Genomic DNA, 920255 nt, shown 5'->3' with positions numbered 1-920255 from the left:
ATGCTTGCTGTAGCCAAAATTATATTTGCTCTATTCAAATGCACCTGCAGTGGATAGAGGATTTGGCTACTTCAGGTATTTACAAAAATAATATGATATGTAATTACTAACTGCTTTTACAAATTAAAACTATGTCTGACAATTGTAAAAGGATAACTTTTTACAAAAGGTGTATCTATGCAAGGCTGTTTTAAGACCTTTGTAGGCCCTAGGCACACGTGCCTCGTAGGCCCCCCGACGGAAATAACTAATTTGATTTTAAGCTATTAATTTAAGCACATTAATTGCGAAGTTTTGTGGCCCCTAGTTTTGCCACTCTGAGCAAAATGTCAAATAAAAATTGTTCAAAATTGAAACCTGCATTTAATGCATTCCCTTTTGCTAATATTGTAACCATATTCCTTAAAAGCTTAGAAAATTTTAAATCTTGTCGCAGAATTAAATTTACAATGGATATATGTAATAATATAATAGTAATTTGTACCTTAGATAAATATATTTAATTTAAGAAGATATGAATTTTGATTTTATTGTTTGCTTTTCAAATTTTCGGATAAATTTTATTTTAGTTCACAAAATTTTTCGTAGGCCCTGAAAGTTTCGTAGGCCCTAGGCACTGTGCCTATTGTGCCTAATGGGTAATACAGCCCTGTATCTATGCCCAAACCTCCTGGGTAAGCATACACTTACTTCTGTACTCCTGTACACTTTAAGGAAAATCCCCAGCACAATGGCATCAGTAGAGTCAACAGATACAATAATTAAATGGTTCAGGAAATACCATTTTCTAACCATTAAATAATTGCACACTCTTCCCATATGAAATGGGCATAATATTTTATATAAAAATATGGCTAAGTATGTATTCCTCTTGCAATCACAGACAGCATTTCTAATGTGCTAGAGTGCTTAGGACTACCAGAACAACTCCATAAGAAAGGGTTAATCTCACAGCAAGTTATCACAATATTGCAATGCTATTATATTACAAAACTAGCCCAGTGCAATGTAAGGGCAACGGGGCAACTCACATGAATAGACTGGAGGATAGAGTTCTTTCTGTATTGCTGAAAGCAGACTTGTAAAGTGCTGCTGTCTCATCAGGTCATATTAGCAAAAGCGGCAAATTCAGTGGCTGAGGACAGAAGTGAGTGTAGACAACAGGTAACGTTTTTCTCTATTTGTACAATGCCAGGAAAAACATGGTTGCTCTGCTTAGAAATGGCCAGGCAAAGATAAAACACTACTGGCTTGAAAAGTTCAGTAAAATTGTCCCAAAGGACTAGAAAGCTGTCCTGGCCAAGATAAATGGGTACTGCTGCAACCAGCAGATGGCCTGATATAGCCTGTCCAAGCCAAACCCCATCTAGCCAGCCTCACACTGTTTCTACCTCTTTCCTGAATCTAAACACAGTACGCAAGTTTTGGACTAGAAAACCTGCATGCAATCAGTTTACAATTCATTTTCTGCAAAATCATATAGTTTGAATGCTCCCTTATTGGCTTGTGTGTTGCTTACAATCACTGCCAGTGTTGGGGTTTTTTTTCAAATGTATTTCATTTTATTTGGTTACATTGCCTGCGATGGGGAATGCTTTTTCTGGTTTTCTCTTTGTTGGTTTTGCCTAGTGCAGTCAGTGCACGCTTATAAAATGAACTCGCTGATTTAAGACAGAATTATTTTGTTCCCTGCCTGAATGTTGTCAGACACCATTTTGAGATAGGGAGTTTTGGGGATCCTGGAGAAAGTAAATAAATAAATAAATAAATAAAAAATTAAAGGGTGTGCATCAATAGGGACAGTAAATTACAAATATCTGAGTTGCCTTCTCTTTCTTCAATGGGTTTAATTTTGAATTTGGTCTGCATGACAAGTTTTATGGGGGGAAAACACAGAATAAAGTTTATGTAGATCATTTTAACAGAAAATAATGAACAAGTTAGCACTGAGAAAAGGCTTTGATATTCATGAGTTAATATAATATTGAAAATATGGAAGCAATAAGGACTTTTAACTATACAGTGCCAAATTCAGCCCTGTTGTAAGGAGGCACAACCTTTTTTCACTTCAGGGGAATTGCAAACCACTTACACAAGATCTGATTGTGGCCCTCAATACTGTATTGTTGAAGAGATTAATTTATGTTTTATTACCGCTACTAAGGTATTATAATTAGACTTGGTCAGAACCCAGAATTCTCGTTCCCTGGGAAATTCCAAAAGTTTGATTTTTTTTCCGTTCCAAATCAGAATGAAAAAAAAAAAAAAAAAAAATCAAATTTCTCACAAAATGAAATTCTGTTTTGACCTTATCACAATGTTTAGTTTTAATAAGGTCATTACCATAGATGTAAGCACCTTCCAACAGTGCATTAAGCAACGTGGCTAAAATTTGTCACATGTTTGTTCTCTCATCCTCTCCCCAGTGGGAGAAATGTGAATAGTAGAGTGTTTTGTTATGGATTTTTTTAAAATAACACACACACACATTGCTATATGTTTTTGGGGATGGCAAGGTCAAATAAATGTGCCTTGCTGTTAGGACAGAATGAAGGTGATGAGGTTTGCAATGGACTTTAGTTCCTGGAGGAGTGCGTTCTGCAGTGTTGGGACTGCCCTAGGAAACTTCCATCTCCAGCACAGATGAGCTTTACAATTATGGTAGAAAATTCCATTGTGTTAGAGGAGTGAAGTGGCCAAACGTGGTTTTCACCCCAGAGCTTTCATCAATATTTTAGATATCCTGGGCCCAGGCCATGGAGCACTTTTACAATAAGGACCAAGACCTTGAATTTTATCCAATATTCTTTGGGAAGCCAGTGTAGAGAGTGGATGACAAATGTGATGTACTCGTGGTAACCAGTGTTGCTGAGGATACTTGATGTAGCGTTCTGTACCAGATGGAGTTTCCTAAGTGTTGATGGCTTCATGGCCAGGTATAGTGCACTGCTTGCTCAAGAATGGAAGGTTTGACACTGGGCAGTAGTTGGCTAGAACTGATGTATCCGGGGAATAGAACAGAATTCTTATTACAAATATATTTTTTCTACTTTATGTCTGTGTTTTAGAAAAATAAAGATGGGCATAAAATTTTAAAAAATAAAATGATTGATGCTGGAAGCAAGAAGAAAAGCATGAAATAGCCCCAGGTTCCAATCCTGCAAGTTTCTGCATCCATCCAGAACCTCAACAGAGCTGTACAGTGTGCCCAAGCAGAGTGAATTGTAGGGCTGGAGCCTTATTTTTGTATATACAGATACTAATCTAATTTCATGTTCTGTTCTAGATAGATCCTACAGTAGATTCTACAATTATTCTCAATCATGTAAATTCAAGTCTCACTCACTTTACAGTCTCATTGGATCTGATTCTGATCTTCCCTTAACTGGTTTTATGTTCCTTCAACTTAAATGAATGTTACTCCTGATTTAGATTGGTGTGAAATCAGAATCAAGCACTACAATAAAATTACACATGTGAGAAAGGTGAGCAGTGTTTGTCCCATGTTCGGAATAATTCATAAAACAATCAAGAGGGATGATTGACATCAATATTCACGTACGGCCTAGTTCTGCTGCCTTTATTCAGGTTGTGCAGTGACTTAGGGTATGTCTATACAACAATGGCACAACTATGGTGCTGCAGCTGTGCCTTGTAGTGCCACAGTGTAGACACTTGCTAGAGTAAGAGAAGGGGTTTTTCTGTTGCTGGAGTTAATCCACCCCTCCAAGAGGCAGTAGTTAGATTTGCTTAGCTACATTTCTCGGAGATATGTGTGAATTTTACATACCCCTGAGCAATGTAGCTAGGCTGACCTAAATTTAGATGTAGATCGGCCCTTAATCTATGAGTATTCCTATTGGTTCCAGTTTTAGGACTAGTCCCAAGTGTCTACCTACAGAATAAGGTCCTGACTCGGGTCTGCATTTAAACAAGTCCCTAATTCTAAACATGGTCTCAAGTCCAAGTGACTTCAGTGAGACTTAAATTAAGTACATGCTGGTCCTGAACTGAGGCCTAACACAAGGTGGCAGAATTTGACCCATTAGATTATATGACAAATGTTAAAAGGCAATGATTACTGTGCTAAGCTCTCCTTCCTGAAACTATAGTTTTAAAACATGTTTTTTTGATCTGTTATCTTAACCCCCATGAGATGTTTAATTGTCTTATTCCAGAAAGAGAACAGTGAAAAGGGAATTTAAGGAAAGGCCCTGACTCTTAAGATTACACTGGGAACACAAAGAACCAGGCTATGCCATTTTAAAAAGTCCGGAGTTTAGAATTGCTTGTATGAATCTGAAACCTTTAATTAAAGTATTAAATCTACTCATTCTTAAAGCCGCTTCCATCTCAATTGCAATCCAAACAAATCTGCCCCCAGGCTTAGCATAGTAAAGAGGTTTCGGACCAACAAACTAAGTTTACGTCAAACTGGCCAGAGTTACTTTGTCTCAGGTGCTAAAGTTAATGTGTGCCTCAGGCAGATGAAGAGCATTAGCCCATACAGCAATGAAAAGTCAAAGTACATGTGATAAATTACCATGTATGAAAATCCAGTGCAAGCCAAAACCTATACATTGTGGAAAAAAGAGCAATAATTATCATGCAATCAATGCCTAAAGAGAATTCTCATTGAAGCTAATGACGAAATGTGCTTAATCATCAATTACACAATATGGCTGTATATTAATTTATATTATATTATTTAATATCTTGATATTACATCTGTGCGTGCACATATTGCCCAATTATTGTAATACATACACACACACATACATTATCAAATAGTTCTTTTTTCAAATCTTTCTCTTGTGATTTTTTTCTCCCTTAGATTCATAAAACTACTATTTTTGATAAAGGTTTGGCAGAGACTGCACAGATGATCAAGTTAACTGGATGAAATTGTCAGTAATTATGGATACTAAAACAACTGAAGTGGTAAAAAGAAAAAGGAACTTGGTTTAGCAGGCCAAGAGGCAGGCAGTCAAATTCTATATACATTAATGCCCCTTTATACTGCTTTGAAGGGACCTAACAGTGTTGGAAAGTGGCCTTCATGTAAATGAGCATAAGGTTCATGATATGTAATTATTATAGCAAATTTCATAACATTCTAGATACATTGTATTGAGCTTTCATAAAGCACCTTAATTTGCATAAGCAATGCAGATGTGGGCTTTATATATCAGGCTCTGTGTACCTGGATTCAGCAGCATCCTGGTGTGGCAAGCTGGAAGTTTTGTGGCAGCTTCATTTAAATTTTAGAAATTGAGGTTTTAATGAATTAAATGAGAAAATGAAATAGTACAGTCATCACAGATGCACCAGTGTTATTGATTTGGATATTAAATCCAGCCTATTTTACAGTATCATACATTTTCAATTTTTAATTATGTCAAATTGAAAATGCAGAACTACATCATAGAAGTTGTTGGGGGAAATTGAGGATTATGACCCCCTGTAGGTGGGCAGATGTAGTATGACACATGGTTTAAGATTGTGGAATGAACACATTAGTTGGATGCATCTGTTAAATGATCAGCAGTGAAGTAGTTAATGTTGACATTTAAATTGTCATCTTTAGGTTTCAGTTTTAACAGTATATAGGAGATGTATTTTTAAAACATGTTGACTAACATGTTTTAACTAAAACCAATGTAGACAAGGCAAATTGTATTTTAACATGTGTTGACTGGTCAATGTGAACAATAGGCTTGCTCTCAGGCTTCACCTCAACAAGTTAATGTGTTAAAATACAATTATGAAATTGCAGAACTACTAACTATGATGTGTAACCTATAGCGGAAATCAGCCTGTGTGCCAGATTACTGGAGGGTAGCTAATGTAATGGTAATTTTAAAAAAAAGTTTCCAGGGGGGATCCTGGCAATTATAGGCCGGTAAGCCTAACTTTAGTAGCAAGCAAATTGGTTGAAACTATACTAAAGAACAGAATGATCAGACACACAGATAAACACAGTATGTTGGGGAAGAGTCAACATGGCTTTTGTAAAGGGAAATCATGACTCACCAATCTATTAGAATTCTGTGAGGGAATCAACAAGCATGTGGACAAGGATGACCCAGTCAATATACTGGATTTGGACTTTCAGGAGGCCTTTGACAAGGTCTCTCACCAAAGGCTCATAAGCAAAGCAAGGAGTCATGGAATAAGAGGGAAGGTCATCTCATGGATCAGCAACTGGTTAAAAGATAGGAAACAAAGGGTAGGAATAAATGGTCAATTTTCACAATGGATAGAGGTAAATGGAGGGGTTTCCATGAGGATCTGCACTGGGACTGATGAGGTCCAACATATTCCTGGTGAGGTTGCAAAATTTGCAGATGATACAAAATTACTTAAGATATTAAGTCCAAAACTAACTGTGAAGAGTTACAAAGAGATCTCCCTAGCCTGAGTGAGTGGGCAACAAAGTGGCAGATGAAATTTACTGTTGATAAGTGCAAGGTTATGCATATTGGAAGAAATAATCCCAGCTATATATACAAAATGATGAGGTCTAAATTAGCTGTTTCCACTCAAGAAAAAGGTCTTGGAGTTATCATGGATAGTTCTCTGAAAACATCTGCTCAATGTGCAGTCAAAAAAGATAACCAAATGTTGGGAACCATAGGAAAAGGATAGATAACAAAACAGCAAATAATGCCATTACATAAAATCCATGGTCTGCCCACACTTTGAATACTGCATGTAGTTCTGGTTACCCCATCTCTAAAAAGGTATATTAGAATTGAAAAAGGTGCAGAGAAGGGCAGAGATTAGGTATATAGAATAATGTCTATGCAAGAAGAGATTAATAAAACTTGGACTGTACATATTAGAAATCAGATGACTAAGGGGGAATATGATAGAGGCCTATAACATTATGAACGGTGTGGAGAAAGTGAACACACACAAAACACAATAACTAGGTGGTCACGATGAAATTAACAGGCAACAGGTATAAAACAAACAAAAGGCAGTACTGCACACAATGAACAATCAACCTGTGAAACTCATTTTCAATATCCTGGGGGATATTGTGTAGGCCAAAAGTATTACTGTGTTCAAAAAAGAATTAGATAAGTTCACGGAGGATAGATCCATCAATGGCTATTAGCCAAGATGGTCAGGGACGCGACTCCTGGTGTCCCTACATCTCCACCTACCAGAAGCGAAAGTATCTGGCACTGGCTGCTGTCAGAGACAGGGTACTGGGTTAGAAGGACCATTGGTCTGATTCACTATGGCCATTTTTATGTTCTTAATTTGCTCTGTCTACACTAGGGTTTTAATCTGTTTGTTAAAAATGTGCTAACTAACATTCTTTAAAAACAAAACACACATTTTATCCTACTGTAGACAGGCCTCTACAGATTAATGGCACAGTTCACAATTCTCGGAGCTGCCCACAGATTCGGATAGACAACAATTCATCAATTTACACTCATTTCTTCACAGTCATAAGGGCTTGAACAATATTTTTTTTAAATGGAAACTTGTCATCTGAACACAGTTTTTGTGAAAAATCTGCAGCTGAAAAATTGCAGTACCAATTAATACATGAGTCCCTGTCTATACATTAATCATCAGGGATGTACTTCACTGATTATCTGCTACTGTTAAAAGACAATAGGATCAATTCTGCTTTGAGGTGTAACCCATAATGGAAGTATTTAATGGCAATATTTGGCAGAATGTTTTTAAAGAAGACTTGTATAAGGGTTTTGTGCTATGTTTGTAACAGACTCTGACATATTGTAACATATTACACTAGAATATTCACATTTAAAGCCACATGACACATCAAAAATGCAAACATGAATTGCTTGTCTCATCCAGTCAGGGTTGCAGCACATTGACAGGGTACAGGAAGTTTTCACTGCCCACTGTTCAGTGCAGTGGATAAAGAAGCTTAGTACTTCAGTATTCAAGGTAGTCACTCCAATACTTCTCATTAGCATTAAATTCACATGAAAACCTATATTTATTTTGCATCACTGAGTTTCTCTTAGGCTGCGCGGCAATTAACAAGTGCATATTTCCATTGATGTGGGACCGCTCATGTGCTTAAAGTTAAGCATGTGCTTAAGTACTTTGCTGAATTGGAACCAGAGTACTCAGCGCCTTACAGGATTAAGCATATGTAAATAAACAAAAACAGAATTTCTAGCATATCAACAAAAATTAGCTTTCACAAAGAAACCACAGGGATAACAATATTTAAACATTCAGCAAGTATATCATTACATTACCTTTAAAATAGAAAACCTCCTATATCTATGGCAGATGTCTTCACAGTCCTTTGTTTCAAATTTCTACAAGAGTTTTGCTTCTCTTCTGTTTTTAATATATTCAAATAACTTGATAGATCTTGTGCTTCACATCACAGCCACAGGTTCCTCAATGTGGGCCAATCTCATCGCCTTCACTCACGTGAGTAAGCCTTACACAAGTAGTCCCGCTGAAGTCATGGGTGAGAGCCTCATTCTAACCCCAGCCCCTTTACATCGGATAAAAGGACAGGAGCCATCTAAAGGAGCTCTAAAAGACATGGATCTGGACAGTAACTGTGCCAGACAGCTATAAGACTGCCTTTTGAGGATCCCTCCTTGCAAACTGTGGCATAAGGGGCATGCTGGATGCAGCAGGGGCATGTCAACTGAGGCAGCAAATAATGCTGCAGATAAGTAGTAGGGGATAGGCTACTGTAACTTATACCCACTCTAAATTATGTCTGGGGCCAAAGACCAACTTGGAACTAGGGGAGACACAAAGGGGGCTTAAAGCCACAATAGGCCTCTGTCTCCCTGGACTGCCAGTTCTGTGTTGTATTTCCAAGAGGTGCAGCACAGACTTGCAACCAATGTGCACGAGTAAGGGTTGCTAGCATAAATGAGGGCTACTCACGTGTGTAAGGGTAGCAGAATCAGGTAGCTGGCTAAATACAACAAGGAACTGCACCAGTGTGAGGATTCACCCCCGAAGAGAGTAAACTGCATTTGCACCATAGACAATCCAAAGCAAACTTCTGGGAGTGAAGGCCAGCTTTAATCTGTGGCTGTGGCTCCTGCAGAACCTGCAAGCAGGGGCTGCCTGGGGATATGCAGAATTAATGCATCCTCTTGGAGTTCTGTCACATTTCCTTTCGTGCCCATAGTCTGGGAGCTCTGCTGCTGGATTGGACCCACTGGGAGAAACAGACGTAACTTGATGCTAAATGGAACCCAGCATATTTTGCTCTCAACAAACTTTCTCTCCATCTGAGCCTCTTTACCTTTGGTCAGAGTGGCAGAAAACATCTTCATGGAGACCAGAATCAGCATCCTATATAGTGTGAGGGCCCTGTACAATAAAAAGTTGAATTCCCCGAGGAAAGTATAGTATTAATTTTTTAAAATTTTCACTTAATTTGTCATTAAAAATGTTTATCCCTTGCTTTTCCCATTAATTCTTGTCCTAGTAGCTAGCAGGTAGATTAATTATTAAGATATACTTGTTCAGGAAGTATAGTATAATCATGGGAAAGTAAAATAGCTTAACATAGCTACTCATGGCACAATCCTGCATTCTCTGGGCACACAGAACACCCTTTGATGCACTCTACTAGCAGACAGCTTTCAAGGTTGACAGTTCAAAACTGGGATTTGGTACAGCCTAAAATCCCGTGCGGAGGAGTACACACAATTGATGGTCACACTGCTGCTACACTTTCCTGAAAAAGTTGGGACTTAAGGTCCTGTGCAGTCCTTAAAGGGATACAGCACTGAGAAATGTAACTGTTTCTGGGACCATGAATGAATTGAGCAGCAGGCTTAGAGGTGTGTGAAAATAGAAAACAAAGCTAGCAAACAAATTTCATTTGCTACTGCCTGTTTGTGTTTATGGTAACCATCTTCTATTTATTCACAATCCAGGTAAAATCTAGTCAAGCATAGAGAGTTAATGCATTTACTGTACCCTCTAGAGCTAAGACTAAAATGTATGGGCTCAAATTCAGTAGGTCCATTTACAGATCAAAGTGTTTGGGGGGTGGGGGTGTTTGTTTTTTTAAAGAAAAGAAATTCCCTGTTTTTCAGTGAAGTGTACTATAGACTTTCTTAAAGGATAAGAATTCTGGGGCAAAACCAAATATATTCCTTGGAATTCATCTTCCAACTCTTCCATTTCTGTAAATTAATCTGTAAATTAAACCTGACACACGTGGTTTGCAGCTGAAATAAAATGTATCTTTGTGAGCCAGAGGTCAGTAAACACCCTCCAAACTCAGTCCAAAGCATTTCGTGAGGAGGAACAGTAAAAGCAAATCATGCCTGGCTGTTTTTGTGAGGAGGACAATTGTTTGCTTAGAGAGACTTCCAAGCTCCCTGGGTTCAAACCACAGTTCCAGAGTTAAATGTTTAGCACGTCAGCCACTAATCCAGCAGCTATTACTTAGCATGCCAAATGGTGTATCACATTTAGCTTCCGAAAAAGAAGCATTTTGATTATACTATGTCCTAATAGCTGCTATTATACAAAACCAGTGCACTGCTCTAGATAGAGAGTGTGTAGTTTTGGTATTTTGTAATCTCAATGTTAATACAATTGGGCCAGATTCACCAGTACGCACTGCCTCAAATCAATCATAAAGCTGTTTTAACTGGCTTCTTGATTCCCCCTATATTAAGGGACTTCTTGGGTAGCGCACCCACCCTATGCCTGAGTGAAAGGAAGTGTGATTGGGCTATCTCTATATCCAGCTGTTCCCTACATGGGCAGCTAGCAAAAGAGAGAACAGCCCTCAGATTGCTCGGATTTTCTCTGAGCAGCGAACCAGCTCCTGCACAACCCCGGCTAAGGGAAACATCAAGGTGTCCTAAACCCACCTTTGCCATCCCCCTGATCATGCCCCCAATGAAGCTTGGCTGGGCTGGAGGATCTGGCTCATTGGCTTCAGATGTAGTGAGCTGCTGAATCTCAGCAAACTATGTATCGTTTGGCAATCCTGAAGGTCTCCAAGAAATAACTCTGCAACTAAGAATACTTCTGGGCTTCAATGAGAATCTGGCCTGAGCAAAGAAGGCAGCGACAGGATCAGGTCTCTAACCCCGGGGGGCGTCAAAGGCGGGATGGGTAAGGACTGCTGTCGTCTTTTGTACCGCGCTAAGCTCTCTCCAGTAGGAGCCTGACAAACAGATAGCAAAGCAATGCCGCACGAAGATAGGCGGAGGGAAAACCGTCGGTTGCTTATATACAACAGCATATACGTTTTCACAGAAATCAGCAATTACACTGTTCACCCCCCTGCTGACAGAATTCTTCCCTGAACAGGCAACTTTACTTAAAGGGGTTACAACTTCACCGCATAGGTTAGACTGATCTGTATGTACAAATATACTTTTCGCCTTACCTCCCTCAAAAATGATGCACAAACAACTAGACTGCAGTGTATAAATAGACAAACATAGGCTTTCCGAGATATCTGACATAACTATAGAAGTGGAATCTCCTATTCCAGGTTTGCTGAGAGTTTTCAGGGGGGCTGTAAATGTTACTCTGTAAATTGCCCCCCAATGAAAATACCCCCACTCGGTCCATATAGCTGGATCCAGACCCCTGTAATCCTGCAGTAGAAGAAAAGGCGGCTTGAGTGATATAATTTGTTTCCCAGCTCTGAGGTCAGAGTGTCTGCAGTCTATCTCAGGGGGAGTTCTTTGGCTCTGTCAACACGTATTGTCTAGCGGCCGCTAGCACGGAACTTGTTTGTGGGACTCATGTCAATTTCACTTTACTCCTGACTGCAGATAGAAAGAATGCGTTCAATTATAAACCAATTATAAGGTGTTTTGCTTTATGCACTTGCTTTGATTTCAGCACATCACGTAGCATACAAACCAAGCATTTATCTGGCCTATGGCTATGTCCCCAAAACCCCTTTCTATCTCCGGCCTTTTACTATTTTAAACTAGGTGTTGTTTATTTGTTCTTCCTAATAAAAAGCGGTTTACTTTAACCAATATGTTCCAGAACCTTTTTATATTTTATATTTTAATGTATCTCTATTTATCCGTTTGCGGCAAGAAAGTTAGCAACAGGAGTTTGTTGAGCTACAAATTTGTCTCGCCACTTTATTCCACAAATTAGTAATTTATTTACCGTATTCACCAGCATTTTGTAAGTAAGCAACTAAAATGAAACGGACCGCAAACAAATAACTTCACTTAGTGTTACAGCCAAATGTTACTGTTTTGAAATGCTATGAAACAATATTTTGAAACATTGTTTTTCATTCTGTCCAGCTGTAAAATAAACTCACAGAAATTAGGTCTGAAATACTGTTTTTAATGGACAGTTTTAGAAATAGCAATACAGGTAAAAATACAAGGATTATGTCTGCTCTATTTTAATGGTCAGTCTCCGAAACAGCAATATTTCTCATATGCAGCATTAGCAACCGCTACATTAAATAAATAGGTTATTTACACCACTGCAATTCGACATTGGTCAAATGTTACAGTTAAGTCTCTCTCAGTCTAGACCTGTTTTAGAGTGGATTCTCTTTTAAGACATCTATCTGACTAGAAGAAGCCTTACAGATAACTCTTGCATATTTTAACTCCTCTTTTATGGAACACACAATCCAATATAGTCTTAAACTCATAGGCTTAGTAATACTGTTTTATGTTGCTTTGAAAACCAAAACATTTTCCAGCATTCTGTCTTTCAGCAAGTGAATCCAAGTTACATCAGTCATTTCTCCAGCTTTTTCTTTTACCAGACCTATATTTTTATCATATGCAACGGGTGGGGGTGGAGTCTTAAAACTCATTTAAACAGATTATGTAATTCATAATATTGTTTGTTCTTTAAAGTCAAGGACCTTCAAAGAACGATCTAAAACAAAATGCACCAGGCAATGCGAAGCTAAGTGTTAGCCAAACCCATCTTGATTCCTCTCAAATTTTTAATAAAAAGTACAAACTTAACCTGAACTTTTGCCCAAACACTCCCCTCTCACTAATTAGAGCCATTGCTCTGAGCCAACTTTATGTAATTGACAAGCAACAAAGTGATTTAGAAGTTTGAACCTTGGTAGCTAAAATCTGCAGATGTCTGATTTAGCTTTTTAGTTGTTAAAGCTTCTTATATGACATTAAATATAACTTCAGTTAGCACTAAAATGTACTTAGAAAAGGGAAATGAGAACATGAGTTTTTAGAGCAGTAATTATAATTCTCTTTTAATAAATCTCACGCAAGTACTATTCCACGTCAGAAGCGTTGCAGCGGCCGGCGTGCCTAGGAGAAAAGTTTGTTGGCGTTAGTTTTTGATAAAACTATTCCGAATGGTAAACTAATACACATTCCTGCAAGCTTCCCTGGCTCAGATAACTCCCTTAGATTGATTTCATTTTAATACTGAGAAATAACGCTTTTTTCTCCTAACAGGCAAGTACATTACAAATTCTGTCCCTCTAAATAAATGACTCACAGTAGAAAGCGTGATATAAGATCTCGGACCGAACTTTGGAAGTCTCTATAGTTGGGGAGAACAGGGATTGTCCTCTAGATTTCATCCCCCCACCTTCCCCCCCCAAAAAAGGAAGAAGAAAAAAATCGTTGAAGAGGTTAGCATTCAGGAAACTAGTAATTAAAGGGCTCCTCAGCGGGGATCCGGATTAATTTTGGACGCTCGATTAAATCTGAAATTCTTCATATAAATTATTGTCAGCTCCATGGGCTGACACAAAAGTGATCTTTTGTGTTTGAAAAAATAAAGAGTTTTTATTTACAAACGGCCCTGAAGATTGAGGATTGGACGCTCAACACGCGAACCTGCTGATAGTACCACAGAGTGAAAACAGGGGAAGGATTTTACGCCCTGTAAACACCAAAATAAGGACTGCGTGCTCTGCTCACAGCTGGGTTTATTTCAACAGTATAATAAGCACCGCTTTTGCCTCAGTGAATCAAGCTCTATTTGAAGTTAACCAGTCACTCAAAACGCGTTTTAAATGACACCAAATGACAAGTTCAGCTTTTGAAATCTCTTTGTATATTGAAGCCTTCATTTAGTCCCCAAACCTCTGCCATGTAGAAAGACAAGACTCACTTTTAGCCTGCTGAAATCCTAGCTGGGTCCAATTCTTTCAATGCTAATGTTTTAAAGGGCGGTTCGTTGTAAACCAGTGCATAGCCTTCAGTATATTTGTGGGTTATTACAGCAGAGGGCATGAACAACAAGCAGAATGAAGAAAAACACATTTGTACTAAAATAATAAAAAAAAAAAAACATTTTTATAATGTAAGTTGAGTCTCTTTCTTCCACTTTGGCATCCCTGGAGCAATCGGTTATCGTCCTGAAATATTACTTTGTCAAGCCCGGTATTAAGAGATACTCGATTTACTTAACACATATCCTTCCTTTACATCTTCATACACATTGTAGTAGGAGGTTGTACTTTTGCCTTGCTGCAGGAGAACTCTACACCGCTGTAACCATCTTCCTAATGCTTGCAGCCATGGTAAACAATTTAGCAGGTAGACTCGCAATAGATCAGGAATGGCTTCTTGGCTCTGTGCTTCTTAAAGTCCACCGGCGTCTTGAGAGAGATTTAAGTGAAATCGGATTTAAAAAAAATAAAAATAAAAGAAAGCACACGTTGAATGAAGATAGTATAGTCAGAGGGCCGGATCCTCAGCTGGTAAAAACTGGTTGAGACTCTGTCCCAGTTCAGATGCTCTTACAGGTCATTTTTACGTTTTACAAGCCAATTTTATGGCCGGTTCCCTGAATAAAGGCCCAGCCTGAAGCAAAACCCCTCCTTAGTAAAGACTGAATTAGATATCGTGTTTCCAATAGCAGCATTAAGGTGACTTTTTTCTCCCTTTTGATGGCCTTAAACTCCGTTTTGTCTTTTCGAAAAATCGGTTTAAACTCAGGTATTTAGCGCCTCGATTCCGAATGACCTTCCTACCAGACCTGAAAGTCTTTTCCAGTCTTTATTCGCATGAACGTTTGTTTGATACCTGGCTGCATCCCAGGACAGCGCACTGCATTCCACTGCATTCCCCATCCATCCTATCTGATCGGGAGCCTTTATCTCCTCAACGGGTTTCAGAACAAATGTTCACTTCGATGACAGATGCGAGACTCCCAAGATCAGTATCGGGCAATAATACGGTTTACCTGACATTGTACCAAAGCCCTGTGTTAAATTCCCAATACGAATTCTTTGTAGCCATTACATTAGGTTTAGAAAGCACCCATTTGTTTCAACCGAACTCTTGTCATGCTGTTAATGTTTGGAGAAGAATAAAATGGGATACAATACATAAATTGTGTCCAATATCTCAATCATGCCAATCTGACGGGAACTTCTTTTTGGTATTGCCAACATTGGCATTCGGGTCTTGGTGCCGCCCAAACTAAAGAGCACACACAGTGTGTGCAGAGCTATGACAACCGAAGCAGAAAGACCTGGAAGAACACAAAAAGCCTCACTGTAATCTGTAGAGAAAAGTCATTTTAATGTAACAGTATTGGATGGCGGAAATGTTACAATTCCACAGCACGTGAGAAAAGAAGAAAATAGTTTTGCATCAAGTTAGAATTAAAAATGAATGGAGATCTTTTTTGTAACCCAGATTGCATAGACCAGCAACACATGACTCCGGAATGTCAAGTCTGTGAGGCTCTCACAATAGACGGTTTGCTTTACCCTAACAGCTGTACACAACCATTATATACCATATCTATATTACAAAAATATTCCTATCTGGGGTGTTAGTGCATTGTGTCAAGGTCAGTTGTCTAGATCTGTCTGCATAGTATCAATAGTGTAATCAAACTGCGGCTGGAAGCCTGGCTCGGAGGATGCCTCAACCTGAAATAGACATTTAATCGTGTGTGTGTGTTTTAAGGCACAACAATACAACGTCCAAAGTTAACAGAAACTATTTGGAGTGCCATCGTGTATACACAAAACTTCTAGGAACAGAACATGGCTTCTGGGATTTACAGCGAAGTGGTTTCACCGTCAGTCTAAACTTCCGTCCCTTCTCTGCTGTAGATCAGGCTGCTGACGCTGAAGGTGTTCACGAGGGGGGTGCCGACCCCGCTCTGCGGACTGCTCGCATAGTAGTTCATTCGGGACTCGGCCTGGGGACTCAGTTCAGCCGCCGGGGCCGCGCCGCCGTCGGAAGTGGGGCAGGAGCTCAGGGCAGGCACGTTCTGCCTGGCGTGTGAACATTCCCCCTCCAGCCCTCCGGAGAGCGGCCGCGCCACGCCGTGGCTCCCATTGACAAGGGCGTGCATGGTGGAGGCAAATCTGGAGAAACTGGGGCTCCTTTCCAGCGCCGGCGTGGGGGAGGCCTTGGGCCCGCTGCCCGAACCCGGGGAGTGCTGCAGTCCGGGGCAGCCCAAGCCCAGAAGGCTGGAGGAGTCTGGAGACCTCAAAGCACCGCCGCTCTTGTTTTCCGCTTTGCCAGGCCCTCCCTGGGAGCTGGACCCGGGAGCGTCCGATCTTCTCTTCCTCTTCCTTCGAAAATTGCCGTTGTCAAACATTTTCTCGCAGTTCGGGTCTAGGGTCCAGTAATTGCCTTTTCCTACGAATAAACGAACAGCACATCACATGGGCTGGGGGGGGGGGGAACGCTAGGGCTCTGGCACACCGGTAACTACATGGCTGGTGGTTTAACAGGGCGGGAGCACGCGGGAGACTTTCCTGCACGCTTAGCTCACGCTCCAGGTTTGTGTTATCATCCCGGATGCAGCGGCCGGTTCCCTTTCCCAGGGCTAGAGCTCGCTTTGCAATGCTTAGCGGTGGGGAAACAAGACACCCGAGCTGCCCAAGACAAAGCCGGTGTTTGCTTTTACAGTGAACACGCTAATGCTAGACAGGCCCCAAGTTTAGCATCCGAAACAGGCTCCGAACATTATCACCACAGCTCTGTACTTACCCGACAGTGGTCATTTTATGTCAAGCCTGGCTAAATAATACCAGTATTTTACACTGGGCCCGGGAGCGGATCAGTTGCAAATGCCAGCGTGGTGTGACTTTCCTCCCTTCACCACACGGTCAGTGTATGCAACGTGCTCCCACTTAGGAGAAGAACAGGGGTTTTCGTTACCTGGATCGTCTTCGTCTCTGGGGACTTTCTTAAAGCAGTCGTTGAGGGACAGGTTGTGCCTGATGGAGTTCTGCCAGCCAGCCTTGCTCTTCTTGTAGAAAGGGAAGTTTTCGGCCACGTACTGGTAAATTTGACTCAGGGTCAACTTCTTCTCCGGGGCGTTTTGGATGGCCATGGCTATCAGAGCCGAGTACGAGTAAGGGGGCCTCACCATTTTAAAAAACTCCTGCTGGCTGGAGAGGGACAACCAGCTGAGATCTGCTCCTCCAAAGCCTGATGCCGGGGCCAGGAACTGTCTCTGGCTGCTCCCATAACCCGAGGGGATGAAGGAAGTCCCATTAGTCCCAGAGAGGTAAGGCGACGAATTGATGGCAGGTCCATTGATCCAGAGGTAGGGGTTCGCTGTTGGGGGGCTGTATTCGCTCAGCCCATAGCCGGCTGGATGGGCTGATGGCCTCTGTGGGTGGTGATGGTGGTGCAGGTTCTGCTGGTACATGCTTAGGTTATCACAGTACACCGCCATGTCCAGGAAGTCCTGTGCATTGGGATGCTGGAGCGGGGCCGACTGTGGATTTGCGGGCTGCTGCCCAAAAGAGCTCATAATCCCCTGTGAGCCGCGGAGTTTAACGGGCTGGAGCACAGATCATCAGCACTGGGGTGTCTCGGGCGACTGAGCTCCCAGGCGCTACGGAAAGGCATTTAAATAATGGCCTGGGGTAGACTCAGGCTGCAGGCGACCTCAAACCAGAGAGCAAGTAGCAGAAACAGGCTGGAGCAGGGGGCAGCGCCGCCCATTCGCCGCTCCACCTCTACACAACCAAGGGGCTGCCCCACCCACCCTGCGTCCAGCCCCCCCGCACCCTCTGAGCAACCCACGTACTACCCCAGGAACCGCAGCGCTCCCCCTGCACCCCCAGAGACCACCCCGCCGCCCGCACCGCCCCCTCCACAACTTCTCTATCCCCCCTACACAACCCATACACCACACACAACCCGTCCTCTGCACCATCCCCTTCACAACCTCTGTCCCCCCCCGCACAACCCATACACCACACAGCACCCGTCCTCTGCACCATCCCCTTCACAACCTCTCTCCCCCCCCGCACAACCCATACACCACACAGCACCCGTCCTCTGCACCATCCCCTTCACAACCTCTGTCCCCCCCCCCCGCACAACCTATACACCACACAGCACCCGTCCTCTGCACCATCCCCTTCACAACCTCTCTGTCCCCCCCCGCACAACCCATACACCACACACAACCCGTCCTCTGCACCATCCCCTTCACAACCTCTGTCCCCCCCCCGCACAACCTATACACCACACAGCACCCGTCCTCTGCACCATCCCCTTCACAACCTCTGTCCCCCCTCACAACCTCTCCACACCCCCGCTCCCTGCACAACCCATGCATCACCCATCCTCTGCACAACCCCATCCCACACTCTCTGACCAACCCACATCTTACCCTATCCAGTGCACAGCTTCCTCCTGCACCCCACGTGCCACCCCACCCCCGCAACACCCCTCCACAACCCATCCTGCACCCTCTGCACGACCCAGATATGACCCCACTCTCTGCACTACTCCCCCCCCAAAGAGTTCCCGGAATTGAGCACCCCACTTACCCCCCTGCAGAACCCCCGTCATCCCACTCCCCCCCCCGTACACCGCTTCGCCTCATCCCTCGTGCAGCCCCCTCCTAACCACCCTGTTCACAACCCCCACCCGCCGTCACCCACCCTCTACACAACGTAACACAACCCCCGGTGCACCGCCCTCCGCTCCGCACAGCTCGCCCCCCCGTGCCACCCAGCTGCCCGCAGGCATTACCGCACCGCCTCTTGTAACAGCCCCTCTGCACAGCCCGCCGCCAGCCAGCGCAGGGCCTGCACGACACCCACACGCGCGCGCACACTGGGCAGATGCCCCCCCCCCCCCCCCCACCACCCGCCCGGCAGGACGCTCACCCCAGCGGCTAGCTCCGCAGCACTCGCGCTCCGAAGGGATGCAGCCCATCTGCCTCTCCCGCCCCAGAGCCGGCCGGAGACCCAGCCTGGGAAGCAACGCGCAAGGAGCCAGAGGCGTGCGTGTCTACACAGAGCGCTTCCCCTTCAGAGGGCGGCTCAGTCACAGCCGGGCCGTGGGATGGCCGAGAGGAGCCGGGTTTGCAGGAAGGGGATGGGGGATTTCCCGTCGGTGTCACCCGCTTCGCGCACGGGCCGTTTGTATCTCCGAAATCCCGGCTCGCTCCTCAGGCGAGAGCTGCCCCTTCTCTCCCAGCAACAAACGCTAAGAAGCTGGCAGCGCGAGTTATAATCTCCCCGTTTAGTTCAGGGCTGAGGAGAGGAGATCAGCGCTGCTGCACGCAATCTGTGCCTTTCCTTCCTGTTTGCCTCCTCCCCATCAAAATCAAAACAGCCGGACTCTGTTTCCCTGCACGCAGGGGGCTGTTTCCATTGCTATTCCACCCCTGCCTTATTGCCTGAAAGAGCTGCTAAAGTAGTCTCAATACCACCTAACTATGTGGATTTAAGCCAAAAGAGATTGAAATTTCCACATATTTCCTAATAACCTTTTCTAAACAAAGTCGGAAGGACAGTGCCAGCCCCCTGTGCTTTGCAGGCAAGCAGAGGAGAAACAACATTTTAAAGGAAATACTGGCAGGTGCAGTATAGCTCCAAGGACAGATTTGCAAAGTCGGACACACAACTTGTGTATACACCTCTCTTCCAAGAATGCAAACTGACCACCTGTACAGGTGCCCACATGCATGGGAGATCAGGGGAGGGAGGCTGCAAGCTAGAGACCCGTGTGCCACAGTTGGTTTGATCCTACTCTCCTTGTGCACCCAAACTTCCCATCGCACCAAATCCTGAGGGCGACTCAAACACATGAGTCCTGCAGACAGGAACTTTGTGGCAGCTCTGAAGATTATCAGGTGGTAGGGGGCATGAAGAGACTACTTGTTATAAAGGACCACAAGGGGACTGAGCTGATGCACATGAGTTTTCCACATTTGCTTCCGCTGCTCCTAACCTAACGTGCACAGACCTAGGAGATACCACAGCCCTACATCTTCCTGGTGCAACCTGCAGAGGGGAGATACAAGGGCCTAGCAGTGGAAGGGCTCAGCCAGAGCCCCTGCCTCCACAAAACTGAAAAACCTCTGCCCTTGTTTGCTTTGGAGGGTCTTTGGCTTGAAGGTTCCCTTTCCTAGCTAATACCCTGCTAGCATAGGTGGTGGCTCTCTGGCAGATTGATAGTGGAGACCTCAGCCAAAGACGGTGAAGGGATCATGTGGCTCCCTCAGCTCTGTTTTGGAGTTGTGCTAGCAGGTTATTAGCTAGGAAAGGGAACTTTCAAGCCAGAGTGGCACCACTTTTTAGGCAGGGACATCAAGAGGGCTCTTGCTTCCCTGCTGTCACTCCCCAGTGACCCCTGTGGGTGAGGGAGGGCAGACTCTTGGCCTCCACTGTTGAGGAAGGGGGTGGTAATGAATAGTCAGGGAGCAACGCTGAGGGCCCTGGGTGGCAGGGGATATATGTTCCAGTGACACATGGGAGTTTTGGGTGTGAATGGTGTGCAGGAATGGTTCTCTAGAGATTTCAGCCTAAATTTTCAAAACTTGCTTCCTATAATGTGGGCACAATGAAAGGTGAGCCCATTTAGAAACCTGGCTGCCTGATTACATCCTCAAACCAGGCTGTTAGGTTTCTAAATGGGAGCAAATGTGTATATATTTAATTGTGGGTGCTAAACTTTACCTACCGTATTGGAGGCTGGGTTGGTGCTTTGTTAAAGATCAGGAGCTTCCTCTGAAAATAACCAGCGTACTGTGCCCGTCTCCCATATGAATCATTGACACTGGAACCATTGAATGTTTGCTATGACAACATTTGATTTCCAGCAAACAAATAAATTTGCAAGAAATTACATATATTCTCTTCCACCCCTCCCAATAGAATTTATTGACATTTGGAATTGAAACCTACCATTTATGAAATATTCAGTAACATATATGAACTCATGGCCCTTTACACCATGAGCAGCGTGGAGCTCTTTCCATATGCTAGTCATTGTCATATCCAGTTCCCCGTTTGCACATCTGTCTGGGGAAAAGCTGTGGGAAACATGACCTAATGCTCACCAGCCAAACGTATAGTCTAAATTCAACTTATTGTTAGCCCTCCATAGCCAACTTTAAATACTAAACAGACCAAGTACCATGTCATTTAGTGAGCTGGGCCCTGAGATGAGTTATGCTTTCTGCTACCAATAGATTTGGTTTCAAAAGAATAAAACATATTTCTTCTTTTGGTATCATTAGCTGTGCATGTCAGTGAAATGAAATGCATGTCTTACAGTTTGTTTTTTGGCTATGGCAAGCCCCCCAAAGTGGTATGTCACAACAAAAAAGCATCTGTATGTGACACACCTTTCACTTCACTAACATACATACATGCCACAAAATGCAAAAACTTCCTCTTATGATTTGGACAAACATTTTTATTCTGTTGTGTTTTCTCCCATCTGATGTTCTAGAACAGTGAAAAGAAAACTATCCATCCACAAAACAGTCATCCTTGATATAAGTTATTTCAGAATTTGATGACAAATGGATTTTCAGGTTCATTTCTATGACTATCCTGGCTGTGGAAATGGCTTATCCTTTGAAATTTTAGAGTGTTGTCCTTAGAAAAATGGGAATAGTTGCTTCTTAAATAACATGGAACATAAGAAGACATGAGATGCCAAATTGGGGTTAGGAGCTAAAGTACTTCATAGGGTGTCTCAATTCAATAAAATGTGTTGGAGTTCTAATGTGTGCAATGAATCAGAGAATATAGATGTGATATTATATACAGCTCACATGAATCTCTGAATTTTGCAGCCTGATGCTGAAGCCAGAGCTACTCTTTCCAATGTTGTTTGTAATTTGCACTTCATAAATGGATACAAATCCAGAGTTTTAGATGAATAGTGGTTTAAGAACACAGAAATTCTCATATTAGATCTGAGCACTAGTCCATCTAGTCTAGTATCCTGTGTCTGATAGTGGCTAGTACCAGATGCTACAGAGATATAAGAAACCTTTAGGGGAGTCATTTTTTCCTAGTGGAAGATAGGAAGTGGATGGTTTATGATCTGAAGGATGAGGGTTTATATTCATCATATATTTTTATTCTATCTAATGAAAATGTGGATGTTCTCCATGAGAAATCATATATTTACCCCCAAATGTTCCCTGGCCCATTAAACTATGCCACATTCTGAAGAATTCATTTACACAGAAATCCACAGCAGTCAATTGCTGTCACATGTATGATCAGCTGAAATTATGCTGTCACTTCTGAAAGATGGGGTGGCTCACAAGGCAAAATTTAGTTGTGTTTTTTGTGGCTGAAATGTGCGCCGTGTGCTGCCTTACTCCTGCTGCATCCTAGAGACCCAAGGATTTTACTTCTCTCAGTCTCTGGAGGGCAATTCACCAGGAGCCACCTCATGACCCACTTCTGGGTTATGCCTCACAAGTTTTCACTGAGGGGCCCTCCACCCTGAAACTTGCTTCCTTATCTTGGTTTAATAGAATAACCCAATTCTGTTGAACTTCAAGGTACTCTGCAAGGTCCATCTGTTTTCCTAAGTTCTTGAGAAAGTGTTATGGTTTAGGAGACTATTAGGGGTGAGACTTGATGGGGTTTTGTGATGGATAGTGTGAGGGGTGAAGACAGGCTGACTGTGTTGGTTCTTTTATTGTAAAATTATTTCACTGGAGGGGGACCTCGAGTACATGGACAGACACATTTTAAAACTATAAATGAATTAATTCATGTCAGTGAGAGAATGAGTGGACACAACGCGATATATGCCCATACATTTTTTGTCACATTTTAAAATCAATTGTATTCACATCACAAATGTAACCAGAGCTATATCCTTCCCACTTCAGAGGAGTTATTCCAGAGAGCAAATAGGCTCCAAATGTTATACTGTTAAATTATAAAGTATTTAGTAAGTATTTCATTACCTTGTGCTCATCATTGGGCTAGAGATAACTAAACCTGAACAGTTGTCTTTTTCTAGGTAGCAATGAATCTGTTGATAGATTATAATAATTCTTTTGAAAGATTGGGTGTTTTATTTTGTGTTATAAAACATAGATGCGTGTCAACTAAAAATGCAAGGGATAGAAACTATAATTTCCAGATGTGATCCTGGGTACATGTGGGATATCATCAGACCTAGAGGCAGATGAGCCACTAAAATGCAGGGAGAGAGGGTTGCTGCCACCTGGTGAAGTTCTGACTCATAGCATATTTTCAAAGCCAGACCCAATTAGCATAGAGAGGCATTGAACACACTATAGATTTTCAAGCATATATTCCTTGTGGGAAAAGATGTGAAATCCAAGTTTGCAGTGCTGTTGTTGTTTAGCATTTCTTTTAACATACTGCAGTGCAGTTAGAATAACTCATACTCCCCATCCAGTAGCAAAAAGCAGGTAATTTAAGCAATTTAATTTAGGAAGGGAATTTGTGCTGTTTGGGTGGCATGCCTTTTGCTACTGGGCATGTCCACCTCTCACTGCGTGTGATTCAGAGGCAGCCAGGCAATATCAGACAAGCACTGCTGAGAGTTGATCTGGACACAGCCACAATGAGGCTATTGAGGATAAACACAGGGATGGATTTTTAGCAGCAGGCCACAATTTTCTTAAACTTAATATAGGGGAGTGGGGCTACCCGGCCTGTCACACAAATTCCCACATACCAGCCATTTTAAGTAGCTCCAGTGCAGTGGTTATAGGGTTCCCATCATATAACCCATAACTAGGGGCAGAATCTCTTCAGCCTGTTTCTGGGACTCAACTCCCTTCTCTGAGTCCCACAAGGGGGACAGAAGGTACTTAAAAGGGGAGGGGTTGGGACCTTGGATCATGAAGGCCACAAAGTCTTTCCCTATCCCATGAATATAAGGCCCATTAGCAAAATGCAAGGTCTTTCACCTCTGGGAATCATTCCTTTTAATTGGACTGAAAACCAGACATGAGTTGTGACAAACTAACATTCTTATGAAGTACAACCTTAACTATGCCTCCAGGATGCTGCGAGGAAGGTGAAAAACTCTCAGGGCCAATGCCAATTTGTTCCCTACAAGAGGAAAAATTCCTTCCTGACCCTAGAACAGATGGTCAGTCAGACCCACAGTATCCACAAAACACAGCTCTGAAGCTCCCAGTACAGGGTGGTGGGTGGAGCTCCTGAAATAGAGCAAATAAAAGATCTGCATGGCTTGGGCTAGGGTTTAAATAAATGACAAAGTGGGAAAGAAGGACCAATCAGCTCCTTGCGCCGACTTGTTAGCCAATGAGTTGCTAGAGCCTCTAGAGGAGGAGGGGCCACATGTATTCTCCCCTCTCCCCCGCAACGTATTCTCCTGTCCCTCGTTCAGTGGCTGTCCCCATCCCCATCAATACTATCAAGTTTCACACCCACTGAGGCAGCAAGGCAGCATTGCCAACCACCCACCACATGCAGAAAAGGGGAGTACAGTGGAAGTGGAATGGTATGAAGTAAGTGATATGGGCAGCCCCTTTTGGCACCTAGAGTGGCTGGATTCATGTGGGCACTGTGAGCTGTCAATGTAGCCAGGGAATAGTTTCATGCATCTAGCTGCTATCAAGTGTGTTGTTCCCATACTGCTCTGGAATGAGAGTGCAGCAAAGATGGCAACTACTCAAGGAGCAAATGGGGACCAAGACCAATAATAGGGTACTGGGAAATGGGTCTGGACAGCACTGGGCACTGCCTCCCCACTGCCTTCCTATGATGGGAAGTATTGTATGGCCATGCTGCAAACTGGAATATGGGACTTTCTGCTGAAGTTACGTCAGGTCAAAGCCTGAAGTAATTTTTCTGGCCCAGAGGCTCCGCGGCACACCCCCCTCCCCATCATGATATCGACTGCAGAGCAGAGTGTTTGGACATGCCTATTCTGTGCTTCAGAATTAGTCTCCTTTTCCTGCCTGTGTAGCCAAGAACTCTTTCTTCTGCTTGGGAAGCATGGGAGGGCTCTGCACCTGTGTGACAAATGTGGAGTTGCAGCTACTCTTATCTCTTTGGAAAACAGAAGCATTGTAGATTTGCTTTGCCTCGGATGATGTGCAGGTGCTACAATCCTGATCTCTGAACTGAATTGCACCTTTAACATTAAGGAGACAATAAAATCTATTGCGCAGTTGTGAGGTTCAATTAGATAATGTTTAAGTATTATTATCTACATGAAAACCAAAAGACAAGGCTACTGCCATAAACTTTGGGAGATGCAAGTTTCAGAACTTAGACCAAAATGTTCACTAGTGATGGTCTATCTGTGTGAAGGATAAACTGAAAATGAAGGGCAAGAAAAAACATAAAAACCATATTTGTCTGCCAAGTTAAGGGAGACATTAAGTGCTGTCGTATTTGTTTTTGTGACAAACAAGTCTTGGCTGGTTGCCTTTTTTCTTATAACTGAGAATTTGATAAACCCACCTGCTAAGCAAAAGCCTTTAAGATATTTTTACAATGTACAAATTTGCAAATCTCCATAGAACTCATTAAAGTCTCTTTCCTAGCAAGACTGATTCTCAAAGACATAGAAATACTTAATAGTAATTTTTACATGCACACACACACCACTCCCCCAAATCTCAAATCTGAGGCTTTGTCTATACTAGCACTTATGCCAGCAAAACCCTTTTTTACTCAGGGGTGTGAAAAAATATACACCTGAGCGACATAAGTTTTGCCAGCATAAGTGCTTGTGTGGACAGCGTTATGTTGGCAGGAGATGTTCTCTTGCTGACATAGCTACCACCACTCGTGTAGGTAGTTTTATTATGTCGGCAGCAGAGCTCTCTCTCGTCGACAGAATGTGGCTACAGAAGTGCTCTCACAGTGGCATAGCTGTACCAATACAGCTGTGCTGCTGTAAGTTTTACGTGTAGACTAGCCCTTAGTCCCTTAGATTTGACAAATGGCAGGGAGTGTTTGGATGTGAATCCCTGAATCGGAATCCATTGTTTTGATTCAGGGTTATTTTTTCCTTCTGGTTCAGAGGAGGCTATTTCTTATGAGGTCTTAACCAAAGGTGATGGAAATCACACAATATCAGCAGATCTTTAATTCTAGTATTTGGAGCCCAAATCTCTAGGGAACAGCTCACATTTCAGCTTTGTCAACTCTGACTATCAAACTCACCCCTAGACCTTTAATCCAAGCCATATGCCTTATTCTAAATGTAATTAAACTTTGTTTCCTTGGCTTATCTCTACTTTTCTATATAGTTTCTAACCTGCCAGAAAAATACTTAATGTTACCATTATGGAACTTGGCTCATTCTTCCTCTTTCATGTTTTCTTATAGGAAGCACCAAGTCCAGGGTTCACAAACTGAAAAAAATGTGTTAATAATATGATCACAGAACAATAATCATATACTGGCTGTTGTAATTTTGGCAGCTGTGTGCTCAGAGTGGTTAAATGTCATGGTGAGGCAGCAGCATAGTTTCTGACTTTCTCTACATCATGTGTTTAGTGATCAAATGTCAGATAGCTGATAGAGATGTGCATATGCACAAGTAAACCCATACCTAAGAAGTGGCAAATCGTGCAAGTATAGTTTTACAATAGTAGTTAGTTTGCCATTGAAACGTTACTATTTCACTGCACGTGCTGAAATATGAATGCATGCAGATCCCAATGTTTCTAAATCCAGTTCAAGTAATGTGCATGTGTGTCCCTCCCACTTAAAAGAATTTTTGTTTTCTTAATTGTGTGACTGTAATGCCATCTAGTGGAAATTGTACCAGCTGAAAATAGCCTAGTTCAATAGTTAGAATCACACAATTTCCAGCATTACTTAACATACAGGAACAGTTAAGACCCAATTATATACATGTGGTGTATCACTGACAGGGAGAGTTATAGGATAGAAACAATATATGTCATGCAACTTTTGCCAAATGATACCGTGTATTCCTACCTGACATAGTGTTACCAAGCTTAACATGTGTAAATGTGATGAAACAGAACTTTGTACCATATAGCAGGAAAACAGAATACATCTCCAATTATGTTACAGATTTGGTCCTGGAGAGTGGAGTTCAGGATCAGGTGTCTGATGATAGACTATTAAAACCTACTTTTGTCTCCCTCTCCCTAAAAATTACATTGCTTTATTTTATGGGAGCTTATGTTTGGAGATGAGCTTCTTCAGTGCTTTCAATATTTTTCCGTTTCCTAGAACATGTCTGTGCTTTAAGGAGCTGTATTAGTAGAGTTCACATACATGACAGGCTTTGGGCAAGGTGGTCTGTAACTATTTTCTTCTATATGTCATAAACGATTACAAAGCATATACACGAAACAAAAACAACAGCAAAGACCCACCACCAAAACCCAACATAGAAGAAGCTACCTGTAGTGCTCCCTCGCTCTCAAGTGGGGAGGGAGGCTGTTCCTCCTCCTCCTCACTGCATCAGGCAGCAGCACTCAGGCTCGGGTCCTGCTGGCGGGGCTGAGCAGTCTACAGCTTGTAGCCTCCTGTCAGGAGCAAACAACCATTAACAGTATGGAGCTCTAGAGCCATTGGGTGGGGCAGATCAGTAAGCAAACTTTAGTCCAGAGTCCCCTGGCTAGGGCTGCCGCCAATCAAGAGTCTAGGGCTCTGGCCCTCTAGGCAGGGCACAAGCAGTCTTTAGCCTAAGTCTCTGGGCTAAGGCAGACAGCAAAGACATAGTCTATATGAGAGGCTCTGGCCCTCTGAGCGGGGCAGGGCAGAGTGAGCTTTAGCCTAGGCCTCCTGACTAAGACAGCCAGCAAACAGTCTCGGGCTCTGGCCCTCTGGACTGGGCAGAGCAAGTTTTAGCCTAAGCCTTCTCGCTAAGGCAGCCCGCAAACAAACAGTCTGGGGGCCTAGGGTTGCCAACTTTGTAATATTTAAAAACCAGATACTCCAGCAGTCCTATCTGGGGCTCACAATCTCCTGGCTGTGGCAAGCCACAAGCAACACACAGGCCTTCTGGCAAAGGGATGAGTAGGCTGCCACCCCAGGGTGGGATTGGCAGTAGGGGATAGGAAGACCCAGGCCCACCCTACTCCCCCAGGTCCCAGCCCAGGGCTCTAACAGTGGCAAATGGCTCGACCACTGGGTCAGTGGGAATCTTTCTGAAACACGCCGACTTGTGCTCTGCTAACAAAACCGGACTAAAGTCTGGTTTCCCTGGGCTACTTCCTACCACAGTCTGGGCAGGGGATTCTGTAGTCCAAATGTCCCCTGTCTCCTCCAGATACACTGCGGAAGTCCAGCAACTCCTTTCCAGGGTCGGTCTCCTTCAGGGCAGGGTACTGCACAGTGCAGATTCCACTCCAGAGTTCAGCAGCAGGCTGGAGACATCTGTCTCTTTCCCTGGCTCCCACTCAACTGAGCTGCAGGTCAGGCCCTCTCTTTATACTTCCTGCTCTGGCCCAGTACTTCCAGCAAGGGGGGTGGGGTGAGTTTGGCTCCACCCACCATGGGGGAGTGTAGTCGTCCCTCGCTCTCAAGTCCGGAGGGAGGCCACTCTGCCTCACTACATTACAATTAGAGAAGCCTAAATGGAAGCTTGAGCTCGTCAGTCTTTAGGGCAGTGTTTCTCAATTTCTTTCCCCGCACGGAACCCTTGCGCGCCCATGCCATACCCTCGGAACCCTTGCGCGCCCATGCCATACCGTCCGCCGAAAAGTCAAGGAAATCTTCCTCTTTTCGGCGGCACGGTGTTTGCTTGATTCGGCAGCACCAGATTTTTTTTACATTCGGCGGCGCAGTACAGCTTCTTCGTGGAATCCTTCCGCTCAGCCCGCGAAACCCTAGGGTTCCGCAGAACACCATTTGAGAACCACTGCTTTAGGGTATTAGGTAAGGTACATTTATTTTGTTAATCATTTGGATTAATTTGTTTTGTATTTAATTTTGTTTCCTGACTAGTGATGCATTATGGGAAGCAGCCATATCAGTAGAACTGTGGTTTTGTGCTATTTGATGCATATAAGCAATATATTTAATTTTTTTTATGTTAAAGTGCCCAGATGTCATGTTGATTGCATTTCAGGTGAATAAACAGATAACCATATAGAATAATCTGTCTGAACCATTTCTAATGCATTAAATCATAGATAGATGGGCCTTGAAAGGCTATTTGTGTCTTCCACATATAACTTGCATTTTGTGTGTGTCGTTCTCTCTTCCAGGCAAGCCAGCAGTATCAAAGATAAAGATGTCAGAGCTACCTCATTAGGGTAACAATATCAAATAAACATGTGGGAGGCAGGAAGGCAGCCTCCTGGATACTCACTGCTACTTACAGCATTTACACACAACAAATGGAAAATTCAGCATTAATATCCAAAGTGAGCTGAATGTTTTTAAGCACAGGCTAGCACAGATTCAGTAGGGGTCCTACAGCAATAGGTTCTGCCAAGTTCTGAATTCAGAATACTGTGTTCAAAAATCAGCAAGAGAAAAGAAACTAATTCCAAAATATTCCAGACTACAGGACAAACATATCACAGCCCGACAATATTAAACCTCCACATTTTTTCAAAGTTTCATAGCATTGTTATTCTGACATAATTATAGTTCTAGTCTTTCCGGGTGAAAGCCACTATCCTCACATACTTCATCTATATAGTTTATGCTATGGGAGATGTGGTTCATGAAAATCTCAGGCTTCTTTGGCAAGGAGGAAGCGAAAACTGCTTGTCATACACCAACCAGATTGCAGGATAGTATCATTTGGTTAAGGACAAGTGTACTCATGGCCTTAAGTTAAAGGCCTTGCTAATACAGCAGTCTTGTTTAAAGACAACCAGTTTGTCAGCCATAGAGTCATGAAGAATGCGCTGAAGTCTCTAGCTGTTTGGTTCTCCTCTCATCCCAGTCTAGTTATTATCTTCTCTCCCAGTTCAAATTATTGAGCTGGTTTCTCCTCTCACATCAGTTTTACAACAGTGCAACTCTGTGACTTCAGTGATGTTGGCAGTAAGTGACAGGAGAGTCAGGACTTTTACATTTATTTCTTTTACTATCTCAATGCAAAGGTCATCCTCTAGTGAAACAGAGGCTCTTATATCATTCATCTTCCTGCTGATAGCAGGCTAGAGGAAAGAAGGCGGAGCCAGAATGCACCTATGCCCCTTTAATTCCCGGCTTCTTGGTGTAAATTAGAGCAGCCCTCTAAATCATGGCAGGGGGGCCTCAAGCATGGACACAGCAACCTCAGGATCAAGGTAGTGCAACTTGTGCTGTACCATGCCAAGATTTGGTCCACTGAGTCAGAAAAATATTTCTACCCTCGACCATCTTATTCCTAGATATTCTATTCTTCAAACGAAGTAACTTACAAATTTCTCCCCTCATTCCACCTTCTTAAACTCTCCGGTGGTGCACGTGTCTCGAAGAAATTCTCTTGGGAGTTTTTTGCTAAGTCATTGAAGAGATGACCACAAAGCTCTCAACAGACTCAGCAGCTAAAGAATACAGAACAGCATAAACAAAACTGGGAGGCAGGGGAGGGAGGAAGGAAAGGGAGCAGCAGTAACTCTCGTAACAAGAAGATCTAAAACTGGAACCTGTCCATCTTCCAGTGTCTGTAGAGAGCCGTGTTAAAGATACAGAACTCAGCTAATTACAATATTATAATTAGCTGGGTGGCCTAACAGCCACAAAGGGAGCATTCAATGCATGGCGTCTGCTGCAGTAGCAGCAGATGCGTCTCCAAGGGATACATCATGCTTTGCACCTGAAAAGTGGATCAACAACCAGATGTTTCACATTTCAGCCAAGTACATTTAAAAAACACAGGACCTTATTGTTTCGTCAGCCTTTAGGGTATATTCTCAACTTGCTGCACAAGGCTTTTACCACACAGCTCTCACTAATGTTAACGGGAACTGTTCAGAATGACTCTTTCACATCAGTTACAAATATATGCCTTAGAGGTTTACAGGTGAAATGATATTTTAGCCCAATTTCTAGGAAACATTTTGCTAGTGTTGCTAGTGTTCAAATGGAATATATGCGAGAGAGATAAAAGAGAAAGACACAATGGTTAATTTGAATTAACCACTCAACTTTTTTCACAAATTCATATGAAATAAGTGTTGCTTAGCTGAATGATATTGATTTGAGATTTCTTCAGTAAATACACTTTTTTCACCAAAATAAAATTCTTATTTTAAATAAAGTTACAGAAAATAAAATAAAGACACATAATAGAAAATAACAAAAACTGAATGAATTTTAACTGGAAATGTTCAAAGTTATCAAAAAGTAACCATCGAATTCAACTAATGTTATGCATAGTAATCCAAATATTATTACACAGTGGCTGTTTTACTTAGTGCTATTCTATTATTTTAGAAAGACAACTTTTGACTCACCATAGTTGCTAATACAGGTCTTTTAAAGATCAAATCAAGATGGGACAGTTAGTACTTATGACTGTCTATGGTAATTAACTAACTTATCACTAAATATAGAAATTCAAATAATTTGAACAGTTCAAATTCACTCATTCCCTTAATCCCCACTCATTTCAATGGAAATTGAGAGTGCTCTGCCACTCACAGAAATCTTATTTTGTTAGTTAAATATAAATTCAACTTAAAATGATTTTCCTAAAGTGTTAAAAACAAAAAAAATCATGGTCAAGTTCCAATATGCATAGACTCACCTGGATCAAATATATTCTAACCATCAAATATAAACTGAATTTTTTAAACTGCTTTTTACATTTTTCTTACTTAACCGCAGATTTTTGTATTTACACTTTTTCTACTAATGTAACCAAATTCTCAAGTAAAGGTAAACGTTTTAGGATTCAAACTCTTCAGGCCTTGATCTGCTCTGATTTTACACCCTGCAAGTTATCCCACTGATTTCAAGGACTAGAACTCACAGCACATGCAGTTAAGCATGTTTGTAAATCTTTTCGGGGTCAGAGCCATATAGAGAAACTCTCTGTTCTTTCAAAGAAGCTAATAATGAAGACAAATTATTATATTTTGCAATATTTAGTCTATTTCTATACACTGTACTCTATTCATTTTAGTATCTGACTTTGATGGTATAAACACTCTCTTCCCAGCCAGAAGTGTCAAAAAATGGTTTTGAAATTTGTATATGACTTTTTGTGTGCAATCATTTGTGCCCCAACATAATACAATTTGTATACAAACCACTCAGATATCATATCATATTTGACATGAAAATATCATTTGCATGGGGAAATGATACCATTTATCTGTACATGTGAAATTGCTTGCATATTTAAATGAAGATTCTTGAAGCCTACGTCAAAATTTGGCTGCTAATATTTGAATCAACTGATCAGTTTTCTTGCTTGTGTGTATATCAAGAACATTTTTGATAGAGATTTTTTTTCCCATTTAAAAATTTTAAAATCTCCAAAGCAGTCATGGAATGGATGATTTTCCCCTAAAATAACCTATGGCTTTTAGACTATTTAAACTAAGACAAACAGAAAAGAAAAGCACTCTTCTGCCCCTTGCTTGAAAAATCTACTAATAATTTAAAAACAGAAGGCATGATTATGCCACCCTCTGTGCATGGACCTCAGTCCTTTCTTGTGAAAGGGAACTCTGAAGTTTCCCCTGCTTCCCCTCCTTTCCCCATACTTTATAGAGAGTGCTCTGGAGATGTGTATTGGGTGAGAAGTTGGGCAGAGGGTGACCCCGGGATGGAGTTTGTAGGGCTGATGCAAAGTAGCCATAATGGATTGGAGAATGGGTCCACTGTTTTAAACATTGTATTATAACTATTTCAGTTAATATCTTTTATTAACTATAAATTGAAGTGTTGACAGTACCCATTTTATTACACCCTGGTAAGAACTAAGACAGATCATGTCAGATATAAAGGCTGGGTCAAGGTTGTAGAACTGAGTGGTTACAATAATTATTCACAGTGGGTCTGACTGTACTTTGCACACAGACATGTTAGGGATGGTGTAGAGTTGCAGGCGGGGGAGGGAGGGCAAAGGCAAGATGAAGGCTCAGCCCCACCCTGTTCCTTCCTGCCCCTTTGGGGGTGCTGCTCACCCCTGAGAGTTCATAGAGGGAGCAGTCCTTGTGTGGAGCATGTAAGGTGCAGGCATGGTGCACAAAGCTCTTGGTGCACCTACATAAAGGTCAGTCAAAATCTGGCCTATCATTACTATAAAACCTGTATCCATGGTTATTTTTTTGATCAGTTCATCCCACTTGGTCCATCTTTCCTCAATTAGTTAAACTGTTAATCTGCCTCAGGCAGTAATTTGTTCCGTTTTTCTTAATCCTTCCATTTTTGTCATGCACATTTCTATAGTAGGCATTTATTTTTGCAATCACAGCACTGACATACATTTATTAGCTGCAGGATTTGAAACAGGCATCTGTTTAACTTCAATAAATCATAACATGTCCCTAAAACAATAATAAATAGGAATTTGGGAGATAAAGTATTTCTCCATTACACTATCCTAATTAACCATAATTAACATCAAGTTAATATGAAGAAAGCGATAGATTTGTTTTCTGGTTTTACCAAAACTTGTCTATTCCAAGGCTTCCTAATTAGATAAAGTTTAATTATGAGGAGCCAACAAATGAAAAAACTCAGTAAAATGAATCACATTATTTCAACACATATAAGTGATTAAAGTTTCTTTATGATGCAATAATTGTAGTTAGATCTTCTGGTCTAAGGACAGTCCCTTGCAGTTCATCAGGTCCCAACATTAAATCAAGACTGCCCAGAGTCAACAGACTCAAAGATTGTTTTACAAGGTTAAATAACGAGGGAATAATTTGCGTAAGAGCAAAATATGTGTTCAGCCAAGTATCTGTGACAGACTGCTAGAAGGTGCCATAATTCTCAGACACTAGAGTGTCATCAAAGGAGGAAATGAGAAGAAAAATAATCCCTCTAGTGAAGTGGAGAGCTTTTGGAAAAGCTTACTTGGATAATGCTGCTTCAGGGCAAAGAAAGAGAGCAAATGAATTGACACCTCTCTGCCTCAAGGGAGCAGGTGAAACAATTTACTGAGCACTTTACTAAACCAGTTGGAGACTCACATGAACAGCAAAGGACATCTTTCACAAAGGGATGCAGCTATAGTGATGCAGATAGTGTCTCCAGCAAAATGTAACTCTATCTTCCATATGCCACTATAATTGTGGAAATGTTAGGTCTTGAGACTGAGAGGTTTTTAATACTTTGCACAGTTCAAACATACAGCCTTTCAATGTTGCTATTACCCAGTGATTGGGTATGGATTTGTGTCACTTCTTGGGCTACAAGAGGCACCACTTTTCAACTACTAATCACACGGAGAGGCTAGAAATCCAGAATTTTCATTAAGATGAAGGTGACAGAGATGCATAATTCTTTCTGTTCATAGCACTGCTTGCCTTAAGGGATTTTATTTCTCTTCCTTAAATAAGATCTTATTTTAAACCTGTGAAATTTATCTGATAATCTTATACCTAAGGCCAGTAGATCTTGGATTTAGCTGCAAGAACAATGAATTAGTTACAATATAGAAAAATAACTCCATAGTATGCATTAGGGACAACAATGCCTGTAGCAACAAACATATTGAACCTCACATAAAAATGCCTATTCACATAAATTAGTATTGTTAATGCTTCAGTAAGTAACATTCTGATTTCTAAATGTTAAGGGTTTAATTTTTGCTCAAGAAAACCAAGACATAAATGTTTCATTTTAAAAAGTGTGGGTGTAATATTTTTTTACGGTGTTCCTGATGTTTATCAAAGACTTTCATATAAATGATTCTTTATGTATTTATTCATATAAACAGAATTATTATATGAAAACACATGCGCACGCGTTCACATACACACATGCAAATACACAAGAGTGTTGTTTTGCTCATTCTATTTGGTAACTAGCCGGTGTTATTTTGTTTAACAAATTCCCAACAGCAACACTAAGAAATAGAGTTAGTCAAAATTCATAAGTCTTTCTTGAAGTCTTCCCTGTTTGGAGTCAGCAATTTTGGATTTCATCGAAAACTCATAATTGTACATCAGGCTGTCGTGCAAATTGGTCTTTCTGAGGTCTGCTAATATCTGGTCTATGTACCAAATCTTTGGTCTCCCCCTTGGTTATCTTCCATCCACAATCATTGCAAGAGCCATCCTACCAATATAACTCTCCAGTCTACACTGGAAGTGCACATACTAACATAGGCTAGCCTCCCTCAGCTTGTCTTCCACTGGAGCAACCCTCATTAGGCCCCTTAGAAGCTCATTTTGTTTCCTGTCATGCAGTGTCCAACCATTTGACCATCTCAGCATCTTCATTTCGGTGGGTGGTAGAAAACATACTGATTTATTTACTTTTGGCTGGCCAAGTCTCTACTCTGTACATTAAAATCGGTCATATTACAGTTTTATATACTCTACCTTTTAATTAATCACAGGAAACTGGAGTCAGCTCCAAATATTTGAACTTTAGTATGATGCATTACTCAGGAAGAGACTATCATCAACAATCATTGAGCTTAGCTATTTAAATTCTTTCACTCTTTCTAAGCTCTCTGCCTGTAATATCCTTGATGGTGAGTCTTCCTCCCTCAGTTATCATAGCCTCAGTCTAAACAGCACTCATGCTAAGCCCCACCTGCTCAAAACTATGTTGCCACTGTCCAGTGTTGGCTTGCAGGGTATCACAGTCTCCTGCACATATCACTAAGTCAGAATTCACAAATGACAACCGTTTTCATTGACATTTTGAATTTTGACAAAAAAGGGGACACCATTTTTGTGAAAATTCTCACGAAAATAACATCTCATTTTTCAGCTGGCTCTAGTAAGAAGCTGTAACATATTGTTCCACAGCCAAGCACATGTTGGTTACCTGAGGACTGAGCTAGAAGGCACTTGTCAGGGCACTAGATATATCAAAATTAGGAAATAAAGGAATAAAATTTGATAAACTAAACCACTGTGTCTTTTTTGTCCATTTCTTCCATTCTGTTCCTCTCTATTTTTATTTTTGCCCCGTATCAAATGTATTCTATCTTCTTTCCCTAAGTAAAATATTTTTTTTATTAAATATTTTATGTAGACAGAATGGCCTTTTCTTTGAATTTTTATTTTCTTCTTTTCTCTTCCTTCCAGCTCTACTTTGTGCGAGGGTGCGGGAGTGAGTTTTGGCCTGCTACAGATTGTCCCAGTATCAGGGGAGTGCACAGATAGCTGAAGGTCACTTAAACACCTGCATCTTACTTTGAACGGTACTTAGAACTCTTCAGCCATGACTTACAATATATAGAGCGTGTAGGAAAGTGAGAGAAAAATGCATGATACAAAGGGTGTACTGGCACCAGTTGGGATAAACATATTATTCACGCGTGGGAAAGACACAAGAGAGTTATGTAGGTCATCCCAGTCTCATGCCAATGCCATCTTTATGCCACATCACACCATTATGTATTCTAAGCATGCTATATTTTACAGAAAATCCTTTTAAAAAATACTTTAAAATGTTACTGGTACTATTTTTCATATCCTTCCATCTATAAATCCAGGCAGCTTTGGTACCATGACCTCAAAGGGAGAGCCAAATTATAATTAATACCTTTAAGAAATGTCTATAATTACCTAAAATAACTTTTCTAGACATAATGTCTCAGTTTGAGGTCCTGTATCTCCTGATTAACCAGAGCTAGAAACAACCCACAGGATATTCAAATATAGTTAAGATATAGTGAATACCATATAAATACCGTAATGTTTTATATAGTAGAGTTTTAGAATATCAGTGAACTAATATGAAAAGATCCCCATTCATATATGACAGTGCTCATATATATTTAACACTGATATACTATCACACAGATGAACACGGGAGTTCTGGTTTTCTAATTCTATAATACTTCTCTTTCTAGCCCTGATGGGTCAATAGATTATGAATCTTAAGCCTGTAGCTGATGTGACAGATTGCCTATACAAGTCTGTTTCAAATTGTGACTTCCACTTGACATCATAACTGCCATTTTGGAGAATGTGACTTACATTTTGAGTATGTAACTGCCTTGAAGTGTAAAAGACAGGCCAAAGGCAGTTTACTTTAATGCCTGACACCTCCCTGAAAATTTAATATAAGTCATCAACTGTGATTGTCTTTGAGTCAAAGGGATCCACTCCTAGAACAATGGCTTTACTGCAGTGAGTAGCCAGGCTGAAGGAAACTGATTTTCCCAGTTTGGGTCCCAGGACGGTTAGCACTTCCCAGTTGATCACCCAACTGAAGTATTGAAACTGATTAGCTGGGAGACAGAAACCTTGTTAAGGGCAGGATCTAGTCCTCTCTCTCTCTCACACACACACAAGATGGCTGACCATCGCCTGACAACAAGAAGCAGAGGGGTCAATCCACCTGACACACTGACTGACCTAGCATTGTCAAGTAGCGGAGAGAGTATATACGTTTTTGTTGATTTTCCTCTCTCACTCTCACATAGGAGCTGGAATTATAGGTGCTGCCACATCCCCTGACTCGAAGTGGCTTGCATCATATACAGCGTTTACAGTCTGGTTCAATGACTCTCAGCACCCACACTACACAAACTATTCCAGCACCTCTGCTCTCTCATATGCAGATGTCAGAGCTTGATATCCAGGTTCTGTAACCAGAGGACAGCCTCTGTATGATGGAAGGCTAGATGTAAGAGAGCACCCTCCATGTATCAGATTGGTCACTCTTCCACCACATAAGTTATTAGCTACAACACTGCCCCACAGTCATAGCAGTGAGAGGAAACCAGACCAAACCAGTATATGGTTGTGGGAGAAAGTAGCCTGTTGAGCCTGGTTCAGAATCTATGATCAAGTGGGCAAGAAGAAGCAATGGACTTCTGAATTTACTTAGTGTGTTAGACTTTCTTTCCCATAAAAATAACCATACTGGATCAGACTAATGGTCCATTTAGCCCAGTATCCTGTCTTTGACAGTGGCCAGTGCCAGATGGTTCAGAGGGAATGAACGGAACGGTGCAATTTGAAGTGATCCATCTGCTCTTGTCCAGTCCCAGCTTCTGGCAGTTGAGGTTTAGGGACATCAGGAGCATGGGCTTGCATCCCTGACCATCTTGCCTAATAGCCACTGATGGAGCTATTCTCCATGAACTTACCTTTATCTTTACTGAATCCAGTTATACTTTTGGCTTTCACAACACCCCATGGCAACAAGTTCCACAAGTTGACTGCACTGCGTGAAGTAAAACTTCCTTTTGTTTTTTTTAAACCTGATGGCATCGGGAGCTATAGCACATCACAAATTGAATATGAGCCAACAAAGTGATGCAGATGCAAAAAAGGCTAATATTTTGGTGTGTGTTAACAGGTCTGTTGTATATAAGACATGAGAGGCAATTGTTCTGCTCTGCTTGGTATTGGTGAGGTCTCAGGTTTGAGTATTGAGTTCAATTCTGGGTGCTACACTTTAGGATAGATGTGGAAAAACTGGAGATTTTCTCATCTGGACTAACAAATTATGAAAGGTAAAACCTGGCCTATGAGGAAAAGTTAAAAAGAACTGTGGCATGTTTAGTCTTGAGAAAAGAAGACTAAAAAGAGGGGGGGAGGAGCCTGATAAAAGTCTTCAAATATGTTAAGGCTGTTAGAAAGAGGATGGCAATTAATTGTTCTCCATGTCCACTGAAGGTAGGACAAATAGAAATGGGCTTAATCTGTAGCAAGATTTAGGTTAGATAGTAGAAGAAACTTTCTAACTGTAAGGATAGTTAAGCTCTGGAATAGGCTTCCAAGGAAGGCTGTGGAAACACTGTCACTAGAGGTTAAGAACAGGTTAGACTAGATGAACACCTGTCAAAGATAGTCTAGGTACACTTGGTCCTTTCTCAGTGTGTGGAGGCTGAACTGAATGACCTCTCAAAGCCCCTTCCAGCCCTACAAAACTATGAACCTAAGTGAGGGTCTTTTTCAAATATAGAGTGATAAAGGTTGCTCCATAGTTATATAGGCGAAACCGGCCAAGTGGCCCATGACTTTTAATCTTGACAGCCCATGTACATTTAGTTCCCTGCCCAGGAACTGTAATCACTTACTCTATATTATTGCACATAAGAATACAGATTTTCGACCATGTTCTGGGCGGCAGCTAAGGAATACCTGTCATGGCTTACAAGGGAAGGGGAGAACTGCTAAGGTTGCATTAAAGCTCATGGGACCTAGATGGCTCCAACTATTTAAGGGAGCCCAGGCCATGCCCCTTGCACAGAAAGGAGGATGGCAAAAAAACAACAGCAGCTATACACCAAGTCAGTATGTTCCCATGCTGAAGGAATCAGTGGCTGAGGAAGTTGCTTAAGGGCAGCTTTCTGAAGATGGAGTGGCCTCAATGTACCAAAAGATCTGGAGCATTGAATACTGTGGTGTAAAATGCAAGCTGCTATGGTTAAAGTGATGGAATTTACTTTGCACTGTGAAAAATGCTAGAAAGTATGATTTCCCTGCAAGGCCTGGAGGGAGGGTTTGCAGAAACCTACAGGGACTCAAGGAAATCTGTGATAGGACCTGCAGGAATGAGTTGCGCATTTAACTAAAAATTGCAACTAAAGGGAGATAATGAAAATGTATGTTCAACAGAGATGGTTTTCAAGTGCTGGCTCTTTTAGAATAGAATGGGACAAAAATTTTTGACAGAAGTTGTCTGTCCAAAAATCTGATTTGTCATGTTCTGTGGGAACATGAATTTTCCACTGAAAGTCTCAATGGAAGCAAGGTAGGCAGGCAGGCAGGAAACCTGATGGCTGGCCCTGTCAGCCGGCTGATAAGTGGATAGGTAGACTGCCCAGCCCCCCCTCTCCACCTGGTGGTCTAACTGGCTCGTGGGCTGTCTACCTTCCCGGGCACACAGCTAGCTGGTTCCCCAGGATCAGAACAAAACAAAATGTCAACAGCCTGAAGTTTTCTGCAAAATAGGAATTCCCTTTTTCTGGCCAGTTCCATTTTAGAAGTTCACAGAAATGCAAGCCCATCTTAATCCAAACACATCAAGCCAGGTTCTCTGGTCTGTTTATGCTGATCTGGTGATACAGAGCCAGATTAACTGGCCAGTGGAGGATTCTTCTTGCATAGGAGAATCTTCCCGTGACGTAGGGCCATGCTAGTGACTTCTGTGCCATCACCCTTCCTAGCTCCCAGTGTAGAGGGCATGTCCATCCAACCCATTAGCTATAAAGTAATCTTTCAGACTTCCTAGAGGTCCTTGGGCAAGCCAATAAGGCTCTTTGTGCCTCAGTTCCCCAGATGTAAAAATGGGCATGATAATACTTTCCTGCCTCACAGAAATGTTGTGAGGCTAAATACCAATAGAGATTGTGAAGCACGTGAGATCCATTGATGAAATAGCACTATATAAGGGCTCGGTATTATCATTTGATGAATAATCTGCATAAAAAAACTGCAGTATCTCAACATGCACAGCATTATTATTATTTCACCCTCTTCTAGTTATTGCTGCTACATTCTGCCTCTGTCTAAAAGGTTGGTTGGTAAGTGGGATTTCCCTTCTTAGGGAACAGATTTCACTACCTTGCAACTTACATAGTTATTTATACCTGAGCAAAGGGAAAGTCGAGTTCCGATATGGTACCATTTTGAACCTGCTTTGCACAAGTGTAAGTGGCTACACAAGGTACAAGGCAATGGAGAATGAGGGTATGTCTACACTGCAATTAGACACCCGTGGCTGGTCCATGCCAGCCAACTGGGATCATGGGGCTTGGGTTAAGGAGCTGTTTAATTTCAGTATAAACTTCGGGCTCAGGCTGCAGCCCAAGCTTTGGGACCTTCACGCTTTGCAGGATCCTAGAGCTTGGGCTCTAACCCAAGCCTGAACATCTACACCACAAATAAACAGCCTCTTAGCCCGAGCCCCATGAGTGCAAGCCAGCTAGCATGGGCCAGCTGTGGGTTTTTAATTGCAGTGTAAACATACCCTGAGGCACCTGAAGTTGAAAAGTGCTGAAGGGTGTTTTAAGAGGTAAGACATTCATCCTTGGCATGGCAACCCAGCGCTTACAGTTTCCAGGAGAAGGAAGGGCAAGATGGGCATTCCTATGACTTTACAATCTCTAGCTGATTTTAAAGATCCCCTTGAACTGTGTGAAACCAGGTGTAAATTAGAGCAGTTCTGAAGCTGCTCTGACTCGCACCAGGGACCAGATGGGCTCCTGGCTGGCATCAAGGGAATGTGGCATAAAGCCGTCTTTACCCCACTCCCTAGTCCTGTGCCAAGTGCAGCTTAACTGAATAGGAGAGTTTGGGCAAGAATGTAGAAACTATTATACTAAGCAGCGGATATTCTAGCAGGTGTAACTGATAAGCTACAAGGGGGCAATGGTACCACTACTGTACATAGCTTTAACATTTTAAAAAAAATAAAATCCTATTTAGAAAAATGATCTGATATAATTTAAAGCCTACAGTCAATATTTTGCATTTACACTGCTATAGACTTCTCTGCCAGATACTGGTCTTAGAAACTGCACTGTACTAGGATGAACACAGCAATATATTGTTCAGACTAATGTCTTGTCCTTCAACTGTTCATTTCACTAAGTATTTTGTAACTTCCAGTTTCCCTATAAAGGGAATAAAAAAAATCTAAATTATTTCCAACTTTGTCTCTCGGCATCTCATTAGATATTTCAGTACTAAACAATATAATCCAATTTAAGATGGCACTTTAATTTGATGCCTTTTGTAATTTGCAATTCCTTCTAAAATTCCAGTGATACAAAATCAACTTGAAATTGGCTTCATTTTGTTCAATTAGCACATGCATTCGCTGTGGGGTAAAAAAGAGTAGATCCATATAGTAGCGTATTTTAGAATTATTCCTTTTAAATAGTTGGTAACAAACAAGAAGATTGATTGTGCATTGAGGCAAAAGAGTCAAGGATGTTACTGCCCAGAGAAATGTTTTTACATGAGGCAGAATACTTTCTGCATACTACAAAAAGCCCTGGTTTTTGTTCTCTAGTTCCTCAAAGACCTTTTGTTTTAGGAGGGCACCGCTTCATTTTCCTCCTGGGGACAAAGTTAAATTATTTCTACCAACTCTATACTCCTAGTACATGTAAAAGAAAATTGTTATGCTGCATCACCGAATCATATTTTCCTTGTAGGGAAGCTGACAGAAACAAGTGTTGGGCACCTAACACAGAAGCAGAGCAGGACTGTGATTCAGGATATCTAAGTTCTGTTCCTGGTTCTGCCACACACTTGCTATGTGACCTTTTGCAAGTCTTAGGATCTGATTCAAAGTCCAGTCTTAGACTCCTATTGACTTTAATAGGCTTTGGATCAGGCCCTTAACCTCTTTATGCTTCAGTTTTCCCATCTGTAAAATGATGGTGGTACAAGGTAAAATGATATCTAGTTATTTAATTGGCCTAATTGTTGTTTTAAAGTCATGTCAAGGTCTTGAATGGAAAGTGCTATTGAAGTTCATTGTGTTGTTGTAATTATTGTCTCATATATTATAATATTAAGCATAAACAGACATTTCTTTGGGGGAACAAAGCTTGGAACTCAAAGGAACTTTAAACCTATTATAGTATTTTCTTCAGCCTTCATTTTGAGGGAAAAGTCTCTTACACCAATTTTTCTCATCATTTCAGCTATCTCAACATTTGAACCCTGTAGAGTTCCACTTTACGTCACATGTTTTTGCACCCAGACTAACAAAAGTTAGAGATGTAAAAAACAGTTTATTTTAATTTTTGCTTTTCAGTATTCTATTCCTCACCTCCTCCCAAAAGGAAAAAAAATTAAGGCTCATGAATAAGCTTTGATTCACAACTCTAGAGAATAAAGTTATCTATGTAGCCAGAGAACAGGCAGAGCAGTGTAAACTTTCAGAATATAAAATAACATTCAGTGTAAATATAAAATATTTCACATGCAATCTTCTTCTCATAACATAATATATTTTAACCAACAAAAGATAGAGGGCCAAATTCATCATTTGTGTAACTTCACAGAATGTTCCAGTGTGTTGCAATGACATGAAATCATTGAAATCATGAAATGACATGAAACCACATGAATCTGTCAGTTACAGCATAGTTGATGTACATAACAAAACTGTTTACAGCTAATATTAATAAATTCTGCTAATATTAACTGGAAAATTTGAGGTACTATTTATTATATAGTGGCAACAGGAAAGATGGATGTGAAGGAGATAGAATCATAGGGTTAGAAGGGACTGCAAGGGTGATCTAGGCTAACCCCTGCCAAGATTCAGGATTTGTTGTGTGTAAAGCAGCCAAGATTTACTTCTCTGTTATCAGAGGCATTATCGAGTTCTTTTTCTAACCAATGACCAAAGCAGATTAAAAACAGCCAAGCCACTGGTGTTAAACAGGGTTGCAAGTTTGTCACCATATTGGTAGAAAACCTAATTTAATACTAACATTCCTGACGAGGGCTAGGAAAGCAGCTTCCATTATGCTCTGTGTATTGGCTGACTTTATTTCCAGTAAAAGTCATCCAACAGCCTGTAATTATACTGAATATCTTCCTGGAACCTTACTTCCATAAATGGTGCCATCTTTTGAGTTATAGATCATCAGTGCGCCTTGCTCTGAGTATTACACTAATATATCATTAGAGCAACAGCTTGCTTTACTGATGGATTAGTATAATGCAGTCTGAGAGCTACAACTCACTTGGATAATATACGATGCTCTCACTCTGATGTATAAGTATAATACAGTACATCAAAAGGAGCCACTCTGCTGATATATCTCTTAGAAAGTGGAGCAACCCAAGGAACAACAGGCGCAGGAGTTTATGATAGCATGTTTCTTAGCAACAAATGTTTGGAACCATATCAAAATATAATTTACATCTCTGTCAAGAGACCCTAATATGATGAAACTTGATATAAATAGGAAATTTAGTAGTTGTAACTGAACTATGAGTTTAGATAACCTGCCCCGAAGGAAGTGTGACCTAGAAAACAAAATTCAGAGGCAATTTCAGAGCCAGTTAGTAAGTGCCTCGAGTTTTACTTTTCAGATGTTTCATTCTTTTTAGCTTGCAGTGTGAACTAAGGCTAAAGTCATAGTGAATAGGAGCTCATCGGGCCCTATTTAAAAGATGAACTAATGTTCTCTGTCTTCTCTTGTGTTTCTATCTAGGATCCAAATACAGGTATGGTTGGGGCCCAGCTCTAGAGTAGGAAGGTGTTGACTGAAGACTCACGTCACCAGAAAGAGGAATGGGTCTTGGAGAGCCATGGCAGGGTAAACTGGAGTTTTCCCATTTCAAAGTGGGTAGGTGGGTGGCGGGCAGAGGGGGCAATGAAGCCGAGCATAGTGGATATTTGTATATAGCTGCATTTTCTGTGGTTTTTAGTTCCTCTAAAGTCTTCATTACTTTTTTTTTTCTCCAGCATCTCAGAAATTGTTTTCCTGCAGCTACTGGAGGTTGAGGCTGCCATATGGCAGACTAGAGTTTCTACAAGAGTTTAGCAATATAGGCCTTGTAAATGTGAAAACTGTTTAACAATGTAAAATTCCCTAATGGCTTAAAACCCTACCTGTATCTTTCACTGGAGTGGAGGAAAAGTGGCCAGCATTTGTTCTGGTTTTGCAAATTGCTTAATTGTTTGTTTAAGGTTTATAGTAAAGTTTAGTTTAGTTTTACTACATTGTGTCTAGACCTTTATTCACTGTATGTTCCAAAGAGCTAAGACCAGCTTAGTGATGCCTTTGCTCCTCTTGGACGCAAAAAGATGCAAAAGAAATTGGAATAGGGGTTAAGAAGGGCAGAGGCAACAGGCCAGGAAGCCACCAAGCACTCTTGAACCCATTTTCAAAAAAATTTGTGCTGTGTCCAAACACCGACAATACATTCTGGGAACAAAATGGTGCTAATTGAAACTTTTAAAAATAATTTTTTTAGAAGTGGTTTGGGATTTTGGGAATGGTTTTTTCTGTAGTGTGGGAAGAATTCCAGTGTGAACACGGTCAAGCCATGTTTAACCCCTGTAGAGAAACTTCTACATTTTTACCTGTCTGGCTCTACGTATGTTGAGCAGCCAAACCATGGCACAAATCTACTCCTCCCATCCACACATGGTGAACTCTCAGACTTATTGTTCTACTGTGTAACTCCAGCATACAAATTTATAACTAGCAACAAATTTTTTTGTAATGTCATCCTGGATGTACTCACGGTTTTGTCATTTTTCAAAATGAGAAAGTGTGTTTTTGCACGTATACACATTGTCAAAGATGGCGAAAAGGATTTTCCTCAAAATTTTCAGTAAAAACCTTATAAACTAAAAACAAAGACAAAATACAAAAACCACCTTTGGGCAGAGCACATATCATTTCGGGCTCAAAGGAGAATTGTTTCTGAAAGTTATGGCTGAGCAAAAATGTGTCTAGATAAAACCATTTTACAACTTTAGCTCCAGTGCTTGCTATCAAGATACTGCCCATATTACAAGGCCCCCCTTACCTCCTTTATGGTCCACTTCCTCCTTGTTACTCCAACAAAATGAAAACACCATTTTAAAAAGTCTCTTTCAAAAGCTGTTTCTGATCCAGAACAAAATGACAGAAACCCCTTCCCCCAGTAAATTAAGCAATGATCACCATCTATTTTTGATTTTTTGTTCTCCAGAAGTCCACTGAACCTCTCCATGGTCTTCCTGCTGTCCTCATAAATGCCAATACTGTATGCTGTTCATCACATGGATGACATTCAAATTGACTGGTTGATGGGAAAGTGAATAAGATTTACTGAGTTAAATGTGTGTAGAAATATACGTGTTATGCATATTCTACTCTCATCTGTTCTGTTCAGGTTATTGTGTTGCACTGATCATTGTGTCATCTGAATTCATTACTGAAGTAGAGCATTCAGTGTCATGATTAGCATCTATCATGTGTGGGTCTTTCTCCTTTCTGCTCCCGGAGTTAAAATTATGTGAGAATTTCCTCCCCAAAATATTTATTTATAGTACAGTATGCATGTGTATGTGATTATCTCTCACACCCACACCCAGTACTGGAAACCCAGCCTCCTCTCATGACACAGTACTATAATTTGTTTATATTTGGAACCCTCCTGTATAGTGCATATAGGGCACATTTCAGGCAGATCTCAGCATGAGAATCCACTCCTCAGTGGCAGAATGTAAAGTGTGACTGTCTGCAGCTGTATAGCTTTCTATAATCTCTGCTGAGCCTCATTAGTGACACTCAAGTTTACAAATCTGATGAGGGTAGTCAGCCAATATTTTCACTGAAGGGCTCTAAAGGCTGTGAGCTAAATAGGAAACCACCCCTATACTTAAAATGTAAGTCCTCTACAAATGGGAATGGTTTTGTCTCTGAAATATTCTGAGCCGTGACAAATGAATACTCAGTTACATTACCTTTCCTTCACAGACCAGCACTGCAATCCCTGCTGAAGGCGCTCAGTGGCCCCTCCCACAAGTTTGGCTGTTCGATCTCTGTCCTCCTGTGTGATTACCTTGGCATTAATGCTTGCTGCCCTTTTGTTTATCTGGCTCCTCTGGTTCATGCCTTTTGCTGCCAGTCACCCTCCCGTTTGGCTGGTTGTGTTTGCTGCTACTCCTTGCTTGGCTAGCTGTAATTCCTGCAGCAGGGCTGCTCTTCTGCTTGGTTGGCTCTGGTGCCTGAGGCTGCCACTTAAATTAAATTCTGCTCTCAATGCTGCAACTCATGCAGAGTATTGACTCTAGTGCTGAGGTTGATTGCTGTTAGTCTAAGTATTTAAGATAACCTTAATCCCTTATCCTGTCCCAGATCCCTGTAACTGGGAGAGCAAGAAGGAGCTGTTGTTGCTGTTTGCTGCCTGTGGCAAGAAGAAACCGCAACACCCTGAACTAAAAGACCTGCCCTTCTCACCTCCAGGGTTACAGGTGAGAGGGAGCAGATGCGCTTGGCTGCCTGAGGTGAGAAGACAATTTCAGACACTTGGGAGTGTTGTGGATTATCTGCTTTAAAAATAATTATGCAATGTATGATGTAGCTGTCAACTTGTAGGCTAGTGTATTTGCAGCGGAGGAGGTCAGGCCCTGTACCAACACATAGTTAAGAAGCAATCCATGTCCCAAAGAATTTACAGTCTAAATAGACAAGGGAAATTTGAGAAGGGAAACAGAGAAGTGGCTTGCCAACATCACTGGCAAAGATGGGAATGGAAGTATCCAGTCTAAGGATCACATTACCATTCTTTTTTTCAATTACATTCTATAGGTCTTTTAACAAGGAAAATTTTACACAAACGTTTGGTTAATATAATTTGCAGGGCAAAATCTTTGCACTTTGGAAAACATGGAATTTCAGAGGGGAAGTGTGCAAAGAGCTTTCCTTCTTCTTGACTTCTGCTCCTACATAGATGGTCTTGTACTGTTTACTTGTTAGCAATATGCCACGGCAATGGAAACCTGGAGGATGAAGGTAGAACTGGGCAGGAAGCTGTTTTCCCACCCTGCTAAAATGTTTGAGGTTTCAATTTTTTTCCTGTTCCACTTTGGATAAAACCTGGCTAGAATAACCAGGTGTTAGGGCACTCACCCAGGATGGTGAAAGTTATAAGTTCAAGTTCCTGCTCTGAATCAGGCAGAGCAGGGACCTGAAGTGTGTCAGAGCAGGCTAATGGAGCCTGGATTTCACACATCTAGGTGAGCACCCATACCACCTGGCTATGCTAGGGTTTGTTTGTTGCTCTCATTTTGATCAGAAATTCCATCCGAGCCAAGAGACTAGAAACCTTTTCTGATGAAGTTTCATCAAAACTGATACATTCTGGTGAAAAGTCAATTTTGATGAACTGACATTTTCCAATGCAACATGTTTTGTCAAAAAGTTTCCAACAGACTCTTGATTAAGGGGGTTAAATCATGTAATCCCAGGATTGCGGTTTGTCAATTTTGTCCCTGTTATGGTTGTATAGATAGCTTTTTAACAGTGATTAGAACTTAGTTTATACACTGTAACTATTCTACATAATAAATCTTACTATGTAGCTAATAAAAACAACTGGGATATGTATTTTGGCTAAAAGACGTTGGGAGTTTATTAAAGTTATAAATTATGGATTTGACTAATGCAAGATAATAAGACTGAGCTGTATTGTGTATGCATTAGAGTAATTGTTCTCCTATTTTCCCTAATATTCTGTAGTTATTAGAAATTTTGTTCTCTATTAATCTTCTTTGACCTTCTTCTGCAGCTTCTCATTGCTATAAAAATGAATAACTTGCAGAGAACTCTAGTGCAACCACCAGTCTGTCAGTGTAGCAGCAAGTTAAGTTACAAATTACAATCAATAAAGCAAACATAACAGTGAGAACATAATGATCCCCTCTTCTCTTCTTAGTAGGAAAAAACCCTCAAGCTAAAAGAAAGTGAACTCTTCCAGAGAAAAATCAACATAGAAAAATTACATTTATGCCAGCGTTAATACTTGAAGTGTGAGTGCTTAAAGCAGAGTAAGGAATTTCAAGTCAAAATGATTTTAATAATAATAACTTACTATTTTACAGCACCTTTTGTGGAAAGGATCCAAAAAAACCCTTTAGGGATGATGGGCTAATTTCAGCCCAGCTTCCTCAGGCATAGACACTTTTGGAGGCACCAAGCACAGGAAAATCTAACAAGGAAGAATTTTCAGCAGCAGAAAGTGTATGTCTGATGGTGGTCAGGGAGACACAGGAACTAGTGCAGTCAAAAGAGGGGGAGGAGCTGCGCAGGAAGGAGGGCCTACAAGAGGGGTCTGCATTGACATGGCACATCTCATCACTTTAGCAATCAGCCCTGTGCCAACCAAAGAATGTTCCCAGCCATCTAACCAATACCTAGCTCATCACCCTCGCCTACACTCCATCCAGTGGTATTCCAGGAAAAAAGCCTGGAAAAACTGGCCTTGCTGCATACCCTGAAGGTGGTAAGGCCATCAGAGCTGGCAGACCCAGATGGCTTAAGAGAACAATCTACACAACAACATCCTCTCAATTCCCTCCCTCACCTGAACCACTGACCCATGTGACGTCTTTGCTGGATTATGAACTCTTTGTGTTTGCAACTTAAAGCCACTACATTACTTCCACAGCATTCCGTACTGATTTATGAAAAGATATAGCTATGGTGGGTTCAGACAGGGGCACCAGCTCCAGCTGTGTTGTGCTGGTCAGGCAATACAAAGAAGTTGGAAAGCTGTCCTAAAGGGGCAGAAGAGGGATCCAGGGGAATCCTCAGGTGGTACAAAGTCTATGTAGTTGACTATCCCCATCCCAACTTGGAGTAGGATGAGTTGACAGAAAACAGCCCTTTGCCAACTATAGGAATCCTCAATTATAGAAAACTGTTAGCTTTTTTCAATTATGTAAGGGATGGTTTTGTCCTCAACTAGCCAAGGACCAGAAAGATGGTTTAGCGTCACCATTGAGCCCAGTATATTGTTTTAAAGATGGCTTATTCTCAGCAAGGAATGGAAATATTCAGCACATTGCAAGGTCTGAACATCTTCTCTTTCTGCAAATATTATGGTTAAACATACAGAATTGCATCTTAAAAATGCAGTTGCTTTCACGATGGGTCATTCAGCAGGGTTTGAAATCAGGACATCAGCACCAAAGCATGCACCACTAGCCCTTAAGCTAAAAGAGTAATTCCATTTAAGTGGCAGAGATTGCCTCCCATCTTCTATGTATACTAATCGCTAGATGGGGGAGGATAGGACAAATAATTTACAAGTGTATTTCATAAACACAGCTGGTAGTAGTGCTTATTACCACGAGTGGTCCTGGTGATATCTGTGAGTAGTAATGTTATTTTCCCTAAAGGAGTGACAGTGTTGATTTAGAGGATTTAGCTCTGTTAATAAACTTTCAAGCACACAGTCAGCTCTACAATATTTCTCCACACTATAGTAGAGTAGACAATTGTGAGATATGGATAATGATTTTTCAAAAGTGTACCTAGCAAAATCCTGACTAATGGCTTTTTGGAAAACCCTACAAAAATATGATATTAGATGGTATTCACTACCAAACCCTGCAGCACTAAGATATAGTATAGTAGTCTCATATGATAATGGAGCTCCATCACTCTTGCTGTTTTAGTTATGACTGTGTAGAGTATAAATTTAAATACATAGGGGTTTATAACTTGCCCATATAAATCACATCACTGTTAACCTTGGACTATAGTCTGAGTCTAGAAGTGATTTTATTTTCTTCACAAAATGTATTTCTTATCTCTGACTTTAAAAAAAAAATCTTAGCAGAATAACAAAGGGAAACTGTTGTAGGTTCAGAGTCGATCATTTTATTCTGCTTGTCTAAACAAAAGTGAAATACATTTTTACGGGCAATTGACAGCAAGGCAAACTAGGCACATATGGTATTTAAATAAATAAATAGGTAAATTTTTAAATTTTAAAAACAGGCAACTGTGCATGCAAAGTAACTTTTAAAATGTTACTGCTCAATTCTCATTTTATATGCAGTCTGTAGCTGTATTTGAGTGGCTCTGTATCATGTCAGTGAGCTTACATTTACAAATAACTACAGTGCTGCAAATTCAGTCATATGAGGATTCTTCCAGTGTGGGTGAATCCTCCAGTGCCTTATGGCTACATCCTTTTTCCCTCTGAGCTTCTAGCACCATGGTATGGCCAGTGTACCCCTGCATCAGGGGGATACACAGCTGTTAGAGCAATTCCTGGGGGCCACTGGCAGCTGGTGTACAATTTATTCTGGGGACCAAACCAGCAGTTGGGGACCGCCTGGATTTGGGGAAAGAAAAATTGGTTTAGTACCACCTTTGTGCTTTCCACTTGCCCAGGTCTTGAGCAGAGCACAGCAAAGCTGGACAAGAGAATCTAGCCCAGTTATGTTTGCCATAAACAGACAATGTACTTTCTACAACAACATTGCATTCAGTACAGCATTAGCCTGAACATAATTCAGAATAGTCATAATCTTTACAGTGTGAATGGTCAGCAAGAGCTCATATGCTATAAAACTATTTTGGGGGAAGTACGGTACATGAGTGGGGGCCACACTGAATTCAGCATCCTGACTAAGCTCTCAATATTTATTGTCCACAGTCCATATTACTGTTCACACTGAAAATGATGCATTCATAATATATGCTTATCAGCAGGCAGCTAAAAAGAGCATTTCCAGGTGTGTGAAATAGCAGCTTTTAAGTGCTATTAGAACTATTTTACCTGGAAGTAGAATAAACCATCTCCACTTCCTTCTCTTTAATGCGCTCTGCATGAATGCCAAGAAGAAATATGTCACACAAAGACAGAAACATGGGGGCTATAAAGAATGGAGGCTCTCTGAGGGAGGGTGAAGCATTCTTGCTCCACAATTTGTACTGCAGTTCAAGGAACAAGAAATGGGTCACCTTACACTGAGGCATTTTTAGGACTCCATAATTTCATGTCGAGCTAGCACAAGACTCTTTAGCGCAGGCGTTTCTGTAAATATGAAATAGGGAGACAATTCACAGTGGGTCAATTCCACAATTCCACTTGTGCTGTGTGTGGAACTTTAGTGCTAACACCAATAGTCTGTGCTATAAAACAAGAGCTGCTGCCTGCAGGCCAGCTAAAGATTTTTTAATAAGTTTAACACCCTCTGTGCAACTTTATTTATCTGGATGTGTCTTGTGATGTTCCCGCATTTAAATTCAGCACATTTTAAATACTGTTGAAACAGCTTTCTCTTTTATTGTAGGAAGGAGTGAAATGGGGGACCAGGCACTGGTGAGCAAATGACAATGAAATCAAACATGCTTCTGAACCTGGCATTGCACTATTTATTACTTGATTTTTGTATTGTTTGGAACAATTCATGTTTGCCTGGTCATTTTAACTACCCTATCTTGTGTTCTTGTATCATGGAATATACTGTCTGGAACCCATGGGCCTACTCACAGAGTAAAGGACGACTCAGTAACAGTGACAGAATCAGGCCCATCCTTTTAATGCTAAGATAAAGTTTTCAAAACTGCATGCTATGTATAAACAGTAGACCCTTTAAGAAAAGCAGAATTTTGTAAGTACGGCAGTTCATCAAAGCAACTACACCACACTGTAAATAGCAGAAGCCTGATGAATGCATAAGGCCAAAAGGTTGTATAATCTGCTAATGCAAAATGACAATAAAGAAATCATTAGGAATGAAAGTCAGTGGAATAATTTCGCGGACTGCCGTACAGTGAGGCTTTATGATTTGATGAACAGCTGTAGGTGTTCTGATTGCCTAGGGATATTTTGGGAAAACGCTCCAGGGCAAATAAGCTCTTTTGAAACAAACTTTCCATTATAATGCCTTCTGACCAAAGAATCAGGGCTGATTTTATCAGCTACTAACAGGAGTGAGCCAACCTTGTAGAAGTTTTTTGAAATTAACGTGAGAGACGGAAGGCTTTCAAGAACTGATCTTGGCTCTCTGGATGAGACACAAGAAGCTTGGCACCAACTTCAAAGAAAGAGATAGGTGGCAAACTAACCACTGAATCCCCTTGGCTGCAACCATGGGGCCTGAGTCTCTACTGCCTGACACCTTGTGACATCATTTATATCTGTGCATCGAGTGCATCATGTGTGTAAAGCAGCGGTTCCCAAACTGTGGTACGCCACTGCCCAATGGTACACATCCGCCTGCTGCTGGGGGGATGGCCAGGAGCCGCTCCAGTATTGGCCCCGTCCCCAAGCAGCATGGTGGCTCAGCCAATCTGCCCTTCTCCTCCCCGGACACAAACTGGCTGGCCAGGAGCCACTCCAGCGCCAGCCCCGCCCCCAAGAAATGCAGCAGTCGCTCTCCCTCCTAACCCCGCCCCTACAGGCAGGTGGTACTACAGGTGGTGGTACGCAATGTGGTCGAGTTTGGAACTGCTGGTGTAAAGTGCTACCAACTCAGAATGATATAATTAACATCCACTTTGCACATGTGCAAAGCACACAGGTGCACACCTGGTGCAATGCACTGGAGAATCAGGTCCAAGGACTCTAAAATAAGGTTGTACGCAGATTATAATGGGTGGGGCAAATACACTGCCCTGCTCCACTCCATTTTTGCTGCTCTGGGGTGGTGCAAACTATCTATATCTCCCAATTGCCATAGAGCTAGCATACTTGGCTCCTATGCCACCTACTCCTTCAACCTAGTACAGAGGACATAGGGAGGGCATGCCCATAGAATTGGGCATTGATATTGCAGCCCTCAGGGAGATGAGGCTTTCAGAAATTGGATCAACTAGATGAAGTACATTACCACTTCGACTGGTTTGGGAAACCTGACAATGGACCAAGGATACATGGTGCTGGATTCACTGTCAAGAAGTCTGTCCACAGCACATGCACCCCTCTGGTACCTAAATGAGAGAATCTTGTGGCTGGATGTGAACATGAACTTGGGAACCCAGACTCTTCTGTCCATCTACAGACCAACACATGATTATTCCAAATAGCAAAAAGATGAGTTTGAATTGAGGATGGATGTCAGCTTGTTTACCATCAGACGATTCCAGAACAGAAGGCATGTCACCCAGCTTATTTGTTTGCAAATGACACTGCATTTATCTCTAATTCACCCAATGAATTGCAGGTCATGATGAACAAGTTCTCTGATGCATGTGCCAAGTTTGGCATGGTAATCAATATCAAGAAAACAGCTGTCATGTCACAAGGTACCAACATTTTACCTAAAATCTATATCAGTAATGAAGCTCTGGATAATGTGGCTCGCTTCTGCTATCTGGGCTCAATTCTTACTACCTCACTTAAACTTGATAAGGAACTTAATGCTAGAATTGACAAAGCTTCTGTCACTTTTGGCAAATTTACCTCATGTGTTTGGAACAAGTTGATAACCTTGAACACAAAGGTGTCCCTCTATCAGGCTTGTGTCCTTAATACCCTCCTTTATAGTTGTGAAAGCTGGGTTACGTACTCCAAGCAGAAGCAGAGACTGAACAGTTTCCACCTCTGCTGTCTTAGAACAATCCTTGGAGTTACTTGGGACCAATGGATCACCAATAATGAGATCCTACAGAGAACCAGCCTACAGCCGATGCAGACTATGCTGGATGTTCGCAGGCTTTGCTGGTTGAGGCACATGGAGTGCATACCTCAAGATCATCTGCCAAAGGGTGCGCTCAATGGCCAACTTAAGAACCGCCCGCAATGCAGCTCTGATACAGTGACAATGTCAAGCAAAGTCTCAAGAAATTCAGCATTCCCACTGACAACTGGGAAAATCCTGCCCACAATTGCTCAATTTGGAGAATCTGGGTTATGGCTGATGCAGTCACCGCAGAGAGCCATCAGAGAGCCTAGGCTGATGCCCACAGCTGAGCCAGGAAGTAGAATATGCTTCAACCTCCATCTGGCGAGTGGAACTGTCAACTTTTTCCACTGTGGGAAAATTTACCGCTTGTGCATTGGGCTTTTTTCGATAAGCACCACTGATGGACTGACCTTGTCATCTGTCAAGATGTTGGACGGCCAATAAGACCATAGGATATGATGCTTCAGCTACCTCCAATGGGCAGAGAGTCATCTGGGAACCATTGCAGGGTATATACATTAGAGCAGCCCGGCCACAAACTGCTCTAAACCTAAACAAAGGCTGGGGTGCAGCTGAGTCCTCCTCTTTGCTGCACTGAGTAGTTCTCAGAGAATTTACCCCAGAAAGACAAGAGCTTTTGGGGATGGAAAATGGCACTTGAGAGATCTCTAAATGTGCTCTGAGAGGTTGTGGGATCTGCTTGATGGGAAAGAGAGATCCTATCACATGGTCTGGCTTATGTATTGCTTCTGAATTCTTCCCTTTTTTGTTTGAAACGAGCTCTTCTTGGCACAGTGCTCAATGAGACATCATTTAAAGGGAACAAGGACCTTTCCATTCTTGCTGGAGCTTAAGGAGTACCCTCAACCCCACTTTTTCTGTGGACTACAAACTATCTTACTCTTCAATAAATTCAACCCTGAATTAGTGCAGGCTGTTTTAAACAGCTCAGTTCAATTTAAGTGGCTGTCAGACCACAGGCTTCTATACTCGAGGATATGTGAAACCACATTTTGTTTCCAGTTTCATTTGGCATTTCCAGTTTCCTGGGGAGAAATTCAAACAATATCCTGCCACAGCTCTGTCAATATTGTACTTGTTTATTAGCATCCCCCCCACACACACATACATACAAACACCTTTTTTTTTAATGTTATATTTTGGGGCAATTTATTGTAACAGCATTGAAAAAATAGCCAAATTTTTTAAAAAATCAGAGCTAGGACTAAGTGTACCAAGTGATTTAGTCATAATCTTAGGAGCATTATGTTTGAGAGTTATGGAAATTTTATGTCTATATATGTGATATACTACATTTTGAAATAGTCTAAGATGCTGCTAATGTACTTCTTTAGAACCCACACAGTCTTATGTACACCTCGGGGAAGAAAAACAGAACATTTATCTGTCCATTTACTTCAGCATTTATAATGCGCTCATCACTGTGTAATTCTTAAGCAGGAACAAAGCTATGAAAATACAAGGCTGGTTTTTTTGAAACAGAGTATTATCAGTATGCCAGAATATAAGAAGAAGCAAAAGCAATGTTCCCAAGAGATGTGTGATAAGAGTTTTGTGTTCGTAATGTATGCATCCCTTGGTGTTTGTGCACCTGTTACACATTTAGGTACTTTTTTACAATGATAGTCAAATATCTATGCCTAGAAGATGAAGAACAAACATTTTCCAAACTGCTACCTAACTTGACCTTGCCAAGTGTGCACATACCCCTATCATGCATGCCAACTCCAGATTTAAACATGCAAATGTGCACTTGCACATGTAACTGCCTGTCTGAGAGTGCCATTATGTACAAAGAAATACATTTCTCAGTTACTCATTTTCATGCTTATATTTGGATTTGCTTGTATGAAAACTTCTCATGCACAATCTGGGAAGCCATTTTAGGAAAACTGCCCCCAATATGTTAAAAAGGGTTTGTAAAATGTCCAAATGAGGACAGTGAGGTGATAAAATGAAGCAGAATAGCAAGCCTTTTACAAAACGTATATTGATTGTGAGCCCTCTGGCATATATTATGAAGCCTACCTTCCCTCCTCCTTTTCACTTATCAATAGTCACACCCAAACTAATGAAAACTCTGTCTCTGTTGTACTATATGCTGAATTAATTCATATATAGCCAAATACATTACCTTGGGGTTGCTGCAGGAGGGAATCCCCATCTTCTGAGCAACCTAAATTCTTTGGCTACATACACAGAATCTCTACAGGAGCAGTACCTGTTAAAGTTAGTTCTTTAAGCAACCCTTCTTTATATTCCTCAATCTCAGCTTTCTCACAGAGAAAGACATTCTTATTCACATGATATTCTAATAGAATAAAATGAGTTTTACTAATGCCACCATCTGTTCAAAGCTCTCTTAGACAGAAGAATTGAATAAAGCACAAGATGTATATTGAATAGCATGGCTTTACTGTCCTGATATAAAACATTAGTGAACTTGCCTCTTTTGTAGGCATGATGATGCTACAGGAAATGCCACTGATGAGTAAGCAATTCACTTTATTTCTGCTGTCTATGATACTGACTGAAAGTGCTTGCTCTCAAAGACTGTTAGAGGTAGATTCTAAAAACTACCACCACCACCACCACACCAGAGTGCACTGAAGAAAAATGATGTCTCAGAAAGATCTGATAAGGGAACAGGAATAGTCTTGCAATCAATTACTTATCACACAGTTATATAAGATAAGTGGATATTTTCTCATTAAAAAAATGCCTCAGTACCCACATTATACAGTGGTCCATTGTACATCTGTCTTATAGGCATTCTGGGAAAAATTCCCATAAGGCATTAGTAGCCTCTCAGTCACTGTTTAAAAGCAGAGATGAAACACTAGCGTGTGTGAGCAAACACATGTGGAATTCAAAGCTATAATTTAATCTGGTATCTTGTTAAGATTACACACAGTTTTTTTAAACACAAATATACAAGTAAATAAATTATTTTGCCTGAATTTACTCCTGCCAGTGTAAACAAGACTGCAAGGCCTTCATAGTGGCAAATCTGCCCAGAATGGAGTCATAGAGACCCTCTGCTCACTCAGGAGACAGTAATAGACTCTTGTTTTCTATGAGGACCTGCCACTAGTGGCGGACATGACAAATTTAGCCAGCATGTTATATACTCCCATCCTAGGGGAAGCTTATCCTAAGCATCAGAGTCCTAAAGCAGTTCAAATTACCATGTGGGTCACCACTTGTAATGGTTCATAGCAGGAGTCATCAGTGGGGATTGAACCTGGGACCTCCAACCAAATATGCATAGGGTAGAGGCCCAAAGGAGTAATTCTGTTATTTGGTAGCAGTTATCAAATGCACATAGTCTGTTGAGGACCGTGGTGCCAACCAGATTGACTAATGTTGATGGCCTCATACTAGGCATTGTAGAGTGAAGTTCCCAGATCTGGCTCACTCCTGCAAATCCATGAATCTCTGGGGCGACCCCACAGACAGCATCAAGTAGGATTACAGTGTGCACCCCTTCGTGCCTTAATGGAGAATTTGCGAACATGGTGTACTGGGTTGTTTTTGTCCATCATAGCGACATAGCTGAAGAGCATATGATGCCATTTTTTAATAGTGAGTGATTGAAGGAAGACCAGATCTTTGCAAGATCATAGTGTTTCACACAAAGTCAGACCACTTTTTGTTCAGGATTTGGCACTGCCTGTAAGAGAATCCAGGTTTCTGACCCATATAGCTGTACAGGCAGTACTCAGGTTTGATAGATCCTGAACTTTGTCTAAGCACAGAGATGTTTGCGTCCAGAGGTGCATGCAGAAGGCAACAAGACCTATTCAAAGGATGTCAAGTTTGCTGTGATCATTTGCATTCTGCTTGCAACCCAGGTAGATGAACTCACCAATGCTTTGCAGGATGCTTGAGAATGCTAACCTGCATTGGGGATTCTGGTAGCCTAGCTCCAAGGTTCTGGACTTTGGTCTTTTGCCCATGAGACATTCAATCCCATAGTGCAAGCAGCATCTTGAAAACCTTGAAGGGCAGGGCTGAAATTCTCTTGCTCCTCCACAAGACAAGTAATGTTGTCAGCATAGTCTTGGTCAGTGAACATTTGTTGACCAACCTTGATTCTGACATGTGGAGTGGCAAGTCCTAATATCCAGTTGGTGGCTTGACAGAATAGTGAGAGTACAACCCTGCAACACACCTCAGGTTGTGAAGAAATGCAATGAAAGCCATGAACCAAGGAGCACGCTCACACTGGTACCCGTGGTGAAGACCACATGCCAAAGTTAGCAGAACATTTTGGATGCCAGCTCCTTTCAGTCTGAACCAGAGTGCTGACCTATTGCCCAGATCAAAAGCCACTTTGATGACAATATACTCTATATGAAACAGGCAGTTAAATTCTCAATGCAGCTCAGCCAGAAGGTAAGGATAGCATCCATAGTCGTCTGCCCACCAGTGAAACGTGGTTGCTCTGGATGAAGACATCCATTACAGAGCACTGCATCCTATCAAGCAGAACATGAATGAAGACCTTTCCTAGGACCCATAGCCATGAGATTAGCCTGTGTTGCTTCCACACTCAGTACGAGATCCTTTACCCTTGTACAGGGATGCTATGACACAGTCTTTCCATTCTGCTGGTACTCTGCCTGAGGCCAACACTTTTAAGAACAGTTGAGGCAAGCCTATGCTCATTGGTTTGAAGACACCTTTGAGAAGCTCAGGTGGAATGCCAGCAGATCCAACAGCACATCCATTCCATAACTTTCAGGTGGACTTTCATGTTTCCTTGAGTGTGGATCAGTGTTCGTCCCTGGGTCTGCAGTCATATGGTTTGCCTAGTCACTTAACTCTGGACAGTCATCAACAGGTGCATGGTTCAGCATGCTTTCATAATGTGTTTTCTATCTGTCCAGGACTTTGTCTGCTGAATAACGGGAAGAACCATTTGCTTTTATGATAGGAATTTTAGAAGATAGTTTATGATGCCGGGTAAGCATGCGATAGCTCTGTAGGCAGGATGCAGATTGCTGTGCTTCAGGTTGGCTTCTGTTTCATTGGCTAGGGAATTGATGTAGACCTCACGATCACATTTTGTCCATACCTAGAAAATGCATTTCAACTGTTTTCATTCTTGGACAATGCTTGATATATTATTAGTGAAAAAGCAGAAGCAAGCAAAGGTCTCTTTAGGAAGCCAAAGCTTCTTGGGTGACTATCTGAAGCTGATTGTTTCAGCAGCAGCATGATATAGTACTACATGTACCACTCCAGACACACTGTGTTATCGAAGAGGGTTCTGAAATTATGTACGTGATCTTCAATGGCCTATGTGCATTTCACGGCTTCAACAGGATTCTCGGAAAGATGCTGGATATTGTACTGATGATGGATATCTGGCTTGTGAGCAGTTGCAAGATGCAGTGAGAGCTGATCAACATCTAGTTTATGGTTTGAGTTTGCAGGTGCTTCTGTGTTACCGAAGACCCATTCAAATTTCACTATGGGGCAATTTCTGATGAGGATGTGGTCAGTTTTTTTCATGGCACATTCATTGTTTGAAATCCAGGTCCAGTGATGGCTACTGCAGCATCCAAACTAGGAGTTCAAGACAGATGAGCCCTCAGCAGTGCACAATGTCAGAAGCTGAGTGGTATTGTCATTCGGAGAGGCCAAACCAAAGGGGACTATCAGGGTTTCATACCCAGTATGGTCACGGCATTAAAGTCTCCAAGCACTAGCAGTGTGTCACATGGTGGAGTTGACTGGATTTTTGCAGTTAGGTGGTGGTATGTGTCCTTTTCCACAGGCGATATATCTTCTGTTGATGGTGTTGAAGCTGAGCATAAAGCAAGCATGGGGATTAAGGTCTGTGCCACAAGTGGCCTAATAACAAGTGCCACACCTTGAGTACACTATGGCCCATCAAAGTGGGGGAAGGTTGCTTCTTCTACATTGACTTGATTGCTTTGTGGCAGGTGGGCCTCTGTGATGCCAGCAATCATGAACCTATAGCAGGTGAGTTTTTTTGACAGAGGCTGTCTTGTACCCCATACTATTCAGTGTTAACACATCCCATGTAGCGACACGGAACATGCATCTGAGGTCTGATTTGGACTTCTGGGGAGTTAGGGTCATCAGGATTGCGCCTTCACTGTTTAGACTGTACCTGTCACATGCCTGAGAAAAATGCCCTTCCTCCTGGAGTTGGTAAGAACTGGGGCTTTCACCCTTGTGCTTTTATCACAGTCTGTCTTGGCTGGTTGCCCCTTCATTTTGCTCTTCCTCCCTAGGACTGGGGAGACAGAGAGTTTGTGTTTGGGGACAAACCATCCCCATTCCCAGAACTCTTCTGCCAGATGCCATTGGTTCCTGATGGCATGGATGACTGTTTCGAAGATATAGCTCCTCCGGCTACCTGTGCGGTTTGATGCATGTTTAATCCATAGTCATAACTCATTCACCTTCGCCACCGTTGGGGAATTTGACCCTCATCTGCTGGAGCCATCATTGGCCTTTGCTTGTCACCTTGAGCAGAGGCCCTTGTTGGGTGTTACTGACCAGAGCCAGGCAGATCCCAGGCTTATATGGGCAAGGACGACCACACCGTGAAGTAGAGCATCTAACATTGCTACGACCAGCCACTGATAACAGTAGTATGCTATTATTCTATGTATATACAAGCCACCAGAGGAGGACAGGACAAAGTTTGCCAGCACTTTGTAGATGTATTTTGTAGGTGCCTCTTTGACCATTATATTCAGTTAGTTTATATACACATACTGAGAAGACTAAATATTAAAAATATAACACATCTGGAGAAACAGAATTAAGTCTTATTTAATCAAATGGCACTACTGCCTTTCTAGCTATTAGGACCATTGCTTTGTCTTCAGGTCAAATGACAATTAGGTGTTTCAAAGGGCAGAAAACTTACATTATTCAACATGATTACAGTGAGAAAAATGCCTGAGGACTGAAACAGATAGGACTAAACACTGATTTTCTTTTTAACATTTCTTCAATAAAATTATTATAAATTAATTGGAGATAAGCAAGTTTCCCTTAATTTGAAAACCGGGGCCTGATCCAATGTCCATTAAGGCTCCTGTTAACTTACTTGGTCTTGGGAGCAGGCCAAAAATGTGAGCAAGTACCCTTACAGCTGATTAAAAATAGCTTTTCCAATTATTCCTAACAAATTTACACTTGTTAGAACATCATAATAGACATACTGGGTCAGACCAAAGGTCCAGCCCAGTATCCTGTTTCTGACAACTCCTGGTTTGGACCCTGCATCACTGGACCTGAATTTCAAACAATGAATGTGCCATGAAAGAAACAGACCATATCCTCATCAGAAATTGCTCCATAGTGACATTTCAACAGGTCTTCGGCAGCAGAGAAGTACCAGCAAACTCACTATTCACCCGTTTTTCCAGATCATTTATGAAGCTGCTGAACAGCACAGGTCCCAGTACATCCTTAGATAACATATTCCTGTCAATATGGGGGTAGTTGAAATCCCTCATTATTATATGGTTTTCTGTTTTTGTAGACTTTCTTATGTCCCTGAGAATTTCACAATCATGGTCACCATCCTGGTCAGTAGTATATTGATACTGCTATACACTTATTGTTGAAGCATGTAATTTCTATCCATAGAAATTCTATAGGACACGTTAACCTGTTTATGAATACAGTAATGAATTATTTTTGCTGCTATCAGGTCCCATCCTGCTAGGTGTTGTATGAACACATCGGTAGACATGGTCCTGGCCCCAAAGATCTAATTTGAAACAAGACAAAAGTGAGTATAACAAACAACAGGAAGATGAAGGTGATGGTAATAAGACAAAGTGATTTACATCTCTGCATTATGCTCAAAACACCATACTTTCATGGTATGAAAGTAATGAAATAAATAAATGGAATAACATTTTCATTGAAGGCACATCCTTATCTGTGTAATTTGTTTCCAGCCCTATGAATGTCTGTATGTGCTTAGTTTTCAAGGCTCCCTATTCATACTCCTCCTCATTGTTAGTATCCAACAATGACAACATTTTTGCGCTGAAGTTCCCCAAGAAAGAAAGATACCGTAGGACTTGATTCTGCGGTCACTTTGCAGGGAGAAAATAATTCACACTAATGTTAATAGGACTTCTGACCGCATAGGAACATTAGAATGGCCACATTGGGTCAAACCAATGGTCCATCTAGCTCAGTATCTTGTCTTCCAACAGTGGCTAATGCCAGGTACTTCAGAAGGAATGAATGGAACAGGCAATGGTCACATGCTCTATCCCATGACATCCACTCCCAGCTTCTGGCAATCATAAGATAGGGACACCCAGAACACAAGGATTGCATTCCTGAGCGTCTTGGCTAATAGCCATTGATGGACCTCCATGAACTTCAGTTCTTTTTTGAAACCCGTTATAGTTTTGGCCTTCATAACATCCCCTGCAACCAGTTCCACAGGTTGATTGTGAAGAATTACTTCCTTTTGTTTGTTTTAAACCTATTGCTTTATTAATTTCATTGGGTGACCCCTGCTTCTTGTGTTATGTGAAGAGGAAAATAACACTCCCTTATGCACTTTCTCCACACCAGTCAGTTGTATAGACCTCTATCATATCCCCTCTTAGTTGTCTCTTTTCCAATCTGAATAGTCCCAGGCTTTGTCATCTGTCCTCATATGGGAGTTGTTCCAAACCCTTAATAATTTTTGTTGCCCTCCTCTGTACCTTTTCCATTTCTAATATATCTTTTTTGAGATGGGGTGACCAGAACTGCACACAGTATTCAAGGTGTGGGCATATCATGGATTTATATAGTGCCATTATGACAATATCTGTCTTATCTATCCCTTTCCTACTGGTTCCTAACATTCTGTTAGGAACTGCAACACTGCACCCATAATATCACCATAGAACTTGCATGCATTCATAAAGGTCTACACAGTCCCTGCACACCCCATTGTGGCACTGCAGCAAATAGATTTGCTTTAACAGCCAAGGGTAAAAAGAAGCCAATACACATTAACAAAACAGCATGTTCCCTTTTAACAAGGCTTCAGGAGAGGAATAACTAAAAACAATTCATAAGGTCCTCAACTTCAGACTCTAGTTCAGCACTCCCAAGCTTTAAGTCTACAACACCAAATTTATGGGTGTGGTGTGGTGTGGTGTGATCTCCTGCAGTGTGAGAGAAACCACCACCTACAGCAAACTGCTGTTCCCACGTGCAATTGCCTCTTCCTGTTTATATAGCCAAGCTGTCAGGTGCGGCAGGGCCTTCTTGATTACACAGCAGGCTGTCCCAGCTCTAGACTCCAGCCTGTCCTTTAAAAGGATAGTACACTCTTTCACAGTGTTGTATTCAATAGAAATTCATCTGTTTGGACTATGTTAATACGCTAATGCATATAATAGCTTTTATTGATAATTTTTGAGCCACATTCCAGATGCTCTAGCCCAGGTGAACAAGTGAAGAAAATATGGCATAAAAATGTCTTTGCTCATTGTGCACTTTTGTAGGGGGCAGCTAGGTTTTTGCTGCTTGTTCTTTCTGGGGGGACAGTGCTTTGGCAAGAGGTCGAGATAGCTCTGCTCAGCACCAGCCAAGATACAGTACAGCTTATGTGTCTGGTTCAGGTGACCTCCCTGACATTTCACCACATAGTTAAATAGCTCTGCACACAAGTACACAGCTTTTAATTCAGAACAATACTTAGAAGTCAGTGTTATTTTCTACTACACATGCTAGCTGGTGCCTTTTCAATTATTCAGAACATTCATATTTTACAACCAATTTTTTCATATTATTAAAACTCCGGGATTTTAAACACTACATTCAAAGTTTCAACTGTTGTTGAATGATCCCTCTACAGAAAAAATAAGAGGGAGAACAGTATCCTTCTCATCCTTTCATAGAGTGCTCCCCAGTAAAATGGCAATGGTTACCAACCAAAGCTACCAGCGATACTCCAATAGTTTCCTATTCTAAGAAGAGGGGAAATCTGCCATATCTCAGATTCCACTCTGTGTGTATGACATCACTGTTGGTGAATGTTGACTTTTTAATGGTATCCACTGTACCTTAAAATCAGTGGAAGGGATTTTTGCTCAAGGTTTGAAAAAAACAATACAAAAAAACCACCAACAAATCCACACATTCCACAAATCACCTTTGGGCAAAAACCAAATTTTCAGCTCTAAATGTTTTGGAAAGTTATCCATGTGCATATGAGCTATTTTGTAGCCTTAATTATAGTGCTTGTTGCTGGCTACTGCTATAATTACAGGTACATTTTGAATTGCAATAGCAATTCAGAATTCAAATTATTGTAATATTTTATAAATAAATCAGTGCATGTCTCTTTCACCTGACATGTTTGTGTGTTTTTCCACTCTCTTCTGCGATTACCTACAGCCATGACCAAATATAATATTGTAGTCAAGATTTATTAACAGCAAATGTAGTGGGGAAGAACGGGAGGTGAAAGCATAGCTGAACTTGGCCTTAAACAATTTCTCTGTTATTTGCAACTTCAATAAATAGGATTATGTGAATCAATTTATTTATTAAAAAAGCAATTGAAAACTTTGTGTTATGAAGCACTAGAAATTTGTTAAATTATTTATTATGTTAAAATAGTAATTAATGGCAGTGTGTTTAAAATTGAATTGGTTACTGAGATTATCAGTTGAATTATGTGATGCATCATATGATGTAAAGCTTTCTCTTTTAATTAAAAACATCAAAAAAAAGTCTAAATCTATTTAGAAACAAGAGTAGAAGTTAATGAAAGATTTGTTATAAAATATTGCATCATGTTATCACTCACATCTTTAAAGGAAACTGAAACTGTTTAATTTCTTTCCTTCTTGTTTAAATTTAGTTAACGAAGACTGAAACTGCTGTCTAGAATTTTTTTTAATGGATAATTGAGCAACTTAAATTTCTGGTAATAAATTAGAGCCTTAGTTGGCATATTGAAGACTCTTAAGAATAACCGAGAATAACCGAGAGGAAAGATCAAATATCCATCATGGTAATGTCAGAATTGCACAACACTCTGTTTCCTAGGGTGGGCTTAGGACTCGTTAGAGTTCCTCGATTTGGGAAGTCACAGAGGTGACCATCATCTCAGTTTTTATGGTTTTGGACAGTTGTGTAGTTTTCAACTGGAGTACTATGTAGTTTATGCTCCACACAATCCGTGGCGCCAAGTGGTTTCTGCACTCGCGCTTACTTCCTTAGGCTGCAGAACCAGAGGGCCCTGGCCTGACCACTTTTAAGCAGTGGTCCTGTACTAAATCCATACAGACAGAGAGGGCAGCCAAGCCAAATTTCAGTGATTGGCAGTGCAATCAAGCACCTGGAGTCACAACACCGCTCAAGTTTGATTTGGCTGCCCCTCTGTTCATACAGAGAGGTGATCAGGACAAATGGTGTTGTGACCAGGCTAATGTACTGTGTGGGTAAGAAAGAGGGGAAATTCCTCAGCTGGGGGAAAACCAGAGTTCCTGAAAGAGGAGGGGGAAAACAAATGGGGACCAAAACAGGGTCACTGCTGGGGGGGCAGAATTCCCTCCCCCCAATTAATACCTGAACTGGCGCAACTGCATACAATCCACTCTCCCGTTTGTTCTTTCTTCCGCTCTTGACTTTGTGCCTCTTTTCACGTTTCTCCCTATGGCCCCAACTCGAAAGCACATGCATACCTGAACTCAGTGGGGCTACTCACAGGCTTCCCTTCCCATGTGCAGAGAAGATCTTCTGAGAGGCCTGCGTAAGAATTGCCCAAAAGGATGCCACATTCACAGTGCATGTGATGTATAACCCCAATCAGTTCATCTCCCGCACACTCATCTATCACCCATTCTTGCCCTCTTCACCACTAACTTCTGTTCTCCTTGCAGACAGTCTTTCATTCCTGCTGCCTCCCCTACTGCATACATACTTCTCCAATCCCTCACCAATCATCCATCCCTCCATTCAACCCACTGATGCTCTTCTCCTGGCTCCCTTCCTACCCAGTGTTGTGTGTGTGGGATGTGAGGAGGAGGCAGTTAATTACTTCACTTCCCTCCTCCTTTAGGCCCAGAGAAATGGAAGGTGATTAGAGATGTTACTAAGGGGTCACCATAATTCCTCCTCCCTGTGTTCCAGATGAGGGGGAGCCACCACTGGCCATGATTAGCAATTTACCCTCCCCCTCCACAAACCCCACAGGAGACGGCATTGGCAGTTGCCTTGGGGAAGTGTTCCACTCTGAAAAATAAGATCAGAGTAAAATATTTTTTTCTTAATCTCAGTGCAGTATGCTACTCATCATCATCATCATTATTATTACTATTTATTATTTGTATTACCATAGCATCAGCAACCTCAAATAAAATTGTAGAGCCAGTGTGCCAGATGCTGTACAAACACATAGTGAAAGAAAGTCCCTGCCCCAAAGAGCTTGCAGTCTAAATAGACAAGACAGACAAAGGGCAGAAGGGGAAAAAGAGGCACAGAAGAACTTGCCTACCTCACAGAGGATTAATTGTTTTAAGGATTAATACATTAAAGACTGCGGGGTGCTCAGATACTGCAGTAATGGGGGACATATAAGTAACACAGACAGAGAGCTAGAAGTGAAGTGACGTGCCCAAAGTCACAGAACAGATCAACAACAGAGCCAAGAATATAACCTATGTCTTCCATCCACTGGACCACACAGCTGTTTATTTAGTAGTATAGCACTGTCACCTTCCAAATAAGAGATCTATACAAGGCAGCTCCTCAAGCGTCCCAGGCCGTGTAGCACATAATTCACTACGAGTCAATAATAATACCTAGCTCCGATATAGCATTTTTCATCAGTAAATCTCAAAACACTTTACAAATAACTGCAAAATGTCAGTGCCTCACCCATGATACTTTCTGTGTAGCTCATGTTTGACCACCTGTGAATTCCTTCAGATGAGATACTAATTTTTCCCATTTCACATGAGATGCTGTAAGATGCCATTGTTCTTACAAATAAGATGCTCACGTGGAATAATTTCTGGAATGTCAACATATCAGGGGCAGCTCTCCAATTTTCTAAGGGTTAATCTTTTTGCAAAACTAAGGTCAATTACAGAAAAATTTTTTAAAGGACTTTTTAATCACATCTCTCTGTCATCAAGTGACAACTTTGGCTCAGGTTGTCAACCAGCCACTTCCATCTTTCACAGTTGCAGTAGATTTGTAAAGCTTCCACTCTCTTTCGGATACCAGTCCATCTGATACTATTTCCAAAATAACCGACTCTCTTTCTTCATCTTCCTGGTTTGCCTGTGATCTTACCTGACAGTATGAGTGCTGTTCTAGAGTCACTCTGCAATCAGCGAGTAATGTGTCTGCAGATAGATTTTATTCTTTTACCTAGGGTCTCCAGTAACTGTACTTTTTTAAAATTCATCCTTCTCAGCACCTCATCCTTCATAGCTACTTGTAGTCACATACTGATGAAAAATCATGGAGTAAATATCATTCTGACTCATCCAGTAACTGATCATTTTATACATTTTCTAAATCATTTATAACATTAGGCTAAATATTACTAATATTAGGATATTGGCAAACAATCTGTCAACTTGCAATGCTAATTAGCACACCACCAACACAAACCCTTATGCAATAGGACACACTTGGATATATTTGCAGCAATCCAATAATTTCTGTGTGTTGTTATTAAATTGTCATAATTTCATTTTAGAGTCACTTGCAAATGTAATACTAGTATAGTGCATATGCACTTTCTCTCATCAAAGCACACATATAATTCACATTTCCATCTGTCTGGGGCACTTTCTAAAAACATTTTTTAAACACAGAAAGTTGAGTACATTTACATTGAAAAAAATAATTTCGGCATACAGTTTAACTGGCTATCTGTGCTTAGAATTCACAGAATGAAAACAATACTATGTTCTAGAAATTTCATTTGTGTACTTTTCTGGGAGACATTAGGGAAATATCACTTTGAGCAATAAAAACCTTTAAGATTTTCAAATGGTTAATGCTGTGCAATAAACAATAACGTATCACAAATGAAATAACTTCAAAGGATCCATAGAAGCACTGCTTTATTACCTTTGAAATTATGAAAAAATAATGAATGCATATTGAAACCATTACTCACCATTAATGGGATCTTAAGACGTGGCAATTTATTACTTTCGTAATGTACTCTAGTTATAAGATTCTAAGTGTCAAACCGATAAAGACGATAAATAATTTGAATGAATATCTGTAGTACAATAGCAGCTGTTGGTTTTTCCTCATACACAATAAATGCAAATCTCAGCTTTCAGCAGGAATACTGCAGGACCTAGATAATTCATACACAAAAACCATGTTTAAGTAACTTTAAGTTTGTGATGCAAATCATCAAAAGCAAGCAGCATTTTGAATAGATATTGTAGCAAATATGACAAATGTCATCATCATGCACTGATATGGTATGCTGATAATTACTAATTTTAATTAATAGGATTCTAAGTTGGGCTTTGACAATAAGATGGTATGCATGCAATATCAATTATTTCCTTATTAGTTCTAGTTCTTGAAGCCCATTAAATACCAGTTTCCAAGGTCAAACTACCTTCTTTTGACCATCATCCCTTTTCACCTTTTGGTATCATTCGACAGTTCCGAAAAACGTGGCTTTTCACAAAAGTTCATAATCATATTCTGCAGAGTTATACACTGAATGAAAGAATCCTTCCCTTACCTAAAGGGGCATGGCCAATACCCTATGGCAAAAAAAGAAGAAGAGGTGTCAGTGTTAATTTTGAATTCCACTTTGTCTGCTGGTGTCACAACAGTGTTAATGCTATGTAAACATAATTCTGCAGGCTAATTTGTTTGATGGCAATCTTTTGAAGATGAAAAATAATCCCCTAGAAGCAAGAGTTGGCAGAGTGATCCAACATGTACAACAGTATAACCTCAATTATACAATTATCTGAAAAACTATCATCCGAGCCAAGTTCATGCCCACCAATGTACACTCACTATATTAAAAATCACGCCGTTATCCAAAACTTTGATCATATAAACTTATTTAATGTCTCCCAAGATGTTTGTATAATGAAGGTTATTATACTGTATACATTTGCTGATTTTTCTTTAAAAGGGCCCAGTGGTGAACTCTTTACTCCTTCTGATGAGCAGTTATTTTGCTGAGTAGCTCTATGACTCCAGTGAGACTAACGGCACACTAATGGGATCAACGTGTTCACGATCTGGCAATAAGTGTATATTAGAAAAGGCCAAGCGTCCACATTGTAAAGAACACCCTCAAAATTTTTGTTAATCAGCACTAGTGCTGGGTAATCTTGGGAAATGATTTTTGCAATGATTCAACATTCACAAAAATTAAATGGCTCATGGAACAAAGTGAGTTCCTCCAGAATAGAGCTTGACGTACAAAAACAGAACTGTGAAGGAAAGCTAGCACTGCCACTGCCTAAACTATACCTGCTTGGCGTATACATATTTCCAGCCCCTTTCTTAAGCACTCCAACTCACTAAATATATGATATTACTGTAAAATACATATAGGGTGAAGTTTAGTTTTGGTGTAACTGGGCAAACCCCAATAAATTAGTGTGCTTGCTTCCATCAGGGTTGAATATAGCCTACAAAGAGAATTTTAAAAGCAAGAATATTTATCTGATACAGATTATTTAAGAGCTATTCTAGCTATGCAGCATATTTTTTAACATTGTAAAATAGAAGATAGTACCCCTGTAGCCTATTATAATAACCTGTAAAAGTATAATTACTTTTCAGGGGTTATATTGTAAATCTGTACTTTCTGATTTTTATGGTATGATCTGTATTAAGATTTACTCAGTCACCCTTTCTATCATGTCAAAATTCCTCCTACAATATGACATAACAGCTACAATGTGGTCTACAAGGACAAACGCTACAATGAAGATGTGTGTGTGTGGTACATCGTTAAGGAAGCTTGTGTAACCCAGGTGTCTAATAGGGAGATATCTCTTTAAGATCACTATTGGGCAGGGTGTTGTGTCTGGGTCGTTGGTCCTAGGCAGGTGCACAACTCAGAAGTTTCTGGAATTGAGTGTGGTAGTTTTGGGTATGCTCAATAGGTTCCCAGTAGCTGGACACAGATTCCATGCGGGAAGCTGCTTTACAAAAGGCCCTGTGCCATGGGTGAGGTGGGAGAAGCTGAGCCAGAGGAGTGGAAAGCAAGCTGTTTCCCCCCTAACTCTGAAGCATTTTGCAGCAGGTTAGTGCTATTGTTAACCCTCCAGCAGGGAAGCCCTGGCACTGTTAATTATAGAAAGGGGAAATTGGGAGGGAAAATGAATGTTTTTTATTTTAATTGTATATTTGGAATGTTGTTTGATTTTAGCCAAACTGTTTTAGTTAAATTGGCTCAACTAGTATGATTCACCAACTTTTCTCTTATTTGAATGTGACGATGGGGGAAATGTCATTTATATTTTGCTATTCTCGGTTTGTATCTTTTTGTACTGCGGTTTTTTAAATCTATATACTTAACTGCTGTTGGTTAATTGGTTAGCTGTCTAGCTAACTACCTGATTTCAGCAGAGGAGGAGGAAGAGTCTGAATGGATTCCAGCTGAAGATTTCTAAAAGCAAGTGGTGGGAAGATGTTGTAGTGCTTTGACTCAGCAAACTATAGATTTTGCTGATCTAAGACTGTAACTGAGATGCCGGAGAACTCAACCTAAGCTTTTGGGAACTCTGAGCTATTTCTCATTGTGTTTCTCTGGGGACTGAACTGTTTAGATTTAATTTGTTTTCTTTATTTCTGTTTATGTATAATTGTGAAGATAATGGATGTGGCTTATAAAGTAGCCATGTTATATAGTACAAAATAAGTTATTATTATTATTAATTTTTTCTTTATCATAAGATTTTATAAAGTTGGTTCTTAATTGTTAAGTTCATTCCTTTTGGGCTTGAATGTGGGAAGGCTGAAAGAAATAAATTTACTCTTTGAGGGATTGCAAGATAGAAAGTTCCAGAATGACCCTGAGAGTCTGAAATCTGCAAAGGAAATGATTTCCATTTGGCTCTAGCAGTTTAAATATATTACACTATCATAACCCTGATAAACCAAGTGCTAAGTTATAGAAACACAGAGATCATCCCTGCTATATCTTGGGCAGTTTAAGCCAAATCATGGCCCACAATTCACCACTCTGGTAATATAAATGGGCAGTAAATCTGCCCTAACTGGGCAGCTGAGGCATCCGTGGTTGATATGCGACTTGCATAACTGGCCCTACACCACTGCCTTGCAACACCTGGCTTTGGGGCCATGAAAGAAGTATTGTGGGGGTGAGAGAAGAGGGTAAGAGTGTGGCAAAACTGCTGTGTTTTGGCATTCCCTGGCTGGCAAGATGTTGTTACCTGCTTGGCCACCCTGAGATTGTTCTACCTTATGCCAGGGGCTGAAAGTCCCTCAGGATTGGTTAGGAAGGGGGAATAAGATTAGCTCAGAGTCACCTTTGTCTGCCTCTTATCCGCAGGATTCTGAACCAGTGCAGCTTAGCTGGACCCAAGGATTGGGACCTAAACTGAAACCATGTCCTCAAAAGTGTTTATTATAGAGCAAAGACCACGTTTGCATCCCCCTTCCTAAGCTGCACTGTGTTCTCTTCAGTCAGAGTCAAAGACATGGGCCACTAGCTCTACCTTGGATTTCAAAAATCTCCTTTTATAAAAGTAACTCTTCTCCAGTTGTGAATATCAAAGCATCTGACTTTTTTTTTTTTAATAATTTTAAAAAAATATTTCAATAACCTAAACAGTCAATGGTATTTTTCATAGTTGGTAATTAAGTTAAATCTCAGCTGAGAGTCAGCATGCCAGGTTTCAGCTTCAAGTGAATATAAATGGCTGAGTTATAAAGCCCTAAAATAGGAATTCAAAATACAATCACTGACACAACCTTCATTTGGGCCCCTACAGTATTATAAAAGACATTTAGCAAACAACAAGGTAGTTAATGATGCAGTGAGCATTTTCATACAGCACTCAGAGACAATTCACCACACATAATTAGAGCATTACTAGAGACATCAGCTGTCTAGCACGCCTGAAAAACAAATGTCACCTGCTTCAAAATATGGAAGTGATTGTAATTGGCTTATGTGCAAAGCTTTAAAAATTATAGGAGGAAAAGAATACAAAAATACTATGCTAATGACATGGTTCACATCTTATTGCTTTGAAACATCACAGAAATTTGGAAGAGAAGCCTATTTTTCAATGTCATTCATTGTCCTTTATAATAAAATGAAGGTACAAATGTTTTGTCCATCAGACAGTGAGTAAGTACTATGAAGTATATAATGTACTGGCTAATTTCATTGCAATGATTGAATAGGTGTGAGGAATACAGAATAAGTTCCTAAATTAGTATGTGTATCCTGTTTGGAATAGAATGCCAGACCTGTTCATCTGGTTGATACTATGTCACCCTGTACTGGTGGATGACCAAGTACATGAACCTCACACTGCTATAGTTAACTGAGTTATAGAAGCCAGAATTGGAAAAGCCATATCAGGTCATATTCATTTTCCTGGCATATACTCAAATTGCAAATTTCCAGTAAAATTTCTTATACTGATTTTAAGCCAATATAAACCTCTGACATTTGTACAATTATATAGAGGACCGGCACAAATTTATTAAAGTGCTATGCTCAGCATAACATTATTTTCACATATTTTTAAACATTCACACAAGTGACAAGAACACAGTGAGCCAGACTTGCATTAGTCATCTGGAACCAATGGTATTTCACATTCAGATGATAAAACAGCCAAAGAATAATGAGCAACTCCGATACAAATATACCTGTATATATTTCCTTAAATCACCCTGATGGCTAAATTGTGCCTTTAAGCCATATCCTCCACAGGGGATGGTATAGAGAAGTGCACTCCTCAGCAAGAACTCCTAGAAACATTGTGCTTGAGGTATGTGGTACTCTGCCACTGCTACACCCTCTGGAAAGGAGGAACTGTAATGCTCCAAGTGAGGCTGGCACCTTTTTCAAGAGACTGTACCTTCCACAATAGGAACCAGTCTGACAAAGCCCTTGCCCTTCCTGAGCACAAGGTAAGTGATTATACCTGTGCAGGAGCTTATGGCTTTGTTCAGCCTCATACCCGTGCAAGGAAGATGCAATTATACCTAGAAATGAGACTGTAGGACATTCATAACTTTACCCTCCTCATAGACTGTTTACTTATACTCAATTTCTTCATGAGCCTGACCTCAGAAATTATTTATTTGTTCAATTATATTGTTCTTTTACTCCATGAGAGGCAATGAACCCTCCTGAGGAGAATTAGTGAGCCCTTGGGACTCTCCACTCCTGTGTCAAGGAACTAACCCATTGACAATTAGGATCCAGACATCCCTAAGGGGAGAACAGGGACCTGAATCCCAAAGAATAAGCAACTAAATAAACTGGTGATATACAACATTATTGCATATAAAATATATTGAGTAAGGTCTTTTATGAAAATGTGTAATGTTCTGAACTTGATGGTCATTATGGGATATGCATATATACTGTGGTTATGAATCTGTGTATTAGTGTATATAGAATACTATGTCCATGACCTGTACTACAATTTAAAATACACCTCACACCAAGAAAGGGCTCCTTCCAAGTCAGGTGTTTACACAAACCAGATGCAAGTAACGATCCATGGTACAGCCCAGGAAGAGAAAAATGATAGACCATTACAGTTAATTGGAAGACATTGAGACACCCCAGCTACCAAGTCAAGAAGGAGCTTCCCCCACCCTGAGTAACCCTGAATCACCATATGTGTGAAAGAGCAAGCGATAAAACAACCCTGCAAACCCTTAAAAGAGAAGGGGTTAAGAGTGAAAGCTATCCAGAGCAGAGAAACAATCTCAAGGGTGGGGGCAGTCTGTGAACACCCATAAGGTGTAGGGAGCCCACAGAGCCGGCTCGGTGCCTGGGAGTATCAGCCACCGGCTCACGCCCAGGAGTCCCCTCACTGCTCCTGGGTCCACTGCCACCCACAGAGGCTCAGAGCTGGGGGACTTCTGCTGGCAGCAATTCAGAGCTGGAAGCCCTCTGCAGTGATTGAAAGCTGCCTCCTTTCAAGAGCTCTGGACCCTCGCCGCCTGTGACGGCTAAGAGCTCCCAGGTCTCTGCAGCCCCCAGAAGCTGACAGATTCATCCCCACTGCCCCAGGGCACAGGGCAGAAGCTGAAGAGCATAATTTCATGGAGGTCTCTCAAAGTCATGGAATCCATGAGTTCCATGACCTCTGTGACAGACTTGCAGCCTTAATTATGATACTAGTTGGTCTGGAGGGAAAAGCAAAATTTGAGGGGAAACCAGGATTTGCTGTTTGTTTGGGGTAATTTCCTGTGTAAAACTTCTTAACCTCTCATATATATATATATATATAAATAAAACACCTTTCAGGAGCTCATCCAAAGCCTACTGAAGTCTGTTAGTCTTTTCATTGACTTCAATGGCCTTTTGATTAGGCCCTAAATTCTGTTTGTATGTTTGCAGTTTTTCTGTGTGTAAATCTGAGCAGACTCACTCGTTTAGAAAGTTTGTTCATCCAATTACTTTCCTTTCTCCCAGCTCAACAAGGCCATTGAAGCCAAAAGTCCTGGGGTCTATCTCCTATACCCCATGAAGAGATTCTGTAACCAATCTGTGGCTATAAAGAACAGAAGCTAAATTTACTGGGTATATCACACGTGTGGCACTAGGGATAGAACACAGGAACATGAAAGGGCCAGATCCCTAGCTCACATAGAATGGTGTAGTTCCATTGACTTCAAAGGAGTTCTGCCATTATACAGGGTTTGGCATTGGATCCAGAAACATTGATTTTGTAGTAGTACCACTTCAGCTAAAGGAGAATCTCGGGACTTGGATTAATTACAGTAGCATATTTTCTAAAACAAGATTGGACCAATAGAGTTAGAGTTCTTTGTGAAGGACATCATGAAAAATAATCTTTGGATGTGATAGATTTTACTTTATTTTTCTGATCTTTCCTTAGCAAAAAGGTGCAAAGGGAAATATTATACCCCACAAGACATTTTTAGCAACATGTGAAACAACTAATTGTATTAAAGGAGGCTATCCTTTTCATTTACAAATACCTTGAAATACCTACAAATACCTTTTTCTAACTATTGACAAATTCCTTGCCTCTTTTTTTAAAACTTAACTAGTTTTTTCAGCAAAAACCCAGTTTGCTATGTAGTTAACCACTGATAGTCTTGCTTAAAGTTTCTTATAAATCAATAAACATGTCATCTTAGTTATATTTTTGCATGAGTAACCTTCACAAAAGCTTCATAACTGTAATATATGTAAACATTTTAAAAATAAACTGGTTCATCTTTTATTCCATTATTTCATTTATCAAAGGGGAATAGGAACTATGAGTTTATTTGCATCAGCACATCAAACAACACATCCCAATCAAAAGTAAGAAATCTGATATACATTAGAGTAACAGGTTTTCTTGAGTGCACTAAGGTGCTGAATGAGAAGTGATGCTACTGAAAGACAGCATGTGAGAGAGACAAATAAGAAAATAAATAATGCTTTACTCAGTACAATTTTCATTTTTGTAAGATGATGCTTCTAAATCTTACCTTCCAGTATCTGTTTGCATTTCACCCAATGTAAACATATCATTCTCTCCATAAAATGAAAAACACACAATCACTCTGTATGATTGGATTGAAAGGAAGTCAAAGAGTTCTGTAAGCAAAGGTGCATATCATACATGGAAAATATTGTGCAAACTGTATTGTCTTTAAAGGGCCTGAGCCAAAGCTCACTAAAGTCAATGGAAGGACTCTCTTTGACTTCAGTGGGCTTTGGTTCAGGCCCCACGAGCACAGTGGATACTTAATGGCAAGATCCATAGCTGTAGTCAGTGATTGCTCAGTGCATCTGGAAGGGGTTGGAGAAGGTGTAGAGATAGCTAGTCTACCAGCACAAGAAGAGCAGCCTTTAGTCTATTCTAACAAGTGCTGGCTGCCTACCAGCCCAAGGGGCTGTGTTACTGCTGCTGGGAAACACTGGAGTACGAGGATGTGTGAACACTTCTTCTTCCCCTAGTCACAACACTTGCTCTTGCCATAGGAGGTTAAGGGTGGAACAGGAACTGCTATGGAACAGGAACTGCTAAACCACCTAAAGTTCCCTGAAACACAGGAGTTTCCCCTTCCTTTGGCCTGTTAGACCAGTTTTAGGGCAGATCTGCAGCTGTGGAGTGCCACAGACCAGCTCTAACGGAAGATCTGGCCAGTTTTATCCAGCCAGCTACTTTTCTACAGAGATTGCAATCAATCCCATAAATACATTGCTTCTTCTATCAGGCTGCATTATAATTATAACTGAAATTAGTATTACAATGTAGCTCATAATAAATTATCAGATAATACTGAGTTTTAAAATTTGTTACTCAAGCTGTAGTTTAGAATATTGCAAAAAATTATAAGTACTCTGTGACACTTCAGCAGTTACCCTATAACTCCAAACAATCTGACCCCTAGCATCAACCAAAATAAAGCAATTTAATATAGCAATATACATATGCACACCATGCATACATATCCATATATATGAGCTAGTCACACACACACACATTTTCAATTTAGTTTTGAACCATTTAATATCCTCCATTAGAGTTAAACTGACTAATTTAATTCAAATATTCCATTACATTTTTGTTGATAAGAAAGTCTCTAATTGAATAATAAATTCAGGATCTCAAATGGCCACTAGTACCACAGAAATAGGCAGAATTCTAACTGCTTTTTTTAAATGTAAATTTCTTCACAAACACTTGAAACTTTAGCTTATGCTAAGTGTAATTTTGTAGATGAGACTCTGAACTGGATCACTGAAGCTAAAGCCATATGTACCATAACTGATGTGTAAGAGACAGACCCTGAAAATAGCTATGCACATCAATAACTATTTATGTGAGCAGTCATAATGAAGTAAATTGGGCTATTTACATGAGTAAATTACTCGTGAATAAGTGTTCACAGGGCTGGGTCCTAATTATGTGTAAAATATAATGCTATATAAATGTTAAGTATTATTATATTTCTGGAGATCAAAAATATCAGACTGTTGTACCAATGTCCAAATGTCGGAACCTGAATAAAGGACACAATAAAACCTTCAGTACCTGCAACTTCAAATGATGTGAGATTTTTCTAACAAAATTAATCTTGAACCTAATCATGAAAGTGAGATACCAGACGTGTGTGGTATTGAGGTAAATGTGAACTGAAATAATCAGGGACAGTTAGTCCTTATTAATAATATAAATGGTGTGATAGAAATAGCATTTAATCAAACAAATTATATTGTAGACTGTGAAGGCCAAATCACTCACATTTTAATATATATACATATGTGAAATTACAAAGATCATTCTATATATAGATAAGATATATATACAAATCTATGTATAAAATCTTTACATTTTGCTTTTCAATAAAAATGTACATCATCTTTCTTCTTCCATTGCTTGTGCCATGTTATTACCTTTCCATTTGTAGAGCATGCTTTTATGGCTCTCTCCTTTGCTCCATTACCAATTACTCTTCAGTGATGGTTTTCTGTAGTAGCTCAGTGCACCAGCTCTGCAGCAATTCTTTTCCACTGTCCTCACAAACTCTTAACATGGTCAGGAATGCTAGAGAATATTAATCATAAAGTTCAATATGTTACATATTTGAAATGTCTAGCTTTCTGCCTCCCTTTGTAGTACCTTACTTCTTGAGGAGCCTTACTGAAATGAATGGGATTGTTCAAAGAAGTTGGCAGAATGTGGACCTAAATACTTTTAAAACCCATTAACATGAGACCTTGTATATCCTAAGTTTCAGCCCAAAGCAAAAATTTTACAGCTGAGTTAAACCTATGGATTTTTAATGGGAATGTTGAACAGCAACACTTTGCTGTAATGGTTATGAAGAACAGAACATGCTAAGAGTTTGTAAGGTCAGTGGAAAAAAAGATAATTTTCTCATGTTGTAAGCTACTGTGCCTGACGTCACCTTATGACAAATCAGGTACCAAGGAGGTCCAGTTTGGGCAAACTGCTCTTTAGGGAAGGAAGTATTTTAGGATTTCTTAATGAGATATTGGATCATTAGAGAAATATTAGGTTCCAAGGAACAACAGGAACAATTAATTTAATCTCATATCATAGTACAAGAGAAGGTTTCAGCACATGCTTATTTGTGTGGAATAATAGATCAAGAGAAGCCCAAAGCAGCATTTGTGGGCTGCTGCTTTGAAAGTAAGAAGCTTGCAGAGTAGTTGGGATCATTTAATAATTTATCACTATCTCTTGCTAAAACCAATAAAATGAATTATTTTAATCCTTGGTAATGTAAAAGTGTCTAATTGAGTTGGTGTTAAGAGGAAAAAATTGGCAGAAACCTGGTAGCCTGCAGTGGGGAAAAAAAGCACAGTTTGACCATTTTTCTCTAGGTAAAAATTCCCTTATTTGAAGAATTTGATTAATTTTGCTTTTTCACAGATATCTTCTCTAGTAGGTAATTAGTATGATACTATATATACCTTTTGAGTCTAATTAAAGTAACTCCATTACTTTTAGTGGAGTTACTCTTGATTTACACCAGTGCAAAGGTTTGATCCAATGTCCACTGAACTCTGTTGAAGTTTTTCTATTGACCACAATGGACATTAGATTAGGCCTAATTAACTTTCATCCAAGGAGTTTAAAGTAGTTCTCAAATATTAAGAACAAAATCTTCTCTCCAATATAATATACAGCTCCCAACAATTTGTTCATGGATATCAAAGGAAAAAATTTGGTCCTAACTAAGCCTCCAATGCCCAGGAGGTGGAGGTGGAGAATAATGTAAATAAATACTATACCCATGTTAAGGACTGGTAAATAGAGTCTGAGAGGTTATTTTCCCATAATTGCACAACCAGCCATTGACCCCTGAGTGTTCTGATTCCTATGCACTTGCTCCAAACATTAGATGTACTTTCCTTTACAAGCAAGACACCAAATTATTATAATCACTCATCTCAATGGTATTGACTTTTACTCTCAATGGGTCATATCCAAAGGAGCGTTTCCATTGACTTCAGAGGCTTTGGATCAGGCCCTACATAACTAATAAATGACATTGCAATTTATTGACTTGCTTCCCTCCTAAACAGTTTGGGCTAGATTGTATTTTGCACATGATGGCAGATGGGAATAAAGCAGTTCTGCTAGAAACTTATTTTTTTCTGTTTGCTTAAATGAGTAATGGTATAAGTGGTTTAAAATACGAATCATATGAAATGTAAGCAGGAGTCAAATTGAGAGGGGAGGGAAATGCATTTTCTTATTGAAATGTATAAAGACATTAGCTTAATATATATTCCCGCACAGTAAAGTCATTAACTTTGAGGTAAGTATGATAGACCTGCTATCTCACCAATGCAAACTGTATAAAACATGGAAATCAGCAGTTAAGTCATTCAACACCTCAGCTACACTCCACTATATTGATACATACCAATGTCTAAATGTGAATGTTGTAGCGGAGTAGAGAAGTGGAGTTGGGAGCAGGGATGTGGGTGATGGAAGTATAATGAGGGTTATAATGAGGAAGTTATAATGAGGGTGCTATGGGGCAGGATGTATGGCAACATGTGGGGGAATGAGCCTGAGCAGTGTTGTGGTGGCATGGGAGAAATCTGCATGCATTTGAGGGATGTGGAAGTAAGGCACAGCTGGGTTGACTGTGGGCAACATGGGGAAAGGTGGAATGTTAGCGGGTAGTGGCTGGGGAAAAGTGGAGTGATACTGGGCTCCCCCAATCAGGCCATCCATGCAGCAGGGCTCTCCATTGCCCCAGGAACAACTGTGTTTAATTTTAAAAGTTCAAACAGCCTATGTCTGAGATGTGATCAGAATGTCTGTGTGTATGTGAGAAAGAGGGTAGGAGGGAGTGAAGTCTGAAATTGGTAGGCTCTGTGGTTGATTAGTTAGAGGAACCAAAAGGAATGTGAAGAAAACAGGGCAAACTTTCAAAATGGGGAGCATTTTCAAATGTTTCTACTGGCATGTCAGTAAAGATTACTCTGAAAATGTACATAGAAAATTAAATTTTCCTCTGATGATTTGATGTGCCCCTGGAAGCTAATTTCAGCATTTAAAGTATGAAACTGACAGTTTTTAGACCTGGTTTAAGTGGGAATCTTAACACAATGTTAACTATAGAGTTGCTACCAATGTCTCTTTAATAAGTAGTGGACAATAACAGGGTGGACTCATCAGATGTTCAGTTGAATTCTCTGACAAGGGAAAGTGACTCTTATAAAGAAGTAATCTATTTATCCATTGTGTCTTTGGATGCTTCTTATTATATTTTTGAAGGTCCTATGGTATGGTGAAGTGGAGAGGGAAAGGCAGTAAAGGGAAAGCTCCTTTGAACTCATCAATGGTAGTACATTCCTAAAAGATGCCCTACCAAATGCGTTTTCTGGCTTCTCAGCTACAGCATCTGAGAGCAGTGGGATTGACAGCAGTGATCTTTTGCAACCAGCTCAGATCTCATGCAATAAGTAAAGGTGGATTAAATGAGGTTTCTATTGTAAATTAAAGGTAGACTTCCCTGGATAAATGTTGTAAATCAGTTAAAACATATTGTTCAATATGGAAGATGCAATTTTTCTTTATATTTTAAAAGTGGACAATTTACATGACTCATTTAATAAACTAAAATCTCCTGTGGAATTCAGTGGGAATACTATAGCATCTCTGGGTAAGACTCTAGAAAGGTGCAGTGGGAAATGCAATTGTAGGTAGTAACTTAGAAATTATAAGAGAGAACAGATAAATTGAAGAAGAAAAATTAAAATCTGGATGTTAAAAAAATGCAATTTCCTAGGGACAACACCCATCCCACCAAATTATAGAGAAAATATCTGAAGTATGGGAATTCACACAAGGACATTTTCCTCCTATGGTAAAGACACGCTTTTTCGAGCAGCAACTTGGTGCAGTTACTGGGGCACTAGATTGGGACTCCAGAGAGTTGAGTTTTATTCCCAGGTCTACCACTGAGCTTGAGCAAATCACTTCTTTCTCTGTGCCTCTGTTTCCCTTCTTACACTTTGTCATGTCTATTTAGATTGCAAGCTATTCAAGGCAAACTGTCTTTTACTTAGTGTTTGTACAGTGGCTAGCACAATGGGTTCTGGAACTGGGTTGGGGTTACTCAGTGCTACCATAATGCACAATAAACAACTTCTTGCCAGATAAATTGAAAATAGAAAAACCTGTAGATCTGAGCAAAAGGAGAGTATATTCTGAGAATGGGCTGGTGAACTCTCTGATAGCTTTTGTTTTCTCTTTTGGTAGAGAAATATTTGGTTGGTGCAAAAATAAATTGTTTTCATGGTGAAAATAGTTATGTTCCCCAGATTTCATGGAATTAATGACAGTGATTTCTGCCGTATGCTGTGCAATGAGAGTGCATAACAAGTCATACAGTACAGTCATATTTATGTAGTGAACGAAAGAGGAAAGGTGCATGTGAAGACTCTCAAGGAGGAAGAGTAACTTTTTGAGACTCTGGAACCTCTTGAATCAGCAGAAACTAATCTCCTGAAAGGCATCTCATCCATTCCCAAAAGATACTCCAGGTGATTTAAAAAAAAAACCCTATGGTCAATAATATTAAATCCTGCTGAGAGATCTGATGAAACCAGCATGGATATTGTCTGAATTCATTGCCAGAAGGAGATTAGCAATAATATTGTTCATTATGGTTGCCAGACTAAATCATACCTAAAACCCGACTGGTGGGGATTGAGGACACATAAGCAGGACCCCTTCCATTCCACTATTCCTTCCTCAGCCACAGGATGTGTCACAGAACCCTGCCTTGGTTGCAGAGTTGTGCTTCAGAATCTCAACTTTCATTTTTTGAAAAAATTATGTTTTTATTCCTCATGAAGATAACTTTCAATTGAATTGCTGTCTTCCTGAGTCTGCAGACAGATTGAAACAATTGCTCTGAGAAGTGTCAGTAACAATCCATTGAGGTGAATGGAGCAAACATTGAAAGCTCAATATCACAATTCAAACACTGATGGTGAACTTTGTCGCTACTGATCATATTAGCAGAATAATAAAGAGATGGCTAATAGCATTTATTACACTATCCCAAACTGCCTCCCATGATTCCCCTGGTTCCAAAAAGCCACAAAGGTATCCAACTCTGGTCCCAAAACATCCAGCTGTTAATGCCATCCCACCTTACAACATTTATGATGCAATGACAACAGAAAAAAATCTGTGCCACACTAAAAACATAACCAATTAAATTTACTATATCAAAAAATGACACAGCACCACTGTAGTGGTTATACTATTATATTCACAGGTATATTTAATATTTACAAACCCTGAAGCTGCTCTGAGTTGCACCAGGGACTGATTTCGCTTCAGCGTCTGGTGGAGGTGGGAGATTGTAGAAATTGCATAGGATCACCTTTGTCCCCTTTTGCGAGTGCAGCTCAGCTGGCCTCCACGCTCTAGCCCAGAGATGTTCTTTAACAATGAAGCATGTAACATAAAATGCACCCATTACATTTTTTCATGTTCTTTTGTTTTGAAAAGTAACAAATGAATGCAAATGTACAGTGCCATATAGTCTGAAAAGATATTTGTTTAATGAAAAATATCACTTTCAGCTGAGTTGTGGTTTTAAAAAATTTCCCTGGTTGTACTCCCTTCTGTGTGAAATTCAAAGCCATTTGTTAACCAGCTGGTGGCAGTGTTTTCATTAGAAAAAGAAAAAAGATACTACATTCATTTTCCTCAAAATTCACTTTATCAGATATTAAAGTGGAAGCATCTTAGTTGCTAGGTTTTTTTCATGGAAATTCTAAGGACATCCTTATGAAAAATAAAAGTACTCAGTCATGAGGCACCTTCTGCTTTTAATACTTATTTAATGTGAGGAAAGAAAAGACATGGCTTTATTTCTTTTCAAGCTGGGGTGTTGTTTATGCAGACTGAATGCTGCTTTATTGTAAGGATCCTTTCTTTTCCTATGTAAATTAGTTTAGATTTTGAACAGAGATGTTAAGAACAAGATAAAAGCATACAGATATAATATTGTTTTCCATCCAGTCCTGTGTATTGTGTTTTGAGAGAGAGAGAGGGCTTCTTAAAAGGGAGAGCATTGCAACATTCTCTTCCCTTCACCATACCATTAACAGTAGCATGTTCCCATCACCCTCCAGTCTTTTAATTTAAATACAAGCAGATTCATAGCAATAGTTGGAGGGCAAGCCTCAGCTATATTTATGCCATATACTAAGAAGCTATAAAATTACTCATACACAAAATACAGACATTTCTATCTGGAAATGGCATCCAAATGCCAGTGTCAAAGACTCATGAGACTTTGAGGTCAGAAGGGACTATTATGATCATATAGTCTGACCTCCAGCATAATGCAAGCCACAGAATATCCCACTCACCCATTCCTGTGATAGATCCCTAACTTATGACTGAGTTATTGAAGTCCTCAAATAATGGTTTAAAGGCTTCAGGATACAGAGAATCCACCAGCAAGTGACCTGTGCCCAATGTTGCAGAGGAAGGCAAAATCTGCCATGGGGGAAAATTCCTTCCTGACACCAAATATGGAGATCAGCTAAACCCTGAGCATGTGGGCAACACTCACCATCCAAACACCCCAAAAGAATTCTCTGTAGAAACTCAAAACCCACCCCATTTAACATCCCATCACAAGCCATTGGATATATCTACCGCTAGTAATCAAAGATCAGTTAATTGCCAAATTAGGCTGTCCCATCATACCATCCCTTCCATGAACTTATCAAGCTTAGTCTTGAAGCCAGTTAGGCTTTTTGCCCCCACTGCTCCCCTTGGAAGGCTGTTGCAGAAGTTCACTCCTCTGATGGTTAGAAATCTTAGTTTAGTTTCAAGTCTAAACTTCCTGATGGTCAGTTTATATCCATTAGTTCTTGTGTCCACAATGGTGCTGAACTTAAATAATTCCTTTCCCTCCCTGGTGTTTATCCCTCTGATGTATTTATAGAGAGCAATCATATCTCCCCTCAGCCTTCTTTTGGTTAGGCTAAATAAGTCACACTCTTTGAGTCTCCTCTCATAAGGCAGGTTTTCCATTCTTCTGATCATCCTAGTAGCTCTTCTCTGTTCCAATTTGAATTCTCTTTCTTAAACATGGGAGACCAGAATTGCACACAGTATTCCAGATGAAGTCTCACTAGCGCCTTGTATAATGGTACTAACACCTCCCTATCTCTACTGGAAATACCTTGTCTGATGCATCCTAGGACCGCATTAACTTTTTTCACAGCCACATCACATTGGCAGCTCATAGTCATTCTGTGATCAACCAATACGCCCAGGTCCTTCTTCTCCTCTGTCACGTCCAACTGATGCGTCCCCAGTTTATAGCAAACATTTTTGTTATTAGTCCCTAAATCCATGACCTTGCACTTTCCACTATTAAATTTCATCCTATTTCTATTACTCCAATTTACAAGGTCATTCAGTTCTTGTATAATATCCCAGTCCTTCTCTGTATCAGCAATACCGCCCAACTTTGTGTCATCCGCAAACTTTATTAGCACATTCCCACTTTTTGTGCCAAGATCAATAATAAAAAGGTTAAATAGAATTGGCCCAAGATTGATCCCTGAGGAACTACACTACTAACCTCCCTCCAGCCTGACAGTTCACCTTTCAGTATGACCTATTGTAGTCTCCTCTTTAACCAGTTCCTTATCCACTGTTCAATTTTCATAGGAATCCCCATCTTTTCCAATTTAACTAATAATTCCCCATGTGGAACCATATCAAATGCCTTACTGAAATCTAGGTAAATTAGATCCACTGCATTCCCTTTATCTAAGAAATCTGTTATCTTCTTAAAGAAGGTCAGGTTGGTCTGGCACGATCTACCTTTTGTAAAACCATGTTCTATTTTGTCCCAATTACCGTTAACCTCAATTTCTTTAACTACTTTCTCTTTCAATTTTTTTTCCAAGATCTTGCATACTACTGAGATCAGACTAACAGGCCTGTAGTTACCTGAATCACCTTTTTTCCCTTTCTAATAATAGGAACTATCTTAGCAATTCTCCAGTCATACGGTACAACCCCTGAGTTTACAGATTCATTAAAAATCCTGCTCTAAGGTACAAATAATATCAAGATAGTCATGCCATATTTATTGACTTTCCATCCTGGAATTATACCACACTCCTGATGACAACCACCAGAAATACTAAGTGATAAGATATGCTGGCCTCTCTATTTGAGAAAAACATCATACTCCTACTGTGAAGTACCAAATATATGATAGCCATGCCATCTGCACTTTCTCCATCTGGTAACAGCACCCTTTGCCTACACAAATCTACCCAACATTGATGTCTATGTATGTCAGACACACATACCTCTATGTCTGGGAACATCACCACATCATAACTCAGAAATAAAAAGTCATATGCACCATCAATATTAAATTGTGTTCAGTGACTTGGGCTTTGATACTTAAATACTTAAACACATATGTGTGTACATAAATTTGCTTCAGCCACACTCGTTTCCCTTTTGTGTTTTCTTTCTATGTATATTCCTATAATCCAGCTGGATGAGCATAAATGTTCAAAGATGCACGTAGGACCATTTGTTGAAACCAAATTTCAAATTCACCATAAAAGTATTTCTATGTGGATTCTGTGGCCATGAATCCAATCAGGGAACCAAAACTACATCATGTGAATTATCTGATCAATTACAACTAACCAACACAGCTTCAAATTTGCAGAGAGCTGTGTGTCAATTAATCAACAAAGGTTTAAAAAATTGCAAATAATTGGCAGAATACCTTTGAATAAACAAATGCATTTGATGTAATGGTGATCTGCATGCAAATATTCAGTGAGCAGAAAATAAGATTAAATTTGTTGCATTTATTTTTCATTGTGAATTATTCACTCCTCTTTATTAATTTCAGTGATGATAAAGCTCCTTGTCTTCTCTATGACTGTAACACTGATTGTATATATATATAGTCTTGCTACATCATAGCGATGGAGCAGATCCAGTACATCTTTTGGCTTTTACAGTAGATATGTCTCGCTTAATCCATACACTTTAACCATCTGCAACAGTATATACAAGGTGTTCTATTCAGTGCCTACTTTTTCACCTCAATTGCAAACAAAAGTCCACAATTTCACACCTGCTTTTTCACTCCTGAAGCATCTATTATAAGAGGAATACAAATAAATATATGAGCTGACACCAATATAATGGTGAATTTAAACTATCATTAACAGTTACTTTTACTTTCTTTAACTGAAGACTTTCTGAACTCCACTGTGTATGAGTGGATCTCCACTTTTATTAAAGTTAGAGATGGTGTCATTGCATAGGGATTTGAAGTGAGGCATTCCTTAAGGATGAGTCCTACCATGTAGTTCATCATAAACATGAGAGTACTTTGTGATATCATTGCTACATGTTATCAGTGTGCAGATGACACAATGATGCATTTTTTGCTCCTCCTGCAGGTTCAGTCTCTACTCTAGCAAAATATGTCGATGATATTGCCAGCTTGATGCATACGCAGTCCTGGGAAGAAGAAGAGTCATGTAGATGGGTAGACAGCATAATCATGAGAAGATTCTCTCTTCTTTCACATCCTTGTTTCTGGAGAGTGCTCATCCAAACACCGTAAGTCAACTTTGCCATCATTCTGACTTCTATGGAAAACAGAGTGCTGGATTCAAGACTGTTTCATCCCATGGTGACCTCTAAACAGCATAAAGCCCAGTTACTGTAAGTCCCTATTAGAAAAGCTTTTCCATCTCATGCAGTTTGTTCAGAATGCAGCAGCACATTCAGTCTCAGAGCTATCCTGATCATATTGCTCTTGCCCTACCTTCTGGCTATAGTGTCAGCTTGACTTTTCACTGCCACATTTGACTTTCAAACCCCTTTGATCGTGCAGGACCTACCTATGTTGAAGTCCTCCTCAATGAATCTCAGACTAAAGGGTGCTCAGACCCACATACTGCTTAAGAATCCCACCATCACATCTTAAATGGGACTTAGGATATGGCCTACTACCCATTTAGGTGAGATTTTAAAAAAGTGCTTTGGAGAGTTAGAAGCACAACTCTCATTGGCTTTCAATGGGACTTATGCGCTGAACTCCCTTAGGTGCTTTTAAAATCCTACCCTTCAGTCCAAAGTGTAAAACTTTCTCCCTTACTCAGTTTCTCTCCGCTTTTAAAAATGTGTTTCAATACTATTTTATCCCAAAGATGCATTTTAGGCATATGACTATTGGGCCCCTATTTATCACCTTTCATGTCCTTTCACTGCCTTTCTGCCCCTTTTTTCCAGCCCCCTTTAACTGGCATTATTTATTGACTTTACAGGGCAGTCTTTTATTCTGCTGCTTTTTCAGATGTATTTTAAATTGTCTTTATTATGATATGAAGCACCCTGAGCACTTTGCTAGGCTGGGGAAAAGGAGCAAGATGCTTTCTAAATAAAATTATGCTATTATTTTTTTTTTATATAAAACCCACCACAATTGTGCAAGTATATTCACTCAAATATCACATTTGCATGAGTTTTGCATACTTAGAAGGGCATACAATTTAAAAAAAATGTAAAACATGTTCACTATTCACATTTGAATAGCCAACTCTAAAGGCTGTGTGATTTCTTAGCAGAAAATGGAGTAAGTTCATGCAATGCCGTTTTTTTCCTGATGTTGCAGGATATTAAGCTAGAGGTGGCTAAAGGTGACAGCTATGATTTTTATGATGAATTTTTTCCAAAACCCACTTCAAGAAATGTTTTCAAATCTCAGGGAGAAAAAAAAAGTCACAGACTAAAAGTGAACAAAGTTGTTTCAGAATGTGTAGAAAATGTATGTCTGAGTCAGAGACTAAAAATGTCTGAGAGTCATAAAACCATAAACCATTCATAATGCCATTCCAGCATTCAAAGGGGTAATATTCATATATCAAGGCTGAGTTGCTATTAGCTTCCAAGTTTTTTAGGATGGCATTCATCTTTATGTCAAAAATAATTATGGAATACTAACCTGCATCAACTTCAACCTTACTCAATGGCCTTCATAATTTAAAGCGGTAAACTCCTGTTCATGAAAAGAAAGAAAGAATAAAATATTTGAGCAATATAGGTTTCTAGTGTCTGGTAAAACTTTTAGGTGTGTAAGTATTCAGTAGAAAACAGGTTACAGAACATAGACATTGTTCAGGGCTCCCACTTCAGCCTTTTCTCTTGCCTTTGTTTTCGCCTCTATAAACCTTCTCTCTCTCCCCACCACGTTCCAGACATGTGTCCCTTTCCATTAGTATTTGCATTACTGTAGCACCTAGGTGTCCCAGCTGAGTTCAGTGCACCATTGTGTTAGGCTCCATGCAAACTCAGGTTATGTCTACACTTGCACACTTCCCAGGGTACTTGTCCATGTACTGCTAGCACATGTACCCCACGCCTGCCGAGTATCTACATATGCCAAGCAGGGAACAGATACATGCTGTGCACAGGCACTTGCCCACATCCAAACCACCCCTTTTCAGTATGTGAGGGTAGAGCTACCGTTTCAGGGGCAGAATCCAGGAGACACTCTGTGTGTTGCTGGTAATGTATGCTGTACAGTACTGTATGCTGTTGGTACTGTATGCTGCCTTCATGCATTTCACAATGGCAGCTCCTACTTATCTGTCCCTTCTGCCAAACTGCATGGGAGACATGGAGCAGGTCCAGGAAGAAGAGGTGCTGTTCTTGCTCCTGCTTGCTGGACAGGTGTTCGTGCAGTACCAGATACTGCATGGAATCAGTCCAGAGAGATTTCAGATGAGGAAGACAGCAGACCCAGAGAGGGAATGAAAATACACTTTGGTCCCAGGGAACAGATGTGGTGAGTGTCAGGATTAAGATGCTATGCCCATGGGTGGACTGCTGCTTCTGGTTCCAGAGGACCAGCATGGTGTAGTGGGACCACATCCTCTTGGAACGGTGGCTGCAGAACTTCAGAATGAGCAAGCAGACCTTCACTGACTTGCACAAGGAGCTTGCACCAGCCCTCCAGCACCTGACCACTCAATTTTAGAAACCCAGACGAGTCCAGAAATGGGTGGCTATTGCCCTCTGGAAACTGGCAATGCCTAACATTACCGGTCAGTTACTAACAGTTAGGGGTTAGGTAGTCATCAGTCGGGACAGTGCAGTGGTGTACAGATTTGCTGGGCTATCAATACCCATTACCCAAGTCCCTAAAATTATTGTGGTTTTTTCAGGGGATGGCATTTCTGAACTGTGTGGGGGGCCTCAATGGAACATACTTACCCATACTTTGCCCATCTAAAGGGGCCAGTGGCTATGTAAACTGAAAAGATTACTATTCACTGGTTCTCCAATGCGTAGTGACCACAGGCATCAGTTCACAAATGTAGAACACATGGGAATGGTTCATGATGCCAGTATGCTTAGGAGGTCCCAGTTACACCACAGGGTGGGGGGAGGGGAGAAGAAAGACTTCATTCCCCCAAAATGACATGATGATGTATGGTGTTTCTGAGCCAACATTGATTTTGGTGGACTCCCTGCACACCTGCTCCTACCAGGACTCATGAAGCCATACCCTAACATCACTGACCGAAGGAAAAAGGGAATTCAGCTATAGACTGAGTAGCTGCATTATGGTGATGGAGTGTGTCTTTGGGCCCATTGAAAGCCCATTGGTGATCCCTCCGTGTGGATACCAACGTGGCCAATGCAGTTTGGATTATTGTGGCCTACTGTGCTTTGTACAATGTATGCGATGTGGAGCAGGAATATTTGCACAGTGAGTCAGCACAGGCCAGATCTGATTTTCAAAGCCTGTGCAGTGTGCAGGTACACACAGCTTCTGGTTCCCAGCAGGACAGAGAAATCCCTGATGCTGTTTGCTCATACATCATGAACCAATGGGCAGCCAGTAGTAGTCTTGGCACTGTGTCAAGAGACACTACTGTGATGCTATGGTGTTGCTGGAAAAGCTCAATGACCATTGTCACACACTTCTGTTGTGAGATACCTCAGTAGGTTTTGATCCCCTGCAGCCAACATTAATGTGCTAACTGAAAGCAGACTATTGGGGGAGGGCCCTCCAGGTTAAGACTTTTGGCCGTGGTTTTTTGCTGAGGACAGTTTTAACAGACTTTAAGGGCATAACTGAGCAAAGTTTTTGTTAAATATTGCCTGCTCGCTTTGGGGGTTGCTTTATAGAGAGCACTTAAGTACCATATTGTTAAAGTACTTTTAAAACATTCTGTAAAATCTAGGGAGGGAATTTACACATTCCTGACACAATGTATTCTAACACTGTTTCTTCGCATGCTTACCAGGTGCTATGCATGATTACTCTCCTGGTTTTCAGTGATGTCTGTTTAGTGGAGCTGGGGAAAGAGGGATCATAAATGCACTGCAAGGTATCAGATATCTTCAGTGTTAGTTTATCTTTGTTTCCTTTATCTGTATTGTCAGTGAAGTCATTAACAAAGCCATAAAGATGTTTCATTTAACTTCTGTTTTTCATTCTGGTGCTTGGACAGCAATAGTTATTTCACAGCTTTTAGTTCATTGTAATGAGTCCTGCTTTTTATTGTTCTTGTTTTAACATTAGGAAACTTGTGGATGGGAGTGCAGAAGGAAGCCTGCGAAGGGCAGAATTCACCACCTTGCTTTAGCACCACACATTACAAAAAATCACAGTCATGTGCTGTGAATCCCGCTGTCCGATCCCTAACATGTGAGAAAGACCACATTGATCATACCCGGAAAGTAGGGTCCACACACAAGTGAAGTGAACAGTAACTGTTATTTACATACATCCAGTGAACACAGAGCTAGAAAAGTTTGTAACAATTGAACCAAAAAAAGTCAAATTCACTCAGAAATGGGCAAACGTTAATGTCTTTTAACACATCTCCTTGCCCTTTCCTTCTCCCTTGGCCTGAAAAGGGGGAAATGGCTGGGGAAATATTTTTATGGAGGGGACAAATGGGTCATCTCCTGTATGGTGCTTAGGGGCAGACAAGACTACAGGAACAAGGTTAGGCTCATCGTTCCCCTTCTGAATGCTGTGGGGTTTCCTCTATCAGGGGTTTCAGGAGCATGTGGAGGATGTTGTGCCAGGCATCCAGCATGCTCCTACCTGTCAGAAGTGATGGTGGGATTCATCGCAGCAGACTGGCAGGCAGCTGGAAGAGGAGGAAAATGTGGTGCTGTTTGTTCCTGGAGAGAAGCAGCAGCTACAACAGCAGGTGGTGTCTGGAAGTGTTCCACCACCAGTTGGACCAGGGACTGCATGATCCCATTCCGTCTGTGCTTGCTCCCATTCCCTTTGTGAACACTCCCACTGCTCTGCTGTCTCTCAATTTGCAGGAAAGCCTCATGCTTCCTAAGAGCCCAATCCAACCTTTTCCTAAGAAACCGGAACTGCTTCTGACTTCTTCTATCTCTGCAATGAGCAGGACTTCCAGGGTCCTTCTGCATCTTACTGTGTTATCTCTGCAGTGCCACTCCTGCCCTACCACTGGAAATGTTTTCCTTTCTGCATCAGACTGTCCTACTAAGTCAAAGACAAGGGTAACATTCCATTTAATCTTTCCTTGAAGGTACTGAAATCTGCCCACATAATACAACCATGCTGCTGAAGGCCACAATATTAATACTTTTTAGAATCCCAGCTGTTACAGCTTCCTTCCTTCAGATTACTTTAACAGCCCATAAAGGAGTGGAGGTTAAAAATGGTAAGATACCTGAATTACTTTTATTAAAATAGTGTAATGGTTACAGTTCATGGATGGGGTTGGGTTCAATGTCTTCAGGGGTAATGTTACCAAGTCACCTTTCTGTTCTTTAAAGGCTGGTCACCTCTTGGAGAACATAGCAGAAAGGAAAAGAAGTGGCTTTTCCAATCCTGCATATTGCTGAGTGGAGGGGTTTGGTGAGCTATGAAGTTGAACCAAACATATTTGCCCTGTCATTAAACCTGAAGAACCAGCACGGATTTCTGCTACACAAAAACTTTGCAGAATGATACTGACAGGACAGGGCGGCAATTCAAGAGGAAATTGATTGTATTCTGAGGCAGATGGAATTCCCATGAAAGAGGAGCAAAGAACCACAGAAAATGTCCGCCCACCAGTTAATCCTCCTGTATCACCAGAAGGTCCAGCCCCTCTGTCCAGCGAACAGCAGTGAAGGAGACATGGAAACAGAGTGTGATTCCAGAACTATAGTTTCTTCCCTGAAATTTTGATTTAACACTGCAAGCCGGTCATCTCCCCCCTGCTATGGAACATGGCATTGTGTTTGTGCAACCACCAGAGCCGACTGTAGCCTGATATTTTAATGGTTAATTGTGTTGGTTGCCAATTGATACTGATTTAATGAGCTGGGGGTAATAGGGATCTAGTCCCAGAATCAGACACAATAGAATTAAAACTAACAAGTTCAATATCTTGTAGGGAACCCTAAAGTGTATGGCAAAGACACTCACACGAAGGGCAAAGCAAAGCCTTAGCCATTTTTATTAACACAATCAGAAAAGACAAGAAAGCCCCAAACCACAGAAACAAATGGTAGTAATACAGAACTGGGGATATCTTTGTTATCCTTCTTTGCATATGCTTATATACTCTCTCCCTTCCTTGGGAATCTGGTGGTAAGAGGCTAGAACCAGCACTGTCCCTGGCAATCCAAATGAGTCTGATAGTTTAGACCCCAATGCCCGAAGGTCGGTGGTAGATAATGATAACGAAGAGCTGAAGGGTCAGCAATGGAAAACTTGCCACACTGGTTACATAGTGGCTTGGTCTATTAAAGGAACCTTCATTACTATTCATTCAGAAGCCCAGTCTCCCATGCCCATATCTAACTTCCTCACTCTCATAATATTGGGGTGCCTTTAGCCTATACAGTAACATATTAATGCCTTTTAGCTCATTACCATATACATCCACTACTGCAAAAGCAAGTTTGTGGCTAAACATCTACCAGCAATTTTATCCTAAAACATCCAAGCCGAGTATCAGTTTAATATTTCTGCCAATGCCTAGTCTCTCATATACCAACTCTTCTCTTAAGCAAGCTATTCTGAGTTCCCCAAAATCGAGGAAAGCTGTTGGGCCATTTTATCTTATACTAACCTGGTTAAGCCAATGCCTTACAGGATACAGGCCTGTAGGTTCCTTGCGTTACTGCTAAGTAAAATAAAAGGCTAAGATAGCTCTATGGGCTAAGGATGCTTCACCCACCCCTACTTGTCCTGGCTCCTGCAGACTGGCTGAATAAGGAGAGGACAGACACCAGAGACTGGGAACAGAACAAACCATTTGAAATGATCACAGTGAGAATGAAACACTCTGACTTTCCTCAGACAACCAAACAGTTCCCTTCTGATTCCTGTATCTAGCAGGCCTGCACACAAGCCACCAAACACCCCCAGCTGCCTTCTGCACAGCTCCCATTCATAAGGGGCAGGAAAGCTGGGAGGGGAATGGGATGGTGTTAGGTGTTTGCACAAAGTGTCATGAAACTGTTCTTTCCCAGCCCAGGCCTTTTAAAAACTGCTCCCTCTCTCTATTTTCCCCCTGTTCTATCCAGCCCAGGGACTAGCACTGTCAGTGCTGGCCAAGAAACACACAGTCACAGTGGCTGCTCATTAATAACCTGTTTTAACTTCTGCTAAATGCTTTACAGCATTTAATGGGATATCAATAAAATCCTCGATTTACAGCTGTGTGTTCCTCTGGGATCATGTCAGGGGCAGAGTGGTGTTGGCTAGGCTGAGACATGTAGCACCAGAGCAAGAGGAGATATTATCAGGGAGGGTGGTGATCCATAGTAAAACTTACCAGCATTGGATTCTGGTTCCTGCATTGGCTCTGTGTCATCAGGGAGGCTTCCTCAACCAGACTGGTGGGGTAGAGATGGAGAATCACATGCTCTGCTTCCTCTGCGTCTCCCAGGGCTTCCTCCAGGATTTCCTCAAAGGTCCCTGCTGCCTCCTTGCCTTCCCCCCCCCATTAGCATCCCATTTTATAATGAGGCCAGGAGGGTTGAGGAGGGGGTTGTGAGTCACTTCAAGCTCTGTATGTGCAGTCCTGGAGAGCACCCAGTTCAGTTCATCGCAGCATGGACATGTGTTAAGTCCCCTCCTGGAGCAATTGTTGGAGTCCTTCACCCTCCCGTACAGAAGCAAGAGGTGTTCCTGGGACAGCGTCTGAAGAATGCCCATCTCCTCCAAATCTCCTGATCCAGGTGAATGTTCCTGCCGATTTGGGTGAAGTCATGGAGGACAGTGTACTCTGACCACACAACAATCAGCACCCACATGTGCTCCAGAGATCAGGAGGCTACTCTCAGACCATGATCCATGACCACTTGTTCTGATCAATAGATTTCAGTAGAACACTGTTCTGAAGTGCTTGGTGCAGTTTACTATAACTGCTTGAAAGAGGGTGGTGGAGGTCATGGACCTTTATATCTTTGGGTAAAGATCAGGCAGTAAAGAGATCAATGCACTGTGGGAATTGCTTGGGAGGACTATTGAAACCAGTGACCTGGTACATGCCCTTTGCCCATGTCCACACTTCACTATAGAATGGGTATGGACCATGTCACAGCCGAGCCATGTACATAGCCATACTGGTCCTGAGTGCTAGCTTTCACACATGAGACTGTCCTTCAGGAATGTGCAACAGAACTTCAGATGTGGACAGAAGGGGGCTTATGGCACAACAATGCACATATAATTATGTACAGTTGCAAGAGTAGACGCACCTTCTCACTAAAAGACAGGCCCTACTCTGAATAGCCTACAACTAAATAGGCAAATGAAGGGTAATCACCATTTTACAGATGAGAAACTGAGGCATAGAGCTACTAAGTGATTTGCCAAAGGTCCCAGAGGAAGCTTGTGATAGAACTGAGAATTAAACTTGGACTTCTTGAGTCCTAGCACCATGCCCTAACCACAAGACCATACTTTCAGGGAACCTATATCACATTAATGAATGTTGACTGTGTTTTAGGTGTGGAATCTCATTTGATCAAGAGACTCAGATGGCTCTAAGTGTTTCACTCTGCCCTGTAATTTGTTTTACTATCACTGTCATTTTAGTAAAAGTAAGCCAAATTTATTGGAGTCCTTAGAGGTGAAGCTCTTTCTACCCGTGCTGCACTTGGCTTAGTGTTTTTTCAGAATATGCCCTAAGAACTGCAACATTTCTTCTTTATTTCAGAAGTATAGTGCCTTTGATGCTCTCTGCTATTACATCTATCATGCAGGAAAAGTGACCCAATTTCTTTTTTTACATTATCCTATTTGCATAGAATAGATTTGGAGTTTGAGTCATGCTTTACAGCACTGATTTTATGCCAGTGCAACTCCATGGCATGAAACTGATGTCACAGAGCACAAAATCAGGCCCTTTGTCTCCAGCATATTACTTAATTTGTTGTACATGTTGGGTGAGAGTCACTTTTTAATTGTTTTGTTAAACTAGATTGTTTTTGGAAGGTCAGGGATTTTAAATGCTGCTCTCAGGAAAACAGCTTTCTAAACATTCTAACATAGGGGTTCTCCTACGCACATATTTGCCTTTAGTAGTTTTGCTTACCTTAGTCACACACACACAAGCATTTATCTGTAGGCGCCATTGCAACTGTCCACTTTTGTTTTTAATGAGGCATCAAGTAAAATATAAAATTACACAGGGGTCACCATTAAAAAGTTAGCATATACCAAGTTCCTGAAACATTATTCTCATAAATGTTGGCAAACTTTATATATATAAAATCATTCCGAGTAATATCTATTCACACACAAAATCCGCATATCAGTGAAATAAATATTTTCCTAGTAGCATTTAATCATGTCAAGTGTAATAGTCCTCAATCATACAGCACTACATGTACTACACATTGCAGTAGCTATAAATGCACTATGGGATTACTGGCAAGATATTCAAACCATGAAGAAACGAGTCAAAGTTAGGGTATATCTGAGCAAAATATTCAGGTAGGTAAACACTAATAAAAAACCTGTTTTCCTTTTATGGGGTCTATTCCCATATGGCTGTCGTCCATTGATCTATACTGAGTGGTGGAAAGTGATACAGTATTTGAAGAATGAGCTGTGCGGAGAGAGATAACTTGTACTGTGTTATACACTTGATTTAATTGTGACAACCTAGTGGAGATAAATGCAGGTCACTTCATAACTAAAGTACATAAACAACACTGTAATTACTGATCAGGAGGAGTGATTTGCAGAGTTTGAATACTGATATATACAGACTGACATACTACGCTGCATGCAAAAGAGCAAATACAAGAGATTCCTAAATGTAGCTGAGAAATATGCATCCTGCAGTACTTCCACATGGTTCTTTTCTCAGATCTGAATAATGCACTGCGCAATGATCTGACAATAGCACACCATACAGCATCCTGAGCAAAAAGCCACAGCATTGCAGCAGAGGTTAGAGAGAGAGAGAGAAAGAGTGTGTTACAAAAATAGAGACCCTGGGTGGAATTTTAAAAAGTGCCTAAATGACTTGGGAACATAAACTCCATTGTCTTTCAAAGAGAATTGTGCTGTGAAGCCACTTACATCTACAGTGGAATAAAAGACCCATGGTACTCGGGCTACAGAGCTAAAAATCGCTTTGTAGATGTTTGGGCTCATGCTGGAGCCCAGGCTCTGGAACCTGTGCTCTCACCAGGTCCCAGTCGCAGTCCAAATGTCTACATAGCAATCTTAATGCCCTGCAGCCCGAACCCTGCAAGCCTGAGCTCACCTGGGCCAGCTACACGTTTAATTGCTTTGTAGAGGTACCCTTAGGCACAGATGGTAAAAAACACACCAAAAAAATCAGTTACATCTGTATTTGCATTCATGGACAGTGTGCATTTATCAAGTATCACCAGGCATACGTAAACTGTTCAGAAATAAATACAGTAATTCATCTCAACTGACATAGTATCAACCAAACAAGCTCCCGCAAATTAAAAAAAAAAATCATCCCCCATTTAACTGCAGTCATTGGCATCCTGACTAGAAAGACAGGCCTGAGTAGCACAAAGGGAACAGAACAAGGCAAAGAATCTGCTCGTAATAAAGGAAAACTCTTCTCTGGTTGACTAGCTGAAATTTGCTTATCCCATAAGCATTTCCATAGACCAATTCAATTACACTGTTTCTGTCCACATGAGTCAGCTACACTTATGTTCACTTGTTTAAGGTTGCTGATAGTAACCAAAAGTCTTTTCTTGCCGCAATTAGAGTTCTGTGTTCAACAAACAGGATGTGACCCTAATTGTACTATATTATCACTCCAAGCCAATTTTCCCATGTTGTCTGCGGTAGATATTAGACTGTCTATTGTGCACCAAATACAATAAAGGAGCATGACGCTGTCACATAACCACAGGTGACCAAAGCTTATGAGAGCACATAAATAGTACTTTATGTACAGATTCTGTTCTTCATTTGCACTCTGTTTTATTAGTGACCCTAAGCAGATCAGCAGTGTCTACACAGTTCTGTGATTGAGTGAAGGAGTTGGGGGTGCAAGTTGTGTTCTCACCTATCCTCCTGCTTGAGAGAAATGGCCCAAGCAGGGATGAATGAATGGCTTATGCAGATGGTGTTGAGAGGAGGGCTTTGGTTTTTCTGCAACATGGGCTGCTGCTCCGGGAAGGAGGTCTGCTGGAAAGCGATAGGGTCTGTCTGACCAAGAAGAGGACGAGCACTGTCTCACCAACCTAATGAGGGGGGATTTATACTATATTCACAGGAGCCGGTGAAAAAAGCCCACAGCTAAGCATAAAAAAGGTGACATTAACTCTTTGGGGGAAACTTGGAATATTACAACAGGGTCATAGAAACAACAAGGAGGAAAAGAGTGGGCGAATCAACTCCAAGCCACTACAGTCCCACATGACATTCTCATAAGCAAATTAGGGATGTGGTCTAGATGAAATTACTATAAGGTGTCTTCACAATTACTTGAAAGACCTTACACAAAACATGGTTATCAATAGTTCACCGTCAAACTGGGAGGGCCTGTCTAGTGGGGTCCCACATGCTTCAGTCCTGGGTCTGGTACTATTCAATATTTTTATTAATAATTTAGATAATGGAGTGGAGAGTATGCTTATAAAATTTGCAGATGACACCAAGGTGAGTAGGGTTGCAAGCACTCTGGAGGACAGGCTTAGAATTCAAAATGACTTTGATAGATTAGAGACCTGGTCTGAAATCAATGAGATGAAACTGAATAAAGACAAGTGCAAAATATTTCACTTAGGAAGGAAAAATCAGATGCACACATACAAAAAGAAAAATAACTGGATAGGCAGTAGTACTGCTGAAAAGGCTCCAGAGATAATAGTGGACCATAACTGAATGACAGTCAACAATGTCATTCAGTTGCAAAAAAGGCTACTATCTTACTTGGGTGTATTAACAGGAGTGTCATATATAATACACAGCAGGTAACTGTCCCACTCTGCTCAGCACTGGTGAAACCTCAGGTAGAGTACTTTGTCCAGTTCTCAGTGTCACATTTTAGGATAGATGTGAACAAAGTAGAGATAGTCCAGAGGAGACCAACAAAAATGATAAACTGACCTATGAGGAAAGGTTAAAAAAACTGGGCATCTTTAGTCTTGAAAAAAAACCTGAGCGGGACGTGATAACAGTCTTCAAATATGTTAAGGATTGTTATACAGAGGATGGTGATCATTGTTTTCCAAGTCCACTGGAGATAGGACAAAAAGTAATGAGGTTAATCTGCAGCAAGGGAGAGTTAGAAAGTTTTCTTTAATAACTAACCCCATTACCAGAAAGTTTTAAGCACAGGTTAGACAAATACCCATGAGGGATGATCTAGATTTACTTGGTCCTTCCTCAGTGCAGGGGGGAGGGAGTTGGTGACTTCTTGACGTTCCTTTGAGCCCTACATTTCTGTGCCTTTATCATAAAACTATAGCACCTCTAATTCTGCTGTACATCTTGAGGATGGACAACATGGTGTCAGTCACAATCCAATATTGTTCTGCAGACATTGGGCATAACATGTTATGATAGCCCACAGTTGGCACATCTTTTGATGACAAAAGATGAAATCCAGTCAATAATGAGCAATTAGATAGCTTGTCTCTTTGATTGACATGCTGGTTCTTTGTGTTGTAATGAATTCCAGCCAGTGCCAATTGCTGTCTAATTGTGTGAATGACTTAACACCCTAACTGACATGCCATGATGTCTAGCACAACAATAATTTTACCACATTTTGAATGTGAAAATGAATTTAAAACTGTGAAACATGAAATGGAAGTGGCATTTTGCAGGGTACACTTTGCTAGGCATCACTGAGCAATAAAAATATGCTTGTGACTGCAGTGCTCCTATCATCCAGGAAGTTAACAAGCTTTACATTGCCAGCAGAAAGGAATAATTTGCAGACCTGGCTAAAACCAAAAAGCAAAAAGAACAGCATACTGAAATACATCACTTGTCAGAACACTGGGGACCTGGAAAACAGACTTAACCAGAAAGGTCCTCACAGAGCAGCTAGTTCCAGTGGGGTGACTATTTCATCATGACCTTCAGCCTACAGAAAAATTATTTTAGGCAAAGGATACTTATTTGTGTTTAGAAATGTAGGGAGTATCCATACAAAGTTTCATATACCTTCAAACTGAGAATACTTGACAATTTGGAATTGGATCCCATTACACTGATGATGTGCCTATAATTTACCCATACTTGGCAATGTTGCCATAAATGTCACTCTTTTCCCCTCATTTTATTTATACATTAATACATTTAAGAATTTCATAAACTGAAAGATGAATGTACACTATTGGATCATATAAATCAACATAGAAATAAGCCACTCCAAGGTTTACAGGGTATACTATTGGCACATGACTCAGATGATTGAAAGTGAACCTTCAAGCAATCAACCGTATCGATGGATTATGAAAGCTCTGATTCAGGAAAGCATTTCTATTCAGAATTGCATTTAAGCACACACTTAGGTCCTATTGAAGTTAGTGAGACTTAAGCATGCATGCAAGGGGATCCCTGTAAATCTTGTGCACCCCCGTGTGCCCTCTTCCAGTTGGCACCCAGGGATTCCTGGGTCACAGACACTCCAGTGTTGTAAGAAGGCAAATACTAGTGAGAAAGCAGAATTTTCATTTTTTTTTCAGTGTATTATATTCTCTCTGTCAGCAAAATTATATTCTCAGTTTATTCATCTTCACTTAAACACACCGTCTTATAATAGGACAATAACCAGTCCTGTTTTGGAAAAATAATGCAATGCCTGACTTGTAAGGTATTAGACAAACTCTAAATATAGTGAAGTATTTTGTCAGACCAATAAAAAGTGCACCTTTGAAACTTTTTTCTTCTTTCTCAACACCATTTAAATGTGTAAGTGCACAACTCAGCAATGCTGCTTCATATAAACCCTTCACTATTAGAAATATTTTTCATGGTGAATCTTTTAAGTGCTAGAATGCACAGTAAATTAAATTTTGATTTTCTTTATAATGCAGACTCTTAGCTTCTTTCTGCACGATGGTTTTTGTCTGTATTTTATTATGCTAATGACAACAACTAATATACTCTCTCACATCTGTCTTGTTCTTTCCTGAGGTCAAAATGATATTTAGAGCTAAAAGTGGAGAGACTTTTCTTTGTTATACTTACAGTATTTTATTGCACTAAAAATTAGCCATCTATATGCACATAACAAGGTACCTGGCCCATTAAATGAAACTGGGCTCAGCTCTCCTGTTCCAGTCTAGGAGCTCCTAGTCAGTCCAATAAAGGGGATGGGCCACACCTTGGGGCTGTAAGAGGCCTAGTGACTGGGCAAGTCAGAGCAGACTGAGTCACTCAGGAGAAAGGCAGGAAATGAGAGCTGCTAGAAGCAGAAGGCGGCTCCTGGGAGAAGGTTGAAGGGAGGAGAGCAGCAAGAAGGGTTTGCTGGCTGGCATCCCCGAACCAGAGAAACAGGGTCACAGGGCTGAAGTGGGCTGAAGGCAGGAAGAGCAACCTCCAGGAGAGATGGCTGCTCATGGCTCTAAGCTGCAGCACCAGAGCTAAGGGCCAGAGACGGCTGAAGGAAGGGGGAGGAGCAGAGGGTCTTACTTACTGATGTCTCCTTGCTGGAGAGTTGGATCCCAAGGAACAGAGAGAAGGCCATGGGGAGGGAGAGATGCTCCCCTGGCAAGAATGCTTCCAACAGAGGGGATATAAGAGTTCCCACTTGGAGGAGTAGGGTTGCACTCCAGCCAGAAGGGCTGGGGTTGCTGTCCTGGTAGAGAAACACCGGTGTAGCAAAAGGTGACTCCAGGGTATGGTGAGAATAAAGCTGGGTTTTAAGACCATATGCACTGAGGGTGATATGGACTGTTTTTGGGCTTTTATTATTGACTATCTGCATTATTTTTTGTTAATAAGCTATGTTAATAAACTAAAAGATAAGCTGGCATAGAGTTGCTGGAGACCCAAGAGAGACTCTGGGGTGAGGGACTACTTGCAGGGCTGCCCTGAGGCCTTGAGGGAGCACCTGGGAGGAGGCCACTCCTTTACAATGCAAATAGCAGCAAATTAGGAAGTTTAAACAGGAAAAACCCTCACTTCTTTAATATATGCTTGCTAATCATAAAACTCCGTATCAGCAGGTCATTACACTAACTAATTTTCAGTCCTGCAGGTAAATAATGTGCCATTACATCAGGTTATCTAATTGCCTTTATGCCAATAAAGTGTGAAGAAAACAATGTTAATTCCATCAACAGTCATCTGGCAGATTTCACTTGTTCATGTTTTATTGGATTTATTCTTTTCATTCTAGACTGATCTCTCCAGAAAAACATCAGACCCATACTCTTCTACTCCACCTGTCAGAAAAACCCTCAGTCCCAGCAGGGCCTGCGGAGCATCATGTAAAGTAGGTGGGGGGGAGGGGCACAGATCCTCCACCCCAATTCCTGAGCCTCTTCTTCCCCTCTCAGGTGTCCCACTATCAGCAGTCTGATCCCCTTGGCCCATGAACTCCTATACCCACCCTCTTCCAGGAGCCTTGGCCCTACTGTCCTCTCCCAGAAGCTCCTGCCTTGCCCGCCCCACTCCTTACCTTACTCCATCCCTCTTCCCAGCCAGTCTGCAGCGCTGAGCGGAGCTGCTGCAGTTTCAGCAGTCAGCAGGTGATGATGCAGCACACTGTGCAAGCGGAGAAGGACTCTGCTGCTGGCTGTAGCACGTGCCTGGCCACGATGTGCGTGGTTGCTCGATACAAGATTGCTGCACAAGTGGCTGCATATGTGTGCAGCAAGACCTCTGACAGACACCACTCTTGACTGGCAACTGATGAGAGTAGAAAAATTGGCCAGACTGGTCAAAACACCGCCAAGCAGCAATCCTATTTCCCACATACCTGTTGGAAAGTGGGCAGGCCAAGGCTGGGTGGCCTCATCCCTGTTCCATGGTCTGCCAGTTTCAGATTTTCACCTCACCCCTCTGAAAAAAACCCATAAATCCCAGGCTCTTACACCCTGCCCATCCAAAGAACCCATCTATCCCAGATGCTTCCAGCCCACTTGTCAGAAAAATTCATCAATGACAGCCTCTTCCCTTCTCCCTCCATAACCCCATCAATTCCATTATTTATTCCCTCACATATTTGCTTACATTTGTCCCGTCTATTTCACTAATCCTTTCACCTCCACCACAGACTCCACCAAGCTTTCTCCATCCCTCCACCTTCTGGAAGCTTCCCTACTTATCTACCTTATCTAGCAGCTGTTCCTCACAGCAGCAGTGGTGGCAGGCTGGTGGGCAACCTTGAGCCTCTACTGGCAGTGGTGGTGGAAGTTGAGTTGTCCTGTGGCCCCTGGCTTTGTGGTGGCTGGTCACATATGTAGCAGGAACCTCCAGTGTAGACAGGTTGGGAAATGGGCCTCCTTTGGTTCTTGAGGTGGATAGATCTCATCCTATGGTCTTCTCTAGCTGGTGAAGAAGGGGAAAGGTCTCACCTGGGAGTAGTGGATGGAGAATACAGGTGAAACCATGATGTCAGCACTTAAACTCTGGGCTGGGGCTCAGGAGGTAGACCTCAGCTGAGAGCAAGATGACTGTGGTGGGCTTAGTCTTAGTCTTGTCTCCTCTCCAATGCCTTCTCACATGCTATTGGAGCAACCAGATGGTGGGATTCAGGGACTACATTTTGTGTTTCCTTCATTCCTTCCTATCTACAGCTCAGCAGCTGCCTGAGCAGCAGCCATCTCTGTTCCATCCACAAAGAGGGCTGAAAATAGTACCAAGCAGACCTGGCAGTAGTATTTTGGGGCAAGCCTTTGAAACACTTCTCCTCACAAACATAACCTTTCCCTGTTCACCATGATCACATGACTGTGTACAAGGCCAGCTTACACATTTTGGGGGTAGTTAGTAAGAAGAGGCCTTGGGATACACGGCAAATCTAACTGCCTCCTGCATTCAAAGGATGTGTGTCTGGAGGCAGGGAAATGAGGGGAATGGGGAATCTCTTTGTGCCCCTCTCACCCGCAAACCTCCTGCTGTATAAATAGAACCCAGCTGCTTGTTCTTTTCAAGCGTAGTGATCTGTTATATCGCCTTCCATCAACATGTGTTTCCAGGGCGAACCTCCCAAGGAAAAGCACTAGCAACATTTCTGTTTTAAATGAGGCTCTTGAAGGAGAATCTCAGCCTTCAAGCACACACAAGAGTTTGGGCTTGAAAGGTGGTCTTATGTTTATGGGACACCTGAGAATGGCTTTTCTTGTCCTCCTGGAAAAGTCTTGGACATGGCAGTAGCCCAGACCTGCAGTAGTTAGTGAGGTCATGATGAAATCTTTGACATACCATGATGTTGATATAGTGTCTACACAACAGCCCCTCTGCGAATGCACAGGCTGGCTTCCATGTATCATAGTTGCCCGAGAAACCACATATTAATCCAGAATTACTGAGTTACTTTAAAAGACAAGGTGGGTAAGGTAATAGTTATTGGACCAACTTTGTACATTCCTCTTATGTGCTGTGGCTCATATGCACTTATATATAGTGTGTGATTATCTATGATTTTTTTTGTTATTAGCTGAAATGGATTTTTGTTTGCAAATCTAACCTATGAAATTTACTAGCTTTTTGGGGCCAGCACCATCATTTACTATCTATTTATACAGCTCCTAGCACAACAGGCCCAAATGTGATTGTGAACTTAAAGTACTACTGTAATAAAAATGTTAAATAATAATAATAATAATTACACAATAGGAGTGCTTCCACAGGCCATATTCTATGGGCACATTTGCAGGTTGAGATTTACAAGAATTTTAAAATATGGCTGTTTATCTGCCCAAAAATCATTTTGGAACAAAATAAATTAAGTATCCCTTATAGGACAGGGATCCTTTATACACTATTTAAAGAGAGTAAATTTGAACCGATAGTCTCTTTTTAAAACAGTGGATTATAGCACCCAGTAAAGATAAAAGAATAATAATATTTATTTAAAGGCTTTTCAGATCCATCACCACAGAGTCTGAATGTCTTAATAAATGTATCCTCTCCACACCTCAAGATGGAGGTCAACATTACTGCCCCAATTTTATGGTGTGTAAACAAGCACATAAAGAAATTTAGTGATACTGTTTGTCCAGGGTGATACTAGATGTCTGTAGCAGAGCTGGGAATAGAACTCACATTCTGTGAACCCCAGTGGGTGCTTTAACTTGGAAGAAAACTGTCCCTTCTCTTGCTTAGCACTTATGTATTGCTTTTCATCTTCAAAGTACTGTAAAAATCAATTAATCCTGATACTGCAAATGTGAGATTGCTGGATAAACATAATTACCTGTTTTACAGATGGATAAACTGAGCAGAAGTGAAGGGATTTATCTGAGGTTTGTTAGGGGGTAGGTACCCCCCCCCCCATCCTCCGTTGGAGGGTTGGATTATCTAGGGGTGTAAGACAGTATGGCCCACTGGCCAGAGTCAATATGTGGCCCTTCTGGGTCAGGGTAGCATGGCCTAGTGGCCTGAGTCTGTAGTGTCACCTGATTCTGGGGGACAGTTGGCCCATTGGGGGAGTGGGGTGTGTGGCACTCAAGGTAGGGAGGCTCAGGCACTCCCTGCTCTTCTGAGGCCCAACCCAGGGACCTAATGGTGGCTGGGGTATTTACCACCAAGTCAGCGGGGATCCTCCTGCAAAACATTGACTCTTCCCGCAGATCCGGACTAGCCCCCTTTCCCGGGCTGCTTCCTACCTAGTCTCCTCCGGTGGTGGTTCGCCAGCTGGTTGGGCCTCTGGGTCCTTCAGTGTTTCCAGCCTTTGGGTGGGCAGTGGCAGGCTCCAGGATTCCTCCTGGGTTCACTGGGTCTCCAATTCTCCCGTTCCCCAGCTGTGCTGGTTCCATGGCAGGAGCCACCACCAGGGCTCCTTCCTCCTTGGCGGTCAGTCCTGAATGGGCTGGGCTGCTCCCTTTTGTACTGAGGCAGGAGTTGGAGCATGCCCAGCATGGTCTAAGGGGCAGGACTTCCTCCACACATAATGCAAGGTCAACTCCCTTGTGTCTAGTGCGGGGTAGGTCCACCCCATCACAAGGCTACAGAAAGAGTCACTGTTAGCTGCGATTGAACCCAGACATTCCTGGCTCCCTGTATTGTGCTCCAATCTCTAGATCACATCTATCTCTCTAACTTCGGTTGTCCTTCAGTCTCATTTTTGCAAGAATAGCTAATAAACAGTGCAAGTGAATGAAATGTTTTTTTTTCACAGAGTAATGAAAAAATATCAATAGCAACCTAATTTGTTGTTATAGTTTAATAATGCTATAGGCCAAAATCTCTGCATCCCTCCATATGCATATTTATGCATTGAAAATGTAGCCCTATATAGCATGTTTTCAGGATGAGAAAACTTGATGGATCGCTTGATGATTACCTGTTCTATTCTGAAGCACCTGGCATTGGCCACTGTCAGAAGATAGGATATTGGGCTAGATGGACCATTGGTCTGACCCAGAATGGCCGTTCTTATGTTCTTTATCAAGTAGACTATGACTGTATTGGCAAATGGAGCAAACATTAACATGCTTAGCAATATCATCACTACAGTCTTACATCATTATTTTCTCACAGAGGTCACTATGGTTACTCTCTGTTCCTTAAAAAAAACCAAACATAACTTTAAAGCATAGAAAGGATTTTAGCATTCACATTAAAGACTGTATCAGCAATGAGAGGTTTGAGTGTGCAGTGAATGCAAGATCAGATGACAGATGGCAGAGCCACTTGTGTAATTCAGTTGGATACCCTGCATTTTTCAGGCCTTATATTGCTCAGGCTTTATATGGTCATTTAGGTGAATATTGAGCAGAATGTAACTCAAAAGTGATTTAGGCACTTTAGAGCCTCAGTCCCATTGACTTTCAATGAGACATGGTCTCCTAAATGCCTAAGGCTTGGTCTACAATGACTGGCAAATTCGGTGGCAGTCAATGAGAGAGACACAAGCTACATAGAGTAGCTTGCATATCTCCCGTCAACTTCCTAACTTCCACTTACCACGGCATCTTCACTTCACTGTGCTGACAGGAAATGCACTCCCATCAGCACAGTGTTACTCTTTTTCCGGGGTTGGATTTATTAAATCAACTTCTGGATCGACAGAGCAGGTCTTCACTTCCACTCAATTGATCCCAAAGAATTGATCTGACGGTTGCAAATTTGCCACCATCAGTGAAGACATACCCTAAGTTACTTTTTAAAGGGGACTTAGTCACCTAAGGCACTTAGGTCTTCTGATTAGACTTGAACGGACTAGATTTTTATGGTTACATGTTGGTAAACGTCAATTTCACCACATACACAAAAAACAATGACAAAATATTTCTATCGATAATCATTTAAATTTACAGATTGGCAAAGTAAGAAAAATGCTGCTTGAGAACTTGTAGTTTAAGGATATGTGTTTTGTATATTTTGATGTGATGATAATGTGTGTGATAATGGTTATAAAGTTTTAACTTTTTGAATCACAAAGTCTACTAACATTAAATAATTGTCTAACCCAGCTGTTCTCAACCAGGGGTGCATAGACCCTTGGGGGGCTGTGAACCGGTTTCAGGGAGAGGCGGTGCCCTGCAGTTGAAGCCTGGCGCCCCGAGTCCTAGGACCCCCGCAGGGCTGACACGGGGAATAGAGGCACAGAGAGTCCTGACCATCAGCGCTCCACCTGGGACTAAAGCACTGAGCTGCGGCTCCCAGGTGGGGCTGAAGCTGGGAGCGGAGCTGGAGGGCTGAAGCCCAGAGCCCTAGAAACCCTAAGGTCCCTCCCCCCACCCAGAACCCTGAGCCTCCCCGCCCCACAGCTGAAGCCCCGAGCTTCATTCAGTGGCTGAAGTCCGAAGCCCTGAGCCTCCCCCCCACCCACTGCCTACAGCTGAAGCCTTGAGCTCCACAGGGCTAAAGCCCCAAGCCCGAGCGCCGTTTCCCCCCCCCCCCCCCCCCGTCCCACACACACACACACACACACACACACACACACACACACACAGAGTGGCTGAACAGAGGAGCCCCAAGCCCACTCCCCCTTTCCCCACACTGGGCCCTGGAGTTTTTGTAGTACTCAGTGGGCTCAGAAAGAAAAAGGTTGAGAACCCTGGTCTAACCCAGCCCGATAACTTCATACAACTGTGAAAATGTAAATTGAAAAAAAAAAATATTAAAACCCATAATTTTGCTCAATGGTGAAAATTTAAATTGGGAAAAAAGCTTAAAAATAAACAGGAATATTAGCCGTTGAAATTATTTTTAAAAAATTATCAAATTTTGCCAAGCCTACTTGTAACGCTGAGTAGGGCCACATCTCTAAAAAATCTGTGCATGTATCAAGGGTAGGAGATTGGGACACAACAGCGCTCCAGCTATTCTCTGCTGATATAGGATAAGTCTACACAGCAAAGAAAACCCGTGGCTGGCCTGTGACAGCCAACTCAGGCTCGCAGGGCTCAGGTTGTGGGGCTGTTTCTTTGCTCTGTAGACTTCCAGGTTCAGGCTGGAGCCCAAGCTCTGGGACCCTCTCACCTGGCAGGGTTTTCTTTGCTGTGTAGACATACCCCTAATGGCCTCTTGGAGATATCACCAGACAGCATATTTTAGAGAAGTCCCATAGCTGTTCTAAAGTACGCTGGGGCCAATATAGAAGTGTCCCCAGAATCAGGGAGCAGCAACCAGTTCCTTTGAAACCCCTCTACTCAGTTGCACCCAGCTGGCAATGAGCACAGCTCAGCTGAGCACCCACCCAATATTTTCTTAACATGAAAACAATGATTAATGACAACGTTCCTTTTGTGACACTTCAGACAAATAAACACTATTCCTACTTTAATAGCACCATTTCATTCTTTATAACGTTCGAAATGACAGCTGTGAAATGATCCATATATTGATTTATTAATAGATTTTTGAGAATTCAAAATGCATCTGAACAAATACACTCTGCTACATTTTTAAGCCAACATTCAGAGTTTGTTACATCACTTTTTGGAGGAGATGGCCACAAGGTAAAATTCACACAAATAATGTAACTCAGCAGATGACCTTTCCAGCTGACAAAATCTACAATATTTTGAGATCAAACAACTACCCAGTTACTTTACAGCAAAGAAAAATAGAAAATGGACCATTGTTCATGACAGCACAACCATAACTGCAGAATGTAGGCAAGCCCTACATTTGGCAGATATCATCAGATGTTTGTTGCCTACATTAATTGATTAATTGAAGCAAAGGGAAGTGCACTGCTCCATTGACTTTGAATGATTTCCCAGGATACTCCTGAAAACGAAATGACATTTCAAGAAATTACTTCCTGTTGAAGTCATTTTAAATAACTATATTAAAAATAAATTAGTTTAAACGTAGGACCTTATTCTCTTTTTCACTAATGGCCCTTTACGTCTCTACAGCAGTGTAAAGATGCCTTACATTACATTTTAACCTCCTCTTCATATTACCAGAGTGGTGTAAAAAGGTCTTCATGTAAAGGAGAATCAGGCCAATAAAGTGCAGCTCTTCCCTGCATTAACCAAAAGGGTATTTTTTAGACCAGAGATGAGCATATGTAGGAAATGCTGCTGCCATCCTAAAGATTGGTTGCACGTGTACATGCATTCAAAGCACAGTACTATTTTTGTGTTAATCAAGAGCAATCTGATTAAATCTGTGCTTTTACAAACAGGGATGATTAACCAGCTGAAAACACATTTATATCAATACAAAACTTTATGATATTGTTACTTTGAAAACAGTGCCTATTCTGAACAATTTCATCAGCTTCGTTTGGCTTGCGCTATTTGAAATAAACATTTGTTTACATTATGAACATGCTGATACATTTGTCTCTTTTGATATTGTCACAGAAAAGCATTGCAAATTATTTTAAGCTTGCAGTTAAATGTTAAATGCTAAAATTGTGGATACTTTCCTGAGCAGTTATTTATGACTTTGATCTTTGAAAGGAAGTTTTTTTAATTCCTGATCCAACTCCATTGCGAAAAGACCTTTTAATGAAAGACTTCTCCAGGAAAGGCTTTGGAAAAGTCACTTCTTCACTCCTGTCCACCTTGGCTAAGCAGCTATTCAGCAGAATGAGACAGTAATCAGATTTCCTGGACAGCTGGTAATTCAAATAAAAAGGATTATTGCTCTGAAGATTTAAAAAAAAAATATCACAGATGAGAAAAGCCAAAAGTATGTGTTTGCACATTTGCTGGGACTTGCCCCCTGCAAAACCAAAAGACAAAAAATAATTTACCCTTAAAATGGCAAGGATTAATTATTATTTGCTTTGAATTAAAAGTATCCAAAGTCAGATGTTTTTGTAGTCTTACTGAAAGTCCAAATGCCGTTTTTACATGTATAGAATTCTGATAGTTCTACAATTATATTTACGATCCAAAATGTTATTTTCAATGTAGTACTAATCATGTTGTCTGTTGTGGCAGGCGACAGTCACTTTCCTCTAGAGTACAGTACACATTTGCCATTATAAAATAAGGTTTTTCTATTAATAATATAACAGCAATTTCACTATAATTTATGTGAAATCTATTTAGTTTATAAGATAAATAGCAGCAAAAATGGAAGTATCTGTGATACACAGCAACTTTTTGGGTTTCTCTTTCTCTGTGACAGTTACAGTCATGACTATGTTTCTTAATAATGATAAAACTATTTTTGATTATTTGTAGGTGGGATGGAATTTATGTAGTGTGGAATCTCTCTCTCATGCGCGCACACACACACAGAGCTTTACTATATCTTACATTATAAAACTTAAAAATGTATAAAATACACACAAAATAAACCATGATTTGCCATATTTTCTATCCTCTCATACAGTCGTTATGTAAAGTCTTTCATCCTATTACAATAGCAGTCAGTATATTGACTGGGGTATATATTGTACAATATACATACCATATATGTCTATGTTTACATATCATCATATGTTTGAGAAATCACTAAATACAAAGCCATGGGGTGAAAATCTCCACTGAAGTCAGTGGCAAAACTCCAACAGAGTATTAGTACTGATCTGATACTTATTTATAATAATACTATCTATTACTTAATAAAATTCTCATTAATAGTTCTTTAAACACTTTACAAAAGGTGGGTATTATTATTATGATTTGCTTAAGGTCACCCAGTGAGTCCGAGGTAAATTCCCAGTAACACACCCTATCCACTGCATTGTACGATCTCTTTGATTATGGCTTTTTATAAATGGAAACTCTCCATTTTTATAAAAAAATAAAATCTTCAAGCAGCATAAAGCAAGCAAATTCCATCTTGAGATTCTAGAGACATCATAGCAACCCATACAAGGATTTTTATGAATGAACAATGTCATCATTCTGTTAACCTTGTTTAAAGTAAAAGGCACTGAGTATATATTAAACAATAAAAATGCATTTGACATACTGTATCATTGCCATAATGAGAGCTGAAATGCCATATGACTAGTCAAATAGCTCAAAATAGGTCTAAACTATGTATGATCAGAGATGAAACAGTATTAAACAGTTACACAAATAAAACACACAAACAATAATCAGAAGATTGATTGATAAAGGTTAATAGGAACTTCATATCAATATAAAAAAACCTGCCACACAAGTAGATACTATTTGTACTGGAGATAGATTTCATTAATGAAAATCTGGTGATATAAAATACATACCCTGAAAGAAAGAAAAAAGAAATCTCAGCCAAGACCCCAATAAATAATTTTCCAGCTACAAAGAAACACAGAAAAAAGGAGCAAAGTACTCTAAATAAAACTACAGCCTAACATAGAAATTGAACACTGAACTACTTGAATTACCATTCAGAACAAGACATCTCATTCAGAACATGTTTGCATAATCTTTCATGGGCACTTCGTACAGAGTCTAATATTCTATTACAGTAATTTCCTCCATCCCAAACATCAAATATTGGTATATGTTACCTGTAAAATATCCTATTTACTTCCACTTTACAGAACTTCATTAAATACATATAGATACATAAAACAGAGAAAATACTACTATTCATTCTATAGGCTGATGGTTTTCCCCATAGGTTTCTTTTTGATAAGACAGCCACATTACAGTTTAGGAGTTATCCTTCAGCATACACCTATTAACAATGCCTAAAATTTACAGAACTTTACAAATAACTAATAACAAAGATGTGAAGTAAATAAGTGTTGTTATATCTCTATTACAGATGGGGAGGCTAATATAGGGAGATAAAATAGAGAAGGCGTCATTGTCAGAGCTCAGGGCTTCCCATTCTCAGTCCCATGAACCACTTCATAAGCAGCATCTCCTGCCTTGCAATTAAATGCGCAAAAGCATGAAGACTTCATGCCTGATAGATTCTTTTAGAGAATCCCATTTACCTTGCTACATTCGATAGTCATATTTATTCTAACCTTTAACATAAAAACAAGTTTGACCACATTGTGTTTAAAAATAATCCAACTAAATGTAACTAAAATATCTATTTAAAATAAATGAAGAAGATGATATTCAAGGATTATAGCTTACCGTAGAAGGGCCAGTTGGGTAACATTCCCACATGTGCATTGTTGAGATCCAAATAATTAAAAGGAAGTTTAACCTAAACAGATTGCAAGGAAAAACTCAAATGAATTTGATTTTTTTTAAATGAAAGCTTAATATATACATACCTATACACCAATACAAGCTTTCCAAAGATATAATACGAAGTGCAATATCTTTACCTGATCATTTTTTCTTTCAGCAGTTATGTGCAATTATGCAGTTTCATTGCCAAATTTCTCACGTTTCCTATCAGTTCTTTCTTAGATGACCATTTTATACCAAGAGTTCAGGAGTGAAAATGTCATCAAATCCTATTTCAATGTGACTGACTGGTCCTTGGTTGGCCTTTTATTCTTTTTAAATGGGAAAATGGCAAGAGCTCACACTCAGCTGCCATTATAAAACTACCAATTGACTTCATTAAAAGTGTTGCCATTAAAATGTCCTTCAAGAGAGTTTACTTCCAGTCTGTATTATCATGGCACAAATGGTAAAAGGTCTCACGATTCCACAAAAAATGTATTTTAACAAGAGTTTCGTCAATTACTGTATGCTATGTTAACCCTCTAACATGTGTTACGTACAGCTAGTGTTTTGCGAAAAGTAGGCAGAAGGTATTTTCAGTTGCCAGTTCCTCAGAGCAGATTATAATTCACGGGGATCAGGGACAATAAATATTTCCAAGGACTTTTTTTGTCTTAAGCAAAAATCTGTTTAACTTCTGCCATGAATTTGTTTTATATGGTTCATTGCCCTATTCGTCGTTTATTACCAGACTAAGGGGACAAACAATATTTATAAGACTCCTGAAATGAACTGACTTTCTTCCAGCCAATGGCCCTATTCACAGTTAGAAAAGCCACACATCACAGCATGGAAGTCCCACCATTTTTGTAGGCTTTACTATGAATATTGTTTTGGCTTCATCTGTACTGAGTTTTTAATGATGTTCAAACTTGCAGTTAATACAATTCCCGCTAAAATGCCTTGATTGTTCAGTGTGAAAAGGTCCAAATGGAACTAGATTAATATTCAGAAACCATGGGCCTAATCTAGGTTCATGTAACTGATGTGCAGACAGATGCTAGTGTCTGTGTCAATATACCATTTAATTTACTCTTTATTTGGACTTCTTGGAATCATCTGAACTTTAATTTCTTCTCTTGCAGACACTATCTTACTCAACCCCAGCTTCATTAATGAAATCACTCCATAAGGCTGTGCATGCAGTATCTGCGAGTGTTACTGTTTGTTTATAGATGGGAAGTTCCTATTAACTTTAATCTATCAATCAAACCTTTATCTAGCCTTAGTAGAACATGGTTTCTGCAATTTAGTGCGCCGCTATTTTGCTCTATTTTAGTTTGCTCCATGTTTATTGGGAAAGATTGAACCTTATAAAATCTGAGAATTCACAGACCTCTCTGGATTTTTTGGGTTTCTACTTTGAGAGCTTTTGTTTTCTGTAATTAAAATCTGTTTTCTTTTTCTGTTGATTTTTTATCATAAGCAATATTTTTTGGTAAAAGAAAGACATATATATAAAAAACAACCTCTCCCCCACGTAAGTACCCTATATTTGGTTTACACAGTGTACAGCAACAATGAAAATAATTTAGGCCAGATTCTTTGAATGATGCAAAGGGAACAGAGGAAACTCATAGAAAACCATGAAGAGATGCCATCTGAAATAAAAGTTCTCAGACTTACATCCAGTCATGGGATGGGAATCCAGAAGATTCATGGAATCCAGGAGATTCCCTACATGGGACTCCAGGAGCAGACAAGGACACATAATTTGCAAACATCCTTGAAAGCTGAGCACAGCCTTTCAAAAGAAGCATCAAATAAAATCTCTGCTAAACCACAGATTTCTCTCTTCTTTTATCCAAATAGAATTTCATCCATTTTGCCTTTCTCGGTGCACGTAAAGGAGCATGAATAATTCACAGGGAACAATTTAGTTGATAAATGTCATAATAGAGCTTAAAGCAATTTACAAAGAAGATAAGTGTCATTATTGCCAGTTTTACAGTTGGAGAAACTGAGGCACAAAGAAGTGAAGTGAAGTGAAGTGACTTACCCAGTATCATCCTGCTAGCCAGTGGAGTTAGATGCCTTGGCACTTTTGAAAATCCCTCTAAGATCCCTATCTGCATCTTCAGATGCTTAAATGCTTTTAAAAATTTGGCCCATGGTGTTATTTTGTCTCCCTCATTGGGTTAGTATAATCCCTAAAGTTAGGTTTCTGGTGCAAATATTCATGTTTACAAATTTAAAATGTGATTGCTGTGCATATTCCTAAAATTCACTTCAAATATGCTGGTTTCACTGGAATATGCAGAGAAAGAAAACATGAAAGGTGAGTAAAAGATGACAAAGAGAATTCAATTTTTTCATTACAATGCTACATGTAAGGATTTTTCCTCTTAGGTATTCATTCGGTTTAGGCCAGCCAAGCACCAATGGCACTGCAGCCCAAAAATGCTGCAAGATTCCCTTTTACGTCTTCTCATGAACTAAAAAAGTGATTGGAGAGGGTGGCTGAATGAGACCCTGTGGAGAGACTTTGGGGCAAATGAGCAGTTCAGAATTATGGTAAGATTGAACCAACCCTACATCCTTTGGAGCTAGACACATGCAATGTCATGAAGTTTACAGCCGAGGCCCTTTCAGACAAGGCCTGAAAATTTGCAATGACATTAAACATCCTGAGCATTTTTCATAAAAGCAGGAGTTTGCCCAGTGTTCTTGACTGAACATTTTCCCTCCCTTCACTGCCATGCACTGTAGTACTCCTAATTACCCTCCTGGCTGCTGCCCTCCAAGGCAAAGGTTGCTACCATCCAGTAGTCTAAAGATATATGTTTGTAATTGCTGGTCATAGAATACATACCATCCTGCTTTGTAAAGTACTTTGGGACTCTTCAGGACCAAAGGGGCGATAGAAATATAAGATTAAATTATCCCGATTTAAAGAAAGAAGCAAGCCCCTTAGTTATAAAAATTGTTATGAGAGCATGACTGTTTACATATTCAGAATGTACAGTCTTATTCCTGGAGAAAACATTTTAATTGAACATCAAGTTCCGACAGGTACAGCATGTCCAACTCCAATAGATAACCAGGTTAGCTAGATGTTTCTGTTACAGTCAAAATCAGTTTGAGTTAGGTTCTGCTTGAGTGAAACATAGCATCAGTTTTCATCTTATCCAACTGGTTAGCCCAACTTCAGTGCACATTAACCTTAACAGCCTATTGTGTGGGGAGATAAAAGGGAAGAATGATCTTGTGATTAAAGTGCAAGACATCTGGGTTCAATGCACAGCTCTGCCACAGACTCCACCTGTGATCTTGGGCAAATCACTCAACTTCTCTGTGACAAAGTTCCCTCTTTGGAAATATGTGGGTCCCTGGCTACCATCTTTCCCGCCTGACCAGGATCCAACACTCCCACCTCTAATCTCCCCATCCAGAAGCTTTCCTAAATATAGCCCCACTATTTTCAGGTTCCATGGAAAAGGAATCTCGGGACCCCTAAAGTCTGCCTAGTCAGATGCCTGAGACATGAACAGTCTGTGGGGACCAGACAAGGAGTCTCCCTCAGTGATATATCCCACAGCAGCCAACTTCAGAGCCAGCTACATATAGCTGGGATTGCCCATACACATGAACTGAGGTTGGAGAGAGACAGCCTTCTGGGGCATGAGAGGAAAGAAGCTGACTGCAGGGCATCTGCTTCCAGCAACAGGAAGAGCTGCAGCTCCTCAGTTGCTCTTTGAAGGCAGAAGACAAGGTGCACAGAGAACCCAGGGCTCAATGGTTCTAAGAAGGGTCACAGAACCACTGAGGAGGAAGGAATCAGTGGGCTTGGGAAATAGGGGTGGCTTATGAAGGGGGCAGGGACACCATTTGATTAGACAGGGATCTGGAAGTCTTTAGATGACGTTTTAAAACAGGAGTGGGGGGAATCTGTGAAAAGAAGGGGCCAAAACCAAGGGAATGGATGGCAATGGTATAAGTTCTCACTCTACCTATGGTATCACCATAGTATCTGAGTGCCTCACAATTTCTAACCTATTTCTCCTCACAGCCCCTCTGTGAGGTAGCGCAGTGCTGTTATTCCAGTTGTACAGATGGGGCACTGAGACACAGAGAGATGAAGGGCCAGATTTTCAAAAGTGCTTAGAAGGTTAGATGCTTCATAAATCCACTAGATGCCTAGCTACATCTTTGGGTGCCTAAAAACCTTTGAAACTCTGTTCCTAAGGCAGTAGAAGCCAGGTCTCTCAGGGCTAGCTCCCTGTACACTGGACCAGCCTCTCTCTCTGCTGCATGCTGCAAAAAAAGAGGACTCTGGTAGATGGGAGCAAAACCAGGAAGGCCAGTTCTCTGGGACTTCAGCAAACAGCCCTGGGTGGTTGGAAAGGAGCAAGTCATTTTTAAGTCAGGTGAAACATGGGCATACACAAGACAAATCAGACTCCTGAAAGAGGTGTAGTAGTCTGAAAGGGTTGAGAGCCACTGCCTTAAGTGACTTGACACAAGGTGTCAGAACATGTTAGTATTAGAGATGAGTGGGTCTAATATTTATTTAATTTTCTTTCTTTATATAGGAATTAGATATAGTGCTTCTGTCAACTAATGTCTAAGTTATTATCTGCAAAAAAACTAGAGTTTTCAGGTACCTGGACTCATGGTTAAAGTTGCCTCCCCCCCAAAAAAATCTGAAATGACACCCCTGGAAGGGGGCTCCACAGATAGTTGCCTATTTGGCATTGAGCAGTGCTGCCTAGGACTATCAATTCCTCCCCAGCACTCAGTCTTCTGACTTCACCTACTATGTGTATTTCTGCATGTGAATACATGAAATTTGTTACTGTTACTCTCACTGTTTTCTTTGTCACTCAAAGCAAAATGGCCAAATAGGGCTGCTAAAGAGCTTCCATGCAATGGATGTGAGAAGGGAAAGAGTTTTGAAATTTCATGATTCACAAAAATTCCAGGACACAAAATTCAGCACCCCTCCACCTGCAAAATCAATCAAACAAACAAAATTTGCTTTTGAAAACCAGCACTATCTGGCCTCAAACCAGAAAGGACTGAAGTTAAGAGTCTGAGGGTTAACATGTCTCATGCTCATGATAAATGTTCACACTCAGACACCAAATCTTTCTTTCCTTGCCTTAGTTATTTATTTTTAGCTCTTCTACCAGGTTTCTGAAATGTTTTCAAGTCTGACGCATTTTATTAGTCTTTTTATTTTTCTGTATATATTTCCACAACTTTTTTTCTACTTTGTGCTCCTTAACTGAGCTCATTTAAACTTTATAGCTCTTATTAGGTTTTTATTCATGAACAAATAAAGTTTCAATTGCCGTGTGTTTATCTAGTGGATGCCTCTACCATCAGATACTAAAAAATATACCAACCTCTCTGCTAGAATTATTTAAGCTAATTGTGCCTAAAAGATATATGTTTGTAATTGCTGGTTACAAAACTCATAACTAGCATCAATAAATAAATAAAATCCTGATGCCAAACCTAATAGAAATGTTATTCATCCAGGTATTCTTAAAACATCTGAGAAATGTATTAACTATTAAAAGGTCAGACGTTCAAATGTTAAATTATTTAAATTCTCATGGGTACAGATGGGGGACAGCTGAAAGAAAAACAAACACTTTTCTTACCCAGCCATCCTCTCTCAAGTCTTCACTTGTTTCTATACAAACAGATCTCTGCATGAGCCTTTAAGGTTCTAAAATGTGTGGATACATTTTTACATATCCATTATCTGACCAGAACCAAGGTTGAAAGTTCTAAATGCATTGAGAAAACCTGGTCATGTGATATTTCTGACTCTGGCTGGAAGTAGGAGAAAGCACACAAGAAAGCCTTCTCTGGTGAGAATTCAAGAGTAAGGGCCTACGTCTGAAAGGGGCTGAGTAGAGGCAGTTGAAAACCAACAAATCATTTTCACTCAAAATTTCATTTCAAAGGCTGTTTTTTCTTGTTAATATATTTTTTTTTAAATCGACCATCTGACCGGTCACAACTCCAATTGTGGGTTCTCAGCCCCTCTCAGCATCCATCCACTTTTGCAGATTCCAAGGGCCAGATTCAAGTTTTAGTTATGCCAGGACAAGTTACTGAGAAGTTGTTACTTCTAATTTATGCCAGTGTCACTGAAACCTGTATCTGGCCCAAGGAGCTTGTACAGCTCTGATTCAGCACAGAAACTTTTGTTTGCTGATCTAAATAGAACTCCTACTCAAACTTTGAGGCTTGTTCTTAGCTATCTGTGTATTTTTTGTGTTCTGAATATGTAGGTGCAATTCATCACATTATCAATCTGTGCACGTTCAAAATCTTCCCATTTAAGTTTTACATTAGCACTCAGTTTTAACTGTACAATAGCTGATGCATATTCCTGTTTATGTCTGACCAACCTTAGGATATTACAACACACTGCTAGTATTTTACCATATTGTCAACATAATGTCAGATTTCACTTATCCACTCTTTATAGTTTGTAAATTCTATAGTGAAAAAAACCCTGTAATCCAGGTCTGGGAATGAAAACAAGAAGTAAACATATACATATATAAATGTTCAGGCCCACTGACTCCTGATCAGTAAATCTAATCCTGCCCTTGAGAAAAGCAAGAGGATGTTATAGCATTATTGATTTTGTCAATATACTCCAGTGAATATGGGCTCTCTAATGGAAGGAGACTGAGAGCAAAATTTTCAAAGTGCATAAATGATTTTGGCTTTAGGCTACTAAGTGCTTTGATTTCAATGGGAGGTTGATGCCGATACACTTTTGAAAATCTAAAAACATAATATTTCAAAATCTGACCATAAATCACTTTAGAAAATGGGAATTTGGTTCCTAAGTCACTTAGGCACTTTTGAAAATATTATTTATTATTTCAGGTCTGAAAGGTGTAAACCCACTTACCTTAAGTCATGTTAATGGGACATTGATACATGCTGGGAATTTTTGTTTTATTAATTATGAATATCATTACTTGTGTTGCAGTAGCATCTAAAGGCCTCAATTGAGATCAGGACCTCATTGTGCCAGGTGCTATACAAACAGAGTAAAGGACAGTTCTTGCCCTAAAGACCTTACAGTCTTGAGAACTGGACTTTGATGATCTGTTGTAACACTGTCTCAAGGTTGCACCAATTATAAACTAAGATTATTTTAGTTATTGGCAACTGGTGGAAAATCTGGTAAAGGATGCCAAGTTTTTTTCTGTGGACTGGAAAGTTTTAAAAAATCAGGATTACTTTGAGGCAGACAGTTCAACCTGGCACTGAATGTGAACCTGTCTTTTCCTGGCACTGAATGTGATCATATCTCTTTTCCTCTCCTCTTTATTTTATTGCTTTCAGTTATGCTTTCAAGTGGCTTGTTAACTGTCTGCATAACTTCATGCCTCAATTCCTCAGGTGTTACAACTTTCCCTAGATGATTCTGGACTTGGAGTACATGAGCTTCTCTGATGTTGCCTTCACTGCTCTCTGACCTTGGGAACAGGCCAAGCAGACTACTGGACTTCACCTTCCAATACAGCCTGACCTGAGATGGACAAAGGAACTCCACTCATCAAATAAGAGAATCATATTATATGCCTAAAACAACAGCAGCAAAAACCTCACCCTTCCCTATGTAATTGTAAAAGATGCATTCTTTTCTGTTCCTTTGACTTTTATGTTTGTTTGTCTGGACCCGATCTGGGACAATAGATTTAACAAAACTTGTAAGTAAACCTATTAATTTTATTATAACTCAGTTAATATCCCCCCCCCCCCACCACCACACATACACATCATGCTGATAAATCAAAGAGTTAAAACTGGTTTTGTAACTTGCATGCCAATATTTTTAATACAAAGGTTTTGAACATCCTGTGCCATTGCTGAGGAATAAAGCTAGAAACTGTCAAAAGAATCTACTTAGCACTATCTATATGGTCCACTAAACACCTACTAGATCAATAAACCATGACAATTTGGTGGAAAAGGGGTAAACAATGTTTTCCCCCTCAAGGATGGAATTCTTTTGCTCCTTGCTGTAAAATGACAACTTCTTCTTTGGTGAGAACTATCTTGAAACTTTGCTTGTGAGCACACATTTTTTCTTACTTGCTTTCAGGAATTTGGTAATCAGGAAACTGAAGAGACACAAGATTGTTTCTTTAAGATCATATCATGGTCCAAAATGGAAACTAATCAAACTATCTATTGCAGGCTGTAATTCTGATACTGATTCAGTAATAATGGAAATCTCAGGAAGATACATAGATAGTAGAAAAACAGAATTCAGAGGGCAATAATGGTTTATTCCTCTCGTCTGAGATTACTGAAGATTTGCTCAGCTCTCACTATTAGCAGAGCCTGTCAAGTGAGCTGGACAGATAATAGGGCAGGTCTTGGCCAGAGTGGTGCGAAGAGGCTAGAAGATTGCTATAATCAGACTATTGAGGATTCCCTCGCTATGGGGAGGCCACCATATTTGAACATCACCCTCCTCTCCCCAGACCTTTTAGCACAGGGCAGGTTTAGGGGTATGTGAAGTTGCAGGGCCAGAGCACACCGTGATCCAGCAACCTTTGGCCAGTGAGGGGCCTATTACAAATAGGGGCAAGCCTTATAGCTGCTGTAATTTGTCCTGGGGGGAGAGAGCTGAATCAGCCCCAGGACTGGGGTGGGGGAGCAGGTGATGCAAATCTTAAAACTGCTAAGGATTAATCTCAATGAATACAAAAGCATAGAGAGAAATTAATGTTAGAAGAAATAGTACACATGATATAATGGAATTATATGACTCAAAATCAAATCCAGACAGACCTGTGGAGCTGTATTTAAAAAAAAAAAAAAAGCAAATCTTACACTTCGAGAGAATGCTTCTTTTTTCCCCTAGCTTGTCCTGTTCTCCTTCATCATTTGGCTGGGCAGCAAGACAAAGACTCAGCGTCTCAGAGTTAAGTGTCATTGCCCCTCCATATCCTAGAGTCTAATCATCATAACTTTTACTTTGATCTTCCCTCACACAGGTATTTATACAGAGGTACTATGGGAGGAGGATATGCCAGTTCCACATTCAGAATCATATTTACTGATTTGGATAAATGGTTTTTGCAGTCCTGGTTCTGCTGGAATCCTTTTTTAACTTAAAAAGTTCTCTGGAAGCTGTAGCCACACAATTATTGTCTCCTATTTCACATGCATATCTGTCCCTGCCTTCAGAGTTTAGGTCTGCAGTTGGAAGAAATCCTATTTGGTATACTAATTAACCTACTTCCAAATGTTTATTGTCCCTCATCTAAGATGTTATACTGAAACCATCTCTTTAAAAATACATGATTCTTATTTTTCAGTAATTCCACTATAACATTATTTCCAGTTTATATCAAATAAGCATTATTGACAGGTAAAAGCTGATTTGCTACAAGCCCCTAACGGCAGATTTAACATACAAAATGCACAAAAAGAAGAAAACAAGGTGAGGGGGAATAAACCTCTGGTATTAAAGAAGCAGTATTTGCTAGTCCTTCCTCCCACTTCACAGTTGTTTTGTGTGTGTGTTTGTTTTGAGTGGACAGATTTATAGTAGCCAGGAAGTGTGTATCTGTAGTAAACAAGCAAAAACAAATGGTGTTAGGATGCATACGGAATGGGATAGATAACAATATGGAAAAAATAATAAGGACATTATTTATTCAATGACATGGCCTCCTTTTTAATACTTTATACAACACTAGTCACTCCAGTCTCAAAAAGGGCACAATTTAGAATCTCACCCAGAGTGCTTAAGTGGCTTGCTCAAGGTCTCATAGCAAGTCAATTGCTGGAAGCAGAATCAAGGATTTCTGGCTTCCATGCTATTTCCAAAACGCATCTGTGTGATCAGACTTGTGCAGGTGCATGTCATTCTGTCACAGTAAGGTGACTGAAAGCCATAATCTGTTCAACAATGCCAGAAATAGAAATTAGCTGTAAAAATCACATTTTGTGGATCCTGTCCAAAGGGTGTCCTCAGCAGCATCGGAGTCACAATCCTGTATTTTTAAAGTTTAAGTCATAATCTATAATTATATTCTTGTTTTCCCATTATAGTTTAAGCATACAGGAATAGCGTGTGCTCATATAGTGCATGTTTCCTCATGCAGCTTTGACAATCCACATCACTTCTGTTTTGCTATAGCTCTGGGCAGAGACTGCCAATTATGCCAAACTGTGCAGTGGTTTTGAGCATGATTCTGTGAGGTGCTGAATGTCATCATCATCTATTGACTTCAATACTTAGTACTTCACAACATCAGGCCCTTTCTGAACTGCACAAATGTCCACTGGGCCCTCTGCTGAAACCACAAAGTGCATATTTGTATCCTACTGGGAATGACAAGAATAACCCACTTTATGTAAGACATGGGTGGGAAAAAAATCATATTTATAAATAATCTTGAATTTTTAATTGAGACCTAAGCAAATCTCCCAAAAAAGAATTTACATGGTGCCTAATGAAAAGAGTTAAAGATTGTTGAAGACAAATTATTTTGCATGCAAAACACCAAATGTGCAAATAATTTGAGAGCTTGTATTTAGAAAAATACAGCAGACAATAACTGCACAACAAATTTAGGAGAAGAGTTAGCAACCGCTCCCTGGCAGTAATTAGCATATTTCTTATGCATATTTGCACACACCAACATAAATTATGCTTTCAGAAACTTCTCAGATAAGTAGCAACTTCCTTTAGAATCTAAGAAAAGATGTCGGCATCAAGCCAAAGACACCTGTCAAAGATTAAACCTAATTTCAGATAGAAGAGCTACCTCAACTGAGAAAGTATGATAAACATTTAGTTTCTGATGGAGCAGCAAGGATGAGTCCATGCAAGGAAGAGAAAATGCAGCATAGCAAAAGCATCAATCAGTGTTGTAGGTAGTGGCCGGGACAAAAGGAAACTGAAAAAACATTGATATGACTTAAGAAGAAGAGATCCCACTTTTAAGAAACTAACAGAAGAAAATATGCTTGATCTACTGGAGAGTAGCTCAGTTTAAGGAAAGCTTTACCCTAGCCAGAATCAAGATTTTTTATGAACACAGTCACATGTGTATTGAACTAAACCATGTTCTCAGTTGTCCTGTTGCAAAAATGGACTAATTTCTTTGACTTCAACAGATTTATACCAAGGTAGCAGAACAGAACTAGGCTGATTATGTATAATATACACATATACCGTATGAGTGATTCAGCTGTAACTTCATCATCACTGTCTATCCCTATCCATTGTTATGCAGAGTAAATATGTTTCAGTTTCTTAACATACGGTCACATTTCAGCTTGTCCAGGCTTTTATGAGGAAGTAGGAGGATATAAAAGAAGACCAGCAGCTCTCTTAATCCCCACACCCAAACAGCTCTGCAGGACAGGAGTAGATGGCAGCAGCATGGGTTTTACATGTCAGTCAATGTGAAGACTAGAATTTTGACCTCTCCAATGTGTGGCTTATCTCCATGGCTGCTGGGAGAGTGAGGGAAGCTGGATTTTATGACAGATGGTTACAGTCTGCAGCCTCAGATAGTGGCTGTTATTCCTATTTGCTACTCTGACACCATATGGCCACAAGAGCAGGTACTCAGCCCATTTCTTTTGCTTCACATTTGACTTTTGAATGATGGATGTCAAAACCAAGAACTATGATCTATAGCAGATGTGTCCTTACACTGTATTCCTTGTCACAGGAGAGGCATTGCTGTCTCCTGGCCTTACTCCCCAATGGTTGCTCAGCTGTAGTAACAACCAACCCACTACTCATCTGTGCGTGAGGAATTGTTTTTCCTAGTGGGACATAGTTTCTTCTCTGGGTGCTGGTTCTCACTCTTGCTTTTTGGAGGACTCTTAGCCTTCTTGTTCTAATGCTTAAGTGACTTCCACTATGGCCCTCCCTTTACCCAGAAGCCTCCAGTTCAGTCTGCTTCTTTACAGCCACTTACTACAGCTTATCCACAGACCAAACCACTGCTGTGAGACCAGGTGCAATTTTCCAGTAGGGTTTCTAAAACTTCTCTAGAGCCCTGTCCCAGCATCCTATTCCTTCAGTGACACACTGAGGGAGTGTGCCAAGTAAATAATCAGTGAGTGGGAATCAATGACTGGGTGACTTTTGGGGGGTGAAGGTTGTAGTGGTGATTATTTTTCTAAGGCATACATTAAATCTTCTGACTAAAGAATCGTCAGATCCAAGGAAGCTCACCTAGCATAAAGCTACCAAACTCAATTTGCTCTACTCTATAAGGTACTCAGATACCATAGCGTTCGATAACATAGTAAGGGAAAGGAAAAGAAAGATGGGAAACAGGCCAATCATTGTGATATCCAGGTAGTCAACCACCATGTTGGGAAACAACCAGTCCAACAGAAATCAAGAGATTTTGGCCACTGGGAGGGTTAGTTAGGGTATATCTGCACTACAGCGACTGCAGCTGTGTTGCTGTATCGCCATAATGTAGATGCTTCCTACATTGACAAAAAGAGTTTTTCCATTGATGTAGGTAATCACCTCTCTGAGAAGTGGTAGTTAGGTTGATGGAAGAATTTCAACCTACACTGGGGGTGATGTCAAACTAACTACAGAGTTTAGGTGCAAAATTTTTCACAGCCCTGAGTGATATAGCTAGGCCAATCTAATTTTTAAGTGTTGACCAGACCTTAGAGCCAGTACTTTGAGCAGTAAGCAAGAGGGAAAAGCCAAGACGTTCACACTGAATGTCCCTGACTTTATAACCAGGAAGGGATGAGATACTGGCAGTTTGGCAGATTTTTAATTACAGCAGAGTATCCCTGAAAGTGAAATGCAGATCAACAGGCCCATCAACTGGAAGTCCCCTCAATGTCCTAGGCAGAGCTGTCTAATATTAGGGGCAATTATGCAGACAATCGCCAGCTAAGCAGTATGTTATCTGTATCTTGATGCCCATACTCCTTGCAAAATGATTAAACAGAAATGATTTAAACCACAAGTAAGTGGAGGTTCACAGCCTCCTAAATTTGTTTATTTGGGATGCAGTGGAATTCATCCCTCCTGCAGATTAGAGATTGAGTGGGGATTAATGGAGGCTGGTCACCTGACAGTCCAGATTCCCCATACAAGAGGCAGACCTGCCTGCATAAGTGACTGGCCATGTGGATTATAGCAACCGGAGCACCATTTGTGAGTGGGGAGTGGATTTGGGCAAGCCCTTTCTCCAAAACTCAGCTTGCAAAGACTATTTTCCATTATGCCTAGCCAATATGTTCCTTTAATTACTATTTTTTTCCTTTCTACTGTGTCCAAAGCAGCTACTCTCACACACTACAACCTCCTCTAAGGGACCATCCAAGCCATCAAAAATCTTTTGACTAGAAATTGGTCTTAGCATGAATGTCTTACTAAACTACAGAAAACCTTGGGGATGTTTTAAAGTGGGCACTGAACACTCAAGCAAGTTTCACAGTGTGTATACTTGAATAATTTTAAATTATCACAGGTAAAAAAAGATAAAATCAAACCATTATTCTGCCTTACTACAGCAGTCAGGAGACAGAAAGCCCATAAGTAGGACGGAGAGGGCGAGCGCCGGTAGCTCAATACCTACACAGCTCTAGTCATCAGTTATCAGATGGTACCCTTTGTTAAGTTGATGACTGACAGCAAGGAGCTTTACTACTACTGCAAATGTCAGCCCCAGATCATTATTTGATGACTATCATTGCTGGAATAAAGGTCCTCATGTAGAATAAAGCTAATGTTGCTGTCGTACAATTCAGTGCCCAGCCTGACATGTCTTTTGTTTGAATGTAAGCTATTGAACCTGAATTTTACCCCCAATAAAATGGCTCATCCAAGAATATCACATACCAAGGGACATCAGAGATTTCAGTTTTCTCACTTAAAACCTGGCTAAGCTGAATGGATGCTATCATGCAGCCCTCCACAGTTAATAATGCTAATTTAACACACTGACATGAATATGTCCTTAGCATATTTCCTCTGGGCCTGTTATTATTTTGTCACATTAGTATTTAATCTACTTGTTTTATTTAATTTGTGTCTTTTTGGTCTTCTGAATTCCCATTTTAACTTTAAAATCCCCAAGTTTTTGTCAGCTCCGCACCGATGTCTCAGTCCCTATTAATCTGTCTGAGGACTAGATAGAACTCATTTTAGAGTCTATTAATGCCACTCCTTAATCAGTAATAAGGATTACCAATAGTAAGAAAAAGAAATTTTCCCTGTGGGCAGATTATTTTATAGCTGCTGTGGCAGAGAGCTTTATCCACCTCAGTGGGTCCAGCACTTCCCTCTAGTGGAGAGCCGGGTATACCTTCATCTCTCAGAATTTTCCCCCTCTAGAAGCTGGTGAGGGTAACACTGTTCTCCAAAGTGGCCATTCCCCTCTGGTCTCCAGTCCCATCTCTGGGCCTGCTAGGCCTTCGCCTCTTCACTGAGGTTTGGACACTCCAGTGAATGGCTGAGGGTATCTCTCAGTCTCTGGTAGCCCCTCCAGGTGTGGCAGCGCCGAGTCAAACAGGCCGTTCAGTCACCCCTCTGGCAGGGTTTTTTCCCTCAGGTCTCAGTGCCTGGAAAGGGCCTCAAGCACTGTTTGGGCAGAGTTTCTCCCCCAGCCTCTGTACCTATGCAGTTCTCTCCATCTGTACCCTCCCAGTCCTTGCCAGCATCTGCACCACACAGATCTCCAGCAGCTCGCCTCACTCCCACAACTCCTATCACCCACACCTGTCTGGCTGGAGGACAGGTTTTTAACAGACTCCAGACAGGTCCTCAATTGGTCCCAGGTGCCCTAATTAACCAGGAGTGACCCCTGTTCAGCTATCAAGGGAAGAGGGACCTCCTGATCCTGGGGCTGATATACCTGCCTTCCACCACTCTCCTTTAGCCGTCTAGCCTGATCTTGTCACGCTGCCTACAGCAGGGTTTCCTTTTATGTTCCACAGGGACAGCTGGTACTGATCATTGCTGATGACAGGAGAGTCACAGACCATTGCTCTGAACAAATATGGTGTGCCTATGTTCCTTGATCATGAGAAGCAGACACTACAAAGAATCAAAGTTAGGTGGACCCCCTTCTTGGTTAGGAGGATCCCCATCTCTTTCCAGCAGTTCTCCTTCCCAGAACACCACGGTGCAGGAAGCTGAAGTCCTCCCATTGACATAATCCGTGCAGTCATGCATTCATCTCCAGGAAGCTTGTGTCCCTGCCTGGGGTCTTACCTTCAGCTGGGAAGATGGACGAGAACACAACCTGCACCCCAAAACTCCTTCACCCTCGCTCTCAGAGCCCTGTAGTCACTGATGTTATGCTTAGGGTCCTATCCGTTAGTATCATTAGTGCCCAAATGGATAAGCAGCATAGGGTAGTGGTCAGAGGGATGGATGAGCCTCAGCAAGCTTTTCATAACATCTTGGATGCAGGCAGCAGGCCTGTATTATACTTCCCAGGACATCATGTCAGGTTGGTGGATGGCTGCCTCTGTCTCCCTCAGAAGGGAGCTCCTGACCATCAGCACTCTATGTCTCCTCCTTTTTGATGTGGTGGCTGTGAGCCTCCTAGCCAGAGTGGCCTTGATGCCAAGAAAGCTAATGGAATATTGGGCTGCATTGGCAGCAGATCGAGGGAAGTGATTATTCCCCTCTATTTGGCACTTATACTTACCTGACAAGGTTTTTAAGGCCCGGCTTGATAAAACGCTGGCTGGGATGGTTTAGTTGGGATTGGTCCTGCTTTGTGCAGGGGGTTAGACTAGACGACCTCCTGAGGTCCCTTCCAACCCTAATCTTCTATAATTCTATGATCCTCCTCAGAGGTCGAGGTCTGCTTCTCACACCTCCTGCTGCCAGAACAGCATATCAGTTCTTGACCTTAATGGATAGAGGACCTGGGTGGGGACTGGAATACTGTCTACTGTCCAAAGTGACCAGCAGCCAGTCTCCTTCCTCCAAAGCAGCCAGTTCTCCTCCTTCCTCTGGTGCCACTGTAGTCATCAGGCTAACAACCTCCATGTGCACCCTGCCAATGAAGTCCATGCACTACTGGAGACTACACAGATGAGCCACCTCCTCCTGCAGCTCCCTTACCTGCTTCCTGAGGAACTCCACCATCACAGACCTCTCACACTGGGTGGTTTGCTTTGCCTGGCTTTCTTTAGAAGGGACGTGCAAGCTGCATCCACAGCAAGTCAAGACCAGGACTTGGTTAGAAAATTCCGGGAGCAGGATGCCATTCCACCCAGGGCCCCCATAGGTGCAGGCAGATGAAGAGCAATGCACCATTTTCCTTTTTCTCCCATTATGGGTTCGTCCTTGTATAGCACCTGAAAGTTAAGGGGGACCTGGGGTGGAGAGTAGGGAGAGGAGAGACTTGTCTCCCTGCCTTCCTCTGCTGGGAAACTCAGATGGCTAACTCCCTTAACCTCCCAGCACACGAAACACAGCAAAACAACCCAGAGACCCATTGAACTTCATGGCAAGTTCCCAGGACAGAAAAATGCTCCTTTTTGCCCCCCAAAATTAATCCATGGCAATAAGAAAGAAGTACCCTAGAGATATGCCCAGATGGCTAACTCCCTTAGTCTCACCAGCCATGTATCATACTTCTTATGTAGTATTATTAAAATTTATAATGAGAACTGGATAATAATTGGGTAACCTGTCTATCTGTGGATATGGTGCATTAAGTTGGTTACATGCACGTTGATCAGTTTCATTTGGTTTACAGATGCTGCCCTCCACTTCTAATGTCCTCTTAGTTGCATTAGCAGCATAGCCTAATGGGGACATAGCCTTTATCTTTTGGTGTTTGGATAATTCCTTTGAACCTCAGCAATTCTGTATCCTTCATTCACTGCACTTCACCCATAAAATCACCCCAACCTCTGAGGGGAAAGTTCCCAGCCAGCTCACCAGATTTGATCCCTTAAAGTCAATAGAAATGGTAAAGCACTCTTTGCTGTTTATACACTGTACCAGCTAGAAGGAATATGGGCAAAGACGAGCTCTTGGACCCTGTTATGTATTATGTATAAGATATTACTGTTGCCTAGGAAACCACTCCCTTTGTATACATGGGATCAGTAAAATATATATTTATCTTTAGATATGAGTTTATCACCTTGCCTATATGCTGCATTGGGAGAAAATCCTGACATTGGATAAAACTTAGATTGCAAACTGCAAAAATCGATTAACTCTTTTGTGGTGTTAGATGCATTTCCTAATGTTAAATGTGTACAAACCATTCAGTGTCCAATATCAACAAATCTCATCTTCTATTATAAAGGTGGGCCCTTCACATTCCAGGTTTAACTAGTGCTAGAAAGCAAAACAGTTCTTAAACCATCTGGTGTATTATTAGCAGTTCAGGGAGCTCTGTTTCAGGTGAGACAGATAATCTATAATCATAGGGAGACAGGGCTATTTGAGGATTAGGATAATTTATTTAGCTTGGCTGGTTGTGAATGAAGATTGGAATATTGTATGTTGGAGATTCTTTTTTTTTTTAAAAAGGAACTACACAAGTCACTTTTAATATCAGCCAAGTTACCATCAGGATCTTATTAAAAACAAAAGAAAAAAGAAAAATTAGAAACCACCACTGAACAGTCAGCTCTTTGTCTACATATCGTTTCCCATAACAACAAGCACAAGAGCATTTGTGCCTAACTGAAAGTTTAGATCTCTGCAGCATGATCAGCTTGTTCACTTCTCCTGAGTCTTTCCATGGTGTCAGAATTCAATATTCATGGCATCACACACATATCCCCATACCAATTCTAGAATGAAGGACCTCTAAATAGTCTAGAGATAAGAGCGGAAGCAGAGAATAATACTGGTCAGATACAAATATATGACAGTAAGCAACGAGAAGTAAGGAAATAAAGTTAGACAGGGTTTTATTAAAAATACAATGAGCCAAATTCTGCCCTTGCACATGTTTGTTCACATTCTGTTGGCTTCAGTGAGGCTTGCACAAGCTCATCTACGGGTGCACGTCAGCTCTGGGTTTTGTGTCTAAATGCAATGACAATATGAGAGGTGGTTTGCAGAAAAAAAGGGAAGGAAATAAAACAGTACGGTGATGGGAAGCTCTTTATATCTCTGGAGTTATTTTAAATAATCCAGTACAATCCTACTGCCTTCTTACTCAAATTACTAGCCAACACTGTGTTGTCAAATTTTCTCTGAGTGTTGTATTAATTTCAATGGACTAAATGGGCCACAAGAGTCAAATATGTTAACATGACCCTGTCACTCTCCAACATAAAATAGTGCTAAATAAAGCTTGGGGTTTTGTATACATACTTCAGCTCGCTTAGTACCCATGGCAGAAACCATTATAAATCTTTTAAACCTTTTATTAAAGATACAGAAAAGAAAGGGGGGGAAGGGTTAAGACATATGAAATGAAAAGTATTAAGTATGACTTTCATTTTAATGACTTCCCTTCTTCCATTTCCCTCTAGATGGAAAGAGCTTTTATAAGGAATCCTCCCTACCCCATTTGACAGTCTTTTAGCTGGTATTAAAGATGGTAATAACTGTCCTTCGGAGGTGGGGGAGGGGAAAAAAGAAGTTAGTTGAGATGGGCTGGAGCAGTTTTTGTTGCTGTTAAAGTCTGATCCCATTTTCTAGAAAACAAAATAAAACACACACAAGAGAGAAGAGAAAAGAACAGCAAAGATAGAAAATGCATCTTCTGTCTCTGAGGTTGGCCATCATATGCAACCTCACTGCTGGAGGAACATAGGAACAGCACACAGTCTTATCCCCCACTTTGAGACCTGGCAAACTTGTATCAGCATCGGGCATTGCTTTTATCTGCCTCTCTGATTACAGGCTTACAGCAGTGTTGTAAAATATACAGTCTTGGCTGACTAAGTCAAAATCTTATTAGACAGGAGGAAAAATGACAGGGCTAGGAAAGTGAAGAACCCAGGTGGGAGGTTGGGATTTAGCCAAAGCAGGTAAAGGTGGTGATGTCACCCGGGTCCCACTCTCTGACCCAGTCTGGTCAGTATGACGAAAGCCTAACAGTGTTACAGTAGATCTCAGGGTCCTAGAGGATGGTGAGGATAGCAGCCATGATTGTAAAGTTCACTCCTCTCCTTTCTTTGAGTGAGTAATTTTTGTGTTCAATTTCCTCCTAATTTTCCCCTCAGAATATTTTTAAGGACCCCAAAAAGGAAGAGATGCGTGGAATCGCCTATCCTCTCATTATTTTGTCCACCAATTAGGCCTAATTTTTGACACACCAATTCTGATAAATTGATTTTCAGTCCCACACTTCTCTTCTCAATCTGTCTCCCTTTTGCATCTTTTCCCATCAACATTTATTATTATAAGTTGTTCATGACATTTTATGAACTTTCACTCACTTCTTACAGCTGAGCTCACAATTCAGGTAAATTGTAGGCCCAAATATTACAACAGTGTGATACAGGGCTCTTAAGCTGAAATACACCCTTATATCATCTATAATCTAGATCACAAGCGAAGAACCAAAGATACATTTCCTACAGAAATACCAAAACTTAGTGACAGACACTAAATTCCAGTTTGTACTTGAAGATCCCAACGTATTGCCAGAAACTGTCTTTTTCTCTAGAAGATCCAGCTCCTTCAACCAAGAATTTAAGTCAGGGTAGAAGGCATTAGTGGGAGTAAAAACCATATTACCAGGTCTTTCCAGAGTTCTGATTCCAATGGACAGGACTGATCTACTAGTACAGGCCATCAAAGAATCTATGATATCCTTAGCTCAGAATACTTGGCACCTTATAAGCAGCTTAACTGTAGGATAAACGCATACATATACCTCAGAGTTGTAAACCAGCATTCCGGAGTGCTCCACTAGCACATTTTTTTCTGTTGTAAACAGGGCTGAATATCAGTGTTAAAGGAATGACTGGAATCATGCTGTTAGCATACATAGAAAATAGAGGATAAAGTGCATATATAGCTAACTTTGATTTTTTTTTTTTTTTTTTTTAATTTGGTAAATGCTCCAGGGTTTCACCAATAAAATCTACTGCTGCCTCTGGTATACAAACTATTTCAGATGTGGGTGAAGTATATTATTAAAATTATGCATACCCTTTTATTATGTCATTCACTGCAGTGTGAATTTCTACAGTTTATTATGCTCAGACTACACATAAACATAATTACCTTATACCAGGCTATAAATTCCACCATTTGGAGAACATAATTAGTTTTCATCATATGTTTAGTATATTTTTGCATGTACAACTCAAATGTGTATCAATTCTTCTTTGTGAAAGTATTATAAACAACTGGAGACAAGGTCTTCCATTTCTAATGCTGACCTTTTATTGATAAAGTTTAAATAAAGAAATTTCATTCAATAAGAAAAGCATCTATATACTTTGAAGAATGTAGAATTAGAATATTGCTGATGTGTTATTTTTCCTAGGTCACAGTAGGCCAAATTCAGAACTGGGTAAATGGAATTCAATGGCAGTTGTGCCTATTGATGCTACTGTTAAATTTGGTCCTATAACTCTCATCATGTGAATTCTTTAGTCCTTTTTAAATGTAGCCTCTCAAAAGGGGCAGTAAGACTATTTCCTAAAGCACTGGGCACTGTTCATTGACTCAGGTTTTTAATATTTTATCTGATTTTTACTCTGGTTTGATTTAATTGTGGTTTTAATTATTCTGAGGTTCAGGCACGATGCTTAGAAATTCATCACCAGATTAGCCACTTTAAGAATAACATGTTGAGGTCTGATATTAGCATGAGACATGATGTTGCACTGACCAAGCACTTGCACATTGTCCCAATCACAGTCAGGCTAGCTCTTCAGGATAAAAATAAATACAATTAAATTACATTTTCAATTTTATGTTTCTGGTTTTAACACTAATTTCTGGTAAGTTTAGGGCTCATGAAAGGTGCCAGACAGACAGACCAATCAGCAGAGACAAATGAAGTTGCCACAACCTCCATCACCTGCCTCAAACTTGACTTGAAAGGATGGCCTCTTGGGATGGGTAGGGTAATTCAATCTCCATGCTCAGGCAAATCTTTGGCCTTCCAGTAGAGACTGCCAATAAGCCTGTCAAACTGGTGTTTAGTGAGGTGGCATTTTTGTGATGTGGACTCCTCTCCTGTAGGTCAGCAAACCTATTTCATATAGGCTATGAAAGAGCCACTATCAGTGTGGGCTGACTTCAAACTAGCTAACTAGAGGTGAATGAATCAATATCCAATTATCAGTTCCTGGAAACATCCAGTCCCTCTCTGATAAATTTGTTTTAAATAGGAAAAAAATGCCAAGACATTACCAGGAGACAAGATTGCCATCATTGCTCTTTAGCAGGCTTTTATATATTGTTTTATATTTTACATTGTTTTACCTCATTTTAATGATTTCTAACCAGCCTACTGCTATTGTTCACAGTCAAAATAGCTGGAGTGGGTGGAAGAAACAGAAGAGGAACTACAGTATTTCCAATGCTTTTTTAAAATATTGCAATATCACTGTGACAGCTCTACCTGAGCTCTGGCAGACTAACTCCTACCTTGCTCCCCTTCATGCAAAGGGTGAGGTAGTCTGCAGGGCTCAGGAGTTCAGAGTTAAATCAGGAATCTCCATGATAACATCTCCATGATACAGAAGAGAGTTTGAGTGCTTCTCTAAGGAGGCAGAAAACCACATCCATTAGTTTGAAGGGCTAGATTATTGAAGTCAGAGCTGGGCCTTTTTCCTTTTGATTTCTATTTATGTGAAACCCTTCTTGTGTTTAAACCAGTGAATAAAATCCCTCGGAGGCAATTTTCTTGGCAAGAGACCCTTTTCTTGCTGTTGGATTGCGTGAGCCACTCTACTGCTTCCCAGTCATTCTTTTTTCAAAACTTCTTATTTACAGTCTTAACGCAGCATAAGATTTGTATACCAGTGATTACCTACATAGATGGAATGAACTATAATATAAGTAGTAGTTAGAGAGGTAACCCATGCCATTCTTTATGTATTTTTACCTTCACCGTCATTGCTGCCATTACGGGCTCAGAATCACGGTTAGTTTCTAGATGGAATTAAAAGTGTTGATTTTGACCATCAGCGCTCTAAATGGTTATCTCAGTCCACTTCTCCCCTTGTTCAACATTACTACGGCTGTGATCAGCAGAGATGCTTAGGCTGGAGCCTCCTCACTATGGAAGAGAGCAAGTTGCCAGCATGAGTTCTTCATGACGACACAGACTCTGGAATGCACTTTGCTTGTAGGTCTGCCAGAGCTCTGATAAAATCCACAATCCATGAAACACTAGATTTATGTACAATTTCATTTCTTCTGCTCTGTACGTTGTGGAAAAACCAGAACAGTTTTTCAGTCTCTTACAGTAAAACATTCCGGACAACACATGCTTGTGGTTTAACCATTCACTCCCTAAAGGAGTGAATAAATTCCATAGCTAGTAGGCCATTCTGTGTTTACGTGAAATGCCAAATGTCATGGAGGTTTGCAGCTAATGGTGGGTTCAGGGAGTGGAGCTGTGGGCTGCTACCATACAGCTTTCCATGGAAGGAAAACTATTGCCCATTTCCATTGTGGCACCAACAGGAATTAGCCCTGGAGCACCACAGAGCTTTATTGCTGTCTGTAGGCATTTCTCTGTCCATTCACACACAAGACTAGAAAAAACTGTAAAGACAACAAGACAGTGATTACAGTTTCTTATCTGAACCTTTCTAATATTAATTGAGGAAGTTCTGAGACATGTAGTATAACAATGGTGCAAATGATGGATGCAATAAAAAATTGTGTGTCAGAGGCATTATCAGGAATAGTTAATGTCTTGCTCTTGTTCCAGTTAATGACCAAGACATTTTAGGAAATTAGAAAGAGCTGAGACACAGAGGCCATGAAACTGCACTGAGATGAAAATGATGCGGCAGAGAAATCATAAACATCCAGTGCCAAAACTTAAAAAGCGTGACATTAGCAGGCAGCAGGAATAAAAGTGGAACATTAGCCCATTGACTGGAGACACTTAGTGGACGACGCTGTGGAACACAGAAATGACAGGTTTTCTGTGTTTTGTGTTGAAGGCTTATCAACATTTTATTATCAAGTATTTATATTTCAGCAGTGCCTCTGGATCCCAGTCATGGATTGGGGCCCCCTTACACTAGGCTCTATACAAATACATAATAAGGAAAACGTTTCAAAAGCTGTTCACAAGCTACATTTGTCTCTCCTGCATATTTCTTGTTTGTAGGACTTTCCTTGTTAGTGAAACTCAAGAAAAAGCATTTCAAGATGCTGCCTTGCACATTTAAACTTAATTCCAGGATAGCTACGATCAGTTCATTGTCGGGGTTGTGATATCAAAAGAAATTCAGCAACTATCGTTATTTATTGTTGTTTGTATTACCCTACTGCACAGAGGGCCCCCAACAAAAGTGGGGCTCCACGGTATTATGTGCTGTACAAACAAAGGAAGGCATGGTCCCAGGTCCAATAGAGCTTACAACAAACAGACAAAGGCTGAGAGGTTCAACATACAAACAAATTGATTGAGGGGATGAATTGGACACAGTTTGTTAGTTCCATTTATTTGACGCTAAATATCTGTTGAAAGTAAGTGAATGAACAGGAGCAGAAGAATGGGAGAGAGACAGACGGTTAATGGGGTTGATGGAAGGATTGAAAGGAGCACAGAGGTCAGGAAAAAAGTGGTACTGACAGTGGAGTGACTGTGAAGGTGAGGAGTGGGAGGAGTTTGCAGCAAAACCCCAGTCAGTAGTCAGGAATTCAAAATATAAAAAGCTGTCATGTTGCTATCACTCATGCTGACAGCCTATGAAGGCTTGAGAGGACGTGTGCTCCAGCTGGGTTACGCTGACCCACTGCTTCTGCACCTAGTTGTTGGTGAAGGAATCCCAACTATTCCCAAAGACACAGGAGTTCCATCCTGGAAGCGCCTATTCTGCTTCTGTTGGCCTGTGAGGCTGGAAAAAGGGAAGTTCTGGTGCCTCTGCTAGAGGACATCTCCAAGGATTGCTATACTGATCAGAACTGCAGTTAGAAATGTTACTCTTTAAAATAAGAATAACCAACAAGTAAACATTACAGATGCCCCTACCTATGACATACTTATCACCAGAATGAATTCAAGGTGCATCAGGGGTAGAGTATATTGCAAAGCCCATCTTTGTGAGCAAACTTTCCACAGTTACAATGTCCAAAGTGCCACTGGACTACATAAATGAAGACAAGAAGGGAGAAAAATAAAATATCCCTGTAAGGAACAGTTGGGTGAAATCTAGGAGCTCTCGGAAAACTGAGATCCTCTGTGGAAAAAAATGCAGGTCTTATTTTTTTATTTACTGTTTGTCAAATATATTTCAGTGATGGGTGCTTTCTAAGTGACTAACATAGTAAATCCTTTAGGAGTGGAGTGAGGATATGTTTCTGCAGATTACACATTACAATAGTGCAGATAAAGCCAATAATTCAAAACTGCCTGTTTATTTTGTATAAATACATGGATCTGTGTCATAGTCCCATGTCCTGTACAGGTTTCTGCCCCCAAACTTAGTCCAAGGGCTCCCTCACTCTTATTTTAACTCTAGTAGTTTCTCCTTCCATTTGGGGTGCTCCTCCTTCTTTACTGCCAGAATAGGTTTGTGCTGTTGGAGCAACTTTGCCATACCACTCTCACAGGCTCCTCTTTTCCCTCTTGGAAAAAAAATTGTTATACCTCCCCACCGTCAGCAAGGTAACATTCAGCTTCAAGACCATCAGAAATGGATATGTTGAAAAGCTTCAGTTCCTTCATTTGGAGCTCTCTCTCCCCCTCCTTTTCCTATTCAACCAGCTGCTCAGTGATAACAGGCACCATCATAGCATCTTATCTCAGCATGTCACAAGTGCGTTCCTGTTAAGTACTTCATGGATTACTGAAAGGACAGATGGTCTAAATATGAACCTCCACAACAAGTTCAGCCCTGAAAGAGATGTTATGGGTTTCTTTAGCTTGGGCACTATATTGTGCTACTGTCACACCACAGGACTAGGAATTCAAATAGAACCTTTTAAATATATGTGTTTAGACAGAGTAAACACATATCTTCTCATATGAACTATTTTCTTTTTTTTTTTTTTTTAATAGAGATTTCCATTGCACTCATCACCTGAATGCAATGAACATAACCAATACCGTGAATAATACCAGGATCAGAAAGGCAGGTAAGGCAATTTAAAAGTAACACCTCTCTTCAATCAAATCAGATTAATGTCAAGGTGTCAAATGGAGCAGAATTTAGAGGACAATGCCAATCACTATGAAAAACAACAGTTAAAATACATGCATAAACATCCTTATATAACAGAAAAATTTACATAATCCATAAGCGTGTAAAATACACAGGTTTTCAGATGCGAAGTGTAGTGATATTACAGAGGTATTTGTTGCGATATTGTTGCACATTGATACTGTAAATTCTATCTATCTAAGGTACTTATATGGTCTCCATCACTGTAGCTGAGTGCCTCATAATCTTTAATGTATTTATCCACAATCTTTAATTATTTATCCACACAACATTCATGGGAAGTAGGGAAGTACTATTATCTTCATATTACTGTTTGTTTGACACAAGTTTTATTCTTGGTGTTGTTTTAGAAAGGGCGCGTCTGATGTCATCCTTCACATCAAGCCAGTTTCAAGATTTCATCTTTATTGGAGAATCCACTCTCGCATTCATAGGTAGTGGGAAATGGCAGAAGGACTTTCAGGGCCATTTCAGTCACCAGTGGGTATTCACTTGCAACTGAGTACCAGAACTGGTTTGGAGGCAGCTGTGTGAATTTTGCTTTCACTTCATTGTCATTGATCATGTCGATAAATTGTTCCTGTGTGTGAATATCCTCAGCAGGTAACTGCCCTGCCATCACACTAAAAGGGTTCTTCACCAAGGAATGAAGTGCTTCTGGTAGCGCTGGGAAGTAGTGTGAGAACTCTTCATGAAGGGCTCTCAGATGTTCACTGATAGCTGCCTTGAGAGAACTATCAATGTTGACTTCCTCCTCCTCCCTGAATGAGGAGAGTGTCAGAAAAATCTGTCTGTCTGTGTCCAACTTCCTGCAACACAGATCCAACTTCATCTGGAAGGCGCTGATTTTATTAGTCAGATCTATTAATGTTAAACGTTTTCCCTGAAGTGACAGATTGAGGTCATTAAGGCTATCAAAGATATCAACTAGGTATGCCAAGCCATTTCTTATCATAGAACTTTTTGTTCAGCTCTTGTTTCTTCTTTCACAGGAAAAAATCCGCCATCTCTTCACGAGGTATAAAAACACATTTTAATGCACATCCCCTAGAAAACCATTGGACTTGAGTGTGGAAAAGCAGAACTTTGTATTCACCACCCATTTAGTTGAAGAGCTCTCAAAAGAGATGACTATTCAGAGCATGCATTTTAATGCAGTTCACTGCTCATGTAATAACATACATCACAGCATTCAGGCACATTGGCAATGTCTTTACAACTAGGACTTGATGATAGATTCCACAATGAGTAACAATCACATTAGGTGTCATGCACTTTACCTTTTGCTGAAAGCCAGACCATGCACCTGGTATGACTGGAGCACCGTCGGTACAGATACCACAAAGATTTTTCCACTCAATTCCATTGCTTTCAAAAAAGGCATTCACCTTATTGAAAATGGCCTGTGCTGTTGTGGTTGTTTCAAGTTGTTTACAGAATAAGAACTCATCCTTGACATCCCCGGCATTAACATACCATACACACGCTATCAATTGTGCGCAGTTAGTAACATCAGTAGTTTCATCAAATTGCAGGCTGAACACACTGAAAGCAGAATGTTTAATTTCGTGCACAACTTGTTTTTGGATATCTTCAGACCTCTCACATAGTTTGTGTTTCACAGTATCATTCGACATGGAGAGGGTATTAAGTTTTTTGGCAGTATCATTGCCAAGCATAAGCAACACAATATCTTTGCACGCTGGCAGAATATGCTCCTTACCTATCATATGCGGCATTTTGGTGCGGGTGATTCGTAGTGACACAGCATAAGAGGCCTCCATAGCTGAGGACATTTGCTGTCAGAAACTTCCATCTGCATCAAGCCTGGCTTTCTTTGTTGTTTCTTATCTGTGTTTGAAAAAATCCACATTTTGATTTTTATGCTCAGGATGTTTATTTTCAGGATGTCTCAGCAGTTTGCATGGTTTCATCAATTCAGCAGACAAAACTTCGCAGCAAATGACACTTTGCAGTTTTTCAATACCAGAGGTAACGATGTTGGTAAAACCATGTTTTATGTAAGACTCCAGATACTTTTGGCTTTTAGCTGTTTTAACAGTAGAAGTGGTCATTATTTTCAGGAGAAAGTATGTGCCTATGTCTCTGACTGTTAAATAATAAAGTACTTCTTCAAATCAAGCCTTCTAATGTTGTAATGTTGTCTCAATCCCAGGGCTAGCCATAGGAAAAATGGCACCCTGGGCAAACTTTTATTGGCACAGTTTCTTTGATGGAGGAGCAGGGCTGGCGGTGGAGCAGATTTGGTGGTGAAGCAGGACTGGAAGGGCTTAGGCTGTGTGCATGGACAGACTCATGGCTCACAAACCTGTCCCAGGCCAGGGTCAGGGCTCACAGCTCCCCTGGTGGCAGGGCTGGAGCTGACAACCCCAAGCCCAGCCAGGTCAGGTTCACAGCCCCACACCTGGCCTGGCTACTAGCTCAGTCATAGTCCCCCAGGTGGCAGGGCTTGGATCTGCTCAGAGCTCCAAGCCGGGTGGGGGTGCTTGCTGGTCTGGGCTGCAGAAACTGATGCTGGTCACAAACTGTGGTGGTAACAGTTTTTGCAACTACACCAGCAGGGGCTGCTCACAGCCCCACACCCAACCAGGGTCAGGGCTCTCACATCCCTGCGTGCGGCTGGGATCCGGGCTGCTGACAATCCACTGCCTGTCCAGGGTTGAGGATCTCAGAGCCCCACATCCCGTTCGGCCAGAAGCGCACTGTAGTAAAAAGTGAGAGCCTGAGATATGAGGCCTACCAGGTGTGAGGCCTGAGCTAACGTAATGGTCAAGTCCTGCTGTTTAAAGCTAGAAGAAGTCAGGCTGTGAATGCTCGCAGGCCTGGGGTTGTCAGCTCCAGCCCCGCCACCAGAGGAGCCGTGAGCCCTGACCCTAGCCAGGGACAGGTTTAAACTATAGATGTTATATTCCTTTAGCTGCATGGTTCCTTATATTCCTTTAAACTTATATAGTTTAAACTTATATAGTTTAAAGGAATATAACTTATATAGATATATAATAATAAGGCTTAATTATTTTAGGGCTTATATATTATAGCCTATATAGTATAATTATATAGTTATATAACTATAACTTATATATCTAAGTTTATAGTTATATATAAGGAACTATATAACTTATATAGTTTAAAGGATTATAACAAACTATATATTATATGTTTTGTGCTTTTTTGCAGATTAAGAGTGAAAGATAAGTGGAAAAGGTAAGCATAATGGACTCGTTTCAATTAAGCGATATAAGTATTTTAAACATAGAATCATAGGGCTGGAAGGGACCTTGAGAGGTCATCTAGTCCAGTCCCATGCACTCATGACAAGACTTAGTAATATCTAGACCATCCCTGACAGGTGTTTGTCTAACCTGCTCTTAAACATCTCCAATGATGGAGATTTCACAACCTCCTTAGGCAATTTATTCCAGTGATTAACCACCCTGACAGTTAGGAAGTTTTTCCTAATGTCCAATCGAAACCTTCCTTGCTGCAGTTTAAGCCCATTGCTTCTTGTCCTGTCCTTAGAGGTTAAGAAGAACAATTTTTCTCCCTCCTCCTTGTAACAACCTTTTATGTACTTGAAAGCTGTTATCATGTCCCCTCTCAGTCTTCTCTTCTCTGGGCTAAACAAACCCAGTTCTTTCAGTCTTGCCTCAGGGGTCATGTTTTCTAGATCTTTAATCATTTTTGTCGCTCTTCTCTGGACTTTCTCCAATTTGTCCACATCTTTCCTGAAATGTGGCGCCCAGAAATGCACACAATACTCCAGCTGAGGCCTAATCAGCACGGAGTAGAGCGGAAGAATTACTACTCATGTCTTACTTACAACACTCCTGTTAATACATCCCAGAATGATGTTAGCTTTTTTTGCAACAGCATTACACTGTTGACTCATATTTAGCTTGTGGTCCGCTATGACCCGAGATCCCTTCCCGCAGTACTTCTTCCCAGGCAGTCATTTCCCATTGTGTACGTGTGCAACTGATTGTTCCTTCCTAAGTGGAGTACTTTGCATTTGTCCTTATTGAATTTCATCCTATTTACCTCAGACCAATTCTCCAATTTGTCCAGATCATTCTGAATTATAATCCTATCCTCCAAAGCACTTGCAACCCCTCCCAGCTTGGTATTGTCTGCAAACTTAATAAGTGTATTCTCTATGCCATTATCTAAATCATTGATGAAAATATTGAACAGAACCGGACCCAGAACTGATCCCTGTGGAACCCCACTCATTATGTCCTTCCAGCATGACTGTGAACCACTGATAACTACTCTCTGGGAATGGTTTTCCAACCAGTTTTGCACCCACCTTATAGTAGCTCCATCTAGGTTGTATTTCCCTAGTTTGTTTAAGAGATGGTCATGCGGGACAGTATCAAAAGCCTTAATACAGTCAAGATATACCATATTTACTGCTTCCCCTCTATCCACAAGGCTTGTTACCCTGTCAAAGAAAGCTATCTGCACCTTTTATATTAATCAATGTGGCATAGAATCAACTGAGAAGATCTGTGCAGATCTTACCCCATGAGACAACTAAATGCACAGAAGCAATTCACATGGGGAATAGGAAATAAAATCACCATCTGGTGGAATGACAAAAAACAACCTCCATATGGAAATTGGAGCAAGTGGGAAAGAAACCTATTTGGGTACTGGACCCAAAAATTGGAAGACCCAGCGTTCCCCCACTTGTGAGATTTCTTTTTATTAACCCCTTGACTAACCAGTCGATTCTGGCCATATTAGATACGGACTATCAACAGGAGGGGGAAAGCGCTGCAAAATAGCCCAAATTAGAGGCAAGAAAGTGAGCACAATGAATGGTATGCTGCTGGGGAAAAAAAGAGGTGATTGTTTGATTTTTAATTTTAGGATATAATGCCAGCCTGAATCTAGATGTGGGGGTCGCTTGAGTGCAGTGGTGATGATCCAAGAGGTAAAAAGATTGTCAGATACCAAGAAGCTAAATCAGGCACACCTCGTGGCAAGAAGCCTGTGAACAAAAGTTTCAAGCCACCCTATTGCACTGCAGGAAGTCAAACTCATCTGGAAAACACTGTTTTAAAATTAGTATGTCAAACAAAAGGAAAACAATAAATGGGGCATATTATTAGGGTATCACCTTTCTCCATAAAAATGCCCTGGGAATAGACTGTTGCAAAAATGAGCCCAGCAGGACAAGCCATCAGTCAAAAAATTAATACGGCCCGACAAAAAATTTTAAGAAATTACCTAACTAAAGGCACAGAGGGGGAAATATGCTTGTTGTTGGAAGATGGATGATGTTGTTAATTGTGAGCAAGTCATTGTCCTTGTGGTATTTCTAGTACCAATTTCAGTGAAACACCCAAAATTGAGGTACCCATTGAAAACAACTCTACACCACAAGAAAATACATCAGACAACCCATGAGTTTTATTAACCACTCGACAAGTAATGGAACATCACATAATTACATTAGTAGAAGAAAATTTAGCCCTACCCTGTAATGTTCATCCACCCCCCCACTCCCTCCCCCACCCCAAAAAAAACCCCGGGAGGTATGGATTGATTGGCTTAAAACAGGTGGTACCATAATCAGCTATATTAAAAAAAACTGTTAAGACATATAAAGGATGGCTAAATAGAGTCACCTTTATTAATTTGGATAATAGATGGTGTGCCTCCATTTACATAAAGAACATCCAACTGAAAGATAAGAGTACATACACAGAAACTTGAACAATGTCCCCGGATATCAAAAAATGCATATATCATGTGCAGGTGAGTGAGAAAGCCTGCCCAACTCCAACATCAGCTCTACCACCAATTGCTCACTTCACTACTGATACTGCCCCACCAGGGGAATGCCCAGATCCACAGCCTTGGCCTGCATCAAGGATTTTTCTGCACCCTACCACAGAATACATGGTAAGAAACGTTGAATGAATATATGTAGCACCTAAATTAAATATTGCTAGTATGGCCATGCCAAAACAATGCCCCCAACAATATAAAGATTGATTTAATTTGAAAATTGAAATGCAATTGCAATTTTGGAAAGGTTCGCAAAATCCTTTATTGAAGCAGCAAAAAAAAAAAAAAAAGAAAAGGAAGAGTGATTGCAAAAACCATATTGGAAGACTCAGGTCTTGGTATGTCCATATGCAACTCAGCAAATATTAAGAATCTTAACTTAAAAATTAATAGCATTTTTAATGGAATAGGAAAAGCAGTAAAAACGTGAGGAGATATTAGTAGCCTACTGCTAGATCAACATGCCATCACCATTGATAATATGCACCTAATTGCCCAAGGTTTTAACCATCTTAATGCTACTATTCTTTCAATTATTAACAGCATGGGAAAAAATGATGCCCCATTGGCAGTTCCCTGTGTGTCCTATGAAAATCAAGTGCTTAAAATAGTCAAACAAAGTTTACTGCAATTGAAATTGCAAGATTGGTCACAATTGTTAAGTCGCACAGCCATTTTAAAACAAATACAGGAGCAGGGGATAAGCCACATCAATCTAATATTTCTACAATTTGCCAATTTTAATAAAGGGCCAATGCTGGATCATGATGACAGCAAAAACCTTCACATCATGATAGCCATCCCAAGATGGATACAGGCTCCAGTCAAGGTGTATTATGCCAACAGTATGGAAACTCTAATAAATAATACCTATATACAACATTACCCCACTGTACGACTGGTGACTGAGACTGGCTTAAAAATTAACCAGGCTTGATGTACAAAACACAGTGGATGGTGGCTGTGTGAATGTTATGCTATAGTCGATACCAACAATACAAAAAAGAGCAGGGCTCAACTGGTACAAAAGGAATTGGTCAATGAGGTGGTACAATACACGATGTGGTATGTGCCGTAGGGTACTCTAACTTTACCATGCATACCTCTGCCCTGGAATCAATACAGAATTTTGTGTGAAAATAACCAGCACAGTCCAAATTGGAACTCATGCTTTTTGGCCCACTAGTAGTGTGAATACCATCGCTGAAATATTTGCCCCTCCTTGGGATATACAAAATCTCCTGATTAAAATGTTTCCCCCAATAAAGCATCTGCAACTAGACGTACATGATTTGGTAGCAAGAAATAAAAAAGAGCTGATACCCATAGCTAATTTCATTCAGCAACAGATGGAGATAAAAAGTGTACAAAGGAAAATAAAAGCACCTTGGTGGGCAATCCCAGAGGATGTTATCCTACACCCAAGAGTCAGAACCCTCAGTGCAGTGTTGATGATAATACAATACTTAACAATAATTGCTCTATTGGAAATGTGTTGATACATGTGCTATCAAACCCAAAAGGCAAAAGTCCAATACCTGGTTGGAAAAGAATGAAATTAGCTATTAAAACTGCCATTATTATGAATAATCAAAGATTTATTAAGATTTTGTATCTGTTTATGCCCATCTTGAGAAAAATGGTTACTAAACACATAGAAATGTGCTTTGGGTTTGATTATGGCTTATAGGAAAGGTTTACAGATATAAACATGCATATATTTATCTATACACACACACACACATATATATTTGTATGTCATATATTACTAATTACTATCAGATATGATTTACCAATCAAGTTTACATACATTATATTCATACACTATACCTAATGTCATATTTACATATCATGCTTACTATAAGCATATGCTTATAAGCATATTATATTAAAACATTATATCCAAAGTTTATATTATATGTGTAGTTCATATATCAAAAGAAATACATTTGTCCATAAGAATAAAAAAAGTACCAGCACAACAGCAATGCCACTTATTGTCCTGATAAAAGCTCATAGGATCATTTTCAAAGAATAACTCTAAACCCCACTTCTCAATTATAGTCTCAGACCTAACATTCCCAGGCCCACCTTAAGGACTAACAATAATTGGCACATACAACCTGTTCATCAGTCATACAAGAACATGTGCAAACTACGGTGCAGATGGAGCATAAATGTGTGGATGGTAATAAACGGTGGCCATATGGCAGTATTTAGCCCACTGGGTCACCTTAAGTCCACACATTATGCTTTTCCGGGATGTTGAGTAAACATCCTCCCCATTAAAAAGACAAAAAGTGGGGGAATGCAGTAGAACGTGAGAGCCTGAGACACGAGGCCTAGTATAACAGGCCAGATATGAGGCCTGAGCTAAAGTAATGGTCAAGTCCTGCTGTTCAAAATTAGCAGAAGTCAGGCTGTGAATGCCTGCAGACTCACAGTAACTGACTGATACACCTGTGCTAAAGAAGCACTAGATTCAGAACACTCATGCAAGCACATTCCAAAAAGGTACCAGCACATCCCAATTCCCCCAAAATAATGAGGGCTTACTGACCCCTCAGAATGACAATATGATGAATAGAGATGTTTTCGCTGAACCATCCAGTACAAAGTAAAAGGTGGTATCTTACCATGTCAGAGGGTGGCAACTACAGAGGGGCAGTATACAACTTGTTTGTATCAGTGTATAAAGGAGGGTCCCAAAGGGCATGTCTTTGTCTGACTGAGTGAGGAACAGAAAGTCCTGCTGTTTACTGAGCCAGTACCATTGTCAGGGACATACATGTATTAAGTGTACTTTTAGCATGTATAAGACGCTTTTTACCATGCTCGTTTGGCCTGGTGCTTTCATTGTTGAAAGGGATCTGTGATCTTATTGGATAATCCTTTCGTGGTTTGGTGGCTCGGTTATCTGCGCAAGCTGGGACAGCATACACACTGGGAGAACACACATGCAGCCAACCAGTGACAACACTGACGCCCCCCCACAACTGGGCATCGCACCCCCAGTTTGAGACTGGGCTAGACTGTGGTGGAATCTCGAATAGGTCCAGGCTTGTGGCATGGCTGAACTCCCCCAGAGCATCTTCCGCCGCCTCCTCTTTGTTCACAGCAAGCACCTCTGTCTCAGGGCTCCTCCGAGGTATCCATGGTGGTTTGCAGGGTGCTGGTGGGGTCACCAACAAGTATGCCATGCAGTTCATTGTAAAAGCAGCAGGTCTGCAGCTCAGAACAGAACAATTGTTAGCTTCCCTGGCCTTTTGGTATGACTGCCACAGTTCCTTTACATGGCATTGCTGCTGATCCCAGCTGTACCCCTATGCCTGTCTTCTCCATGCAAACTTTTCATAGATGTCCACATTTCTAAGGCTGGTCCACAGCCTCTTCTTCCCACAGGTGCAGGAAATCCAATATCGCCTGTCTACACCAGGCAGGTCCGTGTCTAGTGCATGGAGCCAGCATGGTCAGTTGAGCAGGTGCACATAACAAAGGAGAGATGCTAGGTGTTCTTGCCAAGGTGGACAAACATATTTAAAAAATATTCTGAGGGTTTTAAATAGGAAAGGGGAATGGCTTCCGGTTTCCATGACCCTAGGCAATGGAGTTTACAATTGTCACCAGAATGGTCACTGTCGCATGGAATGGGGCTTTGTGGGGCAGTTGCTGGAGGACTGTTAGGGTCGACTCAGATCAGGCAAGCTCTACACTCGCACTGCATTGACCTCAGTAAGTCAACACTTGAGAGAGATGGTTTTACTGTATCCACCATAATAGGGCACTTTTGCCTGCTGGAGACAAATTTGGACACATGCACAAATAGGTCAACACAAGGCAAATTATATCACCCTAATTTTGTAGTGTAGCCCAGGCCTTAGCAAATGGTTGATTCAATATACACTGAGTGTGCTGATTTGGGGAGCATGTCTGTGCAGCTCATGAATTCTGTCTGATGCCATGAAGTTGTTTTTATGAAATTGCTGTTTAAAAAGGACTGGAGGAAGATTCTCAGAGTTGCACAAGAAGCTGCGGACAGAAGAGAGCAAGAGATAGCCATGTTTTTGTAGTGAGGGTGTCAGAGCAGATTAACTGCAGGACCAACCAAGGCCAAAGCAAGCTGACCTGGAGAGAGAGGCTCTGTGGTTCTGAAGACAAGCCATGCACAGCTGGAGAAGGATCCTGGAAGCCCCAGAAGACTCTAACCTAAGAATGTTCCAGAGTTATGAGGAAACTGAGGCAGAGCAATACATGCAGAGTTTATTATTTTTGTCAAGATCTGTGCATTTCTCATTTTACTAAGTAAAGAGCAATGGTGTTTTAGAATTCTGAGCAAAGCCCATGTGTGTGTTGTCTTGCCTAGCACATGCCCTTGAAGAAGTAAACGGTAAACCCAGAGCACCCACAAGGGTGGAGTTCTGGGAAAGGAGGTGAAGAAGATATGGGGGTAGGGAGGCTGAGGAGTCAGCAGGTGAACTGCAGTGTTACAGTTGTCAGAAGGGGTGCTAGACAGACAGGATCTGCACCTGAGGGTGTGCCAGGAGACAAAGGGCAAAGCCTGGATTCTGTTCAGACTCTGGAGGCTAAAGTACACAGGGATTCAGTATGTTGATCCTCTCACAGCAGTCTGGTGAGTGTCCAAAGGGGAGAGCTTGACTAGATCTTTGACACTGGGGCATTCAGTGATACAACAAATCCATAAAATCAACTAGAATTTGTATGTTCTACATCAGGGAAATTTGTCAAATTGTCACAGAGAGGTTTTTGCCCAGAAATCAGTTTTGGGTTTATTTTACTTCAGTTTTCTTCATTTGTATTTCATGTAATTAGCTTTAAACTCTGCTTTCACTGCACTTTGTATTTATTAATGCCATATGGGCCACTTATCGGTGAGATCTGAACCTGTGGTATAGCACTTGATTCACACTTTATATTTATTGTTCCTCTGATCTGGATACATGGCAAGTTTCACTTAGTCCTCTACATAGAAAAATAACATCTGTTTTATATAATGAATCAGCTCTTTATCAGTTTTCAAGTTCCAAGCTGCATCCCCCAAGCTCATTCCTTACGCAAGATCCTGTCATGGGGAATAGTCTATCAAGTCTTTCTGAAAATCAAAATAAATGATTATGTATGCAGTGTCATTATCAATGTCTTAAACCCTCTTAAGAAATTCAAGGACATTAATTAGGTTCTCTATGCTGATCATGCCCTCTTGGATTATTAGTATACATGAACTATTCTCATTTTGCTTTCAGTGTACTTTGCATTGTTTTCAATGGCACAGCCTTGCAAGCTGCTGGCCCTGTATATTCTTGGCATAATTTAGCACACAATTTTGAACACAGTTAGTAAATATGCATGTGTAATCTCTCATTTATATACTGAATAAATAACATCTGCATACTTTCCCAGAGTAAAACAATTCTGAAGCATTGAAATCGAAGGGAATTTTGACATAGACCTTAAAGGGAGAAAGATCTGGCCCCAAATAAACATATACTTACCTGCGAGTAAAGGTGAAAGGAAGGATGGTCTAGTGGTTAGCTTGGGACTCTGGAGACCTGGTTTCAACTTGATGCTCTGCTCCTGTGTGATCTTGGGCCAGACACTTAGGGGATGTCTACGTAGCAATAAAACACCCACAGCTGGCCTGTTGAAGGGGAAGGGACCTTGGGTAAGTGTGTGCATGTACTTTCCTTTCCAATATTTAAATTTAAAGATGGTGCCTCATCCAGCCACAGATTAACATTTGACACCAATTAACACAGGAATCAACTTTTCATTGTTTTACTCATACGAGAAGAGATAGCAATACAACAAACAGAGGCAGAGTTGGCATCTGCTTTTCATTTCTCTGTAGGATTAGGTAAGGAGGATGGGTGAGCCCTGCGGCTTCAGAATGCCAGTAGCAGCTGAGCACTCTGTGCATCTGTTACCCGCAGGAATGAGATATCAGCTAAAATCACCACTGTGTATGGAAATAGTGCCAATATTCAGTGCTATTACCAAATAGGGACCAACGTTTTATTGTTTCATGCAACTGAAATTCCTTTCCCCACTTTGCTCCTGCCCCGGGCAGGTCATACTCACCATGGCTGGGGCTGGAGAGTAGCACTGTGCAGAGGCAGTCAAAAGCTAAAGTATTAACAAGCATACCTTATTAAAAGTTTGTATGGGAATAATGGAAGGGGTTTTTTAAATGTATCTTTCCCTTTGTGTTGTGACTGTAAATTCAATGCTACATCTTCCAGCTTCCATTCTGCCCTTGATGGGTACATCTTCACCGCCTTCAGACCACTTGACCCAGATGAGGCAGAGAAAGAAGAGAACTGGAGATCCTGCAAGATCCTATAAGCCAGTGCTGCTCAGACAGTGAACAAAGGCCCTGGAGGGCCAGTACTGCAGACAGCTTGCCGAAGGAAAGAACAAACAGGAGAAAGGCGCAGAGGACCCAGGAGGAAAATGAGTGGGAGATGCACCAGGACATAAAGGTTCTTCTCACGCTGCAAACCCAAATGCTGCAGACCCTGGTTGACCTACAAGTCCAAAAATCGTCACCCTTTGCAATTCTTAAAAAACTTTCTGGAAGCAACTCCCTATAGCTCCTAGCACACCATATGGCATCAAGGGTCATATCTTTAAACCTACCACTCACGCTGGAGGACAGCAAGGAAAACCACAGCTTCACATACATTGACTTGGGAGAAACACAGATGGTGTATGTGTAGCCACAATCGACTACATTTGTGCACTGAAATGAACAGAAATGTTAGCTGCCTTTCCAATTTCAAAGTCCTGCTCCATTAATTTATGTTTCAAGTTTCTATTGTATTGCCTGTTTTTTAGTTTTTTGCCACTCAATAAATTTCTGGTTTTAGGAGAATAAAATTAACTATATTAACAGCAAAGAAAATCTGTATTTATATGCATTGAAGCCTACATAATTTATATTTACTTATTGATTTTATGCAGCAAATCACACCATTAAGAGAAGCTGGTAGAGGATGCTCTTCTAGTCATGGGAATGTAAAGTATCTGTTTTATCTGAAGCAATAGGGAAAATGTGTTCAGACATAATTGTCTCTTGGATGATAGACTAAGCAACCATGCAGTAATAACAAGGTCAACTGATTCAGGCATATACAGCTCATTCATGATGATCTGTCCAACAATGAGCAGCACAAAGCATAATTATTTGGAGCATTATTAGGGCTTAGAACAGGATGTTGGCCAATTTACAATAATCCAAAGATGGGCTCTGCAAAGTGAAAGCAACTGTATATAGGTCTGGCTGAGGCAAAAGAGGAAGATGTCTTCCTGAAGTTACCTTTTTGCACCATTTCATCCCACCCATTCTTGAAGAGGATCACTGGCTAGGTGAATGGTATAAGGTAGAAAGATTTGGTTTGATGGAACACTGGTCCATCTTCCATAGGGAAAGGGAGTTGTACAGTTTGAAAGGCTCCATTTCAGTAGAAGGGGAACCAACCATATAAGGGACAGTCTGGTTAGACTAGTCAAGAGGGCATTAAACTAATAACGAAAGGGGAGTATGAAAAGAGAGAACAAATGAGCACTCATTTAGGACAAAATCAAGATGCTGAGAACCAAAGTAACCAAGAAACCAAAGGCATGAAGAAACCAGCATACCAACTTTAGGGGCCTGGGTAACAAACAAGAAGAATTAAAATTGCTCATTTATGAGCATTAATTCAACCTACTTGGTATTACTAAAACTTGGTGGTAAGCTTCACATGGTTGGAATGTTAAACTCACAGTTTCTGACCTATTTAGGAATAGCATTACCTGATTCTGAGTCACTGACAACTCAGAAGCAAATTATTTTGAATTCTTATGAGTCAATGTTCTAAAAGATGAGAGGGTAGTAGCTGCAGATCAGCAATCACACTACAGAATAAGGCAACCAGCTCTTTAAGTAGCTATCTATAACATATAAGGAAAAAAAGCTGAGTTATTATGGGGGACTTCAATCTGAGTGATGTATGCAAGAAAGACTTGTGCTACAAGAAGTACATTGTCCTTGGAATTTCTAAAATATATAATTTCCTAACTCAAAAAGTGTTGCATCCGACATGAGAGAATTCTATATTAGTCCTCATCTTGACAGATAGAGAAGTATCGCAGAAATAAAAATTGGTGGTAGACTATGCAGAAGAGGTCATGACTTGATTATATTTGTTATGTTCAAATAGAACAAAGTCCAAACCAGTAATATCATATATATACATGCACACAGAGGCCAGTTTCACAAAGCTGAAAACAATTATGAGTCAGATCAGTTAGATGGAAAAAATATGAATGATAATTGAGAACCACTTAAGAACATTTTATTAGAGGCCCAAAAAGCAACAATAAAAAAGAAGGCAACACTGAATAAAAAATACCAAACCTGGTTTAGAGGGGAAGTGAAGGTAGATACAGTAGAACCTGAAAGATACGAACACCAGAGTTACGAACTGACCAGTCAGCCAAACACCCTGTGAATCCGGAAGTAAGCAGCAGAAGAAGGGGAAAAAAACCCAAAAAACACCCTCCCCCTTCCACCCCCGCAGTACTATACAGTGCCTGGATTGCATCTTAAAGGTACAATAGGCACTCCTGGGTTTTCTGTCCCCAACTCTACTCTCCATGTGAGGGGCAGGTTTCTTTCCCTCCCATCCCCAGGGGAGGGACAAGCTTGCAAGCTCAGGTGGCAGCCTGAGCTGCTGGTGTTGCAGCCAAAGCCTGGCCTGGAGCGGGAGCTGGAATCAGAGCTGCTGTCCGCAAGCTGCGCTCTGGAGAAATTTTAAAGGGCCACAGCCTGTGCCCTGATGCAGCCCAAGCTTTGCCTGCCGCTGTGCTCTGGGGTCCTGCCAGCACCTCTGGCAGTGCAAAAGGAAGGGGAGGGAAAGGTGCTGGCAGTGGGCTGGTGACCGCAGAGTACCATTAAAGGTTTTTTCAAGTCTACATAATTTTCCTGCATAAGAACTACAGGATAAAAAAAAGTATCCAAACTTAGTTTAAATGTCGTTATAAAGACTAGTGCCAGCACATTTTGATGTAGCATTTTTTTAGTGTTATTTGAATGGACATTTAAATCAGTGAGCTTTTGTGTTGCCTTTTTTTCATGCATAACAAACAGTAAAAAAAAGAAGCAAAAGAAATTACTTAAAATTGAAATATAGTTAAATGTAAGCTACCATACTAAAAAATAAGGGGAAAATGTAAGATAAAAGATTTGACACGATAAGGAATCTGCATCTGTGCTTGTTTCATTTACATTAATATGGTAAAAAGCAGCATTTTTCTTCTTCATAGTAAGTTTCAAAGCTGTATTAAGTCAATTTTCAATTTTAAAATTTTGAAAGAACTACCGTAATGTTTTGTTCAGAGTTACGAACATTTCAGAGTTACAAACAGCCTCCATTCCCAAGATGTTCATATCTTTGAGGTTCTACTGTATAAAAAAATAATAATATACCACCACTGTATATAATAAAAAGAAGAAAGGGGAAGTTGATAATATTTAATATATGTCAGAAACTAGCAATTATAGAAAATTGATAAGAGAAGCAAAAGAACTCAAGTCGAAATCTATGGTTAGCATTGTTTAAGGAATTATTTTAATTAGATTAGGAATAAAAGTAATTCTAACAATGGTACTGGTCCATTACTAAATAGAAATGGTAGAATTGTCAATAATAATGAAGAAAAGGTAGAAGTATTCAATAAATATTTCTGGTTTTTATCTGGAATGAGGTTAGATAATATAGTCATATCATATTCTGATAAAGAAATACTTTCCATTCCAACAGTAACTAAGGAGATTGTTAAAGAGGAGCTACTAAAGCTACACATTTTACCATCAGCATGTCCAGGTAACTTGTATCAAATAGTTTAAAAAAAAAAAAAAAAGACCAACTTGCTCATTGGACAATTAATGTTTATTTTCAATAAGTTTTGGAATATTGACTAAAGATCAGAGGACTAGAAGAAAGCTAATGTTGTGCCAATATTTTAAAAGGGTAAATGGGACAACCTAGGTCATTATAAACTTGTCAGTCTGACATAGATCCTGGCCAAAATATTGAAACAGCTGATACAGGGCTCAATTAATAAAAATTAAAGGAGGTTAATATTATTAATGCCAATCAAAATGGGTTTGGGGAAAACATATCATGCCTAACTTGATTTTTTATGAGATTACAAATTGGTTTGATAAACAGTAATAGTGTTGATGTAATAGACTTTCGTAAGGCACTTGACTACAACACAACATATTGATTAAGGAACCAAAATCAACATAGCATTAAATGGATTAAAAACTGGCTAACTGACAGGTCTCAAAAATGCAACTGCAAAAGGAGAATCATCATTAAGTGACTATATTTCTAGTGGGGGTCCCACAGGGATTGGTTCTTTGCCCTATGGAATTTGACATTTTTATCAATGATCTGGAAGAAAACATAGAATTATCAATGATAAAGTTTGCAGATGGTAGAAAGATTGGGGGAGTGGTAAATGATGAAGAGGACAGGTGACAGATAGAGTGGTCTGACTCGCTTGATAAGCTGGGTGCAGACAAACAGTATGTGTTTCAATATGGCCAAGTGCAAAGTTATGCATCTAAGAACAAAGAATGTAGGCCATATTTACAGAATGGGGAACTCTATTTTGGGAAGCTGTGACTGTGAAAAAGACTTGGGAGTCATGGTGTGTAATCCGCTGAATATGAGCTCCAAGTGTGACACTGTGGCCAAAAGGGCAAATCTGATCCTTGTGTGTATAAGTAGGGGAATATCAAGTAGGAGTAAGGAGGTTATATTAACTCTGTATATGTCACTGATGTGATCACTACTAGAATACTGTGTCTGGTTCTGGTGTCCATAATTCAAGAAGGATGTTGATGAATTGAAGAGGGTTCAAACAAGAGCCACAAGAATGATTAAAGGATTGGAAAACATGCTTTTTAGAGAAAGCCTTAAGAAGCACAATCTTTTTATCTTAACAAAGAGAAGGTTAAGAGGCGACTTGATCACAGTCTATAAGTTCCTACATGGAGAATGGAAATTTGAACATAGAGGGATCATCTGTCTAGAAGACAAAGGTATAACAAAGATCCAATGACTGGAAGGTAAAACTAGACAAATCCAGACTGGAAATTAATGAGCAATTTTTTAACAGTGAGGGTAATTAACCATTTGAACACTTACCAAGGGTTGTGCTGGATTCTCCATCCTTGGCAATTTTAAAATCAAGATTGGATAATTTCTAAAACGATATGCTCTAGGTTCAAAAGACAAATTAATTCAGTTGTGGCCTATGTCGTGTGTTATACAGGAGGTCAGACTAGATGATCACAATGGTTCCTTCTGGCCAGACAATCTATGAATCTTCATTAAAAGAAATACCCCCAAGTACTGGGTAGCTGAAAATATAGTGTTTAAGAAGAATTTCTAACCAGAGGTACATGATCCAACCACAAGAATGTCATGGCAACAAATTTATGTACATAATAGGTACATGAGCTCCATCCACAGATATCTAACCACAAGAGGACCATGGTAACGAATTAATGTATATGATAGTTGAGATCATTGCTCTACTTACCTATAGGAGAAGAACACTCCAACATTAGTAAGGTGAGAAAATACAAATAAGGAAAAGGGGAAAATCCCCTACTGAATATGCATCAAACACAGTGTTGTCAGCATATCATATTATAAAAGTTACACCCCAGCCTTGGGGCAGTAGGAAAAAGAAATGTAGTCCTTGGGAGGTGTTAGAATGATGGCCACTGGTGATGAAGGGGAAGGTGATGAGGAAGATGGTGGCTAACATTTCAGGATGTTCTACAAGGGATGGTGTGAGTATATGGATATATATTCTATAATATCTCTACCTACCTTATTGAGTTGGAATGTTTGTGACTGTGCTAAATGTACTAATAAAATATTTGTAATTATAGAAGAGTTCCTATAGTGTGAATGTTGTAACTGTGCACATCTGAGGCTATGTCTACAGTGATGGTGGCAAATTCACCGTTGTTGGATCAATTTATCTGGTTCAAATGAGTGGCAGTGAAGACACGCTCAATTGATCCGGAAGTCAATCTATTAAAACCACCTCCAGAAAAAACGTAGCATTGCATTGATGAGTACGCATTTCCCATTGGCACAGCGTAGTGGGGACGGTGCATAGAACACAAGTTAGGAAGTCTAAGTAAGTTACACAAGCTACTCTACGTAGTTTGTGTAACTCGCATTGACTGACGCCGAATTGGCCGGTCAGTGTAGACCAGGCCAGAGTTCCCAACTATATAATAATTTGAATAATACTTGGCCTGATCTTGGGACAAGAACCTGTCAGCCCTCAAAGTGAGCTCTCAAACTGGGGATTCTTAAGCAATCAATATAATCTATAGATCAGGCTACACCTCTGTACAAAAATAGTGACATTTTCAAAAGTGCACAGCATTGGCCTATCTCTGCTCCCATTAAACTCAAAGATAAAACACACTTTCACTTCATTGGGAGCAGTTAATACAGTGTTAAGTGCTTTTGAAAATGCCATCCAAAGAGTTCTTGGAAAAGCACAAATTCAACAAGATTCATATTAGCTTTATGTAAAGTGGTCATTTTTATTCTGCTTTTTTATCTATATGACATAATTTTAAAAGACATTAAAACAGTGTCTTCAAATTTCATTCAACTTTTCTATATTAAGTCTATTTTGCATTAATAATATATTGTAATGGCATACATTTTTGGGGAGGGGGGGGTTCAGGCAGATGTATGTACCTGTTTTAAACTGCTTGCTTGTTTAATAGAAAAGAAAAATAACCATATGTGTATATTACCTCAGTTATATGTATATAGATTTTTTTTGAAAGTTATAACATCACCTTTTTGCTCCTTTACTTTTCTTCTGAAACTCAGTCTCTTTCTCATATACTACGCTGGTAACACCAGATATGTAAGACTTCTAACAAGAGCACAGACCTGAAAGAACTAAATTCTGTCTCAAGCCTTAGATTGAACAGCACTTACCTAATGGTCCCATTGAAATCAATAGAACTACTTGTATAAGAGCTATTCAGCATGAGCCAGGATTGCAGAAGGGGGCCTAAAACAGATTAGGCGTTATAGGTTTGCGTTTCCTTACTTTAATTCATTTGTTGCAACCTTAACACTTTCACTCTAGATTTTTAGAAAAAAACTATCTGCATATTAGTTGTCAAATTACACAGATTTGACATTTTTCAATCATCCTCAGAATTTGTGACTAAACTCCAACCTGAAATTGGAATATGCTCAGGTTCTATTTCTAATGCCTTGTCTACACTAGGAAAACTCTGTGTCCAGACAGCTCTGTGCCATCACCATTGAGCCTACTTCCGTCTTTTCCTAAGAGGATGACAGAGTTTGTGCTATGGAAACTGGACTTGTGGGTGGTCCCGTCGGCATATGCCCAGGACACCTGGCACGGGTGGAGGATTGTCAAGCCATCTATTTGACTCCTTTGCCCAGGTCAGCTGGGTCAAGAGCTCTGGCCTGGTGGTCAGGGATGTGTGGAAGGCGAGCTCCCTCCTACCCACATGCCATGCCATCCAGTGGAGCACAGGTCCACTGCACTCTCGGCATGTATCTTTCCTCCACCAATCCCTGTCCAATGGAGAATTGGGCCCAAATTGGGCCCAAAGTGTCTGTCCGGTTGCAGAGGTGGATGTTTTGTTTTGTTTTTTTAAACCAGGACCTCCTCGGGACCTGGAAGCTAGTTTCAGCGATGATGTTCATAGCAGCTGCCAAGGGGAAGGACCTCCTAGCAGAACCCCTGCTATACAATCCACACCTTAGTGTGCCCATGCTGGTCCCCTTTGGTGCACTAGAAGCTGGTACCACCAGACTCAGAGTCCTCCTGGACTACCATCAGATGGACTGGCTGGCCCCTGCAGTGCTCGGCCAGCGCAAGGAGCTGCCCACCCTGTGCATCCCCTGTTGTGTACTCCAGGAGATGAGGGCAGGCTTGCCTTCTCTTTCTCTCACTTTCCTCACGCGGATCCTGTGGGAGGGTGATCCCTGCCCACTCCTCGCCCCTCCCCAGAACTCTTCATCCAGCACCCACCCTGTGAGACTCCCCAGCCATCCCCGACACACCACCTGAGCCAATTAAATGACATCCAGCTAGTCTGCCTCTGAACCGTGCTCAGAGAACATCTGTACATGCTCGTGCTTCATGCCATACTCTTTGCTGCCCTTGTGTCCCACCCTGACACCAAGTGGTGGGACCTGTTGCCACCTGAGGAGGGTGATGACCCACAGTGGGTTAGTCTGTATGCCGCTTTGGTTCCACAGCCTGCCAGGCATATTAGTTGGAGGCTCCTCCATGAAGGTGTGACCACGGGCATGCAACTGGCATGTTTCACGATGTCACCTGACACCTGTCCCTTTTGCAGTGAGAGAGAGAGAGCCTGGCACACATGTATATATGGTGTGCCAGGTTGCAGCCCCTCTTCAGGCGTGGCTGCTTTTCTCTCTGCACCGCTTCATTTATGAGCACCTCATCCATGGTTCCACAAACCTCCATGTCTACCTCTTCCAGGAAGCTAGACAGGGGGTACTCTGTGACTGTGAGGCCTGTTTCCATTCCTTTGTTTGATCATGTCTCTGGGAAGTGTTCCTCACGCTGGTGTCCACTAACTCTGAGGGGCAGTGGGCAAAGGCCAGGGGTTCTCTGCTCAATGTCCACCTCTGGCTGATTTTCAACCTTTGATTTCACTCCTGTATCTGTTTTTTAATTTGTTGTCCAACTTACTCAGTTGCAGCCTGGACCTAGTGGTTGCTCCACCTTAGCTAAGAGGACAGCCTAGACTGCATGTCCCAGGCTCGCAAATTGTACTAGGAAAACTCTGACCCATAATTCACCACTGCTGCAACTCCTCCAGTGGTAACAATGATGGAAGGTATGGTGAGGAGACCGTGCCTACAGCTTCTAACATGGCTACCACTGGTGGAGCTGTGCCAGTGGAAAGTTATGGGGCCCTATTTTGCCACCAGACAAGCAACCTGATTGGCAGGTTGACCAGTGGAAACTCCTAAAATGGATAATTAACATTTTAAGATATTCATAGAAACAATTGAGTATAGCAGTGTTCATACAGATAAGTCGGGATCTTCTCACTTGTAATTTTATTTAAATACAAATGTAATTAACAGGTTTTTCCATTTAATTTAATTTGTTTTATTATTAATTTTAATTCATTTCAGCTTGATGACCATAAAGAAACAGAAAAACGTAAAGCCATTCTAGTAGGTAATGCTGAGCTGCATTGCAAGAAAATTACAAGAGAGTGCAAAGACGCATACTACTTAGTTTTTCGTCCTATACTCTCATCTGAAGGGGATTTTCATTGTTGAGAGGATTTGTAACAAATTTATGAATAATTTTAACCTCTCACAGTTAAAGTGAGAACATCTTTTGGTGCAAGTGCTTGAAAAATTTGTTCAGAGAATAAAGAGAACACCCCAAAACAGTTCCTATGAGGCCAAATGTACTACTCTGACCTTCATGAGAACAATAAGCTTTTTAAAAGCATTTAGAAGTCATCTTAATGGGTCATCCAGTAAAATAAGGTACCGTGATGTTATTCATGCCTATTGACCTATGAAAGTGGAAAAAAAATGACGTGATCAAATTAAAAAAAAAAAAAAAACCGAAGTGGAAAAATTCTGTGGGTGGATTGTTTAAAAAAACCAACAAACTTTATTCTCCAACTTAGAGTAAAAGTTAATTTTAACCATTATAAATCTTGATTTAGTTATATTTTGTAACTGGAAAAACCCACCTCTGACATTCAGAGGGTAAAAACACATCAATTACAAGCTGCTAAAAGAAAATCTATCAGTGCACTGCAAGCTGATTACATGGCACCCTGGGGCATTATGACTGTCACAGAATTTCAAAACAAGATGTGAGAATCTAGGACAGTCTGTTGGTCACCATATCTTTTTAGTTATACTCTCTGGCTTTTAATTCTACATTAATTAATCTAAATTAAACATTTCTATTACCAACTCGAACACTATTGCTAAAATGGTCTACAATTCCTAATACAGCACATAAGCTTTGACTTGGTTTGGGAATGAAATAGAAAAGTAATAGCACCATATATTGTTAGAGACAGGACTGACACAGCCTCTGAATGTAAAGGGTGGATGTGTGATTGTGTAGCTACACTCATTGTAAAATCAGCACAATGCATAGGTTCATACAATACTCACAGTCTTTCAAGATGCTGATTCAACAGATATTGGCATATTTAGTAAAATAATCCAATATTTAAATACAAAATGTACAGGTTGTACATATTAGATGAAGTTTAGTGAAATGGTACCACAACCTTCAACAGAATCATTTTTGTTAATGAATGGAATGCCTGCATAATGCATTCAAGCAAGACGAAGATGTACTTTTCGTAGTGGTGCCATGACTGCAGCTAAAGCAGCTAGTAAAGTGCCCGTTAAAGGGTTATAAGCAGCACTTTAAGAATTTTTTCAAAGTCTACTGTGCACAATGAACTTTCTATGTCAGCAGAAATTCAGCTAATCCTATAGATTTCAAAAGGTAATTGATGTCTTTTTAACCTAGAACTGTCAGATTGTATAGAGAATAATGGCACCTGACAAGTCTAAAGTTAAAAGAGAAATTGTAAAATTGATCCACTTCAAGTTCTGAATTTTTACATTAAGTTGGCATTATGCTTGTATTGGAATATTATAACACAAATATTTGTCTTTAAAGGTGGAAGTTACAGTATAGAGGAGTGTTGTCTGGTGCTCAGATCAGGAACGGTGTGTCCAGTCTCCTGTATTTTTCCTACAACACTGCCAGAATGGCTGATTCCCAATTTTATTAGCAGCTGCAATGTTGCTGATAAGAGTTTGATGCGTTGGGAAGCATTTGGTCATCTACAATGATAAAAATCTAATCCATTTAAAAGAAAACCCTTTTAAATCTAAAATACATTTACCTTTTGCAGGCTTGTTGCTGTGACTGTGAGCCTCTGATCCCATGCAGAGAGGCAGAAAGGAGACCTATATGCAGAATTTGAGGCGGTATGATGAAGAGAGACAAGAAAAGGCACAGAAAAAAACTCAGTGAATTTGTACAGAATCTAGAGACCATGTCAAGATGAAAGATTTGGATGCCCATGTTATGGAAACTGAAAATGTCTCTTTCAATTATATTATTAATTCTGCCTGCAATGATACATAACGTGCTCCGTCATAGGGTAAATGATACATAACATTCTCTGTCATAGGGTAGATAATCTTGAGAGCAAAGCCAGGATGAGGAACCTGAGCAACGAAGGAGCACTAGAGTAGTAAATCAGGGAATATTGAAAGATTTTTTGGCAGTCTACACTAAACTCTTCCAACCCTATAATTCCCCATTGTTGCAGTTGTGCTGCTGGCAACAATGGGAGTTCTAGGGTAGGCAAGGCACGAGCAGACAGGAGTGTTTTAGCCACTGTGTTGTACATATCTGCTCTGAGCAGAGCTAGATCAAATGGCAGTTCAAAAAGAGGTTAAAATGCCGATGATGATGCCTTATTTCCACCAACATTTCCACCATCAGCTGAACTGCATGCGTGGTAGTGATAGTGGTATGTTTTAGGGAACAAATGCTAGCACACATGGGGCTTCAAAAAACAGTTGGCTGAGATGATTAATTCAGTTAGGGGGCTTTAAAGAGCTATTATGGTCAATTTATGGTACAGAACTACCGCCAACTGAGGTTTCATCCACTACATTCTTGACATCTGTTTTCATCAGATTATCCTTTTGTTGTGAAAAATCTAAGCCAACATTTTAAAAAATGAGTACCTGAAGTTAGGCTCCTAAACTCACATTTAAGTACCTAAATAAGAGGCCTGATTTTCCAAAAGTGCTGAATATCCAGCAGCTCCCATTAACATAAAGTGTATGAATGTGTCCTTCATACATATAATGCTCAGACTTCCCGATTTGTTGGAAATCCATTCGCTTTACTTAAAATGAAATATTTAAGAAAATTATATATCAAAAAAAGAACAAACTGAGCTAATTAAAGCATAATGTGAGAATAATGGGTAAAATCCTAGCTCCACGGTCAATGGCAAACTCTCATTGGCTTCAATGAGGTAAGGATTTCACACAGTGATTCTGAGGTCCAGCTGTGCTTTGCTATATCCAGCAGGATTGAAAGTGGGATTCGAGGGCCAAATGTATGTATTTGCTCTTTGGATCAAACTGGATTATGTGATATCCTGGGACCTACACAACTACAATAGCACTGTATACAACAATGGATTATGTGATGTCAGGTGTGAAAGTTTAAGTGTTAAAAGCTGGATGTACTTGCAATAGAGAAATCAGAAAATAAATAAATATTATCTGTATTCCATCCGTCTTTCAGTACGAAAATATTTGGACTTAATCAAGTAGCCCTTAGTCATATGACTATTCTCATCAAAGACAATGGGACCTCTCATGTTTGAAAGATTTCAATATCATGCCCTTTATTTTCTCTGTTAGGAGAAACAGAGAGGTATAGTGCTACTGGATTCTTTATGGTCACGGTAGGTGTACTGTAGCTGCAGCTGTCTGTTTAGCTTCCATCTGGATAACTTCATTTATACAATATACAAAGAATACCAGTACATCAATCAATCAGGAATATTATTCCATCGCACAGATAAACACACAAAAATCAATTCTCCTCAAAGTGATTTCAGAAACCCTTAAAAATTAGTATAATTTTCCCTTTTATACACAGAGCCATGTTTTTAGTAATTTTCTCCTATAATTTAAACCTCAAACATTGATCTCATTATTTATTGCATGTTTGCTTGTTGTTTACTGATTATACAAACCTTAACAGAGAGTAAGCTCAAGATCAGTACATTGAATAAAACACATTTACTGAATAGAAGACTAACAGCAAGTATTCCAGGCCTCTGGTATGGCCTGGAAGTGAGAAATACTTTAAAGAAAAAACATATTTCTTAAAGAGTTTCTATATTTTGTGAAATAACAGTTACCCTTTAAAAAAAAAAAAAAAAAAAAAAAGAGAAGAGAAGGTTGCCAAGAGGCCCACAAGAGAACAATGAAAGATGTTACCTGATTTTTCAGGTTCTGAGAACCCAGAAGATCCACTGATTTCAATAGGACCTCCTGGTTGATCAGTGCTTTTGAAAATCAGGCCCTGTTTAGATGCCTAAATAAAGATTTAGGAGCCTAAAAAGCAACCAGAAAGTCTACTGGAAACACTAGTAGCATGCAGGAGCATATCTCCTGGGAACTCAAATGATGGTTTCCTTAACACTTTCCCTTAATGAGATCTTTCTTTTATTACTAAAGTATTTCCTGATTAGACCTTCTATAACCCTAGAGGTTTGGGTTTTGTTTTGTTTTGTTTCATTTCATATATATGTAATTGTTGTCTTTAAAAAGTCAACTTTTACTTTTGAGGTACCGCAGTGGCAATATTTTGAGGTACCGCAGTGGCAATTTGATACTTTGGTATCAAATATATTATTGTGAGGTACCTGCATTTAAATACCCACTTTTTAATGGTGACCACTATATAAAGCTAGTATGTGTGAACTCAAATCACTTATCATCTGGGATCTGCTACAGTCAAAATGGCAGTCATCTGAACCATCAAGGTATTCCTAAAGGTGAAATCTTGGCCCTATTCAGTCAATGGTAAAACTCCCATGGACTTCAATAAGACCAGGATTTCACGCTCAAAAAACCCCCCAAAAAACAACCCCACCCCCCACCCCCACCCCCCAAAAAAAAAAACCCCACAGAGAATTGCTTTCTATTTCTGGGGAAATATTGAAACTTCTAGAAAGAAATATTCTTTTAAGAGATGGTGGCTCCTTTCATAGTGTGCAAGATTCAGGCATCTGAAAAAAAAAAAGAAAAGAAAACAAACAGAGGAGCTCTTAAGTACTGCATGACACATGAAAATTTACCAAAATGGCAAAGTCCCTTCTCTTTTAAAATGCACTGCATTGATATATTATTCATCTTGTAGCAATTTTCTGACCTGTGTTCATAATAATACATCCAAATGTCTGAATTATCACAGTGTGCTAATTAAATGATTCAGGTAGGGTAAGCATGCACTTTTTTCAGCTCATTTAAAAAAAAGAGAGAAGGACTTTGAGAGGATATACAGCAAAATTAAAAAAAAAAACCCACCGTAACCTGAGATTATATAACAGATGTGATTTCCCTACCGGAAAATAGTTCACGTGGTCAGCAGACATGGCTACAGTAATTCCCAGTTTGGGTTGTGGGTTTTTTTTTGTTTTTTTGTTTTGCTACCCACTATTACTTAACAACTACCTGTTTGGAATATATGGATGTCACAATATGTTACTGGGAGTTGCAGAATGCTCTCATAATTTTCCAGGAACCAGAATGCTAGCATGTGTTCTATTTTGTTCTTAGCCAGTTCTGCTCTTGCCTAAAGGTGCCTTCATCTGCTCCATCGTTTTCTTTTACAATGGAAGAGAGAAATCCAGGAGACATTTATTTTATAGCTCAAATACAGGTCAATTATCTAGAAATAGGTGAATGCTTGACTTTCCTCTCAGTTTTTCTTATTAAACAGCTAAAATACAGTGGATTTATTAGTTTTACAATAGTCAAGTTGTCTGAAGCAATATTTTCCATTTTCACAGCATAATTATTAATGAATGATTAATAGTTAATATATTTACTATAGGTTTTACTATGCTTTTTAAATCAAAAGCCCATGCAACATAAAGCTCAACGAAATAGAGACAAAAAAGTGATTTTGGGGGGTTAAATAATGAGTTTCTCCCCTCTAGAAATGTAATTTAGACCAGGATGGAAATAAATTTGGCAGCCCACAGAACCACCAAATAATTCCCCACAGAACCACCAAATAATTCCCCAGGTCTGTGTTTGAAGGTTTGTCATCACATTGGGGAGCAAAGATTAATGGCCCAAATATGGCAATTTTTTGGGACAATCATGGAAATGAATATTAGTGTCACTTTGTATTTGATCCTGAAATTAATGAAAATCTGAATGTAGAATCATAGAAGATTAAGGTTGGAAGGGACCTCAGGAGGTCATCTAGTACAACCCCCTGCTCAAAGCAGGACCAACCCCAACTAAATCTTCCCAGGGCTTTGTCAAGCTGGGCCTTAAAAACATCTAAAGGTGGGGATTCCACCACCTCCCTACGTAACCCATTCCAGTGCTTCACCACCCTCCTAGTGAAATTTATTTTCCTAATAGCCAACCTAGACCTCCCCCACTGCAACTTGAGACCATTGCTCCTTGTTCTGTCATCTGCCACCACTGAGAACAGCCTAGCTCCTTCCTCTTTGGCACCCCCCTTCAGGTAGTCGAAGGCTGCTATCAAATCCCCCTTTTCTCTTCTCTTCTGCAAACTAAATAAGCCCAGTTCCCTCAGCCTCTGATCATAAGTCATGTGTCCCAGCCCCCTAATCATATTCATTGCCCTCCACTGGACTCTCTCCAATTTGTCCACATCCTTTCTGTAGCGGGGGGCCCAAAACTAGACACAATATTCCAAATGTGGCCTCACTAGTGCTGAATAGAGGGGAATAATCACTTCCCTCGATTTGCTGGCAATGCTCCTACTAATGCAGTCCAATATGCCATTAGCCCTCTTGGCAATAGGGCACACTGTTGACTCATATCCTGTTTCTTGTCCTCTGTAACCCTCAGGTCCTTTTCTGCAGAATTGCTGCTTAGCCAGTCAGTCCCTAGTCTATAGCAGTGCATGGGATTCTTCCATCCTAAGTGGAGGACTCTGCACTTGTCCTTGTTGAACCTCATCAGATTTCTTTTGGCCCAATCTCCAATTTGTCTAGGTCACTATGTATCCTATACCTACCCTCCAGCATATCCACCACTCCTCCCCAGCTTAGTACCATCTGCAACCTTGCTGAGGGTGCAATCCACCCCATCCTCCAGATTAATGAAGATGTTGAACAAAACCAGCCCCACAACCGACCCCTGGGACACTCCGCTGATACTGGCTGCCAACTAGACATCGAGCCATTGATCACTATCTGTTGAGCCTGATGATCTAGCCAGCTTTCTAGCCACCTTATATATATTCATCCAACCCATACCTCTTTAACTTGCTGGCAAGAATACTGTGTGAGACTGTATCAAAAACTATGCTAAAGTCAAGGTATATCACATCAACCACTTTCCCAACATCCACAGAGCCAGTCACCTCATCAGAGAAGGTAATCAGATTGGTCAGGCATGACTTGCCCTTGATGAATCGAGGCTGACTGTTCCTGATCATCTTCCACTCCTCCACGTGCTTCAAACTGGATATCTGGAAGACCTGCTCCATGATTTTTTTGGGGACTGAGGGGAGACTGTCCAGTCTGTAACTCCCCGCATCGCCCTTTCCTTTTTTAAAGATGGGCACTATATTTGCCTTTTTCCAATCGTCCAGGACCTCCCCCAATCACCACAAGCTTTCAAAGATAATGGCCAGTGTAATCAAATTGTAATTAAAAAGCCAAGTTCTTACTCCTGCTGAAGAACTGTGTGAAACAAGATCCCTACTCCCCAAAAACCTTAAAAGGTGGGGCATTAGACTACCATCAGGTTCTCTGTGTTACCAGTGGCTTCACTGTCCATATATACTAATTGCTTAGTAAGGTGTAAGAAACCCACAGCAGCCCATGGGCTGCAGGGCAGGGAAGTTTAGCTAATGTTCAAACTGCACCTGATGTTCTGGTGTTTATTACCTGTCCTTTGTCTGTTTGTAACTGAGTTAGCTTTGATTTCCAGATAGATCTGAGTGCTAACTCCATAGATGTTGCGTGAGAATTGTACTCAGCAGCCTCCAGGAAGCCCATGGATAGATGAATCCCATAATTCCTGCAACTGGATCCTGAAGAAACATTAAGTTGCTTTTGGGTACCAGGTAGGATTCAAAGAGACCCTTTTTAAAAGAAATGGGATGGATATAGGAAGGCCCATTAGGCCTCTCTTGAGCAGGGGGATTAGGCCTCTCTTGAGTAGGGGGATTGGGTTTCTTTTTAAAACAGAAGCCATAGCATTTGTTTTTATTGTTGTCAAACAAGGAAGGTGGGAAACTTCGGAAGCTGAGGCGAGGGAGATGGGTTGTCAGTCACTAGATGAGATGTTCATAGGGATTTGGTAATTTCCTTTGTCCCCCTGAGGATCTTTGTTGCTAGAAGAGGGGCTAATCCTCTAGTATCTGTTCCCTGGTGATCCCTTCTCTTAACAGAGACTAATGGCATGTCACATGTGGAACTTGAAGGAGGCCTGTGAACATCCTGTGAGCATCTAGGGATGGTGCAAAGATACACACTTTAAAAAGAAAGAAAGAAAGAAAAAGGCCTACTTGTAATTTTGGGACTTCATGCATCTTTTTGCCAGCAAGGATGTTTAAGAATGAAATGTTACTCTTGGGAAAATGTGAATTTATTTGCCTATACATTAATGGAAGCATTGGTCGCCAGGCACAGACCTGGGGGCAAAGCCTACTCCGCCTGCTTCCCACCAAAAAGCTGTGGACACAGTGGAATCTGTGCAATTCTGCTCTGTAAAAGGGTAGGATAAATGGAACACATAGACATAGGTTTTTTAAGGAAGCAAGGCAGTCCAAGAGGGTGAAACTATGCAGTTGCTGTGCAAGAATGGCTCATTAGAAGTTAAAATACTGAGCCTTGGAGTAAATGTTTAGTCTAAATACACTGCAGAAAATTGTATAAGGTTGCTTACTTGTTCGTTCTATTGCTCACAATTTTAGAAATATTTATCAATATCCCCCATTCAGAATGAGGACTTACCGTTACACCATAAACCAGACACAGAGGGAAGCTAGGATGTTGTCAGTTGCAATGTAATTTGTCCTCTAGTGGATTTTTTTTAAATAAAAAAAAACACTATGCAGTTTGGGGTGGTAGCCAGTCTGGTGCTGAATGGATCCCTAAGACTTAACAGTAGTTCAGAATGCTGTATATCAGACCTTGTAAAATATTCTAGGGTAATAAGCTAAAAGCTTGCAATAGCATTACTACACGCTGTAATGTTTTAGACCATTCTCTGTAGACTATTACACTATTTTAATTAAAAGGGAGGATAATGGTTTATTGGCAGAGCTCTGATTGAAAGCATGCATAAAGCCAGCACATCATCTATCTTAGATATTTATATGGCTTCCATCACCACAGTATCAGAGCAACTCACAATCAGTAAATGCTTTAATCTTCATAACACCACTACAAGGTAAGGAACTTCTTTTATCCACATTTTACAGATGAAGAACTGAGGCACGGAGAGGCTAAGTGAAGTGCTTAGCTCACACAGGAAGTCTGAGGGAGAGCAGTGAATTGAACCTGAGTCTCTGAAGTTCCAGGCTAGTATCCTCACCATTGGACCATCCTTTCTCCCCACAGGCCAATGCTTTTAAATCCTCAGTTTCAGAAGCAAAAAATTCACCCAGCAATATATTTTTACAGCATTCCCCAGATAAAGTAAAGTGAGATATGCTAGATTAATGGAGATGCTGTACGGCTTTAAAAGGTTTAAATAACATTTGAATGTTGTACTGTAATTTGGTACTTACAGTGCCTTCAACAAGGTACTATACCTACGCAGATTGGAGAGAGGGGGAGGAAGAGAGGCAGAAAAGTATTTTCAATGCGACCCTTTTTTTTTTTAATGGAGGAACTCCCACACAAGATTTTGTGGTCACTGGTCACTTCCAATTATGTTGCACCATCAGCTTATGTTTGTTGTCAGCCAGAAACAAAGAACAATGGAGAAAAATAAATTTGAAGCAGAGAAATTGTTTCTTCAGTACTACAATAGCCTACAGAAAAATAAAACATTTTTGCTGAAGTTACATAATTATATGTTAGACAACTCTGTCAGAATCTCAGTGGAAGCATGGCAGTGCTGCTTTATTCCCATTAAAGATCAGTGCCCTCCTGTCAATTACTTGCCAACCTGAGGTCACACTACTCTGGGGATATACCTTTCCTATACTAAAATGGAGCCATATTTGTACTGTAGAATATTATTTTCAAGAAACTATGACTAGTAATGCAGGAGATAAAATCATTTTATCTTAATTAACTGAACACATATATAACATCAAGATGCACACTGGTTAGAAAGACTGCTATTTTTGCATCACAAAGTCATTCTGCATCTCTGTTTGACATTATCATCTTTGGTAATTCTGATCACTATAAATACAATTTCAAAGCACAAGAAACTCAATGGAAACCAATTTAAAATATTTCTGCAGCGTTCTAATTTTTAGATGAGAGAGTAAAAGGCAAAATCATGCCATCAAGCTTATAATTAGATGATTTTTGGGAGGTCCACCCACTGAGCAGTGGATCCTGGGTATAGATTGCTTTTGGTCTAACAACAAGAGTTACCCTCAAAGTTTATATGCGGATCCAAACATATCCAGAATTCTAAAGTGATTTGTTTTTACCCCTTATAGGGGTGTCAGCCATGAATTCTCCATTTGGATCAGGACTTACTTTGCCTGAGGTTTTGCTTTGAGCCCATATTTATGTCATAAAATGTTCAACACCAGCAGGGGGAAATCCTGTATCAGGGAAAAGATAGGCTTTTCAAAGGCACCTGAACCTCTGACCTTTCTGGTAAGGTTCCAAACCATAAACTGCTGGCAGGTGAGAAGAAGAAATGGATTAAAGTTACAGCAAAGCAGTGGTAGCACATTCTGTAACCAAAAATTGGCACAGTTTTTGGTGGATGAGCCTGGAGGTGTGTGGCTGGGAAACTTTTCATTCCCAAAATATAGCTGCAAGAATTATAGTGGGATGAGCCATTCTGTGATATTGTGGGACTCTGTTCAAAGGAAGATGTGCAAAGCCCCATCCTCAACAAACCTATTATATATCCTTCTACACAGGGCTGCCAAAAGTCTGCTGGTACGTGTGTGTGTGTATTTTTATATAAAATCCAGTAAACATGCAAAGCAGACAAGAGATGCAGAGATAGGAGAACTGGAAGGAAAATATCTCTGATATGGTATCTTACTTGCCTGACACACGCGCCACAGAAATGGACAAAGAGTCTGAGGAGGGAGAAGTGGCTACGAAGCACTGAGAGAGCAGGAAGTCTATTGGCAAATGTACTACTGGCTGTGTACAGGACCCTGTGCAACCACATAGAAATTATGTCACGGTGGTTTATCCCTTTGGTCAATGTACTTTTCTCTACTGTGCTCTTTACACAACATATGCAATATGCAATGGCTTATGCTGGGAACCACTGGGGCACAGCAGAATCCACATAACCCCATTTACTTACTACAGACAGCATGCAAGGCCTAGCTACATATACACACCACTGCTTTGGCAGGGTTCTGGTGACTTCTGAAACATAGATGACAGTGAGGCTCCATGGCTCCAAAACGATTCAAAGAGATACTGCCCAATTCCTGTACACTACATCCTTCTGGGGTTCATATGGAAAAAACAAAGTTTCTTGCTATCCCCTTTATTTATAAGTTTCTCCTTAGTGATTTTGAGATCCTCTTCCTGCAGGGGAAAATGTGGGCACCCTGTATGATGCCAACAGGCCCCAGAGAGTAAAAATTGCTTATCTTTCCCGCTCTAACAAATGTTTCCAATGGCATGTATGTATGTTATACAGAAGGAGTGTGCATGAGACCGACTTCCTGTTTTCTTTACCTTATTGGTACAGCCTTCTGGCAATCCCTCCATTCCTGCCAGTCTTTCCTTCTCCAAGTGCCTCTCCCTGCCCCCAACCTTGCACAGTACAGACACAAATCATTCCTTCCCTCCAGCCTTCCCCTAGTTAAATGGTTGGTTTACCTTAAAGAAGCTATAGCAGTTCCTCTCTTCAGTTTTGATCCCCAAAGGGCCTGGATTTATGAAGCAGACAGTCACACACTGTTATTAGGAATGGCTTAGACAGAGGCCAGCCCAGCTGCAGCTAATTCAATGAGTTTTAGGTGTGGTAATTAGCAGCTAACTGGAATAACTACACAACAAAACAAATGTTCTCTTTAGGGCTCACTGCTGCTTAGAGAGCTTCAGAGAGGAAGGTCAGGCTAAAGAAAGGCTCCAGAATAACGTCAGGCACAGGTGCTAGGGATGGAATGTTATATAAAGAACCTGAAGTAGAAAATCCCTCCATTTTGTTATTAAACACTTCATTTGTTTTACTCAAAACTGACATTTTACTGAAAAGTGCCTCAGTCACTTTTATGTGAATCCTGCCTTTCCCTCAGACCAGCAAATTTAAGGCTACCAAAGTTAGTGGGCTTTTCTTGTGGCCACTTTGTGAAGGACTGTATCGACACCTTACAGTCATTTTGCTTGCGTGCACATCAAGTTGACAGCCATCTTGTTCACTATACTACTATGGCAAAATAAGTGAAAGAGGTACTAGAAATAAATATTCTGACTACAGGGTGCGTGGAGGAAGTTGAGCATCTACCTGACAAAGAAACAAGACTAAGGAAGGAGGAAAGAGAAAAGTTAAGAGACATATACCCATGTCCAGCGGTGCTTGACATATACCCATTTCAGCAGCCCTGAAGCAGGCAAAACTCTTGCTGACTTCAAGCACTGCAGGACTAGGCATTTTAATTGCATTTTAAAAAATTACTGTTTTAGAATGAAAATATATTTGTGTATTGAAGGGGGTTCAAATTCTAGTTTCTTGGCCTTTGAAAAAGGTCAAAGACAGGCTGGAAGAACCCTAAAATTCACTTTGCAAGCAGGTGTATACATAATATAGAATAAGAAAATATTAACATTTTGCAAGTCACCCATTGTGTGACATATAAAAGGAAATAATACTGTTTGGCATCAGTCTTGACTAAGCTGCATTCATTAACTTTTAAGATAGACTTGTAATTTGTACTACTTTTTTAAGTCCCCTTGTAATTTGCTCTATGGTTTTCCTACTTTATATATGAACAATAATGTTTTCTTTAAAATAAAGCCAAAATAAAAATAATAGACATTCTCTTGCAGACCATGACATCAATGGCAATTATGTCTGATTAAGTCTTGAGTAAAGACTGCACAATTTGCCCTATGTTTTCTATAATTAATAAGCAGAATGATTTCTTTTTTAAAAAATGGAAAGTAAATCATTTTGTAAAACTATTTCTAACATATCACAGCAGGAACAAAATAAGCTTTTATAGCAAATGTTCTATTTCCTAATGTTACCAAAGTTTAGAAAAGCAATCACATCCCCTACAGCAAAAGTGTTACATTTGTACCAGGAAAAATAATAATGTAATGTAGGTATTGTGTGTGTAAGAGCTATTGATATAAACTTACCACTGGCTTTGCAGTTTCATTATGGTGAAGAGATTGTTATATAGTTTAATGGATATATTTACACTGAGTAAACTTTAAGAATATGAGGCTGCATTCGGCCCTTAGTTATACTCGCAAACACTGACTTCGATGGCTTTTGTACTGTAACTGAGGAAAGACTTTATAGCCCACAGGCTTCATTCTTTTCTTGTTTTTACAGTTGACAGTTAGAAAGCTTGTGAGATCGAGCCTAGATTTGCCATTAACTAAAGCAGAACTTCTAAAATTTTTATATTTTGAAAAGAAATGGTCTATTTTAGAATATGGATTCTACTCTTAAACTCCGTCTTCTCTCTGCCCCCTTTTTTGTTTGTTTTTAAAGAACAATACTCTGCACAGCAACCAAGGCAGAAAGGACAGAAGTATAACCAGTTTTTCAAAGACAGTCAACTTTTCACCATTCATTTCCAGAATCCCCACAGAAAAGGTATTGCAAGAATAAAGATTTTTTTCCTCTCTAGTGTTACTTTTTTTTTTGATACAGGGTTCAAAAGTGGATTGGCTCTTTTGCCTCGTTAATATTTTTGCTAACATACTTGACCCTATGTGTTGATTAGGCATCCTTGAGTGAGTAAGGATTTGAGTTGTAGGAAGACCCAAATGAAAGCACTCAACAATCCTCCACAAATCCTCTCATCTCTGTAAAGATGATGAAGTTATTTCTGAAAAGCACAAATCTGATCTTTGGATCACTTATTTACATTTTTCAAGTTATTTCCTCTTAAGATGGATTCATCAATATAATACTGAAAGGAAGAGAAACTGTAACAAACACACAATTGGGTACTACCACTCAGTAATAAATGCATGACAAGAAGGCAATGAAGAAGTATTCTAAGACCTTTACGAAAAACAAAAATCAACGTGGTTAGAGATACACTTCAAGACAGGCTGCTTTTTAAATGCCAGTCTGTAGAATATAGCTACTTGTTTTTTCCCAAAAATATTTATAATTTGATTTTAATTTCTTGATTCTATGATTGATTTTTTGTGGATTTTCCCCCATCGTTTTTGAGCACTTGCAATCAAAAATCAAGGGAATATATATACAATTTTCTAAGACACATTAATTACAGCTTAAATGAACCGTCCATATTCTGCAATGATGTCTTTCCTCTGTACAAGTGCACATTCCTCAAATCAGTGTTCATAATGTTAATTTAACTGTTAATAAGCATTTTAAAATAGTATAAATTAAAATAGTATAATTTATGCCATATATGGAAGTGATGATTTTTACCTTAGAAATGGTTTCAGTTATAAAGTAGTTTTTGATTTATTGCAGCATGCATGTCATACTGCTTTGTAATGATTTTTGGATATCCATTAATTTCCATGGGTTGTTTTATTTTTTTATGGTTTTGCCTATGTATTTTTTAGTTGGCATATATTTCACTGTTCAGTTTACTCAGCTCTACACCATTTAGATTTTGATCTGTCATTGTTTGCAGGAATGATGGAGAAGGAAAACTCAAATTGTGATTATAGTTCTGAGTAAATATAAGAATAGTCACAAGAAAATAAGTCTCTCTGGAATCCATGTAAAACTGGAAAAAATTAATAAATACTGCAGACAGGCCAAGCATATTGATCAAGAGAAATGAGCTCCGAAAATCAACCTTGTAGTAATTCTCCTCCTTCCTATAAGAAAAATAAATTCACTTCAGTTCTTGCCTACCTTCTCTTTGAGGAGAAGGTCACTTGAATAATGATGATACCCCCTATTCATGAAAATTGGCAAAAGACCACAACTTTTTAACTATAGTAAAGTAAGCAAATTAACTATGGCATTTCCTCAAGCATCTGGTAAATAAGCCTTGCAGGCTAGAAATGTCAAAGAAATCCACATGCCCATTCCCAATCATGTAACTGTGACTGTAGTCTACAGCCCAAAGCTTTCTTACACATGACCCACTTTATTTATGCCATAAAGAAAATGGGTGGCAGGAAGCTCGATGGTCCTGGTAAAGAAGACCATTTATTTACCTATAGCTGGAATCTGGAGATTCCCTTTACGCTAATCTATCACCTGGATTTGGTATAAAAAGAATTATCCATGGTAATTACTGTATATTTTCATTGCTTTTTGAGCACTAAACATTCTCTGTGTTGTACAAACATATCAGGGGCTTTGGGGCCTGAATCTGATTTTATCTACACTGGTGCAAATCATGAGTAACTTCACTGAAATCCATGGGATTACATTAGACTCATAAAGCAAGTGTATGAGAGAAAAGAATCTGGAGATGGTCCCTATTTCTAGGATTTTTAATTTTGTCCAGCCACACACAGAACAGTTGAGACACATACAATACACTGGGTGACTATACAGCTTAACGTAGCAAAGGCAGCATAGCAATTCTGGTGCCCTGCAGAAGTTGCATTGTGAAACCTTTCATGGTTAAATGTACTTTACACAGGGGATTGTAAGGAGTCATTTGGCAAATGAGAAGATGCCATGCACATGAAATATATGCAGAGAATAACTGAAGGTTCACATGGTGTTTAGTACTCTGACAATGAGAAGGAGAAATATGAAGTGCCAGAATATGGGGCAAATGCAATAAAGTCAGACAAAGCCAGAGGTATTTGTTAGTCACAATTACTCAACACAATAGTAGAATCTCCATTTGTTTAGAACATGCACCACCATTCATGGTGACTCACTTAAAAACTGAGGCTTTTTGGGCTTCACTGTAGTTTAGATATCAACTCTTCCAAAAAGCATGTTTATTCTGGTAATGGGAAAGAAGAAACTGGGAGTTCCCAAGAACAGGAGGCTGGCAGAATGAATCCAACATTTTCTGAAACTATGCAAAAGACAATTGCTAGTGCGAGGACTTTGGAATATAGTTGTAGAAATGATTTTATGTGGTCAGATTATGTATTTTGTAGTGATTTTGAATGTTGCTTGAATATTTGTTTATTTCATTTGTAGTGTTTGCATTTTTATTAACAGATGTTTTATGTAAGTAAGTATAGGAATGAGAAAGCACTCAGGGATTTATGAGCAGTGTGTGTTGGTGCATCGAGAAATCTGCCTGAAGCCCCGCAATGGGAAGGACACAGCCTACAGGAAACTCCATTAAAAAAATCTTAGCATGCAAATAATAAAAAAAGTTATACTGTAAGAAAGAAAAGCATCATCGCTGATTGTATACCACCACCACATCATGGCCAGGATACACCTCCTTCCCCAGTTCTCCAGAAAAACATAATGGGTGTATTCATCCTGAAATCAACCCCTTCTCGAATCATCTCCCACACAATAATTTGGGATATAGGGGTTTAGAGGTGACCCCTGACAATGTGCTTAGACTACAACATCCATATAGGGCAGCATAAGTCAATAAAGGACTGGAAGCAACTTGGCAAAACAAAAAATTTGATGTAGTCCCTGGCCATGCTGGGTCCCACAGGGTGATCTCAGAATGACTGGATCCTCAGGAATCCATCAGTTCATCCATGTCCTTCAAAACCCACTCTGACTAAAGCTGAGGCCAGTTCTTTAATTCCTCTTCTTTCATTAATCCAGGAGTTAAATACTATAGTACATGCATGCTAGAATATGAAGAAAGTTATATTTTCATTTCAGGAATTGGAAAAGAAATAATCTCCACAAAAAGCATTTCCCTTTCGGATGGACAAATCTCATTTACAGTAATTATTCAAGTCTGCAGTATATTCATGAGGAGTTTTTACAAAACCAGGAAAGAATTAAAACCACTATCAATGGTATTACTGCAGAATAGCTACTGTATTACTACAGCTAGTTCCCATTTACTAAGAGGTTATTTTTTTCTCCAAACCACACTCTTCTGTATCACCAGAAAAAATGGCAATTGTAAGCCTGAAATTAAGTTTAAATCCATGAAAAATACAAAACTGGAATGAAAGGAAATTGAAATGTCAGAGCAACTGGACCTCGCAGCTATAATGTACTGTATTCATGCTGAAAGCTGAAGATAAAGAAAAAAAACATCGTAAAATAGGCTTTTCAACACACATTCACATCTAGCAAGCTTTCTCTTTATGTATGTTCTGTATGGAGTACAATTTGTAGCACCTATCAGCAGAATATGGTCTGGATATAAATTGAAAAATGCCTTATTTTTCTAATGCTATATATACATGACCAGACAGTATCTTGCCCTAGCACAAAGCTGGCCAGCAGCACAGGGGCAAGAAAGTTGCACCTGCCAAAATGATGGGTTTGCCCTACAACAAAGACATTTAAATTTACATTCTCCACTCTCCCAGTGGACTGGGGATGGGATGGAGCCTCCTAAGAAAAACAAGGTTACTTACCAGTAACTGATGTTCTTCGAGATGTGCAGGGCTGCTGTGGAATAAATTTTTCTCCCAAACAAATCCAGCTTTTTGTTGTCTTTGTTCTTGGGAGGGGACCCTGGCTGACCTTGCCTGTCCCGCTGGTTGGCTGCGTCTACCACCAGGGTTCCCGGGGCCAGGTGAGTAAACAAATACTCAAATCCTTTGGCCGGGACATAATACTTTTTCTCGGCCACCTTTGAAGTAGGGGCAACTGAGGAAGGAGTTTGCCACAGGGGCTTTACAATTTTGAGGGCCCTATCGTGGACTGGTAAGGCCACTTTTGCTGGGGCAGCCGCCGCCAGCACATTGTAAAGGGTATCATCAGCCTCCTCTAACTCTTTCACCTACAGCCCCAAGTTAGACATCACCCTCTTGAGCAGCTCCTGGTGCGCCCTGAAATCCTCCAGTGGCGCCATGTGGTCCTGGGAGACTGCCTCGTCCAGTGAGGAGGAAGAGGACTGCCAAGGTGCGTCCTGCAGGTGCTCCCCCACCTGATGAAGGGATGCACCGGTAGAGGGTCCCTCCATGGGGTCCGACTCCTCGTCCGAGGAGTGGTGTCTATGGGCCTTCTCCTGTGCCGGAGGCATGGACTGAACCCCCGATGACAGGATGGATTGGGGCCCCGGCCCCATCTGGATGCCCATGGGGCCCAATAAGGCCATTGTGGCAGCCATTGACCCTGGGGCTGACTGTGCCACTGGCTGTGATGCCTACTGGGGGCGTTGGCTGACTTGATGACTGTCCCCCTGTGTGACCCCTAGCCACTGGACCAGCGGTGCCGTGCCCATCCTCGGTCCGGGTGCCATGCCTGGGACCGTCCTCTCAACACCTCCAACCTGGAGGATGATGAGGACCGCCTGTTTCGCTGCGAGCGGTGCCGGCAAGCAGAGGTGCGCTCCGAAGAGCTCGAGGTACCGGAGCGTCGTCTCGGTACCGATGACTTGCAGTGACGCTTGCTCTTTGGTGACCGAGTCTGGCACCACTCTGAACTCTGCAGTGCCGAGCCGGACTCTGACGACCAGGTTCTGCATCGGGGACTGCGTGGTTCAGGGTCCTCTGAGGGCGACCAGGTTCTGCGCCGCCTCAGTGCAGGCGAACTCCTCAGTGCCGGGGATCTGGAGCAGAAGCTGCACTTATCTTGCACTTATCTTTTCTGTGCTCTTCTCCCAGGCACTTATCGTGGGGGGTCGCTGAGTAGGAAGGCCTTCCCACAGGAGGCACACAGCTTAAATCCAGGTGACCGGGGCATAGCTCGGCCGCTCTAAGTCCCACAGGGACTTCTTATCTAACTACACTCAAGAACACAACAACTACTTAAAACTAACTAAACTACTTAGAACAACAAACAGTTCAAAGAAGGGGAATAGAACTTGCAGAGAGCAAGGCTAGTTCCAGCAACCGTCATGGGCAGAAAGAAGGAACTGACGGAACGTAGGGCCGGCAGTGCCTAATATACCGCAGCATGTGAGCAGGACTCCAGGGGGCACCCAAGCTGGCCCTACAGGATCCGCTAAGGGGAAAAAAGTTCCAGGAACCATGCACGGTGGCATGCACTCACCGATAGTGGAATGGACATGAGCAATCATTCGAAGAAAAACTATCCCCTTCAGAGCTACTCCAGGAGGATCCTACTCCCAAACTGATCCATAAAATATGTGGTTTACATGTGTAACATCTTTCATGTAATTTAAAGGTGTAGAACAGAATATGGATTAAATTATCAGAGTTGTATATCAAATGGCACGCTAAAAATGGGTAAACTATAAGAAAAGAAAATTAATCTAATAGCTACATAATTAGGGGAAACAGGGAATTTTACACGAGAATAAAAACCAGCCCAAAATACAAAATCAGGGCAGAGGGATTTTTCACAGTGCCATGAACAAAGGTCAGGTGCAGTGTTTGTAACACAGGAGGAAAGACACTAGCACCAAGGAAAATTTGGGAAAAAGTGACTGCCTCTTACTTCATATTAATAAATTGAATGAATTTTTGGTGCTGTATAAGAGGTTAACAATAATAACATGAAATGCTGCAGAACACACAGATAATACAGTAGATGAAAAAAACCCCAAACAATTAAGTCCCATGATCTCTTCTTGGAATATATTTTTTTGTTTTGTTTTGTTTAATAACACCTAACACTCTGGTGTCTACGCACCACAGCCCTTGAACCATAAAAGCATGACTCCCAGAATACCATGTTTATTAAATCTTGTCCAAGTAGATTTAAATACTGAACAAATTGTAATCTTTATAAAAAAACCTTTATTTATAGTTATTTGATCTGATTGCATCAAACACTTATATTAAGAATGACTAAGGTAACCATGGGAACTTTGGTTAAAAATAGATGATCCTGAATATTCATCATAATGGATAGCTTCCTTCAAAAACTGCATCGAATTTCTTGGGCAGTACAATTCCAAACAAGGCCATTAAGTTCTTAGGCAATATATTTAATATGAAGCAAAATATGATGGCATCTTCTTTAACCTGATACTGAAATAGGTTAAAATGGAAATATACCAATGAAACTTGCACCCAACCTAGATTTTGGTTTCAATCCTGTTACTATTGAAGGCAATGAAAGTTTAATCAATACCTTTAATGGACCTTTAGGTTTCTCACTATCATCATCTACTGCAAGCTCCTCCTTTGGTCTGTCTACAGTCAACACAGACATGCTGTGCACTTACATTATATATTATGAAGAATATTTCATGTGTTAATACAGCACAGTTTTTTAAAACTTTTTTTTATTATTCTTATACATAGCATTTGTGTATAATGTACAATCATCAGAGGTATTTTCTGTAGTACTAACTCAACCATAAAAAAAATGGTTATTATGGTTGAAAATTGGCTTGGAGGATCTCTTTGGAAACAAATTTGATTAAAAAAAAATCTTTCTGGCCTATAGATTCTAAACCCAGAAGGGACCACTGTGATTATCTAGTCTGACCGCCCGCATAATATATGCCATAAAATTTCCCCCAAATAATTCCTAAAACATATATTTAATCTTGATTAAAAAATTGTCAGTGATGGAAAATCCACCATGACCCTTGGTAGATTGTTCCAACAATTAATAACCCTCACTGTTAAAAATGTATGCCTTATTTCCGGTCTGAATTTGTCTAGCTTCAATTTCCAGCCATTGGATCGTGTTATACCTTTCTCTGCTAGATTGAAATATTCTTTCCCCATATAGGTGCGTATATATGATCAAGTCACCCATTACCCTTCTCTTTGTTAAGCTAAATAGATTGAGCTCCTTGAGTTTATTAATATAAGTCAGGTTTTCAAATCCTTTAGTCATTCCCATGGCTCTTCTCAGAATCCTCTCCAATTTATCAACATCCTTCTTGAATTGTGGAAACCAGAACTGAACCCAGTATTCCATCAGCAGTACCACCAGTGTCAACTGCAGAGATAAAAGACCCTCTCTACTCCTACTTGAGATTCCCGTTTGTGTGTGTATGGTTTGTATTGTACCTTTTGGCCACAATAGTGCACTGGGAGCTCATGTTCAGCTGATTATCCAACCCTTCAGTAAAAAAGCTTTTTCAAAGTCACTACTTTTTTAACTTGAAGGGAGCAGTCTCTGCTGGTATTGCTCAACCAGCCAACATCCAAACTCTCAGGCACAACAACTGGGGGTCTGGGTTCAATGGGACTGAAATATAAATATGAAAACTGCCCTTGATATCTTAAGGTAAATGACAAAGAAATAAATAGCTTAAATTTCCTTGCTATAGAGGAAATCCTTGATAAGTTCACTAACTAGAGATTGCTAGCTGTTCATTCAACTTTATGATGGTCATTCTTTGGTTGCCTAGGTTTTGGACTCCTACATGCACATTTCTTTACTTTTGCAGATTTGTGTAACAAATCAATGATCATATTATGACGCTTTTTATTGAATATACAAAAAATCTTGGAGGACGCAATATGTCTGTTGGTTTCAATAGTTGTCATTGGCTTATATGCACATAAGGGTTGAAATATTGGGTCCATGGAAGAACTAAATAACTTCGTTTTAGACATGGATGTTTTAATCTTTATAGTTTAAGAGACAGCAGTCAAACTGCATGAGTGATGCAAATGTTGTGATAAACCATCTCCTGAGAATATTGTTCTGCACTTATAAATATAGGGAGCCAGCTTAGTGTATCATTAGCTTTTATGTATGAACTGACTGTAGCTCACAGAAACAATGCTGGGGAAGCACAGCCAGTCAGGAAAGGTGAACAGATCATGTTGAGATCCTGATAGATGGAACTGGCCCAGAGCAGTAACCATCTGAACTCAGTGACCAGTAGAGACACCCTTTGCCAAGTCTGGTCTGGGAAGCCAAGACACTGTCACCTGTCCCAATAGTTTCAGGATCATCTTGGTTTTATCAGGGTGAGCCTGTACCCTACAAAGAGAGTTTGAACGATGCGCACAGGTCCTGAAATCAATTCTGGGGCCTGCAAGATGTCGTTCTCTTCTTGATACTACAAAATGGTGTGATTTTTTTTTTTATGCTATAGTATCCTCACATTGCATTTGGATGTTCAGATGCAACACCACCAAGAGTTTATCCTGCTGGAAAAATGGCGATCCTACAAGCACGGTTAATGGATAAGACAGTTGTTGCTGGATTAGTTGCTGGGCTTGGTGAAATGTGGTTTTGCCAGCAACAGCTGTGATGAGGGGAGGGATTCTTAGTGCTGGGTTTTGTAGACGTTACTAGAAACTGTTGGGTAATAAACACAGTGAGCAATCTGGGCCTGGAAGTGAATCAAAAAGCTGATTTTCAGGCTTCATCTGAAAAATCTGTCTGCAAAACTGTGTGTACAAATATATGTACATGTGCAAGTGTTGGAATTTGCACTGCAAGATTCATGTGTGACTGCAAATTTTACTTGTCCTAAACAGTCTTGCAGGACCCAGTTCTAACACAGAATTTTCAAAGGGCAAGTGCAAATGTTTCTCCCTGCAAAAAGCACTCATGTGTGTGCATGCAATTTCATGTGTGCACAAGCAGAGACTCTGTTAAGGCCCAGATAAAAATTTGGCCCTCTGAGGCCAGTTCTTAACTGAAATGAAGTGGAATTAAAATTACTAGAAAAACTACCTCACACAATGAAATATAGGAAACTTGAGCACAGTTACTTAAAACAAGAGCAGTGACACACAAAAAAAAAATCTTAAATTCAAAACTCTCCTTCTGCAAACCACACTGCCATTGAAATTCTTCATTATCCACAAAAATACTTTTCTGATTGATTTGTAGCCTGGAATCGTTTTCTGCTTCAATCCCTTGAATCAAAGGTCATATTAATAAAAAAAAGTGAACTGGAATTTGAGAACAGCTCGTAACTTGCAAATAAGAAGTTGAGTTCTATGGAGAAGTTATGGTCAGGTGGCTGATATAAAACTTCTTACTCTCTTGTGATAGAAAGTATTTGGTTGTGATCCAAAGCTACATGGTGCTTAAGGGCAAAATAATTAGCATATTTATCTGACCAGTCGAGCTGTTAGAGTGACAAGGACTACCTGTATTTTAATGAAGTTGTTGCTTTATTGCTCCAGAAGTTATTTCTCTGCCTTTTATTTTTATCTGGTTGGCACCAAGTAATCATTAAAACTCCACCTAAAACTAAGCTATTTTATGTGCTGTTTATACAACAATGCGATTAATATTGAAATAGGCTGTCAATCCCGATGCAGACTGCATATAAAAGATGCACCCTCATAGTGTCGATATTCTTATTTATTTCAACACTACATATATGCATCATGAACAAGTTATGTAACTACTATAAAATAATAGGGTAAGGAATGTAGGATTTATCAGAGGCAGTTTCAAATGATTCTTGTTATAAATCTGTTTCAGAAAATTAAAAGTAGAGACATTTAATAAAGCAGCTCCTGAAATTAATTACACTTCTGTAAAAAAGATGAAAAAATATACAAAGTAAATATATTTATTTTCTTAGACAAACTTTTTTTAAAATAATCCTTTATTTTTAGAGTCAGTGATGTATTTAAAACAATCTACTATATGATTATAAAAACTGTAGATAATAAAAAACATAGTGTAAGGGCAATAAAAATACCGAGGAATAAAAGGTTAGTTTCCTTTTCTTTTCCCTTATCATTGTTCAATATTTTCAGATGTCAATTTTTTGGGGGGGAAAAAGTTAACTATTTATACGCTTTCAGCAGTTAAAACTAAAAACATGTAAGGAATCATTTGCAGATACATTAATTGTTATTACATGAAAAGTAGACAGCAAAAAATAAAGAACCATCATATATACAAACTTCTGTACAGAATGATGACACAGGGACAAAAAAGATAACATTCAATTTATCCTAATCCACCTAAAATATTACACATTAAAAAAAGCTCTTCCCATTTTTATATTCAATCATTCAGTTCTAGAACCACATCAGGTCCCATATTTGTATAATTGGTTTCTTTTCCTATAAATTAGTGCCTGTTCAGTAGCTAAAAAGTTATCGTAATTTAAAATTGTATCAGATAGGAGGAGCAGCCAACCACTAATGAAGTTTTAAAAAAGCACACCAGAAACCAGCTTATTTATAACACCGAAAAATGTAAAAACTACTTTACTGGAATAATCAGGTTTCTGAATGTTTGATGCACTGAACACGTTTGTTATTTGAAGCTATTATAATGCAGATTCTTAGTACTGTTATTAGGCCCAATCCAATGCCTACTGAAATCAATGAGAGTATTCTCGTTGACTTCCACAGATGTTGGGATCAGGCCCATGGTGCCCAACTGTCCTTTTTACACACCAGTATCCATTTATATTTTCTGCTAAGTAGTTCAGTATGACAAAGCAACATTTTCTGGAATAGGGTATAGTATATTGTTAGCTGACAAATGCCCCCTTGTTTTGAAAATAGGTCGCAGGTTCCTCCCAAGCAAGGGGAGACCATTATCCTGTGACAGCTTTAATCCTGTGGCATGATCTGTTTTGAAACCTGATTTACTGTTACAAATGAGTTCCTTTCAGAGTTAGAATCATTGCACTAAATGTTAAACACTGCAGGCCTGAATGAGGTAACCATCATATACCTTAAAATATTTAGGGAAATGAAATATTACAGCTTTATCTTTGGAGAAATACTTTCGTTTTCACTGGACAATCCCAGAGTCAACAGATGTTTGCTTTCGAGTAGTCTTTGGAGGGGGAGGCGGTGGAGTTTTGCTGGGTAATGGAGGTGGCAGGTGCTGGAAAAAATGAATTTTGAATAGAACACGTTACTGATGAACTGATTTTGAGCTGGTTGTTCAGGTATGATTTTATATACTACGTCGACAGATAGAGGAGTGAATCTTTATCTGTTTCATTCCTGAAAACTTCCTCTCAAAATTTGTTTGAAACAGCTTTGTTTCTGGATATTCATTTACAATCTAATTTTACTGCTGTCAATGACAAATTTCTCAAGAGTTTTTAACTATCTCAATATTTCAGAAAAATTCTACCAAAAGAACTTGTAACATTTTATATCCCTATACTTTGTATCATATTGACTATCAGCCTACACTAATCAGTCTTGCCCCTAAACACTACATGGTTTAAAAAGCTTTATTTCTCATCTCTTTTTTTGTTTTCATATTTTATAGTTTTAGAAAAGGCATCATGCTAAAAAAGAAAAAGCAATAGATTAAATAGATTATAAATAGCTTTCACCTTACCATCAGATATTTGGTAATCTTCAGCATTACTCAAAATAGGTAGATGAAAAACATTACAAAAATTATCCCCCTACATTATAGGAAATCATACAACAAGGTAACAGGGCTGTCATTTGCTTCACAGGTGAAGGGAAGGGCAAATAAATACAAGCAAGTATTCCAATTGGTCATGCAGGTCAAATGATTTATTTTCATAAAATTCAAGCTATAGGTATGATGACAAAAATCCATAGTGCTGAAAAAATACAAGGACATTGAAGGCTTATTCATACACTGTTTTCAGGCTGGATTTCAACAGCATTTTGGCTGTTGAAATCATTGCAGCTTTTCCATCACTGCATTGGAAGTTATACTGCAGTGTTACACCTATTAAGTATTGCTTTTTAGTTCATAATATCCTTCCCCTGCTGGTGAAGATAAAACCCACCTTTGTTTTTTGGTTTCTCAGCAATTTCATATTCCTTTTGCCATTTACACTCATTTTATATGCCCCTCCCCCCTTTTTCTTAACCCATTCTTGTTATACTTTATTAGATTGCTATCAGACACACTTCCAAACAAAAGGTTATAAAAATATTAGCCACATACTATTACTTTAAATTACAATACAAACTGTGAGTTTGCCAAGTTTCCTGATCACTGCCATGGGAACAATTCAAGAGTTTGAAATAGCTTAGCCTTTTATTGCACATACTTATACTGTACCTGGAATCTTGATTTTGGTGTTTCATTTCTACTTCACACTGCACCGTTTACAGATTGTTTTCCTTACTAGAATTCATTGTAAATAACATCTTGTTTTTATTGGCATCTTGGAAGGCAGAACATTATTTCTAAATCATAGTTACACATTCGTGCTTTTATGGGAACATCATGGATAGACCATGTGAAATTACATCATTGGAAAGGAAGCCCAATGTTGTGACACAAAAACCTAGTGGTTCTGGATGACTCCCTGACATTTCACACAATTCCCTCCATTCATTTGGGGCAGCATTAGTTCTATGCTTGATATGTTTGCTCATATTGAAACATTCCATTTACTTACTGAGAGCCAGCAGAAATGTCAGAGAGTAGAGGAAAAGTATTAAAATACCTTTGAGGTAATTTAAGGCCTATTTCATGGCTACATTTTAAGACAGCAGCAAACAGTTAAACACAGGGCTTGAAGTACTTAGGAGGCATCTATTAGCCATAGGCAGATACAAAAGATAAAGGAGGGTCTACATACTGGCTGAGACCCAGAAACAATGAATGGCCTGGTGCGAAATCCAGCTCCCTACACAAGCTAGGAAGGATGTTGGATTGTGGCTGGCACACTGTTCTTGGATCTGAACTCAAGAGAAATGTCTTTCATATCAGTCTCTGCCTGGTAGGTGTCAAATTTGAAGCCTCCTCATCTCTTTCTGGCTGCTGGAGGAGAGGACTTCTCTCTCTCTCTCTTTCAGCTATTTAGTGGTGGGGATGATGATGACGTGTTCATTGCTGTAGTCCTACCCAAGCCTCCTAGCTGCAGCAAAAGGGTTGGATGGCATTTCTCCCCATACATACTCTTATATGAAAAGAACTACAGACTCTTGGAGGCAGGTGGCCTCTGCTACTCTCCCTCTTCCACAATGTCTATCTTTGGGTCCTTATCCAACCATCTGCAGAGTGAATATGACGTGTTTCTTGTCAGCTTTGCTGTTGCCTACAGAGTTCTGATAGCAACTGTGAAATTGATCATAACTGATAATTTTAATCTGCTGCTGGATGGGAAAGCTACGAACAGCAGCAAACAAAAAGTGGAGTTGTGTCTGCAGATTAGGAAAGATAACACTGCATGAGTTCCTATTTGTAAGGTTATATCTGCAGTCATAAAGGTTAGAAATTTCAGATTTTTTCTTACAGAGATTGATAGTTTAGGCTCCACACTTACCATATAAAGGTGCCTACTCAATAGTGATGAGTCTATTCTTCCAAGACCTGATTAAGTATATCCCGCAATGAGGAATTTCATATCCACAGTCTAATTAAAATTTACAATATGTCATTTCAGGGAATAGCCAGATTACTATGTAAAGCTTTTATTCAATAAATGGCATTGCTGCATTAGTTACATGATGAATAAAAATAATGCTCAGATAAACATTGAAAATGGATGTTGCTCTGTCTCACAAACTATGTGCAATTTGCTCCTGATTTACAATGAAATTCAGTTCTCGGTGACTTTTGTATCAGAAGATCAAATCGACATACTATTTAATTTGAAAAATAGATAGGTAAAATTAGAATTTTATTTTGGTTAAATGTGAAACTATTTTTTTTAAATTGGGATTTTTTTTAATGTTATGCTAGTAATTTTCAATTTCCATCATCTGATGATCTGAAGCTTTAAATTTATTCATTCATATCTGGCCAAAATTTTTGAATGTGGGTTTCTAAAGTTAGGCTCCTGAATCCATACCTACACACGTGAATAAAAGTGGTTTTATTATTAGAAGGATTTAGCATTCCCAAATTCCATTGGGATCTGCAGATCTCAGCACTTTTGAAAAACAGGGCAAGTCTATTTAAGTATTTAAATACGGATTTATGAACCTGACTTTAGGCATCGAATTTTGAAAATTTTGGCCCATTACTCTACAGATATGAAGTGAACACTTAATAGCTCAGACCAGATACAGAAGCTGCAGATCATGAGTAAAACATTAAAAATAAATAAATAAATCCAAACCAAAAGATTTTAGTTTCCTACTAACAAAATAAACTGTATATCCTTTCTGAAAATCTTTACGGAACATCACAAAAAAGTGACTTAATATTCCTTAGTATATTTTCCTCACAGGCATTTTAACTTCATATTTATCATTAAGCAAAACTACTTTAACTTTATTGATCACATAACTTAAAAAGAGCCATTTTGAATTATATTCACTTTAAACTGGCAGTAATTGGCAATTTAACAGATCAAAGGCTTTAATCAAACCAATGGGTTTTTTGTATTATCATCACTCATAGAAATCAAATGATCAATTATCATAAAATAGATCTGAAGACCTAATAGAGAAGAGCATACACTGAAAACACAGTGAGGATGGGCTAAGTATATTAGTCATAAACAACAAGCATATTATGTGAGTGCTCCCATTCTGCAAGTAAATTAGGCAGAAAAGAAATAACAGAGATAGGTGGATAATTAATATAATTAAATTTACAAATTCCATTATAACTTGGGCTAAATTTAGCACTCCTTCATTTATATAAGTTACCACTGAATATATTAATAGAACATTTAATGATAGCCAAGCAGCACTATTGAGAAATCAGCCAGACAAAGCTTAACAGCCAATGTGAATTGGTACAAAACCAAATTTGACCATCATTCCATGAGCTTACCAGCCTTTTCTTCTATTCAGCTACAATATGAATGATGGCATTCATACTCAATATCAAATTGGGAAAATGATCAATAAACTCACAAAATTGATATCACCGGTACTCAAAACAGTTCCATTTAGAACATTTCTGAAATACAAAATTAAATTTCCCTTTCATTTACATTTAATTAAAGGTGCTCTACAGAGTTCACGTTTATGTTTCAGTAGTAATATAGTGGGTTCTTCAATTCTTGGAGATTGCTTTTCTTTCTGAAATAAAAGACAGAGTCTACCAGTGCACATTAGAACCTATTTTAGGCAGATTCCCTGACTGACGTGTACCTCAGGGGAAATGGGAACCTTATAAAAAGGCACATCTGCAAAATACAAGCATTTTGTCCTTTCCATTTCAAATATTAAATTGCTTCCATTTGTTTGGTTTTCTCCTTTACAAAAAGAAGTAATCAAATTTAAAATCTCTCCTTTTCACCTCACTCTCTTGTAGAAATGGGACACAGAACAGTGTACACACAGAAAATAAGAATTAAAAAGACAAAAAATATTTTCTTTCTTAATCTATAGAAAGAAAAATATGATGGATGAAGGGTCTTTGTCATTCAGAAAGCAGCGTACAACACACAAACAAACTGAGTTCTACAATGAAACCCCATGGCACCATAAAAGAGACGAGTTCCTGTACTCTTATTTTATTGGAGTTGAATAGCAAGATCTATGGTTAGCTTCTAAGATCTAATCAGGATACTTCACTTTTCAGAATTAACTGATTTAACTTGGTAAACCATAAATTATGTGAATGAAAAGTAATCAGGCCATAAGCTACGTGGTGTTGTGCAACCATTTTCCAGCACTCTTGTCTAAATTTCATTCTCTTCTTTTACTATTATTTTTACAGTGATATGATGGGGTGTCTGCCTCACACTGGTACTTAAGGAGTTAAAAGCAGCCCTCAGGAGACTGCGTGGGACACCGCCAATAGGAGAGGGGCTGGGAGGAACAGCCAATCAAGGCCCAGCAGGCCCATATAAAAGGAGCAGCAGGGCACAGCACAGCATCCACTGCCTGGAGCTCAAGGAGGGAAGGCTATCTCTCTCACAGGTTGAGAGGCCTGCAGCACCTGAGACAGAGCTATTGTTGGCAGGGACTATTGGGTGGATGGCAGAAGCTAGAGGAGCTCCTGGCTGGCTGCTGAGAGTGGGTAGTAGCAGGCCCAGAGGACACGTGAAGACGGTGCAAGGGCTGGGGGAACACGCCCATGGAGATAATAGCAGGGAGAGGAATTTGAGGAGCAGCAGGATGCACATGGTTTCTGGGCCGGGACCTGGAGTAGTGGGTGGGCCCGGGTCACTCCCCACTAGGGAAGAGGCAGAACAAGTTGCTACAGGCACCGAGGAAGTGGCGGACAAAATGCTACAGTAGCCACTAGGGAAAATGGCTGGACTCCTGAGGAACCAAATCTCCCCCGGAAGTGGGGAACATAGACTGGTGGCTCGGCTGGAGGGCTGAGTCACAAAGAGGATGCTGCAGCTCCTGACAGCTGCAAGAAGGGCTACAGGCGCAGACCGTGGACACGGGCGTTGGCCTGGAGCTAATCCTCAGATGACCAGCAGGAGGCGCCGGTCCAATGGTGAGTGACATGAACCCGTCACAAGTGGAACTAAGTCATGCAATCTATAAATAGTAGCATGTTTGTTATTTATCTATAGGGACAAATGACTCATGGCAAAAATTCTTAAGGGTACATAATAAAAATGTGACAATGTGCTAAATCTTCAGTTGGTATAAGTTTATATAGCTCCATTGATTTCAGCTGAGCTACACCAATTTATACCAGTTGAATATTTGGCTGAATGTTTGTAAGTCTGTTATGTTTAAAATACTGTATAGTGCCAATTTTGCCAGTGATGGTAGTACTTATGGCCAGTGATGGTAGTCATTCATAAGATTATTTTGTCTCAACTAGGTAAAAACACACAAAAATGGTTACTTACCTACACAGTTATTGTTCTTTGAGATGCATTATACACATATACACTCCACTGCAGGTGTACGTGCCCCAAGGCACTCAACTTGGACACTTTTGCCAGCATTTGCCTTCATTACCCTCGTGTATTGAGCCTCATGTGCTGCTTCCCTCTCTGTTCCTTCATGCCACCAAAAGCTAACACTCGAAGTAGTGGGGAAGGTGGGGTGGTCATAGAAAGTGCATAATACATCTTGAAGGACAATAGTTACTATACAGATCATTTTTTTCCCTTTGAGTGATTGTGCACATATACATTCCACCAGCAGTTTCCTAAGAGGTGGTGGAACTTTGAATTATTTTGATTCAACACTGAGATTGCAACATGGACTTGATGAAGTTGGCATTATCTTGGAAAACTTGAGTGACAGTATAGTGTCCGCAAAACATATGTACAGATATCCACATTGCTATTTTGCAAATGTCCAATTTAGGAATGTTGCTCAAAAAGGTGGTGAGGGGGAGTGAGCCCTGGTAGAATGAGCCATTATCTTTGGTGAAGGAGAGACCTTAGCAAGATTGTAGCAAAGCTTGAGGAAGTCTGAAATCCAAGTTGAAATATGCTGGGCTGGTTGTCATTTGATCCTTTCCGCATATGTTACAGAGTCTGGGAGAGGATCTGAAAGAGTTTGTGTGGTCCAAATAAAATGCCAAAGCCCTGTGAGCATCCAAGGATTGAGGCTTTTCTTTAGCCTTCGCAGAATGAGGTTTTGGAAAGAATACTGGGAGGGTGAACAGTCTCATTGATGTGCAATGCTGATACCACTTTAGGCATACATTTAGGGCATGCCCTAAAACAGACCTTGTCTTTGAGAAAAAGTTAGCAATGCCTCTTGTCACAAATTGCTTGAAGCTCTGAGACTCTCCTCATGGAGACAATCACTATTAACAATTCTGTTTTAACTGACAACAGCAGCAAAGGTGTCGTCATCAAAGTTTTAAAAGGGAGACCAATCAAGGAGGACAGTACTAAATTCAGGTCCCATGAAGGTAACGGATTGGACACAGGAAGGCACATGTTAAAAAGTCCCTTTAAAAATCTGGAAATCAAGGGATGCAAAAAGATAGAAAACACATCTAATGAAGGGTGTACTGCAGAAAGGATGCTAGGTGGACTCTCACTTAACTGACAGAGAGACCAGAGGATTTCACATGCAGTGGGTAATCAAGTACATGTCTAATCTCTGTATAATCTGGAGATAAATGGTGAGATTCCACCCAGACCGAAAACATTTTCCATTTTACTATGTATGTGGCTTTAGAGGAATCCTTTCTGCTGTTCACCAAAATGGGCTGGACATCACAGGAGCAGAGTGTCTCTTCATTGCTCAGACAGGAATGTGAGGTTTGTGTCTATGAAATGGAGAGACTATGGGTTGGAATGTAGAGACATGCCTTGGTCTTCAGACAGGAAATCCTTGACCAAGGGTAAAATAATGGGTAGCCTAATGGAGAATTGATTTAGGTCCATGAACCAATACTGTCTTCGCCAGGCAGTGTTACAAAGAGTAAGCCTGTCTTCCCCTCTTTTAGCTTTCTGAATGAATGAAATGGACTGGGGGGAATACATACAGCAGATTTCTTGATCATGAAAGGAGAAAGACATTTGTCATGGAACCCAGGCTGTGACCTGATCTGGAGCAGAATCTCTTAAATTTGTCAATCAGGTTGGTTGCAAAGAGGTCTGTTATCAGGTATTCCCATAGTTGGAAGATCGGGTGCAGAATGTTTTTTCTTATTGACTACTCAGATGGTCTATGAAGTTCCTACTGAAGAAATCCACTGTAGTGTTCCTCACTCCTGGAAGGTAAAAGGCTTTTTGGTGAGATATTGTTTTTTATACAAAAGCTTCACAAATGGATCACTTCCTGGCACAACTGATATGACTTGCACCTCTCTGTCTGTTCAGTTAAAACATAGCTATAGTATTGTCTGTAAGAACTTGAACCACTCGATCCCGGATGGTGGATCTCAGGCCCGATGAATAACTCAAAGCTCTAGCACATTTATATAGAGTGAAATCTCCTGAGGAGTCCAAAGTGCTTAAGCCTGAAGTTGACCCAGATAAGCCTCCAATCTTTGGTGGACATGCCTGTTACAAGAGTCATAATTGGTTCCAGCAGAAAAGGAACCCTCTTGCACGTGTTCAGAAGATCCAACCACCAATCCAGGGATTGAAGCACTCATGGAAGTATGCAAATCAGCATATCCAGAGAATGCCTGCTTGGAAGATATACTGAGGTGAAACCTAGCGTGCTGTCATATATAAATGGATGAGGCTGGTATAGGAGAAAGTGACCTCCTCTTAGACTGAGATTCTGATGCAGGTCTAGATGCTCTTGGCACAGTCCAAGATGCCCAGTAAGACCCAGGAAGGTAGTCTAACCTTTGTACTGCCCATGGGGGTGGGTACCATACTGGAGCTGCTTTGTAAGGATACTATTTTTGCTCTATGGTCAGAGTGTCCATGGTCAGTATGATGTGTATAGAGACCTGAAAGACCTTGGAGGAAACATAGGTCTGTTGTGGTCAGAGTCTGTAGAGAAGATGATGTAACTCTCTTCAGTGAATGGAAGAGCAGTTTCAATTGGTGTTAGTGGAGGTTCAGGCACTGTCAATACTTGGTGGTATCCTAAGATGAGAGCAGGTGAGGTGGTTGGAAGGCAGAAGACTGGAGCTGCTGTTGAGGACTGCATGGAAGATGCAGGAAAACCAAGTGTGCAATGGTAGTAAATGACGTTAATGTTGCCAATGCAGTCAAGGCTAATGTAGTCAGCGCCAGACGATGTAGGATAAGAATCTTGCAGAGAGAAATACAGAAGGTCCTTCACTGCAAGGAAGCCTGTGGTACAGATGGCACTGAAATTGGAGGCAAGCATTACTTTGCCATACACAAGGAATGAGCACGTGAGACAGATAATATTTCACTTTCCCCTAGTTCTTTTCAAAGGCCAGATGAAACAAATAGACCCTGTGGCATGCCCTGAAAGTCAGCTATTCTGAGCTATTTCAGGTCAATGGCAGAGGTACATTCCATAATTGCAGGGCTATTATGAAGATTGGGCTGCTGGCAGCCCATTCTGTTGAGGGGGATGTAGCATCAGGGCCTCTGCAGTGTATCACACAGAGAAAGAGAATCGTTCACGTAGGCTAGTGCAGGCCAGCTAGGGCTTTACAGATTAAAATGAACTCCCTAGGGTCAGATATTCAGCTGATGTAAATTGTCATAGCTTTATTGACTTCAATGGAGCTATCACAACCTATATCAACTGAGGATATGCCCCTGATACTTAATTATGCTTCCAGCTGAATCTCACCTGGTTTTCTACAGGTAAATGAGAACATCACACAATGAAACCTTCTTATAGTTGTTTTCTTTCATGTACAGACTTTAACATAAGAGGAGTTAGATAATCTGCAATGCAACATATGCACTGTAATTCATTAAAAAAAATCTCTGGACTACTTCACTGTAAACAGATTTTCACTATATTCAATTAAGATATAAACAGATTCCACTCTGAATGTTACTGATGCACCAGAATCTCAAAAAGTCAAAATAAATGTTACTATCATCATTAACTAAGTTTATTCTCGTTCTTTTATTATATGCCACTTCCTTCTTTGCCACACACTTTGTCAAGTTTTGTATCTGCTGCTGGATTGATGGAAATCTTCTCATCAAAATTATTATCCTGTGAATACTAAGTGTTACAGCCAATATTTATGAATGTAAATACTCCTTTGTCTTTTTTCTTTGAGTTTCCTTTTTGACAGTGCATGCTAAGTAGGCCGTTGATTTTGTATGCGAAGATGTACATGAACCTGTGAAGAAGCACAAAAGCCTACAGGAATGTCTTGATGTAGTAATAATCCTTGCAAGAGTCCTAGGATTCTTTTTCATGTTCATGTATATTATTAAGAATTTTTTGAAGAACAAATCACACAATGCAAGAATGAGTATGTGTGTGTGTGTGTGTATGGATATAATAGTTAACATTTTAAAAATGACAATGAACAAGATAACAATCAAAACATTATAGTTAGAAGATTATTGGGATAAAAAGCCTTAAGTAAGGTAGGTTAACAATGGATTCCAAATAATCTAAACATAAAATAATGAAAATCTCAAGCATCACAAATCATTATTGGTAGCAGTTAGACCCAAAGTACTCAGAACTATATGACTATTTCTTGATACATTTGTCAATGTACCATTTTCTGTTCACTGAAGCTTTTTCATATCTGACTTCAAGGCAAACAGTATTGAGCCATGTATTCAATTCTAACACAGTGAGATCTTTTCCATTCTATGATATCATTTTAAAGGCAATTGAGATAAGATTATATAGAGAACTTTTTAATGGTTTTTTCCTTATTGTTAAGGATAGATAATTTAAAACTAGTCAGTTTACTAGACAGATAATCAAGAATGTTAGTTATTTCATTTATGAAATACTATAGCCTGTAACCGTACATTGTGGGGGTTCAGTCTGAACAGTTATAAGAGCATACCTGATTGATCTTTTTCATGCCCACCACCAGTTTTCATATTTTGCTTTTGATAATCTCACTGGGGTCCAAGTACAAAGTGAAATAAATGCAATGATTGCTATAAAATTGTAAGCCTTTCTTAAATTATACAAAATATAATCCCTTCAATTTTGTGTCAGATCTGTTTTCAGATCTACCTTGCAGACTTTGTCACTACTCATTCACTCAGATTCTCTGCTCTTGAAGAGTTTATGAAGTGTAGATGAAGAGCCAAACACTCAAAAGTTGTCTCATAAAATTTCAGAAGTTTATTATCTAAGGATTTAGAATTTATTTTTGATTAACTTTTAAAGGTGTTCAAATCCTGAGCTCCCTCAGAAACTGGACATTTTATCATCTTAGACTAAAAGAGAGAAAATATTCTGGAGGACAGTAAAAAATGTGTAAAAACCTCACAAACTCCCAATGAAGCATGGTATTATTAGTCCCATTTTAAAAATGAAGAAACTGAGGCACAAAAGTTAAGTGAGTTGTCCAAGATCACTCAGCAAGTCAGTGGCAAAGCCTGAGAACAGAACCTGTATCTTCTGACTCTCAGACCTATGCTTTAGCTATTATGGCATGTTTCTTTCCTGTTTCTGAGTTCTTGAATAAATTCCCTCGCAGTTGTCTACAGAATTGATGATTATATTAAATTAGCCTGGCAGTTGAGGCACAAGACAAGAATTTATGGAATCTGGGTTCTATTTCCAGAATTACCACAGACTTCCTGCACGACCTTTGGCAAGTCACTCAGGGCCTAATTTTCAGAACTGCTGAGTATTTACAACTCCAGCTGCTCTGAAAAATGTGGCCTCTACTGTCTCTGCAAATCATATTCTTCACCTATAAAAATGGGGAAATTTCAACCTAATTTTTCTTCCAAACTTGATCAAGTTTCTGTTGACATTTTTTAAATACAAATTATTTGAAGGATACATTTCAGAATAATTTTGTTAATTCAGACAAATTTGTGCATATCTCTGATATGCAACTGAAAAATTATCATTGCACAGGGAAACATCCTGCATATGACTGTATAACTTTATTCTAAAAAGTTACACATTTCAAAGCCCAATTGATAGTCTTCTCCAAAAGTGCTGAGGATTTTTTTTTAAATCAAATTATTTTTAATAGCTGCACAATAGTCTAATGGCTTTAGGGAAATAAGAAAGTTGAAAAAGTATCTACCCCTGCCTGAATCTGAAAAAATTTGTTCACAATGAGAAATGTTTCAGGAATCTGCTCCTTTCAGGGGCAACGGTTTGCCTGTAGGAAATGACATAGAACTCAAAAATGTAAAGGTGTCAGATACATACTTTATTTCCTCTACTGAAATAGAATTGGAAGAGTAAAACTAATTTGTTGCTAAGACTATATCCTGTGACTTTTAAGTTCCCTTGTCAATATAGCTAGCGGTATTTTGCTTTATATTTAGTTTTCTCCTCCAGAATTAATCTAACTTTACTTATAAGTCTTTTAGAATGAGCCACCACATTCCTTCATGCCCTGATTAAGACACTATTCTGTAGCAGTAGAAATCATTTGGATCTGCTTAAATATCCACTGTCAGCATTATCTAGAACTTCAGGTTCTTGGCTAATATAATGTTGCAAATAAGACCTCAGAAAATCATTTGTACCTCTGAGACTTACCCTTTGATGCACAGTGGGAGGTGTTGTAGGGCTAATCAATTCTTGATTTTCCATGAGATTTCCATAATCTGCCATGCTACCTTTGAGAGGCAGAGGAGGAGGAATGTCTGGCATCTCCAAACTAGACATTCCATTCAGCTCCAGATCTGTAAAAATGAACATTTCTTTAAGTCTCTGGATCATTCAAATCAATCTTAAGATGCAGAGTGTTCCTTCAGGCATTAATACTATGATAGAGATAGTGCCCATGCATCCATTTGCTCACTCTTCATTTCATAGACTGTATAATTATTTGCTGTTCATGGAATAATGGCTTTTAAATTAAAAAAAAAGAAACTGCTAGAATCATGAAAGTAAGGGTCTTTGTGTCAGGGTAGGTCAACTTTTAGGTGTATAGTCTGTATCGACACTGACAGGGTCTCTCTGTTCAATAAAAAAGGAAATTGTACAACATTGTCACTTGTCTCAGATTTCACTTGCTGATATTCACAGATCACTTAAAACAAATAAATTTTTCTCATCTGTAACCTCTGCATCTATGCCTTGTACAGAATTGAAAATGTGATGTAGTTGTCCAAGGTGTACAGAGAATATAACAAAGGAAAACTTTATTTATTTTTCTACTTTTAGAAAATTAGACTTTTAAAAATTAAATGCATTAAAGAAATCCATAATGAATCAAAATTCTTTATTGAAAAGTTCCAAAATCCAGAGCACCATAATTATATTAAACAAAGAGTCGGTTGTTTAAATAACTAACATTATAAACCAAGAGAATGTACAACAGATTTTTTTTAAAATTTATTCTGAGAGTAAGGAACAATCATTAACAGGGTGAAATTTACCCCAGTGAAGAAGACCAGAACTAGGTCTATGCACTACTTAACTTCCATTTAAGCCTTGTTTTGAAGGGCTAAGTGGTGTATAGGTCTTGTATTGGTCCTCCTCACAAGGGTAAATTTCACCCCAAGAAACATATTCAGCCATTCTTCCACAGGCAAATCTTCCACTGGTTTAAGTGAGAACTTTGACAGAGAAAAGAGGGCTGATAAGGCCCTTATTATAATATGTCATTTTGTTTGTAAATTGGGGAAACGGTTTTCACTTAGAGGCTGACATTTCTTTTTACATTTTTTGAGTAGGTGGAGGATTTGTTTTCACTGATTCTTTTTTAATGCAGAATATCTGGCAATATCTTATATATCTTTTATGGTTTTCCCATCTGACATACCTTACTATTTTCTTCACTAGTACAACTTTAGCACCAAGACAGTTGTATTGATTTATCACTGAAATCTCTTTGTCATTTCATCTCTATTTAGTCCATTCAGACTACATCAGCTAAAAGAATATTCCTCATCCATCACTTTCAAATTCTTCCAATGGCCTCTTCAACTCTGCCTCAACTTGAAACTTGTCATCTCCTTCAAGGACCTGAGGAATTCTATGGCTGCCTGCTTCACTGTTCTCATTTCTGACTACTTCTTCCTCAATGAATCCTGCCTCACTTCTCCCATTATTTCCTTTTCTCTCATTCTCATCCTTCCTTTCATTCTGTTCCCTACACTTGGAACTCCCTCCTGCATTCTAAAGTAACAGGTGCCCACCATCTCTTCTTACAAACCCCTCAAAAACCCTCACTTCTTCTACAAAGCCCACACATACGTAAATACATCATCAGAATATAGCATTACCCACTCATTACAAAAAAAAAAATAAAACAATGCTACAAACAGGCTTCTCAGTTTGCCCAAGGTGGTTGGTCTTGTGTGTCTATTTAGAGATTAAAGCTCTGGATGGGAAAGATTGTCTCTTCATGTTAAAAACCAAGTACCATAACATTTGTGCTCCCCCATGTGTCTTCTTAACAACAACAGTTAATACAATAAAATAGTAATAAATTAAATAAAATGATACTTCCACAGTGATGTAACGGAACATTTGGCAGAAGCAAGATTTCTGTGTGTATGCAGTTTTGGTAAGTGTCTGTTTTTTCTTTGGTTGATGTTCTTCTATATTTAACTTGCCAGCAAAATTGACATGTTATTTTTTGGTTTGACCTTAACTGTAGTTTTTGAGAGGAACATTTAAAAGCCTTCACATTTCTTCATGTCATTCCAAAGAGAGTTAAATAGTATTTTATTATGTCTAAATAAACATCTTAAAGTGGGAGATTTATGCCTCTTTATTAGAGAAATATAAGCATACTGAACATTTCCATTGCATATATTAAATGTATAGTAGTACATATTAAATACGTATATGCTATTGTGGATAAACTACTAAAAGCTACCAAGAAGATGAAGGGTCAAAATTTTGATGTCAGAATGGTGAAATTCCAGTGACTACAAGAGAACGCAACCATTGTAACTGAGAGCAGAATTTTACTGGTAAAATGTAAATGTACACAACTGGAATTCCTGAATTAGGGAGGCAAAACTAACATATTCACACAATTAAGGTTTAAGAAACACTTTGCTTAATGAAGCACACACATATTTTTACTTAGATTAACATAATAATAGCATTGGTTTATAATTTCAGTGCTGTCATAGAAGAGCTAAATCTTAAAGGTAAGCAAACCTATCAAATTTTCAATTAAATACCAAATGTACTTTGATTAGAAAATGAAACTTTTGAGTAAATAGAGCACACTGTAGGAAGGCGCTGTGGCCTCCCCCGGAGACAGAGCCCAAGGGAGGGCGCGAGCAGCCTGAATGGACCCAATCAGGCCCAGCAGCTAGGTCTGCCCAGCAACAAGGGAACCGGGCCGCGATAGGACCGCCCGGCCGGGCCAATCAGCAGCAGTGGGGTGGAGCCTCCACAGGAAGGGGCGGTATAAAAGCCCGGCCCCAGAGCTCAGTCAGGGAGAGACTGCTGCTGGAGACAGATGTGCTGCCCTGCCGGCAGAGGCCGGAGCAGAGCTGCCGACCAACCCTGGCCCCGGAGATTGGGGAGGGCCTTCCCGAAGCTGGACCAGGCAACCCGGCCAGAGGGACTGGGCCGAGACCCCGGAGCAACCCAGGTGGAGGATACCCCCCGAGGCCGGACAGGACCTGGAGGAGCTGCCGGCTGCCGAGCTCTGAGTTGGGAACAGACCTGGAGGAGCTGCTGGAAGCCGAGCCCCTCCCTGCGCCAAATGACCTACAGGAGCTGCCCCTCGAAGAGGAGCTCCCTGCGGATGAGGCGGGACTGACGGACCAACCCCAGACGGAATACCCCCATGATACTGAGGTCACAGGTACTGGGGCCAGCGGGGAGAAAATAGCCCAGGGACAGCCATAGCTTGTGGCTGAGTCTGAGGCCTAGTCAGTGTGTTGCAGCGGGAGCCCCGCTGACACAGTGGCAACCGCTTTTGTCACTGCTAGGGCCCTGGGCTGGGACGCAGTGGAGATGGGTGAGCCTGCGTCCCCCTCCCCTCTCCTCTTTCCTAGCCACCCCGAAGAGAGCTCCTGCTCCTTTCTGCTCCAGAAAGCAAACCCACTACTGACTATTTGCCCGCTCGCCCTGCCTGAGGACCAGAGCGCTAAACTGCTTGCTCACCCTGCCTAAGGGTTAGACCAATTGACTGCTTGCTCCCTGAAAGCGAACTGTTTCCCCTGGTATAGGAAGGCGCTGTGGCCTCCCCCGGAGACAGAGCCTGAGGGAGGACCCCAGCAACCGGGCCACTGAGGGCAACCGGTGACAACACATATAACCCTAAGAAAAATAGATGCCTTTGATGTTTACATTTTTAGTAGCTAAATTGTATTTCAAATTCCTAATTCATTTAATTTTTATTTCTGGTCAAAGGCATTTATATAGGAATTTTTGGTAAAACATATTAGTGTATTTGCTAAGAGTACGAGAAGACTGGGCTCTCTTTCTGTAGTGTCAAATCTACTTCCCCATACTCAGCCTGTGAATCTCAGATAGGCACTGGGGAGATCCATGAGGAAGGTAGAAAATGAATCTTTTTCCCAGATAAAGGAGTGGCAGAGGACATGACCTGTGGAGGCTATTTCATTCTAATGGCTGGAATAGCCTTGATAATTCCTAGTGGCCTCCAACCATGGCAGGACCTGCATAATAGTCAATTTTCTTCCAGCCACATCCCTGCTCCTCTTTCCAAACAACTCTGTCTCCCTAGCTTTCCCAAAGCCTGGACCCAGCAGTTCCATTGCCAGATAGCATTGCACATTTACAGAGAAGGAGCAGGATACATCCCAAAGTGAAGAGACTGACTTTAATATATACAGTATTTGTTACACATTCAATTTTTCATTTAAAATCAATGTTCAAATTTAGCCATGGATCAAGTCCAGCACTTCACTTAGCAGACCATTAACATACTATAAAATAAGTATCTGGCCTGAATGGCCAGTCACAAGTATGTCCAAAAGTCACCTTACTGCAGCAAAATGTTATTTAAACAAAACCACATAATTTTGCCGCTATGATTTGGGGAGGATCTCTTTGCCCCACTATTGCATGTCTATTTGTGATATCTTGAAGACAACGCACCCCATACCAACCTCCTTTTGGCACCCAAAAGCCTGAATTCATCTTGATTTCTGAACATTTAAGTGTAGATAAGTCTAATAATTTCTTTTTGCTAAGATTGTGCAGGGCATTTATCAGAGATGACAATCATCCAGTGTTATCTGTATATCCCTTAACTTTATTGACTATATGCCATTGGAAACAATTCTCAACTGGCAGGGATCAACTACATGACTTAAGTCTTTTTCATCTTTACCTTCTTTGATTCCGTGGAGCAGATTATCAAATTGTACTTTCCATCCTCCTAGACAGTCAAGAACAAGCACTATTCTTCTTGCTCAATATAAGATTAACTCTTTTTAGCCATCTTGCTTCACAGAAATTATCTATTATCCTGGAATTCTTTAAAAATGTTAGAGCTATAATTCTTTGAATGATTAAGGTCAAGGCTCTGTGTACTCTGTAGCAAGCTGGACCTAAATTATGCAGCAAGGTCCTAGAGTCTGCAGCACTCTGGCAGAAAAATTCTCAAAATTATGTGATAGCTTCAGATAAATTTTTAAAATGAAGATTTTTTTATTATATAAAAATGAATAATACAATTAGCACAGTTGCCCCTGTGATATTTACTTCAGATTATGTAATGTTCTTTCCATATTTTCAGTTTTCAATATGCTAGATTCATTTTTGGATTTCAGAGTTGAAAATTAATGGGGCACTTTATACCTATCAGAATTATTGTTTCAGGCTATCTGGAAACTCAGAAAGGCAACACTCCAAATATTTACACTTGGTTTACCTTTTTGAGGTTCTTTCCAACCTGGAAGTCTAGAAACAATTTAAAAATACAAAACAAACAAGCCTCCCTTTCCCCCGCAAGAACTAAGATTCTATACCACACTTCTGCTACACAGAGTGAATTCTGTTGCTACAGTTATGTGGAATAAAGAAGTCCCTGATTATGATTTATAAATTTACTACATGTCAACGTTCTTTCCAATAAGTTTGGCTTATCTAAAAATAAAGTACTTTGAAATATCAAAGGAAATAAATAAAGCAAACATGAACTTGCCAGATCTGTAATTCTTGCTAATTGTTTTAAAAGTTATGCATATGCATAAAAAATGACTTACTAGTTCAGTGCCCAGTGATACTTTTAGCTAAGTGTCAACAACTGGAAACTTTGCAAGGCAATGTGGGGAAGCCAGTTTTGTATTCAAAATGGGTGTTATACTCCATTCAATTATACAAAAGGAGTTCTTGAAAGTTGAAGCCAATGTATCAAAGTTTACAGAAGAATTCACTGACAAATGCAGGGAAAAGACAAGTTATTCTCTGGCTTGCATCTACTGCACACCAAAGAAAAGTCCATCTCAGGTACTAACTACAGTAGCTGGAGACTATTCCTTCAAACTTTGTACCCTACAGCAGCCAGCACAGCATGAATCTTTGGGCACTTATAAAACAACATTTTTTAGAAAAGGAGCAAGGAACTTATTTCTTGAAGCATTTTTTCTTGTTTTAGTAAAAATCAAAAATAGTTTTTTCACTTGACAAACACAAAAGGTGTGCCACAGCATAGGCCTAAGGAGTAAATTCCTCTTATAGCATGTATCAGCCAGCTACATTTTATGGTTAATGGCAGTAAGACTCACAGAGAGAACTCAGAGCATGCTGGTGAGAACTTTGGGAACAGATGTTGATGAAATATTTTATTGTAACACTTATAAATTGCCGCGTGTGTGTGTGTGGGGGGGGAGGGGGGAGGTTGTTGGTTTTAAAAAAAGTGGTATTTTTCCTGTGTATATAGAGGTAGGAGAAGAGAAGATGGTATTAAATGAAAGTAACAAACTCCAGTCACTAAACTTTTTACATCAAATTTCTAAAGAAATGTGACAAATACAGTCACAAGAGATAATTAGTTAATAATATTCCTATTAATTTAAATTAATTCTTATATTGAAACATGTATAAAAAGCTTAAACACGACCAAGTGATCAGGTCACAGAAATCACTGTCTGTAATAATATAGCATGCACAACCTTATCTCTGTTAACTCCCCAAAATGCATTTATGCCCCATGATATGAATGCACACATTGGATTATCCTCTTGTTGATCTGATCTAAGTGGTTCAGTTGATCCCAAAATATTTCAGAGTAAAGGAGCTGTAATGTAATTCACTCTACACAAAATATTTTAGGAAAACAAAGTTTCATTAAAAAAACTTACTGGACTGTAAACTAAAAGAAAGTTTGGTCCTTGGAGTGATCGGAGGTGGTGTTGACTGAGAAGCTGGAGGTGATGGAGAGACAGAAAAACGTCTTTCACTTGCAATGACATTGATAACTTGGCTCTTTGGTCTTTGTGGTCTCAGTGGACTGATCTGCATTAGGATAAAAATTTAATGATATCACCATAACGTGTCACATAGCATGAGCAGAAACACACACATTATTACAGCACAGCAGGTTACATTGTAAAGAAAAGTGCTTCTTATTGAGCTGTTGACCTTATGATATGCAAGACATTTTCTTAGATCTAGAATATATTATTGCAATGATAAGATACATGTTTTAAATTTAATGAGTATTGTATTGAGCAATATCATAGACTTCCCTTTTCCTGCACAGGTTTTTGTGAACTACAGCATGTAGTCTGGCGATTTTTAATTTTTTGTTCAGTGTTGTGGAATTATTCCTCCTCTTTTGTGACTATAGTCTGATATTCAGCAACTTCAATCATAATAAAATCTGTTATAAACTAAAGAACACTTAAATCAAAAGTCTGGGATGCGGAATAGGTTGTTACACATGTTGCTTTTTCCTCACTCCAGCAGTTACACATGTATTGTTTTATTTGATGTAGACTTATAAAATAAAATTACAGTAAAAAAAAAAGTAGCTGGTAGTCCTCGATACGAGCAGCAAATGTCCTGAGACAGCCTAGTTGTCATCACAAAACATAGTTAAGCTCAGTTTCTTGAAAATAAATTTGTCTTTGAAAATGTTTTTCTATCCATCCACTATCTTAGATGTTAAATTAGTCCTTTTTCGCAAAAACCCTCAAAACCACTCAAAGTTGAATGCATCCAGGGTGTTCAGATATGCACAGTGCCCCCAGACTGATACAGTGGCATACCACCTTCAATTCCATATTCTACAAATCTCTCCTTAAAACCGATGTCTTCCAGGACATAGGGATCCTCCGAGATCTTTTCCATTCAGCTTATCCAGAACACCTTGTACAGTTCTGGAAGAATACTTCATTCAGTTCTCTGGGATCCAAAACACTCAGACTCCAGATTGCATCACTCAGGTTTCCTTTGTTTGGCATACAGCAACTAAGCTGAGTTGAAACAACGAGAGTCCTGTAGCACCTTAAATACTAACAAACTTCTGTGGGCTGCAACCCACTTTGTCAGATGCATGAAATGGAAATCACAGCTAGGAGGTGTGTGTGTGTGTGTGTGTGTGTGTGTGTATATATATATATATATATATATATATATACACACACACATCCAAGGGTAAGAAACAACAATGGGGAGGGCAAGTGCTAACAAAGTCAATTCGGTTAGAGTACAACAAGAACACTAACTCAGGAATCTATCCCTGCAACAAACCCTGTTGCCAACTCTGCCCGCGCATCGCCTCTAGTGACATCATCACAGGTCCTAACCACATCAGCCACACTATCAGGAGCTCATTCACCTGCACATCTACTAATGTAATATATGTCATCATGTGCCAGCAATGACCCTCTGCCATGTACATTGGCCAAATCGGACTGTCACTACGCAAAAGAATAAATGGACACAAATCAGACATAAAAAATGGTAACATCCATAAACTAGTAGGAGAGCACTTCAATCTCCCAAGACACTCTGTAGCTGACTTGAAAGTTGCCATACTTCTACAAAAAACTTCAAAAACAGACTTCAGCGAGAAACTGCAGAGCTGGAACTCATATGCAAACTTGACACAATCAAACTGGGTCTGAATAGGGACCTGGAATGGTTATCTCATTACAAGTAGTAATTGCACTGTTCACACATTCTCACCTTCTAATCAACTGTTGTGAATGGGCCTCATCTACTCTAACTGAATTGACTTTGTTAGCACTTGCCCTCCCCATTGTTGTTTCTTACCATTGGATGTGTATGTGCGTGTGTGTACACACACACACACACACACACACACACACACACACACACACACACACACACACACACACACACACACACACACACACACACACACACACTCTCTTCCTATCTGTGATTTCCATTTCATGCATCTGACGAAGTGGGTTGTAGCCCACGAAAACTTATGCCCGCAAAAATTTGTTAGTCTTTAAGGTGCTACAGGATTCATTGTTTTTGCTGTATACGGACTAACACAGCTAACCCTCTGGAACTAAGCTGAGTTGATTACACTGAAACGTAAGGGTGTGGATACAGGGTAAATCACAGCATGAAAGTTACACAGAAACCCTCTCACTTTACATACATTTACACATCTCATTGCATTTGCTATACATTACATCACACATTTTTGGATCGGCTTGGTTACTTTGCAGGAAACAATCCCTATGCAGCATGCTCTGTCTATGGATTGTTCACATTTGACATATTCCTTACCTCATCTCTACATTCCTAATTTATCTTGTCCATTGTTATTCTCATTCATAGTAAATGGTTCCCTGCGTGCTCTCCCTATTACCTTGCTGAGACATCCTGTCTTTTTCAACCTCGTGATCTATCTTTCAAGAAATGAGGCCTCCCTACAGGTGTTAATTACCTGTGAGGCCAAGCACCAGCAGCACACAACTATCTTGTTCTTAGACTCATAGACTTTAAGGTCAGAAAGGACCATCGTTATCATTTAGTCTGACCTCCTGCACATTCCAGGCCACAGAACCTCACTCCTGTAATAAACCCCTAATCTCTGACTGAGTTACTGAAGTCCTCAAACCACGGTTTAAAGACTTGCCAATAATCTCACCATATCTCCATTATCTGAACTGTTGTCTCAAGCTTTATCTTGGTCTTTTTTGTCTGTCTATCTAAGAATAGCAATCTCATATATGAGTAATGTTATTCTTTTGAGCTCTTAGCTCATGTCTAGGTGAGAAAGTCACACAGAAGTAATTAAAGGTGTGACCTTAAATGGATTTAGTTAAAACAGTGGCACCATTTTGTTGACACTCTTATTTCACTATAACAGTGGCCTACTTTTCATTATGGCCTACTTATCCTCTTTCTCTGACTGGAACTTGATGGTGGCCACAACCTTCTTTTCCATGGTTTCAGACATGTCTGAGGAGGAAAACCTTTCCTGCTTCTCTGGTTCAAGTTTATCATGATCCAAAGCCAAGCTTCCCTTCTTTGAGGGTTGATGAAATTCATGGAAGGAAATGGGAATCTTGATCATGTTTATGCTATTCACCCATATAACTCTTCCAAACTATAGTTGGAAAGGAAGGGGAGGACAACATCCTTGAAACAGCCCAGTTCTTCCTCTTGACAAGAATAATTCCTAAGAGAGAGCTTCCTTGCCAAATTACAACTTCAGAACCAGGGATGAGGCCTTGAAACTTCTCCCTCCCAACCTTGTAGAGGTATCTCTGGATGATGTGGAGGGGAAGAAGAGATCCCAGACTCTGGGCTCTTTCCTCTGACACTGCGAGGGTCCAGAGGGCTCGGAGCAATGGTGGCAGAGCTTCCTTTCTGTGGCTCGTGAAAGGGTCTACTCATACAGACAAAGAATAATAATGGGGAGGTACTCAGATACTACAATAATGAGAGCCATTTAAGTATCTAACACATCTAGAGAGCCCCTCTTGGTCTTTAGTTTTCTCTAGTTGTCCTGCTCATCCTGACAAGTGATGGAGAGAATAATTTTGCCCCTAGGAGAGAGTGGGGAGAAGCTTTTTCCTTGCTGATATCCCAAAATCAGTTTTTTTAAAGGTGTGACTGCAGCCCTTCTTGTACCTCTGGAGACAGAGAAACTGGTACAAGGACAGGAGGGGTGAGAGTCAAGCACTGGAGCCTCCTGGACAAGTCTGGACTGCCTCAAATATTTCTGAGTAGAGAGATGCAGTCCAATTGGTTCAGTGTGGAGGACAGATTAGGATTCAGAAAGAATGACTAAGGCAGATAAATTTTAGTGATGGCTATATTTGGCTATTTGCAAATATCACCCAGTGTATATAGTGGCTCAGCTCATTCTACAGCAGGCTTTCCTGAACTGCCAAATATAACTGGAAAATATGATTTGACAAAGGAGAAACCATAAGTTCTTGCAAAATAACTGACCTTTTCTTTTAAGACAGAGCAGGTTATTGTCATTTTAAATGAAAACTGATTTCCCTTCCATCAGTGTAAGGAAAGCAAATAAGTTGAAGTTAAGACCACCCTTTTAGAAGATGGACAGGTATATTCAATTAGCTAAATGGAGATCTGCTATCTGAAGATAGAAAATTCTGTTTAGAAGGATCTTAATATGAATAATTTAGTTGTCAAGAGTCCTAAATGGCAAGATCAACATGTATCTGTACCACTGTGCAGCTAAGTGAAGAGTACTACTGTTTTGCTCAGGCTGTGTTACTTTGAGTGACTTTTGTATATTTCTCTGCAAAGATAAGCCAAAACCTAGACCACTTAGCTCAAATCATGTACCCTAAATAAATGTTTAAATGCCCGTGTTCTTATGAAAGACTACACCATATATGACATTTTCTTTCCCTCTTCCTATATTGACATAACTTTTTTATTCTTCTCATCTCTTTCCCTTTCTAATCTTTTTTCTCTCAATAATTGCTAGCATTCTAAGTTTCTCTTTTACCTATTGTGTTAGGAAGGAGTTTTATATTAGGTCCATAAACTCTTTACTTGATGTTGTGTGCTTTTGTTTATGTTTGGATAATTGAAAGGTCCCAAAAGAGCTGCACTGCCTGCTCTATAATCCTCTTTCAGTTTTCTGTCACAATCTCTTCAATGAAATATTCCTAATCAGCCAGAAAACAGCCAGCTCCTTTCTTCAGTTTACTCCAGTTGTTACCTTTAATTTTGAGCACTAATGTTTCTGCCCTGTCCATTGTTTTTATTCTCAGGAGATGGTGGAACATGGAGTAAAGGCCTGAAGCTAAAAAGGAAAAATGTAAGCAAGACACTATATAGAAGGGGGAAAAATGGGAGTTACTTTCCAGGATTAACTCTTTGTTTTCTGAATTTGCTGCCTCCACAGACACAGCAGGAGTTGCGTGCCTGGCCTCAAAATATTTTTGAATAGTAGTGGGCATTAGGCCTGGTCTACATCAGAGAATTAAGTCAGCTTAACTACGTCACTCAGAAGTATGAAAAATCCACATCCCTCAGTGGCACAGTTAAACTCACCTAACCCCCAGTGGTGCAGCTGTGCTGCTGTAGCATTTTAAGTGTAGACAAGACCTTAGAAGGCATACACAATCACTCTGAGATTGAGAAATTTGGAGTGAATCTAAGTACCACCTTATCTTTGTGGAAAATGATAAGTCAGGTTGGCCTTAAAGCACTGTATCTCTGAAACCGTCCTGGAATGAGATGATGGTTACTAAGGGTATGTCTACACTGTGGGCATTGCATTGGGCTCCATGGATTGATGCAACAGGATTGATTGAGCAGCAGTGGAGACCCACACAATCGATCCTTGAGTGTTCTCCAGCCGATGCAGTAAATCCCCTCCTCCCCCTGGAGAAGAGTAATGCTGCGTCAACCGGAGGGCATTTCCTCTCAACACAGCACAGTGGACATACCATGGTAAGGGGACATTAGTAAGTCAATGGGAGATACGCAAGCTACATAGTGAAACTTGTGCATCTCCTGTCGATGCCACTGGAAGTGTGGACCAGGCCTAAGAATGAAACCTTCTATGAGAGTTAATACAGGGTTTTTTTATGGGATCAAAGCACCCTTCCAGAAGTTTGGTTAACACTAAATTCAAGTTCCAAGGACCAGTAGGGTCTCAGGTGGACGGCATCAGTTTCTAAGATCTTTTAAAATGCAAACATCGTGAGCCTTTTCTCAGGGACCTGGCAGATAGAAAAAGCAGATAAGTGAAAGTTAGTAGTTGCAAGAGAGAACTGTGATTTCAGAGTCAAGAGAAAATCCAACATAACTGGAATCAGACAAGAAACAAGGTCAGGATTTCTGTCTCTACCAAAAACTTTTTCAAGTTTCATTTGGAAGCATAACACCTCCAGTTTCCAGGCGAGGTTATCTGCTGGAACGAGAGTTCTTGACTTGGGGAAGAGATTCATAGATTAGAGGCCAGAAGAGATCATTGTGATGGTTTAGTCTGACCTCTTGTATAACACAGGCATGCCAGATGAGTCCCCTGAATTAATTTCTGTTTGATAAAGCATATCTTATAGAAAAACATCCAATCTTGATTTAAAAATTTCCAATGACAGTGTATCCTGATCTGTGAAAAGGGCCAGAAGCTATGAGAATGAGGACTGCAATACCCAAACCAGTAAAAGTAAAATCAACCTGGATCAGCCCTCTCCAATATTCAACAGCGCTCTGGGGATGAGAGGACATAAAAGAAAGACATAAAACATCCATTTCCCTCATTGTTAACTTAATAAATTTGCGAACTGCTGTTTATTCCATCTTTGTGTCTGACTATCATTCACCTGTGTGTGCACATCAAGCTTATCTATCTCTTTCAGGCATTTCTAAGGTCCCCATCATTGAAGCATCTGTTTCCAAACCTCATTCAGACTTACCTTTCCCCTTTCAACTTTTCCTTTTCTCTTCTTGGCAAGATGCGTGGTGCCTGAGCCATTGCTGTAGCTAATGCAGAGCAACCATTTACACACTAGGAGGGTAGACTCTGCCTCTCCAGCTGCCAACACAGTTCCTCACATGTAGATGTGACTACATACACCCTCTGAGCTATAACGGTGTGTGTCCCCGGAGTTCACTCAACGTACGGACCAGCAGATTGTGAATGCTGGTGAATTCTATCTACAAAATATGTCAGTTATGTGTTGACACACATATTATCCTAAGAGCTGAGACCAGGCCATCAATGTTTGATAGAGTGTCTGCCATTGTGAACTGAACTCTTAAATCATGCATAAAAAATGAAAAAAAGATATTCCAAAATTTGCAGCCGTCCCTTAACCCATGATATTGTCAGAAAACAGCAAGTAAAATGAGTAAATTGCTATTATATACTGACAAATATTATTTATCTAAACAATTATACCATGTTCACCACTGAGCATCTCCATGACTCTATGATAAAGACCTTTAGTAAAAACTAGTTTAAAAATGAAAACATGCACTCTAAGGATTCCAAATTGATATTAATAGCAACAGTCAAGATGGATTGCTGATCCCAACAGCTAAGATATGTCCGTACAACAGTGATCTACTGAGATATGTAAAATGTAGTGCTTAGATTCAGTCAAAATATGACTGCTAGAAGGGCCTAAAAGCCACACAGTTTGCACTGTGCCAAACAGATGAGGCACATCGGAAATTTATGCAAAATGTGTCTTCCAATTGAGAAGAGGCTAGCAAAACTCCCCCTGCTAGTTCTGGCAGATGGAATCTCCCTTTTAACAAAGGTAAGGCTTGACCCAAAACTAACTGAAGTCAATGGAAAAACTCAAACTTCAAAAGTCTTTGTGTCAATCCCATGGAGAGCACAACTCTGATTTGAGTTTTTGCTGAGGTCTGTTCAGGGTGCACATATCAAAACTCCAGCCATCAAACAGGGATGCTGCTAACTGGGAAGTTTGCTCTAGTAGTCATGACACAAACACAGTGAAGAGACCATTACGTGTATTTCTTGAGGACAAAGTTTTAAGCCAATAACAACAAAAGATGCCTCTCCTGAGCTTCCAAGGCTATGGTTAAAAGTACATGCAATTACTGCTCTAGCTACACATGAATTAACTTCGAATTTAAAAAATAAAACTTCAGTATTTACATAAACCGGTGCTGTGGGCCTGGTAAATTGGAATATGTGCCAAGAAGGGTGGGATTTAAAGAAGATATACATTATAATGTATATCTTTACATACAGCCACCAGTGGAACTGATGCAAATTTATGTATGTTTCTGCTGAAAAAGGCTTTTCAAGAATACCTAATTGACATATATAAAATGACTGCACAATATCTCCACCAACTACTATCTTGTAGAAGTTAGCTGAAACCACATGGAAGAACCATTGGAATCTCACGTGAGCAGCAACTAAAAGAATCCATGCAATGAATGGATTTTCTTTAGTTATATCAACTATTGTATTTTTCAAAAGGCCATATATAAAAATCTTACAGGAAGTCTATACCAAATACTATCACATTTATAGATCACACCCTCATTCACTCTACATCTACAGCCTGCCTCATTCACTGCAAAACTTAGTAATTCACAAATGATCATAGTGCAAATTAATGAAGTTCTACTTCATGAATATGTGTATGTCACATGTATATACACAGGCAGTACCTGTACATTATTCTGTTCCTTTTCTTTAGTAAAATATCTACTTTTGGTACACTAATGAATGTTTTAAATAGTATGGAATTTTTTCTCAGTTATTTTAAGTCTAAAAACAAAATGAACTCTAAAAAAGACCTTTCTGTAGTGTAAAAATGTCAGAGTCATTGCCCACAATTAAATAAAGCTCTGTCTGTTAACATTACCGTTTCTGAAAGGATCACTGCTTCAGACTGTTGCAGAGAAATATCGGTAGATTTAAACTCTTTATCAAATATCTCTTGGTGCTTGCTGTTCCTTTTTTCCTTCTTCTTTTCCTTCTTATCTTTATCTAGGTCATCCTTGTCCAATTTATCTTGAGACCTAGAATGCATCTTTTTTGGCAGAAGGGGTTCAAGTACAAACCTGAAGGAAAAAGAGATTTATTTAGACCAATGAAATATTACTGTCAAAATGACAAATTTTAATTTTCCAAGTTCCCAACAACAGTATAATTTTAGTCCAGAGATAATCCGTTAACCAACTAAGGCTCATTATACAATGACAAGGGAAAGATGGTAATAAAAAAGTGTAATTGTCTCATGCTAAAATTTAATGCAGAACTGTTAATGGACCAGTACTATGTACCTTTCAGTTCTGAGGTAAATTTATTGTTAGATGGTTACACATACTGATGAGCACACTCTCTGTGTTTACATATCATCACATTTATAGATCACACACTCATTCACTCTACATCTACAGCCTGCCTCATTCACTGCAAAACTTAGTAATTCACAAATGATCATAGTGCAAATTAATGAAGTTCTACTTCATAAATATGTGTATGTCACACGTGCACACACAGGCAGTACCTGTACATACACTTTACAGGTTCATATACATGAATATATACATAATATTTATACTGAGTATACATGTACACAAAAAAGTACATTAAAAGAATTACGGTTGCATAGTCAAGCACTGAAAAATTAGGAAATACCAGAACTGATGTTGCCGCCGCAACCTTAATTCAGTGCCCTTGTGTGTATGCATCATTATAGAATCTCGAATTACAGAATCACATACTATTTTTTCCACAGGACTCCAGTGCAACAGATTCAGAACTCACTGGTTCCCTGACAGCTCACCTTAAACCTGAAATGCCTGCTCTCAGTTCAGGTGCCCAAACGTGGACCCAGCACAACCCACAGCAACCCAGAGCTGCTGCAATTGCAGGGAAATTCCTGCTTTGCCCTAGGCTACAGCATGCCCAGTACAGATGGAATCTTTGGGTAATTTAGCTGCGGCCATCTACTACAGAGGCGTAAAATTTTTCAAAGGCTTATAACTTGCCCAATTTGGGATGGGTGGATTTTCATAGGCACAGCCAAAGAGTCACCCCCTTGCCAAATTACAAGTCTCTGCTCCAAAGCATAGTTTAGAGATTTTCAAAGGTCTTCAGAATTTTTCTAACATAGGCAAAATGTATTCTTCCTTAGCCTCGTTCTCAGAAATGGCTGAACTGTTTCAGCTGAAATCTTCCAAAGAAAATTCAGCCTGAGGCAGACATCTGGCATGGAAAATTCAACCTAAATGGGTTAAAGGTTGGCAAAGTTAAAAGCAACTGAAAACAGGATTTATAATGGGAAGCGTCAGGCACCCTTAATAATAGACGGTGCTACCAGCCCCAGGTATAACCACAATGCATAATACGTACATATGTAATTAGATATGTATGTATATGTTATATGTATGATGTATATCTATAGATCGTGATGTATGTGCATACACTCTACTACGAGGATAAGAGAGACATTCCAAGCTTCTGATGCTATAAAAAAAGATCTAAGGATGACAAGTTAGTGAAAGTCTTTAGGTTAGGTTTTTTATTGCCAATAACCAAGGGCAAGGTTGATTTCTGAATAGTAGATGAATGTTCATAACTGGAATGGTACAAACCTCAGGCATTCGCAAAACAGACATGTACATTGAGTATGTGAATATATGCAAGGCTGGTACCCTACTATCATAACCTCTCTCTGCAAACATACAATTTTTACCCTTCACGGTTGACTATTTTTTGCTCCAACTGCACAGCACAAGCCTTTAGGGATTTAATGAACTTTTTAAGTGAACTTTTAAAAGAAAATAATAAACAGTCCATGTTTTTTAATATGATTATTTAATATGCCAAGCAAAACTTTAAAGAATATTTTAATAACTTTTTTCTGTTTTGAGTCCATGTGTTAAATTTCCAGGAAATTAAAGATTGAAACAAACTATGACTCCTTTAGGGCTAGTTTTTTGTCTATAGTGTGCAGTGTAAAAGGTAAATTTTTCTACAAAACTAGTTTACAAAAAGAAAATATTCAGACTAAAAACTATTTTTATATGCGTTTTATCTGATGAAGAGAACACAATCTAGATTAAACTTTACACTAAAGAACTTATAAAAACTAATCTAAAATTATCACATGGCAGAAAGACCATCTATGTGATACATTGCAATACACAAAGTCAATTTGTGTATAAAAAAGAAGCTTTCTTCAGAAGGAAGAAAAGTATATACTGTGCTATAATGCCTGCATCAGTAGGCTCTGATCCTGCATTAGGATTTACTAGTGTGAACCTCCCACTGACCTTGTGAAATCCCACAGATGTCAACTGAGATTCAAAGGCTCAGGATTGTGTACTAGAGGTTTCCAGTGTAGGATCAGGGCTTATAGTTGCATAAAATATATAGTATATGTATATATTTCAACATGGTCACAAAGAAATATGCAGCAAGTATCACAGTCAGGATTATTCATATTTACTACATTATAGTATTTCCAAAGAATGGAAACTCAGAATACTAACATATGATAATATGTATTTATAAATCAGTTACTGCCCATTATTAAATATCTAATGTATTTTATACCAAAAAGTCTATATTGCACATAACACACAAGGAATTTATGCTAGTAATATTCATTTGCATCACTGACAATAGACTCCCCTTATCTTCCTAAGAGCCTAATTCCAAAATTACTGAGTCTTTTAAATTAATTTTAGGGTTTTGCTGTTTTGTTTTTACATTCATCTTTCAAGTACATTTTGGCAATCCTGAAATCAGAGCTACTGCCTTCACTGTTAAGATGTAACTTCTATCAGCAATGGTGTGAATTTTCAAATTGATGTTTTAAATCTAAACTAACGCTATAATGAAACTTCTGTTATATGTTAACCCATCAGAACTCATATATCTGACTTCTTACAAGAAAGGAAACAAAAGATTCCTACCAGCTTCCCTCATTCCTCAGCAGCCCGCCTGGCAGTCTGCAGGGGAGCCTGGGCTTCCAGGCTCCAAGCTCCTTGGCAGAACCGGCTCCCAGCCAGACTACCAGTTTGACTGCCCCTGAGCCAGGGCTTTCAGGACTGAGCTGCCCAGCTCCCCATCTGGTGGGTTGCTAGATCTCTGGGCAGCTGGTGGAGCACTGGGAACATTTTGAAAAGATTGACATGAAATGTTGCTTTTTCTAAATGAAATTTTGGTATTCCTGTTCTGTCGGAAATTTTGAAATTTCATATATATTTTTTTTTTTTTACCACGAGGACATTTTTTATTTTTTAAATTTCAGATCTTCCTACAGAATAGATTTGTCACTTTCTAGTCAGCCCATCTTAGAACTTAAGTTTATTCATCAGACATCTGACAAAAGACATTCAAATCAGCACCTTGTAGAAGTGGGCCCTTACTAATTAACCTTATAACCAGGAACTAATGCACAGAAGGATGAAATGACTCGCCCTAGGTTACAAAGCAGGGTAATGTCAGAGCATGAATAGAACATAGGTCTTCTAGCCTTTGTGTTCTAACCCAGGAGTGATTACAACCATTTAGACAATGATTTAATTGTTTCTCTTCTGGGCACATTATTAGTAATATTGCAATAGAAACCAGAGGCCATTTCTAGAATCAGGGCACCATTTGTGCTGGGAGCTGTACTGGTATATCAGGCTCTGGTCTGAGTTGCTCATGATCTAAGAAACATAAAACCAGAAAGAGCTAGGGAAAAAATAAATTATAAGGAAGATTGTCAAGGCAGCATATTTTATTACTTTCATATTTTTTATACTTCTTTCTCCATGTATTCTAACAAGTGAAGAAACATATAAAGGGTAGGGGGCATAGAAAAAATCAACAGACCAAAAAGTGAAAGCAAGTTACTCTGAATCAGCTGGTGATCACAAAAAGCACTCACAGAGAAAAACCATGACACTCTTCCCCTGCAGGAACGATTGATGTTTATTTCCGTCTCTAGATTTCAGGACTATAGTTTGTCAGAATAATTTTTGACAGCACATGCCCTTTTTTGCAAAATCAAAATTTTCTGAGATAAAAATTATGTGGAAAAATGTTGGTTTTCTATTGGGAACATTGAATGGTGATTGCTCAACTGCAAATAGAAAGTAAAACTGACAAGAGCCTTCAGGAAGGCAGCCAGCAAGCCAAAAAATTCTGTTTTGGTTCTCCCAAAATGGAATATTTCTGGAAATCCCTTCCTGGGAAAAATGTCATGCTTTTGACTTTACACCCCAATTCAGGACAATTGCCGCCCCCTCCCCCCCCCCCCAAAAAAAACAAAAACAAAAACAAAAAAACAAAAAAACCAACAAACAAACAAACAAACCAGGACATTTTCCACAGGAAGGGATTTCAATTTTCTGGCCAGCTCTATTAATTTCTTTAGGTCTCCACTATCTAACTTGTTTAGTCAAACACTTTCTCCACCAATATTAATCTAATGTAACCTATTTCTCTATGACTCTATTTATGATTTAGATACAGAACAGTTTATAGTGTAGATGCTTCTTAAAGAAAAATACTTCTGCAAAACAAGCATTGGTTAGTGTTTGTACATTAAAGCATTCTTTGGGAATCTCACTTATCAATGGGAAACATGTTAAATACTTAATAAAAAAGCATTTTATAGCTAATGTCTTAAAGTACAAGTCTGAGGATATATCTACACTGCTGGGGCTGCAGAGGAATCCATTGAGTAGGCTGTGGAGACAGTGGGCTGTGGAGACCCGCTCAATCGATCCCAGAAGTGCTATCCGCTCAACACCATTAATCCATCTCTCCACCCAAAAAGGATTAAGGCTGTAGTGACCAGAGGGCGTCTCCCATCGATGCAGCACAGTGGAGATGTTGAGGTACAACAACATAAGTAAGTCGATGGGAGATACGTTGACTGCTGGCAGCAGTGTAGACCAGGCCTGAATGTCTATTTCTTATTTTCTTTCAGGATGCTATCAAACCTGACTACTTCATATATTAATATATAATTCCTTAACCATTGACAAAAACACATCTAATTCCCTGAAACCACTCAAATGGAAAAACTTTGCTCCAACCTCAGTCAGATTCAATTACTTTAGAGTTAGACATACATACAATGTCCTGGAGGATGCAGTGCATTGCACCCTGAACAACTTTGCAGACGACACTAAATTGGGGGGAGTGCTAGATACACTGGAGCGTAGGAATAGGATACAGAGTGACCTAGACAAATTGGAGAATTGGACCATAAAAGAATCTGATGAGATTCAACAAGGACAAGTGCAGAGTCCTGCATTTAGGACGAAAGAATCCCAGGCACTGCTATAAGTCCCAACATTTACATGTATCAATATTGATACCTATAAACAATTTAGAAACCCAAAATAACAAAGTTTGGTGTAGACCTTACAGGAAACCATCCACTGCAACCCACTTTCACCTTCTTAGATGACTGGCAATTTCATTGTTTGAGAGAAGAGTGTCTTTTCAGGCATGTTTTTATAATTATATATTGATTTTGTGTCTGATCAGTGCTGTATTTCATGTCCAAAATACTGTTCCATTAAAAAGCATTTTTCTAAAATAGTGACTTCTGAAAAGACCTGTTTTTTCCCATGTCAAAGAATCTTCAAACATTTTGATCTCCAAGCCATGTGTAGAATGGTTTACAGTAGCATGGTCTCCTGAAAGTCAAACTTGTGGGGCTCAATTCACTGGTGGAGTTATGGGCTTAATTGCAGCTCTCACACAGGTAGAGATCCCACTCCCATTGAAGTCAATAGGAATCTTTTAATGGATTGTAATGAAAAGCTTTAACATCAGTGCCACCTTTGTCACTTTGATTAAATTACATTGATGTGGGTGGTGATGGAATATTCCTCAGTCTCTGTTTGGAGAAGTTATGCTAGTTTTACTACTTAGCATGAAGTGATTTCTCCTGAGATTGCAGCCCCAATAAAACCATTTTCAGTTGTACTCCCCATGGAGGTGGGTAACAGCTCACTTTGTGTTTACTTGAAGTTGGCAGGGTACCTATACTGAATAGCCTTTTGGGAGTGTAATGAGCAACTTCCCAAAATAACTCTATTTCCCTTTTATTACAGGTCAGAACCTGTATTAACTATGTAATTACACAGATAAGCATCTTTCTAGACCTTGCAGTTTACCCACATAAGCATTTAACAGCTGAATGTGGTAAGGAAATGGCACCAAAATGCAGAGAGAAATCCACAAGAGGTTTGCAGTTAAACTCTGAGAGTTTCACCCACCACCCATACAGATACTTGAAATAAATGACCAGGCACTATCATGACGTGATACAGAGACCCATTTGTGGTTCACTCTTCTGTGTCAACAACTCTTTTCAGGCCTGATGTACTCACAACACCTAGCACACAGTTGCCATAATCTGTATCTAAAATGTGTCATGTAAGACATCACTGGAGAACTAATAACTCACTGATCATTAATATTCTTTCATGATGTATGTACCGGGTGTGTACAAAGAATTACAGGTATGTGCTGCAATTATGTTCCTAAAATGTGTTTGGCAAGCAATCCACAAGCCCAATCTGCCCTAGACAAAGGAATGTGTATTTGCTTGTTGTCAGGCAGAGACAATGAAAGTACATTTACATAATAGGTAAACAAAGCCATCAACCTTCAAGTGTGGGAGATAGGCTCTTGTGTGGGTATGAACCTCAAATGATAAGTAATTGAATCAACTGATTACATACAATATTACTGTATAAAAAGGGTGTCAAATAAAGTCTTATATGAAAGGTAAAGACACACTGATGACTAATATCACTGTGAAATGCATGTGTTAACACTGTATGAGGAATTATGAAGGCTCACTAATATTATGCTTTGAAGTCTGTGACCAACAAAGGGAGAAACAGGCTTTGTCCTAGACAGGAAGGAAGGCAGCTATCTACCCTTCTCCAATGAAGTTAAGCAAGGTCTGACCAAAAACCATGGAGGCCCTATTTATATCCGAATCAGCTGGGGGATGGGAAGTCTACAGGCAGGGAGGAACAGCATGAGATCATCCTGAGTCTAAGAACAAAACAATGAATTTGGGGAGAAATAAGGAGAGAGAAGAAGCCAACATGCCATCCATCACTGCATGGACACAAGTTGCCGGAGCTCTTAGGTTGAGAAAGATGGATCATTCAGTCAAGGAGGTTGAAGTCTCTGAGAACTTAACATACATTAGAAATCTGCTTAGGCAAAGATCTTTCACCGAGGAAAACAAGGGAAACAAGCACTTGTGACTTCTGTGGAAGGTCTTAACTGAGAGAATGTCCATCATGGCTGGAAGGAAGAAAGATTGGTAAGAAATCTACCTTAAACCAAGGCTGTAGCTTGTTTAGTTAAGTCTTAGCCACTAGACAGTGTATTTTGCTTATACTTGCTTGTAACCATTTTGTATTTATCCCTTGTACTTGAACTCACTTAAAACCTCTCTCTTTTGTTAATAAACTTGTTTTACTTTTAATCTAAACCAACCCAGTGTTGTGTTTGCGTTGAAATGAGTGTTAACTTCCGTTAAGGCACCAAGATGTTGTGCTTTTGTCTCTTTAAAGAAGCAACGGGCTTTATTAATTCTCAGTGTTCCAGGAGAGGGCTAGACACTTTAGGACAGATGGTTTGGGGGAAATTAGGGTCTGGGGTCACCCTGCATCTACTAACTAAGGCTGATTGAGACCAGGGTATGGCTGTTGTGTTGTAGGCAAGCTGTTGTGGGCAGAGTGCTGAACCAGGGTTGCATCGCAGACAGACACTCAGTGTGTTCTTGTATGCTGACTAGGAGTGTCCAGCTACAGTGCAGAGCATTTTAAGGCACTCAGGCTTACAGGACAAGTGGTGACACAAACTCTAACTCTCACTCACTCTCACTCAACCCAGAACCTGACAGATGGATAACTTGGCAAAGGTGAGACAAAGGGCTTTGTGCATACTAAGTTGTAGGTATGGTCAAACTTCCAAGACACTATGAGCCTGAGCAAAGCCCATTTAAATAAATTGAAAACCTCCCATTAATTTCAATGAGCCTTTGATCAGACGCTATCTCACGGTGATCTTCAAAACTAAGTTTTTTCTGGTGATGATGTGTAGTCAGTATGTTGGTGTGATATTTATCACAACTCCCTTGCTGCTGTGTTAGCTGAACTGCAAAGTGACCCTGTTAGTTTCACTTTTCTGTTCAGGTTCAATTGAGTTCATACATACAGCTGGCATCCGGAAAAGGGGAGGGACTAACCTAAATGGTTATAAAAGAAAACTGACTGACTGTGATTCTTCGTAACAGTTCCATATGTAAAAAGCTTGCACAAGGAAGATAACTTGCATTATAGAGCTTTCTTCTGCACTGCACAACCTATCTATAAAGCGGGACTATAAAAGAAATGGACTGGATATGGAGCACAAAGGAAATATGATTCCAGTGAAATAATCCCAGTCAAATTGTCCTCAATATGCGCTTCACACACACACACACAATATGTGCTTCGCACACACACAAATGGTACATAGAATGGCAGAGCTAGAGTAGAGGTGCAAAATGGAAAAAGTTGAAGGAGAAAAGGCAAAAATAGAAAGGTTTGAGGTGGGAGAGATAAGAGACAGATATGCAGAAATGGAAAAAGTAAAATGAGGAGTGAGAAACAAAGAGAATGACACTCTTTTATGATGGCAGCGCACAGACAGTTTCCCCACCAGCCTTGGATGGATATACAATTTTCTTAAGTAATTTTCTGCAGATGAAGTGCAATCCTGCCACAAAGCTTCATTTTTTGGCAGCAAAAGTGAGAAAGAATGATTGAAAAATCAGCTAAATCCTGCCTAACCCAATCTGCACCTGCTCACCACCCCAAGGATTACTGAATATGATTATATGGAAGGACCTCTCTAAATGCTTAATAAAAAAACCACTTTGGAATAAATACATTCTTAATCCTCTCAAAGGGATACATTTACCTTAGGCTTTTAACAGGATCCTAAAACCTGCATTGTATTTATCTTGGTAAAATGATGTAAAAATCAATTAATGTACCTTGAAATCAGCATTGAGAAAAACAAGGTTCTTTTATGAAACGATGGTATTTGTTAAAAAATTATGCTTTTCTTTTCAATGAGAGTCAGTTTTAGAAAGACCTAAGTCTCACTGCTGAGGAGGGAGGGAAAGAATCAGCTAAAATGCCAAATTTTTAATAAGACCCATGTCTCCCCACATAGAGACCTGAAAGTGCTTTCAGTACAGAAATAATTTGCTCAAGAGACATTTATTTGAGTTTTATTTGTTCAAATTGGTAACTTTATAAAACAAAGAATTAAGATAACACATGCACTATAATATACATTTGTAATTAAAGAGATTTTTAGGTGCTGACAGCTTCTCACAACCCACTAAGGATTTGCATGCTGAAACTTTTTCCACAGTTACAAGCCCATAATTGCTATACCTTACTTACCCATCAGAGCCAGGTCTTGAAGGCGTGCTGTCCGATGAGACAGAAGATACCGATGCAACAGATAAGGGTCTTGAAGATGAAGGCATTGTGAATGATCTGACCATAGACCGTGGCCGACTGCCTCGTCTATCATCCAAACTTGAGGGCTACAACAACGAAAAATATGATCTTACTTCTTTTAGAAGACAACCTGAAATTTGTGAGTCATGATCATGTAATGCTGAATGGTTAAATGATTCTTTTTGACCTAGACTTTTATGCTATTTCAGTTACAAACCATCTATAATCACAAATAGAGATACTATTACTAAATTAGATATATAAAGAAAAAAAGCCAACACTTAGGCCCTGATTCAGGAAAGTACTTAAGAATGTGCTTAATTGTAAGCACATGTATGGCTTTGCAAAGCAGGGGACTACAACTCCCAAGAGCTCCTCCCCTCCCCTCCCCCCCCCGCACTTCCTTTTCTTCTGGCCAGGTAAGGGGAAAGGCCCTGAACCAGGAAATGGCTGGGCTGTGTTTGGGAGCAGTAGCGCAAGGAAGCTGAAAACGGGAACAGTATGGAGAGCCATTTGTGGAACAGGCTGTCACTGCCAGCAATTACAGTTGGGTGCAGGTTTGTGTTGGATCTATGGGGGAGCAGCAGCAGCTGGGCAGGGAGCCATTGCAGAGGAGCCCCAATGATAGACACTAGCTGAGCCTGGCTTGGAAACCTGCAAGGTCCTATTTGCTTTGAGCAGAGACTGGACTGCAGAGGGCAACCCAGGCACTGCTAGGCCTGAAGAGCCCTGATTCTCAATTGGTCTGCCCCCTAGGGACTCGAACATTTACCATTATCACACACTTGGAACTGTGACTATTAAACCTCCCTACCTAGGGTATTTGCAACCTTTCCCTCTCCTGCCAGTCTACTGAAATACCCTTTCCTTTAGCCATGTGTCAAGTGGTTACTGGGACTCACCAGGACTAGCAGCACCTACAAGGCCTAGCTGCTGAAGCACCTAAAATGTCCTCCAAGTTGTGCTGCACATGGCATGCTACTGGCACCCTACCGATTTGGTGTACTCCCACGCTGAGCAATAGCAATAATTGTACACATGGTGAAATCCAATTGACTTCAAAGAGACTTAAACATGTACTTAATAAATCTGATCTTTACTAAGGAAACTTATTACCAAATAGCACTTGCACTAAGAAAACAAAAACATATATATACACAACTATTAGGCTTTCTCTCATATATCCGTGCATATATCTGTATATAAATGGCTTTCAGGGTATTTAAAATGAGCCAAAGTTTAAAAAAACCTCTAATATGGTATTGCTGTTAACAGAGCCGCTTTCACAGAGTGACATCTAGTTTGAGAAGAAAATATTTAAAAGTTGTTTTCTATGCAGATGCTCTTTTACAGTTCTGAATATTTACACAAGCTTTGTTAGTCATTAATAACTGATATATGCATAAAATAATTGAAAACTTTCAGACAAAAATAAGAATCTCATGCTGTTTAATCACAGGTAGATTTTCCACACTGTCAACTACTGGTAAGTTGGCATTGTACAAGAAAGACAGAAGTGATAAAATGCCATCAATTCTTAGTAGCGGATCAGAGTGACACTGGCAAGATAACACCAACTGGGTCTGACTTTCCAGTCATCTCTTTGATAGTGTTAATGTATATGACTGAAGTGAGTGACACATAAGTATAGTTAATGTCAATATCTCATTTCTCCTTGGGAATAAATTACTATTTAGAGGCACAGTGCATCAAACATAACAAACAGGGATTTAAGGACCATATATGGAACAATATTTACAAGGATACTATCAAGGCCGGTAAATTTCAGATAGGATTTCTCTCTTCTCTAAATATGTCATCATTATCTTTCTATATCAACAATATAGGAAGATCAGAAAATGAGTTTCTGAAGTCAGGGCTGTCACAGTCAAATTTATTGGCCTATTCTGCTCCCCTTCTCCTGCTGGGGATTCCCCTGGTGCACTGGCTCTAATGCCACCCATCTGACAGACCCCCAGAATAGGAAGTTTAGTTGGGGCAGAGAGCTGGTGTAGCTAGCATGTGCTGTGTTCTTGCTATCTTCAGCTGACATCTGTTCTCTTGGGGACTGTTTCCACCTGGCCCTGGAGGCTCTAAACTACATTGTTCAAAGAACAGAGAGCTAAAACCAGATCTCCGTTGTCCCATCCTGATTTGCCCAATGGAAACCTGGCACAGCAAAGATTCTGACCTAGTGTGTTCAAAATACACAATCTAAACACCTGTGTGATCCCTAGCAGTAACAGAGAAATTCAGGGCCAGATCCTGATCCCAATTACACAAGTGTCAATCTGGAGTAGCACCATCACTGGACATACAGGGCTGTAAATCCGTAGTAACTGTGATCAGAATTTGTTCTACTGAATCTTGGCTATAATATATTTAGGTTACATATTCCATGAATTACAGGGTTTTGTCTTTTTTCATACAAGGGATACAATGTCAGGCTGCTCTTCCTAGTAGTGGAATCAATCCTAGAATTAAGCTTAATAGACTTCTTCGCAAAATTTTTGTATTTGTGTTTCAATTGCTATTCACTAAAGGACTAGAATATGGCTAGCTCTTCCATGGGTGTGTAGTGCGGTGGAAGTAATGAACCACATCTTTCCTGGTCTTGGGCTGCCTCTGGTAAGGGCTACTCAAAATCTCAGACCTGTTGGGAGCTCTTGTCTGATTAATCTTACCTTACAGATCCATAGAAAGTTCAAGAATGGCACAGAGGGGGCCCTCTTTATTCTGTAATTGTGGAATTTACATTCACATTTGCAGAATCGTGCTCCAAAAAATTCGTGCTTCAGAATTTTTATTTTTAAATAATTATGTCCCTAGCCCTTATGGTTGCAGAGATAACTTTCAAAACATGAACAAAATGTAAACTACTGCAGTGACTTCTGCCTGATACAGTAGACTGCAGACTACTGCAGACTGCCTGATACAGTAACTCTGAAGGGCATGAATTGCCCCCAATTATCCCAACTGGCATTTTTTCAGGATGCCACAGAAGTTAATGTTTCTGCCATGAAATTCACCATTTTGCTGCAGCCAGGCATTCCACATTTTGTTCTGTCTCCTTGCCCTGCTGGGATCTGTCTGCTGCTATGTTTTGCTCATCAGCTTTCCTTTAAGGGGAAGTCAGCTGGATTACCATGCATGTTCCCTACAGTATTCCATGAAGCTAGGCAGGAAGACAGAGTTGGAGTATGGATTGCAGCCAGGCAACAGGGGAACCAGAAGCGCACACTGGCAAGATGGGCTGCCTGCAGAATAATGTAGTAGTTAATGTTTCTTTAACTGGTGATTTTCTTTATTTTTAATGCTCTTATTAATTACTTTGTATGGGAGATTTTCTGAAAGTGTCAGTTACTATGTGTTGTTGAATCTCTCTTGCATAAAATTATTCTTAAAAATTTTTGGGAATATTTACTGTTTTAAGCAATTTCTGATATATGCTTTCTTGGAGACAAATCATATTTTGCTACAAGGTCACATCTTATCAAAATGGTAAGTAGATTCTCCCTTAATTTCATTTTTCATGAGGTATTTGTGAGGTTACTACATCTTGAACTCTAGTTAGCCATTTGGGACCAAGATGAACAATGCATATCAATATAAAAAAATAGACAAAATCTGAGTTTATTCACTGAAGCTGTATGGCATAGATTCACTTATCTTTCTGATAAATACTGAGCACATTCATATATTTGTTTTGTTTTTCTTTAACAGTAACAAGGGGAAAGGAGTGTAAAGTGGATGTAAGTTTCATTTAAGTCTTTCTTTCTCATTACAAATCTAACCAAGATCCATGGCAAGGTTAAAGAATACTTATAACATTGATGGACGTTTTAATTCTGAGTGCCAATGTTACTGACATGCAAAGCATAAGAGTTAGAACAGAAGCCTTCGACATACTTTCAGAACACAAATCCCAGCACAATCAGTCCTAAGGTTTTCTCTAACACTTGTATGTTACTGAATATTTAAAATTTATAACATTTATAAATATGTGCCCGCTTTGCATAGTCTCCAAGTGCATTACAGCTTTTAAAATATATTCTCAATTAAGAACCTCCCCACCACTAAGCAGCAACACTCAGTCTTAAACAAAAACAAAACCTCTCTACTAACTAACCCGCCTTTTACAAGGTTCAAAGTGTAAAGGGACTTTCAAAATTCCTGGTTACATCTTGAAGCTGAGGCAGAAGTGGTGGCCAAAAATTATTTGTTCATGTTGGGAGAGTGTAAATTACAGTACTGAGGACCATCCACTGAGAACAATCTATCCTGGTCTCCTGAAATATAGATTGGAGTTATAGAATCAGGAGATTTACAGGTAAGGTCAAGGATGCAGTTTGTACTTAAGAGCAGCAAGTCATTGTAGAGAATCTGCCTTATCATTGTAGAGAATCTGACTTATTGAAAAAGCAATTAAAATAGCATTAGAACTGGAGTTCTAAGTTTGCAAGAGATACTCTGTGATACTCATTGACATGAACCTCTGACTTCAAAGGACGAATGCTTCAAAGAGAACAGAACCTCCTAGAGATTGTAACCTATATAAAAGATCCTTAAAAACTGAACACTCTGAGGGACTATCTTGATTTCCAATGGACAGACCCAAGTATTTTAGGACAAGTCTCTTATGCTGAGGAGTCAAGTTAATAAGAAACGTTCAAAAATCCTTAGGGCATTTGGCTACTTCTCCTAGGCAGTAGCTGGGCTCCATGCTCTAAGCTACAATTACCAGTCCAGAAGTAAATAAAGCAATAGACCTGTTCATCTAGTGTAGTTACAAACAGAAAGATACCTCTTGAAGCCACTGACATACAACTATGCTTCAGAAAACAACCTTCTGGATGGGCAAAAAAACTGGAAACCAGAAAGATACTATCTTTTAATCTCAGGTGAGATACTCATCCGATGTGCAACACAAAGCAAGTCACTACACTTTTGTGTGGCTACCCACCTAGAAAATTTTAGGGACGTTAAGAGAAACGAACCTCGGCCTAAAAATTAGTTTAAGTCCACCACGATCACAACACCAAAACAAAATGAAAAACCATGTACTCCCTTAAAATTCTTAATCAGCTCTCTATTAAAATGCTTTTTTCTATATATTAATTTCATCATTGAAATGTAAATTACAATTAGAGAAATATAAAGTACTATATCTTTTACAGCAGTTCTAAAGAGAGATACTTTTTCAAATGTTAGGTTTGGAGAAAACTTACAATTGTTCTGATGCCATATTGCTTTTCCACTTTTTCTTTAAGCTGCTTAAAACAGGCCTCCATTCGCTCATGAAATGGCCTGAGTGCTTCAGTTACTTTATCTCCATGAATTCGGATACCCTCTGCCAGGAATGGAATCTGAAGAATATAATTAGATGACAATGAATGCTCTGGTTTTCTCTCATGAAAGGGAGTAGGGCAAGGCGGACTCTGCATATACTGTAAGGCTTCTAAGAGGAATGTGAGATTTTATGGAATAATAATAGCAACTAAAGCAGAACATGGTGATTTTTTGTACTATATATGATTTCATTTTCACTCTATGTTGTCCATAGTTATTTAAAATTAATGTATGCATAATTCTGCCCAGTGATCATGAGGTACAAGTACATTTATCAGGTTGAACAAATACCCCTTTTCTTTATGGTTAACCCCCCCACAAACACACTGTACTTTAAAGCTAGACCAGTGATACTCAGTGGTTCAGGAGCCACATTAGCAATCAACATTACTCAAAAGAGCTACAGTAGTGTGAATTCATTGTTTCATTTATTATAGTACTATATATTCATATTTAAACAGTATGATAGGGGAAATATTTATTATATATTATTCTTACAGCAAAATGACTGACCAAGTATTATTATTTTATCAACTACAATTGGTTAACAATATATTAAAAGCATCCTGATTGGTTAATAACTCAGATTGGTTAATAATTAAATCACACACTGTTTTAATATTATGTGCTGCAAAGAGCTGCAGGAGATCCATTAAAAAGCTACTTGCAGCTTGCCAGAGCCTGAGCATCACTGAGCTAGACTATTAACATCAGCCCCACCAGATTTCATGAGAATAAACAGCAGAGAAAAACAATCCTCACATCTCTTTCTGTTTAACAAATGCTATTCATGAAACCCTGTGTTATAATGAAAAAATCTTCTTAGATATTGTACACAACATATTTGTTAAGAAAACATACAGCCTACATACCCAAAACTACAATATTTTTTAATCATAAATTGGTTTTCAGTTATTTTTAGTAGCGAGTGAGGTTGAGGGTGGGATGGTGAGAATAAATTAATTCTCTTATAACTGAAAATAATAATTTATCCGCAAGGCTGCTGTCACAAAATATCCATGCCAACACAAGGTTATATAATTAGTTCATAGTGTGGAGGTGTAGCTGACCTTTTAAAATGTTTTAAAAGAGACATTTTCATTCCCACAGCTACACAGACCTACTATCACATTCTTCTTTCTCATGTTTAAGAAAAACATTTCCTTTTCCAGATGAGCTCCAGCCTACACAATGTGCTGGTTCTGAGTTAGATATTCTTTGCAGCAATCAAGCTAAGAGGTTTCTCCTTAATAATTCATAATAAAACTGTAATACTGATTAAAAACAGATTTTTCTAACATGACTGATCAGCAATCTAAATGAGCAGATTTATTAGTGAGGAGGATAAAAAGTACACAATTAAATTACATGTGAACAAATTTAAGAAATCTTATCAAGATGAATCCATGAATAAAATGCATTTTATGCCATTTAACAGCACACAGCTGTTGCTTCTCTTGGCACTCTTCACAGAAATTTACAATATTTCTACTCTATCCACTTTTGTTTATAATCCATATGGATTTGTACTCAGTAGCAAAAATTAAACATTAGAATGGTCCTGTTCCTGATTTTCTGTCTACACAATAAATTAATTTCAGTTTCCATAGAGCAAAGTTCTGACCCCTCTTGTGTGCTGGAGTAAGGAGTGCAATGGCTCATTTGTGTTGCCTAGCTATAAGGGAATGAGAAGGCTTAGGCAAGATATAGTTAGGTTTATAAATATATTTTTGCAGCAAGGTTACTGTTGTCTGCAGTGCATATGCTGGTTGGGAGAGAGTTATAGCAATAGTCTGTTCCATTGACATGTATTGAAGGGTTGTCAAGGAGCACTTAACGCAAGAGATAGACACTCTTTTTTTAAAAGAAATGAATGTACATATAAAACAAAATAAATGAGATAAATTAATGAGAGCACTGACCAATCCTGAGAACAATCAGGCTGGCACAAAAAGGGGTATACAGTACCTCTGCAGCAGCAATGCAGACAGGGAGAGGGGAAGAGACCTTTGGCACCAGTAGGACTATCCTCTTATGCTGAAATCTCCAATATGGAGAAACCAGCCTCGGAGACCTGCTGCAAGCCCCACAAAATTGAGGAAGCTCACCAGGCCCTCCCTGGTGCCATCTCCTGGGGCCTGAAGAACAGAGTTTGTTCCTTCCTCCTTTGGGAATTGGGCAGGATCAGCTGCAACTCCCGAGGGGGAGCATCCCATTTCCTCTCCTAGATCCATTTCCATGGCTGCAGAGTCAGGCTTAGCACACAGATTCAGCTGGCTCTGTGCAGCAGAACTCAGTAGGGCTAAACTCTCCCCTGTTATGACAGAGGTGTTAACGAAATGCATGTTATGAATTCTTGATTTAAATATGAGATATGAAGCTCTGCACAAAAAGTTAAACAGAGGCTTGGCCCAAGGGACCTCATTAGGACTGGCTACAGCAACAGCGGCTGGATGGTCATTAAGAAGGTTGTATGGATTTTAAGCACTCTCTTTAGTCATGATGGAGACTAGCAGATGAACTGGCTCTAGTGGACACTGGATATAGTTAAATCCATGTGAGGTTCCTTGATGTTCAAGAGTAGCTGCACAAGGAAGATTAGCACCCAAGCCTATCTGAACTAGTTCAGGCTTAGTTTCGAGAACATGAGCACCCTGCATCCAAAGATTAATGACATTGGATTAAAGGGTTTGCTAAGCAAAAATTGCAGGGCACAGACAGGAGAGAGGACCAGATACGCTTGAGAGCAAGGAAACAAGGAAGATAGAGCTGCTTCTTAGATGAACAGGGCTGAATTTAAGACCTGGATAGTGTCTTAGTTTGGGTTTCTGAAAGTGGAATTACCTTTGTACAGTTTTGACCACGTCTGTTCAGCACTTGTGCATACATTAATTACACTAGAAAATATCTTCAGTCGATGTCATCAATTTCTCTTCCAATGGGAAAATGACCTACTACAGTGCCACAAATCCTCCACTGTAAGGACCATCTTTCCTCCCTTGCCCAAAAGAAGACAGGTAAGTCTGGTTAGCAGTGGTGTAGAATTTTGATAAGGAGTGTGTGTGTGTGTGTAAGCGCACGTGTAAGTAAGCCAAGGGGGCAGGGGTTAATTTAATTTTATGTTGTTGCCAAGTTATTTGACCTTGGAGTAATGATCAGTTTATTTATTTATTGGTATATTTTAAAAGATGGTGAATGGTGGTCAGAGCTTTATATGAGTGGTCTTATTGTAATGTAATAAATGAAAAAATAAGTGCATATCTGAACTTTAAAGAACGGATTGGGTGGGGGGGGGGAGGGGCAGGGGGAAGAAACAAAAACAAAAAAAACAAAAAACCCCACAACATATGTAGATAGTATTTATGCCATAATATATTTTTCCTAATCCTCTATTTTTAAAAGATTATCAAGGCTCTAGCTGCCATAGCAGTGCTGGAACAATTTTATAGTGGGGGTGCTGATGATGGAAACCATGTTTTTGGTACTTGTTATTACATCAAGCCAGGGGCTGCAGCAACACACCCAGCACCCCTAGTTCCAGCACCACTGGTGTTATTGCTTCTTAATATCATTCCATGATGTACTAAGATAGGGATTCTGGGTTTTGGTTTAAACTGAAAGCTACCAATAAAACCACACAAATTCTATTTAAAAAAAAAAAAAAGTTATTTAGCACCTATGAAATAGGAAATTTTACATGAAAGGGATTATTTTTTAGTTTTTCATGTTGTATATTCTAATTCACTTTCACCAGCATGAGAAGGGGCACAGGAATAATTCTATATGCTGTGTGCTAGTCTTGGCCCTGGTCTACACTTACTTACCTGGAAATTCAGCGGCAGTCAACGGAACTTACTCAAGCTACACAGAATAGCCTGCGTAACTCCTGTCAACTGTTGTGCTTCCCTTCTGCGCGCCGTCTTCACTACACTGCACCAACGGGAACTGCGTTTCCATCGACGCAGCGCTATGCCACTTGAGGAGGTGGTTTATGAGCATCGACTTCCTGGTCGATTGAGCAGGTCTACACTGACCGCTCAATCAATCCAGAAAGATGGATCTGAAGGCAGCGACTTTGCCGCCATCAGTATAGACATAACCTCAGGGTGCTTTATGTGTAATGGCTAGAAGTTGAGTTGAGACTATCACACTGAAAGGAACTTCATTTCTGGCATGTGCTGATGAAACAGCCTATTTCAGATCAAAATGATACAGTCAAATAAAACTACAGGATCTGATCTTTCTAAGAACTGAAAAGCACAAAATTAGACAAAAATAAACACTTAAAATGAATACAATAGATATAAAAACTAGGCTGTTAACGGTGGAGCAGTGCAGTCATTTCCCATCAGAGAAATACCATGACATTTCATAGCATTTTCATTAATTTAAAACAATGTTCAAACCTTCCACCCCAAGTTTGGATGTTTTTGAATTTTGTTGTGACTGTTTTACATGGTATTAAATTAGGGTAGTAGCTTGAAGTACACATTAACTGAAGGCACCAGACTAAATGGAAGCACTGAAAAATGAAGTTTTTTCATCCAGAATTCAAGTAAAGCGTGGGATGTAACACTGAATTTTCCCACACATTGCTCCATCTCTCTACTTCCACCGTGTTCTGTAGGGGCCTCTCCAGAGAGTAGTGCCAGTCTGCATGCCAATTGGAGGCTGAGCCTGGTCTGGTCTCTCTCTCTCTCTCAGCAAAGATTCAACTAAAGAGTGTCAATTGAAGATTATTACTAATTACTTGTTTCCAGTGGTGCCCATGCATACAATTTACTGCATAAGTTTATTACCTTACTGCCAACACTTATATCTTAAAATAAGAATATACAATGAAAAAAATCTTATCTTATTCAAAATACACGTTTTATTTTTCACTATCCAAATAGAAAGCACCAGCCCTACTCTGAAGAGCTTGTATTCCAGAAGACAAATGAGACAAAGGGAAGATGAAGGTGTGCAACAATACAAATAAAATGGTCAAGGAGGTAATTGGCAATATTCAATACCATAATGTTTTAATAACACAATGATCTATATCAAGATATCAAATCTCTAAGCACCTATAATACACTCAGTTGAGATACAGAAACCTATTTATGAGGAACTGGACTGAGACTGCCAATTTACTGTGTTTCATATTAGCTAACAGATACTGACTGCTGAGCTGGTGGTGAAGTCAAAACCAGTGATTTAGTGGCAAAAGGCTCTATAACTGTTTCTCTCTCCCAGTCTCTTGAACCATCCTGTTCCTTATGTGAAATAGTGGTTTAAAGTTTTCTTTAACCTGCCACCTTTACTATGACATTATGCTATTTGAAAAAGTTTTCAGAAATTTTTTAGTATCGTGAACACTCTAATTTTATATCAGTTTCAAAATTATTCCTTTTGCTTTTTGATTTGTATTACTTGTTGGTGACAGGTTCAGAAAAAATATTTGTTTGTATTAATCTCTTGTCTTTAAAGTTGCTTCGCTTCTATCACACTTGGACGTGGGTTGCAGCCCACAAAAGCTTATGCCTACAGAAATTAAATGTGTTAGTCTTTAAAGTGCTACAGGACTCCCGTTTTTGCTTTTTACAGACTAACACGGCTACCCCTCTGGAACTTTTCAGTGATAAGAAAGTTGTGTGTATTTTTAAACACATTGACAAAACAAAACTTGCAGAATTTCAATATGCATTTTCCAATGTGTGTTCTTATTTTAATGTATATGTGTTGCCAGCAAGATGATCCTCCTTTGGGGTAAAGTGTGTTCATGAGCACCAATAAAATTCATTTTTAATATGGTCATTAGGGGCAATGACAGTGCTGACATGAAGTTGCTCTCTTGGGATCAAATTATTTTCCTCTCTAGAACCTGCAGCCCCTAAAATCCAATCTGCTGTAAAACCTTACTAGGGAAAAAAATCAATAGAACTTTTGCAGACCAAACTAGTGTTTGTTCAGCAATAGTTTTACGGCCTTCCGAGGATTTTTGAATTTTATATCTCTGGTTTCTAAAATATCTAAAATTGAATCCTCTAAAAAATTTAATTATTCCATTTATAATAAAGACAGAATTGAATATAAAACACTATAATATACTTTTTTCAGGGTGAAAACATAACTAGTCACATCTGTGAATTTATCATAAAATTATTCTGAGGCCAATGAAGTATAGTCTTACAACAAAGCTAGAATTTGTTTTCCTGTTTTTCCTGAGATGTATTCTTTAGTAGTCATAAATGCAGCTCTTCACAGAGGTATTATGTTTAAGGCATGGGACTTGGAGATCTGGGTCCTATTTCTGGTTTACTACAGATATCTGTGTGACCACTTAAGTTATTTAAAGTATGTTTCTGCTATGAATAGTGATTTTAAAAATGGCATTGTGAAGTTCCACCATATATATATCACAATATATCATGTATTATGTGCGTGTGTATTTTCCAATTTCGAAAGGTGTCCTGGGAATGAGGAAAAAACTCCACAGAAATCCTTGCCTCATTTACTAAGCATTTTGTGTAAACATGACTTTAATTGACTGTCTATCTTTCATACACAGTATACAGTACTACAAAATGCTACATACGTACATCTATGGTTGCAGAAGATATTGTATGCTATATATTATTTGAAGAAATAGTAAGTGATCATGTAAATAGACTACATTATAATGCATTTGCACAAGGGGACAGACTTATGGTTGAACATGTAACTTAGGCATTTAAATTCTGAGTGCTTAAACTGTAAAGCCTTAATACTCTTTTAACTTAATTTTTAATGGAATTCTTTATTAAATTAGCACTATATAGGGAAAAATTAGAACTAAATTTACTAGAGAATTGGCTAACACTATTATAAAATTATTAAAATCATTTGAAATATAAAATGTATTTTTATCTTTAAACTGGTAACAGGAGAGACTCTGTAATAAAAAAAAATGGGTTAATAAGGTTAGTCACTTGTGCGATTACCAAATGACAAACTATTTCTGATTTGAAAAGATGAACTTCAGCTCATGTTCTAAGACAGTCTTAAATGCCACAGGAATGTATACACTAGGGTAAATGGTTTGATGCCTGAATTGTGTCAAAAGTGACAGCAGGCTGCCTTTGTATGCCACTTGGCCCAGGCACAATTTGAATTAGACAGTTTTACCTGCCATGCTATCAGGTCCTTTAGTTTTTCTATCTTTTCATGATCTTCTGGATGCTCATGGATGTATTTTTCAGTAAAAAAAGCCTAATGAAGACAGAAAAGTATCAGTTATTTCAGTTGTTTCTCTTTCTCCGTGCCACAGAATTCCTTTATAAATATCATCCCTTTACAATATACTCGAGACATGGAAATTTTAGCTTTCCAAACCTGACCTATAGTGCATGTATTAACACATGCATGCATGCACACATATACCAGACGCTTGATCAGATGTCATAACCAAACAGATATAGAAATATAGAACATAGCTAATTTTGAACATACCTTTTCATAGTTTGTGAACCCTCCCATGACTGCAGGATCCACAATGCCATTAAGTAGCATAGAGAGAGGGTTAATAGGTAAGTCTGAATCATTTAAATGCTGTTGAACCATATTGTTGATCTTATCATTTGTTAACTGCATGGTTTCTATTGCATTTTCTAGTGGACTGATTTCAACCTAAAAGAATAGCACAAAAATAAGTTTTAGTTACTGGTCCAATGGTCACATAGTAGGCCACATTTGAATAGTTTGCTCCCCACCAAATCATCCCAGTGACAAACAATAGATTTTAGAGTGAAAGAGGAATTTTAGTCAATAGCTGCAGGAAGGCGCAGTTTCTACTAGGCAAGATATATAATGTTGATACTGCAGTAACTGATATGATATAAACAGATAAAAGGTTTACTGTTTTTCACTATTATAGCATAATTACTGCACAGGCCAAAGTTCTCAGAAAGATCAAGCAAGTCTAAAAAGTTGGAATTGCTTTGACAGTGCCCATGTGAGTGTCTAGTGAGATACTGAGGAAAATTATGCACATGAAGACTTATGGACAAGCAACTCTTACAGGGGACACAAGAGTGATCCAGTTAAAATAATGGTAACAGTAAAGCCAGCATCTTGGACTGGATTGCCTGGTGGCCTTTGATGATGCATTCTTCAGAAATTCAAATGTCAAAAAGGGAGAAAGTACTTCTGCCTGGCTTTTGAAGTAACTGTTTTGGTAGCCTCTCAGAAAGTTGTATTAAATATGTTGTATAAAAGGCATTTGTACCATCACATTTCTCAGCACTGTCTTCATCCTAGTTTGGATAATTAAACCAAAAATAATGCTTTCTTCTGGGGTCTAAAGTTACTGCATTGTTTAAAGTAGAGGGTCCTCAAATTCTTTAATAAGGTGAATCGGTTCTTAATAGATAGATTGCATGTGTGCCCCTCCCTCCCATCATATGGACCACTTTCCATCATTTGTGATCAGATAACATCCTTCTGGCAACTAAAACAGTTGCTTATGCCTAAAAGTAATATCTGGGAAATATTTAAAATATAGCTAAAATACATATAAATGTGATTTAACACTGTGCATGAGGAGAGCAAGATCTCTACAGACCACCAGCAGGTCCTCTAAATACCCCAAGTGATACCCACCATGATTTGGAAATCTCTCTATGGAAGAGTGTTAACGATCTAGCCTATTTATCCAAAAAATGTTGTGTAGGAATGGAAAATGGGGGGTTAATTGGGGCCTGTTAGGAAAATGCAAGTGTGTACTTGATTACACTCCAATTTACATAAACTTTACATAAATGAAGCACTTCAAGCTAGCTATCAGTTGCTTAACACGCTTCTAAGAGCCACTTATAATCACATTTCTTTAGTTGTCACTCTTACACCTGCTATCTGATTAAATCAAGTCTGTTCTAATTATCATTTTAAAAAGTGCATTTTGAGCATTATTTTAGAATTCAAGGTTTCATGACAAATGACTCTGATTGTCTGTTAACTAAGTTTGTGCACACAAACTTTTAAAATGAATATTGAACTTGTAAACCTGTGTATTCAAACCAGAAACCTGATTTTAAAAGATATGCTCATCTATTCATTATGGAGAAACACCAGTATCTGATCTGTCAGTCCAATTAGAATTTAAGAGCTCAAATTTAAAATATTCAATACCCACCACAACCTGCTTGCAAACAATCTACTGACCAAGAAGTATTAGTAAAAGTGAAGCAAATCATATCAAACAACAAATTAAAGGAAACCATAAGTTTCAATTAGTTATTCACTAAAAGAAAAAAATGCATTTATTAAATTATTTGATCCTCTCTAGTCAATGATTTGATGTGGCATCAGCCCTTTATTTAAAAATCTTATAAAATGGTCTTGTAGCTCTATCAACAACCTATCCTATGTTCAGAGATAGCTTCATTCATTGTGTTCTGTAACGTATCCAGAGTATTTATATCAGGAACTAAAAATGTTGTGTTATAGAGGTGCAAGATTTGCAACTATACTGCTATAGAGTTTTACCTGATACGAATGTTTATCAACAGCTAATAAGTGCCTTTATAGTAAATATATGTTACGTATTAGGTCAAAAATCATCCTTTTGTTCTCCTCCAACACTGTTACTTTTGTTTTTGTTTCCTTCTTTCAGCTATGTGAGTAATATAATCCTTGCTTACAAAAGGGTTATGGAAAAAGCTCCATTAGACAGATGTATATGCACATTTCTATCGGATGAATAGCAGTAAAGGTGCACAGGTACAAAGTGGATTAAGTGGCCTGTCAGACTGTGTTCTTAACTCAGAAGGTGAAGGCGTTTTCATCAGATGTTCCAGTTTTTACAGAAAACAATTCTTGAATAGGGAAGGAAAATGATAGCATAATCTATCAGGATTATGTTGAAAATACAAAATTCATAAAAAACTTCCAAATGGTTTATTCAGTTACCTAACGTTGTCAAACATCACATTCGTATTCTGTTACTATAGATACCATAGTCATTTTCTGCATTACTTTTGTTCATCTAAATACAACTGTCCAACAGAATCTCAATGGAGCAATAAAATGGTTTTAATTAATGATATGCAAATTGTCCTTTCCCTTTAAAAAAAAAAAAAAAAAGTCTCACAAGCAAGATTTTAAAACTGCAGCAAGTAACAGTGTTTTCACTGCGACTTAAAAATGACAGCCATGTAAGAGTAATTTAGTATGTAAGGTATTTTATGGATATATTTTATGTAAACAGTTTCATTATGAACTAGAAAAAGGGAGGTAAACATCTGTTAAAATTCTTGGTGACTTTTTAAGGCATATTTTAGCTAACTTTAACAAATAAAGAGAAATCAAACAATTTAATCAATAATGATATTTACAGAAGAAATTTAGTCAGCAAAAGTAATTTTAATTTACATCTTTCCCTTAGATAAATTACAGTTAAAATATCCAATTCCTGATTCTAAAAAGCAATACTTTTGTGGTCTTTACAAATTAGTGCTCTTATACACAGTCTTGGCAGCATTTTTTTTTTCATAATTTCGACATAATATTTTATTTTTAAAGTTCTTATCAATTAACATTTTCATAACTGTGCAAAATCATTTGCTTTAAGCATTTTTCAATTTTTAGTTATTTAAATTTTCACAGTTGTGAGAAATTATGGGGAGGTCAGATGACAGGAGGGGCCAGACAATATTTAACGGCAATAGATGTTGAGATTCAGAAAGATAAAGCTTCATAACGGTTAAATCACAAATTGTCAACTTCACAGAAATAAAATTTCAAAATAAATATCCTTAAATTAAACTCGAATAAGTTCTCAAGTAGCATTTTTCTTACTTTGCCTATCTGTACATTATTATTATAGCTGGAAGTACTTTTTAGCTAATTTGTGTGCTTACGGTGAAATTGACACTTATTAACAAAAATCTAATCCTTCCAAACCTACTTATATAGCAGTGAACTTAAATACCTGCTTAAAGTTAAGCACGAGTAGTCCCTTTGATTTTAATGTGGCTACTCCTGTGCTTAAAGTTAAGAAGTGCTAAGGAATTTTGCTGAATTGGGGTCTAGAGTTTTATATGATACACCATTCACATTTTTGTAACAGTGATGGAAGAATACCACTTTTGCTATCAGAGCAATCATCTTAGTCAATAAACAACAATAACAGGTCACACATGGTTCCACTGATTAGGTTTTGAGGGTAAGCAGAGTTATATACACTGCATATATTCAGTAACCAGAAAAAAAAAGTTCTGATTAGGTAGTCTCAGTAAATTCATCCTGAATTATCCTTACCATGAAAATTGATTTGACTTCAAACCATCTTAAAATTCCTGGTAATTTATATGCTGTCACATAGATGGTTCTCTCAATCCACATATTCTGCAAATATAACATAAAAAAGGTTAGAAGTAACATGTTAGCAGATTGATAGCCTTTATCCAGACCAAAAATTTACAATTTTATTATCAGAAAGAAGAACTGCAGCAATATAGAAATAACAAAGCTAAAAAAAAAAAAATGTAAATGGAATCTGTATGTGTATTTCAGGGGTATGTCTGTGGCTAGATTGGTCTCAATATGCTAGCTAATGTGCTATTTAACAGTCAAACATTGTTCTTTTAACTAAAATGTAACACCTAAAAGCTCCACCTGCTTCTGCTGAAGTCATTTTCCAACTAATCTGTTTATGATGTGAAAAGCACATTAAACAAAGTGGGATGACAGACTTCAGGAACAAATGTATCTATGGAAATCCACAAGCATAGAAACCCCACTCCATTCTCTGAGTGGACTATTTTAAATACATCTTAAAACAAATTTCCTGGGTGTAATTTTTAGGGTTCTCACATTAGTGCCCTAAAAAGTGCCCTTACAGACTGTATCTTTTATTTAAAAAAAAAAAAAAATCTTAGTGAGGTTAAGGGCAAGGAGAAGCAGCTTAATTTTAAAATTTCCTTATCTTCAACTTTAAATTATTGCTTTAATTATTGCTCGTTTATATTTGTAAATGTTAAAATCATGATGAAAATGTTTCTTTACAAATTTTGTTTTATTTGGCCCTGCTGCCCCATTTTAAATGTGGGAATATATTGGCATGGCTGTCTTTTATTAGGCCCTATCTCACTCAGGAGCCTAAATCCCAAAGAAAGTCAACAGGACATAAGGGCTAGATTTTTAAAGGTATTTAGGTGCCTACTGGGATTTTCAAAAGCACACAGGTGCCCAGAGTTAGGCAGCGAGGTGCTTTTCAAAAATCGCATTAGGTGCCTACATGCCTTAAAAATCTGGCCCTCAACTCCTAAGTGTTTTAGTTATTTTAACTTTTTCTAATATGAAATCAAGATGCATTGAACACTGGTAGCACTTTATCTTGCCAAAATATCTTTGTTGGTTTTTGCACCAGCATCATCCCTTGATGAAGGGAGCGTTTTCTTCCATCTCATCGAGGATCACTTTGATTAGCAATTAAGTCTACTTTGAGCAGCAGAACAGCCAGTTGTGGCAAAGGGGTTGTCAAGTGAATCAGGATAGGCTGGCATGGTAGGGGGAAACCCTGAGTGAGTATCCTCTACCTACAGTGACAGTGTGGAGTTCTGCAACAGACCAACCCCTCATAGAACAGCAGATTACGATTGATAGCCTGTATGGTGGTGTAAAATTGCCGCTCTCTACTAAGAGCAAATGGTGAAATGGACAATGAAACTGGGGAGGCTATTCACAATTCTCTGCTCTAATGCAATTCCTGTCTATTCAAAAGGCACAAAGAGCCTGCTATTCCAAAGAAAATTGAGATCTACAACTGAAAAATGATATACAAGTACAAAATACTGTTATCATTACAACTCTTACTATGCCATGAATATGTTGGGGGTGGGGAGGTAGGGAAAAAGTGCTTGATTTTGTGGCTTGTTGTAACCAATTTAGTGGACATAGGCTGTAATAAGAGAAAGAGCTTCACTGACCATATGGGGAATCATGTGTCTTTGTAAAATATTTATTGCTGCAGCAAAGCCAGGTTTTAAAAGATGTCTGGCTGGCATCCTTAAGGTAAGACAGCTTTCAGTGAAGGATGGTTACATTTTAAGGCCAGAGAGTTTTGTATTTCTCCTGCAAAGTGGTCAAATACTCAACAAACTAAAGACAACTTTGTTCATTTTTCTTAGTGCTAGAAAACAGAATTCATGATACATGTAGTTTTTATTGCACTCATAGTAAATTCAGTCCCATTTTAATGCACAATTACAAAAATCAATCAATCAACACCAACTAATCAAAACATAACTGTCACGCATTCACAAAAAAGAAAAAAAATTACCGCAAATTCGTTATCTGGGTTTTTCTCTCCTTTTCGGACAGGCCGTGAATACTCAAATCGTTGGACTTCATTTACCCTATAGAAACTGAATTAAAAAAAAACTAAACAGATTGCAAAACTACAAACGTATTTTCTATTGCAGCATGTTTAATGGTTAGAACATTTAATTAAAATACTGCTGAACCTTCTGTTAACAAAGAAGATGATTCATAGTCTACCCCATGGCTCTGAGTCTGCAAATGTGTATGGATGCTGTGTAGTTGTAGCCTTGTCGGTCCCAGGATATTAGAGACACAAGGTGGGTGAGATAATATCTTTTATTGGACCAACTTCTGCTGGTAAGAGAGAGAAGCTTTTTAGCCACACAAAGTTCTTCTTCAGGTCTGGGAAAGGAACTCCCAACATCATAGCAAAATGCAAGGTAGAATAGATTGTTTAGAATAAGTAGTTAGAGCATATTGTAAGGGACCATTCAAGGTAGCATGGTTTGTTAACATTTCTGCAGTCATAGGACAAAAAGAGGGGATTAGTGGGTTACAGACTGCTGTAATAAATCATAAATCCATAAAGAATTACTCTGCTAGACACCAAAAATCATAGACTGAACAGAGACATTGGATTTATGGCTTATTGCAACAATCTGTAACTCGCTAACCCCCTCTTTTTGTCCTACAACTGCAGAGGCGTGCCGCTGTTTTTAGTAACTACAAGAGGTCACTACTCGGGGGCTAACAGTGGTCTGCAAAGATTAAGTACCAGGTCCCGGTAAATTTACCAATATAGGCTGAAGGCCCACAAGTAGCCAGGTGAAAAGGGACATTCAGAATGATATAGCTTAAAACACATACTTTGCTTTTCTCCTTTCAGCTCCTGTCATGTGTCTGTGAATATAATGGTCGCTTGGTTCCTGCTTGCCTACAGTATCACATCATTCACTGTGCTGTGATGTCACAACTAACACAGATGTCTGCTTAGCCATGGAGCCGTCCCAAAGGAGTGACATAACTAACTTTTATTATTATTTATTTATTGTTTTACAGTAATACCTAGCAGATCCAGTTATGGATCAGGACTCCATTGTGATACGTGCTTGGGCTAACCTCCTCAAGTGTGTCTGTCTTTGTTATCTTCGGTGGCTGCTTATAGAAACATTTTAAAAATCAAACACACACTAACAACAAAGAATAATTACAATTTATAAGGGTTTATGTTAATTTAAGTGTTCTATGCAAGTCATTCACCCAGACTGGTAAGAAGGTAGAAATAACCAAAAACTCACCTTACAATTTGCTCTGATACCGGCTTGTGAAATTTGGGTGGTAAATCAAGTTTTGGCTTTACAGTAAAACACTGAATATCTGAATTGACAGGTTAAGAATTGAAAAGAGGCAGAAATTAAATTATGCAGGAGAGGTGGTTCAACTGAGAAATGTCTTTCTTTAAGAATTTTCTATCAAAATTGGCATAAAGACAGTAATAGATCAATAAAAAACATAAAAAGTGTCATGAACTACTGTGCAGTCTTAGCAACAATAACAAATTCTCAGTCTGATTAGATTACATGAGCCTAGGCATATAGTAATTTCCAAGGATACACTGGCCAGGGGAGTTTTTAATATCATCGCCTGGTGGAGATGTTGTCTTCATTTTTTCGGCATTTGGAAATTGGGTTAATAACCTTGCTTCAAAGTCTTCACGACGTTCATATTCCTTCCCCCGGTAAATGAACACTTTGTTCTGGAAACAGATTAAGCAATGAAATTCATATTCACAGTAATTTCACTATAAAATAATACCTAGTGCTCTGAAAGTGTATCTGAAAGCTTCTTCTAATGCTGCTGCTAATGGTAGAAGAAGTTACACACCATCTGCAGTAACATTGTTTCTTCGAGATGTGTCCCTGTGGGTGCTCCACTGTAGGTGTGTCTGCATCCCTGCGCTGCTGATTGGAGAACTTTGGTAGCACTGTCTGTTGTGCCCGCATATGCGCTGTCTCTCCTTGTGCTGCATGAGACTAGCCAGTGCGCATGGCCTCACCGTCTTCAATTCCTTCTCTACTGTAGAGTCATAACAAGAACTCCGAAGTAGAGGGGAGGAGGGCGGTGAGTGGAGCACCCATAGGGACATACATCTCAAAGAAACATCGTTACTGCACAGAATGAGTAACTTCTTCTTCAAGTAATGTCCATATGGGTGCTCCATTGTAGGTGACTACCAAGCCTTACCCTTTTAGGAAGGCTGGGACTTCAAAGTCGGATTAGTCACCGCTGATAGAACTATGGAACCGAAGATGGCATCAGAGTCTGAGTCCCCAGTAATTGTGTAGTGTTTCGCGAAGGTATGGACTGATGCCCACGTCACCGCTCTACAGATCTCTGAAACAGGGACGTCTTTAAAGAAGGCGACAGATGAGGAGATTGATCTCGTGGAATGCATACGTATCGGGTCCAGAGGGGTCATATTAGTGGACCTGGTAGCACTGTTCAATGCGAGACGAACTTGGACAGCCTTTGGGCTGATATAGCTGAGCCCTTAGATGTTTCTGCAATGGAAAGGAATATCCTAGGGGACTTCCTGAAGGGTTTTGTCCTATCAAGGTAGAATGCCAGAGCTCTTCTGACATCTAGCATATGCAAAATAGCCTCCATATTGTCTCAGTGAGGCTTAGGATAAAAGGCTGGAAGGGATGAAGGGATGAACCTGGGATGAGGCCTAAGTGTGACCTTATCTGGGAAGAATATTGTATATGGGGGATGTGCCATTAGGGCTGCTATTTCCCCAATTCTCCTACCTGAGGTAATTGCAATTAAGAAAACTGCTTTCTTCAATTGATGTGACAGTGAACAGGTGGCCATAGGCTTGAAAGGGGGCCTCATGAGCCCTTTCAGCACCAGACTGAAGTCCCACGAAGGGGTAGAAAGGCAAGGTTGTGGGAAGAGGTTTGTTATTCCCTTTGGAACCTCTTAGTGGTCAGGTGTGATAGGACTGAGTGCCCTTCTACAGGTTCATGAAAAGCTGTAATGGCTGCTGGGTGAAATTTGAGGGAACCCAGAGATAACCCAATTTCTTAAGAGTCAGGATATAGTCCAGAATATGAGGGAGAGATGCTGAGACTGGAGAAATTTGCTTGGATGAGCACTAAACCTGCAACCTGGATCATTTCTGCAGGTAAGTACGGCGAGTGGAGGGTTTTCTGCTGTGTAATAGGACCTCCTGTGCTCTTTTGAGCATGATGATTTTAAATGTTGGAACCACATAAAAGCCAAGTCTTTAGGCGGAGGATCCCCATAATGGTGCATCTCTTGTCCTGAGAGAGAAGATACGGCATGGGAGGATTGGCGGGCACATTGTGAGCTATATCAGAAAAGGATACCAGGTTTGTTTCAGCCATGTGGGAGCAATGAAGATTACATGGGCTCTGTCCCTTTTTATCTTTAATAGGATCTTTAGTAGGAAAGGAAATGGAGGAAAGGCATAGAGAAAGTCCTTGTCCCAGGGAAGGAGAAGAGCATCACCCAGGGACTGCAGGCCTATCCCTGCTCTGGAGCAGCACTGCTTGCACTTCCTGTTCAGGTGAGCGGCAAACAGGTCTGTGGATGTTGTTTCCCAACATGTGAACACATCATAAAGTATTTTCGGGAGCATCCTCCATTTGTGGTCATCTGGCAATTTGCAGCTTAGACTGTCCACTACCTAGTTCTGCAAGCCTGGGAGGTAAGCTGCAGATACAGTGATATTGTGAATGAGACGCCAGTTCCAAAGCTTCATCGCTTCCAAGCACAGGAGGCTCCCCCTTGCCGATTGATATAGTACATGTAAGCTATGTTTGTCCATAAGGATCTTTTCGCGAGACCCTGTTATGTGCAGTAGGAAATGATCACAGGCATTCCTGACCGCTCTCAACTCAAGGAGATTGATATGCAGGTATATCTCTGAAGGATACCATTTTCCTTGTATTTTCAGGTCATTTAGATGTGCAAGGGATGCGTCTGTAGCGAGGATTGCCACAGGCGGCATCTGGAGAAAAGCAGTCCCTTGACTGGGTTCCTTCAGGAGTTCAGGGAATCTTTAACCCTGGAGGGCAGAGACAATGATTTTCGCAGAATGTCTCTGTTCGGCTGGTATACTGAGCCAAACTATATCTGCAAGCATCACATATGAAGCCTGGCATGTGGGATCACCGCAGTGCTGCCTGCCATATGCCCCAGAATTTGGAGGCAAACTCTGGCTGACACTTGCAGGTTGCATTGAGCCATGTCCATAGATACCAAAGACGTCCTGAGGAAGGAAGGCTTTGACCTGAAGAGCATCCAGGTTGGCCCCTACCAACTCCAGATATTGGACTGGTATAATGGTCGACTTCTGGTAACAATCATATAATGTCCTCAGTGGCTTGATGAGCCTCCTGTATAGACAGACAATGAGGAGGCAGTTGTCCAGGTAGGGATAGATCATAATCCCTCAAGAGCACAGGTGAGCCGCTATTACCAAGAGGACTTCGGAGAACACTCTTGGGCTGAAGACAGTTCAAAGGGCAGGACTGTGTATTGATAATGACTGTTCCCTAAGGTGAACCTTAGGAAGCATCTGTGATCCAGTAATATTGCAATGTAGAAATAGGCATCCTGTAGGTCAAGGGCCAAAAACCAATCTCCTTGTTCCAATGAGGGAATGATTATCAACAGGTATCAATGTTGAATTTCTGAGCTTTGATAAACTTCTTGAGAGCTCTGATCTAGGATGGGTCTCCAACCTCCTTTTCTTTTCAGTGTTAGGAAATATCAAGAGTAGAACACTTTGCCTCGCAGTTGTTGAGGTGCTGGTACTATGGCTCCTAACTGCAGGATACAGTCTACCTCCTGCTGTAGCAGGCTGTCGTGAGAAGGGTCCCTGAAGAGGGATAGGGAAGGGTGTTGTGGAGCAGGTAGGGAGGAAAAGTGGATGGAATAACCAAGGTTGATGATTTCCAGGACCCATTTGTCTGTGGTTATGCACTCTCAGGCACTGCAGAATGCTGCAGGGGCCAAATGGGGTAGTTGGGAGTGGTCTTGCAGTGCCTTGACCTGCTCACCAAAAGTGTTTCTGAGTGGCTGGTTAGGTGAAGGGCTTGGTCCCAGAGGGCTTGCATCTAGAGAATTTATCTGAGGCATGAATTTGGACGAGTATGGTCTCTGATGGTATTGACCACTAAATCATCCCTTTTATCCCAGATTATAGATACTCAAAGAACTGAGAATTGCCCTGGACTCTTTCAGCGAATGGAGGGAAGCATCAGTTTTCTCTCTAAAGAGACTCACACTTTCAAAGGGAAGGTCTTCAACTGTGGTCTGCACCTTCTTCGGGAATCCTGAGAGGTGGAGCCATGACACTCGCCTCATCTCCACAGCCGTGGAGATGGTACTGGCCGTTGTATCAGCTGCATCAAGGAACAACTGTAAGGCTGTCTTTGCCACCAACTATCCCTCTTGGATGATAGCCTTGAAAGTGTCCTGAGAGGCTTCTGGCAATTTCTCAATAAAGTCATTGAGTCTATTATAATTGGTTTAGTCATACTTGGCTAGTAACACCTGGTAGTTGGCAATTTGAAATTGCAGGGAGGCTGACAAGTATGCCTGCTTGCTGAAAAGATCTAGGTGCTTCCAGTCCCTGTTGTATGGCGTGCTTCTACAGCAGTGTTGCTGACCTTATGAGTTGACCACATTCACCACGATGGAGCTGGGTGGTGGGTGGTAAAGAGGAACTCAGAGTTCTTAGTGGGGACATAATATTTTTTGTCTGCCTGCTTGCAGGTCAGAGCTACCGAAGCCAGAGTTTGCCATGCCGCCTTGGCTGGGTCCAGGATGGTCTGATTAATTGACAGGGCAATTGTGGCGATAGTTGAGGCATGCAGAATATCTATCAGCTTGTGGTGGATGTCTTTTACCTCCTCCAGGGGTATATGGAGAGTATCACCTATCCTCTTTGGTAATTCTTGGAATTGCCTGAAGTCATCCACCAGAGATGGTGGTGACAGCATAACTGCCTCCTTAGGGGACAAGGAAGATGTGGTCTTAGGTATGGTTTCTTCCTCTGCTTTCCCTTCTTGCTCCTCCATGTCTTGGATTGAGACTCACAATGATGCGGCCCAGGGAGCATATCTGGAGGGATCCTGGGTCACACTTGGTGCTCCCAAGGCTGGTTGCTAGTGTGCTGCCCATGGATCCCAATATGGCCATTGTGGTTGCACAGGGTCTTCTGGAGGTGCCTAAGGGTGACCATACCAGGTGTTGGCAGTGCTATCTAGCAATACATTCCCAGAGCCTGATGGTAATAGATCCCGTGTGGAGCCTGGGAAGAATACATGGAAGCCTCATCTTGCTCCCTATCTGACCCTCGCTTGATAGTGGTGGGGAAGGATATGGCCGAGGGGAATTGTCCATTGAGTCGCTTCAGCATGGTTCCGGAGCTCCAATACCGAGGTGCAGAATAAGGGTCACCTAAGATCATCTGATCTTCAGATTGTTGGAAGTCTGTTGGTACCATGACCAATGTCAGCAGAGGTGCTGGTGATAGGGACCTGGCCCATGCCGACCTCTCCAGTGCCGAATGGGCTGGTGTTGTTGGCAGTAGTGTTTAGTATACTGGGAGCATCTTAGGGCGTTTGCCCTTGTCCTTGTGTACCATGGCTTCAGTGCCCATGCCCAAGGGACTGTGGGCTTTTCAGCGGTACTGGACAGTCAGCAGGAGGCCTGGGGATCAGATTGTCTCGATGCTGAGGACACTGAGCGAGATGAAGATTGCTTTTGGTTATCACTGGGCTCGCTAAGAGGGCTCCTGTCTCTTTTCCTCGATTTAGGAGAGTAGTCCCGACCGTCTTTTCAAACTGCTATCCCTCAACATAGAAGGTTGCGGGGAAGACTCACACCTGACTGAGGGCTGACTCCATAAAGATGATCTTCTGGCAAAGCTTTCTGTCTTTATGGGATCTCTTGCTTTGGGAGGAAGCCCTTGCTTTGGTTGTGACCCTCGCCCAGACAACAAATGCACTGAGTGTGCTTGTCTGAGACTGGGATTGCCTCTCTGAAAGAGTGACATTTCTTGAAGCCCTGAGAGCTGGGCATACCCTTATCCAGGAGGTCCTCCCCCTTGCTAGGGGGCCAATGTACAACAAAGTCTTTTCTTTTCTTTTCTTTTCTTTTCTTTTCTTTTCTTTTCTTAGGCACAGTCAAATAAAAGATAAGATAAGATAAGCAAACTGGAGGTTTGCAAAGTAAAAGATTTACAATTGAAAGGGAACATAACAAAACACTAATGGACTGTTAAATGCTCCATCTCTAGCCAGGGGTGGTTGAGAATGAACTGAGGATGGTTAGCCCAGGTGAGCTGGCTAGCCTTGTGACCCAGCACAAGGAGAGACAGCGCATGTGTGGGCACAATGGACACTGCTATCAAAGTTCTCCAATTAGCAGCACAGGGACGCAGACCCATCTACAGTGGAGACCCATAGGGACACTACGCGAAGTAGATATATAAAACATTTAGTTTACAACTGAACGACATAAAACAGTTTACAAGTATTATGGTCCCATTTTAGCAAAGCACTGAAGCATGTGCTTAAATTAATCCATATTCATTAAAGCCATTAAATACATATTGAACTTTAAGCACAGCCTCAAATCCCATTGAAATTAATGAGACTTTAGTATGTGCTTAAATAAGGGCCTATGTCAAATAATTAAGGCCCTGATTCAGTAAAGCTCTTGAGCACATCTTAACTTTAAGTGCATAAACCACCTTCCTGAATATCTGAAAAAATACTGACCCCAGTTATTCTCCCCATTGATTTCACAAATTCTCTTTTGAAGATAATGGTGTTTGCATGGTATATCAGAGCAGAATTTAGGTATGTCTAAACATTTACAAAAACAATTCTTGATGAAATGAGTATACAAGGAATATAAGAGATTCCTGCTACATCTGGCAGGACAGTTTCCATATAGTCTGTAGTTATAAAATGATATTTTATTGCATCATTTCTCAACTCTAGTGCATAGCACTTCATATACATCCAAAGACGATCCTATATATCTAATTTAGCTTTTCTAAAAGGATGGAGATATTGTGGATATCATTTTAGTTCTCTCAAACAGGTTTCTATTAATATTTTACAGTTATCTAAAAATAACAGATTCTATATTATTATTTTAATGCCAGGTCATTCCTACTTATTGCTTTGTGTCACTGACCATAACGACAATTAAGATAATTTAATTTTAATTGAGTTAGGCATTCAACAAATACACAGTTCTAAAGGTCAGTATATTGTATAATAAGAAGCACATAAGTTTAGAGCGCAAAAGCGATCAAGACACATTAAAATTAATTTTGATATGAAAGTAACTCTCTAATCTGCAAATGTTTTATCTTATTATTATTCATCTCAGAAGTAAGACTTGTTGAAAAATTATAGACAGCTTAATAGAAAAACAAGGATTTGTGGAGCATAATGCTAATAATTTCTATAACAGTCAATTAAGTTTGGTTCTGCAGTGCTGCCCCTTGAAATTGACAACAGCTGAAAAATATTTATCTCTATTTGAGAATATATATATGAAGATAGATACATTAAAAGTGATTCATTCATATAACTCAAAGAAAAAAATGAAATACAGGAAAGATCTTGTACTTAGAACCTTTTCTGTCAACGATACACTTAATAGCCAAACATTACAGATTTTATTGCTAATATATATATACATATATATATACATATATATATATGACAAACTGATCCTTGACAAACAATTTGTGAAGCATAATAAATATGTTGCTGCATTAACACAAAATTATTCGGTTGTGAAGAAAAAGATCAGTTCAATATCAGTAAACCTGGTTAACTCTCTAGTCTTACTTTCCATTATATTCTTTTTAATATACAGATAGCACAATGCTTCAACTGTAAAATTTCATGCAGTGCTCTCTGCACATTTCCTGAATGCAAATTTATCAGAGGCTGGAAGATGTAAGCCCACTGCTGCTCCACTCAAATACTCAAGTTAGCTTGCTGCCTCTCTTGTGATCCCGGTATAATCATTTCCAGAGTTGTATTTAGCAGCTCTAAATCGTTGACCGATATTTGTCCATAATGGGAAATGTACACTCTTTTGTACATTAGTGTACATCATGTGGCATGTTTCATAGTAAGTCACAAATACAATACTCTCTGTGAAGTTACCAGGGACTTCATGATATCTTCCGTTTTCTAGTTTTGAAGATTACTGTTACTTGCACCATTCCCTGTGTTTTGTTCTTCAGGAATTTTATAAAATGTTTATTCAATTATTTTCTTGGGAAGCAGTCAAGTTTTAGGATTGCAGATCAGCTGTCGTCTCACAAGAACAGAATAATCAAAACTAGCATTTGAAACTACATAGACAAAGCACTAGAAAATATATGGTAAAGACAAATCCTTTGTTTACTAGGTGTAAAGATTGTATGTCCAAGTGAGAGCTTTTCATTTTCATATAACAATTAGAATAGAAAAAAATCTGCCTTTTATAATCCCCAATTAGCTAAGTATCATATTCCAATACAATAATTACAATGCAGCTACTTTCTGTGCCTAAATCTTCTACAAATTGTTTGTTAAGAGTATCTTTAGTCTGCAAATAAACTATGACAAATTTTAAGTACCACAGTATCACAATCAAAAAGGACTTGTTATATCATTTTAAACTTTAACTAAAGTTCAGACAAAAATGATTTATTAAACTTATCTGCCCTTCACAACCTTCTAATGTTATACTAGTGAAAATTTGTTCTCTGACTATCATTATTTGCACTCTATATTAAAGGAATAATCAAAAGCAAGACAATCATTTAGATTTAAAACATACTATTTCACATGTTCATTTCCCATTATATGAAAACTTAAGATTTATAAAATACTGGATGTGCTGTAAAGAATAGCTCCTTTTACTACAATTCTGCTAAATCATAAGTGAAAAGAAAATTATGACATCTGTTCTGTATAACTACAAAAAGATTCCTATTTACAAATCCTCTTAAGCATGAAAAGAGAATCTTTTCAAACCAAGTGATCTACCTGTAACTCATGAAATATATATATATATATATATATTTACCCGTAGAAATGTAGGGAATCCTTGGCCATAATATCCAACAGCAAAGTAATCTGGTTTAGGTCTTATTACTTTCACAATGTTTTCATAGAACTGTGCTTGCTTCTTCTGTAAAGTAAACAGTAACATCATTTAACTTTAAAGTTTCCTTCTAGATTTCAACTGGAGATGAGAATCCAATGCAAGAGTTTTTCTGTTAAAATCATTCTCTGTTAAGTCTTTTTTCTTTATTCATTTTTTTTACCAGTTAGCTGCTGATATCTGAAAATACCAAACTATTTATCCTCCATATTCTTTCTGGTTTTGGTGAACTTTCATGTTAATGGATACAGGACATGGACAGAATAAATACATATTTCCCCAAAGGAATTTTCCAAAACACCTGAATTCTGACTTGCAACAACCCTATTGGCCTACCATCTGCAAATTTCTTGAGTAGACATGACCAAAGGTGCTAAATTCCATATTGGATTTGATTATATAGATCAAAGGCTTGAAAGTTGAATCCGTGAAATACTTGCTGCTGAAACTAGCTGATCTTATGGTACTGGCTCAGCTCCTTTTTTCCAGCTGTTAAATTGTATTAAAATATCCTAAAATTTGAAATCTAGAGATCCAGCAGACAACTTGCAGCTGATTCACTGATTCAAATGATTTTGTACTTTTGGAGATGAAAATTGTATGTAATTAGTATTCTTGTTAAAGTTATATGCATGTTTCTTTTTATGAACAACTTTTACCTATGAATACTTATAAATACTGAACTATTATTTAAAAGTTATTCTCTGGTTTTATCTGTATGATCCAAGTTAAAGATTGACTGTAATTAGCCATCCAAGGGATGACAGAATGTGTATACAGAATCATAGAAATATAGGGCTGGGACAGACCTCGATAGGTCATCTAGTCCCTCCTCCTGTGCTGAGACAGGACCAAGTATGTCTAGACTATCCCTGACAATCTAACCTACTTTTAAAAACCTTCAGTGATGGGGATTCCACTTCCTCTGTTTGAAGTCTGTTCCAGTGGTTAATTATCCTTATAGTTAGACCGTTTTTTCTAATATGTAATGTGAACCATCCTTACTGCATATTAAGCCCATTTCTTCTTTTCCTACCTTTGATTGACATGAAGAACAATTGATCACCATCCTTGTTATAAGACTGTTATCAGTTCCCCCATAGACATCTTTTCTCAAGACTAAACATTCCTAGTTTTCTTAACTGAAGCCTCAGTACTGAGTAAAGCAGAACAACTGTCTCTCATGTCTTAGATTGAGACTCCTGTCAATACATCACAGAACAATATTAACTTTTTTTGCAACTGCATCAAATTGTTATTTCATATTCAATTTGTGATCCACTATAACCCCAAATCCTTTTCTGCAGTACTACTGCTTAGCCAGTTATTCCCCATTTTGTATTTGGGCATTTGTTTTTTCTCCTTTCTCAGTGTAGTCCTTTGCATTTGTCTTTAATAAAAAAGATGAAATTCAATAAAGACCAGGCAAAGCACTATGCTTAGAAAGGAAAACATCAAATATATTCATGCATTCATATAAATAACCTAGTTTTTTATTAAAAGCAGATTATTTAAATAGATGTATTTTGCTTATGCTACACGAACAGGCATGAATCACCAGTGACATTTCAGAATTTTTAATACAAATCCAGGTTGTCTCCAGACTCCCGCTGACTTACACTCACAAGTTGTGATGTGAGTGGTATCTGGCTGGAGAGAAATTGATCAGAAAAAGAAAGAAATCTTACTCAAATGAACCCGAAGTTGAACAACATTTATCCATTATATTAACAGTGACTCCCTCAGTGAGGAATATTTGTCAACAACAACAACAAAAAACATAAAAGTATGAGCAACCATGGAAAAGGAGTGATGATTAAGGAAAAGAGCTTGAAGACCAACCTTATCCATCAAAGAATTATCATTCAGATTTACGATAAATGGTCTCTTCTCTAAGTAAACAAGATCACTCTACAACTAGATTCCTTCCATACAAAAGGGCAGGATTATGTCTCAAGGAAAAAAGGTAGGAGCTCTTTCCAAAGTTGCATCCAAAGAAGCACAGTTATCTATTAATTGTATTACAGTATCATCAAGGGCTGAGGCTGGGGCCCACTATTACATGCACTCTACAAAAACAGAGTGAAAGTCCTTGCTTACATCTGAAAGAAAAGAAAACGGACAAAGAAAAGGGAAACAACAGCACAGAGAGGTGAAATGATTTGTCCAAGGTCAAGGCCAGTCACATAGTAGGTCAATGGCATTGCTGGGAATACAACTCCTGAATACCAGTCTACTGCTCTACCTACTGGACCATTCCACAGCCTGTATTTAGTAAAAATGTGTGTCCTGTAGGTAGCTTTGCAGAACTTTTCTAGAGGGGCACTTCATCCCTTAGCCCAATAGGTGATGTTGCCTTTCTGGAATGGACTTCATACCCTAATGGGTTGCTTCCGAGCTTTATGAGCATTCCTGACTCACATTCTGATCCTCTTAGATAAAACTTTTTATGGACTTTATGCCCTTTGAACAAACTCTCAAACTCACAATGTTGTATGCAGTTTATGCAGAATTTCATGCCCCTTTTAACGTCTAGCGGTATTGCAACACCTCTCGGTTTTGATGGCGATAAAAGGACAGAGAAAGAAGTAGTCTCTCAATTCTGATAGAAATCAGCTAAGTGTTTATGGAACAGTTTGGAGGAAAATTCTTATGAAAAACTAAGGAAGGTCTGTTATGGTATAGCTACCACCAGAAAAAAGTGACTGAAGGTAATTTCTTTGAGATTGTGCACTAAGAAAGGAAGGTGAAACTGGATTTTAAGAGGAATTTATTACTGCCAGACTGCTTCATATTGGAGTATTAACCTCTCTTATACCGATCTTGGCCCAGTGACATTGGGCAAAGGACAGGCTCCTGACAAAGGAGGCAGGGAATCAGGGCAGGAAGAACTCTTTTTTTCCTATGGTTTGCTGAAAAGATGTGCAGAGATCCATGCTGGGGAGCTCCTAGTTGTTTAAATGATTGGATGAAGGGAGCTCATTTCTTTTCTGCTTAGTAAGAAGAATTACCTTGCTTGTGAGACAGGCCATTGTTAGGGCAATGATGTTTTCTCTGCACAAAGAATGACTCAGAGAGAAACCTAGAACTTCTGGTTGATGGCTCACTGTGATGGGATGTTTACTCCCACAAGTCCTGCATAGGTTAATATGGGCCAGAAGGGGCCAATTAACTTTACATGCTACCTCTGGAGGGAATACAGGCTTGATAAGGTCTAATTGCAGATGAAGCCCAGCTGTGGGGCGAGCTGGGATAGCATATAAGGAAATGACAGCAGGAAGAGGCTGATGAGAATTGCTGTGAGCTTAGTAGACAAAATGATATGGATGGCCACAGACTTCCTCATACTATCAGGGTCAAAAAATGGGTAAAGGAGATATGCACACAAAAAAAAATTTTTAGTTGTGGGAAGTCAAATTACGGTTGGACAGTTATTCCCTCATTGGTGGACTTGGAATTGCATGAAAAAGCCAAGGGAAGGAAAAAAACACATTTTGACAAATTAAATTTCTGAATTTATTTATGAAAAGTGGCCCCAGCTTTGCCAAGTCTATACAAACAGATTAAAAGACGACAGCAGAGGTTGAGTGGGAAAAGCCTTCTGTATTCCTAGCCTTGGAATCAAGAAATCTAAATGGTTATTGAATTATGTGACTGTTCTGATGACTGAACTAATGGGGAAATTGTTGGCACTAACCTGTATAAAAGATGTGCGACTTGCTGCTGCTGTAATTTTATCTGATTCCTTATCAGGCTTATGACAATTAAAACAGGGACTTCAGAAAGCAGAAAAGACAAGTGAAATAATGTTCCTAACTACAGAACTAATGCAAACAAGTATCTGAGTAACAACAGTATGAAATCTGGCACATATCGGAATACCTGGAAAGGCGATGGCTGATAAAGCAGCAAACCAACCTCTACAAAATGAGAAGGTGGATATTAAGATATCCTTAAATAGACAAGAATTAAAAAGTCACAAAGGAGCTTTCGAAGAAATGGCAAGAACTATGGACTAAGGAAACAAAACGACAAAGGTTTCATGATGTGCATGCCCAAAAATCAAAGATAATACTGTACTCCACAATTATAATAAGATGAAGTAGTCTTTTTTAAAATGTTAACAGGTTATTTATGCCCTAAATGATAAGTTAAACTTATTAAAAAGACAAAGATGGGCTGTGTAACGTGTGCTAAACCAAAGAAACTGCTGATTGTGTTTTATGGCATTGTGGGTAATATTCTATGGAAAGAAAGTTTTATTATGAAAAATTGAATATGCTTGGAATCAAAGATTTTTCACTAAAGAGGCTAGTAAGAATGTCATGGAAATGGAATAGTGCAAAAAAGTCTTGCTTCATTTCCTTAAGTATACCAGACTGAGTCAAATAAGTGTTTTAAAAAAAACCCAAAACACGTCTAAAAATGAATGAAGAAAGTGACAATCATAGCCCGGTCTGATAAGTCTGCAGTGCCAAAAAACAAAGAAAAAAGAAGAGGCTGCAGGGAGGAGGTCTGCAGTCACTCCCTAGAGGGAAAGGGAGTTGGCTAAGGACAAGGCGGAGATCCAAGGGGAGAGTAAGCCATGGGGTCTTGCCCTGGACTAGGGAATTTGAGAAGAGGCCAACAACCGTGAACCACAGAGAGTGGAGGAAGCTCCTGTGGTAAACCCAGAGATAGGTAAGGAGGTAGAGAGGTGGGGTAGGAAGGAGGGGTAGGGACTGAGACTGAGGACATCTAGATTTCTAGTCATAGGAACCCTGCTGTGAAACCCAGAGTAACGGGTGGTCCCAGGTCCCCCTACCAGCCACAGGGTAAGTGGCAGAGGACCTGGACACTTTGAACAGAAAACCACCTAAAACAGTTTTCTAGTGAGCTTTGTTACCCCAGAAGACAGGACTGTATAGTGACCTGGCAAGAGGGTCGAGTCATGAAGACAGAGAACCCCAAGTCCCAAAGAGAGAGGTATAACAGAGCAAGTAACCAATGGAAGGGGTTGCCAGACAGGGTGAGAGCTAATTCCCAGACCTAGCCACCAGGAAGGACACCTGCAGTGAATGGAACCCCTTCACATTCACATAGACAACTGCTGCTCATCTGTCAGACTAGACTAGAACTGATTTGCTGCTAGAACCTGTTCTGCACATCATAAATGTAAGTAGTAAGTAAGTGTCCTTCATATGACTCTTGAGTCTAGAAGATTTAGATAGAGCTTTATCACTTTACATTACTATTTTCTTGGAGCCATCCTACCATCTCCACATGTATCTCCCAAACAAAAGGACTCAGATGTGTAGTTAGAACAGTTAAATGGACAACAGAGAGACAAGTTCTCTTAACCATTGTTGAGTTGTGGGATCACCATATGAGAGAAAATCATTTGTGGAATGATTACAAAAAGTTATATATCCCAGGGACTACTTATCAGTTGGGCCAAGCTCTGTTCTTGATTAGATATGATGCACAGAAGGAACATCTGAAGGATCTGAATCCAGAAGCAGGCCAACATATAACCTCAAGGCAAGCAACAAGGCCAAGAAACTGCATTACCCAGGAAGAGAATGTAACATCTGGACTGTTGATTTTACGTTGACCAGTCTCTTCATGGATACAACATATTCCTGAGGTCTGTGCATAAATGGATTTCCTGATGGATGAGATTCAAAAAAGGAATCCCTGAACTTTTGTTGGGATTCACTATGAGGTCAGGAATTCAGATCATGGCTACAGTCTGGAACACTTAATTATATCTCCTGCAGTTATGGTCCTCAGATCAGCCAGTTTTCAGGAGAGGAAATTACTGTGATCCTCTGTTTCTGTAATGGGCTGCTATTACAAATAAGAATTTTCTTAAAAGACCTGGCTTGATGAGAAGCTGAACTGGAAAGTGAATATTGGTGATCCTAAAGCAGAATTTAGGTACTGCTGGTGCTCAGGAAAAATCAACATACACCCCAAGAACAATAGTGATTCATAACTTTTTGTGATGGATCAACGCCTGCCTTCTCTTATCCAATATCGTTTCAAACCATGCCTTACAGTGCATAGTAATAATTAAAATGCTTGGTATTATATAGTCAGTTTTCAAAGTAAAACAACACTAAGTGACTTTTTGAAGGCTAAATAGTAGGTCAGTGACAGAGATGATAAGAACTCAATTTCCAGTACTATACTCTGTTCAGTACACCTCATTGCTACTAACTACCTACAAGATCCACAATTATCAGTGAAGTTATTATACAGATGCCCTTTGAAATAATTATCTTTACATAGAATTATTTCAAAAAATTTAAACTATCAAAATCTGATCTCTCTCTATCTTCAATTTTTAATTGCTCCAGGAATGATAGGAAATTTTGATGCATCTTGCTAAGATACATCCATCTTTCTTTTTAAAATCCCACATTTCATTTTCACCACAAGCAAACTGTAATCAGAATATCTTCCTTCCAACATAAAAACCAAACAATTTTCACTTAAGTCACTTCCAAAGATGGTCATTTAATTAATCTGCCAGCCAACATCTACCCCAAGAGGTCAAGTAAGTTATTCCTCCCATTGAGTTAACATAACCCAGGTAAGCAGAGTTTTCAATATTATTTAAAAAACTTAAAAAGTGAAATTTTAGAAAAACTGGTTTATAATGTCTGTGTTAATTTAAACTGAATGGAAAAGAAACCTACCAGCAGTTCACTGAGTTGTTCATAATCAAACATTTCATTTTCATACTGTTCTGCAAGTTCTTTGCCCAAGGCAATGGCCTCTTCCCACATCTGTTTAAAAAAAAGTAATTGAATTATATACCTTAGTCAAACAATGAAATTGGATTAAAATAAATTGTAACAAAATATAGCAAAATACATTCTGATATGCCTGAAAAGCACTGTGCATAAAATGTGACAAAACAAATATTTGTGGCAGCTTCTTTCAAGTACCTATCTTTTTATTTACTGACTATTAAGTAAAAATAAACACTCTTTTTACTAGTCAGGCCTGCTACCCAATGTGGGACCAACTCTTATTGTCTAATTGAAAATCCTAAAATTCAGGGTTTCTGATAGATTCTGGTGACTGTTTATAATCTACAAATCTATAGTAGGTAAAGCAGACTACACCTGAGATATACGTCTCTTGATTTGTACAAATATTCATTATATTTCTATTGTCTCTTTTTTGTCTCCTTCAAGCATGAGAATCAAGAGCCATCTGAACTGACACAAAATAATTTAACAATCACTAGCCCTATCCTTCAGCTACTCAGAATACAGAGAATCTTAAAGAGAAATAGCAAGAACGTTTTTAAATATGTATTTTCATTTTTATTAATGTTCACGTAAAGAGTCATGTTTAAATTACCATAACAGGACACCCAAGATCAAGCCTTACAATCTGTCTTTACTGCTGAAACTTGGCTGGCTCTTCACTTAATAAAATATGAATATCAGAATGAGTTAGATGCCAATTCGTTCCATATTACCCTTTATCTTAAATTTGAAAATCATAGTTATGCCCCACACCGAGCTACCTAATCTTCTTCTCGATACAGTGCCACTCCCCTCCTTGCCTTGCTGAAAGACAGACACATAGCTACTGCTTCAAAGAGCAGCAGCATAAAAAAGGGGTAAAAGGGAAGGGGCGAGCGCTTGTTTCCCTGTCATACCCCTAAGACATCTGCCTTGCAGAGAAAGAGTTAAGCAACATGGGTTTCCTAACAATGTCGAGAGCTGGCTGCTAAGAAGGCATAACAAGAAAGAGCACTCCTGGGGATATCTGCATGCAGTGAAACCAATTCATGTGTCTCTCCTACATGGACACCTACTCACTTCTACTCGCAACTCTACTAGTGCTGACTGAATCTTGTCAGCTCCTCCCCCTTCTCTCAGCACCGTTCTGAGGAAGAAATCTGTTTCTTCTTCCCTACATGACAGCAGCAGTGGAAAGGGCTGAGGGACAGAAGAAAAAGCTTATTCATCCAACAGGCTTCATCTTTCTTCTTGTTGGCAGCTCAGACCAGGAGGGGAGGAGAAGCAGGTGGTTCTGATGGGAAGTGGGAGGTTTCAGTGGGCTATAGTTTTCATGGAACAAAGCCAATGGCCAGGTCTAACTGAGCAGTTTTGCAAAACATAAACATTCAAAAGTGAGCCAAGCCTCCCCAAAAATCACGAGATTGAATTAAAAATAATAAATGCCAGGTACATTTTGTTTGCCTAAATTTTTCTACATATTATCCCAGAAGTTGTTGAGGCCGAAATGACAGACACATGATCGAGTGGTATGGGCACCATCTTGGGAGCCAGTTGGCTCAGGCAGCCCATACAATTCTACCAAAGTTATTTGACAAACACTCTCTGCATGCACATGGCCATCCAAATCCATCCCTCCTCTTCCCACAAATAAAATCTATTGCTTCTCACTTCCTGGCATGCACATGTAAATAAATAAATAAATCCCTTTCCTCATCTCTCCCCAACCACCGTTCTTGGTCTTCTCCCCTCACCACAAAAAACAATTCCTTTGTTCCCTCCCCCACCCCCAAAACAAACCCATCCCCTCTTCTCTCCACCATGCTCTTTTATCTATGTGGGGCTTGGAAATTCGGAGTAAGCAGGCTGGCTGCATGATAAAGAAGACGGCTTCCAAGCTGGTAAGCCAGGTAGCTGGGAATTTGAGTCAACTGGATGACCCAGCCTGGCAGGTCTTATCCTTGTACAAAGCCCTGGAGTAAGTACTTCTCAACCCCCTTGCTTGTCATCCACCCAGCCACATTCCAGAGCCACTCTAGCAGGTGGGAGGGCGGAGGGGAGCAAGAGAGGTGAGGAAAGGAAAGAGGGAGCCTGAAGTTGGAGAGAAAAGTTGCTGTGGGTTGTGGGGGAAGGGGTAGAGTATGTCTACAGTAACAAAGAGAAACCATAGTTGGCTGCAGGGTAAAGAGATTGGGGATTAGTTGCAGAGGGAAAGGATACAATGGACTTGGAGTCCCAAAGAGAAGGTACTGTCACATTTGGAGAGGTGGAATGGATGAAAGAATGACCCAGAATCCTCAAAAACTACCACTGGATGTGGGGGGGACAAGGAATCTGAAGCCTTGAAAAGCAGGTGCTGTTGCTGGATGGTGTGGAGTAGGGAACGAAGGGTCTTGTGCTCCAGAGACAGACTCTGGACATCTAGGAAGGAGCAGGGCATGAGTCATACTGGAATGCTTTGGCACGCCATTCTGGCACTTTTTTTTGGAGAGCTGAAATGATGCTCTGGCACTGTTTGGGGGAGCCAAAAGGCTGTTCTAGTACTTCCCGCTCTATTACTTAAAAGTGAGTGCCAATATTACTTTTTTTTTTGGGCCCCAGACACTGGGAAGGAGTGGACTAACATTATTATGTGGAACAGAGACTGTCTCACCAATCTAATGTCTGCTGTCCAGCTGTCTAGTCTGGGACTAATGGGAGCCAAGAATTCATGAGGTCTAAAATTTGGACATTCAGTTCTCTCTGTAATTTTAGGAGAAATTGCTTAACCCCCTTGTCAAAGTTTCTGCCTCTGCAAAATGGGGTTCACAACATACTTACCTACTGCACAAGGATGGAATGAATATTAGTTAGTTAATGTTTGTAAAGTGCTTTGAAGATGGAGAGTGCAATATACTCCTTGTGCCCGCTCCTTGAAGTCTGTGTCCGGTTCCAATCACCCCATCTCAAAAAGGATACAGTGGAACTGGAAAAAGTTCAGACGAGGGCAAAAAAAGTGCTCAAGGGAATAGAATGGCTTCCCTATGAGGAGAGACTAAAAGATACTGCTGTTCAGCTTAGAAAAGAGACAAGTAAGGGAGATAAGACATAGCTGCATAGAATCATGAATGATGTAGAAAAAGTGAATAGAGAAGTATTATTTACACATCATGCAATATAAAAACCAGGAGTCACCCAATGAAATTAATAGGCTGCAGGTTTAATACAAACAAGAGGAAGTACTGTTTCACACAATGCACAATCAACCTGTAGAATTCATTGCCAAAGTATGTTGTGATAGACAAACGTATAACTGGGTTAAAAATAACTGGACATGTTCATGATGGTTCATTAACCACCAAGGTGGTTAAGGACTCAACCCCATGCTTGGAGTGACTATAAACCTTGGACTATCAGAAGCCAGGAGTGGAAGATGGATCACTCCATAATTTGCCTGTTCTGTACACTGCTTCTGAAGCTCTAACTACTACTGTCAGTTCCTGGGATAAAACTCAGTAGGATTGGAGACAAATCATTCTCAGCAGAGGATCTTTGCCTATAGAATTTGCTTTTTCTCTGGCAGCTCATCAGAACTAGAGTCTGGTGGCTTTTTGGGTACAGAGAGAGGCCTATTTAACGAACCAGGATTTTGGAAAAATAATGAAATAGCAATTATGAAGTGATCCCACAGATGGATGTCCCTATTAACATCAGACAGCAGCAGTATATTTGATGTTAGAGAATACTTTTCATTATAAATGCTTGATTTTAAGGATTTGATGCACCTAGATGTGACTACAATTGACAACTTATATAAAATAAATAAAAATATGTAAAATAAATGTTTTCAAACATTAATCAGTAGAGATAGACAGATTTCAACAACAACTCCAAGGTTACTAAAGTTAGTTCTTTGCACTAATCCTGCAATCCTATACATTTTATACTGAAAAATAAGAAAGGAAAGAATGACATTATCAAGAAATAAGCAACTGCATTTTTCATTCAATAATGAAGATTTATAAAAAGCTCAAGATTTAGTTTGGCAAATTATTCCCGGTGTAAAACAGGGTAGCTAACCAATGTCTCCTCCACAGTATATTACCATTTTATTCACGATACTAGATTTATTATCATTACTCTTTGTATTATTGTAATGCCTAGAAGCCTATCAAGATCAAGTCCTCACTGTACGAGGCACTTTATTGTATAAAAGCTGCACAGAAGAAGGGGTGTTGATATCACAGCAACACACAGACAAATGGAGACATCAGTTAATGGAAGTAATTAATATTTCATACACTATTTCAAGTCAATGTGAGGCATCAAGGTCTAGTGGGCAAGGCGCTGGGCTAGACATCAGGTGACTTAGATTCTATTCCTGGCTCTGCCACTGAGTCAAGTGTGACTCTGATCAATTTACACCTCCTTGTGCCTTTGTTTTCCTTCCCACCATATGTCTGTTGAGACTGTAAACTTCTCAGGGCAGGGACTCCTTCTCTTACTATATTTGTGCAGTGTTTAGCACAACGAGGCCACAATCTCAGTTGGGGCCCACAGATGCCACTGTAATACAAATCATAATAATACTCTTATTAATAATAAATTATTGTTACAGCATGGAGAGTTTAAAACTTGATTCTCAAAATTGATACAATATAGATTTAGTTTATCTATAACAGAGACTCTCCTTTGTATCTGCAGTCAAACAATTGCAGCTTTCTTCCATTCTGTTGAAGAACGATTGCCGTAACTACAATTGTACCTGAACAGAAAAAAAAAATCTCAGGGTCAACCTCATTTTCTGACTTGAAATGCTAAAATTACTTTAATTGCATCCTTAACTCCCTCTCTTCCAGACTGGAGAGGTGTTAATGGGTCACTTCACCTTGAATGGTCCCTTGAAATACGTTAACTATTTATACTAAACAATCTGTTCCACCCTGTACATTTCCCAGCCCTGAAGAAGAGCTCTGGGTAAACTTGAGAGTTTGTCTCTCAATCCAAGAGAAGTTAGTCCAATAAAAGATATTATCTCACCCACCTTGTCTCTCTAATTGTTTTTCTGTCATACTAAAAATAAGTTTTACTTGTTTTCTAGTTAAAACCGTGTAACTGTGGGATGAAATTCTTTTCACTTCCCGCCTATGTCTACACTGGTACCTTTCTGTGAAAGAACTTTGACTGAAAGGAAAGGACTTGCTGCGCGTCACTGGGACGTTCTGATAAACTAGGGATGTAAAAGGTTAAGGGTTTAAATGGTGATCAGCCATTTAAATGTTTTAAACAGCTGATTAGCATTTAAACTGGGGGGAAAGGGAGTGGGGGGAGGCACGGGTTCCAGCAAGAGGGAACCACCCACAGCTGGGCTCAGCTCCCGCAAGGGAGAGCAGCAGGGCAGCTCTTGCTCCTGGGAAAGTGCGGAGCCCAGCGGTGCAGATGGGGAGGGAGCTGCAGCTGGGCTTGGCAGTGAGGAGCCAAGCACAGCTCCCCCACCCCCAGTGTTTAACGTTTAATAGGTCTATTTTTTAGAATGTTTAAACGGATTCTTAATTAAACTAATTTTTACATCCCTACTATAAACCTCACTATACTCCCACATGCTCAACTTAGACCTGATGAGGAAAGCCAATTGTCATATGGTGAGGGGGTTGGAAGAGGCATTTGCCACAGGAATCAATCTGTGTGTTGCCGAGTGCCCTCAATTCCCATGACCCCCAGTCTGTTAACCATGTGCCTTTGCTTCCTCAACAAGGACTGGGTAACCTACCATCCTGGCAGGGGGAAAAAATTGAAGCATAAAAATAATCCTTACAATTTTTCTAACATTGTGAGGGTTTTAGATATCCATCTTCAAGTAAAGTGTGCATCTAAAATCCCCTGCAAACTCTGAAAAAAATTCCCTTGTGTTTACTATAGCTAATGTACTTTGGGTGAGGGCAGTGTGGCTGTGGCAAGGATTCTGATAACCGAAATCTATAAATATTCTTGAAGGTCAATAATGCACAATCTACTGCCTCACAGACTTCTTACATTGGAACTTTTCCCAGCTTTGCCTAGGACATGGCATGTCTTTTAGAGAAATGAGCTGTAATGGGAAAGGGAGCCAGTATATAGTACTTGTTTGATGTATGATTCCTTAATGCAAGAAACAATTGATCTGGATAGTGTACAAGTGAAAATAGGTTGTGATTTTGTAGGGAAAACGCCTCTCTTCTGAAAGATGAGAAAGAAGTGTCCTGAATTCCATTGTGTGGGATACACTGGACTCTGACTGCATCCTTTTATGGGAAAGCCTCTGAGAATCTGAAAGGATATTCTTTTTATGGAATAGCCTATAATTTAATTTTAAAGTTCACGTGAAATAGTCACAGCCTGAAAAGACCTATGGGGTCTGGTTTCATATACTTTAAAAGGTTCTTTAGCAGTAGAAAGGATATCAGTTATGATGTTATTTAACTTCTGGCTTAGTTAATGATAAGTACAAATATAATTTTCCAGGATAGGAATATTAGTTCACAATACTGCTAAATCTTAGGAGAGTCCTAAAGACTGTACCTAAGTTCCAGAAGCTATTATTAAACTATTAAAAGAGCTTACCTATTTAATGCAATGATAAAAGTACATTCTTTGTCAATTCTTAACACTGGATTTAATGTGTGTCAGAAACTTTGATGGGAAGGTGTCTGGAAACCCTCTAATAATACCTAACTGGATTCATTTTAGAAGAAGTCCAGCAGAGGGGTCTCACTCTATAATCCTCCTCCTCAATCTTTAAAGATAGTCAGTCATCCCTTTTCCTCCTCTGCAGGTTTTTCTCCCTCGGCTTTAGTGGTTCAGATGCTCTAGTTTTCCTTCTACCTCTCTACCCAGCATTTCCTCTTCATCCTCTCTTTAGTTATCCGTTGGTGTCCACTAGGTTCTGTCCTTAGTCCTATCCTCTTCTACCCTCTTCTTAGGAAAATTCATCTGCTCATGCCCTATCAATGACCAATCTTTGTAAAGTTGTGATTTAGCAAATTATGTAAAGGACAATTTATTATATTATTGTAAAGAAACATTTAATACATGCTACTTCAGTAAAGTACATAAAGACTCTGCTTCATTCAGTGATTAGAGATTATCTGCAACTCCTTTTAGTCAACTGCAAATTAATATAGCTCTCTTATGAATGGTTATCTTGAACACTATATATCTGTCTGTCTACCAAAACTATCTTTGTGCAGATTTGGATTGCTGACTGCTCTTCTGATGTCTCCTCCTGAATTATCTTTCAACTATGACAACCTCAAAAGAGTGAAAACTGAACTTCTCAACTTTCCTTGAAAAGCTTTCTGCTTTCTCTTCCTTCTCCATAGCCTTAGACTATTCCAGACTCTTGCTAAATATTATTGTTTCCTCCTCTTCATCATCTCTAAAGTTCTTCTATCTGGTCTCCAGGCATCTCATCTCATCTCATTCCATCCCCTCAGTTTCTTCAAAAAGCTACTGCTAAAATTCTTCTTCTCCTCTAGCTACTTTGACCATTTAAATCTCCTATTTGAATTTGTTCAATACTTTCCTCTTAGCTTTTGCATCACATCATTAAATCTCTCCCTAAATGTATATAGTTCCTCTCACTTCTTCTTGATGCCTTCCCCCCATGCCTTTGTCCACATAAACCTCCCTTCTGAGCACCCTTAGAACAGGTGGCAAAATTCTCCTGTTGCCCACCCCATTAGCAGTTGCTGAAACCTGGCAGGGACCTGAAAGTTAATTACTGCTGGCTGGAGCAGATGTGGCTCATTAGACATCACACTATATGTAAGTAATAGCTTTTTGGCACAGGATTATAGGGGTCTGGGAAAGCCAGATGATATGGGAAGTAACAATCTAGTCTTGAAGAAATGAAAAATAATGGGGGATGAGGCAGCGAAAGAAGGATGTATGCATCTAGTTATTGTTCACAGTAAGCACATCTTTCCCTCTTGCTTATGGTAGGAAGAGTATAAAACATTTAGTGGGGCAAACAATAGTAGGATCCCTCATTTTCTTGAATATATTCTCATAGGCTGAAATTCATCCCATGTAAAGGCCTAGGCACCACTTAATCCCCATTGAAAAGCCTTAAGTGTGACTTAAGAAGTGCATAGGCCTTGCACTGGCCCTCTGCACAGGTATAAATTTCACAGAGAAAGAATATCACATGAGCTGCAACAGACATTTGAGCTTTTTGCCATAACAAGGCACATTCAGTATATAATACCACTTATGCTTTAATTATTGTGAACCCAGCAAAAGCATGATTTTTTTATCAAATCAATCAGCAATTTATTTATTTATTTATTTATTGCTCACTTCTGTGGCCAACATTTTTAATTCATTAAATAGTTGTGAAAAAATGTTTATTGGTTTGTATATCCTGGTATCCAGCTGTAACCTAAAACATGTTAAAGAATTTGTACATTTTACTAAAAAGGAATAAGAACAGGCATACAACTACTTCTGTTGAAAACAGTTCCAGAGACCACATACATTGGTTTATAAAATATATTATTATTGCCAGTGCCTCTAGCCTGTTACTTGGCTTCAGTGGTTCTTTTACATTGACTAACATCAACTTCTCCACATGGACTAAGTTTTCCTTTTATTATCATCATTCTATTTTCTACTCTCGTCATGCTACACAGCAGCCTACATTTTCAGTAAAGTCCTTGGATTAAGGGCTTTATGGAAAATTACAAGACCTTAGCCAAACATTGTAAATCCAGACAATTCAGGCCAGATTCAATGGATAGGTCAGACTGCAATGATAAAACTAAACACAAGGCCATTTGGGGGAAAAGCAAAAGATGATAGCAAAAAGTACAAAGCAGGAGAAGGGTAATTATCTAGGAGAGAAAGAAAAAGATATGAAGGCTCCTAGGAAACCTGGAGGAAATGGCATTTTATTTTGGAAAGACCGGAGATTAGAAGAGTAATGGAATGGTTAAGAAAAATCCAATTTAGAAAGAAGAGACAGGGAACAAAATACTATATTTGTTTAGGATAAAAGGTAATCATGCTAAAAAATAAAGGAGAACATCAACCATGCAGAAAAAGGACAATGTTCACAAGCCAGAAGGTCAAATACAAGAAAAAAGCAAATATATTGGGGAATTTAAAAATTAAATTAAAAAATGTTAATCTTGTCTCAAACTACAAAAACAAAGACATTCAGAGTTAAGGCTGACATGCTGTGCCTAAATACTATAGTCAATTTAGTATTTTGTGCAATCCTCCACTATAATAAGAGAATATTTAATTCTGAATTCCTCTGGCACTTGATCCATCTTTGAAGATCTAAAAGCAGTACATTCTCAGCTGAGGGGAACCTTGGCTTTGGAATTTGCCTTACCCATTAGTTCAAGATTGCATGAGTGTACTGACCTTCAGGGCACACTGATATTGTTCACCTCTCCAAAAATAAGTGGAAGGGGCTAAATGTGGGCTGTTAAGCAGTTCTTAAACAAGCAGACATTTACTTCCCTCTCTCACTTCGGAATTGTACAGTATAGTATGTACAAATTATGTGTGGTTACTCAATTCAACAGTGTTCTCTCAAGCTTTAGATGCCTCACTGTTTAATGCCGCACAGGATGAACGTTTGTAAACAGCAGGTATTTTTGCCTGCTGTTCATAAACAGCTCATTAGTTCCAAAAGTAGCAGAAATGGGCAAGTACTACTTTAAAGTAGCTTGATAGTAAGGCTGTTTTCACATGTAGCTGAAGAGAAAGCACATTATTGGTTTAATTTAAGGTTAAAATCCAGTGGCCTGATTCTCAGAAGTACAGCTCCCATTGAGTCTGGGCGAATTGCAGGTGTTCAGTTACTGAGGAAATTAGGCCATTGAAAACAAAAGACGTGTAATTTATTTAGGAACAAGGCTGAAACAATAACATGCAATTAAAAAACCCTTCCTACTTGCTGCTCAAATAAAATGTATACTGCAAAGAAAATTTAAATATATTTTTGGGTCATGTTTTGTATTAAGGTTCAATTTACTAATGATTTATAAACGGTTAATAAATATTTAATAGCAGTTACAAGCATGTTACAGTCATGACTACTATGCCTTATGGATGGTTATATTCATCCTACTGGTCTATTTGGCCCTATTACAATCTAGAACATTCATCTTTTATTAGGCTATCTATTATCATTTATCACCTATTTATAAAGGTAACATTAATATCAAGTGACTACATTTCACTTTTTCAATGCATAGATTATTATAGAGTTTCATCCAAACCAACATGAAGCTATTACAAAACATGATTGAGTAGTGCTGAGATGGATGGACAACAATTCATTCTTCTAAAAATTGACACAAAAAAACCCCCAAAACATTTCTATGTAACAAACTGTAACAACACAGACATATGTACCTGGAACATTCTGATGAGGAGTCTGCCATCTCTATTATATATACTTTTAAACATTTTGGGCCAGAAAAGCCCAACCAGTGGTGTGCCACCACCTGTGCCTCCCCTCCACTAATCAAAATTCCCTTCCACTAATCAAAATTCATTCTGGGTAAAGTAGCAATTCCAATGAAATATACCCTTCTGACCTCTCCCTTCTCTACCTGTTTAAGATACCAACTTGATATGCATCCATCCTTCTAGGTAATTATTTTGATTGTTACAAAGGGGAGAAAAATCCCAAAATATCTAACAGATTTAATTAGCCACAATTGGCAAGGAATCCCCTTGGAATGAGATGCTTCACTTCTCACCCCCAGCAGTCTATACACAATTATTTTCCTTTTCCCTATTTACCCTCAACACAGCATCTATAGAAGTACCATTGATTTTTTTTTAAGTATTATTATCTTTAAGTGCTAGCTGGCAGATTGTTTACATAAAACATTCTAAATTACAATTTATAACAAGTTTAAAACTCCTTGAAGGTCACTTGATGCAAGTTTACTACCTGACATTCATTTAGAGAGAGAGAAGCAGTGCAACATGATTCTCTCTTTCTTTCTTTCTTTTTTTTTTTTTTACCTTGCCCTTGTCAAAGTAATGAATAATTTCTTGATACAGCTGATCTTTAAGTTGTCCTTGAGTAGTTGCCTGGTATCCATCTCGCTGAGTAAGATGTGCTGCACATGCCTCTTCTGACCACTAAACCAGATATGAAGAGTGAAAAAAATGAAGGCAATAAAAGGTGATGTAACATATCAATGACATTGGGCTAATGCAAACATTCATTCTTGGTTTATTTTTAAAAGTACCATCAGGGCTGACCCAACATCTAAAAGATTCTACATCAATTATGATGCTGTATTTTGATTCCCAGAACAGTGGAGTTACTTACCTAAACTACAATAATTACAGGATGGCTTACGTATCTCAATATCAGTTAAAGGGACAGACAGTTCTTTGAAGAAGTTTCCTTTTCTCCTTGATAGAAAAGATTAGAGTGGCCTGGCACTGTTGATCAACACAGTTGGCTGAATAAATAGCCATTATTAGTAGGTTTGCACTGAGAGCAAGCCAGCAACCCTGAGTTATGTCAATATGAGTGAGCAGGACTGTATACACAGAAGGTAAAGAGCTAAAATGACTGAGGAAAGGACTGGAGAAAAAGGAAAATCAGCAAATAAAAATATAAAGGTTGTCTGAATTTGGGCAGTCTAGCTTTTTGTAACTTGCTAAACAATTTGACTCCATGATCACCTTCGTTAAGGTTAAGAGGGTTTTTATCCCCAGTTGCTGGCTCAGTGAATAACAGATTGTCTCACACTTTGATATTGCCAACCCTAGGCATCATACTTCCCATAGAACCAAAAAACAGTGCCAACTACCAGAGATGCGACGATATCCCTGCACGACACACAACCTGAAATGTCCTGTTACTAACACTGTCTTTAAATGTATTTAATTTATATACAGATGTGTTTTCAATAAGCACTTTTGGAGGTCTCAAATATCCATTTGGAAGGTAGTGAGGGGGGAATAAGCTGAAACTTCAAGTAGATTAGAAAAATAAAATGAGTTTCTGCAAGGACAACAATTCATAGATTCATTCACAGAAGTTAAGGCCAGAAGGGCCTGGTCATCTAGTCTGGCAATCTGCATATTATGAAATTTCACCCAGTTACTCCTGTACTGAGTTAAATAACTTGTGCTTGACTAAAGCATATGTTCCAGAAAGACATCGAGTCTTGATTGGAAAGCATCAACAGATGGAGAATCCCGACTTCTCTTGGTAATTTGTTCCAGTGTTTAATCACCCCTACTGTTAAAAATGTGTGCCTTATTTCTAATATGAATTTGTCTGGGTTCAGCTTTCAGCCATTGCTTCTTGTTATGCCTTCCTGTGCTAGATTAAAAAGCCCTTTGATACTAGTATTTTCTCCCCATGAAGGTACTTATGTTCTATAATTAAGTCACCTCTCAACCTTCTTTTTGATAAACTAAACAGATTTAGCTATTTAAGTGTGTCACTGTAAGGCATTTCCCACAATCTTTGAATAGTTTTTGTGGCTTTTTTCTGCACCATCTCCAATTTTTAAACATCCTTTTTAAAATGCGGACACCAGAAATGTATGCAATATTCCAGCATCAATCTCTCTAATGTTGTATACAAAGATAAAATCACTTTCCTTCGCTACTCACTACTTCCCTGTTTATACATCCAAGAATTGCATTTTGCACTGGGAATTCATGCTGTGTTGCTTGTCTACTATGACCTTTAAAGACCTTTCTGGGTCACTGCTTTTCAGGACCCAGTCCCCACCATTCTGTAGGTCTGGCCCACAGTGCTTGTTCCCAGATTTATAATTTTGCATTTGGCTGTATTTAAACACATTTTGTTTGAATGGCCTAGATTACCAAGCAATCTGGATCACTCTGTATGACAATCTTTTTGTCTGGGCTAGAACAACTTTAGTATATGCTGAATAGAATGAGTTTAATCAGAAACAAGTTGCATCTGGAAGGAAGAATAAATATGCTTCTAAAGACCCAGTGATAATTTCAATTTTCAAGTTTGCACTGCTCGACTACAAGTCACATTTCTATAAGTAGCCACTTTTTTTTCGTATGCAAAAACCATATTGCTAACTATAAAAATTCTAAAGGAGTCTAAAATGCGGTTACATTTTTCCATACACAAAGAGTAACCATGTACTATTAGTCTGAATAACTTAATTTAGACCAAGAGAAAATAACAATAAAAAACAAAAGTAAAGTTTCCATGACACAGAGAGAGAGAGAGAGAGAGAGAGAGAGTCTGTCTCTCTCTCCCTCCTATATATAGCCTGAAGTATATAGAATTAAAGGTGAAATTTTCAAAAGCTCTCAGAGCTGACCTAAATCTCATCCCATTAAAACTGATTTCTGTTTTACCATTGAATTCAATCTGATGACATTTATGCCAGTGCTGAGTGCCATTGAAAATCTCATCCTCAAGTCCAGTGGGGAAAAAAAGAGAGGCTTTGAAGTTTAAAGTTACATGCTCCACAGTAATGAAGAGACACTACATGAACTGAAAAACCAGTAAATGAACTTTAGAAATTTTGACATAATCCAACCATTCACTGAAGGATTTAGGAGAAAACATTTTTCAGGGGCAGATTATCCCATAATGCCTATTGCAGGGTTTCTTGCATCTTCTTCTGAAGCACCTGGTATTAACTACTATTAGAGACAGGATAGCAGACTAGACAGACCAGTACTTTCATCAAGTTCAGCATTTCCTACAGAAACTAAACTAGACTGTATACTTTTTAGTATATGAAAATCACAACAGATCTGATTTATTTGCAAGCCAAAGCAAATGCTACTTTTATTTTTACCATTTTGTATTGTCTTATATTGCATAAGTAGAGAACTGATTTTGTATTGGATATTTCATTTCAAGTAATTAACAGCAGTAAATTAAAATACTCACCTGGTATCTGAAAATATTTTATAAGAGAAAATAAAAATATTATAAGTGTAGTTTATTGAAATAGTTTTTAAACTAGAAAATAAGGCCACATAAAAACATATTGATTAAAAAATTACCAAATCTAATGAATAAAAAGACAAAGTGAAATTACATTGCACTCTCAACTCCATCATCTTCCTGGAAGATGCAGCACTTCAGTAGAGGGGAATGTTTTATCTGGTCTATCAGATTTGGTTGTGGTACATATGATCAAGCAAGTTATGACAATCTAGACATCATTTAATAACTCCAGTAAGAAAATATTATCCAGACTGTCAATCCCATTTAATTTCCCTAATGGGAATAACAGAGTACCTTGTGTTCACAAAATCACCTAGTTATTCATTCAAATTTGTAATCAAAGGCCTCTGGAAAATTCAGTATGACTGAATGTGTCAGAGTCATCTTCTCAAATCTTTATCTTCATAAGTTATGTCTCTGTGCAGTTTATTTCATTATGAAAGCAATAATTTACAAAAAAAAACTGCTTTTAATAAAAACCTTTTAGCAATAGTTTTATCCTTAAGTGCCAGCTGAATATCATTGACATTTTTGTTTTTACATAATCACCAGTCAAGTTTAAAATAAAGACAAGAATATACCTTCGAAAATGTCTTTGCATAGTTCCACAAATGTGTTCTGAGCTGCACTCAATCTTACAATTAATATTTTCATACAATTTATTTTCAATACCGAGGTAAAAATATGAAGGCACCCAGGGTAGCCTTAAAAGTGTTTCATTCAACACTTTAAATTGAGTCTTTCTAAATGTGTGTTTATTTATTCTAAACATTTTTCTCTGTGTTCCCTAGATTAAATCAAAGACTGCTAAAACTACTTTGCTGCATAGTTTCAACTAAAAATCCTTAAAAAAAATCAGTTGCTGTTAAAAGGGCTGAATCCTAACTCTATCTTTGATATATCCTCTAACTGGTAAGTTTTTGTCCTTTGGCAAATAGCTGTTCACATGGGGTTTTTTTTTTAGTGCTTTCTATTACAGGATACTGCCCTATAAAATACAAAATTGTAAAAATCTTTAATTTATATGTCTGTTAAAGCTCTAAGTACAAATACTGAGCTACATATTTATATCTCTATATATACATAAATATATTTACATTAATGCACAGACTCTAAATTGATGAATTATTGCTATCACAACAATGAACTATTATGATGACAAATTACAAAAATGAAACTATTTTGTGGTCACAATTTGTCTGCTTTGAGAGTGCAAATTTGGGTTTTGCAAATAAAGTGCATATACAAATTTTGCATGCAAAACATAAGTATTAACCTTGCAAAATGTGACCTTTAGTTACTGTCTCTATCAGTTAATTCCTTGTGAAATTCAGAGTTATCACATGGAAGTTCCCATAGCTATTTTGATACCCAGTTCTGGAAGCTGTGATTTCACTATAAATACCTATTTTACCATAAACATTGTTTTCTATCTGTTACCTATACAGAAACCTCATTCGAAAAAAATTTCAGGGCTGGGCAAAATATTTTGCATGAAAACTTTTCTCATTGTGGAAAAAGGGCCTTTGTTCAAAACGGAAACTTTTCAGGAAAAAGTCAAAATGATTGAATTTTTCAATTTTTTGTGAAATTTTCCATTATATTTTTTACTAAAAATTTCACCAAATTTTTATTGAAATGTTTTTCAAAATTGTTGTGTAAAAATTTAGTTTACCAATAACTGTGCTTTCTTAGAGTTTTCAGTAAGCAAAGCATTATGGAAATGATTGCAGTACAAAATATCATGGAAGATTTAAGAGAAAATGGGTAATTTCAAACTCTGCAAAATGGAAATAACTTTGAAATTTCAAATTTTTTCACCAAATCATTTCCCTATTTTGTACATGCTTTAATTATCATAATAAAATTAAGTTTATAGAAGTGTGTGGTACAGTCTGTGCATGAACACCAGCTCACTTATGCAGGTCTCACACACTAAGGGCCAAATTCTGCTCTCAGTAAGCATATGAAATTCCCACTAAAGTCAATGGGAATAATGATCAAATGAGTGAAGATCTTGACACCTGCCCACACTGAAGCACACCCGCTATGCAAACTCAAGCCCCAAATTGAATTCTTTCTGCTACCTTTCCTTCTCCCATTCTTTGAGCTCTCCTTCATGCTATTCCTTTTATCCTTCCAGTGACACAGGACCTAACTCTGCAAAGACCTGTGCCTGTGCTCCATTTTATGATCTGTGGGTAGCCCCACTGACTCCATATACATGAAATTAAGTACAGATTAGGGCCATAAAGAGAAAAACAAAGGTTTAAAAAATCTGACTATTTCCAGTGTGCAGTTCAGTTTTCTACTTCTCCCTCCCTCTCTCTTAATGCTAAAATTAAAATTCATTGTCACTTATTAACATGGGTGGAGTAATAAAGTAAAAGCGTGATTTTAAAATGACATGCGTACTGCTGAAGTGCAACTGGAATCTTCCTAGATGACAATTCAGGGAATAAGAGAAACTGTTAATATGTGCAGCAATATTTATGATGTAATGATGTAAATAAGCCTCTAGTTTCAGATAACAATATGTATAAAGTGAAGCTTGTAAGTGACATTATATTATGGCTTTATTACACTGTCAATCAAAGCTATAAAAAGTTAGGTATTATTACCAGGTTATATAAAAATCTGTATGTTTTATTAAGATATATGTTATATAATTAACTTTATTTATACTACTGGTCTATTTATTTACCTGCTCAAGACATTCCTTAAAGTACAGTGGTACCATTATATGAATTTAGATGCAGTCGGTACATCATACCATTGAATTGTCATAGATACTCTTTTAAAAAGACATGATCTTGGAAGGAGGACTACTGTTAATTTTTCCCCAATGATCCTGAAGCAAAGGACTAAGTTTAAGATCCTGCATAACAGTGTGTTGAGCTCCCACTATGCTGACCAATTTATTACTTTAGCACATCTTTCTGTGGAGAGCTGATTTGCAAGAACACATGCTTAGATTCATCCAAAGGTTACTAGCATTCTTACACATTTACCTGATCGTTAGCTTTTTTACTGATAGATTATGCTATTTTTACTCTTGATTTTATTGCACTTTTTCCACTAATATTTTAGATCATCATCAGTAAGTCATATTGCTCTTCTATGAAACTGAGAGAAGAACATGAACTCAATTTTTCCTTCACTAGGCTATGTACTAATAGGGCGACCAGATAGCAAGTGTGAAAAATCAGGACGGAGTGAGGGGTATATATAAGAAAAGGCCCCGAATATTGGGACTGTCCCTAAAAAATCAGGACATCTGGTCACCCTATGTACTAAGTTTACAATAATATCTAATTGTGGAACATATGGTAAGTCACAGCACAACTGAATTACTTCTTTTTCTATTTTGAATAAGTCAATAATAATTTGTAAATGTGGATGTCCTAAAGCTCATATGAAAAAGTAAATACAAAGCTACATAGTTATCTGCAACAACAAGATCTTCAAAATACTAAATATACTTCAAGTACTCTACCTTAAGAAGCTTTGCATGCAGAAGTAATGTATAGGCAGCTTCAGTGTAGTTATCACACTCTTTGTGCAGGTCACATAGTTTATACAAATACCTACGGTAATAAAAGAGAGTCAGTTCTTAAAATGTCACAAAATAATTTGTGTTGAAGACTACAACAGCAAAATTCTGTGTTCAAACAGTAAAACATATCTGGGATTTTTTAAAAGCTCATATTTCACTACTTCAGATATACTTTCAGGATACGGTATGCCAAGAAAATCAACATCATCAACAACAAAATATACTGGTATGTTGTAGAAGGTTAAAGCTTTAGTAGCTATAAAACTGTAACTTCTTTTGATGTCCTGTTTTTTGGAGATGAGCAAAACCAAAGATAAGTAAAGGGTTTGATATAAAAGTGCAATTTTCTTTAAAGAGTGACACTAGCAACTTACAGTCCTCACTTCATGTTCTCAAACCATTCCTGTTACATAAAAATTTCAGACAGAATGATATGAAAATAAATACAAGTGACTAATTATTGAATAAAGAACAATAACTTTGCACTTCCATAATGCATTTCTTTCAAAGATCTGAAAATGCCTTGCAAATGTTAATAAATTTAACCTCACATCACACCTGTGTGGTAGGTATTATCATCCTAACCTTACAGACAGGGAAACAGACTCAAGGGAATAAATCAATGGGCCCAATGTCATTCATGATGTCTGTGGCAGAGTCAGCAAAAACAAAGGTATTCTCACTTCTAGTCTTTTTCTTTAACCTCAAGACCTGTGTAAAAAGAATTCTGGGTTTTTGTTTTTGGTAGTGATTAAAAAAAATAGATTAATCATGTACTTGAAAAATCAATGAAAATACAAAGCTTCAATGTCCACATTAAACCGACCCAACAGTTTCTGTTTACAGAAAGAGGGTCTGATCCTGTTCCCATTGACTTCAATGGGAGCTGGATTGGCCTCATAAAGATGTTGTATCAGACGTATACATGAATAATACTCTTGAATGCCCTTTCATAGTCAGCAGTCAATCCTTCTGTTGCAAGACACAAATTTAAATTTAAATTTAAATTTAAAAAAAAAAAAGGCAGGTACACTGACAAGAATTATGTTACTCTTTCTCCCAAGATGAGAATAAATGGCTGAGAATGAATGCATGAAGGATATGCAAATACTCATAGCACAGCAATGAGGGAATCTGTTTCTTCATTTTATCACAACAGTACAGTAGATGGAGTATCTTAAATTGATGTAAAAGCATGGGAGTAGCAAAACAAAGTTCACTATAAACTGCAATCAGAAGCCTTCTTGCAGTGTTACCATTACCAATGTTAAGTAATAAAGAAAATATATATATGGGTTTCTGAAAGTTTTAAGCTTAAAATAAGCATTTGGCATGTATTTGGCATATTAACGGTCTTTATTCCAACAGATTTTTTAAGTCCTCAGAAAATAAAATTAAATTAGTTCCTTGCTTGTCTTTTGCCTTAATTCTCTTCTGTATGTCATAATAGTACTTAAATGTTTGAATAATGAAAGTGAAGATGATGGAGTAGGGTTAAAAAAGCTTATAAGACTAATTACTGATGCCTATTGTTCCCTGTAAACTCAATCTGCTTAAACCTCACTACAGGCATGTGCCTCTCATTACTGTCATTTTTCTCCAAGTCATTTTCTCCAATCACAATAAAGTAAGTTGGGCAAAATATGTCAAAGGGCATGCTTACACACCTGATGTACATTTCTTCTCTTTCAATTTCTTTGTAGAAATTCTGAAATACAAAATTACAATTCTGTTTTAAATATCTTGGTCAGGTAGATAGAATATGCACTAAATTAAAAATTCATAACTGCATAACATCAGCCTCTATAACTGCACCATGAAATTTGCCTTTGGTAGTGGAGCATGTAAGTTATTTAACTATAAAATCTAAACCCAGGATGATGTTTCATTGTGTAGCGTTTTAGGGTTTACGGTGCACGTTACAATACACCACTGGTGAGGATGAACTCTCTGCAGAAAGCAGAGTGCATTTCAGCTGGAAGGGCTTGAGTGGCTATCCTGGTAAAAAGACAGGAGAGAATTGAAGAAGAGCCTATTTGTGGTGGAAGATGCCGGAGCGCAGTATGTGCTATGTTGATGGATTAGAGGATGTGGGCAGTGCTTCATTCATAAAGAAAGAAGTGCCGGGGATCAAGCAATATTTTACTTTCATAACTGATGCAGCAAGCCCAGAGATGCTGGGGCTATGAATTGACAAGTTTAGAGGTGCAGGGGCTCAGCCCTGTCAAGCCCTGGCACAAATTAAGCACTTGGATATGGGTTTTTTAAGGACTATCACACTAGGTGTGAGAAATGGACTTTAATTGGGACTTTCATTGTGAATTATTTGTGGAAAGAAAGCATGCATGGAATTGCTGGAGCCTCTGAAGGAGAGAAATGGTGGCAGGTGTACCTCTTCGGTTGCAGCCTGCCAACAGAGAGTACTCCACGTGGGGCTGCCCTATGACACCAACTTAATTTAAAGTTTACATCTTTAAAAGCTAAAATATATCAAAGAAAAGAGAACAGATATAAATTATCAGTCACTATTTAAATACATATATATTGCACTCATAAAAAGAAACACTGAAAAAGCCAGATGATCGCTAATGTCTGCATAAATCCAACACAGAAAAGCTGTGTTTGAAGAAAGCCTGAGACCTATTGGAAACTCCATGGTTTACAGGATGGATGAGTTATTGAATGACATTTTTCAGTTTCCATTTTCATGGATGTGTATCCCACATCTTTTGCTTTGAATTCTATATTCAAATAACCTCCCACAATCGAAAAGTCAACTGAACCTTGTGTCTTTTGCCCTTTTTGGGTTCAAAACTATATGAAATTGCTGAGCTGCCAGGGAGAATCACGTGAAACCACTAAACCCAGCTGCCGCCAGCTGCTCTACTCTTTATCCTTTCATGAAGCTCAGAAAGTACCAAAATATTACATAATTGGTATATATGAGGTGGTTCCTAGCTCTAGTCAGTACAAACTAAATTCATCCCTGTTCAAAGGGCAAGTGCAAGACCTACGTCTCTTTTAAGCCCTACTTTGAGGTTTTAAGAAGGAATTAAATGGAGAATTGATGTTTGGCTGGCCCTCTGCACAGGGATGAATTTCGCTCTAGGCACACTGAGAAGGATAAAAAGATTATGTTAAACCCAAAGGCTGAATATATCTTTAAAATGAAACTATATCATTAAATATGATTTAAAATCTATGAGCCAAGTACTGCCCTGAGATGTTTTCAGGCATCTCCCAATGACTTCAATGGGAGTTTGTGTGTGTGAATATCTGTGGGCAATTTGGCTCAATGACAATAAATCCCCCACAAAATTTACCATATGCAAATATTTGAAATATTGCGATAACATCCAGTATGACAAAAATTCAGCAACAGAAGACACTATTACAAAATTTTTCTCTACATAAATGAAGAAAAGGAGATTAACTGAAAGAAAAGATGTGTTTAGAGAGACACACTGTATTAGATTGCCATATAGCTGATATCACAAGTTTTACTAAGAAGGATTCTCAGAGTTGACATTAAAGGAAAAACAACAAGCATATAAAAACAACAAGATTATAAAGAAGGGAAGGAAAAATAAATCTCTCTTTCCTACTAAACTTTTCCAGTTTTATAAATTACTATAACTTGCTTTATATCTTCTTAAAAGCACGCACAAATACTTCTTTATTTTTTTTTGTCAGTTACCAACAGGCAGACTCTTGTCACTCTAATTCTACTCAGAAGGGTATGCTGCCTCTTCTACAAGCAATCTAAGGCTATGTTTACACTGGTGGAGGCAAATTCGCTGCCGCCAGATCGATCTTTCATGATCGATTGAGCAGTCAGTGAGACCCACTCAACTGATGAGGGGGTCGACTGAATAAGTCTACCCCCTCAACTAGCGTAGCGCAATGTGAACAGCGCGCAGAAGGGAAGCTGAGCAGTTGACGTCAGTTATGTAAACTACTCTGCGTAGTTTGCGTAACACCTGTCGACTGCCGCCGAATTTCCGGGTAAGTGTGAACAAGCCCTAAGTGTCATTCCTTAGATCACTGGTCAGTGGCAACTTCAAGAGTTCTCTCCTCCTCAGATTACAAAGTGTTCAGTCTCTGCTGTATAGACACTAGAAAAGCAAACTCTAATGCAAATTCTCATTTCTAAATTGACAGATCCATATGCTGTGCCATTCAGTCACACGGGTATGACAAGTGGGCCAAGTAATCCACCATCTGTGCAGTCTCCCTCACACAACCAATGAAATTGTTACATGCAAATCAGCTGCAGAATAAGGCTGATTGTAAAGGATGATTGGTTGAGTTATCTCTGATATCACAATGGCCTAGGACTCTTGGCATAGCATAGCCATGCCTTTCTGTAGCTGTACCCACTTGGGTGTATTTCAGAAAGTCAAAATGGCTGATAACTTAAAAACTAGGTTGTATCAGACCATGAAACCCAGTGATGATTGAACCCAGTGATATTCTGAACCAAAAGAGCTCTCAACCATTCTTGTAGCTTTTTCTATCACTTTACACTGACAACAGATATTTTAGGTTTCAGAGCAACACACAGGTGACAGTCCTGGTATCTGATTATACAAATGATGGTTTGCTATACAGATGGTACTGACAGGAGCTGAGGATGACCACAATACTCCCTTCCTAAATTTTCCCTTAAAAATAATAAAAAATTAGATGTGATGAGCCTTACTTCTAACAGCTAGGTGAAAATCATAAGACCTTTCATTTAGAACAAACAGAAGCTTGCTGTTAAAATTAAAAATTCAGTACCCATTCTAAATTTAGCCAACTCATTTCTTCTCACTCACCAGTACATTGACAGTGCAGCTCATGCGATTTTCTTTGTTTTCATCATGCATTATAGTTCTGTAATCCAGCAGTCTCTCCATCAGACGGACAACAAGTTTGACAAAAGTTTCTCCACTTTTGGCAAGATATTTGTGTTTTCTGCAGTGCTCCAAGAGACTGAAAAATAATTACACACTTCTTGTTAATTGCACTCGGGAAGAGGAACTAGACTAAGGTGCAATTTTAAATATTTTGCACCATTAACAGATTTTAATTATTTCTGGAGTACAAAGTTAATTGTAGTCCAAATATATTCTAACATAAATTCCTCTGCTAATCAACACTTACATTTTGTCAAATAACACTTTGTACTGTTCATCTCCTCTGCCTCCTTCCACTTCATGATCCAGTTTAGTGATGATCTCATTTTCAAACTATAATAAACAGAGCGAGCATAAATAACCAGTATGGCAAATATTTCATTTTATTACTGTACCATTCATGGCTCATAGATTGGTTGGATATCTCTATGAGATGTTTAACCATTGTTTTTAAGCCTGATTGATTTTGAGTCTGCAATCTCTGATATTAGAATATCCATTATGATCTACTATCCTATAAGGTTTTTTCATTTGAGAAAACCATTGGTCATGTTGTCAAATTAAGCTTAAATATATGCATTAGGAAAATCTAAATAAGGTGGCTGATGACAGGAATGGAGGAGGGGGGAAAGAGCATTCAAAGCGGGACACACAATGTCCCCTGAAATAATTATAATATCAACAAGTACAAGTGTTTTGAAAGCCCTGTTTACTGATAAAACACCTAAGGCTGTTTAACCAATTGGATCACCCAACTGGATTAACATGCTAACATCTCTTTTTAGACTAGAGATATTGGCTCATACTGTAACATACTTAACAGATAGTTTCAATGTCACTCCAGAAGGAAAGAGTTCTTTTGAACGGGTTAAGATTAATATTTGCATGTAATAAGAGTACACACTCAGAGATGTATTAAATATTTTAATAGTGGATTGGCTAGTTCCATGGATTTTTAATGTAGTACAGAGCCTTTTGCCTCTAGTTGCCATGCCATTTTGAATCTGGTCCAGGTTGGTAATAACCTGAAGTTGTTTCCTTAGGATTGGCGACTGGCAGCCTACCATACATGGAATGAGTGATGTGGTCTTATAATACCGTGTGTGCACAATATCCACATCACAAACATATATTCTATATAGTATCAATTGGCAGATGGGCAAAAAACAGCAGGGGCCAGAACTGAATGGGCCAATGACACTCAACTACCCTATCACAGCTGGAGGTAGTCCCATTAGGTCAGAGTGGGAGCACATTGGTAGAGCAGTGTCTTGAAACTTTCATTGCCATTTGCCCATGCTGTATCTATTCTGTGAATAAATGAAAGACTTCATTCTCCAAGACGCTCCATCCAATACCTTTCACAAGAACCAAAAGGTACTCAAATGTTTGAAATGTAAAGAGATGTATTTTCTCCTTACACTTTGCATCTCTTTAATAGACGAGTACACAATAATATATTTGGATGAAAAAGAATTACTTGTCTTCAGCCTGCAATTCTTAGTCTCACTTAAACTATCCATTCATCAATAACTTAATTCTCAATTAAACCATGGCTCACTTATGTCACTCTTGCATCGTACAGAGGCCTTAAAATGGGACTCAATTACATTTGCATCTACTGTAAGCCCTGTTTATACTGCCAGAGCAGGGTAAGGGGGCCTTAACGTAACTGAGAATTCAGTCCTAAGACTCTACTACCGCAATGACACATATATTACAAATAAGTAAGCAAACACAGAAGCCTCTACCACAAGAGACAAGAAAAATGAGACAGAAACAAGTATAACTTTAAACAAGTATTAAACAGAGACCATTTGCAAAAGATTTAGATGAAATCTAAATCTCTGGACAAATTTTCCTCATTAAATGTCCTAGACCCAAAACATAATGAATCTGCCATGAAGGGAAACTGCTTCCTGTTCCCATATATAGTAATCAGGATAACTTTTTGCATAAGGACAAAGATCAACTTACATCTACAGGAATCATTCAGTAATTAAATAATTGCAACACGCACATGATCTGTGAGAGACCAATATGGGAGGGATCAAATGATGTCAGCGCTTACCAGGGAAAAACTACAGGAAGAGATGGTGAGAAGAAGCATCCTTTAATGGGCAAAAAAGTGGATGTGTGTGGCTGCCTCCCATTAGCAGCCTTTCATGGCCCCTCACACACCTGAAACAGCTTTTTTCCAAAAGTTTATAAACAGGGCCAAATATAGGCAACTTTTTCAGGAACAGTAAAAGACACATCCCTGACTCCAAGGCAACCCCTCAGCCAAATATCAAACCCATGTGCCAAAGCATGTAGCTCTAGTGCTTCTCAATACAATGGTTGTAGGATTTATTTTTTAAAAACATGGGAAAAATGACATATGTTTCCCAATCTCGTTCTTTGAATCATTTTTGCTGAAGCTTTAAAAATGAAACAAACAAAAAACAGCTTGAGGTAGACACCCAGATCTGGAAAACTTCAGTCTAAATGGTTAAAGTTTGGTAAAATTATAAGCAACTGAAAACTGGGGTTTATAATGAGATGTGTCCGGCAACCTTAACTATAGATGGCTCTAGCAGTGCCACCTATAAATATACAATGTATACAGTAATAAAAATAATCTGAGTACCTAAGATATTCTGCATATTAAACCATTTTAAATGCTCTGTTTGGCCAGATAGTACAAAATGAAAAGCCCATGAAAACCAATTAAAACACAAGTTGAAGACAATTTTCAATTTCCCTTTCTGTGCCCCAGCTGAAACAAGGTGACTCTTGTATTGAAAATACATTCACTGTATTATTTCTGGAACAATATATTGAATGTATTATTCCAGAAATGAAATGAAAATGAGAGAAGAAAGGATAATGCAATCCAACACTTCTAAAAAGGAAATACAAACTATGAAGCCCAACTCTGTAATAGGACAAGTCCAGTAATATTTTAAAGTACTACAATCTTAAATCAGTAAAACAGAAGTCACTAAGCTCATGTTGTCTAATGAGGCACAAAAAATGAATGGTCTTTCACCACCTATCTGAAGAAATGACACTTGCTGCCAGTACCAGCCCTCTGAGTGCTTTACCTATTTGTTTGAGATTACTCATATGAAGAGGAGGATTACACTTGACATACAGGATCTCAGACGTTTTGTTGACATCAAGATTACTCAAATCACATTACACCTAAATGCAAATTCCTATAAGTTCTTGCTCCTTCTGTAGATCCTAACATCACAGTCGGGGTATCCAGTTGCAGTGGCACATCCCTCAGATGCTCACTCTAGGTTGACTGAGTGGCCTGAACAATGCTGATGTATGCTAGGGTTACGGTAGTGGTGAAAAGGAATGATTGTGGAAGGGCTGGTTTCCTTGATCCTTGCTGTGGAGCTTGGAAGGAAATTAGTTGTAAGAAATTTAGATCTAAATTGGTTTAGATCAAATAGCAGGTACATGCTGAGAGTACATTATTTAATATTAGTTTCAGGGTCTTTTCCTAAAAGAATAAGGGTGTCAATGGTAGCCCTATTTGCTTGATGTTGATAAATTCAAGGCTTATAAAACTGTTGCCATCCATGATTTGATTAAGGATGATATCCTGGCATTGCCTATACTAATTGTTCAGGGAGACTGCTTCTGATGTTAATCAAGTGTTTCTTGCAGTGAAAATTTTTCACATTATTTTGCATTAAAATTGCTCAGATTCAGACTGAGCAATCTACCTCTAGAGTGGTGGAATTTATCTTAAGGGAGCAAGTGCTGAGTCTGTGGTGTTTAAGTTTCAGTTCATGATACTCATGGGGGTTGTATCTGGTGATTTGGGGAATGTACTTATTATGACCTATGATTTAGATCCATATCCTTTCCCTGGTTGGTGAAAGCCAGCAGGGTAGTGTTGGGACCACTACTAGAAGTTATTGTTAACTCTTTCTTGGAGATGGTCAAGACATCAACTTCATTTTAAAATGGTTGCTAGATCTGATTCAAGAAACCATCCTTTGTCCACATATTTGTTGGTCCCCTCTAAGAATTCTAATAGATTGGTGAGTCATGAATTTCCAAACCATCTATCGAATTATCTCCCTGTTTAGTCTACCATTTTTGGAAAATACAACTGTGACATCTGAAGGGAAAATATGCCCACAATATTTGGCATCCTCAAACCTTTTTAACCATATGAATAAATCTGTTTTCTGGCCTGAGAACAGTATGGAGAGCCTAAACAGGTAGCACTGGTTAATGACTTCCTTTTGCCAAAGAATGAAGATCAGATGGTGAAGATAGGGTTTTTTTTTTTAGTACTGTCAAGTTGCCTTAAATATCATTAACTTTGTGAATTCATATTTGCCAAATGAATATCTCAGTTAGCTGCAACTAGGAAATAAGCTCAAATAAAGAGACAAACAAGGGTTCACATTAATTTTGTACTAAGGTTAACATCAACCTTAATGAGAACTCCTAATGGCTCCAGCCCCTTCCTTCACTATACCCTTACAACATCCATCTTCACAGATGGACTTAGGACCAATCACTTACCACAAGGTGATTTTGGTGTTCAGTGACCTTTACTATTTTACCCCATTTCCTGAGGTCTTTGTATGGGCCAATCAGCTGTCCTTCAAAGAAATCAGAACTCAGGGGAGTGTTAAATGCCACTGATACCTTTATCCCTAGAATGCCCCTTAAGGTGAGTTGCAGGACAAAGTCCTAGAGCCTTTTGGGAAGAGGGTTGAGTTTGTGGTGTTGGTGACAGGGGGAGCGTGTAGTCACCCATATCACCGTAGCACTGTAAGATCTTGGACAAGCCATAAACTTGTTGTGCCTCTCTTTGTTCATGTATAGATGAGTATATTAAAACTTACATAGTGGACCAGAGGTGACATCAGGGTTCAGTAATCGATTATGGTTTTAAAATATTTTAGATGCTCAAATCAAAGGTGGAATGCACTCTTTAGAGATAAGTTTTAAGTCTGAAGTTCATTGGCAGACAAACAACCACAGACAACTGTATATAAAAATGCCAGTGTTGCTGCCTCATTGATATTGCAATTTATTGTCAACTTTTAGAATTGAATGAGTCTTCCCTCTTCCCTTCTAGTCCCTACCCAATTACCCTTCTTCAAAACAGAACACTAGCTAGAGATGCTTTATTTGCATCAGTAATTTTGTGTTAGCAATCACATGTATTATGCATTAATTTATTATACAGTCCTCACATAAGGGGAGAAGCAATTCTTGATTTAGTCTTAAGTGGAGCACAGGATCTGGTCCAAGAAGTGAATATTGCTGAACTGCACAGTAATAGCTACCATAATAAAATGAAATTTAACATGCTTTGGGTGGTAATACCAAAGAAACCAACCACAATAGGATTCAACTTCAGAAAGTGGAACTACAAAAAAATGAGGAAGCTAGTTGAATAGAAATTACAAGGAAATGCCTGCAAGTTGCATGGAAACTTTTTTAAAAACACCGTAATAGAGGCTCAAATTAAATGTATACCCCAAATAAAAAAAAATAGTAAGAGGACCAAAAATATGCCACCATGGCTAAACAACAAAGAAAAAGAGGTGGTTAGAGGCAAAAAGACATTTTTAAAAAACTGGAAGTCAAATCCTACTGAGGAAAATAGAAAGAAGCATAAACTCTGGCAAGTCAAGTGTAAAAATATAATTAGGAAGAACAAAAAAGAATTTGAAGAACAACTAGCAAAAGACTGAAAAATTAAGTGCAATTTTTTTTAAGTTCCTCAGAAGCAGGAAGCCTGCAAAACAACCAGTGGGGCCACTAGACGATCAAGGTGCTAAAGGAGCAATCAAGGAAGATGAGGCTATTGTGGAGAAGCTAAATGAATTATTTGCATTGGTCTTCACTGCAGAGGATCTGAGGGAGATTCCCATTCCTAAGCAATTCTTGTTAGGTGACAAATCTGAGGAATTGATCCAGATTGAGGTGTTATTTTGGAACAAAATGAAAAATTAAACAGAAATAAGTCAGCAAGACCAGATGGCATTTACCCAACAGTTCTTAAGGAATTCAGATATGAAACTGATAATCTACTAACTGTGGTATGTAACCTATCACTTAAATCAGCCTTTGTACCAAATGACTGGAGGATTGCTAATGCGATGGCAGTTTTTAAAGAAAACGTCAGGCAATCCTGGCAATTACAGGCTAGTATTCCTAACTTCAGTACAAGGCAAATTGGTTGAAACTACAGTAAAGAACAGAATTAGTAGACACACAATTGAACACAACTGGTTGAGGAAGAGTCAACATGGATTTTGTAAAGGGAAATCATGACTCACCAATCTATTAGAATTCTTTGAGACGATCAACAAATATGTGGACAAGGATGATAGTGTACTTAGACTTTCAGAAAGCCTTTGGCAAGGTCCCTCACCAAAGGCTCTTAAGCAAAGTAAGCAATCATGGGATAAGAGGGAAAATCCCTCACAGATCAGTAACTGGTTAAGAGAGAGGAAACAAAGGATAGGAATAAATGGTCAGTTTTCACAATGGAGAGAGGTAAATAGTAGCATCCTCCAGAGATCTGTATTGGGACCAGTGCTGGTCAACATATTCATGAATGATCTGGAAAAAGAGATAAACAGTGAGGTGCCAAAGTTTGCAGACAATACAAAATTATTCAAGATAGTTAAGTCCAAAGCAAACTGTGAAGAGTTACAAAGGGATCTCCCAAAGTAGGTGGCTGGGCAATAAAATGGCAGATGAAATTCAATAAATGCAAAATAATGCATATTGGAAAACGTAATCCCAACTATGCAGACAAAATGATCGTGTCTAAATTAGCTGTACCACTCAAGAAAGAGATATTGGAGTCACTGTGGATAGCTCTCTCAAAACATCCACTTCATGTGCAGCAACAGTCAAAAAAGCTAACAGAATGTTGGGAATCATTAGGAAAGGGACAGACGATAAGACAGTAAATATCATAATGCCACTATATAAATCCATGGTACACCCAAATCACAAAAATGATTAAGGGTATGGAACAGCTTCCATATGAGGAGAAATTTAAAAAACTGGGACTGTTCAGCTTGGAAAAGAGATGACCAAGGGTGGATATGAGAGAGGCCTGTAAAATCATAAATGGTTTGGAGACAGTGAATAAGGAAGTGTTATTTACTCCTTCACTTAACACAAGAACCAGGAGTCCACCCAATGAAATTAATAAGCAGAAGGTTTAAAACAAACAAAAGGAAGTACTTCTTCACACAATGCACAGTCAATCTTTGGAACTCATTGCCAAGGGTTGTTGTGAAGACCAAAAGTATATCTGGGTTCAAAAAAGATAAGGTCATGGATAATAGGTCAATCCATAGTTATCAGCCAAGATGGTCAGGAATGCAACCCCATGCTCTGGGTGTCCCTAAGCCTCTGACTGCCAGATGCTGGGATAACGGGGGATGGATCACTTGATGATTGCACTGTTTTGTTCATTCCCTTTGAAGCATCTGCCATTGGCCACCATCTAAAGACAGTTTACTGGGTTGGATGAATCATTGGTTTGACCCAATATGGCCATTCTTATGTTCTTATGTGATATGTCTGCCTATCTGTTGGGTTATAGCTACCTCATGTCAAATGGGCTTCCAATTTCCATGGATATGAGACAGACGTGCTGTGGGATTCTTTTCTTAGACCGTTATTTTTTCAGTATTTATATGCGTCTCCTAGCTTTAATATCATAACATACCTGTTAGAACTTTCATGCTTACACCAATGACAGTCAGCTACTTGATATTATGGTGAACCTTCCTATTTCTTTTGTTCAAAATTAAAGTGCAGAAATGGATGTCTAATTTCCTCATACTTAGCATTTTGGGGTATTTTTGTGGGGACAGCGAAGACATTGTCTCGTTTTATTTTACAGATAAGGCTCGCTCCTTTGATATTATTTCACAAGAACTATGACAACTATTTGAAAAAAACAGGCAATAGTTATTTTTGACTAATTCCTTATATATCTGTTAATGATTCATTTTTCTCGTAGTGAATATGTTAATTCTACGTACTAGGTCTGTTGAACATTAAAATTATCTTTTATTCTATTATAATCCCAAATTTGGATTTTAATAAGGGTCATTTGAATCAGTGTGGATTAAAGATGAATCTTATCCAAACACCAAATCTCAGGAATGCTGAAATCCTGACCCAAACTATGCAGTTAGTATCTCTTTGGAGTTGTGATAAAAGGAGAACCTCATTCAGTCCTTCATCCAAAACAACACAGTAATTGCCAAAAGTTCTGTTAATTTTTTTTTTTAAACCGATGGTGGTGGTAATATTTGGATTTGACTCTGTTCTTCCTGTCTCGAGCCAGGAGAAGAAGCATAGAGTCCAAATACTACTAAGAAAGGCTATTTTGCAGTATTTGGGCCAGCTTGGGAATTAAAGAGCCTGTTTGACTGAAATTTCCAAGTAATTTTTGTAGATTTTTTGCAGGTTCCATTCCTGCTGCCTTTAATCACATGATTCAGGGCTGAATGATAGGCCCTATAGTTTAAACAAACATTTACATTTGGGTGACATTCTGTTCTGACTTGGACCCAAACTATGAATCTTTTATCTTATGCGCAGAGACATCACTGTAATACCCTGTTTTTTGGATCTGACTAAAGTTATGTGGGTGCTCAGGATGGAATAAAATTCTGCTACCAAGTTGCTACCTGTACCATAGAGTCTTGTCCCTATATTTTTCGTATTTTGAAAACTTTACACTAATTTCTTATATTGATCATCAAATCACTCTTTAACCTCTTAACATTATCAAACTGTCCAAGTTAATTAAATGAAATGGTGCTTTTTATATACATTTGTGGTTTATTGATGTGGAACCCAGCAGTGAATCTAAGTTTAATATTTTGCTTATGACTCTGTGAAATGCCTTGAGATGTGGCTTCATGAAAGGTGCTATACAAATTTACTGCTGCATTTGTACAACTATGTTTCCTTAGCTAGGAAGATCAGACTGTTAAATTGAAATTCAGATAGCTTACTAACTAATAAAAGTAAATAGAAATCAAATCAGATTTTACATAGCAAGGCTCCTTGTGTGTTTTAATTGATTATTTTGTACACTATACATTAGATAATTTATATATTTTTAAAATGGAAAGAGGATATAGCATTACTGTAACACTATTATTTCCACGTCAAACTTTTAACATGATCACAGGAATTGGAAAATTAATCATCATTAGCAACAGATGAAGCACAAAAGGTTAAGAATACTGGTTCAGCTAAGTAAGTACCCAAGAATGCTACTTGCTGAAGTCTGGTTTGGAAATCTCACATGATCAAGCTTTTTCTAGAGAAATCTCCATAGTGTAAATCTAAATGGAAAGTCCACGTTTGTCAATACATTATGTTTGCTTCTGGTCTGGCCCACATCAAGCAGCACAGAAAGGTGCAAAGATTGATAAAAACCAAAAAAATTAAATTGAACTAATGCCTCAAAAAAGTTTCCTGTTTTGTTCAGTTCATGTTTTGGATGAAGCTACAAGTCTGTTTTTATTTTAATCCAGACTAGTTCACCTAACATTAATTATACTATTAATTACATTAATTATACATTAATTATACATAAGTATACTATTTTAACCCTTAGAAACTAGCTAGCTCTCTGATGAAAAAATTCTAAGAATTGGTTCTTTTCTTAGTTGTTTGCAGGTCCCTCTGAGGTGTTTATATGCAATTTCACAGAAGATTTCTAGCAGCAGGTCTGGATGTGATTCCTGTCTTGCACATGGTACCTGCCTACCTCACCCCTGATGGAAACCCTCACTGATCTTCAGAATTCACTCCCAAGTGTTCCTTCTCCCACCTCTCATTACCCTATTCCCAATATGACTCTTATTCTCAACTTGTGAGAGATCTGACAGGAGTTAGAGTAGGCAAGGGTTCTCAAACCTTTTTTGCTGGGACCCCCTTTGAAACTATTTCAGACTGTGATGACCCCCCAACAAAAGTGATGACCCCCTCCCATGCCATGCCATCCTTACTGGCATGCACAGAAGCTGATAACTCGTAACCGCCCCCATAATAACCTCGTGACCCCCAAGGGATCACGACTCCCAGTTTGAGAACCCATGGAGTAGGCAGATCAAGTAGACAAGCAGAAATGATGTGACGGGGAAAACAATGGGATGGGCACAGGGAATGAGAGCTAAAGCTTTGTGTGTGTAAAGAGGGTCAAGAAAATTAATGGGAAGTGGGTTCAAGGGAGGTGAGAGCGGGAGGAATGAGATAGTGCAGAGAAGCTTGTAGACCAGTGGTGCCTAAACTTTTCATGGTATGGACCATCTTTTAGTAAGATGGTCATCTCATGAACCACCTCCTGTCCTGCTGCTGCTTCATGACCCATCAGCACTATGTGACTGGGATTGGGACTCTCATAGTCAAAGTGATTCTTATTACTATCTTCCTCTGGCTCCGACATTCCCTCTGGTCTTGGGTGTGTGGAATGCGTTGATGGACGGGAGGCAGGGAAGGAAGCAGAGGAGAAAAGGAGGTAGCGTCTTCTACGGGGAAGCCTCGTGGACGCTAGTGGCAGTTTTATGCTCCTTGTTTTGTGGTGTGTCCTAGCTCGAGTTGCACTCAAAAGATGAGAGAGAGGAAATGGGCAGCATCAGTCGTCCGCCCAGATCTCCACATATCACAATTTGGGAACTTATAACTTTGTTCATTAAACACAGAGAGCAAATTTACTGACCTCCTGTCCTTTCTCAGGGCTGCAAGTACAGTAACGGTAAATACAGTCATGCTGTCTAAGACTGTTTTCACCAGATAAGAACAACAGATACTGAAATAAAAGTAGATTTGCTGAGGGTTGCCTGTTAATAATATAGGTCACATGTTCTAGCATTACAGTTCTGTGAAAAATCTATATTCCTCCCACACATTATAGGTTTACACGTCTGCTGGGGAAGTGGAGCCAATTTAAACCCTTGTTGATGTGACGAATAAGGTTAGATAATTGGATTTCTGGCAGATTAGTTAAACAGCAGCCAACCATTCAATTCTAGGTTCTCTTTGCAAGCAAAGCAGGACAATGATGACTGGCAGTTGCAAGTATATAATATAATGCAGCACACACATACTAAAATATAGTATGAAAGCTTACATAGGTACTGGTAATATTTTTTGAAGAAAGCGTGACTACCCTTCTCACAATGCATAAATCTGTGTGTGTTATTTGGCACAGGCACTTACCATAAATGGTTAACAGCAAACCAGCAATGGCCTGCATGGCAAGACAGGGAACCCTCGGTCTGCGCAGCATGAGAAAAGCATCAGAAAGCTACATCTGGCTCCCTGGTTCTCCAGGGCAGGGTCAGCCCCAACAAAACCTGAAGCTGCAGCAAGGCAGCTTGAAGTTACACCACTGGCTTAAGGCCCTGAATGCACTCTGCACTAGTGGAGGATTGCCAAAGCAGTGCTGTGCTCTGCATCATCCCGGCAGTTTGGTGGAGGGGAACCGAAGCAAATGATCTGGCTGCCGTGCAGCTGTACTACTGAGATCTTTGCCTCAGAGGAATTCTCTACTGGGCATTTACAATTGGATTTCAGCCCCTTTGGGGTGAACTCTAATTAGAGGACCCACCCATTGAGTTGGATGCTGAAAATAAAATAATATTTGTGGTGGGGTATAAGGTGCCACACATATATGGAGAGTTGAAGTTAAACAGGGGTATTTTAAAACACATTCTCACTGATAAACAATGGGGTTATGTCACTTATATGTGAAACAATGAACGGACAGATCGGATATTCTCAGTTTGATATAAATATGCATTTCAAATGTATTGTACAAGGTGTTTAGTGCTTCTGCGTATGTTATACTAATGTTGTATTCATAATGAAGCAAGCTGTTGTGACGTGAGGATATAAATATGTGGAAGATTTCTATCTAAAATCCAAAGCATCTATTTAAACATGAAGCATACGACTTCTCAAAAAAGGAAGAAAGTTTGTTAAATATTTAAACTGTTCATCTATTAAAACAACCAGACTATTCTATGCAAAGAAATATAGGGCCATCAATTAAACAGTAATATCATCTTTATATAGTTCATTATCCATATAATTGCTCAAATAAAAAACCGACAAGTAACGGAAGTAAGCATCTGACTTGAGAATATTTAAAAGGTATCCCACTGAGCATTCAGGTTTTTGTTTTGTTTTCTTACTCTATCACTGCAAAGTTACATAAAATGTTAACATACTACATTGTACTTTACTTATTACTGCAATAACATCAGAGATAAATATAAAACCTGACTATGCGGTAGCTGAACTGAATCAAAATACTGTTCAAAAGATCCTCATTCATTGCAACACAACTGAAAATTAATAGAGCTAGTCACGTTTTGTATCTTTAACTCATTCCTTGTAGACATTGATTTCTTTTGGCTAAAGATATGTTAGAAGCTTATTATGATTGCTAACTTATGAAAAAAAAGTCCTATACAGAATTAGATTAGTTCCCATCCAAGAAACACAAACCTCAATTTAAATGAAAAAAAAAAAAAACAATCATCAGGCTTCAGAACTAGAGCTTACTAATGGATTTTTTGGTTTGCTGGCAATATTAATAAATCAGATGGAACCAAAAATGCATTAAAAATTTTTTTTGGTAAATCAGAAAGTTGAAAAAAATAACATCAGGTCGAATAAAATGTTTTCAAAATGGAACATTTGGTTACGATTATGAGTACTTTTAAAAACATTTTAAAATTAAAAACAACAACAAATCAAGGAAATTTCGAAACTAAAGTTGTTTCAAGTAAAAAATTAAAACATTTCATTTAAAAAACTGAATGTTCAGATTTTTTTCAGGGTTTTTTTTTTAGTCCCCCCGACCTCCCAATTGAAACAATTTGGCAAAATCAACACAAATTCATTAAATGTTTCAGTGTCACCATAGCTGCATGTAGCCGGGAGGGGTGGTCCCCCTCTGAGGAGGACCCAGAGAGGAAGCCAGACCCACCCTGGCTGACAGAGGCCTGCCCCAGGGAAACACCGGACCGGAAGCAAGGGGGCGGGTCTAGGCCTTTAAAGGCCCCCGTGGCCCCACCTGACCGGAAGCAGGGGAGCGGAGCTAGGCCTGTAAGAGCCAGGCCGGCGAGCTCAGTTGGCGGGAGGCGGCTGAAGGGGAAGGACGCGTCTCCTCCGGAGCTCCTAGCCAAGGCCGGGCCGGGGAGCCGGGCTGAGAGGGAGTGGCTGGCCTGAAACCCAGCCTGGGGATCGACCGAGGCCTCCCCCAGGTACCCTACGGCCTGGGAGTTGGAGGGACCGCCAGAGACCCCCTCGGCCTGGGAGCTGGAAGAAGGCCCGTCGGGGCTCCCCGCAGACTACGAGCTGGAGGAGAACCCCCCAGAGACACCCGGGGCTTGGGAGCCAGAACCAGACCTGCCAGAGCAGTGCCGAGCCTGGGACCCTGAGGATCTACCGGCTCTGCCCGAGGTGTGGGGACCGCAGGACCTGGAGGAGCTACCCCCCGAAGACGAGCCCATGGAGCTACCCGAGCTGCCGCCCGTGGACAACGAGGGCCTAGCAGGTCTACCCCACCTCAGCGACCCAGAGGAGGCAGGTACCGGGGGTTTCGGGGAGGAAGGAGCCCAGGGATAGCCGTTCCGTTGGTGGCTGAGTCAGGGACAACCCGGGCGGCGTGTTGCGGCCGGAGCCCCGCCGACCCAGTGGCCAACGCCGTTGCCACTGCCAGGGCCCTGGGCTGGGACGCAGTGGAGACGGGCGGGCCTGCGTCCCCCTCCCCTCTTCCCTATCCTCCGTGAGGAAGCCTTCCCCGCCGTGCCGTTCCCGAGAGCGGCTTGCTGCCTTGCCAGCCCTGCTTGAGGACCTGGCCATAAACTGCTGCCTCGCCAGCCCTGCCTGAGGGCCTGGCTTTAGACTGTTTGCCTCGCCAGCCTTGCCTGAGGGCCTGGCTTTAGACTGTTTGCCTCGCCAGCCCTGCCTGAGGGCCTGGCTTTAGACTGCGTGCCTCGCCAGCCCTGCCTGAGGGCCTGGCTTCGGACTGCTGCCTGGCCAGCCCTGCCTGAGGGCCTGGCCATAGACTCTTTGCTTTGCCGGCCCGACCTGAGGGCCTGGTGCATAAACTGCTTGCCCTGAAAAGGGCACAAGACTGCTCCCGGTGGGAGGTAGCCGGGAGGGGTGGTCCCCCTCTGCGGAGGACCCAGAGAGGAAAAACCCGGACGCTGCTCCCCGGTTCCAAGAGCACGTCCACACTGCATTTTTAACCCAAAAAAGTTTTGGCCAAATTTTTTTGACCATTTCCATTTGGAACACATTGTAAAATTCATATCCCCAGCTTGCATAAATTGGCATACCTCCACTGACTTCCATGCAGCTATGCTGATTTACACCAGATGAGGATCTGGGCAATATGATTCTGAGTTGTTTTGCTTAATATTTAAAGTACTGCTAATCTTCACATTTTCTCATATAAAAACCCTACTTTAGTCTCAAAGATACTTGCTTCTAACACACACTCATGTATTTATTCTTTAAGATACAGGTTCAAATATATCAAAGGTGCAAAGAGAGTGATGTCAAAATATTTTTTGCTATTAGTTCACTAATCTCTCAAACACTGCAGATGGCAGGCCAAGATTTCACATAGTTGCAGAAAGATTTCCACCTCTGTCCCAAAAGATAAAATTTCATGATGCTATTTACAGTATTCATATATAGTATATATGACATTATTTTGATGTCAAAATCTTGGTAAAGAACATCATAATTATGAGAGAGATTAAAACACTACATTACACAGTTAATTTTTCGCTTCCTATTTTCTTTCCTACTATGCTCAGAATTCTTCTAGTCTAATTTAACTCAGAACACAGCCTCTTTTTTTGAGTGATAGTGAAGAATTAAAATATCAGCCTCTGTATTCCATTTGTAGCACACAGAAAGGTTTCACTTGCTCTGTGCAAAACAAGCTTCAACAAAAAATGCTACAGCCACTTAAAGTTATAAAAATAAACTTATCTGTAATTGCACCTAATGGATGTTAAAAAAAAATTAGTGTTTGTAACCAGGTCACAATTGTGCTTACTCACTGTGATGCTTCCCAAGGGTATCCAAAGCCACTATCACTGGCCCTTAGTTGTCCATAATGCTGTGGATCAATTCCCTGACTTTATCAGCCTCTGGCAATACAAGCACCACCTTCTTGGCCTCACTATCTTTGTACAGCTTAGTGACAGGCACACACCAACTCCTGAGTACTCATAGACTTTAAAATCAGAAGGGACCATCGTGATCACCTAATCTGACCTCCTGCACGTGGCAGGTCACAGAACCTCACCCATCCATTCCTGTAATAGATCCCTAGTCTCTGACTGAGTTACAGAAGTCCTCAAATCAAGGTTTAATGACTTCAAGTGACAGAGAATCCACTATTTACACTAGTTTAAACTTGCAAGTGATCCGTGCCCCATGCTGTAGAGAAGGTGAAAAAAACCCAGAGTCTCTGCCAATCTGCCCTGGGGAAAATTCCTTGTTGAACTCAACCATCCCTCTGGAGTGCTCAGACCATGGTCCACTGAACAGTCACAGAACTCTCATATTCCCTGCTTCTCAAAGAATACAACACACCAAATTACTGGATTCAACTCTAGATCATCACTCTGCTTGACATGCAGTACTTAGATACATTTATAGTGAAAATACAAACATGTTTATAATCAAAGAACAGAGATTCAAATGATAGCAAATAAAAATACTGGAAACAAATAGTTATATGCAATGTAAAATCATAATGCACTTTCTAAAGCCTAAACTTAACTCACAAGACATTAATCTGTCTCCTCAAGGTTAGCTCATTCCAAAGTCCTTTTCCCAGAGTTTTCAACCAAAATGTTTTCCTCCTTTCATAAGATCAAATCCACTAGCTTGTCCTCCCAGAGTGAAGGATGCCAGGTGTAACTCCTTACCCAGTTATGCCCCTGTAATTCATTGTCTTTACTCAGACAGGATAATCCCTATTGTTTTTGTTTTTTCCTGAAATCCATTCATTATCTTGAACTTAATATGCCAATAGACTTCCATTGTCAGATACACAATACACTATCATCAACCAGGGGGCTAAGTGTCTCCTACCTTATGTCTGGAGAAGTGTGTCTCAATACACACTACTTCTGAGTGATTTGCCTTTAATTACGATGTCTTAAGAACATAGTTTTCAGTATACACACACAACTCCTTATACATTATCTCCACATATATTATGTAATGGCCACAATGACCAGTGTGACACATTCTTCCTTAGAAACCTTACATGACCCCTTCTGGTGAACCTAAAGGATCATTGTATCCCGATGTATCTCTGTGCCCTCTACCAATGGGCATCCACAGGTCCTTGGGTTACACTCGCAAACCTAAAATATTTGTAGCTAAACAATACTTACCATCTGGAAGCTTCTAGTAGAATGAAACTCACACTGCATCATGTCAAAGAATATTGGGATTGTAGCTTTTCGAAGCTCAGTTTCAGGAATCAGTGTCATTTCTAACATAGGTCCAACCATTTCTGGGATGAATTTGATCTTATGTTGACCTTTGGGGGGAAACATACTTCAGAATTAATAAACAGCCAACAACAGTGCGACAAGATTACTTTTTAAAAATGCTATATAGCAATAAAGCTTTGAATATCATGAGCAAAAAAATGCATTTTTCAATTTTGGGCTCAATTCCTTAATTGCAATACAGGTCCTAAGTTAAGTCACAAACCCTCAGAAAGATAAATGAATTCTTTTTTTAAGGCTGAGAGTAAAACTATTAAAGAAATGTTCAGAGAGACCTAAACCAGAGCTCGCTATACTTCCATAAACCAAACAAATTTATACACATCCACATTACATATTAAGTACTCGAATTACATCATTCAAATAAGAGGAAATAGAAGTAAAAAGCATACCAGTTATCTTAAATGTTTTAAAATTCCATACCTTTCCCAGTTTTACAAAATGTGAGATTTTATCAAAATGTCATTATGACTGCATAATTACAGCCTCAAGATATGAAACTACATCTAAGCCAGGTCTAGAGTATGCCTTCCTTCTTCCATAGTTGATTTGACTGGCTAATTTTATTTTACATTTTTCTTCCCAAATGGAAACTGTGCCTTTCTGACTTCTTCCCCCTCACAGATTCAGAAAGGAAGTAAGTTCTTAACAGCAACTCAAATACTTAACAATTATATAATTTAATTAAAAAATCTAGTTACTGTAAGCAGCATTGGCTAGAACTGGACATTATCTATTCAATGAATTATCTATTCTATAATATTAAAGATGAAAGGATGGATATTGTGCACAGTAAATGAAGTGCAAGGCAGATTTTGGAGCACTGGACAGGCGAATATGTAGACGTCTTAGAAATAAGGTTGTATCAACAGATTTCCTGGTCTGACTCTGGAAAAAAAATCACTTAACTTCTTTGGGCCGTAGTTTCCGCATCTCTGAATTGTGGTAAATAATGATTACCTTCTTTTGAGGAGTGTTGTGATGCTTAATCTCTTAAAATTTGTAAAGTGCTGTAGATCCCTGTATGGAAGATGCTATGGAGGCCCAGTGTATTATAATACTGTACAATGTATGGAACAGTAACAAAATTAGTATAGCCTATTGATTTTTAAATTAAATTTAAAATCCGTATGCAAGAAAAATGCACAGAACAGCATGAATTCACATATATCTGAAATTTCACACACACAATTATGGAGCAGCATGTAACACAATGTATTCATTAGCATGCTTGTCCTCATCAGATTACTGTAGCAATAACTGAGATAGTATTCAGATTCATTAACAATTTTAGTTGTGCTTGCAATTAACATTAACATAAGATCATTTAATAGTAGAGGTGATCAAGAAGAAAGTCCTTTACTAACAAAATAGCAACATAATAATCATTTTATTTTTTCAACAAACAACAAAAATTTAAGTTGCTTTATTTGCTTTCTTGGCTGAGAATGTAATTTGAAAGCAGCAATGGCAGAACTTTAGATATACCTGGAGGATGAAAGGGTATCACTACGTTAGCATGGAGTTACTAAAAACAAATGATGCCAAACCATCTTGATTTCCTTCTTTGACAGGATAACTGCTTTAGTGGATAGGGGGAATGTGGTGGACGTAATATACCTGGATTTCAGCAAGGCTTTTGACACAGTCCCATATGACACTCTCATAAGTAAGTCGGAGAAATGCAGGCTCAGTAGATGACGCAAAGCTAGGGGGGTTGCAAAAACTTTGGAGGACAGAGCCAAAATTCAAAGGGATCTTGATAAATTGGAGAAGTGGGCTATAGACAACAAAATGAAATTCAACAAAGACAAATGCAAGATGCTACACTTAGGAAAGACCAACAAAATGCATAAATACAGAACGAGGATAACTGGTTTGGTGGCAGCACTGCTGAGAAGGATCTGGGGCTTGTGGTGGATCACAACCTCAACATGAGTCAATAATGCAATGCTGTTGTAAAAAAAAGGAAATGCAATTTGGGATTGCATTAACAGAGACATAGCATGCAAATCACAGGTAGTGCCTCTCTACTCAGTACTAGCTTGGCCTCAGATGAAGTACTGTGTCCAGTTTTGGTCATCACTGTATAGAAAGGGTATAGAGAAATTGGAAAGGATCCAGAGACAAACAACAAAGATGATCAAAGGGATGGAATGCAAGCCATATGAGTAAAGCCTGAAAGAACTGGGTATGTTAAATTTGGAAAAGAGGAGATTAAGGGGGGACATGATAGCGGTCTTCAAATACTTGAAAAAGCTGCCATAAAAAAGATGGAGAAAAATTGTTCTCTCACAGATGGCAGGATGAGAGGCAATGGGTTCAAACTACAGCATAGCAGATTTAGATTAAATCTCAGGAAAAACTTCCTAACTGTAAGTACAGCAGGACAATGGAACAGACTGCCCATGGAAGTTGTGCAAGTTCCTTCACTGGAAGTTTTCAAAAAGAGGCTGGAAAGCTATCTGTCTTGAATGGTTTAGACACAACAAATCCTGCATCTTGGCAAGGGATTAGAGTAGATGACCCTTGCAGTCCCTTCTAACCCTATGATTCTGTGATAGACCTAACATCTTATCAGCATGTTTGCAGGAGACCGGTTATTGTTTGACGACATATGACTCGGCCAATGCTGAATGTTTTCAAGGAGCATGCAACTAACAGCTGTAAAGCATTCTTTTCTTTTCTTTGTATGTTATTACCTTCAGTCTCTCAGGTGACAGTTTTCTTGTATTATGCCTGAAAAGTGTCAGAGCCAATATTTCAGAGAACAAATGATAGTGACACAAAGTTATTCATCAGGGGCAACATCAATGTCATGAAGTTCTCCACCTGTCACAATGAGTTTTTCATCGTTCCAAGCTTATGGATGGATAGTAAAGAATAACTAGTATCTTCTGAGGTCTAGATGTGAAAAATAGCAAATTTAAAAAATAATGTATTTTAAATCTTTGATTACTCTTCCTTTTCTGTAACAGAATATATTGGTCTTGCCAAATAAAAAGTTACAGAACATCTCAGCTGCGTGACAAAGAGCTACATATCTTGAATATGCAGCTTTGAATCCAATCCTATGAGCAGCTGAACACCGCATACAAAGTGCAGACATTTAAGGGAGCTGCAGGCACTCTCCAGACTTGCTCCACGCCTCATACATTCACTTCCTTTACAGGTATCAGAAGAATCTAAGAACAGTGCTGCTGCCAGTATTCATTCCTTTTGTTATTCAGAGTGTATTATACTCACAGCAATCCTCTCTCACAGGTAATAATCAACAGAGTTTTTAAATCAATGAGGACAGGGGTGTTTTTCAGCAAATGAAATACAAGAGAAGAAAATGAAATACATGGGGGGAAAGGAGAGTCAGAGTGATTAGCAAAATATTAAAATTATTTGTATATTACACTGCAAATAAGCCCACATCTGCTATTTGAATCCAATTTAGCTCTTCCCTTCATCTGCAGGGTATGTAGGTGGCTCCCACCAGAATTTACACACTCTGCTGCATGGAAAAACAAGTAAAATAATCTGTAAAACTGTGGAGTCAGCACTCTCTCTGTTTTGGACGCTAAGCATATTGCCTCACGAATCAGATCTATTGTACCCATCTGAGATTTAATACACAAAGTACATTCTTAAATATAGGGGAACTGGAAAGGACTACAAAAAAAATCAGCACAGAGCAAATGATCATTATCCCAAATCTACATTTCACACAGAAAAATGGACATTTTGGCTTGTCCAGTAAGATGTGAACAAACAGTTCAAATAAAGCAGGAAGCCTCTCACTAGCACCCTTCTAGCCATAACTAAAATTATATACTATATATTTCAGTACATCAGTGAGGTGCAAAAATACACCATGTGTATTTGCCATGACAACATGATCCAATACAATGTTGTGTCACAATATAAAATGGTACAGACAAAATACACAAGGAAATCTTATTCTGGGACCCAACATCATCTGCTCCAGCTGTCTGTCACACACAAAGCATATCCTTAGATAAACAAGGGAACAATGAATTCACAGGGGTTTTTTTTTCCTGGAGCTCCTATGCACAGATTCAAAATGTAACAGATTTGGAAGAAAATGTACGACTCTGTCTTTGGCAAGGTAGTATATAATGTGCAGCAGCTTTACAACTATAGGTGAAACAGCATTTGTTGTTAAACAGCATGTAAATTCTTGATTTATTTTGGCCTCTACCTTGCTATAGTGTACACTGCAACTTGTAGAGTGCTTTCAGCACAATGCCTTATGATAGATAATAAATTAATATTACCAAAAATAAGAAATGGAAGGTATTAGATAATTATGTGTTTTTTTCTCATCTCCCCCACTTACCCCACATTTTAATTTGGGTCACAAAATCATTGAATAATATTCTAGCAATTTCATACCTCACTTGGGGTCAGATCTGAGCATGTATGACTAATTCAGAAAATGGTAAATATAATTACTTCTATTTGTGTTAGACTCAAAGTTCAGGTCTATTTTTGACCTTGATTTACCCTCCAACAAGATTAACATTTCTGTCAAGATACCTTTCCTGACATCAAGACTGGTGAACTGCTGGACCCATATGTGACTAGCTCACTGATAGGGAATGCAGAAATAGCAGTAATTTTGCTATATCCTGGGGAGTTTCACATTTGAAAAGTAGCCCTGGTTAATTCAGATATCAAGGTTAAAAATATTTTCATTATTTTTTTCCCCTCCATCAGCTTTATTGAGAGTGGATCAAGGTTTAGTTTTCAAATAATTACAATTTCTTAAACATTTAACTACTCGACCCTGAAAACTGCATCACCCATGAATCAGCATCCAAGTCTACCTATGTTTCAAATATGCTTTATTGTATCCTTTCTTCCAACTCTTTGTGTGTCACTTGTCTTCCTACACGATAGAGACAGAGGTCATGTCTTCCTGTTCATTTGGATAACACTGTACGACCCCTCTGTGATTTTCACCTTTGGGCACTATTGGATAGTAAATAGTAATAAATAATATATTTCAACTGTTATGTTGTAATGTGATTTCATTTACCAGGTCAAGAGGCAGAAAGAAACATTAGATACACTGCAAAAATTTGAAAAAGGGGACATTTAAAAAACCTTTACATCTCAAAAAGCACTTAATGTATTCAAAAATGTTGAGAAAAAAAGACCTTCTAATTGTCAGTAAGATTGAGCTCTAAGAAAAACTCTGAAAGCTTAACACTTTTACAAAAATACCAGGGGTTCAATTTCAGCCTTAAAAATGGAATACTGAAATAAATGATATCAACCTTAATAATGGAGAGGTCATAAGAAGACAAACACATCAGAGTCAGAGCCCTGGGCATGCAGATTCAGCATACTGTAAGGCATCTGTCACTTGAGCCAAAGGAACATATTTGCCAGCACTAGAAAAAGCACTTATATTCTTTCAAAGTAGCAACTACATAATAGAATGCAACGCCTGCAACCTCAAAGGCAGTGTGGCTTTCTCTGGTCAAGTGGGAAAGGGTTGTGGATCTTTTAAGGGCTCCCTTCTCCTTCAGGTTGGAATCAAGGACTGGCCAGAAGGGCTCATACAAGCCATTGGCCCCTTGCAGATAAGACGGAGGAGCCCTCTCTCATATCCGCAGCAGCACGACCAACCTTCTACCCAGGGAATCAGAGTTAAACCAGGCTTTTTTGGTTTCCTGTAAGGATTGCTCTACTTGCCTTTTTTGGGACAAGGAGGGGGGGAAAAAGGCCTGATATTCTTTGCCTTCCCCACAACAGCTCCAGGACATGGCTGAGTAGGTCAGGAGGTTCAGGTCAAGTTGTCACAACTTGGCAGGTGATAGGTATCCACTGCAGATACTCATTCCACAGGGGGACAATCCAAGATAAACTGGAGCTGGAAATGAATTTAGGGAAAGACAAGAAGCTGGGAAACCTAGTGTCTGGTACAGTGAGGAGACAACCTCCTTTTCCAGCCACTTAACCCTTACACAAGGGGACGATGCTGAGAGTTTGGACGAATGAGGAAGGAGTGATGACCTGTATGAGTTATTGCTGGATACTTCCCTAATGAGTTAAGTTAATGAAGTTGTGGCCTAATTAAACAGCACCTCTCACATCTTGCCATTTTTTGTGTGTGTCTGGAACAATTTGCTCACACGTACATATGGTGCTTATTCCTGCTCCTACTAAAATCAATGGCAAAACCACTCATTAATGGGAACAAAAGAGTGACCATAACTACCACTGAAATCAGTGGGGCTTGGATTGGGCTCAAAGCTACCCACAACAAAATACTGTTAACAACCTTGATTAATTTCAACCTATGTTTTTCATATATGAACAGCACATGGATTTTCAACAAGAGTTTGAAATGTAGCTTTTGTTTTATGTTTTTTGTTTCTCTAATTTCTTTACTACATCAAACCTTTTGCATAAACCCCCACCTTTTAAGTTAAGGTGATATTACCTCAAGAGCCTCAATGATCAAAGCTGTCACTATCACACAGGAAGAGAGGTTCTCTCTCAGGTAGTCAGGACCCAAATAGTATATAATTAAATTTTCTGTGTGGAGTTCTGTTTTATATAGGCTCTTAAACAACCAAACAAGCTTCAAAAAAGATTATACTCCTAGACAGACTATTACAAACATTTGAATTGTGTGCAAAGTTACACATTGCTGCTTTCCAATACAAGAGTTTTCAAATGTTTTGCCATCTGTGAATTGGCATGGTAATGCACATATTACTGTGATCACTACAATAGTAATATATGGTGAAGAGGTCAATATTTCTGGTATTCTTTAAGTAATTTCAGCCATCCAAATAAGTCTTTTGCCTTTGCCTTGTATCACTTCACCGAGGAACATAAAGTGTGGCAAAGTTGCTTTGCATCTGCTCTGGGCTACAGAGTTCCAAAACACCTGATATGAAGCCTTAATTATAACATTTGAAGTCATAAAATGACAAGATAAAATAGGAAATTTCCAAACTCAATCTTGTCCTTTATTTTGTATATAAAAAGTCACAGCTACTTGGTTTCATCATATTTTTTTGCACAATGACAGAGTAACATCATAAAAATTACACGCTCAAGAACATGCAGGAATTATAACTTTTCACTTTTGATTTTGACTGAGCCATATGCAGCAGTGATTTCACCATTCAGTGTAATAAACACTGCCAGATATAAAAGTGTCAAAATAATAATAGGAATCTATTTATTACTAATGGTAATTCAGTATTCTTAATCTATAATCTGAAATACATGCAACTGATGCAGAGCCAGGGAATAAGCATTATCAGCACACTTTTTCTACTAGTAATAAAAGAAAGTGAGAAGAGGGAAGATATCTCTTCAATGGAGGGTGCAAAGTCCTATTTGAAATGGGATCAATTTTCTTACCTTATAATTAACTTTCTCCTCCCCCTTTCGTTGGAGGGGAAAAACACCTGTTTACCAAGTCCCCTAACATGTGAAACTCTGGAATAAATTAATAATAATACTATGCTCATCTACAGTACGTAGCAGCTAAGGATCAAGCACATTGTAAACATAGAGCCTCACAACACCTCTGTGAGGCAGGTAAGTATTATAATACCCATTTTACAGGGGGCTAAACTGAGACACAATGCAACTGGGTGACATGCCAAAGGTTACCCAGAGTCAGTGACAGGAGTAGATACCAAGAGTCACTATTCATAGTCCCACTATCTTTATTTAAAAGGTAGGAGAGAAATGAGTCACACAGCTATTGGCCTGCACTAATTTGAACATTTTAAAGGGGCTGTACATGGTTGGTGCAAACATATACATCAAGGGGAACATTTCATTCTGTTTTGAAATAACAATCTGGTGAATGGAGAATCTGGGTGCCCATAGGCTATATACAGTGAATGATGTGTGTGTATACAGATGCAGATTTTATCTTTTACTTTTGTAAATTCCTGGGGGGCTGCAAAGGTTTAAATATTGTCTCAGCAATGGATGCTGTAGAAATTAGTAAAATAAATAATAGATAAATAAATAGCCTTAACATTGAAACCCTGAAAGAAAATTTCATGATAACTGACAGAGAGGGCTCCAGAACTGAGCTTTGGTGACCTGACATAAGGGCAAGTAATATTGATTTTGCTATCTGTCTGTCAAGTCATATATTATTGTGTAGTCTGCTTTATTCTGGTCTCCAGCCACAAATTCACTAAAGACACCTTTAATAAAAAAGAGATTTCAGCCACTCTCATAAAGACCTCTTTTTCCATCACTACATAGCCCTGCAACAGAGCTAGTGGGAACACTTCCTCCCTGTCACATAAATATGCACTCTTTCTCTCTTTTATATATATATATATATAGTTTCAGCAAAAATGATTTAGCTATTTCTGAGAATGAAGTTAGTGAAAAATAGGTGTATTTTGCTCATTAAAAATAATCTAATAATTCTCTGAACAGCTCTAGTGCCTCCAAAATTTGGGCCAGGAACTTGTAATTTGGCAGGTGGAGAGTCCTAGATATCACTTCAATCTCCCAGGACATTCTGTAGCTGACTTGAAAGTTGCCATACTTCAACAAAAAAACTTTAAAAACAGACTTCAAGGAGAAACTGCAGAGCTGGAACTCGTATGCAAACTTGACACAATCAGACTTGGTCTGAATAGGGACTTGGAATGGTTATCTCATTACAAGAAGTAATTGTCACTGTTCACAGGTTCTCACCTTCTACTCAACGCTTGTGAATAGGCCTCATCTACCCTAAGTGAATTGACTTTGTTAGCACTTGCCCTCCCCCTTGTTGTTTCTTACCCTTTGTGTGTGTGTGCGCGTGTGTGTGCGTGCGTGCATATACACCTCCTACCTGTGGTTTCCACTTCATGCATCTGATAAAGTGGGTTGCAGCGCATGAAAGCTTATCCCTGCAGAAATTTGTTAGTCTTTAAGGCGCTGCAGGACTCTTGTTGTTTTTGCTGTATACAGACTAACACGGCTACCCCCCTTGGAACTAGGTATCACTGTGACTCCGCTGCTGTTCCTGTGAAATTCCATCCAGATATGGCTAAAGTATACCCACAGAATATTGCCATTTGCACATACATAGAAGAACTTGTAAAATGTGCCTTAATTTTCTGAAAATTCCAAATGTGTTGCACAAGCTCTCAGGCCCTGCTGATTCTCCTATATCATTCCGAAGCAGATACACAGAAAAAATGGTTACTGACCTGTTCTGTAACTACTTTTTTTTGAGATATGTTGCACATATCCATTCCACTTAATGTGAGTGTGTGCGCAGTGCACCAGAGTTGGAGATTTTTCCCTTATTGGTATCTACTGGGGCAGAGCATGTACCCTCCGCTGTCTCATACTGTTGCTCAACAGTATTAAAGGTGGAGCCGCCTCAACCACCCTCAGTTTCTTCTTACCAGAGAGACTCTGATATTGAAGGAAAGGAAGGTGGTTCATGGGTCGTTTTCATTACACGTCCATTCCATTTCAAGTAACTTGCAAGCAGTTCAAGCTGGAGGTGGGACTGGAGTCTTCTTGAACAATGTCTGAAGGACTATTTGTTCAAATTTGGCATCTTTTCAGGAATGCTGAGAAATGGCACAAGGAGTTAAAAAGGTATGTACCGATGACCAAGTTGCAGCCATACAAATGTTTGATATAGGCACTTGAGCTAGATAAGTTGCAGAAGTTGCTTGAGATCTGGTGGGGCATGCTAGCACTCTGCTTGGTGGGGTTACATAGGCAGTGTCACAGCACATACGTATACAGGAGGAAATCCATGACAAAATCCTCTGAATAAAGACTGGAAGGCCCTTCATCCTGTCTGCAACTGCCATGAACAATTGAGAAAAGGACCAAAACAAGGCCTGGCCAAGTAAAAGGCTAACAACCTTCTGACATCTAAAGTATGGAGTCTCTCTTCATCCTTATGAGAATGTGGCTTAGAAAAGAAAGAAAGTAGGTAAGTATATCACTTGACTGAGGTGGCAGTCCAACACTACTTTAGTAAAAAAATTTGGGTATGGGCATAAGTAAACTTTGTTCTTATAAAAGACTGTGTAGGGAGAGTCAGCTACCAAAGCTTGTAACTCCCCTACCCTTCTTGCAAAGGTAATCATTACCAAAAATGCCACTTTCATGGTTAGATGAAATAAAGAGCAGATAGCCACTGATTCAAAGGACGGACCCATCAACCTTGATAACACGAGATTTATATTCCAGGGAGGAACAGAATCTACCATTTGGGGACATAATTTGTCCAGACCCATTAAGGAGCGGATCTCGACTACCTTAAATTCTATCTGGTTCTTGGACCAACCTCTCATCAACAAGCTGTCCAGCTATGGAAATACTTATACTCCTGTTTTTCTTAGGAACACAGCCACCACCCACTAGGCATTTTGTAAATACTCACAAGGCCATGGATAGGCCAAATCGCAGGACTGTAAATTGATAATGGAAGTTGTTGAGCAGAAATTTTAGGAATCTCCTCTGGCTTTGATGGCAAGCCACACAGAAATACGCATTCCTCAAGTTGAGGGCAATGTTACTGGGAAGCAGGAAGGGGATAATAGAGGCTAGGAAGACCATACAAAACCTTATATATTTGTTCAGTTCTTGGTAGGTCTGGAATGGGTTTTAGACCTTTCTTTGCCTTTGAGATCAGGAAATAAAGTGAAAAAAATCCCTTTCTTTGGTGGAGGGCAGGAAACTCCTCTCTAGCTCCCAAATAGAGAACCGACTGCATCTCCAGGAGGAGAACAGCTTCATGAGTTAGGTCTGAGGAGGGATGGGGAAGGAGAAAGAGGTGGGAGAGACTGAAGTAAAAGGAAGTGTGTCCCCCAGTTCTACAGTGCTTAGAACCCATTGATCTGTAATAAAACAGGTCCAAGCACAGAGGAAGTGGGATAATCTGATGGAAAACATAGGGGTAGGAGAAACGGGTGTGATGTAAACTGCCCTCAACCAGGCTGTCAGACCATCTGCTTGGCATTACCGAGCTGCCTAGAAACATTGGCAGAAGAAAAGTGAGGAGGTAGAGGTCTCCTCCTATGATTCTTTCCAGTCTTCTTAGATTGGTCAGAATGTCTAGGCATGAATGATTGATATCACTGGTATTTATAAGGGCAGATTTGGGTTTTTTTTAGGCAGAAACATAAATCCCCAAAGACTTAGCATTTGAGTCCTTTAGACTGTGCAGTTTCTTGTCAGCCTGCTGAGATAAAAGGGCTGGACATTCAAAGGAGAGATCATGTATAGTCTGCTAGACCTCATGAGGAAGACACAATGATTGAAGCCCTTGAACACTTACACATCATTACTGCAGATGCCATTGCTGAATCAGTCCATTCAACACCACTTGAAGAGAGGTCTTAACAGGCTTGCCATCCTCCAATACAGTCCGAAACTCTTGCCTGGCACTCTCTGGCAATTTGTCCATGAATATAAGGATACTGTCCCAGAGGGAGAAATCATATCTGCGGAGCAAGGCTTGCTGATTTGAGATACGAAATTGCAGGCTAGTAGTAGAATAAATCTTTCTACTGAAAAAGTTGAGTCTTTTGTCTCTTTCGCCATTTGGGTAGAAGAAGATTGTCCCTGCCATTTCCTTTCATTCACTGCAGAGACAACCAAGGAGTCTAGGAAGGAATAGATATAGAAATATTTATATCCACAAGAAAGAACCATGGTATCTCCGTTCAGTCCTCTTGGTTGTCAGTGGCAGTGATGATGGCATCTGCCACAATATTCTTGTGGTCTCCAATAACAGCATCATTTCTAGGCAGAGCCACACAAGAGGGTCCCACTGACCCCAGTATGTCCACCAGTTTATGAAAGCTGTCTTGCACTACCTCCACCTGGATATCCACAGAGGAAGCAACCCTCTTTAGCGGGACTTGTTAGGCCCTACAGTCATCCTAAAGAGAGGAGGACACCATAGACATCACTGCCTCATACGGTGAGATGGAGTCTCTTGTATTTTCTCTGCAGGAGGCTTTGGCAGGCAAGGATGGTCAGGTTGAGAACCGACGTTGGTATGGGGAGTAGCCTAATTATTCTCTACATGAGAGCTATCCTGATGTCTGTTCAGGGATCTGGAAGGAGCTGGAACTGGGGAGGATCTGATAGTGGGAGGAAACCCTCATGGGTTCCAGTACAGCCACTGGTAGGATATGGGGCCCAACCTCTACCGGCCTACAAATCTGGGTCCTTGAACCACTGTGGGACCTCTGCTCGGTACCATGAACTTAGTCCTCTTGATGAAGGTGAATGAAGCCATCTATTCCAAGTGCAAAGAGCATAGGAGCCTACTTCCAACTCTGGGAAAGAGCCTGAGTTGCCAGATCAGGAAGGTGTGGTACCACATAGTGCCAAGGACTGGCAGTGTTTCTCTGGAAATGTAGATACCAGGCACAGCATGCTGGGCTTGCCTCTAGATGTCACTGGACAGTCTGAAGTCAGCCCTGATACTGGGGGTTGGATACCGCTACTCATGGAGAAACCCAATGAAGACTGTGGATTCATCAACAACTCTGGTATTGTGGATATTGACAGGTTGTCCAAAAGATGCTGATGTTGCATCAAAAGGGTTGATACCATAGAGGGGGTTGGCCTGAACCATACATGCACCAGTGCCAGAGTCAACAACCCTGTGCAAGATGAAGTCAATACCAGGGAACATCTCTTCTCTGCCTTTATCTCTATCCCACCTTCCAGCCTGCTTGCTGGCAGATGGAACTGGGGACCTTGATTTCCTGGTGGAGGTTGGTTTCTTCAAAGCATTTTTATCTATGCCTTTTCCTCAGTACTCGGTAAGAGAAGCGGTGCTGACTCTCCACAATGTCTGTATGGGCACTTCTGACTGAGGTAGAAGCTCTTGGCACCCGTCCTGAGTGGGATGGTTCTGATGGTGGACTGAAGGCTGCCTTCATGAGGAGGTAACACAATTTCACCTCTCCGTTCTTAAATTGGACACCTGTCCCAGAACATGATCCTCACCAAGGCACTTCAGACACCTGGAGTGAGGGTCACTCACCAGCATTGATTTCTTGTCGTGGGTGCAAGACTTAAAGCTCAGAAACTGAGGCATGCCCTGGTAGTCAGTACCCAAATACACAGGAAACAACGTTCTAAGTAACACTAAATATTTTAAATAAATGAAACATATTGAAAAGTTCTATTAACCATGATGAGCACACCATAACTATATACAAAAAATCTGAAAGGAAGAACACTTGAGAAGCAAGTCAATACAATCCAACACCCAATCATGAGTGGCAAGAAGGAACTGAGGCTGGTTGGGGCAGCTCCACCCTTTATAACATCATGCAATAGCATGAGGCAGTGGAGGACACATGAAACACCACCTTGCTGAGTTGTCCATCACAGCCATGCAGAACTGAACTGCCACCTTCAAGCAGAATTGTTGGTAGTCAGCCTTCATTCTGTCCCTTCTGTATGTGATTTATGATACAGTTTCCAATGACAGGATCATATACACAAATGAAGATTAAAAAAAAAAATTGAACGGTTGCCATTAACAGAATACCAACCATCCTGTGGGAGGTGAGAGTACTGTGGAAAAAATACTAAGTCTTTTATTACATGATTACAATCTTAATTAAGCTTGCCTGGGGAACTTTAATTCTGGCATTAATTGAATTCTGAGTGCTTGATTTTGTAACCATTCTTTTAGGAAGGTTTTTTTAAAATGCTAAATAGTTTTTATGAATATATACACAAAATGAGTGATCAAAAGAAGAAATGCTCTGGCTACTCACCTAAGTTATACCACATGTCTCTGATCTCAAAACCAATTTGCCTCCTCATGTCACCATACCTAAAAAGGAACACACTTCTTTATAAATGGCAGTAGGCAAAATGAATTCAATATGACAACTTGAGTAGCATTTAAAAATTCTACTTGAACTTTTAGGAAAAGTCCCTAAAGTTCCAAAATAGCAATTTATACTAATAATACAATATAGCACCATTCATTTAGTATTCTAAAATGCTTTACAAACATTTATTAATTAAGCCTCACAGAACCCTGTTAGATAATAAACCCATTTTTACAGATGGATAAAATATATAGTGGTTAATGACTTGTCCAAGACACGGAGAAGATGCATGGAGCCAGAAGCTCTGGCTCCCAGGCCTGTGTTCTAATCTCTACACTACTAGCTCTCTCTTGAAGGAAATATATTGCAATTTCTAGAAAAGAGAGCACACAAATAAGTCCCCTGTGGGAATCTCTCTTTGCCATATCTGCATATTACATAACTGTCGTTTGGGAACATGGGGGTGGTTGTGTAGATTAATGAGAGTATTTTCTGTTTTTCAGTCTCTAATGGTGGATGAAAGCATACTGCACAGCTTTACTGCCTAAGGGATATTTTATTTTTATACATATTCTTAGCATATATAGATTGTCCTAGAAAATGAAATGAGAAATACCTCACAACATCTTTTACACTGAAGTCACCGCACAAAGCCACAATGAAAAAGGATTTTTGGATTAGAAGTTTATGCAGTGATATCCCAAAACAGAGCCGATGGCACTAATGCTTCACATCCAAGCTCAATATTCACTTCTTAGCAAACTATCCTGGAGCCTCTCTACAGTAATGCAGATTGGGGCCTAATCTAGCTCCCAGAAATCAATGTAAAGCTTCCCACTGGCTTCATTTGGTGCTGGATCAGGCCCTTAGTGAGTTCCTAGAATATATTTGCCTGATGGAGTATACATTTAAAAAAAAAATCATTGCTTCTCTCATATTAGTAAAATTACAACATTTGGTAATTGCAAAGGGTCTCCCTGACATTTGTGTAGATTAAAGAGATTCTACTGTATTTTTAAAATGTCTGCTGCTATTTAACACTCACATAAAATCCCAGCTAAGTAGAAGTGATATTTGTTTCACAAGTAAATAAAATCTTATGCTTCAAGACCCAGGACTTTACTGGTTGCTGAGCAATTTCCTTTCTCACTTTATTGCCTAGAAAAATCTAATTCTATTAAAATTATAATTTGTAAAACCATTATCACAGAGTTTTAGAAGTCTGCAAATTTTAATAACTAGTCTTGTCCAAGACCTGCTCTGTTTACCTTTATTATCAGAGATGAAGAATATCTCTTACATTTCCTCCATAATGCCGTTTATAGAACAGTTTTAGGCACAGATTGGTGAAAAAAAAAAAACCCTCAAAGTTCTCACCTTATATGGGTAGTGAACAATTTCATTCAGAATGTCTTCCTCTGAGATTAAAATATAAGGCATTTCCAGTCTGACCACATCCCAAATTCTCCCTGCTCTTTGTTCCTTAGATCTCCTACTGCCTCATGGATGTATACAAGAGGTGTGCATGTCTAGATGCATGTGCACACATGCGCATGTGCGCGCACACAGTTAAATCTGTGTATGTATGAAACATTATATACATACACTATTTATCATGCAAGTATTACCTCTACATACATGATGCATATATACCTTACACATGTGTGTATATATACACATTTATATTATAAATATATACATATACATACATTATACACACACACACACAATGTATAATTAAATACATAAATAAGTAAAGACAGAGAAAGACAAATGTATAATGTGGAGGTAATATCCATATGATAACTTGGAAAGGCACATGAAATTGCCTGGGTATGTGAGAAGTAAACATAATTTTCCATAGGTCTATGACCACATTATCTACCAACTAATCCTACTGCCTGGGACTTATTCTAACATTTAACCTCCACTCTCCCAAATAGCTTCAAACACATAAATTAAAAATAAAAATAATAGATAAATAAATATCCTCAGCCTGCCAGAGAAGCATTTCCTTCTCCCTCCCAAAGTTACCCTTGCCTGAGGCTTGGGATGTGTAATATTCAGTCCTATACCAGTAATTACCGTTCTATACATAAAAATGTCATGATTTTAAAGCCTCTTATCTTACAGCCCTGCGGGGACAGACACAGAAAGGCACCCAGCTTCCTCAGTGAGGTCTAGCATTCCCATCTAGCTCTGGAAGGGTATGAGATTAAGGATTTTAAGGCTGTAACATTTTCAGGTGTTTTAAAAAAAACTAAAAAACTTTCAAGTACATTTTAGCGGGTTTTATAGCCCTGTATAGTTGGACTCCAGGTTAATAACCTAGTTTTCCTAGTACACGGATATGACAAAAAGTCCCAATAAAAACAAATTTAAACTCTTCAAGTTTGCAACAGTAAAATAGCTGTAACATATGTGGCAGATAGAGAATACATGATTAGTGTTATGTGAAGATTTTTATTAACATGAGTTTGAGGTGATCCATATAACTAAACTGTGACTCCACCTCTAATGAGTAATATCAGCATCCCAAACTCATGTCCATAAAATACCAACCCATCATGTATCCTTTCTCTGTAGTGCATGTGTGTATACACACACACGGCTCAGATTTCAAAGCTATCACATGGGGAATCTGGATGTCCAATGTGTCCAAATCCCTTAGGAACCTTTGAAAAACTCAGCCTATACAAACATTTTAACTATCCAGATTTATTCAGACTGCAGTAAGGCAATTCTTGAGGCATGGTTTTCTAAGTGTAATAATCATGCTTCTTGGAATAATTAATGCTGAAATGGTGCTGGTGGCAGAGAGAGCACACCCCAGGAAGTTACAGAACCCCCTCTATTGTGATATGCTTGCCTATGCAACAATAGTCAGTCTCATTGTGTTCTTTGCATGGTTTGTGAACTCTCTGGGTTTTGAGTGTTTTGGGGTGAGGGGAGGGATTGATTGGTCTCCAGAGGAGACAGGAGATGGCCATGACTATAGGGCTGGGTTCACACTAAAAGACTTCTGCCTGCACTGCTATGCTGGTCAGGAGCTGTGCTGACAGAAATCCCTAGTGCAGACACAGCTACAATGGCAAAGCTTAGATTGTTTAGCTTGTGGGGGGTGATGTTTTACTATGCCAACAGAAAGCACAGCTGATATATTTTGCCAGTATAGCTTTGTCCACACTAGGATCACTATTTAGGTATAGTATAGTCATATTCCTATACTGGTAAAGCACTTCTAGTGTAGACATGTCTTTAGTGACTGCAGTCATATTTTTCCAGGAACTCTTTTACCCTGTTTGGGATTGGGATAAAGCTCACTGAGGCTGGTGGGTGTAACAGCTGCCTTCCATTCAGGCTAAATGAGGGAACAATTAAATACCCCTTTGTTTAGAGACAGCTGAAACAACAGGAGCCACCAGCCTAAACAAAGGCCACATGTAAGGTTGTTTAGGAATCTGAACTATGTATGCAGAAGAATTTCATTATAGGCTACATGTAAAATTAGGTATGGGGGATTAATTTGATTGCATCTGTGTGTCTGTGTGAGAGAAGAGGTGGAAACACTACTGAAGCAGATGGAGAAGGAGCCCCACCCTGACACAGCCAGAGTGATTTTTGGGTAGAGCGCTGGTAGAAAAAGCCTTGAATCTGTGAGTAAAACTATCTTCTGCTGACTAATTCCTATTGTGTTCAGGAAAACAGGACTTTGTTCATTCTTTGTAAATAAACACAAATACCTGACTCCATTGTCAATTTCTCCTCCTAACCAAACAATCTGCAAGACCCTGAAATGTGACTAACAACATGGGTCAAAAAGGAGGAACTCCTATATGGTAGGTGTCCTTTACGCGAACTGCCATGTTTCTTGCCATAGACAATTCTGAAGGTGTCAATCCCTTCTTACTCAAAAATAAACCAAAATGTCCATCTCTGTTTTTCTATAATCTGCCGATCTAATAAAATAAATTGTAAGTGCCCTTCTGGCATCAAAGCAATGTATTTATTTTGCTATGTGAATGTATAATCTTGATGTGAAAGCAGCAGAATAGTTTCCAGGATACTTATGATACCCTGTATTTATTTCAGGTACAAAGTCACGAGCGGTCTTGAGAAGAACTTTCTCTCATTGCATTTGTAAATATTCCGCTTTCATCAAGAAGGCCTGAAGTTCAGATGTACGTCCGTCAGAACACACAGTGATTACAAACGATGTTTTAACGGTCAAGTGAAGAAAAGATTCCAGAGCAAGTGTATTGAACATCATGATGGGGTGAATTGGAACTTGAATGGCAATGTCAAGGATAAGGGCTCACGCAGAGAGAGAGAGAGAGATGCATCCTGGAAGTGAATGCATGGCTGCATGAATGGTGTTGCCAGGATGGCTTCAGCTTCCTTGACCCCGGGATGCTGTTCTGGGAAAAAAGGACTGCTGAGTGGAGATTTGGTCCACTATTGAAGAAGCGGAAGAGTATCTTTGGATATAGATTGGCTAACCTAGTATGGTAGTCTTTAAATTAGGTTTGACGGGGGCAGGAGACAAAAGCCTACAAGTAAGTAAAAAACACGGAGACCTGAGTGATGGGTTGGAATCTGGGTGAAGCATGGGTAATTATAGCAGGGACAAAGGAGAGACAAGAGGGAACATAGAGGGGAAATCAAATCAGAATCTTAGATGTCTGTATACTAATGGAAGAAGTATAAGGAATAAACAGGAAGAACTAGGAATACAAATGAATAATCACAACTGTGACACAATTGGCACCACAGAATTTTGGTGGGATAATACACAACTGGAATATTGGTATAGAAGGATACAACTTGCTTAGGAAGGACAGGCAGGGGAAAAAGGGAGTAGGTGTTGCCTTCCATATTGAAGATGTATATACAGTACTTGCACTGAGGTTCAGATGGAAAAAGGAGACAGACTTGTTGAAAGTCGCTGGGTAAGGATAAAAGGGTTAAAAAAAACAAGGGTGATGTTATGACGGGTCAACTGCAGACCACCTAACCAGGAAGAATAGGTGGATGAGGCTTTTTTCAGACAACTAACAAAATTATCCAAAGCATAGGACTTGGTGGTGATGGGGACTTCAACTACCCAGACATCTGTTGCAAAAATAATACAGCAGGGCACAAATTATCCAACATTGGAGACAATTTTTTTATTTCAGAAGGTGGAGAAAGCAACTAGGGGAAGGCTGTTCTAGATTTTATTTTGACAAATAGGGAGGAACTGGTTGAGCATTTCAAGGTGGAAGGCAGCTTGGGTGAAAGTGATCATGAAATTATAAGAATTCATGATTCTAAGGAATGGTAGGAGGGAGAAGAGCAGAATAAAGACAATGGATTTAAAGAGGGCAGACTTTAGCCAATTGAGGGACCTGGTAGCTAAGATTCCATGGGAGGCAAGTCTAAGGGGAAAAGCTGTTTGAGAGAGTTGTCAGTTTTTCAAAGAGACATAGTTAAGGGTATAGGAGCAAACTATCTCGCTGCATGAGAAAGACAGAAAGCATGGCAAGAGGCCACCCGGGGTTAACCAGGAGATCCTTAGTGATATGAAACTCAAATAGGAGTACTACAAAAAGTGGAAACTAGATCAAATTACAAAGGATGAATATAAAAAAAAATCAAGCAGGCAGGGATAAAAGTAGGGATAAAATTAGAAAGGCCAAGGCACAAAATGAGATTCAACTAGCTAGAGACATAAAGGCAACAAGAAAACAGTCGACAAATACCTTAAAAGCAAGAGGAAGACCAAGGTAGGCCCATTACTCAATGAGGGGTGAAAGACAATAACAGAAAATGGTGGAAGTGCTAAATGCCTTTTTTACTTCAGTTTTCACCAAAAAGGTTAGTAGCTATCGGACATCTAACATAATGAATGTCAGTGTAAATGGAGTAGGATCTGAGGCTAAAATAGGGAAAGAACAGATTAAAAATTACTTAAACAAGTTAGATGTCTTCAAGTTGCCAGGGCCTGATGAAATACATCCTAGAATATGAAGAAGTTGACTGAAGAGATAGCTGAGCTGTTAGTGATTATCTTCGAAATCTCATGGGGAGGACTGGAGGAGGGCAAATATAGTGCCAGTCTATAAAAAGGGGAATAAAGACAACCTGGAGAATTACACACCAGTCATCTTAACTTCAATACCTGAAAAGATAATGGAGCAAATAATCAAACAATCAATTTGCAAACACCTAGACGATAATAAGGTGATAAACAACAGTCAACATGGCTTTGTGAAGAACAAATCATGTCAAACCAAACTAACAGCTTTCTTTGACAGAGTATCAAGCTTTGTGGATGGGGGGGAAGTGGTAGACGTGGTATATTCTGACTTCAGTAAGGCTTTTGATGCTATTTTGCATGACCTTCTTATAAACACACTAGAGAAATACAACCTAGCTGGAGCTTCTATAAGGTGAGTGCATAACTGGTCGGAAAGCCATTCCAATAGAGTAGTTATCAGTGGTTCACAATCAAGTTGGAAGGGCATATTGAGTGGAGTCCCACAAGGATCAGTCCTGAGTCCATTTCTGATCAATATTTAGATAATGGCATGGAGAGTACACTTATAAAGTTTGCTGACAATACCAATCTGTGAGGGTTGCAAGTGCTTTGGGGGATGGGATTAAAATTCAAAATGATAAACTGGACAAATGGTCTGAAGTAAACAGAATAGAATTCATTAAGGAGAAATTCAAAGTACTCCACTTAGGAAGGAATAATCAGTTGAACACATATAAAATGAGAAATGACTGCCTAGGTGGAAATACTGCAGAAAGGGATCTGGGGATTGTACTGTATCACAAGCTACATTTGAATCAACAGTGTAACACTGTTGCAAAAAAAACCAAAAAACCAACAACTGTAGGATGTAACAGCATTCTGGGATGTGTCAGCAGCAGTGTTGTAAGCAAGACTGAAATGTGATGTGGGTAATTACAGGCCTGTTAGTTTGACCTTAGTAATATGTAAAGTCTTGGAAAAAATTTTGAAAAATAAAGTAGTTAAGGACATTGAGGTTAATGGTAATTGGACAAAATACAACATGGTTTTAGAAAAGGTAGATCATGCCAGACCAACCTGATCTCCTTCTTTGAGAAGGTAACAGATTTCTTAGACTAAGGAAATGCAGTGGATCTAATTTACCTAGATTTCAGTACGGCAGTTGATAAGGTTCCACATGGGGAATTATTAGTTAAATTGGAAAAGATGAGGATTCCTATGAAAACTGAACAGTGGATAAGGAACTGGTTAAAGGGGAGTCTACAACGAGTGATACTGAAAGGTGAACTGTCAGGCTGGAGGGAGGTTACTAGTGGAGTTCCTCAGGGATCGGTCTTGGGACTGATCTTATTTAACCTTTTTATTACTGATCTTGGCACAAAAAGTGGGAGTGTGCTAATAAAGTTTGCAGATGACACAAAGTTGGGAGGTATTGCTAATACAGAGAAGGACCAGGATATCATACAAGAAGATGCAGATGACCTTGTAAACTGGAATAATAGAAATAGATTAAATTTAATAGGGGAAAGTGCAAGGTCATGCATTTAGAGACTAAAAAAATTGTTTTGTTATAAACTAGGGACGCATCAGTTGGAAGTGACAGAGGAGCAGAAGGACATGGGCGTATTACTTGATCACAGGATGATTATGAGCCGCCAATGTGATGCGACCGTGAAAAAAGCTAACCCAATCCTAGGATGCATCAGGCGAGGTATTTTCAGCAGAGACAGAGAGGTGTTAGTACTGTTATACAAAGCGCTGGTGAGACCTCATCTGGAATACTGTGTGCAGTTCTGGTCTCCCATGTTTAAGAAAGATGAATTCAAACTGGAACAGGTGCAGAGAAGGGCTACTAGGATGATCCGAGGAATGGAAAACCTGTCTTATGAGAGGAGACTGAAAGGGCTTGGCTTGTTTGGCCTAAACAAAAGAAGGCTGAGGGGAGATATGATTGCTCTGTATAAATACATCAGAGGGAGAGGAATTATTTAAGTTCAGCACCAAGGTGGATATAAGAACTAATGGATAAAAACTGGCCATCAGGAAGTTTAGACTTGAAATTAGATGAAGGTTTCTAATCAACAGAGGAGTGAAGTTCTGGAACAGCCTTCTAAGGGGAGCAGTTGGGGCAAAAAGCCTAGCTGGCTTCAAGACTGAGCTTGATAAGTTCATGGAAGGGATGGTATGATGGGACAGCTTAATTTGGCAATTAACTGATCTTTGATTACTAGTGGTAAATATGCCAAATGGCCTGAGATGTGAAGTTAGAGGGGGTGGGTTCTGAGTTACTAAAGAGGATTCTTTCCTGGCGTCTGGCTGGTGAATGTTGCCCACATGCTCAGGGTTTTGCTGATCGTCATATTTGGGGTCGGGAAGGAACTTTCCCCCAGGGTAGATTGGTATAGGCCCTAGGGGTTTTTGCCTTCCTCTTCAGCATGGGGCATGGGTCACTTGCTAGTGGATTCTCTGTACCTTGAAGTCTTTAAACCTTTATTTGAGAACTTCAATAATTCAGTCACAGGTTAAAGTCTATTACAGGAGTGGAGGGGGTGAGGTTCTGTGGCCTGTATTGTGCAGGAGATCAGACAACATGATCATAATGGTCCCTTCTGAGCTGAAAGTCTATGAGTCTAAGACACAAGAAGTAATTCTTCTGCTCTACTCTGTGCTGATATGGCCTCAACTGGAGTATTGTGTCCCATTCTGAGCGTCACATTTCACGAGAAGATGTGGATAAATTGGAGGGCAACAAAAATGATTAAAGGTCAAGAAAACATGACCTATGAGGACAGATTGAAAAAACTGGGTTTATTTAGTCTGGAGAAGAGGGAGAGGGGACATAACAGTTTTCAAGTACGTCAAAGGTTGTTCCAAGGAGGAGGGAGGAAATTATTCTCCTTAACCTCTGAGGATAGGACAAGCAGCAATGGGCTTAAATTGCAGCAAAGGAAGTTTAGGCTGGACATTAGGAAAAATTTCCTAACTGTCAGGATAGTTGAGCTCTGGAACAAAATGCCTAAGGAGGTTGTAGAATCTCCATCATTGGAGATTTGTAAGAACAGTTTAGACAAACACCCTTTAGGAATTGTCTAGTTATTATGTAGTCCTACTTTGAGTACAGGAGACTGGACTAGATGACCTATTGAGGTCCCTTACAGTCTTACACTTCTATGATTCTGTGATTTAGTTGCCAAGGAGGAGGAGGAGATCTTCCCTTTGTTTAAAATAAGGATTTAGTCTTAAAAACTGGAGCACATTTAATCCTAATGATGAACCTTACCTGTTACCTCTCATACCACTTCTGATGGCCACCTGGTTGTAGCCTAAAAGGGCTCTGAGATTTAGGCCATGACATGATTTCTTGGTCATTTTGTGGGTGGGGGCTGGTGCTGAGTGAGAGACTGTAGAGAGGAGGGCTGTAGAGGGAGGTGTTTCTCTCTCCTTCCCTCAACAGCAAGTCATTCAACTCTGGGCAGCACTGCTTTCAGAGGCTGTGAAGCTGGCTCCACAAGTCCTAGCAACAAAGGTTTCCTTGCCTCAGTTGAGTGCTGTGTGGACCAGAGGACGGAGAATTAGGAAAGGGGAGAACTCTAGTTTGGCTGTGTTGGGGTGGAACAGGCGGAAAGGTGGCAGAAGGTAGAGGGGGCATAGGGTGAATTACTCCTTCCTTCCCCCTCCCAGGTCTTTCACTGGGTACTATCAACCCAGGGATTTTTGCGGGGACTTTACCTCTCCTCACCTAGAGGATCCAACCCACAAGGAGGCTTTTCACAAACCAATTAAAGAAATGCCCCACAGGTTGAGTAGCACTACACTGAGCTATGCTGCCTCTCACCACAACCCTGACATAATGCACTTCTATTCTGTCAGGCAAAATTAACAGTGATACCAAAGACTGCATAAGCACAAGTGTGCTGAATGCAGTGTTTTGATTGAAAATTTAAATATTTATTAATTTATTAAAAATATTTTTACTTTGAAAGAATCCACACAGATTGTTTAAAACCACTAAGTTGATTTTTATTGTCTCTAGCTTATTCACTCATTGAAGGGCACATTATGCTGGAACTTAATGAATTAGTGGCAGAAATAAATACAGTGTGCAAATCCTCTGTGCTCCCAAATCTTTATGTCTTTTCCTTCTGACAGGTTTATTTGCTGTGAAATTTAGAACTTAATCCAGACAGTTCAAATTCCCTGTCCAGAAGAAGGCAATGTAATCCCTTTTAACCAGGAAACCATACAAGTCTGCAGCTATGCAACAAAAACATTCTTCAGGGATATCTCAGTGACACTGACTGTAGTGAGGAAGGTTCACTGTAAAAGGCCTTTAGGAATTAGGCAATAAAGAATACAAGTGAAACGAGATTAGAATAAGCACAAATCTAAAGAGGCTTTAAAAAACTCTACTTTTAGAATATGTTCAGACTTCTGAAAGTCTTGACTATGAACAGATTGCAGCATAAGCCCTTTTAGATCTTGATTCAACGGTAGGGACATATACTATATTTGATTCATAGTTTTAATACCAACATTTCATTACATCATGATTACATCTCAATTTGTATGGATTTATCTAAGGAATTAAACAAAAATTTATAGGCCCTCAAATTCTTGCCCACAATTCTATATTAGGAACCAGACTTACTTGTTAAGTATTTTGGCTCTTTTAGCACTTGAAAAATTCTCCAGTTGTAAAGATTCTTGTGTAAGAAAAGCAACAGCCAGGTGGAAGTAGTTGTTCCAAAGCTGAAAATCATAGAGATGACATGAATAATTACTATTAAATCTCTGAAATGTTCTTCTGCATACCTATAAAACATCTTAAAAGTACGTAATTTATGTACATAAATACTAATAGAAAAAACAATGAAGACATCCTCTTCCTGAAGAGCTCTTAGTCCATCTCCATACTGTGTATACTTATAATGAAACAAAATCTACACAAAATCATAGGTATTTTGATGATTCAAACACAATGAGACATGAATGTATGTGTATGTATATCCCCCAATCTCATATATGAGACAGAATGTGTATATGACAGAGAGAGAGTTAAATCTACTGAATGCCTATTAAAGCCTGCGGAAGGACAGATAGGGCTGGCTGCTCATTGTACAATTATCTTTGGAAATACTTATAGGAACATAAGTTTAAAAAACCTCCTCGGTCATCGAGTCCAGTCCCCTGCTGTCATAGGCAATCCCATCATATCATCCTGTTCATAAATGTATCAAACTCCATCTTAAAACTAATTAGGTTGTTTGCCCCCACTGCTATTGGAAGGCTGTTCCAGAACCTCACTCCTCTAATGGTTAGAAAGCTTCTTCTAATTTACAGCCTAAATTTATTCATGGTCAGTTTATACCAATTTGCTCTTGTGCTAACATTTTCCTTTATCTTAAATAGTTCTTCTCTCTCTCTGGTGTCCCCCCTGCTCCCGATGTATTTATAAAGAGTGATCATATCTCCTGTCAGCCTTTGTTTTGCTAGGCTAAACAAGCCAAGCTCTTTTAGTCTCCTGTCTTAAAATAAGTCCTCCAGTCACTTGTTTATCCTAATAGCCTTCTCTGCCACTGTTCCGGTTTGAAGTAATCTTTCTTGAACTTGGGTGACCAGAGCTGTACACAGTATTCCAGGTGAGGTCTTATCAGTGCCTTGTAAAATGGCATTAACACTCCTCTATCTCTACTGGAAATATCCTGCCTCATACGTCCTAGGATCACATTTGCTTTCTTCATGGCTGCATCACATTGGTAGCTCATAGTTCACTCAGGATCAACTAATACACCCAGGTTTTCTCCCCTTCTCTTTTCTCCGCTTCTCCCCTTCATCTAACTGATAGCAACTCATAGCAACTTCATCCAACTCATAGCAGAAATTCTTGTTAGTCCATAAATGCATGAACTTGCATTTTGTATTATTACATTTCATCCCATTTCTGCTACTCCAGTACTTTAAGTTACACAGTTCTTCCTGTACAATATTCCAATCCTTCCTAGTATTGATGATGCCTCCAAACTTCATGTCATCAGCAAGTTTCATTAGCACACTCCTATTTTCTGTGTCAAGGTCATTACTGAAATTATTAAATATAATCAGTCCAAGACTGATCCTTGAGGAACTCCACTAGTAACTATCAACGGAAGTTTCCTATAATGAATCTCAACAAATCACAAAACTGTAATAATGATAAGTCTCCAGCCCACATTCCATTGTGTGCAGCTGCCACAGAATTTGTTTTCAGAGAAGCAGTGCCAGTGCTCGCGACCATTGATATACTATCCACTGCAGACCTCAAAGCATTTCCTGAAGCATTCTGCATACTTTCAGGGCTCTATAAATAAATAAAAGTGCGTGCATTTATCTGATTAAAAACTAAATTTATATGCAAATTAGGTACAACCATCAAGCTTTTGGGAAGTTGCCAACAGGTCTCCCAGTGCTGTAAAGGTTGTGCAAGATCAGGGTGTTTATTTTTGCAGTGGCACACAGACCATACAGCTTACTTATTGGAAACATACAATTTTCAATACTCTATAAAATATTTAATAGATTTTAAAAAATCTACTACAATAAAGAAATCTCTAGGTGACACACACAAAATCAATTAGTAAAAGAGATACCAGACTAAATTGTTTCCTAAACCAGAGCAACACTCAGAGCAAGAGAGAGCAGGAAAGGAATATGATTATGGGTCACCAATTCTCTGGGCTAGCCCCAGATTCAACATGATATACAGCAGCTTCCAGGATGCTCTAAATGGTGCCACTGGCACAGGGTATTTAATAGGTCCTATGCTAGTGGAGAATAGGCATAGTGGAGGATAGGCAACTCTGCTCTGTCATACCCTCTACCTGCCTTCCCCTCACCAGGAAAGGTAAAATCCTGTAGGTGCAGGACCCAGCTGTGGCACGTCTGTGCCAGCAGGGAGTTCTCCTCCAACACAAAGGGCTGCACACTGGTGACCAGATTATGGCCCTTTTGCATTGTAGCTATAAAGAGAATGTGGACCACATTATTCAGGCTTTGTTGACTCATCTGTGGAAATAATGGTTCCAAACTGAGAAACCCCAGCAATGAGTCTTCAAACATTTAAATCTGGCCATGTTAGGGGATTTCAACAGTCAAGACATAACAATAGCAGAGAAGCAGTCTTTAAGGTAGCCAGGCCCCAAATCGGTGCAGAGTTCTACAGACCAATAATTATACACTGAATTGTACCTGGAAATGCAGTTGAAAAGAGTGCACTAGCTCCTTGTGTAGATACTCTTACTGTGCACTCCAAGTTCCTTTGTACGCATTAGCTTAATACACTTTGGAAATGTACTAAGCTAAACCACCTGAGGGCACCGTTAGTGCACAGTGAGAGTGTCCACAAAGGGAGTTACTGCTGAATAGCTAGTGCACTTTAAATTCACAACCTAGTTTATTGAGCACTAACTTCCCTGCGTGTCTTCATCCAAGACTCTCAGGAAGACACTTGTAAAGCTGAGAGATTGTACTGTCCGAGTCTGATGAAAAGATAACTTAGAGCTGAGCATCTGCAGCATATTGATGGAAGACCAAACCAAACTACCTCACCATCTCTCCTTGTAACCTCACAGCAGCAGGAGGGATGAATGAACAGAATCCTGCAGTATCTCTCAGAGGAGAACTCTTGGAGAAGAGTTGGATCATCTCAGAGAAAGCAATGCAGACATCCATATGCCACTCCATCTATCCCTACACGGGCTCACAATCAAAACAATACCTTGTGGTGAACAGTCATAGGCAGATAAGAGATTTAAAATAATCAGTACGGACATTTGTCTTTTGTTCCTTACCCGGAGATCATTTACTAACCGGACCAAGGCTGTCTAGAAGTCACAGTCATGCATAAAATAGATTGAAATAGGTCCAAGAAATCTGAGATCACCAGATAATACCAGAGCTACTGCACCACAACATTCTGAATAATAGCTTGTTTACATGACAAAGTTGCACTGATTTAACATCAGGTGTGATTTTATACTAATTTAATTAAACCGGTGCAAAATAGTGTGTGGACACTTATTTTGATCTGGGTAGTTTCTCTTAAACTGATTCCTAAACAATTTAAAATGAACTGAAATAAGGTTGGTTTAAACCAAAACAGGGGCATTCACACAGCCTTTTACATCAGTTTAACTAAATTGGTTTAAAAATTGTATCTTAAGTCAAATAGGTGCAACTTTCTCATCTAGGCAAGGCTTAACTTTCCATCAAAAAGGAAGGTGAGAGTAGAGCTGTAATGAGGAAGATTATCAGTATCAAGATATGGCTTCATGGCCCTAATAATCACTTCTTTGCGATATACTGGAACCTTGCCCTCAGAATTTATTGACCTGCTTTCTCTAACAACAGATCCAGTGTTTTCAGTACCTGAAAGGTGCATGGCTTCAATGAGTAGATTTCACTTGATGTTCTTTAAGTGGCTCTAGAAATTCAGTAGCTGAGATTGACAAACTCCATGTTGCAGTTGTGCCTTCTCTCACACCCCACACACGCAGAACTGCCAACCGCAGAAGCAGCGAATTTGGCCCATATATGATGAGTATTATCCACAAAAAAGGTAGAGAATTGCACTTTGAATTCAAGTGGAGATAACCTAGATTCATGTGTTTACAACCCAGAACTGTTCCACTGACAGACGTCGTAAATCCTAGGTTGGAGAAGAGGGAATTTTCCTTTGCCTACATTATGACAGTGGCATAAGATTACAATGTAATAAATCAGAATAAAAGTGTGATTTCCACTATGGGCATTTTAGTCTCCCTCCTTTCACCTTTCATCTGCTGCAATGCCAGCTGTGAATTATCTCACTGCAACTAAACTACCAAAATTAACCAAAGGAAAATGAATGTCACAAATGGCAGACCAAGGCATTTCCAACGTTGTATAGTATTTTTCCTGTTACTCAAAATAAGAAACAATCTTTCAGTTGCACTTCTTGATTAATAAATTAGAATGATATAAAATCAATGTGGCACATATTACATGGATTAAAAATTGGTTAAATTTTATATCCCAAAATGAAATTATAAATGGAGAATCATCTTCAGGTGGCTATATTTCTAGTCGGGTCTGACAGAGATCAATTCTTGGCCCTATGCTATTTTGTGTTTTTATTAATGACCTGGAATAAAACATATAAATATCACTGACAAAGTCTGCAGATGACACAAAAATTGGGGGAGTTGTAAACAATGACAAGGACAGGCCATTGATATAGAGTGATCTGGATCACTCAGGAAGCTGGGCTCAAGCAAACAATGTGTATTTTAATATGGTCAAATGTAAAGTTATAAATCTAGGATCAAGAAGGTAAGCCATCCCTACAGCATGGGGGACCTACCCTGGGAAGCAGTGACTCTAAAACAGACTTGGGGATCATGATAAATAATCAGCTGAACACTAGCTCCTAGTGCAAGACTGCAGCCAAAAAGGGCTAATGCATGCCTTGGATATATAAAAGGATAATATCAAGTAGGCGTTGTAAGGTTATATACCACCTATGTATTTGGCACTGGGGCAACCACTAATGGAATACTGTGTCTTGTTCTGGTGTCATAATTCAAGAAGGATGTTGATACATTGGAAATGGTTCAAAGAAGAACCATGAGAACAATTAAAGGATTGGAAAACGTGTCTTTTAATGATTGAGGTCTTTTGAGTCTATCTGTTTATTTTAACAGAGAAGGTTACATTGTGACACAGTTTATAAGTACTGAACCTTCATGGGGAACAATTTGATAATGGACTCTTCAGTCTAGCAGACAAAAGTACATGATTTACTTGCAGGAAGTTGAAGCTAGCCAAATCCAGATTGGAAATAAAAAGCAAAATTTTTAGTGATGGTAATTAACCATGGGAACGACTTGCCACAAATTGTGGTGGATTTTCCATCACTGGCAATGTTTAAATCAAAATGGGCTGTTTTTCTAAAAAGATATGCTCCAGTTCAAACACAAATTAATTCAATGAAGTCCTATGGCCAGTGTTGTACAGGAGGTCAGACTAGAGATCACAATGGTCCCTTTTTGCCTTAGTCAATGAATTTTTTAATTATGTCTCATGCCATTTCAAAATCAGACATTGTTTCCACAAATACACACCTAACATGGCAAGGAAGATGCAGCATGCCAAATTCAAAGGGGCACCTAAATCTGAAAGTTTGCAGCCTTCAGATGACATTTCTGGAGACCACGTAGAAGACCTCTAAATCATGATATAGCCCAGGGTTCGGCAACCTGCGGCACACAAGCAAAAAGTAGCATGCATGCTGACTTTGAGTGCCACGCAGCACCCTGGCCGGAGCTGCCCTACTCCATGCTTGCCACGGACACTGCTGCCGGCACTGGGAGAGGGGCAGAGGGGAAAATTGGGCACGGCCCTTTGTTAAGGTTGCCAAGCCTGATATAGCCTGAAATCCATAGCCTACAATGCTTCTATCCTTAATTGAGGAATGCAACTACATCCCCAGTTTTTGAGCCCCTTGCCCATGCTCCTCACACTGATCTGAGAGTTTGACTCATTAAAAATTTTTTATAATCTTCTCAAAAACTAAATTATTTTTAAATGTGATCTCATAGCAAGGATCCTGTTGTAGTTTAGCTTTAAGATGGGCCTGAGTTGCAAAGTTTGCACCTGGATGTAAACATTCTCAAACAGGGCTGATGGTTATGGTATAGGCATTATAGGCTTGTTCCTAACTCCCCAGCTCCTGGAATCATGGGATTAGATCAAAATTACAGTTTTTATTTTGAAAGTAAGTTTCTTGCCATCATGGTTGGGAAGAAAAGCTTGAAATTTGTGTACAGAGTGTAACTGATGCAGACATGTCTACCTGAGTCTGCAGACAACTTCAAACAATGGCTCCAAAATAGGAAACTACTCCACTTCAATGGAGTGTTAACTCCAAGACTGACTGTTCTGGGTTACCCTGCCAACACTACACCATCAGAGAATTCTGTGCATGGCAGGGATAGAGGGAGTGCAATGGCTCCGTCCCAGCTGCCCAAGCAGATACACCTCAGTTGCTGGGGTAAGTACCAGCTGCCACTCCTCCGTCTCCAAGGGTGAGAGAGGAATCCTGCAGCCACCTCTGCTTGTTTTGAGGGGAGAGGGATCTCTTTTGTTCCCACTCCTAGAGCCCTGAAATGCCTTAATCTGGCTCTGTTCTCAAAGATCACGTCCAGGCTTTGGGTTCAGCCTGGTTCCTGAGAGAGGGGGACAGGCCATGAAATTTGGATCTGGATGCCAGTGTCTTCAAAGTACAGGGTGTTTGGGCTGTATCTCTAATTTAGCATGTCATAGAACACGTTGTATAAATTCAGTGTTCACACTCCAAGGAAGAGACGCATAACAACAGATAAATATATAGAAACTTGGTTTTTTACCTGAAATTTATTAAAACATTCTCATTAGTACCAAATATACAGTTTATATCATCTCTTACCTGCAACTCAAAGTTGGCTTGGTCAAGAAATTTTTTGTTTAGCATATCTGCATACTGATTAATTGCTCGCAGGAAGACTCTGAAAGATCAAGAGAAAATCACATAATTACACACTTATACTTTGGCACCTTTGTAAGTTTGGCATCCCAATTAGCTACAAATCTGAGGCTGACTGGAAAGAGAAAGCTGTAGCAGTTATTTGAAAAGCAGTGTGATCTCACCACTGTTAAGCATACAGAATAATATGCAGATGTTCTCAAAATCAAACAACTAAATCAGCATATGCAGAACTAAAGAAACAGAAGAAATGTTTTGGCTAAAATCACTTCTCTTTAAAATACCACAAGATAATCAAATAATAATTAAAAATTCATTTCATTAACAAAAAGTGCAAATTAATTAATTTTTAACGTCACCGTGTCTTACTGTTATATATTTACCATTAAACTGTATCTTAACTATTAGTTCAGACACGACATATTTTAAACTAACAATCAACTATTCACCAATTTATTTATGGCACAGTGGCCCAAAGTACATATCTGAAGCTTTAGAAAAATGTTTCATCTAGTCATATGCTCTGCTCTGCTTTTAAAAAGATAAACTAGGATCCTGCCACAGTTTACTAGTTTTCTAAAACAAGAAACTTCTCAAATACTAGTAGGTGTTGTTTTGAGAAGCTTTAAAAATAAAAGGTGTTTAATTAGGATAAGTAGGTCTCTACATATTCATGGTGTCAAACAATAAAACATTTATTCTTTAGCCTCCTGGTCTCTGCTTTTGAGACAAGCATTATATTCCAGCTGAAAATTGCTTAATTGATGCTATTAGACTGTCAACAAAAGCCTGGGTAAAGGAATACGTCCTTGGAGCACACTACATACTGTAGGTTTGTTTTATTACTTTTCAAAGCATGTGCAATAATAAAGACCAGACACAATGCCTCCTTCTAATGGCCTCTCTCTTTTTGCACAATAGCAATCTGTAAAGGAGAATCCACATTAGAATACAGACAATAAACTTAATTACTCTTTCTATATTTCAGCATCAAGCAACAGAAAATGTAAGAAACTAAAGTTAGGGACACATGACATATTGACAGCTAGAAATTATTTTCACAGGAACTAAGAGTCTTATCAACACCTGAACAATATGAAAGACCCCCATCTTTGTCACATCTCTCTCAGAATTAAGGAAAACAAACCTCCAGTTGCATGTACACAGCAGAATAGGAAATGAGTTTCTATGTAGACTACCTGCTTGGATTTACTTACTTTTTTAAGACATTCTGATACCTTTATGATAAGCACAGTAGAAATTCCTATACATGACAGACAGACCAGATACCTGCTGTAACCTTGTCACTTAGAAATTAAAGAACATTTATGAAGGAGCAAGGGAAAGAGTCTTATTATGGAGTCAATTATGCCTAAAAACTAGAAAGATAGTCCATTGGCCTATTAATCTTTAGCAGCAGAATAAAAGTACAAAATTACTTTAATGTTTTTTTTAATCTTACACTAAACTCTTCTCCACTTTTCATATGTATACATTTTGAAGTATGACCCTAGCACTTCTCAAAAAACACACAAATATATATATGTGCATCCCCAACATGCACACATGCACTAGAACGTTTGCAAAAACATGTATGTCTGCATTAGTTACCTTTGTCAATATGCATTTTGGGAACAATTAATTTAATGGATTTTACAAATAGGATGAATTTAGGGTAGACTGAAAATAAAACTGGAGACACGTGTAATATATATTTAGATCTTACAGCAATTCAGTTAATCTACTGTGATATATATAAAGACTGATTATCTTTCCTTACATTTCCTTTCCTTTCCAGTTTTAATATAAGAAGAATTATGCCTATAATTTAATTATATTGCCTCAAGATATCACAATAATGGATTCAATCTGCTCCACCTAATTAAGCTTTGGAAGAATTTCAGGACTTTACAGACAAATATTTTCTTAAAAATGTAAGGTTCATATTTCATTCTGTGCTGTTTCTAGTATATAATAATGAATAATGAGCAAATTGACTACTGAAAAGCAACAAATAGCTTTTAATATTTTTATATATAGTATACTTGACAATATAAACTCTAAATCAGAAAGTTGCAAATTCTGTATTATTGCTTATGTGTTGGAGCTGTAACGATAACAAACATTGTTTACAAAATATATATTTATGAGTAAACTGCCAAATGAATTAGGTGATGAGAAAGATAAAGGCCTCGATCCTACAGGTTACAATGTGCAAATAAACCCAAGTGCTCATGCAGAGCCTCACTGAATTCAATGTAATTTGTAGGATCAGGGGCCCAAAAGGACAGCATAATAAACGTTGCAAACAAGTCTGTTTGTAAAGCACATTCATACACATAAATTACTTCCTACTGTTCATTCTTATCAGAGTAAGCATTCACCTATGGTGTCAGAACTATTTAACATTAATCAGTAATCCTACTGAAAAAAAAAGTTTTTCTGTTTGGAAGGTGCAACATGTGTTGATGCTGACTTTTTGGTAAAACAGTTTTTATTATAAGTTATAATTCACACTTTAGTTCCCAATAGATGTTAAACCAAAAAAAAATTGAAAGGAAAACACGTCAGAGGAAAAGCTTTTGTACAGCTGTGTTTTAAGTTGCAAAGAAATGTTAAAACATCTTTGCTACATAAATCAATGGTCTGGACATTATCAAAGTGACGTACATCATCATCAGCTATATGTATCCAAGCTCCAGAATTCAGATCTGGATTGTGATTAATACAGTGTACCGGGGAAGGGTGCAGTGAGGTTGAGTTTGTATCTTGGAATTTAGTTCTATCCATTACAGAAGCAAGACCACTTGTGTGATCTCAATACGGAGTATTTGGATCTGGATTCTTTATTCAGGCTTGTCTCTAATGATAATGTTACAAAAACAACTAAGGCCCAAAATTCTACTCTCTAGTGTCAAAGACATCCTTGTGATACCTAGGAGTTCAAGCTTTGCTCTTAACTCTGAACTTGCTATTATTTCTAATTTGTATAGAGCTCAAAATGCATCAGGTATTTTACACAGAAAAATATGGCCACGTCGTTCCTGGGCATGTGACGATGCGCAGACAAAGATGGGAACAATACAGGCAAGGGAAGGGGAAGGCAGTGTGACTCATCAGCGAAATGCGGACACACTTCTGTAGTTCCATAACACAGGGTAAAACTATCCTGAAAGAAGCATGTTTGAGGAAGGACTAGAAGAAGAGGGAGGTGGCATGGCAGAGCGGATAATGGGGGAATATCATAGAAGTAGGCCAGAAGAAGTGAGTGAAGAGAGGACACAAAGGGGGAGTTCATCAGATGGCTTGATCAAAAAGAAGGGTCATGGATAGAAACAGGTCTACGTGTGTGTGGGGTGAAGTGGCAAAGTAGTATAGCAGCTTAAACTTTTGGTGGTAGCTGATGGGAAGCTAATGAAAGGACAAAAGGAGAACAAGGTAAGAACTTGAATATTTCCTTGCTTTTGTGGCTTTGACTCTTACCTTCAGAATGTGAAAGGATTTTTTTTTTTGACTCTTTAAGAAAACAGCAACAAAACCATTAACCCTGCCTCTCCATCATCACTACAGACACGTTAAATCAATGCTCTGTAATCTCTAACTGAAATTAATGCAAACCACCCCTCTCTGACTTTCCTCACTCTCATTCCTTTCTCATTTCAGCTGATCCAAAGCATGTACCAAAAAGCATTCTTTATGACATACTCTGAGCAACTTTCTAGCCCCTCTAAAGTCAACTAGAGTTTTTCCATTGGTTTTAATGGACCAGGACTGCAACCCATGTCTCCACAATTCCTCATTCTCGTCATTGGCTCCAACTTTTCTCCTGCATGACATTCAAGCTTCTCCTGATTACAAATAATAGAATGGATTTATCTCAAACTTTTCAGAAATAAACCAACCTTTGGACTGAGATAAAAACATGGAAACTTAAAAAAAGCAACTTGGAAGCAAATGAAAATAGTGGCTCTGATTGAAGTCAAGTTGCAACCTTAATCATATTGTTTGCTATAGCCTATCTCTCAGATACCGCTCTTTGCTTTTATGTAAAATTGTAAATGAGCCTGCTTTTGTTTGTGGACAGACGTTTTTGTACACAAACACAAAAATGGCTGGCAGTAAATGAAAAAGTTTTAAGCTAAAAATAGGAAACAATGCAAAAAGTAATCTTAAGGTAGTAAATTTAAAATAAGAAACATAAAATGTGAAAGTTAAGGTTCCCACTGTACATAAGTATGTATCTGAATCAAATGTGAGTATTCACAGACCTTATACATATAAAATCATCTTGGACAAACTACAAGCCAATTGAGACCCAGTCTACACTCACCTCCGAGATTCGGCGGCAGTCGATGGGAGTTATGCAAGCTACGCAAAAAACTTGCGTAACTCCCGTTGACTTCTCTGCTTCTCTTCTGCACACCATCTTCACTGCACTGCGCCGATGGGAACCGGTTCCCGTCGACACAGTGCTACACCACTTGTGAAGGTGGTCTTAGTACGTCGATTTCTGGATTGACTGAGCAGGTCTTCATTGACTGCTCAGTTGATCCAGAGAAATCAATCTGACGGCGGCGAATTTGCCGCCGTCAGTGTAGCCATAGCCTGTGAGAGAAGGAGGGAGGGAGTAAGAAAGAGAAGTGAATTTAGACCTGGTCTACCCACAGAGTTACACCAGTGTAATTTGTAATCAATTTAGTTAATCGGTGCAACTTTGTGTTTAGACACACTTAAGTCTACTTAAACTTAGTTTATATTGGTCTAGGTCTCCCTAGGTGCAACCAGTTGTAAAATGATAACTGTATCCACACCAGGATCTGTGCAATTAAACTGGAACATGTTGTGTGTAAAGCAAGCACATAATTTAGGCCTACTGCCCTTGTATCTGGAATTATGTTTCGTGTCCCATCCCCTGACCTGAAGTATTGACCAGTTGAAAACTGATTGATCTTCTTGCGATCGTGTCTCAATTGGATTGTTTTAGCCTTTGATCCTGTTCTCATCTTCACTCCTTTCTCCTCAGCCTCCTCATTTATTTATTTATTTAAGAAATTGCCATTTTTTGCTATCCCAACACCCTTTTTGGAAGAAGGATTTCTTTGCCTGTTGTAACTGGCATTTATTAGCTTCATGGGTCAGATGCTTCAGGGGTCAGACAAAGCCCAGAGATATTGGGATGGCTGCCATGGAGCTGCAAAAGAGAGCTGCTGCAGCAATTATTTAAGGACTAGAGCTATTTGGAAGACAACAATTCTATTTCAAGACAACTTTCAAGATTTCAAAATTTGTTTTTGTTCCACATTGGAACAAAACCAAAACTTTTAGAGCATTGGAATTATGGAATTATGTCAAAATATCTGTTTTTTGGATCACAAATGGAGCTTTTCAATCCAATATTTTTTGTGTAGGGTGGGTGGGAGGGGGGCGAAATGATGAGAAAAAGAGAGAGAGAGACATTTAGATCAGAGTTCATTCCAGATTACGCTGAATCTGGCAGAACAGAAACTTGAACCTGGGTCTCTCACATCCCAATTCAATGGAGTTGAAACAGGTATGCGGGAGTAATAAAATGAAGTTTTCAGTGTATAATTTTAAATAAATAAAAATACACTGCATGTATATAATACCTTCTATTCAAGCATATCAAAGTTGTGGTTTTTTTGTTGTTGTTGTTAACAACATTGGGTATCACCCCCATTATACAGAAGGGGAAACTGAAGTGCCTGGAGGTCTTCATTGACATAACTTTTAAATTATTCAGACCCCACCAGAAACCTTCTAACTTTATGTTGTTTTTTATCCATTTATTATATAGTAAAATCTCCTCTTGACATGTATCAGTGAATAAAACCCCGGGGTGAAAATCTGGCTCCTGTGAAGTTGGTGGGAGAGGAGTTTTATAATTTTTGCGTATCTTAAAACTTCAAACAACCACCAAAATAAAGGGAATGAAGACCTGGGTAAAAAGGATCAAACCAGTGTCTGTGGAAACCACAAAGCTACACACTTTTCCACAACAGAGTTTATCCTGGAAATAATGACAGAACTTTTACTGCAGCATGGCTGAAGAATGATGTTGTCAGATATTTAACATAAAACTATTCCAGAATACAGTACTGCATTATGAAAAGCAATATCTGCATTGCAATAAAAGTAACATCCTCCCTGAATAATTATGAGTTAATTGAAGAAAGGGGACGTTAGAAAGGGGAATAATCAGAAACCAATTGAACTACTATAGCCTCCTGGCACAATTAAGGTTACTAAAATGACATTTGTTACAATCAAGCCTACGGCACTTTCTAGCATATCTGTTACCGAATGTTTGGTGCCAATAAAACATAAAAATGTTGATGATACATTATCTGATAAAAGGAGGTAAACATCCAACTTTGATGTAAAAATACTAAAACAAAAGATACATTTTGTTTCTTATTAAACTGTTTGGGGTAGAGGATAGTTGAATTCTGTCAAATATATCCAGGTGTATTTTAGCTGAATGTAAAAAATGAATTTGCTTCAGTCATACTCACATATATGTTTAATTTTTCACAAATATTCATCAATGCGTGTGTTACTTGCATGAATGCTCACAGAAAGTGAAAGGGTTCACACCAGAAATGGTCTATTGCATAGGGAGGAATCATATTTGGTACAGCAGGCTCACAGGGGGCCTGATTCACCACTGCATTACTCCTGTTTTACCCAGGCGTAAATCAATTTTACTATAGAATTACATAAATACAGGTAATAAAATTGGACTGATACAGTGGTAAAGTAGGACTGGGTTCTACAAAACCCCTCATGACAGCCTTCGTAGAGAGGCAATTAAATAAGCCAGGCAAGGATCTGACCACAAACTTCACAGCTGGGATCATGAATGCACATGCAATTACTTTGTGTGAATGTGATGTGGAAAATTAACTTGCAACTTCGCACCAAGTCAGTGCTTTTCACAATATCCTAATTCTTCTAGAACTGATGTCTCAGGTAGAGTCTGTGTGAGCTAGAAAGGAAAAAGTTTATAGTTTTCTAAAATAACCCCTAATCCCACTTATGTGTTCTCTTTTCCATGGACTGCTATGGCTCCTGGAGAGCTTTAAAGTTTCACTAGTTTCTTCAAGACCTCCTGATTTTAAGAGTTACACTGATCCAATCAGGAATCAGAAACAATACAAATAAATATTTGATTTATGTGACCCATTTCAACTAACCAACACAAATTGAATTTCAAATATTGAGCTCTGAATACATACAACTAACTGTTGGAAATCAATCTGCTATTAAAAAGAAAAAGATCTTGCAGTCACCGTGGATAATTTTCTGAAAACTTCTGCTGTCAAAAAGGCAAACCATATGTGAGGAACTATTAGTAAAGGGATAAAAAATAGGACAGAAAATATCATGATGCCGCTATACAAATCCATGATGTCCCCCATACCTTGAATATTGTATCCAGTTGTAGTCACCCCACCTCAGAAATGATATAGTGGAACTAGAAAAGGTTCAGAGAAGGACAATAAATTTGTTTAAAGGTATAGAATACCTTCCATACAAGGACAGACTAAAAAGATTAGGATTCTAAGATTAGGGATTTTAGAAAAGAGATGAAGCAAGGGATATGATAGAGGTCTATAAAATCATGAATGTTGTGGATCAAGTGAATAGAGAAGTGTTATTTACCCTTTCACACAATACAAAAACCAGGGGTCACATGATTAAATTAACTGGCACCAGATTTAATACAAACAAGAGGAAGCACTTTTTCCACACAACTAACCTGTGGAACTCATTGCTAGGGATGTTGTGATGGGCAAAAGCACAATTGGGCTAAAAAAAAGAACTGAATAAATTCATGGCAGATAGGTCCCATCAATGGCTGGTAGCCAAGATGGTCAGGGATGCAAGCCTAAATTTTTGACTATCAGAAGCTGTGAGTGGAAGATGGGGTGGATCACTCCATAATTGCCCTGTTCTCCTTGAAGTTCAGATAGGGGCTTGTCAGGGACAGAATACTGGGGAAGATGAACCACGGTCTGACGCAGTATGACTGCTCTTATGTTCTTATGTAGTTATTCATCATTTATTGTGTCCAAAGTGTGTTAGGTGGTTTACAGACATAAACTAAGAAAGGTCCCTGCCCCAAAGAACTTAAAAATTAATTTGTAATTTGACCCATATGGGAAGGTCCTTGCACCCTCACATAGTTCCATTGACCCCACATGTATCAGAATACAAAATCTAGGCTTAAAAGACAAAAATATAGATGAAGAATGGGTAAAAGAATAAAACTTACAAACAAAGTGAACGGAGGTTTGGGACACAATTCATCTCTGTGTGTGGTTTTTGGTTTTTTTTTTAAAGTAATGTCATCCTTCTCTTCCTCCATTCTCTCTTACATTCATTCAGCATGCCCTGACTTGCTTAGTCACCCAGCTTTTAAAATGTCTTTGTGCTTTCCCTTCCCTTCACTCAGTCCCCTTTATCTCCACAGGGGTTTGTACAAGTGTAGAAGGAAAGAGCGTAAGTCACATAATGCCTTAAGAGTGTAAAGCATCGAATTCAGAGAGCAACACTCCTCCCCCCCAAAAAAATCCAACAAGTAACTGTGAAGAAAAAATGTGAGGAAATCATAATCTTCATGCAGACATTTCATAAAAAGGCCACAGCTAATTCATAGAGGTTATTCACTGCAGATTATTTAGTTAGATATAGTTTGGGATTCATAATTAAATTGGAAAGCAGTATTTCCGGCATTAAAACAATTCAAGCTGCAAATAAATCTCCCTCAATAAATGCATTACCCCAAATGACAACACATCTTCTAGAGAGAAAAAAAGAGTGATAGATTCTATCACCATAGAACAATTATCCAAATAACCATGCATGGACTCAGCCTTTTTATTACTTGGGTCTACTTAAGAATTTTGCAAATGAGAGGGAGTTTAAAGTCAGGTTACAAAAAGCACTTTTCTGATTGTCACCAATTAATTTAGACAGAAGGATAGTGAATGCTTTATTTCAACTGAGCAGCCTTTCAGTACATTATCAACTTTTGGATGTTGAGCTTTGGCTTGTTTGGATGTCAGATAATTCAATGTATAGATGAGAGTCAGACACCTCCTATCTTGGTACATGGGAGATGAAACTAGAGCAAAATAAATAAGGTTGACCAGAACCTCATTAAAGGATAACATACTCTTTTCCTTCAAAGGTACAATCATTTATAAATACAAGTAAAACTGTTATTTATGATCTCAATAATTTCTCTCTTTTCAGTAAGCTCGAAATTCTAAAAATCAATAAAGTGTGAATAATTAATTGGCTTTATGAACCAAACTTAATTTTAAACAACTTTTTACTTCACATATAAAAAGCTCTATTAAAACCCATATTTCAATATACTGCTGTATAATGGTTTTATTCATGGCAATGTACGCAGTACATTGATTCTCTGATTACCTCACCATCAACTTAGACAGAATTTGTAGAGATCTGATGTTGTGTTTTTCTAAGTCAATCATACATTCACCAAAGAAAGTCAGATTAAAAAATGTATTAAATATCCAATGTATTAACAGTATCCAAATTTTATGATAAAAAGTTGCTCATGGATATCTTTATTGTCATAGGTTGGAGAATGGGAAACCATGGGAAGTGGGGAACCACATTGCGCTCTCTCTGCTGTTCTGGAAGCAACAAGTGAGGCTTGCGTCAGCCCTCAGCGCTCCCCAAAGTCAGACAGACTGGAGCCAGGGCACCACCATGCCTATCACTGTCCTATCTCCCCCACCACCTGAATAACAGCAGCAGAGGAGATAGAAACTTTCAATTCAGAAATTGGCTGTGGGTCTATGGAGCTGAGCTATGGAAAATGGGAAAATTCATACATAACTCTTCTGTTTAAAACTTTACACTCAGGAAGAGAATGCTTTGACTCTCAAGCTTTCCCCACATAGGCCTGATCCAAAGCCCAATGAAGTCAATGGAAAGCCTGTCATTAACTTAAATGAGCTTCAGATAAGGCCTTCAGCACTGACAGATTTCCAGACTGCAAGGTTCCTGCAGCTTCACGTGAAAAGCTTAGCATGTCGGACAGAAGAAGTTGGAGTACGAGTTAAAGGTAGGTGCAAAGAATTTTAAATGGGTGAGGTTCTGTGGACTGCAAAATGCCGCCAGCCACCCCTCAGAGCCTCCTGTGCCCCTCATGTGTTGTGAAGGGCTGGCCCCAGGCCGGGGGATGAGATGGCCCCGTCAAAGCTGGTGCCAGACTGCGGGGCTGGAGCGGGAGAGGCAGGCGCTAGGCAGTGGGTAAGTGCAGGAGTGGGGGGAGGGAGGCCACCCCACACAGGAGGAGGTAAGCAGCGTGTTCCCGCCCTGCAGGTACAGAACCCCCCTCCCCAGGGCAGCTGGGTGGCAGCGTCGTCTTGTGGGAGCCAAGCACCCCTCCTGCCCTGCACAGGAGGGGGGTGTGTGAGGCCAGGGAGGGGAATCCAAATGCAGGCTTGGCCCTCAGGTGCCAAATACCCTAAAACACATTACACTGTTTTAAAAATCATGAAATTTTAAATAAATTTTGGGTCTTTATGTTTGCCTTCTCTTTTTTCAAGCTTTTTCTCCACAACCATGAGGGCTAGAAACTTACTTAAATACAAACAAACAAAAACCAAACAAACAGATTCTCACCTAATCTCATGTGTACAGGAGCTGAAGCTTGAAGTGAAACACCAAATATCACAAGAGTTGGCAACATGCAGGGGTCCTCACAACAAATTTTTTTACTGGCCTCGGAGTGCAGCCAGCAACTCATGCTAGTGGCTTCTCTGACAATTTTTCCTAAAATACTTAATTTACTTCAGGAAAAGCAAATTAATATGCACATGAACATGTCCAAATGATTGTAATTTATTTATATAGGGTTTGTTTGGTTTTTTTGCAGACTCAGTAATACAAATAATGTACAGTTATATTTTGGTGCCTCTGGCCCCTGTTGCCTCCCCTGGACCACCTCTCCGGGCTCCCCACTGCCCTGAGCTCCCTTACGTGGCATTGCGCTCCACTCCTTGCCTGTTGTCCACAGCACCCAATAAGGCTGGCCCTGTTGAAGTCCTGCGCCCTGGCCTGAAACCCAGAGCCCAAGGCTGAAAGGAGGTGGGGACAAGGGGGGGAGTGAAGGCTGCTGCTGGATCATCTGGCTGAACTAGGGGTGGGGGTCTGAAGTCCAACCCTGGAGTCCTGCAGCTAAACCAGGAGAGGTGTTGAGGGTTGAAGCCTCTCCCTGGAGCACAGAGGGGCCACTGCTTTGCCGGTTTTAAAAACATTTAAATAGTTAAGTCCCAGTCAGGTTGTCTTTTAAAAATTCCAATTTAACACTTAATTAGATCATGTTTCTCTTTTAATGCCCTTGTCCTAGCTTCCTGATTGAGGGTGAGGGCTCTGGAGGTCCCTTTCTGATGATTTCTGGATGCTCAAAAAAAATTAAAAGAAAGAAGTCCCATCTTGACAAAGCCCTGGCTGGAATGATTTATTTGGGGTTGGTCCTGTTTTGAGCAGGGGGTTGCACTAGATGACCTCCTGAGGTCCCTTCCAACCCTTATCTTCTATGATTCTATTAGGTCTGACATCTGCATTTTTACTCTTTCTGAAAGCATATGAGGAAAATACAAAACCTTGTTTTCTCTTCAAATTTTTAACTAACGTGCAACCACAGGCTGTGATCTGATATTCTAAATTTTACCCCTGATATAAATTCTGACAGAGTTATAAAAGCTTGGAAATAGGGTTATAATGAAAACACTTACAGACCTTTACAGAGTTGTTAGCCAAGGCTATGATATTAGGAAACTGGGATCACTTTAAGGTGATACTGTAGGTTGGCTTTTCAACAATTTTTCAACAAATTCATATTCTACAAAACAAAGCTAAGCTTGTTGGATTTCAGAGTAATTGTTTGTATTAAGGCAGTTGGCAAAATCCTAAAATAGATCCTGTATTTAAATACAAATATGTCTTTTATTGTAGCTACCATGCACTGCTCAATAAGCTTGTTCTGTATTTAGGTAACCCTAAGAATAATAAATAAGCAATTTTCCTTAGCATGCATTATTCTAGGATAAACTGTATAAGGCCTGTGCTCAGATATACGTACTTCTGCACCGTACCTCGGTCATATTTAGATCTTTTAATATTTTTCTCCAAAAATCATCTTTCTATATTTAACCTTTTTGTCACAAAGTAGTAGTGGAGCACTCTGTGACTGCTACTCCAACTACAAACTTGAGTCACTTCACCAACTCTTAGGCTTCTACTGCCTCAGAGACTGATGGCTGGCTGGGAGCCACTGGCCTCTCACCCCAGCCCTCAAAGAGCAGTAGTGTACTACTGCAGAGATTGTCAATATTGCTTTCACTAGTAAACAACTGTGGTAGGGGTACAGGTATACTGTACAATCCACTCAATGTTAAGCAGCAGTCAAAAAAACTAACAGAATGTTGGGAATCATTAGGAAAGAGATAGATAAGACAGAAAATATCATATTGCCTCTATATAAATCCATGGTTTGCCGGCATCCTGAATATTGCATTCAGATCTGGTCACCTCACCTCAAAAAAGATATATTGGAATTGGAAAAGGTACAGAAAAGGGCAAGAAAAATGATTAGGGGTATGGAACAGCTTCCATATGAGGAGAGATTAATAAGACCAGGATTTTTTTAGCTTGGAAAAGAGATGACTAAGGGAAAATATGATAGAGGTCTATAAAATCATGACTGGTGTGGAGAATGTAAATAAGTGTTATTTACTCCCTCTCATAACACAAGAACAAGGGACCAAATGAAATTAATAGGCAGCAGATTTAAAATGAACAAAAGGAAGTATCTCTTCACACAACGCACAGTCAACCTGTGGAACTCTTTGCCAGAGAATGTTGTGAAGGCCAAGACTATAACAGGGTTAAAAAAAGAACGAGATAAGTTCACAGAGGATAGGTCCATCAATGGCTATTAGCCAGGATGGGCAGGGATGCCAAACCATGCTCTGAAGTGTCCCTAGCCTCTGTTTGCCAGAAGCTGGAAATGAGTGACAGGAAATGGATCACTTGATGATTACCTGTTCTGTTCATTCCCTCTGAAGCGTCTGGCATCGGCCACTGTCGGAAGACAGGATATATTGGTCTGCCCCAGTATGGCTGTTCTTATGTTATGCTCTTATGAAGTGCAAAGTGTAAGGCTGAGAGTGGAGGTAGCCCAGGAGATTCCCACTGTATATCACACATTTTATGTGTGGGGGTGTGTTTGTGACAGGAAAATGTTAAAATAGTTGGCACCTTGAATGATCTCTTGTTGGTTCTTATTTTGTTCTTTGATTTGACTTGGGGCTTGTCTACATTTCAAAATTAAGTTGACTTAAGTTAAGTTGACATACAGCCACCACAGAAATTAAAGTGGTGGCTCATGTCCACACTTGCTCCTTCTGTCAGTGGTGCACATCCTCACCAGGAGCATTGTGGGACACAGACAGCTGGAACTAGGCACAGTAGCCCTGCGGCAGACAGCCTCATCTGTAGGCATGTGGCTCATAACTGGCCTCCCCTCCTGTCAGATGGCACAGGGCTCAATTTCACAGCTGAGAGCCTACCAGCAGTGAAATTGACATTCTTGTCAGTTTCACAGCTGCTATTATTTCACATTTTGGTTTGGGCGCTGGCTGTCAGTCCAGGCGGGACTCACAGCTGGAGCCTCTCCCCGCAATCCGTCCCCACCCTAGGACTGACAGTCCCATGTGGAGTTCACAGCTGGAGCAGGAGCGTTAGCTAGAGGGGGGAGCTCCCTCTCATGGATGTGGAGTTATTATTTTGGTGTAGCAGGCCATTTACTTCAGTGGAAGCAGCACAGTAGTGTAGACACTGACATAATTAGGTTGATGTAAGCTGCCTTATGTCAACTTAACTCTGTAGCGTAGACCAAGCCTTGACTTTAGACAGAAAAACGCAGCAATCTGTTGACAGTTTGTGATTACGCTGTACCCAATGTTTTATAGAAAGACAGAGTTATAAAAAAGTTATAAAAAAGAAAAGTATAAGGTGGTGCTCTGACACACAACACAAAAATCCCACTACCAGTCCCTTCTGTCTCTTCTATTTGATTAATATTTTATTACTTGTTAGTAAAATTTATCACCACAAAATTGCCAAAAGTAGTGGAATTCAGTTCAGCTGTCTTATATTTCATTGCAACAGAGTAAAATATAGAAAAAGTTGAGTACAATGTGATCTATATCAAAATGCAAAAGTCTACTATATATTTAGGTAGCTGTATCTCAAGAAGATAAGAGTTGCTGGAATTGTGTTCTATCATACATGTTAGAAATCACTACCATTCCAAAGGCTGAATTATTAAAGTACAATTCAGCTAGTTATTGCACCATTAAAATCAGTAAGTCAAAAGATGCTTTCTACTAGTGCACTGCTTTGGGAGGAAATATGAAGCTCTAAAAAGAGACATAACTGAAAAAAATGAAGGAATCCATGCACACTGCGGGAATATGGACTGTAAGCAAATTTATCAACAACGCATAAGAGTTCTAACTAAGAACTTGGCAAAAAATGTTCAAATTTGTGGCAGTACCTTACAGACTGTACCCAAGGAATCCCTCACTTTTCTGCCGACAGCACAGTATTTTGTAACTTTGAAATTTCTAATGATACGTAGACTTGAATACATGTAAAGTTAACTTAAGATAATTATTGATAAAATAATAACACATTCAATTAAATCAATTCTCCATCTCCCAAATTATTTGATATTTCCATCAATGTTACCATCAATTGTTAAGGAATTGCTGATGACTGAATAAAACATGTAATGCAACTAGAAAAAATCATTTTTTATTCTTTCAGGCATCCAAATACCTTGTCAAATGTCTGTCATAAAGTGCTAATAAGGTGCAACAGAATAATCTGCAGATGATGGAGGCATCAAAAGGTCAGTTTAACACCTCTTCAGTGTTATTAGGTATAAATTAGGTATGCCTCAGCAGCAATTTAATTCCCTGGAAAGGTCTCTTTCTCCCTCTGTTACCAAGAAAGTAAAACTAATCATGATGCCTGATAGGCAAAAAGTTTCACAGTGAAAGCTAGCTAAAAAGAATTTGTTTCTCGGCCCCAGATCTTTGATGCAAACAGCGGAGAAATGAAGACAGACAGTTTACCAAAAACACAGGGGAAGAGAACTACCTACCCATCACCCATACTCTCCTATACGAGGCATTTAGATGGTTCCAGCCCAGGTGTCCAGGGCGCCTATCTGACAACCCATAATGTGGCGTAGGCTCTCCTCAGCGTACCACACAGGACTCAGGCTGGGAGAGGGGTCAGAGGATGCACAAGGGTGGGGACCTCGGCCCACAAGATCTCATCATATCCCACGAGCCCAAGGCCCACCAGCAAAACCCCAGGTCTTTGACCACTGGGTACCATTCATATTTCTAACCATACTAGAAACAAGCCACAGAGGGCACCCGTGATTAGCTTGATTGCACCCCACTCAACCACGCGGGCAGATATTGCAACTCCGGCCCCATTCATTCCTTCACATGCCATAGCCACACGTCAGTGCCTCCGTCTGACAAATGCAGACTATCATCCCTGAAAAATTCAGGCCAATTGTGACAGACAGACAGACACACACACAGAAATCCCCAAAAGTGGTATAAAAATCCAACCCCACAATGTAATAGAAGAGAATGATACAATTGTTCAGCTGTTCTGCTTTGTTGGCCTGAGAATGCTTGTGCTTTAAATGGATCACCTATGCTGGTAAAGTGAAAAACCTTACTGAAGCTTTAGGTAAGCTTGTTTTGATCCAAACCATGGCTGGTTGTCATATTTTAACATGAGACATTACATTTTTAAACAACACTGGTGTGTGTAGAGGAAGGGCAGGTGGGAAGGGACATGGGGGAGAAAGAAATACTGGTTAGCACGCAGAGAGCATTGGTTGCACATAGTTTAACTTGAACTGTTAACTGTTGGCCAACACCAGACACTGCTGTTATGTATTGGTGCTAGCCTGTAGCAAAGATGAGCTATGTTTCTTGGTAAAAATAAGTACCATCTTGTATTGCCACATCCCTTCTGAAAAACACTGAGCCCCAAAAGTGTGTGCACACTACTGGCCTATCAATGCTGTGGATTATTCATCAGACTCTTTGGGCAATTATCAACGTGTGGAGGTGGATTTATCAGTAACACATGCAGGGAAGTCAGCATCGAGCCAAACGTGAGAGAACATAAGAATGGCCATGCTGCAATAGACCAATGGTCCATCTAGCCCAGTATCCTGTCTTTCAGAAGTGTTATGTCTAAGCCAGATGCCTTAGAGGCAGTGAACAGAACAATGCAATTTATCAAGTGATCCATCCCCTGTTGTCCAGTTTCAGCTTCTGGCAATCAGAAGTTTAAAGACATCCAGAGCATGGGGTTGTGTCCCTGACTATCTCGACTAAGTCATTGATGGACCTATCCTTCAGGAACTTATCTAGTTCTTTTTTGAACCCAGTTATACTTTTGGCCCTCACAACATCCCCTGGCAACAAGTTCCATAGATTGACTGCGTGTTGTGTGAAGAAGTACTTCCTTATATTTGTTTGAAACCTGCTGCCTATTATTTTCATTGGATGACACCTGGTTCTTGTGTTATGTCAAGGAGTAAATAACACTTCCTTATCCACTTTCTCCATGCCATTCATGATTTTTATACACCTCCATCATATCTCCCTTCAGTTATCTCTTTTCCAAGCTCAACATTCCCAGTCTTTTTAATCTGTCGTCATATGAAAGCTGTTCCATATCCCTAATCATTTTTGTTGTCCTCCTCTGTATTTTTTCCAATTCAAATATAACTTTTTTGAGAAGGAACAATCAGAACTGCATGCAGTATTTAAGATGTATCATTGTTCTATATAATGACATTATGATATTTTCTGTCTTATTATCTATTCTTTTTGTCACACAGACAGATTGGTCAACTAATGTATGATTCTTAACAACTTAGCTAGAAGGCATTGGAATGGTGAACAGGGCAGTTCCTTGAAGATAATTATCAAAGCCATGTTAAGTAGACTAGAATCTTTAATATGTTTACCTATATTGTTAGAGACTCAAGAGTAGGTACTAATTCAGTGGTTCTCAACCAATTTACCATTGTGGGCCACATATGCAGCTCTCTGTGTGTTATGTGGGACGCATCCACACAATATATATACTAATCGTGTGGCCTTAAGAATGTCACATGGGCCGCAGCTGTGTGCTGATTGGGCTGCAAATAGCCTGCAGGCTGAGAACCATTGTACTTGTATTTGTCTGTGTTTACCTATATCTTGTTAGAAGTTTAACTGTGATCTAATTAGCTTGTAGATGCTAAAATTCTGTTCCTGTCTCATAATCACAGAATCGACAGGTCATCTAGTCCAGTCCCCTGCACTTATGGTAGGACTAAGTATGGGCCACATCCACATAATATATATAATACCTGTAGGGACCTGAAGGTATCACATAGGCCGTAGCTGTGTGCTGACTGAGCCACAAGCAGCCCACAGGCTGAGAAACAATGATCTAGATAATCCTTGACAGGTGTTTGTCTAACCTGCTCTTAAAAATCTCTAATGATGGAGATTCCACAATCTTCCTATGCAATTTAATCCAGTGCTTAACTATTCTGACAGTCGAGAAGTTTTTCCTAATGTCCAAGCTAAATCTTCCTTCCAGCAATTTAAGCCCATTGCTTCTTGTCCTATCCTTAAGTTAAGGAGAACAATTTTTCTCCCTCCTTATAGCAACCTTTTATGTACTTGAAAACTGTTTTCATGTCCTCTCTTCAGTCTTCTCTTCTCCAGGCTAAACAAACCCAATTTTTTGAAACTTCCCTCATATTGAGACCTGATCAGGGTGGAGTAGAGCAGAAGAATTACTTCTCATGTCTTGCTTACAACACTCCTGCTAGTACATCCCAGAATGATGTTTGCAGGGTTTTTTTGCAACACTGTTACGCTGTTGACTCATATTTAGCTTGTGATCCACTATGACCCCTAGATCCCTTTCCGCAATACTTCCTAGGCAGTCATTTCTAGGCACACATTTTGTATGTGTGCAACTGATTGTTCCTTACTAAGTGGAGTACTTTGCATTTGTCCTTATTGAACTTCATCCTATTTACTTCAGACCATAGCTCCAGTTTGTGCTGATCTCTTTAAATTTTAATCCTATCCTCCTAACCACTTGCAACCCCTCCGAACTTGGTATCACCTGCAAACTTTATAAGTGTATTCTCTATGCCTTATCTAAATCATTTATGAAGATATTGAACTGAACCAGATGCAGAACTGACCCCTGAGGGACCCAACTTGATATGTCCTTCCAGTTTGACTGTGAACCACTGATAACTACTCTCTGGGAACGGTTTTCCAATCAGTTAAACACCCACCTTATATTAGCTCCATCTAGGTTGTATTTCTCTGGTTTATTTATTAGATGGTCATGTGAGACAATATCAAAAGCCTTACTAAAGTCAAAATATACCACATCTACCGCTTCCCCCAATCCACAAGGTTTACTACCCTGTCAAAGAAAGCTATTAGGTTGGTTTGAAATGACTTGTTCTTGACAAATTCATGCTGACTATTACTTATCACCTTATTATACTCTAGGGGTTTGGAAATTGATTGCTTAATTATTTGCTCCATTATCTTTTTGGGTACTGAAGTTAACCCTGACTGGTCTGTAATTTCCCAGATTGTCTTTATTCCTCTTTTTATAGTTTGGCACTATATTTGCCCATTTCCAATCCTCTGGAATCTATCCTATCTTCCCTGATTTTTTGAAGATAATCGCTAATGGCTCCTCAGTTAGCTCCTTGAGTATTCTAAGATGCATTTCATCAGACCCTGGTGACTTGAAGACATCTAACCTGTCTAAATAATTTTTAACTTGATCTTTCCCTATTTTAGCCACTGATCCCACCTCATTTTTACTGACATTTGCTATGTTAGATGTACAATCGCTACTAACCATTTTGGTGAAAACTGAAACAAAAGAGTCATTCAGCATTTCTGCTATTTCCAGATTTTCTGTTATTGGTTTCTCTCCCCCATTGAGTAATGGGCATACACTGTGCTTGGTCTTCCTCTTGCTTCTACTGTGTTTGTAGGATGTTTTCTTGTTATCCTTTATGTCTCTAACTAGCTTACCCTTGTTTTGTGCCTTGGCCTTTCTAATTTTGTCCTATTGTGTTATTTGTCTACATTCATCCTTTGTAATTTTACCTACTTTCCACTTTTTGCAGGACTATTTTTTAAGTTTCAGATAATTGAATATCTCCTGCTTAAATATGGTTAATAATGCTTCCTTACTATGTTCTATTGATTCAGAGATCAAAAAGGGATATTATCATTTAGATGGGACTTGTAATGTAATAATATTGTCCTCATTTTTCTTTGAAACTTGTAACTCCACATAGTAAACTACCTGTGAACTGTTGGAATGGCTATTGCTTAATGTACTGACTGAGGAAGGACCCACTGAAGATCAAACTGTTGGCTCGCTTTCATCAAAACCCCTGTGGTGGAATTACCTGCCAGCACCCAGCTTGCTTCAGCTATAAGAGAAGCATTGGGCCTGACCCTTTTTATCTCAGAACCACTTAAACTTTGATAGGGAAAGTCCAGCCTGCATATAACAGGTCCTGGTGCAGGCCATTATCCACTTTGAAAGACGCTGCAAGGAAACCAGTAGACCCTTCATCTGGAATGCAACCACCAGGAAGAGCTGTGTAGAGGGCTTAGTCCTGTCGATGTAAAAGGCCAGGGCTCTCCTCACATCGAGAGAGTGCAGACGCCTCTCCTCACTGGAGTTGTGCGGTTTGGGGCAAAAAGCAGGCAGGAAAATCTCCTGATTCAGGTATAAATGGGAGACCACGTTAGGCAAAAAAGCCGAGTGCAGGCCTAGCTGGACCTTGTCCTTGTAAAACACCATGTAAAGTGGCTCTGATGTTAATGCCCTGTTCTCCGACACTCACCTGGCGGACGTGATAGCAAGCACGAAGGCGACCTTCCAGGACAGTTACATAACGGAGCATGAGGCAATAGGTTCAAAGAGCAGTCCGGTGAGTCTGGAAAGGACCAAGTTCAAGTCCCACTGAGGAGAAGGCTTCCTTATCGATGAGAAAAGCCTTTCCAGACCTTAGTAGCATCCTGAACCAATGCTGTCTGGGCCACATTTGTGCCATAAGGATGACCTGTGCCTTATGTCTCTTCACCTTCAGGAGGACTTTGTGGATCAAAGATATCGGCAGGAAGGCATACAGGAGTCCCTCTGACCAAGAGAGGAGAAAAGCGTCAGTGATGGAATCTGCACTTGATGGGAACAAAAGCGACGGTACTTCCTGTTGGCCAAGAGGTCCACTCGGGGATTGCTCCACCTTTGGAAGATGCCACCTCCAGATAGAGGGACTACTCATGGTGAGAGCAAAAGAACCTGCTGAGACAGTCCACCAAACAGTTGCTGACCTCTGAGGAAGTGAACGGCTATTGGGTGAATATTGTGGCTGATGCAAAAGTCCCAGAAGTGCATGGCCTCTATGCATAGGGCAGGAGATCTAGCCCCCCCTTGTCTGTTGATATAATACATGGAGGCTGTATTGTCCATGAGAATCTGCACCATCTTGATGGCAAGATGTGGTAGAAAAACTGCACCAAGTAGATGAATTTTCCTGAGTTCATTGATATTGATATGTAACCCCAGTTCCCCTGAGGCCCACGTTCCCTGTGTCTTCGGGGAACCAATGTGAGCTCCCCATCCGAGGTTCGAGTCATCAGACACCAGAGTTACCGATAGATGAGGTGCTTCATAGGGCATTCCTGAGAGGATGTGACCAGGATTTGACCACCATACCAGGGAGGTAAGTATTTTTGGAGGGATAGTAAGTGTCCTGTCCAGGTGGTGCCTGACCGGAGAATAGACTGATGCCAACCATATCTGGAGGGGTCTGAGGTGCAGCCTGGCCTGGGGAACCATGTAGGTATAGGCCGCCATGTGGCCCAGGAGGATGAGACACACCCTCGCTGTTGTGAGGGGATGAGCCAAAATGCAGATAATAATCTCTGTCATTATCTGGAATCTTTCCCCTGGAAGGAATGCTGTGGCCCTGGATGAATCCAGCATTGCTCCGATAAATTCTATTCTTTGAACAGGGACTAATGCTGATTTCTGTCTGTTTATTAGGAGGCCCAGCACCTGACCAATACTTCAGGTGATTGAGATGCTGGCCTGGACCTGAAACCTTGACCTGCCCCTGATGAGCCAATCGTCCAGGTACTGGAACACCTACACTCCTCTCCTCCTGAGGCAGGCCACTACCACTGACATGAACTTGGTGAAAACTCTTGACGCAATCAAGAGGCTAAAGGGGAGCACCACAAACTGGTAGTGGCAGTCTACCACCATAAATCTCAGGAACCATCTGTGACCAGGGAAGATCGCAATGTGAAAGTAGACGTCTTTTAAATCGAGAATGGCATACCAGTCGCCTGGATTCAGAGAGGGAATGATGGTGAGTAGGGAGACCATGTGAAATTTTAGCTTTCCAAGATACTTGTTCAGGCGCCTTTAGTCCAGAATAGGCCTTAGCCTTCCCTTTGCCTTTGGGATCAAGAAGTAATGGGAGTAAAATTCTTGACCCTGCAGGTCTCTGGGAACCTCTTCCACTACACCCAACTGCAGGAGTGCTCGCACCTCCTGTTCAAGGACTTGCTCGAGAGAGGAGTCCCTGAAGAGGGAGAGGGAGGGAGGGAAGGAAGGTGGGAAGGTGGGAGTGAGGCAAACTGGAGTGTATAACCAATAGCCCCCGTGCTGAACAACCATCTGTCCGATGTTATGGCAGCCCAGGCTGGGAGGAAATGGGCTAAACAAAAAGAAAACAAAAGGGGGGTTGGATCCCTGGAAAGAACAGATAGGTTGCTCTTGGGCACACCTTCAAAAGACCTTCTTTCCGCCCCAGTTCTGGTGGCTAGAGACCGGTCAAGGGCCAGCAGATGACAAACGGCCCTGGTGCCTCTTGTAAGCCTTGTTTTTCCTCGTATAGGAGTCTCTGCGGGGGTAGTCCCCAGATCACTGTTCATGCTGGGGCTTAAAATGCTTCCTAGAGGAAGACGGTGTACTGAGGCCGAGGGACTGCAAAGTAGCCCTGAAGTCCTTAATGCCATGCAGTTGAGCATCTGTCTGCTCGGCAAAGAGGGCCATACCATCAAAGGGGAATTCCTGGATAGATTGTTGGACCTCTGACAGATTGGAGCCATGACACCCGCCTCATTGATATCGCCAAGGCCATCGTCCTGGCTGCAGAGTCCGCCGCATAGAGCTGCTTGTGGAAATGCCCCGACCACCGATCTCCCCTCTTCTAAGATGGCCTCGAACTTCTGTTTGGAGGAGGGGGACAATGAGTCTACAAACTTGTCCAGCGACTGCCAGATATTAAAATGGTATCTACCTAGCAGCACCTGTTGGTTCACCACTCGTAGCTGCAGGCTGGTTGTGGAATAAATTTTTCGACAGAACAAGTCGAGTCTCTTGGCATCTTTATGTTTAGGGGTCGAGCTGACTTTCTCCTGTCTGTCCCTTTCATTGGCAGCTGTGACCACCAGGGATCCCGGCATGAGGTGGGCATGAAGGTATTCACACCCCTTTGCTGGAACATATTTCCTCTCTGCCCTCCTTGATTTGGGGGGCAGGGAGGTTGGGGTTTGCCACAGGACTTGGCCAGCTTAACAACCCCCTCATGGACTGGGAGGGCCACTCTACCAATGTTCCAAACAGCTCATCAACTGGCTTATCCAGGTCTTCTGACTTGAGGCCCAAGTTGGAGGTGACCCTTTTCAATAAGTCCTGGTGCACCATGAAATCATCCATGGGCACCACAGATGAGGGTCCCGCAACCTCTTTATCCAGTGACCATGAGGAAGAGGCTGGTACCTGAGCTGGGGAAGGGACCTCTGTTCTGTGTGGGGTGGAACCCCTGGGGCTCGAGGCATGCAAACCCTCATGGTCTGAGTCCAAGTCCAAGTGCGGCGCTGCACTCTGAGGGATGGAGGACTAGGGCACCGAGGTTCCTCGCATGGAACTGGCCTGCGGCATCCCAGAGGGAAACTCCCACCGGTACGGCCACGCTCCAGGCCACTGGCCTTGTGGCCATGCTGCGATTGGTAGTACTGTGGGGAAACTGGGCACCGGAGCAGGGGCTTGTCTAGTCTGGACAACTTCATCCCTGTTCAAGGATGAGGTACTGATATCCGATGGCCATGGTGGTGCCATCTCCGAATACCTTGCGGTCCTGTGCAAGACACGTTGTTGATGTGCCAGCATTGGAGAGCGGCATGAGAAGCCCGAACGCTAGGTGTGATGGGACTGGCTCTTGTTCTTGGGCTTCCTGTGAGGACTAGGTGAGCAAGGTCGCGATGCCAGGGAAACGCTCCATGAGTCTGGTGTCCTGCATCACTCTGCTCCACAGTGGTGCTCCGCTCAATGCCAGTCCTCTGGAGAACGGCGGTGGGAGCCCGATCTGGCAGTATCCTGACCCAGACAGCATGGCCTGGACTCTGGGGACCACATGTGCACCAGTGAGCAATGCCTTCATGATGGGGATTGATGAGCAGATCTGTCCCTCGATGAAGTACCCCGAGGCGTCGGTGCCAGATCTTGGTTCTGTGCTCTGTCATCCCTCGGTGTCTGTGGTACCAGCAGCACCAGGAGGTCCTTCATAGCTTGGAAGGCCTCTGGAGTCGACAGCACCACTAAACAATGAGGGCCTCTACCACTATCTGGAGTCAGTGGAGGGCCTGATGCTGGGATTGACGCTTGCTGAGGCGAGGGACCTTTCTGAGGTGGGAAGGGTTGGAGGCCTGATGCAGGTCTCGCCAGGTCCCCCTTAGCCTTCTCCACAGGAGAGCGTTTCCATTCCGTGTGGATCTTCCTGGGCCTCTTCTTTGGAACCAGAGAAGGAGATCGGTGCCAGGAGGATGAAGCGGGCACCGGAGGGGCACTGTGCGCTGAGGCCATCGTGCTTGGTGCCAAGTCCAGCACTCCGAGACCTGTCTAAGAGCCAACTCCATCAGAATGGCCCTGAGACGGATATTCCGGTCCTTAGTCAGCGGGCAGAAATTTTTACAGATCTTATACCTCTCATTGACATGGGCTTCTCCCAGACACTTTGCACAACTTTGATGAGGGTCACTCCTCGGCATAGTCTTCTTACACGAAGCGCAGGGGTTAAACCTCAGGGAACGGGGCATGATCCAACTCTGTAACTAACTACTAATAAACTAGAACTAACTGTAACCGAACAAGTAACTATATACACTAAAACAATGAATGAACCAATAGGGAGACGAGAGGAACTTGTGAAGGCAAGAACGTTCCAGCACCATCATTGGCTGCAAGAAGGAACTGAGAGGGAGGGGGAGCCAGTAACACCTATATGTGGGTGCATTTGCATGCCACTGCAGGGGGCGCTAGAGCTGGCTTGTACAAGTACCACTAAGGGAAAAAGTTTTCCGGCACCGGTGCATGTGGCAAGCATGCACACCTAAATTGGGAATGGACATAGAGCAAGCACTTGAAGAAGAATATTAATTGATCTGGTAGGCAATGTGTCTGGCCCCTTGGGATTGGTAGAACTTTAATTACGGTGAATAAGTTTTTCAATAACCCTTCAATATATTAGACTTGGCTGTCTGGAAAGGAGCCAAAAGCTGGATTGCTTAAAAGGGACTGTATTTTGGCTTCTTGATAACCAGTGTGATATTACAGAAGCTGTTTTGTTATTGACTTGGCAAACTGAATTATAGAATAAACCACAGGTTTTGGATTGTCTACCCTATTCCTTGCAGTTTTTCCTGAATAAGCACTCTCATTGTGGCCCCTCCAGGCACTATGGTCGTACCTTTCATAATAGTTCCTAACATTCTGTTAGCTTTTTTGACTGTTGATGTACATTGAGCATATGTTTTCAGAGAATTATCCACAATAATGTCAAGATCTCTTTCTTGAGTGGTGACAGCTAATTTAAACCCCATATTATTTATATATTATATATATATATAGTTGGAATTATGTTTTCCAATGTGCATTACTTTATATTTATCAATACTGAAATTCATTTGCCATTTTGTTGCCTAGTCACCCAGTTTTGTGAGAACCCTTTGTAACTCTTCACAGTCAGTTTTGGATTTAACTCCCTTGAGTAATTTAGCGTCATATGCGAACTTCGCCACCTCATTATTTACCCCTTTCCCCAATCATTTATGAATATGTTGATGTGGGTGGGTAAAGGAAAGGAACTCTTTTGTGGGACAGAAGCAGTTCTGGTAACATTAGGGAGAAAGAAGAGATTAAGCAGAGGAAACTGTGAAGCTGCCAAGAGCTCAGTGTGCCTTTGAGTGTGGGGGTGATGTAAGGTAGAAAGAGAGGGCTGAGGTACTCATTTTGGGTCTTTTTTCTTTAAGTAAAATCACTCCTAATGTATTTTTCTTTTAAAAATGAGTTTGCAAGGAGCATAAAAGCGAAGCAATTGCTAATATTCCAATTTAAAGAACGTTTTAAAAAAAGATCTTGTTTTATTATCATATTAATAAAAACATAAGGCTGATAAACTGAATTTGTGCAATAATCACTTAAAATACTTCAACACTGAGAAAACAGAATGAAATTGTATGTCATAGAATCATAGAATCATAGAATTTTAGAGTTGGAAGGGACCTCAGGAGGTCATCTAGTCCAACCCCCTGATCAAAGCAGGACTAACCTCAGCTGTATCATCCCAACCAGGGCTTTGTCAAGCCTCAGCTTAAAAACCTCTAAGGATGGAGATTCCACCACCTCCCTAGGTAATCTATTCCAGTGCTTCACCACCCTCCTAGTAAAAAACTTTTTCCTAATGTCACTGAAATTTGTTTTATTTAGCTTAGCAAGGCTAAATTGTATTCCGGAAAAAATGATCGGTCCTATAGTTATAGGAAAGTGTAGTGGAATTGGTTAAATGAATTTGCTATTCCAGAGACCATTCCATATTTAAATGGAATTCCCAAAGGGTTAGAAATGTTTCTGAGGCTTTAGAAAGAACATCTTCCCTATTAAAAATGGTGCATTCTTAAATTAGCTAACCCAAGGTAAAATCCTACTGAAGACGAAGCAGTCTATAGTTTTAATCTGTGTTAGCTGATTGAGATAAAAACCATGGGGGAGCTTAGCATTTATCTTGACCTGTTAACTCATGTGAAAACTACAAACTGCCTTATCTTCACCAAGATTTTACCTTGTGTTAGTTACCATATATTAGCTAACTTGAAAAATTAACACGCCTTTGTTCCAAGTGAAGGCAAGCTCTTCGGGATGATGTAGTATATTTTGAAAGGGAAATCATTGGTGGGGAAATTTAGATGTCACTAAATTAGAGTTGTGAAAATTGATTATGGGTATGGTCACATCTGATTTTCATTTGCTAAAGAGGTTTAAATTAATTTTCTAAGCATATATATTGGAAGATATTAAACTCCATTCTCGTTCCAGATTTTAACTGTCATATCTGTAAACGCATACAGCACATAAGAACTGTTCTACAAAAGAAAAAAGTGCATGCAAAAAAAGATTTATCGCCAAAGCTTTCTAATCTCTCTCCAGAGCCTTCTGAAGTGGAAAGCTACAAAGTGTTAGCAGGTAACACAGTGATTTTCTACTGTGGATTGTGAGTTTCTTTGTTAAAGTTGAGAAAATACTGTCTCCAAATGGGTAGGATGGGCTATTTCTTTAAGCAAGTTAATTGGATTGAGATAGCTTTATATGAAATTTTACTGCTCAATTCAGTAGCATGAAACCTGGCACTGTAAGATCTCTCACGCATATGCAGCACTTTTAATTTCTCCCCCTTTTTGTTGAAGGAAGCTTTTGCTGCCATCAAAATATGATATAAATGGATAAAACAAACATTTTTCAAGTATTGGAAATTCCCTTGCGTTTGCAATATAGATATGATTTCAAGAAGCTATTTCTTGCAACACCTTGAGCTTTATAATTGTGCTCCAGGTGGCTGAGCTTGCAAGACTGTTTTAAATGGTTGTAATGGCTGACTGCAATCTCTTGGACAAGTCTTTACTTAGGTCCTGCTGAACCAGAGCCATCTACAATGTTTCCTGTTAAATGTAGATGTGTAGGATTGGGACTTCAAAAATCCCACAATACACTGGCATAGAAGATGAAAGACATACTAAGAGGAAGTGCCAAAAATGTTGTCTCAGAAACAGTGCTGCTCCATGAAGGTTCTAACCCACTGCAAGGACAAATGAGACAATCAATCATTTCATGCAATCAGTGGTACTGGAGCAGCGCATTTGCTTAGGATGACATTCACCCTGGGAAAAGGGCCTGCACAGAGAGTATGCACCACTGAAGTCTCACTTGAGCCCTTTGTGACCTGAATTTCACCCTTGGTCACTACATCTAGACAGTTGGTTTATAATGCCAAGTTACACTGTAGGTAGCTTTATATGAATATCTGTACTGATTTTATGAACCCATGATATAAACCTTTATGTAATCTCCATATGTCTGAACCATCTGGTATCAGGAAGGGGAAAAAAATCATGTTGCTTATTTAGATTATTCCACAAGGGATGTTCCAACCCTAAGAGCCAGACAGTGGAAAGGACAAAGCAAACCAGTTACTTAAACTACAGTAAAACCATCCCATGGTTTGCCAGGTTCAAATGCTTACTAAAAACTGGAGTAGAAAACTTGCCAATCAGGAAAAGAGATTTTCTCTAGCATAACAAAGGACAGTATCATCGATCCAGAAAAGAGATAAGCTTGCCTATCCAAGGAGACTCTTGCTGAACCTTGGTGAGACTCAGACGGTCTGGCTACAGTGCATCTGGGAACGAGCTTCCCAGCATTGGTTGATAGACTTATGTTAGCAGGACTTGCACTACTGTGCTAAAAAGAGCCATGTAGACATTGATTTGACATGGCAGCTCAGGTCTGGAGTTCAGGCATTCAAACTGGGGAGGTGAAGATGAGGCAACATCTACGCAGCTATTTTTAGCGCACTAGAGCGAGTCTGTAGACCTTGTCTGAGAGGCTCATTCCCAGATCGGGTGTAGACATACTCAATGAAACCAGGAGGGATCACTGAAAAGGAGGCAATTTTTACAACCCAAGGGGACAAGAGATGAGTTTTTGTAGTTGCTCAAGGTACAATTATATTTCTAAGAAAGTTTCTAACTCACTTACAGATATTCTTCACTAATCAGTCTGTGATGTGTTTTGGGTTTGTTTTTTCTTATACCTTTTATTTTATTATATTCTCACCAATTTCCTCATGTTAAACTGTTTTTAATTTATAATGTACTAAATTTGGATTTTGGTGTTTGCTAATGGGGATTATTGGGAACATTCCCAAAGAAAAGACACTCACTTTGGAAAGCAAAACCTGAATAATGAAATCTGTTTGAGCCTTTAGTTAAAAAGCCTGTCTATAGCAGGGATAAGCATTCCCAAAAGTGTTACAAGTGTTGACTATGCTTAGTTGGTGTAAAGACCTAAAGACCAGAAGGAGGGAAGACTTAGTTATAGAATTCTATAAAGCAAACTGAATGACATCTCCCTTCAATGAGCAATCACACATAATTAGCCAGATGAGAACCAAAATAATATAAATCTTGTTGCTCCTAGACAACTGTATCATGAATTCATAAGCAATCCAAACAACAATTTGTTTCATTCAACCACTGCATCAGGACTTATGTCAGAGGATAGAATTCTGACTATAGTGGCCAGTAGCTTTGTCTTTGAACGTTCCAAGCTTGTAGCAATTAGAAGCACCTATCGTAGGAGGTTCAAAACTGGAGAAAGACAGATACATCATGTGAGGATCAAAAACTGTTCTGAAGCAGCTGGATTTTTCCTGACTCAGTAATTATGCTCCTGTTACAACCCTCCTCGAGTGCCAGGACCAGTACACCAGAAGTAATTTGAACAGTTTACAGCAACTAACAATAGGAGCCTTTTGGTGAACAGTGAGATCCTGGCACTGCAGAGTAATTTATGAAGGGTAGTGAAAACACTTCTCTGGGAAAGGATATTTATGCTCATATAAGACAGGACTTGCCAGCATTCCCAAACTCATCTGCATTGGAGGTTATGGAAACTCAGATGAAAATAAGAGGCTATAGGAAGCATCACAGTGCAACACCAGACTTTGACCAAGGTTTTATGTAAGCTAGATGATACAACACATAATTGGTTAACATTTCAAATAACTTCAGTTTTCATGTTTTTAAATATGCCCCATACAATGCTGCATTGAATGCCATAATGAGTTTTGGGATGCTAAAACTGAATACATGTATTGTTTTAGCTTCCCTGACTTTGTCCCTATCTAAAGTGGAAAACAATGCTTTTAAGAACAAAACATTTTTAAACGTCTTTGATACTTGCATTATTTTTACAACAACTCTCAACAGTGCTATCTTTACAAAAATCTCAACTTGAAGATAAACATTTCTTCACACTTTTAGGATCTTTTTCTATGTTCTAACTTTATTTTTAAAAAGTATCAAACATGTTGTTATTTAGGTCAGTTAATTTAAATTTTACCTAGGGGGAAATAGTCAAATTTTAAAAAATCTACTTACCTTAATACTTAATCTGCTACATTGCAACTGTGACGCTAACAACAGAAATATACCTATACATTTCTTATGCTCCATACATAATAAATTAGGTGACAATGAGCCTAACAGTTTATGAAGTGATTCAGTGAATAGTAAGTATTAAACAGCAATGGTGCCACTCAAATATTACTGCTGTAATTGGTGTATACTTACATTAATACAGTATTTCTTCAGATTTGTGTGTGATCATAAACAAATCATAATATTCTGATTAAACAAAAATGTAAGTACTTCAGACTCCCTCAAATGCCACAAAAAGAGAAAACAGGCTTCTATAGAGGCCTCATGTAATAACAGCTTTGAAAGTGTTTAGGATTCATTGAACCTGTCCTTAAATAATTCATTACTTCAGAAGGGCTGAGCACTGACAATTGAGGCCACAAACTTCTCTGTCACAGAGTCCAGTTCCACCTGACAAAGACCTACTTCCACCTCCCATATATCCAGTGTGGAATTAATATGCCACATATCTGCAACACGTCATCAGGAACAAGTAGCATCCCACTGTAGGGTTTCAACACTTATTAACAAGATGGGTCAACAGAAGATTCTTGCCACTAATGCTAGTCAGAAAATATATTTTTCCCTCCATGGAAAATTTCAATTATATCTCCCATGATGCGTCCTGGTTTCCTGTCTTGGTGATGGGATACAGTGCACCTTGTGTAGTGCAGCTGGAATGCCCTGCTCACAGAGTAGAATGGGGACAAGAAGCAACTCCCAAGAGGCACAAGGTGGTATATCAAAAATCAAAACACTTCAGTTTTCACACAAAAACCAAAAAATCTGGTGGTGTGGGTGCTCAGTTTTTTGATAAAAAACAAAAATATCCACAGTAAAAAAATAATTTAGTTGAAAATCCATTGAAAAACAGTTCTGAGGGAAAAATTTTAACCAGGCCTACTAGGCACCTTGAAAAAGGATATTTTGATAGCTTATTATAAGTCCAGATATTTTTTATTAGACAGTTTTTGACTCTGTTTAGAAAAGGAGGGCAGGACTGACCAGGCCTATAAGTTCATGCTCTGATTCGGATCATGTATTAATAAGAACTCCTACATGCACATGCAGAGTTCCCTTGATATCAGTGGGATTCATGCCAGCACACTGTTTGCAGGATTGTGGTCTCATAAAACTGATGAAAATTATGAAAAAATCCATCACCCAATTCTTACTGCATACTAAAATGTATCTATACACGTGTGAGTTTGAACTATTCACTGGATTTCATAGAATGTTTGCAGATTCTTTAAAGAAAGAGTAAGGATACATATTAAATGGACTAAAGTAATAGCATCCGTGACAACCAGGGGAAAGAAACATGACATAGTACATGAAAAGTAAGATATGTACAATCTTTAGCATAATATATCATTAAGGTTAAGATTTTGTCATGGTTATTTTTAGTAAAAGTCAGGGACAGGTCACAGGCAATAAACAAAAATTCATGGAAGTCATGATCTTTTACTAAAAATAACTGTGGCAAAATGCGGCTGATGGGAACAACTGAAGCCTGAGCCCCATTGCAGGGGGAGGGGAGTCCACATCATCCCGCTGCCCATGGCCCCCGCTGGCTGACAGCTCTTGCCCCGTCGCCCTGGGCCTGAAGCAGAAAATGTCACAGAGGTCTCTGAAAGTCACGGAATCCATGACTTCCATGACATAAAGTTATCCTTATATATTATACATAGAAACAATACATACAACATTTTTACAAGTCTGAGAGTGATGTACAGGCAGCTGCATGCCACCTACATCCCTAAAGTATCAAATGAAAATGTACTTCTAGGGGCATATATATATATGTATGAAAAAAAAACCCAAACCCTCAATCACTAGAAATTCCAAATATCCGCATAGCATAATACTGACTATTTCCGTAACAATGTCCAAGTTCTGCAGAGAGTACTTTTTCCATTCCATTCAAAATATTAAGCAACAACTGAGTACAAAGTCAATTTATTGCGCTGAATTATTTTTCCATAGCACAGAAGAGTAATTTAATTGCACAAAACAGAACAAAAAACCTGAGTCCAAATCAAGCCTAACCTTATCTCCTCTGTAATACAGTAGCATGAATGCAATAAGCATTCAAATAGCAATGCAGAACTTTGTTGTTAATTTGTACACAAGTACTTTGTTATTAATTCGTATGCAATGTGGTGAGTAAGTCTCTTAAATTAATCAAAAAAGGAACATTATTCTGTGACAAGTTATTACTGGGAGATCATTTAGTTGTATAAATAAATGTGTTAATTTCTAATTTGTTTTCGGTTGCGGTAAATATAGCAGAGTGTTCATGTTCTGAAAAAGGTTGCATTGCATTACACACAGTTGACAGGACTTCAGTTTGCTTAATTTAGCATTACTTATTTGGACTCACAACTCATTCAGGAGAGTGTAACCTCTTTCGTTGACACATAATCTTTGAATCTGGCCAGCTGAATCTAAGTGTAAAAAGTCTAAGGGCCAGGTTGAGCTTGGCCCTTTCCTAGGGGACCTGGTGGTTAGGAGGCATTCATCTATGGCTTGCATAAGGGCCAGCTACAATTAATTGAATTATCTGTTTTCAGTGCCTTGTAGGTCTGCTCCCTCTCTGTGCTTTGGGAAGCACAGGGACATCAAGGGTTGCAGGAAGGTGTGGAAAAGAGATATGGCCAGATCAAACCTACAAAAAGGAATGTGCAGCCAGGATATCCTTCTCGCATACCAGGTACCTTAAGGAAGATGTGTGTGTCCTTGAGGCACAAACACCCTTTTTGAATTTTCCCCAGACAGTGCAGAGCTGCATTATTCCAATCCAGAGTTGCACCTTAAAGGCACAGATGAATCTAAATTAGTATACAAGGGCAGATGAGATCAGTGTAGCCAGAAGTGGAAGAACATAAACAAAGTTAAAGAAGGCCACCCCTACTTTGACATATATATTCTTTCAGGTCTTCTTCATGTAAATTACATTAATGTCCCTCCCTTAGACTTACTACTGATGTGTGAAGGAGAGTCTATAAGACTAAGGGAGTCTAAGTTACACCATCAAAGAAATGACAATATGATTGGTAAATTCACTTTCAGATGTCTTACTATTTTTTCCCTCTAATAATATCAATGGGTTGGTTATGAGAGACAAGATCACAGTATGTATACAGTATATGTCTGCTATAGCTACGCATATAAATAGAAAAATCTTTGAGAATTATTATTTGTGTTTTCTTGATTCCTATTTGCTTGCTTCAGTTGTTTGTAAAGAAAAATTTTATATCAGAAAATATTTAGAAAAACATTTGTTAACATTAACTAGTCTACATTCTAAAGAATAGTAATTTACATATTTTTCCCTTTGCATTGGAAGGATACTATAAATAGACATCACTGCTATGATAACCTCAAGACATTTGGGAGTTTCATGTCATAAATGGTCTTGTCAGCCAAATAAAACTGAAAAACCAGGTGTTTGCAGAAATCATTTTAGTTATAAGCAAAGTTTCCCAATATAAATATTAGGTCCCAAACCTGAGCAGGCACATGAATTTGTTCTAGTATATCACAATTCAGGATCTAGGCTTAAGTGAGTGATTTGCAGCAGTGGAAATAGTATGCTGCATTTCTTTGCAATAAAACCTTGTATCAGATAGCTCATTTGCACACCAGGGACCCAGCTGAGAATCAAATGACTTTCCATCTTAAAGAGACCTGAGCTTTACTCTATACAAGTCAAAAGTCTGGCTTCACTACTTGATAAAGACAATCTGCTCTTAGGTGAAGATCACAGAAACAGAAATCTGACAAACAACCAGCTGTATATGAAATACGATGATGAACAATGGAACGAGAAAATGTTTAAACATTTTATCCTTTGTTTAGTAATAGAGAACACATGATAATCTCCATTTACCAACAGTTAATTGAAAAATCTAATTTTTGGTACTGTCACTAACAACAACACAAGTCTGTTTTTTCCAGTATTTGAAGAAGTCCTGCCTTCAAAACATGGGGATCTGTTTGAATAATTGAACAAAGTTCTCTCGCCATGTTTTTTCACCCTCAGTTGAACTCAGTGTTTCCTCCTTTCATTTCAATAGGGGTTTATGGGTATTTAATAATAAATTTATTGTACAATAGACTGCTCAAATCTGGAGGGTCAAGGCAGGATGTACAAATATAGAATACAACACCTGCCTTCCAGGTGGTTCCTAATCATTTTTGAATTTAGGTCTGGTGAAAAATGCCAAAATGACAATGCTAGCAATATCCCCCATCTACAGAACAAGCACCGACTACATTATCTTGCCAACATACCTGAACTTCAAACTAGAGGGAAATTTTAAAAAATTGTTCTTTACCCCTGGATTCTGTCCCTTAAGTTAGGAGTGAATATCATTGGCAGGGCAATGTGGGCTGCACCTGAGCTGGACCTGTTTTGTAGAAGGGGAATCTCTCTAGGACTGTCATTTTGGCACTTTCACCAGCCATAAATTCAAAAGCTATCAGAGATCCTGGAAGGCAGCTGCTATTCTGTACTTGGCTCATCAGCTAAGGTTGCCAACACTCATGCCACTTGTTTTTAAAGGCGGATACTGGATGGTAACCCTAGATGCTATTAGCAATTACATTTTTTGACTTGAGACATCTCCTTACATTGCATTCAAGGACGTCTCTGTTTTCATTAGAAGCTGTAGTGGTAAAAAGAAAAGAGCAGAACTGAGGAAAGAAACGGATGGGAGAAAGGGGAGCCAGGAAGAAAGGAGAATGGAAAGAGTGCTTCTCTCCCCCCATCCCTTTTTATTTTATTTTTTAATTAAAAAGTTTCAAAATACCCTTTTTTCAAGGAATCTGTGGCCATGGTCCCAATATATTAAGTTGGCCTTTCCACATATAGTCTAAACACAAGTTAGTATGTCAAGGTAAACCCTAGCTCCCTCATCTCACCCCATATATTTACATTGTCCTGCTAATGTGTAAAAAACCCTACAAACTGTCTTTACTTTGTGTTATTACCAGGTCAGAGCACACCTTTTTTCCTGTGAAGACACACCCTCTAAGGACAAGGCACTTCTGCTGACAGTAGTATTGACTCAGAATTGTTAAACACAGTTTGATTGGCTCCAAATAACCTTCAGAAGCTGTTGGGAAAGTGGTCAACAATTCACACTTTTGTTGCACATTAGAACTATCTGCAAAGCATAATATATAAATGTTGATGCTAGTGCAATAATAGTAAATAGGTGTGTGTAAACATTATTTAATAAAATAATAGAATTCTTTTAAATAAAAAAATATTGATCGATATGCTACCAAATAATTGCTGCTTCTAAATATTGTTTTTTTTAAGAAACAAAGTTAGTGTCTACCTTTCTTCCTTAAAAAGTTGTTTTAGGAGCACACATGAATGCAATCTACTGGAATAAAAATATACACTTGAGAGAAAAACCCACATGATGAGATATCCTAAATAGAACACGACAGCTTGAGAGCTATCCCTTTCCTTGCCAACTACTCCTCCAAAACACAGTATTCGTAACAGGGAAAGAGTCAGATAAAGAATGACATTTATTGAAACATGGTAAATGATGTGTTTGTTTTTTCTAGATTCTAAATGTGTGAAGCAATCACACATCACAGAGTTCCATCTCTCTTGAATACATAATTTTATATAATCTCTGTATACTAGTCTACATCTACAGTATCTCTATAAGAAACCTAATCAAAACAATAAAACAAGCTTTAAAGCTAAAAAGATTGACTTGTATAGACGAACGGAGATGCTTGACCTATATTATTTTATTTCAAATTAATTTTCTGCCATCCTGCTATCATAGTTCTTATTTTCCCCTGCTCTGAATAAGATCTAATAGGTGATAAATCAGTTTCTAGTTTTGGGCATTAGGAGATTGTAGTGATATGTTCTGCTAACCCACTGGAGTTTATATCATTCTGTTTCACAACAACTGGGGCATTAAATAGTCTTAAATCAAAAGGCTGTCCTTTTTTCTGCTCTGTGGCCACTCCTGTGGCTTTGAAAATCCAATATGAGAAATCATTCTTTATGGCAAACCTCTGTAGCTCCAAGCAAAGCAATTTAGAGAACATTTTTACTAGAACGGTTTCTACATACTGCTTCTATTACAAATTACTTTGCTTTGACAACAGTTACAAAATATGCAGTTTAAGTAATACAAATGGGTTATCAAATTACCATGATGAAAACGGATAGAAAAGTTGTTTTCTATCAACAAATCCATTATAAACTAGCAACATAACAGGAGTATTTACTCAGCATCTATTCATTCCTGCTAATTTGGCACAATGTTATTAGAGCTGAAGCTTTAAATGCAATTCACTCAAATCTTTCAGTGTAATTTGCTAATGCAGTACATGTTGCCTTATCTATCTTTTTCCATTAAAAAGGTGGAACAAACATCCTTGCTAACATCAAAAATCATTATTCAACTCTGATCAACTTATTTATGTTCCAGTTATAATTATTACTAATAAAAGTCTGAATAAACTTGACATTTAAAATATTTTGGCACATTTTGCACTCTCTAAACACCATGTTCTAAAAGCTCTAAGCCGTTAAAATGCTATTAGTTAATATTAAGTTCATTTGCTCTTAAGAGTCCCTATAAACCTATAAATTTGACATAATTATAACATTTTCAAACAAATTATAACTAATTTTCATAACTAACTGACAAGGTTTTAAAACTGAGCTGAATAAAACTAGGTTTCAGATTAAAACTCAAGTACTCCACTACATGAAAGCCTCCCCCCTCCCCCTTATAACCTTGAATAATTTCTCCAGTTACTCAGTGAAGATAAAATGTATCCTCTTTCAACTACAGGTATGGCCTGTTATTCATATGCATCACCACTATACAGGGAACTGGCACTGATTAGGGAAGAAGACAAGAAACCTGAATTCTATTCTGGACTATCACTAACTCACTATTTGAACATAAGGAAATTACTTCACCTCCCTGAGCTCAGTTTACCCATTTGTAAAAGGGCATAATGCCACCCATCTTCCTAAAGTGCTTTGAGATCCATGGATGAAAGACTAAATAAAAAGTGTTGTTGTTACTATTATTATTGCATAGGCATGTTCTTTTAAAGCCTAATTTCTATAATACAAAAAGAGAATAAAACTATGGACTTTTTAATAAAGGCAGCATTTTAGCAACAGATCAGTTGCACCCATTGGTAATACCAATTATCAACAAAGAGCAACTTTCCTACCATAAGCAATGCTCAAGTGTTCACATGAGACATTTGAATATGTTTTGTAACTTATAATTTAGCAGATAAACATATTATATTATTACTACTTAATGTATCTGAGAATAATTTTACTATATCAGGCAAATTATGCAAATATTACATTATACTTTCTATAGAGAAGTTATTTTATTCCTTTTCATGAAAACAAATAAAGGGGACTAAATGTAGCTATATCAAGCTAAACTAGAAGCCAAAGAAATTACAGAATCAAATAAATGGAAATTAAGGTTGATCCTCTATCTTTAGGTCAACAGTTTTGTGTTTTGGTGAATGAAGATGGAAAGTACATTTTAACTTTGAATTTATTGGATTCTAATTTTTTGATGTTTATGAATATATTATTTTCGATTATAAACACTATACAACACAAACACAATTTTACCTATGTTAAGGCCACTGGCATATTTTTCTATTTAGTTTTAGATTTACACAAAGCATAATAAAATATGTGCTACGTATTACTCCCAGCATGAAAGTGACAGGTTGTGGAAATCTGATCTTTGCTGCTGCTGCTTCTCTTGCCCTCTCTCTCTCTCTTTTCTAAATGCAAACAAAAGGACCTGATTCTCATTTACACAAAGGCCAATTCACACTATTCTCACAGTGTAAAGAGACCTGACAGTGAGTACAAACCTTGAGTAGTGTAAAGTGACCTTTCTGTAAACAAAAATCAGGACCAACAGAATTTTCTGAAAATTAAAATTTAACAACTGTGATGTTGCAATTTAACTTAGCGTGATTTATTGAGACTATATAATACACCAAAAAGCAATCTGGTTTTGTGGAGATTTGAACAAGATTGCAGTTTTGTACATTACAAAATTCTGTGCTGTTGTCTAACTACACAAACAATGTGAAGTGATTACAAACATGTTAATAAAAATTTTCCAGTCATCCTACAGTATAGGTCCCCTCCAAGTATTCCAGAATAGTGGTTCTCAACCAGGGGTACATGTAACCCTGGGGGTATGCAGAGATCTTCCAGGGGATACATCAGCTCATTTAGATATTTGCCTAGTTTTACAAGAAGTTACATAAAAAGAACTAGTGAAGTCAATACAAACTAAAATTTCATACAGACAATGACTTGTTTATACTGGTCTATATACTATACACTGAAATAGAAGTACAATATTTATATTCCAATTGATTTATTTTATAATTATACAGTAAAAATGAGAAAGGAAGCAATTTTTCAGTGACAGTGTGCTGTGACACTTTTGTATTTTTATGTCTGATTGTATAAGCAATTAGTTTTGAAGTGAGGTGAAACTTGCGGGTACGCAAAACAAATCAGAGACCTGAAAGGGATACAGTAGTCTGGGAAGGTTAAGAGCCACTGTTCTAGAATACCACCCATTTGATGTATAGTATATGCTATTATACCAACCCTTGTCCCAAAAGGCCACTGTCCCTTCAATTTACACACATTATTTTGAAGCACATCTGCTGCCTTCAGCACTTCCAGAAATGAACTGCATTTCATTCGGAAAAGCAGTCTGTCTTTTCTATGTAAAATACTCTATTGCCCACATACACCTTCACCATTCAATTTCAATTAACTTTTTAAAAATTGGTGCCTTGAAATATACAAATATTGTTCTTTCTACTGAACCTCTCATTTGTTTATTATGTATTCAAACCCCAATATGCCAATATAGACTTAGACCCTGATCTTGAAAAACACTTATACCCCTTATGCGGAACTTAGTTCACTATGACACATTCCGGGACGCAAAGTTGTGAGGCACTTCATCGCTACCTGCCCTTGAGACTTGTCTGTGCCTGTGCCTGCTGTGGATCAACTCTCTAAAACTACCAGCCTTTAGCAACACATACACAGCCCTCCAAGCCTTTGCAGGCTTCACTCTTTCTTCACGCTATCGAGTCCTCTGAGCATCCCTCTGGAGTGCCCAGACCCTGCTCTACTGAGAACTCTCAAAACTTTCCAATTTGCCACTCCCAAAGGAATAGCACAACCCAACGTGCATGATTCAACTCAGGATCACCACTTTAATTAACACACAGCACTTAACATATATAAGTGAAAACAAGAATAAGTTTATCATCACAGAACAGAGATTCACGTCATAGTGGGAATATTGGAAACAAATGGTTGCATATAAAACAAAATCATAACATGTTTTCTAAAGCCTAAACTTAACTAACATGGCGTTCCCCTATCTTCTACAAGATTGCTTACCCCAAGTCCTTTCCCCAGTATTTTCAATCGGTTTGACTGAGATTCCATCTCATAAGATCAAACCTGCTGGCTTGTCATCACCAACTGCTGTTTCATTTCTTCCTGTAAATTTTCTCTCTTTAAAGATTTCATAATCCTTCATTAGTATTCAGCTTGGACTGTCAAGGGATGTCCATTGAGAACCATACAAACACTTAATTTAAACAGACAGATGGATAAACATTTCTTGCCTGAAAGAAATGTTGCTTTTCACCTTTCTGGTGACCAGTCCCTAGTACAGATCTTAAGAATGTAACTTTCAATATATAACTCTTTACACAACATTCATCCAATGTTTATGATGACAGTTGTGACCCAGGCTTTCATTAAATACCTTAAATGACATTATTTTGGTGAACCCAGGGGATCCCTACCCCTGTGCCCTCTGCCAGTGGGCATTCAGAGGTTCTTGGGTCATGCACACCAAAGAGAATAGTCTCACTGGCTTCAGGTGGGAACCACATGTAGTTAATTTAACACATTCTGAGTAGTCCCATTGTTTTACATGTTACATCATTATACTTCAGGGAGGGCAACTCAGAATGCCTTAAATTAAACAGTTGTACAAAACTGTATAAAAGTTGTACATAAATTGCTTCATTAAGGTTGCTCCCTACCTTTGAAGTATTACTTTGGCAGCTCTCCTTTCAGAAGTTGTATATAATTCATACAAAATTAGTTATAAAAGAGGAGAAATGTTTACACTAACAAAGTTGTGCATAGTATGGGGAAACAAACAGATTAATCAGAGGTCGATTCTCTCTCTCTCTCTCTCTCTCTCTCTCTCTCTCTCTCTCTCTCTCTCTCTCTCTCTCTCTCTTTTTTTTTTTTTAAATATCCCATCCATATATTCTCTAAATCTGCATAGAATAAAATCAACGCTAATTGATATTTTCTGTAGTACACTAAAAAGCTTTAAGACCACAAAACTTCAAAAACTCTATGCTGCAACCTCTCTGATTTGGAGCAAGACTTCTACCACTTCAAGTCTGGCCCTCTTCTGTCCCAAACGATCAGTCACGGGCTATCTGAATACCAATGTGAGGACGAACTAAAGAAAAAGGACACTTATGAGCCACTGTGTCAATAGTCAAGGATAGCAGAGCATTGATATCCCACCAAAACTTTCAGAAACTTCATTTTTTTTCTTCAGGGTAGAGATATGCAAAAATGCCTATGCACAGTAATTGTGCCCTTTAGAAAGCATAGCCCTTAATTCTCTCTCCTGGTTGTGGGTTTTGTTTTTTTAAATACATGAACTATCTTAGATAAAGTATAAATAAGCATACCTATGTGCAATATTATTTTCCTTTAAATCATTGGCTAACACTTTCTATGACTCTTCATACAGTTTAACAATGCTCAGCTTTTAGGCAGATCATCAACCTTTACATTTCCTGGTCCTAGACAGCAATCTTAGCAGCCCGACAATTTATGTTCCAGTGAAAAAAGGAAATGCTTAAGGGAACTGCTTTTTAGGTTGACAATGGTCAAAGCAATTGCTTAGTGCAGTCAAGGAGAACTGAAGGATACTACAATATATTTGGAAACCAAGGGAAACTCATATTAATTGAATTACAAAATGTACCATCTAAAATTTTTTGTCATTTTAGTAAACATGAGTTAATGAGTACTAACATTTACAAAGCAATGGACCCTAGATACAGATTAGAGTCCCTAACAAATTAAAATTTGACTTTGAAGCAAGCAACCAAGAGATTAAAAAAAATGGATTGATTAATTTTTAACTCCTGACATTAGATTTCTGTATTTTACAATTCCAGGAAAATCAGTGCGCACCTTATTGATATTAATGTGAATACACACAAGACTAAGAATATGTATAACTAGTAACATGCTCATGAATTCTACAATGAATATAGTGCTTTGAACTGTTAAACAAAAATTAGACCACAATACACATTGGGTCAAAATCCTGCTTTTACTGAAGTCAATTTTGCCTTTATCTACAGAGAGTGCAGGATCAGGCCTAAAGTGTTATATTCAAATTCATTCTTGTGTAATTGTTAAAACATTAAACTACAGCTAGGGGGCACATCAATTAAATGCTTGGAGGGATTTTTTCCTGATATTTCTTTTTCTTTATGCCATGACCCCAAAATGTCGCAATGGCTGATTCTATACAGAGGTTACAGAAATTCATCAATAGTTTGGTGCTGGGTGAAGTTTATGCAATTTGCTTTTACAAGCCACTGAACTAGACTGTAGTTTCAGATGCTGTGCAGCATAATTAAGAGAGTGGCTTGCAGCACTCCATTAAACATATATTTTTGTACACAAATTTTAGACAACATATTTTCTGCTACAGATGTGAATTTCAATGCAAAGGTTTTTTCATATTAAAGCCTAAAGTTTTCAATTAATGCACTGTATTTACTAAAACAACGAAATAAAATAATGTAAGGTCTGGCCTCCAGATGGTGCTTGTGTATGAGTATTAATAAAATGAAATACAAAAACCTGTTTTAAAGGCTTTTGATCTTTGTTCTTTACCCACCCTACAGTGCTTAGGTATGCTGAAGGGTCTCCAAAGAGTATGATATTGCATGCTGCATGTGCAACAATACCTACCTTCACAAACAGAGTGAGTTACTATATGGACAAAGCAAGATTATTCATTGTCCCAGACAATGCAGGAAGCAAGACAAGACACCAATACTTTGGTTTAACTAGGCTACAACTTTATTAAGGAAGGCACTTGAGAAAATCCAGCAATAACTCATCTAGTACAAGTCATCCTTCCTTTGTAATCTGTACCCCTTGGAGGAGAGCCCCCACCCCACATTACACCTGGTGGAGAGCTATTGATATCCCCATCCCGCATCAACCACCCCTCAAATGACGCTTAAGGGGGTGTGGAAAAGGGGGTTGCCTCCTCAGTGTAATAGACATTAGGAGCCCCAAACCCATTCCCCATCTTCTTTAGGAGAGATCTTATCCTAATCAGCTTCCAACTCCAGTCTGGCAGGGAACTGAACCCTACTGAACATCTATTTCCACTGGGCCCTTTCCAAGTTGCAAATTTTGCAACCTAGCTTACCCACTGGGCCCCTGAGAGGAAGGGAAAAAATACTCACCTCTCCCAAGCTAATCAGTGAGGAAACATTCCTTCTCAGCCTCCAAAGGTGATTAGCACAATGCCCATAGCTAGGCCCTTCTCAAGGGGCAGTGGGAAGCTTGTCTTCTCAGCTCACAATGGTGCCCTCAGCAGGGGGAAGTGCTTATAAGTCCTCCCCTTCTGTCCAACCAATCAGCCACGGAGTCCGCCTCGAGGAGGGATGGGGTGGGGCTACAATCATTAAAGGGGCCATCTCCCTCTGCTTCCTCTCCCAGAACGTCAGTGGTACTTTAACAAGCTTTGTTGTTTAACTCTTCCTTTAACTTTTTTTGCCAGTATTACATGAGAGAAAAATAAGACCGACTGGTTAAATTCCTGTCATGGGCAGCTCTACTTATTGCTTGAGCACCTCCTTCTGACCAGGTCTGGGAATTAGCTCTGACAGGTCAACTCCCCTTCCTGAAGTTGCATTCCATCAGTCTCTCAGTCTTGCTCTCTCAGGACTCAATTGCTCACACTTCGTGACTTGACCCTCCAGCCAGGTCACTGTGGTTTTCCCCTTTCAGGGAAATAGTGTGTAAATAAGTCTCTCTGGACCCATTATCCCAGGCACTCTTCTCTTTCACTGCCCTTTTAATGATGCAACTTCTCCAGTGGCTGATAGGGGAATGCAGGCCTGCCCTCTACATTGGGTTCCAGCCCAGGGACCCTACAAGCAGTCAAAGTCTGTACAATCCTAAATCTTACTGCTGTATTTCTGGGCTATTTCCTACCTTATCTTTTCTCACCCTTAGTGTGACTGTAGCCCCTCTTTCTGCAGCCCCCTTCTATTCTCAGCTACTGGGCTTTATACAAGCCCCTCTGTTCCTGTCTAGCTGAGGGCCATCTATAAATCCTTGCTCACTGGTTCCTCCTTCAAGTGCAGCCTAGGCAGTTAATTGGCCCACCTTGCCAGCTTAACCCCTTCAGACTTCATTTGGGGTGGACACCCCAACACAATACCATATGCCACATTTTGCTTCCATGCATCTGTGTTTTAATTCATGTCATGGTGAGGCTTGCATGTTTCCAAGTGTATCCAAGAGCAGAGTGCCATAGTGCTTTTTGAGGCAATTTGATCCTAAAACTCTTTACTCTACTGGAAACAGACCTTCATGAATTACTTTGCAGGAAGTTAGATTTACCTAAACTCCATTTCAGGAACATCGTGTCTAAATAATCTTTTCTTAAAGAAAAATCAGTAATTTCAAACTGCTCGGTGTAATCAAATCTTTTTAATGTTTACATTTCATCATCTTAAAAAAACAGAAGAAGAGTAGGGTATAAAAATGTAGCCTTACAATAAATAAAATACTTAGGTTGGTTATGATTGCCAAGATATTGCTATATCATATTCAATAAAGTTTTGTGTGGGAGATGTCTCTCACAACTCCATTATCAGTTGGTGAACACCACCATCATAAATACATAGATTTTAAAGCCAGAAGGGACCATTATAATCTAGTCTTGCATAGTCCTATACTGTATATCATGACCTGGTTCTGTACCCTACAATATTCTGTACACTCTGCCTATACTCTGTATGGACTCATAATTGTGTAGCGTACATAGTATGAATACTTCAAACTGTTTGCTTTTTTTGACAAACCTTTTACAATATCTATATTAAAGAAAGACAACCATTATATTTCACCTGTTCTAGTAAAGCATATCACATTAATAAGGTGAGCTCATCAACTATTCCTTTGTCAGCAAGGGAGATAAGTACAGATAAAATTTATGTCAGAACAGGAGGACCATCTTAGCAAAAATATATAAATAAGATAGGATTACATATTTTACATGAGAGAGAACAGCATGCTCTATCCCAAAACTGCAAGCATAGCACTCTGAACTTTAGCCTGGATTTGATTTAGAATTTGTAAAGGAAAAGTTGAGTGGTTGATGGAAGAGCTAGGGTGAAATCCTTGCCCTGCTGAAGTCAATAGGAGTTTTGCCATTGACTTCAATGGGGAAAGGTTTTCAACCCTAATACTGAGAGTAAACAAATTAAACAAAACCGCAGGGTCCATAAGACATGAAGACAATTTACTGTGGCAGTCTAATCAGAAAACAGTGGAACTCAAACAAGCAAATGTGTTTTATTCCTCTTGATTCATGATTCCATGGATTCTGTCCAGTTTATAGTTCTGCTTTGTGTGGATGATAGTCACAGATCTTTCAGCATATACTCTAACTTCTTTTTAACAGATATATATGAGACACAGAGGCCAACTGGTGCTAACTGGCAAAGGTTTCACTGTTCTTTACAAGCAACTCCTGTCTCAGATCTGACAAACTCACTACACCTAATATACTGCTTTCATGGTATTTATCCATAAAAGATGGTATGTGATGCTTCTGCTGAAATCTTGTAACTTATCGATGCTCATACTCACTGCGAGATGTGTGTACAGGTAATATTTAAGGAGTAATGTAACTATATGGAAAATTATGACCTTATGCTCTTGGCATGAAAGTGAGTCACAAAGGGATAATATGATTCGCTGATGGCCAATTCAAGTGGGAAGGATTGTCACCCCTCTCTGGTTAGTCAATTATATAATGTATTGCTCAACAGTCTACCAGACAAAAAGAAAACCCAGAAAAGTCAATAGAAAACCCTGGAAGACAAACTATAAACACTGGAACCACTTGGCAGTGAAGAGGAATGATAGAACAGTGAGAAGATTTCACTATCTGTGAATAAACACAACAGAGTGATTCAGTATATCACAGAGAAAGACACTCTGGATCCATTCCCTGAAGAGGCACCTTGATGAGCAGAACTGCTTCATGAAAGACTCACTACACAGACCTAGTGAGCACTGCAAAAGACCAAACTTCAGAATAAGAATCCACTTTACTAGACAGGAAAGGTAACTATTAATAAGTGTAGGCCCTAGTTCGTATATAATCATTTTATTTTATACATAAACATTTGTTTCCATCACTCTCACTTATTTCTATTTGAATCTCAATTCTTCCTTAAATACATTTCCTTTTGTTTTCCTGTAATAAACCGCAAGCGGTGTATGTGATACTAGAGTGGTGGTCTAAGAGAAAACTGAGGTACACTGCTCCTTTAGGAACAAAGAATCTGGGATTTTAGTGAGTATCTGGTGGTCAGGGGCTGGATATCTGAGGGAACTCTCTGGGTGTTGGGGTGCATTTGTTGTTAAGCTGAAGGACAAAGGCAGTGCTAGCATAGCCCAAAGGAGAGTACTTGAGTTGTGTTAGGGAGCTAACCCCCAGCTGGTACAGACAGGACTCCCTTGTGCTGGTAGCAGATGACAACAAGGTGACCAACAGCCCTGGGTGTCCCAAGAAGCATCACAATAAGAACTTCTGTTCTCTTAGAGATTCACATTGTTTTCCTGCTCACTGAGATCAGGATCTGAGACGCAAGTGCTGAATATCAGTTACATCTGTAACTCTTTGCATTATATTGTTCAAGGCATGTAAAAGATTCAGTCTTTCCTCATTAGCCACATGCATTCCATGTGATATAAAGGCAATACTTACGTTTCTGTGACACATTCTAAACTCTGTATTTTTCTGAGGGCTGGATATAGAAGGATTTGGTGGAAATGTGTTACTGGTGGCATTTTAGTTTTCTGCTACAGACGTTTCTGTCCCTATTTGGTTAATGCCTGTTTCAACAAGGCACTAAAAGTCTCCTGAGAGGGGCTGAGTGCTCTCAACTCCCACTGATTTCATTGAATTAAGGGTGCAGCACCTTGTAGGATCTCAACCTAGTGTCCAATGTGTATAACCAACAGTCCTGCTTTTTCTCCTCTAGCAGTTCATATTAACAGCTATGAATTTGCATAGTTGGAATTTCATTTTCCAGTTTTAATATATATTGTATAAGCTGGATAAGTTAATCATACATGCTGGTACAAATCCGTCATGGATACATCCTCATTTCACACTGCCCATTGTCTTGGCATGGACCAATAATAGAGGATGTCACAAAAATTCAGATCTAATTTAAAATTCAACAATACTTAGACAAGGAGATATGATTTGTGTTTATCACCCATATGCATGTGTAATCATACAAATAAGTATGTAACAGTGCCTTTGTAAATAAGGGTACTTCAAAATTCAGAATCACCTCTGTGAATTGCCAGTTACCAATTTTCTTTGCTTCACACCCTGAGCACTGTTCTTTCCATCACTCATTTTCATCGTGTGATTCCTTTACGTTTTCATATTCTATATCTGTTTCTCATCTGTTTATAAACACAGACCTATTTACAAGCTGTGTTTTGTTTCACTTCAGCACAGAATGGGAAATATTTGAGCTTTTCATCCTCTTAAATCTATCTAGTAAATAAGTTATATTACTGGAAAAAGGCAAATGGTTCTTTTAACAAAGAACTAATCTGAAATCCTGTCTTATACTGAAATCAAGTCTTTTTAAGATAAGAGATACCATGTTCTTGCTCCACCAAAAAGTGAACAAGACTTCATTTTCTCCCCCCATGGGCCTCATTCTCAATCCTAAAACTCTCCCTCTTCCAATTTGCTAACTATTCTCCTACCCAACAGTGTCTTAGCTGCTGTCATCTAGCAAAGCAACTCCAGGCGCTTATTGCCCCACATTTGAAGATCCATTGCTACCTCACCTCTGCCAGGAAAAGATCCACTGAACAAGATGTTAAATGAATTATTACAGAAATAGTAGGAAAAGCAGAAGACTGAGTTGTCAAAACCAAGTAAGGATAAGACTTAACTAACATGGGCTGTTATCAAGAGTGTCAAGGGCAGAGATCAAGGATGATGAAGCCTGAATAGAAGCCTTAAGAAAATGTCATTAGAAACCTTGGTGAAAATACTTTCACTGGAATGAAAAGGGTGCAAAAACAACTAGAGGGGATCCAGGATAGAGTTAGAGGATACAAACTTGAGACAACAGTTGTGAACAGTACATTCAGTAAGGTTAGAGGTGAAAGGAAGATGGGAAATAGGGTGGGAGCTGAAGCAGCAAATAGAATCAAAGGTGGATTTTACGAGTGTGGGAGAAGACCAGAGCATGCTTTCATTTTGAGGGGACTGGTCCGGAAAGCATGACTACCATCCCTCCACTAAGGCTTTGCCTACACTACCACTTTTGTCAGTATAACTTATGTCGCTCAGGGGTGTTCAAAAACACCCCTGAGCGACATAAGTTACACCAACAGAAGTGCTGGTGTGGACAGCAGGACAGCTTCTCCCACCGACATAGCTACCGCTGCTCGTTGAGGGTGGTTTAATTATGTCAATGGCAGAGCTCTCTCCCATCAGCATAGGGCAACTACATGAGAGATCTTACAGCGGTACTGCTGTGCTGCTGCTAAGCTCTCTAATGTAGACATGGCCTAAGGATTCTGCAAAATGAATCTGACCATTTTGAGAAATGGCATTTCATTTTTTACCTCCTTGCTACTATCTTAAATTCCTCTATAACATACTAGGGCTCTCTTTAGCATAGAGAAATCAGGCAGAGAGCCATGCAAGATGGGAGAGATTCATGCTCACTCAATTTCCCTGGCCTTGTTATGAAAAAGCCCAACTGAAGCTTCTGTGGTTGAGCTGAGTAGAAAAGTCTAATTTGCAACCCATGAAGACACATTAAATTAGTGATGAGAACAAGAGCTTTCATTTAAACTAGAACCCAACTGTTTGCTTTCTCATCATTCTGAACACAACAAAAACAAGTAATGGGAGAAAAATCATCAATAAATTTTGGTCTGCACATGCAGAGGTGTCAAATCAGTAATAGCCAAATCCAGTCCAGGTGTGAGCATATGAAACATTGATTTTAATAGATTTACATCTGCTTAACCCAGCACTGAATTTGGCAGGGAACAGGAGGCAATAATCCCTCATTATACAGCTCAGATGAGATCGCACCTGAAGGATGGCATTCAGTTCTGAGCACTGCTGTAACAAAGATATGGAAAAAAACTGGAAAAAAAAATCCTGTGGAATAGTCTCCTAACCAAAGTGGTGGAAGCCACAGGTTTATTTAAACTAAATTAAGCAAACACTAGAAAAATGTCTGGTATGGAGATGAGTGTTTTGCTGGTAGGAGGATGACGTGAACGTCCAAGCATGTCTTTCCCATCACTAATTCCTTTGATTCCATATGAGAAAGTATATATACAGTAGCAGAGGTGAAAGAGTATCTATCTGTTGTGCATCACCAATGTGCTGGGTGCTGTACAAAGCAAAAAGGACAAATGAGCCCCACAGAGCTTACATTCCAAAATACAGAGGCAATACACTGGATGAGCAGATGGAGGTCAAATCTCAAAATGATAAGATTTTTGCTCCCCCTAAGAAACACTTTGGTTTTTTTTTGGAGGAATATCACTGCAGGGGTTTGTGGAAGATTATGCTGTACAGAGTGATTTGATTGAAGAGTGAGAATATGTCTGACAGGCAAGGAGGAACGATGTCAAACATTTTTTTGAGTTTCGATATGCAGCACTTTTTTCCTCTTTTGTTTTTGTTTAAATGTAATTCTGCCTTCCTGGTGCTGCCTGTGGCTGACAAACTACAAGGTAACCAACACAGGGCATGTGGGAAAAGCCATGACAAGAGGGTTACTTGTAAGTGTGACAGAGTAAAGCACTTCTTTCATATGTGTCCATGTGAAGAATATTTATTAGCAATTTGTTGTTTCTCTGTGTAAGATAAACATCCAACAATGCTTGTCTTTTGGTTTTGTCATCTTTGTAAACAAAGTGTCTGGACATCATTCACTACCTTTCTTTATACCTCATCATATTTCCAATTAACATTATCAATACTTTTTGTATGCTTAACACATTGTGGACACTACTGGGAATACAAATAATAAAATAATAATAATACTTGTGATCACTGGAACATGATGTGGGGAGGGAGTAGGTGTACTGCTGATAAGATACCTGACTGACTGTAGGGATGCTCTTAGTCTGACAGGACATAAATAATACCAGCAGAAAATAAAAACAATTTCTGTGTGCTACTACCAGACCCGCCTGCTGCTACCACAGAGGTATCCTGGAATGACCTCAATGAGAACAGGATTGCCTGTCATGTGAGACAGCAGGTGAAGTAGTTTAGCTGTAGGGATAATGTAGGAAGTCTTTTAATACTTACAAAAAAAGTAACAAAGAGACAGAGACACACAACCAGGAGGGAATGGAGACAAAGAGGGCAGATAAGTGAAAGGAAGGGAGTGTGGGTAGGATTGTTATAGCTTCCCACATTTCATCTTGTGAGCACTACTCCATCTAATCTACATTTAATTCATCTTTGCAAGTGAAGAGTCTGATAGGCATTCATCACTATGCAGAACACCATCTGGTGGACTAAATTCTGAATGTTTTTGAGAATACGTTAACTCGCAGCATGATGCAATGCATACTAATGTACAAGCATTAGCAAGAAACTTTTCATTGCCATATATATACACATTCTCTTGTAACTATAACTGTACCTTGAACACAAGTCTTTCAACAGAATTAAATTGGTTAGTAGTTTAAGCTTTTTTAAAAAGTACTTTTCAGCAATGTTAAGGATTTGATCAGAACCCAGAAGAGAAAGAAACTAATTTAAAGTAAAATATCTGGACTGACAGGTATGCAACCGCACAGAGCCCCTTGATAGTAACTTGGGCATCGAGCTCAAGCCACTGCCTGTGCTATCCCGGCTGCACTGCTATTTTCAGGGTGCTATGCATGCAGATGCATAGAGTACATGTACACTGGAGCAGGAAAGTGTGACTCCCAGCTTGTGTAGATATACGCTATGCATTTAAGTATTGCAGTCTCAGAACATGAGGTGTTTCCCAAGTGTACGGCAAATAACATTGAAGTACAAAGTCATTATTTAAGGAAGAACTGTGAGCCCAGATTTTCAGTTTGACTTTCTATTCTATTCTATGTTGTTTCTTACCTCACCCTCCTCATTGTAGAGTGTGAGCACCTACTTTGGATTGTCACTGCTCTTATTGGCTTAAAGAAGTACCTCAATTTAGGGTAACTGCATTAAGTCTAAGAGGCAACATGTGAGACCCTCCCTATCATCAGCTTCCCTGAGATCGCAGGATCCTAAAATCAGAAGTGAAGGCTTCACCCTTCCAAAGTAGATGATCTAAAACTTTTTGGGGCAGCAGAGAAACAAAGCTGATGCCTGCCAGCCTTGATAAGACGCTTTAGATCCAGGGTACTCACAATGAATGTTTTGGGGGCCTGAGAGTAGAAGCCACAGAGTGGAGCCTGAAGCCCTGTGGCCAGAGCGCAAAGCCTCGTCACTCTACAGCCAAAGCCCGGGGTCAGAACCCAAAGCCTTGCAGCCCTGGGAAGGTGGGTCGGAAACTCACCAGCCACCTGCTCCTCTGGTATTGTATCCCATGTGTCTCCAGAGGCAGCGCAAAGTGCAGACACCTGCTGGCAGCCCCAGCAACTACCATCAAGGCAGCACATCCAGGAGCAACAAAGAGGGGAGGGTCAGCTGCTTTCTCCCCCGACCCTCAATCATTGCCCAGCAGGCTGTCATGGCTGCAAGAAAAGCTGCTGCTGAACACTTTTGAGAAACGCTGCTTTAGAGCACTGTTTTCCCATCTTTTAGAGCAATCACTTATTGAATTGCATTTCAATAGGTTACTGAAATTTTGAACAATCAAAACACAACACCCACAGAGGCTGGATTGTAATGCTGCCCCAGAGCTCAAAGTCTGGGATTTTGAAAAGATGCCAAGTGCAGATAGACAAATGGGGATGGGGTAGGATCAGACAAGGTAACAGTAAAGATGTTTGCATAGGCTATTAGTCTCAGCGGTCAGAGTAGCGGTCACTAGCTTAATCACTGCCAGATGTTTGCGATCTGTTGGTAGAACAGAAGAGGTAGCCTTCATACAGGGATTTAAAAGTGGATATGGTGTTGGCTTTGTAAATTTTGATGAGGTGTTCTTCCCATGTATAAAGCATGAAATGAGAGAAAGTGCAAAGGTGTTTTTAGCAAAAGTGGATAAGTGGATGATCAAAGCCAGTGTTACTAGCAGAGTGAAGAAGAGGGTCTTTATATTATGGATGCTTATCCTCTGATGCATATATCGTTACTATTTGTACAAGAACCTGGAGCCCTAGACTGAGACTTTACTACACAAATATTTGCACAGATAATTAAGTTATATCAGAAAGGAAAACAATGGCATTTTATCATGGTGCATATAAATATTAAAAATTATCCACAGATAATTGATATTGGGGTCCAATACTGCCCTCAGGTGTTTATATGCAACTCCCATCATACTTCACTGAGAGCTGTATGAAAGTATATGGGGGTATTAGATGGCTCCTTATGAATATCTGTCAACCTTAAAAATGATAACACAAATAAGTTGCTATAATTTTGATAAGAGCCTTTTAAAACATCTGTTCCAATAGTTACCTGACAGGATGGAATTATCTAGCTATTGGGTTATTAAAATGATCTCTTTACTATCCATAATGGCTGATTTGGAGCTATTAAAAGTGCTCATGTAACACTGCAAATATCAACTTCTAAAAATGTCAATGTTGACAGCAATTTAAATGTTACTTTTAAAAACATGATTTAGGACAAAATAACGGAACGGATGATACGGGACTTGATTAATAAAGATTAAAGATCAGGTAAAATCATTCATACCAATCAACATGTGTTTCTGGAAAATGTCTTTTCAAACTAACTTGATATCATTTTTTGATAAGATTACAAGTTGGGTTGAAAAAGGTAATAGTGTTGATGTAATATACTTAGACTTCTGTAAGGCATTTGACTTGGTACTGCATGACATCTTGATTAATACACTTAGAATGATACAAAATCAACATGGCACTCATTAAATGGATTCAAAACTGGTTAAATGATAAGTCTCAAAATGGAATTATAAATGGAGAATTGTCAAAGGCTTGTGTTTCTAAGGGGGTCCCGCAGGGATCATTCTTTGGTCCTATGCTATTTAGCATTTTTATTAATAACTTGGCAAAAAATCTCAAAGAGCCACCAGAATAATTAAAGGATTGGACTGGAAAACATGTTTTATAGTGAAAGGCTTAGGAGCTCAACCTATTTATTAGCTTATCAAAGAGAAAGTTATGGGGTGACTTGATCATAGTTAATATGTAACTATATGAGAAACAGAAATTTCATAATGGGGACTCTTCAGCCTAGCATACAAAAATATAAGATCCAGTGTCTGGAAGTTGAAGCTAGACAAATTCAGACTAGAAATAAGGCACATTTTTAACTGTGAGAGTAATTATCCATTAGACCAACTTACCAAGAGTTCTGATGGAATCTCCATTTCTGGAAATTTTTAAAATCAAGAATGTATGTTTTTCTAAAAGATATGTTGTAGTTCAAGCACAGCTATTGGAACAGGAATTAATACGGAGAAGTCCTACAGTCTACGTTATGCAGGAAGTCAGACTAATGAATCACAAAGGTCCCTTCTGGCCTTAAAATCTATGAATCTATTATATCAGGATCTACCTAGTTTCTGATTTTTTACGTTTGTTAATTACTATTAATTGTTAATTGTTTGTTAATTGTAACAATTAATTGTTAATTAATTGTTTGTTAATTGTAAACAATTGTTAATTGTTTGTTAATTACTATTCTGGCAATACTTTCTGATGTTTAAAACTTTATGAGTATGCTTTGCAGAATACTTGCAGTACACTACAGTTAAAATGGCAAGGACTGAACCCTGGCTTTAATACCCCAACAAGGGGCTTTCTTTTCACTTTGTGCATAAAGAATACTCTTCCCCATAAACCAAAAAAGTGCTACATATTTATAAAATTGACAGCCATTTAAAAACCAAACACGGCCCAGAAAAGGAACTCTGGCATTAAGCTAAAACCTGGCATAGATATCAGGGAGATGGTTTTCACATTTACTAGACTAATCTCATAGCCCAAGATCCAGTCTGAGCGGGAACATCTACACTGCTATTTTTAGCTCCAACGTGTGAGCCCAAGTCAGCTGACCCAGGCTCTGAGACTTGCTACTGTGGGGAGATAATGGGGGGAGGAAGCAGTGTAGATGTACCCTTTAGCCACACAGTTCATTTCCAAAGGGTTCTGGTATCTCCTCACTCAAAAAAGACAAAACAAACCCCAGAACTATAGAAAATGGCTACACCTAATGCAATATTAGGTATAGTTTAAAAAAAAAAAAAAAACAAAAAAAAAAAAAACCACACTGGCACAAACATTAGTACGTTTTATCAAAATCCCCTTAAATTGATAAAATGAAGAACCAAATGACATTATTGTTACTGCTGATTATGCAACTAACTATTCATGTACAAACAGAAACTTTTCCCTGTCCCTTCTATATAATCAGCCTCTTCCTGCCAGATTCACTCTGTAACGTTGTTCTCCAGTGTTTATGATATCAAAATCACTTCAACAGAAATGAAGAGGGATTTGTAATGAGCTAGCCAGTTCACATAAGGTTAAAAAATATTCTGTCAAAACCCTTTTGTTTTTATTTTCATTCCTGTGACCCTCTATGCTCCTTAAATTGGCAATTGCCACTGGAAGCAGAAGGAAATATAAATGAAAAATGTTATTCTTATGGTTTTTCTAACCTAGTAGGAATCAAATAGTATAGAAAACTGCATGAGAAAGTTTATTTTTATGAGATTTCCAGGCTGATTTCTAGGCCAAATAGCTTCAGATAAGTTTTTCTGACACTAGATTGTGATATAATTAAATGAACAGTGGCAATTAAGAAGAGGCTGGTTGAATAAGTGAAAGCTGCTATTAACACAAAAGTATCTTAATAATCAGTTCTGATAAGAAAGGAAATACCTACATAAGGGTGCAACAGATTATGGATAACATGAAATATTTTATAGTTTGACTGAGCTTTTAAGTGAACAACTGACCTATAAAGTCTCCAAAATATCACAGCTTCACCCCCAACTGTATTTAGTTAGATCTTTCTGGACATTAAACCAACAGATAGTGGCTCAAAACTTGGTTCTTCAATTATAAGGACTGTTTTCAGCACAATACACTTAGGCCAGGTCTACACTACCACTGACTTCGGTGTAATTAACATAACTCTGGGGTGTGAATAAGCCACCCCCTGACTGACATAAGTTACACTGACCAAAGCACTGGTGTGGACAGCACTATGTTGGTGAGAGAGCTTCTGCCACCGACATAGCCACTGCCTCTCGTGAAGATGGATTTATTATGCCGATAGGAGAGCTTCACAGATGCGCTACAGCGGCACAGCTGCACTGATGTAGCACTTCTAGTGCAGACTAGCCCTATATCTCAGTTTAGTATGCCACAGCCCTACTCTAGGTCTCCCTGTTGGTACTCACCAGGTCATTGCGTTTGGATCCCACATGTGTTTAAGTTTTCCTGGGTCTGAACTGCCTTCAGCTCTGGATTTCTAGGCACACTCTAAGGGTGCAGATTTTCTTTCTAGTAATCCCTTCTGAGAGCTGAGACTTTGTAGTCCAACTGCCTAGATCATGAGAATAGTGCCGGCTCCCCTCCCCAGAGCTACAACCTTCTGAGTACTCTTATTTACAGTTTGCCTCTTCCGAGACACATGATAGTTGAAATAAACAGACCCAGGCTTTTCAAAAGGTATTTCTAAAACAATTATTGTGTACTTTAAATAGTACAAGAGATATAAATAGATCTGAGTAAAACAATAAAAATCTATTCACCATTCACTCTTCCCTACCCTTCACTCTTGAGCATTTTTTTGGGATTTGGTCAGAGTCCTCTAGGGTGTCCAGAATCCCACTGCAGAAGCTCCTGGATTCTCCTCCAAATTATGGAACATCTCTCTCTCCTGCAGCCAGCTTCTTTCAGCCTTGGCTGGTCCTGTAGTGAAAAATATTCCCATTTTCTTCCAAAGCTTGTACCGCTGTTCCTCTCTGCTGCTCCAAGCTTCCTTTGTCTGGTCCACTGTATCTGTGTTTTAAAAAATCTGTACCAACACTTCACCTCTACATTCCCTCTCCTGGGAGAAATTCCATTTCTTCAAACCCTAGTCCTCTGCCGAGAAGTTGGAGAATACTGGTTTTATCTAGGATGCAGATATTCCTTTGTTCTGTCTGAACAAGATCTATTCTGGTGCTGATAGTCTTTAAAGACTAACCCATTCATAGACAGATGCCTTGGCTCCACCTGCGGTACCTTAGCACAAGGAGTGTGAGGTAAAAATACATTAAAAATAGCCATTGGAAATAAGGACATTTCATAAAATCAAACTGGAATTCATAAGTTACACTCAGGGTATGTCTACACTTAAAATGCTGCAGCTGCATCGCTGTAGTGCTTCAGTGTAGACACTACGTAGGCCAATCGGAGGGCTTCTCCTGTCAGGATAATCCACCTCCCTGAGAGGTGGTAGCTAAACCAATGGAAGAATTCTTTCAATGACCTTGCACAGGTCTATACCAGGGATTAGGTCAGCATAGCAACATCTCTCAGGGTATGGATTTTTCACACCCCGGAGAGACATTGCTATACTGAAGTAAATTTCTAATGAAGCCCAGATCATAGATTCCCCAAATTGTCACAATGTTGTATTGATATTTCAACAGAAACTTTTAAGGGACCATAACTCAGTCCTAGACTGTTGTATAACACTTCTTTAAGTGTTAATCAGCTGCCAGGTTTCACCCAATACCTGGTTAAAATAATCGCATTTTGTTGTTTGTAAAACCCTGCTCCAGGATACAATAAAAACAAGATGAAATTGTTATGGGAGCAATGCCAGTCCTAAAGGCCACATTCTAGACAAGAAATGCAACATTCAGTAACCTGAGATTCTGTCTGCTAACCGGATATATTTCTGAGGTCTAAACATATGCAACCAGCCGCACTGATTTAATGTGGGAAGGATAAACCTCAACAAGAGTATTCTGACTTTTCTTTTCTCCCCAACTACTTAAGGCATAAAAAAGGTTTTAAACCTCCTGACTTTTAGTGCGAGCCTCAGGAAAACCATTTCTTTCACTTCTGTGGTGCTGATTCTTTTGCATTACCATGCAAAAAGGATGATGATATTTTAAAAATATTTCCCAATCATTTTCATTACCTGATCAGCAAAAAGTAATTAATATGGTGGTCTGTCAAAAGTATAGCCTTGGAGGATTAAGGTCACCAATTTGCCCCTGGAACACAGAGTCATAGGAATATGAACTGAAATAATTATATTTCCTATAGTGCTCACATGGACATAAGGAAAATGAGAAGAACTATCTTTTCTTTTTCATGCCCATGTTAAGGCTGGGTCGTGGGCAGCCATACCTAGTGGTCAGAGCCAGAGTCCACAGTCAGGAGTTGAAAGTGACCTTGGCCAGGATATCAGAAGATCAGAAGCAGAAGGCGAATTGGAGACCAGAACCACAATTTGGTAACCAGAGTTTGGCTGAATTAAGATATCAGAGGGCTAGCAGCAGAAGACAAACTGGGGATCATAACTATAAGTCAGAGGTCAGAAGCCAAGCCAGGTCAGGATGCCAGGAAGTCAAGCCAGGGGAGCAGGAGCAGGAACCACCAGGCATGCAATCCAGAGCAGGGTGGATCCCAGTTGTTCACACAGCTTTCTGTTCTTGTAGCTGGTTTAAGTAGGGCCAGGGGGCCAACTGGCTGCTCTTGGACTCCACCAATAGGACATCAGGGGTGGAGTTGCAAATTGGGGCTGGGCTTCATGGGTACTGGGTCAGCAGTTGTCAGCAGACTGCCAAGTGGAGGGTTGAAGTATGGCTGCTCTTGTGGACCAAGGGGGCTTGAGGTCCATACGTCATGACAGACCAAGCTTCACATATTCATCTTCATTCGCCAATGTACAACTTTCCTTCAAAGAAAAACCGAACCTTAGGGGAAGTGCAAAGGTTTTTTCTTTGACTTCACTGCTGCTGGTTTTGTGTTTTTTTGGAGAGGGAAGGCTATCTTATGGTGTTCCATCACAGAGCAGAACCCAGATATACAAAACTCTCTTTTATTAGAAGTCTTTCATTCAAGCATCTTATATGAGTCCTTCCAGCATAGCAATACTTTCCTCTTATCTGAAATACAGCAATACCTAATCTAGAAGCTTTTTTCAAGCAGAGAGATACAAATACAATGCACAAACGACATTTTGCAGAATCAGTAGGTAAAATGTTTCCTCAAATCAGTGAATAGCCTAAAACACTATTTTTCTCTCTTTTTAATGTATGAAGATACAAGAAAGGGATATGAATAAAGAGGTACTAAAGCCCTTGATGGCCAAAGAACCTACTGTCCAGTTTCAAAAGTGATTACGGTAATCTTAAATATTTCTCTCAGCCTGTAATTTGCAATGAAGTCTGAACTACCTTTTATATAGTACACTGCAGAATTTCTGGTATTTATGAATGTGAAAAAGTGTAGTCAGATTCTTTTACATAGTGAAAAATAGGAGAGATGAATAAGGCTAAGTTTGCAAAAGGAAAAAAGCAGAATATCTGTCATCCACTAGGTATATTTTTTATAAACTTAAGTAAGAACAGTATTTTAAATTAAATTGCCACAGAAAAAAAATCACTATTTTGAATAAAATACAATATCCTCTGTTCAAAAATAGCTATTACATGATATAACGGCTTTTTATGGTAATAAAAAGGAATACTGCTAAAGTATTCTTTTTAATTTAACACCTCTGACTTGTTTAATTACCTACTTCACACTCTTGCTTTTATAAGAAACAAATATCCACACATTCTTGTTCCTAACACATACTGCGTCAAAGAGAAAAATAATGAAACTTAGTATTTTGATGTATGATGCTATCCACATTTCATTGGACTGCTTAAAATAAAGAGCCTGATCCTGCAAGTCTTACTCTCCCAAGTAGCTCAAAGGGAAAAGTTACCCGAGTACAGATTGCAGGATGGGGCACCAAAATTGTAATCATTACATTAAACAACATATTTGTGGGGGCGAGATATTTTCCCTCCCAATCATTTTGTTTTACAATGTCCCAGGGCACATTTATAACCTCAACTTTTGTGTAACATGCATATTTTCTGAAACAAGTTTTAAGCAAAACATTTTCATATCAATATTTATTTGGAGCTAAATTTTGGTATGTAGCTAGTCTGTGGGCGCTGTTGAGTTGTACATCCCTAGGTGATCTCTGACTGTGCCTCAGGGTGCACAGTACATCCTGGCACTCCACACAGTGCAGGGGCAGCGCACATGGTACAGGGTGCTATCCCCTCTCTGCGCTCTACCAGCTAGGTGAACTGGTGAGGAAAGGACTGGGCCAAGTTCTTGGTTTTATTCAATCCCTTTTTGGGCGATTCACATTCCAAGAAGTGCATAGAGGGACCAGTTCGTGCTCTCCCGCAAGCACTGGGATTTCAATTGCCTTCGGCCTTTGTGTGAGGAGGGCAATAGCCCCTTTTGTCCTTCCAAATCTGCTGGGTCAAGGACAATCTGGTCATGAAACACTTCTTATAGAATCAGTCTCAAAGGTGTGCATACTAAGAATGTTAAGCTAGTTACCCCTGTAACTCGTTCAAACTTTACCTACTACATACATTTACGTTTGCTACCTTTTACTTCTGGGATCTTAGACCACCCTGCATCCCACAATTATTTCATCTGCAGGCACATAAGAATTAAGAGTAAGAAGAGTTGAAATATAAATCAAGAAGGGAATATACTTACTTAGAGCAACAACTATCATTTGGAGCTTCCCAGTATTTTGATCATGAATTCCTTTCTACACTTGGCTTTTAAAGGAAAATACAGAAGTTCAAGTGGGAGATGTGAGATTGCTAGGGATAGTTGTTTCTGGTTCAATTGATGCAGAAGTCCAGGGCTTTGTCTTTGTTAAATGTTTTTTTCATTCCTTGTCCATAATTATTCTATGTATAGTTTTGAACTGCTACATAAAACACTGTCCATGAAAATTAAGTTTGTTTCCATGCTATGGCTTCTGGCACAAACCCATAACAGTAGGAAATTAACAGTTAAGTGCCACAAGAGAAGAGATCTCCATACACACAACTGCTCCAGTACTGCCAACCCCTAGCATTCAAAAATCATGAGTTAGGTCCCCCAAAATCATAAGATTTTAAAAAGTTATAAATATGGAGAATTTTTCTTTCACTTCTCGTTTCTGATCTTTTAAGGAGAGCTCAGGTCACATTTTTTCCACAATGACAAGGGCTAGAAACTTACTTTTTTTAAATGAAAGCTGAGATTCATTCACACATAATCACATAACTCTTTAAAATACCAGATATTGAGATTTGTGAAAAAATCACAAGAGTTGGCAACAATATCACCATCACCTCTTTAGTCACCACACAATATGCCTTAGTCAGTTACAGCGTGTTCAACTGCAAACTCACAATCTTAACTACCATCACATTTTGTGTTCCTTATACCCACAAACACCAACTTTCTTTGCATTAATATTTTCACATGTTCTCCTGTGAAATATGTGTAGTAGAGAGAGGAGGGAGCCACAGCCACACATATGGGGCAATAAGCTATGAAAATCCAGAGCTGAACAAGAAACGGTCTGACTACATTTGCCTACTTGGAAGGAGGAAAGATTCTCTTTTCTTTCTGCAACTTGAGAGCAAAGTTTTGCAATGTTTTGCTAAAGCATCATATGGATGAAGAGCACAAGAACAGCCTCAGGGACTTCCAACACCTCCTCAAATGGCAGCAGGCAGAGGGTGAAGAGTGCAGATGGAGCCCCAGAGACTCCCCTGTGGTGTCCTTCCCAACTGCAAAAACACAGTGACATCAGGTCATTCAGTCTTTGTTTGAACAAAGGATATGCTGAGTGGGCTCTGAGAGACTCCCATCTATGTGGTGCAGTCGTCCACAAGGAAGAGGAGCTATTGGAGAACTAAGGGTTTTTAGTTTGTGTTTTAAGGAAACTAACACTGCTAGGAAGAGGGGTCATTGGAGATTATTTAAACAGAATTAGGGGGAAAAGAGGCAATGAGTTCAGGATCATTTTGAGGGAGGGCGGGGGGCGAGAAGGTGAGGCCAGGGAAATGTGCTAGGGAGCATGTGCTAGGTTACACAGAGAGTATCTGAAACTAAAATTTACAAGTGTTGAAAGTGGACCTATCCAATTTTGCACATAGCTAGTTTATGTTACTACTTGACTTTTTAACTATTACCTTTGTTTTTTCCACACAGCAAGATTATCTGCTCTTCAGGCAAGGATTTGTTTGTACAGTACTTAGCACAATGAGGCCAATTCTATCTGGATCTTTTGGGCACTCCCATAATATAACAATAATTGTATGGCAATACACAACTCTAACTTTGGCTTCTCCTGACTTCTAAGTGCTTAATCTAATCTTACTGTTTTAAAAAGAATGGAGTATGTGTACATTTAAAATCGCTTTATTTATTAGTGATGGACTAAGTGGACTAAAACTTAAGTGGCAGCAGACTGAGAGCATAAAAACGTCCTAAATATGAAAGAAGTGTTCATGTTCATTTGTAATTACTTAAAGTGCTTTCTAAATAAGAGCTAGAGCTCACAAAACAGTACGTACAGTAAACAGTGAACTCTTGGGTATATTCCAGCAAGGACACAAGAAAGGCAGCAAGTTTGAAAAGGGTATTCTGGAGATCCATGGATCTGACGATGAAAAGTGGGAGCAAGAAAGTAAAAGAAAGACATGTTAAAATACTCACTGGAGAAGAGTTCTGTGTAAAGTACTATAAGCATAATTTATTTTTCTGATTAAATTTCTGAGATTGGTCTTGTACATGTTACATATATTCATCTTTCATTATTACCACTTACTCTGACATTGAGTATAGTATAAACAGACAAGCACGCATAATGCTAATTTGGGAATCCTTCAAAACTTTAGACAGTAATCTCTGCAAGCACAGTCTGCCAATTCTTGTGAAGGTTGTGCTATTAGTCAGTTTCATTTGCTGGCAGCATGGTAGGGAGCTCTCTGTTGTTCAGTGTAATACACTGTTTCACCATTTCAGCAGCTGCTGAAAGCGAGCGAAAGCCTTCAGGATAGTCTTAGGGAATGTGGTGGTCCAGGCAGAGCAATTGGCCTGGCACAAAAATTGGATATGAGGAGCCAAGCAAAGTGAAATTAAGCAATAAGACATAACAGGGTATATGTCACAGCAGGATATCACTACACCCCGGGTGCATTATGGAGCATAAGTACCTTCAGCTGCCAGAGATATGTCAGCATCATATGGATGACATATGCCCTGAAATGTCTTAATGAAATGAAAAATGAAATATCCACATTTTGCTTCATCTCAAATACATATGCTGTTAAAAAATGTGCATTCACATTTTTACAGTTTGGGATCTCTATACACAGCTAGGAAGCTTAAGACTTTCATTTAAGAAGGAATGGTAAACCAGACTCTCAAACACACCCAACATTTTGTTTTAATAAAATTGAAATCAGATACAGCTAACTCAGTAGATGGATTTTCACTCACACTTACAGCTAGTCAGATCACAGAAAGTGAGACCTGAGCTTCAAGATCCTCTGCAGCTGATAGGGTATTCTGATGTGTAACATTCAAAGCAAATATTAGGGCTGTAGAATCTAATTCTGAAAGAGAAAGTTACTGACCTTGTGCGGTAACAATGGTTTTTTGAGATGTGTCCCCCTATGGGTGCTCCACTGCAGGTGCACTTGCATCCCTGTGCTGCCGATCGGAGAACTTTGTTGGTAGCATGGTGGGCTATTCTAGATGTTCAGGAGGCGTGATATCTATACATCTCCCACAGGTCCCAGTAAGGCCATTGGGATGGAAGGAAGGGTCCCTGTGGCTGTCTGTACCAGGGTGATTGAGGGCCTGGTGTACGGTATGGCTGTGGAGGCCCAGAATAGTAATGGCATCATAAGGTGCCTGGAAGGAGCGAAGAGACAACCTCCTCCTGCTCACTATCCAACTCTCCGCTGGAGAATGGAGGTGTATGGTATGGTGCCAGTGGAGACTCTCGAGCTCGAGGTAAAATCGGTACTAGAGTCCTGGTACCGAATAGAGGAGACTCAGGTACCTGAGATACTATGAGGTCTTTTGATATCTGAACTCCTGGGGTGCCGTGGAAGTTGGTACCGGTGGTGGCTGCAAGTGCCGAGACGATGTCACCGATGTGGTCAGTGATATAGGCCGGGCTAAACACTCCAATGTTGTTTGGCATACCATTGGCAGTACAGAAGCTGTTGCCCGCACCGAAGGAGTCCACACCAAAAACATGGTCTCTGTCTTTATCTCTCCCAGTCAGTACCATTGTTTTGGGTCTTTAGGCCCCATCAGGTCTTCAGGGATATCAATGCGTTCTGTTCGAGCTTTGGGTACTGCTTTTGAACGGTTTTGGTGCTGTCGGTACCAATGACACCAGATGTGCCAGGGATCTTTTCTGGCTGGTTCGGGTCCTGCTCCTGCTCCAGGGACTCACAGCTCTCCTTTTTGAAGCCTTATGTGAGTGTCTCATGGCTTCAGGTTCACTGTCTTTGGATGTAGAGGGCTGTGCTGTAGAATCCTATCTTCTGGGTGAAACTTGACAAGGTCTTAAGGAGGTTGAAGAGAGGCCTCCATTAAAAGGAATTTTAGTCTGAACTCTATGTCCTTCCAAGATCATGACTTCAGCTGCTGACAAAAACCACATTTCTGGGGAATGTGGTTTTCCCCGAAGCAACAGACACAATAGGAATGTCCGTCTGTTACAGGAAAGGCCTTTTACAGGAGAGGCACCTCTTAAACCCGATGAAACGAGCATATCTCAGTCTGTGTAGTCCCCGGAGAAAGGGGAAGTGGTAAATAAAGTTCTTTTTATTTTTTTAGGGAAAAAAAAAAAAAAAAAACAAAGGAAACTCTAAGCTAACAAATAAAAGAAAGATTAATAGCTAGTTAAGTTCGAACAACGGGGTTAATCATCTGATGAACAGACAGCTAATAGCTCCATCTGTAGCCAGGGGCAGTTGAGAAGGAACGGGAGGAGATTCACATGTGTAACACTGGTTAGCCTCAGGGCAGAGCATGAGGGAGGATAGCGCTTGTGCAGGTCGAGCAGAGACTGCTACCAAAATTCTCCGATCAGCAGCGCAGGGATGCAAGCACACCTACAATGGATCACCCGTAGGCACACTACTCAAAGAATCAGGAAACAGAAGGAGTTTTGAGAGTTAGAGAACTTAAAGTTGAAAGGGAATCTTCCACTATAGTATCCATTTTTACTTAAATATGATATGCTAAGGGCATATCATGTATTGAAGAAGGTGAATAGCCGTGCAAACTGTTAGCACTGCAGCTAACCCGGCAGTGAAGTCACAAGAACTACCACGTGAATTAAGAAAGGAGGGGGTTGCATGGGCAGTTCACCGACTAAATAATACTATAATGTTATAAATCTCTTTACAATTGTCATGCTTCATTGGATGCATTTAGTATTAAAATGTCTTGAAGAGATTAGATCTTCCATCACTCTTGGAGGAGGATAACCAGCTAATGAACAATGATATTTCCAGCTTCAACTCTGAGAGTGCCCTTGTTAGTTAATGCTTTGCAAGACAGCAAAAACATCAGCCTGTGTGGATTAGAAATACAATATGATTTTATTTTTTCCCTATTATTTACTTGCTTTCAAATATTTTGGAAAGTTTTATAAAGGATAACAAGTTTTATCCTTTTTATCCTATTGCTACTAGAAAAAAGGAGGCATGCTTCTCAATGTCGAATATTCTTTTTAAATTCTGATTTTAAAATAATATCCAATTTAATTGTCAATTAAAAGTAATCTCATGTCATACAATAGGTTGAAATAGCTAAAAACAATACATCCACTTTCAGAAAGATTTAATTACTAATGAATGGTGAAACTATGCATATTAGTCTAAGGATAATGCTCTACACTGATATTTTTGAGGCATTCGTTAGATTTCTGAGACCTTGCTTCCTACATCAGGTGGAAGTCAGTGGGCCCAACCCCTGCCATTGAAAAAAAAAGCTTTCCAAAATAGACCGTGGCACCCAGTACTGTACAATAGTAATTATATTTGATAACTGCAAGTCTTACAAAATTAGTTACCATCTTTAGGTTTACCCACTGAAAACAATGAATCAAGAAACAAAATTAAATGATCAGGATTATTCAGTAAAGCAATAGTACTTTTTTTTTAATCTCTGTACTGGCAAACTCAACTTCACTGATTCAAGAGATCATTGTAGAACTTCTGTAGCAAATCAGAGATTTAGGAAATAGATAAGATAGAAAACAGAATCATTACACCTAATGGTTTGCTAGTGTGCCAAGAAAAAAATTGACCCTAAATACTCACATACAATCTCCTTATCAATATGATCTCAATGTCAAGCACAAAACAGCTCTAATCCAGAGTAGTTCAGATAAAATAACCCTCTGTGTGAGATCTGCTGTTTCTCCCTTACTGCGGAAATACATCTAACAGAAAAGAGCATTCTGTCAAAGTATTGGTACAGACTACAGAGTAAGAAAAATAATTGTATTTAAAACATAACTGGTATGTTTAATTTAATTTATGTTCTAATTAATTTGACAGGTACAGCATTAAGTAAAAAACTCTTAAAAATATCTTCAGCAAAAGACCTTTATTGAAAAGGTTAAAGCACTATACAACTAGCTTCAAAGGACAACAGAACCCTTCTATTTACAGAAATGTAGCTCTGTGATACATTAATGTAGCTTACCAATATCCACTCATGCTTTGTATTATAAGTGAAGATTAAGATCCTACGTGTCTAAATCGTTATTGAAAAATGGCTCCCAACTCATTTTCACGCTTCTGAAAAATATACCTTGATCTATACATTACAAATAATTTTGCTGTATATGGAAAAATATTTAATATTCAGGAAAAATATGGAATGGCTAACATCGATATGTACTGTCTCATTCTCAACTCAAAATGATCCCATTCCTCTCAGTATGCACACTCTCTTATCAGGGCAGCCTTAGTAAAGGGGTAGGAGTAGTTGTAAATAAATATAACAAGACAGGATTACCGATATCACTTTCTTCTAGCCAAAGTTACGGTCCCGACTCAAAACAAAACAAAATATATAACTTAGTCTAATACATTATTGCACATAACAATTGTCTATATATCACAATATCTTGTTTGGAAATGTCAAAGCATTAATATTTCACATAAACAAGTAGACTAAATGTTGTAAATGAATTGTACCCCAAATATCTATTTAAGCTTTCATGTTGTCTTTGCGTCCAGCTATCTCTTTGAACAGTGCATTACCAAAAGTTTTTTGGTAAGGTGGCTCCTAATTTTGAAGTTTCTTCTTTTTATTAAATAAAGAAATAAATAAATCGGACTGACTTGTCAGTTTGTTGCCTCTGAATTTCTGGCAATCTCCTTTCCAAAAATGTCTAAACCCTCTGCATGAATTTCCACTACTCTGACAGCTACTGATCCATCAATAGCTAGTTCATGACTCAGACAGTCTTTCCTGATTCTTCCTGTAGGATTACGTGATACGATAGCTGAGATCTAGAAACCTAACTGAAACAGACAATGCAGATCTAATATGAGATTTAGAACTGAATTTTACACTGAAAACCAATTTAATAACCTAAATTCGAATTTGCAATGATTTTATAATTCCAAAAGGTTGTTTACATTAATTCATAGAAAATCATATGTTTTCAATACATTGAGGAGCACATTTTAACAATAGAGTAAATATTTAATCATTTTAAAAGACATTTTAATTTGGCTTTCGGTTGTCAACAGGCATAATTCACTAAAGAAATTTAAGTGAGTACTATACTATAAGCTTTAAGGTTAAGATCAGTTTGTTTTGTTCAGAATGAGACATTGTGTAGCAAAGTTTCCACAATGATGACAGATACACACACAGTAGACATTGCTCTCATATTACATTACAGTTTGACAGATGCTGATATGACAACCATATAGTAACACAGACCGTTTATTTCACTGACAGTTTCAAACAACCAAAGTAAAGCAATATGTACAAACTATGCTTGCTACTACCAAGTACCAGAGAGCAAAATTAATTTCTGAAATATGTTCTTTTGTTGAGGGAGCTACTTACTGTACACTATTGTTTAACTGTATTTTTCAAGGGTATTTCTTTCCCTTGTTTGATTTCTTTTAGATGAGGGAGAGGGGAAGAAGATAGAAGGAACATAGGACAAAGTGCAGACTGCACTGGAGACCTTAACAATGACCTTGGGGATAATTTATTTTTTCAGCTTTGTAGAAAGGTGAGTGAGTGAGTGAGTGAGTGAGTGTAAAATATAGAGGACACTTGATTTTATTTCTCATACTTAATTCTGTTGTTAAGATGTTCTTCATTTGTATCAGTAGGTTGAATGTTCCTCAAGATGAACAGACAGCCCTCAAGTTCAAGAGCAAGAGTGTTTTATGTTTAGCACACTCTTCTCTCTTTCTTTTAGGTTTGTGAGGTTTTTTGTTTTTTTAAATAGAAACAAAAAGCTCATGAAAGTACTGGACAGTCAGCAATGGAAAAATGAACAACTCCATTTATCTGCAGAACAGATTCAGCACTGACAGTAGCAGGGAAAATTTCTGCACATCGTCACACCAATGTGATCTCACCTACAGGAACCATGTGTATGCATGAGAGACTTCATTCTTTCTGATCCATTCTTATCTTTTGTCTCAGTAGGTAAAACTGCCAACAGGGATACAACTGATTCCAGCTCTGTGGTGGTTTTCATGATGTGGACATTTGCCCACGAGAAGTAGGACTTACATCACCAAACTTATTTTACATGGGCAACTAAACCTCCATGACTATTAGGTGTGGACCAAATTCTTAGTAGGGAATAACACATCACAAGATCTGCCATCACAAGTGGGTGCCACCGATGCTAACAGGAAGTCTAAAGATTAAATGAGTATGGAGATTGAACTACCCTTTCATCTACAGAAATGGTCCTCTCAGGTCAGGGTTGTGACTTGTGTGTAGAAACACGTGGGGAAACTGGCACTAGAAATGACAATACAGCACCTGTTTTGTGGAAAATGGACTTCGGTGTCTAGGGCTATCAACTGTGGATTTATCACAAGCACTGCAGATTAGATCAATAGCTTCTGACTTTTGGAATGAAAAATTCAAGTTCATATCTGTCCCAGAACACAAGTGACTTTGGTGATCAAGGAACAAAAGAAAGTTTAATAGGCAGCAGGTTTAAAACAAACAAAAGGAAGCACTTCTTCACACAATGCATGGTTAACCTGGAATTTATTGCCAGGGGATGTTGCAACGCCAAAATTAAAACTGGGTTAAAAAAATAATTAGGTAAATTCATGAAAGATAGGTTCATCAATGGCTACTAGCCAAGAATGGTCAGGGATGCAACCCCATGCTCTGGGTGTCCCTAGCCTCGACTGGGAGAGGAAGCTCCCAGAAGCTGGGAGTGGATGACAGGGGATGGATCACTAGACAATTGCCCTGTTCTGTAGAGCCCTGCGCGGATACAATTACGTGGATCCACATCTGAGCCGCATCCGCAGAAATAAACTTTTACCCAACCTGCAATCTGCCCTCCCTCTTTTAGATTTAACTGCATCTGTACATCAGCAGTTTTGGAGTCAGCAGTCCCCAATTAGCTGTTGAGCCCCTGCCATCCCAAACAGCTGATGAGCCTCACCTGCCTGCCTAACAACTGATCTACTCCACTCTCAATCTGCCTAACAGCATCAGCTGTTGAGCCCTGCCAGGTGCCTAACAGCTAATCATCTGCTAAGTGGGTGGGAGGGGCTGATCAGCTGTTCCTGCTGAGCCCCTGGCTGGCAGCTGCTCCAAACTTGCCCCAGAAGCTATGGTGGTCCCGACCTCCGTGACCATCTGATCTGCACAAGAAATGGTCCGCGGATTTCTGCATCTTCAACTGGGGATGCGGATATCCGTAGATTGTAGGACTTTACTGTTCTGTTCATTTCCTCTGAAGCGCCTGGCATTGGTGACTGTTGGAATACAGGACACTGGGCTAGAGAGACCAATGGACTAACTTAGCATAGCCATTCTTATGTCTTCATCTCCTAGTCCTCATTTCTGAACATCACAAGAAAGCCACCCAACAATTTGGCACTATTCATTATAACTGGCCGTCTATCTCAGGAGTCTCAAGTTTGAAAAAGCAATAGTGCTGCAGGTCAGCACTGAAATTCACTGACAGAGTACTGGAAGGAAGCTACTACTACAATTGCTCTATAACTAGCGCTATGCCTACACTTCGGCTCAGACCAGTCATATTAGAGCCTCTCTTGCATGACTACTAAATTCTATCAAAACATCCACATACACAAACCGTACAATAAATGTAACTTAAAAGCATCTAGAGTATCTTAAATAACATAATTCCAAATCAGCTTCTGATAACAATGACAGAATTCTAAGAAATGGTTTTTTTAAAGTTATTTTGGTTCAACTTTATTTTCTAAGCAATTTAAAGAGGAACACATTTAGTAATAAGTGTTCAGTGGCAAGTACAGAACTATCTGTCATATAAAGCAAGTTTGTTACTCAGGAACTACCTCAGTGAAAAGCTGATTAATGTAAATTTAACTAGATAGAATATTAACTCAGTACAAGATTAAGGAACAGTGTTGAACTGGAAGATACCTAATAAAAGTATTATGAAGACATATACTTAAGGGAAAAAAATGGTAAGGCCCTGATCCCACACAGATTTATGTATTTGCTTAACACACATAGAGAGAGCACCACTGACTTGAATGGGACTTCTCAAAGTGCATAAAAATAAGTTTCGCTGAACTGGGGTCTAAATGGTTTAAAGACCCTGCAGTCTTCTGATATCTGCAACCATTCCATCTCAAACCATGATTATATCAGACACAAAAGCTAGGAACGATCACCTCTGGTAACTACTTGGATGAGACCCCTTCAAGGAAAACAAAAGGTTCTATTGTAGTATTCTTCGTAGTCAACAACCAACTTTGCTTTAAGCATGCTGTAGAAAAGCACCATGCTTTTGGGTGTTTTGCCTTTTGGCTAAACAAAGTCTTGGCAACTTGGTCATTAGAAATCCCACACAGAGGAGTAAAATGTTTACTCTGGTGTCCTTACCTTCTAAATGGGTAGCATTTCATTACAGACAGTGTGTCATTACTGGCAAACTTTGCAGATGACACAAAGATTGGGGGAATATTAAACAATGAAGATGACAGATCTGGGTTGCTTGGTAAACTGGGCTCAAGCAAATAATATGCATTTTAATACAGTCAGATGTAAACTTGTACCTCTTAGAAACAAAGAATATAGGCCTTACTTACAGGATGGGGGAACACTATCCTGGGAAGCTGGGACTCTGAAAAAGATCTGGGGTCATGGTAATCAACTGAACATTAGCACCCAGTGCAATGCTGTAGCCAAAAGGGCTAAAGTGATCCTTGGATGTATCACCAGCAGAATGTCAAGAAGGAGGAAGAAGGCTATATTACCTGCATACTTGGCACTGGTGTGACCACTATTGGAATACTGTGTCCCAATCTGGTGTCCATAATTCAAGAAGAATGAAGAGGATTCAGAGAAAATCCACAAGAATGACAAAGGATTGTAAAACATGCCTTATACTGATAAACTCTAGGAGCTTAACTAAACAAAGACAATGTTAAGGGGCTATTTGATCAGTCTGTAAGGATCTACATGGGGAACAAAATTTTGATAACAGGCTCTTCAATTTATCAGACAGAGGTGTATCAAGACCCAACGGCTGGAAGTTAAAGCTAGATAAATTCAGACTAGAAATAAGTAAACTTTATTCTTCTAGTGATTGTTGATAGATTCAACACTTGGTGTCTAGCAAGCAATATCCTGATCTTGAAGATGGGTACGACTCTTCCTACTGGAATAATGACTGGAGTACAACTCTGCCAAAGCTTTCATCTGACCTATAGGCCTACCCCAATGAATACATGACTTGTGAATGTGTGGGCTGAACCCGACCTTGCTGCCCTACAAATCTCAGTCAGGGATATCAGGGATATTATTCAAAGTGTCTGTGGAGGTTGACTGAGCTTGAGTTGAATGGGATCTAACGTCCAAGTGAATCTTCTTCGGAAGAATATAACAAGTATGTATGCAGTCCGAAATGCACTTGATAGGTTTTGTAAGGATATTGGCTGTCCTCTTATCCATTCTGCAAAGACCATGAATAGCCTCAAAGAGGTTCTAACCAAAAAAAGGCAATGACCTACCCATCTCTAGAGTGTGATTTGGGACACAGAGATTGTGGCCAAGTGCACCTTGATGGAGCTGAAAACAGGTGGAACATTCAATGAATACTTTCCTCTACTTGCTGAGGGGTGTGGCCCTACAGAAGCCAGGTTATCTAGTTAAGGGGATATTTGGACATCCCAGCAGCAAAGGTATGCAGCCACTACCACAATGCATCTTGTGAAAACTCTTGGAGTAGATAAAACGCCAAAGGGTAGAACTGTAAACTGGAAGTGCTCCCCTCCTATTATACACCTTAGAAATTTTCTGCAGGCAGGATGAAATGGCCATGTATAACTATGTATCCTTTAAGATAAGGGCAGCATACCAATCTCCTGGACTTAACAAGGGACAATAGTTATCAGGGAGACCATCCAGAATCGTAACTTTTTTATGTCTTTTTTTAGGTTCTGAAGGTCCCAAAGGAGCCTGAGACCTCCTTTTGCATTGGGTATTCGGAAGTATCAGGAGTATAACCACCTGCCCCAATACTTGATGGGACACTTCTATGGCTCCCAAAGAACATAGAGTCTGTACTTCTTGTCTCAGAACCAATTTGTGAGATGAGTTCCTGAAAAAGGACAGAGAAGGTAGATGGGAAGAACAGGAATTGGAGGGTATATCCTTATTTCACCCTGCTTCACTTCCATTTAACGGAAATGACAGATTGTCAAGCACTTAGGAAATGTGACAACCTGCTCCTAAAGGAGGAGAGAGAAGGAGTCTGTAAGACCTGGTATAATCATTATGCTGTCCTCGATGGGGGAGTCAAATGGGCTGTTTATAAGCAGGCCGCTGCCTGGATATGGAGGCTGGGGAAGTGGAAGAGGGAGGACTTCCCCTCTGTGCTTCCACTTGTACTGATCCAGCTGTCTAGGTAAACTATGTTGTTGCCTTGGTGGAAACTGAGAACGAAACTTTGGGCCTTGTGTAGACAGACCCAGAGGTTACAACACTGCCCTAAAGTCTTTTAATGTATGCGGTGTCTCATGTTTTCAAGGAAAAGAAATCACAATCTTAGAAGGACTTTGGAGTTGGCGGGAATCCCCAAAGATTTGGTTACTGTCTTTGCCATGGCTCTAGCAGCTGAGTCTGCTGAACCCAAGGAAGTCTTGTACAGCAGACCGTGTGACCATATGACTTTCTACTACAAGAGACTGAAACTCAGCCTTGGAGTCCTCAGGCAGTTTGTTAAGAGATTTTGACATGGGGTCCCAATTTAAATAGGCATAATGAGTCAATAGAGCCTGTTAATTTGCTATGCATAGTTGTAATCCCGCACTTGAATAAATTTTTCTACCAAAGACGTCCAATTGTCTCACATCCTTTCATTTACTGCTGCCACTACTAAGAAGCCTGGTGTGGAATGTTGATAAAATTGCTCATGCCCACTATACTTTGAAGTCAAAGGTGGAGGGGAAGACTCAGGCACACCAGAGGGCTGGGGTCAGAGAGCTGCTTCCATAAAGATGATTTTCTGGTGGAGCTCTCTGTCCTTGTGGGATCCTGGTCGGAGCTGCTGGCAGAGGGAACACTGTTGCTGGATGTGGCACTTGCCAAGGCAGCGGATGCACTGGGAGTGCTTGTCCACGATCAGGATTGCTTAGCTGCAAGTGCGACAGTTCTTGAAGCCCGGAGAGCCCCTTGTCCAGGGGGATCTCCTCACAATTGGGGTCACATAGGAACAAAGTCTTTTCTTTTTTCAGGCATGGCCAAATAAAGAGTCAGAAGAAAGCTAGGTTTCTAAAAGCTAAAATGTAACAAATGAAAGGGAACGTTAATGATCCGCTAACGGACACCCAAAGGCTCCCTCTCTAGCTAGGGGTGGTTGAAAAGAAACTGAGGATGGTTAGCCCACGCACTGGATAGCCTCGTGGCACAGCCTGAGGAGAGACAGTGCCTGTGTGGGCCCAATGGACACTGATACCAAAGTTCTCTGATCAGCAGCGCAGGGACACAAACACACCTACACTGGAGCACTCATAGGGACACTACTTGAAGAAGAACTGTATGTCAGAAAAACCCACCTTCCTAAAAAAGTAACTTTTTTGCTACTATATTTTCAAATTGCAACACATAGACAGAAAAAACATCAAAACAAAACAAAACAAAACTCCAAACAAACATTAACAAGCCATTTCGCCCTGCCTCTTGGGAAATTTGGGTTCAATTCTAGTACAAGTATTTCATTCTCCGGGGTGGCAGAATCCTGGGAAAGCATCACACTCATCATTGTCAAGTTTGGGGAAAGAAGCATATCACAATCTCTTAATAGTAACCTCTGCATGACTAGTAAGTGGGGTGATAGGCTATAAATAGAACCCTTTCTAGTGCTATCTCAATCCTTCTTCAAATGATGGTGAACAGAGTAAAGCAGAGAAAAGTAGAGGGAGGAAGGAGATATTTTCAAGGTTTCAGCAAGGGCTGTGGGATAACATATGCTGTGAAGGCTCCCATAAGCAATCTCTGCATATTATAAATCTGCAGTAAAATCCTCAGAGTTGCTGGGGTTTATGAACAGGGGACCAAATTTAAGATCTCAACCAAATATCCAGGTCTACATTAGGTCCACATTATCAATTAATTATTCAAAACAGAGTGTTTTTGAGTCACAGCAGAACAAAAGTGTTTGATCATAGCCACTAAACATAAAATTCAAGGATGGCTGAATTCATTTTAATCCAAATTATAAACCATAATAAAATTTATTCCTAAGAGGAGATATATGCCAACGTTCCAGTTACAGTGTATTTTTATGGCAAAAGTATAAACCCCATCTTATGGGTCAATAGTGTAAAAACTGACAACTTTATAGCCATGAGAACCAACAGTAAGCACAAAATATTTCTACAGGCAACCTGGAAACAAGATTTTTTTTAAAAAACTTGCATCAAAGTGAACAAAAAAAAATATGTGGGAAACATTTACTAAAATGGCAAATGTAAAATGTTCCACTAAAGCCTGTTCAATAATAATTCAATAATAAAAACCAAAGAAGCAATGACAAAGCAAAAAACATGATTTGAAAGATTCACTTCATTATCAAGCTGATGGTGACAGTTTTTAAATACCTGCCCTTTCAATTAGAATGTAGGAAAACGCAACATCAAAACACTCATGGCTCATCCCCACACAATAGCCCCATTGATTTCTGAAATATGTAGTGTACAAACACATTTATCCTGATTGGAACACGATTGGAAATTCAGTTAACTAATAATATTAAAAATGTTGGTTTAATTTTCCTCCTCCATGATCTGTTTTAAAATTGTTTTTCTACGCTTTTTAAAATGGCACCCTCCCTCGATTTGTGGTGGACCTGAAGAGCAATGCTTTACTGCTTCTGTTTCAATAACAGGTCTACTGCAATCTCTAGAGCCAATTTTTCAAATAATTATTTGCATCACAGAAAAAAAAATCTGTCTGCTGCACTGTGTGTGTGACTGTTTCTAAGCAACACTGTTGTTTCAGATCAAACAAGAAATAGTCATCTCAGTAAAGGTTCAACGCTTTTTCTCTGTACTTACTTATTCTGCATCATGTTCATTATAACCCAGTCGAAGGGATAGACATTCTTCCCAATGAGATTCTTGAACATGATGAATGTTTCCATCAGAAAGTCCTAAAATAAGAGGGAAAACATTTGAAAAAGGCCACTCTTTCATATAAAAAACGATACCATGTGGCTGATGAAAACTCATTTGATTACTGACTAAATTCAAAAAGGTATCTCTTGCTTTGTAGAACAAAAAAAAATTCCTACTGTTAAGGTAAACTGTATATTAATTCTGTGATAGTTGTATTATTTAGCCATTTCAGAAGATATCTGTAACAAGAATGGGTTTTTTCTTTTAAACTAAATAGTTATATATTGTAATCAACCAATTAATTATATAATTCCGTGAAAGAGAACAAATGACAAAATTAATGACATTAAAATTTTTTGCTGAAGAGGGTTCCAGTTCTCTTTAATAAATATGTGGTTAAGGATAAGCATGAAGTCTTACAAAATGGACTTCATAGTACATACAACATAACACACCAGTGAGAGAAGAATACCTGTTTTGAATAAAAATGTTAAAAGAAATTATTTGTATATGTAAAAAGGGGGAGGAGGAAGGTTTTTGGTTCCAAATAGGGTCCAATTACACAAAAGTATTCACTGGTGATGGATTCTCCAGAGTAGACTTTTAAAGGTTATGCTCTGGTTAAAATTGGAATTACTGTAATTCAGGGAAGTTCTAGGGCCTGTGTTATGTGGGATATCAGACTAGATGACTACAACAGTCCCTTCTGGCCTTATAAGCTATGAGTAGAGTTCTCCTTAAAGAGACACAAATTGGTTCTGCAAAAGAAAAACTGGTTCCACACAAAATAAGCTTGGTGGCATAAGCCAGTTGATTTTTATATAGACATGAACAAACAACTCCTTGGGGCAAGAAACCCATGCGATTTACATGTGCTGTGAAGCACCTAGCACAATTTGGGGTGCTGTAAAATAATAATGCTTATTAATATGTAACACTTTACAGAGCATGATAATCTCAGAAAAATGCAGAGGCAGAGAGAGATTATGCAACAGCTCCTCATTCCACTAAATGTACCATCTAGTCCTGCTGAACTTTTTATCCTTTATACAATTGTCTCAATTATTCTAATCCAAGGCTATTTCTTGTGCTGGAGTTTACATGGAACCTTGTTCAACACCATCTCTTCAAAATGTCAGATTTCTCCAACATAGGAAAAAATGGCATCCGTTTGTCTTTCCATCCAAGACAATGTTCTCCCATTCATCTGTCCGTCCATGGACTTAATGGAACTCCATCTTTGTTTGATTTAATCTTTCTCGCTCATTATCCTTTTAAAAATTTTAACATTGGTATGAGTCCTGGTGTTGCATATATCCCTGGGAATGTGTTATTGCTTTCCCTAGAACTCTAGAAGAGGTGCACGTTTCCAGGATATACAGCTCTCCCTGGCTAACATTAGGAATACTGCCATTGGTCAGCCTGGGAATTTCTCACCTCCAAGAACCCAAGGATCTGTACCCTTAGCATCTGTGCACTGTGGTGAGAGTGAGAGAAAAGATGATTGGTTTACAATGTCTAGTGCAGCATTCTGCAGCAACCAAAAGAGGAAATAGTTCACATTTTTTATCTGATGAATCATAATTAGGTGCAGCAGCTATACAGCCAAAGAGGCCCACCAAACATCAGATGCCACAGAATATATATTTTACAAAAAGACCATTAGGTCAGTAAAACACTCTCCATAGCACATCAGTGAAAGAAGACCTTCTGAAATTAAAAGAATTGACTTCCCAGTCTTTCGAAGTTTGCAACTGCTAGTAGTTAATATGAGATGCTACCATTGCGTAAAGCAAATTTCATTCCAAGCAAATACTTCACTAGCTCAGTCCTCAGTTTAGTGATCAAACTGCCTACTTCATAACTAGTTTTTATGTATTAGTTACATTTTGAATGATCATATTGCATATTTTGCTGACTGGAATCATGCAGTATTTCTTTCATCACACTACACATTTTTACTACATGAAATGGTTGATTTCCTTGTTGATCCTGCTTCCTAGCTTAATAACTGAGACATTAATGGGAGCTGTACTCATGTGAATGACGACAAATTTGGACCCATAGAGTTTATCTTTTTGAATATTTTATTAACGCAGATATATACTTTCCTGGTTTTTTTTATAGCAGATTGCATTTTGTACTTGATTAGTTCTGCTGGATGCTCCAGTTGTTGAGTTTTTGCACACTTTGCTGATCAAGTTGCATGTTGTGGCAGATGAATATTCATGCATTTTGCTGATTGACTTGCATACTTTACTGACCATGAAGGTGGTGTAATGTCTGATTTGTGCTAATTTGCTGATTCAGCCACACATTTAATCTATTGACATTTACACTTTAATAATCCCATTTTCACAGAGGTACTTTAATCATCAGCATGTACAGTTTATTGAACAGAATTTATACCCACTGAAGTTTACTTATTCATTATATATTTATATCAGTGCTCTCTTGGCAGTTTAGATTTTATCCTTTCTATATGAAAAGTAGATGGTTTTGTACCAGTATGGCTTGTATTATGAGCAAAAATCTGGATTTTTAATAATCAGTTTAATAATACAGAATCAAATTGTAGGAGCAAGCCATGCAATTATTTCTTTGTTATAGCACAGCCTCTGCCCACCTGGGAAGCCTACTTGATATTTCGCTGGGGGCAAGAAAGGTCTGAAGCCCTTATGGCTGCTTCACCAGTGAGCTTCACCTTGGTGACAAGAGGGGCCAACCAGCTGAGCTCCCAGACAGATGGGTCCCATTTGTAATCCTTCTATTTTTTTAACTAATGGAAAGACAGAGGGCAATGGACAATGTGTGGACAGACCAAATAGGACTCACAAACAGATCAGGGTGAGGAAAGAGGATGGAGAGCAATTTAGTTCTCCATCCTTAAAACATAGTGTTTAGCTATGATTGGCATGAAAAAATGAAGCAGGCAATTCTCCCTGGTTCCGCTGACTATCCAGCCACCCCAATATTCAAGGAGCTCCGGGACAGTGGATTATTTATAGGATTTCAGAGTGAGAGTTTCTGACCACAGAGAGAATAAAAGAGATAGGAGAGGAAAGAGAACTTCATTGCCTGCCTGCTGTGTAATGGCCTCTTTCACTGCCTCACCAAACTACTCATTTTTCATTAGCACCAGAATTAAAGAAGGGAGCTGGGACTGCACTACTGTATTCTCCCTTCTTCCCAATAAGCCTGACCGTCTGCCTTGTAGTTGGGTGCAGAATGGAGAAAAGAATGCTTCTTCCCCCCATTCAGACCTCCAAACATCACACACCATGTTTCACAAACTCTACTGTTCACATAGCTGTGATTTTCCAGGGGTTCTCCAATTAATCCCCAGGCTTAGTATAATAATTTAAAGCTATCTACAGAGCACATAAAAAGCACTCAATATAAAGAGGATTTTAGGGACAAGCAACTCCCTTCTCCAGCATTCCCCTATGATAAGTGGATCCCCACCTCCCAGTGACATATATTGGAAGCCAGGACTCCCCAGGGAATGACTATAGAAAGCAGATGGCAGTGGGCTTCACACCAGCCCATTAACGGGGACAGAGGCACTTGAAGAATAAGCAGATATGTTAGAGCTTTCCCAAGACGGGATGTTTTCATATAGCCTGCAAGTTTAAAAAAAAAAAAGTAAAATCTTCAAACTACTGTGGCTTTTTTGAAGTAGCAAGCAAAGTGGTGATCAAAGAAAGCCAAACAGCAATTGCTTTAAACCATAAAACAGCTGAGAGAGTAATCTCTCACACTCCCAATAGTGCCGGTTCAAAAATCAGACATCAAATGAAATACTTAAATCACTTAGTAAACAATTAAACTTCCTAGAATGGACCCATCAATCTTACCTTGTGTTCTCCAGACAACAGAATCTACATGGATCTTCACAAAATTTAATAGTTACCCAAAAAATGGTGGAAAGCAGCTAGCAACACCAGAAATGCCTCCCAACCCCTTCAACCATAGTCCCCAAATAGAGACAGCAATGGGGGAAAGTGGAGGCACACCCAAAGGACACAAAGCAGGAGAGACAGGTTGAGGGGTTTCAAGGAGGAAGAAGTGAATGACCATGACAAAGGCAGCACATATGGTAGGTCAAGAACCATGAGCATGAGGAAGTGCTCTTGTAAGTTGGCCAAGAAGTGGACTTCAGTGAAAAGAGGTTGTGGGTAGTGGACTTGGTGGAAAATGTAACTACTGATTACATGTATTTGTATAACAGCAAGCAGGATTCAGCTTCTGCCTTCTCTTATTTAAGAGACAGCTGAAACAAGCACCCCAAACCAGTGGATTCAATGTTTGTAAATAAAGGTGGTGGTGTTTTTTTAAGTAATATTCTAAACACAATGTAGACTGTTATTTTAATTTGTATCAATTTTATTTTGAATGCTACACTGGAGTAGAGAACTCCACAAATGAACTATAATCTCTGCAAATACAAAAAGAGACGTTACAGTCTTTGTTGATGTCTTTCAAGTCACTCTTCCACATACTTAGTCTACTAAGAAAGGCCCTGATTCTCTAAGACTTTTTCAGGAATGAAGCAGCTCATTGTTAGTAGAGTGACCTGAATGAATTTTAGGTAGCATTAGAGACTCATTGAGGTAAGTATCTCCGCTTAGATTGCCCGCTGGGCACAGTAAAGTCATAGAGATGCTTCCGAATTTTATGTTGAATAGATCCGAACAGCACCAACCCATAATGCAGAAGGGTATACGACAAAACTTGCTATGACTTAGGGCTTGTCTACACTTAAAACTCTGCAGTGGCATAGCTGCACCAGTGAAGACATTACTTATACTGACAGGAGTGGCTTGCTCATCTGTGTAGGTCAGTGATCCCTAAACTGTGGGCACGCCCCCCCCAGGGGGGTGCGGAGGAACATTTGGGGGGATATGGCGGGACCCAGGCCAGACCCCATGGGGGGTTGGGAGGGAGCACCAACCAGCCCCACTCTGCCCCCAGCTCCGCTCCAGCCTCACCCCTGACCTCAGCCCCGGACCCAGCCACAGCTCCTGGCCCCAGTCCTGGCTCTGCCCACTCCCAGCCACAACTCCCGACCATGGCTCCAGCCCCTGACCCCTGCTCCAGCAAGATGCAAACAGATTCCATTATGGGTAAAGAGGGATCCGAAAGAAAAAGTTGGGGACCTCTGGTGTAGGTAATCCATCTCACCGAGAGGCAGTTGCTAGATTGACGGGAGAATTCTCCTGTTCAACCCAGTGCTGGTCAACACCGGCGTTAGATGGCTAGAGCTGCGTCTCTCAAGGGTGGGGATTTTTTACACCCTCAGAGACATAGCTATACCAAAGTAAATTCGTAGTGTAGACCAGGCCTTAATGTGTTACTTCTCCATGAGCTCAAGGATCTGTTTTTGAAAGTTCTTCTGCTTATTATTTTGGCAGAAAGATTCTGAGATCCTTCTTCTTGGCGTAAGTGCTTATAAAATAGTCTGCATGTGAGCTGGGAGTTAACTGAATGAAGAGACTTTCAATGAATCTGCATGTCAAAACTATACAGCCTCTTCTCAAACAAGGTCACAACAACATAGTTGTTTACTTAACATTTGTATACAGCCCCATAAGGGTGCATTGTGTTATTATCTAACCAATATATTCTTATATTAAACTATATTTGTATATATTTCTGGCTACACAGAATTGTGTGTCTGTGTGTATTTATTTTAAGTGCAAAATTTTCGTATGTTGTAGTTGTATCAAATACCATACACTGTGGTGGCATGAAGTATGTCAGGCTCTGGTTCCAGGAAGTCAGGCCCGGTGGTTAGAGTAATGGTCACAGCTGGATGCAGGGTCAGGACAGGGCTCAGGGCAATGCTGAGACTGGGGTCCAAGGACAGGCCATGGGTTAGAACCAAGGTCAGAGTCCGTAGACAAGCCAAATCGGTATCATTGTCAGAGTCCAGATGTAGGCCAAGGTTTGAATCCAGGAGGCAGACACAAGGTTGGAGCAGGTCAGTAACAGGGCTGGAGCAAGGTCAGAGTAGGGCATGGACAAGACCGGAACAAAACGCAGGCAAGGCTGAGGCAGGTACAGGAACTGGATCAAGAGCAGGCTGTAAGCCTAGGGTGTCCGTAAGACGGCAAGGCAGCAAGAGAGTTCCTGGTCAGGCAGTATTGTTGCACAGACTAACCTGCAGCTGTGGCAGGGTCAGTGAGATGCCTGTGCCTGGAGGTCATCTGACCCAGGCACTGCTCAGGGACAGGCTGCTGCAGCATGCCAGAGGGCTGAATCACTCAAGCTCCTGTTGGAGAGATGAGTCAGTGCGCCTACTGAGTTCCTGAGGAATGGGCGTGCGCAAGCTTGCCCACATCTAAAGGCCCCTCCCCTAGCCTTTAGGGGAGGAATCACTGGACCCAGGACTCAACTGAATTTGGAGGGCAACAAATGAGAGAACAAGGATGGGAGTGAGGGTCAAAATCAGGGAGCCAGAGGGGGACACAGAGCAGACAACTCTGGACAGCACCCACTGCTCCTCAAAGGCATCCAGGGAGCCAGTGGATGTGGCCCAGAAGAACTTGGATGGAGACATGACATCAGGGAGGAGCAGAAATAAACCGCACAGTCATACAGCAACTCTCTCTCCAGCTTCCTCCTCATGGTATGGTGGACAGTCAACGTTGGCCAGCAGCAGGAGGAGGTTGACAAGGAGGTCTCACGACTTTGTGGGGCCACAGATGGGATGTGCATAGTGCAGGAGGTGCGGGGAAAAGTGCAGGCAGAATCTAATGAGATGTTTCAGGAGGAGCCGGAAACGTGGCTGCAACCTGGCACACTCGAGGTAGATGTATGCATGCGTCTCCCTCAAGCCGCAGAAGGGGTCCGTGTCAGGGAGGGGATTGAACTGTGCCATGTATTCATCTGTGCTTACGGCTCCAAGGAGCCGCCAACCAATATCCCTGGCGGGCTGTGGGACCAAGGTGGAATATATACTGGCCCATCGAGGCTGAGTAAGTGCAGCCAAATGAGCAGCTCTTGAGTGGCTGAGGATTTGCTTCACAAGGTGACATTTCCTTTCCTCTCTTGTATGGTCCTCCCACTCATTCCCCTACTCATCTGGCTTTCTTTCCCCATCAAGCCCCTTTTCATGCCCTCCCTCCCCTTTCTTCTTCTAGCTTTAGCTTCCCTCTCTTTTGCCCCCTTTTCACATCCCATGCTCCTTCCTCTCTCCCTGCTTCTTCCATCTGTCTGCTTTTAGCTGGGCTATAGCTGGGTTTCAAAGGCGAAGCTGCTGCAGGCCATACCACACTCAGTGGTTTGGCTGTTATAGGGGTATAAAGAACAAATAGCTAGGCGCATACTACCTACAAACAGCTGAGCAGAGCAGGATTGACAGCAAAAGCAGCTTCTCTTTTGAAGCCTTGCCATAAGCTAGCAAAGGGAAGGCAGTGTTGGTTGGGGGTAAAGGGAAAGGAACGGATGTAGATGGATTAACAGATTTTAAATATACATACCTCACACATACATAATATGTTTGCTTGATACACTTTAACATAATGCACTTAATGTTGAAAAATGTATATGATACTAACAATAGAAAATCAGCATTTTTAAACTTTCTCTAGGGCATCCAGAATTTTACATAAATAATTATATAGTCTCTCGTTGTATCATGTCAAGTGAACACCTTACAATGGAACTCCTGGCTTTAGTAGATTAATATTTAATACATTTTTTTAAATTGTCTATAATAAAGCAAAGTATAAGGTCAATCACATACTCCAGGCTGTGTATCAGTCAGCCAAAATATGCACAACTTGACTAGGTAAAGGAAATGTATCCTTTGCCCTTGTTTACCTAGCAATGCATGACCTCCTAGAATCACTAGCCAATGCGCTTGGCCTACTGATGGCACTTTAAATCACTAAGATGTCCTGGGTGAAATAAAAGGATATTATGAAAATAGCCTTTCTCATATCTAAATACTAACATAGAACCTTCTGCTAGCCTGAAAAAAATGATGACATTCCACCTCATTTAGACTAACTACTGACAGCTACTATTTTCAAAGTTGTATAAAATGAAAATATTCCTATCCTAATACATCCCCTTCATACAGATTCCTAAACTAAGATGAATGACCTCTACCATCTTAGGCCTACAGCAGAGAAGAAACTCGATAGAACCTATTTTACCCATCTGTTTAGTAGAAAGCATGAAGAACATTTGAGATCTGACATCATCTGGAACTAAAATTTCATTTTCGAATAGTCTTCCATTGTCACAAGCTCTGCCACATGTTGCATAGACCCTAGGGCAATCTATATCTACAGTGTATTGAAAGCGTCTTTGTGAGTCAGATCAACTATACTCTAGAACAGACAAACATGCATTTTACAAATCCAAGATGTAAGACAATCCTAAAGAAATGTCAATTGGTTCTGATGCCTTCTGTGAATTTACAATCGCAATAGTTTGAGACATACTGTGGAACAGGCAAAATGAGTTCCAAAATGATTCAATCAGCATTATAAACTATGGACTGAGTGGAATAATATGCAAAGACAAGACTGAATGGCAATAATGGATGATGTTAACTAATTATACAAGGAACTCCCTGAACAAGCAAAGTGTGATAACCTCAGATTGAGGCTGTTTCAAAGTGCAAGAACTTTGAACCACACAGCAGTAGTGTGGGACTAATGAGTAGAGAGAAGCTTGTACCAGAGAGTTAAGTTCATGAATTCTGGATGATGATGCATTAGCCACTTTTATAAAGAGCAGATGATTCAAGATACCACATAGCAAATCTGGCATCACTATACATTCCTAAATCAGAATAATATAGTTTGTTATGGTCAAATCTTCAGTGCCTACAGGGCAGACCTAAACCAATGTAGGGCCTCTGCTCAACACCCTGAAAAGCTTCAATGAACAAAAAAAGCTTCAGTGCAAAGAGCAAACCAAACTGTCTAAAATCCAAAGTGCCATATATTAAAAAAAACCCTCATGATAACAGAAAATATTCAGTATAAAACAAAACTAGTTTTTCCTTTTTTTGAAGAAGCAATAAAAATTGTAATATAGATGCCATGGTATAATAAGTGTAACAGTTCTTAAATTACAGATTTACAAATCACTGTGATGAACTAAACTGAAACTATGGTCTGAAATCAACAAGATGAAATCCAATAAAGGTAAGTACAAAGTAAATCACGTAGGAAGAAAAAAATCAAATGCACAACTACAAAACGGGGAATAACTGGCTAGGTGGTAGCACTGCTGAAAAAGATATGGGGGCTATAATAGATCACAAAATGAATTCAAATCAACAATGTGATGCAGTTGGAAAAAAGGCTAACATTATTCTGGGTTCTATTAACAGGAGTGTCATATGTAAAACATGGGGCATAACAGTTTTCCTCTATTCGGCATTGGTGAGACCTCAGCTGGAGCACTGTGTCCAATTCTGGGTGCCACACCCGAGGAAAGATGTGGATAAACTGGAGAGAGTTCAGAGAGCAATAAACATGCAAAAGGTATAGTCAACCTGACATGAGGAAACGTTAAAAAATGTACATGTTTAGCCCTGAGAAAAGAAGACAGAGAGGGGACCTGATAACAGTCTTCAGATACATTAAGGGCTGTTATGAAGAGTACAGGGATCAATTGTTCTCTTTGTCCACTGAAGCAGCAAAGGAGATTTCGGTTATATATTAGGGAAAAACTTTCTAACTTTAAGGATAGTTAAGCCCTACCTTTCTATGATTCTATGATGTGAAGATCTTACTAATGCTGAAGAAGAAAATGACATGGTACAGTATATGGCTAACTATCTTTGGGGAGTTCTTCCTCAGAAAAAGTTAAAATTAATAGAGCTGTAAATATACTCCACTAGTGCCCCACATATGATTGGGAAGTGTGAATCAATACTTAGTTCTTATCTTTTGAAAATGCACACATTCCTCAGCATCAAGTTAACCTTTCTTCTAGTTACATTCCTGTTTTGGGCTTAGGAGCTAGGGCTACTGATCTGTACATACTCTCTACGTATGTTTGGTCACCAGATTTTCAGGAGGCAGGTGAAAGTGCTGCTAAATACCACTGTATTTTGTATTGCCCAGGTGATATGAGAAATCAAATACTGAGCACAATACAGTCTATGACTGGATGATGCCATATGCAAATGAGTCTGTCATGATTCTATGTAGTATTTACTTCATAGTTATTCAAATTAGATGACCCCAAATCTCTAAGAATAATGGGGTATGAGAGACATCCCGAGAGGGGAGAATAGTCCGTTACCACAGCAACTGTGAATTTCTCTGTCAAGAATGTTGCCTCTCCATGTTCACGATTTGGGGTGTGCCCCAGCTCTGAAGAGCTTCCAGCACATTCTAGAAAGTCATGTCCACTAGGGCCACACAAACACCTTCTCATGACACTCAAAGTTCAAAGTTGACATTGTAAAAGTGCTGTGTAGCCTCAATCATCTCAGCCTCTTACAGTAAGCAGAGTTCAGGAGCACTCCTATGAAAGACATCCTTTGGGGAGGTCTAAGAATGGACCTTTTCTTTCCTAGCTCATCTTTTCATAGATTTCAAGGCCAGAAGGGATGACTATGATCATTTAACTCCGACCTTTTGCATAACACAGGCCATAAAATTTCACCCGGTATTTCCAGCATGAAGCTGGGTTGGGGGTAGAATACATATTTTAGAAAGATATCTGATTTTAATTTAAAGACTTCAAAGATGGAGACTTAATCATAGCCTGAGGTAAGATGTTCCAATGGTAATTCACCTTCACTTAAAAAGTTACACGTTATATCTTGTCTGAATTTGTCTAGCTTTAACATCCAGCTATAGGCTGTGTACAAGGCTATTTAATCTAACACACAGAGTGATAACAATCAGAAATTATCTCTGTCTGTAGAAATTTATGGACTGTGACCAAGTCACTTCTTCATCTTTTGTGATCCCCAAACTCCCAAGGGTGAGCTCAAGGACCCTGGTAGAAAGGCTGCCAAAGCCTTGGGTTGAAAAGTTCTTCTTAGACCTCAGGGCAGAACTCTACAAGCCTTCACCAAAAGGGTACATGGCTCAGCGGCACATCTATATGCTCCAGTAGTTGCACTGAAGGTCTTATGCTAACCACATAGGGAGGAAAGGAACCAGGAACATAGGAAAGGCAAAACAACCCTCAGCACTGTTGATGCCACGGTAGGCAATTCTCCTTATATGAAATCTAAGCCTTCATTTCAATATTCATTATTATATGATGTATCTTAAAATGATAGTGTTGTAAAAGAATAAATGATTTCTCAGAGTTAAGCCAATATAAATACTTTTTGAATAAGAATAGCAACTTAACTTCTCCCTCTTACTAACAAGCAATATGAATGCTTTCCCTTGAACAAAAAATAAATAATTTAAATAAAATACTACTAGCCATGTCAAAAAGGAAAAGTACTGATTTATTATTACATGTTGCATACTGTAAGTTCATACTAGTATTTTCAACTGGTAACTCTATTAAATACTGTGGACGTTAAAATACTAACCAGTTTTTTCATTGTCATTACTATGCCATTAATTTGCTTTTTTCTCTTTTCACCAGATGAATTACAATCCATTACCATTACATATCCAGTCATATAATTTATGTTCTAATGTTAATTTAACATATAATTATTTAGCATTAACATATTACACATTTAACATTTGTTACCATATTATCATATATATTACTCCCTATTAGCACAAATTATCATGTACAGATCAACAGTTATATTACAACATTTCTTAAGTAGTAACATTTTTGTTCAAAAAATGTTTTTTTTCCAAAAAGAGTGTCTCAAAACTGTTGACAGCAACATTTGTATTAGGATGTTTGCTAGTTTATAGGAAATTCTGGAAAGCTATAAAAGTGGGAGAAAAACAATCCACAGGTTCCAGTAAAGCCACTGTGGTGGGATATAAGGGAAAGGGGCAGGACGCCAAGGTTATCCTAGCCGGGTGTGCTTCCTGCAAGCTGTGTCCCCTTAGTGTGAACCTCAAAAGAAAGAGTTGGAAGGTAGATGAACCTTGTACAGACACCTCCAAGTCAGATAATGCATCATCCCATGTATCCATGGCGGGCGAGGATGGCAGTACCCATGACCAAGTTGGAACCAGGCTACAGAAACAGTTCTGTGTTTGCATTGATACAAAGGTTAGAAAGGGCAGGAGGAGAAGATAGTACTGGAAAATGTTGTATTGGTAACAGCTGGAAAGATTTTTCAATACCCTCAAAGAGTCTGTGAAGAGACCGTGTTGGTTTCAGAAGATCTGTCACAGTTGAATATGTGGACAGACGGAGGGTAAATAGGCTCTGAGAGATGAGTCAGGACCAGTGGAGATTATCTCTCACTAACTCTCAGCATCAGTGATTTGGGCTTTTCAAGGATTCATAGGTCTTTTGTAGATAAGAACCTAGAAGATATGGGAGACTATGCATGGGGCTCCTTAGCTGTCAGAATGTCAGGTGCTACTGAAGTCTGTTCTAAAGTGCAATCGGTGTGCCTTTCTCTTCTAGTTATGGAAGACGGGTACCAATGTGGATTTCAGCGTGGCTCTGGATTTTGGAAACACTAAGTCTAGTGCCGGTGCCACTCTATAAAGCTTTTCAGTATGCAACATGGTCCTCTTACCCAGTATCATGATTTCAATACCAGAGGGAGTGGGAACCTCAACAGTACGTGTCCTGCATTGGGACGTGAGGTCTCCTGAGACTTAGATCAAGAAGGAGACCTTTCTTCTCCTGTTCTGGAGAAGGGAGTCTTTTCTTCTTAGAGGGTCTTGGAAGCACCATGGAGCCCTCATAGTCTCTGCTTACCACTGAAGCGTAAGTGTTCAGTGAATCTGATTTCAGCAGGTGGTTTGGACCCCGTTGGTCTCAAGGAGTACTCCATAAGCAGGAATTTAAGTCTGCCCTCCCTCAATTTTTTGGATCTGCTTTTAAATCTTGAACAGAGCTCACATTTGGTGTGGATGTGAGTCTCTCCCAGGCAGCAGAGGCAGCTTGAATGTTTATAGCTGTAAGTATAAAAATCTGTGGCAGATCTGACAGGGTTTGAAGCCCACGGCTTCCCAAGGCCTGGGAAAACATAAAAGCCCCACTTGGCAAGCAAGGGGAAGGGGGAAACCCGCTTTTCCAAAAGCAATAACAGTGCTAAGTAACAGAAAAAACAAAGAAAATAACTAATGAGAGAAAATAAGTGAGATGTAGCAAGCGACATAGCTGACTAATGGACATCATGACACCCCATCTCAAGCTGCAGATGGCTGTGAAGGAACTGGAGTGGCGATGGGTCCACCTGTCTGTATATACCCTATCACAGCATGAGGGTGCCTAGACACTGCTGACATAAATATCCAATCAAGAGCACACAGGCGAGCACACATCCTGACATGGATCACCCAGAGGGACAATACTTGAAGAAGAATCAGGCAGATGTAACTATAGAGTAGTATGTTGTTATGCTGAGCTATTTCTTTTACTCCCTCTATTTTTCTTTTTTCAAAAATAAAAATTTAAAGCACACTAAAATGAGTTATACAGCAGTGGAGATGAGTGCATTGTTATATCAAGAAAAGCACCAATATTGTTCCCGTCAAGCTTCAATAAAAGTTCAGGCAAGAATATTAAATTACACAATGCTGAGGTTGCCACGAATCAAGAAACTTGTTTTTTCTTTTAGTATCTAACTCACTACTGTGAATAAAAAGACAAGGTGGGTGAGGTGATATCTTTTTTTGGCCCAATGTCTGTCGGTGAGAAAGACAAGCTTTCAAGCCAAACAGAGCTGCTCTTCAGGTCTGGGAAAGGTAGGGTGACCAGATGTCCCCGTTTTATAGGGATAGTCTAATATTTGGGGCTGTGTCTTATATAGGCACCTATTGCCTCTCACCCCCATCCTGATTTTTCACACTTACTATCTGGTCACCCTAGGGAAAGGTATTCCCAGCACCACCACAAAATGTAAGGTGGAGCAGATAGTTTAGCATAAGTAGTTAGCATAAACTGTAAGGGATCATTCAAGGTAGGGTGACCCGTTAACATCTCTGAAGTCACTGCATATAGTAAATAAAGGCAGTTCTGTAGATTAAAGTATATCTTAGAACTGCTTAAAATGCTCTAACATGGGAGTCCACAGCTCCTAGGTAAGAATTTGTAATACAACAGTTGATCAGATCTCAGCTTATCTGCTGCTTGATGGATCTCAGCCAACAAGTTTGGTTGCTACTTTGCATCATTCTCTCGCCATATGGCAATGATAGTTCCAGGTCATTAGAGAATTATCTGCTTAGCTATAAATTACTTTCTGATATGCTCTTTCTAATTAAGTTGTATCATAGTTGGAGTTAAAAAATGATTACAAAAAAATTGATGAGCTTCACAATCATTATTGTTGATTGTTAATTGATTGCATCTTTAAACTTAAAATGTTCTGAAGAAAGCTTAAAAATGGCAGTTCTATAAATAAAATTAAACAAAGTCAAGATAGAGATAAAGTTGGGATATTTAGGGGATAAAACTATTTATAAAGAGGAGTAACAGATTCACTCAGTAAGGAAACTTCCTTTATAAAATGGATCATGGAATACCTTAGATTGTCTTTGTGTTACCCTAAATCCAATATTTTAGAAGCATGTTCATCAGATTTCAACATTGCTTGAGATCAATTACTTCATCAATTGGTATAATAATAGTAAAGTTGCACATGCTGTTTCTGGATTCAGAAGATGACAAAGCAAGGATGCATCATTGATCCTTTTCTGTGTCAAGTCATATGAATCAAATACCATTTTTTCAAATTTGTAACTGCATTTATCAAATACTAACAGACACAGAAACTAAGACAAATACGACAAAGGGTAAAGGTGCCAAAATTAAACTTACCACAACATCTGACCTCATCTTTCCGAAAGTCTTGATTAAATGAGCATAGTGATAGTCTTCCATTTGCCTTAAAATGGCTGTCATGCTTGCAACGAAGTTCCCCTATTAATAATATTGAAATAATATTATTGATGATGATAATGGTTTAATAGAGGGAGCTAAACAGTACCTGATACCAAAATGTGTCACTGGGCTCCAACAATTTCTTTTGGTATGTCAATAAAATAGACTAGTCAAAGTAAAACTTTATCATTAACATATCATTAATGGAAATCCAAGGATCCATGCATAGTCTGGTGCTAGTCAATAGGCACTTCAGACATACCTAATATATAAGTGCATGAAAATGTAAAGCTTTAATTTATTTGTTTCGGTACTTTATCAGGCATTTCAGTCCTGATTTTGGACTATATTTTGATATAAAAACTATTCGGCACTCTAAACCTTTTCTGCATTACCAGATCTAACAAACACATTACCAGCTCTGGTATCCACAAGTCAGAACAGTATGCAATGAAGACATCTCTTTAAGAATGACCATATTAATTAATGAAAAAAGCACTGTATTATAATCAATCAAAAATATCCTCTAATACAATATATCTCTAAACCCATGAAAAAGGTTTTGCAAGTGTCACTTTTTTTAAAAATGCCAGTGTTTAAATTTTTATGCACTGAAAAGTTATAATAGTGACTCCAAACTACTTTCTGCTAAGAAAAAGCCCTAATGGTACTAGAAAATCTAAGGTATCATCAACAGTTCTACTTGTTTAGTATACTTATTCTAATATCTCCTGTTAAAAATATGTTAAGCGGACTGGTCATGATAAAATAGAACATAAACCTTTGGAGTGATTCTTAATGAATCAACAAATAGGTCTAATTTTTAAAAAATTCTCAAAATTCAAAGGAAAGATAGAGAATAAATAGGTAATGTTCTTTGATTTCCATAGACCCTTAACCACATTTCATATTAAAATGTTTTTTTTTTGCTAGTTTCAAGATTATTCTATTTCATGTATAGTGTGATATAAATTCAATTTGAGTGGTAATAGAACACGAGAAATTATTTTTTGATTAAACTCTATTTCTTTCTAAGCATGATTTTGATTAATTCTTGCCATTTAAGGCCTTCACTGCTTGCCACTTAAATCTGCATTGCTACACAGAGCTCAAGTAACTGAGTTCAAATCTCAGGCCATATAAGAGGTTTGGCTTGTGTATCTATGTAGTTGTTGGTCCACCACACAAACACACTGTCCCCAAACTTCTGAACACATGCAACGGGCCGATTCCTTGCATCACATTTCTCATACCCTTCCTTCGGGGCAGCAGACCTGATACTTGTTCTGCAGATTAGCAGGCTTTGTCTATGGAGGAAGGAATGACTTTTTCCTTATTAATTTTCCTATACTACACAAATATAGATTAGATATATTACGAGATGTAAAAGAAAAGGGAACAGCCAGCTGACTGGATGTTTTGCTATGCCACAGAACTCTCCTTGTTTTTGCTGTATACAGACTAACACGGCTACCCCTCTGGAACTACGTCAAAGACCTTTACAGTTACTCTCTCTTACTGGTAGCAAGAGATGGGGATATAAAATAATGTTAGTTGAAAGGAAATTTACAGGGGACCCTCTCATGGGAAACAGGAAAGGAAAAATATTAATTGTCAAGAGAGACTGTGTAATATGTACATAAAGAAAGACACTGAAAAAGGGTTTGATATGTAGAGACCAAATCCAATAAATATTTGGTTCATTTCCCTGAAGGGTCCAATATAATAATGTGGTGATTCTGTGCCATAGAGGCCAAAGTTTGTTTGTTTTTAACTGGCCAGTTAGGGCTAGATTCAAGATAACATTAGGTCTTAATCTCCTCCACAAATGCCTGGTTCATATATATTCAGGAGAGGTGAAGAAAAGAAAGGAGATTAGATATATTTTCCCACATGTATCTTCTGTACTTGACCATTTAAATAATTGATCTTTTAAAAATCCTCAAAGTTAAGTATATATATAATTTCTCTACTGATTGAGGACCTTAATTGTTAATTCATCAGTACACATCTGACCTTTGCTTTTTTCTTTAAACATAGCATATTTTCTGTACCTGGTTAATACTTTGTTCACATAGGTATGCTAATCTCATTCTGTTTGTTTAGCAATTTAAATTATTATGAACCATGGCAACAACTGAGAGGTGAATTTTGTACCAAGAGAACAGATAAACTAACTTTGTATTGGAATGGAAGACTAACTTGGGAAAACAGTCAAACCTTATGGATTTAAACATGCACTTTTCAGATGCATCAACATTTAGAAATGAAGTTCACCTTAAATTAATTTATATTTGATGTATATTGGTGGCCTTTTCCCCATTAAAAAGCTAATTATTGAAGATTAATGTTTGTAAACATGAGCCTTCTCCTGCATATTCCAATACCTCTAGCTTTTGCCAAGAGATCATAATCCTCTCTTTGTAACTGCATAATGTTTGTCTGTGGGAATTACTACGATCATGCTGATAAGCAAGAAAAGAAGATGAGTCATTGGAGAGAAAGATAACTACATAAAAATATCATTAATTAACATGGCAAGAGTTAGAAAAGACACATGAAAGGTTAATACATTATACTTAAATGTTGTGTTTCCATATGAACTATAAAAGCTTTTCCTTTTTGTAAACTAATGTTTATTAGAGAAAAAAATACAGGAACAAACACACTACATATGAAATTAGCATAATACAAGGTAAAGAATGAAATATATCAAACAGTACAGGTCAGCAATGATCCATAAGAATAGGGTATAGTCCTTTATCCAACTAAGTACAATTTAAACAGTAATACAGATAAATCCATGGAAATAATGTCTCCTCAAGGAATTAAAGTAACTCATACATGGTACACAAAAACAACATACAAATAAACAATATACTCAAAATGAAAAGAACAAAAGCCATACAAAATAATTTTAAAACACAAAACCTCAAAGTCAAAAAGAGGAGATGGGATGCCTGTTAACAGCTGAAAATGTTAGCTACATTTTCCACAAGGAGAGGAACTAGGGTTCCCAACCCTCCAGGATTGTCCTGGAGTCTCCAGGAATAAAGATTATGTCATGTGAAGAAGGCTCCAGGAATATGTTCAACTAAAACTGGCATTCCTAAGAGGAACACAGAGCCCTTTAGCCATCCAAAAATCTGTTCATCCATAACCAACTTGTATAAGGCAAAAACCAGATGCAACATAAAATGAGTATAAGTAACAGTAAACAAAACATCTGAATGACACTGGTTGTGTCATGCCATCTGACCAATATGTGTTTCTATCACACTACTTCCTCCTGAATGCAGGATCAAAGAGGGACAGAGGTCATCTTTATTCTAATTCTAAGGGAGTAGGGGTTTCGGGGGCTGGAGGCAGAAAGGGGCTTTTCCACTATTTAATCTTAAATTCATCAGCGCCATCTTAAAATATATATAAAGAAGAAAAACATACAAACGTTAAAAATACTCTATAAAGCTTCAGCCATTTCTATTTACTTCGAAACTTAAGGAGCATGTGTGTTCCAACTATATTTGACCATGATATTTTAATTTAAATGATCATCCCTATAAAATTCTTCAGACTGAAAAGACATATTTTATCTTTTCATATGTCTTTACATTTAGTAATGTTAAGATTTTCTTCCATTTGCAGCTAGCACCATGTGCCCTTAATTACAAAGCTGACTAAAATTATAATTTTATAAAAGAGACACAAGGTGGCTGAGATAATATCTTATATTGGACTAAATTCTGATCCCCCAACCTTGTCTCTCTAATATCCTGGAACCAACACAACAGCTACAACAATACTGCAAACGTAATTTTATAATAGTTAAGCCTATTTCATATAGCCTATTATCTATATAGCAATAGCAAGTAATATTAAACACTTATCTTGAGTTGATTTTTTAATGTTTAGTTGGATTCAGAAAATACTGTCATCTCATATTGCAGATCACTCCAGGCATTACAAAGAAAAAATCTAATTTTCTAAAAAAATCAATTTCAATTTTATTGTAGGAGTAATTGCAGACCTACATTTATGTAACAAGTACAGGACAGGGCAACATATGGGACTTATTGTTGCCCTTTGCAATTATTAGCTATTCATTCGGTGTCAAGGTGTACATTGCAAGCCCTTCACATGCTTTCATATTTACAAAGCAGGAAACCAAACACTATAAACGAACTACTCACAAGTGATTAATATAATCATTGCGTAAAATATAAAGCAAAGTACACTTACTGTATTTTGTATCACTTTTTAACGTAATTATTTTTTTCCCCACAAAATTAGCAGCCACCAGAGCTGCTATCTTAATCCTTTTCTCCTATCAATAAAGTAGGTACAGTGAGGCAAGAGAGCTTATGATTCCCAAAACAGTATTTTGTAATGTGCTATATCTGCAACCACATCTTAATATAAGCAAGAGTAATTCACTCTTAATAAGCTCTCAGTGGCAAAGGATCAATAACTCAGCCTATTTTAAAAAAAATATTGTTGACTTCTGTTGATAAAGGATTCTGTCATTACTTGGACTACATATTTTATTTGAGAGTGATTTTCTTCATCTTCTTTTTTAAGAATGCAATTCCAGTATCTAAATTCACAACTTGTTAAAATTTCTATTTTTTTTTTTTAAATGAGAAAAGGTAGAAATTGTGTATGGACAATGAATCATCAGAATGTAGTAAATATTACATTTTTTAAGGACTCAATAGTCAAACTATTGTTCAAAGGGTAAATTCCATTTTCATTCAAAAAAATTTCCCTTCACCAATGTCACTAGAAGATTGCAAGACAAAAGCCAATTTCCCAAGGGTCAACCAAGAATTTTCTTTGCCTTGAGTATCAGGAAAAACATATAAAGTAGTAAACAAATAGATCATTATGTATATTGCACCTGTAAACTGGTCTCTAACATGAAGTTTATCCATTAGTCTGAAACAGCTACCAAATCAGCTACTAAATTGGGTCCTACCCAAAGAGAGAGAAGCAGCATATTTTTAAAAAATTCTTTCTTGTGCCAAGATACTCTGCTTTAAATAGTGTCTAGCAGTTTCCAGAGAAAACTCAAGGTGGAATCATTAAACTTTTTATCTGCACTGAGAAAACTTACTTGAAAGAAATGGAACAGAATGAAGGGATGCTCCATTATTATTATTACTTGTATTACAGTAGTGATGGAAGGCCCTAATTAGGATCAGTTTTAAAAACACATCTGATTTTCCTTAGACTCTCTCAAAAATTTACCACTGGATTTAAACCACTCTGATAAATTAATCTGTAAATTATCATCTGGACAGAAATCTATAAACAAATGAAAACATAAGACTAGAATTAAAGGGCCATTTCAGTTTTAATTATAGCGCTGTTATGATGACACTATTTTGTAACTGATGCCATTATTTACATCTGTGAAAAATGAATGAGAAGTGGATACGCGATGCTACTAAACAATAAATCCATATATTGGAAAGCAATGTCCCTGGTTTTCAAAAGGGAGTAGTGAAACTGTCTCTGTCAGTTTTAGATATCTTAATTGAGACACCTGAAAGGGGCCTGATTTTCACATACTGGAAATCCCCTTTAAAGTTCAGTGTCCAAGTATCACATTCAGCACCCAATAATTGCTAGTCATCTTTGAAAACCTTGGCCAGTATATAAACCTGAATTAAAAGACAAGTAGTCTATTCAATGTAATGCTGACAAATAAGTTTACATATTTTACTTAAGCGAGCAAAATGACAATCCAATATGGTATAAAGCAGAGGATCTCCAGCATTTTGCATTCTTGTGGACTACTTTCTAAGAAAAAGAATCTTTCATCTTCCCCCCTGAAATCCTTCTCCTGCTTGGCCTCTAAATGTTTCATTTTGCAGGTTCCCAGGAAGGGGTTCAGTAACCACTGTTTGAGAACCACTGGTACAAAGTATGTGCTAAAACAAACACAAAGAAACAGCATGCTGTTTTTGCAAGGCAAAATGCCATTTTTTGGTGAGCATACAATATTCTGGTTAATCTAATAAACACATATTTATCACTAATTCATGGTAAAAATACATTAGTGTGGATTTCAAGTCATAACAGATTCCTGCAATCATCAATCAAAATATGTTGCAAAAATTAAGACAAAATTACAAAACATGCCACAAAGCAGGCACAGAAATCATTCTGTATTCACATAATTCAGGTCCCTAGAAGCATAAAAACTCATTTCTGCTAACAGGCTTTTCATAGCATTTGAGAGAACATTATGCTCAAGTACTCTCCACTGGTCAGCATGCAGTAGATTAGAATCAATGCTATTATTTTGTCATATCAGTGTCTGTGCAGCATTTAAAATGATTTTGACAGAACTTCCCCAAGCTTCTAGTAGCAAGACATCAATCCTTATTATACTATAAAGGGGAACAGAGGTAAAAACTACATATATGCTTTCAATATTAAAACATAGATAGCTATTCCCACAATATAAAATCTGAGAGTAAATTCAATAGCATCTTCAGAAGTGAAAGTATTTTAGTGAAATGGTGGCAGAATTTAAGAACAAAAGGTTAATATTTGTCATATTTTTACTGGTTATATGCTGCTCTCATAGTCCTAGGACCCAATCCTGCCATTCTGAATAAAAACAAATCGAACCAATAAAACATTTGAGTTTATCTCTATGAAATAAAGGTAGCAGCATTTATAACAATTTAAATGACAAATGTTTTGTTTTTCTGTAGCTGCAGACATAATTAGAAGATTGCTTCTTCCCCTCACGTGATTACCCATCCAGATCCAATAATGCTAAGTGTTCCAACAAAGTTTGACTTTATGTATTGTTCTCCTTTACAATTTCTCTGGACAATATATGCCTTCTTTCTTTTGTATATTAACCTGAAGCAGATGTCTCACCATTGGTTCTGATGAAACAACCCTGTCTGCCTCAACTAGAAAAAACATATGAAGCAGTCAGGTTTCTGAAGATTGGCGGTGAAGGAATTTATAGATGAGTAATTCATTCAGTGATAAATACACTACATTTTTCAAAGATGACTCACAAATCCACATTTTGTCTGTGAGTACTGGATCTCTGAACCAGTGGAAACATGTTTAGAAAGAAAGCTGCTTGTGTACCCGTCTTCTTACATCTAGTCCTATGCTCTGACCAGTAGACATCACTGCAACATTTTACGAAACCAAGTCAGCTGATTTTTTAAAAAAGATATATAGATATATATAACAGATTATATAACAAATTAATGAAGTCCTAAATATATTTCATTTCCGTATGTTGTGTTATAGAAGAATGAAAGTATATTTTTGGTTTTGGTATATTTCTAGGTAGAGTAGTGACATTTATACAAATGTTAATGTAAGCAATTTGTTCAAACAAAGTTAAAAGGGAAGGTATACTTCTAAAGTGGACCTTTGTGGGGAACTATACACTGTGGCTCTTATCAGGCAGACTAGCAGTGCCACTCTGGGAAGATCTCCCTAACTGTATAAAAGAATAAAAAATGATCACAGTAAGCTGCATTTATGGTAAACTGAAGCATCACTTAGTAAACAAGAGAACTTACATGGATTCAAACCAAAGAAAAATGGTTGCAAAGACACATCACATTAATATTTCTCAGTTTCCTTATCTGTATTGTGTGGATAATGACACTTACCCGCTTTTGTAGAGTGTTTTGAGATCCACAAATAAAAACTGCTGGATAGTACAGTACTATTATTAGGAAAAAAAATTGAACCCATCATACTTGGGAAGGATTTTAATTACCCGTGTGTATTCTCTTTTAAGGAGTGCCTGGACCAACATGTTTTCAAACTAGTCTACATGAAAACATGGCATTCTTATTACTATTATTAGAACTGCTATAATTACGTTATGTCTTAATGTTATTCACAGAGTCATAGTGTATAAGGCCAGAACAGATCATTGTGGTCCTCTAGACTGACCTCCCATTTAGCACAGATCATTGGACTTCCCTTAATTCCTGCTTGAACCACAGCAGATCTTTAAAAAAAATTACAACCCTGATTTAAAACTGGCCAGTAGTGGGAAGTCCATCACAACCTTTGGCAAACTGTTCCAATGGTTAATTACCCTCACTGTTAAAAATTTGCCCCCTTAGTTCCGGTCTGAACGGGTATGCCTACACGGCAGCTGAGAGCGCGCCTCCCAATCTGACAGACACACACACACTAGCTCTGTCTGAGCTAGCATGCAAAACTAGTTTGGACAGCAGCTCGGGCTAGCCACCCAATCCCTAGTCTGTACTCAGGAGGTTAGCCCGAACCACTGCCCATTCCACAGCATCCACACTGCTATTTTTAGCATGAGTCTGTCTATCCAGACCCTCGCCCAAACTGCAGTGTAGCCATACCCAATTTATCCAGCTTCAACTTCCAGCCATTAGATCTTAATACACCTTTGTCTGCAAGACTGAAGAGCTCATAATTAAACTTTTGGGCCCCATATGTATTCTTACAGACTCTGATCAAGTCAACCCTTAACCTTCTCTGGATTAAACTAAAGAGATCGAGCTTTGGGTGACTATCGCTATACAGCATGTTTTCCAATCCTTTAAATCATTCTCAAGGCTCTTCTCTGAACCCTTTCCAATTTATCAGCATCCTTCTTGAATTGTGGACACCAGAATGGGGACACAGTATTTCAGTATTGGTCACAGCACTGCCAAATATAGAGGTAGTATAACCTTACTCCTACCCAAGATTCCCCTATTTATACATCCAGTGATTGCATTAGCCCGTTTGGCCATAGCTTTGAACTGGAAGCTTATCTTCAGATGATTATCCACCACGACCCCCACAAAGTCATTTTCAGTCTCACTGCTTCCCAGGATAGAGACTCCCACCCTGTAAGTATGCGCTACCTTGTTTGTTCCTAAATATATGACTTTACATTTGGCCTTCGTAAAAAGCATATCCTTTGCTTAAACCCAGCTTGCCAGGTGATTCAGATCACTGTTTCTATATGAGTGACCTGTCCTCTTTTTTATTTACCACTCTCCTAATCTCTGTCTCATCTGCAAACTGTATCAGTAATAATCATAGAATCACACAATATTAGAGTTGGAAGGGACCTCAGGAGGTCATCTAGTCCAATCCCCTGCTCAAAGCAGGACTAACCTCAACTAAATCATCCCAGCGAGGGCTTTGTCAAGCCACAGTTTAAAAACCTCTAAAGATGGAGATTCCACCACCTCCCTAGGTAACCCATTCCAGTGCTTCACCACCCTCCTAGTGAAAAACCTTTTCCTAATATCCAACCCAGACCTCCCCTACTGCAACTTGAGACCATTGCTCCTTGTTCTGTCATCTACTACTGTTGAGAACAGCCTAGCGCCATCCTCCCTAGAACCCCCTTCCTGGTAGTTAAAGGCTGCTATCAAATCCCCCCTCATTCTTCTCTTTTGCAGACTAAACAAGCCTAGTTTCCTCAGCCTCTCCTCAGAAGTCTTGTGCTTCAGCCCCCTAATCATTTTTGTTGCCCCCCGCTGGACTCTCTCCAGTTTCTCCACATCCTTTTTGTAGTGGGGGGCCTAAAACTGGACACAATACTCCAAATGCGGCCTCACCAATGCCGAATAGAGGGAAATAATCACTTCCCTCGAGCTGCTGGCAATGCTCCTACTAATGCAGCCCAATATGCTATTAGCCTTCTTGGCAATCAGGGCACACTGCTGACTCATATCCAGCTTCTTATCTACTCTAACCCCCAGGTCCTTTTCTGCAGAACTGCTGCTTAGCTCATCGGTCCCCAGTCTGTAGCTGTGCATGGGATTCTTCCGTTCTAAGTGGAGGACTCTGCACTTGTCCTTATTGAACCTCATTAGATTTCTTTTGGCCCAATCCTCCAATTTGTCTAGGTCACTCTGTATCCTATCCCTACCTTCCAGGGTATCTATCATTCCCCCTAGCTAAGTGTCATCTGCAAATTTGCTGAGGGTATAATCTACCCCATCCTCCAGATTATGAATTGATAATTAATTGATAATCAACAATGTTATGTATTCCAGGTTATTGATAAAAATGTGAAATAGCACAGGGCCAAGAATCAATCCTTGTGAGACTCCACTAGAAATAAAATGTCTCTCTACGATTTCCATTTACAGTTACATTTTGAGCCCAATTAGTTAGGCAGCTTTTAATCCATTGTGTGTACAATATTAGTTTTGTATTGTTCTATTTTCTTAATCAAAATGTCATGTGGTACAGAGTCAAATGCCTTATAGAAGTCTAAGTATATTACATCAACATTATTACCTTTATCCACTAAACTTGTATTCTCATCAAAAAAGATACAAGTTAGTTTGACAGGATCTGTTTTTCATAAACCCATGTTGATGGGCATTAATTATATTACTCTGCTTTAATTTTTTATATTATTATTAATTGAGGCCTGTAACAGCCGTTCTGCTATTTTGCCAGGGATCAATGTCAAAGGTGTTTAATGCAACTCTTGTTGAAATACATTCCTAACCAACTTTATTTCTGCTTTATTGCTAGCAGACCCAGAGTAAAGCATCATTAATTTGTTATGACTTCACAGGTGTTCTATTCATGGATGAACCAGCTAAGTGTTAGCTGCCCATACAGCTTGAGCAATTGCAACACCTACCTTGCAAGATTTCAAGGTTTGTGATGTAATTGTCACAATTACCAACTATACCAAGTTTACTTGCATGGGGTTAGGCATATCCAAGACAAGAAAGGGCTGCTTATAGTATTTCAGGGTCATTATGATGTCAGAATAATGTTCAATTTCTGTATAATGTTATTAGTTGAAAGAACTGTTTTACAGAAGTAATTTATCATGGCAAAACAATACCCAGATGTAAATGTGGGTGCAGGAATCAAAATGTGACCCGTTTTGGAGGGGCATGTTCTGTACTCCAACCGCAGACCCAAGGCCAAAGGAGCTTGTTCTCCCCACTGCAGGCCCTGGGACTGGAGGAGCTCGCTCTCCGCCCATGGCCCCACTGGGGATCCTGTGCTCCTCCCTCGTACTCATCCACACTGCGGGGAACCCAGTGCTCCTACCACCACCAGGGACCTTGTGCTCCCCCTCGACTCACCTCTTCCTTGCCTGCCCCATCCCCAGAGGCTCTGCTTTCTGCCCCACTACTATTGGTTAAGGATTGTCACTCTGTATGACTGCTGCTGACTGATGGACACAGAGAAGGGGGCGGAGTGGGTGAGCTCCAGAAAAGAGCAGATCTGGCTGCTCCAGCACTGCAGCTAAGAGCTCTGTCTGGGGTTGGATGCGAGAAGACCTCCAGTACAAAACTCAGTGGTGGGAGGTGCTCCTCTGCCCTCCCTAAATGGCCCCCCCGCCCCAGGGGCTGGAGAAGCTCGCTCTCCCCGATCCGGCCCCGGGGGCCAGAGGAACTCTGTGTCCCTGCCAATAGTTGAGGGGGGGCGTGCCCCTCCTTCCCCCCCTTTATGCATGCCCCTATTCAGATATTTTAATTGCTAATGTACTGATAATCAGAATAAAAACACATAGTTACCAAAAGAAACTGCAACTTCTACTACATTTCACAATGAAGTATAAGACTTTATCATTCAGAGGTCATTTCTGCTGGCAAGAACCAAAATCTATGACCACTTTCCACCTCATTTCCCTGACAGTCTGCTCCCACTTTGTCTGTCTGGGAAAAGAGAACCTGACAGATTTCAATCTCTCCCCAACAAGTCAAATAAAGGTAAGGATACTCAACCTGCTCCACCCTCCCTCACTTGCCTACTGTTCTAAAAGATCTGTGACTGGCTCCGATCCCTCCCCTTTACCCACGGAGATCACCTTTCCACAGTACAACCTTCAGGCACACTTTTGACTACAAGCAATAAACCTTATGTTCCCTTCTAAGAGACTGAGAATTATTTTGAATTGACATAAGTCTCTGATTTGAGTATAATATGACCATTTTTCTATCTTCTTTCAACAGTTTGTTGTCTATTAACCCTGCATCTTGAGGTAAGTATATTTAGTGAACTTTGTACTGGTTCCAGAAACTAAAGAATGAACATTTACTGCTTTAACTCCAGTGAAGGCATGCTCAATATAAAGCATGGAACTTCTATGGTCAGATAGATGCCAAAATCTTGAAGTGTCACACTGGGAAAAAGGTGTTTTCAGTGAGTGCTGGGAAGTGCACTGTTAGTTGTGTGAAAGACAAAGGACACAACATATATTTTTAAATCTAACGTTTCATATATATGATACCTGACAATATTCAAGTGAAGAAACAGTTTATGGTATTTACATAAACTGGTAAATGATTCTCATTTTAACAATGTGGCTAATTTTTATTTATTTATTTATTGATTTATAAATCGTTGTCCAGCGATGGATAGATGCATGATGTTAATAGAATTACAAAGTATGTGTCTTCAGAACCATTCTACACAGATAAGAGGATTGTGCACAATGCAAAGCACGTGAGAAACAAATACAGTGAGGTTTTGTCTACACTAGGAAGTTTTGTCTACAGTAGCTTTTTTGGTGATTAAAAAAGTGCTATAATTACAGCGCTCGAACCTGTCCACACAGCACCCATTTTGTCGCAAAAACATGTCCACATTTGGTGCTGAAGTATCGACAGTGAGAGCACTGCATCGTGGGCAGCTATTCCACTTTGCAACTTGGCAGCTTCTGCTGCTAGGAATTCTGGGATGGGGGAGAAGAGTGCGGAGCAGCATGGGCACTGGCTCAATGTCTCATGGTTCATTGCATTTCCATGCCATCATTCATTGCGTTGCTGGCAGGGACTTGCGCCATTTTTTCAATGTTGTTTACTGTGCACCTGCTATTTCTATCTGAAAAGATGGATCCCGCTCTGCTCTCCACTGTTGCTTTCAGCGTCCTGAACACATCACGGCTTATCATGCAGTACATCATGAGGTCTGAATCAGAAAAGGAATCCAAGGAGCCTGACCTGCTGAGTGACATGCAGAGAGCCGCCGCTTCTGGGTGCATGAGACAAGCACTGAGTTGTGGGATCACATCGTTCTGCAGGTCTGGGATGACAAGCAGTGGCTAAAGAACTTTTGAATGCACAAAGCTGCCTTCATGGAACTCTATGCGGAGCTGGCCCCTGCCCTGTGGCGCAAGGACACCAGAATGAGAGCTGTCCTCTTGGTGGAGAAATGAGTGGCTATTGCTGTGTGGAAGCTGGCAACTCCAGACTGCTATTGGTCAGTCACTAATCAGGTTGGAGTTGGCAAGTCCACCGTTGGAGCTGTGTTATCGCAAGAGTGCAGGGCCATTAATTGCATTCTGTTGTGAAGGACTGTCACTCTGGGCAATGTGTGTGAAATAGTGGATGGATTCGCAGCAATGAGATTCCCTAACTGTGGTGGGGCAATAGATGGCACACATATCCCAATTTTGGCACTGGAACATCTTGTGACAGAGTACGTCGATAGGAAGGAGTACTTCTCTATGGTACTGCAAGCGCTTGTGGATCACCATGGGCATTTCACTGATATCAATGCGGGTTGGTCAGGAAAGGTGCATGATGCTCGTATCTTCAGGAAAACTGGCCTGTACCGGAAGCTACAAGCAGGTACTTCCCCCCCCGATAAGAAGATTACAATAGGGGATGTTGAGATGCCCATAGCAATCCTGGGAGATCCAGCCTACCCACTAATGCCATGGCTCATGAAGCATTACACAGGCAACAGACAGCAGGAAGGAGTGCTTCAATAACAGGCTGAGCAAGTACCAAATGACTGTTGAATGTGCATTTGGCAGGCTAAAGGCACGCTGGAGATGCCTTTATGGCAGACTGGACTTAAATGAGGACAATATACCTGTGGCTTTAGCCACCTGCTGTGTGCTTCATAATTTATGTGAAGCTAAGGATGAAAAGTTTGTCTCTGGGTGAACCACAGAGGCGGATTGCCTTGCATCTGAATATGAGCAGCCAGATGGCAGGGGTATTAGAGGGGCACAATGGGGGGGCCATATGTATAAGGGAGGCATTGAGAGCCCATTTTGACAATGAGAACCCATCAGGTGTTTTTTGAAACTGCGCTGTGACATTCTATGACCGCTATATAGCTGTACATGTGTGTCAGTGATATGTGCACCTATCATGTTTAAAACAAAGAAAGAGTGCTTCTTGTTTTGAGAGCTTACTTTTAAACACAAAACATCGTACAATACAAACAAATCCTAGAGGGGAGAAAGTAGTGGGGGCAGTGTCAGCTATGATAGTTGCATGTAAGTCCAGCTATTGTTCTCATAGCTACCTGAGGGGATGGAATGGAGGGAGTAGTGAGATGGCCCGTGATTTTGGTAGGAATGTGTAGGGGGAGTTGGTGGAGTGCAGGGAAAGAAGTTCTGTTGCGGCTGAAGGGGAGACCGAGCTTGCATGAACTGTATCTACAATGACACTATGGTCTTTAGAAGCTCTGTCTGCTACTCCACGGCCTTGATCATGCACTCGTGCCCAGCTAAAATTCCCTCCTGATTTTCCTTCCATTCCTGTCTGTCCATCTTCTGAGATTCTGACATCGATTGTCTCCATGCCCTTTTCTCTCTTTTGGATGCCTCAGAGGACAAGAGGAGTTCCTGGAACATCTCCTCTTTGCTTCTCTGTGGTCGCTTCCTTATCAGTCATAGGCAGTTCGCTGGCGTAAGGGCCTTGGCTGCAAAGGTCATATCTGTGTAAGAACATGAAACAATGAACAAAACCATTATTGTGAATGCCCTAACAGTACATTGTGAATCAACACGAATCACTGTGAATCACACCTTATTCTCATTGTCCCTCTGTACAGAGTACAGCTCCTTGATCAGCCTGAGACTGGTGAGTTGTGGGGAGGGGCAGACCATCCAAGTAGGTCAAGGTTCTGGGTGGGTGCTCACTTGGGGCATAAATGCAGGTACACAGGGAAAACAAACTTCAAATTGTGCCACCATTCTCCACAGGCAGGAGCCATAGAAGCAGATATCTCGCTCCTTAGAGTCAGCAAGGATGCTAGGATGCATCTCCTCCACGCAAGTAGCTTCAAGCCAGGTCCCTATGCTTCACGACTGTTCATTCCTTTGGTCCCTGCTCAAGTGATTGCCAATTGGCGTGGGAAAGTGACCTATAACAGGGGCAGAAACACAGCTGCTCTGCCCAGGAATCTGAGGCAGAGAATCGGAGAGTTCCTATATGAAAGTTTCCTAGAGGTCAAACTGGAGGATACCCACAAAATCTCAGCATTAACATGCTTCTCAGCCACACTGACTAGATGCACAAGGGAATGGGAATGCATATGCAAACACAGCTACTCCTGTGCATTTCTATCCCTTCAACTACCTGTATGTTTTAGCCAAGCTAATGATCCCCATGCCTCTAGTAAACAAGCAGCATCAGCTTACAAACACTTACCAGAGCTCCCCTGTCCTGCACCCTGAGCGCCTGAGCTGAAGTGCTGGGGCTGGCTGTAGCCTTCTGTGGTCAAGAACAGCTCCTGACTCCCAACCTCAGCAGCTGAACTGTTCCCCGGCTCCAGGTCATCCTCCACATCCTTGTCAATAACCTCTTTGTTGGGGTTCAGTCCAGTATCCAGTGGCTCCGGGGCTGCGGAGGTGTCTATCGTCTACTGTCTCAGTGGGGTCGCCACTGTGCATGGATTCCAGCTCTTTGTAGAAGCAGCAGCTCATTGGCTCCATACCAGAGTGATGGTTTGCCTTCCTGGCCTTGTGGTAGCTCTGCCTCAGCTCCTTGATTTTAGCTCGGCACTGCAGCGTGTCCCACTCATAGCCCTTCTCTGCCATTGTACGAGAAATCTGACCATAAGTATCAAAGTTCCTTCGGCTAGAGCGGAGCTGGGAATGCATGGCAGACACCCCCAAATGCTGATCAGGTCCAGCAGTTCCAGTGTGCTCCAAGCAGGAGAGCATTTGCTGTGTGGAGCCACCATGGTCAGCTGGGAAGATGAGATGCAAGCTCTTCACGCCAACCAAGCAGGAAATGGAATAACAATATCAGAACTTCCTGCGACATTCCAGGGGGAGGGGCATGTGGCTGCAGAGCAGTGGAGTGCAAATGGATGTCCAGAGTGATCAGGATTGGCACTGTAGGACATTTCCGCAGGCTGTTTACCGTGACAAAAACATACAGTGGTGTCTACACTGCCACTTTGTCGCTAAAACATTGTTGCAAAAAGCTCTACACCTCTCGTGGAGGTGGTTTTATTTTGGTCAACAAAACAGGGCAGTTTTGTCAACCAAAGCGTCATTGCAATATGTACACCAGGATTATTTTGTCAACAAAACTCTCTAGCGTAGACCAGGGCCCAGTTAGATCTTCAGCTGCTGTAAACCAGCATAGGTCTACTGAAGCACCTTTACACCACTGAGATTCTGGCCTATTATATATAATTTACGGATTGAATAAATATTTATTTTGAAATCTGATTTAACACATTCGAGTTAGAAGCTGATTAGTATTTATATTAGTATGAATACATTATAAAGGAGCAGTAAACAATACAACTGATCCATTTACTGATTCTTTTAGGGATAGATGCCACCTTGCCCATATGGACACACACAATCCTAAATGCAGAGGAACCTCTTGTTCTGTACTAGGAGGGGAAGACAGGCCATAGTGGGCCAGTCTCACAGTACGGAGGGGTTGTTGTGAAGGCAGACTGCTTAGGAGACAGGGGATCAGTCATTATATGGATCTAAAAGCCTGAAACACATGCCTTGGAAAGTAGATGCACAGCAGCTCCAGCTGCTACTGCAGCCTCATTGGTTATAGTATTGGGAGTACAATAACTGCAATTCTTCTCCATGCCCAGTTGCTGGAACAGAGAAAATAATTCCCCAAACCCTTTTTGAAAATCCATTAACCTGGTTTTTGCTTATGGGATGAATAGTAGCTGGGTTGCTCCATTTGGCCCTTATGAATTGCACAATACAGCACTCATCTTAAATTATATTACAAAACCGAGTCCCAGTAGTGAGTAGCGATTAAACAGGAGTCACCATAGTTGAACATTTTAACCTAAAGTCGCATAAATCCTTGAAAATAGAGGGTAGACAAACAAAGCTGCCCCAAATTTTATTGCAGGATTTAAAACAAGGAACTATAACAAAGATTATATCCAGACTACAAAACATACATATAAAAATGAATGAGTTATACATAAAAATATAGTGTTAGGTACTTGCAAAAGATAAAGCATTTTTTACAAGCAATGTCCTCTAGGAATACTAGTACTCTTCTTATGATTAACAACTTATTTATTTTACTTTAAATACAAATTAAAAATAGTAATGACAGTTATGTTTCTGGCACTGAAAAATGTTTTCAGACAAGAGGTGGGTAAAAAATATTGACTATAGTAAAAGTGATATTATTTTCACAATTCTAATCATTTCATCAGTAAGTCCTAATCCTCTAAGATATAAAATATGATTACTCATAAGGGTTGGCACATTCCACTCTTCTAACACTTAAGATATGTAACACTACAGCACTGCACCATGTAGTTTAACAGCATGGACTTCTATTGTACAAATTACAAATGATACCAAAAAAAGTAATAAATGCTGATATGAAAACTCTTTTACTGATGGCACATACATTAAACTAAAATGGTCTGTTTGCAAACATAATGGTTATAATAGTGCTTTCTCATAAAACAAACGAGTCTGTATAATGTTTAAAATAATTTTGTTTGTATCTTACATTATATCGAATAGTTCCATTATAATAATTTTCCTCACAGAAACCTGAACAATTGTTTTTGAAGATGACAATATATCTTTTCCCAAACAGCTACAGTTCATCATTTTGGGCCTAATTCTGCATGGTTCTGAGTGCTCCTAGAGCGGTGATGGGTGCTCTCAATTTAGAGTGGAAGACCCTAAGCAAGAGTTCAGCACCTTGCAGATTCTGAATTTTTCACTGTAATGAAAAATAGTTTTTTCTTTTAATTGCTAAAAAATCTGCAAATTAATTTGGTTCCAAACCATTTCACTTTTCGCTATCATTTACAAGAAATGGATGACTTTACATTTAAATATGTACAAATAAAAATGTTATGCATGTTGTCAAGTAAAAATTAATCAACTGCACAAAATTTCAGATTGAGAAATGTTTGTGTTTTTACTCTAAGGCAGGACCATAAAGGAGAAGAGGCCTGTTTTCAATCAGAAATTACCTTAGTTTTGCACGAAAACAGAAAAAAAAAAAAAGCCAAAAAGCAATGGAAGAATGATAATAATGAATATAAATCAGAAACTCAGAATTGCAGAAAATTGATAATGCAGGCAAAAGTACACAAAGAGAAATCCTATGTCCCTAACTCTGCTGGCTATAGGAATTTTTAAGTATATGAGGAAGAAAAATAATCTTGACAATGTTATTGGTTCATTACCAGATAGAGATGGTAGAATTGTCAATAACAATGCAGAAAGGACAGAAATGTTAAATATCTATTTTTGTTCCATATTTGGGGGAAAACTAGATGATGTTGTCACATCATACGATAATGAAACCCTTTCAATTCCAACAATAATTCAGGAGGATATTAAACAGCAGCTAGTAAAGCCTGACACTTTTAAATTAGCAGATCCACATAATTTGCACCCAAAAGTTTTCAAAGAACTGGCCAAAGAGCTCGCTAGACCATTAATGTTGATTTTCAATAACTCTTGGAACACTACAGAGGTTCCAGAAGACTGGAAGAAAGCTACTGTTGTGCCAATATTTAAAAGGAGTTAACAGGATGACCTGGGTAATTATAAGTCTGGCAGCTTGATGTCGATCTTGGGCAAAATAATGGAACAGCTGATATGGGACTCAATATAGAATTAAAGATGGGTAATATAATTAATGCCAAGCAGTATGGGAAAATAAATCCTATCAAACTAAATTATTCCATTCAATGCAATATGGAACAAAAACCATTTTAAAACCTCAAAATGGAATTGTCATTCTTTGGACAGCTCTAATACTAATTTAGGCCCAAGGTTAGCGAAGTACTGAAGCATGTGCTCAAGTTCCATTGAGTGCCAATAAGATTTAAGCCTGTGCTTAACTGCTTTGCTGAATCATGGCCCTAGCCCTGAGATTAGCCCAGACCAGAGCCTGAAATCTGAAGATAGACTTTTTATTTTAGCATTAAAATAGCAGTCTCTCTAAAGTTAAATGTTAGAGGCCAAACACTCAGCATAGCTGAATGTAAATTCATTACATCTGAGGAGAGTGAGGGCAGGGGAAGGGAAGTTGGCTCTAAGTCACCTTTGTGTTCCCCTGATTTGGGGCTGTCTGGGGGACTTGTTTGAACCTTGGTGTAATTCAGAGTAGCCCAAGGACATGCAGAGTGCTCTGTCACACCATTTCCTGCTCCTTACACAGGTGAAGCAGAGAGGAAGAGCAGTAAACAGAGGTAAACAGAAGACTTTGGTTTTGGGTACAAAGAAATAAGCAGGGTAGGGAGTGAGAAAGAGTCAGAGTGGTCTGAATATTGGACTTGGACCCAGGAACTTCTAAATTCTAAACCTATAACACAACCTTTGTGGATCTGGCCCAGTCCCTTATCCTCTTTGCCTCAGAGCCCCCATTGCTAAATATGGATGATAATACCTACCACCTCACATTATGAGGATTAATTAATTATAATTGAGCATGTATCTGAAATGCTTTGAACATGAAAGTCACAATGTAACTCAATTTTAGCATTCAATCTTTAAATTAAATTTATGGAAAATAAATTAGAACTTTCTCTAAAGCAAATAACGTACATAGAGCATATAGAACCCTCTGAGCAACTACAGAGAATTTACGACGATACTGAAAAATCATCTAAATGGAACAAAATATGCAATGCAGCTGGGGGACAGACACATACATAAATACTACAGTCAAGTGTCCTCTCATTACACTGCTTTCCACTAATACATGTACTGGATATTCTTAGTGTGTCTTTAAGATACCTGCTAAAAATGCAACTTTATGGCTGGCACATCATCCGAGATTTTAACGAGTAAGAGAGTCTGTTTGAATCAAATGACGTGGTGGGATTTGTTTTTAACTCTCTCTCTGTCACATCCACTGAGATGCTGGTAAATTTGCCACTGGCTCTGAGAACAGAAGTCTAGATTTAGCAGTAATTTTGCATCTTGGGTGCCTCTGAGTATAAGATTTGTTGCATGCATTATTATGACAAAAGAGAAACAGAAACAAAAAATGAAAAAAAGAGAAACAAGATAAGAGCTCAGAGGCAGATCTTTCCCCTTCAGTAAGGCAGCTTTTTTTCAGGGATGTAAGTGTCAGAGTAAAGCCAGAGAGTACAGTATCATAGTAATTCCCCTATATTCTGAATTAACTACACTATACTATTGCTTTTTTGGTATTTGAAGCTAAAGTCAATCTGAGGTTTCAAGCTTATTTCAAACTTGCTGTAAATTTTCAAAAAAGATACTTTTACTGCACTAATGGACTGTCAAACTATGTACACAAACCTTGCATCATGATTAAGTAATGACAATTAATGGCTATAAACAAGATAGGGAAAGTGAAACTTCTGTGGTCTAGTCCGACACTACAAAAGTCTACCTGTGCCTGAATACACTTGGGAACCACAGTATTAGCTGACATAATCCTCAACACAGTTCAGTCATCAGTGTAGATTAGGGTTGAACATTGTGTCAATTAACTGTGATTAAACTCCTCTGAAACCAGATAAAAAAATTTGCCTAGATCTAAAATTTTCAGTATACCACAAACACCAAGATAAAATTACTTATTTTAGACAAAACTAGGAAGTTTTGATGGGTGACAACTGTAATAGAGCTACAGTAGCTACAATATTGGTGATGGCCTTCACGTGTTATAAGTATTTTTCTGTAGTAACCATATTATGTTCTAACATGCTGCAGTAAGATATCACCATGGTAAGTCATAGGGATGCTATGTTTCTTTTAAATGAACCACATTTTCAGATGAACATGTAGATCCTACTAAATGAAGACCAAGTAATTATCTTTGGAAATTTTTACTTTTCAGTGAAGTGCTGTCCAAATGGTAGTTGATCAGATGAACAACTATTAAGGCTACGTCTACACTGCTGGGACTGCGTTGGGCTCTACGGATCGATGCAGTGGGATCAATTGAGCGGGCACTGGAGACCTGGAAGTGCTCTCCAGCCAACGCAGTAAATCCACACCCCGCCCTGAAAAGAGTAATGCTGCATCAACCGGAGGGTGTTTCTTGTTGACGCAGCACAGTGGAAATGCTGCAGTAAGGGAACGTTAGTAAGTTGATGGGAGATACACAAGTTTCAGTACGTAGCTTGCATATCTCCCATCAACGCCATCGGCAGTGTAGACCAGGCCTAAGGCATATGAAAACTGTATCCTCCAAATGTTTTAGCCTACCTGGACCGCCAAATATTATTACATGTACACCTTTCAAAAGCAATATTGCCATTATTTCAGAATTTCTCTTCTGGCAGATAAGGAAATATGCGAAGGAGGATTAAATATCTGACATATTGTGAGTAGGCCAGTTAGTGACAGAAGTATGGCCAGTGGGTGCACAGGCCACAAAACCCATGAATGGGGATGAAGGTGCAAGTGTTCCCTGCCCTAATTTTAATGTGGCAGGTGAAAGAAGCATGGGATTACACACCTTCAGGGCATGCTGTTAGCACTATCTTTTTACATAGGCTTAACGGGAGAAAGTTCTTTTTCATTGTAGGCAGAGGTTCAGTTTTGTTGGGGTTGTTACAACTTGGATTGCTATTTCAAAATTCTGTCAAAGGTTCCTACAGTACATGGAGAGGAGCTATTTCATATATTTGTATGATATCAAAATCAAAACAAACAATACCTGGGAATCCCACTATAGATAATCAATATTTTTTTCAAATTTATGTGTAAGAAAATTAATCCAATACAAAATTCACTTTGTTCATTTATTTTGACTTGTCTATTTTAGTTTTAATTTTTTGTGATATTTCACAATATATTAGTAAATGAAGTTTATTTATACAGAGCTGCAGGTGATCATGGTACTTTAGAGACTGACAGCATTACAGATCTGTATCTCAAGGAGTTTAAGGTCCTAATTAGATTTTCCATAACAAAGGATGGCAAAAAGACAGATCAGAAGAGAGAGGAATATAAGCTTCTAGTAGATTCCAGCAGAGGATCTGAGAGGAGAGCAGCATTCATGTGGCAGCTCCTGTTCTCTTCCTAGAGGACTGACCAGCAGCTTCCTTAGCACCATACTCTTTCCTCTCCCTTGTGGCCATTACACTCAGATGTTCGTCAGGGCATATATAAAACTAATGGTTGGAGGAGCCTAATATTAGTAATAACACTTCTCTAGCCATTTTCATCTGCACTTACAAAGTATTTTACAAACATCAGTGGATAAGCATAATCTCCATTTCAGCAATAGAGAAACAGCAGCACAGAGAAGGAAAGTGACTTGCTCAAGGTCACATAGTAAATCAGTCATAGAGTTGGGATCAGAACCCACATCTCCAGTCTGGTGCCCCATGTGCTACAGCATGCTGACTGCTTTGAGTGGACCAGTGTAACCTGACAACAAAAAACTGGATATAGATCCTATGAACATTGATGGCAGTAAGAGGAGCAGAGATATCACCAAGAACTCATTGGCTATCTGAGCGGAATTTTGAGCTGGCAAGTAATGATATTTATTTTTGCATTTTGGCACAAGGTGTTAATTTTTATATATTGAATCTGCAGCCTGGTTTACTTTCCAAAAAACAAGGTTACTTACCAGTAACTGATGTTCTTCAAGATGTGTTGCTCATGTCCATTCCACTATAGGTGTGTGCACACCTCCGTGCATGGCTACCGGAACTTTTTTCCCCTTAGCAGATCCCGTAGGGCCAGCTCTGGTGTCCTCTGGAGTCCCGCGCGCATGCTGCGGTATGTGAGGCACTGCCAGTCCTACCCCCCCAGTCCCTTCTTTCCGCCAACTCCAGCGGTGGGGACAGGGGGTGGGCTGTGGAATGGACATGAGCAACACATCTCGAAGAACATCAGTTACTGGTAAATAACCTTGTTTTCTTCTTCGAGTGATTGCTCATGTCCATTCCACTATAGGTGACTAACAAGCAGTACCCTGGAGGTGGGCCGGAGTTAGCGGTGAGCTGCTTGTAGCCCAGCTCTGCTGAAGTCCATTTCCTCCTGCGCCTTGGACAAAGGCATGGTGGGAAGCGAAGGTCTGTACCACCAGTCTGGCAGCTGCTTTGCAGATGCCCTGCCCTAGCACTTCCGCTAAGAAGGATGTAGATGGAGCTTGAGCCCTGTTAGGTGAGCTGTGGTGGCGCCCGGAAGCAGCACCTTCACCTGCTCGTAGCCGAACACGATACAAGGAGTTATTCATAAGGAAATGTGCCGGCGAAGACCAGTGAACCTATCATCTGGTCGGATGTTGTCAAGAAGAGCTGCATCGCTCTCCGTAACGGCCTCGTACATCTGATGTAGAAGCCAGGGTCCCACTCATGTTTTAACAAGTGCTGCCTTCTCCTCTCCTCCAAGCCGTGTGGTTCGGGGAACCTGGGGAGAATATATGATTGGTCCAATGAGTCCAGGCAACCACCTTGGTCTGGGGGGGGCCAGTGAGGTCTCACTGAACCTTATCTTATAGACTACAGTATGAGGAAAGAGCTCTGGGGTCAGAGATCTGATCCTGGAGACCTTCCATGTTGGGGTAAACACCCCCAGGAAGGCCACCACGTCAAGATCCCAGGGAAGCCCGTGTTGCGGGCTTACGGATAAAGCCTCCCACCCCCTTCAGGGGCCGAACTGCCATCCGACGGGAGGGCTGAAATCCCCCCTCAAGTGGCTGATGGAAGGCTGATATGGCTGCTAGGTGGTCCTTCAGGGAGGCCACAGTCAGTCCTCGGAGCTTTAGCTGTGGCAGGTGTTTCCTGGCTTGCCTACACTGGCGAGAGACCAGGCCGAGTATCTCAGGACTGCTCCCAGCAGGCAACAGCCACTTCCACTTAACCTGGTACCAGGCCTGCATGGAGGGTTTTCCTGCTACCCATTGGTACACACTGGGCTTGTTCTGAGTGGCTCGCTCATTGCCTCTCGGCCACCGATCTATCATTCCCCGAGATGTCGGGGCTCCAGGTCTGGGCACCACAGGTGACTGTGACCATGGGAGCTGGAATCGCACTGGCTTGGAGGCTCCCGAGGCGAGCGATCGAGAAATCTAGCAGCATGGGCGTGGCCAGCCGGAACAATAGGGATGGCATCTGATTAGCCCTTCCTAGTTGAGCAGGACTGTATGCAGGAGGGGAGGGCGGGAGAGCGAATATAAAGGTCTCTGATCACTATGGGCGAATGGCATTGGCGAGCGCCCTTGCCCCTTGACCATGGAGGGAGGAGCACCATGGACACTTTGTGCTGCAGGCCGAGACAGCCTGATTCCCTTTGGGGAAACCCCCCTCCTGACGGTCACAGATGCCCTTAGTAGGCGTAGCGACTCCTCGTGGTGGGGAAGAGTGACCCCTTGACGTGGTCCGCCTCGCTGTTCCTCACCTCTGAGAGGTGATCATTGCCAGGTCCCAAGGACAGATAGATTCCCTGATGAATGGGCTCCCGCCACTGTCGGTGTAGTAAGTGGTCGCTACACTGACTGACAGCACCTGTTCCTCCCTGCTTTCAATAAAGCGGAGGGACCTTCCGCAAGCCCTGCGGTGTGCCGACGCTTGTCCTTCTCATCGGTGTGCCGACGCTTGTCCTTCTTTGGCCAGATGTCTTGTAAGCCACGGTGAGCGCTGATACGGCCTGTACTCTTTGATCGAGGTGGCCGCTATCAGGGTAACTGAAGGAGCCTGTTCCTTGAACGGAATGCCCCTTCACACATACCAAGGAGTCGTTCATCACACTCAGGAGGCTCGGGCTTGCTGCTGTCGGGTTATTACTATTATTTTTGGTGGGGGAGGAAGAGAGGGGATCGTAGCCCCTTGGTATATGAGCTGCCTGCTCAGACTGTATCCTGGGGCCATGACTGAAGCGGCCTACGTGTCGGGCTAGCTATCCTCACCGCATAGGTGCAGGCCACCCTGTGCCCTATCCGCTGTCGGCAACCTTTGACTGTTGTTATAGGGCATTTGTGCATGTGGCCCATCCTGAGGGACTCTGACCCTCAGCATGGCTGGGGCAAGAAGGTCCGGTCTAGGAAGCAACCGGTCACACCCATGCATTCCATAGGCTGCATCTGAGTTAACGTGAGCTTTGTGCATTTACCAGCAGGACCCTGCCAGTCACAAGATGCCTGACTGGCTCACCCTGCTCCGAGCTTGGGACTAGGCCTGTCTGGGCGGACCAAACCCATCAAGCGCGCAGCTACCCCTGCCAGGCCTTCAGTAAACATCATCGGCCACATAACAGACCACAGGGTAAGTCGTAAAGCATTAGAGGGGGTCACCCTTACGAAGTGGGGGAACCTTGAGGATGTGCGTCCCTGACATCCGGGGTGACATACAGGGCTCCTGTTCCCACTACTGGAGCTGGGGGGACCATGCAAGACTTAAGCCCCTTGTTTGGTATTTGTGCGATGACACAGAACTGTCACCATCCTCAAATCCCCCTTCCTTTTTTTTTTTTTTTGGGGGGGGGGAGGAGAGGGAACAAGAAGTACCACCTGGAGGGGGACCTCTTCCGCCATCACCTGCGGGATCTCTCCCGCTGCTTCTGGCTGAGGCAGCCTCGACCTCCTGTCCTAGCTCACCAAGCCATCTCAGGGGCCCAGTGGGCCGAATTCTGGCTCACCCAAGCCTAAAGGAGGGCACAGGCTAGGGCGCTGCCCTTACATTCACCAGCAGGAGGGCCTTTCCGACTGCCTCGTAGCCAAGAGGACCTTTACTAAGGAACTAAGAAGCCAGTCAGGGTGGGTGGTATTTCATAGATCCCTTGCCCGTAGGTCACAAGACGGCTGTGGCTGGCACCTCCACTGCTGCTGTCCCTGAAGACCTGCCTGACACCTGAAGGTCTGTGGCGCATAGTGGCCCAGGGAACGGAGCATGGTCTAGGAGTCCCTGAAACCATGCAGCTCTGCCTCTATGCGAAGAGAAGGCTGACCAGTCCATGGAAGAGCCCCTGATGGCCTTCTGGACCTTTTCGGGATAGCCCGGGATTGCGGCCACTAACCTCCGGGCATGCCGATGGTGGAGGGAATGGCTCTGCCCACCGAATAGGCAGCAACTGAGGGTGGCAGGAGCACTGCTCTAGTTCCTGTGGTACCCTGCTCCGCAATGGCCTAAAGGCTCAGTGTCTGCTGCCGGGCAGAGCCTTGACAAAGTGACTCACTGAGTGGGGCTTACATTCCACTTGCTAGTAGTGCTATTGAATAAAGTTTTCCCAAACAAGTCTGGCTTGCAGTCGCCTTGTTGTCTGGAGTAGAGCCCATCTGCCCCGTCTATCCCTGGGGCTGGCGGCAACCACCACCAGGAACCTGGGGTGGGGTGGTGAACAATATTCAAACCCCCTGGCTGGGCGTAATACTTTTCACGGCTCATTTAGGCATCGGGGTATGGAGTGGGGGAGGGTGTTGCCACAAGACCCTCACTATGTTGGGTGCCCCTCTGTAGGCCAGGGCAGCTAGCACTCTGTGGAACCCCTTGGTAACATATTTAAGGTTGTCTGATGCCCCTTTTGCTCCTTCGCCTCCAGCCCCCAGGGGGAGGCCACCTCCTGAGCAGCTCCCAGTGTGCCCTAGAAACAACCAGGGCTCGGGAGCATGCTTCATCTCGCGGGCGGGGGGTGGGGGGAAGCCTGCAGGCCACAGCCCCTCTCCCTACCAACAGGCGGTCCCCACAGAAGTTGCTGCCCATGGGGCGAAGTCGTCATCTGAGGGCGTATGGTTTCCTTGTATTTGAGGCACTGAGTGCATTCCTGAGGGGTTGACAGACTGTGGTCCCGTCTACCCTCGGGAAACCCCTTAGGCCTCCATACAGCCATTAGGGTGACCATTGCCTTTGAGGCCATCTGCCTGGGGTTCCAACACCTTCGTTGATGGTTATTCCCCCAGGTATTGCATCCCCAAAAGGACACTGAGGCACCGTTGACAGACCACTGCTGGGGCTGCCCAAAGTCTCTTACTGTGTGGTGCTGTTGCTCCAGAGAGCGACCCCTCGGCGACGACCACCTCGACTACCAGGTTCCTCGTGGGTGCCGCAGCTGGAGCAGGGGTACAGACCACGCTCTGGCGAGCTGGGGTGATGCGGTATCATCCCTGCACCGAAGACTTTTTTGTCCTCTGCATGCGTTTCAGCACTGAGTCAAGCTCCAACAACCAGCTCTGCCCGGCCTCGTGGCAAGGCGAACTCCTCAGTGCCAAGTCTGTCTCCGGCCACTGGGCTTGGCGCAGCCTCGGTACGGGGACGAAACCTCGGTGCTAAGGCTGTCTCCAGCATCTGGGCTTGCCTCGGTGCAAGGCGAACTCCTCAGTGCCGGTTTCGTCTCCAGCATCCGAGTTGGCACAGCCCCCGTACGGGTGGGGGGGGGAGGGGGGGGCGGCGCCAAACCTCGGTGCCGAGGCTGTCTCCGGCATCCAGGGTTTGCCTCAGTGCGGGGTCGAACTCCTCGGTGCCGAATCCGTCTCCGGCATCCAGGGTTGCCTTGGTTTGGGGGGCGAACTCCTCGGTGCCGAGCCTGTCTCCAGCTACCGGGTTCTGCACCGCCCAGTGAACACCTCGGTGCTGAATCCGTCTCTGGCATCCGGATTCTGCACCGCCCCGGCTCCTCGGTACAGAGACTGTCTCCGGTGACCCGGATCAGCGTCGCATACTTGTTGGCAAACTCTTCGGTGCCAGAGCGGTGGGATGGACCTCACCAGGCGCCGGTGGGTCAAGACCAGTGTAGGGCGGGTGACTTCGCTCTCTGCCTCGATGCAGGTCGGTCCGGCGACCACAACCTGGGATGACTTCTAGGGGAGCGATCCTGCTCTACCTTAGGAAACCGGTCTGCAAGAGATCTTCTTCCCCGTACTGGGGATCTCCTGAGCCATTCGGGGGTCCCAACACGGGCTTCCCCTTAACACCAGCCCCTTCTCTCTCGTGGAGGTATGGGCGGCGATGTCGTATTCAAGGCCAACAAGGCTCTTGCCGCCCTTCGGCCACCAAAGCCAGTAAGTGCCAAGGGGCTCCCCCATTCCTCGAGTCAGGGGAGGCTCCCTGGCTGGAGATGCTGGCTCTGGCAGCAGGTCTACGTGATCTGACCTCGGTGTGGATCAGTGCTCCACCCCGTCTGCTCCAACAGTGCAGGGGAATCCGAGTGCTTCCATCTCCACGCTGCCGTGTCGGGTTGGTGCCGACGGTGCTCTCTGTACCGGCAGCGCGCTGGATACCGCAGTGAAGCGGTTGGCTCGGAGCTGACTCGGGGTTCCGTGAGCCAGGCTTTCATGCAGATTTTCCCAGAGTCTGAAAGCCTTATCGATCTGTTCTCTTACTTACGAAGAGTTCCCCCCACACACACACGCTTTAGGCAGTGGGGGTCAGTTAGCGGGAAAGCCTTCCCGCCAGAGCACATGGCTTGAAGCCATGACACCAGAGCATATCCGCTCCCGGTAAAAAAAAACTCAGCTAGATTATCTTCAAATGTCTAACTACCCCTACAGCAGTTACTAATCTAACTAACTAATTAACACCAAAAAACCTAGTTTAAAGTTTAAACACGGGGAATAAAGTGCTTGCAATGGAAGTGCAGGCAGTTCCAGTAACCGCCACAGGCGGAAAGAAGGAACTGAGGGGGCGTAGGGCCAGCAGTGCCTCATATACCGCAGCATGCGCGAGGCACTCCAGGGAGCACCAGAGCCGGCCCTACGAGATCTGCTAAGGGGAAAAATGTTCTGGTAGCCGTGCACAGAGGGGTGCACACACCTATAGCGGAATGGACATGAAGAAGAAGAAGAAGAAAGAGAAGCATGTGACTGAATTTGGGGACAAAGTAGAGCTTGCAAATATTACAGAAAAATGTCTGTGGAATTTCCATTTGGACAATTAACACCAAGGTGTTCCTGCTTAAGTGTTTTCCATAGGACAGTGCTGAAACTATTTACATTTTATTTTATTTTAAACAACTCTCTGTCTATTGTTACCTCCTAAGGACACAGGACCAAATAATTCAGCCCTGATTTAACTAAATGGAAAATGTCTAGAGAGTAGCAATTTACTGAATGAGTTCATTGCAGTTAAAACGAAGATGGATTTGGCCCAATGATTTATTTGTGGTGACATTTGGTGGTTTCTGCAAGAATGATATACTCCTTTCCTAGAACGGTATCAATTACATTTGAATTTTATTTCTTATTAAACATAGGATGACTCAGAATACTAATGGGGATTACTTCAGACAGCCTATTACCGAACAATGCATAGTTACAGGAAGAACTTCAAAAGCTCACAGTGCATTTCAATGAAAAGAATATGAGATAAATCTACAGTAATAAATATGGACAAAAATAGCTGAACATTTATACACTTGAAAATAACTTCATTAAACCTTCTCCAAGTAGGTTAAGAAATCAGATGATCAAATATTTCAATATACTATTTCCTAACACAAACTCTTCAAGGTGAAGTAATTTATTTTAAAGTTTCCATATTCCAGACTAAAAAGAGCAGTTAGTGTAATTGGACTTGGCAGAAGAAAGGTGTGGCTCAAATAAAAGAGGCAATACTCCCCATAGGGCATAGAGAGAGAGAGAGAGAGAGTCATATCATTTAGTGGTAAACTGGGAATTTTTGCTGAATTTGAACCATTTGAATTTGCTCCATTCCATGGCAGCTCTGAAATAGTGCCTTAGCAAGCAAAGCCTGAGGGCTTGTCTAGATGGCACAACAAAACATATTAGAGGGGTGTGATTTGTAGAATGCTCTAACGTGCAGCACTTTAACTGCCCCATGTAGATCCTGCTGGCATTAACTTGATACGTTTTAATTTGTGCCAGCAGGATCTACATGGGGCAGTTAGAGTACTCCACGTTAGAGCTCTATAAATCACACCCACACCCCTGTGCACTTTGCTGGTGCCATGTAGACAAGACCTGAGCAACATAAACTTCACAACAAATGTGACAATAGCAACATACATTTGCACTGTTGCTGCTCTACAAGGTTAAGGGAGAATGGTTTGGCTTAGTTAGGAGGAGGAAATGGGAAGTAATGACTCAAGCAGCATGATCCCATAATAACCTGCTATCATTTATTCTGTAAATGGACAAATAGGATATTGCAGAAAAATGTTCATGGTTTCATCACACCCTCTTCATGGCCTACAAGGCAAGACCACAGAGCAAGTGGGGACCAAGTGATAGTACAGCGTGGTAGAAAACCTGTGTTGTCTGGTAAGCAGGCAGGGGAGGGGTAAGAAACATGCAAATGTTTACAGATTTACAGAATCTAGCCATGTGTTTCTCGTGGCTCTCTGGTCTCAATGACACTGGTAGGCCACACCTCCAATCTCCAATCCACCTTCTTATGCCTGGCCTGGACAAAGGGATGACTATGTTTTGTACACATATTTTCTCCTGCTGCAAAAAGCAAGCTTAGTATTATTACTGTTGCTATTCAACATTATTTTAAGGAGCCTGCCCCTTGCAGTAGGAGCCTTTGTGATTTATTTTATGTAACTTCTCTGTGTTAAGAAACAGGCTCTTTATATTGTATATGCAGTTTTTTCACATTCATTTATTTCCCCATATCTTCCTGTTTAACGTAATGATAGTAGGACACATCCAATAAAATGTATAAAAGATTTTATGTTTTTAAATTACCGATATAACTTTGGGGTATGTTCTGTGCCCATCAATGCAGAGGCATTATTAAAGTAATTCTGTTAGTCTCAAATCCAGTAAAACAATTGTTTGTACAAAACCATCTTAGGTCTCTCATCAGGTAGTCCTGCCTCCAGGTAAGAGAAAGGAATTAGGTTTGTAGGCTCCACTACTTATTGTCTTAGGGAGCCTGACTCACCAGAGTGGGTAGAAGCAATCATTCACATGGTGGGGTTTTTGTAATATTTCTAACATTAAAATTTATTCCCTAGCCATATTTTTTTGGAAAGAAAAGAAAGAAAGAAAAGCAAAACACCCTAATATCCCATTTGTCTAGGATGAGTTTTCATACAGGAGTATATTTGCGGCTCTCTCTGGTGGCCAGTCACACATTTATTTAATCTAATTTTCATGGTAACCCACATATTTGCCCATATGAAACCTTCTCACCAGATGGGAAGATGACAAAAAAGATGAGGGCAGATAAAAATTCATTTTGTGCACCAGATTTTCAACTTTTGTACATTTCATAGTTCAGCTGAAGATAATGGAGCTATGATAATTTACACCAGCTGAGAGTCTATTTCTCCCAGGATATGTGGAATGAAAGAACTGGTGGACAAGGGATAGAGACTTCTATTCTTGGACTCGTGTTACTTATAAGCTCAGATTTTTCTTCTCAAATAGACCCATGAGATTTCATTGAAAATATGGGACGGATTCTCCTCTCTCTCTCAAACCTGTATAACTCCACTGGATTTCAACAGAGTTACTCCCAGTTCACAAATATGTACGTGTGAGGTGAATAAGGCCCAGTGTTTTTAGCTATTAAGCCCCTGGAGGAAAGACTAAAAGTAAAAACTGATGCATTTGCACCAAAGAATAACTAAAAATGAAGACAGATTAGATGGTCTAGAGAGAAAAAAACAACCCTAAAACTGTGAATAAAAGCACTCAACTTGTAAATGCTGAAATGGAAAGTTTAAAGAATATCTCTGGGGCTTTAAATGTAAGAAAATACTTTCTCTGCTGCAAAATGGAGACATTGGAAAACAATACTTAAAGTCCAAATGGTGAAGGACCAGAATGAAAGGGTTTCACTACTGCAATATGTATAATGTTAGAAGCAAGGAGACATATTCTATTTTCAAATGCATGTACACAGTTCACACTGAAGTCTGTCAGATCTCCACATGCGTCCAAGGGCAAAACTGAACCTTGGTTTGGAACATTTGGCTCTCAATTAACAGTAGAAAATGAATTCCTCATTACCATAGAAATCTCCAAAGCAAGCATAGAAAGAATTAAGGACAAATTCCACACACTTACACATTTTTATCCCTCAGACTCATGTGAAAGGACTGTTAAAAAAAAAAAAAAAATCTTTCATTGTTGCCTTAGCAGAGAAAGAGGGTGTGGTGCGTTCATTTTGAAAATCAAAAGAAAAAATAATCGAGAAAAATAAATGGCATGTAGTGTCACCAGATCTATCCCTCGCGAGTATGGGCATGTAGAGAAGCCTTGTTATTCTCAAATCTCTCTGTTCTCAAATCACAGCAGATGTGTTTATTTTATAGCTAGCCAAACCCTGGGTTATTTAGAAAACCTTCAATTATTTTATTGTTTAGATAATGCTAAGAATATACTTGAAACAAATTCACTAGCCTCTCTAAGGAAAGCCACCCAGAAAATCAAATATGTGTAAAAAGGTATTTGTGTTACTGTTTCTTTGGCCAGATTTTTAATCATATATTTGAATTTGATGGATTATGCAATTGGACCAAAAAATATAGAAGGCTAGAGGAAACAGAATTTGTTTATTTTCTCAGGCAGTTGGATATTGTATTTAAGAGTAGATTTTTTAAAATTTGATATAATTAAAATAAACCTCCTTCTCTTCCTTTAAGTCCCTCCTGAAAAAACACTTCAAGATGACCTATAAACCCTTTTCTATGAACTCAATTTCTTCTAGGTATGAACATTTGCATTATCAACAGCTACATTTGCATTATCAAGAGTTAACAAGATGCAGGTCTAATAATAATACCTAGCTCTTATACAGTGCTTTTCATCAGTAGATCTCAAAAACTGTCAGCATCATCATCTCCATTTTACAGATGGGGAAACCGAGGCACAGAGTGGGGACGTGCCTTACCTATGGTCACCTGGCAGAACTTGTGTCCTGAGTCCCAGTTTAGCTCCTTATCCACTAGGCCACATCATATCTTTGCTTTCTGCATCCTAAAAATATTAAAGTGACCCATTCTCAGGGTACAATATTCTGGAAAAATAGCCATGCAATAATAATACCATGGACAAACAAAATTGCCAATATACTTGATTCCTATACAAAACTATGCAGATGTACAGAATATGGCACTTCAAGAATGAAGAGTAAGGAAAGCAAAAATCCACAGCAAAATACTAGTAGTCCCCTATGAAAAAAGGTAAGGAAACATTTTAAACACACTCTTAAGAGAATTACAAAAATCTCTGCTGATTTTAATAACCTCTCATTTAGTTTGAAAATATTTCCCCTTATTAACCAGCTATACTCCAACCTCTAAGTAGTCTCCTGGTGGAGGGAATATGTTGGTGGGATAGCTGGGGGGAAAGGGGTGTGCTAGAATGCTGATTCCCTAGTTGTAGAACGTCCCAAGCAGCTGCCAGCTACCAAAACTCAGCCCTGAAGCTGCTCTAAATTGCGTCCTGATCCAAAGTGGTACTACAGCTAGTCCCAGGATGAGAGGACCATAAAGCCACCTTCCCCTTCCATCCCCCTCCCATCAATGCCCCACAGACCCTGAGAGAAGAACAAATTGCCCAGACACAAAGATCAGGAATACAGGAAAATTAAATATCATCCTTAAAATTACAAATTGTCCTTCACATTAATAGCCAAAATAAAGCAGTCAATCACTACCTATTGGTATTTACAGCAGACTAAGAGTTTGAGCAGGTAAATTTAAAAAAAGACTTTCTTGAAATAATACCTCAGAAAACACTACGTAGGTGAAGATATACAATTCTTTTCAGTACTAGGGAAACAAATAAACCTACCAGTCTTCATTATCTTTCCCTTGATAAGTACTTGTCAGGTATATGGACAATTTCTGCACAGAGACAGCCCAAATATTACCACCATGCCATTAACTTGTCAGCGGGAATTAATACTTTTACAGTTCAAGCAAACTGATAAATATGTACAAATAAAAGCAAAAAAGTCATTGCATCCACCTGAATTATTCAAACATTTTCAGTTCCCTATTAAATGGGAAAATTAATGTGCACAATTACTCTCTTTCTTTCCCATCATTGCTAGTGCAGCTTTTCTAGCCAACAACACTCACCCCATGATTTTTGCCGGACACATCTAGTAATAAGTGTTTTGTACCAGATTCAATTATTCTCAATTTTAAAAAATATATACTTAGAGATCAGATCACAAATTCTCTGCTAATGGGTTAGGACCCAATTGCCCAGAAGCAATATAAAGGCAGGGGTTAAATGGGAGAAACCTATGTGTGGTTCTCATCACAAAGATTAAGATAATTGTTCTGCCAGAGGGAGGCACCGGGACTTGTCACAAGCTGAGAGAACTCTAAGAGAGGAGCCAGGCATTTTTATACGAAAGTCTCTGTCTCCACAGCAGCTCTGTCTCTGCTCCTGACTGAATGGTTCCAATCGCCACTGCTACTCTCAGAAGGGTAGCAGTAATGTAATGCCTCCTATTCCCGTAGTACATTTCCCGTAAATTGTCTCTGGGCATGTGTTTAGCCTCATGCACAGTTGACTGGGAGAGTGGGGGGAAATGAAGAACACTGCTATAGAAACCCCTCTTCTAAGCAGGAAGTGACAATTAATGTGGGGATGGTTCCTGCCCATGCATTGATCATGGGGACACAATCAAGCCCGTTTTTTAATTTGCTATTTTAAAGTGTATTTTTGCACCTATGGAAGACAACGAATTGACACAAATACAGTCTTTAAGAACAAATCCTCAGTTTATCTTCAGAGCAGGTACAGCAAGTTTGCTGTACAGCAAGTTTCCCTATACTTCCCAAATTATGTGCATAATCTTGTTTTAAAGGAAACATTTTTAGGGGAAAAGACCAGTTTTCCTCCCATTGTCTATTGGACCCATCAGCTAGGGTACTTAGTGACAATTATGTGGTAACTTCTGTGAAGTCACAGCTCTCTACTAAGTATTGGACTAAGTCCATCACCACCTTTCCTGTAAACCATCAAGCAGCTATTCAATTATAAATTCCATTCACTACTCATCTGAGTTACATTTAAAAAAACATCTCGATGAAAAATTCTCATCTCACAAATGTTAACTGCCTTAAACCGAATCAAATATGTGCACTGAAAATACTGTTTCTCAGTAGGTCCATCAGTGGTCCTTACCAAATTGATAAGATGTTTTGTGTATAAAACTCTTTACATTTATTGATTTTTTTTAAAGTAACTGCAGAACACAGTTACAATAAACACCATACCTCATGATTTAACTGGTATGAAATAACAAAATAAAGCATCATAACAAATACTGTATGTTTGTGACACCAGAAAAATTGCAAATATTCTACTCCTTCCCACAGAACACTTAAATAGATCAGAAATAAAAATCCAGTGTTCTGTCTAGTATTTTCTTTTATTAAGATCTTAACTAATAAGATATTCTCTCAAGGAAGTAAAACAATGCAAAGAAAACTCTAAACATATGGCTCCAATTATATTAAAAATAATACCACATCACTTTGGGTTTCAATAATTAAAGTGAATGTTATAAATATGTTGAATAGTTAGGCTGTTCCCTACCCAGTGACCCAAGCATGGGGACTCCGTACTCTACTTGGGAAGCTGAGAGTGCCAAAGGCCAAGAGCTTTCAAGTACAGTGCAATTCTCAAGTCTTAGAAGTGAATCTGAACATAGCTGCTCATGACCAGGTATTGTGACAGCTAATTCAAATAGTGAAAGTGAAACGTCTGTCTTAGAATAAATAATAATTATCCCATAGCACAGACATACATCAAGATAACATTAGGGGTGGACAGAGATAAACACATATCCTCGAAGCATTAAAAGACAATTATATAACTTTATAAACAAGTCAAAAAGCACATCCCTTCTGAGAGCAATTCAGTACAATGTTATATACATCATGGTCAGTGCTGAATCCATATCTGCAATCTTTTAGGGTGCATGATTTTTATGCACATCCTGGAATTAACAGAACACAGAGTTATACCAAGCTATCACTAAATCCTTTCCATACCCATCTTCCATTATATTCAGCTGTGGCAATCAGAGTATCCTTGGACGAATTAGGGAACTTATGAGTATGGGCTTGATCCACTGATTACATAAGGCTCCTTAATTTTAAGTCTCTCAACCATAACTAGAAATTTGGAGATATATTTTAATTTATTTTAAGGGACTAGTTATTGGTCTGCACAGTGTTGTATAAATATAATAAAAATAAATAAGATATGTTAGTAATATGATACTAAAGTAAACATTATTTCTCGTCAACATTACTAGAAGTAGACATGTCTTTTTACCATATTAAAAATATTACTGGTTCCCGACAAATGCACAGCAGAAAAAGCTTCCAAAGGCTGAATGACATGCAGCGGTAGTCATTAACAAGGCAGGATTTGGCCACATAAATATATTATATATGTTATAATATATATTATATGTTATATATTTCCTATGTTATATATTGGGAAAAGCTGGTTACTACTGTGTTGTAGCTGCTAGAAAATGTTGCCTGTAATGACAACTTCTGTACTGGTCTCCCAGCTTCACTTGATTACTCATTATAGTATCTACAGAAATCCTAGAGGGTTCTTGCCAAAGGGCTTCAAGTAATACAGAAAAACAGCACTCTGAATTCTCAGTAGGTCCAATCTTAATCCCAGTATGTAGCAGCATCCACAACTCCCTCCCCACTGACACCCAGTAAAATACTGTATTGATTTTAAGTTCACAATGTTTGCTAAGGTCCACGCTATCTTTCTGACCACATCACCTTTATTTCTCATCCCGTTCATGAAAATAAACTAGTGTCAGTTTTTCAGGCTTCTTCACCACAATACTGACTGAAGCCTCTGTGATTTCAATCATTTGCTAATATGCTGTACAAATGAAGAATCTGCTGACAATATTTAAAACGCTGAATCGCTCCCTGTTTAAAAATTGAAAGAAACCAAAGTGTGATGATACTCTTAATAATTTTTATAAAGTATCCTGGAGATCATTTCTAAAAGACATTTTTCTTTTGTACTGTATTTTAAGCAATAAATAGGCTCAGATTAATAATGGCTACAATACGCTTACCTGGGACATAATGGCCATTCATAATGTCCCTGTGTTATTTAGTTATATTTACTGTTAGATTGTTGTCCTCTGGGACTTGGCTTATTTTAATATTTTGTGCTTTATAACTTCCAGATGGTTTTTTTGCAGTAGAAAAAAAACTGTTATATTGTATCATTTGAGAAATAATAAGCATTTGCGTGCATAACACATAGCAAGAATGGGCAGATTTAAGGCTGTGTGTTTAACCATGGGTTTAGTATTTGGTGTTCTGTGAATGCATAACTTCACAAGATTTTGGTTTTGGTATATTTTATATCTATATATGAACTGTTTTTCCTCTTCAGTATTGTGGAGGTACCAAAAATTCTTCACCTAGAGCACTGGAACGCCAAAGCCTTACCCTGATATTTTCTTATGCATCAGGCTGACGTTATCATAGTGATGAGGATAATGATAGGAACATTTTGCATAGCAGATAAATATTTTTATGCACGCACACACGCACGCACGCACACACACACAGAGCATTTCTCAAAGACGATTATATCTCATGTCAATGGCATAGCATAGCGTTTCTCAATTAAATTTCCCCGCGGAACCTAAATTACACTCATACTCGATACCCTCCGCCGAAAAATCCGGGACATCTTCCCTTTTTCGGCGGCGCAGAGAACAGCTGCTCTCGGCGGAGCAATGTCACTTTCTTGCGGAACCCCAACAGTGTTGAGAAACACTGGCATAGCAGAACCACCAACAGTGACTAGCTCAAAACAGTTAAAATCTCGAGAGCTTACACTACCGTTTTCCTAAGTCGGCTCTGTTGTTTTACTCAGTACATTTCTCACAGTGAAGCACTGTTTAAGTCTGATTCATTGATCCAAAATTATTTGAATTCTATGTTACACACACCTTTTCGAAAAGCCATAAAAATATAAAAGTTTGTTTCTGAAAAGTAAAATTATCTCAGAAGGGATTGGATGGTATAGAGCAGTTCAAATCTAGAGAAGTCCAAATTTAATGCAAGTTTGATAATTGCTTCAAGGGTCCTTCTGGACATATGTACTTGCCACAAAACACCATGAGTCAGCAGAATTTTGTACAGCAGGAAATCTCTACTCAGAGTGAATGAGAACGACATGCTAGAGTATGGTACATTTGAGTGGCCCATCTACACTCAGATTCATTCTACTAAGACACGCTGTCAACAGTGTGGTCAGCCCTCACAGTCAAAAACTCTTAAATTTCACCAGATATAGTCTACTGTTTCTCAGTTTTCTTTGTAACTACAGTCCAACCAATCTCACTTCTCAAATAAAAGACAGCTATTCTACCCAGATTCCTTATTTGATAGAAAGAGTACATCATGAAGCATGTGGCCCTATCATTTAAAATGTAACTAAAGTAGTTATAATGTTTTCAAAATCAGACAATCAACATTTCTACATTTTATGTTAACAATAATATTTACTATTTTTTCAAACCTGGATACCTAAGGTTAGGCTCCTAAATAGAACAGTCCTGATTTTAAAGGTGCTGACAACCTGCACATTCCACTGACTTGGGTAAAAGGTGGGGTTTTCTCAGCACTTCAGAAAAGCAGGCCAATTCCATTTATGTGCCAACATGTGATTTCGGAATATAACCTCAGGTACTCAGGTCTGATAATTTTGGCTAATTATGTTTAATTGTGATTTTTTTTTTTTTTTTACCTTGTTGAAAATCAGTACATTGACCGAAATAAGTTTATAAATGTGATTGACCTTCTGCCATTTATTTTGTTTACTTTTACTGTTTCACTCATCTCACACAACTACATATTGTATTCATCTCAAACTGTCGAATTCACTTCACTTTTATTTGTTTTTCCTTTCAGGATCTTATTTATTAGCACCAGGCTGCTGGGTGGGCTTCCACCATTCTATGGGAATATGTAAAAATATAAAAATCCACTGTTCCTATATAATATTCAAAATGAAACCATCTAAATAATCCACATATTTTATTAAATAAAACCTAAATTGGGACTGTGAAGAGTGTATGAACTGCTTTATAAAGTTCAATAATTCTCTTCTTAAACAGAAAACTCACAGCAATTTATCTCTCCAATGAAATCAATGTTTTATGATTATATGGTGCCCTGCCAAAGGATAAAGTGAAAATATTCATATTACTAACAAACAAACAAAATATGAAAAGTTACCAATAGCTTAAAATGCTAAGATGGCAATGGGAACTCATTCCAAATGGTACATGAATCACAAAGTACTTGTCTAAGTGCAGTCAGAACCATGATCAGAGATTTTCTTACAAGACACTATTTCTTCCTTTATCCTTCCAATAGCTTGAGATATATTCCTATGATTCTAGAGGATGATGAAACAGACCAGACAAAAGAAAAGATCAACAAAGTTCACATACCAGCACTTTAAAGAGTAAGTTTCATTATACTTACAGCTTTCCAAGATACCTTAATAAACTATGTTTTACACTTGCTAGTACTGGACAAATCAAACAAGTTGATTTATTATTCAGATGGGCACAAAAGATTTCTAAAATGCAAAGAGGAGATCTATAAAGGCACAAATCATCAGTATTGAGGACAAGCTAAACTACCTTTCAAATATGAACAAAATGCAGGCATTCAGGGTATCATATATCATGGACCCACAGACCCTCATTTATTTTCTAACCATAGAGACTGCCTGATAATTTAACTGGTTCTGTATCTCACATTTGTTGAGAATGTCTTTATTAAATAAGTGTTTATTCAATCTGTATACAGAATAGAAGATTCTTTCAGGATCTCAGCCATTTGAAATTGAAACGAATACATCTGTGCATAAACATTTTCAATCAACAGGATTATTTCCTTCACAACCATACTTGCACATTTAAAATGATTTTTTTGCATCATTGGTGTCACATAGAAACGTGGTTTGGATTCCTAATGGGATAGTAATTCAGCTGAACACAATCAGTTTCAGGTGGTAGAATTTGTTGTTTTATTGTTCTTTCAATGATCTGTGCAAAGTAAAATTAACGTCAAGAACCAAATTCTACTCAGTTATATCAGTATAAATACAGAATAACTACTGGAGTTAATGGAGTTACTCCATGTTTACACTGATGTAATAGCAGAATTTGGTCCTAAAATACTGATAGTCTTAACTCAGCTATTTAATTCATATATTTTACTGAACATTTTATTTATTATAGTTTTCCATTTGCATACTTTAATCTTCAACTCTTAACAGTAAGACATAGGTTAAATCAGTCTTAATCCCTGATCCTGCAAATAAGATGTGCAGTGCAGATTTCAATTAAGCCACTGCAACTCTATGCAGATGTAAAGATCTACACCAGGGCATCCACTTCAGGAATGGGAGCTTAGTGACTATAGCTCCAGCTCAGTAAAAGACAAGTGTTTATTTTGAAGTATATCAATTTTATCCTCACAACATCCCTGTGAGGTAAGGGAGTGCTATTATCCCCATTTTAGAGATGGGGAACTGAAGCATGGAGAAAGTAAATGATTTGCCCACGGTCAAAAAGGAAGTTGTGGTGTATCAGAGAACTGAACCCAGGTCTCCCAAATTCCAGACCAGCACCCTCACCTCTAGACCATCCTTCCTCTTTATAGAAGTAAACAGGACTATCCGTTTTTTATATAAAGAATGTGCTTAACTACCTTGCAGAATCAGGGCTGATACAGAGGCAAGCCATGTTTAGATTCACCTTAGCTAAGCCAAACACATAATGACAAAGTACAAGAATTGCACACGTAACAATTCTCCTTCTTGATCCCAACTATAGGTAAATTAAGCGGATTCAGAATGGAAAGCTAAGCAACTATTGTAGTGCAGAAACTAAAGTAATGACCTATTTAATTTCAGTGAAGATTCAGCAATATGAAAATAATTGCTTTTAGCAGAACATCTAATGATGGTGTTGGTCCCAAATGATTACATAAATGAACAGCTCACAGTTCACATCTGCATGTTTAAAATGAAACAAAACTCACTCTTTTTTCAACTAAATAAGGAGCAGCTATGATTCTGATATCAAATCAGGCTAGTCCTAAACAATTATATAGTCACAATAATCTAGATTGCACATCTAATGTTAGTAATTAAATTTGCTTAATAAAAATTACTTAAATTGTATCAAATGGCAAGCATAAAATTTCCAAGACCAGAGAAAGAAGCACTAAGTTGTATTTAACTTGTTAGAAATAAAGGATAAATCCTCTGCACATTGTTGTCACTTGGTATGTTTCAACTTAATTGAGATATAAATTGGAACACAAGACTAGCAATTTCAATCATAAAACACAAGGCAAGTATGACAAATGTTTAAGGCATAAAACATGACAAGAACAAGTATTTGACAAACTGAACAAATAAAGACTTGTGAAATTAATTTTGGGTGTCTCCACAATTTGCATTATGAGGAGAGCTTGATATACACTTCATAACATTTTTTGACAAAATTTGACAGATTTCCCCCCCTTACGAACTGTTCAGGAACTTTGATTTATATCAACTTGAAATTTTGTTTGCAGTGTAATTTTGAACAGACTTTGAATTATGCAGGAACTATGTTTACACTATGCATTTGCTATTTATTATGACCACTCTGTGACTGATCACCATAGTCACAAGGTATTTTTTTGATTGGATGAATATGTAATGTAATCAAATTGCTGAAAATTTGATTCTCTCAGAGAGGAGGTGGGACCATTTTTGGAATTATAAATAGCTAGGCTATGAGGATTAAGGAATTAGAGCATAATAAACCTTTTCCCTTCGGGGCCACTTGAGTTAGGTCTTGCCTCATATATAACACCCCCAAAAGTCTGCGTATTGTAACATGATTGGTTGGATTAGGTAAGAGATAATTTTCTCTTAACACAGTCATAATGTAATGCATTGTATTACAAAATTGCATGTTGGATGTGTGAGCATGGTTCCAGCTTTGAAGGGTACAGCCAGATCATGTTCCAAGGCTCTAGTCAGGGTTCAGGCCCAGCAATTATAGTTGCAAAGTGTGCAGATATCTACTCTTGTCAGTCTCATTTAGTTCTGTTAGTACCAGAAACGTGAAAACATTTTATGATTTTGCAATACAATCCCCATCATATTGTGTCACTTTTAACCACTATACCCAATCCTAAATACAGCAACATTTAATAGATCTCCAAAGTGCATTTACTCAGTTAAATGGTTTTAAATTTTCTATAACCTATCACCACTATTCATTACAGTCATTGTCACAAGCACAATAATAATTAACATAAGTTAGTGGGTTGCTCCAGATAGCTACCTTGCAGATCTCAGAAACTGGCATGTTCCTAATTCAGGCAGAAAAGGATGCCTGTACCCTGGTGGAGTGCGCCTCCATGTTCAGAGTGAGAGGTTTGCTAGCCATTTGATAGAAGATGGAAATACACTATGTGATCTCCTTAAAGATTCTCTGCAATGAGACAAGTTGACCAGTTGATGAGCTGGATATAGCCACAAAGATGCAGGAAAATGGTCTAAAAGACTTGGTGCTGTTGATGCAATAGAGCAAAGCTCTGGGGGTGTCTAAACTATGCAGCTTTTTTTCTCCTGATGTTAAATGTGGTTTTGGGCAGAAAACAGATAAGATTTATGTGGAATTCCAAGGCTATCTTAGAATGAACTTGGAATGTGATCTGAGATCTACCTTGTTCCTAAGGACAGACATGTAAGACAGTCTGGGCATAAAGGCTTTGAGTGCACCTACTCTCTGTGCTGATGTAATGGACACAAAGAAGACTGTCTTGATGGAAAAGTGCTGCATTGAAGATTCTGCCAGTGATTCAAAGGGAGGCTCCAGGAGACTTTTCTTTAGAAAGACAACATTGAGGCCCCACATGGGAGTCTGGCCTCTGACTGGAGGGCAAGTATGAAGGAGGCCCTTGAAGAATTTGGAAAATGCAAACCGTTAAGACCAAGTACAACTCTACTGGAGCATGAAACACAGATATCAGGCAGACCTTAACACAATTAAATGTTAGCACTATATGTTTCAGGAACAGCTTATAGTCCAAGTTCTATAGGACCTGCACAGGGTCCATAGTATTTTGAATTGTCTATATGTAGAATCTTTTCCATTTCAGTCAGTAAGTTTTTCTGGTGGAAAGTTTCCTGCTTTATATGAGAATTTCCTGAACCTTTAGGAAGCAGTCTCTGTCTGTGATGCATAGCCAGCCGACATCCAAATCTTCAGGTGCAATGACTGTGGGTCTGAGTGCAGTAGCTGACATTGGTTCTGAGGTATTATATTTAGGCAAGTCCCAGCATATATGGGAGGACATCTATATGTCTGTAACAAGTCTGACATCCAAAACTGTTTTGGGCTATTATAATCATTGAAGTCATATCCCATCTCATCTTGGATATTATTCCGTGGATTAGGGGAAATCAATGGGAAAGCATACTGGAGCATGAAAGAGAAAGGCATTTGACAGGGAGCCCTAGCTCACACCTCTGCTGGCACAGACATTCAAACACTTCAGGTTGTCGTCTGTGACAAACAAGTCTATGACAGGAATCCCCCACTGATGGAATAGTCTAGAAGATGGTGTTTCAGCCTCATGGCTCGTGACTTGCATGTTCTAGTGTAGAAGGACAAGCATACCAAGCATCTGTTCAGAATATACAATTCTCCAAGGCCAAAGAGACACCTTTGCCGATCCTCCAGGGGATTGCAGGATGGACAGGCCTAACTCCCGCCATGATAAAGAGCCCTGTACAGGGCATCGGTGGGGGAGGGAGAGGGAGGAGTGTATGGGGAGGATCTGACTAACAGATTTCAGTCCAGATGCATTGGATCAGTTCATGGTGGTTGAATATAATAGATTAGAAGTTGTTCTGAAGATTTTGGAACATTTTGAAGAAGTTTGCTGAGCAAAAACCTAGTAGGTTGGACACTTGCAAGGTTTTGTCTTGCTGCCACAGGTGGTAAGAGGGAAACTAAGGAGGATCACAGCTGCCCCACTCTTTGTGCTCTAGTATAGGAGCTCAAGGAGACACAGGATGCCTGCATGGTCCCAAAGGGCAATGCTGTTCAAAAAAACCTGTGGCCTTGGGCACAAGGCACGTGTTCAATTACAGTAGGATCCACTGTAATTCAAAGAACACATACTCAAAGAACAAGGAAAAATCGCACACAAAAAGTTTTGTTAACATGGAGTTAAAGTTCCAGGCAATCATCGCCCTGTGCCCCTCATTACATTCCAGAACATGAGTTTAATTTCAAAAAAACAAATGGCCAAATCAGGAAATGTGGATTTGAGATTTTCTTCCATGAACGTTAGCATTACAGATAAAACATAACACAAACATTAGAAAATCAGGAGATGGGGAGTTAAGGTGACATAGCCCTCCCAACAAAACCACCTTAACTCAGCCCTAGTAGGGATGCCAAGAACAACTGGGAACATCATGGGACCTTTCACATCTCTAACAAAAGCTGCTTTTTCTCTGTGTACCCAAACTCTAAATCAGAACCAGAGCTGTGTGAATAATTAATTTTTTGTTTTAGTGGCTGAACTGAATTTTTTTTTTTAAATTTATTTCAAGTGAAAGTTTGTTTGATCTGAAGTTAAACGTTTTGTTTACATGTTTTTAAACCTCTTAAAATATTAATTGCAGTAAAATTCTAAACAAAAAATGGATTTCAAATAAAAAATCATAACTTTTTGTTTCTAAAATGTCAAAACATAACCTTTTTTCTGATTTTGGGAGGGTGGGGTAATTTCCAACTGAAATACTTCAGCAAATTCGAACAGTGAACCTAAATCAGGCAAAAAAACCCAAACAAACCATTTTTGCACAAAAAAATTTGCCTACCTCTAATGAAGACTAATATTCATACACAATGCCTAAACATGCTCTGCAGATATATGAAAAAAAAAGCTAAGGGAAGGGTATGGCCCTGTGATTTTCCTATGACATTCCTCAGGGCAGAATCATGGTTGTGTGCTTATTTCATAGATAGGACAAAGTAACAGTGAAACTATCTGCTTTCCAAGTTATTATCAGAACTATTTGTATTTCTCTCTCTCTCTCAAATGTCAGGGGGTTTTTTTGTTTTTGGTTGTTCTTTGTTTGTTTGTTTGTTTTTCTGTTTTGTTTTGTTTTTTGCATTAATGAGTACATAACAGTTGTACTCATTAATGTCTTTCAAAGTACAAAATATTTGTAAATGGGATGATGGGAGTGACCATATTTTTATTTTAACATGTATTTTGCAGCAATGAGGACTGAACTCTGTTGTCATTTACTTGTCTTGTCACACTCATGTAAAGGGAGGTTAAAATGATCCTATTTTTACTTAGTAGCATTTTATACCCACTTTGCACTGGTGTTAATGACTGCACAATGTGCAGCGCAACAGAGAATCTGGTCCATGATCTATAGGGGGAAATCTCTTCTTATTCCCATGAACTTCTGCAGAAAAGGGCAGTTGCTCCACAGACTAGGGCCATATGAATAATACTTCTTAAGGGTAACCAGCATGGGGGGGGGGGAACAGCCACTAAATATGATTGAGAAGAAGACAAGGATGCTGTTCCAACTATTATTTCTGTCAGAGTTCTACAATTTAATCTGTGGGCTTTAGGTTATATGGCAATAATATTTTCCTTCAGCACCAAATATTACATTTCTGTGATGCTGTTTGTGCAGTTCACATCTTATATATGTGAAGAGGGATTTGGTGCAGCTGCTGCTGTCACAAAGTTCTATAATTTAATTCATGGGCCTTAACTTATATATAAAGATTTGGTCATCATATTATGTAATGTTGCCAATGTCTGTGTGTAGAGCATAGCTGGGCACAACTTTGTTTTGGTAAACACAATGAGGAGAGATCCTGGTAGGGAAACAGACTGCCATCACTGAAAATGAAAAATTAAGAAGACATTTCCGGACAGTGGAAATTCTTCCCATCCATTTCTTTGGAAATAACACTGAAAAACCCTGTCAGACTAAGCTTTCTTAGTGTTGCCATCTCTTAACAATGTCATAAGGCACTAAATATGATAAGGTGCAACAACATTTCCAGCCACTATGCCTGTACAACAGAAGTACATGCACCCGATCAGGAGGGAATTTTCTGCTAGGGCTTTTCCAGCACAATTCAGCCTGTCAAGATGTTTCTCCACCTTAACCAGGGGTCCATTTACATTTAGCTTTTAAGGATCAATAGTTTGATGGTGTTTAATTATTTTTGGTGCAGCAAAAAGCTTGAAGGAAGGTCAGGGAATGAGCCAGTAATATCAAGAGATGAGACACTACGATGTCAGGAGGGTGAAGGGGGATTCCTGCAGACAGGCTCCAGTTGTGGGACAATAGGCTAATTAGCAAATATCACATTATGGAGAAGGTGTATCCTAAAACAGGAGACTATATAGGAGAAAGTGCTTAAAGTGTGCTGCACCAAAACAAGCCACAGATTCAGGAAATACCATTTCTAAAAAGCAAGACAGGATATGGAGGGGTGCACATTTTTAGGATCACCAGGGAAATCTACCTCTCATTGGCTGTTTCCCCCCCCCCATTTGCCTACCTCTTGGAGAAGAGTAGCCAATCAGGGCTGCTGCAAGAAAGAGGCAAAGCTCTTCCCCAGGCCCCCATACACCATTCTCATAAGAGGGGAGAGGAGAGGAGGGGAGGGGGTAAAAGGAGCCCAGCATCTCAGGACAGCCTCACTCCCCCTTCCCTCCTGTGAGTAAGGGGTTGGTTCCTCTGTTTATTTCCCTGCCACCCTTCAACACTCAACCTGGGAAGGGGCATAGGGGACTCCGCTGCAACTGCCGCCTCAGCTCGGGAGAGGAAGGTGAAGAGCCCAGGACATGCAATGGGGGCTGGAGGAGGCAGAACAGGTGAGTGGGCAGAAATGATCAGTCTGAAGGGAGCAGAATTAATTCTTGGCAAGGGTAGGCAGATGTAGGGATGATGAATTGCCATCGCTCCTTCCCCTCCACATTTTCAGATCACTTTAAACATAGTTGTTAAATACTGGAAAACTCAGCCAGGCTGGGGATCCCAGGAGCCAACTCTCAGATCAGATACCTTCTCAAGAGTTCTGTCCTGCCTGCCAGACAGATTTAGTTCAACATCAGTAAATGACAATGGCTGGGGCACATCCACCCACAAAATCTCTGTCCTCTTCTCTGAAATACTGTTGGGACCCCAGGGGAGAGGAGGTGACAGAGGATGGAAATTCTAGGAAAAGCAACACAAGATGGGGTTCTGCACATTGTTTTGTCAAACTACTTCAGTTTCAACCTAGACCCATGCTCCTTAGGGATCAGAACTACATGAAAACATTTGTGTTTATTCTACATTCTGAACATCCATGCCCAACTAATAGCTTTGAGACAAACACTGCAATGAATTCCCAAATGCACCTACATCACCTATTCTGTAGTACATACAGGAAAAAGAAAGGGAGAAGGGCTGTGATTTGATCCTAGACTAATTCAGTAATTTCTCAATAGGTTCCAGATATCGCTGCAATCCTTGCTAATAAATTATACTGAACAAAAATGGATATCACTGTATTCACATGCTTTAACAAAAACTGGTTAAATAGATACCAATAATTATAGATGAATTTAAAGCATCTAAATAAAAATAATACATAATTGCAAATTGTGCACCATTTTCACTGTATTTTTTCACTAATTTAAAATATCAAAATATCCAAGCCACAGTTTTGTTTGTTTGTTTTAATTTCATCTCTCTGGACTTTTAAATTTGCCATGTTTGTTTGGTCCCTAGAAGTTTTACAAGGTTGTTGATCTTTGGTTATATTTCCTTTGTATATTTTATTGTTTTCATTGCTTGTACACCCAGAACCCCGGGTTTCTATTATATGTGATACCAGGGTTCCCAGAGTTTTTCTTTCTGAAGCCCCACAACCTGCTATAAAAACTCCAGGGCCCAGTGGGGAGAGGGAGGGTGTGGGGTCCAGCCACAGACTGGGGTCTTCTGCATCAGCTCAGGACTTCGGCCACAAGGGGAAAGTCTCAGGGCGGCAAGGGACTTCCGTTCTGCAGGGCTTGGGGTTTCAGCCCCGGGGACAGGGGGCTCCGGACTTCTGCCCCATGGGGCAGGAGGGCTCCGGGCTTTAGCCCTGCGGGGCGAGGCTCCAGCCAGCAGAGGCGGAAGCTCTAGACGTGCAGGGCAAGGGGGTCAGGGCTTTAGCCCTGGGACGTAATGGAGCTCAGGGCTTCTGCCCCGCGGGGTGGGGACGCTTGGGCCTCGGGGCTTTAGACCCACAGGGCAAAGCGGCTCAGGGCTTCTGTCCTCGGGTCTCCGTGGCTTGGTGCTTCAGCCGCAGGGCACCGGCACTTGGGGGCCCTGCTTCGCAGACCCCTTGAAACCAGCTCGCGGCCCCCCTCCCCCCGCTTGAGCACCGCTGTGTTACGCTGCACCCGTGCACGCACCCGCACGGAACCAGACCGCTGCTAATGCTACTCTGCGCACGAGGACAGGCTCAGGGCCAGGGCCCGGGCCGCCTTGCAGGAGGCGCTCCGAGTTTAGACGCAGGCAAAGCAATCCAGCAAACGCACAGAAAATGCCTAAAGAGTTGAAGACATTCTTCCTCCGCTAGCCCGTTTCCCCCTGCCGCGCACCACCGCGGCTCCTCCCCCGCCTCTCTCCCTGGACCCCGCACAGCAGAAAGCATTAGTTTAAGATTTGCATGTTCAACTCAACAAGTTCCTGGTCACAGCCCGGCCGCATCAGAGCGAGCGAAGACGAGACCTCTCCCTAGTGGAGAACTAGCGCCAGCTGCCGCTCGCTGCCTCCTTCCCACCGCCTGCCTGCCTGCCTGCGAGACACACACACGGAGCTCTGCCGCGCAGCGCACCGCACCGCACGCCCAGCTCTCCACCGCTCACGCATTTCCAAAAGTAGCAGGGAATCCACATTCATCAAAGCATCTGCCTGCAAGACGGGAGCAGTACAGAGATCGCTTCAGCCTGGCCAGATCCGGAACCCCGACTGGAAACGGCGGCTGCCGAAAGGGCTCCCCACCACCCCCTCTCTTTCCTCCCCCCTCTGTTGGATGCGAGATCTCAGCGAAGACAATTGCAGTAAATGAGGACATTTCAGGCGTGCGTGGCTGCTGCTGCTGCCGCCGCCGCCGCCGCCTCTAGCGAAAGCTCTCTTGGTCACAGCTGAATAAATGTCTCAGTGTGATAGCTGAAAGGGTGGCGGTGATCAAGTCTCCGGAAAGCAAAAGAAAATTTCCAGCTGGTATATCTTGCAGCAGCTGCTCTACACCAGTGGATCGTTTTCACTGCACGCTTGCAGAAGTGAACGGAGAGAAATGCATCACAAAGGAATTGCACAGACTTTTAGTTATTTTTAAGGCAGCGTAAGGTAAGCTTTCCACTGCAATTAGACATGTTAGTGTGAACTGTAATGCTACCCACAGATCTGGAGGGATCCCAGACGGCTGCTTTGCCTCCTCAGGATTCATGCAAATAGTGGGTTGCCAGGTTTTCATAATTAAAACTTCATAGTGAAAAGTGTAAAAGCCGCTGAGCCTAAATGTTTGGGGAGGGTCTGTTATGCAATAGGATCTGGCTGCCTGGGAATAGGTATTGCGTCCTATAACTTTCATGCCAGATAAGGGGAGAAAAGGGTTGAGGAAATGTCACTATGCATGTCCCAATCCTTTCTTTGTTCTAGAAACATACCACAGCTTCATCGAATAAAATATCTTGCCAGGGGATTAGTAGTTAAAGAATTTTCAGAAGATGCACAAGGTGCGTCAGCCCTACAGGATTGATTACAACTACCACGGTTTATTAACTTTTCTATTATAAAGCCCAAATATAGTCTCACCAAAGAGATTGTAATTATACCTACCTATAAAAACATGGTAATGAGATGATCACCAAGCAGTCATCCTTCCCAGTAACTTGCTGTAAAGTACTGGGGGCAGGGGAACATACACCTTGCTCGGGCTTTGAAGCTGCTGGCATTTTGTGAACTATAACTAGCGTTGGAAAACTGGCTCTCACCATTTAATATTCCAACCCCCCACTGCTTAACACATTTAAATTGGAGATGGCATGAAAATGCAGTAGACAAACGGTATACATCAAGCACCAAAGTCAAAGAGGTAGCCTCGGACCTTGCCTCTTGTTGCTTTATGCTGAGGGTTTCCGTCTTGCGTCTGTATCACTCAAATAAAAATCCTCTCCTTGTGACCTCAGCGTCTCTATTTAATATAATGCCATAGAGAGCTCCAATAATAAAGGGGAAACTAGGATTGCGATTATTTTGGATTTGGGGGGGGGGAGAGAGAACCATTAAAAAATAGGGCATCGTTGCATTCTGGAAAGCAAGAAACATTCTCAGTTTGTGTCAATATCTCTCCCAAGAGGTCTGTCCCAGTGGAACTGCGGCTCCTCTCTCTGCCAGAGGAGCCAGAATAGGCAGTGAAGCAGTTTAATTCGACCTTGTATGTCTAAACAGCTTAAATTCTGCGTAAGCATCATCCAGAGAAATTTAACTCATTAGGCTCTGTGATCTGGAAGTTTGGCAAGACCCCGTTTTAAATCTCCACAATTGTATTATTTTACTCCAGAACACTGGAGAACAGCAACAAAAGAGACAACAGTAAAGGATCACAGTGTGAATTGGAGATTTATTTCCTCTAAGTGTTTCATTGTGGTTACCTTTCAGATTTACAATCAGTGTCAGGGATGCTGTGCCTATGAAGGTTAAAAACTAGATGCTGGGTGCTACCCACTAAATCACATGATGTGACCATTCTAATTTGTACTGTACACATTAAAATTAATTTAACATTAATTTCAAACCACAAAAATACGTTTGTAAAAATTCTCAAGCATGGAGAATCATAAGCCTTATTTTTACTCTTAGTGTTTATACATATTATATTCCACTAATCTGCTAATGTTTCACTTTCTTCACTACAACAATATTATTCTTTGGCCAGATGGGTAATTTTGAAATTAAAAGTTGGCGTTTATTTTAGTACATCTTTTAAAAATATTTGCAAGCAGCTCAAATAATGGAAATGTTGTCATCTGAATTTTAACTAGATATTACTAATTTAGCGTTTAGAGCTTTACTCCCTATATAGATGTTTTTTACTCATGCTGGTTCTAGTAAAAGTATATTATGAACATTTCCAATGCAACTATTCACATTGAAAACTTTAAATATAATTGGTAGATACATTTATAATGTGCTTCTGCATTTAAAGCATATTTACTCATCTAACGAAGTTAGGACTGCTGAAAGCTTACAGTACAGAAAAGTATTTTTATTTTAGTAAGGACATCATTATGTCATTGATTAAAAAAAATCTGTTCCTAAAGGCCTGTTATCACTGCTTTTTCATTTTAACACAAACAACAAAATAATTCTAACTTTCAATAAAACAGGACTCACTTCTCTCCCCCCCCAACACACAGCAGAGTAACCAAGTGAGCAACAAGCCACCTAATAGAGAAAGTATTAGTTACTAATCTATGGGAATAACATTTAAACTGTCCAACAATTGACATCCAATGTGCAGGTCTGCTCATTAAGCTAACAGGCAAGTACCTCACATGATCATTTTGTGGTCTACAGTTTAACTATTGCAGAGGTAGTATTGACAGAGGTACCTTTCATATCAGAATAATATAAGATCTAACAAATTTGGAGAAAAAGTGATTAATTCTCCATGAACATGGCCAACAGAACCAAGAGACCCTGCACAAGTGACTAATCACAAAGCATATGTACCCCTCTGAACACGCACCATAGAGGACGGAATTCTATTGGTCACCAAAACACATTGTCACATCACTTGGAAATCCACACTCAGCAAAAGACTGTATGCATTTTATGTTCAGACACCAGTAATTTTTTGTACAAAAGGTATTCTTAGAATAAGATAAGAGCAAAGTTACACAATATCATAAAACAGCAACGCTTATAGTGCCACTGTTGTGACCATTGTGGTAATGAAAGTCAATGAAATCTATTAGCTTGCCAAAAATCTATGCTAAAACATAAGCAGAGCCCTGCAAAGCAATTGAGCTGTGAAATCTCAAAGCAATTCCTCGATAGGGACCAGTTAGCTTGGGTAATCTTACAAATTGTACATACCTGAGGCAAATCACAGTAAATCTAAAAAATTTTAGAATATAAAAACGCCCCAGACAAGACTTCCTTAGTTATTTGTTAAGACTGTGTTATTTATTTCAAGCCTTCTGATAACCACAATTTAGTTAACCACGTGAAATCCCATTGAGACACTACACAAAAACATGGATGCAACAAACCTGTTTTACAGCACACAAGTCCTTCACATTTTATTGCATCCAACTTTCAAATTTAGTAATTTGGTTTAGAGAATGAGATCACAAGCATATTTTTAGAGCAAAATCCTGAATTGGTGAATTAAATGGGAGTTGAAGGTGTTAATCTCTCAGGAACTGGTCCTTCAGCTTTGTTGTAATTGGATAAATACAGGACGACATGCACACAATGCTAGCTATTTTGTGAAGTTTTTAGATTTGTTATTCGTTACAAAATATGATCACGTGCATTTTTTTATTTTAGTGAAACATCTCTACTTTGAAGTCAATTTACTGCACATTTTACTACATTTAGAAAGAGAACAGAATCAAGTGATCCCTTAATGCTTTCAACAGTGCACAGCACAAAGTCATTGGGAACACTGGCTTAAAATCAGCTACTTTTCAGTTATGTATATGAGCACAAATCTCACAAGCAAAGATAGCGGATTGTAAAAAATATTATGAAGACCTAAAAGCTCATTTTGATGTCCTTCCTTGGGCATACTTTTCTCTTTGACCTGAAGGGAGATACTGGGCCTGATTTTGCGCTCATACCAGTTTTATAGCCAGGCCCACAGATTTCAATGCAATTAGTCCTCATTTATACTCAGTGTAAGTTAAAGGCAAGTAGGGATCATTTCATCAGCGATGGACACAACCAAAACTCCAGGTCTAAATATTCCCACGTTCTGGGAAATTTAGGTCCAAGATCCAAACTTTGTGGCTTGGGTCCCTTTCTAGTTATAATATAGATTTTGTTGTGATTGTTAAGAGCAGAGGGAGTGGGAGAAGAGCATGTATTCTCATTGGGAAATACTAAACTATAAAATACAACACCGATTCCTAACTTTAAGTTATAGTATATGCCAATTCCCAACTCCAATGGCATCCTACATCAATTGGTCTCCAAACCCACCCCAAACAAGACAATAGCACTGTATGAAATGTCTCATCAATGCTGTGACTATATATGCAGGTACAGTGTGCTATTTAAGGATTCGATCCTGGAAATACTTGTTAACATGAGTACTCCCGTTAAACTTACTGCAATGAGTAAAGGATTACAAACCAGACCCTAATGTGCTCTCTCTGAAATAATATGGTCATTAATTTTGAATGTATTTAATTGCTTGGTTAAATACAGAGATAGGTTAATAATGAAGTTTCTATTGAAAAAATGTTAGACTCTTTAATCATTTACTCATAACTTTAAGTGCATTAGACCAAGGCTGTATTTGGTAAAATAAATAGCTTATGAAATGGCTAAAAAATAAACATCAACCAAAAATATTCACCCATCCTTTTCTACTTCATGTCCAGGAGAACTGCCATTCCAGTCAGACATCAGAAAACATTCTAAGTAAGGGCTACAGTACTCTCAGACAAATAATTCCTTAAATTTTTCTGCACAAACATTACCAAAATCAGTTTACTGCTCCATATTTCACTCTCTAAAATGAGACCTTCATGAAGCAATCTGAAGATCTGCCCTTACACAGTGGACCCAACAAAATGTCTAATAAGGTGACTCTCTCACCTGATAAGAAACAGTCCACATAACCTTTGTAGTGTCAAGATAAAACTCCTTCTTGGAGCTTGACATTATTTACAAAACAACATAAAGACCAGTCCAAGCCTTGTCCACAAGCTTGGTTCTCTCTAAGGTTTCTACCTCAAATCCTAAGTTTATTCTCTGTCAAATCCATGATTCCCCTTGTCAGGGGAGTACTTGCTCTAAAGTCTACTTCCTTCCCTTTTATTCCCTTCCATCTGGATAGCCTTTTCTTGAAGTTTGATTTGCTGGTAGGTGTTACAGGGTGGGGACAGCTTCAGTCCATCAGTCCCTTCTGCCATGGTCCACCCCATCACAAGATGCCTTTTCTGTCTCTAATTGCCCATGTTCTTTAACTTTTTTTTAAACCAGTTTTTCTTTAATTTTATATATTATTTGCATTACGGTAGCACCAATCCTACCTCTGTTTTTTATATCAATGTCCAGATCCGTAAAATGGGGATAGTTACATGTACCTCCCTTTGTAAAGTTTTTTGAGATCTACTGATGAAAAGAGGTAGGTTTTATTATTATTACTGTTGTTTGGAAGGGGAAAAAAAGGGGAGGAGGAGGCTGATTTTTTTTTTTTTCTTCATAATCAGTATAGTGTCCTTATAAATATCCGTGGTCCAGCTACAAAACCAGATCCTAAAAACTGATTTTAAAAAGGTAGCCTAAGGGAGCTACTTCCATGGTCTGAAAGATGAGGGGGAAAAGATGTCAAAAAAGAAAAGATGTAGTTGTATATGAGCTGTCCAAATTTCATGGTTATTTTTTTGCCTCCCTGTCTTCCCATATTTATGATAATTGGTAAGTGTACCAATTTGAAGAACTCTTATAAAAAGACATGCATCATTGAATAAGTGGTTAACATCATGCATAGAAGACTGTTTGTTTTGTACTTTCTCCTCCTCTCCTTTTCATTTTATTCTAACTTTCAGGAAGTGAACAGAGCTTATAAATCACTAGCGAAAAAAAGATGACCAAAGATTCCAAACAGACATTGCTTAGATATATGACAGTTAAAGCTTTAAGCAAGCACAGAAAATAAAATGCTACTTTTCCAATATGTGTATATAAAAATTAATATTCAAACATTAACACCACCTTATTTTAGTGTCTGAAAACTTCAAAGTATCTCTCAAGCATCTTTCACTCTGATGACAAACTGAATATTATTTTAAATAAGAACAAACTTATTCATTTTTGAAAAAAGATAGAAACTGTTACAAAGGTAATGACATTTCAGAGGTTCCACTTTACAAACAGGCACTTCTGATGTTAAAAGTCTTTGACAGCGAGCTTAAAAATCAAAACAACTAATCAGTAGTTCAATCATGTGAGACGTCTGCCTTGAAACAAATCCTAATTGTATAATTTAGGAAAGAAGTAAAACCTTTTGCTATTCTGAAAAAAAGCTGTACTTTTGCTAACCAAATAGAAAAAGACAGGTCCTTGTGAAAACCCTAGAATTTCAGATCCAAATTTTGTGATTGACACCTAACTGTAAAATAGGTTGCACCAAAACCCTGGATATCAACCAACCCTGACTTTCGAGAAGTCTCAATCTGGATCTAAGCTTTGCCATTCAGCACTCTCTCTAAAAATTTGCATCATCATCTAGACCAAACCATGTATTTAAACAAAAAAGCATACTCTAGAAATAATTCTGTAGACTGTATGACTTAATATATCTTTTCTATTTCTAACTCCTCCAAGATAGAGGATGCAGAAGCCAACCAGGCACTCCACATTAGAGAGATTAGATATTAACATGGTCCAAGCATAGATTCATGTCTATTTAGCCATTAAATAGAAATGAGTTTATTTTACTTAATTCCATGAAAATCACATAAGATAGTTCTTAATACCACTAGTTCCCTGTCTCACTGAGAACCATGGTAATGTAAGAATGAAAACAGAATTCCCCCTGAATCTCTTTCTAACATGGTTTGGCTAGACAGCATTGGAAGGGCCAAATAATGTTAAGAAAAAATATTTGGGATTAGATTCTTAGCTAGCCTTGAGTGTTTAAAAAACAAAACAAAACAAAAAAACACTATCATGGTTTGGCTCATTCTATAATGGCTGGATTATTAATATTTATACTAGTCACCGCCAGAAGGATTGGAGCGCCGTTATGCTAGCCATGATACAAACACATTTGAAGACATAAACCAAAATTTTTAGAGGTATTTAGACATTGCTCTGCTCTTTTGAAAATGGGATTTAGCCATCTAAGTCACTTAAGCCTTGCAACACTACGTGAAACAGTGCTTAAATACCTTTAAAAATCTGGGCATGAGCTCTAGCCAAATAGCTAAACAATCTAAGGAGACAAATTACATGAAAGGCATGGGTTGTGTGTGGGGGAGTATGTGAGAGAGAGAGATAGAGAAGCAGTCAAATAAACAGAATATCTACATTTACAATTTTTGTTTCTGCAAACAAATCAATTGCCAACTAGCCCAGTGTGATCTTCATTGGTTATTTTCTTCCCTACAACCCACCACATGTGAGTGAAGAGATTATGTGCAGAAGAAGGTAGTGATCTTATGAATCAGTTCAAGAAATTTTCTGTGCATAAAGGTCATAATCAAATGAAGTACAAAGATGTTTCTGTGAGAAGCTGACAAATGGACAGACAAGACTCGAATCACTGGCATCAAAATGCATAAATCAGTTGATCAGAAGGAACTATGCTTAAACTCAATATGGTTAACACACACTGCTCCATTTTGAGTGTAGACGAGGGCTACTTCCCTGAAAACTTTACATATAAAAAGTTAACTACACAACTCAGTGACAGAAATGTGTTCAAGACTTCAGTCATATTCCAAGATTCATATCTACCAGTGCTGTTTAAATACAAAAAGTCACATTAAAAATGACACAAACTGTCTAATTAATGTGTGATCTTGAGGCTTAAGGCTTTATTTAGGCCATTCCTATTAATGCATATGGGAGTTCTCAGCTAAAATCCTACACAGCTATATAAGCAGAGCACATAATTCAAGGTGACAAAAGGAGGGAATTCTGAGTTCTAAGGACCTTTAGTTAATTTTAATACATTTTTGTTCATCCAAATCAAACATATCCTATCTTAATACAACCACTAGTTCATTCATTTCAACATCCTATTTGAAATCGTCTTCCATGTCCATAAAACCTGCAAGCAATTCCTACTCTCTCTCTATTCACCTCTGCACTTTATCTGCCAGTTTATCTCTGCCCTCTTCTTTGACTCCCCACACAATTCTTCCCAATGTTGGTGCGAGAGCTTCTCCCTGAAAATCATGACAGCTGGAACATCTTTCTGTAGCTGTGTCCCCCATTAACTGCCCATTTTATTTCAAATTTGATACAATATCATTTCCCCTTACCTGTGAGTCATGCTCTTCCTTTGCAATTATTTACCTGAAAAGCATCTCAAGAAACAGCTTTTATCAAAGATACTTCACAACATAAAGATGTCCTGTAATATTTTACTGTATTGCAATACACTTTGGTATAACAGATAGAAAGTATTTTCTCTACTGATTTTGTTCTTTTCCATTTAGCTAACATTGATTTTTGTACTGTCTCTCTAGTGTATTGTAGAAGCCAAACGATTTTGCTTACTTCTCTTTTTCTTGCAGTAGCATCACTAAGCAAGAATATGCACAGGATTTACAATACTTTTCGTTAGTTAACGGTTACTGCAGAGCCAGCACAGGAAGCACTTGAGGACAAAAACTGCTTACATACATACTTTTTTTTTTTTTTTTTTTAAATGGGGGCAGGGGTATTGCTTTCCTTTTATTTTCTGGTGACTGATAGAGTTTGGGGTGCAGACAGAGATATCTACAATCCTGAAGTCATTCATCAAATAATATTCTATTAAGGACATGTTAGATGTGGGGTCTAAATTACTGGACTACATTCTTTACCACTACATCTACCCATTCTTATCTCATCACCTTGTGTCTGTTACTACAAATGGCATTTGACCAGCATCATATCGTACAATACATAGTGCTAATCATGATCCAAAAAGAAAGAGGCAATGATATTTAGATGCCTTAATTTTGACACTGACCTCAGGACAGTCATCAATGCCTTTGTCACCTCCTAGCTGTAGTGGGCTCTAAATGAAGGCTACCCTTGAAGAACAGTTTGAAGTTTCAGTAGAATGAGATGATCTGTTTGTTTAATGGAACAGGTTGGCCTTAGTAAGTTATACATGTGCTCAGTGTACTGCAAGGGCTTCCCATCAACTCCAACGTGAAACTCAAGGTTTTGGTTTTAATCTATGTGGGTTTGGATCTGGCTATCTTACTGATTCTCCACCTACAATAGCTAAGATCAAACATAAGCTAAGCCATTCTTGCTGATAGACTCAAGATGTACACACAAGGTCCCCATCTCGCTCTTTCTAGCCGTTTGTCAGATCTGGAGTCAATTGGCCTTTAGCACTTGGTGCAGACTCAGCTTTACCAACAAGCTTTTGCTAAGAGTGATGTTTTCATGATGTATATCAATATTGAGGATTAGTACTGTTGCCTACTGTGAACAATTTTAAATTCATATTAAAAATATAATTTACAGGAGAGGAACTGACATAACTCAATGTTTAAAGTTTACTATTTGAATGTTTTAATAAGTAATCAAATAATAAAAATAAAAACCATTCCAGTTACTGTACATTCAAATTTGAGGCTCTTCCGACCTATCACAATGTAAGTGGAGCCATTTGAGTTTCTAATGGCAACAATATGTTAATTAGTATTTTTGTAATATGAGTATTAGATATCACCTTGACAGACTGAATAGCTACACAGATTACACTGCAGAAAATGTTGGTAAAATTTTACTGATAATTTCCATATCATCAATAAGTTGTATTGCACAGTAGAAAAATAAGCACAATATTTATTATTTTTTCCCACCAGTACATCCCAGCAATGTTTGACAGTATAATGATTCCATGAATAATATAAATTGACATGGAGATTCCTTTGACGTATTTGTTCCAATGTCTAGTAAATAGTTATTAATTTGGACCTCAGGAGTCTATTCACCTCTTGATGCAAATGCCTAACTTCTAATATTGATCACACAACCATTAAGGGAAAATAAACCCTACTATTCAGAATTTGATCAAGATAAATAGGATTATATTTAGTCTTGGGCATATAATGCAGTATAGAGGATGCAATAAAGAAGAAATATCATGAAAGACTGTGTGCAGTATGCATATTATCCCTTTTTCAACATTACAGAAGATAAATTGTAACAAAGTGTTTATTCGGGGGAATATTTTAAGGAATATTTGCAAACATATTTTTTCAGTACACTGCTGTTGTTGCTCTATCAAAGTACGCATATCTCATGAATTTTGTTTTTGTACATTCATTCTAGAGCTAATCTTAACTATCTACAAAAACATGGTTTAATAAAAACAAGAGACACTTACAGTAAGAACACGTTCCTTTTTGTACATGATGCAATTATTGTACATGATTTGCTACTCTACCTAGAAGAAGAGAAGTCAACCAGAAACCACAGCCTCTTATGTTATTCAGGAGGAAACCTTCTCATTTTTAAGGCAATGAAGTTGTCACAGGTTATCAGAGTAACTATGGTCCAGACCCTGAACACATGAAATTTAGTGATTTTACTAATAACTGTCACAATAGTTCTGAACCTACAGTAGTTTAGGGTATATTCAAAACAATACACACTGCAGTTATTGTTCACAGTAGGAGAGTAGCAACTTTGAAAATAAAAAATCACCAGAGGCTCACAGTGGCATTCCTCTGATTTCTTGCAGTAGAACACACATATCAAGAGAGGAGAGGTACATGACTAGAGCAGTTTGCATTTACATTGGTGAAAAGTGAGATGCATAAAAGAATAATAATAAGGAATAACTTTGATAAAAGATGAATAAAGAAGCCCACCAGTTAGAGGAAAATAGGAGTCTAAAATCAAATGCATGAAGTCTCCAGAACAGAGTTCTTTAAAAATTTAATTTGGCAGTTACTATCATTGTTAGCTCCATTATTCCACGTGACAACTATAATAAAAAGTTAAGAGATTGGTGTATAAAATTGACACTACTTTCAACTCTGTATAACATCATCTGAATGTACTCCTTTTCCTAATACTACCAGTTTGTGCTTTTTAAGCACTTGATTATGATTGGAAATCTAACTATAGCAGTGCACTTGCATTTTAAAACTCAATGAAAAATACGTATTACACGGGAAAAGGTTCCGCAAATAATTGGCAAAGATAATTAAAGTTGGCAAGGAAAATTCTCCAGAACAGTTTTGCTTGCATACCAATAATTCTCAATTCTGTATTCAGGAGATGTGTCTCCTGATTTTTAAAGTTTTTTTTATAGTAATACAGACAGTTAACTAACAATTAAGTCCCTTTATCAGTACTGAAAAAAATTCAGTATTTTTTTAGCAATGTAAGCAAAAATTCAAGGGACAATTACATTATACAGCATTTTAATAAGTGTAGTAGCCATGTAATATTTAGGACTAAGAGATCCTGGCTACCATCTTGGACTTGTTCGTAGGAAGTAAATCCATGTGATTGCTTTAGAATATTTGTTTCAACTGCAAAAATCTATTGTGCACTACATGTAATTCTTGTAAATACAAGAATACTCCTGGAGGAGGAGACAGGACACATGAGTATTCATACATTGTGAAGTAAAATGTGCTTTTCTCATTTAACCATGTGATGTTATTTAGATGTATCAAAGACCACACAGGAAATTTCTTGCTAAAGGTATACCTATGGTATATTTAGTCTGAAGACATTCCATATCGCTGACTCCATCTTTGCTTTCATGTTGTGAAAGCAAGTCTTGTGCACACTGGTGAAGTTCACCTTAGGCTATTAAATATAATCAGAAACCCTGTGTATGTGCATATAACCTTACATTTGTTATTCATTTAGTCTTTCAATTGTGTGTGAAAATATGCCATCTATGAATTTACCTCTTAAGCTGTTACAGAAATACAAAATGAAGATAAAATATCTTTAATTAAACATACTTTTGGTAAGTAAGCTTTATTTTATATAAACATTTGTACAGTGCAAAGCCTATACATCAATTTTAAATTAGAGTTTGATGTTACTTCCAGACTACAGGTCTGTTTTTTCTCTCCATTAACAAATCAATAGTTTATAAAACTGCAGTTATGTTATTTATGTTGTAACATCAGTGGTTGACCTCACTGAGCTTTGGATTAAGACCCTGATCCTGAAAAGACATACATATGTTTAAGTCACATATTGACTTTAATGGGACTCATCAGCATGCATATATCTTTGCAGGACTGGGGCTCGAATCATATTATATAGGCCCCTTTGCTAGATTTATAAATGCTAATGCTGAAAACTGGATGGTGGGAAATTTGGATTGTTATCACAGATGAAGAATTGTAGGGGACAGAAGTATCTTGTTTAATAAAATATGCCACAGAACACCTGAAACAATGAAAAAGTTAACAGCATCTGTGACTTTCCATGAAGACTCTGTCTTACTGACTCAAGGCTTTTTTTGACATCACATTTTGATCACAGTTTGATAGACTATTTCGCTATTCAGACAGAAAGTGAAGTCTTTGAGTCATAATCAACCTTAAAGAAAAAACAACAACAAAAGAAAAAACAAAAAATCAAGGATTAGAATTTAGCATCTAGAAAAATAAACTCTGCGATCCCTTAAATATTTAACTTGGCAAATCATATTGTTCAATCAGTTATTCTCTTTAAATGTTGTAGCTACAGCAGAAGAAACTATCATGCAATATCTAGTATTGAGATCTGCTAACAGTGAACTTCTGTGGTATTTATGCATATTGCTGAACTCCATCTCACTAGTTTTGTAAGTTTCTGGAGAGGGCTCAGTTCACTCCAGGTGGCACAGTCACTCGTTTTATATAATTCAATGTGTACGTCACCTTTTGGCTCGTATCCCAAAAAACTCTACAGAGTTAAGTAATGGCAGAAGAGTTACAGAGAAACAACATGGGCAAGTTATATTACAGTTTCCCACACTCAGTGGGCTTGTCCAGGGGCCCAGAGTTAGGTACATAAACTGGCAAGGGACCTTCCTTCAGTGGGAGTTCCTACTCCCACTGAAATCAATGTGAGTTTTGGCACTAACTTCTGTGGGAGCAGAGCAGGCCTATGGGCCTCCATACCCTCAGTTCTCCCTCCCACAGGGAAGTCTTCTGTAACGAAAGTTTTCTGCAAAATTGCTTATTCAGGTTTCCAAGTACAGGTGAACTGTTTACCCCCAACTTTCCATTTGGTTTTAGTCTGAATAGTAGTGGCTGGCTAAGTAGAGCATATATTTCCAGTCCCTTGGTGAAAACAGTTCATGTACAAAAAAAAAGTACAGTTTAAACCTTTAACAGTTTTACTATGTATCAACTGTTTTATTGGGCATTTTGTAATCAGAAATGCAGGTGCAATTCTCACTGAAGACAACAGAAGCTAAATAAGGCTAAGGATTTAAAGTTATCCTTTTTGGTTGTAATCACCCTTAATCACAGATATCTAGAAAAATATTAGTTCAAGCTACTACTGGAAATAAAAGTCTCTCTAGCTAAATTAGTCAAGCTAATGCAATTGGGAAAGAGAGAGAGCCATTTCTGAAGTATCAGTTTACTGGCTATTAAAGCAACGCTTACAATTAATTGCATCACAGAATATACCACATCATTTATTTTATCCCGATTCTGTAGAATATTATCAGATTCCTGGATACATCTGTATCAAGGACAATATTAATTCTATTGCTTACCTTATTCCAAAATATCCTAATGTTCTAACATTCCTAAAGAATATGGGACAAAGCAGTGGCTCAGTTTCCAGTTGTGTACTAACAAAACCTCATGCCAATTCTTTTGAATCTATCAGGTGCTAGCAGATTAATGCTAAATAGCAAAGTTAATGAAAATCTCTGTATTCTAGTCACTTCAGTTACTAGTAACTATTCTAACAACATTTCATTATAAGACTTTCAGGGCTGAACTCTAAACACTGAGTTTTGTTTGTATTTGGTTTTAATTGTTTTTATCCAGGATGCCAGTGCCCAAAAATGTGGCCTTCTTTAAGGCATTAATCACTCAGTGTTTGACATCTTAATAAATGCAGCATATTCCACAACTGATTAAGTTTCGTAGTTGAGTTTTTATCAAGTGGTGCAGCGGGTTATAGAATTGAAAACCCACAGACAAACGAGTTATTTCATAAATGTATTCACTTAAATTTCCTGTTAGGGTCATTGGTTTAACAGACTGCCAGGGAAAACTGGCTTCCCATAATTTTGCACATCTCAATAACTGGCTTCCTGACAGGTTTCAAAATGTAATCATAAATGGGGAATCATCATCAAGCAATTGTGTTTCTAGTGGAGTCCCACAGGGATAAGTCCTTAGTCCTACATTATTTAACAGTTTTAATCAATGACTGGAAGAAAACAAAAAATTTGCGGAGGACACAGACTGGGGGAGTGGTAAATAATTAAGACGACAGGTTACTGATACAGAGCAATCAGGATCACTTGGTAGTAAACTGGATGCAAACAAACACTATATGTTTCAATACAACCAGACGTAAAGTCGTATCTACGAATAAAGCAGCACGGGGAAGCAGTAACACTGAAAAGCACTTGGGGGTCATGGAAGATTACCAGTTGAACATAAGCTTCCAGTGAGACTAGAAGGGCTAATGTAGTACTTGGATAGATAAACAGGGGATTCTCAAATAGGACTCTAGGGAGGTTTTAATATCTTCCTGTTTGGCTCTGGTGTGACCACTACTGTAATGCTACGTCCAGTTTTGGTTTTCCCAGTTCAAAAATGATGTTGATAAATTGGAGGGGAGTCAGAGAAGAGTCATGAGAATGATTAAAAGGATTGGAAAACATGCTTTATAGCAATAGACTCAAGGTCTCAATCTGTTTGTTTTAACAAAGAGAAAAGTTAAGGGGTGACTTGATAGCAGTTTATAAATTCCTAAATGGGGAATAAAAATTTGATATTGGGCTCTTCAATCTAGAAGACAAAGGGGATGACAAGATCCAATGGCTGGAAGTTGAAGCTAGACAAATTCAAACTGGAAATAAGGCATACATTTTTAACAGTGAAGGTAATAAACTACTGGAATAATTTACCAAGTATTGTGCTGGATTCTCAATCATTGGCAATTTTTAAATCAAGATGGGATGTGTTTCTAAAAAAATATGCTCTAGTTCAAACCGGAATTAACTCAAGAAAGTTCTACGGCCTGTGTAATACAGGTGGTCAGAGTGGATGATCACAGTAGTCCCTTCGGGTCTTACAATCTAAGAATAAACGATAGGAGGATAAAAGTGTAATTGATTGTACTACCCTATGTTTTTTACTTATTTCAGTTAAGTCTATTCAGGTTTCTCTGTTCTCTCTAAGCTGGCTGTTCTCCATATTGTATTTACCAAGTATTACATAACTTCACTACCAGCATTCTGAAAATCCATCTTTATCTTTAATTTTTATTTTTGATAGCTATGAAACAGATGGTATTCAGTATACAGAACCATGTAACAGAAATAGGCACAAAGCAGTTATAGATAAATACTAATTAAAATAAAACTGAAAATAGCAAGTATAGTATACTTATATTTTTGTCCCATAACAAATATGGCTGACATTTTTGGATTTTCTTTACTGCTACAAGACTTTCTGATAGTCATGTGTGGCTCATTAATAAACTATTTGCCCATCACAGACAGCTGTCTTGTGAACAAGCTGAGTCCCTACCTTGTCCTCAGTAGAATGCCCAGGGTAAAATAAATGGGAGTTTTTCCCATTGACTTGAGTGATGTAAGATTTCACCCAGAATCCCTGCATTAGACACATAGACTTTAAGGCCAGAAGGGACCATCAGGATCATCAGTCTAGCCTCCTGCACATTGCAATAGACCTATAACTTCTTGCTGAGTTACTGAAGTTCTCAAATCATGATGTAAAGACTTCAAGTTATAGAGAATCCACCATTTACACTGGTTTAAACCTGCAAGTGATCCATGCCCCATGCTGCAGAGGAAGGCGAAAACCCCACAGGGTCCCTGCCAATCTGACCTGTGGAAAAATTCCTTCCTGACCCCAAATATGGCAATCAGGAAGATCCTGAGCATGTGGGCAAGACCCAGCAGCCAGACACCTGGGAAAAAATTCTCTGTAGTAACTCAGAGCCCTAGCTCTCCTAACTCACACCTTTCCCAGGGTTTGGCTTTACTGATCACTCAGAAACAACAATGCATAGAACTCATCTAGGTTTCTTCTCTAGGCTTGGCTGCCCCTAGAGACCTCTTCCTGGACTTACTGCACTTTAGTTCCTTGTTATCGCTGCACAGAGAGCTACTGGCATCTTCTTACATTCAGGGTTGAGTTAAGAAGCTGCACCTTCCACAATGAATCAGCAGAATTTCAGCAGCTTTATGCAGTGTATTAACATCTTTTAAAATGATGTGTAAATGGATGAGCCTCTTATTTTAATTGTATTACAAGGCCTCATTATTTTAATATTGAGTCTGAAAAGTACATGGGCAGTAAAAGCTTTTGTGATCATTTGAATGCTTTAATTCTGCTTCTCTGTCTCCCTCCCCCTCCCCCCAAACATTCAGTTTGAACATTTTCCTTGCAGGCTCACAGAAAATTTCCATCTACTGTAGCTCTACTTCACCCACAGCCACCGGATGAAATGGTGATAAACATAGATTAGACTAGACAGAATATGCTTTGGCTTCTAGAAAGTCTTACTTCAGGTGTTTGCAAGTGATTGATTAGATCTACAGGATTTAGGGACACAGTTCATTACAATTAATGGCAGCTGTGCATGAGATTTTCAGAAGCAGCTAAGTGGTTAAGAGGCACAAGTTCTTGAATTTCAATAAGATTTGTGCCTCCTAAACCACTTTGCTTTTTTTGAAAATTCCATCCTATATCTAAATATCCTCAGTGACCATGAAAATGTCAACCATACAATGATATTGAAATCCAACGAATGTTCCAGTATTGCACCTAGCTCACTGAACTGTTAAATTTTGCTGTTTCTAGGTGCCAGGCTTTGTCTCCACAGAGAGAGAGAGAGAGAGATGGTATGATTTAACACATCTAAACAACAAATGAAGTGTGATTGTAGCCCACGTAGACACACCTGCACTAGTTTTAATTTAGATAACGTGGATAACAACTGTAGTGAAAACACAGTGGCACTAATTTCAGCATGGGCTAGCTGCTCCAGTACAAGCTCACTGGGGCCTCCTGGTACGGACTCTGGTGCTAGCCCACTCTGAGGTCCATGCTACCACATCTTCACTGCTATTATTACCTGGGCTAGCTAGATTAAAGCTATCACAGATATGCCCACCTGAGCTGCAATCATACCTTCATGTGCGGTGGAGATATATCCTTAGAGAGGAGGAGGAGGAGTCAGTATTCTGCCCTGTTCATAGGGTAGCTGACAAACATGACTTTAAAAGTGGTGAGCGGTGAAGAGTAGCAATCCAACAACTAACACAAGTAAAAAAAGGCTTTAAAAAGGCATATGCCCTGAAAAAGCAAGTTTCTGCATCTTCAATATGTTGCTTGAATTCTAGCAGTTAGTTGAGAAAACACTAAATATTATAGATGACAAAAAGACAATTTCAAGTTAAGGCTGAAATTGCCAGTTAAGGCTTACATTTCCTTCTGTTGCCTTGGCTCTGCAAGAGTTTGAAATCAGTGTTAAACTGTGTACTACATAATGCCTCTTTGTAAGCGTGATAGACCCATGTCTCCCAAGGAACTCTGCATTACACAAGTCATGTAATACTGCTGTATGTGCTCATACTAGCCAGTTACACTTGCTCGAGTAACTCCTCAGAAAGAGCAAGGTTTCCATCATTTTGAAACTATAAAAGCTTGACATTCAATTGAGATTACTTGCTCAAATATGACTTTTTAAATAAAAATGTCTTGAAAATTTAAAATTAGCGATCAGGATCATTCAGTGCTACCGTTTGGGGATGATTTTACACACAGATAGAATTTTGTGCCTCTCAACTCTTTTGATAGCCTCACACTTTTTTCCCTAATGGGATGAAAGACTTTTAAAGAATGGCTTTCAACGAGCACACTTGAAAGTTTCTGCAGCTGATTGTACTATAACTCTTCCCCCTCCCCCTGGACCCAGAGATTGTCAGTACTTGAATAATAGACCTCTGAAGGACACCTAGATAATGTGGTTTTGGCGATTCAGTAAGTCTCAGCATGGCTAAGAAGTTTGTGCAGTAGGAGGTGATGATACTGTTAAAGATAACGACTTTCAAATGTGGTGTAAAAATAAGATCCTAACCATTCCTGGCTATTAAAGATCCCCTATGATTTTTGCTAAGGTAGAGCTCTTGCTGGTTGCTGTGTTAAGCAGTTGGCATGTTTCATCCTTGAGGTGCTTACATTTCAATAGCAGATGAAGTCATTACTGTGAATCATCACAGTTTAATTGTTTTAAGTGCTTTGGGATCCTTTGGGATAAGAGGTTGTATTATAGAGGCACACTAATGCGTTCATATTAAGATTAGGTCCTATTTTGAACTTAATACAAAACCTTAATTATTCACCTCTTACTTTCTCCATAAAGAAAAGACAAACACAATTTGCGTATTTGCAAATATTGGTGACATTGGAATTAAGGAATTTTGTTAAACTGTCAGATTTGTGTATTGTGTGTACTGTGGTTCTTTGTCTGACAAAAGATGAAGAAAGCTCCTCGTGAAGACATAGTCCGCCATGATAAGTGGAAATGTGTGTTGTGGCCATTAGGGTACAGTTAAGAGATGTGCCATAACTTGGCATTCTTTTGGTATCAAGGGTTCGCTTTGAAGGATATCACACTTATTAACATTTTTTCTCTATGGAATATAAATATAAGATACTACTATTCTTTGATTACTATACAAATTTTTAGCTTGATTCTTTTCTTTACATTTTATCCCAATTATCATATATATTTATATTTGAAAGGGTTTCATAATGCTGAATTAGTGCCATCATAATCCTGTAATAATAACATTTCTAGTAGTTTGAGCAGGGGGATGGGGATAGGGATAAGGACTCCTCAATGCTATTCCAGCCTGCCAGATGGACTCTTGCGTTCTCTTCTCAACTTTGTCATTGGTTTGCTTTGTGACCTTGGGGAAGTCACTACCTCTGTTTCCCCATCTGTAAAATGGGAATAATAATATTTATCCTCCTAGGAGTATAAGGAGTATGATGTTTGTAAAGCATGTTGAGATCTACAAATAAAAGAGATAAGAAGAAATCTTTCCAAGGCAAGACTGATATGCAGGATTATGACTTCATTGCAGAATCAAGCAAAATGATTGTGAAGAACTGAAATCTCATTCAAGTATAAATCCTTAAAAATGACAGGGATTACAATGAAAAAGGATTAGCCATGTAAACAGCTTTTAAAAAAAAAAAAAAAGAAAAGTGTGCAAGTCTTGCTGCAATACCTAGACAAAAAATTGTACTTTTTATGAAACCTAAAAAACTTCAGTTCATTTATCATAACAGTTTCTGACTGAATGCGGGGAGGACTGATAAAAGGGACACACCATAAATGTAGGCCACTATAACTGGCTGGTTGGTATAAATATACACAATTCCATTGACTTCAATTGACTCTGCCAATTTATGGCAATAGAGAGTTTGATCCAAATATACTTTCTTACTTCAAAAATCATGTAAACTTTTTCATGCGCATAAAACTGCTGTGAAGCAGCATAATAAACTAAAGTGTTACCCTAGTGGCATTCAGAGTGTGGAATAATCAGCCACATGTATCTTCTTAGCTACATTTAATAATTCAGCACAGGATGAAAACTGATGCTCAAAACAGAGCTCCATATTTTACTATTTCTTTAAATAAGGCAGAATTCCTCTGTTTTAATTGCCAGATATTTTAAATAGTAATATGCTTACTGTACAAAAAAGTTGCTACAGAAAAGATATTTTTTCAAAATGGTGATAACTGGTTTTCTGTCTTTAAGCCTAAACAAGTTCAGATGAATCCACTGACACAGAGGAAGTAACAAGAATACCTCTACCATAGTCATTGTATTTGCTTGCAATAAACTACCAATATGTTTTTAAAATCTGGATGTCTTCTCAAGCAGAGCAACATGTTCCAAATGTTTAATCTGTAGATATGATCTAACATACAAACAAAACCTATTAAGCTTTATACCCACTACACAATTACTAATCCTTTTAAATGTTCTGATCTTAGATACATTCATACACTTCTACCCTTGAACTACAAAAGCTGGATTTTATAGCCAGGGGATTTAAAGACAATTGTTCTCTAAATCTAATCAGAAATTAATTATGCAATGCTCAGAAAATTAGTAAAGCCAAAAATGAATTCACGTATAATAATGGGAGAACTAAGCAGCATTCATAGAACCTTAAAATTCCATGTCTCTGGCAAGAAAGGAGTGTCTTTCACAGAAACTCAGTGCAGTTCATTGGCGGTCACCCTGCCCATAAGTGTTTTCAACTCTTGGATTGTAAGAAATGATTATTATAATGAAACATTCAACAGAGAAGTACGTAATTCTCCCCAAAGTAATAATTTATAGCACAAAGGAAGTAAAACTTTTCAAGCTACCATGAGCATCGAGCTTTTCCCCACACAGCCTGTTTTTCACTAACACAGAAGGGGACTACTTAAAAATACAGAGGATATTTTCTAGAGGTTTATAATGTGTGAATTAAGGAAATATTTCTGATTTAATAAAAGACTTCTTAAACTGTTTTTAAATACAGGCATCATGGTGAGTAAGGAACCCAGCACATGCTTACTCACAAGCTCTGAAAGTGAAGTTGAGCCAGCAGCTTCGCTTGCTTTGGAGATGAAATATGCATTGGATCCCAACCGACAGATTAAGAAAAGAAACAAAGCCCTTCAGGTGAGATTTAAAGATATCTGCGAGGCCCAGAATGAACAAAGGGACAAACAACTATCTACAGTACAGCATGCAGACAAAAGAGAAGCAAAGCCCATCTCTTATAAAGCAGCTTATCGTAAGTATATGACGGTGCCTGCACGAAGGTCAATACCTAACGTTACTAAGAGCACAGGTGTTCAGACCTCACCAGATCTTAAAAAGTGTTACCAGACGTTTCCTTTGGACCGTAAAAAAGGAAACCTTATTAAAAGTGTCTCAGCTGTTGACACCTTTAAGAGTCAAAACAATGGATTTTTCATAGATATTAAGGATAAAGACAGTAAAAACTCAGAGGAGACTGCTCAATGTAGCAAGGTCAGTGACCTAAAGGCAGCAGAGTTTATTTCCCATATTCATGAACGCATAAATGCTGTAGATCAGCCTCCTAGAGACAACTGTTCAGAGGCATGTAAAAGTACTGATTTGCACAGCTGTACTAAAGAACCTCCTTCTCTTCAAAACTCAGCAGACTCTACTTCAGAAGAGCCTGATTACCAGCTGCATGAAAACACAAAACTTGATACAGGGCCACTGGGTAATGAGGAATCTAATCAGTCAGCACATGGGAAAGTGTTTAAGACGGAAGTAGCTACAATTTATTTACCTGCATCCAGTTCACATGCCACACAGCCTGACCTGCAAAACTCTGCAGCAGAGACTGAATGGTCACTATGCCCAGCAATGCATGAGGAAAAAAAGAGAACTGTGCATCTTAATGGTCTACAATACCAATCAGTAAATGCTCAGGCCTGCTCAACACAGGCACAGTGCCAATCAGCTGAATGTAATGAACAAACCCTTCAGATAAATGTTTCACCTATGGAAGAAAACCAGCCTTGTCAGACAGCAGTTGCTGTGAGTGAAGAATGCCAACAAATTGTGCCTCACACAGAAGTGGTAGACTTGAAAGCACAGCTTCAGATGATGGAGAATTTGATCAGCTCAAGTCAGGAAACCATAAAAGTGCTGTTGGGTGTCATTCAGGAGTTAGAAAAAGGAGAAGCTCATAGAGAAGGGTAAGTATAAACCAAACTATTTTTAAAAGCTTTCTTAATATGTACTGTCATTTAATTTGATAATTTAATCTACACAAGCAGCATATATTTTAAGTAAATTCCAGTACTGAACCAATGTCATATTTCTCACATATACTAATTTTTTTGCTTTAGAAATACGACCGAGATTTAACTATACAGCCATCTTCAAAACATAGCTCTTATTTATTTCTGTTCCTTAGGTTAAATAATTACAGTTGATTCATCTTTCTTCCTGTATGTATTTTTGTGAAGGAACTGAATCTGTTAGTCTGATTATTAGTGTCCGAAATGACATTGGCGTTATTTCACTGTTTTCTAATATGCACATAACAAAATATCTTTTGGAATATGCAATATTATCCAGTGTGCTTTTTATATCGACAATTTTTATGAACAATAAATCTCTCCATGGCATTAAAATTAGAAGAAAAGCCTCATTCTATAATAATTTATCTTTTAAGATTAAGGGATATTAATACAGCTGTGAATATAATCTCAAAAACTGCATGATCAGAATCTTGATTGTTTCATTTTTTAAACTTCAGAGTTTTGTACTTTATTTGTGTTACTTCCAATATTGAATATAAATGGAATATTTGAACAGCAAGTCTGCTACTCAGTGCAGATACTGTCCAAAATATGCAAAACTTTTCATCACAGCCAAGAGGAAAAGTATTTTGTAACTATTTGTTTTCTTCCATAAACTTACAAATTTTCTATAACTATTACTTCCACATGTGGTGCATGTGATAGTTATTTAACCAGATACAGATAATTTAGTCTTTATCTGATAATTGCAACCCTTGATGTCTCGAGTACATTATCTTAATTTGCTAGTATTTACTGAATGGCTTCACTTCAGAAGAAACACTTTTCTAAAGAGCTTGCATATTTTTTAAACCCTTCTATAACATACAAGGTTTTAAATTTAACAAAAACAAACTCAGTCTTCCCCTCTCAAATAAACATTAGTCCTTTTCATCATGTTTGAAGTAGACTATATTTGTCTTCATCACCAAAGCAATAGATTTAAGAGATACATTGTAAATAAGAAGTTTTAATTTGTTTATTATTAAAGCTCTAGAGAATGTTTTGTCAATCCTCAAATCTCTAAATATAATGCTTATAAATAATTTAAATGTGTCAGCCAGTTTTCTCAACACATGACCTTCTTTGTTTTAATTTGAGTTTAGAGAAGGTTATAATATATTCAGGATAGTTTGATAGCATTTGGTCCTTCAGATTAAGGATCTACTCTCTCCAGCAACAGCATGGATTAGCTGAAAAAATGAACTCAAAGGTACCGTTTAAATAAAAGGGCAAAAAACATTTTTCTCCTTTGATAGTTGTCACTACTCATATAAACAGCAGATAATCTGAGGTATGTGACTTGCCGCATGCTAAATCACAATATCCAGAAAACTACTTCATCTCTTTAATGTGTCTGGTCATCTGAACATTAAGAACCCAGGGAGGAAAAAACAAAAACAGGTAATAACTATTAATGGTCTCTTCATCCCATAGAATCATATGCAGATACAATCACTTTATCCCCTTTGTTCTCAAAACTTAAATCTCTTGAAATAAGAGAGACCACTGCTTGTTTTTAAGGGCTCTCTCATAGATGGATTCATTCAATGTACCCAGTGTTAGGACTGTACCCAGTCCGATAGCACTGATTAATCTCTTCCCCAAAACCACAACTCCTACTTGAATCATTTAATGATCCCCCTTATAAAGTTCTTCAGCACAACAAAGTCTTTATCCTATACATTTCCCCCAATCTATAGCAGTGAAAGTCTACCTATAAAATAATTCCCAAATCTAACAATATTAGCACTGAGACACAGAAGATGGATGAGGTAATATATTTTGTTGAACCAACTTCTGTTGGTGAAAGAGACAAACTTCTGAGCTACTCAGAGCTCTGCAGTAAAGCATTCCCCATAGTATCCAACTGCTATCACTGGACACTCACAGAAGTTACCAGGTTTTCTGTCCTCCAAGGGAACAATATACACACAGCTTCACTGAAATATCTCAGGATCAGCTCCTTTATAACATCACAGCCCTGAGATATAGTTATAGTGAAAACAATAAGTTTAGTCTTGAAAATAGAGATTTAAGAGATACTGAGTAAGGATAATGGAAACATACTTTGTTTTATATGTAACCATTCATAACACACTTCTTAAGAGTCAAAATGTAACTTTAACAGACTAAAATCCTTGTCTAAAGTAGTTTCTCAACTAAAGCAATCTCCCAGCAGCCACCTGTCATGAATACAAAAAGTGCTGTCCATTTTGCTCCCTCAGTGATGAATAAAGATGTCCTTTTGCCTTCTTATATTCCCAAAGTTCATTGTTTTGTCTCCAGAGTCAAGTTATCCTCTGTGATATAGTCTCCAGTGTCTTCCCATCCCAGTTTACTCCATAGCAAATTTAGCTTTCATTGTGTGGGTTTACAGTGCTTAATTTACATAGGCAACAGCAAGACAGGTGAATCAATTTCCTTTGACTCAAAGCCTGTTTGTCATCCCTACCTTGATTTAGACATCTATTTAGGACATATACACAACTTCAATATCATCTGTATACACATCACACAATAATTATGAAGATCAATGTGGTCCTGGCTTCATTTAAGATCCCATTCCTAATAGAGAACTACTATGTCAGCAATGTGTTGGGTACTGAGAATTTTTCAGGCTTGTCAAGGGCAACTGTTGCAGAACAGTAAGTCTGCCAGTTAGTATTGAGGGGTTCTTAGAGTCACAATCGCTACCTACTTAGAAATGGTGGGTGTAGTGCAGGAACTGGATACGCCAACGCTGTGCCAGTCTACTTTCCCCTATGCCAAGAGAATTCTCGGAATGCCAGATCTGACTACTTGCCAGACTTTGCATCTACTGAGCAACACAAAGAGACCAAAATACATAAGAATTTGACCCTATACATGAAGTAATAAGTCCATGCGCCATTGATTAGATTCCATAAGATTGGCTGGAAGAGCATTCTGTTCTCTTAAAAAATGTCTACCTCATGAAGACTAACTGTATCTTAATCACTGCCCCAAAACAGACAACTCTTGAATAAATAAGTTGTTAATCCCTTGCATTCTTTGAGAAATTCTCCTCCATAACTTGTTCATTTCTGCAACATCTTTTTTCTACAGTAACTAGAAATGCACAAATTTACTCATACTGCCCATCAGTCCTTTTTTTTTTTTTTTTTTTTTTTTTTAACAGGGCTAGAAAACTGACTTTTATTTAATATCTTTTGTGGCAAGCAGCCGGCTCCCCTCTAGTGGATCTCATGCTTGTACTGTTTGTAATGGGCCATGTCGTCTCCAGTCACCCTGTCTTCCCCAAGGAGGGGGTAGGGACCTGGGCCCACCCACTCCTCCGGGTTCCAGCCCAAGGGCCCTATGAGAAGCAGCTATGTGCTGCTGGCACCGTGTTTCCAACTGCACACTCTTCCTCTGGGCTAATTTTCCCCCCTCCTTCAGTCCTTCTGGCTTCTTGAGCCGGGTACTTTCCTCCTGGCTGCTCCTCCACAGAACTCTGCACTCCAGTCTGCTCCTCTGCACAACTCAGCACTCCTATATACAACACAGCACGGCACAGCACTCCTACTCCTCCAGCTTGCACCCTGACTGTTTGGAGCAGAGGGTTTTTATAATTGGCCTCAGCTGCTCCTAATTGCCCCCTAATGGCTCTTAGCTAGTCAGCAGGGAACAGAGCCCTGAGCATTCTGGAACTCACATATCTCCGGTCCACCACTCTGCTACTGCCCTCTGCCCTCGCTATATCACACTTGTTATGAACAAATCCTGTCCTTGGTCACTTGGTTGCATGAAAACAAAAAATATTCCTTTAGTTCTAAGCCTATCATAGCAGACTCCTTGGCATTTCTTCTGCCAAAATGTCAATACTACTCAGCATTTCTACCACTTTACATTTTTTTCATTCACTCTATAATGTACAGTAAATATAGCTAACAAAAATAATTTATAATCAGTGGATAAGCACAAACAATTTAATATTTGGTAGAAAAGAAAGTTTAATATTTGATCAGACTTTCTTCCCTTCAAGAAAGTCAAGGCTCTGAAGTGCTGTGGTAGTGCCAGGGGATTAGTGCTCAGTGGAGTCATTTTCACTAATATGTTGTAGGTCTTGAACTGCTACTACATACCACTCATCACTAAATGTGTCCCTGCCAGCAACAGTTCTATCAATATCTCCTAGTATCATCACCCTCTGTTTGACAAGCAACTCTGTTTACTTTTCGAGATGGTCATTTCTACATTCTCTCTACTCATATTTGTTCGTATAGTAACATACAGTACTTGACTGCAATGAAAATGCATTCTGAACAAGTGCTGAAAGGAGAGCAGCTGTAATACTTGACAGCAAGTAGAGGGCTCTGTTCGGCTTTCTGGCTTACATGCAGAAATCGTACATTGGTCACAGTTCCTCCCCCAATCCTGACATTTAGAGAAATAAAATCTGATGTCTCTTTTGCCTCTGGACTGGGTTCCAGTCCCTGTATGCTTTTCACAGAACATTAAAATTGGGCCATGAAGAAATACTATTGGCCATACTGGAAGTCTGAGGTTTTATTTAAAAAAAAAAATATTGAAGGAAGTTTTAACGTATTAAATGTCTGAATGTTTTGTAGGATTTTCCAAGGGAAACCAAATTTGGTATGTCTAACCTGGGATCAAAGTTCAAAGAGGGATTTATTTAATAAAAAAAAAAAATACTTTGGAGGGTTTTTTTTGTGTGTGAGACATTGTAGGCAGCCTATAGAAAATAAAAGCTTACATTGCACAAGGGACACATCTGTAAAGTATCTATTGCATAATCGCTATTTACTACTTGGTTAGCAATTCATTTCAACAGAAAAAAGTTTGTAATTTTCTTTGTAGTATGGCAAATCAATACAAAAGTGATACAGGAAAAACTGGTAAATAATTGTGGAAAAAGACATTTTCAGTATGTATTTATTTAGGTCATGAAAAAATGATGGGTGGACACTGAGCTAAAACTTAGGTGTAGTCTTGCAGTGTAGGTTAAAGCAGACAATATATTAGATATTGTATAATCTATCAAAACTAAAGATACAAAATACAGCTTTAAAACAAAAACACACAACTTCCTGCTGGCAATCGAGGGCAGATATTTGGAATACCTCCCAGTAAGCTGTTATAATCATTTAGTCGGGTATTTCTCCTCATTTAAATGCAATGGGTACACACTTCTTGAGCCAAATTCTCTATTTCATCTATGCAACCTTATTTATGCCAGTGGGATTGCACAGGAGTGCTACTGAAAGCAGAATTTGAACCACTGTTTTAAAAATTGGTTAACTGCAGCATTGTACATGGAATGTACATTGAACAGGCACTGCTTGAGCATTAGGAGGATTGCAACATACTTAAGTGATTTGTTAAATTATGGAAAGTCAGCGCCCAGTCCTTTGAAACCTCCAAATATGGCTAATGGCTATAAACTAATCCCTTTGTACTATACGGCAAAGTAGACAAATTCTGTAGAAAGGATCTCTGATGTATGTGTCAGAGTATATTGGATTATATGGCAATATCAATTAAAAATCTTCCAGGGTAAAATTTTCAGAAGATTCCAAGCAGTTTAAGAGCCTAAGTCCCATTGACTAACAAGCTGTGACTGGACAACAGGGGATGAATCATTTGATAAATTGCCCTGTTGTGTTAATTTCCTCTGAAGCATCTGGCATCAGCCACTCTTGAAGACCATTGGTTTGACTTAGTAGGGTCATACTTATGTTCTTAAGTCACTTAACTATTGAAAATTTGTTGCCCTTGGTATCTTTTGAGTTTTTCGATGAACTTATATATTCTCACTAAGATGCATTTTAACTATTATTTGTACTGTAAAAGATGTGAAGCAGCTACTAGGCTAACTTCAGCAGTTAGGAACTCGTAGAGCTGACTGAGTCTTAAAGTTTAAAATTCAGCACTCACACTTCATTCAAATGAATAGGGGGTGCTCAGATTTGTTATTGCTATTGTTTGGAATAGTATTTTCATGTATGACTGGAAGACAGCATAGAGAGAGTGTATATGAGAGAGACAGCAGGGGGCAAGAGGCAAGTCTCATACAGTTAAGAGCTGTTTATAGTAGCAGCCTCTTCCAGTCCTCTCAAATACTGCAGCTAATGTTGATGCTGGTTGCCTCTACTCCCCACATCTTTTCCAAGACAGTCAGTCTTCACTCTTGGAAATTTCTAAGAATCACAAAAGCTATACAAGTTAGAAGCAAAGTGTTTCCTTCTTACACCCAAATGGAAAAGTAAAAATCAAGGAGCCCATATAAATACACTCTTAGAAAGAAGTTCTAGTGGGAATAGGGTGCTAACAATGGCATTTTCTCATTTTGGAAGGAGCTGGTTCTGCCTACGTCCTGCTCTTCTCTTTTAAGGTTAGTTATAGCCCAATAGCAGTAACGGGAAATTCAATAAAATGATAGTAGTTGAAACTTAGGCCATGGAGGAAGTCAGTATGCCGGGTGGAAAAATCTCATGAGCAGAAGGCAGCTGCATATTTACAGATTTCTGCAACAAAGATTTTTATGATAGCTAGAAACAGATAAATCATATGACCATTTGTAGATCACATAATTGCGTCATACATTATACATTGAATGTATGTAAATCTTAGTTTCTCTGGCAACAATCCTTTGGAAGACAAGAAGACTGTGATTGTACTTTGCTTTCTGCTCTGTAATCTCTGTATTTTTGGTTTGTTTGCTGATGAATTAGTGATTTACTGATATTATTCATCTAAATTTTCACCTCCTTATCCAAACTAGCACTGCCATATTGCAGTGGTTGCATTGTTTATAGATTATTCCTGAGTGCAGATGTATTAAGATGGCTTGGAAACTGGTGAGTCACCCTTCTGAATCAAAGACAGCAAATTTCCTTGGATATGTCTTCCTGGTCCAGGCAGACATAATTCCACCCAAATTAGAGCTTTATTGAGGCTTGCTCGGAGTGGCCCAGTTGCCTGCCACTTCCTTGAACACTCACACTGTCCTTTTCACTGTCACCACATTTGCCCATCAAACGTTTCTCTTGTCTTCTAGTAGCAGCAGCAGTTGTATTTTAATTTTCTAGGTTATCTTGGGAAAAAAACAGCATCTCCGCCTTTAATCCTTTCACTCATCACACAAACACCCTCTTTTTGAAACATCCAACATCTGAATTCATTGAACTCTGATCTGAAATTTAACAGTCAGTGTCTGAACTGTCAGACTGCTTCTCCCACTCCATGAAGCAGTAGTATTTATTGGTACAAACACTGTATGCTTTCTTGCGTGGGATCACATTCTTACATGAGACACTTCCCCAACTTCACTTCACCGTAGCACTTCTGTGGCTAATACTTTTTGTGGGTGTGGAAATGAGAAGGAAGCAAGAAGGTCCACTGCTTTCTCTCCTCTCTGTGTTACCATGTTTTCCTCGCATTGGCTCTACAGTGTCATCAATAGCCCTCATGCTACTGCCTCTAGCCAGAGCGTGGCATCCAGGTCCTATGAACATAACTGTTCATAGAGGTGGCTTTTTGTAAATGCTAGGTTACAGCATAGCTACCATCCCTTCCCCTTACACTCCCTCCATAAAAAAAACTGAGTGACCATAGAGCACATGTGCTGCACACTGGTGAATGGGCAGGCTTAGGATACACTACATGCTTGGAATACAGAACTTGTGACCTTCCTTGTACTGGTTGTGCTGGCATAGAGACACCTGTTCCAGTGTACCCTGCTTCTAGGTGAAAATACAGGGTCAGGCATCTTCTGCCAATGCAGCTTCATAATTCTCGACAGGAGGGATCAGTGGGCTCCAAACTGAAGGTCTTGCTATTAAACTCAAGATTGGACAACAACAGATCCAGCACCATTCAAGCTTTTAATCAGACTCCCTTCCATTTTTGGCCTATATCACCAAAACATGATTAGATATCTCAGCCAGACCTGTGAGAACACAGCTAGCTCCAGATGATTATCCTGTGTTCAGAGTAGCGGCCTATTTTTTCATCCAACTTCAAATACAAGTAAGGTATTACCCATCTATGGGGAGCAGAGGGCAGAGATTTCTTTCTGAAGGACCTGTAGCAATGAACTGGTTTCCGCCAGATGTGAACTGAACTTAAGTCTTGTGACTTTCAGAACATCATGCAAAACTTGTATTTTCTGGGTAGGTGTTTTCATAGCAATTGGATGTGATCATTCTACTCCTCTTGGAGTAGAGTTTTAGATCAAATGTCTAGAGCGTGGATGAAAAGAGAGGACATCCCTTCTCAGTTCATACGTATTCCCTGTACTCATGAATACCTATTCAGAGAACCCAGATATTATGACAATTAGGATTATAGATGCACAATAATAGGCCTGCCAATTATCTAATCAGAAAAAATCAAAAGGCAACCCGAAAAAAAAAAGAATGAATAAAGAATGAGGTGGCCATTAAATGAGGTTAGACCATAGAAAATTGCCCCCCAAAAAAGCAAACTTTAGCAACATCTAACTTACAGAAAATACAAGGATGAGAAAACATTCAGTAACTGAGTGAGTTTCAGAATCTTAATACTTACCCTTTTTCCTCAAAACATGACATTATGAACAATTAATATCCCAGAAAACACATCTCATTTTACTAATTCACTCTTAACTTGGCTGCACATACTGTACAAGCACAACTGGAATATCTTCTGTCAAAATGGGCATTTAATTGGAATCAAACTTTCTATCTACTCTGCCAGATGAGCCAACATTTGAGGCATTCAGAGGAGATACTCATTTACTTCTAGCTGCTATTTCATGTAACTGATTTTAAAGACAACTTGAAGTCTCATCATATTTTACCTTCAGCAGAAACTCTGTGTGTCTGAGAGAAGTGTCCTTCAGCATGAAGAGACTTTGACGCTGGGAGGAGAATAGTGGTATGAAAGTCACTGTGATCTAGGCTCTCTGCTATTCATGACAAAGAACATCTCCAGGGTGTTGGTCCCCAAAAGTCTCCACTTTCCTTTGTAGTGCTATAAAATGTTAACTAACCTTCCGGATAAATCCATTCATATTAGTTGCTATAGGTGCTTTTCCAGATGTCAGGTTGACTCTCCACTCCTCACACAGCCCTCCAAATTATGTACCTGCAAGGACAGCTTTTCTACTAATCAATCATTTACAAAGGATACTATTTAGGCAGTAAATTATCAGTTTTCACTTTAAACTATTAGAGTAATCCTATAATAAATGCATTTTGACTGTCAGTGGTGAAAGAAGCCAGAGAGACAAGGCAGTGAGCCAGATATCTATCCAAACATGCTAAAATGAGAGACACAAAACTTAAAAGGTATCCACATTTGAACTGGTATTGTGCTCTAAGAAATTAATCAACCTATCCTATAGGATAACCAGGACAGTTGTGACTGAGCACCTACCAAAACTATGAAGTACACAAAAATACATTCATCTCTTTCATTCTGATCAGAAAAAAATGGACTTCAAGAGTGTGGGCTGTTGTTGTGCAAAGGCTAGACTGAAGAAGTCAGTTTTGCTTTGAAACTGCTGAAATTCACGATCACACTGATTCTGGAGCAAGTTCCAGATTTGAGAGTCAGTCAGCAACAAAACTCCACAAGAGTCTTACTTTTGAGGTTGGCCATTGCAGTGGACCATAGCTGTTGTAGGGGGTCACTGAGTGAAGTGGTTCTCAAGTAAACTCCATCTAGTTTTATGGAGAGTTTTCAAGATGAAGACCAAAATCTTTTACTTTGACCTGATGTTCAGTGGAGATCCTAATGAGTGTATAAGCACAGTTGTGATATGATCTCAGTGGTCTGTGTTGCTGAGTAGACAGGCTGCTGTGGTCTGAACCAACCATTAATTTCAGCAGTTTAATATCTAAGTTCAAAGAATCAATCCTAAATGTATGGAACACTATGCAATCTATTTCTCTGGTGTAGATGGAAATAGTGTGCCTTAGACACACTAGTGTACTTAGACAGCTGTGACTAAATCTGGATATCCAGAAGCAACAAGGAGTTGAGTTAGACACAAAGTGTTTGCACTGTTTTAACAATCTGAGGGCAGACACCCTGTGTGTGGAATCATTAATGTTCTGGATATATCTGTCTCTCCCGCATCCTGCTCCCCTCCCCCCACCGTCACCACCACATGAACCTGTCTTTCCAAGATTCAATTTTAAAACAAGCTGCTCTTCATCTAGTTGCTGATCTCAGTCAGGCACTTTGTTAGGTGGGAAATGGTGCTATTTGTATTTGATATGAAGGTGCTTAAAAGCTGGGCATCATTTTGAATTGCTGGAATAATCAATATTGTTTTACAATCTCCATTAGTAGCTTCTCAATGGATTTTTGTAGGACTCCACAGATAAGAACTGTAGAGGCAGAGGAGCTGATGCCTATGGTCAACTGTATCAAAACTGGAAGAGCAGTCCAACAACATAAGTATAGATATACAGATCTTGTCCATAACGAAGACTAGATCATTGCTCACTGCCATCAGCACTACCTCTGTTCCTGAAAACTGATTGGGAGAGGTCCAGGATATTAGAACATTCAAGCAAGATGGAGGCAACCCTAGGGGAGCTTCCTATTTCTAGGCAGACTACTAAAGAGTTTACAAACCAGGTGCTAGTTAATGAGAACAGTTCCCTCGAGCAATGATTCAAGTGCTGGTTGAATTATAGGATACTTCAGAATGGTAGATTTTCCTTCTCAAGAGAGTTGACAACAGTCTCATAAACCAAGAGTATGAGACCCCTTTTTAGATGAAAGAGAATCAAGGGGGTCAGGGATCAGAGTTATAGGTGGTGGCTAAGTTTTCTGCAGCGCCTCTTGTTGCATGAATAAGCTAAGTTGATAGCACCTTATTGGATGGATGGATGGATGTCTGTTGGTTCCTGGCATTCTGAAAGGATATTTTGGATGCAAGTAATCTTCCACAAAGGGTAGGCTAATAATTCTTGAGAAATGCCGGGTTCTAGAATTGGAGATATAACAAGACAATTCACATTCCAGAATAGTTCACAGCATGGCATGATTCAGCAGCTGCTTTGGTGGAAGAGATGCCATCATTCACCACCACTACCAGATCACAGGCTCCAGCCCAAGGAATTATGGCGAGACTATCTGTATCTGCTTGTGCTTTCTACCAAGATGCTCAGTTTTCTTCCTCCCACTCTACCTGTCACAAGTCACCAGAGAACCAGAGGTGCAATACAGGAAGATACCACAAACTCCGCCACAAATTACATTCACACAAATGGGAAAACAAAATGATTAAGACCTGCGAAGAGGTATTCAAGTTCAGCATATCTGCACACACTAACAAAAAGTTCTGCCCTTTGGGTTGGTGTGGATTTTTTTAAAAATTGTTTTATTTTCCCCATATATTTTTGCCCTTAACTACAGGTACTATACATTTAGGAAGTTGCAGGTTACTCTTCCTATTATATCTCCTTTATTTCATGCTACTTTGAATATTTAAGATTTGAAACTAGTTCTTTTTGCATAGTGACTACTGGATCATTCAGTACTTTATTGTAAGCCAACATGTGATTATGTATGAATCTCTCTCACACAGAAAAGGAGTAGTTGAATGAAGTTTCAGTATAAAGTACATCTATCTTAAAATAGTATACAGGTGGTTGACAATTTCATTTTTCTTTTAGGCTTTTTTTTTTCTTGACAGTTGTAAGAAAATCTTAAAGAAAATAAGTATTTAAAAAAGTTATACTTACTGATAATGTACTGAAAGTGGAACCATCTCAGCCATCCAGAGTCCAAGGTTTTTTATAGTTACTGACCCATAAATGTACAGTTAGTCCTCAGTTATGAAAGTCACTACAGTCTGATTGGTTGAGAGATTTTAATTTGCATAATAACTGTACGGTTATAAATCCCGGTACTCTGACTTGCTAAGGGTTATCAGCCACAATGCAGAGAGCTGAATAATCACTGTACAGTTGAGAAACAATTCAACTGGGGTCATAAGTGATGGGGAGTTATGATGGCAATAGCCCATAAGGGCAGATTTTCATAATGCTTGTAACAAACACGTGACCCCCACTAATCCCAAATATTACATACACAAAATAAATTCATTTAAAAATTAAATTAGGTGAGGCTTTGCTTGGGGGGGGCGAGGGGGGGGGGTAAGAGGAAACAGGAAGAAGGACAACGCAAACATTCCTAAGTGGCAAGGAGCAGTAGTGTGGAGACGAGGAGATTAAAATTAAAGAACAGGTTAGTTGGGGGGGATGGGCTTCAGGGTCAGAGGTTGGTTGGGAGCATATGTAATGATGAGGTTCAGTGACAAATCATAGGAGAGAGAGATTTATGACAATCTGAGTGCAGGGTCTGAAAAGACAGAGCTTATTTTAGTGTAACAGCTTTGAGTGTATTCCCCAATAATATGATTATAATCACTTTACCCTAGAATTTATTAGTGCAGGATACAGTTATTACATTATGTTACCGTAAAAAAAGTATGCTTCAGCTACAATTTAAATATTAATTAAAATACCTAGCACTTTTATTACCTTCCTTGGTTTAATTGACGGGAAAATCAAGGCACAGACAAGTAAAGTGATTTGCTGAACATCATATGGTTCTTGACATATGGATTCTATGAATCTTCAGCCAGGGATACAACTCAAGACTCCTGATTCCAAGTTCTGGTTTCTAACCACTAGCTATGTTGCCTTTTTTAAAAAGATGCCATGTGGGAATTAAAATAAAGTTTAACTTCCTGACTAATCTCAGAGTAAAATACAAAATATAGTTACAATGGGGAAAAAATACACCTGAAATTCTTGTCTTGGGTTTATTTATTATACAAACACAAACCTCAATAAGGGGATTAGTCAATCAGTTGCAGTTGTCAAAATGAAGATTAAAATGAACTATTAAAACTATTGTCCTGGGAACAGTTTGAAAAAGCTCATTATTGAGCCACCAGGTAATTCATTATTTTTTGGACTACTCTACATCATGAGCCAAATAAATAATTTCAATCTTAAAATCAACATAGCATAAAGTTTAATATGAAGGCCCCAGTAAGTAGGAGTACAAATTCTGGTGAATTATCATCATTCCTAAATTGTTTTTGGAATAGTATGGTATTTCTGCATTTTTCATTTGAAACATCAAATGCATTCTGTTAAAAAAACAACTTAATCCTTTTAATGTGTTCCTTTTAACATCATGTTGCTATTACTGTTGATCAAAACAACTGTACAGAATTTGCTACAGTGACTACTCCAGGATTCCCTCCCTCCCCCTCCGCCTGTTAGTGCCTGCAAATGAAAATTGCCATAGTGCCATATGTCAAGGGGCAGCCCCTGATCCTGCCTACAGTGCAGTAACACACTTGGTCAGGCTGCAGACTGCCTCCCACCCTCATTGCACCTTCCGGCCATCACTTTTCCCATGAAGTTGCCTTACTCAGGGATCAGTTAATCCAAGCGTGGGCTCTCTCCCACTTAGTGATCAGAGACTAGCAAAAACCATCCCTAAACTCCTTTGGTCTTTAAGGATGTCAATAACTATCATAAAAGGAAAGGAATAATGTTGGGTCATCTTCAAGCCAGCCAAGGTCAGAAGTACTATGGCTTTGTCTACTTTACAGTTTGTATCAAAGGTACTGAACTAGAATTATTAGCTTAATGCAAACTAAAGAGAGTCATGGCATCTACACATAGACCTCACAAATGTGCTCATTGAATTTGCTGTTATACTCAATATCTACAATAGCTCTACACTTGAATTATGTTGGTCGAAATTATTTCTGGGCATGCATTACATTGCACAGATGTTGATATTAATTGTGACAGCCAAATTTGTGAAATGTTGATGCATCAGCCCAAAGTTCTGATGGTGGCCTCTGGCCAGATGGAAACCATCTGTGATGTGTTCTTAGCAGCGATTATAGATCTAGGTTCATCAAATACTTCATGAATCAGTATGATGAAGATGTTAGTTACCATGGAAGCACCCCACCACTAGAAGCCAAGTGACTGTGCCTGGCAACATATATTGGGAGGGAGCTACTAGTTGGATTGACCCATTGACACTAGCTAAATAAGGCTATTCTGGGGTCTCTGCCTGGCATTGTGGGACAATATTAAAGGATTAGCTTCCATTGATTGTTGTAATACATCCACGTTGACATGAACACAGCAGAACTCAACACCCTTTAGCCTCACTTGGAGTCAACCCTAGGCTGATTGGTCCAAATTCTACCTTGACCTACATATGATAGAAAGAGTATTGTGTTTGAACACAGGTATTTAAGAGTCATGCTCGAGGTTAACCACCAATCTTGACCATGAACCAAAACTTTAATCTACACAAGAATGCACCTTTCCTCAGGGCACACTTAAGAGTCACATGATCAGATGGACCTAGCACATACTGCAGACTAATCATCTACAAACATTTTATCCAGAGGGGAAAAAAAATTAACATTGTAAAGCAGGAAAACAATTTCAAATTTATAGCCAGGTGAACACCTTGAACACCAAAGTCTCAAGGGAATTTTTAGAATGAAATGTAGAACATGACAAAATGGTTAACAATATGTTCTCAGTTATCACTGTACTACCAAAGCAATGCACATTAGTGCTTGGGAATGAAAACCCTGTGCTTGTACTTATGCATATAATGGAAGCATGGCACCATTAAGGCTATGACTTCACAAGACTCATTTGTCAGTATAATATTATTAGTTAGGGTATGATTTTTGATATTTTTATACCAGCAAAAAGCCGTAGCACAGACGCAGTTATTCCAGCTAAAAAAAAAAAAAAAAAAAAAAAAAAAAAAAGTGCTTTGTAGGAACTGGTATAAACGACACCACCAAAAGCAAATTTTTGTCAGTAGCAGCTGTGTCTAAACTAGAGGGATTTGCCAGTATCGCTATACTAGTAATCTGACAAATTTACATATTTAATTTTCCTCCAGCAGGGAGAGTGGAGCAAGTAACTTAAATCATATGCTGAGCTAAAATACAGTGTTAGCTGCTTAATGCTTTTCCAGTAGCAAGAAAATGCATGAACTTGGTAAGTTACTAGCAGGATTTCCATTTTAAGACCCCGAGCCTATAAAGACTTATTCATGTGCTTAGCTTAACTATATGCATTGTGTGTAGTCCGCTATGAGTGGAACAAGCCACAGTGTGGAAATGCAAGCACGTATTTAAGCCTTTGCAGGATCAGAGCCTAAATTCTTACTATGTATTTGTACAGTAAGTCGAAGCTCTACAAACGTCAATATTGAGGAGCAGCCAAAATTATCATTAAAAAAAGATTTGAAAGTCCCATTATCTTCCTCATAATCAAATTTAACTAGTTTTTGTTCTTAAATTTTTACATTTTAACTTTTAGAAAAATAATTCTCTATTTATCCTCCTCCAGGCGGTTATGTTTAGTTCATCACTCGATGTATTACATCAATACTGCCTAAAGAGAACAATCACTGCACTAATGTGATGTATCTTTGCAGCATAGTCCCACCTATGAAAATCATGCCACCAAGTAAGGATCAATATGGAGGATTCCCTATTTCGTAATCTCTTCACATAAAAAAAAAAAAAAGATATAAAAAATAGGAAGGCTATTTGAACTTTAACAGATTTTTACATGTACACAAGGATGCACAGAACAGGACTCCTCCACATACCATCCAAACAGCTTCTGAAGATATTAGAGCAGTGGTTCTTAACCTTTCCAAACTACTGTACCCCTGAAGCCTGAGTCCCACCCCCACGGGGCTGAGGCATGTAACTTAGTTTCATGGCGCCCCTGTGGCTCCAGGCAATTGCCTTTCTTGCCACCCCTAATACCAGCTCTGCACTTGCGACCCCTCTAAAACCCCAGGTTAAGAAACACTGTATTAGAGAGAGAATCTGGATTTCAGTTTCTTCGCTCCATGATCTCCCAGTCAAATTAATCTAGCAAATGACAACTCAAATGCAAGAAAGATTCTGTTACACATTATGGCTAAGCTTTTCAAAGAAGCCTAAAGCAGTTGGGTGCTCAGCTTCAAATGAATTTCAGTGGGATTTGGAGCTTAACTTCCTCAGGTTCCTTTAAAAAAAAAAAAAAAAAAAAAAAAAAAATCACAGCCTGTTATTTGTCACTACCCTACAAGTCACAAAGATGTCTGTCCATGTCAACCCATATATTATTATTAATATTAGTGTTTATTATTTGTATCATATTAGTGCCTAGATGCTGTAGTTAAGATCAAGGCTCCATTGTGCTAGGTGCTGTACAAATATTTTGACACAGTTGCTGCCCACAAGAAACATACAGATTAGACAAAAGATGGGAGCAGAAACAGACAGAGAGGCCAAGTGACTTGCCCAAAGCCAAAGAGGAAGTCAGACAGAGCTGGGAACAGAACCCATTTCTCAACTCCCAGTCCAAGTCACCATCTACTTGATCATGCTACATACGAGTCTGACCAACCCCCAAAACACCGTCCACATCTGTGAGAACAGTAAAATAATATAAATACTAGGAATATACAGCTCTTAATCTATTAACTCTTCATGGCAAGAACTGTGCATTCCTTTATAAGAGTACCATCCTTACCACATTTGGGCTGCTGCTGTAATATCAAACAAATTATATACACACAATGGTCTCCTAGAACTGTGGTTCTCAATCAGGTGTACACATACCCTGAGGGTAAGCAGATGTCTTCCAGGGGGTACATCAACTCATCTAAATATTTGCCTAGTTTAAAAATAGGCTACATAAAAAGCACTAGCGAAGTCAGTAAAAACCAAAATTTCATACAATGACTAGTTTATACTGTTCTACATATTATACACTGAAATGTAAGTACAATATTTATATTCCAATTGATTTATTTTATATGGTAAAATGAGAAAGTAAGCAATTTTTCAGTAATAGTGTCTTGTGACACTTGTATTTTTATGTCTGATTTTTTGTAAGCAAGTAGTTTTTAAGTGAGGTGAAACTTGGGGTACGAAAGACAAATCAAACTCCTGAAAGGGGTACAGCAGTCTGGAAAGGTTAAGAACCACTATCCTAGAATAGATGCTGATAAGCACATCCATTGTAGAACATGTCTGAGTCAGTACTGTATGCTTTCATATTTACCTCACTACTGTTTATATATATCATTTACTAAAACTCAAATAATTACTTTGCTGATGGCTTGTTAAGGAAAACCGTCAAGTAGCAGAGATCGTCCAATTATCCAGAAGATAATTTAAACACATTCATCTTCCCTTCAGCGTACACATGGCAAACAATTTTTATTTCCAGCATTGTCAATCAAATTTTGGGTTGTTTAAATGCTTAGACTCATTTTAGCATTAGACTACATTTTCCCACTGTAGTACATTACCCCGGCTCTAATAATTATTGAAGAATGGATATTACTAGGTTTATAACCTGGACTCTTGTGGGTTTGGGCCTTGGTATCTCAAGCCGCATTCTCCCCCCCCCCCCCCCCCCCATCATTAAAATAATAATAAAAAAGAAGCTGAATTTAACATTTTCCCCCTCACACTGAAAGTACAGTCATTTATATTCTTGCCCAGTGCACCTAAAACATGTTCATAAGCTTCTATTTCCATGTATGTTTGGGTAGGAAGAAAAGGTCATCTTTTAACAGCTCTATTTCTTAACAGGTTTGTATTTTAGAAGGACCTCACTGCATATGATTTTACAAGGAAATTGTCAGTTAAGCACAACATCATCTTTACTGGCCTGAAGGAGAATATCAACGAGATGAATTCCATGCAATTTTCTATTAAGTAGATGATTATATGGAAATGAGAAAGTGTGATCTCAGTGCCTCAAGGTGAACAAGATAGATATCCTTGACAGACGGAGTTTAACTTAGAAGAATAATTGAACTTACATTGTATCAGCCATTCCAGAATACTGTTTTAGCCACAGAGCTAACCAACTACCTCAGAAATACCTCGGTCACTCCAATTTAAGAAAAAGCATGTGAATTTTAGCATCATGCTGTAGTTATGGATCAAATGGCACTTGCATCCTAAGTCTGTGTTTATTTTTCATAGTTTACTGAAAATAAACTATTTTTAATTTAACAGTTCGAACTTGTCACATGGTCCTCATTAAAGAACATTGCTTTGCTAAGTCGGGGGGTAAAACTGGCTGTTAAATAAAGTTAGTTACAAAGAAAATCGACTGTGCATGTACCCTTTTCCTTTTACATTTGAGTGCACAGAGTGTAATTACATTCATAGATTCCAAGGCCAGAACAGACCAGTGATTATCTAGGCTGACCTCCGGTATAACACAAGCCATAGAACTTCTCCTAAAATTATTCCTAGAGCATCTTTTAGAAAAGCATCCAATCTTGATTTAAAAAATAGTCCATGATGGAGAATCCACCACAACCTTGGGAAGTTGTTCCAATGGTTTAATTACTCTCATTGTTATAAATGTACACCTTATATCCCATCTGACTTTGTCTAGATTCAGCTTCCAGCTATTGGATCATGTTATACCTCTCTCTGTGTGACTGAAGAGCCCAATATTAAATGTGTTCCCCATGTAAGCACTTAAAGGATACATCTAAAAAGCAAAGAAAAACCCGCAGTTGGCCCATACCAGCCGACTCAGGCTCAAAGGGCTTGGGCTGCAGGGCTGTTTCACTGCAGTATAGACTTCCGGGCTCAGGGTCTTGGAGCCCAGACTCTCGGATCCTGAGGGGTGGGAGGGTCCCCAGAGCTTGGGTTCCAGCCTGAGCCCAGAAGTCTATACAGCAATGAAACAGCCCAGGCCCTGTAAGCCCAAGTCGACTGGTACGGGCCAACCACAGGTTTTTCTTTGCTATGTAGACATACCCATAGACTGTAATCAAGTCACCCCTTAACTTTCTCTTTGTTAAACTAAATAGAATAAGCTCCCTGAGTCTGTCATTATAAGGCACGTTTTCCAATACTTTAATCATTCTCTTGGCTCTTCTCTGAACCATCTTTAAATTATCAACTTCTTTCTTGAATTGCGGACTCCAGAATGGACACCATATTCCAGCAGCAGTGGCACCAGCATCAAATACAGGGGTAACATAACCTCTCTACTCCTACTTGATAGTCCTGTCTACACATCCGAGGATCATATTACCCCTTTTGGTCACAGTGTCACACTGGAAATTCATGTTCAGCTGATTATCCACCACAACCCCCAAATCTTTTTCAGAGTCACTGCTTCCCAGGATAGAGTCCCTCATCTTGTAAGTACCATCTTTGTTCCTAGATGTATACATGTACATTTAACCATATACAAATGCATGTTGTTTGCTTGAGCCCAGTTTACCAAGCAATCCAGATTACTCTGTATCAGCTCCCTGTCTTCACTATTTACTGATTCCCCAATTTTTATGTCATCTGCAAATTTAATCAGTGATTATTATGTTTTTCTTACCAGATCATTAATAAAAATATTAAATTGCGTAGGGCCAAGAATCTATTCCTGTAAGACCCCACTAGACACACACACTCAATGATTCCCGGTCTACAGTTAGATTTTGAGACCTTGGCCAGAATTTAATCCTGACTACCTCTTGGGGACAGACTGGCTGAAGATCAGTCCCCTTTCTACTGAGGGTGGGGATGGGGGGAGACTATCTTGATCACTTTAATGAGTAGATATTCAAATACTAAAAATGTATTTGGATGTTTAATCCCATATGACTTCTCCTTGAAGTGCTTCAAAGTTTTATTCCAAAAAATTTCTTTGAATGTGTTATTAGAATTCACATTAATATTGCATACTTGTCCTTCGGGTTCTAAACTAAAGGGCAGAAACTACATTTATACTGCTCCATTACTTTCCTTCAACACAAGCACCAACCCTCTACATGATCCTTTTCCTTCTCCCCCAAACAAAACCCTCCTGCCTTCCCATGGTCCCTGCTGAGTGCTGAAAACCACTGTTTCCTGTCCTCCTCCTCTCAGCCAGCAGACCCCCTCTTCCATGTTTCTAGTAAGGTGGTGTAACGCCATCACCATCACCACCCTAGAGTTGATTAGAAAAGTTAAACCAAAACAAAATTCATGAAAAATGGAATGGAATGAATCTCTTGGGCATTTTTGTTTGTGTAGCCAGGGTTAGGGGCAGTTAGAAAATGGTTTAACAACAGTCTGTATCAATTCCTTGTATGTGGCTGCCAGCCTCAGAAACAGGTCAGAAACCAAGAGCAGGGGAAAGTGGAGCATCTCAGGAGAGCGGAGGCAAAAAAGAAAAGGGAGACCAGTCCAGATGCACTGTAGGCAGGTGACCTCATCCCCGCTGCTTTTATAGTAGTACATAGAAACCTTTCCTCCTTCTGCTTTAAGGAACCCTTTAAGGAAGAGGCCAGTCCCTAAACCAATCTCTGGAAATTAGCTAGTGCCCTAAGGAATTCTACAATTAAATAAACATAAATGAGCCTTTTACCAGAAAACCCAGGAAATTAAATGCAAAGCTATACAAAAATAAGAGTGAGATTTTAATTGCTCAAGTGTGCCGATTAATTCAAAGTTATATTTGCCACAGTAACTAAGTCACCACCATTGTGCATATGTACTGAGTATGGAGTTAGCTTTATTTTCTCAACATTGTAGCATGTGCAGTTTCTTAAGATCGCAGAAGCATGGAGAAAATGCTCATGAGATTTTAACCTGGATCTGTAGTGACACTACCTATAGTTTGCTGTGGGGGTTGAGAGTCTTGAATATGGGCTAGAGACAGAGAGAGAATATTGTCTGCCAAATATGGTATTGGAAACAGCTGAATTTTGGAAAGCAAATAATCTAAATATATAGCAGTTCATTAAGGGCTCTCCCCTGTAGAAATACTGTAGAGCATAAAAAGCCACAGAACTGATCTAATTGTCCTTCAGCCGTAGTAAGTAAAAATGCATCCAAAACATGGAACTAATTTTTGGCCAGGTATTTGGCAGCTTGGAGCAGATTTCTATCACAGATTACTCTCCCCCATCTTCCCTGCCTTTTTTCCTGTAGCAAATTCTTAATCACTAGGCCAGAAACAATGCATGCTGTCTCTATGAACATTATTCTTTGATTTTTGCTGTTAATCCATAATCCAACACTAAGTGCAAATAGCTGAAGTTTAAGATAGACAGATGCTTTGGTTGTCCCGGTTTTGAATTATGTTCTCAAGTTGCACACAGATGAGAGCACTTATTCTTTAGGTAATATATTACAGTGGTAGTTTGTGTATTCAGAATGTGGAATAACCATCAAATTAGTGAGCATGTCCAACCAAAATCTGTTCAAATATTAGCTTTTTATTGTAAATGATCAATCTTCCGTTTAAATCCATATACAGACAACAATGCCACATGCCTTCTGAACTAGATAACAACAGCTGGCACTTATATGCTGTAGTCTTTATGCCCTTTATTGATTCATCAGTACCTATTTTTAAATGTCACAGAGAGGAGAGAGCTAATGTCCATTTTGAGACTATATACTGAATGTCTCTTGTGTAGGGCCATGAATTCTTCAAGGGTCATTAAGAGTTGTGAATTCCTTAAGTAACATTTATTCTTCATATCAGAATTAGGTCTTTAGAGTAGCTTGAGTGATATAACTACAGGTGAGTATTTAATAATCTATGGATTTGCTCTTTATTAAAGCTCTAATTTAAGAAAACCAAAAGTTATTTCTATAGTTATGGGGAGGTTTGGGGTTTTTTTGGGGGGGAGGGGTGTTTTTATATTGTCTGTCAGGGAAGTAGAGGGAAGGAGGTGTCTATCCACAATGGGTGCAATTAGAACACTGGAGGGTGCAGAGAGGTTATACAAGAGCAAAGCTTGACACTAAAATAATTTAATACATGGAGGGCACAAGTCTAACTGCAGACCTTGAAATGACAGCATTCTTTTAAATTCTAAGTGTTTCAGATGATTACCTACAAGAAATAAACTCTTCAATTCACTGACTAAATATTTTTCCATTTAATGTAACCAGATAGAAATTTTGCAGGTAAACAGCCTGTGTATTACATTGTGATTTTCTCAAGTTAGGTTTACTGCATCAGTAATTAATGGTTTCTTTTTGTAAAAGTTTTATAGTATGAATTCCATATCAACTAATATTTTATCATTCCTAATACTACTGGGTAAAGGGCACAAAGTAGATTATTCCGGTGATAGAAAACTAAGATAAAGAAGATTTGAAAAGCAACCACAAATCAACTGGCAGTTTGACCTATCAAACAAAATATTTTTTAATATTTTATTTCACTTTCTATATATAAACATATGTAGAATCTTTCCCAAATTTTTTATGTAGCACAATATACACAAATAGGCACTGAATAAAAACTTTCCCCCCATTTTAAAATCCATTATGTACATAAGAAATTTCCCATAAAGCAGAAGGCAATTATAATACACAAACAAAAACTAACACTCACACAGATATTCTACTTTTTCCATAAATTTGACAGATCCTCCCCTAATATGCTTGCCTTCTGGCACTAAAGGACATTCAGAGATGTCTCCCATGCATTTCACAACATTATGAGATGGAAGGTAGACAGTACAAGGGAGTAAGGGAAGTATTATGAAAGCTACTTCTTGCTGGTTTTTAAGATCATCACTGTAACAAACTTTCAGTAACCTTATCCCCTTTCAGGCAAAATTTCCAAAGAAAATGCTACCATCAAAAGAGTACAAATTGATATTTTACACAATTAGTATGAGATTATACATGCAATGCTTGCTAATAAAACCTCTGTGGTTTACTGAAATTTCTAAGGCGGCTGTACAGGAAAGTAGTAAAACCACCATTGCTATGTCTTGTAAGGAGGCATTTTGACTTCGCATTTTGGTGCACAAAAAAGTAATCTAAAACTGGCATTTACATAAATTGGTTTGCTCAGAGTTTTCTATAGAAATGTTCACAGAAGATTAGCTGAACTGAATCCTTACATTTCCTCCCTTAATAATTAAATAAAGTTTCTTCATAATTTCCAAACTTCCCGTATCTTCATGTTGCAAACTTCAAAAGTTGAAGAACACTAATTTTGGACAGTGTATTTCCTATGGACAGTTAGATTTTATAATCAACATTAAAATGGAAAACAACAGAACTTTTGGTTTAAGGAACAGCAATGATAGAGGACAAAAAAGGATAAAACAACCACTTGTAATGATGTCATGTTCTTATCTTTGTAGGCTTTCATATCGGACTGGTCAAGACACAGCTAATTGTGACACATGCAGGAACAGTGCATGTATTATCTATAGGTAGGTTAAAAATTCTAATATTCCCACTTTTTATTGAGTGAAAGTAATGATTTTATCCACCAATGCAAGATCAAATGTTCGTCAATATTATAAATTGGTATTTCAACAAGAAAAAAGGAAAAATAAAAGACCACAAAATTAATCTTCATTTGCTATAAAATTCAATGAATAAAGTATTTTTAATATTAAAACTAAAATACAGGACATGAATATAGTCCATGAACTAAGCAGGTTCTTTTCACCTCTGCTTTGCAAGTTTAGCTGGCTGTTTTAAGGAACACGCTATGACCTGGAGGGTTTTAGCATAATCTTGCAGCTTTCATCATCAAAGCACTACTCTTGTTCAGGAAAAATACCCAAAAGTCCTAGAGAAGACCCTGAATGTAGTGGAACAGGTACAATTCCACTGCACCTGAGGAGAAAGCAGGAGGGGTTACTGGCACCTGTGTGCCACACAGCTAATCTTCATTGGAGGCTTCTCTGGAGCTGGGATAGAAGGAGTTGTGGCAGCAGAGAGAATGGGGATCTGGCCATTGGATATGCACATACCTACATTAGTGACCATTACCCCTCTGGAGTAGGAAGAGGAACCTAGAGCAGTGGCTGTGGAGCAGCTCTGCATACCTAACCCACACCTCCCACCTCATTTAGACAGGCTGTAGACTGCTGTGCAGCTATATCCTACCTACAAAATACTTCAGATCTTAAAATCAAACCAGTACAAAAAGAGAGAGGAGTTCCACTACTCTCAAATCTCAGCCTAAGCATCACCCAAATTAAAAAAACAAACAAAAACTTTACCTAGTAGCAATCACTTGAAATCACTGCATAAAATCCATTAAATCCACATTGCAATGCATGTTTTATGTAAAGTTTTTCAGAAAAAAAACTTCATTTCTAGTGGTTGCCACTTCAAATTGACTTCTAAGATGAATAATTCTACATTTAATGCATCATTTATGAACCCTTTATGTAAGTGTTAAGATCATTCTTAACCATCATAAGATTCATCATTTATTTCTCAGGTTTATGATTTACAAGTAAAACTGCATTAATAATGGGTCCCTCTGATGTCAAACTGTATCAGATATTAATATTGGTGGGTTTCATTTTAATATTGCTGAGGATATATAGCATTTTTTGTACTCTGTGATGCAGCAAAATATTTCAGACTAGCTTTTCATAGCAATCATGCATTAGGATCGGGGAAGTAGTATTGGACAGACCATATAGCACAGATCATAATCAGATAGACATGAACAACAAAGAGTGTTTAAGTGGAAAAATGACACTTCTTCACCAAGCCTTCTGTACTATAGATCAAATACACAGAAATCCAGACTAAAGCCTATGGGACAAATCTTGCTTGCCTAACTTGAATAGCACCACTAACTTCAAGAGGATGAACCACTGCCTTCTGCATACACATGTGCATGGATAACAATAGTACTGCTCACATTCTTCAAGTTAAGCATTGGGTTGTTTTCAAGATCACAGCCAAGGTTAAAAAAAGTGAGCAGGATTTTGAAGCATCAGTGCAACTGATGGACAGTGACAAATTAGGCTATGAAATTAAAGGTTCTGGTAAAGAAATCTGTTAACATGAGGTGAGAGTTCTGCTATAGCAAAGAAGTTTCCAAGTTTATTGTAACACTGGATTCTTTAATCACTAGAGAGAAATCAGAGTGTGCACAAGTTGTAAACATTCATTTCATAATACCTCAAAGATAAGTCTTATGATGCTAAATGTTAAATTGTGGAAGACAGTCTGGAATTACTGCATACATAACTCAGTTTCTGCAGACTATCATATCTCTTTGCTGAATGGTTTAAAGTCAGTCTACTCTATAATGAAGCACTCCAACAATCAATAAGAGTGACAGGGCAGTGTCATGACTTTTATAAGGTGTTTTGTTTAATACTGACAACCTAGTTATAGTCATCCCACTATAGTGAAGGCTATAAAAAACCACTGGATGTCTTCATGTATTGCAAGTAAAATGAAAAACAGTATGTCTCAGAATTAAATAATCCTATCAAGAACTCCTTTTCCTTCTCCTGTCCAGGAGATACTTATGAAAATTACTTCAGGGATTCGGAGAACACAGTTCACATGAAAATGTGCAACAAGCCTATTAATTATGAGCTAGCTTTTACACCCCGTACTCAGCCATGCAGAGAAATAAGGACTCGCACTCCCCACTGCTTTACGTAGTCCTGCTCTGACTGTCATCTAAGCACAGGGGGAGTAGCCGGAGTTATTTACCCAATGCTCTCTCCCTGCAAACAACTGATTGGAGAGTTGGCAAAGAACCAGAGTCCCCAACTCCACCTCCCCTGCTCAGCAGCTACCTTTGACCAGGCACATGGAGACTACAGGGTGGTGAGGATGCTGCTTTATGAAGTCGGGTAACGCAAATTATGTCCCTCCTTTCAGCAAAGGGGGAAGAAGAGGAAGAAGTATAGCTAATTCAACCACAATTTGCTGTCAGCTCATCTCTGGAGGCTAGCAGCTATGCACAACCCCTTTCCCAAAGCAGATTGCAAAACTACAATCTAGCCTTAAATGATTAAGAGCTCTGATTTTGTTTTACCTGTTACAAAAATAAGAAAATTAAAAAAAAAAACCAAACAGATACAAGATTTATTTCCAGTAGACAGTTCCAGCCACTTAGTACTTTAGCTTCATGTGCATCTAAGAACCAGAATGTAGACAAGGAAGGTGAAATTTCTGCATCACATACATAATACTGTAGTGGAGTATAATAGTAATAGTATATAGCACACAATAGTCTTGTGTACTAGAATTAACAATTAAGCCTCCAACCCTCCAAGAAAGGTTGTATATGAGGCATCTCAGATACAAGAAATAGGGGACATTAAGATCTTTATGGAGCAAGAGTCTGAAGAATGAAATTGCAGGTTAATTACCCTGTAAATAGAGTCCACATATAAGAGCCTGTCCAGATGCCAACAATTTCAGTGGGAGCTGGATCAGGACTAGATTGCAAATTCATCATTCTACATTGCACAATCTATTGTAAGCCTCCTATGTGTCTGCTGTACAATATACTATAATAGTTATACCATTGAAGTTACCTAAGTCACACAGACCCTGCCTTTCACTTTCCACACATTAGATTTATAATTTATATGAAATTATTATAGAAATTTACTTTAAAATGGTTCATTATATGTGATTCTATAACTCCATCTAATATGGCTTGATGATTCTCATTTTAAGACCCTGTTGTTGCTTATAACTTTGCCTAATTTCAATCATTTGGGCTGAAATTTTCAATGATGGGCAGCTGTCTGAGATTAAAAGTTTCAGCAAAAATGCTTCACCTATTTCAGAGAACAAAATTAGGGGAAAATATGCTGGCTGTGTAAGAAGAAAGGAAGGAGTAGACTAAGATCAAATGAGTACCCCAGAGGAAAAGAAGGGGAAAATGGAGTGGTTAGGCAAGGACTTGTATCCACCGAGGGGACTGAGAAACAGGGACTTAGACAAAGAGTTGGTGGGGGAAGAAAAGACAGATATAGACAGGCTACCAGGGAAAGGGAAATAAGGTGTCAGGCTTGGGTTGAGAGAAAAAGGGGCAGGAGAGTCTGTGACCATTAGAGAACATGCCACCATCCAGACAATGGAATGGAAACCAATATTCCTGAGTCTCACCATCCCTCTGTCAGCAAATATCTGTGAAATCCATTAGCAAAAAGCGTTTTGTCCCCCTCTAGAGCTGGTCCACAGAAACAATGAAAGCCTACTACTGCTATCAGTTACTCAGTTCAGTCTGTGCAGTGGATCTAAATTTTCCAACTCTGCTTATGAACCTCATAGTTGGCAATATGATTCCAGATAATGAGTGTGGTGTTCTAAATCTAGAAAATTATACCCAAAAAAAGTACATTAAAAGAACAGTAAGGTTGCACACCAGCTAAAGTCAGACACTCTGAAGTTAGGAAATGCTAGAATTAATGATGTCTATGTAACATTAATTTGCCCCCTTCAATGTCTGCATTACTACTGTATAGTCTTTAATTACATGATCATCTAATTTTTTTCCCCACAGGACTCTTGCCTCATTCAGTGAACAGGATGTTCTGGGGATGGGTTATGTAGTGAAGGAGGCTGTTGTCTGTAGGACATCTATCTCATTTGTTATAGAAGTTGGAATTTTAGTGACTGAAGAAGGGGACTGCAGTAAGAAAAAGCTTAAGGCAGTTGATTGGACAACTAGATTATATATTTCTGCCTCTGCCACAGAGTTACTGTGTGTTGCTGGAACAAAACTGGCCAAATATTTCACAGGTGGTTACTTATTGAGTGTTCCTCATTTTCTTGGTGCTTGACTTGAGCCCCTGGGATCCAATTTGTAGAGGTGCTGAGCATTCACAGCTCCAACTGAAGTTAATGAAATCTGTGCTTTCAACATATAAACTGCTATAAAATGCTAAGTACTCTGAAAAATCAGGCCCTAGGTGTCTCAAATTGGGCTCCCAAAATTCATGTACACTTTTGACCAAAACTTTTCTGTTCCTCCATCTGTAAAAGGGGGATAAAAGTCCCTCATTTTACAAGGTGTTTTGAAAATAAATTCTTTAATATTTCTGAAACATTCAGATGCTATCTTGATAAGTGCCATAAAAAAGCCAATGAAGAAATTAATAATTCAGTCTTCAGAGTAGAATTTGCATAGTGTGCAGTAAGTAAAGGATGGGACTATATATTGAATAATGAGGATAAAACAAAATATTAAAAAGCTGCTCATGCAGTGAATACCATCCATCCTGTGTACTGAAAGAAAAAAATAGTATATGATCTCATAAGTAAAGACAGCCTCATAATGCATACGCACAAGGGAGACAAATTACAGTTACACAGAGAACCTTGAATCTGGCAGTTCCCAAATTTAGAGTACTTGACTTAGCAACCTATATGTTCTTTTAACATAGTTTGTGTGTAATATAAGAGCATGTTCAAGTTTAAACAGGTTAATAGTAGAAAATGTGTAAGTTTCTCAATTAAGTGCTCCCCTTTTTATTTTTAAACTGGTTTAAGTGAAGCAGAACAGCAGTTTTACAGCAATGAGTTTATTGCCCTGCTGTCTATCCAACTGCATTCAGTAATGTCAAGTGCAGCATAACTGAGACACTAAAACGTAGAAATGATTAATGTAATTAACTCTTTTTTCCTCAAGATGACATTTTTAAAATATTAATGTGATCTAGCACAATAGCTGAAGTCTAATTAAAGACCATCATGGCATGGAAGAAAATTAAAAATTATTCAGTACTTTAAGATTTTATCTTTTTGTTGGATGTGTAGATTTTTATGTCAAAATATACTGAGTATTTTAGCAAACATTTTAAGTATGCATTACTAATATGATATTTGTCAATATAATATTCGTCAATATGCAGTTTACATTTTCCACAGGGATTGCTATATCTTTTGTAACTTTTTAGATTTTTTTTCACACTGATAAGAGTGAATTGCTAATGTTGAAGAGGAAAAAGGAAAAGATGAAAAAACTTAATTTTAAGTAATTTCCACTCTTCTTTTAAATAAATGAATAACTGATAAATCATATGGAGAAAGGCTCTACTGTGTATAGAAAAATTAAGCACTTTTTGTAGGAGAGATTTATTTGATTTTTTCCTTTTGATTAAAGGTAGCAGCAGTTTTTCAAAATTCTAACTTTATAAATAATGCGAAATTAGACCAAATTTTTATAGCGAAGTTTACCTAACAACACTTATGCAGTCTTTTGTATATACATGTTTTTATTATAAGCATTAGCTTGGTAACACAGGCCCTATCCTTCTAATATTCTCTATGCCAAACTCCAGTGAAATTCAATTATATAATAATGAGAGAGAAACAGAGGTCTCTGTTTCTTCAAAAATACCACACAAAATAGACAACACAAACAGGTTTTCACTGGGTACTCAGACTAATGTATGTTCAAGCACATACATTCCATTAAGTTACGACAAAGAAAATGGGAGGTCCCAAAATGTAAATCTCTCTAGAAATTGGTACGGCAGTAACACACATTTAAGATCAGAATCTTTTTCCTGAAACCCCAATTATTTTTGCCATTAAACATTTGACAGGGATTAAAACCACTGACAAAGTACTGTCTACTTTCTCTCATTTCACAAGATAAGCACATTTACCCACGTCTCCCTTTTTATAGCATGTCAATTCTTTGCTATTTTAATACAAGTGAAAAATGATCTAGTTAGACCTGGACAGAGTAGGTAGATTTCTTGTGTAAATATCCTAAAAGGTTCTGCCAGTGCAGCACCACGGTTCTGTCACTACACTTCTCATGAGTCATTTGTGCTAAATCATACATAGGTTGTGTGATGCAGACTACTAGCCTACAGTAGAGGTTAGCCTGCAGTCAAACCTCTACTACTTTATGCTTTAAGTTCAAAGTCAACCTTCTATTAAACTGATAGTTCAATCAACATTATCCTTCAAGAATCAATATGAAGCCCTTATTATATAGCAATAGACTATACTTTAGTCAATATAAAAATATTCAGCATACTATGGAATAACACTAAGTTCTAGACCACACAGAACATAACAAAAGTAGTCAAAAATCCCAATTTTAAGTAGTAAAATAAACTTAACAATTCAAATGTTCATTTTGCTCTATTCAACTGTACAAATACAGAAAATCTATTCCATTAGGATATGATCACAAAATATGAGATCACAAATACATACTTTTAGAACTGGCTCTCTTACAATTGGAGGTACACCACTGAATTAGATTATAAAAACAAGAAAAAAAAGTAAATAGTGCACAATCAAAACTTAAACACTGAAGTTTAATGAAATCTTATTCCTAAGGGAAGTAACAGTACTGGCCTGCAGAAACTGTGCCAATTCAATCATGTCCGGTGCCCACTCGGAATAAAATCTTCACAGCCTGTATCATTCTGTGATTATCTCTTAATGGAAGTACCCTTTCCATTCCTGCTTAAATTACTATCATTTGTGAATTTAAATTCTTTAACAACATGAATAAGTGTGGGGCAACTAAGCCTTTTGTTTAATATTTTGTGCATTACTCTTGGACATTTACCATGAATTATATCCAATTGAGAACATCATAAAGAATTCACAATAGATTTCACGTTCGTCAGAAAGATCAGAAGTACCCTCTAGCCCATTCAAGGTTATTTTAGCTTCTGGAAAGATTCTTTTATTAACCGATTACTAGTCAATTTCTGCAGAGAAAAAACTTATTAAACCAGACTCTAAAACTGTAGATACTGATAAATATTACTGAAAGCCACATCAACCAATAATTCAAACATTTTCTACTCCTGTGAAATGTTTGAATTGTATTTGCTATTTTCAATAATTTTTTCCATTATATTATAGTTCTTCTAATGTTGAGTTCTGACAACTGAATTAAAAATAGATTATTCAAGTCTATGAAATTTAATCTTCTCAATACAACAGCAGCAAATGAAACAAGTTCATAGGTTAAAAATCACACTTGTCAGATAGAAAGCTAATTAGATAGCAGAAAATTTTCCACAGAACTAGCTTTCCCTTACCTATGAATGTCAGAAGTCTGTAAAAAAGTCTATTAATTTAAAGTCAATATGGAATAGAGAAAGTAAGAAAAGTAGATAAAAGACTGAAAACTACCAGTACATGTGCATAACCAACCTAACACATCATATGAAATATAAACATACTTGTGCTTTCTCAACAATAGTTATATTCAATTTAAAATTGTGTGATTTTAAAATTTAGATATAAATCTATTAGCATACATTTTCAAAAGTAATTAGTGACTTTGACCCCAAAGCTTCAAAGAACTTACACGAGTGGTCCCATTGAGTCCAATTAATTGAAATATGTATTATTGGTAAATTAGAAATGGGGTGGGGTGGAGATGGGGTGTAATGGTATTTCAGATATTCTTCTCTTCCTGTTCCAATGGGACTGCTTGTGCACATCAAGTTAAGCTACTGGGTAAGCACTTGCAGGACCAGGCCTTAATGTGTACTCATGTCACATATTACATAGTAAAAAAAGTAAACATATAAAAAGCATTACTTTAGGCCTTAAGTGTATTAGGAATTGACTGTAACTAGGTCACATGAGGTAATCTCAATAAATGTTTCAGAAACTGCAAATATACCTACTGTTCCACTGCACGCACCTGTGTGTACACACACATATCCCTATTTTTACTTTGCCAAGTATATATTTTTTTAAATTCATAGGACTGATTAAAAAGATAAATAGTACCGGCTACTAGACAGAGTTAAGAACAGAAAGATTCTCAAAACAGCATTGTTAATGCAGCACACTAAAAGTCCTGACTCTCCTAGTCTTGCCCCACTCTTACACCAATTACAGCAGAAAGAGCCAATTTGTGTAGTGATTTTATTAAATGTGTAGGAGACCGCCAAACTCCTTAATATACACGTCTCCTAGCCTCATTCTCCGAACTATCAAACACTTTTACTTGTAAATAGTTAGAAAAGGCACACAAATACAAATATTTGAAATCCGATGCCAATTATTGGAATAATCCATCAGTTCTCTAGTTCTTCACATCAGGGGGATGCTTGAGGTTTGTTTTTTTTATTTAGCCAAATAGATGAAATTAAGAGCTAATCATTCTAATTATTCAACTCCAGACTTAAGCAAACAAAAGCAAAAAATTTTTGATAAATGTTGACCATTGTGGCTAAGTATTCTATAGTTTCCAGATCAGTGCATAATCATTGCTATCCTATATGGTAAATTAAAGCAGGGAGAGGAAAGCATCCCTATTCAGGAGAGTGGTTAAACACACTTGCTTAAAATTAAGCACATAAGTGCTATTTTGAACTGGAACTAGAGCAAATAACAATGCTTCTTTTGGACAATTTATGTCTATGTCTTTAACATTTAGTTTTGAGGTTCTCTCTCTCTCTCACACACACACACACACACACACACACGATAAACGTAAGTATTTTAGAAAGTATTTTGGGAATATTCTATTGAACATCACAATACAAATTTATGTTCTAATTTACGGAAGAGTTGAGCACCTTCAGCTCCCTCTGAAAGGTAGTCCATTTCATATTTACTTCTAGTGATGAAGTCAGTAGCAAAGCCCCATATTCTCTTGGAGGTATGAACCAAAATGAGACATAGCCAGAACAATGGAAAAACTGCTTTAAAATGATATGAGAAAGCAGGTTTCAAATGTCTCTCAATCCGGCTATTGGAACATTCAATATATTGTTAAGGTTACTGAAGTTCAGTAACTTGTTACACAAGTCACCTCTGCTGTGTAGTTCTGATCTGAAAAGGAACCATTTGAAAATGGCACTTTCTTACTCAACAGACCGGCTCCCTTTACACACAGTCACATCCATTCACTCGAATAAGTACATTTTTGCTCCTCTTACCTGTTAGTCCTGCAGAGCCAGCATAGCTATGGAAGAGTGAGCTGCATTTTAATTCTTCTTGTGCATTAGCAGAAGAATCCCAATTACAGAGCCACTTACACCTGTGCAACCCCACTGACAGCAGTGGGATGCCCCCGTTATAACTGAATGCCTTAAAACTTTTATCATCACTGAAACAATATGCTTGAACAAATATGCTTGATTTTCTGATCCTAAATTTGCAGGATTAATAGTTATAATACTTTTTTAATTTTTTGGTAAACTGAGCACATTTCATGTGCAGGCTATTGAGAAAGAAACATGGAAATTAATACTTAAAAATAAATTATTTATTTCAACTTTTTATAGCACCCATCCTCTGCTCTAGACACCCTTATAGTAATTATAATGAATATCAAAATACATAATAATATACTCTCACAATGCCATAATAATTGCCCTTAATAATAAGCACATATCTAGCTTCTCCCCATCTTTATCATGACCAGAGGCTAACAAATCTGAGTTCTGGGGCACCCAGGAAGGGACAAGATCCAGAACAGAGAAATCCTCAGGAAAATATCTACCCTTCCACCTCCAATCTGAAAGAGCCATCACCCAAAGCCATCCTCTAGGACTTCTAACAAATTACGCATGATATTACCATGCTTTCCTCCAGCACACTGCATCAGAATGCTACCTCACAGGCAGTATCACAGAGACCCGAGGCATCTGTTGGCATAGCATCTTTAATAAATCAGAATGTTAATGAGGGCTTTACAAAACCGTTGTAATATTATTATTTGGTTTTTAGACATGATTTCTGAATTGTTATCTCAAACAACTAACATGTCTCTGTTACTATTTTATTTCTTAGAGGAATGTGTAGTAATTATGTAAGATTCTTCGGTAAGGAGTAAATCCATCAGAACTTTTCAGTTTGCTGTTATATCTCCTCCCACATACCATATGATTGAAACTAAGTGTTTATGACTCAGCAGATTCTATGCTCAAAACCATGCACACTACTAACAGAATAATTTTAAAGCTTGCTCTGTTTCCAGAATTTTAAAATATATTCCACTCAAGGAAAAAAGAACAGAATTCTACTTTAATCATCTAAAACATTACAGTTTTCAGTAGTTGATCCTGCAATGTTTGGGGTTATTACTGTTGATACTTTTTTGTTGTTTTAATAAAGGATTGCTGTGTATGTTATCTTAAAAACCATAGTCAAATTAGTAAAAGGAAACAAAAGGAGAAAAAATTATTACTAAAAAAAGACACAGCTATGCTTTAGGAAACACACTGGTTTCATGTTACTGCAGATCTGGGTTAAAATGAGTTTGTACACTCATCCACAGTTTCTTTTAAAAGTTAAAGACTCTTATTATGTTGCTGGAACTCCCATCAGAAACAAGATAAGAATCCTACTTGATAAGGGTGAAGAGAAAGGAGAGGAAGGGGGATCAGGAAAGAGGGAAACTAGTTTGAAATGGGGTGGTAAATGAAAGGCTAGAATGAAGGCATTCCCTAGAGTAACCTTGCTGGGGAGTCGCAAATAATGATGCTATCCCTGCTGATTGTTCATTGGAATTTTGGTATAAATATGTAGCTCTACATCTGATATTAAAGATAAATGTTATGGGTTAAAGGGAATGCTGCCTTATATTTCTTTGTATTTAACATTTGTATGTAGTTCTATAGGCATAGAACATATTGCTTATATTGGGTAGCATTTTACAGAGACGGACAAGCTCCTTGCTTAAAGAGTTTATAATCTAAATTAGATACGACATGATACGGGGGAAAATACGTCAAAGAAGAGGGAGGATAGCTAGTCTATATAAAATACTATTATGAGAGATGCATGCTTTCACAAAGCATACATTATATTGTGCCAATTACAAACAAACACAAGTACAAGAACATTGTTGGGCTTGCAAAGTGAAGCGCTCAAATGCCAGAATTTCCTAACTTTTGAGACCTTGACTTTTAAACTTAAGTGTCTTTTTAATATTTTGAGGGGGCAGAGGGACTGTATGAAGTTGTCATAATATAATGCAAATCATGAAAGCAAAAACCTCTCATAATGCCAATGGAACCTTTATTTGGCCCCCTGAGCAGATGCATTATGAGACAGTCTTTAATTGCATGATCACATACTGTTTTTTCCATAGAACTTTTGGCTCATTCAGTGCACTGGATGGATGATGATTCATTTCTTATCTTCGTCAGTCAGTGTGTGGCCCCGATCTCTTCTTTACCACAGACAGTATTTATTAATTTCCTCATGGTCTTTTCTTCTGCACTTATCACTATAAAATCTGAGTGCTTCACAACAATTTATTTTCACAACACACCTGTGAGATGAGTGGGTATTATCCCCATTTTAAAGATAGGGAAAAGTATCTACTAATTTTGGATGCCCATTTTGAGAAGTCTAGAACCTGATTTTTCAGAGTACCTAGCATTATACAGCCCTGTATATAGAATCATAGAAATGTAGAGCTGGAAGGGACCCTCAAGCATGAAGGCATAACCAAGTATGCCATCCTGGACAGATGTTTGTCCAACCTGTCCTTAAAAACCTCCAATGATGAGGATTCCACAGCCTCCATTAGGAGCCTATTCCAGAGCTCAACTTCCCTTGTAGTTAGAAAGATTTTCCTAATATATAACCTAAATCTCTCTTTCTGCAGATTAAGCGATTACGTCTTGTCCTACCTTCACTGGACTTTCTTAAAGTATAGTGCCCAGAACTGGACTCAGTTGTCTAGCTGGGGCCTCACCAGTGCCAAGTAGAGTAGGACAATTACCTTCCAAGTCCTACATACGAGACTCCTGTTAATACACGCCAGATCTTAGCCTTTATAGCAGCGACATCATGCTATTGACTCAGTCAATTTGTGATCCACTATAACAAGATTCTTTTCTGCTGTACTGTTACCTAGCAGTTATTCCTCATTTTGCAGTTGTTCATTTGATTCTTTTCTGAAGTGTAGTACTTTGCACTTGTCTATACTGAATTCCATCTTGTTGATTTTAGACCAGATCTCCAAGCTGTCACATATTTTGAATTCTATTCCTGTCCTCCAACACGCTTGCAACCCCTCTCTGCTTGTTGTCTTCCGCTAATTTTATAAGCACACTCTCCTTTCCTTTAGCCAAGTCATAAATGAAAATATTGAATAGTATTGGACCAGGATTGAACCATGCAGGCTCCCATTAGATACAGCTCCCCCAAATTTGACAGCAAACCACTGAGAACTGCTCTTTGAGCATGGTCTTTCAACCAGTTATGCACACACTTAATGGTAATTTCATCTAGACTTTACTCTCCGAGTTTGCGTATGAGACTGTCATGTGGGACTGTGTCAAAAGCCTTATTAAAAATCTAGCATATCACGTCTACTCCTTCCCCTATTCACTAGGCCAGTAACCCTGGCAAAGAAGGAAATTAGTTTGGTTTGGCATTTGTTCTTGACAAATCCATGCTGCCTATTACTTATAATCCTCTTTTCCTCTGCATGCTTACAAATTGATTTCTTAATAATTTGTCCCAATATCTTTCCAGGTATCAACTTTAGGCTGAGTGGTCTATAATTTCTCATAAAATATCCTCATTTTTCCTGTTAAAACAGAGATGCAGGGGTTCTACACAGAACAGCCTTCTTCACTATGCAGCCTTAGTTAACTCACAGAGCAGGTCCATCCTGTGTACTTAATGAGGCAGGTGTCCTGTGGGAATAAAATGAGCATGTGCTCTTGTAAATTAGACTTGTCTCAATGCATATGCACAAGGGAGGGGCAGCGTTCATTCAGGGATTTCCTGTTTGAGTATGCAACTTGAATTAGTCCTAACACAAGGATGGGGTGCATACATAATTTACTAGGTTTTTAAAAATGAAACTGAAAAATCAGAAATGCCATCATGTCACATCATATTGACACCCACATGGGTCATTCAACAGGGTTGGAACCTTTACATCCAACACAGAGACCTCTGCCATTTGAGCTAAAAGAGCAACTGACAGCAGTTAACAACTTTTCATCCCATGTAGACCAGCACTAGAAGGGGATGAGACACACTGCCAAAGGGTTTCACAAATATTTGCTGCCAGATGAATGGCAAGACTCAAAAATCATGAGTGCCATTCTGGACTAGAGAGAGGAGTGTGCTCTGCCTTTCCTCTCCTCCCCTCTTGCTCAACCGCTTCTACTCATCCCCCTTCAACTCATTACCAAGTCCCAAACCTGTGGCCAGCCATTCCCAATCACCTTCCCACTCCCTTGCCTGGTCATTTTCAGTTTCCCCCCTCCCAGCACCTCATCCAACCTGTTTCTCTTCCTTCTCCATCCCCCAAACTCCATCCGCCTACCCCCCTGCCTTTATTCCTGTCCCCAGTGTTTTCCACTCCTACTCTGCTTGCTCAGCCAGTCCCAACCTCACCCCTCAGCTCCCAGTCCCAACCTTCTCAACCAGTTAGGACTAGCTTCCTCCCACCCAAATTCCCAGCCTCAGGCTCCCGCTCTACTCCCCCATCAACCCACAGTCCCAGTAATGTACCCCCATCTAGGCCCCTGTCCCAGTCTATGCTCCCTGCTCTAGCTTGTCTCCTCTGCATTGGAAATATCCAGTTTCCCCTTCCATGCTGCCTGGGCATCAGCAGAGGGGAGCACTGAGAGCACAGGAGAGACGGGCTCCTTGCCCTTAGTTCCGGTGCCTATCCCCAACACCAGTACAACCTGCACCAGTACAGAGCTTTAATTTAAGGCAAAGTGCTGTCCAGCCCCAGGCTGAATCATGTTTACTGAAAATGGAATGTTCTGCGTTTTTACCTATGTAGCTCCAACAAGTCTCTACTGGGAGTGTGCAGTTCTTAAAGACTAATAATTTGGCCACATTTGGGTGGCTTTTCACAGGGATGACAAAAGCCACTCCCCCTTACCCATAAAATGTCAAGTTCCCAGAAACAGCTGAACTATTTTGGTTGAAATTTACACACACATACAAATTTGGCCAAAGGTAGGCACTGATGTGGGAAATTTCAGCCCATCTAGTTAAAAACTGTCAAACATATAAGCAGCTGTATGTAGTGTCGGGCAGTGTTACCAGCCCCATCTATAATATTTAGCATTTCTCTGGCTCCTGGTGAGATTTGTTATTTATTAATTTGAGGCTGGTCTAATAAAACTTATTCTACTACCCTTTCACATGTACAGTAATACTTCACTCAAAACCATTCATGCCAATGGTAAAACTCATGAGTAAAGATGATGTAGCCAATACTTTTATTAAGCTTGTGTGGGTCATTGTGGAAGAATATGAAAGTGAATGAGACTGTGGCTGACAGGATCCTGGATATTTAAAGCACAGAGGTCAGCATGGGAGAAAATGGGAAGGATACAAACAGGCATGAAGGGAAACAAGATTATCAGTGTGTAGGGTTCAAACAGAAGAGTGGCAAGCAGTAAGAGGTAACATCCAAGCATGTTCAAAGATGTGCAGTTCCCTGAAGACAAGGACGAGGCATTTCAATTTGATATTGACGAAGATGAGGAAATGAAGGGACTTAGAGGAGTAATGACATGGTCAGAACAGCTGGAGATGAATTTGGCAATGGTATTTTGGATACTCTAGAGGGGCGCAATGTGGGAATTAGGTAGATCAGGAAGAAGGTTGAAGTAATCTGGGTAAGAGGTAAGTGTTTGGAAATAGGGATAAGGAGGAGGGATACATTTGGATATACTGTAGAGTTAGAAACGACAATTTTTTAGCAATAACCTATATGTACTAAAGCCAACCAAGCCCAGAGGTTTGAAAGGCAAAGCAGGACAAAACTACAAAGAATGGTGTGGTCAATTACATTGAACATGGTGAACAGGTCACGAAAAATGAAGATTAAGAAAAAGTTGTTGGACTTGGCCAGATACAGATTGTAAGTGCAGGCTCAGTGGAGTGAAAAAGGGCAAGTCAGGCAGAAAAGTGATGGACAGAGTTAGCAGCAAGGAAGTCAAGGTAAATGGTACGAGACAAACAAAAACAATGTATTTCTGTTCCTGTTTATAAGTTTCCCAATTTTTTATTTATTTTTGGAAGGAGTACTTGTGTATACAGCCAAACATTTAGAGGTCGGTTGTAAACAGAGCTTACATTTTAGCTGGCCTTCTTTTAAATAAACACTGAAATGTCCGTATCAGCAGCACGATGCTAGTAACAGCTGAGCAAAATGTAAGGACAAAGCAGCATATACTGTAAGTAAACCTCAGTATTTAGACCAGCTCCCATTAGTTGAATGTAAATGTTAGTTATTAGACTAATTCAGAAATATTCAGTTAAAATACTTGTATAAATTAATTCATGCTCATGGCTTTCAAATTCTCATTTTCAATCTCCTAAGAAAACCATACCAGTTATACCATCACCAAAATATATATTATATGAAACGACAGCTGGTCATGTGCATGCATGTGCGAGACACAGAGAGAATATAGATATACACATGACAACTACATTGTATTGCATATGTTATCACTGCGGAAACCAAAACAAATAGGTATTAAGTCATTAATTTACCATCAAACAAGCTATTTGCATGGAATGTAACAGGAATATAAGAAAATTCCCAATTTAAATGTATTTATCTTCTGAGCCAACAAGCCATTCACCTGTAAAACCTATACAGTTATAAAAGGTGACAGGATATACGTGTTAGTATTCTCTCATTATCTTCAAAGTAACACATTGTTATTTTGATGGCAACTGATAAAAACAGCCTGAGATGCAATACAGATGGTTTTATGCAGCACAGAATAACAATCGTTTCTAAACCAAAATATGCTTTTCCTCACAGGAATTAAAATTGCATAAGCTTTTCTCTTGCAGTCAGTAAACATTTTGTAATAAAATTGATTATAAAAATTTGTTTAACAGGTTATAAATGATTTTAGCACTTATCTTTGAAGTCTAAAATAGACCTTAATTTAAAATAGCTTACATTTGTTAACAAACAGAACATAACATGTTGGGCTAAGTGAAAATTAACGTTTTCCCCCAGTAGTTATAGCTGAACTGCATGTTATACATATATTCAGGTAAACAAGCTAATGCTATAACACTGCAAGCCAAATTCTGCCAAGGTTTGCACCCCACTGTAATGAACAGATCGGTAAAGTAAAATCTGTCCTTTTCTATGTAAGATATTAATTGCCATGCTGATTTTTCCAGTTTTATTTTTGGAAATATACATACAGCATGCACACTCACTCTAATGGTATCCCAACCTTTTAACCAAACAGCAGCTTTCTTGCTAGCTTTCTTTTGCTAACAGTGCATCTAAACTGGAAATAAGAATTTGTCATCCACATAGTCTTGTCATTTGGTTAACAAGAAACTGGATTAGATTACTCTGTAATTACATGGATTCTATAGTGAGATTGATTGCTTAATAACAAGATACCTAATGTAGCTGCTTAATAGAAATGCAATATTCACAATATCAAATATGCACTATAACATACAAAATTATAATCTTCAATCAGTCTGGGATAATTTAAATGGCATCCACCAACATAGAAAAAACTTAGAACTTTAAACATGTCTTTCATGCTATTAAAAGTGGATATTGAATATTAATCTAAGTGTCTCCATTCTCAGAGGTGTATTTACCTCTCTCTTATCCTGGCAATCAGAAAGGCCATCCAAAGATTTCAAACTGACAGGAATGTCCATACTTATATTGAAGCTTAGAATGCATTTAAGAAATTAGGCCCTACTCTTGCATTTCTGATCCACATAAATGGATCCACATACTGGTGTAGAGCCCCACTGACTTCACAGGCACTTCCTGCAGGTGGCTTCTTCTCAGCTCTAACACCAGTTTCTCTTAGTCAACTTACTTAACCTCTCTGGCTTTCATTCCCCATCTGTAAATTGCAGATAACATTTAGCTACCTCACAGGATTGTAACGAGAAACACTCAATATTTGCAAAGTGCTACATAGATGCTAACATACACCAAGAACTTCCAGTGGCTGGGGGGCATAATGGTTCTCAAACACCCATCTTATCTGGAAAATTTTCTCTTGAAACTCTTTCAAATGTAATGTGAGGCATGGACCCCTACATAAGCAACAAGGCTTCACTTCTGCATCATGAGATTGGAAAAGGAGGAATCAAAGATCTCCCTTTTAGCATACATAGCATAGCATACATCTAATCAGTTAATTTGATGATGGCTTAAAGAATTTCCCCACATCAAAATCATTAAGATTAACCTAGTACATGGAGTTGGTTACACTGGAAATATGCCTAAAAAATTGCTTCACAGGCTCACCTTAAAAATGCTAAGCCTAGCTGACCCCAGGTGTCAGGAAAAAAAAAGCCCACAAACACCTAGAAAATGAAGGGAAAACACACATTTATGCAGTATTAAAGTTGCACATTTAAGCACTGAAAAGCCAGGAAACACCAAAAGTTAAGCTTAAACGGGCAGCCTTATCTCTGCCCCTTGAGCATATGCATTATGATGCACAGTTTTTTTCACATACTGTTAATCAAATATTAACAGTAGCTGCTAATGGAGCCAGGTGACTTGTCCCAGGCAGTCAGTTAGCCCCTTGCTATACGCTATTCCTCCGAGCCTAACTCTGCCCTATCTCCAATCCACCTTTCAATATCTTGCTCTGCTCCGTAACACACACGGTGTGGTGAGAAGACCCACTGTCCACTTTCTTCACATCCAGCCACACTAGATGCATTGAAACCTCATCATTTCAACTTCATTCAGAGCTTTTGTGGTCCTTATTTGGCTTGGATTACTGTGCTGTATTTCTATTTTTATTCACCCTTTTGCTGCCACTTGAGATTGCATCTCTTTGTTTTTAAAAACTACATTGTTTTGAAATGTATTTTAGTGCTGTATGTTGATTTTAGGGCTATAAATTCTTCTGCATCTTTTTTCTTAACTGCAGGGCAGCCAGCCAGGTTTTCCACCCCACAAACTGCTTACAATTTAGAATGCATGTTTTATGAGTTTAAGTATACTTTCATGTGATAGTTTTAGATTGTTTAGTATTAGTTTTTTTTATCCATTATTTTTTATTATAATCTGGAGCGATCACAAATTACATCCTAAAGAAACAACTTCTCTTTCTTAAGATAAAAATTTGGATCTAAAACAGTTGTGTCTTGTAATCAAAATAAAGATTCAGGCATATTTTTGACTTAGAACGGTTAAGTGTAATTTAGATTATGCTGCCAGAAATATAGCCAAATTCAGAGGCAATTAGTGTATGCTAGGGAGCTTGAGTATCAAGGAGCTTTAAGTCAGTGTAATGTGCATATAGGTAACATGAAGATGGCATAAATTTAATTAAGGAGGATTGACATGACCTAACAGCCTCCTGTTAGTAGTTTTTCCTGCTATGTTCCTGTCTTCCAGTCCTGGGTCAGATTCAGAAGTGATGTACAAAGGGGAGCAGCACAATAACTCTTCTTCAATACAGATACAGATCCAGACCCATAGAGGTCTTTACAGAGTCCAAGTAGGACGGTGCTACCGTGATGGTGAGGGATTTTGCAAACTGAGGATGATCTGCGGCATAGCAATATACAATGGACTCATCTCTGAGTGTGGCCAGAATTCATAGTTTTCCTTTGTAGTACAAGGATTTTTTTTTCTTTCATATTCACATTTGTTGGAGGGGTTACACAGAGATCTACTTTAACATTTCTTTTTTTTTATATACTTTTAATACCTAAGCACTTGAATATCTGTGTTATCTTAACTGAAATACTTATATCATAATAATTTAGCAGTTGATTTTTTGTGTGTGTGTTTATTTTTTTAGTGTGGAGTTGGATTTTAAACAACAGGAAGACAAACTACAGCCGGTTCTGAGAAAACTTCATCCTATTGAGGAAACTCAGGTTGCACCTTTGCCTTATTCTCAGGAGAATTACTCCTCAACTCCCAAACAAAAATCCAAAACTGAATCAAAAAAGCATGGAAGATGGAAACTCTGGTTTCTTTAAGTCCATTAGCTATGGAGTTTAAGGCCTTCTTTGAAACATATTTGGAATTCAATTAATCAACTAAAAAGGGATCTTGGTAAATTGATCAGTTATCAGCCACTGTTACTCTGGTTATTATGGGCAGCATTCAGTTCTCACCATATGTACCAAAAAGGCCTTTGTACCTATAAACTAATGTTCATGAGCAAGGCTTTAAATCATACCTTGCCAACTTTTATTTGCAGTTCACCAGTGTGGGATGTAAAATCAGAATTGAAATTTGTACAAAGATGACAAGTAAAACTATTTTCCCATCCACCCCCAGATCGGCAAGTGTCACATTTCAACATGGTAAATGGCATCCTGTACACAGCTAAAATCACTATTTTCAAGCAATTTATGTTTTATTTTAAACATTAATGAGAAAAAAAAGCAAGCCTTATGTTTGCAAAGATCTTTAATTTTACATTTAATTTTGCAAATAAGTGGGGGTCATGAGGAGTGCAATTTTTAGCACATAATATCCTGGAGAAAGCACAATTTTTCATATGGTCCAAGACCATAAATAACCTCCATGATATTACTATATATGTATATTTGCCTTCATGTGCTGTAGAGTTAAACCAAGTTATTATATCTCAGCATCATACTGACACCTCTAATTTAGTGTCATCTTTATCACCAGACTTATGACATGTTTACTGCTCATTTCCAAAGGACGAGCAGCCAGAAACCACCCGAAGTCAGGACATGCCTTTAATCACTAAAAGTTGACAGGGTCAAAACTATGGGACACTAAGCTTGCTTAGATCTCATTTTTATCTTTTGGTACCCAAAGGCCAAAATATTATGTTCTGGCACAGAATTTGAAAAAAATCAGATGGTATTATTATTAAAATGATATTGTTGGCAGTTGCCACAATTTAAAACTTTTTTGTAATTCAGTCTTCAGAAAAATTGTACACTATTGTAGAGGGTGCTAGAAATTTCATAGTATGCATTAGGCTTTATTACAAGAGTTCAGAAGGACCTGCAACTTTAATATTTATTTATTTAGCTGAGCTTCTAAGATCAACTTCCAGACCAACATAATATCATTTGTATTAAAATAATATATTAACTGTACTAACCAATCACACTTGGGGGAAAAACTATGACTCAATTTTCTTCTTAGATTTTTAAAAACAATAACACTTTCAATCCACTGTCAGTTATACACTGCAATCTTTCTCCTTTGCGTATTTAGCACTGTCATTAAAAAATCCTAATCTAGGTGATGGTCTGGAAAACTCTTGTAATGATAGGGATTGCAAATCCTGTTTCCTTTTTCTTTTATAGTTAAATAATTTGAGTAGCGTACAGTCATGTGATAGAAACTGGGATACAAGGTACTGGTTCTGCAATTTCATATCCCAAGGCACCATTAAGATGTGAATTTTTTAGTCTTTAGATGCAGCAAAAAGGTGGAAGAAATGAATCCCTAACAGAAGAGTCTGGACCTACAAAATAAACCTGGAGGTTTTTATGTTCAACGCTTTTGCCCTTTTACCTCAACAGCAAATCTGTTTTTACGTACTATTAGTTCTACAAGGATCCTGAAGCAAGCAATTTGGTCTTTGTCTTCAAAGTAATTAGAATGTTAATGTGAGTACATACAGTATATGTGAAAATTGTTTATGTCCACTTCAAAACTATTTCAAATGGATGCTTTAATGAAAAACTCACCTTTGTAGTAAATGTCAAGAGGGCTACAAATCCATGTACATAAGTTAACAATATTCTAAAATATTTTTGTGAGAGATAAAGGATGAGAAAAGGTGTGCCATGAAGGAAGTGCAATTGTTTCATGTGGAAAAAAATTTGTTTCATGTATTTTATACTGTTTTTAATTAAAGTTATAAAAAACTGTTTACAAGATATCCCATCTTGTTTTAAAAATCCCAACTATTTCAGAGCATTAAAAATATATACATTATATTTATTTATTTATTTTTCCTAGACAGGATGAAGTCTCAAATATGGGCATGAGTAGAAAAATAAACACATTCAATATTTTAAAACTATACTTAGTGCTATACTTCAAAGTATGCTGTCACACAAAGAAAATATCATGCATGTCAAGTATTTTTTTAAAAACATTAAGTCGAATATCTCACAACCGGGATTCTTTACAGATGGTTATTGTAATAAGACAGATTTCCTAAAAATCCATTCTAAATATTCTTCTGAGCAGGGACTCTGATGCAAAATTCTATATGTTTTTATGCTCGGTTATTGAGTCATACCCAAAACTAGTATTATATAGGCAGTCAGAATGAAAAAGAACGATTCTTTGGTGAAATATTTAAGAGCTAAAAATGAAAGTTATCACTGAGCATTCTCTAGATGTCCAGGCTATTTTCTTAACCAAGTTGCAGATTTTTAATTTTTTACATTTTTTTTAAAAAAAGAAAAAGCTAACAATACATAGTCTTGCTCAAAAATACATATTGTGTTATACCGTACCATACTATGTAATTTGTAATAAAATGTTTTTGCAAGTGTGTTAAACGCATCATATTGTATTACATCTAGGATCACTCAGGCTCGATTTAGATTTTGAGGCAACTATTTAATTTTTTAAAATGTTTAGTTACATATGGTATGTGACTAACATAGAACTATTTCCATTCTAATGTGATACATGTTATAAAAAACAGGAGCAACATTATAACAAAGGAAGCACCACCACTATTAGTGTGGCATATATGTAATTTTGCTGCTTAAATTCATTGGCAATATCATGCATTCTCAGACACTAAATTTACTATATGCATTGCTCCCATAACATGCTTTAATTACTTTCTAATCAATAAATGCTGCAGTAATTTTGCATTACTTACTGTTTTCATACTACATGGACAACGTTTTCTAAGTCTGCACAATTCCCATTAAGCAACAGTGACATTTCTTGGGTTTGAAATTATTATTAGGAAACAATTCGTGTAAGTGCCACTTGTTTTCTTAAAATTAAATCACTGTAAAATACTTTATAATCAGGGTAAAAATCATGATTAAAACTGGAAAAAAAACCACCATAAGTATAAGTGTTTGGTTTGTCTTGCTTCAGATAAGATGCTGTACAATGAACAAACAAAATAACTGGCTATGCATTCTTCAATTTCACTCAATGTTTTAATAGTACATTACATTTAAAAAAACGTAATAGATTAATTTTTCATAAGCATTTTCAAACCAAGCTGTTAAAATTGCATTAGTCTAATAGCATCTGTAATAGCACACAGTACGTACTACTATTTGTATTGATGGCTATGATTGCCACCAATGATATAATGGCAGTATGTTTACAGCTCTGCTATACCAGGATGAAGCAGAAGGTCTGAAACATTTCTTAGCATTATTTCAGTATCTGTAAAGTACAACTGTAGCTGCTGGAAATATGCTGCCAATTTATTTAACTGAATGCAGTCTGTTGAGGGAAAAATTGGTATATTATATATATATATATTCCATGCTCATTTGCTCCATTCATGATGATATTCATACTTCAATGCACAAAAAGCTGGATAGTAGTGAGGGAACAAAGTCGTAATAGTCATTCAATACCATTCTTAATTTTTGCAGTAATAGCTTGCAACAAGTAATTTGAAATGTGTGTATGAGGGAAAAAATTTACATTGTGCCACAAATAAATACTATTTTTTAATTTATAGTAACCAGTGAAGAAAATAACACTGCAAACATCCTGCCCAAGACTTTGTCACTCACTGTAAAACCATGATTCATAGAGTTTAAGACCAGAAAGGACCATTAGATCATCTAGTCTGATTCTCCTGTATAACACAGGCCACTGAATTTCATTCAGTTATCCCAGTACTGAGCCCAATAACTTGCGTTTCATTGAAGCACATCTTCCAGAAAGGACTCAGTCGTGATTTGAAGACTTGGATAATCCACCACTTCCCTTGGTAGTTTGTTCAGGTGGTTAATTGCTCTCACTGTTAAAAGTCGGTACTTATTTGTAATTTGAATTTGTCTGGCTTTAACTTCCAGCCATTAGTTCTTGTTATGGCTTTCTCCTCTAGATTAAAAAAGCCCTTTAATGTCTGATATTTTCTCCCCAGGAAGAGACTTCTATCCATAATCAAATCACCTCTTGATCTTCTTTTTGGTAAACAGTTTGAGCGCCTCAAGTCTTTCATTGCAAGGCATTTTTTCCAGTCCTCACATAATTTGTATGGCTCTTTTATAGTACCCTGTCCAATTTTTCCATATCACTTTTAAAATGTAGATGCCAGAACTGGGTGGAGTATTCCAGTGCTGGTCTCACAAGTGCCATATACAAAATTAAAATCACCTCCCTACTCTTATTCTCTGTTTATACATTCAAGGATCAGATTAGTTCTATTTGTCACAGCATCATGCTGAGAGCTGTGTTCAATTGTTTTTCAAGTGATACCCATACATTTTTTCCCCCAAAATCCTGGTTTCCAGGACAGAGTCTCCCATTCTGTAGAAATGGCCTGCATTGTTGCTAGATGTATGAGCTTGCATTTGATGGTATTAAAATATATTTTGTTTGAATAGGCCCAGGTTATCAAGAGATTCAGACTGCTCTGTATGACTACTTTCTGATCAGTATTTACCACTCCAACAATTTTTCTGTCATTGGCAAAATTTATCAGAAATTATTTTAAATTACTTCCTCAAATATTATAAGCAATGATCCAAAATAGCCAGAATTGGTTGACCTTTAGCAAATACTGAAAAGTCTATCTATTTATTTTCATAGCTGTGGTTGTGGGGGATACATATTGAGTTTGCATTTGGGAGTCAAGTGGGTTTTTGTGATTTATTTTGGACTTAACATTCTGTCTGGTCAGTTTTGATTATTTGGCTCAGGATTATTTGGCTCAGGTACACTGAGTTCTATGGAGTGTTATAACACTTATTAATAATGCCTAGAAAAGTGCATCAGAATTTCTAAAATGTGTTTATAGGGCCCTCAAAATAATTTCCATTTATCAGTTTTTTTAAAGCAACCCTTTTTTTCAGCAACTATGAAGTTTAAAGGTCCTGGTTCTTTCAAAGCAAAATCTTGCTGCAACTGCATGCATGATGCTTTTATTGGGCCTTCCATAATAAGATGAAATAAATAAATAATCTAGTATGGACAGAGTGGCCATAGGTAGCAGAACAAAAAAAAAAAAAAAAAAAAAAAAGCAAACGAGAGAAGACTGGAAGAATACAGACTTGAGAAGACAGACACTGGAGACTGGATGCTAGTCTACAGAGGCCATTGTTATCTTACAAACATCCTGGTCCATATCATATATCTAGTAATTACTCATGATTATCTTCACCTCTGGGTATTGAGAAGATAAACTGATACAAATTGTTATTACTTTTACCAACACTGCAAGTAACATGTCCACGTCAATGTACGCATATTTAGCAAATACCTTTTTTAAAAATATTGTGTCAAAAGATTTAAAACTTCAAGGGCAAAATATCCAAAAACCATCAGTATCAAAATGGTGAAAATAAATTCCCTTCCTGTAAATTATAAACCATATAGACTCAGAATTTATGCACATCTTTAAGTATATATAATGTCACAATTCTCAATGAAGAGAGCTGATTAAGTGAACAGGCTGCATTTAAATCCAAGCTAATAGAGCTCATGCTAACATATTCTTCTGAATGTTAAACAGCATGTCAGATTCTTATAAATCATCTGGGCAAGAATAAAATATAGTGCTATCATTAATAATGACTTGACCAGAAATAACTATTCTAAACCTGATCATCATCTATTGCTTCCAAGTTCTGTTTGCTTTTCCTTTCTTTTTTTTTCCTTTTTCTTTTTTTCTTTCATTTTTCCCCTTTTAAGAGGTTTTTGTCTTTAAGAATGAAAACTGTTTCTATCTAATAGATCATATTTATGTTCCTAACCTTAAATAACGGAGTATTCAAAAATAAACTAAATAGATTCTAAGTACACAAGCAGGATCTTTTGTGTGTGGTAATCCTTTCAGTCCATTCAAATACTAGGAGAAGAAGAGTGCCTCATATCATTCAATGAGTTACTAACTAGGTAATTTAAGTTCTTTAAAGGCATTAGTCAGAAGGCTTGCAATGGAGGCAACAGATGGCCTTGAAGAATATGGAGAATCCTCTGAATTCCCTAGAGCCCAAACTCTGTCTCAGTAGCTAAGAGTGGTGATGGAAGGCTGACATTCTCATGACATCATTGCCTGTTCACTGGCAAGGAACCACTTTGCCTTTATTAGTGTCCTCTAGCTAGTGAGCTTCGTTTTCTGACTAGTAGGTGTCTGAAGTTTTTCAAACCCTGGTGAAGGCTGAAAAAAACACTAAAGAGAAAACTAAATGATCAAAACAGATTTAGGTTTTATAATAAAAACACATTTAGGATAAAAATGGTAAAAACCATCATTGAAGGGAGGTTTTTGGGCATCCTGAGTAGTCCAGGTTTTCAGGAACCTTTGCAAATTTTAAATTTAACAAACAAGAAAATTAAAATGTGACCTCTAAAATGTGTTGCTGTGCTCATGTGGATTGTCAGTTTGTGACATATAGTATGTGACAGTGTGTCATGTCAGACATAAGTATCTGGGCCCATTGTGTACAACAGAATAATTTATTGTCTATACTTTTGTTGAATTAATTTAACAATTGTCATCAGATGATAAAGATTTGAAACCACATCCATAAGTTATAAGCCAGAGAAAATAAATCTTTTTGAATAATCACAAATTCTCAAAAAAGCTGAAAGCAAGACTTAGTATTAAATTATTTATAGTTTCTTAACTAGACTCTTGAATTATATATCCTCTTGAAACAGTGAATATTTTGCATGCTATATTACCGCTTATCTACTGATTTCATGTCCTACTGATGCTCTTTGTCCTGTGGTGAGAAAATATACTATTTAAAAAAAAAACCATCATGAACATACCTTCACTCCCTCTGCTTCAAGGCAACTCCATACTACCCTGAATAGTTGAATTCTGTTAAAATCCCTCATTGATATCCAAAACTCTAAGCTCTCAGGCACAAAGAGAGAACGGAACACACGCACTTTGAGGCATATTGCACACTTGTGCACAATTCAGAACTTTGAAATGTGTGTAAAGAGTATTAAGTATGCAAATTAAATCACCAACAAAAGAACACTGTGCTGGATATTTATACATAAAAAGCATCCATTTCAGTGTATCTCAAAATACCAAATAAAAATCCCATTGATCTTAAAACCAAATTATGAAAAGAACATGGAAGGTTTTTTGATTAACTTTGTCATATTAGGTACCTAGTTCTGGCTTTGGGCCCAACCCTATAAGCCCTTGTTCAGACACTCAGTTCCACCTCATTCATTGGGGATACTCAAGCAAGACCACTCACGATTGAATATTTCCAGAATCAAGATATAAATGTGTATCATAATGAAAATATTGCTTTCTTTTAAAGCATCACAAATCTTCCAATATTTTTGCATCAAATACTTCTTATGCAAATTCCATATTATTACCAGTGCAATACATTTTAAATAAGAGGTGAAATATATAGTCATTTTTTCAAGGTGAAAAATTATTTAGATTCAATTACTGTAACACCTGTATAGCCATTTTTATGAAAGAAATGAATTCTATATGATCTTGAGATACATTATTTCTTTTTAAAACATGCCATCACCTAAACTATCCCTCTTTAGGTTCTTTTTCTATAAGCTGATTCTTTTTTCTTTCTATTTGTTCTACAATCTATTCTCTAATCTAAATTCTAGGTGCAACTTCCAAGACAAAAAAAATTTAATGCATAAATCTCAATCTGATGCTGATCCAAGAAGGGTAAGGTTATGCATACTAAATATTGGTTGCACTTCAATCTTATACTTTATTGACATCACAAAAGTGAATCATTATTGGTTGATTACTGAGAAATGCTTTTAGAAATGCACTGAATTTTAAATAGTAAGTGCCCTCTTAAAAATTCTTGGTGCTGTCAGCATTCATTAAATAATTATAGTGTGTTCAGATGTAATGCTTTCAGGCTATGTTCATGTTCACAGTGTGCATTTTTAATACAATTGCGCTTAGTTAAAAATATATATATGCAAGAGAAACATGCAAATAGTTTTTTCCCCTTTTTAACTGCAGCAAAATGTAACTATGGGTCTACTAACTTAATGCTTCAGAATAACCTGTTCTGTTTTTGTATCATTTCAAATACAAATATACAGACATATTCACAGTTTGGCAGAGGGGAAATAAAATTATGGAAGTTTGATAAATATATCAGCTACATTTCTAAAAACAAAAATTTAACATACATAAAAAATGACAATATTTTCTCTGTATTCTACTATGTGTCTATATACTTTGTTATATAAAAATACACTCAATTCAAACCTAATGACTTTCAATTGCTTTCTCAATATTCAATTTTTCTTCCCTAAGAATTATAGCTACTTTACTTACTCTAAGATTACTCCTTGTCATCCTCTCTTTTTTGGGAGTGGAAGGGGGTACAAATTCATTAACAGATATCATGTTGGAAGTGGGAAGGCAGGTGACAAGATGATAGCTGGAGAGACAGTTAGGACTAAGAGAAAGTTTTTATCATTCTTAGGGATACAAACACCATTACAGATGAAGAAGAGTGGAGGACAGACAGTGAGAGAGGATGAGTTACAGGAGACAGTCTGAGGGGCCAGAAGTCATCAAAGTCAGAGACTGGGGTGAAGGAATAATATGGACTTAGAGGAAGGAGGAGAGAGTTAATTCAGAATGTTGGAAATTTTGATTTTTTTTTTAAATGATATAATCCAGTACAGAGAAAGAATAGGTAACAGAAGAAGTTTTAAGAAGAGTTAAAGGCAGAAAAGCATCTGTGCTCACTGGTAGGAAACATTTCATGATCTCTCTTTCTAGTTTGCCACCAAAATAATTATTCCAGAATGGTACAGAACTTTAAATGAATAATGTTCACCCAAAATGAAAGCTTTTACACAAATTAAATGCATTGTGTGCATATAGTGACAAACCTTTAAAGATTTTTTAAAAGTTAAAGGCCCATATCTTCAGCTGATGCAAACTACCACAGCTCCATTGAAGCCAAACATCTGATGCAGAATATTTAAATGGTTCAATAAACAAAATATTTAAAAATGTAACTAACTTTGTTAACTATAATGGAGAGCCAAACTCAAGAGTTATGCTCTTCTAATATCAAGTTATGTCAGTGCATTTTTAAATATACAGCCTTGGAATAACCATATTATTTCTCAGGATTTGCATAAGCACATATCAAAGTCTTTGTTTTAATGTGAAAGTTGTAATTGTGAAGGCCCTATTCCGCAATCCTTAATTATTTAACTCAATATGGCTGAGTCTAATGAACAATGAACAATCATAATATGAGTAAATGTTGGCAGAATCAAGCGTCCACTCTGATTTTACATGTCAGCAACACAAGCTTGTTTCTTTTACACAACATTTTGAGGTAGTTAAAATCTTGTAACTGCAAAAAATAAAATTAGTTTTGGTTAAACATACCCAATTAAATTTGCTTCATCATTTGGTCACTGACAATTTAAAAAAGAACTCTTTCCTCCTACTGTAAGCCACAGATAAATTATAAAGCAAAACTTTACAGTTTACTGAACACACAAGAGAGTTACAGGAGGTTTTGATTGCTTTTTACCACAGGGGAATTAAATCCTATATTGTGCGTGGTGCAAAAAGTTGTGATAAGAATACTTTTAAGTTTACATCAAGAAACACTTACAATGAGCTCCGAATCACGTCCCATGGAAATGACTGTTCTATTTACTGTCCTCAATAGCTTTTCCATGATTATCTGAACATGTCGCTGTGTTGGTCCCTGGAGAGAAAGGATAATCTAGTGGGAACTATCACCAAAAGACAATACAACTTAAAAATTGATGCTTGTTATTAAATCCATCTATCCTGTTGAAACCAAATTAATTATAACTCCTCACAACTACTGCTCAACAAGATGGAAAACAGTCTTTGTTAAAAGCAAAGACTGCACAAAGAAAACAGAAGACTTTTTATTTATTACTGCCTGCTACTGAAAGTTAATTAAATAATTATAGTTATTTAAATAAAAAGCAAATCCTTGAGGGGAAAAAAAAAGCAATGTTATTGACATTTAGTTAGTTCATGATTTAGTTTTCCAAAGACATTTTTTCACCATTTAAAATCAAATATCTCTGACCAAGGTAAAGCTGGCATATTTAATAACAGTGTATCAGATAAATTCAACACCTTAATTAAGGCATTTCAATCTGATTCTCAGTTGTTTCAAGTATATTCTGGTCTTAGAGGTGATCTAGTAGACTTTTTTTTTAAAGCATCAAAAGTGTGATGTTGACTCTGAATGCCCTTTGTGAACAAACTAGGATGGTATTTCCCAACTTTGTAAGGGGAGGAAGTCCCACAAAGATTGGGGTAGGAAAGCATCATAACAACATAGGGAAGTAAAAATGAAGGAACTTACTTCTCCTATCTCGCACAAGGTAAACGTGCTCCTTAAAAGTTACTTGCCTTCCTTTACCTTAATGCAACTGTCCTTAGGGACTACACCCTATGGTTCTCAACATTTCATATGTTTTGCCAGACAATTCTCTGAATATGTTGCGCTGCAGACTACTGCTGGACAGCTGTGAAAACTTTCTAGTGAAAAGTAACCCAAGAATCACAAAGTTGCATTTAACTTCCAGAGGCTCCCATTGGCATATTTGAAAAAATATCCCTCATGTGCATCACCTGTATGCGCAGCTACTGTTCTGTAGTGCTCAAGCTCCCTGCTGGTGACAAGCTGTGACTTTCCTACTGTGTCCCATCTTACCTCCAGGGGCTGCTTCCTTTCCTCACAGCTCCTCCATCTCCTTTTTCTACCTGCATACAGGCTTCAATCATCCTGGCAGCTCAGCAGCCCTCTCTCACCCAATTGGTGGTTGCCTCTCAGTAACAGAAGCCAGCTCCTACTTCTGCTCCCACCCCTCTTGCAGACCTCTCAACTGTGTTCAGCTCAGCAGGTGGTGGAGCTGAAAGCCAGTAAGTATTGCTTGCTGAGAGAGATGCAGCACGCAAAGAGTGGGGAGGGGCTGCTGTGCTGTCAGGACAGAAGCTCATTTTTTAAATCTGCTTCCTGATGCCACAGACTCTGGGACCATTGGTCAAGAAAGCAGTTACCCAGGGCAGTTTTTAAAAAGTTGGAACTGCCCAGGCCAAAGTGTAGGTAGCTATGCAGACTTACGCAGCAACCCCACCGGTCCAAAAATCTTTATTGTTGGCAAATAGCCAGAAAGGGTTATAACTCCACATTGAAAGAAGAGATATTTGTGTAGTCACTGTCTAGTCAAGAAAAAGTTGTCATCAAGGCAAATGATACACCCACAATTGAGCACAGGGCACTGCATAACAGAAAAACGGTATGCAATTTTGCCTGTGTAACTGTGGAGCACCTTTATGTTCTGAATGGATAGGACTGTTCAACTTCCCTATAATACTCATGCAGAAGGAAGCACTATCAAGTTATTTAGTTGTAACCTGAGAGTTAGCTAGAGGGGGAATGTTTTGTTTTACTGAGCGCTCTGAAGAGCAGCCTCCTCCTGCAGATAGTTTTTAAATGTCATAGATAACGTGGGAATCTCTCTGTACATTTTAAATTCCTGACGAATTATTCATTCACATCATCAAACCAGCGTTTTGGATTTTCCCATAACCTGTTGCTAAGAAAGTCATTTAAGGCTACCCTTTTACAGTGAGAGACTAGTAAGAGCCTATTTTTTCCTGCAGTGAAAATTTCTACTACAATAGTTCAAACAGCACTCTCAGTTTTTATCCAGTTTAGTTGATGAACAATCACCAAAGTTTGCATTGACACACGGCTAAAAGCTGGCCCAACAAACGAGCATCATTGTAATGAAGACGTTAAAGAGTTCATGTTCCAAGCGCATCCAACAATCCCTATCTGGCAAGAGCTGGAAGTGCTGTGGAGGAAGGATGCTCAACCCCTGTGAGTATTTATCTGACCAACAACAGGAGTGGTGTTATTGGATGAGCTCCAGAGGGAGCCATATTCCTTTTCCTCTTGGCCAAAGGAAATGTTGCCCTAAGTGAGAAACCTTGGGGTCAGAGAGAAACATGGTGAAAAAGTAAACATCAGACAACACCTCCACACAATCAATCACCACAAAAGCGGAGGAAAAGAAAGTAAAAACAGAACAAAAATAAATGACAAAAAGCTAAGTCATTGCCAGCTCTCTTTCATCATCGCTCCTCTCACTCACAAGATGTAGTATAAGTGCTAATTGGTAGAACATCAGTTACTAACCACATCTTTCCTGTAAAGGACTTCCAGGATGTTACTAAGCAGTTGGCAGCAAGCCTCTAGGTCTTCCTGCCTTTCCAAATGATACTTCAACTGATCCGTCATCATCGGCAGCAAGATCTCCCTGCAGTCTGCATATAAAGATACAATATTACTAGTATAAAATCTTACATTATTTCATTGTGTAACACGTATAATGTTGCAAACAAATCAAATATTTTAAACAAAACTTCCTGGAAGTCAGCAAACCAGACTAAATTTTGGGCAAAAGTTTAAAAAAACAAAAAAACCCACAAAAACCCAAAACTTAACAGTCATAAGCAAATGCAAAATGACCCTTTATAATGAGAAGCAGAGTACAGCTGCACAGCAAAAAAATCTCTTCAGCAGCGAGTCTCAGAGCCTAGGTCAACTGAGTCAGTTGGCTTGGGCTCTGAGACTCGCTGCTGAAGAGATTTTTTTTGCAGGGTAGACATACTATTGAACAACCTGTGGAATACTGCTTTTAATTAAATGAATAGACGAGGGATTCTGACACATTGTTGGCAGGCACTATGCAGAAATAACCATACTAATTTCCAGAGCTCATGCTAAGCATAAGCAATTGTTTTAGGGTGCCAAGCAGCTCAAGGCCCCCCCTCCCCAAATAATTATTAGCATGTGTTGTGTGAGGGAGTGGGCAAAAATATTTCCTGCTTAGGACCCCCAATGGGGTAGCACCACCCCCGCTAACTTCTCTTTGTGAAGCCTGTAGGATGCATCTATCAATACCATTACAAAAGCCCTTAAATGAGAGATAGTACATTGCCCAATCTGCAAAGCATGTGGAAAGCTAAAACTGCACCTACATCAGTTTCGAATGGGGTTGCCTGGAGCCAAGACTGATCAATACAGAAGGCAAGCAAGCTGATTTTGAGAGACAAGGAAAGACACCTAACTGATTTGTCATATTACTTCCATTTGAAATTATAAGCCTCTATACAGAGAGCTGGCTCCTTTCAAGTAGCAAAGAGGACTTGACAAAATTTCTCAGTCATCACTTCAATGGATCTCTGCCTTTCCAAGAACCAAGCTGTGAGTAAATGAACTGTGTAGTTTGTAAGTCTGGCAGATTATATAACGTGGAAGATAAAACAAGGAATCAAGCATGTCTTGGCTGCACCATCAATCAATATAAGTCACAAAAAAAAGTTTGCACAGAAGTTGATTCTGCTATTGGATCTGGCCTTAGCTTATATTCAAAGGCTTCACTGAAAAACGTTACTCATTCCCATATTTGTCCTTGTTTGGGACAGTAACATTAGTAAATTATAAGTTATATACTTGGAGATTTCCTCCCCAGACATGATAGCTTTCATAGGTAAACAAAATGGTATATGAAGTACCTTACAATCACAGTCATCACCATGAGATCTTTCTGGGACCTCTTGGTACACTCTGCCTAATAATGGGTGGAAATACTGAACAGAAACAATCTACAGTCTAAAGCAGTGGTTCCCAACCCATGGTCCATGGGTGTCTTTTGAAGTGGCCCGCCACTCCTCTCCTGTTGGCTGCAGAAGGGAGCCGCTGCCTAAGGACCCAGGTGGAGCGTGTTCTTGCGGGGCTACAAGACTGGTGCAGGCTTCTTACTGCAGCCAGCGGGGATGGGAGATCAGAGAGGAGGCAGCTGAGATCTCCTTCCATCTGGCGGCAGTGCAGTGGGGGGGCTGTTGGAGGAGACTAGTGGCCCTTCAGGATTGTAAAAATGATATCTGTGGCCCTAGAGCTAAAAAGTTTGGGAAACACTGATCAAAAGCTTATTTTCCATCAGTCAGAAAAGTAATAAATATTATCAGGAACTAAGAAAATGGAAATTCTGGGTATGATACATTCGGAAACATACACAAAAAAGGCATTTGACAGTGGTAGAAAATACAGTGTTTAGATGGTGAGTGATTTTGGTAACAACAAAAATTTCTCCTTCCAGCATTCAAGGAGCGGACCTAATATTTGTGTTGTGAGGCAAAAGTCTTTACCTTTGAACTACAAATTCACCTCTATTGATGGCATGAATCATAGCTAGAGCTGGTTGAAAAAATGTTGACAGTTTTTATCCTGTAAAAAAGAATGCCAATTTGTCAGGAATGTTTCTCAGTTACAGGATGGAACTAAACATTTTGAAAGGTTTCTGTTTCATTCTGAATTGGAATGAAAACAAATTTCAAAGCTTCAAAGTTTTCCGCAAAACTGAACTGTTTTCCAGCCAGCCCTAATTACAGGCAGTACAACCCAGATGTAGCAATCCAAAGATAATTTCAGAGAAATTGCTTTACAATCAGCACCATAATAATACAGTCTACAAAGTAGGTGATGCTTTAAATGCATCCTTTCTACAAACCTGAGTATTATTCTCAATATTTTATCATCTATATTTAATTATCAAAACGTACAGAATAGCAAAGGTTAATCTTCATTAAACTGCCTGTCACATACACCTCACAACACTGATTAATGAGCAACCTTGATAAATCTATAGTCTAACATTATTCTCCTGTTCAAAAGCCAACTCTGAAGATAGCTCATAAGTATGATACACAACGATTATAGCCAACAATAATTCGACATCTGTTCATCCCCTGCTGCACAGGTCTAATCCACAATGATTAATGTCAGGGTAATGTGCACTGAAAATAAAGTATTAATCTTTATAAGAGGATGCTCAACAGGCATTATCAGCTTATGAATATCCAAACATTTCACCACAACACTGAAATGGGAACTTTGTTAAAGCAAATTGCACGTACATTAACAAATTTGTCAGTTTAAAACATTTATTTTTATGAACACTAAGTAGTGTGTTTTTTAATATTTTGTTTGGCCACATTAAATAAATGATCCATAAAGTGATGTTAAATAACTTTGCTCCCATATTACAGCAGATGAAGATTAACACTTATGAGAATTAAACAGTAAATAAGACCTCGTGTAAATGGTGCATGCTATCTATTAAACTTTTATGGATAAGCAATTTTCTAATAGAGAAATCACTTGATTTTTCAGCTAAGAACCCCAGCACCCACATACTTCACCTGACACTTGGCTTTGTTTTACAAAAGAACTCAAGCTACAGAGCAATAGCTAAAAATAGTTATACTATAACAAAGCAGATACATTATTAGTATAAAACCAAATCTTGGAGTTTGAATTGCATATTTTATTTCATTAACAGCATTCGTAACAAAAATATAATATATTTAGAGTTTAAAGCATTCATTAGGTTACTGTTAATCCAGTGTATTCAAATACACATATATTCATATACATACACACACATTCCCTATATAAATAATGGTTATTAACCTTTCATAGCTGTTGTTCTGTGAGATGTGTTGCTCATGTCCATTCCATATTAGGTATGTGCATGCCACATGCATCAGCGCCGGAGATTTTTTCCCTCAGTGGTATCCGTAGGGCCAGCTCTTGCGCCGTCTGGGGTCAAGCACATATGCGCCGGTATAAGGGGTACCGTTGTGTGCACAAACCCAGTTTCTTCTGCTGGAACGCTGACAGAGGGGAAGGAGGGTGGGTTGGGTCATGGAATGGACATGAGCAACACATCTCAAAGAAGGTTAGTAACCATTTTTTCTTTGAGTGCTTGTTCATGTTCATTCCATGTCAGATGACACAAGCAGTTCCCTTGGAAGTGGTCTAGGAGCTCACAGACATGCCAGTTGCAACACAGCTATCCCGAAGCTGGCATCATCATGGGCCTATTGAATGATGGCATAGTGGGACACGCAGGTAAGGATTGATGACCACTTACAGACCCCTGCAGATGTCCTGGATTGGGACCTGCGCTAGGAATGCTGGTGCTGATGCCTGCACTCTTATCAAGAGAGCTGTCATGATAGCTGGAAACAGGATCTTCGCCTGCTCATAGAAAGCTCGGTTGCAGGCGGTACCCCAGGACAAGACTCTGACATGATACCGGGAGTCCTATCATCCTGTCAGCCACAGCAAGAAAAGTTGCACAGACCTGTGGAAGGGCTTAGTCCTCTCGATGTAGAACACCAGGGCTCGTCTAACATCTGAAATATGTGGCCACCTTTTTTCGTCAGTGCTGTGAGGCTTCGCAAAGATGACAGGCAGAAAAATGTCCTGACTGACATGGAACTGCAACACCACCTTTGGCAGAAAGGCCGGGTGAGGGCGCAGCTGGACCTTGTCTTTTCAGAACACTGTATAAGGGGGCTCTGAAGTCAGGGACTTGATTTCAGAGACTCTTCTGGCTGAAGTAATTGCCACAAGGAAGGCCACCTCCCATGAAAGGAGAAGCAGAGAGCAAGATGTCAGAGGCTCAAAAGGGGATTGAGGAGAGGGGGGGGTCATAAGTCTTGAAAGGACCAGATTCAGATCCCATGGAAGTATTGGGTTGCGGACCTGTGGGTAGAGCCTTTCTAAACCTTTGAGGAACCTGATGGTCATTTGGCGGGAGAAAATGGATTTGCCCTAGATTAGAGGATGGAAGGCTGAAATGGCTGTTAGGTGAACCCTGACTGATGAAAGGGCCAGATCTTGATGCTTCAGGTGCAGCAGATAGTCCAAGATGGACCATAGGGAAGACCAAGATGGAGACAGGCCCCATTCAGAAGCCCAACAGGTAAAATGCTTTCACTTAGCCAGGTAGGTAGCACTGGTGGAGGGTTTCCTACTACAGTACCCAGCAAGACTAGCTGGACCTGCTCAGACCAGGCCCGCGCTTTGTTCTTTAGCCATGCAGTAGCCATGCTGTCAGCTGCAAGGATTCTAGGTTTGGATGGAGCAGCTGCCCATTGTCTTGTGAGATCAAGTCCAGACGGGGTGGAAGCACTTGTGGGGCTGCTACGTCTAGCAGCATGCTGAACCAATGCTGGTTATCTCTGATGTGAGATTCCCTGAGGCACATTAGGCAGCTCGAATGTGAGTTGCTAACTGGCTTGGGCTTATTGTAGGTCGCACACAGTTTGAAGCTGGGGCATCAGGGCGTGCGCCATTCTGTCCCTAACTGGGACCACTGTCTACAGTTAACTAATTAACCCTAAATACTACAACTAACACTTATAACTACCAAAACTATCTACAGTGCAATAAGATCAAACGACTGGTAGAAGACTTGCAAATGCAAGAGAGTTGTTCCAGTAACCATCACAGGTGGTAAGAAGGAACTCCGAGGGTAGGGGGGAGGTGGTACCCTTTATACCAGCCCATATCCACACGACCCCAGAGGGCGTAGAGCCAGCCCTACTGCTACCACAGAGGGAAAAATCTCTAGCACCAGTGCACGTGGCATGCACACACCTAACACGGAATGAACATGGGCAAGCACTTGAAAAAGAAAATATATTTGCAATATACAGAATGACATATATGGATGACTGCAATCTTTAAAAGAGCAATCAGTAGCCTGTTTATTTTTAGTTACTAATAACAATAGGCCATTGTGCACAAAAACTGCAAAAAGAATTATGCATCACAAAACATTTATAAAAAATACTGCAGCAGAAATAATAATAAGAAGAAGAAATTATGCACATATTCAGCAGGGTATTTATTAACTAACTAAGCACATGAGCAGTCCCACTGGAGCTAATTATAATCCACACTTAATGGAGACCATATCCCAAAAGCAATCTTTCCTGAACCCCCTTCTCTTGCCCTTCAAAAAATTCCTCAACCTCTCCAGGCTCATTACCAGAAGCATGCTCCCCAGAGAACAGGACACACCAACTTAATGTGGCATCAGACCCGAACAGAACAACTGATGCAAATTCTGCAGACTTATGACCACTGCTATGATTATCAGTGCCTTCCCCCTTCAGCCCCAAAAAACATGTATTTCAAGATCTATAGACCTACACATGCTATATCACAACATCTGGTGTACTTCATCCAGTGCATAAAATGCTTCAACAACTATGTGGGTGAAACAAGACAAACGCTATGCTATTGAATGAACACACACAGAAAAATGATAAAAGAGAAAAACACCCTATCACCTGTGGGTGAACACTTTTCACAGAATGATCATTCCATATCTCACCTCTCATTCTTCAACCTCAAAGAAACCTGCACAACACTTTCAAAAGACAAGCCTAGAAACTAGCTCTGCTGAACACTAAAAACCATGCACTTAACAGAGACACTGGTTTTATGGCTCATTACAGCAATTTGTAACAAACCCTGCTGCTGACTAACCTTCCTTTGTCTTAGGACTGCAGGGATGCTAATTCCATACTTCATTTTAAGTGGTCTCTTACAACATGTATGAGCGAGCCCTTATGCTTAAGATATAAGCCCCTTATGCTTAACCATCTATCCCACCTTACATTTAGCTTGGACACTCTGGTTACTTTCCCCAGATCTGAGGAAAAGCTCAGTGAAGCTTGAAAGGTTGCCTTTCCCACCAACAGAAGTTGGTCCAACAATAGATATTTTCTCACCCACCTTGTATCTTTCAGTGGCACTACTTGCATTCTTATAGTTAGGCATGTACTCAAGTATCTAGCTGAATCAGGACTTTAACTTCTAAACAACAATATGCTTGGTACCTTACAGAATTATACTTCAAGATGGTTTACAAGGGTAAGAAAGTAGCATCCCAATTTTACAGATAAAAGCTGGGATTTTCAAAGGAATCTAATAGGAGTTGGGCATCTAATTCTCCTGAATTCTGAAGAGATTTTGGCATCTAATCCCCTTAACTTTCCTTGAAAATCTCTACCAAATTCACAGAAACGTGAACTATCTCCTTCAAGATACTGACTCCACATATCCTTATTCTCAGCCCCACACCTTATTTCTATTGACCACATTGCTTCCAATATTGGTATATCTACAAATTGCATAAACCAAAACAGAAATAAAGGAGGTGGAAGAGCATGGACCTCTAGCTCTTGAATAACTCTTGCAAATCAAACTGGAAATACTTGGATCATCTTTGTGATACAATTCCAAAGCAATAATGTTTTGTCAAAGACTCTAATAAACTTCTCTAATAACATAACTGTGACCAAATGATCTTTTCAATGCCTGTACAGTAACTGTTCTATCAAATAAGATCGAGGACGTAAGAAGGTAGAAGCAATTTAAATATGATTCTTTTGTGAGAGGAGAGAAAAGTTTGTGTATCATTTTCCAAGAGCTTTGTCCATGCCAAAGAAAGACCAAGATAATTAGTTGCCTCCTCCCCCAGGAAAATCTACTTTATCTATCAAGGCTCAGAAAAATGAGTATATAAGGAAGATATAAAGCTGCGGGACATCTAACAGATTAAAGTAGATATACAAAGTAGCCTTTGGATAGAACTCAATGACTAGGACCATCACAAATTTATAGAATTTGGTGTGGTTCTATTAGTAGGGAAATAATCCCCAGCAGAAAAAGAAAACCTTTTGTCTTCAAACAGTAGTGAATATTCATGCTCTTAAAACTAGGAAAATGATGAATACCCAAAGCAGAATCAGTCTGTACAGAGCTCTGTACTATACTTGGAAGTTTATGTAGAAAATTTAGAAGTGGTCATGGGCTTTGAAAAGTGTGCGTCTTGGAAGTCAACTGGCAATTCCCAACCAACAAAATATTCCTGCTTGATATTCCTTTGACTGACTAATTTTAAACACTGATCAACCTCACTCCTTTTTCATACATGTTCTCCATTTTGAATCACTGCAGAAACAGAACAAGCAACAAAATTAAAGTATTGTATAGGAGTTTCCCTCCAGAGCAGCAGGAATCCTGCTAAAAGTGACATATGTTCTGTAAAGGAAAGGAGTAATTTAAGACTCTTCCAGGAACAAAATTCCCTATACTGAGAATATGGCACAACAGTGGATAAAATAAGTAAACAAATTCATTGCTCAAGTATGTCCTATATCACCTGCTCTGAAGACACAGGAGCTGCAATACAAATCCAAAATCCTACTTCTGACTTGAATATACAGTATCACTATAATCACACTATAATCTGGACTACCAAAGCACATATTCATGTTTATTAAGGAATGCCATGAAGAATAAAGAACATTGGATATATGGTTTGGTATGCTTCCTCCAGCATTGTCAATAACTGATACTTCAGCTGTTTGGGAAGGAGGGGGCATTTGTGGAGAAAATATCCCAAAGTCTTCTGAAATCCAAGTCTTTCAGGTATTCTGATTTATGAAGTTAGCTGGATATACCACAAATAAAACCTGTCCTGTACTCCAGTGGCATGTACTTTGATAGAATATTTTTCAAACTGTGTAAATATTTTTGGACTTCTTGATTTTCTACACATCTTAAAGCTTTTTATGTCTTCCAATAGCCTGCACAGTCTTTGGCTAGTTAGAAAATATATTTGTATAATATGATACTAGGTTAGCACATATGCTATTAATATGAAAAATACTGTTAAAATACTGTTTAAATTAGCTTCTTGAATAAATGGGAAGGGACTGGGGGGAATTACGTTTCAGTAACAGGGACTCACCAAACGCACAAATCATTGGGGGAGACGGGGCTGGCTGTGAACAAAGCTCTTGGCTTAATTTATTTTCAAGCAAATGTTAGTGTTTGTGAAAAGTTCCCAGTACAATCATCTCTCTAGCCACAAAACTGGTAGAGAACCTAATGCCTTGGTAACCTACTTCAACTGTGACCTGGAGGACTGAATGATTGAGACTCCATTCCCATTCAGTGTTTGGCCTCATCTACTTAGAATTACAACAATAAGTTGTATTTGTAACATGGTGACCCATCTTCTACGAACTGTACTGAAACCAGAGACCCATTTCACTTATACCCTCCAAAAACTATCAAATGGTAACAGTCTCACCAAAACTGGGCTAGATTCCAACAAAAGACTTTATTGTTTATATATTAAATTTGAAAAATGCCAGCGCATTTTGGATTCTAACACATATGTGAAAACAGTCCCTGCCCCAAAGAATCTACAGTATAAGAGCAGACATGACAAGGGAAAGCTACTACATACTGGGGGTGGAAGGTAGCAGAGAAAGGGAAGGGAAATTGTAAGATAAGAATTACGAAATAAGGTCATGCAGTTACTTAGTAGTTATACACATTTTATAACCAGACATAATGTATGTGTCTAAAGCTACATGTACAGGCAGCCCAAACCATTAAAATGGTCTCCCAGGGAAGAGTGCCTTCTTACTCATGTCTCCTATTACCACATCCTCCCTCACCATCCGGTCAATCCATCACCCCGTCTTCTTCACCAGTCAATCAATCCCCTCACATTTCACGTCCTGTCCTCCATCACCATCCAAATACTTCACTCTTCACTGAAATGTCAAAGTCAATTATCTGATGAATATTTCACACCACATGATTTCTGACCATCATAAACCTCAAGGACTTTGAAATTTGCTTCTACTCCTCCCCCTCTGTCATGGGCCAAGGGGTCTGCTTTATTCCTCTTGCTATTAGACACCAACATGGGGAGGTTATCACAGATGACCAGCAATGTAACAGGAAAATGTCAGGTAACAGTTATTTCTTAGAGGCCCAGAGCATGAAGAGCTTGCTGAACTGCTCTGCTGGTGCGGTAGCTAGGGCTGTTGCTGGTGCAGCTTCTGGCTTGTTCTGGCAGCAACCTCATCTACTCTGACTATAGTGACCGAGAATTATTAAGCATTTAATATCATAGTTCCAGATGTGTAAGCAGAGAATGGCCATGCTTGAGTTCTCTTCATACAGCTCTGCTGGTACAGCAGTTTTGGCTGCTGCTGGTATAGTTGCTGACTCCCATTAACCATCCAGTCTCTCCTGATTTGTGAAGCTTGGATCACTACCTTTAACAGAGATCAGTGGTCCTAGATGGTATTATCATCACTTACTTCAGTCTGAGGGACACTCAAGTTCAATGTGAACATAAGAAGTTTTATGCATATACTATCATGCGTCCTTTTCAAAATTATTTTATTCTAAGATTATTTTGTGGGCTAATTTTTTGCCCTTTAATTTCCTTCTACGTGGTAGTATATTTTGCATTCAAGTTGTTCCATTTTGACCCTTCTTCCTGTTTCTAGACGTTTTCCTATTTCTAATATTCCTGCACTTACATGCCAGAGTCATGTTAGTATGAAAGATACATGTAATTTATTTTATTAGCCATCTGCTAAATTTGCCTCCTAATATACTCAATGGTCTGTGAACCATTGGAAGCTGTTACTCTCAGGCAGGCACTCTACATGTGAAAACATGTATACTGCTTCAGAATATTTGTGAGTGTGTGTATGCTGGGTTTAACCAATCAGTTTACTAAAAAACCTGAAAACAGGAAAAAGCAATTACTCCACACATTTAGGACACCATTTTCACAGCATAGTGCTACAGGAGTACATATAATTCACGTAACTATGGAACACCAGTATACTCGTGCAGTTTAAGGAGCAGCAACAATGGCACAGCCCTTTCAAAATGTTGAGCCTTAAAGACTAATGCACTCTGAATAGGTTCATTTTTATTTTGAAAAGTCAGTTTCCTACTCCTCTTATGAATAATTATAACAACTATTTCCCCTACAATTTTTCCCTAGCTCCTTTCCTCAATATTTTAGCAACAAAAGAAATTTTTCAGAATAACCACTAAATACCTGAGAACTATGGGTTAAGAATGGAAAGTCAGATAGTCACTGAAATACACAGTACACTTTAAAATAAAAGTGTCATAATTAAGGTTAAGATTTTGTCATGGTTATTTTTTAGTAAAAGTCATGGACAGGTCACGGGCAATACACAAAAATTCATGGAAGCCGCAACCTGTCTGTGACTTCTGCTAAAAATAATGGGGGAGGAAGAGGGCAGTGTGCTGACCAAATGCCCGACAAGGGAGGACGAGAGCCCTAGCCCCACTGCCAGAAGGAGAGGGTGCAGCAATCATGGGGAGCTGCTCTGGGTCCTCCGACAAGCGTTGTGACTCCCTGCTCCAGGGTCACCCGTGGTGGCTTTGATGTCCACCCCAGTCGTAGATGTCGTCTCTGGGTCTGCTGCCAAGGCAGGTCAGGGCTGTGGGATCCTTGGTGGAGGCTAGGAGCTGTGGGAGGCCAACGGGGCTTTGGGGTCGGCAGCTCAGAGCCGGGGGTCCCCGTTGCCCACAATGGCAGACAGCAGTGGACTCTGCTGGTGGCAGTAGCTTGGAGCTGAGACCCCTGCAGTGGTTGAGAGCCGCCCCTCCACCCCCCAGAGTTCCAGGACTCTCATCACCTGTGGTGGCTGAGAACTCCAGGATCTCTGCAGCCCCGCAAAGCTGAAGAGGATAATTTCACGGAGGTTTCTGGAAGTCACGGAATCCATGACTTCCGTGACCTCTGGGACAAAATCTTATCTTTAGTCATAATACATTTTTCTTTTCATAGGACATACACTTTTAAGGTGACTTTATTTGGGAGGGGGGGGGTTGTATGATAAATAGACTTACTCAGCATTGCAAGGTATGCAAGGCAAAAAAGCCACACACAAAAATTCCTACTACTCTATGTTCTGATCACTAAGTTCAGACTTTATTCATTTTTCAATGTGCCATCTTTACCACCAAGAAAAGTCCACAGTAGATAAAAAGGAGCACAGCCTTCTAGAAAGTTGCAAGTCCCTGTTACTTTTCTTTCCTAACTGGCTTCTTTTTATAATCATTTCATACACAAAAAGAATTATGTTTGTTAAATCTGTAATATTTTGTTGCCCAGAAAACAGATACATTAAAAAGTATACTGTCAGGTTTAATTTTCTTTAAAATCCTTGTCAGTATTAGTAAAACTCTCTTAAATAATCAAGACTGACCATATTTTTTAAATTAAAAAGTTACTTTTCTTCATTCATGCTGCGGTAGTTTCATATAAATTGGGCAGCGAAATTAGACTGCTTTTTTTTAATAGCCCATTTTACTTGATATACCAATACAAGTCTGTCTTTGCAAACACTGGGGGGGCATTTAAATCCAAAAACAATTCTTCATTGCTCAGGTATAGTTTCATAAACACAACATTTATTACTATTAAAGATTTGTAAAACTTTTAACAAAAGAACCCATCAAACCTAAACTTGGGACTCAAATCATTTAGCAGCTTCCTTTTAAGCTATACTGGTTAAATTCATTCACCCTACTTCATCACTAAAAAACCATCTAAATGAAGAGAAGAACTTTGCTTCTCTCCCCTTGGGCCATTAGAACTTTGACAAAACTGAGGAGATGATTAGGAAGGAAGGACAGGACAACAGTTAGTTGCTCACTATGTTAACTTATCTCACCAAGAAGCAACACTTTGATCTATACTACAGCATTCTAGAAAGAAAGGCAATGCCGTACTTTGAATGAACAAGTTGATAATCCATAAAATAACCACTTGAACCTGTCTTTCATTGGACCACTAACTGCAAAGTGGAATGAAAATATGGGTGCATAGTATAGTGTGAATGTATTTAATTTCGGATTTGTGAAAGGTATTAAAAGGTCCAGTTCACTCAAATTCCTTGACACAAAATTCCATTACAGAAATGCAAAAGTGACAATTTCATATTTTAAAAATTACAATCCAAGCCAATTACATTAATGCTCTTTTAAATTACAAATTACAAGTTTCCATCTTCGTTTCTCCATGATCTATCACCTGCACTAACTGTCAATTAGCATTTTCTTACATAGTCTAAATCTGCTTGTCCTTGTAGTGGAATAGTTTTAATTGGTTACAGCCTTCACTACCTTCTGCAATGAGGACAAATCTGACTGGCAGAGGTCTAGAGACAGTGAATACTGTGACCATGTAATGATTCCCAGGGCTTTGCTTACCATGCTGTGTGAAGAGGTCACTGTAAACTATTTCAATCAAACAGTACAGCTTCTGAATTGTGAGCCGGCCCATTGGAACATTTAGGATGAAATCTGTAAACAGCTTGCTATACGCAAACCGGCAATTAAGAAAAGGAATATGTTAATTTCTCAAAAGTATATGAAAATAAATGTCTACAGCTAGAAAATAAATTGACCGGTTAATTCAGTAAACATTGGGAGGAAGAGGCCAGAGGAGGACCAAATCCTTTTATACATAGAGTGAGGAATTATACAAAGGCAATTCAGTGTACAGAATTAGTTTAAATTTCTTTGACCAATATGTTTATTTCTACTCCTCATTTTCCTCCCTCACTCTACTACAGATGAACAAGGCTCTACCCATGTAACAGCATACAGTTTTTCTATTTTTCATTTCGGCTTATGTATTTCAAAGTTGACATGAGGTGTAGAGGCAATGCTCATAGACAATAAAATCATAAATATGAGTTATTGTAAATGCAAAAGCCTGCTACTCAGATAGGCGAAGAAGCATGATAGCAAGGATCCTTATCTGAACAGCTGCAATTTTCCTCAATAGGGGCAGAACTGATATTGAATTAGAAAAATGTATAGACTTTGGGAACAGAAGGGACCATTACAACCATTGGTTGATGAACTTCATAAATTCATAAGGCCCTTGAACTTGACCCAGTAGTTCCTGCATCATGCCCTATAACTTCTGGTTGAGCTAAGCATGTCTCTTAGGAAGACATCCACTCTTGATTAAAAGACTTGATGGAAAATTTACAACATCCTTTAGTGAGATAGTGCAGTGGTTGATATTTCACTTTTGGACAAATTTTTCAATACTTTTTGCTACCACACATCTTTCAAAAATGACTTAGTCTCAGAACTTTATACTTGCTGTATATCCTAGGACTCAAGGCCCTAGAAGACCTAATGGAAAAAGATATACAGAGGTATGCAGAGTAGGTAATGGAAAGTTGTACTCTAGTTTCTGGGTGAAATGAAAACTTACAGCAATAATTATGACTTTTTGTACAGAGTATTTCCAGACTGAAAGTTCGCTTTTAAATTATAGCCTTCTAATTTTCCAGCCTCCAAGCAGTTATTTTTTAAAAATTAACTCTGAATTTCCACATTTATTTTTTATCATCACTTGAGTGTTCTCCTCTTAACCCCCCTCAATAAAATGACAGAATATACAACGGAACACAATGTACAAGAGTCTGTTCAACCAAAATATCTAAACTAAATAGATTACCATAGGTTTTTTTCTTAACACATTAGATGTCCTACTCAAATCTTAGTTATCTGATTTTTTTAAAACAAATTTTCCCCTTTTCCTCTTTTGTAAAAGGGGTCCATGGAGCGATGACATAACTAGCATGCAATAAACTATAACAAAGCTATTATTATTCAAATCAGTTGAGGTACAGAGTGATGCACCAAACACATGAACTAGAAGTCTGATATCACTCACATGATTTACCATTTTTGGCATCCCATTATATGATCTTTACAAGACAGGCTTGCAAATTTGTCAAGAAAAAAAAATAACAGGCATCCCTACCACACATTTTATTTAGAAATAAAAATATTTCTGTATATGCCTCAAGATGGCTGGAGCAAAGAATTTTGATCAAAGTGCAATATCATAGATGATGATTTCTTGTCCTAGGGATTCAAGTTACCAATATAGCAATAAAAATGTATATATAATATTGTGCATTAAATGATTATACACAAATTCAAACACAAAAATGTAGATCTCGACAACAGGAAGTACACAGTACACTCACTTTATTAACATTACTTACCTAAGTTCTTTTGGGTCAAATACCAATTTCACATCATTGACAATAGTTGGCAAGTATTTAAGTGCAGCCCCCTAAAAATTAAAAACAAACCAATCAATTTAGTGTAAACAACAGTTTGACATTTACCACAATGTAAAGTTATTATGCAGAATTCACTGAAAGGAGGAGAAATTAAAAATAAGAGAGTTGTACAATATAACAAGACGGACCATTTAAACAGAAACTACTTGAATTAGAAAAGAAGCAAATTCCTTTTACCAGTATATGGTGGAATGGTTCCCCCCAGGAGAAGGAACAGATTAAGAGATTTGCCAATGCAACAATAATGAAAAAAATTAGGAAAACAATATGAAGTCCCTCAATCTTGCAGAAATCCAGAGGCATCATTAGACAACTGAACTATATCAACTGGATCACCCTTGTCTACATGCTTGTTGACATTATCTGGCTATACCTAAAGGAGATACTTAATATGGATTTAATCAGGCCGCAACTTTATTATTAGATGTTTGGGGATTTCCTGGAAGATAAAAGTGTACAGTGCAGGCAAATCCATGATCATTCAAACAACTCCTCAGGGCTTCCACCAGCCCCCCTTCATTTTCCATCCAGGTCCCCCAGCCAAACCATGGCTGGGACCTTACCATCTATCTCCCCTCGTAGGAGGGTTAAGGTGAGCTACAAGGAAAGGGGGGTTGGCTCCCTAGTGTACCAATCATAAGAACCCCAAACCTCCCCACCCCTCTCATTCCATTCCTTTAACCGGCACCTCCTTTTTAAATACTTTACCAGGCCATTTACCTCATCTCTGGATCCCTTCCCTATAGAGTACCTGCACTGAACATCCGCCTCACACTTACAAAATAAACTGCAACATATAGCCTGCCCCCTTTCCTCCTCACCATAGTAAATCCCCCCTGAAACCCACTGTGGGGAAGGCGAAAAACCTTTACTCAACCTAGGCTAATCTGGTGGTGAGGGAAAAATTCCTTCCCAGCCTTCCTAAAATGGAGCGACTAACGCAATGCCCAGAGCAGGTCCTGACCAAGCTGCCTCATCTACTGCATGGAGAAAGGGCTTCTAATGCCTAAACCTGCCACTTTTAAAGCCTTCTGAATTTATGTTCCCAGAGAATGATTCAGCATCCCCAATGTTAACCCCCCCCTTTTCCTCCCATTATCCTCAGAACCTGTCTGACCACATCAGTGTCAATAAAAATTTCTTTGTTATGACAGTTTCCACAACCCTAAAATCTGGCACTGTCTACAGCATTCTTTGACCTTATCATCAACCACCACCCTCTCACCTTTTCTTTCACAATGAAGTGATTGACGAGCAAGGCCTCTCTCTTTCTATTATCTATCACACAGTAAGGTAGGCCTCAAATCCCTGGCTACACTATGAAAATTGTTCTTCTTGTTGTAACTTCCCTTCACCCTCTAATAAAGTTCTTGCTCCCTCTTCATTTTCCCTAAACTTTGGATACTGTCAATCATTTCCACACTCCATACCACATTACTAGTAATAGATATAAATATTAAATAAATTATAAACAGTGCTTTTTTAGTTGTCAATAATTTAATTATTTTGGGGTTCTCTCCAGCTCTTCTTGAGTAACTTTCTCCCAAGATCAGCAGCCACTAATTTATTTACAATGTCACATTATCAATAATCTAAATCCAATAATTAAAATGAACATCCAACCATATTAGCATTACAATAAAAATTGTGTGTCACTGAAAAGGTAAACTGACCTTCCCTTACCCCTTTGGTCACTGAATCACTGAAAGTATTCAGCTCTCTTTCTGGCTCACAATATATTAGTTAATAAATACTCAATTTAATTAATTATATTATGGTTCAAATCCTTTTAGTGGCACCAAAATTCATAACCACTAACTCTATATAAATCTTAATTTAAAGTTATTCCTTCTTTTGTCTTTTTCCCTTGGCCACACACACAGATTAAATATAGTGTCTTGTAATATTTATGTACACATCGTAGATTACTGTGTACAAGTAACACTGGCTACCCCTCTGGAACATCTCAACATTTAAAGTGCTACAGAACTCTCGTTGGTTAGTTCCAGTATCATTGCAAAATCTAACTATATCAAAAAAATGTTTTGCACAGTTCAAATAAAAATAAACACAACTGTTAAGTCAAGTGAAACTAATCAGAAAAAAACAGAAGGTCACTGAAATATTTAGGCTCAGATTAGGCAAGTTCTGCTTTGCGTCAAACCAAGACCTTTCTTCTCACCGGACAAAGAATTTCCTCCCTCTCCCTACCTTTATCTTCATTTATCTCCTTCTAACCTGTAAGATGGATAAATAATAAATATTTACAGAAGGAACAAAAAGAGGTTAGGTGAATGCACAGTCAGGAATAGGTATCAGGTGTTCTCAGTCCCCTCTGCTGACATCATCTTTTCAAGTGCCCAAAAAGATGACACACGCCTCACAAAACAAGTGCAGACATGGATCCTTGCTCCAGAAAGTGTAAGAATTCAAATTCAACATAATGGAGCAAGTCGGGTGTCAACCAGATAAAAAAGGGTGTGAAAAAAAGGGGAAGCACATAGATGAATTTTTCAAATTAGACATCTCTAAAATAATATTCAAATTATACACACAGTATATATGAAATATTTGCATCATATAGTATCAAAAACTATTCACCCAATTAGACTGTTAGATTGACTGAAGACAATAGCTAATTTTTTGAATTTATCATCAAATAGTGAAATGTCAATCATTTCAATATGTTGTCAGTTTCCAAGGTATCAGTAGGAGTTTTCACACACACACACAAAATTATACATACACAGACTCAATATTAGTTATATTATGTTAAAAGAATCTTAGGATTGCAAAATCAAGCACTGAAAAGTTAGAAGATGCTAGACTTAAGGTTGCCTGTGGAACTTTAACTCTATCTCTTTGGGCACATACACTATGAATGAGGACTTTCGTTTTCACTTTTTACCAATTTTGACCCAAATTTCCCAGGTTTTACAGAAGTTATGATATGGTTTTTACTGATTTTCATCCTTATTTTAGAAGGGCTAGAACTTCCCAGACCCAGCTCCCCACTCTGGAAGGAAAGATGGCAACTCGATAGCTGTGGGAGGTTACCGTTGGTACCGTGGAACCCCCAATCTCCAAGTTGCCGAGCTGACCTCTCTCTTTCTGGAGCAGAGAACCAGGTTAAAAGTACTATAATGACTCAAACACTGGCATATGTACTGTTGTCAATTCCGCGCCCACCACATACACATTAAAGGTCTAGAAGGCACAACATAAAAGGCAAAATTGAAAAAATTGGGTTTGTTTAGTCTGGATAAGCGAAGACTGAGTGGGGACATGGTAACAGTCTTCAAGTACATAAAAGGTTGCTATAAAGAGAAGGGTGACATATTGTTCTCCTTATCCACTGAGGACAGACAAGAAGTAATGGGCTTTAATTGCTGCAAGGGAGATTTAGGTTACACATTAGGAAACACTTCCTAGCTGTAAGGCAGTTAAGCACTGGAACAAAATACCTAAGGAGATTATGGAATCTCTGTCACTGGAGGTTTTAATAAGAGTTTAGACAATCACCTGTCAGGCACTGTCTGTGTCAGTGAAGGGAATTGGGCAAGATGACCTAATGAGGCCCTTTGCAGTCTTAGGCCTGGTCTACACTGCAAAGGTAGGTCAACGGAATGTGGCTTCCGTTGACCACATAATGTATGCATCTTCACTGGCTGGTCAGTTCCATCAACTTAAATCGTGGGAAAATTCGACTTAATAAAACCACCTCTGCAAGTAGTGTAGTGCTGAAATCGAATTGTATGGGTCAAATGAGCAGCAGTGTAGGTGAAGCGCAGTTAAATCAATGTAATTGGCCTCCATGAATTATACCACAATGCTCTGTTGTGACCTCTATGCACATTCGCACTCTGCTGCACTGCACTCACATACACATGGAACAGCCCCTCCTCTCAAGCCCCAAGAAATTTTGAATTCCCATGTCCTGTTTTGTCAGCGTGGAGAGAGCTTGCCAGCAGAACTGATCATGGCAACTGCACACCCCAGATTGGAGTCGACCTGAGGTCTTGGATCTCATTGGTCTGTGGGGCAAAGATCTGTTCTGGCTCAGCTCCGAGCCAGCAAAAGGAATTTAGATATTTGCTAAAAGATATCACACGGCATGCTGGAAAAGGGGCACAGGAGGGACGCGTAGCAGTGCTGCGTTAAAATCAAAGAGCTGAGGCTGGCATATCAGAAAACTCGGGAGGCGAACAGTCATTCTGGCATGTCACCAAAGACATGCCGCTTTTATGAGACACTGCATGTGATTCTCGGTGGTGACCTCATCATGCAGTGTAAATATCTCAGGGGAATCCAGGATGAACGAGGCTGACTCTGTGAATGAGGAGGAGAAGGAAAACAGGGGCCAGGCGACTGGGGAATCCATTCTCCCTGAAAGCCAGGAGCTGTTTGTAATCCCGGAACAGCCCAGGCAAACACAGGACAGTGTGAGTGACTGAGATGCCAGAGAAGACATAACTGTTGAGTACGTACTGCAAATCTCATTTCTGTGGTTATCTCCCCAGTCCAGCTTCTTGTCATAATGGGGAAAAAACTGAGTGTGGTGGTGCAGATGGACTTCCTTATTGTTAGTTCACCTAAGCAAAGGGTTCACCCCAGAAAAGAATGTTTATGTGCACAGGGATGCTCCGAGAATCCTCCATGGATATCTCCAGGAAACTTTCATTTAGGTACTCTGTGATCCTTTGCAGAAGGTTTCTGGGGAGAGCAGCCTTATTTCTTCCACCACAATAGGACACTTTCCCTCCACCACTCTCTTACTAATTGTGCAGGCATCATCACGGAACACAGCATAGCAGCATACGGGCCAGGCCTGTAGCCAGATGCTTGCAGTAAATCCTCCCTTTCTGCCTCTGTTACACTCTCAGGAGACTGATATCATTCATGGTCACCTAGAGAAGATGGCGCAAATTTGCAATACCCGCTCCATACAATCGTTTTTTCCCCCCCCCTCTGCTATGGAAGGTTTTTTGGGGTACATAAACCACAAGTTCCAAGACAGCACATAGTTGTGATGGAGTCTTAGGGGTCCCGATACGTGTGCCAACATATGGTTTTGCCAGGGGAATTTCACCAGAACCCGCCACACACACCCTCTGGATTGCCTCTTCAAAAACCAATTTTTGGGAGGGTCGGGGGGGGGCGGGGGGAGGGGAAGGGAGCGCAATACTCCTGTTGGTTGGGGAACTATGGACTTACACAGCATGCACCATGGGGATTTCCCTGAAATGGATGCATCAGCCCCTTACTTACCATGGCTGCAACGGCACTACGACCCCAGCAATAAGTAGAAATTGGTATGTGGGTCTGCCATTTCCTTGGGAATATAAAGGGGAGTTATTTTTACATTGTGACATTGCTTTTCATCCCTGGGGTCAGCTAACAATAGACACCTTGTGCTTTGCTTGCCTTTCAGTGGATGGCACGGCCTTCAGCTCAGCATCTACTACTCCAGCTGACCACCTGTCACAGATTAGGAGGAGGAAAAAAAACAAAACTCGGGATAATGAACACCTCCACGGCTGCTGACACACAGCAAAGAGCCTAGAGGATTTCATTATCGGAGAAAATGAACATGGAAAACAGGAAGGCGGCCCAAGAAGTGAGCATTCAATGCAGGATGAGATGTTGCGCATAATGAGGGATCAGTCAGACATGCTGAAGCATTTGGTTGAGCTTCAAGAAGAGCAGCATCAGGATAGACTCTCTCCTCAGCCCCTGCAAAACTCTCAACACATACACACTTTCCTAGCCCCCACTCCCAAGCAATCTAGGAGGAGGATGAGCAGGGCACAGTAAGTGTGCCACTCCGTGCCAGGTGGGAGGCGAGCAGAAAGAGGCGCCAGCCTCTTTTAAGAAATGGGAATGTGTTGTGTGCTGTTTTCATAGTGAAACTTTGCTTTCTATCCCCTCACAATCCCATTACAATGCATGCAAAGTGTTGAAATAACTTCCTTTCCCTCCACTGTTAATGATCAACAATAAAAATGTATTGCTTTAAAGATCATTACTCTTTCTTTATTGAGACTGTGGGGATTACCACTGGGGGTGGGGGCTAGCACAATACTGGGGTGCTGAGGAATGGGTGGGGGATGGGAAGAGAAGACAGAACACAGATTTTTGAGAAACATTAGGTCTCACTGCAAAACTGATTTTTCAAGGCTTCCTTGAGGTGCAGCACTCCATGGTTGGCTCTCAGCGCTGCACTCCTGTCTGGCTGCTCAAAATTGGCAGCCAGCCTATCTGCCTCCATGACCCAACTCAACAGGAACTTCTCCCACTTTATCTCACAGACATTATGGAGCACATAGCATGCAGCGATAACTACTGGGATGTTTTTTTCACTAAGGTCTAGCTTAGTGAGTAAACTGCACCAGCATGTCTTTAAACATCCAAATGCACATTCCACAACCATTCTGCACTTGCTGAGCCTATTACTGAACCTATCCTTCTCACTGTCCAGGTGCCCGGCGTATGGCTTCATCAGCCAGGAGACAATGGGTTCGCAGGGTCTCCAAGGATCATTATTGGCATTTCAACATCACCATATTTATTTTTTGGTCAGGGAAGAAAGTCCCTGCTGCATCTTTTTTAACAGACCTGAGTTTCTAAAGATGCGCGTGTCATGCACCTTTCCAGACCACCCCACACTGATGTCAGTGAAATGTCCCCAGTGATTCACAAGGGCCTGCAACAACATTGAGAAGTATCCCTTTTGATTAATGTACTCTGTCGCTAGGTGGTCCGGTGCTAAGATAGGGATATGCATGCCATCTATCGCCCCCTCTCCCCCACAGTTTGGGAACGCCCCACTGAGGAAAACCCATCCACGATGTCCTGCACGTTTCCCAAAGTCACTACACTTCTTAGCAGAAATCTGTTAATGGCCCAGCAAATTTGTATTGCAGCAGTTCCCATGGTGAATTTACCAACTCCAAATTGATTCCCAACTGACCAGTAACTGTCTGGCGTTGATAGCTTCCAGAGCGATAGCCACCCACTTCTCCACTATCAGAGCCAGTCTCAAGTGAATATTCATACATTTCAGGGCTGGGGACAGTTCTGTGCAGAGTTCTAAGAAAGTGGCCTTTCGCATACAGAAGTTCTGCAGCCACTGCTCATCATCCCACACCTTCATAACGATGCGATCACACCAGTCAGTGCTTGTTTCCCGAGACCAGAAGCGACACTCCACCAATTGCAGCTGATGCATGATGGCCAGCAACAAATAGGAATTGTTTCATTCTATGGCTTGTAGTAGGGCGTCTTGAGTAACATCACAATTTTCAGTGCTATGGCCCCTGTCTCACCCTTGAAAATACTGTAAGGTAAGACGTGAAGTGTTTATGACGCTCAAAATGATAGTGCAGAGCTAAGCGGGCTCCATGCCTTTCTGGCAATGACGTGTGTGCGGCAGAGACTGGTGCGAAAAAACATTAGTCTGTTTGTTTGGGACAAGCAGGAAGAAGGAGGGAGGACGTTGCATCATGGGATAATGACAACCTTCCCAAAAGCCTTTGCTGCTAGTTGCACTGTGGGATAGCTACCCACAGTGCACTGCTTTGACTGTCGAACCAAGCATGGCTAGTGGGGACGCAATCCCCTGATGCAACAAATGTGGTGTGATTTCACTCCTGCAATGTCTAAAATTCGGTGGGTGAAAGGTCGATATAAAATAAATCGCCTTCACTCCACAGTGTAGACATACCCTTAGATTCCTATGAATCTATGATTACCAGCTTTACAAATAACTATCCAAGCTATCAGCATTCAAAACAAATAAAAGTTAGTGAATTACTTTTCATGATAAAATGGGTTGAAAATGAAAAACTGTATCCATTTACATTTCAGATCATAAGGGTTTTTATTAAAAGTTAAAACATAGGATGAGTGATATTTATGCTGATATTTACCCAGAAAACTAGAACGTTAATATTTGCAGCAATTTTCACCCATTTTTTTAATTTTTGTAATAAACACAGAAAAATTCCCAGAAAATTTTAAACAAAATAAAAACTGAAAACTAAGGGCTTTAACCATGGGACAGTCTTTAATTACATGATCCCATTTCCCCCCCCCCACAGGATCCATGTTTTATTCAGTGCACAGGATGGGCAGAGCTTCAGGAGTGAATGAGGACAGTATAGTTCACAGGGCTGTGTTCTGTAGGACTACTGCCTCATCTGTTGCAGAAGTTGGAAGGTGTATGATGAATAAACCAGTTAACTCCCGGAAGAGAAAAAATGAGCTCATAGTTAAGGCAGCTGAATGCTGCCCTGGAGAACTGGATCCTATTCCTGCCTCTGCTAGAGTTCCTACATGATGCCTGCCAAGTCACTTAACCCAAAATTCACAGGTGTGTCTTCCTCATTTTCTGAGTACCCAGCTTGAGACATCTGGGGTTGAATTTGCTGAAGCACTCACCACTCCTACTGACATCAATGAGAGCTCTGCGCTGAATAGATGAAATGCAATAAAATGCTAAATACTCTGAAAAATCAGGCCCATGGCTTATCAAATTGAGCACGCAAAATTACTTGGCACTTGACAATTTAGGTTTTGAGCTCTGTGCCTCAGTTCTCCATCTGCAAAATGGGAATAACACCACCACCAGACCTCGCAGAGGTATTGTGAAGATAAATCCACTAACATTAAGAACGAAGATACTACAAAGAGAGCACCAAACAATGAGGAAATCAATTCTTTATTAAGTGAAGGGTTTGGAGTAAATAATGTATGATGAGAATAAGAAGAAATGAACAGCTTCAGTGATTAACGCCCATCCTGTGCACTAAATGAGACAGCGGTTCTTTAACGGGGAAAAAAAAGCATATGATAACATGTGCATATGCACAAAGGGACTGAATTAAGATTGCACAGGCAACCTTAACTGTGGCACTACCTAACTGAATGCTTGAATTTGAAACCTTAATGCTTTTAACGTAGGTTTTTGCACAGGGTTTTGTGTATGTGTATAAGCACACACGCATGCACACAAACCCACATGAATGAATGTATATTTAAAGTAAAATTCAAAACAATTATTGGAGTTTTACAAGTTAATAAATTACTCTAGACTTTCACTTTAAGATTGCCACATTATCAATAATTAGGGTGAGGCAAGAACCAAGAGATCTCGGCCAAATTATTCCACAAACAATACTGTAATAGGAAAGCACATGTTATAAGCACATAGCCCTATAAGTTAGATATAGAAAAAGCCCATTAAGTCATCTAAGTTCATCGCTTTGTCAATGCAGGACTTAACTCTAAAATGCATTTTCTAGCATTTTGTCCAGTAGATTTTCAGAGCCACAATCAACAAGGGTTTCATCACCTCCACTAAGGCATTATTCCAAATCACACTACCACTAGGATTGTCGATTATGAATATCTGATTCGTCTTAGTTAGACCCTCACATACATACTAAATAATTGTTCTCCCTTTTTAGTTTTTACACCATTCAAACATTTATAGAAGTGCACCTAAGAAAACAATACAGTTAGTTTTAAATCTTACTTACTAAGTCAATTGTGATAGCCCCTGATTTCCCTCCATTTTGCCAGTATATTTCTAGCAATGTAGTAACCAGGAAGAAACATAATATTTCAGATGCAGATGTATCACAAAGGGTATGTCTTCACTGATGGCAGCAAATTCGCCACCGTCAGATCGATCTATCCAGATCGACTGATCGGCTAGTGAAGACCCACTCAATCGATCCGGAAGTCAACTTGTTAAAACCACCCCCTCAAGTGGCGCAGTGAAGATGCCGTGCACAATGGAAGTTAAGAAGTCGACAAAAGTTACGTAAGCTACTCTGCATAGCTTGCATAACTCCTGTTGCCTGCCGCCGAATGTTAAGGTAAATTAGACCAGGCCAAAGCCATTCAGAAAAGGAGCATCATCTCCCTTTGTCCTGGGGGTTCTTACTATTTATATGAAAAAATAGTTAGATTACTAAATAACTTTATCTCCTTTAAAAAATAAAAAAGGGAAAAAGCATCAGGTCCCTGCATCAGGGCCTCATTTTGAGAAATGCTGAGCACCTGCAGCTCCCATTTTAGTCAACGGCAGTTGCAATTTCTCACAATCAAATCAGAATAGATCATAAATCACTAGGCAGAAAAGTCCTCATATTTATTTATGATCACAACATTTCCAATGCCAAGTGTCATGATGTCACAGATAAATTAGACTACTAATACTCAATCCAAATCTTTAAACAAAAAAGGGAAAAAATATTTGGTTTGTTATCCAATATCAATCAAATATTGTAATTGTCTTTGTAGCTAGAAATAGGACTACTGATGATGATTAATATATACTATTTTAGGGTAAAGTTCAGGGTACATTATTCAGTATAATTATTTTAATTAAATCCATTAGCATATCTTTATATAAGATTAGAAAAGCTATCAGTAATACAAAATAAGCCTTTCTTGAATAATGTATGAAGCAATTATTAATTTACATATTTCTTAAGAAAACGCATATTAAACTGATTTCAGTTAGATGGCTGAACTGGAAATACACACAATTGAGAAAAACAACTTCAAGCAGGAGATGTTTCTTTCTCCAAATAGTTAAGAGTCATCCACTAAGGTTGTTAGTTTTGTGGTCTTGGCAACAGGACTAAACATGACAATACATATCCAATTTAGGAATGCCTTTTGGTCTCCCTCCACCTCCACTCAAGACATACTGGCTTTGGTGTCTGCTCATGGTACATCTGGCATCCAAATACCGGTGCCCATGACAAGGTAAAAAAAAAAAAAATTCCTTAAGCCTAGATTGTGAAAAAGGCCACCATCTGTGCTATTAATGGTCTGATCCACATCCCCATCAGCCAATAAAAAGAAACCTACTGACTAACCGGGTTTAAAGTCAGACCACAAGTGAATAGTGTTGTGGCATGGAATCCTGAAAGTAAAGAAATAAGTATTATGATATAGGAGTTTGGCAATGTTTTCATTTTATTAATAACCAAAGTTTCTACATATTGGAGAGGACGTTTGTATGCTTTTGAGAGGCTGTAATATAAGTGGGACAAGACAGAAACAAGGCAGAAGTTTTTCCAAAATAATGAGTAGTTTAGCTGGCCATGCAGGTGGGTAGGCCACTTCTTCCTAAAACTCAGTGATCTCAAGGGGACTTGTGGTCATCTCCATCATCTTCCAGGTCATGATGGGGTTCCAGCATCTTCAGGGGTGTGGCAAAAGTGGTCCTGTCCTTAAGGAATCTTCCCGCAAGGGGTGGGGCAGAAACACTCTGCCCACTCCACAGGACAGAAAGGTGTGCCAACTCCTGAAGGAACTCACTTTTTCCTGCTAGCTGATTTTCTCCCAAGCCAGATGCAAAGATGCTTCATAACTCCTAGTGTGGGAACCATGGAATGCCAGAGATGCCTGGAAACTGCATGCTAAGAATTCAAAATGTTATCTTTCCTGGAGGGCAATTAGCAAGGAACTCTGGGCTGAGGTTTTCTGAGAGGAACAGAACATGAACCCCACCCTGTTTTCCAAGAGGCTTTGTATCTTTTGTGAAACTTTCACAAAGCATATGCTGCTTTAAAGATTTCAATCAAATCCCTCCTTGGCCTTTAAGTTTTGATGGAAGAAGTGATTCAGAGTCTCAGGGGGGAGAGAAAGGTAGAAAGACTTCAGATTAGGAGTGCTCTAACACAATCCTATTTGATCCCTGAACTTCACCATCTCACACTGCAAAGAGCCTCCCACAAGCTATCTAGGTCTGTGAAATGGGGAAAGTATTTTGTTGCAGTGGGGGAAAAAGAAATCATTCTAGATAAAAGAACAGGCAAATCCACTCTGATACACAGGTAAAGCCATGTACCTTTACTTCTCATAGCAGGTTGTCTGATGTGCTAATGAAGAAAGTGAGAAGAACAGTGTCACACGTAGCCCTGAGAAAAGCTCCCTTCACAGGACATTCCCCAGGCTGCTCAGTTGCATCCCAATCCACTGTACATAAGTGCTTGAAGATTCCCTTGATCAGAGTAGGATCCAGCACTGTATCTTTCCTTGGCCTCTCCAGAACATTTGCAGGGCACACACTGTCAGTCTGTTATCCCTTCACAGAAATGAGACCATATGGCCCAGATGCCAAGGCCCCTGGACCTGTGGTGACCCCTCATGCTCCTCAGAAGCATAAGTAAACCCTCCCCAAAACTCTTCTGGGGCATGTGATACTGAAAGCAAACCAACAGACAGACCTTGCACAGAATTCTAAACCAAATTACTCTTTACTTAGACAGCACAAGAAATACACAGATCTGTACAAAATACTGTCTTAGATTCCTCACCACTCTGGAGAGTTCTCTGGGGTGGCTAGGATCCTTCTACTGCAGCTCATGGATTCTTCTCCTAATCATGGAGTCTCTCTTCCTCTCTAGGTCAGCTAGCTTCCTTCTTTCTCAGCGGGTCCTGCAGTTAAACAGGACACCCCACCACCACTATGAAAGCACACCAGTTTCTTCTTTTCTCTTGCATGAAGCATCCTGTGCGTCTCTGAGATTCTCTTGAATTTATATGTCCAACCACTAACACCTTTGTTCTGCTGCCAGGGATTTTACACTCTCCAAAACTGAGCACTCTGCAGAGAAGTTGGAGAAAACTGGTTGTTCTAACTTCAGCCAACCATTGTCCCAAGGTGTTTCAATTCAACAGGTGATCATTAAGGCTTAACAATTGACTATTTTCCCTGGTCCAGTAAGTATGTGACACAGCTCCTGTGATCAAACAGATTCCACATACAGAGGCATTCCATGATTCCAAAATTTCATATCAACCAGAATTTACAAGATGTACATAGACAGATTTCCCAAATCATCACAGACAGGTTTAAAAATATGATGATGTCTTAATATATCTAACTCAGTTTTAGAACACAATTACAAGGTTACTTTGTTATACATTTTTTGCATATGCCTGGACTTACATAACGTCACACTCATTTTTCACTAGGGGAAGGGGAAAAAATTCAGTCTCAATGTCCCTTTGGGCCTAATACATCTTGTTTATGGCTAGTTAGGGCTTTCTTATCTTGTGGTCCACCAATTACTCAAACCAGAATGGCTCCAAAGTTCCTTTCTGGTTCATAAATTTACATATCATGGAACTTCTAGGCTCTCAGGCAGAGGTTGATTAGTGGTCAAGTAACAATCTACATAACATAAAAATCTCTCATCTAAGAAAAAGAGAAGTTCTTTCTGCGCGTGCGCGCGGGGGGGGGGGGGGGGGGGAGAGGAGGAAGAGAAACGTAGGTGGCATCAGAATACTTGATTATTCCAAATAGCGCTATTTCCACTAAAAGAAATAGCTTAAAGCAACTATTGACAGGAATACAGAAAAAATATATACAAAACCCCCTTCACAGAAAACTGGGCAAACTGAAAGTTCAGCCAGGGACCAGCAATACTGACCTGACCACATACCGGGTGACCCAAGATCATCCTTGTAACATTGCATCAAAGCAGTAATCTTAAAAAGAGTATATAATGAGCATCAACTTGCTGCCTGGCAGATTTTGAAAACTTGCTTCAGGGCAGTGAAGCTACTATCAATGTTACAGCTTTAATTAAACAGACTTTAATTTGTTCCATGGAAAACCAATGAGAAATACATAGGAACAACCATTTCAATGACTCTGTTATTGAATACTGGCACTGTTATTGTCTTAACATCAGAAGAAGCAAAAAAGATTTAATGAGTTTTCTCCAGGTGTTTTATCCCTTACTGACAAAAATCAAAGACCATATGTGGAAACACAGGCTTGGAAATTAAATAACTAAAGGAGAATGAGACTGATTTCAGATCACATAATTGAAAAATTCCAAAGTCATCTTTTACTTCACCTTTTTGAAGTACTAGAAGACTCCACTCTTTATATAAACCTAACAGGAACAGATCAATCACTAGTATTTAATTCTCATAAATTCTACAATGCAAAGGAGTGTCATTTTGGTGCATATACTACATGCACAGAAAATACACAAAAGAGAACACCATTCTCAATTCCCAGGCTGCCAGTATGAAGCTAGTGCCAGATGGCTATGACAGATAGTTTATCTTAAACATTTATGGAGTATTTATCACTGCAGTGTTTATACAGCAAAGTAATATTAAGAATTGCATAAAGATAGCCCAAAAGAGAGTCTGCTCTTGCCAATCCCACATTCAACCACTTAAAAGTGTTTTCTTCCCCACTTCTTCCTCCCATCTCTTCTCTCTCTACTGAGTTTCCCAACTGCCCTCTCACATAATGCATAGAAAGGTTCACTTTGCCTTCATCTCCGGTTTTCCCAGTTGTTGTCTGGAATCCACCTAACTCCAAAGAGCCTTACAAATAAGTAGCAGTTGGTTCATCACAGACTCAAAAAAGTCAAAGGCACACTGGAAAAAAATAATATCAGAACATAGGACTGAAAGGGACCACCTGGATCACCAAAATCCATTCACCTGCTATCACAGGAAATCTCACCACTCCTATTAGAAGGCTATTCCAGAACCTCACTCCACAGATGTTTAGATATCTTTTAATTTCAGTAATTTAATTTAAAGTACAAATGTATTTATGGACAGTTTATACCCATCTGTTCTTGTGTCAACATTGTCCTTTTGTTTAAATAGTTTTTCTCCCTCTCTGATGTATTTAGAGAGAGCAACCCTACCCCATCACAGCTTTTGTTTTGCTAGGCTAAATAAGCCAAACATTTTTAGCTTCCTCAGATAAAATAAGTTCTCCTTTCCCCTGATCACCCTAGTAGTCCTCCTCTGCATTTGTTCCAGTTTGAACTGGAGGACAGTGTCTCATATTTCCACAGTGGTAAGTGATGAGGCTCCAAATGTTACTTCACACAGTTCTAACCAAAACCTAGAAGTGGCTGCCCACTACATAGTGAAATATTTTCACTGTAATTTCTGTCAAATTTATCTCATATGATGCTTTCAAATCAATTGGGGGAAAAAGTAAACTCACTTTTCAGCCCAGTAATCTGAAAGTTCAAAAGGAAAGCACTTCCGAGCATGACTAAACTGTAAAATGAGTTTTAAATAACTTTTTATTGACAAATGACATTTAGAATTAATTTCAAGTATATCTAAGAATATATTCATGTTAGAAATACTTATCGTCAGAAATTTCAGACTGCTGAGCTGTAGAGTTCCCTTGCCTTTCGGCCAATTTATGATCAATTACTTCAACTACCTGCCCCCAGTAGCAATGCATGGCTGCAAATGAGTGTAGAAATGGTCCTAACAGTAGAAAACCAGGAGAAATCAAGAGAGAACAGTATTGAGAAAAAGGACAATTAATTTGAAAAGCTATAAACTTTAATGCAGAGTGCAAATCAAATAAAATGCACAAGAAACTAATCTTAGAATAAAATCAATTCATACACTCCTCTGAAATGCAAATGCACAATTTTGTTTTACATTGAACTATACACTCTGAAATACATTCATGACTATTAAAATATTATGTCTGATACAAAAATGGAACAAACCATTTAAAAAAAGTATTTAACACTAGTATTAAGGTTAGGGTTCTAAAAAACAATTGTCAGTTTCATCACCTGAACTAGAGCCGGGTAAATACCTCAAACCATTTCTACTAATAAAAATACATTTGTTCAAATAAAATATTGAATCTGCTTTCATTGTGTTCATGTCATTTTTGTGTTTACTTTCCATAAATAATCGAATGAACAAGTTTATCTGCAGGAACATTCATGGAAAGGGAGAATTTTGAGCAAATTATTTAGAAAGTGAGTTTTAAATTCAAACAACAGCTTCAGCAGCAGAAATCTGATCCTTAGAATATGCTCATCTTAAAGAACATGACCCATTTGTACAGCCCACACCCTAAGGGTATGTCTACACTGACGGCGGCAAAGTCACCACTCTCAGATCAACCTTTCTGGATCGATTGAGCAGTCAGTGAAGACCTGCTCAATTGATCCAGAAGTCGATGCTGTAAAACCACCCCCTCAAGTGGCATAGCACTGTGTCGTCAGGAACGCGGTTCCTGTCAGCGCAGTGCAGTGAAGATGCCATGCAGAAGGGAAGTACAGCAATCAAGGGGAGTTACGCAAGCTACTCTTGCGTAGCTGCGTAACTCCCGTCGACTGCCGTCGAATCACCAGATAAGTGTAGACCAGGATTGAGTTAAAGAAATGTTTATAACAGGAGTATTTGCATTTTGTATTAACAGGAGTGTTTTATGTAAGATACGGGAGGTATCTGTCCTGGTATACTCAGCACTGCTGAAGCCTCAGATGGAAGTACTATGGCCAGTTATGGGCGCCATGCTTTAGGGAAGAGGTAGACGAACTGGACAGAGTCCAGAAGAGAGCAGGAAAAGTGGTAAAACATTTAGAAAACCTGACCTATGATGAAAGATTAAAAAAACTGGGCATGTTTAGTTCCAGGAAAAGAAGGCTGAAGAGGAGGAAAGGACAGTTACTCACCTTGTAACTGTTGTTCTTCGAGATGTGTTGCTCATGTCCATTTCATTCTAGGTGCATACACGCCTCTGTGCACGGTACCGGAATTTTTTTCCCTTTAGCAGTATCCATAGGGCTGACTTCGGTGCCCTGTGGAGTCCCACGCACATGCCATGGTATATGAGGCAGAACCGGCCTTACACCCCTTCACTTCCTTCTTGCCATCAACTCCCACAGTGGGCACAGGGGGGCAGGTCATGGAATAGACATGGGCAACACATCTCGAAGAACAACAGTTACAAGGTGAGTAACCGTCTTTTCTTCTTTGCGTGCTTGCTCATGTCAATTCCATTTTAGGTGACTCACAAGCAGTATCTTGGCAGTGGGTTCAAAGTTCACAGATGAGCTGTTCGCAGCACCGCTCTGCCTAAGCTGGCTTCATCCTACATCCGCTGAACAATGGCATAGTAGGATGTAAAGGTGTGACCTGATGACCATGTCGCAGTTTTACATATGTCTTGAATGGGCACTTGAGCCAAGAACGCTGCAGAAGAGGCCTGTGCCCTGGTCAAATGGGCTGTGATGCTGGGAGAGGAGATTATGCCAATGCGGCAACTCGGGGGGGGAGGGGGCGGTGGCAACAGACAGCTCCAGTAGCATTGTGAACCAATGTTGCCGAGGCCACACAGGCTCTATGAGGATGACATTTGCCTTTTTGATTTTTAGCAAGACCCTGTGAATCAGCGGAATGGGTGGAAAGGCGTACATCAGCAGCCTTGACCATGGAAGGAGAAAAGCATCTGATAGCGCTCCTTCGTCGAGCCTGTGAATGGAGGAGAACTGATGGCACTTCTTGTTGAACTTGCAGGCAAAGAGGTCCACTTGAGGAAACCCCCACTTCCGGAAGATCACGTCAGCTACCGATGAGTCGAGAGACCACTCGTGGCGAGGTAAGAAGGTCCTGCTGAGTAGTCTGCTTTGGCGTTCTTGATACCTGGGAAATGTGCAGCCACGAGGTGAATATCTTGGCCTATTGCCAGATCCCACAGACACACTGCCCCCTGACACAGGTCTGGGAAGTGGGGGCCACCCTGTCAGGACCTGAACTACCTTGCCTCTCAAGAAGGGAAGGAGCACCCCGCATGCCAAGCGAATTGCCTTGAGCTTCCTGATATTTATGTGGAATCCATGGTCCTCCTTGGACCAGGTCCCTTGGGTACTGTGACTGGAGCTGATATGTGCCCCCCACCCCAGGTCCAAATCATCCGATACCAGGGTAACCAAGAGAACTAGATCCACAAAGGGCATCCCTTCCGTCACCGACTGGGAATCTAGCCACCAACTCAGGGAGGCTAGGACTTAAGGGAGCAACATGACTACCCTGTCCAAGGAGTGTCTGCTTGGGGTGTACGCAGAGGCCAGCCATAGCTGGAGCAGCCTAAGTCTCAGACGTGAATGACGCACCAAGTAAGTGCACCCCGCCATATGGCCTAGTAACTGCAGGCAGGATCGTGCCGTCGTAGGGAGACAGGCGCGTAGGCTTGTGATAAGGTTCAACATGGCCTCAAACCGAGCTTGCAGCAAGAAGGCCATTGCCCGCGCAAATTCAGGATAGCCCCAATGAATTCTATCCCATGCACTGGTGTTAACAGAGTTTTGTTCATTTATCAGCAGGCCCAGGCAGTGACAGGTGGCCCGAACTAAGTCGAGAGTGTTCTGGACCTGAGTCTGACCCCCTGATCAGCCAATCGTCCAAAGACGGGTAAATCTGCACACCTTGACACCTGAGATATGTGGTCACAGCCGCCCACGCATTTTGTAAATACCCTTGGGGCGGAAGACAGGCCAAAGGGAAGGGCCGTAAACTGGTAGTGGGAACGACCCACCACGCACCGGAGGAAATGCCTGTGGCCAGGGAATATTGCAATATGGAAATATGCGTCCTTCAGGTCGAGGGTGGCATACCAGTCTCCTGGATCCAAAGAGGGGATAATGGAGGCTAGGGAGACCATGCGGAACTTCAGCCTTCTGATGTACATGTTCAGCCCCTGCAGGTCCAGAATGGGCCTGAGGCCCCCTTTCACCTTGGGAATGAGGAAGTAACGGGAATAGAAACCTCTTCCTCTCATGTACCATGGAATTTCCTCCATGGCCCCCACTGCGAGAAGACTCTCCACTTCCTGCACGAGGAGTTGCTTGTGAGAGGAATCCCTGAAGAGGGACGGGGTGTGTGGGGGGCGGGGAAATAAAATTTCAGGGTACAACCTGCTGCAGTGGTTCCAAGGACCCAATGATCTGATATTATTTGGACCCATGCCAGGAGGAAGGGGGCAAGGCCGTTCAGGAATCTTGGGGAAGTAGGATCCTGGCGCAAGACCGGAAGGCCATCCTCGGGTGCACCATCAAAATGATTGGTGCTGCTCCCTAGAGCATCAGGAAGGGCCCAGCTGGTTGGCTGAGGAGGAAGACGGGGCCGGTCGATGCCACCTAAATCTCCTGTCTCTGTCCCTCCTTCTGTAGGTCCCGAAGTGCTGGGCCTGGAACCTCAGCTGCTGTTGCTGGAGATGGAACTGCCTCCTAGGGGCTTGAGCCTGTAAAAGTCCAACAAGCGCAAAATGGCCCTGGAGTCCTTCAACCCATGGAGCTTGGTGTCAGTCTGGTCCAAGAAGAGTGCGCTTCCATTGAATGGAAAGTCCTGGATGGACTGCTGCACTTCCTGGGACAGACTGGATGATTGTAACCACAAACTCCGTCGCATGGAGTTTGCAGAGACCATAGATCTTGCAGCCGAGTCAACAGCATCCAAGGCCACCTGTAAAGCAACACTGGCCACAGTTCTGCCCTCCTCCAAAATGGTGGCAAAGTCCAGTGCCTGCTCCTGGAACAGAGCCTTCCCGAAGCACTTGAGGGAGTCTAGAGGTTATAGATGTACTTCCCCAACAGCGCCTGTTGATTAGCAATATGAAATTGCAGGCTCGCTGTCAAATAAACTTTTTCTCCCAAACAAATTCAGTTTTTTATTGCCTTTGTTTTTGGGAGTCATGCCGGACTGTCCCGGTCTGTCCCATTCATTGGCAGCCACCACCACCAGATAATCGGGGCAAGGGTGTTTGAATAAGTATTTGAATCCTTTTGCGGGAACGTAGTACTTTTTCTCTGCCCTTTAGACGTTGGTGGCAAGGAGGATGGAGTTTGCCACAGGGTTTTAACCACCTTGAGAACCCCTTTGTGGACTGGTAGCGTGACCCAGGCCGGCGCCGCTGCTGCCAGCACATCCAAGTGGTTGTACGATGTCTCCTTAAGCTCGTCTGCTTCCAAACCCACCCTCTTAAGGAGCTCTTGGTGGGCTCTGAAATCATCAAGGGGAGTTGATGGCCCTGTCATAACCACCTCATCTGGGGAGGACAATGACTACCCTGGCACAGGAGGTACTGGCATCTCCCCTTGCTGCAAGGGGACCCATGCACATGTCCTTCCATCAATTCCGACTCCACCTCCAAAGCGGAGCTGTGTATCTCCACTGGGAGCACTGGGTCTGCAGACTGCTTCCCCGATGACATGAAGGAATAGGTCCTGGGACCACCGGGAACCCCCAGGGATTCCAATACGGCCACTGAGCCAGCCACTGGCCCTAAGGCCAACCAGGACCTTGCTCCTACATCCCATGTCTATGGTGCTGACCAGGGTGGCAACTGAGGTTTTGTCCTCCCCTGAGGAACAGAACTCACTTCCCAACAACCAATGACGGGCTGTGCCTGACCCTCTTCCAACAAGGCGGTGCCATGGAGAGCAGGAGCTGGTGAAGGTTCCTCTCCCGGAAAGCATCACAGCCCATTCGACCAGGGCACAGGCCTCTTCTGAAGTGTTCTTGGCTCAAGTGCCCATTCAAGACATATGTAAGACTGCAACATGGTCATTAGTACATACCTTTATGTCCTACTACGCCATTGTTCAGCAGGTGCAGGACGACGCCAGCTTTGACAGAACGGTGCTGCGAACAGTTCATCTGTGAACTCCGAACCCACCACCAAAGTAATGCTTATTAGTCACCTAGAATGGAATCAACATGAGCAAGCACTCGAAGAAGAAAAGACAGTTACTCACCTTGTAATTGTTGTTCTTCGAGATGTGTTGCTCACGTCCATTCCATGACCCTCCCCCCATCTCTGCTGTTGGAGTTGATGGCAAGAAGGAACTGAAGGGGTGTAGGGCCGGTGGCGCCTCATATACCGTGGCATATGCACGGGACTCCAGAGGGCGCCAAAACTGGACCTATGGACACTGCTAAAGGGGGAAAAAATTCCAGTAACTGTGCACGGAGGCGCGCACACACCTAGAATGGAATCAACATGGCAAACACTCAAAGAACCACCTAATAAGAGTCTTCAAATATGTTAAGGGCTATTATACAGAGGATAGTGATCAACTGTTCTTCATGCGCACTGAAGTTAGGACAAGTAGTAATGGGCTTAATCTGCAACAAGGGAGATTTAGGTTAGATACTAGGGAAATCTTCCTAACTATAAGGGTACCTAAGCTCTGGAATAGAGTTCCAAGGGAGGCTGAGGAATTCCCATCACTGGAGGATTTTAAGAACAGATTAGATTAACACCTGTCAGGGATGGTCTAGATTTACTTGGTACTGCCTCATCACTGGGGGCTGGACTTGGTGACTTCTTGAGGTCCCTTCCAGCCCTACATTGCTATGATTCTCTGAAATTTGTCAAATAATTTCAAATAATTAACAAAATATGATAAAATTCCTAAATTCCTTGCTGACAAACTTGTTTGCTTGCAAACTAAGAGAGGAAACTGCTAAATAATTTAACTCCTAACCAGAAATTGTTTAGTCCGCTGTGAATAGTGTGAGCTGAACTTGTACAACTCTTACATGTCGATGCAACCGTAAAGTGTTTGCAGCTATTCCCTAGTTTCAACTTTATCAGGGTGTCAGTGCTTTGTAACTGGACAAAGCATATTATCTAGCAAAATACTGACATTACATTCAAGCTCTGAACAACACTACAGTAGCTAACAGAAACAAGACTGAAATAGTAAATGGAAGAATTAGCATTATTAGTTTTCCATTAATGTACAACTGGAATTTAAAACTAAGCCACACAACGTAATTAGTAAATATTTTGATTTTTCCATGACATTTTAGGATTAATATTTAGGTTATTAAATTTAGATGTCAAATATTTTGACAAGCTTTAATATTTCCCCATTTAAATGACATACAAAACCTTTCAACTGCCTCTTAAATTGTTCTTCTGCAGATTTTTTTAGGATTAGTTTAAATTCTTTAACCAACAACAGAGATCCTCAATTTTGTCCTGTTAGCATATAAACTCTTCAGAGAAGGGACTGTGTCTTCTTTTTATTTATACTCTATCTTGCCCATTACATTACTAGAAACAAATAATTTTAAAAAAATTAACAATAAAGTAATAAATGTCAACTGAGTCTGAGGATGAAGGATGATTGTGTCCTGCTATCCCCCAGTGTAATCCATTGGCATTAACAATAGTTCAGAAATAATCCCCTGAGGGGTCTGCAATGTGGTGCTGTAATCCTGATGTGACTAGGAAGGTTTCATCTTGCTCCTTTACTAAAATAGGTGAGCAGGCAGCATTGCAGGTATTGTGTAAACTTTCAGAAGTGCTTCAGAGAATTAAGAGAGTTAATCCAAATCACTTTCATTGATACTTAAAACCTAAATCACTTAGATGCTTTTGAAAATTTTCAAATTTTACTGTGTCTGCCAGAGAAGATTCTTGAAATCTACTCCATTACCAACCAAACTCTTCTTCCCACACTCACTTTGTTAACAGTTTCTAATAGACTATCCAGAGGTCACCAGATATAGTAACACGGTCAAAACTGAATATAGGAAGGGCCTGATATAAGATTTCCATTGATTTCAATGGACTTAAGCGCATCCTTAATAGAAGTTAAGCACATGCGTAAGGACTCGCTGGGTGAGGGCTATAGCTGCTGCCATTACAAAATCATTGTTGCATCTTTCTTTTCCTATCATTCAGTACCAATGCATGATGCAATATATGTTTAGTAACAATATAAATACAAACAGGTTGTGCCATCATAATATAATCATTTATACACTGGTAAAGTAATACAATTCAAGAGAAAAATTCTAGAACCCAGTTTTTGAATTAGCATTTCACACTGCAGCAAGACAAATCGCAGCTGATTCAGTTACAGGACTGCCAACCTCAAAAAGATCAAAAATCATGTGTCGTCTCAATATTAATGAGAGTAGCCCCCCAAAAATTTGTTTTAAGTGTTTTTTAAAAGTCAAATCGTGTTTAAGTTTGTCTTTTGACTTTTTAGTTCCTCACTAGTCATCTGCCCCTGTGTGTGTGAGATAATTTCAGATTGAAAAGTCAATCTTAAATGCACACAAAAATTCATACCTTTCTCTGGCTCCTCAGATGGAGACTTCATTTACCCTCTCCTGACCCGTAAGGCAAGAGAAGTGCCATCTATTTCCTGTTAGTGTCTTGACCCAGCTACAACATTTCTTTGTCGCCTGTTGCCTGGGATTTCTCTACCTGGGATCCAACAGCATCATTTCCCCAACTCCCCTTTCTCCTGCCTTTTGCTATCCACCCTAACCGCAGAGCTTCTCTTCTGCCTGGGTCCCAGCAGCACCACTTCCCCTACTCTCCCCGCCCCAGGACACTCTTTCTGTACTCTGAGGCCATATATGAAGGCAAGTGATGTCTGTGACCTCTGCCCTGAGACTAATCACACAGAGCTCTGTTTACCCCTGAAAATCACGGGATTGGAAGAGCTACTTTCATCATCATGACAGCTCCTCCTACAAGCACCAAAGTCCCATGACTCACAAACAATTTGTAAGAGCTAGCAACACTGCAATACTGCCTGCCCCTGGGCTAGTCTGGGTCTCCCTTCCCCACCACCACCTCCAAACTGAGGGAGCTGCCCCCACCACTGGTCCTCTGATCCCCTCTCACCTTCCTACCTGCCCCTACAACTGAACTGAACTGAAGCTGGGAAACAAAGGACTGAGACCCATCCAGGTACTGGATGTATACCAGAGGGACTATACAAGCCTGCAACTCCACAGTTCTACTAGAAACCTGATATATATGGACTTTCAAATCAATTGTATGTGTCTGATTGCTTTAATCCTTTAACATTTCTCTTATAGTTTGTTTCTTTCTTTTTATAATAAACCTTTAGTTTTAGTTACTAAAGGATTGGCTGGCAGCGTGGTATTTTGGGTAAGATCCAAACTTATATTGATCTGGTACTGTGGCTGACCCTTTGGGATCAGGAGAAACCTTTTTGGTAAAGAGCATAGAGTTTTAAATAACTGATCTCTTTACTGGACCAAGTGGCTGACTGAGAGCTGGAGACTGAAATGCAGTGAAGGCTGCTGTGGATATTTTTATTTTGGCTTCTTGGTAACTAGTGTGGGGAATCAGAAGCACTGTTTGTGGCTGGTTGGGAAGTCTGACTTCAGTGTCACCCACCAGTGCTGGGAGAATCTGCTCTCCTTTTACAGCCTGCCCTGACCTTGGTATTTTCAGGTGGCTACCTTAGGCACGAACAGGTCACACCTACTCCCACTCATTCTTCCCGCTGCTCCTCACAGTCCCCATGTCCTGCCCAGTTTCAGAACCACAGACTGGCAACCATCCGACCTCTGGACATGGCTTCATGGTCTCACTGAGAACAGTGGTGTGGGTGCGGGGACAAAGGAGGTCAGCGCCAGGCCAAATTCTTTGGGGGCTGGGAATTGGGACCAGGCTTTGGGCACGAATTGTCCTCTGCGGGACTCCTGGTTTGGGCTAAAAAGGCCAGGTACTACACAAGCAATAATCATGCGCTGATCATACAGCAACTTCCTAGCTTTGGAACTAGGGGGGGTGGGGGAAAGTAAACGCTGAAGCAGGGCAAAATGACCTGACCAATAGGTACCATGGTAATGGGATTATAATACGGGCAGGCCATGTCCCCCCTTCTATTCCTCTCCTCACCATCCGGACAAAGAAAGTGGTAAGAAGTGTGTTATCTCTTCTTTCTCAGACAGCATGCCTGTTAGAGAAAGCTTAGGATATCTCCCCCTTGTTCTTCCCTTGCAGTTGGTTCATTAAGGAAATTTATGGTCATTCCTGCTGTCAAGATAGCCAAATTCACGGCGAAAATGCATATGCCATGCAGGTTAAGTGGTAAACAACAAACAGGGGCGGGTATAATTATATGCCTTCTATCGCCATTGATATTCATTTTATAACCATTTATATCACCAAATAGGGGTTTCATAGGGCGTTGTAGAAGTGTGTGTATTTACATATTATTTTAGATAAAAAGTTGTAGAGTAGTTAACTCGGGGCTTACTTCATTGGTCGCAAGGTGAAGGGGAACGAGTGGTCTAGAGGCTATAACTGAATAAATGCTCCTTATCACTCCACCCAGCTCCATCTTTCTTCAAATCAACCCTGCAACAAGTGGCAGGTGGCAGCCAACTTTACTAAGGCCAGCCTCACTTCCACATGCAGATAGACCATAGGGAAGTGGCAGCCATCTTGCTGGCTTCGGCCCCTCTGATAGTAAAAGGAGACAGTGGCCATTTTGAATAAGGAAAAATTCACTAGCTGGCAGCCTTTCATCATGTTTTCATGAGACAGGTTAAAAACATCCCCTGCAAAATCACTAGAGCAGCAATAAAAATCTCAAGAATTCGCAATACTTCACAGTAAGGTTATGTATTAAATCAAATTAAAAGGAATAATATGGTTAGACAATATAACCACAGAAAAACTAATCTAATTTGGCTTAAGAAAAAATCCCACTAAAATTACTCTGTATCAATACTAACTTTTATAAAAACTAAACTGTGAACCTAACTTTTACTCTGTTACAAAGGTGCAGCTGAAAATAGATTCCTATGTTACCAGAAACATCATTACAATCTAGATTATTCCCAGACGCTGAAATACAAGCGTGCAGGGATATTAATTTCATAAAATGACAAACAGTCTTCAGATACTGATACAACATCAGGAACAATTCCGAACAATAGAGCAGTTTATTAAATTCTTAAAATTAACATTTTTAATTAGAATTATTAACACACTTGTACAGCACTGGGCCAAGGTTCACATCCCTGTCCTCAATCGCAAAAACTACAGGTTTTAATTAGTCTTAAAAAAAGACCTGTTTCCATACAAAAACACTCTAAACACATAGGAAAAAGAGCATAAGGAAGCACAAAAATGAAATGCTTCAATTCCAAAATTTTTAACACTAATAGGATTTTACCATAATCGTTAAGTGATCTCATTAGGAAATAAGCACAGAATTAGAAATACAGGTCTCTGGTTTGCACTATTATTGTACATCTATTTATTTTGGATAATTTCAAACAACTACATTGCAATACATTATTATTTTACACCACACAGGAGATGGGTGAGCACTTCACAGAAAACAAAGAAAGTCCCTACCCTAAATTGCTTCCAATCTCAATTTTAGACATAACACAACAAACGAGGGAGGCAAAGTGGTAGAGAGGGGATGGGGTAGGAAATGACAGAGGAAAGAGTAACAAATATTTTATGTGGTTATTCAGTTTAAAGCATTTGAGCATCTTGGTAGTTCTGCAAAGCATATCACAGAAGTGAGATATTTACGGGGATATGATTTAAGTGACTGATCCAAGGTCAATGAAAACTTTAGGGGGCTTTTGCATCAGATTGTAAATAAAGTCTAAGAAGAGGAATTCTTACTTTTTAATGGATTAACTGATGATTACACTACTGTGTTGAAGCACTTCTAAACTATGCCAAAAGGTAATTAGCTACGCCAGAAAATAAAGATAAGTAAAGGAAAACAATAAGGTCCAAAAAAGTCCAACGTTTGCTTTCAATAGTTCAAATTAACCAGTAATTGATAGTCACAGTTATTTGCACAACCAATATGCAGGCTGAATTTCTTAGATTATATAGTTGCTCCAGGAAATTGCAGGTTATTTCTTCAATCAAACACTTCTGTATGTCACCCTTTGAGGCCTTTTAAGGCATTTAAAAATAAATATATCTGAATCATCATTAAATCATTACATTTTTCCAAACATTCTAAAAGGTGGCAAATAAAATTTACAAGATTTTTGTATGCTGTACAATTATTTCAGTGGGAGCCTATCTGAAATTATTAGTGGCAAAGACAGTCTGTCATTATCAACAACGCTGGATTAAACTAGCGACAAAACACAAGGGGCCTCCGTTCTTAGTTGGCCCTTTGGCACTACTGTAATAATCATAACAACAGTGTAAGCCTCCACGTAACCAGATTTCATTAGATGCAGTGAAGGCACATTATTGTCCTTTCCCCCCCACCCCCAATAGGGTCATAAACTGAGACACAGGAACTACTGAGAATGACAGAATGGAAAAGGCAATGAGGAAAAAAAGCTTCAGCCTCTTAATTTTTAAGTTTCCATGACAAAATCCTATTTCAGCGCCTTCCCCATTAGAAAATTGTGTTTATCATGAAAATTGTTACATTTTACTCTGAAGAAAAGTATTTCTGCAAAGTTTGGAGAAAAATAGTTAGGTTGCTGTGGAGAGAATGTTTTTTTTTTTTTAATTTTACCAATTTGAACTTTTCACTTTAGCATTTTTTAGCTGCCTTCAGCTCAAAGATTAGTATTTATGTTGCAATAGGATTCAAAGGCACCAATCAGAAATGGGCCTATTGTGCTGGGTACTGTGCCAAGTTCTGCTCTGAAGAATTTACAGTCTAATTTAAAACAAGCTGAGTGGACAAGCTGGATAGAGACAAAATAACTGTTATAAATTCTTGTGGTTACATGAGCCATCTATGCCATTGATCAAACTACCACTAAAAAGTCAATGAAAAGATTCTCATTGACTTCAGTGGGAGTTGGATAAGACCCTAAGTGCACAATTGTTCTGATAAAATATGTGTGGCAACACTATAATGTGACGTTATTAACACGTTCCAAACCCCACAGCCCTGCCCCAGCAGAAGTCAGCAATGCTTGCCTTAATTTGTATTTAAGCAGTAAACAGAGTCATTAAGCAGGAAGGAACATGAAGGAAACTCAAACAGGTGGAAAAAAAGCAACAAGGAACATCCTTCCACGTAGAATCTTGGTCTTCTAGTTCCCAGCTGGAAATGGTTTTTAAAGACGGGGAGGGACTGAAACTATAAAAAGAGGGGGCAGAGAAGACCCCACTCTCCCTGTCTGTCTCTGGCATTGCATCTAAAATGACAAAGGAAAACAGCCATTGGACTCTTCGGCGGGGAAGGGGGAGTCCTGACAGTAAACTTGCTGTAAGTATGTGGTGAGAAATTTTGCCTGTATCTAATATAATTTGTTAAATTAGGCACTAGCAAGTGTTTTATCTTTATTTTTCTTGTAAGCATTTCTGATTTTTATGCCTCATTACTTGTACTCACAAAACCTCTCTCTATGTAGTTAATAACCTTGTTTTACTGTTTTATCTAATCCAGTGTGTTTCAGATGAAGTGTCCGGATAACTCTATTTAAAATAAGATGGCATATTATTCCCTTAAAGAAATAACAGACTTAATATATTTGTACTGTCCAGGAGAGGGCTGGGCAGGACATGACATACATTTCCTGGGTAAGATCCGGAAATGGCTGTGTGTTGGGATCACCCTGCAGTATAACCAAGGCTGGTGAGAGCCTGGGTGTAACTGGCAGGCTGCAGTAAAAAAGGAGATAAATAGGACTTCCCTACCTCATAGGAGTGTTGAGAGGATAAGTACGCTAAGATTGTGAGGTGCTCAGATACTACGGTAATGAGGACCATATTAATACCCTGGATGGATGTTGGCTGATGCTACTTTTGGCATGCCTTTCTCTTGTGTTGTTTCCCTTAGCATTCCTGTAGCAGAACACTCTTTCCTGATGCTGCTATTTCTTTTATGTATTGGCTTAGAAGATATTGTATTTTCATATGTTCCCAGACTCTTCCCACCCCCAGCATACTTTCCTAAAGCTCACTACTATGCTGGGCTCACCTTTACCTTTTGTCATTGGGTGATGACAGCTGTATCCATGGCCCACTTCTAATTCTGATTTAGATGAATACTTTCTACATCTTGTTTCCTTGCACGTTCAGCTCCTGAAAAATGTTTCCTTTTTCCTTTTGACAGTTGCTTTGTCATAATCAGCATTAATCCATTATATATAGTCTATCACCTGTCCCCAAAGCAACCTAAACCACCTTGGTATATGACCTTTTCAACATACTAGATCATCAAACGTAACAAGGAGTGGAGTAAAAAACCTTAACATTATAGAAGAACTGAAGCATGTTTTGTATTTGTGTAAGTGCAATAATTATCCTTTTTTCTTAAACGTAATATTATGAAACGTTGTTCTACTCGGCACATTTATCATGTATTGTTTGTAAACAAGTCATTTGATTTCCATGATTTTGACAACTCTAAAGTGCTTATTTATGTTTCCAGATTTGGGGAATGTGTGAGACACAGAGGACATTGTACTATGAAAATGTTATGCTGAAATCCTAGAATTTAACAAACTAATATTCTATCCTCTTAGAATAAAGCTACATTAAATGATACATAAATGTTAGATTATTATGTTGAATCATAGCTTCCTTCTGCCTCTTGATATTAGACTAATATTAAACCGCACAACCACTGTCTCTAAGGTACAAGCATTTCTTTTTGTCATATTAGAGCAACAAGAAAATGAGATGGAATAGCCCAGCTATGTGGTTTAAACCCACTTCTGACAGCTTTTAAATAATGCAGTACATGAAAGATGTGGTACTTTATTTATTTATTTTTATTTTTGGTCATAATGCAGGCATCTTGGAAAGACTGAACTATCCTTTTAGAAATAAAAAAATGTGACTTACTAATAAGAATAAAAAAAGAGTCAGTAGTAAACCACTGTAAAAACAAAATGATACTTCTACATAAACAGAAGAAAATTCCAGTTTCTAATCCATTCTTAGATTTATACGAACAAGGAACAGTAGACACACAAAAAAAAACCCCAAATACCTGTCAAAGCAGTATTTGTTGAAACATCAAACTAAGTGTATTTTGCATAAATGCAACAGAAAAAACACAGTTTAATCTGTATAGATTAACAGCTACCAGTTAGGTATCCTATCGAAAAAAAACACCCAATTTAAAATGTGTCAGTTTTCCAAAACATTCATTTGAAACTGCATCTCTCATCATGTACCCAAGAAATAGAGTATATTGTTACTGAACATCCGGCATGTACAATTATGAAAGCTGTTTATGAGCTGAAGTAGTAAAACTGCTTTTACTAGATTTATTCAGAATGTATTTCAAAGGTAACTTCTATCTCCCATATATCTAACAGAAAATACAATACCTCTAACATAAGTATTACCTTGGGCTGTGATCCTGTCAAACCCACAAGCTAAGCAAGATCAGACCTGCTCAGCAGTTGTACAGACCACCACCCAAGGACACCTACATCGTACAGTGGCTCAAAAGTAGCATTCATTCCTCATAGAGCTAATCTACACATGAAAATTAATCCAAAATAAAGAAGGGTGTGACTGTAACACAAATGAATTATTATTGATTAACTCCATGTATTAATCCACTGGATCAAGATAGTTCAGAATAAGGAACTCTTACTCTAGAATAAGTGCATCAACACATGGAGTAAATCAGGAATAAATCTTCTGCAATAATTTCTCATGTAGACAAGCCTTTAGGTCACTACCAACCAACTGTCCAGCACGAGTTCGGTTTTCAGATAGATGTGAAGAGATAATGACCATTTACGATCAGTAAAAATGTCACTGGACTTTTCTCGAGGAGAGTATTAAATGGCTGTGGGAAGCCAAACCTCCACATCCAGGTTCTAAGCAATGGATGAATCCCATGCTAGTGTACTGCAATTTGGTTCTGCTGATAACTGGTTTTCATTTGTGGTTCTAAAGATTCACTCCTACTGAAAAAACCTTGTTGATTACTGTCATGCTGCCTGGATTTGGGGGGAAGGCATCTAATATATTGTTTGACATCAGTATGTCAAAATCATAATAATTCATGTGAGATATGCCACATCAGGTACTGTTAGAAAGGCTATAATGTGCTAAGAAAGATGATAATGTTTATGCTCATGTGTTATATGTGTAATGGAAGTTATGGATATGGTTGATATATCTGTATTTCAAATTGTGCTGTGTCTGGGTAACGCCCCAGATAGGATGGCTGCAGAGATGACCTGCTTAATGGCCCATTAAGAAATTCACAGGTGCAAGGAGCCCAGGGGGGAGAAGCCAGGGATGTACCTGATGAGTTATTAGGACTTCTCATGTGACTCTGGACTCCATTTTGGTTCCTGTGAAATTCCACAAGCACCATGGCAACTGCCAGAGGACATAAAAGGCAGGTGCCCGGGATCCATTTTGTCTTCAATCTTGTTCAGCCTTCAGCCACCTACCTACCTCCGGATCAACTCATTTATAACTAAAGCTGTGAAACAAAGGACTGAGACCCATCCAGGTACTGGATGTATACCAGAGGGACTATACAAGCCTGCTAACTCCACAGTTCTCCTAGAAACCTGATATATATGGACTTTCAAATCATTTGTATGTATCTGATTGCTTTAATCCTTTAACATTTCTCTTTAGTTTGTTTCTTTCTTTTATAATAAACCTTTAGTTTTAGTCACTAAAGGATTGGCTGGCAGCATGGTATTTTGGGTAAGATCAAAACTTATATTGATCTGGTACTGTGGCTGACCCTTTGGGATCAGGAGAAACCTTTTTGGTAAAGACCATAGAGTTTTAAATAACTGGTCTCTTTACTGGACCTAGTGGCTGATTGGGAGCCGGAGACTGAAATGCAGTAAAGGGGGCTGTGGATATTTGTATATTGGCTTCTGGATAACCGGTGTGGGGAATCAGAAGCAGTTTGTGGCTGGTTGAGAAGTCTGACTTCAGTGTCACCCACCAGTGTTGGGAGAATCTGCTCTCCTTTGGCAGCCTGCCCTGACCTTGGCATTTGCAGATGGCTACCCTAGGCACAGAAGGGTCACAATTACTACTGCCTTATTTCTGCTAAGTCACCTCACCATCTTGCACTCTAGCACCTTAATAATTTAATTACTTTCTTGTAGCTTTACCAATAAGCACTTGCCATGAAAAAAGCATAAGTTATGGATGTTGAGGTACCACCAGTATGGACAAAAGCCACAGTTAGAGTTATTAAAAGTACCACACACAGAGGAAAATTTTTATACTAAAAATGGCATCTCATCTCATCTTCTGTCCCTCTTCTTGCTCTCATTACAGAATCATTTTACAAATACATGTACTTTATCAAGATCAATAATACACATATAGCTATTTTACTTACTGGTCTATATTTTTTAGGCCATCTTCAGTATCCTGAAGAGGAGTACAAAACAATGCAATAGCAAGCATTCTAATTATAAGGCAAGAACCCTCCTGGAACCTGTTCAACTCCCTCATGCAAACATAGTCCAAATATGACGATCCCCACAAATTTGATGCAGCTGATGCAACCACCCTTGTTTGAAAGTAGTACTAGGAAAAATCAGTAGTAGGAAAAATGTGCATTAAGGGCCACCGTAGATTTAGATTGAGCTCATGCTTTTATCACAAAAGGTTATGGCAATAATTATCATGCACCAATTAGCAGAAAATGGGAAATAAAAATAATGAAATCTCACTATGTTTGTAATAATGAAGAATATGTATATGTACCAATTTCTGTTCACCCTATTTCAGGAAATAACTCAAATAACCAAACTACTACCACCAAGCAAAGGAATGTTAAACAAAATAATTTATCTCTAGATATTCAACTATTTTATTGGTGACTAGTATTATTCATCCCCTAAGTAACATTTCATTTAGTTTTAAGGGGAGATATAGAAAATTTATCAACTCAAATCTGTGTTTTAACCCTCTTTTCGAAGTATGTACAGTACCTGCATTAAAGAGGCAACTTAAAATTACAGTGTTTAATTTATCATAGTATTAAAGGCAGCTACCATGAAAGCGCAAAAGGAAACCTCAAAATTCCTGCACAGTTACACAGAAAATATATGGAGAGAAATTAACTTTTTTTCAGGCAACGAACTGCAAAACAAGCTCTGATGTGCATTAACAAAGTGACCACATCTAAATATAATGTATATTATGCTACTTCAGGAAATCAAGGCACATCAGTTAACATTATCTGGTGCCTAGGTGAAAGTATTTTCACTCTTTCTTATCAGTTACATTTAGTTAAGTCAAAGCAATGTTTTCAGATATAAACTATTAAGTCGATAGTTGTACAAACAACTAACAGAGGCTTGTTCAGAATGATCTGGTTTTAAACATATGCATTGATTGTTAAAAAATATCAAAATTTAAAAGAAATAAACAGAACTTGAAAAAAAAAATCTCTTTTTAAAAATTAACTCCAAAGAGTTACCAAAAGGAAATAAAAAAAAACCCATGCACACTCAAGATAATATCTTTTCCAAATATAATATTTGTATCGACAAATAAAAAAAGTTCATTTTAAATATTCTGGGCCAGATCCCTGGCCCCAGCACAGTATAAATTGGCAAGCTTAGAACAAAGCAGCTGAGGAGACACAAGGCAGAGGAGACACAAAGCTTTATGCTAACCATTCCCCTTCAGCAAAGTGTGCAAGGCAGGGGCCAGTTGGGTCCGGTAAAGGACAGAAAGGAGATGCAAAATGTGCTTTGCTGATCCCTGGCCAAAGAATGATTCTTAAAGAAATTTCTATGGGAGACCAGTTCAATTATCTGCCAGCTGCAGAATCGAGGAAGGAGTAAAGATGGCTTAAACCACCCCCACAGTAGGCACAGCGTGAGGTTGGCTCATCTGAGGATTATCTATCTACAAGTTATACTCAGGAATCGTATTTTTTATTTTCTAAATGTTTAAACAATCCAGGTAAATTATTCTAAAGCACCTAAGTGACTTAGTAGCCCACATCCCACTAACTTTCAATGAGACTTAGGTGCCTAAGTGGCAAATTCTCTTTTCAACGTAGGACTTCGTCACTTTTCAAAATTTTACAGTATCTTCTTAGGTTAGCATGCTACAGTGAGCTTCACAGGGTGGATGCGCCTGTGCACACCCTGAGTCCAATGACTCCAAACAGGACTCAGTGCAGGGGGTCTTCCTCTCTGAAGCTCATTACAGGATTGGTGCCTGAGGAAGGAGATCATGTCCACCTGAAAAAGCCTGTTAATCTTTACCGCAAGCCACTAATTTTCAGTAGCATAGTTTAATCATTCTCAGATAAGATGATCAGGGCTAAAATTATGCTGTCAGTTGCACCAATGTAAACCAAGATGCCAATGTAGAGAGTATTGCCATAAATACATAATACACATTCCTGCCTTTCACCGGACGGTGCAAGGATGAACTGAGGGTTAAAGCTGTATTCTACACTACAATATTGAGGAAAGATACCACAGCAAATCAAATCATGACTAGGTTAAGAAAGCTGGTTCTGAGAGACAACTGGTGCTCTAGCATTTGTGGGGAGTGGGCAAAAGGGTGCTAAAGAGTCTAGATTGGCCAAAGGAATGTAGAAGGCTCTACCCCACCCCTTTTGTTTAGAACATTTTAGTTGGTGAAATCTTTGGCCTGGTTCCATTATTTTTGTGGATGTGCTGTGTTGAGGATTTGTGCCCCAGAGTATAACATTTGAAATACAATAAAAATACTAGTTTACCCATTGAAAACACTGGTAAGATCTCTGAATCAGGTAATTAAACTTTGATTACAAACATAGCTACATAAAAAATATGTATTATTTCATATGGAGTGCAAAACTGGAGAATTTTATAACGACAGAAAAAGACTTTCCTGAACTTAATCAGAAAATAATCAAATGAACCGCATACACAAATACAGAAAGGAAACAAAAAAAGGGACAACTGAGGCACCTGACTCTAAGGGGCCATTCAAACAAATAGGGATTGCTGTGTGGCTGGGATATCTTGGCCATGCCCATTTCTCTCTGCAAAGCCTGCAGCACAAGCCTCTGGTAGCATGTCAGGTGCACCATGACTAACATTAGAGCAGCAGGCACTTCAGTAACTAAGCTTTAAACACTTGGTGGGTCCCAATCCGCAATCCCCAACTTCCTTCAACACCATGTTCCTCTAGAGCCCTAGACATCCTGTCTCTGTACCCTCTCCTCCCAACTACCAGGTAATCTTCCTGTTGACGACCCATCACTCATATAAGCAGGAGGAAAAGAGCAGCAACAAAATCACCTGTAGCAAATTCACCACACTGTAAACAATGGTTTTTTATTAAGTACCCTTTTAGAGATCAGGATGAGACCTACATGTGGGGCACATGATCCCACATCGGCCTACTGTAGTTTTCTTACACCTTCCCCTAGACCATATGTGCTGCACTAGCATAAGATGGGGCTTGCACAGCTGCTACTTTAAGGGGTGGCATTTGTTTTACTACCCTGATGTAGTTATACTGGTGTAAATATCCCTAATCTAGACACACCCTATGTACTATCACCAAGTGTCCTTTGAGGATCCTCTAAACATCCTTTGTATTAAAAACATACCAACACAAACTTCTCAAACAAATTTCACACTCCAAGAACCAGCCTTCTAAGAACGAGCACCAGAGCAAAGGGAGAAAGGAAGGAAAAAGATTTCTAGCCTGAATCACTACCCAATCTTGCCCAAAAAACATGAACTAGGGCCCCAGGTACTACACTGTTGCTACAAAATAGCCTAGGATATGAGGGCTATTTTATAGAAACAGTCTAGTATCTGAGGCCCTCGTTCATGTTTCTTGAGCAAGATTAGGAAGCCACATTGTCTTCAGTACCTGAAAAATAATGTCTAGTTCTATTGATTAAACAAGCATGTGAAAAGCAAAACTTCATTTGACCTCTAGGTAAATGTACTTTATAAAATAAGTAATATTTGCAGTGATACAAATAAACATACCAACATCAGATGTATTTAAAAATACAGCTGGACAAACCTCTTACTAGATGTATTAATTATTAACTATGTTCAAAGTAAAATACTCTATTGGGTACACTATACAAGTTCATGCTGCATCAGCTGCCTAATTATTGCTGGTCAGTGCAACGAAAAGAAATGTATTTTTAAGTCCTACTGTCATATAATTCAATGCAAAGCCAAGACATTTTTCTTTGAGACACTTACCTTCACTATAACAGTTTGATCAGAGACACTATTCATCATCTCATTGATGGACTTAAATAGCTGCAGCAAGGATTCCATGAAGTCTGCTTCTCCTTTGTTTTCATAAAGTCTGAGAAACAAATAATTACTTGTGTAATATAAGCACAAACCACAAGGGAAAAAATAACCTGGAAATATCATATAAAATATTGGAAACTGTTTCCAAAGCAGTCACTTTTTGTTCAAAGGACAATGCCTTGCATTACACATCACACTAGAAAAATAGGGCGGTTTTTAAATTCCAAAAGTTTTATCAATCAAGCTGGAGTGTTTTTCCACAGAATGGAAACAAAGAGAGACCAGGCTGAGCTAACCAGAAGGAAGTTCATTCAAATCACAGACTAAAATGGATTATTCCTATTTTAAAGCTTTCCCTGTACATCATCAAATAGGTGGAGATTTAACACTGCATCCTAAGTCATTGAGATACTACCAATCCCTCTCATCATCATCACCCAACTCCACATAGTTGCAAAATAATGGGCTAGATTCACTCCTTTGCTCAGCACTGGAGCAAGCAAGCAAGGGGATGGAAAGAGCATGCCAGGAAGCCAGTTCTAGCTCCCTGATTCTCAGGACCAGAACCAACCTAACTTACATGTGTTGTTAGTCATCTTTTAAATTCTGCCATTGTCTTAAGGTCCTTAATAGACCCGATGACAGGAGAATTGCTGTGGCAACCCCCTTTCCACCACCAGGAACCCCTTACATGGGAAGAGAGGAGTGTTGTAGTAATTTGGATGGAATATATAGCTAAAGGTGTTAACATAACTCAGTTACTGTCTAAAATTGAACAGTGTTAAACAAGATTTGGTATACATAGAATTTAGCCTGCTTAGCGCTATAGCAAACACACCATCAAAGATCCTTTAAACTTTTTATTAAAGATAAAGAAAAGAAAGAAAAACAGTTAAAATATTTGATATGTGAAGTATTAAATAAAGCATTTATTTTAACAACATTCCTCATTACTTTATGTTTTAGCAGGAGAGAGTTTTTCAAAGGAAAACCCCCTTGTCTGACTGTGTTTTAGATCATATTAAAAATGGTAGTAATTGGGGTGGGGGTTTTTTGTTTTGTTTTGTTTTGTTTTGGGGGGGGGGGAGGGGAGAGAGAGGAGAGGGAGAGTTAGCCAAGATGGGCTGAAGATGTTGTACTGCTTTTAAAAGTTTGATTTATTTTATTTTAGGTGGTGTTTGGGATTCAGCCAGAGCTGATAGATGTAGCAAAGTTATATGGGTCTTGCTTTTTTTTGGTTTGGCCCAGTTTGGTCAGGATATTTTTCAGGATTAGGAAAAAGATCGGGGGGGGGGGGGGGGGGGGGGGGCCCCCCTCAGGAGATAGTGTGAATGGCAGCAATGATGGTGAAGCTCCAATAGCCCCTATCTGTTTTTATAAAATTTTTTTAAAGGACTTAAAGAGAAAGTGATGGGTGAATAGTCTATTCCTTTATTATTTTGTCTATTAATTAGGCTTAATATTGGAAATTAATTTTGGTTTATTAATTTTTGGGGTTACTTTTTTTTTTCTTTTTACTCAGCATGATTTTAATACAGTTTTGAGTTATATTAGTAGGCTTTTGGGGTTTGGACTAATTCAGGTTTTTCATTTTGATATCGTTGTTTTTATTAACATTTTTATTACAGATTATTGTGACAGTTTATGAACTTCCAAGTACGGTTTACAGTTGAATATATAATTAGGGTAAATATGCAGGCTTAATTATTGCAACAGAACTAAGGCACAGGGGCCATGCTTCAGAGCAGCTACACCAGCAGAGTTTTCCCCCAATGCCAGGGGATCTCTGTTGGGTGCATGAGGCCAGATCACAACTTGTGGACTCAAAGACTCATAGACTTTAAAGTCAGAAGGGACTAATATGATCATTTAGTCTAACCTCCTGCACAACGCAGGCCACAGAACCTCACCCACCCACTTCTATAATAGACCCCTGGCCTATGACTGAGTTATTAAAGTCCTCAAATAATGATTTAAAGACTTTAAGGTACAGAGAATCCACCAGCAAGTGAGCCTTGCCCCATGCTACAGAGGAAGGCTAAAAACCCCCAGAGCCTTTGCCAATCTGCCCTGGGGGGAAATTCCTTCTCCCAACCCCAAATATGGCAATCAGTTAAACCCTGAGTATGTGGGCAAGACTCACAAGCCAGACACCCAAGAAAGAATTCTCTGTAGTAACTCAGAACCCACCCCATCTAACATCCTATCACAGGCCATTGGCATGTTTACCACAACTGCTTTGTGCCACCTCAGTGATGTAATGATGCAACTCAGCAAGAGAATTTGGTCCAATCTCTAAATATGGCAAAAACGTGACTGATAATTCCTGAACCTATTTTCTATTTTAAATGTAACAGGGACTTTGCCTAGAATGTAGGGGGAAGGGTGAAATGAGGAATGCTTCTTACTGCGTCTAACCAGAGGTCAGCACCATTACCATGAACAAATTTCCTGTGGAAACTTAAAACGTATCATTTGTTCTTTAGTTCATACTTAGCAGGAATGCAGTCAATAGACTTCTGAGAGCTTCAGTTAAAGAAAGTACACCTAGATGGGTTTAACATATGGGAAATCATAGTTAAGAAGGTGGACGGTACATATAGGAGACAGTGAGACAGAAGGTCAGTGAACCACAACATCCTGGTCAAGTCTAAATTGTGGTATGTATAGCAATGGGTGTGGGAAGCACCAGGAAATTTCCCTGGCACTGTAAACTCAGTTTTTGATTGCCTATGGGCCTATTTGAGAAATTTTGTCTCTGGCCTCTTTCTCCATCTCGCCACATTCTATTTACACCAGGTGCTGCAGTGCCCCTTTATCATATGTCAACATGACCCGTCACAGCAGCTATCAATATTTGTGCACTTCCCTTCTATTTTCCTCTACTTTACACACTGATTAAGCTAAGTCAGAAGGGAGACTTCTAAGTTCAGCATATGGTTCTGCTTTTCTAGGGCAATGGAAGCATTATAGGTTAGGCATTTTACATATTCACAGCTGATTTCTTCATACTTGAAAAGATCACAAGATTTATTTAGAACTCACTATGGATCATCAATATTACAAATTTCAAATGAGGAATAGGGACATAATTTCTAAAAGTGGTGTATGAAAAGGATGAGGATGTTGTTGCTACTTTATGCTAAAAAAATAATGTATATTATTTCTAGCACAAAATGCATATTCCTTGGGAGCCATAAATACAAAAAAAAATTAAAGCAATTAAGTAACATACTAGGGGAAAATGGAAAAAAAAGTAATTAAACTGTATTATTTTGCTACGAGACCTTTGCTTTTCAACTTTCCTAAAATTGTAGGTCATGCAGCACAACTTAGTTTATTCCTAAAATGTAATTTTAATAAGACACTGCAATGTTCCCCTGAACAATTTACAGTTGATGTTACTACTAAATAAAAGCAACCGTAAAGCTTGACAGACAGTATCCATCAAGACATCTTACAGATACATGAAGCTGGTTAAGACAAGAAATATAAATCTTTGTGCTTCGGTAACTCCCAGCACCTGCAACTCCCAATGACTTTAGCTGGATCAGGGCCTATACATTTATCTGAGATTGCAGCCTGCTTATCATATGAAACGTGTGTGTGTTTGTTGTACAGTACCAAACACAATCAGCATGTTCACTAAGAACATATTTGATTTATTAAAAAGTTATAATTTGTAAATACAATGCCTTTTTTAAAAGCTTTCTCTTTAGAACAGAGGCTACTAGCTTGTTAAGTGTTTCACACAAACAGTAGCACTGAGACCATTTCTTTTAAGGAAAGCACACATTATGCCATAGTTTTAGTAGTTCTAAATAATCACCATATATGGGTTTCAGCTTTACAACAGAGAATCAATTGTTGTATCATTCCAGTTTAGTAGCTTTTCTGATTAAACCCTTATCATTCAGAGATGTGATTTCCCAGTGCTAGTGCAATTTGAATTAGTACTTAGCACCAGAAAATCCAACAGCAAACACCAAGGGATCATTTTTCTGTCAATCAAATCTGCAGTGTGAGATAATTATTTTTTTTCTTATAAAATGATTTGTAGGACCAGAAACAAAATAAGTGAGTCAGTACCTTATGAATCTCACAGCAAAAATATTATCGAAAGAAATTACATTGCTTAATTTATAGAAAACTTGGTGACAACTTCAGAACGCTACATAAATCCCTGGTAATAATCTTGTTACATCCTATTGGAAATAGCAAAAGGGTTACATTAAGGATTAAATTAAGTCAAATACATGCTTATTTATAGGTTTGTATATTTGGTGTATGCAATTCCATGATAACTTTTAATTTGCTTGGAAAATGGTTATTTATATTTAGTTTTATTGGTGAATATTGACTTCAGACATGGCAACAAAGTTACCTCTGCAGGTAATAATCACAGCAAATTACACAAACTGGAAAACAGTCTGCCAGAGAGGCCCAGATTCTCCCCTCCCATATTAAAAGCCACAGAAGGAGTTTCTGCAAAGAAATCCCCACAAGGATTTTCTTATGGAGAAGCTCCACATCATTCTATTGGAGGAAGGAGAGAGAGAGAAGTGTTTGCTATCCCCTGCAGAAAAACCAGTCCCAAACCTCACAGATACCCTCAGTATCTGCAGGAGACCATGGTCATCCACAGTTACTATGGCCCACAATGACTCCCTCCTAACTCCTTTGGCCATGGTAGCTCATGGGAACCTCATGAGTAACAGGGGGTTCTCTGTGAAGATGCTAACTTTTTGTCATAACTTGCATTAGGCTTGAGGAGACATTTTGCATCCTCTCTTCCCTCCCTCCATGCCCTCCCCCTCTGTGCAGGACTTGGAATAACAAAGCCATCTGCAGGGTCCTGGGAAGGGAAAGGGACTGTTCTGCAGATGCCCCAGTGTTGCCTCAGAGTTGCAGATCATTATGATATCAAAGTGATTTAAAATAACCAATTTTAATCATGATTTAAAATCAACAAACAGGAAACCTTGATTTAAAACAAGGATTTTAACCTTGTGGTGTATTTGTACTTTTAAGTTATTTTCCTAAATAAAAGTTCATTCTCATTGGTTGGTATAATTTGGTACAACTTTTTACTAGCCAGGAGGATACACTACTTCTACACACATGTATTTAAGTAATTACAGAGCTTAAAATAAGTTTATTCAAATTCTTAATTTTTACACTTTTATTATGCTAGAAATGGTGAATGATGCAGTTCTTATTTACTAGATTAACTTTTTTCTCGTGATTTACTTATCAGGCTACATTTGGTTAGAAACTGGAATTCAGGTTAAAAGCACAGAAACAGAATTTTTTTTTATTAGTTAAATAAAACTACCTTAAATGTGCTAGATAAATGAGAAGAAAAGTTTATCAAAACTTGTTTTGTATTTAAAATTAACTAGCTTTTTAAACAAGTAAAGTATTATCTGTAGCTAGTCCTTCAAGATTTTAGAAATAGTAGATCTCATCTTCTCACACCTCATTTTTATTCCTAGATTGGAAGAGGAAATCAAGCTTTTCTACTTTTTCAGTTCCCAATCAGTCAATCTCTCACCTTTGAATGAACTAGTCATTGAACTGAAATGAAGAAATCTTTTTCTCTGCACTTGGAGAAAAAGCCACTACTATCACAGTGGCACTTCAAAAAACTCTTGTTCCAGGTGCTTAGTCTGTGACTTCCAGCAGTTCATTGATTTGACTTTCTTTAAAACTTCTGCAGTAAACATACTGCTGGAAAATTATTGTTTTTTGTTTTATTTAAATGATTTTAAAAGATTATAGTAAGTTTAGGCCTTAACAAAGGTTATCAATTTCAAATAAGTTTTTTTGAAACAATGTATTTTATTTTAAATTTTTAAAAAATCCATTTTTATGAGTTCATTGATTTTAAGCGATCCTCAACAATGTGGCCCACAGAAAAGTTTCCTTCTGCCTTTCTCCAACAGGTCGAATATCTTCCAAACAGTTACAGTAATCTGAGGTGAGGAACTAGCAAAAGTCAGCCCTGGACCAGTGATGGTTATTGAGATGCATCCTATTAGTAGCAAAGAGATTTTCACAGATTTCCAACGGCATGTACAGTATTTGTTTCGAGGTACTGGATCACAAAATCATGACACTATTATATATCACAACGCTACTTGCGATTATTGTTAGGTTTTCAAGATATATTAGATATAATGTTTTTCTACCCTCCTTCTGTATAGTTTGATTAAAAACTAAGGAAGTCTAGCCATGAGAATGAAAGGATTTAAATACCAATACATTTAAGATACTCAAAACATTTCTAAAATAGTGTTGATGAGATAACATATGCAGAAATCATAGTAATGTGGTATGATTTAAAAGTTTGACTGGAATTCTTTGGGGGTGACCAGCATAACTCATTGGTTTGCAACATTTAAGTAATATAGCCGTTCCAAACCCATGTTAATAAAATTGTTACACTTCACTACACATCAGGTATGCTAATTATAACAAGAGTAATTGCCACACTTAAGTTTGGCTTCCCACTCTAAATCTTCTGTTTTCAATCCCTTACAACATTCAGAAAATTATGAGCAACAATGGAAGTGTTTATGAGCCCTTACTAAACTGACGTATCACTCCCAATATGAGGTCCATGCTTAAATATACCCACATATATTCATAATTTACATTTGCCAGGCTTGGTGCAAGGCAGCTGGGAGAGAGGGATGCTGAACTCAACACCGGAATAGTTAGGGTTTGATAGCTGGAATAGGATTATTACAAGCTACAAAACCAGTAGCAGTGAGATCACAAAATAAACGGTAGCAATGTGTCCATAAAATCATCATACTTCACAAGATCTTAACACCTTAAATTTTATTCCTTCAGTCTAATAATGCCTAAGTTACCTTTTCTTATGCTTTGGGGACAAAAGCCAAATTTGTGCAGAGTAAACAAGTGCTTTAAGACGAAATAAATAATATTCCATTTACTCCACAGTACTTAACTTTTTAAACAGTCAGTGTCCTTATGAAAAATGCTTCGTTTTATACTAGTCTACTAGCAGGCACAATATTTACAGTAAATACAAAAAAGCAAGAAACTCATCACAAACGTCTCTAATATCAATTATAATTTAAAAAAAAAGAGAAAAATCATAGTTAGGAAAAGAAAAAATAGAAACCTTAGAGTTAGGTTTGTTTGTTTTTTGTTTTTTTTTTAATTGTTAATACTTACTGATTGAACAATATTCTGGACCGCACTATAAATTTGAAGATATATTCCAGAGCTTTCATAGCTTTAAAAAGTTGATCCGTTACACCAGGTTTCTCAGCATTATCCACATAAGTTCTTAAAACTTTGGTCAACTTTCTATTAGAAAACAAAACGCAGGTTACTTGTACTGTAACTATTAAGGATTTTGCCTTCTGAAGAATTTAAAAGAAAAATCTGCCACAGCTAGCGCAGATAACATTAAAGCATTTTATTATGTGAAAGTAAGGACTCTACATTCAATTCTTGTCCTTGCTAGTGATTAGCTGTGACTTTGGGGAATTCCCTTAATCTCTCTGTTGCACACTTTCCCTACCTACAAAATGAACACAGCATCATGTATTTCATAGGAGAATTGTGAGGCTTAATATTTATAAAGTTCTTTGAATCTTGAGATGTTCAGGTGAAAGGTGCTATGCAAGTACAAAGAATTATCATAAATATTTATGAATAGATTTCTAAATTTAATTAGAATATCTAAATCAATAGCACCTGATGGTTTGGACCTGCTATCCTTGTGTATGGCTTTCCTATGGAGCAGTGACAAAACAGATCCTATAAAACTTGCTCTTTTCAAAATTATATACAATACTAGTTGATATTAAAAAATGGCTTCATCTCCAACTTTGGGACTTTTTAAATTTTGTTTCTATGGACTAACAAAATTGCTACTTCTACAGCCTCACTTTTCCTGACTGGAAATCACTTTTTAAACTGGAACACAGACAATTCCCAGTTTTAAAATCACTATTTTACATACAATGCATTCAGTTTCTTTTAAACATGCTATGAGTGAAATTTTTAAAACGCTTAAAGTTTAGGACCAAATGTGCCCTCATATAACCCACTGAAGCTAATGGGTGTAACTGAGGACCTAATATTGTCTTTATTACTTAAGTGAACACATTTCAAACATTTTCTTCCTAAATAGTACATAAAGGTAAGTTTGCTACCAAACTCCATTCTGGGGAAGAGAAAGTTGCCAAGCAAAGACATCCATTACCGTTTTTGTATCCAACAAGAACAGTACGAAGCAGTGAATAGCAAAAGGAAGTTGAGGGGTTTTATTTTTGATTTGTGGGGTTTTGTTTTTGCTTAAAGATGACAAAGGTAGGCAGATAATAGAAGACAATCAAAAACCAATTTTACACTGTAAGCAAGATGGATTTTAAAATTTTAAATATTTATTATTCCTTGCACAAGTATAACTGGCAGTTGTCATGTTTTATTTATGACACTTTTCCCCATAAAAATGTTTGAAATAGTCAAATCATCAGCTCATTAATAAGGAAGAACTCTGGGCTTCATACCTCAGGATTTTCACCACAGTTACTATTAATTCAAATTTGAAAAAGGAAAGCAAGAATATCTCCTACTTGAACCCCCCCCCCCCAATTTCTTCACATTTAAAGGAAAACACCTATTTAAATTACACAAAAGGAAATGTGAATACCATCTGGGCATATTCTAAACAATAATTTTTTCATTAAAAATATTTTTAAAAAAACTTACGTGTAGGCTAAAGTAGCACTGAAATGTTTCTTAATGTAGGTTTCCAAGACAGGATTAAAATGCTGAAATTTTCTGTCAGCAATCAGTCCAATGATAAATACCTGTTAAAATTAGAATAATTATTTCATTAGCCACAAAATCTTTGAATTTCTATAATCTGCTAACCTGTTAAATCGTTTCAAATGAGCCACACTAGTAACATACAGAAAGAACGGTTCCTGATCTTCCTAACCATTCTTCTTCATGCTGCTCATGTCCATTCCACACTAGGTGTGTGTGCGCCACATGCACTGGTGCCAGAGACATTTCCCCTAGCAGTATCTGTAGGGCCAGCTCTAGCACCCTCTGGGGTCGCACATATGCACCAGTATATAGGGCACACTGTTCCCTCTTGCCGGAACTCTGACAGAAGGGAAGGAGGGTGGGTTGTGGAATGGGCATGAACAACATATCTGAAAGAACAATTACGAAACTCAGTAACCGTTCTTTCTTCTTTGAGTGCTTGCTCATGTCCATTCCATATTAAGTGAATCACCACCAGTGTTTCTAAAGGTGGGCTAAGAGATCACAGATGTGCTGCTTACAATACCACTCTGCCAAAACCCTCATCGTCTCAGGTCTGTTGAGTGACAGCATAACGGGATGCGAAGATAAGGACCGAAGACCAAGTCGCGGCTCTACAGATATCCTGTATTGGGACCTGAGCCAGGAAGACCAGTGCAGTCTCTTGGGCTCTTACACAGCAGGCCTTCAGCAAAGACGGAGCCATGACCCCTGCCTGCTCGTAGCAGGCTCGGATGCAGGCAGTGATCCAGGTTGATATCCTCTGAGATGATACCGGCAGACCCTTCATCCATTCAGCAATCACAATTAACAGCTGTGTGGATCTGCAGTCAGGTTTAGTCCTGTTCATGTAGAAAACCAGAGCTCACATGAAGTTGAGTGTATGGAGATGCCCTTCTTCACTGGAGTTGTGGGGCTTCAAAGAAAACAGGTAGGAAAATAGCCTGGTTGACATGGAATTGCATTATCACCTTTGGCAACAATGCCAGGAGAGTGTACAGCTGGACCTTGTCCTTGTAGAACACCGTGTAAGGGGGTTCAGGAGACAGGGCCTTGATCTCTGATACTCACTTTGCTGAAGTAATTGCCATCAAGAAAGCAAGCTTCCAAGTTAGGTGTAGAAAACAGTGAGACACCAAAACTCAAAAGGGGCCCAGTGAGTCCTGACTGAAGTCCCACTGAGGAATCAGGTCTCATACTGGTGGAAAGAGCCTCTCCAGGTCTTTGAAGAATCTGGCTGTCATTTCATGTGAACTGACCGATCTGCCCTGGATAGAAGGGTGAAAAGCCGATATGGCCACCAAGTGTACCTTAACTGAGAATAAGGTTAGACTTTATTGGTACAGGTGGAACAGATAATCCAAAAAGGCTTGAATAGATTATTTAGTCGGGGAGATATTCCGATCAGATACCCAGCAGCTTCCATTGGCTAGGTATGACACTCTGGTGGAGAGTTTCCTGATTCCCATCAGGACTTGCTGGACCTAGTGGAGCAGGCCTGTTCCTCCATATTTAGCCATGAAGCATCCATGCTGTCAAGTGTAGGGAGGCTAACAGTTGATAACTGTTGATAACAGGCTAACAGGGATGGGAAGGGCCAAGGGGGAGAGGAGTACTGATACATTCATCAACCTACAATAGGTCCCAGAAAATGAACGCTTAGCAAACTAAATAAGTTAACCCATATACACTAAGGAAAACCATTAGGTTGTAAGAGCTTGCCTAAGCAAGAGAACATTCCAGCACCATCATGGGCAGTAAGAAAAAACTGGGAGGGAAGGGGATCAGCGGCACCCTATATACCAGTGCATATGCATGCAACCCCAGGGGGCATGAGAGCGAGCCCTACAGATACCACTAGGGGAAAAGTCTCCAACACTGGTGCATGTGGCGCACAAGCACCTAATGTGGAATGGACATGAGCAAGCACTCGAAGAAACACATAGTCACAGACTGATCTTAGTTAAAAACAACAATCCTACTATTCCACTTTACCAACTTTCTGTTCCTAACTCAGAAATGGGTCTCCTTCTGCCCAACCACCACTTTTATGCTTTTACTAGTGTTTCAGTACAGCAGCTGGTCCACTATATGCTCTGCTATTTCTTCTATCCTTGACACTAACAGCACAGTGCCCCCCTTACACCTGTCTTCAATCACTGTGATGCAGTGTGTCAGAACCCTCAATCACTATAATGCAATGTATCAGAAACCTCCATCCCCTTTGAATTCAAGCCCTCCTGGAAGTTTTAAAAAAACACTCTAAATAAAGCAAATTTCAAAAGGTGTCATTTGCAGGTGGTAGGATGACAATTATTTATGAAAAGGACCATATGGTTTCTCTAATTATGTCTATAAATCAATAAAAATTTACATTTTAGCCAAACACCTATACACAAATAAGTCAACTTACCAAAGCATCAAACACCAGTGTGTCAAACGTTTCACTCTCTGAATTCTCCATCATTATGTTAAAAAGTGCATCCAGTGTATCTTGTAGGAACTGCAGATAAATATTCAGTCACTATATTTTACAGGAAATTTGGGATTAAATTTCCCAAATTGATATTTTTACATGTATCTACACACTAATTTTTATTTTTACATTATATAGGATATAAAAAGAGAGTTAGTTGGAAAACAGAACAAGAATTTTTTTCACGTTTTGTTATTCAGTGAATTTTTATAAAAATTAATATTTATAATATCAGAGCTGGTCAGAAAATCATAAGCCCCTCCCCTTCCTTCCTCCCTTCACTTATTATAACAATAAAGTGTTTCACGATTCAATCTTAACATATTGTTATTAAAAAGAATCATGCGGTTTTTGAGAAATAATAATGTATCATAGTACAAAAAAAACAAACAAGCAAGTCAGTCTCATGCCAAATAAATCAAGTAGTGTCAGATGCTTCGAAATTATCTTGATATTAACAGACAAATACTACATAGCTATTTATGGCTGTATGAACACTCAGACCAACTGTCAACTAATAGCATACATGCAGGCATGGGAAATACCACACACAACCTTCTGCCTCCCCAATATCCCCCCCAAAACACCTACAGGCCTCTATCTCTGTAACTGAAGAAGAATCTTCACTAGACAGTTGGCAGGACACCCTGATCTGTGCAACATGAAAGTAAAAGCAGATTAGCAAAGGGGACTTGGTGTAAGCACAATGGCAAAAGTGCTTTATAACCATATAATTTAATATTCCTTCCTACCATGAGCTAAAAGTACATATATGGGTTGGAGTTCTTCGGGTTGCACGATGCATTTAGTTTTCACCTGCTAATAATTCTATGTCTGGGCAATTTGTGTTACTAGATGGACAGAAAACCACATCAGCTCCTCCCAAGCAGATTAACATATGAATGGGTCACTGCTCAGATTTAGATTTTGGGGGGAAATGTAGTTTTATGTAGCAAATGCCTTTTGTCTCAGCTGAAAGAGGTAGGCAATCTTCTTCTGTAGCAGAACTCCAGTTTAGGTGTGGTATAAGCTGTTTGTCTTGTCAAGAGATTTTTATGGGGGGGGGGGGGGGGGGGAGAAGAAGAGAAGAGAAGCAGCTTCCTGCAGCCAGAACAATAGAGTAGAGTCTTTTGGGATTCAATCTGTCACAACAATGAATATATGTAAGGGCTTGTGCGACCACATTCAGGCTGCTTCTCAGGCTATTTAGCAGACTTAACAATGCTCAACAACAGACTCAATGTTAATGCTCACAAACTAATATTTAGTAACCCACTGTAATCCCCTTTTGCCCACCAATTTCCATCTGAACAACGGATCTGCAGCCACAGTATGATGCTACTAAGATCTGGAGGCAACAACAGAGAGGAGGAAGAACATGCAACATCATTGCCTTGGGGCAGAAATCAGCTTTTGACTGCACTTTTTGTTTTTTTAGCAAATGTGTGTCTTGCAGTCATAATCATTTAATTAGGGGAAATAATCTGACAGTTCACATTGGTATGTATGTAAACATTCACTTTTCAATGGGAGAGAGTAAAGTTTTCTTGATCACATGATGGTTGATAACATTGCTAAACTCCATTAAAAAGAAAACAGATGAAAAGATTGTGCCATGACTAATGTTTTTGCACATTTGGGCATCACACACGTTTGCAGAACTTATGTTGTATGAGCAGTTTTGAACACATGCAACGAGGACTTCCAGTGATGGCTGGAAAAATTCCAGGCTGTCCAGGCCATAGATGGGTAGGAGTACCAAAGCAAATGACTAATTGCATCCTGCTGCAGATTGTGGCAGGGCTTTTGGGACTAGCAGGAGGACACATTAATCAGGAAAGGATGTCATGAATAAGGACTACTGCTCTGTACTATTGTGTCCATAGATCATACATGGAGAACTCCATTACAATTAGATTCTCCACTGAAAGAAGATAACATTCATTCTACTAGTACTACTGATGTAGGACGAGAGTCAAACGTCTGACAAGTCTTTTATATGTTCACTATTGATGTGTGAACACCAGTACAGTGTGCAAAGCTATTTTGCTGGAAATTTATGAATCATTAATGATTTAGAAACAGAAAATTTCAATATTCTTGATCAAGTAAACATTAAAAACTATGTTATGAAAAAGTGGAAGTGATTTAAGGGAAAACAAATGAGGGGAACAAACCAGAAATGAATAATAAATATGCACTATTATACAGACCAAGTTACTACGAAATTTTTCTTACACTTTAGAAAAGGTAGGCAATGGTTAGGTAAATAAAGGTCTTTTAAACAAAGAACTAATAAAAAGGAGAAAAAGACCAGGATATCAAATAATGACTCTTCAGTTATGGGCACAAATTAAATTGGTGCATGTCCCTATTAATAATGGGAGCTTTTTTATGGACTTCAGTGAGGCCAAGATTTCACTTGAGCTGTCCACAAAAATGTATGCAGAGAGGTGGGGGAAGAGCAGTGTGGTGGGAGGAGAAAGGAAGGTTCACTCAAATATTGTTTTAAATTTTCAGTATCACGTTCAGTTATCTTTCTGTAATCACAGGACACTCAAGTAGTTGCCTGTTGTACACTTTCAGGTCATTTGGAGAACAGTGAAAATTACCAATGATACCAGTTGGCAGTGAGCATCAGCATTGAGCTATGGCTATCAAGTAATATAAACCAAAAATGTAGTAAATAAAGCCACTCTGTACAGTCCTATGTAAGAGGCTATTTTTCCCTTACTCAGTAAAGAACAATGGCTGTGGTCTCAGCTGTTCAAAGTTTCCTTAAGATGAAGCATCCATTAGTGCTTTTTTACTTGATTTGAATTTTAATTTGGTTAATAAAAGCATAAAGGCCCTTAAGGTTCATCTACTCCTGATATATTACTTCTACTGACATTATTGGATTCAATTTAGTACAATGTATTCAATGAAGTCTAAGCCTACTGTTTTCCACAAATAAAGCTGTCTTTATGTTGGTCTCTACAAATCACTTGGCCTTGGCAAATGTAAATTACTTGGTCCAGCTACATCTTCAGCAGGAAACATAATTAAAAAAATATTAGCACACCACTCACTGAAATGTGATACTTTCACTCCACAGTCAAACATAATAAAATACACTTAATATTTATTTACAGAATTGAATTTTTGCTGTGCATTTTATTACCTCTCAATGATTGAGGCACTCTCCGTCAGCAATAATTTCAAGATGTTTTGATTGTACTGTTTAAATAAAAATCCCCTTTGGCATTTAAATGTGCACATAAAAGCAAGTTTACTGCAGTATTCAAAATATCTATATTTTAAAAATCTGTGCATTACACATCTGTTTTTAATAGTAGTTCCTTACCTTACAGAGATGTTGTGGGGATAAATACATTAAAGATTGTGAGGCACTCGTATACTACAGTAATGGGAGCCAAGATAGAGGAACACAAAAATTAAAATATCAAATTCATTTTAAAAATTTAAGTTGATAATTACCTTAACCACTTCACCACCATCAACCTTCATCAGCTGCCTCAAATTCTGCTGCAGCAAGTTTGTGTTAGATCGCCATTTCAAAAGCCCCAAGAGATCCACTAGAAGTGAGAAAAACATTCAACTATTATGTGTTGCAGGAGTTATGCTCTTGTTCACATACCATGACTATATTCATAATAAATGAAAACTTCACTTCCAAGTTAGTCATTTTTATTGGCTGTTTACATATACTGTACTGTATATCTGCATTGCTGAAATCTAGTACCACTATATTCCTACTTTCAATTGCATTTATTCTGAGAATATCATCCATGGAAAAAAGAAATTCAAAATCAGTGGTAACTATGATGATACCTTGCACTATAACATACAAATACTATGCTTTCTATTATGAAAGCATTACCATTTTCAAAAAAGCAGATTACAATTGCTAATGGTACTTTTAGAAACAAGGCTGAGAAAGTGCTGGTTGCTCAGTATCAACACTTTTGTTCACAGTTGTTGTGTGTTTAGAATCAGATCTATAAAAGCCAAAGACCCATATTGAAATTAGACAGCAACCAACACCATGTCATCTTCATGCTCTAAGGATACCTGAAATTCTAAGACTATTCATGCATCTAAAGTTCTTGGAGCTCAGTAAATTGTCCTGAGAGCTTAGGAAGAAAGACTAGATGGCAAGGGATGTGATTTAATTAGGCCACAACTGTAGTAACAACTCATCGGGGAGCTATCCAGCAATAACTCATACAGCACAGATCAAGTTTTCTTCCTTAATCATCTCCACCAGTTTAAAGGCTGCCTTCAGGCCCTCACCCCTCCAATCCAGGTCCAGCCTGTCGCTGGGGCCTCACTACCCTACCCCTGTACAAGGGTTAAGGAGCTGGGAAAGGAGGCTGTCTCCTCATTGTGCCAGACATTAAGATCCCCAACCCCACTCCCCAGTTTCTTTATGGAATACACTTTCAACTCCAGTTTATCAGAAAACCAGACCCCATCTTTACAAGTGTTAGTGGGGATTCATATACTCTCCCCAGGGTAAACAAAGGCCAATGGCTTATCTTAACCCCACTAGCCAGCCTACCAATTTAAAGGACGGTTTCTTCCCCCCCCACCAAAACTCTATCCCACTCTCAATCCCAAGAGAAGGGAAAATCCTTAGAGGAGCCATACCCTTTTTTTCCCCACCTGTCCAGACATAGATCCCATGCCTTTGAACTGCAGGAGGTGCATTCTTCTTTGGCATTTAGAGTAAAAGAACAGCCTTAAAAATAGCTGAAGAGCTGGTCTAGCAATATATTTTGAGAATGAAGCAGGTGTGAAAGTTAGATATCCCATGGAAAAAAATCTTCTAACTAAAGTACATAATAAATGCATCAGTCTTTTAAACCATACGACAGTATGGCAATTTACTACATTAAAAATGGTACCTCTAGGTAGTATTTCTCCACAGGACAAGGTCAAGCTCTTATTGGACAGGATTTTGTTTACAGAACACTTGAATAACCAATAGCAACACATGGAATAGCATAATTTTTGAGCATCAACACGTTTCAAGGCTTTTACCTTCTCCAAAGTGAATGCCACAACACTAATTTATAAATGTATCTCTTCATATAACAGTGAAAGAGACACAGGTTTGACTGAAACAGATTAAAGTGAGGGAGCAGGAGAGTAAGGGAGGGAAAAAAATTAAAATAATTCAGGAAGTGGAAACTAAAAAGGACTGCCCCCCTTCTTAAGAAATACTACTGTCCTACTTTGTAAGTGTAAAGTATTGCTAATTCAACTGGCAATAAAATATAACAAGAACAAAAAAATACCAACCAAGAATGGGGTATTGGGGGCTTACTTTAGCCACTTTAATATTTTTTCAGAATAGACAAGTTTTATCCAATTAGGTGAGATCTACCAAGCACACCTTCTAAATATTAAGGAAGAACTACTATTCAAGAAGAAAAGTGAGAAGATTTTTAAAGCAAACTGCATCTGCAAAGCATGATGTGTCTGTCTACTATATACAGCATGTATAGAAATCACAAAACATCTTTGCAGATATGTTCTATGTAAAGTATTACCTCTCATCCTAGGAATGGAGCTGCTTCTCATAGAAGCAGCTGTGATTATCTTGGACTAGTCCTCCCTCTGAGCAGCACACAGAAACCCAAAAATTCTTACGTTTGATTCAAACACAATTTCATTGCCCTTTCAATACCTAAGATATAGACATCTCTTGGTCTTGTTGAAAGTAGAAGGCATAATCAGTGATGGACAATCTCCTGATTTCAGTGAAAAATCACTGCAGAGCTCTGTACAGAGGAAGACAGAACAACTCTGTCCTTAAAAAATGGAAGTCTGTAAAACTGAGGCTGAAATCTCAGAATCCAGCAACTACATTTTAATCCTTAAGCTTTTGTTTCCAGTAGCAATTTTATGTATTTTTCACAGGCTCAAACAAAGGGTTGCATAAAGTCTGCAACACTAAATTTGTTAACCATCTCCTTAAAGAAAGGCTTCATTCTATCTTACCATCAAAAGAAAGGTCTGAATGAGGGTGCTGACCAATGGACTATTTTTGAATGGTTCCCCACACCACCCCCAAAACAGAGTTCTTAAACATCAAAGAATTAATGACAAAGACTTCATCAAAACCTTGCTGGGAAAAAACAAAAAACAGGATTCCAGTAAAGCGGGGTATGGCTCCTTTAAGCGTTATTTTTATTCTGGTAGTATCCACAGGTCCCAATCAGGACTGAGGTACAATTGTATTAGAAGCTGCACAAACACATAATAGACAGCAGTCCCTACACCAAAGACCTTAGAGTATAAAAATGAATTTAATGATCCCCCTCCTAACACCAACATAATATCTTTTCTAACCTGTGAGATCTTATCAACATTATCTGAAATATCCACATATTGGACATACTGTTATATATGTCAGGCTATAGTCTCAAGAGCTAGGAGAAGTGTAGTACCCAAAGACAAAAGTAGCTTGGGAACATGGAGCAACAGGATCCTTATTGCTATAATCAGTTGGTTCAGAGTTGCAAACCAAGTCCTTGGCCACACCACAAAAATGATATTCATCTTCTTTACCATCCTGTGAAGATGCAGAAGAGGCAGAGAATGTGTATTTGGGACAATAGTATCAAGATTCATCTGGTTGACAAGCTGCTTTAGAAAATGGAGCACCTGAAAGGAAACTTAGGAACTTAGGTAGATTCAAAATGGATGCACAAGAATTTGGAACACTGCTGAAGAGGAAGTCCTTGCAAGGAAAATATATTTGATCATTTTGAACCCCCCCCCCCCAAAGTCAAGCAGCCAGTCACACTTTTCAGTAATTAAAGTTACTTAAATTAGTAGGTTATAGAACAACAAAATGAATTCAGTTAGCACAGTTAGATGGCCCTTGTTTATAAGCCATCTCCAACCTCACTTCCTTCTTCAGATTCAAATAGGTTCAGCATGCAACTCCCCCAAAAGATGGAAGACAATCAAGCATTCCGGCCCTTTTTCTCAGGAAATGCAAAAGATTAGAAATCTGGTCACTTTAACCCTAGATGTCTCTCTTAATTACAGGTTTTTTTAGACTTGTCAGGAGTAGAGGACAGATCCTCCAGGTAAATTCTGGCCAACAAACAGGTCTCAATGCTTTATCTTAACTGATTCTTATCTTGGAATAATTAGATTGGAATAAAGGAGAAGGAATCCTTTCCCCAAGAGATGGCCCCATTTTAGCATCCTAGAGATGTGCCTGCATCATAAGCTTGTCAGCTGTCTACACCAGATTAAGTTGAAGCGGATGAGACTTAGCCCTGGTCTACACTTATCAGGCAATTTGGCGGCAGATGACAGGAGTTACGCAAGCTGCGCAGAGTAGCTTGCATAATTCCTGTCGACTGCTGTGCTTCCCTTCTGCACGGCATCTTCACTGCACTGCGCCGATGGGAACCGCATTCTCATTGACACAGCATTACGCCACTTGAGGAAGTGGTTTTACTGCATCAATTTCTGGATCGACTTAGCAAGTCTTCACTGGCCGCTCAGTCGATCCAGAGAGGTTGATCTGACGGCGGCGACTCTGCCGCCGTCAGTGTAGACATACCTTAACAGCGTTAGAAACCTCAGAGACAAGTGCACACAAGGGCAAGAGAGGTAACGAGACTCAATGAGATTAGGTTTCATGACATCACAAATATCCTGCTATTTGCACTGGTCTCTCATGCTTGTACAAACGTTAACCAAGAAAAAAAAAAAAACCTAGTCAGAAAATGGTCATGTCCACTGAGAGTGCAAGTAAAATTCGTATTTTCAGTGACCAACATTTTCTATTTAGAGATAAAGATTAGATGTTAAGAATACACATTCAAGAGTTGATAGACAAACCATATCTGAGAGGCATTGTCCTTGAAGAAATGGAATTCCAAAAGAGCATGTTGTCTAACATGTGTACCAGAATAATTTAATATGCAATGTTGAATGTATTGCAGAAACAAAACCATACATATCATCATTAACTGACATATGGGAAGTATAGAAGCTGAATTTTGAAACTACTAAAAGAGCCATAAAACCATCTTTAACGTGCTGTAAAACAGCTAACAAAAGGAATACAGCAGAACATCAAAAAAAGGAGAAAATTAACCTTTAAGCTTAACATTATTGTCTAATTCACTAAAGGAAGCACTGCCAGGGATTTTATTACTCATAGTATGCTAAAGGGACGTTGCAGAGTTGAAATGTATTTAAAAAATAAGTTAAAAGCAGTGTCAGGAATTACAGCTACCCCTGAAACCCCAGCCAACTGTTGTAGTATTGCAATTATATTACCTATTATTTTAATGGTTTTCTATCACAATTGCTATTTGTGCAGATTATTCTTATGAGGGAAACGGTTAAACTCACTATACACAAAGGGCAGTCAAATGCACAAAGTAAGCAAATTGAAGAGATTTAGAAAAATAATTATAATTAAAAAATTAGAAAAATCACAGGCACTATTTTTAACAAGAATTGTTAAAACAATTTCAGACAGAAAAGTGATTTCTAAGTTGATTTCATCCCTTTAAAAACAGAACTCCTGTATCCAAATTAATAAAAGAATTAATAGAATATGTTATTCCTTGATATCAATATATCTTTTCTTTCAAATGTGTGTATGAATGAATATATAAGGATCTTACTGACATTGTCATAACATTACACAGGTCTTGTTTTTGACTATAAGTTACACAATGATCAGTAATATGAAATAAAGAATGACAGCATTAGTCACAGTACAAAGCTCATGTAAGTTATCTATTAAGCATTTATTATTGTTCTCTCAGGTCACTATATTTATCCTATGAAAGTCCTGTTAAACTTCTGAATACTATTAAAATTAATTAGTAAACAAGAAAAACTATAACAATACACATTATTAATCACAAATTAAAATAATGTATACAGTGGAGCAACCCTATATTGAATTCTATGAGCTATGTCTTATGAAACTAAAATTATTGTGTTGTCATTAGGATGTGATCATATATTTGGGTTGCAATTCAAAAATTATTTCAGAATTATTGCTAAGTATCTTCTTATGCCATAAAACTGGTTGACTGCAGTGAATCTGATGTGCTTTGAATATAAAACAACAGGTATGTGCTTCAGAGATGTCACAAGTACTGCAGTATAATTGTGAGGTGACTACGAAGTCATATCAGACCTGTGGGTTTTCTGCTTGGATAGAAAACTAAGTAATGAATATGTTTACTGGACAATCTTAATGATTGCTGGCAGTAACACATCACTCAGTATTGTATACTTTACACAATATATATATTTTAACCACTTACATATAATATTAGTGAAAGAGGTGTTCAGATCAGCACAATAATTCATGGTGGTAATTCCACTGAAAGTTCTGATTAACCTTTACCAATTAGATATTGAAGTATTCCAAAATATGATGTGTATGAACTGTCAGTTGAGTTAGCTATCTCAAAAGCACAGATGCAACCACATTTTTGAAAGAGAAAGGACAGAGAAATTACATACTTCAGAGGACTTGTGTTCTTCAGGCTACACCCCCTCCCTTAGGTTCCTTCTGGGCTCTGAAGTCTGGGCTCCCACCATACACCACTAAAGTAGCCCAAACCCTCCACATATTGTCAGAAGCCATTACTCTCAGCATAAAATGGACTCCCATTCCCACGCAGGCACCACATGAGCTCTCCTAGCCTTTTCCCAAACTCTCCTATTCCAGAATCTCTGACTTCCCCAAATCCCAATCCAGCCTCCAAGTACTACCTGATCCCTCTCCCCCTGGTGACCCTTGTAATGACTATCTCCTTTCCCAAGATGATTCCATATCCCCCAGATGACCTCCCCTACTCCATATCCTGAATCTTATCCACTAGTGTAGAAGTAGGGAAGGTACTTGATAACTCCATGGGAACACAGTGAAAACAAAAGAGGAGCTGGCTGGCAATGAGGGTCAGTTTCTCCAGTGACTATATCAGAGGCTGCCAAAGGAGCATGAAAAGCAAGGCTCATGTAAGCAGGTATGAGGCTGAGGGGTTTAGAGAAGATAACATGCTAATCACATCCCTGCCATTCCATGCCCTCTCCATAATCTCCAGCCATGGGGCACATTGTACAGAGAGAATGAGGCTTGGCAGCTTCCTCCTCCCTCCCACACCCTTCTACCCTTCCCGGCTCCAATCTCTGTGCCAGACATAAAAAGGGGGTAGAACTTCCCTGAGGTCACTTGTAGAGCACAGCTCATGCAATGGGAATCATAAGGCAGCCCAGTGGGCAACAAAACCATTCCATCACCCTCTTAACCATCTCTTCTGTTCATAGAAGCACTTTGAAGGGATACCATGAATGCGTTCCATCATCCTCTCCCACACACCTATTGTTTGCACCTATGCTAAAAACGGTAAAGTTTTAGAAAAAGCTTATGGTGCCCTGTTTTATCCCCAAGTAGCATCTGTGCTGGTAGCCAGAAGGACCTTGGCTTAAATGGGCATGGAAATATTTTCTTATCCCAAGAAAGTCCCTCCAGAGTAGCACTAAAGCACATAAGCAGAGCAATGTTTGGATGCTATACTGCCACTTCTCATACTGTACTTGCACTGTGTCTAGACAGGACTCCATTTGCCAGAGCTGTCAATCAAGACCCTTCACAAGCAATATAAAATTCACTTAAAAGAAAATAATAGTATATTCTCTCCCCCCTTATAAATGGGGGGAAGTTAAGGGAGCACGTGGTGTAGAGAGAAATTTCTTCTAACTCACCGTTCTGAGTCAGTTTTGTTGAACAAACCAGTGTAGAAATCTGGAAAGAATCTTTGCTGATGGTGCAGCTTCCAAGATTTTGCATGCTCTTCCCAGTTGTAGAGTATCCTTTTTCTTCCATTTCTATTTTAGTGGACGGCAAGCTTAAATACGTTGAGGAATCCTCCAATTTCTTGGCTTCTGCCTGCAAGATTTATTTTTAATCAAAATACAACATGAAAAATAATTAAAATAATAAAGAATTAAATGATATAGTGTATTCTCAAATAAAAATAAATATATTATCCTAAATCTCTATGTAGATATTTATCGTGGGCATAACTTAACATTTGTTCCAATTTTAGAGAAATTACAAGTTAAAGTTTGTTTAGGGCTTTTTTTTTTTTTAAACAGGTCTAGTACCTACATGATTTCGAGCAGGACTTTGAAATTTCACATGGCCAAAGACATGCTTTTTGCTCTCCCATGAAAATCTATCTATATACAGCCAAGTTAAAAGCCCAACAAAATCACCATTTCTACATGCACAGTACAACTTGTTCAAGGCTTGTCCCTCAATTCTCTGAATATCTCTATTGTAAAGTATGTGCTACCAGGCCCTGCTGAGTTATCAGGGCATCATTCTGAAGGAGCCATACAGAAATGAATCTCCATTGCCTCCCATCCCCTTCACATTTCCAGTATTTGACTTGCTAACAATGTTCTTTTAATGTAGGTTTTTTGCATGTAATCATAACCAGACACATGTGTAATAGATTCAATGAAGATAAGTGAAGCTTTCACAGTAACCAAATCTGTGCAAGGACTGAAGCAAGTATCTTTAAAATTATACCTTGTACACGATAAGATCATGCTCTCCATCTCTTAAAGTTGTTCCATCATATCTCATCAGCTTTACAAATGCTAAAGCAAATATCTTCTCTGACTTATCTTTGGCTGTTTAAAACAAAAAACAAAAAAACCCAGACATATAGCATAGTTTAAGTAATTGATATTAGCAGAGACACTCCTCCAGTATCTCAAGGAAAGATAATTTAGAAATGGTTTGACAGTGACAAGGATTCCCATCTGCAGGAAAAGGGCTAAGAAATTTAATAAGGATGGAGTCCTTTATATATAAAACACAAGCTAGATAGTAAAATAAAGATTTTCAAAAACAGGTGCCTACAACTGACCTCTTCGGGAGCTCCTGGGCACTCATAACTTCTGAAAGTCAGGCAGCTGCTTACAGAGTTAAAAAGTTAAATTGAGGCACCCATCTTTCAAAATCTTGACCTACATTTTTATACAAATCCCCAAATTATTGTTTGACAGAGCAGCAATTTGATATCTTTTATAACTGGAATGATACTTTATCAGCAAGTTTATTACTACTACTTATTATTTATATTACCATATCACCTAGGAGCCCTACTCATGGCCCAGGATCCATTGTGCTAGTCACGATACAAACACAGAACAAAATCCAGAACAAAAAGATGGTCCTTGCGCCAAAGCAGCCCACCCATAAGCATCCTTAATGAATATCTGGCACATAATTACACTGCAGTAGAGATGTTCAAGTTTCACAACTGGCATGACTATTGATTCACAGCACACCCAACGAGCATGTAATCAGCTACTTCCATTTACTCTCATTATTAATAATATAGAGATCCATTGCCATGAGTTAAGAGAGAGGCAAAAGGCAGGCTAAACAGAAATCCCAATGTGAGACAATAAATACAACAAGAGGGCAACAGTCATCAACCTGAGGTAGCTGAAGGACTCAGAAAAAGAACTGTAGCCCTGGGCCTCAGTCTGCAGTGAATGCATAACCCACAGCTTAATAAATTTGGCCACCCCTCAACTATAGCAACATTATGTACATGGGTCTTATTAAACCAACTTGTCGTTCACTATAATAAATAATTTTCTGCACATTATTTTCATTAGCAGAACTGTTAAATATTCTATTAAAATAAGTACTGTTTTTATTAATGACTAATTTTTACATCAAAATAATATACTGCTTTTTATGATAAACCCATTATAGAGTAGATGTCTAGTATTACAACAAATTTTAGAATGCATCCAGTACAAATTGTCTGATTAAAGTAAACTTTGGTTCATAAGCTGATACTATCACAGAATTTTACTGAATTTGAAAATCAGACAGACATACTACCCAAGACAATCATATATAATAGCTATATCAAGTGAATGCTATCAAAATCAAAGTAAATCCTCCTTATATTATTAAAATAGCAATTGTTAACATATGGAAAATGCTTAGCCACAAGACGACATCCTGGAGAGCTCAGAGTATCTCAACTGCCAATGACTTTAAAGGAAAATCAGTGGGAGTTGCAGGCAATCAAATAGCTTGCACATCCAAACCGTAATTTGAAAACAAACAGCATGTCAGTATCAGAACCAGGATTAGAACCCAGTTCTAAACTGCCTGACATACAAGACCACAGCATCTCCCAACCAAGTCAATTTCCCACCCATGGCCCTCTTGCTTAAGGCAAATCTGGCACTTGATTTATTTACTGGCTCTTTCATTTGTTGACTTCAGAAGATGTGTAGGAAAGAAGGAAGAGGGTAGCAAGGCTAACAGGAGAGGGAAAGGAAACAGAGGAAAAAAGACATGTTGTACAGCATCTAGCACAAAGGGGCTCCTAAGTGCTACAATAATAAATAAATAAATAATAGCAATAAAAGAAAGAAAATGAACCTCATTCCCACACTAAAAGCAGTGCCTTTGATCAGTTACAGGCCAGAAACAATCTCTCCATTACAGCTGATTCAGGCATCAGGAACTGACATGTGCAACAGGAAAAGACTGAAGTACTCACAGTCTTGCGATGATCTGTGACGGAACGTAAACCTTAAATGACTGCGGTTCACATCTTCAATAGGAATTGCAACCTTCACAAATTAAAACAGGAGAGAGAAATAAGAACCAAGACTTCATATAGTTTTCACCAACACCAGACTTTCACAAAGGCTCTTCAAATGTATTTTTTGCATTTTTAGAAATGCAGTAAGTAATGTAATTTTAGCTTTCTTGTTTCTAATAACTTGGTTGGCTCTTTCCAAAAGAGGTATTTAAGGACCAGCATCACTCTTCCATAGAAGGTCTTTAAAGGACCCAGCTCCCATGGAAGAAATCTCCATTCCCTCAGCCAGTAGCAGGTTGGGAAAGAGCCAAGCCTACTAGAGTTCCCCATCCCATGACCTTACAGGACTAGCAGGCAAGCTATACAAGGGATACAAAAATTCAGGAGCCCTCACACCCCCATCACCTCAAGCAGCCCCTTCTGCACTATTCTTCTGGGCTGGAATCCTTACAAAGGCCCCTGTAGAGCACTTCAGCTCTATGGGCAGCAGCACATCTTCACAGCATCAACAACAGACAGTCAGTATTCTTTGCCACTGAGATGTTGTTGGCTCTTCTCACCTCAATTAATAAGACTCCTGACACTTACACCATAAACTACATAATGCTCTAGACCAGTTTCTGCCTCTGATCCAGGTGGTTACTATTGCTGCTGTCAACAACTGTCATTACTGTCAATTCAGTTGAACTGATTTGATCACATCATACCATCTGTACTGGTAACCCTTTTCTTGACCTCACCCTTCCCCCCCACCTTCACTCTCACACTGTCATTTTTTCTCCACTATCTAATGATCCAGTGTACACTAACCTGTTTGTTATTAATTATTATTATTATTATTAACACACCCTCAGCCACCTCATTTGTACAGACACAAAGTTACATCGTTAAAAAAACTGCGAGAGTTCTGTGGCACCATAAAGATTAACAAATTTATTTGGGCATAAGCTTTTTGTCAGGTTTCTGCCCATGAAAGCTTATGCCCAAATACGTTTTAGTCTTTACGGTGCCACAAAACTCTCGCTGTTTTGCTAAAAACAAACTAATACGGCTACCCCTTTGGAATTCATCATTAAAAAACTTCAGCTTACAAATAGTTCAAGTGAGTCATCCCAAGATACACAAACCTAACCAACCATATGAACTTATGACTGTCTTCCATTCCCTTACTCCCATACCTGCATTTTTTCCCCTGGAAAGGGCCCCACACACCCCTAGGGTGATGCATTAAATAATAATAATAATCTTTAAACAAAATTACAACTCTATATATTTCTCCCCTCAGTATTTAATTAGGAGTATTCCTATTTCCTCAAGTATATTTTAATTGGGATTGCATGTTGGTGATCTACAAGTCTGAAATTAATTCTGCTTCACCACAACAGATAGGTTTTAGTGGGTACATCTATACTGTACACAAAAAAATCCCTGCAGCAGCGAGTCCCTGAGCCCAGGTCATCTGACTGGGGCTCACGCTACAGGTCTAAAAATAGTTACTGCTCAGGCTGGAGCCCAGACTCTGAACCCAACAGGACAGGAAGCATCTCAGAACCTTGGCTCTTGCCCGAGCAGGAACATCTACACTGCTATTTTTAGCCCTGTAGCCCAAGACTGACAAGCCCAAGTCACTTGACCTGGGCTCTGAGACTCGTTGCTGCAGAAGTTTTTTTTTGCAGCATAGATGCACCCTCAGTTCCCACAGCAACTAACTCCTGTCTGCAACTGTAATGACTAGAGCCTTCCTTTTTGGAAAGAATATCAAGAATGAAAAATAATTAGCCAAGTCTCCTTTCAATTAACATTATTTCCAGCTCTAACAGCCAATAAATGTATTTCAGAAAGGCTACCCTCAGTCTCATTTGTAATATTAAATCTTTGGCACCTAGTTTGGGAACTTGTTACTATAATGCTAATTTAGCATCATTAGCATAGTGCATCAGTAAACTCAGCATCCCAATATACTAATGAGTAAGTCACTACAATATGTTTACCATGATTTTTTTGTACTATTGTTTACAAAAGAAAGTTATCGCAAACTGACGTTGGAATATCTGTCAAAATCTATTTTGACCAAAAGGATGAAGACTAATTACATTATATTCAATGACAATGTTCCTTAGCAACCTGGAAGGGCTTTTGCTTAGCTGATTCTTTTATCCTGCCTACAATTGACCACATTAATTCCCTTAATTTTGTTTTTAAAGATTTTTTTATTAAAATCTGTTCTATTTTATTTTAAAATTAATTTTCCTCATTTTTAATGAGGGTTATTTTATCATCCTCTATACCTTGACTGTCTCAAACCAGCGAGGCTGTTTCACTTGGTAATATATCACTGACTTGTACTCCGAGATGGCTTCATCACCAGCACCAGGAAAAATCACACTCTTGAAAGACAAGGAATAAAAACATTTACCCACACACATACACATCTAACACAGAACAAAATAATCAGCATTTCCATTCAGTAGTGAAAGAGAGGATCTAACAGGTAGGTTGGAATAAAAAAGGTCTTGTGCTCTGCATCATTAGTTGATTTCGATCAAACCGCATGCAACACCACCACAATATTTATCCACTTGTCATAAATGACAAACTGAAGTCTTTATTCTTTGGTGTAAGAAAAAACAGTATTCATGTGAATTTTTTTAAAGAATGCCTGCCAAAAAAAAGCCTTCTGATTTTGACAAATACTCAAGATGATGTTGGAAAAACTTGGACAAATATACTGAAGTATTTCAGAGATTACATTTCCAATAAAAATACCTCCAATCTTTTGCCATCTTCATCATAAACAGATACTGTAACTTCTACATTCTTTGCTGTTGTTTTGCTGCCTTTGTCAAAATCTCCTTGAACTAATGTTACATAGATATCATTGCGAACATCACCTGGTAGAAGGAAAAAAACATTAAACTCATAATGTTCATAGTAATTTTCACAATACGAAGTTCTGCATGAAATAATGTAGCATAAAACCATAAGAAAAACTTTAAGGGAACATTTGTTAGGCAAAAGAATCTACATCCTTAAATTTTAAACGCACAGCATTGAAGAGTACACTGACTAATGTCTTACAACATCTTCACCTACCAGTCATAGTGAAGGCAATATATTAACAAAGCATGTCCAGTGGTGGTGTTAATGGAACATGTGTATTTAGTTATGTTTGGATTGAGGTTGAGAAAACATAACCCCCAAATCTTTGTTAGCACGTTATTGAAAACCCCAATCTACCACAGCAGTGGAGGTGAGAGTGATGCAAGAAACTAAACAGAACAGAAAATAAATCCAATAATTGTAGTTTTTAAAATGGCATATTATCACACTGTGAAATATGTCAACATGCTTTTCTTACCTTGGTTTTCCCTTTTAACTCAGTTTGTGTGGACTAGAAAGGCAGAACTGCTATTTTGTTACAAATCACACAAGTGACGTGATAATTTTTTTTAGATGTTTTTTAATTTAAATTTTCCATGGATGAAGTTGTGTTTAATTGCATGCCATCTTTGGTACACTGTGTTAAAAATATTCTTATTAAAAAGGTATGAAAATGAAATAAGGGAAACACACATTCATAGAGACAGGTAACTCTGGCTGACTGCCTGAGACTCAGTCTATCTATCACGATCACAACAGGTATGGTCAACTGAGGCACTTAAGATATATAGCCTTATCTACAAATATCTGAAAGCTATTGACAGCAATGACTCAGTGGAGGGCCCTGGATTCTGAAATTCTCTTTCAAGATGTCCAGTAGAACCTGGAGCCTGTAGATTTTAAGGGGACAGTACAAGCTAAATCTTTTCCTCAGTCATTTGCTTGAGAAAGGGCAGGGACAGTCATATTTATTTTAGGGAGTGTTCTTTTGTCTTCGTAAATAACAGCAACTATCTGTTTTCAGAATTTTCTAAACATGCCCCAAGACACATGAAAAGGAAATCTTTTATAAAACAAAACAGTAAAGTTTAATTTCAAATACATTTCTTTTCAAATTTTTGCAGTTTGTGCAGCAGCTGTGCACAATTACTGAGACTTTTTTTGGTATCCTTATTAAATGTGATGGGACTTTCTGGTAAAATGATCTTTACAATGGATGCTTTTTCTCAAATTGGTCCTTTTTTAAAACTTTCAGATATACAGACACAGTTCACAAGAAATAAAACGAACATTTGGTACCTATAATAGTCACCCTAATCTTGTGAATACAGTTACCTATTATTGTATGCAAGTATATGAACTAAACATATAATCGTTCATTTGTACATGTAGTTTAAGCTGCCACTTTTGAAACTGTATCCATTGCTTCACAGATTCATTGGTCAAAGTAGTAGTCACCAACACTCAGGTATATGTGATTTGAAACTAAAACTAGATGCTCTACTAACTGAGCACAGCTACTCCATAATGTGACATTTTTTCAGGCAGGAAGTACTTAATATAAACTGAAAAATAATTTTAAGTGCCAAATTACTAGTTATTTTTATTTATTTGATTCAGATGGTTATATTCTACTATCTGTGGTAATGTATCAGTTTACTGCCCTAAAAAGCATGAACCAATTTTGCTATTAGTACTCCGATTCAATTATTGACACTTACCAGGCATAATAATCTCAGGAAACCCCATTTTCCGAGCCACTGCCGTGGACCTATCCACCAAATGAGGAAACTCTTTCCTAATCTGATGAATATCTCCTGGAAGAAGTTTCAAAGTCACCCATAAGCCTGAAGCATAAAATGTAATTATTAGACATATTTTTTCAATTTTGTAAACAAAAAAATGAGTCTTATAAACTTCAAAAGACAATGTACACAAAAGTAACTAATCCTTGCCCCAAAACATTTACATTTTGCAACACTAGACTGGAAATAATTATTTAAGAAAAACTGAAACAAGAAAACTACCCCACCTAGAAAAGAATGCACTGGGTACATCGGATTAGAAAAGATTTTAAGACAAACAATACAAAACGAACAGAGAAGCTGGAAATCCAGTGAGAGAAAATGTTGGGGGCATAATGGATGTAGGTTCATGTAGTCTACACAAAACCTTATAGGTGATTCCTAAAGTAGGAGATAGCATTTTAGACTATAATTCCACAACTGCGTTTACAAGGGCAGGTGGATCACTGTGCAAGGCCCAAGCATAACCTTTTCGGGCCCCGTACAAACTTGTAACATGGGCCCCCTCCCACACACATAACCATGGGGGTTGCAGCCTGGGCCAGGCCCCCCATGGCCTCCGGGCCCCGGTAAAGTGTACCCTTCACACACACACACCCCCCATGTGGGGACCCTGCCCCTGTGCCCACATATAGTCAATGGGGTTCTGCGTAGGTACAACTCTGCCTTCTCTCACACTTGCAGGCACACATAGTTGCAGAATCAGAGCCCTAGTTTATTTTTTCTCTGGGGGGGTGTAATGCAGTTTGTTGTATATTGCATGTTAATAGATGGCAATGATAGGAAGGAATTTCCTCTTTCCACAGAAGATATATTTCAGTAAGCATGATGGCTGATAATGAGTTTTTGCTGAGATTGGGTAGGATAGGATTATCTTTTTCAAGTTTAAGAAAATAGAATTTGGGCAAGGTTTAATAGTGAATCTAACGGCTTCAGTAAAACAAAACTGAAGTCCAGCATAGGAACAGTTTTTGCAGAACCACACAATGTGAGTATGGATTGGTAGGAAGATGTTGGAATCTTCAGTGCTTAATTGGGCTCAGTGAAGTTTGCGCTGTGGAGCTGCTAGGAAGTCTATAAATAAATAAATTTTAAATAAATTCTGCACTGAACAAGATAAAATAGGATGTCAAAGAGTATTCCACCTGTCCTCAATAATTTGAGAGCTAGTTCTTCTCAGGCTTGAATTCAAAAGAGGTCTTATGGAAAATGGTTATTAAGCTATCAATAGCACTGGTCTGCAACTTATGCCTGCCCTTTCATTTTTCATGAATCTTCCAAACAAGACAGTAAAGGGTTTTATTCTTTTCATAGGAAAAGTGCAAGGGGTAGCATTATTTAGAATAGATTCATAGAATAGATGCCAGGAGGAGGACTGGAGACTCTGGATGCAGTTTAATTAGGTGGCAACTTCAGTCCTAAATGTCTGGAAGTACCCAACAGGTAAGATTGTACAGTTCAGATAAGTCTATAACCATTTACATACATTGAGGGGGCTTCTGTCAGCCCACCCCTTTACTCAGCCCAGTCGCAACCCACTTCTGAGACCTCAACATACCTCCCCCCACCACTGAATGAGAGTTAAGGGGGACCATATGAAGGGGAACAGGGATTTACTCCCTGCTATAATAGTCACAGAAAACCCAAACAGCCCCCGTTTCCACTCCTTTAAAGAATATTTATTTTAAATACTTTCCCAATCCATTTGATCTGGTCACCGCATCCATTCCCTAATGAGTACATGCACTGCACATCCGCCACAAGCTAACAATGAGTTGCATCATCATAGCTTTTCACCCCTTTCATTTTTTGCCCCCACTCAGGTCACAGCCAACTGTGGAGAAGGCAAAACCCCACTTTACCTTGGCCAATCTGGCCATCAAAGAAAAATTCCTTCCCAGCCACCCAAGAAAAAAGTAACTGCCCTAATGCCCACAGCGGATCATGACAAAACCTGGTATTTCAACTACTTCTCTGGGGTGCTCCTCAGCCTGGTCCAGATTTAAAAATAAAGGGGGCGGGGGCTTTTACTGTACATGTGGGCATAAATCGCCTCACCCCCACTCTCCACCAGTCACCTGGCGGTCATTGCAATGAAGTATAAGAGTAAAATAATTACAAAGGTAATTATACAAATGAAAGAAAAAGGAACAATACAATAAAACTGTGTATCTATATAAAAAATGAATGCTTAATATTTATACCAGGATAATAACACAATCAGCAGCTTATGCACTCACAGCAACTACTCTCCATCCAGTATTTTTTTGTTTTTACAGATGAAGAATCTGAAAGTAAATCTAAGAAAGTTACAATTTAGTAACTTGTATTATACACCTCCCCACAAATATTGGCTGGAGTGGCTGTTCAAAATAGCAGAAGACTTCTTAAACAAAACCATTCTCCTCTTTATATTGCTACTGAATAAAAAAAGCTGCAATTCTGTTATCCACATTTCTCTCATATTTAATGTATACAAGTAATCAACTTGTATTTTCTTTAAACTCTTTGCTCAGACACATTTTATAAATAAAAGAAAACACATTCAAGAAAAGATTGGTAAATTGACTTTCTGCATTTACTAACACAGTGATGAGTTAATCCAAGACCAAAAAAAAGAACAAATCAAGTATATAGTAATAGGGATGGAATGCATTTAAATTTTTTAACTAGTATATATATTTCATGTTTATATTCACATCAGCAGAGGATACACTGACTTATAAACAGTGATCTGTTCAACCTACCGATAGTAATTGACAGTGTTTATTTTGTAGCACTCCTTACCAACTCAAAACACAAATTGGTATCAACTCTGAAGAGACTAATCGCCTTGCTGTATTGACAGCAGACCAACTGCTTACAGTTGTTAAAAGGAAACAATGAGAAAAATGGAAAGGAGGAGAACACTTCCTCTCCCCTCCCCTTCGTCCCACAAACTGATGGACCCAGGGGATACCAGAATTCAAAGGCAAGAAAGCCAGCTCTTGAGTCATTGCTTTGAATACACAAACATATAAGTGTGGATAAGGGAAAAATAGAGATGCATGTACAAGTGGCCAAGCACTGCATAAGAAGGACAGAAGACAATCTGTAAAATAACAATACTCCCAAAAAAAGGAAGCGGTAGAAAGAGAGAGAGAGAGGAGGAACCAGGAGGGGAAAAACCAGGACAAGTGTATTTTCTGGTACCAAACAATAGCAAACAAACAAACAAACTAATACTATGTATCCTCCAGTCCAAATTAAAATAGTTAGATGGTGTGAAGCAAGCAAGAATATATTTTATATGCCAGTTTAATTAAAGAACAGTACCTACCCTGACCCTTGTGGTTAACTTCTTTAGCAGCAATCACTTTGTTTATAACAGTCTGAAGGAAATCATTCTCCCCTGCCACCCTGGGTGAAAAACGGGATGATATGTTCAGCTGCTTGTGTCGAATGGCGTCATCCAATGCTAGCCTGGAGGATGCACATGACGACCAACACCAGGAAACAAAGGGTCACAGAAAACCAGAAGCCACAGTAACAAGGGAACACAAAAGATCATATCATAGTTGTGACGAAGAGTATTTATTAGTCAATGCAAGACAAAGGACAGGAAAGGTAACAAGAAAGATAGGGAGATCATTAATCAAGAAAATGCTGACCTACTAAAGAGAAGTAAAGCAATACCATGTTACCCTTCCCAACAGGAACATGCATGTATCAGGTCCCAATCCCACTTCCAATAAATAGGGTGTATAGTAGTAAAGAAGAACACTGATCTCCTGAGAGATCCATGTTAAATACTGAAATCCAGCCAGGATTATTTTGCAAATATGTACAGTATATTAACCCTGTGCAACCTTCAGGATAACTTCTACAACTGAATATAGTAAGTGATAGTGTATATGGTTTGATGGGAATTTACAGAAGAAAAAGTTTTTAAATTTAACAGAAATGGCTTAGTGCAAGAAAAGCAGATAATCCATCATTTTGTTATACTAAGTAAACAAATGAAAATGTGAAAATTAGAAATGAAATGCAACATTTACAAATGTCATTTAAGTATCGACACCAGTCTTGCCAAGTGCTTCTGACAGCTGTTGTGTTGGTGGCCAGTGAATGAATACAAACAAACATACATATGAAAACAGAACTGCATGTAGCACAACAAAAGCACAGCATGAAATGAGTAAGAAAATATGCCTCTTATACACCGTTTTTAAGTCAACATTGGAAATCATGACGCAGCTATTCATTGTGTATTTGCACATTACTCATATTCTTGGTATAGACTTGGTATGAAGAATTTAGTGCAGGAAAAAAACCAAAACAAAAACATATTGCACACCCTTTTCAAAAGTTGTTTTTTAAATAGACCATAAATTAGTTTTAATGAAGCAAAAAGCTAAATATTCCATTAGCATCCACCTTCTTGATCCACAAAGATACATTTTCTGTGCATACTTCCACACTCACTAAAATGAAAGCTTGTCATTGTTTAAATACAATAAACAAACAAATCTCACAAAAAACACTCTTCTTTAAAAGCTTCTGTTTTCCCTGAACAATAGAACTGTGTTACTGTTCTACAGATTATTATGTCTTACACACAAATTCTATTGCTGTCATGAAATACAAACATGAAGTGGCTAGACTGGAGCCATTCGGCACATAGTACTAGTCTGCTAGTCACCCGATTTCTTTCTACAGATTCTGCAATCTCAAATTTTCTGTTAAAATCCCTGAACATCCTTGCTAAATCTTGTAGTTTTTAATTAGGCCTAGTTTCCAAACTGAAGTTATTTGATGTTATATTATTTCAGTCTATTGCTCTCTAGATTTATTAAAAGAAAAAAAAAAATCTAGGAGTACATTAAGTCATAAGGAAACTCAGTTATGTAACAATTTGTACTGCTTTGAATAGAATGTGGTCTACATTTCTTACAATGGTAAAGCCGAGACAAGGTTGGAAAGGCAATTTTTTTTATTGGACAAACTTGTCTCTCTCACCAACAGAAAATGGTCCAATAAAAGATATAACCTCACCCACCTTGTCACTCTAATATCCTGGGACCCACACAACCACAACAACCCTGCACTCAACTATGGTAAAGCTGAGCATTCACATTTTAATGGACATATACTTTATTTATCCCCACACTCCATCCTCATTTTCTGATACTAAAAGATGGGATTTTAAAGATTCCCATGCATTTTATTCCTTTGTTAATAGTATGCACACACTTCTAAAAATGACAATTTTTCTTTAAAAAGGAAGAAAACCTACACACATATAAACACATAGATACAAACATTCAGAGTCTAAATTATTCAACCCACAAAAACAAAAAGAAATTCAGAGTAAAATTTAAGTCTGACCTTTGACATTACATTTCAGTGCTTTCTTTTAATCTTAAAAATATCTGATAACACTGAGCCAAGTTTCACATGGCATAGTGGCTCTTTTTGTTTCACTTTCTCCTTTAAAAACTTTGTGTTTTGTTTTTAGAGAATTTAGTACTTATGAAATCTGCCAAACTGAGGGTCTAGTAGATCTTGAGCTCCTGTTTATCCCTAAAACAACATCCACAGCACAGCAGTACAATCTTCCCCTCACCACCACACCAAACTCCTTAAAAGAGCTGGGAAACTAGTTATAGATATGAGGAGTTATTCTGGTTCCCATGCCTATTAATTCTTTGGTTTCCCTGTCTTAAATTATCTGCCAATTAGTGCAGTTACAGTGGTGATTTAGTGACATGGCTATTTGTCAACAGAAGACAGTCAACTTATTTCATCCAGGACACTCAACATCCCTCAGACGGTAATAACTTTTGGTCATTACCAACCCTGACTAGATTGGAACCAGTAACAAAGGAAAGAAGCTTATAATGTCTATCTCAAAAACCCTGGGCTCATCTAGTTAATTCCAGGCTTCTTAAAACAAAAACAAAAAATGGAAAAGACGTTTGAAATTGAAGCTAAAAAAGCACTTAGAAATGGAAGAATTTTTTTTTTTTTTTGCATAACTATTCATTCCAAATAAATAAGTGAAGAATTAAGAAGAGGAAAAAATTGGTTTAAGACCTCGTGTGAAATTCCAATTTGTAGCAAGTTAACAAACTTCAAAATATCTACACAATATTAATGGACTAAGATCAATTTCAGAAGTTGACACTGAAAAGTGTTTTACATTGAATCCTCTTTAAGACACCTCTGACAAGGTTTTAAATTATTCCGTACTTACGGCTGAAATGGTATAAAGTGTTGTTTGTCCTCATCATCAACTTTCCCATTAATTATGTCAGTAACATCCATTACTGAAATAAAAAACAAAGTGACTGCATTAAATTGATCAACAAATAGGGGGTGGGGGAACCAAAAATAATGTACTATAGTCCCTTCATCTCTAATAAAAGAAATTAACAACAGCATAAAGCCAGTATAGTTCTATGGCAGAATAGTCTCATGTTTCAAATACAGACTGAACTTTCACATCAGTGAAAGAAATGGAATCCTCTGAAGCTACTATTAGATGTGGATACAAACCTTTGTTTACCATATCTACTATCATATGACATTACTTTAAACTTTTGCTTACATGAACAACCCACAAGCTTATTGTTGCATGTGCCTCCGGGATCTAGATCTAAATCTCAATACAATCACCACTTTATCAACCCTGGGACTGATGAAGAAAACTATTACTGAAGTTATTTCTTCATTTGAGAGAGAGAGCGAGATAATATGTTAGTCTTCAAATCTATATTTAATTTTCAATAGCCATGAGATATGGCATAGTCAAGTGCCAGGACGAATGGAGGTAGGAAAGGTCACATACAGTCTTTGAAATAATTCACCTCTGGATTCTTCTATGATAGTGTTTAGATAATATTTTGTGAATATATAGAAAAAATCATGTCACTGATTTACAACCGAGTTCTGTTGTTGGTAAATCATGTCACTGACATTACATGGGTTAGTAATACTATCATATGCTCCTTGAACAGTACTATAAATGCAAGATGGTGCCCACCAAAGTTGTTCTTCGTCATGTCAAACAAAAGTTACATAGCCTTTATATCAAGATACTGTTTCATTTTTATAGGAATTAGGAGATCATTGGCATGATACTGGGGAACAGAGCCATTCAGACACAACCAGCCATGAAATTTCACCCTTGAAACGAACATGAACGCACAGAGCAGTCATTGTCTTCGGATTCTGTGAACAGGAACAAGGCAATGTACCAACCAATGTGCATTATTACCACCGCTCTCTGCTCGGAAGTTCATACGTACTCAGGTTTTTGTGATTATTATGTTGCTCTGTAGTGGCTGGACCACAAAGAGGATATACATTTACTTTAATTTGAAAGGGCAAAAATTCTATATTAGTCTAAATGAACATGAGAAAATATTGTAGGTCTGAACATTTCTCTTACTTTGCTGTAAACTGCTGTACTGTATTTAAGTGTACAACAGGAAAAAGGTAGAGCTCTAATTTGAATTCCAACAACATTCCAGATATCGTTACCTCAGCATTTGAAGTATTCCTTTTACTATAGAGAATAGGTAGGAAGCAGTAAGGGTTTTTGCAGGCTTTTCTATATAGGGAAGAGGATGCCACTAGCTACTGTGGACTAAGCTAGCTGCCCAAGAGCACTCTTACGGCACCCCTAAGGTGCTGTACACTATTATACACAAAGGCACTCTTAATGCACAGAAAATGCATCCACACAAGGAGTTAGCACAGAGTAGCTAGTGTGCTTTAAATTCATACCCTAGCTTACTGCGCACTAACTTCCCCATGTAGACAAGCCCTTAGTTATTAAAAGCCACTGGATTTTTTTTTTTTTTAAATGTGACCTCCCTGGGTTTGCTTCAATGTCAATAAGAACCCATTAAAAATAAAACCTAAATTAATCAAGCCTTAAATCCTTTCACCGGATATGCCATGTGAGCTAGAAGCCTATTTATTACTTAATAATTACTTAAATATTAACTTAACATACATCATTCTTCCACAACTACATGTGTTAATAAAAAAAATGCCTTCCTCTTGCATGTATTTCTATTAAGGCAAAGAAATTTGTTTCTGAAGGTAATAAAGGGTCACAGCAATATGACATAGGATAAGTTTATGTAACTATATATTGAACAATTAAGTTATTTATATTTTTCACTTTATTTGAGCAATTTTATCATGTGGTCTCTTTGACCTTCCACCTCTGCACACCTGACCCTTAATAATTCTGAGTACCCAGTATTTATTCATAAGCAACTAATATTCCTGAATGGCTTCAGAACTTCTAGCTAAGACAGTGCTTTGAGGTTACAAACATTTAAAAGGTAGTATATTCCACAAAGGGGAGAATGAATCTAGTTTAAACAGTAAACTATAGTGCACTTGCATATTTTCATTTAGGTTTTAAATACCAGATACCCTATACACAGAATCCTATAGAATCATAGAAATATAGAGCTGGAAGGGCCTCAAAAAGTCATCAAGTCCAGCCCCCTACATTGAGACAGGAGCATGTAAAACTAGACCATCCCTGTCAGGTGTTTGTCCAACGTATTTTTATAACCTTCCAAAGATGGGGATTATACAACCTCCCTTGGAAGTTTATTCCAGCGCTTAACTATCCTTATATTTAGAGAGATTCTTCTAATATCTAACTTTAATCTTCCCTGCTACAAATGAAATTACTTCTTGTCCTACCTTCAGTGGACATGGATAACTCTTTTCTAATAGCTCTTAACATATTTGACTTATCAGGTCTTCCCTTGAGTCTTCTTTTCTTAAGACTAAACATGTCCAGTTTTTTAAATCCTTCTCTTATAGGTCAGGTTTTCTAAACCTGTTACCATTTTTGTAGCGTTCCTCTGCACTCTCCCAACTGGTCCACATCCTAAAGTGTGGCACCCAGAACTGGACACTGTACTCCAGCGGAGCCTCACCAGAGCCTTACATACAACACTCCTGTTTATACTGCCCACAATAATATTAGCCTTTTTCACAACTGCTTCATATTGTTGACTCATATTCAATTTGTGATCCACCATATATCCCCCAGATCCTTTTCAATAGTACTATCACCGAGCCAATTATTTCTCATTTTGTAGTTGGGCATTTGATTTTTTCCTTCCTAAGTGAAATTACATCAAGTGTAACATGTATATTTAAAATACACACAAAAGGCTTAGTAGCTTGTTTTCTACTCCTTAGCAAAAAGCTGACAAGAACATGAAACAAATATTCAATATTAAAAGCAGCTCTTATGTATAGTGAATTCTGCCTATGTAAAAACTAGAGAGAATAGATTACCTGCTACTCCAAAAGGTCGCCGTAGCCCAGAGGTTAGTTTTCTTGTGTTGTTGTCCCTTAGTTCCATTCTGCCTACTCTTACAATCTGACAGACAAAACTGATTTTCTCTCTTTTCAGGTCTTTGCTGCCGAGGTCCTAGAAATATTAATTTCATACATTATAAGAATCCTATTCATTTCAGGTTCTGTACCAGCTTATAGCATTAGAGGAAGTTACTCTCACAAAAGAATTTTCAGATGATAATTAAGCAATTAATTTACACAGAAGTCAAGGAGTCCATCTTCTTTTTTTTTTTTTTTTTTTTTATAAACAGTTTAAATCTTTTTCACAATTGTCAACTTGGCCTTTACCCACAGGAATCACAGTTAATCAGAAATCGCACTGACATCATTAACAAGGAGTTATTTATAAGTTCCTCCAGGACCCAAATTCAAGTCTACAGAAGTAGTCTACAACCCATTAAACTCTTTACAATTTACAAAATAGGAAACAAAGTACTTTAAACACTGCAAAAACAACAGCACACTTACCGTGAATACGGCTCGAAGATTATGTAATCTGTCTATGTCTTTAGGCAGCCCAGAACTTGACCATCTAACTAGATAGTTTTCACTGTAAGAATAAGGGTTTTTTTTAAAAATATTTTTAGATATATGTATTAATCTAATTTTGTAAAATCTCAACTAAGTTCACATGAAACAACCTAATTAACAGCAATAAAAAGTGAGGTTCTAGTAAGTGAATTGATTATACTAAACAGTACCTTCTTACCAAATAGTTTGCTCCTTGTGTATAAATGTTATCATTTCTGTCATTTTACCACCTAAATTATGTTTTGGGTTTTCTTGTTATTTTGGTGGAAAGGGGAGAGGGAGGGTTAGTTTAGTTTTGGTTAGGGTTTTTTACTCCTATTAATACAAGAGTGACAATGCAGCTCTGGAAAAGTGAGCTGGATTTTCATTTAGTTCATGAAGCAGGAGGAGAATTAACTGAGTTCTGTTGTTGGTAAAGCATGAGCCAAAAGAACACAGCATAAGTTTCAGTTCTCTGATTGTGTTTGCATGGCAGGCAGTTTGATCAAACAAAAACAAAACTCTCATTTCCAGATCTAATCTGTTTCATGAGACACAAATATGGAACCACATAATAGCATTTTTAAAGTCATTTTTTAGAGTAGAACCATACTTCAAAGTCCAAACCAAAAATGTATCAACAATAACTTTAAGATGCCTACAGAAATCATTTTCTAATTCATATAGCCACCTATGTATACTAATGATGAAGTTTTATGGGTGCCAAAAAGCAATATACAATTTTGTCTTTAAACCTGATATCATGCATGTGTTTCACCTCTATCCCAATCACAGGAACATTTACTTAGTGGGCAGCTGCCATTGTGCTTTGTGCATGTCATATGAATAGAAGAGCAATTCTTCTTCAGCCTAGCCTTCAGTCTAGAATGCAGTCCCTGCAAGGAAGCAGAGGATCCAGAACTCTCACGCTCTCTGATGACTGCCAAGGCAGCTGAAGAGTGAACAAGCCAAGTCTTGTTTATGTGCCATTCACCTCAATGCATGTGGAATTAAAGACACAATGTGATAAGGACCAGGACAAATTTCTAAATGTACTGAAACAAGAGAGACTAAGTTGATGCTGTGTAAAATAAAGTAGATGAAGTGCTGTTATAATTCATGCTTCTCAGCTAACTTTCTGCTACAGTTTACCCAGAAAACTGACCTTCCAAAAGTCCTCTTCAATCTGCAGTGACCCTTGGCCACCAAAACCCAGAGGCACAAGAGCAGCAGGCATACATAGTGCAACAGACAGACGACGCTAACCTGATAAACTTTGATTCCAGTGGGTCATACAGAGACATAAGGACTTCAGCATCTTCTCCTATCTTGCAGACTACATTTTTTAAATTTACAAATAAAGCAAATGAAGGAGTGGCAGCAAACTTGGCTTGTCTGTTAATATCAATGTTCTGCTTTTGAGACTGTAAATTAAGAGAGACAAAAATATTCAAATTTAAACAGCCCTTACTACTAGAATCACACTCTTAAATCCCACCCTTCCACTATGAAATGTTTACCTGAAACTTTCTAGTCACGGAAAAAGAAAAGTGTCCCCCCTCCATGGGGGAAGAAGTCATTTTATACACGGGGATTGGGAAGGGTGCTGAGATTTCTGGCAGGTTGCTCTACCTGCACCCTCCTTGGAGCTCTCTTTTATATTAGTCTCTAGTTACCAAGGGGAAACTGTCAGAATGGAGCAAAGGATGGAGCTTCAAGTTTGTCTGATAGAACAGGGGAGAGCTTTCATTCTGCCTCACTATTACTGTTTCCCTGGCCTCTTACAGGCTTCAAGGAAAGAAGGTGGAGAAGATGGTACCAGTACTCTATCCTTCCCTTAGTTTTTATTTTTTAGTCTTTCTTCACAAGGGATGACTTTATGACCTGTCTCTGTTGTTGCTTCTTCTATCTTTCACCACAGCAACAGTAAGATGACTCTAAACAGCACCATGGCCTAACCAGAGCCTTGTTAATTTCACTCTGCTCCTGCCTGGCAAACCAGTGAGTAGCACCAGAGACAGAGACAATGAAGCCATCTACCTGTAAGCTCAGGAAGAGCTGGCTTCTCTGTTCACATTTGGACAGCTCTTTGGGAGAGAGAATTTATTTTTTAATCAAAGTTTAAATTCTGGAAAATGTTTGCTTTGCCTGCACATTCACCTGGGAACCTTTTTACTTCCCACAGGTGACTCAGCAAGTGCATTTTTCAAGATCAGCATACAGATGCCATATAAAATCCTAATGAAAATATTAACTGATTTGAACTAAAGCACTGTATCCTAATTTAAGCCTCAAGAAATAGACCATTAATACATATAATTTCATTAAATATGCATCTCCTCTCTCATGTCATCTCACAGTAATCCATCAATTAATTAATTTATTGAAAGAATATTATATCAAAATTCACACTTCTGAATTATAGAAATCTTTTTCTAAAATGTGGGTAAGCTTTACAGCTCAGATAAGATAAGCTATACAACGTACTTTTGATACTTTTAATCTTGAGAATGCTCCACGAACAAAGACGACTAAATCAAATTCCTATTTTAACTATATTTGAACATTATTTTGGACATTAATTTACATGGTTCTTTATCTCCAATTGTTACCTTTTGAAATTATGTATCTTACCTTTTCTTCTAGTAGTCTTTCCTCAACTTGCTTGGAAGCTATTTCATGAGCTCTAAAAAGGCTGATTGTGCTGGTTTGTTCTGGATCTAAAATGTTGCCATTTTCATCCCTTACAACCAGATCCAAATCAAGAATTCTATGTAAAAATGTACATATGCTCATGAATTATCTATCATCATCATCTATAAAAGGCAGCAAGAATTGCAATGTTGAATACGTAATCACAGACACCTGATTTATACAAAGAGAAAAATCTTTTTTTCTGCTCTATCTCATTTGACATTCTGGACAGAGTTAGTAGTATCACATACAAACTGGTTGTCAAATATATGAGTTCTAGCTTCTTTTTTAAAAACTTTCTGGGAGGGCAGTTCCACGTTCCTTTAGAAATCCACAAATCCATAGCAACAGAAGTTAAGAGACCCAGCAGAGGGGATACTAAGACTTCTGTCTTTCCTTAACACAGAGTCCAATTTTCTGTCAGTAGGATCCAAGTGCAAGAGTTAGCCTCTACAGAATATATTTTGGGAGAATCATCTAATTTCCACTGTGTTAGCTCCAGAACTTGTCATAAAACCAAGGGATGAAGAACTTACAGTTTAGATCCTTCTAAGTCTTTTTTACAATCTTGGCCAAGGCCTTGAGGAAGAGAAAAGGTCTGAGGTCTGATCTACACTACAGTTAGGTCGACATAAGGCAGTTTATGTCAACTTAATTCTGTAAGCATTTACACTAAAATGTAGCTCCCACTGATGTCACTCACCCACTCTACCGACTTAATAATCCCACTTCTGCACCACCGATACAAAGAGCATAGTGTGAACGTGTAAAACCAATTCAATTACTGTGCTGGCTGTACATCGACATAACTTAGGTTGACTTAATTTTGTAGTGAAGACTTGGCCTTCATCTTCCCAATAGCCTCATGGCATTACTTTCTTGTTCTCCTGCAAATTCTTGTTTTGGCAGTGCTCTCACCAGGAGTTTGCGAAGACCCTGAGTCCTGGAAAACTGTTTGATTGGTGAATCCCAATTATCAGCACTGAAATGTACACAAAGCCTGGCTCTTCTGAGCAGGAAAGTACACAGACAGGAGGTAAAGGCTTCTCCTTCCTCTCCGCAGGGAAGATTCTGGGTATAGATGCTGGAGGAGTCACTCATAGGGGGAAGCCTCATGAGCATATGGAGCCATGAAAGCCTATGGAGCCCTGACAGTCTGACTCACCAAGGACAGGATTGCAGGGTAAATCCCCTCTGGACAGTGTTCCTGATTACCTGAAATAACACCCTACCACCTGAAGACTCATTTTAAATTAAGGGCCTGAAAGTGTCATTCCTTGCCACCCCCATGAGAGGAGAGAAAATGGGATTGTTGAGAAATTGAGCGCCCTCCAGTCTCAGTGCAAGAAACTCTTCAAAGAATCACCTTGAGTTGAAGGGGTAGGGAGTGCCAAGTGCTGTGATGCTCCCGAGTCTTTGTACAGGAGGATTTTCCAAGCTCTGCTCTGTCCCTAGGTTAGGAGAAAGGACTGGAGTGCTAATTTACAGGGCCCCTAGTCAAAAAAGCTGTGGCCCACGATGTGTCGGGAATCTGTCTGTAGAATTTATTAATAGTGTCAGATTACAAACTCTGTGTCTTTACCAGGCTGCAAACTCAATTTTGAATGCGCAGCCTTTTTCCTTCTTTGCTGCCTGTTTGTCTTCTTGTAGGGCTGAAATTCCAAAGGGTTGGGGGCAAAAGAACAACAAAAGATAGTTGTCAAACTTAAGTGCTGTTCCAGGGAAGTGGAACAGCTCTTTACAAAAGACTGGCTCCCAACCAACAGAACACGTTTAGCAGGGGAGAGGTCACCGTGGTGACCAAGTCAGCTGACAGGGTTTTCTGGTCAACTGGGGAGGCTGAGTAGGATGTCACCTGACAGAAGGGGCTGAAAGTTGTAAATAGTGAAGAGCTGATCAATCTGGGTCTTTTGTCTCCAGTAACTCAGCATTTAGGGGCAGCATAAGGCAAGAAGCCCTGCCTTCTTTCCTGAGCCCAGAAGGATCCCCAAGGGAAGGAGAGATTATTTACTTGTACAGTAACTGCATATCTTTGAAATGTTTTGGCCCTTTAGGTGCTGAACTTTGTGTGTGCACGCCCACAATCTTTTGATCTGAGATTTTTGGTAGCAGTGTCCACAATGTCTATGTCTGTGCCCTCGTATTCCGATCCAAGAACATGTAAGGGAAGGTGGACACATTGCCGCTCTGGTGCCTTCTCAACTATGAAATTTAGCTAAGACAAGGACTGCAAAGTAGAGGGGAAGGAGGGCGGGCAACAGAGCACTAATGGGGACAGAACATCTGGAAGAACTGCAGTTATTAGACAGGTAAGTAATCTGTCCTTGTTTGAGTAGCTGTCTATGGGTGCTCCACTTTAGGTGAGTCCCGAGCACCATCCAAACTTCCAGGGGTGGATGTAAAATGACCAATCTAGCCACAGAACAGCCACATCGAAGGCTGTCCCGGAAGTCTGCACAATAGCACAGTACTGGGGAAAAAAGTGTGTGCAGATGACAAAAAGAGCAAATGTGTTAGATCTGTACCTCTCCTGTGTGTAAAATGCTTTACTGCATGCCATTGAAGAGAATTCAACTGCAAACCAGAAGCTTCACACCTTCAGGGTGGAGTTCTGGGAGAAGATGCATTTAAGTATGAGGGAGTCTGAAGAGTCAGCACTGAGCTCAGTGCAGCTAGGCAGCTGGAAAGCAGGTTCCAGCTCTCAGGATGTGGTGCAGACAGTAGGTCTGCACCCCAACGGTGTGCCTAATGACCCAGAGATTAGGGGAATGGTTGGATTCCATTCAGGTTCAAGAGGCTTAAGCCATCCAAGGACACAGAGGCTTGGATTCCCTCCAAATTTAGAGGGTGGCCAGCAAGAGGGTGCCCAACTGGATCTGTGACGGCCCTCAGTGGGCTCCAGGCTGTTTGCCGTGGAGTGGAGCAGGAGTGCTAAAGACAGCAGGGTTGCCAGAGGATAGTTCAGGAAATCCTGCAGTATGCACTGACTGGCTTGAGTTCCTAAGGAGGGCTTCCTGGTGAGGATCTGGACTATCCACTTGAAACCTGAGGTAAAGAGCATTCTCATATGCTATTGCTGCCACAGATGTGGATGACACCCTCTTCTGCCTGCCCTGTGAGGGCAAAGAGACCCCTAGCCTAGGTTTGGAGGCAGAGCAAGAGGAGGTATAACAACTATGGCTATAGGGGCCTGTCACTGGAAATATTTGGGCACATCATCCAGCCAGCTGACTGCTCTGTGAGAAGCCAAATGCTTCTGCCTGGAGCTAAGGAAAACACAGGAGCCATGCTGTGTGTAGAAAAGCATAGCTGGGCAGGGGAAAAAAATAATCTAAGAACTCTGTGACTGATCATTCTGCCTTGCAACTATGAACATCAGAGTGGAAACCCATTGACCTAGATTGTCAAATGAGTAGGAGCAGAAACTACTTTGACTTTATCTTCTCTTAATTTACAGGTGACATTTGGAAACATATGTCAATGACTAAGGAGTTGTTCTAAGTGCTCGCTTTGTTTACAATCAGCTTTTCAACCGAAACAGAAACCTGTCAGATATACACAATCAATTGACCCAGTCTCAATCTCATATCTACCTATTTCAAAACAAACAAGTCGAGAAATCCACCATGATAATGTTTTCAATTATCTCAACACAAAATTAATATCCTGCCTTTATTTATATAAAAGCCCATTCATATACCTACTTTCAGAAAAAAACAGAAAAGTAGGCAAATTCATGAAATCCAGAGATTATATATTGAGTGCATAATGAATATTCCTTATGTCTGGATATTTCAAATTTTCATTTTGTTTCATTTTACACAAAACATGATATATGGCTACACTAAAAAGACACTGCACCCTTTTAAACGTGCATATTTAATCAAAAGTTCAAATTCAATTCTCTCCCCTACTCTACAGGGAATGTTATGATCACTGAATTAGTCCATCAGAACATTATGAATAAAAGACACAGTACAAGATGTTCTATTGTGTTGAACACTGAGCATCTGGACGTTATTCAGAGTAACTTTAACCAACCAGATGGTAAAATACAGTAGCCAAACAAATAATATCAACAACATCTGGTTAATTGTCTACTGGGGTACAACAGACCATATCTTGGATTACAAATGCTAAATTACTTATTGAATGGAGTTAGTGATTTTTTATCACTATTTTTGCTGATGAGCACAAGAACTGAAGAACCTGCAGTATTTAAGTAGCAAAGCATAAATAGCTGAATTCTCATGAGCTAATCATACTACAGTGGCACTTAAAGAAAGTTTGGCTAATCAGTCTTCCATCCTCAGAAGTGCAATAATACTCACACCTTCTCAATATTCAGAATTCTACTTTGCTCAACCTCTAATTTTGTGTATAAGCAAGGTAAGATTCCTTGCTTTCAATTAAAAAATAATGTCACAATTGTGTAGTATGGCATTCTCTCTCATTTTGGGATGATTTAATCTATTATTAACCAGTTCCATTTTCAAACACAATAATCCCTCAATCCAAACAGTTTCCAGGAGGTTTAGCCTTAAATTAAAAGTCACCTCATGTAAGTTACTAACATAGAATCATAGAATATTAGAGTTGGAAGGGACCTCAGGAGGTCATCTAGTCCAACCCCCTGCTCAAAGCAGTACTAACCTCAGCTATATCATCCCAACCAGGGCTTTGTCAATCAGCTTAAAAACCTCTAAGGATGGAGATTCCACCACCTCCCTGGGTAACCCATTCCAATGCTTCACCACCCTCCTAGTAAAAAACTTTTTCCTAATGTCCAGCCTAGACCTCCCGCCCTGCAACTTGAGACCGTTGCTCCTTGTTCTGTCATCTGCCACCACCGAGAACAGCCTAGCCCCATCCTCCCTGGAACCCCCTTTCAGGTAGTTAAAAGCCGCTATCAAATCCCCCCTCACTCTTCTCTTTTGCAGACTAAACAAGCCCAGTTCCCTCAGCCTCTCCTCATAAGTCCTGTGCTCCAGCCCCCTAATCATTTTGGTTGCCCTCCGCTGCACTCTCTCCAAATTGTCCACATCTTTTGTCCACATATCAGATGCATGCCCCATTGTAACATTTGTCATTAATTAGGTGCCATTTTGGTTTTTATCCTCATCTTCTGGATAAATACAAATGCTTATGAAATCTAATTGACTTGTAACAGTATAACCTCTAGTACAGGATAGATACTACACATATAGCAGCACAATGAGATACTCCACTGTGTTTCCCAGACAAATCCTCTAACACTGCATGACAGCATAAAGAAGTTCAGAGTGCAAAGAGCTTGTGGTGCTAGAGAGGCAGTAACATTTTATGTTGAATTGGCAAAAGGTTTTGAATGACAGGAACATTTATACCTTTCATCTGACCTCAGAAAAATCATAGCTTTAATCTAACATCAAATTGATGGTGGCACAAAGTTTATGAGTGACAGCTTAATACAAAGATTCTAGTACACAAATCATAATTTGTACTATATTAAAATGCTGTTATATTGCAATTTTCCCCACTTTGTCTTGCTCTAAAAAGATTGCTACTTAAAATACTACTTCTTACAGAAATATTTTCTTCATATATATATATATATGAAGAATATATATATGTGTGTGTGTGTGTGCCTTTGAGCTGGTGTGCAATACACATGACAAGGCTGATTTACCCTATCCCACCCAAAAAAAGTGTGCACTTTGAAGCAGTAATCACAAACCTGTTTCCATAATCTATTTTGGCAGTCACTTTCTTTTTCAGTTCCTTGAGCTCATCTTGGGGTAGAGTTCCAGAAAGAATTTGTGATCTCCATTCAATAAGATCATATATCATATGACGTACACTGTGAAACATGTCTCTGTTATCTTGCTGTTTGGAAAAAAAATAGTTAAACAAGATTGTAAGAGTTATTTTAAAAATGTAAATAATTTAACATACTTTCAAGTTTTTATATAACAAATTAAAAATATGGGCCATGAGATTCAAAACTAGGTGTCTAAAGTTAGGCTTCAAAATTAGAGGCCTGATTTCCAATAGTGCTGAATATGCAGCTGTTTCCTAAGTGGGAACAGTTGGGTTGTCAGCACTCTTGAAAGTCTAACCACTTATTTAGGTTCCAAAATACTGATTTAGGAGCCTAACTTTAAATTCCTTAAACCTTGGCCATGATTTACTCAACACAGTGCATGATTCAAGATTAAGACATCTTTTTTGTTTATATGGTGCCTCTTTCCATGGACCAAGCATTACACAGAATTCAAAAGGACAAACAGAGAGTAGGGACATTAGAGGAATAATATGGGAAAGAATACTTTGGTTTAAAAGACTAATATAATACTGTATAATTTACCTGGGGGAGGCAGGACTTGTTCTGCCTTTAAAGAAGAGGTATTTCTGGATTTATAACAATATAGAACATCTATTTTCAGCCCTTTGGGGTCGCAAAAAATCAAATCTTAAACTTGTCCAGCTCACAACTGAATATAGACTATCCAGAACCTAGACTATCCAAGACTAGTATAATATTTTGGGGGAGGGAAAGAAAGGTAGAAGACAGGGAGACGGAATTCCATATTTGAGAGGGAAGTAGTAATTTCTCCGGTAGTATTTATATAAATACACACCAGATTACTTTAGCAACCATGAAACAGGGCCACCTCTGCAGTGAGATGCAGTGGTTGCTTAACAGCACACAGCAGTGTTACACAACCATTTAGGGCAGCAAGTGAATGTTATATCCAACTGAGAAACTATAGTGGCAATTAAGCAGACAGATTACTTACCACAGTTGGCATTTGGCAGCAAACCTGGGTTAACCTCCCTAATCTTAGAAAAGAGACCATGATATATTTAAAAAGATGAGAAGTAGTAAGAACTAGGGTTGCCACCTGCCCAGATGTTCCAAAGATTGTCCCGTTTTTGATGTAGCTGCCCCGGGAAATCTGTAAGGGTGTGCAGTACACATTGTCAGCTGTCCAATTTTAGTTTTTTGGGTTCAGGGTCATCCTGGATGTCTGGTTTTCAGTACTTTAGGGGGTGACAACACTAGTCCGAATCTCAGTTGTATCTCATCAGAAAGACAGAACTTCCAACATCATAATGTCATCCAGTACCATTCTAGGCCATTGGTTCAGTACTGATCCAAAAGGGAATTGCCAACATCTTCCTTCAGTCTAGATATTTCATTGAGGTCTCCTACCCAGGCCATGATCAGGCTCGATGCTATTTATCAGTCCCACAAAGACCAGTAGGGATAACTAAGTGCTCAAAGTAAAGCTACAGTTTTTGTGTCCAGATTTTTAAAGAATGTTGAAAAATTAGTGGTATAGAAAAGAACAAAATGATCTGAAGTGTGGAGGAAATACCTTACAATGAGATATTGCAAGAGCTCAATCTGTTTAGTTTATCAAAAAGAGGAGGACTTAATTGTCATGTATAAATACCTTCACAGTAAGAAAATACCACGTACTAAAGGGCTGTTTAATCTAGTGGAGAAAGGCATAACAATAACTATTGGCTAGAAGCCAGAGCCAGACAAATTCAAATTAGAAATTAATTTTTTGTAACTGTGGGCGTGGTAACAAGCTATCAAGGATAGTGGTAGATTCTCTATTCCTTAGTGTCTTTGGATCAAGAATGGATTCCTTTCCGGATGGTACACTTAGTCAAACAAGTTACTGGGGTCAATACAGGCATAACTGGGTGAAATGTAATAGGCTATGTTATACAGGAGGTCAGACTAGATGATCTCATGGCTCTATCTGGTATTAAATCTATAACTCTATTAACTACCTTTTCACTTTACCTAGCTCCCCTTTGGGAAGGCCACCTGTGGTTTTTTCTCTTTTCAGAAATTAGCCAAATTCTGTAATATAATGCAAGCTTTTTCTGTAAGATATGGACTACAAATGAATGGACCAGAATATAGCACTTGACTTATCTATTCATGTTATAACCACAACAATGACTGTGGCATGTAGTTTCAATGAATTCCTGGCAGAGATCGCAGCATACGTTGCCTGTTCAATAAGGAATTTTGAATTTAAGAAGCAGGCAGTATGTTTAATAGTTCATATACTTGCTTCTATAGAAGAGTAGTTCATATGTAAGAAATGCTGTATATTTAATAACTGAATTAATGCTTCACATGTTCGGGGTGCTCCTTTAATGGTTTCACTGGTGTAAGAGAAGTATATATGGGTAGGAACGAGTTTCTGATCTACTCTTCCCCCATTTTTCTCCCCACTTCGCAACCACCTACGCCTTGTGCAGTTTTGTGCAGCTCCAAGTGTGTCATTTCTCAAAGTTGAGAAAGAATCGCCGATTTCCCCCGCTGGATGCTCCCAGGCAATAGCAGCAGGAGGGCAGGACTCTAATCCCCACATAATTCAGAAGTAGGAGAGGAAACAGGGAAGCCACTGGGGACAGAATATTGGAATGAGCTGCTTTAGGGGTTCAAGAAGAGAGTCTGGAAACTTACTGGGGTGTGAGGGACCCTAGGGTCGCTTCTCATTCTGTTTTTCCTAGTTATTCTTCCCAAGTCTGCCCTTTTCACATTTTGTCCCTTCTAGGTCCTGTCCCCACACATCCTTCTCTTGCACCATAAAAGCATTACTGCTCTAGTATTATGTGAAATTTCTACTTTATATTCACTTGCATCTGATATTGTCTCTCTCTCTCTCTCTCTCTGCCACCCCAACCACATCATATTACATTTCATCCTCTGATTCACTTCCAGCATAATACATTTTTGTCTCTCCTTCCTGGACCTCATCCAAAGCCTGTGTAAGTCGATCAGAACATTTCCACTGACTGCAGAGGATTTTGGATCAGACCATATAACATTCAAAGTTTCTACCTTCTTTTAAGTGTCTCTTTATGTAAGACATGCTCATAACCACCCTCAATTTATTTCCTTATTATCTTGACTTGTCCCAAGTTATGTTTTGGTCTCATCCCTTCCATGTTCTCAAAATTTTATTTTTGCAGGATATTTACTTTACTTTTGCCGTGAAAACAGAAATCACATAATATACATTTCATACAGCTGTTCATGACCGCTAGAAATTTTGGATCAGCTAGTAAAGAATATACTTTGAAGTGGAAATTTTCCATTTTCTTTAAAGAAGACAGGTTTACTAATCATACATTTGTGGTGACCTTAAACTAAGAGCACTGGAATGCTCCATTTCCACTAATGTAGTGTTAGACTACAATAATACTGTTTACATTTCAGCCATATTTTTTTAAATCACTATATTTAAACCTGAAGCAGACTATATGAAGCTGCCCAGATAGTCACAAAATATTCATTGCTAACTCCAAGCATGTAGTTTTTCAGTTAATCTGACAGACAATTAATGCTTATTGCTGTACATTTGTAAGATGCTACTGTGTAATCAAAAACAAGGATGCATAGAACACAGCTGTGGAATTTTAAGAAGTTTTGTATGTGTCAGACAGAAATATTAACATACTGTTTAATTAATGAGTACTAACTTAGAATTTAAGCATATGAAAATAATCAGACTGAGAATTTAAAATGTGTGCTAACCATACTAAGCAATTAAATTTTGTCCATTGGTATTTTATGTGCCAAAAAGGCCTACATTGATGCATTTTAAGGATGAGATTTTAACCCAAAAAAAGTTAATCTCAGTTTTCTAAATTTCCCATCATAACTTTAAATTTCTCTCACTTAAGCATGAATATTACAATAGGGCTTTTTCATTACTTGACCACACAAGTATGTAACAAACTGCTAGATCTATACTACTTTATAGTTCTATAGTCCTTTCAATCTGAAGATCTCAAATAATTTAACAATGACTTAGCCTTGAATCATCACTTATGACATATCTAACTACTGGCACCTAGAAAATAATAGAAAATAGTACAATTCCTTTGCATCATTATTACGGTGTCATGGTAACACTCTCCAAGATGAGGTAGCTACAATGTTAAATTTCAAAATGTCATATTATATTACCTCAGTGTTGCAAAGCTATCTGGGTGTAAACTGGAAGGCTGAATCCATACATTTTTAAATTTAGAGAAAAGAGACTTCGAATTTGAAACCCTGGTTACAAATGTGCCCCTATTTTTCTGTGTCTAAGTCAGATCCCAAACCAGAATGGAGACTATTTTCTGATTCCTTTTTGGACGTAGCTGAAATTTCATCTGAACATGGTGAAAATGTCAGGAGAGTTCTGCCTTATCTGAAGCCTCATGAGACGAGGCTTGGAGATTCTGGTATGATCAAGTCTTAACTCAAATCCTAGCCCTTATTCATCTTCAAACTCTAAATAAGAGCCTAATCTGGAGGAAGATCTGTCAGTAAACACTATTAATCTGTATATAATAATAATATTACATGAGTTCATATTAATTGGCATTGAATATCAATGAAAATTTTGACAGGCCCAAAATATCTTACTTCAAAAGTTAAAAATAAGAAACCTCATATCCTGGTCTACAGAAATCCACAACACAGATAAAAAGCCAGCCCCTCCAGGGCTACCTGCTCATATCAGTGCCTCATGGTGTTGTGTTTAAAATCACAAGCAGGCATGTTACTAAATCATGCCATATCATTTCTCAGCTCTTACTGCATGCGTTGGTCTCAGAAGAACACAAGATACTACTGTACCAAGACCATGATCCTGTACATCATACCCACAGCTTTCAGATCACAGCACAATATGGAAAGGTATACCAATCTCCAGGGTGCCTTGTCACAAAAGCCTTGGAATAGCTTTGCATAATTAGTTACAGAACTACTTTGGGAGAGTAAGAGGAAAGAAAGGGTGACCTTGGTTAAATAGACTCTCTATAGTTTACATTCTACTATTCATAATTTTTAAAACTATCTGTCTTTTCTCCTTGAATCGACACAAGCTATGAAGCCAAGAATACTTTAAATAGAGAAAAAACATTAGCATACTGTACTTACAACATATAGCTGCCGCCATATTATGGACCACTCTCGTAATGTTGTGGTAACTTCCTGAATCAGTGGGAGCTCATTGGGTATAACTGTTTCATGCTGTCTAAAGTTTGCAAAAATAATTTTTGGTAGAATAGTAAAATCATTAATATAATCTAATTTGTAGAAGCAATTGATAAGTTCTTGCTAAGTTTCAAATCCAATTCTATGACAACAGAAATCAAAAGAAAATACAAACATATTACAAGTTATACAGGATATCACTGTATGGCAGAAGAAATGTGGCCTATTGAACAGAGCACTGGACTGGGTTTCAGGAGACCTGGGTTCCATTCTTGACTCTGCCACTGGCCTGCTGTGTGACCTGGCACAAATATCACTTCACTTCTGTCCATCAGTTTCCCCATCTATAAAATGGGGATCACAATACTGATTTCCTGTGTAAAGCACTTTGAGATCTACTGATAAAAGTACTATGTGAAAGTTAAGTATCATTTCCACAAATATTACACGTGGAATGTGCACCACACTATTTACTTCTTGATGTACTAATTTTGTAAGAATTGATTGGGGGATAGTCAGATATGTGGCACATACGACACCATGCCATTACAATTGATCCTTTAGCAAAATACAACTTTTACACAGGAAAAACCTGTTTTGCAGATCTTCACCATTGGAGTCTTTAGATGACTTATTTTAAAATAGTGCATTATCCGAGTATGGAACATAAGTTAGCTTTTAGTATGCCAAAAGTGCAGTACTTAGAGGCAGTTTTATAATCAGCCAGGAAGATGCCATTATGCAGTAATCATATGATTAGTAGTTTTATCATTTACATATTTAAGAGAGTTAAAAAAAGATCAGGCAAAAAGGAGGAAATATTGTAATTCTTTTCACCCAAGTTCACATCTGGCTAGTCATTTGTCAATTCCACTCAATATCAGTTTTGTTTCACAAAGATCTTTTTTAAATGATCTTCTACACCAGTGTTATGACCTTTAATACACACATATAGTAACTGGGTAACAAATTTCAAATCCATATTCATGAATGTAGTACTGTTGCATTACCATAAATTGCATTTATACAACAGCTCAAAACATCTGCAGGCAAGCAAAGTCAGGACAGTGGAATGAACACAACACAACAAAACCTGGCACTGGGACTCACCGATGGAGATGCTAATCATTGGTAGAACTGCTTCTCAGCAAGGCAACAAACAATAGACACCTTACTTAGCTTATTCAAGAAAAGGTTAAGAATGGACCTGAACATCAATTAATTCCTACAAAATTAGTACATCATCCTATGTCAGGAGAATCTATCACATGATTAGAGTCAACACTAGACCAAGGCAGAAGATCCAATGGCAGGAAATTGAAGTCAGAAATGCTGAAAATGGAAATGAGACTCAACTGCTCAATAATCAGAGTAATTATTAACCACTGGAGTGGATTATCAAGGAAAGTGATAAACTCTCCATCACTTGGATCGTTTAAATCAAGACTAAAAGCTATCATGCTTAATGCAGTAATGAATGGATGAAATTCTATGGCCTGTGGTACACAGGAGGTCAGACATTTGCTCAGAATGGTTCCCTTTTTACCTTAGATCTATGAATCAGTTTTGAAGTGTTCAGCACATCCTTTCATTAGCCAATTGGAAATGAGCCTCTCTCATAAAAGCACAGAAATTCCATTTCCACACATTAATGTTTTATTCTGTTAAACTTCAAGTCTCAACTCACCCTTTTCCTTCAACTATTGCTTCTTTAAGCTGTATATAGGAAGCAGGAAATATGCCCTTTGGAGGGAAAAGAGATCATTTTTATTATAAGTAACCAGACATACATTACAGACTAACTATTCTCTAATAAATAGCCACATTCATATAGTCAGATCTGCACAGAATTTCTCATATTCTATTCAACAGCTTTAAACAGAAAGGCTATTTTATGAACGCCTGAAATCTGAATTTGATTTTGCATGTGTATTGTAAAACTATTATAATGTCCCTTACTTTATATATTATCTTTATAAAACTGCTATATATAGCAGAAGTATCTCTTTAGTTAAAGTACGATGCCCTGTAAGGAGATCCACTTCCCCCTCTGGTCATGTATCTACTGTCTCAGGCTCCTCAACTCAGTTCCCAGAAGAATGCAAGTAGACTCACAGGCTAAAGCACAAACCCTCTCTCTAGGTCTAGGTCATCAACAAAAACAGTTCAACTCAATTCAACACAAATCATCCCTCACAGACTTTATGGTTCCTTCCCAAACCCAGATCCTGTCGCCTGTCCTGTTCTTACACCTCTCCCAGCTGAGGTTTCTACTCCTGCTCCCTGAAAGTATATGCTGCTGTCCTTCCCCTGGCCCTGGATCTTCCCTGTCTGCCGGAACAGACTCCATGTTATAGGAACCACCGCCTTTGGGTTTCACATGACCTTTGATTACCTGACTCGGCCATCTTGAAACAGGATGCAGAAACGCACACAAACGTCCCCTCTTTTCCCCCTACAAACCTATTCTACCCACACAAGCCAATACACATTTCAATGAAGGATATTTTAAAAGATTTCTGCTGAAAGTTTGAAGCTTGCCTGAAACAAATACATCTTAAAAATGAGTTTTGCCTCCGACCCCAATAACTGACATAACTTTCAAATTAGATTTTAAAAAGTCAACAAATGCCCTCAAACCAGGATAGAGATGATAAATTTCCCATACTTCTGCTTTTAAAACTAGTGATCAAGTATCTTGCCTTGACATTCAAAAAAACCATAGGCATTTTGAGACTATAAACACACAAACATCTAAGCTACATTTCAGAGCTTACTCAGTACCAACTCTGCTGAAGATAGATTTATTTTATTTTACCTTAACAAGTTTCCAGTTACCTAAACTAGTCCTCAAAAGGTACTGAAGCACAATTAAACCTAATTTTGTGCATAATACAAAGCTGCAAAATTCTGTGTCCTAAATCAAGCTCTGTTTTTATTCAGTGCAAATATTTCTCTGTTTATTTTATATATTCATATTCATTCATGCACAAATTAACATTAACTTTTCATAGGTTGGTGCCACTTTAACACAATCTCAACTCAAGTTAATTTAACTGAGAGAACCAAGTTACAGCCCTTGAGTGATTAACTTCCTTTTTAACCTCCATCCATCCTTTGAATATGAAACATTTGGTACACAAGAGGGATGGGGAAAAGGGAGAGCGTAATATAGGTGAAGAACAGACTCAGAAAGCAGGAGAAAAATGCCAACTGTCAGAGGAACAACTAAGAGACACTGGTCAGAGGAGAGAGAGTCTCAGGAGGTCAAGGATGGGATGGGCAAGCAAGGAAAGGTTCAGCTGCAAAATCTAGACACAAGTGAAGAAAGAAAGGAAGCAGAAAGACTAGGGTATTGTAATAGGAGGAAGTTCTCTCTACTACTACTTAGCTCCATCTTTAAAAAAGCAGAGGGGAGAAATGGAATAAGAAATAGTAAGAGTAAGAATACACAGGTATTAACATAGTCAGCATTCAGGAGCTTCTACAAGGAGCAATGCAAATGCAATCAGTCAAGGTGCACTAGATTCATTTAGTACAGGTGTGTCTGCCACACCCACACCCAATTAAAAACAGTTCTACTGGAATTCCCCATTTTAAATATAGGAAATCTCTCTCAAACCAGTAAGATCTTTCAAAACAGAAGAGCTTTTTAGGACTTGCTACATTTAACAGCAGTCAGATTAATATAGCAGCACCTGGAATTAATTTCAGTCAACATAAATACCCACTACTCAGAATTTAGTGAGGCATATTCTTGAAGTTTAACTTCCAAAAGAATTTAATCTCTCACCCCAAAGTAAAAATATCAAAATGCAACAGAAAACCAAAAGGAGAATTGGTTAGAAAATGGGAGAGGTCTACCACAGAATTCAACATGTAATTACTTTCATTCTTTTAGACATGCAGAAGGTTATGCAAATGAAGGGAGCTCGAGTTTATTTCTGTATGCAAACATTTTTCTTTTAAAAAGGCAAAAATCAAGATGACAAATCTTTAATTCTGGTTAAATAATAGTACTTAAAATTAAAATGCAACATTATAGGCAATAGTTCATCTGTTTCCTTTTTTGTTTTGGAATGTCTGCTGTCAGACATTTTATGCTCACATACAGCCAACAACAAGGCAAAATTGCATTGCAGAAAGCAAGATTGCTCCATCTTTCATGGAGAATGGCTGAAAATCACAATGTGTATCACTTTGCAAGATGCAATTGCATTTTATGAGTAATTCAATATTTAACAGAACATGAAGCTAACATTAGCATTTAACAGATCTACTAGAATTTAAGTTTTATAGAAGTTCTTAGTTAACTTTTTAACAAAGTTCCAATATACAAATGAGTCTGACATATTCATAACAAATACTTGTTACAAGAAAAAATGAATTTGTAACCATGGGAATAGAACACTTACCTTTTTAGATTTTTTTCTTAATGTGTAACCTCTGTACCAGCCTAGAATAAAGTTATGAAAAGTGTATTGATACATTGCAACAGATTCTCCTTTAGCGATGGATAATACCTTAGCTTTCTTTCTATCCACAAAGATTTTCTCACTGTAGCTTAATTTCAGTTCTCCATAAGATTGATAGCTTAATGTTCATCCTAACGTAAATTGGTTTTGCTTAAATTGGTATTTCCCCAAATCAAGCTAATCCATTTTAAGTGCATGTACATTAGAAGTCTGAACTAGTTTAACTAGTTTGATTTAAACTGATTTAGCTAAATCAATGCTAATTCTTTAATGTAGATCAGCCCTTTGTCATCACATCAGGGAACAACAACATACAACTTAGAATGCTATTCACACACCATGAACAATAAATGGGCAAAGGCCCAGATGAAGCAGATAGTTTTTGAACAAACTACTGGCTGAAATGTGTTTTCATAAAGCATCAGAACAAAATTCAAGCAAACAATCAGAAAAATAAAAGCCTATTCATAGATAATTCATGAACAGGAGAAAAAGGGTTACATGTGTCTCTTAAATTATTCACAGGGTGCCTCTGAGCACCATCCTGGGGCATTGGTTTAGTAGACTGTCAGAAGGAAGAGTCCCACCTACTGCTAGTTAAACCATGGACTCAGCAAGACAGAAACTGCAGAGCAGCACATGAACAATAACTACTTAGGGGTCCCAACAACCACAGAAAACGCAAAACCCGTGATGCCATGTTCTCTAATGACTGAATACATATTTTAAAATGGAGATGCTTTGGGGGATTTGTGTTTTACCTTTCAAAAGTGACATTTATGTTGGTTCTCCAGGGTTCTCGATGTTAAAGGGCCTGCAGCCTTACTTCAATACCAGCCCGCAAGGAAGCCGACATTCCAGCTTTTCCCCCTGACAATTCTATTGTAGTGCAATCATTCCAATCCAGTAAGACATTTCTCACGTTCACAGAGACAGGTGGCATGCCAGGAAAAGATGAAGGTAATCTCTCATTTATTGTGCCCTCAGTTCACTACACATCTGCAAGCAATCAGCATTACCGCTTTTATTGTTTCTGAGACCATACTGTTTCTTTGTGACTGTTTAATTAAAAAATCCCACAATATAGTCATTCACTCCCAAAGAAGGTGCTGTGCCAGGCAGATCAGCAAGCATCTCTTGTGCATACTGTCCCCAATTCAGTACAAATGGGCTTGCAAAGGTGCTTTATGACTACTCTGTATTTCAGTGTGCGCCCATATTGGTTCTCTCACATGCTCTCACTCCTGCCTTGGAGAACCAACAATAAAAGGGCGCTGCTCTCCACTGTTTTATAAAGTAAGACAGTAAAACATTTTGTTTGGATCTGGTACAAAATGTACCTTATTGACTGTTCCAGTAAGACAGAGTGCTCATGCAAATGGACTGCTGTGCATGCAGTACTAGGCATAGTAGTCCCATCTCTAAATCTATCTTCCTCACAGTTCTATACATAGAGGACAGAGAAGATAGAGAGGAGGGCAGAGAAACCAACCACCACCGTCACTCAATCCCGCTCCCGAGTCATCCAGGTAACAGCCAGGAGACTCTGCATGGGAGCACAAAGGGAAGGAACATAAACAAAGAATACTCTTTCTACCTTGCAGCAGAGATTCAGAGTGGCTTAAAAATTCAGACATATATTAACCTGGGTCAGAAATTAAAATGAAGCCCCCGAGCGTGGCCCAGAAATAACACACTAGTAAGAAACTCAGTGCCCTCCCCTTTCTCACCATTTTGCAGGTGATTTTGACTTCTCACCCAAGTATTGCCTCCTACTGCCATCTCTCAACAATCTGTGGCTAGTAAGCATCACACTCTAGCTATTTGGTGTCTAATAATATTTCCTAACCCTATGTAAGGGTGGGTTTGTGAAAGGAGGGACAGAAGAGAGAAGAGAAATGGGATATATTAGAGAACGAAGTATAGTACAGAAATGTAGCACAGGTGTCTTTCCACTCTGGCTAGCAGGCTTAGACTGCAGGCTAGTAGATGTTGGGGGAAAACAGACTAGGACATGAATACTCAGTTTTGGTATGTGACTGTTATAATGATTTGTACAGCCCTTGGCACAATGTGGTTCTGATCCATGACCAGGGGTCTTTTGCACAATGGCAATAATACAAATAATAATTACATTAGATGTTTGCTTATACAAACAACTATGGAAAGACTTGTTTCTCCATAATATTAAAGGTTGAAGCAACATTTCTAGTATCATGTTGATTTTATTTTTATATTACATACACACAATCTGGGTCGGATCCTGGCCCCCCAATCTCCTTTCTATTGGAGAGAACAGTCTTAAAGCACCAAGTGTGGCCAGGGAATTTTCTGGATGATGCACACAGAGATGGCTTGAGGCTGATCTGACTTACACGAAGGCCCAAATGCTTTCCAGCTGTTACCAGAACTGAAATGGGGAGAGGAAGGGAACGTGGCAGAAAACCACCGACAACCCATCCCCGAGTGTGTAGATGAGTAACTGATCTGCTAACGCTCTTCGAGGCCTTATTCAGGCAAAGAACTACTCCTAAACAACAGGATTTGTTTACTACAATTCACAGTCTATTTAGAAGAGATCAAGAGGTTGGTGACCCGGTGTAGAGGTGAGTACAAACAAGCAATATAATGCAAAAGGTGTATCGAAGCAGAACTAAAGTTGCCAACCCTCCAAGATTGCCCTAGAGTCTCCAGAAATTAAAGATGAATCTTAAATTAAAGATTATGTCATATGATGAAACCTCCAGGAATACATCCAACCAACACTGGCAACCCTAAGTAGAATGTAAGATATAATGTAACCTGAAATGTGCACCGGAATCTCTTTCTTTTCCAAACAAGACAGTGGGTGAGATAATTCCTTGATCAGATTTTATCTAGGCAACCTTAATTCGCCCCTTTTATGTGTATGCATGAAAATCTTTAATTACATGATCATATACTATTTTTTTCCAAGATACTCCTGCCTCATTAAGTCCACAGGATGGACTTGCTCTGGGGAATGAATCTGGGTTGCACAGTGAAGGACACTCTTGTTTGTAGGACTCCTACTTCATTTGTTGCAGAAAGTGTGTAGTGAATGAGGCAGACACTTGTAGGAAGAGAAAGGATAGTCTCATAGATAAGGCAGTTTAATGCTGTCCTGGATAACTGGATTCGATCACTTCTTCTGCCACAGAGTTCTTATGTGATGCTGGGTTTTTAAGCTGAGGTTTTTAAGCTGAGGCTTGACAAAGCCCTGGCTGGGATGATATAGCTGAGGTTAGTCCGGCTTTGAGCAGGGGGTTGGACTAGATGACCTCTGAGGTCCCTTCCAACTCTAATATTCTATGATTTTAAGTCACATAAACCAAGCATTTCATGGTTTGGTCGCTAACTGTGTGTTCCTCATTTCCTGGGTTCTGGGCTTGATACCCATGGGTCTGATTTGCCAAACTGCTGAGCATGCACAGCTGCAATTGAAATCAAGGGGAGCTGTGCTTTGAACACACATGCACACCCACACATACACACCGCACGCCATATATCACATGATATATAATGCAAAATACTCTGAAAAACCAGGTCGCAATCATCTTAAATTGAGCATCGCAAATAAGTGGACACCTTTGACCATACTCTCTGTGTCAAAAGTACCACAGCTCCTGTTCTGTAAAATGGGGATAATACCATCCTCTCACCTCACGGGGGTGTTGTGAATATTAATATTTGTGAAACACACTGATGCTATAGTGATAAGCACCATAGAAAAGTCCATCAGGCAATTAATAATTCTGTCTTCAGAGTAGAGTTTGACTAGTATAAGGCATAGGGCCACATACTGACTGATGGAAAAATGAAATATTGAAAGGTTGCCCATTAAGTGATCCATTTCCATCCTGTCCACTTACTGAGGCATGGATTCTATTGAAAAAATAATACATGACCATGTAATTAAAGACTAATAATACATATGCACAAAGTGACCAGATTAAGGTTGCACTGGCAACATTAACTTTGGCATTTCCTAACTTCTGAGTGCTTGATTTTGTAACCTTACTAATGTTTTTAATGTAATGTAGTTTATTTTGTGTGCAATTAGATTTAATTTAAGATGACACTTTATTCTATTTAAAAACTTTTTTTTTTTTTTTTTTTAAATCAAAAGCAGTGATAGCAAACACTTTTACCTCAAGTGGCTAAATGAAAACCATATTAGAGAAATTACAAAATTCCCCTCGATCAACTCTTTTGTTGACAGTTTGGTTTTAGGCAAATATCAGTAATGGTAAAATTGACCCATGCCTCAAATGATTCCCAAGGTGACCTGGATTTTGAAAATGTTTTAATCATGTTGTGAAGTACGCATACACTTTTTAGAATCTACCATGACCAATGTTGTGAGATTTAATATATTTTTAGCTGTGTGTCGAAAAGAATCCCAAATCAGAAAATCTAGCATGCACATACACTATATTTCACTAGCACACTTTGCAGAACACTAACAGAAATTGCATACAAAACCAGTACTGTACTTTGTCCTAAACAGTACCTTCTCTTTGTTACACAATCATCTAGATCAAGCAGAATGAACATCCCCTAAAAACTTGAAAAAGCCATCGCTATTACAGATGAACATGAGACAAGGCCCTCATATCAGATTAAATTGACTAGGAAAGCCTTGTTTTGAAAAGATGATATTCCAGTTGAAATCAAAAAGAAAATGAAGGTACTGCACTGTGGGTTTAAGGAAATATCTCTAAAGCTAAAATTAAGAGAAGAGAAAATATCCTGTATCTTTTACTAGGCTCTCCCTTTTATAGGGTTGTCTTCCAGAATTTTATACAACATGCTTACTGAATAAAATATCAAGAATAAATTCCCTGAAAAAATGAATTTTGGAGTTCCTTCCCCACCTAAAGCAGTTTCTCTTGTGGCCTGAATGATCTTTTGCAATTACCAGGTCATGAAAGTTAAAGGATTTTTACACCTTTCTACTCAAATCCCTGGATTTAATGGGTAATTTCCACTGTCCGCTTGTTTGGTTTGCCGTGAGATTAGGTTATTAGGACTAGAACCAGGTAAAATACAGATTAGGAAAGTGTCAGGTATTTTGTTCTAAGAAATCCTTCTACAGAATAAAGCCCTTCTGTCTGCTAGCAGGAAAAATGCTTGTAATTGCAAAGGTTTGCTTTTTTATTATTCCATTAACACTCCAAATTAAACATGTGGGAGTGAATTTTCTAGTTGAAAAAGTGGGTCTATGCTTCTGCCTAAATAAGAAAGCAGTAATCTTGACTTTTGTAATTTGAGAAAGATTAATTATTCCTTCTGATTACTTTTAAAATTTAGTCTAGTGCATACTTGAAGAACTTTCCTTGAAGGGAAGAGAAATTAACTTTAATTTTGATGGTGAATTTGTGTTCCAAGTTCTAAGCTATAGAACTTCTCTAAAAATTATAGCAGGGTACATGCTGTTTGCATCAAGCTTAATAGTCTGGGTGCACATAGAAAATTAAGTGTGGATTGACCTGAAGAAACATTTTTCCTGAATTCCAAAGGAACATTTATATCTTGCTATAAACTACTTACCCAAGAACAACATTCATTTTAAGTGATAAAGAAACAAAGTCAAATATTATTTAAAATGTAGGTGGAAAAAGTTAACATTTTAAATACTGTACAAGAACAAAAAGTAACCCTAGTAATATACCCTAATGTACCCTAGCAAACTGATGTAAATTAGGTACATACAAAGATCTTAACTGACAAGTGATTAATATATAATAATGTCCATCAATCTGTCCTTCAGATTAGCTTTCTGAATCTGTCCTTCAGATAGCACTCCTATCTGGGTAGTAAACCCATTTTACCTCACCTCCTCTCCCTTCCTCTAGAATACTGAGTGGGAAGTGTTGAATCAGACAGATGATCACCTTATTGTGGTAGAGAGCAGAGATAAAGATAAGTCACAGTTTTAGAGCTACTTGTCCAAACCTGAGATTCAAAATTAGGATAGTTGCAAATCTTTGCAGATTGCTGTTGAAATGAACTCTTCCTGGCAAGCTACTTACTATAAGAAATTAATTAATTTTTCACAGTAGGAAGGATTATAGTATGGTTTTGTCAGCCCTGGTCTGGACAGGGGAAAATATTCCAAAGCATCGAAGAGTAGACAGGAAAACTGCAACATTCACAACTTGTTTAACCATATTAGATGTGTCTTCTTCTCTGCACATTCTGGATGAAAACACATGAGATGGAGGTAGAATATTCTGTCCCATAGTTAATACCCAGAGATCAACCTTAGGTAATGAGACTGTGGTAAAGTGGAGAAAGTGTCTGTTTTACGAGAGCAACAAAGAGCAAATCAAGAGGTACTTCATCTTAAAAAAACAAGATAAATAATAAGAATAATAATATAAAGAAATGGTTAATGTATCTGGTCATGAGAAAGATTTGCTTCCAAAGGAGCAAATTTGGCCATGGAGTCCCCCCACCACAAAACCTTGTTTAAAAATGGGATCAGTGCAACTCAAAATGAACCATATTAATGGTAGCTTCAGTAAATGGGATTATAATTTCTTGTGCCTGCTCCAAATTCTTCATTTGACCATCCTTGGCACCTTCACCCATCATATCATTTAAAGATAAGGGAAAGAAATACTAGACATGATTTAAAACAAAGTCTATAAGCAACTGCACAGCTACTTTGTGTGCAATTACTGATTTGCATCCAAATTACCAATTCCTTTGACATGCACAATTATCTGATTTGCATATGCCATTATGGTAACTCTGCAGGACTAACTTTAAAAAATCTTCAGATCAACAAACTGTAAAACATGTAAAGCATGTCCTGTCACACATGATCCAAATATTCTACAGACTGAGGCACATTAGGATGAGAGTGATTCTCTTACGGATGACTGCAAAGTGTCATTACAAATGGTGTAACTGAGCCCGTTTAATTATCTTTCCTTCCCCTGCTCTGCATCTATATTGATAGATCAAAAAAGGTCATTGAGACAGACTTTTAAAAAAAGAATGCAAGCACAGATATTAGCAAAAAAAAAAAAAAACCACATCCAAGCCTAGCAAAGCCCTTAGGCATGTGCTTAAGTGGGGCCTAGACATCCAAGTGGCTGGCACCTTACAAACGTGCATAGTCTTTTATAATAATAAATTAAATATAAAGGGATCCATGCAACGATTATTAAGGATGCAAATGTCAAGACATCAACAGCAAGTTGCAACAGCCACATGTTCTAAAGCAAGGTACACATGATATTAATGTCTCATAGACTCATAAGGTCTTTTAAGGTCAGAAGGGACCATTATGATCATCTAGTCTGACCTCGTGCACAACACAGGCCACAGAACCTCACCCACCCACTCCTGTGATAGACCCCTAGCCTATAACTGAGTTACTGAAGTCCTCAAATAATGGTTTAAACACTTCAAGGTACAGAGAATCTACTAGAGTATCCACCAGCAAGTGACCTGTGCCCCATGCTGCAGGGGAAGGCAAAAGAACCCCAGGGCCTATGCCAATTTGCCCTGGGGGAAAATTTCTTCCTCACCCCAAATATGGCAATCAGTTAAACCCTGAGCATGTGGGCAACACTCACCACCCAGACACACAGACAGAATTCTCTGTAGTAACTCAGAACCCACCCCATCTAACATCCCATCACAAGCCATTGGACATATTTACTGCTAGTAGTCAAAGATCAGTTAACTGCCATATTAAGCTGTCCCATCATAACATCCCTTCCATGAACTTACCAAGCTCATTCTTGAAGCCAGATAGTTTTTTTTTTTGTGCCCTGTTGCTCCCCTTGGAAGGCTGTTACAGAAATTCACTCCTTTGACGGCTAAAAATCTTTGTCTAATTTCAAGTCTAAACTTCCTGAAGGCCAGTTTATATCCATTAGTTCTTGGGTTCACATTGGCAATGAACTTAAATAATTCCTCTCCCTCCCTGGTATTTATCCCTCTGATCTATTTATGGAGAACAATCATATCTCCCCTCAGCCTTGTTTTGGATAGGCTAAACAAGCCAAGCTCTTTGAGTCTCCTCTCATAAGATAGGTTTTCCATTCCTCCCATCATCCCAGTAGCCCTTCTCTGCACTTGTACCAGTTTGTATTCATCTTCCTTAACCATGGGAGACCAGAACTGCATACAATATTCCTGATGAGGTCTCACCAGCGCCTTGTATAAGGGTACTAACATCTCCCTGCCTTTACTGGAAATACCTTGCCTACTGCATCAGCTTTTTTCACAGCCACATCACATTGGCAGCTCATAATCATCCTGAGATCAACCAATACACCCAAGTCCTTCTCCTCCTCTGTCACTTCCAACAGATGTGTCCCCAGTTTATAGAAAAAAAATTTGTTATTAGTCCCTAAATGCATGACCTTGCGCTTTCCACTATTACATTTCATCCTATTTCTATTACTCGAGTTTACAAGGTCATCCAGATCTTCTTGTATGATATCCTGGTCCCTCTCTGTATTAGCAATACCTCACAACTTTGTGTCATCTACAAACTTTATTAGCACACACTCATTTTTTGTGCCCAGTTCAGTAATAAAAAGGTTAAATAAGATTGGTCCCAAAACCGAATCCTGAGGAACTCCACTTGTAACCTCCCTCCAGCCTGACAGTTCACCTTTCAGTATGACCCACTGTAGTCTCCCTTTTAACCAGTTCCTTATCCACCTCTCAATTTTCATAGGAATGCCCATCTTTTCCAATTTAACTAATAACTCTCCATGTGGAGCCGTATCAAATGCCTTACAAATCTAGGTAAGTTAGATCCACTGCATTCCCTTTGTCTAAGAAATCTGTTATCTCCTCAAAGAAGGAGATCAGGTTGGCCTGGCATGATCTACCTTTTCTAAAACCATGTTGTATTTTATCCCAATTACCGTTAACCTCGATGTCCTTAACTACTTTCTCTTTCAAAAATTTTTCTAAGACCTTGCATACTACTGAGGTCAAATTAAGAGGCCTATGATTACTGAGATCACTTTTTTCCATTTCTTAAAAATAGGAACTATGTTAGCAATTCTCCATTCGTAGTTTACAGGATTCATTAAAAATCCTTGCTACTGGGCTTGCAATTTCATGTCTTTTAAGCATACAGTAGGATTCCAGAATAATGTAACTTAGGCTGGAGGATTAGTTTAAAAAAAAAAAAAAATCAAACACAGGTAGAATACCACTAGACACCTACCTTTATGTATGCATTTATTAAGAGTTTAGGAGCATCTAGTGTAAAAAAAAAAAAAAAAGCTACCCCATGCAGGTCATCACAGAATTCAAGGACTAATATATAAAGGCATTTGTAGAACACTTCAACAGAATACCATTACTCTTGTGCCATGGACATCAATGGCTTTTTTTTCCCCTCTCTCTTTTCAAAGATATTGCTTAGTAGAGACAGCAAAAATAACTCAGGAAAAAGTCAGAAAACCAAACATTTTGCATTCTTTCTATTCCTGACAGCACTAAACATATTAAATTAGAGGTTTTTATTTCTAATGTCAAAATAAAGCAGCAATGAAGTTTGAGATTAGGCAGCAGTTTAAGCTAAAATCACTAATTCATTTAGTTAAGACGTTTGTATACAAAGCTGGGAAGCAAAACCTCAACTCCTAGACAAAACACTCCCAGAAGAGTCAAATGATTTTTCTGACACACTGTCCCATTATCTGCACAACAAGTCCCATTTTATGGCATCACAACTACAGAGAAACCGACAGACTGGTTGATTATAGAATATTGGTGATTTAATAAATTTCTGTTTAGGGTATCTGGGAAAGGAAATTAGTGAAGATGCTGAGGAGGTCTAAGAGGGTACAGTCTGCATATTGTTTTAAAGGGGCAGCCAGCAGATCAAACCGGTGGAAAAACTGCCTGGTGGTGGCTTTTCCTTCAAAGGAAAGAACTAAGGATTATAGCCTCCTATTTCCCAATACAGAAGATGAGTAATGATCAAGCATGGTAGGAATCATAACAGCCTTTGGAGGAATATTATTTTATTTGGATTTCTTTTTAAGTAAACCCAGCCAGTACTGTTGAGGCCTAACAATCATTAGATGTGTGTGTGAAGATCATTCTATTATCCAGTCCAGGGGAAAGGTGAGTCATCTGCACTGTCCCATTTCATTTGAAGCACACAGGCGGTTCAAAAAGTATAAAATTTTACACAGTTATAATAGACAGATGCTATCTGTGTCACAGGCAAGCTTTAAACGTGCTTTCTGAGCATCGGTGTTGTTCACTTATTAGATAAATGCATCCATTATGTATAATTTTACAGCATTCAAATATTCCTGTTTACATGTGTATTTAAGAAATGTATAATAAAACTGCAAATATTTAAAGTACAGAAGATGCAGATTAATTTTTAGTAGACAGATTCCCTCTCTGCAACTGTGGCAGTGTCAGGGGTCACTTACTGCTAATGCAAACTGAATTCATTAATAAATTGCTCACTGATGAGCAGCTCGTATGTTCACTGTGTATTATTGTTAACCAAATTAAGGTTAGTTGATCTGATTAGGAACTTTCCTATTTTAGTAGCTTCATATAATAAAAATCACTTTGAATCCAATTTCTAAAACAAAGTATTAATACCCGCCGGAACTAATTTTTCTTCCCTAACAGATTCTTTGGCAGTGACAAGTGAACATTTAAAACCTACGAACAAAGGAAAATCACATATCCAAAATACAGAAAGTTATCCCATTACTCTGATGATTAATAATTTTCTAACATAAAAGCCATCCAGATCACTGCTTCTTTTCTAAGCCACATCATACACTGAATGACTGAATGACAAATCAAGGGCATGTGACCAAAAAAAAGTTGTACTTAATCATCACTATTTGATCACTCAACAGCAGAAAATTAATTGTAAGAATTTTCCCTCATTCTCAAATTAAATATTTTTCAAGATAAATTACTATTTTGTGGGAATCAGAGAAAAGAAATGCTAACTGGAATTTATGTGGTATGCAATAATTCTACTGCTTCTCATCAAATTAAAGGATCAAAATAAATAAAGCACAGCATATTGCTTTAAAAATATTGACTGAATAAATAGCACAGAGCAAATGCATCTATTTTACAAAAAGGTATGAATAATTTAGAGTGTAAATAACTTTCAAATTCAGATTCACACCTTTAAGAATCAGAGAGGGCCTTGTGCATTATCTGAGGATATCTAGAGAACATCTATCATTTCACTAACCACTCAACAGATGTTGCCATTGATCCATACAAATTAAAGGTGAGAGAACATTAATCTTGCATAGAAAGAGAAACTGTGCATTTAGAAAAAGGTATTCATTAGGTATTTTATCACCTGCCTGTTCATTGACATGTAGCACTTGTTAATTCTGTGCCCAATACGACGTTTTATTAGTCATGAAAACAATAGTAATTCACCATCTGCTAAAATAGGATATGTTAAAATCACACACACAAGAATAGTGTGACTGTATGAACAATGGTTTTGAATCAAATGTGTTTTACTTACCTTCATATGTTTCTAATATATGTACGGTGTCACCTATTTGTAAGGAAAGTTCATCTGCTCCCCTTGCGTCATAATTATAGAAAGCTAGAAAGAGAGAACACGGTTATTAGCACACAGAAAAATAGCATACTTTTCAAGTTACTGATTTTTACTTCTACACATTTGAAAGTAACTTCACAACACATTGTCACCACAGTCAACCTCCTGACCCAATATTTTATACTGGCTTTATGCATCTTCAGTACTATTCTAATCCAGTATTACTTCAAATCATAAGACATACCAAAAAAGCCACAAGTTATCTTTGTAGAATTGTAGCATTTCACTCAGTTTCCAACATCACAAATTAGGTAAAATATTTTTGCAATTATGTCACAGATTTGTTACTTGAAGCAACAAACACAATATCTGATTTGCTTTTTTCATAAAATATGTTTATGTTGGAAAACAAACCTAACAAAGTATGTAAAAAAGAGTTGTGCATACAAATTAGGCATGCTCATTAGAAAGGGCTAAACATGAAAAGCAGAGGACATGAATTTTGGAGTTAAATACCTTAACCCTCACTTGTTTTGTGCGTGGGCCAGTATCCCTGATTCTATTTTATTCTATTCAGGTTCTTTACCCATGATTGGTATGCAGACAATGTTACCTTATAATTACCACTAATCCAGAAGATTTGTCAAACAATAAAAAGGAAACATTTATTTGCATACAGTGATGTGGCTTTTTTAAAAATCTGTTCATGTAAGCCCATCTTGGATATGGAAAAAATTACCATGAGTGTTAGTTTTCACAGAAATTTCCAACAGTCCCAGACAATTGTACCTAACATGGCAGATGACAGTAAATGGCAAAGTGCAGTATCCAATTACTCACTTGTTCTCAATGTTCAATTTGCAGTTTTTAGTCATATAATGCATCATAAGCAGTAAGGGGTTGGCTGTATGGAGGCAGTGCATGGCAAACCAAAATGTGAATCTACAATTTTCTAGCTTGCCACACACTATATGGCCATGTGGATCCTACTACCACAAACTAAAAGTTCCATAATGCACTTATGGAACTTTTATTGCACGGAAGCAAAGCCACACAACCACTTCAGGGCACAGCAAGCTACAGCGCTGTAGATTCACACCACAGCTTGCCATGCACTAAGTCGCCATATAGACAAGTTCTAAGAGACATAACAATTAGTAGACATGTCCATGCTATATTCAGTGTAAACCGCTGATAGCAGTATAAAGAAAAATTGATACAAGAGGAAAAAAGGGTATACTAGTGGAAAGGTCCTCTCAAACCATATTAGAGTATAAATACATCTAAATATCTTCTGGTAATACTTTCATTTATTGTACCTCCTTGTGTACTGTAAGAACTTCGAGAAGTCAAGAACCTTTCTCCCCTCAGTATAAATCAGTAGTTTCTCAAATGAATTTCGTATTTTACTCTCTGCATTTAAAAATCAATTAACAAAATGGCATCATAAACATATACAATTCATTAGCATAGGATAAGCCTAACGTAACTGGATTCTTAGGTCCATCTGACTCTTGGGTGGACTAAATAAAACTTTAACCCAATAATCCAAGCAAATATCCTAAATATAACCCATAATTTTACTCAGATTCAACCCTAACAGTGCATGGGACAGTATGCATCTGAGGGGAATAGAGAGGACTTCTAGTTCTGGGCAAGATTGGACATTCTTCTAAAAGCTACGCTCTAAGAATTATTTCAGGGAAGTTCTATGGCCTGTGTCATATAAAAGATCAGACTAGAGGGTCACAATAGTCCCTGCTGGCCTTCAAATCTATGAATGCCAGCAGCACAGAAAGTTATGCCAAAAATTATAAATAGTCTGCAAAGAAATTCCGTAAATACGAAGTGATAAAAGATACACAAGCCCTGTAATGGTATCAATGTCAATTTATTATAACTTATGAACTCCAGCTACTGGTTTACTGTGAATAGCTGCAGGATATAGAGGTGGATTGTAGGCTGCTAATGTTTTGCCCAATAAAACACCAATCAATCCTGTACCTGTGCAAGTGTATACCCAGATTAATCTTATACAAAAACTGTACAAGCTATGCACCAGACCCTGACAAAAGGTGCCCCTGAAATGAATACTGGAAGTTAACTGCTGTAAATTGCTATGGCCCCAGGGCACTGCTGAACTTCACATGACTACATGCATACACTGTTCGTTCTCTGTTGGACCCAGTGGCACACCAAGGCGGGGAAGGGCCCAGGCCCCCAGGTGCTGGCCTGTGGTGAGTGAGGGGGGTGCCAGGCCAGCCCTTCACGACGCACAGGAGGCTCTGAGGGGCGCAGAACCTCCTGCGCCTCCACCGCCCATCGTAAAGAACTGGCCTGGAGCACACTTACCCGCCTCTCCAGCCCTGCAGCCCAGCGCCGGCTCAAATGGGGCGGCCCCACCCCCCAGCCAAGTCATGCTGTTAAGAAAATTCCTAGAGACCTGTGCCGAGTCATATACGATGCTGTTAAAATACAAAACTTAATTTAAGACTGAAGGCTCTAGTTTTTGCATTGCACAGCTAAGATTCCCTTCAACATAACTAGCAAATGTTAAGGAATTTGAGAATCATGTTGAAATAAAAGGCCAGACTCCTCATATGTCTTCACATGAAAACAGAGTGCGCTCCCCGAAGAGATAGAATCTCTTTAGACCTTCAGAGCTTACCAGCATCACAAGGAAAGCCCTTACTCCCATTTTTTTAAATACGATTAGCTCATTGGCATGCATCTTATTGCTAAGTCTCTTTTCTCTAAACCATTTCTGAAAGAACCATATCAAAACTACTTGCCATGTTTGTCAGTAGTCAGTCACTTATTTCCCTGTCTCTGTTAGCTTCCAGATATACAATTTCAAGAAACAAGTCTAACTGTTTACAATAAAATTCTTAATTACCCTTTGAGATTTGGATATCTTCCTTTAAAAAAAAAAAAAAAGTTTCACTTCAATATATTCAGAGGAGCCCAACATAGGCTGCTTTTTCAACTGACCCACTGGAGACTATTTGTTCCGTGAAAGACATACTTTAGAGTTAGCAAATGAGATGCCAATAATAGATAATGAATAAAATAAAATAAAATATAAAACAAAGCAAATAAAGAATAGCAGACATGATACCTAAGGAATACAGGAGATTATTTAAGGTAACAAAATAAAATGTTTCAATAGAACAGTCACAAAAATAAATTGCAGACTTCTACTGGAAAGTAAGCACTTCATCAGTATTTAATATAAACTTTAGAGAACAATACAGTTTTACTGACATCAAAACCAGACAATTTAATTATCCCTTAAATAAAATTTTTATTTTCATTAAAAATAGAAACCTCTGCTAAATATCTGAGGTGTAGCATTTTAAAAACATAACTGCTATTCTGCAAAAGTGTTCCATGAAAAAAACATTAACAAAAATTAACATTTTGAACTGTTCTGAACTGCGAAATGTAATGAGTATGTCTTGTTTCCTCAACAGCAGAACAAGGGACACTATTTGATTACGAGCCATCAGAAATTTTCCAGTTTATAAGTTCTTCTGTGTTACCAATTTTGTGTAGCCTGTCATATTTTTCAGACTTGGATGCCTAAAGTTAGGAGTATAAATATGCATTTAAGTGCCTAAGTGAAAGTGACCTGATTTTCAGATCTGCTGAGCACTACTAGCTCTGACTGAAATCAACAGGATTTGTGGGTGCTCAGCATCTCTAAGACAAAAACGGCTTGATATTTTTCCCTTTGGAGGTTAAATATTAGGGACTTAACCTTAGGCACCCAAGTCCATTTTGGACCAGTCATCTTCCTTTACCCATCTAAATTAGAGTCACATCCTGACTATCCGTATCTCAGGCATCTTAACTAAACAATGTTAAAAAGACAAAAATCACATGTGGATAGGAATGAAAGATATTAAATCCATGTCTCCTCTCTCATGTAAGTGAACTCTGTGCTCATGAAAGGTACAGTCCTGTACAATTAATTATTCTGTTTAGCTACAGATAGAACAGAGGCAGAACCAGCACAATCTACCCCATCCTTCCCTGCCAATATGCCTCAACTCAAGCTGACAGGACCACTTCCAGACCTGAACACAACTTTGCCTCCATTCTGATTCAGTTCTTGATCTCTCTAAAACAGAGAATGAATGTGCTAATTAGTGCTGACTGATGTGGATGCTCATCTAACAAGCAATCTACTGTGATGATCAACTCCTTTCATAGAGGATATTGAATAGTCATCAGATACTAACTGTCGATCACATTATCATTGATGTGGGCTGAATAAGGAGCAATGACCTAGGAGTATTGTGGAGAAAGGAATAAATTAAAAATGATTTTAAAAAAGCATGTGAAAATAGGCCTATAGCATGCAACTCAGACAGGTTTTCTACTTGTAGTAGTACTAACAGGAAACAAGATAAAAATCTAAAATAACTGGGAAGAAAGTGTACCAAATCCTATGATTATAAAACAAGATTTGGTAAAAGCACTCCATATGAGTGACCTAAATTATGTAAAATATACATTACAAAAGCTGCCAGGTGTCAAAAGATTCCCTTGTAGAACAGATACATAATCTAAGTGGGTGGGCATAGTCTAAGGGCAGATTTTTATGTACAGTAAGTGAAACAATTTTGTTCTATTTACTATAATCATTAACATTTTATCCATCACATTAAGGTTATTTATTATGAGAACAGATATTAAAAAAAAACAAAATATGAGCCCAGGACATTTGAAAGACACATTAGGTCAGGCTATCCTAAAGACTTGTCTGGGAAAAATATACAAAAGATTACAGGAGTGACATTAGAAATCCAGTATTCAGGTGAGAGGAAACAGAAAACAAGCAATGTATAGCCTCTGCTTCTAGATAGAAGAGTAGATGGCATCATTTTGTTGACATGTGATGGAAACAGAGCTTAAGTCATAGGAAGAAACTTGAACTAAAAACCAGTTACCTCCTAAGCCTCCCCTAAAAAGCTGGGGGACAGCATTTGAATTTACAATCCTCACATAGATCAACAAACCTTCAGAGAGTCAATCCCGATGACACAAGCTTTGCCCACATGTAGACACATGGGCACATGGCGACATTCTGAGCCTGATCCAAAACTCACTGAAATCAAATAGAGGCATTCCACTGAGTTCAACGCACATTGGATCAAGCCCTCTTATTTCCAGAAAGCACCACATTCAGTGCTGTACTTTAAAAACACAAACACACACACCAGGCAGGTCAGAACAGATGATTTCCTGCCTAAGGATCTTGCAACCTAAACAGCACACTTATTGGAAGTGTGTGACAATGACTCCTGTGGAATTGTGGTATAGTAAAATATGGACTGTCCTTATAATGGAAAAGCGTTACATCAAGTACGTGCCAAAAAGAGGACGGGTATTTACAAATTTGGTCATCCTTTTCAGCATATTCAGAGGATGACAACCCAACCAGCAGGCCAGAATCTTTTGTTAGGTTTTTAATATTAGCCTGATCTTTAATAAGTAATAAGTTCAGTATGTTAACATTTTATTGTAACGTTGCATTAATAAAAAGTTTTAAAAAATAAATAACCTGATAAGTCAAGATTGGAAAGACTTATATCAAAGAAGAATTGGATTTATGTTTTATTCCACTTAAAAAAAAAAATTAGAGGTGGAGACTATAAGGGTCAGGTTGGTGTAATTTCTAGGGTAGGTATTGCTGAAAGGTTTGTGAAAGAAACATACTTCCCAGGAGAGTCACTATTTAAAGTTTTAAATCCTGAATGATAGCTTTAGAACTTGTATTCGAAAAAAGTTTTGCTTTGTTTGTGTGCCCAATCTCCACTATGACCCAGGGAAAGACTTCTATTTTTAAAATGCGACTAGCTAGCTCTGAAGATAGTAACTTTGTAATTTCATCCTTCGCACAGTCTGTGGCTTTACAATCCTTATGCACCACTGCAGTCCTTTGCACAGGAGTTAAAGGATGCTGACTCATAGACAGATCCACTTCAGTGGAGACTGGTAACAAATTCAGCACAGGAATTTTTGCTAAAATTAAGCAGAAACTATAAAGTTTTAATGCAGGTGAAGTCCCAGCAATGGAACACATGGTTAATACTGTCTAAAACAGGATCCTGATGTTTTAGATTTGCAGGAAGATTTTTCTGTTCCTGAAGAACCTGAGTTTATGACATTGAGTCTGTGTAAGACCAGTAGGTCTCAAATCCGGGCCTGTAAAGCTGCCAGGCAGCAAACACTTTCACACTGCCACCCAGTAACAGCTGTAATCAGCTTGCACTCCACAGCCCATGACCCACTTCACACACAAGCTACAGGAAGTCCCGCCTCCAGGAGTCCGACAGGCAGTACCTTCAAGGCTCCTGATTGGCTTCCAGTCCTATATAACCCACAGGGGCATGCCAGGAAGTGTTCAGGCAACAGGACAGATCTCCTGTAGCTGCCATGAACATTCCTGCTCTTGAATGCCTGGCTTTGACCTTGATTTGGACTTCACCTCTTGATCTGGACCCTGAAACCTAACTCAGATTCTGATCCTTGGTATTGACCTCCGCCTGGGAACTGCTACACTCAGCCTCAGGATTGACCCTGTTCTGACCCGTGGTCATGACTGCCCTTAACAGGAGACTGACAGTTTTTTCCATTTCAATTAATATTTCTCAAGTAGTTTACTTTTTTAAAAAACACATTTTTCTGTGCATCTTCTCCCAGCAGAGAAACCTCCAGGTTAGGGATGTAAAATACTAATGGGTTAAATGGTTAATCAATAAGCATTTATCTTACGGTTCAGACTAATACTTAAATTGGGCAACTGGTGACACAGGCTCTCCATCTCCATGGTGACAGCGGGGTCACACTGCTGCTGGACTCAGGGGCCCTGGTGCAGACGCAGAGGCCCCCGCTGCAGAGCACCGGGGACCCAGTCTCCAGGTCTGAGACTAGTCCCTGTGGACCTGGGCCGGATAGGCACAAGCTCCTGCTCTTGCAGCAGCTGCCTCAGACCTGACGGGATAGGGCGGATGCAGTGGCATGGGCTCTCAGTCCCCTGTGGAGCTGGGTTTGGGGTGCCACCCAGGGCCTATGGGGAAGGGGGCAGAATTATATTGGTTAACTGTTTAACTGATATACTTTTAATAGTTTAAAGGGTTACCTTTGTAACTAATATTTAACATCCCTAATCCAGGTAAGGGAAGACTAAAGGTCAGTCAGAAGTGATCAGAGGGGAACTGGAGCTCCAGGAAGAGCCCCACTCTTTAGCTGATAAGCACAATTCGTCTCCCCAGTTGTAGGAACCGTACAGCTAGCAGGGTAGGGTAGGACTGCTCCAAGAACTTGCTGTCCAAATGTCATCACAGCCAATGCAGTCAGACCCAGGTAGTATTTGGCAGATGAAGCAACAGGCACCAGATTGATACAGCTCATTCAAAGCTTCTCCTTGATCAACCCAATCTGTGGCAGCTTCTCTTGTGGACTCAACACAACCTTACCTGAGCAGAGAAGCTTTTTCCAAAGGAACACAAGCTGGATGCAGCACTCATCTTCATGCTCATAGAATATTAGGGTTGAAAGGGACCTCAGGAGGTCATCTAATATAACCCCCTGCACAAAGCAGGGCCAACCCCAACTAAATCATCCCAGCCAGGGCTTTGTCAAACCAGGCCTTAAAAACCTCTAAGGATGGAGATTACACCACCTCCCTAGATAACCCATTGCAGTGCTTCACCACCTTCCTAGTGAAAAGGTTTTTTCCTAATATCCAACCTAGACCTTCCCCACTGCAACTTGAGAACATTGCTCCTTGTTCTGTCATCTGCCACCACTGAAAACAGACTAGCTGCATCCACCCTGGAATCCCCCCTTCAGGTAGTTGAAGGGCGTTATCAAATCCCCACTCACGCTTCTCTTCTGCAGACGAAACAAGCCTAGTTCCCTCAGCCTCTCCTCATAAGTCATGAGCTCCAGCCCCCTAATAATTTTCATTGCCCTCCTCTGGACTCTCTCCAATTTGTCCACATCCTTCCTGTAAAGGGGTGCCCAAAACTGGACATAATACTCCAAATGTGGCCTCACCAGTGCCAAATAAAGGGGAATAATCACTTCACTTGATCTGCTGGCAATGCTCCTACGAATGCAGCTCAATATGCTGTTAGCCTTCTTGGCAATAAGGGCAAACTATTGACTCATATCCAGCTTCTTGTCCACTATAATCCCAGGTCCTTTGCTGCAGAACTGCTGCTTAGCCAGTCAGTCCCCAGTCTGTAGCAAGGCATGGGATTCTTCCATCTTAAGTGCAGGACTCTGCACTTGTCCTTGCTGAACCTCATCAGATCCTCCAATTTGTCTAGGTCACTCTATATCCTATCCCTACCCTCCACTGTATCTATCACTACCCCCAGCTTAAGTGTCATCTGCATACTTGCTGAGGTTACAATCCAATCCTTCCTCCAGATCCTTAATGAAAATGTTGAATAAAATTGGCCGCAGGACCAATCCCTGGGGCATTCCGCTTGTTACCAGCTGGCAAGTAGACATTGAGCCATTGATCGCTATCCGTTGAGCCCAATGATCTAGCCAGCTTTCTATCCACCTTATAGTCCATTCATCCAACCCTTACCTCTTTAACTTGCTGTCAAGAATACTGTGGGAGACTATATCAAAAGCGTAGCTAAAATCAAGATATATCACACCCACCACTTTCCCCACATCCACAGAGCCAGTCATCTCATCATAGAAGGCAATCAGACTTGCCCTTGGTGAATTCATGCTGATTGTTCTGGATCACATTCCTCTCCTCCAAGTGCCTCAAAATGGATTCCTTGACCTGCTCCATGATTTTTCCAGGGACTTAGGTGAGGATGACTGGCCTGTAGTTCCCCGGATCCTCCTCCTTCCCTTTTTTGAAGATGGGCACTATATTTGCCTTTTTCCAATCATCCGGGACCTCTCCCAATTGCCCAAACATTGCAAAGAAGAAGAGGGACAGTGAATATCTGAAGTCTTTGGCATGAGCTATAACTAGCTAGAAGGCTAAATGAGTCTGAAGATTTCTTTTCTAATTGTGTATATAAACACAGTTTACATACAGAAAAGTACAGCTCAAAAACAACATAACAGCACTTTTAAAAAAACCCATAGAAATAAATATAAGACCTTGTTTTCAAAGGTACTGAGCACCCATAGTTCTTACTGATGTCATCTGGAGTTGTGAGTGCTCAGCATCTTTGCAAATAAAGCCTATAATCTGTTTCCTAGAATGACCATATTACAAATATTCTCAGATATTGACTTGCAGCAGATACTCCATAGCCCATTTCCAGTGTGATACTAAATGTAATCCACTGCTGAAACTGAAGATAGCAAACCTTATCAAAATAGGAATAGCACCTAATAATTTTAGAGGGACACAATGATGAATAAGAACTGCTACTGCTCTTGAGATCTGCATTCAACAAGAACAGTTCCAGATGGATTTTGTAATTTTCCATTACCTAGTTGATGTGGATCTGCCTTGTGGGCTGAAGAGCATTCAGTTAATATGACAAACTACCCCAAAGGAGCTTCAGTTATGTGATTTAATGAACCAAGCAACTATGGTAAGGGAACTGTAAACAAAATGAACTGAAATCACAAGGACAAAGAACGCCCTACAAGCATCTTACATATTTATTTGTGTGCAAATGGATAAAATATATTATTCCCTATTTAAAAAAGAGGAGGGGACAGCATCTCAATAGAAATGGCACTTCCTTTTCTTCATCAATGTCTGTTTTCAGAAATAATGACAGAGAATCTTTTCTAGCAACCCCACACCACCACAAAACAGGCTCGCATAAAGTACTGAAATGTAACAACCAAAGGATTAGCATGAACATAATGAGAGTACTTTCTCAACTCTGGGAGAAGAGAAAGGAATGAACAATGAATTGGCTACTAATTTTACACACACACCCACACACACACACCCCAGTTATTTGTAGAGAAAAAAACCTATAATAATCACATCTATTAACCTGTGCATAAAAGAAAAATGAGAAGCGCAACATAGGAAAAATTGGAGTCAGGTGTGTGTGGGGAAGGGAACAAAAAATAAAAGTAGCAAGTGAGAACTTCACTATATCCTGAAAGGACTTTTCTCCCAATGGCTGAATGCAAAGATATCTTAATATACCACATTATGTTACAGTACTATATGTTCCCATGTTGGCTTTACACTTAAAAACCAATACCTATTGTTTTTAGGCTGAGGAAGACACAAATATATCTAAACATCACTATCCTTCCTTTACACAGTCTTAAAGACAAGGCACAAAGGGATATCTACACAGCAAAGAAAAACTCGCAGCTAGCCCATACCAGCCAATTCGGACTTGCGGGGCTCGGGCTGCAGGGCTGTTTCGTTGCTGTGTAGACTTCCGGGCAGGAAGAAGGGATTCAGATGAGAGAGGAGGAAGCTGAAAAAGGAAGAGAAGTAAAACAAAGGGGATTGAAAGAATTAGCATAAATACAGTTATGTTGCTAGTAAGGGCAAATTCAGAGATTGTAGTAATTAAAAGAAAACCCCTAGACCAAAGAATGTATTTCATACTTACATTTAATGTGGGACTAAATATATGTGTGGGGATCATTTAGATTGAATTATACAACATATCAAGATTGGCTGACAGCATTCCCTGTACCCAAGACTTGTGGAGTTCATCTAGTGCAGTGATAGTAATTTTGAGATTAATTTTCAGAAGGCATACCGAGAAACTCAGATGGAAGCCACTATGTAAGTGCAACACATTCTTGTTTTTATCCCCAAATAAGACAAGAGACAGAGACACAAAGGAGTACAAGGAAACAGTGAGACCATATTGGTCAGCATGAGGTAGCAGTCTCAAGCACACCAATAGCCTAACTGTTATCAGGTGTTTTGTATACATCACAGCACAGTGTTTTGAGGAAAGATTTTAAGGTGAATAATGAGGTATCTCAGGGCTATTTATAGGCACATGGGGTAGCATGGGAGAAAGCATAGAAGTACATGTTTGAAAATTTAGTGGAGGCTGGCATCATGGGCTAATCGGAGGTATCACACCTTGATAGCTAATGAGAGATGATAGGTGAGATGGGGATTGACTGTGAAGACAAGCAGCTTATGTTTGATCTGATAGAGAAGAGGGAGCCAGTGGAGGGATGCAAAGAGAGGAGTGACATGGTCCTAGCAACAGGCTAGGAAAATGATCTCTGCAGCAGAATTCTGAATGGGATACAGCCAGGCTGTCCTTCAGCAGGAAACCTTCCTCCCAGTAGGGGCAGGGTAGCATCTATGGGTTGCAAGTATACTTAGGTATAATGGGTGCACTGACAGCTACTCTTATGCATTATGGCAATATATAACTGAGGCTATGTCTACACTGCAGCACTAATTTGAATTAGCTTAATTCAAATTACAGAAAGCGATTTATAGAAAGTGCTGCAGACTGTCCACACTACAGTGTTTGTGCTGGTTTCTAGCGTCCACACTGGCCAGCCTTAATTCAAATTAGAAAGCAGTGCAATGTGGGAAGCTATCCCACAGTGCAACTAACCATAGAGGCTGTTGTGACGAGTGTCATCATCCCAGGATGCAGCGCTGCTTCCCCCACCTGCTTCCCCCACCCCCAAACAAACAGGAAAAGGATTTTCATGCTGTTTTTTTTACTCCCCCGGTCATCATTGCTGCAGGCATGGAGCCAGCTGAACTATGCTCTCATTTTGACCGTGACAAATACATCGCAGCTTATCCTGGATTAGTTTAGAACTGTTTGCCTTTTATGCTCCCCCTACCACCTCCTGTATATTGCTTGCTTTTGATTTTGATTCTACAGGTGTCTGTAGAATGTAAGATAAATAACAACGGAGTCAGTTAGTATATTAATACAGTGATACAAATATTCCATTTCACTGATAGAAAGCATGATATAATGTATCCGCATGTAGCACTGCGAATAAACTCATAAGAAAGTATCAATTTCCATGATTGGCCACTGAAACAATGTAGCAAAGAAATTCCTCTCACTGCTGGCATTTAAAACGTATTCACCACGCAGGGAGGCGGGTGGGTGGTGAAATTTTTCAAAGGGACAAACGTTAAAGGGCTAAACTTTCAAAGGGACAAATCTTAAAGGGACAAACTGCAAAGGGCTTGCTGGGTAGTTAAAACGCATTCACCATGCGGGGAGGGGGGTGGGTGGTGAAATCTTTCAAACCCTTAAAGAGACAAACTGCAAAGGGCTTGTTGTGTGTGTGGGGGGGGGGAGGGGGTGATCGCAGCTTGGATTTTAAACCCATTCACAGCAGGAAATGAAGATTTGAATCTTCCTGGGGCTGCTTTGGGGGAGGGTACTGAAATGGGGCATCATGGGATACAGTCTGGAGGCCAATTAATTCGAATTAAGTCCCACTGCGTCCACACTTACACTAATGCGAATTAACTGATGCGCTTCAGGCGCTAATCCACTTGCAGAGGTGGTTTTATTAATTCGATTTTAAAGGCTCCTTAATTTGAATTAACAATGCGCAAGTGTAGACGTGGGAGTAATTAATTCGAATTAAGGGACTTTAATTCGAATTAAGCCACCAGTGTAGACCAGGCCTGAGCTCTAAGCCTCACTGAACTATAACTCAGGACTGGTCTACACTGCCGCCGGTGGTCAACGGGAGATACGCAAGCACGTAGCTTGCATATCTCCTGTTGACTTACTTACATTTCCGTACTGCGGCATCTCCGTCAATGCAGCACAGTGGGAGACACTGTCCAGTTGACACAGTCTTACTCCTTTCGGGAAGGTGGATTAACGGCACCGACCAGAAAGCACTTCTGGGATCGATTGAGCGCATCTCCGCAGCCTGCTCAATCAATCCCATTGCATTAATCTGTGCAGGCCTGGCAGTGCAGACATACCCTCATAAACGTCAGACTGGGACATATTGTTAAGGGCAGGAGGTGTCAAAGGAAAATTCTCAGCACTATCTAAAGGGGAGAAATAAAAAAGTCTTTTAATCTTCATGGATATCATCCATCAGTGTAGGGTGAACCTAGTAACATAGATGTGCTGTATTTTGTCACTCCTAACTGCACTCAGGCCAGTTCACAATTCCTTCTCAGTACTCCATTTATTTTACAATCTACATTATCTTAGGGGATGTGTTTCCTAGAGAAAGAAGAGCCCTGAGAGGATAAGAGTATCACCAAATTCATAAATGGAGCTTAAGCACAGAGTTCCTGCTCACTAGCATAGCAATTGGTCTTATTTGTTGATTTCATAAGCATGACAATCAGTATTTTTCCAGAAGGACTGAACTAATCCAACTTTTTGGAGCAGAGCATAGTGGCTGTGTGTGTGTCATTTTCTTCTTTTCCCTCACAGAATAGTAGACTGACTTGAAAGACATGCTGGTTGACTGAAACCAGATTCTCAACTGAATCTAGGGGTATAGACTGAATATTGCCTCTTCAGCAAGAAGGGAATATTCACTGGAGAAGGTGCTGTGTCTTAGAGGGCTCGGCTCTGAGCTACAATTTAGAAGCAACAGTGTAAACAGATACCTGCAGAGATTTCCTCTCTGTGTGCATTCCATTTTTTCTAGCGATCTGAAGGCAAGATAAGGCAGGAGATCATTTGTAGCTACTGCAGAACAAGCTCACAACTGGAGCTTGGAAGGTATTTCTGCACATAGTGCACGTTTAGCATCTGGTGTTATTAAAATTCCATTCAATACAATCCCATATTGACATCAAAGTATAGTTGCACACTTAACCGATTTGCAAATGGCTAACATCCCTCTGCCTGAGAGAATCAAACCCTACAGTCTACATGGGTGGAGCTCAGATGAGATCATAGGGAACAAATACAATGTATAATAGGCTACTATTCTATCAGTAGCAATAGCAATCCTCAAGAGAGAAACTTTAAAATGCCATATTGAAGTAGATGAAAAAGTTCAAAGTGCAATACATTTGTGAGAAGAATGAAGTAAGAAATCTATCCAGCTTGCTAAAGGGCTTCCCTCACCTAATGAACCCATCTCACTGTTAAAAATGTGTTAGAGTTGTTATTTAACCATTAAAGATTAGGTGCACATAGTAGTGGCTGAGGCCTAAAAAATTAATCAAAGGGCCAGGTCAGTATTGGGAATATGCCAAAACTTACCATCAACCACACAAAACACAATTAAACTAAATAAAAATTTGTTTGAAACACACTACACACAACAGGTGACCATACCACACCAGCCAATGAACAACCATCCTTATAGAAACTAAGATACTGTTCTACGCTAACATTGTCACTTCGCCCCAAAAGAAACAGTTACTTATTGTAACTGAGGTTTCTTCAAGGTGTGATGAAGACGTGTATTCCACTTAGGTGTGCACATGCCCAGCATGCCAGAGACTTTTGCCTAGCAGTACCCATAGAGGGGAGGCACTCACACCTGTAGCCCCGCCTCTGGCTATATGAAGTGGCACCGCCCTCAACCCCCTTCAGTTCCTTTGCACCAAAAGCTCATGAAAGTAGACTCCAACACAGAGGGGAAGGAGGGTGGATAATGGAATACACATCTGCATCACATCTCAAAGAACCACAATTACAGTAAGTAACCGTTTCTTCTTCAAGTAGATGCAGATGTGTATTCCACTTAGGCAACTCACAAACAGTACCCCAATCTGGAGGCAGGGCTTGGAAATGGATCAGAGGACCACGCATCATAGTTACTGCTGAGGCCTTCCCTGACGTTGAGGCCCACAACGGCAAGGGAGGACTTAGAGATGTTTTGGCCACCAAGTAGTCTTCCATAACAAATGCTCGGAACTCCTCAAGCAAGAACTCGGGCAACTGTTCCACAAACATAACCACGGCTGACCAACTGAGGAAATCATACTTCGCCAGCAAAGCTTGTTGATTAGCCATCCTCATCTATAGGGATGATGTGGTATAGATCTTCCTACCTAGGAAATCCAACCAGTTGGAGTCTCTGTCCTTGGGAGTAGATTTGACCCTACCCTGCCGCACTCTGTCATTTATCACCATTACTATCAGGAAGTTCAGTGCCAAATGGGAACAGAACCCCTCAAATTCTGCATTGGAACAAAGTAGCACTTTTCCATGCATTTTGCCACCGGTGGTACCTAGGGCTCTTGCCAGATTAAGGAGTGCATCACTAATAAGGAGGGCTACTTTCCATGGATGACAGGCTGTAAAATGTCAACCAGTTTATGTGTGCTCTCTTGAAGGAACTCCGTCTGGATGTCCAGAGATGCAGCTACACAGTGTAAAAGGTCCTGGTATGCCTTAGAGTCCTCCAGAAGAGAAGGGGGAGGAAGAAGCAGGCAGCACGGCATCATCTAGTGACAAGGATGACGGTCTTGACTGAGCCAGACCTGGCTCTCACTTCTAGGAAGACGTACATGGGAGGGAAGACTCCAGCAGTTCTGCAATGAGGAAGACTGCTGATGCCTGGGCCTGCGACTGATCCAAACCCGCCACCAATGACCTGGCAGATAACTTTGGATTCAAGTGGGACAAAGAGTGGGATCATCATGAACGAAGAGCATCCCACTGAGCCCAAGGCCACTGAAAAGGATAGAGCATTCATGGCCAGTAGGGGACTGGCAAGGAACCTCCGTCCTGGCCACAGGGCAAATACCAACACAGGGAGCCATACTGGCTATCAGCAGTCCCCAAGTTCATCAGGTGATACACAGCAGGAGGATGACAATTCTGCTTTGAAATCAAAGCCCCAGGATCTCAGCGACATGGGCAGAGTGATACTCGAGGGAGCCAATCAGTCCAATTCATTCGTCACCCAGAAGGAGGGAATTGGCACCCCTCAGTGAAGATGGTAGCATCAGTACCGAGCATGCCAGTGCCACAGGCAGCGTCAGTCCCGGTGGAAACAGCGCTACTCGAGTGCCTGAATGTGCCAATGTCTAAGGTGGTGACAGCCACACTGGAAGCACTTGCGATGTCAAATATAGTGGTGCTGAAGAGGCTGCTGCTGCGAAGGTCCCCGAGCTGACTCCGGTACTGGTCTCTTCGGACAGGTGCCCAACCCAGAGTGCCTCAGTACCAGATCAGGCCGCATAGCCTGTTCAAGCAGGTGCTGGTTGAGGCGAAGGTTCTGTGCCACCTGAGTCTCCTTCTTTAATAAACTGAACAGCACTTCAAGTGGGCCTTGCCAAGATAAAGCAAGCAATGTGTCTGGGGGATCACCCCTCCACACAAAGGACAGTGCTGAAACCCGTTGAGGGCATCACTGGGGAACACTATCAACTAACGAACACTAATAGCTAACTATATACCATAAACAAGGCTAAATAGAAATGCGAGGTGAGTCTACAACCACCCAGAGCTACGGCTCCAGCCACGGGCCGTCAGAAGGAACTGAAGGGGATTGGGTTGGTGCAGCTTCATTTAGCCAGGGGAATGCCTACAGACACAAGGCACAAGCACCGTCCCTCCACAGGGACTGCTAAGCAAAAGTCTCTTGCATACACCCAAGGGGAACACACGTCTGCATCTACTAGAACAGAAATCTTGGCATGTCTGTCTCCTTTGAAAACAGAATTTTAATTAATTGAATGCTGATAATTCTCAGAATTCAGGCAACTCCACACTCCTCCTCTTGTCTCATCCCCACCATCTCAAACAACAAAAGGGAGGAATAAAAGAGGAACAAGGACACGGCCTCTGCATTGCTGGCTCCTTCATAGACCTCACTTGAAACGCCAGCACTACCACCAGCACTACCACCAGCTCGTCACACTTCCAAAGCAGTTGCCTTCTCCCATTGTCTCCTTCCATTTCCCTACCTAAGCCTGGTTTAGGGATCTCCTTCTCACCATCTGTTACCTACCTTCTCCCTGCCCTGCCTCTTCCTCTTGGCTACAAGAATCTTCATAATTCACCTGGTTTCAAGGGATCCCACATTGGCAGTCTGTCTCTTTCTCCACCTCCTTGTAACAAGTCCAACCTGGTAGAGGCAGGAACAGCCCTAATAGTAGCTTAGCTCCACTGCTGCAGATGTATCTGTCATTAACCTCACAGAGACTAGAAAGCCAGCGTTTGAGGATACACTATTCTGACAATACCTCTTAACATACGTGATGGAAGGACTCGTGGAGGCCATTTTTAAAATTTCAATTTAGTAAAAGCACTCATCTAAAAACTCTAAGCTAGAACAGCGCCAGCTCTTAACACTCCAGCAAAAGCCAGGCTGCACAGACTCTGATGCTGGACTGCAGCCTGACTTGTGGGGAGGGGGACCCAACCTCTTGCCAAAGTGCCCTTTTTAAAAAAACAACACACACACACACACACACACACACACACACACACACACACACACAGTGCCGTGTTACTGTTGGGTCTTAGCCCCAAATAGCCCCTCTTTACGAGCCATTCTTGGGATGAAACAACTGAACTCTTCCTCTCTGGCATGGGAGCTTGGCAACCTAGGCAGCTGTCGTTCTAACACCAATATGCTTTGCAGTCTTCCCTTTCCGCTGCTGAACAAAACCCAGTGCCCAAGTATCTGGCTACATCAGTGTAAAGTCTTTGTAAAGAAGACAATTTTAGCTGCTTTAGATAATGGGAGATGCCTGAAACACCAGTCCCCTGCTTCTACAAGTTTTTCTCTCCCCATTCCAGCAGGTCTCTATTGCAGTGAATACAATTTTGCAAGAAGCATGGTTTTTGCTAAGTATTTCTATAGCAGTGCAGTAATGAGTTTAATGTGCTAGCTATATTTTAATAGTCATTTCCATTTACTACAAAAATACAGAGCTCTGCATAATAGAGCTGCTATTGCACGACTGCAGAAATACTTAGCAAAAAGATGGCCCCTGCAAGACACTACTCACTGCAACAGAGCAGGGCAAAAAGTCCAGAGCAAGAGGGATAAAAAGGGTGGTGGAAAGAAGTTTATGTTTCCTACTGTTTCTGCTGTCAAAGTCTTTCCCACAGAGAGAAAATCAACTAATTCCTATATTGATTTTTTCAGGAGGCCATGGTGTATTCCTTTTTGTTTAAGTTCTTCACAGATCAAGCCTTATTACATTTATCTTTACTTGCAATCACCTTACATACAGGCCCCAGTTCCTCAAGCTCTCAGTCTCCTGCACCAAGAACTGAAGAGAAAGAGCAGAGATGCATGCAGAAGTCAAATAGTTCACCAGGAACTTACTCTACTCTTTTAAGAACAATTGCCAAAGAGAAGTATTACTGCAAATAACTGTAGCTTGTCCCACCAATATTTTCTCTCCTACACCACAGTCAGCCAGCTGCACAAATATCAACTATGAGATTTGTTTCTGAAGTTTTTTTATACACAGAAATTAACGTAAGATTCAAATATGGAAGCAAGCCAAACATTATTGTGGCATAAAAGAGAAAAAACAGCATTTTGCAAAAAACAGGGGGGAAATTGTTTTACTGGAATCAATCAGAAGTCACATGACTTATGTAGCTTTCAGAATAGCAACAGAACAGACTTGGCATCAAAGAGAACCCAAACAAAGAGCGACAGTATGCTTTAATCAAGGCTCCAAAGCCCCACACTCTGGCAAACAATTTTTTTTCTTGCAGTGGGGTTTCCCTACGGTGTTGTTACAATTTTTCAGGTTCTCAAAATCTGTGTCTTCCCCATTAAGGGAAGCCCTATGAACAAATATAAAATGATATGTCCATTTTGAAGAAAATGAAGAAGAGAAATTTAATTGGTACAGTATGTTTAGTAACTCAATCAAATACGTTTATTACATATTTCACTTTCTTCAAATCCAAACTAGTACTAAAAAGGTTAACATGGACATAAGTCCTTCCTAAAAACATGAAAAATAGAAATAGAGCAAAGCCTTTTCAAGAGTCTGCTTGGGCCAGTCAATTTTCCAACTTCCCCAAAACTTAAGTGCAAGGTTAACCTAGACTTACAGTTGTAACACCCATTTGTTAATTTAATACAAACTAACTTATTAAACATATGATTTCTAATTGATCGTTCTAAGGTTAATAAAAAAATATTGAACATAGGGCTTTATCGTAAATGGTTATGGTGATGAATGAAATATTATAACTTTGCTATATTTATTGAATGCTATATTACTAGTAAATTGAATCCTACACTTCGCTCTCTGCTGTTAGACACACACTCACATACTTAATAGGTCAAAGACCATCTGGCTACCATCAGAAGCACTGTCCTTGCACCCTAAAGATGTAAAACATCCCTATTAAGCCAGATGAGCTCAAACAACACTCTGTGCTACAAATGATTACTTGGTAAACATAATAATCTGAACAGAGTGTTTAGAACCCTTTTGAAGCTTCATACATATTAATGTTAATATATTTAAACTGTCACTAGCCAGTGATTTACTAATTACTTCTACCTTTGTATAATAGATCAAATAGCATGTTCTTACTCAACGTGCTATTTGTATACCACTGTCCACATCTGTGCTAATTTAAAAAAAAAAAAAAAAAAAAAGGTTACCAAACTAAACACCCACAGGACTAACATATTAATCACAGGGAATTAAAGAAGAGGATGGGTGGAGAGGGACTCCAGCAGTAAGATTTGGATCAACTTCATGCAACCTGCTGGAATCTACCAGGTTGCTGTATCAGGGGCTCCAGCTTTCATAACAACACTGATGAGGAGGGGTTTGATGTTTTGTCTACATGGAAAACTTGCATTAGTTTATATTAAAATTGTTTCTTAAATCTATCTGAACACAAGCACACCGGTGTGTGGACATTTTTCAGTTTAGCTTAAACCTTATCCCAATCAATAAAAGGGGGCTGCACCAGTTTAACCTCACATCTTAGCTAAACCAGTGTAATTTTCCCATGTAGACAAGGCCTGTTATACCTGAAGCTCCATCCCCACCATCCCAAGCTTCTTCTCCTTACTGAATAGGAGACAGCACTCTTTCTTTTTCTGTTAACTCCTTCTTAAACTTCTTCTTAACCTTCTTGTGAGGGTTATAAGGCAGAGGGAATAGGGAAATGATTTCCACCACTCTAAACATTCTACCAGCAAAGGAAATATTTTAGATTTTCTCCCTTCTCAGCCCTGCACAGTACCTTCTACTCACTTCCTTTTACTCTGATACAACGTGGTGTTGACCTTGGAGGGCAATGTCAGAACTCAGGTGGCTGTTATAGTTTTCTAGTAAGATACCGAGACATCGGGCCTGGTCAAATGTCCATTCAAGTGCTCCCATTGATAGATTAACTTCAAGGGGCATCAGGTCAGACTGACAGTGTTCAGTCATACAGACCACAGATTTTAACACTATGCCATTATGGATATGGCTGTATTTTATAAAATAGAGCACCCAAATGTATCTTCGAGCCATCAAACTAGGGAATGAGGAATGAAGTGTATGTAATGGGTCAGAGTCAACCTATTGTGGAACTGCAAATCAGAATGGCTGGGTGTCCATTTACATTTCTATAACATACTCCTGATCCTTCTTACCATCCTCATTTCAATGTGGTATCTTCCCACTGTTGGCTAATTAAATGTTTGGGGGAAGGAACATTTCCTGCATGTGTATATTACAAAGACTGGTCAACACTTAGCAACAGTTAATACACAATTGTATCTCAGATACCGCTATTTCCCTATTTTAAGAACATTTTCGTAAGAAGACTAAATAACTCTCTCGTACCTCTGATACTGCTGAGTAGTAACTCTTAGTAAATGCTGACTTAAAGATAGTCAGTGTGCCCCTGATAATTTTCAAATCCAATATAGAAAACTGCAAATATGTTTGAAAGAGAATGTCAAGCTCTTTAACTGAATTGTGAACAAAAACTTGTGCTGGATTAGCTCTACTAACTTTCACAAATCACCTTTTCTTTTCAAACACTCACTTTTCAATTCTTTTCTGTATCAAGAAAACCTCACTCATGTTCTATGCATTACACACAGATCTTGACATCCTAAGATACCCAATTTGTTAAACAAACACTCAATTCATTCTTCATCTTCAATTTGTGAACTTTTATCTCAAGGCAAGACTATTAAGGAATCAAAGGCAATGATAAGACAGACATCTGCTGTTGATAATCCAAGTTTCTATGTCCTGAAAAAGCATCTTACTTTTAATACATAAATCAGTGAGCTTATTTCTTGTAATGATTAATGATGAATCATTATTTAACTTCAGGGACCTCATTTTCCTTTTCATTCTGTCTTCGGTTTTATCCTCTACATCCAGTTCTGAGAAAAATGAAGTAATGTATTATCTTCAAATGCAAAAAGTAGTTTCGCAACCGCTTATTTGAATTTTCCAAATGCTTATAAAAAGGAGTCTTAAAAACTACAGAAGCCAGCCAATAAGACATTAAAAGTTTAAGAAACCTAAAAGTGCAACACTGTCCTTCTACAATGCTATGCTATGAAACACTGTTATTTTTATATGTATTAAGGGAGCACCTAAAGAAGTCAAACAACAGGGCAAGACAACTGGGGCTCCCATCACATTAGATATTGCATATATACATATAAGAGAGAGAGATTCCATGCTCCAGAAAGTTTACAGTCTAAAGAGAGCAGGCAGAAAGGGATGAAAACTAACAGCAAACAAAATATATCCAAGCATGAAGTACAGTTCTTTCTTTGGGATTTTTTTTTTTTTAAGTTTTGTTTTTTTTAAAACCAAGCAAACCAATGTCCTCCCTCCTGTCTATCTATATGCTAATTAGCCTAAAATGCCCTCCAATCACTCTGCCCACTCCAAATTCAGATTCCCAGACTAAAAATTGTTAAGTTACCACTGTAAAAATAAATCAGATAATTCAGGAAAAAAGTCAGAAAGCTAGAGATGTCAAGTTTAACAGACCTGTAACCTTCTACAAATAACCTTAAGTCTGTCCCCACAACATTGTTCATTGTCCACATGATGATGATAATTTTTCCATCATCTCTTCTTTACCTTCCATTGCAACACACAAAGTTGCTCCCTGTCTAATTTGTTGTAGACAATCAGGCATTGTGTGCTAGCTACCATTATTTGTCCAGTGGGTAAGGGTGGAAATTTGGTAGAAAAAGGTATTTTGCTCAACTGCACATTGGGAAGAGTAAGAGTTCTAGTAGTCTTTCTACTGTGCTCAGAGAAGGGGGAAGATTTGTCTGTTCTAGTTCTTCTAACTTGTTTTGATGACATCAAAGAGGTTCAATGGGAGATAGTGGCTGCTGGGGAAATAACTGAAGTAATATGTGAATAAACTGTGGTTTCTACAAATTGTGTAGCTAGAATGTCAGTTGGATCAGGTACAGATCTACAGTTAAGATGCAGCAGATAAGCAGGATATTGATGTAGATGGTTCATAAAGAGAATATCAGAGCAAATGCCTTCGAAGTTTTGAATGTTGCTTGCAAATTAACGTGTCAAATGTAGGATGGTATAGTTGGGTATGGAAATAACAAAATTATAGAAGAAGCTATGATGTGTGCAAATGGAATATAGGAAGAGGGTGCTCTGGGACACAGAGATAGAGCTAAAACTTCACAAACTTCCCCTAAATTTCAATACGTGATTTTTAGTAAGTAATTGATCTGTCTTAATACTAATGCTATTTTATTCTTTTAATCTGCGATTTAGCTATTCCAAATTTTACCCAAAAGTTATTTTTATAACTTTATTTTCTTAGTCTTTGTTCAATTGTTCTCTGAGAGCATCTAGAGGCCAGGGTCCCATTATGGTAGACATGGTAAAACATGTAACAGGCATTCCATAACCAAAACAGTTTACATCTTGATGCGTAAAGCTTTTTATAGCCTTTGCATGTTGTTTTGGATAGCAAAAGGCCTGGACTCCATGAGCTTACAAATTCCCTGCAGATATTCAAGGGTCTCAGGGGAGGAAGAGTTTCTTCACATGAGGCCACCTTCAACTCCGTATGTCCTACCTGATCAAATATGGAATGCAAAGTCATAAGCCTCATGCAGTGCCATTGTGCGGACTTTACAGACTCATTGTTCTCATGGTCTTAAGTAATTCAGACATTCAGAACTATCACACTTTCCAAAAGAGTCAAAGGCATCACCTTTTACTGAGGCCACAACTTATCTTTTCTAGAAACTTCAATCTGTTTTTTGAGACGAGGTGGCAAAAAAAAAAAAAAAAAAAAGCAATACAAAAACAAATCTCCCTCCCCACAATACCTGCCCTCCCCAAATTACTGAAAAAGTAAACAGGCCCATTGTAATTAAATAATTTTAATGTGCCTAATTTCTTCATCTCATTCCTTTCAAGAGACTCTGTTTCTGACAGAACACCACACACACGAAGTTTAGAGCAAGTTGAATGTGAGTCTAGACAAAGTTAGAGAGGGCGAGTTTATGTTTCAAAGTCGTGCTCAAAACAAAAACCCAGTCAAAACCTTAGTCACAGAGATGGTACTAGCTCTTCATAAAGTACTAATCTAACACAGTAAAGAAGAAAAGAATGTCAGGTATATTAGAATTCGCTGCCAAGCAAAGTCATCATCTGCAGCCTAAACAACTATGACGTGATCAACATTTCATGCAGGACTATAGCCAAATATTATCTGTCATCACTCTTTTAGGACTTGCATGCATATTAACTGTAGCAATGCTGCTACTCCTAAGAGTAACACACAGGAACTGCCAGATTGGACCAAACCACTTCATCTAGTCTAAAATTCTGTCTGTTTCCAACAGTGGCTAGTACCAGATGTTTCAGAAGATGATGCAAGAAAGCCATGGTGGACAATTAAGGAGTAGTCTGCACACAGGGAAAACCCTCTGTCAGTTACGGTATGTCTATACTGTCAGGGCTGCACAGATCAGTGCAGTAGGACTGATTGAGCGGGCAGTGAAGACCTGCTCAACAGATCCCGGAAGTGCTCTCTGGTTGACGCAATAAATCCACCTCCCCCTGCCCCCGAAAAGTTGTGTCAACCGGAGGGCATCTCCCGTCAATGCAGCGCAGCGGAGATGCCACAGTAAGGGAGTGTAAGTAGTCAATGAAAGTTACGCAAGCTACATACTCTACAGTATGTAGCTTGCATATCTCCCATCGACGGCAGCCAGCAGTGTAGACCAGGCCTTAGTAGGATTGTCTCATGCCCTGAAGTAGAAGGGTTTATATCCCTTTAGATGTTTTTAATCCGACCTAATATAACTGTAGAGCTTCACATTATCCATGTAAATATCTAATCCTTTTTTGAATCCTTCTAAACTCTTGGTCCCAATAACTTGTTATAAGCACAGACTGACAAATTCACCTGAACAGTTTACAACAATACCGTAAAAAGAACAAATCTTTGGCTCTGTCAGAAGGTTTTGTTTTTTTCTTCACTCAGACATTATGGAAATGAGCACATCAGAAATGCCTCTAAATAAACCCTGTTGCCAACTCAGGTGTTGAACTGGTATCTGAGCAGCAGCTACTCCGTTTTCCCCTTGAAACATTCCAAGAGCTGAACATTCTGAACTATAGATCCTTATCTTCTTCCATTTTAGTCCCTTTTAATGCTTAGCCATGTCTCAGTCAACCCATTTTACAGGGGTTAACACAGATTGCTCAATTTGCAAGCAAAGCTCCAGTCTGCTGAAAGTTCCTTGATAAATTGATGTACATTTCTTTAACTCAAATTCTGAATTTCTCAAACAATATTTTTCTTAAATTGCCTAGCTGTACATATTGATCATCATGGATGGAAATTTTTTTGGTTGGTTTGTATGTGTATGGTGAAATTGACATTTATCCACATTTACTGTTACAAACCTAATCCTTCCAAATTTAATTACAAAAGCCACCTTTAATTACATGATCACATACTGCTTATCAGATACAACATAATATATTGGTTTTTCCCTGTTACGTTAGATACAGAGGCTGAAAAATCCACTATACCATTTCGTTGCAAACTCCAAGGAGTTGTGCACGCACGCGCGCGCGCACGCACGCACACACACGATAACATCTCCAATTATTTTGCATTGTATGCTTAAGTCTGTAGTATGTAAGTACTGTTTCCTTTAGGTTTTTATTATGCATGTATTATCTGGCACACAGAGAACAGTACACATGAAACAAAATGCTCAAATGTACCTCTAAAGCTAAAAAAATAAACAAGGGACCAGTCCTTCAGTCAGCCCATACTGCAGGGTGGGGCCAGAGAGGCAGAGTCACAACCCAGGCAAGCCACAACAGCCCCCATTCAAAGGCCACCTCCTTTGTGAGGGAGGTAACCACTGCCTAATTCTTGGGGCTTCACTGAAGGAACATTTTTTGTTCCACTTTCCACTGGTTCAAAATCCCACTCTGCCTCTGCTGATCTGTGTTTCTGGCCTGAGATGTGATCACCTAATTTAAAATTGTATTGTAATGAGTGCTCACAAGGAGGCACAGGTTAAGGTTGCACACAAGATTTCCTGATTTATAGATGCCTCACCACACAGTCTATTTTCCTAACAAATCTTTATTTAATAGAATATCTGTGTAGCTTTTAGTTTGGATAACAGTATTCCTCAAACATTTCAAACCTGAAAATCTTCAACCTTGAAGATTTATATTTGTTTGACATGATTTGTCCACTAGATTCACATGAATGGCAAATTTCTCTTTCCTTCTGTCCAAAGGATTTTTTGAAAGTGTGCAGCCTTTTGAGTTGCTCGCCATCTATCTGTTTCAGGTCCTACAAACTCAGATATCATGAGCTACTTCCATTTGCCCCAGTATTTAGACACATTTTTGTTTTAAAGGCCACTGGAGGAATATTTCTTACTTTACCAACCATTTCCATTTCAGTTTAATTCTAATATACTATCTTCTCCCCAGAGAATGTTACTTTAAAAAAAAAATCACAATGAAGCAATTAATTCTAGATCTGCTAATACACAACTATTATACCCAACTTCAAGGTCAAAGGATTCATTCCTTACTGCCAGTTCTTCTTCTGCAGTCCCCTTGGACTGATCACATGGTCTCTACATTCAAAGAAAGGCTAAAAGATACACCTGGGTCAGGGTCAGTGTTCTAGGAGACAGAGCTTACCACCAAGTGAGTGAGAACCTCAGCAGCCAGCAGCCTAACCTGGATTCTGATCAAGTAGGTCCTCCAAAACCACGAGTTCCTTGATTGCACAGCGTAAAATTAAAAAGTGGTTAAGCACAAAAGTTCAAGCTGATATTACACCAGATGTAGCGATATCTGGAACAAACAGTCACAGAAAATAAGGCCAAGCAGTAAAATCCCACCAACACCTATGCATTTTGCATCTAACTTGTGCTGGAATCAGTAATAGCTAGATATTAGTCCAGAATGGTGTAATATGCTCTAGAGGTTTGCTGTTTTATTTTGGTATATATTTATATCTGTACCAACCAATTAACTACTATATTTCATATGACTTTTTAATCATGGTTTTAAAGACATATTTAGGCTTTAGTTGATTTAACAGCTACCTATTTTAAAAAAAAAAAACCATACAATCCCCTTGTTCTACATTTTCCACTTAATAAAAGAAAAAATGAGAATTAAAACAGATTCTCAGACATCTTTACTGTTCCAATGCCCTCTGGTCATATTAAACAATACAAGCTACTGAAACACATTTTGTGAAAAAAGTCCATGCTGCAACAATATGACCAGTCGATTACAACAAAACAGCAGGACTATGAAACATTGTATAGAATAAATGCAAGTGTCACAGCTGATAATTACATTGGTTGTTGATCCATCTGTTTGGTTTTTCATATATATATGGATACATTACAGATAATAGTTCTCAACAGTGTTATCTTGGTTTAGTTACAAAAATACATAGTGGCAATGCACTTCAATAGATATTGTAGATTTAACTGCTAAAATTGAAATTCAATAGTTACTTCTTTTTATATTGCTCAGTTCCTAAAACAAGGGTTTACTTAATGCACTAATTATATAAACATAGCAAAATTATATTAGTTCAAAAAAATATATATATGAGACTCCGTATTTTGCAACCCTAGTTTAAAAATTATTTCTACAGATCCCAGATTCACCAAATTTTGAATAAGCACTGGTTCAGGTAGGATATACTTGAATTTATACATCCCTCCAAGCCAATACGATACTAATATCTCTATAGTTACTTTAGGAATTCATTAGTCTTGTAAAAAATAACTTTTTTGTCGAGATATTTAAAAAATAGTTTGCTGTTTGTACGAAGATTAAGAACTACAGCCAAAAATATTTTCAAATTAAAAAAATCCTTATATTTTTATGCTGTAAACACTGTTGGAATATAGATGAAGATAAAAGAGCCTTATTAGATTATCCAGTCCATCTTCCTGCCAAAGCAAGATTATTCTGACAAACAGCAGCCCATAAATCCTCTATAGACTATGACTAGTTGCCACTGAGCCTTATACGAAGAGTTAGCATAAGTAAATAGATAAAAATGATATACATCTTTAACAGAGTAAATCCTTTAAATGTGGATTAGAAGTAGGTTCCTCATTTTCACTTCAATTCACTGCTATAAGTCATCTATCATTGATTCTTTAGATAAAGTTAAACACATCCACAGGTATTTACAGAATCGATCAGGTAACAGATTCAATGTTATGATTAGGAAAAGTGCATCTAATGGTCCACAAATGATATTGGACAACTGGATCCATAAACACATTTACTTCAGTGAATAAATCTTGCAACATTTGTCGCATTCAAGGTAGCAAGCAAAACAATAGTCCCTCTTGAGAGACTACATTAGTTCGACTTTAAATTGCATTCACTTCCCTTTTCCTTTTTCTACCAGCTTTCCCGCACAGCAGAGCAGGTGCTCTAATGGCACAGTATTATACCAGACAACTATTCAAAATATGGCATGCAGCTGTACTGCTTTGCAACATGATTGCATCAGTAGTCCTAAATTAAGCAAGTTTGCAGCAAGATCAATACCTGAATAGGGAAACACCAAGGTGCTACAGTTGCGTTGGTGATTCAGTATGACTCTTCCCCCTGAGTCAATATCAAATCAAAATCCTCTCTGGGGACACTATTTTGCTACAAGTTCTGTCTGTTGGGTGATATATGAACCTGAAACCCTGACCACTTAAAGATCCATGAAACATTTTGCAGGAGCAGCCAAATTCAAAGTCCTAAACTATTCTGTAGAGTTGTCAAATGTTGTTAAAAAGAGGTCACGTTTTACTCGTACAGGCAGATGCATATCAGCAGTGGATAAAGTGATCCACCTAGATAGTTCATAAAGCCACATGGGATCCTTGAGGATGAAAGGCTTTAAATACAAATGTACAGTACTGTGTAAAACTTTATAAGAACCTTTTAGGCTAACGGTACATTTGGAATTCAGATATGGAACATGGTCTCTTCTGCTGAAATAACACAGTGTAGTCACAATGGAAGTATTTACACTGCAGGACAACCTCAATGAGATATGCAATCACCACTGAAATGAAACTACACAGAGATGGCTTGGACTAAGGAGAAAAAGGTGATGAAGTTCCCTTAGAATGATCGGATCATGATTTATTACTCTCAGGAACTACAGGAGCCCTTAGCATGAGGCTGGCAGAAGAAAGGTGAATGATCAAGACCTAGCCAAAACATTTTGATTACAAAATTAGCACTACACAAATTGATCTGACACATTAAATGGATTAAAAACTGGATACTTAATAGATTTCAGAATGTAGTTGTTAAAGGGGAATCATCAGTGAACAGGGGTGATTTTAGTGGCATTCCATAGCTGGTTGGTTGGGAGGGAGAGAGGGAGGGAGGGAGGGAGACCCTACTTAATTTACAATATTACAGAAATTGCAATATTAGGTTTCCTCCACAATTCTGTCAGTCCCCTGGGTGGCTGGGGTTCCCCACCACCCTAGGTATTAATGACTGTAATACAGTTGGTTGCAGCAAAATGTCTAGTTATCAAAAAAATTAGCAGGCATAACATAATATTTGAGTAATTATATTGTTCCAGCAAATTTTTCTTAAACAAACAGGTCTTCTCTGGCTTTTCCAAGTTACTACTTTTTCCTATTACTTTCTCTATCATTTTCCAGTCTTGTCTGCAACTCAGCTACAATTATTTAACAATTATTCTGCAATTCAAGTAGGGCCTATATGTATAAAAATAACACCACTGATCAAATTTGCACATGACATGAATATTAGCAAGGTGGTAAACAACAACAAGGGCAATTTACTGATAAAGATCTGGACTGCTTAGTAAGGTGGGCATAATCAATCACGTGTTTCTATACATTTAGGAACAAATAATGCAAAGAATCATATTTTCAGCTTGTAATACCTTACCTTCCATTCAAATGTTACCAATAAGAGCGTAGCACTATAATGGGTCCCCAAAGCAAGCAAATAATTAAATAAAACAACCATTTTCAGACACTGAAAAGAAGACTCCAGTCAGAACATATAGTTTAAAGTATAAAATCAATAGTACAATTAATATCTTCAGGACAGTAAATTTGTATGTATTTCTCTACTGTCTTTAGAAAATAAAAGTTGATAAATTCTACAGCTGAAAAAGCTGATATCAGCTATTGTCTATGACACAAATGCTCGGTAGTGCAATATAGGATTTCTTTCACTGGATAGAAAGAAAGCTTGTTAAGGAATTACTTGTACTCTTCAAACATTCTATATTCTGTTGCACTGGTATAATTACTACTGTAACATTTTTTAAACCTAATCCCACAAGTGAACAGACGACCTACTACAGGAAGGTCAAACTCTCCTCATAATTTAATAACACTACCATGAACTTTAAGTAATTCTAAAATAAGCTGCAACTCTTATCAGAGGACTATCAATTCAATGGGAATGAAATTCTGCATTAATTCTGGCAAAAAACTCCACCTGTCCAACATTACACCAAGTAAATGCTGCAAAATTGTAAACTGTATAGACAGACTAGCAAAAGATAAAATTTAGGTAGGTAAAATTAGTTATCTTTCATGTGGGAACCTAATGCTCCATCAGTCTAGTACTGATGGGCTTTCTGCATCTTAGAAAGGTAATGGTGGGAAATCTGAAGCCCCTCTTTAGTCAACTCTTGATCTTTTGATCTACAAAATCCTTAGGGCTTCTGCTCTACCTGTGCTGGAAGTACAGATGAATAAGAAGAGTCAGTCTTGGGGATGGACAAATTTTTATTTGCCCCGATATAGTTTTTTAATCCACCACTGTCTCCAGAAATTCTGGCATAAGGAGGACTTGTTGCCTTTCTTCCTTTGTTTCATCTTAAGAAGGTTCTGAGCTAGGGATAGCCATGAAAAAATTCTGGTATTCTGTCAGCTCACCAACCTTATCTCCGCTGATGACTTGGGAAAAGGGTTGTAGAGGTTGATCAACTCTTCAATGGAAGAGGGCTGTTGGACCTCTCTGTTCCTAATGGGTCATCATTTCTTATGATGGTTCTTATTGGTTCTAGGTGGGAACCAAGAAGAATTTAAGGAGAATGAATACTATTCAGGGAAACCTGAACGACCCAGGACAACTTGCATTCACCAGACCTGGGGCTCCTATGATCATATGGCAGGACATAGGAAGAGGAGAAGAATGAGGACAGTCTAGATCTCCTGTAAGGACCCAGGCCCTGAAGCCTTGGGAAACACAGGTTGGGGGAATTCTTCAGAGTCAAAAGGCTGGTTACATATGAAGTCCCCTGACACTTCAGGCCAGGTGAAAGGCAGTGCTGCCACTAAATGCAGAATGCCTGGCAGATCGCTTAGAAGAGCAATTAGGAGCAGAAGAGGGGACTGAGGGCCAGAACATGACTGAGCATCCAAACTTTCTTCCTCCCCAACATGTAGGACACATGGTGACTGCCACAGAAGTGTAAAGAGGGTGGAGAGAAAAGTACAATCCTGGGAATTTCTTTTCCTTGTAACTGGCCAGTTACACTATCTTGTAGCTAAGGTCAGTGTCATCTGAAAAGAGCTAAACTGGCTGCTGTGAATAACTACAAATCCACGTCTTGCTTTAAACTGTCCAAAAAGCTCCTCAGACATCTGTGACCACCGCTGGTGCTCAGTGGGGGAGGGACTAAGTTTTTTGGAGCTTCGTAGCCATGCAGCATCCCTTGATTGAAGCACCTGGTCCCAATTCAACCGCCAGCAGTGTTAAATCAGAGGATTCCTAAATTCCCTTGAAATCCTCTCACTACCAGTACTGCTGCTAAGCTGGAAAGAAAAGACAAAAACATCTGTCTTGAAATGAGGATCCACAGAGATAGTCTTCTTTGCCCTTTTTCAGGGCTATCTTGCACAGATGCAGATTACTGAGCTTCATGTGACCATAACACAAGTCTGATAGCTGACAATCAACCTTTTAAAAAAATGGTAAGGAAAATTTTTCCCCCCCTTTACCTGTGAGTTGTGGAACAAATGCAAAGGACTACTGGGGCTGATGGTACCCATAATGGAAAAGGTCTCTTCATCATGAAGCAAGACAAAACATTTTAAATCAAGACTATTTTAAGAACTGATTTAAACCTTTTTTAAATCACTGATTTAAATCAGACTGAAGCTTTGTAAAACTAATTTGAAAATTCCTGCTATTGCAACTTTAGATTAAAGTTTATAATTAATTAAATTACAAATACTGTTTTTAAAGTGCAACTACTGGTGTAAGATATATCAATTTTTACAAAACTGCCATAGGCAAATAATAAAATATTGAAAAATAAGACCCTAACCCTGCAAACACTGAAGCAGATGCGTAACTTTAAACCCAAAAGCATGGGCTTGAAGTTAAGCAAGGACTGCACATCAGGGGCTAACATGGTATGCTTATTAATAAAATATCTTAGACCTGGTCTTCACTAGGAAAAATGATATGTTCTTTACTCAAGGTAAAATCCTAAGGAAAACAAGGCAGTTTGTAGTTTTCACAAATGTTGAAGACTAGATCAACATGCGAACTCACATGAGAATTAGAAACTCATCTCCAAGATTTTTACCTCGAGTTAGCTAATTCAGATTGAAAATACACCCTCCTAGTGAAGGCAAAGGCAATGAGCACAAGTTCCATTGACTGCAAATGCCAATGGAGGAGTATAGCTTCGCTGAAGTATTTAATCTTTCTTGCTTTGTGGAAGTTCAAATGTTGAAAATGGTGTTGATCACAAATATGGCACAGACTGTTTGCTTTTTAATTGTGTGTTTTGTTTTCACAGAAAGGATGTAAATGAGGGCCTGGAGACTTGCTTTTCCAGCACAAATAAGCATTCTAAGTGTGAAAATTCTTGGTTTAAGAAAAATCTGTAAAATCCGAAATTCTACTAACTGAGAAACTTAAGGAACAAATATAAAACATCCACTTTGGCTATTTAAGATTATAAAATGGGGACCAAAAAAAAAAAAAAAACCAACTAGTAACATGGATATAAAAATGTGATTTAAATGGAAATTTTTTTTTCCTACGTCATGATTTTTAATTTACCTTGATATGAAGCGCTATACATGTCAGATAATTTACACCAAGAAAACAACCCACACACGCTAGGATAGGATCAGATTTGACAGGCGGATGGTCAGTATTGTAAGTTACCTATTTAAGACTGCAGTGAAACAGATTGCCACTGTCACCCCAAGACCAAACAGAAACCTCCCTAGAAGCCCCAGGAAAGATGCACACAAGATAGCTCAACCACTAAGAAAGCATTTTACGTTGAGACTAATTTAATAGGTGTTTTAAAACATTACTCAAAATCTCCCTCAAACAAACAAATTAGGTCTAACCCTGTCTAAGAAACACTTGGATAAGTTTGTATACTGTAATAAGGGGTGGACATACATAACTGACACCTTGGCACTGGAGAATTAGAAGCTATTGCCATTAATATTTATGAAAAATATATCACTGTATTACAACGGCAATTTCCCTCTTTCGGCACTAAGGGAACAGATATACATACCAGACACCAATCAAAATATCAGGAGAAATCAAATTGTTTCATTTAAAATGCCAGTCACATATTTATTAAGCTAAATTTGTAAGCACATTTGCCTTTTTAGTTTCTATTTTTTTAATTTAAGAGTGAATTATACTGTAAGCATGGACCAAATTCTTAGATGAACTGAGCACTCCTCTTCAATGTGATTTACTAAAGCTCAATTCCTTCCATGACTTGTTCCAAGCAGAAGAAATTCTGAAATATAATCATGATCGCCTGATCCATAACACACTAAAAATCAATGGAAAGATCCCCACTGGCTTCAAGAGGCTTGAAAAAGGCCTTATTTACTTGTTGAAATGTAATACACAACTTTGCATTAAACTATCAGGAATTAAACTATCAATACTTTTTGCTAGTGCAGTCTCACAAAATAATTACATATATGAAAGAACTTAAGAAAACAAGGTGCAAGTCTTTTTTATTATTATTATTTAAACAAATAAGTTTAAACTAATATCACAAGCCATGTTTACAATAATTATTTTTAAAAGTTCTCTCTGAGAGAGCCTTTAAGATACACATCTCATTTTCAAGAGAGTCCCAAAGGAACAGCAGTAATGCAATGTTACTTTAGCACAGCAGAAACAATAAAAAGCAGGATACTCAAGACAATGTAACAGAAAGCACACTGAGCAGTTGCAATTTCAATAAGCTATGTAAATCAGGAAACTCCAAATTAAGCCTGGCACAATGTCCTTGACTCACCTCAGATATTATTAGCACTCACAAAAACAGTAGGATGAGATGGAAAGCGTCAGCCTTAAGATACCCATCCATGTTATATCTTGAACACTTCATGTGTATTTTAATATCTTATGTGGCTTTTGGCCAGGTTCCCCACTGAAGTTTAACTATCCTATAGGACCGATCAGAGAACTATAACCTGCATTTCTGAACGGATAGGTTCACAGTAATACATCTTTTCCATCTGTAATGAACCTTCTTTTCTTGGCATAATTCTGAGAACCCATGAATACAAAATCAACAGGTCTACAACTCAAAGCTATGAGGAGCGTCCCCATATGCTGCCAGTCAAAGCCCTCCATATGCTGTCATAGATGTCAGTCAAAGCCCCAAACCGTACACTAAATCTTTCTCCTTTTGTCTCTAATGGGAAGCTTTGACTCAGGGAGGTGAGCTGGACTGCAGAGGTTCACATGCTTTTGGAGGGAGGTGCTTTGTCCGCATCTATTCCCATGCCGTATCACCTACACCTATTTTGTAGAACTAATGCAAGCACCCAATCATTCTCCCAGTTGCCAAAAGCTTACATATTGTGACGAAAGTAGGCAATTAAAATCTTTTGCTCACTCATACAAATCGAGTGCCTCATAGTTCGCTCTTTCCCTATTACCAAAATGCTCCCACATACTTCTCAAGACACATATCCCTGACCCAGTTAGCTGCTACAATATCCCACCCCTAAAATCTGCCTGAGACCCATATTGTCTTATTTCCTGCAGAACCTTGTAAAACTTAAGACCAGCCTCATCAGCAAGTTTAACAAGATGGATAGAATGAGACCTAATCACGTGCGTGAACAACCTATGTACAAGACATAAGCCAATATGCTCCTCAGAGCTAACAGCTATTATTCCTTACCTCAAGTAGAAGTACTGCCCTGTATTTATAGGGCCAAAGGTAGAGTTTTTAACCATGTCACAAATATACTATAGCAGACAAGGCTAGTGCTTGTACATATCTGGCCACAGACTGTTAGATCAAAAATACCATGCCAAGAAAATGATTTGGCATCATTTATTAGTCCAATGATTACAGAGCTAGTAGACATCACCTGGTAGAAGCCCTGCCTGGATGTGCACTCACACCACTATTTGGAACATGGCTTGCCACAGTCAGCGAAACTTCCTTCACCATCTCCTTTCTCCTTGAATTTATGGAAATTGGCCAATTTATCCAAAGCCAAGAGCAAAGCAACAAAGCTAAGATTTTATGGAATCGCTGCTGACCACAGCAGCCGAACTATCCATGCCTTTAAAATATTAGTCATTCAGAGCAGAATGCTGAAGAAAACTAGAGACACTGAAAGGGAGTCTGAAGGAATTAGCATAGGATTGGGCGGTACGACACCCTGCGACTCGACCACTGTACTTCACCTTCCCCCCATTTGTAAAATGGAGATAATGATCCACCTATCTCAGTGTCATGAGGATTGATTATCTGCAAGGCCACTCTAGGTGTTTTGCGGCCCAGAGCAAAAAATGTTTTCAATTCCTCCCTCCTTCCCTCTCACACCCCCACATAAAACACAAAGCACAGGCGAGGGGAAAAAACCATGAGGATTTGGCACTCCTGAATGAAGGCACCCAGGACAGCTGCCCTGCTCATCAGCCCCTAATACCAGCCCTGAATATCTGTACAGTGTTTTGAACAAACAAAACCATTACACAAGTTCTAAATATTGCATTTGCACATGGTTAAGATGAAATAACCTACTAGTATGACCAGCACTGTGTCTGCACCTTATCCCAGTTTAAAGTCCAGACGGAAAGGGTCCAGAATATTAGTAGAGGTGTATTTGAGGAGGACTCTTTACTCTCTTTTCTGTGAAGTATTAGTTGGGACCATAAGGATATGTCTACATCGCACACTAAATCTGGACTCTGACTCAGATTTAAGCCCAAGCCCCCCCATTCATCCACATAGAAATCAGCCTGACTCAGGCCAGAAACCCCCTCTGAACTCAGGTCCATGGACCATGCTATGGGGTTTTGTCAGAACTCAAGTCCTACTGTGACAAGGGTCAAAACCCAGGCATTTTACACTGTGGACACAACTCCAGTCTGGGTCACACCCAAATCCGGTGGAGAGAGTCTACCAATGCTATCCCACAATCCCCCTTGTGTTGTGTTTCCCATCCCTTCCACCCAAAAACTTCACACTTGCTTTCCAGGAACCTGAAGCAACTTCTCCTTTCAAATGCAGCTGCTTGATGTTTAACCCTTCATTTCTACGTGGACTGCTCAACTGGAAACACAGGCCAGCACTAAGAAGTCACCCAGCATCCAGCACACAGCTAGATGGCCAGAGGAATGCAGCCAAATTCAAGTTAACCTCTGGTATGAGGTGACAGAGCGTTGACTTCAGCAAGAGCAAAAGAAATTATTATGTCTACAAAGATATATCTGAGCAGCTGATACCATTGGGGACCGAGCAGAGAGCGAATCGAGAGGATGAAGACAGACTCCTGCAAATTCAAAGATTCTAACAGCACGTCTGGGAACTCCCCATCTTTCTGTAACCTGTAGCAAGCATTGAGCTCACAGCAGTTCTTGGCAATTTGTTGACCAGGGATGGCACATGTAAAATGCACCAAAAAGGCCAAGGAGAATAGATTGCCATGTCATCTGATTATATACATCTTTCATTGGTTGGCACTGAGTTTGGTTAATGTGTTGTATGTTTTGATGGCAGCTGGTCTGCTTTGCTGGTTTTTACTCTGCTATGTAAATACATGTGTAAAATAAAGTGTTGAATTTGCATACAAGACTACAACAGCAAGTTTTATTGTAATGTCAAAAGTGGCACAAACTTTAACAAATGTTAACTGCCCATTCTCAAGAAATTTCATAATAAAAATTTTAAAACTGTCATCACTGTAATCCATAAACCGTGAATTTAAGTACATGGCCAGTATTTACAAAATGCATAACATCTCTTTACGTTTCATGAAAGAGTTTACAAAATTCATAATACATAGAACCAACATGTTTTTTAAAAAACCCAAAGTTGTCCCCACACCGATACACAGCGCAACTGCAAATACCATTTCATTCCCTCTCAGGCATGGGACTGTGCAAACCCAGTATTCGGGAGCACAAAGCATCCCTGATTTCTGTTAAGTGTCTGGATCCAGCACCCTTCATGACAAGTGCATTGTTTGGCTTAGTTTACCCTGTCAGAAATCCAGCAATATCTTGAATCCACTCCTGGAGAAAAGGTTCATTCTTCTCCTTACAGACATTGTGCAGAACACAGCAAGACACAGTGATGCAGAGCGCATTGCGGCTTCCAAATGTTTTGGAGGCAGCGTCAACAAGGATTTCAATCTGTGAAATGCACATTCCACCACCATCCTTCAGCCACTGAGTGTATACATGAACCTTCTTTCGCCAGATCCTCTGAAATCAGGGTACAGTTTCATAAGCCATGGATGGCAACAGGGAATAAGCTGTGTCCCCTAGAACAACAATGGGGACAGTGACTACATTTATAACAATGTCATTTGGTGGGAATATTGTTCCTGCTTAACCATAATGGTAAAATCCCTATGTCTGGAACACCCTGACACCATATGCATGCCAGCGCATTCCACATTAGTGTCCATGAATCTGCCCCCCTGGTCAACCAGGGCCTGAATAACAAAGGAGCCCTTTGTAGTTTATGTACTCATGTCCTCCTTGCGGTGGGCAAACTATAGGTGCAGGAGTCCCATCAATGGCCCTGGCCCAGTTTGGAAAGCCTATTCTCTCAAAGCCAGCAATTATTTCAAGAACATTGTAATACCCACCATCTTTGGGTACACAGAATCCTGATCACAAACCTCTGCCACAACAAGCCCCAAGTTGATCTGCCAACTACAAACTGGGTAGCCATGCACCTGTGGCAGACTGGGGTAGCCAGCCTCCCGAAGGTCATAGCAATCCTCTTCTGGACCAGCATGGCCTCCCCCATATAGGTGTGGCGGCACTGGAGAGTAGGGGCAAGCTGATCAAAAAACTGCAAGAACATCTGCTTCTTCACGCAGAAGTTCTGGACCCACTGCTGGTCAACCCAAGTCCAGATGGTGATGTGATCCCATCAGTCTGTGCTGGTGGCCCTGAACCAGAAGCATTGGTCTACATAGGGGGAAACTGCAGCTAAGGCAATGAGCATGAGCAGCTTCAGCTCAGTCACAGTTGTCTCATCAATATGCTCTGCGAGTCAAAAAACTACCACCAAAATGTCCACCAGCATCTTACAGATGCTACACCTGGCTCCCCAATAGGATTGACAGTATGAAGTGCAACTCTTCCACCAGGTCAGGGTCCATGTTGATGGCTCCGGCTGCTGGAAGCGTGTGGTCACAAAAAGTCTCAGTTGTATGTGATGGTTGGCTAAAAACACTTCTGGCCAACTCCAGCAAGACAGACAGACAAGTTCTCCCACACACAATGAACAAACACTACAGCAGCTAAAGTAGATGAGGGCACTAGGAACCCTGGGGTATAATGGTACCACCCACAGAAGATGAAGTTCTGACCTGGGTCTGTAAAGTGCAGTTTGGACACACCAGCATGGTTGTGAGGCCCAGGTTTCAACACAGTGTGTATGCTGAAGTGCGGGCTTGGAAACACTGAATCTGCAGACTCAGGTTTACTATACTATACTATGTAGACATACCCTAAGTCTTCTAAGACCATTCACAACACATAACCCCTCTTCTTGGTATGAATATGGGTGAGCTTAGACCAGGACAGAAGAGCAGAGTTTGCTGCATTTCAGCAGTGTTATATGTATACATCTTTGTGAAACGGTTTGAGATGAAAGCCAAAATACAAAATTAAAGGTATCAGATGTGGGGTTGAGAGTGAGGAAAGGTAATCTCATTAAATTGTAGGATTACTGATCAGACCAGTGGTTTAAATTATTATCTGTGTTAATCCAATAATGTTGTTCAGTCTGCTAAGAGACAACGCATTCCCCCACACCCCATTCCTGGCCGAATCTCCCCTTGAACGAAGTGCTGTATTCCTGCAGGAAATGAAGCTGAGTCACACTTACAACTGCATTCTGTGATAATATTTATAAACTGCATTATGCCTTTCATTTAGAGGCAGCAAATTTAGTTTGTATGTGAATACAGGATGGTTTATAAATCCCACACTAAAATATTAAGTTAGTAGAGAGGAAACACCATTTCTGGGACATTATATCATACTACATATCATACTGAAACCACGATCCTTCAGTACAGATACAGAGAATAAATTATTGAGATACATATCAACATAGCCAGTAAATTTCTGGAACTTGATACATTAAAAACACTAGTCACGCACAGAAGCATACAGCTCAAAGGAAAGAAAATGCTTTCCTGAGCTCCCATAACTGCAACAGAAGAAATAAAACAACAAATAAATGTAAGAAGTGTTATAATCCTACCACTATTCATGGCTACTCCTGCTTAAGGGAAACATATATACAATAAAGGTGAGAGAGTTAAATATTAATTTAATATACATCACTAAGAACCAACTGCAGTTGGATTAACAATCCTACTGATGACATGATGGGTGTTCCTGTTTTACTCTCAAACCCTCAGATCCCATTATGCCACATTGAATGTTATTAGCAGCATTTTCCAAGACAGAGCACGGCAAGTAGGTATACTGTTTAGAGGAATTTTTGCTTTTTTGATTGAAAGAGGCAACTGAATTAGAAAACTCAGAACAACTATACATTCATCATTTTCCGCAACAATTCACAGTCTACCTGATGTCAGAGGCTACACCATATGGTGTAAATAAAGAAGACTTAACTAAGATTAGAAATGAAAAAGAAAAGAGAGAGTTAGAAGAGATGAAAAAGAGGTGAAGAAACAAAGGGAAGCTGTGAGAGAAGATGTTTCAAGACTCTTTTCACGTCTGAGATTTTTAATGTACTTAAAGTCAGTCAGTAGAACTACTTTCATCTCAGTTGGAAACATTTTATTACTAACCTATCTATTCCTTACACATAATTCTGGTAAAAGTTAAGATATTCATTTACATCACATTGATTTATCCACAAACAGATGCATATTTAAATGGTAAGTATTTCCTCTCTTTATGAAAATGTTCATTTTAATAGTATAGTCCCATGAATCAAGGTTATTTCTTACTGCTATAGACTTCAATCACCCTGACATCTGCTGGAAGAGCAATACAGCAGAGCACAAACAATTCAGGAAGTTTTTGGAGAGTGTCGCTGACAATTTCCTGGGAGGCTAATATGAGGGGGAAAGGAACCCAAGAGAGCTGGCTGTATTTTAAAGAGACCTTATTGAGGGCACAGGAGCAAACCATCCCGATGTGCAGAAAGAATAGCAAATATGGTAGGCATCCAGCTTAGCTTAACAAAGATGTCCTTGGCGAACTTAAAACGCAAAAAAGAAGCTTACAAGAAGTGGAAGCTTGGTCAGATGACTAGGGAGGATTATAAAAATACTGCTCGAACATGCAGGAATGAAATCAGGAAGGCCAAAGCGCAATTGGAGTTGCAGCTAGCAAGGGACGTGAAGGGGAACAAGAAGGGTTTCTACAGGCATGTTGCCAACAAGAGGAAGATTCAGGAAAGTGTGGGCCCCTTAGAGAATGAGGGAGGCAACCTAGTGACAGAGGATGTGGAGAAAGCTGAGGTACTCAATGCTTTTTTTGCCTCTGTCTTCACAGACAAGGTCAGCTCCCAGACTGCTGTACTGGATGGCACAGAATGGGAAGGAGGCGAACATCCCGCAGTTCTGAAGGAACGGGTCCAAGACTATTTAGAAGGCTTAGACATACATAAGTCCATGGGGCCGGATGCAATGCACCCGAGGGTGCTGAGGGAGTTGGCTGAGGTGATTTCAGAGCCATTAGCTATTATCTTTGAAAGCTCGTGGCAACAGGGGGAGGTCCCTGAGGACTGGAAAAAGCAAATATAGTGCCCATCTTCAAAAAAGGGAGGAAAGAGGATCCAGGGAACTACAGACCAGTCAGCCTCACCTCAATCCCTGGAAAAATCATGGAGCAGGTCCTTAAGGAATCCATTTTAATGCACTTGGAAGAGAGGAAGGTGATCAGGAACAGTCAACACGGATTCACCAAGGGAAAGTCATGCCTGACCAACCTGATTGCTTTCTATGATGAGGTGACTGGCTCTGTACATGTAGGGAAGGCGGTGGATGTGATATACCTTGACTTTAGCAAAGCTTTTGATACTGTCTCTCACAGTAGTCTTATCAGCAAGTTAAAGAAGTATGGGTTGGATGAATGGACTATAAAATGGATAGAGAACTGGCTAGAGCATAGGGCTCAACGAGTAGCAATCAATGGCTCCATGTCTAGCTGGCAACCGGTCACAAGCGGAGTGCCCCAGGGGTCGGTCCTGGAGCCGGTTTTGTTCAACATCTTTATTAATGATCTGGAGGATGGGGTAGATTGCACCCTCAGCACGTTTGCGGACGACACTAAGCTGGGAGGAGTGGTAGATACCCTGGAAGGTAGGGATAGGATACAGAGTGACCTAAACGAACTGGAGGATTGGGCCAAAAGAAATCTAATGAGGTTCAACAAAGAAAAGTGCAGAGTCCTCCACTTAGGAAGGAAGAATCCCATGCACAGCTATAGACTGGGGACCGACGAGCTGGGCAGCAGCTCTGCAGAAAAGGACCTGGGATTACTGTGGATAAAAAGCTGGATATGAGTCAGCAGTGTGCCCTGGTTGTCAAGAAGGCTAATAGCATATTGGGCTGCATTAGGAGGGGCATTGCCAGCAGGTCATGGGAAGTGATTATTCCCCTCTATTCGGCATTGGTGAGGCCGCATTTAGAATATTGTGTCCAGTTTTGGGCCCCCCACTACAAAAAGGATGTGGACAAGTTGGAGAGAGTCCAGCGGAGGGCAACAAAAATGATTAGGGGGCTGGAGCACAGGACTTCTGAGGAGAGGCTGAAGGAACTGGGCTTGTTTAGTCTGCAAAAGAGAAGAATGAGGGGGGATTTGATGGCGGCCTTTAACTACCTGAAAGGGGGTTCCAGGGAGGATGGGGCTAGGCTGTTCTCGGTGGTGGCAGATGACAGAACAAGGAGAAATGGTCTCAAGTTGCAGGGCGGGAGGTCTAGGTTGGACATTAGGAAAAAGTTTTTCACTAGGAGGGTGGTGAAGCACTGGAATGGGTTACCTAGGGAGGTGGTGGAATCTCCATCCTTAGAGGTTTTTAAGCTGAGGCTTGACAAAGCCCTGGCTGGGATGATATAGCTGAGGTTAGTCCTGCTTTGAGCAGGGGGTTGGACTAGATGACCTCCTGAGGTCCCTTCCAACTCTAATATTCTATGATCCTATGATTCTATGAACGGATATGTGCACACACTTTTTATAACATTTCAGAAGTTTCAGGTTTCCCAAACACACAAAATCTGGCAAGATACAGAAATCTCCTTGTTTAATATACAAAGACATGAAAAACACATGTAACCAAACTGAATATATTAATCATCCTTAGAAAGAAATTCAGTGATGCAGAAAAAAGGATATTCATCCTAAATCTGTTTTGAGAGCCAGATTTTAACAGTACAGTGCAGGCAAATGAAAATGTCTATGTTCACTTAGCATCAAATCTAATTTTCCTTCATAGCAACAATACATCTATTTTCAACTCCCACAGCCTTTGAAATTCATTAGAGAAATGCCATAATGTAGCTAGTGATCATCACTCATGGCTAATCCGGAAAAAAAAGTCCCATGAAGCTGTTATAACAAATAAAATCATGAGGTTTTTCTAAGATCACTAGACAATGGACAAAACTTCTAGTTTCCTTTAGAATTAAGGCATGTATCTGTACTGCACCATTCTGCTGCAGATTCTGAACCTATTTTTGAACATTAATTCAAAACATTAATTCAATACTAGTAAATCAGCTAATCCAAAATACTTCTCTTTTATAAAAATCAAAAGCAGTATTTCAATTTTAATTCAGTGAAGTCCAGATCTCTAAAATGTGATTGTTTCCCACAATGGATACCCAGATTCACTTAAAAAATTAAATGTATACCTCTAATCCTTACCTGCTATTCCACTGCACCCCTAAAATAACCATAAGAAATTACTTTGGTTCCTGGAAAGCCCAGATTCCTCATCCAATTTGAGCCTCTTGGCAGTGGTCCTAGATCCCAATATTCCAGAAACCAAGAGATGGATTTTGCGGTTCAACCTTTAAAGTGCGCTACTTGGGAAGCAGATTATCACTAAATACCACCATATTTATATTTTACATGTACTCAATCATAATGACTTTTCCAGTTAAAGAGACAAGCATCTGTCTTTTAAACTTTCAGCTAATTGGCTTTCACTATATATTAGCAACAACTGAAGAGACAGAAAAACAGGATTACACATTGCTGTATTTATGAGACACTTTATACAAAATCCACACTTGAATATGAACAAGTAGTTTTATAACATCCCCTTAATTCATCCCATCATACCTAAAAATGTTATAGAAGATACAGAGTAAATATATATACCATGTGGTCAGAAAATTTAGATACATTTGGGATGAGTTAATGATCTGCTAGCAGCCTTAACTTTTGAATTTCCTTAACACTGTATGTCTTACACATAAAAAACATCATTCCGTTTACTATCTGGGTAGTAAGTATCTACTACTAAACCAGGGACTAACGCAAAGACAAATGGAATTTTAAAATCTAACCAAAACAAACCCCTAAAGTTCACTACGCTCTTGCCCAATCCCAGAACTTTTTTCTCCATTCCATGCAGTGATTCTTCAAACAAAAAAGTAAATAAATACAAAGAAAAGGTTTAGGTACTGAACCAGGCCAAATAAAATTCATTTTCACATTTGCAAGCAATATTTCTAATAGAATCCACAAACTGTCAGGGCAAAAAAAGTTCTCTCAAATTCACAGTTCCAAATAGAATACCAGGTTTTATATTTCCTTCCTCATAAGAAATGCTTTTACTTATGGCAGTAAGATATAATCTGCTCCTCTTCTACTCAAAGCAAATGCTTTTGATGGAATGGTCCACCTTGAAATTCAGGAAGTTTCATATTATCTAAACATTCTTCCAGGATACTGGTGTAGAAAAAACCCCCAAAAAACACATTTTAGTTCAAAATGGACACTTTTGAACTAAAAGCTGTCTATAGTTCCTCTCTTTCATTTCAGAGAGACAGAAGCCATGAAGGTAAACAAACTGTGAAATATCTAAAATGTGTTTTCTGCAGAACAGAGTGCCCTCTTCTCTCTCCACTCCCAAACCTTGCTTCTCTTAATAGGGAATAGTAAAGTTAGAGAGCACTCCGTGTTGTCAAAACATTCATTTGCGCAGAGTAAGCACTACAATTGCTACACCGAACGTTCATGAATAGTTTCCCTACCTCCCAAGGGAGAGGAACTGAGTCAAGTAAACACCCTCTAAAATGTCTGGGATCAGTACTGGAATTGTACATTTTATTCAATTCAACCATTATCAGCAGAGATCTATTTCAATAAATCTGAAGTAAATCATATAATACTTGTGTCCCATTATACTCATCTAAATGGAAGAAAATAAAAAGAAGACAATATCCCCTGGCAGCCTTGTTTGCCATGATCACTGAAATATATACCCTCTCTGACGTTTCCAAACAAGGCATTTAGAAATTCAAAGTAGCAAATCCAAAAGGGGCAACAAGCCCATAATACACACAGCCACATTGATGCAGGGTTGCCAACCATCCGTAAATTTACAGACAGTCAGTAAAAAAACTGTGTCATTTTAACAGTCTGTAAATCCATAAATAAATGAAAATGTCCATAAAACTGGGTAAAAATAAAACATTGTATTTTGACATTGATTGCCAGCATTCAGAATCACTTTTTGTATCATAAAACTGATCATGACTTTATCAATTTCCTGTTTTCTATTATTGCACACGCCCAAAGAACCCGATGGATCAATTAACTGCAGCTAAAACAACTGCATAATTCCAAATTCCTGTGTACAGAATATCACGAGTGAGTACACACTTTTGTGGCATTGTTGTATTGCTTATGGCGTTTTTAGCGATAAAAGTTTACGTGTTAGTAAAAAAATTTAAAAAAACAACAACTTCAGCTCTTCATGTCAGTAAAGACTAAATGCAAAGTTGGCAAGGCTGCGCTGATGACAACACCTGCTCACACAGCGCAAGTCAAAACCCACTGCAACTAGGCTCCGTAAATAAAAGGAAAACTGACTCAGTGAATGAGATCCAGCTACGGATAGCTCATCCTAGGTCAAAGGCGACAAAATCAAAGCCAGGCTTGTCCTGGGCAGGGATGGAGCTTTAAATGTGCACAAAGAGCGCGGGAATGCCCAGCCCGCAACTTCACAGCGGCGCTGTCCCCAGTCGCCCCCCAGCCAGATCGCTGGGATAGGGAAGGGCCCGCGGTGAAGTGGCACGGAAATGCAAGCCAACCCTGCAGAGGAAATGCGATTTCCAGTGTGTGAGTTTCCGAGAGGCAGGGCAGCTCCCCTATTCCCACTCCCACTCACGCAAGGCCTTTGCTGGAGGGAACAGACGCGCCTGCCCGCCACCTCCCCCCGGCTCACAGGGCAAAGGGCTGGAGGGAGCCGCGAGCTCCGGCAGGGCAGAGCTCACGCCTGCCGAGCTGCCCGCGGCCCGGGTGCAGACAGACAATAAGCCCGAGGCAAGGAAAGAAAGGGCGCAAAGGCTGCAAGCACGCCCCGGGGGAGGAAACGCTCCAGCCGCGGAGCGGTGCCGGCGGCGCCGGCTCCGGGGCTCGCCCCGGGAAAGAACAAACTTTTGCAAAGTTGGAGCCACGCAAAGAAAGCGCAACAAGCGGGGACGCGGGGAGAGAGGGGGCCTCACCCACGCCGTATTTCTCCTCCCTCTTGGTGGGCACCCAGCGAGTCATGGTGCTGGGGGAGGCTCCGGGTGGGCTCGTCAGGCGCTGGGGGAGGAGGGGTGGCGGGGGCAGCCGCCGAACCGGGGTGGGATGCGGAGACTCCACACGCCTAAGCCGCCATTTTCCAGCCGCGGGACGGGAAAAGTTTGCTCCTGCGGATGGAGAAGTCATGTGGTGCGGGCGGAGTCAGCCTCTGACTGGGACGGAATCCCAACCCCTGCCAGCCCGCCCGCCCGGCTGGAGTGGCTGCCAGGCAGGCGGTAGGCTGGGGAAGTCGGGATAGCCCCGGCCGGAGTGAGAGCGGTTCTGGGGCTCCCCAAGGGCCTGCCTGGCAGAAATGATCGCCCAGCACAAAAACCAGCCTGCCCCTGCCCGGATGGACCTCCCCTCAGATAACCAGCCTGCCCCCCAACCCAGCCTCCCATTGCTGCTTCTGCCCCCAACAAACCTGCCCCCCAAACCTCTCTGTCTCCAAGAAACCAGGAAAGGAAACGCTATATCTGTCTGGATCCTGCCAATTTGTGGGCCCAGGCCCTGCAATTTATACCATCATAAACAGGGAACAAACCTAGCCCCTGTACCAAAAAAAATCTGAATCCCTATTTGACCCGGAGCATAAGCACTGCATAAGCCCACAACAGGCATGTGCTGGTTCCAGACAAATCTTGGCCAGAATCCCCTACATTATGAGCCTAAATAAAGAACGAATTTAGCTGCTCCTGTTACACCAATACATTCTGGACCCTGGCATATCCCAGTGCATGAAAGCCAGAAAGAGGAATTATTTTGGGGCACTTCTAAGGCCAGTTTTATACAGGAGGTCAGACTAGATAAGTGGTCCCCAAACATTTCCTCTCGCGCCCCCGCTTACCAGCAATAGAATGTGTTCGCGCCACAGCCCTGCCAGGAGTGGGAGCTGGGAGCCGAGAGCAGGAACCTGCAGCCAAGCTGCGGCCAGGATCAGGTCCACACCGTAGCTAGCGCAGGGGGCCAGGAACGCATATCTGCTGCTGTGGCCAGGGGCAGGGCCAGAGTGGAGATGGGGGCAGAGTGAACCTGGGTGGTGGTCCCTCTTTGCCCCCTTGTGAGGCCACACACACCCTCTGCACCTCCCTTTGGGGGGCATGCCCCACACTTTGGGGACTACTGGACTAGATGATCATAGGAGTCCCTTCTGGCTTTAGAATCTATGAAATCCAGATCTGACACATGGATCAATTCTTGGCCTTAGCCTTTCATATTCTCTGGCATGGATAGAGAACAAATACTGTATTGCCACTCCTACTGCACTAAATAATTGTGGGCTCTGGTGTATCCTTGTGCACAAGCATCACAAAGATCCACTGAAACGGTGTGCTCATGCCCAGGGATGTGTAGCCCATAGAGCTAGCCTGTTTGTTTGCTTATATATCTTTTCTTATGCATTTGATTGATTGTTTCACCGTTTCTTGTTTGTGTTATGGCCAAAAATACTCTAATACAAATCTATAAGCCTGTTATAATAAAACAAACAAACGCATAAGAAAAGACATATAAACAAGGAAGCAGGCTAATCCTATGGGTTCCAGATGCAACAGAATTCAGAAATTTATGGTGCAGTAGAAGCGGTCACACTGGTTCCCTTTTGGTGCCATGTAATTTGAGTGATGGGGGATGAACACTGGATGGATCTGGCAGGATTCATAAGCCAGATCTTGGTTTTTTGGTTTGCTTGGGGACCAAAACGTTTTGGTGCAACAGGAAGAGCTAGATTTCATCTCTATTTAAGCACTGGCATTCAGGGGTGCAAACCAAAATTTGTCTGGATCCAGGAAGATCCAGATATGGAATCTGGTTTTTTACAGCATTCATGCTTCCAGAATGTGTTGGGGTCCAAACTTCTTTTGGTGCAGTAAGAATGGCTAGATTTCTCTATTTTGATGATAGAGTTTGGTAAACATCTTGCCATGTTTGTCCTTCCTAAGAAATCAAGCTACCCCCATCCGTCCCATTGATAGAAGACCCAAGCCCTTTAAGGGTACGTCTACACTGCAGATGGGAGTGAGCATCCCAGCCTGAGGAGACAGACTTGTGCTTGCTCAGCTCAAGCTAATGCACTAAAAATATCAGTGTAGAATTGCAACTCAGGTGAGAGCTCAGGCCAGCCACCTGACCTCAGACCCAAGGTGAGCTTGAGATCCCGAGCTGCTGCTCTAGCTGCAACATCTACACTGCTATTTTTAGTATTTCAGCTTGACCCAAGCCGAGCATGAGTCTGTGCATGCAGCTTGGGAGGCTTGCTCCCAGTTGCATTGTAGACATACACTCATTCTCCTAAGTCAAGGCAGTTGAGTTAGACAGTGAGCCTACATTCTACTCTTGTGTTATTCCTACAAGTAACCATCCTGTATGCTTCTTGTCTATTCAAAGCAACTAAAATCCTTCCCTTTTCCCTCCAAAAGCCATCTATTCCATGACTATAAAGACTGGAGATCAGCCCTCCCAAACCCAGAGTTATGGGGACTCTCTCAAACTGAGGGAACATCTAGCAGTTATTCTGTGTGTGAGGTGTTTCAGTTATGATGGGGGCAGGTGAATAGAAGAGCTGAGCTTCTTTATCCTCTTCCCCAAGTCCGAATGCTCTCAGAAAACCTAAGAGGCAGCATACTTTCTTACTGTTTTGCTTTACTAAGAAAATAATGTGAAAAAAGCTGTGGGAAATTAAACAAAGCTAAAGAGATAAAACTTGGAAAGAAATAGAGAGGGGACAGGCAAAATAGCTACAGAAAGTCTGAATGGCTTTTATTCTGCTACAAAAAACTTGACAACGATAGGACCCTGGTGCGCTGATGCCACTGGTCATGCTGACCACTACTCTCTCATTGTTTCCTTGCACTCCCCTGTCTATCTCTTTGTATGCACTTGCTATCTCCTGTCATATATAAATTGTAAGCTCCTTAGGGCAACAACCATCTTTTTGTTCTGTGTTTGTACAGCACTTAGCACAACAGAGTCCACCTCGTAGGTACAATGATAATACAAATAATAATAAAACTACACGAAGGATAATTTAACCTAATATTTTAAGAACTAATCCCTTGCAGGGGGTCAGAAAGAATTTTTACATTCAGTGCATTTTGTGTGGAGTCACCTGCTGAAGCATTATTGCCTACTGCTGGGACAGGGTTCCAAACTGTGTATCTATATCTCAGTATCTGATCCACACAGCAATCCATTTCTTTCTAATCTTGCCATACTCCCTCCCTTCCATCTTCTTTGTGCTTTGTTTCCCAGTCCAGACATATGCTGAACCATAATAGAGATTTCATCATCTAGAACACTGTCTGCCAAGGACTAGACTGAAACCCTGAATCTCATTGCTCTTGTAATTAAACACAAACCTCTAGAATTCAAAGGTCATTGCACTGTGTGGAACCACTCTACCCTCAGGCACTATTCCATAGGATGAGGAGATCAAATGTTTTTCAACAGAAGTCTCATGGCTCATTATCTTTATCCTGCAGTATTGTGTAAATGATTACAGTCCTACAAGGACAACTTGTAAATGAGAACTTTAAAGGGTTCATATTTTGTAAGATGAATCAAATCAAACTGAAATACTGAAACAAGTGTTCTTGTTCCATTTAGTGCATCTTATCCTTATTTTTCCATGCAAATGAAAGAATAAATAAAACAGAAGTGCAGTACAACACTAGTATTCATTTTTATGGATAAATATTTTGCAATGCTATACAGTCTATAGGTTGTTCCTCTGGTGCTTCTGTATTTGTGGAGGGAAGCTGCAGAAGAGGCTGACATCTGAAGGCACTGTCAGTCGGTGGCTCAGAGATCTTCAAAACTATTGATATAATAGTCTTTTCTAGCATTTACAGTGATTTTCCATCAAAGTTTGAAATGTTCTAAGTTGACAGATTTTCCATACCTGTACATAATATGTTTCTACATACTCTGTATATAGTAGTATAGTTCCAGGGGGGTAGCCGTGTTAGTCTGTATACAGCAAAAACAACGAGAGTTCTGTGGCTGTATTACTGCATCTGAAGAAGAGAGCTGAAGTCTCTCGAAAGCTTATGCCTGCAAATATTAAATTTGTTAGTCTTTAAAGTGCCACAGAACTCTCGTTGTTTTTTCTGTATATAGTGTGCATTACATATCATCCTAAGGCTCCATCCCACTGCTAAACAGTACATCATATGCAAGATTATCTTTAAAATATTAAATTAAAAAATAAAACTTAAATCAGTGACATGAAAAGGGAATCAGTGACAATGTCTGCAAGTTTTACAATATCATATCAGCTGTTTGAATCTGCAGGTTCTTTATAAATGCACCATATAAATTTAAGGGTCAGCTCTCTAGCAGTAATAGAACATCCTTTTTAACATTAACTCCAAGAGATCCTCATGCAGCACTCGGCACCAGCAGTATTTGAAATTCTTGGCAGAGGGACTGGAGATATCTTTTGAAAAGGATGAATGGAAACAGATCTATTTGTCTGAGCCAAAAATCTCTGTAATAAATAAATAAAAGATACCATATAAATGTACCAGTATAATCAAGATATATATTACACTTACTGAATACAACTGTATAAAGTGGATGTTTGTTCTGTTTCAGTTAAATGTCACAATTTTCATAATAATTTATTTCACTTTCCTTGCCGCTAAGTGGATTCAGCATTTGTGGGCAGATTAAATATGAAATTACTCTATCTGCATAGTCAAGTCCCATTGAAGATATGCCTCCCTGAAAGTGTCATGGAAGGCCAGTAGATTCCTAGCTTTGCATAACTGTTTTGCTTTTTACTTTCAATAAAGATATCCTGTTAGAAATTATATTGCACCCAGATTAGATAAGAGCAATCAGTTTTTACACCAAGATTTCCACTTGCGGTGAATGACTTCTATGCACAATAATTCTCTGTTTCATTCTCTGATGAATGGCTGCCTTTGCAACCTTGTTTGGCTACAGACATGGTAAGAGATTCATACTTGATGAACAAACTTTTTTCTTTTATATCTTAGTTTAAAAATATGATGTCTTGATCCAAATCAGAGATCAATTATATGAATATTCTGTTGTACAACATTACTTTAACATTTAAGCCCCCTCTTTCAAATATTTGTGCACATGTTTGATGTTAAGTGTGTGAGCAGTCCCACTGAAGTTAGAAGCTAGGACCGCTGGCAGCTGAACAAGTTAGAAAAACCTATAGTCTGTTCTAGTCTCCATCAAGGATGAGCAGAGAGAAGCAAGGAGACATAAATGACTTCCTGTTGGCCTCCGATCTTGGCTTCATTGAGCCTAAGCTTTGGCAAAGCAGAGAATATGGATCAGCATCTGCGGGTGATTATATTTCATACTCTTCCAATCTGTCCATGTATTTTGAATGTCTGGCCATTAATAAATTACATTCATTTGAATAGTCTGTATTTCAGAGTATCTGTATTCAATAACATTTTTCTAATTTGAAATTCTTCCTCTTTTATCTTTGTAGAATAATTTTGTCTGTCTAATGAATGTGTTTATGTGTTCTTCACCAACAGAATATCATTTCGGGGCATTGCCATAATATGTACAAAAAGTACATTTCCCATTTGTCAATAAAAATATTTTGAGGAACTAGATGAATGATATGGTATTTTTAAAGGATTATAATCCATTCTGTGAACTTTGTGTGTTAGAGTGTAATATGGTGTTTAATATCTTTTAAATGTGATCAAATAGAGGAGCACCTCTCATTTCATTCTGTTGTTTCCCAATCAATGTTTACTTCCTTCTCATAATAAATATCAAAATTCAGTGGAAGAAATGGATGATTTTAAGATTAAGAGGGCAGAACTGTGAGGAGTTTTATGTTAAGTATAAATGTTTGAAGGTCTCCTAGTAATTAGGGTTTTCATGAGGGTTTCCAAATAGAGGTGTCTTTGGAAGTATGTGTGCACCAGAGCCATAGCCTAGATTACACTCTTGTGTCTTCTCATGTGTTCTTGGATAAAGGTTTATCCAAGAGACTTTTATAGTGTTATTTAATGGCAGACAATCAGTGAGAGTCTCTTCATTTCTATTTGTAGGAGAGCTATGCACTTGATCATGCCAGCGGACACAGCCCACAGGAACTCTGCCTGGATGAGTTAACCAAGGGAGAGGAACGAAAATAGGCCCCACAATCACAGACCACCTCCCCATCCAGCATCTTCCTCCTAGTTTTATAGATGGCCACTGTGCCCAGCACCAGGAGGAGGTTGACAAAGAGGTCTCGCAACTTTGTGGGGCCACAGATGGGGTGTGCATATACCAGGAAGTGTGGGGAACAGTGCAGCCAGAATCTTAGGAGAAGGTTCTGGAGAAGATGGAAAAGAGGCTTCAACCTAGTGCACTCTAGGTAGATACACACCAGGGTCTCCCACATGCCCAGAAAGGGACAGGTGTCAGGGAGGGGAGTGAACCATGCCAGATACATGCCCATCCTCATGGATCCATGAAAGAGTCACCAACTAATATCCCCAGTGGAGCATGGAACCAGGGTGGAATACAGGCTGGCCCACCGGTTCCTTACTCTCCATGGATGGCAGTAGATAGGACACCAGGGTGAGGAAATGAATGGTATAGAGCACAAGTGTGTACAGATGCTTCTTTGGCACAGTTCTGAAATGAACCAACTGCAAGTCTTTCAGCCAGCTGGGTTACGGAGGGGTGGGGCAGGGGTGCTTATAGGGCAGGGGCCCAATAAAGTCCAGGCTAAGGGTGTTGAACCGGTGCCAGAGCATGGACAGGACCAGCTGGTACCTGCAGGGTAAGGCACCGGAGCAATCCTGTCCACCTTCGCAGACGCTCAGTCACCCTGCCCTCCAAACCTTGACAGTTATCTGGTGGGGAGGGATGGGTGGTGGAAAGGTAAATGCCCAGATAGAGCAGCGGACCTGCATTCCACCGAATGGCCTGAACCCCAGGTGGGCGAGAGCGTGCCACTGAGTAAATAGTTTGGCAGGCCTCCGTCTGTGCCTGGTTGCCCGGTCCTCAACCACGAGGAATACATCACTGGCATACGCTGACAGGACCACCCACAACTCTGGCTCACGGAACATCAACCCCGTCAACCTCCTATGGAGGAGACTCGATGACCAGAGTATACAACTGGCCTGACAGCAGGCAGCCCTTACACATCCCATGCCCGAAACTGACGGGTTCGGTAAATATCAGTCAGGTTCGGTCAGTTGAACTTGACTAAACACTCCACAGAGGCATACAGCACCTGGAGAAAACTCACAAACTGGGGCCTGAAGCCGAATGCCTGCAGAGTGGCCAGAAGAGACCCATGATTGACCCTGTCAAACGCCTTCTCCTGGTTCAGGGACAGGAGGCTGAGCAACAGACCATCCCTACACCCAAGCTTGAGGAGGTCATGGACCAGATAAAAGTTATTGTTGATGGTACAGCCTAGGTCGGTGTAGGTCTGGTCAGGGTGGACCACATCCACTAGCATGGACCCCAGCCGCAGTGAGTTGGCCTTTGCTACGACCTTGTAGTCTATGCTGAGGAGAGAGATGGGACGCCAACTCCCAGTTACGGAAATCTCCCTTCTTAGGCAGCAAGGTTAGCACAGCCCATCTGCATGACTACGGGAGCATCCTGCTCCCTAAGGACTTGGCCAACCCAGACGATGACAAGGTCCAGGCTGAGGATGTCCCAGAATTTGCGGTAGAACTCCACAGTCAGTCCATCCATGCCTAAAGATTTATTAGTGGACATGAGAGAGGGCTTCCAAGAACTTGGGCAGAGTGAGAAGCAGCTCCAGCCGGTCCCGGTTGCCCACACTGACTGTCGGGAGTCTGTCCCAAAGCACCTGGCAGGCATCAGTATCAGTCAGATCTGGGGAGAAGAGACTGGTGTAGAAGGTCTTGGCTCTCCCACACATCTCCACCAGTTCCTTGAAGGAGGTGCCATCATCTGCCAGAAGGCAGGTGACTTGCTTCTTGGCCCCCCCTTTTTTTATCCAGAGCATAGAAGAAGCAGCAGCCATGCATTTTCCTTTGGGAAATGGATGTGGGATCGAACAAAGGTGCCCCAAGCCCAATGGTCTTCAAGGGCTCAGAGCTCCTCCTGCTTTTCCTGGCGCATTCCGCAGAGGGATGAATACCCGGTGCTGGCAGCTAGATGCCCCTCCAGCTCCAAGACTTCCTGCTCCAGCTGCTCTATCACCACATAGTCACGGCAGAAGAACTGGAAACAAACCTTCCCCACATCCTACCACTGCTGCACTGAGGGAAAGGCGCACCTCTGCCTTCGCCAGGCTAGCCAGAACTCCCAGAAGGACATCATGAAGCCCACAACCTCCAGCAAACTATTGTTAAAATTCCAGTAGGCTGGCCACGGCCACTCCATGGTAAAAGAGGCCGTCATGGTCACCAAATGGTGGTCTGAGAATAGGGCCGGTCAGATGGAGGAGTGGGCCTGTGAAAGATGAAAGCACGATAAGTAAATGCAGTTCAACTGGGAGTGGTGTGACCGATCAACCTCCATATTGACATAAGTGAATGTGGAGTCGCCATCCAGGTGGTGATTGCGCCAGACGTCCACCAGGAAGTGATGGTCCACAATCTCCCTGAGGATGTCCGCGGCAGCCGGGCACCTTTCAGTTCCTGAGCGGGCCCGCACTTTGAGGATGGTATTAAAATCTTTGCCTAGGACCAGGCACTCACGAGGATCCAAAGAGCCGAGGAAGGTGAATGCCTGCTGAAAAAAGTGCATCCACTCCGGGCCTGGTGTCGGGGCATAGACATTGATGAGGGTCACTGTCAGCCCGTCCGCACAGGCCCGGCAGTGCAGCAGGTGACTCGGCATGATTTTGGCAATCCCCAGCACCTCAGGCCGTACGTCGGGAGAACAGGGTGGCCACCCTGCCCTAATGAATGGTGAGGTGACTAAAGTACACCATGTCCCCCCAATCCAGCCACAAGCTGGCTTTGGCTACTGGGTCTGTTTGGGTCTCCTGCAGGAAAATCACAGAGTACCTCCCTCCCAAAGGAAGGAGAGCACCTGGCACCTGTGGAGACCCACCCGATAGCCCCAGGTATTTAATGTGGCAAAAATAGTTAGCTTTATCATGAGGGCTGGGAAGGATCCTTGTGGGCAGGAAGGCTGCTAGCCCCGTCAGACCCTGCAGCAATTTGTGATCTACCCTGAAAGCGATCAAGGAGTCATAGAAGCTGTGGGCCCGCTGGTAGGTGGCTTTCTGCTTCCTAGTCCCCATCCCCTTCCCCAAAATGGCTCTCATGGACTGGAGGATGAGATGGAAATTCCCCAGCGCTGGGGACTGAGCTGCACCTTACCCTTAGAACCACAGCTCGTCCCACAGTGAATCAGGGGTAGGGGTCACAGACCTCCAGTCGTCCTAGGGCTGGGTCCCTGAAATCCCGCAGCCCATAGAGACTGGCAAATGGGCAGACCCCTGGCACAGCGCCTGTGATGCTGGCACCACATGGCCCATATAATTCCCCGGCACGAGGGGCAGTGAGGAAGGGAGAACAGCAGCCCCAGGTGGATCGGGAGAGGGAAACACAATAACTGCCTCTCAGAGGCTGTTGAGCGAAAAGAGGAACAAGACAAGCTCAGGGGCGGCAACCATATAGGAAGTAGAAGGGAAAGGGACAGAAATGGCAACAGGGTGGGATCAAGATCAGTGGTGGGAACAGGGCTGGGATCAAGGGCCCTTGCAGCTAGGCCACCAGGGTGCTGAACCACTTGAACAGACACAGGGGTCAAGGGAATGGTTGTGGGAAGGGGACCCTCTATGATGCCAGGCTCAGGCACCGTGATGGGCTCGGCACCCACAGCCACAGCAACAGGCAGGAGATTGCCTGAATCTGGGCCCCCAGGTGGGAACGAAGGCAGCTGCCCTGCCTCAGAGGTGGGTGCACCCAAAGGTTCAAGGCCCAGCTGTTCAGCACTGTTTGTTTCCATAATGGGCTTGGCCATGGATGGGGTGTAGTCTGCAGCCGGAGGATCCCAAGAGCACCCCGGAAGCAAGAACTGGGACAGCAGCCTGGGGAAGGGGAGAGAGAGAAGAGGAAGAGGCAGCTTGATGAAGTCATCGGCCAGACCAAGACCTGCTGGTAGGGGTCACCCTCCCCCTGGGTAACTGGGGTCAGACCCAGGGCCTCAGTCTTGAAAATGGAGTGAAAGTCCCGACCCGCAACCATGGAGTCCTCCCTGTTAGCAATTGAGGCAACATCTACCTCGGCGCCGATGGGGGCCACAGATGAAAGGGGCAAGGGTTGAGCCCCCACCTTCTGTTTCTGCTTCCCCTGAATAAGTACCCTCTCCTCTGTAGGCCCTGTCTGACTATGCACAGTGGCAATAGGGCCCATCTGCTTGTCTGGGCACGACGAAGGCGGGCTATCCCCGGGGCCTGAGCAGAGGCAATGGCAGACAAAGTAGGAGAAGGGGCAGCAATGGAGACCAGGTAGCCAAGGGCACCAGTGGTAGCAGGGCTGGCACCCTCCTGGGTCTCAGGGGTCACATGCACCCCTGAGTGCTGGGTCAGGGGGCAGTACCTCCGGATGTGACCTGTCACCTGGCAGAGGAAACACCAGGCCTCCACTGAGGAATAATACACCCATTACTGAGCCCCCTGGTGGGGCACTAGAAAGGACCCCTTGAGGGCCTCCCAGTCATGTGCTGCTGTCAGCAGCTGGAGTTACATCTGCAGATGGAATGAGAGGATATGATGGAGGGCAGGGTCCTTGCAGCCCAACAGGAGAGGGCTAATAACAGAAACAGGCTTCCTTAGGGCGGAGAGGAAAGGCAGAAGGGAAGCATTGGGGAGGAATGGCAGAACAGAAGTAAAAACCAGTCCCATATTCCCAGATCCTCTAGTGGCTGGAGGGGGATGTAGAGGCCCCCACCACAAGGCCCTTTTCCACCACCTCCTAGGCAGCAGCCTCAGATGCCAGGAGGAAGATAACCATAATCAATGCCCACGCGTAGGTCTCCCTGTGGGGTGATGCAGACACCAGGAAGCACCAGACACTGTGCTTCCTGGTCAGGGTCCTGACCACTAGAGATGGAACTAGAGGAGGCGGTGGGGTGCAGCCACCTGGGTGTATGCTCTGGGGGCCAAGATAAAGAGAGGGAACAGCAGAGGGAGGCGGGCCATGGTTGATGGAAGGGCCGTGGCAAGGGGAGCAGCCCCCGCCACAGGAGGCTTTGTCCTCCAGATGGGGCTCTTGCCCTTCTTCTTCCCTTGGCCCTTTCTACCGGCCAAGGGGACTCCCTCACAGGTAGTGGAGATGGAATCCATGGCAGCAACAGCATCTATATCTGTGCCCGCCACTGCCGCTGCCCCAGTGGGGGTGGTGGCAATGGATCTAGCAACAGTGGTTGAAGTGTTAACTATGGTGGTGAATGGAGAAGCAAGCGGGGGGGGGAGGGGGCGCAATGGAATCAACCAGGGGGCCCTCTTCCATGGTGTCCCCAGCTATCTAAGGAAAGGGGATGGGAACAGGAGCAAGCACTGGAAGGGAAGCGCAGGGGAAAGGCTAACCACTCCTCCTCCCTAGGCTGCAGGCAGGGAAAGAAGGTGCCAACAAGGAAGGGTCACAGGCTCCTCCAGCTCCACTGGGAAGAGGGGGCTATAATAACTTTGGGGAGTGCAGTGAACAGGGGGAAGCAACAAAAAGGGGGGCAGGGGTTCCCAAGCACTATGGGGGCATGAATCAGGTGGGACAGGGGAGGAAAAGAATGGGTTGAAAACAGGTCTGGGACAGGGCAGGAAAAGGCACACAGATTCCTAGGGGCTAAGGCAATTGGGCAGGCAATGAACCAAACACTCAAGAGCTAGGGCAGGCACACAAACTAACAAAAGAAATCTCTAGGAAAGCAGAGGGGGAGGGGGGGGGGTAGGGCAGGGCAGGGAGGAACAAACAAAGAGGTCAGCAGCAAGTGACTAGGGCAGGTAGAAAAGGGAAAGGAGGGCAAACTAAGAGTGGGAGGGAGCCCACTAGCCATGGGAGAAAGGGCAAGTCCAAGGGAGGAAGGAAGGGCACATGCACCCACAAACATGGTCTCTGTGTGCTGCTGCAAACAAGTCCTGGCTGGCAACAAGGCCAAGGTGGACAGCCAAGTCAAGGAGTAGAGGCAGTCCCAAAGGGTAATCTGGGACCCTGGAAAGGGGGTGGTGGAGGGGAATAGATAGGTTAGGGGGAAGGCTCCCCCCCCCCACAACAGTAGTTGCCACCACAGGCTCAGGAGGCAAGGGTGATGTAAAGTTACTCAGTCCAGTGGTAGTGGCAGCAACATCCCCTTCACAGCATCCAGCAGTAGCAGCTCCACATGCTACTGATGCTGCTGTTCCTTCTCCTGCAGGGGTTAGCAGTATTTCCTCCAACTCAACAGCAGCAACAATGGGGGCCCCACAGCTAGCAGGACAGGTCTGACCCAGGGGACTGCTGAAAGTCAACAGGTAAGCCTACCCCCTGCTCACTTAGATACTAAGCAGTTACCCAGGAGGAGCTGATTGGGGTAGTTATCTAATCAGGCTAGTGGGTGGGATAAAGAACCAAATAGGCCATCCCCACGAGTCTGATAAAGCAGCACAGGAAGGAAGTACTAGGGGAAAGAGATGGAGGGAGGAAGAACATGAATGAACAAGGTTAGGTGAGTTTAATCATACAGTGGCCTCAGTCAGAGAAGGGAGAGCCTTATTTCTCTCGGGTGAGAAGAGGGCTAAAAGTGCTGTAGATATTGTAACTAGACTGTTGTATAGAGACTAGTGATATTGGTGGAAGAAACTTGAAATGAAAGATTACTAAGTGCACGCATAGAGGACTTGGTATAGTTTCTACAGGGAAAAGACAGGAGCAGATATACATGGGGATGTTCATTGCTCCATAAAAGGGAGGATATTAGACTTTTTAAGAAAATTTGTGTAAAGGTCACCAAATTCTGAGAGTAATTTTAATATTTCAGGCAGAAATGTTTAATGAATGTATGTATAAAGTGTTCTGGATTCTAAATTACAAGAAATTCAATTACTCAATGCTTATGTCAATTGGCCTTTAACCTTTACTTGAAATCAGTGGAACTACTTATATGGGTAAGGATTCTACAATCAGGCCTCAAACAATTATATAAATTACTAGTATAGCCTATTTGAAAAGGTAAAGTAACTCATTAACAGTTGGTCTTTTGTTTATAACCTGATTCTCTTTTTGCAGTAACAATGAGCCAACAGAATAGTATTTTATGCTCTCACTTTAAGAGACATAATGTTAACTGTTTAAGTGATTGTTGACATTTTTTACAAGCATGGGACCGTCTTATTCAAGATCAAATAATGCATTCCATTTACATAGTTTGAGAGGAATTCACCGAGAAGAATGAGCAAAACAAAAAAAGCTTTATAAAAAGCTAGGAGACTGAGGCTATGTCTTCACTGACGGCGACAAATTTGCCGCCGTCAGATCGACTTCTTTGGATCGACTGAGGAGTCAGTGAAGACCCGCTCAGTCGGTCCAGAAATCGATGTATTAAGACCACCTTCTCAAGTGATGTAGCGCTGCATTGACGGGAACGTGGTTCCCGTCGGTGCAGTGAAGACAGTGCGCAGAACAGAAGCAGAGAAGTCGACGGGATTTATGCAAGTTTTTTGCGTAGCTTGCGTAACTCCGGTTGACTGCTGTCAAATCTCTGAGGTAAGTGAAGACAAACCCTAACATGCAGGTAAAAACAAGGACTCTGTTTTCAGAGGACCATGTGTTTTACTATATAAATTCTAATTGACTCAACATTTTTAAAACCAATTATTTAAATTTTTCAAGCTTAAGCATCAAAAATGAAAAACATTTAAAGAGTAGGTAAAGAGAGATTATGTGAACTATAAGGTATGCAAGTAAGGTCATTGCTCATAACAAGCTAGATAATGACAAGTTAGAGTGCAAGCTCAAGATGAAAACATGCATTATCCTGTTAATACTTAGCACTTTAGATTCTCAATCTGTGTGAATATTACCTCTTTCTCTCTCTCTCTCTCTCTCTCTCATATGAAGGAAAGTTTCATCTGTATTTATTGCTGAGACATAGCAAAGCTAAGACCAACATTTTCAAAAAGGGCAGGCACCCAAAAAATTGAAGAATCTGAAGTCAGAGACCACTTTTTTAATACTTTTGACTAAGTGACTTTCCTAAGGCCATGCAAAGCATCATTAGCAAAGGCATAGTTAGACTTCAGGAACTCCTAATCCTATGTTCAGTTCTCTAGAATGTGTTCCCCATGCTCTTTTATTGTCACATGAGTTGGCAATGAACAACCAAATGCTATAGCTGTTTAAAACAGTTTCAAGAGACAAGGGATTTGAAATGCTTTCTATTCTGTTCCATATAGGTTTTTATTCTGCGTTTAGCACTGTAGTATCTGAGCATCTTCCAGCAGTGGAGTAAGCCATGTGACTACACTTCTGTCATGTGGTGTTTGTTCTCTCATCTTGTCCTCGGAGAGAAAATTGTGTGCAGTGGAGTGTCTTGTTTTGGAATCTATCTATCTATACACACGCTGCTGTGTGTTTATATTAGAGGAGATAGGTCAAATAAATGTGCCTTGTGCTTGGCCTGGAAATTTTTCTAAGCACCTAAAATTCAGGCTTTGCAATGCTCCAAGTTACACCACTTAAGACATTTTTTGAATCCTGACCAAAGGCTTCTGTTCCTGATGTATATGAAGATGTAACAGGGTGGCCTGCCCCTTTAAGGACCAGGAGGCCTAGGGCTAGCCAGCCCTGTTCAGTTAGCCCTGCCTGTGCCATAATTAGCTGCCTGCCAGCTTAAGGGGGCAGGACTAACTGGGGTCAGGTGCCAGCCTGATGAACACCTGGGCCTCATCAAAGGGTAGAAAACTTAATTTGGAGGAGGAACACCAGGAAACTTGTTGGAGTTATGGTGCAGAAAGCAATGATTTGAGGCCTTGAAGATGCAGATGTAGTTGAACGGTAGACTAGACGAGCAGAGATTGTGAGGGGAAGTAGCCTGGGTGTTAGGGCTCTGTCCCAAAGCAGAACCCCTTGCTTCCATCATGCTGTCACAGTTACAGGGTGAGTAGTGCCCTACACCTCCTTTCCCCACCTTTTCAGCCCTTCTTGTGTGACAGATTTTGCTACCTTCACCTATATCTGGGTGGAACCATGTGTCTCTACCACTCTCAGACTAGATGCCAATGGGTCAGCCCCCCTGTTTCCAACTGTTAATATGACAGCTCCAATTGTACTTGTAAGTGCATGTAAGAAACTTCCCTCTGAAAGCAGAGAGAAGAATTAAAACAGTCCATATACATCTGGTCTCATCTAAACTTTATCCTTTTCTTGCAAGTTTTGGTAGTTTCTGTTAGCCCCATTTTTTCCCATCTCTGGGCTGAGAGAGAGAAGCTTTTCCCCTGTGGTTTTCTCTCGCAGTGTCTTTTGCCTACCCCCAAGCAGCTGCTGCTCATTCACATCCTTTTTCTCTCCAGGTTGGGGTATTTAATTGTTTGGTGCCCACTTCATCCTAGGCTCAGGTCTGGGAAAAACGAACTGCTAGCCTGGAGGGTATTTGTCCATTAATAGCTTCCCCATTGTTTCCTTAAGGACCCTTGGTATTCTGTCCATGGTACCTTATTTTTTGTCATTGATTCATTTTCTGTTGTTTGCCATGAACAGCATGCTTTGATTAATTCCATGCAGTCATAAAGCACAATATCAGACAGATAAACTGAGACAAAGAAAAAATATAGATAACTTCCCCATTCTGCACACTGATGAATAAATAAAGCTGATATTCAAATATGGGAGTAATTAAATCATCCATATTTACAATTTAAAAAAAATTTGGCCTGTGCAAAAGAGAAAATGGCATAGAAAGACATTTTTATTTTGAGCTTTTTTGACATAAAAGAAACCCAGACAGTTATAAGAGATTTACAAATGTTACAGCACTATTTATTGTGTCTCATCTGTCTTGGTGTGTGAGGCTTGTAATGATTCTGTTAGGAAGAAGATTCCTTCAGAGAGTTAGCATTAAGGGTATCTGCTAAGTGGAAAAAATAGGTGCTGTGCTCCTTGAATTTGTTTAAGGTGGTCTGCTTCTAAAAACATCTGTCTTAGGCACATATGTTAAAATGTGCAGAGGGAAAGAAAATAATCCAGAAAGCTGCAGAGCATTGAAAGCCGCTGCATTCTCATTTTGGTGTATAGGGTCGTGGATGCAAAAACAAGTGAAGGATAGGGATCCATATGGTTGATGGCAGAATTTTGTGTGTCCCAGGTCAGATGCAGAGAGAATTTTCCACAGTGAGTACAGAGCATGTTCCCATCTGTGCTGCTGCTGGCTGCCTGACAACGAGTACTGTGACCCTTCTGATGGGAACAACAAAGGGCCTGATCCAGTTCCTATTAAAGTGAACTGAAAGGTTCTCATTGACTTCAATGGGAATGGGGTCAGATCCATAGTGCAGAGGCATACTTAGTGCTGCTAATAAAGCAGCATTAACTGATCCCTGTTTTGAGATGTAGGGAAGGGGGAACACGCTGCACAGAGTGGCTGTTGCCTGGCTCTTCATTTCCCAGGATAATCCCCTTTCTCCATGCAGCTTACTGGCCATGTAGATTTTCTTCAAGAAAGAAAGCAGTCAGTAACTAAAGAAGTAGGAGTTAGGACAGTATGTGTAACTGCTGCTCCTTCCTGCCCTGCCTGTCACTATGCAGTGTTTTCTCCTTGTCTTACTCCCCTGTGTTCTACACAGTGTGTGAAGTATAAGGGTTTTTGATACTGGCTTCTAGTTAGCTGGAACACTTTCTAGTTGTCAATTGTACAAAATAAAATCCCTCCAAGTACTCCTGTCATGTTTGAAAAAGGTCACTACTGTAGTTTTGATACTATAGCAGTACACTTAACTTGTTCAAATATATCAGGCCTGCTCATTATCAGCTTTCTTTGTTTACTGAGAGAATACATCTGCACCTTTAGCTTGCCAAGTAGGTGCAAGTGCTTTGGGAGCTAAAGGTTGTGAATTGAATACCTCGTGCTACAATTGTTGTATATTGTTGGTTGACAACTATACGTGAGGCCAAGGGCTATTATGAAGGCCATATATTCTGGAGGTGTCCAAGAAACTAGATTTTTCTAAAGTGGCATTTGCTCAGTATTCTAGCTTTAAACAATGGGAGTTTTCCTTCCGTATGGTTTATATTTATGGTTCTTTTGTTCTTATGTTGGGTGCAGGGTCTATTGGATTGTTATGAAAATGTCTGTTAGTTTCTTTCAGGCACAAAGCATGGTAATTTGAAAGGTCTGGAAGCTTCCTTGGTGAGGCTGACTAAGATATTACCATTTGATGGCTGTTCTGATGGCCTACTGTATATGAAAGGAGTTGTAATCTCTGTCCATTTCATGGCGGAGAGCCCTTGTTATGAAAGCCACTGTCAGAAATGGTATTGCTTTGGATAGTCTGAGGTTAGAAGCCAAAACTTGGATGACCATAAAGACTCAGCTATTTCATTCTTAGCAGTGATCCTTCTAGGAAAATGTTAAGGCACTTTTATTGTGCGGTGATTTATACTGTTGTTGCCTGTGTTCTGTTTACTTTGGCTTCGGCACAAAGCTCACTGAAGTCAGTGGAAAGACTGTCATTGACCTTAATGTGCTTTGGATCAGACCATGCATAAATTAGCTGAGTGTTGCATTCTGTCTAGTACCTTTCATAAGCACTAAACTCACTTTTTACAAATATTGCTAGATGTGAAAATTGCCGTAGGCTATGTTCGCTCTATAATGTTTGCTCTGTAATGAGATGTTTTTATCCATTCCTGTTTTTATAACCTTCAATAATGAATTGTTAATATTCCTTTTTTAATTTGTAACATGGATATACTTTTTCAATCTCTTCAAAGCAAAGACAAAAAGAAAATAGTAAGGCAGTTTTAAAAAGATGAAATAGTTGTATGGTGCTGAGCTGTACATCAAAGCCTGGTGTGCATCTGTGCCATCATGTCCCTTTCTTTTAGAGTGATTTCCCTTCATTCCCTTTCCCTTATTTATCTTCGATCTCAGTCCTCACTTCCTAGGAAATCTATTGAGGGTGGGACACAATTCACTTTGGAGCTTGTCATTTAGTATTACCTAAATGACTAAAGCAGGGTCAGTCTTCTCAGCAGGTTGAGCTTATTGCCTCTGCAGAGCAGACATGTCCTGCTGGACTAGGAATCAAGGATCAAGTTCAGGATCCAAACTCAGTTCTTCTGTGGGCAGCACAGATTAGATGCTCAGCTCACTGCATTGAAACAAATATTAATGCCTTGCACAAAATTGTGACAGAAGATGATCTCTGAAGATTAAGTTTGGCTCAGAATCAGAAAGAAAAATGGTTCTTAAAATGACCTCTCAAGTCAAGGCTACTCACTGATCTGTAGTGACTTCAAAATGTCTGCTATGAGATGGCCCAATTATGGCTGAATGGGACCATCCTGCCTTGAAGGTCTTTACAGTAGAGTTCCCCAGCACATAGAGTGCACCTACTGCTTCACCCTTCATATTACACCACCCATATTACAATGCCTAGTGAGCTCTGATTATCATTGAATGGTGGATAGGAGGGTTTCTATAGCTCTGCTGCCTCTTCAATTCTTCTTGTCTGCTGGACCACACTGCCTGCCAATGCCAATGTCACTTTAAAATACAATTTATTAAACTTTTGAATTTGAGAGTCTATATTTTGTGCGTGAATTCATCTTTGTGTGATGGCTCTCAATACTGTAAAATTTTAAATTTCTATTCAACTTGAGAAAAAAATTTTTTTCTAAAAGCTGGTAATGTATTTGTGTGTTACGCCTATCTGTGTTTGGGTTAGATGTTTGGTTCTCAATCAGGGGTACACATACCCCTGGGGGTACGCAGAGGTCTTCCAGGGGTACATCAACTCATTTAGATATTTGCCTAGTTGAAAAATAGGGTACATAAAAAGCACTAGCGAAGTCAGTACAAACTAAAATTTCATACAGACAATGACTAGTTTATAGTGTTCTACATATTATACACTGAAATGTAAGTATAATTTATATTCGAATTGATTTATTTTATAATTTATATGGTAAAATGAGAAAGTAAGCCATTTTTCAGTAATGGTATGTTGACACTTTTGTATTTTGTCTGATTTTTTGTAAGCAAGTAGTTTAAGTGAGGTGAAACTTGGGGTACGCAAGACAAATCAGACTCATGAAAGGGGTACAGTAGTCTGGGAAGGTTGAGAACCACTGGGTTAGATAAACAGAGACAAGGATTGTCTCGTAAAATTGTAATTTCTCTTTAACAAGCCACATTGACAGGCAATTATTCATGGAGGCTGTTCTATGCTAAATGTTTTTTCATGCTGTGCATCCCTGTCTCTTGATTGCAGGAATGTGCTCCTGTGAATTATAATTATAAGTAAATACGAACTGATATGTTTGAAATAACTTACTAGAACTTCTGTTTCTCTGTAATTTTGATTCTGTTCTCCTGCATCATTTTGATACACATGCTCTGAAAAAGGGGATTTAAAGGGAAATTAATTCTTAGGAAACAGTTGGCATTTATTGTAAAATATTTTCATTATATTCCTTTACTGGCATAAATTTTGTTAATGCTTTACTTTCAGGGTAAACACAAGTGGCCAAATTCTACCCTGAAAAGTCTATTTCCTTACCTGGATGTAACAGAGGGTGAAAAAAGTCTAATTCCTTTCTCTTGCTCTTGTAAATCAGGAGGTTCCACCGAGGTTCTGACACAAAGGGTGAAATCCTGACCAATTGAGGTCCATGAGAGTTTTGCTGTAGGGTTAAAGTCCTGGCCCCACTGAAATCCAAGTGTTCTATCATTCTGAAGAGTTGTGTTATGCCAGCTATACATCAGGCTTGAAGGCTGCTGTGCATTGTACCAGCTGCCTGTAGCCTCAGGGGGTTATTCTAGTAGCTAGGGATTATCGGGATGCAAAGACACCTTATTCATTCAATGATGGTTCATGATTATCTGGTCAAATGGTGCTAACTTCATGTTTACTAAGACGCATTAAATATAACCCAACTGAAATACATAAATACTTTCCATGTAAGCCACTACTACATCATTGCTGAAGGGAAATTGCAAATGGGATGTGAAGACGCTCATGAGACATTTTGTGACTGTAAACGTGCCCTTCTGGGGGCAGCGTTGGGGTTTCCCCTCCGAGTCCTCTCTGGAGGGGGACCACTCTTCCTGACTCTCCCCGGTGGGGGGGAGTCTAGTCCGTCGCCCCGGCCCCTAGGCAGGGCGGGCGAGCCAATAGTCCGTCGCCCCGGCCCTTAGGCAGGGCGGGTCAGGCAACAGATAGTCCAGCGCTCGGCCCGTAGGCAGGGCTGGAAAACAGCAGTCTAGCGCCTGGCCTGTAGGCAGGGCTGGCCAAGCAACACACAGTCCAGCGCCCGGCCCGTAGGCAGGGCTGGCGAGGCAACACACAGTCCAGCTCCCAGCCCGTAGGCAGGGCTGGCGAGGCAACACACAGTCTAGCGCCCAGCCCGTAGGCAGGGCTGGCGAGGCAACACACAGTCTAGCGCCCAGCCCGTAGGCAGGGCTGGCGAGGCAACACACAGTCTAGCGTTTCGGACGGTGAGGAGGGTAAGGTTCTCCCGGGGTGGCTCGGGAAGGGGGACACAGGCCCACCCGTCTCCACTGCATCCTAGTCCAGGGCCCTAGCAGTGGCAGGGGTACCTGTCACTGCATTGGCGGGGCTCCGGCCACAACACGCCAACCAGGTGCTCCATACTCAGCCTCTGTTTAGGGCTGTCCCTGGGCTTCTTCCTCCCCGTACCCACAGGTACCTGATTCCTCCAGGTCGCCGGGATGTGGTAGTCCGATCAGGCCCTCCTCATCTACCGGTGGCAGCTCGGGCAACTCCATGGGCTCCTCCTCAGATGGGAGTTCCTCCAGGTCCTGCAGCCCCCAGGCCGCCGGTAGGGCCAGTAGGGTCTCCGAGTCCCAGGCTCGGTGCTGCTCGGGTCGATCCTCGTCGGGTTCCCTGGCAGCAGGAGGCCTGGGCGGGTCCTCCTCTGGCTCCCAGGCAGCGGGTGACTCCGGGGGTTCCCGTCCGACTCCCAGGCAATGGGGGACTCAGGCAGGCTCTCCGTCAGTCCCCAGTCTGGGGTTGAGACCAGCCTTTCCCCTTCAGTGGGGGCTTCGGGCCCGGCTCTAGCGTGGAGCCGCCAGGGAGAGGCATCCTTTTCCCTCAGCCATCCCCACCTGACTGAGCTCACAGGCTGGTGTTTTAAAGGCCTGGCCCCGGCTTCCAGTCAGGTGGTGTCCGCCTGGCTTCTAAAAGCCTGGCCCCGCCTCCCTGCTTCCGGTCAGGTGATCTTCTCTTGAGCTCTAGCAGCCAGGGTGGGTTTGGTTCTCCCTCTGGGTCTCTCTCAGAGGGGAACCATCCCTCCCGGCTACAGTGACCCACAATATGAAAACTTTGAGAACTTTTGTTTTTATATAAAGCGTGAGAAATACTGAGGAAACTATCTGTTTACCTAAGGTAAAACTAGCACATTTTAAATGTGACCACTGTAAACAAATCTGGTCAATTTAACAATAACTGTGTATCTGTGGTGTTCAAATACTCTCTGAAATGGCATTTTTTTCGATTATTGCCTAAAATGGAGAGTTTAACTAATCTGAATAGTCTAGGTTATTAACATGCTCCTAGGGCCTGACTTTCAAACTCACATCTATTTGAATAAACGAATAATATACATTATATGCCCAAAGAACTTCTCTTGTGGAAACAGGAGACCGTAAAGGATCAGGATATTCAAATATACTGCTGATTACATTGGTTTTTATTTATTTTAAAGTCTGGTTAATTGAGGCATGTTACATCAGAGATATCCCTTTCATGAAGTAATACTTCTAGTACCACATTCCAATAATTAGCATCACATTTTGGTTCTAGCTCAGAAAAGTATGTAAGTTTATATTTATAATATAAAAATACCTGACACAGATGTGCTTTCTTGAATAGGGATGGACTTAAGCACGTGATCAATGTTACTCCATGCTTAAATACTTTTGCAGCATTAGCGCCTTAAACTGTAGTGTAAAGTGGTGCCTTTCTTTTTAGACCAAAGACTCAGGTATCTCAAATAAGGGGGGAAAAAAGATGTTTTTAAAAAGTTTAATGCATAAATACCCTTTCCAGTAATATTTTAAAAAAATTCATTTGCTGCATGAAATAAATGCTGAATTTGTACACAGTTCTAGTGAAAACTATTATATATTAAAAATTGGTACTTGAAACAGATACAGAAGCTCAAACTTCAAAATGTAGATCTAATTCTGGAACATCTGAAGTGTTTGGCTCTAAAGGTTTGATTTGGCCCATTGTGACAATATGTAACATTTGAATCTGGGTCTGGATTTTTAACATTCCCAAAGCTGAGAGACATTTGGATCTGGAATTTTGTTTGAGCCAGACTAACATGCCCTGCAGTGGTGGACAAAGTTATCTGTGTGTATACAGTATGTTCTATCACAACTAAAACAGCACCTTGGGATTCTTTGCCATTGGAAGGCACTATATAATGTAAAATAGTGGACCAGATTCACGTCAGTGGGCCCAAGGTATGAAAACTGCTTCCATATTTGCCCCTGAAGACAGCTGTACCTGAGAGGAACTCTCCCCTGAAAGTCGATCTCTGCTGCCCCCTTTGCAGCTTTAATGACATCTGGGGGACTATAGGAGCCCTGTCAGAGAAGGCAGCCCTGGAGAAGTCCTGATTCAGGACATCTTTTGAATAGCCTACCCCCACCCTTTCCTGGATCAACCCCATTCAGTTTGTGGGCTGTGCCTGCCAGTTCAGCAAAGCTAACTTACATCTTAGGTTAATTCTATGCATGCATAGTGACAAGAATGTACCATTCAAGAGAAATCCTAGCAGATGTCCATCATTGATTTGAAAGGAAGAGAGTGTGTGACAAATAGTTTTGAAACATAACCAATGTGCAATATTAATTGTGTTAATTTAGGAAAAGACTGTTTACTCATGGAGAAACGCTACTGTTTTGGATCAGATTCTGTTTCGTTACCATAATTAGGCATATAATTAAATATTTTCACTTCACAGCCATACTAAATTAGGTTAACATTTAAAAAAAAAGAAACCACCATGTAATTATACTATTTTTTGTTAGTGTCAGCTTATCCTCTAAAATACAAAAACAAGCTGCACTATAAAGAAGCATACGGAAAACACGACAGTAAAAATATCATTTTGGTTTTCTCAGAGCATAAAATGCTGCTTCCTTGCATGAGAAAAACTAGATGCTGAAATGTCATGCTGCTTCATAATAAACATAGTTCTATAAGGTCATATAATGGACAGCAGTGGCAAAAAGGGGTGTGTATCAAAATTTTATTTAATTTAAAAACCAATCTTACATTCTTTTATAAAGAAAAAAATGTTTTTAAATGAATTATACAATTAGTGGATGAAGGGAATGGACTGCATGTAAAGTACCTTGACCAGTAAAGCATTTGACATGGTGTTTCAGAAAACCTTGCTTGACAAATGAATTCTAAATGACTTGGATACAAACACTATTACAAGGATTAGTAAATAGTTGAAATCATGTAATAAATACCCAGCGTGAAATCCTGGCCCCACTGAAGGATTTTGCTCCAAAAAAAGCAGTTGGGGTTAGTGAGATGCAACGGCAATCAGTCAGACCTCACTTTGTTTTGATTATATGTGAAAAGGAATAAAGAGCACATGAATTACAGTCCTGGTTGGTGAAATATAACCTTTTGCCCTAGGCTAATACAAGAGCTATTCATCCTGCATTTGACATAGTGATCACATAAATTAATCTCCATGTGGTGAGGGAAGCAGCTACTGGTTTTCCACTAATTTTCTTTTTCTAATATGACTGAGTCACTGCGTCTCAGTGTAGGAACAACATTTGATGGGGCATCTGACAGCATGTGTTGAATGTCAACTGCTCCTTCCAAAATTGCATCATTTCTAAAGCTGAGACCATACAGAATTTGCATCTTGTGGTGTCCTTACTAATATCCCAAAACTTCTGATGTTGCGTTATGAGATGGGAAGATACTGCACATCTTAAACATAAAATTTTTTGATCTCATTGATGCTGGTGTACATCAGGAGTAACTCCTTTGAATCAGGCTCATTAGTGTTTTAACTAGCTCTTGTGAATAGTAGTGAAATTTATTGACCATCTATTCAGCAAATTAAACAGAATTACCACATGACACCAAGTGTTAGAGAGTGTTTCACAGTGACAATAAGAAACAAAATTTTAAAATAGCTATTTAACTAAATGATCCATTTGTTGAAAAATGTGTTGACATTTTGAGCCAAAATGTGTAAAATGGAAAATTTGGTAAATATAAGATAAGAGGAAAAATATGTTGGGGGGAAAAATGCTCTACTTAAGCCAAGGAATCTACAATATTGCCCTGATATTACCAAACATGAAAACTTGCTTCCTTCAGTTTCTGTAGAAATTCACTCTTTGACCTCAGTCCTGCAAAGAGTTAAAGGATGATAGCACATCATCAGCTCTCATGAGATGCTTAGCACTTTGCAATACCTGTTTTATTGAAGTGCCTATCTACACCCGCAGCAGTGAGTCTCAAAGCCTCACTCAACTGACCTGGTCTCTTGCTATAGGCCTAAAATAGCAATTTAGCTCTTCAGGCTCATGTTGGAGTCTGGGCTCTAAAACCTGGTGATAGAGAAGGGTCTCAGAACCTGGGCTCCAGCCTGAGACCAAGCATCTATGCTGCTATTTTTAACCCTGCAGCTCAAGCTCCCCCATCCTTAGTCAGTTGACTCTGGTTCTGAGACTCTCTGCTGTTAGTGGATTGTGTGTGTTTGTTTTTTTAGGGTCTTGTTTTTGTTTGTTTGTTTTTGTTTTTGCTGTGTAGACATAACCTAATAGCCTATACCAACCTCCCACCCCCAAAACACCTTTTGTATTTATGGACCTATTTAAAACCAAAATATAGGAAGAATCTCTCTTCTGACTTTTTAATTGACAGCCAGCTAACTATTGAGTCTTGTTTCTTGAACTTGTCTCATCAAGAAATAGAACTGACTTAACTTCTTAATTGATTGGCTCTTAAAGATAATCTGCAATACCTGACAAATATTTGAAACGATAACACCTAACAAAGACAGCATAAGTAGCCTTTTTCAGTTTTCAGTTCATTTTTATAGGAGCTAGCACAGCAATAAAAGCTTTAATAACTTGAATTACATACTATCGGAAGTATGATATCAAAGTTCATAAGACTTAGAGAATTTTGATAATTAGTTTAGTTTGTTAGATAAACCTTTTGCAAAGTTAAAATACAATTGTGACATATTAGAAGATAAATGTATTTAGATGTCATGATAAAAGTAAGTTTTTTAGTACATATCATCCCAGTCATCTATTTGTAAAGAAATACACTCCTTAAAATTTATTGTTTCTTTCCCAAATATAAGGTCTTAAAGATATGCAACATTTCAGAAGCAACTGGGAGATTTGCCCACCAAAATTCTGTATAAACAATATACTTTATGGACTCAGTAAAATCCAACTAAAATCAATTATGCATTGTCATCTTTATCTCTGGAAATTATGATGTTGCTAAAGACCTACTTTCATGAATCATGTAGGTGTAAATTCCTAACTGAATGAGTATATGAAAACAGAACATAATTTTAGTTCATTCATACTTGTCATTTAACTCTTACGGCCCTACTTAGTTTTTGCACATAGGTGTATCAGCACTGATCCTGAAGACTGTTAATAAGGATTGATGTGTATACTGACCTTTGTATTGTGGAAATGTGTAGCCTTATATTACTTTTTGGGTAAGAGGTAGAGATTTTGGTGTATTCACAGAGGACTAGGATTTTCAAATATAAAATGGGAAATTAATATTTTCATCATACAAGTGAATTTTTTATTGTAAGCCAAACATGGTGAATTGAATCTATAACTTGTAAGCCACGTGTGAAAATGGACTTAGCATTGTGCTATGTTTTCTATTTACATTCTTGGAGAAGTAAAATTCCACCCCCCCCCACACACACACACACACACACACACACACACACACACACACACACACACACACACACACACACACATGGGAATTCCATTAAATAACACTGAGTTACTGTAAAAGAGTAAACCTTGCTTGGAATTTTAAGGTGCACCCTATCTTTAGGCTTTTTATGAAAATTGAATTTTCATGAGCCAACTTCCTCACTGGCATTAGTGGGTGTAGCTCCATTGATATCACATCAGTTGTTTGTTTGGACAGTGAATGTAACCATTTTGTGTTAAGGACAACAGCCTCATATTCAAAATGTACCTGTAACTATCAACCACAATAGAGAACTTCATATATAAAGTGAAAACAGACTAGTTCAATTTGAATTCGCAGATTGGAAGAAAATCACATACAGACAAATCCTCTAAATACAACTTTCCCCCACATTATATACTCTGGGCTAAATGCAGCATACAGAAACAGCACTGTCCGTGCCATGTCAGCTCTAGTAAAAGCTGGTCCAAAACTGTGTGAATGTGGTAAAACAGTATAATTTGCACAAACCTGGCAGTCAGAAGGAAGTTGGGTCCCCATATTTTATTTACATCCATCTCCTATTGCCTTTCCTACCACACACTTCTATCTACTCTGTGCCAAATCACAAGCTGCATCATTTTTACAGTTGCTATTCACATTTTCTGACCAATTTGCACAACATGTAACCTGAATCCTCATTTATATCACTACTGAACTTGGCCAAGAGACTTCCATGGGAATTGCACCCAGTTACTCAAGGCTTTAACTTCAACAATCTCACCCTCTTCCTTCCAAAGACAGAGAACATTTAAAAAAAAAACCACAACAGGTGTTTTGGGGACATAGTTGGAAACAATTTAAATTAATTTAGTGATTGTAATTTTGGCAGGGATTAGGACTCAAAGTGAGTAGACAGTTTTGGAAATTCTGTTTTAAGTATTACTATCTATTCATAAATATACTGTCTATATTTCTATAGTTATTTCTACAATCTCCAACTAATTCAGTTCAGTGTTAGGTACCATAGATCCTGATCCTATATACATTTGTATTACATTGTGTAACTTAATTACAATGGCATTACTCTTGATTTACACTGGTGTAAAAAAACATTGGACTTAGACCTCCACATCTCCATCCTTAAATAAGATGATGTGTGACAGCCTCCAGCAAAAGGGGATTGTTCTGCTCTGTGGCTTGTAGCAGGGCGGCCTCAGTAACATTCTATTTTCTGTGCCGCGGCTCCTCTCTCACCTTTGAAAATACTTCAGGATAAGCTGTGAGGTATTTGTGATGCTCACAATGATAGTGCAGAGCTGAGCGGGCTCCATGTCTCTCTATCAACAGTGCGAAAAAGCGTTTGCAGCTTGTTTGGGACAAGAAGGGAGGGGGAGGGAGCATGTTGCATCATGGGAGGACAACAAGCTTCCCAAAAGCCTCTGTGGCTAATTGCACTGTGGGATAGCTACCCATGGTGCACTGTTTTGAATGTTGACCCAAGCGTGGAGAGTGGGGATGCAAGAGCCCAGCACAAGGAGCATGGTGTGATCACGCTTGTGCGACTTTTAAAATTTGCCGGGTGAAAGTCGATTTAAAATAAATCGACTTCAGTCTGCAGTGTAGACATACCCTACTTTTCTGAACTCACATCTCTGCACATCTGTGTGACTCTCATGGTCAGCTGCATTAAGGGCCATCCAGAACGAGGGATGGAAAGCAGGCAGTTTTCGAGGAGTCACGCACTGCCTTACTTCTAGCTGCAGCATTATTTTACTATATGCAAAATGAGCTCAAATCCTAGATGATGAAACTTTCATCACTCTTTGCTTTTCAGTTCAGTCCCATGCACGCTTTGGATTAGTCTGGGAATTGCCACACAGGCTACAAAACCATTATTTCTAGTAATTGTTGTGTCTAATGCTACATAAGCTCAATCCAAAGCCATTGAACTCGATGGATAGAATCCAATTGACTTCAGTGGGAAATGAGGGCCTAGATACATTTATTATAACTATACTAAAATATTTTAAAATATATACAGTTCCATCTTCTTTGAAAGTTCTTTGTGATGGGGTAAACCTATCACAGAAGTGTATCTCTAACCTTTGCAGCTCCCCACCGGAGGCCCTGCAGACCTACTATAATGTGACCCAGGAAGCAGCAGAGTGACAGGAAAGTAGCAGCAAAGGTGGGTCCTCCAGGCCTGCCCAGAGAGGCCTCATGGAAGGAGCCAGTCTGAGTCCAGCAAGCTCAGATAAAAGGAGCTGCAGGGAATGAAGAAGGGTGTTCCTCTATGGTTTGGAGATGAAGAAGAACTTGAAGCCATTGGCCCTAAGATAGGGCTGGAGATAAAAGGGGCCAGGTAAAAAGAGGCCTGGGGAAATGACGGTGGCAGATTGGAATAAATAGTATGTGGTATTTGCATATAGGGTTCCTGGGTTGGAATGCAGGATACCTATGGCTGGACTTGGATTCACCTACTGGCCATAGGTAAAATGGCGTAAACCCCAAGAAGGAGATGGGTATTATTTGGGAGCCTGCAAAAAGGACTGAATTTAAAGGGTCCAGAGCTGGGGTTGAAGACCCTTATGAGGGCAAATAGACTGTTGAGGAATAGGAGCCTTTAATACCTTGGAAGGGATTCATTTGGATTTTGTGATTTGGCTGGAGGGCCAAGCCACTGAAGACCTACCAAAGATGGCCATCAGCCTTTGGGGGGCATAAAGGGTGAGAAAAGGACTCAGCTGCTAGGAGGTGCTCAAGGGGGGAATGCCCCATTACAACTTCTTAGAGGGCTACTGCACTGTGGGTGATATCCTGGTTCCATTGAAGTCAAAGACAAAATATCCACTTAACCCTGTGTCTTTCAACCCCATTGAAGTTTATTGTAGATATACTCAGTATAATACATCTCCCTGTAACATACAACATACTTGTCCCCCAACTAACACCTTAGGCTCTGGAATGAATTAAATGATATAATGAAAGGATCAGCTACTAAACATTATTTTTCCAAGCTACTTATCTGTTAACCTTTAAACATTTCAGGTACGATATCACTTTCAAACCTGATACTTTTTATCACTTTTTGTTTCTACAATATCTTCAGTATGTTAGTAAGAAAGACTATAGTGGGTTAGTGGAAAACAGATATAGATCTCACCTAGCGTCAAACATTTAGTACATAATGTGTTCATTTTTTTAAAAAAAAATCTGTTTGGATATATGAAAACAAAGATAGCAGGTCTGGTGACTGAAAAAAAATATTTTTGTGCAGACTCATTCACTCTTAGGATTCTACAAGATAACATCATCAGGCTCTCAATTCTTAAGGCAGATTTGCAAGCCATTTGGACATATTGTTTCAAAATATTAACTATGCTTAAAGGAAAGCTATTAAAAATGGGATGCCTTAAAATTAAACACTGGCCTCATTTTCATGTGTACGTTCACATGCTCATGTTGCACCGTTCCCTAAGATTCATCAGTCTGTTCTTTTTTTGTATGCAGTGGTGATGTAGTTGTGTTGGTCCCAGGATATTAGAGAGAAAAGGTGGATGAGGAAACAACTTTTACTGGACTAACTTCTGTTGGTGAGACACACAAGCTTTTGAGCTACACAGAGCTCTTTCTCAGAGCTGTGACACTTTGAGTAACTTTCCAAGACACATACAAGGTTGAACAGACAGTTCAGCATAAATAGTTAGCACATATTCTAAGGGACCATTCAAGGTGAAGTGGCCCATTAACACCCCTGTAGTCATAGGACAAAAAAGGGGGACTAGTGGGTCACACAATCTGTAATAAGCCATAAATCCAGTGTCTTTATTAAGACCATGATTTTTAGCGTCTAGCAAAGTTGTGAATTTAAGGTTTCCCTTGAGGATGAGGATTGATAGATCCAGATAGAGAATGGTCAGCTGGTGAAAAGTGTTCACTGACAGGTGATATGGTATTTGTCTCTTATCATTTTCCTGTGAGTTCATTCAAGAGAGTAGTGATTGTCTGATTTCATCCACATAGTTGTTGGGGCAGTTAGTGTACTGGATGAGGTACACCACATGTTGTGACAGGTATCTGTAGGACCCATGGATCTTGAAAGGTGTTTTGGGGGTGGGGGGAGTTTGCACATCTGCAGGCTTCGCATTTCTTGTTCTGGCAGAGTTTGGTGCCCTTTTGAGTTGGTGTCCTGTTCTGTGGGAAGCTTGCTTGGAGTGTTGGGGGGGGGAGCTATTAGATGATCCGAAGAGGGAGTTCAGAAAAGACTGCTTTCACGATAAGGTATGGGTTGTAGTTTTGATGATACACTGTATGGTTTCCATCACGGGATGGTAGGTGACAACTAGGGTGTGTGGTTAGAGAGGGTTTTATTTCTGTACCGAAGCAGGTTCTTTCAGGGTATTTTGATAGCTTGTTTCATTTATGTAATCTGTTTTGCCAGAGTGTCCTCGTTTGATGAAGGCAATATTGAGTGTGTTAAGGTGTATATCCTGGACTTGTTCGTCTGAACATATTCTGTGGTATATGAGTGCCTGGCTGTAGATAACAGATATCTTGGTGTGTTTGGGGTCGTTACTGGATCTGTGAAGGTAGGTGTGAGTTTCTTAGAATAGTTGTCGGTAAGATTCCATTATTGAAGCTGATCATGGTGTCCAGGAAGTTAATGCTAGTGGTGGGAGTGTTCCAGAGAGAATTTAATGGATGAGAGTGGTGGTTGCTGAAGTTGTGGTGGAAATCTATGAAGGAGTTTAAGTCCTCTGTCCAGAGGATGAAAATATCGTGGATGGATCTTAAGTATATCATTTGATTTCTACTTAGTAACTACTTACATTAAATGATCTTGTATTTAACTGTTCCTTTCTTGTGGTGTGTTTTTTTTGTTTTGTTTTGTTCTAAGATTCTGCATCAGAACTGGTGCACATTTCGGAACCCTGGTTGTTCACAGATAGGAAGCAGAATGGGATAGATTAGTATGTACATCGATTCATCTCCACAAGCAGCATAGAGTATTTGCATTGTGTTTGTTATTGGTATATTACCCAGCAGAGAAGCTGGAGTTTTAACACAGCTGCAGCAGTCTCATTTTAGTGGAGAGCTGTGATAAGAGGTTTTCAGGATCAGGAAGGGTTTTTTTTTTATATTGTAGTTTATTTTTTAAGGCTGCAAATCTTGTTATCATTAATAATGTCTTCTTACCATAGTATGCATCCTATTTCATGTTCAAAATTAAATTAGCAGCCATCAGCACATAATAACTTCACAAGTATAAAGGATGGGCAAGAAATCATAGAAAACCTATTTATGTGGGAAGTGGTAGTTTTCAAATAAAAACGTGCTTAACTATCAGTTTCTATCACACCAGTTGGTCTTTGCTTTGAAGGATCTATTTAATTATCTTCTTTGTTTAAACCCTGCAGGGTGTAAATTCAAGCATATTTTAGGGAAGAATGCTCACAGAAAATCAAAACCTTTCTGGCAGGATACCAGTTCTGCTTTTATTTTTAATATACAGTGATGCTGTTTTCTGCACTATAACTAAGGATCTGTGTCACTGTTACTGCTAAAACATCCATCTTCAGGGTTTATCGAGTGACTGAAAAATTTGCCCTATGGCAGTATCATGCAAGTGTTGTTTGGCTTGAAAACTCCTTGGTGCATGATCCATATGGTGCAAAGCACACTGTTGGCAGACCACAAATAATAAAACTAACAGAATAAAACATTTAATAAGTTAATATTCATTTTTAATACAATGAAAACACTCAAAGGTAGAGAGAAATTAAAGGTAATTATAGCATAAGAAATTGAGAGCCAATACAATTGCATTAATTGTACTGAATATCTATTGTACAAAAGGGATTTTACAATGCATCTATGAACACACACAAAGGATCCAATCATCAGGCATAACTCCAGTTGACTTCAGTTTGACTCTTGCCTGAGTAAGGCATCAGGATCAGGCACAAAAGTACCTTCAAATACTGTACTTCTTGTCTGTCCTCATAAGTCCCACTAATCATTACAAATACATACAAACAATACTTTGAGTACAGATTTTTTAATGTCTTTTGATTCAGCTTGCAAAACAATTCTAAAACTCTGTATTACAGTTAAAAAGGGTGTGTTATGGGAGTACATCCAGGTCCCACAAAACCCCCAGACAGTTTTATCAAAGTTGTCCAACTAAGGCCAAAACCCACAAAGCAGTTTTCCTGGCAGCCTTCAGGAGAGCACAAGACCAGCAAGATTAAATGGCTGGAGCCTGATTCTGCACAGGTTTGTTAAACTAGAAGACCCTGTTTCCATGGATGAAAAGGAGGAATAGGAAAGGAGCAGTTGGTGGAAGTGGAAATCTAGGCCTTAATCTGAAGGGAGAGGGAGAGTACAAGTGCACTGACCTGACTATTTGCAACCTGCACAGCAGGAACAAAGTTAAACTCAGGAAAGGGAAGAACAACTCCGGTTTGTGTATTCTGTGAGCCACTGGGAAGCCCACCCAGGGTCATATTGTATTAAAGTGTCATTGTCTCAACTTACTCATAAATCTCTATATTTCCTTAAGCAGTGTTCCTTGCCTGCTAAAACATCATTTACTACTGAAGTACAATCTGTGTCCGTATTTTTCTCTTGTTAATAGGGAAAGTTTTCTGCTGTATATTTGGAATGTTTCTGAACAGTCTGTAAGGTCCACTGCCACTCTTATACAGGACAAGGTAAATATATATTTTTACCAGGACTAAAACTGACTGGCTATGTCTTTTGATGTTTTTTCCCATAACTTATTAAATTATTCCCCCATCCTTTCCATATTCACCCAGCATGTCATGTAACTAGGGCAAGAGGTATGTAGTTGGGAGTAGAAATGAATAATTCATCAATATAGTCATAATATAACTTCTCTGGTGAATTTCATGAACACTTTCAAATTAAATATTCATTTTTGGGTCAATATTCTCCCACTTCTAGACAAACTTTTCAAACGTATGAATAATTTAGATGTTCAGCCATTGGTAGGCATCAAGAAGGGATTTTTTCCCCCTCAATGTATTCTGGGGGGCTTTTTAATCTTTCCTCTGAAGCATCAGGATGGCCATAATTGGGGATGGGACACTAGATGGGGTGAGCCAGGGCTCTGAGGTGGCACTGACAGTTTCATTTCTCTCTGGTGTTGGATTGGCTGGTTCTTGCTCACATGCTCAGGGTCTAACTGTTCGTCATATGTGGGGTAAAGAAGGAATTTTTCCTCGGGTCGGATTGGCAGTGTCTGGGAGGGGGAAGGGGGGTTTCGCCTTTCTCTTCAGTGTGTGGGTGCAGGTCACTTGTCAGGATTATCTGGTTACATCTCACCTAATCATTTCCTTGCCATTAGAGGGGCCTCAAGCCCTGGTGCAGTTCAGAACTCCCTAATCTCTCCCTCTAGCATATAATAATCTAGTCTCCTGTAGGTGTCATTTATTTTGGTCACATTTCCGTTGCTGCATTTAGTGTGCAGGTGCTGGGTGATATTGGTGGCCTGTGATGTGGAGGATGTCCGACTAGATGATCTAGTAGTCTTTTCTGGCCTTAAACTCCTGACACTAACTAGGACTGTGCATGTACTCACAATTACTTGATGTGAATGTTACAAAAGGAAATTGAATGTGTAGTCTGCTGGACAGTCAAATCAGGCTAATACATTTTTCTCCCTTAATCAGACAAATCTGGAGTCCACTTACACAGACAAGTCTAATATAAAAGGACAGGAAAAGACTTAAATCCCCCAATATTTCTTAGGCCTGATTGTCTCCTGTTAGGGCTTCTCCCTAAAATTCTCCTTCCTGGAGAGAAGACACATGTTCAGCATAGTAGGAGAGAATTTCTTTGATGCACAGAAGATTGTGCTGATGCCATTAAGGAAGAAGTGGCCGGACTCCAGCAGAAATGGAATTACAAGGCTTCCATATGAGAGAGGGGAAAACCATATTCTGGAATTTTTTTTCTTAAATGTCTTGGAATAAGAGAGAGACAAGATGATAAACAGGCAGAAGAGTGCTGGGAGAGGGAATTGTTCAGATACAAACTATTTCTAAGATTAACGTCTGATGAAATATGAATGATTTTCCCACTGAATTCAAGTCCTCTGAAGGAATAGAACTTCTGGCTACTGCCAAACTGGATGCAATAGACTCCTGGAAAAGGCCACCAGATTGGAACAGACTGTTAGGGCATTGAGGGCTAGTGACCAACTTCTAGTCAAAGGACCTATAGAACTAGAATCTTTTTTTCCCCTCTCTGAACTCACTCTAGTTTTTTTTACTTGTAAAAAAGCAAAATCTTAACCTAGGTTGTTAACATCTATGCTAATCTCAGTGGAGAGGAATGAGTAATTGGCATGTTAATATAAACTCTTTGGAAGAGGGGAAGAACACTTATTTTGAGTTTTAACATTTCAAAAGTCATCCTTATTGTTTCTGAATCTGATATACTTTTGCTTTTTTCCCCCTAATTCTATATTTGCTTTCTTTTTGGGGATCAGGTTAAAAAGGGAAATGCTTTATCATAAATTATAGAAATGCAGGGATGGAAGGGACCTCAGGAGGTCAACTAGTCCAGCTCCTTCATTTAAGCAGAACCAATTATACTTAGATCATCCCAGAGCAATGTACAAAACACTCAGTTTGTGAGTACCTGGAGGATGAAGGGATAATCACTAGCAGCCAGCATGGATTTACAAAGAACAAATCCTGCCAAACTATCTTGATTTCCTTCTTTGACAGGGTAACTGGTTTGGTTTGGTGGATGGGGCGGGGGGGGGAGGGGGAATGCAGTGGACATAATATACCTGGACTTCAGCAAGGCTTTTGACAGAGTACCACATGACATTCTGATAAGTAAGATGGAGAAATGTGGGCTCAGCTTAACTACCATTAAGTGGATATGTAATTTAGTTAAACAACCACAAACAGAGAGTAACTATTAATGGAATGATGTCACGTTGGAAGGAGGTCTGAAGTGGGATTCCGCAGGCATCTGTTCTGGGTCTAGTGTAGTTTAACATCTTTTTTTATTATCTGGATGTAGATATAAAGAGCATACTCATCTAGTTTGCAGATGACACAAATCTGGGGAGGTTACAAACACTTTGGAGGATAGAGCTAAAATTCAAAGGGATCTTGATAAATTGGAGAACTGGGCTATAGACAACAAAATGAAATTCAGCAGAGAAACATGTAAGGTGTTGTACTTAGGGAAAAAAAACCAAATGCACAAATACAGAATGGGGGATACTTGGCTTGGCAGCAGCACTGCTGAGAAGGATCTGGGACTTGTGGTGGATCACAACCTCAATATGAGTCAACAGTATGGTGCTATTGGGGCGGGGAGGGGGGAAGGAAATGCCATTTTAAGTTGCTTTAATAGAGGTATAGCATGCAAGCCACGGGAGGTGGTGGTATCACTCTGCTCAGCGCTGGTTGGGCCTCAGATGAAGTACTGTGTCCAGTTTTGGTCACCAATGAATAGAAAGGATGTAGAGAAACTGGAAAGGATCCAGAGGCGAGTGACAAAGATGATCATAGGGATGGAATGCAAGGTATACGAGCAAAGGCTAAAGGAACTGTGTATGTTTAGTTTGGAAAAGAGGAGATTGGGGGGGAGGGGGGACATGATAGTAGTCTTCAAATACTTGAAAACCTGCCATAAAAAGATGGAGAGAAGTTGTTCTCTCTTGTCACAGAGGGCAGGGACATGAGGCAATGGGTTCAAACTACAGCATAGCAGATTTAGATGAAATCTCAGGGAAAAGTTTCCTAACTGTAAAACCAGTAGGACAATGGAACAGACTACGTAGGTGGTTGTGGAAGCTCCTTCCTTAGAAGTTTAAAAAAAAGGCTGGATAGCCATCTGTCTTGGATGGTTTAGACACAACAAATCCTGCATCTTGATGGGGGATTAGACTAGATCACCCTTGCAGTACTTTCTAACCCTATGGTTCTATAATTTTATGATCCTGGACAGGTATTTGTCTAACCTGTTCTTAAAAACTTCCAATGACCAGCATTCCACAGTTTCCTTTGGAAGCCTATTCCAGTGCTTGACTCTGCTTACAATGGGAAAGATTTTCCTAATATCTAACCTACATCTCCCTTACTGCAGATTAAGCCCATTACTGCTTGTCCTACTGTTAGTTGACATGGAGAACTGGTGACAGTCCTCTTTACAAAAGCTCTTAACATATTTTAAAACGTATCCGATCCCCGCTGTCTTCTTTTCTCCAGACTAAATATGTCCAGTTTTATAACCTATGCCCATAGAGCATGTTTTCAAAACTGTTTTATTTTTGTTGCTCTCCTCTGCACTCTTTCCAATTTGTCCACATCTTTCCTCAAGTATGCCAAGCAGAAATTGGACACAGTATTCCATCTGAAACTTCACTAATGCCTAGTAGAGCGTGACAATTGCTCCCAGGTGTTACATAGGACACTTCTGTTAATACAGCACAGAATACCAGCCTTATTTTGCAACTGCATCACGTTCATTCAATTTGTGATCCAGTTATTCCCGAATCCTTTTCAGCAGTACTACTGCCTAGCCAGTTATTCCCCATTTTGTAATTGTGCATTTGATTTTTTTTCCCCCATAAGTGTAGTTCTTTGCTCTTGTCTTTGTTGAATTTCACCTTGTTGATTGGAGAATTTGCAATCTATCAAGGTCATTTTGAACTCTAATTCTGTCCTCCGAAGTGCTTGTAATCCCTCCCATCTTGGTATCATATACAAATTTTATAATCGTACACTCCACTCTATTATCCAAGTCATTCATGAAAATATTGAGGCGTACTGGACACAGGACAGACCCCTATAAGACCCCACTTGATTTGTCCCCCAGTTAGACAGTGAACCATTCATAACTGCTCTTTGAATCAGTCTTTTAAGCAGTTATGCAACCACCTATAGTAATTTCATTCAGACCACATTCTCTAGTTTGCTGATTTAGAATACCATGTTGGATATTATCAGAAGGCTTACTAAAATCAAGATAAATCAGATCTACAGTTACTCCCTATCCACTAGGCCAGTTATCCTGTGAAAAAAGGAAATGAGATTGGTTTGTTAAGAATTGTTCTTGACAAATCCATGTTGACTATTACTTACCTTATTATTCTCCAGATGTTTACAAATTGATTAATAATTTGTTCCAGTATCTTTCCAGGTATCAAAATTAGGCTGACTGGTCTATAATTTCCTGGATCCTCTTTGTTCCTCTTCTTAAAGATAGGAACTGTTTGTCCTTCTGCAGTCTTCTGGGATCTCACACATTCACCATGAGTTCTTGAAGATAATCACTAACAGTTCTGAGAGATCCTTTAGTGAATTTCATCAGGCCCTGTTGACTTGAATACATCTAATTTAATTAAATTGTCTTTAACCAGTTATTTCTCTATTTTGACCTGTGCTACTTCCCCTTTGTTGTTAATATTGATTGTATTAATCAGCCAGTCACAATTAACTCTTTTAGAGAAAACTGAACCAAATTAATCATTAAACAACTCAGTCTTTTTGGTGTCAACTGTTAGCTCTCCTTCCCTGCTAAGTAGTGGACATACGCTTTCCTTTGACTTTGACTTGTTCCTAATGTATTTATAGACCCTCTTCTTACTGCCTTTTCTATCCCTTGCTAGATGTAATTCACTTTGTGCCTTAGTCATTCTGATTCTTTTGTCGCCACATGTTTGTGCTGTTCTCTTGTTCTCATCCTTAACAATTTGTCCATGTTTCCATTTTTTGTAGGATTCCTTTTTGATTTTTCAGGTAATTAAAGAGCTCCTAATGCATCCATATTGGCCTCTTGCTACTCTTCCTATACTTCCTTCTTGTTGGGATAGACTGCTGTTTCACCTTCAATATTGTTTATTTGAGAAACTGCAGCTCTCCTGAACTGCTTTTACCCTTAGATATTTCTTTCCATGGGACCTTCCTTACCAGTTCTCTAAGTTTTGAAGTTTTCTTCTTTTGAAATCCATCATCCTTATTCTGCTGCTATCAATCCTGGCTTTCCTTAGAACCATGAAGCCATTGTTTCATGATCACTTTGACCCATGTTGTCTTAGATTAGGGGTGGGCAATAATTTTTGCAGAGGGGCCACTCCACGAATTCTGGTAATCTTGTGGGCCACATGACACTGGAGCATCAGGCAGCTTTTGGTCAGTACCCAAACTTCTGGTCACAAGTTCAGGTAGCAACCGGCTGAGAATCACTAAGTTGCCCAACTCTCCAGTTACAAGGAGCATTGGGCAACTTACTGAATCTTGGCTGGTCACTTCCCGAACTTCCTGCTTCCGGCCATATGACCAGAAGCAGGAAGTTCAGGTAGTGACTGGTCCAAAAGCCACCTGACATTCCAGCATAGTGCTCCTGCAAGGTGGGCTGGTGGTCCAGACAGATCCGGCCCACGGGCCATATTTTGCCCACACCTGTGTTGGTTTCACAACTAATTCCTCCCTGATTGTCAGAATCAAGTCTAAAATATATGCCAATCTGGCTACTTCCTCCGCCATCTGAAACAAGAACGTATTCCAAGCACATTCCAAGAACTTATTGGACATCTTGTGTTTTGCCATATTTTCCTAACAGATGTCTTGGTAGATGAATTCTGCCATTACTGTCAGGTCTTATGTTTTGGATATGTATTTGTTCTAGCTTGTGAACTAGAATCCAAATTTACAGCTCAGAGAATTTAACTGTAACTACTCTTTAAGTATCCGGAACTTGTTATCTAGGTCTGCTGTTCCTCCTTCTGATGTGGTCCAACACAATGCCCATCAAAGTAAGATGCCTCAATTAATAAAAGCATCTCTAATCCAGACAGCAGAAACTAGTTATGCCTCCCAATTTGGGAAAACAATTAAGCACCTGCTTAACTGCATCCTTGTTCAGAAAGCACTTAAGCACATGCTTGACTGTATATCCACAGGTCCTATTGAATTCAAAGCAAAGTTTAAGTAAGGGATATGGTAATGCACGTATTTAAGAGCTTTTCTGAATCAGACCCATAACTGGTTTCTAGGTAATAACCCTTAACATTGTTTAGGGTCTGAACTGACCTGTGACTGTTGTTACAGAATTATAGAACTTAGAAATGGAAAATGTCTACTAGATAGCCAGTCCATTTCCTTAAATATATATTTAACTTAACTGTATGTCCAAAGCAACACCGAATCCAGCATTTCCCTTGGGAGACATCTAATGAATCCCATTGTCAGGAAGTTTTGTCCTGATATGCAGCCTAAGTGTTTCATTTCTTAATTCAATCCAATTACTCCTGATCACGTCCCTTCTTGCATCCTACTTCACCTTCTATAACTGAACCTAATTACTGATGCATAAATTAGCTTTCAATAATGTAGCTACAATGTATGTGAAAGTTCATAAAGATGTACCAAAGTTCTTAGGCATTCCAAAGGACTGAGAAATACAAATGAGGGCACTTGTGTGGTTATGCACGGTTTCATCTTTTTCAAGATGTATATTGGACCAATAGGTAGGGTTTCAAAGAATCATAGGTTGTGGTCTTTTCAGTAAGATGGTGACTCCCATCTCTATTGGATTCTTATCCAACTCACTAAACATGGTCAAACCCAGTAATCAACCATGCACCTAATTGAAACATATAATTTGAACACTGGATGCAGGAAGTACCTTACCCTGCTGTGTGAGGGAACATAAGCAAAAAGGTTATGAAGTGAAACTAAGCCACACAGAGCTGCTGCTAAAAAGGCAGAAATTCCTTGATGAGTCAATATTGGCAGTTGTTCAAGCTGCTCCAAGCAAAGGCTTAATACAATAATACAGTTAATTGATGAGCATTCTCATCAGAGAAAAATAATCCTCAAATATGAAAAATAAAGCACTCAGTCAGAAAGCAGTGACACTTCACTGCCACTGGCACATAGCAGCTGAACTGGTGCTCATTTTCAGTCTTCATACTGATGCCAACATTCTTCTTCAACCCTGCTGCCTTTCGTGGCATGGATAGGCCTCCGGAGTTGTAGTTATATGACATACAAATTTGCACTGCCTAGAAACATTTTACATGGGCAACCTGAAGTTTCCATGGACAGCTTTTAGTTAGAGCATATTATTAATTATACATTAAAAGGCCAGATGGGACCACTCTAGTCTGGCCTTCTGCATAACACAGACCATAGGACTTAATTCCTTTTTGAACTAGTGCATCCAATCTTGATTTAAAAATATCACTGATGGAGAATCTATCCACAACCATTGGTAAATTGTTCCAATGGTTAATTATGCTCACTGTTAAAAATGTGCCCCTTATTTCTACTCTGAATTTGTCTAGCTTTAGCTTCCAGCCATTGGATCTTGTTGTACCTTACTATGCTATACTGAAGAGACCATTGTCAAATTTTGGTTCCCTATGTAGGTGCTTATCAAGCAGTCATCAAATAATCCCATAAACCTCTTTGTTAAAATAAACTGATTGATCTATTTGAGTCTCTCTCTTACTATAAGGCATGTTTTCCAATCCTTAGTCACTCTTTTGTCTCTTCTCTGAACCCTCTCACTTGTAAATCAATACTCGGGTACACTCACGTAAAATTGGAAATTACGTTAAGGGCCCAGTCCTGAAAATAGTTATGTATATGAGTAACATTACTCATATATAAGTAATCCTCTTGAAATAATTGGGACTATTCATATATGTAAACTTATTCCTGTGTATAAGTGTGTTACATTAGACACTAAAACAGCACAAGACTTTTTTTTTTAAATGCAACCATTAGCTAAAATATTGTTGGCAAAATTTTGTTTAATTTTCTACTACCATATGTTACATAATTGAAATTCTATGTTACTTGAGATCAAACCCCCTTTTAATTCTATTTTCTGTTCAAAGTGTGACATTTTCTTCATAAACCATTTTTTAAATGACTGGCAACAAAACATCTCACTTACTTTAATACCATAAGCATTTTAATCATGGCATATTACAATGAAAATATACACTATAATATTTCTATCAATAATGGATTTGATGCACAGAAGTACTAAGAATCTGAGTGAATGCTTGCCAATTTTTTTTTTTTTTTTGGAGAGAAATTCCACGTATTATGTTTACTTGAAACTCTTCTACTGTCCTGTTCTAAAGGAGAATAATGGAAAGGGCCAATTTGTAATTAATTAATTAGTACTCCTTTATATGGAGCCCTGTGTGTGCTCAGCTGGCCACCAGTGTGCAGCTGATGGAGCTGAAGAGAATTCAGCTATGCCTCCAGAAAGAGTCTCCAACCATCACTGCTCCCTATAGAAAATGTGGTTGTTTGATCAGTCCTCAGGCAGAGTCTCTCTGATAATGGCTGCTTGGACACAACAGACCTCAAAGCATGGCTTTAGTTCTAAGTCACAAGAAAGACCCTGGCATTCAGGAATTTTTTAATGGCATGAAAAATGTTTGGTGAATCTTATATCACCTTTAATAGGAATTTTGCGTGAGAAATAATAGCAAATTATGGCCTACAGACTGAGGCACCCAAAATTACACGTTGTGTTTGAAAATCTTGAGTATGACATGGTTTGTGGGGAACCATCAGTAAATGCTCCCTAATGATAACTCTAGGTATTTCCAAAATGCTACAGTTTTATCTGTTCCCTCTGGCACTGTTCTGTTTCAAGTTCAGCAATAGAATACATTCTGTAATATATTATTCCATATAAATTGGTTGCTCATCTTTTCAAGAAGTTTAAAGATTTGTTTGGTTTTTGTTTAGATTTCAGCAAAGTTGTCCATGTCTAATAGAAGGACCTTCAGACATTGAGAGGGGGAGGGTAACGAAGCTGGAATAATTTCCCTAAAGGATGAGGGAGAGTTGAAAATGTCTTTCAGAGTTTGGGGTAGGGGAGGCAGTGGAATTATTGTAATGATCTATTAGCCATCCTTCTATTTCATTGCATCATGATGAACAGTCCCTTTCCCTGCTGAGCAGTAAAACCAAATTCTACTCTGCATCTCTCTTGCAAAAAAAAGTAATTTTTCTTCCTTTTAATGATGTGCAATGGTTTTGGTGCTAGCATCTCTTTCGTATGAGTATAACAGTAATGTAAAAACTAGAGTTGGTTAGAAAACAAAACTGCAAATATGTTTTTCCTTGCTTTTAAAAAAAAAAAGTGCAATTTCTTACATTGTAGGCTTCTACTTTCAGATCAGACTGTTTTTACCTACCTTATTGTGGAAGTGTGGGGTTCAAAAATCAAATATATCTGGATATTTCTGAAAAAAGTTTAATGAATCAAAAGTTACTATTACAGATTTTACCAAGTAGATAGAGGGTTTCAGCTTGAGGTCAGGTCTCCCATACCAGTCCATCACAAAGGACTTGCCATGCATACATTGAAGACAGAGACAGAACATGAATTAAGCTAAAACAGCACTCTTTGTGCCACATTTCACTCTCTGTAATATCTGTGTGTAACCCTTCTGCCAGACAGAGTCAGCAGCAGCAAAGGCCGGGTTCTATATCTAGTGGTCCCTGTCAATGATACAACACCAAACCGGCTTGAACCCCCACCCAGTCACCTGAGAAATCACACACTATCCCCTGGGTGCCCCAAAGGGCGACACTTCCCCTTTCGCAAGCAGAGTCTGAGTGTAGAAAGTAAACCTTTTCATAACAGGAAGGAAGTAACACAGCACTGGTTTGGCAAACAGAATTCATGAACTCAATGAGCCAAACACACCCTAGAGTATGGGGGCATGTCCTTCGCCTCACCCTTCTTGCTTTCCCCTGTACTGACTGTCATAGCTGCAATGTCCACTCTCAGTTGGGGCTCAGCCAGTCCCCTTCTGCAGGCTCCTGCCGGACGTGGGCTTGACCAGGTCTCCTCTACTGCTGTCTCCTACCACCTGCGGGCCTCCCCAAGTCCCCGCTCCTGGCTTCCACCATCTGCAGGTGCCCACCATCTGCAGGCGCTGACCACTCGTGGCTCCCACTATCTGCTGGTGCTGACCACTGTTGTACCTGCCGTCTGCAGGCGCCGCCCACTGCTGGCTCCACTCTGCTAATTGTCAGTCAAGGTTTCCCAGTTCCTCTAGTGAATTTCAGCTTTCAGCTCATGGGAAAACCTTCTGCTAACACAGGAGCCATGTCCCTGCTTTTAACAAACAAAAGACTGCAAGAGGAATCATTAATTCTACCTTTTAAGAATGGGAGGAGATAGTCAATCCATGCCTGAGGGTAGCCCTTTGCCACCGCTAGTGCAATCTCAACAGGAGACTTCTCACCTCCTCCCTGCTGCCCTTATAATGCTGAACATCTGTCCGCCAGCCTTGGTGGGCTCTGTTTAGGTGAGAGTGAACTTTTCATCAGAACAGGCTAAACACAGATCTGATGCCATACAATCGAAGGACAAAAGGATCGAAGGATGTTCATACAATCGAAGGACAAAATTTCATTACCTGTGCAGTTAACAAAGTGACTTGTAACACAATACCAGACACGCTAACCATTTCCCATCATGCTCAGCACTAGAGTGCTTATGCAATATACTGAGTACTTAATTGTACTCATGCAATACAAAGCCTTTGTTTAAGCAAATACAAAGCCCCCCTTTTAGCTGTTGAGCAGGGGAGTGCTACTCAGACCTTGCTTACATATGGAACCTCTCTGAACTCTTAGGGCTGGTTCACACTGGCCACGCGATTCGGCGGCAGTCGACGGGATTTATGCAAACTATGCAGAGTAGTTTGTGTAACTGATGTTGACTGTTCAGTTTCCCTTCTGCACCCTGTTCACCCTGCGCTGAGTCGATGGGAACAGCGTTCCCATTGACTTAGTGCTACACTACATGAGGGGGTGGACTTACTCAGTTGACTTCCTGATCAATTGAGCAGGTCTCACTGACCGCTCAATCAATCCTGAAAGATTGATCTGGCGGCGGCAATTTTGCCGCCATCAGTGTAAACGTAGCCTTAGACAGTGGAATCGGGCCCTGCAGATGTAAGATTTTCAGTGCAGATATGATATCTAATGGCTTCCCACATCAAAAGAGAACAGAGCCACAGTCTTGGTCCAATCACCTTAAGATTCTTTAAAAACGAAAACCAACCCGCAACCAGTGACCACATTCCTTTAACACATGGCTTCCAGCTTCAGCAGAAAGCCATTTCATGGGTGATATTGCTATTACAAAATACAGAATGAAGGAACTAACACTTACCCCTATGTACATGCTGCTTTCGGTGGTGTGTAGAGTACATACATAGGTAACCCCCCGCCAGCATGGATGTAAATAGTGATTAGAGTGAAGATATACCTGAATAGTGTGGGTGTATATGACAGTGAATACCCTACAAGACTCTCTATTCACATAAGCGGTGCCTCCTTGTCTACACTGCAGGCTGCTGGAACCTTTCTCCCTACTTCCCCAACTCTCTGTAGGGAAAGACTCTGGCAGCGGGGAAAAGCTCTGCCAGCTCCCCACTGCTGGAGCCCTTTTTCCCCCCTCAGGAAAAGATTTGGTGTGATGTGATGGACTTGGCCCAGAGGCCCCATACTAAAGGCCTCAGGATCTTGCCACACCCCTCCCAGGAAAGGAGCAGTAGAGTTAAGTCATCTGAGCAGATTAGAGACTGGTCAGGAAGCAGCCAATCAGAGGATTGCAGGATAATACAAAGGGAGCTGCAGAGCCAGACAGTCCCTTGCTGTAGCCAGAGATGTGTAGGTGGGATCCAAAGTAGTGGGCAGGCCTGGGTCCCTACCACCCCCATTGGCAATGGGTAAGTGGCCTACAATTGGTCAGTGATAAACCCCCAGAAGGGTATCTGAACTACTTAGTGGCCCAGCTGGAGCCAGAAGGACCCAGAAAGGGTAAAACCATTGTCTCCAGGGAGAGAGCCCTGGAGGTATGGCCTGATAACAGGACCAGGACTGTTTAAAGACTGCAGACACACCTGACCAGAAGGGATGCTTGTGAAAGGGGGGTGCCTTACTGTTACACTGGGGTAGAGGGGAGCTGCTGAAGCCTTTCCCTGTGCCTCCACCCCCCACCAGAGCTTGTCACATATGCATAGTTACATACCACAGTGTAGATGCAGTCTGTGTTTCACTTCTTGTGTAGCTGGCAGTTGTGTGTAGTGTTGATCTAGCCAGTGATTAGCTTTAGAGTTTTATTCATTATGCACACTTGTAACTATCAGCTTGTACTAACACACACACATTGAAACTTTTTCCCCCAATCACCTACTATGAAATGATCAGATAGAAATAGGATTTAAGTAAAGGATTTATTCATTGACTATTGAAAAAAATAAAGTATGAGCATTTGAAAGTGACTGAGACAGATTTAACTTGGGTATAACAACATCCAAAGGTTTGCACACTGTGCCCATGTTGATTGATTCAATATGTTGTGAGGCTTGGTTTGTCTGCAAATGTGAAATAGAAGTTGTGTTTTAAGCTGCATTGTCCCCGGACCTTTGTTTTTGAGGAATCATTTCTTAGTCTTCACTGAAGTAAAAAAGAGCTTACAGTCAGAATCAGCTAGGATTTGTACGAGTCACTTGCCCTTTTTTTTCAGTATAGGAGTTGCCAATTTATTGAGAGGGTCCCATTGGTTAGTCTGGATCCAGGAAACCAAAGAAAAGAGCTAAAAACTGGTGGTGGGGAAGGGATAATACCTAATTAGTACAACAATGACAGAACTATCCTGCAATGAGTAAATTATATTTATTTGTCTGATAATTTATCATTATTACATGACAGGTTCGCTTCATGCAGCCATTGCTTTTGGAAAGAATCCATTAGTTTTACATGCTGTTTCAATTATCCTACAATAGTCTGCAGAAATAGCAGTAATTTTAAAGGATGAAAATCACCTCGCCCATCAGTCAACTAGGTACTTAGACCAAACAAAAGGACTTAGAAGAGTGTTTTTTGAACTTTACTGGAGTATTCTCATCTCAAGTTACAGAAAAATAATTTGGGCTCCCGTCATGGAAATTTTTTAAAAGAGGCTGGTGGATTTCATACTTTTGCCAGTCTCTTATTACCAGGGAGACTTGTCAATTATTGATGACATGTGGAATAAGGGATTCTGGATTCCCCCAAATAAATCAATAGTGCATTGGCCTATGGGGATAATTTTCCAAAATGAATTTTTGCTAATTTTGATTTGAGTTAGAATAAACATCAAAAAAGAGCTAACAGCACTAGTTGGTAGTTTATACAGGGAAAAGTGATAGAGGGCAACTTTGATGTTAGATTCAGGAACCAAAATTCCTTTAGGAGGGGATTCACCCATAGTGCACAAGCCAATGCGAGGGTCTCCTGACCACTTAAGCCTTACAGTGGTGATACACAGGAGAGCCACCAGCAAAAGTGTCTCTGTACTAACCCTGTATAGAACAGTGTAGAGAGCAGTGATTGGGTATGCCAGGGTATGGGGCATGGCATCCCTGTTAATACACCGCACAGAGAGGAGAACTGGTTTTACTACTTGGGGCATTCATGACTAGGAAGTAGTGATAGGATTTTCCCTTAAATTGCAGAACACACTTAGTTTCATTCAATTATCTGAATGAGACATTTTTAAGTAATAAATTATAAAGTCAGAAGGAAAAATTGTGATAATTTAGTCTGCCCTCCTATATAACACAGGCCATAAGACTTCCCTGAATTAATTCCTGTTTGAACTAAAGAATGCGCAGGGCCAAACATGTATAGCAGGGTCTCAGCTGGAATTCAGATGCCAAGAGCTGGTTGACAGCCAAGTGCTTCTTGAGTCTGGCCCTGCAGAGAGGGAAGCAGGAGGGCTTTTCCTGTGCTGACTTGTCTCTCCAGCCCTGCTCATTCCATCACTGCAGTGCTGATAAAGGTTTGATTTGGGATTGGATTCATTTAGTTTAGGAAGCTGAGCCTCTTCACAATCACAAGGAGAGTGAGAAACACAATGCTACCATCCCCAGAAAGAGAGAAAGAGACTTGCAAAAGTGCCCAGTCATTTCTGGATGCTTCATTTTTTTGGGGCAGAGGGTTTTTGTGGTTCCCACCTTACAACACCTTTAAGGGTCCTGATTCTCATGGAGCAGATGGTAAGCATCCTCTGCAAATCAGGTTATTCTATGGTATTTCAATGTGAGCACCCAAATATCTTTATCCACTTCTGAAAATCTTGGTCTAAAGTGACATGTCCAAAGTCATGCAGGAAGGCTGAGGGCTAAGAATTTAACTTCAGTCTCCCGTGTCCCACTACAGCGCCTCAATCACAAAAACTTAATCTGTGAAATGAAAACTGATTGATTGGGAATATTTCTTTCCCAGAATGCTTTTCACTTTTGGAGAAGAGGGGCTAGCATGGAGGGAAGTAGTGGGCTAAATCCTAAGGTGCCATGCAACCATTCTGCACCTGTCACAGAAACTGGCTGGGGAATTGGCATAACCAACTGCAGGAGAGTTACCCTAGTACAGAGGAAGCTATTAGTGGCATTCAGCCAGCATAGCAGCACCTACACCACCAGCTTCCTTGCTACTAGGATAGGTGGTTTGGCCAGAGTAAAGGGGGTATGGGTGGATTCTCCTATTCCACTGATCAGCCATTAGAGCATGTAGCAGGGTGTAATCTATGAACATACCCCTGGGTGGTATGGCATGATATCACAGCCACCCTACCTCAGTTTCTTTTCTGAGTCTTCACCACCAACTTGCACAGCTTTCAGCACATTCAGTTATCAGCTTTCCATTGCTGAAATGACTTAGTTCTCCAGCAGAGACCTGTACAAGTCCACACCTTCCACGGCAGTAAAATCCAAACAAACTATTACAAGGGCTCTGTTCAGTTTCTCCCATTCTTTAATAGAGCACTAACTCTTACAGCTGTTCTTGAGCCCACCCCCAAGCTTGCTCCTCTCCCCCCCCCCCAGGGGTTTCTGTGAGAAGCTCCTCTCCAGTTGTTCCACTCAGTTAGGCTCTCCATGGCTTTTTATGAGCATAGGTGATCCTCAGCCTCATCCCCTCCATTTGAGGATAGGCAGGCTAGATCTCTCACAGATGCAGTGGGGTCCAGGCCCCTCTGAAAAGGGCTAGCTCATGCTGTGACAGAGATGCTGACAGCCACCATAAGGCTGTTCTGATTTATGTTTGGGGTCTAGACCAGCAGCGACCAACTCAGGTTTGGGAGAGTGTAAAATGAGCTGTCTCCCTGCTTTTAGCATCTTCTCTAGTCTTAGTTTCACCATGTATAGCTGGACCTAAAATCTGTTCCTAAATTTAGTCATAATTTGAACAAATGAATAGGGGCAGCCTGCTAATTTTTCTTACTCACTTCCACTCAATGGCTCACAGGCCAAATACTACCTTCTTTGCATTTACACAACTTTAAATAACAGTGCACAGGTATCTCCTGGGGCAGAATTTGGCCTAGGAAAAGCAGAATCATGGATATTCTGTCTAGGACAGATGGTTCCATTTCTGTGGATTCTTTCAAGAAAAAAGATTAAACAAGAAGGAAAATGTATTAGTTTTTTTATTTCTCCTGGGCTTCCTCGAGTCTCCTTGGAGAGAGAGAGAGAAGTTCTCCCAAAGAAGCCACATAATTTGAGGAAATGAGCCTCCGGCTTCCCAGCTTGAGAAACACTGACGGTGCACTCCCACTGGAAAGCTTCAGATATTGAAGTTGCCAGGGGATAGATATAGCCTCGGCATTTGAAAACAACAGTGTCTTCCTCTCTTTGCTCTCTTTACTATTCTCCATTGTGATATTTACATAGTGATGTTGATATAGTTGTCACAGCCTGTCATGTGCTATACAAACTCCATGCAATAAACTCAATATTTCTTCAGGGTTCCCAGGCTACTGACTTACTGCTGCTGTAAAAGACAAGCAATTGTGCTATTCCATGTTTTCTTGGCTTCTCTTCTTTTTCAGAGTACAAGAAGAGGCTCAAGCAGCAGTGTATGTGTGAAGCAATACAGTGGACTCTACTGGAAAACAAGCTGTATTCTTTATGGTGATTTTGTATTTCATAAGCTTCTTTTCTTTTTCTCCTCAAGCCCCCAGGAGATAGCAGATGTTTCCAAGTATCACATTGTGAGCAAAATCTGTCTTTACTGTGAAGTTTTCTTCTCACTTGAAAGGCTTAGCAGAGGAAGGCCTTAGGTGTTTGTCAAATGTCTAGGTCAGATCTGTCCCCTACCCAATATAGCCAACACACCTGAAATTTCTGCAGTGGGAGTACAGTGTAGAGCTTTTGCCTTTACAAAAGTCTAAACTGCTCACTAAAGCTCACATATAACTTTAGACCCCTTACATTATGACCCCTAACTGTGGTATGTAACCTATCATTTCAATCAGCTTCTGTACCAGATGACTGGATGTTAGCTAATGGGATGCCGATTTTTTAAAAAGGGTCCAGAGGCGATCCTGGCAATTACAGGCTGGCAACCCTAACTTCATACCAGGCAAATTGGCTGAAACTATAGTAGAAAACAGAATTATCAGACACGTAGGGCAGGTCTGCACTAGAGCTTAAATCAATCTAACTTGCACCATTCGGGGCTGTGAAAAAGACACCCCCCCCCGAGTGATGCAAGTTACAGCAACTTAAGCACTGTTCACACTGGCACTAGCTTCCACTTTCCACACAGCTTCCACTTTCGCAGAGGTGGAGTATTTATGCCGACAGGAGAGTGCTCTCCTGTCTGCATACAGCATCTTCACCAGATGCGTTACAGCGGCACAGCTGCATCAGTGCAGCTGCGCCAGTGTAGCACTTCTAGTATAAAGCTGTCCTAAACTGAACTTGTTTTGTTGGGGAAGAGTCAATATGGTTTTTGTAAAGGGAAATCATGCTTCACTAATCTATTAGGATTCTTTGAGGGGGTCAACAAGCAGGTGGAAAAGGGTGATCTAGTGATATAGTGCACTTAAATTTTCAGAAAGCCTTTGACGAGGTCCATCACCAAAGACTCTTAAGCAAATTAAGCTGTCATGCGATAAGAGGGAAGGTCCTCTTATGGATCAGAAACTAGTTTAAAAGACAGAAACAAAGGGTAGGAATAAACAGTCCATTTTCAGAATGGAGAGAGGTAAATAGTGGTGTCCCTCAGGGGTCTGAAGTGAGACCAGTACTGTTCAGAATATTCATAAATGATCTAGAAAAAGGGTAAACAGTGAGATGGCAAATTTTGCAGCTGATGCAAAACTACCCAAGATAGTTAAGCAGACTGTGAAGAATTACAAAGGGATCTCACAAAACTGGGTGACTGGGCAATGCAGCAGATGAAATTCAATGTTGATAAATGCAAAATAAGGCAGATTGGAAAACATAATCCCAACTATACATACAAAATGATGGGGTCTAAATTAGCTATTACCACGCAAGAAAGAGATCTTGGAGTTACTGCAGATAGTTATCTGAAAACATCCACTCAATGTGCGGCGGCAGACAGAAAAGCCAACAGAATATTGGGAATCATTGGGAAAGGGATGGATGGTAAGATAGAAAATATCATATTGCCTCTATATAAATCAATGCTATGCCCCCATCTTGAATACTGCGTGCAAAACTGGTCGCCCCATCTCAAAAAAGATATATTGGAATTGGAAAAGGCACAGAAAAGTGCAACAGAAATTTAGAGGTATGGAACAGCTTCCATAGGAGGAGAGATTAATAAAACTGGGACTTTTTAGCATGAAAAAGAGACAACTAGGGAGGAATATATTAGAAGTCTATAAAATCATGACTGGTGTGGAGAAACTAAATAAGGAAGTGTTATTTACTCAGTCTCATAACATAAGAACTAGGATTCACCAAATTAAATTAATAAACAAGTTTAAAATGAACAAAAGGAAGTATCTCTTCACACAATGCACAGTCAACCTGTGTAACTCTTTGCCAGAGAATGTTGTGAAGTCCAGGACCATAACAGGGTTCAAAAAAGAACTAGATAAGTTCATGGAGGATAGGTCAATAAATGGCTATTAGCCAAGATGGGCAGGGATGCAAAACAATGAAGTGTCCCTAGCCTCTGTTTGCCAGAAGCTTAGAATGGGTGAGAGGGGATGGATCACTTGATGATGATTACTTGTTCTGTTCATTCCCTATGAAACACCTGACACTGGCCACTGTCAGAAGACAGGATACTGGGCTAGATGGACCATTGGTCTGACCCAGTATAGCTGTTCTTATGATACAGCTAATATACTATAAAGAATCAGAAGCAGGAAAGTTGCTGAACATCTCTGGTTACACATTTCTTTCATGTATATATTTTTAAAGCAAATGGTACAAAATATTTTGGTAAATCAGATTCACACATTTGTTTTCTAAAAAGCCAATTTCTATCATGGAATGTCTCTAACTAGAGAAACATAACAAATCAATACAAAGAGTTGCACCAATTTTTTCCTGGCTGAACCTCTCCTACATTAGCAGTAAAACACCATAATAGTTTCTCAGATCTGAGAGAAGAAAAGAAAATAGGGACACTAAAAACCTGTTTTTTCTACTATTAAGTTGTTATATGTCAGTATTCAGACTCTCAGATCTGATCTGTGACTTTTATTTCTTGTTGGTTGCATTATTTCCATTTGCAATAGAAATTTCTCTCTTCTACATATTGCATAAGTGCCTGGCAAAAAACTTAGTGTAGACAGCTTTTCTGTTAAATTACATGAGTTAGTAGCAATAAGTTCTACTTAGGGTAGAACAGCTGATCTTAAAATTTACCTAAATACAGAAAAAATATCTACCACCAGAGGGCACTAACATCTTAATCAACAAAAGCTGATGGGCACTGGGCACCATTTAGTATCTTTTTAATACGGTTCCTGGACAGTGACTTCTCTCAAGACATTTATATGCTCTGTCATGATGGCAAAAGCCTACTGAGTAAAATTCAGAACTGTTAGCCACTTAATTTTATAGCATTCTTACATGCTCTGCTGGAGTATTGTACCTCAGAGGAAAAAGAGGTAGCCCTAAGGCTTGTTCATTCATCCATGATGGATGAGCATATAGAAGAGTGAATATTTTTCCATGGTATACTCAATTGCTGTCTTAAGAATGCCTTGTGAAATGGGGATAAATACTAGAATAACATAGGCAATGCTTTACCTATTAGGTATATTTAGTGCTAAGTCACTGATTAGCTAGTAATAAGCAAGATTGGAGGCCAGTTAATCTATAGCCAAGCTTTCATTCTTTGTTTTCCTGTGCTAGCAATCAGTGAAGGTAAAGCAGTAGTATAAGTTCAGGAGATTTAAATAATATGGAAGAAGACCATTGAACAAGGGTTAACTGTACAGGTCTGGTAAAAAGCAGATTTTGTTCACCTTGGTTTAAAATGTAACCATTTTTTTTAAAAGGACAGCAAACGTGAGCAGTTTCCTAAAGTGCTGTTTGTTGTATTCTGTTATGAAGTTTAAGAATAGCCTCTGATTGGGTCTCTTTTGTACTTGGAGGGTCAAGTCTCTGCCAAATATTCTACCCTGTTGACATCTCAGAAATATTGCACTTCAAGACTATCAGAGGTTTAGAAGGACATGATCAAGTTGTGAGGCACCATTATTCATGTAGTTTACTTTAAAAATTATTCTTTTGAAGTATGAAGATGGGGATTCTGTCTTTTTAACTGAGCTTTCTTTCTTTAAAAAGAAATGAGCCACAATATAACAAATAATTTATCTGAGGGTCATTATATAAAATAAATTGTATCTAGAAATGTTTTACAGAATCAGGCAGGTTATATTTCAGACTTAGATTTAGTAACTGGTACAAGCAAAAAGAGATGGGAAATGTTTGTATAAAAAAGGGGGAGAGGGAGTTTACTTTTAAGAGATGGATTGTGCCTCATAGACACTTCTGCATGTTGGGTGTGGTGCAAAGAAGCATTGGCCAATCAGCTGCTCCAGAGGGCACTCTGTCTGGCATGCAGTTGGAGGAACATAGCTGCTGTGCCATTCTGATGCACCTGAATTCTGATGCCATTCTGGTCAGCTTTGCTAATGTATAGAAGTGGGTGTGTCATGCCCCTACCTCTCTCTTTGCCCAGCCACATCCCCTGAGGTGACTAGTGGCTTTAGCTTCATGTAGTCCTTGCACCCAGGGGAACCCAAGGACTGTGATTGTTATTTGGCCTTGCTCACGGTTAAAATGGGATAAACTGTTTGTGCAGCCACATCAGAACAGGATGCAACCTAGCCTTAAAACTATAGAAATGCAATTATTTCTGGAGGCAAGTTACAGAGACAGGAGAAGTGAAGTAGGTATTGCTGGAGGAAGGAAAATATAAGGGAAATTTAGTATCTGATTTGAGGCTAAACTGAACAGAGTAGCTTTAAGGTGAGACATGGAGAGAAGTGATTCAAAGTAAATGCATATATGACCCAACTGAATTATTGAATACCACTAGCCCCAAATCTCTTTCTATGTCTGATTTATTTAGCTAAAGCCTCTTTTTTTCTGAAATGAATATTCCATTGTTTCAGAAACACTCATTATGTTAAAAATCACAGTTCAATTAGGTGCCATTCCCATAATTTATTTTATAGGCCATAGCTTTTCACACATTGTGCATATGAGGAATAGTTGAAAAAAAAACTATGTACACAACTATGAAATTAAAACAGGACAGCTGCAATGGATTTCGCAGCTGGCACAAGAAGTTGCCATGACACCCTTGAGGGAAGGTGAGGAACCTGAGTAATGCTACAGATCATCTGGCAATGAGTTTTGTTTGCTGTTTCACAGAGGTTTTTATATTCTATGTATCTGAGTTGGGTACATTGTAGCTGTGGATCTCCCACATGTGAGAGAGAATTTGAATTCTTACGCAGATGTGTGCCAACAGTACATAAATATAAGGTTCAGTGAGCATGCAATTATGTGTGAGATTCAATTATGAGCTTTTGAAGGCATCTTTTTCATTATGAAAAATATTTATATAATTTTTGCAGGGTACGTATCACACCTTTTTCTCCTTGTTGAAGTAAAAGAAAAAGTATCACCAGGACAAATATCCCACTTGCCTTTGCCTCCCTCCACATGCATTTTTTTGTAAATGCAGAGTGGTATTTTTCTTTCCATGCTGATCTTAAGAAGTAAGGAGAAATCCTCAAGCAGCAGTTCATTTTCCTCTTTGTCCCTATGGCACACTCTCCTGAAAGAACATACACTCATTCTGTCATTTCATATCACCACTGACGCTTTCAAATCACACTTCATTCTGTATTTCAGCATAACACGCTCCAAAACTTGTTTTGACAGCAATCTATTTCCTTCCCTCTTTCAACAAGCAGTCAGCATAAAACATTACAGCCCACGACAAATGCAAAAGTCACAACCACACTGGAATCACACATTGTCATGGATTGGCAGATTTTGTCCTATCATCCTAGAAGTGCTAGAATGACTTAACAGAACAATGTTTCAGTCTGGTTTTCTGCCTCTGTCCAAGTTTTGGGAAGACTTTCAGAAGAGGTGATAGCTTAACTGGAGCTACACAAGTTAAGCTAAGATTGAGTCAAATGTTGTGTTTGCCAAGTGGTCCCCAACGCTAGAGACTAGTTAATCAGTTTGTGGAGTCCCACATTAGTTGACTGGGGCCAAGATTCAAATTGGAATGCATGTAGCTCACTGGAAATAGCATTACAAGGTGAGCTGAAAATCAAAGTTGAGTCCAAACTACAGTCCTTGACCTGAATATCCCTGAACTTTGAAGGTGAACAAAATCCAGATTCAGTTCAGAATTTTGCAAATAGTCCTTGTCTCTACAAGTATTGACATCCTCCCTCCTCCTCTGACTGATCTGCAAGAAAAAATTCTCCTAGAATAGATATGTAGGCAAGCTGCAAAGTTCTGACCAGAGTTAGATCCAAATTCCTCCAAAGTGTGATGGGCCTAAACTGGAACCACCCAAACCCTATTCTACCAAATCGTACAAATCACTTCCTTTTTAGAGTAATAAAATGATCTTTCTTCTCCCAAGCTTTATAGTGTCATATTTCTTTACCCATTGTAAAGTACTGGTCCTATAAACTTTCCTATATAATCATATAATGTTATTTTTATTAAATCAGTCTACTATCTTGATTAAACATAGATGTTGACATTCTTAAAAATTTGAGATGGTTCCATAAAGGGAAGTTGACAAAAATCTTTAAAAAGAGGCGTGAAAGGATTAGATTTCTTTTATTGATAAATGTAGTAAACCTCAATTTCACTGTACCCACACAAACCGATGGAAAAAATATTTCCATTGATAATAGAAATTTACAGATAGACAAAGTAAGAAAAATGTTGCTTGAGAACTTAGTTTCATTTAAGGATACTTTATATATGTGGACATGAGATGTTTAGTATTTGTGTTTTTAACAATTAAGGTTTTAAGTTCCTGAATCTCAGTTTCTAGTGTCATTAAATAATTGTTAGAAACAAGCCTTCCCCATAATTTCCCAGGATTGTGGAAACTTAAATCAATATTGATGTTTATTTTTAAGAAATGTATCTGTCTAAATTAAAAAAATAAAGATTGAATTCTGCCAAGCCTATTTTAAAAAGGACCTGAAAAAAGCTAGGCTTCTATGACTAGAATAATTCACACACAGCTTGTTATTCTGTACAACAGTATTGAAATTTGGAGGCATTTCCTTTTAGAAATTAGAATATGGAACTTCTGTGATAATATTATATAATAACTTTCATTCATACATATCAAAGCATTTTACAAAGCATCATTATCCTCATTTTACAGATGGAAATCGAAGAGACAGAGATGCGAAGTGATTACTCCAAGATCAAGGGCAGCAGATGAAGTGACAGCAGGTCAGTGGCAAAGCCAGGAATAGAAAGTGGGAGTGAAATTCTGGCCTCACTGAAATCAGTGGAAGTTTTGCCATTGACTTGAATGGGGCCAGGATTTCACTGCAGGTCTCCTGACTCAGTCCAGTGTCCTATCCATGAGAACATGTGGCTTTCCATACGCATAGCTGCCTTCCTAAATGTATCTGAGAGTGGCTGTAAATCCCTTCCTTTTTGAAGATGTCAGCATTGCGATGTCCCACATCAATTGCACGTCTAAGGATAGACTCAGTGTTCAGAATCTTTTTGAATAGTATCTTCACTTATGAACATTCCACATTCTTTTTTTTATTTCTAACAAATTTTTTTTTCAGTAGATAGAAACCTTCCCTGGAGGGATGTACATGTATCAAAAGATTTAACAAGTGACACAGATCATAAGTACAATGCACTCTGAATTCAGGTTTTGAAATATCATTCAGCAGCTAACAAAATGTTTTTCTTTAGTTTCTTTGCTTCTTTTAAGGTGTTTTATGAATACATTATTCCACCAGTACATTCTTAATTTTCAAAAAAAACCTACCTTCTAGCTATTCAGTTTTAAAAATGTTTATATTCACCTGGATCTACATGGTTCCTTTGTTCATTTGTATGGTTCTTAATTCAAAGTGTATTTTTGTTTTCATATATTAAAAACATAATTGGGAAGAGGGATAAAGCTCTGGATAGAGGTTTGGGCCAATTTTGCGAATGGCATTAGTGGGCGAAACTCCATTATAATGAATCTGCCTTCTGTTAGCATGAGGCCAATGCCATCAGAGCATGGAATGTTGTTTAGCTCATCATTTATTTTTAATTTTTTAAATAGCACCACAGGTGTGCATGCTGCTAAACTGGCAAATGCTTGTTCATTTATCTCAGCTTCTGAAAATGTGCCCTTCCAATGCTCAAAGAACATGTAAATCTTTATAAAAATACAGATGATGATAAAGAGAATCCGGTTTCCCGGAAACCAAGACCCTCTTTAGTCTCCATAATTTAAAACTTAAGGTGGATTTTTAGGAAAAACTCAGCATTGACCTAACTCTGCTCCCACTGAAAACCTCACTCTGTCTTTCTCACAACCCTACTTATCTGCCAGTTGTCCAGCCTGAAAAAGCCTGGAACAACATAGGGGTCTTGAAGTATGACCTGAAAGTGAGCCAGTTCAGGGTCTGGTAGCTAATGAGAGAAATGAATTCCACACTCAGACTTTTCAGTGAAAACCACCTGCTTCCAATCCTTCCTAATTAAACCAGGTGGCTGTTAATGCAGGTGCTTACGTGATCTAAGTTACTGAAGTATCAAACAGAGAGAGAGAGAGGCTATGGAATAATCAAGACCTAACTCCAAGTCCCTGACAGAAGAATCTAAAGAATCTAAAATCTAAACTGAAAACACAAAAACAGACACAATAGGGTGGGAAAAAAGAAATTGGGTGTTTGAGAGGCACATTTCACTAATTACAAATAAGGTTGTTTTACCGATATCTTTTTTTTTCTCTAGTTAAATTTATGCAAATATGTATAAAAATTAATAGAGTATGTGAGTGAATAATCTTGAAGTGAAGGACTAGTATTGGTAGTTTTTGTGGAAGAACAGTTTTAAAAAGAGATTTGAATGAGAGGGTGATCTAGCCAGGAACTTCAGCCAATAGAGGAGAATGGGGACAGGAGGCAACTAAACCACAACTCCCATGAGGCACCCTGGCAGCATTTCCAAATCAAAATATTTACGTTTTGGCTGAAGGCATCTGTTTTTTTGTTTTGACAAAAAAGCAGATACTACTTTCATGAAAAATGAATTTAGTTGGAAACCCAATTTTCCATCCAAAAATAGTTTAGACTGAAATTTTTTGACCAGCCCTACATATGTTTTCATAAATCTAACTTAAACTCTTAAATCCCACTAAGCCTTACTTTAAATGACACACAGTCCTCTTGCTGTCCTCCTGCACATAGGCGAATTTTTCTTTCAGAGCACTGGAATACAGTCAGGAGGTTGGGCTGAGTATTGCACTTCTCTTGAAGTCCTAGAAGCTAATAGAAGGTTAAAAAGATTTCAAGGAAATAAATCCTAGTTAAAAAGGGGAATTGAAAGGAAATTAGATATTCTATACATCAGAACTTCAGTTTAACCTGTAACACTGAAACTTTTAAACAAATACATTGAAGATGCCAGCATAGTCCAAATGCTGCTTTTCTTAATGTCAAGGGTAATCTCAGTAGAGTACACATAGGAGTTGACCCTTGATCTAAACAAGCTCCTATCACTTACCGTAAACTACTGCATTTCCTCCCCTCCCGCCGTGTGTATAAGGGGGTTTTGGGGAGGGGAGGTTGTGGTGATGGAGTGAGGAGGTAGCTGGGGTGAAGTTTTAGTACTGTTCTGGATAATCTGTAAGATGTGCCTGTTTGAAAACTTAACACATTGGTCGTGATTCTTCACTTACTTGTGCTGTCATTGTTTATGCCAGTGCAATGTGAGTGCAATGGAAGAGGTCACCAAACCAGAATGATTTTACAGCTATTTTACCCTCCGTTTGCCCAGATGGAAAGGACTACACAAAGTACAAGGCAATGGAGAATCAGGCACAGAGTCTTTATTTCTGTTTTTAATTGTGAAGGACTATTTGACCATGAAGTAGTTGAACCCTGAAAGATTGTTTCCTAGTTCACATTTCATCTTGTAAAATAATTCTAACCAAGCTAACTGACTAAAGTGTACTCCTTATTATAAGCACAAGCCCTTGATCTAAAAACATCAACCAGGTTTTTAAAATCCAGTTAATCATTAAATAGTCCATGAACATTTTGGATGTGTGACTGGCTTTTGTACACTTATCTGATTAACTGTATTTCCTTTTGAGTTTATTTAGATAACCTGAGTTTCTCTTCTTCTCAAGGAAAAGAATGTACATTTAATTTGTTTTCCAGGACAGAGGAGACCTTCGGTTCATTTGTGAGATATACTTCTAAGAGGGCGCTGTGCAGAAATGAGACTGCTCTAAAACATTGAGAAGTGGAATAACTGGATTGTGGATAAAGGCCATTTTTGGCACTTAAAGGTCACATACGGAGATCGTTCTCAGAGGACATGAAGAAAGTGATGTAGGCAGAGGTAATTATTTTCTTCATTCTATAGAAGAAAATTAGGTGTATAATCATAGTATTTCCAATTAAAACAAGTATATTTCAGGTAAGTAGGAATACTGATTGCAGTATTATGTACATTCCACCTTTATAATGCAGCTTCAAGTAAATAGGACAAAATTTCAATACTAAAGATGTGCGTATGTAAAGGCTTCTGTTTTACAAGTCAGATCACTCCTTGTTTGTTTTTTTTGCACTGCACTTCTTAAAAAGAGATAGCAAATATTTATTCATTGCTGCTTGATAATTTTGATTGTGGATTCTTTATAACTATGCTGAAACGCTGTAAATACCAGTATTTGTGGTGTTGTGTATTTTGCCTGATGGTGTGCAGCTTGATTTGGAAACGCATATAATTAAGTGTGTTAATTTTTCATAATGAGCTTTTTTTATTCTTTCCAGAGCATGAAAAATACATTTCCAAAGTGGAAATAATTTATATCACAGATCTTCCTGTGAACTGATCACTCTTCTTACAGGGCTGTTTATATATGTGTAGTGTTTCTCTGGGATTGAAATGCTCACTACTGCTATCACAGGCCTCTCTCCTGCCCCATATGTGAGCTGTGTTGGATGGCCCCGTTACCTAGCTCTATTGTGTTGGTATGGTCATTTAGCTGTGCTGTAGATAAAGAATGAATTTTATATCACAATGAAATCTGTGGGCAATAATATCTATAATAACAAGCCACTTGGGATCCAGGATAGCAGAAAACAGTCTGGCATTTGAAACATACAAATGATGATGACAAGCACAGGCTTCTATTTACTTTTATTTTTCCTAATACAAACTTAAGCTCCAGTTCTGCCTGCCTGCATTGAAATCAATGAGGTTCCCTGCACTTGCACAGGTCTGACTGTGTGGATCCAATTGCAGGACTGGATTTTACAGTATTGTACAGTATTTTAAATATTTGATTTGATATGGGGGTGATTTTCAAAGGCTCTAAGGAGATTTATGTCAATGTAAGTTAGGTGCATAACTGTATGCCAATGGGAATTAGGTGCTGTGGTATAGGGTAGTAAGGTGCTTCTCAGGCTTAATTTGTAGCATGTTGTATATTTAGTGATAGAGTAATGCATTTGTAAGTTTTTTGTATGTTGATGGTTCCCAGTCTGGGTAGACAGACACAGGCTAATTCTGTTCGAACTAGTGCAGTAAAAATAGCGAAATAGGAGTGTAGCCACTGCCGCTCGGGCTAGCCACCTGAGTACGTACCTAGTTGCACAGGGTTGTACAACTACATCTAGCACAAGCCTCTGCACATGCCACCACAGCGGCACTGCAATTTTTGGCACACTAGCTCAAGAAGCTGTAGCGTAGACGTACCCAGAAGGGGGAGGTGAATATAGTGTATAGGAATAAGGCTGGATCCCTTTAAATAGTAGAGTCCACCAGCACTGCCCAGTGTGTTCTGCGTTTTAGAAGCTGTTGGAACCCAAACAGAACAGCAGTGTTGTTTATATTCAATAAACACAATTATCTGGACCCCAGCATGCCAGTGTGGTTCCTTCATATTATGTTTATGTAAAGAGCAAAAGGCATAACAGGTCATTGACTCCCCTCCGTGCCGTTTTAAATACCCCTTGTATTTTTAACAATTTAATACAGAGCTAATCAAGGCATTATAAACGAGATTTTAGAAAGCTGAAGCTACCATTTTCACAAATTGCCAGTATTCCTCTACAAATTCTCATTCTGCATGTTGCCAGTAGATAAACAGATACATTCGCTCCCTTAGTTCTTATTGTTTCATCCATTTGACCGCTTAATCCAGCACTTAATATTTGACAACTCGAATTATCGTCAAGATGTACCAGTTTCCTTTCAGCATGATAACGGGATCTGTTCTGAAGGATTTTAAGTTGATAAGTGTGTACTAGCTGCAAGTTTTGTGTGCTGTATTGAGTAGCCGTTGTCTTTAGTACAACAGTATTAAATGGCATTCATAAATAAGAATCTGATAGGTCATTAAAAAGGCAAAGCCATTAGACAGTACCTATGTCTGGCTCACAATACTAAGCAGCTCAAGCCATACAATGAACTACAGGTGGTATTATTTAGGGCGTGAAGGTAAAATTGGCAATAGTGTCTAAATGACTGAAATGAAATGCAATGGGACTTGAGCTCCTAACTCACATTACGTGGTTTTCACAGTTTTAACCTGAGTCTTTAGAAAATGGGAGTCTTACCTGTTTCATGCTTCTGTCAGGACTGCAGCATTGTGCCTATTGTAGCATCCCAACTTATTATACATCAGATGATTATCCGAACATACTGAACACTGTTGAAAAAACATCATTCTTGGGCCCGATGCTGACCAATAGCAGAATTTGGCTCTGTGTAGTATCTGTTCATTTATGTACAGTGTTTTGGAGCTCAGTACACTAGTTCTTATTGTGCCAGTACATGGTAGTTTAAAAATAACACTTGGTACTGCACTTGCTTATACAGAGAGAAAAAAGACCCATTTTCTGAGCCTTTAATTTAATGGTCCAAACTAATGGCTTAATATTGAGGCTTCATAGCCTCCTCATTCTCCTTAAGCAGGATGTTAAACCTGAATATCTAATGGGAACATATGCAATGGTGGTGTAACTGTGTTGGTCCCAGGATATTGCAGACATGAGGTGGATGAGGTGATATATTTTATTGAACCAATTTCTGTTGGTGAGAGAGACAAGCTTTCTCTCTCACCAACAAAAGTTGGTCCAGTAAAAGATAGTGCCTCACCCACCTTGTCTCTCTTATGGAAACATAGTCCTATAGTTTCATATGGCTCCATTTATCAACATTTCTGTCTTGTTATTGATAATATGATATGGGCATTTTAAATGCTCCTAAGCACTGCTTTTCCTTTTAATTGCCCATTGATCCTAATGCCTAACTCTCTAGTGGCTTCAATGAAGTATATGTTACTATAAATCTATATTCCATATTTTTGACTGTTATCCCAAAGGAATTTTATAGCCCTTAAGCTGTTTAATTGATTAATGGTTTTCTTCCATCTCTTTATTCCTTTACAGCTAAAAATGGTTACCTAACATATTTTACCTAATCTGCCTCTATATTATTATAAAGTACTTAATGATGTTCAGACAGCATCCCTAGTCTTATAATTTTGCATGTAGGGGCCTGGTACATGAATGAGACTAAAGACAGGGAACATGACATTATGATTCCTAAGTAGATGCTGAAATGCTGTATTCTGCTGCTTTAGGTATTGTTTCTACATGTGCTAAACTTTAAGCATGCAAGTAATACCAACTAATTTCAATGGGATTTATCTCATGCTTAAAGTTAAGCATGTGCTTAAATGCTTTGTTGAACTGGGGATTAAGTAAGTAGGGAGGGAATTATACTAATTTGAATATCCTTTATTTTATTTCTCATTTAAGTGAGATTTATTTTAAATGATACAGTAATCAAAGGGAATATTTCCCCAGTCAATATAGATACATAGGAATTGTCATTCTATACCAGTAATCTATCTAGTCCAGCACCCTTTGTGACAGTGAGTGTACCAGATGCTTCTGAAAGTGGCACAAGAATCCCTAAAGTGGAGAATTATGGAATATCTTGCCCACGGGGAATGTTTTTCCTGATTTTCCCCCATCAATTAGTGGTTAGTTGCCTGAAGATTTATTTCCTTTCTAAAATCTTTTTATCCTATCTAAAGGACTTTCTGATGTTCTTATTATCCCTATAAATATCCAAGCACTTTTAAAAAAAAATCCCACAAAGTTCTTGGATTCAAGATGATATCCAATGGCAATGAGTGCCACTGTTTTTAAAACATGTTTATAATATTAATAGTAATTTCTTAATTGTCATTTCAGCCAATTTTCAACACGTTAGACTTTTGGCCAACTCAGAGGTAGGAGAAGAAAAAAGCAAAAACATGTGTAGGAGCTGAACATTAAAACCAAAAGTATTAACCTAATTTTCAAACTCTTAAACATATGAATTGGGTTCCATCCTAGAGAAGAGGTGGGTGAAGAGTCTGATCTGTTCTTATTTCCTGAACCAGTTCACTTACCCACACACAAAATTCAAGTTTAAATATTTTTAGAGGTCACTTATATCCAGTATACAAATTACATTGTCAAAATATATTATGACATAAGCACATCTTTGTCTCTTTAATAATAATATAATGCAACCAAACAGTGAGTGAAATTAAATTTAAAAAAAAAAAAGGTTGTTTGCAAGTGTTCAACTCCACAGACAATTGGAGATGAGCCTGAACTACAATAATGGTTCCGAATGCCCCCCAAACTTGAGGGATTTGGGTCCATGTAAATGCCAAATGTGTGACTTGGATCCACCTCTACAGAGGATACCTTTATTCATATGTTCGAAAAGAAAAATCCTTTTCTGATCATTGTTCAAGTTAGTCATGCTAAGGACTTACCCAAGCTGCTAAATGTGTTTCCTAGAGAGTGGCATACTAATGTCCCAATCCTGTACCTGATGGCATGTTGAGCAGACTGCTGCTTCTGTGGGGAGCCACCCTGAACTTGGGGCTTTTTTTCAGGCTCAGCAGTCATCTCATCATCTATCAATTAGAAGTTTGGGATCTAAACTGTTGCATCACCCAAAATGCTAATGTAAGCACGGATAGCACACGTTGAACCTGGACATCTCCAAAGTGGGGTGTGATACCCGTGGCATCACAATTAACAAAAAGTGGGACCGTTCACTGCCCATTAGTTGGGAAATGCAGCTTACATTTTAAACAAGTACCATATGTTTTGAAGGGGTGAAGCATGTTTTACCCTGAGGGTCATCCCTCTCTTTTCTCTCTAAAGCTGCCACTGCCTTATGTAATCAGCATTGATTTCTACAATATGTTCTTTAATCATTGATTCCCCCCCCCCCCTTATAACTATCCACTGTTGTAGTCCAATTTCCAGTCTGTATCACCTACTACAGCTACATTTATAATGTTTTTATTCTTTCAGCTCCTAGGGTCTGTGGAGCTCCTCGTGTTGTTTAATCTGATTAATGGGTTCAAGCATCACATTTATATTACCTTGTCTAAGTCCTGCTTTTCTTCTATCAATCGAGTCACTTAAAATAAGGTAGCCTAAGATACAGCAACTTATCCCTCTAAACATTATTTCCTTCTGTCATTTGTCATTCCTGCTCCTATTTACATTTTCTTTTTTTAAAAAAAAAGATGATGTGGATATCCAAATGTTTTAAAAACTATTTAAACAAGATGTCAGCAGCATCTTTCATATGTATATTTATAATAGCCGTTCTCCCTTCATTTGTGTCAGAATAACCCCACATGTGCAAATGCAGTTGCTCCATAACTTACGTTTAGGCCAGCTACATTCCTATAGAAGATATGGCAGACAATTTATGTCTTGTCAGTGAAAAATATAAAAGCTTCATTGTAGAAGCATTTGTATAAAACCTTCTTAGTGTAAACTGAACACATGAAAGCATAAACTGGATCTTGGGATGATAGTGGTTAAATCATAACTTTCAATAGTGTTCTATGACAGTAAAATATATATTGGAGTTGTCAAAGCAGGGTACATACTCTAAGGGCTGCATGTTTCATTTTCTCTTTATTTAAATATGCCATGTATAATTTTATATTATCATGCAAAACCATAAATACAAAAAAGTTTAAAATATTGGTGCTTCATTTCATTGTTAAATTACAATGAAACTAAAATGGATTTAGTCTTCCCGTCCAGCTTTATACTAAATAAAGTTGTCATGATTAATGTTACTACAAGAAGTACCAAATTAACTTCTAATTAAATTACTCTTGCAAGATCCAGCAAGCTAAAGGTCTACAACCAGACCTGGCAGTCCTTTCTAGTTCAATATGCCAACTAAAAGTTCACCCAGTTTACAGTCAACCAGCTCCTTTACATTTAATATAGATTATACCACCTATTCATTTTTCAGTAATACAGAAAATTCTCCCTGTTCAGAGGTGACGATAGATTTTTTTAAAGCAGCCCTTCCTGGTATCACGTCCCTTTTTCTTCTTCACCTCTTACAACACTCTGGGACCAATTCTCAGATTCCATCATTCTGTATTTGGTGCAGGACCTGAGAAAGAGGAGAAGTAAAGGTGATTTTATGCCATTTTACCTTCCCATTCCCTCAACTCTGGGACTGGCTGGAGGCCAGCGGGGCTCCCTCCACACTTGAGAGCAGATTCGAGTTAACAGGCAATTCTGGCAGCTGGGGAATAGTTGGATTGTAGCTGCATTCCAGCCAAACCCCCTTAACCTCAGCCATAGCTTGTTAACTCCTTTGAGGCAGGGACCATTTTTTGATTGTGTGTACAGCACTTAGCCCTAGAAGACAGGACACCATTGTGCTAACTGCAATAGAAATAAATAATAATATGCTGGGGATTAGGAGGTAAAGTTAGTGCAGAGCCAGTGCACCTGGATCAATGGATACATGATCCTGCCCACACCAGAGCAATCCTCAGTTGGCTGTTTAGGCCATCTTTACAGCCCCTTGACCATACAGAGTGACACAAGGGGATAATTGCAGACAAAGGTAATTATCTTTTGCTCTTTTTTTTAAAACTACATTGTGTTTATAATTCGTCATACATAAGCTATGATGTATTATCCACCTTTCATGTTTGTGTAGCCAATGCTAAATGTATTTTTCTGTTTAAATATGGACTTTTTTGAACCCTTGTAACTCTCCCTTTGAAGCCTAAAAAAGGAACACTTTTTTTGCCTTTTAATGTTTAGTGAATGTCATTGGATCAATGGAGAGTTCTGCTTAAAAAGTGAGGGTTCATTGACTTTTCTGGGCCTGTTTTAACGGAGCTGAACGTGACAGGGCTTATTTTGTTCAATGATAACTTCAGTTTATATAGAACCTTTGACTGGTTAGAGAAGGCAGGACGCTTTTATTGCAAACACTGAACAACGTATATAAAGAGGGGAGGAGGGGGAAGAATCCAGCCTTTTGACCTTGCTTGCTGGAACTTTAGTTAGTGCTGCGGAGTGATGTTAAGGCTGCTAAGTTGTTAATGATGCTAGTGCTGCTTTTCTTAGATCTTTGGTGTTAAGCTGCATGAGCAGAGAGTGCAGCATGCTGATTCAGTAGACCTCGATGCTGTTCATAAAGAAAGACCACGGGCTCGGTTCAGCAGCGAAGATACTCAGCAAGATTTATTGTTGACAAAGCATGGTACTAGTGCCCCATAGGAGCTACAAGTACATTAACACATGTATGGCCGCAACACTTGTACCAGTTCAGTCAGGTCCCCTAGACCAGCACAAAGATGCCCCTACTATGACTTCTCTTTTTATACACTGATACAAACAAGTTACAGTATTACACTCCAGAAGTTGCTTGTTACCATTCTAATCCTCATATCTCATAGTTCAAACAAAATATCCTTATTCATTTTTCTCTCATGCAATCCTTAACTTTACAAGGGGTGGTGTGTTCTTGTACCATCTCTTAGGAATGCATTTATGTAGTTACTTGAGATATCTGTGTGTTTTTGTACCATCCTCTCCAGTCAGGAATGTGCTTGCTTTGTTAGCTGACACCTAGTGTGTTACTATTCTGCCAAGGCCAGGCCTACTCTGGTTCACAGCCTTTGGTTCACACTGCTAGTTATGCATAGGGCTCCAGCAAGGACTACATTACTTACTTTTCACCTACAATCATATACACTGCAGTTTGCTGCAGCAAGTCTTCGACTCAGTGACAGTTTCTATATGTGTACACATTTCATAATGAAGTTAGAAATCCAGCAACATTTAAAGCAGTTTAATACATTAAATTAATGAGTAATGGGAAAGAATTACCCATTCCTGCTGTTTTATTTTTATTTAGTTTTTGATTGAAAAGCAGATAAAAATGACTGAAGTATATCCAAGTGCTTGTTGTCAATGTACTCTACATCTTTTAGAGCTTGTAACAATAGGTAAGTCATCTAGCCCTCCAAAACTTTTGATCTGGTTTGCTGCTGATAGAACTCCCATTACTTTCAACTTTCTAAGGGATAAACTATATCATTATGCACAGTCAAGACCAAGAGATGAAGCGGAAACTGCGCCATCCCTGCAGGAGCCCCAGAAGACATTGTGCCTCTTGGGCATCATTCCCACTCTTCTTCCCCTTTGCTTTGGGGGTGGCTAGCCTACACAAGCAGCAAATTACAACCCACCCCTGTTTTTGTGTGTCTAAATAATCTGGTGCATTGGGGCCTGGAGCCAAGACTCCTCCCAGTCTTAATCCTCCCCATCTAACCTTAGACCACATATGCCCTGTGTACCTGCTCCTTACTCCCCCTTATTCCTCTGCATAAACATTAATTAGTACCCTTGGGATCCCCCAGGTCTGCAGGAACCACAGCCATGATAGCAGGAGTGGGTAAAATGTACTTTATTGCAGTGGGATTGGGTGAGCAAAAAAAGCAGTAATTTGTGGGAAAACACAATCTTTTTTAATAAAGGTTTTAATAATTAAATTTAAGTGAGGGATCAAAACAGAGTTGATACCTATTAAAACAGGAGTTAAAGTATTTTTACATAGTTTAAGTAAGATTTGTTTTATTCTTTTATTAGTAAAAATTGTGTCTGATTTCCGTGTTTGTGTATACACACAACAATGTTTATATACTTTTTTTAGTAGCATGGGGGACGCTGTCTCTCTTGTGGGATCTAATGTTTTGCAGGTGGGAGTGGGATAAAAATGCAAGAAAAAACATGGGAGTGGGTATTGGGAGCAGGACACGAGTGGAATTAAAAAATAGTCTCTTGCAGGGGTCTAGTCTAAATCAGAAGTGTCATGAGTGTGTCTTTAAACAGAGTAAACCACTTGCCCCACATTTAAAATCATTAGTTTATTATTTAAAATGTGGTATTTATTCTATCCTAGAGTTTTATAACCAGCAAATTGTTGCAGGTCTGACTTTAACATGGAATTTGACATAAATCCTCCTACACTTAAGAAATCTGTGTAGGTGCATTGTGTCCTATACAGGGGCTAGCAGAAGACATAGGCATCACTTAAGTGCTATTTTGATGGCTTATATAAGACAAAAATGGAGTCTAGGACATGTACTGGTCCCCTGCGCAAGGGTGAATTTCACCTCTTCTGTTTAAAACATATGCACATTCTTATGCTATAACTTCTAGGTATAGATGTTGGATTTTAAAAATTGAGATGCACATTTTCAAGTACTGTACAATACTCATCATAACTTTAATGATGAATTAAATTTTGGGGAGTCAATATTTGAACAGTACTCTTTTAATTATCTATATTTAACATGATGTGTCTCAGTAGCTCAGGGAGATGGTATCACAAGTTATGGGATGTGGAGTCTCACCACTACAGGCTTATCTGTTTCTATATACCACCACTTATCAGCTGATAACTACTTGGTTTATGCACAAGCAGTACAGTTTCTACTGGGCAGGTGTCCACACCACTGAAATCATCAGAGTAATTTGCACCCTTATTAGCAAAGAGCCTAAAGACTGAATGGGGTGATGGCAACTGAACTCTGACATCCTTCATAAAATTAAGTGAATTAGGTTAAAATGTTTTGGCAGGGCAATTTGCACCATTAAATCCAATTGTTACCTGTTCTTTGGATTGGCTTGACTTGAGCCTCCAAGACTGCACAATTTGATACATTTCATGAGCACTAAATTCAGTGCTAAAATCAAGAAATCTCATTAATTCAGAGCAAGCTAATGTAAGTGGGAGAAGTTGTATTTGAATTTCTGTATCCAGTGTTTTTTCCCTAAGGATCAAAAATAGAACAAGATAAACTATTATATCAGCAAGTTTTTTGTAAAGAAACAATAGTCCTCTGCTAATTCCATCAGCACAGCTCTCTCTTACACTGCAACAGAGCTGCCCTTTGTTCATTGAAGGCAGAGCACAGTCACTGTTCATATTACGGTTAATAATAAGCTTAAATTCTTTTAGAAAAGGGTAAACTTTGTGATGAGATCTAAAGCAGGCAAATAGTTTTACAACGTTTTTCAGGCAAAATACCTATCAGGGCTACAAAAAAAGTTTGAAATCTCAAAGTCAGACAGAAAAGCTCTTAAATACGATAACTATTTTCACTGAATTCACTTGAGAGTTAGTGATAGATTAGGGTGACCAGATATAAGACAAAGCCCCAAATATCAGGACGGTCCCTATAAAATTGGGACATCTGGTCACCCTATTATAGACAAGCAGGAGTGATGTTCCTTTAAAAAAAAAAAAGTGATAAGTAGCTTGAATGTTTACAGCAAATCTTCTCTGGAGAATAAAATCCCTACATGTTTTATTCAAAATGCCAAGGGCATCAGAGGTTTAGAAAGATTTGTTTCCTTAAAAGGAAAGTGCACACTAGTAAACATAGAACTGGCTCTCATTTTACAATCATCATACACTATGAAACTGTTCACAGTTTATCTATCTGACATGGACCCATTACTTACATGCTGCATGGGAATTTCACTCATGCGTAAGACTCATCAGGTAAGGAAGAATTTTGTTATGTCCTGCCTGAATACATATTTTTTTTTCTCTCTCGTTCTCTTCCCTCCCCTGCTACCACACACACACAGACTATAGTCTAAGGGCTGTGGCGTATTGGCACAAGGCATTCATATTGTGTCTATTTTAAATAAATTGAATAATTATCAATCTTTTATTCTTTTTCACTTGATGCAACAGTAAACTATGATGGATGGAGACCTTCTTGTAGAGAGGGCATTTGTTTGAATTCTTTTAAGGAGGGTTCTTGTTTCATGAAGAAGGCAGGAACATGAATCCACTCAGCAGAGTAGTCAATGAAATGCCCAGAAGCCAAAGTAACATATCATCCCCTCAAAAGAAACTAAATTACCAATTCATGAATTCATGGTAATCTGTTTTTATTGCTGCTTAATGGTTTATTGGATCTGTGCAGCCCTCTGCAGATAAGCTCAGAAATGCTGCATAACCTACGGTGGAACATCTTTCATAGCTGTAAATGCTGATCTCATTGTAAAATATATTAAGAATTTACAGACATGAATTTCTGGCATTACATACCTGTGGTTTCTTTTCTTTTCAGAGCATTCCTTTTCTAAAATACTTAAATTTTCATTAGACACTGCATGTCCCATTTCATTACAAGCAAGAAAGAACATATTAATTCCAGATGTATTAAAACAGTCATTGGAGGTAATTTATGTTGATTATCTACCAATGAGATACACTTGGTAACACGGCTGTTCTTTTACAGTTAGCATTAAGGATTCAGTTTAGAAGAAATTTAGGATTAGGGTGACTTTGGTCTTGTGCCGATGCAGGAGTTCGAGATAGTACAGTGAGTCTCCCCTATCATCAAGATCTCTGTGTAGTGGGCAGCCACAATGTAGCTAAGGAGTGTAGTCACTGCACTATCATCATTGATGACAGCAGCCTCCCACAGAAAAAAGGACAGAGGAGACACTGAGCCATGATCCTATTCCCTTCTATACCTTACTTAAAGCTTGCTGAGCACAGAAATGTATGCATGCTATACCCAGAAAAGGACAGCTATGTTCCTGCTACAGCATGAGCCCACTGGGCTCCAAAAGGAATGCTAGTGGAGTCATCCTCCTGGGGCAGCCACTACAATGTCACCTCCTTGATAGAAATTGAAGAAATTCATAGATTTGATTTATATACCTGGCTTTTATTTGGTATTAAGACTTGACTGTTTTTTTCAGAGACCAGAGACAAGAGGATTCAGCCTGAAAACATCAGCCATGAGCTGGTACCTAATTAGAGATGGGCAAAATGTTGTGTTTTCACTTGTTGCAATGTTGTGAAATATTGTGGGTTTTTTGAGGGGTTTTTTGTCCAGAAATCCTAAACAAACCAAATGTAGAGGTCAGACTGCCTACATCTGCACAAAAGAACTGGGGAAGGAGGCCACCTTGATAATGTTTAGCCCAATGATTAGAGCACTCACCCAGAATGTGGGAGATCAGTGATTCAAGTCCCCTATCTGCCTGAGGAGAAAAGCACAGAATAGGTATCTGCCATCTCTCAGGTGAGTGCTCTAAACACTAGGCTACACAGTCAGTTGGGGAGGGGGGTTATAAGCTCCCTGCAAATGGGGGAGCAGAAGGAGAGTGAGGGGAGGTACTAATATTCAGTAGAAGGGGGAGAGGAGCTGGCTCCAGGCTGCAAAAGAGGGTCTGAGGGATTCCTATCTGCTCCTGGGCCCCTAACAGCTCCTCTGGCTCCCACTCCTGCTCTCTAGCCATATCCTGGGTGCTGCTTTGGGTCCCGTTCTCCCCTCCACTTCTCCTGGGGGTGTGTGTATTTCCACTGTGGGGAGCTAGTCTCTTCTCACCCCTGCCCTTGGAGTCACTCCCTTTTTCCTCTGGCCCAGTTAATATTTAATTTGTCAATTATTTAATTAATTAAAATGGAAAAACTTTGATAGGAGAGAGAGAGACCCACATCAAACTATTCAAGAGCCCAGGGGTTAGGGCACTGACCTGATAGGTGACAGATACCTGTTCAAATCTCTTCTGCTCCTAAGGCAGAGGGGGGACTTGAATTGGTGGGCTCTCACAGTTCACATGAGATGTATTCTAACCACTGGGCTAAGGGTTATAAGGGAGCGCCTCCTCCTCTTACCCCACCCCCATCTGACCCACCCTCAGCTGTTTTGTGTGAAGTGAGTTAGCCTCTGAGTATGCCTATCAGATGGAGTCCCACAGGTGACTTAGGTGGAGGAGCACCTGTCTTCCCCTGGTTCATGAATCATTAGCAGAGATAGGCACCTTCCTGAAGCAGCTAGGTCGACCTAAGTTTTAGCTGTAGTCCTGGCCTGAGACGTATATCTGTCAGAGACAGGCGGGGCTTAGTACAAACCTTTCTCATTTGCAGTGCAGTCCTTAATACATCCTCCCAGAAGATCTAGATTTCATACATGGCCATCAAGGACTAGTCTGCTACTCTGAAGCAGTCAGGTTTTGACAGCCAGGATTAAATTATCTGCAGTTGTTAGAGTATTTTGTCTCCAGAATCAGTATTATGTTTATTCAGTTTCCACAGTTGTCATCTAAATTCTTTGCATTCTTCCTCATAAGTTCTACCATTGTTAAAAAGTTAAATATAAACAAGTGGAATATTGATTTATGAATTTTTTTTCAGAGCCGAAATGCTTCACCAAACAATCACTTTCATGTATTTACCTAGTGAAGTAAAATATTACCCAGTAAGTTTCTAGCATCAGTATTTTCATATTTAATATGAAATATTTTCTGTCATAATTGTAATGGAGTATTATCTCATCAACTAAAAATGTCATTATTTGGCAGTATGTGAGTGAGCTGAGTTCAGAACCCACAGAAGCCATAAAGTGAAAGGTTAACTGTCTTCAGAGGGAACCAGCCAGAGAACTCTCAGATTGTGTGGTGCTGTATGATTGAAATATGACCGTGTATAGCATTGTTGCTACTGCTGTTCTACAATTGCAACACATCTTATACAAAGTATATCATGTAAGAATGTCAATGGAAAAGTTATGATTTGGTAAAGCTGTTTATCCTGTTTAAATCCATGTATCATAAAATCTAGTGTCTGGGTAGTGAAATAAGGTCTGGAATGCCTAAGAAGACTGCATTTTTGACTTCTTGTTAACCAGTATGCTGAGACAGAAGTTTACTTTTGTTACTGGCTTGGTATATCTATGATAGAATAACCACCTGTTTGAGGTGAGTCTGTCCTATTTCTCAGCAGTTTGTCCTGAATCTGTTATTCTCAGCTATGACCCACCGAGGCACCGTGACACTATGGTGATGGGCATTGATGTATGAAGATGGATGGATGGATGAATGAATACATAGTGCCTGCCCTTCCCCAGAGAAACTATAAAGGGAGGATCCTTTCCACCAAAGTTCAAAGTATATAAACAGGAAGAGGAAATGCCTTGGGGCTTGCCAGGGAAGGTGAAAGCACTCTGTTTCTTTTCTCCTAATTCGGAGATGATTTGGGTTAGGAGATCCCAGACCAAGCCCTAACCACAAAGCAAGGAGAACTTTAGAAACTGACTGATTTATTCACAGTAGGGAGACTGTGTTTCTTGGAGACACTTTTAATTAAGGCTGTTTATTTCATCTTTATTTTGGTTTCCCTTGGCTGCAAAAAGGCTGTCTACATTAGACACTGGACTTTCCCCTTTGGGCCAAGGTGAGAAAAGCCTTGGCTTGACTGTGGAAGTTGTCCAGTGCAAAGGGGCTCCATGTTTAAATCAAGCTGGTGTTCTAAAAAGAGAACGTAAAGCTCATATAATTGCTAGAGAGTCTTACAAAGGCCTTTTACAATTATTTCGATGCAGGGATTTTGGTCTGAAAAATACAGCATCTTGCTTTACAAGTGGATACAATCTTGGTTGAGAATACCTTATTGTAATGTCAAATAAAACTGCTCCTTTGAAATCAAAGAGGAACTTGGAGTGAACTGATAATTATTGAACAATGAAGCTACTCTGCAAGCCAGCAGATGAAATACAAAATATCCAATGATTTGAAGGGGTTTACTGGGACATAGGGTGACCAGATGTCCCAATTTTATAGGGAAAGTCCCAATATTCGGGGCTTTTTCTTATATGGGCCCCATTATCTCCCATCCCCATCCCAATTGTTCGCACTTGCTATCTGGTCACCCTATTGGGACAGTTTAATGCCACAGATGAAACTTCTGCATTCCAAAATTCCTTTTTAATTTTTGGATAAAACAGGCTTGAAAACTTAACTGCACGGTATGAATAATTTTTGGAAGTGTAAGAAGTTAACTTAATAGCAGTGTCTTTTCAAGAGGTTCTCTCTTGAAAACAAAAGTCCTGTTCATCTACCAGACTTCTTAACAACAGCAACAAGATTTTTCAATAACATGCAGTATTCTGGAATCTATACTCGCAACTGTTTGAAGAAATATTCTTCTAGGGACATAGAAAATGTGGCCAAGAAACTTCTGATAAAAACCTAATGTACAAAACTAAAAAGCATGCAATAACCATGGATTTTGGGGAAAGTAAATGGTTTTCCAGAGAAAGCAAAACTAAAATGTGTTCATCTACACCTTCCAGAAGATAGAGAACAAAGACATAAACAGCAAGCACGAGGTAGGTACTTAATGATAGGAAAATGTCCATCCGTTTGCTGTAGGGCAAATTACTACATAGTAATAAAATCTTTTGAGATAGTATGGTGATGGATGCCAGAAAGGGATTCATACATTAAAGTACATTTTTCATTTATTTGTCTGATTTTCAGTTTTGGAAAGAATCCGTGCATATACCCTTATAATGTGCCTTACTGGCTATTATAATGTTCTTAATACAGAAAGAGGCTGATGAATAAGGGCCTGATCTTGAAAAGGGACTACTTGTTAGAGTAAGAACTACTTGCTAGGCCTTTTACATTATAAATTTATCTATCAGATGATCAGCTCTAAATTACACAAACTATAATAGTATCAGTTTAAGAATTTGTCGAAAATTTCTTTTCTAAGCCTTTAAAATTCTAGAGAAAATATCTGGAAGTTAGGATTTTTTTTATATGTTTCTAATGTTTAATTTATGCATATGTAATGCACCTGAATAGTCTTTATATATACTGAATATTTCAAACCATGTAACTCATCCAATGTTTGGGAGAGATTATTCTCGTATTAAAGGGAGCTGCTATGTGAAAACAACAAAGATAGGAAAGTTTTAAAGATTAAAATGTCAGAGAGATAAACACTACTTTGAAACGTATTTGTATTCTCTAGCTAGTTCAAACATGCAGGAAGTTATCTTTCAAAAAGTAAACATGCATGAAATCTGATCAGCTTTCTATTGTACATGGAATGAATTATGCAAGACATTGTAATAGACTCCTATATAGCTCATTTACACATCTTTGATAAATGTAATATGCAGATTCCCAGTATTTTGTGAGGACATTAACCTTCTTGCATATTGATGCTGGTGTTCTGAAATCTGACTGGCAGTCAGAGACCTTCCTTTCACTACTTGAAAGAAAGCTAATTTCTTATCCAGGAAGGGACTTGCTCAGTATTCTACAAATGTATTTTCTTCAGAGTCCTGTGAATTTTCATCTAAACATCAAGGATTTAAGGAGATCAAATAATTGCAATTATAGTAACACAGTGAAGTGTTACTTACAATATTGCAATTATGCAATGTGGAAGATGGGAAATTAGAATACATCCAATTGGTGCTTGAAGGGAAGATGCTGTTTATTTGCCAGTAATTAACAGGAACCATTTAATAGTTCTCTTGGTGTTGCAAGATAATAGAAGTTCATTCAGATTTGGTAGAGAGAATGGTCAAGGTCTTCAAGAATGACTAGAGATTTTGGATGCCCCAGTTTTTGAAAACCCCATCTGAGAGTCCTTAAATGAGCCTGACTTTTGAGAAAGTGCTGAGCCCACCCTCAGAAAATTAGTTCCCAAGTGTCTCAAATTGGGCACTCAGAAACTGAAACAACCAAAATTAGTAGTCACTCTTGAAAATCATGGCAAAAGTGATTGTTACAAATGTGTCCTGCAAGAGTGTATGTAATAATAGGTTGTTTCTTTTAAAACCCTTGGTTTGATATATTAGAGGAACTATGAAGTTGTGCAGCTGTGTCTAGAGAATTTTGAGAAATGGTTACAGAGAGCTTGCTGATAAATGACAATGAGTTTCTACATTGTGTGCGATGGTTTGATTGTGAAAATAAGTCTGCAAAAGTTTTTTTTCCTGCAAGGAAAGAAAGAAGGGGGGGGGGGTGTGGGGGGGAACCAGCACAGGGAACTGTAATAGAGAGAACTTACAGGTTTGGGTTTTTTTGGTAAGTGCAAAATCCTTACTGGGGAAATACTAAGCAAAAATGGCAAGAGATCATATTTTAAGGCCAAGGCATTTTAAGCTTGGTCAGCTTCTCGGGCTGGAAGGGACTAAACCTGTTACTATAGAAGGAAAAAGATACAGTAGTAAATGTAGCAGTATTTGTCCTTCCTTGTCCCTTTACTGATTTGGAGGGTTGATTCAAGCAAATATAGGCCTCTCTGCAAAGAGGACCTCTGCTTGACTAGGCCACTAACGCGCACAAAGTGATCATCGCAGTAGAAATGACAGAGTCATATTCGCTGCAGACCTCTGTAACTGCAGGTTTAACAATGGTTGAACCAGCCCTGCTGAGGTGCACCATATAAAGGAACAAGAGTAGCCACACAACCCATTAATGCTCAGTCTAACCCTGGGGATTAGACAGGCAAGGGAATCACTTCCATGGTTAATGTATATTCCAAAATATAATGTATATTTGCCAACAGTGAAGGATGAGTAACAGATCTGGTGTTGTAAAATTAGAAATAAAATGGATGGCATAGATAATGAGACTGAGCCCTCTATTTAATCATCTGACTCCCAGTCACTTCAACTCTTAATATGTATTGAACAAAGTTTAAGGCTGCAGGTTTATGGATGCAGTGAAAGGGGAGTTTATTGAACTACATAATTCTTTTGAGAATAAGACAGCTGGAAGACTGTGTTAGAGCACTTCAGTGGCTCATCAGAGTGATGATTGAATACAAGGCTTTCCCTGGCCCAGATTTTTTCGGGGGTGGGAGAGCTGAAGATGGGCCTGAGCTTCATATTTTCTATTGGCTGGAGAGGACTCTGTGGTGATGGAAGAGGAGGTGGTTCAATCACAATATTTCACATGATTGAAAAACTTGGAAATATTGATGAAATATCAGAAATGTTCACCTCCCAGTAGAAATTATTTAAAATGAACACAAGTTCCTCTGCTCTTATTGTGTATTAGGGTAGCTCCTAGAGGCTTCAGCTGACATGAGGGTCTCATTATCAAAGCATGCTGAATCATGCACCTGCTAATGACTGTCCAGAGCTATGTGACCTGGCAAATACGTGGCTGCAGACCCAGGGACAAATACTGGGTTTTCCCTCTCATTTGAGGAAATAATGCCTATCCAAAAGTTATGGAATGGACGTGCTTCAGGATCTGATGGTTTTCCACCACAGTTGCTCAAAGATGTCTTGGAACAAATGAGCATCGGCCTGTATCAACTGTTCTTAAATGTGTGGGCATCAGGCAAAGTACCACCACAATGGAAAGATGGTGTAAGAGTGTCCTTGTACTACAGGCCAATCTCATAGTTATTGATCCTTGAAATAGTCTTTGCTCACATCCTGCTTGGGTAGGCTGCAGTTTCTCCTTCACGGACATTGAGGTCCACAGCAATCAGGTTCTACTGTTGAGCGCTACACAATGGATATTGTCCTTACTCTTCAGCTTCTTGCTGAGCTGCACCAAGAATTTAACTGCTTGTTTCATGTGGTGTACATCAACATCAAAGTGGTTTTTGAGTTGGTTGACAGGTCAGCACTTTGGCTTGCACTGAAAGGAGTTGGCATCCCAGCTGTTCTGCTAAATCTGGTGCGTGATCTTCACGTTGATACCGGTGAAAGACTGTGTTGGTTCCTGGCGTAGCATTTTGCTGTGTTTCTATATAACCAAAGGTGGGCAGCAGGGATGCATTCTAGCATCAGCTCTATTCTGTCAAGCTATTGCTTAGCTGTTCATTCGCTGCTGCACGCCAGAATATTGGTCAAGAAATGTTTGCTGATCGAGATGACGCTTATGATATTGCCTTGCTTGTGGAGAAGTCAGAATTGCTACCACTCCCTATGAGGTCTCCAAGACTCCACCAACACTATGGGATTGAATGTCTCATGACAGAAGACCAAGGTCTAAAACCTCAGAGCTAGGCCACCAAAACCACCAACGCAGGTGGGTTGAGGACAAGGTAGAGCATTGACAGGTTTGTCTAGCTTGGCTGCGAGCAGAGTTCAAATGGTTGCAGCAAACCGGGCATTCTTCAATAAATAGATCTCACTGCTTCCTGCATGGAGTCTGTCATGTTAATGGACACAAAAACATCTGTACTCAGACAAAGCTCAGGATCAACCAAATCTATGTATTAACTATATTGCTATTAGGGTCAGAAGCCTGGACCCTCTTACAGGCAGACGTGGAGTGGCTAGAGGCAGTCTATGTGCATGGTCAGTGCCAAATCTTGACCATAAAGAGGTTCTACTTCATGAAAAATGTCATCATTTTGCACATTTTGGCCTTCCTTCAATCACTCATTATATTCAAAAGCAGCACTTCACACTCTTCAGCCATATATCCAGGATGGATAAAAACACCTCAGCACCCTGTGCTCTCAGTCGCTCCACTGATGCTCAAAGGGTACATGCTCTGACCCTTCCTCAGTGCCACTGCCCAAACAGGGATAGAAAAAATTCAGCACATACGATCACTGAAAGGTCTTGGAAGCTACTGCCCACATAAAACTGTCACTTCTCAGGCTACCTGATGGTCAGTGATTGTGTGACAGGCATCATCTACTCTAGAGCATTGGATTAATGATGAAAGGTTGTTCTCTCCTTCCCCTCATGTTGCAGTAAAATTGTAGGTAGTGGACTGTCTGCCCAGTGTGCAGGCTCATAGCAGTATTGTCACACCCGAACATTCAAAAAATGAGAGATTTTAAAAAATGGAATTTTATTTGCTTTCTGGTTTTTGAACATGTAGTGTAGATTTAGTTGACATTTTCAGGCTTTTCTCTAAACTCGGAGGCTGAGTAACATACTTTCACTTTTAAAAAATGAAAGCACCCATAATCCCTTACCTCTAGGAGCTAGGGCTTTAAGAGAAACATCTAAATTGGTGAGATGTGACGACAATGTGTAATAGAGTTGCAAGACTGCAGTCAGAAGGATAAATTCCTGGTGTCTGTCGGTCTGTGTCTGAGAAATGTTTAAATTTTGTTATCCATGGGAGCAGGTGGCCCAGGAAGGAATCTGAGAATAAACAACAATTCAACAGACTTGCTATTTTTCTGGCATCTTTATTTTAGGCTAATTAACAACGAGGAACTAAGTGCTGGGGGTGTGGCAGCATCCCCTGTTTTGAAGTGGTTTTCATCATACAGTTTGGTTTAATGGCTCTCAGCACTCCCACTATAAAAATTGTCCCAGCACCACCTATTAGCAAGATCATCCTACTAAACCTTTGACTTGGTAAGACATTTGAAAACTTAATATTTTCTGTTAAATTTACAGTTCAATTGATTGGGTGTAGGACTTGTATGGAAAGGAAAAACTGTTCATTAGTGAAATTATTTGCTGGCTGCTGGGATAGAAAAGTGTCATTGTGGCAGAATAGGGAGCTGTATTAGAGTGAGGATTTGGTGCTATGATTCTATGATTAATACACTGGACATTTCTTACAAACAAGCAAAAAAATGGCTGTAGTGTTTAATATGATTATATAACAGCCATAGTTACTGAAGTTCTGAGAACCATGCAGGTCATCGGGCCTCATGTAGCATGGAACCTCAGTTGTGATTTCTTGAAGTGAATTGCTTCACTAAAAAATTGGCTGATGAATTGATGAAGTGTCAACCGCCAATTGCACTGTCTATCTTAGGTACTTATACAGTCCTTGTTATCAAAGTATCTGACAACTTCGTAATCTGTTTAGTGTGTTTTTTCTCGCAACACTCCTGTGAGTTAGGGAAGTGATATTAGTCCATTTTACAGATGGGGAAATGAGGCACAGAAAGACTCAGGCTTAAAGGTGTGTCAATGGGAGATAGGTGCTTTTTAACATCCCACTAGGCACCTGTCTGCATCTTTAGGCATCAAGTGACTTGCCCTGGAAGTCTGTGGCAGAATAGGGAGCTGAATCCAGATCTTTAGGGCCCCTTAGTAGTGCCCTAAGCATTGGACCATCCTTCCTCTCCAGAAGGCACTACTCTGAAATCTCCCACTAGCCAGAGGCTACTAGTTTGTAACAAAATAAAGTTTTAAATAATCTCTAACAAAATCAACATAGTGAAATAGATAGAAAGAGCTTAAATGGCAGAGCTCTCAGGCTCTGCAGGTTTTTCTGGGTCATCAGTCCAGTCTGAGTTACTGAGTTACTTATTGCCTCCTCCACTTCAGTTGTCACTGTAATACTGATCATCAAAAAGTTTTGAAGAGCATGAATGTTGGCAATGGCTGTCAGCATGTGAAAATCAGTCATTCAGTTAGAGGAGCTGTGTCAGTTGGCTCACCCACCACATTAACATTTAAAATGTGGTTTAATACAAAAATGGTGTTCCTTAAGCCACTTGAGTGTTTTGGTTTTTTTTTTTTTTTTAAACCCACTCAAATCAGTATGAACAACTTCATATTAAAGAAAAAGAAAGTCACAGATCATGTACTTGCATAGTTCTATATGTCTGTGGCCTACTTTATTAGAAATTATTCAGTAGTGCAGTAATTGAATAAACTAAAGCAAAGCAGAATGGGCTGCCAGTTTTCCACGTTTATTCAACTTTTAAAGGAGTGTCTAAATTTAGCCCTTGCCTCCAGCAGACTAAAATTGTCAGCACATATTTATTTATGAAAAAAATAGAATAAAATTGTATAGCCTCTTCCATAATAAAAGTATATCAGAACACATTGTAGAGTTAAACAATAGCATTCTAGAGTTTAACAAATTGAGAGGAGTTAGATGATATAGGCAAGGAGAAAAGGGTATATGCTGTCACCCCTTGGGGAAGTGGGGGCGTTATAACTCTGTGGCAGAATCCAAATAACTGCCCTCTTCTTCAGGGCAGTATGATTTAATGGTCAGAGTCAATAAAACCATCCTTCAGTACAGGGCAGTAGGGCCCAGTGGCCACCGTCCATGGGCCTGCCTCTAGATTCAGGGCAGTATGACCTAATGGCCAGAGCCAATAGGATCATCCTTCAGTGCAGGGCAGTACGGCCCAATGGCCAGAGCCAATGAGGTTGCCCTTATATGCAGGGCAGTGTGGCCTAATGGCCCAAGGGGGGTGTGGGCCACTACCATGATGTGAGTTGGCACTGAGGTAAGAGGACCTGGGCCCTTCCGACTCCACTGGCTCCCAGCACAGGGCCCTATCAGTGGCAAGTGTATCCACTGCTGGGTCAGCGAGGATCCGTCCAAAACATGCTGATTTGGTCCACAACCAAACCAATGCCTAGTTCCCCTATGCTACTTCCTACCCTGTCTTCTCTATCTATAGTCTTCTGGTCCTCTAAGTCTCCCGGTAGTCAGCAAGTGAAGCTCCTGAAGACTTTCTCCTCACGGGCTTCTATGGCCAGCTGGGTATTTGCCTGGGTCTCAATTCAGCTGGCTTTTGTGGTCTGGGGCTCCAACAGCTCCCAGCCGGGAGCCTGCAAAACATGTTCTCTCTCCCCCATGGTTGGAGCAGACTGAGTTGGGCTGCTGTTTTATACTGAGGCTGCAGTTGACACATACCCAACAGGGGCGAGAGGACATGGCTTCCTCCTCAGCCCACAGTATGGGGTTAACCCCTTCCAGTCAAGTGCAGGGCAGATATATCCATCACAGTCATTTATAACAGCAGGTTCTGGGGAGGAGCAGAGACAAGACCACAGGCCCTTCTTTCCTCTGCATTCTATATTGGCTGGATATGCGGCATGTTCCCTCCACACAATAGTGAGCAACTGAGTTCCAGTTTGGATCGCACCTAAATAGCATAGTTTGGTCCTCAGAACTGTATTGAAAAAGCTCTCCTTCTCTTACAGAGGCCCTTGTCTTAGATATTTTAGCTGGAAGAAGCTGAGATGAAGTTTGTTTTCAGTTCTCTTGTGATTTTTAACAGTCCATTTCTGAGGCTGAGTGTACTGAAATAAATCCAATGAATAAGAAATCATTATTACTGTGCCTTGATTTAATAACTCTCAGAACAGTGACTGAATGCTCCCTTATAGTCACATTCTACACACCACTGTAACAATCTTTGTACAAAATAGGCTTTGTGAGGTATCATTTGAAAATGAATAACCTGCTGCTTAATAATGTTTTGGTGAAATGTGTATAGCAACATTATATGTAAAGTTATTAACATAAGCTGAAATTATGACTGAAATATGTTTACCAGATAAGTCTGGGAAGGAGGATATTTCTCAAAGACACAGGACAAGCTGAAGACTCTAGTCAGGTGTCATCAAGGTTGATTAGCACTTACCAATCAATTCTTTGGCAACAAAGGGGGGCAGGAGTAGATCAATCAACATTTTAACAAACAACATAGAACCTCTTTCAGTATGAGACTCCATGTCTCCATCCTCACAGTGGGAAGGAACTTTATCCAGAAGTAACCCCCAGGAAAATGCATTTCAAAGGATGACTGCACTATAAAAATGAGGGACAAAAACACCTCAGGTTCTCTCTTTCTCTCTCACCTAAGAAGACAAAGGAATAAACCTTTGGACGTTGGGTGGGGTTCTGACCTGAGAACTTGGACACCCCTGTTTCTGGGAACAGGAGGTAAGGATTTTAGTTTGAACCAAGTCTAGCATGTTAAGTATTAGTTACTAGAAAGCATTTTATCTTTATTTCTCTTGTAACCATTTCTGACTTTAATACCTTAGATTTTAAGTGAATACAAGTGCATATCCTTGTAGTTAAATAATTGAATGGTGTCCAAGCCTGGTAGAAGCCAGAGTGTGACTGGAGCGTTGCTCATAGGCTGCAGATATACACAGACGTTCCGGGTGGGATCTGCATGTTGTTGGTGAGGGGCCCAGGTTGGGAGCTAGAGCAGCAAAGCACTCTGAGGCGCTGAAGGCTGCAGGGCAAGTGGTGGTGCAAATCCTCACTAGTCTAGATTGCACCCCAGAATGCGATAACTTACAGCCCAAACTTTGGTTACAACAACAATGTTATATGAGTTACATTATCATTTATGTACACAAAGTACTTTAGTGTACCCTACCTTCTCACCCTTTCCTACAGGTCTACCCACAAAACTGTCATTGATTTCATTGTGATTATGCACACCATGTGCCATCCAGTAGATTGTCTCAAGTTAACATTTCCTCTTGGAAATTGACCTGCATAGACCAAGAGGCAGTAATAGTGAAGACTTATGCAGAGAATGTGCTATTGTAATCAGGACAAAAACATTTCATAAGGAGAGGATAAAATCAAAGACGAAGACTCTGCATTCACTATTCCTGCCAGTCTCTCTCCTTTAAAAATCAGAAACTCTTTAAACTGTAGCTTTTGATGTACAAACCATCGAAAATCATTCACATAGCTCCCAAGCAATCATGCGCTTGAAGATTGTGGACCACCGTTTTAATCTCACCTTCATGAACCTTCAGAAACCAGAACAATCAACCAGGAGAAGAGTTTTATTCTGTCTCTTCAGTCAGCACTTTCTGAAAAGAACAAAATTAATAGAGTGTAGAATCTATGTGGGATTTTGGATGAATAGGTTATAAAAACCCCCACAAACTGTTCAGATAAGGTCAAATAAAAAAAGGGCTCAAATACCAAATTCACTAGTTTCCATAGGGGAATGGCCTTCATATCTTTATATTTGCTTGGTGATTGCAATACTGCGTAGGAATGCAGAAATCTCAGGTTGAGATCTGTGTATTCAGTATGAAAAGGTGTAGGACATTCTAGATAATAGCACTTATCTCTTACATAGCACTTCACTTTGCTAAAATGATATACAAAACTGAAGCATCAGACCAGTCCCCAGGAGAAGAGGGAACTGAGTATTATCGTCTCTTTAGGGTGGAAAAGCTGAGACGCTCAGAGACGAAATGGTTTGCCTAGGCCCACACAGTGAGTCCAGCGGCAGCTCTTAGATTAGACTTAGTGCAGTTTACCTGATTACCAGGTGCCAAGAAAACCTCTCTCTTGGAGAGGTTCTCCATGATCCTTGCTGAACATTGGAAATTAGAATCCAACCCTTAGAGTTGTGCCATAAATGACGTATTTGGAGAAAATTCTTATTTCATATAATTTAGGGCAGGAAGGGACCTCAACAGGTCATCTAGTCCATTCCTCATCTCTGTACTGAGGGACAATTAAGTATGCCTAGATGAGCTTATTTTTCACATGTGTATGTAAAATATTTTATAAAACCCTCTTATGTGCTAGAATACAGCCTCTCATACTGAAAACCCAGGCTTTCAAAATAATGCTCATAAAGTAATATGTGTCACAAATAGTCTCAAAGCATTTCAGACTCCGTGTAAACATTACACTCACCCAGTACCAAAAAGTAGTCCTCTCCGAAAATGGAATAGAGTAGACCTTCTGTACCAGCAAACAGCAGCTTTTTTTTTTTTTTTTTTTTTTTTTGGGGGGGGGGGAGGGAGGGGGAGAGGGAGGAAGAATAATTTCACTCAGTTGAAAGCAGAGCACTAGTCTTGGGTAAGCAGAATGTAACTTCCCAAGGTGGAATTTGACTAGGATACCAGAAGAACCCAAACCCATTCTGGGTTGCAGACTCCCAAGCAGACCACCACTAGTGTAGACTTTCATGGGATCCAGTTGTAGAGGGAATAATGAAGAAAGCATTTTCCCAAAGTGAATAGGGGTTAGATTGGTTGATTCAACTGGCTTGATTGCTTGGTAATATGGGGACCAGTAAACAATATGAGTTTTAATGTGGCTAAATGTGTACATGTGGGAACAAAGAATGTAGGTCATACTTATATGATGGGAACTCTATCTTGGGAAGCAGTGACTCTGAAAAAGATTAGATCGTCGTGGATAATCAGCTGGATATGAGTTCCCAATGTGACAGTGACTAAAAGGGCTAATGCGATCCTTGAATGCATAAATGGGAGACTCTTAAGTAGGAATAGAGAGGTTATTTTACCTCTATATTTGGCATTGTGTGACCACTGCTGGAATACTCTGTTCAGTTCTGCTGTCCACAGTTCGAGAAGGATGTTGAGAAATAAGAGAGGGCTTACAGAGGAGCCGCAAGAAGATTAAAGAATAAGAAAACACGCCTTATGGTGGTAGATTCAAGGAGCTCAATCTATTTAGCTTAACAAAGAGAAGGTTAATGGGTGACTTTATTACCATTTATAAGTATCAGAAGGGAACAAATATTTAATAATGGGTTCTTCAATCTAGCAGAGAAAGGAATAACATAATCCAGTGGCTAGAAGTTGAAACTAGACAAATTCAGAATGTATCTTTTAACAGTGAGAGTAATTAACCATTGGAACAATTTACCAAGGGTCATGGTGGTTTCTCACACTGACCATTTTAAAATCAACATTAGATGTTTTTCTAAAATATATGTTCTAGGAATTCTTTTGGGGGATGGTCTATAGCATGTGTTATACTGAAGATCAGACTAGGTGATCACAATGATCCCTCTTTGGCCTTTTAAGATTCTGTGAACCACAGAGTCTATTGCTTTTTGGATACTACAGCAGCAATTTGTTCTGCTTTCAGTGAATGTGGATCGGACACTGTTGGTTGGCATCTGATTTGGATTATTAGTATCATAACTGCTTCAGAGGCCATATATCATGTCATATAATTGGACTGATATGATGGGCATAGAATAGTGGAATGTAAAATGGCATGATGAATAAATGTAAAGAAGAATCACTTTTTCCATTAGCTGACATTTATTTTCCCCTCTCCAGTTTCTTAGTTAAAATTATAATGGATATCTATAGACTAGGGATAATCTGAATTATCTGTTCATATAATAGTTGAGATCCACAGATGATTAATTATACACACAACCTAGATCCATAAGTATATTATAGAAGTTGTGAAGTATTTAAAGGGGTGCTTGGGAAATACACAACATTAGGTAAAAGTTGTAACAGTCTAGTGAATGAATGCATTCTGAACACTTCCATGCTGTGCTCCAAGTCATAGCAACCATATAGATTAGATCAGACTGTTCAGAAATAAAACTGAGGAAAAGAAGGCACTGGAAGAACACAGTTACACATAAAGAGGTTGTTGCACCATACAAAAAGCATTTTTAGAGTGCCTACCCTGCAGGTGAACATTATAAATTAGTTTTTAGGGAAAAGAGAGTAAATGCAATGAGACACCCGCTGTCAAAACAGAACATGTCATAAGTTTTTATATCAAAGAAAAATCATAAGTAGTCACAGATGGTACCTGCAAAACAAAGCCAGAGGGGTAGTTTATTGCCAGATCAGGTTGCTACTAAAGATAAATTTAAGTAATCTATACTTATTTATTTTTAATTTCACAAAACTGTTTAAGGTAGAAAGTCATTAATGGAATCTATGCACAGACAAATACATTGATTTGTAATTTTAAGAACAAACTATTTGAAAATTGGTGCCACATTTATTTGTTTGGTTAGACCACCCCAGGGTTTCTCCATCTATAGTTGAAGATGTTGCAAACTCCTAACGTAGTATACAGAATGAAGCTCCTGGCTCTGCTGTAAGTGTTGGTGGTGTTATGACATTTGTAGAGGAAGTACAAACATCTAAAGTCATATCACAAAGTTTTAACTACACCTTTTAAATCCCAAGGCCAAATTCTCTGCTGGCCTAATTCTACGAAAATCGGGGGTGCTAGGCTAACAGAGAAATTAAGCATGAGTAGAGCCATGCTGGATAAAATTCACCCCACTATAAAGGGCCCATACAAGCACCTATGCAAAAAATCCTCTTTAAATGGCTTAGATGATCCATAGGGTGTCTACGTCAAGGTGAATTTTATCCATAAAAGAGGTCAAACAGTTGTCAGCTTTTTATAAAAACACTCACCTGTAATAAATGATTATTCTGTATCAATGTGGGGGTAAATCTGGAGATGTTCGTGCAGAACTATTGGAAAATAATATGTGTAAACCAATCCATCTTAGTCTAGCACAACTTTTTTTAAGGCAAAATAAAAATGAGGCTCATTTGGATTATGGAACCAGAGCATTTTTATTCATATCTAAACAAGAAAATAATTTTAAAATCAGACAAGGGATATTATCTCTGTAATTAAAGGCAATTGAGAATCTAAATGAAAAATCTAATGCTTTTTCATGCTGATTTATTTTAGATTAGAACAAGTTAAACCAGCTGTACACAAGAATTGATGAAGCATGAAAAGGGAACCACTATAGAGTGATAAATTTCTGTTTCATGTTATAGGTTCAGATTTGCATTAACTAAAATATAAGTTGATCCATAAACTTCTCCAATACTTAATTACTGCTGTAGAAGAAAATGTAGGAGATCAATTATTAACATGATATGTTAGTTAACCTAGATCAAACTGATCTATGCCAACTATCAAACATTTATGTTTGAACATAAGGCTGAAATGATTATTGTGATGGGACAAAAAATTTCCATTCAATGCAGGCAGTACACAAAGAGCACCACTTACACCCATATATGGGTGTATGACAAAGGGTTAAACTTCACCCACAGAGCTTGGTGTAATGCAGGCAATATATACTTAATATAAGGTTCAATTAAGTCTTCATGTGTGCATGTTAGTATATTCTATCTGAATGAGGGGTACATGAAAAGTAAATAGATAAGTAGTATATTTTTAGTTGCAATTTCACAGATCAGAGAAGGAAAAACTAAACACCCTATGACCAACCATTTCTCTCTGGACAACTCTGATAAACAGGGTCCATATACCCCATGGGAGAACAGGGGAGTCTGATCCCCAAAGAATATGCAATTTAATCAACTGATTTTATACAATAGTATTGTACTATAAAAGTGTATTAGTAAGGTTTTTTTTAATGAAAGCTGGTGACCCTGTGATAATTAATATTATTGTATGATGTATGTCTGGTTAAAGTTTACTATATGTGCTGGAAATATGTTCCTAAAATGTTTTGGGGAGTAGGCCTGATAAACAAGTTTGTCCTTGATAAAAGTATTTTGTTTTGCCTGGTTCCCTGTGTCTCCAATGTAAATTGAGCAAGTTGATGCCAGGGATAATGGAAATTACATTTAGATGTGAGTCAGTAGGGAGATGGGGAGTCACAAACATCAGGGAAGGAAAAACTTTATCTGGGGGATACACTTCAAAGAATACATTTCAAAGGTTTACTGGACTTTAAAAATAAGAGAAGAGAATACGTTCAGTTATTTGTCTTAAGGGATAAAGAGGACAGCACCCTCTGATGCTGTGAATGTTGAATCCTCCTCCTAGAAAGGCTGGAGATGCTGGTAACTTGATGTAAATGAGAAAGCAGTTTAGGCAGATTGTAACTTGCTAAAGTTAAGTCTTAGATGCTAGAAAACGTGTTTTGTTTGTAATAACGGTTTCTGTTATCTCTGCTTAGTATCACTTAAGTCTGTGATCTTTATTAATAAATGTAAAATAAAGTTTAAACCATCTCAGTGCTGTTATACTGAAGTAAAATGTGAGTCCTCAGCTAAACCAAGAGATTAGTGTGTGTATTGCCTCCTTGGAGGCAGCAAACTTAATTTCTGAGTGTCCAGTGAGAGGGACTGGACATTGCAGTGAGACATCTCTGGGGAACTTGGGAACTGGGGTTCACTGACAGTTACCTGCAAGGCAAAGTTTACAGTGACAGAGTCTCAAAGAATTTATTGGTGAAGTGGACAAACTGGTATGCCAGGGAGTTGAGACACAATTTAAGCTCCTGCAAAGGCCTGTCTTGCTGAGGCAGAGGGGTAACACAGTGGCTTATGTTTCTGGGCACCCTGAGGAGAGTCTCATGACAACCAGCAGTTCACTGATCACAGTGGACACAGCCAGGAACAGGCAATATTTATAGAAATTGACTCTACTTTTCCAGGATAAGAGAATGTATTGTTGATAGAGTGGGGCTTACCATGTTGCAGTTTACAGTTACCATGTTGCAGTATATCGTTGATGAGGTAAGAAAAATTGCTTCCTCATCTAGTAATGTCTTGGGGCACTCAAAATATTTCAGGTACTTACAGTTCTAGTGACAATATTTTTTGGAAATCAGATGCAGTGGCTAGACTATTTTATATTTCATGTTTGTGCAACACACACTCTGTCTTCACAGTGGGATGAAAACGGGCAATTTATGTTTGGTGCATGTCTCTAGATGTACATCAAGTACTAATCTCAAATGTGAGTTACTGCTGTAGTTGATATTAACTTTCTTACATATATCAACCACTATATACAACAGGAGAAAGGTCATTACGGGGCAACTGTTTCACTCATTTAAGATTACCCTTGGTTCACTAACTTCCTGTATACATTGATGGTGATGATGGTCCCTGGATTAAAACACCCTGTGTGAGTGAGAGATCCAGATTTTAATTCCACAGGTGGAAGATAACTTTAAAGTGGATAAAATCCAAAGCCTGACTCTGAACCCACACATCTTCACTTATTACAATTCTGGATCATACAGGAGGTTCTCCCACTATGATCAGTGGACCGTTGGTGTCCAAAAAGAGATGGCAATGTTGGTTTTTCCTTCCAAATTACAGCTAAAAATACACTACATTCCTAATTACTTTTTCAGGTGAGTAATTGCTGCAGTCAGATGGTCAATGTAGGGTGACCAGATAGCAAATGTGAAAAATCGGGACAGGGAGCAAATAGGTGCCTATATAAGACAAAGCCCCAAATATCAGGGACTGTCCTTATAAAATTGGGACATCTGGTCACACTAGGTCAATGAGAAGGCAGGTAGAATGTGTGGGTAGGTGATCCAGGAGATATCTCTCAGCTAAGATGTGATTTGTTTTTTGTGTGTTTAAAGCCCTGTAAAAAAAGCGTTTGAGAACCCCAGTTGCGAAACATCTGTCAGGCACAGTATACACTAATACATTGTCATCCACATGATGAGCTGCCAACCCTTCATAACATCCCCAAAACAGTGCAGCCTCTTACAATGGCAGTGACAGTCCAAAGATTGTTTTAGGACTGTTTGGCCCAATTCTAACACTGTCTGGCTGAAGGGTGATAGAATGTTGTGTGGCTTTCTCCTCAAGTTCACTCTCTCCTCAAGCATGGTCTTTAAATGTCTGGAAAAAATCCCAGAGCCTGGGCTAGGCTTTAGATCTCTCCACTTCAATTGTATTGTGCAAAACATTGTTCCATTTTTTTATTCTCAGCCAGATAACCCTAGTTTCTTTTTTAAAGGACTTCTTTGGTATTCTTAATTAAGTAGAAAACAAAATTGCATACAATTCATATAAAGACACACAGCTAAGCAAATGTCCTGTGGTTTCAGACACATGCTGGTGTTAAACTTCTTGAAAGGAATGGTTACAGAGTCTGTAGAAGAGGTCGGCACAGTCTGGCTGGGGCATCGCAACCTTTCCTCGGTCCCAGGCTCCGAGGAAGGCCACAGCGCCTCTACTGAGGGGAATTAGCAACTGGTTTAAGAGTCTATAGCCCCGGCCTTCCCACAGGCAGGCTGTTTATGCAGTCTATCGCCCTGGCCCCTAGGCAGGGTGGGCAAGCAAGCAGTGATGCCACTTTCGGTAGAAGTAAGGGAGAGCACGTTCTCCCGGGGTGGCTAGGGAAGGGGGACGCAGGCCCACCCGTCTCCACTGCATCCCAGCCTAGGGCCCTGGCAGTGTCAACAGCATTTGCCACTGAGTCAGCGGGGGTCCCGCCGCAACACGCCGATGAGGTTCTTGCCCCGACTCAGCCACTGTCTATGGCTGTCCCTGGGCCACTTCCTCCCCTTGGGCCCCCAGTACCTGTGCCCACATATTTCCCTCTGGGTCACTGGGGAAGGTGGTGAGCAGGCATCCAGCGAGTCCCTCACCATCAATTGGCAGCAGGTCCAGAAACACCTAGGGGTCATCAGCAAGCGGTAGCTCCTCCAGGTCGCAGGGGCCAAGGGGTTCCTCCGGTCTGTTAGAGCCAGTCCACGCTGGTGGGTCCTCCACACCAGGCAGCTCCTCCAGGTCAGGGCCGGCCTCAGGGGGCTTCTCCCATCCTGTGGGCAGGGATAGCTTTTCCCAGCTACAAGGGTCCGGCAGCCCTTCCCCATCAACAAGGTCCAGCGGCCCGCTCCAGTCCTCCAGGCCAGGCGGCCCTCTCCAGTCACTCGGGCCAGGGTTGGAGGCTCCGGTCAATGGGGCGTCTCTGCTAAACAGCCACAGGGCCTGGATCAGATCTAGGCTGCAGCCTCCAGGAAGACACGTCTGCCTCCCACAACAGCCTTTTCCTAACTGAGCTGCTGGGCCTGGATCAGGTCTAGGCAGCAGCCTCCAGGAAGACACGTCTGCTTCCCACAGCAGCCTTTTCCTAACTGAGCTGCTGGGCCTGGATCAGGTCTAGGCTGCAGCCTCCAGGAAGACACGTCTGCCTCCCACAGCAGCCTTTTCCTAACTGAGCTGCTGGGCCTGTCTTTTATACTGCCAGCCCTCGGCCTGGCTCCACCCCTCTGCTTCCGGGTGTCTGGGCCTGCAGGGCCTGGTTCTGTCCAGTGGGGGCAGAGCGACACTTCCTTGGGCCCAGGCTCCGTGGAAGGCCACAGCGCCTTGCTACAGAGTCACTAAATATAATTTTGATCCTTTGATCAGATCTTTCAGTTTAATTTCTATCTAGATAACAGAGAGACCCTCATAAAATATATTAATTAAATATTAATGAACTGATGCAAATGGCATAGGGGAATTCAGTCTGATAAAAGTTATCTTACTAAGTGTTTGTACAGTCTCTAGCACAAGAGAACAGTTCATGGTTGGGGCCCTGTAGGTGCTATTGTAATACAAATAATAAACAGCATTCCGGTAACCATTGGGGGCTGTTTAAGTCAATAGTTCACTCTGATAACTTGCCTGCAGCCACCACCCACAGTGAACTAGATTCTAAATTAAACAGAACAACCTCCACAGCTGATAATTATATAAAGAAAAATGGGAATAACATGGCCCCACCTCTCCAGTGTTGCTGTCTTCAGTCTTATATATGTATACATCATTACTAACTTCATTACATATTGTAGAAAAAGACCAGAGACAAAATATGTTTTTCTCTCCTCTATAGCATAATCTTCATCAGAGGCTATTTAAGTGTGTAGGTTGATCACGGCTTGTTATTTAGTCTTTGCTGTTCCTTTGAAGTCATCCCTATCCCAGCTTCATTTTCTGTCAGAATTAGCTCCGGGGGAAAAGAAGAAATATCATGAGTTTGATTCTGCAGCTAACTGCTTATTGTTCCCTTAATCAAGCAAAATTCCTACCGTTAGTCAGAAAATGCTAAAATGCTCTAGGTTTTGCTTGTTTTTATACTGGTATTAATGAGTTTAAGATTATGTATCTTATAACACAAGTAAGTGCAAGAGTGAGAGTTTTGTTTTTACAGATCTGTGCAGATTGTTCTCATCTCAAAAATATCACTGTCTATGGAAATGAAATGAAAGTCTTATTCATTATGTTTTCAGGCTATAGGAATATTTTGTGGAGCATTTATCTACCACTTTTCTCATTAACTATTAATGATATATTATCTTTGAAGTACAGTCTAGCCACAAATGTAAAAGTACAGTGCAGTGGTAGGACAAGATGTGAGACAGATTTGAATTTCGAAATAAAAACAAAAGCTTTCAGAATAAAATCCACTTGAAGGAAAAACAATGCAAAAGAAAGCTTGTTTATCCCTCAGTGGGGATTATAAGAAGATAACTAAGCTAGATTTACATCGGCCATATTGCAGTGCACCATACAGAATGTCCCAGTAAAGGAATACACAGAACAATTTTTTTTCAAGCACCTTACATTTTAAATATAGATAACCCCCCTTTTTTAATAAATCACTTTAAAAAAAATTGTACCACTAATGTGGTGTCACTAAACTGCAGCCACACCAGTGAGACTGATTGTGTGTCAATGTAAATTGTTTGCAAATCCAACTTTATTTCTTTAATGAGCTCAGTGCTGTATGTATGGACCAAACTGTCTAATGTGTGCTCATATGTTGCTATTAGATTAATGGAATGTTTCAGTTCAGATATTGCAGCAAGAATAAATGCAAAAAGAATACTGTAGGGCAGGAAAGTAGGATTTATTAAAAAAAAGTCTCAGTTTCATTTCCAGTTCTCCTAAGTAACAGATTGGTGGCCTAGCTCAGAAAAGCAATTTCTCTTTCATGCATAAAAATAATACCTATGATCAACTGGGGTGTGGGATCAAAGTTGGTATTTAAAATGAGACTTTTGTACCCCATCCTGAGCTGAGAAAGTTTCTTTATACAAACTTTCCTTTATTGAAAATGCGTGTTCGTTTCTAGGTACTGGCGGATACTTTGATATCCGATTAACAAAATAGACTATGGTGCAGATATAAACAATTTGTTAACATGAGTCCAGCAATATAAAATACAAAGTTACATTTCAGGAAATTGTATCCTTTTTATAGGATTAGCTATATAAAATTGAAAATGCCATTGATTTAAAGATTAGAGCATTTACAATAGGCCTAGATTAGACTACACTGATGTTAAGGAAGGCACCTTGTTATGTAGGCATCTCTGTACCAAAAAGTTCTTGGAATGCATTAGAGCCAATATTTCATTTCAGAAGGTGGAGAAAGCAAGCAGGGGAGTCTAGATTTGATTTTGACATATAGGGAGGAACTGGTTAAGAATTTGAAAGTGGAAGGTAGCTTGAGTGAAAGTGATTGTGAAATGGTGGAATTCATGTTTCTAAGGAATGGTAGTATGGAAAACAGCAGAATAAAGATAATGGATTTCAAGAAGGCAGACTTTAGCAAACTGAGGGAGTTGGCAAGTAAACTCCCATGTGAAGCAAGTCTAAGGAAAAAAGTTCAAGGGAGTTGGCAGTTTTTCAAAGACATTATTAAAGGTACCAGAGCAAACTATCCCATTGCTTAGGAAAGATAGGAAGTATGGCAAGAGATAACTCCGAAACTCAAAAAAGAATCCTACAAAACGTGGAAACTCAGTCAAATTATGAAGGATGAATATAAAAAACAATACAAGCATGTAGGGACAAAATTGGAAAGTCCAAGGCACAAAATGAGATTAAAGTAGCTAGAGACACACAGGATAACAATAAAATGTTCTACAAATACATTAGAAACAAGAGGAAGACCAAAGACAGGGTAGGACCATTACTCAGTGAGGGGGGAAAGACAATAACAGAAAATGTGGAAATGGAGGAAGTGCTAAATGCCTTTTTTTGTTTCATTTTTCACCAAAAAGATGAGTAGCAATTAGATGTCTAACATTGTGAATGCCAGTGAAAATGAGGTAGGATCTGAGGCTAAAATAGGGAAAGAACAAGTCAAAAATTACTTAATTACTTAGACAAATAAGATGTCTTCAAATTGGCAGAGCCTGATGAAATACATCCTAGAATACTCAAGGAGCCAACTGAGGAGATATCTGAGTTATTAGTGATTATCTTTGAATACTCATGGAAGATGGGAGACATTCTAGATGACTGAAAGAGTGCAAATATAGTGCCAGTCTATTAAAAAATCTATATAAAGACAACCTGGAGAATTACAGACCAGTCAGCTTAACTTCAGCACTCAGAAAGATAATGGAGCAAACACCTCCTAGAAGATAAAGTGATAAGTAGTAGTCAACATGGATTTGTTAAGAACAAATCATGTCAGACCAATCTAATAGCTTTCTTTGGCAGGGTAACAAGCCTTGTGGATGGGGGGAAGTGGTAGATGTGGTATATCTTGACTTTACTAAAGCTTTTAATACTGTGTCTTATGACCATCTCATAAACAAAATAAGGAAATATAGCCTAGATAGAGCTACTATAAGGTGGGTGCATAATTTGTTGGAGAACCATTCCCAGAGAGTAGTTATCAGTAGTTTACAGTCAAGCTGGAAGGGCATAGCTAGTGGTGTCCTGCAGGGATTGTTCCTTGGTCCTTGGTCCAGTTCTGTTTAATAACTTCATAAATGATTTAGATAATGGTAGAGAGAGTTCACTTTAAAGATGATAAAAAACTTGAAGAGGTTGCGTTTTGGAGAATAGGATTAAAATTCAAAATGAATTGGACAAACTGGAGATATTCAATAAGGACAAATGCAAAGTACTCAGTTTAGGAAGGAACAATTGACTGCACACATACAAAATGGGAAATGACTGTCTAGGAAGGAGTACCGTGGAAAAGGATCTGGGGATTATAATGGATCACAAGCTAAATATGAGTAAACAGTATAACACTGTTGCAAAAAAAGCGAACATCATTCTGGGATGTGTCAGCAGCAGTGTTGTAAGCAAGAAAGAAGAAGTAATTCTTCCACTCTACTCCATGCTGATACGGCCTCAACTTGAGTATTTTTTCCAGTTCTGGATGCCACATTTCAGGAAAGGTGTGGACAAATGAGAGAAAGTCCAGAGGAGAGCAACACAAATGATTAATGGTCTGGAAAACATGACCTATAAAGAAAGATTGAAAAAATTGAGTTTGTTTAGTCTGGAGAAGAGAAGATTGAGGGGGGACATAACAGTTTTCAGGTAGGCTTAAATTGCAGCAAGGGAAGTTTAGCTTGCATGTTAGAAAAAACATCCTAACTGCCAGGGTAGTTAAGCACTAGATTGCTTAGGGAGGTTGTGGAATCTTCGTCATTGGAGGTTTTTAAGAACAGGTTAAACAAACACCTGTCAGGAATGGTCTAGTTACTACATAGTCTTGCCTTGAGTGCAGGGGACTGGACTAGATGACCTCTGAAGGTCCCTTCCAGTCCTTCACTTCTATATTTCTTCCACCTGTAAATGTTCTTAATTTACTGGAAATAATATTACTTCACTGCAATTGCTCTGAAGTGTTGCTGTGAAATTGCATTGTATGAATCTTTTCAAAGATTGTGTAATTTGTTACAAGATTCTTGTTAAAGTATTAGAAGAACATAGCTATATATCTGTATGTTTGGATGAAAGGGGAGCCAAGTGAGAATATGGAATGCAGAATTTCTTGAACAACAGCTTACAGGTTTATTGGATGTTTTGATTGGAATTGAGTTTTTTATTTTTTTTTGAGAAAGCTGTTCAGCTGCTTTGTCCTGGAGTGTAACGGTGAAGTTTGTGGACCCTTTGTGACTAAACAGCAGATCTGGGATAAATTTTTCAAGAGCATCCTAAGGACTTCAGAGCCTAAAGACTTTCAGGAGATTTGTGATCCTAAGGAACTTTGAAAATGGGACTTACATTCCTAAATTACTTAGGCAGTTCTGGTAATTTTACAAATATAGCATCGTGTGTGTGTGTGTGTGTGTGTGTGTGTGTGTGTGTGTGAGAGAGAGAGAGAGAGAGAGAGAGAGAGAATAACGACATTCCAATAATAGTCTTGGAGGATGTAAGAAATTCCATTAGTCACTGAATTCCAACCATTACCTGAAGGGAAAGCTAAACTAAAGCTTAGGGAATTTGAAAGAGTTCTAGGCCCTTAGTGGCTTGGCAAACCAGGATGAAAAAGGCTTTGCGTGTACAGAGGTATAGTGAAAAAAGCACATTTTGGAACAATTTCAGGCTCTCTTCTGTATATGTAAGAAATGAGTTGAATGCAAGCAGAGCTGTGGGGCACAACTATCAAACCGCAGAGTTCTCATTGCACATGTTCCTGATGCAGGAGTGTAGGATTAGTGGTGCTTTTTAATACATATGCTGCCTGACTCAGCTATGCAGATTGCTCATAGAGATTGCTCCCTGTCTTCTTCACTTATATAGTTCAGTAATGGTAATATCAATAAACATATTCTAAAACCATTTTTCTCATGCTTTAAAGGTATCTAAATTATAGCTTTAGTTGGTGCTGTTCCTAGAACCCCTGGTTTCTCTTCTTTATCTGGACATATATACCTGGCTTCTTGGTTTTTGCAGAATCACCAACATAACAAACACCTTTTTCTGATTTGCGCATTATTTTCTGTTTCAGACACCCATCTCCTGGTACATAACCTAAATGTAAAAAAAAAAACCTGGAAAAATGATGTAGTACAATTAGCATAGAAAATTCTGTTTCTAATTCATATGACTGTACATCAGTTCAGAAAGAATACTTTCAGTTAGTTCTAAATTGTGTGTGTGAGAGGGAGCGTATCACCTTGGGTTAGGGTCACATTCACTAAGACGCTGGCCAATAGCTGGAAATAGGACCTTCAAGGAAAACCCACAGTGCTGATGACTTATTAGGTAGAGCTCTTCCTTTTGAGTTATTCTTGAACTAAGGGACTAATTCTGCACCATTTAAAGTGAATGGGAGTTTTGCAATTGACTTCAGTGGGAACAGGATCAGAGCCTAAAACCTCTGCCTTCTGCTACTACAGCTATTGTCCACCATCTTGTAAGTATGGACTGTGTTTTGTTCCTAGATGTATACATTCACATTTAGCCATGTTAAAACACAGTTTGCTTGCATCCAGCTTTCTAAGTGATCCAGACCATTCTATGTAAGTGACCTCTCCTCTTCATTATTTATCACTCCCCCAATCTTTGTGTGATCTGCAAACTTTACCAATGTTATGTTGCATAAAAATGACAGTGTGTTTTCCATAGACTACAGTCCATAGTAGTTCACCAAACAAAATAAGTATAAGCAAGAATTCTGATCCTTTGGGGCTTTTTCTCACCTTTGTGAGCCAAAGCAGCACTGTAGGCATTGGATTTGCAGGACTGAGGACAGTAGTTTTGAAGATGAAATACATTTTCCTCTTGTAGACTACTCCCAGGCACTGCACCGTCCATTACTCTTCAAAAGCAGTAAGTCGTCATCAGAGTTTTTTTTGTTTGTTTGTTAGTGATATACTTTATGCAGGCAGATTTGTCTGTTGTCTACAGTAGAGGTCTGGGAATTTGGACTCCTGGGATCTGTTCCCAGCTTTGCCATTAAGCAATTAACTCAATTTCTATGTGGCTCAGTTTACCTTTCCGTAGAATTTCCAGGTTCTGTCATGGCTTACCAAGGGCTATTGTAAGGATTGGTCTTCATAAAGTGACTTGAGATCCTTGGACGAAAGGTACCATTTAATTTTAAACATAATTCTGATACCAGTGGGTGAAAAATACAATTCCCCTGGGCTCCCCTATCTGGTTCAATACTGCATATATGTGAAGAATGCTTTGGAAAAATTATTTCTGGTGACTAAGGTCCAAAAGTAACGGATTCATTCATATAAAAAATTTTCAGGCAATTACTGTACATGAGTCATTATCAAATCCTGCTGTTTGCTGCTTGATTGCTTGTTTCAGTGAAACGTTGTTAATGCAGCACTGGATGGAAAGAGTTGATAATAAGTTAATGTTGTGTATTTTTGTGACACTTATGCCAAAATGATCATTTAGTGTATGATTATTTTAAAATAAATAGTGTATGGATTGAAACAACCATGGAACAAAATGATATGTTAACATGTGGCGATAGCTGATAATTATTCATAAGCTATTTGATTTTTCTTCATGCAGCAACAATTCTGTATTGGCTTGCTAGTACAAAAAGGAAAACCCACCAAGGGTAATATGACAGAAGCCACTGAACTGAATGGGCTCTTGGGTTCAGCTGGAAAAATTGTTCTTAGATGAAACCACAATATTAAAATATCCTCTCTCTCACAAGGGCTTTTACATGTTCCCATTTCAGGATGGTTAATGCCTAGAAAAAACAGGTTCTGCTTAGCAATTAATATATCTGTTTTGGTAATGAACAACTGTATAAAACTTTGGTAATATGAAGGAACTATAGAATCATTTTTGTAATATTTAAAGTCTCTGTGAAGGTTATAATGGTAGAAAAGTTTAAAAGCATCATGTAATGATGAGCACACAGTCTCTAATGCCTAAGTTTTTGACAGGCTTGAATTTTGTGCGTGTAAAAGAGATTTGCACATGCAAAATAGATACCTGACAAATCCATTTACATGTGCAAACCCCAACCATGAATTTGCAAAAACTTGCAGTGAGGCACAAGTGTGTAGAATTTTATGTGCCATTTGGAGCCCATTTTGAAATGTGCCTCAGTGACAATGAATAGATTTTTCAAATAAACAGCTATAAAGGATTGCATGTATTATATAGATTATGGCAGTGTCCAAAATCTTAGGTGCATTGCAAAAACAAAGAAAGAAGCAGTCCCTGTCCCTAAGATTAGATCATCTAAAAAGACAGAAGGGAAATAGTAGTTCACTGCTCATGTCAAAGATGTTTGGGGCACAGTGGAAGCCTTTCCTACTCCCCAAACCACACTGCCCACTCAATCTCTGGTCTCCCAGGACTGGTTTCACCTCGTGCAGAGGAGAGGGAAATCCTGGTATCCCCTTGCTGCTACTGTTACCTGGGAATCCACGCCCCTCATCATAAGGGTTGTTTTGACAGTTGCAAACTCACTTGCTAGATTCCCAAGGGCAGCTCCATCCCCCAGGCTCACATTAAATAATGTCCAGAATTGAAACTGAAAACCATCTGAGCCCAGATTAAATGGAGTGGTCTTCATATTCCTCTAAAAGATGTCTCTCATTGGCGGTGAACGGTGGAATTTATCTTCCAAGCCTGGAAATCTTAAAATTCTTAAAGACCAACCTTTCAAATGCAACAAATGAGAGCTATTACTGAAGTCATGCTGCTGCAGGCCTTTCCAGGCTTTTTTGAAAAATTAGACTTTTCCAAATGGCATCCATACTGGTAATTATATATTAGGGGCAAATTGGGGGGAGAAGGGAGATAAAATATGAGAAAAGGGCATTATCACATGGCTAGCTCCTTCTCTTTCTTCTGATGACCCAGGTTCAGTTTTCCTTCTGCCTGACCAAGTCCAGTTGCAGATGGCTGTATTTTCTACTACTAGTGAAGGCAATAAATAGCCTGGGATTGGGGTACTCATTGGGTTCTCACCAATCTCCATGTTAAGAGATTCCGTTTTCTTTCTTACACCCATTAATGGATCACATTATTTGCCCTCCACCCAAAATATTCTTTCCCAGAATATCCCCATCTCTTACAGATATGGGACAAGGAAAGATGGCTTTTTGCCAGACCCATTTTTAAAAAATGATACTCTCTTGAGTGGGTGTGGGGTTGCTATTGTAGCAGAATCAGCTCCAGGGTTTTTTAAGCTGTATTCTCATCTCAGTCCATCTGGGCCAGAGAATGAGATGATAAAATGTAAGGTAATAGTCCAACTTCAATTGAAATCAGTGAGAATCTGTCCGTTGACTACAATGAGAGTAAGATTGGGCACAAAGGGGCATATCTTCACCTGGTTTAAACTGTCATAACTCAGTTGAACTTAATGGAATTATGATTATTGAATCAGTGGAGTCTCTGCCCTTAAATTGGTGCACTTCCCCAGGAGCACATAGCTCTATGTCACAGCCAGCAGGAAGATCTGTTAACTCTTTTTAAGGTATTATAATGACACAAATTCTGACAGGCAGAATGGCTAATCACACAAAAGTACCATTGAGAGAACTAAAGGGTTTGGGCTTCACTGTGATCTACACTGAAAAGTTACATCAGCATAGTCACACATCTCAGTGGTATGAAAATTCCACACTCTGGGAGATGTAGTTAAGCTGACCTAACCACCAATGTAGACAGTGCTATGTTGACAGAAGAATTCTCTCAATCTAGCTCCTGCCTCTCGAGGAGGTGGATTACCTACAACACAGATGTTCTCCCGTCACTGTAAATGTCTGCACTGAAGCACCACAGTGGCACAGCTGCAACTGTGTCACAGTAGTATTTTAAGTGTAGATATAGCCTTACAGATGCACATTTAGATACGGCATCTTCAGATATCCTGATAAATAGTTCTCTGTATTCAAAAGACTTTATCTTTTAAACTATGGGCTGTTTGCAGAAAATCTTTTATTTCAGACACAAAAAAGATTTAAAACCAATTATTATTATAATCACCAGTAAGATGATAAATAAGCACGGATGTATAAACTTCATCCAATAGAAATTCTGAGAGGAAAGCAGCCACAACCAACAGATGCCAAAACCCACTGGCTTTTATTAGGCAGTACATTTTGAAAAGAGATAAAATGCTGTATTATCCTGAATGATAATTTTCAATATAATAAAAATACTGTGCACTTTTATATTGCCACACAAGGATCTCAAAGAGCCTTACAAATATTAATGTCCATGTCCAGTGGGGAAGTGGTGTCTTCATTTTACATACGGGGGAAATGAATCAAAGAGAAGGTAGGAGGTTTGCTCTGCATCACAGAGTATATCCATGGCATATCCAAACACAGAATCCACATCCCCTGACTCCTAGGTCTGTGCCTTAGCCCTAAGCCTATCCTTCACCTCAGTAACAGTTGAAAAGTCCAGGCAGAGCTACTTCAGTTGCCGATGCGTCACCTTTATCTCCATTTGTAAAGTAAGAAGTCTTCTTCTTAAAGGTCTTTCAAGAGGAATCTGGTGTTTGCCCTATCTATGGAAAGGAATAATTAATTCTGAGATGTTAAGTCTAAGCTAATAGTTTTCTTCATAGGAAAGTTAGGTTAGCAGAACTGTCAAATCAATTAAATAGAGCTGCAATTAAATATTGAACTGTATAGGAAGTGACTGAAAAATACTTGATCTGACTTACGGCAACTCTGACCTTCTTCGCTATAATGCTAATTATGCAAGTTAATCTGATTGGAGGCCACACACCAAATTTTTCAGACTAGTTTTGCATGTACTTCTCCCTCCTTTGAAATGCATTTGCCCGCTCTATCTTCCTCAATTGCTTCTTTTTGGGCATGACTACTCGTTTTATGGTAGGTCAGTCAAACACTTAACTGTACTTCAACAACTCCAAGTGGGTGAGCACTGAGTTAAAGAAAAAAAAAATTAAGCATTTACCAGATATGTTAACCCACAATCAGCATTACTTAGGGCATAGGCTAGTGCAGAAGAGGGGACTTATGAAGTTCTCACAAAATCTGTTGTAATTACTATTAGTCATACTCACAGCTTTTGAACTACAGTACCAGACCTATTAGATTCATATATATTTTAAATTGTTTACATGCTACATCAAAAATGCAGACTAATTTCTCAGTGGTAGTAAAACCACCTCTAAAGAATAGATCTAAGCTGTTAAATTCAAAGAGAAGTTACTTTACATTCATTACATTAAAGTGAAGGTGCATATTTCACAGATGTAAGCAGTTACTAAACATGAAAAGTATTTTTGCCCTGTCCTGACAGACGGCAACAGACTAGTTTAGCCTTTTTTGCAATTCCAAGGACAGTTATGCTTTCACATAAGAAGAATCAAGGTTATAGCGCTTCTGTTGAAGCAGTTGTCAACTCAATCGAGTTTCTTTAATTGCCAGTGCAGGTCTAACGGTGCAGCCTGCAGCAGTTGCACCACTACAGTTCTGTTTATTGATCCTTGTGATTCTGTGTTTTTGCTCACAGGCATAAGACACCACATTTAACAGATCAGCACAATGGTTCAAGATCAATCATTATTTCTCCCTCCTGATCCATTTTAATTGTGATATCAAAGATGGAGTAATCCTTTCTTAGGTTAGAAGATATATTTAAAGCCAGGGCAAAATTATATTATAAAAGCAGTAAGATTCTTACATGCAGATCTAAAGGAAAATCTTAACCTATGATCTGACCTGAAATTAAGCAGGCTGAGCTTAGTTTAAGCTATTACAGCAAGCAATTCAGTAAATAAAGTAACATGCTTCCTTCGCCTCTCACTTGGAAGCACTTCAAATCTGTAAGGCAAACTGCCTCTCCAGGACAATGCAACTCTAGGGAAATTATTAAGCTCAGACTCAAAGTCTTTGTTTTGACATTCCAGAGTGACCCAGTGTGCTGATGGATTCTGGGACATGTAATTGTAGATCTGATTGCAACTTTAGCTTTTTTTTATTTTTAAAGCCCTTCTAGTATTCAACTGCAAAGAAATTTCAGGGATTAAAGACAATGAACATGTGTCATCACAACTCTGTGATATATCTTTTAAAAGACATAACAGGAACTGGAGACTGTAAAGACAAATTGGGCCTTCTTGTAAAAATGCCTGACACTACAGGCATTGCCCTACAGTATGTTTTCTAGAGCTTTGCCCAGTCTAGCTTTAAATATCCAAGGCCATGGAGCTTCCATGGCTTCTCATGAGAGACTACTCCACAGCCCACAAAGTCTTTCTTTCAAGTTTTCCATAGAAGAGCCTATATATTCCAAGGGGAGAGGCTTGCGGGGGGCACAGAAATCTCTGGGAATATCTCTTCATGAAGATGGACAGAGACACACACTCTTGTCAGAGAAGTGAGATTTGGGTCCCCTGAAGCAAAGGATCTACCCCAAATTTGACAAATATCCTGGGAAACTCATGGATGCTTGTGCCTCAACACCAGCCCTAGCTCCCTGGCAGCAAATTTCCTAGCACCTCCCCTCCCTTTGAGGGGAGGCCCACAGAAAAGATAATACAGGCTTAGGCAAGATGGTCTTTCCTGATTCAGTTCCATATGCCTGGAAGTAATTTCCTTGTGACTAGAAATGGGGTGATGTGTAACTTCCCCTACTACACACCTGGCCTGCCCAGTCTTCAACGCTGTCCACAGAACTGATCCCAGATCTCACAGTGACGCCTTCAAGGAGGTTGTGTATAGTACTGCTGAGCTCCCTTTCCATGCAGAGGGAGAGGGACAAGATTCAGAGGTGAGGAGGGTCTACTTCATGCATGGAGCTAAGGACAAAAATGTGACCCTTTATTAGGCTATTCAAGAAGTTCCATCTTAATCCTATCACTTCTACTACATCTAATATCTGAGCAAGTCAAAACAACCAAATAGCCTCATGATTTGGCAGATGCTGATTTTTTTCTATATGTTTTTATGAAGCATAGGCTCACCTGGCTCAATTTCATTAACTTATTTGTTGTCTCAAGAGTTGTTTCCTTCACTGTTGCCAATTTTTCAGAAATGGCTAATTCTGCATTTAATTGAAATTGCATCACCAACCTCTGGCTAAGCAAAGAGTCATTAACACACACAAATCAGGTAATGTATCTAAACTACCCAACTGCCATGCACAAATGGGCACTAATGCAAAATCCACACACACAAATGTAAAGGAGAGTTTGAGCTTGGGAATCAGTGGCAGAGTGTCTTCATTAAGATAGGGGTGGGGGGGAGTGGAAAGGGAGCAAAGTGAATTAAAAAAAATTAGGAAGAAAATATTAGCACATAAGGCAGGAAAGGCAGAGAATACAGAAGGGAATCAAAATGCAGATTCAGTGAGATGGGAACATACATCAGGTATTTGGACAGCATACAGGCAACATTAAATGATCTTGTGGCAGCCCAGCAGTGAAATGAGGTCATGCTGTAGTCAGATGGAACCTAATGGAGAAGGTTAGGGACCTTGAAAAATTAAGATGTACAAAAAAGATAGAAGATGAGAGGCGGTGTTGACAGTGAACTGCAGAACAATAGAGATGAGTGAATGGAAAAGGAGGAATAGGAAGATGGGAGGAAGAGGAGATGTATATTTACTCTCTAAAGAAAATGGTTCTGATTTGTTGGATAACTTTTTAATAGCCAGTATCCTTTGAGACTTTCCCAGCTGGAGAGGGAGCCCAAACCCTAACACTGGATGAATGTGGGGAAATTTGGGGACTGACATAACCTTCATGGTCCAATACCATCTCTATAAAATGGAACCAAGCCAGGACCAGACTCCTTCCAACTCTGAGAAAATTCAGCTTCTGCTCTACTACTAACTCATTTAGATCTGCTCCAAACTCCCAGAAATAAACACAGCTGAACTTTGGTATCCAGGATCCATATTCTGATCCCTGCCTGATACTTCAGGACTGTCTCTGCTCCTCACCTTAATAGAAAGGGGATAGTCCCAACCTATATATTTTAGAATTCACTGGGTTTTGACAACTTCTCTCCCCCCCTTCTCTTTCACTGGGCTCTCTTCATTCTCTGTCTCCTGAAGGTGTGTGACGTTTTCTGCCCTTTTTTCCCATTTTGGAGGCAAAAGCTTATGTACCTCTCCTCCTCATTTCCCTCCCCCCACCATGCAATCCTATTTTTCCCCCACTTATCTGTATCCATTGCTATACCTGTCTCCAACTCCTGCATGTTGTTTGTCTCTGTGCTTCCTCTCATTTGTGCCCCTCATCTCCCCTATCTCACATTTATCCCCCTTTTAATGTGTCCCCCAAAAGTTTCCTTTTCTGAGTTCTCCCTTTCTTTGTGTTCTTTCTGTTTTGCCCCTTTTGTGTGTGCTTTTGCCCTTTATGTTCTGCTTCCTTCCCTTCACTGCAGCATCTGGAAAAGGGAGTTGATGTTTCCATGGCACTGGAAGAATGGAAATGAGCAGCAGTGAGGTGAAGGTTGAGAGCTGAATCCTCCCCTAGTACCTGCTTGAGCCTTTACTAGCTGATGTTTAGGTGCTCAGAGCAGTTGAGGTGGAAGGAACACTGACGCAGGATGCTTTGCTTCAATCACAGCACCTTCTAGCGGCAGGGAAATATGCTTAATTGCTCTGACCGCTGCCTGGAATTGGACTGGAACTGTAGAGATTCAAGAGTGAATTTGAAAACCCTGGACAGTCCAAGCCAAAATGAGACAGCTGGCAAGAATGTTCTGTAATTGCATGGACGCAGGTGTTTTTTGTTTTAATGAAGGCTAGCCTCTCTGCACTGCCTGTGGAGAGGCAAGTTTGTAAAAGCACAAACAAGCACAACCCTCTACCTTCATGTACACAAATATCCATGAATCGATCTATCAAATACATTTGAATAATAAATAACTAGGAGTAAATAGTGATCTACTCACAGAACGTCTGGAAGCAGAAAGAGGCTGAATTCATTAAGAACATTATTTTCTGTGACTTGTTCATGTGGCAATACATGCTCTGTGGGAACTTCTATGCTGTAATAGTGGAAAAGGACTGCCAGCAAACGTAAAGCAATGGAATATCCCTGACTTCCATCAGAAGGACCTCTCCTGTGTGATGGTGGGAAAACTGATTGTGGCATAGCTGGAAAAATTTGGAGTAATAGCTATTTAGGAAAATAACTGATTTTATTAAGAGGAAGAGATTTATTTCAATGAAACTGCACAAGCAGACTGGAGAGGGAAATTTCTAGTTTCTTCTGATTCCATAAAAGCTCCATCCACTAAAACTACTGTATCTATCTGTTAAAGCAGTATATCATTAGAAGAAACTCATCTGGATCATCAAACCCTGTAGACTGGACACTATTCGTAACTGCAGGTGGAAGATGTGGCTCTCACTTTATACAAATTACAATTTTTATAAGTGTTATGTAGATGGTATCTCTTAAGGTATATATAAACGATTAAATTTAAGAATGGTCCTGAGTCTATGTTTGGAGAGACCTGAATCTTCCACAGTTAATTTGCCACAATATGAACCAAAAGTGTTACAGTCTGAAAGGCATCCATTGGAAATACACTTCACCTTCTCTGGGTGTGTTTCCTCTTATAATAATCTCTGTGATCTAACTACAGTATTTTAATGCTTTAGGGAGCTGCCTGCTTTCTGTCTTTCTGGTTTTGATTAGGGTGTGTTACGTTTCTGGAGTCTAAGAATAAAAGTGGACTTACGATGCAACCTTCCAGCAAGGGTTTGATGATTTTTATTTAACTTCTCTCCATATATACTCTGGACATAACATAGACCCCCTAGAAAAATCTACAAATATAATTATTTGATTAAAAATTATCTGCTGAAGGGTCTCGTCCTACAAACACTTACGTCAGAGTTCAGTGTTTCCTATAGAATTATTTCTGGTAGCAAGCTCATGCTCAGTAATAAGTGTTTGTAGGATCAGGCATAAAGATAAGTGACTTCCTTATAAATGCAACAAGATTTTTAAGTTTACTAATATGATCTAAAAAGATTCTTGTTTGCTTGTTGCTGGAGTTACTTTGTGTCTTTCTAATCCAGTATGAGTAGATAAGGGACTTCTGGATATTATCTGTTTTGTACATTTTTCCCCCATGCCCATGGGAAAAATCCATATTCCTAATCATGACTGAGTATATCATAAATGTCAGCCTAGAATTTGTTTTGTATTCAAAAAGTGACAAACGCACCCTTGAAAGAATTTAGTAAAGTTACCCACCCCATGCTAAGTACTTAGAAAATATCATCAAAATTTTGTTTCAAATAATAAATAATCACATTTGTTGTTACACACATGCTGGAAAATGTTGGTGGTGAAAGCTAATTGCTTTTATCAACACATATGGTTTCCACAATAATATTTAACTTTCTCTGTCTCCTCTAAGTATTTAAGGCCTCCATCAGAGAGTATCTGAGCACTTCCCAAAGTGTTTAAAAATAGAAGGAAGAATAACTTTCTCACTTCTTTCTTTCCAGCCTGTGGGTGAAGTAGCCTGATTAGTTTGCAGTTTTTGTGTGTGGGTGTGTTGTCTGGCTGTCGTGTGTGAGTTTGACAAATTTATTGAGGGAAAGCTAAGTCAAAGAGATGGATTTTGAATTAAATTATTAATGTGATGAAATCATTGGTCATTCTTATCGGTTCTGGTGGTGAGTTCCATTGTCTTAGTGCAGTTCTTGTCCATGTTCTGTCTCCTATGTTCCCAAGCCGCTCTGTATTCTGTATAGCTCTTATAAAGAAAAAGCCAGCACAAGTTTGCTAGTAAGATAAAATGCTTCTTTAAAGATGTGGTTCATGTTTATTGCATTATGAAGAGAAAAAAGTACTGTAATTAATATTAACAATTGAAAGAAAATTAGAGCAAAAATCCCCTATTACCAGTTTCTCTAATCCACCTATAATTGTATACCAAGCTATCACTGAAGCACTTAAACCTTAGAAAGCTTTAGTAAGAACCAGAAGGCAATTGTCTGCTCCAGCATCTCAGAGGAGTGGATGTGGACATAATCCAACTACTGTCTCTTATTCTTTCCTTCCAATATTCATTTCATTGCTTGAACAGCTTGACAATCTTATAATTTTGGCTTCCAAAATATAGTAGTTCAGATATCTACTAAGATTCATGAAATACACTGCATAGTTCCTATGGGAGCTCTCACAAGAAGACAGCTGAAATTAGAGTATAAGGGCCTTCTTTTTTACCATTGAGGCCAATGGGAGTTTTGTTCCAATGGGAACAGAATCAAGAACAAATTAAGCAGATGTGTAATTTTGCGGACAAAAGAATATTCTCTTTTTTGTGTGTGTTTTGTTTGTTTTTAGATATTGATCTATATTAGATATACATGTCTCTATCAATATACAAATATATGCATGCTTATAATATACTAGGGGGTAGATAATCAATGAGCCTATGACAATTTAAATCAGCAGATGATTTGCACCCCTATATTAGAGAGAACATATTTTCAATATCCTAAAAAGATATGTAACAATAGTTTGGTTGTGCTTTTATGTAATTCTTCTGCAGTTTTTCAAGCTTAACCTAAAATCTTGCAGATCATTTAGTTTAAAAAAATGGAATGATGTAGAACTGATTCCTACTACTATTTTGCATTACTTTTTACTGAATGTTGGAGACAGTAAAGCTCTGTAGTAAACTAATTAATTTCACTCAATTTTGACATACTGCTTAAATCAGCTTAGAAATGTCACAGCTGAATAAACCCATCTAAGAGTTTATGATTGCTTCCTTTTGAAGGACCTGCTTACATGCCAACAGCAACTGAAATAGAACACTGAAAAGAGCCACTTAATTAAATAACTGTTATAAAAGCAGACAATGGTAAAATGTGTAACATTCCTGTTGATGTTTTAAAAAGTGATAAAATGAAGGATTTTTTCACTTATACATTTTATGGAGCATGATTGAGACTCAATAGTGAAGATTGTCAAACAGATTCTATTCTATTCCAGATTTGATCACACCTTTAGCTTTTGCAAAAACCTCTGTTCATCCTTAATATTTACATATTCTAGGTTCTAATTTTGCAAACAGTTAACTATTGCCCATGTGTGTAAACTTAATCATGTGTTTGTTTGTTTACAAATGTAGGGCCTTAGTCATGTTCCAATGGACATTTTATTTGGTAGTGAAAGTGGGAAATTTCAGGTTATTTAAGCAGGATGTTCTCAGATTGTTTATGTTTGAAAAAATAAAGGGGCTCAATTCTCCTTTCACTTTCTTTGGTGTAAATCAAGAGGAACCACAGAAGTTAATGGAATTACCCTGAGACAAAAGTAATGTGAGAGGGGAATCAGGCCTCAGGTTTTTAACTTTTTGATAACTGTTGTAGGGTTGTTGAGTGTGTGTGTGTGTGTGTGTGTGTGTGTGTGTGTGTCCCACCACAACCCATGAAGAGATTAGTCAAAAGACTTCAAACTTATTTTACACTTTTATTCTCCAAGTAAACCAATGTCTATGCCTAATTTTACTGTTTTGGCGTTCCTTTTTCATTTGTTGTTTTCATATTTTCCATCAATATTCTAAATTATAGCCAGTGTTTCTTTAGAGCATTAGTGCTCTGTTTATTCTTGCTGAATTTGCAAGGCCCATAAGTACAGTTTGTGGGCTTTATGGTCTCTGTGTTGGCTACTGTAGAATTTAATGACTGTGGACAAAGATGCAGCCATTAGAAATTATGGTGTGCCTAAATTCTGTATTCAACACTATGACGTTATTGATCTCCGATGCAGTACAACAAAGCTTATAAGCTTTGTAGCTGTAACCACCTATCTTCTAAGCTTAAGCATGACCACTCCTGAGCCACATGTTAATATTTCATAGTATAAACAAACATATACATCCACCTTTGTACACGATTCTCTGACCTGTGCTCTGTACAGTTCAGTCACACCGAAGCAACTTCTTCCTACTATCCCACATCCTCCTTAACTCTGCCTCCCTACCCTTAACCGCATATCCCCATCTACCATAAACCAGCTCTATCCCAAAAGATTCACCTCTATAACATCTAGTTTTCTTACATGAGATGAAATCCTGCTCTTGATTACGTCTACTGAAATTGTAATACCGTATTGGGTGATGGGGCTGCTTGATCTAACAGTCTTTTGCCTCTCTAATTTCCGTGACTTTGAAAATTATAGACATCCACATTATTTGCAAATGCTTTATTTTTATTATGTGGAACCCCCAATGCCCCTCACCCAATGCAGATATCCAAATTAACTATATGGAAGTGGGAATAGCGTTTGCATTATCCTCTAACTCACGGTTTTGTTTTCCTAAATTTTAGCACATAATCCTGTCAGTCAACCTAATTGACCTGTTTTAGGTTTTAATTTACCTCAGGCCTCTCATTCATTTGAACTCCCTGGAACTCTACATCCTGCCTAGCATTATTTGCAATATCAGACAAACCTTTATCTCCTAGCTGTTTTCCCCCTTTGAATTATTTGAAGAGGTCAGTGGCTTCTCAGCAGACCAGGGAAAAAGGCTATACATTTTTTGTGAAGGCTAGTTTTCATAGATTTGCATTATGGTGGTGATGTAATTGGGAGTTGGGAATAGAGTTGGGAAGTAGGATCCTGGCCAAAGAGAAAATGTGAAATCTCAAACAGTGAATAATGGAGTTATTCCTTCTAGCCAATTGTTCTTGATCATATAGGTTGTTGTGCCTATACATTTCACTTAACATAAAGCACAGTATCAGCAAATGATAAAGCAATCAAAGTATGCACCAAAAAGATGCTTAGTACTTTAAATAGCAAGGATGAAATACTGGTCCTATTGAAGTCTACAGGAATTTTGCCATTGGCTTCAATATGGTCGAGATTTCATCCAGGGCCTTGAAGAATTTACAATCAAAACTGATTGGGGGAAATGCAACAGAGAAAGGTAATGGAGGAAGGAAAGCATGGAGTAACATTATGGGCTTGCACATGCACATCATGTTAGCTTACTGGTTTCGGGTTTTTTTTTTTCAATTTTAAATTTAATAAGAAGATCTAATGACTAAGCAACTTAGTACAGGGAGAACTGAAAATGCTGAGGTAATATTATTTAGTTATCAAAGACAATTGAAAATTTGCAAATAACTTTCTTCTTGCTTTGTCTTGCTTGCTGCCATGTAGTTATTTGTCAAAAGTAATGGCCGGCTTTCACAGGCTGAGAAATTGAGTGTGTTAGTGTGTGTGTATGTACATCTGTTTCTGAATGAATGAGCTAGATCTATTAATCAGTGCTGTGGATACGTCAGTTGCCTTACAATCAACTGGGAAATTTTATAAACAATTTAAGGACCTGATTGGGATCTCAAATATGCCAGTTTAATTCCATTGATGTCAGTTACTCTTGATTTATATTGATATAAGAGATGAATACAGCCCTAAAAATGTGGCATCACATTTCAGTGATGTACTCCATTAGCATGCATTCATTTTCTGAATTCCTTAACACAAATCATATTTATTTCTTCAGATTTCTAAAATGTAACTAGAGATGACCACCTTGTGCTCTGAGTGCTTAGCCTATAAACTACATCACAATAATTAAAAAAGACTATCCATAAACAATAGCCTTAGAAAAAAGGCAGGGATGGTGGGATGGGAGGAGAAGGCTTTTCAGCATGCTGGGCTCTGTCAGACCAGGAGCTTAGCAGTGACTTCTAAAAATGAGGGCCTCTCACAAAGGATGTCCTGTTGTCTCATGTACATTATGGGAGCTCAAGCTTCGATGCCTCTGCTGATCTTGACTGTGGCCGTATGTCATGGGAAATTATATATTTCTAAATAAAAATGAGAACCTAATTGAGGCTCTATTACAGGTATTTGAATAGGCCATGAGTGTGTCTGTCTGTCTGTCTGTCTCTCTCTCATATGTATTGTTTACCCTGGAATATACAGTAGGTGTATTGGCTGCACAGCATTCAACAGGGACATCCACAATAGAAAACTGTGCCTCAGAGTGGAATTATGGCAAAGGTGTATTTGAGTATGGATTTTAAATGGAGGAACTGTACACATTTCAGTGCTAAATTATACAATTTACTTGTTAAGCAGTGACAAGGAGATGACCTAGTACTCCAGAGCTAATTGGTTTTGTTGAACAGTGTAAGAACATTACCAAAAGACAGCTTGCTAATGTTACCACTTGTGGTTCTGTGAATTCCCTGAGGCAGATTATTATTTTTCTTTGTGTTGTGGTATCACTTAGAAGCTTTGTTGTACTAGGTAATGTACAAACACATAAGAAGAAGACGGTGCCTGCCCCAAAGAATTTACAATCTAAGTAAATGCTGAGACAACAGGTGGCTACAGCCATATGACAAGGGGAACACCAGATAACAATGGGACAACAATAATCAGTGTGATAAACAATAGTCACAGGATACTAATTGCCTAACCATTGTCAAGTGTTTTTTGGAATCATGGCAAAGATGAGTTTTAAGGAAGGATTTGAAAGAAGAAAATGTAAGTGGCTTTGCCTAGTGGGGAGCTACTTCTAACCATAATGGCTGGCATGAGATACAGGACAAAGGTGCTTTTGGAAAATATGGCAGATGGCAATGAAAGCTGACATTGCTGGCAGACTGGATGGAGGAATCGACACTACAGTAGCATATAAGAGATGATAGAAAAGGTGGAAATAGGCCATGAAAGGCCTTAAAAGTGAAGACCAGTAGTTTATGTTTAATGCTGTGGAAAATGGGGAGCCAATGGAGGAGTGATGTGGTTGAAGTGAGGATATAAATGGGGCAAGAAGAGATTTGTCAAGGGTGGAGAGGAGGAGATTGCAGTACCTAATACACAAGATGATGAGGGCCTGGCAGAAAGTTTTAACTATGTGGATGGAGAGAAAAGATCAGCTCTTAGAGTAAATGTGCAGAGAGAAGCATCAAGACAAAGACATAGACTAAATTCTATGGAGCTACACCAAATGATACCAGTTGATGATATGGCGCCTCTCTTCACAAACTCGGCTCTTGGTGCTGCTGGGAATCAAGGGTTTTTGGCAAGAATATATTAGACGTTCATTTGTCCATTCCCATAATTTTCATTTACATTTTTAAGATTTTTTTGATGGTAACATTCCTTGGTTGTCATGTTTCCACTGAAATGCAAACTAGAAAATTTAAGTTGAGGGTAAACAAATATTGCTTGTTAATAAACAGGGATGTAAAGAAGAATCTGTGTCCCGTGTCCAGAGGTTGTGGTATTTATCCTAGGTGTATAATGCTGTCAGCTATGGTATATATTTCTATGTAAGTGTTATGAGCACAATTAAAAACAAATATTTACTAGGCAATTAAATAGCTCATTTTAAATTTTAAAGCCTTTAGGAGAGAAATAATTTAGTAAATACAGGCCATTTCAAATGCTTTGTCAGTTTAGACAATAAATATTGACTCAATTTATGTTTCTGTTTATTACAGGAACTAAAATGAGGCAAAAAGCAAATGCTTCTGCTTTGTACAAACTGCTCTTGAACATAATCATTCAGCAGTAGGCACGTCTATTTTTACAGAATAGTTATTCTGTTTAGCTTGATCTTTGTCACAGACTCCTGGTAATACAGAAAATGATTCATAAATATCCTTTTTTGCTAAATCAAGGTGAAGAAATTATAGACTGCATCTATTTTTGATTCCTCAAAATTAGGAGGGATCAAATTCTTTGTAAATTTTAAATTCCCTTTGCACCAGGCCCTTGCCTGAATAAAGAGATTCCCTGTTAACATAATTTATTGTAACTTTGATATGAACCTTTCAGGGTGATTTTGTCTTTTTTTTTAGGTTCCAGTCCTGCAGTTGAAACAATGGGAGTTTTCATGACCATAGGGATCTGTGTAAGTGAATATGATTGCAGGCCTTTAATATCAAATGCTGTGTTATAACAGTGCCATTCACGCTGCAGTATACTTGAAGTTATATCACTTTTTCCAATGAAGTCTTTCTGTCAGCCAAGATGATTAATTATTTGTATTAAGATACTATCTAGGAATTTCAAACCAGGATCAGTGCCCCATAGTACTAGCTAGTGCTATAGATACATGTAACAGAGAACCTTTGCTGCAGAGACCTCAAAATCTAAATAACAGACCAGATGCAATAAGAGGGTGAAACAAACAAAAAAGATTTTAAGTGAAATCCTGTCCTCAACAAAGTCAATGGCAAAACACCTATTGACTTCAGTGGGGTCAGGATTTCATCAGTAGTGGACAAGGTCTGGGGGAACATCACTGGTAGTCAAAACTGAAATAAACTAATCTGCTAATTTTTAAATTACAAGAATGTGAAAGAAAGACATTTTGTAATTTCAGATTTTTTTGTATTCCTATAATAAATAAAGAAAAAAAAACCCAAGAAATTTGGGGAAAAAATATCTAAATGAAGTTTAAAAAAGTAGTTTTCATGTAGAATCAGAGAGAACATTGTGGGACAATGACTGTGAAACTGCTGAGGGCAAATAGCATTTGGTACAGCTCCCTTTTCCAGTGTCAAAGCTTTCCACTTATGTTCTGCTATAAAATTGTTGCAGGAGTCATTTCAGCAAGTAGAAATGCCAAGTAGTAAAGCCCAGAACAATTACTAAAATTTTGGCTCAACTGTTGTCAACTTGAGAAACTGTACCATCCTTTGGATACTTATAGAAAGTGAAAATTTGGACCCTCCTCCTAGAGACAGGATATGTCTACACTGGCAGGGCTGTGCCGGCACTGCAGGATTGATTCCGCGGGATCGATTGAGTGGGCAGTTGAGACCAGCTCAATCAATCCTGGAAGTGCTCTCTGGTCAACACCATAAATCTACCCCCACGAAAAGAGTAAGGCTACGTCAACTGCAGGGCATTTCCTGTTGGCGCAGCTCAGTGGAGACTCCACGATAAGGGAAAGTTAGTAAGTCAGCAGTGTAGACAAGGTCTCAGAGCCCCAAACAGTGAGCCTGGATTGAAGCAGAGACCATCTGAAGTCAAAGAGATTTTGTATGAATGCAGGGGCCTGTCCAAGTGGAATTAGTTACCATATTGTGGCCTAAATGAGTGTGGCCCAGAAAGTGCTGGGTCCTCTCATCTCCTATTGACTCTGTTGCAACTGAAAATGCTCAGTGCCTGTAAAATCATTTCCTAATGAGGAAAGATAGAAGGTTAATTATACTGAAAGTGAATATTTAGTTGCTTTATTTAATGCGTAGAAAAAAAAACTCAGCATATTATATGTGTAGCCTATTTATCTGTACTGCTGCTTCTGTCTTTCCAACCAACCTTAAGGCTATTTTCTTCTCATTGTAAAGATTTATATAATGCGTGAATTATATGTACCCAACAATGGAGCAGAAATAAGACAAATACATTTTGTGTATTCATGCTATCTTTTTCTTCATGAAAAACTACACAAGGACTTTTATTGTATTAATGGGTAGGCAAAGCTGCATGCTTAATGGATCTTTTGAATGTGCCTATAAACATACTATAAACAAAAATACAGGTGTTAAAAGAACATTATTAAGTCTGTAAAATCAAGCATTTAAAAGTTAGGAAAAGCCAATATTAAAGTTGCCTGTGTGGATGGAATCCTCAGGGAATTTAGTTGCAAATCTCCAGCAAGTTTCTACTGACCATATGTGAACTGACTTTTTCAAAGACTTATGACTTGGCTAAAGTTTGGCTGACTTTTGCGAGAAAGAACAAAAGGCACATACCTCCATGCCAAATTTCAAGTATCTGCTCCTGAGTATAGGGGATGCTAGAGCTTCTTAAAGAAATAGTTACCAGAATTTTTTAACTTGGGCAAAACCATGTATCTTTCACTAAACTCAATATTAGAAACAGTTGAGCCAGTTTGACTGAAATTTTCCCTCAAAAATTCAACCTAAGGCAGTCACATGACACGGAAAACTTCAGCCCAAAGAGCTAAAGTTTGGCAAAGCTATAAGTAACTGAAGACAGTGTTACAATAGGAAGTGTCATGCAAGTCTCCAGGGTGATACTACTAAACCAATCTATCATGTATCCAAAAGAGCCTTTGCATTCTAGGGGGTAAATAACATGCTGCTGCAAAATTTATGTACTGATATATGTAAGTATAGGCACAGCCAGTGAGTCTGTTGTGGGGACTTCTTTAAGCTTGGGGGTTCATGGGAACTGTAGTCTCCAGAATAGGCACAGGATGATAGCAATGAGCTGACTATTGGAAGCTCTATAAAGGAACGCTCCTGACTAAGTCTGGTGAAGATGAGTGTTGAGGTAAGACCCTGACGGAAGCCCCTCCATAGGGACCAGTTAAGACACTCAGGAAGGGTGTGACCTCTCCTTTCCTATCTTGGAAAAAGATGGAAATACCTCTGCTGGGTAGAATCTGAGTTGGATAGGCAGTGCATGAGTTCTCCTTTTGAGGAGGCTTACACTCAATCACTGGAAGCTCCCTAGAAATGTGGAAGATTACCATTGCCCAGACCGTAGCCCTACCCCCGAGGCATCGCACTTGTTCTGCCTCTCCCCACAAGACCCCACCCATGCTCCGCCTCCTTCCCTGAGGCCCGCCCTGCCTGCTGCTTGCCCCTCTCTGCCTCTTCCCCCAAAGCCCCCCCGTTCACAGCTTGCACCTCTCTGCCTCTTCCCTGAGGCCCACCCACTCACTCCTGTCTGCGGAGGAGAGGAGCAAGTGGCAGGGAGTGGGGGGAGGTTGGTGGAAGAGGCAGAGTGAGGGTGGGGCCTCTGAGGAGGAGTCTGAGCAGGGGCGGGTCCATGGGGCAGAGCGCTGGTGGGGCCACAGCCCAGGCGCTGGTGGCCCGCTCCACTTCTAGGGAGCTTCACTTCTGGAGCTCCAAAGGCAGCAGCCTGGTGCACCTCCAAAGGGAGATGATCCACACGGCATTTGCCCTCTTGCATGGCCAGCCTTTTTTGGGGAGGCTTAGCCTTCCCCAGCCTCTTATACATGCTGCTCATGCTGAATTGCTTTGCTTTTGCTTTGAATCTTTTTGTGGCAAGTCAGCTCTGAGCAAAGAGCCTTGGACTGAACTATAACTTGGGTTTTATTTTACCTTCCCCATGTGGTGAATCTGCCCTCTAGCTTACAAAATAATGTATCAATATGTGCCCCCTAAATGTACAAAATGTTTAGGCATGACAAAAACAAACAAAAGCTTGGAAATTCAGTTAAATCCTGCTGTTCTAGGCTTACATCGTGTTCCTGAGTTAATGGCGTCAGTTAAGGAATCAGCATTATCTTTGAATTTTCTGGCTTTTGTCATTTGTTTCACAGCTTGACATTTTTAAAATACTTTGTTTTTCTGGTATTTTAAAAATACAAATGGAAAACAATGTCACAGTAGAATGCATAACCCCATCATAAAATAAGGCTATGCACTGCTACTGCTCTACAAACCCTTAAAGGGATACACCTATACTATCTCACGGAATTGCCTCTCCTGCCACAACTCATCACAGTAGCTACAATCAGCTAGCTTGTTATACTGATGCTCGCTTAGTCATAGACTTGAGGGAACTGTTGGTAGGCCGCCTCAACAATAAGTCCAAGACTTGGTCAAAGAACCAGAGAAGCAGGAAAGGAAAACAGACAACACACTGAAAGGCAGCTAGCAATGATGGGTAAACCAGATGGTAGGATGAAGAATTGAATGATTGACTGACCTGCTGTCTACATCTCACTGATTTTCTGCAACCGAACTACAGTAGCTAGATACTACAATGATAGCAATTTTGGAGGTGTCTGTAGACACTTAGTCACAGATCTCCTCACTCCCAAACGAGTTCTTTAAGTCAAATGATCATCCTTTCCCTCCATAAACACAAGATACATTTTCTCTAGGTAATATTATATAAAATATACAGTATGTTTAATTATGAAGACCTGGAACATGTACAAATCATTTCCAATTCTATGCTATAACTTAATATATTCTAGATATACTCTAATAATAAATACATACATAGGTTACAATTTTAATACGGTAAAACTGAAGTATGTGAATATTGGTGATTGATACATATGTACAAATATCAGTTATGAACTATACAGTATAAAAGTACATATCTTTGTTTTGCACTGAATGTGGTCAGTTTGTCCTTAGCAAAATCTTTATAAGGAGGTTGGAGGGGGAAGCATTTTTGTGACCCTTTCAAGATGAGTTCTGATTAGAAGGAAAACATTTATATGAGTATACAATAGGTTAATCTTGTGTCATCCTATTTGTTTAAAATATCAGGAACCCTATGTGTGTGTATGTTGCTTTGATTTTGTAGGGAAGGTATCAGCTTGAATGAATAATGTATTGACAATGACAACACTTTGCAATGTAAAGAATTACCTATTGAACTGTCAACAGCACTAGTGGCAGTAAAAGATGATATCCTCATGGTAATAGCTATAGGGGCCATATCTTAATGCTGATGCTACTCAACATCTCTGCAGCTTTCAAATGCAATCAACCACAAGCTACTGTTCACCCACATATATTTTATATGTGAAGTAGATGGACTGCACTACAATTGCCCTAATCACTCTCTTGAACAGGACCCAGAAAGCAGGGATCAGTAACTTCTCTTCTTTACGGAAATGTTTGACAAACATCAATGTTAGCATTATTTTAGCATAGAAATTTTAGATGAAAATGAAATTGTCAAAATGAAATAAATGACCACCAAAATATTATTTTTTGAAAGCTGATATTTTTAATTTGCAATTTTTTCTCTCTCATTTCCATTGAGAACTGGAAGATTTCGAAAACAAGTGTTATCTAAAACACCAAGAGGTCATTAGAGAAACATGTGCAAGCATTATGCCTCTAGATCTGTTCTTAACTTTGCTCAAGAAGGCATTCAGAAACAAAGAACACCAGCTTATATTTTAAAGTCAAGAAAATGAAACATTCATGTGCTGCAGTCAGATATTGTTGCTGTAGCTGAATGTAACAGTGCCTGCCTGAATAAGGTTGGAAATGCACTGACAATTTATATGTTGTCAATAAAGCCTGCAGTTAGACACACAAATACTAACTAATCAGACTAAATAAATCAGCAGACCCAGGTTTTATCTTCACAGATAACCCTCATTAATCCAGTGAGCTTTTTTTGAAGACAAAAGAAATGAATCGCTTCATTTGTGTTGCTTGAATGGAATGCTAATGATGGGAGGTGAAAATACATTAATTATTCATGCCTGTCGACTGAGAAGGCAGATCCTTGCTTTTCCTGTTACCATTGCAACAAGTGGCCGCTGGCCTAGTCAGAGGAAGGCCATAAAACATTTCAACTGAAACAGACTAGAGATCACAAATATGCCTTCTGGAGAAAGGAAACCCATGTTCTTGAACTGTACAGAATACATTCAGATGGATTTAAAAGCTAAACTTTATGCAAAATGGACCCAGGAAATCAAGCCTTTTGTGTCTCAAATTTATTTTACCATAAACAACTCCTCTCTGGAGAAAGAATGTTGCTTTGGTAAGTTTGCACAAGTTGAGTTTTTCCAAATTAGTTGGAAATTGTTTTAGATTTCATGGCAAATGTAATGTGCAATGTTTTTCTGCATCTTGGAAAAAGAATATTGAATAGTTTGCCTTGTTTTTATTTTTAAAATAAATGCATAAAACTAATAATACCAATGAACTACAGTTCTGCATATTGTTTTAACCTTTGAAAAGATGTAACAGCAATTGTCTTTAAAGTTAAAATCAAAACTTCTAAAAACTGATCTGCATTATTTTTCCTTAACAATCAAATCCTAATAAAATTTAAACAAAAATAAATCTCTGATCCAATATCTGGTTTCTTGCAAGCAAAAGAAAGACTAATGTGACACAGTATCAAACTGGATAGGCCAAAAGAAACCAGAATATTACTCTGCATAAGGTATTTTGGTTCTCTGCTGTAAGTTGCTATTTATGTATACCTTGTATTGTTGTTGCTTTATGCAGTAAAACACATTTTTGATTAAACTGGGAATAGAAATAGAGAACAGTGTAACATTCTTGTAAGTTACATAAACTATACTGATGTAGCATAAATTAGTTGAAAGCAGCATTAGTAATGAATCCTATTTTTCTAAGGAAAGAAATGACAGATGCTGTGCATGTAAAATACATAACCGTGGGCAAGCAATGTTTGGTGTCTGTTTCCACTAGAATAAGTGAGAAAAGCATCTGAATGTTTTGTTAGTCAGCACCACTAAAATTGTATTATTTTACATAGTCTTAATTGAGCAATGAAAAAAACTCAGTATTTAAGAAATGTTTATATTATTCCAATAGAACTCACTTTTCAACTCACTAAGTAGAATTTTTCATATTAAAAAGAATTGGAAATAAATAATCAATGTCTAAGATGAGACACCAAAATGTGATTCACTTTTTCTTGTGAAAATACTGATTTTTTTGGGGGGTGGGGTGGGGTGGTATAGGTGGTGTATATTCTGCTTTTGATGTACTTTGTTTTCTTCACTTTGACAGTTATGGTAAGCTTTTTATTTCATGTCCAAAAGAATCACATTTATAAGAGCTGAAAAGAAAATGTTATCTTTAGATATCCATATGTATTAAGGTAATGTACTAAGGTAACTTCCTAGGTAAATTTTAAACAAAAAGTGGTGAAAATAAGGACATGTATACAAAAAGAGCAACACAAATATGCGGTGTGGTCTTGCAACCTGTACTCATAGAAATATTCACAGAAGTAGACCTATTGGCTTAAACAGAGTTACTCACATCAGTAAGGATTGTAGCAGAGGGCCCATGTTTTACCAGGAAATAACTGACTGTCTTACGTGGCTGTTGTGCAATGTAATTTGAGCAGCACAGTTTTTTAGTGATGTGTTTAAATGCCGTAAAGTGTTACGATTAAATTAGAGTTTACAAAATGTCCTGTTTATTTTTAAAAGTTCAAAAAAGAAAAATGGAACAAAATATTAGATATGTCCGTAACCAGGTACAAGATATGTATGATTTATTGTAGAGATGTGCTGAACAGCACTGCTCACCTTAATTTATTTTATTTGTAAAAGATTAATTTTTAATACACAAAACATGCAAACTTTGCCTTGCTTTACACTGGTGAGAATGCATCATTTAGAATAGAGAACACCATGATACCGTCTCAAGCAACTTTAAGCACTGGACTATAACATAAGTAGAACTGGTCTCTCTCCCTGGTAAAATGTAATGACTCCATTCCTGCCAAGTCTTTGTAGTTATTAGTGGAGATGGAACTTGGGAACTTCTGTGCCAGAAACATAGGTTCCAATCACTTGAGCGAAATGAAAGGGTCTATAGCTGCATTAGTACTAGGGCTTATATCAAACTGTGGCATGGTGCTGTTGGCCTTCATGGGGAGCTCAGGGAAATTGGTGCCTCAGAGGGTGCAGCTGCTCACTGATCTCTACAGAGTCCCAGAGGTGTGGCACCATCCTTCTGAAACAAACTTGCTGCTTTATCCATGAGACAATACAGAGAGGAGGCCTACAGCTTCCCTTTTTGGGGTTATTTAAACCCCAAGGGAGAATACTGACTAAGAGTATATCTACATTACAAGCACTACAGTGGCTTACCTGCAGCTGTGTTGTTACAGTACAGACATTTGCTATAGCATTGGAAGGTGTTTTTCCATCGCTGTAGTAAATCTACCCCCTTGAGAAGTGGCAGTTAGGTCAATGAATGAATTCTTCCCTCAACTTATTGGTGTGTCTACCACCAGAGCTAAATTGGCTTAACTATGTCTCATAGGGCATGAATTTTGCATACCCCTGAGCAATGTAGCTATGTCAACCTAAGTTTTAGGTGTAGACCAGGCCTAAGATTGCTCTGTCTCTCATTTCTGGATGCACAAAAAGACACAAGTTTCCATATGCACTTGTAACCTATCCTATGGTGTACTGGTGCTTATATACACTGCAGGTAGGTAACTAGAGTAGATGTGACCACATACACTGGAAGAGGTGTGCCATTCCATTCAGCAGAGGGCAGGGGAACATATACACCACTGTGCAACCAGTAACTATTACAATAGGAGATTGTGAAAACTCATCACTGAAAAGCTCTGTATGATGATAACAATAGGAAAAACAGTCCTGGACAACTCTTGGTACCTTCGACCTGTATGTTAGTAGTGATAATAGAGCTGCTGTTGAAATGTAACCATGCCAATAGTTGCAGTGATAAAACACTCATGTTCTGGAAATATTCTCCTATATACATTGAAAGGACAAGAACAAAATGGAAGAGAATACTATGATTATCATAAAATCATAGTGCTGGATGATGATGTATCATTTGAAGATGGTATGAAACACCTGTTGGCTTTTTGTAATGGTGGTTGCATTAGATAATAAACAACAGTTTGACTAATTCTCTAATTTTTTATCTATTACATGAGAATAATTCTGGGTACTCTTGTTTGCAGAGTGCTTGTTTAAAAATAAGTGCTGAGTTTTATTATATTATTTTTAGTCACTCATATGCAGAGTTATTGCATCCTTGTCTTCTAGTGTGCCTCATTTCTCTTTGCTTCAATTTGTTTAAAAATTCTAAAATAAAACAAACCAATAGTTTTAAATTATTGCAATAACCCAGTAAGGATGATGATGTGAGTAAAGAAATTTATCAGGGGAGTTGGATAGTCAATATAGGATTAAATCGTGCAACCGTCCTACTGGAGGTCACCAGAATTACGTGTAGAATCCACAGCTCTGAGCCTGTACATTCATCCTATTTTTAGATGAATTACAGATATTTCATTCAGATCTTTGTTTAATGATCTCCTTCTGGTGATGGAAAGGGGTCAAGTATCCATGCTGATTTTGTTATCCATTTCAATAGTCTTTGATAGGGCCGACCGTGCGGTTTTGTCAAAATGCCTGTGGGATCAAGGAAAGAGAATGAGGCTGCTCTAGAATGTCTCTGCTCATTCCATTCAGAGGCATGCAATGGCACCTGCTCATCTTGCATCAAGATCTGGGTTTGTGGGGCACTACAGTGTGTGGGTCACTTTTCCTTTTTAATAATGGATGACAGCCCAAAATACCTCATAGTATACCTATCATTAGCATGCTGATGATGATTCTCACTGCACCATATTCATTTCATGGTGGATTCACTAGTCTCCTTTCACTCCCTAGCCAAGATAGGTACTTGAGTTGGAGCTGGATGCTTAGATTTTTTTATTATATTTTGTGTATAGTGCCATAGGCGTGACTGATAGATTTCCTTGATTTGGGCATGTAGCTTGGGCTGTTAGTTCTGTTGTCAGGTAAAGTTAGTTGTCAGTGTCTTGCATTCATGATGGATAACATTTCTTGATTTCTTTATATTCTTGTGATGCACCCAGGGAGTTGAGCAGCTATAAGCAATATACACCTTTAAGCAACCAATAATTAAATATTGGCAAATGGTATCTGACCTACTGTACTGTTACTTATTAACCTAATGTAATATTTAAAATGTGCACCAGAAAGCAGTCTGCACTGAAAATACATAGTAATAACTTACTGAAAACAAGACAAAAACTACATGTTTTCTGAGTCCAAAATTGTTTAAAGGAAATCAAAAATGAGGAAAACTTCTGGCAAGGCAGCTCGATGTCCCTTCCTACAGTCAGAATTGAATCAGCACAATGTGTCATGCACTGTAATATTTAATTTGATATTTACATATCTGTATGGGGGAAGTGTCTCATATATCCACTTCCATATGAAATTAAATGCTTAGCATGAGGCCAAGGAAAGCAAGGAAAAACTGTGCCTCTGTGGATACGTCAGACTGCTGACTGCTTCTCCTGTAGACTTAGGAGGGTTGCTATGGTTTCGTTTATGAAACTCCTTCGGCCATAGAAATGCCTCCAGTTTCTGACCTCCTGCAGACAGTTTACATATGTTGGTGTACGGAAATATTTAACATGTACAGCATAAGTTTGAGACTTCTGTCAGGGCTGACCCTATGAGGTGCTGAGCACCCCTGCTTAGGTGCTGCATGTCATAAATTTGATGCAGCAATCATCTTATCCTCCTTCAAGTCCTGCCTTAAAACTCAACTCTGCCATCAGCACATACAGAAAACTGCCATCTGATTATAGCGAGGCAGGTGGTGAGTTGGGATTATTGCTACTGACTTGTTAAGAGTTGAGCAAACAACTCCTGTGTACCAAACCCCTATTGTTTTCGTACTCTGTCTTCTTCTGCTCATTTCTCTCATCCACATGTTATTTTTGTTCTTTCAGCTGTGACCTTCTTAGGGCAAGGACTTCCATTCACTGTAAATTTGTACAGTGCCTAGAACAATGGGCCCTGACTTGTCTTTGTCCTCTAATTGCTACCACAGAATGAATATTAATTGTATGTAATGTAATGCAATGTAATTAATGTTAATTGTTAAATGCATGTAATTCCCATGGGAATCAACAGGAGTTGAAGATACTCAACATCTGGCGGGATCAGGTCCATACATTCTATAGGCATGTGTGAAGTAGGTGGAGATTGTAGTTTAGTGATCTAGGCATGAGGTTTGGATTACTTAAGAAACTTCCTGGAGTTGCAAGTTCAGACTCTGGCAGTATAAACAGCATTTCATCTTCCCCAGATAGATAAGATAAGTACTGTATTGTGCAGTTTATGACACACTGGTCTATCAGATGAGACTTTAAAAAAAGAGATGGGTCCCAAACAGAAAACGTAACCTGAATCAAAACATTCTCTTCACCAGCTTTCTGCTTTCAAACCAGTCTGCCTGCAAGCAATGTGTTCTAACTATCCCACAGGACTTCTCCTATGAACAGAGGCTTGTCTTGTTCTGTTTGACTAATAGTTACCTTCCCCCTGTGTTGAAATGGACTGGTTACCTGTCTGGCTGCCACCTGCCATCTTAAAAGGGGGTGCACTTCAGAGGTGCTGTGTGTATATAGTTTGTGAAGCACTTTAAAACCTTTGGGAGAAAAGGCAAGAGATGTCACACAAGTACTAGCAATTTATCAATACCATAGTCACACCTATACTAGCAACCACAAAGGAAAGTTTGGTTATCATCATCTATCTCTTCCTCCCATATATCCTTCACTGAGAAGCTATGAGTTGTTGGTAGCTCTCCACCCTGTGGGAAGAGTCTATGTTGAGCTCCCCTCATCTTTATGTGGAGGAGGGCCCAGCAGCTCCCATCCCCCCATATTCTTTTGCTACGCTCTGTCCACAATGCTTGGAATAATCCTGCGAGAGGTACTCTGCTCTCTGTGACTTGAGGTTCCAGAATTTGTCTGATTCCAGATGTTTTTGCAAGGCTACAACATAGAAATTACTCAGTGCCACAAGAAACCCCTGTCCAATAAACCTGTGTGCATAGAGTATGGAGGCAGATACTGTCTATGGAAAGAGTACTGTGAATGTCAAGCTTTTGGCACCTTTGTGGAAATGAACAACAATTTTGCTAAGTTATTTTGCAGCTAGACCAGAGTGGGTCTCATAATCTCCAGCTCAGGGAGATTAAAAAGGTAAGAGAGAGCCAGAGTGATGAACAAGAATTCCTGCAGGAAGAAACCCAGGGAATAACTATCCTGGGAAACAGTTCATGCTCCAGTCTAGGTTCAACTGTCTGTAAATACAGTTCTACCTCAGGGCTTTACTACTCAAGATTAGTCTCTAAGGAAAGGAGTGAGTGTGGACAAAAACTTATCATGTGTGTGCTGTGTTAGGAAAGGGTCAGAATCCATTTTCAGGCAGATTGTAGTTGAGCTGGGCAGATTTCAACCATTGCAAAATCATTAAGGTTTGATCATGGATGTTTTCTATCTGTCTGCATTTTGAATGCGTTATCTTGCCTGCTGGTCACATTGGGTTCTGCTTTATTATTTTTAATCGGGTTTTTTTTTGTTTGTTTTTTTCCCTTTCTGTTACCCACTGGCTTTTGGCTTGTTTTGGAATTCAAAAGTAATATTTTCAGAGACATTTTATTTTTTTCATTTGTTGTTCTTGCTTTTTGTTTTGGTGTTTGACATTTCCTAGTCATGCACAATTCTCATTGGACTCAAGACTCTTTCTGCAGCACTGCAGATTGTAGACGCAATTTTGCTTTAATCAGGGCCCCTGGAATTTTGTAATACTTCAGGCCAATTTCTACAGCAAATTTGAATACATTCAGCAAAAACTTATGCAGCAGTGATCTAACATAATTGCCTACAGTTTCTCACATACACAAAGGATACTTGGTTGACTGCAAAATTCCTGGAACCTCAGCTTTTCACAATTTCATCACCATGAATCACTCACTTGCTAAGGAATTCATGCCTTTTTAATACCTTGAATGTAAATTGTGGGATGAATTTTTAACATGACGTGGGAAATTAGCTATGCAACACTCCTGTTATTGTTTTTTAGAGTAACAGTTAGAGATGGAAGGAATGGAAAAATAGTGATTTGCAAATCTCAAGAGGCTCAGAGGCCAAGTATGATATAGACAATCATCCAAATATTCTTAATCTTACCTCCACATATGGATCATCAGAATTCAGCTGGAGTTCTTACAGATACAGAGTTTCACATGAGAGCTCTGCTATTTACACATCTATTTGTAATTAGAATCCTGAATTATCATGCTTCTTCCAACCCTACTGTTGCTGTTAATAGAACCTGTGAACCTAATTCCTTGTCTATTACTTTGTATATTAGGGGAAAGTTCTGGGGAAATCCAAACTGCTAACAATTAAAATGATTAGTAACAGTAGAGAGAGAACGGAATCTAAACCTCAGATGTGGCGTTGGTTGAGTTTTCATCAAATATGATGTTCAGCAAATTTCACCATTATTCAAAGGAATAGAGGAATTTCCATACTGGATCAGTATGTGGTCCACCAGTGGTCCACCTAATCCACTGTTCTTGCTCAGACAATGACCACTTCCAGAAGCTCAAGAGGAAAGTGCAAGAAAACTTTTAGTGGACAATTAAGGAAGTTTCTTCCTATCTCTTCTGGGAATGAATTTGATAGGTTAATGCTGCATTATGTTTAAAAAACCAAAAAACCCTCCTTTCTTCAGTTTTAAATTTACTTCCTTTCAGTTTCAGTGAATATCCTGTTGTTATTGGATTATTAGAAGGGGTGAATAGGTGCACATAATTCACCTTTTCTCTACCATTCCTTGTTTTGTATAATCCTATCATGTCCCTTATTGTTCCCCACCTCTCTAAAGTAAACAGTCCAACTGTTTACATTCTCTCTCCACATGGAAGTTTTTCCATGCTCCTAATAATTGGCCATCTCTGAGCCATTTCTATTGAAATTATTTCGGAGATAGAGGGTAAACATTTCAAAAACACCCAAGTGTTCTAGTCACCTAAGAAAATTTTACCTGGAGAACGAGGACTGGATAAAGTATTCTAGCATACCATCAGGTTACAAATGAACATTATGTAAACAAGCACTGGAATAATTGCTGAGGGAAGTTGTGGAATCTCCGTCACTGGAGATTTTTAAGTGCAGGTTAGAGAAACACCTGTCAGGGATGGTTTAGATAATACTTAGTCCAGCTAGAAGTGCAGGGGACTGGACTAGGTGTCCTCTCAAGATCCCTTCCAGTCCTACAATGCCATGATTATTACATTTTCAGTATTTTCCATCCCTTTGCTTTTTTTTATTGTTGCATACTGAGCATAGCTTTTCAATGAGCTGTTCACACTGACATATGGGTCTTTTTCCCAGAGTAGTTACAGTTACTTTAGAATACATTAATGTGTTTGAGTAGTTCAAAATATTTCTGTGTGTGTTACCTTGCATTTGTCATGTCATTACATTTGCCCATTCATGTAGCTTTCCTACCTCCCTCTTAAATTCCTCAGTCTTTGCTAGTCTTTATCCGTATAGCTTTCTGTCATCTGTAAATACTACTGCATCATCATTCATTATCTGATTTTATTTCTCCCCACATCTGACCAGCTCTACTTTAATCCTAACATCTCCAAATAACGGAGCAGTTTGATAGTGCATCCAGACCTGAAATCTAAGATGGATCTTGTCTCTGTACTTGCTGAACCAAAAACCCTGCCTCTGAGCACTCTTAAACTTTAAGGAAGTTTCATATCCAAATGTTGAGGCTTGGCTCCATCTGTAATATTCAGGTTCTATTCTTGTTGGAAGTGTAATGTTCATGAACTGTGTAAAAAAGTCTCTATTTTGTAAGCAGTGCTTGTAGACAGGAAAAAATGCATCAGGGAAATAAGTACAGGAAGTTCAGAGAAGATAAAAAGCTATGTGTGTGTAAGAAACATCCTGGGTTCTCTCTGATGCTCAGTTAAAACAGAACAAAATGTAACGGTAGACTGTTATAACTGAAGTCTCTTTTAGCAAGCTCAAAGAGAGGGAACTGCAAGTAAACAAATCCAAAGCAAAATGGATGCTTGAGATCAGAGCTGGGGAATGGGAAAGTCCTACTGGCACCTGTTTCAAAGTACAGAACAAATTTTGGATGAAGAAGAAAATAATAAAATTTGTTACTTGATAGACAGGTGTTGCCAAGACTTTGGGTGAAATGCTGTCACTTTTGAAATCAGTGACAAAATTTCCATTGACATCAGTGGACCAAGATTTCACCTTTGATTGCTAAGAATACAAAAAACAAAACAAAACAAACCTGAAAATATATATCCATGTATCCAGTAGAATAAACTTAAACAGTGCATAATGGAAAGATCACTGCTAATAACACCAAATTCATACCTAGGTGCAGCTCTGTATGAGACATCCAACTTTGCATTTGTTATATTTTTATTGAGTATGCCAAAATATTTAAGGGATTCTAAATTAACCGCAAACAGCACAGGAAACAGAGCTGGCATCCCATTTCATTTGTAGTCTGAAGTCCTTAGATCCAGCTCTAAGTAGCGTGTCACCACATCTTTGTATGTAGTTGGCCGCTCAAGCCAAACTAAACAAAAATTTCAGAGAAGTTTTGAGTATAACCATAATGAATGAGGAACTACTGCTATCAAAAGGCAGCATGCTTGAAGACAACAAAAAACCTTGACCATAATGCTGAGGCTTTTAAAAGGCTATTTCACCTCTTTTATTTCCCAATCCTTTTTTGTTTTGTTTGTTGTTTTATGCTGCCAGCATGAATCATGATGAATCATTGCTCTTCTGTTGGGACATGGTAGTTTTGGTTCGTTGTGACTAGACTATTCAGAATCTTGGAGTTAAAATCTTGGCTCTAGTTTGCATGGGCTGCTAATGTCATTATTTTCTTTGTCCACAGTCAATGAAGAACTTGTATTCCAGACATGTGAAAGACTCATGGCCACCCTGCTTGTTTATCTATCATGGCTTCAATTGTTTGTTAAGAGGGGGGTTTCTTCCCCTATTTCCTCCCCTCCATATTTTTTCTCCTCTCCTCTTTTTTTCATAATATTTGAGTCCAGAATTTGGGGATGCATAGAAAATGTCTAAGTTCTGTCTGCCCTTCATCCTTCCAAATTTCCCTTCCCCTGATTTTTATTTTGTTTTATCTTTTCACCACCCAATTTCCCTTCCTCCAGCCTTGTTTCTTCCCCCTCCCCTACACAGAAAAATTTCCTTTGTAATGTTACCAACACTTGAGAGCCTAATAGCTGCAAAAATGTAGTTGCTCTCCAGTATCTCTTTGGTAGCCCATATAATTTTCATAGGAAATATTTTGTTGGGTACTAAGATTAGTAAAGCAAAAATAAACATTCTTGGCCAAGTACCATTCTCCCTTCTGCTTCTACCTTTTCCCTGGCTATTTGTCATTTCTCTCCTCATTTGTATCTACTTACATTTCTTCAACTTTGTCTTGTTTCCATCATCTCTACTTGTTTTTCTCCATGTCAGTCTGTCTTTCATTTCTACATCTATCCTCTACTTTGTTTCCCCCTCACTCACTTTCTGATGACTGTCTTCTGTTTATTTCTCCTTTTTTGGTTCTCTCTTGCTTCTTTTATGTCTGTCTTTGAACAAACTGGCAGCTGCAACAGAATTCTATTAGTGCTGGGCTTCTAAGCACAAGTGCTTTCCCTTCAGTGCCACCTGCAGAGTGAAACTGACTAGGAATCTGCTGGTGCCAGGAGTACAGTGCTAATAGAGTTATTTTATTCTAGCTGCAGGAGCTGGTAGTCCTGTGGACTTACAAAGGTAGCCCATGGACAATCAAGCTCTGTACTGAACTTCCAGATAGTACTTTTGTTCACCCTGCAAGCTTGTGATTTTGTCATCAGAGAAGAGTTGGATAATATGATCAGAGTATTATTTGTCATATGTAACTGTTTGGTGAAACTTGATTTTTCTAATATAGTTGGTGGGATACAGAGATGGTATTCTTGGAAGGATATGAGCATTCACCTGTAACAAGCTACTTTTACAAAATAATTTGAAATATTTGACCTGACAGAGGGAGTCTCCTGATTTGCACATACCACAAATACTTTCTCTATGATTTACCAAAAAGGACGATAGTACAGTAGTTGGAGATAAATACCCATTATGAGGTTGAATCCATCCCCTTATAAATACAAGAAATGGTGCACGAAACAATGACCTATTATATATTAAGCAGATTGTCACCTGTTTTTTGGTATTGTTTTTCTTAGGCAAGGCAAGGAGGGGAAGGATGAGCAATAGTTAGGGTGCTAGCTGGAGCATCAAGAGACCTGGATTCAGTTCCCTCCTCTGTCACAGACTTTGTCTGTGACCTTTAGCAAGTCACTTAGCCTTGTTGTGCCTCATTTCAACATCTGGAGGGAACAGAACTTCCCTGCTTCACAGGGGTGTTATGAGAATAAATACATTAAATACTGCAAGGTGCTCAGCTACATTGGTGATGAGAGATACCTAGGTACCTCATAAATGAAATACATTCAATATATTCAAGAGTAGGTGTGACGTTGGCCTCCAGAGGAGCCATGCTGAGATAACTTAAACAGGGCAAACTGCAAAGAATAGGGCAGGCAAAACCCTAAATACTGGTGGTTTTTCTTCCATAAGAAGATATACCAAGCCAGCAACAAACAGGTTCTGATGACCTCACTGGTCATTCAGTAGACAAAATACAGTTCCCTTAAAACTATTCAGCCCTTTGACTAGCACCCAGACAGCCAAGTCAAATATGATGGGGATTACTGAAAATTTTATCCATCATATGTAAAAAAGTTGTACCAATTCCAAAGGATAGGACACATTACCAAACAGGTCAATAAATAGTTATGATCTTACCCAAATACACACTTAAAGCCAATACTTATTAACTAAACTAACATTTATTTTTAAAAAAATGAAAGAGAGGAATGGTTAAAAGGTCAGTATACATACACAGATGAAAATAAAGCTCTTAGGTCAGTTTCAAAGTAACTGAATTGCAAAGTTCTTAAATTGCAAAGTCTCTGAAGTTACCCAAACAGCTTGGGGATCATCAGTCCTTGTTTAGAGCTTCTTTGTTAGAAATCCAGTCCAGAGAAATGAAGACTAAATAGTCCATGTACAGAGTTTGTTCAAATTCTCCTATGAGAATTAGCAGGGTGATTCCAGGCTGGTGCTGGGATCTCAATCTTGCGATCCAAACTTTCCCTGATGATCTTGGACAGATTTGAGATAAAAAGGATCAGACCCGAAGCTTCCTTTATAGTTTGAAGCAAGGTGGGCACTTCCAAGTAACTCCCTCATATGGGCTTTAATGAAAGAGACATTTGATCTTTACTCAATGAGTCCTTCCTTAGACAATACAGACAGCAATAGCTGTTTAAATTATCAAGACAGTCCACAGACACTTTCTTGATTGGAGAATAGTAATGTATATTATATTGTCCTTTGAAGTAAAACCTTCACCTCTAGGCACACATAAGTAATAGCTGCATTAGCACAGTTAACAGACAGTTTACATAAACCTCAAAGAGTAATACAGGCAAATGATGTTTTTACATCAAAGGTCCGTCTAGATGTTAATATTCCCTTTTGACCTCTTAATCAAATAGAACAGTAATAGACAGGAAAACAGTTTATCTACATTGCTAACTTGTAACAAGATATATGTAAACAACATCAAATAACTACCAACTATACACTTGCATATCAAAGCTCTAGTCTACTTATGAGAAATGACCTTCACTACTATTGTATTTTCCTATAATATGTCTCAAAAGGTCAGAGTTGGGCTATGCAATTTGTAATTGGCTTGTCTTTTTCAGGCCTAGCGTCACAGTAGATACTTAAAGTTAGGCTCCTAAATCTAGATTTACACACCTAAATATCTGGCCTGACTTTTAAAAGTGTTGACCACTCAAGCAGCTGAATTCAAGTCAGTAGAGCTTCTGGCATTTATGCCTTTCTAGAGCCCACATTCCTGGATCATGTGGATGCCCTACAAAATTGAAATATATTTGTTACTATATAAAAGGTAGAAATTACCTGTACTTCCCCAATTAAATCTGGTTTCTTATACTGATCAGATGGCTTCCCCAAAAGTAGCAGTTACTTAGGAGAATTAAAAAAAAAATAAATCTAGAAACAAATCTGTAGAGAAATTGTAACCTAACATGCATTATCCTTTTTGAAAATGACTCACCTACTCTAAATGACTTATCCTTCAAGACCTACCTAAGTCAAAATTCCTGCTTGACCTATAGCCACAATACCTTGTGGTATGTGTCCTTCAGTTTTTATAAGCTAAGCACACTCAGGCTAGATTCATATTTCGATGGGGAAACCACCAAAAAGCACCTGCTGCAGGACATGTTGCTGGTGCTTCTTCCTCATAGTCAAAACAGAGCTATTGCTTCAGCATTGTATTAAGAGTGCTCCTTAATGCTATAGGTGCTGCTTCTGGAGGACAGATAAAACTAAGGTCCTGGCTACATGTGTGCATTTAAAGAATTTATTACTTTGTTTTTGCAGTAAATAAGAGTGTTAACACTTGTGTCCTGGCCAAAGATCAACTTAAGTCATTACAATCTGTTTTTTTTTAATTCCCCCACTGTTTTCAGCTTGGTGTAGTATTCTGTCACAAATCGTTTTGTAGGATAGATTTGCGGCTGTCAGGTTTGAGACATTTGGTGGTGGATAAAATGATTCTTTATATATCTGTTTGTAAAATACTTTGAAGATCTTTAGGATGAGAAATGAGGTATAAATGAAAGATTATATCAATACACATATGATTTACATAGTGTAAGTTTAGCAAAGTATTATGAGAATTTAATCATATAACATACACACTGTCAAAGTTTCCAAATATTCTCGCTGTACTATATATAAAAAAGTTTTTAGATTATAGTTTGTTAGATAAATTAGTTTTCACTTCTCTTCCTAAAAGTACAGTTGAACAGTATTTCTCTACAACAATGTTGTTTTCCCAGGGAGAGGTTCAATCTTCATGCAGCCTATTTTTCTGCACTTTGTAACTGGGCAGAACTGTTATCAGGGTATCTGCCATCCTGGAAACTCCATGTTAAAACAGATCCCAAATCTCTTTGGGTTTGACATAGACACAAAGTCAATGAAGCACAACATGATACTGTAATGGATGGTGTACTCTGGTGGCATTGTCTAGTGGTTAAAGGGTTAGGCCTTTGTTCGCCATGACTCTTATCTTTCCCCTGGGCTACCATCATGCCCTGTAGTGGTCTGTCTTTTGATGGGAGATGACTAGACCCTCCAGTCAGGTCACCAGTCAGTCTTATCTCTCACCACTATAATGGGGTTCCAAGAAAGATTTGGGGTCCCTCTATTGATCCATGCGAGTGTCCAATTCAAGCTGGGGCTTTCCAAGGGTCCTTCTCCTTTCCTTCTTTTCTGCAGGGAGAGTTTAGAAATGAGGATTTTCATCCCCCTCTTAGTGAGGGAGGGTTAGTAGGGCTCTAGCCCAGAGCCCTGTAAGAGGTACCAATGTCCAGCACCCAGGAGTGCCTTAAGGCTGCCTCTCTGGGCCATTTCCTATCACCCACTCTCTTGCCAAAGTCTGAAAGTATGCCATGCCTCACAGTAGCAAAGGAAAAGACAATAATGAACCTTCAGCCCTTGTGGGCTCAGCAGGCAAGTTCTTGCTCTCCAGAAAAAGGTTTCTGCAGCACTCTTCCCCGAGAGCTCTCAGGGTAGGTCTCTCTCCTTGCTCTGGCAGGCTTCTTCTGCACTGTCTGGCTCCCTTTTAAGCTCCACCTCCATCTGCAGCTGGTGCGGCTGGGCGGGGTCTCTTGTGGCCAGACTCGCTGCTTAGCCCCTACAATTTCAGCATGGGGTTTATATTCCCCATCACTGGTATCATCATTTTGTCATAAAGGTGACAACCCTAAACTTTACTGGTAAATGTCTTGCTCTGGACTGGATTTCTACTTTAAGCCATAACCTGAATTGGAGGAGGAGAAGGAACCTCACTGTCACAGGAACCTGAGGAGGAGCTCCAGCTGACTCCTCCAGAGTTCTTCTTGGGACTCAGAAGAAATCATGTTACCATGGAAAGTTCACAATTTTTTGATAGGATAGAGCTGACACACCACTTTGTGCTGGCCCAACTTAGCTTGTCAGTGCCAAGGAGAGCAGAGTTGGAGCCACAACCTTGCCCCCTTGCAATGCTGGTAACATGCCCTGGGAACTGTATTGCCCTGCTCTTTGGGAACTATGGAAGGGAGGTGCAGGCTTGAGCCAAAATGGGTCCGCTTGATCTCTCACCAGACAGGAGAAAGGGGAGCCTGCTTTGGTTTTAAAAGATCAGTCTCAATCCCAAATAATGGTGTTAGCGGTTTGATTTTCCCAACCTCTATAAACTGTTGCTCCAAGACCACTTCCTCTCTCCTGTGCGCGCCCCCCATATTGTTCACGTAATGGGTGTCACATGATAATGTAGTCAGAAGGGTTACAGGTACTTTGGAGGACAGGATTAGAATTCAAAATGACCTTGATAAACTGAAGAATTGGTCTGAAATCAACAAGATGAAATTCAGTAAAGACAAGTACGAAGTATTTCACTTAGGAAGGAAAAGTCAAATGCACAACTACAAACTGGGGAATAATGGGCTAGGTGGTAGTACTGCTGAAAAGGTTATAGTGGATCACAAAATGAATATGAGTCAACAGTATGATGCAGTTGCAAAAATGCTAATATCATTCTGAGGTGTATTACCAGAAGTGTTGTATGTAAGACACCGGAAGTAATTGTCTCCCTCTAGTTATAACTGGTGAGGCCTCATCTAGAGTACTGTATCCAGTTCTGGTCACCACACTTTAGGAAAGATGTAGACAAATTGGAAAGAGTCCAGAGGAGAGCAACAAAAATGATAAAAGGTTTAGAAAACCTGACCTATGAGGAAAGGTAAAAAACAAACAATTGAGCGTGTTTAGTCTTGAGAGAAGACAGCTGAGGGGGAGGGACCTATTAACAGTCTTCAAAATGTTGAGCTGTTATAAAGAGGACAGTAATCAGTTGTTCTACATGACCACTGAAGTTAGGACAAGAAGTAATGGTCTTAATCTGCAGCAAGGAAGGTTTAGGTTAGATATTAGGAAAAACTTTCTAACTATAAGGGTAATTAAACTCTGGAATAGGCTTCCAAGGGAGGTTGTGGAATCTCCATAATTGGAGATTGTCCAACCTTCTTTTTTTAAAAAAAAACACCTGTCAGGGATGGTCTAGGTTTACTTGGACCTGCCCTGGCAAATGGGGCTGGATGTGATGGCTTCCTTCCTGCCCTACAATTTCTATGATTCTGTGAACATTGGAACTGGAATAAAAAAAGCCCATGTTCCCCGAAGGGAGTGTTATGGACTGCACACCAAGGGAACTGGGAAACTGGTGGAATTAGGAGTTAGGCTGGAAGCAACTCAGCCACATAGACAGAGCAGTCCACAGGGCTTTATAAAATTCCACTTGTTCAGCTTACCCTGCATTCAGCTTCACTCTTTGCTAATGAAACAATGGGGTAGCACTAGAATGGGACAGTTTCTCCTCTAAATCTTGAAAAGCCAATATGCCCTACTACAGTTGTCAATGTGGTTCTTTCTACTGTATGTCTGTGTTTACAAAAATCTACTTATCATCTTGCGTGTCTCTTATTCTTTCTGTAATAACGCATAAAGCTAGAAACCAAAGACTAAGCCTGTCAGCAACTAAAGGCGGAGTATTCTGCAAACTCATCAAAGAGAACACTGCAGTATTTAATCTAGTCTATGAAGTTTCTACCACTGATATCTCTGCCATGATTAGGGCACTGAAGGTCATTTGTGAGCTCTGAATTGCTGGTTGTGTGACAGCAAAAAAAGAAGGCTGAAAGAAAGGTTAAATTAGAGAGGCAACTGGAAGTTATTCTTGTATGACAAAGTACTTTAGCTAAATTAATGACATTAAACCTCCAATTAGCTGAATGTTGATGCTGATTTACAACTTTACAAGGTAAATACATGTTTTTTCCAGCTAAAGAATTGGGTGAGGGAAATATCTAGCCTGCACATTGTAATACATGGATTTAAATAGTCACTTGCTATGTATCAGTGCATAGTAATTTCATTGATATTATTCACACATTGTATATTTACAATAAATCTCTCAGTACTTACTGATTGCAGTACAGAAAACATAATTTATTATCACATTTTCTAAAATGTCATCCCATAAATATGTCTGGACAAAGGCATGAGACTAAATTCAGCATCCCTTCACTTTACAGTAAACAATTTACCTCTTATTTATAAAACAGGGAACTCCTGCTAGGCTCAATATACCTTCATTTAGCTGATAAAAAAAGAATTTCCAAGACAGAATCTGTTTAATAATTTATATGAATTTATGAATGCTCACGTTATATTAAGTACAGACAAAGGAGAATAGCTATTATGAATTACATCAGTTGTATCTTTTACAATGTGTTGGAGTGTAAAATATGAAGCTCTTAATTGGACAGTGTAATTGTTATATAGCTATATTTAGACTGAATAGGATTTTCCTACAGGGTGTCTTTCAGTGGATAATGGGTGTAAACTGCTTGGCATTGTAGAGATTTCTAATAGGAGCAAGGCATTGTGGTTCCCCGCACAGTAAATATTTGCAATGTAATGCTTGCCTTTGAAGAGGAATTTATTAGTGGATACAGGCTTTGCATAGTATCATTGACAGTAGCTAGTCAGTCAGTCAGCTAGTGGTATGCTTCATGTTATGGTCTCATGTTTACTTATCTTAGAACCCATAGCTCAAAGAAGATTACTATGTTTATACAATGGCCACAGTATATATTGTTGCAGAGACCGTGGCATTTTCTTAGCACCCACTTTTGTTCTGGCCACTGTCTTGCAGTGCTTTTTCATATTGATTCATTTAGCAAGGTGTTGAGATATAAGGTGCATTTGGCAAAATCGATAGCTTTTCCTCCTAATAGGCTTCCAAACTAGGCTCCTTTTGAATCTTCTTTGAAAGGTCACCCACAGGCTTGAAATACTTGGGTGTCTAGATAGTTGCTAATATTGACTGTATATCTGAAATCAATGAACCAGCTCATTAGAAGAGAGTGTAATCTAAACAAAATAAGTGATTATATTTGCCTTTCTCTGTAAAGAGAGAATCATCATGGCTATATGTTGTTGCTGCTATAATGCATTTTGTACAGATAGGTCTTCACAAAAAAGGCTCATGGATTGGACTAGACAGTGTAGGGAACTAATGTGCAGAAAAAGTTAGTTCACATATGTGTATTAAAAGTATATAAAAATAGATAGTTTAGCGAAAGTTTCTGATAAACTTTGTGCTGAATACTTTGCATTTATCTATACAAGATAAGTAATGTGGTATCACTTTAACTCTGGTTGATCAATACACTTCAATCAATACAATGTGATGATTTATTGGTTGGTTCGTGCAGTTGAGCAAGCAAGAAATTGGGGCATATTGGTCACCATACTGGCAACGTGCCATGAGCTGCTGCACAATTGGTTGTGGGTGTACTGTAAGGGATACTATTAATGGAGATTTATTTATGGCTACATGATACTCTTGCCATCCTTTCACCAGCTCTGGCTAAAATAAGGATTACGATTTGCAATTTTACAGGCATGCACAAATATTTCACAAGTTTTTATGGTAGATTAATATGCTAAATTTACTCAGGCACAGATGAACTTATTTCTATTGCAAAAAATTATGTTTGTCATATTTATGAGGATTGGGTAACTTCTTAGATCTTATTAACTACTCAAGTAGAAAGAGAGAAATGTCTGCATTTCAAGTTAATGCTAATTTCATTTCACACATTAAATATGAGTTCAATGCAGTTTAATTAGCTTCTTTTAAACTTTGTGATGAAAATTGTGTAAATTTGAACGTCACCTTTGTGCTGTTTTTCTCTGAGCTTTATATTACTGTCAATGAAAATTGCTTTGTTTAGTTTTTTACCTTCAAAATTTGCTCCATTTGGCCTTTAATCTTTCACTATCAACCTCAGGTCAAGCTATCTGTTAAGAAATGGAGTGCAGATTAGAGACATTGGAACAAATGGTATTATTTCCCTCTTAAGTCTTTTAGTGGGAAGGTGCAGTAATGTAAATAAGACAAATCACTGCTGAGAAGATAATTTATTTAGATTTTTGTTGTCTCTAATACAGAAATGCTGAAATATGGGAAGTGCTTTCAGGAATTCAGTGGCAAAATATAATGGCTCTGTAAATTCCACTTTAAAAAAGCTGCCAGTCGGTTTTTTGTAATAAATAAAATTTAAAGAGAAAGGAGCTAAATTTTACACTACCTTTTTATAAGAAAATTAGCGTTTGTTTTCTGTAAGGTAATTAGTGTCTGCTATAATATCTACACAGGCAGTAGTGTATCAACTCTTTTGTAAAAGTTAAAGATGAAAAATGATGAGCTCTTTTGCATATTTGATCCATCTAAAATAATTTGTCCCAGAGAAACTTCTTAATATTCTTCAATAATTTTATCATCTGGTACTTGGCAATGATACATTTTACAGCAGCCATTTCCTTAATGTATTTTGATTCATTATTTTACAATTCCAGAAGTATAATGCACCTGGTATGGAAAAAAGAAATGTGTCCTTTTTAAAGATTTGTTTTACAGTAGTTATTGCATCTTTTCAGATTTAATTATGTCTCAGTCCTTTTCAAAGGTCCCATCTTACCTCTCCCTGAGGAATCATTACAAAATATCCCCAGATAGAGCCTACTATCTAACTGATGATTTTAGAAGTGATTAGCCTCTATGAGGTAGTCTTCCACATTGATGAGGTTGCATTTTGTGTGTGTCAGTGCTGAATTTGTAGCTGCCAAATTATCCTCTACTGTAATATGTAGGACACTTCACCATAAAATGGACTGAATTTTACAAACGCCATGCCCTTCCTGCCAGTCATTTGCATTTTAAACCATAATTATTTCTGGCTTACATTTCCATTAGATGAGTCTATTAATCTTTATTATTATATCAAATGAGAAGGTATTGTGTGGCTGGTAAAAATTATGTAAATGAGGAATGGAGTGAGTGCAAGTTGACATAACAGAAGTGAAAATATTTCTTAGTGACTCAAATCTTTACTCAGGGGGTTAGGTGGCAGCGGTCGGTTGGTTCCATTATTCTTAGCCCTGGCTTGACACATCAGTCTGCCTTTCATAGGCACGAACCTTTCACTGTTTCTTTTAAATAAGTGACTCAGCATTTTCCCCTCCTGAAAAGTGCACTGTATTTTGAAGTCTTTCTTTCATGAAGGTGTCAGAAGTCTAATCTAGTATTAGCCACCCCTTCAGTCAGCTCTTTCAAGTGCTGAGAAGAGGTGAATATCTAAAAAACACCAAGTAACTACAGTTGTGATTTCAGTGCCATACATGGTGGAAGTCAGAAGTATAAGTATTTAGTTCCTCAGACAAAGGAACGGCCTAACCATAACACACTCTAGGCTGAGTTATTGGAAGGTTGTTCATTCAGGGAAATAATTTTATTATAACACTACTTGACATTAGGTAGGTTTCTTTCCCTTTCACCCATCTTCTTTTTCTGACCAGGGCCGTATTATCCATTAGGCACAATAGGCACAGTGTTTAGGGCCTACGAAACTTTCAGGGCCTACGAAAAAACATTTATATATAATTTTTTATTTTTATTTAAAAAACTACTTATTAATAGCTTAAAATCAAATTAGTTATTTTGGTTGGGAGACCTACGAAGGCAAGTATGCCTAGGGCCTACGAAGGTCTTAAAACGGCCCTGTCTCTGACTCATCAGTACTCAGCCACACTGAAGCTACCACAGAGGCTTGTAGTAAGGCAGCTGCCACTCAAACACCCCCTGTGGCCAGGAGTGGCTATGCAGTATCCTGCTTCTTATATCTCAATTGAGTGATTGATATATTATTGATTATCCTTTTAGAGCACAGCGGTGTCAGGGGGGTGTCAGCCATTAAGTCAGCTACAGTATTCTGGTCATCATCAGAGTGAGAAACAAAGAAACAGCTTGAGGTAATTAGACTTGTGTTAATTAATACCTTTATTTTCCAAATAGCTGCTGCAAAAACTACTATTGGTATGTCTTCATTGAGCTAAATGTCTTCACTGAGCATGGCCGTGGCTAGCCAGGGTCAGCAGACTCAGACTTGTGGGTCTTGGGCTGCGGGGCTATAAAATTTCAATGTAGACTTTCAGGGTTGGGCTGGAATCTGGGCTCTGAGACTCCACGACGGGGGATGGTCTCAGAGCCTGGGCTCCAGCCCAAACACCTACACTGCAATTTTTGGCCCCCAGTGCATGAGCCCACTGAGCCTGAGTCACTTGACCCAGGCTCTGAGACTCTGTGTCTACGGTTTTTTTTATCTCAGTGTAGAGACGTACCCTATAACATAATGGATGAGAGAGGGAGATAGTACAAAGTGTCCAGCACTAGTACATTCATCAATTACACCTTCCGATGGTGGAAACCCAGAATAAGGGAGTGGTCATCATGTGTACGTCAATCTCAGGCATGTCCCAATGTGTCCCACATGGTATGCAGGCCAGGCGACAGCTTTTATAATAAGTTATGCTGATATCCCCTTTTCCTTGTCTGAGTTTCTGTACCTTACTAATATTGGGGTTCCCACCTCTTGTAGGCTACTTAATCATTTACATTTTACTTATTAACATATATTTCAATTAGTTGCTATGGCATTTCTATGGCTAAACATCTACAAATTCTCCTTACACCCATTTCTTAGAATTGCTCAAAATATAAAAAACCGATGCTTTGCAGTTGCTGTCAGAATATGCACCAACACTTTAGCCTACTTATTTATTGCAGCATTTTATCTTGTGTCACAGGATCACTATCAATTAGCCTCTTATGTCAAGCTAAATCCAGGCCTTGGCCTTGATCAGTTTGGCTAAGCTAAATATTTTTCAGGCCTGAAGCCTGTATTCCTCTACCTTTTACTCCTGCAAAATGGCTAAAATGATATAGTTGGCTACACAGTTTCCCCTCCTCAGAGCCCCTTAAGAACTCCACACAGTTTTTCCAAATATAAAGACCTTTGCTGGGTTAATTTATTACAAGAGCGCCATGCATGAAAATCACAAAAAAATTCCAAAAACCATAATCCAGAGTTCCCCAGCACGGTCCAAATATATCAGTCATCACACCAAATACAGTTCCAGCATCTCTCACCAAGTGCTGGCACTCCAGCATGGCCCTGGTGTTTCTCACCATACCTCACCCCCAGCCCTTGTAGCTGGGGTGCTTCACTGCCCTATTTTCCTTCCCATGTATGGTTCTAGCTCTTGCCTGGAGACATCAACAGGTGACCCATTCCACCAATCCCCAGCCTTCAGCCCTCTCTGGATCTCTGCTTTCAGCTCTTCAGCTCAGAGAGCCAGCAGGAAACTCCCTCTGCTGCTTTCACCCTTCACCTCTCTCCAGACTTTTCTAGCCATGGCTGTCTGGCCTGGGGAAGTATGCAGGTGACCATCCCCTCAGCCACTTCCCTGCTTTCAGCTTTCACCAGTCTGATCTGGCTCCACTGCTCATTAAGGAACTCTCACTAGTCCCTCTCTGAGGAGTGTCCCCTCCAGGAAGATTCAGCCCAGATCTGCTCTTCTGAATTCTCTCTACTTCTCTTGGGGCTGTGGGTGCTGGACTCTTTGCTCCCGCTGAACCTTCTTGTTCTGAGTTTTGAACTCTTGCTTTTGGGCTGTTTCTTATTTACAACTCCCAGGGGCAGGTCTGACCTCATTATAGCAACCTAGGGAGCACCTGGACTGGAACAGGAGAGCTGGGCCTAATTTCATTTAAGGGAACAGCTACCTCATTCTCCTCCTCCTCTCTCGGCATCCAGAGTCAGACTGAAAGCAATCCATGGTCCTAGGCACAACATGACATGCCTCCCTCACAAGTGCTGTGCTCCAGAGTCTCATCCTTGCACTGTGGCCCTGCCCCTGTGCCATCTTCCACATAGGGTATGTCTACACTACACACTCCTTACAGCGGCGTGTAGAATACATATACTGCACTCTCATCCCAGCATGGGTAGATAGTGAGCAGTGTAGATAGTGAGACACTGCTTAGGTGAGTACCCTACTTGGCTCTCTACATGCCCAAGCAATGCCTCCCCGATCTACCCTGCTATTTTTTTAGCAGCATAGTGTCCTGCTGCCTCCCGCAGCTGCTGGAATCTTCCTGGCTGCAGGGAAAAGCTATGATGGGGGGAGGCAGTGAGGAAAGTCTCTGACAGGTCCTTGTTCCTAGAGCCTTTCCCCAGTACCCTCCTCCCCACCCCCTCAAAAAAAACCAAAACAAAACCACTTTTCCCTGACACATGTATCTACACACCATCATGTAGCTTCAGCCTGCTTTTCACTGCAATGTGAATACTGGTTACGTGTCTATACCAGTCTTACTATAGCTAATGCAGTAATGCATCCTATGTAGCAATGCGATACTGAGTGAATATGGTAACAAATCACAGATCTATATTGTTCCTCCAAAGAAGCATTTATGTACAAGTCAACAAATAATCCTTTCAAAATCAAAGTGCTTAAGAATGGTTTGACCTTACATGAACAATGTCTTATCTACATTTTCACTTATTTCAGAGGTATTTTAAAAGAAGACTTTAAAAAAAAATATATAACTGATCCATAAAAGCACTATATTTTGATCTGTTAAAAGTGGTGATAACCTCCAGAAACCAAGAAATTCCATTATGGCTAAGATATAGCACTTAATTCACGCTGTTATGTCTACTGTTATAGTTGTCTTTGAACAGTGTGTGACCTTACGTAATATCAGTACGTGCTGTAATGATTGGGAACAACAGAACATGATAAGGATTATGCTACAGTAAGCTCTGAATTTTCTTGTGCTTCTGGGTTTCTCGGACTCTTGACATATTTGAACTTCGTCTGTGTGACTAATTAAAATTAAAGTGATGTATGAACCTCAGGTTAATCCATTAAAGATTATTTTAATTAGTAGGATTCTAATTTCCAATAAATTCTACCTCAGTAAAAGACAGCACTATATTCTCGGCTCTTCCAGGTATTGCAACAATTTGTAATGAATCAGTGTCTGCATATGTACAGACACCATCTTTGCCAGCCAAAATGCACACTTGTGGCACAGAGAAAAGAAGAACTTTGAGCTCTAAAAGAAAAGAAAAGAAAAAAACAGGCCTCTACATGTCACTTTGACCTAAAATAGAATCTTGGTTGGTTGTCACTTGATGTATTTTATCTTCTCTATGGGCAGGCTCTCAGAGAGCACTGTGATCCGCATCCCTATAACTGCAGCAGCTGGAATCCTGTTGTCCTCCATATTTTCCTGCTGTATGGGAGGTCTCCAAGATTATCCACAAATAAGCTTTCTGACTGTGTGCAAAACATGTCAACTATGCAAACGAATGGAAAGAACAGATGTTTCCAGGTTTTTGAAATGATGAAAAATAATTATATTATTATGCAGTAGCATAGACTGATGCATACATGACACACCCAATGTAATGAATACATTCCAAATGTGTTCTGTTTGTTATAAATTTTCAGTGTGGTACTCAATTAATACTGTCATTGCAAAATTATTGATGTAGTTTTTTCTTTCAAAAACACTTCACTCGTTAGAAGACTCTCCATTTTAAAACTTTTCTTCCTCTGATATAATGTTACTGAACTGCTGTAAAGCCAATCAATCATTCAGGCTTTTATAATATCTCAGACAAGGATGGTGTTTAGTTTTCTAAATAACCTGACATGCTATGTAATGGCACTTGTAGTTAGTCCCAATTGATCTGAGACTCTGTGGGGACAAATCCAAGATGTAGGGACTAGAGCTGATCAAAAGACAGAATACCCATCTCGTGGGAAATTCTGATATTAATTTTCATCCTGAATTGGGACAAGAAGTCAAAATATTGAAATTGTTCACAAAACAAAAAGTTCAGAAGAATTTTTATTTGGAAATGCTGAAATGCTTTGTTTTGACATTTGGATCAAAACAAAATGGTTGAAAATTCCCCCATTTGAAATGGTTCATTTCAAGTTGACATTCATTTCTGCATCTGCTTGATCTCTCATGGTGCATGTCTCCCATGATGCAACCTGGCAGCGCTGTCACCAGGAGACAATGTGATGCATCATGGGAGCAGGGCCGATAATACAGATTAAGGTATGAGGGACCCAAAATTACAACTCCCATGAGAAAGCTCAGGTAGAGGTAGAGATTAATGCCAAAGCAAACCAAAATGTTGTAGCTGGATTTTCCTGACAAAAAATTACACCAAAATCAAATTTTAGATGTGGAAAAGTGGCTTACGTAAGATTGTGCTGGCTCTCTGAACAGGCATGAATTTGGCAGTGTGGGAAAAATTCACAGATCTTGACTTCACACACATCAATAATAATTTTTGAAAAATGGTGGGCAGAACGAAGTCTTTTTTTCTCTCCCTTTTTTTTCCCCTTAAATCTTTAAATACTTCAGAGAGGCTTCAAAAAAAGGAACATGTCAATCAACCATCCCTCTAGCTCATATGGATCTGAAAATCTTTGCCTACTGGTTACAGACACTGTTCATGTTCTAAAATTATTCCAGCCCAAGGCTCAGTTTAACTGCTGCAGAAGTCACTCCTGCACCAATATCTGGGGGCCTGATTCTCCAACATATCTGCTAATGATCACAGTCCCACATACGTATTATACTCATCAGTAAGTATGTCAAGACTGGGTCATCAGCCTGCAATATTTGTACTCCTGGTCAATCTTTTAAATACTATATATTGGTCTGTAAGACTTTCTGTGGTTCTTAATCAGTGAGTTTGCTGCTTGTTAGCATTTTAGAAAACCACCATAATGACTTAAGAGGTTTTCTAAGCAGAATCAGCAGAGAATACCTGCTATAACTAGTTGGCATAAAAAGTTATGTTATGGCTTGGGACTCTGGGCTAAATTCTGGTCCCATTGAATCCAGTAGCAAACTGTCATTGGATTGAATGGGACCAGAATTTGACTTTGAGTGGAAGTTGGGGTTGACAGAATACAGATCGCTTTTCAAACTCCGATACACTTGGGCTCTGTGGGAGCTTAGTCAGAGATTCTCCATAAAGAGAATCAGTGAAACTGCCAAGCTTTGATGAATAAATAAACTTAAAATAGGAGCCAGTGGGCTAAAAGTACAGTGGTCACCCTTAATAACTTTCTGGTTATGCCTTAAATAACTAGATATGGTTACCTTAGCAGATTAACAGTGTCTAAACTGTGCAGTAATTACTATAGGAAATACTTAGAATAATGTAACTTGAGATAGAATTATTTAGTTTTCCAATGCATTGTATAAAATGGTTGGCAAGTTTTTAAGGGTGGCCACTACAGTATTCACTCAATAAGGGATTGTAAACGTGATATGTATTATGCATAATTAATCAAAACAAAGGTACAGCGGTATTCAGGGCAAACTACTCGAAGGACATTGCTGAGTCAGACTTAAGTATCTAACTCCCCTGTGTGCCTTTGAAAATCTTCCCATAAAATTTTACAAGACGTAACATCAGTACAAATATTTCCATTATTTTTAAAGTCCTAATCAACACAGATATCTTAAGAAGTATGCACTGCAGTGTTTGCAGCCCAAGCATTATAATATTATTCTGTTACATGAGAACATAAAGGGTGAAGAATAAGATGCCAAGAAAAAAATGTGCCCAAGCAGAAAAAGGCAAAAAGCCAACAGATAAAGCATAGTATAAATAGTAAATGAGATTTGTAAAATTCTTTGAGTTTGAATAGTCATCAGTAATAAGGAAAAAATCATGGTTTTTTTTTAAATACACAGGAACAAGTTCTCTGCTAGTGTAATTCTACAGGTTTCATAGCACTATGACATCAGAGACTGTGGCCCATGATGTTTAGCACCACAGTCACGCTTTAAGACCGCAATCATGAAAATACTTATGCATGGGAGTGATTTTACTCTCAGGAGTAGTTCCATTGGGGCTACTGTTGTAAAGTTACTCGCATACTTAAATGTTTGTAGGATTGGCCTTAAATCTATATGTTTTAATGCTCAAGAGAAGTTGTCACATTGCAGAACAGGAAAGTCTGTTAGAAGGATAAAAAGTAAATATCTCATTTTCTTTGCTGCTTTTTTGTTGTTGAAGGTGGCAATTTGGGGTCTGAGATTTTAGGTTTGCATGAGATTTTGGTTTGTTGTTAGGTAACTAGCTTCTTGAAAATGCTACAGAATCATTGCCTATTATGAACAGTCCTGCTTAGATAGAGGGAACAGGTAGAATTGCTAACAATTTAGAATTTTTACTCATTTTTATTCTGGTAACAGATCCAAAATCAAATATAATTCTTTGGTAATTCAATGTCATTCCTTGTGATTTTTTCTGCTACTTGTGATTTTTATTTAAATTAAATTCCACAGGGATTATTTAACTACTAGTACTTCCTAAAAGAACAGCAATTTAAGGATCTGGGACCCTTAACATTTAAGCCATAATATCAAGCGTTAATACAGCCTCCACTTTTAAACGTAAAGCTTCAGTGATAGGGGTGTGTGGGAGTGGGGAAGCAATTACCAGCTATCTTTTCTTGAAACAGGAGATAAGCATAAAATCTGCTTACATTCTGTTTTATTTTTATATGATTGCATTTTGTTTTAATCTTGGAAATCTGTGTTTCCTAACCTGTTGCAGTGGAATTGGAAAAATAGATTCTTCTTTGAGTATTATCCCTAAAGGCTCCACTGTAGGTGTGTCTGAGTTCCTGCACTGCTGATTGGAGAATGATAGCCGTGTCCGTTTGTTCCATGCATGCGCTGCTTCCCACCCCAGAATCCTGCGCCAAAAAATAAACCAACAAAGAACAAACAAATAAACAAATAAACAAACAAAGAAACCCCTTTATTTTAGACTTCATTTTTCTTCGGACCCACCCCCCACATGTATGCCTGGTTCACCGGACTTCGAGAAGTGTTTCAGTTGCAAGGAATCTATTCCAGTGATCGACGGACACTCTTTGTATGTCTGCTGTCTGGGAGAGAACCACATCCCCTAGTGTGGTTTATGCCAAAAGCTGAAACCCAGATAGAACTGAAATGTAATCTTCTCCGAATGGAGGTAGCCCTTCAACCACCCTCAGAGCTGTGCCAAGGCCCCAGGTGGTGGGAAGCCTCACCACAACACCCTACATCTAAGGGAAATTAACCTAAGAAGATAACCTCAAGCCACTCACACAAGGCCTCTAAGAAAAGGACCATGAGTCCTCACAACGAGCTGAAAATGATCTCCAGGTCGCTTGATATCATCGGTACCAATGGCACTGAAACCATCTAAGTCTGGTATCCAAAGCTTGCACAGTAGCATCCCAACAGAGCATATTGGGCTACCTAAGGACTTGATAGGCATAGGCAAGGAATCATCGGTACCGACTGGGCTTGAGAAATCCAGAGACTCCATCCTGGGAAAGGCTCCTTCGGTACAAACAGATGTCAGTACCATCTTCAGCATGCCAGACACCAGCAAACCACACTATCAGGTCCACATCACTAATTCATTCATTGCAGACATCTCAGCACCCAAAAACCACCACCAGTACTGATGCCTTCAGCACCACCAGACTTTTGGTACATGACAGACCTTTCCATGTCCAATGCACTGAATTCACCTCTACTCAGAGCACCCAGAGCTCAAGACTCACCAGCAACATTATGCCGTGCATCCCCATTTTTGAGCAGAGAGTCAGATAGTGAGCAAGAGAACATGGTCTCTCTCTCCTCTCATCCATAAGCTACCCATTTCCAGTATGGACCTCAAGTTAACCGTAAGGTCCCTCTGATCCCCTGTCTCTCTGCTATGGGCAGCCATGGTACCAAGCACTGGGACCCTTCCCACCCTCTCAGTGGCCCTACTGGGGCCACAGACACCCGTGCCTCCCATAGCTCTAGCATGGTCTATCAAAAGCCAAGGAGACACCCTCCTTCGGCTGCCTCATCGAGGGCATCCGAGCCCTCTGAACAATTAAGAGAGGAACAAGAGGCTGAAGTCGAGGAGGAAGCTACCCCCCAGACTAATTTCTTATCATCATCATCATCATCAGATAAGACAGTGATGCCTCCTCCACTGTCATTGGCAGATGACTTTAAGCTTTTTCAGGAGCTGGCCCAGTGAGGTAGCAGAGTCTCTACACATAACACTACAGGAGGTGATTAAGTCACTCCATCACCTAGTGGACATTTTACATTATTCTGCCTTGACCAGAATAGCCCTCCCTTGGACCCTGCCAAACTCATATGAGAGACCCCTGCATCGGTTCTGCCAACATGCAAACGGGCCAACAAAAAGTATTAAATGCCAGTGAAAGACACAGAATTTTTTTTCCACCTGCCTCCAAATTCGATCATCATGGACGTGGGAACTCTAAAGGTTGCCAGCACCACCTCAAATCCACCTTCTACAACCGAGACTGGCTGTGCCTAGATCTTTTTGGGAGAAAAACATATTCATCAGCCACTCTACAGTTCCGTATTGCAAACTATCAACCCTTAACAGCAAACTACTCAAAACTCAATTCCTTTATTGAGTGGCTCCCAGATTCTCCCAAGGAATAATTTAAAGCCATTGTTAATTAAGCCAATTGGTGGCAAAAATATCATTCCAGTTTGCACTCATTGCAGCTGACACGGCAGCATGCTCCATCTCTACTGCCGTTGTGATGAGACGAGCCTCTTAGCTGCACTTATCCAGTTTTCCCAAAGAAGTCCAAACAACTGTGGAGGATATTCCTTTTGAAGGTACAAAACTGTTAGCTGAGAAGACAGATGCTTCCCTCCACACTTTAAAAGACTCCAGGGATACTCTTTGATCACTTGGAATCTACATGCCTATGCAGAAGAGAAGATATAATCCTCAACCTTCATTCAGATCCCATTCATCACAATATTCATCTTCACAATTGTATGAACTCCAAAGAAAGAAGTCTAGGTTCCCCAAATGGAAACCTTTGGGCTGTTAACCTACTTATTCACAGCCATATAGCTCAAAATGACAGTTTTGACGGGTTGGTCAAGATGCCCTCAGACCACTCTCCTCAATACCATCTGATACTGGAAAACCTTTCTCATCCTTATGGATGCCATCTCACCCCATTCCACAGCACCTGGGAATGGATAAACTCCAACAAATGGGTGCTGGAGATTATTCAGGATGGGTAGTCCATCCATTTTATCTCTCTGCCCACCCTCCCTTCCCCCATCCCTCCCCCCAAGAGCCTGCTAGGGCAAGAGATAGACCATCTCCTCAGTGTAGGAGACCGAGCCAGTGCCCATACATTTAAGAGGCAAAAGTTCTTACTGTTGCTTGACAGTTATCTGTAGCTCTGAGAGTTACTGAGTGGGAAAAGCAGAGTGACTTGAAGACCCTTGGCTCAACAGAGAATGTGGTGAGTATGATGTTTCATTCAGAAGAATTGAGATTAGCATGTGCCATTTTTGTAGTTCCCCTCATTGTTGATGAAGGCTGGATACAACTCAACTTATGAAAGGAAGAGGGTATATGAATAATAATGTGGGGGAAGGGGAAATCAGTGCTCTTGAACTGAAGAAGAAAGTAAGTGTGGTTGTGTAGTGCTCCGACTTTATCTCAGCTCTCTGTCCGCCACAGTCAGACATGGATGCATGTGACATAATCCCCTTTTATTCCAACCCTACAGTTTAAGCACTGAGGAAAAATAACAATGCCAAATGAACTGACTATATAATACTATTCAGACTGAACCCCACATATCTCTCAGGTATCTTACCTTTTAGACCTAAGCAAGCCTCTGCCTCATGCCAAGTTAGCTTTCATGATTGTAAATTAAGGATATCAGAAAAGCTGCCTTAGGGAGCTGTGATGGACAATGTTATTTGAGCTAAAGACATCACTTCTATACTAGTTAAAATCTTCCTGAAATATCTTCTTTGCATTCCTTCATTTGGAATAATTGTCCTGCATTGTATACATGGAGTTGTTGGACCTCAGCAGGTTAGGCGAGTTAGTCATTACTCCAGGGAGCTGAGAAGATCTGTTAGCATAACCCAGTGCTGCAAAGGGAAGCACGTGGTTGAGTTCCTTCCTACACAAATAATCACTTTTTTAAAAAAAAATTTAAAAAATCTTGTTAAAATCATTCTGGATGGCTGATAAGCTGTGGGTAACTCCATAAAGGAGGCACTTTATTTTGTTAAGTAGGGATATAAAATAATAAAGTAGAATGAAAGCAGATTTTTTTTTTCTATGCAAGGCCTTCAAGATATAGGTCCTATGCCAATGGCACTCTTGCTAGCCCCCTGATGAGAGCCTTGCTTCTAATGGTACATATAATGAGAGATTTATGACTTCTGGCTTTCTGATAGCAGACCAGAACTCATTCGTCCGTTTCATGGCAGATCCTGTAATCATCTCTGCAGGCAGTCAGCTATTGCTTCAAGATGTGCAAGCAGTGAAAGATAATTCAGTTAACAAATCTCATGATGCTCCTTGTAATAGAAGCAAATTCATCCTGACATCTTAAGAAAATATTTTTCTACTTTGTTTACACAATGAATCCTTTTGCAGAGAGGACTGACTTCAAGTCATTTTGTTTACTCCGATTTGAAAAACTTCCCCAATGAAGCTGCATTAAAATGTGGGTACTTCTGTAGCATAGACTTCAAGCACTTCATTTTAGGTTGGTTGGTTTTTGGTTTTGTTTTTTTATTTCTTTTCTCTGCAAAGATCAGTTTGCAAAAAGGAATCAAAGGAAGGAGATGGCTGCTATTATTTTCCCCAATTAAACCCAAACTTCACTCTGACCCACGTTATAAACTTTTGTGTGTTGCTGTGTGTAGAGATGCTGAAAGAAATACAGGAGCGGTGTTGATGCCTGCTCCTTCTCTGACACTGTCTTGATGGGTCTTTTCAATCATGTTAACTCAGTTGAAAAGTCCCCTTAATGCTCATTAAAGCTATGAAAAACTGCAAAAAAGAATGTTTTTTTTCCTAGTGGAGATATGGCACAGGAAGTTTTTACCTCAGTGTAGTTGCTCAGGTTAAACCCCAGATGGGGAGTATAGCGTTTGTATATGCAGGATGGAATTTTGCGAAGTATTCAATATTTACCTACCTCTATTCACATTGAAATATCCCACCCTGACATTTTAAATGTTGACCTCAGTTTGGTTGTACATTTTTGTTTTAATAAAGGTGGCCTACAATTGAAGAAAAATGCAATTTTAATTTATTTTATTTGCTTCTTTATGAAATATTAAGAAACCTGAAAAGTATTGAGTGACTTTATCTTTGGCATTTATTCTTGTTTGGCTTTTCCCTTGGGCCTTGTCTACACTAGAAAGGATTTGCTGATATAGCTATACCAGCAAACTCTACTAGCGGAGATACAGCTTACATTGTCAAAAGAGTTCTTTTGCTGGTATAAACTCATGGAGTCATAGTTAAAGGCCACAAGTGACCACCAGAACATCTAGTCTGCCCTCACATATATCACGGGCCCCCAACACATCCCAGCACCCACACACTAAACCCGATGACAGAAACTAGACCAAAGTATTACAGCGTCTATGTTAGAGCTTTTGCTGGCACAGGTGTGTTGGTTAGGGGATGACTTGTTTCGCACTCCTAACTGAATAACTAAGTTTACAGAATTTTTAAGCATGGACCAAGGCTTAGAAATATCAGGAATGTCAAATCTGCTCTGCCTTAGTTTTACCAGATGATTCACTGCTGACTCAGAAGTGCACTGGGAGCATTCTTAGCCTTTCATTGTGGAAGTTGGGATACTGAATCATTGATGATTACATCTTTTCTCCTAAATATTTGTCAGGTTTTTGAGTTAAGTAGACATTAAGAAAAACAACAAAGCCCAAACTGTTTTAAACAGTATAAATAAAACTCCCTAAACCTCTTTGAATGATGGTATATATCTGCATATAGCATGGGGTGGGAGAGTGGCATGGCTGTCTTATACATAGATAAAATGCCTTAAGCAAAAGTTTTCAATTATACCTGAGATAATTTGGGTTTTTATTATATAAATGATAAGGATCCTCAAACATCAATGTTAAACCAAAACAACTGCTGTTAATTACCACAAAAGTTTTGAAGATGGAATCTTATTGCAGCTGTCCTAGTAACAGACAGTGTAAACATTCCAGTGACTTAGGGTCAAATTAGAACTTTGACATTCTTTAGCCACAGAAGTGGAAGGCTGGGAGTCTGACTTGCCTCAGAGACATTTTTGGATCGTAAACAGTCAGTTTTGTGCCACTTGAACGTCACATTTATCAGCTGATAAAAGACCTGGTTTGCTATGGTTTCTAAATCTTTAGTTAAATATGATCAATGAAGGTGAATTTCTAATATTATTTATATAGTGCTAGAAATGTTCTAAGTTCTTTACAGACAGGCAAAAAAAGCCATTGTCCCTGTCTTTGAACACTTACTGTTTAAACAGATAATTTGGAGATCTGGGTAAGGATTGAGGAAGTTTTTTTGCAGCTTTCTTATTTGTTCCAGAGTGTGTGCGTGTGTGCACGCGCGCACCAACATTTCTCTACTAAAACCACTGAACCCTGCCCCCTCCACCTCCCATCATGAGCAAGAAAGAGCTGAAGGCCCAGTTAGTCAAATTCACTTCACTGTAGTGGTAATTAGGTAGTTACTTGTCAGCCAGACAGGGCGGGACTAAAATTATCAGGTGAAAACTCAGCAAACCCCAGGAATTTATAAATAGGCTGAGAGTTCTGGTAAGAGGGAAGGAGCCACAGGGAGCAGGTAGGGTTGCTTGCTTGCTCACTCGCCTGTTCATTCATTCACTCACTTGCTCCTGTGAAGAGCTGAAGTGCCAAAGACTGTGGGAAGTTAGAGGCCCCAGGAACACTTCGAATGGGCAGGACAGTGCTCATAACCAGAGGCAGCGAAAGACAGTGGAACCCTAGGAGGGGAGTAAGCTCAGAAGATAGGTTGATTCTCTGAGACTTTGGACTACATTGGACACTTCATTAACTAACCGCTTCTCATATAGAGGACTGAGTGACACACAGAGGCAGATTGCCTACAGTGGGGAGCTAGAGAGGAAGAATCCATTCAACACTGTGTCCAGACACAAGGAGGTGGCTACAGAGCGAGGGTGCACCATTACAGGATAGCATGGATGGGAGTTTGCAGAGAGAGGAAGAGGTCTGGGGGTAGTGGGGAAGTAGGTTTGAGAGCTGTCAGCAAAGAGATGAGAACTGAATGAAGGTGTACAACTTGCACTAGAAAAAATTGGGGTGCTAAATGCCTTTTGGTGCCTCCCCCCACCCCACAGTTTCTTCCATTGATACATAGGCATTACTTTTGTTTTGACTGCACTTGCTCTGAGGAAGGTGTACCATGTCATCCTCCAGTGTGTCCATTTACACAAGTGTGGTGTCAGCCAAGACCAGAAGTTCTGGTGTAAGAGTTGGAACAGTGGCCTGTCTGGTTGAGTTTATGTGAAACTTACTGCAGAGTCCTTGCCTGTACAAATTGTGCTGTGCACACCTTAGATTCATAACATACTGTTTCTCAACAAAAACAACAAGAGTTCTGTGGCACTTCCCATCTTTACAATCCTCTGTGTTTTAACAGGCCAATTTCAGACATCACCTGAGTTTGCTGCCAGGTGGCCCCAGGCAGACACCCAGGCACTTGTGTAGGAAATTCAGTTCCAGCTGCTCTCAGTAATTAAGAACACCATAGGCTATGACCAGGTGTCCAGATGCCAAGTAGTGTATCATTTGGTCCAGCAAACAGTGCTGTGAGAAAATAAAAGGATTAAAGGTGCAGTATAGATAGCAAGGGTCAAGATGCCAACAGCTGCCTCTCCCCTTTTCAGGAACTGGACTGTACACTCAGCATGCACCCATCTACAGAGCCTGAGGATACTGTTGGACATATTGAGGGACCAGAAAAGTCTTCCTCAGTATTCATTAAGGATAGGGTCTGTGAAAATAGGTTGCAATGGAAGGGGAATCCTCAGAACTTCATGTCAGGCAGGAACAAGCTTTCTTTTCTCCCTACACTGATAGGAAATCCTTGAAATGCCATGACTTCCATAGCTGTGTGTCAGGGAAATATTGAACTTTATATTTTCTTGAATGATAATTGTTCTAGCACAAAGCACTTTGTCAGCAACAAGAAACCGTATGGGTGCTCTGTGCCTGACATTTACTTCTAATCTAAGTGGTTGTTATTTCATGCAGTGTCCTCAATTTAAATGAGGAGCTTCAAGCTCTTTTCATAAGGTCAATATTTGTGTTTTTACAGTTCACATGAATTCACAAATGTGAGGCTTCCAAGAATATATATTTGAATAATAGCAGGGAAGTTGGAGGAGGTTTTTTTCACTAATTTTATTAATCCATTGCAGCAATTGTTAAATTGTTTGCCAAAAGTCTGAGTCTCTGCCAAAACTGGGATTCCCATGGTAGCATAAGGGTGTCATTACCCACACTGTGCAAAAAACCAAACTGAATGATTTAGCAGACAGGAGAAACATTCACTCCCCCCTCCTCTTTCTACCTTTCTCCCACCATGCAATGGCTGAACAAATCTACATCAAGGAGATCTCTGTAGAGTCGGGAGGTTGTATCGGTGGACTGTAGCCATAGCTCTATGGATATGTTTTCACTGCAAAAAAAGGTGTCTTCTTAATCCTGGTTAGCTGACTCAAGTTAAAATAGCAGTGGCAACTTGGGTTAACAGCTCATGTTAAAGCCTGCAGGGGAACCAAAGGTTGTACTTGAGTTAGCTAAATTGAGTTAAGCACACACTTTTTTTTGTAGTGAAGACGTATCCTATGAGAAGTTACCTTGAGAGTAGTAATTTACATTTTATATATTATATATATTACATCTTATTATATATATATATATATATTATAACTCTGTGGAGTTTGATATCTTATCCTTGTTTACCCTTGTAGCATTTCTTCTCTTTCTTGGACTTTGAATAGAAGTCATCTGAGATAAATACAGGAAAAGGCTATCTGGTACAACATGCCTGCTCAATTTTGATTTATGTTAATCCAGCCTTTCAGCTTTCCTTCTACACTGTGATTAGCATTAAAAAGTCAGCATTTACCCACAGTTGCCTCATAAAGATATCTGAGAAAGCTGTGGTTTTCCCACTTTACTGACAATAAGAAACAACTGATAACTGTGGGTTAATGATGACTTTTCAATTACTACCATTAAATTTGGCAAACCTCTGATTTTCTCCTGAACTCATTCTTACATTTTGCTTTCGTGACATTCCTCTGCCACTTATCCCACATTTATTTATTAAAATTTGTATTTTTAAAAAGCACAGAGAAAGGGCACATTTGACATATATTAAAAGTAAATCAACACGTGCAGCAGTCTCTCTTCACTCTCTTCAATCCACATTTAATTCATCAGCATATTAGTAGACTGCAAGTATCCCATTCTCCCTACAAACACCAGCCCACACGGTACTTCCCTTTTCCCAAACAATTGTGGATATATATGGGCTTTGCAGTTTCCTCTAAAGATCAGCAGATTTATTTGGTCTCTTCCAGAGAAAGGGGAGGAGTGAGTTTCAAAGCTAAAGACCCCTCGTAGTCACATCTGTGCCAGCAGCACCAATTGTTTTAAACCAGGGAAGCAGCAGCTCAAAAGCATTCATCGATGGCTGAATGAAGCAGTTATCACTGTTTATGTGGCACCTGGGAAGGGTTAGTTTGTCACCAGGAGTTCTGTGTTGCTAAGTAATTCTGAAAGAATCTTACTCCAAACATCATAACCATTCCTGAGTTCTCTACCTATTTATATCCTACTTCTTGGAGCTTTTACTGGTGTAAAACGTGACTCCATGAACTTTCTTTCACCTTTGCAAGAACTTCTGTTGGCTCCCCTCATATCCCCCCGCCTTCCTGACTCCCTTCACCTCTCCTCATTGCTGGATTCTTCAGCCTTGGGATCTTCTTTGTTGTTCCATGCCTGCACACTTTCCATGGCAACAACAGCCTCTTTTTGCTATGGTGACTAGTGCTTTACACAGTGGGCGTGATCTAGCACAGAGTTACATCAGCAGAGCCCCAGTGGTGGAAACTGTGCCCACGGGGAGGTTGCAGCAGTGTGAAGAGGTCTGCAGCCATTTAGCATTGCCCCCAAAGAGGACTATGGGCACCCCAAGAGATATTCTCTATCATTGAATCCTTCTGAGCAGCCTTGGCCAGCAGGCCTCCCATGAAACCCCAGCTGCAACTTTCAGTGGCCTTCCCACCGTGGAACTCTGAGGAACAGTTCTCACTGGAGCAAATGGAGTCAAACCCTTCCCCCTCCACTGGCTCCCTGCATCAGTGGGAAGGAATCAAATGAGGTTTTGCAGATGAGGTTTAATGAGCAGTTTCTACAGTAAGGATCTGACTTCAATTCCTCTGCTAATACAAAAATGCACGTAAAATGAAATTACATTTACTAAAAACTGCAGCCTTGTGTGGTGTGTTGCTAAAACCTAAAGCCTATGTTTCTATGACTTTTTACTGCAAAGTTGGCTGGGCAGAAGAGTGAGGGGATTCTATGCCATTTAAATAGTTACTTATTTTATTACTTTGCAGGTTGCTTCTCGGTGCTTATTACAAAATGAAAGGAAACATAATGTATGTAAAATTACTCACAATGTCTGGTGTTAAAGAATGCCCAGCTACAACAATCCCAGGAATCATGCTGCCCAGAAATCTTTTTGAGAAACCCACACCAACACCCAAACAAAATAAATCTAACAAAAGTTAGACAAAATAAATATACTGATATTTATTAATGTGATTTATGACCACTGTAAGGCCCCTTTGCACTGCAAGGGTGGTATACAGTGGCCTTAGTTCAAATAAAAACAAGGTCCATAATATCTTGTATCATACACTAGACTCAGGCTCTGCAGATTACAAAAGACAGCCAATTTGTGAAGGTCCTTAATCCAAAACCCATTGGAGTCAATGAGAGACCTTCCAGGGCCTTCAATGGGTTTTTGATCAGGCTTCAGAATAGCTTGATACTGCAGCCTCACAGTGAGATTTTAAGTACAACCACTGGAAACAGTGAAATGTGGTCTCTCAGATAAGTGGATCCCAGACCATTCAGAATCTGTTAGAGAGACTCATTTGCCTTCTATTTGTACTCTGTTTTATTCCCCATTTAGCTATACCATCATGTAGTTGACAGTAACATTTCTACTTTCCCCCTCTCTTCCTAGGAATCAGAGAAAAACAGTGTGGTGCTATCAATCCAAAAGAACTCAAAAGCCTTCTGCACAATAATGCTACAGAGAGAGAGTCAAACTCCACTAAGGTAAAAACAACAACAACAAAAACCCCACAGTTGAGCTTTCATAGTTGTCAGCAGAATTCATTACAGTTTAAAAAAAAAAATGATCATCCTGTCTCCACCATTTTTGTTTGTTTGTTTGTTTACCGTTGTTTGTCTCAATTTAGGCAGCAGAAAAGCCAAATAAAGTGATGGCTAAGTGGTCATGATTCTGTTTGCATTATATGTAATACATCTTATTATCTATATTCTTGTTGAAGAAAAATAAAATGCATATTTGGGGGAAAAGAAAGTGCTTGAGAAATATCTCAGGCAGATTAGACCAATGATACATGTAAGCTAAGCAATATGTGGGATTCTTCCGTCCTCTGATCCCCTGAAAATAAAGCCATGAATTTGCAATTCATCAGAATTCTCTTTCCTTTTGCATTAAGACCATGAAGCTTGTAAACTCTCAAAAGAATGTAGGGTCAGCTCAGAGAGATGCATTACCTGCTCAATACATTGGGAGGAGACATTAAATTATAAAAATAAATAGTAAATAATCATTCAAAACTCTGCTGCATGTGTTGAAACTAATCAGAAGCATTTTTTACTTGCATTTGGACTCTTACTTGGGATTCCCTTCTGTTTTGTACTTAACAAAAGAAATTAAATAATTTTTATGTTAATTGCTGGAGCACATGAGAGAGACAAAATAAAGCCAAAGTCAGGACATTTATCCTCATTGATCTGTAAAAATTGAAGGGAGGTTGAGAAGATTGGAAGCCATGCAAAGGTCTTAAAGATGCAGGTTGAGGTAAATATTGTGCAATGCAATAAATGAAGAAAATATTGTTCAAGACAGGGAAAAGAATTAGAGAAGGGAAAAAATACATTTCCTGGGGTTGGGAAGATATTGGATTGTCAGAGCCACAAATAGTTTAGAAGAGGGAGGAAATTTCCCTGGCTTTGCACTGTAAATACATTTTTGATCTGCTGTTTAGGTCCCAAAAATCTACCTTCCCGAAACCCTAATCTGAGGATTATTTAAAAGCCAGTATTCTGTGCTATTTTCCTGTTATGGCAATTACACAGCAATCAGGGCAATAGTTTGCACAGAGTGTGATGGTTTTCAGTGTGGATTCCTCCAAAGGGAAGACCATATGGACCTCCAATCTATCATTCTGAGCGTCCCATCTCAGAGCATAGACAACAGGATGCCCTGTGATTACTAAGATTTCAGTGCTCTGGTGTGAGGCTCTTGAGCTGGCCAAGAAGAGATCTGTAGGTGCTACTGTAGTAGAAATAAATAATAATGTCAAGAGAAGGGGTTAAGAAGAGTGGAGGCAAAGAGAAAAGGATCTGAGAAGGCACAGGGAATATTTCAGTAGAGATAGTAAAGCAAGTACAACTTGGCTCCAAGGCCAGAAGCAATAAAAATAAATTTCTGAAGTGAAAATAGTTCCTTGGATGGAACAGATTGTTGTCAGCCTTCAGGAAAAATTTTAAACCTTGGGGGAATGTTTTCTCCCTCTTGGGCTATATTTTACATCTGGTGCTGTCCAAATTAGTCAATATTTGTATAATATGGTTTTTTTTAATTATGGAAGTTGTGGGTGGTCAGATACCATTGTGAAGGGTGAGGTATAAGAATCTACAGTGAGCAGAATAGAGTACTGAATACCATTTAAACTCTTGCAAAGCACACAGTCCTTCTAAAAGAAAGAAAACACTATTCCATCTTTTGGCATTCCCTTTATATTCACTTTCTCCTCATCCACCTAACAAATTCCAAAGTTTTGCATAATTAACTGAATCCAAGCCTCACTCGGCTTGTTATTACTTGTAGGTTAGCAATGGTGGTGTTGGGGGAGATGGTCTTTATAGGCAAATGAGCAAGCCACCCTTCCCCTTTCTTGTTATGGCCAATCTGATGAGGGCAAGTAGCCTCGGCAAAAACTTTAAAAAGGCCATAAAATTCTACCATAGTCCTGTCTCCACTCAAAATTTACCAGAACCTTGTGTGTGTGCATGTCTAATGTGTCATCTAATGCCTGGTACAGCTACAAATATACAGGGATGGTCTCATAAACTAAGGGAAATTAAATAACATTTTGTGGCTATGATATGAAGTCAAATTGTATGTGTGTTTTATTTTTGTAATTTAAACAAAATGTGTAGTAAATGATAGTATATTCTAATCAATTAAAATGTCCTGTACTTTACTCCAAACATTCATAACAGTGATTATCTAAATTGAACATTTTGGTGTGTCTATCTGAATGTGTGTTTATCTAACTATGTGCACATACCTGGATACACTCATGTTCAATTCAAATAACAGCAGTGTATTTCTGAATATACAACTATTCCAATGTACACCTCTGGGTGATGGCTGGCTGAAGGGATTGGTAATGGGCTATGAAGCCTTTGACTTAATGGTCACAGTATTGAATCTAGCCATAGTGGCAATGATCAGTGTTTTTGACCAGTTGTTTGGTGCCATACATGAAATGGATTTATATCTCAGCACAATTCCTGGTAGACACATTTTTGCATCACACAGCCCACCACCTTAGTTGGCTGCCTGGATGGCACACAGAGCAGGTAAATTAAGGACAGAAGGGATATAAAGAAATCCTACTTGCCCCACAAGATTGTCCCTCAAGAATAGAGTAGAAGTGTATTGGTGAAACTGTTGTAGAGAAGTTTGGATGCTGGCTGACTGTGTGGTATTACCTTCAGTTGAATTTCCAGGGCTATCAACCTCGCTGACTTCATGAGCTATAAAATATCTCACAAAAACCACCTAAATAAAAAACAAGTCATTCAGCTATGACCATTCACCATGGTCCCAATCCTGTAGAATTTACTTTGTGACCTAGTGGGAACTTTGTCTGAGTGAGGAGTGAGGACTCTCAGATCATATGGCCAAATTCCCTGCTTATGGAAATTGATGCAGCTAACATTGACCTCAGTAGAGATTTAGCAAATTACACCAGCAGAGAATTTGGGTCATATACGCTGCATGAAACAAACATTATGTAACCAGTCATCTAGATAATAATTGTAGTTAGAGTTAAACTTCATGCTTACACTTACCTGATAAGTTTTAATAAAATAGCACACTCTTTTTCACATCTAAGGACATCATGTACATTCTGTTAAGATAGATGATGATTGTCGTGTTTAGAAAAATGAATCTGGACCCTGTCAATCAATTTTGAGCATATGCCTCCTTACACTTATTTTGTGCAGCCATCATATGTGACGCTAGTGAATTAAATGGTATCCAAAGCACTTACAGGAATTTGTGCATATCTTTTGTGGGAGAGAACATGGAGGAGTTTCCCCCAGGGTTATATTTGATGCTTTTGTGCAACTGCACTGACCCAACTCCCACATAAACACTCCACAGAAAATCACAGAACACCTACGTTGTTCATTTTATACAGGCGATAAGTGCTTAAAGCACTTTTAATATTGCAGTAGATCAGCATGAAAGAGCAGGTTATAATCTGAAATTGACAATCACCATTGACACATACATTGTTAGACAAACGTAAGACCAGACACTCCAACTGAGAGAATCAGTTAATGATTCAAACTAATGGTTTTAGAATGTTTAATTTTTGCATAAAATGGATCTGATTTTTGCTGAATTCTTCCAGACAATTCTGAATGGATTTTAGGAATATGTCTTTGAAATGGCAGAAAGCAGGCTGGTACAAAAAGAAAGTTAACAAGAAACCTTGAACAAACCCTATTATAGAATCTGAAGGAGAAATAGTTACATGTATGACAATAGAATATTTTAATAATTTGGATCTTTTTCATTTGCAGGAGTCCCTGGCATCACAAAACACAAAAATGATTTCATCCATAGTCATTTCACAGATGATTGATGAGAATAAATCAAAAGAAAATGGGTCTGCTTTGCCTATGCAGTCTGTGATCACTCAGCCTAATGCTTATCATACGAAGCAATCTCTGGCTAATCATAGTTCAGTCAACATTAATAGAGCATTCGTGTTACTTCCCAGCAGATTAGGAATTCAGGCATCTTTCGATGACAACATATCTAGAACAGACTCTCATACCACAGAGGTAAAACAATGTCATAATCCGAAAAAAGGATTTGCATCAATAACAGTTACTGCTAGACGAATTGTTCCACCTTTTAACAACTCAGTGCAGGTAGCTGCTACTGATCCTCTGTGTTTGAAATGCAGGGGAGGTGATGTACTAATGAATACTACTGCTACTTCAAATAATACAGGACGAGCTCAGCACTGCAAACCTTTGCATAATCAAGAGTTTTATACAAACCGATATGCCACCAGATTAAAGGTTTCTGAATCTTATTCACAAGTATGTGAAGGGCATGGAGACTGGATTTTTAACACTGAAAACAAAGAGAACAGAATGTTTCCTCCAGGCAGTCACAAGAAAAAAGCACCAGTTTCATTCACTTCATCTGTTCACTTCAAAATTTCCCAGCAGTGTCCAAATACAATCTATTACTTCAGCAAGTCACTTTCTATAAGTATTGACCAACCTCAAATTAAAAGTCAAAAAATTCATAGATCAATATTATCCTTCAGTATAAATTGCAGTTCACCCAGATTAACACCAGATGGAGCAGACGGCATAGCTAATGGAGAGTCAATAGCAGAGATAATTAAAACAAAGCTCCCAGAAGAAAACAAGACTCCACTCAGAGCAAATTCAAATGCAGATTTTAAACAAAATAATGTAGATAAAAAACAGACAGCAGAGAAGGAATATCTGAGTACTGCATGCCCTTGGAAAAGTACATCTCCCTCTGAATGTCCAGCATTTGTGGATATACCCAAAGCAACTAATAATTTAATAGTCACAAAGCAAAAAGAAGATAATTCTGATAAACAGTCTAGTGGCAATGACATTGAATTGTCCATCCAAGTTCCTAAATGGAGTGTTGGTGCAGGTAAGTAATTTGTAAAAACTTGAGTTTGTTTCAGAGATGCCGATTGGAACAGACCCACCACAGCAATATTATGCAAGCAGGTAATAAAAATCTTTGCTTCTGCAAGAATAACTCCATGATGAGTCTGAGTGCAAACTAGACATTTTAAATTCTAGGACTGCTGTGGATATAATGTTTTCCATACCAGTGAAGGATGCTGTCTGCCACAATATAATTAAAGTGGTACCAATGTTTTCAGTATAAAGCCCCTATTTTTAAGCATCAGTAACTCTAACATAAATATTTGTTCCAAGCAACATATAAGCTCTTAGCACAAAAGGAATTTGTTATGATGGATTTGCTTTTAAAATAGACATGGCAGAAAATAAGAAATGAATGGATTCAGAATGGTTTGTACTCCTTATGATTAAAAAAGATTGTTTCTAGCTTTCATTTGGAAGGTGATAATAATAATAAGCTAAGTCTCTGGCAAAATAGATGGCAATTTTCCCAGTGTAAAGGCCACAGGATCATCCCCAGCAATGTTTTGCAAGACTTTAAAACATTTCTTCCAAATATCACAAATCATTTGACAAATATAAAATTAACCCTCACAACATCTCTTTGAGTCAGATTCTGTAAGGATTGCTTCAGTCACTGAAGTGGAACGCAGCAGCTGTTTTACAGTGCACAAACAATAACTACAGATCAGTTTTAGGGATAAGAAAAATTTGACCATACAGGAAAAGAATGCAGATAGGCAGAATGCATTCAGATGAGTTGGAATTTGGCAAAGACACCAGGACTAGCACACTTTCTCTTGTGAAAAATGCCATGGGATGTAGTAATGATTGTAGGTGGGCAGAACCTTGGATTACGATCACTGTATGAACATTAACTAATTAAACCTCAAAACAACCATTTGGACCTGAGTTTTTTCCATTTTACAGATGAACAGAAAAGGGGAGACAAAGGGATTTTGTTCCAAGTCAGACACTGACTCTGTGGCAGAGCAAGGCATAGAATCCCAGTGGACATATTTCCTCACCTCCTGTTGTTGTCACTAGATTCACTACCTCCCTGTCTCTGCAATGTGTGATAGTAACCCTTATTATTAAGGTAACATAATTAAATAGGAGATACTCTATTCAGAAAAGCTGCTGCTGTACATCCTGGGTAACTTATCAATGGGAACTTTCAGCAGGAGGGATCAGTGAGACCAAGATTTTCAAAACAGAAGACAAGGTTTGGTTCCTAAATCCATATTTAGGCACTTAAATTGGTAGCTGGATTTGCAAAGGTACTAAACTTCCAATGACTGAGTGTTTAACACAGTTTGAATATGAATATTTATTAAACACATGCCTCTTGCCATTGGAAATGACAAACCATGGTTGAGAGGAGAAGGGAAATGGAGAGGAGATGGAAAAAAATGGGCGGGGTATACTCTCTGATTGATACTATTAATTTTACCCTTTCACTGCTCTGCTCAGCCATGGTACCTGTATATCTATGGTTCTTCAAAATAGGCTGGCAAATACCAATCTTCTGTTGGTATTTTGAGAGGAAAATGCTATGTGTGCAAGGCTCATCTGCACACAGTTTAGATGCTGCATGTGATTTACTATAGAAGTGGTTATCTAGAACAGTGTATCTTAACGACCAGTCCCTGAGATCTCCTTGACACAGTTTAAGAAAGCAGCAAGCTGGTCCCTGGTATCAAAAATGTTGAGAAACATTGATCTACAATATTTTTTTAGACTTTTCAGTGGTCAGGAGATACAGTGCTTTCCATTAAAAAAATCAGCATTTGCTAGAAGTTATTAGGAAATGATGTGTGAGACTACCACAAGTTATCCCCCTATACTTTAAGAGAAAATAACTCTGGTAACCAGAAGGGAAGTGTTGCCTTTTTTAATGGCTTACACTATTTGTGCACAGGACAATGTAATATGCTAATGTGTAGTTTCTGTATAATAGATAACGTGTTTTGTCACCTTACTGCAGCTTTCCTGTGTGAGATTTGTAAATACAACTGATATGATGTCTCCGAAGGGCATGGTCTTTCTTGTTAGGATCCAAAAATTAATGAGCACTCAAATACTTGTCAACCTTTAACTGTGACAAATCTTAGAAAACCTAGTAAAATTTATGACTCATGTACGCTGTTCATTAAAACGAAAGGGAATTTGGTTTGATTTTTTTTTACCTGTGAGAAAATGAAAAATAGGGTTCTTTTGCATCCATAGAATCATCAAAATGAGAGAGGAAAAAGCTCTATTAGGTTGACTAGTCCATTCCACTGCAAGCGCATTATGTTCCTTCAGTTTATTTAGGCTTTTGTCTAGACTAGTTTTAAATATCTCATGTGATGAAGCCATAGAGAGGAGCTATTTCCTCTTTGCTTCACGATGTGACACCTCTGTGTATGCAGCCAAAACTTCAGTAACCCTTTTAGATGTTATATCACATTAAAACGAATCTACTATCCACTATCACCTCTAAGTATTTTTCACCATTACTACTTTCTAAGTGTCTGAGTCCCTTTGTTTCAGTTTCTTTCTCTCAAAATGTACTAGTTTGAATTTGTACATGTTGGAATCTGAGTACTACTAGATGTGTCTCCTAGAGCCAGGTAGGTCCAATTGCAAGAAATGCCTTCTTCCAGCTAACACTAGCTAGGAGACTGTGCCTAGTCCCTGTGAGGAGGACTAGCAATCGTGATTCAGCATCTGAGATGAACATTCTTCATCTCAGGCCTAGACTATTACAACTTTCTTTACCTAGGGCTATCAGAAAAGGCCAACAAGAGACTCGAGGTGGTATAATATGTGGCAGCCTGCCTCTTGAGGATGACTAGCTGCAGGAAGCATATTGTACCAATTCTTTGTTTTCCATTGGTTTACCATATACTATAGGGTCTAAATCAGGAACTTGAGCCTGATCTCTATAACTTTTAATGGGATTGAACTTGGCTACCTCAATGATAGTATTTCTGTTCTTGATGCTCTGAGACCATTGCAGACACAGAAACTATCCAAGTCCAGGGTGAAACTACTGAGAGCTGGAGGCAGTGTTTCTTCAGGGTTCGGTCACAGGATATGTAACAAGCTTGCTCACATTATGGAAGATGAGAATAACAATAGAGTCTGAGGAAAAATATGTAGAAAGAAGAAAGAACTAGAGAAGAGGAAGACAAGAGAAACAAAGAAAGAAAAGGAATGATGAAGAGGAAAAATATATTAATATTCCCAATTTAAATGACTGAGCCCAAGAAATACAAGAGAGAATCCCTCATTTTATGTTCTTATGCCACTTTTATTCTATCATACTCATTAAAACAAAAAGCCTTTTTAACTGCACCCACTAAAATACCTAAGTCAGTGAGTTAAAAATGTCCAAGGCCAACACTCATTTACCTTGTCCCCTGTTATAATATAGCTTAGTTTGGTTTGAAGGTGGCCAGGCCAAACTGCATTTCATCCCAGGCTTCAGTGGGAGTTAGGGCTGTGCAAGGAATGTAGGATCAAACCATTTGACAGCAAGCAGCCCATGACACCATCCAGTGCATTGCTGCATTATAAGTGTTAGCTTGCCAACTAAGGTCCAAGCAGCTTAAAAATCTGAATTTATATAAATTTGGAGCTCTAAATAGTTAGCCAATAGAGTCCTGTGGAATGCAGGAAGGGGAGTAGGTAGATAATATCCTCACCAGGATGAGGAAAGAGAAAGTCAATGAGTGAACTTTTATTTTGGCTTCTAATTGCTGCTCTATTAAAACAAATTCAGTTTTCATGTGACCTTATTGGGGATATTAAGTCAAGCAACAGTTAACAACCCTTAGCACTTTCCATATTGAAATCACTCTAAAAACATAATATAATGCAGGGGTTCTAAAGTTTTTATATTAATGTGGGCCTCATGTTAATAAAGTGTCTGGTGGGCCTCTTCTCATTTGTGATTACATATCACAATCACTTGTGCAACTACAGCAATTGCTTACATGGCATAAACATATTAGAAAATTATTTGGTGGCTGTTTAGCTGTCTTTTAGTGCAAATTGGCAGCTGGAAACGAGGATAGCCAGTACCATATCACCAGACAGGTCTCCATGGACCACAGTTTGGATTGGGCAAGTGAGTTGTGCATCAGAAGCATCTATCTTGTGGAATGGGAAGGTATCTTCATTTTTCATATGCTGTTGACCTGATCCTCCACTGAGCCTCATCTTGTGTATTAGATTTTACACCAGTGCAAAGTGCATCTAATGGGGTAAATCATTAACATTCTGAATTGGTAATGTGTTGCACTCACTTTCCACGGTCAGAGATGACTATGGAAGGTGCAGGGCAACAGAAAGAATCCAGCCAAGTTTTCATACAACTTCATCTCATTCTGTGTTTTTAATTTAAATTTTATTGTAGGGCTTCCTGATAGCTAGTTGTGCCTATTGCAAATAAAATTTGTCTTGGATTTCAACAGCTGAGTTTAATAGTGGGTGGTGTCTAAAGAAGTGTCAGTTAGCAATAGGCCTCTTTGCCTTTGATGTAAATGTGAAATGACTGATCTCAAGTTATTGAAATATTTTTTGTGTATCATACTATGAACATATTTTTCTATAGCATATTTTGGGGTGAAAAACTGGAATATGTTTATAGATGCTACTTCTACTAGTAAACTAAAGCTCATTATCAGCTAGTGCACAAAGTCCTTTTTCATGGTTATGAGGTATGAAAGCCCTGTTTTAGAGCTGTGGTTTCACCTTTCTTGACTATGTATTTTAATTAATGGCACTGTAGAATTTAAATAAATGAAAATAAATGCAGCGTAGTCACTTCTGAAGCTGCAGCTCCTATATCCATCAAAGAGCTGTACTGTAAGTGCATCAGATCCATGTGTTACATGTAAAAACAAGCCAGAACATCAGGGGTGGGATTTTTTAAGCTTCCTAAAGGCCTTTGGGCACCTAATGCTTATGAATTTTAATGAGAATTGGACATCTAAATCCCTTAGGCAGCTTTGAAAGTCTCAGCCTGTATGTGCATTTAGTGCAAAACAGTCGTCTTATCAAAATAAATGAAACTCATCCAATACAACACAGACTAAATCTAACTCAAGCTACATACACATCTCAGGTGCCTGATGATGACATCACAAACAACTTCAGCTTTATTCTCATGGTGATTGTGTTGACATCAGGACCCTTTTAGGTCATAATCTGTGCCCTCAGCAATTAAATCTTTGCCAGTCTGAGTCTGCTCGTAACTTTTAATGAAATATTGCCTTAACCTGCTTAGGATAACTTAAACTCTAAGAGTTGCAACAGAGGTACTTTCATTACAAGCTGTGGGGGTAGCATGTAGTTTACCTGAATGTATCATAAATACAAGGTACGTTTAAAAAATAGGAAAATAGTTTCTCTTATTTCCATTCAAGCCAGGAATATAAAGATCTTTTTAAGTCTTAATTTCATACCTTAATTTGCAAGAAGAATAGCATGAGATCTTGCAGGGTGTGTGTGATTGTGATGCTCCCTGGGTTTACTCATGGCTCTGAGGCATCTCACTAGCACATGCCCTTAAGATGAGGAAGCCTTATCTGTGCCTGTCAGGGGTCAGCTCCCTGACACCACAGGCAACACAAACCCTCTCCTCTGTCTATGCGGGCTTGGTCGTGCCTCCTGCACTCCAATCCTCAGGTCTGCCAAATGTCCGCCTTAGATCCAGCATCCAATATCCTTCCCCTTAGCCACTAGATACTCACAGAATTTCCAGGCCCACCATTCCCAAAGGAACAGTACGTGGCAGCTTACTCGTCACACCTTAGAACACAGCTACACTTAACACACAGCACTTATGCTTGCTTTCACTATAAACAAATCTAACAAAGTATAAAGAGTCCTATGATAGCAAATGGAAATATTGGAAACAAATAGTTATGTATAAAATAAAATCATAACGTGCATTGAGAACCTACATGCAACTAAAAGATGCACTCTTGTCTGATAAGATACCGGTACTACATACTCCAAATTCCATCTGACAGCATTTTTCACCCAGGATTGCTGAGACCCTTCTTGCCTCAAGCCAAGACTGCTGGCAGATTGCCTCACCCAGGTGAAGGGCGCCAGAGTGTGTCTCTGCATCCCCAGACATACCAGACCAGTCCTTTGGTCTTCACCTCTAAAACAGGGTTTCTCCTCTCTCCCACTCTTCCCCTCTCCTACTGCTGTTTACCTTTTCCTGGTAATTTCTTTCTGAAGTCTTTGGGAGCTCTTAATTAGCATTTGACTCAGTATGTATCTATTTCAAGACATACAATACACAATGGTCAGCCAGGGAGTACAATATTCTATACATGCTGGAGTCTAGGGGAGTTGAGAATGGTGAAGAGCACAGAGAAGGAAGCAGCAATAATGGAGTTGGGAGGTGGTGAAGGCATTCTACAGTAGAGTTAATTAGTTAAGATGGCACATGCTTCAGGAACTTTGCAGAATTGGTGCCAGGCAGACAAGGGTTAGGAGAGAAGAGTTCAGGATCAAGAATGACACCTATGTTACATATGGATGTGATAAATGGAAGGTGTGCATCAATGAAGGAAACAGAGGAGAGAGATGGTGTCATAGACCTAAGAGGAGTGCTTCTGCCTGTCAGTCATTTAGCTGAATGACAGCTGAAATGAAAGCACAAGTTTACTTGATCAAGGCAGCCTAAGAAAAGGGACAGGTAAAGCTAAGAAAGGAGCTGATCTTGTGGAATGCTGAATGTCTCCCAACAGATTGTAAATTTGCTTTCATTCTTGAGCTACAGAGTTCCTTCAATTAATGCTGGAGCAAAAAGAATTCTGGCAAGTAGTACTTCAGCCTGAAGTGTTTCATCAGCTCTTGCAAGGACAACAAAGATATCTGATCACAAGTCTTGTTAGTTAAAGGGGAAAATAGCTGGTTTTCAATTATTTTATTTTAAGATGCCATATTTAAGCATGTATCTGTTGTTTGTTTAAAATATTTAATATTTGTACTTGGGCTATAAAGTGATTCAAATATTTAAAACTTCATTATATAATTTTTAAAAATCTTTCCATTTATCTGAGCTCTTCTGTCCTGGTCTCATAGACCATTAAAGGACAAGCACCCTGACATCCCAAAATGATGCATTCTGGGATGTCTGAGCGCTCAGCTACCACAGAGACATTCGGATATCATGGTGGTGAGTGACGTAAAAATGCTGAGCTAGATTACAGAGAAGCTGACATATATTGTGCGGGGGAGGTACCTGAAATGCAAAAAGTCTGTTTAAAAATGTGTTATGCCTTGAGCGTTCCTGGATATTTGGAGCATTCAGCACATAAAGACAAATTTCCTTCATTTTTACTGAAATATTTATAGGTCACCTTTAAACTAAAGGGAATTAATTCATGGTTAGTAGGCTAACCTAATTTGTTACAAAGGAATAGGAGTGGAAAGTATTGATAGTACTGTATTTATTTTAAGTTATTGAATACATTGGAAAGGTTACAATGAAAAAAAAAGTGAGCTTCTGAAGTGTCTTTATCATCTGCCCTTGAGGAAGTCACGACACAAGGGCCTAGAATTTAAGATTAGTAGAAAAAATGATTTGGTGTTTAAAATGTTGCATGAGAACTGTTAATTACAATATAGAATTTATTGTATAGGAAGTCGAGTAGCTGCAGCTGGTGCCAGTTTGTTGTCCAGCATCAGTGTAGAGATAGTGGCGGTGAAGACAGAGCAGAATGTGAAGTATGACACAGACAATTTCACTTCAGTGTACACCTGCTAACCATGAGGGGTCAAATCCTCAGCTGGTGTAAATCAGCATACATCCGTTGACTTCAGTGGAGCTATGCTGATTTACACCAGCTGAGGATCTGGCTCATAATGTTCATAATGTGGCATTATGGATGTAGCAGCTGGTGCTGACTTGTTCAGAGCAGAGGATCACATGCCTAAAAGCATATGAAAAGGAGTACTTTGATGTTTTGCTTCAGCTGGTATACATTTAGAAAGAGGGAGCTTGTTCATTTTCTCTAGCTCTAAATATTTTGTGTCTTTGTGTATATTTCACATTAGGTGGTTTGAAGGTCCCAATTTTAGGAGAACATCCCAATCCTGAAAAATACTGCATAACTTTTGTAAATATTAAGCACCCTCAGCTTCCATTGACTCCAGGAGTCACTTAGCACCAACAAAATGTAGGCCTAGCTGTATAACTTGTAGTCAGCAGTCAAGAAAGCTCTTATTCTTGGTTCCCTCTTCTCTCCCTTTATCTTTTTCAGTATAGAATTTCCCTTAATTTCAGGGCAATCATTTTACTTGCCTTAAATAGACAGGGTATCAAACGTTATAGTTTTTGCTCTTTCATTTAAACTCTGATTGTCAATTTTCCTCTCATTGCAGAATCTGGTGGGATGAAGAGAGGGGATGAGGCTCATCATATCTAAAAAGAAAAATAAGGGACTAGCCCAAGTTTTTTTTTTTTTTTAAATGGAACTCGTATGTATTTAATTTAGTTAATTATTTATTTAGAGAAAATATGGGAATCAAAGAACATTTCATCTGCCCCCACCCCCACTCCATGTTGCGATAGAGCTCCCATTAGAGATCATGGGAGATAAACATACACGTGAAGGAGAGACTGTACTCCCAATTGCATAAACAAAAGCAGCCCCTAGACCTGCTTTCAATTACATGACTGGTACTTCAGCAGCAGTTCATTAGATTTCTCAGTGACCTTGGCTGTAATCAGAGCCATCATATTTTCACATGGAACTAATTGTTCTTGAACAATTTTTCCACTGTATAAGGCTATAAGGGCCCTTCACATTAGCCATGGAGTCCCTCTCATCCCACTTATTTTAGGGCCTGATCCTGTAGTACAATCAAGCGTTTATCCTTCAACAAACATTAGTCCCAGTCTTACATCCACTGGCATGAATAACAAAGCTCTCATTGACATGCATGGCGCAGGATCCATTATTTTCTCTTGACAATGAAAGGAAAATCACATTCATTTGTGTCTGGAGTTCCTTTCTACCCCATTTATGCTATTCTAGGCATTAATCCAGTACAAGATCATATTCCACGTTCCTGGAATTTTCCAAGGAAAATTCTTTCAATTCTCCATAAGTGAAACTGATAGTGTTAATTGATCTTTTTTCAAAAGGAGAGCAGCTTGTCTAGTAGGAACAAAAGTTAAAATATAGACTGTTCTCATTTTGGCATATTAGGGACAGATTGTTTCCTGTCTTCCTTCTTTTTCAGCCATTTGCACCTGTTCAAAGTGAGTGAAAAATACCACTGTTCTGATCTGCCTACACTTTATACTTATGCAAAAGACTATGCAAGGCAGTGTAGGCTGCTGAGGTAACCTCAGGTCTTCAGTGATACTTGCAGGACAAGATGGCATTGTCAGATAATTAGAAGAATCTTTTGAGGTGAGCCATATGGAGCCACTGACTACATTGCTTGTCTGAGGGAGTCAGTGGGCCTGAATCTCCTCTCACTTACACTGGTGTAAATCAATAGTAACTTCACTGAAGTCAATGAAGCCAGACTATTGTAAATGAGTTGAAAATCTGGCTCAGTCTGACTATGGCAAATTACCGGAAATAGTCAAGTGAATAACTAGGTACACTAAATATGCTTTGATCATGTGGCCAGTGTTTCCTTCTTGTCACTTTAAAATCCCAGGAGCCATTTCATTGTATTGAGTCACTGAATATTTGTATAAAAATTAGCACCAAAAATGCCTTCTCAGCCACTATGATACAGTGTAACATCTTCTACTGTGACATCATTATGATGTGAGTATGGATGTCTAGCCTAGAGAGCATATTGAAATATGTTATGAAAAAGCCTCACAAATACATCAGCCAATTTTCATAATTTTCTTAATAATCGTTTTCATAATTTTTCTTAAAAAACACCAACAGAGACCCACTCAGCCTAAGGATCAGCTACCTGAAAATGTTTGGTTTGTAAAAGATATTGCTTTGCTACAACATGATCAAAAAGACACCATGAGAAGGGCAACAAAGATGGCTCGAGGTATGATTCTAGGATTCATTATGATGGAAAGAAGAATAATTAACAGGGGCTTGATTGAGGTATTCAAATTTATGACGGGGCTAGTGAAAACTGAACACTTCCTTCTTTTATCCTGTCCCAAATTACAACAAGAAGTGGAGGGAGGGACTCAAAATGATAATGACAGTAAATATAGGCCAAATAAAAGAAAACTCTATTTTATGCAGTGTGGAATTAATCTGCGGAACTCACTGATGCAAGACGTTGAATCAAATAATGTTGCTGGATTACTTCATGGCCACTAAAATATTCTGTAGCTGTTCAGCATAAGATACTTTATAGTCAAATCTAATGGTTCAAGTCATAAGATGATCTTGCTGCAGATGCAGGTGTTAGGCAGAATTATTTTTCTTCATTCTGATGCAATTGTTCCAAATTGTGCTCTTATTCCATCAAATCTCCCAACTGAAGCAGCATTGGGTTTGATCAGTAAATCACGGCCTGTCCTAAACTGTAGTGCTGTTGAATAGTGCATTATTATACCGGTGTTCATTGTAATTCCCTTATTTATCACAAAATAGTGTTGAGAGGCTTAATTAATTGATTCAGTGCTTTTGAGATCTTAAATTGGAAGGCACTATGAAGTGCTGCTTGTTATGGGCAGAGTCAGCCAGTTGATTAGATACATTATGGGATTTTTTTCATCTTCCTATGAAACAACAGATATCAGTTAACCCCAAACCTGCCATGAACTCTAGGCAGGGGGTGCCCTCTGCCTCTGCTGTGTGCTGAAATCAATGGGCAGGTCCAATCACTCACGCAGGTCCAGTTTCAGGACTGGAATCTAAAGGGATAATACCTATGTAAACCTTCATACTGCTTTTTGACAAATACACCTTTTCACAATCAAGTGTTAGTTTCCACAAAAATAAACCATGTGTGTCTTAGAAACTGAAAATATGTGACTACCTAGAACACCGCTGACATTTTTCCATTTTTAAATACAAAAAAGCAACACAACAGATTCAGCTTCTAAGCTTTCTTTGAAAAAAACATTTATTTTCAAAGTAAGAAGGGTCTGGTACAAATAAACAATAAGAATACGTATCCTTTTTCTTCCTTGCTCTGCCTTGCCCTTGCAACATGGTGTGATTATTTATAAGCTAAAAGCTCAGCCAAATATGCCACGAGTTTCCCTCAGAGTTCCACTAGTGCCCTTTGATTGTTGCTATTATTTATTCTTGGTATTATAGTAGCATCTAGAGGCCCCAACCACGATCTGGGTCTCATTGTGCTAAGCATTACATGTACGCGTAGTAAGAGGCAGTCCCTTGCCTGAAGAGTTAAACTCTAAATAAATAAGACAGAGAAAATGTGGGGAAGGAAACGAAGGCACGCATGGCTGACGTGACTTGCCCAAGGTGTCATGGCAGGTCAGAAAGAACCCAGGTTTTCTGACTCTCTGTCCAATGGACCATGGTGTCTCTCAAGGGTTTCCTTTTATTTGGGACCTACAGTGCTCTGTTAACCTTGTTCTCTAGGCCTTGAGCAAAACTGGACAGTTGGGATGAATGCTGTGATAGTTGTGATGTGTATAAACCAGGGGTAGCCAAACGGTGGCTCGTGAGCTGCATGTGGCTCTTTTACAATTAAAGTGCAGCTCATGGATCCTCCTATCATGTCCCCCCATTCTCTGCCTACCAGACTGGGGTAGGGAGCTCAGAGCTTCTGCTCTGCATCAGGGTGGTGGAGCTAGAGGATTCTGTCCAGTGCGGGGGAGGGTTTGTCAGTAAGTTTGGCCATTCCTGGTGTAAACAGAGTGAGATGAATAGGGGGTCACTAAATACATCTTTCCTTGAAAGTCAAATAGGATTTCTTGAATCTGTTGTAAATTCCACCAATCCTCCCCACAACCCATTTGTAAGCGAGGGGAATGGTTCTGTTATTGTAGGGAACTTTCCTGGCTCATACACTACCCCGGTGGAATTGGCTAGCAAAAGGATCTGAGTCCTTGCTCCCACTCCCTTTACCCAGAGGCTGCCTGACCTCAAGGGCTCCCACTCTCCTGTGTGGCAGGGTCCCTGTAACCCCAACAAGGCTGAGTCCAGGATTCCTGGGGGGCTCAACCCCCAATCTTGTTCTGGTCACTTAGGGCAGGGGCGTGGCTGTCCTCACTCCGGGGTACTAACTGTGCACTGGGCACTTCCTTGACCCACTAATCAGTGCATATAGTTCAAAGCAAATATAATTTATTAAACAAACAGCGATCAAAAATCAAATAAGAAAAGAGAAGAAAGGTTAAAGGAAAACACCCAATGCCTCCCCCTGACATGGGGGCACCACACACAATATCTCCGGGGTGTGACGAATGTTCACAGTCTGTTTCTCACAGGTCGCGGGCCTCCTACCGAAGCCCAGGCTGCACTGCAGGGATGCCCGCAGGTCGGACACTTGCTCTGGTGGTGGCCACACATCCCCAGGCTCTAGGTGGCAGGGCCCTTCTCCCCAGCATCAGCCACCCTGTCAGGGTCACGATCCCCCTCCAGTCCGGCCTGCATGGCCTCTGGGCTGGTAGCGTCTCGCTACGCTGGGCTCTGCCCAGGGCCCCCCTTGTTTTCCTCAGCTGCTCATCGCACCCAGCTCCAGACGGCCCCAGCCCCAGCCCCAGCCCCACTCTGCTTCAGTGTGGCTCAGCTCCACTCTCTGCTCAGCTCGGCTCTCTGGGCTGCTCCTCTGGTTCTGCTGCTGTGGGTCTGCTCTGCTCTGCTCAGCTCAGCTCAGCTCCGCTCCCTGGCCTGGCTTCTCCTCTGGCCTCCCAGCTGCTGTTTGCTTTGTCCTTAGCTTGGCCCCACTCTAGTCTCTGCCCAGGCACAGGCAGGCAGCTCCAGTTCACAAACAGGGGGTCCGCCCTCCTGGCTCCCTCATTGGCCTGTCCGCCCTGTCAATCAGGCTCTCTCCACTGGCCCTGCGGGTTGTCCATTTCAGGGTCCTGCTTCCTCAAGAGATGCCTTGCCAACCAAAAAGATCCACTAAGTTTCAGTAAGGGGCTAACAATCCCCTTTCACATTCATTCATTTATATTGAAAAACTAACATTGAAAGGCAGCTAAAGAGAGATTTTTTTGCTTGAGTGCCACACAGTGGGGCTCAAATATCCTGCTGGCTTCTGCTAAATAACATGGGCTTGACTTCTTCTTGACTGGGTAAAAAAGTGATGATATTCTTCCAAGTGTCACCTGCAGTAGATTGTACAGATCTTCACAATATGTTTGCCCCTCTCCTTTTTCACATGCTTTGAACAACAGTGAAATAGTTAACAATATTGACATGTATAGTAGCATCACTGAGCATCTGAGTTAACACCCTATAGAGATCACTGGGGCAGATCCCCCCTCTCAGAGCTATAGTTTCAAGCTCTTTGTGTACTGCAACAGTTATGCTGGGTTCATGTTTTGAAGGTTTTCTTTGTAATCATGAGAGCTTGAGACTTATGTTTTTGCTTTAAATGAAAGCTTCGATTCTGGAGCAGAAGTTGCCAGCTTGGGGGAAGAGGTTACACAGCATATATGCACATATGGCCCCAATTTGAGCACTGTATAAAATGTAAACCATCCGGAATGTTTTGGAATTTTTAAAACACTGCGTTACTATATATACAGTGGCTGCACTTACAAGGTTCCTTTCCAGTTTGAAAGACTGTGTGGGTTTGAGAAAGAGACTGTGTCTACACTACAGACTTCTGCCAGCATAGCTATGTTGGTCATGGGGGTGAAGATGTGCGATCCCTGACTGGTAGAAGTCCCTAGTGTAGATGCGGCTATGTGGGCAAAGCTGTGCTTTTACCAGTCTAGCTTGTTTCATCTATGGGGGAGAGGCAGTGGTGGTTTTACTATACTGGTACAAAGAGCTGGGTCAGGTCTACATCATAAACTTACATGGGTATAACTACGTTGCTCAGGGGTGTGAAAAATCCACATCCCTGAGTGACGCAGTTATAACGACCTAATCCCCGTTGTAGACAGTGCTATGTCGGCAGGACGGCTTCTCCTGTTGACATATCTATCGCCTCCTGCGGAGGTGGATTAATTACGCAGATGGGAAAAGCTCTCCTGTTGGTGTAGTAGTGTCTTCACTGAAGTGCTACGGCAGCCCAGCTGCGGCGTTTTAAGAGCAGACCTGCCCTAGGAGAGATTTGCCTTTATAGGATATCAGTATTCCTATACTAGTAAACCACACATAGTGTAGACACAGCCTAAGATGCCCTCTACTTAAAATGAGACAAACTATTGGAACCAATAATATTTCTTAACACGTATGTTATGAATTGCTACCACTGTGGTTCTGTCAGGACTGGAGCTGCTGAGTACCATCAGTTCCTCACCTCACCTTACCTTGTGGGAGGTGTTCAGCATTTCGGTGGATTGGGCCAATGTGGAAAATAGCAGGTGGCCTCAAAAGAAGAATTTATCTATGGTGTGATCATCTGATTTCAGTGATGACACATAGAGAAGCAACCTATACATCTGATCATATCCTGTCAAGATTGCTTGCTGATCATTGATAATTCATGGCTCTATACAGCTGTTAAAATGTCTTTGATCAATTTCAGAGTTATTTTGTCATGAATTGTAAAAATCCATGATGAAATAGTAGGAAGCAGTCTAAAAAGCCTCTTTATAATGCAGTAAAGCAAGAAAGAATATTTAGAGACAATGGCAAAAGAAGTATATTTTTGCATAGGCTAGACAATATTTCTGGGATGATAGAGTTTAATCTATTCTAGTGCAAAACAAGGTCACTTTCTTTTAGTTACAAGCAAATACTCAGCAAATAAAATTAGAAAGCACACATTGTAGTGAAAAATATGTGCATTTTTCTGTCATCAAGAAACCAGTCACATCTGAAAACCTACCATCAATTTTACAGAACAGTTCTAACCTTTTCCCTCTTTTTGTTACAAGGCTGGGTTTTGGAGTGGTACTTTCATCAAGTGCTTATTTGAAAAATGATCTGCTGTACTCTACTTCTTGCATCAGAAGGCAGAAATAACTTTTGTTCCAGTTTAATTAATTGCTCTCGCTTTTTCTTTTTTAGTTCAACTTTTTACAACTAGGATAAATATTTTTAGCAAATTTTATTAATGGCAATCATTCTGCTTTCTTTTTCTGTGGGCTTTCTTCTCATGTGTCTCCCAAAGCATTACACTTTCATGTCTTTGTTCATTAGTTTTAAAGTTTTTCTTCAGCTGGGATAATAGAAAAAACATCTCTGTCTATTCAGCCAGTGGCAAGTCTAGCTGTTCTCAGAGGGGTATTGCTTTGTTGCTTGGGGAGTTAGATATACAACTCCAGATAGTCTTAATGAGAGTTACATGCTTAATTCCCTACACAGTACATGGAAAATGTACCCAGAATGTGAAGATCTCTGTGATCTCAGCTTTAAGTATCTTTGCCTTTCTTTTTTTTTTTTAATGCATTATTTGCATCTGCATACATTAGCTAAAGTAATTGACAGCTGTTTTGCATTTTTTTCCGTGTGCTGAGTCTGTGTCTGCTTTTTTTCTAGGGAAAGGCTTGCTTTGGCTGCATCTTTTAAACTGAAAGGCTAATTCATAAGGTGGGGAGAGGGATTTGACAAATTGGCTCGGTTCTTAACCTGATTGCTTTATTACCTAGGGAGGTGGTGGAATCTCCATCCTTAGAGGTTTTTAAGCTGAGGCTTGACAAAGCCCTGGTTGGGATGATATAGCTGAGGTTAGTCCTGCTTTGAGCAGGGGGTTGGACTAGATGACCTCCTGAGGTCCCTTCCAACTCTAATATTCTATGATTCTATGATTCTATGTGTTAGCCAAGAACAAGGTGTATTAAGGTCCATTGTCCTTAATTACAAAAAAGGCCACTGTGAGTTATCATATTTAGATATTTACACTTGTACAAGTACTGAGGAAAAGATCTTTCTTGCAGAGATTACATGGCCATTACCTAGATTTCACATGGAATCTTACTGTATAAAAGTTATCCTCATTTTCAATACCTCCTTTGTCAGATCTCCTTTTGCTTTTCTTTATCTTTAAGATGCAAGTAAGCAGCAATCTTCTTTTTCTAATATCAAACCACATTTCTTTACTGTTCATGCTCTCACTTTCTCTTCCACTCTGCTTTGTGCTTTTAGAGGAACCCTGAGACCTAAGGGGCAAAATGCCATTCTTAACATTTTCTGATTTTTAATGTGGTCTTATGATAATCCTTCTGTAATGTTTGTGCCAGCACATCTAACTGCATCCTCACCATGATGGCAGAAAAACTCCAATCTGTGTTAGGAAGAAAGGAAAAAAATGTAAAAAGGAAAGCTGTCTAGTTATGGTACATGCAAGAAAACACACAGAACTACTATAATGTACATATAATGTATAATTTTCTCTTCCTTGGGGCTGCTATTATGTACATCTAGGAGTAATAGGATGAAATTTAAAGGACAATACAAGATGAATATCAAGATGATCTTTTTTAAAAATGAGGTTCATTTGGCTGTGGAAGACTCCCAAGGAAAATGATAGAAGTTGAATAGCTTGGGACAAATAACTAGATAGAACAAAACACTAGGAACAATTCGGCATTGCAAGAGAATGGATTAGATGACCTAAAAGATCTTTTATGTCCTTTACATCTTTGATTTTCCTGCAGAAATAAAATGACACATAAGAAAATATGGACCAGTCAGGTCATTATATAAGTGTACAGAAGGTCTACTTCAACGTGGAAAAATATATTTCTTATTTAACCACTTGTGTACATATTAAAGATGAATGAAGTAGTTTGGAAGCAGGAGTGCCACCTCACCCCAAACCTTCACTTATCCATAATCTGTGGGAGATGGGGGAGAGTCCTATATGTTCCTGAACACTCATATTTTACCTTGTGGCTGATTTTATTCAGAGATGGGGTGGAGTGAAAATTAATCCTCTGTCATTAGTGTCTTCTCTTCAGGGAATGACTAGGTAGCCTATATACTCCTCTGGCTTCTGGTGTCTTCAATGAGAACTGACCAGGCAGCCCATCCCCTGGTGTGGTACCATTTGATACAACAACTAGTCTTACTTCCCCCATCCCAAGAAAATAGGGAAAGGTCTACTTAGAGAGAGTTTGGATCTATTGGAAAAGGGGTAGTATTGGGGCTGGAAAGACATGTGGCCAGTGTTTCTAAATGTGTTTTTCATGACACATCAGTAGCTTGTTAAATATACTTCTATATTTTGCAGAGAGAAGACAATAAAACTCTCTTACTTTTGGCCTGAGTCAGGTTTTTCTCTCCTCCTCCTGTCCCCACACCTCCTAAGTCTTCTCTCTCAGATTTGTTCTTCAAATATTAGATTAATCCAGGTCACTTTCATACCCCTCAAATCCTCAGGTCCTGGGTCAGCTTCCTGCTATGTATCACCAGCAGGCAATGTATGCACATCACTAACAATGTATGGCAAGAACCATGCTGATGGGTGCCTGGCCATGCAGTTGCACATCTCACAGGTAATATTGGGACCAGTTCACAGGGCCTTAAAATAAATCTTACCTAACTGATCCCCTTTATAGCATTCTCTCGCTCTTTCTCTGATCTTCATGCCCTGTTTCCATGCTGCCCTTAATGCTTGGACTTCCTCTCTTCCCTCATTCAAATTCCTCCTCAAAACACTCTTCTCATGTGAGATTTATACTGCTGTTCTGTAAATTGTGTGTTTCTGTACACATATACTGTTTGTCTGCTTAGACGGTAAGACCCTTGGGTCAAGGACTATTACATCCCTGAAATTTTGGATAAGACAGCACATTGTCAATAAATAATAATGCTTGACTGACTCATGCTTCTGCTGCAACAGGGTGCTGCTACTGGAATGGCTGTGCTTCTGGCAGCAGCAGTCCTAGGTTGGAAGGGATCAAAAGGGAAAATGCACTGTATGCAAGTTAAGCTCTTTGCTGCTGTTGCCTACTGCAGCTTTGTGTGGTGATGGAACATGGCAATTTCTTTAATTCTGGGACTTCTAGGGCAATAGCCCAGCTGTATAAGGCAGTGCTGAAGCAATTAAAGTTCTGATCCTCAATCCCTAAATACTTAGGCTATAGAACCAGTGATTTTCAACCTATTTACCATTGTGCATTGCGTATGCAGCTCTCTATGTGTTATGTGGACCGCATCCACACAATATATATACTACATGTATGGGCCTGAGTATGTCACATGGGCCACAGCTGTGTGCTGATTGGGTCTCAAATGGCCCGCGGGCTGTGGTTTGAGAACCACTGGACTATGCCAGTCATCATGGATCTCAGATCTCATCATGACTGCTATTGCGGTTGTGGGCCTTACTATGACTGTGCATGCAACCATCTCTCTTATCATGTCTGGCCAGCCCAAAAATGCATCAGCTGTGAGAGAAAGAAGCAGAAGAAAGCCAAATAGCAGCTGTGTGTCTGGAGTAGCCTTACACTGACCCCTTCCAAAATATCTTAGTAGAATATATGTGTGATTTAGATCAATGGTCTATCTTTTATGGAGAATAATCTTTCTAATCATTTTTCTCAGCAGTTTTTTTAAAGATACACAGATAACTTTGCAACCAAACAGTCTTTATACCAGTGGCAGTAATGCATTGGTATTTGTATCAGATCTGAAGTTTCTAATTTATAATTGCAGGCCGTTTTATTAGGAATAAGGATGACATGATGAAAAGCAATTTATAGAACAGGGAACTGAAGAAGCTAATGATCTCACACTGCTTTCTTATGGCAGTAGTACATCAGCACTGTATCAAAGTTGTATAGTTATGTTAATAATTGTATATGATTAATGAATTATTAATTTAATAAAAACATAACACAATAATAATAACTTAATTAAAAAGAACCTCGCAAAAATACTGTGAAATGGTTCTTTTACCAGATGCTTCTTCCATTTGATTTTACTTTATTTTTTATAGGAATACAAACCTTTTCTGGAAGCCACAGGAAGCAGTACACTAGAGACAAGTATAATGCAACTGCTTCTGCTTCCCTTATAGAGCGAATGCCCCAGAAGGAATTCAGTGCTGATGCTGGTGGCTCTTTGAAAGAGAGAGATCCAACCAAAGGCACTTCAAAGTCGAAAGAGATTCGAGCACAAAGCTTTCTGAAACCAAAAATCTCTGTGTCTGATTGTACATGTGATATAAAAGCTTTATCAAAAACTGCACTGGAAAAAAATGATGTCCACAGGAAAAATCAGTTCCCAAAAGGTAAGCTGCAAATTCTGCTTTGGCTCTTCGGAATGCAGTTCCAATGTTAAAATGAGGTCAGACTTAAAGGTACAAGTGAAATATTACAAAACCTATCCATATTTGTCTAGTTTTCAATGCTGTATAAAAGTTATTTGGTGACTGGTCACTCTACATCATTGATTTGTATAAACTCTATACATTGCCAAGGTCCACAGAGACCACAAAGGAAAAGAAAAAGCCAGTGCCTTTATAAATAGATCACACACAAAAAACTACCTTAAATTGTTAAGATTGTAGAGTCAAGCACTGAAAAGTTAGGAAATGCTGAATTCAGGTTGCCCTTGCAATCTTGATTTGGCCCCTTTGTTTTAATTACATATCACATACTATCTTTTCCACAGGACCCCGGCCTCGTTCAGCGTGCAGTATCAGCATGGAACACTGCATAGAAAATTTCAACCCAATTAGTTGAAGTCTGGCAAAGTTATAAGCAACTGAAAACAGGGTCTTATAATGGGAAGTGTTGAGCAACCTTAACGACGTGCAACACTACCTGCCACGCCTAAAATACTGCCATCTTAGAGTATATATCTATGTACTTGCTATTTTTCAAAATGTAAATACATTCTTTTTATGTCATTACATTAAAATACATTTTTCTTAGAGTTCAGTTCCCACACAAAGGTTTTACCTTCCATACACATTCATATAACTGAGATGACCCCAAGGGGCCAAAATCACCCTTGGTGTACCTCCACTGAGGACAATGGAGAGACACAGAGATAAATTTGGCTCTAATATCTATTGGTTTCTAAGGAATTACTCCAGAGATGATTTGGCCCAAGGCACTATGAAGAAATGTACTGATTTTGCTATGATAGAAGCAATTCAGCCTATTTTTCCTGAAGACAAGAGAAAAAAACTATTATGACTGAATGAAAACCATAGTATATAACACCTGTTTAAATGACAAAGGACACAATTTTCAAATATCGATGCCTAAAGTTAGGCACCTAAATCCATTTTAATTCACTAACTAAAAGTGACTTGATTTTGCAGATGTGTTGAACATTCACAAATCTCACTGAAATCTATTGAAGCAATAGGCAATTAGCACCTTTGAAAATAAAACCATTTTATTTAGGATCTTAACTTCAGGTACACCAGTTTCAAAATTTTGCACAAAAGAAATAAAGCAAGCTACTAATGTGGGAGGGGAACTGCATCTGAAGATTTTTTCAAGACAGCTGTGCCAAATAATTTAGATAATTTAGATTTTTTTAAAAAGTACAGCATAATGTTTACAGTATGTCACAAGAGAAAATATTTCAGTTTACTGCAACCAATCAATTGAAGCAAAGAGCAATGGGCTTTATTCCCAGATATTAAATCCCAGAAATCATACTATTTGGCAAGAGAGATGTGGTTAGTGTCGCTGTTTTAGAGCTGTACATATTGGGATTGTTTACTAGTTAATTCGTTATTCTGGATTAATTCTGCATTTTAAATTAGAGGCTTGTCAACTATTTTGCAAAGGTGTCTTATGCATTTTGGACACAGGTTTTTTGTTGGGTCTATGTTATGAAGGAAATAGTGATCATAAAAGAGCAATAGAGCATGATCAAAAATGAGGAAAATATTTTTAAAAGTCTGATTACATGATCTATTGGATTGAGTACATTTATAATGAATTGCTGTAATGTGTTTTACCTTTTATTTATTAGCATTTCATATAATCAAACCAAAATAGGCCTAATGAATGCCCAGGAACAATATAAATAAGGAAAAACTAATATATTAGAAATTAAAAAGCAATGCCAATTCTTGTTAAAAGCTCATTTTGGTCTAAGAGAAGTGATATGTGATGAAGTTCCACAGTAGTTTATTATTTTCCATTACTGGTGCAATAATTTTAATGGTTTCAAAATCTGTGAGTTGCAGTGCAATAATATTGCTTTATATAAAGTCAATGTATTATGGCGGTATCTTGCTTTTCAGGAAGCAAACATCAAACAGAGCTGAATATCAAAATGGCATATTTGCACTTAATTGTGAAGACTTTGCTTAATGTGAAAGATACTTCACCGTCACAGGGCAGTGACTAGCACCTATGATTAGGTCTGATCTATTCTGCTTAATGAGGCCTATTATTAACACCTTGGCATTCTTATTTCAGAAATTGCCCTCCATGTCTAATGATGTGCAGACCCCAATCAAAAATTAACCAGGCACCCTTAATGAACTTTTAAATCTCTCTAAGGTGATTATAAATTCTGTGGTTCAGTTGACAAAATAAAGGATTGTAAGAAGAGTGACCAACAAGAGACGGCCAGCAGGGTAACAACGTCTGCAGCTCACTCACCAGATGTTACTCATGAGAAACAAGAAGCATTCACACAGTCAGAAATCTACTCTGAGCCTGAGAAAATTCCATCCAGCCTACTGACTCTACGGGTAAAATATCAAATGCTTTCTCTGCTGTTAATTATGGGACTGCTTTTTCATGAATGCTGGTTCCTTCCTGGGAACTAACCAAGGACAGAAGTTCATATTTTGTTTTGTGTTCTTTTTTTTTTTTAAGCATTTGTCACTTGCATCTGCTGTTGAATTATTCACAGGACCATCTTATCTGACTGCAAAAGATATGCAGTGCAACTGGTTGTAACTAGAACAAATGCCATTTCCACAGTTTCAGAAGCCAATGGAATGATGACAAGAGTTGGGAACTTAGCGTGCATAAAGACACAGGTTCCATATGCTCTAGAACTGAACACATTACTTCTCAACTCTTCATGAGCCTGGGGATAATTTACACATATCTTAAACACAACTCTTAGCAGTAGTTACTAGTATATGCTGGCTATAATGTAAATTCTTATTAGTATTCAGGAAGATGCAGTGCGGGGGTAGAGGCAGCAGCCATGGTAGGAAGAGTTGCAGGGAGTGAACTCCCATCAGGCCCTGAAAACAGAGGGATTTGCTGCTGTCTCATCTGTTGCAGTAAGATATACCATCCCCTCCCTCATCATAACTCACTCTCATTGGTTGAGTAGCAATGCTTAGGCCATGGTGCTTCCCAAACAAGTCAGTGACTGCACTTTATTTTCTTCATGTATCATCTGTGGATGAGTTTTCAAGAATATTTAAATATAAGGAAAGTTTGGGAGCTGCTGGTGACAAGCTGTTTTTGAGATGGTGTTTCTTGAGAAACATTGGACAAAAAGTCAGAATCTTCAGTCAGGATAATTGTATAAAAATCTGAAACTCAAAAACTGTTTAATAAATTTTCTTCAGACTTGGCTGGAATATTCCCCTTTGCCTTTAGAGTAAATCTGGCAATGTTCAAGCCAAGTTTTCCAAGCTAAAGTTAGAGAGGAGCAGAAGCAGGGCTGGAATCTAATTGTTACCTTAACTGTTGAGATGCATTGGCTTCTCCATGATAATCCTTTACTAAACTTGATTTGATGGGTGACCCAATGTTTTGTGGTTTTTATTCTAAAATAAAGTGGTTTTACTGTTTCATTTAGGAGGCTCTGAAAGTCCACAAACCTCAGTTTATTTCTCGTTCACAAGAACGGTTGAAAAAACTTGAACACAGGGTACAACTGAGGAAAACCCAGCAGAGTGACTCTCCAGAAAAGCAAGAAGGAACTCTTCTTCCTCACAAACTTTCCTCAGCATCCATTTCTAACAAAAAGAAGCAATATACTGTTCCTCACCCTCTCAGTGGTAAGATTAATTGTGATTGTTGCATCAACACCAGGTTTCAGGCATGCTGACGAGGGGGAGGTGGGTGGCAAAGGGGTCAATTGCCCAGGGGCCTGGCAATTTAAAAGGGCCTAGGCAGATGGGATAGATCATTGAGCGGTGGGTGAAACTTCTCCTCTGGAAGGCTAGCTCCCCAACCTGTCTCTTCCCCCCATGGCCCCAATCACACTCTATCCCAGGAGGCTCCCCCACTTGTCACCACGTCTCTCCTTCCCCTCTCCCCGCTTACCCCCTCGCCATCATTCACCACCTTGAGGGAAGGGGGGGTATGGAAGAGAGGAGAGATGGGGCAGGGCTGAGCGGAGGGGGGAGGGATGCAGTGGCTAATGGGGAAGGGGGAGGGACTTGGGCAGAGTGGGGGATGGGGCCATGGGCAGAAAAGGCAGGATGGGGAGCTAACCTCCCCAAGGGGAAGTTTCACCTGCCGCCCATGGTCGTAAACCTCAGCTATCCCTTTCTAGGGGGGCCATTGACTGTTCTGTCCTAGGCCCAGACTTGCTGTTGGCTGGCCTGCCAGGTTTATAACTGGATTTGAAATCTTGGCATGAATGCAGGATTTCTTTATTAACTTTGGTGAGAATCAGATCTACTGTTGTTGTTACACAATTGTCAACATGCCAACATGTATGCTAATGTTCTAAACAGAAGCTCTGCTGTGAAGCAGAGAGAGAGAGAACAGTTTTAGGGACAGTGACCCAGATTCTCAAAGTTATTTACGTACCTAACTCCTATTGGAATTGCCTGTGGCCTTATCAAAACCATAGAAATTAACTAGTTATGAGGTTATATTGATACAATATAGTGCTACCCAGATGCTACAGAGATGAGCACATGAGAAACAGACTGATAGATCAATACACCTTAAAACTGGCCACTTTCCTAAAAATAAACCTGGATATACAATAGTAGTGAAGAGGTGGTTTGCCCTAGTCACCAACATATTGAATTGTTTTGGTGTGTGCAGTAGCTGTAGGCCTGAATGATCTTCTCATTGCTCAGATCATAGAGGTGTCCAGGGTAAATGACACCAAAATACATTATTTTTACTTTTGGACTTTCTTGGCCTCATCATCCATGTTTTTCTTTATTAATACCATTCACAAAAGAAAAGTTGTGCTTAATTTTCAGATTTATTTGCTCGTCTAGCATTCCTCTTTAAATTTTATTTCTAAGTTCAGTTAAATCTGCAGACGTCTGAAACCACAGTTTTGTACTAAAAACAAACAAACAACTGAATGCCTCATTAAACAAGTCCACAATAAGAAACTTGTCTTCAGCTACTCTGCTGACAAAGCATTAAAAAGCAAAAATGCATTTGTTTTTCTTACATGCTAAATTAGCTAGTAGACCACGTGCTTGAATGATCTGTTACTGTAGTATTCATGCCACTGTGCTGAAAGGGATTCTGTTTTCTTTTAAAGTTAAAAGGACCAGCAGAGATTCAGATATGTAACCTCCAGTCCTCTGCTCCCCAGCTATTAAATACCAAACTCATTCCAGGAATGAAATGCTTGATAATCAACTGGTGACGGGGAGGAAGTTAGACATTTCCTACCAATTGCTAATGAATGAGAGGCCTCAGAAGAGATGACAAGTTCTGATTCTCCAGAAAGAAGCAAAATGCTGCATTGAGAATTAGTAGGAGATAGATTTAATCAAAGTTTAATTCAAGTTTGACAGAGTAGTGGGGAGATGAACATCCCAAAAGATAGTTGCAAGGTGCTCACTCCTTCAGTTCCAGATTCACAGAAGCCTAAGGGGGACTTGACTTTCATCTGAACACAGCTGCCACTGAAGTTTTCACCTTGAAGACCAAGCAGAAATTAGTAGATTTCTGTGACTCAGCTTCCTCTCTTCTCCCTCCACTGTCTCTTGGAAGATTGAGTATTGAACTGTTCTCAGACTCCTGATGCCTTAATAGCACACAGATAAAGCTTTAAAACAAAATCTAGGATGTTCTATAGTTTGAAAGGTTACATCTGTTCTATCCTCAACTCCAAGAAGTGACACTGTTAGTGCTAATGCATTTTGGATCATTTATTTGGGGAATCCTAATTCCTGGTGCTAACCAGTGCTATTTGTTCTATAGTATAATACCGTCTACTCTACCTTGGCTGTAGAACTGGTATATAAATTAATGCTTTAGAGTTCAATAGGTGTAAAAAACAAAAACCAAAGAATACTTTAAAAAAGGCTGAATAGAGTTCATTTCCCCATCCAATTTATCAGGTTCATTTATTTACGTGTTGTAAAATCCTGACTCTATTGAAGTCCATATGAGAAGATATGAATAAGACTAGGACTTTTCAGCTTGGAAAAGGGATGACTAAGGGGGGATTTGATAGAGGTCTAAAAAATCATGACTGGTATCGAGAAAGTAAATAAGGAAGTGATATTTACTCTTTCTCATAACCCAAAAACTAGGGGTCATCAAATGAAATTAATAGGCAGCAGGTTTTAAACAAACAAAAAGGAAGTATTTCTTCCCACAACACACAGTCAACCTGTGGAACTCCTTGCCAGAGAATGTTGTGAAGGCCAAGACTATAACGGGGTTCAAAAAAGAACTAGATAAGTTCATGGAGGGTAGGTCCATCAATGGCTGTTAGCCAGGATAGGCAGGGCTTGCTGTTTGCCAGAGGCTAGGAATAGCCGACAGGATGGATCACTTGATGATTACCTGTTCTATTCATTCCCTCTGAAGTATCTTGCAGTGGGCACTGTCAGAAGACAGGATACTGGGCTAGATAGATCATAGGTCTGACCCAGTATGGCCATTCTGATGTAAGATAAATGTGTCTAAAGACGAACTTTTGTTCCCATAACTCAGCTGCCTCAACTTGTTCCTCAAAGAAAGTCAAATAGAATTTTCTGTTTGTGATATCTCACATTCTTATAATGACAGAAACTGTCGTATATCTATTATAGTAAATTATCTTATGGATAAATAGTAAATTTTAGATGTCAGACTAAGCATAAATATATGGGCTACAGTTAAGAAATGGTTTACTAAATTGGTAATGACCAAGTAAAGCTTTTTAAAAACAATTTTATTTACTTATTCAATTAAACATAACCACAACAAAAAAGAGAAAAACAAGGTTACTTACCAGTAACTGTTGTTCTTCGAGATGTGTTGCTCATATCCATTCCAACGTAGGTGTGTGCGCGCCCCGTGCACAGATTCCCGGAACTTTTTCCCTAGCGAGCCCTGCATGGCCAGCTCAGGCGCCCCCTGGAGTGCCGCGCTCATATCGCGGTATAAAGGGCGCTGCTGGCACCGCGGGTCCCCAGTCCCTTCTTTCTGCCAACTCCGACAGTGGGGACGGGGGTGGGTTTGGAATGGATATGAGCAACACATCTCGAAGAACAACAGTTACTGGTAAGTAACCTTGTTTTCTATCTTCGAGTGATTGCTCATATGCATTCCAATGTAGGTGATTGCATAGCCGTACCTTGGAGGAGGGTAGGAGTTATCGGTGACCTGCTCTTGACAGCACGGCTCTGCCGAACCCTGCGTCCTCCCTTGCTTGTTCCACGATGGCGTAATGCGACGTGAACGTATGGACAGACGACCAGGTCGCTGCCCTGCAGATGTCCTGCAGGGGAACCCGCTCCAAAAAGGCTGCGGAAGAGGCCTGGGCCCTAGTGGAGTGTGCTCTTACCGCACCTGGGAGGGGTACCCCTGCCTGCTCATAGCATGCCTTAATGCAGGCAGTAATCCACTTGGAGATACGCTGGGTGGAGACAGGTGAGCCCTTCATCCTGTCCGCCACCGCTACGAAGAGCTGTGTCGACTTCCGGAAAGGCTTGGTCCTCTCCAGATAGAAGGCCAAGGCTCGCCTGACATCCAGCGAATGTCCTCTCCTTTCCTCCTCCGACCCATGGGGTTTTGGAAAGAACACAGGAAGGAAAATGTCCTGGTTACAGTGGAACTGAGACACCACCTTAGGCATAAAAGCCGGGTTAGGCCTCAGCCGGACCTTATCCTTATAAAAAACCGTGTAAGGGGGCTCCGATGTTAACGCCCTCAGTTCGGAGACCCTTCTAGCCGAGGTGATAGCCACCAGGAAGGCTACCTTCCATGATAAAAGGAGAAGGGAGCATGTAGCTAAGGGCTCGAAGGGGTGGCCCAACAGCCCGTTGAGGACCAAGTTAAGGTCCCAGGGTGGCACCGGGTCCCGCACCTGAGGGAAAGTCCTCTCCACCCCCTTGAGGAACCTTACTGACATGGGGTGAGAGAATAGGGAGCGGCCCTCCATGGGTTGGTGGAAGGCCGAGATGGCCGCTAGGTGTACCTTGAGGGAGGCCAAAGCCAGGCCCTGCAGTTTAAGCTGCAGCAAGTACTCCAAGATAGCCTGTATAGGGGATAGGCTTGGGTGCAGCCCTCTCTCTTCCGCCCACCCCGAGAACCTCCGCCACTTAGCTTTATATGTGAGTTGCGTGGACGGCTTCCTGCTGCCCAGGAGGACCTGTTGAACCTGCATGGAACAGGCTCTCTCTCCCTCCGTCAGCCACAAAGTCTCCAGGCAGTGAGGTGGAGGGAGTCCAGGTCGGGGTGCAACAATCTCCCATGGTCCTGGGAGATCAGGTCGCACCGTCTGGGTAGCGGAATCGGTTCGGTGGTGGAAATAATTGTGGCGAGGGAGACCATACGAAACTTAACCCGCCTAATATACCTATTTAGGTGACGTAGGTCCAAAATGGGCCTAAGGCCTCCCTTCGCCTTGGGGATTAAGAAACTGTAAGAAAAAACTAGGGAATGAGCTACTTGCACGCAGCAAGAGGCGATAGTTCCAGCAACCGTCACAGGCGGAAAGAAGGAACTGGGGACCCGCGGTGCCAGCAGCGCCCTTTATACCGTGATATGAGCGCGGCACTCCAGGGGGCGCCTGAGCTGGCCATGCGGGGCTTGCTAGGGAAAAAGTTCCGGGAATCTGTGCACGGGGCGCGCACACACCTACATTGGAATGCATATGAGCAATCACTCGAAGATAGAATTAGGAAGTATACTGATATACTGAGCATATGTAATTTGTAGAGTCCTGACCATTGGTATTTTGAACTTTCTACTGATCGTGGCTATTCTACAGAGCCTGCTGTCATTAATGGTATTAGCAGTGCAAGCAGAGGCTGATCTAGCAATAGGCAAACTCTGTAGTTTCCTAGGGGCATCAGATTTTTGGGAGAAGCAGCACAGCAGACTGGTCTATGGGAAGGAGTGGATTGGGGTGGGGTGAATTGCAGAGCACTCTAACTGGCCTGTGTGGACCTGGCTGGCGCTAACTAAAAGGTATCTACTGTCTGCTGATATAGTCCACGGGATTAAATCAATGCAGATCAGATACCTTTTAGTTCACTGAAGCAGGGCCCAGACAGGCCACAGTAGAGTGCTCTGCAATTCGCATCCCCATAGACTGGTGTGCAGTGCTGCTTCTCTCAGAAATCTGCATCCCCTAGGCAGCTGCCTTATTAGGAAATAGCAACTTAGTTTGCCTGTAACTAGAGGGGCCTCTGGATGAGAATATGATGTGGCTCCAGTACAGGGGCTGGAGAATCAGAGCACAAAGTGCCCATTGTAGCCCTGTGTCTCTTCCTGCCCACCTTATCTTCTGCCCCTACCCCTTTTTGATCCTGGACACAAAGATGAATACTGGTCTGCACTCAAATACTGAACAAAGCAGGCAGTTCTCTGGAGCTGTAAGTTACCATCCATCTGGGAATGGGGAGAAAGGGAGATTCTGAGGTGCTTTATTCAAATGGAGACTGGACCTTTAAATGGGCTGAGATAACAAAACATGCCCTCCTCTGCAGCTGGGGTGATCTGGAGCAGAGAGGAATCCTGCAGCAATCCAGCTCTGGGGTATGAGGACCTCAGAGGGGACCCCGCTCTTGCTCCTATTGGCAGAAGGGACGATGGCTGCTGACTAACCCCCTGGGTTCAGTTTAGGCTTGACAGGTTGCTATCTGTTTGTAAAGCACCCAGCTTCTCATGCCACTGGCTAGGAGGGACAGCAGGTCCTGGGGAAGGGAAGTAACTGGGAGCAGGGTTCCCACCAGTGGCTACAGATGCACAAGCCTAGATCCTGGGGTGATACCTGGTACTCAGGAGAGATTCATTACATGGAGAGTAGTGGGCAGGGTGTCTGAGAAAGAGAGTGCATAAGTATGCAAGTTTGTGTGTGCACAGGGCCAGGGGCGCGCGCGCGCGCGCGTGTGTGTGTGTGTGTAAAAAGTAAATTGAAATTGCAGCACCAAATCCATCCAAAGACAAATGCCCTGGAAGGAAGCTGTTCTCCAGGTGGGCTCTGCCCAAGTTGGGGCTGGGTCTTGTTCACTCCATGCTGCCAGAGCCCCACAGATAAATACTATATTTAAAAATAAAGATTTTAATTCCTGTGGCTGAGCGCTGAATGCTGCATGAGATAGGGCCTACCAGCTAGGCTGGGGATCCCCTCCTCGCGCATCCCAGCTCCCCTTCCAGCTCCCCTACCTGCCCCTTTTGCTCTGCGGCTTCCCTATATTTCCCTTCCTTCCCCTGCCTCTCTCCTGTCACCTCTACCCCCTCGCTCCACATCCTGTGTCCACCACTTGCTCTCCCATTCATCCAGGTGGCTGGTGCTGCCAGCTCCCCAACAGGGAAAGGCCCCATGCGGCACCTCATACCCCCCTGGAATCAAACATGCTGCAAACCAGGCCCGTATTCCCAGTGCACAGAGCCCAGGCTGCCAGAGGGGCCACTGTGGAACAAGCTGAAAGTTAAGGTCATCAGATCCTGTGAGTCTGTGCATGGCCACCAGTGTGCTGAGTGCTGGTCTATCCCTGCCCTCAGCCCCAGGCTGAGCTAGTGACCAGCTGAGCTGACTGGAATGGGTAGCTGAGGCATGCAAGGCATCTCCAGGACCCTGCCCCAGTATAGGGTGTATATACAGCAGCCATAGACAAAGGGCAGAGCAAAATTCCCAGGGACCTAGCAGCCTATCTGGGAGGTAAAGACCTAGGGCTAAAGGCAGGTGGTTAAAGAGTTGTGCAGGGCAGTATGTCTCAGTACTGAATCCCGACCCCTCTGAAGTCAGCGCCTAACCCACAAGAGGGCAGGAGTGTGATCTCTGCTGGTGAATTGCTCCTCAGAACAGGTAGCAAGAGGGTCAGCCTGGCTTGGAGTCTTCAGCTCTACAGTCATTTGGCGGAGCCCCTGAATTCTGGTCTCTCCGTCCCCCACTCAGTCCTAGGTCCAGCCCTGGGCAAAGCTAAGAGCGGAAACGGCTTCCTCTTTGGTCCACGCTTCTGTGCAGAGAGCAGTTGTTCTAAATGGGAGCATCCTGCAACGCGCATCCCTGCTGATAAATTATATAACAACTGGACTTGGAATTAAGTGCACTTGTGCTGAAGGGCTAAGCAGCTGTACGCTGCAGAGCAGGGGAGAGGAAGGAGGAGCCTCTCGGAGAGGCCGCATTGGTAACGAATGGCTGGGAAGTGCAGGCAGCATTGGTAACAACTGGCCCCAGATTCCAGCAGGCTCTCGGGGGTCCATTCCACACCTCTACCCCATGGCAGCATTGCAATAAGATTTGATAGTCTGCAGTGGGCAGGGAGCTGCAGGGCTGAGGTGGGCGGGCAGTATGGGAGGGGAGCAGCACGCTGAAGTTTTGCCTAGAGCAACAGAGTGACCTTTGAGTGCAGGATCCTTGTTTAGAAGATTGTGGAAGAGTTATAGTCCTACTTTAGTACTGTATAATCTAGTAGATATATTTGAAGGTTTAAAGTTTAGCTTTTAAAACAATTTGAGACTTTTTAAGGATATTTAGTGCAATGTTAAAATGGAATAGAAATGGATCTGCAGGCTGCTTTTTGGGATTTGGACCAATTCCCATTAATTTTAATGGGAAATGGCATCTGTATCCCCTAGGTAGCTCCAGAAATCTCAGCTGTCATCTCCAACACAGTACTTGAATGCTGCTAGTACAGTGTGCCCAAATGATGTCAGTTTTCAAGAGAATGCCTGGAAATCAGTCAGCTCAGAAAAGGTGACATCATATGACTAATTAATACATAAAGCTGGTCCTGCCTGGCCTGCTTTAGGTGCTTGTGAGTCTCAGGCCAACCCAAAATACAAGCTGCTCAGATAACAGTACGTTCTCTTAGTTACCTGTAAAGCATCATGCAGAAATCTGATCCTACATAAAGAATAATACACTCTCTTGCAATGGGAATACATCATTGCGAACTTAGGACTTGGCAGGAAAGTAAGGGAAGAAAATTTTTCCAACTGTAAGTGTGCTTGTTTCAGACTGTAACTCACTTTAAATTGTAAGCTTATTGGAACAAGGACTGTCATTTGTTATGTGTTTGTACGGCACCTACCAGAAAAGGAACCTGACCTGGATAAGGCCTCTATGCACTACTGCAATATAATGGTTAAATAACAGTTTGGGGCTTTTTATTATTATTACTTATGGGCCATATTTTCAAAAGCGATTTGCCCCCAAAGTGCTGAGCTCCTTGAAAGTCTGATTCTAGGGGGGAAATTTTAAATGGATTACATGCCCAATGGTCATTAAAAGTCAATGGGTATTCTGCACCTAACTCAGATTTTGACTTCAAAACTTCCCTCCTCTAATCCTATATATTCTGTTAAAAAGCTGGAACCTTAAAGTGTTATTTTGTATGTCTGCTTTTCTTTCTTTCTTTCTTTTCTTTTAAAGAAATGCGCTGAATTTCCTTTTTAGTGCACAAGTCCTCCTTTGTGTTGCTGCTCTGTTCTTTTACATTAGCATTGGCTGCTCCATTGGGATAACAAAAGCAGTAGCCTTGTAATCTCCTTTCCATTCTCCCTGCTGATCTAAAAGAAAGACTACGATCTTTAAACAGCTTCTTCCCATTTCAGTGGAAGTGAGGATGAATATCCTGCTACAAAAATTCGAAATCTTGGTAGCCCTGAACTGAGAAGCAGGTCAAATTAGTATAAATGCAAGTGTTCATTTCCTTGAAATCCACAGGGCACTTAGCAAGGGCAATGCCATCACTAGGCACTAAGAACTATTGGAATAAAGAAAAGAACATGGCAAGGGTTAAACTGCTAATTCCTAATCTCTACACTAGCATCTTCCGGGGGGCATTTTCACAACAGCGGAGGGAAAACTGCAGTGACTCTGCCAAATCCGGCTTGTCTGCACGTTTCTTGATCTCTGGGGAGCAGTATGTTCTGTCAAAACAATAGACATAAAAACAGCATTAGAAAAACAGAGAACTCTAGAGAGTAGAATGATGAGGTGGAAACCAGGTTAAAGCACATACTGTATTTTTTTTTAATAGGGCCCATAGGCTTCAGAGTATGGTCTTTTGATTGCCTCTTTAGCCTAAGAATGATGATTTACACTCTTTCCCCCTTTCCTGGGGTCTTTGTAACCACGTCATACACACAGCTCCTTTTCAGCATATCATCAAAGGTAATTCATGCATTTGCCAGCAACAGTTTTTGTAAGGGCAACTTGACTAGCAGGCATGACTTCCACTGGCCTGGACATGAGACCTGGGGATGGGTTCTGAAAATCTCTGGTTCGGCAGCACAGCATACTTATTATACTTCTGGGCTACTCAGAGTGAGTAAACTCAGGGGTTGTACCCTATGACTGGAGAATTTGTAGAATTCATAGTTCCTATTTTTAAGGAAGGGAAAAACTACAGGCTTGTTAGTTTGATCTCAATTGTATATAAGGTCTTGGAACAAATTTTGAAAGAGAAAGTAGTTAAGGACATAGAGGTAAATGGTAATTGGGATAAAATACAGCATGGTTTTATAAAAGTAAAACATGCCAGACCAGCCTGATCTCCTTCTTTGAGAAGATAACTGATTTTTTAGACAAAGGAAATGCAGAAGATTTAATCTACCTGGATTTCAGTAAGGCCAGGTCTATGCTTACCTGGAAGTTCGGTGGCAGTCGATGGGAGTTACGCAAGCTACACAGAGTAGCTTGCACAACTCCCATGGCATCTTCACTGCGCTGCACCGACGGAAAATGCGTTCCCATCAACACAGCATTACGCCACTGGAGGGGGTGGTTTTATTGTGTCGACTTCCAGATTGATTGAGTGGGTCTTCACTGACCACTCAATCGATCCAGATAGATCGATCTGAGGGTGGTGAATTTGCCGCCGTCAGTGAATACATACCCTAAGACATTTGATATAGCTCCACATGGGAAATTATTAGTTAAATTGGGGAAGATGAAGATTAATACGAGAATTCAAAGGTTGATAAGGAACGGGTTAAAGGGGACACTACAATGGTTCATATGAAAGGTGAGCTGTCAGGATGAAGGAAGGTTACGAGTGGAGTTCCTCAGGGATCTTTCTTGGGACCAAACATTTTTATTATTGACCTTGGCACAAAAATGGGGAATGTGCTAATAAAATTTGAATATGACACAAAGTTGGGAGGTATTGCCAGTATGGAGGAGGACTGGAATATCATACAAGACAATTTGGATGACCTTAAAAACTGGAGAAATAGAAATGGGATGAAATTTAATAGTGCAAAGTTCAAGGTCATGTATTTAGGGACTAACAACAGGAATTTTGTTATAAACTGAGGATGCATCAGTTGGAAGAGACAGAGGAGGAGAAAGACGTGGGTGTATTGGTTGATCACAGGAGGATTATGAGTTGTCAATGTGATGCGGATATGAAAAAGACTAATGCAGCAGATGGGGTATTTCCAGTAGGGAAAAGGAAGTGTTAGTATCATTATACAAGGCACTGGTGGGACCTCATCTGGAATACTTTATGCAGTTCTGGTCTCCCATGTTTAAGAAAGATGTATTCAAACTGGAACAGATGCAGAAAAGTGCCGCTGGAATGATCTCAGGAATGGCAAACCTGCCTTATGAGAGGAGATTCAAAGAGCTTGGCTTGTTTAGCCTAATCAAAAGGAAGCTTAGGGAAGATATGATTGCTCTCAATAAATACATGAGAGGGATAAATACCAGGAGGGAGAGGAGTTATTTAAGTTAGGTACCAATGTAGACACAAGAACAAATAGCTATAAACTGGCCATCAAGTTTAGGCTTGAAATTGGATGATGATTTCTAACCATCAGAGTAGTGAAGTTCTGGAACAGCCTTCCAAGGGGAGCAGTAGGGGAAGAAAACCTAACTGGCTTCAAGACTGAGCTTGATAAGTTTATGGAGGGGATATTATGATGTATCTGGCTAGTGGGTCTTGCTGTCATGCTCAGGGTCTAATTGATCACCATATTTGGGGTCAGGAAAGAATTTCCCCCGAGGTCAGATTGGCAGAGATTCTGGAGGTTTTTTGCCTTCCTATGCAACAAGGGGCATGGGTCATTTGCAGGTTTAAACTAGTGTAAATGGTGGATTCTCTGTAACTTGCAGTCTTTAAATCATGATTTGAGGACTTCAGTAACTCAGCCAGAGGTGAGGAGTCTATTACAGGAGTGGGTGGGTGAGGTTCTGTGGCCTGCCTTGTGCAAGAGTTCAGACTAGATGATCATGATGGTCCCTTCTGGCCTTAAAGTTTGTGAATCTCTTTAATCTGTCCATTGCAAATCCCAGCAGTCACTACTTCATCCATCTCTTTTTCTCCTCCCAATTCATATCTAGCTTCTAGTAATTTGACAGATGATTTTATTAGAAAGGTTTTAAAAACTGTGATTGAGATGCTGTTGTACTCTTGGATTGAACAAATTTGTATGCTGTTACACTGAATTGCTTCTAGATGAGCATACGCTACACCTATTTCATCATGAAGAACGCATATGTTTTATTTTAATGTTACTGTGAAAAAGAAACATTGGCATTTAGAGACCTCTCCTGAACATCACTTTAACGGAATGAAGTGTGTTATTGAGAATATAGGATTATTAGATCACACATAACCTACAAACCATTTTGCCAGTGTTGTTATAACTTTACTGTTTTTTGTAAAGGAGAAAGATAATTGGTATCCAGTATCATTTCCATATAAATACCAACATCTGTGCAGCTTTCCTTTCCCTTGTTTTCAAAAACAAGTTGTTTACCATTTGTAATTGTAATTCATCAACAGGATTTCACAAAATGCCCAAAGTAATTTTACAAAAATGTGAATGTTTATCCAGCAGAAGATTTTATCATCACAAGTGCACTTCTGAGGCAAACAACTTACAACTCCTTTACTAGCCTTTGTACTGTGTAATGTGTACTGTTACATTTCTAGAGTGCTAATTATTCCAAGATACACTATATTCTGCTATTGACTATGTCGAACAAATTAGAGATCCCACTGTGACGAACTGAATAGAAACTGTGTTCAAATAACTGGATTTAAATCTCAAAAAGCCATGATGTAATTACTTTAGTGACAAGACTACCAGCTGTTTTATAGGCCTTTAAATCCTCTTAATGAACAGCTTTGTGATCTTAGTGTTCATAAGTACTTTTAGAGTTTGGATTTTTTTTAAATTTCACAAGAAACTATTTTTAATATCCTCAATTTTCCTTTCCTTTTGGGAGACTGTTTACTGGGAACAGCAATACAGGTAATCATAAAGTTACCATTCACCCCCTCAATAGATGTCTGCTGATTTCTCCAGATTTGTATTAATATCCATCCGTCAGTCTCAAATCCTTTATCTTCAAAAGTATTTTGGAAGCAAATGCATGGAACACCTCTTAAGTGTTCAAAATGACTGCAGAAACCAGGTTTTTTTCTTTGGGCTGTCCTGAGAAGAACTGTCTAAACCTGATTATCATTTTGATTATGGGTTTAATAGGGAATGTGGACAACGGCAATCAGAGACTATGGACCAAAGAAAATACACAACCAACCAATCATGCAGGCATTATAATGCAGTCTGCCTGCCTTCAGGTGGCATTAGTGGTTGGTTAAATGTTTGCAGCCACCTTCCCATCTCTGTGTGTATATTACTCCCATTTTGCCAAGACTCTGACCTTTTTCCCAGACAATATTCATTGCTAGTAACAGCATCATTTGCAGTGTTGGCACCTTGCTAGTAGTTTGGGGCCAAAAGTGATGAATAAAGATTAGCGTATACTCAGAAAATTCTAACTGGGAACAAGAGCCACCTATTTTTGTTGTTATTTTATTATTAATCATGTTTATTATGTCAGTGCCTATAGGCCAAGCAAGAAAAGGGCTCCATTTTGCTAGGCACTGTACAAACACAGCCCCAAAGAGCTAACAACCTAAATAGACGAGGCAGACACAGGGTGGGGGAAGGGGTGGAACACACAAGTAAAGTGAACAATGGGATGGTGAAACACATCATGTTAGTTCCACATTTGGGGTGGGTGGGAGGAGGGGATAAGCTAAATGGAAAGATAAGTGAAGGGAGAGGAGGGATTGAAAGAAGGTGGTGAGAGGGATAGGGCAGGGGGGCAGTGAAGCTAAGGTGAAAAGATTGTGAGGGAGGGAAAGGGAGATGGTTGGAGCAAACAGCTAATCAGCACAGTGTAGAGAAAGTCCAGTCAGAATGGTAGAAAGTTCTCTGAATGTCCAAAGATTCTTGCTTTGGCTGCTTCTGCAGCTGTTCCTCCTAGCTGGTTCCTCTCTGCAGTTTCTCCCCAACGCAACATGGGAGAGGAGGAGAGAGGCACACCTGGGTCCTAGTTCCCCAGCATGGTATACCAGAGCAGTGTTAGTCCAAAGTCTTCTGTCCTATGGGCTAAGCTCTCCAGAAGGTCTTGAGTGACAGAAAAGTAAATTTAGACAAGTGGGCTGAGTACATCCCTGGTATGACTTCACTGAAGTTTACACCAGGAATGAATTTGGTCTAGAAGCTTTTAGCATAACATTGGCACTGTTTGGATTTCATAAGCAAACTTGACAGGTTTTATAGGATAACTGGTGAAGTCTCCCATTGTTAGGACTGTCATGTTAAGAAAGGCCAGAGAGGACTGACAGCCAGAGCATAGATCACATTTGTACAGGTGAAAATGACTAACAAGAGGTGAAGTAGCAGAAAATCAGGCCCACACACTTTAACTTACACCTTCTTCTGGCCCTTTGCCATGTAAGTTACACCAATTTAAGCCTGATTCTCCACTGCATCACAGCTTGCGCAGTCATTTGTATCTTTAGATGTGGAGTGTTACCAGTTCAAAATGGTAGCATTTTACTCCCACACTTCTTTTATTCTGCACGGATGTAAATGACCACACAGGCTGCTCAGCAGAGGACAGTCAGGCCCTTAGACTCTCTTCTACTTCCTTAGGGTTTGTCTTGACTAGGATAAAAAGTGTGTTGGTAGAACGTGTTCTAAGGGTGTTGTGTAGACTAGGTAGTGTAGACTTCAAGATCAGCTAGCTGGTTGAGTTGAAACTTATCCACTATGTTGTCCACACTAGACCTTTAGAATGTGTTAGTTAGCATGTGTTGGCTAACATGTTCTTATAACACACCTTTAAATCCTGGTCAAGATAAAACCTTTGACTCCTTTGCACCAGCTGACCGGAATATAATGTACAGCACATCTGAATTTGGCTATTCTGGGAACAGCACAGGAAAAAATTCTTCTCTTGATTAGTAGGGTGGCATGGGTGTCACTAAGCAGAATTTGGCCCATGTATTCAGTTTATGTTCAGGATTAATTTTCTTTTAAAAATGGAAACACAGACTAATGATTTAAAAAACATGAAGTCTGCATGTACTCAAAGGCATCTCTGCAATAGACAGCATAGTGCAGTGCTAGACATGAAAAAAATATTGAGCAGTACATGTTTGCTGTTAAAGTTTTAAAGAAAGTCAAACCACTGAACTTGTGGAAGTCACTCGCTAATTTGTCAATCAAGGAGGCTCCATGGTGAATTCCTGTTTTAGTTGAACAGGAGAGAAGCCCATGAGTATAATCAACTGCAAGTGCCACACCAGGGCTTCCCTTTTCAGTGACTGGCAACATATAATGCAGGGTAACATTCTAGCTATGTACACATTTTTAGGGCTCCCACTCACATAAAGCATATACACGTACCAATAGGCAGAAAGTAGCCCACAGTATGTTTTTTCTCTCTTTATTTCGGTGACTCAGGGATTTATTTGTACATGGGAAGCCAAGGAACCTATTCCTACTCTTCTCATTCCTAAACTATGTGTCCTCAGTCTAAACATTTAATAGCTTCCCAGCCAGGAAATGTATTTTTCTTCTAATCTATCTCTGGGATTAGCATTAGCATTTGTTAAAAATATATTGATGATGATGAGCTATTTATCTTGGGTAGCAACTTCAAGACCTTGGTGTGGCTTCCTCACCCCATTAAGGGAATATCACAAATAAATCACTGCTGTGCATGGTATTGAGATAAATACCAGAATCTCAGCAGTTTACAGGATTTGAATGTATGAAGTATCTCGTAGTTACATTTTTTCTCAGCAAAAATCTTTAATATCTGTCAAGCTTAGAATTCAGTACTTTTTCCTGCTTAGAATATTTTTCACATTAAAAAGGAAAGATATTAATTTGATACTGAATTGTAATAATCTAACAAATGTAATTTAGGAGGTTGTCTCTTATAATTTTAGTGCATTGTCTTAATCTTCACACAATAGGAATGTTAATTCAGGTCTTGATTATGCATTTGGTCAGCTATTATAATTTTTAGCATGGTGGCCTTCTTGAAGAGCCACTGTGGCAGATTTCTACTTAGAACTGTATTGGATGTTAACAATAATTAAGTACTATGCACATTATTTTTCCTCTATAATTTGTGCTGACTTTCCATTTCCTTTTTAAATTATTTTAAGATTTTCACCTGGTAGAATCCCCCAAGGTATAACCTTTTTGTAAAGTCATATTTTAAATTATTCTTTATTTTAAATTATTCTTGAGTATTGTCCTGAGAGTTAGCTGAGAGACTCTACGTGACGGGGTATTGCATTGTTTGCCTACAACATTGCATTATAAGACTTATGACTATTTTCTTATGGAGCAGATATTTTTATAAACAAGATAGATATTTCTTATCTTCCAGGGAAGATTTTTCAGGGGTTTCCCCTTTTCATTCTTCCTCTAAAAGTCTCTACCCTGGCAACTTCTCTTTCCAGCCAAGGTGGGCTGGCTGTGGCTTGTTCCAGTGCCCATCGAGACAACTCGTAGGTCAGCTGGAGATTATTGCTCTAGAGCAATATACGGCATATGCTAAAGATGCAGTCTTGCTTGCTGCCTCTGTGGTAAATCTCTATATTTCCAAAATGGAGGCCATTTTGTCACATTGACTTGTGGTAAAACTAGAGATTAGTCTCTCATCTTATTGTTAAGAAGTCAAAGAATAGTCATGGGCCTGCACTTCAGAGCATACCTGTTGTACCCAATGCTTGTTCCCAACGTTATGTGCTGAGGCACTGAGGAGGCATTTACTCATCCTGTGTATCTCAACCATCCTACTACTGTTCCCATCTCTGCAAAAAGATCTCCTTTCCTCAAGAGTCCCTGAAGAAGAAGCCTTACCACCCACTTGAGCAGGTGGGCACCATTATTCTCCATGTCCATTTCTCCTCTGCTGCTGGCCCTGACTCCCTGCAAACAAGCAGCTTTGTGCTGGCCTGGCCTCCCAGTTCAAGCTGCATCTCTTCTGCTATTTCAAAACCTGATGGAATAGTATGTAAATGACATTTGGGGAAAAGGCTTATGTGGGCTGTGGGAGATGTGTGCCTGGACTAGACACAGAAACCTGAGTCCCTTCCAGCTACAGGAAATTCTCTTTCCTCTTCTCACAACTACCCACTGACCAACCACCCTCTGGAAATTAGCCAGTCCTTAGGTGAAACCCACCTGGGGATTAGCTCCTTTCTGAAGAGATGAAGCCAGCTGCTGTTGTCTTCATTGCACTTCAGGATGGGGAGCTCAAAAGCACAGCTCCTGGCAGGAGCCCGGTTAGTCTGAAGCCAGATGACATTTCTTCACTATGTTCCATGGGTGGGACCCTGGAGAGAAGCCTTTCCAGCTTGCTGGCTGGAGATGTCAGTAAGAAAACTTTTTATTAAAAAAGTAAGACCTTGTAAGAGATGATGTTTGTCCCAGAAGTTACAGCTGTGAGAAACCACTGCTCTCCAGAGAAAAAAGTAGAGGTTTCTGCAAATATTAATCTTGATGCAGTAGGAGTTATGTGAGCAAATTCTCTGTGCACCTAAGTGACTTTATTCATATGATCAGTCCAAATCCACTGCTTGCACCAAACCTAATTTGATTTAGTTCAGGAGGACTCACTGCAGGACAATCAAGGCCTCTGCTGAGGCTACTGTCTCACCCTGATGCCTCCCCGGCTGTCTCCTGCTCTGCACAGGGATGTGGAGGGGACACTTCTGGAGCTGGACTCTATGAGGGGTGGGGATATGAACCTCTTTACAGGATCCCCACCTCTTAGTTCTGTGCAACCAAAAGGAGAGGAGTTTGCCCTTTATTTAAAAATATCTAATCAACCATATTCTTAGTTCCACTATGTTCTTTTGCATGACTCCAGTGCAAAGGGGCCATAATGCTGGCTTAACTAGACCCCAGAGGATTAATATGTGACCTTCTCCAGGTTAGAGGATGTGGCTTAGGGAAAGAAGGAGAGGCAGTTTAGGAATTTCTGGCTGCCAGAATGGCCTCTTGTGGCCTTAGGCAGCTGGATGCATTTTAGAGCATCAGTGAGGCAGCTCTAAGGTGTACGGGGAGCCAAACTAGCCCCACTTAACTTTGCAGCCCCCATCCTGTGCCAAGTTTCGCTTGGTCAGACCAGAGGATGTGTCCTCATGTTTGGGGGGATATTGTTTGTTGAAAGCTTTTAATACAATACGATTAAGTTTAGCCAAATAAGCTTTAACTAATGTGTAGATGTCTTTGCCAATTACAAAGCATTTGAAAAAGGGTTAATCCTCAAGCATAGAGGAGTGTCTTTTTGCATAACTTTCATTCTGAAAACTGTATCAGCTCAGGATGGAAATTGTTGTACGATACCTTCCATTATAACTCAGAGATATGTGAATGACCGTGATCTTAAAGACAAGTTGCTTTTTTCCTGTGAAACATGGTAAACTGAGTGTAATTGAGATGCTAGGTGTGCCTCCTTTAAATGGCTCGTTTGTTTGGTTGCCAGGGGCGACCTCCATAAATACCAGTGAAACATATGCAGTGTCTTAACAAGCTAGGAACAGAATGTGAAGGTCTGTACTCAGGGCAGTGGATGCAAGATCAGCTCTGAGCTGACCTGTGTGCGAGTAGTTCTGGAACTTAATATTTATTTCTTTATCTTGACTATTATATTCTCTTATTTGTAGTGAGACAGAAGAGGCATATTTGTCATTTACTGTTAAATATATTATGTTTTCTAAATTCCTTTGCTATGCAGTGGTATTAAGTAATGTGCACGTGTTTCTCGTAAATAAATAAACTTATCTTTGATGGCAAAACACTGTGAGAACATACAGCCATCAGATCCCTATCCCTCGTGCCTAAGTGGCCCAGTAAACTTGCTGAAATCATCCTCACCTTGCTAGTAACTACCCTGTAATGATCTTCTTTCCATTGATTCTAGGGCCCAGTGAGCTTTTCAAAGCAAAATTCTTGCACAGCATCAGATCTAGAAACTCATCCTATGAGGACCCACCTTTTCAATCATATGTAGAAGTGTTTTCTGACATGATTGTTTGTAGTATATTGGGTTTTCAATTATAATTAACTGGATTACACTCTGCTATGTTTCCTAGGTCCTGGTACTTATAGAATGTCTTGTGCAATGACCCAACAGTTTGCCTTTTCTCCTGATCCACAGTCCTTAACATACCTTCCCAATGCACAGTCCTTCTTCCCTCTCCCTTGTAAACACATTCACACTCCTGAAATAGATGTAAAGTCATCACCCCCAAATCATGAACAAATTCTTGATACAAGTGGAATGACTGCTCAGCCAATCCTGCTGGTAAAGGCCTATGGCACAGTAGAGTTATTGTAAAATTGTAATACATATGTGCAACAGGGGCAGAGTTTAAAGTTGGTGTCAACAGCGAGGACTCAGGAGCTGGGGCAGGGAAGGAGTCGGGGTTAAATTGTCTACCATTACTTTGCATGAATAAGAGTTTTTGAAGGGAGAATATCAAAATTGCCTAACATCTAATGAATCACACTAACCATTTTGATCCATAATTATTTCCCCTGGACCACGGAAGGGCTGGCTCAGGTTGTGAGTCTCCTCATCTCTTGTCAGAAAAAAATACTGGGCCTGATTCTCCACTGCCCTGTGTAGTTATTTACACCTGTACAAAGTGGATGTAAAACTGTCAAATCAGAATTGCACCCACTGGGCCAGGTCTCTATGTGTGTAAATCAGTTGACACCATCTGAAGATCTGACCCACTTTCCAAAGGTACAATTTATTACAGAAAATGCAAGGCAGTGGAGAATCAATCACCTTCTGCTTTCCAATGGCAGGAATGAATGATGGAAAAATAGATCATCTCATGCAAGACTAATCATCAACTGGTTCATGGCTTGTATCAGAGATACGCACTGCTGCTTGTGACAGTGACAAAAGTTATATGCATTTAAAATAAATGAACCATGTAATGAGACTGATGGCAATGGGTCTTATCCATCCTTCCCACTCTAAAGGGCAGGTTAAGGGCCTGATTCAACTCCAAATGAAGTCACCAGAAGTCTTTCCATAGACTTCAATGCAAGTTGGATCAGGCAGTATGTCAGCAATGATTTAATAAGGAATAACACCATCTGAATTATTTTAGGGAAAGCAGTGCTGTATTAAAACATGCTAAATAAGATTCTTCAGAAATTAATTGTGATTTTCTTTTATTAGATAACCTGTTCAAACCAAAGGAAAGGTTCATTTCAGAAAAGGAGATGCACATGAGATCTAAAAGGTACAAAACACTTTGGTTTAGAATTCCCTGGGATCTGGTGCCAAGACTCAGCACTTCCTAATTACTATCATAATCTTGGTTTTATGTTATATCATGCCTTGTGCAATGTGCCCAAACATGGCACATGTTCGTTCCCCTAAAGTGTGTAGAGCTCTGCTGTGGACAGGAGCCATACCCCTACTAAGTGGATGATATGGAACTGTACTGTCCTAGCAGAAGCAGAAGCAGAAGCAGAAGCTTCCTACTGCAGGGAGAAACAATGCCTCCTGGGGCTCTCATGAACACTGAGGGAGGAGAGAACATGCCCTCTGTTATCCCCCTTTATGGAGTGCAGGTTACACTGCCTTGGATGGACAGCCAGTTCTTCTGTCCGGTGCGTGTAGGTCATAGTTCTGCCTTCTCCCATCCCTTCTGGAGCATTTAGTGCCCTGTGGGTGATAAAAGGGAGCATCTCTGCACTCAGCACAGGGAGTGCAATTATGGCTGGGTCTCTGTGGTATAATTTGGGAGGCTTCTTCCTTTACTTTGGGACCCATAATGCCCAACTTGCTCTCACTTATCTGAGAGTCTGTAGTAATTTATTAAATGTTATTTCTTCAAATCTGTGTATTAACATTTTAAGATTAATATGTAATATTGTGCATACATTGTAATCATCAAAATATGCCAGAAGTTTCAGCTCTGTGATAAATAATTTCACTTCTTGCACTCCCACCTTTGTGGAAAGACCAAAAGCACAATGAAGTTTGCACCACATCCTGCCGAATATTCCTCTGGGGCTCTTCTTCTGCAGGCTGCTTTCTCCATTTTCTGCCCTACTTGTTTTTATTCATCTACCATAAGCAATCCAGTGTATTTTCTTGTTAATAGCAGGATTTAATTTGTTAGGTAAGCATTAAATGTGAATAAGGAATATTTTCCCCAGTAGTGAGAACTGTCTTTCTGCAGAGGAGTATAGGTCAAGATTTTTAACAGTGACTAGTGATTTTGGAGGTCCAACTTGAAGCACCTTAAAAGGGCCTGATTTTCACCACCACTGACTATTCATCCTCTGAAAATCAGGCCTCTTTAAGGTGTATTAAGTTGTGCACCCAAAAATCGAAGAAGACAGAATCACTTATTTTTTAAAGTCTGGACCATTGCACATATCTTAGCAAAGACTGCAATGTATTGGGTACTTAGGGGTCTGATCCTCCATTGCCTAACAGCGAAAAATGCAAAGGAGTTTTTCTGAATTTGCCCCAGTGTCACAGAGATCAGAATCTGTTCCATTGTCCCTAAAAATAAAAAAACTATTGATAATGAACAAACCAGAACAGACTACTATATGGGTTCTGTAGTGCACAATAGGTTGGGGGGGAAGTAAAGGCTTATAGTCCACTACATTAATTAAATCTGAATACTTCTGTATACTTTAAATCAGAAAACACACAAAGAGCAGAATTGTTGAGTGAGACGATATTTGTTACATAGAGTCTAATCCTGCTCCCATTTGAGTCAATAGTAATTTTGCCATTGACTGGAATGGGAAAAGGATCAGACTCAAAGTTACTTTTGTAATTGTAACCAAGAACTGCAATTACATTAAGAATTGAGAGATTCTTTTGTTTTCTGGTGAAAGGGTCACAGTGACAGTGAGAAAATCTTGCCAGTTAATATAATTATCATTTTGTTTTTCTTACACATTGTCGAGCAATCAGTGAAGGTGATTGTTTGGAATAAGTATTGTGATATATCTGCAAAATACTTATGGGCCAGATTCTTGTCTCAGTTACACTGCTATAAATCAAGATTATCTTCAATGAAGTTACTCCAGAATTGCACAGATATATCTGAGAACCTTGCCGTCTACTTTCATTTAATAATTTCAAAACAAAAACCATTTCTCAACAGTTCAAAATGTTTCATTGTGATACCAGTGTTATTGCTAATAGATACCTGTATGAAATCTAATTCATCTATTTACAAATGCATAATAATGCCCGTGATTGCCTAGAAGACATTTTTCCACTTTGAAAAATTAAGTTAGTGATGACACTGTAGAATGATATGTTAAAATTTATCTTCCGAATTTATGCCAGGATTTATAATAACTTGCCTGAAGTGAAAAAGAAACAAGAAGAAAAACAAAAACGGGTAATCATACAGAGCAACAGGCTGCGGGTTGAGGTCTTCAAAAAGGTAATAGTTCCATTGTGAATAGGTATAATTTGGTTATAACTATGCCCTGCTGCATTAAAAGCATACCTCTGAGCCCATAACCCCCAAGTAAATCCACTTACTCATCTCATGCATTTCTATAGCCTCTGTTACCATAGTATATGAGCACCTCACAATCTTTAATGTAACAACACCTCTGTGAGCTAGGGAAGTGCTAATATCTCCATTTTACAGATTGGGAACTGAAGCATAGGGGTATGTCTACACTGCAGTAAAACACCCCTGGTTGGCCTATGTCACTTGACTCAGGCTTGTGGGGTTTGGGCTACAGGCCTATAAAATTGCAATGTAGATATTTGGGCTCAGGGATCCTGTGAGTAATGGGTCCCAGAGCCCACGCTCCAGCCTGAGTCTGAACATCTATACTGCAATTTTATCACCATGAAGCCCAAAGCGGAGATAGCTGACACGGGACAGCTGCAGGTGTTTTACTGCAGTGTAGACATACCCTGAGAGACTAAGGCCCAGATCCCCAAAGGAGAAATCAATGAGAGTTAGGCTCCTAAATACATTTTGAAAACTTGGATTTAAGTGACTTGCCCAAGGTCACAGAGGGAACTGAACCTTGGTCTCTGAGTCCCAGGCTAATGCACTAACCACTGGACCATTCTATTTCACCACTGTGTTCCAATACTACTGGTCACACCCTTTTTTCTCCTGAAGGATGGGCTCCAAGGGAAACATCTCCACACCCAGGTCCAGAGCTTCTGGCTCCCATCTCTGGCTAACAGAAGGAAACACAAGAGAGGAGGAAAAATTCGTTCAATTACAAAACAAAGCAAAAAGAGGAGGAAAAACAAACAAATTAAAACAATGCAATATACATGTTAAATGACAATAAAAATAAGAAGAAAATTAATGAAATAATGAAATCTTACCTACTCACGAGCTACTAGTCAAAGATGGCAGAGTTCATTACCCCAAACTTCCAGGTCCAGATTTGATCTGGAACAGTTTATGGGGAAACTGGTGACTCTCCGCCATGCATTTGCAAAAGCAAGGATTTAGCTGTGCATAGCCTTATGGTTCATGTTGAAGTCTCTGTGCAGGACAGAGCCATTCGAAGCATCCACTGGAATACATTCAAAATGTCAGTAGGTGCAAATAGAGGTTATATGCCATCCTGCCCCTGTTCCAGGGACCTTTGCTAGGAACTGTGGGCAGTCCAAAAGCTGTAAAACGTTTGTGGGGACTGCTGCATGTGGAAATGGTGTAACGGGAGAACATGAGACAAAATAGCTAGTGCAGACGCTCTGCATAGTTGTATCGTTCAATTCTCTTTCCCCAACTATTTTGACACTAGAACTTTTCAAACATAAGGAGTCACAAGAATTTTTATAAGAGGAAGGTATTGTTTTCTCACTGCTCTCATGCTCATATATCAACTATTTTACACACACACACACACACACACACACACACACTCACTCACTCTCTCCCTCCTCCTTCCCCCCCCACCTGTTGAGGGAAAAAACAAGCCATATCTGACTGCAGAGTGAAAGTTTTGAGTGATTAAATTCAGTAGGTTAGAATGGAAACTGTTAATGCAACCCTTAATTATAGTGGTCACTATGGCTTCTGCTATAATGTTCCAATCATGCATCTAAACTGTGACCTAAGGGTTTGTTCTTGTTTTTTACCCTCTAGCAACTACTGGACCAGCTTCTTCAAAGAAATACAGAGTGACAAAGGATACCACTGGATCTTGAATGTCTTTGGCTATTAGATAAGACATAAAGTTTAGCATTATCTTAAGTACCTGGAGACATTTTTCTTACCTTCAACTCTCTGTATAAAGGAAGATTATTTTAAATTCCTACTGAAGTACAAATTAACTTCCAAATAATGGAGAGAAAACATAAATGAGCAAACTGCTTTAGGACTATCATCTTATGGTTGGTTTACCCAGTGAAAATAATTTAAGAAACTTTTATGTAAACATTGGATTACAATGGTATTTATTTTCACCTTTTAAAAAAATATAGCTTTTTAGCAATAGAACTGGGTTTACACAACCTAGGAAACTTATTTTTCCGAAGTATTATACTCATTAATTTCCTGAGAGTAAAATACTAGAACTAAAGAAAAATGAATATCATTATTTGTTATGTTTAGAAACTCACTGAAATAGCATTACCACATAGTTATATGAGCAGCAGTTTTAAATTAATGGTTAACATACCAAAAGGGACCACTATTTTAGTGCTCTGAAGGAGTCCATTCCTGTCTATGTAGTAAACCCAAATAGCAGGGTTACCTGGTAGACAGCAATATTTAGAACCTCAGTAATAATACTTTTTACATGTTCTTCACTATAACATATAATTCTGCTTGCCTTCTGTTAGCATAAATTATTTATAGAAATGGCATATTAGGAAGTGGTTTCCACGAAGAAATATGCATGTGTAAAGATTATGTAATTTAAAACATATGTAACGTTTCCTCCAAAAATATTTAAATCTTTATTTGTACATTTTGGAAGTAAAATCAGCTAGTTTTCATATCAAATGGAATAAACTAATATAATAATCCAAATGCTATCCCTTACTTCTACTTGCTATTACTTGAATATCCATGCTTTGTTAAATAACCCTCTGTTTTATTTCACTATAAACATATCCAAGTGCAGTATGTTAAGCAGAGCGGATGAGCGGAGGTGGAACTGGTAAGCTATAGTGTACCTTTTCTTTGGAAGCAGTGAATCTGTGAATACCATGAGTGTCCAATGGATCAGGGGCTGGATACTCCAGGGAGACACTCAGAGGGCTTGTGGGTTGTGTGTGCCTATGCTAACCTGTAGAGAGACAATGGGGCCTGTGTAGGACTAGAGGGAAGGGCTTATGTTGCCCGTGGCTGGTGGAGTTGGAGAGCTGACCCCCAGCGGACACAGACAAGACTTCCTCATGCTAAGGACAGGTGGTAGCAAGGTGCCTTGCAACAGTGGGTCAGCATAGTCAGCAGCATCTGAACCCCATTTGCTGGTTAACAAAGGGTCATGCTCCAGGCACTTTTATACCCAATAAGATAGATACAGAAAGATTCAAAGGTGAGAAGGCTGGGAACAGATAAAGAAAAAGATTATAATTTGTAATTTTCTATTGATTTTGTGTAAGGGAAATAGAGCAAGGAAAGGACAGGATGAGTAAGCTGGAGACATGCACTAAATATACTAAATTGCAGTTGGAAAAATGGTGTAGACTGTGGCTTGGAAACTTCAGGGAAAATGGGAGAGTGGGTAAGAGCTTTGCTCATGGACTATGATAAGCATCAAGAAGAACTCCTTAATCCACTGAAAATACCTGAGGCCAAAGAGGGTGCAGGCTCAGGAAACTGGCATAGATCCCAGTGCTGCAGCCATGCAGTTAGAACTGGCCAGAATACAGCTTCAAAATCTGGAAATCATGGAGAGAGAGAGCGGGACACAAAGGAGAGAGCCCAGGAAAGGGAGATGCTAGCAGAGAAGTAAAAGTGGGAGGCAGAGAAATCAGTGCAAGATAAGGCCTACCAAGGATTACTGGAACTGGAAGACTGAAAGCGCAAAGCCTGAAGAAAAAAAAAAACAACCTGGAATCAGAGGAGCAAAAGCAGACAGCAGAAGCCCAAAAAAGGGAGATGGAAAGGCAGCATGAAACTTTAAAAGCTGGAAATACAAGGCGAGAACCTTAGTCCATGGGTACTCCTCATCAGAGATTACCCAGCTGGGAGAAACTGTGCTCAAGTTACAAGGAGATGGATTGCATCAGTGAATATCGGACCACCTTCAAAAGGATATTCAGGATATACAAAATCCCTGATGACCAGAGAATGACTGTCTTTCTTCCCAAACTGACTGGTAAAGCCTTACAAGTGTTTAATGGCATGGATGTAAATTATGCTATGTTGTATGATCTGTTTAAGGGGTCTGTGTTAAAAAGGTTTCAAATTACTTCAGCGGCATATTGCCTAAAGTGTAGAAACCTTTAAAAAAACTTGATTGGTCACAGGAAATACGTTTATAAAATGGGGGATTATTAGAGAAAATGGATAAAAAGTAAAGAAGCAGAATCATATGACAAGTTGATAGATCTGTTTGCTCCAGGAGCAGTTCTTTGATGTCTGCTCTGATGAGGTGAGGGCAACAGTGTAGGAAAAGTCCTCACAACTGCTGCCAGCTGCCTGCAAGCGAGACCATTCATAGAGTGCAGATCCCAAAGAGAAGGGAAAAAACTTGGCGGAAAAGGGGATCCCTGATCAGTTCTTGGGAAAAAGAAGAAAGGGGAGGGGATTAAGAGCACATCACCCTGGTACCAGTCCCCTGCTTTTAACCCTAGTTATCAGACTCCAGCCCAAGGGGAGGGCCTAAGAAAGTGATTCTTATGTGGGTTCCTTGAACACATGAAGAAATAACATCCTAGGTATGGGGTGTCCAAATACAATGCCCGATCCATCCAGGTTAATGCAGCTACCCTCGAGTCAGAGACACCAGTGGTAGCAGCGGGGGTTTAATTGACCACCTGGAGGTAAAATTTAGTAAAGAGGGCAAGGTATATGGTAAGTGTGCTGGGGTGGAGACACACTGATGCCCAGATCTCTAGTGAAGAGAGAGGTGATTAAAGAGTTCGATATGCTCCCAAGGGAAGAGGTAAAACGCCTTGACTTAGGGCAATTTTGAACCATGCTGCTTTTAGGCAGCATT

General features: G+C 39.6%; 5 protein-coding genes and 1 long non-coding RNA gene across 17 annotated transcripts; 3 read left to right on the top strand and 3 right to left on the bottom strand.

Moving 5' to 3' along the window:
• Positions 1-15895: 15895 nt before the first annotated feature.
• FOXI2 (forkhead box I2) lies at positions 15896-17718 on the bottom strand. Its single transcript, XM_067533382.1, has 2 exons — positions 17118-17718; positions 15896-16592 (listed from the first exon to the last, which is right to left on the bottom strand). The coding sequence occupies exons 1-2, from the start codon at positions 17716-17718 to the stop codon at positions 16030-16032; spliced, it is 1164 nt and encodes a 387-aa protein (XP_067389483.1). The 3' UTR covers positions 15896-16029.
• A 52721-nt stretch (positions 17719-70439) lies between these two features.
• On the top strand, positions 70440-94321 carry LOC137143546 (uncharacterized). The gene is made up of 3 exons (XR_010917192.1): positions 70440-70646; positions 87063-87225; positions 91202-94321. It is a non-coding gene; the product is annotated as an uncharacterized lncRNA (long non-coding RNA).
• Positions 94322-109891: 15570 nt separating this feature from the next.
• Positions 109892-112884, bottom strand: NPS (neuropeptide S). The gene is given in 2 exon segments (XM_067533441.1): positions 109892-110321; positions 112744-112884. Coding segments are annotated over 2 exon segments (321 nt in total). The 3' UTR covers positions 109892-110141.
• Positions 112885-182285: 69401 nt separating this feature from the next.
• Positions 182286-708258, bottom strand: DOCK1 (dedicator of cytokinesis 1). Of its 4 annotated transcripts, none has more exons than XM_067533435.1 (52): positions 707868-708258; positions 662217-662300; positions 650621-650661; positions 647893-647948; positions 646149-646245; positions 640917-641065; positions 635141-635276; positions 633773-633930; positions 632465-632546; positions 631934-632069; positions 628851-628923; positions 625935-626077; positions 622532-622657; positions 620697-620821; positions 620219-620317; positions 617886-617958; positions 615878-615981; positions 615046-615229; positions 607756-607853; positions 604213-604302; positions 601737-601837; positions 600189-600323; positions 592926-593034; positions 557088-557158; positions 555265-555371; positions 542461-542588; positions 539884-539979; positions 416083-416184; positions 401110-401204; positions 326828-326906; positions 319997-320097; positions 309270-309328; positions 295375-295523; positions 279165-279250; positions 278837-278993; positions 275684-275724; positions 273957-274047; positions 267508-267627; positions 256441-256530; positions 249680-249784; positions 241151-241292; positions 240835-240913; positions 239556-239640; positions 237533-237619; positions 233726-233902; positions 233402-233485; positions 226132-226269; positions 220844-220989; positions 211261-211459; positions 202786-202939; positions 196073-196218; positions 182286-184016 (listed from the first exon to the last, which is right to left on the bottom strand). In XM_067533435.1, exons 1-52 carry the CDS (start codon positions 708073-708075, stop codon positions 183921-183923), a joined length of 5817 nt encoding a protein of 1938 aa, XP_067389536.1. In that variant the 5' UTR covers positions 708076-708258; the 3' UTR covers positions 182286-183920. The 4 variants fall into 4 exon arrangements, with proteins under 4 accessions (XP_067389536.1, XP_067389537.1, XP_067389538.1 ...); XM_067533436.1 differs by having other exon boundaries at positions 249680-249781; XM_067533437.1 differs by having other exon boundaries at positions 625935-626014.
• On the top strand, positions 486067-530094 carry INSYN2A (inhibitory synaptic factor 2A). Its single transcript, XM_067533439.1, has 3 exons — positions 486067-487259; positions 510555-510626; positions 529911-530094. The coding sequence occupies exons 1-3, from the start codon at positions 486067-486069 to the stop codon at positions 530092-530094; spliced, it is 1449 nt and encodes a 482-aa protein (XP_067389540.1).
• Positions 708259-720528: 12270 nt separating the features above from the next.
• Positions 720529-918092, top strand: CUNH10orf90 (chromosome unknown C10orf90 homolog). 9 transcript variants are annotated; one of them, XM_067533405.1, is made up of 14 exons: positions 722847-722990; positions 740664-740739; positions 756944-757025; positions 763771-763841; positions 766793-766976; positions 821532-821584; positions 865434-865528; positions 869330-870455; positions 889529-889741; positions 891984-892177; positions 893251-893452; positions 913297-913360; positions 915442-915541; positions 917228-918092. In XM_067533405.1, the coding sequence occupies exons 8-14, from the start codon at positions 869357-869359 to the stop codon at positions 917264-917266; spliced, it is 1911 nt and encodes a 636-aa protein (XP_067389506.1). In that variant the 5' UTR covers positions 722847-722990; positions 740664-740739; positions 756944-757025; positions 763771-763841; positions 766793-766976; positions 821532-821584; positions 865434-865528; positions 869330-869356; the 3' UTR covers positions 917267-918092. The 9 variants fall into 9 exon arrangements, with proteins under 9 accessions (XP_067389509.1, XP_067389512.1, XP_067389506.1 ...); XM_067533408.1 differs by lacking the exons at positions 722847-722990; positions 740664-740739 and adding an exon at positions 720529-720561; XM_067533409.1 differs by lacking the exon at positions 740664-740739.
• The last annotated feature ends 2163 nt before the right edge of the window (positions 918093-920255 follow it).

The sequence above is a fragment of the Emydura macquarii genome, unplaced genomic scaffold (genome assembly GCF_026122565.2).
Source record: "Emydura macquarii macquarii isolate MOO-44397 ecotype Brisbane River unplaced genomic scaffold, CSIRO-AGI_Emac_v2 contig_3343, whole genome shotgun sequence".
NCBI classification, from domain to species: domain Eukaryota; kingdom Metazoa; phylum Chordata; order Testudines; family Chelidae; genus Emydura; species Emydura macquarii.
The sequence above is the reverse complement of the archived record's forward strand: the minus strand, read 5'-3'. Positions and strand labels throughout refer to the sequence as shown.

Excerpts from the sequence above, each read along its gene's own strand:
- FOXI2 (XM_067533382.1), bottom strand. The coding sequence starts at position 17,718 with ATGAGCTCTTTTGGGCAGCAGCCCGCAAATCCACAGTCGGCCCCGCTC. Across the intron at positions 16,593-17,117 it reads CAGAGACGAAGACGATCCAG|GAAAAGGCAATTACTGGACC; the intron begins GTAACGAAAACC and ends GTTTATTCGTAG.
- INSYN2A (XM_067533439.1), top strand. The coding sequence starts at position 486,067 with ATGGTGAGTAAGGAACCCAGCACATGCTTACTCACAAGCTCTGAAAGT. Across the intron at positions 487,260-510,554 it reads GGAGAAGCTCATAGAGAAGG|GCTTTCATATCGGACTGGTC; the intron begins GTAAGTATAAAC and ends TTATCTTTGTAG. Across the intron at positions 510,627-529,910 it reads AGTGCATGTATTATCTATAG|TGTGGAGTTGGATTTTAAAC; the intron begins GTAGGTTAAAAA and ends TTATTTTTTTAG.
- DOCK1 (XM_067533435.1), bottom strand. The coding sequence starts at position 708,075 with ATGACTTCTCCATCCGCAGGAGCAAACTTTTCCCGTCCCGCGGCTGGA. Across the intron at positions 274,048-275,683 it reads AGAGAAGAAATGTACATCAG|GTATTTGTATAAACTATGTG; the intron begins GTGTGTAAGCAT and ends TTATTACCGTAG. Across the intron at positions 241,293-249,679 it reads GATTCCCTACATTTCTACGG|AACAAAGTGTTCATTTACCG; the intron begins GTAAATATATAT and ends ATCTGTTTCCAG.
- CUNH10orf90 (XM_067533402.1), top strand. The coding sequence starts at position 827,034 with ATGCCTTCTGGAGAAAGGAAACCCATGTTCTTGAACTGTACAGAATAC. Across the intron at positions 870,456-889,528 it reads TAAATGGAGTGTTGGTGCAG|AGCGAATGCCCCAGAAGGAA; the intron begins GTAAGTAATTTG and ends CTTCCCTTATAG. Across the intron at positions 889,742-891,983 it reads GAAAAATCAGTTCCCAAAAG|GTGATTATAAATTCTGTGGT; the intron begins GTAAGCTGCAAA and ends AATCTCTCTAAG.